The 1,124,654-nt window shown below is 39.5% G+C and overlaps 2 protein-coding genes, 6 long non-coding RNA genes, 1 other non-coding gene and 2 pseudogenes across 34 annotated transcripts, besides 57 other annotated features; 7 read left to right on the top strand and 4 right to left on the bottom strand.

The window, feature by feature from the left end:
- Positions 21,883-22,384: an enhancer, noted in NCBI's record as "H3K27ac hESC enhancer chr14:54836737-54837238 (GRCh37/hg19 assembly coordinates)". NCBI's record gives its function as "activates a minimal SCP1, AML or CMV promoter by ChIP-STARR-seq in naive H9 embryonic stem cells {active_cell/tissue: H9 hESC(naive)}" and the evidence as "EXISTENCE:reporter gene assay evidence [ECO:0000049][PMID:30033119]".
- Positions 29,355-29,922: an enhancer, noted in NCBI's record as "OCT4-NANOG-H3K27ac hESC enhancer chr14:54829199-54829766 (GRCh37/hg19 assembly coordinates)". NCBI's record gives its function as "activates a minimal SCP1, AML or CMV promoter by ChIP-STARR-seq in primed H9 embryonic stem cells {active_cell/tissue: H9 hESC(primed)}" and the evidence as "EXISTENCE:reporter gene assay evidence [ECO:0000049][PMID:30033119]".
- Positions 29,923-30,490: an enhancer, noted in NCBI's record as "OCT4-NANOG-H3K27ac hESC enhancer chr14:54828631-54829198 (GRCh37/hg19 assembly coordinates)". NCBI's record gives its function as "activates a minimal SCP1, AML or CMV promoter by ChIP-STARR-seq in naive and primed H9 embryonic stem cells {active_cell/tissue: H9 hESC(naive and primed)}" and the evidence as "EXISTENCE:reporter gene assay evidence [ECO:0000049][PMID:30033119]".
- Positions 52,165-52,686: an enhancer, noted in NCBI's record as "NANOG hESC enhancer chr14:54806435-54806956 (GRCh37/hg19 assembly coordinates)". NCBI's record gives its function as "activates a minimal SCP1, AML or CMV promoter by ChIP-STARR-seq in primed H9 embryonic stem cells {active_cell/tissue: H9 hESC(primed)}" and the evidence as "EXISTENCE:reporter gene assay evidence [ECO:0000049][PMID:30033119]".
- Positions 139,624-140,823: an enhancer, noted in NCBI's record as "CDK7 strongly-dependent group 2 enhancer chr14:54718298-54719497 (GRCh37/hg19 assembly coordinates)". NCBI's record gives its function as "activates an origin of replication core promoter dependent on BRD2, BRD4, P300/CBP, MED14 and CDK7 cofactors, with strong dependence on CDK7, by STARR-seq in HCT116 cells {active_cell/tissue: HCT116}" and the evidence as "EXISTENCE:reporter gene assay evidence [ECO:0000049][PMID:35650434]".
- Positions 170,626-171,538: an enhancer, noted in NCBI's record as "VISTA enhancer hs1414". NCBI's record gives its function as "enhancer in: limb[10/13]" and the evidence as "EXISTENCE:transgenic organism evidence [ECO:0001131][PMID:17130149]".
- LOC105370507 (uncharacterized) lies at positions 203,949-348,523 on the top strand. Of its 4 annotated transcripts, XR_943882.3 has the most exons (7): positions 203,949-204,173; positions 204,867-204,975; positions 206,973-207,217; positions 208,292-208,376; positions 300,306-300,402; positions 347,272-347,308; positions 348,369-348,523. It is a non-coding gene; the product is annotated as an uncharacterized LOC105370507 (long non-coding RNA). The 4 variants fall into 4 exon arrangements; XR_943883.3 differs by lacking the exon at positions 300,306-300,402; XR_943884.2 differs by lacking the exons at positions 300,306-300,402; positions 347,272-347,308; positions 348,369-348,523 and adding an exon at positions 282,383-282,453.
- Positions 214,218-214,512: a silencer, noted in NCBI's record as "tiled region #14732; HepG2 Repressive non-DNase unmatched - State 7:EnhWF". NCBI's record gives its function as "represses a minimal TATA promoter and a strong SV40 promoter by Sharpr-MPRA in HepG2 cells {active_cell/tissue: HepG2}" and the evidence as "EXISTENCE:reporter gene assay evidence [ECO:0000049][PMID:27701403]".
- Positions 253,508-253,652: an enhancer, noted in NCBI's record as "145 bp enhancer 145 fragment used in the MPRA reporter construct; PK_construct_1643". NCBI's record gives its function as "activates an SV40 promoter by MPRA in HepG2 cells {active_cell/tissue: HepG2}" and the evidence as "EXISTENCE:reporter gene assay evidence [ECO:0000049][PMID:23512712]".
- Positions 253,574-253,587: a transcriptional cis regulatory region, noted in NCBI's record as "HNF4 motif; enhancer activity is reduced when this motif is scrambled". NCBI's record gives its function as "necessary for full MPRA enhancer 145 activity {active_cell/tissue: HepG2}" and the evidence as "EXISTENCE:site-directed mutagenesis evidence [ECO:0005528][PMID:23512712]".
- Positions 258,158-258,452: a silencer, noted in NCBI's record as "tiled region #2316; HepG2 Repressive DNase matched - State 5:Enh". NCBI's record gives its function as "represses a minimal TATA promoter and a strong SV40 promoter by Sharpr-MPRA in HepG2 cells {active_cell/tissue: HepG2}" and the evidence as "EXISTENCE:reporter gene assay evidence [ECO:0000049][PMID:27701403]".
- LOC105370505 (uncharacterized) lies at positions 276,327-277,592 on the bottom strand. The gene is made up of 3 exons (XR_943880.4): positions 277,126-277,592; positions 276,889-276,971; positions 276,327-276,392 (listed from the first exon to the last, which is right to left on the bottom strand). It is a non-coding gene; the product is annotated as an uncharacterized LOC105370505 (long non-coding RNA).
- Positions 307,399-307,900: an enhancer, noted in NCBI's record as "NANOG hESC enhancer chr14:54551221-54551722 (GRCh37/hg19 assembly coordinates)". NCBI's record gives its function as "activates a minimal SCP1, AML or CMV promoter by ChIP-STARR-seq in primed H9 embryonic stem cells {active_cell/tissue: H9 hESC(primed)}" and the evidence as "EXISTENCE:reporter gene assay evidence [ECO:0000049][PMID:30033119]".
- Positions 369,250-369,299: an enhancer, noted in NCBI's record as "active region_8409". NCBI's record gives its function as "activates an Ori minimal core promoter by ATAC-STARR-seq in GM12878 lymphoblastoid cells {active_cell/tissue: GM12878}" and the evidence as "EXISTENCE:reporter gene assay evidence [ECO:0000049][PMID:35858748]".
- On the top strand, positions 400,380-401,472 carry ATP5F1CP1 (ATP synthase F1 subunit gamma pseudogene 1; annotated as a pseudogene).
- Positions 409,265-410,044: an enhancer, noted in NCBI's record as "OCT4-NANOG-H3K4me1 hESC enhancer chr14:54449077-54449856 (GRCh37/hg19 assembly coordinates)". NCBI's record gives its function as "activates a minimal SCP1, AML or CMV promoter by ChIP-STARR-seq in primed H9 embryonic stem cells {active_cell/tissue: H9 hESC(primed)}" and the evidence as "EXISTENCE:reporter gene assay evidence [ECO:0000049][PMID:30033119]".
- On the bottom strand, positions 430,047-438,221 carry LOC124903317 (uncharacterized). Its single transcript, XM_047432035.1, has 2 exons — positions 436,075-438,221; positions 430,047-430,542 (listed from the first exon to the last, which is right to left on the bottom strand). Exons 1-2 carry the CDS (start codon positions 436,500-436,502, stop codon positions 430,494-430,496), a joined length of 477 nt encoding a protein of 158 aa, XP_047287991.1. The 5' UTR covers positions 436,503-438,221; the 3' UTR covers positions 430,047-430,493.
- Positions 433,634-435,752: a promoter, noted in NCBI's record as "-1917 promoter fragment". NCBI's record gives the evidence for it as "EXISTENCE:reporter gene assay evidence [ECO:0000049][PMID:9701626]".
- Positions 433,634-439,008: a biological region, named in NCBI's record as "BMP4 promoter region". NCBI's record gives its function as "regulatory_interactions: BMP4".
- Positions 434,410-435,752: a promoter, noted in NCBI's record as "pSLA4.1EX for P1 promoter". NCBI's record gives the evidence for it as "EXISTENCE:reporter gene assay evidence [ECO:0000049][PMID:10457277]".
- Positions 434,477-434,500: a protein binding site, noted in NCBI's record as "GATA1 site". NCBI's record gives the evidence for it as "EXISTENCE:protein binding evidence [ECO:0000024][PMID:10457277]".
- Positions 434,641-434,678: a protein binding site, noted in NCBI's record as "Bmp4.1-2 site". NCBI's record gives the evidence for it as "EXISTENCE:protein binding evidence [ECO:0000024][PMID:14960358]".
- Positions 434,686-434,710: a protein binding site, noted in NCBI's record as "CBE (-865)". NCBI's record gives the evidence for it as "EXISTENCE:protein binding evidence [ECO:0000024][PMID:11054542]".
- Positions 434,975-435,012: a protein binding site, noted in NCBI's record as "NF-kB-Oligo 3". NCBI's record gives the evidence for it as "EXISTENCE:protein binding evidence [ECO:0000024][PMID:17350185]".
- Positions 435,007-435,030: a protein binding site, noted in NCBI's record as "Bmp4.1-4 site". NCBI's record gives its function as "positive regulation of promoter activity" and the evidence as "EXISTENCE:protein binding evidence [ECO:0000024][PMID:14960358]".
- Positions 435,451-435,472: a protein binding site, noted in NCBI's record as "oligo A". NCBI's record gives the evidence for it as "EXISTENCE:protein binding evidence [ECO:0000024][PMID:21411747]".
- Positions 435,495-435,529: a protein binding site, noted in NCBI's record as "oligo B". NCBI's record gives the evidence for it as "EXISTENCE:protein binding evidence [ECO:0000024][PMID:17350185]".
- Positions 435,503-435,524: a protein binding site, noted in NCBI's record as "oligo B". NCBI's record gives the evidence for it as "EXISTENCE:protein binding evidence [ECO:0000024][PMID:17350185, PMID:21411747]".
- BMP4 (bone morphogenetic protein 4) lies at positions 435,512-442,667 on the top strand. 9 transcript variants are annotated; one of them, NM_001347912.1, is made up of 4 exons: positions 435,512-435,644; positions 439,003-439,127; positions 440,227-440,550; positions 441,515-442,667. In NM_001347912.1, exons 1-4 carry the CDS (start codon positions 435,583-435,585, stop codon positions 442,369-442,371), a joined length of 1,368 nt encoding a protein of 455 aa, NP_001334841.1. In that variant the 5' UTR covers positions 435,512-435,582; the 3' UTR covers positions 442,372-442,667. The 9 variants fall into 9 exon arrangements, with proteins under 9 accessions (NP_001334841.1, NP_570911.2, NP_001334842.1 ...); NM_130850.5 differs by having other exon boundaries at positions 440,174-440,550; NM_001347913.2 differs by having other exon boundaries at positions 435,578-435,853.
- Positions 435,616-435,695: a silencer, noted in NCBI's record as "silent region_5760". NCBI's record gives its function as "represses an Ori minimal core promoter by ATAC-STARR-seq in GM12878 lymphoblastoid cells {active_cell/tissue: GM12878}" and the evidence as "EXISTENCE:reporter gene assay evidence [ECO:0000049][PMID:35858748]".
- Positions 436,345-436,454: a silencer, noted in NCBI's record as "silent region_5759". NCBI's record gives its function as "represses an Ori minimal core promoter by ATAC-STARR-seq in GM12878 lymphoblastoid cells {active_cell/tissue: GM12878}" and the evidence as "EXISTENCE:reporter gene assay evidence [ECO:0000049][PMID:35858748]".
- Positions 436,680-437,975: a promoter, noted in NCBI's record as "pSLA4.2PN for P2 promoter". NCBI's record gives the evidence for it as "EXISTENCE:reporter gene assay evidence [ECO:0000049][PMID:10457277]".
- Positions 437,476-437,509: a protein binding site, noted in NCBI's record as "Bmp4.2-1 site". NCBI's record gives its function as "positive regulation of promoter activity" and the evidence as "EXISTENCE:protein binding evidence [ECO:0000024][PMID:14960358]".
- Positions 437,518-437,551: a protein binding site, noted in NCBI's record as "Bmp4.2-2 site". NCBI's record gives its function as "positive regulation of promoter activity" and the evidence as "EXISTENCE:protein binding evidence [ECO:0000024][PMID:14960358]".
- Positions 437,655-437,975: a promoter, noted in NCBI's record as "pSLA4.2NN for P2 promoter". NCBI's record gives the evidence for it as "EXISTENCE:reporter gene assay evidence [ECO:0000049][PMID:10457277]".
- Positions 438,147-438,647: a promoter, noted in NCBI's record as "bp5 construct; +2581 to +3080". NCBI's record gives the evidence for it as "EXISTENCE:reporter gene assay evidence [ECO:0000049][PMID:24477565]".
- Positions 438,654-438,743: a silencer, noted in NCBI's record as "silent region_5758". NCBI's record gives its function as "represses an Ori minimal core promoter by ATAC-STARR-seq in GM12878 lymphoblastoid cells {active_cell/tissue: GM12878}" and the evidence as "EXISTENCE:reporter gene assay evidence [ECO:0000049][PMID:35858748]".
- Positions 438,794-438,863: a silencer, noted in NCBI's record as "silent region_5757". NCBI's record gives its function as "represses an Ori minimal core promoter by ATAC-STARR-seq in GM12878 lymphoblastoid cells {active_cell/tissue: GM12878}" and the evidence as "EXISTENCE:reporter gene assay evidence [ECO:0000049][PMID:35858748]".
- Positions 438,975-439,008: a protein binding site, noted in NCBI's record as "Shox2 site". NCBI's record gives the evidence for it as "EXISTENCE:protein binding evidence [ECO:0000024][PMID:20858598]".
- MIR5580 (microRNA 5580) lies at positions 443,919-443,976 on the top strand. Its single transcript, NR_049843.1, has one exon. It is a non-coding gene; the product is annotated as a microRNA 5580 (primary transcript).
- Positions 445,504-445,553: a silencer, noted in NCBI's record as "silent region_5756". NCBI's record gives its function as "represses an Ori minimal core promoter by ATAC-STARR-seq in GM12878 lymphoblastoid cells {active_cell/tissue: GM12878}" and the evidence as "EXISTENCE:reporter gene assay evidence [ECO:0000049][PMID:35858748]".
- Positions 445,504-446,054: a biological region, named in NCBI's record as "H3K27ac-H3K4me1 hESC enhancer GRCh37_chr14:54413067-54413597".
- Positions 445,524-446,054: an enhancer, noted in NCBI's record as "H3K27ac-H3K4me1 hESC enhancer chr14:54413067-54413597 (GRCh37/hg19 assembly coordinates)". NCBI's record gives its function as "activates a minimal SCP1, AML or CMV promoter by ChIP-STARR-seq in naive and primed H9 embryonic stem cells {active_cell/tissue: H9 hESC(naive and primed)}" and the evidence as "EXISTENCE:reporter gene assay evidence [ECO:0000049][PMID:30033119]".
- Positions 446,055-446,587: an enhancer, noted in NCBI's record as "H3K27ac-H3K4me1 hESC enhancer chr14:54412534-54413066 (GRCh37/hg19 assembly coordinates)". NCBI's record gives its function as "activates a minimal SCP1, AML or CMV promoter by ChIP-STARR-seq in naive H9 embryonic stem cells {active_cell/tissue: H9 hESC(naive)}" and the evidence as "EXISTENCE:reporter gene assay evidence [ECO:0000049][PMID:30033119]".
- Positions 446,928-448,372: an enhancer, noted in NCBI's record as "rs4444235 enhancer". NCBI's record gives the evidence for it as "EXISTENCE:reporter gene assay evidence [ECO:0000049][PMID:22158048]".
- Positions 446,928-448,677: a biological region, named in NCBI's record as "enhancer downstream of BMP4".
- Positions 448,051-448,677: an enhancer, noted in NCBI's record as "NANOG-H3K27ac hESC enhancer chr14:54410444-54411070 (GRCh37/hg19 assembly coordinates)". NCBI's record gives its function as "activates a minimal SCP1, AML or CMV promoter by ChIP-STARR-seq in primed H9 embryonic stem cells {active_cell/tissue: H9 hESC(primed)}" and the evidence as "EXISTENCE:reporter gene assay evidence [ECO:0000049][PMID:30033119]".
- Positions 448,678-449,305: an enhancer, noted in NCBI's record as "OCT4-NANOG-H3K27ac hESC enhancer chr14:54409816-54410443 (GRCh37/hg19 assembly coordinates)". NCBI's record gives its function as "activates a minimal SCP1, AML or CMV promoter by ChIP-STARR-seq in primed H9 embryonic stem cells {active_cell/tissue: H9 hESC(primed)}" and the evidence as "EXISTENCE:reporter gene assay evidence [ECO:0000049][PMID:30033119]".
- Positions 475,491-519,567, top strand: LOC107984676 (uncharacterized). The gene is made up of 4 exons (XR_001750978.2): positions 475,491-475,697; positions 477,036-477,136; positions 512,679-512,832; positions 517,498-519,567. It is a non-coding gene; the product is annotated as an uncharacterized LOC107984676 (long non-coding RNA).
- Positions 498,836-498,945: an enhancer, noted in NCBI's record as "active region_8408". NCBI's record gives its function as "activates an Ori minimal core promoter by ATAC-STARR-seq in GM12878 lymphoblastoid cells {active_cell/tissue: GM12878}" and the evidence as "EXISTENCE:reporter gene assay evidence [ECO:0000049][PMID:35858748]".
- Positions 541,119-542,318: an enhancer, noted in NCBI's record as "MED14-independent group 3 enhancer chr14:54316803-54318002 (GRCh37/hg19 assembly coordinates)". NCBI's record gives its function as "activates an origin of replication core promoter dependent on BRD2, BRD4, P300/CBP and CDK7 cofactors, and independent of MED14, by STARR-seq in HCT116 cells {active_cell/tissue: HCT116}" and the evidence as "EXISTENCE:reporter gene assay evidence [ECO:0000049][PMID:35650434]".
- LINC02331 (long intergenic non-protein coding RNA 2331) lies at positions 541,577-707,406 on the top strand. Of its 10 annotated transcripts, none has more exons than NR_184212.1 (7): positions 541,577-541,708; positions 542,433-542,588; positions 592,625-592,698; positions 599,007-599,149; positions 623,440-623,602; positions 642,303-642,401; positions 705,795-707,406. It is a non-coding gene; the product is annotated as a long intergenic non-protein coding RNA 2331 (long non-coding RNA). The 10 variants fall into 10 exon arrangements; NR_184213.1 differs by lacking the exon at positions 705,795-707,406 and adding an exon at positions 689,249-689,660; NR_184216.1 differs by lacking the exon at positions 705,795-707,406 and adding an exon at positions 685,106-685,451 and having other exon boundaries at positions 542,433-542,681.
- Positions 562,602-562,681: an enhancer, noted in NCBI's record as "active region_8407". NCBI's record gives its function as "activates an Ori minimal core promoter by ATAC-STARR-seq in GM12878 lymphoblastoid cells {active_cell/tissue: GM12878}" and the evidence as "EXISTENCE:reporter gene assay evidence [ECO:0000049][PMID:35858748]".
- LOC105370504 (uncharacterized) lies at positions 669,610-1,071,751 on the bottom strand. 6 transcript variants are annotated; one of them, XR_007064175.1, is made up of 5 exons: positions 1,042,102-1,071,751; positions 1,022,902-1,022,951; positions 881,524-881,678; positions 877,641-877,825; positions 865,636-876,382 (listed from the first exon to the last, which is right to left on the bottom strand). It is a non-coding gene; the product is annotated as an uncharacterized LOC105370504 (long non-coding RNA). The 6 variants fall into 6 exon arrangements; XR_943876.3 differs by lacking the exons at positions 865,636-876,382; positions 877,641-877,825; positions 881,524-881,678 and adding exons at positions 669,610-673,291; positions 705,029-705,204; XR_001750975.3 differs by lacking the exons at positions 865,636-876,382; positions 877,641-877,825; positions 881,524-881,678 and adding an exon at positions 703,305-705,204.
- Positions 770,710-770,779: a silencer, noted in NCBI's record as "silent region_5755". NCBI's record gives its function as "represses an Ori minimal core promoter by ATAC-STARR-seq in GM12878 lymphoblastoid cells {active_cell/tissue: GM12878}" and the evidence as "EXISTENCE:reporter gene assay evidence [ECO:0000049][PMID:35858748]".
- Positions 778,347-778,446: an enhancer, noted in NCBI's record as "active region_8406". NCBI's record gives its function as "activates an Ori minimal core promoter by ATAC-STARR-seq in GM12878 lymphoblastoid cells {active_cell/tissue: GM12878}" and the evidence as "EXISTENCE:reporter gene assay evidence [ECO:0000049][PMID:35858748]".
- Positions 778,467-778,566: an enhancer, noted in NCBI's record as "active region_8405". NCBI's record gives its function as "activates an Ori minimal core promoter by ATAC-STARR-seq in GM12878 lymphoblastoid cells {active_cell/tissue: GM12878}" and the evidence as "EXISTENCE:reporter gene assay evidence [ECO:0000049][PMID:35858748]".
- RPS3AP46 (RPS3A pseudogene 46) lies at positions 779,022-779,605 on the bottom strand (annotated as a pseudogene).
- Positions 779,522-779,631: an enhancer, noted in NCBI's record as "active region_8404". NCBI's record gives its function as "activates an Ori minimal core promoter by ATAC-STARR-seq in GM12878 lymphoblastoid cells {active_cell/tissue: GM12878}" and the evidence as "EXISTENCE:reporter gene assay evidence [ECO:0000049][PMID:35858748]".
- Positions 779,952-780,001: a silencer, noted in NCBI's record as "silent region_5754". NCBI's record gives its function as "represses an Ori minimal core promoter by ATAC-STARR-seq in GM12878 lymphoblastoid cells {active_cell/tissue: GM12878}" and the evidence as "EXISTENCE:reporter gene assay evidence [ECO:0000049][PMID:35858748]".
- Positions 780,021-794,422, top strand: LOC124903316 (uncharacterized). The gene is made up of 2 exons (XR_007064176.1): positions 780,021-783,478; positions 784,779-794,422. It is a non-coding gene; the product is annotated as an uncharacterized LOC124903316 (long non-coding RNA).
- Positions 783,289-784,488: an enhancer, noted in NCBI's record as "MED14-independent group 3 enhancer chr14:54074633-54075832 (GRCh37/hg19 assembly coordinates)". NCBI's record gives its function as "activates an origin of replication core promoter dependent on BRD2, BRD4, P300/CBP and CDK7 cofactors, and independent of MED14, by STARR-seq in HCT116 cells {active_cell/tissue: HCT116}" and the evidence as "EXISTENCE:reporter gene assay evidence [ECO:0000049][PMID:35650434]".
- Positions 818,225-823,168: an enhancer, noted in NCBI's record as "VISTA enhancer hs1629". NCBI's record gives its function as "enhancer in: somite[11/11] | facial mesenchyme[11/11]" and the evidence as "EXISTENCE:transgenic organism evidence [ECO:0001131][PMID:17130149]".
- Positions 933,257-934,456: an enhancer, noted in NCBI's record as "P300/CBP strongly-dependent group 1 enhancer chr14:53924665-53925864 (GRCh37/hg19 assembly coordinates)". NCBI's record gives its function as "activates an origin of replication core promoter dependent on BRD2, BRD4, P300/CBP, MED14 and CDK7 cofactors, with strong dependence on P300/CBP, by STARR-seq in HCT116 cells {active_cell/tissue: HCT116}" and the evidence as "EXISTENCE:reporter gene assay evidence [ECO:0000049][PMID:35650434]".
- Positions 999,703-1,000,902: an enhancer, noted in NCBI's record as "CDK7 strongly-dependent group 2 enhancer chr14:53858219-53859418 (GRCh37/hg19 assembly coordinates)". NCBI's record gives its function as "activates an origin of replication core promoter dependent on BRD2, BRD4, P300/CBP, MED14 and CDK7 cofactors, with strong dependence on CDK7, by STARR-seq in HCT116 cells {active_cell/tissue: HCT116}" and the evidence as "EXISTENCE:reporter gene assay evidence [ECO:0000049][PMID:35650434]".
- Positions 1,022,911-1,025,664: an enhancer, noted in NCBI's record as "VISTA enhancer hs1151". NCBI's record gives its function as "enhancer in: limb[8/8] | heart[3/8]" and the evidence as "EXISTENCE:transgenic organism evidence [ECO:0001131][PMID:17130149]".
- Positions 1,036,143-1,036,903: an enhancer, noted in NCBI's record as "OCT4-NANOG-H3K27ac-H3K4me1 hESC enhancer chr14:53822218-53822978 (GRCh37/hg19 assembly coordinates)". NCBI's record gives its function as "activates a minimal SCP1, AML or CMV promoter by ChIP-STARR-seq in primed H9 embryonic stem cells {active_cell/tissue: H9 hESC(primed)}" and the evidence as "EXISTENCE:reporter gene assay evidence [ECO:0000049][PMID:30033119]".
- Positions 1,085,858-1,086,152: an enhancer, noted in NCBI's record as "tiled region #9489; HepG2 Activating DNase unmatched - State 4:PromP, and K562 Activating non-DNase unmatched - State 12:CtcfO". NCBI's record gives its function as "activates a minimal TATA promoter and a strong SV40 promoter by Sharpr-MPRA in HepG2 and K562 cells {active_cell/tissue: HepG2 | K562}" and the evidence as "EXISTENCE:reporter gene assay evidence [ECO:0000049][PMID:27701403]".

Genomic DNA, 1,124,654 nt, shown 5'->3' with positions numbered 1-1,124,654 from the left:
GAAGGAACGGACAACTCCAGCTGCACTGCCTTAGAGAGCTTGTAACACCGCAAAGGTCTGCAGCTTCACTGCTGAGGTCAGTGAGGCCCCTGAGGCCACGGGGAGGGATGAATAACTCCAGGTGCGCTGCTGTAAGAGTTGTAACACTCACCGAGAAGGTGTGTAGCTTCACTCCTGAAGCTAACTAGAGTACGAATCCACCACAAGGAGGAAACTCTGAACATGTCCAAATACCAGAAGGAACAAATTCTGGACACGCCATCTTTAAGAACTGTAATACTCACTGCGAGGGTCCGTGGCTTCATTCTTGAAGTCGGTGAGACCAAGAACCCACTGACTGTGCACACACTGTTACATTTTATGGCTATGACTGAAGACTCCTTAAGCAGAGTTGGACAGTTTTAAATGCAGTTGCATATATTTGAAAGTAAACCGGGCTGGCTCTGGGTGAAACACTGAAATACGGTTGGCTGTTGGTGTTTCGGGCTATCATTCCTTATGTTTGATCCTCCCCTCAAAGCGAGGATCCTTAAGGTGGGGCTGGTGTATTGGAGGAAAAGGGAGTGGTGGAAACATTTGCCATTCTTGGTTTGCTACAAGGCTACTGAGGGCTGAATAGTTCCAGAAAGTGGGTGGGCTGTGGAGTGTGTGGGATGGTGAAGCACACTCAGGTGTGCGTTTAAGTATGCTTAAAAACAGTACCCCTGAATGGAAATTGAGTTCTAAGATGGGAACCAGGTTGTACCCTTGGAAAAGGGGGCCTGGCCCAGGAAAGTTGAAAATGATAGCAGACCACAAAAGCAACTAACATTCAGCTTCACATTCAGTAGAATAAGCTCATTTAACCATAGGTGTCTTCTGTGTCATTTGTTAGTGGACCATTTTACCCACAGGCTTATTCCCATCCTAATCTCAGTATTTTGAGCTCGAGATCTTATAATCAGCTGACCTTTTCCTTCCACTCTCCTTTATCTGACTCCTGGATTTTGAGGATGCCAACCCTGCCCTATCACCTGTCAGCCTGTCTCTGGCCAGCTGCTTCTCTCTGTCTCAACTCCAGCCCTGACTGCAGCGTCTGCGGGGTGATGGTGGTGCTTCTTCTTCCTGGTCTTGTCATTAACTGCCTCAGGTCCCTGAGTTTCTGCTGTTTCAACTTTTACGTTACCCCAAACCTGGAATTGCCACTTCATTTTAAGAAGAGCTGGGCTGGGCGCGGTGGCTTACGCCTGTAATCCCAGCGCTTTGGGAGGCGGAGGGCAGGCGGATCATTTAAGATCAGGAGTTCGAGACCATCCTGTGCAACATGGTGAAACCCGATCTCTACTAAAAATACAAAAATTAGTTGGGGGTAGTGGTGGTGGTGGGGGGCGGGGGTGGTGGTGGTGGTGGTTTGTAATCCTTGCTACTCGGGAGGCTGACACAGGAGAATCGCTTGAACCTGGAAGGCAGAGGTTGCAGTGAGCCAAAATCGTGCTACTGCACTCCAGCCTGGGTGGCAGTGAGACTGCATCTCAAAAAAAAAAATAAGAGCAGCTGGATATACTGCTGCTGGGATTGGGATGGAGACAAGGGATGGAAGGGAGGAACATGGATGGATGGTACAAGTGGGTAAAGCACAGGAAGTGGCTGTTGGGGCAGCAAATGCAATCAGTTCATCTTTTAATTGTGTGTGTAGAGGATTCAATTTTGAAAGACTAATCTACACGTGTTATTTATAGATACTAAAAGTACGGCAAAGGGGAAAAAACTTTGTTATTTAAAGAAATTTTTAACTCATTTTATTTTTTTAATAAATATGAGAAATTGAAAAAAAGTCTTAACACGTGATAGGAAGCTAAGTATAAACATTAGAATCAAAATTAAGATAGAAATATTCAGCACATTCAAAGCAGCAAAGCTTTGTTTCAATTCAACGTTTAATGAACCTAGCATGCATCAACCACACATGAAATTAAGGAAAATAAATAGAAGAAAAACGTACAAAATATCATTAATAATATGATTGAAAATTTTGACCAAAAATGAAGATGTACTTATAGAGATTTTATAGTATTTTAAGTTTTCTGGAATGGAGCCCCCATCATCCCACGAATATCTATGTCTTTCACACATTTGGGGTTAGCACAAAACACTTTAAATTTTTTAATTTTATTTTTTTTGAGATGGAGTCTTGCTCTGTCGCCCAGGTTCGAGTGCAGTGGCGAGATCTTGGCTCACTGCAACCTCTGCCTCCCGGGTTCAAGCAATTCTCCTGCCTCAGCCTCCGGAGTAGCTCAGATTACAGGCATGCACCACCACACCCGGCTAATTTTTCTTTCTGTTTTTAGTAGAAACAGGGTTTCACCATGTTGGCCAGGATGGTCTCGAACTCCTGATCTTGTGATCCCCCGCCTCGGCCTCCCAAAGTGCAGGGATTAGAGGTGTGAGCCACCGCACCCGGCTTGATTTTTTTTTTTTTTTTTTTTTTTGAGATAGAGTTTTGCCCTTTGTCACCTAGGCTGGAGTGAATGGCATAATCTCGACTCACTGCAACCTCCGCCTCCTAGGTTCAAGCGATTCTCTTGCCTCAGCCTCCCGAGTAGCTGGGATTATAGGTGCCTGCCATGATGCTGGACTAATTTTTGTAATTTTTAGTAGAGACGGGATTTCACCATGTTGGCGAGGCTGATCTTGAACTCCCGACCCCAGGTTATCTGCCTGTCTCAGTCTCCCAAAGCGTTGGGATTACAGGCGTGAGCCAACGTGCCTGGCTATTTTGATTTCTTATAAAGTTGTTAATTATATAAACACCTAATTGCTTGTACCCTTTTGCCAGGCATGTGATTATCTCTGTACATTTTATTTGGTTAGTACAAAACTGTTAATATGTTTATACTTCTTTTTGTTTTGCTTATGTATTCCAAATTTAAGAAATTAGGCCAGGTGCAGTGCTCATGCCTGTAATCCCAGCACTTTGGGAGGCAGAGACAAAAGTATTGCTGGAGGTCATTAGTTCAAGACCAGCCTGGGCAACATATCAAGATGCTGTCTCTACAAAAATTAAAAAAATTAGCTGGGTATGGTGGCAGGTGCCTGTAGTTCTAGCTACTTGGGAGGCTGAGGTGGGAGGATCACTTGAGCCCAGGAGTCTAAGGCTACAGTTAGCTATGATTTTGCCACTGCATTCCAGCATGGGTGACAGCAAGACCTTGTCTCCAAAAAAAAAGTTTTTTTGAAATGAAGTATATTGCCTTAGTGTGCCTGTGCTGCATAGAGCTGTTCTGTTAGATACTGGTGGGGGAAGAAAGCTAGAAGAGACTGAGTGATCCTAGCAAAATAAATAGCTGAGTTGAAAAGAGAGTGGAAGGTTCAGGAGGGCTGAAAAGAAGGAAGAATAAATGAGGTGAGGGGGGTCATCTGGGAACTGAGGACCGGGACTGATAACCACAGCATCTGGGTTAGCAGATGCCCCTCATTCTCTATATTCAGGGGGGACCCAAAGAACCGAGAGACAATTGCTGCCTCCTTGGGTGGTCAGAAAAGGTCATCAAAAGAAAAACTTATTCTGAACCACAGGTAGGAATGTGTAAAATTCAAAAAGAAAATACATACTTCTTGGCTAGCTGATGGAATAAGAATCTGCATTGGACACAGAATGGAGCTGAGTGGTTGGGCGTTATTGAGAACTAAGTGGTCTTTAAGTAACAATAATTAGTAATAGCTGCCATTTTTTTAAAGGGCTTATTATGTGCCAGGCGCTGTTTTAAGATGTTTGCCTGCATCTTTTCCTTTAACTCGCTTAGTTTTCCTGAGAGGTGGTTCAAAAAGATTAAAGCAACTTGCCTAAGGTTAACTGGCCCAGTTAGTAAGGGGTGGAGCTGGAAGTTGACTGAGGCAAGTTGACACTAGAGGCTGATACTTTTAAGCACTATACTGCATCCTTAGGAAAACTTGGATCTGTACTTTAATCTTAAATATGTTAATGGGGATATGTTGATCACTGGAAAGGTACATCTCTGTTGTAAATGATATATGAACATTTGATTTATATCTTGAGTTCTTGTTGATTTGGTTAGAATTTAGAATGCCTTAGTCCTGAAGGGTTTTATCAATATGTGGTTTGGTCAATACCACTAGAATGTTAGCTCAGTTGTTTCTGCTTTGTTCTCTACTGTTTAGCATCTGAAAAACCTCTTGCACATGGACAAACATTTATTGGAGGAATGAAGACAAAGTTGGAGACTGCCTGTAGCTCCATGACACCTTGTCTGACAAACTAGTCAGCTCTCCTTGGACTTAGCCGTGGGAAGGCTCTCAGATGGTGGCAAGAAACTCAGTGAGTCGGATATTTTACCTTAATGGTTGACAACATTGTTGGGGGATACGATCTTTTTTGTAAGGAACTTGAAAAACTAAGGTCTGTCATATAGGTAAATAACAACTGTTGAAAAAAGATAAGAGAAAGGAAAAATGAACATAGAAGAGAAATATCTGGGATGGCTTTGTAGAATAATAATTTATTCGACACTGTCAATTTGTCAAGGGTTGTTCTAATTTCTTCATATATTTACACGAATGGTGGTAGGTAGAATTAATGGTCCCGACCTTTGTCTCTCTTGGTAGCCTGTCTGCCATGAGATTTTGCGGTTCCTCCCACTAATATGGTAAAGTATATTTTCCAGCTCCTTAACTTTAGATTTGGCTGTGGAACTTGCTTTGGCCATTGGAATGTTAGCATATATGTTGGGGTGTCCTGAAAACCACCTCAAGGTTGAATGACTTGCTAGTATGGACTCACATGACTCAGAGACATTCGTAGTCACCGCTATGATTTCTTACAGAGAAGGAATACCAAGCAACATCAGCAAAGAGAAGGGTGCATGGGGCAAAGTCCAGAGGGAACCAAGTCCAGAGCTCTCTCCCCGGGAACTCACACAGGACATGGCTAACTTTCTTAGCAGTGAGTTGTGACAACACATGTGAAGTGTTGTCATAGGGAGGTGTGTAGAAAAATTCTCAGTAGGATCCCATGCGGTAGGGTGGAACTCACTTGCAGTTATCCCTGTTAGGGGTCGTGGGCTTAGCCAGCTAAAATGAACCTCATTAACCATAAAGGTCTATTTTAGAAAGCCAGGTGGCTTTCTCCTTGAATTTCTGTGTAAACGTTTTGTTTCTGGCCTGAGGCATCAGTTCAGGACAGCACACTCTGGCCAGTAAGCTGGAGACTCCAGGGCCGGGGCAGTTCCATGGTAGTCAAGGCAAACCCCTAAGAAGTACAGGGTGTGCATGCCACCCCTTGAAACACAATTTACAATTCTAGGGTATCCCAAGCAGGACATACGTGGGCCAGGCAGGCAGGATAGGTGAGCAGTGCAGTGCCGCAATGTGCCCTCTCATGCTGGGTCCTCCCACCCTAGGGTTCTCAGTCCAGTCCAGATAAATTCAATTCAGTCCTCGGCTTTAGGGAGACTTTGAGACAGTCAGTTCCAAACAGCTCTGCTTGTCAGTGACATGGCTTCATTTGCCTCATGTGTGTGGACACTTATAAGTGTGCTGTACAGAGCGCAGGGGGCTGGAGCCAGCCAGCTGTGGGTGCCACGGTCAGTGCTGGCCCCATGTGGCTTTGGCTCAGGAGTCAGTTTGAATTCAAAGTGCCCGCTTCAATCTTGGAAAGGCAGCATGGGGAGTTTTCCCTCATGAAGAGGAGGAAGCTTCCAGAAACAGTTCTAAAAACAGGTCATTCCAGAAACAGTTCTAAAAACAGGTCATTAATGCCTCCCTGCCCCTGCCCCATACCTCCCCAGTGTTTTGTTTTTTCTTCTTTGTTACAAAATCAGTATTTCCCATTTTGTAATCATTATGGTTTTTTCCTAGTCACTTTTTTCTTCTCTCATCAGACCTTTTGTCTGAAAGGTTATAGGCAAGGGGACAAAAGCATTTTCACAGAAAAACAGTTTTATGCCACTTAAGCAGAAAGGCACGTCATGTTCAGGAATCAGGACAGAATCCTGAAGTTTCAAAAAGTTTCAAAATGATTGACATAACCTCCCACCTCTTTTGTCCTGATCATGTATCTAGTGAGCAGCCTAGAAAAGATCAACCCCTTTCTGGAAACAGTTGCATTTAACAATTAACCTGCCTTCTGTATTGTGTGTACCAGGAGAAAGGCGAGGGAAGTAGAATCAGGTTGTCAATTCATTATAGTCAACGGCAGCGAATCCAGAACACAACAGGTCAACGGATGTTAAGACCCAGAGGGGCTTGATAGTCTGGTCTGTCGGGGCGGTGGAGGGGTCACTGATCTCTTCCATTCCAGTTGCCGTGATGTGCTTCCCCCAGGGTGTAACTTTTGGCAGTAATTGCAAGTTAGGAACACAGTCCGCAGGTGTATTAGAAACACAGAACTGAGTAGCTCAATTTCAGGTGGTCCCATCAGAGAGTAAACCTTCTGTGAGTATCTGTATGTGACCCAGATGGTCCAGCCAGCATCCGTGATGTTTTCATAGCATCCGTGGTCCAGCCAGCGTCTTTGATGTTTTCGTATGTCTGCACAGAGGAATGTCTCAAACCTGCACTGGTCCTCAAGTTGAAGTCCTATTCACCTAACCTATGCCTGCCTTCAGTTGAGCACAGCTTGTCTGGAAGCTGTAACAGCTCAAAACAGATAGTGTCAGCATTTAGCTTAAAGTCCCAGGAATTAGGATCTGTGATTTCAAAAATTCAAAAAAAAGCAGAGGCTTTGGTTTGGCAGCAGCAAAGGCAAAGTCTTGCAGGGGCAGACAGCTGTGTTCCAAGTCCAGGTGACAAGCAAGGCTTTTTCTGAGGCTTGTGATAAATGTCATTCCAAACTGACCTTCTTAAAATATGCACATCAGGCCAGAAATTCATCAGTCTTTCTAAGGGTCAGACATCTGATTTCGAGAGAGTTCATTAGCAAACTAAAAACTGGTCTTTAAAATTCTAAAAATGTATCTTTATCTGGAGATTGCTTCTCTTTTCATATTATTTCCTTTTTTCCTGAGGCTCCAATTGGCAAAAATAGTAAAAATCATCAGTTATGGAGACTGGCTCTGCTTTTACTACAGGCTTATTTCAGACATTATAGATTCAAGTTTCAGACTGCCTCAAGAAAGTGAGTTACACAAATTTTTTAGTGTCCCAGTGCATAAAGAAGTTATATTTATGCTTTATGCAGCATTACATGTAGTGCAATACATGTCTAAAAATGTCCATACCTTAATTTAAAAATACTTCATTGCTGAAAAGTGGTATATACAGCATTATATAGTGCAATACGTGGTATCTAAACATGTCCAACCTTAATTTAAAAATACTTCATTTCTAAAAAGTGCTAACTATCATCTGAGCCTTCAGCAAGTTGTCATCTTTTTGCTGGTGGAAGGTCTTGCCTTGATGTTGATGGCTGCTGACTGATCAGCTGAAGATTGGTTGCTGAAGGTTGAGGTGGCCCTGGTGATTTCTGAAAATAAGAGAGCAATGAAGTTTGCCACATAGATTGTCTCTTCATTTTATGAAAGTTTCCTCTGTAGCATGTGATGCCATTTGACAGGAATTTGCCTGTGGTAGAATTTAAAAATTGGAGTCAGTCCTCTCAACCCTGCTGCTGCTTTATCAACTGTTGATGTAATATTCTTATTCCTTTGTTGTCGTTCTAACAATGTTCACAGCATCTTCACTAGGAGCAGATTCCATCTAAAGAACCAATTTCTTTTGCTCATCCATAAGAAGCAACTCATTATTCATTCAAGTTTTATCATGAGATTGCAGCAATTTAGTCACATCTTGAGGCTCCACTTTTTATTCTAGTTCTCTTGCTATTTCTACCACGTCTGCAGTTACTTCCTCCATTGAAGACTTGATCCCCTGAAAGTCATCCATGAGGATTGAAATCAGCTTTTTCCAAACTCTGGTTAATGTTGATATTTTGGCCTCCTTCCAAAAATCACAAATGATCTTTATGGCATTTAGAATGGTGAATCCTTTTTGGAGATTTTCAACTTACTTTCCTCAGATTCTTCAGAGGAATCACTACCCATGGCAGCTATAACCTTACAAAGTGTATTTCTCAATGAGACTTGAAAGTCAAAATTACTCCTTGATCCACGAGCCGCAGAATGGATGTTGTGTTAGCAGGCATAGAAACAACATTCATCTCCTTGTACATCTCCATCAGAGCTCTTGGGTGACGAGTGCATTGTCAATGAGCAGTAATATTTTGAAAGGAATCTTTTATCGGAACAGTAGGCCTCAATAGTAAGTTTAACATATTCAGTAAACCAAGCTGTGAACAGATGTGCTGTCATCCAGGCTTTGTTGTTCATTTATGGAGCACAAGCAGAATCAATTTAGCATAATTCTTAAGAGCCCTAAGATTTTTGGAGTGGTCAAGGAGCATTGACTTCAACTTAGTCATCAACTGCGTTAGCCTCTAACAAAAGATTCAGCCTGTTCTTTGAAGTTTTGAAGCCAGACGTTGACTTCTCTAGCTCTGAGAATCCTAGATATCATCTGCCAATAAAAGGCTGCTTCATCTATCCTAAAAATCTGTTGTTTGGTGTAGCCACCTTCATCAGTGATCTTCGCTAGATCTTCTGAATAACTTGCTGTGGCTTTGCATCAGCACTTGCTGCTATACCTTGAAAGAAGATTTGGGACACAGCTTCTTTCCTTAAACCTCATGAACCAACCTCTGCTAGCTCCTAATTTTTCTTTTGCAGCTTCATCACTCCTCTCAGCCTTCATGGAATTGAATAGAGTTAGGCTGGGCGCAATGGCTCACACCTGTAATCCCAGCACTTTGGGAGGCCGAGATGGGCAGATCGCTTGAGGTCGGGAGTTGGAGACCAGCCTGGCCAACATGGTGAAACCGCATCTCTACTAAAAATATAAAATTACCCAGGTGTGGTGGTGCATGCCTGTAGTCCCAGCTACTCAGAAGGCTGAGGCAGGAGAATCGCTTGAACCCAGAAGTTGGAGGTTGCAGTGAGCCGAGATCACGCCACTGCACTCCAGCCTGGGCGACAGAGTGAGACTCTGTCTCAAAGGAAAAAGAAAAAAAAGAAGAGCATTAGGGCCTTGCTCTGGATTCTGGATTAGGCTTTGGCTTAAGGGAATATTGTGGCTGGTTTGATCTGCTACCCAGAATACTCACTTTCTTCATATCAGCAATAAGTCTGTTTCACCTTTCTGTCATTCATATGTTCACTGGAGCAGCATTTTCAAAGTCCCTCAATAACTTTCCTTTCACAACTTGGCTAACTAGTGCAAGAGGCCGAGCTTTCAGTCTGTCTTGGTTTTCGACATGCCTTCTTCACTAAGCTTAATCTCACTTTTGACTTACAGTGAGAGATGTGTGACTGTTGCACTTCAACACTTAGAGAGGTCATTGTAGGGTTATTAATTGGCCTAATCTCTTTTTTCTTTCTCTTTTCTTTTTTGAGATGAAGTCTCCCTCTGTCGCCTAGGCTGGAATGCGGTGGTGCAATCTTGGCTCACTGCAACCTTTGCCTCCCAGGTTCAAGTGATTGTACTGCTTCAGCCTCCCAAGTAGCTGGGATTACAGGAGTCTGCCACCATGCCTGGCTAATTTTTGTATTTTTAGTAGAGACAGGGTTTTGCCATGTTGGCCAGGCTGGTCTTGAACTCCTGACCTCAGGGGATCTGCCTGCCTCAGCCTCCCAAAGTGCTGGGATTATAGGCATGAACCCCTGAGCCCTGCCTAATTGGCCTAATTTCAATATTGTTTCTTGGGGATAGGGAGGCCTATGAAGAAGGAGAGAGATGGGGGAATGACCGGTCAGTGGAGTAGTGAGAACATAGACAACATTTATCAATTAGGTTTGCCGCTGCCTTATACAGGGATAGTTTGTAGTGTCCCAAAATAATTAACGATAGTAACATCAAAGATCACTGACCGTAGATCACTATAGTAATAATAAACAAGTTTGAAATATTGTGGGAATTAGCAAAATATGACACAGAGATATGAAATGAGCACATGCTGTTGAAAAAATGGCACTGATAGACTTGCTTGGGGCAGGGTTGCCACAAACCTTCAGTTTGTAAAAAACCCACAATATTTGCAAAGTGCAACAAAGCAAAGTGCAACAAAATGAGGTATGCCTGTGTTCAAAGAGTTCACATTTGAATCCACCCACTGGTGGCAAAAAGCAAGAAGCTTGTTTCTCATTAACACTCTTTCTTTGCAACTGTCCCTGATTGAAATTATCCCAGTAGTAATTATGAAATTACAAGCATATAATATTTTGCATCAATTATTTCATACATCCAGATGCAATAGTCACAAAACAAGATATTTTAAAGAAATTTATTTTTTTTCTCATTGCAAATTTACTCAAATCTCTAGCCATAATCCAGCATTTATAGGGTTAACATTCAGCTGTCAGGGAAGATTCTTGCTAGGATGCATGGGAATGGGAATGGTTCCTGTAGCAGTGGCAGCAGCAGCTAGGCTGAAGACTGGACAGCCAGAGTGTCTTTTTCTTCCCCTGCCCTTCTCTACTTTCTGATTTATCTAAAGCTTTGTCTAGCCCTGGAATTGATTTAATGTTTTCCCCACTTATTGGAGGAAAGAGCAATATAAACTTTTGAACTCTTAATTTTAATTTCTTAGAGACAGGGTCTCCTTCTGGCATCTAGGCTGGAGGGCAGTGGCACAATCATAGTTTACTGTAGCCTTGAACTCCTGGGCTCAAGGGAGCCTCCTGCCTCAGCCTTTCCAGTAGCTAGGACTATAGACAAGCACCACCATGCCTGGCTATTTATTTATTTATTTATTTTTTGTAAAGATGAAATCCTGTTATGTTGCTTAAGCTGGTCTTGAACTTCTGGCCTCAAGTGATCCTCCCACCTCAGCCTCCCAAACCTCTAGTATTACAGGCATGAGAGTCACTGCACCAAGCTCTTTATAACATTTTTGTTCTTTAGGTCTAAATCTTTTTTTTTTCATTTATTATGTTAGAAATTTAGTTGATTTTTAAAAAATTTTTTAAAAATTTATTATACTTTAAGTTATGGGATACATGTGCAGAACATGCAGGTTTGTTACGTAGGTATACATGTGCCATGGTGGTTTGCTGCACCCATCAACCCGTCATCTACATTAGGTATTTCTCCTAATGTTATTCCTCCCCTAGTCCCCCACCACCGGACAGGCCCCAGTGTGTGATGTTCCCCTTCCTGTGTCCATGTGTTCTCATTGTTCTACACGCACCTATGAGTGAGAACATGCGGTGTTTGGCTTTCTGTTCTTGTGTTTGCTGAGAATGATGGTTTCCAGCTTCATCCATGTCCTGCAAAGGACATCATTTGTTATGGCTGCATAGTATTCCATGGTGTATACGTGCCACATTTTCTTTATCTAGTCTATCATTGATGGACATTTGGGTTGGTTCCAAGTCTTCACTGTTGTGAACAGTGCTGCAATAAACATACGTCTGTATGAGTCTTTATAGTAGAATGATTTATAATCCTTTGGGTATATATCCAGTAATGGGATTGCTAGGTCAAATGGTATTTCTGCTTCTTGGTCCTTCAGGAATTGCCACACTGTCTTCCACAATGGTTGAACTAATTTACTTTCCCACCAACAGCTTAAAAGTGTTTGTATTTCTCCACATCCTTTCTGGCATCTGCTGTTTCCTGATTTTTTAATGATCGCCATTCTAACTGGCGTGAGATCTCATTGTGGTTTTGATTTGCATTTCCCTAATGACCAGTGATGATGAACCTTTTTCATACTTTTTGGCTGCATAAATGTCTTCTTTTGAGAAGTGTTTGTTCATATCCTTTGCCCACTTTTTGATGGAGTTGTTTTTTTCTTGTAAATTTAAGTTCTTTGTACATTCTGGATATTAGCCTTTTGTCAGATGGATAGATTGCAAAAAATTTTATCCCATTCTGTAGGTTGCCTGTTCACTCTGATGATAGTTTCTTTTGCTTTGCAGAAGCTCTTTAGTTTAATTAGATCCCATTTATCAATTTTGGCTTTTGTTGGAATTGCTTTTGGTGTTTTAGTCATGAAGCCTTTGCCCATGCCTATGTCCTGAATGGTATTGCCTAGGTTTTCTTGTAGGGTTTTTATGGTTTTAGGTTTTACATTTAAGTTTTTATCCATCTTGAGTTAATTTTTGTATAAGGTTTAAGGAAGGGGTCCACTTTCAGTTTTCTGTATATGACTAGCTAGTTTTCCCAACACCATTTATTAAATAGAAAATCCTTTCCCCATTGCTTGTTTTTGTCAGGTTTGTCAAAGATCAGATGGTTGTAGATGTATGGTGTTATTTCTGAGGCCTCTGTTCTGTTCCATTGGTCTATATATCTGTTTTGGCACCAGTACCATGCTGTTTTGGTTACTGTAGTCTTGTGGTATAGTTTGAAATCAGGTAGTGTGATGCCTCCAGCTTTGTTCTTTTTGCTTAGGATTGTCTTGGCTATGTGGGCTCTGTTTTGGTTTCATATGAAATTTAAAGTAGTTTTTTCTAATTCTGTGAAGAAAGTCACTGGTAGCTTGATGGGGATAGCATTGAATCTATAAATGACTTTGGGCAGTATGGCCATTTTCACGACATTGATTTTTTCCTATCCATGAGCATGGAATGTTTTTCCATTTGTTTGTGTTCTCTCTTATTTCCTTGAGCAGTGGTTTGTAGTTCTCCTTGAAGAGGTCCTTCACATCCCTTGTAAGTTGTATTCCTAGGTATTTTATTCTCTTAGTAGTAATTGTGAATGGGAATTCACTCACGATTTGGCTCTCTGTTTGTCTATTATTGGTGTATAGGAATGCTTGTGATTTTTGCACATTGATTTTATATCCTGAGACTTTGCTGAAGTTGCTTATCAGCTTAAGGAGTTTTTGGGCTGAGATGATGGGGTTTTCTAAATATACAATCATGTCATCTGCAAACAGAGACAATTTGACTTCCTCTCTTCCTATTTGAATACCATTTATTTCCTTCTTGTGCCTGATTGCCCTGGCCAGGAGTTCCAATACTATGTTGAATAGGAGTGGTAAGAGAGGGGACATCCTTATCTTGTGCTGATTTTCAAAGAAAATGCTTCCAACTTTTACCCACCCAGTGATATTGGCTGTGGGTTTGTCATAAATAGCTCTTATTATTGTCAGATACATTCTATCAGTGTATAGTTTATTGAGTTTTTAGCATAAAGGGGTGTTGAATTTTATTGAAGGCATTTTCTGCATCTATTGAGATAATCATGTGGTTTTTGTCGTTGGTTCTGTTTATGTGATGAATTACGTTTATTGATTTGCATATGTTGAACCAAGCGTGCATCCCAGGGGTGAAGCTGACTTGATCGTGGTGGATAAGCTTTTTGATGTGTTACTGGATTTGGCATTTGGAATAGTTAATATTTTTAACTCATCCAAAACCCACCTTTGGGTATTTTTGGTCCTTTTTTCCTCCGAGCTGGAGGAAAAAATGAAAACCAAAGGTATCACCCAAGCTGTACTATTTTCCCTTCTCACTTTAGCCACTGAAAATAGCCAGGTGATCCAGTGAGTGGGTCTCCTTTCTTGGGGGGAAGGATCTGTTATTTAAAAATTCCATGGGTAACTTTTAACTCACAACACTCAGCAGCCAGCTGCTGTTTAATATCATGGGCAACTTTACAACCTTCCAGCCATTAAGGGTTTGTCACCTCCTGTCCCTTAATCCTTCCTTTAACCAAAGAATGCATCTGTCATATTTCATTGAGTCAGAGTTGGTCTAGGGAATCCCACTTTTGACATGAAATATATGTCAGGGAGGTCCCTAAGACTACTTCCAGATTTGAGGATTCACTAGGATTGTCAGGATTCAGTATGCAGTTGCACGCATGGCTAGGAATTGTTAGAGTGAAAGGATACTGAGCAAATCAGCAAAAAGAAAGGGGCATGGGACAAAGTCTGGAGGAAACTAGGTTCAAGCATCCACGCATCCTCTCCCTGGGGAGTCACACAGGATGTGCTTAATTCCCTAAACAACGGGTTGTGACAACACGTGTGAAACTGATGCCAACAGGAGACAGGGAAATACTGGGTAGAAGAGGGCAGTTCCCTGGCAAAGGCCCCATCCTCAAGCCTGAATACCCACAGCCCTAAATGGGAACAGGCATTCCTGTTTTTGCACCCAAAAGTTGCCTTTTGGCCCTCCACGCCCCCCTATCCTGTACCCATATAAACCCCAAATCCCCAGCTCCAGAAGGAGACCAGGAGATGATCAGAGAGCCAGAAGGATGGCAGAATGGTGCAGCAGAGAGAAAAGAAAGAGCATCTGAATGCCGAGAGGAGTTCAACTGGGGTTGGTGGGAGAGGAGATCGGCTACCGGGTGGCGAAACTCCAGGGGAAGATCATCTTCCCACTTCATCCCCCTTGTAGCTCCCCATCCATCCCACTGAGAGCCCACCTCCACCACTCAATAAAACCTCTGCTTTCACCATCCTTCAAGTCTGTGTGTGACCCAGTTCTTCCAGGATGCTGGACAAGATCTCAGGATATAGAAAGCTGTCACATTGGCCCTCTGCCCTTGCAAAAAGGCAGAGGGTCTACTGAGCTGATTAACTCTTAAGCTATCCATGGACAGCAAGGCTAAAAGAGTGCACCGTAACACACACCCACTTGGGCTCCTGTACCTGTCCGTCTGCGTGCTCCCCCTCCTGTCAGGGGTTTGAGCAGCGGTGGTGACCGAACAGACAAGCCACACCCCTGTTGCCATCTGCAAGGGGGGTCAGGGAACTCTCCCATCTCAAAACGTTGTCTGTCAGGGAAACTCATTAGAGACTCGGTGACCAGGGTTTCTAGTGGGGGCTGATCATGCAGGCACCTTTGCCTGGCAGGTACTAAAATTTCAGACTCCCAGAAGGAAAGCAGATCTTCAGGATAAAAGTATTGTTTGCACAAAATATTTAGGTACAGTGAGGCTTTCTTATCAGAGATAGTGTTCTCTCTCCACAAATTCAAGTTTCCAGATACTAGCCAAGGGCAATCTTGCAAGCAGGTTTTTCTAAGGACAGCAGTATCAGGCTTGCTATGCTCTTTTCTGCACAGCATGATGTGGCAAAAAGTTCAAAAAGTTTTTGCCCAGTCAAGCTTGTCCTTGTTTCCCTCTTCTGTTACGATGAGAAAAACATGATTGATGTAGACCACTTATCTGAGGAGGAATATATGACATATAGGAAATAAAGCTGGGTCTCCAGCAGACCTCAGTCAAAATCAACCAATAACCCTAGGCATTCTCTGTACGTGAGGAGCTCAGCTGAGGCAGGTAGAGCTGTCCAGCTGAGTCCAGCTTAGGTAAGCTGACCCTCAGTCAATCCTTAGCTGACCCTTACATCTGTGAGAATAATTGTTTTAAGCCACTGTGTTTTGGGGTGGTTTGTGGCAGTAGCTAAATGATACACTAATTTAACACTCCCAATAGCACTATGAGGTAAATATTATTATTATTTTGGAGACGGGTTCTTACTCTGTTACCCAGGCTGGAGTGCAGTGGCATGATCTCAGCTCACTGCAACTTCTGCCTTCTGGGTGCAAGTGATTCTCCTGCCTTATTCTCCTGAGTAGCTGGGCCTATAGGCACGTGCCACCACTCCCAGCTAATTTTTGTATTTTTTTCCTTGCAGAGATGGGATTTCACCATTGTTGCCTAGGCTGGTCTCGAACTCCTGGGCTCAAGCGATCTGCCTGCCTTGGCCTCCCAAAGTGCTGGGATTACAGGCGTGAGCCATGGTGCGTGGCCGAGGTAAATATTATGAACTTCATTTTAGAGATGAGGAAACAGAAAACCAAAGAGGGAAATTAAGGTCCCGTTTATCCAAAGTCCCACAACTTATAAGTGGAAGGGCCAGGATCTGAAGGCAGAATTTCGGCTCCAGAGCCTGCATGCCTAACAATTGCTTGATGCCATCTTGGAGCTTCAGCTGGAACTGGGAGAAGGGCAAAGCCTCAGGTAAGAATAGGCACATCTTGTAAGGAAAGCAGTTGGGAGGCCAGCAAGCGAGAAGGGAAATCATTGTGTTAGGGAATCATGAAGAATCATGTTAGAACCTTCCTCTCCTACCTTTGTTTTGAATGTAATGTTGTGAAGGCAAGTTTTGAGATCTCAGGGGAAAAATGGAAAAGAAACCTCAGAATCATGTTCAGAAAACCTCGATGATGATGATGATTAATAGAGATTGGGCATCTGCTAAGTGGTGGATACTGCTAAGCGCTTGTAGTAATCATTGGTGCTGTCCAAAAATACCTTCAGTTTTTTCTCCAGGGCCCACAGTAGAATTTCACTTTCTTGCTTTCTGGAAGTAGAGATGGCCAACTGATAACTTTACTCTAGGGTCAGCAAACTACATTCTTCAGCCTGTAAGCTAAGAATGGTTTCTACCTTTTTTTATAGCATTAAAAAAAAATAAAGTATGTGAAAGAGACCACATGTGGTTACAAAGCTGAAACTTTTTACTATCTGGCCCTTTACAGAGAAAGTTTGTTAATCCGTGTTCTAGTCAATACACTGATAATGGAGGTGGCACGTGTCACATCCATGTGGAAGCTTTTAAGGGCCAGCATATGATTTTTCTACTTTCTCTTTTCTTCTGTCCTAGTTACAGAGAGAGGATCTCAGTCTGGAGTGAGGATAGTGTAGGTGGAGCCTTTACCTGACCTGCTGTGGACATGCAGTATGATAACGGCATAACATTATTGGAATTTTAAATCACTGAGACTTTTCTTTTTATTACTGAGGCATACCTAGACTATCCTGACTGACATAGCACTTTACAGACATTTAATCCACACAATTGCCCTATAAGATATTATACCCTCCTTTTGAAATGTATCCTGAATCAGATAATTTAAAACACATGAACACCACCATACTCCATATCATCATCATATCTCTCTTAGACTACTGTCACAGCTCCTGATAGCCTTTCTTTTTTTTTTTTTTTTTTTTTTTGAGGAGGAGTTTTGCTCTGTTGCCCGGGCTGGAATGCAGTGGCTTGAATCTCAGCTCACCGCAACCTCTGCTGCCCAGGTTCAAGTGAGTCTCCTGGCTCAGCCTCCTAAGTAGTTGGGATTACAGGCATGTACCACCATGCCTGGCTAATTTTTGTATTTTTAGTAGAGATGGGGTTTCACCATGTTGGTCAGGCTGGTCTGGAACTCCTGAGCCTCAGCCTCCCAAAGTGCTGGGATTACAGGCGTGAGCCACTGCGCCTGGTCTCCTGATGGCCTTTCTGATGACATTCCTGCCTCTTATAGACTGTTCTCATTAGTCAGAGACATCTTTTAAGAGTTATAATAGATGATTGCAGGATCTCATTTCTGGCAATGATTGGCTACATAGTTTAGACAGGTCTTCCCATTTAATACAACTAGGGAAGCTGGATAAAAATATTTTAAAAAATGTTTCAAGGCATCAGAGAGCTACTAAGGAGGTGAGAAATTATAGGGCAAAGATCTGGGAGGGGAGAGGAATGCAGAGATGTGGGTCTGGCATTTGGGGCTATTTGCCCCTAATGGCTGCTTTTAATTCTGAAAGTGGAGCTGTCTATGGACTCAAAGAGCCAGTAGATAAAAAATCGGGTTCAGGGCTTGTCGAAAAGGAGGGTCTTGATAAGAACCCAAGGCTTTCAACTGGGACTCTAAAGGGCCATACCCTAGGAGTAAGAGTGAATGAAAATAGGCCAGTTTCCAGATGATCTGAAGCCAGCTGTGAATCATCTCAGTCCCTGTTTGCCTTAAGATAATCTGAAACGGCTAAAACACCACAAATCAGCCTTGATTTATTATTTTGTTGGTAGTCTAGATCTGGATTTCTGAATCTCAGCAGTATTGACATTCTGGACCAGGTAATTATTTGCTGTGAGGGGCTGACCTGTGTATTGTAGGAGGCTTATTAGCATCCCTGGCCTTTACCCACCAGATTCCAGTAGAACCTTCTCAGTCATAACAATAAAAATGGCCATTGCCAAAAGTCCCCAGGAGGGCAAACGGCAGATTCAGTTTATAGTGTGCTATACCTCTAGCTGTTACGTTGTGAGTAGCACCAAAATGTTGAGGAAATGTTCTGTTAGTATTTGACAAGTGTTATCCTATTCAGTGGACTTTGCTCATGTCATTGATGAATGAATGCAATTCTTTGTTGTTTCACTTTTGTCTTGCTCATTAATGTAAATGAATGTGCCAATCAACATTCATGCTACAACTACACCCGTCCGTCACTTAAAAGCATACAAAAGTTGGCAAAAATCAACAAAAACATTTTATGAGAATCAATTGGCTATATGAAATTTACAGTGAGGAGTATTTGTACCTTTTATTATTACCTGTAAATTATTCATTTCAAAGAACTTTTGGATTGTTGACCCTCTCTGTTTTGTGGTGGTTTGCTGCTATTTTATTAATTTTTTTTTTTTTTTTTTTTTTTTTGAGACAGAATTTCGCTCTTGTTGCCAGGCTGGAGCGCAATGGCATGATCTCGGCTCACTGCAACCTCCGCCTCCCGGGTTCAAGTGATTCTCCTGCCTCAGCCTCCGAAGTTGCTGGGATTACAGGCGCTTGCCACCACGCCCAGCTAATTTTTTGTATTTTTAGTAGAGACGGGGTTTCACCATGTTGGTCAGGCTGGTCTTGAACTTCTGATCTCAGGTGAATTTCTGTTTATTATTTCATTTCTTTTTGCTTTGTTTTAATTTTTTTTTTTTTAAGACAGAGACTTGTTCTATCACCCAGGCTGGAGTGCAGTGGCACGATCTTGGTTCACTGCAAGCAGCCTTGACCTGGGCTCAAATGATCCTCCCACCTCAGCCTCCTAAGTAGCTGGGACCACAGGTGTGCACCACCACACCTAGCTATTTTTCTGTATTTTTAGTAGAGATGGGGTCTCGCCATGTTGCCCAGGCTGGTCTTTGAACACTTGAGCTCAAGCAATCTGCCTGCCTTGGCCTCCCAAAGTGCGGGATTATAGGCGTCAGCCACCATACCCAGATGGTTTTAATTTTTTATTCTTTAATTTCTTGAGACAGATGCTGTATTAGTTATTTATTACTGTGTAACAAGTTACCTGAAAACTTAGCAGTTAAGAAAAACGTAATCATTTATTCATTCCTTTTTCATCAATCTTGTTCTATTTTCCTCCTTTTTTTCGAATTTTTTGTCCTTTTCCTCATTCTCTTTCTGTCTCCCTCCCTTTTCACCTTTCCTTTCTCTGCTTAATTGCTTCAAATATGGGATTGAAATAAAGACCAAAGCATGGGTGGTAAATTGATGGCCAACAGGCTGAATCTGGTCAGGACATCTTGGGAGCTTGTACAGTGTTCTAATCATTGGAAAAGTCTACATTAAAAAGGGGGAGATGGCTGGGTTTGTTGGATTATGCCTGTAGTCCCAGAACTTTGGGAGGCCGAGGGAGGAGGATTGCTTGAAGCCAGGAGTTCAAGACCAGCCTGAACAAAGCAAGATCCTATCTCTACCCTAAAAAAAAAAAAAAATATATATATATATATATATATATATATTAGCCAGACATGGTGGCATGCACCTGCAGTCCCAGCTTACTCAGGAGGTCAATGTGGGAGGATCACTTGAGCCCAGGAGTTTGATGCTGCCATGAGCTATAGTCATAACACTCCAGCCTGGGCGACAGAGTCATACCCTGTCTCTCTTAACAAAAAAAAAAAAAAAAAAAAAAAAAAAAAAAAAAAAAAGCAGGGAACATGCGGGTGGGGTGGGGTAGATTTCTCTAAAAAAATCTGATGTCACAGCAAAGGGTCTGTTTTCCCACATGGAAACAATAAGCCAGAACTACTTTCCTTAATTCTCTCTTCCATTCCTTGAAAGGCCATTAGACCTCTTTTAGGCCAAATTATTTGTCCATAAGCTTCATCACTCCCTGTTGCCATATACAACCTTATCTCGCTTAATTCTGTTGTCTTCAATGTCCCATGGGCATTGAAGTTTGAGGCTTTTGAAATAAAATTGTATAATCTTCACTTTTTAAATTAACAAAGGGAATTCCTTCTCTGCAAAAACAGCCACCCTCCAACAAAACAACTGATAGAAGAAAATAAAACCAAAACTGAAGGCAACACTATAGTTAATCATGCAAGCCCTCTTTTTATGTGGCATAGTCACATCTCGTTACTCTTGTGAGTTGGGGTTATAGGAAAGGAGGCAGGGATTGGTCTAATGGGCTACGGGCTGGTTCTGTTAGTTCTCCACAGTGGGTGGCCGGTGGCCATGGGATTATTATGGAGCAGAGGGCCCACCACTTTCTGAATACCTTCTTATACATCTTCAGGCCAGATACAAATTGTATTAGGGTTCTCTAGGAAACAGAACCAGTAGCAGATACACACACATACACATACACATTATCTATCATCTATCAATTGATCAAGATATTTAGATTAAGGAATTGGCTAATATAATTATGGAAGCTTGGAGGTCCACATTCTGCAGGGCTGGCAGGCTGGAGACCCATAATAGCTGGCACTGCAGTTCAAGTCCAAAGGCTGTCTGCTGCAGAATTCCCTTTTGCCTGGTCAGTCTTTTGTTCTATCCAGGCCTTCAACTGATTGGATGAGGCCCAACTACATATGCAGAGCAATTGTCTTTAATCAAAGTCCACTGATTTACATGTAAATCTCATACAAAACAGTCTCACAGAAACATTTAGAATAATGTTTGACCAAATATCTGGGCCCCATGGCCCAGCCAAGACCACACATAAAATTGAGCGTCACAGGCATGTTAAATTTTACTTCATCTATTCACTCAGAAATTTTTTTTTTTTTTTTGAGACAGAGTCTCACTTTGTCCCCCAGGCTGGAGTGCAGTGGCGCAACCTCGGTTCATGGCAACAGTTGCTTCCCAGGTACAAGAGATTCTCCTGCCTCAGCCTCCCGAGTAGCTGGGATTACAGGTGCCCGCCACCATACCCAGATAATTTTTTATTTTTAGTAGAGATGGGATTTCATGATGTTGTCCAGGCTGGTCTCAAACTCCTGACCTCAGGTGATCTGCCTGTCTCAGCCTCCCAAAGTGCTGAGATTACAGGCATGAGCCACCACGCCTGGCTTCACTCAGTAAATATTTATGAGCACCATCTATACCCCAGGTACTATTCAAGGTGCTGGGAATACTGTAGTGAATAAAATAGACAAGATCGCTGCTTTCGTTTGGGTTCACATGCTCTTGGGAGTGATAGTCAGGTGGTGATATATGTTATGGGAAAAAATTAAAAGAGTGGGGCCTCATGAGAATGTTATTCTAGATAGAAAAGTCAGAGAAGGCATCTCTGCGATGTCATTTGAGAAGCACCCGAATGAAGAGAGGGAGTAAGCCATGTGAATATTTAGGGGAAGAGTTTTCAGTTTCAAGAGTAAGGAGATGCAAAGGCTGGGTGTGTCTGAGGAACAGCAAGGAGGCCAGTGTGGGAGGAGCTGACTGGGGGAGGAGGACGGGGGGGAGGAGGGGAAACAGGACCTTGTGAGGGCTTAAGAAGTTCCTACGTTGAAGGATCCAAGAAGAGGGTCCAGGTAAACGAATTCACACCTCTGTGTGACACAGGGGACAAGTCCTTTCTGGGTGGGCTTCAGGATGTTGGGTACTCCCTCACTCTCTAACTCTCACCTTCTCCCCATTCTCCCAGAGTTAGCTCCCCAGATTTTCTTTTCATTCTTGAGCATTAGGTGTCTGCTCATTTCCTCAGAATCTATTGTCTCCCCTACCCCACTCCCGGTGATGAAGGAAATCCCAGTCCCTTAGAGTGTCGTGCAAATTCTGCCACCTCTGGCGTCAGCAGGATGTGAGCAGAGCCCCAATCTGTTCTAGCTCCTGCTGACTCTGCAGAGAGGGGAGGACCAGCTCTGGTCCCACAGTAGGAAGGAGGTGGGGGGCTAGGGTAAATCAGGGGTGTTTCAGCTTCCATTTGTTCTCTCTGCAGGCAGGGTTTGCCCAGGTTTTCTCTTTAGCCCGTGACAAACACAATTCACCTCTGTGTTGTAGCTGTGTTTTTCTTCCCCCCGTGTAGTCCAGGGGTTGGCAAACGTTGGCTGATGAGACAAAACCCACAGGCCTGTTTTGTCAAGCTTCACACTCCTTTCTGCTGATATTATCTATGGCTGCTTTTGCACTACAACAATAGTGATGAGTAGTTGCAACAGAGACCTTATGGCTGGGAAGCCTGAAGTACTTACTATCTGGCTCTTTACAGAAAAATTTTGCCTACCCCTGGGCTAGTCTCTGAGAGAAGTATGTGTTTCTTCTAATATATTTTTTAAGTCTACTTGCAAAGCAATGATTCTGGCCTTATAATGCTAATGCGCTCTCTTCTGCTCGGCTTGGTCCCTTCATCATGGAGGGTCCCACATAAACAGACAAGGCCTCTGGCTGAGCCATCTGATTGGATGGCATCAGAGTCACCTGGTTTGCCTCTACTCCCCAAGATTCTCTCCTGAGAGGAAGAGGGGAGGGTTAAGTTCAGCCTGCCACACCTGTAGTCTTCAGTTAAATTTTTGGTGTATGACTGACTCATGGCTGTTAACAGAAATGTATGTGTGCAAAACAATGTGGAAGATTTTTCAAACTACCAGAGAGGAAAGTGTTAACACATGTTCATAGACAAGTGAGTCTGTTGAGAAGTGCTCAAGGAGAAATTAAACATCATTCCTATCCATAGTTGCACTTGGATGGGTGTTTTACCACTAGATCCATATTTTAAAAATATTTTAATATTAATGCGAATGGATTTGACATGTGTTAGGTAGAGAAGGCTGGAGTTTCAGAGTTGAATGTAATTTGGAAGGAACATACTTCCTCATTCTTGACATACCAAGTTTAAGATTTCTCACATGATGCTGGGCATGGTGGTGCGCTCCATAGCCCCAGCTACTTGGGAGGCAGAGCCAGGAGGATTGCTAGAATCCAGGAGTTTGAAGTGACAGTGAGCTATGATGGCACCAGGGCCCTCCAGCCTGGGTGAACAGAGTAAGACCATCTCTAAAAAAATACAAGAATTTCTCTTGTATGACCATCAGATGCAGTACATGAGGTCTGCAGTAGACATCTGGTATCCCCATTGCTTCTCCCTTTGGAGAATTGCCCCTCTCTTATTTCATGTGGTCTTGTTGGGCACATGGTTAGGACTCACTCGTAAATGTACCCTATTTCTACCCTATTTGTCTGGTCATAGTTGTGGGTCCAGGGAAGGCATATGACCCAAGCTGCAGCATGTGCTTTAGTGGCTGGTGCTCTCACTTTCTTCTTTACCTTCCCAAGCTTTCTGCTTTACCCCAAGATGATGCTGAGTTCTAATTTGCACTGGATAATTGGCGTAGATTGTAAAATTTATTTAAAATATTCATTAAATTTGAAAAATTCTATTGTATTTTATAATAGGAATAAATTGTGTTTTCATAACAGTATCATTCATCCCACTTACTCTGCTGTGATGTAGCTTGCCACTCCCCATAAAGAGGTGGAGTCCAATACTCTCTTCCTAAACATGGGCTGGCCCTAGTGACTAGTTCACCTAGTAGAATGCAGCACAAAGGACAATTAATAATAGGATCGATAAATTTTCATACCCGCGTAACCAGCACCCAGATCAAGAAATGGAACATTCCCAGCACCCAGAGCCTCCTTTGTGTCCCCATCCACTAGCCCCTTCCCAGGGTAACATCTCTTTTCTCTCCTGATGCCATGGCTTAATTTCGCTTGTTTGCGAATTCTATCTAAATGGAATCTTTTGTGTCTGGCTTCTTTTGCTTGACTTTGTTTGTGAGATTCATTCATGTTATTGTGTGTGGTTGTACTTGTTTGTTCTCATGGCAGTATTCCATTGTATGAATATATCATAAGTTATTCATCCAATCTACTGTTGGGTCATTTCCAGTTTGGGGCTATTATGAAGTGCTGCTATAAACATTCTTTTCTATGTCTTTTGGTAAACATGTTGTATACATTGCTGTTGGGTATATAACAGGAGTGGAAGTGCGTATGTTCATCTTTTAGTCGATACTGCCAAACAGTTTTCCAAAGAGCTTATATGAATTCACATTCCCACTAGCACTGTGTTATAATTCTAGCTCAACATCTTTGCCTGTGTAGTGTCTGTGTTATCACTTTAGCTATTTAGTGAGTGAGCTATTTCAAAGCAGCATTTAATTTCAAATGGTTGAAAGACTAACCAGTTGAATATTAGAATCAGTAGATGACATTCTTTAAGAGATAGCAAAAGCCCATAATTTTTAGGACCTTTTAGAAAATGTTTCTATATTACATGTTAATTAACCATGTGTAAATATTTTGCTGCATTATTTTATAAATGCACATATAATTGCAATGTATATATTTTGGGAGTATGTGCCTACTCTAGACCATACTAATATAAACTGAGTGGCTCCAAATTAAGAAGGTTCTCTAATTTAGACATAACATCAGTGAGTACCTCACACTCTGATGTGAGTACCTCACACTCTGATGAAAGAAATATTACCTGAGTTTTCCAAACATCACAGATTGGGAATGAAATTAAAGTCACAGTTATTATCCTTTACAAAATATTATTTCTCTGGTTCTTCCTCTCTTCACTGTGTGAAACTGCAGTCTCTCTACTCCTCATAATAGTTCAGTGAGTCCTCCAGGATGGCCTCTGTATCCTCTAAGATATAAGAGCAAGGCACCCACCATCTTCTGGCTCTCCTTTGCTGGGGTAAAGTCTCAGATCACTGCCCAAGCCCACCAATGTCCCACTTTACTGCAATGCCAGCTGCACCTTCTCTGTTGCTGCTGATATTGCTGGCACAGGATTTTGCTAATCCTTGCAACTTCAAGGTCCTGCGGAAATTTTAACAAAACAGCTCTTTTTAGTTTCATCTGCTTTTAAGATCCATGGCACCTGGATCAGAGGGCGCTGGGGCTGACCACCACTGGGAGGCACCAAGACTCGTCCCTCCCCTCTGGCCCTGTCTTGATGTCACTGAACTCAATTTGTGTGCTTTGACTTTCTCTTCCCTTAGGGTGAGTTACTTCCCAGGAGTCCTCTGGCCTCTCCTGTAAACAATCCTAGCAAGATTACCTCACCCTCTGCTAGCTGTGCTCAGGCCTGGGTGAGTCCTGAGAGCTTGGTCTCAAGCTGAGGCTGACCGTGTGTCCTCATCGGCATAGGTTAGTCCTGGTTTGTGACTGTCGTACTGGCATAATTATTAACAGCTCTCCCTTTCACTCTTGCAAGCCTCCTGCTTTGAATGGTTAATTATACAGGGTCACCCTCTCTCAAGCCATCTTTAGGAAAATGTTACAGAAGTAAAACAATCAACAACACGTTTTAAAATAGTCAAGAAATACACTATGTAGAGAAGAATTTTGACCTCCGATGGCTGGAGTGAGCATTGCAGTAATCTCCTAGCCTGTGGGTCTTGCCTTGCCTCTCAGCCCCTAGCTGGCAGCTACTTGGCTCCATCTACAGGCTCTGCTCTGCTCTGGCTGAAGACTATTTCTTCCTTTCTCCTGTGGTTGAAAGAGATCACAAGATATCACAAGGGGGGATTGAAGGAGCTGGGGTAGGATGCTCTGAAACCCAGCCAGAGGTTAATCATTGTGGTGGTGGGTCCTCCCCATACCCTCGTGCCCAGTTTTCCTAACCTGGCTTTGGCTGTATTCCTGAGACAGTTTCTATTTCATTTGTTTCCTAGTTCCTAATGGGCCCTAACAGTCTCTTGCTATTTCCTCCAATCCTTGGCCTGCCTTGGACCTGGACTCTGGCTCCTGACCTCAGTGACACAGGATCTGCCATCCACTGCGTCTCTCTTCACATGGCCTGCCTTACCCTGTTGTCTCTCCCCCTTCCCCAAAGTGCAGTTTGCTCTTCTTGGAAGCCACGCTGTAATCTCTCGTACTTGCATGTGGGGTTTCCACCAGGAAGGCAAGGTGCTCTAGCAGAAAGGAAAAGGGCTCTGAACTCAAAAGACCGGATTCAAGTCCTATTTCAGCAATTAGCCACGTGTCCTTGGATAAATCACCGAGATACTTAACCTGAATGATAATTCCCTCATCTGTGGCAGGTAGAATGAAATTGCCACTTGAAAATGGATGAACTGACTTCTGAACTCAGAGGATTTCCTGCTGAGTTTGGTATCAATCAGTTGACTGGGGCTGGGTTAATCTTTGGGGAAGTCAGATTTCTGAACTTGAGGAACTAAGGCTGTATGTCAAGGATGCTGGGATAATCAGCTTGGAACCAACATGATTCCCAACTTAATTTTAGGGGAAAGTTCAGCCAGCTTCGGAAGCTGGGCTATTCACCTACCCAACTGCTCCAAGCCCAGACAGGTCTTGAATCAGACAACTCTCACAGGAGAGTGTAACTGGCATCTTTTCCCCATCTCATCTTGTTGGTTTTGGTAATGAGATGAGATTGGGTAGTTAAATTTGCCAGGAATGGAGAATGGCGTGATACTCTTAAATCTCTATCTTTCAGGAATACTTAGTTCATTTTATCTTATTTTATTATTTATTTTTTGAGACAGGGTCTTGCTCTGTCATCCAGGCTGGAGTGCAGTGGCACAATCATGACTGACTGCAGCTTCAACCTCCCAATCTCAAGCGATCCTCCCACCTCAGTCTTCCGAGTAGGTGGGACACAGGCACGTGCCACTACGCACAGCTAATTTCTTTTTTTTGGTGTTTTTTGTAGAGACAAGGTTTCACCATGTTGCCCAGGCTGGTCTTGAACTTCTGGGCTCAGGCAATCTGCCCGCTTTGGCCTCCTAAAGGCCTGCATTTACAGGCGTGAGCCACTGTGCCCAGCACTTAGTTCTGCTTAAATATAATCTAAAATAAGGAGAAAGAGCCTTATTTTAATCACTTCATACTGAAGTACATTCAGAATGAGTTGAGAACCCATGTCTTATAAGAATCCATATTAATGACCAAAAATATAAAACAGAAATGGCAAGGCCATCCAGTAGTTCTGTTCTTCCTGGAATGGGAGATGGCAGCCGAGAAAAGCAGGATTTCAGTAAACATCTCCCTCTTGTGCAGAAATCCCCAGTCCGGGATTCAAATCTGATTAAGTGAGTCAGGCTTGCATTTATTACCGTATATTACAAACATTTTTCAGCATTCAGGAGTGAGTGGTGTCTCTGTGGATTTGGCCACTTCCTGGCAATTATGCACTTGGCTGCTAGTGCAAACCAGCATGCCAAATGCCTGGAATGACGATCCATGTCTGAGCAGCTTTCAGTCTGGGAAGGATGTTGTCCAAACATCACGTTCCTTCCCGAGGTGGCCAAATCCTGGTTACAGTTCTGTCCTTTAAATCTATGTATCCTGAAACTTGGCCAGAAAGGATATGGCCACATCCCTTTGCCCCTTTCAGCTTCCGCAGCAAACACCTGGGGGAACTTGCATTGATTTTGCAGTGTCTGGCGGCTGCTTAGTCCAGAAGTAGTTTTGTGCTTAGTGCCTTAATCAGAAAATCACATTCTGAACATAATCTGTCAGGTGGATTATTAGAAAACACTAATTCTTTCAGAGACTAAGTCTGGAAGCCTGGTGAAATTCCAACTGAGTGATGGCATTGTTTTTCTGAAATGCCCTTCCAGCTTTATTTGCATGAGTATTAGCCAACCTGTCCAAACTGTAGCTGATTCACACTTGTTTGCGCTTCAGAAAACAGCCCTGGATTAGAAAGAGAGTCTATCTCTTGGCATGCCCTGTACAGCAGTGGGTCCTGGTAAAACCAAACAGTTTTAATGAAATTTAGCAAGGACTGTCTTGGTATACAATTGGCTCTCTGTCTCCACTGGTTTTGCATCCACAGAGTCAACCAGCCATGGATTGAAAATATAGTATTCACGGGATACAGAACCCACATATATGGGGGGCCAACTTTTCCTATCATTGGGTTCTACAGGGCCGGCTATGGGACTTGAGCACTTTAGTATCTGCTGGGGGGTGAGGGTGGCAGAGGTGGGGATAGGGTATCTTGGAACCAATCCCTTTGAGATACCAAGGGATGACTGTATATGGAGAGGACTAAAATGTATGCTCAATGAGGTGGGAATTTGGTCTGTTTACCATCTGTTGAATGAATAAGTGAACGAGCTTGTGAGGCTGAGGCAGAAGGATGGCTTGAGCACAGGAGTTCAAGACCAGCCCAGGCAACACAGCAAGACCCCTGTCTTAAAAAATAGTGATGAAAAATAAATAAGCAAATGGATAATTATAAACTTACCCTCTTCTTAATTACATAGTATATATCATCTTGTCCATTTCTTATTTCCTTTTAAGTTTGTCACTTTCTTTTTATTCAATTTAGATAGAAGGCAGTTAAAAGCCTTTCTCTATGAAATAGGCAAATGGAAAGTGAAAACGCCTTGACTAGAGTCCTGTGCCCACTTGTCTTTTTGCTTATCCCCCACTTCCTCCCATGAGCTTTGCCATTGTCTTCAAGAAGTAGCCCCACTCCCCTGCTTTCTCAGCTGGTGATCTGGCCTTCTATCTGCCCCTAACAACACTCATGTGTTTTTTCCTCTAGTCCAAATGAGGCATCTCTTCTATAATGAAAACCCCTTCTCTTCTGTGGAACCTTGCAGCATTGGTTACTCCTCTCTCCTCTGCCTTTTCTTCAGTATTGGCTTTTCAGAGTCCATAGAAGAGCTCAAGTCTCTCCAATATTAAAACAAAAACAAACACAAAAGCACAAAAACAAAACAAAACAACTGCCACACCCCCAAACCAAAAAAAATCCACCTAGTCCCATATCACTTTTACCTTCACAGCCCAGTTTTTCAGTTGAAAGATCTATATTCAGAGACTCTATTTTCTTACTTCTTTTTTATCCTCTGTAAAATTAAATAAGAAAAAGGTTTTTTTTTTCCAGAAGGTAAATATAAAATTAGAAAATCAGAACTATGTTTCTCCTTTAAGAATAGAAACAATTTTTTTCCCTTGCTAGCTAGATTTCTTAGGGTAAGAATATAAATCCCAAATCAGATTGCATTTTGTTTTGACAACAAAGGAGAAAAGCACAAGAACAATCTTATCATTATAAGACTTGTTTATAATCTAAGAAGCACTGGATGCAATTCCATGTGATTTCCTGTCCTAGCTCCTTTCCTCAGACGGTCCTCTGACTGTCCTGCAGATCCTTTGCTGGGCTGTCTCCTAACTCCACATGCTTGTCTTTAGCTGTCTTATTGCTCCTGTGGTTTCAGCTGCCAGCCATCCAGTGAATTCCTAATCACCACCTCTGGCCGTTCTCTGTCTTCTGAGTTTCAGATTCATGTATACAAACACCTCCATCCTGATGGTCCCTGAGCGGTAAAAATCAACATGTACAAGACTGAACTTAGTGTCTCTTTCTTAAATTTGCCTCTCCTCCATATCTCTGTAACCTCACACCTGAGAGTCATCGTAGCTCTTCCTTCCCTGTCACTGTGTATTTAACTGGTGATTTAGTATTGCCTTTTCAGCTTTTTAATACTTCCTGTTTTGGCCTCCTTCTGTCCATTCCCATGCTGACGGCTCCAGTTCAGACCTTATTATTTTTCATCCTTTGAGTTTTCCACCTGCCTGCTTCCTCCTGGTCATACACTTCTCCAATGCCTTCTCCATGTGAATATTTTGATGATGTTGAAGGAATCACTTTAAAATGCATATCTGATCATCTCACTTCCCTGTTGAATACTCCTTACTAGCTCCCCAATGCCCAGAGGATAAAGCTAAAATCTTTAGCATAGCATAAAAGATTAAAGTTTGTTACTTGTTCTCCCTTCCTCAACTATACATCTTAGCTTTCTCAGGGGTCTCAGACTCAAAGGTCTACAGTGGAGGGTATAGTGGTGACTAGGTAGGGCTACTGTGAACTAGAGGATTCATAATCCCATTGAAAAGGGTGAACGGTTGCTACAGACCAGATTTTCTCTTCAACATTCACATGTTGAAATCCCAATCCTTGATTTGATGGCATTAGGAAGTAGGGCTTTTGGCAGGTGATTAAGTCATAAGGATGGCGCTCTTACAAATGGGGTTTTTACCATTACAAAAGAGACCCTAGAGTCCCTTTGTCCCTTCCACCATGTGAGGCACAGCAAGAACACGGCCCTCTATGAATAAGGAAATGAGCCCCCACCAGACACTGAATCGGAGTGCCTTGATCTCGGACTTCTCATCCTCCAGAACTGTGAGAAATAAATGTCTGTTGTTTAAGCTACAGTCTACAGTGTTTTGTTACAGCAGCCTGAATGAACCAAGACAGCCACTCTTTGGCTCCAGCCAATTACTGGTGAGTGGGAATTTGGGCTTAGCGTGGCCAAAGTAACAACTTCTTTTTTCATGAGAAGCTGGATTTTTACATCAAACTAAGTTTACTAAGTTTACTAAGTGTTAGAAACTAATTTTAAAACATTAAAACTCATTTTTTATTTTGAGTCTCACTGTGTCACCCAGGCTGGAGTGCAGTGGTGCAATCTCGGCTCACTGCAACCTCTGCCTCCTGGGTTCAAGTGATTCTCCTGCCTCAGCCTCCCACATAGCTGGGATTACAGGTGCCTGCCGCCACGCCTGGCTAATTTTTGTATTTTTAGTAGTAACGGGGTTTCACCGTGTTGACCAGGCTGGTCTCAAACTCCTGACTTTGTGACGCACCTGTCTTGGCCTCCCAAAGTGCTGGGATTACAGGTGTGAGCCACCGTGCCCAGCCAATCATTGCGTTTTTAAATGTTCATTATTAAAGTGAAAAAAAAAAATATAACCTTTGTACCAAATTAAACACATCTGTGTAAGACTGCAAGATTGATGCCCATGTCTATAAGTTCTTCCTGAATTCTGATTCTTAATCATGTGGAATTGCTTCTGGTACCCTAAATATGTACTGTGCCTCCTCACCTTTGTTTTTGCTGGCTTTCTCTGTTTGGAATGCCCTCTCTCTTCCTCACACTCCTTCCATCCCACTCTAACTCTTATCCCAAACATATGGTAAGGATTTTGAAATATATCCTTATTTGTCAAGACTCCTCTCATGGGAGGGAGGTTGCAGCAAGATGGTGGAGAACTGTTCAGTGATTTTCACCCCAGAGAAACATCAATTTGAACAACCACCTACACATGAAAATACCTTCACAAGAGTAAGGAAACCAGTTGAGAGATTATAGTACCTTGTTGTAGCACAATAACAAGAAAAGATGCATTGAAGTGGGCAGGAAGAACAGTTTTACATGTGTTATTCTTTCTCCAAGCCCAGGCAGCATAGTGCAGAGACAGATATAATTCGCTTGGGAGAAAGAGAGGGAATTGAGCACAGGACTTTGGCTGGACTCCAACACCAGGCCCATAACAATAAAACTCAGCACTGAGAAGGCCCCTCATGGCTCCAGACTCCAGGCTGGTACCCAAGAATGAAGCCTTGAGATCCACCCCAGTCCCAAGCAGGACCACAGAGCCCAAGGCTTCAGGCTTGTGTAGTGGACTTGATCTTTGGCCCACACCACTGCTGAGCAAACATCAGTGGCTCCATGCTTTGATCATGTCTGGCAGCCCTCAGTGTCCCTGGGTGTCTGGTGTATAGCAGTGCAATGCTTGTCACAGCAGGTCCTGGGCTTCTGGCTGTGCCACACTGGCCATAGCAGGCACTAGAATTCTGATGCACCCTGGTGCTGTCCCTGCTGCAGGGCTTTTCCGAACAAAGCCAGTCTCTGAAAGCTAGAATAAGTACCTATTTCTTCAAATATGCTGACATTGGTGCACAGCCACAAGGCTCAAGAACAATTAGGCAAACGTGAGATCCCAAATGGACAAAATGAGATGCCAGTGACTGGTGTTAAAGAAATGAAGATGTATGAACAACCTGACAAAGAATTTAAAATAACTCTTAATGAAACTCTTTGACTTCAAAACAATACAGAGAAACATTTCAATGAAATGAAGAAAATAAGTGACCAGAATGAGAAATGCAATAGAGAGCATCAATAGCAGAACTGATTAAGCAGAAGAAAGAATCTATGAACTCAAAGACAGGTTATTTGAAAATATACAATCAGAGGAGAAAACAGAATAAAAAAGAATGAAGAAAGCTTACGGTTGGTTTTTGTTTTTTTTTGTTTGTTTTGTTTTTTGTTTTTGAGATGGAGTTTTGCTCTTGTTGCCCAGGCTAGAGTGCAATGGCGTGATCTTGGCTCACTGCAACCTCTGCCTCCCAGGTTCAAGCGATTCTCCTGCCTCAGCCTCCTGAGTAGCTGGGATTACAGGCATGCGCACCACCCTGGCTAATTTTGTATTTTTAGTAGAGACAGGGTTTCTCCATGTTGGTCAGGCTAGTCTTGAACTCTCGACCTCAGGTAATCCACCCGCCTTGGCCTTCCAAAGTGTCGGGATTACAGGCATGAGCCACCGCCTCCGGCAAGCTTATGGGATTTATGGAACAGCATCAAAAGAGCAAATACTCAAGTAATAGTTTAAGAAGAAGAGAAAAATAAGGGAGTGGAAAGCCTGTTTAAAGAGATGGTAGCAGAAAATTTTCCAAACCAAAATGTGGTATATATACATAATAAAGAAAGGTGCAAATATTCAGGTACAAGAAGGTCGATGGTCTCCAATCAGATTCAATCCAAATTAGACTACCCCAAGACATTATACTAAAACTGTAAAAAAACCAAAGACAAAGAGAATCCTGAAAGCAGCAAGAGATAAGTAAATAACATATAAGGGAGTTGCAATATGACTTGCAGCAGACTTCTCAGCAGAAACCTTAAAGGGCAGGAGAGAGCGGGATGATATATTCAAAGTACTGAAGGAAAAGTATTGTCAACCAAAATAATATACCCAGCAAATATGTTCTTCAGAAATGAAGCAGAAATAAAGACTTCCAGACAAATAAGAGCTGAGGGAGTTCATCATCACCAGACCTGTCTTACAAGAAATGCTAAAGAGGAGTTCCTCAAGCTAAAGGAAAATGATGCTAATGAGTAACACAAAAACATCTGAAAGTATAAAACTGACTGGTAAAAGTACTAAATTTAGAATAATTGTGGTATACAAATTATTATGAAGGTTAAAAGACAAAACTATTAAAAATAACAGCTACAATAATTCGTTAAGGAATATGCAATTTAAAATGATACAAATTGTGACATCAAAAATTCAAAATGTGGGAGTGGGGAGCTTGAGTAAAAGGGCAAAGTTTTTTGAAGTGGAATCAAAGTTGTTATCAGCTTAAAATAACCCAGTATATAAGATGTTGAGCATTTTTTCATATATCTGTTATTTGTATATCTTTTGAGAAATGTCTGTTTAGGTCCTTTGCCCATTTTTAAGTGGGTTATTTGTTTTCTTGCTATTGAGTTGTTTGAGTTTCTATATATTTTGGATATTAACCCCTTATTAGATGTATAGTTTGCAATTTTTTCTCCCATTCTGTAGGTTGTCTCTTCACTCTGTTTATTGTTTCCTTCGTTGTGAAGAAGCTTTTTAATGTTATGTAATTCCATTTGTCTAAAAAAATACATAGGAGTAAATTTAACCAAGGAGGTAAAAGTTCTGAAAACTATAAAACATCACTCAAAGAAATTCAAGAGGACACAAATAAATGGAAAGATATCTGTGTTCATGGACTGAATAAATTAATGTTGATAAAATGTCCATACTACCCAAAATCACCTACAGATTCAGCATAATCTCTATCAAAATAACATTTTTCACAGAAATTGAAAAAACAATCCTAAAATTTGTACAGAATCGCAAAAGACCCTGAATAGCCAAAACAATTTTGAGCAAAAAGAACAAAGCTGAAGGCATTGCACTACCTGGCTTCAAAATATACTACAAACCGAAACAACATAGTTCTGGCACAAAAACAGACATGTAGACAAATGGAATAGAGTGGAAAGTTCAGAAAGAAATACATGCTTTTACAGCCAACTGATTTTTAACAAATGCACCAAGAACACACAATGGGGAAAGGGCAGTCTCTTCAATAAAGGGTGTTGGGAAAACTGGATATCCACATGCAGAAGAATGACATTAGACCTTTATTTAATACCACAGACAAAAATAATCTCAAAATGGTTTAAAGACTTCAATGTAAGACCTGAAACTATGAAACTACTAAAAGAAAACGGGAAAATCTCCATGACATTGGTCTAGGCAATGATTTTTAAAATATGACCCCCAAAAGCACAGGTGACAAAGGAAAAATAGACAAATTACATTATATTAAAAAGCTTCTGCACAACAAAGGAAACAGTGAAGAGACAACCTACAGAATGGGAGAAAAATTTGCATATACATCTCATAAAGGGTTAATATCCAAAATATATAGAAACTCAACTCAATAGCAAGAAAAGAAATAACCTATTTAAAAATGGACAAAGGACCTGGACAGACATTTCTCAAAAGAAGATATACAAATAACCAACAGGTATGTGAAAAAAATGCTCAATATCACTAATTATCAGGGAAATGCAAATTAAAACCACAATGAGATACTACCTTACCCTGTTAGAATGGCTATTATCAAAGAGACAAAAGGTAACAAGTGTTGGTGAGAATGTGGATAAAAGAGAACCCTCATGCCCTATTGGTGGAAATCTTAAATTAGTATAGCCATTATGGAAAACAGGATAGAGGTTCCTCAAAAAATTAAAAACAGAACCATCATGTGATCCAACAATCCCACTACTGGATATATATTTAAAGAAAATCAAATCAACTTGTCGAACAGACATCTGCACTCCCATGTTTATTGCAGCATTATTCACAGTAGCCAAGATACGGAATCAACCTAAGTATCTGTCAATGAATGAAGGATTTAAAAATATGGTATATATACACAATGGAAATCTATTCATCATAGAAGAAACCCTGTCATTTGCAACAACATGGATGAATCTGGAGAACATTATGTTAAATAAGCCAGGCACAGAAATACAAATACTACATGATCTCATTCATATGTGAAATGTGAGAAAGGTGGTCTCGTAGAGGTAGAGAATATAATGGTGGTTACCAGGATCTGAGCTGGTTGGAGGAGCAGGGGATACAAAATTTCAGTTAGAAAGGATGAATAAGTTTAAGATATCCATTGTATGACGTGGTGTCTATAGTTAATATATTCTTGAATAATGCTAAGAGAGTGGATTTAAAGTGTTTTCACCACAAAACTTATACCTATGTGAGATAATGCATGTTACTTAACTAAAGGTAGCATTCTACAATGTACATATACCTCAAAACAATGTGTTTTACATGGTAAATACAAATAATTTTACCTGTCAACTTAAAATTTTTTTTTTAAAAACTTTCCCCCATGAATCCCTTCTCTCTAAAGCATTTCCTAACATTCCTTTACTCCACTTTAGGGAGAACCAACTCTTTCCTTTGCACTCCAACAGAGTCTGTGGAATTTTTCTTTCCATGATGCACACTCTAAGACTCTAAGCTCCAAGAAGACAGATTTCACGTCTTAATTATCCACTTATCCTCCAGACCTAGCACAGTGATTGGCACATAGTAGGCACTCAGTAAATTTTTGTTGAATGAATAAACTAGACAGTAGTTAGTTGCCAAGATGTATGCTTTCTAAAATTGGGACTAATTTTTATTAAAAAATTGCCAAAATGATACAGCTGAAAACTTAATATCATTCCAAGATCCTCATAAATATTGATGGTTCTTTTGGAAGCTAGTTTCCAGTGATGGTCCCCAGTGAAACATGCCTCCTAGTACTCTTGTGTAGTTCCCTACCCTTGAGTCTGGGCTGGCCCTGTGACTTGCTTTTTGACCAATAAAGTGAGGTGGAAATGATACTGTGTGACTTCCAAGGCTGGGTCAGGTCTTACAGCCTCTATCCAAGCCTCTTGGAATGCTTGCTCTTGGGATACTTCCTCCGGGATCCCAGCTACTGTGCTGGGTGGAGCTCAGGTTACATGAAGAGGCCACATATAGGCTATGTGATGTGCTTTCCCAGACCACTGCTGGGCTCTTGGCCAACAACTAGCTTCAACTGCCATCACAGGAGTGAGGCACAGTGAACGTCAGGCCCACTGAGCTTACAGATTGAAACTCACTCCTCCATTTGACTGCAACATGACGTCCCTGGATGAGAACTGTCCAGCTGAGCCCATTCAACCTTCAGAATTGTGGGAGATAATACTAAAATTGTTTTAAGCCAATAAGTTTTGGACTGGTTAAGCAGCAATGGATAGCCAGAACACCTTTGAAATGAATAAAATATGTTTGAAATTATTAGGTCAGGATAGTTTAAATTGTCTTGCTATGATTGACTTTGGAGTTCTGCGCTACATTATTTCACAAATAACCTACTTGACCTCATGCCTCAATGATTGCTTTTAAGTGTACAGTTTCCTTTATTTAGAGAGTTAGTATTGATATATTTACATAGTTATCTTTAAAAATCTTAGTTAAGTTCTCTAACACATTGATACACACCAAATTTTTAAACAGTGACTAACAGGATGATGAAAAATGACAGTATAAATTCCATCCTATAGTAGCCAGTAAATTTTTATTTTATTAGATTGAAACTAAAAAAAATCTTTTAATGACCCTATTAGTCATTCTCTAGTAAAATAACCTGTCGCAGGATTTAGTAATATTTATTTCACTTCTATCTGTTGGATGGTTCTCTCCCTCCATTTAGAAATTAAACTATAATTTACACACAGTAAAATCATGCTTATTTGTATATAGTTTTATAAAATAGATGCGAAACTATTCAAATGTATAGTTTCTACATTTGACTAATTAGATAGCTGTGTAACTACTGCCACAATCAAGATACAGAATAATTCCATCATCTTCCAAAGTAGTCCTGTGCCCCTTTATAGTCAAGTCTCTTCCCAACCCCTGGCTACCACTGATTTAAAAAAAATAATTTACTGAAGTGAAACTCATATAACATAAAACTAACCATTTTAAAGTGAACAATTCTGTGACATTTAATACATTCACAATGTTGTGCAACACTACCCCTGTCTAGTTTGAAAACATTTCCATAACTTCAAAGTAAAATTCCTTACAGTTATCTCCCTCTTTCTTGCTCCCCAGTCCCTGGTAACTATCAATCTGTATTCTGTCTCTGTGGATTATCTAGTCTGGATATTTTATACAGATGGAATCATATATGACCTTTTGTATCTGGCTTTAACTTAGCATAATGTTTTCAAGGTTCATCCACATTGTAGCAAGCATCAGTACTTCATTCTTTTTCATGGCTGAATAATATTCCACTGTATGTATATAATCTATATTTTTTGTCCCTATAATTTTGCCTTTGCAAGAGTGTCATATAAAATGCAATTATATCATCTATCAGCTTTTGAATCCAATGAGATGTTTTGATCTGTGCTTTTAGAGTGTGTGGATACCTTCCCTATCATTTACTAAACTTTTTTTTCTCATGGTTTTGTGGTGGCATGATATTGTGGACTTATAACTTATGTGTACCCTCCTGCTCTATGCTTTATCAAATTTACTCATTTTTACATTGACGCCTTGCCCTAAGCCTGAACACTCAATGTTAGTCACCATCACTTTAAGGAAAGATCTTTGGTGTGAAATCGGTGAACACAACTTCTGAATCTTCATTTTAAATTCCAAAGCCATTTCATGGGTATAAGCAAGATTTGTGAAGAACACTTTAGGAGTCGGGATTATTTTTCCCCCATAAGACACAGAAGAGAAGAAGAAAACTGTGGGCTGGAGAGGTGAGATAGAGGCAGGAGTAAGTGATCTCTGAGAAAGCAGAACCTTCTGCTACTCACACCCATCCTAGAGAGCAGCGCTGGGGAAGGAGCAGTGTGCTGGTGAGGGAGAAAAGGAAAAATGAGTTGGGCAGACAGCTAAAGATGGGTCCTTGGTAAAACTCCTTCAAACAGAGAAACAGCCTGAAAAATCAAAGCTATAGGCACAAACAGCAGCCTGGGGAAAACTCAGGCTGCAGCTGCACAGATAAGAAAGCAAGACCCAACACAGCAGCCTTTGTTCTTGGTGTAATCAGCAGGCTCCCAGGAAAAAGTTTCTTCCCCTTTTCAGGTATGTACATGGGAGGCTCCATGGGAACTTGCATGGGGAGGGGGTGGGGCCTTACCCAAACATACCCACAGTTGCACAAACAAGAGAAGCTGCACTTTGTGCTTTCCTAAAAAGACATGCCCACAGCTGCAAAGATTAGGAGAGTTACACAGACAGCTCCACAGATAAGGGAAGTTACACAAACAGCTGCAGAGATGAGGAGAGTTTCTCATAAAAGCTTTTGGATTCAACTGTAAAAACGGCAACTCCTCTTTTGGGCCCTCTTTCCATGGCAACACCTCTTTTGGGCCCTCTCTTCTTTCACTTATTAAACTTGCACTCCAACCTCGCCCTTTGTGTCCACACTCCTTAATTTTCTTGGTTGTGAGACAAAGAACTCTGGGTGATACCTCACAAAGAGACTGCTACATTGTGGTGCTTTGGCTGAAAGCCAAGAGGTAACAAACTGTGTAACACTGGGACATTGAGATCCACATGGGCACACAAGGGCAGAGGGAGCTTGAGATGATGTCCAGGATGAGTTCTGGGACAGCATGCCATGCTCTGGGGCTTCCCTCCCACACTGGTGGGATGCCTCATACAAGTAAAGACAAGGAGCGTAGGTATCAACACAGCCAACAACCTACCTGGTTTCCTGCCCTTGGAAGAGCACAGTTTCATATCACTCAAGAAGGGCTTGCGAATTAGCCAAGAGGAAGCGTGAGGGCAGGTGGGCCTGAAGGTGTCCCTTGGTAGAAAGACCAGCATTTTGAGTGCTCACTTTGTGGCTGGAGACGAGATAGGAATTCAGCTCCCCCAGCACATGCTGGCTCTGGAGGGTCATCAGATCTGAGGACCAAACTGAGCAGAACATCTCAGCAGTTGCCAGTGTAAGGCAGATGATGGCCACAAGGGAGGAGATGCCTTTTCCGGGTGTCACAGTGCTACACAAGTCCCCAAGAGCTTAGAAACGACCTTGAGAAGAGGAGGAGGAGGAGGAAATGCTGAACTGTTTTTAAATTTGAAACTGCTAACGTACCTGGAGTTAGCTAGGAGTGTAATTTCTGCCAGCAGTTGGAATTGGAACTTGATAGAGATGAGGAGTGGCAGACTTACTAGCCTCTGTGTGCCTCAGTCGTTTCAGCTGGCAAAGAGGGAGGTGGTCATAGTACCTCCCCATGAAGGTTACTGTGAGGGTTAAATAAGGTAATGTGTGCACAGAATTTAGGATGGTGCCTGGCACACAGCAAGCATTCAGTAAATGTTTGCTCTCATTGTCTGCAAAATGCATACCTACATACCACGAACAAACAAACTGAAAAACAAAAAGTGACAGAAAATACATTGTTGGAAAAACTTACCTATGGTAGTTCTGTGGTATTGACAAGTGAACCAGGAAGTCAGACTTCCTGCCCTTTGGAGCTTTCAATTTAAGACATATTCAAACTTTTGACAGTCCCTAATGTTGCCAATAAAGCTAAAGATGAAATAAGTGTTGACTGCGGCCAGGCGCGGTGGCTCATGCCTGTAATCCCAGCACTTTGGGAGGCTGAGGCAGGCAGATCATGAGGTCAGGAGATGGAGCCCATCCTGGCTAACATGGTGAAACCCCGTTGCTACTAAAAATAGAAAAATTAGCCAGGCATGGTGGCACGCACCTGTAGTCCCAGCTACTTGGGAGGCTGAGGCAGGAGAATCAATTGAACCTGGGAGGTGGAGGTTGCAGTGAGCCGAGATCATGCCACTGCACTCCAGCCTGGCAACAAAGCGAGACTCAGTCTCTTAAAAAAAAAAAAAAAAAAAAAAAAAATTGTTGACTGCACGTTAAGCATCAGCCAATTGAGATGATAAGACTGGTTATTTTAGGAAGGCTTTATAGGGTCTTTGCATCTGGGGAGTAACCTGGGATCTTTTATTAATTTTTTTTTATTATACTTTAAGTTTTAGGGTACATGTGCACAATGTACAGGTTAGTTACATATGTATACATTGACATGCTGGTGCGCTGCACCCACTAACTCGTGATCTAGCATTAGATGTATCTCCCAATGCTATCCCTCCCCTCTCCCCCCACCCCACAACAGTCCCCGGAGTGTGATGTTCCCCCTCCTGTGTCCATGTGTACAGTAACCAAAACAGCATGGTACTGGTACCAAAACAGAGATATAGATCAACGGGACAGAACAGAGCCCTCAGAAATAATGCCGCGTGTCTACAACTGTCTGATCTTTGACAAAGCTGAGAAAAACAAGCAATGGGGAAAGGATTCCCTATTTAATAAATGGTGCTAGGAAAGCTGGCTAGCCATATGTAGAAAGCTGAAACTGTATCCCTTCCTTACACCTTATACAAAAATCAATTCAAGATGGATTAAAGACTTAAACGTTAGACCTAAAATCATAAAAACCCTAGAAGAAAACCTAGGCATTACCATTCAGGACATAGGCACAGGCAAGGACTTCATGTCTAAAACACCAAAAGCAATGGCAACAAAAGCCAAAATTGACAAATGGGATCTAATTGAACTAAAGAGCTTCTGCACAGCAAAAGAAACTACCATCAGAGTGAACAGGCAACCCACAAAATGGGAGAAAATTTTTGCAACCTACTCATCTGACAAAGGGCTAATATCCAGAATCTACAATGAACTCAAACAAATTTACAAGAAAAAAACAAACCCCATCAAAAAGTGGGCAAAGGACATGAACAGACACTTCTCAAAAGAAGACAGTTATGCAGCCAAAAAACACATGAAAAAATGCTCATCATCACTGGCCATCAGAGAAATGCAAATCAAAACCACAATGAGATACCATCTCACACCAGTTAGAATGGCAATCATTAAAAAGTCAGGAAACAACAGGTGCTGGAGAGGATGTGGAGAAGTAGGAACACTTTTATTTTTTTTTTTTGAGACAGAGTACAGTGACATGATCACAGCTCACTGCAGCCTTGACCTGCCCGGCTGAAGTGATCCTCCCACTTCAGCCTCCTGAGTAGCTAGGACCACAGGTGAGAGCTACCATTGCTGGCTAATTTTGTTTAGTTTTTGTAGAGACAAGGTCTCACTAGGTTGCCCAGGCTGGTTTTGAACTGCTGGGCTCAAGTGATCCTGTCTCAGCCTCCCAAAGTGCTGGGATTACAAGCATGAGCCACCGTGCCTGGCTTTCACCTGGGATCTTACCTTCAACCTTGTACCTTGATGGGCTTGACTCAGTGTAACTCTTCCTATAATCTGACACTCTCTCTTTCCTTTCCATATATATTACATGCAAAAATACTTTTCTGTTCAGCCAACCTTTTCAGTGGTTCAAAAGATGTATTGGTCGGCCGGGCACAGTGGCTCACGCCTGTAATCCTAGCACTTTGGGAGGCCAAGGTGGGTGGATCACGGGGTCAGGAGATCAAGACCATCCTGGCTAACACGGTGAAACGGTGTCTCTACTGAAAATACAAAAATTTAGCTGGGCGTGGTGGCAGGCACCTGTAGTCCCAGCTACACGGGAGGCTGAGGCAGGAGAATGGCGTGAACCCGGGAGGCGGAGCTTGCAGTGAGCCAAAATTGTGCCACTGCACTCCAGCCTGGACGACAGAGCGAGACCCTGTCTCCAAAAAAAAAAAAAAAAAAAAAAGATGTATTGGTCAATTTGTTAATAGCATATCATTATAAATGTGTTATTGCTAGAAATTAGCAGCCAAAATATAACACGATAGAGTGTTCCTTGTAGCTTCCTTGCTCATCTTACATTGCCCATTGTAACATTTTTAGGATTGTTAACCATATCATTTCTTCATGTTTCACAGTACTGCACTTATAATTAGTGTCTATCAGTGTCTGTTATCATACTGTCCTCTTGGCTTTCAACCAGTTAATTATTTGTTGGATTGCTTTTCAGAGTACTGGCTGCCTTCCCTATGACGTGCTGCCTCCCTTCCCGCTGATCATCTTACTCTTCTGTTCTTTGCTATTTTCAGACACTATTTTGCACTCATTATGCACAAGTTCAAACTTTAGTCATGTGAAGAGAGCTGAGTGCCTTGTCTAATTTTTCAGCACCAAACCAAATAAACAAAAAACGCATAAAGTCCATTTAAAAATATCCACACTGCATCAGGGAACAGAGAAGCTTTTTCTCTCTCATGTGAAATCTTCTCCAGGAAACCACCAGGACTGAGGCCCCCATGGCGCACACATGCTTGCTTTAGGTGCTTACGTTAAGATGGTATTTCATTAGTTTTGGATGGTCCCTTCCACAGAGCTCAGATGCTATGCTTCTTTCTATTTTAAAAGGGGGGACGAAAAGATTGGCTTTTCATCCAAAATACTCATGTTCTTCTAGCATATTAAAATTCATTTGTGACTAAGTCATTATAGTGAAGTACTTGGAAACCTTTCTATTCTAGAGAGTTCTGGGCACAAACACATTTACAGTGTGCACTAATGCCAGGCTCATGTCCTCACGTCCTCCAAGGGACAGGGATGAGCTGGGTCATAAACCAAACAGTGGGACTCTGGCAATCCCTTTTAGCTCAGGCAGATGCAAAATTGAAGACCCAAAAGAAGCCTTCCAAAGGTCACAGCAGGTTGCTCTCAGGAAAAGAGAATCAGTAATTTATTTTTAAGCAATCTCTTAGCCTCTGTGACAGTTATGTTTCCTTGTAAGCTGCTTTGGAGCCACTCACCACTCTGAAATTGCAGAGTAGGCTACGAACAATCCGGCTTCGTAAGAACATGCAAGTGAGGACCCACGAGGAGATATTCTTGTGCTTTTTAAAGTGCTTCTCTCACTTTGCTTCCTAAACTGCCTTAATTGAGGCAAGGGAGCCAACATGAGTGAGTTCCTTCCCGCGGCTTGCTCTGCCGTGGAGTTCAAGGATGCCTGAGCCCTCAAAACACGGCGCGGTGCAGTTGGGCTGATGGGAAGTCCTGAACAGCTTGCTGAATTATTACTTCATTCTCGGCTGAAGCAGCAGGAGGCGAGATGATGAGTGAAGGAAAAAACCCATGGACTCCAGCGTGGGCTGAAGGAACCAAAACAAACACTGAGAAGACAGGCCAATACTGAAATCTGTTTCAAGGATGGAGCGCGCAGGAATGTTTCACCATATTTTGTCTAAGGAACAGATTTCATTTTTTAATGGCTGTATTAATCAGTGGAAGCAGAACGGCAGGAAGGAATCCGTTTTCCCCTCTCCCCAACGCCTCCCGTGGCTCGCCCGGACATTCCCCCCATTCTTTGTACTGAAGGTGGCCTGGAAGTTTTAGAGGCGTGAGACAGGTTCTGAACTCGCATGCCCTTTCTTTCTCCTTCCCGAATAAATTTTGCGTAAGAATATTTGGGACAAGGAATCCACCATGGCGGGGTGCAATAAAAGCGTTTCACAAATTATGATTTCCCATTCTCTAGGCAGTTCAGCTCTGCCTAACAGCTCTAATTTCCTAGACAAATAGTCCTCCCTGTCCTCTCCAGCTGCTCACAGGCGCCTCTCTCTGGGTATTCTTTTTAAAATCCCTCTCCTGGGGAATTTTTAAAAAAGCTTCTCGCACTTTTTCATGCGATTTTCATGGTTCCATCCATCTCCCCACTTTTTTGGTCAAAGCCTTCCTCCCAAATATCAATTGCTTTTTCAACCCGTCCATACTACTGCTCAGCTGTTGGTTGAGCTTCTCCTAGCCTCCTGCTGCTGTCACTGGGCCAATGGAAGCCAGTCCCTTGCCTCTTTGTTCTATTATTTTATGGCAAGATAATAAACTTCTACATTTTTGAAGTACTTTTCACCGACTTGATATCAAGTATTTTGATAATCACAAAGTGATCAAACACATGTTCTCTTTTTCCAGTTACATAATGAGATCAAATATTGATTAGCAGTGAGTAGATAGATGTATATTGTACACACACACATACACCCGACCATCCTCCTTTTGGCCTATGGAGACTGTTACTCCAAAGAGCCGACACATTTGTGTTGACATTTCAGTCATCCAAGAAAGCTGCCAATGTCACTTCCTTTGAATATTTTCCTTCAGTTTTCAGGAAAGAGTTGGTGGGACTAGCTTATCATGGATGGCATGAGCTGAGGGGATGGTAATTTTTCACAAAAGTAGACATTGTTCGAGGCTAATAGTAAGCTGTAATCTAGACTCATAACTGTAGAGGGCGCTCTTGACTTAATAATGACAGCATTGCCATTGTCACTCCAGGAAGCTGGGAGGTGACAGAGTATCCTTTTATTACCAAGTATTTTATGGGGAAAGAGAGAAGGTGCCTTTTGGAATAGACAAGAAATCCATATTGTTTCATATTACCTTTTATAACATGTCTTCTTAAGAATAAGCTCATCATCTAATTCGTAGCCCCTGGTTACAGTTTTGTTGAAAGTGCAGAAGCTTCCAACTAATGAGAATGAATCTCATCAATGTCTCATACCTTGTGTTGGTCCTGCCACTTGGTAATGGGTGCTTTGCGTGCTGGGAGCTGGGAGCGATCTTCCAAAAATGGCAAGTGGGGTGGGCACTCCTTTGCGGAAAAGCCTTCTGTGGGTTTCAATTTCATTTAGCATGAACTCCCCACTTCTTACTGTGCCCTACCAAGGCCTTCTAGGATATAGCTTCTTCCTACACTTCAAGCTCTCTTTCTCTCTTCCTTCCCAGGGGCCGAATCTGGGACAGCACATGGACCTTGCCAAGCGGGGCACACTCTGTGGCATCTGCATTTGCTCTTCCATCTGCACAGTGAGCTCTTCCGTGCATCTTCCAAAGGCTGGCTCCTTCCCATTTCTCAGTCCTCTGGTCATAGAAACCCCTTGGAGGGAACTTTTTTGACTACCTCATCTAAAATAGGCCCGGCCCCAGCCAGCTTTTCTTTTTTAATTAAAAATTTAATTGTGATATAATTCACATAAGATTTCACAAAACACCACATTCACCATTTAAAAGTGTACGATTCAATGGTTTTCGGTATATTCACAATATTATACGGCCATCACCACTATCTAACTTCAGAACATTTCCATTGTCCCCAAAAGAAACCTCATACCATGAAGAAGTCACGGCCCACCTCGCATTCCTCCCAGCCTCTGGCATCCACTCATCTACCGTCTTGTCTGTATGGAATTGCCTGTGCTGGGTATGACACACCCACTTCTTTTTAAATGTTAAAGCACCCTGTTTGTTTCCTTCCTGGCATGGATGTATTTGCTCATTTACTTGTTTACCATTTATTCTCACAATCTATGAATAAGTCGCAGAGTTTCTTCACAATTCAGTCTGCCCAGCCTTAAAGTGAGCCCAGCCTTTCACCATAGGATCCAATCTATGTGGTGGTGCAACCACTTCTGGGGCTACTGTGGAAGAGACTCGTCTGTGGTAGCATGCCCTCCAAGAGTTCTTGAGGGCTCTATATCTTTTGAAGGATTTTCTGCTTTTCACTTGCAACCCACAGAGTCATAACTGATTTAATCACCTTCTTCAGAGTACTGCGTGCATTTGTAGAAGACTCTTTAAGGCCTGGGCTTCTTGCTGCAGCAATAAATACCAGTAACCTTTACAGAGCATGGGCCGTATGTCAGGCACAGGGATATGTGCTTCACTTGTATTTTTTCCACTTGGTTTTATTACAGTCCTGTGAAATAGGTATAATTATTGCATCCCATTTTAAAGATGAGAGAATTGAGGTTAAGGGAATTGGCACATTTTACTCAGCTAGTTTGTGGCAGAGTGGAGACTGGAGTCCCAGCAGTTAGACCTCCAGGGCTCATGCTCTTAACTATTCTGCTCTTTCTTCAGCCTCTCAGACTTCAGTCAAGTGTTAGCACGAAGTGACGGTGTGATGTTTGCATGCGGCATATGAATATTATTGCTCCTGGTAAGATTGTTTACGATGACATCATAGACAAAGAAATGTTTCCTTGAGTTCCTAGTATAGCAGCTGAGCAACAGTTTTTGTTATATGGGATTCTTTTCTGCCCTTTAGTTTGGGAAGTGACCAGCAAGGTGTCCTGGGAATGCCAGGGGGCTGTATAAGTCTTTGCGCATGGATGAAAGGAAGAGGCATGAGATGGAAGCTCATGCTTCCAGAGCAGATGGCCCTTGGAAGAACTTGGTTTCCTGCAGGAGGGTTGACTCCCAGGAGAACTACATCTCAACAGCTTAGCCATGTGTATTAGTCAGAGTTCTCTGGAGAAATATAACTAATACATGATATGTTTTATATATATATGTGTATATATATGTATATATATATATGTGTATATATATGTATATATATGTGTATATATGTATATATGTGTATATATGTATATGTGTGTGTATATATGTATATATGTGTATATATGTATATATATTCATATATATGTATATATATGTGTGTATATATATGTGTATATATATTTAAAGAGATTGATTTTTGAAGAATTGGCTTATGTGATTACAGAAGCTGGAAGTCCCAAATTTACAGGGTGGACCAGTAGGCTAGATAACCTGGGAAGAGCCAGTGCTGTGGTTCAAGTCTGAAGGCTGTCTGCTGCAGGATTTATACTTGCTCAGGAAAGGTCAGTCTTTTGTTCCATTTAGGCCTTCAGCTGATTGAATGAGGCCCACCCATATTATGGAGGGCATTCTGCTTTACTCAAAGTCCACTCATTTAATGTAAATCTCATCCAAAACCACTTTCACAGAAACATCCAGAATAATGTTTGACCACATATCTGGGCTCTGTGGCCCAGCCAAGTTGATATAACCATCAAGGTGAGGTACTCAGTGCTCAGGTCCAGTTCACCTAGGATCTAGGCTGGAAGGCAAGGAGGGCAGTGTTGTTGGGAGGGCATTCTACCTCCTACAAGGTGAGGGGAGTCTGGATCTCATCTACTGTAAGGGATGACCAGTCGGCTCTCCAAGGGTGGTTCTGGTGGAGAAAGATGTGTCTCAGCCATCTTGAGTTTGCCCGGAGACCAAGCACTTGTCAGAGACCCACCTTTGGGTTGGTGGGTAGAAGAGCAGATGGTCTTTGCACTTTCTCACTGGGTGGATCTCAGGGAGTAAGTGATTATTCACCCACAGAAGGCCCACTTGGTGCTAGCTTGAGCCGTCTCTGGATTGTATTCATCCATTCAACAAATACCTGCTGACTGTTTATTACATGCCAGGGCTCTTCTAAGTAGTGGGGATACAGCAGTGAACAGACAAAAATCTCTGTCCTCAAGAAATTTACATTCTGGGAGTGAGAAGAGACAGACATCTAAAGAAAATAAAGAAGTAAAGTAGTATGTTGTAGACCAGATAGTGATAAGTGCCATGAGGAAAAATAAAGGTGAGAGAGGAAATGGGGAATGCCGTGGTCAGTGGGGTGGGGGTTAAGGGGGGTAGGGGTTAGGGGTGCTGGTGGCTTGTACTGTGATGTAGGGTGGTCAGGGAAGGCCTCCCTGTATAAAAGGTGCCTTTTGAGTGAAGAGCAAGTCATGAGGATAACAGGAGGAAGGGAACTCCGGGCAGACGGCACAGCAAGTGCAAAGCCTCTGAGGAAGGACTGTGGCTGCTGTGTCTGAGGACCCCAGAGGCCAGACGGCCTGGGACAGAGTGGGGAGGAGGAGCATGGGGGGAAGTGCAGTGAGAGAAGACCAGGACCAATAGGAGGCCAGAGGGAGTGGGGCCCCAGCACCACTGTGAGGCCTGGCTTCTAATCTGAGAGATCCGGAAGCCAGTGGAGGGGTTTGTGTGGAGGAGTGACACGGTCTGGCTGCTCTGCTGGGACAGACGGTGGGGTGTGTGTGGGAGGGTGGAGGGGAGAGCCGGGCAGAATCAGGGAGACTCTTCCTGGAATCCAGGGGAGAGATGGTGGTACCAGGGACCAGCGTGTTGGGGAGAAGTGGCTGGGTTCTATATCTGCCTGGAAGTTCAGGCTGAAAGGATCTGCGGCCTAGAGTGAGGACTGTGAAGTGTGTGTGTGTGTGTGTGTGTGTGTGTGTGTGTGTGTGTGTGTGTTGTTGAACAGGGGAGGTTTAAAATGTACCTTCCCATCCAGCCCTCTCCTGCACAACCTCACATCAAGGTTGGAAGGGGATGGTCTTTAGACTTTAGGATTTCTGCCCTCAACACGAGTGTCTGAGAACTGCCTTTGGGGGCTGTTGTAGGAGGTGAAACCAATTTGATCATAATGGGAGAGAAAACCCCTCCATGGCCCAGGGTGGATTTACCTGATCACCCATCTTTCCCGGTCCTTGGTGCCGTGTGGACATCTGCGACCCAGTGGCCACTCAAAGGAAATGACCTCATGAGCGTGCCTTTCAAGCCACACAGGATGGATTGGAGTGCGACATTTGGCCGGTCGCTCTGGTTTACACCAAATGCAACAACTTGTGGCCTGCAGATCCTCAGTATAAATAGCTGGAAAAGCCTGACCTTGACAAGCTCATTTCTCATTCCTTTCTTGTTACAGGTAATAGAGCTGAAAATGTGGTTTTAATTATAGCACTAATGAAAACTGAAAATCCAGACAGACACTTGATGAACTCTGCTGCGCTTTATATTACATTTGTGCTAACTACAAAGTGCCCAGCTGGGTGTAACATGATCCCCTTTCCTCGAGCATCCGCCTGACTGAAGCTGTATAATTGATGTGTACTTTGGCAGGAGGTCAGCTTAAAGGGTTTTTTTTTTTTTTCTTTAAGATTTTTTTTTAAACATCTTTAACGGTACTTTGGGGAAAGGGGTACGTTTATTACCTGGGCTGGGAGAACATTTCTCTGGGTTGCCTGACATGCCCCACCCCCATTCCAAACTTCTTCTAGAGCATTCCGTACAGCACCTTCAGGAGAAGCTCCAGGGCCAGAAATGAGCTGAGAGACTGACTTTAACTTGGAGCCCTGTAACTTTGTTGTCGGCCGGTGACTTTACCACGCAGCCCTCCTCTCTCTATTCCTACCTGTCAGAAGGACGTGTTCAGAGTCTCTGTAAGGGACAGTTTCGGTAGCTGTGACATGGAGGCTGTGACCCATTGGCCTTGCATGCTGGCCTTCGTGTGCTGCACTGCCTCTCTCCCCAGGCCATGGGGCTCCTTACACGTAGAGGTGCTGAATAAAATACAGGATGCCCAGTTATATTTGAATTTCAGATAAACAGCAAATGCTTTCAAATTATTTTTGTTTATCTGGAATTCAAATGTAACTGGTCATCCTGTAGTTTCATTTTTGAATCTGGCAACCCAGCTCATAGAGTTTCTGTGGCTGGACAGGGTCTCGGAAGGGACTTAGGAAGAATTCCTGCCCTGACTTAGAGACAATGTAAGGTTAACTCTGCTTTAGCTAACCACAGACCTTCATCCACATCCCATCAGACTACCACATCGCGCTCTCACCCTGCTCCTTAGGCCACACCCTGCATTCACTCCTGTGGTTCTAGATGATTGGAATTCATGGCACAGCCAACCTCAAAAACAATGAAAGGTTCTGTAAAGGCCCACTGGTGATCATGGTGTCTTTACTGGCTGGGTGGGTGGCCAAGTTACATAATCTCTTTCTTGTTTAGTTTGTAATCTTTTTGTTTTTATTTACATTTTTGAATGGGTAATCTATTCATATTACTTACAGAGATTTCAATAAAACATGAAAGGTATACAGTAAGAAGTCTCCCTTTCCCTTTTCTTGTTCAGCCATCCAGTTCCTTCTCTTGTAGGCAACACATACTATTAGTTTCTTATTTTTCCTTCTAGAGATATTTATGCATAGATACACAAATAAGTATATATCCTCCCTCTTCCCGATTTCTACACAGCTGTCAGCATATTGGACCCACTGTGCTCATTGCAGTAAAAGCGTCTTCTTTTCTTCACCTCCAATATCTTGGAGATCTTCTCATACCACAGCATAAAAAACTTATTATTTTTTTAATGGCTGCATTGTGTGGTCATATCATTATTTATTTATTTATTTGAGACAGGGTCTGGCTCTATCACCCAGGCTGGAATGCAGTGGCGTGATCTCAGCTCACTGTAGCCTCGACTTTCTAGGCTCAGGTAATCCTCCCACCTCAGCCTCCCCAGTAGCGGGGACTACTGGCATGTGCCACCACCCCTGGCTAATTTTTGTATTTTTTGTAGAGGTGAGGTTTTGCTATGTTGGCCAGGCTGGTCTTGAACTCCTGGGCTCAAGCAATCTGCCCACCTTGGCCTCCCAAAGTGCTGGGATTATAGGTATGGGCCACTGTGCCCAGCCCCATCATTTAATCAGCTTCCTTTTGATGAACATTTATGTGGATTCCAATTGTTTGCTGTTACACACAGCAATGCAGTACATGCATTATTTGTATTTATGTGAATGCCTTAGGTTAAATTCCTAGATACGGAGCTGTTGGGCCAGAGTACATGCATACATTTGTAGTTTGCCAAGTTGTTCTCCATGTTAGTTTCCCATAGCTGCTACAACAAATTACCACAAATGCAGTGGTTTTAAACAGCACAAAATTATTATCTTACAATTCTGGAGGCCTAAAGTCCTCAAACCAAGATGTGGCAGGGCTGTGCTCCTTCTGGAGGCTCTAGGGGAGAATCCATTTCCTTGCCTTTTCCAGATTCTTGAAGCTACCTGCATTCCTTGGCTTGCGATCTCTTCCTCCATCTTTAAGGCTGGCTGTGTGGCATCTGCAAATCTCTCTTTCTCTGGCCACTGCTTCTGTTATCACAGCTCTGCTGGCTCTGACACTCCTGCCCCACTTTTGTAAAGAGCATTATGATGATATTGGGCTCACCTGGATAATCCAGGACACACTCTCCATTTTTAGATCTGCAACTTTAATCACTTATGCAAAGTTCCTTTTGCCATGTAAGGTAATATAGTCACAGGTTACAGGGAGTAGCATGTGGACATCTTTGTGGGGTCATTATTCAGATGGCCACACTCTCCATGGAGTTTGTCCCAATTTAAACTCCCAACACAGCCCTAACTCGCAGAATGTGCATTCAAAATTTCTGAATCTTTACCAATCTGAGAGGTTAAACAAATGGCATCTCCATGTAAATTTTACATAGCATTTTTCCTTTTATGGGAATGGGGGACCTATTCTTTAAGAATCATCTCTTTTTTGCTTTCTTTTTGAATGTCTATTCAAATACTTGCTTATTTGTCTATCAGGTTGTCAGTTGCAAAGTGATTATATGTTGGTGAGAGTAGATGGTGTTTCTGAAAAACAGGTTGCACTTTTTTTTTTTTTTTTTGCAGTTTGTCATTTGTTTTCACTTTGCTTTTAAAGGCTTTTTCACCATGTAAAAGGCTTTAGTTTTATGTAGTTGAATTTATCGAATTTATCTATGGCTTCTGGGTTTTGTGTCATAGTTACAATGACCTTCTCCACCTCAAGGTAATAAAAGAAACAGTTTCTTTTTAAATTTAAGTAAACAGAAAACATACAGTCTTTTTTGAAGAGGTAGAAAATACAGATTGACAATAAAAAAGAAAAGCCACCTAAAACATATACAGTATTCTGTGGTATATTTTATGTAAGAGGGGCCTACAACATTATGCTTTGTTTGAATGTGGGAGCAAGGCAGTGGGTCACTGAAGCTGGCCCACATTCAAGGGTAGTTGAGCCTATTGTGAGCATCTCTTCCCAACACTATGTTTGGTAACATCAATTTGGGAGTTTGAAATTAATCCTGTTGAGGGTGTTTACAGTATAGAAGTTGGCAGAAGCTACAAATCAGAGCTTTTTTCCCTAGCGAACTAGTTGTGAAACATTTACCAGCACACCACTAGGGCTAGAGAACTTGTTTTCAAAGCTTTTTTTATTTAAAAAAACCCAATAACTCAGTTTACTTAGGGTTTTTTGTTTGTTTGTTTGTTTGTTTTCTGTTTGAGAATAACTGAATGGCTATTGGTAGGACTAATAGGGATTGTATGTGGGTAGCTTTAGATCAGTGGTGCTTCTGTGCATGAGTGTGTGCAAACACACACATTTACTAGACAATCACGTGGTGCATTAAGTCTGGTGACCTGTTTTTTTTTTGTCTCTTTAATGGTATTGTAGCCATCTTTCTACCTCAATAAATATTTATCCGAATCATTATTTTAATGGTTGCATTTTATGCTGCAAAATGATTTATTGCATTTTGACCAATCCCCTGTTGAGACACTTATGAAACTTCTGTATGTCTCAGTTTCCCCCTCCAGTTGCTAGATGAGGCTATTCAGTTCTTCTCAAGGATGTTGGGATTATCAGTGAGAAAACTTTCAAGGAGTGCTGTGATACCCTCAGATATGGGAGATCTTTCCAGTGTTGGCATCACTCTTCTGACTACCCCCAACTGGGCAGGCCTTTTGGTATAACTAGCTCAGACCCCTTAGAAATGTAAATTCTGGAGCTATCTATGTAGCAACAGCAGCTCAGGAAGAGCTGAGCTAAATAATGGTAGCACTTAAGATGTGGATCCCAAAACACAGAAGCCCTGCCATGAGACAGACAGGGAAGGTGACAGTTAAGTCATAGATAACAAGACGAGGACAAATTCCATCAACTCACTGTGAAGTTTCAGACAGGCCAGCGGGAATGGAGGATTCAGGGTGGGGGATAATTAGAGAAGATATTTTTGGGCTAAGAGACAAAGTGGAAATGACATTTCCTAGTTAGCATGGACTAAAAAAGTGCCACACAATAAATCTTTCTCAGATTATCTTTTTTTTTTTTTTTTTGATCTTGCTCTGTCACCCAGGCTGCAGTGCAGTGGTGTGATCATAGCTCACTACAGCCTCAAACTCCTGGGCTCCAGTAATCCTCCTGCCTCAGTCTCCCAAGTTGCTGGGACTACAGGTGCATGCCACCATGACTGGCTATTTATCATTATTATTATTATTTTTTTTGCAGAGACAGAGTTTCTTAGGCTGGTTTTGAACTCTGGCCTCAAGTGACCCTCCTGTCTCGGCCTCCCAAAGTGCTGGGATTATGGGTGTGAGCTGCTGTGCCTGGACTGAATATCTTCAATTCTGTGTTTTGGAGAATTTAAGAGAAATATGAGAAAGGAATGAGTAGACTGATTTTAGTGAGGAAAAAATTGGACATTCTTTAAGTTCATAAACATCTTTGAACAACCACTTTGCCAGACATCAGCTTGATTTTGTTATATCCAGAACCACTGGCTACTGGTGATGCTTTTGATGATGAAATACAGTATTACTGCACTCAATTTAGTCCACAGAGTTATGCTGTGATGTTATTTGAATAACGTAATTGCTCTGAGTGGGATTACCATCTACTAAAGGGAGGAAGGTGCTCTGAACATTTTCAACAAGTGCTAAGAAAGATTATTAATATGTAAATTTAAAATTAGTGCCTACACTGAAGGTTTGAAAATACTCTTTCGGTGTTTCCTTGACCTTAAGGACAAACAGGCACTACCAAGGTGAAATACCATAACCTACTCTGGTTTTTGATTTCTTAAGACATGTTGTTGCCACTGGAAGGCAGTGTTGCTTAGCCACCGTGTGCATCCAAGACATTGGGCAGATCTGAAGGTTTGTCCTGAATTTGCAAGGAATCCTATTGAGCTAAAGAAGCGCTTTTCTATATGCCTCTTTTCAGAATCTGGCAAAGATCACGGGCTGCTCATGGATGCACCTTGCTTGTCGGGTGTTTCCTTTAAGCAGGAGTGTTGACTTTAATTATGTGAAATCAGCCTGTATGTACTAAGCTGGTGAGCCTTGATTCCCTTTGGTCTCCACCTTTCTCACTTGTGAAATGGGACCATCAGTCCTCGAAACCTAACAGCATAATGCAAACACAACACAACACAACAGAACAACCAAACAAACAATGGCGGGGTTTCCATACAGTCACACGAAAACTGACCAGTTGATCAACGAATTATAGAGGTATTCTTTCAGAAATCTCACTTTGACTATTGACTCTCATTAGACAAAATTATTTCATGATTATCCTAGTTTTTTTTTTCTCCTATCACCTACCATACTCAGTAGAATTCTAGGTAAATCATGAGTTTTCTCAAAGAAAACTGATTTAACAATTAAACACATATTCTTCCTGCATTTTTTTCTCCTTATCAACAAATCTTCAGGTAGGGTTTTGATTTAGAAGCACACTTCAGGATGCAAATTAGGGAGTACTCTCTTGATTTTTTAATAATATACGTCTCCCCTTTAGACTATTAATAGTAACCTTTATCTTTGTACAGTGGATTCAAAATTTAAAGCCTTTGAATATATTTTCTCATTGAATTCTCCTAACAGTCTGTGAATTTGGTAAGGGAGGAATCATGATTTCTATTTTGATGCTCAGGAAACAAGTTCAGGTTGAGTGAAGCTCCCAAAGCCAATTAATCAACTTCTGGTTTTAAACTGTGCTTTCCCTCTTCTTTGTATACACTACGTATGAACAAAGGACCTTCGTGACACAGGCTGTGGTGGGAAGGCTGGAATTATAGGCTTTTATTCACAGCATTTTTTGGTCCCATCTTTCTTCCTTCAGTTCATAGACAAGCTTACCTCATTTTGGTTTTGTCAATAAAGGGTCAGCACAGCATCATTTTTCATGGACTTATGGTGAATAAGGGGCTCCCTATGTTAAAAGCTTTTCTGCTTCTTAGGGGGCTTTAATCTAAAGAGTGTTTCTGCAGAGATGTCTTTCACCTGAAAGACTGTGGATCACTTTTCAAACGCGGAATTGTCTTATCTGAAATACATTTCTACCTGTGCTGAAAGACACAGGCATAATCAATGCCTTGATCATAGGAACAATCTTTATCAAAAGTGCTTTAGATCCTGAAGAGCCTAAGGGTAAGAGAGAGAGCGGCCCTTTGCTGGTGTCAGAATGTGGTCAGGAGCTCAGCTCCCTCGTGGACTCGGCTCGATGCAAGGTTTCAGCAAACGCTTCGGAATCCCTCTAATCCCTTCCGTGTTTTCAGCATCAGGTAATTAACATATTTCTAGATGCAGGTCACTTTAGTTCAATTGTTGCCTTTATATCCTGCAGCGGCTTAGTTTTAGTGTCATTTTAAAAACTGAAAGCTGCAGTGTACCAGGTAGTGAATTAGTTAATGAGGATTCTTTTGTCTATTATACTGGCTATCAATATGGATTGAAAGTTAAATTCACCTTCCTCATTGCCCTCCAGCAAAGTTCATGAATGAGGAATAGTCCCTCAGAAGCTGCTTAAAAAATCAAAGTCAGACTTACTATTAATACCAGTATTCAGACATAGTTGGTAAGACCTATAAGGTAGGTCCTTTTATCCTTGACTAATCCAGCTCAGAGCTAGGAGTTTTGAGAAGACTAGATAGATGGATCACAGCTGACATTCTTCTTTTTATGTTAACATTGTACCATGCTAGTGAAGTCTCTCACATTGTGCCTATATAATTTAATAATATATCACACACATATAACTTTTAATTTAAAATTTTAATTTTTCTCTTTTTTAAGGCAGGGTCTCACTGTCGCCCAGGCTGGAGTGCAGTGGCACGATCACGGCTCAAGTGATCCTCCACCTTAGCCTCCCAAGTAGTTGGGCCAACAGGCATGCACCACCACACCCAGTTATATTTAAAAAAAATATATTTTGTGGAGACATGATCTCAAATGTTTCCCAGGCTGTTCTCAAACTCCTGGGCTCAAGTGATCCTCCTGCCTTGGCCTCCTGAAGTGCTGAGATTACAGGCATGAGTCCCTGCACCCAGCCTTAAGATATTTTTAATTAAAGTTTTAATGAGATAGTTTTAGATTTACAAGCAGTTATAAGAAATAGTACAGAGATGTATTAGTCCATTTTCATGCTGCTAGTAGAGACATACCCAAGACTGGGTAATTTATAAAGGAAAGAGGTTTAATTGGTTCACGGTTCCACATGGCTAGGGAGGCCTCACAATCATGGTGGGAGATGAAGGAAGAACAAAAAGATGTCTTACATGGTGGCTGGCAAAGAGAATTTGTGCAGGGGACTCCCCTTTATAAAACCATCAGATATCATGAGATGTATTCACTATCACGAGAACAGCACAGGAAAGACCTACTGTCATGATTCAATTACCTCCCATGGGGTCCCTCCCATGAAACATGGGAATTAAGGGAAGTACGATTAGAGATTTGTGTGGGGACACAGCCAAATCATATTGAGAGAGATACCACATAATCTTTGCCAGTTTCCCTCAGTGGTAGCATTTTGCAAAAAACTATAGTATAATATCATAACCAGGGTATTAACAATAATACAATCCACTGATCTTGTTCGGACTTCCCCGGTTTTATTTGTGCTCACCTGTGTGTGTGCATATGTGCATGCATATGTGTTCATGTGCTTAGTTCTGTACAATCTTGTCATGTGTGTTCATGTTTCACCACTACTTCTAGACCCTGAACAGTTCCATAACTGCAAGGATCCTTCACATTGCTCTTCTATAGCCACACCCACCTCTATCCTGCCCATGCCCTCACCTTTCCTTAACCCCTGGCCACTACTAATCTGTCCTCCATTCCTAAAATTTTGTCACTTCACAAATGTTTTATAAATGAAATCATACACTATGTAATCTTTCAGGATTAGCTTTTTTGTTTTTGGACTCAGCATAATCCCTGGATAGTCATTCCAGTTATTATGCCTATCAATAGTCTGCTCCTTTTTATTGCTGAGTCATATTCCATGGTATTAATGTACCACAGTTTGTTTAATCATTTACCCATTGAAAGACATTTATGTTGTTTCCAGTTTTGGGCTATTATGAATAAAGCTGCTATGAGTATTCATGTACAGGTTTAGCATGAACATAGTTTTCATATATCTAAAATAAATGCCCAACGTATACATCATTTTAAAGAATAAAAGGAGTAGAATTTTTATGCTACCTTCCAGAAGTTATATTCTTCTAAAAGATGATTCACTTCAGCTTGTTTAGAGACTCCATACTTGTAAACACCATGAATATTTATTATTTCTATCTTGTCCTAGGTAAACAGAAAGGTTTTTTGCATGAAAATAATTTGGATTTCAGTCAATTCATTATGTGGCTATTTCATGGGGTGATGAGGTATTAGTAATTAAAAAAGAAAAAGGAGGCACAGGCAGAGTTATCACCTCCTGCTTTGCCTTGCCACCTCTAAACTCTGCCAGTTATATGAAGTCCCTCTGTGGCTGTCATAGGACATTGTGGTCATTTGTTTTCACACCACACTCCCCACCCTGCTGGTCTCTCAATTCCTTGAGAGCAGGGATCCTGTCTTAATTATCTCAGTAATGCAGAGTAGATTCCTACAAAATGTTTCTTAAAGAATGCATTCCTTTTGTGCATAGGATATTTTATAAGTCATCTAATATATTTAATTTTCATTGAACTCATTTGATTAGAAATAGGAAAAATGTACCTTAATATTTTCCAATTATGTTATTATGATCTTATATACGAGAAGGAATTCCTGATTAAGACCATGCTTCATAGAAAATTGGAGAGTAGTTTAATATGTGTTAGGGTGAAGGGAATTTGTTAAGCATGGAAGTGATATAATCTAGTACTTCACCTGAGATAAACTAGATGGAAAATTCAACTTTTCCCCATGTAACGTCAAAAAATGACTTAAGCCAACAGTAAGCCCAAACCTGCATTTTGTAGTGTGATTAGTATATGTGTAAATGTAAAAATTCTCTACATTTTGACAGTTGAAAGATATTTAATGTCATTTTAATTCAGGCTTATACAAGGGAGGATTTCAGCAACACTCCTTGGAAGCCATAGCTATCACAACAGAAAGAGTATCAGAAGTCTAGGTAATTTTATTTTTACCATCAGTGGTTTGAGTTTGGTATTTGATTTTGAACTTCATGGTAAATGTGGCATTCCTGGTATTACTACCGTAGCCTTTGTATATTACATTGCTTTGGTCCACAATCAAGATGGTAAAGCTCAACAGTCCTGGAGCCCACAGTTAGGCTTTATTCATAGAAATTAATTCAACTTTAAAATATCTATATGGTAAAGAAAATATTTACAAAGACCAATGAAATGTGCACATAATTATATACCAATTTTTAAATTACAAATTTGAACTTCTTTCCTAAATCTTTTGTAGGAATTTTTAAAGGTAACAATATCCAATAATTGTCTTATGATCTCCTTTTGCAAGCTTTCCTAGGGTGCTACACAGATATATAAAGCTGCCAAATGGCATGTTGAAACATTGAAAAAATTAGTGTTTGAATAATATGAAAATTTAATTTTCTGAAGTAGCCCATACACTCTTATGTGATCTGATATAAAAGTTGTCCTTTCCTTTTAAATTTGACAAATTTTATATCAAGGAGTTTTTGGACATTTTCCTTCTGGGAAGGCTAGAAAAAAATTAGAAACTCTTCCATTCTTGACATCTATTGTATTTTGGAGAGTTTACGTTGGTAGGCTAATATGTGATATTATTTAAGAAGCAACAACAATTTATAGTTTGGCTGAAGCCGGTTCTTGTAATAATGACAGGCACGATTCAGCACTAATCCATGGGGATCTATGCAACATGGCAAACAATACACTTTCCAAGACGTGTTTGAATTATGAATCCAGTGGTGGGCGGTCTCTAAGTTTTGTGCAGAATAGCTTTGGTGTGAGTTGATGGAGCATTTTGTACCTGGGATTCAGAACTTTTATGAAGGCCAATACCCTGAAACTCATTCAAGCAATAAATTCACTTGTCTTTGAGTTTACAAGGCAATAAACAGTGAAGGCCTTTGACCTTAACATTTACTGAATACATTTGCAGCAGTTGTGTTTATTGACAACTATTTATAGGGAAGCATTGGGCACTGAATTTCCTAAGGGCCGGGGGATGGGGGGAGGTTAGGGTAACCAATTTTGCAGGTCTTTTTTAAAAAATAAAAATTCTTAATTTAATTTTCAGCTACTTGACAAATTTTTAGTTTTAGAGTTAGGGTTTGATTCTGTGTATAAATCATGCTTTGAGTATTTCTTTCATTGTGATAAAAGCTTGATTAGGTTAGGTATTTTTAAAGAAAACTCATAGGGAGAGGCTAACATTGGAATAAATGCTTGCCCATTAAATTCAACTCTACACTTTGAAAGTAGGACAGGTGAGAACGGTAAAAGGATTTAAAGTTATTATTATTTTTTTTCCCATGGATTCATTCTATGTCGTGAAGTAAATCACTTTTTTTCCATACGAACATACAGTTGTAAGGACTGATAATACGATGTCTCCGAAAGATGATGGAAGAATTTATTTATCCCAAGCACATTGTGCATTTTGAGTTTCATGGATTAAGCACGTAAAAGTAAAATAGGGATCTTTATTATTGAAATAATTGCTGTCATGGAACAGGCAGCCTGCTGCTCTTTGCTCTTCCTGAAAGTTGGGAGGGATCACCATTGCTCCACATTGCAGATGGGAACCTAGGCCATCTAGGTTTTGTTTTGGTCGGAGGGTGGGTCCGTGGTGATGACTGAATTAGGAAAGATGTAACAGGGCATGAAGCAACAGTAACGGGAAGGGCCACTTTTACTCAAGGAGATGCTTCCAAGTCAAGTTTTACTATAGACTCAAACCGCAGTTACTTCCCACCACGAGGGAACCCCTTCTGGTGACTCTATTTGAACATGCTTGAAATAGAAATTCCGTGCTGGTTTCGGTGGAGCTCAAGCTTTGGAGGACAAGATGTGCTGATCATTATCTTAACATCTGATGATGGTGGGAGTACCTGGAGGAGTAGTTAACAGAATCCATCCTTCTGGATTCCACGGTAACATTGACACCACACTCTCAGTAGAGGAATTCTGCAAAAACTGCATTTGGCAGCCTTGCAGTTAGCTTAAAATACTTCAGCTCACAAAATTCTTTACAAGCTTTCTTAGCACAGAAGGAGTAAACTGCAAATGAAGTATGTGTTCTTTTTGTCTAATAAGTGCTGTCACTTTTTATTAGATATTATGTATCTGTGGACCAACTCTATTGAGTCCTGGTCTATATTTTTGCTTATTGACTTGCATCTGGGCTTGCTTACATGTCTGTTTCAACAGGTTGTTAATATAAAGGCTGTTGCATTTGCTTGTTGAGGGGATGGCATCTGATTTGGTTGGTTTAGCTAGGTAAATCTGGTGTTACGGTGTTAGTGGCTAAGGTTCTAGTTAGCCCTGCCTAGAAACAAAAACATGTTTCAATTGCATCAAAATTGAAATTTGTGAAAGAAATGACCATATTTATTTCACAAAATATGGTCATTATTCTGGGGGAATGAAGGGATGGTGTGGGTGACTCTGGAAAATTCATTGATTAAACCCAGCAAAGCCCAGGGTAGATACTGCTGTTGGAAATCAGTTGGTGAGATAACTGACAATAGCTGGAATCATGCATCTTATAGAATTAAGAGTTTTGCATTATTCTTTTCATAATGATCAGACGCTTGTCAAGTGTTTCCCCATAGTCATATTCAGCATGACATTTCAATATGGTCTTCTCACATTGAAATTAATTTCATCTTAATTTAGCCGTTTGCTGGTGTGCTTCTGGCCTGTAATTGAAGACAACACTCCACACAAAGTTATGGGGTTGTGTGGTGATATTAGTTGGGCAAAGCAAGTGGCTGCTTTCTAAGGTTATCCTGTGTAATGCCTTTTTCCAGTTCAAGAGCATATCTTGTTTTAAACAACTTTTTGAAAGGCAGCCAAAGAAAAGGTTGGCTCTGATATGCCCTTACCCGTCCTGTTTATGGGATACAGTGTTCCATTTCTTGGAAGAAGATGATAAAGTGAAGTTGGATTTCGGAGGTGCACGGGAATATGTGTTCGTGTGTTTAAATTCTATGTGTAAGAGGAAAGCCCAAAGGAAAAGAATAAAATAGAAAAACATTACAATAGGAAGATGGATTACTATGTTATACTTAGTTACAGGTACCAAAGTAGGAGTGAAGTTCTAATCTTTTTTAGTGAAAAGAGTACATTAGGAACACCTAATGGTGATGAATTGGCATTACTTTGGATGGATTGAAGTTGGGGCAAGAACATGAGAAATGGCATGGATTTGGAGGAATTTTATTTTCTTTCCTGTTCACTCTTATCAAACATAAAGGCAAACAAAATTTTCTTGAAGGCCAGAATTGTTTTTGTGATTCAGCTGATCTCACATGTTAACTTTGGGACACTCACCTAGAAAAACGGGAAGCTTAACTCCCTGACAAAACTAGGAATTCCCTGAAATAACTAGAAACTTCCCAGAAAGTGGTACACTCAGCCTTGTGTGGAAAACAAACAAACAAACAAAAAATTCCACAGGCTGCGGAAACCTATTTGTTAAACAGCGAAGGGAAGTGCCGTTGGCCAGACAGTCTAAACACAGGAATGTCAGGCAGGAGATCAGATCTACAATCGGAAGGGGAGAAGAGGCTGATAAGGCCTCCAAGAAAGCAGGTCAGTCACCAAAAGTGGTTTCAGAGGTAAAGTGAGGAGGGCCAGGATGTTTGTGATACAATCACATTGTGCTGCTAAATTCTGGCACACACTGCAGGAGCTGATGAGCTGATGCTAAGAGGCACTATTTAAATAATGCAGTTTGTGCAAATGTGGAACCCCCCCAAATTGTGCTTACATATGACATGAAATACGTTACATTTAATGTGAAACAATCTTACTGGGAAGTAGTCTTCCTCCTTCTCAACAGGGCATCTTCTGTAGTCAGTGCCATTGAGCAACATGTTAGTTGTATAACTAGGGTTAGAGATGATGTGTGTGTGTGTGTTTTTTGTTTTTTGTTTTTTTTTTTTTTGAGACAGGGTCTCACTCTGTGACCCAGGCTGGAGTGCAATGGTGTGATCATGGCTCACTGCAGCCTTGACCTCCTGGGCTCAAGTAATCCTCCCACCTCAGCCTCCCAAGTAGCTGGGAGCACAGGCACCACCACATCTGACTAATTTTTAAAATTTTCTGTAGAGACAGGGTTTTACCATGTTCTCGAACTCCTGGGCTCAAAAGATCCACCCACCTTGGCCTTCCAAAGTGCTGGGATTACAGGCGTGAGCCACTGCACTAGGCCGACAATCTGTGTTTTGAACTCTGGATCTGCGAGGCTCATTTCCATATATTAACAGGGAGATCATTTTTGTGCAATGAGGATTTTATATGGCGTTACTTACTTTTCCTCCAAATGTAGACTTACTTCAATTAGGCTCAAGACAAGACACTTTCATGCTTCTCTTTCTATTTTTGGTTTCTTGGAAGTATAACCTTTCTGGAGAAGATGGCAACTTTGAACATTTTCTGTGCATTTGTGAGTTTCTAAGATTTCAATTTATGGTACCAATTCCTACCCTGAAACACTGGAACTTGTGGTCATAATGATAAGCAGTGAAAACAGAGTTTAAAAATGTACCCCAGGTAACCGTGAGAGTGAGCCTCGCTGGGGATGCTGTGCAGGTAACGGTGAGAGTGAGCCTCCTTGGGGATGCTGTGCAGGTAACCGTGTGAGTGAGCCTCCTTGGGGATGCTGTGCAGGTAACTGTGTGAGTGAGCCTCGTTGGGAATACTATGCAGCTGAACATTTTTGAACTCTTGCTTCATCACTTCTGATTCTGCCCTTGGAGGACAGAGATATGCAAAAGCACATGCTGGGGATTCAAAGGAAGCTAAACTGTATTCCAAGGTGTTCTGAAGCTTGTTTTCAGCCAGTGTAAGCGTGGTGTTCTTGACAGGGGGGTAGTGTTCAGGTGTCCGCATGTGGAAGGCGAACATTGCTGCTAAGTGAGAATTGTCAGTAAGTGGAAATCAGAAGCGGAATACCCTTAGCCTTCCTTCTTGTTCAACATTAATCTCAGGACTACATTTATAGGCTGATTCCAGATGTGCTTGATTCCAAGGCTGAGTTTTCAGAGGTGACACGTGGTGTTTACCTCCGCATAAAAAAGGTCAAATTGTGTTATAGATCGAAGGGCAAATGTCTGACTATCCCATGGGAGTGCCTGATAGATTGTTTGGTTGCAATTTGGCCCAGAAGCTGGAGGACAGAGTGCTTACCCACTGGAGTAGGGAAAAGATGTCATTCTCCATGGCTGCGGTAGAGGTCGCAGCTTGAAAGGAAAGAGCTACTTAGAGGACGTGAAATAGGAGCTTTTAATTTGGTGTCTGCCGGGGTCATTCCCCTTGGTGCACCACTCTAAGCTGCTGGCTGACTCTTGGTGTTGTTATTCTGCAGCTACGGTATTTGGTGAGCTCTGCTTTTAGGAACACTTAATTAGTTTGACCTGCCCCACTGCTTCTTACATGAGGGGAAGCATTCCAGGGATAGAGCTTGAGACCAGTGCCTCTCCAACTTGAGAAATGCATGGACGTCTTTTAAAGGGACAACATTGTCTTTGTGCATTCTGCTATTGACTAACATCCTTTTTATTATTATACTATATATGCACATTAAGTTTAGATATACATTTCTTATGCTTACAAAACCAGTACTATTCAAAATAATAATATTCATCAAATAGAGTGGATGATATCATTTTGCTAAATCCCAAATCACTGGCTAAGACTAGAAGCACAAATCTGAGGCTGAACCCTAAGTTTAATTTGTATTAAATTAAAGGATTTAACTTCAATGATGCTAGTTCAGAAAATTTCTGTACACGCAAGTAAGTTATGAGAAAAAGATGAATAACTTCAGGGCTTTGTTTACTAGTTTAGAAATTTCAGGCTTCATATGAAAGCCAAGTTTTGCTGGAAATCAGTTTTTCCAATGTCAATCTGAATGAGGCATCAGTTAATGATGGGAAGGTGTCTTCTGCACTAGAAGGTGTGATTAGCATTGAAGTGCATTGAAATCTGCATCAAATGAATATTTTATCCAATGCTTATTAGAATTGGGTCTAGAAATTTTTTTGTTGGTTATTTCCTATTGTACTTTGCCGATAGTGATGTACAAAGGTGGGGCCACCCAACACGTTAGCTCACACTATAAGCAGAATACAGACTGTTGTAGCAAAAAGTTCTTTTGAGCACTGCATGCCTATGTTACTATGAGCCTTGCGATGACTTTATTCCTCCACCAGTGTGTTTAAATGTGAAGTACCTTGAGATTGTCACATGTGGAGCACGTGCCAAGGGAAGGCAGAAGCAGATGCCAGGCATGGCGATTCCAGACCTGGGCTCAGTTGTAAGACACTAGCAAGATGATTCAGAATCTGCTTATGTTACACATCTGAGATGGTTGTCATGGGAAAAAAATAAAAGTTCTAATGGAGCACCGTAGCCAACAGGTGGAAACAACTCACATGTTCATCAATGGATGGATAAGCAAACTGTGGTGTATACATGTGCACACACACACACACGTGAATATAATTTAGTCTTAAAAAGGAAGGCAATCCTGACAAGTTACAACATAGATGATCTTTGAAAATTTCATGCTAAGCGAAATAAGCCAGTCACAAAAAGACAAATATTGTATGATTCTACTTATAGAAGGTACCTAGGGGTAGCCAAAATCACGGAAACAGAAAGTAGGATGATAGTTTCCCAGGGCTGAGGGATAGGGTATGGGAGTTGGTGTTTATGGATAGAGTTTCATCTGGGGTAGATGAGAAAGTTCTGGAGACAGGTGGTAATGATGGTTGCAAAACAATTTGAATGTACTTAAGTGTCACTAAATTTTATTTAGAATTGGTTAGACTAGTACATTTTATGTTGTATATTTTACCACAGTAAAAAACTGTAACAGAGCAATTTCGGATTCCCAGGAATACTTCAGTCTGATAAACTGCTTTGACCTGTGGATGTCCCAGCATGGGCCAGGACGCCAGGACCAGGCCACTGTCCTTGGTGAGATGAGGAAAAAACAGACCAGTGCCCTAGCTTCTCCTAAAGCTAAGGTTTATTCTGGGTTTATGTTTACGTCGATCCTTTTCTGGAGAGTGGAGGCTTAAAATCTTCTTCCTTTTGTGAAATGAAGAGAGAAGCAGTTGATTTTTTTTTTTAAATGTATCTATTTGGCAAAATAAGTAGTTGGGAACGCCATGTTGCTACCCTCAAAATAAGCTTTTAAAGCTTATTTTAAAAAACGGATTATTGAAACCCAGAAGTATGGGAACTGCTGCTTTTTAAAACTGGCATGTGGTCCTGTTATTTCTTCCTATTTTGATGGCTACACTTACTCAAGGTGCGTTGAACAAGAGAAAAATTATAGCTTAGCATTCTAGAGCCAGATTCCACCATCTCCCTCAGCGGCCTTTGCAAAACATAAGGAACTACACAGATGTAAGCTGTTGCTAACTCTCTTTCAGTATTTATTGAACACCTATGGCAGGCTCGGGAAACAAAGATGAATAAGGTTTGGTCCCTGCCCCGGAGGAGCCCATGGCTCGGCAGGGGAGGCAGTCACATCAACAACCAACTCTAACATAATGTGATAAATTCTGTCATAAAGAGATGGACAAAGTGCTATGGGGAGCACGAAGGTGGGGATAGTAAAACCGAAACTTTATCCCAATGTTTTACAACTTTTATAGTGAAGAAATACATTGTCTAAGACTTGAAGTCAAACCCTTTTGGCTGAGATATGGGCCCATTTCCCCTCATTTTGACCTCAGATTAGAAAATGATCTTCACAGCAGGATGTGGGCAGCACTGGATTGGGAATTCAGGGTTAGGATCTGTGGCAGAAGGCACATTTGAGGAACATGGCATTTATCAAACCTTGACCATGTCAGAGGGAAGAGTTAGGGGCTCATGAGCTGGGTGAATCAGACAAGACCCAGGGTAGCCCAGATTTCAGAGGACAGAGGAAGGCAGGAGGGCTACATGCCCAGCCCCCACAAAGACCCCAAGTGGCACAAGGGCAGGAGGGCAGCTGTGGTACAGTATTAAGAACTGATTAGTCACTGAAATGAAGGGAATGACTGATAGAAAAAATAACAATAGGCATTGTTTATTGAAGGCATAGTGTGCTCTAGGCACTGTGCTGACATCCATTCTTTCATTTAATATTCACAACAATGCTGGGGGTATTAATACTTTTCTTATCCCCATTTTGTAGATGAGATAACTGAGACTTAACAAGGTTACTAACTTGCCCCAAATAACTTAAATAGAATGTGCTAGAGGTAGAGCCAGGGCTTGACCTTAGGACTGCAGGACCCCAAAACCCATCTCCTCCAATCCAACCTCTCATACCAGTTCCAGCACAATCCCAGCTTCCAGATGAGTGTCTCCACCTGGATAGTCCACCAGATCTCAAATTTAATGTGTGAAAGTGAAAATCATGTCTCTTCTGCTCACTCCAGTTAGTAACCACATTTCTCTTCTGTCAGACTTAAGACCTCAGCTTGTTCTTTTCTCTTCTCCTTTTTGCTTGCCACATCCAGAAGGTTACCTAGCTGTGTTGGCATCCAACCCAAACTTTCCATTCCCACTGCCATGGCAGCAGTTCAGCCCCATGCTGCCTCCCACCTGCTATTTTGTCCCATGGCTACTAGTCTCCACTGTCCCCGATGGATAAGGACTCTGCTGCCAGATAAAGCCTCTTTTAAAGCTCAGCTCTGATTACCTCATTCTCTGCTCAGTTGAATATAATATGAATAATAACAATGACTTTCTTCCTATGGACTCAGAATGTTTGGACTCTCTAGTTTGTCATCCAAGGTCTTTAACAGTATTCTTCAGCCTAACTTTCCAGTGTTAAATTGCATGAAGTTCCCCCCTTGTGTTCTTTTATTCTAAGCAAACTGTCCTTGAACGTGCTTTGTGACATCTGTGCCTTTATTCATGTGGTACTGATTGCTTGAAATGTGTTCTCCATCACCTCCACCGGCTGACATCCTAACAGTTTTTTAAGATCAGTTTCAAGCGCCACTTCTTCTCTGAAGACTTCCCTCCTTACCCTTGTTGGAAGCGACCTCTCTTTCCTTAGGATGCCAGTGGCACTTTGTACCATGTAAGGCAATGGTCCCGTGCTGCCCCATACCTTCATATATACTTGCCTTAACTGCCCCATTAGACTTTGACCTCCTGAAGACAGGGATCTTGTCTTACTCATATTTAGGTTCTCCATAGGCCCTCACTTGGGGAATTCAAACATGTATTCATTGAAGGCATGAATGGAGTTGGACGACAGTGATAGATGAAACAACGAAGGAGCGGAAATAAAGCTAGGTTCCAGCAGCCTCATCAAATACTCTAGATGCCCCTAGAATTCCTCCTGAAGAGATCTCCAACTTCTTCATTACTATGATTTTGTTTTAGGCTCTGCATTGCTGCTATCATGTCACATTGTCTTCTCTTTCTTCCTCAGAAAACCATTGTCTTTTTATTCTGCTTTACTTTACCAGAAATGGTCCCACCTTTTAGGATTACATCAACTCTCTTTCGTCACTCCAGAAACTCATTTACACTTATTTCAGGGATTTGAATTTTATATTATAAAAATAACCTTACAGCTTTCTGTTGTTTACATTTGGGGGATTTAAATTTGTGATTATTTGTCCTTGCCCACATTCCTTAGTTATCTTTTTACCAAGAGCAGGGCCACTGTGTTGCACAAAATTGGGGGCACTCTTCGCGTCGTAGCCTCTGCATACAGTGCTGTCTGGAGCTGAGCAGTGCTCAGCCTGCTTAACTGTATGTAGCAGCCCTGACTGTGGGCCCATGAAATTCAGGTGCACATTTGGCTGATTTCTTTTCTTTTTAAATTTTATTTTTCCATAAGTTATTGGGGCACAGGTGGTATTTAGTTACATGAATAAGTTCTTTAGCAGAAATTTGTAAGAACCTGGTGCACCCATCACCCAAGCAGCACCATCGTTTTAGTCTTTTTTTTTTTGTTTTGAGATGGAGTCTCACTCTGTTGCCCAGGCTGGAGTACAGTGGCATGGTCTCGGATCACTGCAACCTTCACCTCCTGGGTTCAAGCGATTCTCCTGCCTCAGCCTCTCGAGTAGCTAGGACTACAGGCACCCACCACCACGCCCAACTAATTTTTTTTTTTTTTTAATTTTTAGTAGAGATGGGGTTTCACCATGTTGGCCAGGTTGGTCTGGAACTCCTGACCTCAGGTGATCCACCTGCCTCGGCCTCCCAAAATGCTGGGATTACAGGTGTGAGCCACTGTCCAGGCCCATATTTGTAGTCTTTTATCCCTCGCCCCCTCCCACTCTTCCCCCCAAGTCCCCAAAGTCCATTGTATCATTCTTATGCCTTTGTGTCCTCATGGCTTAGCTCCCACGTATCAGTGAGAACATACAATGTTTGGTTTTCCATTCTTGAGTGACTTTACTTAGAATAATAGTCTCTAATCTCATCCAGGTCATTGCAAATGCTGTTAATTCATCCCTTTTTATGGCTGAGTAGTATTCCATTATATATATACACACACACACACACACACACACACACATATATACACACACACACATATATATACCAGAGTTTATGTATATATATGTGTATATATATACATATTTCTATATATATACACATATTTCTTCATATATACATATTTCTTCATATATATATTTCTTCATATATATATTTCTTCATATATATATATTTCTTCATATATATATTTCTTCATATATTTCTTCATATATATATATACACACATATATATATATACACACACATATATATATATACACATATATATATATACATACACATATATATATATACACATATATATATATATATATATATATACACACATATATATATATGTACACCAGAGTTTCTTTATCCACTCATTGATTGATGGGCATTTGGGTTGGTTCCATGATTTTTCTTTTCTTTTTATAGGTCATTGTGGGCTCATTTGGACCCTGAGTATCTCCAGAAGGGTCAGATTGGAAGCCAACTGCATGCTGGTTTCTTCACCACTCAGAGTTTTAGGAAACCAGGCTCCTGTTTGGACATCTCGCCCTTGTCTGGTCAGTTATTTCACATGCAGAGACTCCACAGACTGTGGATGTGAGAGCTAGGAGCCCCAGAAACCACTCACACGTGCTATATTTCACATTTGGGTATTCAGACTGACACTGAGAGAAGAAAATACTTGGAATCCAATAGCATTGCCAATTGTGAGAAGTTAGTTGTGGCCTTTTGTGTCAAAATTATGTGCCTGTGTAAGCCCTGGGTACTATGGTGATGGGTCCTGTGTAAACACCAAGACAAATAACGCTTTACATTAGTCTGCCACCTGTGCCTGTCAGGTTACCCAATCGCCAGTTCATAAGCTGACTTCTCCTTGAATGAATGTAGCAGACAGTATAATTAGTTGTTTCCCCTTTGAGCATTGGGACTGCTTACCCCATGTGGGATGCCCAGCTCTCTCTGAATGCCATGACAACTAGGGATGGGGCCTTCCCTGCAGGGGAGTCATGGTGTGCAATTTTCTTGGAATTCAATGTGAGTTTGAAAAGAAAAATGACCCAGAGGAGGACAAGCAAGAAGAGACAGCCCATTAGCAGCCGAACCATATGACAGAGTAAAAAGCAACTTCAGAGCTGTCAGCGCAACAGCTGGGGGAGCATGCCAAGAAGCCAGATGCTGCTGCTGAAAGACCATTTTCCACAAAGCTTGGGCCTGTGATGTTCATCTCAGCCCCATGTGTGGCCCTGGGTGCGGGGCTTTATTGCTGGATAAAATAACAAAGGCAGGGAGGGGGGAATTGTGTGCAGGCCCAGGGGCTGTCTTAGAAAGTAAAGCAGACAGCAAGAGGTGGGAATCTTGTTCATTACAAACCCACCCACGTTATTAGAAATAGGAGCTCTGAACATACTCCCTCTGTAAATGATTTATTTGGAATACTACCTAACAAGGGGCATATTTTCATTTGAAGCTAGATATTAGGTTGTTGAGATTCCACTGCTAGATCCTCCTGTCGGACTTCCTGGCTGTGGTTCCAGGGATATCCATACATGTGTAATCTTCTGATGTTGATCGTCATCCCAGATAAGTGGAATTTGTTCTCGTTTTACAGATGAATGAACCAAAAAGAATCTTACTGACTTAAAGGAATGCTAAGTGGCTTGCTTAGAGTTATTTCATTTGACATCTCTAGGAATAGAACTACCTGAGTGCCGAAGCGTTTTTCTCAGCACGTATTGTTAGCCGCTTACCACCAGCCTACATTTTCTGTGGCTCTTCCCCTCTCCTTGTCTAATTCCTCAAATTCGCCTGTTTCCATCACGTGCTGTCTCCCCTCCACCCCACTATCCTGGACTAATGATATAAGAAGTTAAGGCCAGGTGTGGTGGCTTACTCCTGTAATCCCAGCACTTTGGGAGGCTGAGGCAGTTGGATCACCTGAGGTCAGGAGTTCAAGGCCAGCCTGGCCAACATGGCAAAACCCTGTGTCCACTAAAAATACAAAAATTAGCCAGGCGTGGTGGCATTCACCTGAAGTCCCAGCTACTCGGGAGGCTGAGGCAGGAGAATCACTTGAACCAGGGAGGCAGAGGTTGCAGTGAGCTGAGATCGCACCATTGCACTCCAGCCTGGGTGATAGAGTGAGACTCCATCTCAAAAATAATAATAATAAATTAATATATTTTATTTCATACCCAAAAGACTACTGGAGGAATCATTTCTTGACTTCTTAAAAAAGAAAGGTTTTTTGTTTTGTTTTGTTTTGTTTTTTGTTTTTTTTGAGATGGAGTCTTGCTCTGTCACCCAGGCTGGAGTGCAGTGGCACCATCTCAGCTCATTGCAGCCTCTGCCTCCCAGGTTCAAGTGATTCATCTGTCTCAGCCTCCCGAGCTGAGATACAGGCAGGATTACAGGCGTGTGCCACCACACCCAGCTAATTTTTTGTATTTTAGTAGAGACGGGGTTTCACTGTGTTGCCCAGGCTGGTCTCGAACTCCTGAGCTCAGGCAATCCACTGGCCTTGGCCTACCAAAGTGCTAGGATTACAGGTGTGAGCCACCACGCCTAACCAGAGAAAGTATTTTTTAAAAGATTATTTACTGGACAACATTTCTGGCAACAGCCTGAATAGATACTTAAAAAAATCCTTAGGTGTGAAGAAATGATTCATTCTGCATCAGGTAAATAGAGCAGTCAGAAGATAAACCATAGAGAACAAGTTTCATGCACTTCCTGAAGACCTTGCAGGGTAAGAAGAGTACTTTGCCTTCATGCTAGGGGAGCTGAGTTGAAGTGATTTCTAGATGTCCACTCTTGGTTTATTCCCCTGACTGAAGGAGAGCAGATCTGGGATAATGTCAAGTATTGGGCCATCTAAGAATCAACACCTTGTAGCTGGCATGGAGTGTGGTTCTGCCTCGACAGTGCGCTCACGAGGGTGAGCAGGGGAAGGGCTTAATCACAAAGGCGTGGGTATGGTTACGGGAAGCAGCAACTGTGGAAAGCCTGTAGGAGTGAGCAGCTACTGAGCCCTGAGAGCTATAGCTGTAGTTGGAGTTGAGGATCTGTGGCCTTCAGAAGAATATATCCACTCCATTGAGACCCAGGAGGAAAGAAGCTACGGGAATAAATATCTTGATCTCATTCTCCTCTTGCCCTCTGGTCTCCTGCTGATGCCTCCCGTTGGCTGAACTCAGCTGGCAGCCAGCGGGTAAAGGGGCCCAAGTCTCAGTTCATGCAGGACAGCCTTCCTGGGTATGAAACAGGGAGGAGAAAGGTGAAGAGCGGATCTGGAGGGGCAAATATAGCTGGTGCATATATTGGGAGATACTTGGCATAGTGCATGGCATGGTGCATGATTTACATGGGCAGTTAATGGTCCAGCTCTGTCATATTGGGTATTTGGGTGCTATTCACATCTGCCTGGGAGTGGCTTGCTTTCACACAAATAGGAATCTTTAGGCAAAGAAAAAAAAAAAAAAAGATTGGCTTAATTTAGATCTAACTGGAAGATGTGGCTCAGAGTGTGGCTAGATTGATCACTATGGGATTTTGATATATTCAAAGTTACTTGGCAAATATTTTTTTACAATGAGACTAGGGAGACACTTATTTACTCTGTAAAAATCACCTTGGCCAGGCTCACACCTGTAATCCCAGCACTTTGGGAGGCCGAGGCAGGGGGATCACGAGGTCAGGAGATCGAGACCATCCTGGCTAACACAGTGAAACCCCGTCTCTACTAAAAATACAAAGAATTAGCCAGGCGTGGTGGTGGGCGCCTGCTACTAGGGAAGCTGAGGCAGGAGAATGGCATGAACCCAGGAGGTGGAGCTTGCAGTGAGCCGAGATCGCGCCATTGCACTCCAGCCTGGGTGACAGAGCAAGACTCCGTCTCAAAAAAAAAAAAAAAATCACCTTGGCCCATGGACAAGGACTGGAAGGAAAATGATGAGATTAAAAGCAAGTTCATGGTTCATGGTGGGAATGGGGAAAACTTCTCTTTTCTAATTTCCTTTGTTGCTATTTTAATGCAGTTTTTGCAGTAAATTAAAAGTAAAAAGAAGCCACTAGTTCCCTAGATGAGGTTGTTTAGGTTTCTGGACAATTATACTGGCTATACCAAGTATCTTGGGTAAGAAAGATTTTAAACATGAATATTTCTTGCCCGAATCTTGGAAACTTAAACTAGAATCCATGTGAGGCTCATTTTAATAGAGCCCTCTAGGTTTTTAAGCATTTTTTTTCCATAATTACTTCTGTTTTCTTTATAAGCAGTTTTATGGGGAGTGGAGGGGAGGTATTTTCCTTTACCCCTGTGAGTGTCTTCATGCTGAGTTTCCAGGTCATTGTGGATGCACAGAATGAGACCCAGTCTCTTACACAGCTTCATTGAAATGGGACATTCTATGTTCTGAGAACTGTCTTTGCTTTTGGGAGGCACAGGGAGAAAGGTTGTGATTACTGGGTGTGGGGCAGGGAGCCAGTGCTTTTTATCAGACTATTGCAAAGAGCAAGAGCCTCCCAATACTTACCTCTTCCCTGAAGAGGAGGCTGCTGGGTGTCACTAATATTGATCAGTGTACGGAGACCAAATGCCAGACACTTGCTAGCACACAACCCTAAGAAGCAGAGACAGGCGGCTTTCCTACTCCTCTTTCTAACCACAACTGCAAACCTGACTCCAATATCTGTGGACTGTCATGAAAATTTACCCTGAGAAAAATGTTTTAGTTGAAAAGTATTGTTTCTGATCTCATAGACTGTGACCAGTTGACAAGTTATCTGAGCTGAACTGGTTCAGCGGCCTGGCTTCCAGATGTGAACCGGGACTTTGGTTTTTCATTCTCCTCCCACCCCCATCTGCCCAACAAAGACTGAAAGAAAAAAAAATTTTTTTTCTTTCTTTTTTTTTTCCAGAAGAAAGAAGTAGCTGACTGGTTCTTGGCATATATCTGATATCATCAGGTGGGGACTGTATCTAAAGAGAGTTTTATTTCTATGGAATAGAGGTATCTACTATTTTATATAAACTGTGGCAAGATAGTTTTCTGTCTTAGCTGAGTGCAGGGAGTCAGTACAGTTTGAGTCAGAATTTACCAGCAATTGATTATGGCTTCCAGATTTATGCCAAAATTTAAACATAAAAAAGACTAACAGGTAAACTTTCTTTGACTGAGCATTGTTGCTTGGTATTCTCATCTTTGGTGAGATTTTTTTAATTTTTTTTGAGACAGGGTCTCACTGTGTCACCCATGCAGTGGCACAATCTCAGCTCACTGCAGCCTTCACCCCCTGGGGTCAACTGATGCTCCTACCTCAGCCCCCTGAGTAGCTGAGATTACAGGTGCACACCACACCCAGCTAATTTTTGTGTCTTTTGTAGAGATGGGGTTTCATCATGTAGCCCAGGCTGGTCTTGAACTCCTGTGCTCAAGTGGTCTGCCTGCCTTGGCCTCCCAAAGTGCTGTGATTACAGGGGTGAGCCAAAGCACCTGGCCTCCTTGGTGAGAAATTCAGAGTTGTCTGAAACATCTTGAACATCAACTGTGCACATGGGTGGAGTCTAAGAAGACAAGGGATGGGCTCTAGCCTCAGAGGACGGGGTGGTGGGAAATAGAATTGAGAGGCCTGGATGTGGATCCAGAGTGTCTCACGGGTTCTGAAACAAGGCTGCAGGCTGTAGACGAGTCCCTTCTGCTTCTGCGTCAGCTTTCCTGCCCCTTTAAAAATTGGATTTTTTGTCCATGTGTATATAGTCCAAGCAGCAGGCCATGTGTTAGCGTGATGTCTGTATGCCGGGGTTGGAAGGTTCAACTTAGGTTCAAAGCTTTACCTTTAAAGAGTCCGATGAACTAAAGGCAAGATAATGGACTCTTCTTTCTGAAGCAGTTTGGAAAAATAAAAAAAAAGATAATGGATTTTTCTGTTTCCTTTTTTAATTTTCAAAAGAGAATACTAATTGCTTACTCTGGCAGATGCTTGTGATACTTACATGAAAAGCATATCTGAAAACCTTTTTTATTCAAATTATCTATTTTAAGCTAGATTATTTTCATGTCTCTCTTGCCTCACTTCCTAAACCTTTAAATATAGAAAATGTGAACTATAGGAAAGAAGGTGGCTAAACTCCAAATAGAGTGTGTGAGACTGAGGGTCAAGAAGAGCTCACAACTCAACATCCCGATGCTATAAGATGCACAGAGTTACATGTGTCTGCAAAAATGTCCTTTTCGAAGGACAGAGCTCTCCATGTAGTTTTCTAAGGGTCAACTCTAAAGCCCAGACCATCAGAGGTGGTGGAAGTCCGTTTTCCCCGAAGGTTTCAGTTGCTCCCAGGCCACAGTCATTGGACAAGCAGCTCCCACACTGGACTTTTGCTCAGGCCCGAGTCTCTCAGAAAGAACTCTCTTCAGCTCTGCTTTGTTGCTGTAGCTGTGCTGGGAGAGACCAAGTTGATGTGCAAGGGACAAGATGAGAACAACATGAATTGTTTCGAAATTGGAGACAAATGTAAATGAATACAAAAATAACAGCACTCCCTTGACCCTGTATCTTTGAGGTTTTCAGGGCCTCAGAATTCTCTAATGTATTGTTTCATGGTTTAATCTGCTTTGTATTTCTCTGAGTTTAGCAATGCTGGGAGAGTGGGGAACAGGACTCTAGGAACTTAAACAAAGGACAGCAAAACGAGGAATGCTTGGTGACATTAAATTTTTAAAATATTTTTTGTTCTCGTATCCCATCATGAAAAAAATCATCCCACTCTTGAAAAAAATTTATACAGAAAGGCTTGTCAAATAAATTAGTGTGTGTATGTGTGTATTATATATATATTTGTCACTGTTTTAGGATGGATTTTGTGTATCACATTAGAATAATAGAGAAAATATAATACTAGTAAAGCGCAGTGGGGACTTACGGGCAGTGCTTTTCCTCCTTCTTCCTTCTGTTGCAGAATTTTTGCTCCTTAGTTCAGCTAAAACTGGGTTTTGTCATACAACCAGGAAACATTAGGAATGCGGACACATTGAAAGGGTGAGTAGCGCGGAATTTATTGGGAAAAAAAAAAAACTCTCAGCAAAGTGAGAGGGGGTCCTGCTAACAGGCCCCCACCTCAGATGGATTCCAGGTCACCACGCATGAGCCGAAGAGGCCAGGCCCCTCGCCCTTGCACAAGGTGTGACTTCCCGTGGCTCCACCTTGTTCTCCCGGTGCGCAAGTGGATCGGAGATTCTCTGGGGACCCTCCCCCTTATCTGCCTCCTGCATCTATCACTTCTTTCAGGATTTCTAAAGTAAATCTGTAAGATAAAATTCAGGGATGGTAAAAAAGTTTTTGATGCTTTAACAATTTGGAAATGAGTTACATATTCATGGTAACTTTTAAATTCAATTCATTGTGTTAATCAAGCACCTACTAAATGCCAAGAAAAAAAGTAAGTACACAACTCAATTCTCATTCTGAAGCGGCTTACAGTCTTGTCAGAGCTGCTTAGAATCCAGGCAGAGTGGAGCCTGGACACAAAACCTGGGCACAAAATGACAGGAGATGCACAGGGACATGCCGAGATGGCATGATGCATGTGTGTAAATGCAAAAGTGACCCAGTGATGCTGAGAGGGAAGGAATGACAGAAGTGAAGGCAGACAGGGACCACGAGGCCTCCGGGGAGGTTTTCTTCCCCTTACAAAAAGGTCTCAGGAGAGCAGTTGTTCACTGCTAGGCTTGGCACGTATGGAGACCAAAGATAGAAGCAAATGGTGTGAACTGCATTTCCTTCCTCCCTGATGGAGGGTGGCATCAGCTGGAAAGATGTTCACGCTTTGCTCCAGGAAACGACAGACCTCACTGATTTTCAGTGAACACATCATCAGGCCACCAGAAACTGTGACCAGATCCCAGGCTTCCAGGCCTCCACGGCTCCAGGAGACCATAAGCTCTGGGGGGACAGCAACTCAGTGTTTTTGTTTATTCTCCCTGGACTCCCAGAGCGGGGCTTTGCTCGTGGCCTGTGGCTGATTTCGGCTGGTTGAATTGCATTCGTTCTGATGGTACATTTTAAATGTGAGGTCCTGGGATCCTTCCATCTTTCAGTTTAAATGTCATCACTCAGGGAGATCTCTCTGGATTGCCCTACCTAAAGTGATCACAACCTCCCTTATTCTTCAGCACAGCGTCTTGTTCATTTTGTTCATGGTGCTTTTCACATACTGTTTATTTTGCTTACTAATTCTGATGAAGAGAGCAGCCCTCTATAATAAGACAGTATTATATGTCAGTAGTTTTGGGAAAAGTTAAAGTTTCAATAGGTTTTTAGCTCTCCTTGCAAATAGCCTTCTGGAAGTTTACTTGTGTACGACCATGGGTCTGCTTCCCTTCCTTTACTGAGTATCACAAGGTCTCCTCTTTTGCACCTGAGTGTCTGGACCCCAAAGCCTTTCTCTAAGTGGTGCTCAGGGCTCTTTGGAGTAATTTCGAGGCAGCCAGCCTCTGGGGTGTGGTGGTCCCAGTCTCTGGGCGGTGAGTACTCTTGTCTGTCTCTGCAGTGCCCTTCTCATTAGTGACAAGACTGTATTTCACATTCTCAGTGTATGGTCTCTTTTTTTCCACTTCAAGATATTTGGTATTTAATATCTGTCTCTGTTGCTGGATTAGACACCCCATGAGGGCAAGGACCATGTCTGCCTTGCTCTTTATTATATTCCTAGGGTGTAGCATAGTGTCTACCCCATACCAGGTTCTCAGTCAATATCGATCATTGCTTCTTCCCATTCCTACCAGCCACATTTTGCCTCCTCCATCTTCCAACACCTGTGTAGCCTGCCCGAACTTCCCGAATTTGAAGGGTAAAGAGGGAGTAGAGGTAGAGCAGCTTCTTCTCGTTCTTCTCCTAATTGCTAACAAGCTCTCTTTTGCGGGGTTTGGGGAAACAGTGGAGGAATACAAAAAGTTCCAAGAGAGTCTTTTCCTTCCTCCCCACCCCCGAGCACGCAATCCAACCATTGCATTTAGTCTAGTGGCTATTCTTGAAATCAGCCTCTGCTCCTCTGGAAGTCTCTCGCCCGGCTCCCTATGTGGGCTGTTCTTGTTCTTGGATGCTTGGATTGCCCTTTATCTACTCGCCATCTGTGTAAGGGGATCCTGCCAAGATGATCAGATGTGAACTCAGTGCCAGAAACATTTTAATTAATTTATGGTGATAAAATGCGAAAAGAAAACCATTGAGGAAAGCCTGGGCCAAAGAAAATTAAACATAAGAGGAAACAGAGAAACTGGGGCCGTGTGGTCTTAGAAGGGAGGGCCTGGTTGGCAAGGAAGCCAGCAAACTCTTTCTTTCTCTTGCCCTCTTCACTTGTTTAAGCAACACGCAAGTGGAAAAGCTGCAGAGGACCTTGTGGCAGGGACTGGAGGGGACAAGGGAGATCACTGAATAGCCTGCTATTGGCCTGGACTTCTTGATTAGGGCACTTGAACATGGGTGTGCAGGAAACATTGAGAGCAAGGCTGCAGGGTTGCAAGCCTCCCTGTAACAGGGGCAGCCAGTGTTTCTCAGGTGAGCAGAAGCGGGAAGGTTCTTAAGCTGCAGCTCTGAAAAAGCATCAGCACGTGTTTAAAGAAGTCACTAGAGTAAGTTTGATTTCATTGCAGTCTGGCGTACAGTTCTTAGGGTAACATCTATACTGAGAAAATACAGAAGAAAACTAGTATTAGCTAGCTTTGCCCCTCCTAAGACAAAAACAGGCCAGCAATGTTTATTTGTAGGCTACTGGGTCACTTGACTTATTTGAGATGTCGATTCAATTTAGGTTTCCTTTCTTTTTTTTTTTTTTTATAGGAAATAACTACTCAGGGTTGAAAAAGACAAACTTTTCAGTTAGTCCTTCCCATTGAATTTTAGAAGAAGACAAAAGAAAACACTTGGGAACCAGCACACAAGAATTCAGTCAAAATAAGACATTATTTAATTCAATAATTTAGTTTCTAATGTATTTGCATATTACATGTCCCTATAGATTTGATGTCTCAATCTAACTGGTGCAATTAAAAAAATAGACTCTTAAAAGCAACTGGGAGAAGAATACAGCAGTCAAAGAGAACAAAAGGGGACACATTAGCTGAAGAAAAAGAAAGAAATGAGAGAAACTTCTCAGTGATTTGAAAAAATCTATAGCACACATTACCTATTTGTCCTAATTAAGAGGGAACTATGTAAAATTGAATAAATAAATTTATGTTGAGCTCAGCAGTAGATTATTTATACAGCTGATTTAATAGGATAATAGAATTTTAGAGCTGTGACTTCATACTGTGGGTCTGAATCAGAACTGCCTAGATAGGTTTCTTCTTTTTTTAAAAAAATGTATAGGATTGTGTCGTACTTGCCAGGATTTATGGGGCTGGCCTTGGGATGTGCATTTTGAAAAAGCTAGCAGGTGAGTCTGACGTGCATTCCTATGCATCCGTTCATCACTTATGCAGTGCCTACCAGGGGCCATAATACTATGGTGGGTGCTGGAGACACTATGGTCAGGGAAAAAAGACATGGTCCTTTCATTATGCATGTATGGTTTGTGGGTAATATGCACCTTTTTATTTCCAGCTAAAGACCTGATTACCCTGAAAGTTGAGTGGCCCTTCTCTGGATCATCCAGTTAGGTGGTGGTAAACTGGAATGGAACAATACCCTAATTTCCCACTTCTTATTTCCATATTCTTTCCACTAACTAGTCTTGCTGATTTTCAGATTACATTTTGTTTAGGCTTATATTGAGATTCCAATTGTACTGGAAAAAACAGCTGGGTTTAGATTTAGGTTCAATTCCTTGCTCTACTATGTATAAGCTTTATGATATTGGGCAAGTGAATAACTTCTAGCAGTCTTGGTTGCTGTATTAGTCCCTTTTCATGCTGCTGATAAAGACATACACAAGACTGGGTAGTTTATGAAGAAAAATAAGTTTAATGGACTCAGAGCTCCATGTGGCTGGGGAGGCCTCACAATCGTGGCAGAAGGTGAAAGGCATACCTTACATGGCGGCTGGCAAGAAAGAATGAGAGCCAAGTGAAAGGGGAAACCCTTTATAAAAACATCAGCTCTCATGAGACTTATTCACTACCACAAGAACAGTATGGGGAAACACATGGGAATTATGGGAGCTACAATTTAAAATGAGATTTGGGTGGAGGCACAGCCAAACCATATCAGTTTCCTCATCTGTAAAACAATCATACCTACTACATGCAGGTGGAGGGTAAGGATATGAATATTTGATGAGGTCATATAAGCAAAAGAATCTAGTCCACTGTCTAGCACTTTGGAAGATCTCAGTTAGTGGAAGTTCTTTCCAGTTCTTTATAGGAGGCAACACACCCAAACTTACTGGGTGTTGCTGGGGTGGGGCATGTGGGGAGCCATCCTGGATACTGGCAGAGTGGCCCAGGGTGGTCTTACCCTTTGGAATAGGCCAAGTCAGTGTTAGGTCCCCTTGGCATCGGGTGTATTCTGCCCATCCAAGCAGCAGTGGTATGCATAGGATGCCTGGGGCTGGTCACCGGGGCTTACAGCAAGGAACTGGAAGCCTTTCCAGAGCAAGTCAGAAACTCAGAGCTAGCACAAAGCAGTGGCAGTGATTTCAGAAGCCTCCCACTGAATGCTTTCTCAATTTCCTGTGCAGACCTGTCAGCTTTGCCCTAGGGGCATGTTGTGGTTACATTCCAAGGTTGCCTGCTGCTGGCCAGCTCAGCTTCCTTGGCCACAGCTTGAGTCTTCAGTGAGTTTCCCCACTAGAACAGAAGTCACCACCCAGACTTGTTCCGTGTACCAGCATCAGATAATGGGATTGAATTAGAAAGAAAGAAATGAGAAGAAATTGGTTGGATCAAGGTGGAGGCATAGGTACCACAGCAGCAAGAATCAGATTTATCATGTACTTCTCCACGCTTTTTCAAATCTTTATTATTTAAGAGAGCATATGACCCCTTCTAGGTATATAACCAAGAGAAATGCATGTATGGGTTCACCAGAAGACTTATAAGAGAATGTCCAAAGTAGCAGTATGTGTAATAGCCCCACACCGAACACTACTCAAATGCTCATCAACAGCAGGATGGATAAATACATTGTGTTATAATCACACAACAGAACGTTATGCAGCAACGAGAATAAGCAAACCGTAACTACATGAAACAACATGGTTGCATCTCACAAACAAAATATTACAGGAAGTAATATCAGTAATATCAGGAATACAGTAATAGTAATACAGTAATAGTAATACAGTAATAGTACAGGAAGCCAGATGTGCAAGAGTACATACAGTGATTCCATGTATACAATGTTTGAAAATAGATAAAACTTACCTATGATGTTAGAAGTCAGGATAGCAGCTGCTTTTGGTGGGGGATAGTGACTGAAGGGACATCCAAACGAGGTTTCTGCGGGTGGGGGTGCTGGTGGTGGTGTGAGGTGCTGCTGCTGCTTTTTTTTGAGGCAGAATCTCACTCTGTTGCCCAGGCTGGAGTGCAGTGGTGACATCTCAGTTCACTGTAGCCTCAACCTCCTGGGTTCAAGTGATTCTCCTGCCTCAGCCTCCCAAGTAGCTGGGATTATAGGCATGCACTACCACACTCAGCTAATTTTTGTATTTTTAGTAGAGATGGGGTTTTACCATGTTGGCCAGGCTTGGTCTCGAACTCCTGACCTCAAGTGATCTGCCCACCTCGGCCTCCAAAAGTGCTGGGATTACAGTTGTAAGCCACTGCACCCGACGTAATGTGCTGCTGCTTGATCTGGGTGTTGGTTGCATGGGAGTGTATGGCTGGAAAATTTATTGAGGTGCATGCCTACAATTTGTGTTCTTTTGTATCTATATGTGGAGCTTCAAATGAAAAAAGAACGTAATAATGTCTTTGCACCCTTATCCTCATAGATTGCAGCCTGGAATGGAAGCCTGCATTGTGATTTTTCCACCAGTGAAAGAGTTAAGTAATACTCAGCATTTTCTTACGTCTGGCCCAAAGTAGGCACTCAATAAATATTTGCTGAATAAGTAAAGAATGGGTGCTACAGCACAGTTCTAGACAATCCTGACACCCAGCTGCATTCTTGCCCCAGATGATGGGAAATAAATTAGATTGAGAATAAATTTTGTATCATGATAATAAATCCTTCTTTTTTTTTTTTAAAAAAAGGAAAGGATCATAGAAGCTATTAGGTAAGGATGCCACGGAATTTAAAAAGGTCTCCTAGGGACATTTCTATTATCAGGGATTTTCCTTATCTAAACCATTGTGGCAGACATTTAGGAGGGAAGCCTCAAACCTCCTGTGCGCCATCTGGCTCAAATCCACATGTGCATGCATGCGGGTGTCCTCCCTGGCAGTGGAGAGCAGCCCAGATGTACTGTGAGGGGGGCCTCCTTGTAAGGAGCTCCTCCTCTGTTCCACAGCCCCTGGGAGGCCTTCATCAGGTTCAGTTCAGTTGGATCTTTGATGTCATCTCCATGTGAATGCTGCATGATCATTTTCTCTTGGTCTTTGATGAACAAAATGTGAGGGGAGATGTTTGACCTGGGGGCATGGCTTGTGGCAAGACAGGAAGTGCCTCATCTTGTTGGGGTACATAAAAGGGCAATTAAAGGGTACCGCTAACAAGTACACACCTACTCACGGGTCTGCCAAGACTCTTTCAGGAAGTGTGACAGGGCATGAGCACAGAGAAGAGGGGCGGATCTGAGGCAGTGGCGACTCAGATTTCCCTACCTCCAGCCCGAGTGGAATCTTAATTCAGTCCTCCACACCCTCTAGCCAAACCCGAAAATCAGGAGGCCAAAAGTGACAAGCGTTTGAGAGACAGCTTAAGCTACATAAAAGGCTGGTTGAAGTCATTTTCCCATTAGAAGATTGTGGATGGGGAATGTACAAACATGCATTCCAACATAGACCAGTGCTGTCCCCATTAAACTTGGATTTCGCTTCCTTTTTTAAGGCTCAGGAAACATTATGCCACACAAGTCAAATCCAACGAATAGTACAATATTAAGAAATGTGTACCTTCTGAAACCAGCTTCCAAAGATGGGACTCTTGTCTGTAAAGATAGCTGCCCTTCCCTTGGCCCTGATGAGAAGGACTAAGAAGCCTTGGTTTTAGGGAGTGACTTCAGAACTGGGTTCTTTACACCGGTGTTGAGTGGTGGTGAGCTAACACACTTGGATGGAACTGGAAGCCCTCTGCCTGGGATCTCTCAGAGACTTGCTTCCCTCTAATGAGGAAGTTGCCTAATCGGTTCATGTAACATGGATATCTTTGTTTTGCTCAAATATCAAATACCAATGACATTTTCTTGGACATGAAGTCAAGGAGTGAAGCCCGCCTTCCAAGGGCAGTCTAGTTCAGAGGGTCTTGCGGAGTCTGTCCAGAGGATTGGACACCCCGGCTCTTGGTGCTTGGGTCTGACTCTCAGCCCTGGATGTCATCCTCAGAGGACAGTCATCTTTAGAGTAAGAGTTGTTGTGGGCACTGCTGAGGGGCTGGGGTGATCAGCCTGAGGGAACAGGGCTGGGTGAAGTGGAGAGAAGAGCCAGGACAGTTGGGTAACGCAGGCTTTGGAACTACCAGAATAGGCTGAAAGACCCTAGGTGTCGAGAACAACCAACAAACATACATAGTCAGCATTAAGCCCTGGCTATGGTACTGATAATCCTTCTCCGCTTCTGCTTCTAATGCTGCCACCTCTAGACCCATTTTGAGGGTGACAAAAAGCCTGCCCTTTTATTTATTTATTTGAGAGAGAGAGACAGAGAAAGAGAGAGAGAGAGATTGGTTGTAAAGATCCCTGCAAATCTCACTACGTGAGCTTGGGTAGGTCAGTTGTCATATAGGTCCTTGAGATTCCATTTTCTACTCTGCTATAGAAGGAAGGCAATTGGACTCTCTAATCTTTAAGGTCCCCTTCTGCATCAAAGTTCTGCATTCCATAGCATCTTCCAAACAGCTTCCCAGGGAGGTGTTTTCACCAGAGGCTACAGTTAAAATTCAAATATGTTTCCTGTGAAGGAGAGTGTTGTAAGCCTCATTAACACTAACATCTCAGGTCAAGTGTGTTTTCCAGATATACTTTATGCATTGAGCATCCAGGACACAAGTTTGGCTTATTTATACTGGAAGAGAAAGAGAGGAACACTCTGGAAAAGGGGGAACTGACCAAGGAGTTCAGGATTGAGTGACGTTCTGTGGAGGGTGCTCTGACCACTATTTTATGTAAAAGGTTATTCGAGGCAAATGCCAAGATTCCAGAGGCAGGATTTGTTTACTCTTATAACTGGCCCAGGAAACCAGAATCCTCCAGGATCCACAGTTGGAAACAGAAGGCAGTCAGACTTTGAGATGTCCCCCAATCATGCCCATCTCCTGGTGCCCATACATTTTTATAATCCCTCCCTCTTATGTGTGGGCTGGACCTGGAATCTCAAACTTCATTCATGTAAGGGTGGGGATGGTCTATATTTGTTGTTATTCTATACATGCTATGTACTTGAAATTTTACCAATGAGAACCTATTTCAAACATTCATTATTCTAGTAAACAGGCTACTATTATTGTTTAAAAAAACACAACAGCCTATTTCTGGCATTGAATGTGTCAATTTGCAAGCCTTAAGTTTGATTGAGATATGGATTAGAAACATTTGTAGTAGCTGCCTCTGGACTATGGGTTTCCTAATGAGGACTCCTGCTGACCCCTGCAGGTCTGTGCATTCTTGAGTAGAATGCTTTCTTGAGCTTGGGCAGTCCAGCCCTAGACTTATAGCTAAAACCAGATCACACACACACATGCACACGCACACGTGCACACACACACACACGCAGCGCCCCCTGCACATGCTGAACTATCTTAAAGCAAATTATAGCCAAGTAGTAAATAAAGGTAGGTTTGCAGAAGGGTCATAATTCTGGTTCACATGGATGGCCAAACCCTTAGTCTCTTGTTTGTCTTTACAATTATTTATTTCTTGCTTTCTCATTCTCCACCTGGTGCCCTAGAGTTTTTCTGAGAACTGGTGGGAATAAAAAGGATGATTACAGTTCCCTACTACTACAAGCAGGATTGAGAAAAGAGTTGAGGAGTGGAGGGAGGGGCTGAGGTGGTGGAGTTGTTCCCACAGCCTTTGGATCACCAAGGACCCCAGGTCTGCGCCGTTGGAGGTTGTGTGTGGGCAGCAGCCATGGCTCAGACGTGGTGGGTGTCCCAGGGTTTCGGCCTGTGCTAGGCAGCTGGTCGTGGGGCCCTCCGTCTTATAAAGATACTGTTGGATTGGGCTGCCTGAGCACATCAAGAATGGTCAAAGACCCTCTGGGGCTGGATTGCCCTGGCTCAAGATCCCTTTAATGTTCTAAAAATATATAGCTCATAACCAGTACAGTATTGGCACCTACATTCTAACCACTCTCCTTTTAGATGCTCTGCCCAACACCTTTAGAGATGCATCTGCCAGTTTTATATTGAAGATCTGTAGGCTTCTGTGTCCTTGGAGGGCAGTTTGGTGACCCAAGGCAGCAAACTTCCTTTCCAGATAGAATTTGGGGATCTAGACCTCAGGGAAGGTATTTCCTAGAACTCTCTTATCAAACTACTAGTAACCTAGTAAACAATGGAAATCAAACATCTTAGATTAATAAAAGTTTGCAAAATAAAAAATAAATTGATCATAAGGCCATGATCTGTTCTCAGAACTGTTCCTTTTTCTGGTTTTACAGGAAGCAGCTGGCTGAGAGGCAGTGGCTAGGACCTGTCCACACTAAGGTCTTCATCCACCGCCATCCCCACTGGGCCTCAGCCATTCATGAACATTTTGCCTTGGCTTATGGTTATTCATTCCCTTTCCTCCTGCAGACCAGAGTTTTTAAGCTAACTCCTTGCTTTTTAGCATGTGCACATGTAGGGTTGCTGCACGTGGGTGGCATAGCTGCAGTGCAGTGGCTCATGGGGCTTTCCAAGAGGCTGACAACAGCCATGAAGTATGATTTGTTCAATGAACAGAAATGGTGCTGCCCTCTGGGAGTGCCCCCAGCCTCTGGGTCCCTCGCCGGTCACGACTGGCTTGGACTATGCCCATGGAAAGATGTGTTTCTTACTGGCTCCTCTCCTCTGGGCTGAGTTTATGCTGACCAAGCTCCAATTGTATTTTGCTTTCTAGCCTGCCTGGGTGGGTAAGAAAGGAGCAGGTTTCTTTTGGGTGGGGAGGAACATTCCTTTCTTCCTGTGGGGAAGGTGGTATTTATGTTTCTCAGAAAAGAACTTCCCGAAGAATAACATATTGCTATAGGCTTTGGATGTTTGGGGTAAAAAAAGAACAATTTAAGCAATCTATTTCTGCTCTAAAGTGCTGTCAGAAGGGTCAAGAGGGAGTACAACCTAGGAGAGCCCCTCTTCGGATTTAGCATGCGAAGAGAGCATTGGTGCTGAACTCTGCTTAAAATCACCTTGGAGCTTTTTTTAAAAAATACCAATGCCAAGTTCCACCCCAGACTGAATAAATCGGACTCTTCTTGGCAATGAGGTCTGAGTCTTGGTATTTTTTTAAAGCTCCCCAGTTGATTTGAATGTGTGGCCAAGGTTGAGAACCACTGCAGTAGAGTATTGCATAGGTTATGTTAGAGTGTGAGCAAGATGGACTCTTGATTACCTGAGGCTGAGTGAAAAAAATAAAATATCGGTTATTTACTGAGTGCCTTCTCCTCGTCAGCTGTTGTGCTGGGCAGTTACCTTATATTAACCCACAATCCCCACAACAGCCAGGCAAAGCAGGTGATATGTTCTCTCTCCATTTTACAGAAGAGAAATTGAAGCTTAGAAAGATGAGCTGATTTGCACAAGGTCACCTAGCTGAAAGTGGTGGAAATTGAGGTAAGGTCGATGAGATTCCAAAGCCACTAAACCCTGTGCTCCTGTAAAGGACCCACCGAGGGGCTAATGGCGAGAAAGGACCACAGGCTTCAGTGGATGCTGTGTTTGTGGCTATGGTAATGGGACAGTTAATAAAGAGAAGCAATTTCAAGGTACTTTAAAGGACAAATTCCAAGTGTTCATCTGCCGTGTGCTTTCCTTGGCCCTTCCCATATTTCCTGCTGCTGCTATTCCCTTTTCTTCTGTCATTTAGTATGGCTTCTTCTGGCTTTCCAGAAGATAAGCTGCACTAGAATACAGGACATGTCAAAACCAAAATCCATTGTCTTTCTGTCCAAGCCAGTTTCTACCCCTGTGAGCTGCATTCTGCAAAGGAGCACCTCCAGTCCCCCAGGCATGGCAGCCTGGAACCTGGAGCTCATCCATAACCCTTTCCACATCCTGATGTCCCCACCATGTGGATGACAGAACTTGGTCTAGAGCCAGCTCCTAATGATGTGAAACCCTCCTCCTCTCTCTTGCCTATTGTCATTAGTTCTTCTCTCCTTCTTCCTTCTGTTTGATCATTTTTTGACAGAAAAGGCATGCTACTTGTTTAAAAACAGGAGTAAAACATAGTGTAAATTTCTCTGAGTATTGCCTTTCACAGAGTTTTGACTTTCAGAAGCATGTTAATGTTCTACATATTCAAACAATAAAATCAAACTAGCAATTAGGAGAAAGTAAAAAAAGCATCCTCAAACTAGAAGAAAACGGAAGCAAATGAACCCCACTGTATTTCAAATGAATCACATGACCACAGTGAAAAAAACCTGATTGGAATAACTTATGAACATGGTATTCAACTCTATCCATGCTGTCTTGGATAGGGTGATGAGATGAGAATAACCAAGTCCTGAACTCTTTATAGTGGGTTTGCTTTTGGGAGAAACCATTCTGAGACTATTTTAGGTATATTACAGGATTGAGTAATGAATAAATTAGTTCATATTGTTGGGAACAAGAGTTGGCATAGTGGAATAAGAGAGGTACAAATGTGTAAGTCAAGAAAGAACCCTATAGGAACTGATTGGAATTAGAGGCATTGGTGTGGATTCAGAATCGTGTGTATGAGTATCGTGTATAGATACAGATATATGCATATTTCCCAGCTCTATCCACTGAAAAGGCCAAGAGGCAATGAAAGTCCAGCAGCAATGAGCACATCTAACACCCAGATCTTGGTCTCTGGTATCATTCCGCAATAAAGGGAACCAGGACTCCTTGGAGAAATGACTGATCCTCAGGCTGAGGCAAGGAAGGTACAAAATGAACCTGAAATATCTTGTTATACCAGAAATAAAGAAACTGATAAAGGAAAAAAGATGGAATGTATCACTAGGACACAGAAAGCAGCTTGAAAGGATTCTCACCGGTCAAGTCAGAGATAATTTGAGCACTTAAAGACAATAATGAATTGTAAACCATTGAAGAAGAAAGAAGTCCTGAGTCTATACTGGTAATAAATAGACAAAGAAATCAGTAGAGAAGAAAGGACATCTCTTGCTTATAGTGGAATACCAAGTACCTGACTGGTAAATGTGTAAGGAGTGCTACAGTTGGAAAAGTCATCATTTTGTGACTGGTCATAGTGAAATTACTTCTGGTAAGAATCATCAATAGATGCCATCATAGTCTGGGTTGTTTTAACAGAATTATCATAAACTAGGTAGCTATGAAACAGCAGACATTTATTTCTCACAGTTATGGAGGCTGGGAAGTCCAAGATCAAGGTGCTGGCATATTTGATGTCTAGCAAGGGCCCTCTTCCTTTAGATAGACGCCTTTTTTCACTGTAGTCTCATATGGCAGAAGGGGCAAGGCAGCTCTCCAAGGTCTCTTGTTAATGGCACTAATCCCAGTCATAAGGGCTCTATGTTTATGACCCAATCACCTTCCAAAGGCCCTACGTCTTAGTACCATGACATTGGGGATTAGGTTTCAACATATGAATTTTGGGGGGACACAAACATTCAGACCATAGCAGATACTAGATCTAGGAGAGAAGTTTTGATGAAGAACAGATGATGAGATGGATGCCTCCACAGTGGCCCTGAAATGGGGTTGCAAACTAGAGGCACCCAAAACATAGGTGATGCCTCAAGTCAGACACCCAACAAACCATTCTCTCTCAACATCCATGTCATAAAAAACAGCATAGTCTAGTCCCAAAGTTCTCTTTTAGATTTGGTTTTTCAATGACTTTAAACCTTAAAATAGAAGTGTACCAAGCAGACACCTCATTTTTCAGTGTAGAATTAAGTTCTGCTGATAACGGATGGATACTTTCCACATTAATGTAAAATGTGAGCACGCATCTCAAGATAGTGTAATGCACTCCAGGAACCGACAGTGATATATTAAGACACTGATTAGACGTAAAACTGATACATCATTCCTTATAGTGTACACGAATAGTACCAGTGCATAACAGTGCCTTTTGGGACTGAGGTCATTTATTTTTCCTCCTGGATATATTGTTTATATCATGTCCTCTCCCTCATGTTATATATTAAATTGTTTAATGTAAGCCATAAGAGAGCAAATGTCACTTAAAGGTCTTTTCCCTCCCTCTTAAAATCTGAAGAATTAAATCTTCTAAAGCAGGTGATCTGTCAGTTTTCATTCCTGAATGTCATTGGTACGTATGGCTTTTCTTATCAGTTCATTTCACATTCCCAAATCAAATGACTATTAATCTACAACATCTGAGTAGAAAGACTGGGGGCTTCCTGACTTTTATGCAGTCTACTTTCTGGGTCCCAAATGTGTGTCTGCAGGAATAAAAACTTCCCTGAAGTTGATAGGAAAATCAATTCATTATTAGAAAGTTTCCTAGGAGGGAAAGGCTGTTTAGAAGCAAGTTGATAACAACCACTATTATTATTTCTGGAAAATCTGCATGTGTGTGTGTGTGTGTGTGTGTGTGTGTGTGTGTGTGTGTAGTGTGCATAGTGATATTAGGGTAAAGCAAGTATATATCTTGGAAAATAGAATGATCCAAAATTAAACTCTTCTGTTATCATAAACACCTCTTCAATCTAGAACTACAGCAATAATAATCACTACTTATTGAGGTTTACAGTGCACTGTGCACTGTGCAAGAACTTTATCTACATCATCTCATTTAATCTGCACCAAAATACATCCACTATGAGGTGATTATGATTATTCCACATCCAATCCATCAGCAAATCTTGTTGTCTCTGCCTTCAAAATATCTTCTGCATCTGTTTCCCAACACCTTCCCCTGTGACTGCCCAGTCTAAACTGTTCTCATCGATTGCCTGGATTACTGTAATAGCCTCATAATAGGTTTCTCTGCTTCCCTCTGGTCTCTGTGGTATTTGTTAATGCTGTTCACACAATATTCCATCTTGCAGGCACATGGCAGGGTTGTAGTCTCCCACTGCCTTTGAAGTCAGATGCTGTCAGGTGATTTGCTTTGGCCAATGAAAGGAAATGTGAGTGGAAGTGACAAGTGTCACTTCCAGGTTGATGCTTTAGGGCCCATGCATGAGTTGTTGTGCTCTCTTTACTCTCTGTCATGGTGATCTGCAATGATTCAAATAGAGGCTGCTCGGTCCCCAGTTTCCAGGGTGGGGCAGAACCCCAGCCAACTTAGAGTGGATGGGGAGTGTAAGTGGAAAGAACCTTGGCTTTTATAAGTCACTCAGAGTTTGTGGTTATTTATTATAGCAGCATGATCTAGCCTATCCTGATTGATGGGCTCCCTTTGTAGTCTCCTCTTCAAACTGCAACTGAAGTTGTTCTTTGAAACATACATCAGTCTATGCTGCTAAGAACTTCTAATGGCTTCTCATCACCATAGAATGAGAACCAAACTACTCTCTTTTAGGCCTTTTATGATCTGGCTTTGACCTCATTTCCTACCACTTTCCCCATCGCTCCCTTTCCTCAAGCCACACTGGCCTCTTTGCTGTCACTCGATCGTTCCTCAAATGTTCCTGCTTCAGGGGCTTTGCACCTGCACTCTGCTTCTGCCTGGATGACTTTTGCCTGGATATGATGATGCTCCTTCCGCCCTTTATTCTACACTCTGTTCAAATGCCTCCTCCTTAGAGAGACCTTCCCTGATCACCTTATCTGAAATAGCCTCCCAGCACTCTCTAGCTCCTCACCCTACTTTATTTTTCTTTATAGCATGAATCAATTGACTGTTACATGACCCTGTAGTCTCTACTTCTTTGTCTCCTGTCTGTGTTCCTCCTGAGGGCAGGGATTTTTGCCTGTTTCACCCACTGCTTGAGCTTACTATATAGTTACTGGTCCACTCTGGGTACTCAGTTAATGTGTAGTTACTGGCCCACTCTGGGCACTCAGTTAATGTGTAGAATAACTGTGAGCCCTATTTTACACACGGGAAACTAAGAAACAGTGGGGAAACAGAGAAGTGAAGTAACCTGACCAAGGTTACACAAGTAGTTACTAGGGAAGTTGTGATCAAGCCTGGTTCTCTGATTTAATGTACTCATAAGCTGGACTCATTTCCACACAGCACCCCGAAACTTTCATCAGCACGTGTGAGTGCTGTGTCCCTGGGTGACTAGGTCACCCCAGCCACGCACTTCCCCTGGTTTGCATTGATGAGGCCTGGGGTTAGGATGAGACAACCCACACTCAGTTGCGGTTCATTTGTCTCGTGGGTCGGAATCTGTTTTCTAACTTCATTCCCACTACACCCTCTCATTCTGCTAATGGAGAAGACTTGTAATATACTAAATTAAAAAATCAGAGATCCAAAGGTCACTACTTGCCTTTAAAAGGAAAGGTTTCTGCACTTAACCTTGAAAATGCAACTGTCTGCTGTTTGGGAATGCACTTTGAGCACAAAGGTCATGTAGCATTTTGAGAAGGCCCCTGTCTTGGAGGTTTGGAGGAGTCCTTGGGCTGGGCAGAGCTCACTTGCTCAGAGTTTGGAGGGCAGCGCTGCCTCCCCTCCTCCACTGTACCTCACACTCACCTTGGAGCAGGGCTTGCCTTGCTCACAAAGTACACAAGGACTAGAGAGGCTGATAGAGAGAGGTTTGTCAATAAACATAAGGTGTGCCTGGATAATCAGCTAATCTCCAGCTGAAGTTTTTATACAGTCTCCGACTACTGGAAGAAGCAGCACCTTAGAGTTCATCAGATCAGTACTCTCAGAGCCTGGCCTGTGGACTGCCTGCCTTAGACTAAGCAGAAATGAGTCTGAAATGGAGTCTTGCTGGGTCCAAAACTTCAGACTCAGAATTGTTGGGAGTGGAACTCAGGAATCTGCATATTTAACCAGCTCTCCAGGTGTTTCTCATGAGCGCTCCACTTTGGGTCTCGTTCAAACTTCTCATTTTATAGATTTAGAGAAACTGAGGCCTAGGGATTTGATTCTTGTGGAAATGATTATGTCAAATTGCAACAAGAAAAGGCGAAAGCAATTTTCATGGTAAAATAAAATTTTAAGAGTCATCATTCATCTCTGTTTTTGGCACGGATCTCCTTAATAAAAAAAATAAGCATTAAAACACAGGTCCATATATAAAGCATGTGGCAAGTAGAGGTCTTCTCTAATATTCCTTGAAGTCGGTTTCTAGATTCCCTGTACACCCTATTCTAGAGCGGATGACTCTCATCTGAAACAATAGCTTCCCATGAATTTTGCTCCAGTGTTGACTCAAAGAATGAAGGCTTCTAGGAGTTAGCTAGCATCTGGAAGAAGGGAGAGGAAGAAGAAGAGATTGAGGAAGAAAAAGATGAGTTAAACCCCAACAGTTTACTCATCAAAATAAATATTGTGAAGAGGTTTCTCGGGGGCCCTTATTACATGAGGTGAGGGAATCGTGCACAGAGCATTAGTAAAGTCAGTGTATCCATGTGAACTACCAAAAAAAATTTTTTTTTTTTTTTACAGATGTGAAGTCAGGCTAAGAGCCTATCCATCAGTCCAGGAATGACTAATTATTGGAGAACAGAAGATTCTCTGTAGTTTCTCCTTTGTATCAATACATGAAAAAAAAACCTAGAATTTTGTGGTCAAATGTGGCTGTAAGTGAACAGATAAGAGCCGAAGCAAATGGAAGCATGCCTCCATTCCTAAGGGAAGTTGGTGAGCTGCCCACAGAATTTGCTGATAAAGACCCATCTGTTAAAACAAAGTCGAGGAGCGTTGGCAATACATTTCAACCAGAGAGACCATAAGTGGTTATTTTTTCTTGACAGCCTTGTTGGCTTTTTTTCTTTTAAAGCCCAGAAAACTATTTGAGAATGAAATATAGATGATGATATTGGCTTTAAGTTAATGTTACACTTTTTGTTTGGAGAGAGAAAAATCCGTCGGCCCAACTTCTCTGGTAAACACTGTTGCGTGATAAATTGTTATGAGAATAAAGTCATAAGGAAAACTCAGCTTCACAAATGACACACGTAGAAAAACAGCAGATGTCTGATGAAGTAAAGAACCGACTTATTGCCAAGACCTTGAAAAACAAAATTAATTTCCTTTCGTCTTTGATAATGATGATGTAATGTAGTTAATAGGAAGAGCCTGCCACGCTCAAGTGGTTATAAAAGGAGAAACGTTCGCCAGGCACCGGGTCAGTGCTATTACTCTCACTATGTCAGTCACTAGATGAAGCGAGTGAAAGAAGCAAGGAACTTTGTTTTGTGTTGTTTGCAATGTAACTGGACTTCGGCTGTATTACGACTTTTAAGCAGCTATTTCATAAAGAGAAAAAAGGCCGTTATGTAAGTTTTGCTCTGATGATTTCAGATATTTGAAGTCTTTGGAAGTCATTATCAGTGAAAAAGATACTTCACAAGAATGAAACAAAGTCATTGATATTTTAGGGAACAATTACATTTCCATAGGGAGGAGAATGCTTGGATTTTAGGTAAATGAGGCACATGGCTGGTGCCGTTTCCCACACAGGTGAAAATTTTGAGCACATACTAAGGAAACCTTTATTCAACAATTACTTAAGCCCATGAACAATTCACAGGTGCTCTCTCCTTTCAGCTCCAGCTAAAAAGAATCAACACAAAGGCTCATTTTAAGGACATCTGACCATTGCTGGCATCTCATGTTTTAGGATGTAGAAGCTGTTGAATTTTCTGGCCCCAGTAAACTAGATTTAAAATCAATGAAGTGGTTGGCAGCATAACCATGGTCTTGATATTAGAATTGGCCCCATTCTACCACACATCTGAATTTGTTTTGTCTGCTATCAACTATGGGCCATTGGAACAACCTTTCTGTGAGGTTACTCCAACTCTGAGAAAGGGAGAAATCCCTCTCTGGATACTTGGTTGGCCACAGGGTCAGAATATCAGCCATTACAAGTACCAGTGTGGTAAGGTTGATGAAGTTAGCCCCTCTCTCCAGGGCATTCCCTTGAATGTGCATGCATTTAGGATTGAAAGTATATGTGTATCTTCCTTAGGATCCCTCTTTCAGTGGTTCCAGCAGCAGAAACTTGGCAGACAGGTCAAAAACACGACCTGGAGACTGCTAGCTCAATGCCAAACGCCAGAATTTTGCATTTTCTCTTGGTATTTTGAGACTAGTTGTTACCTCTCTTGTCTGGGGGAGATTCTTCTCCCTTGAGAAAAGAATTTTGAAGGACTCATGGATGAGTCTTTTCCAAATTCATGACAGATCTGTTTTCTCTGTTGTTTTTATTTTTTCTTTTCTGCTTTTAGACCATTTATATTAGAAGCACATTTTAAAAATTCTTTGTTTATTATTTTTCTTCTTTTCTATTTACTTCGTCTGGTATAAAGCTTGGATTATCCAGGAGGGAAACCTGACAATATACTCATTGGCCCAAACTCTACTTTGCTATCATGAGAAGTTGCCTGGTTCAATGATGCTTCAGCAAATAAAAACAATAATAATAATAGGAACTATTTATCAAGCATGGTACCATGTGTGCTAAATAGGTGCTTTTTATACTATTCATCAAACATTCATAGAAAAATGAGGTAGCTACCAGAAATAGCCTCATTTTACAGATGAGGTAATTGAGGCTTAGAGAAGTTAACTTGCTCAAGATCACACAAACTCTTCTGTGGTAACACTGGGATTGCAATGCCCATGCTCTTAATGACCAGTATATATCATTTCTTGCTGCTCTTCAACATTGTATTTTCTCTGCCTTTTAGTTACTTTACCCAGGAGTGGGGCCTTGTTCTGTGACATCAACACTGGCTATTCTCAACTGACCTGAGAGTAAGTCTGTGTGCACACAGGCTCTCCCTATTGTGAAAAGGTTCTTATTAAATCCAGGTGTTTGGTTAATACATCATGGAGGCTGCTGAAAGTGTCCTTAGACATATGGATCAGGCTGTGAAAACTCCGTCGCCACCGTAATGGGACAAGTTCAAAAGTTGCTTTTTTGATTGAACTGGGAGCTCTGGATATGTCTTCAAAACCCCTCTTCTGCTGAGATTTCAGCTGGGGGATTCTTTGCTCAGTAGTCAAGCCCCAGAATAGGGAGGAAGAGAGCCTTTTAAGCAGAGCTGTAAATCTTAAACCCTTGCATTTTCACACAAAGTTAAGCAGAAAGAAGTAAGAACTTGGGAGCTCATCTCACAGAAGAAAAAAAATTAAGGGAAGAGCTGGTGCACTTCATGTAGAAATTGAGGGTGGAGGGAGGATTAAAAGGCAGGGGAGGGACTAAGAGCTTAATAGGTAGATACTCTAGTGACGAGTTCTAAGAGAAGAAACGGGAAAAAAAGAGATACAGAAAGAGCCATCTACATGGTAGATATATTAAGAAAGAAACGTCAGGCATCAAGATAAAAGAGAAATATCTGTCTGAGGATTGGAAGATAATAAATTATTTCTTTCTTGGATTTTCTCTAAAACATCCTCTTGTTTTCATAGCTTTCTTTGAGTGGCAGTGCTGCTGATATAGCCATTATTATAGGCTAGAGAAATTAGGAATTGTACATTTTACTCTTAGGAACATTAGTTTTTTCAGCCTTGATTTTGGTTTAAGTTCCCTACCAAAAAAGGAAAAACTCAGCTTATAGCTCTGAAAAATATAAGACATTTGTGACTCTGAACAAAGAGCAGTATGAGTGCTAAATCTCAAATAGTTGTGTTTTCATTACCTGGAATGGATGGGGGCAATATGTGAAAACCCAGAAGAACTCACAAAAAAAATTGAAGTGGTTGTATTACTATCCTGCAAATAAGTACTTCTCTAGAATGGGTATGAAGGGGTTGGAAAACAATTGCTACAAATAACACCACACAAATGCGTTTTTTTTTCTTGCAGCATCATATGTATGAGCAACCATGGGCTCATTATCTTTACCGTACTGATGTTTTGGGTTCTTGAAACCAAGATGAGGTTAAAAGCATAATCTTTCCAGATAGATAAGGCAGACAAGGTTCAAGTTTCAACTTTAATCATTATTTGTTCCATATGTTTTGGGAAACCACTTGAGACTCAATCTCTGCATCTCTAAAATAGGGATAATCTCTACCTTATAGGGGTGCTGTGGGGACTGATGTGAGAATATGTTATACACATTCCTGGTGAGGGAAGATACTCACAAAATTGTAACTTATTATTCCCTAGATGCTAAACATATCTAAGCATTTAAATACATACAGGCAATTTTGTGTTTGGATTATTTCTCCCCATCCCCCCAAAGCCAGGCAGATTCTCAAAACACCTGCACACTAAGCAGAGTGCCAGGTTATTAGAAGCCTTCAATGCTCTTCAAGCCCTCTAAATAACAAGTTGGATATTCCATAGCTCCTCTGAAGAAGCTGTACCTTTCTTCTGAGGAACACTGGACATTTCATTCATTCATTTGTTCATTGAATGTTGATTTAGCTCCTGCTGTGTGCTAGGTATTGCATAGGTCCTGAATGTTTAAGAGTGCAAAAAACAGATAAAGCTTCGTCTTCATGAAACTTATATTTTAGAAGGGGTAGAGAGCTAACAATGAACAAATAAACACCAAAGAGGATTCCTTTATTATGATAGTACTCTAAAGAAAAGTCTCAGGGCAATATAATGGTGAATAACAGGGTGGAGGTGGAGGAGTGATTCAGGTAAGTGAGGTCAGGGAAGTCTCTCTGAGCAGGTGATTATTGAGCCAAGATCTGAAAGACAAGAAGGAGACGGGATGGGTCTTCCACGTAGAGAGGACAGCAAATGCAAACATCTGTAGGCAGGAAGGAGCTTGATGTGTTGGAGAAGGAAAAAGAAGGTGATCGTGTCTGGAATGTGGTGAGGGAAAGGGAGCATGGTGCAGGCCGAGGTCTGTGTGAAGGGACAAAGTCAAGGACCAAAGAATTATAAAGGGGAAGAGGGGGCGGTCACTGCAGGAAATATCTCCATGATCAGACTCCACTTAAGTCCCCTAAAGCAGAAGTGTCCATGGTAAACTGACTCCTTGCCCCTTAGACACCCAACAAAGAGAAAGATCAGGAGATAAAGTTAAAAAAAGGATCACAGGGAAAAAGAACATTAGAATTTTGGTGACAATTTTACTTTAGAAAATAAAACAAAATACAATAAAATCCTCATTTCCCCAGTCTTCCTGGTGAGCCTGAGTGAAATGGAGCCACTGTAAAGCTTCTGAAACACCTTATTTCAGCTTATCTTCAATATGGTCCTCAAATGTTATTATATATCTAACATGTCACAATATATATTACATGTATTATGTATTTTTATATATAGTCTTATATTTCTATTAAAGGCTCAAAATCAACTATATTTCGTATAAATTTTGATATTTTTGAAAAATAGAAACATGTTGTATGAAGTATAATATCACCTAGAAATAGATGCTGGTATGGTTTGAAAGTGTCCCCACCAAATTAATGTGTTTGAAACTTAATCTCCAGTGCAACAGTGGTAGGAGGTAGAGCCTAGTAAGAGGTGATTAGACCATGAGGGCCCTCATTAATGAATTAATGTAATTATCACGGGAGTGGGTTAGTTATCATGAGTGGCTTCATTAAAAAAGCAAGTTTGGTCCTCTCTTCCTTGTTTGCTATCATGCTGTCTTGTCCTTCCATCTTCTGCCATGAGATGATGCAGCATGAAGATGCTCACCAGATGCTAGCACCATGTTCTTGGACTTCTCAGACTCCAGAACCATGAGCCAAATTAATTTCTGTTCATTATGAAGTTCCCAATCTGTAGTATTCTGTTATAGCAGCAGAAAACAGACTAAGACAGATGTGTAGACAGTATTTTAGCCTTAAATTCCCAAGACTTTCTTGCCAATCGAGGGTTCACAGGTTTGATGGTTTCGTGCTAGATGATATGACCACATAGTATTGCTCTTTAACCCTGTTGGTGAAGGTGTGGTGCTAATGGGGCAAAGAACATCAGGTCACACATCAGTGGTTGGTTATCCTTGTTTTGTTACAAGGCCAAGAATTCATTTAGCCAGTTTCAGGCACATGTGCCTTTGGCCATGCAGAGCCCAGGTGACAGTGTGTTGGGGGCAGGGCAGATCTATCATAGGGAAAGGCATGTGGGAGATCAGGCAATTGTCTCACGTGGCCCCCACAAGGACACCTTGAGCTGAGGCTCCTCCTTTGATAGCAAAATCCTCTGATATTTGAGAAATCCTGTTGAAAGGCATATTCTAGTATTTTTCATTAGGACTCATTGATTGGGCAAGTTAGTTTTCCCTTTGCTAAGACACTCTTGTTCGCCTAATGTTTCCCTGACCTTATTCAGCAACTTGGTTTGATTACATTTTAATGTAAATCTCAGCACACTATAGGACCTTCTTCAAGTTATGCAGTATTGGGTGCAGGAAAACAATTTGATTTTCTCGACAGAAATGAAAAAAATGCCTTTTGGCTGGCTTGTGGGTTTTTAAAAATTTGTTTCTTTCTTTCTACCTATGTTGGCTGAAGAGTGTATGGCTTAGCTTAGAGATTTTTTTTTTTTTCCCCAGAAAGTTGATCAGTGGTGCTGATCAATCCTAGACCAAGTTCCATCCTCAGGCAGGCAGACCATTCCAGATGAGTTTACTGAGAGATGTAGTATGTATGCATCCAAAGACTCTTTGATGCTCACCTCTCATGGTGAACTACTTGAGAGGGCTGGCAAGGAAGTCATTGAACGCAGGGTCTGAAGACAGTTGCTCATTACCTTATAGAATGAAAGGCTCCCATCCCAAAAGATTGGTGAAAATCACAGCTTACAGTGGGAAGAGGGAAATGAGTAAAATGAGTATACTCCTGTTGGAGGACAGAAATATCAATTAATAATGTCAGGCTTCTGTAAAATGTTGCACTTGAAAACCAAGGAAGTTAATGTAAAAGATACACTTCCTGAAGTACACAAGACACAGGAGGTAGGCATATGGCATCAGTGGAGCTGTTACTGTGTCCCTACTGATTCACTTTGTGATCCATTCTGCTAATTCAGTCAGGTTTTCTCCAGACTTAATTCACAGAAATGCAAGAAAAAGGGAGAAGTGTTTAAAAAATAATAAGCTAATTGGAGATGGGCAACATAAGCATATCTCTGAATAAAACAGGCATTGCTAAAGCCATATGAAGGTTTGGATAGAGAAGACTGGGAGAAGATGTCATGGAAGACAGGCTGTTGTCGCTTGGTCGAAATGGAAAATATTGGGTTAGTAGGAAAGTTGCAGATGTATTTATCTCAGGTTAGCAGTTCACGTGCTGGTTCTGAAGTCAGATACCTCTGTTCAAATTCCAGCATTTCCAATTACATCCATGTGACTGTGGGGGAAGGTCATTAAGCTCTTTAGGACCCACTTACCTCATCTGTTAAATGGTGCCTACTTCATAGGACTCTTGTGAGGACTGAAAGAAATAATATAAAGCTTGTCAAGTGTTTAGCTCTGTGCCTGGGAAATATGAACTCTCAATAAATGGTAGCTATCAATATTAACTAACGCTTTAGAAGGAAATATACAAACAGCTTGGCAAGGAGTTGACATTCTTCCTCCAGGCTATAAATGTAAGGCTGACACACCTTGTTGCCTGTATATTGAACTCAATCTATAGCTGTCATTGTGCCCCAGGATGCTGTTTTTCCCGCTTGTCCTCATTTTCTGGCTTATATTGCTGGACTGCTTTGCTTTCTCTTATTTGGATCTTACATCAGAGTGGTGTAGTATGTTTCAGTGATCTTTGTCAAGCACTTCCCTTACATACTAATGAAAAGCTCAAATTGATGTAAATTTACATTTTGTAAAGGAAGAAGATGATGCAAGGCTTTATTCCAAATGCTGGAATAATATATTTGATGTAAGTGAAGGCATACATGAGTAAACATGACATATTAGTTAATGCAGCAACCTAGATGGCCACATTCCACATGCGTCCTATGGACCATTTTAGCAATTCCGTTTCCATGATCCCTCCCTTTCAATTTCATGGCTTGGGGATTTAGGAATCAAAGAAATAGTTGTAGGAGAGTGATATAGAAATTAATAGAATTGATCTTCAAATGAATATTCTTATGGGTTCAAAAGCAATTGATATGTCCCAAAATGCACAGCATCCTTAACTTAGCTGTATTTGTTGTACTTTTTGATTCATGGTTTCAGGGCCTTGTTAGTGAAGCGCTTTTGACTTCTTTGGGATGAACAGTGGGAGGAGTGTATTAGTATTTATTATACTTCCTAAATTACAAACTTGTTAAAATTAGATCTACTTGCATAGATAGCTTTCCAGTTGCTTCTTGCCAGCTTAGCTGTAGTGGAAGGAAAGTTGCTTTTGGAAGATCCCAAATGTCCAACTGTATTGCTAGCCCTTCTCTTATGGTTTGTATGTTTAAGACAGACAAAGATGAGAAAAGTGTACTGGGACTATTGGGTCACTTTTTAATTCAGAGAACAAACTATTTTGAACTCCACACCAGATCTTCACAGTTCTCAAAGGGAGAGCTGAGCAATGGACCACATGAATCCTGATGGAAAATATTGGATGGTTTTGTTTATTCTCCTGTCAAGGGTTTATTGATCGAGTGAGCTCTCCTGTAGCTTGAGCAGCCTTTGATCTGCCAGGGAGAAATTGGGTTTGGATTTTGGCGGAAGGGAGGGGAGGAGGTTGAGAAAGGATTTGGAATGTAATGGCCCTTGTTATCTGTAGTGGTCAGAGACTCTTCTGACCTGGGCCAGTGCAGAGCTGCTGCCTGGGAGGAGGGAGGAGTGGAGGCGAGGGGACAGCCAGCCGGAGTGAGCTGAAGGCAGAGCTTTGGTGTTTTCAGTAGGAGCAGTACTTAGTTAAAGCTGCTGGAGTGATTTCTTGCTGCTAATAGATTTGTTTCTTTAGAGGCAGATAAGTTAAGGAAATGATGACTTTTAAGTGAATAGTTCCCCTGCACGGGGCTGGTTTGTGTCAGCTAGTGCAGTGGCAGGAAATACCAATGGGTTGTTTTTTTTTTTTTTTTTTTGTAACGCAGTGACAAAAGGCTTTGCTGTCTCCTCCCATGCCCCCAACCTTCCCACCGTTGCTCCTTCTTGCCTACAAAACCGAGACGCCGGCCCCTGTGCCTGCTGGTGGAGGGCCAAGTCTTGTCTGAAAGCCGTTTAAGTAATTGCTCATAATTGCACAGGTTCCCTGGCTGGGCTTTTACCTCTCCACCCCTGAAATTAAAAGGGGCCAAAGATGTGTGACCTTTTTCTAATGGGATGGGTACTGGAACAAAGGAATTCAAGGAGGGGGCCCCAGGCCTTTATCAGGGCTCATCTATGACAGCTAAAGGCCTGGGGAGAGACAAGATTGTCCTTTTTCAAGTTGAAGAGGAACAAGGGTGGGAGGGAATTCTTTCTCCCTAAACCTCTCCCTTCTCTTTCTTCCTCCACTCTGGATGAACATAAAATCTTTGCCTGATGCTGAACATCATTTATTTCTGAAAAGGAGATGGGTGCTACCTGACTGATAACACCTTGTGGCAGCTCAGGAGGTCTGTGTTTCTGTTTATGAGCCGACTTAGATAATTCACTTAACATCTCTGAGCCCCAGGTTCCTCATCTGAAAAATAGGGATAATGAGATAATGCCACCTGTCAGAGGGACTGGAGATAATATATGCCATGCACAGTGCTTGGCACCAAGGAATCCAATAAATGGTCATTGTTCCCTCAATATAATTTACTGATGTCATTTTACTTACCTTGATTTTATTTCTCTGAGTTGGGGAGAGACAAATTCTAGGCCTTGAATTTTATGACCCAAATTAGTTAAGATCCATAGAATTTTAAATCCAGAACAGAATTTTAGAATTATTTTATTCACTGCTTTGCAAACCTGGCTCTGTATTAAACCTGGGGAGCGTTTAAAACTATTGATACCCCAGCCCTGTATCTAGAGATTCTGACTTATTTGAGCGTAGCATCTGATCAGTGTTTTTGTAAAGAGATTCTAGGTTATTCCAATGGGTAAACAGAGTTGAAAGCCACTGATTTTGTTGAACCATCTCATTTCACAGATGAGAAAACTGAGACCAATATTCCTTTGCTAATTCCTTTATTCATTAACTTGCTGGTCCATCCGTCTATGCATCTGACAACAAACATATACTGAGCATTTACTATGTGTCAGACAATGTTTTAAGCACTGGTGATAAACTTAAGTGGGTTGATCTTGAAGGAGAGCATGAGGACCAGAACTGAGACCTGGCAGGGGATAGTTTCAACCTATCAGTTGCTGGCTTGTTGCTCTAAGTTGCTTCTTTAGGTCAGTAAATGTCACACCTGGGGCGGCAAGGAGAAATTGGTCATTAGAGATGAGTTGCTGGTAGGGATTTAGGCTTCTAGCCCACATGGTATCTTCTCTGTGGCTGAGATTTCTGTGATCATTACTGAATCCAAACATTGCAGAATATCCTGTACCTGAAGGCTCTGTAGGTCCCAAGCTGTTTTCTCTAGGCTATTCTCTTGCCCTCAAATTTACCCCCTATAGTCAGGCACAGCTCATGAGCTTCAGCTGGATTCTGGGCCTGGAAATCCTGCTGACACAAACAGAATGGAGACAATGTGAAAATTCTGTGCCTTGGTTTATGCTATTATAGTTAATGATCTGTCAGTATTTCCATTATAAGCCCCTATTTTTGGGGATGTATAACCCAGTCATAAATGTTCTCTCTGGGCTAAGCCTTGGCATTTGTGATTTCAGCCTGGGAGCACATGTGTGTGTTGGTGTGTGCATGTGTTTTTATAAGGATATGAGGGAAAAAATGGGTTAGCCATTTTTAAGCAAAGGATGGTGAGAAACGGGGGAAAAGATGGTAATTGATTGCAGATGCTCTTTTGATGCTGCCAAGACTAGAAAACTGCTGAGTTGCTTTGCCCCCCCAGTTGAGGCCATGAAGGGTTGGGATGCTATTCTGTGCCTTAATTTTGTGCAAGTAATGTTAATTGACAAAGTCAACATCCATATATGAAGGGCAAAATGTGGACCAGGATGGCTTCTCCAAGGGCAGGGATTGACTCAAGGTCAAAGGCTATGGAGGCCAGAAGCCAAAAAATCAAAACAATACTCTGCAAAAACGAGTTTCTTTCACCTGCTCCTGGCTCTTTCCCTCTTTCAGCCCCTCTTGCTCTATCTCTATTTAATACGAGATGGAGGAGGTACAGCAGGTTCTCAGAGGCCTGCCATCAAGTTTTTGATGGTATCCATAGTTGTCACGGCGTGTGGTTGATGGCTGGAGTAGTCTATTTCCTTTTGAATAGGGCATGCCAGAAGACTTTTCATAATTTGAATATAATAAGATTCTGTCATAACTTAATACATAAAAGGTACCAAGCTGATGTGAAACATACCAAGCTAATCAGTATTTTTTAGAATCTAGGAATCAAACAATCCATAACACTCAAAATGTTGTAAACCTCAAAATAGCCATTTTGCACTCAAAGTGAAACAAAACTCAAATCATGTTGTGAGTTGCTTCTCTCACAGTTTTTCCAGAAAGATGCTGTTGCTTAAAACCTAAGAACGACCAACCCTGAACAACGAAGAGAAACCAGGGCCAGTAGAGTCACAATCGGTTTTGTCCAAAGACATGCCTATGAATCAAAGTCTGCAATTGTACCCTCAAACAAGAAGCTTCACAGCTGCTGATGGACACAGACACTGGGACTGCCTTCATATTTATCTCTTGAAACCATGATTAAACCAGGACACAGAATTTTCTAGATCTGCTTTCCCTCACAACTATTCAATAGCTCTCTGCTGTGGATTCCACTGTGCATATGTATATGTATATGTATATGTATATGTATATATTATTGTTAAAAGCTGATTTTGAGACCATATGCCTCAGGAAGCACTCATCTCATACAACTTTCTCTTGCTCACTGTATGTTAGCCACCCTGCTCATCTTTGTGTTCCTTGAACACATCAAGTCCATCCCCTCTTTATGGCTTTTGTACAACTTTTTCCTGTGCTTGAAATGTTCTTCCCTTCTCTCTTCGCATGGCTGGTTCTTTATCCTCATTCTAGTCTCAGCTCGAATGTCACCTTCCTGGCAGAGGCCTCCTTCTTTCCCTGTCACTCTATTCCATAGGGGTCAGCAAGCTATAGACTGGGGACCAAATTTAGCTGTCCACTTGCTTTTGTAGGGCCCAAGAGCTAAGAATGGTTTTTACACTCTAAATCACTGAATAAAAACAAAAGAAAAATAATGTATCATGACACATAAAAATTATATGAAATTCAAATTTTAGTGTCCATAAATAAAATTTTATTTGAACATAGCCATGCTCATCATTTACATATTATCCATGGCTGCCTTCATGCCACAGTGGCAGAGCTGAGTAACTATTATAGAGAGTGTCAGGCCCACACTTATTTTCCCTCGGGCCTTTTACAGAAAAAGCTTGCCAACCTCTCCTCTAATCTAGTCTGCCTTGTTCGGTCCTGCCTAGTGTGAGACGTAAAGTGGGCACTCAAAACTTCTGTACTGAATGAACTGATGAAGAGATGGATAGGGTCCTTGGGCCAACTTATTGACTCTGAAGTTTACGTGGGCACATCCACCCTTCCATTCATTCAATAACTGTTTACTGAATGCCTACTATGTGGCTTACCCCTTAGCTAATCCAGTCCATTGCTTTCGTGGCCTCAAGTGATCCTCCTGCCTCAAGTTGACCCATCAAGATGGCTGTCTGTCCTGGGCCGCTGTGAAGTTAGCTTCAATGGGCTCGGCAGACTTCCGAAGTCATCAGACAGTTCTGACTCTCAGTGTCTGTTGACTCTCACGCAGGGGATATCCTGCGTGTTATATCCTCCCCGGTGACTGTATTAGGGTCTTGCATTGCAGGGCTCTAAATCTTGCAGGATGACCTATCCACCCTCCCTCAGGAAGAGGCATCTGCCCTATTTTTGCTCATTCAAGCACAACCTTTGCTTCTGCTTGTGTCCCAGAAATCCTCCTCTCCCCACATTCCCATTCATCCGGGCTTGCCCCGGTGGCCTCCTACACACACCTGCAAATCTCGTTCACATGGCGTCAGATTCATCATTGCTGGCCTGGAAGCATGAGAGAGGAGGGCCAGAGTCCGGTGGCGCACATACTTCCCCTTCCTCCTCCTCCTTCCTGCCTTCTCTGCAGAGGAGTTCTTGTGAAGGAGCCTCCGTGTGCTTTCCCTGGATGCCTGGTTACTAATGGTGCTTTTGGAGGAGGAGGATGTAGCAGTCTACTTTTATATATAAATGTATCTCAGTTCGTGGTGATGATAGGAAGATAATTATACCCCGTGAGTTTACTTAGCAGTTGTTACACTGAACAAGATGTTGAAAGATCTGATTTGAACACACAAAGGAGAATATGATTCATCTTTATGGAAGCCTATCCTCTATCTCATGTTCTAGGATAAAGTGTCCATTTTTTTTTTTTTTTTTTTTTTTTTTTTTTTTTTTTTTAGACCAGTCTCGCTCTGTTGCTTAGGCTGGAGGGTAGTAGTGCGATCTTGGCTCACTGCAACCTCTGCCTCCCGGGTTCAAGCAATTCTCCTGCCTCAGCCTCCCAAGTAGCTGGGATTACAGATGCCCACCACCATGCCCAACTAATTTTTGTATTTTTAGTAGAGACAGGGTTTCACCATGATGGCCAGGCTGGTCTTGAACTCCTGACCTCAAGTGATCCACCCACCTCAGCCTTCCAAAGTGATGGGATTACAGGTGTGAACCACTGCATCAAGCTTAAAGTGTCAATTTTTATACTTATCTGGTTTGCAATTATAATGACCTTACAATCTGGACTTTTAGGCCCATCTGGTTTAAAATGTACTTTCCGGCCGGGGCGCAGTGACTCTTGCCTGTAATCCCAGCACTTTGGGAGGTCAAGGCAGGTGGATCACGAGGTCAGGAGATCGAGACCATCCTGGCTAACACGGTGAAACCCTGTCTCTACTAAAAAATTCAAAAATCAGCCGGGCACGGTGGCGGGTGCCTGTAGTCCCAGCTACTCGGGAGGCTGAGGCAGGAGAATGGCGTGAACCCGGGAGGTGGAGCTTGCAGTGAGCCGAGATTGCGCCACTGAACTCCAGCCTGGGTGAAAGAGCGAGACTCCGTCTCAAAAAAAAAAAAAAAAAAGTACTTTCCCATTATAAAATCATAAACCCCAATACTGAGTTAGTGAGTCTGGTCACTCTATCTGTGAGATTTTAATAGGAAAAGTTGATTTATTTTGACACTCTTTTGAGCTCTTGATGGGTTGTCAAATTCTCCTCTGGGCAATAAGGAGCAGGCAGAGTTCAGCCAGGGTGGGAGATGGCTAGAGAAGTTAAGGACAGCTGTTGGGCAGGGCTTATGGGGAACTGAGATAAGATAACTGACTGATCACGATCAGTTCACTGATCTACCTGATTGATTAAGAGTCGGGGACTACATCTCCTGTGTCATGTCTATCCCCTTGCTTGGTTCTTACTTTAAATATGGGTCTCCTCATGTTCCTGTAGAGCCTCCAAGAACACCAGAGTAGAAAGTTCAAATAAAGGGTAATGCCATTTATGTTGGCCACCTGGCAACCCCAAGCACTGAGAAAAGCTCCAGGCCCATGTGGGTGCTTCATAAACATCATTTAATGTTTAATGGAGGGAAGAGACTAGTAAATGTGCTCTTGGTTGGCAAGAGGATAGGGAATCTGATCCCTTCCTTCTGACATTTAAGCCCTGCTTTTTTCCACACATAAAAACACACAATGCAGCCAAGAAGAAAAGATGAGACACATATAGGAGGTTCAATAAAGCAATTCATAAGGAAAAAAAATAATTCCTGCTTTTATTGTTAAATGGGCATTCAAAAATACCAACCCCACAGTGCAGAGATGGATACATCCTGAGATCATTAAACACAAGGCTGAAAAATATACTGGCCAGTCAGGTTTGGACAGAGGGTAAAATCAGGGACTGTCTGGCCCTTCTTTTCTCCCCTACCACCATCCTTTGTTCCAAAGCCCTCCAGGACTCATAAGAGCAGAGCATCTTAGAAGTGTAAGTCCATGTGTATCACCTGTGAGTCTTGTAAAATCCAGATGCAGATTCACTAGGTCTTGGGCGGGGCTGAGATCCTGCACTTCCAACAGGCATCCAGTGATGCCCATACTGCGGGCCCGTAGCCCTCACTCTCAGTAGTGAGGCCTTAGAGAACAAATTCTTCAGTCTAAATTGCTTGCTTCGTCTTGGCCTGAGATTCAACTCAATCCTGGGGCCAGGACTCTGAAGTGAGTGACATTTTCCAGGGCTGGAGCGTTGGAAATGTGTGTGTGCTGTGTGTTGCTTGGGCTCCTTGCAGTCCTGCTTTTGGAGTTCCTGGACAAGTACCACAGCTTCCAGTGGGACTGAGATGCTCTTCACCTTCCCTGCCACTTGCTGTGCTCTGCCTCCATCAGGGTCCCTGATCCTAGGCCGGCAGTGGGAGCTGCTCACCCCTAGGTAAAGGCTGTGCCATGCGTTGGCTGTGAATGCTGAGCAAATTACTTGAGTGCTTGGTGTCAGTTTCTTTGTCGGTAGAATGGGAACAATAATATTACCTATGTGACAGCGTTTGTAGTATTCAGTGAGTTAACCCAGGTAAGATACGTAACAGTGCCTAACTCTGAGTAAGCTCTCAGGGAATGTTGGTCAGTCTGGTCACATACACTGGTCTCTGCCCTTTTGATGATGCTTAGGAGGGATGTGTTGTTGTATGTGTGACTAAGTTTTCATTGTATATGTTGGCCTCAGGGAGGCAGTTAGGCATACTGTGATTAGAAGATTGTGAAGTGAGTGAGCTCGGGGCAAAGGACAAGGCTAGTCTTGGTCACCTAAGGTCATCTCAGGTGGCAGATTCGGTATATGGACACTTGGGGAAATCCAAGAGACTGGCAACCACCCTAGCAGTCTCAACAAAAGTGGAGGACGTTCTAGATACACAGCTGCTGTGGTAGCAGGCATCTTATCCTCTCCCAGAAGTGACGCCAGTGCTCCCGAATCCTATGACCGGGTCTTACAGATGATTCTGCTGATCTCGGCTGCTTCTCTCATCACCTGGATCCACTTTCTCACTCTGGCATCAGTGAGAAATCCCTCTACTCTCTTTCCCTTGTGCTTTCTGCTCGTTTTTCCTGTGTCTGTCTTCCATTCTGCTGCTGTTCTTCTACTCATTCTCTTTCCCGATGTCTTGAACTCAAACCCTCTGAGAGAGTATCTGTTTTGGTTCAGTCAAATCCAGTGTAGAACGCCTCATTGGGCCCCTTATGAGTCGCTGATCAGCATGTGGTCCTATTAGCTGTGGCTAGCACCCCATGGTTACAAGGTGTAAGTCACGATAGTCCCTCTGGTTGGTAAAATGGGTGCAGGCACATAGGTCGTGTGCCATTTAGGATGCTTTTGGCAGAAAATTTGATTCAAGTGGCTTACAAAATAAGGAACCAATGATCTAATATAATAATATGTCCAGAGGTAAGGTGTTTCTTGGGTGAGCTGTTGTTGGTTGCTTGTCTAAACCTATTTTTCTCTTCTTTCCTGCTTAAAGAGCATGGATTTTTTTTCCACATGAAAATATATAGTTGGGAAAGATTGCCCTATCCCCAGAGCCATGAGAAGGGATTTTGATGAATTTCTTTCTGTTCTTTCTGCCAGTGACTGGCTTAGGAAGGGGCATGTGACCCAAGACACAGAGGAACTTCTGGGAAAAGTTTACTTGCTCTTAAAAAGCAGAGTGTGTTAACTGTCCAACTTAGCAATCCCACTAGAGGGAAATGAAAACATATGTCCACACAAATACCTGTTTGTGGATGTTCATAGCAGCTTTATTTATAGTAGCTCAAACTGGAAACAGCCCAAATGCCCATTAACTGGTGAATGGATAAAAACCTATGGTATAGCTATACAATGGAATACTGCTCAGCAATAAAACAGAATAGACTACTGATATTTGCAACATGGAACAATCTCAAGTGCACTGTGCTTAATAAAAGAAGCAAGACACAAAAGGCTAACCTAATGTATCATTATATTTATCTGAAATCCTTGCAAAGGGAAAATTACAGGGACAGAAATCAAATTAGTGGTTGCCAGGTGCTCAGATTGAGAGAAGGGACTGACTACAAGCAGACCCGAGGGAATTTTTGGTGTGATGGAAATGTTCTCTACCTTGATTGCTACATGACTGTATACATTTGTCAAACTCATCAAACTATACATTTAGAAATGATTAATTTTACTGTCACTTTTGTATTCATAAACCTGACTTTTAAAAAAGCCACATGTGAGAGGAGGCAGGCCCTTTTCTGTCTTTGGACAATGCCTTCAACATATGTTATCTGAAACTGAAGTGGCATCATGGGACCATGAGGGGAAGCCAAACTGGAAGGTCTCACACTGAGGAAGGTGGAGGGGAAAAATTTGTTGAGTTGCTAAATTAACCAGCCCTAGAATTGCCCTACTGATGGGACCAGTGGTCCCATCTGGAGCAGCCACTGACATGGTGCTGACTGCAGCTGGGGAGGCACAGCTGGGGCTGGGCCCTCCATGGAGCTGGTGCAAGCCGGTGGGAGTGGGGAACAGGTGGAAGCCCCATCCCCTTCCAAGTTCACAGGGTGGGAACCTTGTGCAACCTGGGTGCAGCTGCTGCCACCCAGCCAAGCCTGCAGGCCCTGGAGTCTCTGCCCTCTTTGGGGTGGAAAGCTCCCCTGTCCCCACAGGCTCAGAAGTACCTGGTCCTGCTGCCTGGCGTCCCCCAGCTCCCTGCACCTGTTCCAATCTTGGAGCAAAGTTGAGGCTGAGCCTTGGCCTATTGCAACCTGGGCTACTGCAACCCAGCCATGTGTGTGCACACTTGGGGTAGCGCTGACATGCCAGCCCCTGCTGCCTTGGACCCCTCCAGACTTTGGGCACTGATTGGGGATAAGGGTGGCTTGGCACAGGCTTGCAGGCACCCCTTGGCACAAACAGCCTGGGTGATGGCAGGAGGCAGACAGGCTGCTGGGTGGAAAGAGGCTCGTGAAGCCCCACCTTCACGCCAGGGACAGCCTGAAGCCTGGGATCTGGGCTGATGCACCAGAAAGGGAACTTATGGTGCTTTTCCTGGGCCTGCTCATGGCCATCCCTGAACAAATCAGCATGTACTTCCTCCCCTCTGAAGCCTGTAAAACACCCTGGACTCAGCTAGACTCCAGGAGATGACCAGATGACCAGCTGTGGAGAGGAGCTGCCCAATGTGGGCCTCCTCCCTGCTGAAAGCTGAATACTCATCAGGACGCCCTGCCTATGGAGAGGAGCTACCCACTGCGGGTCTCCTCTGAGCTATTCAGCTGCTCAATAAAGCTTGTATTCACCTTGCTCACCCTCTACTTGTATGTGTACCTCATTCTTCCTGGACACAGGACAAGAACTCAGGACCTGCTGAATGGTGGGGATAAAACAGCTATAATACAAACAGGGCTGAAACATGCCCTTGCTCACCACATTGTGAGTGACAAGAAGACGAGAGAAGGAGAGAAGTGCTATGGCCTTTTGAGGAGCTCAGGCCTAGGAGCTCCCTGAGCCAGGACTATGACACCCTCTCCGGGGCTCTGTGGTTCCTGGGGTCTCCAAGCTTCCAGGCACCACCACATTCCCTGGTGCCAGCCATGGAAGCTGCTTGTAGGATACCTGGTCCAGCTGCATCCTCGCAGGGAGCCAGTGCCCGTATTGGTGCCTGGAGCTGCCTGCCCCACTGCAGATGGCATACCTGGCTATGCACAGTGGCTAGATCCCATGCTCGCTTCCTCACGCACACCTTGCTGCTCCGTGCTTGGCTCACCCTTGGCCGGCATGAAATTTAGGCTGGTAGCATGAGCTGAGCGCAGCCTGCTAGGCTGAGTGGGCAGAATGATCCCAGAGGGCCTGAGTAAAAACTTGGGCAAAGGCACCACCAGCCACAGAGGCTTCCAGCTGGTGAAGTGACATCCCAAGGATCCCGTGACACTACCTCTGACTTCTTGTTATATAAGAACATTAATTCTTTGTGTGCTTAAGCTAGTTGAATCAGGTTTTCTGCCCAAAGCATCTCATCCTAAATGACACATGATCTATGTGTGAAGGACTTTTGCAGTAACTTTGTCCATCAGAATGGGACTGCAGAAATGGAAGAAACTCGCAGGATCATTGTCCATCTCGTACAATAATCTACAGACACTGCATGTAGTGATTTATTCATTTTATGTCTTGAGTCTCTTAGTTTGTACTTCCCACTCATTACTACAAAAGTTTCTAGTTATATACACAAATGGAATAGAATAGAGAACCAAGAAATAAGGCTGCACACCTACAACCATCTGATCTTCAACAAACCTGACAAAAGCAAGCAATGGGGAAAGGATTCCCTATTTAATAAATGGTGTTGGGAGAACTGGCTAGCCATATGCAGAAAATTGAAAATGGACCCCTTCCTTACACCATACATAAAAACCAACTCAAGATGGATTAAGAACTTAAATGTAAAACCCAAAACTATAAAAACCCTAGAAGAAAACCTAGGCAATACCATTCAGGACATCGGCACAAGCACAGATTCCATGACAAAGATGCCAAAAGCAATTGAAACAAAAGCAAAAATTGACAAATGGGATCTAATTAAAGAGCTTTTGCACAGCAAAAGAAACTACCAACAGAGTAGACAGACAATCTACAGAATAGGAGAAAATTTTTGAAATCTATGCATCTGACAAAGGTCTAATATCCAGCATATATAAAGAACTTAAACAAATTTACAAGAAAAAAACAACCCCATTAAAAAGTGGGCAAAGGACATGAACAGACACTTCTCAAAAGAAGATATACATGCGGCCAACAAACATGGAAAAAAGCTCAACATCACTGATCATTAGAGAAATGCAAATCAAAACCACAATGAGATACCATCTCACACCAGTCAGAATGGCTATTACTAAAAGTCAAAAAATAACAGAGGCTGGAGAGGTTGTGGAGAAAAAGGAATACTTTTACACTGTTGGTGGAAGTGTAAATTAGTTCAACCATTGTGGAAGACTGTGTGGCGATTCCTCAAAGACCTAGAGATAGAAATACCATTTGACCCAGCAATCCCATTACTGGGTATATGCCCAAAGGAATATAAATTGTTCTGTTATAAAGACACATGCACACGTATGTTCATTGCAGCACTATTCACAGTAGCAAAGGCATGGAATCAACCTAAATGCCCATCAATATAGGCTGGATAAAGAAAATGTAGTACATATGCCCCATGGATACTATGCAGCCATAAAAAGGAAGGAGATCATGTCCTTTGCAGGGACATGATACACGTTTACCTATGTAACAAATCTGCACATCCTGCACATGTACCCCTGAACTTAAAAGAAAAAAAACAAAACAAAAAAACAACAATAACAAAAGTTTCTGGTATATCTGCTTCCCTTAGTCTAGGAGTCCCCAAGCCCCAGGCTGTAGACCAGTCCACTACGAGGCCTGTTAGTGCAGTTTTCAGGGCCCACTTAGAAATTAAATATGAAAGTGAATACTTATTTAGCATAAGAAAAGAAGTCACACAATATTACACTTTTATAAGTGCTGGCAACTACCATACGTATCGTAATAATGCAGAAAAGTAACTGAATATTTTTTTGATTAGCTGCCTGACATGCTGTCCTAATATGTTGCCCTCTACATTTCCCCTCCTTAGAATTTTACACATATGATGGCTGAAAACATTTTTCCATAGATTAGCTTCTGGTTGCTTACATTTCAAACCCTGTTTGTCTCCTGGTACCCACATACTTGTGCTGCTCACAGAGTAGCGGCTCAAAGAATGGTGAGTGAATGAATGAGAGAATGGATCAGCCCATTGGAATTTGAGCTTGTGTTGAGAACTAAGAAGCACATAGTTTATAATTCGCAGATATATAGTTTTTTCTTTCCTGCCACCCCTCCTTGCCCCCAGGTTATAGGTTAGGAGTTTCAAGTTAGACTAGCTAGTTTCTGATGATTCTGTCTGTGGATATTTGAAGACATTTGGACATGTTTACCCTTTTATTACAAATATAAATACAGCCTAATCAGCATTGGTTGAAAAGGGGCTCAGAAAAGGGGCTTATCTGTAATGAGTGGAGCAAAGAGGCCCCTTTGTGAAATCAAAACTGAGTTGAGTTGGCCCCATTCCTCAAGAAGCCAGGCAGGACCAGTAATGTGGAATGACACAGTGTCCAATGTGGGTACCACTGCCTGAGATCATCCATCAGCTGCTGGAAAGGAAGGAGGTGAAACCCGCTTCATTTACTTTGAGACAGTTCTGACAAACAAAGCCCACACAGCTCCATCAACAGCAGAAAGTATGAGGGGAAAGGGGCTGGTGCTGAACCATGCTCCTCCACTCCCCAAGACATGGCGCCCAGTCCCTGTCTGTCCCCGCCTGTCTCCCAACCATATTGGATTCCCACCACTTCCTCAGCCTGAAGCCTCCGTCACCAAGACCCACTGGGAATGGCCCAGGCTTGCTGCCGTTGTCTGTAGCTGCCTATCTTTTCCAGGATAAAGTCCAAACTCCAGCTTGAATGCACAGTTTCTCCCTGCCAGGCCTCCCTGCCTCCTCTTCAGCCCCATTGGCCATGAACACGTTTTGCACTTTTGCATGATTCTCTAGTTTTTCCCAGGTATCCTGGTGTTTCACTACTTAGTACCTTTGCTCACATCGTCCCTCTCCTGTCTGAAATGCTGTAACCCTCTGCTTTCCCCAGTCAGGTCTGACTCAGCTTTAAGTTTCAGGGCAGATATCAACTTCTCCGGATGTTCTTGCTGCCTGCCTCCCCAGGTGCTTGCTCACTGCTGTGCCATTGCTCTAATTTTCTTCCTGTCCCCAGAGTTTGAAACATAGTAGCTGCTCCAATGCACATTTTGCTATATTGTTTGAGAATATTCAATTCTGCTATAGAAGGAAACAAATAGAATGGATAAAACTTGTAAGATGTGTTCAGCACAGATAACAAGTAGCTTGTCGACAAATAAGTAGAGCATGTGTGAATGCAGACAAAAAGAGGTGGAAGGACCAAGTAGTTACTAAATATTCATGACACAGTAAATACACATGAGGTACTGTTGCAGGACTTTTCCTTAGTTCAGCTGAAGATAGGGTCCTTGTCCGTTGAAGGGTGTGTAAAGCTGGGTTTTATTGGGTAAAAAGGGGGGAAAAGGGAAAACAGGATCCTCTGCAAGGCCAGAGTCCCTGCTAGAGCACTTCCCACCCACAGTTTGAATCCCAGGTCCACACAGGAAGAGGAGGGGCCAGGCTCCTCCCCGCTGCAAATGGCAGGAACCTCTGTGGTTCCACTCCAGTGTGCATTCCTCTCAGTGTGCAGGCCAGCTGGCATTTTGCCAGGGAACCCCTCCCACCCGGCTGTCTCAGTACTGAATATTTATAATGTCTTAATTTGAATCCCCATTGTCACACCCATTTGTCCCCATGTGTCTTCTACCCAAGAGGTACAGATATAATTCATGGCTGCTCAATAGGGTAACTGTCAAGTTACCCAAGTGGACTTGCTCCTGGGTCTATCTGATAGAGCAAATGTACGTGTTCTTGACCCCTGGCACCTTTGTCTGTTGGGTCCTCTTGCTCAAACCTCAACTCTGGCCCTCACAATAATACCATTGGTGGAAAAGGCAAAACCCAGAATTTAGGTTGTATAGTTCTTCCACCTGCTTTCATTCTGTCGTATGTGTGATAATTTACACCATGTATTTTCCCCTTGCTACTCACTATGTGCTTTAAATTGACGTAATGAACCATATGATATAAGCATTTTCATGTGGTCTGAGAGCCTTTCTGTTCCATGACCTCTGGGAGAGCTTGTCAGGTAGTGTACTTGGGGACTACCATTGTGTCATGGGAATTTCTCACCCAACACTGCTCAATAGATATTTCCTTAAGGAGTGATTCTGTGAATGAACACACTGAGGAATTCAGAATTGTCTTTTAGGCCTCATAGACTCATAGTTGTACCTATCATAGGAAGAAGAGCTGTGAGAACCTGACTACTGTTGCTGCGTTTTGTGCATTCAGAATGACCTCTACTTCCCTGGACAGGTAGGGGAGACTTGCAAGACTAGAAGTAGGGTAAGCAGATTAGGAGCAGGGGGTTTCAATGTGAAGAATGAGAACAGAAGCTGGGAATGCATGGTAGGCAGGGACGTCATTTCCCAGAAAATGGTAGTGATGGGAAGAGGATAAGAAGAGTGGTTTATGTATCCAGAAAGGAAATGGAGCAATGCAAGGAAGATGAAGAGAAATGTGGGATTTAGAAATATAGAATGGAAGTGTAGTGGGTAGGAGAGGGGGCAAAAACGGGAGGTTGGGGTGGAATATTGGGGCACTAGCAGTGTTCTGGGTTGTGTAGAAAATAAGGTATGGAAATAAAGTCTGGGCTGGTACAAACTCAGGAGGAGCTGTGGGGGTTCAGGATTCTTTGATTCATGAATTTATAGGAGGAGAAAGTTTCTACTTTACTGATGTGTTGCTTCTGTTTGTGATAGGTTAATTCTCCATGTATCCTTCCCCTCCCATTTTTAATTTTATTTTTTCTTTTTATTTTTTTGAGACGGACTTTTCGCTCTTGTTGCCTAGGCTGGAGTGCAATGGTGCAATCTCGGCTCACCACAACCTCTGCCTCCTGGCTTTAAGCGATTCTCCTGCCTCAGGCTCCCGAGTAGCTGGGGTTATAGGCATGCGCCACTACGCCTGGCTGATTTTGTATTTTTAGTAGAGGTGGGGTTTCTCCATGTTGGTCAGGCTGGTTTCAAACTCCCAATCTCAGGTGATCCGCCCGCCTCGGCCTCCCAAAGTGCTGGGATTACAGGCGTGAGCCACTGTGCCCGGCCCCTTCCCTTTTTTTTTTTTTTAAAGTGCAATGCTCTGTATGTTGTTTGATATATTTTAAATAATACAGATCACCTCAGTCTCCTTTCTTAAATAGGTCCCTTGAAGTACAAGTAAGCAAATAAATACTCAAACAATTAAATGAAATTTCCTTCTATTGATGGTCTGTGACCATTCTGAAAAATAACATCTGCCCTCTACTTGGCTCCAGGGGATTTTATGAGCATTAATGACATGTCTGAAAAGCGTTTCATTTCCTTGGAAACGAGCTTAACAAAGTGTTTTTCTCTCTACAATGATATAACAAGCCACTCATGCTGTGCTACTGATTTATAATAATTGAAACTTTGGTTGCTAAAAAATTTAAGTACTTTGATGGCAGCTCAAAATAAAATCTTTAATATTTTTATATCTCTTACATGTTTTAGGTGACAGATAAATGGCCTTTTCATGACTTGAAAAATATTTCCACGATATTTATTCTCCCATCATATTTTAACTAGTTCTTACATCAGTTCACAAGGTCATGGACTTGGCCTGTTTTTCATTTCACGAACATCTGGATTTATAGTGAATGATTCATGTGGCCTGATACATAGCTGCCCTCTTTTTGCTCTCTCTTATTATCACTTGTGGAATTCGATTTACCTCCTACCCTGTGAGCTATTCTTTCATTTGAAACAATTTCCTCAGTTATACAGGTCTCTAGTTTAAGGAATAATCATAATTAATTATTCCACTGTAATGGAAAATGCTATCTGGAATGGGTTTTCCCATTTTGAGATAGAAAAATTCATGTCATCTTTTGCGAAGAACGCCACAAAGGGCTGAGACAACAACAAAAACAATAACAACAACAACAACAAAGCCCCAAAGCAGGAGAAGGTCTCATACAAAATAGAATGGAGGAAACAAAGTCAGAATGCTTAGATACGCTTTTCCTGCTTTCCTTTTCTTCTTAGTGCTCCTCACCATCTGACAAGTTACATGGCTGTTGACAGATTGTTTATCTCCCTCCCACTCCCTTAGCATATAACCTTCATGGAAGCAGGGAGTGTGTGACCATCAGCTATAACTGTGCCCAGCACATAGTAGGCACTCAACAAATATTTGTAGAGTTAATGAATGAAAGGTCCCTCCATCCATCAGTCAAATAACAAAAATAGTACATAATAATAATTATTAGAATTTATTGGCTGTCCCTGTACCAGGTTGAATAGTGTCTCGCCAAGATTCGTGGCAAGCCAGAACCTCAGAATGTGTTGTTATTTGGAAATAAGGTCCTTGAAGATTTAATTAGATTAAGATGAGGTCCTACTGAATTAGGAGGGTTCTTAAATCCAATATGACTGAGATCCTTATAAGAAGAGGAGAGGACACACAGAGAGAGGGACACACAGGGAAGAAGTCCACGTAATGATGTAGGCAGAGATTGGAGTTATGCAGCTGCAAGCCAAGGAATGTCAAGAGGTGCCAGCACCCTCCAGAAGGTAGGAGAGAGGCATGCAACAGATTCTTCCTTAGCGCCTCCAAAAGGAACCAGCCTGCAGACACCTTGATTCTGGACATCTGGCCTCCAGAATTGTGAGATAATATATTTCACTTATTTTAAGCATACTAATTTGTAGTACTTTGTTATGGCAACCCTAAGAAACTAATATAATCCCATTTTTGTCAAGTCTTGGGCAAGTTCCATTTACAAAGACACTCAGGCTAAATGAGAAGCTAAAAGTCTGGCTAGTGGGTGACTGAGCCCAACTCTGGTCTCTGTTTTCTAGCATTTCAGACTGTTGTCTACTACATGGCCAGCTTGGGGCCAGGAGTTTAGGGGCTTGTAAAAAGACAACATCTCTACCTTGGGGTAATTTCATGGCTGCTTTTTTACCAAGTTATGATTAGAAAAGGAAGTATGGAGAGGGGGTGTGTACCTTCTTTAATAAGAGATTTGTGCCCAGTGGAGTCAATGTTAATGCAAGTCAGCCAAAGACCAGGGAATGTGCTCATTGCATTTCCAGAATTTATTCTCAATCTGTGACTCTATTATCAATTGTTCTCTAAGGCTTTGAAAATGGTCTGACAATATCTACTGAAGTTAAATATAAATATGCATACTCCATAAGCCTGCAATTTTACCCCTAGACATATATACCCAACCAAAATGCATACGTATGTTCACCAAAAGACATGTATCAGAAAGTTCATAACAGTACCATTGGTAGTAGTCTCAAGCTAGAAACTACCCAAATGGCCATTTGTGATAGCATGAAAAATAAATTGTGGTATGTTCATTTAAAAGTAGATTATACTGCAATAAGAATGAATGAACTACTGTTACATACAACAATATCTCACAAGATAATACTGAGTGAAAGAAGCCAGCCAACTAGAAAAAAGGGTATATATTGATTAATTTCATTTATATGCATTTCAAAAATGAACAAAATAAGCTATAGTTTTAGAAATCAAGATAATGATTTATTTCTGAGTGGTTCATGAAGTACTAATTCACTAATATGTTGTTTGTTGATATGGGTGCTAGATACCTGGGTTTCTTCAGTTTTTAAACAAAATGTGAGCTGTGCCCCAATAGCAAAGAGTTGGAACCAACCCAAATGTCCATCAATGATAGACTGGATTAAGAAAATGTGGCACATATACACCATGGAATACTATGCAGCCATAAAAAAGGATGAGTTCATGTCCTTTGCAGGTACATGGGTGAATCTGGAAACCATCATTCTCAGCAAAGTATCGCAAGGACAGAAAACCAAACGCTGCATATTCTCACTCATAGGTGGGAATTGAACAATGACAACACTTGGACACAGGAGGGGGAACATCACACACCGGGGCCTGTCGTGGGGTGAGGAGAAGGGGGAGGGATAACATTAGGAGATACACCTAATGTAAATGACGAGTTAGTGGGTGCAGCACACCAACATGGCGCATGTATACATGTGTAACCTGCACGTTGTGCACATGGACCCTAGAACTTAAAGTATAATAAAGAAAAATTGCACAAAAAAAACCCAAAAAACAAAATGTGAGCTGTGCCCTTATGATTTGTGTATTTCTGTACACCTAGAAAATACTTCGATAAAAAGTATAAAAAGTAACATGAAGAAAACTTTCAAAAACCCTCTGCCATCCTGTTCCACCTCCACACTAGAATGATATGCTAGCTGTGCCTGGAAAAACTGCTCTTGGGATGCTGTGCTCTCTAGCCAGTAGTTTGGTTTCCAAATTGTTTTTTCCTCTGTGCTTAGGCTGCTGTCTGGCAGGAGAAATGGGCCTTTGAACATCCCCATGCTCAGAAGAGATAAAGGACCATTTCTGAAAGTGGCAAACTGCAAGGACTTCTGGCAGCCTTCGTCACAGAGCAAAGGACAACCCATGTTTTTAGTGAACTATCAGAAAAGATGTCTTCTGAACTCAGGGAATAACTTTTAAAAATCTATGTTTCTATTGTAGTTCTAGAAAAAATATTCAGTCAGATGAATACAATTTTAAAAGAAGATAAGCTTCACTCATTTTTTCAACCAGTTGGCTGCAATTCTGAATTAGATTTAGTTATTGAGTCTAAACTCCATGTAATATGATGGTGGTGAAGGTTAGGGAGAGCTGTTCTGCTTCCTGCACACACCTGCTTTATACTCTCTGATGCTTGAAATTCCATTATTAGGAGAGCAAGTCATTTCACAATTGGAGACGTAGAAGAAAGTAAGATGAAATATACCTGGGAAAAGTAACTCGTTGGCTTTAAGACACACTAATAGATTAAATAAATGATTGCAGGGCCTTTCTAGATTTTGATAGGATGGGCAAAATTTAGAATGCTGGAACCTAAAACAGGGGTAAAGATACCAAAAACACTGTTAGTGCTCAAGGTAGGGAGAGAAGCTGTGGTCCAGAATCATGAATTTCAAAATTTTGTGCTGTGGATGGATGTGGGTGAAAAGATTAAAAAAAAAAAAAACCCCAAACCCTTTGTCTTGAACAAATTGATAGAGTCAGACGTTTGCCAGGGCAGTTCTGGTGCTGTTAAAATATGTTCCAAAACTGGAGAGGCCTTCCTGGCCTAGGCTAAGAGAAACTTTATCTCAGATGGGCTGTATCCACAAGACGGCTCCTGAACCCCCAGCACCCAACCCCATCTCATCTTCTACCTGTCCCCTTCTGGTCCTTTCAGCCTGGCACCTTGCTCCTTGGTGCTATATTAAGGCCACCTCTGCATGGAACTATTAACCCCATGGTAGATGAATCCCTCTCTGGCCTAGCCACTGAGCTCTCCTGTCAGTACACACGGCCCTCGGAATCCACATCTGTGGATTCAACCAACCGTGGACTGAAGTGTATTTTGGAAAACAATAAAAAGTAATAACATGACAATAAAAATTAATACAAATCAAAGTACAGTATGACAACTATTTCCATAGCATTTGCATTGTATTATGTATTCTAAGTAATCTGGAGATGATTTAAAGTATATGGGAGGATATATGTAAATTATGAGCAAATGCTACACCACATTATATCAGGGACTTCAACATCCATGGATTTTTGGTATCCATGGAGGGTCCTGGAACCAATCCTCCATACTGAGGGATGACTGTACCTTCCTGGGAATGTCCCAATTTCAGCACTGACAGTCCTGTGTCCTGAGAAACCCCTCAATCCTGGGGAAGCCAAGATGGTGGGTCACCTAGTCCTGCTAGGTAAGGAAGCTCTGACTGGCTATAGCCCAGGTTTAGCTCCTTCCCGGCCTGGTCCTTGAGATTTGGTCAGACAGATATGAACAGAAGTCACAGGAATAAGAGGGCAAAGATGCTTTGTGTTTGAGAAAGGGCCAGCTTGGGAACACTCTCTAGGAGACATCATACTTTTCTGCAAACTGAATTGAGGTCTAGGAATAATACCTTCTCCCTACCAAAGCTGCCACAGTGGAATATAACAGTAACAGCAACCACAGCTAAATTTAACTGAGCCCTTTCTGTGAGACAGGTACTGTGCTAAGCCTTTTTCATGGATCATCTTATTTAATCTTCAAAACAACCCAACCTTAACACGTGAGGGAACTGAGGCCTAGAGATGTGTACTTACCCAAGATCACTTGAAAAAGAAGAGCCTTTAGCCCCCAACGTGGGGTCACAAGATGCAGATTTGATTCCCATCTATGTATTTACTCCATGTGTGACCTTGGGGATGTCACTTTTCTTTTCTGAGTCTTGTCTGTAGACAAAAATGTCCTCCAAACAAAGTAGTTATGTAACTGAAACAAGATACTGTATGTAAAAGTGCTTGGCTCCTGGTAGTTGCTCAATAAATATCACTTTCCTTTTCTGTCTTTCTTCCACTTGTTGTCAATTCATTTCCATCCCTCTCTCTTTCCTCCCTGATGTTCTGATTTCCTCACACTCCCAAATACATTGTTTATACTTCTTTTGTGATACTTATAATGATGGCACAGTAGTATGGAAGAAACATTAGAATTACATATTTCCAGGTTCAAATTCTGGTTCAATTTCTTTCTAATTGTGGACCTCAGGGAAGTTAATTAACCTCTGAGAATCTTGGTTTCCTCACTTGTGAAATAGGAATAAGTTCTTTTTTAAAAATATGTAATAGATACAGATATTGTTATTGCTTTTGGTACCCTGTGCCACCCTTACTGAGCCCATATCTCATTTCCACTGTAGCAGTAGTTACTTGGGTCTCAAGACTCATGCTGATAGTACGTAATCATGTCTCTCTCTGCTTTTTAGCCTCCAGTCTTACTACAAACAGAAATGAGAGATACAGAACTTCAAATGGAGTCAGGTATTATATCACCATCTGCTATGATCTAGGATGAACAACATATCAGAGTTTGAACAAAAATTCAGAAACAGATTAGAAAGAGGAGAAAATATAATGAGTTTGCCATGATTTGCATTGCTCATATTAATTTGGATTATAGTTTCAATCTAACTAGGAGTAGAATGCAATGTATTAGCCTATTAAGTACCGATCAGTAGTTGTGTCTATCTCCAGAACTTTGTGTCTTAGGTCTGGAAATCTCCAGCAAAGATTCAAACATGGGCTCCTAATAATATGGCTTAGGATTCATTTCTGTCAGTTAACCCTACAGCATAACACTGTAATGTGGAGTCTTAATGATGCTCTAGTTCTCTGTCTCCCAAGCAGATCATTTAAGTGTGCAAGGCATTATTAATGATGCAAAGATGAAAAAGATACAGTTTGTACCTTTAAAGAGCTATAGCTTAGTTGAAGTGAAAAGCTAAGTGCAGAAATACTTTTGTCAAATGTCAGTGTGACAAGCACATCATTATGCGCCATCCCTAATCACCCCAAAAAACCTTTCATAGAGCCTGGGTTCCCTCTAAAATAAACACAAAGAATTCAAGGTGGTTTACAACTTTAAACCTTGAGGTGGATTATAAAAAGTGTGCAAAGTATAAACTACATGGTTAAAAGACTCCAGGGAAAGGAAAGCTAATTTAGGATAAAATAGCACACGGGGATGTATCCTGTATGGTTCTGGGTGACAGCTTGAGGTTGATTGCATATTTGAGTTTCCTAAAGACCAAAGGAAAAAAAAACAGGCATGGTTTTGGGAATATTGGTCTCAAGATAAAATCGAATCAGTTTAGGAGAAGTACATTTTTCCGTGGAGACTTGAAAGCAAATTCTCCTGTAGGTCTTCATTAAGCAGACACTGTAATATAGTGGATGTTGTCCCAGAAAGTATTCCTACACTAGAAACCATGGAAAGCTATTATATGACTGTTTCTTATAGTGTCCTTCAATATAAGTCTAAGATGAAAGCCCATTTTAGCAAAGTCAACGTAAAATAAATATTTATGTTTTTCTAACAATTTCTGTATAAATATAATTTCTTAACAATATTTTGGATTCAGTTATTTGAATCAGGATCCTCATATTGCATTTGGTGGAGGTCTTTACATCTTTGCAAAATCTATAACAGTTTCCACTCTTGTTTTTCCCCATTGCCATTTAGTTGTTGAATGAATAAATAATTTATCCTATAGGTTTTCCTGCATTTAGGGTGTGCCTGACTGTATCCTCATGATTTCACTGAGTTTTAAATAACAATTACTTTATTTCCAAGGCAAGAAGTTTTATTTTGTTCTTTTTCAAACATATCTGGTCTTTTCTTCATTGTAGATGGTCTCTTCCTTTTTATTCATAGCTTCAATTATTTGTTTAAAAATATTAAATATACTTATCTTTCATTTAGTATCTGATAGTTCAATTATCTGAAGCCTTTATGGGTCTGTGTTCTAATGTTTGTTGCTGCTGATGACTCTGGTTCAAAGGTACTTTTCCCCTGGTAGATTTTGCGATTTTTGATTGTGAGTTCGTATTTCTTGGAATTATCTCTGAGGGAGTACTATGAGACCTGGGTTGAGGGTTTATTTCTTGGGGTGGATTTCCAGTTGTCTTTGCCAGTTACCTGTGAGCATCATGGACTTGGGTCCGCGTTAAATGATATTCTCGTTGAGGTTTTCTGGGCCACACAGATAGTGTGATTTCTAACCGCTACGTCTTGTGTGTGGCCAATTTGGGTTTATGAAATCTCAGAGGAAGAGTATGTTGTTTTGTTTCTTTTAACTCCTATCTAGAGCCAAGGTTTCCTCTGTGCTTGTCACTGGTGGATGGACTCTCTTTTAGTTTACTATTTTCCTGAGAGAATAACCCCCTAGTGAATCCTATGTGGATGGATCACCAATCCAGTTTCCTGTTCTGCACAATGGCTGCATCAGTGCTCTTACACTTCTCTGCTCATGGCCTCTGCTTCTTAGCTGGTCTTGGGCTATTTCACTTATTTTATAAAATGGATTAATATATGTCTATATACCTATACAATTTATATACTTTATATTGCATAATATATTTTACATGATTACTGTCTGTTACATACAAAATAATATTATAGGTATCATTATTATGTAAATAATAATGTATATATATCTTAAGCATTTTTATGGTTGGAGGATTTCATGATCTCTTGTCTACCATTTTGCAAAAATGGAAGTCCCTGACTCCCTGAGTCTTCAGTTGGATTCAGATCCAGTATGTCTATGTGTCAGGCCTGAACTCAGAGAATCTATCATGACCCTTTGAGCCCGTGAGTTACGGGGTCCATTGTATTCTCCCATGATGACTCAGAATATGTTGCTAAGCTTTTCTGTTATCCTGACTAGAACTTACCATCTTACTTGACTACCCTAGACATAGTCTCACTCCTAGTGAACTCTACCTGCAGATGGGTAGCCCTGCTGCTGACTAAACAGAACTTCAGTTGCCCTCCCTGGCTTTCAGGTTCTTCCCTGGATCCTTCTCTGATGTCAACTGCCATATTAGTCTTCTTGATTCTGAAGATTGCCTGAACCTAAGCTTGCTATGATCTCTAGAGAGCATATTTGCTATGATCCTTAGAGAGCATATTTGCTATAATCTTTAGAGAGTGTATTTGCTATAATCTTTAGAGAGCATATTTGAGCAGCCCCATTGTCTTCAATAAGCTCCTGCTTCTGCCAGCTGATTTATCTCCCAAGCTACCCTCCCTGCTCACCCCACACCATGCAACCTCAAACATTCAGCCTCATTTTTGGTACCAGTCTTTGGGTATTCCCCAGTTTCCTTTGCTAGCCCTGGATTGCTGAGATAACAGCAGGCCTGGTGGCCAAAACTTCTTGAGCTCTGTCAGGAGTGATATTTGTGAAAAAGAATTCATACAAAGCCCTTCTTGAACAATCCAGCCAGAGTAATTACTCTTCCTTGAATTTTGACAGAATTTTGTACCACTCTTAAGGCACTCATTCACCTTCTCCTTTATGCTGTACTTATTTATGTACATGTTTTGTCTTCCTTGCTAGAAAATTAGCTGCTTAAGAGTAGGACATGACATTGGGGTCAAAAGACCTGGGTTCAAATCCCGACTCTACTGTATTCTAGTTATGTGACTTTGGGCAAATTAACTTCTCTGAGCCTCCATGTTCCTCCTCTATAAATTGAGGATAATACCCAATTTTTTATATAAAAATGTTGGGGCCTGATGTGTTTAGAAACTTAGACATCTTTCAGATTTTAGAAAAGTAATATGGTGCATATATATCATGTAATATGTGGCAGAACCCTGTAATCAAATACCTTCCTCTTTTTGTGGCAACACATACAAATATTCATAGGAAATGGATTAAATTAGGATAGTAATTACACTCGTAGCATTTCATTTAGGTCAGTCTTTGCCACCAAATGAGTTAAAATAACTTTAAGTTTTGTGCACATGGAGGTTGGTGGTGGGGATTTTTCTGTGAGTGACAAAACCTTCCGGTTCCTTTATTTCTTTGTTTGGTGACTTACTTGAAAGCCCCAGCTGTCACCTGGTTCTTCTGACCACACCAAGGAAATTCCTGCTATCTGCATAAGCCAGGAGTGGGTGACCTGAGAACTAGAGTGGCTGGAATGTTAGAATTGGGCTGGGTCTTAGAGACCAGCTGGCTCATGTATGTGAACCTGTTTAAGTTGCTAGTAGTCAGTATTGACATTCACTTTTCATTTTATAATTAAGGAAATTGTATTCTGAAATGGAGAGAGATGTGACTTGATTTGCTCAATATATAGAGGTGGAAAAAGTTTGAATGTCATGTGAAAGGAAGACATCTGTATTAGTCCATTTTTATGCTGCTAATAAAGACATACCTGAGACTGGGAAATTTATAAGGGAAAGAGTTTTGCTTTTTTTTTTTTTTTTGAGACAGAGTCTTGCTTTATCACCCAGGCTACCATGCAGTGGCATGATCCTGGCTCACTGCAATTTCTGCCCCATGGGCTCTCAAGCAATTCTCATGCCTCAGCCTCCTGAGTAGCTTGGATTACAGGACATGCCACCACGCCTGGGTAATTTTTGTATTTTTGATAGAGACAGGGTTTCACCACGTTGGTCAGGTTGGTCTCGAACTCCTGACCTCAAGTGATTCATCTGCCTTGGCCTCCCAAAGAGCTGGGATTACAGGCATGAGCTACTGTGCCCAGCCAAAGGAAAGAGGTTTAATTGACTTAGTTCAGCATGGCTGGGGAGGCCTCAGGAAACTTATAATCATGGTGGAAGGGGAAGCAAACATGTCTTTCTTCACAAGTCAGCAAGAGAGAGAGGAATGAGAGTCCAGTAAAGGGGAAGCCCCTTATAAAACCATCAGATCTTGTGAGAACTAATTCACTATCATGAGAACAGGACAGGGGAAACTGCTCCCATGATTCAGTTATCTCCACCTGGTCTCACCCCATGATATGTGGGGATTATGGGAACTACCATTCAAGATGGGACTTGGGTGGGGACACAGCAAAACCATAGCAATGTCCTTTTCACAGATGTGCTATGGAGACTATCTCTCTTCATTGAAAACTACTTTTGGGAAAAAGTAGAAAATTATGTCATTTTTTGATGTATTCATTTGGTAAAAACGTATTGAATTTATGATTTTAAATGTGTCTTGTCTTTAAATACCGTGCAGCTAGTTCTAGTATTTTGAAACCTAAGTACTTAGTAGCTGTAGTACATCTATTCATTTGACAAATGTTTGAGCTCCAGATCTTGTTCTTGGCCTCTGGAGAAAGTGTCAATAAAAACAAAAGTTTTGCTCTAATGGAGCAAAACATGGGTAGAGAAAGGAAACAGAAAAAGGTCGGGTGAACAAATAAACAGACTAGATAATGTCAGCCCTTGGTAAGTGGTATGAAGAAAATACATCAGGATGGCATAAAAAAGAGTGACTGGGGATGGAGAGCTTTGCTTCACATTGACCAGTCAGGGAAGATTTCTCTGAAGCTGTGATATTTGGGTGACATCTGAGTGTCACCTGAAGAAGGATGCAGCCATTTGGTTATCTGGGGATAAGAGCATCCAAGACAGAAGGCACAGAAAACACAAAGTCCTGAAGGTAGACAGAGTTTGGGATGCACAGAAACATGAAAGGCCAGTGTGTCTGGAGAAAGTGGTTCAGAGGGAGCCAGAGGTCCAGTCATGTGTGGCCTTGAAGGCCAAGAGAAGCAGTCTGGAGTTTTTCTATGTGCCACTGGACATGGCTGGGGGACTTTGGGCATGGAAGCACTCTCAGGAGAGTAAGGCACTCACTTCAGGGGCAAAATTCAAGGGACCAATCCAAAAGTCAACCAACAAGATAAATTATAGTTTTTAAAATGGAAAGGGATCCAAAAATCTATGATGACTAAAATATCAAAATTTCAAATAAAGACAAGGTGTGACCCTGCACCTAACTGATGTTGAGAATGAATTTCTCACTCTTCTTGCTCTGTCTCAGCCCTGCGTAGGAGTGAGAAGAACTGATTTACGTCTCTGAAGGATCATTCTGGAGCCTGTGGAGACACTGCCGGGAGCAAAAGTCCATGCAGGAGTGCAGGCAGGATGGAGCCTGTCATGGTGGTGCCCGGAAAAGAGGGTATAGGAAGAGATCAGGGGACAGAGAGTCAGATGGATCCCAGATATTTTTGAGGTAGAGACCACAGGACTTGTTGCAAAACTGAGTTATAATATTGACATCCATAATTGCAACTGGTTTGCAAGTTCCTTTTTCTGTGTCTGCAGTCTGAGCTCCTATATTTTACTTCATGACATGGAGCAGTGGACTGAGCATGAGCATTTGTGGCAGGGCAATTTCTTCACTTTTGCCTGTTTGGCTGATACCAGTGTTGACTCTTCATGTCTTAGTCTTTAGCACAGCTTTTGGGGGCTGTGCTGACACTGGTTTCAATCCACTGGGAACAGGCAGAACAATGACTTTTCACTTAGGCCTCAGACTCTACCTGGGGACTCAGGTGTTGCTCACAGTAAAGCCACCTGATGCCAGAGCATGCTTGGAACATGGCGGCCCCATGACCTCCTGCCTCATATTCCTCATATCCATCTTCACAGGCAGAAGCAAATGGCCTGGCTCACACACCTCCTCCTGGCCCTTCCTCTCTATTCTGAATTTCTTTCCTCTGTGCTTAACTTCCCTCTGCTTCCTTCTTTTCTAAACCCTTCTAGTGTGCTACTAGGAACTCTTGCCCCACAGAAATAAAGCCATTGCTCCCTCCTGGAGGAGGCTTTCCTCCCACCCATAGAGAGACCTGTCCCCACTAAAGGAGATGTCTGAGTAAAGATTGCTCATCCTCCCACCCTTCACAGAGGTAGTATAGTATCTGTGCACAATTGCACTATCCTGCTGTATTTCTTTGCCACCTAATTGTGGGTGCCAAAGTCCTTTTTTTGATCTCATTATTATAAACTCCTCCCTGCATACTTACTGACCTCCTGTATCTTTTCTTTCAGTTAGACTTCAATTTATTCAGATAGCTAAGGTAGGGACTTGCATACCTTCCTCTTCCTCACCCTGGGCATTTACTCCATGACACACCTGCTGATTTGCCTTCAATCCCAGCTCTCCATCCTTTCCAGGAGCTTTCCACGCCTCTTCTGGATTATGGCAGCAACCTTTTAAGCTGTTGTGTTTTGTCTTAGGCACTGCAAATTCACCTTCACACTGCTATCACAACTTAAAATGTAAATCGAAGTCATTTCCCTGCTTAAAATCCTTCCATAGATGGAGTCTGACCTTGACTGTCTATTTGTATTGTATGAGGGGCTCTCCAGGTTTTCCAGGCTTTGGTATCAGTCCCTATCTTGTGCCACACATTCGAGAGAGAGTTTAGCAAAACTGACTTTTTAATCCCTCCTTTGAGCCATGCTGTCCTTCTCTTTCGTACCATGCTTCTGGGGTCCCCTTTATCTGAAGCACCCTGCTGCCCCTCCTCACTGGCTGAAATCCCACCCACCCTTTAAGATTCAACCCTTGCATTACTCCCTTCAGTGACTTTTCTCCCATCTCTCTCCCCACCACCCTCCCAACCTCCCCAGTTCTGTACTTTCAGAAGAACTTGTAGATAGGCTCTTTGCTCTCATCACATTGCAAGGTCCTCTTTTCTGTGTCTTTCACAGTCAGTGCAAATGCAACACCCCTCTATGTCTATTTCTCTGCCACCAATTGTGGGTGCCAAAGTCCTTTTTTGATCTCATTATTATCTCGCTTCTTGAGGGCGAGGACTGTGCTGTGCACATCTTTACATTTTCTGCACTTAATATCTCTCCTAGCACTTACTTAGCAGATGCTCATTAAATTTCTTCCTTAAATGCAGAAATAATTCCCATTTTTGTTGCTAACAACATTTGTTTGGGCCAATTTCCTTAACTAATTGAGCGTCAAATTTCTCAGCTGTAAACATGGATAATAGTGTCTACACTACAGTGCTGTTGTGAGGATTAAAAAAGATATCCTTAATTCGGTGGCTCACAGAATGCACGATTAGAAGTGTTAGTTCCTGTTTTCCTTGTTTTCTATCTGTTAAGAACACAATGTTAACATAGTAATAGTAATAGTAGTAACACTAAAAATTATTAATTCTATTAATATAGTGACAGCTACAATGTATTTAGTGTGTACCATCTGCCAGATACTGTTCTAAGTGCTTTACTAATATGAACTCATTTTATTACCACGGCAACCTTGTAAGGAAGGGGATGTTACTATCCTCATCTTAAAGTTGAGGAAACAGAGGCTGTATAACTTTCCCAAAGCCCCACAGTCATTAGTAGTAGAGCTGAGATTTAAACTCAGGTGATATGGCTTTAGTATATGGTTAACCAGCTTATTAAGTTGCCTAACTTAATTTAATCCCCTTGAAAACAGTTTAAAGTTTTGTCGTCCTTTCAAAGAAGAAGAAATTGAGGTTCAGAGTAGGAGACTTACTCAAGGTCACACAGCGAGTAAGTGGTGGAGTTAGGAGTCTACCGTGTTCTCCGCTTCAGCAAAGCTTTCACTTGGGGATGTGGGCTTTGGTCGAAACTTTGCCAGTATTAAAACGGACTTAAAAATACGAGTTAGTACACTAACAACAAACCGTTCAAAGAAACAAGCCCATTTACAAGAGCTATGAAAAATATTATACTTAGGAATAAATTTAACCAAGGAGGTGAAAGACCTACACACTGAAAATTGTAAAACGTTGATGAAAGAAATTGAACAAGACACTAATAAACAGACATCTTGTGTGCATGGACTGGAAGAATTGATTTTGTTAAAATGTCCATACTAACCCAAAGCAATCTACAGAGTCAATATAATCCCTATCAAAATTCCAATGACATGTTTCACAGAAATAGGAAAAACAACTCTAAAATTCATATGGAACCACAAAAGACCCTGAATAGCCATAACAATCTTGAGCAAAAAGAATAAAGCTGGTGGCTTCAAAATGTACTACAAATCTATAGTAACCAAAACAGCATGGTACTGGCATTAAAACAGACACACAGACAAATGGAACAGAATAGAGAGCCCAGAAATAATCCATGCGTTTACAGTCAGTTGATTTTTGACAAAGATGCCAAGAACACACAATGGGGAAAGTACAGTTTCTTCAATAAATATTGTTGGGAAAAGTGGATATCCATATGCAGAAGAATGAAATTAGACCCTTACCTAATATATAAAAATAAACTCAAAAGGGATTAAAGACTTAAATGTAAGACCTGAATCCATACAACCTCTAGAAGAAAATGTAGGGGAAAAGGGCCACGTCATTGGTCTGGGCAATGCTTTTTGAATATGACCCCACAAGCACAGGTGACAAAAGCAAAAATAGACAAATGAGACTACATCAAGCTAAAAAGCTTCTCCACAGTGAAGGAAACAATAAACAGACTATCTATAGAATAGGAGAAAATACTTGCAAATAACTCATCTGATAAGAGGTTAGTATCAAAATATATAAGCAACTCGGACAACTTAATAGCAAGAAAACAACACAATTAAAAAATGGGCAAGGACCTGAATATGTATTTCTCAAAAGAAGATATAAAAATGATCAATATGTACATGAAAAAATAGCCAACATTTCTAATCATCAGAGAAATGCAAATTAAAACTACAATGATATATTACTGTGTGATATGATGAGGTTTCTCTTCAAATAATCTGATCAATCTTTTATTCATTAATTTATAGTACCCCCCCCTTTTTTTTTTCCTCCTTTTCTTGCCTTTGTTAAATGCCCAGGCACGCCACAGTAGCAAGCATTGTCAGTACCAGCTGACATTCCTTTCCTTATTTGGAAAGAGGACTGACTTTCTAGCTCATTACAGACACCCCTTCCCGTTCACTTTCTTTTACTTGCCCACCCTATCTAAAAAAAATCAAATGTTTAGCCAACCGGGGTTAGTTTAGATTGTACAACCTAACCCCGGCCAATGGGGAAAGGGTACGGGGCAGGACTTGCGTCAGGAATAAAGGCTCTCGTGCCCCTTTGTTCAGGTGTGCTCACATGGCAACTGGCCAAGGAGGCACCCCTCTGTGAAGAAGTAAAATAGCTTTGCTGAGAATCCTTTGTTTGAGTGTTCAATTTCCTTAGGATTTTGAGCGTTATTCCTACCATTACCTCACATCCGTTAGAATGGCCATTATCAAAGAAGGCGAAAGATGCGTTGGCAAGGTTGTGGAGAAAAGGGGACCCTTGCCGCTGTTGGTGTAAATGTAAATTACTGTAGCAGTCATGGAAAATAATATGGATATTTCTCAAAAAATTGAAAATAGAACTACCATATGATCCAGCAATCTTACTTTTGGGTATGTATCCAAAGGAAATGAAATCAGTATGTCAAAGAGATAGCTGCACTCCCATGTTCATTGCAACATTACACAAGAGCCAAGGAGTGGAATCAACCTAAGTGTCCATCAACGATGAGTGGGTAAAGAAAATGTGGTGTATATACACAATGGAATACTATCCCAGCCTTAAAAAAATAAGGGAGTGCTATCATTTCCAACAACATGGATTAACCTGGAGGACATTCTGTTAAATGAAATAAGCCAAAGACACAAAGACAAATACCACATGATTTCACTCATATGTGGAATCTAAAAATGTTGATCTTATAGAAGCAGAGAGTGGAATGGTGGTTACCGGGAGCTGCAGGGTAAGGGGTTGGGGAGATATTGGTTGAAGTGTATAAAGGTAGAGAAGAGGAATAAGTTCAAAATATCTAGTACAACATGGTGACTATAATTAATAACAATGTATACATATTTCAAAACATGTACATCATAGATATAATTTTTATTTATCAATTAAAATTAATTTTAAAAGTTTAGAAATAAAAATCATGAGTTAGGCTATAGGCAATACGTTTAATGATAATGCATCATGATTAACAATAACAGAACAGTTTATTCTTTGGGAGTTAGGAAATAAGTGGCCCATCCTTCTGGGTGGCTGAAAATGTCTGGAGTGGGATAAAATCAGAGTATTTTACATTGTTATTTAACACTTAAATAATATCTCTAGCTCCCGATCAGCTAGAAATCGAGGCCCTTCGCCACCAGCTTCCGAGAGCTGCCTTAGGACAGTTCTGCTTTCTGAAGGAGGGAGAGGACCAGCCAAGGGACTCCATGGAGCTGGGGATGGGTTTTCCAGCATGCTGTCTGGGACGCGTTGTGGTGACTTGTTTCTGATATTTGTGTGAAAGGGGGTATGACTGGGTTGCTCCTTTTTCTCCTTGAGTTTTGCCAGAGGTCATCCTCACAGAAGTTGGAAGAAATGGAGTGTGCACGAAGTTAGGGCTGGTAAGTTATTTATTTACTTGACCGAATTTTAAAGGCTGAAAAGCCATCCATGAAGTCTGTGGAATTCATTGTCATGAGAGGTCAGTAAGTCAAGCTCTGCGGCTGTGTTTTCAAAAGGACTGGATAATTTTGTGAATTTGGTGACCAAAGACTATTTGTAGTTAAGATTAAACCTCAGGCTTGGATAAAGCTTGAGTCTGGGGAGAAGGATGGTGGGAAAGAAACAATTACCTCCCTTCTCTCCTCAATTCCGATCTCTGAATCTCAAGTTACACCTCTATCCCCCGTATGTTTTGGAATAGAGACATTATGGGGGTAGAAAACCGTCACAGAACAGTTAAAAGAGAAACAGTGGAGGATGTTTCAGGGATGATTCTGCTATTCTCCTAAGTAGAATCCAATGATGTCCTAAAAAATATTGAAAATAGAACAAGAGACCTGGAACACACAAGTTGAACAATGAAGATTGTAATTATAATGAGGGACTCCTTCTACCGACAGGTGGAAGACACAGTAGAGATTGCCTGAATCAGTCCTCCCTTTTAAAAAGAGTGATTGACATATTTTCATTTTTTGTAGATATAACATATCCTCAAAATATATACTATGTAATATGCCCTCTCCTGAATGTTTATTCTATTTAATCCTTGCAACCAGCCAACAAGGAATTGACTATCATTATCTACAATATAGCGTAAGAAAACTGAGGCTCAAAGACTTGAAATAAATTGCTCAAAATCAGGTAGCTTAGTTTGCCTAGGCCAGGCACGGTGGCTTATGCTTATAATCCCAGCACTTTGGGAGGCAGAGGCAAGAGAACTGCTTTAAGTGAGGAGTTTGAGACAGGCTGGGAAACACAGTAAGACTTCATCTCTACAAAAAATTAAAAAAATTAATCGAGCATGGTGGCAGGTGCCTGTAGTCCCAGCTATGTGGGAGGCCAAAACAGGAGGATCCTTTGAGCCCAGCAGTTCAAGGCTGCAATTAGCTAGGATTGCGCTACTGCACTCCAGCCTGGATGATAGAGTGAGACCCTGTCTCTTAAAAATAAATAATAAATAAAAATTTAAAAAAATAAATTATCTGGCTTCCAAGGAAATATGCATAAGGAGATAGTAATAAAATAAAACCCTGTACTATCTTACCATCTAGGAGCAACTCCTCTTAGCACCTGGCATTTCATAGATATGGAAACTGAGGCCTAGCCTGCTTAGGTAACCTGCTTAACACCCTGGTTTTGTTGCTGTCATTCCACATAGCACTTTTCACAGTTAAGCAAGAATGATTTGGGTAATATTTGTCTCCCCCAGTAGGCAGTAAACTATGAGGAAAGGGATTGTTTGTATTTATTCACCTTTGCATCCCCAGGGCCTGGCACCTGGTGGACTTGCTTCAATATTGCCGAATGAATAAATGAATGGACAGAGCTAAGTTTTGGCAAGTCCAGTGTTTTTCCTGCCCTCATCCTCATGACAGGAACTGGTTTTCCTTTGATCTTGGAAATAGAGAAGTGTCATAATCTTGTCCCCCCAGGGAGCTTGACCTTCTGATGACATTTTCAAGGCTGCAATGAAATGTCACAGGGACATCAGGTTGCAGTGCCCTCTTTCTCCCCTTCTTATCTCCTCCCCTCTTTGTCACAGTGCAGAAACTCCCTTCTAGATGGGTGCCCTTCTGCCCCAGGAGGCAGGCTCTGAACCTCTCCTGTAGGCTCTGGAGTAACTGAACGGATGTCGGCAACCCTGGGCCAGCTGTAGAGGGGCCTGCTGGCTGGGATGAGTGGACAATGAATGTGAGCACCTTGTGGAAATGGTCCTGTGTGCGACCCCTCAGCCTGGAAGGCTCCCCTGATGTGAATTTCCTTGTTGCAAAATGCCTTGGACTATGCAGTGGTATTTTCAAGGGACTCCAAGAAAAACAGAAGGGGAAATAAGATGTTCCTAGTGGGAATGCTCTCTAGAAGAGAAAAATAGTTGTGATTCTCTGATTTCTAGATAAAATAATGCAGGATGATGGTAGTTTATGAAGGACCATCCATCTCCCAGGGCAAAAGGAATGAAAAAATATCCTCTCAGAAACCCATCGAGCCCTAGTTAACATGTGGCCAGACTTCAAGGGAATGCTGCACTGAGGATTTCTGTGCAACTAATTACATAAATACCAAGACATGTTGTCTCCCCCCAGACTAAAAGGTCTCTGGGACAATGAGGAGACTATGGCCCCCTTGCCCCCTTGTCATGCACATTAATGTCACAGGCCTCAGCAGAGAACTTGGGGTGCTTTGATGCCCAATGTGCTCAATTTGGTTTCAGAGGTTTCCAATTGCTTGCACCTAAGCACATCTCCTCAACAAACAAATAGCACTGGGACACAATTCTCTGAGAGGCTGTGGACACTTAATTACCTCAACTCAGTGGTCTTTCCCACTGTTGAGAACATCACAGATACTTGGCAGCATTAACATTCCTGAAATTGTATTAGGCTGGCCTTTGTAAAGGAGTTGAATACTGCCTCATTAGCTCAGGCTCGTGGGGCATTTGTGTCTCTGACAACAGTTTAATTATGGACATTGTTTACTAATCAGTATTACATCGACAGACTAGAGGGCTAATCTGAAGATTAACACAGTAGCTTGTTTGCGGTTTATTCTTTCAGCTAGTGAATGCAAGAGTTAAACAAACCTGTTTTTGTAGCTCTTGTTTTCCATAATAAGATTCAGGGACACATTCTGAGGCATGGATACACTTACGGGATCTACATCTCTCTTCTTCAGTTTAATTTAGCCTAGTACAATTCAAAGGAAGAAATGACAGTTTTCAGAAATATTTCAGAAGGTTGGCTAACCCAAAGATCTGTGCAACTGGATTTAGGGAACTGTCTTGAGCCTTTGTCTGTTCCCATAAACCTCTGGGAGGCCATTTGGAATTATTGGGGATGAATCTTCCAAAAAATTGAAAAGTGGAATTTAAAAAATGCCCTTTATGCACATTTGCTTTCCTTTATCTGTAATTGAAGATTCAGTTTGCTTCCACTTAGCACTTTAATAACTGTGAGTACAAAGCATTGTGAAATCTCATCTGGTCATTCCAAATATACTCTGAAAATTTAGGTCTGATTCTGAGATATTTGTATAAAAATGTTTCTATGATGAGCAGTTTTGATTAATTAAGGAAATAGCCTTGAGCTTTTAAAGACATAATACCTCTAACTTCTTGAATATTGGAGGCAGGGTAGCAGTCAGAGAATTCAACTTTCCAAAGTCAGCTTTTTGCAAAGGTAGAATGTGGGACAGACACCACGGTGAGTTTGCTGCCGGTGGAAGAGATCCAAGTTACCCCAAGTTACCCGCGGCATATCTGTACGGGTCCGTAGCAACTTCAGTCCTTGCCTCCTCAGAAGAAAGAATTCGATTGAGGGGCATAAAGCAGAAAAGGAGACTGAGGCAAGTTTCAGAGCAGGAGTGGAAGTTTATTTAAGAAGACTTTAGAGCAGGAAAGAAAGAAAAATTCGCTTGGAAGAGACCCAAGCGGGTGTCTGAAGGTCCAAGGGAGAAAAGAGAACAAAAAAAAGGGGCCTTTAACCTTAATCCTAGGGCCTTATAGGCTTGCCTTTCTCCCACGATTCTTCCCTTAGGGTGGGCTTCCCGCATGCACAGTGCTTCCCTCACCCTTGGGAACTGAGCACGCGCAGTGTGTTTAGGAAGTTGTGCGCATGCCCATCTGAGGCTTTCTTCATTGTGTCTGGTGGAGTGTACCCGGAAGACCATACTTTGCCACTGTTGTCTCTTAATGTGCACGCTCAGGAAGTTTCTTCTCCCTGGGGTCTGCCTTTAACTAACACTTTAATATTAAGACGTGTGGATCATCAGGAAATGGCCTCTCCCTGGCACTGGCTGCCAATTTATCACTTTTAGAGAGGCAATGAGATAATAGCAGAACCATCACCCAACATTTCTAGTGGGTGGAGGCAGAGCCCTCTCCTGCCTTGCTCATGCCTTTCTATCTACCTGTGACAAGTTGAGGGAGAATCTTGGAGCCAGATCTTGGGTTGTCCCAACTGTCACATGGGCTGGGTGGCAGGCTTCTGGAGGTGGACAAACAAGCCAGGAAGGGAAATGTGCTCCATTTCACAGCTGTCGGCAGAGCCTTGGGCCTCCAAGCCTACCTTGAGCTTCAAATAAGTCTTGACAGCACTGTCCCTTGGGAGTGGGATCCCCAACTCCATTCAAAATACTCCCAGAAACTCAAGAACACAGAATAGTTCCACTATTTCTAGTAACAGGAGGCATTAAGGCCTCCGCAGGCCTCAACACAGCTTTCTTGTTACTCTCTTGCCTGGGTAGAGACTGAAATAGGAAGTGGGGTGGAAATCTCTTTGCTCCCCACTGCCATGAGCAACCGGTAGTGTTAGACATAGTGTTAGAGACATTGAATTCTTGCATAGCAATACCAACGGTGAAAGCTGGGAACAGGAGAGTCATGTCAGTGTGTGGATGAGGGTTGTTTGCCCTAATATATTTCATTTTTAAATTTTTCAACTGATTAGTAGTCAACCTAAAAATGTCGAGATTTCCCATGAAAATCTAGAATTCTGGTTTCTCTTGAATCCTTGGTGGCTCTGAGAGGAGGGGATGGCATTCTCAGAAGGAGATGGCTGTCTGAGGCCATGGCTGTCCCCTGGATGCTGGCGGTGTGCTTGCCCACACACAGTTCCCAGACTCTCCAGCCTGTCTGCCTTGGCCCTGCTCACACATCTTCCTGCCTGCCTCCAGGCACATGATGGAATTCGTAGGACTTAGGAAGGCCTCTCTTTCACAGGTACTGGCTTTTAACAATTAGAGGATGTTCTTTCACGCAAAAATGTCTTCTCTCTTTCAGAATGTACTGTTGACCCTTGAACAACACAGGTTTAAACTGTGAAGGTCCACTTATACATGAATTTTATCCCATCTTTGCCACCCCAAGACAGCAAGACCAACCCCTTCTCTCCCTCCTTCTCAGCCTACTCAACATGAAGACAACAAAGATGAATGATCCACTTCCATTGTATGATGTTCCTCTTCCACTTAATGGATCATAAGTATATTTTCTCTTTCTTATGATTTTCTTAATAACATGTTGTTTTCTCTGGCTTACTTTATTGTAAGAATGCAGCATATAATACATGTAACATACAAAATATGTGTCAAATGACTGTGTTATCAGTAAGGCTTCTGGTCAACAGTAGGCTATTCATAGTTAAGTTTTTGGGAAGTCAAAAGTTATACACAGATTTTTGAGTGTGTGGTCAGGGTGGCAGTCAGTACCCCTAACCCCTGCATTGTTCAAGGACCAACTGTATTGCTTTGGTGTAGATGTCCATGAAGTCATATATACCTTAGTGACCAACGTGAATTAGTTTGTCAGATGATACCAAAAACTAGGACAAGGGTGGGCATAAAGGAAAAAAAGAGGAGGAGGTCTCAGTGAAGGACCTTGTGCTCATTTAGCATGTGGGCTGAGGACAAAGATTGGGCAGAAAGTACAGCAGAGCTCCCTCCCCTACATTCATCTGTTTGAAGCCTCTACCCAGGCACATGAATAACAAGAAAGCTGTCTGGAGGCTCGTGGAGGCCTTGATGTCTCCTGTTAATAGAGATAGTGGAACTGTTTTTTCTATGTTCTTAGGTTTCTGGGCATATTTTGAGAGGAGGGAAAGAGTTATAGGGTGACTATAAAGGGAATAATTCTGCAGATAGTTTTGAGCAATGCCATTACATAAATCATCTCTATTTAGTCATCTGAAAGAGCAAAGAGGACTATTTTAACTTCAGCTCCTTTTAATTCTCCATACAATAGAGGTACTAAGGGTGTTAGCAGAGTGGCCAAAAGTCAGGGAGCTTGAGTGAGGAGGGGAAGAAGGAAAGGTCTTGGGCATCCCCTGACTTTGAGTCCTGGACCCTGGCCCTAAGAACAGCCACACAGGCCTTTCCCCACAGCCTTGTCAGCCAACATCCCCCCAAACTGTGTCCCACTTAAAATAATGAATCCCAGAATCCCTTATTGGATTCAGCCAATCCACATGGTGTGGTTCGGCTTTTAAGAAGAATAAATCAACATTTAAAGCCTGCCTGGATTTATTGTAAACAGTCTCTCTCCACTAAAAATGGCCCACAGTGTGATTTGGCCCCGTGCTAGGATGGTGGCTCCATTTTGGAGCCACATTTGCCTTTAAAATAACACAGCCGTGAGCAAATGCACCTCACTGTTGGCTGCATGCATGTTTTCTTAGGAACTTGAAAGGGCTTCTCTCTGAGTCACCTTAGCTGCTCTTCTGAGTCATTTCTAGGGTTGAGAAGGAGAATGACAGAGAAGGGAGCAATGAGGCTGGGTGAGCAGCAGCCTCACTGTTGTTCTTGCCTGCTGTGACCTGTGACATGTGCTCAGATCTCCTCTGGCCTCGAGGAAACCCCTGGAAGGCGGTCTTCCCATCTACCAGGAAGGAGTAGACAGATTTTTCTACCAGTGCAAAAGGGTGTTCAGTGTGTATTGCAGGTTGCCCTGTAGCCTTCCCAAGACCAACTTTCCAAGACTGCCAGGCTTGATCCCCTTTGAGGCTGGTCCCAGGTGGGGGTGGCCTTCACCTGCAGCACCCATATACTCTGTAGCCAGCACAGGGAGGCTGCCTAAATCTCCTTACTTACCTATGAGGTATGCATAGATCTGAGGCTTGAGTCATGGTGGAACTTGTGACCTATCCCTGATCCCACTCTTTGTTTGTGATCTGGAGGCCCTCTCACATCCCCAGTTTCTGATAGAGTCTTTGCCTCAGTATCTGACTACTGCTCAGGCATATTACAAAGACATTACCTACCTGGTGAGATTTCTTACTAGAAATATGTTTTTCCAGTTAATGGTTCCCTGGAATCCGAATAGGTATATTTTAACATTGGCTTCACTATTTGTTAGTTTGGTGAATTAGGGCAAATTAACTTAATGTTTTGAAACCTCAATTTCTACAACCATATAACAGAGATTGCAATAGTGGTAACTAACTTCATAGGGCTGATGTGAGAATTAAATGAGGTAGTCTCTGTAAAGTACTTATCAGGGTACCTAGAACCCATTGAGTATTTAGTAAATGTTCCTATTATTATATCTTCATGAATGTAGAAATTAAGATGCACTCTTGAGACTCCCAGGGCATGACTGGCCCATTGCAAAACATCATAGCTACCATGAACATCTGAGTCTTCATAAGTGGACCTGGCCTTAAGTCCTCCTGGCAGGTGTATCATGCTGATCTCATGGCTGGTCTGTTCAGGAAGTTCATTGCTGGCTAAGGGAAGAGCTCCCCTCCCAGAGGCACATGGGCATCCCCTGGAGAGAAGATTCCAAATTTTCCAGCCAGTCTTCAGTCAGCTCTTTGGACCCAGGATCTGAGGCTACAGCAGTATTCAGACTTCTTAAACTATTTGAATAGCTGCTTCCTTCTGCATCCTTGGACACATTAAAAGCAGTGTACACATAAGACTCTTTGGCTAGTGTTCCCAAGCTGAGTCAGATTCTGGGTTGAAGGTGAGACACAAAATAGCAAACAGAAGCAAGGCAGACAGGCACTCACACCTGGGTGCTAGGAATGAACAAAACAGATGCCCAGAAAGTCGGGAAGAATTTGTCTGTGAACACAGAGTCTTCTGGATTTACCATTTTGATTCCAGCAGCTCCTAGAAGACTTTCAAAGTGAAGGAGTGCCCCCTTAGGATTGCTGAAGTGACCAAGCACCTGTGTGGGGAGCCACACCCAGCCATTCCTAAGAGGACTCTGATTTATGGAGAGAGGGATTCAGAGCTCAGCTGCATTCTTGTGGCTGGGATCAAAAGGGCTTTCTCACTGACCACAGATCATATCCCGGCAATTCTCCCCAGACAGAACATTCCTGAGAATGAATGTGGTCTTGACCACAGCCCATGGGGTGGAGTAAAACTGGGAGGGTACATACCTGGGAGGATGGCATTTTTAATAGTCTAAAACAAAGGTTTATGTACCCCCAGACCAGATTTGGAGAACGTTGTACTCTCCCCTTCTTGCCTAGGCATAACCTGTTTAGTGGAAAATGAGCTAAACTGAATTTTCATCCTGACAGATTACTTTACTTCTTTGGGACTTAGTTTCTTTGTTGAAATGGGAATGTTTGATTCTAATCAGAGGGACCATTTTTAGGTGGTTTGCCACAGTCCTCACCTTTCCATATTGTCTCATATATGGCTTGCTTCACTCCTTTCCAGTACCTCTCTGACCCCATTAAGAATTTGAATTTGTAGCCTCTGGACTGGATAATCTGTAAGCCCTTTTCCCCTCACTTTCCAGCTGCAACATTCTTGAAAATCATAGTTATGAGTAGACTATTTAAAATAACTGTCTAGTTGAGATGTGTATGTGTCTTCTGGAACGAGGAATGGACACAGCTGGGACTGGGAGTGGGGTGCCTGCTGGTGGAGTCATGTCTGGCAATCCCAAAGCAGAAAAGAGTGCCAGCGTTAAGTGGGAAAACCTGCCTACGGGACTGACACATCCAAGATAATCCACTGTTTGCTTTTCCAGAGTATTCTCAAGAGTTGGCTTGCTCACTTGTTCCAGGGCAACTTGTCCCTGAAAGGGTCAGCAAAATTGTGCTTTCTCCTTTGACGGGGTGTGTGAGCCTGGCAGAGAGAAGAAAGGGATGAGGGATTCTGAACTTTCTTCTGCCAGCCAGCATCACTTATGTGAATTTCAGTTGTCTATGTCTGTAATAAGAAGGAAAAAAAATGCTCAGTATAATTGGATCTCCAAATCCAAATCCATTTTGGAAGATACTGTACCCAAAATGAGCTGGTATAAGGCAGAGGGGGCTGCCCAGGCCTCCCTTTGTTTTTCTTCCATTCCTGATGAAGTCACAGCCAAGAATTTTGTTTGATGAGGAAGTAAATTATATCATATGTGTAGGTCTTTAGAGATAGTACCAGCCATATTTGAAGGACTTTTAACACAAACATTAATATTTATATCTGGCCTGTGGGTTCTATTTGTGGCACAATAGCCTGAACTTAGATAAGAATCCTGTAGATAAGAAGAAAGTTTATGCTTTAGTTAATGAGAGATTTCTCGCCTGCCCTTCCTAATGGACTCAGCAGTTGGCAATTACGTCGTGCTGATAACTGGCCTCTCTCGGCTCCCCAAGCATGGAGCCAAGAGAAGGGGTATGGTGGAGGGGGCTGATAGACAGGGAAGAGTCCTGTAGAGTAAAGAGAATATTATATGATAAATGGCTCCTAGCTCACAGAGTGGTATCCAAAACTCAAGAAAAAGAATATTCTGAATACTGAACCATTAACTGAGGGACAAGATCTCACTCACAAGCTGTGGACACTGGAAAAAAGAACAATGTATGGCTCTGTATCATCCACCATTTTCTTACATGTGTAAGTACATTTTTTTTAAACAGCTTTCTTCCTGCACAGAGCTCATTAAATTAAGGAAAGTAGGCTACTCATTTGGGGAGCGGACTCTGACAAGTACCGAGAGAGGTGTAGCCTCCTTGAAAGTTCTAGAAATCTTGTGGATTAGAAAAAACTCTTTCAAAGCAGGCCTTGATGGTTGCTCATAATACAGTGGAGTGTCTATAATATTACTGGGGCTTAGAGAGACCCTGAATATACAGGAATCTTTTACCTTCTTAATAAAAATACCTTTTAAAAAATAAAGTGGTTATGTTAACTTTTAGGGATATGGATTAGTCACTTGACTAATTATATACTGAGTTTATCAATGTAGTTGCAAATATTCAAAATTGTCTTCAATATAAAATGTTTTTAATTTAGAAATACTGCATTGTTCACTCTCATAGTTTAAGAAACTAGATATTTTATTAAAACTCTTCACCCCTATCTGTGACATATAGGCCTTCTTTCTAGCCCTGTAACACAATTTATCAGAACACATGGTCCTCACCTCTGTCTGTTTCAGAGATAGAGTGTTTGAATCTGTGTATGCCAAGCCACAGTTTGCCATTTATATAACATTGGGGAATTATTTTGTTTTTCATTTATTTTCTACATGTATAGTTGTGATCTGCACAAATGTAACCTTTACTCTACGACTTCTTAAAATGTTTTTTTAAAAGTTCCTTTGAAATGACACATAATATTTGCAATTAATCTGGGTGAAATTTCTTTGTCTCTCCAACTTTTTAAAAAGACCAGTTCTATCAGGTGACTTCTATAAGTATTCTAAATTAGTTTGATTGTGTTCTTTTAGTCTAATTATTTAATTTTTGATTAAATAATGTAATTGAGAGTATATCCCATAATATAAAGTATACATAAAGATGGAAATATAAGATTACATCCTTAACAGTTAACTTTGGGTTTTAAAAACAGGTGCCTTATATTTGGGTATCTATATAGTATATATTTTAACATATTTTCATTTTTTATTGAGTTGGTTGATGTGGCACTTTGCTGCAATTTGGACACAAATCATGAGATTAATTATTTACTAAGATCCACAAATATAAGTGATATGAATGTACACACAAATGTATATTGGGAATTGTTTTAAGTTCTATGTGGGTCAAAATAAGTAAGAATGTCCTGGTGTTGAAATATTCATGAATTTGTTTAACAAATGGCAGTTTTTATTCTACATAATATGAATTTCTCTACTTAAAATGAATTCTATGGAGCATCGGTTTCTTGAGGTGTTCTGAGAAAACAAAAACAAAAATAAAACCATGGCCAAATAAGGGTAGAAAAAGCTATATACTGGGTTCTTTACTTAGATACTTAAAGTGCATGTTAGCCTGTTAGAGGCTCTGAAAGTCCTACAGGAAGTAAGTTGTTTTTAATCCAGTGTTTTGCTAATAGTTTCCACTATGGAACCTTCTGTACAAAGCAATTATTAACATTTTGTGAAACTGTAGTTACCTGTGGCACTCACTTTCTCTCTCTCTTTCTCTGTCTCTCTCTCTCTCTCTCTGTCTCTCTCTCCTTCTCTCTCCCTCTCCCTCCCTCTCCCCTAACCTTTCAAAAGCAAAGAGGGAGAAATGCGGAGGGGAGATGCCTCATAGCACCTGGGAGGGTGCCCATGTCCTTGAGGGAATATGTGCAGGCACTTTAAGGCGCAGCTGGGAAGAAGAGCAACAGACAAAGTCAAGCATTGGGGAACATTTCCTTTGATAAGGGGGATCTTATTATTCTGTGTGCCCCTTGGGGGAACTGGGTGTGCTGGACCAGGCTGCCAAGCGTGTGTGTGCATGAGCTCTGGGGGTCCCCTGAGAGAGCCCTGGCTCTCCTTCCTAACAAGGGAGACCAAGAAGTGTAGCCCCGTCACTCCTGAGAGGGCAGGGCTACCTCTGAGCAGGCAAGAGTGGTAACTGAGTAACTGAGGGATGGTTTCCAGGGTCTCATGGGGTGACATGACTCAAATGCTCTATTATCTTTGGACCAATCCCCCACCAACCCCGATCTCAAGAAAACTGATACCAAATTCCTAAAAAGGAATTTTGGAAACCCTGTTTAAATGCATGGATTACTGTTTTTTTGTGACTTAATGAAAAATGTTAAACCTTGTGGGTGGAGGGCCCTCTCCTTAACGTAGAACAACCTCCAGCGATGGCAAAAGAGTGGCTTGGGTCACTCTACCCTGGGTGACTGCATCAGGCAGAGAGTGGTAGGAGCACAGCTTTAGCCAGGGACATCCCCAGCAGGCCGGGTGGGGAGTGCACGATCACAAGGAGGAGAATGGATTATACGTGACAGCCCAGATGAGGGCTGAAATAGTAGACAGAGTCCTGGTGAGACATTGAGAAGATCCTTGAGCAATGGAAGAAGGTGCTGTGGACTGGATGTGCCAGATCCCACAGCTACACGTGTTTCTTCAGGTAACCCTGAAACTGGCATACCTGGGGGAGAAGTCCCCAAATGTCATCTGTGGACCACAAAACCTTGAGTAACGTTTGAAAAAAAAAAGCTTTGATTTTTGCAGCTCCCCTGAAGATTTGGAATTAGCAGAGATGATCCCTGAATTGATTTTTTGCAAGGTCCCCCAGTGATTCTGAGGTGCATCCAGATTGAAGGACCCACTAATATGGGGGAAGCACAGGTTTTGTATTAAAAACATTTCTCAGCCACATGCGGTAGCTCACGCCTGTAATCCCAGAACTTTGGGAGACCAAGGTGGGTGGATCACCTGAGGTCAGGAGTTCAAGACCAGTCTGGCCAACATGGTGAAACCCCATCTCTACTAAAAATACAAATTAAATAAATAAATAAATAAGTAAATAAATAAGCAAGCAAGCTGGGCGTGGTGGTGGGCACCTGTAATCCCAGCAGCGTGGGAGGCTGAGGCAGGAGAATCACTTGAACCTGGGAGGCAGAGGTTGCAGTGAGCTGAGATCGCGCCACTGCACTCCAGCCTGGGCAACAAGAGAGAAACTCCGTCTCAAAAAAAGAAAAAAAATTTCTTGAACTTCACAACAGAGAATTTATTGAATTTTCTGTTGTGAAATAAACTTGGAGAAATTAAAATACATTCTGTTAATCTCACAGACACTAATAGTTTATGAAATGCAGGAGTATTCTTAAAAATAATGAAACAATTGCACTTGCTTATCCTGGTTTAAAGAGTCTTGTCTCTTATTCATACATTTGCTTGCAGACCCGAGTTATCCCTTGTTCTCTTCCACTCCTTTCCCTTCCTTCATTTGTCCTTGTTTGTCTGGGACCTTTCTTTGTGCTCACCTGCCCAAGCCGGGATCCAGCTCTGATGTCTGTGGGGATCCTTCCCATTTGAAGCTTTTCTGCCAGACTACTCAGAAGTAAAGTGATTTTTGATGTTTATTTTTTACTCTTGCTGGATTATCTACCCTTTGATACTTATTAAATAATCTTACTCTCTTCATTCCTGAGCCTTCTAGCTAGAAATAGCCAGGGGATAATTTTCTATTTTTAATAACATTGATGGCACCAGAGAGCCAGACTCTATCCTCAGAGGTCAATTTCATGCATGTCTTACCAGGCAAATCCATTTGAAGGGAGACTTTGACCAACAGGGAAAAACACTGCAAACTCCACGCCTCTGATCAGTCTGCTTTATGGCAATTCCTCTTTAGATTTTTCTATTTGAAATAGACAACAGTCTTATTTGTTCTGTGTCATTTTGCAAAACTTTTGGGCAAGGTGCTTGTGTCTCAGTTTCCCTTTCATCTGTAAAATGGAAGTAATAATGTAACCATACAAAATATGAACTATTTTGCAAAGAACTGTGTAATGCAAGTGTGGCTGGTTTAAGTGTAACTTACCCAAAATGTGTTCATCATTTAAAATTGAAACCTGCAAAGAACAATTTGATGGCAACTGCATTTTCAATGAGCGGCTTGAGGTCATAGTTCATAAAATAGTCCTGCACCACTTCGGTCATTTTCTGCAGAATTTGTAAACTGAAGGGATGGAATGCTCTTCGCTGTGTAAATTCTGCATCTGCTATTTCTTACAACTGCTTTCCCCAGGGCATGAGTGACTGAAGCAGTGAAGTTAGTAGAGAAAACAGGTGTGCCTGTTCAAAGGAGGAATGTAAGCCCCTCTCCAAGAGAGATTCACAATCCAGGCATCCCTGTGGGCAGAGCTGACTGGTACAGAGCTGGCTCCTTGCATGGATTTTCCAACTTGAAGCTTGGCACATTCAGGGGAAGATTGACCCTGTCTGCAGGATGGGATGTATGCTTTTTCTATGTAGTATGCAGGAGTTCCTCTGGTTTTCATTGTGGAGATTTTGCCAGTTAGAGTAAATGGACTATGCTTGCCTGGGCACATACCTTCAAAACTTGAACCCTAGAACTGCTCATTGGTGAGTTTGAATATTTGTCCCCTCCAAAATTCTTATGGAAATTTAATCCCCAGTGTGGTAGTATTGAAAGGTGGGGCCATAAGAGGTGATTGGGTCATGAGGGCTCTGGCCTCATGAATGGATGGATCCATTCAGAGATTAATGGGTTAATGGATGAATGGGTTATCATGGGAGGGGAACTGGTGGCTTTATAAGCAGAGGGAGAGAGACCTGAGTTAGCACGTTAGCACACTGAGCTCCTCCTCACCATGTGATGCTCTGCACCACCTTAGGACTCTTCAGAAAATCTCCACCAGCAAGAAAGCTCTCACCAGATGTGCCGCCTCGACCTTGGACTTCCTAGCCTCCATAACTGTAAGAAATAAATTCCTTTTCTTTACAAATTACCCAGTTTCAGGTATTCTATAATAAGCAACAGAAAATGGACTGAGACAGTGCGTAAGACAAATCAGGAAAACTGGATTTTTATTTCATTTTGAAGCTATTTCTTTAAGAATCTGAGGTATAGGGGATAGCAAGTCATAGCTATAAAACATAAGGGACCTTAATGTCTAATCTTAAAGGGGCACTACAAACCCTCAAGGGGATGCTTCCCAGGCAAAGTGTCAAGGTCGCATTACCTCAAAGACAATAGGGCCCAGGTTCTATCTAGTCTTAAAATTGCAGATTTGGAAACAATTTTTTTCAGTACCTAGGAACCCTTGAAGACTAACTATCTCATGCCCACAAAACTCAGAAAAGGTTGTGTAAATCAAAGTGATAACAGTTTGGCTTATACTGAGAAATTATCTGTTAAATTGGCTACACACTTTTGTTGGCTGGATGAAATATTTGTATTGCTTTCCAACAATAAATATAACTCTTAAGTGCACCAGACATTTATACCAGCTTGCCTAGCATTTCTCTCTGTAGGAAGGCTATGGAGGAAGCTAAAATATAATCAAAAGGTTGCATAATGAGCATGGAGAGTGAGCTTGTCAATATTAATACCAAGCGCATCAAGCCATATAACTTGATGCATCCACCCACAGCATCAGAATTCATGCCAAGCAGGCTAGATATTTGAGCCAGAGGATCAGAACTCCTTCTTCCCTGTCTGGTGCTGGAAGCTTAGCTCATTTTTTTCTATGTATTCTGATGGCAAATTCCTTTCCTCTCCCAGTGTTTCTCACGTATGTCCTATAGTTCTCTAGTCCTGTTAGATTCTTTGGGGAAAAAAAGGTTCTGTGGCTGAAAAATTTAACGCTCCGTACAGTAACTTCATTTTGTGTATTCATCATGTTCATTAGCACATTAAAAGTTTTGAGCAAACCTGTTTAACTTTGTTTACTCCCACATTTTCCAAGCTTACTTGACCAAAGAATACTTTCTTTATGGAATATCTACTAGCATCCTGAGAAAGTAGGTGTTCCAGGGAATACTCTTTGGGAAATGCCAATGTTGGAAATGCCAATAGCTATAAGTGCCACCAATTGAGCAAGAGGCACATTCTCTCTCTTCTTACATTTTGCTTGGATGACACTCAGGGTTTTGTGGTTGCCTTACTTTTGTCTCCAGGTCCTGCCTATAATGACAGAAGACAAAAAGAAACAAAAGAAACCAGGGAAAATCCAAACAAAGATAAAATGGCCCTAGGGTGAAATAGGTTTCAGGAAGCTAGAAAGGCTGGCTTCTAAATTTCCTTCTAGTCCTAAATATTTGGGGCCCTAAAGACTGGGGAAAAAGCATTCACTTATTTATTTATTTATTTATTTATACTTTTTTCTTTTCCTACTAGCAAATGGAAAAAAATGACAATTTTGCAGAATAGGTAGAGTGAAGAGTTTCTGAAAGTTGACAGTAGTCATTGTGTTCTTATTTGTAATGGCTTTTAAGACTTAGCAAGTGACATAGTGGAAAAAGGCCTAACTTGACATTAGAAAACCTAGGTTCAAACCCCAACACCGCTCTGGTATTACCTTGGGCAAGTGACTTCAGCTTTCTGAGCTTCAGATTCTTCTTTATCAATTCAAATGGGAATAACACTGTTCATAGTGCCATTGTAAGGATGAAATAATGGCATCAGTAATATCCAACAGTGCTAAATATTTGTGCCTTGTTTCTTTTTGATTTTTCTAAACAAATATACATACTAGGTACAACAGAAGCAGAAACTAAGGCTTAAGGAAGTGAATAGCCTGCCCAAGAACACGCAGCTAGTAATGGTAGAGGTGGGATTTGAATCCAGGTATGTTTGGCTTCGAAGTCCATTTTCTCTGCAGTGAGGCTACACACAGAGTCCCAGGAACTAGCACAAAAGTATCTATCTAAGAAATATTTTAAAATATAATGGCTTTCTTTCTTTCTTTTTTTTCTTTTTTGACATAATTAGTCCATAGCCAAAAACTGGGCTGATTTATGTCAAGTATGAAACTGAAAATAGGTAGAGAAGATGACTCTCTAGGGAAGAAAAATCTCAAATCACATAAACCTTATATATTGTTTAACATAAATATTTTTAATTATATCACTATTCAGAAAGGTCTGCATGATGCCTGATAATCACTGCATAGAGTCTTTTGGTTTTGGCTTTTGTTCATATGCTATTATACTGCATTGAGTGCTCGATATTGGCAGACTATGTCATTCTTTAGAGTGAACAGTTGTGCTCAGCCAACCTTTTGGTTATTTACCATATTATGAGACATGCCTTTTCAAGATAGAAGCCAGAAAATGCATATGTCAGATTCCTTTGGGGCTAGGGGGCAGGGCTGTGACTTTGGCTGCATGACTACATGGCCCATGAAAGGTGAGTTTGGAGTGAGCCAGGCAAAGAGATGGCTGTATGAAAGGGAATCAGTTTTCCACTAAGGTTGATAGTGGAGTTAAACAAGGGAGGTGATACAGTTTAAATGTATATCCCTGCCAAATCTCATGTTGAATTGTAATCCCTAGTGTTGGAGGTGGGGCCTGGTGGGATATGTTTGGGTCATGAGAGCAAATTCATCATGAACGGTGTGGGCCATCTCTTTGGTGGTAAGTGAGCTCTTGCTCTGAATTCACACAGGATTTGATTGTTCAAAAGTGTGTGGTACTTCCCGCTTTACTCTCTTTCTTGCTCTTGCTTTCACCATATGAGATGTCTGCTCCTGCTTTGCCTTCCACCATGAGTAAAAGCTCCCTGAGGCCTCCCTACAAGCTGAGCAGTGTTGGTGCCATGCTTGTACAGCCTCCAGAACTGTGAGCCAATTAAACCTCTTTTCTTTATAAATTATCCAGTTGTGGGTATTTCTTTATAGTAACACAACAATGGCCTAATAAAAAAAAATTGGTACCAAGGAGTGGGCATTGCTATAAAGATACCTGAAAATGTGGAAGCAGCTTTGGAACTGGATAATGGGCAGAGGCTGGAAGAGTATGGAGGGCTCAAAAGAAGACGGGAAGATGAGGGAAAGTTTGGAATGTTTTAGAGACTGGTGAAATGGTTGTGACCAAAATGCTGATAGTAATACGGACAGTGAAGTCCAGGCTGATGAGGTTTCAGATGGAAATGAAGAACTTATTAAGAACTTGAGCAAAGGTCACTCTTAGTATGCCTTAGCAAAAAACTTGGCTGCATTCTGTTCATGACCTAGGGATCTGTGGAAGTTTGAGCTTAAGAGCAATGATTTAGGGCAAGGGTCTCCAACCCCTAAGTCGCAGACCAGTACCAGTTTGTGTCCTGTTAGGAACTGAGCCACACAGCAAGAGGTGAGCAGTAGGTGAGTGAGCATTACTGCCTGAGCTCCACCTCCTGTTAGATCAACCGTGGTATTAGATTCTCATAGGAGAGTGAACCCTATTGTGAACTGCACATTTGAGAGATCTAGGTTGCACACTCCTTATAAGAATCTAATACCTGATGATCTGAGGTGGAATTTTCATCCCCAAACCATCCCCCTTAGCCCCTGCCAGTCTGTGGAAAAATTGTCTTCCACAAAACTGGCCTCTAGTACAAAAAAGGTTGGGGACCACTGATTTAGGGTATCTGGAAGAAGAAATATCTAAGTAGCAAAATGTTCAAAATGTAGCCTGGCTGCTTCTAATACTCTACACTCAGATGCAGAAGCAAAGAAATTACTTTAAGTTAGAATTTATATTTAAACAGGAAGCAAAGTGTAAAAGTTTGGAAAATTTTACAGCCTGGTCATGTGGCAAAGAAAGAAAAAGCTTTTACAGGAGAAGAATTCAAGCAGACTGCAGAGCAACCACTTCCTAGAGATATTTGCATAAATAAAAGGGAACTAAGTGCTAATATCCAAGACAATGTGGAAGAGACCTTGAAAGCATTCCAGAAAATTTCCAGGCTATTCCTCCCATCACAGGCCCAGAGGCCTAGGAGAATTGAATGGTTTCAGGTGCTAGACCCCAGGGCCTCACTGCCCTAAGCAGCCTTGGGACACTGTTTCTACATCCAGGCCACTCTAGCTCCAGCCAGAGCTCAAAGGGGCCCAAGTACAGCTTGAGCTGCCACTTTGGAGAATGTGAGCTGTGAGCTTTGATGGCTTCCACGTGGTGTTAAGCCTGTGGGTGCAGAGTGCAAGAGCTGACTCTTGGTAGCCTCCACCTACGTTTCAGAGGATGTTTAAGGAAGTCTGGGTGTCCAAGAAAGAGCCTGCCACAGAGGCAGAGCCGTAACAGAGCTTTACATGAGTAAAATCTCCCTGAGGCCTCCCCAGGAGCTGAGCAATGTTGGTACTATGCTTGTACAGCGTGCAGAACTGTAAGCCAATTAAACCTCTTTTCTTTATAAAGTACTCAGTCTTAGGTATTTCTTATAGCAATGCAAGAATAACCTAATGCAGGAGGGGACAGTGGCAGAGTTCCTTGCCTCCAGTCCTAAGGGTCATAGGTACTGAGTATTGGTGTAATCAATGTTTTCCTTCAGGGCTATGGTTGAGCATCATCCCTGGTGGTGTAGCTTCAGGGTTTGGCTTTCTTGCCCTTCCGGAGAGTCTTGATCCATTTAATACTGTTTAATAAATTCTTTTTGCCTTGCCAGAGTGGATTCTGTTGTTTGTAACCTAAAATCTTCGCTGATACACAGTTTAATTGCAATGCCTGGCACACACTCAACAAATGCTTGCTAAATTCATAAATGGAGGGAAATTGTGAAACTGGTGATATCTGTGTGTGTGGCAGTGGTGGCGGGGAGGTGATCCTGATATACTTGTTGAATTTTCAGCATTGATCTTCATCCTTTGAAAACTATCTAGGGGTTTGGTGTTGGGGCATTTTTTTTTTCTGCTGTGACATTGCAAACAATGGGAGCACTGTGAATGTTATTATGTCCCTTCTTCACTTTAATTGTTTTGGGACCTCTTACTGAAGATATATGATTAAGTTTGTATTAGTTTTTCCTTCTCTGTAATTAAGTGGACAAGCTTTCTTCATTTCTGCTTGTCAGAAGGAAATTTGGAATATATGAGACCTGAGGTTAACTTTTGAGTTAAAGCCAACATTTTTTTTTTTTTTTGGTGGAGAATATACCTGTAAATTGCTGCATCCTTTGAGAGATATTAAACTGTGGGCCTCAGAGAGGCCCAGGAGCAGTTGCTTAACTTACCATTTTTGTTTAATGTTTTAAATATATTTTACTACTTATAAAGGGTTATTTAGAAATTGGTCTAATTTAGTTTTCTGTTTTATGGTGTTTAATTCAAGGATATCAGATCTTTGCTTGCAGCCTATTCTTTAGGGCCTAGAAAACCTCAAAGAATAAAGTTGTATACCTGAGTATCAGATTTATCACAGAAATGATATATAATAGGAGATTTATATGTTGGGTCAAATTTTCCCTTATTTTTCTTAACAATTTTGCAGTTCTGCTTGAGCATCCATTGGTTTCTTGGTGCACATCCTTGAAGAAGAGGTTGTGAATACAAATGCTTTATTAAATCTATACTAAATAGATTTGGAATTCTACTCAAAAAGAGGCAGAAAGAGGCCAATGAGTAGCAAGGAAGGAGACTGAATGGTCACATCCCCACCTCTCCTCTCTCTGAGGCCAAAAGGGAGACTTCCCTGGAGGGGTCACCCACTTCTGCTGCAGTCCCTCTTAAAGCATAACACCCATGACCTCCTCCAAGTGAAATGTCCATATGCTGGAGGGTTTTTTTTTCTTTTCTTTATTTATTTCTGTTTTGATATTTTTATTTTATTTTATTGTATTATTATTATACTTTAAGTATTAGGGTGCATGTGCACAATGTGCAGGTTAGTTACATATGTATACATGTGCCATGCTGGTGTGCTGCACCCATTAACTCGTCATTTAGCATTAGGTATATCTCCTAAAGCTATCCCTCCCCCCTCCCCCCACCCCACAACAGTCCCCAGAGTGTGATGTTCCCCTTCCTGTGTCCATGTGTTCTCATTGTTCAATTCCCACCTACGAGTGAGAATATGCGGAGTATGGTTTTTTGTCCTTGCAATAGTTTACTGAGAATGATGATTTCCAATTTCATCCATGTCCTTACAAAGGACATGAACTCATCATTTTTTATGGCTGCATAGTATTCCATGGTGTATATGTGCCACATTTTCTTAATCCAGTCTATCATTGTTGGACATTTGGGTTGGTTCCAAGTCTTTGCTATTGTGAATAGTGCCGCAATAAACATACGTGTGCATGTGTCTTTATAGCAGCATGATTTATAATCCTTTGGGTATATACCCAGTAATGGGATGGCTGGGTCAAATGGTATTTCTAGTTTTAGATCCCTGAGGAATTGCCACACTGACTTCCACAATGGCTGAACTAGTTTACAGTCCCACCAACAGTGTAAAAGTGTTCCTAATTCTCCACATCCTCTCCAGCACCTGTTGTTTCCTGACTTTTTCATGATTGCCATTCTAACTGGTGTGAGATGGTATCTCATTGTGGTTTTGATTTGCATTTCTCTGATGGCCAGTGATGGTGAGCATTTTTTCATGTGTTTTTTGGCTGCATAAATGTCTTCTTTTGAGAAGTGTCTGTTCATATCCTTCACCCACTTTTTGATGGGGTTGTTTTTTTCTTGTAAATTTGTTTGAGTTCATTGTAGATTCTGGATATTAGCCCTTTGTCAGATGAGTAGGTTGTGAAAATTTTCTCCCATTTTGTAGGTTGCCTGTTCACTCTGATGGTAGTTTCTTTTGCTGTGCAGAAGCTCTTTAGTTTAATTAGATCCCATTTGTCAATTTTGGCTTTTGTTGCCAATGCTTTTGGTGTTTTAGACATGAAGTCCTTGCCCATGCCTATGTCCTGAATGGTAATGCCTAGGTTTTTTTCTAGGGTTTTTATGGTTTTAGGTCTAACGTTTAAGTCTTTAATCCATCTTGAATTAATTTTTGTATAAGGTGTAAGGAAGGGATCCATTTTCAGCTTTCTACATATGGCTAGCCAGTTTTCCCAGCATCATTTATTAAATAGGGAATCCTTTCCCCATTGCTTGTTTTTGTCAGGTTTGTCAAAGATCAGATAGTTGTAGGTATGCGGCGTTATTTCTGAGGGCTCTGTTCTGTTCCATTGATCTATATCTCTGTTTTGGTACCAGTACCATGCTGTTTTGGTTACTGTAGCCTTGTAGTATAGTTTGAAGTCAGGTAGCGTGATGCCTCCAGCTTTGTTCTTTTGGCTTAGGATTGACTTGGCGATGTGGGCTCTTTTTTGGTTCCATATGAACTTGAAAGTAGTTTTTTCCAATTCTGTGAAGAAAGTCGTTGGTAGCTTGATGGGGATGGCATTGAATCTATAAATTACCTTGGGCAGTAGGGCCATTTTCACGATATTGATTCTTCCTACCCACGAGCATGGAATGTTCTTCCATTTGTTTGTATCCTCTTTTATTTCATTGAGCAGTGGTTTGTAGTTCTCCTTGAAGAGGTCCTTCACGTCCCTTGTAAGTTGTATTCCTAGGTATTTTATTCTCTTTGAAGCAATTGTGAGTGGGAATTCACTCATGATTTGGCTCTCTTTTTGTCTGTTATTGGTGTGTAAGAATGCTTGTGATTTTTGCACATTGATTTTGTATCCTGAGACTTTGCTGAAGTTGCTTATCAGCTTAAGGAGATTTTGGGCTGAGACAATGGGGTTTTCTAGATATACAATCATGTCATCTGCAAAAGGGGACAGTTTGACTTCCTCTTTTCCTAATTGAATACCCTTTATTTCCTTCTCCTGCCTAATTGCCCTGGCCAGAACTTCCAACACTACGTTGAATAGGAGTGGTGAGAGAGGGCATCCCTGTCTTGTGCCAGTTTTCAAAGGGATTGCTTCCAGTTTTTGCCCATTCAGTATGATATTGGCTGTGGGTTTGTCATAGATAGCTCTTATTATTTTGAGATACGTCCCATCAATACCTAATTTATTGAGAGTTTTTAGCATGAAGCGTTGTTGAATTTTGCCAAAGGCCTTTTCTGCATCTATTGAGATAATCATGTGGTTTTTGTCTTTGGTTCTGTTTGTATGCTGGATTACATTGATTGATTTGCGTATATTGAACCAGCCTTGCATCCCAGGGATGAAGCCCACTTGATCCTGGTGGATAAGCTTTTTGATGTGCTGCTGGATTCGGTTTGCCAGTATTTTATTGAGGATTTTTGCATCAATGTTCCTCAAGGATATTGGTCTAAAATTCTCTTTTTTGGCTGTGTCTCTGCCTGGCTTTGGTATCAGGATGATGCTGGCCTCATAAAATGAGTTAGGGAGGATTCCCTCTTTTTCTATTGATTGGAATAGTTTCAGAAGGAATGGTACCAGTTCCTCCTTCTACCTCTGGTAGAATTCGGCTGTGAATCCATCTGGTCCTGGACTCTTTTTGGTTGGTAAGCTGTTGATTATTGCCACAATTTCAGAGCCTGTTATTGGTCATTCAGAGAGTCAACTTCTTCCTGGTTTAGTCTTGGGAGCGTGTATGTGCCGAGGAATTTATCCATTTCTTCTAGATTTTCTAGTTTATTTGCGTAGAGGTGTTTGTAGTATTCTCTGATGGTAGTTTGTATTTCTGTGGGATCGGTGGTGATATCCCCTTTATCATTTTTTATTGTGTGTATTTGATTCTTCTCTCTTTTCTTCTTTATTAGTCTTGCTAGCGGTCTATCAATTTTGTTGATTGTTTCAAAAAAGCAGCTCCTGGATTCATTAATTTTTTGAAGGGTTTTTTGTGTCTCTATTTCCTTCAGGTCTGCTCTGATTTTAGTTATTTCTTGCCTTCTGCTAGCTTTTGAATGTGTTTGCTCTTGCTTTTCTAGTTCTTTTAATTGTGATGTTAGGGTGTCAATTTTGGGTCTTTCCTGCTTTCTCTTGTGGGCATTTAGTGCTATAAATTTCCCTCTACACACTGCTTTGAATGTGTCCCAGAGATTCTGGTATGTTGTGTCTTTGTTCTCTTTGGTTTCAAAGAACATCTTTATTTCTGCCTTCATTTCGTTATGTACCCAGTAGTCATTCAGGAGCAGGTTGTTCAGTTTCCATGTAGTTGAGCGGTTTTAAGTGAGTTTCTTAATCCTGAGTTCTAGTTTGATTGCACTGTGGTCTGAGAGACAGTTTGTTATAATTTCTGATCTTTTACATTTGCTGAGGAGAGCTTTACTTCCAACTATGTGGTCAATTTTGGAATAGGTGTGGTGTGGTGCTGAAAAAAATGTATATTCTGTTGATTTAGGGTGGAGAGTTCTGTAGATGTCTATTAGGTCTGCTTGGTGCAGAGCTGAGTTCAATTCCTGGGTATCCTTGTTAACTTTCTGTCTGGTTGATCTGTCTAATGTTGACAGTGGGGTGTTAAAGTCTCCCATTATTATTGTGTGGGAGTCTAAGTCTCTTTGTAGGTCACTCAGGACTTGCTTTATGAATCTGGGTGCTCCTGTATTGGGTGCATATATATTTAGGATAGTTAGCTCTTCTTGTTGAATTGATCCCTTTACCATTATGTAATGGCCTTCTTTGTCTCTTTTGATCTTTGTTGGTTTAATGTCTGTTTTATCCGAGACTAGGATTGCAACCCCTGCCTTTTTTTGTTTTTCATTTGCTTGGTAGATCTTCCTCCATCCTTTTATTTTGAGTCTATGTGTGTCTCTGCACGTGAGATGGGTTTCCTGAATACAGCACACTGATGGGTCTTGACTCTTTATCCAATTTGCCAGTCTGTGTCTTTTAATTGGAGCATTTAGTCCATTTACATTTAAAGTTAATATTGTTATGTGTGAATTTGATCCTGTCATTATGATGTTAGCTGGTTATTTTGCTCGTTAGTTGATGCAGTTTCTTCCTAGCCTTGATGGTCTTTACAATTTGGCATGATTTTGCAGTGGCTGGTACCAGTTGTTCCTTTCCATGTTTAGTGCTTCCTTCAGGAGCTCTTTTAGCGCAGGCCTGGTGGTGACAAAATCTCTCAGCATTTGCTTGTCTGTAAAGTATTTTATTTCTCCTTCACTTATGAAGCTTAGTTTGGCTGGATATGAAATTCTGGGTTGAAAATTCTTCTCTTTAAGAAAGTTGAATATTGGCCCCCACTCTCTTCTGGGTTGTAGAGTTTCTGCCGAGAGATCCGCTGTTAGTCTGACGGGCTTCCCTTTGTGGGTAACCCGACCTTTCTCTCTGGCTGCCCTTAACATTTTTTCTTTCATTTCAACTTTGGTGAATCTGACACTTATGTGTCTTGGAGTTGCTCTTCTCGAGGAGTATCTTTGTGGCGTTCTCTGTATTTCCTGAATCTGAATGTTGGCCTGCCTTGCTAGATTGGGGAAGTTCTCCTGGATAATATCCTGCAGACTGTTTTCCAACTTGGTTCTTTTCTCCCTGTCACTTTCAGGTACACCAGTCAGACGTAGATTTGGTCTTTTCACATAGTCCCGTATTTCTTGGAGGCTTTGTTCGTTTCTTTTTATTTTTTTTCTCTAAACTTCCCTTCTCGCTTCATTTCATTCATTTCATCTTCCATCACTGATACCCTTTCTTCCAGTTTATCGCATTGGCTCCTGAGGCTTCTGCATTCTTCACGTAGTTCTCGAGACTTGGCTTTCAGCTCTATCAGCTCCTTTAAGCACTTCTCTGTATTGGTTATTCTAGTTACACATTCTTCTAAATTTTTTTCAAAGTTTTTAACTTCTTTGCCTTTGGTTTGAATTTCCTCCTTTAGCTTGGAGTAGTTTGATTGTCTGAAGCCTTCTTCTCTCAACTCGTCAAAGTCATTCTCCATCCAGCTTTGTTCCGTTGCTGGTGAGGAACTGCGTTCCTTTGGAGGAGGAGAGGCACTCTGCTTTTTAGAGTTTTTCTGCTCTGTTTTTTCCCCATCTTTGTGGTTTTATCTACTTTTGGTCTTTGATGATGGTGATGTACAGATGGGTTTTTGGTGTGGATGTCCTTTCTGTTTGTTAGTTTTCCTTCTAACAGACAGGACCCTCAGCTGCAGGTCTGTTGGAGTTTGCTAGAGGTCCACTCCAGACCCTGTTTGCCTGGGTACCAGCAGCAGTGGCTGCAGAACAGTGGATTTTCGTGAACCACGAATGCTGCTGTCTGATCGTTCCTCTGGAAGTTTTGTCTCAGAGGAGTACCTGGTCGTGTGAGGTGTCAGTCTGCCCCTACTTGGGGGTGCCTCCCAGTTAGGCTGCTCAGGGGTCAGGGGTCAGGGACCCACTTGAGGAGGCAGTCTGCTCGTTCTCAGATCTCCAGCTGTGTGCTGGGAGAACCACTGCTTTCTTCAAAGCTGTCAGACAGGGACATTTAAGTCTGCAGAGGTTACTGTTGTCTTTTTGTTTGTCTGTGCCCTGCCCCCAGAGGTGGAGCCTACAGAGGCAGGCAGGCCTCCTTGAGCTGTGGTGGGCTCCACCCAGTTCGAGCTTCCCGGCTGCTTTGTTTACCTAAGCAAACCTGGGCAATGGCGGGCGCCCCTCCTCCAGCCTCGCTGCCGCCTTGTAGTTTGATCTCAGACTGCTGTGCTAGCAATCAGCGAGACTCTGTGGGTGTAGGACCCTCTGAGCCAGGTGCAGGATATAATCTCCTGGTGCGCCGTTTTTTAAGCCTGTCGGAAAAGCGCAGTATTGGGGTGGGAGTGACCCGATTTTCCAGGTGCTGTCTGTCACCCCTTTCTTTGACTAGGAAAGAGAACTCCCTGACCCCTTGCACTTCCCGAGTGAGGCAATGCCTCGCCCTGCTTTGGCTCGTGCACGGTGTGCTGCACCCACTGTCCTGAGCCCACTGTCTGGCACTCCCTAGTGAGATGAACTCAGTACCTCAGATGGAAATGCAGAAATCACCAGTCTTCTGCGTCGCTCACGCTGGGAGCTGTAGACCGGAGCTGTTTCTATTCGGCCATCTTGGCTCCAGCCCCTCCTTTTATTTATTTTTTGACACAGAGTCTCACTTTGTTGCCAGGCTGGAGTGCAGTGGCACAATCTTGGCTTAGTGTGAACTCTGCCTCCCAGGTTCAAGCGATTCTCCTGCCTCAGCCTCCCGAGTAGCTGGGACTACAGATGCACACCACCACACCCACCTAATTTTTGTATTTTTAGTAGAGAAGGAATTTCACCACATTGGCCAGGATGGTCTTGATCTCTTGACCTTGTGATCCGCCCACCTTGGCCTCCCAAAGTGCTGGGATTACAGGCATGAGCCACTGTGCCTGGCCCATATACTGAAGTTTTAAGATAACCATCTTTATTATTTTTTTGGGCTCAAATTTGTGTTAATTATGGGAAATTTCACCAAATAGCGCTAACACACATGAAGGTGTTTTGTGAAGATTATTTTTCCCAAGGGAAAAAGGTGAACTAATTGCCTTGCAATCACACGTTAGGATGCTCTTAAGGATCTGGCTTATCTGGAAACGAAACATTTAAAAGATAACATTGACCCTTCACTTAAATCTCACCCCCAGCAGAGTCAAAGTTTTGTGGCACTTCTCTTTGTCAAGAATTAAGGATGATATGGCGAGAAACAGGGTTTTTGTTCTTAAAACAACAGCTGCTAAGCAACCACTATTATCTATCTTTTGTTACCAAATTTTGGGCAGATAGTCACCAGGTATGTATTTCCAGGACCTCTCCCATTTTTCAGTGCTTCAATCGCACAATAATCACTGAATATCTGGCTGAGCCATTTCTCCTCTCATTTTAAATCTGGCAGTGTAACTACAATTTTGTAATTACACTACAAGGGAAGTGTAATGGGAAATTGTATATGACTGTGCTTATATAAGAAGTGCAATGGAAATAAATAGTAATGTATAATATTTCTTTCTTGGCATATCTGAATTAGGTTTTTGTTAATTAGTCATTTCTTTGAGTTTCACTCCTGATCAGTGGTTGTCATAGAAACCATACTCTGCTTAACTTAGTAGGCTGCTGATATTTATGGTGGGTATGAACAAAAGATATTAATTTCATCCACCAGGGTTCTAGAAGCATAAAGGCAGCTGTTGTGCCAACACACTATTTATCTTTATTTTGTATAAGTGTGTTCTCTTAGTAGGGTGGGAAAGGAAAAGTGAAAATATCCTTTTTATTTCAAGGATAAATTGTGTGTTGACACTTGTATTCTATCTTACATTATAGAATAAGCTTCTTTTAAGAAATCAGACTGTTTATACCCCAAAGTGCTTGAAATGATGTGTGTAAGTATAAAAAATTTCAACTTTGCCACTTTCTACCGGGATATTGCTTTGTGCTCTCCAGTAAAATCTGATTTTTAAACTAACGTGTACATATATTATTATTGCAAATGATGTGATATACAGTCCACCCTCTGTGTCTGTGGGTTCCATATCTATGTATTCAACCAACCATGGATCAAAATTATTCAGAAACATTTCATCTGTACTGAACATCTACAGACTTTTTTCCTTGTCATTATTTTCTAAACAATGCAGTGTAACAGCTATTTTCATGGCTCTTACATTGTATTAGATATTATAAGAAATCTAGAGATGATTTAAAGAATACAGGAGAATGTGTGTAGGTCACCTGCAAATATTACACCATTGTATGTCAGGGACTTGAGAATCCATAAATTTTGGTATCTGAGGGGGGTCCTGGAACCAATCCCCTGCAGATACAGAGGGACAACTGTATGCCATATCATGTAATACACATAATATTAATATTTTAGTATGTTCATGTTCAATCTATTTTTGTTTGGATATTTGTACTTACATGAGTGTATGTATATGTATTGAAAATGTAATCATGCTATGCTTGGTGTTTTGTAATTTGCGTTTTTCTACTATAACAATATTGCAAGTATTTTCTGTTTTATTAAATATTCTTTTAAAAACATGATAATGCTCTAGTATAAGCATGTACCAGACCTTATTTAGTCAATCTCTAAATGTTGGACATTTAGTTGTTTTTGAAGTATATTGAAAGTGCATCTCTGATTCTGTTATAGGGATAAGTTCCTAGAAATGGAGTTGGTAGGTCAAATAGTATATACATTTTCACATACATTGCCAAATTGCCTCTAAAAGAGTGAAGCAAATGAAAACTCTTACTAGTAGTATATATGTATTGGTTTCTCTCTATGCTTGTATATACTGGTTACTGCTACATTTTAAATCTCTAGTAATTTAACAGGCAACAAAGAAAGTGTCTTGTTTTTAGATTTGCATTTTTGAGGTGTGATTAATATCATCTTCTATGTTATGATTCCTAGAAACTCTTAGTTCCTCCTACTTAACTTGTTTTAATGGGAACAGACAATGTAGTGTTTTTCATACACTAAAAGTTGTGTGTGGAAATTTAAAGCTAAGATTGAGGAGAGAATTCACAGATCTATGGATGTCCGACTGTTGAGATTTTCCTGTAATAAATACAGGCTGCTTCTTTGGTAATATAAAATGGACCACTTTATCTAATATTATTTCTTAAGGAAGATCTTAGAAATGTACAGCTTATCTAATCAGATAAGCTCAATGGAAAATTATGCAGGGATTTATTGGGCTGCCACCTGAGATATATCTGTGAGTTCAAGGATATGTTAAACTTGGCTGAATCCAGATATCAGATAGCAGCGTTCGAAAGGAACATAAAACCTGTCTGAACATATTTCTGTGTTTCTACTTTCATCATAAGCCTTTGGCACTTGCATATGTGCACATGCTTTTTAAGGCTGAAGTAAAAATATACACAATTCTGGACAATACACAAGCAGAGAGATCTTGAGATCAGCTTTCCATCCCTGACTGTTTTTACTGCGGCCTGAAGGATGGGAAAAGAAATCATTATTCAGTTTTGTCAAGTAGTGAAATCACTGTAAGTTAGCTAGAAAATGCAAACATATTCTTTAAAAGCTAGGAGATCTATGTCTTTGTTAGAACTTTGGGATATCAACCTGCAAACCTCTGCCAGCAATCAATAGATGGCTCCTGGATCAGCAAACACCAGAACTGGATGAAAAGGGAACTATTCTTGCCCTTATCATAATAGGTCTGCTTGCTTTCCTTGATCATTCTCCACTTCTCCACCAAAAGCAGAGTTAATCCCTTTTCTGTGTTCTCTTGTGCATGTTTCTATTTTGGCATCAGCTACAATGCATGCCTTGTAGTTGTATTTTCACCAGTCTGGTCTGCCCAGATACCCCACACTGTGAACTTCCTTACAGCAGGCCTTGTGTCTTACCCATTTTTATACCTCAAGTACCTAACATAGTACTTGGCACATATAGGCACCAATCTATGCATTATGGTTCAGTGATGATTGTTCAGTGATAAGATTATCTGCCTTCGGCTACTCTGAATGTTGACCAGAAAGGCAGATTAGAGCATCTGGGAGGCACAGACTTTGCTAGGCCTGCATAGTTTAGGGAATCTGCTGTATTTCATTGTAGACCCAAATCCTACATCACCCTCTGGGACTTTTATTTTTTGCAGTCAGTTTTCTCAAATTTGCTGCTACTGAAATACCATAGGGGTTGTAATTTTAAACAAAATTTCTATTAAGATGGGTTTGACAATAATAATGGGAAAGGAGCAGATATTATGAGAATCTGGTTAAAGATAACATGCAGTGATGATTTAGTTTATCTGTAACCTCAAAGGATGGGGAAGGGACTATTGCAAGGAATTGCAAGCATTTCTGTTATTGTTTTAAAGGGACTGTTGTATTCTATACACCCCAGAGCAGCCCTACACAGGGTACCTTTTAAATCAGCTGGGGAATCTGAGTGATCTAATCAGAAAGTACAATGTTCTCGGTTTCTGTTAGGAGTGTAAGATGCCTTTTGTGTAAAACTTAAAGTTTTATTTTAGTTTATCTGGGAAATATCTTTAATAGCTCAAATAAGCAGTAAAGACTAAAAAAAGTGCATGGGTTTTTTTTTTTTTTTTAACAAGGATAAGCAATGTTCTTTTGAATTAGCTTGTTCTAACAATACTTTATTTGCTGAATTCATAAGGTTTTCAGATAATGGCCATTTTCTATTGAAATAGTCAAAGAAGAATATTCTTTACACCTCAGCACATGGAAGAGATTCAATAGATGCATATATTTATTTCAAAGTGTCACACCTACAGGTAAAGGATCATTAAAGTTCAATTTAGGTGAGAAAGACAGATAAACTTTGGTTGATTTCTGATTAATAAATATGCACCAGATAAATAAGACCCCCATGAAAACTAACTATATGTAAAATGTTCTCTACTTTTGTGTTTTCTGTAGCCCACTAGAAAAAAAATTGGCAAGTTTGGGGATTTTCTGATCATTCGAATAGGAAGAAAAAACCATGGGAGGTAGGCACATTTTGTCTCAGTGTCTACTTTTTATTTGGAGCAGGAAAACTCTTACTTCACATCAAATTACACAGGCAAAAATTTTGTTCCTCTGAGCCTAGCAATTGCATCACTCCATGTGTATTTCTTATTTTGGCTGATAGACCATTTAAAAAAATTCTAGTTTCTTATCACTTTCACATGTACTTTGATTTTTGGCTCAAGTTTATACTACAGCTACTAAATTGTAACTGTGATTTTGCCCTTCTTGTTAGAAGTCTGTCAGCTGTATTCATATGAACAGCATGACTTTGGAGGAATAATTGTTGAACTTTTCAGATTGCCATTCCATTTTTGTTGCAAAGCCCTGCAATGGGAACTTTATATGCTCTTAGAAATTTTTTTTGAGCAAGGAGAATATACAACAGAGAAGAAGGAGAATAAGAACAGATAGAGGTGATAAAAGATACCAGAGAATACCATAATTAATCAGCAGGTTTTGGTCACTTTTAAGCCAGAGATACATATTTTTTAAAAAGAGAAAAATCCCAATTTTACTAAACAACATATGGAATCCACCCTATTAATTTCTGATTGAGTTTTCTTTATCTTTTAGGATCCCCCTCCCTATTCCCCATCCCTTGGCCTCTGGTCTCTCAATTAAAATATCATTTTTCAAAGGTGAAAATATAAAACAATCCTTTATATTTTTGTAAAGTTTTGTAAGGCATCATCAGTTATGGGTGTAGGCTGTTCACAAACTGGGGGAAAATAAACTGGTAAATTTTTTAGAAGGGGGGAGTTCATCTTCCTTCCTTCCTTCCTTCCTTCTTTCCTTCTTTCTTTCCTTCTTTCTTTCTTTCTTTCTTTCTTTCTTTCTTTCTCTTTCTTTCTTTCTTTCTTTCTTTCTTTCTTTCTTTCTTTCTTTCTTTCTTTCTCTTTCTTTCTTTCTTTCTTTCTTCTCTTTCTTTCTTTCTTTCTTTCTTTCTTTCTTTCTCCTTCTTTTCTTTTTTCTTTTCTTTTCTTTCCTTTCCTTTCTTCTTTTTTTGAGACAGGGTTGCACTGTGTTGCCCAGGCGGGAGTGCAGTGGCATGATCACAGCTCACTGCAGCCTCAAACTTCTGGGCTCAAGGGATCCTCCAGCCTCAGCCTCCTAAATAGCTATAGGTGCATGCCATCTCTCTTGACTAATTAATTTTTTTTTTTTTGTAGAGACTGGAGTCTCACTATTTTTCCCAGGCTGGTCTTGAATTCTTGTCCTCAAATGATCCTCCTGCCTTGGCCTCCCAGAGTGCTGGATTACAGATACAAGCCTAGGGGAGTTCATTTCTGAATATAGGATTTGATTCTGCCTTACTGAACATAGCATGAAAGCTTGAACTTTAAAAGCATGTATAAATAGGGGAATGGCTAAATAAATTACGGTGCATCTGTATTATGGAATATTATGCAGCCTTTAAAAAGAACAGTGTAAACATATCACATCAGGATAGCAAATTCAGAGGTCTAACTGGCCAGGCTGGATGTAGGGGTGGGGGATGTGTGAGCTTGTGGTGCCCTGGAGCTACCACAAAGCTCCTGTTTCTGATTGGCCCCGTATGAGAATTGGGTATAATGTGGCTGGATCTTTTCATTTTTTAAAGAAATGGAGAATGTGGACTTTTATATGTTGAAAACAAATTCAAAAAATTTAAAAAAGGATTTGTGAATGTGGCCTACTAGTTTACAACTTCTAGTCTAAATATACTGACTTGGAATGATGCCTGAGACAAATTGTTAAGTGAAGACTAGCTACTCATAGAACAATACATATAGTATAATATTTTTATTGAAACAAAATACTTTCCCTATTACATGTTTATATGTATGTATATGTTTGCAGATGCATATAAAAAGGTCTGTAAAATGCTCTGAAAATTGCACACTTATGACTGAGGAGGAAGGTGTGATGTGTGTATATTTTCAAGGAGGAGATTGGGGGTGTTTAAAGGAGGTTTTTGCTTTTATTCTATATACTTTTGTATTGTTGTTATTTAAAAAATAGTGAAAATGTTTTCATTTATTGTTTAATTTCAAACTGTTTAAAACTGAGTTTTAATGTTCCGTTACCATTTAAAAAGTTTTCTTGTATTGTCCTTTTCAGGATGTAGACCATAAAGTAAGGAGAAAGAATAAAAATGCTTTGGAAGATATTTACTTCTGGCCGGGTAGTATGATGGCTCATGCCTGTAATCCCAGCACTTTGGGAGGCCGAGGCGGGCGATTCACTTGAGGTCAGGAGTTTGAGACCAGCCTGGCCAATGTGGTGAAACCCCGTCTGTACTAAAAAATACAAAAATTAACCAGGCATGGTGGCGTGTGCCTGTAGTCCCAGCTACTGGGGAGGCTGAGGCAGGAGAATCACTTGAACCTGGGAGGCGGAGGTTGCAGTGAGCTGAGATCGCACGACTGCACTCCAGCCTGGGTGACAGAGTGAGACTCCGTCTCTCAAAAAAAAAAAAAAAAAAAAAAAAAGATATTTACTTCTTTGGGACACAGCATAGACTCATTTATATCTTATGGCATTGATAGTCTTTCAAAGTCATTGATGAAATGGAAGTATTTCATTATTGCTGTGACAGACTCAAGTTTATAATTCTAAAGAAAATCAAAGCCCATTTTATTTTAAATGTATATTGGTTTTGTTTTTTCATTAATAAATCGATAGCTCTTGGTCATTAAGTGTGTGTTTGGTCACCTTGATTGATGATGCAATGTTATAATCTTGATTCTTTTTATTCTGTCAATGGTCAGAGACTTCTCTTAAGTGTAGATGTCTTTGGAATGTGTTTTATCGATCAAGTAATAGATGGATAAATCCATCACTGCTACTGGAATGACAATTGAAAGTAAATAACCTGCTAATTGTTGATTGCTCCATAATTGTACATATTATATAAATGTCTGTACATTGAAAAATTATTTAGCAGAACAAGTTATCTATTTCCTTGAATTTTCTAAGAAGGAGAAGATAAAAAAGGAAAAAAAGAGCCCATGTCACTTACATGAAAAATATTTGGGGAAACAAAACCATTTATTTCCGATATGAGGTGTATAAAATGGAAATTCCAAATGTGTTTTCTTCTCTGCATTTTGCAATTGTCCATATGCTGCAGAGCTTAAAATTGAATGATTCATAGACAACATGGTGAAATGCTATGTAAGTTCATGCTGCATGTGAACTCTTGTAAATTGCAGTGCTGACATGAACTCAAAACCTTCATCATTCCAATTCATTGTTTGAAAACACATGTTTCAATACCAGAGTGGCAAAACTTCCCTAGGCAAAAGTTGCTGCTCTGAATCTACACTACTATTCATGATTTTAAACATCTAACAATTAAATACTTAAACGATGTTACAATCATTCCTCCTGTTTCTTATATTGAATTGTACTATGGAATTTCATTTAGATATTTCCTCAGTGAAAAGGAAAGAAAAGTGAATGAAACTATACCATTCAAAATATTAAAAATGATCTGGGGGAGAGATGGAGGATTGTTTCATTACCCAGGGTTAACTGAATAAGAGGAAATAAAAGAACGTTGTTGCAGCATTTTATTATCCACTCTCCAGCCTAATGCAGTTGTGGGACTCTTGGCAAAACTGCCGCTTTATCTTAAATGAACTGCAGTATGTTGCAGTACTGAAGTGTTTCGGAAGAACAGGCACTCCATTATTTTTGCAGAGATTACCTGCTTCAAGTGAAACCTATACGAAATCCTTTCTGACCTGTTTGGTATTGTGATATTGATAACCAGCCACACTTTCCAGCCCCTTATCTTGCCTTCTACGGGATAATCTTTTCTTCTGGATCTTAATTCTGCTAATAGCACCCTTGACTGGCTGCCAGACAACAAACACAGGCAGGTGAAAAATGAATGGCTCCAGCCTGACCGCTGATAACTTCCAAAGGCTTTTTATTCTCAGAATTCCCTCCAAAAAATACAAGATGACAGGATGCCTGTCAATTGCATTCCTCTTGCTCTGTTCTGCAGGCACCCACCCGCCCCCGGAAGCCCCCTCCCTTCTTATGATTTATTCCTGTAAGGGGATGGCTAATTAATCTCTGCTCTGTTTGCTTTTTTCTTTCTTTAAAAAATTTAGAAAGTAATATGTATGTGTTAAAAGCTAGAAAACACACAACAGTGTATAAAGTAAAATGTTCTCTTCCTTCTTTATACCTAATGGTTTTCACTGCAAACAGTTTGGTGTGAATTTTTCCAGACCTTTCTACATACACATAAACATATATGTCTATTTTTCTTTTTAATAACAAAAACTGATGCCAAGCTATTCACGTTGTGTTCTTAATATATCATGAAGATCTTTTCTTAGTACATACAAATATTCTTCGTCCTTATTTTATTGTCTGTAAGATACTCCATATTCAGCATGTAATGTAATTCATTAAATTGGTCATTATTAAGCATTTTTATTGTTTCCAATTTTTCTACATTTTATGTGTAATGCATTTCTACTTTTATTTTCTACCACAGTTAACATTTTTTTTTGTATTTTCACAATTGTCCAAGAGTTACTTCTAGTTGCTTTTTTAAACCCCCATAATTTTTGTGTGTTTTGGTTTTTGTGCTATTTTAAAAACCAGGAACATGTGATATAGCTAAATTAAAGGTGGAGTTGGAGAAAGTAATTTCCCATATAACTGGTTAATGTATGGATTTACCTTCTGTCATTCTGAGGCTTACCATAGTTTAAAATTAACAAAGTGAGTATGCACCATAGATACACAAAATAATTTTAGAAAAAATTACTTTCCTGATTTATTATCTGTGGAAATGAGTTATACAACTCTAAAAATTCAAAAAACCCAGAAGTTTTATTCTGTGAAATCAATATACCACATTGTATAGGACTTGAACTCTGAAAAGTGCTGAAAACAGCTTACTGCCTTCACTTTGCAGGGGGCTCTGGAAAGCCCACACTACAGGCAGCACAGGGGAACAATGGCTTGTTGGCTCCAGAGTAAAATTTTGTACTCCTACAAAATTCTCGATGCTTCTGTGACTCCCAGACCTGGGCACTGTATCTAACAATGTAGTGAAATCAATCTCAGAATAAGACTCATTTGGTACCAAAGCAGTGATTTAGATGGAACATTTAAGCATATGATTATAAGGTAAGTCCTACTAAGGAGGCCTGGCACGATTAGCTTTGCTGGAATATATAAAAGTATCAACTGTTCCTTCAGGGAAATCATTTTAATAGATAACAGCATGTTGTACAATGTTTCATCAGTGATATTTAGATCTAAATTAAGAGCAGTTGTGAGATGGGTTGCCGATTTTTCTTGTGATAAAAGGGAAATAGTTCAAGAAATATAGACCAGATGTTATCTTAATCCATACCTCATGTAAAAAAGCACACTATGGGACAGTAATAGTAGTCCGTTCTACCTGTTTTTAATTTTCCTACTCTTAGACACCCCCTGTGAAAAATAGATTAAACCAACACATCATTTATGCATCAGTACTAGACTGCGGTTCACTCTGTATGGAATGTACAGATTGACGTTTGTAGCCAGCCATTGGTTTTTGATAAATGTTTTAAAATGCTCATTTGGCAGTAGCATTTAAGAGGAAAAAACCCTTAGACAGTCAATGGCTTAGAAGAAAAGTTCACAGTTTGGGAATAGTCCAGGCTTCAGCAAAGATTCTTAAATTCATTGCTCTTTGAGCTACAAAATCTATCATAAATTTATATGAAGTCAGAATCAGAAACATGAATAATACAAAACTCTCCCGATCCTGAAAAGTGCTTCTAGCTTTTTTGTATGCGTCCACCTATGGCCGTGTTTGCATCTGTTGAGTAGGGAAGCGTGGCTTCATAGGTCCCTGGAGTGTGATATCCAGTGCCCTAGGAGGGTATGTGGAGGGGACTGTCAAGGGTTCGTTTTGCAGGAGAGGGGCTTTTCAATCATGTTTCTATCTTGGATGCCACCTTATGCCTGTCACCTCACTTCACCTGGGCCTGGGTTAATTGGGGGTATTACAGGTTAAAATCTGATTCTAGCAAGTCTGTGAAAGTTGTATGTACATGTGAGAGCTAGCTCCAGGGTCCCTTGCAGCAGAAGATGGCTGCAGGGACCTGGCAGGCTAAGTGAGTGAAGGATGGATGGAAGACGAGAGGGCGGAGTCAGGGTCATGGTGAGCTGAAGTGCACATTTAAGGGTGCAAGGGCTACTCAGCTTCAATTTTTGTTATTCAAGTTTGCTGGCTAATATTAATAAGTTACTTAGGTTTCTTTGTTTTCAGATAAATTGTAAATCTCCATTTTAATGTCAAGTATTTTGATCTATTCTGGTTATATATATATCATACAATTTGCCATTTTAGCTGTTTTAAATGTACCATTGAGTGATATTAAATACATGCACATTGTTGTGAAACCATCTCCAGAATTTTTTTCATCTCTCCAAATTGAAACTCTGTACCCATTAAATAATAACTACCCCCAATCCACAGCCCCTGACAACATCATTCTACTTTCTGTTTATGAATTCGACTACTCTAGGTAGCTCATGCATGTAGAATCACATAAGATTTGACCTTTCGTGAGCAACTTATTTCACTTCGCATAATGTCTTCAAGGTTCATCCACGTTGTAGCATGCGTCAGAGTTTCCTTTCTTTTTAAGGCTGAATAAAATTCGGTTGTATGTATATACCACATTTTATTTTATCCATTCACTCATTGATGGACACTTAGGTTGCTTCTACCTTTTGGCTATTGTGAACAATGCTGCTAGGAATCTCCTGGGTTTTAAAACACGTTGGCCTTGGGAAGCATGTCTTCAGGCTGGATTGAGGTCTTGGGTGGCCACTTTGTAAGCTGTGTCTGAGGACAAGTGTGTGGTAGCCAGATCATACTTTTCCTCTAAAGGAAAGTAGCCATGTATAGAGAGGGATACTAAAGCAACAATTTAATGGAGTCCCCAGTGGTCCAAAAGAGTGAAACCAGACTGGCATTCTCTTCCTGGGTATACTTTTTCACAGAGGGAGAATTTGGTGCATTGTGATCATGGCTGCCTCCAGGCCTTGCTTGCTTTCTGTTGTGCCAATGGGAGTCACTATGCTGAATGGAACAATTAAGACAAGCCAGAGTCCACTCCTGGAAAGACCCTTCAACTGCTGGCAAAACTCTTCACTACTTTTTTTCTAGGAGAATCAATGCTTTTTTCAAAATGTGATATTTCCATTTTTATTTCACAACAGAGAGGCAGGTCTGCGCAGTAAGAAAAATGAGCCTTTCGGGGCCGCCCACACAGCTCAGCCTCGGCAGGGGGAGTTGTTCCAAACAGCTTCAATAGGGATTACAACTCAGGATTTACATTTTAAAATAATTAACCTTCTGATCACCAGTGACAGTCTGAGAGCATTTTAATGACCATTGTTGTTTTAATTGGAGTGAAAGCAAAAGCTTTAGAAAACTCTTTTTTCTTATCAGAATCTAGGCAAAAATGTGATTTTTGTTATTCTGAAGGAATGGGAAAAAATTACAAATTTTCCCAACTTTAAATTACCTACAAAGATTTATCGTGATCAGAACTGTATCCGCAGTGCTAAACACATGCTTGCATACTGTGGGTGCTTGGTAAATATTTGTAAATACTGCACTTAACAACTCTATGCAATTGTTATTGGAAGCCATTAGAAGGGTTTTGAAAACGATGAAAACAAAGTGTGGGATGAAAAGTACGTCTCAGTTTATGTGCTTTACATATTCTTTCCAAAATCTATATTTGCTTTTAAAACAAAGACTTAGCCAAAATTAGCTCTTAATGTAAAAAAGACCCCGTCAGTAGTTGCAGCAGGACATACAGGTTAATACTGAAAGAGTGTTATTAGTAATGACCAAAGACCTTTAGCCTCCTGTCCAAAATTCTGTTTTACTGTATAGAATGAGAATGTAAACTCTATCATGTTGGGCTATTTAGTAACTTATTAGTGCATTCATCTTTTCATCATTTGACAGGTGGAAGTAGTAGTTCAGTTTTTAGTTTTAATTATAAGGGATTCCAGATGTAGAATGCTACACAAATTAAAACCAGAGCTGCTCATATGTCCTTTCAAAGTAGGCTGACTTCAAGGTATCTGCTTTTCATTTCAAAATGTTATTAAAGCTATTACTAAGAAATTCATAGTCTTAGCCTGTTCCAATAATTGACACCTTTAAAGTGACTAAACAGATTTAGAGTGTGCAGAAAAGTAAATTTGTCTTAGAGAATGACCCTAATCATCTATTTCCATATAATGGACAAATCAGTGTCCTTGGAACAAGCCTGGGAGTTGATGAATTAAGCTAAAGGGTTCCCCTGTTCCCTCACTCTTTCTCAGTTTTACTTTTGCCTTCCCAAATAAATCTTCCTTACAGATACATGCAATTTAGGAGTGAAGATTGAATGATCTGTGCTTACCTGAATTTATGGTTCTGCAACTTTATTTTTGCCCATTGGAACAAGCAGAAACATTTTCATGGAAACGAAACAACTGAAGCCAGAAACCTTTTGCTTTTTATTTACTTTGATAAGCAGTCGTGGGGAAAGTTCTGTCCACAAAAACTTTCCAACACCCATTTCCTAGCTCCTTGTTCATTGAACACCTACAAAAGTAGTTTCATAAACAGCGGAGATTTTCAGTAATTAGAAGGATAGCTGGCTGGGCTGATAAATCAGAGAAATAACTTGTTTGGTGTAAACCGAGCCTGTTTCTGAGGCAGAAACGTTAGGCTTTTATCCTCTGGAGTGTGATTGAAAGGGTGAGAAGTTAATTTGGCAGCCTCGCTTCTATGGTTTCATAATGTTTCTCCCCACCCCCTCCCTCCAGCCCCAGCGAAGCCCCGGGATTGCAGCGCTTTGCGCCTGCCCTCATACAAGGCAGGACCGTGACCCGAAACGGAACCCCTCTCCCCAGGGCACATTCTGAGCAGCAACAGCTTGGCTCAAGTGTTTCTTATGAACAGCCGTCGTGAGCACTTGATCTAAATCATGCCATTTCCTTCACAGCGTGGCACAGTTAACAAGTCAGTGCACCAACACAATCTACAGATGGCAGTTCAAAAGGTGCGGGTCCCCCCAGCAAGATAAAGGGCAGGCAGTTCCAGGGGGATGCTCATTACGGGAATGCAGCCGGGGGCTCCGGAGGAGTGTGAGCGCCGAACTGGGCTGCGGATGGGGGGCGGGCTCCGGGAGGGCGTGCGTCAGTCCAACTCGGAAAAGGCATGCGTGTCTTCGCAAATCAAGTCAGTGTTGGGAGAGAGATGTTATTGAAGTAAAGTGCAAACAGCTTGCAGAGAAAGGATACATTTAGCCTGGGCTGCGTCCTTCCCGATTCGGGAGAGGAGTGAGGGTGGTGACAGGGTACAGCACTTACCTTGTTCCATTTATCTGCAACTCTGGCAAGTATAAGGCAATTTCCTGAGCAAAGCCTCCAACATCAAAAGCCGTGGGGGGAGCTCCCGGCGAAGGCAGGAGTCCCCCTGGCACTGGGAAAGCGCCCTGATCCGCAGAGGGCCCCGGCCGCCTTCTAGATAGAGGCCTGCGCTCCTCGGCAAATTACATTAGTGCTAATGTCCAGCGAAGAATCTATGAGACATATTGGGCCTTTAGACTTCAAAACAAGCTTAAATTGGAACCACATTGCGGGAATACTTCTTAGCTAACATTTATATTACTTCAGTTACCAAATCCAGACTAAGTCCCCGGACTCGGCAGGGGAGGACATAATATATTAGGAAGTGAGAGGAGGGTGTTCTCTTCTGGTCTCCTTTTATGAAAATGTACAAAAACTTTCCTCGAACTAGCGAGAAAGTGACTACAAGGCCTTAAAATGTGGCTGTCCGGCGGCAGCCGGGGGGCCGCTCCCTGCCCAGGCCGGCCCCATTTGCGAGTCGGCCGCGCCTTGGGGGACAGTTGCAAGAGCCTGGAGTCAGGCTGCGGAGAGCAAGGGTCAGGTGTCAGGCAGGCAGTTACACACCTAAAGCGAGATTCCGCGGGGTGCAGCGAGCTGTCAGAGGATGAGATCTCCGGAGACCCAATCAGCCTCGCCTACACCGATCTTTGTAAGCAAATCTCTTTGGGAACCCACAAGACGGTGCTTTACCACGAATTTCAGGGCTCAGGAGAAAGGAACGCTGCTGTGCTGCTCTTTCTGAGTTCTGCTGAAGCAGCTAGTGAAGATTTTTCCTTTCTGCACTGATTTTAATGTGAACATACTGAAATGGATAACATTCCTGCAGCTCAGAAATTTCAACAGCAGGACTGCCTAACGGGGGGCAGATGGTGCCAGCGATACTACTTTTAAAGGCTGTACAGGAAGAATGCAGAGTGACTTTGAGGGGATTCTGTTGCCCAGACTGGTCTGAGGTTTACACTGGCGTAAGTGCCCCTGCCAAGCGGTTCCCCCATGAGCTCCTCTTCTCTTCCATTTTTATCACTTCACCTATCCCCATGAAAAGAGGGGGTGTAGTGGGGAAGAAATTGGAAGTAAAGCTGAAGTATCAGCTAGACAGTGTAAAGTTCAGGTTAGGTGGAGGAGGGCTTTAGTTCTAGCTGCACTTTAGGGCGCAGATTTCACAATGAGTCTCACCTATTAAGAGCCCCCAGCACCATAATCCAGGGACTGCAGCCATTGCCCTTATCAGGTTCCTGAATATCCTTTCACACAAGGAGATTTCAAAGCCGCAGAATGGAGATCAGTGGGCTCATACACTGCTATGAGCTTCAGGAATTCTCTCTCCTAAGTTTATTTTGACTTGGTATCTCCAAGAATTGGGTATGACTTTGGAGAGAAAGGATCATAATTATATATCCTGCAATTGAGCAGTATTTTGTTGTTGTTGTTTTTTGTTTTTCTTTTGAGATTAGGTCTTTTTCTGTCATCACCCAGGCTGAAGTGCGGTGGTATGATCTCGGCTCACTGCAACCTCCACACCCCAGGTTCAAGGAGTCCTCCCGCCTCAGCCTCCCAAGTAGCTGGCACTACAGGCACGTGCCACCACGCCTGGGAAATTTTTCTATTTTTTGTAGCAACGGGGTCTGACCACATTTCCCAGGGTAGTGTCCAACTCCTGGGCTCAAGCATCTGCCTGCCTTGGCCTCCCAAATTGCTGGGATTACAGATGTGAGTCACTGTGCCTGGCCTCAGTGTTTGTTGTATCAGAGGCCCACATTTGCATCCTGTATCTTTTTGATAACAATGATTTGTTATCATTAGGGGAAATTTCATTGGCCATCTCTTACTTGATTTTATTTGAATTTCCACTAGGACATACATAGAAATTATCAGTTGCTTATTGCTTGGTGTTGAAGAGGCTATCAGCTTAAAGTACCTGTGTGGACTCACTGGTGGTACTATGATGTCTAACATGCAAATTTATGAAAATTGGTCGAGTCAGGACTAACTCTTTCCTATAGAAATTAGCATAATGCTGTGATCATTGCAGGCTCTCAGAATTTTTATTGGTAATTTGAATAGCAAGTATTGACTTGCTGAGGAAAATAGAAACAAAATACTAAATGTGTTTACTACAAACCACTGTGAAGTACATATGGGGAAGACTAGAGAGAAGGGAAATTTAAAAGATAAGACAAAAGAGTAAAAGCAAAACTCAGAACTTGCATCAAGTGAGTTTTACTTTTTAAAGTATCACCTTAAGGGATTATGCATTTATACCAATCATGCTGCCATTGTTGAAAACATTCTTGGAAATGCTCATCTGAAATTACCCTCAGACCCAGTTTGCTACTCAAACTAAAGCTACTCAATAAATTAGTTAATTTGCTTTATGATGGCACTTTGCTTTTATCCATTTCCAACTCTGTTATCCACCTTGATCATTTATTTAACTGATTCAGAAGACTTCATTTCAAATGAGCTCTTCAAATATCTGAATCCACCCTCCAAGAATGAACATGGCTTTTTTCAGTGAGACCACTCATGAGAAAGAGACCTCACCTTTGAAGGCAAGTCCAGAAGTGAACAAGTATAAATGTTTTGAGCAAGGGAAGCACCACATTCTTTGTGCTATCAAAAACTATGTTTATTATATTTTGTTCATACCTTTTAGTTAATGAAAAAGCAAATAGTGAATCAAATGGAAGAATTGAAATAAAAACTTTCAGTAACCTCTGATTTCCCTCTTAGGGCCTTCTAGTATTTACTACACTGAATGTATCAGAGTTGATGTGACTTCAAAGTACAACCTTTTGTTAATAAGCACCAATTTCCACTGTATTTTTTTCTTTTCTATCATTGCCTCCCCACCAAAAAAAAAAAAAACTTTGAGAAACTTTGTGGTTGTATTGGGTTATTGTTCACCACGATTTACCTTCTGCATTCCTCTTCCTGTGGCCTGTGACTTCCCCTGCCTCCAGTATACAGCAGTGTACTTTACTGATTTGCTGACTTTGAGCTTGACCATGTGATGTGTTCTGGCCAATGGGAATGAATCGGTGTGGAACGAGCAAAAACCAGTAGAACTGTAGCCAACCCACAGCCCTCATGAATATGAGCAAGATAAATACATCTGTTGTAAGTCATTGATGTCTTGAGGTTGGTTGTTACTATAGCAAAATACAGATACACTGGATATACTTTTATAATGTATCTATACAGGCAGATAAAACTTCAGTTAGTGAGGCCATGAAGAAAATCCTCAAATTCCCAAATTCATCCAGAAAAAGAATATCTAAGGAATTATATCCAGAACTCCAGATCCAAGTATAGTGGTTAAAGAATTCCACAAGGATCAAAGTCTGTGCATTATGTTTATTGGGGAAATATTTGTGACTAGAGGGTGGTCTGGGAATTTCCAGTCATTAAAAATGAACTGCAATCATGCAGATATCATATTTGATAAACAAGTCTTGGCACTTTAATGTGGTAAGCAGCAAGGACTGGCAATAGAGTTTACAAGACAGGTGGTGTGTATTTATTATAGGAGTACAAGTTACATGATGATTTCCAGTGGAGATGACCTGAGTATAATTATCAAGTTATCTATAGAAATAGCATAAAAACTTGGAGAAAGCAACATAGCAACATCATTCCATCTTTTTCTGTGTTCAGACTTGACTTTAGTTCCTTGGGTTCAGAAGTGAACTGATGCAGGAATCTCTGCATATTTCTTTTGCCTTTCTCTGACTCCAGCCCATCTTTTCTGATTGGGCTACAAGTAAGCGATTACTATTTTACCTCGGAATAATTTGTAGTTCCATTTATCCCCTTGGGCTGCTTCTTAACCCTTTTACTGTTTACCCCAAGAATACCTGCCAGTGGGGCTTGTGGCTGCAGTGTTTACCCCGAGGTAACTTTGCCACGAGATATCTTTAATTATTATTTTTGCCTCACTCTAGTATATTGACTTTGGAAACAAAGGACATCATTCTATTTATAGCACTTTGTTTTTAGTAGTGGTATTTCCATTTACAAAATATTGTAATTCTTGAACGCTGAAAATGTCAAATCCTAGAAAACATAGCATTCCTACGTGTGATGTTGAACACCGTTCTTGAACAGGTATAGGCAGAAGATTCATTTGATGAATTTGATTTTTTCTTAATTAGACGATTCTGATGTTCTGTTTAGAAATAACTCCAAGAACAGTTTTTATATTTTATTCTCACATTGAAAATCAGTCAGATTTCGTTCAGCCTCAAAGAGCATGTTTATGTAAAATTCAATGAGTGAGCTGCACTTCTTTTTTTCTAAACGAGAAATTAAAGACAAAAGCTCAAATATCACTGGACAGTAGACTAGTGTACCAAATTTTTTTTAGTCATCTACGATGTCTTAGCCTGGGGGAATAGTGAAAACTTGGGGGTTTAAAATGAAATAGCCATTATCTGCTTGGTTTAGTAGATGACACAGCTGCATGGGAACTTCCAGGTTCTTTCTTGTGCCCTATTTCTTCCCTTTCATAGATAGAAGACATATTTTCTCTACTCTATGGAATTGAGCCATTTTGTGGCTGTAAAGCAAATATTTCAGACTTGGCTGTTGAACCGATTTTTCGGGACTTGCGTATTGATACACAAAAGGATTTTAGAAAACCATCTCTTAAAATTTGGCTTTAGGCATTTGGGTTGAAGATGTTTATAACCTATTAACTGGTATTTTCATTTTAGATAGATGGTAAGTTATGCCATAGGAATTTGTCATTTTGTAGGTCAAAATTGTTGAATTTGGGCAATTTCATATGATTCAGTCTAAATATCAAAGGATGTTAAAGTGCCAAAACATGTTTATCAAATATGATATCTGGATGCTTGCAGTTCATTTTTAATTATTGGAAATTCCCTGACCACCCTCTAGTCACAAATATTTCCCCAATAAACACAATGCACAAACTTTGATCCTTGTGGAATTCTTTAAACATTTTACTTGGATCTAGAGTTCTGGATATAATTCCTTAGAGTTTGGCCTCACATATGTACAAAGAGGCAAAAATATTTATTGCAGCATTGTTTGAATAATTAAAAACCAAACACAATCTGCCTGTAGTTAGGAGAATGAATAGAATATGTTATAATACTGACAAAATGAATGAACAATAGCTACACCTGTCAATTAATCTATTAAGTCATCTATTGTATTAGTCTCAGAGATAATGATTAGTGAATTAAAGCAACTTAAAGATATACAGTATGATACAATTTATGTAATATTTAAAGACACACAAATAGTAACATATATTGTTGTGCCTATATACATATTTAGTAAAATAATACAAACATTCAGGGGAAGGGTCACTGACCAGAGCAGAGAGGAATGGGCTTGGGGAGGTAGCTATTACATTTTATTTAAAAGCGTCCAAAGAAGCCCTGGAAAAAATTAATAATTTTTTATTTTGGAGGATAGATATAAAGATATTTATGATATCATTATGTCTTCTGTGTGTTATAAATATTTTATAATAAAGCATTAATTTTAAAAAGCCTCTCTTAATGAAACCTGACTTACAAACCTATTGCCTTGTTTTGGAATTCTATTCTGAAAACTAAAAGTTGAGTATTAATTCTCTTTTTTTTTTTGAGACAGAGTCTCGCCCAGGCTGGAGTGTAGTGGTGTGATCTTGGCTCACTGCAACCACCGCCTCCCAGCTGCAAGCTATTCTTCTGCCTCAGTCTCCCGAGTAGCTGGGATTACAGGCACATGCCACCCCGCCCGGCTAATTTTTGTAATTTTAGTAGAGACGGGGTTTCACCATATTGGCCAGGCTGGTTTCGAACTCCTGACCTCAGGCGATTTGCTCACCTCAGTCTTCCAAAGTGCTGGGATTACAGGCGTGAGCCACCGCGCCTGGCCTGAATTCTTTATTTCTTCTTACTTTTCTGACAAAACAATTGTACTTTACTACAGTAGCAAGAGAATGCCTTAGGCTGACTAAGGGGAAGTCATCTTTGTGGAAATAAAAAATTTAAAAATCACTCGGTATTTTCAAAAGCATTACTCCAGTCACCTCCATTGCATTAATTTTCTTTTAGTGCAGGAGCCAACTCTTTCACTGACTCTAACTTGCCTTTTGCATTTTCCTAAATAGAGCTGAGGCTTATGAATAATCAACATCTCAGAAAGATGAGGAAACATTTTAGCTTGGAACTGATGGAGAAAGTAAGCCCCTGTTTCTATAACAAGATTGTATATTTTGTTCTTGACATTTTGATGCAGTGTCAGCAGGAGAGCATTTCTAGCAAATTTAACCAAAATGGGCATTCCATGCAAATGCAGGGTAACATTCCATAAATAGTCTTCTATGAATGAGCAGGTCTTAGGGCTTACATAAGGTATGGCTCTTTGGCTCCTATCTCTGAATTGTGGATGGACATCTTGAAGCTACTCTGGCCTCTAAACCAGTGTATATGTCAAAAGAGAGGGGATGTATCATTTGCGTTATTTTTGGCCTCAGGCAGCAGGTAGCCTTGAGTCAACTGGCTTAAACCCTATGGAGATTTATTGCTTCACATTATGGAAAGCCCAGAGGTGGGGTGGTCTCTTGGGTGTGCTCCTTCAGGGGCTCAATGATGTCATGAAGAACCCAGGTTGTTTTCATCTCTATCTTCAGCCCCCCATGGGCTGGCTGCCACTTCAGGCTGGTAGCAAGACAGCTGCAGCAGTTCCAGGAGTCCCATCTACTGAGGTCAGTGTTCAAGGTAAATGGGACTTTCTTAGGAGTGAAGAAATACTTTCTAGAATTTCCTAAAAAGCAGACTTTTCCTCACATCTTATTAGCCAGAGTTTGGTTGTGTGCTTGTCCTGAAACATCCCTGAAAAGGCTGACAGTATTATCTTAGACTGGTTGGGCCTAGTCCCGTACCGTGTTCCCAGAAGTAACATGGCTGTGCAGAGGATTAGTGGCTAACTAATCAAAATCAGGGTCTGTCAGGAAGAAAGGAAAAAGGAATAGATGGTGGGTGGACAACTAGCAGTGTTCACTACCGTGGCCTGGCATGTGTCTGGGGGTTATTTCTTTTACCATAATCTTCATTAGATCACTCTGTAAGACCCTGCACTGCTAATAAGTGTACTAAGTAAAATCTGTGGGCTTCTAGATAATCTTTGTGATGCTTAACTTTCTGTGGAATTTGACTGGGCTACAGGGTGCCCAGTGGTTAAACTTTATTCTGGGTGATTCTATAGGGTGTTTTTGGATGAGATGAACATTTAAATCAGTAGATTTCATAATGCAGATTCCCCTCTCTAATGTGGGTGGACTTCATCCAATCAGTTGAGGGCATGAATAAAACAAAAGGCTGACCCTCCCCTGAGCAAGAGGGAATTCTCTCTGCCTGACTGCCTTTGATCTGGGATGTTGTCTCTGCAGATTTTGGACTTGCCAGCCTCCATAACTGTGTGAGCCAGTTTCTTAATCAATATATTTACCCATTCTATTGGTTCTGTTTTCTCTGGAGAACCCTGACTAATGTAGTCTTCAAGTCTCCAGTCTCTCCTAATATCCAGATAGTCTGCCATAAGCACCTTCTATATAGAAATTCTGGGACCACCACTGCCCCCTGCTTGGCAGGGACTCCTTAAGCAAAAGCTCAGGTATTAAAAGCAAATGAAATTAGAAGAGGAAAAAAAATGTTCCTTTATATAGTGTCATTAGCATATTTATTTCCATCATCTTAACACTTTTTAAAAAATTCACCTTGTTTATATTTTGGGAAATTCCAAGTTTTTTCTCAGGGTACATTCACTTGCCCATTTGAGATTTTAGGAATATCTTCAAGAATTTTCCAGAAAGTGTTTCCATTTTGGCAGCAGCCAACTTTTCTTTTTTCTTCCTGTGAGTCAGATGAGATACTTGCCACATTCCAAATTACTCATTTGCTTTGTGAATGTGCTTGTTGTTGTGGTGACCAGAAAATTTGTTGGCTGAGGGGAGAAAAAACTTCTATTTTGTGAGGTAGGGATAGAGGGGTGGACAGAGGAAGAAGAAAGGAAGAAGTTTAAAGGAAAGAAGAGGAAATTCATGAAATATTTTGAGTCTTCCGTAAAAAGAATAGAAGAGAGGAATGCTTGATTTTGGCTCCCAGAGAAAATTTCGCAGGACTTGTGCAATGAAAATAGGGTCACCGATTGTATTCTCCTTTGTCAGTCACATACCCTTTTCCGGTTTCTTTCTCCAAACACAAGTCCAGATTAAAATCCAAGATCTGTGATCTTTTTCACTGGATGCGGTAAGTCTCTCCTACTGTAGGGAAGTCTGTTCTGAAGCAGGAGGAGCCCACTATATTTGTCACTGAGTTTTTTTACAGGCCACTCTCATAGTAATGACATAAGCCACCTCCCCAAGTCAGGAACTAGGAGGAATGTTTTCAGTATTTGTTTGAAGGAGAGAGGAGAAGCAAGATTTTTTTTCCTCTGGTTTCATCAGGAATTCTTATAAAATATAATTTAATTGGAAAAACAAAAACAACTTTGGTTTTTTCCCCTGAAGTATCATTCCTTCCCCATAACTGAATTAAGGCTAACAAAACAAAACTGTTAGCTCTTGTATTCTTGCCCCAGCCAAAGAACTTCAATACCTTCCTCTTTGCTTTACTACATCCAGTGAGAAGTGCTAGTGAACAGGTCAGGCCTGAGCCCCTACAGACCTCTTGAAACTGCCTCTGCTACTTCTTAGTGGTGCATCTTAGGTTCCTTAATTTCTCTGAAATTCAGACTCTTTTTTTGTAAAATAGACATAGTAATAGTGTCTATCTTATTGGGTCCTTGTGAGATGTAGCACACAGTGGCTGTGACACCAAATGTGTTCAGCCAGAGTTAGATATATACAGATCTATATTATAATTATTATGTGAGCTTTATTGGGAGGGCCATCACATAACCATAATTTAGCACTGACTCTGCACTGTCTGCCCTAAGGGAGTGTAACTTTGAATGCAAAACTTGCCTCAGGTTCAGTTTCAAGAAATCATATTCATGGATGATTGCCTGAAAGATGTAGAATCTCTACTTTCATTAAAATATTGTAAATTTTACACTTAGATCAAGTCAGACCATCAGGGAGTACTAAACCAAGATTAGTTAGATACTATTCTCAACAGATCGAAAAGAGGGCAGAAAGAAGTTTGTTAGAGGTAGCCAGGCAAAAAATAGAGGAGTTTTGGTGAAGTAAAGGAATTAATGCTATTTCAACTTCTCAATGTTCATCTATTATGAGGAAGACTGCAAGTATAGTATATCTGAGACAGGCAGGCTGATATGGGAGTTGCTAAAAGGTGAGAAATAAAAGACAAAAGAAAACAGACTTAAAGGGCATAGTCAGCTACTTTAAAGAGGAGGAAAGAGGAGGCGATAATAGCGGTCTTAGTGGCGTAATATGTTTGTTCAGAGTAAGAAGCAAACTGATAAAGAAACATAATTTTACATCATAAATAGTACCTGCTACCTAGTACACACTCAATAACCTTCCACAAGTGACTGAATGACACACAAATTCCTGCTATAGACCCCCTAGTATTTGAAATACAAAGTTTCAAAAACAGATTGCTTTATTTTCATGTCTTACCTCTTAGGGTTGTTAATCTTCTGTCCAACATTGAGTATAGAATTTTGAGTTCTACAGTTTGCATCATAGGCCCCTAGAATAATAATTTAAACATTGTCCTGGCATTTGTCTCAGCTGTGCTTGATCACATTGGATCAAGAAGTTACTAGTAAAAAACAAAAGCAATTTCTTCTCTAAGGTGAAACAGATCTAGAAAGGCAGCTGTATGTATGTCACCACGCTGAATGCTGAATTTGAGAGAAAGAATTCCATTGAATTTTAAGTTATTTGAAGGACTTCAAGCTCATTAAAAATGTTTTAGGTTCTGCAAAAGCCAAAATGTATTTCGCCTCAAATACATTTTTCTCTTGGCCTTTAAACTCTGGTGCAGTTGAGGAGAAATTTAATCTGAATGTTTGTGATTCATTTACACTTAACTCATCCCTGTGTGGTTTCTCAAGAGCTAGTTGGTGTTCAGTAATCTTTGGAGCCTTTTTTTTTTTTTTTTTTTAGCACTGGGAAGGTGAATTTTGCCCAGAGTAAATAAATTCAAATCCCAAAAGGTTCAGGTTCAGTGGGAAGCTCAGAACCCGTAAAGTTCAGGTTGATTCCACACTTACCAAAAATGTGTCTTCCTCCTATTCCTGTGGGTTTCATACAACCCTTTGCCTTGGATTTTTCAGAAGTTTGCATATGCAGGTCCCTGGATTAATATTTGGCTATGCATCCTTGCATATCTCCCTTTCACAGCTGCTCCACCCTCTCCAGAAACGAGAGATTCTTGCTCTCAAAAGACTGACTCTACCACTACATTCTTCAACTCAGAAGTAAAATTTCCTTTTTCCCTGCCTCATCTGCCAAGGGCAAAAATCCTTGATCCTAAACATACTTTCCTCCCATCTTTTAACATGTTTAATTTCACTTTAGAAGGTGGCCAAAATTCAGCCTCCAGTCCCCAAACTCCCTTCCTAATATGCCCTTCTACCTAGAAATTCTACTTTTCCTTCTCACTATAGGAGCTCCCCCAGCCCGTGGTCTTCCTAAATTCTAAATTAATAATCTAAATTGTGTAGGTAATTATGTATTGGATGTATCCTATTTCTCCAGCGGTTCAACATGGAAGATGCCCATTTCGCATCCCTTTGTAGCAGACATGGTGAACTGGCATTTCAGTCAGTACTGTTTCCTTCTTCCTTTCGGGCAAAGCCCCGACTTTGTGGGGGTGGCCCACACTTCTACAGGACTCAGAAGTGAATCTTGATTCGTCTGAACCAATCATGGTTATCCTATTCATCTTGCTAGAGTATGGTTTAGAAAGGGACTGGGTTCCAATCCTGGTGAAAGAGATATAAGGGCTAAGTCTTCTGGGAGCTTCTGGGAAATATTTTCTCACCCTTAAAAGGGGAGTGGAGAAACCCACAGTAGAAAAAGCCTCTCTTTCTTCTGTTGATGCCTATTGTTGTGTCTTACATGTTCCTGTTTCTGAGTGCGATGCTTGGAACTGAGCCAGACATCCTATGACCCTGGGAATAGCACATCTGAGGAGAAATCTACTCACTGAGGGCTTCGGAGTAGAAAGATAGCAAGAGTCTGGGACTTTTATGACATTTTTGGGCCACTAAATCAATCAAACCACTCTCTCTTAGGACTTCTTGCTATGTGAGATAATAATATTTCCTTATTGTTCAAATTGTCTTGGTTGGGTTTTCTCCTCCTCGAACCTGAAGGCTTTGTAATGTTCCCCTTGCTCTCCTGAATGAAATCCAATCAGCTTTGGTTGGGAGAGTATGGGTAGTGTCTCAGGGTGCCAGCTACTCCTCTACCCCTTCATGTTCTTTTTCCCCAGATGTAGTGACTTCTCTCCACCCATGGTTTATGACAGTGGGGGTTGTTCTTTCACTTCTTCTAACTCATCCATCTGAAATTTCTTTTCTGCCTCCTGAGCCATTAAATCAGTTCCTCCCTTTAAATCTTATCCTGAGACAGACCCTTTCTCGTCAGCGTTTGATTAGCTCCCTGTGATAGCTTGCATGAAGGATGCTCTAGGAAAGTGAATTATGCGGTACTATGTTATACTGCTCCACCCTGGGGCCCAGTAGGAATCATGGGAAACAGATGAGCACAGAGGTCAGAGGCACAGACTGCAGAGGAAGCCTGCGGAGGGATGGCAATGCTGTGATCCTCACAGGGACACATGGAAAAGCTCCAGTAGTCTCCAGACTCTCTAAGGTATAAGCTAGAAGTAAAACACTAGTTTATGTGACAGCCTGGGAGCCCCAGGGATGAACTGAGGAGTTTCATCACTATAGATCATAGAATTTTAAATAAGTGTGATATTCCAGAAGCTGAAACGTTCTTTGAAAACAAAACATGCCATAAAAGCCCAGGAATGAGGTCTCCACTGGATGTTTGCCAGGTTCAGGCTTTGTTTCCAGTCTTCTTCTGACTCTAAAAGAGTCCCTGTATATGATCTGGTGCAAGTTAAGGAGCCTTGATTCCTATACTGAAAATTAGATATAAACTTTAATTTGACTTGCCATGATTTACCTAAGGGGACACTATAGTAGCTGTAGGACACATAGGTAGCACAAGGGTGACACATGGGCTCATTTCCAGGCTCTGATCACAACTTACCCTTCCACTTCTCTGTGGCTCTTCTTGATGCACTTCTCCCCAACCTTTTCCAATTAATTCAGTACTATGCATTCTTAAACAATGATTGCATTTTCCGTCTTTCTTCATTTGCTCACTTTTGGCAACTCCCTTTTAGCTTCTCCTAGCTATCTTGCATCTTCAGACCACATGCCATTTCTGCCTTGAAACTTCCCTAATTCTCCCAAGAGGAAGCTTTGGAGTCATATCTGGGCCTGTATCTGTCTCTGCTGTATTACCTAGGGATGGACTTTTCTGAGTCTTGGTTTCTTCTTATAAAGACTGGGGATAAAAATATTCAGGGCTGTGGTGAGAATCCATGAGTGGCACATAGTGGATCACCAAAAATATTGGCATATTTTCTTCCTTTCTCTTCCTTACTGAAAGTGATCGTTTTTTTTCTTCTATTGGATCTCCCCTACAACTTCTTTGAAACTCTGTCAGAAATTATATTTTTAAAAAAGTTATCTGTGGTCAGGCATGATGATTCATGCCTGCAATCCCAGCACATTGGGAGACTGAGGTGAAGGATTGCTGGAGCCCAGGAGTTCCAGACCTGCCTGGGCAACATAGTGAGACTCTGTCTCTACAAAAAATTTTAAAATTAGTCAGACATGGTGGCGTGTGCCTGTAGGCCCAGCTACTTGGGGGGCTGAGGTGGAAGGATCCCTTGAGCCCAGGAGCTTGAGGCTGCAGTGAGCTGTCTCTGAGTTTGAGGCTGCAGTGAGCTAGCTCTTTAAAAAAAAAAAAAAGTATTCCCAAATGATTCCCAAATGTGGACAGGCATCTCATAAACAAATTTGTTTACGAGTGTGTGAGAAATGAGATTGATAGTTGAGATAGCTGAGAGTGGAGACAGAGTTTTTCTGGCATTTATTTTTCCTTGGATCATTCAATTTCACTCTTATGTGTTCCTTTAAGCCAGGTTGACTATTCAAACCTGTGTGGCTGGAGCCCAATATGAGAGCCCTTCAGGCACCTGATCTTGTATACAATAAGCTCTCTAACTCTCTGACTTTGGGCCAGTCTTTCCTCCTTTCCTTCTTTCACTCTCCTGGCTGCTTTTCCTGTTCTTGGCTTGGAGCCAGCCCCTTGATCTTGGGTTGGACTGGATTCTCCGGGTTGATCCCCACATGCTCTCTTGAATGTGGTTCTGTATTTTCACTCAGTCTCTGCTTCTTGCCCCCCTGGACTCTAATGTCCTGCCTGTTAAGCTTCTGGAACCTAACCCTGCTGTAAGCCTCACCCCCTCCCCAAGCCAATCCCAGGAACTAGAACATTCCTTTGGAGATAACTGTATGTATTTAAAGGAACCTCCACCCCCTTTTAAAACTCATGTATACATATATATAGAACCTTGCTCTAGACCATGTCATAATTAGTGCCTCCATACTCCACTTTTCAGAATGAACATTCTATTATGGCGAAAGGAACCATTTCCCATTTACTTCAACCCTTTACTGACTGCCCCAAAGTGCTATATTTATTTATTTATTTTTGAGATTTAAGAGGGTAAAAGTTTCCCTGGTTTTTTTTTTTTTTTGAGACAGAATCTTGCTCTGTCACCCAGGTTGGAGTGCAGCGGCATCATTATTAGCTCACTGTTAACCTCCACCTCCTGGGTTCAAGTGACCCTCCCTCCTCCCGAGTAGCTGGGATTACAGGCACACACCACCATGCCCAGGTAATTTTGTATTCTTAGTAGAGATGTGGTTTCACCATGTTGGCCAGGCTGGTCTTGAAATCCTGACCTCAAGTAATCCGCCCGTCTCAGATTCCCAGTTGGGGGAAGTCAGGTCTGGCCAGTTCCCCTAATTCTGCCACTGATTTTTTTGTCATCTCAGATCATCTTGAAGTCTCATCTTGATGGCTTCACATTGCTTCCTCTTTGCTCTGATCATTAGATTCTTGCCTGGGTAAAAATAGCCCTCTGTGTTACAGGTTTAGGCATATGGGTTTGGATCTCCCAGTTTCTCTTTTGGTCCATGAAGGCCAAGTAAGAGAGCTGGTGTGCTCCTTACCATGACCTTGGGTCTTTGACCACACACACACACACACACACACACACACACACGCACCCTACTTTACCTGGGTTAGAACCAACAATGACAGCAGATTTGGGAACACAGTCACTCAGGATATTGTTTCAGCACGGATTCCACGTGAATCTGGGGAGGCTTCATTCTGCCACTTTTATAGTCCCAGGTCAATTGTCCTAAATTTCTACTACTTCAAATCCTCTATGATTGAATCTTAGTAATTCCTGCCTATTTAGTTTATCTGATTTAAAATGTTAAGTACAGTTTCAGGTGATGGTTTCTATCACCAGAATTATTTGAAGGCTGATCTGGTTAATAGACTCTTGTCCTCCCAACAAGTTATCCTCATCTGTTTCCCTGGTTACTTACGATCCTGCCTTGGATAGACTCAAAGCAAAATGACTCTAAGAGGGCAATTGCATACTCTGTCTAAACTACTGACCTATTCCTTTGCAGGAACTTCCATTAAAATACAGTCATATGCCACAAAATGACGTTTCTGTCAATGACAGACCGCGCCTATGATGGCGGTCCCAAAGATCAGAATCAAGCTGAAAAATTCCTATTGCATAGTGATATCCTGACAATCCTGGCCTTGTATAGGCCTAACCTAATGTATGTGTTTGTGTCTTAGTTTTTAACAAGCAAATTTTAAAAGTAATAAAAAAAATTTAATAGAAAAAAGCTTACAGAATAGGGATATAAAGAAAGAAATTATTTTTATACAACTTTATAATGTTTTAAGCTAAGTGTTACTACAAGAGTCAAAAAGTTAAATTTAAAAGTTTATAAATTAAAAAAGTTACAGTGAGCTAGTTTATTATCGAAAAGAGAAAAATTTTGTTTGTTTGTTTGTTTGTTTATTTTTATTTTTATTGTTCATTCTTGGGTGTTTCTCGCAGAGGGGGATTTGGCAGGGTCATAGGACAATAGTGGAGGGAAGGTCAGCAGATAAACAAGTGAACAAAGGTCTCTGGTTTTCCTAGGCAGAGGACCCTGCGGCCTTCCGCAGTGTTTGTGTCCCTGGGTACTTGAGATTAGGGAGTGGTGATGACTCTTAAGGAGCATGCTGCCTTCAAGTATCTGTTTAACAAAGCACATCTTGCACCACCCTTAATCCATTTAACCCTGAGTGGACACAGCACATGTTTCAGAGAGCACAGGGTTGGGGGCAAGGTCACCGATCAACAGGATAATAATTTTTCTTAGTACAGAGCAAAACGAAAAGTCTCCCATGTCTACCTCTCTCCGCACAGACATGGCAACCATCCGATTTCTCAATCCTTTCCCCACCTTTCCCCCCTTTCTACTCCACAAAACCGCCATTGTCATCATGGCCCGTTCTCAGTGAGCTGCTGGGCACACCTCCCAGACGGGGTGGTGGCCGGGCAGAGGGGCTCCTCACTTCCCAGTAGGGGCGACCGGGCAGAGGCGCCCCTCACCTCCCGGGCAGGGCGGCTGGCCGGGCGGGGGGCTGACCCCCCCACCTCCCTCCCGGACGGGGCGGCTGGTCAGGCAGAGGGGCTCCTCACTTCCCAGTAGGGGCGGTCGGGCAGAGGCGCCCCTCACCTCCCGGACGGGGCGGCTGGCCGGGCGGGGGGCTGAACCCCCCACCTCCCTCCCGGACGGGGCGGCTGGCCGGGCAGAGGGGCTCCTCACTTCCCAGTAGGGGCGGCCGGGCAGAGGCGCCCCTCACCTCCCGGACGGGGCGGCTGGCCGGGTGGGGGGCTGACCCCCCCACCTCCCTCCCGGATGGGGCGGCTGGCCGGGCGGGGGGCTGATCCCCCCTCCTCCCTCCCGGACGGGGCGGCTGGCCGGGCGGGGGGCTGACCCCCCCCACCTCCTTCCCGGACGGGGCGGCTGGCTGGGCAGAGGGGCTCCTCACTTCCCAGTAGGGGCGGCCGGGCAGAGGCGCCCCTCACCTCCCGGATGGGGCGGCTGGCCGGGCGGGGGGCTGACCCCCCCACCTCCCTCCCGGACGGGGTGGCTGGCCGGGCGGGGGGCTGACCCCCCCACCTCCCTCCCAGACGGGGCGGCTGGCCGGGAGAGGGGCTCCTCACTTCCCAGTAGGGGTGGCCGGGCAGAGGCGCCCCTCACCTCCCGGATGGGGCAGCTGGCCGGGCGGGGGTGCTGACCCCCCCACCTCCCTCCTGGATGGGGCGGCTGGCCGGGCAGGGGGCTGACCCCCCCACCTCCCTCCCGGACGGGGTGGCTGGCCGGGCGGGGGGCTGACCCCCCCACCTCCCTCCCGGACGGGGTGGCTGGCCGGGCGGGGGGCTGACCCCCCCACCTCCCTCCCGGACGGAGCAGCTGGCCGGGCAGAGGGGCTCCTCACTTCCCAGTAGGGGCGGCCGGGCAGAGGTGCCCCTCACCTCCTGGACGGGGCGGCTGGCCGGGCGGGGGGCTGAGCCCCCCACCTCCCTCCCGGATGGGGCGGCTGGCCTGGCAGGGGGCTGACCCCCCCACCTCCCTCCCGGACGGGGCGGCTGGCCTGGGGGGGCTGACCCCCACCTCCCTCCCGGACGGGGTGGCTGCCGGGCGGAGACGCTCCTCACTTCCCAGACGGGGTGGCTGCCGGGCAGAGGCGCTCCTCACTTCCTAGATGGGATGGCGGCCGGGCAGAGATGCTCCTCACTTTCCAGACTGGGCAGCCAGGCAGAGGGGCTCCTCACGTCCCAGACGATGGGCGGCCAGGCAGAGACGCTCCTCACTTCCCAGACGGGGTGGCGGCTGGGCAGAGGCTGCAATCTCGGCATTTTGGGAGGCCAAGGCAGGCGGCTGGGAGGTGGAGGTTGTAGTGAGCCGAGATCACGCCTCTGCACTCCAGCCTGGGCACCATTGAGCACTGAGTGAACCAGACTCCGTCTGTAACCCCGGCACCTCGGGAGGCCGAGGCTGGCAGATCACTCGCGGTTAGGAGCTGGAGACCAGCCCGGCCAACACAGCGAAACCCCGTCTCCACCAAAAAAATACGAAAACCAGTCAGGCGTGGCGGCGCGCGCCTGCAATCGCAGGCACTGGGCAGGCCGAGGCAGGAGAATCAGGCAGGGAGGTTGCAGTGAGCCGAGATGGCAGCAGTACAGTCCAGCTTCGGCTTGGCATCAGAGGGAGACTGTGGAAAGAGAGGGAGAGGGAGACCGTGGGGAGAGGGAGAGGGAGAGGGAGAGGAAAAGAGAAAAATTTTAAATAAATTTCGTGTAGCCTAAGTCCACAGTGTTTATAGTCTATGGTAGTGTACAGTAATGTCCTAGGCCTTCACATTCTCTCACCACTCACTTACTGACTCATCTAGAGCAACATCCAGTCCTACAAGCTCTCATGGTAAGTGCCCTATGCAGAAGCGCCATTTTTTAATTTTTTATTCCATATTTTTACTGTATCTTTTCTATGTTTGGATGCGTTTAGATATACAAATACTTACCATTGTGTTATAATTGCTTACGGTATTCAGTACAGTAACATGCTGCACAGGTCTGTAGCCTAGGAGCAAGACCACATAATGTGGCTTAGGTGTGTAGTAGGCTACACCATCTAGGTTTGTGTAAGTACACTCTATGATGTTCACACAATGACAAAATAGCATAGTGATGCATATCTCAGAACATATCCCTGTCATCAAATGATGCATGACTGTATTATGCTAGCTCCCTTCCTAATGGGCTACCAAGGCTTGATTTCTTCACAGTTACTTTCTTTTAGCCACCTTTGAGATGGATGAGGTGACAGAAACAGCAATCACTCACATTTCCTTTGCTTTTGCTCCCACCTGTTGGTGCAGGGGTCTTGCTCCCATCTCCTAGCGATATTCCCCTAAGTATCTCTGGGTATCCCTAGGGAAGGCCTCACACGTGGTTGCAGTCCAGCCCCATCCACTTTGACAGGTGGTGCTGTGAGACTCTGAGCACTGTGGTCCCTGGCAGGTAGTAGTACTGCACTGCTGGATGCCGTGTCTGCCACAGGATGGGGGTGGAGAACTTGTAGTGCTCCACCAGGTGCTGCAGGCTCCATGGACTCCACCGCTGCTCTCATCCTCAGCACCCTCTGATGGGTTATCTGCTGAGCACCAGTATCTCATTGTAGAAGAAGCAATGGAGCTCTAGAACTGCCGAAGCTGCACAATGTTTGATTTTAGACTAAGGAAGAGTCCTCCTGTACAATTCACTCTGTCAGAGGGAGTCCTTAAGGGTTGGGATGCTGCTTATTGAATTTAAAGAATGAATTGTTCTTTCAATATTTAATCATGGTCCCCAAATCCAATAGGTGGCTCAACCAGAAGACAAACTCAAGTGACAGACATTATATTGCACCCAGAATTGCTACTGCCTTGCCAACTAAAGCTTTCTATTTTGTTAAATCTTTTTATGCTTGGCTTCTTGATATTTCGCATTAACAAGAGAGCTGTTCCACTTGTTGTCCTACTCATTGGTTCTCCAGTATACTTGGAGATTTTCAAGGACAAGGAAAGCCCAACTCAAAAGAACTTAAACAGTGAGAGATCTTCTCATTTCCCATTAGAGGAGGCCCTGTAGTCGGGCAGCTCCAGAGTTGGTAAGTCACAGACCCTGGTTCTTCCCATTTTTTTCTCTCTGCCACCTTCAGCTTTTTAATTCTATCCTCAGACTAATTCCCTTTGAGGTTGCAAGAGCATTGTGATGTTTACTGTTGTCTGACATAGAGAAAGAAGAGGCTGCTTCCTCCTAGATGTCTCTATGAGCAAGGAAACCTTTCTCAGACTTTCACTACTCCTCCAACCCCCAGCAGACTTTTCTCATCTCATTGGTCAGAGTTGCATCTAATACTCATTGCAAAACCAGTTCCTAGCAAGGAGAATGGAATTAGCATGACTAGTTTAATGAAGCACAGGCTATATATAGTGTATGGATTGCCCAGAGAAAATCCAGGGTTAGAAATTCTGGGTAGACTGTGGAAAGCGGTTTGGAGATTTCTCAGAGAACTTAAAACAGAACTACCGTTTGACTCAGCAATCCCATGACTGGGTATATATTCACAAGAAAATAAATTGTTTTACTAAGAAGACACATGTGCTTGTATGTTCCTCACAGCATTACTCACAATAGCAAAGACATGGAATCAATCTAGGTGCCCATCAACAGAGGACTGGATAAATAAAATGTGTTATATATACATTATAGAATACTATGCGGCCATAAAAAGGAATGAAATCATGTCCTTTGAAGTAACATAGATGCAACTGGAAGCTGTTATGCTAAGTATAATAAATTAATGCAGGAACAGAAAACCAAATACCGCATGTTCTCACTTATAAGTGGGAGCTAAACATTGGATGCACATGGACATAAAGATGACAAGAATAGAAACTGGGGATTACTAGAGTGGGGAGGGAGGGGAGCAAGGGTTGAAAAACTAACTATTGGATACTATGCTCACTGCCTGGGTGATAGGATCCCCCCAAACCTCAGCATCACAAAATGTACTCATGTAACAAATCTGCACGTGTACCCCCTGAATCTAAAATAAAAGTTAAGAGTATTTTAAAAAAGGAAGAAATTTTGGGTAGATAATCAACAAAGTTGACTACACCTGTGCATGACCAGCTATGGCTGAATCCTTGTGCTTCCAGCAAAAACAAATAAATGAATAAGATGTTCAGTCTTTCCTGCACTCAACAACTACAGCTAAGTACAGCAGGTGTCTTGACTTGCAGAGAAACAGAAGAATTGACATCTTTCACCTTCAGGGGCTTTGGAAGAAAATGCCCCACCTCCTGTGTGTCCTGTAAGGGAGCTTAGTTCTGGGGAACTCTGGAAGGACTGGGGGTGGTTCTTCCAGGTCCAGATAGGGACCAGGAAGTATGTGGAGGCTGCCAGCCTCCTGGAAGTCTTATAAACCCTGACCTTCACTGAGTTTGAGCTGGGATTCCTCAAGGAAGAGATGGAAGTCAACCTGCTGGGAGGAGAGGAAACACATAAGTGAGTGGAGCAGGAATGGGCTCTGAGACCTAAGGTGGTTTTGATTATATATTTTTGGTTTATTTTCAGGAAGCTCAGGGAGTTTCTGTGACTTGAAAAGGACATTTTTTTTTTTGTACCAGAAAACAACTTTCTAAGAAGTATGAAGTATTTTTCAAGTTTTGACTCTCTCCTCACTGCCTGTGCATTTCCACTCCAAGGGAAACACTACCTCCTCCTTACCTGAAACTCTTGCTCTATGTATTTGGTGAACAAAGTTTTGAGTTCTATATTCTATAAACTCTCAGCAGGATTTTGAGATTGATGTGGTCTCGTAACATCAGGAGTTTTGCAATTTATTGAAGATACGACACATTCACATGAGAAAGAACTAGTCTGAGTCAACTAGCTGACACCTAGTAAGCATTTAACATTATATTGTAATCCTCTACTTGTGCATTTTTTTACTAGTCTTCTAAGAGCTCAGAAAAATGGAGATTATGTAATAATTATATTTTGTAGACATTAAACAGTATGGGCTTTGAGGTACAGCAAATAAATACACAAACCATCAAATCAGATCTGAATCTTGGCTTTACTCTGTTCTCATTGAGTGGCATTCAGAGTTAATGAATTTGGAGCTTAGTATTCCTTATCTGTAAATGGGATATTATTCATTTCTAATACTTCCCCTGCCCCCCAGTACATACTGTGTTCAGCACATATTGACTGTCCTTCCTTCTCCATCAAATAATGTTCTGGTGTCTGAACATACAATGTGTGACAATTGAAAGGACCCTCTTGATTTATAGAATATTTGCAAAGAAATATGTTATTGGGGAAACCACCCCCAATATTTCACGTAGGTTCTTTTCTGTTTCCCTAAGTGTTGGCCTGTCTGAGAAATAAAGGAAAAGAGTACAAAAGAGAGAAATTTTAAAGCTGGGGTTCTGGGGGAGACATCACATGTCGGCAGGTTCTGTGATGCCCCCCAAGCCGCAAAACCAGCAAGTTTTTATTAGTGATTTTCAAAGGGGAGGGAGTTTATGAATAGGGTGTGGGTCACAGAGATCACATGCTTCACAAGGCAATAAAATATCACAAGGCAAATGGGGGCAGAGTGAGATCACAGGACCGGGGCAAAATTAAAATCGTTAATGAAGTTTCGGGCACTCATTGTCATTGATAACATCTTATCAGGAGACAGGGTTTGAGAGCAGACAACCAGTCTAACTAAAATTTACTAGGCAGGAATTTCCTCATCCTAATAGGCCTGGGAGTGCTACGGGAGACCAGGGCTTATTTCATCCCTTATCTGCAACCATATAAGACAGATGTTTGCAGAGTGGCCATTTTAGAGACATCCCCTTAGGAATGCATCTCTTTCTTAGGGCTGTTCCTTGCTGAGAAAAAGAATTCAGTGATATTTCTCCTATTCGCTTTTGTAAGAAGAGAAATATGGCTCTGTTCCACCCAGCTCTCAGGCTGTCAGACCTAATGGTTATCTCCCTTGTTCCTGAACGTCGGTGTTTTCCTGTTCTTTTTTCAAGGTGCCCAGATTTCATATTGTTTCAACACACATGCTTTATGAACAATTTGTGCAGTTAATGCAATCATCACAGGGTCCTGAGGTGACATACATCCTCAGCTTATGAAGATGACAGGATTAAGAGATTAAAGTAAAGACAGGCATAGGAAATCACAAAAGTATTGATTAGGGAAGGGATAAATGTCCATGAAATCTTCACAATTTATGTTCAGAGATTGCAGTAAAGATAGGTGTAAGAAATTATAAAAGTATTAATTTGGGGAACTAATAAATGTCCATGAAATCTTCACAGTTTATGTTCTTCTGCCATGGCTTCAGTCGGTCCCTCCGTTTGGGGTCCCTGACTTCCCGCAACATCATGTAAACCAAAGATATTATATATATGAAAAAGAATACAGTTATGTATTTATTTATTGTGAATAATGTCAACATGGGGCTTTTATAATCTGGTATATCCTGAGTTTTAAATCATAGAGTCAGTTTTATGGCTGAAAGAGACTTATTCTTGTCCTAGCCATTCCAACACTGTAGCCAATGTGGTCTTTCTAAACTCAAATCCAATCATATCATTTCCCTCCTTTAAACCCTTGAATAGATTCTTATTTTGCTTTGTAAAGCAGAAGCCTATTTATCTTGTTTACTATTCTGGTAACTCCAGAGCCTACAAAAATGCCTGGCACCTAGTAAGGTCAACAAATAGTTCCTGAGGGAATGAACAAAGTCCAAAGTCCTTTTGCTGATATCTAAGGCCCCTGATGATGGGTCTTGCCCCTATCTCCCTTTCCATTTCCTCTATCCCCACTCCCTTTTCAGAAACCAGATGTACTAAACTACTTGTGTTTTCACAAGAGGCTGTGACAGCGACCTTCCAGGCCTCTGCCTGGGCTGTGCAATCACCTTGGGTGCTGTTCTTTGTCCCCACACTACCCTCCGAGAATGCTAACTCCTATAGGTTCTTTATGGCTGTGCATTAGATGTCACTTCCGCTACCGTATACCCTCCTCCTGTGTCCCTCAGAATGGATCAGAAGCTCCTACTAGGGACTGCTATGGCATCTCCTATTTACTATTTTATAGCACTGATCACACTTCATTGAAATTGTTGTTTGTGTTTTCTGTCTCCTCCACCAGACTATAAATATTACGAGGGCAGGCCTGTGTATTGATACCTAATAATAAAAATCTATTGAATAAATAAATAAATCTTATGGTTCAAATCCATCATTTTATTTTTGAGGAAGCTGAGGACCAGATAAGTGAGTGGACTGTCTAAAGCCACCAGCACGCTGGCATCATGGAAGTGAGGCCTTGAATTAAGCTGCTCAGCTGTCCAGAGTTTCTTTGGCTGACTTGCTCTAATACCGAGCTAACATTGTCCCAGAAACTGCAGAAAAACTGTAACTGAATGTTTGAAAAATGTGGTTTGGGACTCAAATAATTACATAATTCAAAGGCCAGATACAAAGATTTTCTTTTTTTAAAAATCCTCTATTATTTCAAATCATTATTGTCACTGTTTTCCTCCATTGTCTTGGAGCTATTGAGGGAATGTGACGTGATAGTGTACTCACTGTTGTTGGAGGCCTGGGTATCTGCATGACAGCCAGGATGTAACTCCATTCCGGCAAAATCTGATGTTATCACTTGGGGTTTTGTTGCACTGAAGTTAAGACATCTTCTGCTGCGAGGATCCTGGTGGAAAAACATCCAGATATCAGATACCGTTGTTCAGCAGTGCCAACTAGCAGCATACTCAGAATGAGAGCAAAGGAGAAGTGGGATGGTTAAAAAAAAAAAAAAAAAAAGCAGAGGCTTTGAAATCTTGAAACCCTGCTTTGAATCCTGCTTTACCACTTTGCAAACTTTGGCATAATATTTTTTTCTGAGCTTTTGTTTCTTCATCTGTAAAACGGGGCTTACTGGGGAGATCATCCAAGAACTAGCATGTATAAACATCCTATTGCCGTGTCTGGCTAGAATGGGTCTTCGGCAAGTGTTGGGTCTCTTCTGTCCTTATGTAGAGATGCCCTATCACAGTCACTTTCCCAATTCAGGTACTGCAGAGCAAAGATCTTCATCAGAGTGCTCAGTCTAGGAAGCTAGTCAGTGTTCAGTAAATACTGGATAATTAATGATCATAAAGGAGATGCATTGTCACTGAATAACTAAATTCTTGCTTCAAAGAACCTGAGGTTACTGTCTCTTTTTATCTGTTTTCTACTGGGATATGGGTTGGAGATATATTTACTTATGTCTTCTAGACATTATTGTTATACATACACATATACCTACATGCATACACACTCTTCAGAAAAACAGCAGTCTGGTTTTATTACAATAATAGGATAAGACAGATCTTTGTAAAAAGGATCAAAGAATCTCTCAACAGAATATGGATTTTTCCATTTTCCTTGCTCAGATGAATGAATTGGATTGGGGGTCTTCCATAAAATGCCTGACAGTCACTTAGGGTCTGCATCGAAATCTGAAAAAATTTGGCTGAACACCAATTAGGAATTGCTGGGGATCTTAGACACATTACTGTACACCTGTCAAAAACTTTACTTTTCTTTTTGAGTTGGAGTCTTGCTTGTCCCCCAGGCTGAAGTGCAGTGGTGCGATCTCTGCTCACTGCAAGCTCCGCCTCCTGGGTTGACGCCATTCTCCTGCCTCAGCCTCCTGAGTAGCTGGGACTACAGGCCCCTGCCACCACGCTCGGCTAATTTTTTGTATTTTTTAGTAGAGATGGGGTTTCACCGTGTTAGCCAGGATGGTCTCGATCTCCTGACTTTGTGATCCGCCCGCCTTGGCCTGCCACAGTGCTGGGATTATAGGTGTGAGCCACCGTGCCCAGCCCTGTCAAAGACTTTTCTTGAGGTAGTTTGGGGGATTTCCCTGGGGAAAGTATTAATATTGACCCACTCTGACTACTAGTACATATACTACTCTCTTCTTTAGTAACAAGGTTGTAAGTTTCCCACAAGGACAAGACTTTTATGTTGAAGCAGTACTGGGACTTCTAAGGAGTGCAAAATGTAATAGTTCTTTAATTGGGTAAGTTACAACATCATCTATGGTTTTTCTTTTTTTTTTTTTTTTTTTTAGCAACTCATGAGCAGATATTCGCCCCATATTACAGACGGGGGAAAAAAGACTTGCACAAGCTCAAAATGTGCGAGCTGGAATTACCATGAAAACCTTGGCATATAGCTATTGTTTGAGGCCATTGTCTTGGCAGGATTCCTTTGGGAAATGTAGCAGGCACTATAATTTTAAGCCAAAACAATGTGAATTCTAATTTGTTCCTTCTCATTAAAAAAAATGAATGTGGAAAGGAACACTTCTGATAAGCAATGAGACAAAATATAATATCAGGTGAGGGGATGAAATGCAGAAAAACCAAAACCATTTAGTAAATGGATTGAAGCTAGCCAGAATTTCACTACATTTTAAAACGTAAGCCCAATATAACACAAAGGAATATGTGTCTTACTATGTCTTTAGTAAAGGCCATTTAACACTGGGAATCTTTCCAACAGTGTATTTCAATAACAGTAACCCTTCTTACAACATTTGGGGCATGCCACTTTGAAAGTCGATACTGTTCAGTGTCTACTGAAATTGCTCATTTGTTCTCTCTAAGCTGTATATAAGGATGATCATATAAATTATCTTCCACACTGGGACATTTTTGAGAGTGAAAGGAAATGCCATTAATAGTTGTGCCAGGACAATAGGCATAAATTGAAACTATCCTGGGAAAACTTGAGAGAAAGATACAGAAACTGACAATTATAGAAATATAGATTCTTGCAGTGTATTTAGAGAAATTGTTATTTTATATATTTATGTGTATGTATTTATATAGCCTTAAAAGAATAGTAACCAAATTATTTAACTTATTGTGGTGATGGAATTGAGCTGAATCATCTACACACTCTCAACTAGTCCCTCTGTAACTTAGACCTTGCATCTGTAGGTCTACTGCATACATTCACCCACTCCAATGCAAAGATCATAGCAGGCCTACCCAGAGATTGAACCCACAATCTTGCTTTCATCAGTTTTTTTTGTAATCAGTTTTAGGTCCTGTAGGACCCTATCAGTGGGCTACATGCTAGACTGTAAGATCAAAGTAAAAACACAGAGGGTTCTGAGCTTTTCTGTAAGGCCCCGGTTTCTAGTCCTGTCTTTATCAGTAACTAACTGTGATTTTTGGCAAGTCACGTACACTCTCTGTGTTTTTGTTTCCTTATCTCTAAAATGGGAGTAATGCTATCTGATGTGCAGACCTCAAAGCTTTGTTGGGAGGATGCAGTGAGGTGATATATGGGGAAGCCTTCTGGAAAGTGCTATACATACGTGAAATGTTATCATAGGAAAGAAGGGGTGACATGAGATGTGAGGGGAAAACAGGGCTTTCAAATCTAGCAGGCCTTGTAGATTAGGCTTGTGCAAACAAATGATGAAAATAAAGACAGGGAGAGGCATTATACTCTATTTTATTAATAAGAATGGGGAGATTGAGAAAAGTGAGAACAGGGAGTGTAGCCAGCAAGCACTAGGTAGATAGAGTGGGACAGCATCTCTACTTTCTTCCTATGTCACTATTTTCTTTAAAGTCTGGAAAGACCTCATTAAAAATGAACATGTTGGAGAAGTACTCATGTTAGACTCTGAATTTCTAGGCTGTGGGGATATACTAACTCACTCTGATTGAGAGGATTGCCTTTATTTTGCAATCCAGTAGGAATTAGAATACCATACCTGCCTTCCTTGTTGAAATTTTGTCAAGATTAAACAAAATAATTTATGTCAAATTGTTTTTGATGAACTGCATGATAAACTATAAATTACAGTACAAAATAATAACAATATGGTGACTATACCATAATATGGGTGACTACACCATAACTACTGATGTTAGTTATTATTATAGTAAGAGTTATGTTTTTTCTTCAAAATGATTACTGTATACATTCTTTAAATTACAAAAATCAAATGTGCTACAAAAATTTAGATACACCAAAAGGTATAATGAAGAAAATAAAAATCAAACATAATCCTGTTACCAAGAGATAAGAATTAACAATATTTTGGTGAATGATCATCCAGACTTTTTTGTTTTTTGTGAATAATTAAAAAAAATCAAAATAGAATTGTTAATTTTTCGGTCATTCTTTAAGTTGTTCACATTTATGTATTAATAGATAGAATGCTAATCATGTAGTTTATAATTTCCTCAGGGAATTCAAACAGATGATTACTATATAAAATGGAGAATGCCATGATGGGGAAGCAGTGGGTGCTTGGGAGCACTTAGGAGGAGCTCCTCTCCTAGGCTTAGGGAATCAAGGGAAACTTCCTAGAGGAAGGGACCTGTAAGTTGAGACCTGAAAGATGACTAAAGGTAACTAGACTGTAGTGGATGTTGTGGTGTACCACCATATACCTCTTTAAGGACTGGGCCACTTATCCCCCAGGTGGCAGTAGTCTTGCCTTTGATGGCTCTTAGCTGAAGTCCTATCCAGGAATTGCCTTCTGCTGAAGGAGGCTGCCTTGCTCAAGGTTATCTCATCTCCAGGGACAGGCGGGGTAAAAGGGCCACCTCCTTGCCTCAATTAGGACAATTCTGAAGGGCCATCCTAGTTCCAAAGCTCCTCACATGTTCGGCTGAGGCCTCAGTTGCACCTCCATGGCAGTTTAACTTTTCCCTCTGCCTAATCCTGCTTCCCTTCTTCTTTACAGATGTTGTTCTCAAGAGTACTGCTCAACAAAAATCCTGCACACAAATAAGCCCTCTCCTCAACATAGGAAAAGAATGGTAATTATGGTGAGGATGCAGGGAGTATGTTACTAAAAGATGAAATGGCTTGTTCAAGGCCTAGAGGTGTTGCGGGGCGGGAGAGAAAGGATTTTTACGAAGTCTGGAATGTGTAATTGAAGTCAGTGGAGGAGGGACGTGATTCCAGAAAGAGGATCAAGTTCTTGTAATCCATGTTATGGAGATGGGGAATTTGGACTTTAAAGTAAGACCAATGGGAAACGCTTAAAGGTTGTACATCATGGAAGAAACATGATCTGATTTGTGCTTTAGAAGGATCATTTTGGCTGCTCTGTGGTGCCATTAATGAAAACTCTTGTTATCATGATCACTGTATTTTTTATTAGAATATTGGAGTGTCTCATGATTCCTTCTGCATGTCATACCTTTATAGAATGTATGGCAAACTGCAACGCCCCCAGGCAAGTCATGTAATAAACACAAGTATTGCAGCAGTATTGTGAAAAGTCAAACTCTGAAGGGATTCAATCACAGTGCTTCAGTCTTTTTTTTTTTTTTTTTAACTTGGTTTATACTGTTTTAAGTATTTGTTGAGCACTAACTACTTGCCAGAATGCACTGTGCTATTGCTATGGAGGATTCAAGACAAAAGCTCCAAGAAGAATGCCATGCCTGTCTTTTCCATTGCTTTACCCACTGTAGTGCCTGACAAACAGTGAGGGCTTAATAAATGAATAAACAAAGGAGGAGTCTCAGAAACATGGGCAAATTACTTAGTCCTCATGATCACACAATGGATAGTAGTGGTGTCTACCTATTCAGGTTGTTGTGAGGGATAAGTGAGATAATGTAGATAAAACACTTAGTTCACAGGCTTAATATTTAGCAAAAATCATATTTACTGAAATCATTCAAGGACTGTTTGTTATTCTCAGTATTCATAGAAATAAGTTAAGACCTTAAATGATTACAACTAAACTTCTGAGGTCAATTTCTCTTTTGTCGTCTTCACCCTGTAATATCACTTCAAAAAAAATGTGATTTGAAACCAGGTTAAAAGATTCATTCACTCATTACTTTATTCAACGAATTGGTTTTGAGGCATCCGAAGTGCCAGATATAGGTTATACAGTGTATACAGAATAGACACCATCCTTGTTCTCCTGGAGCTTATAGTCTAGAAGGGAGATGTTAAAAGAAAATCTCATAAATTATACGAACCAAAACAGTCTGCCATGAGAGAAAATAATAGAAAGAAGCTAATTTTGATCTGGGAATCAGGTAAGGCCTCTCTGAAGAAGTGACCTTTGATCTGAGAACTAAGAGTAGGAGTTTCATTAAGAATAGGGATGGCCGGGCGCGGTGGCTCACGCCTGTAACCCCAGCACTTTGGGAGGCCGAGGCGGGCGGATCACGAGGTCAGGAGATCGAGACCATCCCGGCTAAAACGGTGAAACCCCGTCTCTACTAAAAATACAAAAAATTAGCCGGGCTTAGTGGTGGGCGCCTGTAGTCCCAGCTACTTGGGAGGCTGAGGCAGGAGAATGGCGTGAACCCGGGAGGCGGAGCTTGCAGTGAGCCGAGATCCCGCCACTGCACTCCAGCCTGGGCGACAGAGCGAGACTCCGTCTCAAAAAAAAAAAAAAAAAAAAAAAAAAAAGAATAGGGATAAAGCACTCCATGCAGAGGGAAAACCCTGTGCATAGACCATGGGGTAGAAAAAATGCTTGGCCCATTAAAAGGACAGAGAAAAAGCCAGTGTGTCATAGTGGAGAAAGATGAAGCTGGAAAGAAGGCAGGAAAAGATCTTCCAGGGCTTTTGTTGCCACATGGTCTTCCTTTATCCAGACTAAAAGGATACACAAACTGACTAAAATCTGACTGCTCTCTATATCAGAGTAAGTTCTTGATGCCTGTTAAATAGGAGGACAGGTAAACTGCAGTCTGAACAGTCACATCTAAATCTTGGGAAAAACTGGCTATTTTTTTCCCCATGTGGTCACCACAATGCATGAAAAAGCATATAGCAAAGGTGCTTAGTTGTTTGATGAGAGAACTAATATATTTGCAGAAATATATTGCATATCGTTCTACCTACATTTCTACCCCTGAATAAAGTGGGAACTTTTCGAAAGTCTTTTTCTGCTTCCCTCCTGCCCAACCCCCTTTTTTCTTGCATTTCTTTCAGCAGAAACAATCAATGGGAGTAGGGGACAATTTAGAATCAAGATGCTGCGGTGGTTTCCTAGGAAACTCAAGAGAATTTTGGGTGCCATAAGTGTTTGGGTAGTGGCTTGCATAATGGATTTACTTAGAGAGGCCTCCATTTCCCTCTCAATGATTAGAACAACCTGTGTTCTGGAATACAGTATTTAAACAGTGAGATTGGCATTGCTGTCTTCCAGGATGGTGAAGGTTTAATTAACATTTGAAAATGCTTTGAGATCTTTGGATAAAAGTATTCTGGAAACATGAAGTGTTATTATCTTTGGAGTGATATAGGTCACGTGACACAGGAAGTGGCTTTGAAGGAAAGGAAAACCTTTCATCAGGCAAACTCCTTAGGGTGGTTTGAGCATGTTTTGAGTGACTCAGCATGCCCGTGTCATCTCTCCCTAGACTGTGAATGAAAGGAATAACTTGGCCTACAGCTTAGCAAATGCCACCATCATTAACTGAAAAATTTAGTAAGCTTGTATATTAAACACTCTACAAATTATGCAGAATCCTAAAGTATTTAGCGCAGTTGTCCCTTAATAAGCATTGAATAAATATTAGCTGTTACTATTATTGTTATTAGCGGTTACTGTTATTATAATATTAACTGTTACTACTATTGTTATAGTTGAAGACATCTGGACTTTTCTCTGAATTTAATGCCCTTTAACCAAAGAACTTAGTATTCTTCAGTGGTAAACCAACTTTACTTTCATTTTCAAGACTTGGTAAAGAGCAAAATAAATGTAAACTGTTGCTACAGAGACCCTAATGTGAGGGCTACAGATAAGGCATGTTTAGTGTCTGGAACCCTTCCTGGAAGGTTGGGTACTTAGTTTTTCCCTTTCCCAAGAAAAAGAACCCAAAACAGAAATTAGGTTTCCTAACTTTAGTTCCTTGATGAATCCCCAGGGTCTTAGTAGACAGGATTTCAAAGAGAACACTTTAAACTAGTTCCAATTTATTTAAGAGTAGAAGTGCAGAAGGATTTCATCCTGTTCCTTCTATTAACTTACGTGTCTTCGTAATACTGCCTGGAAATGTAGAAGACAGGGCAGGGGTGGGGAGTGGAGAATAGGAATATGGTTCATTTGAAAAAAGTTTATTTTTGAGGAATATATATATCAAACCAAACCTGTCCATGTGTATTTGTGAAATTAATTTTACCAGCTAGAAGACCTGGGGGCTTTATAAATACACAAATTTGCCTCAAATAATACATATATATATATACACACACACACACACACACACACACACACACACACACACACACACGTATTTATGTATTTTTTACTAAGAAAAACTGGTGGGTGCGGTGGCTCACGCCTGTAATCCCAGCACTTTGGGAGGCCGAGGCGGGCGGATCACTAGGTCAGGAGTTCTAGACCAGCCTGGCCAATATGGTGAAACCCCATCTCTACTGAAAATACAAAAATCGGCTGGGCATAGTGGCGGACACCTGTAGTCCCAGCTACTTGGGAGGCTGAGGCAGGAGAATCTCTTGAACCAGGGAGGCAGAGATTGCAGTGAGCCGAGATCGCGCCACTGCACTCCAGCTTGGGCGACAGAGCGAGACTCCGTCTCAAAAAAAAAAAAAATAAAAAAAAATTAAAAAGAAAAACTGCTTTGGTAGAACATGGCACACAAGGGAAGGAGGGGAGGGAATTAAGAAAAGGGTGTCTGCAAGAGGCTAACGGGTCTAGGGCACAGGAGAGGCCGGCGGGGCATGCTGGGAAGGCAGCTGCCCGGAGCATGCCGGGATCGAGGTTGTCTGGGGCATGCTGGGAAGGCTCTCAGGACTGTTTATCCCGCTCCTGAGGCTGGGGAGGTACCCCCAGGCGCAGGCACACAGTATAGTGGGGTCAAGCATCTAGCTGACCTAATTAAAAGCTCATTACACTAGCCCATCCCCATTAACAGGCTGACCCACGTGCAAATCCATTAACGCAGGATTCTTCCCTGCTTCCCAAATCAGGAATCCCAGCCGCAGCCCCGGGGCCTGGAAACTCCGGCCAGTTTATTAAAGTGCCTTCCCCGCCTGTGACCATCAGGTACGGTTTCTTTCTGGATTATTTCACATTCCAGTAAATTAGTTTTATCCGCTCTGAAACATTTTAACAAAGCTCTCTGGTCATCACATGAGTAAAATAACAAGGGATAAAAGAACATGTACTTCACCTAATCAGAAACAAATAACTTTAAATCTCCCTTCAAAATTCAGCCTTTCCTGTCCCGCCACCCTTTTCATTTATCTTAACACTGGTGGGATTTTGAAATTTTCGTCCTAGAGTCAGACTATGGTACAGGTCCTTCTTTCCTTGTTTTTTACATAATTGTTGCCGACCTTCACAGAAGACCTCAAAACTTGTTAAGTATAAAGTTGGTAAATGATACTATTGTTTGGGAGGTGGAGGTGGGGGTGAGGTTGGGGGTGGGGGTGGGGTGGGAGCAGGGGGTTTATCTAGGAAAAAAAAGGAAAATGCACCCTAACCAAGCTCAAATTAACTGAAATGGATCAAAGTAAACAGAGACATCTAAAAGCTTTTGTAAGTTAAAAGTGGCTATCTGTTGCAGGTCTTGCCTCATTAACTGCTGATTGAAGCTCTGCTTGGCCCTCTGGGATACCTAACACCCCAGGGCCTATCACCAGATGAACCCGGCTTAGGCGCTCTTGCCTTTCCCTATGTTGCTTTGCACAGCTCCTTGACCTCAACCTTCTTACAAATGTTTATCCTTCCTACCAGGCAAAGGGAGAATCTTGCTGGGAATCTCGCTTCTAGCCAATGAGGAATTTTCAGAAAAGCGAAATGGAATGCATCATTTTGACATCTCTGCAGATCTGTATTCCGAAAGGTAGATGCTCAGCTGTGGTGTTTTAAATAAGCCTCTGCACAACATTATGTAGGAGAAAGAGTCCACATTTTGTTTTTCCCTGGGTGTTGCCTCATTTTCATATGTGAATGGTGAAAGGTGATGATTAGACCATGTGCTTTAAGATATAGCTATCTCTTGGCCCCCATGGTCCCAGCCAGTCACCAGGCCATTCAGCTGGGACAGGGAGCTGAAAATGAGAGGTTGTCTAGGGAAGGCAGAGAGAATGGTAGTAGGGGAGATCTGGGGGAGGAGGGGAGGGAGGAGCAGCGCTCTTTGAGTAGGACCAGATAGGTCTCTGTGTAGAGTAATATTACAGCTCTTTCTCTCATAAACAAGCTGCATGCCTGCTTCTAAAGACCCATCTGGCATAGCTTTGAGAATGGCAATAATTACAAGCTGATGATGGACATGGAAAAAAAGCCCCGCTGAGCTAACTCATAAGGAAGTACAGGCCAGGACTGCAGGGAAATTACAGGCTGAAAACCTTTCTAGTTTAGGCCTTTTGGTGTTCTTAATCACAGACTTTAAATGTTGTAATAAACACTGTTGCATTTTATTGACCAACTCCCATGACAGGCAAATCTTTTTCATTTTATTTTATTTTTACCATTTGCTCTTTGGAAAGCTGTTCGGTAGTATCTGCCTGGGCCATGCCAATGGGTCTTTTGCTTTTCTGCTCATAGAAAAATTAGGAAAACGAGTGACTTTTTATTTAGTTCCCAGAATTTTGCAATTTTTTTTTCTAAATTGTTCTCTCATTCTGTGGTTCAGACGGACTTCCAGGCTCTGTGCTTAACCTATAGCTATGTAAGATAATGGTCTGGTAGTTTCAGTCAAGAAGATTGAAGAGGCTTAAAAAAAAAGAAAAAGCCAACTTGGGAAGATTAATCTATGATTCTATTCTGTATCATCAAATAGTGTTTATGATACAGGAACAAATAAAAATCCAAGTTAAATACTATATTGTTAGATTAATGGAATGCTAAGTCCTGGCCTTGTTTTAGAGATACATAATCCTTATTTCAAGGATGGATTTTATATTGGAAGGATGATCCTTTTCAAAGTTTTGGAGCCTAATATTTTACAAGTAGGCCTAAGACATTTTGTCCTCTCAAACATTTTAGATCATTTAATGGAGCAAATACTTTTAGGAGATTATCCTAAGAAGAAGAAAATGGAAACACTGGAAAAGAATTTACTCCCCTGAATCATTATTAACCTCAAAATCCATAGCTTAAATGTCATAACAAAGGAAGTCTTGAATATAGCATATTACTCGTTGCTGTTATGAGTGTTTCATACTATAATGTGGAATTTATTCTAATTCAACGTATGCTATCAGTCTCCATGAAAAGAATTTGATATTCATTTTATACATTTTAAAAGTTTGAGGTTAGATATAATGAAGAATCACATGGATTAGGATTTTTACTGAACCTATTATACAAGTGTATCTTTGTTCAAAATATACCTTTTTGGATTTTAAAGCAGAGCATGTAAATTTCATTATTCTTTAAAGCACTAGATACTGCTTTTGGAACTTATTTTCAAGTCTTCCCTTCTGTGCCACGATTTCTTATTCATATTCCTTAAAGACTTGTATTTTATTCTTTGTGTTTTGTATACAGTCCTCGCTATCCCAGATGGATTATTTAGTTCTATCCTTTGCATTTGATTACTTGTTCAAGCACATAAAGTTTTGGGGTCTATGAAGTTAAAGTAATGAAATGGTTGCACAATGGAAATTTACCAATGTAAACTTAGTCTCTTGTCCTTTCATAAGCATTGCTTTACCTGAAGCTCCCTTGTCAATGAGAAATTATTTCCTTATATCTGTCTTTTTTCCTATACAGGCTAGAATTGTTCCTAACAAAAGAAGCATGAATTGGTGAAAACTATATATTAAATGCAAGACTATTTGTCTAGTTTTCATTAGGTTGCTGAGTGAAAAGCCTCAATTCCTCTCTTTTCCCAAGGTACTCAGATATCCACGAAGTCCTCCTCATCTCACACCATCGTTTCTCTCACTGGGCACAATCCAGCTTTAAAGAATTCAACACTTACTGGTCTTCAGAGGACTGTCAGCAATGACAGCAACCAGGGATGCTGACATGTCTTGTTGTTTACAAAGGATGAGCACAAGGCCTTTTGGATAACCTGATAAGCCCTGCAACTCCTCTCTCCCTGTTCCTCACCTCTCTGGACCAGCTGCCTTTGTGTGGTGAGCTAAAGATGCAAATATTAAAACTTGATCTAAACACCGACAAGTCAGCAAACAGCAGCAAAGATAAAATAAGGCTGCTCAAGGATATTGTGTAAATCGTGAAAATAGTAACAAGAATATTTCTGTCCCCAAATCCTTATATGAAAATCATTTTTATATACTTAAAATTGGATGGAAAAAATCCTAGAATAGCATTAAATTCATATATTATTATTATGGCCTTGAATATTTAATCTTTGTTTCTCACATTAGCATCCCTCCACTTCTCTAGAAAACCCAACCAATTTGTAGTTAAATTAAGTACAAAGGTTTTTTTTTTTTTTTTTAAGTATTCCAAATATACTGTTTCCTATTTAGGGAGTCCAGAAATGTCTTGGAAATTATGCAAATGCACACGCCTTTCCTCATTCCTACTTAGTAAAGTGGAAATTTCTTTTCAGGAAGGGAATCCTGGGAAGTTGGACCTCCTTTCTCCTTTTCCTTTTGCTGCCTTTCAGTGTTGAATACATGGAAGGAAGGAAAGTATTTGGTTCAATGCTTTTCTTAAATGATATATGAATAAATTATAACTCCACCAATGCATAGGGTTTAGCGGTATTGTCTTCCTTAAAATCTTTGTAATTGATTGAGACAGTACTGTTTATCTTCTAAAGGTGTCAGACTATTCCTAGAAATGAGCTCTTCAAGGTATATATACAAAAGATTTTTATAGTAGGCTTTTTTCCTCCTGTGGTATCTTTCTTGTAGAAATGTGATTGCTGAAAATGTGTGTGCCACAGTCAATGAAGTGCCTTTTTAAATATTAGCAACTTAAAGCCCACATCAATCATGAAACTAAAGTTTGACGTTGACAATTACAGAAAGGGATTTCATTTTGATTATGAAACAGAATCTTTCTGAGAATTGGTCACTTCTGACAATCTGGTCCACTCTTTCTGAAGAGTTTTCATGAGAAATATGCCTCATCTTTACCACAGTGTCTGCCTGTAGAATTAGCTCCATTTCTAAATCACTGCTTCATAGCTATTCAGTCTCAGATCGCTAATAAAAATGGTTATTCCCTTTTCACAGGTGGCAAAACTGAGATTTTGGGATCCATGCAGCTCTATGGAATATATTATGGGTGAATTTTGAACCCAGGTCTATGTGCTTCCAGGTAAGTTTTCCATTTTGCCACTCTCTCCTGTGAGCCTAGTCTTAAGGTGAAGTCCTAACTGGGACACTGAGGACAGAAGGGCCCATTGATTGAGACTCTCTGACTGCGAGAAACAGTGGAATGCAAAATAGCATGCTCACAGCTATTTTCAAGCAATAGCACCATCTAAAACCACTTGGAATGAAGAGACCTATGTGGCTAAGAACTGATGCAAAGGAAGAATATTCACTCTGGGTCAGTGTTTGAGCCTATAGAATTAGCTAATATTGTTGATTTTGCTGCCTCTCTGATATGTTGGAGGCAATTTCCATCCCCCTAAACACGTTAAATGCATTTTGTGATTTTAACAGGCTAAAGTGTTAACTCTTGTTTAAATATCTATATTTAGCATTACTTATAGAACTAACACAAGTACATTCTCTTCCATACAGAGCGATTAACTTTTTCAGAAAATTATTCAAATAATTCATTGGACCATTATGTTAGGGATGCTTACTCATCAATTCCAGATAGAGTTGATAAAGATTTGTGCCCATATGGGATGCACTCTGTAGAGTATCCACATATAGATTGGACCTACTAGTGCTACCTCTAGCAAAATGAGAATGTTACCGGTAATCATCACACAAAGGATGTCATGGTAAATCAAGGCTCAGAAAATTATATGCTACCTAAGGGATGTGGCATTGTGCTTCTACCTTGTTTCTTCTCAAGCCCAGTTACATCAGTTTCTTCTTGTTTCTTCTTTAGTCTGGCTGTGGCATTCAGATATTTGTTCAGCTCCAGGTTTTGTTTATTTCTGGTTTTTGTTTGATTCTGGCTTGAGCTTGTGGGGAGTAATTGTGTAGTTTAAGGTCCTTCTGCTTCTAGCTCATCTTGAATCCATGTGTCATTTTCATGACTGGGTTTTTTTTTATTTCTCAAATAAATGCATTGGTCTGCCTGCCTGGCTTTTGCACATTTCAGGCTTCCATCTGCAAAGAAAAGAGACCATGAGATCTGCTAACATGCAAAAAGAAGATAAAAGCATTTTTAAAAAATGTCTTCCTGCACACAGGCCTGCTTTATAATAAACCAGAACAGTGCAGGAATTAAGATGTTGTTGAAATGCCCAAGTGTTTCTGCCCTTTTATTATGTCCAGGGTGATGAGGTCATGGCTTACTGTTTAGCTTATGTGGTACAATTAAGAGATTCATTTCTTAATGTGATTCATCTCAGGAAGAGTTGACTCAGAAAAGTTTTAGGGGAGAGGCAAGACTTGTATGAGGAGATTTTGAAAAATTGTGCTTTTCTTCTGGAAGTTTGAGTTCATTTTTTATTCCAGGTAAGAATGAGGAGAACTGCAATGAGTCTGTCTCAGATTTCTGAGTGACAGGGAGCTGTTGTTGATTGTTTTTGGAGACAGGATCTCACCCTGTTGCACAGACTGGAGTGTGGTGCTACGATCATGGCTCAGTGCAACCTTGACCTCCTGGGCTCAAAAGATTCTCCCACCTCAGCCTCCCCAGTAACTGGGACCACAGACAAGTGCCACCATGCCCTTCTATTTTTAAAAAATTATTTGTAGACACAGGGTCTCGTTATGTTGCTCAGGTTAGTGGAATTTGATTACTTAATGCTAATAAGGCTAAAGAGGTGGTTTTGGTTTTGGCTTTTTTTCCCCCTTTGGAATTACGGCAAAAAGGTGAACTAAATATTTATTTTACTAAGACATCATTATATCTCTGTGTGTAGACATGTTTAAATGAAATAGTTTCTCAGATATATAATAATATCTGGCCAGGTGTGATAGTTCATGCCTGTAATCCCAGCACTTTGGGAGACTGTGGTGGGAGGATCACTTGAGGTCAGGAATTTGAGACCAGCCTGGGCAACATAACGAGACCTTGTCACTACAAAAAATAAAAAAACTTAGCTGGACATGGCAGTGCACACCTGTAGTCCCAGACACTTGAGAGGCTGAGGTGGGACAATTGCTTGAGCCCAGGTGTTGGAGGCTGCAATAAGCTATCATTGCACAGGTGCACTACAGCCTAGGTGACAGAGCAAGACCCTGTTTCAAAAAAAAAAATATATATATATATATATATTTATGCAACTATATGGTATATATAATCTTTATATTTTGTATATACAGTTTTTTTATTGTGTTGTTTATCTGTCAGTCCCTGATTGAGTTCTTTCAAATACAGCATTTACCTTCCTACTGCTGAAAAAGAGGTAGTTTCTCCATTTAGTTAGAGTGGCAGTTCTCAATCACAGTCAACCCCTTCACAAGTATGTGCCATGACAAAAATGTTGATAAGTAATGGATCAGGCCATCTGTATTAATTTATAAAATATTTATTCATGGGCCTCTGGGCAGCATTTACTCAAATTCGTTCCTTCCCTGTGAGTTGTCCTTGATTATGATTCTCAGCTTGGTCTTCCATCCAGTCAACTTTTAGTGAAAATTCCTAATTTGTGTACTGGTCAGTTTAATATAACAAATGTTTATAAAATGCCTGTGCTGTTTAAGGCACCATGCTGGGTACTTGGGATCATTTTTGGAGGGATTAACTACTCTCTCTGTCCTTTAGAAGGAGATGGAAAATTCTGCCATAATGAATGTAAGTCAGATTGGGATAAACATGGTAAAAAGGGGTAAACACAGTGTCATATGTTCCCTGAGGAGAGGACAATTTATTTTGCCTAGGAATCCAGTAAGGTTTCCTAGAGATGGTGACATTTGAATTAGTCCTTAAAGGAGAAACAAGATTTTGAATAGGCAAAGATGGAGGAAATGTGCTAAGTTCCAGAAGAGTGAAAGCCCATAATACAATCAAGGAAAGGAGAGAGGTCTGTTTCTACTTGAGCATTAGCTGTGTGCGAGGTGTGTATGAGGAGCAAATGACAGGTGAGTTTCAAAGAATAGAGTATTTTCAGTTCCTGAGGAACACTGAACATTATGCTAAGAAATTTGGACTTTATTAATAAAAAAACCCAGAAAGCTGGTAAAAGTGTTTGGAGTGAGGAGGTGCCCATGATTATAACTGACTTTAGAAAGGTAACTGTTCAGGATGTTAAAGATAACTTGGGGTAGAGACAAAGCAAGTGGAGACAGGGATCCATTGGCAGGCTATTGTAATAATCCAGGTATAGGTGAAGTGACGTAGGACAGTGATAATAAAAGCAGAAATGAGAGACATTCTGAGTCTAGAACTGGATGTGGTGGGATTCAGAGGTGATTTACAGATGACTCTGAAGTTTGTAGTTCAGGTGGTTAGCAAAAGAAGAAACCATGAACTGAGAGAAAGAACTTTAAGAGAAGAAGGTTTGAAGGAGAAAACAATGATTGTGTAAATTGACATTTATAATACACTATGATTATACATACCATTTCTTTCTTCTTTTGAACTAGATTGTTACAGCCATTCTTTTTTGGATTCCATTGTTAGAATTATACTCTATTTTCCTTTAAATGTAGGACCCTGACACTTTCTGATTCCTCAGAGGGGAAGAAAAGGTATATCTGCTCTCTACTACTTATGAATGCATTCCTATTTACCATAATCTCAATGTGTCTGTGAGGAGTATCTTGAGCCTTACTCAAGGTGAACTCTTTGACCTAACTCCCCTTTCTCTGGCCATGCTCCTATGGATGAGACAATTAGAAATCCTCACTAATGCTTATAGGATTCTCAGAGTTAGACAGAACTGGCCTTTATAAAGGTAAATTGGAGCCAAAGTGGATTCTTGGATCATGTATCTCCTCCCGGTTACAAAGCTGCCAGACCCCATCCCCGTGGGTGGAAATGGACACCAGCCCCCGAGGAAGTGATGGCTGCACTTGGGCGTCTGCTACCGCTGCTGCTTCCTCTCCTTCATAAGGAAGGAAACCGTGGGCTTTCCTGGGCATTTTTCTTATTCCCTTACACAGGGGAACTGGAGAGTCTTGGCCTTTGGAGTTTGAATAGTGAATCTAAGGCTGGAGGGGTTTCCAGAGAGCAGACAATTCCCATCTCTGAACTGTTGCTACTTTCTTCTTCCACCCCCCTTCCTGTGCTGTACAATTCATTCTATCTCCAGACTTTTAGTGTATAGTGTTAGAATGTCTTAATGGAGAGCCTGGAGCTGAAAGGCCCTGTACAACTTCTAGGTGGAGAAACCTAAATGGAAGGAAGGACTTGTGCCACTGTGATTTCCTCCTGCAAATGAAATGTAATTTGTACAAATAATCAAACTCTTCTTTTTTCTTTACCAGATTTGCACACCATATATTCAATGACAAGTCCTCTTGAAAGGTGATGGGAAGTGTTATTAAATTCCAAATATCTACTCCTCATCTGATAAAGCCATTCTGATGTTTGCAGTATGAATTTGATTTGCAGTTAGAATTCCCCACATTGAATACAAATCCCAAACAGCAAATTCAGCTCTGAATCTCTGGAAAATAGCATGTAATGGGTGGATCGATCCAACTAGAGTGTAAATTTGAGGTGCCGTGTGCTTTATCTGAGCATTAACAATTTATTCAGACCATTTTGTGTCCCATTTCCCACCCAAGCAAGTTGAGAACACTACATTTGCTTTTTACTTTTTTCCCTTCATGTTATGACACAAAATCGTTTCTCCAGTTTCAATTACTTTGATGATTGCAGCAGCAATGATTAAGAGAAAATACATCTTTGAAAGGGGCAGAAATATGGTAAGCCTTTCCCACTGATGGTAGCTAAAAAGCATATACTAAACAACTACAGAATACCCAGCACATTGATGGGTGCTGTGTGGTACAGAAAGAAGAAACAAGCCCCATAGGAGCTCACTGCAGACATATCTGAGTGAAGGAGTAAAGGGTTGGAGCTCAGGAAAGGGAAAAGCATATCATCATCTCATTGCTGGACTCTGATCCCTTAAAGCCCAAGTTGAGGAGGAAGTGGTCAGAAGAAAAGTGTATTTTTAGCCCCCTCCCATTTTAGAGACATTCTAAGATGGAGCTAGCAGGAGGAGAAGGATAGATATGGGATGGCAAACTGGTTTATTTGCAATAGGCTGGTTTTAATTCTCCACAGTAGTGAGTTTGAGGGCAATGCAATGCAAAGGACAACTTATTTATTTAATGTTAGGTTATAAGCAACCTTGAAGGCAAAAATCCTCCTCTTTTTGTCTTTTTATTTTTTTTTAACCCTCCATAGTATCCCGTCCAAAGGCAGCAGGTAAGTGGTAGGGTCCAGCCCTCAAAGAAGCTGATATTCTCCACCCACCTCCGTATACACTTGTAAGTTGAGAGCCAAATCCTCTGTCAGACACATTTTCCTTGTCAAATCATGCCCGTCCCACCTCACTGACACTGATAGTCCTGGGAGCCAATTCTGATGCCAACCTGTGTTGAACTCCTAGATGTGAGTGCACTTTCTTGAAGGGCAGGTTGGGCTAAAACTTGACCTTTGGGAGCTTTGAGAGGTGGGAAGAGGAGCAGAGGGCTGCCGGGGAGAGAGAGATTTCCTGGTTATTGCTATAGGGAGTCTGTTTACTTGCCTTCAAGGGTCACAGGCATCTGAATGGACTTCTCTGGCTCTGCTCTTGGGTTTGATTTCAGAGGACTTGGTCCTGTGGAATTCCACTCCCCATCGACCCTCCCCTTACTGTTAGGTATGGGACTTTTATTCCACAGTTATGACTCAAGCCTTCCTGAGGAGCACTGCAGCTTTCTTGCAGCAGCAGCAATTGGAAAGGCTGTTTTAAGTGGAGTTTACTGTTGTTGTATAAACCTTCATTTAAAATTGACTATAAAGTGTTTCTGAACCTGCCAAACACGCATTAAAATATTTTGCTCCATTTATGCCTATGTGTAACATTTGGTTTCTAAAAAGCTTTAATCAGTAATCTTCAAGTAGGAAGTTATTCATCTTTATTGCCAGTCGGTTCTCAGTGGTGGTCGTGGCAACAATCTTTTTATTGCTTCTGTGTTTAGTTGTTCTTTGACATGATAGAAGTCAGCCGCAGTTCAATGAGCTCACTATTTGTGCAACTTAATTGCTTGCTTCCTTCAATACATACTAAATTTTTCCTTTTATGAGCAGGGCTGTTGGAAAAATTAAGCTTAAGGATATAGCCATCCACTTTTAATTAACCTCCTTCCCAAACACATTAGTAAAATAGGTCAAATAACTGCTGAGTGCTAAGTGTACTGTTACTAAGGTCCTCCTCGGCTGAGAAGTGAATCCTGTATTAAGTGGACAAATATTGGAGCGTTGAGTATTTTCTGGAAGCCATGATGACATAAGAATAATGCTTTATAACAGTATTCTCTGCTGCACCATCTCCTCTAGGTTGTATGTATGGTTTGACTTTATCTGGCTCTACCATGGTTTTAGGTTATTTCGTTACATCTGTGTGAAATAAATAAAATATTTCTTTGGGTTTTGTTTTGTTTTTTGCTTTCTAGGTTATTGCTTCTTTTAAAGGGGGACCCAAAATTCAGCTTTTCCTTTTAGTAGTAACCCTGCTCTTATTTTGATTCACAATTCTTAGAATAATCTGGATATGTATAAATGCTTGTGATGAGTACAAAAATATGCTCAGTGAGGGAACTAATCTATCAAAATAGATTTATATAGAACTCTTATAATTCCTCTCCATGTCAGGGTTATATTCAGATGGAAAATCACTTTAATTGCAGCGGTGAAGGGCAGATTGGAGCTTTGCCAGCTTGACAGAAAATATTTTGAAGTTTATAGACCAAAAGAAAAAAAGAAAACGTGACAGTTTCCGAATTTGGCAGAAGGCAGGAAAATGTCAGGATATAGTTTATACTTTTAGAAAGGGGAACACAAAAGCAAAGACAATTAAAATGGGAGAATGTGCCAGATAGAGCTAAAGGTGAACATTTGTGATCTCTGTCCTCTATCTGCAGTTCCATGTTTAGCCTTTAAATGGGAGTGAGTGAAGAGTGAAGAGAAAAAGGAAACCCCCTCAACTGAATGCCAATAGACACAATAATTTCTTAAAAATGATTACTCAGTTATAATCTAATCTAAATCTTGCAGATTCATAGGTAGAGAATCTACGTTTCTCAAATAATCTGTTCTGATAAAATGACTACGTTTCTCAAATAACCTGTTCTGATAAAATGACTACGAGTTGGGTCAATACTTGTCCAGTGTATTTGTACCTCCTGACTTGGGTATATTTTCTGCATTAAGCTTAGTTATTGAGAAGCTTCTTGCAGCACCTTTTTTTCACTGTCGCATCAGAATGTCAGCGAATTGATGATATTCTGAACAGAATTGATGATGAAATGGTAAACTTTGTGGATCTTAGTTCGCCCACCTGCTAAAGAGGGGTAATGACCCTGTGCCAGTCTACACCCCAGGGGATTGTTAAAAAAGTTGATTAATCCTTGTCAGGAGTCTTAAGGCAAAAACATTTTCCCTGTGCCTTACTGTACCCCATCATGATGAGGCTTGCAGGAATGACTTCTTATTCGTTAGTTGTTAGTTATTTCTTTATATATATATATATTTTTTTTTTCGGAGTCTTGCTCTGTTGCCCAGGCTGGAGTGCAGTGGCACGATCTCAGCTCACTGCAACCTCAGTCTCCTGGGTTTAAGTGATTCTCTTGCCTCAGCCTCCCAAGCAGCTGGGATTACAATCACGCACCACCACACCTGGCTAATTTTTGTATTTTTCTGTAGAGACAGGGTTTCACCATGTTGGCCAGGCTGATCTCAAACTCCTGACCTCAAGTGATCCGCCCACCTCGGCCTCCCAAAGTGCTGGGATTACAGGCATGAGCCACCGCGTCCGGCTAGTTGTGGGTTCTAAAGGTTATTCTCTCTTATCTTTTGCCTGGTTAAGGCCTAAGATGCGAATGGCGATTGTTGACACATGGGAAATAGTTGAACCATCTGAAAGGTTAAGTATGGGAAGGGAGCACTGCATTTTCACATGCCTGCAGATGCTCTGGTGCCTGTCATTTCTGTGCTGGTCCACAGACTTCAGGCTGGGGTGGAGAGGGAGACTGTAACTTTTGGTGAAGGAAGAGCTGCTATGAATCAAAGTCAAGGGACTGAGTTAATGCTTTATTCCTGTCTAAACAATTAAGATGGCAAATTTCATACCTTTGGAAAGTTGAAAATACTTGTCTAAGAAAAGAAAAAAAAAGTGGAAGTCTAGGATTGACAGGTACGAGGAAATAAAGGATTTTGGAAACTTTCTGAGGCATTTAGTCTTGGTAATCATTTTTTTTTTGTATTCTTACACAGAGCCCTATTGCCAAGCTGCCTGAGGCAAATTTGCATGTGTTAGGTTTAACTCAGGCAACTTAGGTTTGCCTTTAAAATAGCCAAAACTTTGCCTCAGCATATGTTGGGTCATGTTAACCCTTCATGAATTGACATTTTGCTCATTTCATGGATTTGTCCACTATGGCTGTGGCTTTTCTAGCAGTCATTGGTAGACTTTAATTAAACAAATCCCGGAGGGAGACCTTGGAGCCACAAAAATACTTTCTACAACCAGCAGGTGGCACTGTGGATACTACAGTGGTGAAGAAACTGGGATATAGGAGGCAAAGATGAAAGCGGGGAGAACTCGGATAATGAGATAATATAAGCTAGTCTACAGATCTTTGAGAGGTTAACAGGGCATCTCAGAAAGCTATAAACCAGTCTCTGAATGTGGAAGGCTGCCATGGATTTGCCTTATAAGAACATTTCTCTGATTTTTAAAGTCTTTCCAGTGATACAATTGATATCTGCTTAAATTCTACTTATATGCTACTGCCCTGAGTTGAAAAACAAACTTGAACAGAAGATTTTTAGGTAATTTTAGAAATAAACATTTACACATATTCTAAAACCATAGCATGTAAAATAGGAACTCAAGCCTGGTGTATATAAAGTATTAAAAATTACATTTCATGCTTAGAGAATATTATTCACTAAGGAAACATGTTAATTTGATTTATTTTATTATATTAAAGAGATAGTAAGGACATTTTCTTGACCTGCATTAGCTTCTGCATTCTTTGTTGTCTATGATTCTCTTTAAGAATTTATTTGAAAGAGACTTCTGTAAATCAACTTTTATAACATACTTTTTGGGGTAAAGTTTGCTTCTTTGGAAGTTCATGTAGTGATTTATCTAGGTAATCAAATTGAATTCAGAGGTGGCAACGATTATTTACTTCCAAGTGAAATCTTCTTGAGATAGTAGGAATTGTCCATACTACCAGGGTTCTTTTGTGAGGGTTGGTGCTTTTTTCTTTTTTCCTGAGACATCAGAAGAAAACTTCTTTTGTAGCTTAGACCAGAGGCAGAGGCAGGTCCTGAGAAGGAAATGTAATTCCTCTCAATAAACATTTCCTAAGCTAAGGCCTCTTGGGAACACTGGCCTTTCTGCAGAAATGTGGACTTCTCTCCCTGACAAATTTATGCTCTCTGGGGGCAGATGTTTGAGCTACTTTTCCTCTCTGCCTCCAGCGGTAGAAAACAATTGTGTCCCTATGCTGGTGGAGTCCATTGTTCCAGAGGAAAGCTGAGGGGTTTGTGAATATGTGGAGGACTGCTGTAGAAATCAGTAATAGATTGATTATCGCATCCTACCTGAGGGCAAGGAACTGGGGATGGAAGTGGGAAGAGGAACAACAAAGCTAGATTTAGGATAAGGTGGCAGAACTTGAGATCTGACAGTGGCAGGTCAGAGTCTTAGGGGCCAGTTATAGTGACCTTAGACTCTTGCCCAAGTTCAGAACCTTACATGTTCTAGCCTGCCCGGTCTGGTGGGAGCTGAGGCAGCCATCTGGCTGAGTTGCTGAGGGAGGATGCTGTGAGTGGTCTCTCCACGTGACTGGAAAGTTTGACCAACTGAGGGGACCCAGGAATGGAAACCAGTTTACTGTATATTCAGAAACAGGGATATTTCTGATTCACCAGGGCAGGCCTCTCTCCTATTTCTTGGAACAGATTCCCTTCTTCTGAGTCTGGAGCCTGGGCAGTGCTTGAGCAGCAACAAGGAGCATAAGTTTCCTGTCACTTCCTCTTTGGCAGGTTGTGTCTGCAGACACTGGCTCCCATACCCCATAATTACTTTTTCACATTTTTTAATATAGTAACACATGGTTGGGCTTGTGGTGGGGGAACCAAGTGATGCCTCCAGGCCATGAACACTATAAATAACTTCAGGGATCATTTTATACGGTTAGGGAAGGAAGCAGCTTCTTTCTTAAGAAATAGCTTCAAGCAAAGAAGCAGGATTTAGGAACAAATAACTTTTATTTTCAAGAGCCCCTTTGCCTTTTCTATTTCTCTACAGATCAGCGATCTTATTGGTATTAATTTGTCTTCTCACCAGCCTTTCTTATACCACTTTTCAGCTTAGAGTGGTGATTGTAGCCATCTCGTCATATAGAGAAAAGTACATACATTTTGTTTATGAATGTGCAACTTTGAGCTTTGAGCTATCAAGTCCATTTTCCAAGGTTTGCTTATGACTCTGAATTCCCTAACAGGCACCCATGTACAAGCATATGTGTTGACTGAAGACCCATGTTATTTAAAGGGACTTCAATAAGAAATCTAGAAATAGTTCCTCATGCCTCTGACCATATTTTTAAACCACCTAAGGCAGCCCAATCTTAGAGTTTCCTGGGAATAGTTATTTAGGACATTTGTTGCAGGGACTCATGTTTAACAATCTTCATTGTCAGGAAGTTCTTCGTTTTATATAAATTTCCAATGTATTTAAAATGTTTTGCTTCTTTATTCAGTAGAGGTTGACAACAGCTTATTATGATTAGCTTTCAATAACTACCTTTTATGTGTTTCAATGGCCTAGTTTCTAAACTTGTACATAATTTAATAATTAACACCTAAATAAGAACAACACTACTTTCAATTTAATAAAAGCCTAATAGAAAAGTATCTGTAGCAAAAATATTCCAAAAACACTTTCTAGGTTTCACTAGAGTCTGTATGCTTTTGCTTGACCCATGTTTGTACAAATTTGATCCTCACAGTTCATTTCTAAAGCAGAGCAAGTAGTCTGGATTATCTTTGCATTATATGTAATATTGCTCTATAATATATTTACATTATAGGTAGGCAAAGACACTAGCCCAATGACAGAGATACAAAAAGGACCACAACTGTCCTAGGCATTAGAATATGTTTCTCTCTTAGTGACATTAATTCACTGAAATAAAACTATATCGATAGGCAAATGGGTTCATTTTACTCCTTGCATCTTGCATAAGTGTTGCATAATCATCTGGGACCAGGGACAAAAACTGCAGTGATAGGCAAGTCTGCGGGACTGGGCAGGAGCAAATGGGACAGATGCCCAGGAGGGATATATGGGGAAAATCAAAATCTATAGTCCTTAGTCGCTCTGGACTAATATTTGCCAAGCTCACAGGGTACCTGGCACTGTGCTCTGGATTTCCAATATAAATTTCTTCTCTTGCAGAAGGAGCTATCATTTTACTTCTCTCCTAAAAATGTGTTCTTGTAGACAGTGGTGGTTCCTTCATCAGAGGGCTTGACCTATAATGTCTCTGGCTTGTGTGCACCTAATGCTGTGGTGTTTGCATGACTGAGGAGTCACAAAGAAATTGCGGTTGAATGTCATTTCCAACAAATAATACTGTTTGATGATTTTATTTTAAAGACTTCTTGAGTGCTGAGAATCTGGTACAGCATATGTTTTGATGTGGTGCAGTGACAGCCACAATATCTGTCAAAAGGAACTATGAGAGATTAAATAGCAGAGTGCTTTTCTCTCATGATGTAGATGTAGCAGTACTTGCGAAGGAAAAAGCTTGTATTGTTTCTTGGACCCATCCCCTACACTCCTACACCGACCCTGTGAGATTAAGTAAGCTGGCAGCAGAACTGCAAGTTCTTGTTAACCATACATGCCCCAAGGCCCTAACACAAACAATCCCTATTATAAAATAAGACCTTTACAAATAATATTTTCAGAAAATACTTGTATTTGTTTTCTGCCATGCTGCATTTTTTGAGATGGTTACATGCTTACCTTAGGGAATGGCATGTCGCCAAAGCTAGAGGTCTGCCTGCTGAAGTTTCAATAGTGCTCATTATGAAGGAGAAGAAGTTTCTATTCCTACCCCTGGAAGGAAAAAGCCACTCACAGATAAAGTGTATGATATGATTACCATTGCTTTAGATAACCACAAGTAGTACTTCCGACATGATAAGGGATCGTTTTCTGTCTTGATCGTACAGAGCTTAGCTCAGCCTTTTTAAGCATTGGTGGCATTTTTGAAGGCCACTTGATTAGTTTGGATCCTGAGGGAGCATGAAGTTGCCATGCAGATAAAAATCAACACTGGTTTCAGCTACTGCAGCAATTGCAGTGATAGTAGGGGGTCCTTTGGAAGAGGTTTGGAATCGGGACGAAAGGCCCTAGTGACTTTGGCAGAGTTATTTAAAGGTCTTGTGACTAAACACCAAGCATATCAGGAACTCTGAGACAGTTCCTTTTCTTGTGCTGGCTTCATTATGATTAAGCTCATTGGGAGAGCTAGAATCCCTTAGCTCCTCAGAAGGGTATATCAATGAGGCAGATTCTCTTTAAAATAGACAGGAGGGTTAGCCATCAATATCTGATTTGCTGGAGAGGATATGAACAGGGAAATTACAGAGATAATGAGAATTTAATGAGTTAAATTGTAGAAAGGAAATTAAGGGCCCATCGTGACAATCGGTCTGCTATAAAAGCCCAAGTCCTATTGTATGAACCTTTTACTATCCTCGTGGTAAAACCAGGGATAACACTCTAAGATGAGGAATATTGTAATTGGCAAAAATAAGAAATGGTAGTTACTCCTTCCTGATACTTTGACAAGTAGTTAATAAATGGATTGTTGACTACCACATAAAATCCAGAGGGGGGATATCAGAGTGGAATTGGAGGATTTAAAATAAGGTCAAAGGCTGGGATAGTGTTTGCATGCATGTTTGTATGTATGCATATGTAGTCCAAAAGAAAAATTCTAATTCATGATTATAATTTGAACATTTAGTCTTTCCCTAGAAGCTTCTGAAAGATCAAAAGAGGTCAGATGTACAGAACAGACTTCTTAAAATGTAATGGGATGAATGTTGTGATGCTTTTTGTACTTTGAGGCTGGCAGGTAACAGCAGGGACCAGTATTAGAAAAAAAGAACAAGAGATTTATTTTCTCCAAATTTTCCACCCCTGTTCCTATGGTAGCTGATGCTACCACCCTGTGGAATTGCATTTTTATGACCTCCTGGTGCTACCATTGCTGGATGAGTTGGAGATGGATGGGGGCTATCTTGTGTATCTGAACACTTATCCTGGCTCAGTTTTAATACCCCACATGGCACTCAAAGTTATAGTTCTTGAAGAAAATTTCTATGTTTTGAATGGTAATAGAGAAAAGCTATCTATCCCCTTAATTTGCTATCTTCAATTTTCATTCCTTCATGAGAGATGTAATAAGTCTGGGAATTTCCCTCTTTGCTAGGTGGGGATGTGATTACCCAACTGTTGGCAGGGTGCTTGGGATTATCCAGATGGAAATGCTATTTAAGGGCTAGGTATTAGGGTTTTGCCTTTTAAAAATTAAAATATCCCCAAATGAGCTTTATTTGTGTTTCCTTTAAAGTCCTTGTTACAGGAAGTTGCCAGGGGAGGAAATGTAGCTCAGAGGTTTCTGGGACCAGCCATGGCTCTTGGGATGGATCAGAGGCAGAGTCACCAGTCAGGGGCTTGGCCAACAGAGCTGCTATGTACCTTTTCCCATTTTTAGCCCTCCATTTGGTTCCCAGAACTAAAAGACCCTTTCTATCTGTCACATGGGAGACTCTCTGACCTTAGGAAATCGAGATGTCATGCCCTGTGGGATGTGGCTGCCTACGTGCCTTGATGAGCTGGGTGAAGCCCTCATGCAATTAGTCTTACTAGGCAGCTTTCAAGTGCTTTATAAGTTACATTTCATCTATGTGTTTTTAAAAAGGGGTCTTTTAAAAAGGGACATCATTCTTGTCACTTTCCATTCTTTAAATTTCAGCTCTTGGGTTTGTCTCAGTGAGAAGCAGATTCCCATCTTTTTTTGCGGGGGAGGAGTTCGAGAGCTCACCCTACTCCAGGGTTACAGCAGATTTGCTGTTGTTGCTGTTGCTGCTTTCTTTTCAAAGTACCATAGGTCACATGATGACTTCCAGGCCCAAATGGGGAGATGATGTGGATAAAAGTATTTAGCAAGAGATCAAAAACTGGGCTGCACTTCTAAATGGCTTGCCTTTTAGAAAAAAACACATTAGCCTTTCACCCAGATGTTGTTGTGGGTAACTGTCAATACGGTGCACAGGTGGCACAGTTGTCTTGCCATTTACTGCCTGATGCCTCGGCAACTGCTGCCAGCCCTTCAGAAATAGGAAATGACTAATGATGTGGTGGAAATTATGAACCAGGATTAATAAAACTTGAAAAGGAACAGTCTTTCAGTGTTTGATCCTCCTTAGAGGAAGTTAAATCTGAATCCTAGATTGTTTTCCCTGAGGTGTTCTTCTGACTTTTTCTGATTACTCGGCTGTAGTGGGGGTCTATGCTACAGCTAGGAACAGTGAACCAGATGGTGCAGGAAGCAAAGTGCTGCTCCCATCCCTGAAGGTACAGACACATGTCCTGTTCTGCAGCCCATCTGTGAAGAATCCAGTTAAAGGAGCCACAAGCACAGAACAAATATTTAACTTCTAAAAGTTGAGATTTAGCATGAAGAACATTCTGGAAAGATTTCATTCACTGTCTGAGTGATTTCTATGCTTCCTCATTAAGGACAATTGTTGGGGTCTCAATAGATTTCAGGGAGTTGACATTTTTCTTTTTAATTTTGGAATCAAAATTTATTTTCCTTAAGGCCCATGCCAAGCATTCTTTCACAATTCTGTGGGCCTGTCCTCTAGCCCTCTTTCTTGTTCCTCTCACATTCTCAGGCTCCTCTTTTCCTCTTGGGAAAATGCTATGTAGCCAAAGGGATAAATGCACATTTGTTTTATAGATGAAGAAGGCAGTATAAGGTATAATGGGAAAAAAAAGCCAGACTCTGAATAAGGAGACTTCAGTTCTAGGCCCTTTTCAATAGTGTAATCTCTGGGAAACCCCTCCAAGCTCTGTGAGTCCAAAGGTATCACTTCTATGATGATGGGTCTTAACTGGGTATCTGCTAAGTTCTCTTCCTGCTCATTATAGCACATGTGTGTGGTGTATGTGATATTTTCTCTGAGGTAGTCTCAATTCCCTTGTCTTAAAGTATTGTGGTCTGCCCAGGAACCTGTCCGGTCAGTTCCTGATGAGGAGCATCATGGGCAGGTAGGGAGCAGTCGTGAAACATGACCAGTTACTGCAGCAGAGTATTGACACTTAGGTGATTCGTGTTGTTATAAGGCTTAATATTGCTGCAGATTAGCCGGTTAAGAAAAAGCCAGGAAGTATTTCTAAGGCCTCTAAAGTCAAAGTATCTCCTGAATTTGCTCATTAAGATCAACTAGGCCACAAAAGAATCAAACTAAACTGTTCATCTAAAGTTTTTGGTGAATTAAAGCAACTCTGTATTTCAAGCTAGTTCAGAATTGCCAGAGCATCTCTATGTGTCTGGGCATGTGTGGTGAGCCTGAGCACATGTGTATGAGAAAATATGTCTGTGTGTGTGCTTGGGTGAGAAATAAAAGAGACAGTAAAGCAGGTGGCTGGTTTACACAAATTTACGCAAGAAGTTGGAACTAAGAAATGAAGTCTGAAAGACACTACATAGCATATGATCTTGCTCTGTTCATTCAGTGTATCCTTCCGACCTGCTTAAGGCTTTATAAAATCCTTACTGCAAGTAACAATAGCTAACATTTATTGAGTACTTACTATATGCCAGGCAATCTTATCATGAGGTACTTAAACCTTTCTGTGTTTCTGTTTTCAATCTATAAAATAGGGATAATCATAAAATCTACTTCCTAGGATTGTTGTAAGGATCAAATGGGTTGGTATGAGTAAAAAACTTAGGGTTGTGAACAAAGATGAACTGAGTTGAAGTAGGAAAATCTCAGACACAGCCTGGCATGTGCTATGTGCTCAGTAGGTAGTAGTTATTATTATCATCCCCATTTTATGCCAAGGACAGTAGAAACTTATAGAAGTTCAGTATCATCCCTCAACTTCACAGCTGGAAGTAGTTAAATTCTGGAGCCCAACTCTGGAGTCTGAACCCTCTCCCTTCCTGTTTTGGACCTTCATCAGGATTACTGCCCCTTATAACTGAGCTTCACCAAGCTAATGCTAGTAGGATTCTTGAGGGCTCTTGGAAAACACATTCCTTCAGGACCTAGTCCTCGGAATATGGATTAAAAACACTTTGTCTGGCTCCATAGTTTTCCTAAGACCTTTGTCTTATGACACCCTAGGACTGCAGTGGACCTGTGGCACTTGTCTGTCTTCATTCAGGTCCTTGAGCCAGCTCTGAGAGAAAGGTTGTGTGTTTAAAATAAGACCTTTAAGCTTCTTTTGGCTTTTGCTCCCAACTTTGCGTTCCTGTCCATCGGCTTTGTACAATAATGAAAACAAATGCTTTAAAGCAAGATTTAATGTAGTTAAACATGAAATAAATGTACTCTTTATTAACTACTATTAAAATAAAGAGTACATTTTCCTCTTGCCTTGTTATCTTAGCTATTCCATTACAAAATAAGAGGGTTAAGAAAAATCTGGTAGAACAGAAATCGAGAGCCCAAATGTCAGTGAAAATACATTTCATTTAACAAATACTTCAGTTTGTTCTCTAAAGGCTGAGCCTTTCCAAGTGGATGGACCTACAGGAGTTTCCTCAAGTGGACAGTCCTATACTTGGCTCCTGGGAACCTAGACATGATGCTAAGGCTTCTTCCATTGATCACAGCAATGAGAGATGGGAAGAGAGCAAGGGTAGGTCTCTGAGTGTCCCTTTATTGTGTGCTGACATTGCTGTGGAGGCAGATGGGGCCTCATATGGCAGCTCAGAAGAGGAGGCAAGACCCTCTCCAGAGCTGAAGTGGAACCACCCCTAAGGCAAAGGGTGAGGAGGGGAAAGTGCTAGGCAGAGGAAATTGCACTGTGCGATAAAGCCTTCCTTTTCTCCCTTGCCTCTTCTCCCCAGGAAGTCCTGAGAAATTTTTCTCAGAGGAAATGGAGTGAAATGAACTCTGAGGGCAGCCTTGCAAGGGAAAGGTTGTACAGGAACAGGACAGAAGAGGGAACTTGGATGGTGTTGAGTCATTGTAGACAGTCAGACCTTAGCCTTATGCACTGCTGGATGTGTGTGCGCGAACCACAGGTCTTCTTCAGGACCTGCTGGCAAGGCTACCTCTAGTTCTCCTGTGCCAAGAGTTCTGATTCCTTCAGCAGCCTTGAATCCAGCTCTGGGCACAATTGGCCCCAACTGCTGAAACTTTTGCCCAGTTCTGTGCTGAAGCTTTGCACTACTCTGGCTCTATGCGCGGGTGCCTGTCTGTCTTGCTCTTGGTTCTGGCATTCTGCTTCAGCACTTGGCTAAAAGGCCAGCCACTGGCTTTGTGGAGCTGGACTTGCAGTGGCCCTTGATTGCTGCTCTGCAAAGGTTTTCTTTCTTCCTTTTTACATTGTTGTCTTCAGGCTGGCACTTGAAGGAGCCCAACAGGCCATTACAGTCACACAGTCAAACAAAGATCTTTTAAGAGAACAATTGTCATTTGTTTCCCAGTTGGCATTTCTGGAGATTTAGCAGGATAATCTTGGATGTACGTCAGCAAGCATGAGCAGGAATCATCTTAATCCTTAACATGGCATACAAATGAATTGGGACCACGTGAAAAGTGTACAAAGAATTTCTCTTTCTTCTTTCTCCTCCTGAATTCCAGCTGTAGGGGCTTGTATAATTTTTGTTGGGGGAGGAGGCGTTTCCTTTTGACACAGTAACCTGATGCAGAGATGGAACTCCCTAGGGTTTCAGCTTTGGGGATCCTCTGGCCACTCTGTGTATTCTAGTACACTCTTTATTCCTGAAGAGAGTTGCTACCCCAACTCCCCGTCACATGCAGATCCCTTGAAGTCTTAGCTGGGAAACATGCTTGGACTCTTCCAGTCATTCTTTTAAAGTCCTGACTTGAGTAAGCCTCAAAGAGACAACTACTGAATTCCTGATTCCATTTGATTTTACAAAGGCAAATGAGCTCCCCACATAAAAGGACCTCCAGCTGTTTCCTCTAGGAAAGGAGAGAGAACAGCAAGGATGTCCAAGAGTCTCTCCTCCACAGTTGCTTCCTCCTCGAGCATCTACCAGTTATGTCATACCTGTCTGAGGAGACAGAAGGGGCAGAAGGAGAGGTATTTGTTGCCTCCTCTGCCTGCAAAGTGAGGCTCCGTGATGCCTGTGATACGAGCAGGACCCTCCTTGAGGAGTTGAGGAAGTTAGGCAGGAAAGGGAGGGAGTATGTAGAGCCAGCACTTTTGTCTCAACAGTGCAAGAATTGTTGGGAACTTTTATTTTTCTTGCTTGTTGTATGATCCACTGTGCTTGTTGTTATTGTTATACCAGTTTCATTTATATGGAAATTTTTGATTTAACTGGCACTCTCCAGGATTTTTTCTCCACATATTTAGACAAATTAATTTTAACAAATAATATAAGTTTTTAGTGATTCTTTCTTCCAATTAATTATTCTTCGAAGATTTACTTTTTTCTTTTTGCAAAGAATTAAATGAACATTATATATGAGCATTTATAGATTAGAAAAATCTATGATGTAATCATTGTTTAATTCTGAGGTTGAAATCACCATAGGTTTTCACTGTAGATTCTGTGGACCCCCAGCCTATGGATTCTGTCAGATGGCAAATCTATGGTATTTTCTGTGGATGAAAATCCTAGACAGAGACTCCTGGTTTTGTCATTCTCTCCCTATATTATTGAGTAGAAAGTGAAAAATCCTATAAGCTACATCTTTTATATTTTCCTCTAACTCTTCTCAACCCCTAGTTACAACTTCTAGTATTCCTAATATTAGTTGAAAAAAGAAGTGATCTCACAGCTTTTTTTTCCTAAACGTTAATTTAATCACCAGTTATCACTTTGACATTGAGGAAACTTTTACTGACTGTTTCCAATTAGCTATAATAACTTATGTGATTTTTACTTCATCTTTTGACCACTCTATCTAACCAGGATCACCTAGAATTTTAGAGCTGGAAGGCACTTTAGCATCTAGTCCTAGGATGTCAAATGTGGTTCAGTTTGTTTGCTGGCTATGATCTGTTGGTCAAGACTGGCTGTCTAGAGTGCTTTCTGGAGAATAACTCTGAGGCTGGGTCTGGCTTAGGGGAAAAGACTTCTATGACCAGCTGGTAGTATGGGAAGAGTCATAGAACTGGTGATATCTATCTGATCTTCTTAGTTCTGATTAAATGCTCTTATTTTATGGTTGTGGACACTAAAGTCTGGAGCAATAAAGTGACTTTTCCAAGATCATCCAGTAAGTTAATAGAAAAGCAACGACTTGAGCCTGCTGTGATGGGGATTTTCAGTAAACACAGAGGAGCAATCTTCTACCTTTTTTTTACTCTCCCCAGTCTTGTTCCAAGGGAACTAAGAAAAAAAATGATAGATATTAAGCATAAGGACAAATAATACAGTGAATGAGATATTAACAGATGGGAAACATTGGAAATATAGGAAATAGGTAGAGTGCTTCATCTAGTGGCTCATGCCTACAAGCCCAGCACTTTGGGAGGCCGAGGGGGGAGGATCACTTGAGGCCAGGAGTTTGAGACCAGCCTGGACAGCATAGCAAAACCCTGTCTCTACAAGAAATTTTTTAAAAATTAGCCAGGCATGGTGGCAGGTACCTGTAGTACTAGATACTTGAGAGGCTGAAGGTGGAGGATCACTTGAGCTGGGGAGTTCCAGGTTGTAATGAGCTGTGATTGCACTACTATACTCTGCCTGGGAGACAGAAAAAAAGGAAAAGTAAAATAAGTAGAGAAAGTATGTTGTAATAAATAATAAATCTGGTCATTGTCCCCACTCCGGTCACACAGCTTCAAAAGTACTTGGAATTTTCCTGATAGGTATGTTATGTTAATGAGGTGGCTCGTTATGGGTTCCTAGATAGCTTAATGATGTAGGCTGATCATCAGAAAGACCAAGCACAGAATTAGAGGGTTGGAACTTTCAGCTAGCCCAGCCTCCAGGGAGGGGAGAGGAGCTGGAGATTGAGTTTAGCTACATGGCCAATGATGAAATCAACCATACTTACCTAATGAAACCCTGAAAAACTTGGCATACTGAGGTTTGGAGGAGCTTCCCTGTTGTTAAACACATTGTTGTGCTGGGAGTGTGACATGCCCTGACTCCAAGTGGAGATGGCATAGACACTATATCTGGGACCCTCCCAGACCTTACCTTATATGTGTCCTTTATAATAGACCTATAATTGTTAAGTGTAGTGGTTTTAGTGAGTTCTGTGAGTCATTCTAGTGAATTACCAAACCTGATGGGAAGTTGTAGAAACCCCCCAATTTGTAGTCAGCTGGTCAGAGGTGTGGGAGGTCTAAGGACTTCATTGGTGGCTGGCACCTGAAGTAGAGCTTAGTGTGGAGCACTAAGAATCTAATGTTACTCCAGGTAGGTGTTACTCCAGGTTAAGTGTGTCAGAATAGAATTGCAGTTCACCCAGTTAGGGTGTAAATGGAAAAGAAGGTATAGACTGAGGGGAAAATCAATTAAAAGTGAACAAGTGTGTCCTAGAGAACCTCTGCAACGCTGTCCTTGAGGCACCAGGAGCCTCAGAAAGGAAGGCAGTGTGGGGCTGAGCATAGGGATTGGACCTCCTCCATATCCCTTTTCTTCCCATCATTCAGGTAGCCAGGCTTCTTCTCCCCACAACATGAGACCCAGGGTTCTCTGGAGAAAATGATTTGGTAGGTTTCTAGATGTGCAGTTACTGATGCCATTGGAGGGTGAGGTATGGGATTGAAAACTGGCATTAAATACATTGAAAAGTCTATATACTGAATTTTGGGGTCCTTAGTCCTCATGTTTATTCTACTCACAGAAGACCTGAAGCTAAGCTTATAATGGCACTCTCCACAATTTCTAACCTCAAGGCGAGTATGGAGACTCTTCTGTGGAGAGACTGTAACAACTCTAGGAGTAAGACCTTCCAATACTGATATATGGTGACTTCCCAACACAAAGATGAGCTCACTTCTTGGTCAACATGAAATGAAACCCACCGAATGACAAACCCCATTCACCTTCTCAGCTTTTTAGTCCTTCAGTCTTAAACATGAATGGACAACCAAGAGTCACCAGATGTTTGGGAAAAGAGGCCAACATCAGAGAGAGAGAGAGAGAGAGAGAGAGAAGTGGGTGGGGAGGGGGGGGAAGACAGAGACCAAACAAACAAACAAACAAATGAGAACCTGGAAGAAGAATCAGAATAAGAAACAAAATACAACTTCAAAAAACCCCTCAACCCTAAACTTTAATACCCCCAGAAAGATAAGACAATATTATAAGAAAAAAAGAGAGAGAGAGAGAGAATAAGACACTTACTAGCTATGTGACCTGGGACAAGTTATTAACATCTCTGGATCACTTACCAAATAGAATAACAATAGTATCTTCCTTTGTTGAAGATTAAATGAAGTAATATATATAAAGCACTCAGACAATGCCTGGCTTATAAGTGCTATTATTATTGGTAGTACTATTATTAGTTATTAAGTGCTGTTATTAAGAGAAGGCTGTTGGAAATAAAAAAATATATAAAATTGATATAGAATGGTTGACAGGTAGAATTGAGTAGATCTCTTAGAAAGCAGAACAAAAATACAAAGAAATGGAACATAGAAGAGAGAAGATAGAATTGAAGGCTTAATTCAGGATATCAAGCATAGGACTTCTGTAAGTTCCATAGAGAACAGAAAAAACAAATGAGATGAGATTATTACATAAATAACAGAAGATGTCATAGGATGGAAAGTCACAAATTTCTACATTGAAAGAGCCCTCTTAGGAGGGTACTAGAGGCAGTTGCTTAGCAAAACAAGGGAGTAACTAAGAAAGAGAAACCTAAGAGAGAGAGGTAATGGGCTCTTTAGTAAGGGACATCTAGGATGACAGCTATGAAGTAAGCCAAGAGAACAAGAGAACCAAAATGAATCTGGAGAGCAGAACTCTAGGTAGAGGCAAGGGGTGGGGAATAGAACTGGGAGTATGTTTGTGCATTTGGAAAAAAAATGACAGATCGGTTTGAGCAAAATTAGTAATAAGTACAAGGAAAACTGAGCAGATAAAAATAAAGCAAATGTTAATTCTAGGAAAAACAAAAATAACAAAACAACAAAGTAAACCACAAGACTCAGCAGTGAAAAATGCTTAGTAGGTATAAAAATATAAATGTAGGGCTGGGCACAGTGGCTCACACCTGTAGTCCCAGCACTTTGGGAGGCCAAGGCAGGCGGATCACCTGAAGTCAGGAGTTCGAGACCAGCCTGGCCAACATGGTGAAGCCCTGTCTCTACTAAAAATACAAAAGTTAGCTGGGCATGGTGGTGGGTGCCTGTAATCCCAGCTACTGGGGAGGCTGAGGCAGGAGAATCACTTGAACTTGGGAGGCGGAGGTTGCAGTGAGCTAAGATCACACCACTACACTCCAGCCTGGGTGACAGAGCGAGAGTCTGTCTCAAAAAAAAAAAAAAAAAAAAAAATATATATATATATATATATATAAACATAGAAGATTGATTAACTGAACATTCTGAGGAAACCATATTGGGAGGATAAGTTGAGAGAAAATGGGAGTGTTAGTGGTAGAAGAGGGCTAAATTCTCATTGACCACTTTAAGAAAATGATTGTTAATGCCTAAAATGCACAAATCAAAAAATGTCAGCATAAGCCTTTTATTTAGATGTGCTGTTGAACTTCTGCTTCTAGCTAAGAAGTAGTAACAGAGATCACATGTATCCTCCTGCTAAAACAATAAAAATAACCTGGGCACCATATGTGAAAAAGCATATTTCAAAATATTGAGACCCAGGCAAACAGGGACAATTATGTCTGAGATACAGGTATCAAATGAGATGAGCCCTATATTTGCCCCAGATTGCTGCCTTGAGATAAATCTGAGATCATGGTGCAGGGAGCAGGAATGCAGGTAGAGCCTGGTGGACTCTTGAGTTGAGAAAATGGAGCTGGGGAGGGAGACCAGGGTGGCTGGAGTTCTCAGGGAAGGGTACCAGAGGGAAAAAAGTTCACCAAATGAGAGCTCCAGAGATCTGCAGAGGTTCCCTCAAGTCAGCTGGGTGCTGATCAGTATTTGCATGTTGAGAAAATGAACCACAGTTAGGGAAAGGATCATCAGGAAGGATTAGAGGGAATGATTAAGAGCTCATGTTCAAAAAGGTAGAAGGAAAATTCAGCATGTTAGAGACATGGAAGATATACCCAAATTGAGGTATAGATGAAAACTGCTAAATCTGAGATGAAAAATGCACCCAAACGGATTAACAGAAGATTACACATCACTGAAGAAAAGATGAATAAACCTGAAGAGATAATGATCAAAACCATCCAAAATAAACACAGAGAAAAAAGACTTAAAACAGAAAGCATCTGTGAGCTATGGGTTGACTTCAAGCAGACGCATATAGGTGTAATTGTTGTCTCTGAGGGTTGGGGGAGAAAAATATGTGAAGATGTAATGATAAAATTTTTCTGATTTGGATGAAAACTATAAACCCACAGATTTAAGAAGTGCAACAAACCCCAAGCACAAGAAGCATGAAAATAAACTACACCAAGGCATAATCAAGATGTGTAAAATCTGCGATAAAGGGAAAGTTTTAAAAATATGGACTAAAGTACCAAAAGAAGCCATAAAAACAGCTAAAAGTGGTTGTCTGTGGGGAGATGGATGCTGGGATAGGGAAGGAGAGAGTGGGGAGTACTGCTGTTCTTCATTATAAACCTTTTAGTACTATTAACAGTTTTTAAAACGTGTGCATATTATTTGAAAAAATAAAAGTAAAGAACAATGAACAAGAAAAAACATCCTGTGATTGAAATACCAACAGTCAAGCTGAAGACAGAGATGCAGCCAGAGGCCTGAGGCATGTACCCATGAGCATCACTACTGCAGAATAGGGCACAAAATAGAACGGAGATTTTCACCAGCTGTTTGAGGAGTGAACAGTGTGAAATTCTCAATTCCAATTGTTGGTGGGCATCTTCCAGTACTGTCATAATTTCTTTTTTCTTCTGTCACCCTTCTCCAGGACCTTGAAGGGGGAATGGAGAGGTGGGGCACAGTTAAGTGTAGCAGTGGGGAGAGGTTTGAGGCCCTATCTTGGTAGTGATTCTGGGAGCACGGTTACTGAATAGAGGTTACAGAAGGAGTAACTGACAGAGCTGTTATTCTGGGTTTCTTTACATTTTTTGTTTAGATGGTGTCAATTGTCTCTAAATGTTCTCTTGGGCTCAAGACTTGCCCTCCCATACTCCATCCTTCAGATTGATCTTTATGAAATGAATCTAATCATGTCATTCCCCTACTTTAGTTCTATTGTCTTTAGACAGGTCTGTACTGTATAGTCAGCCTTGTTTCTCATTTCCCATGCCTTCCCACTGGACTCTTTGATCCAACCTCGTTGAGCTATTTGCAGCACCATCATTGTTCCCAGCCTTTTGAGACTTTGCTTTGCACAGCTGTTCCCTCTTCATGGAAGGTCCTCCCCTCAGCAATCTCTCCATACCCATCTTCTTTACCTTACTAATATGACTTTCAAGTAGTATAGTGTGTTCCCGTAATAACCTATGTTTACTTCATGCATGATTCTTAGGTTTTATTGTCAGTTTATATCACTGTACCTCTAAGTGGGGTCTATTGGAGTCACTTAGGTATTTGGTAAGCGTTAACTTTTCTAGGTGCCACTTTGCATGTACAAATATGAATCTTTAGGGGAGGGTACTGTAGGCATCTTCATTCTAACAGCACCTTAGTTATTTGGCGGGTACAGTAAAATTAGAGAACAACTGGTTTATATGAAAGCATGAACCTTACCTTTTTATCACCAGAGCCTGCCACAGTGACTGGCATAGAGAGGGTTCCCAGTAAATATGTAATGAATAAATGAGCAGGGTATTGAATGAATGGTGTGGGGCATAGAAAGAGAGAGAATGTTGTCAGGGAATGTGAATGATGTACCTGGAGTCTATGATGGGTAGCTGTGGGAAGTAAGGGCAGATCCGTGATTTTACTTCTCCGAATGCCAGAGTGAGGAGTTTGAAATAAACTCCTTAGGAAATAGGGATCCTCTAAAACAATACTTTAAATGTGATGTTTAAGGAAAACTGTCCAGAAATGGCATTTAGTGGATTTGGGTTGAGAGAGGCTGAAAGCAGGGATGCCAGGATAGGGCAGGCAGGTAGAAGTGGTGCAGACTTAGTTTCTGGTAGGAGCAGCGACTTTTTGAGGAACAAACATCTACACTTTGGCAGCTGATTTTATCTTGGTAATGAAGGCAGAGATGAAATTCAAGAGCAGTCCAAGATTTGAACCCCATATGTCCAAGAAAAATAGTGGGTTCCATGGCAGGAACATGAACATTGGGAGGGGAACTCATGAAAGCGGAGACTGTGAGTTCCATTTGGGACTGTTGAGTTTGGGAAGCTATGGGTCAAAGGGCTGTCTGAACGCTCTGCAACCATTCATGGGAAAAACATTATTGAGTGCCAAAGAAATAGTGCCTTTATCTTTGAGACATATATAGCCTGGTGGAGAAGAAAGAAAAAATAAGCTGTAAAATTACTATAACTGAATAAATGTGTATAATATAGATACAGAGTTTGGGGGAATAGAAGAGGGACTGACTGAAGAATACTGAAAAGACTTTGTAGAGGAACTTTGATTTGGTCCTTGAAGAATAGTTAGAACCTTACCTGAAGGAGAAGAGAAGAAATGGCATTCCAAGGCTAGGGAACAGAATGAGCAAAGCAGGGTGAGAGGGCAGGATGGATTTGGTGACATATTTGTTTTGTGTTGTTGGAACTCAGGTTATAAGTGGATAGAATGCTGGAAGATAAGATGAAACCCTAGATTGAAGACAGTTAATAGGAAAAGCTTTAAGCCAAGCAAAAGAGTTTGGATTTTTTCCTGTGAATGATAGAGTGGAGGTGTCTAAGCAGGATACACCATTACTAGGTTTTATCATTGAATGAATATAGATTGTTCTACTAGCAGAGTGGAGGCTAGATTGAGTGGGGGCTGGCTGGTTGCTAGAAAAAATGGTTGAGTGTTGTTGCAGTAGTCTAAGAGGGTAGTAATGATCTCTGGCCATGGCAGTGGTAATGGAGATGTAGAGGCTGCATTTGGTGAACAATTGGAAAGAATTGGAGCATGGGGAAAGAAAAGGGGAACCAAAGATAACTCTCAGGTTTCTCGCTCTGGAGTTTGGGTTGATACCTTTTTCTGTGACAAATGGATAGGAAAAGTCCTAAAACTCCCATTACCTCAGAATGTGATTTTATTTAGAGATAGGGTCTTTAAAGAGGAGATCTGTTAGGGTGGGGCTCTATTCCAGTATGACTGGTGTTCTTTTTAGAGGAGTAAGAGGCACCAGATGTGTGCATGCACTGTGAAAAGGCTCTGTGAGGACACAGTGAGAAGGTGATCACCTGCAACCCAAGGAGAGGGGCCTCAGGAAAAGCCAAACCTGCCAACTCCTTAATCTTGAAATTCCAGTCTCTAGAACTGTGAGAAATAAATTTCTGCTGTTTAAGCCACCTAGGCTGTGGTATTCTGTTATAGCAACTGTAGCAGACTAACAGACATGCTGAGTCTGAAATGCCTTGAGATGCCTTGGTGGAGATGATGTGTAGGCTATTGGATATAGGGAGCTTAGACTAGAAAAAAAAAGATTGAAGTTTGAAAGTCATCAATAGATGATTAAAACAGACCATTTTACTCTTGTGAAATCTGACTGTGCAAGGAGTTCTCAAGTAGAAAAGAATCTTGGGGAGAAGAGATTTGAGCCCATAGCTGGAGGAAGGGACTGAAGAGACAGAAGAGAGTACATGTATGATAGTTGCTGGAAAGGGCAGGAGATGGTGGTCTCTAGAGCAGAGATGAAGTGTTAGCTTTTGTGAAGATGGGGGAGCAGTAAGACAAGGGTTGGGGCTACTGTGCATAATTTCAGAGGTCAAGGTAAGAAAGCTCGAGAGATCAGATTTAGATGTCACTGATGAAAGACAGCTGATTTGGGGTGATAGAAACAAGTGCTTCTATTAAACATGCAACCACAGAGAGTTTGATTTTCTGTCTGTCCTTTCTAGCCATTAAGAGCTATGTCTTAACGGAGTTAGCATTTTTACAGCATTTAAAAAATTTATTTTGAAACTTACATCTATATGCATAAATACAATTTAAAATATGTATATAAATGTGAGCATTACTTCTGCCCTGTAACAGTAATAACCTGGCTTATAATTTACCATATTTTTTCTGTATGCTTGTTCAGTCAAATGAAAATATACATACATTACTTGGAACAGAATAGAGAGGTGAGAAATAAGTCTGCATACCTACAACCATCTGATCTTCGACAAAGCTGACAAAACCAAGCAATAGGGAAAGGACTCCCTATTTGATAAATGGTGTTGGGATAACTGGCTAGCCATATGCAGAAGATTGAAATCGGACTCCTTTCTTATGTATACAAAAATCAACTCAAGGTGGATTAAAGACTTAAATGTAAAACCCAAAACTATAAAAACCCTGGAAGACAACATAGGCAATACCTTTCTGGATAGAGGAATGGACAAGATTTCATGACAAAGACATCAAAAGCAATTGAAACAAAAGCAAAAATTGACAAATCAGATGTAATTAAGCTTAAGAGCTTCTACACAGCAAAAGAAACTATTAACAGAGTAAACAGACAACCTACAGAATGGGAGAAAACATTTGCAAACTATGCCTCTGACAAAGGCCTAATATCTAGCATCTATAAGGAACATAAACTTACAAGAAAAAAAAATACATTAAAAAGTGGGTAAGTGAGGCCGGATGCAGCGGCTCACACTTGTAATCCCAGCACTTTGGGAGGCTGAGGCAAGTGGATCACTTGAGCTCAGAAGTTTGAGATCAGCCTGGGCAACATGGCGATACCCTGTCTCTACTCAGAATTTGAAAAAAAAAAAAATGGCGTGATGGTGTGCGCCTGTAGTCTCAGCTACCTGGGAGGTTGAGGTAGGAGGATCAGTTGAACCCAGGGACAGAGGCTTCAGTGAGCTGAGATTGTGCCATTGCACTCCAGCCTAGGTGACAGAGCAACACCCTGTCTCAAAAAAAAAAAAAAAAAGGTGGGAGCAAATAACATGAACAGACAGCTTTCGAAAGAAGACATACATGCAGCCAACAGGCATATGAAAAAAAGCTCAACATCATTGATCATTAGAGAAATGCAAATCAAAACCGCAATGAGGTACTATCTCACATCAGTCAGAATAGCTATTACTAAAAAGTCAAAAATAACAGATGGCAAGGTAGTGGAGAAAAGGGAATGCTTATACACTGTTGGTGGGAGTGTAAATTAGTTTACCCGTTGTGGAAGACTGTGGTGATTTCTCAAAGACCTAAAGACAGAACTATTATTCAACTCAGCAGTCTCATTACTGAGTATATACCTAAAGGAATATAAATTATTCTACTATAAAGACACATGCACGTGAATGTTCATTGTGCACTATTTACAGTAGCAAAGACGTGGAATCAACCTAAATGCCCATCAGTGGTAGACTAGATAAAGAAAATGTGCAGCCGGGTGCGGTGATTCACGCCTGTAATCCCAGCACTTTGAGAAGCTGGGGTGGGTGGATCACCTGAGATCAGGAGTTCAAAACTAACCTGGCCAATGTGGTGAAACCCCATCGCTGATAAAAACACAAAAATTAGTAGGGTGTGGTGGTGGGCGTCTGTAATCCCAGCTACTTGGGTGGCTGAGGCAGGAGAATCACTTGAACCTGGGAGGTGGAGGTTGCAGTGAGCCAAGATCACACCACTGCACTCCAGCCTGGGTGACAGAATGAGACTCCATCTCAAGAAAAAAAAAAAAAAAAGAAAAAATGTGTACATATATACTATGGAATACTATGCAACCATAAAAAAGGATGAGAACATGTCCTTTATGGGCACACAGATGGAGCTGGAAGCCATTATCCTTGGCAAACTAACGCAGGAACCAGAAAACCGAATGCTGCATGTTCTCACTTATAAGTGGGAGCTAAATGATGAGAACTCATGGACAAAAAAGGGAACAACAGACACTGGGGCCCACTTGAGGGTGGCGGGTGAGAGAAGGGAGAGAATCAGCAAAAAAATAACTAATGGATACTAGGCTTAGTAAGTTGGTGACGAAATAATCTGTACAACAAACCCCCATGACACAAGATTACCTATATAATAAACCTGCACATGCACCCCGGAGCCTAAAAGTTTTTTAAGAAATAAAATATACATACATTACAAAGATATACCACACACACACACACACACACACACACACACACACACACACACACACGCACATACATATATATATTCTTGAATGCTTTTTAGCCATTTTAAAATAAAACTAGGAATACATTTGATATGGTTTGGCTCTGTGTCCCCACCCAAATCTCACCTCGAATTGTAATCGGAATTGTAATCCCCAGATGTCGAGAAAGGGACCTGGTGGGAGGTGATTGGATCATGGGGATGGTTTCCCCCTTGTTGTTCTTGTAATAGTGAGGGAGTTCTCATGAGATCTGGTTGTTTGATAAGTGTCTGGCAGTTTCCCCTGTGCTCTCTCTCTCTCCTGTCACCATGTAAAACATGTCTTGCTCCCCCTTTGCCTTCTGCCATGATTGTAAGTTTCCTGAGACCTCCTGGCCATGCAGAACTGTGAGTCAATTAAATCTCTTTTCTTCATAAATTACCCAGTCTCAGGTAGTATCTTTATAGCAGTGTGAAAATTGACTAATACAATAATATATCCAGTTTTCTGTGTCTTGCTTCTCTCAGAATACCTTATAGAAATTCTACCAAGTCACATGGTACATTTAATTGGTGATATCCATAAGAATTATGAATTTATTTAATCCTTACTGATGAGAATTCATTTGGTTGGCTTGGTTCTTTTTATCCACTGTAAAAAATACTACAATGATCATCTTCATGTATTCATTTCATGTTGGTGGTTTTGATAGATTCCAAGGAATAGAATTACTGAGCCAAATTAACATGTCTTTTTAGTTTGAATAGATTTTGCCAGACTGCAAAAGGTCTCAACATTTCTACCAGCAAAGTATGGGCACATTCTTTTCTCCATTAACCTTAAGTATGATATGTTACCCCTCTTTTAAAGTTCTTCTATTCTAAGAGGTATAAATAATGCTTTATTGCTACTTTAGCTACAATGTGACAATTTTCTTTTTTTGTTTTTGATATAACTCCATGGCTTTTTTCATCAGCCAGTTGAAATCTTTAATTAAAAAATTAAAGGACTACATTCACATATTTCGAAAGTTGTAATAGAACAATAGTATAGATGTAATAGTATTAGTAATTTTTAAATTATTATTTCAATAAGTTTTGGGGGGAATAGGTGGTGTTTGTTTACATGGACAAGTTCTTTAGTGGTGATTTCCAAGATTTTGGTGCACCCATCACCCAAGCAACATACACTGTACCCAATGTATAATCTTTTATCCCTCACCACTCTCCCACCCTTCTGCCTGAGTCCCTGAAGTCCACTGTATCATTCTTATGCCTTTGCTTCTTCGTAGCTTAGCTCCCACTTACAAGTGAGAACATATGATATTTGGTTGTCCATTCCTGAGTTACTTCACTTAGAATAATGGTCTCCAACTCCATCCAGGCTGTTGTGAATGCCATTATTTCATTCCTTTTCATGGCTGAGTAGTATCCCATGCTGTGTCTCTGTGTGTGTGTGTGTGTGTGTGCATGTATGTGTATCACATTTTCTTTATATACTTGTTGATTGTTGGGCATTTGAGCTGGTTCAGTATTTTTGCAATTGCTAATTATGCTGCTATACACATGTGTGTGCCAGTGTCTTTTTTACATAATGACTTCTTTTCCTATGAGCAGATACCCAGTAGCAGGATTGCTGTATCAAATGGTAGATCTACTTTTTTTTTTTTTTTTGAGACGGAATCTCACTCTGTCACCTAGGCTGGAGTGCAGTGGCATGATCCCAGCTCAACTCACCACAACCTCCGCCTCCTGTGTTCAAGCGATTCTCGTGCCTCAGCTTCCTCAGTAGCTGAGATTACAGGCATGCACCACCATGCTCAGCTAATTTTTGTATTTTTAGTAGAGAAAGGGTTTTGCAGTTTTGGCCCCAGGCAGGTCTCAAACTCCTGGCCTCAGGAGATCTGCCCACCTCAGCCTCCCAAAGTGCTAGGATCGTAGGCGTGAGCCACCATGCCTGACCATACTTTTAGTTCTTTAAGGAATCGTCATACTGTTTTCCATGGTGGTTTACTAGTTTACATTCTCACCAGCAGTATAAAAATGTTTCCTTTTCACCGCATCCACGCCAACATCTATTATTTTTGATTTTTTAATTATGGCCATTCTTGCAGGAGTAAGGTGGTATCACATTGTGGTTTTGATTTGCATTTCTCTGATAATTAGTGATGGTAAGCATTTTTGCATATGTTTGTTGGCCATTTGTATATCTTCTTTTGAGAATTGTCTGTTCATGTCCTTAGCCTACTTTTTGATGGGATTATTATTATTATTTTTTGAGATGGAGTTTTGCTCTTGTTGCCCAGGCTGGAGTGCAATGGCGTGATCTTGGCTCACTGCAACCTCCACCTCCCGGGTTCAAGCGATTCTCCTGCCTCAGCCTCCTGAGTAGCTGGGATTACAGGCATGTGCCAGCATGCCCAGCTAATTCTGTATTTTTTAGTAGATACAGGGTTTCTCCATGCTGGTCAGGCTGGTCTTGAACTCCCGACCTCACGTGATCCACCCACCTTGGTCTCCTAAAGTGCTGGGATTACAGGTGTGAGTCACAGTGCCCGGCCTATTTTTTTTTTCTTGCTGACATGTTTGATTTGCTTGTGGATTCTGGATATTAGTCCTTTGTCGGATGCATAGTTTGCATCCGATTTTCTCCCACTCTGTGGGTTGTCTGTTTACTCTGATGATTATTTCTTTTGCTGTCCAGAAGCTTTTTAGTTTTATTAAGTCCCATCTATTTATCTTTGTTTTTGTTGCATTTGCTTTTAGGTTCCTGGGCATGAAGTCTTTGCCTAAGCCAGTGTCCAAGAAGGGTTTTTCCAAAGTTATCATCCAGAATTTTTATGATTTCAGGTCTTAGATTTAACTCTTTGATCCATCTTGAGTAGATTTTTGTATAAGGTGAGAGAGAAGGATCCAGTTTCATTCTGCTACATGTGGCTTGCCAATTATCCCAGCACCATTTGTTGAATAGGGTGTCTTTTTCCCACTTTATGGTTTTTATTTATTTTTTTTTTTTTTGCTTTGTCAAAGATCAGTTGGTTGTAAGTATTTGGCTCTATTTCCGCGTTCTCTATTCTGTTCAGTTGGTCTATGTGCCTGTTTCTATAACAGTACTGTGCTGTTCTGGTGACTATAGACTTATAGGATAGTTTGAAGTTGGGTAATGTGATCCCTCCAGATTTGTTCTTTTTGCTTAGTCTTGCTTTGGCCATGTAGGCTATTTTTTGGTTCCATTTGAATTTTAGGATTGTTTTTTTCTAGTTATGTGAAGAATGATGATGGCATTTTGATGGGAATTGCACTGAATTTGTAGATTGCTTTTGGCAGTATGCTCATTTTCACAATATTGATTCTACCCATCCATGAGCATGGAATGTGTTTCCATTTGTGTCATCTGTGCTTTCTTTCAGCAGTGTTTGTAGTGTTCCTTGTAGAGATCTTTCACATCATTTTGGTTAGGTATATTTCTAAGTATTTTATTTATTTATTTATTGCAGCTATTGGAAAAGGGGTTGAGTTCTTGATTTGATTCTCAGCTTGGTTGCTGTTGTTGTATAGCAGTGCTACTGATTGTGTACATTGATTTTGTATCCTGAAACTTTACTGAATTCATTTATCAGATCTAGGTGCTTTTTGGATGAGTCTTTGGGGTTTTCTAGGTATATATATGATCATATCATCAGTGAACAGTGACAGTCTGACTTCCTCTTTACTGATTTGGATGTCCTTTATTTCCTTCTCTTGTCTGATTGCTCTGGCTAGGACTTCCAGTACTATGCTGAATAGAAGTGGTGAAAGTGGACATCCTTGTCTTGTTCCAGTTCTCAGAGGGAATGCTTTCAACTTTTCCCCATTCAGTATAATGTTGGCTGTGGGTGTGTCATAGATGGCTTTTATTACCTCAAGCTATGTCCCTTCTATGCCAATTTTGCTGAGGGTTTTAATCATAAAGGGATGCTGAATTTTGTCAGATGCATTTTCTGCATCTATTGAGATGATCATATGATTTTTGTTTTTAATTCTATTTATGTGGTCTATCATATTTACTGACTTGCATATGTTAAACCATCCCTGCATGCCTGATATGAAACCTACTTGATCATGGCAGGTTATCTTTTTGATATGCTGTTGGATTTTATTGAGGATTTTTGTGTTTATGTTCATAAAGGATATTGGTCTGTAGCTTTCTTTTTTTATGTCCTTTCCTGATATCGGTATTAGGGTGATACTGGCTCCATAGAATGATTTAGGGAGGATTTCCTCTTTCTCTATCTTTTTGGAATTCTTTCAATAGGATTTGTACCAGTTCTTTGAATGTCTGATACAATTCAGCTATGAATCCATCTGGTCCTGGACTTTTTTGGTTGGCAATTTTTTTATTACCATTGCAATCTCACTGCTTGTTATTGGCCTCTCAGAGTTTCTGTTTCTTCCTGGTTTAATCTAGGAGGGCTGCATAATTCTGGGAATTTATCCGTCTCCTGTAGGTTTTCTCATTTGTGTACATTAAGGTGTTCATAGTAGCCTTGAGTGATCTTTTGGATTTCTGTGGTATTGGTTGTAATATCTCCCATTTCATTGCTAATTGAGCTTATTTGGATCTTCTCTCTTCTTTTCTTGGTTAATCTTGCTAATGGACTATCAATTTTGCTTATCTTTTCTAAGAACCAGCTTTTTGTTTCATTTACCTTTTGTATTTTTTTTTGTTTCAATTTCATTTAGTTCTGCTGTGATCTTTGTTATTTCTTTTCTTCTTCTTGGTTTGGGTTTGGTTTGTTCTTATTTCTCTAGTTCCTTGAGTTGTGACCTTAGATTGTCTCTTTGTGCTCTTTCAGACTTTTTGATGTGGGCATTTAATGCTATGAACTTTCCTCTTAGCACTGCTTTTGCTGTATCCTAGAAGTTTTCATAGGTTGTGTCACTATTATCATTCATTTCAAAGAAACTTTTTAATTTCCATCTTGATTTCACTGCTGACCCAGTGTTCATTCAGGAGCAGGTTACTTAATTTCCATGTAGTTGCATGGTTTTGAGGGTTTTTTTGGAGTTGAAATCCAATTTTATTCCATTGTGGTCTAAGGGAGGACTTGGTATAATTTTGATTTTCTTAAATTTATTGATACTGCTTTTGTGGTCTATCATGTGGTCTATCTTGGAGAATGTTTCATGTGCTGATGAATAGAATGTGTATTCTGCAGTTGTTGGGTAGACTGTTCTGTAAATATCTGTAAAGTCCATTTGTTCTAGGGTATAGTTTAAGTCCATTGTTTGTTGACTTTCTTTTTTTATGACCTGTCTAGTGCTGTCAGTGGAGTATTGAAGTCCTCCACTACTATTGCATTGCTATCTATCTCATTTCTTAGGTCTAGTAGTAATTGTTTTATAAATTTGGCAGCTCCAGTTTTAGGTGCATATATGTTTAGGATTGTGATATTTTCTTGTTTGACTAATCCTTTCATTATTGTATAATGTTCTTCGTGTTTTTTAACTGTTGTTACTTTAACGTCTGTCTTGTCTAAGATATAAGAATAACTACTCCTGCCCACTTTTGTTGTCCATTTGCATGGAATGTCTTTTTCCACCCTTTTACCTTAAGTTTATGTGAGTCTCTTGAAGACAGCAGATACTTGGTTGCTGAATTCTTATCCACTCTGCCATCCTGTATCTTTTAAGTGGAGCATTTAAGCCATTTACATTCAACATTAATATTGAGATGTGAGGTACTCTTCTATTCATCGTGCCAGTTGTTGCCTGAATACCTTGGTATTTTTTTTCATTGTGCTATTGTTTTATAGGCCCTGTGAGATTTATGCTTTAAAGAAATTCTATTTTGGTGTATTTTGAGGTTTTGTTTCAAGATTTAGAACTCCTTTTAGCAATTCTTGTGGTGCTGGCTTGATAGTGGTGAATTCTTTCAGCATTTGTTTGTTTGAAAAGGACTTTATCTTTCCTTCATTTATGAGGCTTAGTTTCACTGGTTACAAAATTCTTGGCTGATCATTGTTTTGTTTAAGGAGGCTAAAAATAGGGCCCAATCCCTTCTAGCTTGTAGCGTATCTGATGAGAAATCTGCTGTTACTCTGATAGGTTTTCCTTTATAGATTACGTGATGTTTTTGCCTTACAGCTCTTAAGATTATTTTCTTTGTCTTGACTTTAGATAGCCCGATGACTGTGTGCCTAGGTGATGATCTTTTTGTAATGAATTTCCTGGATGTTCTTTGAGCTTCTTATATTTGGCTGTCTAAATCTATAGCAAGGTCAGGGAAGTTTTCCTTGATTATTCCCTCAAATAAGTTTTCCAAACTTTTAGATTTCTCTTCTTCCTTGGGAACACCAATTATTTTTAGGTTTGGTTGTTTAACATAATCTCAAACTTTTTGGAGGCTTTGTTCATTTTTTCAATTCATGTTTCCTTTTTGTTTTGGTCAGATTGGGTTAATTTGAAAACCTTGTCTTTGGGCTCTTAAATTCTTTCGTCTACTTGCTTGATTCTGTTGTTGAAACTTTCCAGTGTATTCTTCATTTCTCTAAGCGTGTCTTTCATTTCCAAAAGTTGTCATTGTTTTTTATTTATGCTATCTATTTCTCTGGAGATGTTTTTGTCCATATCCTGTCCTTTTTTAAAAAAAATTTAAGTTGATTTTCACCTTTTCTCTGGTGCCTCCTTGAGTAGCTTAATAATCGACCTTCTGAATTCTTTTTCTGGCAATTCAGAGATTTCTTCTTTATTTGGATCCATTGCCCGGGAGCTAGTGTGATCTTCTGGGGGTGTCAAAGAACCTTGCTTTGTCATATTACCAGAATTGTTCTTCTGGTTCTTTCTCATTTGGGTAGACTATGTCAGAGGAAATATCTGGGGCTTAAGGGCTGCTGTTCAGATTCTTTTGTCCCATGGGGTGATTCATTGATGTGCTGCTCTTCCCCTAGGGATGGGGCTTCCTGAGAGCCAGACTACAGCGATTGTTATCACTCTTCTGGGGAACTAGCCACCCAGTGGAGCTACTGGGCTCTGGGCCAGTACTGGGGAGTGTCTTCAGAGTCCTGTGATCTCATTTGCCTTCAGGTCTCTCAGCTGTGGATGCCAGCACCAGTTCTGGTAGAAGTAGCAGGGGAGTGAAATGGACTCTGTGAGGGTCCTTGGTTGTAGTTTTGTTTAGTGTGCTCGTTTTCTTGAATACTGGTTGATATGGTCCCCACCCAAATCTGATCTTGAATTGTAATCCCCATAATCCCCAGATATCAAGGGAGGAAACTGGTGGGAAGTGTTTGAATCATAGGGGTGGTTTACCCCATGCTGTTCTCATGATAGTGAGTGAGTTTTCATGAAATCTGATGGTTTTATAAGCATCTGGCATTTCCCTTGCTTGCACTTCTCTCTCTTGCTGCTATATGAAGAAAGTGCTTCCTTCCCCTTCACCTTCCATCATGATTGTAAGTTTCCTGAGGCCTCCCCAGCCATGTGGAAGTGTGAGTCAGTTAAACCTCTTACTTTTATAAATTACCTGGTCTCGGGTGTTTCCTTCTAGCAGGGTGAAAATGGACTAATACACTGGTTGTGCTAGCAGCGAAGTTGTCACATGGACAGACTCAGGACCCCTGGTTGGCCAGGATGTTACAGAGAGTGGAATTAGCTGTTGTTTTCTCATTTCTTGGAACAGGATTGTTCTTTTATGAGTTGCTGTAATGACTTGAGTTTGTTGGCCTCCAGCCAGGAGGTGGTACTTTCAAGAGGGCATCAGTTTTGGTAGTATAGTGGGGATACAAGCTTACCCTAAGATCACCTGGATAAGTATTTGGGTTTCTCAGGTGATGAGCAGGACCATAGAGCTCCCAGGAGATTATATCTTTTGTCTTTGGCTACCAGGGCAGGTAGAGAAAGACCATCAGATGAGGGAGGGACAGGCATGTCTGAGCTCAGACTCTCCTTGGGTGGGGCTGCTGTGGCCGCTGTGGAGGATAGGGATGTGGTTCTCAGGCTAATGGAGTTATGTTCCTAGGGAGATTATGGCTACCTCTGTTGTGTTATACAGGTTTCCAGGGAAGTCGGGGAAAGCCAGCAGTGACAGGCCTCACCCAGCTCCCATACAGCCAGCAAGGCCATTCTCACTCCCACCATGCTCCATCAACAGCACTGAGTTCATATCTAGGCAGCCAGTGAGCAGAGCTGAAATCTTGCCCCAGGACACAAGCCTCCCTGCTGAAAAAGCAAGCAGAGATTTCAGGCCCTGCCTCTCCCTCTCTGCCATGGTAGTATCTGGATTTCCATTCACCCTCAACCCCCATCCCAGTTTCTGCCGAGGAAAATTCACACTTGGTCGAAATTATTATAGGGTTCAGCTGGAAGTTTTCTTCTCCTTGTGGTCCTTTCGCAATTCCACTGGCAGCCCTCCCAAAGGACCCCTGTCAGAAAAAATCAGAAATGGCTTCCCTGGAGACTGGGAAGGAAGCCCTGTCTGCAGGGCTCTTCCTGCTGCTTTTTACACTTTTTATATTTTGCTCAGTTCCCTAAATTTGTTTCAGTTCTAGGTAAGGTTAAATTATTCTCCCGTGATCCGGATTTTCAGGTTCTGCAGTGGGAATGTGTGTTTGGAGGCAGACTTTTCCCCTCACACTGTGGGCACTTACAGTTTTTTGGCTGTCCTACAGAGTTTGCAGCAGAAAGCTGCTTCTTTCAAAGTGTCTGTGAATTCTTTCAGTTTTCATGTTATGTTCCTGTGGTAGTTCTTTGTGCAAAAGTTGATGATGTGAATCTCCACATGCTGTTCTGTCCATCCAAGTGGGAGCTACAGGTTAGTTCTGCCTCCTGTTTGCCATTTTTTCCAGTTTCCAAGAATTTTCTTATTACATTTATTGACATTTAGATTTGCTTTTCTGTGACTCTTGTCTATTCTCAGTCTATACTATCTTTTGCTGAGCAGAATATAGGTCTTTTTTTTTTTTTTTTTTTTTTTTTTAACATATCAGGGTTTCCAGTGTTGGTAAAGCCTCCCTAACCCTAGACTGTATGGGGAGTCTCCTGGATATTCTTGCAAAATTTAGTTTTTTCCCATTTACATCTTTTTCTATATTTGGAATTTGTTTTTGTATATGGAGTAATATAGAAGTCTGATGTATTTTTTGCCTTCCATATATCGAGCCAGTTGCACTAGCACTATTGGCAAAATAATTCATCCATGCCCACTAAACTGAAATGCCACTGTCATGTATGAAATCATCATATGAATAGGGATTTATTCCTTTATCTCAATTCAGATATATTTGCCTACTCCTATACTCATACCATGTTGATTTGAAATAGTGGTCTTATATTATGTTCTGATATCTGGGGAGTCAGTTTTTTTTTTTCACAGTTTTCTTGGCTATTCTTGGGCATTTATTCTGCCACTTATTCTTTTTTAAAAGAATGGCTTTATTGAGATACAGTTCATATCCCATAGAATCCACCCCATCATTGGAGGCTGAGCAGAATAGAACTCCCACCTCTTGGTCACATTCTCGTCTCCCAAAACTTAGCCTCAGCATTGTACAGCTGGGTACAGGCTGAAAAATGCTAATGCTCTGTACGTCCTCTGAAGATAGGCCTCTGACTAGGATCTCAGGGGAGAGGGAGATCTCTGCTCTTGGTTGTATCAGTCTGGAGTGGAGTTTCTGTTTTCTGAGGTTGTAGGGGAGTGGGAAGGAGCAGTCTTGCTTCAAATACTATAGACTCTCTTAGTTCTTAACAAATTTTAATAGATTTTTTTTTGAGTAGATGTGTCTTCATTTGCTATATGCTCTTAGGGCCATTTCTAGAGACTTTAACTTTTTAAAAATTAGTTTTCACCAGTTTTTCTGGGATGCAGGACTGTGTTGCTCTGTGTGATGTCATGCCAGAAGTTGATCTCCTTTTGTTTATTCTTAAAGCTAATTTTATACAAATAAAAAAAGCCTGTTACAAATTTAATTAGAATTAAATTGTATATAAATTTGGGGAGAAGTTGCTTTTTTGATGTTTTTGTACCTAAAAACAACATTTGTCTTTCCAACTGTACAGATCCTTATTTATGTCCTTCAGTGACACTTGATAACATTATTCATACTGGCTCTGAGGCATTCTTTATAACTTATTCCTAAGTAATTTTAAATTTTTTCACGATTGTGAATGGAATATTTTCTCCATATTGTTTTGCAGGAGTTTATTGCTGGTTACAAATAAGTATGTTGATTTTACATATTTATCCTATATCCAGTTACTTTATAAAATTCTCTTGTTAATTCCAGTAGTTTTGATTAAGCTAGAATCTTTTATCATAAAAGATTTATTTTTAAACACAATTCAACTTTACCTCAGCAAATGTATAAAAATTGTACCCCAAAATTAGAAATTGAGAAAAGTTTACATGTCTAAGTTTATGGTTTAATATTTCAGATATTAATGAAAAGAGGCAGTCATATGACTGAGGAAGCTGTCTGGGCTTTCATGACTACATCATAATTTTGTCCTCCTGTTAGAAAATAATACTCCATTGAGGTGTCTTAAGTTTTGCTTTAAGAAGGCCATTTTTACTTAAAGCCAATAGTGACTATTACATAGGGATAAAGGAACCCTGATGACTGAAATAAAATAGAACATGAACTCAGATGATGAGGCTTCCATCAGTTAACACACTCTCAGTTCTTTTCCTTCAGTTAATTATTGGAGAGGTAAAACTTGCTTGCATTTGTTTGAATGAAATGGAAATTTCAGTGGCTTAGTGAACCATTTTCCCTGCCTTGGAGACGGTCAAGATGCATTAGACAAATAGATCAACTACTAAATGGCAGTAATGGAGGCTGCTCTTCTGCTTTCCCTTCTCTCTGCTCTGCCTTTTCTCTCTAGTCCTCTCCTTTTACATTGTGCACCCACTCCCACCCCAGTCAGGCATGACACATATCAGCAAACCCGTAGTTGAAGCAGATATCCAACCAAGGAACAGAGTTCCTTTCTGTAGGCAACCACAATGTTACATCGACTCCCAGAAACACCCTTAGTTCCCTCCGGGATGGCAACCTTGAGGGAAAAGAGGGAGCTACCTCACCATGAACACTGTCTTCCCACAAACTTCATTCTCTCTCCTCCTCTCTCATTCCAAGTCTTTTTCTGTAGACTAGGAAGGGAGTGAGTGGGTTTTGGGGTTTCATTTCCCAGCCCTGAAATCTCCTAGTAGAGCCAATAGGAAGGTACCTGACCCTGCTATGGGCAGCTTTGTTTAATTTGTAGGTTTCTGTAGTTTGAGGGGATACATACATGGGCTTTAATGACAATTCCAGGTTAAAAGGAAATGTTCCATGCGATATACCCAAATATCAGCAGGAAACCCTTCAGAAGGTTCATGGGAGAGATGAATTTTACATTGAAATTTGATCTTTCTGGCTTATATCTGGTGCAAAAGTTGCTGGGAGAGCGGCAGTTCAATTAGGATTACTTGTTTCTCACAAACTAATACCATAATTTGAGTAAAAACAACAACAACAACAACAACAACTCAAGCACAGCAGTATTATTTGTGACCCACATTTCTAATTTACTAAGTGCTTTCAAGTATATGTTCTCATTGGATCTTCTCACATCAAGTCTATAATTAAGGTAGGGAAATGTATGAGTATTGTAACTTTTTACCAGTATAAAACCATGGCTCAGTCAAGTTGAATGACTTGTCTAAGGTCTTGGAGCTAGTATGAACTGGAGTCAGGACCATAAGCCATTTCTTCTGACTTCTAATCTAGTGTTCTTTCCACACTCTAAATCCCAGATCAAAGGCAACACCCAATAAAGACCTAGTTTGTGTTTAAGCAACATTTTCAGTCATTAACTTAGTGAAAACCTTTTATGGGAATTAGGTGTTTTCACTCATAGGATTAACTTGTGCTAGTCCATTGGCTCCATGTAATATCTCGTTGTGCTGGATATCTTCCAGTGGCCCCTCTAAATTCACTTGCTGCCATTCTCTACCTTGGCCTGTGTCACAGGAAGCTGACCTTTATGGACTGAATCAATGGGTCACCTTGGCCTGTGGCTTGTGCTTGGGTTCCTCCAAAGGGGAGCACTTGCAGGAGATCAGACAATGGGAGCAAAGTGGGTTTGAGAATTTATTCTAGACTTTAGACTCTTTTTGAAGATAGGAAGGTCTATTTGCCTAAATTTTGGCCAATGGAATGAGGGTGGAAGATACACTGCTTCTGAGATCTTGCTGTGGTCCTTACCCGAAATCTTCTCCCATGTACAGATTGGATGTTGATGTTTAGAGCAGTCTCAGAAGTCATGGGTCAAAAATGATAAAGCCTTGTCCATCTGAGTCTCTGAAGGATTATATAACCCCCATGCCCTGCCAATTAGATCTTATATGAATAAGTAATAACCTTCTATTGAATTAGCCACTGAGATTTAGGGGTTAGCTGTTTAGCAGTTAACATTATCCTAATGACTACATTGCATCTATTTTGTTGAGAGTAAGTTGCATTCTTTTTTTTTTTTTTTTTTTTTTGAGACAGAGTTTCGCACTTTCCCCCAGGCTGGAGTGCAGTGGTGTGATCTCGGCTTACTGCAACCTCTGCCTTCGGGGTTCAAGTGATTCTCCTGCCTCAGCCTCCAGAGTAGCTGGGGTTACAGGCACCTGACACCGTGCCCAACTAATTTTTGTATTTTTAGTAGAGATGGGGTTTCACCATGTTGGCCAGGCTGGTCTCGAACTCCTTACCTTGTGGTCTGCCTGCCTCAGCCTCCCAAAGTGCTAGGATTACAGGTGTGAGCCACTGCGCCCAGTAAGTTGCATTCTTAAAACAATAACTGTTTCCTTTAAAATACTGACATTAGCAACTCACACAGCAATGGGTTCCATGTCAGTGGCAGATTTCATGTTTTGCTGATTGTGGATTCATGACCTACTAATAGGTTGTGACTAACAGTTTTAAAACATCCCATTAAATGCATTTCATACCAACATGTATAAATACAGACCTGCCCACTGTCCACTCAAAATCAGTCACCAGGAAAACTGTTAGTTTTATTTACAGCGTAATTTGGCAAACTCTTAATTTAAAACTGTAATCAAACTCTTCTGAACAGATTGATTATGCCATCTAGCTTGTCCTCTTTGCTTTCTATAACATTCATATCCTTCTTGAAGGGCTATAGAGACTGGGAGATACATCTTAACCTGTGATTTTGGGAGGGGTGGATTCATGTGTCCTTTGCTTTGCTTTGTTAGTTTTTATTTCCTTTGAGTCCATTAGCTTCAGCAAATTTCTGGCATTAAAAGTATCTACACCATTTTAACTCTAAGCCCTCATTTAAACAAGATCAAATGTTTAACACCCTCAGTAGAGATCCTGGTACACAGTAAGTCCTTGTTATATGTATGTGTGTATCTCTATGTAGCTATTTATCCGTCCATTCATCTATATTTTGAAGCAGAGTCACATTCTCCTCTGTCCCATGGGACTGCTCATTCTCAGTAAAGAACTGCATCCAAGCTCCATAAAGTACACAGTGGTTAGCGGACTGACTTATGGGATATTATATATTTGAGTTGCTTCCCAGTCAACCCCCTTGTACTAATCTTCTATTGCTGCATAACAAATTACCACAAACTTCAGCAGTTTCAAATATAACCAATTTATTATCCCATAGTTCCTGCAGATCAGAAGTCTAGGCATGATTTAACTGGGTTCTCTGCTCAGGGTCTCACAAGGCTGAAATCAAGATGTCAGCCAGGCTGTGTTCTTATCTGGAGACATGATTTGGGAATAAAGTGCTTCCAAGCTCATTCAGTTTGTTTGCACTATTTGTTTCCTCACAGCTGTATAGTTGAAGTCCTTGTTTTCTTGCTAGCTGTTGGCCAGGGATCATTCTTAGAAAATAGAGGCCATCCTCAGATCCTTGCCATGTGGACTTCTCACAAATCCTCTTACTACATGAGAGCTTACTTTTTCAACCCAGAAAGAGAGTCTTTCTTGCTTGGGCTCTCTGACTCTAGACCTTATTTATTTTACTTTATTCGTTTATTCATTCATACATACATATATACATACTGAGTCTTGCTCTGTCACCCAGGCTGGAGTTCAATGGTGCGATCTCAGCTCACTACAACCTCCATCTCCCAGGCTCAAGTGATCCTCCCACCTTAGCCTCCCGAGTAGCTGGGACTACAGGCACATGCCACCATGCTTGGCTAATTTTTAAAACAATTTTTTTTTTCTAGAGACAAGCTCTCCTTGTTTTGTCCAGGCTGGTCCTGAACTCCTGGGCTCAAGTGATCCTCCTGCCTCTTCCTCCCAAAGTGGTGGGATTATAGGCATGAGCCACTGTTTCTGTCCTCTAGACTGTCTTTCAAAGGGCTCCACCTGATTGGCCAGGTCTATCCTAGATAATCTTCTTTTATTAACTGAAAGTCACCTGATTTGGAAGCTTAACTACGTTTGCAAAAATCCCTTCACCTTTGCCATATAACATGGTGTAATAATCATGGGAGTGGTATCTCATCACTTTTGCCATATTCCGTTGGTTAGAAGCAAGTCACAAGTTTTGCATGCACTCATGGGAGGTGGTTATACAAGCGTGTGAGCCTTTGGGGGTCATCTTACAATTCTGCCTACCATACCCCTTCAACTTGGTTTGTGTAGTGCTCACCCCCCTACCCTGCCCTGCCCTTGTTACCATTTGGATAACAGGATTTTTATGAACATGAAAGGCTGTTGGAATGAGAGAATGATGGATTCTAAGCTTTTTAGAAAGAAAAACCATACAGCAGTATGGTGAATATTACAAAGTAGCCTCATGAGTACATTGCCTATACTGAACTCCTGAGTAGATTGAGGAGATTCCGACCTTCTCTGTAGGTGGTTCTGGTGATAAGTAAGAGCAGATCTCGAGACACAGTGGTGGAGATGAGAAGTCTTCATCTAATCGAAGCAAGAAATTCTCATTGACCAGCTTCCTACTTTTGAAAGCTTAACAGGACACATAGGAAAAGTCCATAATTTGAAAAGACATCATTGTCCAAATGTAGGCTAGTGGAATTTATGCTCTAGTTCCTTGAAGTTTTATCTAGGCCCACAATGAGAGGAGCCTCTTACAAAGTACTGTAAAGTGTGGGCCCATGTGTGTGCATGGAGGGAGAGTGGGACTGAGTAGGGAGAGAGGGCTTGCTTTTCTCAGCAAGAGATTCTATTCTTTGTTACTTCAACATTTCAGCAGAGATGACCCTGAACAGAAAGACATTCCTTAAAATGAAGCATAGATTTGTCAGGTTTGAACTGCTGGACTATTTAAAGTACAACTTAAAAAAATACCACAGACTTGATTTTTTTTTCCCTACTGCCTTCCTCTAGGTATTTCTTTATACAAGAACTTCTGGGTTTTTATATTCCAAGATTACCTCCAGATGGTCTGAAGTGTTCTTTCTCAGCCATTTCCTAGTGGCATTTTTTTCTTACCTAGGGAGAGGTACCACAGAGATCAATGCCAGAGGGCATTATTGAAAACATTGACCCAGAAGGCACACTCCAGGCCACTGGAAGCATCTGCTTCACAAATGTCAGGCTGGGGGACATCACCAGATGTTAGTGTTGAAATAGCATTTAGAAGACAAACATTGACTCCAGAGGCCAAGGGTCACCTAAACAAAGAGCCAGACTGGCAAGGAGGATCAAAGTGAGGGTACAAAAACTAGATTCATGTGGCCATGACTTTCTGTGGTCTAGCTCACAGTTCATCAGACTTTCCAGGACTATAGAAAGTTTTTGCATTGTCTTCTGTGGCTTGGATCTCAGTCCTAGCTGGTGGAGTGTTGGCTGGAGAGAGAGGAAAGGGGAGGCACGAAATGATAGGGCAGGCACAAATTTAACATACAGACATTCAAATAATTTCTTCTTCATGTGGGATCTTGGGGATCCATGAAACACAATCTAAAAACTGCTATACCAGGGGATTTTAGGTTGTCTCACCAATACCAAAAATTGGAATGAGGTTATTCCTTCTCTTTGTACCAAAGAGGATACCCTGCTAAGCCTTTCTGAGAGTGAAAGTGAAAGGGGGAGTCTTTCTTCACTCTTTTTTCTCTGTGTGCTTGTCCGTGTTATTAGTGCCATTCAGTGTGGAGGCCAGAGGATTGTCAATAAGGTAGACAGGATGTATGTTTCTCATGGTGCCTTCTTTTTATTGTGCCCCAATCACACATTCTTTTATGCTTATGCATTTGAGGCAAGGCTCACAAATGATAACACCACGTAATATTTACTTGGTTAGGTTCAAATTGGGGATGGAGTTGGGCCAAGATGGAGGCTAAGAATAGAAAAAGAAGAATGAAGAAGAGATAGCTTTTTACTCCTTCAACTACATATGTTAAGATACTATGAGAAACTAACAAGATTCTGGCTTGATTATAAAATATGCTGACCACCAAGCTGGGGATCTGGAGACTTTTATTCCTTACATCACCAAATACTTTAATATACCAGGAATGGTGAATATCAAACTATCCTAGCTTAAGTATTCTGCTCTGTCTCTTGGAAACACCCTCCCCAAAACAATCTTTGATGTGGAGCAGATTTGTAGAGAATTATAAAAAAATTACTCACCCGTTAAACATTTTTCACAGACCTGAAAAAGTATGAGGTGGTAAAATCTATAAAGTTGGCATTCTTCTTTTTATTCATCTGGCACACATTGTTACTTGGCTCAGGTGAGAAGACTTGTAAGAGTGATGACAGTATATTTGAAATGTTTTTCATTTCAGTAGAATGTCTTTTTGAAGAATCTTGGACTTTCTTTTTTTTTTTTTTACTTGAGTGAAAGCTGAAAGATTTAACAGTTGTTGAACTCTCCAGGCACAAAGCAACAAGCCAGTGGAGGAGCTGAGACCAAAAATCCTCGCGTTTTGACTGACTGACTTCATCAGAATAAATAAGTGGCAATTGAGCTGCTCTGTTCTAGGCCTTTGAGGATGAGGTTGAGCATCCATGACCCCAGCCAGTTTCAGGGTGACTGCTGGATGCTGGAGAAGGATCAAGAACTGTTTACCATGGAGGGTACAGGGCAGGCATCTGTGGGTGCCATCAAGCGTGCAGGGCCTGCACAGTCACTACTTCAAAACACAGAACTCCCTCTTCAAAAATGTATAAGTTGTTCTTCCAGAGGCCCAGTTCTCGGCTTTAAGCCAGAGATGGCATTTAACTGTATAGCATCTATTCACCCTGTTTCTGGTAAAACAAAACAAATCCTTGAGTTTTCATGGGAAACTGCCCCTCCTTCACTGTCAGAACACATAGGTTGGGTGGAGCTGACTCCTCCTCATGCTTCAGGGCTGGCCACACTGGAAATTACATTCTCCTGCATAGTGATTGGCTCAATGATGGACATGTGACCCAATCACAGTGACATGTGACCCAATCACAGTGGAGAAGACTTAGTTCTTGGAGATCGTTAGAAAAAGAGAAATCTTTCTGTGGAGGTTGTTGTGAGGATAAAAAGTGACCTGGAGCTTCTCGCTTCCATCTTGTCACACCCCACCCCCAGTGGCCTGGTGGTGGGGTTGGGGAGCCTTCCTGAGAATGGAGCCTGCAAAGAGGAAAGCTGATCAAGACACAGAGAGGCAACTTCATGAAAAATTGAGCACCTGGATCCAGCCATGACGGAGTTCACAATACCCTTAGATTTTTTTTTTTTAAATCATCTTCTGATTTATGTTGAAGGCAGTTTGAGTTGTTTTCATTCACTTGCAACAAAGAGAGCCTTGAATTAACACATGTCCAGGCAGGGAGGAGACATGAAGCATCCTTTTACTCTTATCCATGTTCTCAGACATATTAATCCATTTTACTTTTTAGGGAAATCCTTTATCTCCCTTAATAAAGTCAATCCAGATTGCCTAAAATTATCACTGGAGGAAGATCTTCACATTGGGAGGAGGTCTTGACCCCTGAATTTTGTCTTCCCCTTGGTTATTTCTTGCTCATGCTACTGCTGCCGTGACACATAAAAAGACCCAAACCCTTCTCTCCTCTTCATAAACACATGTACAGGTTCTGCAAGATTGGCAGTGAAGGGAGAATCTCCTTGTTCGAGAGACTGGCTGGACCTCATAACCTCAATGCCCATTCCCCTGATGTTTGTCTTTCATTGATATTATTAAAAGACATTATTATTTCCTCACATGCTTATGTTGAGCAGATGAGGAAAATGGGCCACCCTGACCTCCCGCTTCCTTGAACCCACCTCACTCCCACCCAGCATTATGTACACAATTGCACAACCTCTCCCTTTCCTCTGACCATAACTAAGCCAGGGTGGACAGAAGGAGCAATTGTTGCAGCGACACTCTCATGCTGCCCTGCTTCCTTTCTCCTCTGCTCCTGTTAGGTAACCCCTCTCATCAACTCCTTATTTGAGGTTTATGTGCTCAGCTTGACCTTGAGAACATTTTGGTGGTTAAAGTATATAGAGTTGACTGTTTTTTTCCAACGAAGGTTTGGAAAACATATTCCAACACAACACCATTTTATTTTTCTTGTAGAGTCTCTAAGGGCAGTATTGCTCCATAAAAGAAACTGGTTACAACAGATTGTTGTTAAGATACCATTCTCTGTGTCAAGGGTGGATGTGAGGTCATATGTGATATTGTCCATTTTAAAACATCTGGTCATGTCAGTACAGACTCTTCTGGGAGTTCTGACATTGGGTACACACCAGTGGAACGTTTTACAAAGAAGTTGACAGGCTCTACTGGATATTTTGGAATCAGAATTTCTGAGGTGGGCCCAGTTACATGTACTTCGAAAAAGCTCTGAAGGTGATTCTGGCAGACAGCCAGGTTGAAAAACGCTGGACCAAGATCTCAGGACTTGGGGAGACTCAAGAGAGTCAAAACTGTACCAAGGCTGGTTTTGAACTCATTTAATAATATGTAGATTATTGCTTTCACTCTCTACATATTTTGGTTATCTATTGCTGCATGACAAACTACTATAATATTTAGTGACTTAAACCAGAAGTGATTTATACTCTCATGAATCTATTGACTGGCAGTTCTGTTTTGCAAGGTGTCAGCAGGGACACTGGGTACAGCTGGAAGGTTCAGAATGGCCTCAGTTCCATCTCTGGCAGTTTATATACTGGCCTCTGGCTGGGACCTTAACTGGGGCTGTAAGCCAAGGTTTCAAGTCTGCTCCACATGGGTCTTTCCACATGGCTGCATGGGTTTACTTACAGCATGGTGGCTAGGGGATAAAAAGGTGCATTCTGGCCAGGCACGGTGGCTTACACTTGTAATCCCAGCACTTTGGGAGGCCGAGGCAGGTGGATCACAATGTTAGGAGTTTGAGACCAGCCTGGCCAACACAATGAAACCCCGTCTCTACTAAAAATAGAAAAAGATTAACCAGGCATGGTGATGGGCACCTGTAATCCCAGCTACTTGGGAGGCTGAGGCAGGAGAATTGCTTGAACCAGGGAAATGGAGGTTGCAGTAAGCTGAGATCGTGCCACTGCATGCCAGCCTGGGTGACAGAGCTACACTCCATCTCAAAAAAAAAAAAAAAGAAGTGCATTCTATGAGAACAAAACTCATCACATAGCCAAGCCTAGAGGTAGTGTGAGAGGAGATAACACTAGGGCTTGAATTTTAGAATCTGTGGTCAATAGAGGCACCAAATCTCAATCTGCCATACTACCTTCTGGTATCTTCATGATAAAGATTCTGTATGGTCCCAAAACATAAAGCATATGGAAGTGGGTAACGGTTTATCATATTTCTTATTGTCTGAGAGCTTTGTTGTCTGCTGCATTCTGCTTCCCAGACAATATCCTCCTTATCACCTTTGAGCCATGTACAGGCTAGATCTACCCGTAGGGTATGCTATTTATTATTTCGAACCATCTTATTTCAGTTTTTATCTTCCTTCTTCTCCCCACCATATAGAGACTTAGGGCGAGTTTCCAGACTGGTAATGCTTGATATGAAATATTTCCTTCCATGTGGGTAAAACAACAAATATTTTAAAGCACAGATGGAAAAATTCATTTATTCCACAAACATTTTCTCAGTACCCAGCATGTGCTTTACTCTTTCTCACATCTTTTTCTCTCTTTCTCCTCTCTCTCATAATAACATAAAAAGGATAAAATAAATTGCAATAGTAAAACATTGTCACCCACAATCGTAGACACTGGTTACTAATCAACCAGTGCCTGGTAGATGAATGAAAAGCTAGTTTTATTTGCTGCTCAGTGGAGCTCGAATGACCAGACAGGTTTACCTATTTGTGAAGACACTGGTGCTTATCACATGTGGATTGCCCTGTGTGAGTGAGAGAGGGATTTCACAACTCCTGTAACATGAGTCAGGTGGTGTGGTGCTCAAGAGCTGATGAGTGAGGAATAGAACTCTGAAGTTTACTCCGGAGGGGAAAATCATAGTTCAAAGTGAGCATGGGTCACTGGAAGACAGAACAGTCTGGCTGGAAGGAGGTAGAGACAGCTGATTTTAAGTAAAAGGTAGGGTGTCCCTAGGGGATGAGATCAAATAAAACATACTGTATAAACACCCTCCTCCAACACTTGTATCCTTGAAGATAAGGGTAAGGAGGAACAATGAGGAGGAACAGTAAGGAGGAACACTTGTATCCATGAAGATAAGGGTAAGGAGGAACCATGAGGGCATTTTGAAAAGATGAAGTCTTAATGGGAAATTAGATTCTAGAGGGTTGGGAAAAGCTATTAACTCCTTTCCTATTCCTGAGCTGGAAGCCATCTCTACTTAACTCTTACTGTATTTTATTTGTACCTTCTTGGGGCATTTATCATTATTATTTTGTATTAGTAATTATCCATCTTTACTTCTACACATGTTGGCAAAATTCTCATCCAAACCATCTTTCTCTCTTCTTAATACAAGACCCTACATCTAATAGGACTTCAGTTAACATTGGGTGAATGGATGCATGCATGAATTGCAACACTGTTAGCTGTGTCCCCAGATCCTTCTCAATTCCTAACTGCTGCCCCATTTGAAGTTCTTGGGAAGGTAAGACACAAGCCACTCCAAGCAGATGGGTGCTATTTATTCATAGTTGAAGCTTTTGCATAAATTCTTCTTAGTTTTCGTACTCTATTGAGCTAAGACAGACAAGATAGAAACCTCAAGAATTCTCTTTACCATCCCCCTCTGATGTTGAAACATAACAGGATGAAAGCAGCCTCTTTCCGAAACCTTCTCTTTGTTATTCTGGCTTCTCACTCAGAGCTCTCTTCCCAAAGCATCAGGTACCTTTCCTCTCCATCTTAGTAAGCCTCAGCCAGTGTGGAGGTAAGAGAAGTCTTTATAAAGAGAATTATCACTGTTGTTTGTAACAAATGTCCCAACCTTGAGCATTTCTTGACCTTTATGGCTGTGTGTGTGTGTATGTGTGTATGTGTGTGTGTGCGTGTATGTATACTATGGCATGGAGAGTGATACAATGTACTTCCAGAATTTTTTGGTACATTATTTATGGTTTCCAAAGAATGTGGTACACATCTTTAAATATACATACACATGGATAAGCGATAAGAACTCCTTTGGATGGTTGCCTGAGTTACCCACTGCCCAATCTCATTCTTAGTACAAAACAACCTTCAGGGTAAAAATTGTTATACATTTCATTATACAGTAGACATATGGGAATATCGTGATGCCTGAAGCTTTTTAGCTGAAGGAGGCTTTGAGCCAAATTTATTCCTGGGGCACTCATGTGTAAATCCTATATATGTGGCCTATACTGAGTAACCTGTTTACAATTTATTTGTAAAAAGCATGTGGCAGCCAGTTGTCTTTTGCCTTTTTCAGTTGGGAAGACACATGGTAACTAGCTGTCTAGATTTACAGATGTGGGTCAGCTGAAGCTGAAACATTAATGTACATAGGCAGTGTGTTCCGTATATACTCCTCCTTGGTAGTTCTGTTCATGGTCAGAGGGTTTTTTTTGTTTTTGGCTTTTCTTGATTCAGATTAAATTATTATTATTTGTATATTTTTTATTCAGAGCAAAAGTCTAAAGAGGCTACATTTTGTAGAATGATTTTTGATACACAGTTTATTAAAAGTATTAACAGAACTTCGTTTTAGAGCATTAAAAAGTAATTCTGCAAGGAAATCTGGTAACTAAGAAATTCATTTGTTTAAAAGATAATGAAGGGCTAATTAGCTGTGAATGTAATTATCTCAGGGAACATTATCAGTTGCTCATTAGAGGCCTTCAATAGCAAGTTAGCTGTTCTAGAGCTAGTATCTAGGGAGTTGGTCAGTCAAAAGTTGGAAGTCTTTTGAAGACTGTGGGCTAGTGGTTTAATATTTCTAGTGGCTAGTATCCAGGTAGCATTAATTGTCATCCTTAACTCATCAAACACTTCTCCTTTACCCAATTGATGTATTACTCACATTATCAGAAATATCTTTAAAGATACTGGTTTTTAAAATAGAGTCTTGGTAATTAATGCAAAATGTAAAGCAATGGTTGCTTATGTTTTTGAGTATATTCAAGTATGTTTACGTGCTTAAAAAATTGTATGTGCTACCCTGGACATCACTTGAGTGTCCTTATATATAAGGGAAATGGGTAATAGTGTGCATATATGTGCATGTACATAAACCATAAACACACAAGTGCACACACACACACATATTTGTCATATAAATATGACAATGTGAAATCATAGGAGTTGGGTCAGTGCCTACTATTTTATTGCCCCCTTTTTGGGGAAAGGAGAAAATCTAATGGCAAAGAATGAATTGAAAGATGGTAAAACTTAGAGTTTGTGTCTACTAATAGCCAATCTAGGGGAAATTTATTTTCTGAGCTTTAATTATTCCATTCCAAAGTAATATTTAATGAGGCTGGGAATGGTATCTCACACCCAGCGTTTTGGGAGACTGAGGTAAGAGGATCAGTTGAGCCCAGGAGTTAGAGGCCAGCCTGGGTAACACACCAAGACCCTGTCTCTACAAAAAGAAAAGAATTAGCTGGGTGTGGTGACACACGCCTATAGTCCCAGCTCCTCAGGAGTCTGAGGCAGGAGAATCTCTTGAGCTTAGGAGTTCGAGGCTGCAGTGAGCTGTACTCCAGCCTGGGTAACAGAGCCGAGACCCTGTCTCTAAAAACAAAACAAAAAAGTAATATTTAATGGATGAGAAAAGAGTAAATGACTAAGGTGATATGTAAGCATTAAACTCTGTCTAAAAGGTATCTACTTGGTTTCTTTATCTTGAATAAACCAAATGTCAGAATAATATTTTGGGCTACTTTATAGAACAAAAAGGTCAACAACGTGAAAGTAATTAAACTAATATCGGAAGGCATCACCAGCATGTTTGTTTTAAACAAGTGTGGTTTACTGCTCTCCAAATGCTATTTACCTAAAATGAATAACACATATGAGAACAGTGGAACAGAAACAGCAGCACACAAGTTGAAGACAGCGTTATATTCTTTCTAAGAATGGAAATGAGTGGGAGGCTGAGGTAGGAGAATCGCTTGAACCTGGGAGGCGGAGGTTGCTGTGAGCCAAGATCGCGCCATTGCACTCCAGCCTGGGCAACAAGACTGAAACTCCGTCTCAAAAAAAAAAAAAGAAAAAAGAGAATGGAAATGAGTTCGTGATATAGACATGTAATATGATAGGAAGTGGAGAAAATCATCACTTCACTAGTTGGATAAGGAAAGCTGGACTTGTATATACTGACTTTGGAAAAAAAACATTTTTAAGGCCCTCTTATTGCACAACTTTCATTTTATTTTGTATGTATATATGATTATATATCATACATATGTATAAAATATATATTTATATAAATCATATACGGACATGCGTTGGAGATATTGTGGGTTCAGCTCCAGACCATGGCAATAAAATAAATATTGCAGTAAAGTGAGTCACATGAAATTTTTGGTTTCCCAGTACATAGAAAAGTTATGTTTACACTATACTGTAGTCTATTAAGAATGTAAGAGCATTATGACAAAAAATATGCATACCTTAATTTTAAAATACTTGATTGCTAAAAAATGCTAACAATCATCTCAGCCTTTAGTGAGTCATAATCTTTTTTGCTGATGGAGGGTCTTGCCTCAATATTGTTGGCTGCTGACTGATCAGGATAGTAGTTACTGAAGGCTGGGGTGGCTGTGGCAATTTCTTATAAGACAACAATGAAGTTTGCGGCACCGATTGACTCTTCCTTTCACAAAAGATTTATTTTGTGAAACGTATTTCACATGTTTTGTGAAACATATTTCACATGTTTTGTGAAACATGCAATGCTGTTTTGATAGCATTTTACCTACACTAGAACACTTTCAAAATTGGACTCTGTCCTCTCAAACACTGCTGCTGCTCTAACAATTAAGTTTCTATACTCTTCTAAATCCTTTGTTGTCATTTGAACAATGTTCACAGCATCTTCACCAACAGTCAATTCCATCTCAAGAAACTACTTTCTTTACTATCTGTAAGAAGCAGCTCCTCATCCATTAAAGTTTTATCATGGGATTGCAGTACCTCATGATGAGTCCCATCTTCAGGCTTGACTTCTAATTCTAGTTCTCTTGCTATTTTCACATCTGTAGTTACTTCCTTCACTGACGTCTTGAAGCCCTCAAAGTCATCCAGAGTGTTGGAATCAACTTCTTCCAAACTCCTGTTAATGTTGATATTTTGACCTCATTCTATGAATCATAAATGTTCTTAATGGTATCTGGAATGGTAAATTCTTTCCAGAAGGTTTTCAATTGATTTTGCCCAGATCCATCAGAGGAATCACTAGCTATAGCAGCTATAGCCACTATAGCCTTACAAAATATATTTCTTACATAGGAAGACTTGAGTCAAAATTATTTCTTGATCCATGGGCCATAGAATGGATGTTGTGTTCTCAGGCATGAAAACAGCATTCATCTCTTAGTACATCTCCATTAGACTTCTTGGGTGGCTACATACATTGTCAATGAGTAGTAATATTTTGAAAGGAATCTTTTTTTTTTTTTCCTGAGAATTAGGTCTCAACAGTGGGCTTAAAATATTCAGGAAGCCATGTGGTAAACAGATGTGCTATCATCCAGACTTTGTTGTTCCATTTATAAAGCACAGGCTCAGAGTCAATTTAGCATAATTCTTAAGGGCCCTAGGATTTTCGCAATAGTCACTGAACATTGTCTTCAACTTAAAGTAACCAGTTGCATTAGCCCCTAATAAGGAAATCAGCCTGTCTGTTGAAGGTAGGCATTGACTTCTTTCTAGCTGGAAAAGCCTGAAATGACATCTTCCAGGAAAAGGCTGTTTCATCTACACTGAAAATCTGTTGTTTAGTGTAGCCACGTGCATCAATGCTCTAAGCTAGATCTTCTGGGTAACTTGCTGCAGCATCTATGTCAACCCTTGCTGCTTCACCTTGCACTTAAATGTTATCGAGATGGCTTCTTTCTTTAACCCTCATGAACCAACCTGTGCTAGCTTTGCTTTTCTTCTGTAGCTTCCTTGCCTCACTTAGATGTCATAGAATTGAAGAGAGTTAGCCTTGCTCTGATTTGGCTTTGGTTTACAGGAATGTTGTAGCTAGTTTGATCTTCTTTCCAGAGCACTGAAATTTCTCCATATCAACAATAACACCATTTTTTCTTTTTTTTTTTTTTTTTTTTATCATTCGTGTATTCACTGGAGTAGCACTTTTAACTTCCTTCAAGAACTTTTCCTTTGCATTCACAACTTGGCTGTTTAGTGCGAGAAGCTTCAACATATCTCAGCTTTCAACATGCCTTCATCACTAAGCTTAATCATTTCTAGCTTTTGAGGAAAACTGGGAGACATGCGACTGCTCCTTTCACTTGAAAGCTTAGAGGACATTGTGGAGATGTTAACTGGCCTAATTTTAATATTGTTGTGTCTCAGGGAATAGGGAGGCCTGAAGAGAGGGAGATAGAGGAGAGGGAATGGCCAGTCGGTGGAGCATTCGGAACACACACACATTTATTAAGTTTGCTATCTTATATGGGTATGATACATGGTGCCCCAAACCAGTTACGATAGTAACGTCAAAAATCACTGTCATAGATCACCATAACAGATATAACAACAATGAAAAGTTTGAAATATTACAAGAATTAACTAAATGTGACACAGAAACATGAAGTGAGCACATGCTGTTGGAAAAATGGTGTCAGTAGACTTGCTCAGTGCAAGGTTGCCACAAACCTTCAATTTGTAAAAAATGCAATATCAGTGTAATACAGTAAAGTGCAATAAAGTGAGGTATGCCTCTGGGTGTGTATGTGTGTATATTTGAATTAAACTGGTTAGTTCTAGGCTGTTGAACTAGACCATGTTGCCCAGGTTCTCTGCCTTTTACTTAGTTAATATATAAATATATATGCTCTCCTAAAACTGTAAAAGTTTCTTTGGTGAAAATCTCCCTCTTCATTCTTTACTTACCTGGTACCTTTTCTTCCCTTTGGTGATTGCTACTTGGAGTGGAATAGAGCCTGGCCTAATATGGAGGAGGGGATACCAGATTTTGTCTCATTTCAATTTTTTTAGAGGCTACAAAAAGGTTAGCAAAAGACAGTAATCTGAAGTATGGTGTCAGAATTCATTAATTCATCTAGGGTGAACCAGCTCTCTGATAATAATCCATGTTAACTGTACCTAGAAACAATGTGCTCATTCTGCAGAGCACTGGGAAACAATCCAGTGGTCTGGCAAACTTCCAGAATAATCCTTTAAGGCCAGAGCTTGCATCTTATCGCTCTGGTAATATGGAACACCCAGGTTCCAGGGTGCAAAGGAGGTGATGAATGAATGGGCATTTGCTACCTGAGAAAAGGAATGGAGCAAACCACTTTCTGGACGAACCTTACCCTAGAGAAGAAGAAAGTACCTATTGATGAGGACAGGTCTAGTCTGCGCTATATTATTAAAAAGTCCCTTTCTGGAACATTTGTTTAGGATCCCACTATCATAGATTTGCATTATTTCTAGGTGACAAAAAATGAGATTTGTATCACCTTCTGGGTAATTATTTTGTTCGCTTAGCTGAGGAGATGGCATAACATTTGCCTTTATTTAGAGCCACAGTTGTCTTTTTCCCTTATGATTTCTGGGTTGTAATTTCTATTTGGCCTTCCTCTTGACTCATCACCTCTCACTTTCCCTTCATTCACTATGCTCCAGCCACTTGAGCATTCATTCTGTTGTTTGAACAGACCAAGTTTGTTTCCACCTCAGGTCCTTGGTACTTGATGTTTTCTCCTTCTGGAACACTCTGTCCTAGATCTGCAGAAGGCAGACTGCTCCTTGGCATTCTGTACACATTCACCTCCACATATGACCCACTCTAAATTAGCCTCCTCTCTATCTTCTGTCAGTTACTTGCTATCATATCACCTTATTTTGTTTTATCACTTTGTAAGATTAACTTATTCGCTTCTTTGAGTACGCATTGATTGGCTGTCTTTACCGATAAGGGATGCCCACCATGCACACATTTGTATCCAGAGTGCCTAGAACAGTGAATTGCATACAGTGGTGCTCAATAAATGACTAAACTGTATTTTAAATTAATCTCCAGGTCACAGAGTTCATCACTTTCTGAGCAGACTTGCTTCCTTATAGCTAGAGGTTGGCTCTTAAGCATTCCAGATTAAAGTATCAGTGGTGGAACAAATAAAGCAATATTCTGGCTGATTTTCAGTAATGTTGAGAATGGTCACCGAGAGGGTAGGAAAGGGGTAAAAGAAAGAAAAATGCATTTAGTTATGAGGTACTAGGGATTTCCTTGGTTCCACCTTTGTGGCAGGTTTAGAACAGATGTTTGTTGGAATAGAAACTGCCTTATTTATCCCCAAGCTGTTTGGTCTTTTCTTTTATCATAAGTGGGCCTTTGTATTGGGAAGGAACTGTAAGACTTCCTGCTTACTCCAGCATAGACATCTGTTAGTCAAACAGACATTTCTCCATGACTTCAAATGACTACTTGCTTCTCGTACAAATGGAAATATGCTGACTATAAGGAGGCCAAAGAGAAAAAATTTTTCATTGGATATCCTTATAAGGAAAGCACAAGACATGTGCTTATAATGTGCAAACAACTATTACTTTAAGAAAAAATTATTAACATGTACTAACTCTGATAAAAATAAAAACTAAATCATTCCCATTGATATAAACCATTTGTTTTTCAACTGGGGTATTCATAAGCTTCAATTATAAAATGAATGACAGATGCACAAGAAGTAATATATCTGGCTTCCACATGCACGCACTGGAGTTAGGCCCTTTTAATGTCCATTTTAAGACTCTTCATTTTTTATAGGACTGAAGTAATTTTGAAATAGTCACTTTTTGGTTTTTTTGGCTAAGATCAAGTGAAGTAATTTTGAAACGATAAACTTGTTCTTTTTACCTATGCTATTTTATAACCTCTGGTTTACACAACTCATTTGATCTGAACTGTTTGCCCTGTGCTATTTCACTTGTTCATCTTATACCTGTCCCCAGATATTTCATTTTTCTGGTGGTACCCAGAAATGTGGCCAAGAAGAACCCTTTTGTAAAAAAATAAAGAGGGGCTTCTCTGCCTCCAAGATCATGTTTTTATAAATAATGGCATTTCTTGATGATCCGCATAGTAGAATAAGAATAATACACTTACTTAGTTCTCCAGACTTTTTTATGTGTTAGAAAAAACTTTATCTTAAAAATGTGCAGCCTGGCCAACATGGCGAAACCCTGCCTCTACTAAAAATACAAAAATTAGCCGAGCATGTTGAAGTGCACCTATAGTCCCAGCCACTGGGAGGCTGAGGCAGGAGAATCGTTTGAACCCCGGGGGGCATAGGTTGCAGTGAGCTGAGATTGCGCCATTGCACTCCAGCCTGGGCAACAAGAGTGAAACTCCGTCTCAAAAAAAAAAAAGCAAAATGTACTTCAAACATCTTTTTATTCACCACGTTAAATAGGACTTCTGGTTTGGAAAGATCCAAACTCAGTTGCATGAGAGTCCAACTGAGAGAAGATAAACTGGGAGGTGTCCCAGAGGCTGTAGGAGTCCTGCCCTCTTTCAGGTGGTATGTACTGAGGGATAGCGCTAAGGTGTGTCTAGAGAAAATTGTGTACAACTTGCACAAACAATGCAATAAAGAAGACTTGTGCCTTTATTTTATGACCCTTTAGGGATGTATGAAGGTAGAGAAAATTATGGATAGGGATTTATTACTTGATGTTCAGGAAAACCTAAGAATCCATGGATGAGTCACTAGAGTCTGCGACCCACCTTGAAGTTATGTGCACAATTTGGTGTGCATTTTTGCATGTTTATTTTTCATTGGTGGGAGTGGAAGGGTATTATAGCTTTTACCTGGTTCTCAAAAGGATATGTGACACAAAAAAGGGATAGAATCAGGCACCAGAGCTATACCAGCATTTCCTAAACTCTTGTTTCAGGGAAGTTAATGTGCTAGGTGATGCCATTAAGTCCTCATTGTGGTCAGATAAGTTTGGGAAACATTGTTTAGTGTATTTCATCTATTGGAGATTCATGATAAACATCAACTTATTAAAGGCTCTGCAATATCCTGCAGTAAAGAAGCCTGTTTTGCTTTATTTAAGTAGCATTTACTTGACAGTAGGTCTTGTGTTTGTAGAATACCTATAGATACCCCATGGGTGCTAACATGCCATGGAGTTGAGTTTGAGAATGAACTAGACTGTGTTGCCCAGATTTCCTGTCTCTCAATGTTAAGAGCTCTTCTTGAATGCCTGTTGTTGAAAGATCCTTTCTTCTTGTGTATTCTAAGATAGGCCTTGACTGATGATTAGAAAAATTGTTAAATTTGAGGATTGGAAGGCCATCTAATTACAGGTCTGTAGCTAAATGTAAGTCATGTAATTAATCCTCTATTGGACACTTGAATTATCTCTATAAACATCACATAAAATTGTTTCCACAATTTCGAAATCCCTTTCTTGATAGAAAATTTACTAACCTCAAGGCCATCACATCATTTCCAGGCTGTTCTATTACTGACCTGGTTATTTCCGCTAGAGACTCATCTGTCTTCAAAATGATGATCCATCAAGCATTTGAAGAAAGGCAGCAGCAGCAGATCTTCTTGAAGTCTTTGTTTCTCTAGAAGGGCAGCTTCAGTTCCTTCACTATTCCCCATAGTGTGGGGCCGCTCACATCCCTGGCTCAGTGAAGGGTCCTTCACTGAGTTTCACACACGGCATTCTGCCCACCCAGACTGTATTACCAAAGCAAATGAAACATTTAATTGAAAACATGTAAATTCTCTTCAGTCCACTTTTCAGGAATGTTCACATGACTGTTTCTTTCTGGTGTCTGTGACCACAACTGCATATTCTCTGAGAATGAGCCTACTCATTTGCAACTGGGTATGCAGCACCACTTTTGCATTATTTAATCCTACTTGGGCCATGGTTGGTGGATGCAGGGTGGAGCTCTGACCACAGCTGGGCTAATTGGATTATCTTTCCTGTTGATTGGAATTGGGTTATGTTGATCCTGTATACTCTCTTCTGGGACTAGAGGCTTGTATGGTCAGGAGTTGTGGAGGCAAACAGGTACTTGGAGGAGCAGATGAATGTTGAGAGAGAAGGATGAGTCTGATATGTAGGGAGAAACAGAACTCTGTGTGTGTGTGTATGTGTGTGTGTGTATGTGTGTGTGAGAGAGAGAGAGAGAGAGAGAATAGCCACCTTCTGGTCCTGTTTCTTGTCAGGACCATTGCCTCCAGCCTTCAGGTTAACTGTGATACTCCTGATTCTTATAATAAAGTATCCTTTTCTCCTTAGCTAATTTGAGTGCGTTTCTATTGCTTACAATACCATTTGACTCAGCCATCCCATTACTGGGTATATACCCAAAGGACTATAAATCATGCTGCTATAAAGACACATGCACACGTATGTTTATTGCAGCACTATTCACAATAGCAAAGACTTGGAACCAACCCAAATGTCCAACAATGATAGACTGGATTAAGAAAATGTGGCACATATACACCATGGAATACTATGCAGCCATAAAAAATGATGAGTTCATGTCCTTTGTAGGGACATGGATGAAATTGGAAATCATCATTCTCAGTAAACTATTGCAAGAACAAAAAACCAAACTCCGCATATTCTCACTCGTAGGTGGGAATTGAACAATGAGAACACATGGACACAGGAAGGGGAACATCACACTCTGGGGACTGTTGTGGGGTGGGGAGAGGGGGGAGGGATAGCATTAGGAGATATACCTAATGCTAAATGACGAGTTAATGGGTGCAGCACACCAGCATGGCACATGTATACATATGTAACTAACCTGCACATTGTGCACATGTACCCTAAAACTTAAAGTATAATAATAATAAAATAAAAAAAAGTTTAAGCTTATCTAATCAGAACTGCCAATTAACATCTAATTAGAGTATCTACCAATCAGAAACCACGAAACCACAAACTAACCTCTAACTAGAAATTTTATCAATAAGAAACTGCCAACTAATCTCCAACTAGGGGTGTTCTACTTTAACCAATTAAATATTTTCTGTCTTACTTCTGGAAACACCTTATAAAAGTTTTCCCCGATTCCTACCTGGTTAGAGCCCACACTACTTGTGATTTGGGGCTGCCTGATTTGTGAATCACTGTTGGCTCAAATAAACTCTTTAAAATTAAAAAAAAAATAAAAATAAAAATAAAATAGCCTTGACAAAAAGAAACTCCTAAATCTAAAAAGCCTTCAAGAGAATTCCACAGAGAAGATCATCCTGTCTTCCTGGAAGAAAGTGAATACTCATCTAGGGAAGAACTGGGTTATTGCAGAGTTCTCATACCTGTCTGTTTCTTTCCATTCAGCACCTCACTCTACCCTCACTCAATTTATTGATTTGTTTTACTCCTATGCCTCTGTTTGTACTAGTTCCTCTCCTAGAATGCCATTCTGTGTCCTTTCAGTCTGTCCAAATCTTACCTTTCCTTTAAGGATGCAGTTCAATTAGTCATCTTCTCTGGAGCTTTCCCTGACCACTCAGTAAATACTTGTTGAATAAAAACAGCTAATTTGATTAAAGGAATAAGAGAATAGTACCACAAGTAAACATAAAAACACTATAGACTTTTAGCTAGATGAAAAGAGGAATTGGTAACTCAATAACAATGAATATACAGAATTATCCATGAATTATGCTGAAGTTATTATTATCCATCTTCATTCAAGGCAGTGAGGCAGAACTTGGATCAAGAATGGTTTTGGGCCATAGAAAGAATTTCTTGACTTTGGTGGGATTCACTTTTAGGGCAGTTTTTCCAGAGATGGGGCTTTAAAATTTCTTCTAGAGATTTAAAATAGCAAGCATATTTTTTGGACCCTTCTAAATAAGTGACTTGTTGGAGCTGTTTCTAGCTTTCAGAGTCTATTCTTTAGCGCTTAGTGCATAGAAAATGTGTTATAAATCCTTGTTGAGTAAGAAGGGGATTAATGAATACAGCTTCAATCCCTGAAGTTCAATCATGAGACAAGTGAGAGGCTGGCAGTTTGCTTTGGAGAAACGCTTTATCTGCTGGTTGGAAGAGAGACTAAATAAATCTGATGCATACAGAAATGCATAGAATTCTTTAACTTTTAGAGTTAGGCAACAAAAACAGACTTAAAGTTGTTATAGAGACAAGCAGGCCTGATGCTTAAATGCATGAGCCACTAAAAACAGCTACCGCATTCCTGAATTGTTGTGCTCCTTGGCTAGGGTACCAGCATTCCAAAATCCCCAGAACACATCTCCACCGTCGACCAGGGAGCCAGAGTCTCTGCTATCCACAGTGGTATCATGTCATGCTGAATATTTGAAGGAGGGAACCACTACCTATTTATCTTTCTAGGTCATTTGGGACCACTGACATGGTGCAGAGAGCAGGCAGTCCATCTGAGAATTAGCGGGAATTCAGTCCTGTCACCAGATCTCTTAAAAGAGTAATAGAGAAGGAAATGGAAGCCCACTTCTATTCATCAGTTAAGAGATGCTTTATCTGTAGAAAATGGGAGAAAAATGCCAACCACAAAACTCATCTTTGGAGTGCAAAGTGGTACATATCCCACAGATGTGGGCAGAATGCCTGTCTGGAACCTGGAGCTTCTCAGATCTGCACCTGTGGGCAGGAAAGGACCAACAATGCTGGACAATGTATTCAAGTTGCCAGCTAAAAGCAGGATGCCAAGGAGCATAGTGTCTACCTCACCATGTTTTGTTAGCTTCCACTTCTATGGGTACTAAGATTGAGAGCCATGCTGTAATCGAATTCTCAATGTCTGAAGGGAGCAACAGATTCAGATAATTAGGCTAGCAGACTAAGTTGATTCTCATGAGAGGAAAACGATTTTTTCCATCTCAAGTCGTGTTTATGCCTGTTCATTTGAACTAAGTTAAATCCTAACAAAGCAATCTGGATTCGCAGTTGAATGATTTATGTGTGACTTAGGAAAGGAGATAATTGCAAAACTATTTCTAATCTTTAGTTACAAAATGAACTGTATTCCTTTTATTCCCCTCACTCAAAGGTACTCTGGTCTATGCAATAATGGCAACTCGCAAAGTGGCGATAGGGAGTGGAGATGATTAAAAACTTTTCATTTGGAATTCTCCACAGACCCTGCTCAGATCCTGTGAACCTTCCCAGCCTCCCTCTGTATGAATCCACTCTCTAGTCTCTCTCCTTATTTTTTTGCATTGTGGTCTGTACCTTTGACAATTTTAGTACTTTCTGTTCTATTACCGATTTGGGAAAAATCTGAATTTCTGTCAATGCTAATGAGAAACTTTGGCTTTAATGATTCTTATGCTTCTCTGGTTAGGGTTTTATTTAATTTTGCCAACTGAAGTATGTCCAAAGTACAGTCCAGCTTCTTAGTTAGGTCAAGTGCATGAAATTAATCAAATACCAAAGAAGAGATCTATGCCCAGACACAGCAGGAATGCTCCAGACAATTGAAAGATAGAAAAAAAAAAACCATTCAAAGGGATGATTTATCCAGGGAACATAATGGGAAGTGGAGAAAGGTCAGGGGTAAGGGAGAATTGAATTTCAAAAATGATGTCCTTTAGACTGCAAGAGAATGTGAATGATAAAATTTGTTTGTTTGTTTTCTGTTTTGCTTTGCTTTTCTGTTTGAACAGCCAAGGGTATTTCTTTATGGCTCATCTCTCTGGTGTCATGAAAACCTCAGATAGAAAGCTGTAAGTAATGTCCCCATTATGGAGAAACAAACTCAAGAATATCTAAGCAAGAGAGTTGTAGGTGGCTCTCAGAGTTGCCTGATGGCTGGCTTTCTGTTTCTTTAAAAGGAAACTAGTCTGTGGTTATTTTCATGGGGTCAAAATTGAAAAAAAAATTATGATTACAACCTACAGAATTCCAAGTTCTATGAAGACAAAGAGAATGTCCATTTCATTTGGAATTATACCCCTAGGACTTAGTGTGATGCCTGGCTCTAGCATATGTTCACTTACTAAATATTTATTATTAATATTTATTAAAAATAGTGTCTGAATCAATAAGCTTCATAAAAGTATAAGCAATTCCAGATTCAAAACACCACAACAGAATTTTTATTGCTAGTTACTGATAGATACTTGATAGATTTAGTCTTACATAGTGAATACATGTGATATTAACATTGGTTTTAGTTTATATTTCAGGGAATCCATTGCAAGACTACCAGGAAAACCTAATCAACAGAGACTTTTGCCATTCCAAAAGATTCTCTTTACTGTGAGACATATATAGTAATATTTATTTGAAATGAGCATTTAGTCTAACCCTACCTATGATAATTGTAAGGATCAATGTATAAAATCTGGCCATAGGAAATAAAGATATCTGGACACTGATCAAACATTGTAGGGTAAAGACTGCTGGTATTTACTTCCAGTTATATAATCTTTATGGAGTCTATGTTGAGATGAATTTGAGAACTCAAGCCTTTCTTTTTTATTTCTAATAGATCAGAACTTCATTGTTCAGAGTGCAAACATTGTCTTTTTAGCAAGGTTTTAAAAGTAAATCTTGATTTGGAATAATTCTTTGAAAAGGTTTCTGAATAGTAGATGTTTCTTCTGTATTTACTGAATGACTAAATGAATGAATACAAAATAAGTCAACAAATCAGAGAATATATTGATTAGTTCCTCAGTGCTATTAGAAGGCAAGGAGCTTCATAAAACCACTACATATATAAATGGCAAGGAAAAAATTTTATTTCAAGTTTCAGTAACTTAAAGTTTAGGCCAGTTACTTCTGTTAGTTATCAGTAGCAGTAAATAACAAATAATAATAGTATTAAGCACAAAAGACAATCTGGATATGTTTAGCAAAGTAATTCCTAAAAGAAAAGTTGAATGAAAAATCAAAGTGCCACATTAAGCCTCAAATGAAGTCCATAAGCCTTGGCCAATACTTTTGCTCACTTTTAGTCATAACTCTTATTATTAATGTCATTGTAATTGTAAGTGTCAGCCCACTTGCTGGGGGCAGGGATTTGTAAAAGGGGATGACCTTCAGGAGTACAACATACTAATAAGAACGTCTCACAGATTTCTGGATATAGAGCTACAATGCAAAAATATTATATAAGGGACAGTTTTTTCTTTCAAAAGAAAGACAAACCAGCTCAAAACCGTACACCGGCACACACAGACCACCACCACCACAAGCTGATGGTGCCATGCCAGTTCTTAACAGTAGCTCCTAGGATGCCTAGTGTCCCACTCAGGTTCACATTCAGGTTCAGGTTCAGGCAGAAGCAGTGATATTAAGCAATGATTAGTGATCAGACAGTTGAGGCATGAACCGTCAATTTGCACATTCCTGAAAGAGATGTAGCCACATGCACTGTATGCAAAAGAAAGTGAATGTAGCATCATTAAGCTCTCACATCAGGTTTTTATCATTCAGTTTTATCATTGGCAATTACTGACATTTTTAAAAAATATGCTTCTTTGAATTAGGTTTCTTTTGAGCAAAGATCAGAAATGAGTCATGCCAGATTTTTTTTTTTGAGGTGGTTTGGTGATATCAAGTGTTGCTTTCTTGATTCTTAACATTTGTAAACACCTTTTTCTACCTGTGACTTTAGGTTTGGCTTGGATTGGTAAATGGGTGACATATGGGGCCCCTGATTTCCTGTGATTCCCTGATCACAGAAATGGCCCCCAAAATATGTAGTCTGCATATTTTTGCAGGGCCAGAACCCATGGCTGTGGCCTTTGCCCGCAAAGCAACCAGCCCACACAAATAGGAGAGCTACTGTTTATTTAGAAACGGCATTCAAACTGTAAAGTGACAGGCATTCTGACAAAGGCATGGGAATCATGATTTGGAATTCCTGATTTTTCCCACGAATGGGATTTGTATGAAGCAACCTGCCTTATCCCCTTTTACCTTCTCACACTACCTCAACCTAGGCCAGTTCTGAGTACTTTCATTGAGCTGAGATTGATCATCTAAACCCAAAGCCAGCTGAGATTGATCATCTAAACCCAAAGCCAGTTTCCTTTGAGTACATAGGCTTTGCAAGAATGGCTTTTCCAAGCAATGGTTTTAGAAAACAGGTGCTCATAATATTCAAATTGTTTATGTTTTTAATAATTTCTTTGTTTCTCCTCCAATCCTAGTCCAGACTTGCTAATCCTCAGCATTTCTACTTTCCTATAATGGACAATCATAAATTTCCAGAGAAGTAAGGGTCCCTGGGTCTGAAGCACAGTGCCGTTGTTTGTTCAAGATATTTGGAGACTGTGCCAAGTGCAGAACAAAACATGGTTTATGGCCTTCATTTGGCATTGATTTGTGCTACAAAGCTCAGAGTATCATTTCCTCCAGAGGCTTTGCGTTTTTAATGAGAGAAAATATTTCCAACTACAGAGTTCTTGAAGAACTACAATGTTTAATTTTTGAAAACAAAAATCTTTCAAAATAAAGCGGCTTAAAAATTTTTCATTTTAAGTTGTTGCTTTTAACTAGAGCCTTCAAAATGGTCTTTCCAAGTAGTGTTCCTTTACTAACAGTCACTGGTGTTGCTTCCTGGGGGACGCAAACCAACTTGACACACTGGCTATGATGTTAAAAAAAAAACGGGAAAGTGGTATCAAGAAACAACATGACTTACTGGCTTGTACCCTGCAACTGGACCTGAGTCAGAACTCTTCCACTGGCCTTGGAGCCTCAAAATGGATGGAGAAAAGATGAATCACACAGATTTTAAACAGATAGCTTTTTCAAAGAAAGAGCTTCTCTCAAGAGTGAGTAGACCAGCAGACTCATCATGTCCAATAGAGAGGAGGTAAATACAATATTATGGGAAATCCATTGCAGATGAATTAGGATGAAAAATAAATTAAAAACCAAGTTAGCTTCCCAGATAAGAGTAGAAATATCCACTGGAATAAAAAGGGCTAAACAAAGAGGACAAAATGAAAGGGCTTAACACCTTCCCCCAGAAAGTCACTTGTCTTCCAGAGTATTGACTTCCCTTACTCAGATCCTTCCTTTGTCAGGAAAAACAAAACAAAGCTAAAGAACAAAACTATTAGGCCCAGCACAAGTATTAATATTATTCACCCTTGAAAGAAAAGCTTGATTATGGGTGATGCTAGGCCCAATTTTCACTGGCTTATCTAAAGGATCTAGAAACCACAGATTGCTGGGCCACACCCTCAAGTTTCTCATTAGTAGGTGTAGGGTGGAGTCCAATAACTGGCAATTTTCTCAAATTCCCAGGTTATATCATGCTGCCTGTGCAGGGACCACACTTTGAGAACCATTGTTTTAGCGTAACTCATTGGTTTTGAGATCCAAGGAAATGGAAGCACATGTGTTTAGGGTAATCTTGTGCTAGTTTGCATTTATTCTCATATATATGTCAGCACATGCAAACTACAGTAGAGGAGGCATTTACCTGAATAATTCAGGCTCACAAATGACTTGCACTCCATTAAAATACTTCAAGCATAGGAAGTGTTTTCTAGGGGAGTAGGGAGGGGAGTGTTTCTGAATCACCCTATGACTTGCTTTATTGCCCGTTTTTATTTTGCATATGTATAGCAAAGTATTGTTTGCCTTAAGAGAAATATGTTCACCTGTCTCTAATGATGGCTTTACTCTGATTTCCTGTTTGTGCAAGATCTGGAAAAAAAGTTGTGTTAGGAAATGGGAATGGGAATGGGCAAGAGGTTTTCTAGATAAGCTAGTTTTAAAATATGTCCTATTCATATTTCTGGTGTCATTATGAAAAGGTCACAGGCAGTCTGAAGATGAGTTTATTGTTACCTCAAAACTGAACGAACCCAAAAAGTGCTTCTTACTTGTTTTCAGTCCAGGCTTTAACTAGGAAGACCCTGGAAGACGTCATGGTAGAGTCTTAGAATTTCCAGGATGGTGTTAGGACAATTGATAACTATTTTGTCCCACAAAACTGCACAATGTCAAGGAATCAAAATAATCTCAGTGTTAACTTAAACCAACTCTTACTTAATGCTGATACAGTTCTTAACTCCTAATCTATTTTCTCTGCATTTCCAACTTTTGTTTTGTAAGCCTACAAAACAAAATGTATATGATATACATTATCATTTTTGTTCCTTATGAAAGGCCTGAAAAGCAAGTCTTAGTTTGTGTGCTTTACTGATGAGGAAGCTGAGGTCAGAGAGGCAAGCTAGTGAGTGGCTGAGCTGTGACTGGCACCCAGATCTTTTAGATCCAAAGCTCATGCAGATGAGATAAATTGGTGATGGGATAAAGGTGATAAGGACTGTTTCCTCAAAAGTTTGACTAGAAAATGGCATGAACTTATAACACCTCCTATGACTCCAATTTGATTTTATAGGGCATTACCTCCAGCTATCCATGGCTCCTTCACAACAGCTTCTCTGTGAATCTCAGTTCAAAATTCCAGAGAGAGAATTAATTGACCCAACCTGGAAAGAATAAAAGAACAACCCAGTACAAGTATAGCTTCATGCACTCATCTCCTCATTAGGGCTGAAATTGGAACAAGATTCTTTGAGAAGAGAGTGGAGTGGGAGACAGTGATTGGCATTTCTAGGACAAGCAAGTGTGGCCAACATTTACCTGCAAGCCTCTTCCTTTGTTCATTCTTCCATGAACATTCATATCTATTTCCCGGCCAAGATGAAATGCTTACACTATTTTTACTTCTTGCTCATCCACAAGGTACATTATATTTGAGTCTGTGATCAGCTTGAGTCATAGGTTACTGATATATGTTAAATATTAAACATATAAACTGTGCTAAGATCTGCTGCCAAAGAAATGATGCCTTGTGACAGCTACTGATAAAACAGGACAAACTATTTATGCTTCATTCATCTGGCCCTCACCAGAAACAAAGACTACTGGCCTTTGAGTGAGAAGGCTTGAGTTCCAGAGTCAGCCTTCCCTTTGACTATAAGCTGCTCTGGATCATTCATTGCAAGGAGCATCTCCAGGTTCCAGGTAAAGGAGGTATGGCAGCTGTGGAAGAGAGCCCTGCTCAGATTTCCCTCCAGGAGCACAAGCCTCCAGCTGCCGCACCTTTGGGATCCACTGCAACACTCACTCACACCAAGTTCGTGATCTCACAAAGCTGCTGCTCCCAGCCAATGGCTGAGCATGTTGTGGGTACAGGAGCTGGGCCTTTCCTGCCCAATGTGGGCCTCTTTTGATGGGCAGTTTTTGCTCTGGGGTTTCTCATCGGCCTGGCCTTGCTATTTCAGACCTTGATTGTAGTCTGAGGCTTTTCCTACTCAAACCTCCTTCACTCCTTTGTGATCTGAAGGTATCTCCTGCCTGCTGCTTCTCACTCTCACCTTTATCTTCCATGGGTATTTCCCTCAAAACAACTACATGTTTAATTTTGTCTTGATGTCTGCTTCTTAGAGGGCCTAAACTGACAGAGGATGTAAGAATTCAGAAGAATTTTGTGGTACTCAATTGCAGGAAGTGGAGCTGGAATTCCTGGGAAGGGAAACTTTTGTCCAAACAGCAAGGTACATGGTTTCTCAGATTATAGTCCCTGAACTTGTAGTCAATTGGCATTAGTATAGGTTAAGTGACTCTAATTAGTAGAGGTTAGAATGACCTCAATCTATACAGTAGAGTTTTAGAGTTCCTACAAGTTGAAAAATTACAGGACTAATTACATTTACAAAGTAAATAATTACATTTTATATGGAAGGGTTAATGTGACTTCCAGAGGTGCCTAATGTAAAATCACCAAGATGTTGAGAGAGCAAAGCACCTTTAGAAGTTGTCTCCATTTTCTTGACATCATAGTTCCTCCAGTTTCAAATGAAGGAAAAGTCCCTTTCTAGTCATCTGTTGTGAGGGATAAGAGTTCTTGGGAAGTTCAGGCACCATATAAAACTTTGCAAATGATGTTCTGAAAGAAACAATTTTTCCATACTCCCATGAGCTTTGAAGTTTTCTTTTTCCAGCTCATTCATAGTTAAGGGAGAGGTATGAGGATAGTCAGTGTGCTGTCGAATGGTGGATTTTGGTGTAGGATGATCTGGCTTAGTCATTTTATCAGAGAACCCCAAACTGTCAGAATTTTGAGTCTTATCTTTTGGGCTGGTGTATTTTCCCAAAGGAATCTTAAATCTTTTACTGAATTATAAAAGCCTGTGTCAGGTCCTTGGAGTCATATGGGGAGAAGGGTATATGTTGAATATTTTGAGGTGGGGGTACGGGGGTCAGAATTTTCACCATTCAGTAATTTGACTTTCACTTAATCCCCATTTTCAATATGGATACCTTTTCTCAGCTCTGTCTATCATCCCTGAATCTGGCCTCTATGGTTTTTGATTTTTTTTTTCTAGTGTGGAGAAAGTTTTTTTGCTCAGATATGGAAGAGACTGCAGCCTGCAACAAACAATGAGGAAGAGGATTTATGAATGTAGCTTCCTATGTCAACTTTAATGAATTTTCTTGTCTTCAAGTTTGCCTTCCATGCCCAATTTTGGAGATACTGGTGTTTCTTATTTTTTCTAAACTTTTTTTGCCATTATTTTCTTTTCCATTTCCTTTGGGGTTTTTTGTGGGTGTATTAGTCCATTCTTACACTGCTATAAAGAAATACCTGAGACTGAGACTGGGGTGATTTATAAAGAAAAGAGGTTTAATTGACTCATGGTTCCACAGGTTGCACAGGAAGGATGGCTGGGGAGCCCTTAGGAAACTTACAGTCATGGCCAAAGTCAAAGGGGAAATAGGCACATATTCACATGGCCAGAGCAGGAGGAAGAGAGGAAAGGGGGAGTTGCTACAGTATACTTTTAAATAACCAGATATTATAAGAACTCACTCACTATCATGAGAAGAGCAAGAAGGAAATCCACTCCCATGATTCAGTCACCTCTTACCAGGCCCCTTCTCCAACTTTGGGGATTACAATTCGACATGAGATTTGGGCAGGGATACAAATCCAAACCATATCGGTGGGGTGTTTTGCTTTTTAAATTTTTAATTTTTTTAGAATCATATTTTTAAAATGTCTTAAATGGAAGCCATAATTGTACATATCTATGGGGTACATAGTGATGTTTTGATACATATGATGTATAGTGATCAGATTAGGGTAATTAGCAAATCCATCTCATTTATCATTTCTTTGTGTTGTGAACATTCAATATTCTCATTCTAGCTATTTGAAACTATATCTATATAGTCATCCTATGGTGCTATAGAACACTAGAATTTATTCGTCCTATCTAGCTGTAATTTTATATCCTTTAACAAATCTCTCCCTTTCCCTCTACCTTTCCCATCCTCTAGTATCTTCTGTTCTACTTTTTACTTCTATGCACTCATTTTTTTTAGCTTTCACATATGAGTGAGAACATGAGATATTTCATTTCCACTTAATATAATGTCCTCCAGTTCCATTCATGTTGCTGGGAATGATAGGATTTCATTCTTTTTTATGGCTGAATAGTATTCCATTGTGTACATATACTACATTTTCTTTATCCATTCATCTGTAGGTGGACACCTAGGTTGATTCCATATCTTGGCTATTGTGAATATGTTGCAATAAACATGGGGGTGCAGATGTCTTTTTTATGTACTGATTTCCTTTCTTTTGGATAAATACCCAAAAGTGGGATTCCTGGATCATATGGTAGTTCTATTCATAGCTGTTTTTTTTTTTGTTTGAAGACTCTCCATACTGCTCTCCATAGTGGTTATACTAGGTTACATTCCCAATAACAGTGTGTAAGAGTTCCCTTTTCTCTGCATCATTGTCAGCATTTATTTTTTGTCTTTTTGATAATAGCCATCCCAAGTAGGGTGGAAATGATACCTCACTGTGGTTTTGATTTGCATTTTCCTGATATCCCGTTCTCTTTGTTTGAGTTAATACCTCCTTTCTCCCCATTCCCTCTTTTGGTGAGATTTGAGGTGGAATAGGAGGTAAATATATGTGTTCAATTAGTCATATTTAACTCAATGTCCCCTTCCAGGAGCTCTGGAGGGTCTTCTTGACAGCAGTCATTCCTATGGAGGGGGTACAGGGAGGAGTCAGCTCTTAAACTTTAAACTATGTTAGGCTGTGAGATCACCTCTAACTTCATGATCTGACCCTGAAGAGAATGGAAAACTTGTGTATCTGATGAGTATAAGTAGAGATAGCTACAGGCAGCTCACACTTCAAAGCACTTGACTTTTTGTAATGCAGCTGAGTTAATTTTTTGAGTTGCTTAGGATGATACTATTGTGGTAAGATGACCTATAAGCCACCAAAAAAATGCTAGCTTGGTTTTCTTTGGGTATACAAAGCCTCCTGAAACTTCAGGTATCCTTTAGTAATTAGTAACTTCTTATTCTGGTTAAGTTGGGAGATTGTTACATATTGGGGGCTAATTAAGTAAAAATATTGAGAATAATGGAGTTAGAGAGAGGAAGAAAGCTAGATTGAATCCTGTGATGTTGGGTTGGAATTGGAGGCATGAACTCATGATTATCAATACATAGGCCAAAATAGAAATATATAGATGCAAGCCTATATGTACACACATGCACATTTCAATAATATAAGCAGAGAGTTAAATTTAGATGTAACTCTGGTATGTATGTGTGAGTGTGTTTACATATACATATATCTGCTAGCTCTGTCTACTGAGAGAGACTAGGAGCAGCAATATACCAATAGTAAAAGATAAATTGAACCTATATCTTGATCTTAAAATACCATTCCCCATTAAAAGCAACTAGGTCTCTTTGAGAAAATGATTGATTTTGGGTCTGGGTAGAAAAAGTAAAAGAAGAGCCAGAACATCTTTTGATATAAGAGAGCAAGGGAATGTTGAAGTAATGCTGGGACATAAAGAAAGGACACAGAAGTCAGCTTGACTGGACTCCCACAGGCCAACTCTGGGACAATTTAAGCATCAAAATAAATACAAAATAATGGATTGTAACCCATTAAATAAAATAGGAATCCATCAGTCTATACTGATAAATACTGAATAAATAAATGGGGGAAATAAAACAGTAGAATAGCAATGAATAAATGTAGAAGGGAAGACAGAGTTAGAAAACAGCATTTGGCAATTGTTGTAGTAATAATCAATTCAGGCAAAAAACATCAGTGGCTGCTAGAACTAGTGGATAAGAATTTGATGAGAGATGGGATATTTACTTAAGTGACAAACTATCTCCCTACAATATGTTTTAAAATTACAAATGTAAAGGAAAAAGTGTAGCTTTGTAGTAGAGAAGCCTGGCAAGGACCATCTTAATCAAGTGATCAAAGTTAACACCAGTAATGAGGCAAATTAAAATTCTGTACCACCCAAGAGGATGCAATAAGATGAACATTTTTGTGATATATTCCTGCTAAAAATCATAACCTGAATTTAATCACGAAGAAGCATCAGACAAACCCATATTAAGGGATAGTCTGTAGAGTATAGTTAGCTGTCCTGTACGCTGCCAGAACCACAAGATCATGTAAGTCAAGGAATAGCTGAAAAATGTCCTCATATTAAAGGAAACTAAACAGACACAGTCATTAAATGCAACATGTGATCTTGGATTGGATTTTTTGCCATAAAGCAATGGTTCTTGAAGTGTGGTCCCAGGATTAGCAGCTTCAGCACCACCTAGGAACTTGCTTGGAAATATAAAATTTTGGACCTCATGTTGAACCCACTTAATCAGAAACCCTGGATTTGGGCCCACTAATCTGTATTTACTGAGACTTCCCATTGATTTTGTAGCACACTAAAGTTTGAGATCCATTACTATAAAGTACATTGTTGGGGCAATAGTTGAAACTCTGGAGTAGGTGGTAATAATATATCAGTGTTAATTTCCTGCTTTGCAGGTCATTTGTAGGAAGAACATACTGAATTATTCAGGAGAAATAGAAAATTATGCCTACAACTTACTCTTAAATGACTCAAGAATTGGCCAGGCAAGTTGGCTCATGCCTGTAATCCCAACACTTTGGGAGGCCAAGGTGAAGGGACCACATGAGCTCAGGAGTTCAAGACCAGCTTGGGCAACATGGTGAGACCTCATCTCTACTAAAAATAGAAAAATTAGCCAGGTGCGATGGTGCATGCTTGTAGTTCCAGCTACTCAGGAGGCTGAGGTGGGAGGATTGCTTGAGCTCACGAGGTCAAGGCTGCAGTGAGCTGTGATCATGCCACTGCACTGCAGCCTGAGTAATAGAGCAAGATCCCATCTCAAAAAAAAAAAAAAAGATTCAAGAATAAAAGTTCTTTGTAATATGTATACAACTCTTCTGTATGTTTTAAAATATTTCAATATAAAATTTTTTTCAATGGGATGGGACTAAGTTACACATTTACTATATTAGAAAGTTTGACTCATGTTCACTCTAATTGCTTTTATGTTAAGTCAAATGTGGCACTAAATACAAAGGATGCATATTCCATTACATGTATGGTTAAATCTGCTATGGAAAATAGTTTGTTCACCCAAAACCATCTGTGTTTATTTTCAGGTTGAACGAACCCTAAGGTTAGTCACATTCTTTAAAACCATTTGATGAATGACACAATCTCTGAATCACATCAAAGCCAATCTGGTTTCTTCAAGGATTCCATATCAGTGGAAAAACATTTCTGCTCAAAAGCATCTGTCTATCCATATGTGGAAATAGTCAATACATGAAACTGAAAAATAATTGTTTTCAAATAATTGGCTATATGACATACACAGCCCCTCTTTCTCAGCTGCATTACTAATTGCCTGAATATGATCTGTGTTTTGAATTTTTCCCTCATTGTAGAACTTTGCAAGACTTTCCACTGCACAAAATTATAATACAGCAAGAGCAAAATATAGCCTGAGACAAGTACATATGTTGGATTCTATTCAAATATGCAGGGCTTTATCTAGAAGGAAAAATCCTTTTAGAGTTAGAGAGGAAGTGAATCAGGCCCATGGACTTTGGGTAACCGATATGCAAACATCGGTGGTTGGTGGTGGTTTTTCTCCTTTTTGTTGTCTACTTTGAAGTTGCTGTACAATATCCAAATACCCAGCTCCATTCTCCCTGGTGTTTTGGTGGTTATGCATTTGTTCTGAGACTATGAATGGAGAGTTTCCTTCCAACTAACAAGTGTTCCTTCCCTAGCCATAATCCTTCAGAAGAACTGAATCTGATCAGTTATGTCTCAACTGAAGAAGACAACATTTGTTTTAACAGAGTTTATTTAGAACATCCTGCTGCTAATGTCAGCACACAGATTGGGCAAGTTCCACCAAAATAACTTTCAGGCTATTTGTACTCAATTAAATGTTTATTTAAAATTTCCTTTTGGTTTTTACTGCTGTAAATGCATTGTCCATTTTTCACATACCAGGCACTGTTGTTTAGTCTCAAGGGCATTACTTGTTACAAATTTAACAACTGTGACATATTAAAAACAACATTTAGGGAAGAAATTAGTGTTGAGAAGATGTGACCAGATGTTTTCATAGTGTTTTGCCAAAGTGTCACTTAAATGCCAACAAGATTTTAAAAGGAATTTTTTTCCAAAGTATTTCACTATACCCACTTAAGTGACCCCAAAATATGTTGCTATCACAGATACGTTAGAAACAAAGTTTAATTTTCATTTTAATCATAGTTTTCTTGAGGATACATAAAATCTTTTCACTGTCATTTTTTCTTTTATAAACCCATGGTAATTGAAAAAATTGTGACTGTGCCACATGCTACCTTTGTGATCTAAGTTTTCTTATGACTAAAATGGGGATGCTGGCCAGGTGCAGTGGCTCACACCTGTAATCCCAGCATTTTGGGAGGCCAAGATGGTTGAATCACCTGAGGTCAGGAGTTCGAGACCAACCTGACCAAAACGGTGAAACCCTGTCTCTACTAAAAATATAAAATTAGCCGGATGTGGTGGCACATGCCTGTAATCCCAGCTATTTGGGAGGCTGAGGCAGGAGAATCGCTTGAACCTGGGAGATGGAGGTTGTAGTGAGCCGAGATCGCGCCATTGCACTTTAGCCTGGGCAACAAGAGCAAAACTCTGTCTCAAAAATACAAATAAATAAATAATAAAGTAAAATAGGGATGCCATCTCCTATGATTATTATGGAAATTAAATGAGATACTGTATGTGACAATTTTATCCCAGTACCTGGCACATATAATAACACTTTAATAGTGCTATTACTGTTATAAACATTATTATTTATTGACTGACTTCATAGGGATACAAGTGAAAACATCCCCACTAATTTGACTTAGAGGAAACGCAGTCTCCCCTGCAAGTCCCTCTGAGGCTCCAGTCTTTGACTGAGATTGTCAGTTCGCACTAGGAAAAACAAGCCCATCTAGAGGAAACTACAAAAGAAAGTCATTTATTTTCACATAAATTGGATGGTAATTAGCTTCTCTAAGCTGAAGTCTAAATTCAAGAGCATTTAGAAATGAGCCTGCAGGTAAATATGACACAAGAGACTAGACTCCAAGCAGAGAACTCCATGTTTGCTCTCCTTCAGTGAGAATTCTGTTGATGTCAGAGGGTTAACAGAACTTTTAACAGTTGACTGGGGCCCTGGAGTTTTCATGATTTGGTCCACATTCAAAAATATAAAAGTCAGTGAAGCAAATGCTGTACAACAGAGGTTTTTCAGGGAAAAGGGATAAGCTTGATCCAAAAATATTTTGGAGGGTGGAGACATTCCAAGCATACCATTCCGTGCCTGTGCCAATGGAACGTGGGCACAGCACGGGAACAATGTTCAAGGCTGGAGAGCTTTAGAGTACCGGGGCAATTTTGAGTGAAAAACACAAAGAAGTGAGGAATATCCATCTCTGCCCCCATCACACACACACACACACACACACACTCAAACACACACACATACACACGCACACACACATACACACACACACAAACACACACACTCAACGCATACACATTTCCCTATTTACAGTAGAATTATAAATTCTGAGTAAATTTTAGGTTCACAAGCTATGGATTCCAAAGTTTTGTGCCAAATAATTATAGCTGCATCTTGCAGATGTACAGCTCTACTCTGATAACACACACACATTGAATTGGAAGGAGAGACTGGGTAAGTTCCAGTTATTACATTTCCATCCCAAACTGGAAATGACATTTTGTTTCTTTCCATTATCTTTGATGCTAAGTGGGTAAAACTGCCATAATGAAAATGTGTCACCTTAAAAAATCAACATAAATATGGACAGCTTTTCCATATTAATCATGAAAAGGGAGTAACTTCTAGCATGGAGGAATATATCCATTCCCTTTCCCAAATTCCTTGAATAAAGCATGTGTGCTTGTTTTCATGGTTGTATTTTCCTCATCAGTGTTTGTGATCCCTCAAAGCATGAAGGGATTTTGATTTTGAAAAATCCCTCATTATTCCCAAGAACTATATTGGCTGTAATTTGTGGGTAGAGTTGTATGTGGGTAGAAATTCATCTTCATTCTTCTCTGTAGGTAATTTGAGGAAATGCTGAGGCACTTGGATACCCAAAAAGGACTGAAGATTTCTCAATATAAATTTTAGTTAAATGCCTTCCAAAAAATATTTTGCAGTGTATTTCACTAAAGACACAATCCCTGTTTTTCCTTGACTTTGATAATATATTTTACCAAAGAAGAGCAATTCAGTTTGTGCAAAAGAACCATTCATGAGGTTGCCTGGAGATAGAATGACTCAGTGTTTCTCAAAGGTGGGGCACAGCGCACCTCAATCAGAATCACCTGGGGAGCTTTGAAAACATCAGATTCCTGGGCCCCACTCCAGCTCTACTGAGTCAGGATCTCCCCGGGGTGGGACCTAGGCAGTTGCATATTTAATGAGCTCTACAGGTGATTCTTATGCATCTTAAGATGTAGAGGGTAATTATTAGTTCTGGTCATAAAAGGTAGTATTGCCTTCTGCTCAGGAGCTTCTCTGTCTTTGAAGAGAGGGTCAGTGGCATATTGCCTTTGAAAAAAAATTCAATTTAAACGAACAGCAAGTCATTTTCCCTCTTCTCAATACTTTATTCTAGCTGCGTTTTCCTCCACAGGTTCAATCATCCAGTCTCCTTCACATAGAATAGCATTTGGAGTTGAGCAGCTACGCAAAACATTTTACTGTTGGTCCTTTATTTCTGATGTCCCTGTGTTTCTGGTCAGTGACCATGATCTGAATTTTCAGAAAAAAAAAGGGATACATAGTAACAGCTTAGTCACCTGGTAGTCACGGATGTGGGATAGACCTGAATCTCTGACAGTATCTTATAGGGCTGTGGTTCTTGAGCTTTACTGCATTAGAATCACCTGGATTTAAAACTTTCAAAGTTTAGGCCATACCTCAGACCAAAGTCATCAGAATCTCTAAGGGTAGGGCCCAGACATCAGCTCCCTGGTGATTTTAATTTGAAACCAAGGCTAAGAACCATTGTCATAGGGCATCTGTAGAAAAATGAGGTCTTTAGAACCCTGGGGAAGATCATGAATATTTTCCGTTACAGATGGAACTTTTCTGATCTGTGGTACACTCTAGTAGGAGAAAATTTAGGAGATATTTCTTTATAGAGACTTGTTCCTGAGAGAGAATTTTTGTTTCTTCAGCATATTCAACTACTATTATGGGAGGTCCAGTGTGGAAGACTGAAGTTTGAATGTTGGAGGTGTGTAAAGTACACATGCATAGACATACCCACAGTGTGTACTACCCCTTCCCAGCTACAAAACCCTTCTATGCCAACACTTCACTTTGTCTGTGTCAGGATAATCTATGAAATTTATCAGTCTTTGGCTCTTTGCTGTCTTCTCAAGAGCCGGTAACAGATCTCCAGTGAGCTGAAACAGAGAAAGTTGTTTTAAACCATTGACTGCTTAATAAATTAGCACTAGATGGCTTTTAGTCTAATTTATCTCTGGGAGCCAGTTTCCCAGGGTATCAGAGCAATACCACAAGAAAAATTATTTCCATTAAACACCACAAAAATGTCTTTCCTGTGATACTTCACTGAAAGGGTGACATGTACGAGATTCTCAGTCACAAAACAGGAAAGAAATGTTTGAAAGTTAAATTAAAAAGTAAAGCACAGTTAAGATTTTATTGAGCTTAAACCCCATTCCTACCCCCTAAACATATAAATCTGTTCTGTGTTCTGTGTCTCCCACTCAGATGGGTGATAAATTTTGGATGCTGAATTCTTATGTCTCTAAAAATAACGTTTACCTAAAGTGAAGTGCAACATCTGGGTTTATTGGGGGAGCATGAAGTGGCCTTTCAGCTTAATTATTTGTGTGGTCAGGTTAGATTTCCCAACCCTGAAAATGATGCCAGTTTTGTTTCTCTTGGCCCCTGCCCACTACAGGTAAAGAGTCTGGTTCCACTAACTTTCCCATAGACCTGCTTCTTAATGCAGAATGTTACTATCGATGCCCTGACATTGAGGAAATGTAATATTTCCCATTTGCTGCCTGAGTTGAAGGACCTGCTGTCCCTGGAGGCACCTTGGTTACTGTGAATTAAAATGTATTGAAGAATTACCTAGTGCTGTCATAGAGAATGTCATTACAATAGACCCATGGGTCTCTGATGCTCTCAAAAGAATGTGTTTCTTTGCCTTTGCCATGAAGGATATGTCTGATTGTCTAGACGAGAGAGCAGATTGAGATGGTCCATATGCATCCTTAGGGGCTGTCCAAATAGGAAAGATAGTGAGGCTGGCATTAGATTGATCATAATAAGAACTCTTCACTCTTTCCAACACTCCTGTCCATATTCCAAAACAAGCTAATACCATGGAAAAAGCAGCCTTATGAAGGAATGTGGTGAGAGCAACCAGCTGTCCAGGGTGATCCTGGGAATTGATGGTCTTTTTTGAAAAAAATAAAAAATAAAAAGAACAACATCATAGACAGTCTTGAAATAAAATTTTTAAATCTCTAGATCTTTGTATAAATTTGAGCCCAAACATTTTCATTCACACCGTAAATTTTTCCAGGCACTGACTCAAGACCTGAGAGATATCTTTTCATTTTTCCTCTTTCCCTACCAAATTGTTTGTTATTCCTTCTCTTCATTTCTACTCTCTTGGCCACTAGTTCACTTTAAGACCTTATTGCTTTAAGTTGGTCTGTTGTAAAAGACTCTTTACTCATTCCCAGACCTTCAGCCTTTCAAAATTAAAGGCCATTCTATACACCGCCACCAGACAATCCTGGATTATTGCTTGGCTCATCTCACTTCTCTGTTTAACTTTTTCAACGGCTCTCCCATTGACTACTGCGTAAGATTATGGCAATTTATCATGTTGTTCAAGGCCTTTTACAATTTTGTTCCAAATTATGCTGCCTGTCATATGCTACTTCCTATGCTCCAGCCAAAGGACACCTATCTACCCTTTTTTTTTTCTTTTTTTTTTTAGACAGAGTCTCGCTCTTGTTGCCCAAGCTGGAGTGCAGTGGGGCAATCTCAGCTCACTGCAACCCCTGCCTCCTGGGTTCAAGCGATTCTCCTGCCTCAGCCTCCTGAGTATCTGGGATTACAGGCGCCCGCCACCACGCCTGGCTAATTTTTGTACTTTTAGTAGAGACGGGGTTTTGCCATATTGGCCAGGCTGGTCTTGAACTCCTGACCTCAGGTGATCTGCCCGCCTTAGCCTTTCAAAGTACTGGGATTACAAGCGTGAGCCACCATGCCCAGGCTACCCCTTCATTTCTTAACTTCATCTTGTCTTTTCTCACCTTTGGCTTATACCATTCTCTCCATCTGGGCTGTCACTTCCTCTTGTCTCTTCTTGATAATATCTAGCTTGTCTTCTAAAACCTAAGTCAGAAATCCCCCTTCTTCCATAAAGCCTTTTCAGGGCACTTAAGTCAGAAGCTTTCTTTGCCTTCCTCTCATTGAGCATTTGATTGGGACTACTCTTAAGGCCTATAACATGCATTTTTTGTAGTTATTTAGGTCCCTGTATTAGCTTTCTCAGTGGGTTGCAATGTCTGGAAGGTGTAAACCTGTCTTTGTATTCTCCATCATGCCTTGTACATGTTGGATGATGAATGAGTAAAGGAAAGAATAAAGGTAAATGCTACTTCCTTCCCTTCCTAATCATATTGAAAAAGTGTAACATGGAGAATAGGTCCTGCAGAAATCTCTGGTACATCCAGTTATAGGGCAGCCTGAGCCTAAGGATGTGGATTAGTGGTGAGGAGACCTTGGCATGTCTGAGTTTGGGTCAGTTTCCAAGGACCACCTAAGTGTTTAGAGGCTTATCTGAATAAATGGATTCTCCCAGATCTTTGGAATTTCTGAGATGAAAGTGGGCAGAGTTGTGGGCTTGTCATAATAAAACATGTATTTAAAAATTTTTAACTGAAGATTATATAAGTATCAGAAAACTTGAAGCTCAAATCTGACAAATATGTGGTGCAGGTGGCTCAGGAACTGAGCAGGTTGACCTCTGGCGTGCTTACTCTAGAAACCTGGCTACAAGACTCTGGCAGATTGTGAGTTTATAGGTTGAAAGATGAAAGATAACTTAAAAGAAGGAAAGTACTTCAAAGGATTGATATGTTGCAACAGATTCCCAGTCCTGGTCAGTGTGTTTGCAAAAGAAGGCTTAATACATGGGAATAGTCGATTCTTAAAAAATAACTTGTGTTTACTCAAATTATTTTTGCAAGCAGAAATTATGGCCAAATGTGAGCCTTCGCTTTTTATACATAACAGCTGCACATAAACAGCAATGTAAATCAGACCCTTTGTTTTTCTTACGTGCCACAGTACCATGACTGTGCCAGCATTAACAAAGTGAAGACATTGTTCAAAGAGTTTGACAGGTAAAGGTAGATTAACTGGATAATTCGGGTCCCCATTTCCCATTTTTTTTCTTTAGTAGTATTTATATTTGAGCTTGTCAATAATTACCTGTATTATCTCCTAATATCACTTTGCCTAGGTAGCCCCAGTTTTTAAATTTGTAACATGAGAATAATGGTAACTTTATCCCATGAGATTATAACGAAGATTAAATAACAAATATGAAAAGTGTGTTTAAAAAGTGTTTCGTACTTTCTGAAGCACTGACATATTTTTGCATGTTGTACATATGTATGTATTATTTAGATAAAACAGTTGGTTACTCTCTGGTATGTATTTAGTCCTTTGATCCATGCTCCTCTTTAAAGAGTTTAAAATTTGGATAGATAGATGATGGATGGCTGGATGCATAAACACATGTATAAATCTGTTTTAAATATATATAATTTAATTAACAATCATACTTTATCAGATAATAAGCAATTTAGAAGTGAACCGAAAATGGGAGATTAGTTTGAATGGATTTTATAAATACTATTTGTGTGGTTTTGAACATAATTTTAGATTCTTTCAATACTTAGAAAATGTCCTGTAATTCAGTGTTCTCTAAGTGTGGTCTGTGGACCGATGTTGGTTCATAATTTGTTCCTAGTAGCAATAATAAGCACATTGCTTAATTTACTAAATTTTTCTTTTGCAAGAATGTCTTGATTTCTATTCTGGCACAAGATCTTTATGTTCTTATTGATTGGCGAACAGTAGTTTGTTGCCTGGTGCTTGTAGTAGTGCTGCTCCAATGGCATTTTACCATTTGAGCATTCATTTGTTCTTTCACTCATTCAACAAGCATTTATTAAGCACCTTATTAGTTAAGGTAATCCTAGCAGTGTAACAAATAAGTCCTGAGCTTAATGTAATAAAAACCTATTTCACAGACATATCAGAGTCTCTGTGGTTGTCCTGGTCTATGGCCTTCTGTGTTGTCTTTAGGAAAAGGGTATATATATATAGATATATAAGATCTATCTATCTATCTATCTATCTATCTATCTATCTATCTATCTATCGAGAGAGAGATTTATTATGGGAATTGCCTCATGTGATTACAGAGGCGGAGAAGTCCCACAGTATGCTGTCTGCAAGTTAGAGAACAGGAGAGCCAGGGGTAAATTAGCCTAAATCTGAAGGCAGAGCACCCAGAGAGGGGATGGTGTAACTCTCAGTCTCATGCTGAAGGCCTGTGAACCTGGGGAGGCTGCTGGTGAAAGTCCTATGATCTGAAGGCCTAAGAACCAGGCAAGCTTCAATATCTGAGGGCAGGAGAAGGTAGATATCCCAGCTCAAGAAGAAGGTAGGTGTTCACCCTCCTCTGCCTTTTTGTCCTATTCAGGCAGGCCCTCAATGGATTGGATGATGCCTGCACATGTTGATAGATCTTTGCTCAGTCTACGGATTGAAATGCCAATCTCTTCCTAAAACACTCTTACAGACACATGCAGAAATAATATTTTACCAGCTATCTGAGCATCCCTTAACCCAGTCAAGTGGATGCATAAAGTTATCACAGTTAAGGGGCACAGTCCCTTATTAACCATTTCAGGAGGGACACAACATCACTTTTGCTCACATTATTTTTCTGAGGATAATTGTTTTCTCTTACCTCCACGTAAGGGCATGGGGAAATACAATCCTTGGCTTTGTGAACACTTCTTGGCATTAACACATTATGGAAGCAGAGCAAAAATTTTTGATGGTCACCTAAACCAGTATTTCTCAAACTATCTGTGGTGAAGGACCAGTTCTGTTTTTTGAAAGTTTAAATCTGTCACAACCTGATGTTTGAAAAAAATTCCGTAAAAATGAATTACTAGGAAAGTAAAATAAACAAACAATATATAAATACAAGTCAAGTTTTAGAAATTATTAGATTCAGGCCGGGCGCAGTGGCTCATACCTGTAATCCCAGCAATTTGGGATGCTGAGGTGGGCAGATCACGTGGTCAGGAGATCAAGACCATCCTGGCCAACATGGTGAAACCCCGTCTCTACTAAAAATGCAAAAAAATTAGCTGGGCATGGTGGTGCATGCCTGTAGTCCCAGCTACATGGGAGGCTGAGGCAGGAGAATCACTTGAACCTGGGAGGCGGAGGTTGCAGTGAGCCGAGATGGCGCCACTGCACTCCAGCCTGGTGACAGAACATGGAATTTTATTTTCATATAGGGAAACAGATAATAAACAAGAAAATTTTAGGTAGTGATAATCCATCATGAAGACATGTGAATGGTATCATGTGACCCAGTAGCTTCTGGAGAGGCCTCCCTAAGGAGGATCCTTGTGATCAAGATAGAACAGCAGATTTAGGAAAATGTATTCCAAACAAAAAGTTCTACCTTGTTTAAATTTGTTTAAGGTATGTTTCATTTTCACTTCTAATTTCAAAATTTTCATAAGGCTTCAGAATATGCCCCTTTACAAAAACAGGTGAAAAAGAAACATTTTAAAATCTTTTATTCCCTTTTCCTAAAACAGTATATGCATATTATTTTTATTATAGCTTTATTGAGATATAATTCATATACCATTCAATTAATTCATCTAAGTGTACAATTTAATGGTTTTTAATATGTTTACAGATATGTACAACCATCACTATGGTTAATTTTAGAATTTTTCATCCCCTCAAAAAGAAAACCTGTGTGCTTTAGCGATCAGTCCATACCCTCTATTGTCCCCAACTCTAAGCAACCACTAATCTACTTTCTATCTTTATAAATTTGCCTATTCTGGGCATTTTATATAAGTAGACATTTCATATAATACGTGATATAATGTGATTTAATCTTTTGTGACTGACTTATTTCACTTAGCATAATGTTTTCAAGGTCCAGCCATGTTGCATGTATTGGTACTTCTTTCCTTTTGTGGCTAAATAATATTCCATTGTATGAATATACCACATTTTGTTTATGCTTTTACCAGCTGATAGACATTTAGGTTGTTTCCACCTTTTGGCTGTTATGAATAATGTTTCTATAAACATTCATGTGCAAGTTTTTGCGTGGACATGTTTTCATTTATTTTGGTATATTCCTAGGTGTAGAATTTCTGGGTCATGTGGTAACACTCTATTTAAGAGTTTAAGGTCCTGACAGATTGCTCTCAAAAGTGGCTTCACCATCTTACATACCCACCAGCAATGTATGAGGGTTCCAGTTTCTCCACATCCTTGCCAATACTTGTTTTTATCTGTCTTTTTTTATTTTAGCCATCCTAGTGGGTGTGAAATTATATCTCATTGTGGTTTTGAGTCGCATTTCCTGATGACTAACAATGTCACACATCTTTTCATATGCTTATTGGCCATTAGTACACATTCTCTGGAAAAAATATCTATTCAGATCCTTTGCAATCCTTTTAAAATAGGGTTACGTCTCTTTTTATTATTGAATTTTTAAAATTCTCTATATAGTCTAGATACAAGTCCCTGATAAGATACATGATTTGTAAATATTTTCTCCTTGGTAGATTGTCTTTTTGCTTTCTTTATAGTGCCCTTCAAAGCCTAGAAGTTTTAAATTTTGACAAAGTCCAATTAACCTATGTTTTTCTTTTGGTGTTTGTGCTTTTGGTGCCATACTTAGAAAGCCATTGTCAAATGCAAAGTAATGCATATTTATACCTATGTTTTCTTCGAAGAATTTTATAGCTTTTGCTCTTACATTTAGGTTTTTGATCCTTTTGAGTTAATTTTTATATGTCCTATGAGGTTAGTGTCCAATATTATTCTTTTGCATGTTATTACCCAGTAGTTCCAGTGTCAGGGTTTGAATATGTCCCCCCAAATTTATGTGTTGGAAACATAATCCCCAATGCAACAATGTTAGGAGATGGGACCTTTTCAGAGATGTTTAGGTCCTAATGGCTCCATCCTCATCAATGGATTAATGTTGTTATAAAAGGGCTTAATGGAAGAAGTTCATTGCTTTTCACCCTTCCACTTTGTGCTATGTGAGAACACAGCATTCTTCCTTGTTGGAGGACACATTGTTCAAGGCTTCATCTTAGAAGCAGAGACTGGACCCTTGTCAGACAACCAAACCTGCTGGCAACTTGATCTTGAACTTCTCAGCCTCCAGAACTGTGAGAAATGAATTTCTGTTCTTTATAAAATACTCTATCTGTGGCATTGTGTTATAGCAGCCCAAAATGTACTAAGATACCCAGCATCATTTGCTGAAAGACTATTCTTTCTCCATGAAATGGTCTTGGTGCCCTTGTCAAAAATTAGTTGACCATAGACACATGGATTTGTCTTAGGACTCTCAATCTATTCCATTGATCTATGTCTGTCCTTATGCCAATACCACACTGTCCTGATTACTGTTGTTTTTTTTTTTGTTTGTTTGTTTTTTTTTTTTTTTTTTTTTTGAGACGGAGTCTCGCTCTGTCGCCCAGGCTGGAGTGCAGTGGCGCGATCTCGGCTCACTGCAAGCTCCGCCTCCCGGGTTCACGCCATTCTCCTGCCTCAGCCTCCCGAGTAGCTGGGACTACAGGCGCCCGCTACCACGCCCGGCTAATTTTTTGTATTTTTAGTAGAGACGGGGTTTCACCTTGTTAGCCAGGATGGTCTCGATCTCCTGACCTCGTGATCCGCCCGCCTCGGCCTCCCAAAGTGCTGGGATTACAGGCGTGAGCCACCGCGCCCGGCCGATTACTGTTGTTTTGAAGTAAGTTTTGAAATTGATAATTGTGAGTCCTTCAACTTTGCTCATCTTTTTCAAGATTGTTTTGGCTATTCTGGATCCCTTGCAATTCCACGTGAATTTTAGTATCAGCTGGTCAATTTCCACAAAGAAACCACTTGGAATTCTGATGAGGATTGTGTTGAATGTACAGATTAATTTGGAGAGTATTGGCATCTTAAAAATACTAAGTCTTCTTATCCATAAAGATAGCGTGTTTTTATTTATTTACATCTTCTTTATTTTAACAATGACTTGTAGATTTTAGAGTATAAGTTTTACACTTCTTTTGTTAAATTTATTCCTAAATATTTTATTCTTTTTGATGCTATCAAATGGAATTGTTTTTTAATTTCATTTTTGGATTATTCATTAAAAATATATAGAATTATAGTTGATTTTTGTATATTGATCTTGTGTCTTATAACCTTGCTGAAGTCATCTATTTAGTCCAGTAGTTTTTCAGGGATTCCTTAGGACTTTCAGTATACAAAATTGTGCCATCTGCAAGTAGAGATAGTTTTACTTTTTCATTTCCAATATGAATGCCTTTTATTTATTTATTTTTCCTTATGCCTAATTACCCTAGTTTAAATCTCTAGTATAATGTTGAATGGAAGTGGCAAGAATGGACATCCTTGTCATGTTCTTGAGCTTAGGGAAAAAAGATCCAGTATTTTACCATTAAGCATGATGTTTGCTGCGAGTTTTTGTAGATGCCCTTTATCAAGTTGAGAAAGTTTCCTTCTATTTCTAGTTTGTTGAGTGCTTTTATCATGAAAAGGTTTTAGATTTTGTCAAATGCTTTTACTCTGTCTATCGAGATGATGATATGGTTTATTTTTTATTCTGCTGATATGGTGTATTACATTAATTGATTTTCAGTTGTTAAACCAACCTTGCATCCTGAGATAAATCCTATTTGGTCATGGTTTATAATTCTTTTGATATGGTGCTGAATTCCGTTTGCTACTATTTTTTTGGGGATTTTGTGTCCATATTAATAACAGATAATGGTCTGTAGATTTCTTTTCTGTGATATCTTTTGGTTTCATTTTCAGGATAATTGAGGGTTTTGGCCTTATAGAGTGAGTTGGAAAGAGTTCCCTCCTCTTGTATTTTTTGAAATAGTTTTTGAAGGATTTGTATCAATTCTTCTTTAAGTAAGTGTTGGTAGAATTAACCAGTGAGGCCATCTGGGCCTGGGCTTTTCTTTGTGTACTAATTGAATCTCTTTACTTGTGTTATAGGTATATTCATATTGTCTATTTCTTCTTGAGTCAGTTTGAATAGTTTGTGTCTTTCTAGGAATTTCTTCATTTCATCTAAGTTGTTGGATTTATTAGCACACAATTCTTCATAGTATTCCTGTATGATTTTTTTTATTTCTGTAAGATCAGTTGTAATACCCAGTCTTTCATTTCCAAATCTAATAATTTGAGTTTTCTCTATATTTTTCTCAGTCAGTCTAGCTAGAGGTTTGTCAATTTTGTTAATCTTTTCAAAGAACCAGCTTTTAGTTTTGTTGATTTTATCTATTGTTGAGTCTACTTCAGATTTATACTAACTTAATTTCAGTGTGATATAGAAACATTATTTCTATATAGCTCTATTATATTTTTTCCCTTTTTGTTATATACATAGTATTATATTTATATTGGTTATGCATATTATTGTTATACATTTTACTTCTATAAATGTTACAAACCTCAAAGTATATTATTATAACTTATTTTATATAATTTTATGACTTTTAAAGAAGCTGAAAGAAGATGGGAGAACAAGTATATATAGCTTTTATGATATTAATCTTCTCATTTATCATTTCTTATTTTCTTTACTTGTTCCTGTAGACCTGAGTCATCTATAGTCATTTCTTTAGTCCAATAGAGCTTTGCTTACACCCACCTCCTTTGTTAGGATATTGGCAAATATATTACATTTCTATGTGTTTCGGCCCGGCAATAATTTTTTTAATATACTGTTTTATACAATTGGTTTTTTAAAAATCAGTTAAGAAATGGAGAAAAATATGCATTTATACTGTCTTTTATAGTTACATAATTACCTTTACAGGTTCTTTTTGTTTTTTAGTATGCGGATTCAAATTCTTATCTGGGGCTTTCAACCTGAAGAAATATTTTTAGTATTTCTTGTAAGTCATGTCTGCTAATAACAAATTTGCTCAGTTTTTGTTTATCTGGGAATCTATTCTGCCTTCATTTTTGAAAGATAGTTTTGTAGGATAGAATATTATTGTCTGACAGCTGTTTTTCTCTGAGCATTTTAAATGTATTATACCATTACCTTCTGGAGTCCATTGTTCCTGATGAGAAGTCAGCTGTTCACCTTATTGGGGTTCCCTTGTATGAGAATGAGTTAATTTTTGCTTTCTGCTTTCAGGATTTCCTTGTTGTCTTTGGCTTTCAATATTTTTACTACAATATATCAATTTGCAGATCCTTGTTTATCCTACTTGGAGTTCTCTGGGCTTCCTGGAAGTATAGATTAATGTTTTTCAATAAACTTGGGAACTTTTCAGCTATTATTTCTTTAAATATTTTTTCTTCCCTTTGTATTTCTCCTCTCTTTCTGATACTTACATTATGAGTATATTGATATCCTTAATGGAGTCTCACATCTTCTAAGGCTCTATTTGTTTTTCTTCATTCTTTTTTCTCTCTGTTCCTCAGATTGTATAATCTCTGTCAATCTATCTCAAGTTTGCTAATTATTTGTTCTGCCAGTTCAAATCTACTGTTGAGCTCCTCTAGTGAATTTTAAAATTTCAGGTATTGTACTTTTCAACTCCAGAATTTCCACTGTGTTTTTTCCTTATAATTTCTATCTCTTTATAGAGATTCTGTATTTGATGCAACATTGTCATCAGACCTTCCTTTAGCTCTTTAATTATGATTTCCTTTAGCTCTTTGAACACATTTATAATGGCTACTTTGAAGTCATTGTTAAATTTAACATCTGGTTGCTCTCACAGGCAGTTTCTGTTTCCTACTTTTTTCTGGTGAATGAATCATACTTTCCTGTTTATTTGCATGTCCCATTTTAAAAATAAAAACTGAACATATTAGATAATATATTGTAGCAACTCTGGGTATTGATTCCCCACTGTGGGACTTATTATTGTTATTTGCTTATGTACTTATTTAATGACTATCTGGATTATTTTAGTGCAGTCTGTTTCCCCCCTACAGTGTGAAGCCTCTGATGTTGCTCCTCAGGGGACACAATCTTGGGTATGCCTACAGTCACCCTAAGATGAAAGTGGTTTTGGCAGTGACAGTCTTTGACAGTCTCTTTCTCTGACCACATCCAGCTATTAAGCACTACTAATTGCCAGCTGATTGCTCTATTGTTTTCAACAATGTCTTGGGGCATAAATTGCTTCATAAACTAATTAAATTCAGGCTCCTTGGAAGATAACGTTGCAGAGGGCAGTATTTGGGATTTGTTCAGACTCCAGTTGTTCTTCCCAGCTGCCTGTTTTCCCATTTCTCTCCAGTGAACTAGTCCCCTTCAATTGAATCTATCAATCTCTTCCCAATTTCCTGTCACCACAATTCCCTTATTTCCGAGAGTGCCCTTGGGGCTAAACTCCACACTTTGTTGCAAATGAAGTAAATTCGTTGGGGAAGAGATTTGGGAGCTCTTTGAATGGGGTAGGAGGGATGGAGACAATAAATTACTTCCTTCTGAGTGACAGGCCTGCTTTCAGAGCTAAGTGCTCACTGGATGGAGGCAGCAGACCCTGGTGTCTTCAGCTTGCATTCCTTGGTATGGAACCCCTACCCCATGAGCTGCAGTTAGGGCATTAAGAGCCCTGGTATTCTCAGTGGCACCATGTTCTTCATCCTATGAGTGGAGGTTGGGCAGAAAATGGCAGCTCCCACCTCACTGTTGCACTTTCCAAGAATTTAGTGTCAGCAACAGTTGAGGCTGTTGCTGAGGGCAGGATGAGAATTGCTGACATCCTTTGCCTCCTGGGAAATAGCCTCTGACTGGGTGCTTGAGAGAGAGGAAGGAAGCCTTGTATCTTTGGCTATACCAAGTCAGGAGTGGAGTTTCTGTTTCACTGCTAGGAGGAGGGAGGGTATGATTCTTCATTCAAATCCTACACACTCTTGCAGTTCTTACTGGGTTTTAGTAGATTTTGTTGAATAAATGTTTCTTCATTTGCAAGCCCTTAGAACCATTTCCTTTAAGTGTTCCTTTTTTTTTCTTAATCATAATTTTCACCAGTTTCACTGGAGAGTGGCTTCATGGAGCTCCTTGTACTTTTATGCAGAAGTGGAAATCTTATATGTTAATTCTTTCATTTATTTACACCTTTACCCAGTTTTATTGAGTGTATATTATGTGTCTGATCCTATGATAGGAGCTGGAGATACAGTGGTGAGTAAAACAGATTTGGAACTTCCTGTATAGTAGGCAAGTCAGAAAAAAGGCAAAACAAGATTAGAAGCAGCTTGACAGAGGTTCCCATTAGATTTTGAATGAATAACAAATAAGCAAATGAATTACATTAAGTTATTTGAAGGAAACCATGCTTAGTGAAGATAAAACAGAATCATGCAGCTTAGAGTCTGTTGAAGAAGAGAAGGAAGCTAACACAGTGGTTGGGAAAATAGAAGGATGACTTAGGTTAGGAAAAACCAAGAGTTGTAGGACCTGAGATCTTGGGGATGAAGACTTTTCAGGAAGTGACTAACATCTGCTTTTAGCACTGTGGCTGACTATAATTCGAGGTAAACAGCCTATGGAAAGAATAATTATGCACTATTTAGGGAAACATATTGCTTACATACAGCTTAAAACATATAACTTTAACTAAAATAGAGAATAATTACTGAAAGTGTACTGTATTTGGGATTCTTTCATTTAATTCTATCAGTAACTGAATTGCTGTAAGCTATGGTTTACTCGTTTTTAAAATAGGGCTAACAATGCCTGAGTGATTGAGTGACCAAGTTACTATTAGCTCCAGCTTTCTGTCAAAGAGCACCATACTGCCTTGAGTTAAAGGCAGTTAACTGTTACTTAAGATGTATGCCTTTTAAACATTGTTTGAACTGGTGGCATTTTGTGGTCTAGGAGTAGGAAAGAAAAATAATAGATTCCTATTATTATATGCATATATAAATTTAAAATATTGTAAGGAATGTATGTTGAATTATAGTTTCTTTCTATTGTCTTTTCCCAGTTCAACAACCATGTGTTGAACACTTAATATGTGCCCTGCACTATTGACAAAATGAATATGATGGGGCCTTGCACATAAGGATCACATACTATTTGGAGTAAGTATTGGGGTTGGGTAGATGGATAAACCAAATAAATTGTTATTAAAAATGAATATATTAAAGACAGTTCAGCAATTGGGATGAGGGCTTTTATTGCAGGAAAGGATGGTGAGACCACAAATTAATCCAAATTGGAGCTGCCCAACACAGCATATTTCACCTGGTGGTAAGACCCTAAGTGCAGTGGACTTTTTAAAAATGGAAAGCTTATTGCTTCTCAGGGATATCTCTCTAACTGATTGATTGCCTAACCAGCATTTCTTCCTTCTATTTTGAGTAATTGTGCACCACTTAATTAGTCTTTCAATCCATGAACATAGTTTATCTCTTCATTTATTTTGAACTTTTCTACTATCTCTCAGCAATGTTTTATAGTTTTCAGTGTAGAAGTATTATATATCTTTTGTTGATTTATTTCCAGGGTTTTTTTTTTGTTTTATATATTACTGAAATTGGTTTCTTAAAAAACTTTATTTTCCAAATTGTTATTGGTAGTATATAAGAATGCAGTTGATTAGCTTTGTATTCTGTGACCTTGTTAGACTCATTTATTACTCCAGTAATTGTTTTATAGATTCCCTAAGATTTTCTACAAAAAAAAAATCATATCTGTGAGTAGGAACACCTTTACTTCTTTCTTCCAAAATTTAGGCCTTTGATTTTTTTTTATAGCTTTATTCCAATGGATAGGTCTGCCAGTAAAACGTTGAATAAAATTGGTGAAAAAAAATCTGTTAATTCTCTGGCTAATACTCCTTTCCTTTCCTGTAAAGCTGATCTCCTCAAATAATAGCTACACATCCTTTGCCTACTTGTGTGCTTCATCTTTTAGTCTGCTAACATGAGCTTCTGTCTAAGGTACTCTATATTAAGCCACTTTGCCAAAGGCCCTAGTGACCCATTTATAGCAGAATCCAACAGGCCTTTCCCAGTTCTTGTCTTTTCTGGCTCTTCCTATACATTTATCCTTGTCCTTAGAGCTCTCTCCCTTCTTGGTTCTCAAACCACTTACTTTGAATCCCTTTCAGCCTCCATCATGGCTACCTCTTTTTCTGTATGCCTTTTAAATTGTTTCCCAGATGTCATTTTTTGAAACAATTTTCAGTTATTTCCCAGTTTTCACTCTGGATGCCCTCCTGGGGGCAATTGCATTCACTCCCCAGACTGCAACTCAACATGAGTATTGATGATTTTCAAATCTCTATTTCCTGCTCTACTTTCTTCTCCATCTCCAGACCTATTATCTACTGCCTAATGGATCATTCTGCTAGAGTTTTCCATGGACACCTGTAACTTGACATGCATACAACTTAGCTCATTATTTCTTCTTATGTTTAGCCTGCGTCTTTTTTTTCTGAATTTCTACAAACCAGTGGAAATTCTTCAAATATACAAAACTATGTAATGACAGTCTTTGCCCATAGTATTCCTTGTGGCTGGAATGTTCTCCTTCCTCCTCCCTTTAGCTGGTTCATATATACAACTGAAGTCATTTGCCACTAAGAAACCTTTTCTAACCAGCCACACCCCATGCTAGCCAGCTAGAATTGAACTTAGTACCTGGCATGGACTTCCTTCAAAGTATCTATAACATCTTTTTAAGACATCTATTTGTTTATATGGCTATTTCCCTCTACTAGATTCAAGGACCTAGGCCTTGTCTCATTTATTTTTGTGTCCTCAGATCCTGCCATGGTGCCTGGCCCTTAGTAGGTACTCATTAGGTATCTGTGGTTGTATGCATATTACAATCAAGCCTTAAGCTAGTAAAGTATATCAACCTAGATGAAGAGAAATTAATATTATGATACCCATGTGGAAGATTGTGGTGACAGAAAATGGGTGATCTGTGACTGCATCTATGAAAGAGGTATGCTCTGAATACTTTTCAGTTCGTCTCCAGAATTTTTAAGAGAAGTGGATAAATGCCTCTTGAATCCAATCAATTCCCCTTGCTCTAATTCTGTGCTGAATGAGGAAGTGGATTATGATTTAGCTTCTTATATATATCTGCCTATAAAAATAAGTGGAAACAAACAAAAATGGACTAATTTGAAAAACTGGGAATTTAATCTGTTGAGAAGTTGTAAATCTCATTTTAAAGGAAGTAAATGACATTTGACTTCTTTGGGCTTGGTTAGGACGAGTTGACTTCCCTAGGTCTTATCATCTCTTATCATCATCTAGGCATCATATCATGTCAGATATCCTGACAGAACTGGTCTGGTCTACACAGCTAACTCAGACCTGGAGCAAGATCTCTCCTCGACCTGTCTGTGTGGCTCACTTGTGTGGCCCCACCTTGTATTCTTCATGGGACTTTCTACCTGAAAAATTTACATTGTGTTTTTATCAAAGAGCTTACCAGGAAAACCTAAGGCTTATTTGAATTCTGCCTAATATTATATAGTAGAATTTTTGATGATCTCTTCTATAGCAGTTGTCGAGAATGAACTCTTGTAAGTTAGAATGAAATATGAAAAGAAGTTAAAGGGATGATGAAGCATGAGAATAATTAGACATGTGAAGGGCAGAAGGTACAGCTACAACATTAGCTATGAAGCAGCGAGCGAAAGGTAGCTAAAGAAAATAACAGCTGAAAAAGTAGAGAGATGGCTAAGAAGAGGAGGAGGATAAATGGGGGTAGAGAGGAATTTTTTTTAAATGTGTATTCAATGAGTTGTAATAGTGCCCAATCTTCTCCAGCTACAAAGTGTGTTTTATGCGTCCTAACAAATTCTGAAAGTCAGTTTTGACAAGGGGGTTTTCTAAAGGCATCACACTGGGCTATATAGATAAGATGGTTTTTTTGACATTTGTGGTTTGGGTTTCTAATCCAGCATGAAATAAGATTCGTTTATTCACTGAAGAATTTATTAAACTTACTGCAGGCCAGTCAAGGACCCAGGGACTAGGGACATGATTATGAGTAAGACAGAAAGGTGGCCAACAGATCAAGTCAACAGTTATTATTTGGTGTGCCAAATGTAAGGAAATTCAATATGCACATGGTGTTATGAGAGCAAAGAAGAAGGGCATCTCTTGGCAGCTGGAGAGGCTCCCCAAGGAAGGCTCCTTATTAGACTGGAATTTCTAGGATAACAGTACCTGATCTCCTCTTACTCACTCAGACATCCCTAGAACTAGCACAAGTGCCTAGTATGTGATAGAAGCTGATAAAAATAAGTTGAATGATTGAACTCATCAAAACCCATCTTCATTTGCTTGGAGTGGAAATCATCCCAATGGGAGATATTGCCCCAAATCCTATTCTTTGATTCTTAGAATTTCTTTATGAGAACAAATGTATCTGGAAATATTGATTAGTCTGACATTTTTATTTCTTGCCCTTAAGGTTTCACGAATACCAAAATTTTAGTGTGACCCCTCAAGTAATCACTACAGCAAGTAAAGTCAATGAAATATAAGCAAAGTGTTGAGCATATCTTTTAAAAATTGTGGAAATAATCAATATGCAGTGCCAATGGAAACACTGCAGTACAACATAAATTGAACTTCGGCAACTCGATGAAGCAAGCACATGCTCCTATTTGAGCTCTTTCACAATATATCTGTAGTGTTTTAACTAGGTATTTACAGATAGTTGAAATACCTAAAGACCACTTGATTATTATTTGCAGCTACTTCTCTACACCAAGAAATTAGCTGCCAACTCTCCTATTCTAGCAGCTAAAGTTTGGAAAGCAGACAAAACAAAGACTTCAAAGGAATATCCTTCATATTAAAACTCCCACAAATTGTGTGATGAAGGTCAAAGAAAGTGAATTTCAAATGAGAAGACTTAGCATTTTACTGCTTTTTGGCATCTGGCATAGGTCAGTTAATCTTTCTGAGTCTGTTTCCAAAACTACAAAACGCAGATATCGTGGTGCTCGCCCAACTTCGTGGCATTGCTATGAAGATCAAAAGAGATAATATAGATAAAGGAACTTAGAAAACTGTAAAACTCAATATGAATATTAATTATTAAAATAATATCATGAATGGAAAATGGAATTCAAATTTCTGACCATGAATGTGGCCTGTGATGAACAAATTTGAATGTTCTGTATTCAGATCCAGAGCCCTTGACTTGTTAACCGTTCATCACAAGATACTGAAAATAATTTTGTGCTAGGCAAAAAGATTTAGGAATTTAGTAAAACAGGGTTTTTGTTTTGTTTGTTTGTTTGTTTTTAAAAGGCTAGTTCTCTGATCTCACAACCAAAACCACGAGCACATTCCTTTAAAAGGATATCCTTTTAATGATTTAGGAAGCTTTTTAGGCTCTCCGGAGTTCTCACAGAGGCTAATATGGAAAACTCACTTACCCAAGAGGCTTGGTTGACTAATTAGACAATCTGCACCAATCTGATGGCCCCAGCTGTCCAAATAAAACCTGCCTTGATGGTGGAAAGCTCAGCAAAACTGGAAGGGGCAGGAACTGAGACAAGAATAAAAATCCAGGGAGACAGCCGAGCCGGCTGCTTTCTCTGAGTGTCTGAGAAGCAGCATCTTTATAAGACTAAAAGAGTTTATTTTAACCATAACTGAAAGAAACTAAGTACCAGTTACCACTAGCAAGGGTGATCTTTATCTGTCTTTGCTGACCTGAGAGAAAGGGAAGGAATCTTAAAAGGCTCTAGCAGCTGTGGGCTCCTCACAGAGGACATCTCCCGCACATTTCTAACATGTCTTGGATTTTTTCCAACCTTACCTTGTGTTAGAAGAAGTTGCTTATGGGAGTTAAATGCCCTTCCTTACAGGTGACCCCATGTAGGTGTTACCAACTACCCTGTACTCAGCAGAATCAGCGTTTTCCCAGTCTGTTTTTGGTAAAGGCCAGTGCTTGCTTTGTGAAAGGTTTTGTGGTCTCCTCCTGGCTTGGTTTCCCTTGGAAGGCTCTCTCCCAGCACCTGTGAGCCCTCACCCTGAGAGATGGCTAATGTGCTAATTACCATGAACCCAAAAATGTAAGCTGTAAACAAATGAGAGCTGTGTTTATAATCAATCAGTTTTATAGCCTTCTGATGGTGACGATATCAGTGGCGTTTACACTGGAAGACCGCACAGCGTTCTCCAGCAGCTGGCCGCTTATGTTGCTCTAGAGCGGAGGACGATGTGGCCCATTAATTGTAGTATTTGCACTGAAGGGAATGTTACTTTGGCCAAATAGCCAATCCTGGGTCTTAGGATTGCCAAATAAATTATTTTCAAAAATCTTAAAGTCAGTTTGGATGGTTTTCAAATTATCCGTGGTTTGGGGGCCTATACTTACCCCCAAAATGAAAAACCAAAAATGCATTCTTTCTGAGCTGTAACTTGATATATACATGATTTGAAGACAGTAGGGAGATACTAATCCCAAGGAGAGACAGGAGGGGCATTCAGCCTTGGCCTGGATGCACAAAGACGAGCTCTTCCCCTCTGATTTAGGGAATGACCTCTGGCACATCACGCTTCCTCTACTTAGGCCTTGTTTCTCCACCTGAAGGCTAAGGTGGAGATGACTTGGCAGCAGATGCCTGCAGAACACTTTGTCATCATAAGACCAGGAGGATCCACGCAAAGCATAAATATCATAAAACGTGGCAAGAAAAATGTTTACACCAATCTGTGGTTTCTGATCAAAGCCAAAATTGCTGGGTTCTTGAATGAAAACTTCTGGCTGCACATGTGAGATTTGCAACTGCCTTTGGCACCTGTAAAATATGATTTGTGAGGTGCCGAACAATGTCCTGGGGGTCTCCAAAGCCTGCTTCTTTGGCATCCAGATCCTTCATTCTGAGTCCTGCCAATATGTGGAGATGTGGGTGCATGAACTTTGGCTGCATTTTGGGTTCGTTAACAGAGCAAAGAATTTGCCAGTGAAGCCCCGATGCGTTTTGCCCCAAGTACCTTGCCCTTCATTTATAGACTCCTGGGAAAACCAAGCCCATCTGTTTCTCATTCATTTACACTTTACTCATCAAAATGTTGGTTTTGGTTGGATTCCTTTGTTTTCATTTCAAGAAACCTTTAAGAATGTAGAGTGGAAAAAAGATGGGTAATTAGCAAGGAGTGCTGAGGACCCTAACCTCTCCGTCCTGTTTTTAACATTACTTATGGTCCATTGTGTGGTGACAAGCATTTTTTTCCTACTGTCCCACTTATCAATTCCCCTAAGTTATTAAAAAAGGAAGGAAGAAAGGAAGGAAGAAAGGAAGGAAGGAGGTCCTTTTTGCTTCTGTTCCACAACCAAAGATTTGGAAACAAGCTAGAATCTGCATGCTTCCATGAGGTAATAGTCATAGGATCTCAGATTTTGCCTTTCCTTTCTCAATCTCTTGTTTTTAAAGAGACAACAGCATTTTCTTAGGTTCATGAAAGTGACTGGGAGTGGCTGGGAACTGTTTATCCCATCAACTTTAGGGAATAGGGTAAAAGAGTCTAGTATTCTTTTTTTTTTTTTTTTTTGTCCTTTATCAAGTACTCTTGAAACTATGAATATTTGTGAGCTGCAAGAAAAATAAATGCAGTCTATTTTCTGGCCTTTGGGGGAGTTTTATAATCCCTTGAAGCAGCTTTTTTTCCTTCCTAGCTTTTAGTCAAAATCAGTAATTGCAGGCATTTTAAGTGGGACCAAATTCCTTTCTTGCTTACAGTTGTAAACTTGCTGATCTTTGGAAGCAAAAGTAAAGTTAGATTACATCCTGTCTTCCCTCACCACCAGAAAAAAGAGAGATAACTCCCTCTCCAGTCCATAGTTTATACATTCCTGAATAACAACCATAATCCAAACTTTGTAGGAAGAAAATGATAAATATCTCATTTAAAGAATGCATTACTGTTGATTATGTACTATATGTACTGTATAACTTTAAACAAGGTTATTATTTAAAGAACAAGGAATTTACATTGTTGGATTATTAAGTTTTGACAGTGGTAAACCTATGGTACTATTGTTAGGTATCTCAATAGCATCTTATTACATGTATCATTTTTAATGATGTGAAAACCAGGTGCCCATATAACTTGGCAAATTCATTTCCATTTTACCTAGTAATGGTTTTACTTTTTGTCATGTGTGCTAGTATATAATCTTCAAAACTTAACTAATTGAACAAAGGAAACATTGCTGTTATTATGGTATTTAGGAAGTTCCAGAATTACTACTATAGCTATGGCTTTATGTTAAATACTATTCAAGTGGGTGGCAGCCTAACAATGGCATTAAGAGTCTGTGCTTTGGGAATCCCATCTACCTGGATTGAAATCTGAGATCTGCTGCTTAGCATTAACTGAGGCAAGTTAGTAAGCCTCTCTGTTTCCTTAGTTGTGTGGTAGGAATAATAATAGTGTCTAGTCTAGTGGTACATTGATAAATGGCAATTTCCATTGTATAAATACTTGCACTGTGGCTGATTTCAAGTTGCCAACCAGAGTTGGGGAAAGATGAGCACAATTAGCTCTTTTGAGCTGGTGCAGGCCATTGCCAATGCTCCATTAACAGCACAAACCTTAGGATTGTTGGGAGTATTAAAGGCAATACAGCATGTTAAGTGCTTAATATTGTGCTTGTATATACTTTATTTCCTTGATTATAAGATGCCTCAATTATAATAAAAATCATTATTTAAAAATAGATTTTTAAGGGAAAATATATTTATTGGCTGTATATAACTTGTTTTAGAAATGAAAAAATGTTCATGTTGAAATTGCTGAAATTGTTGAAAAAATGTTCGTGTTTACTCTGTACTAGGTACTATGCTAAGCACGTATCATAGGTAAGAAGCCTACATTATACATGCTTTTGGCTTATGATTATATTTATTCGCTTATTAAATTAGAAGTACTCTCTCAAATGTGGACATTCTGGGCCTTCTGGTTCTTTCATTAGAAGTTTTACCTCTAGAAAATCTCTCTGGCACATCTTGTATTAGTCTACTAGGGCTATCATAACAAAATGCCACCATCTGGTGGCTTAAACATCAGGAATATACTTATCAAGTTCTGGAGGCTGGAAGTCCAAGATGGAGATGTCAATAGGTGTGGTTTCTCCTGAGGCCTGTCCTTGGCTTATAGATGGCTGTCGTCTTGCTGTGTCTTCACATGGTCTTTTCTCTGTGCACATGCACCCCTGGTGTGTATTCCTCTTCTTATAAAGATACAAGTCCTACCGTATTAGGGATTCAACACATGAAATTTGGAGGGACACAGTTCAGTTCATAACATACTACTTTAGGCTATGTATTAGTTTCCTGTGGCTGCCATAACAAAGTGCCCCAAACTTGGGGGCTTAAAACAACAGCAATGTGGTCTTTCACAGTTCTGGAGGCCAGAAGTCCAAAATCAAGTTGTCATCAGGGCCATTCATGCTCCCTTTGAAGTCTCTGGGGGAGCCTCATGTAGTTTGTAGTGGCTCCAGGCATTTACTGGCTTGTGGTGGCATCACTCCAATCTCTCCCTACATTTGCACATGGCCTTCTTCTCTTCTCTATTCCATTCTCTTTCTCTTTTAATGACAGATATCATTGAATTTAGGGTGTACCCAGTTAATCTAGGATGATCTCATCTTAAGATCTTTAACTAAATTTTATCTGAAAAGACCCTTTTCCAAATAAGGTCATATGCATGGGTTCCAGGTGGACATATCTTTTTTGGGGGGCCACCATTCAACCCACTGCAGTCTGGTTAATTCATCCAGCAAAATGCATGGGATAACTTATTGATTTGTATGACAACTAGTTATGGTGTCAGTGTCTAGTAAAGAAAACTATTTGAGTGATCTTGCTTTTAAAAAGCTTTTTGCAAACCCAAATCAGCTGACACCAGCTGTGGCTGAAACAGCTGAGTGACTACCTGAGACATGGACCCTCCTATAATGTAGAGTTGTAGCTATGTTGCAACTGCCCAATTGGGGACTCCATTTCCCAGCTTCTTTGATTTTTGGTGTGACCATGTGACAAGTTCTGGCCAATGGGCTATGAATGGAAATGATCCATGTCACTTCCTGGCTAAGGTGGTTAAGTATTCTATGTGCCTTGCCCATACTCTCCTTACCTTTCATGGCAACCTTGGAGGGACTGCATGAAGATTGTGCCTTACAAGATTAATGGAGACTGGATACCTGAGTCATCACTTGGGGGTGAGCTACTCAGAAATTATGCCCATCAAAGAATATCCTTACAAACATTTGCATGAGTAGGAAAAAATGAACTTTTACTGTAGGAAGCCATTGAGATTCAGGAATTATTTGTTATTAGCAGTTAGCTTATTCTGACGAATTCTTCAGCTGGTGCTACACAATATATGCACAATAAAACACATTTTATAGTCAAATTGTAACATTGATTCATAAAGTATCCACTACATTATCTTACCATGGTAGGAATTGGTCACCAAATAGCATTGGCTAGAAGAAATGTTTGTCTGAAATAGATTCTGATCAGGAAATGCTATAAAGAAATGTTAAATATTCTGTTTCCAACCTAGACGTGATACATCACATTTTCCATTTATATTTTATTAGCCACGTCAAATCACCTGTGATTATCATCTTCCCACACGTATGAAGTAGAACAGAACTTGATATTGGTGCACAGTTTGATGCAACGACTAGATAGGACTTTGAGACAGTGGGATTAGATAAATCCACTTCCTCGCCCTCGAAGTACTTAGCTACACCCTTGATTTATAAGAAAGTGGAGTAGCCTCTTTGGGAAAATATTCAAACTATGTCCATAATTGTATATGAACTCAGTGGACTTAAAAAGACTTAAATTGTGTAGGTTGGGAAGGACTCAATTTGTGGTGAGGGACAATGAAAGGCGAATAAAGTACATGGCATGTCTGAGTAAATCTCAATAGTCAGGCCTAAGAACGGGGGGCAAGTGATGGCTCCACAAATAGTTTATGGTTATCTGATAATGAACATGATTTTCTTCTATAATAAAAATGGTTTTCTTTTTTAAAAAAAAATGCTAAACATTCTTTATAACTCACCTTAACTTTCCAGATTCACTTGTTTTCTCTAGAAGATGACCAAGAATCAATAGAAAATATTGAAAGATTATCTCATGGGGAGAATTTCATAATTTGAGGAGTGGTTACAATACAGCGGGAAAGAACCTAGCATTTAGAGTCAGATGAATTTGTGTTTAAATCCCTGATATGACACTTTTACTGTGTGACTTGGAAAACTATTTAATATTTATTTTTAAATTAATTCACTAATTAACTAATTTTTTGAGACAGGGTCTCCCTCTGTAGCCCAGGCTGAAGTGCAGTGGCATGATCATGGTTCACTGCAGCCTTGAACTCCTGGCCTCAAGCAATTCTCCCACCTCACCTTCCCAAAGTGCTAGGATTACAGGTGTAAGCCACCATGCCCAGCCAAATTATTTAATATGCTTTTAAATAATTTAATATCCTTTGAAAATAATTTTAAAAGCATATTAAATAATTTGACTGGGCATGGTGGCTTACAATGCTTTAACTTTTGTATTTACAAAAATGAGAAAAATGGCACCTACTTCACACGTGATTATTGTGAGGATTAAATAAAATAATGAAACAATGTGATTGCTTAGCACATGCTCAATTAATGACATGGCTGTTTTATTGTTCTTATTGTTACTGATTGTGATGTGTGCTTTCTGAAAATACTCAGGATGTTTCTATTTCCACCACCAACTTCTGATTTGGCTTGACGTTTACAGCATCTCCATTGCCAGACACAGTCAGTTCTACTAGTGTATTGTTTGAGTTTAAACCATCTAGAAGAGGCTCACAAGCCTTTATATCATCAAGAAAATGGTCAGCCTGTATGGTGTGCAATCCTAGCCATGCTTTGAAAGGGTTGGTGGAGGAGACAGACCAATAATATTTCCAGGGTTCATGACAATGTACACACCTAGGGCTCTGAAGCAATGCCATACCATCTATGGCGGAGAATTATGTACTAATTGGAAATCAGATCCTTGTGTGCTTCTGGGTTCTGGTAGAAACAGAGCACCTAATCACAGAACTTTGAGTGGCCATGTGGCCTGAACTGTCTACCTTACTTGAGTTCTATCAGACCCACTAAGTCATAAATTACAATCCAACAGCAATCCAGTATAGAAGTGGTACATCTGGGATTGAGCATGAGCAGGGTCAGAGGGCACAAGAAGGCTGCATGAGCAAGTAGCCCAGACTCCCATGCCATCCACTACTCTTGCACCATTTCTACTCCCCCATCTTATACCTAGGGCTACATACATAGTCTCATATGATCAGCTGACAAAGGCAAGCTTGGTTGTGGATATGTTGGTTTTGTATGTGGTTATGTAAAGAGGAATCCTTCCAGTGAACACAGCTTTGGGCAGTGCAGCTCATCTTCCTCTTTGTATGGTAGAAGAAGTGGTCAAAGGAGTAAATATATACTGCCTCATGGACTGTTGCAAATGGCTTGACTAAATGGTCAGGGGTCTGAAGGAGAGTGATTAGAATGTTGGGGACAAGCAGATATGGGGAAGAGAAATATGGATGGCCCTATGCAAGTGTGCCCTAAATGTGAAGATACTTGCACCACATTTCAGTGTTCCTGAATGTGAAGGAAAAGAATGAAACAACCGGCTGGGTACGGTGGCCCACACCTGTAATCCCAGCCCTTTGTGAGGCTGAGGCGGGTATATCACAAGGTCAGGAGATTGAGACCATCCTAGCTAACATGGTGAAACTCCATCTCTACTAAAAATTAGCTGGGCATGGTGGTGTGTGCCTGTGATCCCAGCTACTCGGGAGGCTGAGATAGGAGAATCGCTTGAACCCAGGAGGCGGAGGTTGCAGTGAGCCGAGATAGCACCTCTGCACTCCAGCCTGGTGACAGAGTGAGACTCTGTCTCAAAAAAAAAAAAAAAGAAAAGAAAAAAAAGAAAAAACCAAGTAAATTAATGCTTTGGTCAGTTGATGTCAGCCAGTCTCTGTCATTGGTTACCCCAGGGTAGGAACAAGGTTGCATGAACAGAATAGCTATGATGGCAGAAAGGGAGACTATGCATTAATTTAAGAGTATAGTTTCTCACTCACTAAGATTGATCTAGCTTTTGCTGCTGCCAAAAATCCAACATGACAGCTACAAGGACCAACAGAGAAACAGCCTTGACGTCTAGCTCAAGGAGAACTACCAATCATTTGATGCAAATTGATTATATTGGACCCCTTCTACACAGAATTTATCTTGATTGGAATCAACATATATTTCAGGTATAAATATGGCTTTCCTGTCCCCAGGGCCTCAACCAGCCCCACTATCTGAGGGCTTACTGAGTGTCTGATCCACAAACAGGGAATCCTGCCTAATAGCATGTTAGACCAAGGACCAAATTTATAGCAGAGAAAATATGGCAGTGGCAGTGGGGGTGTGGCATCATCCCTGGTCCTGTCACATATTGCATCACCCAGAAGCTGCTGGTCAGATGGTGGCATGAAACAGCTTTTTGAAAGTGTAGCTGAGTTGCCAACTTTGGGATGATGCTGTACAGGGATGGGGGGCCATCTTCAAGGATGTGGCATTTATCCCAAATTAATGTCTTATCATGTGGTTCTGTATTCCTAATAGGTATAATATGTGGCTCCAGGAACAAAGGGGTGGCCCTACATATCATCCATTTACTGCCTCTTGGAGAATCTGTATTTTCAGTCCCCATAATTCTAAGTTCAGTCATCTAGAGGTTATGATTCCCAGAGGAGAATGCTTCCACTAGAGGACACAGAAAAAAAAATACTATTAAATTTAAATTATTATTGCTTGTTCTCTATAGATTTATAGCACAAAGAGACCATCAGTCAAAGAAAGGAGTCATCAGTGGCAGGGCTATTTGACCCTGGTCATTAGGTGAAGAAGGTTCAGGGAAGAATTTGGATCCTCTGAGTTGTCTATTGGTACTCCCATGCCCAATTTTGTTAGTAGACGGGCAAATTCAGCAGTCATGGCCGAGAAGGGCATGGTGATTAGGCCTCCAGGGTTGACTAGGGTTGAGGATATAGTTCCTTGCCTCCTCCCTGTTAAGTAAACCAACTAAATCAGCAGAAATGCTAGGTGAGAGTGAGGAGAATTTAAACTGAGAAATAGAGGAAGAAGGTGATGAATATCAGTTGTAGCTCCATGACCAGCTGCCAGTGGCTAGGGCTGTTGTTTGTCTGATTAGCCTTCATTTTGTAAGTTTCCCCAGAAAAAGAAAGATGAGGTAAATTTAATAGAGAAAATGAGTGGATATGTGTAGCACAAGGTATATTGTTATAGATGTGGTGTGCCACCCAATTTCCCACATCCAGCTAAAGATTTAGGCACTCATTTCACCTGACTGCTGTAATGCTACCTGCAACTAGGTCACAGCTGAGTTCTTCACCAGGCAGTGCTCTCAGCTGAAGGGAACTACCTCTCCGAGGTCATATCCCTCCTTGGAGTAGCTCATATTTAATGGCTTGTCAGTACAGGGGTACAAGGAATACCTTTCTAGCCTCTGAAGGACCATCCCAGTTTCAGAACTCCCTATGGGATCTGTTGAGGTCTCTACTGCAATTGCAGCTCAACTTCCTCTTCTGCCTGACCCTGCTTTCCTTACTTCTTATAGGTGTTGTTTCTGTGAGCAGTCTTTTTTGTACATTGTTACTGAGATCAGGAAAATATTCATCTGAGAAACTATTTGCAAAGGGAACTCAATCTATGACAATGATGACCATGGGAAAGATAAGAAAATGCAGACAAAAATTCTATAGTTCTATCACCATTCTATTAATACCTTAATGAATTTCTTTCCAGTCTTTCTATGCATATATATATATATATATATATATATATATATATATTCATAGTATGTATGTGTGTGTGTATATACATACTGTATAAGTTTTTGCCATGAATGTTGTTTTTATGCCTTACTTTTAAAACTTAATATATTGAGAATATCTTATGTCATTCTTCTGTATCATCACTTTTAGTTGCTGCTTAAGTCATGTATGGATGTACCAATATCTTAATGTGTGGTTTCTAATTTTTTCATTACTGTATTATGAATAATGCAGTAGTGGTCATCTTTGTAGCTAAATCTTTGTCTAACCATGGTTTTTTTATTTATTTATAAGTGTTGAATTGTTGACCAAAAGATATATTTTATAGATATATATATAAAATCAAAACTATACTCCAAATAGGTTACATGACCCATTCTTTAAAATAGAGTGTCTTGATCCTCAGCCCTCTAGCACTGGTGTATAATGTGTGCACTGAGATGATTTTGCCACTGATGAATCCATTCTAATTTTTTACAGAGTATGTAGGCCCCATTTTAAAGGTTTGTTTTAGGAAACAAGGTGGCAGAATAGAAAGCTCCACCAATTATCCCCCATAGAGGGACACCAAGTTAACAACCATCTGCACAGAAAAACACCCTCATAAGAAGCAAAAATCAGGTGAGCACTTATAGTACCTGGTTTTAATTTCATATTGCTGAAGGAGGCTCTGAAGAGATAGAAAAAAACAGTCCTGAATCATTGTTGCCACCCCTCCACCACACCCAGCAGCTTTATGTCTCCAGGTAATCTTGAAAGGCAATCTAGTCCATAAGGAGTGCAACTCACAGGTGAGTCCTAGTGCTGAACTGGGCCCAGAGACAGTGGACATGCAACATATGCATGCAACATACTGAGATACCAGCTGGGGAAAGCCAAGAGAGTGCTGGCATCACCTGTCCCCTAACCCCAGGATGCACAGCTCATAGCTCTAAAAGCGACCCCTCCCTTCTGCTTGAGGAGAGGAGAGGAGAGGGAAGATTGGGGAGGACTTTGTCTTGCATCTAGGATATTAGCTCAGCCACAGCAAGATATGGCACTGGTCAAAGTCGTGAGGTCCCCAGTCCAGGCCCTAGCTCCCAGATGACATTTGTAGACACACCCCAGGCCAGAAGGGAACCCACTACCTTGAAGGAAAGGACCCAATCCTGGCAGCATTCATCACCTGCTAAATGAAAAGCCCTTGGGCCCTGAATAACCAGCAGTGATACCCAGATCCTACATCGAAGGTCTTGAGTGAGCCTCTGAGACTTGCTGGTCTCAGGTGAGACTCACCACGTAACCAGCTGTGGTGGCTATGGGGCAAAACTCCTTCTGCTTGAGAAAAACAGAGGGAAAAGTAAAGTGGACTTTGTCTTGCACCTTAAGTACCAGCATGGCCACAGTGGGGTAAAAAGCCAAGCAGGCTTGTGGGGCTCCTGATTATAGATCCTGACTCTTGGATGGCATTTCTGGACCTGCCCTGGGACAGAGGGGAGACCACTTCCCTGAAGGGTGAGTCCCAAGCCAGGCAGTATTCATGCCAAGCTGACTTAAAAGACCTTGGGCTGTAAGGGAACATCAGGAGTAGTCTGTTGGTACTCCTCATGGCCTGGGTTGGTGGTGCCTATAGGGTGAGACTCCTCTGCCTTTGAAAAGGGGAGGGAAGAGTGGGAAGGACTGTATCTTGTGGTTTGAGTGCCAGCTCAGCTACAATACAGTAGAATACCAGGTAGACTTCTAAGGTCTTTTTTTACTTTAGTCACTGACTCCAGACGCCACTTCTGTACCCACCCAGGGCCTAGGGGACCTTATCACCCTGAAGGGAAGGAGACAGGCCTGGCTCACTTTGCCACCTCCTGATTGTAGAGTCCCAGGGCCTTGAGTGAACATAGGCAGTAGCCAGAAAGTGGTTACAGCAGGCCTTGGGTTAGATCCAGTGCTGTGCTGGCTTCTGGTCTGACCCAGTGCAGTCACAGTGGTGAGGGCCATAGAGGTGCTTGTGTCATGCCACCCCCAGCTTTAGATGGCTCAGAACAGAGAGAGAGACTTTATGTTTGGGAGGAAGTAAGGGAAGGGAAAAAGAGCCTCTGCCTGGTAATCCAGAGAATTCTTCCTGATCTTGTATAAGACCATCAAAGTGGTACTTCCATGAGTCTGCAAGAACCACAGTGTTACTGTAGCTTGGGGTGCTCCCTAAAGCAGATATAGCTTAGATAAGAACACCCAAGTCCTTTCAAGTATCTGGAAAGCCTTCCCAAGACAGGTGGCTGCAAATAAGCCCAGACAGTGAAGACTACCTAACTCTTCAATGCCCAGACACTGAAGGACATCTACTAGCATCAACACCATGCAGGAAAACATGACCTCACCAAATGAACTAAATAAGACCCTAGATACTTTACCTTTCAGACGGAGAATTCAAAATAACTGAGTCGAGGAAACTCAAAGAAATTCAAGATAACATAGAGAAGGAATTTAGAATTCTATCATATAAATTTAACAACGAGACTGAAATAATTAAAAAGAATCAACCAGAAATTCTGGAGCTGAAAATGCAATTGGCATATTGAAGAATTCATCTGAATCCTTTAATGGCAGAATTGATCAAGCAGAAGAAAGAAGTGGTGAGCTTGAAGACAGGTTATTTGAAAATACCGTTAGAGGAGATAAAAAAGAATAAAAAACAATGAAGCATGCCTATAGGATCTAGGATATAGCCTCAAAAGGGAAAATCTGAGTTATCGGCCATAAAGAGGAGGTAGAGAAAGAGATACGGGTAGACAGTTTATTCAAAGGGATAATAAAAGAAAACTTCCCAAATCTAGAGAAAGATATCAATATCCAAAAACAGGAAGGTTATAGAACACTAAGCAAATTTAAGGAGACCTCCAAGGTAGTCTCCAAAGGAGACTTAATCAAACTCCCAAAGGTCAAAGATAAAGAAGGGATCCGAAAAGCAAGCAAGAGAAAAGAAACAAATAACATACAATGAAGCCCCAGTGTGTCTGGCAGCAGACTTTTCAGTGGAAATTTTAGCGGCCAGGGGAGAGTGGCAAGACATATTTAAAATGCTGAAGGAAAAAAAACTTTTACCCTAGATTAGTATATCCAGTGAAAATACCTTTCAAACTTGAAAGAGAAATAAAGACTTTCCCAGACGAACAAAAGCTGAGGGATCAATACCAGAGCTATCCTACAAGAAATGCTAAAGGGAGTACTTCAGTCAGAAAGAAGAGGACATTAATGAGCAATAAATAATCTCCTGAAGGTACAAAACTCACTGGGAATAGTAAGTACACAGAAAAACACAGAATATTATAACAGTGAAACTGTGGTACGTAACCTACTCTTACCCTAAGTAGAAAGACTAAGCAATGAACCAATCAAAAATAATAACTACAACAACGTTTTAAGACATAGTACAATAAGATATAAAGAGAAACAACAGGCCGAGCGCGGTGGCTCACACCCATAATCCCAGCACTTTGGTAGGCTGAGGTGGGTGGATCACGAGGTCAGGAGTTTAAGACCAGTGGGCCAACATGGTGAATCACTGTCTCTACTAAAGAATACAAAAATTAGCCTGACGTGGTGGTATGTGCCTGTAATCCCAGCTACTCGGTAGGCTGAGGCAGGAGAATTGCTTGAACCCAGGAGGTAGAGGTTGCAGTGAGCCAAGATCATGCCACTGCACTCCAGCCTGGGCGACAGAGCAAGACTCTCTCTCAGAAAAAAAGAGAAACAACAAAAAGTTAAAAAGCAGGGAGACACCCTAATTCATTTTATGAGGCCAGCATCATCCTGATACCAAAGGCTGGCAGAGACACAACCAAAAAGAGAATTTTAGACCAATATTCTTGATGAACATTGATGCAAAAATCCTCAATAAAATACTGGCAAACCGAATCCAGCAGCACATCAAAAAGCTTATCCACCAGGATCAAGTGGGCTTCATCCCTGGGATGCAAGGCTGGTTCAACATACGCATATCAATAAATGTAATCCAGCATATAAACAGAACCAAAGACAAAAATCACATGATTATCTCAATAGATGCAGAAAAGGCCTTTGACAAAATTCAGCAACGCTTCATGCTAAAAACTCTCAATAAATTAGGTATTGATGGGACATATCTCAAAATAATAAGAGCTATCTATGACAAACCCACAGCCAATATCATACTGAAGGGCAGAAACTGGAAGCATTCCCTTTGAAAACTGGCACAAGACAGGGATGCCCTCTCTCACCACTCCTATTCAACATAGTGTTGGAAGTTCTGGCCAGGGCAATTAGGCAGGAGAAGGAAATAAAGGGTATTCAATTAGGAAAAGAGGAAGTCAAATTGTCCCTGTTTGCAGATGACATGATTGTATATCTAGAAAACCCCATTGTCTCAGCCCAAAATCTCCTTAAGCTGATAAGCGACTTCAGCAAAGTCTCAGGATACAAAATCAATGTACAAAAATCACAAGCATTCTTATACACCAATAACAGACAAACAGCCAAATCATGAGTGAATTCCCATTCACAATTGCTTCAAAGAGAATAAAATACCTAGGAATCCAACTTACAAGGGATGTGAAGGACCTCTTCAAGGAGAACTACAAACCACTGCTCAATGAAATAAAAGAGGATACAACAAATGGAAGAACATTCCGTGCTCATGGGTAGGAAGAATCAATATCGTGAAAATGGCCATACTGCCCAAGGTAATTTATAGATTCAGTGCCATCCCCATCAAGCTACCAATGACTTTCTTCACAGAATTGGAAAAAACTACTTTCAAGTTCATATGGACCCAAAAAAGAGCCCACATCGCCAAGTCAATCCTAAGCCAAAAGAACAAAGCTGGAGGCATCATGCTACCTGACTTCAAACTATACTACAAGGCTACAGTAACCAAAACAGCATGGTACTGGTACCAAAACAGAGATATAGATCAATGGAACAGAACAGAGCCCTCAGAAATAATGCCACATATCTACAACCATCTGATCTTTGACAAACCTGAGAAAAACAAGCAATGGGGAAAGGATTCCCTGTTTAATAAATGGTGCTGGGAAAACTGGCTAGCCATATGTAGGAAGCTGAAACTGGATCCCTTCCTTACACCTTATACAAAAATTAATTCAAGATGGATTAAAGACTTACATGTTAGACCTAAAACCATAAAAACCCTAGAAGAAAACCTAGGCATTGCCATTCAGGACATAGGCATGGGCAAGGACTTCATGTCTAAAACACCAAAAGCAATGACAACAAAAGCCAAAATTGACAAATGGGATCTAATTAAACTAAAAAGCTTCTGCACAGCAAAAGAAACTACCATCAGAGTGAACAGGCAACCTACAAAATGGGAGAAAATTTTCGCAACCTACTCATCTGACAAAGGGCTAATATCCAGAATCTACAATGAACTCAAACAAATTTACAAGAAAAAAACAAACAACCCCATCAAAAAGTGGGCGAAGGACATGAACAGACACTTCTCAAAAGAAGACATTTATGCAGCCAAAAAACACATGAAAAAATGCTCATCATCACTGGCCATCAGAGAAATGCAAATCAAAACCACAATGAGATACTGTCTCACACCAGTTAGAATGGCGTTCATTAAAAAGTCAGGAAACAACAGGTGCTGGAGAGGATGTGGAGAAATAGGAACACTTTTACACTGTTGGTGGGACTGTAAACTAGTTCAACCATTGTGGAAGTCAGTGTGGTGATTCCTCAGGGATCCAGAACTAGAAATACCATTTGACCCAGCCATCCCATTACTGGGTATATACCCAAAGGACTATAAATCATGCTGCTATAAAGACACATGCACACGTATGTTTATTGCGGCACTATTCACAATAGCAAAGACTTGGAACCAACCCAAATGTCCAACAATGATAGACTGGATTAAGAAAATGTGGCACATATACACCATGGAATACTATGCAGCCATAAAAAATGAAGAGTTCATGTCCTTTGTAGGGACATGGATGAAACTGGAAACCATCATTCTCAGTAAACTATCGCAAGGACAAAAAACCAAACACTGCATGTTCTCACTCATAGGTGGGAATTGAACAATGAGAACACATGGACACAGGAAGGGGAATATCACACTCTGGGGACTGTTGTGGGGTGGGGGGAGGGGGGAGGGATAGCATTAGGAGATATACCTAATGCTAAATGACGAGTTAATGGGTGCAGCACACCAACATGGCACTTGTATACATATGTAACAAACCTGCACATTGTGCACATGTACCCTAAAACTTAAAGTATAATAATAATAATAATAATAATAAAAAGCAGAGAGACAAAGTTAAAGCATAGAGTTTTTAATAGTTTTCATTTTCCTTGCTTATGCAAATAGTGTTAAGTTGTTATCACGTTCAAATAATGGGTTATAAGGTGGTATTTGCAAGCCTCATGGTAACCTCAAATCAAAAATCATATAATGAACACACAAAAAATATAAAGCAAGAAACTAAATCATTTACCAGAGAAAATCACCTTCACTAGAGGAAGACAGGGATGAAAGAAAGAAGGAAGAGAAGACCACAAAACAACCAGAAAACAAATAACAAAATAGCAGGAGTTAATTCCTTACTTATCAATAATAATGTTTTATGTAAATGACTAAACTCTCCAATCAAAAGACACAGATAGGCTGAATGGATGAAAAAGCAAGATCCATTGGTCTGTTGCCTACAAGAAATACAATTCACCTATAAAGACACACATAGATTGAAAATAAAGGGATGGGAAAAGATATTCCATGCCAATGGAAACCAAAAAAGATCAGGACTGGCTATACTTATATCACACAAAATAGCTTTCAAAGACAAAAAATATAAGAAGAGACAAGGTCACTATATAATGATAAAGGGCTCAATTCAGCAAGAGAATATAACAATTTTAAATATATATGCACTGAACACTGGAGCACCCAGGTATATAAAAGAAATATTATTCAAACTAAAGAGAGATACAATAATAGCTGGAGATTTCAACATCCCACTTTCAGCATTGGACAGATTTTCCAAACAGAAAATTAAGAAAGAAACACCAGATTTAATCTGTACTATAAATCAAATGGATCTAACAGATAGTTACAGAACATTTTATCCAAGAACTGCAGAATACTCATTGTTTTCCTTACCACATGCATCATTCTCAAGGATAGACCATGTGTTAGGGCACAAAACAAGTCTTAAAACATTTAAAAAATTGAAATAATAGTAAGCATCTTCTCTGATCACAATGGAATAAAAGTATAAATTAATAACAAGGAATTGTGGAAACTATACAAATACATGGAAATTAAACAATATGCTCTTGAATGACCAGTGGGTCAATGAAGAAATCAAGAAGTAAATTGAAAAATTTCTTGAAACAAATGATAATGGAAACACAACATACCCAAACCTATAGGATTCAGCAAAAACAGTACTAAGGGGGAAGTTTACAGCTGTATGTGGCTGCATCATAAAAGAGGAAAAACTTCAAATGAACAGTCTAATGATGTATCTTAAGGGAACTAGAAAAGCAAGAGCAAACCAAACCCAAAATCAGGAGAAGAAAAGAAATAATAAAGATCAGAGTAGAAATAAATGAAATTGAAATGAAAAAATACAATACAAAACATCAGAGAAACAAAAAGTTGTTTTTTAAAGATAAATAAAATCGGCAAACCTTTAGCCGGACTAAGAAAAAAGAGAGAAGATCCAAATAAATAAAATTAGAAATGAAGAAGGAGACATTACAACTTATTCTGCAGAAATTTAAAGAATCACTAGTGGCTACTTTGAGCAACTATATGCCAATACGTTGGAAAATATAGAAGAGACTGACAGATTCTTAGATACGTACTACATACCAAGATTGAACCATGGAGAAATCCAAAATCTGAACAGACCAATAACAAGTGATAAGATCAAAGCCATAATAAAGAGTGTCCCACTAAAGAAAAATCTGGGACCAGACATTTAAAGAAGAATTAACACCAATTCTACTCAAACTATTCTGAAAAATAGAGAAGGAGAGAATTCTTGCAAACTGATTCTACAATGCCAGTATTAACGTGATACCAAAACCAGATGAAGACACATCAAAAACAGCAAACTACAGGCCAACATCTCTGAAGAAAATTGATGCAGAAATCTTCAATAAAATACAAGCAAATCACAAACAATACATTAGAAAGATCATTTATCATGACCCAGTGGGATTTATCCCTGAGACGCAAGGATGGTTCAATGTATGCAAATCGATGTGATATACCATATCAACAGAATGAAGGATAAAAACCATATGATCATTTCAATTGATGCTGAAAAAGCATATGATAAAATTCAACATCCCTTCATGATAAAAACCCTCAAAAAACTGAGGATAAAAGGAGCATACCTCAACATAATAAAAGCCATATATGACAGACCCACAACTAGTATCATCTGAATGGGGAAAAACTGAAAGCCTTTCCTCTAAAATCTGGAACATGACAAGGATGCCCACTGTCACCACTGTTATTCAACGTAGTACAGCAAGTCCTAGCCAGAGCACTAAGACAATAGAAAGATATAAAGGGCGTACAAACTGAAAAGAAATAAGTCAAATGATCCTTGTTTGCAGATGATATGATCTTATATTTGGAAAAGCCTAAAGACTCCACAAGAAAACTATTATAACTGATAAACAAATTTAGTAAAGTTGCATGATACTAAATCAACATATAAAAATCAGTAGCATTTCTATATGCCAACAGTGAACAATGTGAAAAAGAAAAAAGGTAACCCCATTTATCATAGCCACATATAAAATTAAATACCTAGGCATTAACTTAACCAAAGAAGCAAAATATCTCTATAATGAAAACTATAAAACACTGATGAAGGAAATTGAAGAGGACACCAAAAAATGGAAAAATATTCCATGTTCATGGATTGGAAGAATTAATATTGTTAAAATGTCTGTACTACCCAAAGCAATATGTAGACTCAATGCAATTCCTATCAGAATACTGACGACAATCTTCACAGAATAGAAAAAATATTCTAAAATCTATATGGAACCACAAGAGACCCAAAATAGACAAAGGTATTCTAAGCAAAAAAACAAAACTGGAGGAATCACATTACCTGACTTCAATTTATACTACAGAGCTATAGTAACCAAAACAGCATGGTACTGGCATAAAAACAGACACATAGACCAATGGAACAGAATGGAGAACCCAGAAATAAACCCACACACCTACAGTGAACTCATTTTTGACAAAGGTGCCAAGGACATACAGTGGAGAAAAGACAGTCTCTTCAATAATTGATGCTGGGAAAACTGGATATCCATATGCAGAAAAATGAAACTAGACCCTTATTTCTTGACATATACAAAAATCAAATCAAAATGGATTAAATACTTAAATCTAAGAACTCCAATTATGAAGCCACAGTACAAGAAAACATTGGAGAAAATCTCCAAGACATTGGTCTAGGCAAAGATTTCCTGATGAATACCCCACAAGTGCAGGCAACCAAAGCAAAAATGGACAGATAGGATCACATCAAATTAAAACGTTTCTGCACAGCAAAGGATACAATCAACAAAGTGAAGACATGACCCACAGAATGAGAGAAAAATATTTGCAAACTACCCATCTGACAAGGGATTAACAACCAGAATATATAAAGAGCTCAAACAACTCTATAGGAAAAAATCTAATAACCTGATTGAAAAATGGGCAAAAGATTTGAATAGACATTTCTCAAAAGAAGGACATAAAAATGGCCAACAGGCATATAAAAAAGGTGCTCAACATCACTGATCATCAGAGAAATGCAAATTAAAACTACAATGAGATATCTCACGCCTGTTAAAATGACTTATACCCAAAAGACAGGCAATAACAAATGCTAGCAAGGTTTTGGGGAAAAGGGAACCTTTGTACGCTGTTGGTGGAAATGTAAATTAGGACAACCACTATGGAGAACAGTTTGGAGATTCCTCAAAAAACTCAAAATAGAGATACTATGTGATCCAGCAATCCCACTTCTGGGAATATACTTCAAAGAAAGGAAATCAGTATATTGAAGAGATATTTGCATTTCTATGTTTGTTGCAGCACTGTTTACAGTAGCTAAAATTTGGAAGCAACCTAAGTGTCCAACAGCAGATGAATGGATAAAGAAAATGTGGTACATATACACAGTGGAGTACTATTCAGCCATAAAAAAGAATGAGATCCAGTCATTTACAACAACAGGGATGGAACTGGAGATTATGTTAAGTGAAATAAGCCAGGCATGGAAAGACAAACATCACATGTTCTCACTTATTTGTGGGATCTAAAAATCAAAACAATTAAACTCACGGACCTAGAAAGTAGAAGGATGGCTACCAGAGGCTGGGAAGGGTAGCAGGGGGTTGGTGGGCGGGGGGGGGGGAGGTGGGAATGGTTAATGGGTTAAAAATAAATAAATAAAAAGAATGAATAAGTCCTACTATTTATTTGATAGCACAGTAGAGTGACTATAGTCAATAATAACTTAATTGTACATTTTAAAATAACTTAAAGAGTGTAACTAGATTGTTTGTAACTCAAAGGATAAATGCTTGAGGGGATGGATACCCTGTTCTCTGTGATGTGTTTATTTCACATTGCATGCCTGCATCAAAACATCTCATGTACCCCTTAAATATATACACCTATGTACCCACAACAATTTTAAAAAATAAATAATAAAAGCTTTTTAAAAAAGGTTTGTTTTATTTAGGAGATTCTATTCCCAATATTTCACTCAGCATGTGGGAATATCAAGGTGTGTAAATTTCTTCCCACTTTTTAAATTGTTTGTTTCAACCAGGAGAAAAGAGGACAGACATAAGACCCTATACTTTGTTACATATGTTAACTCCTAGTTCACATCAATACCCTTTACCTCTATACTATTTAAATAATGTATACATTTTAAAATATTGCCTGAAACTGTACTACTGTTTCTCAGAAGGGACAATTGCTAGACATGAAAGAGAGGAGAGGACACAGTCAGGCAGAGGCAGGCCCTTGTTCCAATTAATGGACTTCTTGGAGGACAGCATAAGTAATTGGTTTTGAGGTTGTTTCCACTGCCTTTGAAAGACAATTGAAGTGCTCATCAAGATGTGCCAAATGTTTATAGAGTGCCTCTTTGGATGAGTATCTGTTTTAAATAAGTGAATTTAAAGGGGCCTGTAACTCACTTAAATTACACCAAGATGGGAGACTGGAGACAGGATATAGCTTCCAGTTGAAATTCCTTGATCTCTGGTTTAGTCTTAATTTTATAGATAACAAGAGCCATCATTTGAAGAACTTTAACCAGTTGTGCTCAAATGGTATTCAGATGGGACACTGGCTGCAGGCTGTACCCAAGCTTGTTGGTTCAGATTCATTTTCTTCTTAATGCAAAGGCTTGACATTTGTTGGTCCAAAGAGCGCATATGGCTTGTGGCTTGAAAACTGTCTTGTGCTTCTCTCTGACCAGAACACAAGTAGGGCTAAGAGAATGCAATGCCCTTATCACTGGCACCTGGGCACCACGGTGCTGTCTGTTGAGTCTAGAGAAATCAGCTGTTGAATTTTGGTGAGACAACCCCCCTTTCTTCCTTCTAGGGGAAGCCCAACTCATACTTTGCTGAGACCGGGCTCTCAATCCAGCTTAAGGCACTAGATTTGAAGGTCCAATGAAGTACCCACTTGGCTGAGGTGCTGAGAGGGGGCTGGGTGACTGTTAGAGATAAGAAGGGAACTTTGTTATGGAAGATAGCTGATGGAACAGTTAAGAGAAAGGAAGGCCTGGACATGCAATGAGAAAAAGAGGACCAGCCTGAAATTTCCTTGTCCTCTGCCACTAAATGAGAAAGGAAAGACTAGTGGATGAAGATTGAGGACTAATGTCTAGACTTGTGTCTGCTGCTAACTAAGCTTGTGGTCTTGGAAAAGTCATTTACTTTTATAGGCCCTTGATTTTCAAATGTCGTAAAGTGAATTCAGATGAGAAAATCACTAAGGTCATTTTCATTTTAAGTTGTAAAATTCTCTGATTTTATTTTGAAGAGTATATTCAAATTATATCTAATGTTTTGCCTTTAAGATTTCAGGCACTTTTCATATTTGTACTGTAGACCTATGTTTACTTCTGTGTCTTAAATCTTAGCTTACTTTTAAATGGCTGCTCACAGCTGGGCATGGTGGCTCACACCTGTAACCCTGACACTTCAGGAGGCTTGAGGCCAGAAGTTCCAGACTAGTTTAGGCAATACAATGAGGCCCCATCTCTATTAAAAAAAAAAAAAAAATTCGCCAGGTGTGGTGGTGTGCCTGAAGTCGCAGATACTTGGGAAGCTGAGGTGGGAGGATCACTTGAGCCCAGGAGTTCAAGCCTGCAGTGAGCCATGAAGGCAGCCCTGCACTCCAGCCTGGGTGACAGAGCTCTCAAACATACAAACAAACAATTTTTTTAAAAAGTAAATGACTGTTCACTTCTGCCCTCTCCCACCCTTGACTCCAAACACCTATGGACATCATCCCCTTCACCATAGTGCCCAAAACCCACAGTAGGAAGATGGCCACTGACCCATGCAGGCCCTTCATGCCACCCAGGGGTTCTATCACATTGTCTTATTTCAGGCTTTTCCCACTTTCGTAGGCAACTCTTTTCATCTCTCTTCAAGCCTTGCAACCTTTTCCCTCATCCTCACTTTCAGCTGATGAATCTGCTTCCTATTTTACTTTGAAAATAGAAGGAGTCAGATGAAGATTTATACACGATCCTGTTGACTCATCTATTCACCTATATGCATCTTTACCTTTATACTCTGCCTTCCCTCCTGTTACAGTGGATAAATTATCTATATGTCTACCTAAGGCTAACTCCTATACTTGTGCACTAGACTCTACTCCTCTTGCCTATTAAAGAATATTGTTCCAGTACTTGTCTCCTCTCCCCATTGCACTATCAAAATTTACCCTCTCTAATGGATCATCCTCATAGCATACAAACATGCTGAAATTCTGCACATCTTAAATGAAAATTCTCTCTTTTCCCCACATTTCTCTCCAGCTATAGCTCTATTTCTCTATTGCTGTAACAGCAAACTCCTCAAAAGAGTTGTCTGTGCTACCTATTTCCAATTTACTTCCTCTTGTTCCTTTTGAGTCCACTCCAATGACTTCCTTGTAGCCAAATCCACTAGTAATTGTTAGTCCTGATCTTATTTGACCTGTCTCAACATTTGATCCCATTAACTACTTTCTTTCCTGAAATGTTGCTGTGGTTCTTTTTTCCTTAACTTGCGTTCCAGGAACCTTTCGGTTCTCATCCTACTTTATGTGCTGTTCCTTCTCATTTTCTTTTGCTGAGCCTCCTTTCTCCTTCACCTCTAAACATCAGGCTGCTCAACAATATAGTCCTTAGACCTCTTCTCTTCTCCTTTGTATGGACCCACTTCTTAGGTGACCTCATCCAGTCCATGATTTTAATTTCATCTATATTCTGATGACTCCCAAATATATGTCTCCAGTCCAGAAATTTTCCCTTAACTTCAGGCTCATTTAGCTAATTATCTATTCTACATGCATATCTGATAGGTATCTCGAACTTAATATGTTATAACTACACTGTTGATTCCTCCCCCATTTCTAAATCTATGCATCACAGTAACTGGCAAGTCCATTTCTTCCGTTGCTTAGGCCAAAACTCTTGGAGACATTTATGAACACTTTTGCTTACATCCCATTCTGTTGGTGTCTCTACCTTCAGAATATATCCAACATTTAACTACTTCTTACACCCTGCACTACTATTTTCATGATCTCCTTGGTGTCCTTGTTTCTGTCCTTAATACCGGTTATATTCTCAACACAGTGGACAGAACAATCTTTAAAGCTTTAAGTCAGGTTATGTGACTCCTTTGCTTACAGCATTCCATGGTTTTTCTGTTTGTTTTTTAAATAACAGAATAAAGCCCAGAGTTCTTATCATGGCATACAAATGCTCCAAATATTCTCTGTCAACCTTTCCCCCTCTAACACCTCTTAACTCATCTAGCACACTGGCCCTCATTACCTCCTCTTCAGCTATACTGGCCTCCTCAGTGTTCTTATTTCAGTGCCTTTGCACATATTGTTCCCTTGGCTTGGCATAGTCTTCCCACAGTAACCTACAAGGTTCACAGTTTCACCATATGTGAAATAGCCACTCACTGCATTCCTCTCGTTTTGACCCCATTTAATTTTTCTCCATAACATTTGTCACCATCTGACATATATCTACATAAAATTTGTTTGTTGGCTATCTTCTCCCAGTACAGTATAAACTTTACAAGGGCAAAATCTTACTCTATTCTGTTCATTGCTGATTTCACAGTGCCTACACCTGGGCTCAGCATATAGCGAGTACACAATACTTATTTATTGTATAAATGTGTGAATGAACGAGAAAGTTCAGGCTAGTCCCAGGGGTTTTGGAAAAACTGGGTTGGGAGAAGTAGGATGAGAGGTGTAGGAGATTGGTCTAGCTGGGAGCCATGTTACCCATATGTTGTCTGTGAACATGCTGAGTTGAGATGTAACAGCACAGCTTCACTAAAAAAACAGACAATGCTGGAGCTCAGGAAGGTAAATTCCCATGTTGTTGGTGTGATGTGGTAAGGCAAGGATGTACAGAGCTTGAATTGGGTAGAATAAATGACTTTTCTCCTCCAGTTAGTTGATTTACTTTCCTATTGGCCATGCCCTTAGGTGTAATCATAATTCAACAATATACATGTGCCAAAAGATTGCCTTGCAAAGGTTCTTCTCCATTAGCTTATGTGTGTATTTTTGTGTGCACATGTTTCCAACAGTGTGCCAGATGACAGAAATTCAGAAACCACCATCCTAGTTGAAATCTGTGGTTCATTCAACACAATAGTCCCTTGCCAATAGCAGTCCAAATAAATTGGGTCAAAATAGATATGGGCACTTGATAGCATATTGTCATTTGTAAGGCTAGAGCTCAAACTCACACCAGCTTAAGCAAACAAACACAATTTATTGGCTCAAAAATCTTAGAAGTCTAATAGGTATTTTTAGGTATGGCTAGATTGAGGGACTCAATAAAATAATAACTTTGTATATATCTATTTGATTCTTCTTTCCTGAGTTGGTTTCATTCTCAAACAGGCTTTCTACAAATGATGGCAAAGATAGTTTCAGGCAGTTCCAAGCTTATGTGGTCCCTAGCCCTACTACAATTCCATGATGTTGGCAAGGGGCAGGGCATAAAAAGAAGCATAGCAGGGCAAATCAAAAAGTAACATTACCACTGTTCTCCTAATGGCTGTTTGTGAAGATGACTTATTCAGTAAGTTTAAATGTGTTTTTATTTCCCTGAAGTCAATGACATAGTTTTTTCTCTTTTAAAATTCAGCTGTCTTTTATTACCATGTTTCTTAGAACCCCATAATGTTTTGTTTCCTCTGCACCTCTTTCTGGCATAATGTTATTGTTCCTAAGAGCATTGATGAGGCTTTGGAAATTTTAGACCAAACACAATTGAAATGATGGCTAGCCCCTTTGGTGCTGCTGTCATGACTTGATGAAAATTATACAGACTGGGGCAATGTCTCTGAGATCTAATGCAAGCAGTGTGGTCCTTTCCACTGAAACAGCCCTCACACCATCCATAAGTCCCAAAGGCAAAAATTAGTTGAATTCTGCTCCAGAATGAGATATAGCTTGAGAACAAACTCATAATTTAGGAAATCAAAAGTTTCTGCTGGCATTTCAGTAATGAGGTTTGGGACTGGTGAATGTGAGTCCTTCAACATGGGCCTGGGATGTCACTTCCTCAGTCTGCTTGATTCAGAGAGTGGGATGGGAATCTCTACCTTGGGCTTAAAGCAAATGGATCTTTGCCATCAGAAAGTCACTGTTCTGCTCATCCCTAGTGAATCTTGATGATGACTCTCAGATGGGAGGTCAAGGAAATTGAATTAGACATAAGACAGGTCAGGGTTTATAGTTGCAATAGTTGCAAGCAGCAAAACTAATTCCACAGATTTTAAGTAGAAAAAGAGTGTACAGTTGGCCCTTCAACAATGCAGGGTTGGGGTGCCAACCCCCATGCAGTTGAAAATCCACACATAACTTTGGAATCCTCAAAAATGTAAGTACTAAAAGCCTACTGTTGACCAAAAACTTTACCAATTACATAAACTGTCAATTAACACATATTTTGTATATTATATCCTGTATTCTTACAAAAAAGGAAGGTAGAGAAAAGAAAATGTTATTAAGAAAATTATAAGGAGAAAATATATTTACTATTCATTAAGTTGAAGTAGGTGATCATAAGGGTCTTTATCCTCATGATCTTCATGTTGCATAGGCTGAGGAGAAGGAGGAAGAAGAGTTGGTCTTGCTGTCTCAGAGGTGGCAGAGGCAGAAGAGGTAGAGGAGGTGAAAGGGGAGACAGGAGAGGCAGGCATACTGGGGGTAAATTTTATTGAAAAAAATTCACATATAACTGGACCTGTGCAGTTCAAACCTGTGTTGCTTAAGGGTCACCTTATAAGAAAATTACTGGATGACCCACAAGGTCACTGGGATGGATGGAGATCCGGATCCAGAAACTTGGCAGGGATATCGGTGTTATGGGTTGAATTGTGTTCCACCCTAAGCCCCAAATATGGCGGACTCCTTATCCCTGATATCTCAAGGTAACTTTACTTGGACATAGAGTCTTTGCAGATATAATCAAGTTAAAATGTGGTCATACTACATTAGTATGATTCCTAATCCAGTGACTGTTATCTTTGTAAGAGAAAGGAATGGAGATTTACACACAGAGACAAAGAAGGGAAGAAGGCCTGTCAAGATGAAGGCAGAAATTGGAATTTTGTTGTCACAAACCAGGGAATGCCAAAGATTGCCAGCAAGCCCTAGAAGCTAGAAGAGACAAAAATGGATCTTTCCTAGAGTCTTTGGAGCAAGCAGGGTCCTGCCAATACCTTGATTTCAGATTTCTAGTCTCTAGAACTGTGAGAAAACAAGTTTCTGTAGTTTTAAAGCTACCCAGTTAGTGGTATAGGCATACCTCATTTTATTGGACTTTGCAGATATTGCATTTTTCACAAATTGAAGGTTTGTGACAACCCTGCGCTGAGCAAGTCTGTCGGCACCATTTTTCCAACAGCATGTGCTCACTTCATGTCTCTGTGTCACATTTTGTTAATTCTTGCAATATTTCAAACTGTTGTTAATTCTTGTAATATTTCAAACTTTTTCTTGTTGTTATATCTGTTATAGTGATCTGTAATCAGTGATCTTTGATGTTACTGTTGTAATTGTTCTGGGGTGCCATGAGCCACACCCATGTAATAAGGCAAACATAATTGATAAATGTTGTGTGTTTTCTGACTGTTCCACTGACCAGCCATTTCCTTATAATATTGAAAGTAGGCAAATTAATAACCCCATAGTAGCCTCCAAGTGTTCCAAGAGCCACACATTTCTCACTTGAAATCAAAAGCTATAAATGATTCAACTTAGTGAGGAAGGCATGTTGAAAGCTGAGACAGGCTGAAAGCTTCTTGCACCAAACATCCAAGTTGTGAATGCAAAGGAAAGGTGCTTGAAGAAGGTTAAAAATGCTACTCTGGTGCACACATGAATAAAAAAGCTAAACAGCCTTATTGGTGATGAGGAGAAAAATTTAGTGGTCTAGATAATAGATCAAATCAGCCACAACATTCCCTTAAGTCAGAGCCTAATCCAGAGCAAAGCCTTAATGCTTTTCAATTCTTTGAAGGCTATGCGAGGTAAGGAAGCTGCAGAAGAAGAGTTGGAAACTAGCAGAGGTTGGTTCGTGAGGTTTAATGAAAGATGCCATCTCCGTAACATAAAAGTGCAAGGTGAAACAGCAAGCACTGGTGGAAATGTTACAAGTTATCCAGAAGATCTAGCTAAGATTATTGATGCTGGTGGCTACACTAAACAGATTTTCAATGTACAAAAAACAGCCTTCTATTGGAAGATGCCATCTAGGACTTTCACAGAAAGGAGGAGTCAATATCTGGCTTCAAAGCTTCAAAGGCTAGGCTGACTCCCTTGTTAGGGGCTAATGCAGCTGGTACTTGAAGTTGAAGCCAATGCTCATTGATGAATCTGAAAATCCTAAGGCCCTTAAGAATTACGCTAAATCTACTCTGCCTGTTTTCTATAAATGAAACAATGAACCTTGGATGGCAAAACACCTATGGTTTCCTCAGCATGGTTTCCTGGGTATTTTAAGCCCACCGTTGAGATCTACTGCTCAGAGAGAAAAGATTCCTTTCAAAATAAGACTGCTCAGTGACAACACACCTAGTCACCTAAGAGCTCTGATGGAGATGTGCAAGAAGATGAATGTTGTTTTCATGCCTGCTAATACAACATCCTTTCTGTGGCCCATGGATCAAGGAGTAATTTTGACTTTAAAGTCTTATTATTTAAGAAATGCATTTGTAAGGCTATAGCCTCTGATGGATCTGGGCAAAGTAAATGTGAAACCTGGAAAGGATTTACCATCCTAGATGCTATTTAAGAACATTTGTGATTCATAGGAGGAGGCCAAAATATCAACATTAATAGGTGTTTTGAAGAAATTGATTTCAACCCTCATGTACAACTTTGAGGGTTCAAGATTTCCTCCACTGAAGCCAGATGTGATATAAATAGCAAGATAACTATAATTAGAAGTTGAGGCTAAAGATGTGACTGAATTTCTACAGTCTCATTATAAAATTTGAATGGATGAGGAGTTGCTTCTTATGCATGGGCAAAGAAAGTGGTTTCTTGAAATGGAATCTACTCCTGAAGATTCTGTGAACATTGTTGAAATGACAACAAAAGACTTAGAATACTACATCAACTTATTTGAAAAGCAGCAGCAGGGTTTGAGAGGTTTGACTCCAGTTTTAAAAGAGTTCTTGTGTGGACAAAATGCAATCAAACAGCATCTCATGCTACAGAGAAATCTTTCATGAAAGGAAGAGTTAATTGATATGCATACTCAATTTTTGCCCTATTTTCAGAAAGTTCCACAGCCACCCCAGCTTCACCAACTACCACCCTGAGCAGTCAGCGGCCATTAACATTGAGGCAGGACCCTCCACCAGCAAAAAGTTTATGACTCTAAAGGCTCAGATGATTTTTAGCATTGTTTAGCAATAAAGTATTTTTAATTATAGACTACACTACAGTGTAAATGTAACTTTTCTATATACTGGGAAAACAAAAAAAAATGTGCAATTTGCTATATCATGATTTTTGCTTTACTGCAGTGGTCTAAAACTGAACCCACAGTATCTCCAAGGTATGCCCATACTTTGTTATTGCAGTCCTAGGAAACTAATACAAAGAGAAGCTAGGCAGCAGGCCTCAGCTAACATCATGCCTAGCAACAGTTGGCAGATGTAATGCGGCAGCTGCTCCTGGTTCCTGATGCTGGTGTGACTGGCCTTGCGGCCCTCTGCTGTGTCCTCAGAATGAATCTTCCACTCACCTTACTTCTTGGTATTCAAGTTCTGGGCAGGAAAATCTGACTGGTTAAAGTCTAGGTCACATGTCTGGCCTAGAGGGTTTGACAGGAGGAGAGAGAAAGCAAAAATCTGGTCTTTAGGAAGTTACACAGTGGGTTCTTCCCCAAAATAGGAGTGAGCTTCAGATGCTAGGCAACCACAAAAAGTCCCTATGACATATATATGCAAGAAAGCAGCAAATTTTAATTGTTACTGGTTCCAAATAATAGTAATAATACTGAGGTTTATGAATGATTTGCTTTTTGACATAAACTGTAGGCATTGCAAGTTTATCTTTTAATATCCTTTTAGCTCCCTGCTAGAAGGCCAGGTATTATATATATTTCCATTGTATATACATGAGAATGTTACCATTTGTGAGACATCTCTGCAAAAAACAAGGTGGGTATATGTTGATGTAGCAGCTGTGCCACCATCAATCTGAGCAGACTGTAGAGAGGGCCAGAGACACTGCACAGTGAAGTGCAGATAGAGTACAGGTTCTGGAGCAGGCCACTGGAGCTGGGAACTGGCACTGTCACTTACTAGCTGTATGACTTGGCCATCTTTTAGCCCCAGTTTCCCCGTTTGCCAAATGGGGATAATAATACCTACATCATAGGGTTGTTATGAGGATTAAATGAGTTAAGCCACATAAAGCACTTAGAACATTACCTGGTATATCATAAGCATTCAATATTAGCTATTATCCCCGTACCAAATTCTGAGAATTGGAGAGGTTATCTTTGTTCCTTTTGGAGTAGCAGTTCTGAGCACAAAATTCATTACAAACCAAAAACAGTATTCGATGAGAAAAGATCTTGGTATTTTTCTTTTACCATCTGTACAAAAAGGAATGGAACTCTGGGTGTTTTACTCTTCCTATCTAGAACGAAGAAACACAGATGGGCCCAGATCTCAAGAATGGGGCTACAATGAATGCCTTGCACACAGTAGATGTTCAGTAAATATTTGCTGAGTGTACTAGGCAAGTTGAGCAAGGTACCTCCACTGTCCTCTCCCAAGGAGCCTTAGATTGCCTGCCATATGCCCATTTCTTTCTGAGGGTTTCTTATGAATAAATTATACTGTAGCCTAGTATAAGTCAAATCGCAACCAAAGGAAGCCAATCCATACATTCACCCTGCTCTACCACAGAGATTGCTTTGTGCAAACACAGAGTCCTACTGGGATAGCCTATAGTGGATGGACTGATTGAACCAATCAAATCCACTCCTGAGGAATGCAAACCTGGACTTATAAGGAGTCAGCAGTTGGTAGTGGGGACAGAGGTAAAAAGTGCATAGAGCGAAGCCACCAGTTAGCTGAATCCAATAAACAGACATTTGAGGTAGAGAGTGAATTAGTAAGTTGGTTCTTTGTTGACAGCCAGGGCAGAAATAAAGACAGACATGTTTAATGGCAAGCCTTATATCAGTGCTGTACACAAGTATCTCACTTAATCCTCACGAAAGCCCAGTGAAATAGCTGACATTGTTATCCCCATTTTACACGTCAGGACACTGAGGGTTAGAGAATCGAATAACTTGTTAAAGATCCTGAATTTAGAAGTGGCTGATTTGGGGCTCCCACCTAGACCAACCTAGAAGCAGAGGAAGAGCAGTGGAATCAGCACACACACACACACACACACGCACGCACGCACACAGAGCTGCAACTGAGGTGCAGCTACAGTCTCCAGGGCACCACAGCTGTGGCTCAAGCCATCTTTCAGACCCTTTTTGCTGGGAGGCTCAGTTGTGACTTCACCATCACTGGCTGTGTATTACTGTAATAAATGCTCCATTAAGAAAGGAAACTTGAATGGTTCTTGTTCCCTAAAGCCTCACTATTCATAGTGGAGTCCAGGAACAGTCAATTCAGCATTACCTTGATACTCATTTGAAATGCAGCATCTTGGGGCTCCTTCCCAGACCTCTTGAATCATAATCAGATCTTTTAACAGGATCTCCATGTAATTAATGTGCACATTAAAATTTGGGATGCACTTCCTTAAAACACTGATTATCAAACTTAGCTGCACATTGGAAGTTTAAAAAATACAGTTACCTGGATCCCACTGATTGAGTTGGTATGGGTTGTGGCCTTAACTTTTAAAAGCTCCCCCAGGTAATTCTAATGAACAGCAAAAGTTGAGAACTACTGCTAAAACCTCTAATCAGTTTGTGAACCCGTGATAAACAAGGGGCTAAGGCATGATCTGAATGAAGACTGAAATCATAAATGTCAATAGATAAGGTGAAATGCAGATTCATTCACCAAGTCTCAGATGATTAGAAGCACTTGAAGCTAGATAAAGATTAAGAATAGGCTAAAATGAGTGCGATGAAATTAAATTACTATTGGTGACTACTTCTAGACTTTTTCCTTCTCCTGCCTGCTACGGAGGAACTTGCTTGCTCATAGTTTTTCTTTTCCCTTCCCCTGGATAGAGGTTCTATCTCTTGTGTGCTTAAATGGTGCGGGCTCATGAGGAAAGGGAAGAAAAGGGGAAGATACAAAGTGGTGATCAGAGTGGAGTATTAAGAAGTTTGGGGGTGGGTTTGGAAGAGAATGATGTTGGTGAGTGTGGGGCTTTGAGAAAATTGGTCTATTCCGGGATTCAACTTCTTCCTGGTTTAGTCTTGGGAGGGTGTATGTGTCCAGGAATTTATCCATTTTTTCTAGATTTTCTAGTTTATTTGCGGAGAGGTGTTTATAGTATTCTCTGATGGTAGTTTGTATTTTGGTGGGATCAGTGGTGATAACCCCTTTATCATTTTTTATTGCATCTATTTGATTCTTCTCTCTTTTCTTATTAGTCTTGCTAGCAGTCTATCAATTTTGTTGTTCTTTTCAAAAAACCAGCTCCTGGATTCATTGATTTTTTTGAAGGGTTTTTTGTGTCTCTATCTCCTTCAGTTCTGCTCTGATCTTAGTTATTTATTGCCTTCTGCTAGCTTTTGAATGTGTTTGCTCTTGCTTCTCTAGTTCTTCTAATTGTGAAGAGAGTTTTTAAAATACATGACAAGGATGGGAATATTATAGATTAGAGTCTCATTAGCATCTCTCAAGAGATGCAAGAAAACATTGAATTTCTTTTTAAAAATTATAAAATATACACAATATAAAATTTCTCATTTTAGCCTTTTTTTTTTTTTTTTTTTGAGACAGAGTCTCGCTCTGTCGCCCAGGCCGGACTGCGGACTGCAGTGGCGCAATCTCGGCTCACTGCAAGCTCCACTTCCCGGGTTCACGCCATTCTCCTACCTCAGCCTCCCGAGTAGCTGGGACTACAGGCGCCCGCCACCGCGCCCGGCTAATTTTTTGTATTTTTAGTAGAGACGGGGTTTCACCTTGTTAGCCAGGATGGTCTCGATCTCCTGACCTCATGATCCACCCGCCTCGGCCTCCCAAAGTGCTGGGATTACAGGCGTGAGCCACCGCGCCCGGCCCAGCCTTTTTAAAGTATACATTTCAATGGCATTAAGTACATTCACATTGTTGTGCAACCATCACAACTATTCGTCTCTAGAACATTTTCATCTTCCCAAACTGCAACTCTACCTATTAAACATTAACTTCCTATTCCCCCTCCTCCTAGCCCCCGTAACCATTATTTTACTTTCTGCCTGTATGAATTTGATTATTCTAGGTACCTCATATGAGTGGACACAGACAATATTTTTGTCCTTTTGTGTTTGGCCTATTTCACTTCACACATGAATTTCTTTGAGACTTATTTTCCCCTCAGACTGTCCTTTTTAAAATATGACCTATATGGGGACTGAACAATATGTATCTTGGCTTTATTAGGGTTGCATTCGTGTAGTGCTGCTTTTCTTGATGGGAATGGAACTTAGGAGATGATTATCCTAGGAGATAGGCCAGCCTGAACATAAAAGTAGGCTTAGAAAAGGTTGAGATAAGGCCATTATCCTTAGCAAACTAATGCAGGAACAGAAAATCAAATACTGCATGTTTTCACTTATAAGTGGGAGCTAAGTGGTGAGAACTCATGGACACAAAGAGGAGAACAACAGACACAGGGGCCTATCGAAGCATGAAGGGTGGGAGGAGGGAGAGGATCAGGAAAAATAACTAATGGGAACTAGGCTCAATACCTGGGTGATGAAATAATCTTTACAACAAACCCTCATGACACAAATTTACCTATATAACAAATGTGCACATGTACCCCTGAACTTAAAATCAAAGTTAAAAAAGAAAGAAAAGTTAAGATAACTCACTGATGTCGAAGCACACAGACTATTCAGAGGAAGGTGGATATCTGAGGCTACAGCCTATGAGGCTGGTTATAATTACTCTATGTCATTTCCTAATAAAGGCAATATGTAGTTTTGTTTGAGAGTGGGCTATGTGCTCTTTTCCTTACTCTGAATTTCAATTTATTCTAAAACTAAAATATTATTTTAACAACATCGCTCCATCTTTTTGACTATGGAGAGGTTGGTTCGTTTTTGGTAATTAACAGAGGACTTAATGTGGCTGAGACAAGATTTTTTTTAAAAAAGGAAATCTGCTTTAAATCTCATGGGTAAGCCTTAAATCAGTCATTTCTGAATTGACTACTTATGCTTTATTCCACAAGTACTGAAAAACAGGAAGTTAGACATTGTCATTTTCTTTCATAGTGTTTTGGGACATTTATGATCAACCTGTGAAATCTTTCAGGAAACACTCCAAATCCATTGTCGTGTACTCCTTGTCTGACTTTGGATAGGTTATTTAATATGTTGACTTTTAATATTTTTTTCATTTTGGAGGAATGAATGGTAATGCCTACTGAAGAAGATTGTGAATAAAATTCAAGGGAGGTAGCATCTACATAGAAGGCCCTCAATACAGTTGTCATTGTCTGTGTTGATTGTGTACAATGATGGTATATCCTTTGCAGTTATCAACATCTTTGGTAAAATTTTAAATTCAAAGGAAACAAAGTTCATAGGTATTGTTATATAAGATTTCTATTCAGATTAGTAGCACATTACTGTCTTAGGTTGGGTTCACTAGATGCAGAGCCTGAGGACTTGGCTGCTCTTCAAGAAAAACCTATAAGGTAGTAAGAGAAATAGGATCGGGAAGAGGAAGGAGCCAAGAAAGAATGTTGTTTCAGATAAAGTCTAGACTTATAGCTTGATGCTGAGGGCAAGGGTGGGGTCCCTAGGCAGGGGGAGTTGTGGAATATAAATCCTACCATAGGGTCGTCTGAGGCAGCAGTTCAGGCTTTCCTTCTATATGAAACCATTTTAGGACACTAAAAAATCTGTGGAAAGTTTGTGGAAGCATCAAAAATAGCAATTTGCTGTGATAAGTGTGCCCTATAACTTTCAGATGGCTATGCAATAGGTTCCCTTTAGCCACCTCTTAGTGATGATTCAACCAAAATAGCCCCACAATAAATAACAAAACATTTCCTTGTTCATGAATTTAATTACTATTTCTTAACATCTGTTAGGTGCTCAGAACTGTCCTAGGCACTAAAATCATGGCAAAACAATAAAAAGTACCAGTGGATATTTTTTAAGTACTGAAAAAATAACCAGTTGAAAACAAAATCGAAACCACATTTTCTAGAGGCTTCTCTCTCAAAAGAAACTAAGCTGCTAAATAAAATCTGGTGTTTAAACTATATTTTTTAAAAGAGATGGGGTGAGGGCTTGTTTAGATTTGTTCTTTACATAACTAGTTGAAACTTGAGAAGTAAAATCTGCTTCGAGCTATTGTTGATTGGACATAAAAGCAGGGAAAATTTGCAGTAGCTGAGATGGGGCTTTGGAAATGGGTAAATTGTAAATATATCCTTTGAAATTAATCTAAAAATAAGTGGCATCTGAACATAAATATGTGTAACTCTAACATCTATTGAACAACAGATACTTTTAGACACAATAATAAGGGATTCTTGCAGGGGAATGCAAATAACTAACATTTCTTATTTCAGCTCCTCAAGTTCTTGTCCTTGAGTGTATTTAAAGAGATCACCCAGAGACACATGGAAGCAAAAAAAAAGAAGAAAAAACCCATAAACTTCCACTAACCATCTTATTATTATACTAAGCCCATATTTGGAGATAATAATTGGCATATTCCATAGGGGCAGCCTGGGAAATGTGTGTCTGTCATGGTTCTTTGTTCATAAGCAGCAGAAATGAACTTTGGATAACTTAAGCAGAGGAAGAGTTTATTGGAAGGATATATGATAGTTCTTAGAATAAAAGAGAAAGCTTAGTCATCTGACTTAGAAAGGACAGAAACTATGACAGAGAAGTCCTAGATCTAGGAAACAAAAATGAGTGGTGATCTGTCATTAGAACATCTCTAGTAGAATGAATCTGCTGTTGGCATTTTTTTAGTCTCCACATTATACTTAAGATCCAAATGTTTGGCAGAAAGTTGTGTCATTGGCCTGACAAGAAGAAAGCTCGGCACATTCATTCATTCATTCATTCAACTAACATATCTATTGATCTCTACTACACATGCCAGGTACCTGATATACACAAATTGAGTGACAGCCCCAGCATAATGCATTCAGTAGAGAAAGGATTATTTCTCCACCATAAAATCAAAGTGCTGATAGAAAAATGGGAATGGTTGCTGGGTGTTCAGGATGGCCAGATACCCTTGCAAGACCGTTTCCCTTAGATCCACAGACATTTGTATGCTTGTTCTTTTTTTAAGAAACATTAACTTCTCTGCTTGTACTTTTTCTTGCCTTTGGGGACAAATTTCCAAATATCCCAAATCACTGGGCTGGAGAGCCTAGCTGTGAATGTTCACCTGGCGCCACCAGTCCCTCATCCACATTGGCTTCCTCCTGCATCCCAGACAGAAGGGTAATCCCAAGGGCCTGATGAGTGTTAACTCACTTTCCTTTGTCTCTGCCAAGCTGAATTATGGATTCTGCTTTTCCCAAACCTTTATTTTCTTCATAATCATTCCCAGTTTCTGTCCCGTATTCCTCACATGCATATTTATCTCAAGGTTCCATGTGAGTGTACAATTCTAATAGTGTCCTAATATTATAGGTTTAAATTCCTATTTTCATCTATCTGATGAAAAGGCCAGCTGACAAGAATGTTGTGTTGCCATGTGTCCCTTAAAGGATTGTAGTCTTAGACTTAATACTAGTTCAAACAGAAAGGTATCTTAATTTGGAAGTAAATATAGGAAAATGACTATATTACTTAAGTAAACACAACTCAGTAGGAGCTAAGGTAGAAAAAAAATTTCTTTTTGTTGTTGCCTCATAAATCATACTAATAGTCTTTGATATCAGAGCTCTACCTAAATATACCTTATTTGTTCATTCATTCATTTTTGTTTATTTACCAAGCAATTATTAGCCACCTGCATACATTTGCCATGTACTATTCTTTCCTTGAGTGGAGTTTGGCTTTAAAATGAACAGAAAAAAGAGGGTAAGATGAAGGTTTCAGTGAGATTAGCATAAGCTGGTCAGAGGGGACCAGAAAGGAATTTGTATTGCAGTTTCTATGAGAGCTTTACTCTTTGGCCTCTATCATTGACCTAGTCTAAACTTCCAGATCCTGAAACAAAACTTAAAACAGCACTTAATTCCAGTTGCAGAAGCACCTTGCGCCAGCTTTCCCACCTCCGGGTTCCCTGGGCAAAGAAGGAGCTTTGTGGGCAGAAGTTCAAGCACTCCTGAAGAGTGTGGCCACTCGGAGCTTGGCAGGAATGAGGGTGGGGTGGTTGTGTGCTAGAAGCAGCAGAATTAATCCTGCAATTGCTTTTTTAATCTAATCTACTGTTTGTATTTCAATTCTGTACATTGATCTAATAATATTCTTTAGAAGAATTTTTTCTCTTCCTCAACCAGACCAAGTCTAGGATCTACTATTGCATTTGGTTATCACGTCTCTTTAGCCCCTTTTAGTCTGGAACATTGTCCCAGCCTTTGTCTTTTATCACATTGACATTTTTAATGAATACAGTCCTATTAGATTGAAGTTATGCATTCTAGGCCAGAGAACTGCATAGGTGATGTGTCCTTCTCAGGGTATCATGTTTGTTCTTCAGTGGTAATGTTAATTTCAATGACTTAGTCAAGATATTGTCCAAATTTTCAATTTTATAAAACTGGGGCTTTTATCACCGCCCCCCCCACTCCGCCCCTGACTCCCCACTCATGGAACTAATAAGCAGTCTGTGAGGTGGCACTTTAAAATGATGCAAATATCCTGGTTCTCATCAAAATTTCCTGGTAGGTGTAGCATTCATTCATGAGTCTTGTCTGACCCAATCTTTACTATCATGGTTGTGAAGTAAAGGTCTTTCAGTGCCGGCACTCTTTCACATTCACCAGACAGCTGTTACATTTCACTGCAACCCATGGTTTCCCTCACTTATTTACTATTTACTATTATTGGTATGGACTTGTGAATTCCTATTTTTTCAATGCTTTATAATTCCTTGCTATACTTATTTCTTTTAGTGCTCAAATTTATGTATTCTCATTTATGTAAAATACCAGGCAAATGCAGCTTTATGCAGCATACTCACATCCAATCAGATTGCAGCCCCTAAGTCTCTTCTAGTAGAAATTCTGGAGCCATCACTGTGTGTATGTGGCACGTATAAGACATACTTAGATATGCATAGATGCTCAGAAAACTGATAACAGGGGCTATCTTGAGAGAAGGAGATTAGAAGACAGAGATTTGAGGTTGGAGAAAAATTTAATATTCACTTTTGTAATATTTGAATTTTTTAAAGTATATGTAATAAATCATTAAAAATAAAAGGCTTTTTTTTTTTTCCCAAGCCAGTATCAGCGAAGCCAGACTAACTTGGAACACATTTTATTTTCTCAATCATTAAACTTCTAGGTTCCATTTTAAAACTTGGTAGGCAGACAATCTCCACTATCTAAATAGTGTTATTTGGTGGTCAACTTTAATTTGGGCCTGTGTTTCAAGGCAGGCCTCTTACACTAGGGCTGCAAATTCTGACTACTGACTCTGAGTTTTCAAATTCAGAAAGTGATTTCCAATGCCAGTGTTAACATGGTGTAATTGCTGTGCAATGCAGTACTGCTTCAGCCCTAAGCTCCATTCTATTAAGTTTTGCAAGCTGGGAGATGGGAGACTGTATGTGAGGTTATTAGATTGAGTGCTCATTTCAGCTGTTTTCTCATTTAGCTCCACTTGTCTAGGTTCGCAACGATGGCTGATTGGGCCCATGATGGTGCTTTGGAATGTAAATTGATTGCTGAGATGCCTGCCATTAAGTAGCTGTCCTACCTATATTTTGGATTATTTTGAAAATTCTGTATAAATCCACACACAATAGATCTTAGAATTTCTCTGCATTTAAAACATATGCTGTCACTGTGGTAAGAAATTTCTGTGAACCTTGCAAAGCTGTAGATGCCCTGGCTTAGCACAGAGCAGTTTATAACATACAACCCAGATGCAAGCTCCATTGGCCTACTCACAAGCAGCCTCGTGTAATTATTCCTCCATTAAGCCTATATGCAGACCACACTGAACTCAACCATAGTCTTTCTTTGAAAAAAAAAAAAAAAAAAAGGTGGCTTTATTATAAACACGAGGAAGCTGGATATTTTTGAGAGGTGTTTGCATTTTGAAGCCTTGTGGTTTTCTTCATCTCTTCAATAATCATTAACATGCTCAATAGTTAACCTTCCGGAAATGTGAAACTTTATATCTGAACTTTGCAGCATCTGTCTTGCAATGCAGACTGAGTTTGCTGAGGCTGTTTTTATAATCACTGGTGGTAAAATCAGGAAGACGCAAAATGAGCGTGTACTCAAGTGCAGTTCATCCAACATTCTAGACCTTAAATTAGAGTGATGAGCATAAACACTGCAAACAGAGTTTTTTTTTTTTTTTTTTAACTAAATTGCAATTATATTTTAAATTACCTACAATTACCAGAAACCATCTCAAAGCTAGAAATTAACTTCTTAGGCACTGGTCCCAGCAGATCAGCTGTTAAATGGACCATCCTGGGTAGCTGACTTCCCACTCTCGTTTCCTTCTGCACACAGCCTTGCACAAGCCAGGCAAGGTGGAACAGCAGGGCGGAGCCCGCGGTTCAGGGTCACGTGATAGGCGTTGGCCCTCAGAATGGTGCAACCATATTTTTACAACTTCCCAAATTACAGTTTCATTCAGGTTCATGACATTTTCATGAAATACTGTGCTAGCTTTCTTTTCGAGAGTAAGTGACGATTTTATTTTAGATTTTAATTGAACTATTTTTATGCAGCGGGTTTTGTCATCTGGTATTTAGGGCATGGAATTGGGTCCAGGAACCACTAGGACTATTCCTAGCTAGTCACTCACTGTGTGACCTTGGTAAGGGCTCTTCTGGGCTTTGGAGTCCCTGTCAGAATGATAAAGGCTGAGCCGTTGGGAAAGAACTGGACGACCTCCCTTGGAGTACCAGCTAGGGGTTGGAGGTTGGCTTAGGCTCAGGGCTAGGTTCAGCCTCATCCCACAGTCAGACCCCTCTCTGGTCTTTGTTGTCACATTCCCTTTCTGTGAAAGGATGGGGAACTTTGGACAGCCTTTCTTTACACTGCCTGGCTGGTACATAACTCAGCACATGGTTGACTTGAAGTCAACACTGTAGAGTACTTTGAAATGTAGAAATTTATACTTAGTGCGTTTGGGAGTGGATTAACTAGTTTAAATCTCACGGCCTCTTGTTCCTCGAGGAACTCATAACAAGCCTCTCTTCCTTGATCCAGTCTCTTATCTTGAATCCACAGCCCTAACTGTCTCCAAAGTGGTTTTGCTGAAATGCAAAGCAATGCCAATTTTCTTCTTAAAATCCTTCAACATTTCCCCATTGCTAAGGGCCATGCTGACTTGATTCCTGCTAATGCCTCTGCTTCACACTCCACACTTCTGCACACCAAATTATTCCTGTTTCTTTCCAATACACTACTCTTGTTCCTGTAAGACATCTTGTTTCATGCTGCCTTTCTTTCTGGCCTGTTCCCCTTGTTACTTCTGCACTTGGCTAAATCACAAACAATATTGATGCCTCTGTTTAAACCACCCTCTCGAAAAAGCCTCTATAGAAGCCCCTATATTGTGGAAGATACTCCATTTTAACTTACCATTTAATAAAGTTTTTTGAGTGCCTTTACTATGCACTCAATGTTATTAATCAATAGGTGTCATTTTGCTCGCATTAATCTTTCCGCTCATCTCTAGCTATGGAGAAAAGGAGGAGGGGGTCCAAAGAAGAAGAATTTGATTTCCGGGTGCCTATGAGAGGGGTCGCCACATGGGTGATGCTCTTTAGGGCTTGTTTGGAAGACCCATAAATTTTTAAGATCTGGAGAAAGGTGGAGCAGAATGAACATGCCTCTCAGCCATGAACTCATAAAGTTGAAAGATACAATTCAAGCCCAAAGTAAAAGACAGGTTTGTGTATTCTTTTGGACTCCATGTATGTATTGGACTAACAGAAAGTTTGGCTAATAATAGACTATATCACCCCTCCTTGTACTATTAAGGATGTGATACTAAAGTTATATTAAAACAGCTATTATAACTAGGAGATAAACTATGAAGAAGATTCATTTGATTATGCTGTGCTCTATAAATCATTTCAGTGATTTGATTAAATAATGTTTATTTAACCAAACTGCTGGGAGATTTCTGAGGGACAGATAGATAGGTGTAGAATTAAAAGGTGACAAAAGGTGGGCTAAAGTGTCTGCAATCACATTGTATCAACAGGAATTCCTTTGGCATCAATAGAAAGCCTAACTAAGAGACTTAAACTATTTTACTTACAAGCATTCCTCTGGAGGTAAGCAACTGTTTGTAGTTAAGAGCTCAAAAATACCAAGGTCAGTGTTTCTCCAATTCTTGTTGGCCTTTCTCTTGAGGTCATGAGGTGGCTGTCACAGCTCTAGACACTAGTCTATTCCCAAGGCAGAAAAAAGGGGACACAGCAGGGGTGATGCTTGTGGCATATGTCCTTTATGTCAGGAAAGAAACACTTTGCCAGAAGCCTCTGGAGACGTCCGCTTTTACCTCAATAGGAATCAGACTTTCTCACATGGACAACCCTCACTGCAAGAGAGCAGAAAAGCAAATATTTGGCTTTTCTAGCCTCTCTAATGGAGGATGCCAGAGGAGGTGGATTTGCAAATGGGAGTTGGACTAGCCAACCAATGGCATCTGCTACCATGTTGTCCAGTGCTCTCAGAAGTCATCACCCTTCACTGTTATTTATCATTGTCTTGCTCTTTGGGACTCTTTTAAAGTAAAACCTGGCAAAAATATGAAGTTGTGCATCGTTTATAAATTTCATCAGTTACCACAACAATGTGACTGCTGTCTTCAACAGGCTGTTCTGTACTTGGAGAAGAAGCATTTGCCTATGGTGTCAGGGAAAATTTTCTAATCTTGTTGTTTGGATAGATTTGAAAAAAAAGTGCAAATAAAAACGTCTGTCCTTGGTTTAACTTTTCACTCTTGTTTATTCATGGGTGCTTCTAAGAGCTTTTGCAAGTAAACCTTCTAAATCTTAAACTAAGTGTGGTAGGCAAACCGTCTCAAAGTTTACGGTTTACACTACTGATCGGGAAGAATAACAATCCATTAATTCTGATGAGGTAACTTATTAAAGGGCTCATGTGGAGTAAACAAGGGGGATTCTAGCAAGTTTGAAATCTTGAAGCCACACCGTCTTCTCTTTGTGGTGGTATATCCACAGACACCTCTCTGCTTCAGAAACACGTGTGGGTAATATGCTATTGTATCGATGGCGAAGGCAGTACAAAGTAGTGCTTAAGACATGAGTTATGGAGCCAGACTGTCTAGTCTCCAGTCCTACTTATGAACTGTGTGACCTAGGACAAGTTACTTAAACTCTCTGTGCCTTCAAATGTTACTATAATAATACTCAGTTATATTGAGAAAGTTTCCCAATAGAATATATGTAAAAATTGATAAATATTACCTCTTGTGATTATATAATGGTGTTGTATAATGGTAATACCCACCAGGGCAAGTGGGCACTTTGTTTCTCTCTCTTTTCCTTCCTGCTGGTATGTACCCCTTCTGGATGCTTCATTGTTAAAGAAGAAGCACTCATATTTGTTAACATTTAAATGCTCAACAGCACAGTACTTAATTACTGTGTGTATACTCTCATGCAGTGTGTATTATTGCCATGATTTCACAGAAAGAAAAGGAAATTGAGAAGACAGGTGAAGGAACTTGTTCAAGCCACACAACTTGCTGGAGTTAGAATGAGAGCTCAGGTGTCTTGTATTTTAAGCCTGAACTTATTCCCATTATGACATTATTGAGTTGCATTGTAAAGTTTAAATTAGCTTTTTATATGCATATGTATCTTTCTGCATATAATTTTCTCATGCTCTGGGAAAATCTGCACAACTCACAATCATCCTCTTTTTTTTTTTTTTTTTTTTGATAACTGTTTCAGGGTCCTAATAAGGAAGATTCCCAAAGGCTCTGCAAAGGTAAAGGTAATGCTTATAAAGTGCAGTTAGCACCCAGGAAATTTTACCTGCTGTATCGTTATTAAATGAACCTATCTTCTCTGACAAAGTTTGAATGGAACTAGAGAACACACTTGACCCAGGCTGAGCCAGTTGAATTCTTTCTTCAAGAATTTGGAATTTAAATCCAAATTTACCTCCTTTTAGTGGCTTCATAATATTCTAAAACTTTTTGTATTTACTAAGACACTTCTTGGAGTAAGAAGCCATACTTAAGCTCTAGGGATCATATTCATTTGAATCTCTTTATATGGCATCCCATGGCTGGTATTGAAAGCTAGGGGCCTGTGAAACTTTTGATGAAGACCTTGCTTGGTTTACCTACATCAGAATGTGTTACAGATAATTCATTAGAGACAGCATGCCATTGGAACCAAGTTGGTGGAAATTCAGAATCAGTGAAGTACCCATCATACCACAAGGGTTGATGGAATGCTGACCTGCAGAGAGGGAAATGGAGGAGATTAAAAAGAAAAAGTAAAGCAGAGGCAAGAGGATGAGAAGTGGAGTGAGTCCTGCTAGGAAACTTGTGGCCTTTCAGTTCTTGGTTCTGGTTACTTTTGAAATTCCTGTCCTCAGGTGTCTGTGGGAAACTCTGTATTGTTATAATTATTTACCCATATTGTATTTTGTTTTTTTAGCAAACGAAACTTAAGTTGGAGTTGGTTTTTGTCACCAACAAGTAAAATGGTCTCAGGGACAGATGTTGTGGTTACTGACTTAAAGAAGTGTTTTAGATTATCTGGGGATTTTATTTATCATATTCTCTCCTTCCATAGATTAGAAATTGGCCACACCCAGTGCCATAAATTTAATTTTGGTACCCTAACACAAGCTTGAGAAAGTTTCTGCATTCCCTTGTTAATTTCTAAATCTTCATCATGGTTAAGAATGCCCAACATTGTGTCTCATCGGGAAGTGTCTAGATCCTGGGTGTGTGTATGTGCATGTATGTGTGTTGTGTGTATGTGTGTAAAATACCTGGGGTTGTACTTTATGCTTAGGGAATTCTTTTTTGCAGAAAGCTCTAAACACTTTGTCCCTCCGAATGTGCTCAGCCTTGCCTGTGCCTTCACTGAGCAGTCAGAATCACACTGCAGCTTCCAGGACAAAGAGAAGTCCAGATAGAGAGAGGATCCATCCTGTTGTCTCTGAATCGCATCTCTGTTTGGCTTCCATGGGCAGATATTCTGAAGTAGGTAAGCCAAGCAAGGTCTTAGAATCTTCAACAAGTTTCACAAGCCCTTAGGTTTTAATACCAGCCATGGGATGCCATATAAAGAGATCCAGATGGATATGATCCCTAGAGCTTAAGTGTGACTTTTACTCCAAGTAGTGTCTTGGTAAATACAAAAAGTTTTAGAATATTATGAAGCAACTAAAAGGAGGTAAATCTTATGCAAATATGGGTAGATCCTATACAAATATGGGAAAGAGACCAAGACAATTAGTGAATAAAGCAAACTGCAGATTATATATAATAAAAGACATATATACTTATGGGTTTGTACATTTTAAAAATGTAGATATATGCTTTTATTTATAGAAAGCTTTTGAAATATTATATGAACTTTCATTAAGGTTACCTCAGGGGAGTGAGTCTTTGAAAGAAATTTTAAAAATCTTTTATGCTGTTTTTGTTACCTGCAACTAAAATCGTTTCAGTGAAGAAAATTTGGTTGAGATGGATATTGTAGTTAATGGCTGAAATAAGTGTTTTAGATTATCGTTGTAAAATTAAAAAAAAATTCGGCTCCTCATTAAAAATGTTTAAACAATATAGAAATTTATATAGAACAAAGGAATATTTCCCCTCTCCTTATCCCTCACCCAATTCTCTACTAGAAAAGGGACTTTAACTTTTCATGCTGTACTCCTCTGCCTGTTTTGTTTATTTGTTTTTACTATGACCATGCATAACTTTCATATACTATGATCATAATTCACTTTTCTAGGCCCTTATTAAGACCTATGGAATCAGAAAGTTTGGGGATAGAGGCTAGCCATATGTATTTTAAAATAACTGTCTGGGTGATTCTGATGTATATTCCTGTTTGAGAATATCTGATAGCTAGGGTCATTTTCTATATCTTAAATGCCAACATGACCTCAGATAAAATTTTAAATGTTTGGTCATAGAGGGGGCCACTGTCTCTAAGAATCTGGGGAGCTTTACAAGCATCAATAAATTAAAATTTACAAAAGAAGGGCCTATCCCATAATATTCTGAAGACTAAGTGGTTGAACTGACTGTACTAAGTAGGAACTGAATCATGATTTCACCCTAGACGAGGACAGCAACTATATGGTTTGTATATCTCCATTTTTCACTCCAATATCCACTGCAAATATTGCTAATCAACTTTCACACTCTTTCTTACTAAGCTTTTACATAGCTCAGAATAATTTTTATCATTACTCATCATCCCAGGTAACGGCCACCTGTCCTTGAACTGGCATTCAGAAGAAATCTATTGTAGTGGCCTTCTATTTGTGATCCTTCTAGCACCCTTTCCCCACTTTTTCAGTGTACAAAACCCTTCTTTCCTATGATTAACCCATTCTATATGGGTTTGATATGACTGACTATTCTCCTACCTCCAGCTACAGGAGTGGAAATATCATCTAAGTGGGCCTAATAAATCAGAGAACCCATCCCACAGGCCACACGGGTTGATGCAGGGGTGGATACCAGACCAATAAATTATTCCTCCCTGGAACTTTCTGTGGGAGTTCTTTGGGGGAAATAACCAAAACAAAACATGTTTCTCTCTCCTAGTGTTATTAAACTTATATAGAATTTGCCTCTTCAGCTTCCACCAGTCACTGTGGTGATATGGAGGGAACCTGTCAAAGAAGTAGGAAATGAGACAGAGCCCTGATACTGCCATTTTGATCCACGATTCAGATGTACTTGAAGCCAGATTAATCCTCTGAATCCTCTGCTCTTGAGAGCTAATAAATTCTCTTAATTTGCCTACATTTGTTTGAGTTAGGTTAATGCAACATGCAATCAAGAATCTTCACTAATTTCTGTTCTTTCTCCTTGGGTGGGAAAATCTGTTCCTGAAATTTTTTTTCTAATTCTTTGTTCTATTTGTGAGCCTTCATGTTTCTGGGTTTGGTTGCTATAATTGCAAATGGGACACTCAAAAGCCAGAAGAGATAGGGATGATTGCTGTGTTGTTGTTATTGTCATTGGTAATGTAAAAGCAAGAAATGCTGATTGTAAATACATTGTATTAGAATTAGAATCTTAACAGGCAGTGAGAAGAACTATTGACCAGATTATTCATAGAAACATAGAACCTTAAAGGAAGAAGAAACCTAAGCAATTTAATATTTTTATTTTAATAAGAGGAATCTGAGACCTAGAAGGTTAATCCGTTTGTCCAAGGTCACAGAAACAAGCCTGTAATCCAGGTCTCCCTGGCTTTATTTGGTGCTCTTTCACTGCATCGTGCCCCCTTTATTCATACTGGGTCTAAAGCAGTCAGACTGGGTCATAACACAACTAGATACGATGTTCAGAATTTGCTAATGTCACAGAGAGGTGGAAAATCAATAAGTGAACAATTAAAAATCAGCATTTAAAACAACTGCACTGTAATAAAGTAGCACAAGAAATTAAGTAGATCATGTTAGACATAACCTCATACTTAAATAAGTAAAAGTTTTTCTATCTGTGGTTCTAAGTCCAGATTTCTCCAGCCTTCCAAATTTGTTGCCCTTACGCTTCAATATTGAGAAAAAAATATGAATGTTTTCTTCCAACTCCTGCTGTACTAAATACATACTGATAGAATAGTGATTTCTTAAGTTGAAGCACTTGTAAAATTATTATACAAATAAGCTGTTTGTGGGACATTTGCAAGTAAATATAGATTATTGGTGGTTCACAAAAAGTCCATATTTATATCTTGAGATTTTTTTTTCTTAACTCCTTGCATTCCTGAAGAGATATATGACCTGTAAAGCAATGAATCATTCCATTCCAAATACATAGAATCATGGAATTTGGGGTGAGAGGGTTATTTAGAAACTGCTTAAGTCCAACATTTATTGATGAGGAATCCAAGACCCAGGAAGATTAATTGACTGTATGTAACCTTGGACAAGGAACTCTTATGAATCCTTCCATAATGTCACCTGAAATTAATTTTTTTTCTTGTAAGTATCTAAGTAAAATTAAACTGTTTGAGTACTTAAGCTAAAATATATTTTCTTGTCTTTCTACTTCCCTTCTAACTACCTTCTGAAGAGCAACAATAATTATTCCAAAAAATTTTTTTTCTTATTTACAGTCTGATGTTAGAGGAATATCATAATGCATAGTCTCATAAAATAACTTTGTTTCATATACACCTAACTTTAAAAGGTTGTGTATGTGTAGCAAAGAATTTGGTCTAATAGTCTCCCCATATTGACATATACAGAATTCCAGAACAGTCTGAACACATCCTCATCATTGTGTTTCAGGTTGGTGGTGATCTGATTGATTAAATTAAGCATGCCAAACACATGAAAGGCTTGGGTGAGGGTCACCTCACGATGCAGCAAGCATCCTGAAGCACCAAACTTCAGAAGCAAAGACTAAAAGAAGACCTCCCCTTATTCCACCTTGCAGGGGAAGTCAGCTCTTTAATGGAAGGAAAACAATTAGAAAATACAGCATCTTAATCCAAGAAGAGTCAAATGGAGGAAACAGATGTCCATTATTTAATTCTGTATTTTCCACTCTTTCAGGTAGAAAAGAAAGATTTGTGGGGAATCGTAAGCCTTATGGGTCCTAAGTTATTTATCTCCCAAGCCCCTGCTTGAGAGCAGATCTTCATCTACAGAGAGGAGAGTCCCTGACCCAAGTCTCAAGAGAGTTTCACCCAGTAGCTTCTAAGTGCTGCAAACCTGAGTCTAGAGTTTTGGGGTTTTTAAAGAAAAGTTAAGCTGCTTTTTTATTCTTAAGGAAACTTACATAACCACTCAGCTTGTAAAACCAAAAAGGCTTTTTCTTTGGACAGTGTCAATTCATTGTTATGTTTACTCTATGTTGTAGATTTTGCTAGATATGAGGCCTACATAAATTAAATTTCACATCTTGGAATTTATTTTAATAGATAGCATAAAAGTGCAGTAATGAGTATAGAAAGGTATTCACTGTAGCATTTATTACAATAGCAAAATGTTGGCATCACCACCTGAAGAACTATCAATATGGGATTTGCTGAATAAATTTTTATATCCACACAGGAAAGAATTATGCATCCTTTTTTTAAAGTATCCTATGGATATTTGTTGTTTTTGTAATTTTCAACTTGATAAGATGGCATAGGTAAAAACCTTCAAAATATGTGCTTTCAGAAAGCAGTTTTGCTGGGGAAGTAGTTAATCATAAAATGCTTTTTTTCTTTCTTGTTTAAACTCCTTTTGGATAAAGAGGTTCTATGCTGCAACAAGGCCAGCTGGGATTCCCAAATAAGAGACTGTTTCTTTAATGTTTGTAAGACTGACCAACGTAAGTCACTAAATCAGGGAGGGCTCCAGCTGGACATAATTATTCTGTGTGAATGGGGACCTGGTAGACGGAATCAAGTTTAGCATCTGCCAGGGCATCTTGCTGCAGACTGTATATTGTGGGATATTTGATTCAGGACATTGAAAATAAGAGGCATTCATTTGGAAACAAAAATGAACCTATATGTAGGTTTACTAAGAGCTGTCTTTGCCCATATGTTGATTATTACAACATGCATAATGCAGATGAAGTCTTCTTAAGTTAGTAGTGGTTTATAATTAATAAGCTAGTCAAATCTTGGATATCGGGAGAAGTGTCACTTCAGATTCTGGGCTCTGTTTATTTTCTCTCTATACCTAACATTTGCTGTCTGTCCTTAGACTTTATCCTTCCTGAATTCCCATCTTTTTGCTGTAGAATCTCTCACATCCTTTCTGTACTTTCTTAAAGACCCAATTATTACAGAACATGGTTTTTGTACTCTCAACTATAGGAAAGTTATATGCAGCTGCTGCCACCAGGATTTCACTATTCTTTTTTGACCGCTATAACTTGTGCATTACTTTACCTTGTGTGGGCATGGCAACTCTTCACTCATTTGTTTATTCATCAAATATTTATGGAGCACATACTTTGTGCCAGGTCCTATTGTACAAAGAATAAGATTTGGTTTGTGCCCTTGGGACTTTATATTCCAGCAAGAGAAGCAGAACTTTATACTACTAATTCTAATGGAATGTAGTAAGTACAAGGATAAAGATATGCATTAAAAAATATGTGCATGGGGTGTACCTGGAACACAGAGGAGGGACCCTTAACCAGATTAGGGAAAGAGAGGCCTGAATAGCATCCTAAAGGATGAAGATAGGTAAGCTGGGAGAGAGGAGGTTCAAACAAGCATTGAACCCCAGTAAATGATATGTATTCTGACATACTTGATGGGAAGAAGTATACTGATATCTGCAACTGTGAAATGCGTTAAGAAATAAGATGCATTAAAACTAAAAGTAGGTGATACCATTCAGGACATAGGCACAGGCAAAGATTTCATGATGAAGATGCCAAAAGCAATTGCAACAAAAGCAAAAATTGACAAATGAGATCTAATTAAACTAAAGAGCTTCTGCACAGCAAAAGAAACTATCAACAAAGTAAACAGACAACCTAAAGAATGGGAGAAAAATTTTGCAAACTGTGCATCTGACAAAGGTCTGTTATCCAGCATCTATAAGGAACTTAAACTATTTACAAGAAAAAAACAACCCCATTAAAAAGTGGGCAAAGAACATGAACAGACACTTCTCAAAAGAAGACATACATGCAGCCCACAATCATGCAAAAAAAAGCTCAACATCAGTGATCATTAGAGAAATGCAAATCAAAACCACAATGAGATACCATCTCACACCAGTCAGAATGGCTATTAGCCAGGCATGGTGGTGGGCGCTTGTAATCTCAGCTACTTGAAAGGCTGAGACAAGAGAATCACTTGAATCTGGGAGGCGGAGGTTGCAGTGAGCCAAGACTGGGCCATTGCACTCCAGCCTGGGCAACAAGAGTGAAACTCTGTCTCAAAAAAAAAAAAAAAAAAAAAAGGTCAAAAAATAATAGATGCTGATGAGGTTATGGAGAAAAAGCAATGCTTTTACACTGTTGGTGGGAGTGTGAATTAGTTCAACCATTGTGGAAGACAGTGTGGCAAATCCTCAAAGATCTAAAAACAGAACTACCATTTGACCCAGCAATCCCTTTACTGGGTATATACCCAAAGGAATATAAATCGTCTATGATAAAGACACATGCATAGATGTGTTCATTGCAGCACTACTCACAATAGCAAAGACATGCAATCGACCCAAATGCCCATCAACGATAGACTGGATAAAGAAAATTTAGTACATATACACTGTGAAATCCTATGCAGCCATAGAAAAGAACGAGATCATGTCCTTTGCAGGGACATCATGGACGGAGCTGGAGGCCATTATTCTTAGCAAACTAATGCTGGAACAGAAAACCAAATACTGCTTGTCCTTACTTGTTAGTGGGAGCTAAGTGATGAGAACACATGGATACATAGAGGGGAACAACACACACTGGAGCCTATTGGAGGGTGGTGGGTGGAGAGAGGGAGAGAAGCAGGAAAAATAACTAATGGATACTAGGCTTAATACCTAGGTGATGAAATAATCTGTACAACCAACCCCCATGAAACATGTTTACCTGTGTAACAAACCTGCACATCCTGCACCTGTACCTCTGCATTTAAAATATAAGTTAAAAAAAAGAAATAAGATAGGTTGATGGATAGAAAACAATTTTTAATGAAAACATGTGATAAAGTATTTACAATAAATCCTAATTGTAGAATATAGATGGTGAGTATATTATTTGTAAAAATTTTAAAATTATTTAAAAATTTCGTGATAAAATGTCTGAAACATTTCTTTGGATAAGATGAACACCATATTAGACACTGCAGTAGAAAGGGCATGTACTTGCACAGAGGGAATAGGAACTGAAACAATGGGAAGAAAAAAGGGCTGAAAAACAAAAATCAGAGTATCAGAAATGTGGAAAATATCACAAAGTCTAATACAGATATACTTGGTGTTTTAGAAAAATAGAAGAAAATGGTCAGAAGAATAAAGAAATAATTACTGAAATTTTTTCAAGATTAATAAACCCAAAGATGAGAAATACAAAGTAAACTATACCTATTCACATCATAGTCAAATTGTTGAAAACCAAAATAAAAAGAAAATCTTAAGAACAGTTGGGGGGGTAGATATATTGTAGAAGATATAAATGGGAATATTTTTAAAAATACTTTGTTAATACAAAAGAAGGCATGTAAAGAGAAGCAAGGTTGCAAAAAATAAGTGTTACCAAAAAAACAGATAACAAGCTGGTAAATTGAACCCAAACATATTAATGATCATATTAAATCTAAATGCACAAAAAGATGTAATTAAAAGGAACAAATTATAAGATTGATTTAAAAAAACCCTCAACCCCATGCTGTTTAAAGATACATTTAAATATAAAGACATAGATATATTAAAATTAAAAGGTTGGTTTTCCACTTGAGGATGTAGGGGGCTTGAAAGAATGTCACACCCAAACTTAATGATTTTAAAAAGCCAGATGGGCAGCAAGTTCACTACTTTTTTGAACACATTAAAGTCCAGAAGTTCAGCTGGACCAAAATTTGAGGAGAGACAAGGGTGGATGTGACATGAGCACTAGCTTACTGGGATAAGGTATTTCTGAGAAATGGTAAGATTAAGTTCAGCCAGGGCAATCACTATGTTGATGGAGGCTGAGTGCAACCAGTAAGAGAAGGCTGAAGGCTCTGGAGGGCTATAAATATAAGGAAGCCTACATATTATTGCCAGACTTTTTTCAGCGAACCCACTGTTTGCTCACAGAAAACATTAGGAAAGTTTCCTTGTGATGCTGAAGCGAGGAAGAAGAACAGCAACCACTATGAGGAGGCTACTAAACACTACCAGGACCCTCCTTCTTTATCTTCTTTTATGGGACAAGTCTCATTCTGGGACAGGAAGGACAACAAACACTATTTCCTGATTTGTTGAAAACCCATTGCAGCTTTGAGAAGAAACTAAAAAAATTCTCTACCTCTGCAGGAGAGGCAGAAATACAAACTGGGCTGCAAATTAGTGAGAAGGACACTTCTGAAACCAAGGAATATGGTTCTTGCCTAAGACTGAGGTTTAATACAATAACTGAGAATGCCCCATTCCCCTCTGCTAGACTAACAGGCATTAAGTAACAAGCAACTTGCGAGAGAGGACTCTCTTTAAGGCAGAGTTTAAAGGGAAGACAGAAAACTGAAGGGGAGCAGACATTGAAAACACCCATCTGGTAAACAAGTTCCCAACCCAAGGAAAAGGTATCATTAGAGGATTTTGGATCCTGTGGGGGCACTGAGGGTTATATAGCAACAATAAATCTCAAACCCAGCCCAATTTCTAAATAGATGAACACCTCATGGCTCCCCACCTCTAATTTTGGAGGAAAGAAAGGTGTGCCCATTTCCAGGGATAAAAACTATTGAACTCAGTTCTGCTGTCCTATACAAGATGTTGGCTTTCAACAAAATATTATGAAACATACAAAAAGACAAGAAAAAAAGCTTCCAAGAGGCAAAACAATCATCAGAACCAGACACAGATATGACAAGATATGTTGGAATTATGTGCTAAATAATTTAAAAATAACTATGATAATATGGCAAAGGCTCTGATGGAAAAAATGAATAACATGCAAGACCAGATGGATAATTCAGCAGAGAAATGGAAACTCTAGGTAAGAATCAAATGGAAATGCTAGAATTGGAAAATATGGTAACAGACACAAAGAAAGCACATAATACATAAATTCAAGAGTGTCATGAAGAGGATGAGTAAACTTGAAGGTAGATCTATAGAAATTACTTATCTAAAATAGGAAAATAAGTGGGGAAAAAAGTGGAGCAGAGCATCTAAGAGGTGTGGACCATTACATAATAAAACATATGTGAATTAGACTTCCAGTAGCAGAAGAGAGAGAGAGTATAGGGCAGAAGAAATGTCTGAAGAAATAATGGCCAAGAGCCAGGCTCAGTGGCTCCCACCTGTAATCTTGGTGACTTGGGAGGCTGAGATGGGAGTATTGCTTGAAGCCAAGAGTTTGAGACCAGCTGGGCAATGTAAAGAGACCCCATATTTAAAAAAAAAAAAATTAGCCAAATGTGGTGGCATGCACCTGTAGTTTTAGCTACTTAGGAGGATCACATGAGCCAAGGATTTCAAGGCTGCAGTGAGCTATGATTGCACCACTGCACTCCAACCTGGGCAACAGAGCAAGACTTTGTTTCTTAAAACAAGAGAGAAAAAAATAATGGCCAAGAATTTTCAAAAAGTAATAATAAATACCAAATTACAAATAAATGTTTCGAAAACATCCGAGATCATCAAGTAGAAGAAATACCAAATCAAAAAATACACAACAAACACCTATACATATTATATTTAAACTGCTGAAAACAAAAATTGGAAAGTTGGGAAAAGATACGTCCTGCAAGCACAATTCATATGAAAACTAGTAAGGCTAAATTATGATTGGATAAGAAAACTACAAGATGAGAAGTGTTAACAGAGATAATGAGTGGCATTTCATAAAGATAAAGGACCAATTAATCAAGAAGACAGCAATATTATATGTGTATATCTCTAATATCAAAGTTTCAGAGTACATGAAGAAAACTTTGACAGAATTAAAGGGAAAATAGACAAATCCACAGTTACATCAGAGATTTCAACAGCCCTCTTTCCATAGTTGATAAAATAAGCAGAAAGAAAATCAGTACGAATACAGAAAAATGTAAATAACAATTTCAACCAATTGGATTCAGTTGACATTTATAGAACATTTCAACAACAATAGCAGATTACATGTTCTTCTTAAAAGCACATGAAACATTCACCAGGGGATACCACAAGCTGGGCCATCAGACAAATCTCATAAATTTCAGAGGCTTGAAATTATTCAGAATATGTTCTCTGAAATGAATATAATTAAATTCATAATAAATAGCAAAAAACTGTCTAGAAAATTCCCACATATCTGCAAATTAAATGGTATACTTCTAAATAACTTACTGACCAAAGAAGATATTACAAAGGAAATTAGAAGATATCTTGAGGGAGGTTCCAAGATGGCCGAATAGGAACAGCTCCAGTCTACAGCTCCCAGCATGAGCGACGCAGAAGACAGGTGATTTCTGCATTTCCAACTGAGGTACTGGGTTCATCTCACTGGGGCTTGTCGGACAGTGGGTGCAGCCCATGGAGCATCAGCCAAAGCAGGGCAGGGCATCACCTCACCCGGGAAGTGCAAGGGGTTGGGGAATTCCCTTTCCTAGCCAAGGGAAGCCATGACAGACAGTACCTGGAAAATCGGGACACTCCCACCGTAACACTGTGCTTTTCTAATGCTCTTAGCAAACAACACACCAGGAGATTATATCCTATGCCTGGCTCAGAGGGTCCCACGCCCACGGAGCCTCGTTCACTGCTAGCACTGCAGGCTGAGATCAAAATGCAAGGTGGCAGAAGGGCTGGGGGAGGGGTGTCCCCCATTGCTGAGGCTTGAGTAGGTAAACAAAGCAGCTGGGAAGCTCGAACTGGGTGGAGCCCACTGCAGCTCAAGGAGGCCTGCCTGCCTCTGTAGATTCCACCTCTGGGGGCAGGGCATAGCTGAAAAAAAGGCAGCAGAAACTTCTGCAGACTTAAATGTCCCTGTCTGACAGCTTCGAAGAGAGTAGTGCTTCTCCCAGCATGGAGTTTGAGATCTGAGAATGGACAGACTGCCTCCTCAAGTGGGTCCATGACCCCCGAGTAGCCTAACTGGGAGGCACCTCCCAATAGGGGCCGACTGACACCTCATACGGCTGGTTGCTCCTCTAAGACAAAGCTTCCAGAGGAAGGATCAGGCAGCAACATTTGCCGTTCTGAAATATTTGCTGTTCTGCAGCCTCCGCTGGTGATACCCAGGCAAACAGGGTCTGGAGTGGACCTCCAGCAAACTCCAACAGACCTGCAGGTGAGGGTCCTGACTGTTAGAAGGAAAACTAACAAACAGAAAGAACATCCACACCAAAACCCCATCTGTATGTCACCATCATCAAAGACCAAAGGTAGATAAAACCACAAAGATGGGGAGAAACCAGAGCAGAAAAGCTGAAAATTCCGAAAATCAGAGTGCCTCTTCTCCTCCAAAGGAACACAGCTCCTCACCAGCAATGGAACAAAGCTGGATGGAGAATGACTTTGACGAGTTGAGAGAAGAAGGCTTCAGATGATCGGTAATAACAAACCTCTCTGAGCTAAAAGAAGATGTTCGAACCCATCACAAAGAACCCATTGCAAATAAGCTAAAAACCTTGATAAAGGATTACATGAATGGCCAACTAGAATAAACAGTGTAGAGAAGATCTTAAATGACCTGATGGGGCTGAAAACCCTGGCACGAGAACTACGTGACACATACACAAGCTTCAGTAGCCAATTCGATAAAGTGGAAGAAAGGGTATCAGTGATTGAAGATCAAATGAATGAAATGAAGTGACAAGAGAAGTTTAAAGAAAAAAGAGTAAAAAGAAATGAACAAAGCCTCCAAGAAATATGGAACTATGTGAAAAGGCCAAATCTACATCTGATTGGTGTACCTGAAAGTGATGGGGAGAATGGAACCAAGTTGGAAAACACTCTACAGGAGAACTATCCAGGAGAACTTCCCCAACCTAGCAACGCAGGCCAACATTCAAATTCAGGAAATACAGAGAACGTCACAAAGATACTCCTCAAGAAGAGCAACTCCAAGACACATAATTGTCAGGTTCACCAAAGTTGAAATGAGGGAAAAAATGTTAAGGGCAGCCAGAGAGAAAGGTCGGGTTACTCACAAAGGGAAGCGCATCAGACTAACAGCAGATCTCTCGGTAGAAACTCTACAAGCCAGAAGAGAGTGGGGGCCAGTATTCAACGTTCTTAAAGAAAAGAATTTTCAACCCAGAATTTCATATCCAGCCAAACTAAGCTTCATAAGTGAAGGAGAAATAAAATCCTTTACAAACAAGCAAATGCTGAGAGATTTTGTCACCACCAGGCCTGCCTTACAAGAGCTCCTGAAGGAAGCACTAAACATGGAAAGGAACAACTGGTACCAGCCACTGCAAAAACATGCCAAATTGTAAAGATCATTGAGGCTAGGAAGAAACTGCATCAACTAACGAGCAAAATAACCAGCTAACATCATAATGACAGGATCAGATTCACACATAACAATATTAACCTTAAATGTAAATGGGTAAATGCTCCAATTAAAAGACACAGACTGGCAAATTGGATAAAGAGTCAAGACCCATCAGTGTGCTGTATTCAGGAGACCCATCTCACATGCAGAGACACACATAGGCTCAAAATAAAGGGATGGAGGAAGATCCACCAAGCAAATGGAAAACAAAAAAAAGCAGGGGTTGCAGTCCTATTCTCTGATAAAACAGACTTTAAACCAACAAAGATCAAAAGAGACAAAGAAGGCCATTACATAATGGTAAAGGGATCAATTCAACAAGAAGAGCTAACTATCCTAAATATATATGCACCCAATACAGGAGCACCCAGATTCATAAAGCAAGTCCTTAGAGACCTACAAAGAGACTTAGACTCCCACACAATAATAATGGGAGACTTTAACACCCCACTGTCAACATTAGACAGATCAAAGAGACAGAAAGTTAACAAGGATATCCAGGAATTGAACTTGGCTCTGCACCAAGCAGACCTAACAGACATCTACAGAACTCTCCACCCCAAATCAACAGAATATACATTCTTCTCAGCACCACATCACACTTATTCCAAAATTGACGGAAGGAAAACACTCCTCAGCAAATGTAAAAGAACAGAAATTATAACAAACTGTCTCTCAGACCACAGTGCAATCAAACTAGAACTCAGGATTAATAAATTCACTCAAAACTGCTCAACTACATGAAAACTGAGCCACCTGCTCCTGAATGACTACTGGGTACATAACGAAATGAAGGTAGACATAAAGATGTTCTTTGAAACTAATGAGAACAAAGACACAACATACCAGACTCTCTGGGGCACATTTAAAGCAGTGTGTAGAGGAAAATTTATAGCACTAAATGCCCACAAGAGAAAGCAGGAAAGATCTAATATTGACACCCTAACATCACAATTAAAAGAACTAGAAAAGCAAGAGCAAACACATTCAAAAGGTAGCAGAAGGCAGGAAATAACTATGATCAGAGCAGAACTGAAGGAGATACAGACACAAAAAACCCTTCAAAAAATCAATGAATCCAGGAGCTGGTTTTTTGAAAAGATCAACAAAATTGACAGACCACTAGCAAGACTAATAAAGAACAAAAGAGAGAAGAATCAAATAGATGCAATAAAAAATGATAAAGGGGATATCACCACCAATCCCACAGAAATACACACTACCGTCAGAGAATACTATAAACATCTCTATGCAAATAGATTAGAAAATCTAGAAGAAATGGATAAATTCCTGGATACATATACCCTCCCAAGACTAAACCAGGAAGAAGTTGAATCCCTGAACAGACCAATAACAGGCTCTGAAATTGAGGCAATAATGAATAGCCTACCAACCAAAAAATGTCCAGGACCAGATGGATTCACAGCCGAATTCTACCAGAGGTACAAAGAGGAGCTGATACCATTCCTTCTGAAACTATTCCAATCAATAGAAAAAGAGGGAATCCTCCCTAACTCATTTTATGAGGCCAGCGTCATCCTGATACCAAAGCCTGGCAGAGACACAACAAAAAAAGAGAATTTTAGACCAATATCCCTGATGAACATCGATGCAAAAATCCTCAATAAAATACTGGCAAACCAAATCCAGCAGCACATCAAAAGCTTATCGACCATGATCAGGTTGGCTTCATCCTTGGGATGCAACGGTGGTTTAACATATGCAAATCAATAAAGGCAATCCATCATATAAACAGAACCAAAGACAACCACATGATTATCTCAATAGATGTAGAAAAGGCCTTTGACAAAATTCAGCAGCCCTTCATGCTAAAAACTGAATAAACTACGTATTGATGGAACATATCTCAAAATGATAAGACCTATTTAGGACAAACCCACAGCCATTATCATACTGAATGGGCAAAAACTGGAAGCATTCCCTTTGAAAACTGGCACAAGACAGGGATGCCCTCTCTCACCACTCCTATTCAACATAGTGTTGGAATTTCTGGCCAGGGCAATCAGGCAGGGGAAAGAAATAAAGGGTATTCAAATAGGAAAAGAGGAAGTCAAATTGGCCCTGTTTGCAGACGACATGATTGTATGTTTAGAAAACCTCATTGTCTCAGCCCAAAAACTCCTTAAGCTGATAAGCAACTTCAGCAAAGTCTCAGGATACAAAATCAATGTGCAAAAACCACAAGCATTCCTATACACCAATAACAGACAAACAGAGAGCCAAATCATGAGTGAACTCCCATTCACAATTGCTTCAAAGAGAATAAAATACCTAGGAATCCAATTTACAAGGGATGTGAAGGACCTCTTCAAGGAGAACTACAAACCACTGCTCAACAAAATAAAAGAGGACACAAACAAATGGAAAAACATTCCATGCTAATGGAGAGGAAGAATCAATATCGTGAAAATGGCCATACTGCCCAAGGTAATTTATAGATTCAATGCCATCCCCATCAAGCTACCAAAGACTTTCTTCACAGAATTGGAAAAAACTACTTTAAAATTCATATGGAACCAAAAGGAGCCCGCATTGCCAAGACAATCCTAAGCCAAAAGAACAAAGCTGGAGGCATCACGCTGCCTGACTTCAAACTACACTACAAGGCTACTGTAATCAAAACAGCATGGTACTGGTACCAAAACAGATATAGACCAATGGAACAGAACAGAGCCCTCAGAAATAATACCACACATCTACAACCATCTGATCTTTGACAAATCTGACAAAAACAAGAACAAGAAATGGGGAAAGGATTCTCTATTTAATAAATGGTGCTGGGAAAACTGGCTAGCCATATGTAGAAAGCTGAAACTGGATCCCTTCCTTACACCTTATACAAAAATTAATTCAAGATGGATTAAAGACTTAAATGTTAGACCTAAAACCATAAAAACCCTAGAAGAAAACCTAGGCCATACCATTCAGGACATAGGCATGGGCAAGGACTTCATGTCTAAAACACCAAAAGCAATGGCAACAAAAGCCAAAATTGACAAATGGGATCTAATTAAACTAAAGAGCTTCTGCACAGCAAAAGAAACTATCATCAGAGTGAAGAGGCAACCTACAGAATGGGAGAAAACTTTTACAATCTACCCATCTGACAAAGGGCTAATATCCAGAATCTACAAAGAACTTAAATAAATTGACAAGAAAAAATCAAACATCCCCATCAAAAAGTGGGTGAAGGATATGAGCAGACACTTCTCAAAAGAAGACATTTATGCAGCCAACAGACACATGAAAAAATGCTCATCATCACTGGCCATCAGAGAAATGCAAATCAAAACCACAATGAGGTAACTTCTCACATCAGTTAGAATGGCAATCATTAAAAAGTCAGGAGACAACAGGTGCTGGAGAGGATGTGGAGAAATAGGAACACTTTTACACTGTTGGTGGGACTGTAAACTAGTTCAACCATTGTGGAAGACAGTGTGGTGATTCCTCAAGGATCTAGAACTAGAAATACCATTTGACCCAACCATCCCATTACTGGGTATATACCCAAAGGATTATAAATCATGCTGCTATAAAGACAGATGCACACATATGTTTATTGTGGCACTATTCACAATAGCAAAGACTTGGAACCAACCCAAATGTCCAACAATGATAGACTGGATTAAGAAAATGTGGCACATATACACCATGGAATACTATGCAGCCATAAAAAAGGATGAGTTCATGTCCTTTACAGGGACATGGATGAAGCTGGAAACCATCATTCTGAGCAAACTATCGCAAGGACAGAAAACCAAACACTGCTTGTTCTCACTCATAGGTGGGAATTGAACAATGAGAACACTTGGACACAGGATGGGGAACATCACACACTGGGGGCCTGTCGTGGGGTGGGGGAAGGGGCGAAGGATAGCATTAGGAGATATACCTAACGTAAATGACGAGTTAATGGGTGCAGCACACCAACATGGCACATGTATACATATGTAACAAACCTGCACGTTGTGCACATGTACCCTAGAACTTAAAGTATAATTTAAAAAATAAGTAAATAAATAAATAAAAGAATTCTCAACTTGAGAAAAAGGTATTTTGAACTACATGATAATGAAGGTATTTCATATTTGTAGGAAACAGCTAAAGCAGTGCATAGAAGGACATTTATACTTTTAAGTGTTTATTTTAGAAAAAATGCTTAAAATAAATGATCTACACTTCTACTTGAAGATGACAGAAAAAGGAGGAAATTGAACCAAAATTAAGAAGAAATATGAAAATGATACATACAAGAATGAAAAGCAATTTACATAGAAAAGGGACAGAAAATAGAGAAAAGTAACAAAGTCAAAAGTTTGTTCTTTGAAAATGTTAATAAAATTGATTAAAATATAGTAAGACAGAGAAAAAAGAGAATGTACAAGTCACAGTTGTCAGGAATGAAAGAGAGGTCATCACTACTGATCCTAGAGGCATTAAAAGGATAGTAAAGGGGTAGTATGAACAATTTTATGCAAATAACTTCAAGAACACAGATGAACAATACATCAGAAGCAATACTTTATACCTGGAGGTATTGCAGAAATTATTAACATCATCACAAAGTTGAAAGACAAAGGAGTGGTGAATCCTCCTATCTTCATGACAAGTTACCTAGTAATAACAAGTAATTTTGGAGAATATCAGTCGATTATTGTAAAATTAGTTAGGTAGTAATAGTAACTCCAATCAGCTCCTATCCTAGATGTGGGTTCTATCTAGTTTGCTGCAAGACTGCCTATCATGAATGGGTATTATCTTACTTATCAAGTCATAAAATTGGGTTGCCTAGCAGCACTTACTCAACAAGGCTAAGCAAGTGACATAAGACTGAGTTTAAGCAGGCCTTAAATGTACCAGTGAGTTGTGTGAGCAAGCGGCTCACATTCTCAGTGTTCCTACTGTTGATGCATAGCCACATCACCTTCTACCTGCTTACATAGCTTCATGGGTGGGAGGAGTACCCTATGACCAGTTGATTAAAGAAGCAAAACATTAAACTTGATTTTTAGGTGATACTGTGCTATATGCAGACTGTTCTCATTAACCTCAATTGTGTGTGATGACAAGGACAATGATGAAGAGAAATCCTCTCTGTAATAGGCAGAATTATATGTGGAATATCTTTTCTTCACATATCCTGGAAAGAAAGTTGTCCTGCATTACGAGTCTAAAATGACTTATAATCAGTGGCTAATACTTGTCTGGGTCATCAGGGACTAGAGAAGAACAATACTGAGGATTGATAATGAGAGGATCTAGGGGCAGGGTAAGTGGATGGAAACCTCTATTATACCAAGGGTGGGTGGTAGGAGTGGCTTGCCCCAGGTACAAGCAACTTTTTAGAACTTAGACCAGCAGAAAGTTTTTTGAGAGGGAGTATTGTGAACTGGCATTGTTTGGAATTGCTAGCAGATGGTGCTAAGAAGAAGAAGATTAAATCGTAGTTGCCATTATTATTATTATTATTTAAATTATCTGCCAACAATGCACTTCTTATCACCTGCACCTGTTGAACCACTCCCATTTCCCCACCTTAGGTCCAGAGTGTGTCAGTATTGGTGCCTTATGAATGCTCACCAATGGCCCTCAAAACTAAGGACTTTCTCAATCAGATGGCAAAGGATGGACCAGATGGCCAGTTCAGGGATGTAAGTCAGCAGCCACTTTCCTTGGCCACTCCAGTGATTGCTCAGTGAGCTTATTGAAAGTGTGGTGGGAAGGATGAAAATTATATATGTGGGATATGGCTTCTTTCACTGCTGTGTGTCTACTTTGCCAACATCAGAGATTAACACTGAGCCCTGCTATGTCACCATAAATCAGTATCACTGGCCAGCCACCTGGTGGCAGAATAATGATATTGGACTTTTATTGTTGGCAGGGGGTAGGAATTAACCTTACTGGAATAAACAGTCTTATATGAAATTGTCTTCCTTAAAGCACTCAACTCATAAAACTAGAAAAGATAAATAAACGAAATTGAAGAGAGGCATAATAGAGACAAAAACAGAAATACTTTTAAACTACAACAACCACAAAAAAGATTTTAACAATAAAACCTATAGGTCATAAATTGAAAAGACTTATGAAATAGACAAAAACTATTGCTATTCCACTAATAGATTAATACAGAGAGAATGGCAAATAAATATTTGGAATGAGAAAGGCAACAAAATGGTAGATAGGAAAAATTATTTAAGAATCTGTCTTTAGGCTGGGTGTGGTGGTTCACGCCTGTAATCTCAGCATTTTGGGATGCCGAGGTGGGCAGATCACGGAGTCAAGAGATCGAGACCATCCTGGCCAACATGGTGAAACCCTGCCTCTATTAAAAATACAAAAAAATTAGCTGGGCACGGTGGTGTGTGCCTGTAGTTCCAGCTACTTGGGAGGCTGAGGCAGGAGAATCACTTGAACATGGGAGGTGGAGGTTGCAGTGAGCTGAGATCACGCCACTGCACTCCAGCCTCGTGACAGAGTGAGACTCTGTCTCAAAAAAAAGAGAAGAATCTGTCTGTAAGTGTATATCAATAGACTTGAAAATCTTGATTAAATCGATAATTTTCTAGGTAACTGCAAATTATCAAAATTAACTAAAGGAGGTAAAAAAAAATCTGAAATAGGCTAATAAAAGGAATAAAATAAAAAAAGATAGTAAAAGGCCTACCACTCTGAAAAAAGGCACCAGGTTCAGATAGTCTTACGTGCAAATTGTACCACATTCTTAAATATTAGATAATTCCTAGGCCATATAAACTAAATGACATTTACACCTAGTTGATTTTTGACAAAGGTGCCAAGAACACACAGTGGTGAAAACTGGATATCCAAATACAGAAGAATGAAATTAGACCCTTACCTCACACCATATACAAAGATCAACTCAAAATGGATTAATGTAAAACCCAAAACCATAGAACTACTAAAAAAAAAAAAATAGGGGAAAATCCCCACAATATTGGCCTGGGAAATGCTCTTTTTGGATATGACCTCAACAACACAGGAGACAAAAGCAAAAATAGACAAATGAGATTACATCAAATTAAAAAGACAGCAAAGGAAACAGAGTAAAGAGACAGTCTACAGAATAGTGGAAAATATTTGCAAATTATACTTCTAATACAAGGGTTAATATCCAAAATATATAGGGAATTCAAACAACTCAATAGCAAAAAAACAACCCAATTTAAAAATAGGCAAAAGACATGCAAATGACCAATAGGCATATGAAAAAATGCATCATTAATCATCATGGAAATGCAAATAAAAAAAAACCACAGTGATATATCACTTCACTCCTGTTAGAATGGCTATTATCAAAACGACAAAAGATAAGTGTTGATGAGAACACTAATGTAGAGAAAAGGGAATCCTTGCACACTAAGGGAATGCAAATTAGTACAGCCATTATGGAAGACAGTATATAGTTTCCTCAGAAAATTAAAAATAAGACTACCATATGATTTAATAATCCCACTGTTGGGTATATATCCAAAGGAAATAAAGTTAGTATGTTGGGGAGACATCTAAGCACTCCCATGTTTATTTTACCCCTGTTCACAATAGTCAAGATATGGAATCAACCCATGTCCATTAACAGATGAATGGATAAAGAAAATGTGATATATATGTCATATGTATATATGAATATCTTATATATATCAGATATCAGATATATCATATATATATATAAATATTATTCGGCTGTAAAAAGAAGGAAATCCTGTCATTTCCAACCACATGGATAAACCTGGAGGACATTATGTTAAGTGAAATAAGCCAGGCACAGAAACACAAACACCACATGGTCTCACTCATATATGGAATCTAAAAAAGTTGGTCTTGCAGAAACAGCGAGTAGAATGGTGGTTGCCAGACGTTGAGGTGGCTGGTGGGGAAGTTGCGGAGATGTTTGTCAAAGGATACAAAAGTACAGTTAGATAGGCAGAATAAGTTCAAAAGATCTATTGTACAGCATGATGACTATAGTTAATGACGATATATTGTATTCTTGAAAAATGCTAAGAGAGTGGATGGTAAGTGTTCTTACTGCAAAAATGTTAAGTATGAGGTAATGCATATGTTAATTAGCTAGATTTTATCATCTCACAATGTGTGTATACTTCAGAACATTATATTGTAAATAATAAATACATAGAATTTTATCTGCCTATTTAAATAAATTTGAATATTCTTTTAAAAAATTAAATGAAAAAATACTATGTGGCTGGCAAAACTCTGATATAAAACTAGTCAAGGGACTTTCTGTTTCTGGTCCAGCATGTAAGGAGCTTAGAAGTTCACCACTCTGTCCTAATAATAAGTAAAAGTCTGAATAAACTGAAAAATCAGCAGCAATCTGAGACCCATCAGAGAAGTGAGGTCACAGGACTAACTGCAGCCTCCCCAAATTAGAGTGACTGACAGGTGGATACAGAAAATCACAGCTTGTGTGAACAGAAACCTGTGAGCATACACCTCTGTGGCAACGAGTACCAGTGTAGGAAAACATACACTGAAAGTGAAGCATTACCAGAGGCCCAATGTGGACAACTGTGAAAATTACAAACTCTAGGGGACTTCCAATCTTCCGGGGGAGAGGGTGCAGTGGGGTTGTGAGGAAAGGTTCTCACAATTTTGTTCTGCCTCCAGGAACTCTACCAGGTCCTAACAGTGAATATCAGAGAAAAAGCCTCTCGTGTTTCCGCTGGGGAAGGAGACAAGAAACCATTTTAAAATATGCCAGTGCATTCTGCTCTTTTTAGCAAGGCCTTCCCTGAAGAGAAGCTATTTTATCAGAGCCAGTCTGCTGGCATATTATCAGAGTAACCAACCTGGGGGAATACAAATATCCATAGAGTTGTAGCCAACTCTAGCTTTCCATGTAGGGGAAGGAAAATACCCAATGCCAATTCCCTTTAGCCATCCTGTCCCACCTAAGGTGGAAAAAACAAAATTGAGAAACACTGCTGAAATTCACAGTCCAGGGGCAGAGGCTCACCCAAAGACTGAGACCTGATTATAAGACTGTAGAATGCTTCCCCTTGCCACTACATTACTAACAGCCTATTTACTGCAGTTCCTTTTACTCAATACAGCAGGTCTACCTTTCAATAAAAAAGTACAAGGCATACTAAAAGGTAAAGCAAGGGGCAATGGTGCGTGCCTGTATTCCCAGCTACTTAAGAGGCTGAGGTGGGAGGATCACTTGAGTCCAGGAGTTCAAGGCCAGACTAGGCAACATAGTGAGACCCTGTCTCTAAAGATAATAATAATAATCATAAAAGATTTTTTAAAAAACCAGATTGAAGAGACCAAACAAGCATCAGAATGAGAAGTACGTTATGGTAAAAATGTTGGAGTTATCTGATCAGGAATTTTTTTAAAACTCTGATTAGTATGCCAAGGGCTTTAGTGGAAAACTGTCACTAATTCAAACTGTTTTAAAATGCAAAAACAGATAGATAATTTAAGCATATATATTAGAAGGAATAAAAAAGAAATGCTAGAGATCAAAACATTGTATCAGAAATGAAGAATGCCTTTGATAGGCTCATTACCAGCTTGATGAAAGAATCCCTGAACTTGAGGAAGTAACAATAGAAACTTCCAAAACTGAGAAGTAAAGAAAAGAAAGATTGGGAAAAGAAACAAAACAGAATATCCAAGAACTGTGGCCCAACTACAAAAGATGTTAACTCTGTATAATGTGAGTACAAGAAGGAGAAGCAGAGAAAGGGACAGATGTAATAGGTGAAGCAATAATCAGTGAGAGTTTCCCCCAAATTAATGTCAGACGCCAAATCACAGGCCAAGGAAGCTTAGAGAGCACTGAACGGGATAAATGGCCAAAGAAACCTGACATCTAGGCATATTATATTCAAACTTCAGAAATCAAAGTTAAAGAAAAGATCTTGAAAGAAGCCAGAGGTAATAAACACTTAACCCCCCTTGAAGAGCAAAGGCAAGAATTATGTGCAACTTCTAAGAAGATAAGAGAGAGACCACAAATTATGGAAATGAAAGAAGGGAAAAGGACAGATCCCATGGACATTAAAATGACAATAAAGGAATACTATGGACTACTACATGCCCATGAATTTAATATCCTACATGAAATCGACAAATCTTTGGAAGACACCATCTGTTAAAACCTACCCAAGAAGAAATAGACAATCTGAGCAGGCTTATATCAAAGAAATTTAATGAATAATTAATAAGCTTTCAAAACAGAAAGCACCAGCCCAAATGAATTCACTGTTGAATTCCACTGTGTAAGGAAGAAATCTTACAATTTCTCTGCAATCTCTCTTAGAAGTTAGAAGTAGAAAAAACAATTTCTTTTTTTCTTCAAACTTTTATTTTAGGTTCGGGGTACATGTGCAGATTTTTTGTATAGATAATTTGCGTGTCATGGAGGTTTGATGTACAGATTATTTCATCCCCCAGGTAATATGCGTAGTACCCAATAGGTAGTTTTTTGATCCTCTGGCTCCTCTCTCCCTCCACCCTAAAGTAGGCCCCAGTGTCTGTTGTTCCCTTCTTTGTGTCCTTATATGCTCAATGTTTAGCTCCCACTTGTAAGTCAGAACATGCAGTATTTGGTTTTCTGTTCCTTTGTTAGTTCGCTTAGGATAATGGCCTCCATGTTGCTGCAAAGGACATGATGTCATTCTTTTTTGTGGCTGCATAGTGTTCCATGGTGTATATATATATACCACATTTTCTTTATCCAGTCAACTGCTGATAGGCATTTAGGTTGATTCCATGTCTTTGCTATTGTGAATATTGCTGTGATGAACATGTGTGTGTGTGTGTCTTTAGGGTAGAACAATTGATATTCTCCTGGGTATATATACCCAATCATGGGATTGCTGGGTTGAATGGTAATTCTGCTTTGAGTTCTTTGACAGATTGCCAAACTGCTTTCCACAATGGCTGAACTAATTTACATTCCCACCAGCAGTATACAAGCATTCCCTTTCCTCCACAACCTTGTCAGCGTCTTTTATTTTTTTGACTTTTTCATAATAGCCATTCTGACTGATATGAAATGGTATCTCACTGTGGTTTTGATTTGCATTTCCCTAATAATTAGTGATTTTGAATATTTTTTTTTCAATTTCAATAGTTTTTGGGATACAGGTGGTTTTTGGTTACATGAGAAGTTCTTTAGTGGTGATTTCTGAGATTTTGATGCACCCATCACCTGAGCAGTGTACACAGTACCCAATATGTAGTCTTTGATCCCTCATCCCCCTCTCAGGCTTCCCCCTCGAGTCCTCAAGGTCCATTATATCATTCTTATGCCTCTGCATCATTGTAGCTTAGCTCCCACTTGTAAGTGAAAACAAATGATATTTGAGTTTCCCTTCCTGAGTTACTTCACTTGGAATAATGCCCTCCACCAGGCGTGGTGGCTCACACCTGTAATCCCAGCACTTTGGGATGCCAAAGCAGGCAGATCACCTGAGGTCAGAAGTTTGAGACAAGCCTGGCCAACATGATGAAACCACATCTGTACTAAAAATACAGAAATTAGCCAGGCGTGGTAGCACGTGCCTGTAATCCCAGCTACTCAGGAGGCTGAGGCAGAAGAATCGCTTGAATCTGGGAGGCGGAGGTTACAGTGAGCCAAGATTGTGCCACTGCACTCCAGCCTGGGCAACAAAGTGAGATTCCATCTCCAAAAAAAAAAAAAAAAAAAAAAAAAAAAAGAATGGCCTCCAAATCCGTCCAAGTTGCTGCAAAAGAGGTTATTTTATTCCTTTTTCTGGCTGAGTAGTAGTCCATGCTGTATATATACCACATTTGCTTTATCCACTCATTGGTTGATGGGCACTTAGGTTGGTTCCATGTTTTTGCAATAGCAAATTGTGCTGCTATAAACATGTGTGTGCGTGTGTCTTTTTTATATAATGACTTCTTTTCATTTGGGTAGATACCCAGTAGTGGGATTGCTGGATCGAATGGTAGTTCTCTTTTTAGTTCTTTAAGGAATCTCCGTACTGTTTTCCATAGTGGTTGTACTAGTTTACATTCCCACCAGCAGTGTAAAAGTCTTCCCTTTATACCACATCCACGCCAACATCTATTATTTTTTGACTTTTTAATTATGGCCAGTCCTGCAGGAGTACGGTGGTATCTCACTGTGATTTTAATTTTTATTTCCCTGATAATTACTGATATTGAGCATTTTTTCATATGTTCGTTGGCTGTTCATATATCTTCTTTTGATATTGTCTATTTATGTCCTTTGCCACTTTTTGATGGGATTATTTGTGGTTTTTTTTTCTTGCTGATTCATTTGAGTTCTTTGTAGATCCTGGATATTAGTCCTTTGTCAGATGCATAATTTGTGAATATTTTCTCACACTCTGTGAGCTGTCTGTTTACTCTGCTGATTATTATTATTATTATTTGCTGTGCAGAAGCCTTTTAGTTTAATTAGAACTCATTTTATTTATTTTTGGTTTTGTTGAATTTGCTTTTGACATCTTAATCATGAATTATTTGCCTAAGCCAATGTCTAGAAGAGTTTTTCTGATATTATCTTCTAGAATTTTTATGGTTTCAGGTCTTAGATTTAAGTCTATGATGCATCTTGAGTTGATTTTTGTATAAGGTGAAAGATGAGGATTCAGTTTCATTCTTCTAAATGTGGCTTGCCAGTCTTCCCAGCACCATTATTGAATAGGATGTCCTTTCCCCAATTTATGTGCTTGCATGCTTTGTCGAAGATCAGTTGGCTTTAAGTATTTGGCATTTTTTCATATGGTTGTTGGCTGCATGTATGTCTTCTTTCGTCTTCTGTTCATGTCCTTTACCCACTTTTTAATGGGGTTGTTTTTGCTTGTTAACTTGTTTAAATTCCTTATAGATTCTGGAGATTAGACCTTTGTTGGATGCATAATTTGAAATATTTTCTCCCATTCTGTATGTTGTCTGTTTGCTCTGTTGATAGTTTCTTTAGCTGTTTGGAAGCTCTTGTTTAACTGTATCTCATTTGTCAGTTTTTGTTTTTGTTGCAATTGGTTTTGGCATCTTACTCATGAAATCTTTGCCAAATGTTCTGTCCAGAATGGTATTTCCTAGGTTATCTTTCAGGGTTTTTACAGTTTTGGTTTTATGTTTAAGTCTTTAATCCATCTTGAGTTAATTTTTGTATATGATGTGAGGAAGGGGTCCAGTTTCAATTTTCTGCAAATGGCTAGCCAGTTAGCCCAGCGCCATTTATTAAATAGGGAGTCCTTTCCCCATTGCTTGTTTTTGTTGATTTTGTCAAGGTCAGATGGTTGTAGGTGTGTGTCATTATTTCTGGTCTCTCTATTCTGTCCCATTGGTCTATATGTCTGTTTTGTATCAGTACCATGCTATTTTGGTTACTGTAAGCTTGTAGTATAGTTTGAAGTTGGGTAATGTGATGCCTCCAGCTTTGTTCCTTTTGCTTAAGATTACCTTTGCTCTTCAGGCTCTTTTTTTGTTCCATATGAAATTTTAAATAGTTTTTCCTAATTCTATGAAGAATGTCATTGGTAGTTTTATAGAAATAGCATTGAATGTGTAAATTGCTTTGGGTAGTATGGCCATTTTAATGATATTGATTCTTCCAGTCCCCAAGCATGGAATATTTTTCCATTTGTTTGTGTCATCTCTAATTTCTTTGAGCAGAGTTTTATAATTTTTATTGTAGAGATCTTTCATCTTCCTGATTACCTGTATTCCCAGGTATTTTATTCTTTTTGTGGCTATTGTGAATGGGATTGTGTTCATGATTTAGCTCTCAGCTTGAATATTGTTGTTGTATAGGAATGCTATTCATTTTTGTACATTGATTTTATGTCCTGAAACTTTGCTGAAGTTGTTCATCAGATCAAGGAGCCTTTGGGCAGAGACTATGGGGTTTTCTGATATAGAATCATATTGTCTGCAAATAGCAACAGTTTGACTTCCTCTCTTTACATTTGAATGCCTTTTATTTCTTTCTCTTGCCTGATTGCTCTGGCCAGGACTTCCAGTACTACATGAGTAGGAGTGATGAGAGAGGGCATCTTTGTCTTGTGCCAGTTTTTAAGGGGAATGTTTCCAGCTTTTGCCTATCCAGTATCATGTTAGCTGTAGGTTTATTATAGATAGCTCTTATTATTTTGAAGTATGTTTATTCAGTGCCCACTTTGTTGAGGGTTTTTAACATTAAGCAATGTTAAATTTTATCAAAAGTCTTTTCTGTATCTATTGAAATAGGCATTTTTTTGTTTTTAGTTCTGTTTATGTGATGAATTACATTTATTGATTTGCATATGTTGAACCAACCTTGCATCCTAGAGATAAAGCCTACTTGATTGTGGTGAATTGTCTTTTGTATGTGCTCCTGGATTCAGTTTGCTAGTATTTTGTTGAGAATTTTTTATCTATGTTCATAGAGGATATTGGCCTGAACTTTTCTTTTTTTGTTGTATCTCTGCCAGGTTTTGGTATCAGCATGATGCTGTCCACATAGAATGAATTGGGGAGGAGTCCCTCCTCTTCAATTTTTTGGAGTAGTCTCATTAGGAATGGCACCAGCTCTTCTTTTTTTGGAGACAGAGTCTCACTTTGTCACCTCCCAGGTTCAAGCAATTCTTGTGCCTCAGCCTCCCAAGTAGCTAGGACTACTGGTGCACTCCACCACACCTGGCTAATTTTTTGTATTTTAGTAGAGACGGGGTTTAACCATGTTGCCCAGGCTGGTCTCAAACTCCTGAGCTCAGGAAATCTGCCCACCTTCAGCCTCCCAAAGTGCTAGGATTGGAGGCCTGAACCACTGGTTGGTAGGCTTTTTATTACTGGTTCAGTTTTAGAACTCATTATTGGTCTGTTTGAGGATTCAATTTCTTTGTGGTTCAGTCTTGGAAGACTGTATGTTTGCAGGAATTTATCCATTTCTTTTAGGTTTTCTAGCTTGTGTGCATACAGCTGTTCACAGTAGTCTCTGAGGGGTTTTTGTATTTCTTTCGGGTCCGTGGTAGTGTCCCCTTTGTCATTTCTGATTGTGTTTATTTGGATCTTCTGCTTTTTTATTAGTCTGGCTAGCAGTCTATATTAACTTTTTTCAAAGAATAAATTCCTGGATTCTTTGTTCTTCCACATGGTTTTTGATGTCTCAGTTTCCTTCAGCTCAGCTTTGATTTTAGTTATTTCTTGTCTTCTGCTAGTTTTGGGATTGGTTTGCTCTTGTTTCTCTAGTTCCTCTAGTTGCGATATTATATTGTTAATTTGAGATCTTTCTAATTTTGTGATGTTGGTGTTTAGTGCTATAAACTTCCTTCCTCCTTAACACTGCTTTGGCTGTGTCCCGGAGATTCTGGTATGTTGTATCTTTGTTCTCATTAGTTTCAAAGAATTTCTTCATTTCTGCCTTAATTTCATTATTTACCCCACAGTCATTTAGAAGCAGGTTGTTTAATTTCCATGTACTTGTGTGATTTTGAGTGATTTTCTTAGTATCGGTTTCTATTTTTATTGCTCTGTGGTCCAAGAGTGTGGTACGATTTTGCTTTTTAAAATTTTGGGGCTGGGTGCAGTGGCTCATGCCTGTAATCCCAGCACTGTAGGAGGCTGAGCTGGGTGGATCACCTGAGGTAAGGAGTTCAAGACCAGCCCGGCCAACATGGTGAAACCCTGTCTCTACTAAAAATACAAAAATTAGCTGGGCGTGGTGGTGCACACATGTAATCCCAGCTACTTGGGAGGCTGAAGTAGGAGAATTGCTTGAACCAGGGAGGCAGAGGTTACAGTGAGCCAAGATCATGCCACTGCACTCCAGCCCAGGCAACACAGTGAGACACCATCTCAAATAAATAAATAAATAAAATAAAATAAAATAAAAATTTGTTTTTAAAATTTTTGCTGAGGATTGTTTTATGTCTCACTGTGTGGTCAGTTTTAGAGCATGTGCCATGTGCAGATGAGAGGAATGTATATTCTGTTTGTTTTTGATTCTTTCTATTCATGAGCATGGAATGTTTTTCCATTTGTTTGTGTCATTGCTGATTTCTTTGAGCAGTGTTTTATTCTATGATCCCAGCATTAATGTAATACCAAGGCCAGATAAAGACACTACAAAAAAGTTACAGACCAATATTTCTCATGAACATAGACGCAAAAATTATTAACAAAATATTAGCAAATCTAATTCAATGGTGTATAAAAAGAATTAAACACCACAACTAATTGAGGTTTAACCCAGGTATGCAAGGTTCGTTCAACATTCAAAAATCAGTTAACGTAATTTATCACAATGATAAGCTAAAGAAGAAATATGGCATGAACATACCAATAGATACAGAAAAAGCATTTAACAAAATCTAACACTCATTCATGATAGAGTAATACTCTCAGCAAACTAGTAATTGAAGGGAACTACCTCAACCTGATTTTAGAAAACATTTTTTAAAAACCCTGCGGTTAACATCATACATCATGTTGACAAACTCAAGGCTTTTCCAGTAAGATCAGGAGAAAGGCAAGGATGTCCTTCCTCTCTCACCACTGCTTTTCAACATCATACTGAAAGTTCTAGCTAAGCCAATAAAACAAGAAAAGGAAATGAAACAGATTGGGAATGAAGTAATACTCTCTTTGTTCACAGGTAACATGATTGTCCATATAGAAAATCCAAAAGAATCAATAACACCGTCACCATCACCACCACCACCACCACCACCACCACCGCTGCCACCACCACCGCTGCCACAACCACCACCACCTTCTGGAACTAATAAGTGATTATTACAAGGTTGCAGGGTACAAGGCTAATATATAAAAGTCAATTGCTTTTCTATATACAGCAATAAACAAGTGGAGTTTGGAATTAACAACACATTATCATCTCTAGTAGCACCCTCAAAAAAGGGAATACTAAGGTGTAAATCTAACAAAGTATGTACAAGATCTGTATGAAGAAAACTAAAAAATTCTGATAAAAGATAGCAAAGAACTAAATGAATGGAGAAATATTCCATATTTTATGGATAGAAAGAGTCAATATTGTCAAAATGTCTGTTCTTCCCAACTTGATCTCTGGATTCAACACAATCCTGGTCAAAATCCCAGCAAGTTATTTTCTGGGTATTGAAAAACTGATTATAATATTTATATCAAGAGGCAAAAGACCCAGAATAGCCAACATAATATTGAAATAGAATTATAAAGTTGGAGGACTGACATTACTTGAATTCAAAACTTCTTATAAAGCTACATTAATCAAGAGGGTGTGGTATTAGTGAAAAAAATAGCCAAATAGATCAATGGAACAAAATAGAGAGGCCAGAAATAGACCCTCACCCACATAAATATTGTAAACTGATTTTTGACAAAAGAATGAAGCCAATACAATGAAGCAGTGAAAGTCTTTTCTACATACAATGCTGGAAGAACTGGACATCCCCCCCTCAAAAAAAAGAATCTAGAATACACCTTATACCCCTTATAAGAATTAACTCAAAACGGATCATAGACCTGAATATAAAATGCAAAACTATAAAGCTCCTAGAAGATAATACAGGAGAAAATTTGGATGACCTTGGATATAGCAATGATCTTTTTCATACGCCTAAAGCATGATCCATGAAAGAAATAATTAATAAGCTAAGCTTCATTAAAATTAAATCCTTTTTCTCTGGGGAAGACAGTGTCAAGAGAATGAAATGACAAGCCATAGACAGGGAGAATACATTTGCAAAAGACACATCTGTTAATGGTTTGTTATCTGAAATATACAAAGCACTCTTAAAACTCAACAATAAGCTGGGTGTGGTGGCTCATGCCTGTAATCCCTTGGGAGGCTGAGGCGGGTGGATCACCTTACGTCAGGAGTTCAAGACCAGCCTGGCCAACATGATGAAACCTCATCTCTACTAAAAATACAAAAATTAGCTGGGCATGGTGGCACATGCCTGTAATCCCAGCTACTCAAGAGGCAAGGCTAGATAATCACTTGAACCCAGGAGGTGGAGGTTGCAGTGAGCTGAGATTGCACCATTACACCCCAGCCTGGGTGACAAGAGCAAAACTCCGTCTCAAAAAAAACAAAATAAAACAAAAACTCAACAATAAGAACACAAACAACCCAATTAAAAAATGGGCAAAAGACCCGAATAGATATCCCACCAAAGAAGATAGACAGATGGCAAGCAAGCGTATGAAAAGATGCTCAACAGCATGTGTCACTAGAGAATTGCTAGTTAAAACAATAATGAGATACCACTACATACCCATTAGAATGGTCTGAATCCAAAACACTGACAACACCAAATGCTGCCAAGAATATGGAGCAACAGGAACTCTCATTCATTGCAGTTGGGAATGAAAAATGCTATAGCCACTCTGAAAGATAGTTTGGCAGTTTCTCAGAAAACTAAACGTACTCTTATCATATGATCCAGTAATTTTACTCCTTGGTATTTACCCAAATGAATTGAAAACATGTTTAGAAAAACCTAAACATAGATGTTTATAACAGCCTTATACATAATTGCCAAAACTTGGAAACAACCAAGATGTCCTTCAGTAGGTGAATGGATTAAAAAAACTGTGGAACATTCGGACAATTGAATATTATTCAGCACTAAAAAGAAATGAGCTATCAAGCCATGAAAAGATATGGAGGAAACTTAAGTGTATATTACTAAGTGAAAGAAGTCAATATGGAAGGGCTACATACTGTATCATTCTACTATATGACATTCTGGAAAACACAAAAGTACAGAGACAGTAAAAAGATTAATGATTGCCAGGCGTTAGAGGGGAGGGAGGGATTAGTAGGCAGAGCACGGAATTTTAGAACAGTGAAACTATTCTGTATGATACTACAATGGTGGATACATGTCATTATACAGTTGTCAAAATCCATAGAATGTACAACACCAAGAGTAAACCCTAATGTAAACTATGGACTTTGCGTGACAGTTACATGTCAACCTAGGTTCACTGATTGTAACAAATGTACCACTGTGGTGCAAGGTGTCAGTCGTAGGGGAGGTTGTGCATATGTGCAGACAGAGAGTACATGGAAACTCTCTGTACTTTCTGCTCAATTTTGCTGTGAACCTTAGCCCACTCTGAAAAATAAAGTTCATTAAAAATGAAAAAGAAAAATCCAGAGATAACATATGATACAATTATAGACTGATTTCATTTATGAACATAAATGTAAAAAAAATTTTAATTTCCAAGTAAAATTCAATGGTATGTTAATATATTATGACCTGTTAGGATTTACTTTACTAAAGTTTCAGTATGAGAAAATGTATTAATGTAATTCTCTGTTAGCAGATTAAAGTGAAAAAGATTTTGGTCTTTTCAACAGAGGCTGAAAAAAGTGTATTTCAAAATCAATATTTGTTTATGATTTTAAAAGTTGTTTAAACTAGAAATAGAAAAATATCTTTGATGAGGCAAAACTTATATTCAAGAACTGATAGCATACCTCATACTTAATGGTGAAATATTACCATAATCAGGAATAAAACATGGACAGCCACCATTACCACTCAGGTTTTGGCCAGTGTACAAACAAGAAGCAGGTGTAAAAAGTATAAATGACAAAACTGACAAAAGGCATAAATGACATATCAATGACAAAACTGACATTATTTCATATGAAATGATCATCTACCTAGACAATCTAAGGAAATAATCTCTGTACAGCGAAAATAATTTGTGTACAGAGAAACAATGTATTTAAAAATGAATATCAATTTATTATGGCGAAAAATTTTAAAATTTAATTCTCTCCAAGCCGTTAAGTGCAACTTACAAATCTTTGTTTTCTTTTTATATGTGTAGAAAATAAGAACAATCATTTTACTTTGTAAAAAATTATTTGAGTAACTTAAGTTTTATAGACTAAACTCTTTAAAAACTAGCCCTATTTACAACTTATATTCTCTTAAAGGAAATAAAATCCACTTATAAATTTTAAAAATTTAATTTTCTTCAAAGCCTTAAAAAATGCCTATCTTAATAAGAAAACCCTTTCTGTTACTTTCACAATTCTTACAAATCTAGTAAGTTAAACCTATAAATATAGTGTAGCTCACCTTATTTAAACATTCTAATACTATTTTCAGATTTGGTCAAATTATCTTACACATCTCAAAATAAAGCTCTCATTCTAAAAGTCAATTATTCATACACATTCCAAATTGAAATCACAAGGCTAATCTGCCAAATAGCCTAATATGTCAATGTAGAATCCAGATTGACCTAAATTATCCTAAATGTAACACACAAGTATCAATAATATGAGTTTTATTTTCTTTAGAATATATTACATTCTAAAATTCTATGAGATTGGAAACATACTACTTGCAAAGAGGACAGTTTTACCACTGCTAGCAAGCTGGGTTTTATCATCTTGAGAGACCAGAGGTTAAGAAATCTGAACCTGGGAGCTGTATATCCAGCATGATTCTCCCCTTGTCAGCAATAGAAACTATGAGCTCCTTTCATAGTTGCCGTGACAACAGGGACTCCAAGTATAAACCCTTCAAATGGGGTTCATTTCTCCTGGGTTCAAATTACAAGTTACCCAATTCTTCCATCTGATTTAAGTCTACAGCCTTCCACTGAGGTTGCTGATAACTCTGTTCAACTAATCTCTTTACTGCCTGATTGAATTCTGAATTATTTACGTAGTCTTTCTCTCTGGTTGTACACAGAATCTTATAGATACTTAAAGATCATCTGCATATCTCTCGCATCTTTCACTCTGAAGTCAAAATATCAGTCATACTAATGAATTCTGCCTAGAGAAGCAAAAGAATCAGTTAAAGGAGTGTGTAATAAAATGTCTGGATACAAGATATTTGTAGAATCTCTACACCAGCAGTTAAGAAATGTAATAGCAATGGCAGCATAAACTATAAAATACCAGCAGTAAACCTGTTAAGAAATGTGCAAAACCTATATAAAGAATACTTGAGAACTCTACCCAAAGACATAAAAGATCTCAATAAGTAAAGATGGAAATTGTGGAAGTCTTCTGGGTGGGAAGGCTTAACACTGTAAAGCTCTCATATCATTCCCAAATTAAGAAAGTTGATGAAATTCTCATTTTTATGAAATTTGAAAACCTGATTCTCAACATACCAGATTTTTTTAAATGAGTGAAGATAAATGAAATGGAACTTGACCTATCCAACATCAAAGTATTCTAAAAAGCTGTAGTAATTAATGCGCTGTTAGCTCCTATATAAAGTTATCAATTGAACAGAACAGAAATTCTTCAAACAGACTAATACATGAATTGCAATTTGGTTTATAATAAAAATGGCATTTCTAACCAGACAGAAAAGTGTGAACTATCAATAAATGGTGTTGGAAGTTTTTGGAAAAATACAGATACCTACTTTATACTACGATAAATTTCAAATGAATTAAAAACTTCAACTTGAAAAACAAAATTGCAAGAGTATTAGATGGAAAGATGAGGAAATATTTCATTGGGGTAAGGTCTTCTTAAGCAGCATACAAAATCTATAATACATAAAGGAAAAAATATCACTTTTTTCCACATACATTTCTCCTCAATAAAAGATGCTGTCTTAAAAGTTAAAAAGAAAGCGTAAATGATAAGCTGGGAAAAAACATTTGTCAAGCATGTAACTCACAACTAGTATCCAACATAAAAACATCCTACCCATGATGTTTAAAAGATGAACAATCCAATGGAAAAATGGGTAAAGAATATGAACAGCTGAAAAGTACAAATGGTCCACAAACATGAAAAGATGGTCAGCCTTGCTCCTAGTGAGGGGAATACAAATAAAAACAACACTGAGTTATCAGTTTCTACTCAGGAGATTGGAAAAAATTTATAGCTTGTTAATATCCAGCATTAGCAAGTGTGTGGGGGAGTGAAACCCTCAGTCAGTCTTGATAGGTATCCATCTAAATTTAAAATAAGGCCAGGTGCAGTGGCTCATGCCTGTAATTCCAGCACTTTGGGAGGCCAAGGTGGGAGGATTGCTTGAGTTCAGGAGTTCAAGACCATCCCTCCTGGGCAATATAGTGAGACCCCCATCTCTATAAAATAAAAGTTAAAATACATACATTTAAATCTCTGATCTAAAACTTTCATTTTTAGAAATCTGTGTTGAAGAAATGTTTGCACATGTAAACAGATATGTTAAAAATCCCATGGCATCACATTGGTAAAAATTAAACACAACTTAAATGTCTATCAGTAGAATTGTGGTTGGCTAAATTATGAGCCATCACTGTTGTGGAATAATGTACATTCAGTGAAAAGCAAAACACATGTTCAGTGAAAACAAATATTGAATAACATGTATTATGAACCCATTAAAAATGCAAACACACTCCATAATATATGTGGCTTCATGTCTATATATGTGTATAAAAGTATAGTGAAGCACTAGAAGCTTATAGGCCAAACTACTGACTCCAGGTCATCTCTTGGAAGGGTAGTTGGACTGGAATATTGAAGAAGAGGGTTGTTGTTATAGTTACCTGGCTTCTTTACTTCAAAAGTTGTTCTACCATCATAGCTTTTGGCTAAATAATTAATAAAATAAATCCATGCTCTTCTTAGGTGTTCCCCTGGCTTTACCTCTGAGCTCCTTTAGCAGGTAGAACAGACAAGAGGGAAGATCCAGCATCTGGAATTGTCTCCACCATCTTAGACATCTTCACCTGTGGGATTTTTGTGCTTTGGTTTATTCATTCATATATTTGTTATTTTTTCATTCTTTAGTATTTTACTCAAGCAGGACACATAAAGTTTTAACATTCATTCATCAGAGCTAGCCCCACTCCCACATTCTGGATAAAAATTCAAGTAGGTCCCATTACTTCACCATTAGCTTAGGAAACAAAAATCCTACAGTCACTTTATGTCATAATCACACCCTCTATTAATTAGTTAAGTAATTAATTGTCCAGTCCTATGTAAGAATCAAACTTTGAACATGTGTCCTGTTAAGTCGTCTCTCCTCTCGCAGTTGAGTTCTGCTTTAGGCTGGCCCTTCCTGGTGGAAAAGCGATCATTGTCCTTTTCCTCTTACCTGTGTAGTATTTCTCCTTCTCTTTCAGATTGCTATGTAGGGCCCAAACAGGGGGAAGAAGGAGAGGAAGCGAGGAAAGTTCTTGACTGTTTTTGTCATAAGCTAGCTTTGTCATTTCTGAATCTTTTAAGTTCTTCTGTGGATTGCATTAGCCACCTGAGTAAAAAGGCTACACTGTGTTATACACAATGCTGTCCTTGCCCTCATCCTCACAGCTGACTATGCTGCTTGCAGACTGTTTCCTTAGAAAAAGAAAGGAGGCTTCCTAGCTAGACTGGTGGCCCTGATTTCCTTAGGGATGGACACATTCTTTATCTACTTGAAGTTATGCCCTTAAGCAAAACAAAACAGGTATTTAACAGAATAACAAAAAGACATATCTCATGCCCATGAGGAGCTCACATGAGGAAATTGCCCTATTGCCAATTTCTCATTTTTCTCACCTATCCTAGTGCCCTGTTATCGGTCCTGCCCCAAAATTCCCATGATATTTAGATTTTGGACCAATTAGTCTTACCTCTGATTGTGTCTGTCTTCACTTGCTCTCCAGTGTTTGCACGCATGTATGTCTCACCTTGTGTTCCCATCTAGAAGGGATGCTCCTTGCGGACAGTGGTTGCCTCCTATTAGCTCAGGGCTGTGCACACAGGAACACAAAACTTAAGTGAGGCTTTGACTTCTTGTGATTTAGGATCCAGCACCTAGGAGCTCCAAAAGGCCTGACAGGGTGTCTCCCCCACCTCCTTTTCACATGCTAATAAGAGTGATTACATCAACAACTACCTACCCTGTGCCCGCCACTGTGCCAGACACTGACAGTGATGGAGATATATGAGTCTCCTTCTCTCATGAGTTCACATTCAGTGTGGTAGGAAGAGAAGAACAGAGACAAACAAAATAAAACCAACATCAAGTGAGTAGGTGACTGAATAGAACATTTATAAGTTGTGGGCTGGGTGCAGTGGCTCACGCTTGTAATCCCAGCACTTTGGGAGGCCGAGGTGGGTGGATCATTTGAGGTGAGGAGTTCGAGACCAGCCTGACCAGCATGGTGAAACCCTCCCTCTACTAAAAATACAAAAATTAGCCGAGCATGGTGGCACATGCCTGTAATCCCAGCTACTTGGGAGGCTGAGGCAGGAGAGTCACTTGAGCCTGGGAGACAGAAGTTGCAGTGAGCAGACATCGCGCCATTGCACTCCAGTCTGGATGACAGAGTGAGACTCTGCCTCAAAAAAAAAAAAAAAGAAAATATTACAAATTGTGGACATGCTAGGAAGGAAATAAAAAGGTGATGATTGAGAATAGTGGGTTGTGGAGGAAAATATAGGTGGTAAAAAGCACATAAAAGGAAGTGACATTTAAGCTGAGACTGCGGGGCTGAGCGGCTGAGCCAGCCATTCACAGGATGAGAAGGAAAGTTCCAAAGAAAAGGGCATAGTCTCTGAGGCAGAAAGCAGCTGGCTTCTCCAGGGAACTAAGAGAGAAAACCAGTGCATCTGGGATGCAGTAGGAGAGGGAGAGGCTGCCACTAGGTGAAGTAATGGAGGAATGGACCTGACTCAAATCGGGTAGGGCCTTGGAGACCATGGTATGGAGTTTGGATCCTATTCTAGGTCTAAGGGAAAACCACTTAGAGTGTTTTAGGATGGAGGAGCCAAATTACATTTTTAAAAGACCTTGCTTGCTTGCAGTATGGAGATTGGGGTTGGAGGGGGACAAGTTGGGAATAAGTAGAAAATGTTGCATTGGTCTTGCATGAAAAAGTAAGATGGTGCTTCTAATTATAGTGGTGGTGATAGAATTGTGGAGAAACTGGTACTTTTTTATATAAATTGGAGATAGAATTAGCAATATTTACTAATGGATTAGATGTGGGCTGAGGAAGTTGAGAGAGAAAAAAGACATGAAACTGGATGTGTGAAGATTTATATTTCCGTGAGACATACAAGGAGAGATGGAAATGAGGCCATTAAATATGTTAGTCTAGAGCAGTTGTTCTTCAACTTCAATGTGCATCACAATCAGCTGGAGAGCTCGTTAACATACAGACTGCTGGGCCCTACCTTCAGAGTTTCTGATTAAGAAGGGCTGGGTGGAGTCAGAGAATTTGCAGTTCTAACAAGTTTCCAGGTGATGCTGATGCTACTGGTCCAGGGTTCCCACTTTAAGAACCACTGGTCAAGACAGAGGATAATTCTTGGAGTCTAGTAGTCATCAGCATAAAGAGACCATTTTAATCCATGGAACTAGATGAGATTGCTTAATGAAGCTGTGCCAGGAAACAAGAGAAAGGGAAAGAGGCTCCAGATTAAGCCAAGAAAGGGTAGAGAAGAAAGACCCAGTAGAGGCAGGATCAGAGGAATAGAAAGAAAACCAAGAGTGTGGAGTTTCAGAAGCCAGGCGAGTTGAGGGCTTCAGGTCCAGATTGATTGATGATCATGATAAATACTGTTGAGAAATAGAATAAGAAGAGAGCAGTGAAGTATCCATCAGTTTGTCATATTAGAAACATGATTAGGAGCAAAATCAATGTACAAAAATCACAGGCATTCTTATACACCAATAACAGACAAACAGAGAGCCAAATCATGAGTGAACTCCCATTCACAATTGCTTCAAAGAGAATAAAATACTTAGGAATCCAACTTACAAGGGACGTGAAGGACCTCTTCAAGAACTAGAAACCACTGCTCAATGAAATAAAAGAGGATACAAACAAATGGAAGAACATTCCATGCTCATGGGTAGGAAGAATCGATATCATGAAAATGGCCATACTGCCCAAGGTAATTTATATATTCAATGCCTTCCCCATCAAGCTACCAAAGACTTTCTTCACAGAATTGGAAAAAACTACCTTAAAGTTCATATGGAACCAAAAAAGAGCCTGCATCGCCAAGTCAGTCCTAAACCAAAAGAACAAAGCTGGAGGCATCATGCTACCTGACTTCAAACTATACTACAAGGCTACAGTAACCAAAACAGCATGGTACTGGTACCAAAACAGAGATATAGATCAATGGAACAGAACAGAGCCCTCAGAAATAACGCCACATATCTACAACTATCTGATCTTTGACAAACCTGAGAAAAACAAGCAATGGGGAAAGGATTCCCTATTTAATAAATGGTGCTGGGAAAACTGGCTAGCCATATGTAGAAAGCTGAAACTGGATCACTTCCTTACACCTTATACAAAAATTAATTCAAGATGGATTAAAGACTTAAACGTTAGACCTAAAACCATAAAAACCCTAGAAAAAAACCTAGGCATTACCATTCAAGACATAGGCATGGGCAAGGACTTCATGTCTAAAACACCAAAAGCAATGGCAACAAAAGCCAGAATTGACAAATGGATCTAATTAAACTAAAGAGCTTCTGCACAGCAAAAGAAACTACCATCAGAGTGAACAGGCAACCTACAAAATGGGAGAACATTTTCACAGCCTACTCATCTGACAAAGGGCTAATATCCAGAATCTACAATGAACTCAAACAAATTTACAAGAAAAAAACAACCCCATCAAAAAGTGGGTGAAGGACATGAACAGACACTTCTCAAAAGAAGACATTTATGCAGCCAAAAAACACATGAAAAAATGCTCACCATCACTGGCCATCAGAGAAATGCAAATCAAAACCACAATGAGATACCATCTCACACCAGTTAGAATGGCAATCATTAAAAAGTCAGGAAACAATAGGTGCTGGAGAGGATGTGGAGAAATAGGAACACTTTTACACTGTTGGTGGGACTGTAAACTAGTTCAACCATTGTGGAAGTCAGTGTGGCAATTCCTCAGGGATCTAGAACTAGAAATACCATTTGACCATCCCATTACTAGGTATATACCCAAAGGACTATAAATCATGCTGCTATAAAGACACATGCACACGTATGTTTATTGCAGCACTATTCACAGTAGCAAAGACTTGGAACCAACCCAAATGTCCAACAATGATAGACTGGATTAAGAAAATGTGGCACATATACACCATGGAATACTATGCAGCCATAAAAAATGATGAGTTCGTGTCCTTTGTAGGGACATGGATGAAATTGGAAATCATCATTCTCAGTAAACTATCGCAAGGACAAAAAACCAAACACTGCATGTTCTCACTCATAGGTGGGAATTGAACAATGAGAACACATGGACACAGGAAGGGGAACATCACACTCTGGGGACTGTTGTGGGGTAGGGGGAGGGGGGAGGGACAGCATTAGGAGATACACCTAATGCTAAATGACGAGTTAATGGGTGCAGCACACCAGCATGACACATGTATACATATGTAACTAACCTGCACATTGTGCACATGTACCCTAAAACTTAAAGTATAATAATAATAAAATTAAATTTAAAAAAAGAAACATGATTAGGAGCAAGTACTTTACAGACATTATTTCCCCAAATCCTTCAAAAATCCTATTACATTAGTTCAGCTGGCCCTCTGTATCCGTGAGTTCCTCATCCACAGATTCAACCAAGCACAGATTGAAAATATTGAATACAACTACAGCAATAAAAATAATACAAAAAAACAAGGCATAACAACTCTTTACATAGCATTTACAGTGTATTAGGTATTATAGTAACCTAGAGATGATTTAAGGTATACAGGAAGATGTGCATAGGTTTTATGGAAACACTACACCATCATATATCGGGGACTTGAGCATCTGCCGATTTTGGCATCAGTATGAGTCCTGGAAACAATTCCCAGCAGATACCAAGAGATAACTGTACTGTTGTTTTCATTTTATAATGAAGGAAATTGGGGCTCAGAGAGAGATTATACAGGTCGCTAGGGCCACAAAGGGCCTGAAACCCAGAATTTTTTTTTCTCCTAACATCCTAGGGAATGTGAAGATTGCTGCATCCTCTACTTGCTGCTAAAACGCACAAGGCTAGCCCACCTTTGGCAAAACCTTGAAGCAGGCATCCTGGTCCTTGCTCCCCAAGGCACCCAGTACCTGTGGCTGCTCCCAGATTCTTGGCAATAATGGCCTCTTCCCTCCATGTTCACCTTCCTTCCCAGGGAGCTCTTTGTGCCTCCCAATATTTTCATTTGCTTCCCAACCTCAAAACCAACCTGGACTTCATTCCTTCTTAATAGCATACACTCATCTGTGATCAAGTGATAATGGATGAAAGTGATTGCTAATCAGTAGTGTGCAGTAAAGGTGCACACTTTTTCACCCATAGAGGTGGGGAGAGATGAACATGGTTGTCTCTCGTGAACTGCTGTGAGCTAGTTCCAGCACACCACTGGAATGATTTAAAATGTTGATTTTCAGGTATCGTATTACCATTCTAAATATGGCCTTGCAGAGACAGTGTCTCAACCACAACTTATAGGGACTTCAGGCCATCTGCTCAGCTAGTGGAAGGAGATATTAGCAACAGGGAGGCCTGTGTACACTCTAGCCATACCTCAAAAGCAGTCACCTGCTTCCTCAGTGTCCAATCTAGCTCAGGAGCAGAAAGTATGACAGTTTAAAAGCTAGCATTCATTACTTCCCCTGGTTTCTAGGGTTCAAGAGTGTTCTTTTACGAGGATTACAGGCTTGTTCTTCATTGGTGTCAGCAGGTGTTTGTGATGGCTGGAGCAGGAATGAGAATTGGGGTCTGGAATAAGCCTTGCTGTCTCTTGCCAGGATGCAAAATTTGCAGCAGAGATCAGACATATGTCTTGCTCATGCCCATATGCTACTCTTCTGGAATCTGAGGAGGAGGCCACATCATCACACAGGCAGGAATGTCTGCTGAGGGCTCAGTCTGAGGCATGAGGGATTTCTAATTATCTCATGTAACTTCCACTGGCTCTTACTCTTGTATTCCTGAAAGCACAGGCCACAGAATTGGTCTCCTGGGAGTTATGTGATGTCCTATTTTAGTGAATAGTGTTGTAGTAATCATACCTCATACCACTTAGTGGGGAGGGGAGTGAGTTGGTGGGAGTGGGGACAAATGGGAGGAAGCAGAGAAGAGGAGGAGAGCAGCAAGAGGCAAAACTTGGCCCTGCTGAGGGGGAGAACATGGCTGTGAGAGCAATTGCAACTTTGGAGAAGGTGTTTCTTTGCAATCTGATTTTATGGTGTGTGCTTTGCAAGTAGATGTAGTTCATTTGGGAACAAACTCTTTGAGGCTCAAGGTCATTTTTTTCAGTTGAAAAATAAAGAAGTCTGAGAAAGAGTTATACTTCAGAATGGATGTGATGGCTCATGCCTGTAATCCAGAACTTTGGGAGTCTGAGGTAGGAAGTTTGCTTGAGGCCAGGAGTTCGAGATCAGCCTGGACAAAATAGCGAGACCTTGTTTACAAAAACATGAAAACAAAAGATTAAAGAATTGCACTTCACTGCTTTTAGGGAGCTGATCACATAGTCAGGTTTTCATCCTTATGGGCAGCTGGAAGGATCATGGCACTGCCAAAGAAGGAAAGGACCTAACCATGGGCTATGGTTGATTTTATACCAGTTACCCAATGCAGTGTTTCTTTTTCTGGGCAAATTCTCGTTTATGGGACTGTTGTACTGTGTATAAATTGCACAGACATAGATGTCCATGGGCTGCCAGAGGTACTCATAGGATGATACTTGAAAGTGACACCCTTTGATCCGAGGCTCTCAGGTGCAAATTTGCCCACACATGCATGCAGGCATGCAAATGTGTCAAAATAACACTAATATTTATAATAATACTTTGCAATTCTATACTGCCTTTCATCTGTACATCTCGGGGTACTTTGCAAGCATTCATTAATTCTCCCAACATTCCTCTGAGGAAGGTAAATATTATTTTCCTCCTCTTTACAGATGAAGCAATTGAGTCAGATAAGTGATTTGCCTGAGGCTAGTTAGGGAGTGTGGGTGGAAGGCTGAGATTAAGAGCTCAGAGTTCCTAGAGATGTCCATTAGGGAAGAAACCCAGCAGTGAAAACACTGAGGGCGCTGTGGCATGCAACACACTGGGGTGTTGCCAGGGGTCGCTTTTTCCTGTTAAATCTATCACCTTGGTAATAATAGCTACTACTTATTAGACATTTACTGTGTTTGGGGTGCTTTACATATATCATTTCCTATGCTCATATAAAAACTAGAATTATCCCGTGGGACAGATAAGGAACTGAAATTTGCAGAGATGAAGTATCTTGTCCTAGATCACTTAGTTAATAAGTGCCTGGGCTGGAATTCAAACCCAGATCTGTTTGCTTCCCAAGGCCGTGTTCTTGTCCCCAGCACATACCTCATGCTCCTTTGAAAATTGCAGGGAGGCACCTTTCTACCCTTCCAAGTCTCTTCCTTTAGTCTTTGAGTACTTATTTGTTCTAGCTGTCTACCATCAATTTCCTTGTCTTTGACAAAGTTTAAAGATTGATATTTACAGTATGTCTGATCTGAACAGATGAATTTTAAGCACAGGAAAGGGGAATCACTAAGGAAAGAGGCATAAATCATAAGTCAAGAGAGAAAACTTGAATTATTACTACTTTTTACTTTACTTTGTGTTATTTTTGGTGAAATAAAACCACTCAGTATCCTTTATACAGAAAAGGAAATACCACAAAAACAGAATATGGATTCTTCAAGTAAAAAGCCAAAGGACTTAGAGAAACATATAAGGTGAACTTAGTTTTCCTCTATTCTTCAGACTCCTCAGAGTTCTGCTGCTTTCAGGAGCTGAACTGAGCCCTAAGATTTTGATAACTCAGCTTTCCATCAAAATGGTGTATCTCATGGGCTGGGGGTAGCCATGCAATTTGTGGAGTTGACAAAGGATTTCCAGAAAGATCTGGGAGCCTGTAGAATAATTGCTGATGTAGGAATGAGCTTGGGAAATGGTGCACCTCAGAGACATACCCAGTTGTGACATCATAGTCAGTGTGCAGGAGGTGGCCTGGCTCACCCTCTGCAGCAGCTCCTGGAGGGAGGATTCATAAGAACCAGCCTCAGGCCACCATTGCTTGGTTGAGAGTGTAGGGAGAAAGGTACAGGAAGGGGCTCCTAAGATTCAGCCAACTAAACCAAAGTGATAGGATCTGCACCTTTTGGAATTAGACTCTGAGAACTTGGCTGTGTAGTTTGATTCATTTTGTAAGAAAGATAAGAAAAATCAAGTTTTAATCATGACTCATTTGAAACTGTATTTTTCTTGGAGAAGTGAGAGCTAGCTTATAAAAATCAGTGATTATACAGGAATTTGAACCCAGATGACCCGTCTGTTTTGTTCAAATTCTTTTATAATTAGTATAGTTGTAATTCCAGTGCCCCTTCCCAGCCATCTCCTCTCCTCACACAATCTATACACAGTTTCTACCATGTACATTTAAAAGCAAGACTTTAAAAAAAAAATGATTGATTACACATAGGTAGGACTTTCAGTGCTAAAATCCAGGAAGCCCTAGGCAAACTGGGATGAGTTGGTCACCCTAGTTCATGAGGATGTTAAACTGAAAAACCCAAGGTTTTAAGGCATCCAATTGTTTGAAACACTCCAAACTGTTAACAGACACATCCCAAAATATCAACATAAGCCCACCCTCCACCCTGCCCCATGGAAGAAATTAGCACTACGCAAATTACAGGTAGCCATAACCACTGGAAAACCTTTAGCAAAAGTCCAACATTAAATTTTTGTCTATCTTCAAAGTCACAGAATAAGGATTCTGCTGGTGTTTTGGTTTTTAGTATGAAAGAGAAAAACAGGGCTGGGCGCCGTGGCTTACGCCTGTAATCCCAGCACTTTGGGAGGCCAAGGCGGGCAGATCACTTGAGGTCAGGAGTTTGAGACCAGCCTGGCCAACATGGTGAAATCCCGTCTCTACTAAAGATATAAAAATTAGCTGGGCGTGGTGGCATGTAGTCCCAGCTACTCGGGAGGTTGAGGCAGGAGTATCGCTTGAACCCAGGAAGCGGAGGTTGCAGTGAGCCAAGATCACACCACTGCATTCCAGCCTGGGCAAAAGAGCGAGACTCTGTCTCAAAAAAAAAAAAAAAAAGAAAAGAAAAAGAAAAGAAAAAAGAGAAAAAAAGAAAGAGAAAAACAGAAAGACAAAAATCCCACAGTGTTCACATATAAACATTTTCAAAAGTGTTAAGTGGAGGCAGTCCTGGTAATAGGACTGTAATGGTAATTGGCGAGGCAGCAGGGCCTACACCTGCGTTGAATGAATGCAGGGATCTGCAGAAAGCCGAGAGTCCAGTGTGAAGTGGCCGGGCTGGGTGACGTGCTCCCATACTCCTGCTTAACCACATAATCATTAAAGAGCAGAAACCTCTCCTTGTAATCCTCTCCTATAGGACAGCAGGGAGTGTTAGCATATTTGGACTGCTTCACATTCCTTCTTGCCTACTTTTGAGAACATACTACATTTTAAAACTTGTTGGTTTCTTTCATGTTTTATTTGACCCTATGTAATTGCATTCCTGAAGGAATAACAGGCCCCCCTAGTGATTTACACCCTGTATTAAATGTCAGTTTTGAAGAGACACAGTTAACAGTTTGGTTTAACCTCCTGCCTTCCCTCTCTCTATTAGCTTAGACCTGAATTTGAGCTCCAGCTTTGAAAACTCTGAGGGAGGGATGAAAAGATAAAAAATGAGCTGAAGCAGCAGCAGTGTTGAAGGCAGCCTCTCAGCTCTTGCTCTTCTTACACCTTTTCCCTGAACATAAAGACACCCCCTTTTTTCTTTAGGCGATCTATACCTACTCTTTACTTCTATCCCAACACGGTGGTGAGGACAGTGAATCAGAACCACATTCTGGACTAATTGGGGTTCTATTTCATATTGCCACTCATTGCTCTGGCCCCAGGGACACCAGCAATGGCCATAAACCATGGTTCTACCTCAACCATGCAGTACCCAATAAGTAGTGGGTTTGATGAAACTGGGCAGAGGGAGGGGGGAAATATTTTAGTAATTTGCCTTATTTTATTTTATTTACATATTTAATTGCTATAATGTTGTTGTCTATTAAAATTTCATTTGCTCTGGTAGATTCACTGAAAATATATTTAACAATTGCTTAATTACCTGTTGTAATGGCATATTCCGTGTGTGTGTGTGTGTGTGTGTGTGTGTGTGTGTGTGTATGTGTTTAAAACCCTGTGTTATAACCTGACAGGCAACATAAGCAATCATTACTTTCAGGAGTTCATATAAAAACATGAAACAAAAGAGATTTTGTGTTAAAAACAGTTGTCTACACAGAACACACACTAAAGTCATCCTCTGCTCTGTTCACCCTTCCAGTTTTTCTCCGATGACCACAGTCTACAAGGCTTGATTAGAAATGGCTGCAACTTTATACTACGAAAGAATAAATTAGGAAGTAAGGGCAATTGTGCTCAATTTTCTGCCAATACAAAGAAGTGGTCTAGTGTCATCATGTCAGCACCTGAGACCTTAATCCTCAACTCCCACTCAGGAGCCACTTATAAGCCATTAGCCAAGCCATTTACACTGGACCTCTGTGTCTAAAGGGAGAAAAATTAACCCTGACTTATGAGATGAGAACGTTTGGCTCTTTATGCGTGCACTTATTTTGATCTTATTTCCTAAATTATTTTAGGTAGTTTGTAAAATGGATAAAATATAAAAATGAAGGAATCAGGGCAAAGAGAAAATGAGGATAGGAGAAACAAGGGAATCTCAGACAAATGAGTACACATGAAAGATGTTGGCCAACTGTTGAAATGAAACACAGTCGTCATCGCTACCACTAATGCAACTAATAGCCACTGCTAAAATGGTATAGTTAACACAAGTGCTAGTACCATTACTATTGGAAACCATCGAGAATGACAATTATGGCTTGCGTTCCATTCCAAGTGATTCATATTTTCCAGTTGTCAGGTCCTGCAGAGATAGACCCTATCTCCCAGAAACAATAAAATTAAAAACTTGAAGTTCATCTTCCATTCACAAGTATCTATTTCCAATAGGCAGCTTTTACACTTGGTTATCATTTATAATTTTCTTAGTGGATTACTGTTATTAATACTATTGTTATTTTCATTATTACTCTTATTGTCAAAACTCTGATGACTATGGTGTAACACATAATATTAAAGTCTGCAGGCCAAATATATTATAACCATATTTTATAATGTTACAGAAAGAGCCTAAGACAATGATTTTGGTCTTCTTTTATTTAAATCATATCAGCATAGAAAAAGACCATGATAATCTTCCTTGTTATCATGTACACTTGCAAAAATTCTCTCCAGAACAAGACACACTTTTTTATGAAATTTACATTTTCACCAGGGAAAAATCCACTCATAACCATATTCATTATGAATGTGTACTCTAAGAAAGTCATCACTTGGAAACGAGAGAATCTATATCCAGTGCCGGTAATTCCCAGACCTGTTTTTAAAACCTTCTGACCCCAAAAACTACATTCTAATTAGCATCAAGCACAACTAACTGCCAGATATCAATATGTGTGTAACTACCCACATGGCTGAGATTGTGCACTGTGGAGGCATTGAGATCTGGGCTCAAATCCTTTCTCTTCTACCCTGTTTGTGGGACACATTACTTAACCTCTTGTAGCCTCAGTTGTCTTGTAGTAAAAATGGGGCTAAAGTAATAACTACAACTCATAAAGTTGTTGTAGGGATTGAATGAGATAATGTATGCTAAGAGGTTAATATAGTACGTGTGTGAGTGTGTCTGTGGGTTTGTGTATGTGTGTGTGTAGAGAGAGCACTGAAAAAGTGTCAGTTACATCTATACACGCTATTTTCCTATCTAAAATTTAAAATTTAAGATAGGAAAAATTCAACTTCTAGGAATTTCTTATTTATTTATTTATCTATTTAATAAAAACATGTATTGCTTATATGGTAGGTACTGCTTTAAATATTTTTAAAGTTTACTTAATCTTTATAAAATTTAAAAATTTTTTGTATTTTTTAGAGAAGTCTTTGTACCTCATTTGATGACTTATTTTGTGATATTGTAGAGCTGCTCATCAATGCCAGTGTTTTAGTCTCTTGGCGTTTGGAAGTTGAGGCATATATAAAACCACATATTAAGTGCCCTGGGCCAGTTTGATATGTGATATGTAGAGTGAACCTATTGCTTTGTAAGGTGAATACTCATTATTTCCATTCTAAAATTCCAGATTGTCATATAATGGACTTTCTTAAAATTGTCTTTCTAGGGCAGGGTTAGCAGTTTGTGAAACTGATCGAAGCAATATTCTAAAATCTCTGCATCTGTTGTTTTAATTTGCATCTGATAGTGGTTGAGCATCATTTGGTGTGTTTATTTGGCAGAAAGTTTCCTCTTCCATCCTCTTCCAAAGGATGGGAATTATTTGCTCCCATCCTTTGCTCATTTTTTTATTGAATAGCTTGTCCTAACATTATTTAATTATTTAATTTAATTTAATTAATTAGTGTTATTATTTTAATATATTTTACAGATTTATTATATTTATATATTTAAACATTTTAATTAGTAATCATTTAATATTTTAATATTATTGCTTGCAACAGTTATTTAACTGTTGATACTAATCCTTAATTTATATCATATATAAGAATATATCTTATTGTATATAAAATATCTCTTATAAAAGTAATTATGTTCATTTTAGAAAATGCAGAAAAACAAAAGAAGAAAATATTTTTTCATATAATTTCCACAGCTAGGAATATCTTGATGACTATCCTTTTTAGTTCTTTTTCATGCAAATGTGTATGTGTTTTTTAATATGTTTTATAATCTGACTTTTCTTATTATCTATATATCTTGCACATGTTTCCATGTTACTACTTATCTACAATATAATTTTAGTTTCTGGATAGAATTCCATTATATTGCTGTACCATAATTTATTTAATAATCTATATTTAGACAATTTTGGCAATTTTTTAAAAAACTACTTTTGATGCAATTGTATTATTTAATTAAAAAAAATTTTTTTTACAGACAGGGTCTTTCTCTGTCATCCAGGCTGGATTGCAGTTGCATGATCATAGCTCACTGCAACTTCAAACTCCTGGGCTCAAGCAATCCTCCTGCCTCAGCCTCCTGAGTAGCTGGGACTACAGGTCTATACCACCAAGTCCAGCTAATTGTTTTTTTCATATTTTTTTAGAGATATGGCCTTACTATGTTGTCTAGGCTTAATTACTTATCTAATATTTATCTCTTCTGTTAGACTCATGACTTTTACCCTTTCTGACTGCAGCTCAGGATAAGAAGTACATAGTAATCTGTGACCCAGCACTCACCTGTGTATCTGACATATGCATGTGACACACATATAAGTGGAAAAAAGTCATGAAACAAAACTCACTTTCCGGTGATTTCTGTTCATTTCAATATCATTAAAATTTTTTTCTGGTCACAATCTACTAAATTATTTCATGATCCACAGATGAGCTTTTACCCTCAGTGTGAAAATCAGTGCCTAAGTCACTTGTTCCAGGGGAACAAAGGCTGCGCTTGGCACACAGGAGACATTAATGCATTTGTATTGAAGGAACAGCTGTCTCGAAATCTTTCTGTTCATCCGTGACGACTGGTTAAGCGGTATAATGTATGGTTACCTCTAAGGTAGAAGTAGACTTCAGAGTCTATCTGACTTCAGAAGTCAGACCGTAAGGGTTTAAATACTGGCTCTGCCATGTACTAGCTGGTGACCATATGTAACTTACTTGACCTCTCTGTGCCTTATTTTCCTCAACTATAAAATGAGGATAATAATAGTGCCTAACTCATGGGATTGTTACGAAGATTAAATAAGTAAATTTAAAAAATATTTAAAGCAGTACCTGCCATATAATAAGCAATATATATTTTTATTAAATAAGTAGATGAATAAATAAATAATAAGAAATTCCTAGAAGTTGAATGATTAGATCAAAAGATACGTAAAAACTTAAGGCTTTTGAAATGTGTAGGTAAATACCACCCATCCCTCCCTCCTCTGCTTCCTGCAATATTTGAACCAGCTTTTATTCCTACCAGCAGTACAGACTTGTAGAAGTGATATCCTGTGGTGATATTCCCTGTTTATCACTTACCTGAGGATGTTTGGGCTGGTTAAGAGTTAGAGTGGTAGTGACTCAAGTAGTGCAAGAAGAGAGGCCTCAGCCAGTTGCTCATGAAAAGAGGCATTGAGGGGATGCCTGTCGACACTGGACAGAACTCTCTGGCAGCATCAGGGTAGGTGAAACCTCAGGGGTACTTTGCAGAGGGAATGGGAGGATCTAGCAGATGCCAGGGCAGTAAGACTCACAGGCAAACACTCCTCTCCAGGGCACGTCTTTCTTACTGCCATAGTCGCTACTCTGCCACTTCTTGCTCTAAAATCCTGTCTCAAATCTGCAAGTAAATTTCTAAATCCTATTTAGTCTGTGTAGATAGGTTGCTTTGTGAAAAGCAGGCGTCCTCCTGAACTACTCACACTCACGGACACATACACACAGCCTGTTGCTTTCTGTTTTAGTATTTGGAGAAATACGTATTCAATTCAAGTTCCAACTTGTCTGCAAAGTCTCCCCTGACAACTTCAGCCCAGGTGGATCTCTCTTTCCTCTGAGCTTTCACAGCAATTTTAGGCAGTACCACAGTATTTAGTACTTAATTATACACTGTCTGGTTCTGGAATTGTCTCAGGGTGTTAGTTGTTTCCCCCAACTATAGGGTAAGTTCTTTGAAATCAACTGCCATGTCATATTTCTTTTGGATCCCTTGTTGGCTTGGCATGTAGTAGGTCTTTAGTAAATGGCCAAAGATCAGTTGATTGATCCAAGTGTACATCGTGTGAGATTTGCATTGAAATAAAATTACATCAAGAAAGATGTTTGCCATACTTTACAACTTTCATAAAATAAACCCAAAATAGAGCAAATATTAAAATATTTTAAAATCAAACAATAACACTACTAGAATAAAATATGTGTAAAATTATTTATAACAGTGGAATTAATGAAATGAGCCCAGCCTTTCTAAACAGAATGCAAGCCTGGAAGCCATTAGAAATGATGGATAAATTTGGTAACAAAAATTTTAAAACTTTTCTACGGCAGACTTCGTTGATTTATAAGGATCTTGTACAAATCAAGATGATGAACAACCCTTCGTCTCCCCAACCCAAATTGTAAGGGGGTGAAAAATGGCTAAATTTTCTTTCCAGCCTTGTCCTTCACTCGTCTACAAAGGATCTTTCACCTCAACTGAGGATCTTGATCCCGCACCTTCTTCAAATTCTGTCTCCTTAGCTATGTCTTTCTCCTTTCTTCCCTTATCAATTTTCCTTTATGCTCTGAATCTTGAATTTTCAAAAAGTAAGAGACTTTGTGGTAGTGTTTTAAGAAAAGAAGAGCTTTCTTTGAACTTACTGCAGTTGGCAGAAGTGTTAGCAAGTGACTTTCAGTGGGCATCCCAGCCACTTACGCCTTGGATATATCAGTGTCCAACACTGCATGGTTGTCAGTGGTTAATATCATTGGCTAAATGTTGTGTGGCTAACTTTTCCTGAGTAGTGTGCTTTACCCAAAAGTCAGTGTATTAGGTGCTCCACTGAAAAAGGCTATTATTATAACACCACAGCATGTAATTTTGGAAAACTTGGAATATCAGAAATCATATGCAACACTTCACTTTAGGGTGAGAACTACAGCATATGCAAGAAAGAGAAAATCGTGTCAATTTTTAAATGTTTGCTTTCTAGTTTTATTTTTATTCAGAATAACAGAATCAAAACAGGAATGTGTTTTTTTTTTTCTTATCGCCAAGAGAAAACTCAAGTCTTCCTAGTGTTACCAAGCAATTGAAAAAGAGCTACTGTTCATAGAGAAGATGCTCAAGACAGAGGTGAATAGATGAGCTCTGTTGGATGATGTTTTTGAGGATATTGTTAAGAAGGTTGGTGTATAAATAAGGAAGTCACTGAAATTGATCTAGGTTAATTTTAGTTTCTTTCAGAACCCATTAAAAAGCATCATTGTTTATCAAGTGGAAAGAAAAGTTGATAGTGAGAGAAAAGCTTATCTTTTATAGAGTATAAACTATTACAAAGAATAAGGAGGAATGAAAACTATCAGGTTAGAATACCTGAGAGTGTTCCCTTAGAAATGCCAAAGTCCTGACATTCTGATTGTTTCAAAGAGCGATGAAAATATATAAATGTACAAAAGTGGATGCCTTTGTTTTCCTCTGGGGATCTTTCAGTATATCCTGGAAAATGTAGTTTTCTCAAACCATTTTTATTCAGGAAATTTGGAAAATTTTTTTTTTTTTTTTTTTTTGAGACAGAGTCTTGCTCTTTCACCCAGGCTGGAGTGCAATGGCGTGATCTCAGCTCACCGCAACCTCTGCCTCCTGGGTTCAAGTGATTCTCCTGCCTCAGCCTTGTGAGTAGCTGGGATTACAGGCATGCACCACCATGCCCGGTTAATTTTGTATTTTTTTTAGCAGAGATGTGGTTTCTCCATGTTGGTCAGGCTGGTCTTGAACTCCTAACCTCAGGTGATCCCCCCACTTCGGCCTCCCAAAGTTCTGGGATTACAGGCATGGGCTACCGCGCCTGGCTGGAAAATAATTTTTTAAAATCATAAATATCACCGACTTTCAGCAGGGCTGCGGCTACCATGTTCTCTCATGCGGGCATCACTGGGCTGTTGGCCTGGACCTTGCAGCCACAATGGATTCAAGTTCGAAATACAGCAACTTCGAAAGATGTTACCAAGCGACTAAAGTCCATCAAAAACATCCAGAAAATTACCAAGTCTATGCAAATGGTAGCAGCAGCAAAATACGCCCAAGCTGAGAGAGAGCTGAAACCAGCTTGAATATATGGATTGGGATCTTTGGCTCTGGAGAAAAAGCTGGTATCAAGGTGCCTGAAGACAACAAGAAACACCTCCTTATTGGTGTGTCCTCAGATCGAGGACTGTGTGGCGCTATTCATTCCTCCATTGCTAAACAGATGAAAAGCGAGGTTGCTACACTAACAGCAGCTGGGAAAGAAGTTATGCTTGTTGGAATTGGTGACAAAATCAGGGGCGTACTTTACAGGATGCATTCTGACCAGTTTCTGGTGGCATTAAAAGAAGTGAGAAGAAATCCCCCTGCTTTTGGAAATGTGTCAGTCATTGCCCTTGAATTACTAAATTCTGGATATGAATTTGATGAAGGCTCCATCATCTTTAATCAGTTCAAGTCTGTCATCTCGTATAAGACTGAAGAAAAGCCCATCTTTTTCCTTAATACCATTGCAAGTGCCGAGAGCATGAGTATCTACTATAATATTGATGCTGAGGTGCTGCAAAATTACCAGGAATACAGTCTGGCCAACAGCATCTACTACTCTCTGAAGGAGTCCACCACTAGTGAGCAGAGTGCCAGGATGACAGCCATGGACAACACCAGCAAGAATGCCTCTGAGATGATTGACAAATTGACATTGACATTCAACTGTACCCGCCAAGCTGTCATCACAAAAGAGTTGACTGAAATTATCTTTGGTGCTGTAGCTCTGGATTAATGAAAATCAAGTTCCATCCTCAGACAAGGGGTAAAGAAGGAAAATTCAGCCAGCTGATTTTGTTTTTAGCTTACTGTTGTCTTTGTCAGAAGAAAGTGTTCCTCCATTGTTTTAATTACTGAAGACAGCAAGATAAGTGTAAATTATTTTACAATAAACAACTTAAAATCATAAATATCACTTATCTTCATGCACTCGTATGCAAGTTGAAAGGCAGTATTTATATGGTACATTTTGTCTACAGATGTGGAGACTTTAAAAATAATAAAATCCCAATTTGCTGAAGAAACAGACACAAGCATGATGTGTCATGTGATGAGTCTCAGGTGAAACCTGGCAATGATCCTACTAAATCCCGGGCCATTTTTCAAATGCCAAAGTGAGTTTCTGGGCCACAGATTAGCCAGTCCCTTTAACGATTATTTTCATAGGGTTCCATTCATTTTGGTTAATGTAAACACTCCATTATTTTTACTATTTGGAAGGTAGATGTATTAATAAAAATTGAAATCTGATCTATCATCTCTATTTAAAAGTATTTAAAAATACTTCAATGTGGCATTCTGTCAATTGGGAGGTAAGTGGAATTCATGAAGCCCAAAGGGGAACAGGCTTCTGTTCCCGTGAAGGTCCACAAGCCTACAAGGCATGGAACAGAGGGACAGATGAGAGCCACCCATAGCACACAAGCCACAGAGCAAGGCTATGAGTTTTTTCAGGGGAAGTTCATTCTTACTTCAAATCAGAGCATGGTGGAACAGAAAAGACTCCTGCTGTTTAAGGATTTATACTCTGGCAAATGAGATACATATCTTGACAATAGTTAAATCTTTAAAAGGAACAGATACATTAAAAAATGGAATACAAACAATGGAAAGTGCTTGGTCGGGCGCGGTGGCTCACGCCTGTAATCCCCGCACTTTGGGAGGCCGAGGCAGGTGAATCACGAGGTCAGGAGATCGAGACCATGGTGAAACCCCGTCTCTACTAAAAATACAAAAAATTAGCCAGGCACAGTGGCGGGCACCTGTAGTCCCAGCTACTCGGGAGGCTGAGGCAGGAGAATGGCGTGAACCCACGAGGCGGAGCTTGCAGTGAGCCCAGATCGCGCCACTGCATTCCAGCCTGGGCGACAGAGCGAGACTCCGTCTCAAAAAAAAAAAAAAAAAAAAAAGGAAAGTGAATTAGTAAAAGAGTAAAGTCAATGGTGTTATTTATTTAAATAAATTTTACTGAGAGGAATCAAATAACTTTCTTTTGATTGATCCAGGAGGGTGTCATAGTTGGAGAGAGATTTTGGAACCTAGCAGAAGAGTAAGAAAGGAGTGGTTTGTTTAAGATTCATTGCTATTAAACACTTTGTGATCTGACTTTTTAAAGTGTAAATAGGAGACTATTCTTTTAAAAATACAAGTAAGTATTGCTTGAATCTATATCGTGTTAAAGGTAGTTTTCATGTTAGTTTAAAAATTTGCTCATGAACAAATTTGTCTTGGTTTGTAGTCACAATTTAAGCAGTTGTTTGTGTTGCGTGTGGAAGGACTCTACATTCTAGCACAAAAGAGGATAAACATGTTCTAGGGATTGCTGGCCATCTAGATCAGCAATCTGACTCTCACCATCCAACCTTTCTTTGGTCATTGAAGAGGCTACAGTGTTGTCACACTAAGGCTCAGGGACTGAGTAGGTGACAAAACTCAGAACTGGGCCTTGGGTGTGACCTGGCCCAAGGGCTGCTTAAACAATAAATGGAGTTCAAGGTTTTCCATTGCCCTACCCAAGAAGCTCAGGTCAGACCTGAAACTTCTGCTATATGATCTACATACCAAGATATGTGGTTACAACACAATACTCATTGACAGCTTTCTTACTTATTTTAGGGTGGGTTCCCTAACTAGGGATTTCAAGACTCTCGAGGAAGTCAGCAAATTCCTTGAAATTATAAGCAAAATTTGGTGAAGAGATGAGCATGTGTGTTTTCCTTGGGCACAATTCATCAGAGTCTCAAAGGAATTGTAATCTCAACAAAAATGAGAATTACATCTCTAGAATGGAAAAATTCTCTACTGTTTTCCTAATGAGCAAGAGTGTATAATTTCTGGCTACTTCTTTTTAGGAGAATTAAGCTGAGCAATTTAAAACATGCTGTGGTTTAAATGTGTCCCTCAAAAGTTTGTGTGTTAGAAACTTGGTCCCCAGTATAGCAGTGTTGAGGGGTGGGACCTTTGGGTGATGATTATGTCATGAGGACTCTGCCCTTGTGAATGGACTGTTAATTAGATTAATGGATTATTGAGGGAATGGGTTAGTTATCATGAGAGTTGGTCTGTTATAAAAGCCAGTTTGGCCATCTCTTATGAGTCCTCTCACCATATGATGCCCCGTGTTGCCTCAGGACTCTGCAGAGATTTCCCACCGGCAAGAAGGTGGTCACCAGAAGCAGCCCCTAGGCCTTGGACTTTCCAGTATCCAGAACTATAAGAAATAAATTTCTTTTCTTTATAAATTACCTAGTTGCAGATATTCAGTTATAGCAACAGAGAAAAGAGTAATATAAAATTTCATTGCATTTTCCTTTTTGTATAATTTTTATTGCATACAAATACAAAACAGTATTTTTTTACCTTGAGTTAATCTTCTCATGTCAAAAAAATATGTGTGTGAGTTAGTTCATTGATTGCAAATGAAATGCCATTTTAAAATTCTGTTAAAATGGAAATGCCATGCCATACTTCAACATTCTATTTAGATTCTATTTTAACCAAAAGATCTTAAAGTTTTTCTCAGAAGGTAATGAAACCACAGCCCCCTCCCAACCCATCTTTAGGAAATACAAAGTAATCAAACTTTTTATAACTGAAAAGTATATTACAACTCTAGTTAACCATTTTAAATGTTTTTCTTTAAAAGAGATAAATAACAAGTCAATGGAAAAGATAAAATGGAATTATGAAAATACTCAATTAAACTTGGAAAAAGCAGAAAGGAGAAAATAGAAACTAAAGCCAGGCATGGTGGGTCATACCTGTAATCCCAGTAAATGGGAGGCTGAGGCAGGAGGATTGCTTGAGGCCAGGAGTTCAAGGCTGCAGTGAGCCACTGCACTCCAGCCTGGTCATGACAGAGCAAGATCCTAGCTCAGGAAAAAAAAAAGGGGCAATGAATAGAAAATAACTAGCAAGATGGTAGAGTTTAATCCAATGATACCAATATACCAATAATCACTTTAAATGTAAATGATGTAAACACACCAGTTAAAAGACAGAGTTTGTTAGATTGGATAAAACAGCAAGATCCAATTACATGTTGTGTACAACAAACCCACTTTAAATATAAAGGTTTAGATCAAAAAGTAAAAAGATGGAAAAAGATATAAAATGAAAACACAAACTAAATGAAAGCTGGAGTAAGTACACTAATTTCAGATGAAGTAGACTTCAGAATAACAAAAATGATCAGGGATAAAGAGAAACTTTACATAATGAAAAAGGAGTCAATTTTCCCAAGAACATACAGCAATCCCAAATGTGTATGCATTTAAAAATAGAGCTTCAAAACAGATGAGTAAAGAACTGACAGAAGTAAATAAACAGACAAATACTATGATTATAATGGCAGTCTTCAACACTTCTCTCACAGTAATTGATAAAACAAGTTGACAGAAAATAACTAAAAATATAGATGGGCTGGGCATGGTGGTTCATGCCTATAGTTCCAGCTACTCAGGAGGCTGAGGTGGGAGGATGACTTGAGCCCAGAAGTTCACGGCTTCAGTGAGCTAAGATGGCACCAGTGCACTCCAGCCTGGGTGACAGAGTGAGACCCCCCTCTCTAAAAATTTTTTTTTGATTTTAAAATTAAAAAAAACGAGACCTAAACAGCATTTTCCAGTAACTTGACCTAATTGGCATTTATAGACCACTCCACCCAGTGGCAGTAGAACACATATTCTTCTCAAACACACATGAAACATTCACTAACATAAACCATATTCTGAGCTATAAAGTAAACCTTAACAAAATTAAAAGAAGGGAAATCACATTGTATTTATTAGTCTGTTTTCCCACTGCTGATAAAGACATATCCTTTATCTGAGGAAAAAAGGTTTAATGGACTTACAGTTCCACATGGCTGGGAGGCCTCACAATCATGGTAGAAGGCAAGGAGGAGCAAGTCACATCTTACATGGATGACAGCAGGCAAAGAGAGAGCTTGTGTAGGGAAATGTCCGTTTTTAAAACCATCAGATCTCGTGAGACTCATTGGCTGTCACAAGAACAGCACAGGAAAGACCCGCCTCCATAATTCAATCACTTCCCACTGGGTTCCTCCCATGACACATGGGAAATGTGGGAGTTACAATTTAAGATGAGATTTGGGTGGAGACACAGCCAAACCATATCATTCCCTCCCTGACCCCTCCCAAATCTCATGTCTTCACATTTCAAAACCACCCTTGTCCTCCTAACAGTCCCCCAAAGTCTTAACTCATTTTGACGTTAACTCAAAAGTCCACAGTCCAATATCTTATCTCAAGTCCCTTCTGCCTATAAGCCTGTAAAATCAAAAGCAAGTTAGTTACTTCCTAGACACAATGGGGGTACAGGCATTGGGTAAATACAGCTGTTCCAAATGAGAGAAATTGGCCAAAATAAAGGGGCTATAGGCCCCATGTAAGTCTGAAATCCAGCAGGGCAGTCAAATTGTAAAGCTCCAAGATGATCTCCTTTGACTCCATGACTCGCATCCATATCATGCTGACACAAGAGGTGGGTTGCCATGGTCTTGGGCAGCTCTGCCCCTGTGGCTTTGTAGGGAGCAGCCTCCCTCTCAGCTGCTTTCATGGGCTGGTGTTGAGTGTCTGCAGCTTTTCCAGGCACATGGTGCAAGCTGTCGGTGGATCTACCATTCTGTGGTCTGGAGAATGGTGGCCCTCTTCTCACAGCTCCACTAAGTGGTGCCCCAGTAGGGACTACATGTGGGGGCTCCAACCCCACATTTCCCTTCCACACTGCCCTAGCAGAGGTTCTGCATGAGGGAACCACCCCTGCAGCAAACTTCTGCCTGGGCATCCAGGCATTTCCATACATCCTCTGAAATCTAGGCGGAGGTTTCCAAACCCCAATTCTTGACTTTTGTGCACTTGCAGACTCAACACCACATGGAAACTGCCAAGGCTTGGAGCTTGCACCCTCTGAAGGCATAGCTTGAGATCTATGTTGGTCCCTTTCAGCCATGGCTGGAGCAGCTAAGACACAGGGCACCAAGTTTCTAGACTGTACACAGCAGAGGGACCCAGGGCCTGGCCCAGGAAATAATTTTTTCCTCCTAAACCTCCAGGCCTGTGATGGGAGGGGCTACCCCAAAGGTCTCTGACATGCCCTGGAGACATTTTCCCCATTGCCTTGGTGATAAACATTTAACTCCTTGTTACTTATGCAAATTTCTGCAGCCAGCTTGAATTTCTGCTCAGAAAATGGGATTTTCTTTTCTATAGCATTGTCAGGCTGCAAATTTTCTAAACTTTTATGCCTTGTTTTTCTTTTAAAACTGAATGCCTTTAACAGCACCCAAGTCACCTCTTGAATGCTTTTCTGCTTAGAAATTTCTTCTGCAAATTCCCTAAATCATCTCTCTCAAGTTCAAAGTTCCACAAGTCTCTAGGGCAGAGGCAAAATGCCACCAGTCTCTTTGCTAAAACATAATAAGAGTCACCTTTGCTTCAGTTCCCAAAAAGTTCCTCATCTCTATCTGAGACCACCTCAGCCTGGACCTTATTGTCCATATCACTATCATCATTTTTGTCAAAGCCATTCAACAAGTCTCTAGGAAGTTCCAAACTTTCCCACATTTTCCTGTTTTCTTCTGAGCCCTTCAAACTGTTCCAACTTTTTCCGTTACACAGTTTCAATTTTCTGGTATCCTTTCAGCAACACCCCACTCCTGGTACCAATTTACTGTATTAGTCCATTTTCATGCTGCTGATAAAGACATACCTGGGACTGGGGTAAAAAAGGAGGCTTAATGGACTTACAGTTCCACATGGCTGGGGAGGACTCACAATCATGGCAGAAGGCAATGAGGAGCAAGTCACATCTTACATGGATGGCGGCAGGCAAAGAGAGAGCTTGTACAGGGAAACTCCTATTTTTAGAACCATCAGATCTTGTGAGACTCATTCATTATTACGAGAACAGCATAGGAAAGACCCACCCCCAGTATTCAATCACCCCCTGCCAGCTTCCTCCCATGACACATGGGAACTGTGGGAGTTACAATTTAAGATGAGATTTGGGTGAAGACACAGCCAAAGCACATCACACATAGAATATGTTTTTAGACCATAATGGAATTAAATGGAAACATATAATAGAAAGATAACTGGAAAATCACCAAATATTTGGAAATTAAACAGCATGCTCCTCAATAATCCATGGGTCAGAGAGGAAGTCTCAAGGGAAATTTCAGCACATCAATATGAAGCTGGGCCTTGATGTAGCATGAAGAAGTTGGCATGTCCTAGCACTGAAGTGGAAGCAGGAGCTAGGCCCCTCATGAGATGTGGAATGAGGTTCAGAGAAGGGTGGAGTTGTGGGTGTGGTCTGGGGCACTGGGATCAGGGAGTAGTGCATGGAGGACATTTAGGGTCCTTGTGGTATTGTTTCCAGCACAACTGCCCTTCTTTTCTTCCTCTAAATGTTCTGCTTTAATGAACACAGTAAATCACTTCCTTGGGCCAGGTGGATTAACAAAGAATATGGCACAATTTGCAGTGGAGCACTCAATTCTGAGCTCTTTGCTTTTGATCCCTTCCTTCCAAACCTTAAAGTACCCCACACTGCTTTCCCCATTATATTGAAATTGTAAAAATTATAACTATGGTTTGCTGACTATGAGGCAGATGCTTTGCTAAGCATTTTACAAATATGACTTTATTCAGTCCTCACACACACAAAAAATGCTGTCAGGGAGATATTCTTATCCTCATTTCACCGAAGTGTAAACTGAGGTACAGAGAGATTAAGCAGGCACAAAGCAGGTTGGTAGCAATGTCAGTATTTAACTCCTATTTTGTTTGATTCTGAAGATTCTCAATACCCATGATATGCTGCTTCCCACTGTGGGTGTTGAGTATGTGGCTGTTAACTTTGTGCTTCTGGGTATCTAAAAACACAAAGGTCTAAAAGGATCTGAATGAGAAGCTTTTGCTTTCCTTGGGCAGAAATCTAGATTGTCAGGCATGCCCAAGAAGGGTTTAGTGAAAGTTGGTGCAGCAATCATATTTAAGTAGAACCATTGAAACACACATTTATAACATCTTCACTAGTGTAGGTCTAGGTTTAATCATCCATAGCCCTGCTATCTTCAGTGAGCCTGCTCATGTGACTCTTCCTCAGTGAGCCTCTGGGACAAAACACAAGCAGCATGGAGGAGAGACTCACTTTAGGCATGTAGTCTTCAAACTGGGCTTTCTGTAATCACCTGTAAAATACTGAGACTAAAAGCAAAATGAAGCATTAGAAAATGTGTAGTTATTCTTCTCACCAAGTAGTAGAAATATTGAAAGAGGAAAAAAGGATGCTAACCTGCTAACTTGGAGAGAAAAAATATTTGGGTAGGCAGAAAAAGAAAAACATAAGACAGGTTGTTGGTGGCATAAAATATAAAATGTATGTACATTGCAACATGGTGTTTAAGCCCTCCAGCTCTGGATTCAGACTCCCTGGGATCAAAAACTGGTTCTACTGCTTACTAGCTGTGTTACCTTGGGTTTGTTACTTTAATCTCTCTCTGCCTCAATTTCCTCATCTGAGAAATGGGGATAATAACAGTGTTTATTATGCAGGGCTATTGTGAGGAATACATATACATATATTACATATAATGCATAGATATGTAGGAATAAATGTTCAAAAAAATTCAGTTGTGATTGTTTGTGCAACACTATTATAGAATTAAAACATGTTTGGGGTAGGTAGTTCAAGGCCCAAAGAAATGAGGCACAAATATGTTTACCCTCCTTTAAGATCCTGATCAAGTGCACTTTCCCAAACTTTCAAGAGAAAATCCTTCCCTCTTTCTAAACTTTGGGTAATTTACTGGTTTAACATTCATTACATTTTGAGTAGAGCATAGTTATTTGTATAGAAACATGTTGGAAACTCTTTGAGGGCAAGATAGGATCTCCTTCATCTTTCTCCATTCACTGTCCCTTACCTCATCCTGGCCTGGAAAAACAAATAGCACTTAGAATAGTGTGTGGAACTTAGCTGGCACTGAATACGGTAAATGTTTGTTAAATTGAACTGAACTGAATTGAAATGCAAAGACTGGGCCCACCTAGGAGAAAAAAGACTGAAAGAGCAAGAAGAAAACTGAGATTTTGCTACCATTTGTCATGCAGAAACAGGACTATCTCGCTTATATGTATTTGAATGAAAGGCACTCAACACTGTTGAGTTGTTGTGGCTGAAAGGTAACAAAAGCTTATTTGAGCCTGTTGGGGTGAGGTGGGTGCAAATAATCTTTTAGGAAATATAAAGTGGCCAGCCTTGTAACTTGTAGGAATCCTGGCCCCCAATTTTAGTAGGAGAGTCAAGCTCAGAGATCTCTGAGAAACTTTTTATAAAATACAGCTTGTGCAGCTTTACTTGTGCTAATTAATTAGTATGAGCTAAAGGCAAGTGTTCAACAGACTTTACTGTGATTCCCCAGTTCATGAAATTCATAGGGATCAAATTTGACAAGATTGTGTCTGACTTTGTTCTGTGGAAGCCTGAGCAAAGTCATAGAAACCAGATGCAATTAGTGGTACAGCCATAATCCAGCGAGTCTGACCCACGAGTGGTATTTGTCCTGCAGTATAAATACATTCATATGCACACACACACTCACAGTCTCTCTCAAACACATACATCCTCAGACACACACAATATTTCAAACACACACACACACACACCACATTATTTTAGTATGTAATAACTTCATTGATAGAGCTTTTGAGCAGTAACCACAGTGTTGGTATCTAGAAATTGGCTTCTGTCTTCCATAAAACACTTACCAGTACTGAGTGTTTTCATGTTTGGTGCCTCAACTTGTGGTTCTCACCTTTTCATTGTCTGTGAAGATCTCCTGTGAAGTGTTTAAAATGAAAATTCCTGGCCCCGCACCTTTAGAGATTCTGACCCAGCACATGTGGGGCACAGTCTGAGAATCTGCATTTGGCAGATAAAAGGCAATCCAGAACACTTTAGATTGAAAGACTTGTGGGTACTTTTTGAGGCCTAATAGGTCTACTACCTACATTGTAGCAATATTGAATCAATGAGACTGGTGAGATTTCAGTGGCTTTGGTAACTCCAACATAAAAGTCTAGCTGAAAGGCCAGGCATGGTGGCTCATGCCAGCATTTTGGGAGGCTGAGATGGGAGGACTGCTTGAGCCCAGGAGTTCGAGACCAGTCTGGGTAACATGGTGAGACCTCATCTCTACTAAAAAATTTAAAAAATTATCTGGGCATGGTGGCATGTGCCTGTAGTCCCAGCTACTCAGGAGGCTGACGTGGAATGATTGCTTGAGTTCAGGGGTGCGAAGCTGCAGTGAGCTAAGATGGCACCACTTCACTGCAGCCTGGGCAACAGAGTGAGACCTTATCTCAAATAAAAAAAAAAGAGAGAAAGAGAGAGAAAAAAGTCTAGCTGCAGCCTGTTCATCCTCCCCTGGGAGGCTCCAGCATGCTTCCCATGTCTACATCCTAAGAAGGGCTGTATTTAAGGGTGGGTCAGCCGCATAATTGTACCTGAAATGAGCAAACAGCTGACTCCCTTGTTCTAGGTGTTCACACATAGTATTGCATTTGATCTTGGCAGAGCAGACACTCAAACCCAAATGTCTTGATAATGCCAAACCCAGCATGTGTTTCCCTGAACCACAGCTGTCTTCAGCAGGTGACCAGGAGTTTCATAAAATGAAGTCTTTGTACCAGGTGATATTAAAAATATTTAGCAACCAGTAGAGCAGGTACAAGCCCAGTCAGAACTGATGCAGACGTATGAGCCCGGGGGTTGTTGGCTGAGTGTAGAAGAAGGTGCCCCTGCCCCACTCCAGTGACCCACCCACTGATAATGGCAAAGCACCCTTCAAGATGTTATCACATGGGACTCAGGCCCCTAATTAGGGGTGGGAGAGAGAAGCAGGACATCACCTGCTTCCACCCAACTTCCAGGACAAATGATAGTAATCAGAAAATAATGACCAAAACATGCAAGTTCATTCTTTTCTTGAGACAAGGTAAGGGGCTGAATTAGAAGATTAGTTCCCATAGGAATGGTGACAACTCCTCAGCCTGATCCCCTCCCCCTGCAAACTTCATGAACTAGCAAGTGTTCCTGTATTTATGAAGATAAATGGTCTGAGAATTTTATTTTATTTTTGAAACAGAGTCTTGCTCTGTCACTTAAACTGAGGTGCAGCGGCACGACCATGGCTCACTGCAGCCTCGAACTCCTGGCCTCAAGTGATCCACCTTGGCCTCCCAAAGTGCTGGGATCACACATGTGAGCCACTGTGCCCGGCCTGAATATTTTAAATCATGACTATTCTACAAATCTGTGACAAATGCTTGCGAAATCTCAGGCATCATTTGGTGGTCACTACTGTGCTTTTTAATTTCCTAACTAGAAGGAATTTTCCTTCCTTCTGGGGCTCAGATGCAAATTCATGGCATGAGATTGCTGGGAGGTCTAAAAGGGTGACTCATGAAATCCCAGCTAACCTCACAGTTTTGCCTGGCTCCAGCCCAGGTCAGCTGTCCTTGACCTTCTGTCAGGGCCTGGAAGAAGCCCCATGTGGAGTGCAGGTCGATTTTCTTTGAAGATTGCAGTTTAGAAAAAGCTCTGCTCAACTCCAGGCTTCCTCCTTTTATCTTCCTATCTTCACCTTTTTCAGCTGGTGGTTATATCTTACCTGTTCTCTACTGAATTTTCATACTTAATATTTAATCCTTTTAAATTTCACAATTCCTGATTCTGTATTTTCTTATTAAGGTGAACTTTCATCTTATCATAGCAGTTTCTAGCCTCCCTCTTTTCCTTTTTTTTTTTTTTTTTGTATAAACCATTTGAATGTAAAGCACTATTGTCATAAGTGCTCCATTTCTGACTTAAAATTTTTTGATTTCTGATTTCAAATCATGCCCTTCTGATGTAAAAGCCACACTGAATACAGCAATGTCTAATAACCATGCCCAAAAGGTATTTAATGTAATTGGAAAATATTTTATTATGGCTTCACTTCCCTAAAAACATTCCAACATCACTCATTCAAATAGCGAAAATAGAAGCTTGATCTTGGAATTAATTAGGGATTAACACGGAATCTTAATTTTAAATGTATCAAAGGAAAGAAAACAATTTAGACCCCAGTGTACATCAAAGGATAATTCTATCTGGCAACATACAATGGCCTTGCAGCAGCCTAATCTCTCACCACACCCTGATGCTTCCATAGCTACCGCACCACAGAAGCCACAACAACATCTTTAGTGCTGTTCCCTCACGAAAGGAATGCTTCCAAAGCACTGTGGCTGGGATTTGATTAATTACAGTTGTTTACAAACTCAGAGAAGCTGGTTATACACCAACACATTTCAAAATCTCCACTGACTCCACAAGTGACCTCTTTGGAAGTCATTGATAAGCAGCCTTCTGATAGCTGTTACTGAACACTGATCGAACCCTGAAGAGGATGCCAGCTTAGCCTCTGCCCTGCTTGCCCTCTCTGCAGTGGGAGAGGTTGGTAAGGCATGGGGCACTTGGCCAGAGGGATAAGTCAGAGGCCACAAACAAGGTGGGAGACAATTCAGAGTCCGACAGCCAGCTGCATTCAGGGTTCAAAGTGGTGTCAAATGTCAGCACTTTGCAGCAAGGAGATTCCTATGCACATAGCCTTTTCTGGTAGGCAGAGTCTCATGTGCATTTTTCTTCTTTTCACTTATTTGAAAACCTTGCACTGCAGAGCAAGGGATTATGCACTGAGAGTGTTTCATTTTCAAATGTTTTTGCAGAGGACTTTTGCCTTCCACCAACATTTCAATCATACACAGTAAGCTTCACTAGAAAAAAGTTTTTCATTTAAAATTAGAGTAAGCACCATAAAATCAAAAAGGATTCAGCATGCTTAATTCTAAGACAGAATTCTAAGTAAAGTAACCATCTTTTTTTAGAGATGAAGTTCTACCAAAACGCCATCATCCTAACCTTGAGTCAATCTGCTTATAATTTGAGACTTTGGTAGGAAAGTGGCATTTAGAACTTGAAGAGCTAAATTTTTACTTCATTAGGATACAGATGTTTTAAGTGTATCTTCCTTTTTGCCCACATTTACTAAAAGGCTATTCCTTCTTTTATTTCTTCTCCTTCTTCCTCCTACTCTTTCTTTTTCTGATAAATATAACAGATACAAAACTGTAAACTTGTCCTTGGTAGGACTCAATTGAATTGCCTCATCTCTAGTGTTGCTACTCTGAGTTTCCAAATACTAAACTTGAAGTGGCTTCCAATGAAGGATAGAATTTAGTTTCTCCTGGAAGCAGAATGAATATTGTGGAGAGTCTTTTTATCTTTATTTAAAAATACCTCTCTGGGACAACTTTCCCCTAACCGAGGACTAAAGCAATTGCTAGAGCTGTAAACAAGGCCAAATTCTCCACCTCTGTGGACAGCCAGTTCCAATGGGATTCCCCTAACACTGGAAATAAGTTTGTTTTTTTTTTTTCTTTTTAATCTCTAAGTGGAGTTTTTCCGCTTAAACTGATAAACAAAAATACGTTGTTGGTGAGTGTTTTCCTGAGTATAGTGTATCCCTCAAAGCATTTTTCCTAAGAGGGAAATGTTAAGCTCTTGATAAATGAAAAATAAACTTCTTGTTCTCAAAGATAAATTATTACAATGAGAACTTTCTTTAACCTTAAAAACCTAATACTGATGTTTGGCTTTGCACAGTAGAGTTTCTCTAAACTGTTGAATGCCTTCCATCTTCCTCAAACCTTGTTTTGGTAAAGGACAAGGGGAGCATCTCCAGTGGGTGAGTGATTTACCTTATCGTCCTTTTACTGTAGCCTCAGGGATCTTTAACTCTTTAAGCAACGGCATTCAAGTCTTAAGAACACCCAGAAGCATACCTCAGGCTTTAGACATTCTCAGCTGAAAAAAAAAAAAAAAAAAAAAAATTAAGGCCAGCTTGGGTATCAACAAAGCAGAAGAAGATGAAGCCGGTTGGTTCAATTCTGATAAACTGGCGATCTGCAAATCAGGTAAGCTGAACTGCAGACAAGTGCCCTTGCTTCTGCAGAGGCAGCTCTCCTCTTTCCTGGGCCTTGTACCTGGTGCATTCATTCTCTGGATATACTTAATGGCAAGAAAAGCTACAGATATGCTCTTTCCCCACTGCTGCGAGCAATGGGATTATTCTTTCACTTTTACAAACATTTTAAAATCACATCTTCTTACCTTTCCCTTGTGCGTCCAGAAGAGGTTATCTAAAACTGCATTGTAAGTGTCTCTAGGCTATGTCAAAAAAAGCTGGTAGAATCATCAGTTTTAAAGGGAATTTTTTTGGCCTACAATTTGTAGTCCTTGATTGAAATGAAATAATAGAAATAAGGAATGCTTGGCCTCTGAAATGACATCCGAGCCCCTTCCAAAGGAAAGCCTTCTCTTAAAAAAAAAAAAAAAGGAAAAAAGATTGTAGAAAAATACTCATAAGACTTGAAAGTCAGAATGCAGCTGTTCCTTTATTAAAACTTTGCAAATTGGTCTTATTTTAAACCCTTTTATTTAAGGCCAATATTTTATATTTATAATATGATAGAATAAAAAAACCCTAAGCTAAATTGGTAAATTGAAAAGATAATGGAAAATAAAAGATTTTGTTCAACCGTTTTTTCTTTTTTCACAAATTGCTGGAAGTGCTGCCTAGATAAAATTTAAAAAAAAAAAAATCTATCAAGTTAAAAAGCAAAAGTGTACCCGTATATGCCATTTAAACTTTAGTGAGACAGTTCTGATTTTTTTTTTTTTTTTTTTTTTTTTTTTTTTTGAGACGAAGTCTAGGCGCGATCTTGGCTCACTGCAAGCTCCGCCTCCCGGGTTCACGCCGTTCTTCTGTCTCAGCCTCTCTGAGTAGCTGGGACTACACGCGCGGCTAATTTTTTGTATTTTTAGTAGAGACAGGGTTTCACCGTAGTCTTGATCTCCTGACCTCGTGATCCGCCCGCCTTGGCCTCCCAAAGTGCTGGGATTACAAGCGTGAGCCACCGCGCCCAGCCAGTTCTGAATATTTTACTTCATGATATTTTTTTGTTTTCAAATCAAATGAGGTTTGTATGTAATATTAACTATGAAAAGAATGTAAAAAATAAAAAGAAAGGTTAGGAAGGCCAATATACCTAGAGTTAAGTGTTCCTTGACCTTAAGTGGTGTGATCATAGTTCATTTTTTTCTTTACTTTTTAAATTTTCAGTTTTTCAATTTTCTATAATAAGTACTTATTGCTTTTAAATTTTATTTAATTAAATTAATTTATTTATTTGAGACAGGGTTTTGCTCTGTTTCCCAGGCTGGAGTGCAGGGTGCAATCATAGCTCACTGCAGCCTTGAACTCCTCCTGGGCTCGAGTGATCTTCCTGCTTCAACCTCCGGAGTATCTGGGACAATAGGCATGGGCCACTGCACCCAGCCATTTTAACATTTTAATATAATTTTGTTTAAAGTATAAAAAGATTCTGATCATGTCTGTTTCATTCTTAGGTGGGTTTTTTTTGTTTGTTTATTTTTATTTTTTTTTTTTTTTTTTGAGACAGAGTCTCGCTCTGTCGCCCAGGCTGGAGTGCAGTGGTGCGACCTCGGCTCACTGCAACCTCCGCCTCCCCGGTTCAATTAATTCTCCTGCCTCAGCCTCCTGAGTAGCTGGGATTACAGGTGCCCGCCACCACACCTGGCTAATTTTTGTATTTTTAGTAGAGACGGGGTTTCTCCATGTTGGTCAGGCTGGTCTCAAACTCCTGACCTCAGGTGATCCACCCCCCTCAGCCTCCCAAAGTGCTGAGATTAAAGGCATGAGTTACCGCACCCAGCTCTTAGGTGTTTTAAGTATAAACTTTGTGACCCTGTTTCCCTTCTGTACCCCTCTGCTTATGTCTGGGCTGCATTTCTCCTTGGGTCGTTTTTTTCTCTTCTCACTTCTATCCTACCTGCTCTTTCTCCTTCTTCAGTCAGCATCACTTGCCTTGGAACTGAATTGTCTACTGAGCTCTGGGAAGCTTTATGAAAAAGAGGCCAGAGGAGGGAGACTGGCGTTGCCTGGGCCAAGGAAGCTCCTTAGAGATGAGGTCACAGAACATCAGAGCTGACGAGATGAGACCAACTGCCTCATTTTACAGATGAGGAAATGAAGATCAAAGCGTGGAGTGACTTGCTCAAGGTCATGCCCCCAGCTTGTGACAGAGTGGAAATGAGAACATGGCATTAGTCCTTGCAGCTTGAACTTTTGAAAGAGCAAAAATCCTGGGGTGAAGACCATGGAAAGCTGCAAACACAGATTTGTATTAAGAACATGCAGACGTCTAATGCGTGAAGTAGGAGGATTTTTCTAGAAATGTACTGCTCTGCAAATGTACCCCCACCTTAGATAGAGATATGAGCACAGAGAAATGTTTTGGCAAGAAATAGAACAGTGCCAAAGGAATGGAAAACAGTGACTGACCTGAGGCCTCAGCATCCCAGGACAAGACAGAACACAGGAGCATGGCCACCAGGTCTCAAGGGGGCCACTCCGGCTGGTTATGGCCACCTAAGAATTCAACCCTGGTAATATTACCAGGTTGTCCGATTTTAAAGAGAAGTGAGAAATTAAGGTTATTGTGTAAAATCCCCCAGTTTAGGAAAGCTGTGGCAGTAGATTGTGATCTGCTTGTTGAAACTTGCATGTAACACACCAGTCCTTGAGACGTATGAACCTGTACTCTGATGACTATTGAAGGACATACCTCTTGCCATGTACGAGAGGCTGGGTATATGTCCCCCTACTTCTCACCTCCACTTAGAAAAAAAGGCAACCCTCTCCTCCCCACAGAGCTTATTTATTCCTTCTGTATACCTAAACATTGATGAAACAGACTGCACCATTGCGTTCTTTTAAATTCAACTCTTAAGACATTGCTTTTTAAACGAGGACAATGAAGTTTCAGCTTGGCAACCTGACCTAGAAATGATTATCAAAATTAGAGGTATAATGCTTCTTTATATGGTTCTATTTTCTCCAAAGAGTATTTTTTTAATAAGTCAGAAGGGAAAAGTTAATTAAAAAAATTCAGAAGGCAAATCGAACGATATGTTTATTTGAAGAGTCAGATCAGTCATCAGGTAGTTTAAGAAGCCACTGGCAAAATGGAAAGAACTTCAGTTACGGAGTCACCAAACCCGTTAAATCCCAGTTTTGCTACTCATCCTTCATCTCTGTTAAATGAGTATAGTATAATTCCTATATATCAGGGTATTGTAAAGCTTAATGATAAGTTTTGGGACACATGGTGGATTGTGAATAAAAGGTAGTCATGGCTTATATGGTGACTTTACCTCATGTGCACCACCCACCATCAGATTAAGTGAGCTGTGGGGAACCCTAGTGAACATTCAAATCCACATGTGTTCATGAGAACGAACCAACCTGAGGTAGACACACAGCTGAGTTTGTCTTTGTTTCTCCTGTTGGCCACCTCTGCAGAGCACCACACAACCATGTGGGATTGTTTGAGACCTGTATAAATTCTGTGAGATAAGTTTGAGTTTTGGTTGGTTTTGTTTGGGGTGTTTAAAAAAGAATCAGTGTTTGAATTTTTGGAGTCGTTTATAAATTCAGTTGCTTTTGCATCTTTCAAATTTTTTAAAAAAGAATATACATCATTTTGTGTTTTTTTTCCCCGAAAAGAAGCACAAGAATAACCCTTTAGAATAAACTTGGGTCTTGTTCCTAAGATTATGACACCTTTACTAGCGCTTTGCACACAGCAAATACTCAATAAACACTTGTTATATGTGATTAAATGCCCAGCCTTCCTGAAAAATGGCCATGGCATAACAGAATCTGATGAAATAGTAGAAGACATATTGCATTGAGTGAAGCTACCTTACCCTCCAGAATTAAGGGAAATGTCAGCATCTTCAGGGTTAATTTTGTAAATTCTTTAACAAGTTTTAGTTAAATATTAAAATTAAAATTTTAATTTTCCCAGTCTACTAATAGTTTGTCATTGTTATGGTTTTGCAACATTTGAATTTACAATTTACTATGTATCCTAGCTTAATTTAAGAGTTTTTCTTCTTTTTTTGAGAAACACTATTAAGACTGACTGAAGATCCATGCTCCAATCTTCCTCCAGGGCTGCCCACCACTGGTGTCTGCTCTGAGCTCCATTGTCTCTGGCCCGGACTATTGCAGTTTGCTTCCAGTTGGGCTTCCAGTCTCATGCAATCTACTCATGCACAGGACTGCAGTCTTTCTGAAATGCCAATCTAATCCTGGCTTGAGACCTACTGGATAACAAGAGCTAACACTTATTGTGCTTGGCGTTGTGTAAAGCAGTCATTATCTCATTTAATCCTAATAACAATCCCATGAGATAATTCCCATTTTACAGAGAAGCAAAGGGAGGCTCAGAGAGGTTAAGTAAATTGTGCAAGTAAATTGCAGCTTACATTTTGAGCTTTATTCACCCACTTAATTACATACACCCCTCCCCCTCACCACAGCCGCATGATGGCAGAATGCTGTAAGTGTGATGACACTTTTGTCATATGCTGTCTCTCCTGTCTGGAATGTTTTTGTCTATTTAACACTCAGAGGGGTCTTCTCCACTGTGAAGCCTTCCCAGACAGCTGTCCAACTCTATACTTAAATTCCCAGTATTTCTCTAGCACACCTATGTCATGTGCTGCTTTGCCATAGTTAGTTTATCTGTCTTTCCCTTTTATCAAATGCCACGCAGGCTGAAACTTAACCATATTGCATTAGTATTCATTTACACAAAGCCTGGTTAGTAGTAGATACTTAATAGTGTTTGTAAAATGGATGAACTGTGAGATCCTCAAAGGTATCTTACTGATATTTGTATCCCCAAACAAAGCTACCACACCAGGAGGTCACCCTGGAAGGGATCCACGTGATGTGGACAATTCTTCAAGTGTTCATTCCTGATAGTCAATGGCCTGAGGAACTCACTTTCTCCCACCACTCTGTGTCCAAGCCCACTCCTGCACGCTCCTCATTCTCTCGTGAAACTTCCAGCAACATAGGCTTTATCTTGGAGTCATTCCTCATTTGTTCTGCTCCCTGGTCCTGCCATATTGAAACAGTTGACAAGGCCTGTCAATTCTTCCTGTGAAATGTTTCTCACCTCCTTCCCTTCCTCCCTCTCTTTATTGTCTATTGCTTCTCTCCTATTATAGGTGGTGGCTCTTCAATTTTTAAATAGGAAGAACTGAGAGAAGGAATCACAGGCCAGTTGCAAAAGGAGTTTAACAGACTGGCTTTGAAGCTGCCATCACAGGACAAAATGCTATTGTATTTAGAGTGCATGTTACAAATTAATAATATAGCAAAGTTCTATATAAGTATACCTTACATAAATTGAGAAAGTGTCCATTGTATATATCAAATTATACATACATCTATATGTATAATATATATATTTGTGATAGAGGTTATGCCAGGGGAGGCCCTACTTTATACAGCAACTGCAAGAATTGTTTCTTACATGATTTCTTTGACTCCAAGCACTTTCCCTTTTGTTGCTGGATAAATCTTCCTAAAGAACAGCTTTAATATTATTAATACTCACAAACCTTCACTGTCTCCCTATTGCCTACTAAATAAGGAACAATCATTCTGTACATGAACTTTAGTGCCCTTCATAATATAGATCCCACTCATTTTTTTGACTTTATATCCCATGGGTCACTGTTGTTTTGTGTATCAATCAGGAACGCCATTGGCTGCAGGTAACAGAACATCTAATGTATGCTGGCTTAAACAGTGAACCCTTTTTTCTCACATAATAAGAAATTAAGAGGTCTGCTGCAGGGCTGGTGCAAGTACCCAATGATGGTCAAATGCTCCTTCTATCTCTCTATTCACCATCCCATCATATAGCTTTTATTCCTCTGCTTATCACCTCCGGACCTCAAGAGGCACCTCCAGGGATCTCATCCACATTTCAAGCAGAAGAAAGGAGAGAGAGCAAAGGGCAAAAGTTTAAGGAAAGTTCATGCTAATTGCGCCTGTCCTATTTTTAAGGATAAAGTAAATACTTTCCCACAATCCTAACCCAGCAATCTTCTGCTTATGACTCAGTGACCAGAAGGGTGTCATAGGGTGGAAGGTGCCTGGGGGAGGTGAAGTTGTGGATAGAGGTGGGGTGGCCAATTGGCAGCACCTGCCACCTCTCCCACCTTAATCAGGCGGCTCACTCACTTTATCCGCACCTGCCTCCCCATGATTTACTCCACCTTGGATGATCTTTGCCCTACTCTATCTCTGCTTATTGAAGTTCTTTCATTTTTAAAAAATCCTGATAAAATACCGCTTTCTCCAGGAAGCCTTCCTTGACTCCTTCTAAACCACTCTTACAAAAATTTTCCTTCTGAGATCAACCACTGTTTGTATTTTGCTGTATATAGAACTCCTTACACTGTACTATGGCTAATGTTTGTTTTGTCTCCTTGTCTGCATTTTGAGGTCCGAGAGGACAGGGATTACGTCCAATTCATCTTTGTATTTCCAAGGCAGCTCAGCACAGAGTAGTATTCAATAAGTATTGAATGGATGCATGCATATTCTGCAATATTCTATTCTGAACAGAAAAGTCTGCAATACCCACCCTGTATCTATAATGGCTCCTCTGATCCAAGTTAAAGAAGAACATCTGCAGTCCTCTGTGAATATTGGCTGCTGTCTTCTGTCCTCAGTTGAGGCAGGGACATCTGTGGTGGCAACCTGATTATCTACCAATACTTTTTATGTTTCTCTGCCCAAATGTGCAGCTGTTTCCTGGGTGGGAAAGTAAAGAAACAGTGAAAATCAGACAAAATAACAGCAATTTCAGCAGGAGATTTGTGAGAATATTAGGCTTAAGTTAACAACCTCAAAATTATGTTACAACATAAGGACTAATAATATTATACCAATTAATAAGCCCCTTATGCCAGACACTGCACTTTATATGCATTATGCCACGGACTCCTCATAAGAACATACTCATTTATTAAATGAGGAAACCAAGACTCAGAAAGGTTAAGAAATTTGTGCAAGATTACATAGCTTTTAAGTGGCAGCACTGGGCAGATACTCACTTTTTTTTTTTTTTAAGACAGAGTCTTGCTGTATTACCCAGTCTGGAGTGCAATGGCGTGGTCTTGGCTCACTGCAACCTCTGCTTCCCAGGTTCAAGCGATTCTCGTACCTCAGCCTCCCGAGTAGCTGGGATTACAGGTGCCTGCCACCACGCCTGGCTAATATTTTTGTATTTTTAGTAGAGACGGGGTTTCACCACGATGGCCAGGCTGGTCTCAAACTCGTGACCTCAAGTGATTCGCCCACCTTGGTCTCGCAAAGTGCTGGGACTACAGGCGTGAGCCACCGCGTCCAGCCTAAGACACTCAAGCACAAACCTGTGAAGGAAGGAGTATTAGCTTTCTTTTACAGATGAGGAAACTGCAACCCAGAGAAGTCCTGTGACTTGCTCAAGGCTGGGCAGTGCAGTGATTAAGAGGATGGGTCGGCCGGGCGCGGTGGCTCACGCCTGTAATCCCAGCACTTTGGGGGGCCGAGGCGGGCAGATCACGAGGTCAGGAGATCAAGACCATCCTGGCTAACACGGTGAAACCCCGTCTCTACTAAAAATACAAAAAAAATTTGCCAGGTGTGGTGGCGGGCACCTGTAGTCCCAGCTACTCGGGAGGCTGAGGCAGGAGAATGGCGTGAACCCAGGAGGTGGAGCTTGCAGTGAGCCGAGATCGCGCCACTGCACTCCAGCCTGGGCAACAGAGCGAGACTCCATGTCAAAAAAAAAAAAAAAAAAAAAAAAAGAGGATGGGCCCTGGCATTGGACTGTCTTGGTTTGAATCCCAGGGCTACCACTTATATATGTGCCAGTGGAAATTGTTTAGTTGCTGTGCCTCAGTTTTCTCATATGTAATACAGAGATAACAGTTGCTTCATAGGATTCTTACAAAAACAAAATAAGTTACATGCACTTGTAGAGACTGGCCTAGCACCTCATCCCAAACAAGCACTTAGTAGCTTTTAGCCAGTGCTGCCACTAGTCTATATTACATGGGAACATTCCTGGTGTGCTGAAGGAGTTGGGCATTCAAATGTGTTTTGGTGCTTTTGGAGAAAAGAAACAAATACTTTCTGACTCCCAGTGGTGGAAGTCCTCATGCTCTAACAAAAGGGACCCCTAGGTTTGCTAGCCCCACCCATCAGAGAGTCATACCTTATGGATAGAATGGCTCTGTCAGCATTTCTCACCTCTGCCTGCATTAAGTGACCTAGAGAATTAGCAGGGTTGTGGCTTTGGAATTGTTTTGGGGAAGGACTTTTACTGGTTTGGGCTGAGTTCTGTGGGGTGACTTTAGATATTTCCATAGTAGAATGCAATTTCATTTTGCCTAAGCCACACCTCTCATCATGATAGCTAGTCTTCAACAAGGTCCCCCAATGAACCCTGGCTCTTGATATTCATGTCTTTGCATAGACCCCTGCTACGTTGAATCTAGGCAGGTTTTTGTATAACAATAGGATGTGGTAGAAGTAACATTGTGTGGCTTCTGAGGCTAGGTCATAATGAGTCTAGTAGCCTGTGTTCTTGGAAAGCTCTCTCTAGGGGATGCCAGCTACTGTATGAAAAGTCCAACTACCATTAGACCACCAAGACATGATAAAACCCACACTAGCCAAATTGAGAGGCCACACGGAGAAGAAGAGACACCGGGCCTCTCCCTAGCAATTTCAGTCATCCAGATGAGGGGCCAAACACATGAGAGAAGAAGCCATCTTGAACATCTGGCCCAGTTGAGCCTTCACATGTCTTTTGCTACAGCCACCATCTGACTGCAACCGAAAGAAACCCCAGCCAAGCAGGAAGTGCCAGCTGAGCCCAGTCAATCTAGAGAAACATGAGAGGTGATAATAAATTGTGATTTTTAAGCTACTCTGTTTTGGGATTGTTTATTATGAAGCACCAAACAACTGAAACACTCAGATTTCCCAAAGCTATTGGTGCAGTTACAGTACACTCAAATCCAATCTGTAGATGAGGATTGTAAGCTGTTTCTTTTGATTAAATTAGATTTTGTGGTAAATATACAAATCAGGCCCCATGGAAGTCTGTATGCAATTTTTGTAATTCTTTTGTAATTCTTTCCACTTTTCTTAAATGATAAAAGGAGAAATATTGGTCCAACACCACCTAATTTTTTTTTTTTTTTTTTTTTTTTTTTATCTGAGACGGAGTCTCGCTCTGTCGCCCAGGCTGGAGTGCAGTGGCGTTATCTCCGCTCACTGCAAGCTCCGCCTCCGGGGTTCACGCCATTCTCCTGCCTCAGCCTCCCGAGTTGCTGGGACTGCAGGCGCCTGCCGCCACGCCCGGCTAATTTTTTGTATTTTTAGTAGAGACGGGGTTTCACCGTGTTAGCCAGGATGGTCTCTATCTTCTGACCTCGTGATCCACCCGCCTTGGCCTCCCAAAGTGCTGGGATTATAGACGTGAGCCACCGCGCCCGGCCCAACACCACCTAATGTTATATTACATGTTTCTCTATTCGATTGCCACTTGTCTTCCCTTTTTGCATGTAAATTCAAAGATGGCAATACCTTTGTTTCATTCCCTGTATGGCAGAGCACCTGGGTTCTAAAAGTGAGTGATTTAAGGCAACCAATTGGAAGCACCGTCACTTTCATGACATAGTCTTGGATGTTATATAGCATGGGTTCTTCTGTAGCCATAAGCTTACCCAGTGTGTTAGGCATAATACTAGCCCTCTAAAATGTCCACATCCTAATCTCCAAACCTGTGAATATGTTACCTTACCTGGACTTTTCAGACCTGACTGAGTTAAAGACCTTGAGACAGGGAGATTATCCTGGATTATCCAGGTGGCCACAATGTAATCACAAGGATCCTTACAATCGGGAACCCGGAGGGTCAGAGTCAGAGAAGGAGATGTGATGCAGAAGCAGAGGGCAGAGTGATGCTGGCCATGAGCCAAGGAATGCAGGCAGCCTCTAGAAAGTGGAAAAGGCAAGAAAACAGATGCACCCTAGAGCCTCCAGAAAAGATGCAGCCCTGCTCACATCTTGATTTTATCCAGGTAAGACCTATTTTAGAATTCTGACCTCCAGAATTGTAACAGATTTATGATATTTTAAGCCACTAAGACTTGGAATTTGTTACAGCATCTAGGCTACAGAAACACAGATTCAAAAGGAGAAAACAAGGCCAGGCGCAGTGGCTCACGCCTGTAATCCCAGCATTTTGGGAGACCAAGGCAGGTGGATCACTTGACGTCAGGAGTTCCAGACCAGCCTGGCCAACATGGTGAAACCCCATCTCTACTAAAAATACAAAATTAGCCAGGCGTGGTGGCAGGTGCCTGTAATCCCAGCTACTTGGGAGGCTGAGGCAGGAGAATCGCTTGAACCTGGGAGGTGGAGGTTGCAGTGAGCCAAGATTGTGCCACTGCACTCCAGCCTGGGCGACAGAGCAAGACTCTGTCTCAACAACAACAACAACAACAAAAAGGAAAAAAAAGGAGAGAGAAAAGATAGACCCCTATGTCTCAGTGGGAAGAGTGTCAGAAGTCACATTCAAGAGCATGTGGAATGGAAGATACTGTTGCAGCCAGCTTTGAAAAATACAATCTGCCACACTCTACCAGTAATAGGTGGATTATAGCTTGATATTTGTGGGTCTCAGTCTCATCTGTCAAATGAGAGGATTGAGTATAAGGATCACTAATATTCTGGACACCAAAGTTCCTGGTCCTGTGAGTGAAAGGGAGATGTAGTAATGCCATGAGAATTCCTAATAAATCATGGCTGATTTTCTATTACTTGATACTCACTGTCATTTATATACTGCTCTGAATGGGATGGATATGGGATGCCTGAACCAGAAAAGCTCAACAAAGAAAGCTGATGAATTCCCAAGAAGACAAGCCTCAAAATATGGGTTGTTTTGTTTTTGCAAAATTTCCCGGCTACCTGACTTCAAGTTTATATTTTACAAAACCACACCGCAGTGGCTAAAGCACTTTAACAAATCATTTCATCAATTCCTCCTTGTTTAAGTATCAAAATGTTACTAAGAAGATGCTTTTGTCTGTTATTCCAGCAATCTGAGTGCTGTACAGGAGCACACCATCACACCATCATTCATAATTTTTTTTTTTTTTAGCAACGCACCTACTATAATCCATAATGTTTTGTTTGTTCGTTTGTTTGTTTGTTTGTTTTGCTTTTGCTTTTGGGTCTTGACCTCCAGCAACTCATTTTTTGTGATACTGGTTCTCAAGATATAATTAAAACATAATTAAAGATCAAGAATAGATGTCTTTCTGTTCTCTGGGACATCCACAAACTATGTAGCGTACAGTTTGCTATTAAGGATTTTATGCTAAAGAGAAACAAAATAGGAGGACTGTCTGTTGAACAAACCCACATGCCAGTGCTGAAGGCATAAGAAAGAATTTAAAAGAAAGTAGATCAGAGTTCATGGTAGTTTTCCTAATTTCCCTATAACTCAGGAAGCCACGAAATGTGTCTGTTTTGTCTTCATTAGCTTCATGACTGGGTGCTATAGACAAAAGAGATATGTCCTTGCTAATTAACTTTGAGTTAACTTTGAGATATTCAGCCATTTGGTGGTTTCAGTTTGGCATCTATTGGCTGCCATAGATGATGCTTCTTAGTTCAAAGGGTTACTGGAAAAAGTTGTAGAAGTGGGGGACAGAGATGCTCTTTCCCTTCTAAGGCTGCCTAATTAGTTAAAGAAGCTAGATGCCACTAATAAGGAACTATGTGTACACAATTTTATTAAGACGCTAGTGAACCTGAACTGTGGAGGAAATCAAAGGGGGGAAATAAATGGGTTAAGGACAGTTTTCCAGCAAAGAGTATATGAGAAGACTGACCATCTCAAGTGTGGCTGCTCTATTTAAAACTCCTGTACTTTTGCACAAAATGCACAAGGAATTAAATTTACCTAAATCTGTACAAAATGTGCCCTTTTTCTAGTATTCCCCTCTTGTAAATGGGATCTTTATCTGAAGTCGAAACCTGGTGTTTGTTAGCTGGGTGGCCTTAGGCAAATTACTTAACCTCTCTACACTTCTTTCCTCAAATGCTAAAAGAAAGTTGGTGGTGGCGGTGATGGGGGTGGGGCGATGTGTGTTGATAACTGTAGTATATAAACCATAAGGAGTTTTTCTGGGGAATTAAATGAGATAATGAAACATGAATATGACTAACAATGGTCAGGAATCCGAAGTATGTTGATTTTCCTTATAAGTATATGGTTGAAGAAAATATGCAAATATTCATGTAATTACAATTATTCACATAATTGTTCATTTAATTATCACTAGCATGTGGAAACCCATCAGCATTTATTTTCATAAATGCCACTAGCCATGTATTTTGTGATCTGTAAATTGGTTTCACGTACACTCCAGTGTTTGATCCTCACGTTAAGTCACAAGAGTCTTCAGTGGGTAACTGGTGGGTACAGTTAACATGGGGCAGAGCAGGGACTTAGACTCCAGGTCACTATTGTGCCAGGGTCCTTTCCCCTGTGACTGTTGGCTCTTAACAGAGTGGAGTTTCTGTTGTCTCAGTGGTGAGTTAAGGACATTTTGCTGTTGAGTGTGAAAGCTATGTACCACTGGATCAAAGTTTTTTATGAGTGCAACTTGGAGACATATCCCAATAGAAAAGATTTAGCACATGGAAACCTAGATGAAGTTATGCATCCCCCAAGCACTTTCACATTTACATCAAAAATTATCTGCATAAATGTCGGGATTTTCACAGATCCCCTAAAATCCATCCAGGGATTCTTAATGAAGCCAAGTGGCAGGCCTAAGAATCTCTAACATAAAAAGATTAACATTTAATTTAAATACAACAAGCAAAGCCAACAATCACTTTTATTTACCCCTTGAGAATCTTAGTCCCTTAATCACCTGGTTTTTGTCCCCATTTTTTCTATCTGAATTTCGTCTAAAACTGGGGAAATAAACTGGATCATCCAAACTCCTTGGGTTCTAGCTGTAGAACTAGGCATGTGACAGAGTGCCACAGCACATTTGGAGGCATGTTTACCTGTCATCTGTAGTTGACATCCTAACTTGTTGGAGGTGAACAAGAAACAAAACTCAGATTTTCAGAATAAAAATCAGAATTCTGAGGGAAAAGCTTCAACAGCTAGCCAGCCATCCCTTTATGCTGAATAAAGGAAACTCTGTTATGTTTTCTTTTTGTTTGACTGGCTTGCAGGAAGGCTGGAGCCCTTGAGGTTGTTCTGCAATGATTCACTAACCCACCAGGCACTGACTATCTGAAGCGGCCTCTGGCAAGCTCACACCTCCTCCAGGCCTTATAAATCCCACTTTGCTACTATCGCATAAGCTTGCAGGTACCACCGCTGGGCTTGGCAAGTGGAAACAGCCCATCACAGAAATTCAGACATTGGGGGAGCACGCTCTTTTTCCTAACTGATCAGAAAAGCCATCCTCTGCCACCTGGAAAGCCTGTCTTAAGATGGAAATGGTAGTGGAGGGGGCAGCTAGCTAGGAAAGCAAGCTTAACAAATACTATCCAAATTTAATTTTCTGCCACTATCATCGGGGCTCCTGTACCCTGTTGCCCCGGCGTCCCCTTAGGCTTCACGGAGAGAACGTCAGGGAGCAGGGACAAAATTGTCCCAGGAGCCGCTCTGCCGCTGCCAGGGCGTTAAGACCTCCTGTCCCTTTCGTTTTAAAAATTTCATTCATTCATTCTGGGGATGGTCCATTGTTTCCAAGTTCTGGTAGGCGAGAACGCTTAGCGTCTCAGGAACCTCTCGTGCGGATGGATGCAAATTCCGCGCGGGTGGCTCGCCCAGGTTGCCCGGGCGCTCGCTGTTTATTCAAGTGTGGATCAGGTTAGCCACCAGGGGCACAAATCCTGCAAAACGAGTCTGAGAGTGGGGCGAGCTGTTGCAGGCAGGGAGGTGCAGCAGCCGAACTAAAAATAACGAGGGCAAGAGAAAGGCGGGAGTGCCGAGATCGCGCGGTGAAGGTGGCGTGGCGGTGGGCAGAGCGCGGGAGCCAGCTGTGGGGCGCGGTCAGGGTGACCCTCCACCCACCCTTCGCTGACGTGCGTGGAGGCTTACTAGGGCGTCGCCTCAGGGACCCGAGAGGAGTGCCCAAGGGGAAGGCGCAGTAGCCGCTCCCCCCACCACCAGCCACTGGACACAGCCTAGTTCTCACACCCCACTGCTCTCCTCCGGTGGCCCTGGGGTATCAGCGGAGCACGCGGACGTTTCTTTACGTTAGTTAGCGGACATCGGGGAAGTACAGTCTGCCCCTGATCAGGGAGGGAATGCGGATAAGGAGCTGGAAAGTTGTCCTGCTTAGCTGGCTCGAGGAGGGGTGGGGAGGTACTGGGGCTGGTGAGCCTCGTGTCCCCAGCATGTTGTCGCAGCTGCAGTCTAGAAAGACAAGGAGGGACTCCGAACTTCCCCGCGTGCACACCTTGTTCTTCTTCTGCCTGGAGGAGGTGAGCGGAGTGTCCATCTGGGCTGCTCCTCAAGAGCAGGACTCCCTCCTTCAACCCTTCACCTCATACTTTACTTGCAGCCCAGGCTCTCAACACCTGTCTTGATTTCTCTGACTCCTTGAAACTGAGTTTGCACAATCTCTGAGCCTGGCCCTGTGGTTGCAAGATTCTGAAAAGGGCCAAAGTCCGGCCACATGCACTTAGCTCCATCTCTCTGCATCAAGGCTGGGATTCAGCTGTGGTGAGGGACCAAGACAGTCACTTGGGAGTCCCATTTTCTCTATCACAATCCTTTCCCCAGCCCATCTCCTAAGCCCAGGGCTCCCAGAATTTGGGGGTGGAGCCCATATCTTTCTCTTAAACTGTTATCTGTTTTGGATGAAGTTTTACCTTCCTGCATTTCTATCCTAAGAAATGCATATCTGATGACCTTGCCATTTCGCCCCAGAGATTGATGGTTTGCAGTGCCAGTCTGAGCTTCTTAGCAAGAGAAGCCAAGGAAGGAAAGAGCTGAGCACAAGTCTCAGATGCCTCCAGGAGCTTCTGTTCTGGTCCAGTGGTTACCAGCCCTCCCATGAGTTTAAGGAACGTGCCAGGATTGTGTCAGACATCTTGCCTTCTGCTATGGGCTGTACTGGTCCCCAGAGGCCAGGCCTTGGTTGGTACAACTGTTCTTTCTTCTGTGGCCCCAGAGTGGATTTCCTGAAGCCACAGTTCAGTTTCTCAGGTGCTGTGGCCACCAGAGGACCAAAGATTAGGCTCCCCCTGGTTTTGCCCTGCCTAACCATTTGGCTCCAAACATTGTGTGTTGCTAGTAGGCTTCAACTAATGGTCAAAGAAAATAACTTTAAAAAAATCATTTCAAAAGCATAGTTTCTATAAGTATTTAATTAAAAAATATGTAACACAGAAAGTGCACAAATATCAAGTATACAACTTGATGAATTTTTACAAAGTGAACATCAACAAGCATCTTTGAGTTGTGTATTACATCTATACTTAATCCCTGAGAGGATTATAAATACTATGCAATTATTCTTGAACAGAACATTAACGAAAAAGGCTCTCCACCAAAGGGCTGTGAAATGTGTGAACTATTAGTAAAAACATCCAAGTATTACTTATACAATAATAATTCCTGGGATCACATATCCCTTTGGACAGGTTTCCTTGAGAAAGACTAGAAAGCTTTTAGCATGAGTTGAGGGTAGAATATCAGCTGGTATTCCGCAATTGGCGTCTGATTGAGAAAACACAATAACCATTTGGTACAGTCAGGTGTCCATGTAGCACTCTGCCTCTGCTTCCAAGTGTCACTCATCCTATAGACACTACGTTCTTGTTCAGGTTACACTGTTCCCACACACTGGGGTCAGAAAAAGAGAAGGAGAAGGATGTATGAGCACAAAACAAAGAAATTTCAAGGTTTAATCTTTTTTATATCCTCTAAAATAATTTATTTTCAAAGAGCATCCCTGTTGTAGAATTAAATGAGTGCAGTCGACTATTTTTTTAGGAGAGGAAGCTGAGAATAGTCAAAACCCAAATATCTGTCATTGCATGCCAATCCCATCCTGATCATTCCTTAGAAAAGACTTTTCATATCCATGCCCTGTCTGCCATCCACGTTAAACATGTTATGACATAAAAACAGTCTTTTCATCTGTCTGATATCACTGGGGGTTCATTTAGAAGTCTCTGTCCATTTTGGATTTTTGTTTGTTTGTTGTTGTTTTTGTTGTTGTTTTTGAGACAGAGTCTCACTCTGTCGCCCAGGCTGGAGTGCAGTGGCGTGATCTCAGCTCACTGCAAGCTCCGCCTCCTGGGTTCACGCCATTCTCCTGCCTCAGCCTTCCGAGTAGCTGGGACTACAGGCGCCCGCCACCATGCCTGGCTAATTTTTTATATTTTTAGTTAAGATGGGTTTTCACCATGTTAGCCAGGATGGTCTCGATCTCCTGACCTCGGTATCCACCTGCCTTGGCCTCCCAAAGTGCTGGGATTACAGGTGTGAGCCACCGCACCTGGCTTGGATGTTAATATTGAAGGGTTTTTATAGAAAGGACCATATTCCAGAAAGTATCAAGGCAGCAATTTAAAACATAGGGAACTGAAATAGCATTGGATTTTCTTTTTGTCATGAGAAAATATCAGCATCCAGTATTATTTACTTTGAGTGAGGCATATCAAAGGTTGGCAACAATATTAAATGTTTAGAGAAGGAACAACTTGTGCAATTGGGTTAAAAGTTCATCTTTAGATCAGAATAAAGAAAATGAGTTTATGTTTTAGCTTGAGGGACAGGAAAAAAAATTCTTAAAAGTTAGAGGTGTTAGGAATCCGCAAAACAGACGGAGAATGCTTTTTGGACATGTCATTCAGTCTCAGCCTATTAGTAAAAACTAATTGCTCAGAGTAGGTATGATTTTGACAGTGAGTAGTTATCTTGGCACAGCTATGTTCATGGGTCAGATCTATATAGACAAAGCATAATGAGTGGACATTGGAGATTAAGCAATTTGACTGTGATTTTAACTACCAGGATATATTGTCTCTGTATTCCAGAGCCTGAGAAAGACCTGTGAGGACCCTGTTCAAGCTCCACATTTTACAATGAGGAAACTTGGACCCAGCAGAGATAATGAGCTCCTTTCTCAAGATCATAACCTTTTTCTCAGGAAAGGTCACATAAAAGTCTTGCCCTAAGGCGGGCTTATATAGTAACGTCAGGAAGAAACAAACTTCTAGGTCTTGATTTTGTTTTGTTATCTAAGAACTTGGGAAGATATCCTGAAATTCCTGGTAATAGCATGCTGCCAGGATGGAGCAGCAGCTGGTGCCTTGGCCTGGGGAAAGCTTCCAGGATAAGCCTCGGGGATCCATCCACAATACCCCTCACTTGCCCAGGGAGAGGAGACAGACTGACATGGTTTGGACTTGGGGTCCACCACTTTCTAGCTTTGTGACCTTGAGCAACTTACATAACGTCTCTAAACTTCAGATTCTCATCTGTAGGACAGGGATTTTATAAGGGTTGTTGTAAGGGCTAGAGATATATAGGGCAAATATATAAGATATGATAAATATTAATAAGAGGAAAACTAAATTTCTAGCCAATTTCAGAGACCACTTCCAATTCCAATTCGAATTCGAATTCCAATTCCAATTGATCTATCTTACTGCTTCTCAAAACTTAGCAGTGATTCTGGGAATTCCTTCCGTAGCTTCACCAGACACCTAATTGGCCAAGAAGGTTTGAAGACCTGATGTGGTTCTTAATTGGGGATGGGGAATTAAGGGCTACTGTATCTATAGGATTATCTTTTCACTTGCATAGACCTATTTGGTGTGTTCAGGGCATAGTGATACTATAATTGCCATATTTAACAGTTTATAAAGTTCAAGCCCAGCATATTCTTTGCCTGTTTAATGATGTCTTGGTATCAGCCTTTTAATGGTACTTATCAGCATAGAAAATGGAAACAAAATAACTTTTAAAACAGTAGCTCTCAAGCTTTAGTGTGCTCAGAATGACCAGAGAACCTTGTGAAATATACAGATTTCTGGGTCCAGATCTGGGGCAGGACCAGGAAGTCTGCATTTCATCTGCACCCCCACCCTACTCTGAGGCTTATAGTCCTGAGAACATGCTTTGAAAAAGGCTGTCCCAAGGGCTCGCAGACAGGCTATTGACCAGCTACTCTTTCTTGATGTTCTCCAGGAAAAACCCAACAAAGGAATGCCTTTCATTGAGTAGTAGCAGCATAGGAGCAATAGTTGCTCCTGAATTATGGTGGGTTTCCCCTCTTCATCAATGTGCTTTAAGGGTACAGTTTCATTTGGTCTATCTACCATGTTCTATAAAAACATGAAAATTCACAGGTAAGTTTGAGATACAGAAAATAACTAAACTGATTCTTCTCACGAACTCTGATCACTAGGCTGTGGTTGATTTAGCTCTCTAACCAACAAGTAATTTGTTCTTTGGCATGAGTAAGGGGGGAAAAGGAGGAGTGGGTAAAAGCAGCTGATAACAGATGGCTTGCGCCCATCTAAAATGTGGGGAGAGAAATAAAGCTGTCCCAAGAGAACTAAAGCTGAGTTCTCTCGTCATATATCTGAAGATTCATATCAGGGGTCTAAACATGGTATGTCGGGTAGCTTAATTGGAAACTCCTGGACTGTGAGTGTCACAGACTCATGGATGGGCCAATCAGTGGCCACTTTAGTGTCTGGGCTGCAGCAAAATGAGACAATAGCTGTCATTCAAAAACCTTTGGAATTAAAAAAACCCCGAAATGACATTGGTGCTTTAAAGTAAAATAAAGTCCTGCCTTTAAGTCCAGCATATCACTGTTGTTTCTGAGTTTAAATATTAAGAACCACATTTCGTTAATGATTAAAACAACAGTGATTGATTTAGGGGCTCAGTGAGCATTTAATCTGTCCTGACTTCAGGTACCATGCTAAAGGAGCACAATGCCTGATGCTGCAGGAGAAACATTAGGTAACTATTTAATGGAGTTTTAATTTTCTGTTATTATTTTTAATAATTAATTGTGATTTTGACTATTTGGAAGCTACAGGTATATTTTGTCCTCCTTTTGGGGTGGTGTTATTGCCCTGCCCTGTTTTAATCAGTGGTTCTTAGAGAAAGTGAACTCAGGAGTGACTTAAAATGAAGGAAGACGGACTTTGGCTAAAATTACAATTAAATAATCAAATCATTTTCAAATATAAAGGGAGCATGCAGATGATCTGGCCCAATCCTTTCATTCTGCAGATGAGAAAACTGAGACTCATAGGAATGAAAAGACTTGCCCAAAGCCATACAGCTTGTTTCTGTTGTTTGGTGCATTAGGCCAAAAGACCTAGGCCTAATAGATGGAAAAGATGGCAGGATGTCTTGGCCTTGCTCTGACAGTTGCTTCTCTGATCTCAGATATTTCCCACCCTTTGTAATCTGTGTTCCACACAGGAAGTAGTTCTTGTTTTTTAAATATCGAAGGTGTATAAACGTAAAGTTTTTATAGATGAGCCACCCAGGGCCAATATCTGTTTAAGTAAAGACCTAAATGCTTTGCAGAGACAGTAAAGTGTCATGTCTGTCCCAGGGAAAGAAATCCAGGACAGGAAATGCTCAGTCTTCCAGCACTCCTCTGGCTACCTGGAGCTCAGGCTATGAGCCTCAACCCCTCCCTGAAGCATTAGCTCTGGAGCAGAGGCTGTGATTTACTTCAGAGATCTGGGCAAGTCCCTTTAACCTGGTAGTCCTGCCTTTCCTTGTTTGTAAAACAGAGAGATGAGGCTGATAGCTCCCTCACAGCTCCATCAGAGGCAGTGTGTGAAATTAGTTCCTGTTTGGGAAGGTTTAAAAGCCACCACATTCCACCTCCCTGCTAATATGATTACTAAAATGTTTTTATATGAAAGGGCCAATTCCTCATCTCCCCTCTTCCTTTAAAAACAGACCAAGGGGCATCTTTTCTTGTCTCCCTGTGGCCTAAAAGGTTACTGCTTCTGTGGTTATCTCCTTGGAAAGACAGAGTGTCAGGACTCTTAGGTACACCAAAAATGAACAAAAAAATCAACAACAACCATAACACCAACAAAAATAACTGCTGTGTCGGTTCTTAAGACGGCTTCTGAGCTAGAAACAGATTTTTCTAACTGTAAAAAACGTGGCCCCAGCCTGTCTGCAGGCCACCTCTGTCTTTAGGCCTTGGGGGGAGGAGGGAAGTGAGCTCATTTACTGGGGTCTACCTCAGGGTCATCACCAAGGTGTTCTACAAAACGCACTTTAAGAATGTTTTGGAAGGAAATTCACCTTTTAACAGCCCAAGAGGTATCTCTCTCTGGCACACAGTTCTGCACACAGCCTGTTTCTCAACGTTTGGAAATCTTTTAACAGTTTATGGAAGGCCACCTTTTAAACCGATCCAACAGCTCCTTTCTCCATAACCTGATTTTAGAGGTGTTTCATTATCTCTAATTACTCAGGGTAAATGGTGATTACTCAGTGTTTTAATCATCAGTTTGGGCAGCAGTTACACTAAACTCAGGGAAGCCCAGACTCCCATGGGTATTTTTGGAAGGTACGGCGACTAGTCGGTGCATGCTTTCTAGTACCTCCGCACGTGGTCCCCAGGTGAGCCCCAGCCGCTTCCCAGAGCTGGAGGCAGCGGCGTCCCAGCTCCGACGGCAGCTGCGGACTCGGGCGCTGCCTGGGCTTCCGGGACCCGGGCCTGCTAGGCGAGGTCGGGCGGCTGGAGGGGAGGATGTGGGCGGGGCTCCCATCCCCAGAAAGGGAGGCGAGCGAGGGAGGAGGGAAGGAGGGAGGGGCCGCCGGGGAAGAGGAGGAGGAAGGAAAGAAAGAAAGCGAGGGAGGGAAAGAGGAGGAAGGAAGATGCGAGAAGGCAGAGGAGGAGGGAGGGAGGGAAGGAGCGCGGAGCCCGGCCCGGAAGCTAGGTGAGTGTGGCATCCGAGCTGAGGGACGCGAGCCTGAGACGCCGCTGCTGCTCCGGCTGAGTATCTAGCTTGTCTCCCCGATGGGATTCCCGTCCAAGCTATCTCGAGCCTGCAGCGCCACAGTCCCCGGCCCTCGCCCAGGTTCACTGCAACCGTTCAGAGGTCCCCAGGAGCTGCTGCTGGCGAGCCCGCTACTGCAGGGACCTATGGTGAGCAAGGCTACCTGGTGAGGGGAGACAGGCAGAGGGGGTCTAGGAGCCTCCTTGGGGGGAAGAAGCTGGTCACAGGCTGTGACCGAGGCAAAAGGTGGCCTAATTATTTTCCAATAGTGGTGCTGGAGGTGGGGATGCTGGCGCTGAAAGACCTTTAAATATCGGCTACTGCCCCTGCCCAGGCCTTCTCTGTCCAGCAGTCCCTGGGAGATTCTCACCTTTGGGAAGTGCGGGGCAGGAGAGCAGAAACAAGAGAAGCCCTTGGTAGGGGGGTCGTTGGGAAAAACTGTGGGGTCTTGGGCTGAACGCGTTGCCCACGGGCTGGAGGTTGCGATCCCCGGACGGAAAGCGCGGGAGGAGGAAGGAGAGAACCGGCTCTGAGGTCCAGAGAGAGTGAGGGGGCAGAGCGACGGCGAGATGGGGAGAGAACACCTAGCTGGAGCAGGTTCTGCGGTAGAGAGCGCAGTCCTGCTGGCCTCTGGAGAGTGCGCGCCGCTCCGGAGGCTGCGTCGAGGGGAGTGTCACCCAATCTGGCCCCCAGCTGGCGGGGCGCCCTGAGAGCTTGCGAACTGCAGTTGCAGGACGCGCCTTCTCCACGAGCTATTTTCGTCGACTTGCGGAACCCAAGGAACCTCGCCTCTATCATTTCACGGTGTAGGGTCCCTAGAGACGACAGCCAAGATCCCAGGGGCTCCCAGGACGCTTGTTCCTGCGGTGTCGTGTCCTATGGGGAGTTCCTGGCGGGACGAAAGGCGGACGCGCGGCTCTTCCTGGCCCTCCAGGCCCGGAACCGACGGGAAAGGTTCCCGTGATTCCCGAGTCCCTGCAGGCTTCTTCCAGCGGGAGTTGGTCCGGGGGCCTTAGAGGCCTCCAAGCACTGCTTTGGAGGATGGTTTCCAAGGATCGCGGTTTGTGAGTTGAAGGCTTTGTGAGAGGTTAAACCCCCAAAAGATACATACTTGGTAAACTGAGGCTACCTGTAAACACATTTCGGCATTAGGAGAAGATTCGAGTAGGGAAGTGAAGGACAACCACCCCGAGTTACATTCCTTTCCCCCAATAAAAAGCTCTGGGGATGAAAGTTCTTTTGGCTTTTATCTTTTCGATTTAAAAATTTGAGAAGAAAAATGTGACTAGAGATGAATCCTGGTGAATCCGAAATTGAAACACAACTCCCCCTTCCCCTTCCTATCCTCTCGGTTTTAGAACCGCGCTCTCCCGCCCCAGGAGATTCCTTGGGGCCGAGGGTTTTCCGGGGAACCCGGGCGCCCGCCCCTTCTACTGTCCCTTTGCCCCGCGGGCACAGCTTGCCTCCGTCTGCTTTCTCTACTTCTGGACCTCTCCTCGCCGGGCTTTTTAAAGGGCTTCTGCGTCTCAAAACAAAACAAAAAAACCCTTTGCTCTTCCCAACCCTTTCGCAGCCCGCCCCAGCGGTGGCGCGGGACCAGCAAAGGCGAAAGCCGCGCGGCTCTTGCCGGGCGCGGACGGTCGCGCAGGGGCGCCCGCGGCCTCCGCACCCGGACCTGAGGTGTTGGTCGACTCCGGGCATCCACGGTCGGGAGGGAGGGCTGAGCTGTTCGATCCTTTACTTTTCTTCCTCAAAGTCTACCTGCCAATGCCCCTAAGAAGAAAACCAAGTATGTGCGTGGAGAGTGGGGCGGCAGGCAACCCGAGTTCTTGAGCTCCGGAGCGACCCAAAGCAGCAACTGGGAACAGCCTCAGGAAAGGGAGGTCGGGTGGAGTGGGCTTTGGGGCAGGAGTCATGGGGCCCGGGCCCCGGGGACGACCTGGCGCTCCCGGCCCTGCTGAACGCTGAGTTGCGCCTAGTCGGGTTTTCGAAGAGGCCCTTGCGCAGAGCGACCCACGCGCGCGGCAGCATCTTCGATTAGTCAGGACATCCCAGTAACTGCTTGAACTGTAGGTAGGTAAAATTCTTGAAGGAGTATTTGCTGCGTGCGACTCTGCTGCTGGTGCAACGGAGGAAGGGGGTGGGGGAAGGAAGTGGCGGGGGAAGGAGTGTGGTGGTGGTTTAAAAAATAAGGGAAGCCGAGGCGAGAGAGACGCAGACGCAGAGGTCGAGCGCAGGCCGAAAGCTGTTCACCGTTTTCTCGACTCCGGGGAACATGGTGGGATTTCCTTTCTGCGCCGGGTCGGGAGTTGTAAAACCTCGGCCACATTAAGATCTGAAAACTGTGATGCGTCCTTTCTGCAGCGACGCCTCTTTCTGAATCTGCCCGGAGCTTCGAGCCCCGGCGTCTGTCCCTCAGCCTGGCATGGCTTCTTCGGGGGTCTGCTTTGCATGGGGAGAGGGGCCACGCAGCGGCGGACTAGGTTTGGGGATTCTCGGTAATGGACCCGGAGCAATGACTAACAGCCGCTCCCTCTCACTTTCCCACAGCGATCACCCTCTAACACCCTCCCTCCCATTCCCGGCCCCGCGCGTGACAAGGTCGGCTGCTTTCAGCCGGGAGCTAGATCGGTGGCCCGGCTCTTCGGAGCCTTAGCAGGCGTTCGCCAAGGGGTGACTGGCTGTCATTGGGAGCAATATTTGGCCTTGAGGAGACCCTGGGGAGGAAGTGGCGGGGAGCTCGTGTTTGCTTGTGTGTGTGTGGGGGGGTGTGTGTGTACACGCGCGTGGGCAGGGTCCCTCTGCGCTTTCCTTTTTAAGTGCCTCTCGGTGGTGAGGCTTTGGGCGGGTGAGACTTTCCCGACCTCGCTCCCGGCCCCACTTAAGCCGGGTTCGAGCTGGGAGACGCAGTCCCTTCAGTGCGCCCCAAATCCTCTGGCTTCAGGTGGCCCGGCGCGGGGGCCCAGCACGACGCACCGCGCCGAGAACCGGGTTCTCCGTGCGCTGCGCCAGTAGCCCTGGGAGCGCGGCGGCCGCGGGGCACCGGCCGAGGGCTCTGCCGAGCGCCGCCGGGAGCTCCTCCCGGACCGCTGAGGCTCGGGCGGCGGGCGCGGAGGTTGGCCTCGCCTGGAGGGGCGGGCCCGCGAGGGGCGGGGGGCTGTGGAGGAGGGGAGGGCGCGCAAGCCCTTTCGCCGCCTGCCGCGGGAGGGGCCTCGGCGCTCACGTGACTCCGAGGGGCTGGAAGAAAAACAGAGCCTGTCTGCGGTGGAGTCTCATTATATTCAAATATTCCTTTTAGGAGCCATTCCGTAGTGCCATCCCGAGCAACGCACTGCTGCAGCTTCCCTGAGCCTTTCCAGCAAGTTTGTTCAAGATTGGCTGTCAAGAATCATGGACTGTTATTATATGCCTTGTTTTCTGTCAGTGAGTAGACACCTCTTCCTTCCCCCTCCCCGGAATTCACTCTGCCCTCACCACCCCTGCTCGCCGGCTGTCCCTTCCGTCGGACCTCCTTTACAATATCCACACTCTGCTCCCTGGCAGCACTGTCGCTCCCTTCTTGGCCCGGCAGCCGGGGCGCTGGAAGCGTACGGGTTCCTTTTAAAGTGCTGCTAGCGCGCACTCGCCCTCTCAGCGTTGCAAGAAAGGGGAGCGCGAGGGAGCTAAAGAGATGAAAGCCCGGGGTTGTACCTTGAGGGCTAACCACTCCCTTCCCCTATCCAACTTGTCTGGGAGAGCCCCCAGTGTCTCCGTGGCGCGTTCCCACTCTCTTGTCAAAACTCACAGAGGTCTCTCCGGAATCGTCTCTCACCCCTTCCCTGGGGATGAGCGGGCACGATCAGGCACTTTTGGCTGAATATTTCAAACTCATCGGCCACAATAAAATAAGCCCTCAAGCCACCCGGTTAGCTCCCAGACCACCTTCTCGGCTTCTGGACCCTGTCGCCCTCTGTCTTCGCCCAGCCCCTGCCTCTCACTTTCCCTCCCTCTGGCTCTGAACCAACTGGAAGTTGTGAAAGTTGGGCTCTGAGGGTGGAGGAAAAGGGAGAGAAGCTGAAGGTCTAAAGTGGAGAGCAATGCCATTTTAATTCTCCCTCCCCCACCCCTTTTCACCCCCTCAATGTTAACTGTTTATCCTTCAAGAAGCCACGCTGAGATCATGGCCCAGATAGCAGTTAGGACAAAAAAAGATTAACAGGATGGAGGCTATCTGATTTGGGGTTATTTGACTGTAAACAAGTTAGACCAAGTAATTACAGGGCAATTCTTACTTTCAGGCCGTGCATGGCTGCAGCTGGTGGGTGGGCGGGTGGTGTGAGGGAGAAGACACAAACTTGATCTTTCTGACCTGCTTTCCATCTTGCCCCTCCATTTCTAGCCCTAAATGCATATGCAGACACATCTCTATTTCTCCCTATTTATTGGTGTTTATTTATTCTTTAACCTTCCACTCCCCTCCCCCTCCCCAGAGACACCATGATTCCTGGTAACCGAATGCTGATGGTCGTTTTATTATGCCAAGTCCTGCTAGGAGGCGCGAGCCATGCTAGTTTGATACCTGAGACGGGGAAGAAAAAAGTCGCCGAGATTCAGGGCCACGCGGGAGGACGCCGCTCAGGGCAGAGCCATGAGCTCCTGCGGGACTTCGAGGCGACACTTCTGCAGATGTTTGGGCTGCGCCGCCGCCCGCAGCCTAGCAAGAGTGCCGTCATTCCGGACTACATGCGGGATCTTTACCGGCTTCAGTCTGGGGAGGAGGAGGAAGAGCAGATCCACAGCACTGGTCTTGAGTATCCTGAGCGCCCGGCCAGCCGGGCCAACACCGTGAGGAGCTTCCACCACGAAGGTCAGTCTCTTCCCCCAGTCTGCGTGGGGGAGGGCTGGTGGGACTGGCTAGAGGGGCAGTGAAAGCCCTGGGGAAGAAGAGTTCGGGTTACATCAAAGCCCCAGTCCAGGAGGCTGAGGAACAGAGCTGCTTACCTCCAAGAATTTGCAGAGCTGCCGCCGAACTTATTTTTTGGAGACAGAGGGGGAGGTGTTCAGGGGAAGGGGAATGACAGCACTCAGACGTGGGCTAGCCCCAGCGGTGTGTTTTTGCTATATCAAAGCCTTTTCTGCTAGGTTTTCTGCCCGTTTTTTTCAAAGCACCTACTGAATTTAATATTACAGCTGTGTGTTTGTCGGGTTTATTCAATAGGGGCCTTGTAATCCGATCTGAATGTTTCCTAGCGGATGTTTCTTTTCCAAAGTAAATCTGAGTTATTAATCCACCAGCATCATTACTGTGTTGGAATTTATTTTCCCCTCTGTAACATGATCAACAAGGCATGCTCTGTGTTTCCAAGATCGCTGGGGAAATGTTTAGTAACATACTCAATAGTGGAAGAGGGAGAGGGTGGTTGTCTGCATGTTTCCTCCTGCCTGTGCTCTGTTGGCCCCTCTTTTTCTTTACAACCACTTGTAAAGAAAACTGTGGACACAAAGCCAAGGTGGGGGGTTTAAAAGAGGAGTCTGATTGTGGTGCCATAGAGGAGTTGACACATAGAAATTATTAGACATATCAAGGAGGCTGGATATAGTTTCTGTCTTTGGTGCTTGAGAAATGCTAGCTACATTTTGCTGGTTTGTTAGCTGCCCCACTTATCTGCTCCTTCAAATTAAGGGGTATGCTTATTTTCCCCCAGTAGGTTTCCCCTGCATAAGCAGAATTCACCATTCATTGCCCAACCCTGAGCTATCTCTTGACTCTTCCATCTTTGAAAAAAGTTCATATGCTTTTTCTTTTCCCCTTCCTTCCTAACTGTGCCTAGAACATCTGGAGAACATCCCAGGGACCAGTGAAAACTCTGCTTTTCGTTTCCTCTTTAACCTCAGCAGCATCCCTGAGAACGAGGTGATCTCCTCTGCAGAGCTTCGGCTCTTCCGGGAGCAGGTGGACCAGGGCCCTGATTGGGAAAGGGGCTTCCACCGTATAAACATTTATGAGGTTATGAAGCCCCCAGCAGAAGTGGTGCCTGGGCACCTCATCACACGACTACTGGACACGAGACTGGTCCACCACAATGTGACACGGTGGGAAACTTTTGATGTGAGCCCTGCGGTCCTTCGCTGGACCCGGGAGAAGCAGCCAAACTATGGGCTAGCCATTGAGGTGACTCACCTCCATCAGACTCGGACCCACCAGGGCCAGCATGTCAGGATTAGCCGATCGTTACCTCAAGGGAGTGGGAATTGGGCCCAGCTCCGGCCCCTCCTGGTCACCTTTGGCCATGATGGCCGGGGCCATGCCTTGACCCGACGCCGGAGGGCCAAGCGTAGCCCTAAGCATCACTCACAGCGGGCCAGGAAGAAGAATAAGAACTGCCGGCGCCACTCGCTCTATGTGGACTTCAGCGATGTGGGCTGGAATGACTGGATTGTGGCCCCACCAGGCTACCAGGCCTTCTACTGCCATGGGGACTGCCCCTTTCCACTGGCTGACCACCTCAACTCAACCAACCATGCCATTGTGCAGACCCTGGTCAATTCTGTCAATTCCAGTATCCCCAAAGCCTGTTGTGTGCCCACTGAACTGAGTGCCATCTCCATGCTGTACCTGGATGAGTATGATAAGGTGGTACTGAAAAATTATCAGGAGATGGTAGTAGAGGGATGTGGGTGCCGCTGAGATCAGGCAGTCCTTGAGGATAGACAGATATACACACCACACACACACACCACATACACCACACACACACGTTCCCATCCACTCACCCACACACTACACAGACTGCTTCCTTATAGCTGGACTTTTATTTAAAAAAAAAAAAAAAAAAGGAAAAAATCCCTAAACATTCACCTTGACCTTATTTATGACTTTACGTGCAAATGTTTTGACCATATTGATCATATATTTTGACAAAATATATTTATAACTACGTATTAAAAGAAAAAAATAAAATGAGTCATTATTTTAAAGGTAAATCATGATTTTTTTTTTCTCCTTAATCCTTTCTCTTTTCCTTCGGGCTCATCTCTTTTGAATGAGGCTTTTTTCTGTTCAGGTGAGTTGGAGGCTGGATGGAAGTCAAAAGGTGGTACCTGGAGGTGGTTAAGTTGTAGGGACAGGAAGTAAACTGTTGGCAGAGAGAGATGGTAATTGCCAGCATGAATTGTTTTCTATTTCTATTTAATGTTAACAAGGATGCAGTATCCTCTCCCATCTGGATGACACATGCCTTGGAGAAACACTGGGATGAAAGGAGTGTAGGTCAGATTAAAGACTTCATTTCAGGCCCCTTGTACATCTTCTGTTTCACTCACCTGTTGAGGTGTATCACAGCTGAGCGTGATGAGGTCTCAACCCTAGAAAAATGATACCCACCTCTGCTTTCATGATACCTCAGGGTATCTCCAGTTATTACAGGTACCAATGTGATATTTCCAAATCAAAACTAATTTGTACACTAACATCATAATGTGTGTGTGAAGGCATGTTTTTAAACTTATTTTTTTTTTCTCCAGGTAGGACTCTTTTGTTTTTTCTTTTGTCTTTTTTTTTTTTTGAAACAAGTTCTCTCTTTGTTGCCCCAGGCTGGTCTTGAACTCCTGGGCTCAAGCAATCTTCTCATTTCGGCCTCTTTGGGATTACAGGCATGCACTGCTATTTTGTCTTTTTTTTTTTTTTTTGTAACAAATAATGTACCCTACCTTCAAAAAGTTTGATGACTACTGTTTTAATATGCCACTTGATAGAATTTCCCATTGTTTCTTGACTTTTTCCCTTGTCCTCTTTTCCCAATGTGAAGGCCTTCATCAAGTTTAGGATCCCAACAGATTGGGCTGGGTGGGGGTTGACAATGGGGTCAGATACTAAAGGGTCAGAATTTCTAAGCAGGCACTGTGAAGGTGTCCCACTATTATACAGAAATCTCGAGTCAAATGTCAACTCTCCTTTTCGCTCTGTACTGCCTCCCTCACACCCTCTTCCCTGGACTTGGGCAGAAAGAGGTAGATCTGATGTTCTGTGCTAGGGTTTCTTAAAGGGAAAAGCTCAATTTTTGGACAAAGTTAATAAAAAGGAGGATGCTAATGTACCCTCAGTTAAGGGCTCCCAGCAGGCAGATAAATGCCTTTCTGGAATGACGGGTGTAGGGATTAAGAGGAGCAGAGGAGAGGCCTTTGCTTTTTCTTACTTGCCACCAACAACTAAATTAAGCCTTGAATCTTGGTCTGTGCTGGCTCATTTCATATGTGTGCTGAGAAAATTCACACATATGAAGTGAGCCAGCACAGACCAAGATCCCTTTGGATCCCTTTGGAGCAGAAACATTTAGTGTCTTTGTATGTTCTCTGTGGGGAAGGCTGATAGCGCATTTCTCCATCATGAAGGTGTAGATATGAGCGGTAGTATTGCTGTTGCTGGTGGTGTGTGCACCCAAAGAATGTGTGTGGTGCACACTCCTGGCGTTTGCATTTTTCTAGGTGGGGTGTGCACCCTTGCATTCTTGTACACACTTTCTTACATACGCTCCTGGGAGTGGAGTGGGTGAAGCAGGATTCATTTTTGTTTTTAATTACTGAAGTCCTACACTCCTCCAAAAGGAGCAGCTTAGTGGAAACCAATAAAAATTGAAGCGGGGTGGTTGCCAAAACCCCAGCTCCCCGGAGAGCGCAGGTGGAGAGAAGACATCAGAGCCCCAGGCAAAGGCAGCAAGACTACACAGTTCCTCCAAAACTCCCCGCAAAAAGGGATCCTTCCCCCACCCCTCCAACCCCCCAGGTCGCTGCCCCTTTGATTAATGGTATGGAGCTCAAATAAATCATTTAGGGAAGCCCCTTATAGATTGCCCTCAGGCAGCCTCATTTTGTTTTGCCCAATTTCTAGCAACTTTCTGAAACGTCGATGTCATTGAAAAGGAACCAGTAGATCTCCAGTACTTGAACAAATTATCCTAGGGCCAGTACTGAGCCCTGTGGCTGTCCAGTTCTAGCAACCAGCCCCTTCCTCCATCCTCCCCGCTCCTACTGGCTTATTTTCAGGAATGGATAATGTTGTTTATTTGTTCAGCCAAATATTTGGTCTGGGGAATTTACCGTGAAATTCTGTGAATTGCATATACCTAGTTAACAAAATAGTCCTAATGCCACAAATGTTAGCATGGAAAACAAAGAGCTATGGCCAGCGTTAACTCTTTAAATTCTGTTTGAAAGCTTAGTCCTGAGACCCGGGGAGATTAAAAAAAAAATAAAAAAAATTGGATGTGTGTGATTTAGGTTTCGGCATTTACTATTTTTGCCTAATATTCAGTTCAGTACCTGACGGAAGTCGTAGGGTGATTCTCGGCGTTGCTTTTGGATCAAGCCTACCATTTCACCCCATTCATGTTTTTTTTTTTTTTTTTTCTCCAGAGTAATGTTCCTATTACTGAAAGAAAGATGGGGAGGGAAGCTCGCCCTTGAGGAGTTCGGCAAAGTCGTAACCACATCAGAGGAGCTGCTTGGTCGATCCCTACCCAACCCTTAAACTGGAACCGGCTTCCTAGGAGCTTAAAAAAAAAAAAAAAAGGTTGGGGGGGTGTGGAGTGGGACGCATCAAACATTCCCCTGCTTTCGTTGCATAATTCGCCCAGAACCTGCCAGGTGACCTGCTGACTTTGTTTTCTGTCTTGACCGTGCTTCGTTCCACACCCCCCTCGCCGCCGGGCAGCGCCACACTGAGAGGGCTCGGCGCGTCCGCGGCGCGGGCAGACCCCAGTAGTCACCCGGCCTTGGACTGGCGTCAAGATCCAGCCCCGCCGACCCCGCCTCCCGCCCGCTCTGGAGCTCCCAGGCCCGGCGGCGGCGGGGGCACCAGGGGGCGTCCTCCCTGCGGGGGACCAGGGGGACCGTGCACCTGGCGACGGCCCGCGGGAGCCGCGCGGCAGGCGGCCACCCCTCCCCATCCCCGCCGACCGCGGACTGCGGGTCCCCCAGCCCGGGCCCGAGAGCCGGCCCGCTCATCCGCCCTCGGGGACCCAGGCCTCAGGTGAAGCTCTGCAGACACAGACGGATCTGATTAGCGCTCGCTGGTCCTTGGGGCGGTCGCTCTGCAGATTTCATGCGAAATGGGGTCAAAAGGCCGCGCAGAAGCGTGGAGTCTGCAGGGGAAGGCTCCCCGGGGTGGAGGGGCTTAAGAGGGGTCGAGACCTTTAGGGGTTTTCTGTAGGGGGCAGAGAGCGGGAATTAGGGAGCGAGGCTCTCCTGCCTCCGAGCTCACAGTGGGCCTGCATATGGGGGTGACTCAATGGGAGCGGGGACGTGGGCGAGTGGGAAACAGGCCCGCTGGGTGAGGGTCGGACCTGCAGACTGGCCCTGAAGGCTGAGCCGCTGTCTTGGGCCCCTTGGGGACACGGAGAGCCCTGGGTCCCAGCTGAACTGCAGCCAGGGCCCCGCTCCCCAACAGTCGGGGGACGGAGGTGAACGGGAGAGGCCACGGGTGTGCAAGAGTGGAGCTGGACGATTGCTTTCAGAAATGAGATGCCAAGCCATGATACATAATGACAGCACCTCAGCTGACCTCCGCAGGGCCTCTGGACCGGGGACTCACCGTGCCCGCCCCCACTCCCTCTCCAAAGGTGAGCCAGGAGCATAAAGCTTATCCCAGGCCCAGGTCTCCGAACTATTTGTCATCAAAGATACTTTTGCTTCAACACAAAACCAATTTTACAAACTATTCACATACTCTCTTTTGAAAAGGAAAAGAATAATGCAAATGCAACGTTGGTGACCTTACATTACCTGGGAATCAGAAGGTTATTAGTATTCCCTAGGGGAATTTAGGATAACTGGTGGACTGCCAAATTAGAATTGATGCAAAGTTATTCAGGCTTACCTTGTGATACAAACTAGCACAATTCTGAAAACTATAACTGGAAATTAAATTCAGAGTGGTTAGAAATGTGGTCTAGGTGGGATTGCAAGGATCTCATTTCCCTATGCATTTAGCACCTAATGGCAGAATAAATAAACAGAACTGCAATGCTCACCAGTGGAGAAAAGTGGCTGATTTTAGGAAAAATGTCAAATTGCTCTAATGTTAAAAAAAAAACACACAGAAATTATTTTGAAAAAGGAGTCAAAAGTTCAAGGTGTGCAACTTTGAGTCAATTCTAGAAAAAAATCTAAAATTTTTTTTCAGCTTGGAAGCCATTTGAAATTACCATTCATAAGTCACTTTATTTAAAGCATTAACTGCAGCAAGTTCCAGTTGTTTCTGCTTTCGCTCGCTCTTCAAAATATTCTTTATAAACTAAGTGAAAATATAAAAGTTATAGTATGCTGTTCAGAACAAACAATTCAGAAAATACTGTCGGATTCCAAAATGTTTACCTCAAAAATGTGAAATTTGAGGAAAAGAAGACAAGATGGAAGAATAATTTGCTGCGTTGTGTTACTAATGAGAATTTCTGAAGTCCAGCTTTCAGTCAGTTTTGCCACATTTTCTAAAGAAAAGATCTCATTGATCTTTTAACTTTTTATAGCTTGATTTCTAGCAAAAATATTTTTAAATGACTACAAAGTTCCCTACCCCAAATCCTGGAACCTGGTAGCCTGGTGCAAGTAGATTCTAGTTTTGCAAAATTTCATTACTGTTACTTTAGCAATATGTTTTTTCCAGTTTTATTAACTGAAGCCCTCATCAGCAGATAATTCTCTAAACAGTCTAAAGCACACTGATTGAGATTTTAATTGGCTAGACTCAATAGTTTAGTCCTGTAATTATTTCTCTCTCCCTAAGGTACCAGCAAGTGATTCCATCCTGCATATAGTTGTCCATGATTGGGTTAAGAAAATGTACAACTGTGTTCAACTCAAGCTTCATGCTGATTTAATCTTTTAATCCTTGTCATTTGGTTTTCAAAGCAGTTTGTTTCTGAGGTAGGACCTAGGCAAAGAGGCCAAAGATATGGACCTTACAAGAGAGAAAGAGATGAGGGGTGGTATGGTTAAGGCTACACCCAATGTTCCCTGAATTCATTTATAATTCAAATGTAGAAAAATGTCTATCTTTTGAGAACTGACTTATACACCTTCTTTGATTGGTCAGTAAAAGCTACATAACCCAAAGTGTTAACTTAGCTCCAGAAAGCTCAGACCCAAGCATTTAATGTCCAATTGCAATGTTTCCTTCCAGCTGGATATACACAACTTTTTCCTTCTATTGTTTCTAAAATGTAGTAAAATGACATTCAGATTCCTTTTTGAGAAAGCGAGTTTACTTACAATCCCATCCTCCTAAAACAACTACTTAGGTTTTTGTTTTCTTCTAGTCTTTGTTCATATGTTTATGTTTTCCTATAGCGTTTGTGTTCTGTTTTTCTTAATTTCGGATTAATATTATAACCTTAACATATGTTAAATCCTAAATGTATGGTTTATACATATGTCAGTGTGGATCACCTCCACTCCTTTGTGAGAAAGTTGGCTGGGTATAAAACTTAAATGTTTAACCTCAAGCAATTTTAAGCTGCCTGGACATAGTATCAGGGCTGTGGGCATCATGTCCAAATCTTATTAAGATTCTTACTGACTTCTTAAGGCTCAGCTTAAGCATTGTGGTCCCAGTACTAAACAGAATGCTCCTTTGTGTGATTTAAGTATTCTGAAAAGTGGGTTACCTGACATCCCAGGCTCAGACATTTTTGTTGACTGAGCACATTGGAAGACTTGCATCCACACGATTTGATCAACTTGGGAATATATTCCTTCCCTGGAGAAAGTCAGTTGCAACCTGGGGAAGGAAGGACATGCTTAAAAGGTCTCTGTCTCATGCACTCAGAAGCCACTGAGTTGAGCAATTTCCTATTTGACTCAATGTGCGTCTCTCATTTTCATGCTTTGATTTTTTGCACTGGTTTTCTTGGTAATGAAGGGTAGTGGGAAAGGGAGGCAGAATTATCTAAATACAGTAATTACCAAATTGAAACCTATTCAAACAGCTAGGTTACTAGGTTCAGACTGACCTTGACACTTTCAACCTTCAGATTCCAGTTGGTTGGGGTCAGCCACAAATGTCGAGTTGCTGAGTGATTTCCACATGCTTCTTTTGTGTACCTTAACAAGGGCAGACAAAAGATGTTTTTCCAGTGGGACTCACTCTTTATGAGGCCTGACCCTCGAAGGAGCAAATTAATCTCAGGCGATTTTGAGGTTTTAGGGCACTAAGAGAATTTTTAGAGCATGGAGAAGTAATTTGTTCAATGGTGCCTTAGAAGAGTTAATTTACCTCCAAAAGGTGAGTTCCTTTTACTATCCTGAGTCTTTTACTTCCTCTGAGATCAGACTTGTTATTTGCATAGCAAAGCATTCCATTTAGCTCGAGGGAGGGGGTGGGGGATTGTTAACAAGGAAAGTCACTTTTCCCACGTCTTTCAAAACTCAGCAATGTGGTAAGTGGGTTTGATCAACCTTTCCCCTCCCCTAAACCCCAAAACGTCAGACTATTTTGCTCATTATCTATCTTGAAATTGACCAGGTTTTCCGGATAGAAGAGTTGTAGGATTTAGTATATAGCTGCTGAGAGGACAGTTTTGCTAACATTGTTTGTTTTGGCAAGTTAGTGTAGACTTGCAGGTGAAGACTCCAGAAAAGCAAACAGCAGACTCCACCAACATCCCTCTTCCCCTTTACAGGCATCACTTTTTATTTTTAATAAATCAGGGAGGTGCTTTTTAATAGATTCGTGACACTTTGCATGGGAATTATACACATTTACCTTGGTATTATGTTTCCCACTTGGCTGTCCTGCTTATTCCACCCAAACTCATCTATGCACTTAAATCACAGTCTCTGAGGGCCTACACTGTGTGTAGGTTATTGTTTATTTGCTTGTCACTTAGCAATTCTCAAGAACTAGCTCATAATTTATTTTAACCAAATATGCTCCACCTTAGAGACCCAACACTGTAAATAAAGGGGACTTTTCAGCATTCTAGAAGATTGAACAATCCGGGGTCCTAATTAGCATGGAATCAACTGGTAGTTACTTTTAAGTGTCTATTCTTTCCAAATTGGGAGATTAGTCACAGGGATCTGAGGGAAGAAACTGGACGTTTAATAAGCCCTATTGATAAGAAGGGGCAATTGTAAAAATACAAAAGTTTAGCTGCTGGAAGATAACCTTACATTTTGAGCATTTGTGGGAGAATATAATTCTAGCTATATCTCCCTAAGATCACTAATGTTATATAACAAGTCATAGTGACCCGAAGAAAAGTAAATTTAGGAAAATGTTGGCGGATGGGAACAGCAAGCAAAACAAAATGGTCTGTGGTCTATTCTGCATTATTCAGCCCATTGACAAAGTTTCTAGGCTTCTCTAGGAGAAGCAGGGCTCTGTGTTCGGTATGTGATGGGGTAGGGGAGAATCAGGAGGGGTCTTCTGTTTTCCCTAGAATAGTTTACAGTGAAAATGTATTTAGGTTGTATATCTATAATTAAATATAGAATTTTGACAGAATTTATCTCCCCTAACAGAATTTTAAATAGCGAAGTTTTTACTAACATAAACATGCATTTATAAAGAATTCATTCCATGGAGGAGAATGAGAGATGTTAATAAGTACAAACAAATTAATTAGAAAGAATGAATAAGACCTAGTATTTGAAAGCACAACGGGACGACTATAGGCAATAATAATTGTACATTTAAAAATAACTAAAAGGGTGTAATTGGATTTTTGTAACATAAGGGATAAGTGCCTAGGGGGATGGATACCTCATTTTCTGTGACATGATTATTATGCATTGCATGCCTGTGTCAAGACATCTCATGTACCCCATAAATATATATGTCTACTATGTACCCACAAAATTTTTTAAAAAAGAACTCATTCTATCTCTGTGTTATAATGCTGGGAAAGTTTTTTGTTTTGTTTTGTTTTGTTTTAAAGATATGGATATGTACATAGACAAAAATCTGGCCATTGGTGGGAAAATTATATTATAATGAGAAGAAAATGCTTCCTAGGTTAATTTAATGCAACACTAACTAAAATTTCTTTAAACATATTTAATGGAACTTGAAAGATAGTCACATGGACCAACAAATGGGGAAGAATATGTCCCCAAATTTTAAGGTAACAATAGTCTCCTTGTCTTGGCAGATGTGTACAAAATGACAATTTTTAAAAGTCTTTGTTATTAGGTTATCATTAAAAAAATAGATCAGTGGATAAGCAGATAGTTCAGAAATATATTTAAAATACGATTAGAATTTAACATCTGACACACTAGGAGCAAGACAGGCTTATAAGAATTACTAAGAAATGATACTTGGTAAATAGATAGCATGCAAAAGTGATTTAATATAGATGTGTATGTTACACTAAACTTCAGAAATGTCTAAACATATTAAAGAGCTAATCATATTTTTAAGTATAGGAAGCTCTATTTTTAAGTATGGGAAAATTGAATTGCCTAGTATCCAAATCTATCAAATAAACACACACATTCAGACTACTTATGAAATTGAGGGTGTTATCAGAAGTTTAAAGAAACTAGGTTTGATAAGTAGAATTTTAAAAAAAATTATAGCAAAATGTAATAAAAACAAATGTAAAAAGCAAAAACCAGAGTATGAAACATGATGAGTACTTGATAAATATTTACTATAAAATGTATAAATTATGGCTATAATCCCAGGTCATATGAAGATTTACAGTTAAAGTAACAACAGATGCTCTAGACCAGATGTTGGCAAACTTTTTCCATAAGGGGCCAGATAGTCCATATTTTAGGCCTTATGGATCATAGGCCTCTGTGGCAACTACTCAACTCTACCAGTCCTAGCACAAAACTGGTCATAGAGAGTAGTAAACAAATGCATGTGGCTGCGTCCCAGTAAAACTTTATGGACACGGAAACTTGAACTTCATATAATTTTTGCTTGCTGTGAAATATTCTTTTGATTTTTAAAGACTGTTTAAAAATGTAAAACTATTCTTAGTTCACAGATGGTAAAACACAGGTGGTAGGCTGGATTTGGCCTGAAAGCTATAGGTTACCAGCCCTTGCTTGTTTTTGTTTTTGACCTGTGTAACCCAACGCATTTTCCTTGAAACAACAGTCTCAAGAGCTCGTTTCTGAAAAAAAGGATGTCATGATGAAATGTATTTGGAAAATGCTGTGATCTGTATTACTGACTTGAAAATTTACAATGAGCATTATATTTTAAAGTTTTCGAGAAATCCCATAGTAAGAAACCTGCCTGGCTTTCACCAACCCAGTGATGCTTCAACTTACCTAACCTCAGTACTCCTTTTTGTCCCTCACATTCCCAACCGTGCAAGGCCAATGCACAGTTGGCCCTGGCCTATTCTCTCCGATGGCACTTGATACTTCTTCTTTCCTTGTTAACTACATTCCAGCCATACTGGCCTTCTTTCTGTTCTTTAACCACCATGTACATTCATTCATTCTTGCCTTGGATGTTCTTCTGTCTGCTGTCCCCTCTGCCTGCAAGGTTCTTCTGCAAGATCTTCACAGGCTGGCCTTCTTGTTATTCAGTTTTCAGCTCAAATGTCTCCTCCCCAGTGAGGCCTTCTCTGATGTGCTATTCTAAAACGACTCCTCCATCCAGCATGCTCACCCGCATGCCTCTGTACTGTTTTCTTCATGGAACGTTCTATGAAATTTTCTCTCTGTGTATGGGTACGTGTATGTGTATGTATGTGTAGCATCTCCTCACTGCAATGAAAGCTCCATGAGGGGTGGGACCTTGCCCCTCTTCTCTTTATTAGAACATCCTGTCTCTAACTGAAGTGCTTGCCACATAAAATGAATGCAATATAATTTTATTCAGAGAGATTTTAAGAGATAGAGAAAGGGATAGAGATGGAGTAGGGGTGAGGGAGAGGGGGAGGGAGAGAAAGTATTACACAGACCACGTTTTGAGAAATACTATGTTATGCAAAAGAAAACACAAATTTTAAATTCTTACTTGAAAAATGCATAATGTCACTAGCAGTTACAATGCAAATTCATCCAACTTAAAGTTTACATTGCAACTCAAAGGTTATTCTAAGCAGCTCATGTAATTACATCCATCAATTGCTGATGTTTCTGTAAATGATTCAATTTGTTTTTTGGAGAATACAAGTAAGCTGAAATAAGAGCTATAAAATTGCTTATGCTCTTTGACATTTTGGAAAATACACCTCACAGAAATAATCTGAAGAGGAAAATGGTAGTTTTTTTAAATAGATTGATATAAACATTGGTTATAATAGCAAAAGATTGGAAACAATCATTCTAGACTATTAAAAATGACAATAGTGTAAATTACATCAATATCTGGACTTGTGTTTATCATACCATATTAAATGAAAAGAGTAAAACACAAAATATGTGCTCTTCAATGACACCAACGTAAAACATGCACACTTACACTAATCATAGCTAGACAAATTTAATTTGCAATAAAGCAAATTACATTTCATTTCATATTTTTGTTGCAATATTTTCTCTGTAACATCAAAAAGTTGACAAAAGAAAAGAGATTGGAACTTGCTTGCACTGTGGAGGGAAAACTGGTTCTGTACATGTTTTAATTTGTCTGAGGAAACAGAGAAAAGACTTAAATATCCTGAAATAAAGGTGGCAAAGCTTCTCCTATTCAGCCTTTCGATGTGAGTCTGGACCTGTGGTTTCAAAGGCATTCTTATTTCTCACCTAATTCACTTTATTGTAAGTCCTATGAGAAGCAGAAGGTTGCTATGTACTATGAAGTATTTACATTAAGTAGGGTGCTTTGGCATAAATTACATGGAAGACATTTGTTCTTACAACCTTGAATTTATTAGCTTTGTTCTGTTGGTTTCAAAGGTTAACAAACACCTGCTGTTGAAAACTTTCAACAGCAAAAACTTTCTCATACCTGGCCACTCTAGGATTAGCTAAGGGGCAAGAGACTGGCCACATATTTAGGGAAGACACTGTGGTCCTGTTCTGGTAAGGAATGAATGCCAAAGTGCTCATCTTAGTATTTGCAGACGAAGCTGTCTGATCTGCAGTACAAGGATCCATTGGTGTGTACGTGACGTACGTGGATGAGCACTGGTCAAAGGAGAACTGTTATGTAATTATAGCATCCACAGCGTCCGATGCACCACCCAGCCTAGCCTAAAAGTTTGTACTGGGAAGTAGGTGTCATAAGGATAATGAGAATTAATTAATGTTTATGAATAACAAGATTCATGGGAGAAAAGCACTGTGTGAAGGTAATGTGTTAAAGTGTTCGGGAAATGATGTTATCTTAAACTAAAAATCAGAGCTGGTTGGGCAGAAATATTATCATTGTAAAGTAAACACTGATTTTAATTCCTTTGAAAGTTTTGCATAAATTTCTTACCTATGAGTCAGCTCTATCTGAAGTAGGGTAGATAGTTTGCCAACATATAAACTTGAAGAATTGAGATTTGACTTGGCTTAATGTATGTCAAACATCATCATCATCATTCTCATCAAGGAACAAATATAATTAATTGTCCAGTTCACTTATAGCTTATTTACAGTATGCATAGTAAGCAAATATAATCTCTGTAAAATATAGTAGCTTACAGTCCAGGAATAATTTATTCCCCAGTATAAAGAAATATAGTGGCTAGAAATGAATATTTGAACTACTCAAATATTATTTTTCTTCTTGGCTTAAAAATTAAATTATAATATAAAAATATGTTAAGTGCTATCAATTGCAATTTGTTTATAATTTTAATGTAATAGCTAGCTAGCTAGATAATACTTTGTGTGCTGTCTTAAAAAAAGATTGTTTGAACACTGAAGGCAGAAATGAAATATGATTAGAGCTGCAAAGTTAAAGTGCACACAATATTCATAATACCAGTGGCTTACCTACATGACATATGATACAGAAACATTTTTATTTAGTAGGTTATTTGTACTTTTAAGTGTAACATAGCTTGAGAATAAATTTTTAGCTGATACATACTTTTCTTGCTTGTCAACTTGTGTTCTAGGTGTTGTGTAGGACATAGGATTAACACAGTTTTTAGCTGTTGAGCAGTGTTCCCGGTGTTCTAATGAGTATTACTTGGCAAACAAGGTAGCATCATCCTATTTAATTTAGAATAATAGTTTTTTAATATTTGAGAATGGCCCTTTCTTTGTAATTTCAGGAGATGTTTAGAATATACTTAATATTACACTAATTTTCTTGTAACAGAGGCCTAACTCAGTGGTTTGTTCATTCATAAGCATTTTCGTTAGGCTAAACACATCTAGCAGCAGACCTAAAACGTAAAGAAACATTCTGGCTGGGCGCGGTGGCTCACGCCTGTAATCCCAGCACTTTGGGAGGCCGAGGCGGGTGGATCACGAGGTCAGGAGACCGAGACCATCCTGGCTAGCATGGTGAAACCCCATCTATACTAAAAACACACAAAAAAATTAGCCGGGCGTTGTGGCGGGCGCCTGTAGTCCCAGCTACTCAGGAGGCTGAGGCAGGAGAATGGCGTGAACCCGGGAGGCGGAGCTTGCAGTGACTCGAGATTGCGCCACTGCACTCCGGCCTGGGTGACAGAGCGAGACTCCGTCTCAAAAAAAAAAAGAAGAAACATTCTGGTACCGGAGACCACAGACATTAAGCATTTTAGTGCCGATTTTCAATTCTGCTTACATTTGATTTACATTACTTGACAGCTCTTTACACTTCTTTTTTCGGGTGTGCAAATTATTCTGTTCTTTATATTGTATTTTCATTATAAAACTCTAGCTTATTTGTTAAACTATGGAAGTAAGAAGACGTTACAGAGAATCTTATATCATCCATTTACAAAGTGACTGATCTGGACAGAGTCAAAGAATACTGGAAAACTCATTTTATTGAATTATTTCATATTGAATGGCAAGTTCTAGTATTTACAATTTATAAAATTAAAGAATGTTTTTGACTACTATCACTGGAATGCTGCAAAGTGGGGAATTAGGCCAGGTAACCAAAGATGCCTATGAAGACTGTGGTTGTGTTAGGTATAAAATTAGAAGAGCCCAAGGAAAAAAATGATCAAACCAAGAAGAGAAACTGAAACCTTCAATTTGATGAGAAGAGCTAGTTTGTAGTACATAACAGGCTATTTGTTTTCAATCTTAGATTTTTACATTTGGTCAGTGTGAAATGGAAACCAGAATAGATAATAAATACGATAGGAGGACAGAAAACTGAACCCGCACAGAGAGGAACTTGTGTAGGTTTAGATCATTGATCTGGCAATATTCAAGTCTATGCATTCTGATGATTAACACCCTAGGGTCAAAGAAGAATTAGGTGAAGTCACCAGAAAGTGTGAAACAAACATTCTGAAGAATTTAGGGTGGACTGATGAGATGCCTAAGTAAAATAAGTGTATTTTTTAAAAAGTGAATTAATCTGCCTGCCAATTTAACTTTAATATGTGGGAATTTTCAGGTTTATCAGAAATTGTCTTAAATTTAAGCTTTGCTAGGGCAAGCAAAATTTGAATTAGTCCTTAAAGACTGTGAATTGGGTCCTATCATGAACTGCATGTTTATCCCTCCCTACTCCCTACAAATTCATATGTTGGAGCCCCACTCTCCAATGGGGTGGTATGAGGAGGTAGGGCCTTTGGGAGATAATTTGGTTTAGATGAGGTCATGACAGCTCCCATGATGGGATTAGTGTCCTTATAAGGAAAGGCAGAGACTAGAGCTTCCTTTCTCTCTTTGCTATTGGCCATGTGTGGATACAATGAGAAGATGGTCATCAGCCAACCAGGAAGAGTGCCCATTCCAGATACTGGATCTGCCAAGTGCCTTGGTCTTGGACTTGCCAGCCTCCTGAACTGTGAGAAATAAATGGCTGTTATTTAAGCCACCCAGGCCATGGTATTCTGTTACAGCAGCCCAAACCGATTAAGACAGATCCCTTCAGAAGTTCCTGACCTGCTGCACTCAGCCTGGACGCTGAGGCCATTTTCCACCAGTGTCCTTGACTTGTGTTGCTTTTCTATACAGATTTTTTTCTACAGGTTCCTCCTGGGACCAAAATAATGCTGAATTAATAGGGCAGTAGTCTGTAACTGTGCCACAGAGGGAAAGTAACCAATTTTGTAAATTGATACCTTGACCTTGCCCCTGAGCAGACAGTGCTATAACCAACTTAGCTAACTAGTCACAGACCTAAGTAGATGAGCTTGGTTGACTGAGGGGAAGCAATAAATTATGTTTGTATTGACCTTAGTAAACCTTTTAATTCTTTCCCACATGATATAGTTCTCAACAAATTGGGAAAATATGGCCTAGAGTCAGGTAATTGTGCGACTGCAGATCAGTGGCTGGGGCGCGCAGCATCAGTTTTCTGCTTTGGTGTACTTGAACAGTTTCATCATCTGTAGGGACTGGTGGGGTGTTTAAACTCCAGGCCACTCCCTCCCATCAGCCCAGAGAGGATGCTGATTGTTTGCTGCCTACTGTGGTGGGAGGGGGCACATGGCCTCCTACCCTACCACGGAGGAAGCACTGCTCAAGTGTGTCGGGGTCAGGGCTGACATGAGGAGGTCTGAAGTTCATTGTAGCACATCTCCTAACAGCTGGTCTCTCTGAACAGAAAAAAGAACCACATTTTCTCTTTGGTATCATTCATTTTGTCTCTGTTCAACTATTTAATCTGAAAATTCTTCACTCAGTCACTCAGTAAACAGTTGTTGAGTAAATACTCCCATGTGCTGGCACTCTGCTGGGCAGAAGGCATACTGAGTAAAATTCAGCCTTTGCTCTAGAGGAACGTACAGTCTATTTGAAGATACTGACATGTATATACAAAATGACTGTATTACTTGCCTAGGACTTCCATAACAAAATACCACAGACTGGGTGGTTTAAACGACAGAAATTTATTGTTTCACCACTTTTGGAAGCTAGAAGTCCAAAATCAAGGTGTCACCAGGTTTAGTGTCTCTTGAGGCTTCTCTCTTTGGCTTGGAGGTGACTGCCTTCCCACTGTGCCCTTTTGTGGTCTTTCCTCTGTGTGTGAGAATCCCTGGCATCTCTGGGTGTCCGCATTTCTAGCCTGAGCAATATAGCAAGACCCCATGTCTACACAAAATAAAAAATACAGCCGGGCATGGCGGTGTGTACCTTTAGTTCCAGCTACTCAGGAGGCTGAGGTAGGAGGATTGCTTGAGCCCAGGAGGTTGAGGCTGCAGTGAGCTATGATCTTGTCATTGTATTTCAGCCTGGGCAACAGGGTGAGACCCTGTCTCAGAACACACACACATACACACACACACATAAACACAAAAACCAAACAAATTTCTTCTTATAATAACACCAGTCAAATTGACCACCCGACAGGCCTCATTTTAACTTAATCAGCTCTTTAAAGGGTCTGTCTTCAAATACAGTCACATTCTGAGGGGGTTAAGTCTTCAACATACAAATTTGGGGGAAGTGGGGACAACTTAGTCTATAACAATGACATGAGGGTAAGGCAAGGATTAACAAAGTTTTATGTGAGCTCAAACTGTCTTGGGACTAGGACACACATCAATTCTCAATATTATTAGAGTCTAAAGCAGGTGTCACTATGGCAAATCATAGATGGAATTAGGCCTATAGACATGCTCTTTTCAGCCAGCATCATATTTAAAAAACAAAATCTGAATGCCTTTTAGGTGGAACAGATACTTGCTTCTTCTTCACATTTGCAGTTCCTGTTTGGCCTTTAGACATATTCAAGTTTGCAATCCCTGAGTAAATTCATAAGGAAGAGGAGCGTTTTCCTAACCATCTCATACTTGCTAGACCCTCCAGCCCACATGGAGTCAATCAATTATATCATTATACACCTAATTATTATTAATTTGTCTACTCCTCTCTCTCCACTAATTTTCATTTAGTTCCTCCCCAGCCAACCAAGATTAAGAAATAGACTCAAAATTTAGCCACATATTCTCTCTCTCTCTCTTTCTTTCATTATTTTATTTTATTATTTTTTGAGACAGGGTCTCACTCCCACACCCAGGCTGGAGTGCAGTGGTATGATCATGGCTCACTGCAACCTCGACCTCCTGGGCTCAGGTGATTCTTCCACCTCAGCCTCCTGAGTAGCTGGGACTACAGGCATGCACCACCATGTCTGGCTAATTTTTGTATTTGTTTTAGAGATGGGTTTCGTCATGTTGCCCAGGCTGGTCTCAAATTCCTGGGCTCAATCTGCCCGCTTTGGCCTCCCAAAGTGCTGGGATTACGGGTGAGCCACTGAGCTAGGCCCACACACTTCTTTTCAGCTGCTCTTTAGCTACCTGAAGATTTAGCCAAAGTTTTGAAACTCCTACTTTAGGTCCTGTAATTTTTTAAACAAGACATTCCCCTGCTACCAAAAAACTGTATCTGTATCTTCTCCCTTTTCTTCTGATTTTAAATTACACATGATTGTGACTGGTGATAACCAAGACCTATCCCATGGAAGGCTTTAACATTCAGCTCCAGTGCCAACTGGCAACATTTCTTAGGATATCCTGGTGAACACAGCAGGGAGATAGAATTTGATTGGTTGATTCATTTCCTACCAGGTCATAAGTTATCACCATTGAAGGTATGGATGGGAAAGGGTAATTTGACAGGATATATTTAGATGCCTGAAATACTTCATAATCTTGTTATTGCCTATTTTTCTGTGATGGCTTAGAAATGACATTTTGTTCAAATAAATGCAATGAGAATAAATGTTTTATGTAAGATACAAAAATAAAAGAACACTCAGAAGTAACTCAAGAAATGCAAATAAAGCAAAATTTAGTTATCACATTTGAACTTAACTATTTGGCAAAGATTTAAAGATTGGTGATATCATATATTTGCAAGAATGTGTGAAGATGGGCAGGTGACTGACTTCTCACTGTGTTATTAAAGTGCATATTAATAATTAGGCATTATTAATAAAAATTTGTACAACTTTCTGGAAGGCAGCCTGATACTGGATTTCAAAATTTAAAACTCCACTTCAGGTAATTTATCTCAAATACACCAAAATATATATACAAATCATCAGAGCATTAGAAATAGTTGGAATAAAATAACTAGAGACTTAAGCATCTATCAATAAAGGATGGATCAAAATCATCATTATGCATTCATACAATGAAACTGTATGTTGCCACTAAAAAGAATCAGTCATAACTGTAGTCACTGGCATGGAAAGATATTTCAATAGCATATTATTTTTAAATTAAAAAAATGCAATAGAAAGCAACTCTGTAGGAAGGACAATTCCATCAATATTAAGTTGTGTGTGTTTGTGTGTGTATGTCTTTGTATGTACACAGATGTTCAGAATGTCTAGCACCATAGTTACAATGATAACTTCTGGAGGATGGGATTTGGGTAATTTCTACTGATTTTGAGTGTTTTTACTTTCTTTAGTCTTTTGTAAAGACTAAACATTTTCTTCATATTATCTTTATAATTAGAAAAAAGTATGTTAAAATATTTTTGGATAAAAATATGCTTCCTAGGGCCAAGACATTTACCCAAAGAGTTCCATAAACTTCTGTCTTGCTCAGATATGTTGGTTTTATTTATAAGCATAACTCTTATATTCAGAATATTATTAAAGGATTTGTAGTGTATTGTGAACTTCCCTTTTAATAAACATGAAGTATTCCAATAGTGGCCAATTAAATTAGGAATATGACACATACTCATTGAAGACAAGTGTCATGGGCTGAATTTTGTCCCCCCAAATTCATATGTTGAAGTTATTAACCTCCAGTGCCTCACAATGGGACTGTGTTTAAAGATAGGGTCTTTTAAGAGGGAATTATAATGAGGTCATTAGGGTGGGGCAATCTAAGCTGATTGGCGTCCTTATAAGAATAGGAAATACAGACACAGACACATGTAGAAGGAAGTCCATGTGAGAGCTCAGGGAGAAGAAAGCCATCCCAAGGCAAGGAGAGAGGCTTCAGAAGAAATCAACCTTGCTGATAGCTTGATCTCAGACTTCTGGCCTCCAGAATTATGAAGAATAAATACATTTCTGTTGTTTAAGCCACCCCATCTGTGGGGCTTTGTTATGGAAGCCCTAGCTAACGAGTACAAGTGAACCTCCCTCATCTGTACTTTCTATTGGGAGTGTTGTTCTTGTTCAATAACATTTCAAAGTTATTTAAATATATTTTACATGAATGGTCTTGAACGAATTTTATTAAGTTGCCCAAGTTAGTAAAAGAAAAATGTGCCCAGTATGTACCAAATTCACCATATTACACCTAAAAACAAATCATCAAAGGTAAAAGTCTAAAAATAACACAAAAGAATTGAAATTATTTCAGCCCTAGATTGGGCTGGGTTTAGCAATTCTGAATTGCAGAACTCCACACCTACGTATATAAATTTTGAAATTTATATATAAAATTATATAATTTATATAATATATTATATAACATATATAATATATTACATTTATATACATTTTTATAATTTATAATTTACATATTATATGTAAAAATTCCACATCTATGTATATATGAAATTTTGAAATTTATATACATACATGTGGAATTCTGCAATTTTCATTAGATGAAAGTATTGAAGAGAAATATGATTTTAATCAGGGCTGTTTCTTGAAAAATTGAACAGCCTACTGTTTTGTTTCATGTATTGTTTTAATGTAATATACGACTTTTTATAGGGGAAGGAAAAACTCACACTCTGGAGAATTTAAAAAATGAGAAAGTAAACTACTCTTTAATTGGTGGGCCTTTTAAAATTTATAGTTCTAATGCTGTTCATGTAGTGATTTTTATTTAACAATATCTCAAGGTTTTAGGTAAAGCTTTAAACCTTTTGGAATGTAAAGGCATATTTGTAAATGAAGGTTTAATTTTACCAAAGGTATGGTAGCTACTTGATAGTTATGAAGTATGAAATCCTCTGGAAGAAAAAGTTACTTTTAGTTAACATGTGTTGGATCTTGTGTATTTACAGGAAATGTTTTCATTTAAGACCACTGATACATTAATAGTTTCCAGGCACATTTTATGACAGGCCCTAAGTTTGTTCTCTTTTGAACAGCTAGGAAAGGATGTTTTTAAAGTAAGCACTTAGATTTGCCTGGATCTCATTTATAAAGCAAGGGTCTTAACTCCAAATGCCTCTGAAATCAAACTATGCCCTGGAGTGGTGAATTCCCCAGGGATGACCAAAGCATCTTCCACTCAGTTTCTCTTTACTGTCATTCAAGCTTCCTAAGTCTCTTGTACTCTTCTGTTTCCTCTCTTGAAAAGCAGTGAATGGATGCAGCTCCTGGCTGTCCTCCACCTTCTTCAGTTTTATTCATGGACAGTCTATGACTTTACTTTCATCGTTCCTTGGAGAAGTGCTAATCCTAAACGATTTAGTACAGTACTGGTTTAAAGCTCTGTGCTTATTCTGACACTGGGTTTTGACTGTCATTATATTTTTAATGAGCATTTTGACACCTCTAAGTATTGGGAGGATTTGATTAGGTGGAGAAATAAGAATGTGTTATCAAATGAGAGGGCTACAGTGTTCTCAAGAAAACAAAGTGCTTTTGATCTCAATCCTTTTGTCTTCCAGTGTGTTGCTAAAGCCCCCTAGTGGCCAGGTGACCCCAATCAGGTGCTGAGTGCCCCCTCTTGGGGAGAGGATCCTAAGGATCTTCCTATCTCCAGAGCTCTCTGAACTATGGTAGAGGACTATTTGTCCCCAATATAGCCTGATTCCCTGGTTTAAAAACTTCTCAGAGAGTCCTGGCCTTTACCTCTGCAAGCTCCCAAAGGAAGAGAGAGCCCAGCAGTTTCTCCAGCTGAGAAGAAGGGAGATCACTGAAGCCTTTAACTAAGTAGCAGGGGATATTTCCACTGTTTGTGAGGAATGGAGAACTCATTAATGTGCTGAAAGCTGTGAGCTGGGGCTCCCCAAAGTAGCTTCCTGGCTTTAGGTGTCTTATTCTGCCTGCACAACGTCAGAAGGAGGGAATGAAAGAGTCCAAATTTCCTCTAGACCTCCTCATGGAAAAGTTTAGGAAGCATAAAAATATAGTCTGGGGCTGGGAGCAGTGGCTCATGCCTTTAATTCCAGCACTTTGGGAGGATGAGGCAGGAGGATCGGTTGAGCTCAGGAGTTCAAGACCAACCTGGGCAACATGGTGAAACCCTGTCTTTACCAAAAATCCAAGAAATTAGCCAGGCGTGATGGTGCACACCTGTAGTCCCAGCTACTCAGGAGGCTGAGGTGGGAGGATCACCTAAGCCTGGGAATTTGAGGCTGCAGTGAGCCATGATACCTCTCTCTATATCTATATCTATATATCTATCTATATCTCTATCTATATATACAAGTATATCTATATTTGTATATACATGTATATATCTATATATATATATACACTATGTATACATGTATATATAGATATAGGTATAGATGGATATATAGATATAGATATATAGAGAGATATAGATATAGATATATAGATACAGATATATATAGAGAGAGTCTGTACACTTACATGACTTGGTGGCTTGCTATAAAATTAAATGACCCCTCAACTTAGGTTCTACAGTGTATACCCTTGAGGAATCACCTCTCTCCCCCAAGAACCCATTCCTCTAAGCCTATATAGCCCCCATTTATAAACCTATGACCAGGGACAATGTCTTGTCTGTATCCTCAGTGGTGAGCAGGGTGTCTGGTATATACTAGGGGCATACTTAGTCTTGGAATAATTAAAGGTAATGGAATCCATTTGATTTGAAGTCTGTGTTTTTGAAGAGATCCTCTAAATTGTAAAAGATGCACTTTACAAGTTTTTATTTTTATTTTTTTTTTTTATTTTAAGACAGAGTCTCACTCTGTTGTCCAGGCTGGAGTACAGTGGCATGATCTAGGCTCACTGCAACCTCTGCCTCCCAGGTTCAAGTGATTCTCATGCCTCAGCGCCCCCAGGTAGCTGGGATTACAGACATGTGCCACCATGCCCAGCTAATCTTTGTATTTTTAGTAGAGACAGGGTTTTGCTATGTTGGTCGGGCTGGTCTCAAACTCCTGGCCTCAAGTGATCCACCCACCTTGGCCCCCCAAAGTGCTGGGATTACAAGTATGAGCCACTGCGCTTGGCCACCCAGCTTTTTAATTAATTCTTTTTTTTCATGTGTGTGAGCTAGGTATAAGGCAGCATGCTGAGCATTATGGGTGATGCAGAGAAGTCCTAGAGAGAATTAATTCCTGTTGCCAAGGAAGGAACAATAATCCCATGGAAACTACATGCCCACCTTGATCCCATGCCCCCTATAACTCCTACCCTAATTCTTCACTCCTAGTCTGGTTTCCCCCACCTTGGACTCACCCTTTATTTCTCTTCTCTCTGCATTCTGTACCCTGGACTTCATGCAATCTGCCCTTGGTGAGATGACCACATTGTGAATTCAGCAGTCATGTTGTAGTCCTCTGAACCTTCATTTTGTCTCTGAGAGCGTTTGACACATGGAGCCATGTCCTCATTTTCCACTCTGCTCCTTTCTACTTCCTGGCTGCACCTTCTTGGTCTTTTGTTTTTTGGCCAACATTCCCTTCCCTTACCAAATCTAAGTGTTGGCTTTTATTTGGGCTCTATCTTGGGCTCCCTTTCCTCACGTTGCTTTTCTGGCAATGTTAATCATGGGATAAAAATCAGAAACACCTGGAAAGTTATATATATATATATATATATATTTTTTTTTTTTTTAAAGCTACACACATCCAGACCCCAGAAATTCTGATTTATTGGGCCTTTGGTGTTTGTATTTTGAGACAAATTTCATGAGTATTTCTTAGTACATCCCTTGTTAAGAACTATGACACATGCATGCTTTCTCTCTCTCTTTTCCTCCCTCTCTCTAGTGATCTTATCCTCTCCTAAGGTGTCCATACAGTGATGACTTCCAAATCAAAATTTCCATCCCGGAGCTTGCCTTTAATACAGATCACTATATACAATTGCATTTTTGGGTAGCTCAGAGGCTTCTCATAAAATTCAACGTATCCTAAATGAAAATCATGACTTATTTCACCAAATCTGCTCTTCCTCCTGTCTTTTCCATTCCAGTAAATGACATTGTCATTTGTACATCCAGAAAAATAGGCATTCTCCTTAGTTCCTTCTCCTTCATTTCCCGTACCCAACGAAGCACCAAGTCTTGCCAAACCTGCATTCTATATGCAATTGCTGATTAGGAACCACATTTTTACAACAACAACAACAAAAAAGCAATTTCGGATGACTCAACCTAATACTTATCAACTCTGTTTACTTTTCCCTATTCCAATGATGACATGTTGGTCCAAACACTCATTCTTGGGATGGCTGAAATGCCTTTTGTACTGGGCCCTCTGCATCTGCCGTTGGCCCCCTTCTTCCACTATTTAACTGTCTTCAGCATGATTTCTTAAAACATGCGGCCCTAATTACATCATCCTTTCATTTATAACCATTCAGTGGGCTCTCAATGCACTTGGCATAGTCTAAAATTCTTAAATGGCTTGGAAGCCCCTGTATCATCTGGTCCCTTTTTTCCTCTGCTGCTTTATTCTAAGCAGTATTTTTTTCTTCCACTTTCTTCTATGGCCAAATCTCACTGGGCTTCTTTAGGGTCCTTCTGGTTTCAGAGACTTTGTACAGGCAATTTCCTTGGCCTGGTACACCCTTGATCAAATTTTTGTTTGGGATACTTCTTGCAAATCCCTTTTATCTCAGCCTAAGCATCACTTTTTCTGGGACACTTTGCCTGATGCTCCCCTATTGTGGTTGAGGGCCCCTATTATGTAGCCTGAAACTGTAGTCCTAATTTCTCTTGTTATTCATTATGTAAATAATTCATTATTATTCTGCAATTGTTTATGCAATAACTGTTTCTCTGTGAGACTACACCTCCATGAAAGCAGGGACTACATTCCTGCTTATTTTCCCCTGTGCTTCCAACTTTTAGCACGGTGCCTTAAATTTGGTAAGCTTTCAATGTACATGTATTGAATGCATAAATAAGATGGGAGTTAAAAAACAAATATCAGAAAGTATTTTGAAACATCACAAGTGGAAGCTTGAACAAAGCACAGTGGATATTGAAAGAAAGAGAGAGAGAGAAATTATCCTGTTTTTTTGTTTTTACAGACAGCTCCTCTGTCACCCAGGCTGGAATGCAATGGCATGATCATAGTTCACTACAGCCTCAAACTCTTGGACTCAAGCGATTCTTCCACCTCCACTTCCCAAGTGGCTAGGTCTACACGTGTATGCCACCATGCCAGGCTAATTTATTAATTTAATTTAATTTAATAATAATTTTTGAGACAGAGTCTCACTCTTTCACTCAAGCTGGAGAGCAGTGACACTATCATGGCTCACTGCAGCTTTGACCTCCTGGACTCAGGTGATCCTCCTACCTCAGCGTCCCTAGTAGCTGGAACTATAGGTGCATACCACCATGCCTGGCTAATTTTTATATTTTTGTAGAGACAAGGTTTTGCCCTGTTGCCCAGGCTGGTCTTGAACTCCTGGGCTCAAGTCATCCTCCCACCTCAGTCTCCCAAAATGATGAGATTACAGTTGTGAGTTGCTATGCTGCCTAATTTGTGTGTGTGTGTGTGTGTGTGTGGTGTCAGGGTCTCTAGGCTGGTCTCAAACTTTTGGCCTCAAGCAGTCCTGCTGCCTTGGCCTCCCAAAGTGCTGGAGTTACAGGCATGAGCCACTGAGCTGGGCCCTGGTTTTTTAATTGACAATTTTACACAGAAAGTGATATTTGTGTTGGCAGTTCACAGATGGTGCAGTTTTCCATGGATGGGAAGTGGCATTCTAGGCAGTGGGAAAAACAGGAGCAAAGGCATAAAGGTAGAATAAATAGAGTAAGCTTGAGGAATAACCAATGATCCAATCGGCTTGAGGGTAAGGCATTTACTGGGGAGGTCATATATGTTCTTGAGAAATAGAAGAAGGAAGAGCAGAGCAGGGAGAACCTATGGAGTTTAAACTTGAAATTTCCAGCCATGATCCAAGCAGTGTTCTGAGAAAACTGATCTGGCCTTGGTGTGCAATGAAAGCTTTGGCACCAAAAAACTAGCTAGGAAGATTGCAGTAACCTTTGGGAATGATAATGAGAGCCAGAGCTTGGGTTGTTGCAATGGGAATGCAAGAAAAAATGGACTTGAGGGTAAGATTACAGAAGTAGCACTGCTGAAAGTTTGATGACCGATTCCAGGACAGCAACAGAAAGAGACCAGACCACGACGACTATTAGGTCCAAACACTAAAAGAAACACAACGCCTTGGCAAACAACGTCAGAATAGCCACCATTAGAATCTAAGGGAGAATTAACGATTGCATCAAGTGTCCATTCTGCAACAGCTGCAAGAGTTCATTCATTAGGCAAATACATGCACCCAGATTCCCTGCTTTCTGTCCAGTGTGCATTCTGCTGGCACCTACCTATGAGTAAGTAGTTGAGGTGATTTGTAAGCTAAGCTGAATTTTAGACTGGTGATTTTTTAAATGTAGTTTTTTTTGTTGTTGTTTTTTTGCATTTTTTTTTTATTCTTTTCTTTTCCCAGGCAATTCTTATGGTTCAATCCACTTCACAGGTATGCCTCAGGCTTCCAAATGACTATTTCACATTTGCTATGTAAACTAGTGACTCAATATGTTGCTTTAGAACCAGATACGTGTGGTTTTGCTTCACTTGAGGAATTCAGTAGAGAACATACTTCGTGTCAGCAGAAACCCTCGTAAATCTACATAGAGAAGGACATGAGTAAAACTTCCTTTTATAATCACGTGGCTGCATGGAATTTGTTTCCTTTTCTTTGTGGAGAAGCACTGGAGTTTTCTCTAAGACCTCAGAAAAAAGCTTATTTGTGCTTGTGAACTGATTTTGAGAAGGGACACCATTGTCATATTTATCTTGAATTTGCTCTTCAAGATTAGAAAATAATTGAAAAAGAAAGTAAAATTCTAGGGGTTGTTATTGCATTTTGTATATGAGATGTATGCATTTTCCCTCTAGACAGGTACTCTGGGGAAGCTGGCCAGGGAAAACAAATAAGACGACATGGCCTTACACAGTTTCTCCTGCACAATGGCTGAGCTTCTGTATCTGGCCCTAGGTATGTAAGCTATGTGTCCTGAGATAGGAAGCCTTCCAGAGCACAAAAATGTGGACAGAAGAGTTAGGGAAGATATATAGATAGATATGTATGTATGTATGTATCTAGATACATATCTATATATATATGTGTGTGTGTGTGTATATATATAATGGTGAAAGAACATTTATACCATTACAATTTCATCTTGGATAGAGATTAAGGTTTGAAAAAATTTCTACAAATAGCATCTCCTGGCTATGTAGGTTTTGGCTCAGAGAAATTGGGGTTGGTGAGATTAAGTGAAAGGAGATAAATATTAAGGGAAAGTTTTCAGATGGAAGGGTTTCTGCTGAAGCCACCTGCCCAGTTTGCCATAATGGACTCAGTGGCCTGGCAGAACCTTTATTTGAATACTTTGGTTGGATTGATGACCTTTTGTGGCTTTTGTGGTATGGAAAAAACACATAATTTATATTTTTCTGAGTGGAGTGCCATAGGTTTCTCTACAGAGTCCTTGGCATCCTATTGTCTCATGGTCATTATAAGTTAACCTGGGGAGATTGTTGGACATACATGATATTTGAAACAAATTTAGAACTTTTAATGTTCACTTTATGTATGCTACATTATAAAATTTTCCTAAGAAGATAATATATTATTGGTCTATATTTATACTTCAAATACAAAGCATTTAATAGTGTCACAAGGGTACGTAGTTAGTATTTTCATAGTCTTTAAAAACATGTTTTATTTCTGGCCTGAATAACACTATTCCTTGTGTGTGCATGTGTGTGTGCTTGTGCACACCCTTACGTCTGAAATTTGTTGTATTTTGGGTGACTTTAGAAGACTTTTGAGACCACTCGTCATGCCTAGTGATCAATGCATGGGGACTGCATATCCCAGAGTACACAGATCTTGGAATTGAGGTTGCCACCTTTGGGTTAAGAGTAGCCTGGTGTTCCATTCCCCATGGCCAAGTATTTTAATATGTTTTACGGTGAGTACAACTAGAAAACATTGCCTATTTAATTTATAGCTGACACTTTCTTGGAAAGGAAAGCTACAAGTGAACATGTGAGATCAGAATTAGACTTCAGAGTCATTTTGATAGGAGCTGCAGAATTAGCAGAGCAAAACTTTGTTCTATGGCAAATGCATCCCCAGGTTGTCAGAGCATTCCCTCTGTTTCCTGCTTTAACTCAAACCTGGCTGCTCCCCAGGCTTCCTTCTGCTGGGGGCCTTCCCAATGCAGGCTGCTTGCCCAGGTTTCTGTTCACTTCCCACTTGTCCTTACACAGTCGTGAAAAGCCCCGTTCCTCTGAGGTCATCTCTATCCGTCGCTGTTTTCTACTGACCTCCGTCTTCTGATCACTCTTCTCTCACTTTCTACTGACCACTGATGGCTTTGGCATGCTCCTTTTTCATTCTTCAACAAATATTTGTTCTTCTCCTTTTTCCCTATCATGATTAAAAAGATGGGCTGGGCGTGGTGGCTCACGCCTGTAACCCCAGCTACTCGGGAGGCTGAAGTACAAGAATCACTGAAACCAGGGAGGCAGAGGTTGCAGTGAGCCGAGATTGTGCCACTGCACTCAAACCTGGGCAACAGAGTGAGACCCTGTCTCAAAAAAACAAAAAGTAAAGATATTCCTCCTTGTACATAAGGTCAATCCCTACTCCTGGGCTCTGGATTCTATCCCCTCTGGCTTCCTTTTAGCCCACTGATTTTATCTACTCAACACCTCTTAGATTCTTTTTTCCGGCTCCACCTTCACTGCCTCCTTCTTAATTCAAGCCAACATAACCCTTCACAATCGCTCTGCTCCCCTAGTTTATCTTCCTGCACATGGTATTACCTTTTTCCAGACCATCTTTCCTCATGACGTTAGAATGAGTTTTCCCAAATGTAAATCTGAGCATTTCTTTCCCTCCCATCCCGGGCCCTCCTTAGTTGTTCGAATAAGGTCCAGACTCCCCAGCACGGCATTCAGGGCTCTTCATCATCTGGCCTTTGCTTAGCTCTGGACAGAGGTAACAAATCACCTCTTAGCAATTTAAATAGTGATACGGATTAATAAAGTCTCTTCTGATAAAAAGTATTTTTTCAAAAGACAATTTCTAGCATATGCACAGCCTAGCTTCAAAGCATCAGGAGAGAACTTTGGAGCTGATGCCATTTTATAGGCTAAAACTGTTTCTAACATTTACAGAATCTCTAAAACCATGCACCATAGGCATAGATGCCTATGGATGCACGTTTGGACAATTTCTTTTGTATGGAAGATGTGATTCATAGGAGAGATTGGTAATTTAGAAACCATGACTTCTAATTATGGGAAGTTTCCTGTGCAAGGCATGTGTTCAATCTTCGCCTGTTTCCTAAGTGGTAAGATGGTGACAAATCTATGATACCACCCCCGAGAGTGTTTGTGAAACATAGCTAATAAAAATATTAGGCTATGTTATAGGATATTAAGATGCCTTGCAAATAATATTTCCTGTTAATAATGTATGATGACTTATGAGTCCTTTGGAGCTGTTTTTAATCCCTGAGGTTAGCCCTTATGTAATTTAAGAAAGAATAATCAGATACATGGTGGTCATATTTCCTGCTTCTCAGTTTATGTAATTCAATATAAAATGCCAAAATAAAGGCATGAAATTGAAAAGAAAATCAGCTAATATTTAGTATTTATGAATATCATTTTGCCTTCACAACTCTTTCCAAACCTCAAATAATTAATTTATACACATCTCAGAAGAAGGTGATGATTATCTGTTTTATAGGTGGGAAGAAACTGAAGTTAGTTGTTAAATGCCTTGCCCAGGGCCATAGAGGAGGGGGATGTTTTATGCCTGGCCTGGAACCTAGGCATTTCTGATGTCTAATTCAGCCGCATCACACTCTCTTTGAATAGTATTTAATATCTCTGCTCCCCTCAGCAGTAACCTTGATGGTTGATTGAATGGATTTTTGTCATTTGATTTTTAACACCTAGAAAGTTGAAGCTAATGTGTTTTGTGATTCATGTGGACTTCACGGGTCCCCTTCAAAAAGCTCAGTTTATGGAAGCTTATTTTTTAGGGACAAGTTTTAGGGAGAACAAAAGGGGACAGGGGAAAATGTAAAAACATGACATATCAGAAATTCTGTTGCTTCTATGTTTGAGTGAGTGATAAGTGATGGCCTGTGTGGCTCCCAGTATGAGATTTAAGCATTTAATTCTAAATGTTGAGAGTGCGCTTGCCCTACCTAGTACACCAGGATGAATTGTAAGCTTCTAGGGAGCAGAGATGATGGTGTAATTCCTTTGTACCTGCAAATTGAGAATGACAGGTTAGACAGGTTGTTCACAATGCTCTTTGAAAAGGGAATGTCAGAGGTCTTAGATTGCTTGCATTCCTCGATTTACATAACAGATATATTCCTCTAAAGTTTATGTAAATGCAGTCATATTTTTAAAGCACCAAGAAATTTTGCCTTTTAAAAGATCCTCGTTTGAATCCATTTGAAAGTGAACTAAATTATTGTGATATAGACAGTTACTTCTCAATTAATCTATTGTGCAGATTTAGCTTTTCAAATAGTGAATTTTTAAAAACAGAGCCTTTCTGTGAACTTGTCACAAAATGCAGCAGTGCTAGTGATACACAGTAGAAGGTAGCAGGGCCTGGGAAGCAAATGATCTTAGAGACAGTCATCTCTGGGTTGCAATATAAATTCTGTGAATTAATACTCTGTGACCATGAGTGAGTTTTCTCTGGTTAGTTGTACAAAACATTGCAATACCTTTATACTGAGAATTTTAATTTGACCGAGTCATAAACAGACTCAAGGCAATTCTAAGGCGGTTAATATAGATTTTTCTCAGTCTTCTAATATTTGCATGGTATTTCATTGCATAGATTTACCATAGCTTATTTATTTATTTTTCTGTTAATGGACACATTGCTTTTTTTTTCTAATATTCTATTTAAAAAGTTCTGCAAAGAATATTTTTATAATACATGTTTATGTATTCCTATTATATGTGTAGGTGAGATTTCTAAAAGTGACATTGCTAGATATGTGTTCTTTTAATTTCATAGATCCTGAAATTATACTCTCAATTGGCTGTACTACTTTGTATTCCCATGTATAGTTTAATAGAGTGCTCACATCCTGACACCATTGCTGAGTATTGCCAAACCTTATTTATCTAATCTGTTGGATGGCAAAAGTATCTCTCTGTTGTTTTTATTTGTATTTATTTAATTGCGGATGAGCTTAGTAAACAGATTTTACGTGAGTGTTAGATCAAATAATTTTGTTTTTGGCTGATTAGAGAGAAATAAAAATCAGGCATGCAACTTAATCCAACTCTGGGGCTAAGAACTTCCTTAATATTTCTGCTTGTTTGTTATAATGGGTATAGAAACTTGCAGGAGGGTAGCTAGATCTATTTAATCCCAACATTTTGGGGGGAAAAAAAGCAAGTGCAAGAAATTTCTATATTGTCTTCAACTTCATTAAGACTTCTGATTATTAGAACACGCGTTTTCTTTTTTTTTTTTTTTGTTCTGGGAACTGGAATTGATGGGAAAGCTTTTAAACAAAATTTAGGAAAAAATTTAATTTCAAGGAATGCGAGACTAAGATTTTAGGAGAATGATTATTATTTGATGGAAAATAATTTTTTACCCCTGAGCTCTGACTTTCAGCTGGAGAATCATTAGTTGCCATGATATTTTGATTATTATAGGTGGTAGTAGTTATGAGTTTAATCACTCTAATTCTTGGTTTGAACAGCCCACAGAAATTTGGCCTGTAGCCTTTTGAAGAAAATGACCCTTTAAATGTGTTACTGTTGAAAAAAAGAATAACCTCTGTGCAAATATTAAGTCTGATAATAAGCCTGTCTTATGGGCTTTCACTGTAATTCATTCTCTCTCTCTCTCCTTCCCCACACCCCTTCTTTCCTCTTTCCATCGGTCAAATTCGACTTCTTCCTTAGCATTGTAAGAAGCTTTTTTCAAACCTTACCTTATATTAATCAAAAAAGACAGGAGAGAGTGAAAAAAGACCAGAACATAAAAGCAACCTCTTTTTAACTTACAAAGATACAAAAATTGATTGCAATTAAAAAAAAAAAAACCTCAGGTTTCTTTTTGCTGTTAGCACCTTAGTGTACTTTCTCAATCATGTATCGCTATTTGGAAAACTGTGACAGTGGGATTAAACAGAAATATAAATAAGGATAAAATGTATGTCACTTGATACGACCAAAACATTGTTGCAAGGAATCACAGGTAGTGTCTCCCTTTTAACTAAGGGGTTGAGGTACTCTAATTGGCATCTCAAATCCTGTCCTGAAGGAGTGTTCATAATTAGAACAAGAAGATTTGGTACATAAAAATAAGACAATGAAGCTACTTCTATCCTATCACTTAGGTCATTTTAGTTAGAGTAATTTGGTGGGGAGGGGGACAATGGTGGAGGACAGATGTAGAACAATGGAAAAGGATAAGAGGCAGGTGAAGGAAAGGTTTTTGTGATATTGGGTTAGGTAAATAGTTCTTAGATATGACATCAAAATCCATAGGAGAAAAAATTTGATAATGTGGACTTTATTCAAAATTTCTGATCTTTGTGCTTATTTCTCTGGTGTGCTGTGTGGGGTAGTCTGGCCATGAAAAATGGTGGTGGACAGGAAGACTTTTAGGGGCGGGGGTGGCTAACTTTTAATCTCATATTGTTTGCAAATCTGCAAATGAAAACATCTTTATTCCACGAAAACTCGAGTACAACCTGCTTATACACATACTTTGTGTGAGTGAGTTTTTTTGTTGTTGTTTTAAGTTATTATTCTTTTGTTGGAAATCTTGGGTTGATGTGTTATGGAAGAGAGACAACACACATAAGCTAGCCAAGTGATTTACAGATGGAACCACTTGCTGCAATAATCTGAAAGTTGTAGAAATCTATAGATGAGGGAGTGCTGTTGTTTGAATGTTTGCATTCCCTCCAAAATTCATGTTGAAATTTAATCTTCAATGCAACAGTGTCAAGAGGTGGGGCCTTTAGGAAAAAATCAAGTCATGGGGGTAGAGCCTCCATGAGTGGGACTAGTGACCTTATGAAAGGTCTGGCGGGGACCAACTAGGTCCCTGTTTGCCCTTCCTTCCCTTTTACCATGTGAAGACACCTAGATGGTACCATCTATAAGGAATGATCCTTCCCTAGACACCAAGCCTGCCGGCACCTTGATCTTGGACTTCCCAGCCTCTGAAACTGTGAGAAATAAACTCCTGCTGTTTATAAATTATCCAGTCTCTGGTATTTTGTTTTGTTTACAGCACAAACAGATTAAGACAGGGGAAAAGAGAAACAAGCGATTTTCCATAAAATGTGGATGGTATGTTCAAGCCATTCCTATCTAGACTTTGAAAGTCGTATCTATACATAGACAGATATTTGAGCTGCACCTTGCAGTTGAGAGATGCTCCTCATATAGAAAAGAGAATGACCTTCTCTGCAAAAGAGAATGGCCAGAATGACTTTCCCTCATTCTGGCCCATGAAAACAGATACAACTTTGGAGGATCCACTGGAGATATTGTATTAAGATTTAATTTGTGTATCCATCAAGAATATAATCAGTTAAGTGAGAAAACCTGTTTGTTAAATAACATTCCTTGAAGTAATTCAGGTTTTTATGTGAACATAAATTTCCCTTTCTCTGGGATAAATTGCCCCCAAATGTGATTGCTGAGTTATGATACTTGCATTTTTTTAAAAAAAGAAACTGCCAAACTGGCTTTTCACCAAGATAACAGTGAGGGCAAAAGAGGGAGCCTCTGCCTCTCTCAAAGCCAAAGCTAAAGCAAGGGCTGTGAAGGCCAAGGAGGCAAGGCTGAGGTGTCTACAGCTACACACACACACACATACACACACACACACACACACACACACACCCCTACATGTCACTCACTTTTCAGCTGCCTGAGACGCTGTGGCTCCTGGGGCAGCTCAAGTATCCACGGAAGACAGCCCTGAGGAGCTTGACCACTTGGCCATCATCAAGTTCCCCTGACTACTAAGTTGTCTGTGAAGAAGACAGAAGATGGCAACACACTTGTGTTCATTGTAAATGTCAAGGCTAACAAGCATCGGATCAAGCAGGCCAGCTGAGGAGTTTGAACATAATGAAACCCCTTCTCTACAAAAAATACAAAAATTACTTGGATATGGTGGCATGTGCCTGTCATCCCAGCTAGTCAAAGGAGGTGAGGGGCTGGTCGACAGAGTAAGATCCTTTCCTTTAAAAAAAAGTATATAGAAAAAAGTACACCACAATCTTAATAATTATCTCTTGAGTGGTAGGCCATTGCATAATTTCAATTTTTCTTTTTCCCCATATGTAGCTTGCCGTTTTCCATAATAAAATAAATATTTGCAACATCAAAATAAGAGAAAAATTAATACATGATCACTGTGGAATATTTGGAAAAGATAGAAAAGTGGAATGTAAGAAAAAAGATTATGGTAGCCTGATCCAGTTTTGGCAACAACATTGTTGTCCGTTTCATGCCAGACTTTGCTTTCTGTATAATGTCTACACATTTTCCCAAATGACCTAAAGTTATTTTTGTCATTCTTTAAACCTGTAGGTATTATCTCAATGATCAAAAGCCTACAAACTTACCCCAAGAAATAGATTTCTGTTGTTTGCTGCGCTACACCTGAGGACTCAAGAGTGTGCTCCTGGGTCCAGGGCCTGCAAAGGCAGCATTTTCCCCTTGAGGATGCATATATGATGCCATTCGATTGATGGCTTCAGTCCAGAGCTGGCTACTATGTGAGTGGGCATTTGCCAGGTAAGAACTGAATGCAGGTAGGCAGGTCACATATTTCTAAGAGGTTTATTTTCAACATAGGAGGTACCAGTCCCTTACTTAGATAGTCTTCTAATAATTAGTATGTCTATATTTGTTCCCAAATCTATTACCATTTTTGGTTCCCTTTCATGTACAGTTCCTTCATTGTTCTTCTTTTGACCTCAGGTTCAAATAGAGCATTCTTTTTTTTTTTTAATTTTTAATTTTGTTTTGAAACACCGTCTTGCTTTGTTATCCAGGCTAGAGGGCAGTGGTGCAATTTTGGCTCACTGTAGCCTTGACCTCCTGGGCTCAAACAATCCTTCCACTTCAGCCTTCTGAGTAGCAGGGACCACAGTGGTGCTCACCATGCCTGATTAATTTTTTTTTTTTTTTTTTTTTTTTGTGAAGATGGGGTCTCCCTATATTTCCCAGTCTGATCTTGAACTCCTGGGCTCAAGCCATCCTCTTGCCTCAGCCTCCCAAAGTGCACTGGGATCAGAAGTGTGAGCCACTGCCCCTGGTCCAGTCTCACATTCTGGAAGCTCTCTGATATGGTTTGGCTGTGCCCCCACCCAAATCTCCTCTTGAAGCTCCTATAATCTCCACATGTTGTGGGAGGGACCTCGTGGGAGATGACTAGATTATGGGGGCGGTTCCCTCATGCTGTTCTTGTGATGGTGAGTGAGTTCTCATGAGATCTGATGGTTTTATAAGGGGTTTTCCCCTCTTTGTGCTGCACTTCTCTCTCCTGCCACCATGTGAAGAAGGACGTGTTTGCTTCCCCTTTTGCCATGATTGTAAGTTTCCCAAGGCCTCCCCAGCCTTGTGGAACTGAGTCAATTAAACCTCTTTCCTTTATGAATTACACAGTCTTGGGTATTTCTTCATAGCAGCATGATAATGGACTAATACACTCTCCCTAGTAGACGTGCTTGTGTGTGTGCCAGGCTTTTTTTTTTTTCTTTCATGTTTGTATCAAATTCCCTTTGGGCATCTCCTTGATAGTTCTAGCTGCTGTCCTCTCTGGCCTCTGACTGGTCCGCTTCTCCCATTTCTCTCACTGTGTCTCTAGGCCATTACTCTATGTCTCTGCCTCTGTCTTTCTCCCTTCTTCTCACTACCCAGTTTCTCTTTCTATTTAGACTCTGGGCATGCACAGAGAGGTCTGAAGGCATTGCTCACTCAAAGTCCTCGTGGTCAAAATATTTCTAGTGGTTCTACATCTGGTGCCAAATATCTGTGATAATATTGCTTATGAATATAAATTGTCAAGTGTGATGATTGTAAGAGAGAAAGTTATTTAGATTAACTTTGCAGTATCTTTTTTATTTGCAGAGAGAGGCAGTGTCATAACGGCATTTAGGAATGAACACTCTAGAGCCAGATAACTTGGATTTGAATCCCTGTTGTACCATGTTTCAGCTGTGGAACCTTGGGTAAGTTACTTAATTTCTCTGTGCCTCAATTTTCGTGTGTATAAAATAATAATTTTTTTTGAGACAGTTTTTCACTCTGTCTCCCAGTTGGAGTGCAGTGGCATGATCTCAGCTCACTGCAACCTCGGCTTCCTGGATTCAAGTGGTTCTCATACCTCAGCCTCCCAAGTAGCTGGGGCTACAGGCAGGTGCCACCACGCCTGGTTAATTTTTGTATTTTTAGTAGAGACAGGGTTTCTCCATGTTGGCCAGTCTGGTCTTGAACTCCTGGCCTCATATGATCTGCCTGCCTCAGCCTCCCAAAGTGTTGGAATTACAGGTATGAGCCACTGCACCTGGCAAAATAAGGGTTTTAATGGTGCTACTTCATGGTGTTGCTGTGAGGATTAAATAGGTGTTATAAAAGGATTTAGGGGAGTGCACATTGGGAGTGCTACATAAATGCTAGCTGTCCTCATTATGGGATAATTTCACCTCTCTAGGTCACAAAGATGGTGGTAGAAGTAAGCATTAGCTACAAATGTCAAACAAAAGTTGGGAGTTGAACCAGTTCCCAAAAGAGGATTCTCTGTGATATTGAATGAAAACTAGCTGTCAAGGCAGAGGGCCTCGAGTACTGAGATAGCAGAGGGGATGTTCCCAAAGGGTTCAAAACTTTAAGCAGCTGCCCCAACCAGCGTAGTTTCTTGGACAGCTTTGGCCTTGGTGACAACTGGGAGTATCAGGAGTCCAGAAAGCTGCTTGTTTCTGTCCTGTTTCATGTGTGAGACTGTGAGTGTGTATAGACATTAGAGTGAGTGTGTCAGTGTGAGAGTGTGCCAGTCAATATGTGAGTGTGAGATAGTTTGTATCTCTGCCTCTTTCTCCCTCCTTCTCTTATGTGAACTTATGGGAACCAATGGTAAATATAAATGCTAGCTGCACTCCCACTCACCATGGGCTGTTAGAGAGTGGGAGAGTATATGCGTGTGTGTGTCGGTGTGTGAGCATGAGTGTGAGAGTGTGTGAAAGTATGTGAGTGTATGTGTATGTGTGAGTGTGAGAGTGTATTATGTACGTGCATATGCATAAGTGTGAGTATATGTGTCAGTATGTGAGTGTGTGTGCAACAGTGTGTGAGTGTGAATATATGTGAGTGTGGGAATGTGAAATACATGAGTATGAGTGTGAACATGTGCAAGTGTGTGAGAGTATATGAGTATGAGTGTGTGAAATGCATGAGTGTGGAAGTGTGTATGTGTGAGTGTTCCATTGTGAGAATGTGTGAGCATGTGTGAGAGTGTATGTAATCAGAGTGGGGAGCAGGAAGGTGGGTTCTTCCTTTACCAATGCTCAGTGAGCTAGGAGGTCCATGAACAAGTGCATGTAAAATGACAATACTATTAACTAGGAGCTTTGGCCTTGCTTCTCAGTTGGCTCTTATTTGGACCTGGGAGAAAAATTATTGGCCAGGAAGAAAATGAACAAACCTTACTTTAGCTGTAGAAATGTAAACTCAAGAGCCTGAGAATCCCATTTTATCTTTCATATTTTGCTCTATTCTACCTGGTGAGTGGCTTCTACCCAAATGCATGATCTCATCATCATTTCCAAAGAGAGTAGAGGCAACAAAGGGATATTTAAGGGCACACATGTGATGGGAAATGAGCTCTTTCCACAAAATGCACCACTAATGAGGGCATTTCTAATTTGATCAGATACTTCTAGCATGCATCCATTAAAGGCAGTGGAATATGTTTACATGAATACCCTGTTTCCTTAGAGCAGTGCTTTTTGAGTCTTTCTCATCTGACCTGAGGATGCTTGTGCATGCCCTCCCACCAAACAAAAACAAAACACAACAAAAACCCAAGATACTGGCAGCGGACTGAGAGGAGGAGACTGGATCAGCAAAAGTTTGGGCCTAGGTGGGATTTAGCTACAGATGAAGTAGAGAAATAGGGCCAAAGGGATAGGCAGAAATTGGCCCTCATGCTAATTAGGAGGGCAAGAAGGTCATGGCAGAAAGGGTGCCCAAAGAAAGGGTTGTAGAAGGGTTCAGGGTATTGATTTCTTTTTCTCAGGCAAACATTTAGATAGTGAAACTTCAAAAAATTCCAGTTACCGCAACTCAAAAATCACAAAATACTTAGGAATATATTTAACAAAAAGCATGCAGGGACTCTGCTGAGAAAACTACAAACCATGGCTGAAAGAAATTAAAGAAGATCTAAATAAATGGAGAGACATACATGTTCATGGGTCATGAGTCTGATGGAGCTCACATATAGGTGCTCCCCAAATTGACGTGCAGAGTCAATGTAAGCCCAAAGTTCCAAGAGAATTTTTTTTTTATAAAAATTGATACATTGATAATAAAATATATATAGAAAAGCACAGGCCCTTGAATAGCCAAAACAATCTTGAAGAGGAAGTATTTTGCATAATGTAAATATTGACAACTAAACTGCTGTTATTTAATGATTTAAGCTCATTTGGGGAAAAAGCTAGAATACTGATATGGCCAGGGAGGCTTATTTTTTGTTCTTACTTTCTATGTGTGTTTCACTAGTGGTTAATTCCAAAAACGAATGCAGTTATAACTGCATTTGATTCTTGGTTGGCTTCCTTTTCTTCCTAATTCAAAAGTCAGAAAGAGTAGGGGTGGGAGGGAGTTAACACAACAGATGATTTCCCTGCGTGCTTCTGTTAGTTTCTAAGTGTATGGGTAAAAATTTAGCTCTAGTGTACACAGCTCTCTAAATTTACTAACAAAATCTCTGTGTAAATCTTTAAAGGTGGTTTATATTTATAGCTGCTTCCTAATGTTTCCCCCCTTTGGTCCTCTCTTTATACATGCTAACCATAGGGTTTAGAAAACTGGGACTGTTTAGAGAATGTTAGAGAATATTGGATTAAAGCCAGGATGTGTTAAACTTCTAAATGTAAATATCTACTAACAGCCCATGTTGAGTGGGAGGGCAGCTAGCATTTATATTTACCATTGGTTCCCATAAATTCACATTAGCTGGGCTGCAAAGTTAATTTGGATACAAAACTTGAATGGAGCTCCTTTACTATGTACAGTCTGTGAGTGGAAGTGAATGGTGATGACAGCTGCTAGAATAACAAAATTGAGGAGAGGAAAAAGGATAGCACAGCTCTCATCCCGAGCTCAATTGTAGCTAATTGGAGGACCAGTCTCCATATCCAGGCAGCTTGTTCTGGGCTCAAATGGCAGGCAGATGCTCTAAAGCCCTTGGGCTCAGGTATCTTATAATTGTGGATCCAGCCAAGGACAAATTTGATTTGTAGCCCACATTTTGACCTCTCTATAGTAGCGAAGTGCTGTGAGTTGTTCCCACTTTGCCCCTGTCTTTCAGATTGTTTCCATCACAGTCCCCCACTCCCAGTGTTGTCAATTTCCAGAACTACCTCCATATTTTACCAACAGTCCTTCAGAGATTGAATTCCAGAAAGAATGATGGGAAAGAAACAGGTCTAGAGAAGGGAGCACAGACTTGTTGTAAAGGTCACATGAAGCTACTAGTCTGTAGTCTATTTGGGCAAAAAATAAAGAACCTGCACTTGGGAGGTATATAGTTCTGAGAAGACCCTGCCTGCCCCTCCAGTGCAAATATTTATATAGATAAAGTAAAGTTAAAATGATCATTGAAGGCAAGTTTGAAGAGAAAGACGGTCATGAGAGCAAGACACAACCTACACTTGATATATATATGGAGATGGTATTTGGTGACAGCTGGGGAAATTTAAAAACTAATTGTGTGTTCTGAGCCTCGAAACTTTTCAGCTACTTGTTGTCTTTTTTTTTTTTTTTTTTTTTTTTTTTTTTTTGAGATGGAGTCTCACTCTGCCACCCAGGCTGGAGTGCAGTGGCACTATTTTGGCTCACTGCAACCTCTGCCTCCTGGGTTCAAGCGATTCTCCTGCCTCAGCTTCCTGAGTAACTGGGATTACAGGTGCATGCTTGTGCGAACCATGTTCAGCTAATTTTTGTATTTTTTTTTTTATTATACTTTAAGTTTTAGGGTACATGTGCACATTGTGCAAGTTAGTTACATATGTATACATGTGCCATGCTGGTGCGCTGCACCCACTAACTCGTCATCTAGCATTAGGTATATCTCCCAATGCTACCCCTCCCCCCTCCCCCCACCCCACCACAGTCCCCAGAGTGTGATATTCCCCTTCCTGTGACCATGTGATCTCATTGTTCAATTCCCACCTATGAGTGAGAATATGCGGTGTTTGGTTTTTTGTTCTTGTGATAGTTTACTGAGAATGATGGTTTCCAATTTCATCCATGTCCCTACAAAGGACATGAACTCATCATTTTTTATGGCTGCATAGTATTCCATGGTGTATATGTGCCACATTTTCTTAATCCAGTCTATCATTGTTGGACATTTGGGTTGGTTCCAAGTCTTTGCTATTGTGAATAATGCTGCAATAAACATACGTGTGCATGTGTCTTTATAGCAGCATGATTTATAGTCATTTGGGTATATACCCAGTAATGGGATGGCTGGGTCAAATGGTATTTCTAGTTCTAGATCCCTGAGGAATCGCCACACTGACTTCCACAATGGTTGAACTAGTTTACAGTCCCACCAACAGTGTAAAAGTGTTCCTATTTCTCCACATCCTCTCCAGCACCTGTTGTTTCCTGACTTTTTAATGATTGCCATTCTAACTGGTGTGAGATGGTATCTCATGGTGGTTTTGATTTGCATTTCTCTGATGGCCAGTGATGATGAGCATTTTTTCATGTATTTTTTGGCTGCATAAATGTCTTCTTTTGAGAAGTGTCTGTTCATGTCCTTCGCCCACTTTTTGATGGGGTTGTTTGTTTTTTTCTTGTAAATTTGTTTGAGTTCATTGTAGATTCTGGATATTAGCCCTTTGTCAGATGAGTAGGTTGCGAAAATTTTCTCTGATAAAACAGACTTTAAACCAACAAAGATCAAAAGAGACAAAGAAGGCCATTACATAATGGTAAAGGGATCAATTCAACAAGAGGAGCTAACTATCCTAAATATATATGCACCCAATACAGGAGCACCCAGATTCATAAAGCAAGTCCTGAGTGACCTACAAAGAGACTTAGACTCCCACACATTAATAATGGGAGACTTTAACACCCCACTGTCAACATTAGACAGATCAACGAGACAGAAAGTCAACAAGGATACCCAGGAATTGAACTCAGCTCTGCACCAAGCGGACCTAATAGACATCTACAGAACTCTCCACCCCAAATCAACAGAATATATGTTTTTTTCAGCACCACACCACACCTATTCCAAAATTGACCACATAGTTGGAAGTAAAGCTCTCCTCAGCAAATGTAAAAGAACAGAAATTATAACAAACTATCTCTCAGACCACAGTGCAATCAAACTAGAACTCAGGATTAAGAATCTCACTCAAAGCCGCTCAACTACATGGAAACTGAACAACCTGCTCCTGAATGACTACTGGGTACATAACGAAATGAAGGCAGAAATAAAGATGTTCTTTGAAACCAACGAGAACAAAGACACAACATACCAGAATCTCTGGGACGCATTCAAAGCAGTGTGTAGAGGGAAATTTATAGCACTAAATGACCACAAGAGAAAGCAGGAAAGATCCAAAATTGACACCCTAACATCACAATTAAAAGAACTAGAAAAGCAAGAGCAAACACATTCAAAAGCTAGCAGAAGGCAAGAAATAACTAAAATCAGAGCAGAACTGAAGGAAATAGAGACACAAAAAACCCTTCAAAAAATCAATGAATCCAGGAGCTGGTTTTTTGAAAGGATCAACAAAATTGATAGACCGCTAGCAAGACTAATAAAGAAAAAAAGAGAGGAGAATCAAATAGACACAATAAAAAATGATAAAGGGGATATCACCACCGATCCCACAGAAATACAAACTACCATCAGAGAATACTACAAACACCTCTACGCAAATAAACTAGAAAATCTAGAAGAAATGGATACATTCCTTGACACATACACTCTCCCAAGACTAAACCAGGAAGAAGTTGAACCTCTGAATAGACCAATAACAGGAGCTGAAATTGTGGCAATAATCAATAGTTTACCAACCAAAAAGAGTCCAGGACCAGATGGATTCACAGCCGAATTCTACCAGAGGTACAAGGAGGAACTGGTACCATTCCTTAATTTTTGTATTTTTAATAGAGATGGGGTTTCTCTATGTTGTCTAGGCTCTATGTTCTACCATGTTGGCCAGGCTTGTCTGGAACTCCTGATCTCAGTGATCCACCTGCCTCGGCCCCTCAAAGTGCTGGGATTACAGGCATGAGCCACCTCGCCCAGCCATCTACCTGACGTCTTAATTACCTTTCAGATAATCGGCAGGTCCCTGAAAATGCCATCACTAATATAACATGTGGCTCTGTAGGTACTTTAGAAATATGGCTTATAGTGGTGGTTAGGCTTATGATGTGGCACTGCCTGAGAAGCTATCTATCCAAACTGGGGCACAGCCTTAATGTTGCAGAGCTCCTACCACACTACGGGTACTGAGACACTTTGCACATAGTCAGTATACAACATCAGGCACCACTTCTGACCTCTGCAGTTGTTTATTTAGGTCATAGCTATTAACACATGGCCTTGAACATTTGATCTTTCACTTTAAACTTGGCTTTAAACCCAATTTTTTAAAATTGTGAAATATAGGAGATAACATGCATCTTTCATCATGCATTTTACTTACCCCCTCTTATGCTCTCTAGACGTGCACAGTCCAGTCCAGTAGCCACTAGCTACTTGTGGTCATTGAATAGTTGAGCTATGGCTAACCCAAACTTAAATGTGCTGTAATTATAAAATGCACACTCAATTCCAAAGATGTAGTGTAAAAAATGTAAAATATCTCATTAATAATTTTATATTGATTCCATGTTGAAATGATAGTATTTTGGATACATTGGGTTAAACAAAATACACTGAAATTAATTCGACCACTTTACTCTTTAAGGTGTGCCTAATAAAATTTTAAAATGACATATGTGGCTCACATATTTTTATGCACAGCACGGTTGCAGATTTTTAACATTAGAAATATGTAAAAAGATGGCTAATCAAGAGGCAAGGTTTGTTTAAAAGTACTCACTGATTCAAGACATTTCTCTCATTTAAACAATTTAATATTTATTCAAAACTCGGTGACCAACACAATGCTCACTGTGGAGGAGCTTACAATCTCAGTGGGTGGGAAGACATGCGAATGAGATGTATCCGTGTTTCGTTTTTTAATCTCAGACTGGAAATGAAGGGTCAGGTTTATAGCTACAGTGTTAACGATCATCCATCACACATCAGATGAGCAAGGGAAAAGTTACGAAAAGAGACACACCATGGGGCCATAGCGTTTGGAGCAAGGAGGAATCTTGGTGATATACATTCTAAAGCCCAGATTTTACAAAGCAAAGGGGACTGACACCTCGGTATCTGGGAAGAGTAAGTGACTTACCCAAGACCACACAGAATGAGGACAACAATTTCCAACTCAGGGCTTTACAAACTGCATCAACCCCTGTTATCCTACCTCCAAAGTGAGGTGGGCATTGAGGCAGGTCCATTTCAGTCAAAATGTCAACTAAGATGTAGAAAAAGTCTTTCCTTCTAAACTCTGCCTGAAAGTTCACTTCATTCTTCACATGTGGCTAACTCTGTTCAACCTGACTCTTGATCTTACATGGCAGCTATACTTTCCAACTGATCAAATTCTCTCATGGTTACATCGAGTAATGCTTCTAAGTGCATTCTTCACTATTGTATTCCTAACCGCAGTAGAAGTGAACCTCTGGGGCTCATCACAAGTAGAAAATTATTTGCATTTTTCTCCATAGTACATGTGTATATGCTATAATATCAAATGATGTCTTAAATATCTTTGGGAAAGCCTTTTCTATTTTATAGTTAATGGATAAGATCACTTTGTTCTGAAATATCATGATTTTGAAGTTTGGGCTGCAAAAAGGAAGTAAACACTGATTATCAGATTCAATATACACAGTTTTCCTTCTTTTTCTTGGTATCACAATATATCAAGAACTCACACTTACATGAATGAGTAGGTACAAACTTCAAATATTTTCACTTCTTTATGAAGTATGAGAGGTGCACAGTATGTTGCCAAAGTGTTAACATCACAGAATATTATTTTGCTACTTTTGTATGGAATTTTGCTGAATGTATTTTAATGCTGTGGGTTTTTTCCTGTGTGATCTGATAAATTGCAAGCTTCTCGAATCACTGGTCTTTCTCATTTATGGTTTCAGGAAAATAATTCTCAAAGTGTTGCTTTTTATGAAGAAAGATTTATTTATTTATCTTACCAGTAACATTGACTTTTAATCACACATACGTGATGATACTCCTCCTAAACAACTTTCTTCAAACAGCTCTAAAACTTTACTTTCAGCACATCAGTCAGGTGCAGATGAAGTAAAACACTCAGCTGTGCTTTGTAGTGTTTGAAAGCACCCAACATTGGAAAATGTCTGCTAACTAAGTCAACTTTGTAAGCACCCAGGCATTAAGACAAACAAGAAATTAATTTATCTAGTTTAGATTTTTACTCTTTGTTAAAATGTCTTCAGTTTCTGATGAGCATCTGGGTTATAGTTTCTGATGAGCTTCTTCTGATTTAAACATCTTGTGTATAGTCCAATATGCTTTCAGAATTACATTAAATATTGTTATACATTTGTGTAACGGGAGTGAAGCAGTAGGGATTGTTATTTGCTTTTGATTTCTCATCATCTGAACCTACTTTGTGCATTTGTGTAGTTTGCTACTGTGTGAGCTTTTAGCTCCCTGCTCCTATAATGGAAACGGAAGTTAGCCAGCTAAGGCATGGACACGTAATCTAAGCTTGAACAACAGGGTCTTCCAACCAGGGGTTTGAACCTAAGCAGTTACACAAAGAGGTAGGTGACAGTTTAGAATTAATTTAAATGGCATTAACAGCACCCTGTGTCTAGTGGTGGCTGGATCAGGAGTTGTGTGTAATGTCCATGATGATGGCGAAACTGTCCTTGCAGGGTGTTCCTGGGGATTAATTGCCCAGATCTCTTTGTTTCCTGCTTGTTTTCTGAATCTGATTCTTCATACTTTCTGTTGATTCCTTGAAATCTTCCCAATAAATTTCTTTTCTGTGTAAGTCAGTCATAAATGGTTTCATTTTCATCAAAGATTGGTTCACAAGTCTTCAGACCACTTTTGTTGACACATTTTACAATTCTTACCACCTCATTAAATACAATGAGAAAATTGAGTGACAAATTCTTTGGGGGTAACGTGTTCTTAGTGAATGATGCAAACTGAATTCTTCAGTACTGAAATTTTTCATTGTTTGTTGCTGGATTTTGTTACATTCCTTTGAATAATGTTGTGATTTGTTCTAGTGCATAGTGAAGTCACTCAGAATCACTTGGATACTTTTGAGCTTGCTTTTAAACCTTATCAGTGTAAGTCTAGAGCAATATTTAGTCTAGGGCTAATTTAACCACACTACTAAGGCAATATCCTCTGAGGATTGTTCCCAATATCCTGTGTATTATGAAGTTTTTTTGCTAACCTGAATGGGGCCAACCTGAACTATTCTCAGCCCTGTGTAAATGCTAGAAATTTGCTTCTTCCTTTCCTTTTCTCTGCTCTCAAGTAGTTTTCTTTCAGGCATAAGGAGGGCAGTAGTAAATGAAAACTTTACAGTACCCCTCTCCCACTCTTCAGAGCTCTCTGTCTGGCATTCTGCCTTAACTGTCTTGGCCTCCTGATAACTCCTGTCTCTGTCTCCCCACCTCAGTGAGACCATTAGATTGTGTTTGTTTCCCCATCCTGCCCTGCAACATGGAAACCCTCTTTAGGCAATAAGCTGCTTTATTGCAAGCCTCACCTTGTTTATTTCCCCATTCTCAGGGATCACAGTCTTACACTTCTTGCTGTCCGGTATCTAAAACCATTGTTTCCTGTATTTTGTCAGTTCTCTAGTTGTTTAAGATGAGAGTGCAAAGTTGGCCCCTGTTTATTTCATCTTCATTGGAAGAAAAAATCCTCTTCTAGGATTTGACTCTTAAGACAATAGGTTCTTTTTTAGTCTTGTCCACCTTTGTGCTGAAGCCGCCATGTAGAACTCATTCAATAAATATTTGTTGAGTGAATAAATAATGCAGAGTGCTGTTTTAGGATGGAGAAGAAGATCTTGTAGAGGGCTACTTCTCTCACTGTTTTATTTTCTTCAGACTTCACTACAGATGTCCAGGTATCTCTATATTTTTTCCTAGTTCATTTCACACTTACTAAAAATCTAAACTTTAAATATATTCTTCATCAGATATTTGTTATTAAGCACATTGTGAGTTAATATAACTTGGCGGACATAAGAATAACAAAATAGCACAACATTCATAATAATAATATTGGATATTACTGACAGATAATATATACATTGTGAATAAGGGCAATGCACAGATCAAATCATTAATGATTTATTCTTTCCTCAAATTGTAAAGTGGAGAACCAAGATTATTTTCATCCTCTGAACCCTAAATCTGCTTTTTTGAGCTTATTACAATGCGTAGTTTGATATACATCTTTCAAAAAGGTATTTTTAAAAAAGAACTGGGATTTTTTAAAGAAACTTGGTTAGGTATAAGCAAAAAAGACAAAAATGTAATGCTTCTTTATGTATCCATTCCCAGCTTCAACAATTATCAACCTTTTGCCAACATTATTTCTATCATTCCCATTTTTTTTTTTTTTTGCTAAAATGTTTTTTTAAAAGTCCATACATCTTTCCCATTTACCCATGAATACTCTTTTTGATTAAAAATCAGATTTAACCATGTCTAGATGTCTATACCAAGTTCTTACCTACTGTATGAGCTTTGCCTTTTAAAGTGATTCTAAAATTGAGTTGGTTTTAGAGGGTGCTAAAAAAGTGATGGTTTATATGGTTTTTGCTTAAATTTTTTTAACAGAAGAAACACCAAGATTTAACATTATTGAACTGCAAGGATAATAAACTCCAACTTTTAAATACTCATATAAGTAGTAAATTTCATATGTTTTTAGATTAGCTAGGATCACTGTTAGCCTATGTGGAGTGTGTGCAAATTAGACAAATAAAGCATCCCTTCTGGGCAGAGAAGCATAGACATTTTGAAGCTAATGAAGCTGATGTGTTAGGACCCCTCATTTGCATGATCCTCTTCCAAAGACCTGGAAAGGGACCAAGTGATGGCTCACACAGTTTATTAAAGATGATCAATGAAGGCATGGTGGCTCATGCCTATAATCCCAGTACTCTCAGAGGCCAAGGTGGGTAGGTTGCTTCAGTCCAGGAATTTAAGAGCAGCTTAAGCATCATGATGAAACTCAGTCTCTACAAAAAATACAAAAATTTGCTGGGGGTGGTGGTGCATGCCTATAGTCCCAGCTACTCAGGAGACTGAGAGGTGAGAGGATCGCTTATCTCCATGGGGGTTGAGGCTGCAGTGAGCCGTAACGGTGCCACTACACTCCAGCCTGGCAACAGAGTAAGACCCTGTCTCAAAAAAAAAAAAGGTTATCAATGAATTATTTGCCAATTGGAATATAGTCTGTTTTATGGATTTTGTACACTTTTTGGTCAACAAATACATTAGCTTCTCATTGTGAAGTTGCATTTAGATATAGTAAGCTATCAGTTTCTGGACTCCAAGTCACTAGAAAGATAAATCATATTTTAAATATAGAATTCCTTTAGTTATATTTAATATTTACAAAATGATCCTAACATTTCGTAATGTTTCAAAATGCTTTGAGAAATGCATTACAAGAGAATTATACTCAGGTTAGCTTCAGGATTAAGAATGATTGTTTTCTTTTTTTGAGGCAGGGTTTTGCTTTGTCACCCAGGCTGGAGTGCAGTGGTACTCTCATGGCTCCCGGCATTCTTGAACTCCTGGGCTCAAGTGATCCTTCCACATCAGCCTCCTGAGTAGGTAGTACCACAGGGATGCACTACCCCATCTGGCTAATTTTTCAAATTATGTTTTGTAGAGACAGGGTCTTGCCATGTCGCCCAGGCTGGTCTCAAATTCCTGGGCTCAAGTGATCCTCTCACCTCAGCCTCCCAAAGTGTTGGGATCACAGACATGAGCCACCACACTTGGCCAAGAATGATTGTTTTCTAATAAGGTATATTCACTATAAATGAAATGTTCTGAACATGGATTTCATAATGTCTTTTTTGGAATCAATCTTACTGACTTTGTTTTCACACTTCCTATACAGTAACTCTTAGTTTGCCGGAACGCTAGATAGCCAGAATATCCTATTTCAAGCCCAAAGAACAACAGAAACAACAAAAAACCACTGCCGCCCCCGCCAGGTTTAGTAATATGCTTTCTCCATTAACGTCTGATTATGTAGTCGAATAATTTTCTTTTCTAAAAGTTGTACTCCTCTCACCACAGATTCAGGTTCTACCTGCTTTAACCTCAAAATTGATTCTCAATGTTTGTATTAAAAGTCTGGTGTGATTGACTAATCTAATAGTTACCTTTAGGGATAAATGTTTTAAGTGTCTACTCCATAGTAAAGTAAATAAAACCCCATGTAATCTCCACTAAAGCCACCGCAAATTGTATATTGATAGTGTCTGTTTCCCCAACCAGACTGTGACCCTGGGGTGTGTCCTGAGGTTGTTATATTCCACTTTGTTTTCTCTGATTCATCCAGCCCAAGACTTTGCATGTGGTGAGCACTCCAAAATGTTTATGGATTAGAAATAAATAAACACATTTCAAACAGGATTTGGAGAGCACTTCCTTTACAGATGCTGTGTCAGGTCTCAGATGGCTCCAGCAAGGCCTTCCAGAGCTCCCTGCTGTGCACAGAACTGAAGAGGGATGGAATAAGAATGATGATCCTGGCTTTGCTTAAGGCCTGAGACTGAAATGTATGGGCCCTCTGGACCAAAAGATGGGGGTAGGGGAAGGGCATTGGGTGGAAGAGACTTGGATTTCCAATTATAACCTGATGCTTCCAGGTGGAGTTCTCATCTGGTTTTGGGCCTCATTTCCATATCTGTCAAATATGTGTATATATTGTGGGCTAGTGAATAAGGCAAGAGACCTGTGTTCCTCAAATGTTAATATGCACTTGAATTTGCTGGGCTTCTTGTTAAAATGCAGATTCTGATTCTGCAGGTCTTGGGTGGGGTCTGAGATGCTCTCTCTCTAGTGAGTTCCCAGATGATGCCAGTCTGCTGATCAATGGGCTACACATTGAGTGAAGAGGCAAGGACCTGTTAAATTCATTTCTGCATGTCTGATCATGTGAATGGAATAAAGCAGGCCCTCAATAACTGTCTGCTGAAAAAAAAAATCAACCAGTTCAGTATTTCATACCCAAATAGTACAGCTTTCAGGGCAGAAACAGGCCCTTAGTGGAGAGAAGGACTTTGAATTCCAAACCCTTCACTTTTAATATCGAAAGCCAAAAGCCTGGTAGACTGAGAGCACAGAGCTTTTATCATGTGCAGGGGGGTTGGGAATGACAGCTGGTTTCCAGCTTGAAAGGAAATATGAATTCAACTAACATCAAGGAAGAAAGGATCGGAGGAGACACAATGAGAGGTGAGGACGTAGTGGGTGCCTCAGAAGGGGTGCCAGCAAACTGTGTGTTCCGGGGGTTGAATCCCAGAGGGAATCCCAGGGCAGAAACGATAATTGCCCTAATTCCCAGGGTTTAGTAGGAGCGTGGAAGACCCACAGAGCAATGCCTGTGTAATGGATCAGTAAAGGTGAGGACAGCCTTGCAGAGTCCTGGACCCCTTTGGACAAGTTGAATTCACAAGATTAAGAGTTCCAGAAGTTTGGCTTGCGATCTAAGTTGTGTGCTATCTAAGTTAGCAAGAAATAAAGTATAGTGATTTTGTGTATCTGAGTTGCGTCAGTACATTTTAAACTTGCTCCAGATGTCTGATATTAGGCTCCACCTGAAGTGGAGAGGCAAACAGAGGGATGAAGTAAACAGAAGAGTCATGGAAAAGGCCAGACAGTTGTTGCGTGTACCTAGTAGCAACTTCCCAGGTGTCTTGCACCTGGCTGATCTAATGAATTGGATTTATCTGATTATAAACCTAAGCTTTGAAGAGTATGAAGAAATATTCTGCAGAACTCTAAGTTCTTCCTGGGTCACAAAGACCCTTAGGTCACCCTCAGTGATGGGGTTCAGATACACCCTATTCAAGAGAAACAAAGAACTGGGAGAAGATGCAGCAGCAGATTTGCCTTAAAGCAATCATGCTGAAGGGAAAATACAGAGTGCTGTTGTTTGCGCTGTTGTTTTTTCACTATGAACCACTTGAAACCCACATGCCAAGGTTAGCATTCATCAGCTTGCTTTCCCTCCCACCCTACCCCCAACAGGATCCCATGTTCTAGCCTCCTCTACCCTGACAAGATGAATGGGGAGCCTGAGAACCCAGTTTAAGCCATGCTGGACTCTCGCAGGCATGAGTCCAGTTGCAACATCTGGTGGCTTGGGAGGGGTGTTGGCCTGAAGCTTGGAAAAGTGTTGTGACACCCTTGTCCTCACGAGAGGCAGCCTGTTACCACGGCTTCCTCTGGGAACTCCTGCACCCCCCAGGCCGACAACTGTGGAAGCAAGTGGGATCATAAATCAAGTAATACCCTGACTTGGGGCCCTGGGCCTTCAAAATAAGTGGACTAAGGAATCAGTGCTCTGAAGAACACAGCCACATGATGGTTCTAATACTTTGTCTTGTTAATTTCTTCCAGCTTTGATCTCAGATTTGTCTGAAGGCTCTGGAACTCCATGTTCCGACTTGCATGGAGTCTCAAACTTAGCCGGTAACAGTGCAGATTCCCAGGTCTTGTTTCAAACCTGGTGATTAGCATCCAGAGGTAGAACCTGGAAAGCTTTCTTTCTTGCCTTTTTCTTTCCTTGTTCTTTTTTTTTTCTTTCCTTCCTTCCTTCCTTCCTTCCTTCCTTCCTTCCTTCCTTCCTTCCTTCCTTCCTTCTTTCCTTCCTCCTTCCCTCCCTCCCTTCTTTCCTTCATTCCTTCTTCTTTTTCTCTCTCTTTCTCTCTTCTTCCTTGCTTTTAAAAATAAACTTCTTTGGCCAGGCTTGGTGGCTCATGCCTGTAATCCCAGCACTTTGGGAGGCCGAGGTGGGTGGTCAGGAGTTCAAGATCAGCCTGACTAACATGGTGAAACCCCATCTCTACTAAAAATACAAAATTAGCCAGGTGTGGTGGCGGGCGCCTGTAATCCCAGCCACTTGGGAGGCTGAGGCAGGAGAATTGCTTGAACCCAGGAGGTGGAGGTTGCAGTGAGCCAAGATCATGTCACAGCACTCCAGCCTGGGCAAAAGAGCGAGACTCTGTCTCAAACAAAACAAAACAAAACAGAACAAAACAAAACAAAACAGCTCCTTCAGGTGGTTTTTGCAGACCACGTAGGAAGAGTTGGGGAGAAGTGCTGTTTGTGAACACTGTCTGTGTGTTTTCTACCGTGTTCCTCTGGCCATGCTCCTGACTTCTCTTTGGGCTCATGGACCAGGCTTTGATCACTTGTCCAAGTGTTCTGAGCAACTACCTTACCCTTGGTCTTCGCCTTTGTTATTTCTGTCTCAGCGAAGGCCTTGCAACAGTACCAAAATATAGAGAGAGTAGGGCTGAAGATTGCACTTAGGAGAAAGTCTAGATTGGGATCATGGTGTGTGGCACACCAAGGTAGAGTGGCCAGAGGAACCACTGGAGCAAGACAGAGGAGAAGAGGGCAGTTCACAGAGGGAGATGAGCATCAAGGCCCGTGTCTGCAGGTAAGTCAAAGAGAACGTGTACCATGCGAGGAGGAGGAGGGACGATTTCCTGCAGCACCGGTGAGTGGTGGTAGAAGCAGCTAGATGGCAGGGGCAAAGGAAAGGGAGATAAAGCTCCATTGAATCGGAAAGGAAACTGCTTCCCAGTCTAGCTATGCTGCCTCAGTTTTCTGTCTCATTTTCCTCACCTGTAAAATGAAGATAATGATAGTTGTGAAGTTTAACTCTCGGCCTCCATAGTAGCTAAAGGTATTAAAACAGGGCTTGGCATACAGTAAAAACTCAAAAAACACATCTTCTTCCTCTTATTTTTCTCTTACTTTTAAATCTTGCCACACACTCTCGACTTTGCACACAAATGTAAGCAATTTATATTATCATTATTATTTTAATTGTCAGAGTCATTGACCTCGAGTGAAAATTACAACTTTCCCTGGGCCCAGACTTTCTCCCTAAAATTTCCAGATATGAATGCCTTCTATTTCTGTATTGCCTAATTAATTTTGATGTCAGCATCTAGGCCAGTCAGAAGCATCCGAAGATATGCTATGCACAGCCAAATAAAGTTGCCAGACTGCGTAGTCTTCCGTTTAAAGATATCTATACACTCAGGATTCCGAAGAGGGAGTGTCTCTGGCTGCTTGGAATCCTCTTTGCTTCTTTGCTCAGTCAGGATCTTTTTGTTTTGTTTCATAGACATCTCATTTACCTGCGTTACAACTTATTTTAGCCTATGCAGATCTTCCTGCACTTACTGGAATCTCTACCAGAGGTGAAAAGAAGAGAGAGAAAAAGCATGGTGCTTCACCAAGTTAAAGTTGCTTTGTGTGTGTGTGTGTGTGTGTGTGTGTGTGTGTGTGTGTGTGTGTGTGTAGGGGGACAGAGTCTCACTTTGTCACCCAGACTAAAGTGCAGTGGCATAATCTCGGCTCACTGCAACCTCCACCTCCCAGGTTCAAGTGATTCTCCTGCCTCAGCCTCCCAAGTAGCTGGGACTGCAGCCGTGTGCCACCACCCCCGGCTAATTTTTGTATTTTAGTAGAGATGGGGTTTCATCATGTTGGCCAGGCTGGTCTCAAACTCCTGACCTCAGGTGATCCACCTGCCTTGGCTTCACAAATGCCGGGATTACAGGTATGAGCCAATGTGCCTGGCCTGTTTTTATTATTATTATTTATAAATATAGATAGGAAGACAGAAACAGCACTGATTTCCATATTGCTTTTCATAGTTTTCACCTGCCCATGAATAACAGAACTGGTCAGGTTTGGGGAGTGATACACGATTTCCTGAAGTTTGCTTTGGTTCTATTGGAAGCTTCCTCAGGCCAGGGCTAATGGTTTCTACTTCTCTTTTACCCACAACACTAGTCCTATAGATTTGTTAACTTTATTGGTTTCTTTCTTAGGCTTAATAATGGAGATTCAACCTTTAAAAATAGTGTTACCGTTGTTAAAATTGCCACCACTGAAAAGGTCTTGCTAATCACTCACATTTCCTGGGACTCTGTTTTGGTTCCAAGGGCATTGAGTTCTTAACGTACCTTTAAACCTTAACACATTGGTTATTGTTTCCAGATACCGAGGCCATCCTGTCTTTATTGAAAATGCTGTACTACTCTACACAATTGCAAACAGTGGTACAAGAACGCTATATTGGTGGCCTATTGTTCTACCCTGGCAGATCCTGGAAGACATTTGTAACATGTTGTTTAAGTTTTAGGCTTTAAAGTGAATATATACAGGGTCAGCTGTTTAATGTTTTTTTCACTAATTAGACTAATCCCTCACAGTTTGCCTCTCCTTTGTGTTTTATGTTTATTGTGATCTATACAACACACAAAAATATATAATATCTTTACTATGGTAAAAAATGTAATGACTAATTAAGCAAGTGCGTTATGGAGTTCTTCTTGGCCAGGTCAGTTCAGCCACATGGTCCTCCCTTCTCCTCCTCATTTTGTTCTGAAGGCTCCCTGTGCCTTGAGATTGGCAATTAATGGACCTTTGTTCCCAGTGGGCCCTCTGTTCTCCTGGCCCACCTTCCTGAGTGATGTATTGGAACAACCAGTGGGGTCCAGGGGTTTTATTCTCCCATCCCCTTAGGGCCTTGTGGTCTCTGTTGAATTTCAGGCCTTGTACTTCCAGAAATCTTAGCCGGGGAACACTGGGTGGCCTGGCCTGCCTTCTTTGCTGTAAGTGCTATAGAGCCATGAACAAAAACATCTCTGGAAGAGGGGAAAAAACTGCCCCCCCACCACAACCCACCAGCTGGGCTCCATAGTGAAGTTCCACCCTAGGTTACAGGATTCCTGGAAAGATCATGTCCAGAACCAGAGCCCTGCTCTTTGTAGGACTAACTAGGTACTGATGTATCATTGCCATCTGGTTTTCCCTGGAGATGTTTACATGCAACTGTTCTATGAAATCAGTCCACCATGCAGACTCATCTTACTGAGAAAATGTGTGCAGATGATTTAACTTAATGACTTAGTTAAATTGAATGGCTTCCAGTAGCATAGTAATGTGTTTTGAGAAGTTTTGAAGGAGAGAGAGGAAAAGCTGGTTTCCCATCTCGTTCAAATCATTTTCCATTCCTCAGGGGGAGAAAGGAAAGTCTGAGAATCCAACAGAATTAATGCAGGTTACCCATTACTTCATTTTATAATGTTTGGCAAGGAAAACATGTTAAGTCAGTTAAATCTGTTTATTTGGCTCTTCCAGGCATTCCATGTGGATGGGGCCTGGGTTGGAGGGGACAGTGAAATATATTTCTGCTGAGATGCCTTCCTGGAGAGAAATAGGTCTGTTTTATAAGCAGGGCCGGCAACACCTGGATTCTGACTGGTTTACTGGGGACCCAAGGGTTTACTTGAGCATCTTGCAGATGAAGAACCTAAAAGTCTATCTCTGACCCCTCGGGCTGTGACGGAAAAGCGCTGTTTGGGGTCATGTGGGTTCAATTCCTGCTCTGCTATTTGCCAGCAGTGTGACACTGGGCAAGTCATGAAATCACTCTGTGCATCCTAAGGAGAATTCCCTACTTCAGAGAATTGTTGCAAGAATCACATGAAATAGCAGATGTGAAAGTGCTTTATAATCTGCAAGACAATATAACAATGCATTCTAAAGAATTATTCTTAACACTGGCAGTATGAAAGCATGTTTTCAGCCAGAACATGGTAGCAGAGAAGGGAGAGGATATGTAGAGTATCAGGGTTCTTTGGAAGGAAAATATCAACATCCCAGACCTGTTCTAAAATGGCCTGACTGGTGCTTGTGAAGAGATCACCGTATAGGAGGTACCTTAGAGGAGATCACCTTACTGTAGCAAGTTAGCAGGAGCTGTAGGCTGTTTGTACCACAGTGGAACCAACCGCAGTGTGTCTTAGAGGCAGAAGATGAGAGAGTCGTCTCATCTTTGGTGATATGCACTGGGTAGATGAGGATGGCAGTGCTGATGACCTGACATCTTCCCAGCACCGACGCCGGCCGGATTCTGTACTAGGGGATTGCTTGCATTATCTCATTGCTTCTCCACAACTATCAACTACACTCCAATTAATGTCTGCATCTTACAGATGATAATTCCTGGAAGGGTTAAGAAACCTGTCCTAATTTGCAGTGAGAATGTAGCAGAACAGGGATTCAAACTCTGAGATTCAGGTCTGACTTACTTAAAACCCACACCTTAACCTCTGTTAAAGGAAGACAAATAGAGCAAGGATATTTTGCCCTACCAGAGGTCCCAGCGGGAGGACATTTTCTCCTCTACAAACTTAATCAAGAATAACCCCAGAATTCCTTAGGGTCACCTGGAACAATAAAAATTGGGGCCAGGTGTGGTGCCTCACACCTATAATCCCAGCACATTGGGAGGCCAAGGCAGGAGGATCGCTTGAGGATAGGAGTTTGATACCAGCCTGGGCAACATGGCAAAACCTATCTCTACAAAAAAATTTTAAAAAATTAGCTGGTTGTGGAAGTGCATGCCTGCAGTCCTAGCTACTCAGGAGGCTGAGGCAGAAGAATTACTTGAGTCCAGGGGCTGGAGGCTGCAGGGAGCTATGATCATTCTACTGTACTCCAGCCTGGGCAACAGAGTGAGACCTGGAAAGAAAGAAAGAAAGAAAGAAAGAAAGAAAGAAAGAAAGAAAGAAAGAAAGAAAGAAAGAAAGAAAGAAAGAAAGAAAGAAAGAAAGAAAGAAAGAAAGAAAGAAAGAAAGAAAGAAAGAAAGAAAGAAAGAAAGGAAAAGAAAGAAAGAAAGAGGGAAAGAAAGAGAGGAAGGAAGGAAGGAAGGAAGGAAGAGAGGGAGGGAGAGAGGGAGGGAAGGAAGGAAGGAAGAAAGGAAGAAAGAAAGGGAGGGAGGGAGGGAGGGAGGGAAGGAAGAAAGAAAGAAAAAAGAAAGGAAGGAAGGAAGGAAGGAAAAGGAAAAATAAAAAAGGAGGAGAGAATTGTGCCATGTGGCTGTGATTATTGATATCTGTGATCAGCAGGTACATGTCTTAGAACAGTCAGTCCTCAAGAGAATCTCTGGACTTTCCTTCTGAGATTTCAGGACAAATGTTCAAGGGCAGGACTTCTTTCCTCTGCAAGGGCAGATGCTATGTTTTTTTATTTCTAAGGATTTTCTTCAGCATCTAGCTCAGTGCCTTGCACATTGTCAAAAAATATCTGGTGATGAGTAATATCAGTGGAACTAAAACCGTAACCAAAACTCCTTCCTCTACATCCTGTCCTCTCACCACTTCTAAAAAAAACCAGCTCTGATTTTATGGCTCCGAGAATTTCTATTCACAGAGTTGTGCTCTGAAAGCAACACCCTGCATTGGTTCTGCTGGGCAGGTGAAGCATCACCTGCCCCTCAGCTTTGTTAGTTTGGAAGTTTCACTCTCATCTACCTTCTGACTTGAAATGTCTATTGAATTCACTGCATATCTAGAGGAAGGAGAAGATGCAACTGGAAGGGGCTGGGGCTATTTAGCTTTTAACGCAAGACTTTTGGTTCTCTGTAATTTTTACTTGTTCTTCTCTTAGTTTTGCTTACAAGTAAAATGAACATACACTAAAGCCTTAAAACTGGTAGAGAATGCTTATCTAACAGAGTGATGTTTATTTATGCTTGTCAGACAGTTTTATTGTGCTTAAGACTCTCTCTTTTCATTTGTTTTCATTCTTTGATTTTTTTCCCCCTTGCACATACAAGTGGAAATACCCTAAATATGGCCTTTTGTAACCAACAATTGCTTTCTACTCCACATACATTTGGATCATTGTGAAGGAATCCCCCAGGAGTTTTACTGAAAAGGAAAAGACAGAATGATGCCAGGAGGTGAGGGGCTGTTTTATCTAGTGCGCAAGTGAAGGCATGCACTATCTTCAGGAAGATGTGCCTAGAATTGTTTGACTGGTGCTTGCCCACTGGTGTGTGAGAAAAACTGGGATGGGGTGTTGGTGAAGCTCCCAGGGCTAAAAAGATGGTGCATAATGCATTCCAGAAAACACATGACCTGGAAAAACTAAACTCACCAATCGCTTCTCAGTGAAAGGACTCTTACCCAAGTACTTAAGTCCTTGGTGAAGTGTGTACTTAGGAGGGACCGTCTCAGCCCCTGCCTTTCACTCCTGTTATTGGTGAGCCCCCTTTCTGATGTATAATATCCTTTCTGGGGAGTTTTGTGGGTAACTTACAGAGTGGTACAGTGGAAAGACCTTATCTGAAAGACCTGGTGGCCATATTCTTCTTGGCTTTGCTACTTTCCAGCTATTTGACCTCGCCACTTAACCTTCCTGAACTCCTGTTTTCTACTTTGCCTATTTCATAGACTGGTTGTGAACATAAACTAAGTAGTCTCTGTGAACAGATCTAGAAACTGAGAAAGTACTATGCAAATTGAAGGCACCTTTCGCACTTTAATTTTCTTTTTAATTTTAGAAACAGCAGGTTATTGCTGGTAAGTGGAAGATGGTATGGAAGAAAAAGTCATTATTTTGTTCCAATAATGTTTCTGATAAAACCATATAAACTGGAGTTCTTTTTGTATGAACCATTTTTGATTACCTAGGATTCATTAGTTGACAAAAGAGACATATCATATGAGGTTGATGCAACAGTTTACAATTAAACAAATTAGAAGCCTATTTTGTAACCACATTTTTGTAGCAAGTATTATTTGTATACTTTTTCTTTTGTTGAAGAGACAGGGTCTTGCTCTGTTGCCTAGGGTAGAGTGCGGTGGCATGATCATAGCTCATAGCTGACTGTAGCCTTGAACTCTTGGGCTCAAGAGACCCTCCTGGAATACTTTTTAAATGGGTGTTTAAGGTGATTGAAAAGCTGAATTATGGTTGCTTTACACTGCTTAGGTAACATTTATACAATTATTCTATTTACACAGAATTACCAATGTATAATAATTCAATTACTATAGTTAATTTTACTTAATCAGAATTATGCAACTTATTTTACTTATTCAGATTCTTTCTTCATTTGGTATAGGAATTTTTTTTTCTAACTCATGATATTTGAGACTTCTTTTCTTGGTTCACGTACTTTATAGTTACATCATTCTTTATAATTTTCAAAGCCTTTCACAGACATTACTTAATTTGATGCTTGCATGATATAAAATTTCTGTGTGTTTCCTCTCAAAGTAATAAGGGAGGTGAGACACTGGTGACTGTAACAGTCCTCTGAAACCAAGCGCTAAGTTTACTGTAAGGATGTTAAGTCAGATCCTCCTTATTAGATGTTCTCATAGCACTGCCTCCCTTTCCTTGATGCTCTTGCCACAGTTGTATTGTACATTTACTTCTGTGATTATTTGACTAATGTCTTTCCCTTTCACTAAATGTTAAGCTCCATGAAGGCAGGGACCAGTCTGTGTTTGGAGCACCTTTCTTAGGTGTTTGGACACCTTTGTATCTCCGGCTCTTGTATCTTGTTGTATCTCCCTCCATTCTTTACATAGTGCCTGGCACTTAGTAGGAGGTCAGTGAGGAATTGTCAAATGAATGAATGAGACCTGGACATTGCTTGATACACTACACAGGTTTTACCTTTTTTTTGGCAGGGGTGGGGGGGTGGAGGTGGGGTGGGACAGAGTCTTGCTCTGTCACCAGGCTGGAGTGCAGTGGCACAATCTCGGCTCACTGAAACCTCCACCTCCCGGGTTCAAATGATTCTGTCTTAGCCTCCCGAGTAGCTGGGATTACCGACATGCACCACCACGCCTGGCTAAGTTTTTTTTGTATTTCTAGTAGAGATGGGGTTTCGCCACATTGGCCAGGCTGGTCTCTAACTTCTGGCCTCAAGTGATCCACCTGCCTTGGCCTCCCAAAGTGCTGGGATTACTGGTGTGAGCCACTGCACCCAGCCTTGGGTTTACCTTTTTCAGGTCTCCTGGGAGATGTTTTTTGTGGTCTTAGCATTGCAAACAACCATGTCTCTCCTGAGCATTTGGTTTGCTCTCACCCAGTGGACACTGTGGGCTGTGTACCTGATTATATTTTCCTGTCCTTGTTGGCTGCTATAAAGCTTTAAAACAAAGTTTGGTCGACATTTAGCAGATGTGTAGGACTTCATGGTATATATTTTGTGAACTGGCCACTTCCCATTTACAACTTATACCCCTTTCCTTATTTTCCTTTACCATCCTTTTGTTTACTATATTGCATATTTTATGTGACCTTTGCTATATTGTAAGTCCATTTGGCAGCAAGGTAGGTTATTAAAAAGTAGTACTCATATTAACTGCCCTTAATATACTGGGGGTAGTAGATAAAGGATTAGAATTTCAGGAATGCAACATTTTCATATGATAATAATTTCTTTTAAATTTGTGTTTTTTTTTCACAGTGAAGGAATGATAAGAATTGATGTTCATACTGAGATTCTCGGTTTCTAGCAAAATAAGATCCCATAATTCCATTGAAATGTGGACTTCTGATGTCTACTTAATGTTTAGAGGGTGTGTGAGAAATGAGAACGTCAGCTGAATAATGCTTTGCTAAAAAGATTTTTTGGCTTTTCTCTTGGTCATCCTTTTATTTTTTGGAAGCAAAGATAAGGTGAGGTTCATCTCTGGCCCCACACACTCAGTGTTGCTTTGTTTTTCCCTAGGTTTCGGGATGTAAAAGTGTGGAAAACTTATTTCCCACGCAGAACCCTTGGTCCAGTTTAGGCCTTCTCAGGCATTCTTTTGGCAATGCTCTCTGAACTCTGTAGCCCCTGAATTAAATCTTAAAAATAGTTCCAGCCACAACTTCCACAGAGCTCAAGCAACTAGATTTGTAGCACCAGCAGACGAAGGAGCAACCTCTTGCCTTCTCTCTCTACTTTTGAAACTTTAATGACCCCCACTGTTGGGGGCAGGGAACTTTTGTTTATAGTGAAGCACCACTTTCAGTTATACTCATGATTATGTGACTCTCAGTGTTTGCTATGTCCTCACTCTTGGCCAACACAAATATGTTATCACATTCGACCTTCCTTAGCATAAGAATAACTTTGGAAGGCCACAAGATTTTCTAATAAACAAATAATGAAGGAAATGAGAGCACCTGCAAAAGGAAGGAAAATCTCCAACTGCAGATTAGGAGATAAGACATAACAAAGCCATCCATTCCTGGGATGTAGTGGTCCCTTCCAAGAATGCAGAATGCTGTGGCCACTTGTGTGGAATGCCTGCCCTGGAATGCTGGTTCCAAAACAAGCAATCTGCACCAGCCAGCATTGTCTCAACCACCATCACTGAATGGACCCCCGGGCATTCACTAAGTGAGTCTCTGTCTGACCCCCACCCAGGAGGGAGAGGAGGAACTGACTTCAGGTACCATTAGACTTGAAATTAACCCAGTGTGGGTAACAACTGACAATTAGCCAGTTCCAACCCTTCTCCCTTCCTGCTCTCTTCTCCCAACTAAATCTAAGCAGTTCTTGACGGCAATAACTTCGCTTTTTAAAGGCCTGTTTATGAAGCCAGGACTTGGAGTTGGGAGGAGAGAGGGTCCTCCCTAGCTTCTGTTAGCCTCAGTTTCATCTTCTGAAAATAATCCACTTAGACTAGAGGATCTCCAAAGTCCCTGTAGCTTTGGTCTACTTTTTTTAAAACACAGCATTAATTCTGTTTCCCTATTTCCAAAGATGCTCAAACTTCTTTAGAAAGCCCATTTTACCATCTTTAGTTTGTATGTTCTTCTTTTACTCCTTGCAGGAATAGCAGGCTCTGGATTCAGACTACATGGGATGAAATTCTTGCATCACGAATTACTACCTATGAGATCTTAAGCCAGTTTCTTAAACTTTCTAAGCTTCAGTTTCCTCATCTGAAGAGAAAAGGAACAGCAATAATGGTTATGTATATTTCCCAGGCTTGCTGTGAAAATTACAGGAGAAAATCCATATGCAACACCTTGTGTTCTTTCCTTTTCTTCTTCCCCTTCCCTCCTCCTCTTTTTCTCTTCTCCTTCCTCCCCAACCTTCCTTGCCTCCTCTCTACTCTGCCCACCACCTCCCTTTCCCACCACTTTCCTCACTTCTTTCTCTTTCTCTCATACTCTGTTGTACAGCTTGGGTACAACAGACTCTAGAAGAGGTCAGTAGCCAGATCTTGGGTAGGAATATTTTCCCTTCCACTTCCTCTACCTCCCACCATGGCCTGTGAGACAAGCCCAGAGGCCCCATGTACACAATACAAGTACACTTTGCCAGGTTCCCCAGGTAGCAGAAGAGGACCCCAAATGAATGGAGCTGCATGGAACAGGTGAGATGCATTCTGCTTGCACTGTCTTTCAGAAAGGATACAAGGACATTCTGGGGTGAAGCAATGCCCACATTTTAATTTAGGAAGTTCCTATAAACCTTCACATTCTCAGATTCATTAGGTTCTTAGAATGGTCTCCCTTTTGGAGCTACGACCACCACCATTACTGAGGGAAAGATGGGGTGGTGGGGAGGAAGAAATTGGAGACAAAATGGGAGAGGAAGGAAAAAAAAGTTAGTATAAGTAGGTGGTTGGCATATTTTGAGCTGGTTTGTTAAGAAGGTTGTAGTTGAGTTTTAGAAAAGGGGGTTACTTTTTTTTTTTAAACACACACACACACACACACACACACACACACCACCTATTATATCCTGAAACACTGATGCTAAGAGCTGTAAAAGTAGAACTCCACCTACAGAAGAGGGAAGCACATGACCAGGATCTCAGATAGGGATGGCAATTAGCCTGCACCCCAAGCACCTGCTCCTACCAAATGGTAGTGATTGCTTAGGATACTGAATTGAGAAAAATTTGGAGGCACACCTAGAATCAGGGGAGAAAAGTGCTACAATTTCTTATCAATGTCATCGACAAGGAGTGATGGGTCTATATGGAGCATATATTTGCCAGTTCCAGATTCAGATACACCATGATGACATCCCTTTCTCAAGCAGGAAGCAAAATCACCTAAGACTGCTCCAAGTTTAATGGGGCATGCCAAAAGAGGAGGAAGATAGGAGAATTCATTTCTTGGGATGTGATGGGGGATGAAATAGGGAAGCCAGGGTGGAGAAAACAGGACTGCTGAAGTGAACAGGGGAGGAAAAAGAAATTGTTGCCTAAGGGGGTATAAAATATCCACGAACATTAACTGTTTATGAGATGAAGTCATATGAAACAGTATTTTCACAAAAGTCTCTCCTTGCACCTGTTAATGTTTAACCTCTGCTGGGGTGAAGTCCAGCTGGACATATCTGCTGAGTGTAAATGGTTTTCTGGGTTTCCCATATGCTGTTTCTGTCTTAAGCTATTGATATTTGAAAGAAAAGAAAAAAAAAACCAACTTAACCCAAGTGTATGGAAGAAGCCGTGCTGTCTTTAATTCCCTTGATGAAAAGTTCTGTCTTTTAGATAAATTTGACTGTAACAAAGGCTCTAAAAGCTCTCCCTTGCCCTGAAGATTGTTGCTTACAGAGATGATAAATTAAATCTAAGGAATAATGCAAAATTTGATCATAGCCACTCATCACAAACTCAAATTTGAATTGTCCCTATGTCTTCCTGGCACTTTAGTTCTTTGGTATAAATTAGAATGTGTTCGCAAAGGTTTTCGTTTTTGAAAAAAATAATATGTTTTTTTAATGACAGCCAATACTTTCTTTTCTTTTTTTTTAAATTATTATTATACTTTAAGTTCTAGGGTACATGTGCACAATGTGCAGGTTTGTTACGTATATATACATGTGCCATGTTGGTGTGCTGCACCCGTTAACTCATCATTTACATTACGTATATCTCCTAATGCTGTCCCTCCCCCCTCCCCCCACCGCACAACAGGCCCTGGTGTGTGATGTTCCCCACCCTGTGTCCATGTGTTCTCACTGTTCAATTCCCACCTATGAGTGAGAACATGCGGTGTTTGGTTTTCTGTCCTTGTGACAGTTTGCTCAGAATGATGGTTTCTAGCTTCATCCATGTCCCTACAAAGGACATGAACTCATCCTTTTTATGGCTGCATAGTATTCCATGGTGTATATGTGCCACATTTTCTTAATCCAGTCTATCATTGATGGACATTTGGGTTGGTTCCAAGTCTTTGCTATTGTGAATAGTGCCACAATAAACATACGTGTGCATGTGTCTTTATAGCAGCATGATTTATAATCCTTTGGGTATACGCCCAGTAATGGGATGGACAGCCAGTATTTTCTTATTAAGCTCAAACCTCCAAGTGTAATCATAGTACATTTGATGTAGATATGGTGGTTTTGTGTGTGTCTCAATTTGGCAGTTATAAATTCATCACTGTCTGAAGTAGCACAATGAGGCCAGTGTAAGGAATCCTTTGTTAAGGTTTGTTTTCTTCTTTCTGTAATGCCTCCTACATTGAACTGAACACCCGTTCCTGTTGATTTTACCTTTTTTTTTTTTTTTTTTTTTTTTTTTTTTTTGAGACAGAGTTTTGCTCTTTTTACCCAGGCTGGAGTGCAATGGCACAATCTCGGCTCACAGCAACCTCCGCCTCCTGGGTTCAAGCGATTCTCCTGCCTCAGCCTCCCGAGTAGCTGGGATTACAGGCATTCACCACCACGCCCAGCTAATTTTGTGTTTTTAGTAGAGAAGGGGTTTCTCTATGTTGGTCAGGCTGGTCTCGAGCTCCTGACCTCAGGTGACCTGTGGCCTCCCAAAGTGCTGCGATTACAGGCATGACTCAGGGAGGCCGGCTGATTTTACCTTCTAATGTCTTTTCTGTGCTTAGTCCCTAGCTTCTAATAGATCCCTCTTCTCTGTACTTATCCAATCCCTCCTTACTTTTTAAGTCTATTTGCCAAACTCCTGCCATAATAATCTTGTTCCTCTTTTGTTTAAAACTGTCCAGCAGTTTTCATCACCTAGAGGATAAAGTCCATTCAAGACTTTCCATGCTTAGTCTACCTCCCTAGACCCATCTTTTCCCTCCCCATGCCCTGTAGTCTAAGCTCTTGGCACACCAGCTCTCTTAGAGTGTCTCTTCATTCTCTCGTGATTATCACCTCCATGTTTCTCTGCATACTGTTTCCTCTCCCCTTCATCTTTTTGTACACCAGATAAACTCTTACGCTTTGAGACCCAGCCCAAGCATTATCTCTATCGCTAAGCCATTATTTCCACTTTCATCTCGTTTTTGCTTCTGTGCTAGCTTGGGTGGGATCTACAGACTATTTTCTAGTACAACCAGAAAGGTTGTGAAATAATATAATATTTTCACAGGCCCTGGAGTGCCAGCCTCAGGGACTTCCCTCCAGAACCTCCCAATGATTCAGCAATTAAAGGGTTATCACCTGCAATAGCAGGAGGCTTCCTAAACCCTTTTTGAGCACTTTGGCCACTGTCCATTTAGGTTCAATGGTTAATATTTTCAGTTTTCCCCTTGTTTACATTATGTTCCCACTCTTTGCAAGATTATCTGTTGCATTTCTCACTCTTCTGTCTCTCCTAAATTGTAGCTTCTCTGAAGGCAAGGATACGGTCTTTCTTTATCAACTCAGAATTCCCAGCACCCAGCCCAGAACCTGAAATAAAGTAGATGCTTAATAAATGTTGAATGAGAATGAGACAGTCTCTTGGGCTGGGGACAGGACACCAAAGAAATGATGCTGAAGAGATGATACTGACTTCTGATTGGCTCTGCACCTCTCCATACTGGTAGCAGTGGTTCTCAGTGGGGTGATTTGGTCCCACCAGGGCACATTTGGCAATGTCTAGAGACAATTTTGTTTGTCACAGTGAGGGGGTGGAGTGGGATGAGGGTTGAGGATCGAGGTGATAATGACACCTGAGGGGTAGGGGACAGCAATGCTGCTAAACACGTTACAATGCGTAGGACAGCCCCTAGAGCAGAGAATGATCTAGTCCAAAATGCCTTACAACCTTGGCAGAAGTCTCCTTTCCTCTGTACTCCCCGACATGGGGGTCCCATCCTCTTCTTGGTCAATGCCTTTTTCTTTCCACTTTTCCCCATTCCATGGTTCTAGTGAGTGTGCACACGGGAACAGAAGAAGAGTAATTCCTTTATTTTTGTCTCTCCACTTTTCCGTTCCTTTGCTGCCTTGGGGAGTCCCCCTATACCTGATTTCTGCCAGTTTCCTGACAAAGTTGAGGTTTCTCTATTTATATCCCTAAAAGTGAAGCTTTTCAAATATGTAAGATCTGAGGTTCACTGGCACAATATGGCATACTTAAGACAGGATTGAGGTCCGAGAGGGAGTCGTGAAAGAAAAAGAGGACACAGAGTCTGGATATTTGACTGTGTTTAAAAGACATCAAGGCACCCAGTGGAACATGGCAAAAAGGAGCTGCCAGTCAGTTTTGTTTATGTGGAACAAGCCAATTGTTTCCTCCCATGTGAGTGGCTGGTTTTGTTTTATCTTTATGTAGCTGCTATTCCTCCTTTTCCCCCACAGACCAACTAGAAGTCATTCTTTTTGTGATCTTTGTTTTTTTTTTCTTCCAATGAACTCTTATTTTGCTGCATAGTATCAAAATATTTTCTTCAAAGACAATTTCCTTTAAAAATAAACTGTTATCAGAGAGAAGCTATGTTCACAGCTGGTAAAGGCATGATTAAATAATCACCGTATGGGGAATTGAAAAGCAATTTCATAATATAGCTTTAGATTCCAAAGAGAAAATCTAAGGAAACATTCCAGTTAGTTAAGAAAACTTTTAATCAAATGAAGTGTTTGAGCTCTACTTGGTTTTTGTGTGTTTTTTTTTATTGGCAACTTTCTGTATGTGCATGTTTTACTTGGTGAGAGTTTGTAAGAGGTTATCTTAATACAGTAATGGACTTCCTGAGAGTTTGGTTAACCTTCTAATTACATATAAAATAGCCTTCCAAATAGTTACAATAAATGTTTTAGACATAAATTTGACATGAGTCTGTATCTTTACTGCTAGTCTCTACTATAACTCTTTTTTTTGAAAAAAAAATACCATTAATCTAAGAAGAAACAGAGTATCTAAAGCAGAAACTCCTATATTGTTTATGTTCATAGAGTGACATAAACTCTTAGACTCTTCATGAGTAGTGACATTATGGAGAAGGAAACCCTACTTTTGAATAGAAAAAAACTGGAGCTCTGCCAAAGCCCAGCATGTAATTCCAGGAATCATCAAATCTCTCTGGGACTTAGTTTATCTCATCTATAGACTAGGTGCAACATGATCACTCTTCAGGTTTGTCCTACAACTAGAGCTTACCAGTGCAAAAGCCTTACCACAGTACATGCCAGGTTGTCAACAATCGGTGATTCAATAAACAATAGCTGTGATCAATACCTTGATTGTATAGGCAATTCAGACAACACTAGCTTTTTATGTAAAAGTTTCCTCTTTGAAACTAATAAAATATCAGAGTTACCAAAGAGATATTTGTAAAATACTTATTGGAATATCTAAGGCCCCAGATCAAAATATTCTAAGCTGGACAATAATTTTATGCCTATGCTTTGGGTCCAGTATGCACTGATTTTAGACCAGAATTCTTTGATTTTTTTTTTGCATTGTTGGGTATGGAAATCCTGTACTAATACCAGACATTAAAACAATTTACACAGCTGTAATTGTGAGACAATGTAAATTCCATTAGAAAATTGTATTTGAATGATTATAAATGTTATTCTATAATCGACCTAAGATTGTTAAATCATAAACTTAACTATGAAATTTAACGCTATTTAAATACATTTAAAATAATATAAAATGTACCTTTTAAGCTTTTCAAATTTATGTATTTATTATTATTATTAATATTTTAGTGACTGGGTCTCATTCTGTTGCTCACGCTAGAGTACAATGCTACAATCATAGCTCATTGCAGTCTTGAACTCCTCGGTTTAAACGATACTCCTTCCTCAGCCTCTGGAGTAGCTAGGACTACAGGCATGTGCTGCCACGCCTGACTAATGAAAAAAAAATCTGTAGAGATGGGGTCTTGCTATGTTGCCCAGGCTGTTCTCCAACTCCTAGTTTCAAATGATCCTCCTACATTGCCCAAAGTGCTGGGATTACAGATGTGAGCCACTACACCTGGCCTCAAGTTGATTTAATTGTGTAAGATGAAAAATAATTGAAGTACTCTGTTTCATAAAGCTATATAGAATCTTGAAAAACAATGACTTGGAAAGATTTTTCCAAATTTTGTGAAATGACTTTTTATTGTTCACATGCAGCTCAGAATATTTTAATATTTGGGTATACAGTAAAATAATCAAAATTATACATTCTAAAAACATATTTTGAACTTCTAGAACAGAATTAACATGCTTTAGAACTGTGTTCAAGTGACTCATTCAGTAAGCCATTAAATCAGTTGACATAATACAGTATTTGAAATACCTTCCCAAAGCATATTTATCTATATTTTATTTCCTGTGAAAATTTGAAATTTAAGTACTTGTCATTTTGACATAAGCATATGTCATTTTTGTATTTATCTTAAAAAATTGTATTTAACATTTTGTAAAGACTTCCATTAGTATTAACCCAATAGAGCAAAATAATCAGAGAATGGAATTTTAGTTAAACTCTTTTTTTTTTACCTTTTATAGGAGTGCTATATCACACCTGTTTCTGAGCTTTAGGTTGGAGGTACTTCAATGAAAAAAATAACCTTGTATCCGCACACAACCTTATATGCACATAGGATTTTAAAACATGAGATGAGTTCCATTATTCAGCAAATGGCATTCTCCGATTCTAAAAAATGGAAATAAAATCAGAATCAGTGACATGCAGATAAAGGGAATCAACCAAGTCTTCAAACTTATTGCTTTGTATTTTTGTCTTATGAACTTTGAATTGAACTTCTGCACAGGATCTGATCTGGATGAAATGTCATATATCTGAGACTGATCCTTATCTCCTAAACGTTTCCTTTGTTTCTTTGATTCTTTGGGCTTTACCCTCTTATTTTATTGTGAGTGGCCCAGAGCTTTGATCTTGCAATAAGCTCTGGCTCGCAACACAAACCTTTGCTTTGCTATGACACACAGAAGGACGTGGGTATACTCAGAAAATCTAAATAGACAAGAGGTTACTTCTTCTGTGGTTAGGGCTAAAGGCAAATGGGGTAACTTCAGAATTTATTGTCTCCCATTACATTATGGGAAACTAAAAATTCACACGGGTATTTTAACATTAAGAAAGCACACCTGTGAGAACAAGTTTGATGTACAGTATCTATCTGTTTCTCATTTCAGTTACAATAGTTTCTTGAGTTTTAAGAATTAAAACTTCCCCTTTTGTATTGTTGCAGACATAAAATATTTAGAACCATCTTTCAGATTTCAAATTCCTTTCTGGTTAAAAAAATTATATTAAGATAGTTTTGAAGTTGTACAGTAAATAAAAATTGATTAATATACTGAGCACAAAGTATATCACACAAAGGTGCTTTTTAGCTGAAATATCAATTAGAAATGCACAATATATAATAAAATAGGAGTTATAAGTGTTGTGTTTGCAATTAATATTTCATATGTTCTATTTTAAATTTTTCTTACATTAAGAAAAAAAGATGCATACAATTTTCTGAACCACATAGTTCATTGTATCTACAATATCAGACAATGTGTAAAATAATCATCTACCAGAGGAACGTATTTAAGCCAGCAGACACCCTGTGCATGTTACATGTGTACAATGTACCTCTAAAATTACGAGTGTCATAAATAGAGTGTGTTGACACTCAGATGACTCTAAAGATGCTTGAGGAGAACTTCAAAGGGTTTCTTTCTTCAGTAACGTCTACTAATAAGTTAATTATAAACATATAAGTAATGGTTTTTAAAGTAATTTTCTTATTGTGTATGTCTTTGTTTAAGAAGAAAATGTTGAGCAGCAAGCCGGTCCCAGCCATGTGACCATATTAGTGGCGAGTTTATCATCTTGAAATGGACACCAACACTTTTATGTCCCTCAAACTAAAAGCAGCTAAGAAATTGAATTCATATGCTTAATAAATGAGTAATTAGAATGGGAAAATTTTATTCGCCAGTGTCAGACATTTCCCTCCTTCTACTACCAGTTTTCATTAAGTTTGAGAAAGTACAGCCGAAAGAGTCAGTTCAGATATACACTGGGAAACAACTCAAAACTGCTTTTCATTTTGAGTATTAGAGACTTTTGTTATCTTTATTTATAGTTTTACGTACGTGCTCATTTTTTTTAAACTGGAACTCATCTGCTAGCTACTAAACAATCACTGAACTTTGTCCAGTGGGTTCATAACCTGAATTCAAGTTGTAGGTAATGTTTGTAATTCTAAAAATGCCAACATTTGTCATTGTGAATTATGTTTCCTTTAGGAAATTCCTTTACTAAAGAGAGGCAGTCATTTTTGACACTAATCAGATGCCTCTGTGCTGACCCTCTTGCTGAATGAGGCCAGGCTTTCTAGGTTATTAGTATTTAAAAAGAAATAACCACCCAATGTAGCATTTCAGTAAATAATGACCTACAAGACCTATTAGGCATATTCCACAATTTTTCCCACCCGTAGCAATGATTAACTCAGAAAACATTACAGAGCTTTTCTGGTGTCAGCTGAGCAGGGGCTTGTGGTTCTTCATTCACATTTTTCACTTAATCCCATGGCTTTGAATTCTTTCCCTTGTAAGTTCCTATATATAAAGATTAGAAACTGCTTCTGGCTATGCAGAATTACATGCTTTTAGATGAAATTCAATCCATTGTAAAAAATTCTGTTCAGAGCAACACTATTTATTTCTTGTTGGATTTGGATGACACAGAGAAGAACTGGGAACAGAAATTATGTTACCCAATTTTAATAAGCTGTAGCAATAATTTTGAGAAACACTAGAAAAATTAAACACTGGTGAGTTTATTTAAGCCTTTTAAGGGAAAAAAAAAAGGAAATACCAGAAGATAATTAAAAGTGCAGAGCTAACTTTTCCTCTGGAATGTCTTTGGCTTGCCTTCCTTTTATATAGATTATGTCATAGTGGAGGTTGGGGATTGAAAAATAATTTTTGGTATTTAAGGAAGTGATAGGTTTTTGTGATTCTTAATACTCATCTTTGCGTAAAACAGGTTGAAATAAATCTTTAACAGTGAAGAAAGAAAAATGTTTGGATCTCATGAGCTGTTGGAAATTTTCTTATTGCCTCTTTTCTAAATATAATAGGTTAAAACGTGGAGAATTTCTGAAAAGTGATTACTTTTTCCCAAATAGTTGATCTGACCACATATAGACTAGAGAGGGGACTCCTCTCTGAGTTTTGAGATGGGACTCTAGATATTTGGCTGCAGAAGCCTAAAGAAGCAAAAACAATGGGGCTTGGGATGGGGAGGTGGGGTGTCTACAAGTCAGTTACGGAGGAAAATGCCGAACAAATATTTCGCTGGTTCATATAGCAGGATTAACATTTTTGTTCCTCGTGGAGCACAGGCATAAATCCTTAGAGAATCTCAGCAAAATCTGTTGAAGGGTCACTTGAACTTAAAGGTAACAAATTCTTGGGGTCTTTGAGTTATATATTTTTACATACTTGTGCCCTTTTCAACTAACAGAAAGGGCAAAATACCCACAGAGCCCTCCTTTATTGTTCTCTGTGCCCTCCTCTGCCTTTCACGTCTTATTTTCCTCCCAGATGTGTTTAGCAGATTCGTGTTTTGGTTTGTGTAAATGAGCCACATCTCAAAGTCGTCATGACCCCCCAACTTCTGAGTCTACTCTTAATGGCTAACCCTTACTTCCTCACTTCCCAATCTGCCCCCTTAAAACATTTGCAGCTCCACTGTGTTTAACATTAGCATTTGATGGTTCTCAGGATTCATTCAAAGATGGGAAATGAGTTTTTTTGTTTTTTTTTTAATTGACTTGGCTGGAAGGTGCTCATATAGAAATGATGCTGGGAACAGCAAATGAGCAGACATCCTAGGGAAGTGAGGTAATCGCACTAGGCAGAGGGTGGTTCCGGAAGGTCCCACTCGGGGTGGGCTTCAGCGTTACACAGACTGACTCTCCCAGTCCTTAACTGAGTGCCTGATAAGAGAAAGGGCTTTGTAAATACGTAACCCCTTTCCCTATGTGCCCCTCTCATCCCCACTAAGTATTATTGACTGACTCTGGTCCCGAAAGACTTTTTTTTTTTTTGGAACTAATTTGATTTTTTTTTTTTTTTTTCCAAGAGCATGCCTTCGTTGAGCTGAGACCCAGGCTTCTCTGACAAACTCTGTTGAGGAAACTGGAAATGATCTACTAAAGAATATAGATCGCTGAGTCTGATGTTGTACGAAACTCATAATACCTGACTGGGGAAAAAAAAAAACCAATGTAGGAAAAGTGAGTGTCACCAGAAAGAACACAGAATGGTGAGCCCTGAGAAGGCAGGTCTGTGACTGTTCCGTGCACCACAACATCCCGAGGGTGGTGGGTGCTTGGGCGTGCTTACTGAATGAATTCTCTTGCAAGATACCGTTGCCAAGTCTTCAACTTGTTCCTTTCCAATGTCATTTGTATTAAGCCTGAAATTTGCTTTGAAATCACAGGAAGAAAGAATCTATATAAACTAAATGGCCATTGTTTTCATTAATATTGTTATGTCACACCCAATCCCTAATCCCTCCCAGACAACAATTGAACCAAAGCAATATCAGTCACGTGATGCCTGAGGTCAAGTGAGTTCACCTCCCTGCCCGTAGCCCAGCATCATGTAAACCACTAAAATAAAGGCAAAGACATCTAGTATTTCTCTGGAGGCACACACTTAATAAAAACACAACTGAGGTGAGGAGGCTCAGAGAGAACATTGCTCAATTCCTAAATAGGAGTAAGTTACACTCAGACACAGACCCAGTCTCCTCCAAATTTCTTTTTTATTTTTTTGAATGAAGTTAGGAGAAAAAGGATTTTGGGCTTGCAGTTTGCTGTGGAGAGCGAGAGTCTGGCCTCACGTGCACAAGATGATTTCTTTTCTTTTTCTTTCTTTCTTTCTTTCTTTCTTTCTTCTTCTTCTTTTTTCTTTTTTTAATAAAGTAAGCACATTTAATGGAAATACATTTAATAGAAGATAAGGGTAGATTTGGAAACTTAAAATTCTTGCTAACTCTTAACCACACCTGGGTTAGTAGCATCTGGACTGCCATTACAGCCTTCTAACCAGCATTTCCACATCCTTTCTCATGCCTTCCATTTACACCCAACTCCATATATTCTCCACAGCATTCAGAATAGTGTTTTAAAAATAAAAATTTTTATTTATTTATTTATTTTTAATTATACTTTAAGTTCTGGGATACATGTGCAGAATGGGCAGGTTTGTTACATAGGTACACACGTGCCATGGTGGTTTGCTGCACCCATCAACCCGTCATCTACATTAGGTATTTATCCTAATGCTATCCCTCCCCTAGCCCCCCACCCCACAACAGGCCCCAGTGTGTGATGTTCCCCACCCTGTGTCCATGTGTTCTCATTGTTCAACTCCCACTTATGAGTGAGAACATGTGGTGTTTGGTTTTCTGTTCCTGTGCTAATTTGCTGAGAATGATGGTTTCCAGCTTCATCTATGTCCCTGCAAAGGACATGAACTCATCCTTTTTTATGGCTGCATAGTATTCCATGGTGTATATGTGCCACATTTTCTTTATCCAGTCTATCACTGATGGGCATTTGGGTTGGTTCCAAGTCTTTGCTATTGTGAACAGTGACACAATAAACATACGTGTGCATGTGTCTTTATAGCAGAATGATTTATAATCCTTTGGGTATATACCCAGTAATGGGATTGCTGGGTCAAATGGTATTTCTAGTTCTAGATCTTTGAGGAATGGCCACACTGTCTTCCACAACGGTGGAACTAATTTACACTCCCACCAACAGTGTAAAAGCATTCCTATTTCTCCACATCCTCTCCAGCATCTGTTGTTTCCTGACTTTTTAATGATCATCATTCTAACTGGCGTGAGATGGTAACTCATTGTGGTTTTGATTTGCATTTCTCTAATGACCAGTGATGACGAGCTTTTTTTCATATGTTTGTTGGCTTCATTAAGGTCTTCTTTTGAGAAGCATCTGTTCATATCCTTCTTCCACTTTTTTATGGGGCTGTTTGGTTTCTTCCTTGTAAATTTGTTTAAATTCTTTGTAGATTCTGGATATTAGCTCTTTGTCAGATAGATAGATTGCAAAATTTTTCTCCCATTCTGTAGGTTGCCTGTTCACTCTGATGATAGTTTCTTTTGCTGTGCAGAAGATCTTTAGTTTAATTAGATCCCAATTGTCAATTTTGGCTTTTGTTGCCATTGCTTTTAGTTTTGTAGTCATGAAGTCTTTACTCATGCCTATGTCCTGAATGGTATTGCCTAGGTTTTCTTCTAGGGTTTTTATGGTTTTAGGTCTTACATTTAAGTCTTTAATCCATCTTGAGTTAATTTTTGTATAAGGTGTAAGGAAGGGGTCCAGTTTCAGTTTTCGGTATATGGCTAGCCAGTTTTCCTAACACCATTTATTAAATAGGGAATCCTTTCCCCATTGCTTGTTTTTGTCAGGTTTGTCAAAGATCAGATGGTTGTAGATGTGTGGTGTTATTTCTGAGGCTTCTGTTCTGTTCCATTGGTCTGTATATCTGTTTTGGTGCCAGTACCATGCTCTTTTGGTTACTGTAGCCTTGTAGTATAGTTTGAAGTCAGGTAGTGTGATGCCTCCAGCTTTGTTCTTTTTGCTTAGGATTGTCTTGGCTATATGGGCTCTTTTTTGGTTCCATATGAAATTACAGCAGTTTTTTTTCTAATTCTGTGAAGAAAGTCAATGGTAGCTTGATGGGGATAGCATTGTACCTATAAATTACTTCGGGCAGTATGGCCATTTTCATGATATTGATTCTTCCTATCCATGAGCGTGGAATATTTTTCCATTTGTTTGTGTCCTCTCTTATTTCCTTGAGTGGTGGTTTGTAGTTCTCCTATCTGTCTCATCGGAAATGCTGAAACTCAGACACAGCACCAGCTTCTAGGTGAGTTTATACTGAATTTTGGTAATCTTGGGGCAAGTGAGAGACCATAAATTTTGAGCCTCATAAAAGTAGACTAGCATCGATGAAACCTCTATGTGCTTGTATTTCGGACTTTACAGGGAGAAAAGGAAGTGCTCTTATATGTCCCCACATATTGACAAGAAGTTTATTTCTCACTGTAATATGCCACTAGGTCTTCATGTTTTTCACTCATACGTAGGACAGGACCCATCGATTATGGGTCAGGCAGTGGCCAGACAGACATGATTCGTATTTCCTGGAGTTCCTATGTAAGCATTGAAACAGTTATCAATTAGCAAATAAGAACAATTGAAATTCTATCTTCAGAAGCTAAAAAACACTTAACAATAATAACAAGGAGGAGGAGGAAAAAGAAAACAAAAGGAGAAAGACAAAAGGTTTCAAGAAAATAAAACATAAATTATAAACCAAGAACAAACCAAAAAGAAACCCAGGGACTGTGACCCTCAGCAACAGAAGGTCAGTCCAGGTCCTCGAATTCAAAGTGCCATCTTCAGACACCCTATCACATAGGTTTTCTTTAATGGACAGGGTACAGGGGGAAGATCAGGAGAGCCAAAGCTTGAGTCAGACTGAAGATGTTTGCTATTCTTCGGGGAGTTTCCTTCCAACACAGACACCAGCCAAGGTGACTGAGAATTGCAGTAGTCACAGACAAAGCCCAGAAAGGAACTCCTCCACGTTTTGCAAGGGGAGGTTGAGACTATGTGCTCAGTGCCCCTTCCCTTGATGAGATTGCTACCCTGGTGACAGCAAGACTACTAAGCCTACCTACACAGTAACCAGGGCCAGTGGAAGACTTCCTGCTTTCCAGGCTTTTCCACTCCATGCCCAGCAGAAGAGAGGGCAGAGGCCACTCATGATGAAAGAAGGTCCTTTCCTGCTCATGCCTTGTTCTTCTAAATGCTTGTCCCTTTGAGAAAGGACCACTCATATCTAGTGCAGTACTTGGGACATAGCTAGCAATGAGAAAAAGTATGCGGCATAAATGAATAAAAGTATTGTCCAAGTAGTAAGTCAAACGCCTTCCAGGTCAGGCAGAAAATACAGGCAAGTAGAGTGGCCAGTGTGGTGAGTGGTGTACAAGTTGGGGGCTAAGGAGCAGTGTGGGCCCCCTTTCAAGGGGCAGCAGAAACTTAGTTCCAAGGGAGTATCACCAGGAGGAGAACATTGGTCCAGTATTGCTCAATCTTCCTATTTTGTAAGAGGAGCCAGAAATCTAGACTTTTGTGTGAAATCTCATTACCAAAAAATGTCATTTAAAAATTTTATGTTGCTATTGCTATTTTTAAAACACTGTGAGGACCAGACAAACATATCTGTGGTCCAGATGTGGCCCCAGTCTGCTAGTTTACAGCTCTAGCATAGCTGAAAACAACAGAGGCTGTATTGGGGGAAACACCTCAACAAAAAAAATGATTGTGGGAAAGTTATTTTCAGTACATATTCATGAATATTCATGAATTCTTTTGGTTTATATCACTTTGTGACTAGGCTAGATGTTGAGAGATGCAAGGCAAAGTCATGAGGTTCTCTGTACAGAGGGTCTCGCTTGGCCTTCTGTAGCCTTGTCTGAGCAGGTACATGAGTCCTTTCGTTAGCTGCAGCATGCTAGAAATCTCCTTGGGGTGACTGTTTGTGTTTAATTTATCTGAATGAATGAAGCAAGTGTAAAATACTTTTATGTGGGTCTTTCTGTCCAGTGATCAACATGGGGACCAACTGGGCCATGCTCTGAGAATGATCCTAACAGGCAGCAGTCCCTGACTTCTGGATTTGGCTTGCTCACATTGGGCATAAATAGATTTAATTATAACTCATGGAGGGGTGAAGAACAGAGGCCTGATATCATTCTGGGAAATAAGAAAAAATGGGCCTTGCATCCCAGCCAGTATAGAGCAAATTTTCAGGGTGTGACCTGCAGAGAACATCTGTGACCTTCTTTATTTCAGAAGTTCCAGGAGGAGGCTATGGCTCTGGCTGCCACCACCGGTTGAGCTGGTCAGCAGGAAGTTTGACGTGCCAGAAAAACAAGGGAGGGAACAAGAAAGGCATTTTTCCAACTTATCCAGATGCCTCGGAGCCTAGAGTTGATTGGCTGAAGAGAACTGATTTGAGTGAGTCTATCTTTACTGGTCTATATTAGATATGGTAGGCTACATGATGCTATAACAAACAAACCCCCAAATCTCAGTGGCTTACCATGGTAAAAGTTTATTCTTCTGCTTACACAAAGTCCATTGCGTGCTCAGAAGGTAACTTCTGTGGGACTCTCCTTCAATTCCATAGATTCTGGGATCCAGCTCCTTCTCTCAAGGGCCTTGGCTCTTCCCTGGGCTTTCTCTGCGGTCCCTCTGGTGGGATAAACAAAGAGGGAGGATTAATTGGCATGTTTTGGAGCCAGGCCTAGGAGTGGCAATCTTTGCTTCTGCCACATTTTGTTGTCCAGAACTTAGTCACATGGGAAGCTGTTTACCCTGGAGAAGGAAACAATCTGTGTGAACATACAGCCATCCCGATACACCACCTATTGACTGTCTGAGCAGAGAAGGGAGAATTATGTCAACATGTTCCTCTCTCCCTCCCTCCCTTTCTCCCTCTCTCTCCCTTAATTTTTAATTTCAAATTTAATTTTAATTACTTTCTTCTCCCTTAATTTTTTTTTTCTGTCATGCTGATTACAAAAGGCCAACCACAAAAACAGTGAGGCCAACTGATAATAAGCTGGTCACCTGGCTTTTCCTGAGGTTGGTCTTCACATATCAGGGAAGAAGCATGAAGGTCTCATGCATCTTGGAGCACAAGAGCAAATTTGTCTCTAATTAGCCTATTGCTAATTTGTCACTTCTAGTGATGGAGCTGTTATCAAAGAACTCTCATCCTTCTCCTTAGTAAGTCTAAACTCCTAAGAGCACATAGACTGATATAAGATGCCTGCAAACCAGTCCAATTAAATATCCACATAGGTTCCCTTACTTGATTTCTTCCATTTCCACGACTGAAACAAATAATTTAGTTTGCTAATTCTTTGCATTTTCAAAGTAGCTTCAATCAGAGGACCTAATGGTAGTTTACAAATAGTTGAGTCATTACAGTCATTCTAATGAGTTTTTGAAGTAGCTGAGCCAAACATCAAATTTCTTTAGCTTATAGGGGAGACACTGAATCACAGAAGAGTTAAGAAATTTGTTCACATTCACTGTCACAAATAATTATTATTGCCAGAAGTTCCTAGGACTTTTAATCATAATTTCACAATCTTATCAGCTATAAGCTAATAGTTGATGAGACCAAATCAGAATTTGCATTTAACCCTCTTACATTACTTCTGAAAAAATTAAAGTATATTTATGTTTCATGTATTTTAAAATATGCATTTTTGAGTCACTACCACTAATATTAAAGGTCCTTTGTCCTAATTCAGAAACTATTGGAACATATATTTAAAGAGATTACTCTATCCAAGACAAGGTTTAGAAGTTACTAGGTTATGTTAGATGTCCAAGGAAGTGGGACCTCCCAGTTTGTGAATCTGCTTCGTGGGGAGTGTGTGTTCCTATGAAACAAGCCTAAACAATATGCCTGACCTATGAATGCAGTTAACAGAGTATCAGTGCGAGGTGGTGTTCTTAACACGAACAGCTTATATGGGCAGGCAATGATATACTAGCCAAGTAGGTGAAAAATGACTATTTAATGCACCCTATATAGAATTGTTATGTAATAAAGATAGACTGTCAAGTGGGCTTAAAGTGACATTTCGTGGGAGGGTTTATTGGCCAGATGCAGTGAATCTGAGATCAATTAATTTTGCTTTGAAGTTTGTTCTTGATCCAGATCTTCAATAAGAAGGTAGTTTCCAAGTCACTGGTCTGTGAACACTGCTTGTGATTAATTACCCTTTTATAATCGTAGGAATTCTGTTCTTTGCTATATTTTGAATAACTCAGACTCCATGGGGAGTTGTATTTTGGCTGGTATATTTGGAACTGCTAATAAACACCTACTTCCTGTTTTTCTTACTACTGTGTGTAGCAAATTGTAAAATTACTTGTATTGCCATCTCTGTTTCTTGTGTGTTTAACCAGCTCTGATTTATGTTGTGGGATAATCTGCATCAAAGAGTCTTTGCCAAAAAATTTCTCATAGCTTCAAAATGTAAGATACTGTATCTTACTATTGCAGCATAAACTTGAATAATGATAGAGAAAATATTCCATTTCATCAGCACAGAAAAATTAGAATTTTAGTATCTTGAGCCACAAATAACTCTTGGAAAGAAGTTTAGTGTATTTTTATTTTTTTACATACATTTCCAAGATCATTAATTTTATTCTTTTACGAAGACATGTGATGGAATAGAAAAGATGTTTCTGTTTTCCTTTTGGTGTGAATTTTCTTGCTTAAGTCTAAACAGTATATTAAACCAGTAATAAGTATTGGTTACTCATCAAAAATTTTTAATTTGAAAAACACTCTGGTTGTTTTTATTGCTTACTTTAGGCTGTCTGGAACTGAGACCTCCAGCTTCTGTTGTGTAGGCTGCAAGCTCATGTCTAAGACTGGGAAGCTGCTAGCTTAGAATAGCTCAGGGATTCCCATGGAGGAAGAGGCCCCTGGAGAAAACTAGCTGTAGGTCTCGCACTAGCCCTGAGAGGAGGGAACTATCCTTTGCCTTCCAAGCCCAGAGTGCTATTGAGTGAATGATCAACAAATATTCATTCTCCTTCACTTACAGAGAAGTATAGAGGGTTAATGAGTTACTGGTGCCCTGGAATCTCTATTCTTTTCCTACTGTCCCACCAGAGCTCCAGCTTATGTTCCTGCAGACCCAAGCAGGAACGGAAGGGTTGAAAGTGATATAAGATGCAGCATAGACACAGTCTATGAAGGTAGCACTGCATTGGCTGTGGAGGAGTACTAGCCTTAGACCTGGGCAAATAGGTGTCTGTTCCAGATGCCTGCTTTAGAGGATGCTGCTTGGACCCTCGTCTGCTTGGACCCCTGTATTAAGTCAGGGTTCCCTAGAGACACAGAATCAGATTATATATATAATACATATATATATCATATATATATAATCTGTGTGTATACATGTATATTTTATACACATAAATATATTTTATATGCAATATATAAATATAAAATGTATTCTATAAAATATACATAAAAATATATTTTATATGTTATTATATATATATAGTATATATATAAAACCTGTGTGTCTACACACACATATATATACATACACGCAGTGATATATATGTGACACACATATATAAGTATATGTGTGTGTACACATGCACGTGCACACACACACACGCACACACACACACACTTTGTTAGCCATTGTGGAGACTGAAAAGTCCCATGATCTTCCATCTGCAAGTTGGAAACCTAGGAAAGCTGATGTATAATTCAGTCCAAGTCTGAAGGCCTGAGATCCGGGAGAGCTGATGGTGTAAATACCAGTCTGAGGAGCAGAGAAGATAAGATGAGATGTCCCAGGTAAGCAGACAGGAAAAAAGGGCAAATTCCTCCTCCTCTGCCTTTTGTCCTCTTCAGGACCTCACGGTTTGGATGATTCCTACCCATGCCGGGGAGGGGAAGCTACTGAGTCCACCCATTCAAATGCTGACCTCATCCAGAAACTCCCTCCCAGACACATCCAGAAAGACTGTTTAATCTGGGCATTCTGTGGCCACTCAAGATAACACATAATGTTAACCATCACAGACTCTAACCCATGGGGCAAAAGGTGCTTGTGGCAATAAGTGTCCACCCAGAGCTCATGCCCAATCGCCCTGTAATGTGAGTCCTAGGACTACAGAATTCCTGTCCAAAAGACCATAGTACTTCTTCCAGGGCTTGTGAAGGCCTCTTTCCTCATCCATCCTCCTGAGGGGTGGTTTAGAGGTGGCCTGGGGTGACTGGTGTGTGTGTGTCTGTGTGTGTGTGTGTGTTGGAAGGATGGAGCTTGGACATGAGGGGTGGGGTGTCCACACATATGCACCTCAGGTTCTTACCATACAAGATGGAGCCAGCAGTGGGAACACAGGGAGTAGACCAATGCTTGATGCCTTCATTCATTGTCTGTCCTGGCTAAGAGATGCCAGGGGCCAACCTGCTGTGCACTAAGAGGGGATGGAGCTTAAAACCTAATGATTCTCCCATGTTTTTCTCCTCTGCTCCTGCTCCATGTCTTCCACCATGTCTGAAGCTCCTAACTTAGCATTCTCATGTTTTCACCTACCACCTCTCTGCAGTTGACTTCCCAAGACATCCTCCTAACCTCTCCTCATCAAACTCCAGATTTCTCTGTGCAACTGCCTGCTTGTTTTCTCTTCATGGAGGTCCCACTAGTGCATCAAATGCAATATGGTTAACACTAGAATCAAAATCAAAATCTCCCACAGCCACCTCCTATTTTTGAGGTCTTTGCTTTGGTTAATCACACCAGCTTCCATAATTATCTAGGCAGCTGTATTCAGAAACCAGTTTTGACTCCTCTCTCTTATCCATTGCCCTCATTGAATTGATTCCAAATTAATTAATGATGTCTAAATGTGAAATAGGATGTGATTGTGCAAATCTCTTGTTTACTTTCCTTCTCATGGCTGCTGCCTCTTGGAGGTTTCATGGCTGCTCACTAGGAAGACTTTCCAACTCCCCACTTCCTCCTGCTTCCTCTGTACCTCCCCACACAACCCAGCTAGACTCATCTTCTTACAGCGTAGAAGCACTCATATAACCCCCTGCTCAAGACCCCAAAAGCAGCCTCATTAGCTGATCTGATTAAGTGAAAACTCCTTAGCCAGTTATGTAATTTTTCATGTTTCCATGTGACTTTATGACACAGATATTCTGTATCTCCCATGAAACCATTGTGATCCAGCAAGATTTATTTAAAATAATACCGAGAAACCTCTCAACTTTAGTGAATATTTTTTCTTTCTATTCTTTTAACGCTTTTTAAATTGTATAATATTTCAGGTAGATAAGGATTGGGAATAACATGATGAGCAGTGTGTATGCGCCATTCAGCTTTTTCAAACCCCAACATTATGTTGTATTTTTTTCAGATCTTTCTTTTCTTTTAATTTTTATTTTAGGTTTGGGGGTACATGTGGAGGTTTGTTACATAGATAAACACATATCACGAGAGTTTATTGCTACATTGCCCAGGTATTAAGCTCAGTACCCAATAGTTACCTTTTCTGCTTCTCTCCCTCCTCTCACCTTCCCCCCTCAAGTAGACCCCAATGTCTGCTGTTTTCTTCTTTGTGTTTATAAGTTCTTATCATTTAATTCCCACTTATAAGTGAGAACATTTAGTATTTGGTTTTCTGTTTCTGCATCAATTTGCTAAGGGTAATAGCCTCTAGCTCCATCCATGTTCTTGAAAAAGACATAATCTCGTTCTTTTTTTGTGGCTGCATAATATTTTATGGTGTATATGTAGCACATTGTCTTTATCCAGTCTGTTATTGACAGGCATTTAGGTTGATTCTATGTCTTTGCTATTGTGAACAGTGTTGCAGTGATCATTTGCGTGTATGTGTCTTCATGGTAGAATGCTTTATATTATTCTGGGTATATAAGCAGTAATGGGTTGGATGGGTTGAATGATGGTTCTGCTTTCAGCTCCTTGAGGAATCACCATACTGCTTTCCACAATGGTTGAACTAATTTATACTCCCACCAACAGTGTATATGGGTTCCCTTTTCTCTTCAGCCTTACCAGCATCTGTTATTTTTGTCTTTTTAGTAATAGCCATTCTGATTGGTGTGAGATGGTATCTCATTGTGGTTTTGATTTGCATTTCTCTAATGATCAGTGATACTGAGCTTTTTCTCATGTGCTTGTTGGCTGCATGTATGTTTTCTTTTGAGAAGTGTCTGTTCATGTTCTTTGCCCACTTTTTAATGGGGTTGTTTTTCTCTAGTAAATTTGTTTAAGTTCCTTGTAGATGCTGGATATTAGACCCTTGTTAAACGCATAGTTTCTCCCATTCTGTAGCTTGTCTGTTTACTCTGTTGATAGTTTCTTTTACTGTACAGAGCTCTAAAGTTGAATAACATTCCACTTGTCATTTTTTAAACTTTTGTTGCAATTGCTTTTGGTATCTTTGTCATGAAATCTTTGCGTACTCCTAGGTTCAGGATGGTATTGCCTAGGTTGCCTTCTAGGATTTTTATAGTTTTGGGTTTTATGTTTAACTCTTTAATCCATCTTGAGTTGATTTTTATATATGATGAAAGGAAGGGGTCCAAGCTTCACTCTTCTGCATATGGCTAGCCAGTTATCCCACCACCATTTATTGAATTGTGTCTTTTCCTCATTGCTTGTTTTTGTCAGCTTTGTCAAAGATTAGATGGTCATAGATGTGCAACCTGATTTCTGGGCTCTTTATTCTGTTCCATTGGTCTATGTGTCTGTTTTTGTACCAGTACAGTTTTGGTTACTGTAGCCTTTTAGTATAGTTTTGGTCACTGTAGCCTTGTAATATAGTTTGAAGTCGGGTAACGTGATTCCTCCAGCTTTGTTCGATTTGCTTAGGACTGCCTTGACTATTCGGGCTCTTTTTTGGTTCCTTATAAATATTAAAATAATTTTTTCTAGTTCTGGAAGAATCAGACCTTTCTTTTTTAAAATCCAAGAAATAAAACTTCACTGAGTAGAAGCTGCTGGGTACCTCAGTTTCACTTTCCTCACTCCCCTTTTCTCTCCCAGAGACAATTAATATCTTGAATTCAGTATTTATCCCTAACATAAGTAAGTTTATGCTGCATACTTGTGTATCCAAAACTATATTTCATTGCTTTTCAGGTTTATAAACTTAATATAAAAGTCATAAGTGGCTGGGCATGGTGGCTCACTCCTGTAATCCCAGCACTTTGGGAGGCCGAGGTGGGCAGATAACTTGAGGTCAGGAGTTCAAGACCAGCTTGGTCAACATGGTGAAACCCCGTCTCTACTAAAAATACAAAAATTAGCCAGGTTTGGTAGCACATGCCTGTAATCCCAGCTACTTGGGAAGCTGAGGCAGGAGAATGGCTTGAACCCGGGAGGCAGAGGTTGCAGTGAGCCGAGATCGTGCCACTGCACTCCAGTCTGGGTGACAGAGCAAAATTCCGTCTCAAAAAAAAAAAAAAAAAGAAAAAGTCATAAGTTAGCAATTGGTTTGCTCTACATATTGTTTTGCAGCTTTATCCATGTTTATTTCACTTAGCAACTTTAAGATATTTCACTACATGAATATTCCACAATTTATTTATTCATTTCCTTTTGACAGACATTTGTGTTGCTTTCATTTCTTTGCTCTTACAGAGTTGCTATGAACATTGTTGTACTCACCTCCTTGCACCTAAACCTGAGAGCTCCTATAGGATTCATACCTAAAAGTGAAATCCCAGGGTTATGGTTGTGACCATCTTCAGCTTTCTTAGATTCTGCTAAAATTCTTTGCAAACTGTACCCATTTACATTCCTATTGGTAGGATGGGAGGAGGGTTCCTATTTCTCCTTGCATTTGTGATCACCAGATTTTAAACATTTTGCCAGTATGATCAGTGTGAAATGGAATCTCACTGTTGCTTTAATTTGCATTTCTCTGATTTTCCATAGGGAAGATGCATGAAGTACAAGTATGAAAGAGCCACAAAAGATCCATACATTCGGCAATCCCAAAATAAAGACTTTTATATAACAAAAGATGCAGTAATGTTAAAAGAAACAGAGAGATAGATACACAATGCAAATAATACAAAGATAGTATTCAGAATGTGTAAAAGAACTATATATGTTTTAAAAATCAACTTTTATTTTAAGTTCCAGGGTATATATGCAGGATGTGCAGGTTTGTTGCACAGGTAAACATGTGCCATAGTGGTTTGCTGCACAGATCAACCCATCACCTAGGAATTAAGCCTAGCATCCATTAGCTGTTCTTCCTGATGCTCTCTCTCCCCTGCCGCCCCAATAGGCCCCAGTGTGTGTTTGGTACCCCTGCCATGTGTCCATGTGTTTTCATCGAAGAACTGTAAATTTTAAAACAAGACTGATAGAAAATACACAAATGTTATGAAAGGCAGTACTCAAAAGAAGAAACCAAACATATACTTGGGGCTCAGTAAACATTTTCTGATTATTAAATGAATAGAAAGAATAGGTGAAGCAGATCTCAGATGTCAATGTCATTGTTGGGTACCCAAGGACACAGACCCTGAGACAGAGATTTGTGTGTGAGAGGTTTACTGAGGAGTGGTTTTGTGGAGAATGAAAAAAAGCAGGATTGGCAGGGTGAGAATTGATCTGGGAGTTTTGGAGCTGGCATGGCCCTTCAGAAGGGCCTAGAATTGAAGCAAGTGACTGGGCCATGCATCTATCAATTATGGATTATAGGTCTCTCTGAGGAGGGGAAGCAATCTCTGATGGGGCAGATCCTTTTGGCAGAAAGGACCATCCAAAGAGAGACTCAGCTATGAGCCATCAGTAGCCTATGCTTCTGCCAGCTAGGGGAATTCAGAGGAGCTACATGGAGCATACCCCAGCATCCATCACATTGAATATTAAAATCTGGTGAATTAATCAAAGTACTGTGATTAAGAACACGCATTGGAGCTAAGAGAGCCCTGGGATTTAATCCTTATCCGGCTAGGTAACTCTGGGCAAGTTAACTGTTCTTAGACTCAGTCATGATATTCTTTCGACAAATATTCATTGAGTGCCTAACAACAACTACCTTGGGATTGTGAAAGTTGAGTGAAAAAGAGTTTGGCACCATTCCTGGTGCACATTTAATGCATGGCAAACAGTAACTACTTATTATTATTATTAACAATTGTGGGTAAAGCATGTATTACTTTTACACTGTCAGTGTAATACAGCAAGAAACTTTCTTGGAATGTGCTTCTGTGGCTTTCTTAGATAAATGGAATACTCATGAGGCTAGTGGGATTTAGAGTAGGATTATTCTCTAGTCTAAGCCGGTAAATGCCTTAGCTGTTTAATAAAACATTTCCTGGATTCATATTTAAAACGTAACTGACTTCCCACTCCTCAAGGTCAATTGTTATTTTTTTCTTCCTGTTTTCATATGACTTAATTTCTAAAACAAACAGGTAATCTCAGGCAAGAGAAAAAATACAATTGCCCCATCTCTTCCTTAAGTCTCCCAGGTGACTGTAGTAAGTAGCTTTAGATATTAAAAAATTCTTTCTTTGTTAGAATCGGGTAGAATCAAACACATTTTAGAGCTGGAAAGAACCGTAGGCTTTAAAGATTATCCAGGGCAATGGGTTTCATGTTTTAGGCAGCAGGAATCTACCTCCTCTCATTCTCTAACAGTTTTTCCATAAATGAAGTCTTATGCAGTAAGTCCATTATTTGGAGTAAGTCCATTATTTGGAGCAAGAAAACACAGATCGGCTCTGGCTGAACTGAGATGGAGACTGGAATTCACCTTGTCTGTCTGCTTCTTGCAGTCCACCTTTTTATATGGCTGTTCCTAATGTACTTATTGGACTGTAGTTACAAAAAAATAAAAGAGAAAATCACTGGTGGTGTAGTGCAACCCATTTATTGTAAAGATGAAGAAATGCCTGGTTGTCCTCCTACCTCTCTGGCTGCTCTTCTCAATCTCCTTTGCTGGATTCTACTCTTTTTCTACCATCTAGGCTCTTTAGGACTCTGTCCTTGGACCTCTCCTCTTTCCACACTCATATTATTTGATGATTCTTTCTAATCTTATAGCTTTTAATTCCATCTGTGCACTCTTGATTCACAAACTTATACCTCCAGGCCAGATCTCCCTTTGGAACTCCAGTCATATTTCCAACTGCCTAATTGACACCTTTCTGGGAAATCTAAGAGATTGCTCAGAGTTTGCACACCTCAAATGAGACTCTGGGACTTCTGCAAAGTCTATTCTATCGTATTTAATGGCAACTCTGTCCTTCCAGTTGCTAGGACCCAAATATCTTAGTCATCCTTGACTATTCTTTTTTTTTCTTATGGCATGCATCAGATCCACCAAGAAATCCTGTAGGTTCTCCCATCCAAATATATTTTGAATCGAACCACTTCTCTTTCATCATTATTAGCCTGTCTCATACCATCATCATTTCTCATCTGAATTATTCCAGTAGTGTGTCCTCTTAATCAGGATGATAATTTTGAAGACTCAAAGGGAGAAGGGCATTAGCAATTGCACTGAAACACATTGCCCAAAATTATTCTGGGCAAACAGGTCACTCTTAACTCATCTTCCTGTCCCCTTGAAGTTGAATCCTAATATATTAGCCAGAGTGCCTCTGTTCAAATCTAGCTTTAGATCATATCACTCGGTTGTAATCTCTTCAATGGCCCTTTGTTTCACCCAAAGTAAAAGCCAAAATCCTCACAAGGTTCTGTGCTGTCTGCTCTTTCATTGCCCAGCAACCGTATTTTCTATCATATTACTTGCCTATTCTGACTGTTTCTCCAGCAGTGTTTTTGCTGTTCTTCAATCATGCCAAGCATGCTTCCACCTCAGGACCTTTGCACTGGCTGTCTCTCTGTCTGAAATGTCCTTCCCCTAGATGTCTGCATGGCTGCATCCTTCAATTCACCTATATCCTTCAATTGGCACTTAGTCATTGAAGCCTACCCTTGTCATGTTATGTTAAATTATAATAATCCCTTTCCTCTCCATATTTCTTTCTTTGTTTTATTTTTTTTCATAGTACTTGCCGTCCTCTAACATTTTATATAATTTACTTACTTATATTTATTTTCTGTCTTTTGCCAATAGAATGTAAATTCCACATGGGCAGGGAACTTTTTTTTGCTTGGCTTCTAGTGTACTTCCTGAGCCCAGAACAGAACCTGGCACGCAGTGGTAACTCAAAAGATATTTGATGATAACTGAGTGGAAAAGCATTGAAGCCTTGGAAGGTTAAAGAGCTTCCCTCAAGTCACTTGGTGACTTGAAAGCCTGAATCTGGAGCCAGAATCCCTGATTTTCCATCTTGGGGTTTTGGTTGGGTCTATGTGACCACAATGTGTGATGAGATAACAGACCAAATTACTGACTGTTCAGGTGAGTTCCACTATAATTGGGCACTTTACCTTATTCAAATCTGAGTCCTGAAAATGGCATTGGAAATGGGTCACAAATATTCATGTAGAATTACTTTTTGGTAGAAGTAATTAGTTTTGAGAGCAGTGATGTGAAAACAAAAGGAATCCTATTCAGTGGATGATCTGAGAAGGATTTCTGCTTTAATCCTATTGAGCTTGAGATTAAAATAGCACTTTCGTGGTGAGCTGCCTCAGAAAACCCAGTAATTCTAGGAAACTGGCTATCTTTGAGGAGGAGACTGGTAGGCTGGAGGCAGTGCTCTGGACTTGCTTGGAAATCTGGAAATCTAGAATTCTAGATTTATTCTTGTTTTACTTTTATCCTTTTTTATTGCTTTGAAAATATGAGCCTTGCCTTCTTGCAAATATTAGAGGGATGAGTAAATCACATCTGCAGTATTGATACATAAATTGCTGCTGGTAACCTGTAACTTCACTCATTTCTTATATCTGAAATGTTCTTCCAAACTCTCTCTGAAGTTCCTTCTAAACAAGAATCCAAAGTTGTTCTTTCTGATTGACTTTAGTTGCTTTTGACTCTATCTTCCTCTTTAAATAGTTTGTAGCATTTATGCATTACTTCCAAAATGTTATTAAACTATTTTCTTGAGCATCTGTCTTGTGTCTACAATTAAATTTAAAATGTTCTTAAGATGGGGTAGGTGCTGTGTTTTTTGTTTTTTTATTGTTGTTGCTGTTATTTTTTTTTTTAACTTTGTCTTCTGTTTTTCTCCTTTGTGTTTAAAGTAAGACTCATAAGGGCTGATGAAGAAACTGAGAAGAACTTGATTCTACTTTTGGTTTTACCTTTACTACCTGTGTAATCCCTCTGAAATTCAGTTTCTTCATCTGCAAATGAGAACCCTACTACTGAAAAAAAAGTTGGTGGGTGGGATAGACAGTCAAGTCAAGAATATATGTATTAGTATCCTTTGGGTTGTCTCTCCTGCACCCTCACTTTTGTGGTAACTGTCCCCTCTCCACTGCCTAGCCCACTCCCATCTGCATGGTTACAATCGCTGGGCTCCTGCAAGCCATATTTAAGCAATGTGACCTGACCTCCCTGCCCCAAGTAATTGAACCAGGGCTGGGAAACTGACCAAGGAGGCCCCTTAAACACACTTGGAATTAGGACCAAGAAATTTCAGGTTCACCTGGCTGTTCTTTTAAACAGAGAAGGGGTAAATTCAGAAGGTGTTGGTTGGTGACGCTTTTTTTACCTTGCAGTTAAATCAGAGAGAATGCAGCTTTGCAGTGAGAGAGAATAAAAGACAAAAGAAAGAGAGGATGTTGAGGGTTCCCTAGACTAGAACATGGCAATTCCTTATTTTTAAGGCCCAGCTGCATCCCAGCTCTAAGCTCAGTGAGATACTCGCTGTCCACATAATCTATTATTATTATTAGCTTTAGTTAGCTTAAACAGGTTCTGTTACAGCCAAAAGCACCCCAATAAATACATTTTCTGCGGAAGTGATTTGTGAATCAGATGTAGCTTTTACTGCATACATTCTTACTGTGTTCCACTTTCTTTTCTGTGCTCAAACCCTGGATGATAGTAGAAATGTGCCAAGGTTTTGAAGTGAATGAACACCTTAACCTCTACACCTATTCCCAGGACCTACCAAGGAACATTTTGGTACCAATAGCCAACAAATATCATTTCCATTTTACTCCATCAACCCGATATAGCTGTTCTGCTGGCAAGAAAGCAATTGGGCCTTTTGTGGTTGCAAGCTGAGACTGAGTCAGGTAAGTAAGAATGCACAGACTGTGAGAATTACTGTTTTGACCAAAAAAAGCCTCCTAGAGCAACGATTATCGAGGGAAGGAGCTGGTGCTGGTGGGCTAGAGACGAGTGGAGCTGGATGATACTATTTCATCATTCAGCACTCAGAACCACTCCTGACCAGAGCTCCCGGGGATGCAGGGCTGTGCCTTATATTTGGCATTCTTACGTGGTCCATTTTGGTTTTGCTTGTGCCACCTCATAATGTGACCTCTAAGAGCTCTAAGACCTCTAAGATAAAAACGAGGCAGATGTTCTGCAGGGCTGAATGCAAAGATCTGTAAGTTGAACTCCTTTCCTTTAATTTCATATTGCACTTTTAAAGCCTTTAAAAGAGATTTTAACACAAAGGACCCATTCAAGTGTTCTACTGTGGAGGGAAGTTGAAAACATGCATCTGCACACATCTTGGCTGTTTGTTTGTGATAGAAGATCCAGTTAAGAACACCACTGGGCCTTTCTGCACACTTCCCATGTGTAATGTCAAGACATGAGGTTAATTGCAGGCACCCATATCGGAAATAATTATGGAGTCAGAAAAATGGTGAGCAACCTTGCCCTCCAAGAGGAATGTGTAGGTCTGCATGGCAAATGTCACAGATGGCATGGCACATTGAGCAAAACCACATTTCTCTGTCATCCCTTCTTTTACATTGCAACATAAGTGCCTGGACTCTGAGCAGAGCTGGATCTGTCTCCCATCACTGGAAAATGCGAGGAGGGTCCTGAACACACTGGTAAGGTGGTTGTTTTTAGAATGTGGCAGAAATAAATACCATGGGAAAATGGGGCCGGGGAGTGGCCTGACCTAAGCCATCTCCTGTAAGAGGCAGCCAGTCAGCAAAGAAACAGGAAAGTTAGACAAAATCCTGGTCAGAGTTAAATGGAACCACCCAAATGAGACCAACCAGGACTCCCTTAGCTACAATTCTACTGTAAGAGAGCCCCCGCATCTCTAAAGGGGTGCAGTGAGGCAACTTGCTTTCCCCCAAATTTACTTTCACCCTCCCCGACACTCATAGATTTTAATAGGCTTAAGATTTCCTGAAAAATACATGGCCATATAATTTTTCTCTCCCAGAGGTTCTCTGCCACAGCATGTTCTCTTTGAAATTTTTGACTATGAATTACCATTCTATAAGCGTTTACTGACGTGCCAACTTGGAAACATCAAATAATATTTATGGCATTGCAAATTATACACAATTATTATATTGCAAGTCAATGGCTTAAGAATGTTTTAAAGCTAAAAAAGAAATAATTATGTTTTTTGGTTGGTCTGTGTATAAAACAACTCACAGAGAGCGGCATAGTATTAGCCATTCATATACAGTATTTAATCCTGTGATAAGTGGTAATGCTCTGGTATTGATTTCTTTGTAAGTGATGAGTATTATAAAGCTAAAGGAATTAGCTTTATAATGCCTTTGGAATTAGATCAGGTGTGTATCATTGTGGGCAATTCAAATAACCTCTTAAAACTTCAGTTTCCTTTTTGGTAAACTGGGAGTAAAACTCATCACACAGAGTTGTGATAAGAATTACATAAAATAATGAATATAACACACCTGGAATTACTAGGAGCCAAATGAATATGCCTTGCAGCCTTTCCCTATGCCCACTTTTCCTACAGGTTACATTTGCAACCAGCACATACTACATTATTTTGGTGACTTTTTCTTTTTACCCCCAAATTAATTTATTTCTTAATTCGTTTTCTTTTCATAGCAGGCGTTACAAAATAGGAACAACAAAACCAATGGAAAACAATCCCTCAGGAATAGATTGATTAATTACTGCTGATTATCCTTAGTGTTGAATGCAGTGCCTGGCATTTAATAGGTACTCAGTGTTTTTGATTGATTGGTTCGTTGTTCATCAAATGCCTTAATTTAAAATTTCCAGATTTACTTTGAAAGGAGCAGTCTCTGTTGCCAAGCAAGGAATTAAACTTTTCTTAGAAAAATGTCTCCATATAAGAAAGGGTACCATGATTTATTTCAAAGAACAGAATTAGGAGCAGAAGCTGAACATCCTAGGAAAGGTAATTTTATCTCAGTTTTAAGAGCTGTTTAATGTAATCCCAGCTACTTAGGAGGCTGAGGCATGAGAATCACTTGAACTCGGGAGGCGGAGGTTGCAGTGAGCGGAGGTTGCGCCACTGCACTCCAGCCTGGGCCACAGAGAGAGACTCTGTCTCAAAAACAAAGAACTGTTTAACAATTAAATTTGCCCATTTGTGCAGTGGGCATTCTTGTGAGGTATATTATATAAGATGAAATAATCTTAAATGCACCCCCTTCCCTTAAAATGTCTCCCACTTATATTTTGTCCTGTATTAATGTTATTTTTTAAAAATTCACAGAAATCTTAAGAAGTTTTTGTCTATATGTGTGAACCAAGTAATGTTTGTGAACTCTAATTAGTCAATATATACTAATGTCTTAGAATGTCAGAGTAAGGATCCATTCTGGACAAGCATTGTAAAAAAAGGTCTGCCTTGTCTTGGGTGAATGTAAGGTATGGGGGATGCAATTATAAGATAAATGAATAGGGATTGTGCTTGTGATTCAAACTCTATTTAAGGGCCAAGAAATGAGCATTTAAAATTTGGCTGCATACCAAATCAGGTAGCCAGGATCAGGGAAAGGGTTTTTTTTGAAAAGTGTTCTGGGCACTCCAGTGTTGAGTGTTCTTCACCATCTCCTCCAGATAATTTACTCGAGGCCATGCTGGGTGACCAGCTGGGCATCTAAAATTGATGGCAAGTGAGGGCTAGTTTTATAGCATCCCGTGTTTGTCCACGAGATGGACTTTACAAAATCCAGTGGAGTCTCATCCTAGAGATGTCCCTGTCTCCAAGACTAAGTTGTTGAATGTAGAGGAAGAGGAAAAAAGGGCTGTACTGAATTGGCTTTTCTATTCATCCTTATGATCTTGCGTCTCTTTTAAAAGACTGGCTATTAACAGAAGCTAATTTAATACTTCTAGTTCAGAGAGAGAAGGACATTTGAAATACTCATGGATTCTGAGAGCTATATTTTCAGTAACTTGGACCTAGCTAGAACCATTCCAGAAGAGGTGGTAGAAGCTTTATTCTTGAAGAGCCCTTCTATGGAGGGATGATGTTACAGGTATGAGGGTGAGGTATGCCAACTCCAAGTTTTTTATAATTTGGTGACTCTGTGTGAATTTCTAAGATACGGTGCAATGAATTCTGGTTCTGGAGGTGAGAGTTCTAGATTAGGAAATTTTACCATGTGATTCTACTTTATAACTTCTGCTTGCTGTATCTGTTAGAATCTCAGTCCAGTTGCTGGGTGAAATCTATGCATTTTCTGTCGTGCTACCTCAACAAAGAAGTCAATTAGAATGCTTACCTCTCAGTCTAATATTTAACTGCTCAGAAGGAAGCTACAGAAACAGCTTGGATTTAATCATGGAAAATGATGTGTTTACCTCAGAACATTTTAAGTTAATGAAAAACCTGGAAAATATCAATTTGGTCATAATGCAAAGTCCAGAAAGCAGTAAATAATTCTAGCACCTTTCTGTGTCCCTGAAACAAAACTAGCTTTGTTTTATTTTGTTATATTTTAAATCTATTTTCTGTTTTATACCTCAGTAGGATATATTTTCAGCTTTGAAAGGCACATTAAATCACAGATCCTTAAAGCAGGGTTTGAAAAACACACAAACACCCGTAAGTTCTGCTAATTCATACTGTGTTGAGCTGTCTGGATGGATACATTCACATTCAAACGGAGAAACTTGGTCAGTGTGCTGAATCTCTACGTGACAAAAACATTTTTGTTTATTAGTGTCTACTTGAGGAAATGTATCCATATGAACACTGGTCTCTTAATGCACATTTATTTTATAGTCTTCATTTTATGACTGGCAGATTAAACACCTCAGTTACATGCCTTGAAAGGTCTAGAAAGAACTATTCATGCTAAAATATTCCTGCTTAGGGCACGTGGGTCAGGTAGAAGGTTGAAGTGTATAGGGATCAGCATGGTGCCAATGATGCTTCCTAGGGGTAGGCATTGGAGTGGAGGTGCAGGGAGTGCAGGCATTTATTCTACCAAAATTTACTGAGTAACTGCTATGTGCCAAGCTCTGTGTTGAATACTACAGACAGCACTGTCATCTGCCCCATGGACTTTACAATTTGTACATTGCTAGCAATCGTTAGGGATAGCTCACAAGAGCTATGTGAAAGGAAATATGAAGTCAAATCTTACTACTGGTTAGATTGAGATGGATCCTGGCACAAGCCAAGGAGTATGGTCTAATCTTCCATTATGTGTGGGCTTCCAGGAGTCAGGTTCCCAGAAGGCTCTACAGACCATTTGGTCATGAAGCCAATGGTAAATCCTCAGATTGGAGGATCATTCAAGAGCAGTTTTTATGTGCTGTATCATAAATGCCTTAGCAGAAATTCAGTTAAACTAGTGAAATAAAAATAGTGAGTTTTATGTGACTAGGAGAATAAAATACATTTTTATGCCGTTACTTACTTTGTAGAAAGAGAAAAAGAATGTATTCATTGATTCAAAAGTAGCTGGCATTATTGAGAGCTTACAATGTCCTAAGAGCTGTACTAAGCATCTTATATACACATTCTCATTTAATCTCCAAAATCAGCCCTATAAGCTGCATACTATTACTATCTCAGTTTTGCCGTTAGGAAATTAAGGCACAGAGAGGCTAACTACCTTATTCAACATCATGTAGCTTTTGAATGGGTGGGGAGAAGGTAGCTTTGAATTGGTTTGGATCATAATCTTGAACGTCATAATCTCAAATGTTGAAATCCTGAAAGATCAAAATCCTTAAAGTCTAAATCCTTAAACTCCTTAATATCTAAAATCCAGAAAATCATAATCATAGGATAGTTGCATCATGTTAGGTAGAACTATTACCCTGTTATTGTCTTTATATTGTCTTTATTAAGCATGGTTTAAGGAGCCACATATGGATGCCAAGTTGACAAGGGCTGGACTTGTGGATTTAATTTTAGGTGTCAGCTTGACTGGATTAAGGGATACCTAGAAACCTGGCAAAGCATTATTTTGGGTGTGTATATCAAATAATAGAAGAACCTCAAAAAGAACAATGCCATGTAGAAAATGAATGTGAATGTATTGCCTGAGGAGAGCCGCATCGGAAAAGAAAAAATGGAGCTATTCATTGGGATACAAGACTTTAAAACAGAGTTAACAATTATGAAAGTTGGCCAGATTTTATGGACTATCTCTGTGTAATTGCCCATAATTTACCCGTCATATATTTTTTCATAGGCTGAATTTTCTTTTTAGTTTTTTTCTTTTCTTTTAGTTTTTCTTCACTATTTTAAATTTTCAGCATTATTTTTATAAATTGTTATGTATTTCATCTTCACATAATTTCCAATACTGAAGGTATAAATTGTGTAGAGACTTTTAGAGACTTCTAATTCATTTTACGCATTTTTTTTTTGTAAATTTGACTCCTCAGAAGTGCATTATTACAAAGTTGACTTCATGTGTAAGCATAGTGTACGTATGTAAAAGTGTTGAAACTTCCCCAATAAATGAAGAGAGGTCCTTTTTGTACATCTACATTTGTGAAAGATAAAATTTCTTGAGATCTCAACTCTTTGGGCAAGTGCATATGTTGTGGTGACCCATGGTGGTTTTTGATTGATCTCATCAAAAGACTTAGATTGTTACCCTGGTATTTTAGATGACCACAGTTATAAAGCTGGGTACACACAGTTCCAAACATATTGATATGCATTTATACATTTCCCTTTTTGACCTCTCTCCTTCCCTTCCCTTCCCCTTCCTTCCTTCCTTCCTCCCTCCCTCCCTCCCTTCCTTCCTTCCTTCCTTCCTTCCTTCTTCTTTCTTTCCTTTTCTTCCTTTCGACATGGTCCCACTCTGTCCCCTAGGCTGGAGCACAGTGGTGTGATTACAGCACATTGCAGCCTTGAACTCCTGATATTCAAGTGGCGATCCTCCCACCTCAGCCCCTGGAGTAACTGAGACTACAGGTACACACAACCATGCCTGGCTAATTTTTGTATTTTTGGTAGAGACAAGGTCTCACTGTATTGCCCAGGCTGGTCTCGAACTCATGGACTCAAGTGATCCACCTGCCTTGGCCTCCCAAAGTGCTGGGATTACAGGCATGAGTCACTGCACCTGGCCCTATTGCTTTGTAAATACAGTTTGCCAGCTCATAACTGTTGTACTCATGCAACTGTTGTTGGTATACCTGAATGTTCATGCCTGCAAAAATATGTGTGTCATTATTGCTTATTTTATTGTGTAAAGTAGCCTACAAAGTGTTCTGTCATGTTTTTATATGTTTTCCAAATAAACCCCTTTTAAAAATGTAAATAAATACTTTTAAATAATTTTAAAATTATTTTTTCCAGAATCAAATTTTTGATAACTTGATTTTTTGGGATTTCAAGATTTGGGATTGTGTCTTTGGGATTATGATGAGCTACTAATTTGAATCCTAATCTCTGACTCCACATGCTTTTGATGAGTCACTCTTGTTATAGCTCCTGTTGTTGGACTAAGCATGCTAGAAAGTCAAAGTCCACAGCTCCTCCAATATTCTCTAGTTTGTTAATGGCCCTATTGTCTTCCTAAGCCAGAAACCTGGGAGTCACTTTAACCTCTTTTATTTCTCTCTGCCCACTTCCCCTCATTCATCAGTCTTTAAGTCTTGATTTTAATTCCTAGTATTTCTTGAATCTGCCTGTAGTCATCATTTTTTATCTGGACAACTGCAATCATTTCCTAATGGTGTCTCTATCTCTCTTCCAATGGGATCTTTACAGTGCTGCCAGGGTGATGGTTCTAACAACAAAGATATTCATGCCACATCTCTGCTTAAAAGCCCTCAGTGACTTTCAGACCCCTTATAATCTGGACCCTCCACCCACTCCTTTATCTCACTCTGTTCTCCAAGAGCCTTGAACTATTTGCAATTGGTTGATGGTGCTGTTGCTTCTATGTCTCTGCCCATCCTTTTCTCTAGGACCAGAATGACCTTCTTATAATTTTCCACCCAGTAAACTGGCTCTAATATCTTCTTCTCTAAGAAGCTGTCCCTGCCCCTTCCAGACAGAGACAGGGCCTTCTATCTCCAATTGCCCCTCATTGGTGACTCTGGGATAAGAGTCACTGCTTTGTACCTGCCTGGTTCTACCACACTGTGAATGTTTCAAGGCAGGGAAACAAATCAGACAGACACAGCGTATTTAGAAAGAACAGTCCATTAAAAAAAAAAAAGGAAAAAAAAGCAACAGTAAAAAGCACCTAGTATTTCCCTGATTCCCATGAGGAGTCACGCTCAGGGTCCTCAGAAGAGAAGCTTTCCATATAGGGATCTGTGAAGACTTGGACAACTATTTTGCTCAGCTCATGTGCCAAATGTTTGCCCTGCCGGCACAGCCCCTCTCTTTCTCTGCTGGAATGTATTAATCCAGGGTTTCCACTCACCTCATCAACTAGGCTGTTCTCTAAGTTTGCAGCAGGGAAAGTTTTGCCAGATCTGGTGTCCCTCCCTACTCACTGGGCATAGTTCCTTTGTCCTTGCACATGAAGAGACATTACAGGAACATGATCGGTTTATTCCCTCCCTGAAGGATATGCCTGTCCCTACATTTCTTTATATTTCAGTTAAAAAAAAAACAACAAAACCTGAAAGTGTCTCAGTCATAGGTTTTCTTCTGGGTAACTTGTGGAATGGGGCTCTTGCCACTGTAAAAGTGATGTACCTCCTCATTTGGGGCTTAGTCTTTTTTGAGCCATTGCTCTCTCTTATGATGGCAAATTCTAGCATGTATGCAGTCTTGCCACAACTCCTTATCACCAATGGAAGACATCACAAACTGATCATAGCATTCTTTGTCACTAAGCCAGACACAGCCTCAGAATGTTGCTCATTTCAGAATTTCAGGGAGCTGGTACCAAACATTTGGAGCTGATCTCTAAGAAGAAAATTACTTACTATCTTCAATTCCCAGGATTAATTTGACCTGCATTCTTACATTGACGCTGTAGTCTACCTAGTACTTCTTGAACAAAATGGAACTGTTTTTCCCCAGGGACCACAACGTGACCTTTATTTATTTTCATCTCACTCCCATGAAACTGTTAGTTTCTTGTAGATGAAAATTTAAGAATCTGCAGTGATCCTCCTAGGTATAATGTTAAAAGCACCCAAATCCAGACTTACTTGTAGGTTTCAAGAGCAGGGGCCACTATCATCTATACATGAGTAGAGTACCTACTAAAATATTCAACGCACCATCTATTTGCCTTAAACTACTGATAAATCTAATGAGACAAACAAATGGTATAAGAATTAGGAAAAGGAATTTGAAAAGCTATAGAAGATAATTGGCTTTCTTTTAAAAGTAGATGATAAAAATTGCTGAAAGAAATGAAAAGCTAGATTTCAGTTAAAATCTAACAAGATTATTCATCAGAATAAATATTATACAGTTGTCTCTTGAACAACACAGGAGTTAAATGTACCAACCCCTGTGCACTGGAAAATCCATGTCTGACTTTTGACTCCTCCAAAACTTAACTATGAATAGCCTACTGTTGACTGGAAGCCTTACCAATAACATAAACAGTCAATTAACACATATTTTTGTCTTATATGTATTATATCCTGTATTCTTACAATAAGGTAAGTTAGAGAAAAGAAAATGTTATTAAGAAAATCATAAGGAAAAGAAAATATATTTCCTATTTATTAAGTGGAAGTGAATCATCATAAAGGTCTCTATGCTTGTAGTCTTCATGTTGAGTAGGCTAAGGAGAAGGAGAAAGAGGAGGGGTTTTGTCTTGGTATCTCAGGGGTGGCAGAGGCAGAAGAAAATAAGTGTATAAGTGGACCCACACAGTTCAAACCCGTGCTGTTCAAAGGTCAACTGTACTTGATCTTATTTCATGTTTTGTTTTTGCCTCAAACTAATCTTAAATGAGAAGAAAACCCCTATGTATGTCCTTTGAGGTCAGATTGCATATATTCAGCCTATTAATGAAAATTAGCTTTACGCTAAAAGCACATTAGAAGCCTACACAGAGAAAATCAGCATCTACTGGGCAATATTGAATAGTAGTGAAGAGGCTGAGCTGGGAGTCAGGGAGATTTGAGTTTCTGTCTGGTCTCTGCCTATTGCTAGCTGTGTGATGCTAGGCAGATTGTTTAACATCTCTGAGCCTCACTCTCTGCATGTGTAAAATGGGGATAGCTACAATACCTGCATGAATATAAAATGAGACAATGTGGTAAGGCACTTCAGGAGCCTGGCAATCAATCAATGCATCTAGTGAGTTGATACATTTTATTATTTAAATTGTAGTCAGAAAGTTTGCCCTTGGATAAGGTAATCTCTCACTTCTTTTACATGTTTTCTACCAAGAGACCCTTACATCAACTGGATAGCAGAATTGAACTAGAGGGGAGATTAGCTCTGAACAACTTATCCAAGTCTGATGGACCTTAAAACCAGTATTGACTACATTTGCTGTAGCTGGCCTAGGTCTGCCCTACTTCCTATTGTCCAGCCCAAAAGGGGCTGGAGAACTCTAGAAAAATCACTCCCGTAGCAAACAAACAAACAACAAAAACAAAAACAAACACAATCAACATGACCCAGCCTTTAGCAACTGCTCCAGGAGCAGCTGTAAATAGATCCAGAGAACTTATCTGTTGCCCCTCACAGTGCCTGAACCAACATATACTCAGATAGAATAAGAAAAAATGGTGATCAACTGGTTGTCAAACCCGAGTACCTCTTACAGACAAGTAGAGTTCTGAGTTCTACAGTCTTCACTGCAGTGCCAGGGGAAATCAGCATTGCCATTCTTATTTTACAGGCAGAAAACCCCCGGCACCAAGGGATTAAACAATTTGTATTGGAATGAGATTTTACTAACTCCATAGAAAATGGACCTAAAATTTAAACATGGGTAAACCACATCCTTTATTTAAACAATATTTTACAGTCTACGATGAAAGAGTACTTAGAGATGGAATTTGCAGATTGGCTGTTCATGAGTTCACAGAAAAATTATGCAACTTTCCATTCATTCAGCAAACACGTATTCAGTTCACAGTGCTAGGCACTGTGACAGGCCCCAGAGATAAAAGCTCATCTAATAATATTACCTGCTCTCATGGAAAGCATAAGAGGACACACATGAAAGAAATAAAATGACATGGATACTGTGACAGTAACAAAAATCTGTATATGTTACAGTAAGAGCCCGAAGAGAAGACAAGTCCTGAAAGATCACTCTGTATTCGTTCTGCCCTGTGTCTGCTTGGCAACAGAGAGAATGCTAGCAAACACTGAAAGAGTTGCAATCCTTGCCAATTGCAAGCCCACAAACAGGTGAACATAATATAAGAAAGTGCTAGAAATCGTGACTGCATGTGAACATAGAATGCTATCTTTTGTGTCTAGTATCTGAAATGAGATTGTAATTATTTTCCAAATCTTCAAAAAATGGGCTTTGGAGTTTCCCACAATTTGACTTTTAAATCATAATTCTCTGCTAATGGTTATTTTGGCAAAGTAGAGCCTTATCACGGGGAGAGCCTAAAATCAACCCAGAGGTTAGACAGTTGGGAGAAGGATGGAGTTCCAGGACTTGTCAAAATTAAACACAGCTTTCAGCCCACTTATGCACTCTCTTCGTGAAACATTCTCTTGCATTGACTTTGGCAACGCCTATTTTCCTGGTTTCCTTCTAACTTACCAACATTCCTTCACAGTCTCTTTTGCTGACTCATTATCCTCTATCTTTAATAAGAGGTTTTTCAGGGCCCTTTTATTTTCTCACTATACTCTTTTCCTTGGCCATTGCCTCTTCAACCATGACTTCTATTACAATAGGAATGTCAATCACTTTCACCTGTCTTCAATTTAGATCTTTCCTCTAACACCCGGATATGTAATTCAACTCTTAACTTGATATCTCACTTGGAAGAGTTACAAGCCTCTCTGAAAAAAATCCATACAGGATGGAATGCATGGCATTTTCTCTGAAACTTCCTCCCTGTCCAGTGTTATCTACCTTGGAACGATTGTCTCATTTAGAGGGACTCTCTAACCTGAGTACACATTTGAAACATCTGAGGGCTTTGAAACATACCTGCTCCTGGACCACCTGCTGAACCAATTAAATCAGAATTTCTGTTGTGAAGATCTCCACGTGAGTTTAAGGTACGGCTAGGTTAAGAATTGCTGAATATGTCGCTCAACTTGGAAATCCGTTTGTCTTGATCTCTCCCTTTTCATTATCCTTTCATAGTCAACCACCTGTTGATATTTCATCTACTAAATAGCTCTTGACTCTGTTTTTATCATCAAAGCCATCACCAAGGTACCATCTTCGCTGGTCTGAAATAATCTTCTAACTGTTCTCATTGCCTCTAATCTTAGTTTATATCCATGCCATTGTCCACAATGCAGCCAGGGCGATTTAAATAAATCTGATCAATCACTTCCTTGCTTAAACATTGCACCGGCTTTCTGCTTGATTTTAAAATAAGCCACAGATACTTATGGCCTATACATATGTGAATATAGGGGTAGAGTTTTTGTTTGTTTGTTTTGGTCTGATCAGCAAATTTCCTCATCTCTACTCCTCTGGAACATATTTTCCTGACCCCCAACCTACCGGGTGGGCATATGATCAGGTCTCTTAGGGGTGCGGATGGTGATCCAAGCCTTCCGGGTTATCAAGGGCCCTCCTGCCTTACAATTTTGGGGACTAGAGTAGAAACAGCTTTGCCTCTGGTTTCATAGTGAAAGAGTACGAATTTGAAGCGCTTGGCAACCATCTTTCTCCCCCAACCTCACACGGTCAAACTCAGCACTCCTGACAACTGGGGGAAATCTTCTATGATGAATTAGTTATTTGAGGAATATTTTGTTTATTTTCCAGCTTTCCTGCTCAACTGTTAGTTCCATGAAGGCAACAGCCATGCCTGCTTCGTTCACTGAAATATCTTCGTTTCCTAACACACAGAAAGTCATCATTTTTTGACGGATGAAAGAATGGATGAATGCCTAGTCTTGGAGACATCTACTTGCAATAAAGGTTAGATGAAGGAAATGGATGCCAGTGGGAGATTTGTGGATCTATTTCACCAGATTTCACTCTGCTGACTCAGCAAAATGGTCCCCGAAGAAAGTATGTATGATATATGAATGCCTAGCCACCTGTCTTGGAACAAACAGGGATTTCTTTAGCTTTCTCCCACCAGGAGATGCTCCCCTGGCATTTTTCAATACTCCTCTTCCCTAAAAGGTAAAATTTACGTCCCGATAGTCACAGTGGGCTGCTTTATTGTACAATCTGACATCAGAATGGAAGGAGAGAGTATGCTTTTTAAGTTCCTTAAAATGCAGTTCTATTGAAAATAGCTGTTGAGACAAATAAAATAAGCTGCTAAGGAACAATAAGAGACATGATGGAGTTATAGAAATGTGTTATTGTGTTCCACCCAGAAAATATTATGCAATACAGGGATAAATTTATTCCTGAAGAATTTAAAAAATATTTATATAATCTTCTATGATTTTTGCTTCATAATGCAGTTAATTCACTAGGGCTTTTGCTGTTTGGATGTGGCCATTTGGTTTTGGTGGAAAATAGTTTGACATAGTCTAAAAAGCAAACTCTAAAAATGTATCTATTTTAATTATGAATACATTGTGACTCAGATTTATCCCATCTTTGAACTTCACCCCATCTCCAACTATGCTCCCCAGGGTAGGGATTAGGGCTGAGATGAAATAAGGGATGGGCCAATGACAAGGCGCGGGGAGGGAGGGTATGGAAATGAGGGCTCAAAAGGCTGGCAAACTACGTGGAAAGAGGAATCACATTTTTACCACACTTGCACATCTCAGACGGAGCCACCCATCATTCTAAGTCAGGAGGCTGCTTGTTTTCAGCGAATTCACTTGTATCACATGTACCTCAGTGTCTCAGATTTCTGTCTGAAATGATCATTGTTACTGTCATTTTCTTTTAGTTAATACATAGATGTGTTCATTTAATGGAGATACCCATTCTGTTTTTTTCATTTGAAAAATCTGTAGGATGAACACCCCTGTTTTAAGTTGACAGCTTGATTCTATGAGCCTCTTTGAGTGGTTACAGGTTATCCACTGGGCAAGGTGGAGGTGGTAGTAGGAGGAGGATATTTGCAGCACAATAGGATCTCATATTCTCCAGATTTCATAGAAAACAGTTCAATTTCTAACAGTTTCCTCAGTAGCCCTTTATATTTAAGCATCTAATTTATTGTTAAACTCCTTCAAAATGGAGTTTTTGGGGAAACAGGTGATCAGCCTTATAGTCTAACCCAATCAACTCTAATATACTTTAAAAGCTTGTGCTGTTTTTCTGATTTTAAAATTAGAATATATTCATACAGAATAACATACTTTCTATATTCAAATAATCCAGAAGTGAGATTTTAAAACAGGAACATTCTCCATGATCAAGTTTGTGGTTAGGGATGGAATAAAAGTCAGGAACCAAAGCAAATTGATTGTGAATTGCTGACGCAGAAGCTTCAGGGCCTCTCACTTGCATAGGCTCTTTTAGGAGTCCTAGGAGGGCTCCAGTCATATGTCCATATAGTCCCTTACTTCTGTAAAATGTGTAAAAATAAAATATTTTAACTTCAGCTAATGAAGGCTGTTCTTTCCACTCTCGCCTGCTCTGGAGTGGCACTGGGTTGCCACAGGCATTTTGGAGAGTGGGGTACAGGACAGCTCAGTGGAGGATCCATTTAGGTTCAGGTCAGAGCATCTACTGTTTGCAGTCAGATCCAGGTAGAGCTATTTAGCCAGCTGTTTCGGTGTAGAAATTACTCCCAGGTCCACTCCTACCATCCGTTGCTCCGACTTGCCAACATTATGAAACAAAGGTGTGGAGCTGGAGCTTGCCTGTGGGCACGTGCTCGAGCAATGGCTCCAAGCACTGGAAGTCTGTGGGTGATGGAGAAGAAATACGGTTTGAAATATACAAAGCCAGAAGCTAGTGTGTGTAAGATTTTTCCAATCATCAGGCATGTACAATTTTAACAGAATCATTCAGTGCTCATCAAAACAAGTTCTCTGCTTCCAGGAAGATGCTTAAAAATGTATTTGATAGGCCGGTCACGGTGGCTCATACCTGTAATCCCAGCACTTTGGGAGGCCGAGGCAGGTGGACTGCCTTAGGTCAGGAGTTTGAGACCAGCCTGGCCAACACGATGAAACCCTGTCTCTACTAAAAATACAAAAAATTAGCCGGGTGTGGTGGTGCATGCCTGTAATCCCACTTACTAGGGAGGCTGAGGCAGGAGAATCACTTGAACCTGGGAGGCAGAGGTTGCAGTGAGCAAAGATTATGCCACTGCACTCCAGCCTGGGCAACAAGGTGAGAATCCATCTCAAAAAAAAAAATAAGTATTCAATATATTTAGAGATATTTTGGAAATCTCTCAAGAGCAAATTTATCAGAATTATTATGTTTATAGGACACACATATGTAGCAGTACTACAAACGATCTTTGTGAAGTTACATATTTTATTCATCCCAACATGTCAATTACATGAATGTATTAGAAAAATATTTACATGTCTGACTTAAAATGCTGACAGCAACAATAACATAAAACTTATAAGAAGTACATTGACTAGTTACTCAGTTTTGTTCATTCAAAGAGTATTTAAGGGTTTTCCCTGCATAAAGAAAACTTGAGATGTGCTGAAATCTTACAGTTCATATATGAAAAACCTGATAGAAGTTTCCTCAAATTTGACAACATCCTAAGAATTTATTAATATATGCATTGCCCATAAAAATTATAATGCTAAGAGCAACTTTTCTAAACTATTAGTAATCAAAAATAGATTTTGATCAATGATCCTAGAAGAAAGAGAATTTTGTTTCTCTTTTAAGGATTGATCTTACAAACACAATGACATATGAAGGGATTATCAGGGAAGATAATCAAGAAATATAGTCAAGAAATGTAGAAAAAATTCTTCCGAGGTATGCTAGGCAGTTCATTAAAAAACTGTTCTTTTGTTGATGTTTGTGCTTTTGCAACTTTAAAAAAAATTTGTTGTTTTTTCTCATTTTAAATAAATACTTGCTTTCATACCTAATTTATCCTTTTTTAAAAAAAATCAGATACAAAACTTAGGTCCTACAAGACCTGAATCCAACACTAGTAAGGGATATCATTTTCATGTTTTTGAAAACATGGAGATTTTACATGTTTACAAGGTGGTTTAACATCAAATGGCTGCATTAAAGTGTTAGATCAAAACGCCCTGCTTTGAACCAGACCCATCCCAGGGGTGAGGCTTGGGCATTGCAGGATCAAACCTCATGCTCACAAAGTAAGCCTTTGACTTTATCTCCAAGTGAGCTTGTAACTACAGTTACCGGGAAAGTAGGAGTGATTCATCACGCACCTTTCTGTGTGTGTCCTATTATCACACGACATGCCCAGGATGCCCTTGAGTTGATATTAAAAATAATTATCTTATGGCTAGTACATTATAGTGCACTGGATTTTTTTTCTTGTTAAAGGCATTGCTTTGTTAAATGTAAACATTAAAAAGAGGCCAGTTTCTGTAACCTGGCCTTGACCTTGGGAAGGTTCTGCCATGCCTCTGGCACTGACCCTTGGGCTGAGAAAGTTGTGCTGGTCTAGATTCTGTTTCTTTTCTTGGGTGCCTGGCACACAGTAGGGTCTCAAATATTAGGTTTTTGCTTCCCTCCTCCCTTTACTTTTTTTCTTGGGGCAGTTTTTTTTTTTTTTCTGTCAAGTATGAGGAAACTTTACAAAGCAAAATCATACTAACACATTCCAATTGTATTACCAAATGACTGTCTTTATTAAGCTGTCTAGAACATCAGTGTCCAGGTTATGGCCTGTGCAATACAGTACCTAGGAGCCGTCTTCACACCTGGAGTAGTTTTTCGTTGGTTCACACAGGACTGCAACTAAGCCAAATAACAATAAACTAGAGTACTAGAGTGAAATGCATTTACCGAGAGGAAGACCGAAGAGTGATATACTTAAACTCTAGTCATTATCCTATGGATAGAATAATAGTAAATTATCATAATGCCAAATTGTAAACCCTTTATGATATATAGGGTGCTTCCAAATTCATCTCGCAAAGTCTCTTTAACAACTTTTAAGTGTAGGTATCACCTTTATCCCAATTTTAGAGAGAACGATACAGTGTGAGGAATTAAGTGACTGATCCAAGATACCTTAGCCAGTGAGTAGAGAAGCCAGAAGTTGGACCCAACACTATATGACTTTTATGACCCCTGAGTTTTTAAGGCATTTATATTATTGCTATTGAAGAACAGTACTAATCTTTTTGATAGCCCCTGTCTCTCCCCTTAACTCTACTAAGATGGAAGTCCCTGTGGAAAAAACTTAGATGTAGGATAATCAGCAAGAAGTGGTTCTTGCTCTGAAAAAGTTGACAGTCTGGGGATACATCTGGCTATGTAAACAGTCAACCGTAATACAATGTGTACAGGGATCTAAGCGGCACAAATAAAATGCAAGGAATCAGTGAGCAGAAGAAATCACCAGAGAAGAAAATATTTGTAGTCTATCCCAACTTTAGCCATCAGATGCCTCCATATTGAAGCCCAATTATTAATTTTCATGTGGTTGTAATTAATACAATTACTTAGAATTACGGTACATTAACTTCTGCTGCATCTTGGAGTCACTCCTAAGTTTAAACAGCAAATATATCTGGAGTTGAAGTATTTGAAAGGGATAGAATACAATTTCACCACAGTATTAATGTGTTTTTCCATTTTTCATCCTAGTTATCTGACCTTTAAGTTTATATAGTCTCTTAAATTTTAACATCTTTTCATTGTATTTTCTATTGTAATTAAGTCCTTGTCCTTGAGATCAAAATGAGGCATTTCATGCCATCTAGCTATAGTTAGGCCTTGAATCAGATTTCTGGTTGGAATGAATTACCGTTTTAAATTGTTTTTTTCAATTTTTAATTTTGTTTTTTGTAGAGTTGGGGTCTCACTATGTTGCCCAGGCTAGTCTTGAACTCCTGGACTCAAGAGACCCTCCCCTCGTGGCCTCCCAAAGTGCGGAGATTACAGGCATGAGCCACCACGCCCAGCCCCAAATTACCAAATAAGTGGCTTTCGGTTCTTGCTTTCCCTCCATTTAATCTATTTTTATTTGATTGTGTGGCACCTGAAGAGATACATGGAATTATATATCCTATTAATTGCTGCTCATGAAAAAAATTAAAAGCAAATACTACTGAGTCACATGGAATTAAATCCATCTATGAGGACATAATTTATTTATTTGCCTGAGATTATTTAGGGAGTTTTTTTTGTATTTAAATGAAATTATATGCTGAAATTGTTTTTGCTTTTGTCTGTCAGCATGGTGTCTTGGTTATGAATGCATTCTAGCATTATGAATTTTGTGCGGGTGATTTTCCCAATTCCCCTCTACCACATGTGAAAATAGGATATTTGCTGATGATAAATTCAGACAGATTTCTCTAAGTTTGTCCACTAAGCAACAGACTAAATTAACTGCTTAATTTAAATTTTAAGGGAAGATCCTAGACTTCAATGCCTCCTCCTGCTGAATGTTGTCCCAAATATGCCCCACATAGAAATGCTTTGTCCTTGTCTTATTCCATTCTAGTCTCCTTGCCTTTTAAAAAAAATTTGGCCCCTTCTAACACTCTCTCCCTGCTACCTTAGAGCAGGGACACATGTATTTGCAAAGCCTCTGTTTTCATATTTAATTTTTTTTCTATTTTTCAGAGAGTGGTGTTGCATGTTCCCCACTCTTTTTCTTTTGATGCCTCTCACTCATGTTGCTTGTAGCTTCATTTTGTTTTGTTTGTTCGTTTACTTGAGTTCTTTCTCTCCTCAATATCATTATCCTAGAACATGGACTAAGGACCAATCTTCCTTTTTTCACACCATTCTCTTCCTACCCGTGCACTATATTCACACAATCAGTTCACTTTAAGTGTAAATTGGTGACAAAATTGATAGCCTTTGAGTTACGTGTAGCTCTCAATGTCAGGATTATTTTTCCCAAATTATAAAACTTCTTATTTAATCAGACTTAGAGAAAAGAAATCATTGGCCCACAGACCTGAAATGTCTAGGGGTGGAACTTTTGGCATGTGTGGATCCAGCGGTGCAAACTTCCAACTTCCTCCATGAGGTGGGCTTGGCCAAACTGGCTATTCCCTGACAAATCCAATCGCAGCAGAAGAAAACCTTTTCTTTCCTGATATTGCAATGCAACCTTTCAGATCAGCTCTTGATTGAACCAGTTCGAACCAAAACCAGGAGAATTTAGGTGAGGGAAGTGGTACCCAAATGAAAAGAAGGGTGTTAGTACAGAAGATGGGGGAATGGATGCTGGCTAGGCAACACAAGTGTCCATTATAATCTCCTTCCTAGGCAGACTGTGATCCTTTCAGAGCTCTTGTTTCTGTATTTGGATTTTGAACCCTACCCACCTGTATCAAAAATACCGTGAAATGTGGCATTTTCACTTAATACTAATAGCAAATCATGACTGAAGAGTAACAGGACAGTGGTTTAAATTTCATCACTTTTAGAAATGTGGCAGGAAATAAATGTCTGCTATTTCCCCATCTCTATGGGTACTAACAATAGTTTGGGCGATAAGGAAAGTTCTTGGCAGACTGTGTAATACGGCTCTACTGTTGACCCCACATTCCTGAGCCCTGATACCTTTGTGTACTCTTTAGTCTCAGAATGTGGCTCTATTGCAGAGCTTGCTTGGTGTTGGCCTGGCTCATCTCCGTCCAGAGAAAGGCATGCTGGGTGCTTCACAGTTGGATTATTGCCATTTGATGGTAACACAAATTACTCCCTAATGTGTGTTGTATGTCTTACTAGCTGGGTTGCTTTGCTCAAGAGGCTTAACCTTGCCAATCTTTAGCTAACGTCCTATTAAATTCCTACTTCACAGGGTGGCTTTAAGGGTCATTTGAGTCAATGTGAATGTAACCTGGCACATAGACATTGTGTCGGTAACTGGAGGTTATCATTGGAAACACAATCTGAGAGCACCAGCCTCCTGCTTGGACTTCTAACTCTGCCCTTTCAGAATTTTCTTCTGTCTCATTTTGTCATCACATCTCCTTTACCTGTTCACCTGTTTAATGAATTCTTTTTGAGCTTATTATAGTTTTTATTGCACTTATTGAGTGCACACTACATCTAAGCATCTTAGGTTGTTCATCATTTGATCCTCACAACGAGACTATAGGTAAGTAGTATTTATTTTTTCCATTTGATGGATAGGGACACTGCAGCTTAGAGAGGTTGTACAGAAGGAGGGGGACAATTGATCATTAAGTTTGTGAAGACAGGCCTGGTTTTGGCCAGGCATGGTGGTGCATGCCTGTAATCCCAGCATTTTGGGAGGCTGAGGCAGGATGATCACTTGAGCCCAGGAGGTTGACACTGCAGTGAGCTGATGGCACTGCTGCACTCTAGCCTGAGTGATAGAGTAAGACCCTGTCTCAAAAGAAAAAAAGAAGAAGGAAAAAAGACAGGCCTCAAGCTTGGGTCAGAATCAATCTGATACCCTTGTTCTCATTAAATGTGTGGTTTGGGAACTTCTGTGTGCATAAGAATCACCTACAGTGTATTCAAAGTGCAGATTTTTGGAGCTCACCCTCAAAGGTTCTGATGTGATGGCCCTGGAGTAGGCTAGAGAAGTCTGCATTTACAACAAGATTACCAAGTGATTCTCCACAGGTGGTCTTCAAACCACAGGGCCACAGGTGGACTTCAGATGATTGAACTCCCTTTCTGGGGTTTCCTATCTTTTCCAGTTTCTCTGGGCAAAGGATTGAACTGCACTGCTACCTGAAGGTCCTTAGATCTGCCCTGCTGCCAGCAGCACAGTTGCCTTCTCCTGGCTTCCTACTTTTTCAAACAATTCCTTAACCCTTTGAGTATCCAGCTAATCTGATCTCCCTTTGAATCTTTAGCACCCGAACTTAGGTTGAGAGTGCATATGTTAGCCTTGTTCCTATTAGTATCTGCTGTGCACTTTGCATATAGCAGGAGCTCAACAAATATTCATTCTTTACTATTGTATTGTGCAAATATCCATTTAGTTCTCTTCAATTTATGTGTTCGGTTTTCCTCAACGAGGTTGTAAGATGCTTGAGAAGAAGGACTGGTCTTCAATTTCCTCTGTATTACCTAAGGGCTCTCCATATTTAGAAGATTCTCAGCAAAGATTGCTGACTCATTCAGTTACAATAGAAGGTGTGTAATCCATGTTTGCTGAATTAATTAACCATCCAAAGGTAACCACTATACTTTCATAGATGATGGGATTTTTGTCTCTGGAAATCATTTGAACATTAACACTTGGTTTTCCACCTTAAATATTCAGAGGGGAGGAAACAAAAAATAACCCAATTTTAGCCTCAGAGGTAAAATATTTAACTACTCAACATTCTTTGTTTTGCATAAAGAAATGTTTAACCAAGATTCCTCAGGTTACAGTCAGATGGTCAAATTTTCAAAAACAAATGTGCACACACAAGGAGGCAGGCATGATTTACCTCAAAATGCAACTGCTTGTGGATTATGTCTGTTTATAGGACCTCAAGTTTTTTCTAAAGCTTAGATTAGCTGAATAAGTGCTTTGTTTTTCAGCACAAAAGTCATCATCAAAGACAATTGTTGAAAACCCTGAAGGTCAGTCGTAGCAGAAGTAGTTAGAGGTAGAATTATAAGATAAAATGCCTGCCTTCAAGAAGTTTACAATCTAATTGGAGTGATAGTAAATGAGCATAAATTATAACTGAGAATAAACGATTGCTTGTGTTAGGAATTTCTAGAATCATAAAGATTATCTAGTTCAAACCTCTCACTTTTCAGATAACAGGGTTAGGTTGGAGGAAGAGATACTGAGAGGTAAAATACCGTGGCCAAGGTCATAGAGAATGTAAAACGTTAAAGGCTTAGTCTGAACTAGACCCCTGGTCTCTGTTCTTTTATTTATAGGGCGTTTTCAGACCACAGCAAAACCTAAACTAAGAAAAAAATTTGCATTTTGCCAGAGCATTAACAACCTGATGGGGATGACCAGGACTAGAAGGCTTGTCAGACCAAGGGATTATTAGTCATATCAAGGGGTGAATATCATGGGATTCCAGCCAGGAAGTTAATTACTATGGAGACAGGTGTATGAGTCATACAATTTCAGAGGAGGAGGCAGAGTCCGGGATCTAGAGCAGTGCTGGCCAGTAAAGATATAATTTGAGCCACAAATGGAGGACACATATATAATTTTTAAATTTCTAGAAGCCATGATAAAAAAGTAAAAACAAATAGATGACATTAATATTAATAATATATTTTATTTAACCCAATATCTCTAAAGTATTATTTCAAAATGTAATTAATATAAAAAATAATATATTTTACATTTGCTTTTGTTTATTAAGTCTTTGAAATTCAGTATATGTTTTACACTGATGGGACATCTCAAATGTTTAATAGCAATAAGTGGCTACTGGCTTCCCTTTTGGACAGTAGCAGTCTAGAGGAATCTCACTGATGGAACAAATTAAGCAGTATATGCCAAGAAAATTGACTTGGTCTGAGAATATCCTAGAGAACACTGCTCAAACTATAATATGCATAGAACTCACCTGGGGATCTGACTAAAATTCAGATTCTGATTTACTAGGTGTTATGGCTTGAATGTGTCCCCCAAAAAGCCTGTGTTGGAAACTTATTCCCCAACTCAACAGTGTTGGGAGGACAGGACTAATGGGAGGTGCTTAGGTCATGAAGAGTCTACCTTCATGGATTGACTAATGCTGGTTATAAAAGGGCTTGAGGCTGCAAGTATGATCTCTTGCTTTCTCTCTCACCCTCTGTTGCCCTTCTGCCTTCTGTCATGGAATGCTGCAGCATAAAGGCCCTTGTGAGATGTTGGCTCCTCAATCTTGGTCTTCTCAGCCTCCAGACTTGTAAGAAATAAATCTTAGTTCTTTAACAATTACCCAGTCTCAGGTATTCCATTATAACAGCACAAAACAAACTAAAACACTAAGTCTGAGGTAGGTCTAGGATTCTGCATTTTTAACAAGCTTCAAATGACGCTGATGCCCTGGTCTGACACCCATACTTTGAGTAGGCAGGTTAATCCAGGAGATCAGTCATGGTGGGGAGACATAAACAAATAAGGAAGTTCTAAGTAGTCCAATCAGAATTTTATCAGTAGAGAGAAATGTTTCTCCCCAGTGAGTTCCTTGGTCCATGAAATAGGAACGTCTGTCAATTCTTCTGCCCTCTCAAAGAAGTAAAGGGTGCTTCTTCCACACTCTACCCCCTTTACTATACCCATTCTATAAGACACAGCAGTGACATATCTGAGTGGAGAGATTGGGCAATGGTCTCTGTCCATGAGTGGACTGAGGTCCCACTGCTTTCACCTGCTCAGCGACACCTGTCCTCACACTTGAGCATCCTCTTTCTGCTCCCTTCTCCCATGGGAAGTGCATCTCAGTCATTGCCTAAGTCATTCCTTTCAGACACCTGTATCTTTATTTCCCTATTTTATTCTCATTTATATCTATAGGTGATCAATTTTGGCTGTGCATCCTCACCCAAATCTCATGTCAAGTAGTAATTCCCAATATTTGGGAAGAGACCTGGTGGGAGGTAATTGAATCATGGGGGTAGATTTCCCCCTTGCTGTTCTCATGACAGTGAGTGAGTTCTCACAGATCTGGTTGTTTAAAACTGCATAGCATTTCTCCCCTCACTCTGTCTCTTTTCCTCCTACTCCAACCATGTAAGATGTGCTGGCTTCACCTTTGACTTTTGCCATGATTGTAAGTTTCCTGAGACCTCCCCAGCCATGCTTCCTATACAGCCTGTGGAACCATGAGCCAACTAAACCTCTTTCTTTATAAATGACCCAGTCTCAGGTGCATCTTTATAGCAGTGTGAGAATGGACTAATACAGAAAATTGGTACTAGAGAAGTGGGGCATGGCTATAAAGACACCTGAAAATGTTGAAGCAGCTTTAAAACTGGTTAACAGGCAGATTTGGAACAGTTTGGAGGTCTCAGAAGACGACAGAAAGATGAAGGAAAGTTTGGAACTTCCTAGAGACTTGTTGAATGGTTGTGACCAAAACGCTGTTAGTGATATGAACAGTGAAGTCCAGGCTGAGGAAGTATCAGATGGAGACGAGGAACTTATTAGGAACTGGAGCAAAGGTCACACTTACTGTGCTTTAGCAAACAGACTGGCAGCATTGTGCCCCTGCTCTAGGGATCTGTGGAACTTTGAACTTGAGTGAGATGATTTAGGGTATCCAGTGGAAGACATTTCTTTTCTTTTCTTTTTTTAAAGTATACTTTAAGTTCTAGGGCATATGTGCACAACGTGCAGGTTTGATACATAGGTATACATGTGCCATGTTGGTGTCCCCCAAAACAACTCGTCATTTACATTAGGTATTTCTCCCAATGCTATCCCTCCCCCAGCCCCCAACCCCCAACAGGCCCTGGTGTGTGATGTTCCCCGCCCTGTGTCCAGGTGTTCTCATTGTTCAATTCTCACCTATGAATGAGAACACACAGTGTTTGGTTTTCTGTCCTTGTGATAGTTTGCTGAGAATGATGGTTTCCAGTTTCATCCATGTCCCTGCAAAGGACATGAACTCATCCTTTTTATGGCTGTGTAGTATTCCATGGTGTATATGTGCCACATTTTCTTCATCCAGTCTATCATTGATGGACATTTGGGTTGGATCCAAGTCTTTGCTATTATGAGTAGTGCTGCAATAAACATACATGTACATGTGTCTTTATAGTAGCATGATTTGTAATCCTTTGGGTATATACCCAGTAATGGGATTGCTGGGTCAAATGGTATTTCTAGTTCTAGATCCTTGAGGAATCGCCACACTGTCTTTCTGGTGGAAGACATTTCTAAGCAGCAAAGCATTCAAGATGTGGCCTGGCTGCTTCTAACAGCATATGCTCATATATGTGCACAAAGAGAGGATCTGAAACTGGAACTTATATTTAAAAGGGAAGCAGAGCATAAAAGCTTGCAAAATTTTCAGCCTGACCACGTGGTAGAAAAGAAAAACACATTTTCTTTTTTTTTTTTTTTTGTTTGAGACAGAGTCTCTCTCTGTCACCCAGCCTGGAGTGCAGTGGCCGATCTCGGCTCACTGCAAGCTCCGCCTCCCAGGTTCATGCCATTCTCCTGCCTCAGCCTCCCGAGTAGCTGGGACTACAGGCGCCCGCCACCACGCCCAACTAAATTTTTGTATTTTTAGTAGAGACGGGGTTTCACCATGTTAGCCACGATGGTCTCGATCTCCTGACCTCGTGATCCGCCCGTCTCAGCCTCCCTAAGTGCTGGGATTATTACAGGCATGAGCCACCGTGCCCGGCCTACCGAAAAATACATTTTCTTAAGAGGAATTCAAGGCTGCGGAAATTTGCATAAGTACAGAGGAGCCAAATGTTAATAACCGAGACAGTGGGGAAATGCCTGCAGGGCATTTCAGAGACCTTCACAGCAGCCCCTTCCATCACAGGCCTGGAGGCCTAAGAGGGAAACATAGTTTTGTGCACCAGGTGCAGGGCCCCCGCTGATCTTTGCAGCCTCAGGACATGGCACTCTGTATCCTAGCCACTCCAGCTCCAGCTGTGGCTAAAAGTGGCCTAGGTACAGCTTGGTCTGTTGCTTCACAGGGTGGAAGCCCCACATGGTGTTGGGGCTGCAGGTACACAGAGGGTAAGAGTTGAGGTTTGGGAGCCTCTGCCTAGCTTTCAGAGGATATATGGAAATCACTTTTGTGTACTATGGAAAGAGTTGGGTAAGGGGTGTAGAGCATGGAAGAATCACCCTTTATTTCTTTGAGAGGGCAGAATGACTGGTAGAAGTTCCTATTTCATGAGCCAAGAAACTCAGTGAGGAGAAACATTTCCCTTTGCTGATAAAATTCTCATTGGCCTACTTAGAACTTCCTTATTTATTTATGTCTCCTCACCATGGTTAATATCCCAGATTAACCTAGCTCTCTAAGTGTGGGTGACCGACCAGGGCATCAGCATCACCTGAAGGCTTGTTAGAAATGCAGAATCCTAGACTTATCCCAGACCTAATGAATCAGCGTCTGCATTTTAATCAGATCTCTAGGTAAGACCTGTGGGTATTAAGTTTCTATGTAAATGTGGGTCTGTGTCTGGGCTATGCATCTTGTCCCATTGGCCTATTTGTCTATAACTATTTTAATAAATACATAACACTTTTTTTTAGTTCCAAGAAGTTTATAATAAATCTTGATATTTTATAAAGAAAATCTTCTGATGGGATTCAGGAAAACAATACCCTAGAATATTTTAAGCTGAAATAACTTGAGAAAATGACTGAAACAGGAAGGTCATGCTCACCTTTCCCAGCCCTTCTTCCCCAAAGCAGGTCATAAAATCTGGGAAGGATCATCTGACCTTCCCCTGCGGCAGGTCCTAAGACCCTCATTGAGAGGCACCCTCTTCAGACTTGGAGGAAAAAAGTATCCTTATCTCTAAAGATCCCTCCTGAGTGACTTGCTGCTGTATTCAAGATAATGAGTGAGTTCTTGTTCTGTGTTCACATGAGATTTGGTTGTTTAGGGTTCACAGACAAGAATCTGAAGAAATAGGCCTTGCAAACTTCCCCCCAGTTCATTACCATTAGCTGATACCCTTTTTGCCCTACCATTTTTCTCCACATTTTTCCCGCTCTTCATCAAACCTAGCTTAAAGATATACAGATTTATCCATTTCTTCAGGTGTTCATTTTCTTGTGAAGGCTTCTATGTCACATAAAACTTATTAAATAAATTTATATGCTTTTCTTGTTAATTTATCCTTTGTTATAGGAGCCTCAGCCATAAGCCTAAGGAAGGTGAAGGAAAAAATACTGTTTTCTTCCTTGTATTATCTGCCCCCCAACCCATATTGTTTTTCATGTTAATGGTATTAAATTGATTAGTTTCTGCAATTTGATTCTTTTGTGTAAATTTTAGAATAAGTTTGTTAAGTTTTATGAAAATCTTTAAGGGAATTTTATTGAGTTGCACTGAAATTATGGATTATTGAAATAGATATCTTTATAGACCATAAAAAGAGTTGATGTCTGTTTGATAATGCATAGTCCTAAGTCTCTTTCTTTAATTTGATTTTTTATAACTTTGTAGGAATCCATCATTGGATTGGATCCATCATCATTTCACTTTATAACATAACTCCAAAAAGACCATTATTTCCATTTTCTTGGGGGTGTTTATACGTTGTAGTTCTTATATAGCTTGGATAGTTTAATAGTGGTATTTTTTAATGTGCTAAGGAATGCTATAAAGGGTGTGAGTGACTCTAGGGACAAGTGGGAAAATATTTAAACTATGGGAGGGGAAAAGACAATTCAGGTTAGAATTGCCAGATAAAATATAGGACACTTTATTAAATTTAACTTTAGATAAACAATAAATTTTGTTTTAGTGTGAGTATGTTTTATGCAATATTTGTGAACTTGTCAGGGTAATCAGCAGAACAGCTTAGCTAGAAAAGAAGATATTATTGCGATTCCAACAGGTAGAGACAATGGAATGCTGGAGTCAAGTCATACTGGCTCATGGGAGAGCTGATTGTTAAATTTCTAAGAGTTTTGTGAGTCAGTTGTTAAGCCGTTGGTAGCTCAAAATTAGTAATGGTGGGTGCATGCACACCAGAGAAATAGGCCCCTTTCCCAGTTGTTTAGCATCGATCAGCACATCAGTGGATAGAGCTGAGTTGGCCAAATTATGAAAGTCTTGAGTTCCATTCTAAGGAATGGGCACCTACTGAAGATTTTGAGTAGGCAGATAACACAGTTAAAAAATTATACCAGGAAAATTAATCTGATAGCAGTGGATTTGTGAGACAGATTAGAATGAAAGAGATTGAGTCAGGGAATTCTTATAATGAACCAAGTTTGAGGCGAGTAGACTTGAGTAAGAAAGATGACAGGAGAAAGGAAAGAAGTTAAATGCTAAGAACATTGGAAAAGGGAGGATTTGAAAGAGTTGTGACTGTCTTTTTTCACTCAATCTCTATGTCTGCAGATGTTTGAGTATAATGTTTCAAGCCTGAGAGAAAGGGAAAATGTTGGCGTACTTGGCAGATAAAGAATGATGTTCAGGGAAGTCCATTTGGGAATAGATGTGGCAGTAGAGGCTGTGAATAGATTTGCTCTCTAATGAAAACTGTGTCAAGAGAGGAGAATGAAGGGACTGTTAATTAGTGGAAGTCCCTTGTGTTTTTTGCTCTTTTCTTAATGTCATGTTTCAATGAAGTATAATTTATATACAATCAATGCACAGATTTTAAGTGTATAGTTCTGTGAGAGTTTTGAGACATATTTACATCCATGCAATAAACATCTTAATCAAGATATAAAGCATTTCTGACAGCTCAGGTTTCCTTATGTCTCCAGTTCCCTCCACCCCAGATATAACCACTGTTCTGACTTCCATTATCATAGATAATGTTCTTGAATTTAATTTAAATGAAATCCTGAAGTATATTCTCTTTTGTGTCTGGGTTCTTCCGTTCAGCATAATGATTCTGAGATCCATCCATGCTTTCATGTGTATGAGTAGTGTTTTTTAAATTAACATCTACAGTTTATAATATAAATATACAACTTGCTCATCCATTATCCTATTCGTGAACATTTGGGCTGTTTCTACTTTGGGGCTATTATAAATATGAGTGCTATAAGGATTTTTGCACAAATATTTTTGTGGGCATGTAGTTTCATTTATCTAGAGTATATAACTAGGAATGTAATTACTGTATCATATGTTAAACCTATGCTTAACTTTAAAAGAAACTGTCAAAGCGTTCTCCAGAGTAGTTATATCACTTTATACTGTCACTAGCAAGGTAATAGAGTTTCAGTTACTCAACATTTTCACCACCTTACTAATATTTTGTATCTATATTCATAAAAATGTTGGATATTGGTCAATAAATTTTATTTCCTTTTTTGTGCTATATCCTTGTGAGGTTTTAGTATCAGGGTCATGGGGCCTCATATATTTGTCCTCCATATTTTGAAAGTGTGTAGAATTGATATTATTTCTTCCTTAAATGTTTGGTAGAATTCATCAGTGAAGCTATCTGGGCCCAGTGTTTTCTCTGTGGGAAGATTTATATTTACAAACTCAATTTTTGTAACACATATAGGACTACTTAAATACTCTATTTATTTTGGTTTCACTTTTGGTAAGTTTATCTTTTGAGGAATAAGTCTATTTTTATTTAATAATTTGGGTAAGTTCCTTGTTATCTAAGAAATTTAGAACTTATTTGCATGAAGTTGATTATAATATACTCTTTTTATTCTCTTACTATCTGTAGAATCTCCAATGATATCTCCATTTATTTACCTTTCAGCTATTGGTAATTTTGTTTTATCTCTTTTTTGTCTTAATCAGTCTTCTCAGCATTTTATCAATTTCATTAATTTTTGTCAGAGAACAATTTGACTTTGCTGATTTTCCTAATTTTTGGTTTTCTATTACATTGATATCCACATTTATCTTTATTATATTATTTATTATATTTACTATTGTTTAATTTGCTTTTCATTTTCCATCTTTTTGAAATGAAACTTTAGATGATTAATTATAGATTTTTTTTTCTTTTCTAACATAAGCATTTAAAGTTATAAATTTCCCTCTAAGCATACTTTAGGTTCATCCCATAAATTTTGAGATATCATGTTTTCCTTTCTATTCAGTTCAAAATATTTCCCAAATTCTCTTGTAATTTTTCTTTGCTCCATGAGTTATTTAGAAGTGTGTTGTTTAATATCTAAATATTTGGGGGAATTTTCTAGATTTTTATTATTGATTTCTAATATAATTACTTTATGATCATCAGAGAACATATTGTATAATTTCATGTCTTGTAAATTTATCAAGATTTGTTTTATGGCACAGCTTATGATTTATCTTGGTAAATGTCCCACGTGCACTTGAAAAGAATGTGTATTTTGTTATATTTAGGTGAAGTGTTCTAAAAATGTCAACTAAGTCTAATTGCTTAGTGATGTCTTTCAATTTTGAAAAAAAATTTCAGTAGTTTTTGGGGAACAGGTGGGTAAACTATTTAGTAGTGATTTCTGAGAATTTGGCACACCCGTCACCCAAGCAGAGTGCACTGTACCCAATGTGTAGTCTTTTATCCCACAACCCCCTCCCACCCTTCCCCTCAAGTCTCCAAAGTTTATTGTATCATTCTTATGCCTTTGCGCCCTTATAGCTTAGCTCCCACTTATAAGTGAAAACATATGATATTTGGTTTTTCATTCCTGAGTTACTTCACTTAGAATAATGGTCTCCAATTCCATCCAGGTTGCTGTGAATGCCATTATTTCATTTCTTTTATGGCTGAGTAGTATTCCATAGTGTATATGTTGAGTTTGGGTTTGGATTGTTCTTGTTTCTCTAGCTCCTTGAGGTGTGACCTTAGATTGTTTATTTGTGCTCTTTCAGACTTTTTGATATAGGCATGTAATGCTATGAACTTTCCTCTTAGCAGTACTTTTGCTGTATCCCAGAGGTTTTGATAAGTTGTGTCACTATTATTGTTCAGTTCAAAGAATTTTTAAATTTCCATCTTGATTTCATTGTTGACCCAAAGATCATTCAAGAGCAGGTTATTTAATTTCCATGTATTTGTATAGTTTTGAGAGTTTCTTTTGGAGTTAGTTTCCAGTTTTATTCCACTGTGGTCTGAGAGGATACTTGATATAATTTTGATTTTCTTAAATTTATTGAGACTTGTTTTATGGCCTATCATATGGTCTATCTTGGAGAATGTTCCATGCACTGATGATTAGAATATATATTCTGCATTTGTTGGGTAGAATGTTCTGTAAACATCTGTTAAGGCCCCATTTGTTCTAGGGTACAGTTTAAGTCCATTGTTTCTTTGTTGACTTTCTGTTTTGATGGCCTCTCTAGTGCTGTCACTGGAGTATTGAAGTTCCCCACTATTATTGTGTTGCCATCTATCTCATTTCTTAGATCTAGTAATAATTGTTTTATAAATCTGGGAGCTCCAGTGTTAGGTGCATTTATATTTAGGATTGTGATATTCCTGTTGGACTGATCCTTTTATCATTACATAATGCCCCTCTTTGTCTTTTTTAACTGCTGTTGCTTTAAAGTCTGTTTTGTCTGATATAAGAATAGCTACTCCTGCTTGCTTTTGGTTTCCATTTATGTAGAATATCTTTTTCCACCCCTTTACCTTGAGTTTATGTGAGTCTTTATGTGGTAGGAGAGTCTCTTGAATCCAGCAGATGCTTGGTTGGTGGATTTTTATCCATTCTGCCATTCTGTACCTTTTAAGTGGAGCATTTAGGCCATTTACATTCAAAGTGGGTATTGAGATGTGGGATACAGTTCTATTCATCATACTAGTTGTTGCCTAAATACCTTGTTCTTTCTTTTTTTCATTGTGTTATTGTTTTATAGGCCCTGTGAGGTTTATGCGTTAAGGAGGTTCTATTTTGGTGTATTTCAAGGTTTTGTTTCAAGATTTAGAACTCCTTTTAGCATTTCTTGTAGTGCTGGCTTGGTAGTGATGAATTCTCTCAGCATTTGCTTGTCTGAAAAAGACTTTATCTCCTTCATTTATGAATCTTAGTTTTCCTGGATGCAAAATTCTTGGCCCACTATCATTTTGTTTAAGGAGGCTAAAGATAGGACCCAAATCCTTTCTGTTTTGTAGGGTTTCTGCTGAGAAATCTGTTGTTAATCTGATAAGTTTTCCTTTATAGGTTACCACTTGCTTTTGTCTCACAGCTCTTAAGATTCTTTCCTTCAGCTTGACTTTAGATAACCTGGTGACTAAGTGCCTAGGTGATGATCTTTTTGTGAATTTCCCAGGTGGTATTTGAGCTTCTTGTATTTGGATGTCCAAATCTCTAGCCAGGGCAAGGAAAATTTCCTCAATTATTCCTTCAAATAAGTTTTTCAAACTTTTAGATTTCCCTTCTTCCTCAGGAACACCAGTTATTCTTAGGTTTGGCCATTTAATAGAATCCTAAATTTCTTGGAGGCTTTGTTCATTTTTTTAGATTTTTTTTTTGTCTTTGTCTGATTGGGTTAATTTGAAAGCCAGGTCTTCAAGCTCTGAAGTTCTTTCTTCTACTTATTCTAGTCTATTGTTAAAACTTTCCAGAGCATTTTGTATTTCTCTAAGTGTGTCTTTGATTTCCCAAAGTCATGATTATTTTTTCTTTATTGTATCTATTTCTCTGGAGAATTTTTCATCCATATCCTGTTTTTTTTTAATTTCTTTAAGTTATGTTTCACCTTTCTCTGGTATCTCCTTGAGTAGCTTAATAATCAACCTTCTAAATTCTTTATCTGGCAATTCAGAGCTTTCTTCTTCGTTTGGATCCATTGCTGGGGAGCTAGTGTGATCTTCTGGAGGTGTTATAGAACCCTGTTACCAGAATTGCTTTTCTGGTTCCTTCTCATTTGGGTAGACTATTTCAGTGGAAAGATCTGGAACTCAACAGCTGCTGTTCAGATTCTTTTGTCCCATGACGTGATCCCTTGATGGGGTTCCCTCCCCTTTCCCCTAGGGATGGGGCTTCCTGAGAGCCAGACTGCAGTGATTGTTATTGCTCTTCTGGGTCTAGCCATCCAGCGGAGCTCCCAGGCTCTGGACTGGTGCTGGGGAATGTCTGAAAAGAGTCCTGTGATATGATTTGTCTTCAGGTTTCCCACCTGTGGATACCAGCACTTGGTTTGGTGGAGTTGGCAGGGGAATGAAGTAGACTCTCTGAGAGTTCCTCATTGTGGTTTTGTTCAGTGTTCTGGCTTTCTCGAATGCTGGTTATACTAGCAGTGAAGTTGTCATGTGGGCAGACTAAGGACCTCTGGGTAGCCAAGATATGCCAGGCAGTGGTATTAGCTGTTGTTTTCTCCCTTCTGGGAGCAGGGTTATTCTGTCATGCATTGCTGTAATGGCCTCAATTGGTTGGCCTTCTGCCAAGAGGTGATGCTTTCAAGAGAACACCATCTGCAGTAGTTGAAGGGGGATATAAGTTTGCCCTAAGTTGGCCAAGTAGGTATTCTGGTTTCTCTGGTGATGAACAGGACCATAATGCTCCAAAGAGCTTATGTCTTTTGTGTTCAGCTACCAGGGCAGGTAGAGAAATGCCACCAGGTAGGGGAAGGTTTAGACGGGCCTGAGCTCAGACCCTCCTTGGGCAGGATTTGCCACAGTCACTGTGAGAGATGGGAGGATGGTTCTCAGGCCAATAGGGTTATGTTCCAGAAAGGATTATGGCTGCCTCTGCTGTGCCATATAGTTTGCCAGGGAAGAGGGGGATAGCTGGTAGTGAAAGGCCTCACCCAGTTCCCACGCAGTTGGCAAGGCCAGTCTTATTTCCACAGTGACCTACTAATAGCACCAAGTTTAGATCCAGTCAGTCTGCACATGGAACTCAGACCTTGCCCCAGGCCTAAAGCTTCCCCACCGAGAAAGCAAGCACTGTTTTCAGGCCTTGCCCCTCCCTGTCTGCCCAATGTTGGTGGCAGCTCCTGTGCTTGTATCTGCAGCAGTTCCTGTTCGTTCCCTGGATTCTGCTCAAGAAAATTTGTTCCCAGTTGAAATTATTACAAAATTCAGCTGGAAGCTTCTTTCACCCCATGACCCCTCCCTAATTCCACTTGCTGCCTTCCCTGAGGGCCCCTGTTAGATATAGTCAGGGATGGCTTCCCTGGGCTCGAGCTGGGGACTGGGAGTGCCTACAAGGCTCTTCCCACTGGTGCTTCTACTTTTATGTTTCGTTGGCTCCCTAAAACTGTTTCAGCTCTAGATAAGGTTAAATCCTTCTTCTGTGACCGGGCTTTTCAGAGTCCCCAGTGGGGATGTGTGTTCAGAGGCAGATTTTTCCCCTCACACTTTGGGAACTCACAGTTTTTCACATCTTGCAGAATTTGCAGTGGCATGCTGCTTCTTTCAAAGGATGTGTGAATTCTTTTGGCTGTCCTGGTATGTTTCCACACTGGTTCTTGGAGAAAACATTCACCTGTGAGTCTCCATACGCTGTTCTGTCTGTCCAAGCAAGAGCTGCAAGTTAGCCCTGCCTCCTATCTGCCATCTTCCTCCCCTTCCCTGCTCAAGTTTTCTACATTTATTATAGACTTTATGTCTTCTTGTTCTATCAATTATTAAGAGAAGGGTATTACAATTTTCAAGTATAATTATGAATTTTTCTATTTCTTTTTGCAGTTCTGTCAGTTTTTGCTTAATGTATTTTGAAGCTCTATTATTAGGAGGATACACATTTAGAATTGTTAGGTCATCTTAATGAATTGATTCTTTCATTATAATTGAATGCCCTTTATTCCTGGTAAAATTACTTGTTCTGAGTAATATTTTATGTGATGTTAATAAAGCTGCTGTAGTGTTCTTCTGGTATACCTTTTTAAAACCTATTACTCTTGTCCTACCTGTACCTTTATTTTTAGAGTAGATTTCTTATAGACAGGATGTTGTACGTGCTTTTAAAAATTAGGTTGGCCATTGCTCCTTTATTGCTGCCTTTTGTATGAGGGTGTTTGTTTAGACCATTTACATTTTAAAAACAGCTTTATTTAGATATGGTTGGCATACCCATTCTAGTTAACCCATTTAAAGTGTACAACGTAATGTGTTCTAGTATATTCACAGGATTGTTCAACCATCATCATAGTTTCATTCTGGAGGGACCATCTACATTTAATATAAATACTAATATGATTGGATTCAAATCTGTCATCCAGCTATTTGTCTTATTTTAGTCTTGTGGGTTTTGTTCCCTCTTTCTCTTTTCTCCCTGCTTTTGGATTAAGTGAGTGTTTGCTAGTGTTCCATTTTTATGTTCACTATTGGCTTATTAGTCCACTAAAAGATTATTAGCCATACCTCTTTGTTTTGTCATTTTAGTGATCACTCTAATAATTATAATGTGTATTTTTAACATATCATAGTCAAACTTCAAATATTATATCACATCACATATGGCACAGCTCGGATTCACTCGCTAACAGTTCTGTGACTAGAAAGGAAAGAACTCTTTATTCCCAGCTCTGATTTGAAAAAAATCTCATGAAAAGGCTCTTTATAGCCTGGCTTGGGTCATATGACTATCTGTGGACCGAACACTATGGCCAAGGATGTAAATTCTTGTAGGAGGATGGTAGTTTTCATTCAAAATATGGATTGAGGGTGAAGAAAGGAGATTTCCATAGTATTATTGAACCTATAGGTTTACGTTTTTATCGGAAGTAAATTTTCAAAATACCTGTAATGAAATCCTGCATCTTTATTAAAGTGATTTTTCTTTTTCTTTTGTTTTAGAGACCATTTCTTGCTCTTCTTCCCAGCCCAGAGTGCAATGGTATGAACATAGCTCACTTTAACCTCAAGCTCCTGGACTCTAATAGACTCATGCCATGACACCCAGGCTAATTTTTAATTTTTTCATAGAAACAGGGTTTTGCTATACTACCCAGGCTGGTCTCGAACTCCTGGCTTCAAATAGTCCTCCCACCTCAGCCTTCCAAAACACTGGGATTACAGGCATGAGCCACTGTGCTTACCCAAAGAGATTTTTCAAAGTCTGTGATGACTACTCTAGACATGGAAGACTGTTTTGGAACAGATTTTATAAATGCCAATAAGATTGCTTGATAAATAAGGCAGCAATACTTAGAAGATTAAATGTGTACATTGATGATCCCCCCATTTATGCCTTACATTTTGTCCAGTTGTAGTAGCAGCCTTTGCAGCTCACTATAACTCCCTTTACCTTGAACTTTCACTAAAACTGCAGTGCTTGTGGAAGCCATGTTTGTGCTGTGTGAACCAGACCCTGTTGTTACAGCCAATTGGCCTGATATAACACCCAACTCAAGCTGGGGTGATCAGATTCTCTTCTGAAATTTTTAATTTGAGGTTTGGAACTAATTAATCACTGTCTCATGTTGGAACTCTAACAAATAAACCACAGCTGCCAGGGAGTATGGTTTTACAGTGTGGATGGAATAGCAAGGAAAGCCACTGTGAAAAGAGGAAGGAATGAGACCAATTGAGGAAAGAAGCAGAAACAGAGAAACTGTCATGACCTCTTTCCATTCCCAATTCCAGGCTTGGCTACATTCTTATCCTTGGGGTCTGTGAGACGTAGAGTATATTCCTTAAAATTCATTTCTACTTTTGTTTAAGCTGGCTTGAGGGGACTTCTGTTTCTTGTAATCCAAGAGCCTAGGCCAAAACTTCAAATATACAATTTTGAAAGAATTTAAGAAGTATTTGTCAGTTCAAGTACTATCTTAAGGATGAATAAAAGGCATAAAAACTAGGATTCAATTTTATTATACTAATTCATGACAAAGTTTTCCTATTTCTGGACAGTGTATCATCTCTTTGGCAAAAGTTTTAAAATAAAATTTTAAGGGGGTGAATGACGGGTGGTCACTTGGTGGGTACAATGTGCGTCGCTCTAGTGATAGATGCACCGAAGGTCCTGCCTTCACTGCAATGTGATACATTGATGTAGCAAAATTGCACTTGCACACTATGAATATATAGAAATTTAAAAATCAAAATAAAAAATAAAAATTTAGGTAAAATATTAAATATATCAAAAATAAAACTCATTAAAATGCCATCCTGCTTAATAAATAGAGCATTAATAATCTCCTGAAAAATTCCAGGTGCTCCTCTTCAATTTCATCCCTCTCCCTGCCCCAGAGACAGCCACTGGACTGAATTTTTTATCTATTATTTGTTTTCTTTCTTTAAATAGTTTTACCACATCTGTATGTATCTCTAGAAATACAATGTTTAGTTTTCCATACTTTTGAAATTTATGTTGATGGAATAATGCTCTATGCTATGAATCCCTCTTTGCTCAACTTTATACTTAAGAGATTAATTACATTTTTGTGTACAAATCTAATTCATTCATTTTCACTGCTGTATAGATTCCTGTTTTACAGCTGTGGCAGAGATTATCCTTTCTCCCTTCAGTGAGGAGTTAGAAGTGGAATTTCTGTGTTGTAGCAGTGGTCCCCAACCTTTTTGGCCCCAGGGACTGGTTTCATGTAAGACAATTTTTCCATAGACCAGGGGTTGTCGGGGGGATGGTTTTGGGATGATTCAAGCACATTACACTTATTGCGCACTTTATTTCTATTATTATTACATTGTAATGGGTAATGAAGTAATTATACAACTCTCCATAATGTAGAATCAGTGGGAGCCCTGAGCTTGTTTTGCTGCAACTAGATTGTCCCATCTGGGAGCGATGGGAAATAGTGACAGATCATTAGGCATTAGATTCTCATAAGGAGAGCACAACCAAGATCCCTCACATGTGCAGTTCACCATAGTGTTCACGCTTCTATGAGGATCTAATAGAACCACTAATCTGACAGGAGGTACAGCTCACACAGTAATGCAAGCCATGGGGAGTGGCTAAATACAGATGAAGCTTTGCTCGCTTGCTTGCCACTCACATCTTGCTGTGCGGCCCAGTTCCTAACAGGCCACAGACTCGTACCAGTCTGTGGCCCCTGGGGGTTGAGGACCCCTCTGTTGTAGGATATATACATATTTAAATTTCTAGGTAATGCCAAGTTTTTCTCAGAGTGATTGTAGTATAAATGTATAAAAATGCCCTTCGCTTTACATCCTTGCGGATTTTTGGCATGTTTTGACTTTTTAGTTATTTTGCCAATCTAATGTATGCAAAATTAAATCCCACTTTTTTACCTAACAAACATTCATTAAGTGCCTGATAGAGACATATCAGTGAATAAAACAGACAAAATAAACAAAAACAAAACAAAATCTAAAGCCCTTGCCCTCATAGAACTTACATTCTAGTGGAGAATACACACAGCAAATAAAATATATATGAAAGTTATTTAGTATTTTAGTATCTGGTAAGTACTAAAGAGAAAATTAAAACAGAGCGGGACTAGGTAGTGCTGGTGCTGGGGTGGGACTGAACTTCAATAGAGTGGTCAGGTGGGCATTTGAACAAAGACCAGAAGGAGGTGAAGGAAGTCATACCAATAGCACTGTTGTGTTTTGTTTGATGTATCAATCAGAGTCCAGTTGGGGAAGCACAGTCGTGATAACTATTACAAGATAAAGAATTTATCATTGCAATTAGAGCTCACATGAATGTGGGAGGAACCAGGGAGGTGAAAGACTACAAGGGGTTGAGGGGTCAGAGATGGCTAGTCCCTAAGCAGCTTCCCGCAGCACTGGCATGGGGGGCAAGTCAAAGCTTGCAGGGTGATTGATAAATAAAGCACATCCTGCTGAGAAAGTAGGACCATAAAGAGGAAGTTTGTGAAGAGGTGCAGAGGAAGCTCTTGCTTTTGTGCAGAAACTGGCTGGTGGCTCCACAGCCAAACATTTGGTTGAGGGGCCTGGGCCATTGACTACTGGGCCAGTAGTGAAGAAGAGTTGGTCACAGCTCTTGGTTAAACTATAACCTGTGGGGTACTTTTGCATTTCTTCGTCACTAAGACCTTCAGAGGGTTATAACCACTGTTTCACATCCACCTTCCAAATTACTATGTTTTATCAACTCTAACCAAATATGATAGAAGGACAGGGACTCTGGGAAAAAGAGCTCCCAGCTTAACTAAGTTGATACAACGTAATCTAACACATCTAGTTAGTGATAAATGAGGTTGGGCATACTTCTATATATTCAGTGGTCATCATTGTTTTTTCTTCCTCCAAGTGTCTAAGTTCTTTGCTCATTTTTCTACTGGATTGTTTGATTTTTTAAAATAGATTTTTAGGAGTTTTTACAATATTTTGATTACCATTCTTAGTCCATTATATGTGTGGCAAATAAGTTATCCCAATTTGTAGCTGGTAATTTCACTTTCATCATGGCATCCTTTAAAGAACAAAGGTCTTTCTTTTCATATAATTTCACTTAATCTTTTTTTCTTATGGCTTGCACATTTTGTATACTGTTTAAGAAATCCTTCCTTAACCAAAGGCATACATTTATTCTTCTACGATGTCTTCTTAAAGTTTTATAATTTTCCTTGTATAATACTTTCAATAAACTTTTGTAAATAGTGTGAGATGAAAATACAATTTCACTGATCTTTTTCCATATAGAGCTGTAATTGTCCCAGTGCTGTATCTTAAAGAGTTCATCCTCACTGATTTGCCCTGCCTGCTCTTTCATAAAGCAGATTTCTCTATATTATTATGGTTCTATTTCTGGATTCTCTAATCTGTTCCATTGGTCTTTTGTCTCTCTTTTAACTAACATTATATTATTTTTATTATAGCCATATAAAAAGTCTTTCTCTCTGGTAGATGCAGTCTCTTCAGCTTGTGTTTCTTCGGGAGTGTTTTGGCAATTCTTGGTTCTTCATGTTTCTCTATTTTAAAATTGTCTTGATTAACTCAATAAAAAAGTTCTATAGGATTTCGACTGAAATTATACAAAATCTCTAGGTCAACTGGGGAAATTGACATGTTTTTCATTACTGAGTCTTTCTATCTGTAAATGTGATATCTCTTTTATAAAGATCTCATTTAATGTATTTCAGTAACATTTTATAATTTACTTCATAAAAGTCATATACATTTTGAAGATTTATTCCTAGGTATGTTATTTTTTGTTGCTGTAGTGAACAACACTTTAGAAAATTATATATACATTTTATATTTACAAATTATATCTATACATATGCATACCTATACACATATATACATATACAAATATACATATATATTTTGTATAGTTTGTTGCTGGTGTATAGAAATGCAATTGACTTTGACTTTATATCCAGAAAACTCACTAAACTAATAAACTTTCTTATTAATTCTCATAATTTATATGGAAATTCTTTTGAATTTTTCAATTAGACAATCACATCATTTACCAATAATACCAGAATTTTTTCTTTCTGATCTTTACTTTTTTATTCTTTATTTTTTCTTGTCTGGGTTTTTCAGTGCATCTTTGAATTGATGAGGTAAGAATGGATATATTTGTATTGGTTTTGAAGCTCTTAATATTTTACCATTAAGTACGTAATTTTTTTACCTACTTTTTGCAAAAGTCCTTTATCATTTAGTAGCATCTTATTCTATTCTTGTTTTCTTGAATCATAAAAATAAAATAGTATGTTAAATTTTATTAAATAATTTTTCTGCATCTATTGAGTTGGTCATGGTTTTTTACGCTTTTAAATTATTAATGTGGTAAATTATATCAGATTTTCTAATATTAAACCAACTTTGCCTATCTAGGATAAACTCTACTTATTCATGAAATTTTTTTTTATACATTGACAGATTTGGATACTAATGATTTGGGTCCTACTGTTTTGCTTAGAATTTTTATTTTTTTATCTATGACTATTATCTTGTGATATTCCTTTGGTGTATTATTCTTATCTATTTTGATGTTACAGGTGTACTTGCCTTACTCAATGAGTTGGGGAATGATATGGTTTGGATGTGTGTCCCCATCCAAATTGTTATACCCAATGATGGAGGGTGGGGACTGGTGGGAGGTGATTGGATCATAGGGATGGTTTCTCACGAATGGTTTAGCACTATCTCCTTGGTGCTGTTCTTGTGATAGTGAATGACTGCTCATGAGAGCTGGTTGTTTAAAAGTGTATGACACTGCCCTCACTCTAGACTGAGAAGATTTTTCTTTGAACTGGAGAGTTTTAGTATATCTATAGTTATTTTGATTACTGATATTCGTATTTATTTCTGCCATATTCTTTACATTTTTTCCACCTTTTTAGTTTTCTTTCTCCATTCTTGCTTCTTCTTTATTGTTTTTCTATCTGTTCTCATTCCATATTACCCTATACTTGGATAGAGAACATAATTTCTAAGGTGTATTTATTTGGTAGTTGTCTTTAATATTTTAATATGATCACTTAACTTATCAAAGCCTATAGTTAATCAGTACATTTTCCCTCCTCCCAAATTAGACAAACACCTTGGAACACTTTAATCACCATCCTTTCTGCTTATACTTTATGTTTTAGTGGATGGTATTTTAGTTCTAACTGTACAAGACAAATTATTGTTATTGGTGTACACAGTATTAATTTAGATCAGCATTTCTCAGCATCAGCACTACTGACATTTTGAGCAATAATTGTTTGTTGTGTGGAGCTGTCTGATATGCCATGAATGTTCAGCAGTAGGCCTGGCTGCCACACCGGATGCCAGCAGCACACCCTTCACCCAGTTGCCACAAGGAGAAATGTCTCCCGATATTGTCAGATGTTCCAAGGGGGAATATTGCTCTTGGTTCAGAATCATAGATTTAGATCTACCCACTTATTTAGAAGTATATGTTTTTACCATTCTGTCATATTTCACACCTTCCATCATTTTTCTTCTGCCTAAAATAAATAATTTAGAATTTTCTTTAGTGAGGTCTATAGGGCAAAAGGTAACAAGTCTGTTTTTGTTTGGTTTGGTTTTTGGTAAATCTGAGGAAAGTCCCTGTTTTTTCTTGTGTTTTAAAGTGATAATTTATTGGGTTTAGAATTCTGGATTGAGAGTTCCAGTTGTCCCTCAATATTCACAGGGCATTCGTTCCATGACTCCCTGCCAATATTCAAATCTGAAGATGGTTGAGTCCTCATATAAAAGGTGTAGTATTTGCACATAACCTACACACAACCTTCCATACACTTTTGACCATCTCTAGAATTACTTATAATAGCTGATATAATGTAAATGATATGTGGTTGTTATACTGCGTTGTTTAGGAAATAATTAGAAGAAAGAGAAGTCTATACATGTTCAGTACAGTTACAATCATTGTAGGCTTAACTACATTTTCCATCCAGGGTTGGTTGAATCCGCCAATGCGGAAGCTGCAGATACAGAGGTCCAATTACATTTTCTTTAAGCTCATTGGAGGAATCATTCTATTGTTTGGTGACATTGTGGTTGTTGAAAGTAAGAGCTATCAGTCTAATTGTTATTTCTTCTAATACAATATGTCTTCTCTCTGGCTTGTTTGAAGAAAGCTTTTTGTCATTTGTATTTTTAAGTATCACTATCATTATGTATAGGAGTATAATTCTCTTTTTCTTGTGATTTGTTGGGATCTCTGAATCTGATAATTGGTATCTTTCAACAATTCTGGGAAAGTCTCCGCTGTTATCTCTTTGAAAGTTGTTTCTTCCTATTATATTTCTAGAAGCTAGACAAATAGTAGATAACTTTAGAGGATTCTTACTTCATTTTAACCTTTGCAGCTTCCTTACTTTCTTGCTACTAAAATGTTTGGTATATTTTATTCACCACTTTTAAAAACAATAAACATTTCTAGATTTCTAGTTTGTGATATTGCTGGAAACTGAAGTTGCAAAGTTAATTTTAGTGGAATTAAAATAAGCCAACTATAATACTTATCCTAAACTTGTTTCTTACTGTAATTCTTTAATTGGTCCCCAATATCTGAACTACAGGTGATTCCTTTATACTCTCTATTTTGCTTTAATATTGTAAAATATAGACTTTACATTTTTTAAAAAGAAGTAACTCGTTATGCAAATGAAGATTTTGCCCTTGTTTTGCATACAAAATAGCTTTTCTCATAAGTATTGATGATCTCTCTTTTCACAACAAGACAGAAGAGAAAGTCTGTGTAGACCCTCGTTAAGAATGGCATCTCCATGGATAATGGGGTTAATCGTCAAGAATAAAAATGTATTGGTCTTTCATTTGAAATGGCTTTTGCACAGTTGATTGGGAGTACTTTGAGGTTGAAAATCGTAATAAATTTATTTTTGCTTCCTTTACTTATGTTTCCTACTCTCAACTTATTTCTCATGAGCATTGTGGCCATATCTATGTGGCCTAAATGTAGATGTCAGGAAATAGTTAAACAGCAATACTTTGTTTGAAAGTTTAGCTAAGTTCCAACCTCAGGGGTGTTTTGTTCTTTTTATTTTGCTATCTACAATGGTAGTATTTGGTAGTGAGAATTTGAATAAGTACCATGAGAAGAAATTTTCCTAAGAATAGAAAATCTTTCAGACAAAATTTGCCCAGAATTGATTCTTTTTCTACCTAACCCCTAAGGTATCTCTTGCTACTGTTTGTAAAGTTAAAGGATTTCTAAGAGGTCACTGCAAGGAGTTGTAGGTCATTTTAATGTGGCTTTGTGACTGTTAGCTGAGTTTCCATATTTCCATGATATTTAGTTTTGTATACCCAGAATAGAGCTAATTTCCATATCATAAATGAAACATCAAGGCTCAGATTAGCAAATTGTTTGTCTAGTGTCACATTGCTGAAGAATAAAGAGCTGGGTGGAGACCTAAACCAAGGTCTTTTCCAAGTTTGTTGCTTTTGCCATAATATAAATTTTTCCTAAATTGTGCCTCACGTAATCTTTTATTTTTTAATGAGATGTCAACAAGTATTCTTCTGAGGAAGGGTCAAGTAATTTAGACAATCCTGGTTTAAATTTTAAAGTATTTTTTAAAAACATTCTTGATTTAACTCGTTATTAGTTATGTGTTTTGTAAATATCTTTCCTCATTCTGAGCCTTGTCTTTTTACTTTTATACAGTGTCTTTTTACTTTTATACAGTGTCTTTTTACTTTTATACAGTGTCTTTTGATGAACAGAAGTTATTAATTGAGTGGTTGATTAATTTATTAATGCTTTTTTCATAGTATACACTTTTAGTGTTTTGTTTTAGGAATTCCTCCATACTCTCATATAGTGTCATATATTTTCTACTAGAAATTCAATGTTTTGCTTTTTTTGTGTGTTTTTTGAGATGGAGTTTCGCTCTTGTCGCCCAGGCTTGAGTGCAGTGCCGAGATCTCAGCTCACTGCAACTTCCGCCTCTGGGGTTCAAGCTATTCTCCTGCCTCAGCCTCCTGAGTAGCTGGGATAACAGTCGCCAGCCACCAGGTCAGCTTATTTTTTGTATTTTTAGTAGAGACGGGGTTTCACCATGTTGGGCAGGCTGGTCTCGAACTCCTGACCTCAAGTGATTCACCCGCCTCGGACTCCCAAAGTGCTGGGATTACAGGCGTGAGCCACCACACCCGGCCTGTTTTGCTTTTTACATTTAGTCAATATACAATATACCTAGAACTGATGATAATATACCTGGAACTGATTTGGAGCTATAGTGTGAGGTAAAGATCTAGTTTAATTTTTTTCCCATATGGATAAATAATTGCCCCTGCAACATTTGATCACAGACTTTCAGGAGTCTCCTCCATCATCTGTGGAATTTCTACACATTAGTGATCTGTTCTGGCCTCTCTATACTGTGACATTCGGTTATTCTGTCTGCACATATGCCAATACCAGTACTATTTGTAATTGAAAAAAAAACAATCTAAATACTCAAGAGAAGACTAGATAAATAAATTGTGGTATATATGTACAACTAAGTACTACACAACAGTAAAAATAAACTCGAGCTACATACATTAAAATCTCATAAATATAATGTTGAGCTCCTCTCCTCAAAAGAATTATCAAAATAATACCTAGAGCATGATACCATTTTTGTAAAATTAAAACCGTAAAAAACAGTATACCTTAATCCCGGCACTTTGGGAGGCCGAGGTGGGTGGATCACCTGAGGTCAGGAATACGAGACCAGCCTGGTCAACATGGTGAAACCCTGTCTCTACTAAAACTACAAAAAATTAGCCGAGCATTGTGGCTGGTGCCTGTAGTCCCAGCTACTTGGGAGGCTGAGGGAGGAGAATCGCTTGAACCTGGGAGGCAGAGCTTGCAGTGAGCCAAGATCATGCCATTGAATTCCAGCCTGGGCGACAGTGCGAGACTCCGTCTCAAAAAATAAACAAACAAACAAACAAAGTATACCTTTTGTTTAGGTATATATGGAAAGGTAATAAAGATATTAGTAACTGCATGAACCATTTATACAACATTCAGAATTTTGTTACCTCAGAGAGAGGGAACAGGTATGATGAGAGAGGGGTACACAGAGGTGCCAACTGTATTTGTAATATTTCTTTTGTAAGTTGCTAGGTGGGTTTATTTTATCATTCTTTACATCTTCTTATGTCTTAAAAGTTTTCCTAATGTTTTACAAATAATTATGTAAGATGCCTTTACTGCAATAGTTCATAGGGACTTTAATTTGCTAATAGGCTTTGTGTTTATCCAAAAAAGGGGGCATTCTATGAGTGTTTCCCAAGTTTAATTGACCATGAAGCCTTTTTTCCCCCACCCAGGAACAATTATTGGTATCTTGGGTGTTAGTCTTGTTTCATGATTCCCAGATTCAGAAAATGTACATTAGACCATACTGCTTATAAAGATGAGACAAATCCAAGGTCTAGTCTTTAAGAACTCTTTTTTTTCTTTTTAATTATACTTCAAGTTCTGGGATACATGTGCAGAACGTACAGGTTTGTTACATAGGTATATACGTGCCATGGTGGTTCGCTGCCCTCATCAACGCATCATCTATATTAGCTATTTCTCCTAATGCTATCCCTCCCCTAGCACTCCCAACCACTGACAGGTCCCAGTGTGTGACGTTCCCCTCCCTGTGTTCATGTGTTCTCATTGTTCAACTCCCAATTATGAGTCAGAACATTCGGTGTTTGGTTTTCTGTTCCTATGTTAGTTTGCTGAGAATGATGGTTTCCAGCTTCATCCATGTCCCTGCAAAGGACATAAACTCATCCTTTTTTATGGTTGCATAGTATTCCATGGTGTATATGTGCCACATTTTCTTAATCCATTCTATCATTGATGGACATTTGGGTTGGTTCCAAGTCTTTGCTATTGTGAACAGTGCCACAATAAACATACATAGATTCAATGCTATCCCCATCAAGCAACCACTGACTTTCTTCACAGAATTAGAAAAAAACTGCTTTAAATTTCATATGGAACCAAAAAAGAGCCCATACAGCCAAGACAATCCTAAGCAAAAAGAACAAAGCTGGAGGCATCACGCTACCTGACTTCAAACTATACTACAAGGCTACAGTAACCAAAAGAGCATGGTACTGGCACCAAAACAGATACATAGACCAATGGAATGGAACAGCGGCCTCAGAAATAATGCCACACATCTACAACAATCTGATCTTTGACAAACCTGACAAACACAAGCAATGGGGAAAGGATTACCTATTTAATAAATGGTGTTGGGAAAACTGGCTAGCCATATGCGGAAAACTGAAACTGGACCCCTTCCTTACACCTTATACAAAAATTAACTCAAGATGCATTAAAGACTTAAATGTAAGACCTAAAACCATAAAAACCCTAAAAGAAAACCTAGGCAATACCATTCAAGACATAGGCATGGGCAAAGACTTCATGACTAAAACACCAAAAGCAACGGCAACAAAAGCCAAAATTGACAATTGGGATCTAATTAAACTAAAGAGCTTCTGCACAGCAAAATAAACTGTCATCAGAGCGACCAGGCAACCTACAGAGTGGGAGAACATTTTTGCAATCTATCCATCTGACAAAGAGCTAATATCCAGAATCTACAAGGAACTCAAACAAACTTACAAAAAAAAAACAAGCCCTTCAAAAAGTGGGCCAAGTATATGAACAGACACTTCTCAAAAGCAGACATTTATGTGGCCAATAAACACGAAAAATAGTTCATCATCACTGTTCGTTAGAGAAATGCAAATCAAAACCACAATGAGATACCGTCTCATGCCAGTTAGAATGGCCATCATTAAAAAGTCAGGAAACAACAGATCCTGGAGAGGATGTGGGGAAATAGGAACGCTCTTATACTGTTGGTGCGAGTATAAATTAGTTCAACCATTGTGTAAGACAGTGTGGCGATTCCTCAAGGATCTAGAACCAGAAATACCATTTGACCCAGCAATCCCATGACTGGGTATATACCCAAAGGATTATAAATCATTCTACTATAAAGGTCTAGTTTTTCTTTAGTGTCTTATCAAGTTACAGAAGTGCTTTGAACTCAGCAGGATAATAAAGGAGGTGTTGTGCATGTGGTTTTTACCTTAGCATCTTGCTTCAAGTTCCTAGCTATTCCTATGGCTTTAATTTGTTGGGTACATTCCCCTCTCACTCCATTCTATGGAGGTGGTCAGAATGCATAAAACAGAGAAACCAACAAAATGTAGTTTCTATATGGTGAGAGTACAGCTATAATATGACCTCCTCTTTGATTCCACAGTGCAATGCAAATAGCACGTAGTGTAGAGAATGTCTGTTATAGAAATAGGGGCGACTGAAGGCATTCATTGATCAAAAGTCAATTGTTACAGATAACATTATTCCCCTATTAATAGAGTATTTTAATGATTGGATCATTTTCATAAATAAAATTGATATATAGAACATATAATTTTTTGTAATGGAAGTAATTGTAATGAGACCTTGTTTTAACTAGTTTTTATAAGTATAGGAAACTGAAGCTGATTCTTACCTTTTTTGCAACAGGAATGCTTTATTTGGCAGACTTTTTTTTAATGTGAATGCATAAATAAAACTGCTGATTTGACCTGGCAAACTTCAATTCCAATCCAGCATACTTTTCCTATTTATAAAGTGCAGTGAAAATGTTGGCCTTTAGAAACTGATATTCCCTGGATGTGCAAGTGCGGCAAAGGCTTTGTTGTTGTTGTTATTGCTCTTAAAAAAAAAAAAACTGTAGCAAAATCCTAAAAGAAAAACTCCAAAATAAGATGTAGTATAATGTCTGTACTCATACCTAAAAAGGGACAAATTATTTTAAGATGGCCTTTTAAAGGTTGTGGCCCCAAATGGTGACGGTAAGTCTTGTGCAGTCTAGTGTATGTGCTACTACAAGCTTGCTTGAGGCTCATAAATCTTGCATTATTTGGAGTAAGTGTAGACACTCCAAAATGAATTTAGAGGCAAATATGAATGTGTTTCTGGACATGGGCTTGGTGGAGAGAATGCTGTGATCATGCGTCAAAAAATTCTAATCATCTGGTCTTATAATGAATGGGTTAGTTTCTCCATTCTGCCAATAGAACATGAGTGTATGAAAACTTTGAAGTGTGGGAGGCAACGGCAAAGAAAACAATAAACTGTGCATGTGAGACTGGCTTGATGCTTGGTGATTAAGAGATGAGGGCCCCGCGGGTCAGCTCCCCATAGGTACAAACAGATGTTTGCACTGTTTCACAGCTGCTAAATATGATATAAATCCAAAGAATTTTTCTTGTTTTTATAAAGGAAAAAATACCCAGACAGCAAATTTTTGGTCATTCAGATACTCTTACCAAATGACATCTGGTTTCTGTACTGCTTATTTAAGCAACCCTTAAAAAAAAAAAAAAAAACCTTTACCAAGAGGAGGAACTCTAAACTTTCAGCCCTTCACCATACATAACAGTACAGTTTAAATTACACTGTAACATGCAGAGTTTATTATAAGCAATGCTGTTTCTTTATTCCTTAACTAGCAAGTTTTACTTTTAAGAAAATGGGTTGGATATTATGTAATTAGTTAAGGGAAATCTGTGATGAGGTTACATGTAGAATATCCTAGGTTTGCAATCCTAATGATGGCAAAGAAAATGAATTAATTGTTTCCATATGTTAAGAATGGTGGTGAGCAAAGTTAAACTATACAGTTACCTAAAATAAAATGTCAGCACTATAGCAAGACAGTATTTTGACTTGCATCAAGGTGAGAAAACATGAAAGGCAGAAAGGAAGCAGTGACAGGTTGGAGGTCAAGACAGAAATGAATCTTAATAAAAGACTTACGTAATTCTTTAGAGAAGAACCAGATTTTTGCCATCTATACATCCATTATACTTTCAAGTTTATATGCAGAAATTTTGTTCATTACTGTGCTCAGCAGCAAATATGTTTCTATTGATTGTTCTCCACAAAGGTGTCTATGTTGACGTATCAAATGCCCAAGCTTACAGGCTTGCCTTCTGAATTTTTTCCACCTCAATATTAATGACTGACGTTGATCTATGGTTTCTTTCGAGCTTTCATTCAATGCATCTCCCAAAAGTTAGCACTGAAACAGAAATGTGGTAATTCCATAACAAATCTGGCAATTAGCAGCATTCTTCCTTTTGGGTTTTACATCATTATTTGGCCTGTTACTGTAATTCCAGTCTGATATTAATAAAGAGAAACAAGCAGTCTGACAATTCCAGCTTCATGGGAGATTCCTCACCCAAAGATTTGCTAGGTCTGTACAGAGAGGTGCAAAATCCTGTCCAATAGGAGTTGCCCAGAGTGAAGATAATATATTGCCTGGACCTTTCTTTGGCTCCTTTTAAAACAAGATCTGTTTATTTCAGGGGGTTACTAAGTTGTATAAGGTCTACCAGAGCTGACTTTGCAGGAGGATAATAATTTTTCCTATTGTGTTTTACTTTGTAAGTTTTGGTTATGAGTTTGGGCTTGGCATGTGTAATGATCTTTGGTTTCAGCATTGAGTCTAATTCACTGGTTAATTTGCCATTTCCTTTTTAGTCTCCAGCAGGAATGTTGCCTTCCTCCAGATTCCATGATGAGGTTTACTCTATCTCTAGCATCCATCACTTCTGTGTTTACTAACTCTGAGAAACCTCTCATGTCAAGCTTTCAGATATATACCATCTGTGTATGAAAGTCCCAGGTGGGGGCTCATAAAAGAGGTTTCATGAAATCATGGCTGAGGAGTCCTGTATTCAGGTTGACATTCGACTGTGCATAGCTAAATTTCCCACCCCCCAATCTCCCAAGCCAAGTTCTCCTTATCACTAACAGCTTCCTATTGATGTCATTAAGAGTAAATATGCAAAGGAAATATGAAGCTCTTCATTCCCTGAGAACCAGGATATTTAGGTTGTGCAAATCCCTGAACCCTAAAATGGATTTAATCAGCCCAATTCACATCATAAATATCATGTTGCAAGGACACACATGTGCTGGAACAGATAGGGAGATTTCATTTTAACTTTTAAATTTGCAAAATTATACCCCGTGGGCCATTAATTTTTCTTGGACACTCCAGGGACTTCGTGCCAAGAGGAATTCTTGAGTTCACATTCAGTAGGTTTATGCTCTTTGTTGGTAAGGGTTCAGTTTCTTCTCCGTTATCAAATATATCATATTTCACCTCCTAGAACCCTATTGGAAACTCCTAGCTATTCTTCCTGCCTCCATTTCCCCCAGATTTTTTGAAGAATGATCTGGTAATTTTTTGCAAAATCCATTTCTATTTTTTTCTCTTCCATTTTTCCTATCCCTCCCAACCATCCCTTTTTCCCTCCCTCTCTTCTTTTCTCTCCTCCTTCTTTCCTGTTTCCTTCCCCTCTTTCAAAGAGCATTTAACATATAGTGATTCTCCACAGAATCTCACCTAAATATGGGAGGATAACTGAATTAAGTTTTTTGTAATTAAATGTTTTATTTTGAAATAATTATCGATTTACATTCAGTTGTAAGACAGGGAGATCTTATGTACACTTCACTGTTTCTCCAATGGATATATCTTGCAAAACTATCATACAATGTCACAACCAGGATTGTGACATTAATGCAGGCAAAATACAGAAGATTTCCATCACTGCAGCCATCTCTTATTTTGCTCTTTTATGTAGCTACAACCACAACCTTCCCATTCCAACTCTCTTCTTAACCACTGGAAATCACCGTCAATCACTAATTGATTTCTATAATTTTGTCATTTCATGCATGTTATATAAATGGAATCATACAGTATGTAACTTGTTGAGATTGACTTTGTTCACTCAACATAATTCTCTGAGTACTCATTCAAATTGTTTCATGTATTAGTAGTTTGTTCCTTTACATTGCTGAGTAATATTTCACGGTACGGATGTACCATGGTTTGTCTTACCATTTACCTGTTAAAGTGCATCTGGGCTGTTTCCAGTTTTGGGCTATTATGAATAAAGCTGCTATGAATATTTGTGAATGTAAGTGTTTATTTCTGTGGGGTAGATGCCCAGGAGTACAATTGCAAGGTTATATGGTAGTTGCATGTATTTTTTAAAGAAACTGACAAACTGTGTTCCAGGGTGGCTGTACCATTGTCCATTCCTGCCAGTAATAACATATAAGTGATGTAGTTTGCCTGCTTTTATGATGTTGTCACTATTTCTTGTTTTAGCCATTCTGATAGGTGCATAGCGATAGCTCATTGTGGTTTGAATTTATACTTCCCTAATGGCTAAAGAACTTGAATATCTTTTCATGTGTTTATTTGCCATCTGTACATTCTCTCGGATCAACTGTCTTTCACTCAGTTTTTAATTGGATTTTTAAAACTTTTACTGTTGCTTTATATATACATCTTATTTAATTCTCAAAAAAGACTCTTGAAGTCCACATGGCTCCTAAGAGACAGGGTCTGGATTTGAATCCAGGTTTCTGTTACTGTACTCTTTTGTTTTGTTTTGTTTCTGTTTACCGTCACAATCTTCTGGTATTTTGCCTCCCTGCCCATACAAGGTCACCTTCTGCATCGACTATTTCCTGAAGATTGACTAGCTTCCATGGCTTCTATTGCTACTGCTGAGGTAGGAGATTCCACGTTTATAACCCCAGGGTCAAATTCTAGACCCATTCAAAATGCCTATGCATGTACTAATGGCAATTGAACCATCTATGATCCAAGTTAAACTCTGTGACTTCTACCCATGGAAAATCTTGCTCTCCTCCTGACTTTCTCATTTCTAATAACAGAGCCACCATCTTTTCTATCACCAATTCAAAACCTTTGTTCCCTCCCTTATTTTCCTTAAGCAGTACCATCGCTGCCCCAAGCAATTAGTTGGGGAGTCTCCACGTAGATTCTACCTCTGTGTTTCCTTCTTCCAAGGTTTACTAAAATGTATCATTTTCCAGGCCCTAATATCTATATTGCTGCAATAGCAACCTAACAGATCCACAGCCTTCACTCCTTTCTGCCATCTTTGCTTCTCATGTAAGACATTGCTGTCAGATTTATCCAGAAGCTTGGGATTGATCTGACTGCACTTTCATCTTACAAACTTCAATAGCTCCCCTCTGCCTAATGATCTATGTGCAGAATTCTCAGTCCGCCTTCAAGGCTCACTAGCCAACATCGTTTTGAGCCCAATCTCCAAACCCATTCTTACTAAGTTATATGCATCTCCCAATATGTTCTGCAGTTTTTGCTTGACCGCTCCTTAATGCTGTTCCATTTTATTTACTTTTCAACAATGAATTCTCCATATCTTTCAAGGACGATTTCAAAGGCAACCTCTGTAGAAAAAGCCTCTCCTGATGCCTCTAGTGGAGATCTTTTTCATTCCTTCGAAGACGAATCTTTTGTAACACTCGTCTTGCTTTTATTGTAATTGTGTGCTGATCTTGAAGGCAAGGATTATGAATAGGACACTTCAATGTCTGCAGATCTGGGTTTTATAAATGAATCTTCGAGGATCAGAGCTTCTAGCAAAGCTTGTTCTAAATTCTTTTGTTATGACTGACAAGGTATACCCTTACTGAATCCTTCCCTATATTTTGATTCATCTGGATAAAACATATTATGAACCTTCACAAAAGGATGATAATCACCCACTAAATACTCACCCCCTACTTGACATCAGGATGACCCATAAAGGTGTGAAGAATTAACCTGCAGACCTAGTTTTCTGAACATAATCCTGTTACAAATAAAATTTCATAAGGATCTTCCTTATCTGTGATAATAGACAAGCAATATTCTTTGAAGCATGGTGGAGTAAGTCGATGGTGGACATGTTATGCCTTGCTAGAGGATATAATATTTCTGAAAAAATCCTTTAAACACTAAGTATTCTGGTAGTCAGCAAATAATGAAATCTATGAAAATGTGTGAGAAATACTTTTGTTATTTTTTAGCTGCATATGTGCTCCTTTAGATTTTGAAATTTTCAACCTAAAATAGGAGTGCAAGATTGGCTTTCAACATTTTTATTGTAGAATTCTCTGTGGGTTCTGTGTAGAGGGACTGTGGATGTGGGAATATCCTGGGGCCACTGGGTTCTGCGTTCTGGTATGTAGTTTTCAATTCACAAAAACATTTTTTTTTTTTTGGAGAACAAAAAAATGTAGATTTATGGCCTGTATAATTTGGTAACTATATTCAACAGAGGAAAATGACATCTTGTAGCTTGGACTTGGGAGTCTAAAATTGCAGAAAGATGAAAAGGGAAGAATGTTCATGGCAAAAATTTGGGCCACTAGCCATTCATTGTTAAGTCTGGGGGCTAGATAACAGTGCTCTGAATATAAACAACTCTCAGGCATGGCAACAAGAAATGCCTTCTTGTGCCCAGCATGTATTAAACACCAACATCCCAGTAATAAATCCCACAGTATAGACTTAAACCTCACTCATTCGCTATCACTCTCCATTTTTCCCTCCTCCAAATATACCCGCTATTCACTACTAATAATTCCATGTTAGAAGAGAAGGTTGTAAAGTACTCACTTAAGGGAACAGGTTTGGAGTCAGACAGACTTGTCTTAAACCTGGCTCTACAATTTTCTAGCTGTATCCTCTTGAACAAATAACTTAACAGGGCTAGGTCTCAGTTTTCTCATACGTAGAATGGGGATAATAATCACATCTCTCTTTTAGAGCTGTGAAATTACGTGAAATAATATACAGAACTTAGTGTGGCACAAAGAAAGTACTCAATAAATGACAGCTGCTATTATTATTAGTTGTCATTTACCTTTACATTTGTAATTGTAAGTAATTTGGAATTAAAAATATTTGGTTTGGTCTTTAAACCCAAGAATCTACCCACCAGATGAAGTGGGGATATTCTTAAAATTAGAAAGAACAAAAGCACCCATCAAAATGCTTGCAAATTTAGCACACACAGTGTTCTACAGCACACATACTGTTCAACTTAGAATATCAATAAACTGTTCTATAAGGATCATATATACAGCCTCTATCACATAGCTATCTGTGATCCTTACAGAACAGTTTATTGATATTCTAAGTTGGCAGATCCCTCATTCATTTCATCAACATTGTCTGGGGCATCTGCCATGTGCTACAAATGTGCTGGCACTGGGACCCATGCCCATGTATTGTCCACAGCTTATTTTACCAATTAAGTCCATCTATTTGAATGTTTCCCAACTTGTTTTTCTCATTTAGCTATGCTTAGTTTTGTGGTGTCGCTTGGATTTGGAGATCAAATTTAGAGTTCCCCACTGAGTTTCTGTCTTTGCAGGTAGAAAAACCTTAGTCACCAAAAATAAAGCCAATGAGCTTCATTGACTGTGACTGACCACTGTGGACAAGTCTGGCCCCTCTCCTGGAAGCAGCCTGGAAGATCCCCCTCCAAGCTTCTCAGAAATATGTGGTCTCACACCAAAGTTTCTATGCTTGCATCCTCTGGGGACACAAAAGCATGGCTGGGTGAGATGCACTCATGCTCCCTAATATGCTGAGTGTCTCATATTGCAGAGAGAAAGTAGCTGGTGAGGCATGAATCAGCCAGTTTGCAGATGAGCAGTGGCTGGAGCTTCATTGCAATAAAGTGTTAGAATTAATCTTCTTCATCTGTTTTCATTTTGCTAACTCACTATATCAGGCACCACAAAATAAGTATATTAATTAAATGTCTCACTCTTTAAAATCTAAAGGGAGATACTTGGAAGATGGAAAAATGTTCATTTGCAGTGGCGGGGAAAAAGCCAGGGAATAATTAGAATCTTGAAGCTTCTGCAGTTGGAATAACAATAAAAAGAGCAGAGATGACTATAAAATGGTTTGTTCTTGGCATTGCTTAATTGGCCTATTTATTTTTCTGTCTCTGAAGCTGTCTTTAGTGACACCTACTGATAAGCGCCAATCAGAACCATGGCCCAATTCCTTCGGGCTGGACCTGCCAAGAAACTGCTCAGCCCTCCAGATGTTGCTGCTTTGTGAGAAATGAGAACTCAATAAACCAGGCTCACCCTTCCTCCTGGGGTGAACACAAAGGCAGTCAGATATGGAAAATCACTGCTCAGCACCGTGAACAATGTACTCAAATGAGGGGTTGGGTCAGTTCTTATTTGTCTTGGTGGAACAGACAGCCATGGAGCCTAATGCAAGAATTTTACCTGGCAACAATTCAAAATGTGACTATACATTGAAATTGTTCAACAAAAGGAGGCCTTTTATCTGGGAAAAAGCCCAACAGTGGGTTTAAAGAACTAGCTAGAGAAACTTGTAAAGAGGGTTAAATATGTATCACATATGATTTTAGTATGCTGAACATTTCTCCACTTTTTGTGTTTTTCAGATTCCATTCTTTTGTTATGTAACAAATTAGAAAGATACTGCAGTCGACAGTCTCATGGCACATCCTAACCATCAATGAATAATATTCCATGAGCACTAGCCGTTCTGAGAATGGAACAAAATGAGCTCAAGTGAATTAGTTCTTGTCCTCCAGACCAGAGTGTCCCAATATTTCTTAGTACAGGACACACTTGTGACCTTGCTGTGAAAAAATAAGAAAATATGTCACCATTCTTTTTTCCTGAGCCAGCCCCTCATCCAGCTGTCTGTCCATTCCAAACCTTCCACCCCCACCCACATTATGTGTAGTCATGCTCCCCATGGGTGCCCGAAAGTAAGGCCAACCTCAATATATGGTGAGACACCATTTTTCTCATGATCTAATCCCCAAAGAAGCCTTTTGGCTAGCTTAATATGGTAAGAGTAATGGATATTGTTCAGTTAAATATTTACTTATGATATTTAGTGCATTAATTTAATCTCACATGATTAAAATCACATCTTCTATATAATGATATAGTATTTTAGAACCAATTTTTTGAGTTCACATTTGACAAGATCATTTTTATTTGAACTCTTCATGTGCATCGTGGAGACAGGCAAGGAGCATCAGAGCCTTTGTCATTCTGAGAGCTATTTTTTGAATTGCTTAATATAGTTTTCTAGAGACTGTTGCCTTTACTTTTATTTCATTTTTTGAATCTGAATGTGTAATACTGTTTCTGGAAATTTATCCCAGCCATGTCTACCCATGTGTATAGTATTAAATTTATATTTTTTCTTAAAAAATAATATCACCCTGTGATCCCTTTAATATAACTACTTAAGTGAATCCTGAAAGTCTCATTAACATGATATCTAATGTATAGAATTGTCAAAGACCTAGGATTAATAACTCAGCCTATAGTAACTTTTTTCCTTTTGAAAATCTGCTCACATTATAATACTTCCACAAGCTTCCAAACCTAGAATTGATATCTGTTTTGCTTAATGAATCTCCATCCAATGGCATTTGTTGTTTATAAAAAGTCCTTTAAATGGCATCCACATGCTATGAGATATTTGGCAAAGGCTCAAATATGAAGTGACTGTGTTTTAAGAGGTAATGTTTTGAGGAAGCTTTGCCTAATGTTCAGGCATATACAGTGTATTTAGATATGATTTTACTTTGTGACATCTCTTTTTCCTGCCATGTCTACACTCCATCAAGTTCCTACTCAGAAGTTGGCAGAAGTGAATATTTCTCTCTGAAGATGACTTCATGCCTCTTAGAGTTAGGAGGTACTAGTTAAGGAACAATACTTTAGATGCTCACTGCCTAAGATAGCTTATAGTCACCCCAAATAATTTTATAACAGGACAGATGTAGAGTACAACAAGTAAGCAATGGTATGACACGAATGAATGACATGAATGAAAAGAAAGAGACCCGTTGAAAGGGTAAAACAAGAAGAAAAAAAATAGCAGGGATTAATAGACTTGACAGTAAAGTGGAAAGTCTAGTAATTTTAAAAAATTAATATTTAGATAACTTGCCGAGTGAACTGTTTTTAATTTCAGGTGGATGAATATATGAGTAAGTTATTGGGTTAAAGAAAAAGTATTATTATTATTTTTTTTTGGTTTAACCCTGAAGGACTTTGTAGAAGAAGAGGAATTTTTAGGTCTTCGATGGAGAGAAGTCAGATCGGGTGATTTGTTGTGGAGTAGGTCACATAGGAGGTATTATTTATAAACAGTTAAGGAAAAGTACAAAAGGACTAATGAAGAGGTTGGTTAAAACAAAGGAGGGGCTGTAGAGAAAGGTAGAAAAGGAGCTGATGGATAGGAGTTGGTAGTTTTTAGGCATTTAAACCTAATGGAAAGGAAAATGAGAAAAATTATTGGGTGGGAAATAAAAAGATCTGTGTTTATAAGGATAAGTAAGATGGATAGCTACGGTGAGGGAAGATGATGTTGATAGAAGGTGAGTGCTGGGGAAGACCCGAAGGCCATTGGAGAGTAGTGAACAGCCATCCAATTTGGATGGAAGTGATGAAATAGGGCATCAAGGATTCAGACTAAGGTTTGGCTTGGAGGAGAGGATAGCACTTATGCCGTGAAATTAGATTATACTTCTTACATACTCGTATGACTAGGTGAATTTGAATTAGATCTAATTATTTGTAACTACTTTGGAGATTAGATGCTCAAGTCATAGAATGTAGTCAGACATTGGCATTTAATCATTTTATTAGTCAGAAGGCACTTAGATTTAATAATTGAGTATACCTTATTTGTATGCCTGGCTCTACGCTATGAGTAAATAGACCTATATATCATATATTGGAGTCGAATATTGGTATTGCTGATCAACAAGTTTAGGTACCTTCCTGTATCCTACATTTGGAATATCCATATCTGTGTGTCATCCAGGGCCCCTCCTTGTCCATAGGTACTTCCCACCTATGAACGTCCAGAGGATGCAATACATCTTCCTCTCCTACACACCCAAAGCTGGCTAAACATATGCTTTGGTTCACATCACCTCTTTTGAGCATGTAGTATATGTCAAGTGCTTTGCCCACATTAGATTTCATGGATGCCTCACAATTACTGCAGAAGGTGAGCCCTGCTATCACAGATAAAGCAAGGAACACAGAGATTGGGCAACTTGCCAAAGGTTACACCAAAGGTTACACCATTAGGGTGTGGAATTGGGAGTAGAACCCATGGCAAGCTTCATTCTAAAGTTGATTGTCTTCAACCTCACCCTAAGTTGCTTTTGTAATTTACATATGTTTATAAGAGTTGACATTTGGAAATAAGGACTCAATTAATTAATATGATCTTTTATTAAAAAAGGACAGAATTATAAAAGTGGAAATATTTATTTCCAATTGTACATATTTTGATATTATTTTACGTAACAATGTTGCTATTTTCAAAGAAGCCCTTTGATGAGAGGAAACGATCAGGTTCTGGCCTAAAACTGGCCTGGATTTTAATCCTGCCCTTATCACGTACCAGATTTCTAATGCTGGTAAAGTTACTTACCCTCCAAGCCTTTACTTCTAAAATGATAATAATGGTATTCACATTTTATTCATTTTGCATTTTTTAAAATTATACCTTAACTTCTGGGATACATGTGCAGAACCTGCAGGTTTGTTACATAGGTATACATGTGCCATGGTGGTTTGCTGCACTCATCAATCCATCATCTACATTAGGTATTTCTCCTAATGCTATCCCTCCCCTAGCCCCCCACCCCCTGACAGGCCCTGGTGTGTGATGTTCCCCTCCCTGTGTCCATGTGTTCTCATTGTTCAACTCCCACTTATGAGTGAGAACATGTGGTGTTTGGTTTTCTGTTCCTGTGCCAGTTTGCTGAGAATTATGGTTTCCAGCTTCATCCATGTCCCTGCAAAGGACATGAACTCATCCTTTTTCATGGCTGCATCATATTCCATGGTGTATATGTGCCACATTTTCTTTATCCAGTCTATCATTGATGGGCATTTGGGTTGCTTCCAAGTCTTTGCTATTGTGAATAGTGCTGCAATAAACATATGTGTGCATGTGTCTTCATAGTAGAATGAGTTATAATCCTTTGGGTATACACCCAGTCATGGGATTGCTGGGTCAAATGGTATTTCTGGTTCTAGATCCTTGAGGAATCACCACACTGTCTTCCACATGGTTGAACTAATTGACACTCCCACCAACAGTGTAAAAGCGTTCCTGTTTCTCCACATTCTCTCCAGTATCTGTTGTTTCCTGACTTTTTAACGATTGCCATTCTAACTGGCATGAGATGGTATCTCATTGTGGTTTTGATTTGCATTTCTCTAATGACCAGTGATGATGAGCTTTTTTTCATATGTTTGTTGGCCACATAAATGTTTTATTTTGAGAAGTGTCTGTTCATATCCTTGGCCCACTTTTTGATGGGCTTGGTTTTTTTTCTTGTGAATTTGTTTAAGTTCCTTGTAGATTCTAGATACTAGCCCTTTGTCAGATGGATAGATTGCAAAAATGTTCTCCCATTCCGTAGGTTGCCCATTCACTCTGATGATAGTTTCTTTTGCTGTGCAGAAGCTCTTTAGTTTAATTGGACCCCAACTGTCAATTTTGGCGTTTGTTGCCATTGCTTTTGGTGTTTGTCATGAAGTCTTTGCCCATGCGTATGTCCTGAGTGGTATTTCCTAGGTTTTCTTCTAGGGTTTTTATGTTTTAGGTCTTACAATTAAGTCTTTAATCCATCTTGAGTTAATTTTTGTATAAGGTGTAAGGAAGGGGTCCAGTTTCAGTTTTCGGTATATGGCTAGCCAGTTTTCCTAACACCATTTATTAAATAGGAAAGCCTTTCCCCATTGCTTGTTTTTGTCAGGTTTGTCAAAGATCAGATGGTTGTAGATGTGTGGCGTTATTTCTGAGGCCGGTGTTCTGTTCCATTGGTCTATATCTCTGTTTTGGTGCCAGTACCATGCTCTTTTGGTTACTGTAGACTTGTAGCATAGTTTGAAGTCAGGTAGCATGATGCCTCCAGCTTTGTTATTTTTGCTTAGGATTGTCTTGGCTGTATGGGCTCTTTTTTGGTTCCATATGAAATTTAAAGTGTTTTTTTCTAATTCTGTGAAGAAAGTCAATGGTAGCTTGATGGGGATAGCATTGTATCTATAAATTACTTTGGGCAGTATGGCCATTTTCATGATATTGATTCTTCCTATCCATGAGCATGGAATGTTTTTCCATTTGTTTGTGTCCTCTCTTATTTCCTTGAGCAGTGGCTTGTAGTTCTCCTTGAAAAGGTCCTTCACATCCCTTATAAATTGTATTCCTAGTTATTTTATTCTTTTTGTAGCAATTGTCAATGGGAATTCACTCATGATTTGGCTCTCTGTTTGTCTATTATTGCTGTGTAGGAATGCTTGTGATTTTCACACATTGATTTTGTATCCTGAGACTTTGCTGAAGTTGCTTATCAGCTGAAGGATATTTTGGGCTGAGACAATGGGGTTTCCTAAATATACAATCATGTCATCTGTAAACAGGGACAATTTGACTTCCTCTCTTCCTATTTGAATACATTTTATTTCTCTTGCCCGATTGCCCTGGTCAGAATATCCAATACTATGTTGAATAGGAGTGGTGAGAGAGGGCATCCTTGTCTTGTGCTGGTTTTCAAAGGGAATGCCTCCAGCTTTTGCTATTCAGGACGATATTGGCTGTGGGTTTGTTATAAATAGCTCTTATTATTTTGAGATACGTTCCATTGATACCTAGTTTATTGAGAGTTTTTAGCATGAAGAGGTGTTGAATTTTATCAAAGGCCTTTTCCGCATCTATTTAGACAATCATCTGGTTTTTGTCATTGGTTATGTTTATGTGATGGATTACGTTTACTGATTTGCATATGTTAAACCAGCCTTGCATCCCAGGGATGAAGCCAACTTGATCATGGTGAATAAGCTTTTTAATGTGCTGCTGGATTCAGTTTGCCAGTATTTTATTGAGGGTTTTCGCATTGATATTCATCAGGGATATTGGCCTGAAATTTTCTTGTTTTGTTGTGTCTCTGCCAGGTTTTGGTATCAGGATGATGTTGGCCTCATAAAATGAATTAGGGAGGAGTATCTCTTTTTCTAATCTTTGGAATAGTTTCAGAAGAAATGGTACCAGCTCCTCTTTGTACCTCTGGTAGAATTTGGCTGTGAGTCTGTCTGGTCCTAGGCTATTTTTGGTTGGTAGGCTATTAATTACTGCCTCAATTTCAAAACTTGTTATTGCTCTATTGAGGGATTCGACTTCTCCCTGGTTTAGTCTTGGGAGGGTGTATGTGTCCAGGAATTTATCCATTTCTTCTAGATTTTCTAGTTTATTTGCATAGAGATGTTTATAGTATTCTCTGATCGTAGTTTGTATTTCTGTGGGATCAGCGGTGACATTCCCTTTATCATTTTTTATTGTGTCTATTTGATTCTTCTCTCTTTTCTTCTTTATTAGACTGGCTAGTGGTCTATCTATTTTGTTAATATTTTCAAAAAACCAGCTCCTGTATTCACTGATTTTTTGAAGAGTTTTTCATATCCCTATCTTCTTCAGTTCTGCTCTGATCTTGGTTATTTCTTGTCTTCTCCTAGCTTTTGAATTTGTTTGCTCTTGCTCCTCTAGTTCTTTTAATTGTGATGTTAGGGTGGTGATTTTAGATCTTTCCCCCTTTCCCTTGTGGGTGTTTAGTGCTATAAATTTTCCTCTAACCACTACTTTAGCTGTATCCCAGAGATTTTAGTATGTTGTGTCTTTGTTCTCATTGGTTTCAAATAACTTATTTACTTCTGCCTTCATTTCGTTATTTACCCAGTAGTCATTCAGGAGCAGGTTGTTCAGTTTCCATGTAGTTGTGTGGTTTTGAGTGAGTTTCTTAATCCTGAGTTCTAATTTGATTGCACTGTGGTCTGAGAGACTGTTTGTTATTATTTCCATTCTTTTGCTTGTGATGAGGAGTGTTTTACTTTCAATTATGTGGTCAATTTTAGAATAAGTGTGATGTGGTGCTGAGAAGAACATATATTCTGCTGATTTGGGGTGGAGAGTTCTGTAGATGCCTATTAGATCCACTCGGTCCAGAGCCGAGTTCATGTACTGGGTATACTTGTTAGTTTTCTGTCTCGTTGATCTGTCTAATATTGACAGTGGGGTGTTAAAGTCTCCCACTATTATTGTGTGGGAGTCTAAGTCTCTTTGTAGGTCTCTAAGAACTTGCTTTATGAATCTGGGTGCTCCTGTATTGGGTGCGTATATATTTAGGATAGTTAGCTCTTCTTGTTGCATTGATCCTTTTATCACTATGTAATGCCCTTCTTTGTCTTTTTTGATTTGTTGGTTTAAAGTCTGTTTTATCAGCGACTAGGATTGCAAACCCTGCTTTTTTTTTTTTTGCTTTTCATTTGCTTGGTAAATATTCCTCCATCCCTTTATTTAGAGCCTATGTGTGTCTTTGCACGTGCGATGGGTCTCCCGAATACAGCATACCATTGGGGCTTGACCTTTTATCCAATTTGCCAGTCCTGTGTCTTTTAATTGGGGCATTTAGCCTGTTTACATTTAAGGTTTATATTGTTATGTGTGAATTTGATCCTGTCATTATGATGCTAGCTGGTTATTTTGCCCATTAGTTGATGCAGTTTCTTCATAGTGTTGATGGTCTTTACAATTTGGTATGTTTTTGCAGTGGCTGGTACTGTTTTTTCCTTTCCATATTTAGTGCTTCCTTCAGGAGCTCTTGTAAGGCAGGTCTGGTGGTGATGAAATCTCTCAGCATTTGCTTGTCTGTAAAGGATTGTATTTCTCCTTCACTTATGAAGCTTAGTTTGGCTGGATATGAAATTCTAGGTTGAAAATTCTTTTCCTTAAAATGTTGACTATAGGCCCCCACTCTCTTCTGGCTTGTAGGGTTCCCGCAGAGAGATGGGCTGTTAGTCTGATGGGCTTCCCTTTGTGGGTAGCCCAATCTTTCTCTCTGGCTGCCCTTAACATTTTTTCCTTCATTTCAGCCTTGGTGAATCTGATGATTATGTGTCTTGGGGTTGCTCTTCTCAAGGAGTATCTTTGTGGTATTCTCTGTATTTCCTGAATTTGAATGTTGGCCTGTCTTTCTAGGTTGGGGAAGTTCTCCTGGATAATATCCTGAAGAGTGTTTTCCAGCTTGGTTCCATTCTCCCGGTCACTTTCAGGTACACCAATCAAATGTAGGTTTTATTTTTTCACATGGTCACATATTTCTTGGAGGTTTTGTTCATTCCTTCTCATTCTTTTTTCTCTAATCTTGTCTTCATTCTTTATTTCATTAAGTTGATCTTCAATCTCTGATATCCTTTCTTCTGCTTGATGGATTCAGCTATTGATACTTGTGTATGCTTCATAAAGTTCTCGTGCTGTGTTTTTGAACTCCGTCAGGTCACTTACATCCTTCTCTACACTGGTTATTCTAGTTAGCAATTTCTCTAACTTTTTTTCAAGGTTCTTAGCTTCCTTGCATTGGATTAGAACATGCTCCTTTAGCTCGGAGGAATTTATTACCCCCCTTCTGAAACCTACTTCTGTCAACTTGTCAAACTCATTCTCCGTCCAGTTTTGTTCCCTTGCTGTCAAGGAGTTGTGATCCTTTGGAGGAGAAGAGGCATTCTGGTTTTTGGAATTTTCAGACTTTGTGCACGGGTTTTTCCTCATCTTTGTGGATTTATCTACCTTTCGTCTTTGATGTTAGTGACCTTTGGATGGGGTTTTTGTGTGGCTGTCCTTTTTGTTGATGTTTATGCTTTTCCTTTCTGTTTGTTAGTTTTCCTTCTAACAGTCAGGCCCTTCTGTTGCAGGTCTGTTGGAGTTTCCTGGAGGTCCACTCCAGACCCCATTTGCCTGGGTATTACCAGCGGAGGCTGCAGAACAGGAAAGATTGCTGTCTGTTCCTGTCTCTGGAAGCTTTGTCTCAGAGGGGCACCCACCAGATGCCAGCCAGAGGTCTGCCTTATGAGGTGTCTGTAGACCTCTGCTGGGAGATGTCTCCCAGTAAGGAGGCACAAGGATCAGGGACCCACTTGAGGAGGCAGTCTGTCCCTTAGCAGAGCAAGTGGGAATGTTTAAGTCTGCTGAAGCTGCACCCACAGCCACACCTTCCCCCAGGTGCTCTGTCCCAGGGAGATGGGAGTTTTATTTATAAGCCCCTGAGTGGGGCTTCTGCCTTACTTTCAGAGATGCCCTGCCCAGAGAAGAGATATCTAGAGAGGCAGTCTGGCTACAGCAGCTTTGCCAAGCTGCGGTGGGCTCTGCCCAGTTGAAACATCCCTGTGGCTTTGTTTACACTGTGAGGGGAAAACTGCCTACTCAAGCCTCAGTAATGGCGGATACCCCTCCTCGCACCAAGCTCAAGCATCCCAGGTTGACTTCAGACTGCTATGCTGGCAGCAAGAATTTCAAGCCAGTAAATCTTAGCTTGCTGGGCTCCATGGGGGTGGGATTTGCTGAGCTAGACCACTTGGCTCCTTGACTTCAGCCCCCTTTCCAGGGGAGTGAATGGTTCTGTCTTGCTGGCATTCCAGGTGCCACTGGAATATGAAACAAAAAAATAACTCCTGTAGCTACCCCAATGTCTGCCCAAATGGCCGCCCAGTTTTGTGATTGAAACCCAGGGCCCTGGTGGCGTAGGCACCTGAGGGAATCTCCTGGTTCGTGGACTGCAAAGACTGTGGGAAAAGTGTAGTATCTGAGCCAGAGTGCACCATTCCTCATGGTACAGTCCCTCAAGGCTTCCTTGGCTAAGGGAGGGAGTTCCCTGACCTCTTACACTTCCTCAGGTGAGGTGATGCCCCACCCTGCTTCAGTTCACCTTCTGTGGGCTGCACCCACTTTCTAACCAGTCCCAATGAGCTGAGCTGCGTACCTAAGTTGGAAATGCAGAAATCACCTGCCTTCTGCGCTGATCTCACTGGGAGCTGCAGACTGGAGCTGTTCCTATTTGGCCATCTTGCCAGTTACTTGGTATTCACATTTTAAGGACACAAATAAAAAGAATGAGACCAGTTGAAAGGGTAAAACAGGAACAAAAAATTAGCAGGGACTGATAGATTTGGCCCGGGATTGAAAAGGGGCATGCAGTAATGATTGTCAGGTTTTTAACTTGGATGACTGGAAAAATGTTTTTGCCAGTAACAGAAATAAGAGGAATGGATGACATATTGAGATGCCAAAAACACATGTAGGTGGAACTGGCCACCAAGCCTTGATAAAGTGTCAGAACTACAGAGTTAGTGTAGAATTAATGGTTAGATTTATTAGAATAGTTATTTCTAAAGTGTAAAGACAAAAAAAAAAGGAAACGAAGACAGAATCCTGGAGTACACATGAATTTAGGGAACAGAGCAGAAAGAACTAGAAAAGGAGAGCAAAAAGAAGTGGTCAGCATGAAAAATGAAGGATCGGAATGATGAGTGTCACAAAAACAAAGGAGGACTTGGATTCAAGGACTGGGTTAGAGTCAGCTATGTCAAGTGACAGAGAGATGAAATTAAGAAGGGTGAGAAAAGTACATGGTGCTGGATATTAAAGTTAACAAGGCCAGTGGCCTTGTATAAGGTGAAGAAAAACATTCCAACAGGTGCTGGAACCTCTTAGGAGCATGAAAGCATGTGAGGAGAATAGTAGAAATCTGAAATTAGTAAAGAGGATGGTATAACAGAATATGGTAGACTTCAGTAGGAGAGTTTGCTGAGTGGTTAGGGAAACAAATTACGGTTTGAAGCTCTAGACAAGGAGGTGGAGAGCATTGGAGGAGACTCAGGTAGCAGCAGCCTCATCTGAGAACTGTAAAAGAAATGATATCAGCTTGAGAAATCAGCATGAGACGGAGGGAACAACTTTAGAAGAGTGGACCTCAGTAACTTGGGAGCTCCACAGGTTGTGATTACACAGGTTAGTAGAGGGTTGGGTGTGGCAGAACTGACAAGGGGAAGTAGCAGGCTAAACACCATAGTGGATAGTGGAGGAGGAGCTGGCTGTGAAAGGCCACTCAAGGAAGTTATTATGGATACAGGCATGATGATGGGGCAGGAGTAGGCAACAAGCTGAAGGCAAGCCTTTGGGAAAGAAAGGCAGTGTGACTTGTCCTGATATGACTACTGGAAGTTTGAGACAGCCTACCCCTGTAAATGTCTCTCCCTCGCTATCAAGCGTTTCTGTAAATGGCATTCTCCCAGCTTCCATGGCAAAGAAAATGGAGGACGGAGCAATAGTTGCTATGTGGCTACAAATTTTTGCTGAGTCTTTTACTGAGCATGTAATTTAAGATGGCTCTTGAAGAACTTTTACTGGAAGATAAGTTAGAAAGTTGTTCTACCATCTTTTTTTTTTTTTACTGGAATATTGCCCATGGGTTTACAAATTGAGAGACATATAGAAAAATATGATTACAGAATGTTTGGCAAAACTTGGAGACAGACTGCATATAGAAAATGAAGAAAATAGAGGAATTTCAAGGTTGCAAGTTTAGAATACTGAGAAGTTAGAGGATATAATAGGTTGAATGCAATAGGTAAAATAGAAAGATTTAAAGACTGAGAGAAAGGGAAATATAATTAGGAATTTGGGGGTCCACTTCCTTCTTGACAATAGAACAAGACGGTATAACAGTTTTTATAATTTGAATATCACCCTTACAATTTTTGCCCCAGGTCTGCATACTAACTTTGCTCTTGTTTACTTAATTTTTGTTAGCTCACTTTTTAAAAATCCTAAATATTTCCTAAGCAGCAATGGAACCTTGAATTCAATAGATAGTTTACATGTTTTCCTAAATGGATATCAATATAGAAATATTAAAGATATTTGTGTCTGAATGTTGGAAAATAGTGTCTTAGCAAATTGAAGAGAAGCTTGAGATAGTGCTTTAGGCCTGAGTGTCAGTTCAAACATCTTCGATGATAACTAAATGCTTAGAGCAACTAAACAACCTAAGAGAGTCAGTACAGGAGGAAGGGCTTTGGCTTGCAGGATTTCCGAGGCAGCAATCAAGGAGAAACAGGTTATTGGAATGCAAAATACTCCCAGGATCTTCAGGGATAAAACAGTGTGTGTTTGTGTGTATGTATCAACTTTATCTGAAGGCATTTGTGGGAATGGTTTTAGAAGAACGATAGGAACAGAACAGAAACAGATCATAGTAAACAAAGAGGAATGCACAAAGTAACCAGACAGTAGAATTTGACTACTCATCCGAGGAGGTGAGCTTTGAAGGTTAGTCTGCAAAGACAGTAATATTTAACATAGTATCATGTGACAATTAAGTAAAATAGTACATAAAGAGCTTAGCACATATTATCAATAAATGATAGATCATGAAAATGAGGAGTATAACAAAGTTATAACTGCTTAAAAAATAGACAGACATGAGTATATGTTCTAGATACAAGGAGAAAGAACTGGAAAAGTTGCTGCCAGGGAGAGAATATAGGACTACGGCAAATCTCCCTTTAGGGAGAAGGAAAGACCTTCTCAATTCAGGTACTTAAAGAGGTCAATATTTCTGGAGATAAAGACATCATCCTTTTCCAGAACTGCAGGGAAGAAGAGGAAAGGGATGGGACAGTCATCTGTCAAAATGGTTGTAGGGGCAGCCTGGGAAGATGGTACTTGAAATTAATTTCCCTGAGGGAACTTGGGGTGAGATGGCATGAGGGCCCCGTGAGGAAAGAAGGGTGCTCATTCACACTGAAGACCCTGGATATATTCTTAGGGGCTGGCACTAGGCTAACGTCTTAAAACTTTGCACTTTAAGCTGGGCATAGTGATGCATGCCTGTAGACCCAGATACTCTGAAGCCTGAGGCAGGAGGATATCTTGAACCTGGGAGGTTGAGTCCAGCCTGGGCAGCATAATAAAATACTGTAAGAAAAAAAAATCTGCACTTGACTCAGATTTGGTCATTTGAAACCAACCTAATGTGTTATTTGAGGCACTGAAAGGCAAGATCATCATTTCAAATATAGGGCTAGTTGAAAAGTCACACCTCAAATAACCTCATGAACTTTTAAGGACAGGAATGTATTTTGGCTCAAATTTGAGAAATGTATGGATTTAACTTTCAGAAACTACTTAACAATAACCTTGATGCAGTTAGGAATGCTTTGGCCATGTTTCCATTTGCATGTATGTGCTGGGTTTGGAAATCTGGGCTGTGTACTCCAGAATCACCCAAACTTCCCAAATGTGATTTAATTCTGGAGAATTTGAGAAGACTTTACATGTTAGACAAACGTAAACTGGTTCTGCACTCTATGTGGTTTGCATGAAAGCTCCCAGTGGCTGAGCTGGGTTTCCCAAGTGTCCAAAACTCCCTGAAAGTAAAACCCTGGGTATGGGTTCCTTTAAGGTCAGTCACTGCATTTTCATTCCAAAGATTTTCTTGTTCTTGAAAAGGACCAGGCAAAGGGAGGGGTCTCTGATCTGGAGCATCTCTGCTTTTGGCCCAGGCACCCATCACCCCATCAGTTTGATTCCTGCTCTGTAACCACAAAGACAAGTATGATGAATCTCCTTTTGGAACACAATGCAGTTTGCTTGGATAAACATCCACTTTAGACAAACAATAAAAGCAGCTCAAGTGGGGCCTTGGCTGCTCTCCTGGTGTTACGCTCATGAATATGCCTTTGGTGCTTGGCAGCAAAAATTTTCTGGTTGCACAAAATAGTAAACCACCCTTTGGGAATACCCATCCCCTGTCCTTGTTGTTCAAAACATATTGGAATTTAAGTTATTAGCCCTAAACAAGTAACAAATTTAACCCTCTAAGTCTCCATTTCTATGTATTGTAAAGGAGGATTTTTTTTTTTTTAAATCATGAGGGAGAATTCTAAGGGAGTTGATGAAACAGATGCTGTGTAAACACAGTTCTATTATGTTGAAAGATATATCAGCTCAGCCACAGAGCCTTTACTGATCCCTCTGTTAGAAATCATTTATCTTCTCCTCTCCTCTGAACTATTGCTACACTTTGCTTTTTCTTATGGAGTACTGATTTTATCTAGCATTTTATTTATTCGTGTGTGTGTCTTAATTTCCCTTCTAGACTGTAATTTTCATAGTGGCATGAAATTTATGTCTTATTCAACTTTGTTTTCCCTACGAATTATATATATTTATATATACACACACATATATTAATATATAAACAATAGACATACAAATATATTAATATATACAAATAATATATACACATTAACATATTATATATAAAATTTGCAGGGAAAACATATATATGTGTATGTGTGTAAATATATATAATAACATTGGTTTTATAAATATAAAACCAATCCACCAATCCATTCCCATACTTCCTTTTGGTAGACTTATTCCTTTATTCAAAGATTTTGTCATTTGGTATGTGTTGGTTACTGAAAATAAGCTATTTTTTTTTAATCACCGTGCCTTGTGCTCTGTGTTTGTTAAATGGGATCACAAAGTAAAAGCTATTATTTTTATCCTCCCTTTACAGGTGAAGAAACAGAGGCAAAGGGAGCATAAGCAATTTTCCAAAGGCCATACAACATGTAAGTGGCTGAGCCAAGACTGAAATCACCAGGTTCTTAACCACTAGGCCATATTGCATTGGAGTGTTGCCTCCTGGAGTAAGACTAGGTAAGAAAATATGAAAAACATATGGCCCCTGAATCAAGCACTTCACATTGTAGTAGAAAAGACAGACCTGCAGAAACACCATAAGAATATAGGCTGATTGAGTGTAGTGATGGAACTTTGTGGAAAGGCCATAAACACAGCAAAAGGGCTGCCCCCAGGTGGCAGTGATCACTGGGACAGGGCTTAGGTGGAGTGTGGATTTTCTTTGTTTGACAGGGGTTGTCTCAATATCAAAAATGGCTCTTTTAGTAGGGAGGATAAGATTTTAGAGACCATCTTCCAGTTCACCTCCTTTATTGCAAAAGAGGAAGCTGAAATAAAGAAATTTAGGAGATTCGCTCAACACACAACTGATTAATTGCACATTCAAGACAGAACAGAAAAAGTTGTCTAAATCCTGTAGCAAACCTGAATTTTCCTGAAGATTCATTTGGAAGAAGAAACAGCCAGGAAAAAAAAAAAGAAAGAAAGAAAGTAAAAGAGATGGTAAGAAATGATAATGCCCTTAGAAGGCCATTATAAAATATAGAAAAATCAGTGAAGAAACAAAAACATCTAGAGTCACAAATGTCATATTGGCATCTCCTACTTTAGAAAAAGGTACAAAAAATAAGACTTTCCCCTTCTTCCCCATGTTCCTCCTCAGGTCCCCCCACCCATCCCCTATCCCTGTTTTCTACAGAAGCTTACATAGAGAACTATGAGACTATTGGGCATGGTGGTCTGTGCTCTGCACCCTAAACATGGTTTCACTGATTGCTAGTTTTCCATAAGAATACAAAACCAATTGTTTATTGTACTGTCACAAGTTTGCCTCCCTCAGGCTTTCACTATTTCAGCTAAAACAGATGCTATTTAGAAATATAGAATATTGTAAAAGCCACTTAATTCTCTAATGATTTCAATTATAAAAGGTAAAAATTTTTTACCTCCCCATGCTTCAGGTTAATTTTGTCCTCACCTTATGTTTTTGTTATTCTCTCTGCCTCGATTCTCCCCTCATTTCCATCCATTTAATTCTTTGCTCCTCTTCCTGGAATTCATATAGTAGGAATTCCACCTCTCCCATGTGCATTTGAGCCAAAGTTCCCAAAGCAAGTTCTATGGAACATGATTACCTGAAGAGCTTCCTGAAAGCTGGGTTCCATGGTCAAAGAAGCTTGAGAAAACCTCACATTATCTCTTGTCTGATGACCAGAATTTATTATTTGTACCTTAAAGTTTAGCAGTCAATTATTGTATATGTAAGAAATGATTAAATATCTATCATGGACCAAGCATACACAGGGCTGAATATGGGAGTTATAATTGTTCCCTCACCCTAAGTAAGTCTTGTCTGTTTACCCAGATTTTGTAGTTCTGGAAAGTAAGGACTGGTCCTATTGTATTGTTATACTGTTATAGAGTTACAGTATAATGGCAATAAGAGAGGCTCAATAAATGATTTCCGGTTGGCTTGTTGGTTAACTAAATGTGAGTTAGCTTTTACCAATAAAAATTGCTTTTATCTTCTCCTTGAAAACTACTCTGCAAGAGAAAGTGCCTTTGATCCTACTTAGTAGGATAGTTTTTCTAACAACAAAACTCTCTACAGAAAGTCTGAAATGCATCTGCATAATGTGACTGACTCAAATAGCAATGTCCAACATCAGAAAAATACCAATTTTCCAATTTTGGAATGCCTACCAGGATACATAGAAGACCACAGGGAAAAAAACACCACAATTATCCCCATTTTATTCTCCACTACAGAAATCCAGCCTCTGTTGCTGGATTTGATGTCTAGCCACAATCACATGTGACTAAGTTGAGTTCATGAACTGAATTTGGGCTGATCCCATTAAATTCTTAAATAGAGAAAAATATTTGTTCTCACCTGACCAGCTTTGACTAAAAGGCATCTTGTGGTGAGGACAATGCAAAATGAAGCATGCCATTCTCCTGTCACACGATATCTGCCTCGAAATCAGATTGCCACCCAGTGATTAATACCGTCTGTCTAACACATTCCTTGTTTGGGGGCTGGGTGTCAGGAAAGAAGGATTTATTATATCATAAGATGTCCATGAACAAACTCCAGGGACAGATGTGGTAAAAACAGGACTTAAAGCATTTGGTGAGAATATCCCAGTTATTCTTTAAGGGACTTGTCAAACATTAAATTAAGTGAAGCAGAAGGGTTTTATGATTTTTCTCCCCTCCTTAAGTGGACTGTCAGAGTTATGTTACTAGAGTTAATGCTACCAAATTTGAATGCTTGAGTGCAGCCCTGTCTTGAAGTATTTGTCAGGGAAAAAAAAAGACTGTTTGAGGCTTGGCAGACACTTCCCATATGAGTTATGAGAGAATAAACTATTTCCAAGTTGTACTACTGAAAGCTGAAAGGACCTATGGAAGACCTTCCAAACTGTTATTATAAATAGGAATTCAAACCATGGAAGAATTCATGCAAAATCTTGATTCAGAGCATACTTGAACTTAGCATTTCCCTTACCATGGCCTTTCTGAGTGTGTTACTTAACACTGCATAAATGGTTCTCAACTATCTGAGGATGGTGTTTGATGTCCCTGTTGCTGTTGAGTGCAGAATTAAAAACAACAAAAAACGGCTCCAAATTTCAAGTATGCACTATGCAGGTGAGCTGGGAGGCAGGACTTTCTGCCAGTGGAGTCATTTAACTCTAGAATGTGCTGGTAAGAGTGGATTTGATGGAGGGTGTGAGTTGTCAGCTCAGAGAAACTTAAGCTGGAATGTAGCTTGTTACCATTTGTTACTGCTCTGCCTCACCTGAAATGCTGTTTTCTCTCCAGCCATACCAGATCCTCTGTCAATTAGAATTCTGGTCCTTGATGAAACCTTGTTAGATTGCAGGCCCTAAAGGCAGAGGAAAGGCAGCAATGATGGGGGACGAGTGTTTGCACTGTGTTGGTCTCTCCCCATCACCTTGATACATCTATTGAGAACAGATAGTCAGTTCCACAGCACAGCATAAAGTTTCCCCCAGAGTGTGGTCCTTGAGCTACCTGCATCAGCATCATCAAACAAGCCTTTAAAATGCATATTCTCAGGCCCTGTGCTAAATATTCAGTATTAGACTCTCTGGGAGTGAGGCCTGGGAATATGCATTTTAAGATTCCCCAAGGGACTTTGGTGTACCCTGCATTTCTACTTGAGATTTGGGTTACCTCTTTTATTTGTAGTTGCAATTGTTTAGACCAGATGCTTCCTGAAGAAGAGGCTACAGGAGAGGGAGGAGACGGGGTAGGGGAAGAGACAGAGACTGGACCCTTTGAAAGGGTGATGTTGGGGTCAAATGGACTTCGAGAGCAGCTGTAGGGCAGGGATTCTACACTGGTGACCTGCACATATATTTTCTTTGAATTACACAGCATTTACAATTTTTAAAAATCAAAATGCCTTTATACTGGGCATATCCTCTTCTGTCTTCCACAACTCATCACTGCCTACTCATTCATCCCCTTGCCATTGAAGGCACTTGATTACCAACTCCTGGGGAAGGTGGCAGATTTAACATTAAATGGCCTATTGTCTCCTTGTTTTTAAATCATGGATGGATATGAACATGTTTACAAAAGTTCAAGAGCATTGAACAGGCTTTTTCTTTGATTTGTCTTTAAACCAGGTTGACTTTTACTTTTCTGACTTACTGGAAGGCGCCAATGAAATAGTACCTGGCAAAGTGTTTTAATGCAGTGCATGCCTCAATAAATAATTTTCTCATGAACAAAAAAGTAATGTGATACAGCTGACGATTTATTTTATGGCTGCTTTCTCTTATCTTCCCGTCCACTGAGCCCTTCCAAACTTCAGTCTTCCACACCACAAAATGGCAGAGGAGGATTTCTACAATCCAGGTCCCTCACTTTTCACCTGCTTTGGGTGGGACAGGTGAAGCCCAGATTTTCTCAATTTTGTTGCAAATTCTCTGTGAAATAAAAGCACAGCCTCAGATCTGTCTGAGAGGTCCTTACATACTCTTCGTTCCTGAATGTTTTCATGTAAACATTTTTAATTTGTGGAAAATCTGTTTGTTTGTTGTGTTTGTCAAGTTAATGTAAACCGTAGTCCGTTAGTCCTTGAGATGAGTCTACTAAATATTTTCAGATGTTTTTTATTTCCTCAGCTAAGAGCTGGATTTGAACCAGAGCTCAGGGGTAAAAGGGCAACATGTAATATACAGAGACAAGGAATTTGACATATGAAATAAAATAATGTAATGTTTTTAATATTAAAGATGAAAAAAGCAGCAATAAAACATTGTGGAAGGAGGAAAACATGAATACCTGTATATTTTAATTTTAAATGCCTGCAGATGTTGAATTTTAATCAGAGCATGTCAGATTCTGACTCTGACAAAGGCAAAAATGTGAGATCTGTTTTCTTGAATTGCTTCCACATTTCTTGCCTCAGATTTTATTGCATATAGCACTGCATCATCATATATTTATGTAAAGTGCCAGCATCCATTGACTTAGTATGCGCATGATGGTTAACATATAAAACAGTATGCGATGAAGGAACGGCCCCTTCCTTCTCCCACCATGGCACACATTCTCTCTGTGACCTTGTGGTAAGGACGGCATTTAACCCCTCTCTGCTTTAGTTTCCCTAATCGCAACATAGGAACCACCACTCTCCTTTCTTCTTTAGCTCCATGGGTCTTATGAGGATTATTTGAAATAGCAATTGATCTATACACTTATAATACAACATAACAATATCAGATATAAGTCTATGTATGTGGAAATACTTATTCAGAGAGATTGGAAGGAAAATAAAACTAGTGAAAACTAGACTGATATATCTCTTCTAGTAAAAACTAGACAGAAATGTATTAAAATCTAAGTGACTTTGAAATTTAGTGCACATTTTTGAGGTACTTTCTATTTCTCTGCTTTTGCATTATGTTTCCTAAAGCAGTGTGAAAGCTGATGACAAATTTCACACTGAAATTCTACTGAAAACAATGGATTTAGACATACGGAATTGTGAGTGGAGAATCACACTCACTCAGAGTGCTTTTTCCTCTTCTCTCCCTCAACACAACTCCAGTCATCACAGAACACTTTCATGACCAAATGTGTGTGGGGTGTTATTCCCACACATCAAGCAAACAATCAGTTCTGCAGCAGTCACCAGGGGGGTGTCCTGTAATTCAGTTCCAACACTGTCTACCTAGAGATGGTGTCAGATACCACAGGTTGAGGACTCAGTCTCCAAGACTGCCTCCTGAGACACCAGTCCCAAGTCTAGAACTCTGGAACTTCTAACTGACGAGCTCCAAGCTGCAGCTCCTATGGCCCCTGCTCTGGGTTTGATTAATTTACTAAAGCTGCTCACAGAACCCAGGGAAACTTACTTAGATTTACTGGTTTATTATAAAGGATACCACAAAGAATACAGATGAAGAGATCTATAGTGCAAGGTATGGGGGAAGAAGAATGGAGCTTCCCAGGCTTCCCTGGGCATGCCACCCTCCAGGAACCTCCATGTGTTTGGCTATCTGGAAGCTCTTGAACCCAGTCATTTTAGGTTTTTATGGAAGCTTCATTATGTAGGCATGATTGATTAAATCATTAGACATTGGTGATCAACTTAACCTTCAGCCCCTCTCTGCTGCTTGGATGTTGGGAAGGGTGGGGCTGAAAGTCCCAACCTTCGAATCCTGCCTTGGTATTTGTGGTGACCAGCCCTAGAAGTTACAATCTTGAAGCTACCTAGGGGTTGCCACCCATCAGTCAATTGTTAGCAAGCAAACAGACATCACTTTGGAGATTCTAAGAAATTTAGGAGTCATATAGAAGGAAATGGGGTCAAAGACCAAACATGTATTTCACAATATCACATTACAGTTCAAAGAATTATCCGCAAGTCCCCATTATATTTTTCTCTGAACATTTTGAATGTTATAAGATAAAACAGGACAAGCAGTTAATTTGGTTGAAGATCTTCAGTGTAAGGTCAATTTTCATCTTGCTTCTTGTTTTCTTGCATCTTGCTTCTTTCTTAAAAGACTCATAGCCATTAGGGTTTTCCAGTCTAATGACTATATATCCATGACTCTTTAAAATCTTTCCTCTTCCAATCACTTTTCACTTTGGGGTACTCCTCCTGCCTTCTAAAGAGATCTGTGTTGAGTTGTTAGAAATAGCCAAGGGACTTTTAAGAACACTGAAGCTGCATATTAAATGTTAAATTATCTGTGATGTATCTCCTTTCTTATTTTCAAATGTTCAGAGAAGTCTGCTATACACACAAATGTTTAAGGAGAAAGAAAAAGGGTGATACTTAATGCCTATGATGATGTGGTATAAAACACGGACATCATATTTAGAATAGTAGGCAATCTATCTGCTGACCTAATTTAGTGGAAACAGGACTCATAGCCAGTGGCAAGGGGGAAAATTACAGTAGTCTCTATCCAACCCATCCCCTTTATCAAATCATCAATAGATTATGTATACTTCTTTTTTTTTTTTTTTTTTTTTTTTTTTTTGAGACAGTCTCGCACTGTCGCCCGGGCTGGAGTGCAATGGCGTGATCTCAGCTCACTGAAACCTCTGCCTCACAGGTTCAAGCGATTCTCCTGCCTCAGCCTGCCAAGTAGTTGGGATTACAGGTGCTCACCACCAGGCCCAGCTGATTTTTTGTATTTTTAGTAGAGATGGGGGTTTCACTATGTTGGCCAGGCTGCTCTCAAACTCCTGACCTCATGATCTGCCCACCTTGGCCTCCCAAAGTGCTGGGATTATAGGCATGAGCCACCACACCTGGCTGATTAGGTATACTTTTAACAATCTATATATTTAATTTAATTTTTAAGCTACTGCATTTATTTGACCCTTCAAGTATTTTTACTACATTGCAAAGGAGAGGAGTTTTTTTCAGCAGAATTATTCACAAGAATATTTCAGAGAAAAATGATCAGAGTGAGAAATGACTCACACTTCCTAGAGAGCTCTGTGCAATTCCCTTGCATGGGGAAAGGGAGGACCAGGCAGGGTCTGCTCATCTGGAGGGTGGGAGTGGAAGCTGTGCTAGCCATTGCTGTCTGGAACTGTGTGAGAAGGCAGGGCTAGAGAATGATGGCATGGAGAGAGGAGTGTACTGAGGCAAGATGGAGAGTTTTTTTTTGTAGTTACTGTGAATGGAAGATTTAGAAGAGAAATTTATGTGTCTAAACAGGAGTTCCAGAAAGTTATGCTTGAAGAATTATGTGAAACCTTCAGCTCCAGCAATTTAAGAAAACCTACAGTAAAGATAATACCTTCACATAAGTCTTCAGGTTTCTGGAGTTGAGTACCAAGCTTCTGGGATTATTTTTTGATTGTTGATTGTGATATACACAGTAAGACTAATCCATCAAATGGCATGCACACATCAAGCCTCAGCTCCTGTCTTCATCAAGCCGCCTTGATTCTTCTGATGTAAAATCAATTTCTCGTTATTCTCTGTTCTCATAACCCTTGCACATCTGTTCTTTTGCTCCACAAGAATGCAGACTCTGTGGTTGAAAGAAACTTTAGAGGTAATTAGTACAAGCCTTCATTCTCATCTGATGATCTTTTCTTCATTTGTTCATTCTCTCAACTAATATTGGCTCTCCAGCCACTGGAACATAGTAGACATAACATATAAGTTAAGTATTTTCTGAGAGCAATTGGAGAAAAGCTACATCTTCATAAAGTGGATACCCATGAATCTTATTCTCAGCTGGTTCCTAAGCAACTCAAGTGTATCTTTTACATATCCCTGGTCAGCTCGCTCTCCCTTTCTCCACGGGGATTATTCCAAACTTTCATCACTTTTTCAAAAAAGTGACTTTATTCCTATCCCCACTGCTATGTTGCTGTTTCAGGAGTTTCAAAACATAACCCATGGTGGTTTTAATGTAAGAGGTGTAAGGCTCATTAATGTTAGCTAGACACATCATTTTAGAAGTGAAAAAACCCCTGAAGTTTAAAGAAGTTATATGACTTACACAATCACATGGCTCATTTAGGTGTAGCATCTGGAGTAGGTTCTAGATAAGTAGAGTCTTTTGCCAATCTTCTGTCTGTTAGGTGATTCAGATCAAATAACTGTACCTTATTTTAAGAAAAGTGGACTAAAAACATTTGAAGAAAAAATGACCAAAACTTTCCCAAATTTGATGAAAACTAAAACACTAAAACCCCTCCGATCTAAGGAGCTCAAACAATCCCAAACACAACAACATAAAGAAAACTTTATCAAGGCATATTATAAATTAATTGCTCAATACTAGTGATAACAAGAAAATGTTAAACATAGCCAGAGGGGGGAAAAACACCTTACATACAGAGAAACATAGATAAGGATGACAGCAGATTTCCTTTGGAAACAATGCAATCAAGAAGTAATTGGGCAATGTCTTTATGATACTGAAAGAAGAAAGCTACTAACCTAGAATTCTATAGCGAGTGAAAAGATATTTCAAAAATGAAGGTGAAATAGACTAAATAGACTAAGACGTACAAAAACTGAAAGAATTGATCATCAGCAAGATCTGCACTACAAAAAAAAATGTTAAAGGAAGTCCTTCAGGCAGAAGGAAATGATGGATCAAAATATGGATCTACAAAACTATGGAAGAGCATAAGAATTGGTCACTATTATGAGTACATATAAATATTGTTTTTTATTATTTAAATATCATTAGAAATAATTGGCATCTAGACTGGAAAGAAGTAAAACTATTGGCAGATGACATGATCTTGTATGTAAAAAATCCTAAGGAACATGCACACACACACACAAATAATAGAACTAATTAATTCAGCAAGATTTTAGGATACAAGATTAATATACACAATCAGTTGTATTTCTATACACTAGAAATAATATAATAAAATTAATAAATATTTCATTTACAGTAGTGTCAAAAATAAAATATTAAGTAAATATGTTTAACAAAAGAACCTCAACTGATACACAGAAAACAATAAAATATCATTGAAAAAATAAAAGAAGAGCTAAATAAATGGAGACATCCCATGTTGGTGGATTGGAAGACAATATTTTTAAGATGTCAATACTCTCCAAGTTGACCTACAGAGCAAATGTAATTTCTATCAAAATATCACTGCCTTGTTTGCATATTAACAAGCTGATTCTAAAATTCATATGGAAATGCAGAATGGCTAAAGCAATCTGGAAAAAGAAGCCAAAAGACTTACGATTCCTGTTTTCAAATGGTGCATGGCATTGTCAATAGTCTAGTGTGTCTGGGGTGCGGGAAGGGAGAAGTAGTAAAGGTCATAGTAGTAGGGCCTCCTTATATAGCATGAATGCTAGTCTATGGAATTTGGCCTCGATTGTAAACTAATGGGAATATAAAAGAGGGTTTAAGCAGGGAGTCAGATCTGTGTTTTTTTTTTTTTCTAATTCTGATTGGGAGGAGTTGGTGGGAGTGAGGATGAAAGTCTTTGTCTATTATTGCTTTTAGGAGTCCTTTTAAATACCAAGAACTGAACTCAATCCTCCCAGTCTGTATTTGAGCACCCAAGACATGCTGCAAATGAGACAGGACAAGCCTGCTGTTCACTGGACAGCTGAGGACAGTCACAGTTGTTTGGTGGAGCAACAACACTACTGCTCCCCTACTTGGCCTCAGTTCATATTGCCAAGGGTGGGAAAAATGTCCTGTTCTTTTTTGCCTGCCCTCATCCTGATTGATTCCTCAGCTCCAGACCTTTGGTTCTAAATGACATTATCACCATGGAGCCATTGCAAGCTCCATCTCTGCAGAGATTTTGTAATCCCTCCAGTTTTGCCATATGGCTTGCAAAGGGATGAAGAGTTGCCCTGCTTGAATATGGTTTGGGAAATTGGCAGGGTGTGATTTACACATCTCTTTAAAAAAATCCACATGCAATATTTCAGACTTATAAAATGTATAAAGAATTCTAAAACAAAACAATATATTTAATACTCAGTTTCAGAAATAAAGTAGGATCACAGAGCAGTTGAATTCCACTGTGTTTCTTTCCCCAATCACAGTCATTACTTCCACATGTCTATCCTTGCTTCCTGAGTAATCTCTGTCATACATTTGGTATTTGGTGTTCCTGTGCATTTCTTTATATTTTTAGTACATATATTCATCCTTAAGTGCTATATAGTATTTCATTGTATGTTTGAAAATTTGCTACAAATATTATCATACTGCTTTGTCCACTTGCAATACAATTTTTAATCAGTGTTTTGTTTATGAGGTTCACCTATGTTGAATTATGTAGATCCTGTTTGTTCCTTCTATAACTGTATAGTATTCAATTGTATACATATACCACAGTTTATCCATTCTCCTGTTGATGGGCATTTATGCTGTTTCCACTTTTTCAAAATTACAAAGTTGTTGCCACAAACATTCTTTTCTTCTTTTTTCTTTTCTTGAGATAGAGTGTCCCTCTGTAGCCCAGGCTGGAGTGCAGTGGTGCAATCTTAGCTAACTGCAACCTCTGCCTCCTAGGTTCAAGAGATTCTCCTACCTCAACCTCCCCAAGTAGCTGGGACTACAGGCCCACACCACCACACCCAGCTAATTTTTTTTGTATATTTAGTAGAGATGGAGTTTCACCATGTTGACCAGGAGAACTCTTGACATCAGGTGATCCACCTGCCTTGGCCTCCCAAAGTGCTGGGATTACAGGTGTGAGCCACCACACCTGGCCGTCACAAGCATTCTCTTTTTTTTTTGAGACAGAGTTTTGCTCATGTTGCTCAGGCTGGAGTGCAATGGTGTGATCTCAGCTCACTGCAACCTCTGCCTCCTGGCTCAAGCAATTCTCTTACTCAGCCTCCCAAGTAGCTGGGATTACAGGCATGTGCCACCACGCTCGGCTAATTTTGTATTTTTAGTAGAGACAGGGATTTCTTCATGTTGGTCAGGCTGGTCTTGAACTCCCAACCTCAGGTGATCCACCTGCCTCAGCCTCCCAAAGTGCTGGGATTACAGGCGTAAGCCACAGCGCCCAGCCACGCCAACATTCTTATCCACATCTTGTGTTCATATGTGAGAGTTTCCCTGGCATATATACCTAGAAGTGGAATTTCTGGGTTAATTTCCATATTTCTTGACTCAAGACCAAGAGGAAATTTGATTTGAAAGGATGTCACAGTACTTCCTAAGTTAAAATATTGTGTTCAGGCCAAACTTTACCAACACTTTACTGCTGAGTTTTAATATCTAAGAATAGTAATATGCTTGAAAGAAGAGGATGGCTGGGAGATTATAAATTTGTATGCAGTCTGCAGTAGGATGAAATGTGGAAAATGGTGACTTGCTGTATCAGTGTCATGTCTGGCTCTGTGTGGTTTTTTACACTGCATACCTGGATAAACGTAGGAGGTCTTCCTGCCTCCACTTCGTTTCACTTTAATCCCTACTCTCAGATTAGTCTTCCTAAAATTATCTTAATTTTATTACTCTGATGCTCAAAAACTACAGAAACTTATTTATCGGACAGAATACAAAGTGCATTAAGTCTTCCCCAGTTAGATCTCAACTTGTTGCCTTATCTTCCAGGTTTTTCTCAAAATGTTTCTATTACAATTAAACAATTAACTTCTCCTTGTACCCAAATAGCTCTTTTACTTCTTAAATTTGTATGTCCACTTTAGAATTCCCCTGCTAATGATCTTTCTCTCCTTTTCAATTATCTAAATTCTATTCATTCTGAAAGATAAATCTACATTAAATCTTTTCTACAAGCCTCTTATTATTACCCCTACACTGGCATGTGACAGCTACCCAGTATTGCTCTTGATGGGATGGACTGTTCTAGGAGGTAGTAAATTTTTTGTCATTGGAGATTGTTAAAGGAATTCTATGAAATGAAATGACGGATTTTTTAAGGTTAAGAGTCCCTTTCAACTTTAAGATAATTATGTCTATAACCTCTTCTATGGAGGCCTTGAATTATAATTTAAATTCTATATTTCTATTTAATTTTACTTGTACTTATTTTTATAATCCCCCTCATGAAACTGGTCAATGATGATGTAATTTCATTGCAACAACCCTATAATATGAAGTTTTGTATACTTCTCAAAAAATATACCAAATATTTTCAGAAGCAGAACTGAAATTATTGTTGTCACTTGTTTTCTTTGTTTTTATTATTTTAACGTGTGGCAGAGTGCATTTTCTAAAGATAGCCACATAATATGTGTTGGATTTGTGTTCCTGCCCAAATCTCAAGTAGAATTGTAATCCCCAGTGTTGGAGAAGGGGCACGGAGGGAGGTGATTGGATCAAGGGGGTGAATTTCCCCCTTGCTCTTCTCCTTACAGTAAGTGACTTCTCATGAGATCTGGTTGTTTAAAAGTGTGTAGTACCTCCCCCTTTGCTCTCTTCCTCCTTCTCTGGCCATGTAAGACATGATTCCTTCCTCTTTGACTTCCACCATGATTGTGACTTTCCTGAGGCCTCCCCAGCCATGTTCCTGTACAGCCTCCGGAACTGTGAATCAATTAAAACTTCTTTTTTCTTTATAAATTACCTAGTCTCGAGTACTTTATAGCAATGTGAGAACAAGCTAATACACTAGAATAATATTTTTTATGCCACACATTTTTTCTTGAAGCTTCCTCTTCTTCCATCAAGGAGTAAAACCTGTAATTTCTCTCCTTGGAATTTGGAACTGGGTGGGGTTTTTTGACTCCTCCGACCAATAAAATATGGTGGAAGTGAAGCTGTATAAATTCCAAATGTTGAATACTGTCATCTTGTTCTTTCAGAACTCATGTGCTTGGAATCTAGCGACCACGCTGTGGCGATGCACAAACTAGCCCACGTGGAGAAAAACCCGCAGACAGATTGTGTCTACTTTTATAGCTAGCAGCCCTGGTGAGGTACCATATGACAGCAGGCATTAGCTGCCAGACATGTGAATGAAGACGCCCCAGAGTGATTCCAGCCCCAAGCTGTTGTTGTTACCCTCATTCTTTGAGCCTTTCCAACTCTGTCCCCAGGCTTTGTAGAGCATAGACAAACCATTACTTCTGGGCCCTGCCCAAATTTCTGACTGACAGCATCTATCAGCATCATATAATGATTGTTTTACATTGCTAAATTTTGGGATGGTTTGTTATGCAGCAATAGAAAATGAAACAGCATGCTATTGCTGTTTCACAAAAATCACTTCAGAAACTTGTATTTAAGCCATGAGTCTAGAGATGGCAGTGGGCGACTGTGAATGGCTTTCAAGGTGATGAAATAACAGCTGAGTTTCCATTTACATCTCATGCATACTTATTCCATCATCTTCCCTGTAATAAAATTATGGGGATGTACTGTAAGAAATAATTGCTGCCTCAAGGAGTTTAAATTTGCTTTCTCCTTCAGCAGGTTGCAGCAAATAAAAATCTCCACACGCAAACATCAGTTAAAAGTCGTTGTTATCTGCAAAGTAAATGATTAAGGCTTTCTTTTGCTCAAGGGGCTTTTAAAACTAAGTATTGGCTATTTCATTTTGTTTGAATAGCTTGTGAAAATAATGGCAAGACAGTTTTAAACTCTCTTGATATCACAGAGTTAGTCTTTGGCTGAAGAGAATCGATCAAATTTGCCCATTCTCCTTCTGCTGACCACTTGTAATTCTGTCACATTATACTGTACTATAATTACTTTTTTGAGGACACAAATAAAGGGTGAGAACACAACATCATACACTTGGGATTCCTTCATAAATCACTCATGGCTTTCACCATGTTTGTTTCATTGTCAGTGATAATTACATGATCCTTTTCTCAACTGATTGTTTCATTCTATAAATATTTCTTCAATCAGATTCACTAAGTGAGCTGTGTGACACCCAGAAATCTCTTGGCAGTCACGTAAAGCAGAAGCAGAGATGAATTTGTTATCAGTCCCTGGGTCTGTCAAACTTGAAAAAGATCTCTGGTTCTGTCTGCACGTCCTAAAGCTGATGTACGAAAATATACAGAAGTGTCATGTTCAATAATATTACTAACCTTTTTGTGCACAAAAGAAATAGAATACAGAAAAAACTTTTCCCCCAATAACTTGTTTTCTAGAAATAACTTTGTTTCTTAGAATACATAAGTTGGGCAAATCTCCATATTCAGTTACTTTCAACTGTTAAAATTGGTTAGTATTTAACTAAAAGTACTTTTACTTTAAAATGTAGCACCCATGACGTTAAAAAAAAAAAACGAATTATGTTCTTAAAGCATTCTCTCTTTTTTAAGTTTGACCAGAGGAAAAACGCATGATTTGGTTAACATTTTTGACTAACACTGTCTTCTTTTCTTCATATTTTCTATACTGTTCATTAGATCTGAGATCAATGTTGTACTTTGGAGTTTATCATCCTCATGAATTTTGGAACATTTTTATTTTGAAATAATTATAGAGTCACAAGAAATTGCAAAGAGAGTACAGAGAAGTCCCAAGTACTCATCAGCCAGTTTCTGCCAATGGTCTCATCGAACATATAGTACAATATCAAAACCATTTAGTATTGATAGTTTATGTGTTGTTCCATGATATTTTATTACATGTATAGATTTGTGTAAGCACCACAATTAAGATACAGAACTATTCCACCATGACAAAATTCTCATCACACTCACTTTTCTTTCTTTCCTCTACCATCCCTAGCCCTGGCCATCAATAACTTTTTGCCATCACTAAAATTCTGTCATTTTGAGAGTGTTATGTAAATACAATAATACTGTATGTAACCTGTTGAGGGCTTATTTTACTCAGCACAACCTCAAGATCTAGCTAAGTCATTGCATGTATCAATAGTCTGTTCCTTTTCATTCTGAGTAGTGTTCTGTGGTATGAATATACTACAGTTTGTTTAACCATTCACCTATTGAGGAAAATTTTTACTATTACAAATAAATATGCTATTACCAGTCATATATAGATTTTTGGGCAGATATAAGCTTTTATTTTTCTAAGTAAATGCCCAGGAGTACAATTTCTGGGCTGTATGATAACTATATATTTATTTTAAACAGAAACTTTCAAACTATTTTCCACCAGAAATGTATGAGAGATCCATTTTCTCTGCATACCCATCAGCATTTAGAATTGGCATTATTTTTTATTTTAGCTGTTCTAAGAGATGAATAGGGCTATCCCATTGTGGTCTTAATTTGCACTTCCATGAACAGTGATGAACATCTTTTCATGTGTGCATTTGTCATTCATCTATACTCTTTAGTTAAATGACTTTTTATGTCTTATGTCCATTTTCTAATTGGATGTTTTATATTGAATTGGGGAGTTCTTTATATACTTTAGATTCTAGTCTTTTGTCAGATAGGTTGTTTACTAATATTTTCTCCCAGTCCATAGCTTGTCTTCCTTCCTCTTAACAGAGTCTTACCAAAATATTTTAATTCTGATGAAGTCCAGTTTACCAATTTTTTCTTTAATGGATCATGCTTTTGGTGTTATGTCTAAGAACTCTTCATCAAGCCCTAGGTCCAGAAGATTTTCTCCTATATTATCTTTGAAAAGTTTTATTTAAAAATGTTTTATATTTAATTTATGATCCATTTCAAGTTATTAATAATTTCCAAGTAATATATGAGATTTAGGTTAATATTTATTTATTTATTTTTGCCTATGGATATCCAACTGCTCCAGCACCGTTTGTTGAAAAGATTATCCAGTGAATTGCTTTTGCAATTTCATCAAAAATCAGTTGGCCATACTTTATAAGTCTCTTTCTGGGTTATTTTATTCCATTGACCTACATGTCTGTCTCTCTTCCAATACCACAGTGTTGACTACTACAGCTATGTAAGATTACTGTAGCTATATAAGTCTTGAAATAAGGTAGTGATTCTTCCCGCTTTATTCTCCTTTTTCAAAATTGTTTTAGTTGTTTGGTTTCTTTGCCTTTTAATATAAATTTTTATAATAGTCCTGTTTATACCTACACTTTTTTGCTGAAATTTTCATAGAAATTATGTTTAATCCATATTTGAATTTGGGGAGAATTGATATCTTTACTGTACTGAGTTTTCCAATTCATGAACATGGACTATTTCTTCAATTATGTTAGTCTTTTTATTTCTTCCATCAACATTTTACAGTTTTCAACATGTAAGTTCAAAACCTGTTTTGTCGGATTTACTCCTAAGGGTCTCTTTATTTTGAGTTACTGTAAATGGTATTATATTTTTAATTTTATTAGCTATGTTTTCATTGCTAATATACAGAAACACAACCAATTTTTGTTTATTTATTTTATATCTTGCATCCTTACTGAACTCAGTTATTACTCCCAGGAATATATATTTTTTAAAGATTCCTTTCAATTTTCTATGTAGACAATCATGTCTTCTTTAAGTAGAGACACTCTTATTTCTTCCTTTGATTTCTGTGTACCTTTTATTTCCTTTTGTTGCCTGACTGCACTGGATAGAACTTTCATCACTGTGCTGAATAAAAATGATGAAATGATCCTTCTTTTGTTCTCAATCTCGAGGAGAAAGCATTCAGTCTTGCACCAGTAAGTACAACATAGGCTGTAGGTTTTTTTGTAGGTGCTCCTTATCAAGTTGAGGAATCTCTCTCTATTGCTATTTTTCTGAAATGTTTAAAATCATGAGTGGGTGTTAGATTTTGCTAAATTTTTTTTTGTGTGTAGATTGATATTATCAAATGATTTTTCTTCTTTAGCCAATTAATATAGTAGATTACATTGATTAATTTTCAAGTAGTGAACCAGCTTACATTTCTGGATAAGCCCCATTGGTCATATATAATTATTTCCATATGTTTCTCAGTTCTATTTGCTAATACTTTATTAAGAATTTTGGCATCCATATTCATGAGGGATGTTTACCTGTAGATCGTGTGTGTGTGTGTGTGTGTGTAGCATCTTTCGTTTTGATATCAAGGTAATGCAGGGATCACTGAAGGAGTTCAGAAGAGTCAGCCTCCTCTGTTTTCTGGAAGAGATTGTGGTAGAATTAGTGTTAATTTTCATTTAAACTTTTGGTAGAATTATCCATGGAAGTCATCTGGACTTAGAGATTTCTGGGAGTTTTAAAATTATGAATTCAATTTTCTTAATAGCTATTGGTCTATTAAAATTATCTATTTCCTATTGGCAAATTGTGACGTTTCATACTTGTCTAGGAATTAGTCTATTTCATCTAAGTTGTCTAATTTGGGTCTAAAGTGATAACCATTGTTTTACTTCTGACATTTGCAATATGTATCTTCTCTTTTTTCTTTGTCAATCTTACTGGTGGGACTTTTATTACCTTTTAAACGAATCACTTCTTTGATTCATTGATTTTTGCTGTTTTTTTCCAAATTCATTGATTTTTGTTACCTCTCAAATTACTTCCTCCTTCCTAAACTCTGATGTCTCTTTAACTTCTGGCTTCTTATTTTTTGCTCTCTATTTTCCCCTCCTCTTCTAATTTCTTTCTCACCTCATTTGCTTTTTGGGGTGATTGAATATCTTTTTCTTTATGAATATGGAGATGTTATATTTTAATTCCTTTATGAGTTACCCTGAAGCTTTTAACTTTCATTTTTAACTTATAAATACAATTTTGTTAATATATTTATTATCCTTCTTAATAATAAAAGAATCTTGTAATACTTTTTCTCTGATGATGGCTCTCCCAACATAAGTGCTATTGAATTAATATATTTTAATGCTATCTTCTTCATAACCCTACATGATATTATTATTATTCTTTATCGTCTCAGTGTTTGTTTCAATTGACACATGTTTTTAGTACTCTGCTATTTATTCCTTCTTACATCTAAGGCCTTCCATCTAGGAGTATTCTCATTCTGCTGGGGATATATCTTTAGAATTTTCTCTAGTTCAGGGATGTTGGTAACAAAGTTCTCTTAGTTTTATTGTCTAAAAATTCTTTTATCCTCATTTTGAAACATAATTTCACTGCATATAAAATTCTATGTTAAGTTATTTTTTCAGTACTTTAAATATATTCTACTTTTGCGGCTTCCATTATTGTCAGCTCTCAGTCTATTGACTATTTCTTTGAAGAAACTCTGCTTTTCCCTGGCTACTTTTAAGACATTCTTTGTGACATATCTACCATTAATGTACATGCTCCTAACAATGTAGTCTTAAAATATACAAGCAACAATTGACAGAACTACAGAGTGAAATCAATCAGAAATTTTACCTGGTCTTAATACATACTTCTCAGGAAATAATAAATTAAAACATATGAAAAACAAACAGAAATTTTTAAGACCCCCCAAAATACAATGGGTAAATGTAAGCTACTGGATGCATGTGGAATTCAACTCCAGCAAATAGAGACTACTACTTGTTTTCAAGCATACATGCAGCATTTACAAAAGTATACTTTGTACTAAACCACCAAAAAGCCTCAATTAATCCACATCATGCAGACCACATTCTCTAAATATGCTGCAATTAGAAATTAATAACAAAACACTAAATTAAAAATCCCCTTACGTTTTAAAACTAAATAACAGAAAATTGAATAACTCTTGGGAATAAGGGTTGCAGTCCTATTTTTCACTTGCAGTTTATTTTTTTCTCATAAGAGTCCTCATCCCTACCTAATGTAGTCAAGGGGGAAAGGGCAAAATCTTAAATAGCAAGATTGTGTTGTCGTTTGGCATGAGGCTGTCTAAGCAGCAGATAGTTAAAATTAGGATGACGATTTTTTCCGGTTGCATGGGGGCAGTGGTTTTTTATATTTACTGTCCGATAATAATTATTATAGCACCCATTTTCAATCTTGAAAATGTTCTAGTGTGTCATGGTAGTTAAGGCTGACTCCTTCTCCCCTTTTGCAGTTGTTAGGAGACTTCCATCATTAAGGACTGTATGTAGTTCTACTGGGGAGGTTTGCTTATACCACTTCTAGAAATCCAATGTCTACCTTCAGCTTCTTGGTGCTCAGTTCCTCTGTACCTCTAGAATAGGGGTGTCCAATCTTTTGGCTTCCCTGGGGCACATTGGAAGAAGAATTGTCTTGGACCACACGTAAAATACACTACACTAATGATAGCTGATGAGCTAAAAAATTTGCAAAAATATCTCATAGTGCTTTAAGGAAGTTTACGAATTTGTGTTGGGCCTCATTCAAAGCCTTCCTGGGCCACATGTGGCCCATGGGTTGGACAAGGTTGCTCAGAAGCTTTTATTTTACAGGACCCAAGACAACCCTTTCCTGGCTTGCTCCCAGATGTGGCCCACCTCTGGTCCACGCTTTTCCCCAACAAATTCTGGGAGTACAGACTAACTCTAATGCAGCCATTTCCATCCCGATGCATCAGGGCATCTTAACATTCTCAGGGCATGTTAGTTATTCTGTGCTCCCCCAAAAATAAGGAATATATTTACATCTCTCTAAGTGATCTCATGGAAGTCAATCCTCACATGGCTGGAGGTGAAGGAGGTAGCATATCCTAACTACCCTCCTTTTGGGTAAGGGACACTTGAAGCTCAGCAACAACTGTAGAAAGAATTATCTACTTGAAAACTCTCTTCACTATCTGACCCCTTTATATTTTCGATGTGAGTAAGGGGCCCTTTGGCTAGTGACTTAGAATTATGAAGCTAATATTTGACCATTTCATTTCTAAAGTCAGAAATTATGGAGGTCTCTCTTACATTCACTCTGAATCTGTCCTATTGATACCTCAATAAAAACTGATGCATAGTGGCTGTCATTTTAGTGGCTTATTACATATAATATATTTTTCATGGAGAAAAGGATACTCTTAACAAAATCAGATCTTATACATACTTCTTTGTGATTTTCCTAGTATAGTTAATAATATTTCCCAAACAAATATTATACAAATCAATATATATACTTCTTTACAGTTTCACTCTTCTCAAATGTAAGTTTGGGTAACCCAATGAATTCAAAAGAAATACAAACTTTATCCCTCTCCTTAGCAAGAACGCTTCTGACAGCTCATGAGACCATGTGGGAGAACTACATGTAGGTCAGTGTCTGTGGCATATTTCACACAGAGAATGCCTCGAAAACCAGCATCACATTTCCATTCCTGAGATGGTGGTGGTGGTGGTGGTGGTTGTTATTTTTCTTAGCACCCAGAGGAGTCAGCTGTTATGCTCTGATTCCCCCAGCTGTGGGCTTAGTGCTCTGCTGAAATATTCAGGAGTGGAACAGAGGAGAGGTTTTGGGAAAGAATGCGGGCAGTAAGAATTACCAAGCCACAGTACGTAGCTTTGTCGCTCTTAGAAGATTATTTGATATTTTTATTTCAGAATAAAACCACACCTGTTTCTATTAGGAAAACTGAGACTTAGTGAACAGAACCTTGACCGGATAAACCACCCAGTGGAAATTTTTATTATTTTCTTGCTGAATTGTTCTCCCTCATCACCACCATCCACGGTGTGGACACTGAGTTTTAAAAGAATGCATATTAGGTTTCATATTCTAAAACCAAGTTAGAGAGATGTGCTTTGGAAATTTCAAAACAAAGATTTAAAATGGTGCCAAATCAACCATGGACAAGAAATGTATTTAGTTACATTTAGTTACATGAGATCATCTTGCCCACCCCTCCCTATCTTGCACACACCCCAAATATCACTTACAGTTCACTTCCTCATTCTGTCATATTTCCTAGCAACCACTGGCTCCAAAACCGTGTGGAAAAGCTGCCCGCCATAATGAAAAGCCCAATTAAAAATTATTTTATTTGCTCATTTTACAGTACCATTTATGTATGCCACTCAGAAATGACTTATAGAGTTCCCCACCCCCACCACCACTTAGGCTCATTAGATTTAGAAATAAAAGCTTGTATATTCTGACGTTTCTTGTTAACTTTCCATCTTCCCAATTCCCCTCATGAGACTTTCGTCTAACATCCTGAGTTCCTTGCTGAAACCAGATTTACCCCACATTCAGAGACTCTCTGAAGGCCTTTCTATCAAGCTAGCATTGCTTATGTCACCGATGTGTATGAGCTGGTGAATTATGCAGTTACGAATCAACTCAGTGTTTTCACCAATAGCTAACGTGACTTATCTCCAGTCATCCTCCCATGTGCTGGCTCTATGGAAGGGATCAGGACAGGCTGTGATGTGGAGGGCCCAGGGCCAGATTCCTCCCTGGACAACACCTGCACAGGCAGCAGGGCATCCTTGACCATCCGAGAAGAGGCTCATCCGAGTTAACTTTCCTACTAGTGGCTTTCACTATAGTCAGTCCTTAGCTTAAAATTTACTTCTGGACATCAGTCGGAAGTATCTTCTGGTCTTATATTGCCATGAGCTGTGTTTAGTTCAGATTCCTCAGAGAGCATTTTTGTTTTGCTTTGTTTTTTTGTTTTTGTTTTTTTTTTAATGTACTAGAAAATAATTTAGTTTGATCTTCACCTAAGGTGAGCCAGGAACTTAGCATATGGAAAATACTGAATGCTGGGGTTGGTGCAAAAGTAGTTGTCATTTTTACCATCAATTTTGTACCAATCTAATAGCACATTTGCTTTTAACATAGGCTTATGTGTTTGCTATACTCTCTAATGATAATTTTATAAATCATTGGCTTTGTCTCTTTAAAAAACAAGGAAGCTTTGGTTGGTGACCAGTTACCTGTTTTGATACAAGAATCCAGTGCTTTTAAAAAAGTTAATTCCTTGTAACACTAGTTTCTCATGATACTCATAGGCATTATATTGAAAACTGATTCTATGGACACATAAGTTTGAAAAATACTTTTTAAAATAAAGTTAAATAAGTTTTAAAAAATGTCTTAGCTGCTAATACAGATTGGATTGTGGTAATTGGTATATGTGTGGGGATGCTGGGAAAAAATATGTAGAGTTCTCCATTTCCTTTAACTTTCCCCCCCAAAGAGCTTCTAGGGTATTAGTACACCACAAATCACACTTTGGAAAGCACTTTCTTGTAATATGCTCAGGGTAACCCAAAATATGAGAATAAATATTCTGAGATGAGAATTACTACACTTTAATGATATTAAATTAGGGCATTTGTGAAAGTCCTTGGAGTTAACTTGTTGATATTGTATATTCTTTTTCTAAGAATTCAAATTTCGAGATCCTTTTATTATCTTTTTCCCCTCTGTACGTTTGTGTGTGCATTTTAAGTGTTCCTTTTAGCCCATTTATGCCTAGTGTTCCATTTTTGGAACACTAAGCTTGTGGGAGTTATGTATCTCCTACTGCTCAGGGTCATCGCCAAGGTCTGATTTTTCACACAAAAGATTTCCAACCTCCAGCATAAATGGATTAAAACACAGAGCAGGTTAACAGTTTCGTCTCCCAGAGACAGGCTGTGTGTTTCTTTAAATGAAATGCAATCCACTCCCAATCTCTCAGTAGCCCTTAAGAGGGAGTGGGTGTCAATATTACCTGTGATTTAGCCCTTATGCTCTGAAATTCTGATTCAGTAGGCCACGGGCAGGGCCTGTCCGTAGGTATATTATAAAACACTCATAGATGTTGTTTATGTAAGCTCTCATCTGTCCAGACATTTGACAAATTAGTAAGTTTAATTAACTGGGTACTGTTAACCTACTGAAAGGTGTCACTTAGACTTTTTTGACATAGCAAGTACATCTATATGAAAATGCAAAACAAGGGCATTTAGAAATAGTCATGTCCCTTGAGATACTTTTTTGGGGGATACATTTTCCCTATCTGAATGTTACTTTTTCCCCTCAATGTTTCTCTGCCCCTTTCTGGGTCAGCCTGCCTTTACTTATTTCCCTGATTGAGTGAGTGTGTGTGTATGTGTGTGTGTGTGACGTGTGTGTGTGTGTGTGTGTGTGTGTATGTGCATGCGCCTTTGTCTCTGTGTGACTTTGACTCCTAAAACCGCCTGCATGTGGTGTCTCCATCAGCTCAGCTAGGCTCCTTTCAGCTTCCTGCAGTTTACACAGGTGTCTGGCTCCTTGGACCAGTGTGGTCTGTTTCCCCCAGTCCTCGCAGGCGCCTCTGGCATGCATCGCCTCCTCCAGCCCATGCATTTTGTGTCTGTCTTCCCTCTATCCCACAGGACAGGAATGCCAAAGGCTGGGCCAGACAGATTATTTGGAGTCCTGATAATGGGTGTACCCATGGGGAGAAACCTAGAAGAGTCCATGGCACTTTCCACTATAGGGGCAGGCAGAGGGTTTGTGTTGTTTTAAAACGGTTTCTTGTCATCCAACCCTATCTCCCCTTCTCCATCTCTCCCTGACTCTTTTTATGCTTGCCTCATTTCCAAATTTCTTCTTCATCTTGTTGTATTTTTCCTCCCCTTTTAAAAAATCTGTTCCTCTCTTCTTTTTCATTCAAGTGTTTTTCCTCTATGTTAGAGAATTTCAAACCATTTAACTGTAAATGCATAGCTGAGGCAGACCTGAAGATACTACATTTACATTGGGATGATTTCTCCGTTATTCTCCAAAAAGAGTATAGATCCAGCCAGATTTGTAGTAGTCTTTCCCATCTCAAATGCAATGTTTTTATACAAGTAATATAAATCTCAGCATGGCTCTTTTCAATAATTTATTCCAAACAAGGCAAAAACATGGATTGACTTCTGGTGCATTGGATTTCACACTAGGAAATTGAATATCCAGTAAGGAGAGAAAAAACCTTCCCAGATACTTCCAGACAAAGTTACTGAAATTTTAAAAGAATATTTTTGGGGATTGCTATATAAATAAGATGATCTGACTCACAGGGAGACTCTGGTGGTATTGGCTGTATTTGCATTGCACATGCACACTGTCACAGACAAATCTGGCAAAACTGAAATTTCAGCTATGCAGGACCACCCCTCACTGCATCCCCTACCACCATTATCTCTGCACTTCACTATTCTCCAAAGCTCAGTTTAGATGTACCCTCTTTCTCAAAGTCTTTGGCGACCTCCACTCCCATCCCTCAACTCTCATTGCACCTATGTTTACCTCTCTTGCAGCAAGAATCACTTGTATTTCATCATCATACACATAGGTAACTTATTTCTTCAACCAAACCACTTATAAGACCCTTCTGGGGCAAAATCCACACCAGTTGCATCATCCTTTCCTCCCAAAACATCTCATAGATTATGTTTTACCTCACGGGCACCCTATGGTCTCCTGGTGAACGAGCTTGGGTGAATTTAATGAACAAGCCCTGAGTGGCTTTGGAATCCTTGCAAAGTTCTTGGTTTAGAAACAACTGAGATTTTCAGATCTAAGAAAAGATAAATATAAAAAATTGAAAGCAAAATGTCATTTCTTGAAGGCTAAAAGCTTCATAGAAACCTAAAGGAGTTAGAGAAGGAAGATCTCTCAATGGAAATGCTAAGAAGAGACACAAGGAAAGACACATCACTAAGGAGAGACCCAAGGAAAATGGCTCTATGACTACAGTCCATTTAAAGAATGAGGGCGTTCCTTCTACCAAGGTAAGTTCTCTTCTTTCTCTCTTTTCTTCAGACTATTTTTTCTCCCCCGAATTTTGGCATATGTGATTTTAGTGGCCAATAACCTGGGTTAAATAACAGCATTTTAGATTTTTTTTCCAGGAACAATCTTCACCCTTGGGGGGCATTTAGTTGTCAAAACCATACTTTTGTGAAATTTCAACTCTTAGTTAAATATCTTCAAGGTTGCAAACTGTTGCTACTTGCCAGTTCTAAAATTTAATGTTCCACTTTCCTCACTTCACTTTTCTTTGCTTAGGATTTCAGATGAAGCCTTCCTTTGTGTGCGCTCCTGTCTGGAGGGCAGCTCAAAGTGACTTCCTAATTCTGTCAGGATACTGGCAAGTGTTCTGTTAGGACAACAGGACCTCAAAGACTTCTCTGCCTCATAGAATTTCGATGGGTGCAGCACATGCTTTAGAGTATTGCAGAAAGCATATCCTTAGCAACTACAGATCATATTTTTGTTGAAACACTTACCTCTTTTACAGACTGAAACAGGATTGAGGGTGTCTCCCAGCTATTTGCCTATGCTCCAAGGGCTTCACCTGCATAACTTTACAGTTCCGATGAATCACTTCAAGACTAAACTGTCCAACTTCAACTAATGTTTCCAATGTGTGAACTTCTAGAAAGAACTTTAAAGCTAAATGTTTCAAAAGCTTTTCCATGACTACTTATCTGAGAGCAGTTGTATCCAGGCAGAGAGCTTTGAAAGAACAATGTCTCAGGACAAACCATGAGAAGCTGAATAGGTTAGAATAGGTCACACACTCCGTTTTACCATCTGAGGCCCCTCCAGATGGACAGGGGTGAGAGTCTGGTTGGCCTACGGCTGAGGACAGTGATTCTCAGCACTCACCATAGACATACTGAATCAGGATATCTGGGAATGGGGCTCAGCAATATGTTTTGACAACCTCTCCAGCACATTCAAATTGGAGAACCACTAGAGAAGATAAGAGCATTTGCTATCACAGATTTTGAAGTGTGTGCACAGCTGTGCAGAGACCATTTTAATGAACTGTGAGAGCCCAACCAGTAGTGTGGTTTTACCCTAAGATTTACCACTTGGTGGGGATTGGGAAAATTAGGAATTCACATTCCAACCACACAGCAGTGGAAAATACCTCTCTATGCTCATAACGGAATGAGAATTAAACTTTAAGAAAATGACTTTGATCCTGAGGACCTCCTGAAAGAGTTTTGGGGATTCCCAGGCTTCCTTGGACCACACTTTGAGAATCACTGTTCTATACAAGGTGCTATTTGTATCCAGTTGTATTTGCCAGCTGTTTAAGCAGATCATTTAGACAATTATTTCCAGTGTCATTTCTAATCATTTCATGTACTGTCATGTGCTACATAACAACGTTTCAGTCAACAATGAACCACATGGTATGATGGTGATCCCATATGATTATAATGGAGCTGAAAAATACCTGTTGCCTAGTGACATTGTAGTTGTCCTAACATGGTAGTATAATGCATTACCTATGTGTTTGTGGTGATGCTGGTGTAAACAAACGTGTGCCTCCAGTTGTATAAAAGTATCGCACATACAGTTACGCATAGTACACAATACTTGATAATGATAATAAATGACTATGATACTGGCTTATGTATTTACTCTGATATATCTTTTATCATTATTTTAGAATGCACTCCTTCTACTTATAAAAAGAAAGTTAACTGTAAAACAGCCTCAGGCAGGTCCTTCAGGAGGAATTCCAGAAGGCGTTATTATCACAGGAGATGACAGCTCCATGTGTGTTATTGCCCTTGAAGGCCTTCCAGTGGGACAAGATGTGGAAGTGGAAGACAGTGATATTGATGATCCTGACCCTGTGTAGGCCTAGGCTAATGTGTGTGTTTGTATCTTGATTTTTAACAAAAGGTTTCAAATGTAAAACAAAAAAAACTAAAAATAGAATACAGCTTATAGAATATTATAAACAAATAAAACATTTTGGACAGCTGTATAATGTGTTTGTGTTTTAAGCCATGTGTTATTACAAAAGGGTCAAAAAGTTTACAAAAATTAGAAAGTTTATAAAGTAAAAGAGTTATATTAAGGAAGGTTAATTATTATTGAATAAATAAAACTTTTTTATAAATTTAGTGTAGTCTAAGTGTACAGTATTTATAAAGTCTACAGCAATATACAATAATGTCCTAGGCCTTAGCATTCACTCATCACTCACTCACTAAATGACTGCAACTTCCAGTTCTGCAAGCTCCATTCCTGGTAAGTGCCTTATGTAGATTGCCATTTTTTTGTCTTTCATATTGTATTTCTACTGTACCTTTTCTATGTTTAGATGTGTTTAGATACACAAATACCATTGTGTTACAATTGCTACAGTATTCAGTACAATAACATGCTATACATGTTTGTATCTAGGAGCAATAGGCTATACCGTATGGCCTAGGTGTGTAATAGGCAACACTAAATTTGTGTAAGTACACTCTGATGTTTACACAATGATGAAATCCCCTAACAACTCATTTCTTAGAATGTGTCCCAGTTAAGTGATGCATGACTGTATATTTGTTTCCTCTTATTTTAGATTATAAATTCCTCTTAGTGTATATATGTTCTTTGCAGTGTCTAATTTAGGGATGAACTGTGGTACCAAAGTGCAGAAATGATAACAATAATAACGGGCTGATTGATATTTCTTAAATAACATTTCTTTGTAAAAAGGAGCAGAAGGAGCTTTGGGTCATTTTCTGGTTATTCTACATGAGACATTAACCCAAAAGGTTTATGATTAGAAATGTTTAACAAAAAATTATTTTTTGTTCGAAAAACAAAATTTAAAAACCTTACATTTTTATGCTATATTTGTTCAGATTTTAAAACAATTATTCATAGAATAGGTTGGATTTGACCTAATAATATTTTTCAGCTTAGCATTCAATGCTTGTATTCTTTGTACCAGAATACCTGGGTTTGAATTCCAACTCCACTGCTAATTGGTGGTGTGAACTTGGATGGATTGTTACACTTGTTATGTTTGGTTTCTTTTTTTATAAAATATGGAAAATAATACTACTTACCTCTCTGATTGGATTCTTGTGGTTGGAATGAGGTTGTGTTTTTAAGGTATTTACTGCAGTCCCTGCATATAACAGATGCTCAGTCAACATTTTTGGGACAAATATTTATTGAACAAACTCTAAGTAAATATCATTCATTTCATTAATTATTCCTTTTAAACATGCTTAATGTTGACTGCATTCCAAAAGTCACTTTTGGAAGATCAGTTCTATGTCTTCTTTCTGTTTAAGCATCTGCTATTATATTTGCTTCAGTTACTTTTATATGGTACCTTTCTAAGTGTTTCACATCTGGGCCTTGGAATGTGTGTATGATGTGTTTTTCAGGTAAAAACATTAATTATCAGAGAAATGTGTTCAACCACCCTATGTTCCCTGCACTTATATTCTGAGCCCCCAAATTAAGTAAACATATTGTGATATTATTACAGCTTCCTCTGAGTTATTGCTTTCTTACATTAATAATAATCTTTCGGGGATTTTGACCCAGGCTTTTCACAAAGCACCCATTTTGGAGATGTTTTAGGTACTAAGTTCACCTTAAAATTTTTCCAGTCTGTGTCTTCACTTTAAAAATGAAAATTAGCTAACAGATGTCATGAGACCTTTCCCTCTTCTACAACTGTTCTCACTCTCTCCACACCTGACATTAGGCGCATGTGCCTGAGAATGACCCTTGGTTTCTTCTATGACTCATTGTTAATCATTATAGGGAATAGCTCCATCAGTTCATAAATTTGAAGTAAACTCAATTTCCCACACAGTCTATTAAATGATCATCAGCAAGCTGTTCAGGTTGATTCATAAACTCTTAAACTCCCATTATTTGAAGGAGATTTTGGCTATATTGACAAACAAATTTGCACATTCTAGGTTTGTTCAAACAAGGCCTTCTCTATCTTCCAGAATATATAAGTTGACCTTCCACAGTCATCTAGTTCACAAACTAAATATTTAAAATTTGAGCCCATTAAGTAAATGCAGTTTATCCAAATCTCATGTTGTAATGAGAGAATGAATTTGGAAGAATCCTGCCCAGTATAAAGACAGTATTCCTCCCTAAGAACCTATTGTAAACCAAGATCACTTAGCTGAGGATTGCTATAAACACATATAAATCCACCAAATAAGGGCGCGATATTAAATCACAGAGAGTAGAATAATTTTTAAAAAACATAACATCCTTGTTCTGTGAGACAGAAATCATTTATCCAGGCATTTCTTGACTATTTATGCATATTCATTTTTCCAGACGAACATTAGGACTATATTGTACATTTTTTAAAAAAGCAACTTGTGATTGTATTGTAACTGTATCTTTACATTAGTCCAGTTTTCTTCATGGCGCTCAGGAAGATTTTTTCATATGGGTTGTTTTTGCCCTTGTGAATGAGACTTTTACATTATGGGGTGTTTTGGGGGGAATATTTTATTTTCTTACTGAAATAAAACACAAATTCTGTTGACCATATTAAGGTCCAAGTTAATCTGGTTAAAGTTCAATTTTTTCCCCTTTCTTTTAATTTTTTTTCTTTGTGACAGAGTCTGACTCTGTTGCCCAGGCTGGAGTGCAGTGGCAGCATCCACAACTCACTGCAGCCTTGACCTCCTGGGCTCAGGTGATCCTTCCACCTCAGCTTCCAGAGTAGCTGGGACCACAAGTGTGTGCCACCATGCCCAGGTAATTTTTCGTATTTTTTGTAGAGGCAAGGTTTTGCTATGTTTCCCAAGCTGGTCTTGAACTCCTAGACTCAAGCAATCTGCCTGCCTTGGCCTCCCAAAGTGCTAGGATTACAGGCATGGGCCCCCACGCCTGGCCTAATTTTTTTTAAGCCGATGTCATGCATGCCCACAGAAATAAAAATATAGACATACAAATGATAAGAAACAATGATCTACTACCATAAGGCCTGCTTCTGCATTCACTTCCATTTTTTTTAGAATCAACTTTGTTGAGGTATAATTTACATATGATAAAATTAACCCATTTAGTGTACAGTTTGATTAGTTTTGTTGAATGTCTATGGTCCTACAACTGCTGGTGCAATCAGAATATAGAACATTTCCATCACCTCAAGAAAATTTCTTTGTGCCCCTTTGCAATTGATCCCCTCCTCCACCCCATCCCTGACACCCACCTTTATACTTTTTGTTACTTTTGTTTTTTAATATTCTAATATTTCCTATAAAAGGAATTACACAATATGTAGTTTTTTGTGTCTGGTTTATTTAGCTCTGTATGACTTTAAGAATCATCTGTTGCTCTGTTGTGTGTATCAGTAGTTCACTTATTTTTATTGCTGGTAGTATTCTGTTGTATGGATATACCACAATTTGTTTATCCATTCATCAGCTGATGGGCATCTGCATTGTTTCTGGTTTTTGACTATTATGAATAAACCTGCTATAAACATTCTTGTATAAATCTTTTGTGGACATATATTTTAAATTCTTTTGAGTAAATGCTTAGGTGTTGGATTTCTGGGTCATATGGTAAGTGAAGTTTTAAAGAAACTACCAAAAGTTTTCGGCAAGCATCTATACTATTTGATACTCCCACAACAAATGTACAAGAGCTTCAGTTAGTCCACATCTTTGATAACACTTGGTATAGCAGACTTTTAAATCTTATACATTCTAGTGTGTGTTGGAGTATCCAATGGCTTTAATTTGTATTTCTTTTATGACAAATGATGGCAAACACCTTTTCATGTGTCTATGTGCTATGCATATATCCTCTTTGATGAAGTGTCTATTTAAATTTTTGGTGTAATTTTATTAGGTTGCGTCTTATTATTGAATCATAGGAGTTATTTTTATATGCTAGGTATGAGTTTGCTACCAGCAGACATTTTACGAATATAGTTTCTTATAGTTTCTATTTTCATATTCTTAACATTGTCTTTCAAAGAACAGACGTTCTTAATTTTGATGCAGATTATTTATCAATTTTTTTCTTTTACAGATTGTGCTTTTCTTGTGTTGTGTCAAAGAAATCTTTTTGCTGACCCAAGATCAAAAAGATTTTCTTCTGTTTTCTTATAGAAGTTGTACAGTTTTAGCTCTTATCTTCAGGTTTATGAGCCACTTAAAGTTAATTCTTGTGTACAATGATAAGGGCCTACGTTGTTTTTATATGTAGTTGTCCAATTATTTTAGCATGATTTATGAAAAGACTATCATTTGCCCATTGAATGGCCTGGAACCTTTGTTGAAAAACAGTTAAATTTATACAGGAGCATCTGCATATTTGGTATCTCTCCTGTTTCATTACATATATGTTTAACCTTATGCTAATATCACAATGTCTTGATTACTGTAGATTTTATCCCTAGAAGATATTCTCTTTTATCTCCTGTTTTTCTTCATGTCATGGTCACATTTTTCCTCTGCTACCTTGAACACGCAGGGCACATTTATAATACCATTTTAGTCTTCTGTCTAATTACATAATTTCTGTCATATCTGTGTCTTTTTCTATGGACTGATTTGTCTCCTGGTTATGAAGCATATTGCATTCATTCTCTGCATGCATGGTAATTTTTAATTGGATGCCAATGAATTTTTTATTATTATTGGTTGCAGAATTTTGTTGTACTTTAAATAGTGTTTGATTTTGTATATATAGTTAAGTTTCTTGGACTTATTTGGATCATTGTGAGCCTTTTGTGGCTTTGTTAGTTGGGGTTCTGAGACGCTGTTAGTGTAGTGCTAATTGAGCCCTATTATACCTTCTACCTGATGCTCACATGTTACAACATCTTTCCCTTCCAGCTAATAGAACAAGAATTATTCCTATCTCTGTTGATCCACAGGAATTCTTCTGCCTACTTCTTTTCAATTATTATTTCCTGTCTTATATCTGGCAAATAAGTACTTCACCTGCTCTTTTAAGTATTTCCCTAAATCTAAATGAATACAATACCACTGTCTCTCAGACATGTCCCATAGACACGATCTGTTGACTCTCTGCTGTGGTGGATATGGATCTAGCTTTTTTATACTAATCTTGTCTTCTCCCTCTCCAAGTGAGAAAGAAGGAGAAGATGAGGTTAGCATAAAAGATGATTTCTTTGTTTTATTTCAATTTCTTAATCCATCTGTTATTGACAGTATCTCTTGACTCCCATCTTGAGATGAGGATGTTCTTACCCTCACCATACCCATCATATTTCCTTCTACATTCCACCTGCCAGCTTCTCTCCACTGCATTTGACATTGTCAAGGAAGATAATTACACTCTGTTTGATAAGCATGTCTTCTATGTTTTTTTTTTTTTGAAAACCCGAAACAAGATAAGTTATTTCCATGTAAGTCTTGTTCACCAGAGAGTCACTATTATAAAATGGTTATATTTCTTTCTTGGTGGTTTTCCAGTATCTGACCTCATGCCTCTCAAAAAGAATATTTCTAGCATCAGGTATCTTTTTTTTCTTTTGAAGACAAACTTTTATTTCTCTCTGGAAGTTTTCTATATATTTTCTTTAGTCTTGAAGTTTTGAAACCACACAATGATATATATAAGTGTAGCTCTTTCTTGTTTCATCTTACTCAGAACTTGGTAAATTATCTTACCTTGATGATATGTGCCCCTCAAACTTGATAAACTTATTTATATGATACCTTTTATACTTCCTCTTCTTTGAGTTCCTTGTCCTCCTTTGCTAGATTGATTCTGTGTGTATTTGGATTGAACTTCTATGGATCATATCCCCTCCCACCACCACTTTCTGCATTTTAATCTTTTAGTTCTGCTTTCGGAGATTTATTCAACTTTATTTTTTAAAGTTTTTAATTAAATTATTTTATTTCAGCATTCATCTTGTTACATTTTAAAAGGTTTTTATTTTATCTGATATTAGCATCATTTTTAAATTGGAGGATAAAATATTCTTGTGACTCTATGGATGTTAATTAAATCTGATTTTTCCAGGTTTCTCCATCTCTACAAAAGCAGTATATATTTTTTCCTCTTGGCCTTTCTCTTTGATATTGCAGATTTTCTTCTAATTTCTGGTGATCTTTGATTGTCCGTTCTTACCCTATGATTACAAAGGATGACTGAAAGCTGTCTGGTTATAGATGGGTTTATCAACAAGCAGGCCTTGCCTTAGTGGTGGTCATTGGTTATTATGCCAGAGGAACCAAATATCGGAATGAAGGCTTTATCCCAATTTTAGAAGTTATTTTTCTCATTCCATTGGTTTGCATTATACCTTTAAGCATTATACTTAAACTTATCATTCCTGGCTGCTTTAGTTTGGGCAAATAGCCCCTACACTTTTTTTTCACTTTCCATACTCTCTTCTATCTTTAATTTCACGTTGTCAAAATTTGCTATGTAACTACATTTAATTTCTGAGTGATTTCCTTATAGATGTATTCTATAATTTGAACTTAAGATTTATGTTGCTTACATACGATATTATAACCACATAAATATTGTTCTTCATGGAGCCCAGTAGTATGCTGGTACTTCATTTCCTTCTCTATTAGTCCAAAGTTGTGTCCATTTCATCAAATAACAAATATCCATGTCTTTTCTTGCATTCCATTGAATGTTCACAATTAATTCACATCTTAGTTTACTTCATAATTAGACCCTGACTTTCTTATACAGTTGTATTTTTCCTTTAATTTCTCCTTGCTATTCTTTTTTCTTTCAGAAGAAGAAACATATGCTTTGCTCACTATGCACTAATATTATGCAGAGTCTTAGTTATTCTGTTTTTTGCTTGGAATTCACTTTTTTTCTTCTTGACAATAATTTTTTTGGAGCTTTGAGATATTTTGCTTTGCATTTTAAAAATGAATGAGTTATAAAATCTATTTTATTTGCAAAATGTCTTATAAGAAAATCTAAAAATATACTTTCTAATTTGCGGGAGAATCTATGGTTTCTATACTAGTTAGATTAGTTTTAACAAGATCCATGAGGACATAGTTGATGGATTAATTATCACAAGGTTGGTGAGCCAATTCATGTTTTAAGGACAAAACATTCCAACAAGTGCAGTTTCCAATAACACACATACACAGTCCTAAGGTCACAGGTTACAATCCATGGGAGATGATTATTTGAAAATCACTGGAAACACTTTTTCTCTTGGTAAACAGACTAGTTAAAAACTAAATCTCTTGATGCAAAATAAAACATAAATATAAATGATAGAGAAACTTTGCCCTCTTGGCTAAGGCTTTTTATTCCTCTAAGTAAATTTTTCAACCTCCTTCACCTTTAAAACAAAAGTTTGTGTCAATAATATTTTTCATCTTTATGGTTCTAGTTTAAATACCATTTTGCCTTGTGATGCATAATTTCACCGGTAGTTTTAAATAAGGCTGAATCAAGATATTTGGGGCTTATAATTTCCTGTTTATTTGGAGCCAACTGTTCTAATTGAGGGTGATTGCTTTCAAGGCCCGTTGTCCAACAGCCACTCTGGTTTCTTTTCATTAGTCTGTGATTTTGAGCTGTCTTCTTCCTTATTGTTAACTCTGAGTTTGCTGGAGAATTCCTCATGTAACTCTAACTGATCATCCTTGTGTTCCTGTGTATCAAAATATCTGTATTTTTTCCTCATTTGTGATTTATAGTTTGTCCTGGTGAAGAATTTTGGATTACAAAGAAAGGTTTTTGACATGTTTATTTGTTTATGCATTGTTAGCAATTGCTTATTCTATTTCACTGTGATTATAAGACATAGTACATAATTTATGCCTTTAGGGAATAAGTTTTTCTTTTTCACATGCTGTGAAATTAATTTTTGAGGAAAAGCTATCTAGATAGTTGAAAAGGAAGTGTATTTTCTACCATGAGAGTAATGAGCTTGGTAAATATTTATTACAAACATTTTAAATTACATAATTGAAACGGTTTATATTCTTATTTTTGCCTATTTGATCTATCAAGAAGCAACTGCCAACTATTAATTATTAATGTGTTTCCATTAGTCCTGACATTGTTTTCCTTATGAATTACTTATCACATTAATGTAGATAACATATTCCCATGGAGAAATGTGCTTTTTATTAGTACAGAATGACCAAATTTAAATTCTTTTTTATTTTAAATGTTATTTTAGGTTCAGGAGTACATGTACAGAGTTTGTTACATAGGTAAACTGCATGTCACAGGGGTTTGATATACATATTATTTTGTCACCCAGGTAATAAGTGTAGTACCCAATAGGTATTTTTTGATCCTCTCCCTTCTCCCACCCTTCACCCTCAAGTAGGCCCCAGTGTTGATTGTTCACCTCTTAGTGTCCACATGTTCTCATTGTTTAGCTCCTATTTATAAGTGAGAACACGTGGTATTTGGACTTCTGTTCCTGTCTTAGTTTGCTTAGGATTATGGCCTCCGGCTCCACCATGTTGCTGCTAAGGGTATGATGTCATTCTTTTTTGTGGCTGCATAGTATTCCATGGTGTATATGCACCACATTTTCTTTAGCCAGTCTACCACTGATGGGCATTTAGGATGAATCCATGTCTTTGTTATTGTGAATAGTGCTGCAATGAACATTCATGTGCATGTGGCTTTATGGTAGAAATATTTATATTCCTTTGGGTGTATACTCAGTAATGGGATTGCTGGGTCAAATGGTAGTTCTGTTTTTAGCTTTTTGAGGAATCACCACACTGCTTTTCACAATGGATGAACTAATTGACACTCCCTTCAGCAGTATATATGAGTTCCCTTTTCTCACAACCCCCCCAGAATCAGTTAGTTTTTAACTTTTTAATAATAGCCATTCTGACTGGTGTGAAATGGTATCTCATTGTGGTTTTGATTTGCATTTCTCTTGATTAGTGATGTTGAGCATTTTTTCATAGGCTTGTTACCTGTATATATGTCTCCTTTTGAGAAGTATCTGTTCATGCCCATTGCCCACTTTCTAAGGGGGTTGAATAGAGTTGTTTGTTTTTTGCTTCTTAATTTATTTAAGTTTCATATAGATGCTGGATATTAGACCTTTGTCACATGCATAGTTTCCAAATATTTTCTCGCATCCTGCAGGTAGTTTATTTCCTATTTTGATAGTTTCTTTGGCCATGCAGAAGCTCTTAAGTTTAATTAGATCCCATTTGTCAATTTTTGGTTTTGTTGCAATTGCATTTGGTGTCTTCATCATGAATTCTTTGTCAGGTCATATGTCCAGAATGGTACTGCCTAGGTTGCCTTCCAGGGTTGTCAGAACTTTAGGTTTTACAGTTAAGTCTTTAAGTCATCTTGAGTTGATTTTTGGATATGGTGTAAGGAAGAGGTCCAGTTTTGATCTTCTGCAAATGACTAGCCAGTTATTCCAGCACCATTTATTAAATAAGGAGTCCTTTCCCCATTGCTTGTGTTTGTTGGCCTTGTCAAAGATCAGATGGTTTTAGGTGTGTAACATTATTTCTTCGCTCTCTATTCTGTTCCATTGGCCTTTGCATCTGTTTTTATACCAGTAGCTTGAAGTTTTCCTTTTTGTGTGTGTGTCTCTGCCAGGTTTTAGTACCAGGATGACGCTGGCCTCATAGAATGAGTTGGGGAGGAGTCCCTCTTCCACAATTTTGGGGAATACTTTCAGTAAGAAAGGTACCAGCTCTTCTTTATACATCTGGTAGAATTTGGCTATAAATCTGTCTGGTCCTGAGCTTTTTTTGATTGGCAGGTAATATGGTTTGGCTTTGTGTCCCCACCCAAATCTCATCTTGAATTGTAATCCCCATGAGTCAAGGGAGGGACCTAATGGGAGGTGATTGGATCACGGGGGTGGTTTCCCCCATGCTGTTCTTGTGATAGTGAGTTCTTACAGAATTAATGGTTTTATAAGTGGTAGTTTCCCCTGCTGTCCCCTCTCTCCTGCCACCTTGTGAGAAGTTCCCAGCCTCCTCTTTGTCTTCCACCATGATTGTAAGTTTCTTGAGGCCTCCCCAGCCATGAAGAACTGTGAGTCAATTAAACCTCTTTTGTTTATAAACTACCCAGTCTCAGGTATTCTTTCTAGCAGTGTAAAAACAGACTAATACAGTAGGCTTCCTTTTTTCTTTTTTTTTTTCTTTTTTTGAGACTGAGTCTCACTCTTGTCACCCACACTGGAGTGCAATGGCACAATCTCAGCTCACTGCAACCTACACCTCCTGGGCTCAAGCGATTCTCCTGCCTCAGCCTCCTGAGTAGCTGGGATTACAGGCACCCACCACCACGCCCAGCTAATTTTTGTATTTTTGGTAGAGACAGGGCTTCACCATGTTGGCCAGGTTGGTCTCAAACTCCTGACCTCAGGTGATCCACCCACCTCTGCCTTCCAAAGTATTGGGATTACAGGCGTGAGCCACCATGCTTACTTATTCAATTTCAGAACTCATTATTAGTCTGTTTAAGGATTCAATTTCTTTCTGGTTCAGTCTTGGGAGATTGTATGTGTCTGGGAATTTATTCATTTCTTCTACATTTTCTAGTTTGTGTGCATAGAGGTGTTTGTAGTAGTTTCTGAGGGGCTTTTGTATTTCTGTGGGGGTCAGTGGTAATGTTGCCTTTGTCATTTCTAATTGTGTTTATTTAGATCTTCTCTTTTGCTTTATTAGACTAGCTAGTGGTCTCTTTTATTAATGGTTTCAAAGAACCAACTACTATATTCACTGATCTTTTGTATTTTTTTTGCCTTTAAATTTCCTTCAGTTCAGCTCTGATTTTGGTTATTTCTTGTCTTCTGCTTGCTTTGGGGTTAGTTTGCTCTTGTTTCTCCAGTTATTCCAGTTGTGATGTTAGGTTATTACTTTGAGGTCTTTTTAACCTTTTAATGTAAGCATTTAGTGCTATAAATTTCCCTTCTAAACACTGTCTTAGCTGCGTCCCAGAAATTCTGATATGTTGTATCTCTGTTCTCAGTAGTTTACATTTTAAAAAATGTTTTGACTTGAATTTTATTTCATCTGATGTAAATATATTGAGATATTTTATATTTTAGTTTGCAGTGGTTGTGTGTGTCTCTATTCATTCAGTTACTTTAAACATTTATCCAACTGATATGTATATTTATTTTTGACTCATTCTGGGTGCTGTTTTTCTTTAAATTGTAGTTAAGCATTATTATCAGAACTGTATTTGTTCTCACTTCTGTTACCTTATTTCATATTTCCTTTACTGTCCTCTTGATTGTTCCTTTGTTAATCAATACTTTGTCATGCTAACTGCATTTATTTTTCATTTAAAGTTTTATGTCCTAATTCAATTTATCTAGAATTTAACAACAAGATAATCAAAAAACACACATGATTTTTTATATTTATAATGTGCAAAACATCTACCTTCATTTGCTTTAAACCTCCTCTTTCTCATTGAATTTCCCATCCAATTTTTATTGAATTTATAATAGAAATAATTAGATTATGTTAATTATTACTAAAATATTGCTTTTAGTATGATATCTATTATTTAATATTTTGGCTTGAAAATGTTTTTATTTTTAACCTTTGTGGGTATATAGTGGATGTATATATTTATGTGATATATGAGGTATTTTGATACAGGCATGCAATGCATAATAATTACTTCAGGGCAATTAGGGTATCCAACCCCTCAGGCATTTATTCTTTGTGTTACAAACAATCCAATCATACTCTTTTAGTTATTTTAAAAATGTACAATTAAATTATTTTGACTATAGTCACCCTGTTGTGCTATGAAATACTAGGTATCTTTCAAACTATTTTTCTGTATCCATTAACCATCCTTACCTCCCCGACAGCTCCCATTGCCCTTCCCAGCCTCTGGTAACCAACATTCTACTCTCTGTCTGCATAGAGCAGAGATGCCCTGGGTCTGGTCCACAAAAACATGTTTTCCTCCTAGGCCTCCAGGCCTGTGATGGGAGGGGCTGCTGTGAAGGCCTCTGACATGCCCTGGAGATATTTTCCCCATTGTCTGGGTGATTAGCATTTGGCTCCTTTTTACTTATGCAAATTTCTGCAGCTGACTTGAATTTCTCCCCAGAAAATGGGTTTTTCTTTTCTATCACATTGTCAGGCTGCAAATTTTCCAAACTTTAATGCTCTCCTTCCTCTTGAATGCTTTGCTGCTTAGAAGTTTCTTCCCCAGATACCCTAATCATACCCTAAATCAAGTTCAAAAGTTCCACAGATTTCTAGGGCAGGGGCAAAATGCCACCAGTCTCTTTGCATAGCAAGAGTGACCTTTGCTCCAGCTCCCAGAAAGTTCCTCATCTCCATCTAAGACCACCTCAGCCTGGACCTTATTATCCATATCACTATCAGCATTTTGGTCAAAGCTATTCTCTAGGAAGTTCCAAGGTTTCCCACATTTTCCTATCTTCTTCTGAGCCCTCCAAACTTTTCCAACCTCTCCCTGTTACCCAGTTCCAAAGTTACTTCCACATTTTGGGGTATCTTTATAGCAGTGCCCCACTACCCAGTACCAATTTATTGTATTATTCATTCTCATGCTGCTAATAAAGATATACCTGAGAATGGGTAATTTATAAAGGAAAGAGGTTTAATTCCATATAGCTAGGGAGGTCTCACAATCATGGCAGAAGACAAAAGAGGAGCAAGGCATGTCTTACAGGGCAGCAGACAAGACAGCATGTGAAGGAGAACTGCCATTTATAAAACCATCGGATCTCATGAGACTTGTTCACTATCACGAGAACAGCACAGGAAAACCCAACCCCATGATTCAATTACCTCCTCCCATGTCCCTCCCATGGCATGTGGGGATAATGGGAGCTATAATTCAAGATGAGATTTGGGTGGGGACACAGCCAAACCATATCAGGGAGTTTGATTTATTAGATACCTTGAGGTAGTCTTCTTTAGGTTAAATCTGCTTGGTGTTCTATAACCTTCTTGTACTTGAATGTCAATGTCTTTAAGTTTGGAAAGTTCTCTGATATTATCCCTTTGAATAAACTTTCTACCCCTATCTTTTTCTCTATCTCCTCTTTAAGTTCAGTAACTCTTAGATTTGCCCTTTTGAGGCTATTTTCTAGGTCCTGTGGGCATGTTTTTTGTTTTTTATTCTTTTTCTTTTTATATCTTCTGACTGGGTATTTTCAGCCAGAGAGTTTGAATAACCTGCCTTCAAGCTCACTAATTCTTTCTTCTGTTTGATCAATTCTGCTAGTAAGTGTCTCTGATGCATTCTTCAGTACATCAATTGCATTTTTGACTCTAGCATGTGTGCTTGATTCTTTTAAATTATTTTAATCTTTTGGTTAAATTTATCTCAGAGAATTCTGAATTCCTTCTCTGTGTCATCTGGAATTTCTTTGAGTTTGCCCAACATAGGTATTTTTAATTCCCTGACTGAAAAGTCACATGTCTTTCTTTCTCCAGCATTGGTCCCTAGTACCTTATTTAGTTTGTTTGGTGAGGTCACATTTTCCTAGGTGATCTTGATGCTTGTAGATATTTGTCGGTGTCTGGGCATTGAAGAGTTAGATCTTTATTGTAGTTTTTACATTCTGGGCTTGTTTGTGCCCATCCTTCTTCAGAAGGCTTTTCAGATATTCAGAGAGACTTGGGACCCAAGCCAATATAGCTGTGAGTTTTTGTAGACTCAAAGAGGTACTGCCTTGGTGGTCTTGGATAAGACCTGGAAGAATTCTCTGGATTACCAGGCAGAGACTATTGTTCTTTTCCCTTACTTTCTCTCAAGCAAATGCAGTCTCTTTCTCTGTGCTGAGCCATCTGGAACTGGGTGTGTGATGGTGCAAACATCCCTATGGCGATCACCACTGGGGCTGTGCTGGGTCAGACCTGAAGCCAGCACAGCACTAGGTCTTGTCCAAGGCACACTGTAATCATTACCTGTCTACCCATTATGTGCACTCAAGACCCTAAGGCTCTATAATCAGCAGGTGGTGAAGCCAGCCACGTTTATGTTCTTCCTTTCAGGGCAGCAAGTTCCCCAGACATTGGGTGGGCTCAGAGATGTTGTCTGGGAGCCAGGAATTAGAGTAAAAAATGTTAGAAATTTGCCCTATGGTCTATCATACTATGGTTACAGTAGCACTCAAACCACAATATAAAGTCCTTCCCACTCTTCCTTTCCCTTTCTGCAGGCAGAGGGGCCTCTCCCAGTGGGTACCACCAGCATGGGCCCCTTGCGGCAGGGTGGTTCTTCCAGGCCACCACCAATGTTCACTTAAAATCCAAGAGCTCTTCAGTCAGCTTATGGTGAACATTGTCAAGCCTGGGATTCACCCTTCAGGGAACTGGACTCCCCGGTAGCCCAGGGAAGGCCCAGAAATGCTGTCCAAGAGCCTAAGCCTAGACTTGGGGATTCCAAAGTCCTGCTTGTTGCTCTACCTGACTGGGGCCAAGCTGCTACCTAAGGTGCAAGACAAAGTCCCCTTTACTTTTTCCTCTGCTTTTCCCAAACTCAAGGAGTCTCTGCAACCACCACAACTGGGAATGTGCTGGGTCACTTCTGTAGTTAGCATGTCTCAGACCCCAAGGCCCATGATATGCTACCTGGCTATCACTGCTGGTTATTTACGACCCAAGAGCTGTTTAGTCAACCAGTGATGAATGTTGCCAGGACTGGGTCCTACCTTCAAGGCAGCAAGTTCTCTTTGGTCTAGAAATGTCTTTTGAGAGCTAGGGCTTGAAATGGGGGCCTCATGACTCTGCCTGGTGTCCTATCATATTGCAGCTGAGCTAGAATCCAAAATGCAAGTCAAAATTTTCTTTACTCTTTGCCTTCATCCCTTAAATAGAAGAAAAGAGACAATGTTGTGGCTGTGAGCCACACTGCCTGGGTTTGGGGAATGGATGGCACAAGCATTCCTTTAGCTGCCCTGGCTGGTGTCTCCCTAGGTCACATGCCACCCTAGTCTTCTGGCTCTGAGCCCGGCCCAGCACTAGAGAGTTGCCTAGGAATTGTAGTCCTTGTGTCCTAGATTGTCTTTCAAGTTTACCTAGGACCCCAGGGCACTTTGGCCTGCGGTGGCAAGGCTTGCTAAGAAACTCGAGTTCTGATTGCTGAAATGGGCAATTCCCCTCTAGCTAGCTCTTGTCCAAATGCTCCCTTCTTGCACAGGCACTGGCTGGGCCCAGCACATCTTTACTCTTTGCTACATCAGGTCAGCACTGAGTTCAATGTAATGTTCCCCAGTCACTGCACCATCCGTCTGTCAAGTGCACAGACTGTCTGTGCTGCACAGCTGCTGCCAGGGTGTAGGGTAAGAGTGGCTTTGGTGATTCACGACTGTGTCTCTGACCTTCCTCAATGCCTCTTTCAATGATATGAAGTTAAAACTAGGTACTGTGATTGCTCACCTGATTTTTGGTTCTTGTGATGGGGCTTTTCTGTGCACAGATAGTTGTTAAAATTTGATGTTCCTGTGGGCGTTACAGACAATGTAGGCTTCTATTCGCCGTCTTAAATTATTCCACCCCTTAAATTAGTTTTATGTGTAAATGTCTTCCAGTTACCACATGTCATTTGCTATCACTATTTCTATATTTTCTGATCTTTTATTTTATTTCATTTTGAGGGTATAACTTTGAAGAAAAATAGGTTAATCATTATAATTGTAAATTTGTATATATCTGAGAATCTCTTTGTGCTGCTTAATGTAAAATTGTGGGTAAGAGCCTTTTATAAAATTGTTGCCACTTCATGATATTCCAGCATTGAGTGTAGAAAAATATCTAATAGGTAAATTTTTTTGTCTTAATGATTTTAGGATTATTTTTACTTAAAACTTAATTTTCATTAAAGTCTGGGTTTATTTTCTTTTTATTAAATTTATCTGATTAATGGTATGGTATTTTAATCTATATAATGATAGCTTTCTCATATTAAGAAAATTTTCTTCTTTTTTATCTTTGTTCAATCTGTTCCATTTGTCTTTATATGTACTGATTAGTTTTCCTTTGTCAATTTTCTCGTCTGTAATCTTCACTCTTGTTGATTTAATTTCCTTGCCTTTTTTACCATTCACAGAATGCTTCTTAGTTCTGCCTTCTATATCATTGATTTTGCTTTTACTAGGTTAATTCTAATTTTTACTATTTATATGTTAATTTCAAAGCTAATACTAAATTTACTTATGTTTATTCAAAGTGTTCTATTTTTCTGTAGTTTTAGAAACATTTTTGTGCCTCTTAGCCCCCTTCATTTTCATTTCAGTTGGTTTTCTTCTCACTTTATCTCTTGTTTCACAGATTTCTTGTATTCCTGAATTTCCTTGAGTATATTAAGCAGAGGTTATTTAAACTTGACCTGAGTTACTTATAATTAATTATTTCTAAAACATAGCTCTCTACCATGTCTTATTTTATATTATTGTTATTATTTTAAGGTTAATAATTATAGGATAAGAAGCTATCTGAAGTTTGGATTTGCCCCCAAAAGAGTATTAGTGAGGTTTCCTTGGATTCCCTTGCCATTTTCTGGGTTGTGTTTGAATTCTTCTCTCATCTCTTAAGGTGAGGTTCTGATTGATTTAAGTTTATATCATCAGTTCAGTGATTCAGCACCTTTAAGGAAGTGAAAGAATCATGGATTGACCAGGATCTGTGCTTTCTTCTCCATCTTTGGTGACATCTTCTATGGTGGGGCCAACTCTTGATATCTACATTTACCTGTCCTCCACTTCAGTTACAGGTGGAGATGTGTTTACCTGCTGGATACCAATGCTTCTAGCATCAGGGAGAAGTTGAGCCCTGGAGGAAACATTGCCTCTAAGTTTGTGTTCTGGTAAGTCCACTCCTGTCCTTGCCCACTGTGCTGCTTTTGAAAGGCTACTAATTGGTGGGGATAAAGGAGATTCCAGTTAGAAATTTCTTAATCTGTCCTATGACTAGATCACCATAGTACTCATCATCCAAATCAGGATAATTATGAGAACAGAAGAGTGCTCAATTATTGACAATTGGTGCAAACTAAGACTGTCTTAGTCAACCAGATCATGTGGTCACCCTACCTATGACCTACCATTATTTAAGCAATGACCCCTTCAAATTAGGGAAGATTAGTAGGGCTGTGTGAAGTTACTCTTTATCGTTAATATACAATCTGATTATAATTTTTATAAAAATAATAATAGTGGCACTAACAGATAACCATGTATTGAAAAATTACCATTATGATAATCTATTCCAGGGTTACGGAAGGAAAATTCATATCTGCATATAGATTTTTAACTCTATTCTTCTTAATCTCCCAAGAATCTTTTACCACTCATCCCCAGTATTTGAGATTTATTGACATTATTGAAAGACAGTGAAGACAGGTGTCACTGATTGCCTCTTCCCTGAATTTTGTCCTCCCTCCCATCTCGCTTCTACTCTGTGAAGATGTTCTTTGGTCACTTCACATGTTTCTTTTGTTCTTAAAAAGGTAGTAAACTCCAAAAGGAAAAATCTTGTCTCTTAACTCTTTGGTATTCCTCATAGCTTCTAATTTGTACTACCCACCCCTCCCCAGTACTTCCTGCCCCATGCTAAGTTTTCCTGGAATGGTGTCTAATTCTGTAAGTGGGTAGGTTTTCTTAGAACAAACATTTTGAACCTACCTTCTTCATCTCGGTTGTCATTAAAGTTTAGCTTCTGATCCAATATTGCTGTAATAGTTGGACTGTATTCAAATTTTAATTTCATATTTTATCTCAAGAAGTATATTAAACAATTGGCTTTCTTTGTATATTTTTCCCTTCGTTAACTGGAGTGAAGTTCAAAGTGTTTTAAGACAAACTCTAAATCTAAATAGAATATTTATGATGACATAATTTTATAAAAATAGAAATCAATTGTGAATTGCTGAACTGTAAGCTGAGAGGAGCCATTCAGTCATTAATGAATGACTTAGCAATATATTAACTTAGCAATGTATTAACCCAGCAATGTATTAACCCTTAGCATTATAGTAACTTGTTGAATACTAAGCTCTCCCTTCCTTTCCTTCTATTTTTAACTGTACAATTACTATGTGATGATAATTAAAGTACATTATATTTTTAAGGTTTCTGCCTCAAAAGAAAGTTTAAATATTTAGCTATTTCCTTAGGTGAGGAAAGATGTGGCATATATTATTTTCCTAAACTTAAAATGGAAAGTGGGAAGTAGAATTTTAAAAGACTTATCCTAGTTAAATATAAGCCTTGACCTTTCTAATATATATATATATATGTGTATATCTAGGTAAAAAATATATGATATGTGTATACATATACACATATGTATAAAATATATACACACACATTATATATATACACATATGTATAAAATATATATATACACACATACATTATATATATACACACATATGTATAAAGTATATATACACACATACATTATATGTATATTTTTAACCAAGAACCTATAGAAAAATCTAAGATACCTAGTTCAGCATACCATTTTTTCAGACTTAAATGATTAAGTTACACCTCCATTCTGTGCTAGATAAGATAACCAAAACTGGTCTAATTTTGTGTTATTACATTTCTTTACTAGAAAAGAGGAAAATAGCAAAAAGAAGATAGTCACTGTTCTTAGAGATTATAAATTCCTCAGTGGCAATACATAACTCTTAAATTTCTTGGTATCCTTTTAACCACTTACTTAGTACCTAGCATGATTCCTGCGTAATGGTCCATGCTTACTATGAATTTGTTAACTTGAACTGAATTTTAATTATTCTTTTTTTTTTTTGAGACAGAGCCTTGCTCTGTCACCCAGGCTGGAGTGCAGTGGCACGATCTTGGCTCACTGCAACCTCTGCCTCCAGGGTTCATGCAATTCTCCTGCCTCAGCCTCCCGAATGGCTGGGATTACAGGCACCCCCCACCACGTCCAGCTAAATTTTTTTTTATTTTTAGTAGAGACGGGATTTCGCCATGTTGGCCAGGCTGGTTTCAAACTCCTGACCTCAGGTGATCTGCCCACCTCGGCCTCCCAAAGTGCTGGGCTTACAGCCGTGAGCCACTGCACCCAGCCTGAATTTTAATTATTCTTTTTAGCAGACTTGAAACGTACTGTTCATAAGAACTCTGAAGAAGCTTCTCATCTAAAGAGCTTTCTGATTTCAGGTTCAGCTCATGCTTAGCTTTTTCTTTTTTAAAAAATTATCATATTTAATTTTAGGATGTCCTTTAATTAAAAATTAAAAAATCAAATTACCTTGTCTCTCTCAGTTGTATGTCTTTCTTTTTAGCTAGATAATATGTAGTATCTGGATTTTTTAGCTGTACTATATGTTATCTAGATCTGGCTTTCTGAAAAGATATAAAGATATGTTGGTAATAAAATATTACCTGAAAGATTTTGTTCGGCCAACACTTCTACCACAAATTTCTCACCTTAAACTATTTCTGGGTGGACCTTTGTTTTCTCTCTATGTGAAGTGGGCTTAGTAAATTACCATTGAAGGACTGGTAAAATATCATCTGCAAAGCCTGATAATCCATTGTTCAGTGCATTCCATATTGTGAAGGACTTAGAATTGCATTTCCATGCAAAGATAACAGCAACATCAATTTTGTTCTTTCTAGCATATGGGGCAGAGTAGTTGCCATGTAAAAAGAAAGTGTATGGAGTTTCTAAGGTCATATTTAACATTTCCTAAGAGAGAAGAAAAGATAAAGATAAGAAATTTGAGCAAAGCAGCTGTAGTCTTAAGTCTTGGATTAGATTAGGTTTCCTGGACTGTTGGAGAGTAAGTTTTTCTCTGTATCTGGTACAGACTACACAGTTATTAAAATTTATGTATTGGCCAGGTGCGGTGGCTCACACCTTGTATCCCAGCAAATTGGGAGGCCGAGGCAGGCAGATCATGAGGTCAGGAGATTGAGACCATCCTGGCCAACATAGTGAAACCCCATCTCTACTAAAATACAAAAAATTAGCTGGGCGTGGTGGCATGTGCCTGTAGTCCCAGCTACTCGGGAGGCTGAGGCAGGGGAGTTGATTGAACCCGGGAGGTGAAGGTTGCAGTGAGCTGAGATTGCGCCACTGCACTCCAGCCTGGTGACAGAGCAAGATTCCGTCAAAAAAAAAAAAAAAAAGATTTATGTATCCAAAGTTCCCTCATTGAGAAAATATCTCACAGGGAAGTGGCAAAATATTAGTTTTCAGATGTTGCATTGCATGTTATAAGATCCCTGTATAAATGAGGATTTGGTACTATTATGGCTATGCAAAGGTAAAAATATCATTTCCACATTGCATATTTCCCTGAACTGTATATGTATTTTACTGTGCAAAGTCTCCAAACACAACTTCAACAGTGCCTTGTGAGGGAAGGAGTACCGGTCTTAGAAGTGTGGGATCAGTGGAATTTTAGGCAAATCTTGTTCTCCATCACTCCTTTGTCCTAGATGCCAGAAGGATTAATAATGTCTAGCTCATAGGATTGTTGTAAGAAAAAAAATGAAATGATGTTTAATTTTAAAAAACGGCACACAGTAGTGTTCTACAGATATGGGTGTTTATTGTCATGCTATTATTTTATTCTTCCCTGGGTTCAAGCCTCCACTTTTTACTCCTCTCTATTGTTTTGGATTATATTATATGACTCAGCAACAAAGTCAAGAAATAGTTATTTATTGGACTGATTATAAGGTCTTTGAGATATGAAATTCTCATCTCTGAGGTACAAATGGTGACAATGATATGAGTAAAATGTGTCCATGATTCCATCCTTGCCCCGGATCCGATCATGCTCTTTTGCTTTCTCATGGTATTCTGCAGGACTGTATAAATGACCATGGTGACATTCTCCTGGAAGTCCATTAGATATGGAACGCAAGGAATATAACTTAGGACCTTAGCCTTATGCCCACTTTCTTGGTTTCCCCAAAACTTCAGTAGGCTGGGGTTTTTAATTAAAAGAAACAAGGATCTTTACACATCTGCTTTACAGAGCTGACTCCCTAGGAAGAAGCGTTATGTGAAGGCTGCCCTGACAACTGAAATTAGGGAGAGCTGGTTCTAGACTGCATTTCTACGAAGCGCTGATTAGGTAGGAACCAGGATTCAATTCTTTTTCCTTTGTTTACTAATTGGGTTAGGCCCCTCCCATTTTCAGCCTTTCCCAATGTTCTATGTTTTTACCTGTTTAAAAATAGTAACTATGTTTTAAATAAACACTTCCAGTCCACTATGAAGACTCTATGTCTATGCTCTGAGAGGTGAGCTGAATTTGTTTTAGCATGACTATTAAAAATGTGAGATTACTAATGCATTTCAAATCATAGTCCCTCGTAAATGCTTATGGCACATAGTAGGCTCTCAATCAGTGTTTTAAATGTGTACGTGGATGAGTAAGCTATGACTAGAGCTGATTTCCAGTATTTGGAAGAGTAGTTGCTATTTTATACATTTCCTTCTGCTGCAGCATCTCCACAGCTAGTCGCTAGGTTTTCTTAGCTCATTCTCACCTTTGCAGGTCCTAGTGCATTCTGCTGGCATACTCATGGCCCCAGTGCCTTATCACATACAGTTAGCCCAGCAGAAGGGATTTCAGTCCAGCCTCTAGAAACAATGTCCAAGGGACCACTGTTTCCATGTATTCTGAAGATGGAAATAATTATCATGAAAGACGTAAGAAGGATTATGTCAGGAATTCTCTCCAGATCTGCACACTTAGCAAGTCATCCTGTTTTGCATTACAGAATCACATTATGTTCTGCAGCTCCTCTGTGGCTGTTTGGTGTCAGTCATGGATTTGTGAGAGACTGGGGTCAAAGTCAGCAGTGTTTACAAACACAGGAGGAATGTTAGCAAGAGATGGCCAAATCCAAATATGATCTTTATGATTCTCTACAAGGCTAGTCATTTGACCTATAAACAGAAAACATGGTTTCTGGCTATGCAAGGTGTTCCCTGCACTCAGAACTTTAAATAGTGTAACCAAATCAAATCACTCATCTGCACTTCAAGTGCTGGCAAGCCAGCCCTTTTCTGATGCCAGAGTTTCTGCCTAATACCTGGTATACTCTTCTATAAACTAAAGTTTAAAAGGAACCATAAGAGCTTGAAAAGATCTATGGGTTTATGATGAATTAAGAACCTGGAAATAATGACAAGTTATTTGAATTGGACTAGTGGAGTTTTCATGCAGCTTCAGTCTCAAGAGCCAGTGGTCAGTGAAAAGCAGACAATGGTATAGTATCCAGAGGCAGAGCTTAATAATTTGGTTTCCTTTCTGACGGTACCATGCTCAGGTAAAGTTCATTATTGAGTTTTTCTTCCACTTTTCAGACAAGGCCCCTCTCATGATTCTCATGTGGGAGTTTTGGGGCAATCATCTCTTGCTGATCAGAGTAGGTTCAGAAGGCATGAGAAAGAGTGGTAGTCTTCTTCCTGGTGAGGGATGGAGTTGAGTGTCTCTCTTTTCATCTTATAATCCACCAGAGTAGCTTGGGGATGAATCTGGGACTCTGTAGAAATTTATGGGCATGTGATCAAGTTTACATTCAAAGAACCAGGATGCCCTTTACAACAGTTTTCTTGAGACCACTTTTGCAGTTTCCAACCTGAGTTCTATTTGGGATCATGGAAGGGGAGCCCGAGGAGGGATCACGATTACATTGCACACTTCCTGCCTCTCTTCCAAAAAAGAATAAAGTGCGATAGTTTTGGCATTACAGAACTGAATTTAGAGTCACGTGACTGTAACTCAACCTCTGTAGCACCACTAAAACGTTAAACTAAGATTCCCATTGGGCAGAAGACTGACAGAGATATGACCCTAGACAAAAAGCTTCTGGAGCAATTCACATCCTTAAAGGAGTCCTGAGACCTGTGTCCAAGATGGGTCTAAGTTTTATGTCTTGGAACTTGGGACTGAGTGTCCTACAGCTGGATATATATGGTTGAATCAACTGGTTCACCTCAAGATACTTCCTTAAATGTTCTCTTGGTGCTCTCTCTTAGCCACTTAAACCTATTTCTGACTGTTTCTGACAACTGTCACTAATAGGGGGAGCATAGGGAGAGAAGAGAAGAGCCGGAGAGGAAAAGAGGACACAGCCGCCGTATCCTGGCTAAGAGAGGATTCAGTCTGAAGGCTGTAGCAATTATATTCCACTCTTCTCCATGTGGATTTCTGTATCACTTTGACTTAAGCCAAAAGGAAAAAAAAAATCAAAGAATGGAATAAAATTACTGCATGCAAAACTTTCCAATTTGGGGAAGGAAGAGACCACATGAACATATGCTTCAGAAAATCATTTCTGGACAGGCACAGATGTGATAAGATCCAAGTCAAAGAGATCATCTAGAGTGCACCAAGGACTTAGGGGAAAAAAATTTATTTTGTGGAGTCTTCGAGAAAGAACCTGTAAAGAAATGATTAGTCAGACCTCGGGAGTGGGGGGAAGAGTTACCAGAGTATGATTTAACTCTGTAGAGTTACATTTTTGGCTCCTTCATTTTCTAAAGGGTTGTCCAGCTGTTAATGATCTCTCTCTCAGAGGCATCTATCTCAGCCTCTCTGGGTGCAGACCACTTAGGAGCAGAATCTCCTTGTGCCTTTTCTTTTCAGCACTAGGTAAGATCGAGGATTCTCTCACTGGAGTAAGTGGTTCTTTTTAACTCAGAGACCCTAAAGAGGGTAATATTTAAATATTAAAATCGATGGAAATGCCAACAAAGTTTGCTCTGAAGACTTCTTGGTGCTGGCGACAGAGCTTGGAAACTCCATCCAGTGGGAGAAATGATGAATCTTGCCCCAAAATCATATATATGCCACAGGATTTTTGGAGAGAGGCATAAATGGGAAACAAGGACAAAATGGTGTTAAATCCACTGCTGAGTCATACATTTAGGTTAAATTTCAGTTATTTTTAGTGGTTTGGGGTTTGAAAAATGTTTGGTATTTGTAAATAATGTTTTTGGATTCCAACATTTCTCAAAAGTCATTTTTATTGTGCTATATGTTGGATCCCAAAAGCATCTATATTATATTTCACTAAGTCAGGTACCTGAAATAACTGTGGTGGGTGAAGCCTGCACTGTGAAATCCCCAAGAAGCTATATTTGGGAATTTTTCTCTTCCTAGTTATTACAACTAATTTTCCCATCAAATCCTATAGGACTGCTTTGAACCCCTGTAACGCTCTGAAGGCAGAAGTGTATTTTAACTCATTCACGCTGGTGCTAATCTCCTCAGTGATTTATGAGGTCTTTAAAGCTTTAATTCTCTGTCTGTCAAGAGTCTTCCTTGGTAGTGAGTTGACAGTTTAAATTAGTGTTTAGACATGGCTTTCATAATGTCAGTTTTGTTTTGTCTCAGCAGCGTTTTGGAATTCCTTCCATTGTACCTCAAGTGACTCATGACAATAAATGACTCTCCTTCTCTTTTGTTCTTAATCAAGGAAGAATGGAATGAACCACATAATGTTTGTTAAAGAGCAACCTTAATTAGTTCTCAGCTGTAGCCACAGATGCTTGTCTTGTCTCTTTAGCATATAAATGTAGGACACGGATGCTTTCAGGTGAATAAATACTGGGTTTCCTAAAAAGCCTTCTCTGGTTCTCTTCCAATAATGAAGAACAATTGCAGTAGAAACATTTTAAAGCTTTCTCCTCAAACTGGGAAGCAAGAGACCCCAGCTAGCTTCCAAGAGTTGTATTTGTTTTAGGTTTTGTAATGGCCTTTTGGGATCCAATGAATAAATCTCCAAGTAAAAGAAGGTCTCCTGAAAGGAGTATCCCTGTTCACCCTAAGCACTTCCTACACTTTGGGGAATAGTGCCAGGTTACACCAGAGGCCAGGGATGCCTTTCCTGCCGAGTTACCTCCTTCTGAATTTTGAATATAAGAATAAACCCCAGATCCTTGGGGGTCCATGTTTGTTTACTCTCAACAACATTCGGCTTCCTAAGGAAAATGGTGAAAGAAAGTATAAAATTCCATCTTAAAAAAACCCCTCAAGTATTCTTGGACATCAAACAACTCTTACAACACAGTCCTTTGATGAGTTCAGTGTAAATGAATCAGAAACATATGGATAGTGTTTATGCTCAAATGCACATGCGTTTAAAAACTCTGAGAGAAATTAGTTTAGTGAGCTATGTTTGGGTCATTTCCAGGATCCAAGAATTTGGAAAATCACTTCTCATGAGTAAAGATGTGGAAGAAATGGTTGAGCACCCCTTGAACTGAAAAATGGGCACGTTCAGCAGCCCATGCTGTGCTGTGTGTCATAAACACGGTAGCAGAGGGCACAGATCTTGGGACAGCTCCAAGCCAGGAGGGATTGGGCTACTGATGTGGAAAAAGTTTCTGTATCTCATTACCAGCTGTCAGTACCTGTGCAAGAGAGCTCCACACTTGACAAACATGGCACACCAGCCTCATTAGATTAGTGCAGTCACTGGACACTTTTGTACATTATATTTTGTACTTGGGCCATTGGAACCCATTGGCTATATGACCTACCCTTGGTATAACCAGTGTTTTCCTTTCACTTTGAGGAGAGTGGAAACTGCCAGTCATACCATAGATATGGAAAACCGTCACATGCATTATCTTTGGTTATATATAAAAATAAAAAGGTATGTGAGCTATAAAAAAAAATATCCATTCAGTATAACGTGGCCCTAAGGCCTTAACATTTCTCACTGTTAGCTGGACCAAAAAGTATTGAATTTTTGAATTATCTTCTTTTCCCTAAAATGTGTGTAATTGCTTATTGAAGAAGAAGAAGGAGCAAGGGATAGAGGTTATTGTATTTTGATACATCAGATTAAAAAAAACGTGTACCAATCTCATGGCTGGGCCTGGACCATCAACTATTGTTTCAGTGGTCTTTATAGTGATAAGATGCTGGGTGTGAGGGTTAAGGAAGCTTTCTCTTGATGTCCAATCACAGAATAACAGTAGTAATGTTGTTCTTTGATTATGATCAGTTTACTACAAATGCTAAGTATCTACCACTATGTCAACAACACAGCACAAGATGCTGAAAGTAATTTAAAAAATGTAAGTAACACAGGGCTTCTGCCTTCAAAGAATGTAAACTTGAGTTGAGGTTACAAAATATGTAAAATAAAATAATAGCACTAGAGATGTCATAGTAAAGGTGTTTTATTGCTAAACTAGTGACATAAGCCATGTTTTATGAGCTGTAGGATTTAAGGTGGAGTTAAATGGAATAGCAGAAAAATCATGAGATACTTGAACATTGCTGGAAATGTACAAAATAGAGAACATTCTATTTTCTAGATCTCTTCTAAAAGAGTACTGCATGGGTTGAGATTCCTTGATAAGCTTCTTAGTGGTAGGCAAAGCAAGAGGGTGGAGAAAGAGTTAAAAATCCCAGCTCTGCTATGAATGAATGGCATGACTGTCCAAGCTGATTGTTCTGAGCTGGTGTCACTAAGATGGAGATATTAATATTAATATCTATCTACATTTATTCATTCAACAGTTCTTTGAGTGATTATGATATGCCAGGCACTATAAAGAGAAAGTGAACTACGGATATACACAAAGCACTGTGCTAAACCTGGTAGGTCTGGTGGAGGCAGCGGGGTTGTGTAAGATTGAAATGGGGGTGGGGTAAACTGATGTTAAACTACATAATTTCTACTTTGGTTCATGGAATTATTCACATAACCTAAAAAATGTTTTTAAAACCAAATGTCAAATATCATTTTTTTCCCATGCATATTGTAAACATTGCTTTGCCTTTCTTTTCTCTCTCATCTCTCAGGCCTTTGTTTGGAAAGAGAGAAATAGGTAGTGCGGCTGATTGTAATAGCTTGTTTTTATTCACAAGCTTTGCCCAGTTCTTCTCAAAGCACCCCTGGTATAAATATAGCTTTATAGGATGTCCGCTAACTCCTTCACTTGCTGCTCCGCCCTCAACGCAATGTATGACTTTGAGGATGTATTACATCTTTCTAGGTGTGAATGTCTCCATCTGTCACCTAAGGATAATAATACTGACTAATAAATAAAGCACTTAGAGAGTCTCATGAAAGATACAAAGTCATATTATATGCTCAAAAAGCCTATGGCTCATGGTCCCTTTGCCCTATAGATATTTATGAAATTGTATTCTCTTAATCGCCTCTTACACTTTATTAGTTTGATCCTTGTGAGACATCTTCTACCTTGTGGTACTGAAAAGATTGGGTGCAGCAAAGAGAAGAACAGTGACACCTCTGGGAAGCTTATATTTTATTACTCTAAAGAACACTGAAGCAATAATTGACAATCCAGACCTAGCATATGAGAGTGGTTCAAAAAATTTTTTAAAATCTGATAGATCAAGATACAGTAGCCTTTATCCCTTGCTCCTTCTCCTTCCTCAATGAACAATTAAATGCATTTGGACCAAAAGGTGATAATTTAAAATGAAGGTATAAGCCTGCCTAAAATGATGGTTGTAAAATTTTATTCTTAGTCTCAGAACACTTTCTTTAATCAAATATTTGAGGCCTAGTTTTGGTAAAAGGGTTCAATAGTGTTGCAGGGGATGATTATAGAGCCCTCTGTGAAATATTTTTGCATACATTCCTGATCTGGAATTAAACTAGTGGTCTCTGAACTTCACTGATCTACCTATCTCAGTAAAACATTTTTGCACACGCCCTCACATGTACATGATACAACAGACACAAAAATGGAACTGTGAAAAAGTAAGATAAAGGTGAAGTAGCCCATATTTTTACATAATTTTCTAAAATTAATAGCACAAAGATATTTTCCTTCACTAAAAGTTAGGTTATTGACAGTATTCTAATTTTTTTTTCAGTTTTAAAATGACTTGCTGGTGGTGATGCATCCAAACATTATTAGCTAATAGACTGTGTAATTTTATATTCTTAGCACAGAGTTCAACTTTAACTTCACTAGTGCTAAGCCGGTCTAGAAATGTCTGTCCCCAGAAAGATGTAAGGATCTGGTGTGAGGGAGAAGGAATCGGTGTAATATTTTATACAGATCACACTTAGCATTAAAATGAGCTAATTAAAATGAGCATTACAATGTTTTGGTCAACAGTCTTGAGGGCCTATGAATTTGCAATTTCCAATATGTACTGTCCTTAATTCTACGCAACTTCTAGAAAATTTTTTTAAAATTTCCTTGTTTCCATCTCATAACTGAAGAATGGGGAAGCATCAGTTCTTCTGTTCTCCAACTGTTTGTACATGTTTGTATTATCATGACTACTTCAATTTGAGATTTCATTTTAAGAATATTTTTAATTCTCTTGTTCATTTTGTGAAATACACAATATAATCTACGCATTCACCTACCTGGGCACAGTGATATGTCTTCATATACCAAAGACAAACTCACAAATAAGAGTTATGCCTGTAGCCTTTCTGAGTTTTGAAATTGCTACCCCATGTTCCATGTATGGCATATGATCATCTAACATATAGAGTATGTAGGCACCAGTGTCTATTCATATAAAGTGATTGATGATTATAAGATACAAAGGACAAATATAAATTCTTATATGTTCCTTTTGTGCTCAATGGATTATGCCACTACTATGCTGGTCTTGGCCTTCAAGACTGTTGACCAAAACGTTTTCATGCTCACGGTAACTAAGTGTGATCTGTATAAAATATTACACTGATTCCTCCCCCGCCATGCCAGATCCAGGCATTTCTAGACTGGTAGGGCATAAGTAAATAATCACTCTCTTCATATCAGACCAGATGGTGGTTATAGTAACACTATTTTGTTCGAGGTTTCACTGTGCAGGATGCCTTTTAATGCCTATTGGATATTATAGAGCAGATGCAATGTGAATGATGACTGGCAGATTGTCTGCATGAATAAAACAAAAGAGTACACATCCTCAATGGATGAGATAGAAAATCGAGATCTATCACTCGTGTTGCCATTTCATCAACAGTTTACCAGATAAATAAGAGATTTTTATTTAAAAATGGGTGTCTGTATCGGGGCCAGAGTAATGCCATATATTTTTTTCTTTTCCTTGCAACACACATTTTTCTACCACTTACTCTATGTAAGTTGTAGGTGCTTCACATTAGCTGAAGACGGTTATCTCAGTAAATGCAGCAGCTTCTTAGCATTTGGTTTTGTACCTCCTTTTGCTCTAGCCTGGAACAAAAACAAGGTCCTTAGCAGTCATAGACAGAATTCCCTCTCTCCCTCCCTCCCTCTCTTCCTTCCTTCCTTCTTTCCTTCCTTCCTTCCTTCCTTCCTCCCTTTCTCCTCTCTCTCTCTCTCTCTCTGTCTCTCTTTCTCTCTTTCTTTCATCTGTCTCACTCTGTCACCCAGGCTGGAGTACAGTGGCATCATAGCTCACTGCAATCTCGAACTCCTAGGTTCAAGGGATCCTCCCACCTCGGCCTCTCAAAGTGTTGGGATTACAGTCATGAGCCACCATTCCTGCCCAGAATTTCTGTTTGTTTTTTTTTTAAATCCTCCGATAGATATGAATATGATCTTACCATAATACTCTAACATGAGAAATGTTACATTAAATTTTTTTTCAAAATCAAATTTGTGTTTATAGCTCCTGTCTTGTCAGACTGGGTTAAGCAATCTGTCATTGTTGGGGACCCCAAGAGTCCTGTGGAAGTCTTGAGTCTTGTGTGGTCTGAAATATTTGGGAAGGGCCTTTGGGCATACTGCTTGTGCAAACCTACGTTCCTTAAAACAGGATGGCCCCTCGGGGTCACCAGGCAAGTCTTGGAGCTCTGAGTTCTAGGTTCATCCTTCTTATGTGGACTTAGTGGGGCTCAAACTCCTAATATTCTCAGAACTACAACCACCCCTTCATCCCTTTCCAACATAAAAGAGAAATTAATACTTCGGTAAATTAGTCTGCCACAACAGCAGTGGTGAGGCCATATGGAGGTGCTATGCTACTCTCCTAGTGCCTCATAAGAAGTCTCCATCTCCTTCTTCCACTCAAAGGGGCTCCTGAGGCTTTGGGGTACTGGGGCCATGATGTCTTTGCTGCTATTTCTGCTGAAGCTTTAAAGCCAGCTGTGTGCCAGGTAAGAGTCTCTCGTTTCTTAAGATGTCATAGAGGCTTGCTTCTGCCTTTGTTGGAAGTCGCCTAACTGCCAGTTCTGAGAGAGGACAGTGGAGAACAAATTGGAACGGCAAATGCTACGCTGTTTTCATCCCCATCTCCTCTGATTGCTGAAACATTGCTAGTACAACAAACTTGTGCACTTGACCCTTCTTTCCCTTACAATAAATTCTTTCCCAAGAGCCTCCAGGGCTCCTCATACAATTCAGGCCTTGCTGGGCCTGCCCCCAAGAGTGGCCAGCTCTGCATGGACTTGTTTACGTCCTTATGGTAAACACAGCAGGTGGGGGGTAGGGAGGAACACCTGATTCATACGGCCCTAATAGCTAGAATTAATTATTAATATGTTCTTTATTTGCTAGTATATTCTCACCATTCTCAGATTATTAGTCTTGTCTTGGATATTTTGGTTGTGTAAGACTCTGACAGAGAAATGGTACAATGGCAAAAAAATTAAAATAAAATTTATAACTCTCATTTTAATTACTCCCAGACTTTTTTCGCACAACTGGCTGGCTGGCTGACTGATTCAATGTAAATGTCCAGAAGGGTGGGACCGTTTATAACCATAGAAACAAATACAAGACTTTCACCCTAAGCTATGCTGGATGGATAAACAAACATCAGGACTAGACAGCTGAGACCTTCCTCCAGTATTTGTAAATGGGTTTCTGTAGAGCCCTCAGACAGAGCTCTTGAGTCCTCATCCAGTTAGCAGATTGGTTCTTTTGTTAGGCAGTCATATTATTTGGAATTTTTGAACATTTTATAGACCATATTAAATAAATGAGCTCATGTTAAAACCAATTATTTCTGTAACTCAGTCTTGAGAAGTGAAACATTATTTATTATAGTAACTACAAAACAGATGTTGTAATATATGTCCTAATTCAATTAAAAAAAATCAGCAAAAGCAGTTATTTGATAATTTTCCCAAGAACACTAGCTTGAATTTTACATGTGTAGTTCGAAACAAAAATTCACACAAAGTGTGTCAGAATAAGTTTAGATGAGCAAATATGAAAGACTTGGACCCAAAAGAGAAAATGAGAAAACAAAACATCGGTTTAGGGGAAAACGCCTTTCTCTTTTCTAAGCAGATGTTTCAGAGAGACAAAGAAAGCCTGGATTGAGCATTCCTGGGCAGCACAGGAATCAGCAATCTGTCAGGGTTTGTGGGGAGCACAGGGTGACAGCCAGCCAATTGCATGTGAAATGTGCCTGGCTTAGTTCTATGTCACTGGGACAGATTCTCAAAGATCTGGTACAAATGTAGGGTTGGTGAAAAACCATGCCTGCTTTGACATTAAGAAGTAAAGGAATGCATTAGGTGTGAAGGCCGGTGATTTCTTTTCAACATATGTCACTTCACTACATTCTCTTCTCTTAAATTGTCTTCACTTAGCCATGAGCTTTGGCAAGGCTGATCTTCAGCGGCTGAGGCTTGGAGGACTACCGATTTCCCATTTCAAAAATCATCATAATCTCATTGAGACTTAAGAAACCCCACTTTGTTTCCACTTGAGTGTAACAAAGAAATTGTATGTGTATTCCAAATGGAATATATTAATAGTTTAAAATAATAAGTTTACAGAAAAGTGGAAAAATAGCCAAAATCTTCTAATCTTCTTTCTTGCTATTACAACTGTGATCTCCTTGGTCAATTCTAGGCAGTCCAATCCTGCTCTACAAAATATGTTCCTGAAAGGTGACATAGACTTATATGCAATAAGAAGGAATTTATAAAATATTACAAATTCACAATTATACCTGACCAATTAGAGCTAATCTTTGGCTATGTATCTGTAATATTTCATACCTCTGATCTTTGATCAACTTAAGCTAAATAAATTTCTAATTGGAGCTTGTCTTAGTCTGTTTTTTGTTGCTATAACACAATACCTGAGAGTGGATAAAAGAAAAGAGGTTTATTTAGTTCACAGTTCTGCAAGCTAAGAAATTCAAAATCACAGTCCTGGCTTCTGGTGATGGCTTTTGTACTGCATCATATCATGGTGAAGAAGGTCAAAGGGGAAATAAATGCCTGCAAAAATAGGAAAATCTGAGGGGTAGCCTGGCTTTATAACAACCCAGTCTCTTGGGAACTAATCCATTCCTGTGAGAAATAATCCATTCACTCAAGAGCAAAAACTCACTCTACTGTGAGAACAGAAGTAAGCCATCCATTAGGAATCCTGCCTGCATGACCCAAACACGTCCCACTAGGTCCAGATCTCCCAACTCCTTCCCATCAGGGATCAAATTCCAACATGAGTTTTGGTGAGGACAAACCATATCCAAACCATAGCAGGGATTAATGTTTTCTGGTTTGATTAACTAATAATTATTTTTTCTGTTTCCATTTTATGAAGTTTATCAGAATTATGTTTCCTTTTACCAGTAGCAATATTTTAATAAAATTATAAAGAAAACATTATAAAATATATTTTTATTTGTTTAAAATGTATTTATTTTTAAACAGACAAAATTTTACATGTTATAGTGTACAACATGTTGTTTTGAAATATGTACACATTGTGAAGTGGCTAAAGAAAGCTAATTAACATATGCATTACCTCACATACTTATCATTTTGGAGGCTGAGAATACTTAAAATCTATTCTCTCAGCAATTTTCAAGTATACAATACATTGTTATTAATTATGGTCCTCATGTTGTATAAGAGATCTCCTGAACTTATTTCTCCTCTTTGGCTGAAATTTTCTATTCTTTCACCAACATCCTACCAACACCCCTGCCCTCTCCTCACCAGTCCCTGGTAACCACCATTCTAACTCTGCTTCTTTGAGTTTCACTTTTTTAGATTTGACATATAAATGCAGGACTTGCCTTTCGGTGCCTGGCTTATTTCACTTGACATAATGCCTTTCAGGCTCATTCTAATTGTCACAAATAATGAGATACCCTTCTTTATTTGAGGCTGACTAATATTCCATTGTGCATATATACCACATTTTCTTTATCCATTCATCCACTGACAGGCACTAAGGTTGATTCCATATCTTGGCTATTGTGAATAGTGCTGCAATAACCATAGGGAATGCAGATATCTCTTTGATATACTGATTTCATTTCCTTTGGAAATATATCAATTTGTGAGATTGCTGGATCAATCCACAAATGGGTATTCTATTTTTAATTTTTGATGAACTTCCATGCTATTTTCTATAATGTCTGTACTAATTTACTTTCCCATCAACAGTGTACAAGGGTTTTCTTTTCTCTACATCCTCACCAACACTTTTTAACTTTCATCTTTTTGATAATATCCATTCTAAATGGTGTGGGATGACAGCTCATTGTGGTTTTAATTTGCCTTTCCTTGGTGATTAGTGATTAGCATTTTTTCTTATACCTAGTGGCTATTTGTATGTCTTCTTTTGAGAAATATCTACTCAGATCCTTTGCCCATCTTTAAAAACTGGGTTACTTAGTTTTTTTGTTTGTTTTTTTGTTTTTGCGATTGTTTGACTTCCTTGTATATTTTGGCTTTTAACCCCTTATCAGATGTATGGTTTGCAAATATTTTCTCCTTTTCTGTAAGTTATCTCTTCACTCTGTTGATTGTTTCCTTTGCTGAGCAGGTTTTCATTTGATATATAATCCCATTTGTCTATATTCAGTTTTATTGCCTGCACTTTTGAGGTCATATTTAAAAAAATAATTGCCCAGGCCAATGTTGTAGACCTTTCTCCTATGTTTCCTTCTAGCAGTTGTATCCTTTTAAGTTTAGGTCATTAATCCATTTTGAGTTGGGTTTTGTATATAGGGTGAAATAAGAGTCCAGTTTCATTCTTCTGCATGTGCATATCTAATTTTCCTAACACCATTTGTTGAAGAGATTGCCCTTTCCCCATTGTGTGTTCTTGGCATCTCTGTCAAAACTCAGTTGATCATAAATAAGTTGATTTATTTCTGGGCTCTCTGTTGTATTCTATTGGTCTATGTGTCTTTTTTTATGCCAGTACCATATAGGTTTGATTACATTAGGTTTATAGTATAGTTTGAGAAGTCAGTGTGATGCCTCTGGCTTTGTTCTTTTTGCTCAAGATTGCTTTGGCTATTCGGGGTGTTTTGTGGTTCCCTATGAATTTTAAGAATTTTTTATTTCTGTGAATAATGTCATTGAAATTTTGGTAGGGATTGAATTGAGTCTGTAGATGGCTTTGAATAGCATGGACATTTTAAGAATATTAATCTTTTTAATTCATAGGCTATCTTTCCATTTATTCCCATTATTTGTGTCTTCTTCAATTTCTTTCATCAATGTTTTATAGTTTTCAATGTATAGATTTTTCACCTCCTTGGTTAAATTTATTCTTAAGCATTTTTTGTAGCTTTTGTAAATAGGATTAAAAAAATTTTTTTTCAGATAGTTGTCAGTGTATAGAAATGTTCCTGATTTCTGTATGTTAATTCTGTATCCTGTAACTTTGCTTAATTTGTTTATTAGTGCTATCAGCATTTTGGTGGAGTCGTTAGAATTTTCTCTATATAAGGCCACATCATCAGCAAAATATGGATTTTTAGTCACATAAGCTACTGTGGGGACAAATAAAGTGATGATACCAAATTAAACTGTTGCCTGGCAGGTAGCTATAAAATGATGGGTTGAAATGTTAGCATTAGCAGTGCTCTAAAGTCTAAATCTGGTGTGTAAAAATGAGTTATGGAGTCAACATACAATTTTTAAAGTGCTGATTTTGCTAAAGTATAACATTGCCAAACTTGAGGAATGTCTGTGTGTTTGGGAAACCCATCTCTTGCACTTTTATTTACCTTTAAAAATCAAAGTTCATTCAGAAAAAAATATAATAAGGTTACCTCTAGGCAGCATAACTAGAGAAATTCCATTTCATAACAAAATTCTGCTATATAAACAGTAAAATTAAGGTTCCTAACCTTTAATGATGCTTCTATTTCCTATTGTGGATTAGCAATGTGATGTTCTTATTAATGAAGTCTTTAGTTAGCAGATTTAATTACTATACATGCTACACACCTTACCAATTTCTACCTTCCATGTTTTGAGTTCAACAAATATTGAGCTCTTACTTCTCTAGGCATTGTATAAATAGCTAATGAGACTATAACAAACAATATTTTGGCCCTTCCCTCAAGGAGCTCCCCTAGGTTACCAATTTCAAAGTTTTTTAATACCACAAATATGCTCAGTAGAAAGAACATATTGAATCAAGTCAGTCTTTGATGATTCAGAAGATATTTCCAGCTCTTGTAGTATTCAAGGTCAAATTATGAGTACTAGTTATGGTGTAATCAAAGCCTTGACATTTTAGTTAATAGATTATATTGAGTAGGCTGAAATTAAGAATATATTGCTTCTTGCACACTAATTTTGTAACTGAGAATCTCAGAGCACGATGACATACCTGAAGACAAGGACTTTCATGAGCTACTGAAGAAAGGAAGGATACCCTTCTCCTTTTATAAACAGTGTTTGTTATCATTCAATCAATAGAATTTATTGAATCCTTACTGTACAAAGATACCTGTCCACTTTAAGTGACCCTGTTGATTCCACACAAGTGAGCATATTTATTTGTTTTATATTTGTTTGTATCGGGATACTCTGTTCCTTATGTTAGGGAAGCTACTCTAAGAAAAACAACACAGGCCGGGCACGGTGGCTCACACCTGTAATCCCAGCATTTTGGGATGCTGAGGCAGGCGGATCATGAGATCAGGAGTCCGAGACCAGCCTGACCAACATGGTGAAACCCCGTCTCTACTAAAAATACAAAAATTAGCCGGGCATGGTGGCATGTGCCTGTAATCCCAGCTACTCAGGAGGCTGAGGCAGGAGAATTGCTTGAACCTGGGAGGCGGAGGTTGCAGTGAGCCGAGATCGGTCACTGCACTCCAGCCTGGGCGACAGAGTGAGACTCCGTCTCAAAAAAAAAAAACAAAACAAACAAACAAACAAAAACACAGTAAAAATCTTGGTTTCCTTTTTTTAAAACAATGGATACTTTGTTTCATTTAGATTCAGCTCTTCCTTTGAGAAATGCGTCTTTTACTAGCAAGGGAATAGTGCAGAGAAGTAATGTAGAATCAGTAGCGCTTGGAGGACTGAGATTCTCTCAAGAGACACTGTGGATATGGGAAGTGACTCTACCAACAAAGGAAAACCAACAGTGATTGAAAGGGAAATGAGATTGTTTATCTGGTAGACAGTGAATTCCTTCCCCTTGGCAATATGAGTGTGCTAGGCCGGGGACACTAGCCTGGGAGAGTAACTGCTTCTTGATCTTCTAGCTTCCCAAGGTAAGGACTTGAAAAGGTGGTAGCCTCAGCCACCAAAGGCGGGACCAGAACTGGTGGAAAGATGATGGTTAAACTGAGGAAGAGTTGAAATGTAACTGAAGTTCCAACAATAGATAGATATTTTTGCTGACTTAAACTAACACTTTTCCCCTCAACACATTGAATTTGATCATATTTAAATGTTGTAGGATAAAGAAAAGTTCTTTTAATGTAGCACTTTAGGTTAATTAAACTTTTAATACAACTTTATGGAAAGAATACTTGCCCCATTTCCTGATACTCTCAGGAATCCTGGCGAAAGGACAGAGAGACAAGCCCCCAGCAGCCTTCCATGAGCCGCACTGATCACATTTCACTAAAAAGTATTTAGTACTAATTGTGAATTTCCTACACATCACTAATAAGTATTTACTAATTACTAATTGACCATGCTTTTTTTTTTTGAGACAGAGTTTTGTTTTTGTCACCCAGGCTGGAGTGCAATGGCGTGATCTCGGCTTACTGCAACCTCTGCCTCCCAGGTTCAAGTGATTCTCTGCCTTAGCCTCCCAAGTAGCTGAGATTACAGGCATGCGCCACCACGCCTGGCTAATTTTGGACTATACGTTATTAATATGTATTTGTTAATTACTAATTTACTGCATGTTGCTAATTAGGTTTGCATCTATTGCTAAGATGTCACCTGAAGCCCAATGCTCCTTGGAGATTTAGGTAAACTTGAACTAAACTGCTAACTTCAAGGCCTGTGAAAGTCTAGGATACCAATGCCTTATAACCCAGAAGATATCTATAAATTTCTAATACTTTACTTTTTCATGATCCTCTCTTTGTACTTCCATACCTGGGTCCATAAAGTGCACAATCTTGTGCAGAGATTTAAAACTTGCACGATTTTTGGAGACTTGACTAAAAGAAAATGCTATCTTTAGAAATATTTTTGTAATTATTAAGAGAATAAGTGAGTCCAGAATAATATACATCTAAAGTTTTAGCTGGGCGCAGTGGCTCATGCCTGTAATCCTAGGACTTTGGGATTGCGAGGAGGAAGGATTGTGTGAGCCCAGGAGTTCAAGACCAATCCAGGCAACATGGCACGAACCCATCTCTACGCAAAATTTAAAAATTAGCTGGATGTGGTGGAACATGTCTGTGGTTTCAGCTACTCAGGAGGCTGAGGCAGGAGGACTGCTTCAGCCTGGGATGTTAAGACAGCAGTGAGCTATAATCACACCACTGTACTTCAGCCTGGGTGACAGATTGAGACACCAAGTGTAAAAAATAAAATAAAAAACTTTTACAATGAACCAGGGGCTAAAAAAGGTTTAGTTTGTAAAGTGTCTAGGGGAAGTAATGATAAATGGGAAGAGAATTTTAACACAGCCATAGTGTAGAAGAACAAGAAATTATAAACCTTTATTCAAGGTCTTAGCTGGATATATGCTTGATAGCTTTAGTGGCAGTACATCAGACTGGCCAGGCAGACCCATCCACAGAAATTTAAGGAAATCCAAAAAATATCTCAGATAAATATATATCTAAGAAGAAGGAAAGTCCTATATTTAAACCATATCTTTATTAATTTGTGCCCACAAGAAACTTGAGAAGGGAGACATGAAACAAAGAAGAAACAATCCAAATAGGATATAATTTACAAGTTCATTGAATAGGATCACACAAAATCCAACACTTTTTTTTTTTTTTTTTTTTTTTTTTGAGACAGAGTCTCACTCTGTTGCCCAGGCTGGAGTGCAGTGGCATGATCTCGGCTCACTGCAACCTCTGCCTCCCAGGTTCAAGTGATTCTCCTGCCTCAGCCTCCCGAGTAGCTGGGATTACAGGTGTCCACCACCATGCCCAACTAATTTTTGTATTTTTAGTAGAGACGGAGTTTCACTACATTGGTCAGGCTGGTCTCGAACTCCTGACCTCAGGTGATCTGCCCACCTCGGCCTCACAAAGTGCTGGGATTACAGGTGTGAGCCACTGCACCTGGCCAATCCAACACATTTTATAATTCATTGGAGATAATGGTATAGAAAATGAAGGACCCAAAAAGCAGATACTTTGTCAGAGATTATATCAGAAGGCAGAAAGAACAGTAACTTTTTGGAAAATAATAAAAAATGAATAAATTTCAGGATTCTGAGCAAAGGAAGGGTAAAAGTCAGGAAATCAGTGAAATCATAGGTCATTTCATATATTTGACATCATATTCCTTGCTTATTATTTAATTGATTTCAGATTTCCTATTAAAGGCCTTTATTGAAGAAACTTGCTTTCCCAGTCATGTGAAGAAATAAGCAACATTGTGGATGTTTTGAGATCTTGCAATGGGAAGAGAGGCTGGGAATTTTTTAATTTTGGAGGTCAACTTATGTATTATGTATATTTAAATCTAAATACAGTGAAGGTAACAAGTCTCAAGTGATAGCCTGATTTATCCATTTATCCTTCAAGCTGAAGAACTTTATTTATTGTAATGCAGATCTGTTGGGAATGAATTCCGGCTTTTGTTTTTAATTTGCCTTCATTTTTGAAAGATATTTTCTCTGGATATTGAACTGTAAGTTGGAAGCTTTTTCCCCTTAGCTCTTTAAATATGTCATTTCATTGTTCTCTGCATCTCTAGTTTTTGTTGAGAAGTCATTTTTAATTCTTATTGTTGTCCCTCTGAAGGTAATGTGTCTCTTTCCTCCAGCTGCTTTTAAGATTTTTTTTTTTTTTTTTGAGACGGAGTCTTGCTCTGTCGCCCAAGGCTGGTGTACGGTGGCAGAATCTCAGCTCACTGACACCTCCAACTCCTGGGTTCAAGCAGTTCTCCTGCCTCAGCCTCCCGAGTAGCTGAGATTACAGGCATGCAACACCATGCTTGGCTAATTTTTGTATTTTTAGAAGAGATGCGGTTTCACCATGTTGGTTGGCCAGGCTGGTCTCGAACTCCTGATCTCAGGTGATCCACCTGCCTTGGCCTCCCAGAGTGCTGGGATTACAGCTGTGCCTGTCCTTAAGATTTTGTCTATATCTTTTGTTCTCAACAGTTCGACTATCATGTGTCTAGTGTGATTTTTTTTTAATTTTTTTATTTACCTATTTGGGGTTCTCTGAGCTTCTTGAAGCTACAGGTTGATTGTTGGTCATTATCTCTTCAAACAATGCATCTGCCCTGTTCTCTTTCTCCTTTCCTTCTGAAATTCATATTACATATATATATATATATATATATGTGTGTGTGTGTGTATGTGTGTGTGTGTGTGTGTGTATATATATCCAAATCTTCGTGGATGAGCTGTCAAGACACAGCAAGAGGGTCAATAAGAAAACATTTGACTGAAAGTCAGAGAGAAAAAGAATACAAAATAATGGAAAAGAGGCTAAGAGACGTAGAATATAGCAAAACAATCAAACATATATGTATGTTAAAATTATGTATATATAAGAAATAAAAATTATATAAATATATGAAAATGATATATGTATATGTAAAAATTATATACAGAGTTTATTCTCATTATTTGATTCTATAAGAATTTATAGAATTTATTATTTGGTTCCATAAAGTCACCATGAACCCCAAATTAATGTATACTAAATTGTCATCCTTAGGGAAAATACAAGATTAGGTTATTTAACTTACATTATTGATTCATTAACATTGAACTCATGGCCAACAGCATTATAACTCACACCTGAACAAAGCTCTAAAACATCTATTTTCTCTGTGAGGCACATGACAGCCTTCTTGCTCTTAGGAACACTAGGACCATTTTAAATAGCGAAATGAGCAACAAAAAGCACAAAAATATAAAAAACTTGGCACTCAGTAGTGAAAAGGACAGTCTATTTAGTAGTGTTATACATATACATAGTGTTCGCATCATGACAACTGAAACAAGAAAGCAGACATTGCCTTGTTTGACCTCAGCTGGGAACATGCATGTTGGGTGACTCAAATTTTTTGCCCTCTGTGCATCCACATGTCCCAAAACACTTCAAAAGCCTGGGAACTTTGGTTTTGGCATTATTAATAAATTTTAGTGAGTAGAATTCTCAAATAAGGAATCTGAGAATTATAAGGGTCAGCTTATATGTATATAAATGTATTTATAATTTTTATAATATATTAGCATAAGTAGTATACTGTTAAATATTTTAAAGTATACATATGTTTTAAAATAGAAATTAAATTAATTATATATTTTATATCTGTCTATATATATATATATATATATATATATTTTCCAAATTATCCATCTCTTTTAGCTGTTACAGTGGGAGTAGTGTTCTGTGCTTCCTATTCCTTCCTATTAGAAACAGGGGTCCTTAATCAACATTTAAAAATAGTTACTACATTTCCTGATAGCATTATTTTCTACTAAAAACATCTATTACTAGAGCCCTTAGGAACTTGCTGCAAGACTCAGGTTTGGCCATACGCAGATAACAATTTCTGAAACTTTTGAATTATTTTTTCTAATTATTAGTATCACCTTCCTTTCCAGTTTTATTCTGACCCAGTTACATTTTGTCTTTTTGCCGGTCCACTTTAAGTAAGGCTGGTAAAATGCCCATATCTGCTGGTGAGTTGAAACAGTTATTAAAATGGACGATGTCAGCTTGAGTTTTCCTGTTAACTTGAAAGGAAATCTCGTGGTGACAGCACGAGGGTTTCCTATAAAATACTGATTTCTAAACAGATTATTAATCAATACTGGTTGAATGAGCACCTCCCTCTGATGGAAGCAGGGTATATGTCCCCACATCTGCTTCACAGAAGAGACAGAAAAGCAAAGTCCTGGGCAGGTAGGAGATGCACTGAGGAAGGAACGACCTGGGAGGATGGAGGAGTGTGGAAGGAGGACGGCGGGGCGGGGGGGTGCAGAAAATAGCAAAGGAGCTGGAGAAAACCCTTCCACCATGCTCTGAATTAGTCTCCGTCTTAATCCTACCTTCTTCCTATTTCCCCAGATCTCTGCAGATTTTATTTTATTTTATTTTTTTTGAGACAGAGTTTCACTCTTGTTGCCCAGTCTGGAGTGCAATGGCACGATCTCAGCTCACCACAACCTCCGCCTCCCAGGTTCAAGTGATTGTCCTGACTCAGCCTCCCGAGTAAATGGGATTACAGGCATGTGCCACCATGCCCGGCCAATGTTGTATTTTTAGCAGAGACAGGGTTTCTCCATGTTGGTCAGGCTGGTCTCGAACTCCCGACCTCAAGTGATCCGCCCGCCTTGGCCTCCCAAAGTGCTGGGATTACAGGCATGAGCCACTGTGCCTGGTGGGTCTCTGTAGATTTTTAGAGAAACATGGAAATGGAGGTGAAGCTAAGGGAAAACAGAGACCCCACTGCAAGAGTTGCAGGGAAAGTGAGTAAGAAAAACGCTTGGCTAGGAGAAGGCACCAGAAGTAGCTCTTGAGAAAAGAGCCGAAAGAGCAACCCCAAGCAGAAGGGATCTCAGAGAAGGAGGGTTCATTACAGGGATCACTGCTGGAGATCTTGAAGGCCCAAGGACAGAGAAAGGTTTTGTTTGGTTTTATTTTTTCCCTTCCCTAGTGACATTATGAGTGGCCTTGGGAGATGCCTCTCCCAGAGATGGAGGCCTACGGAACTCAGTCATCGCATGCAAGCTCTAGTAGTAATGCTTTTTGAACCAGTTTCCTATTAACAAATCTCCTTTGTTCAGTGCTGTGTTAATTTGTAAAGGTTTGGATCACCCAATGGGCCTTGTTTTTTCTTTTCTCAGTTCAGGATTGCTAAGTAGGGACTTACGCAAGTAAACAGTTAACCAAACTCCCCCCCTCTATATTAAGTTACCAGGGGTAGGCTCATGCCTGTAATCGCAGCACTTTGGGAGGCCAAGGCTGGCAGATCACCTGAGGCCAGGAGTTTGAGACCAGTCTTGCCAACATGGTGAAACCTTGTCTCTACTGAAAATACAAAAAAAATACCTGGACATAGTGGTGCACGTTTGTAATCCCAGCTACTCAGGATGCTGAGGCACAAGAATCACTTGAACCTGGGAGGTGGAGGTTGCAGTGAGCTGAGATAGCAGCACTGCACTCCAGCCTGGGTGCAGAGTGACATTGTCTCAAAAAAGAAAAAAAAAGTTTCCCGGGGTGATTTGACCAGATGTCTCTTTCCACTGTGAAAAAGGTATCTGCTGTCCCACTAGAACTCCGACCTAAATTGTAAGTGTCCTTTTAAGGCAGAACAGGCAGGAGAGGAGAATCATTTCGAGATGATGAAATGGCTATGGTCCCACAACTAGAGGACAAATTTTCCCTCAATCAAATGAAAAAACAATAACATCTATCATAATACACGTAATCTGTTTACAAACACTGTAAATGAGTGTGTGTGTGTGTGTGTGTGTGTATGATTTGTGAGGAAGCAGCATACAGTGCCTCTTTAGACATGCCTTGAGCCCTAGAACCATCAAGCAGGCCGCCCTCAGGAATAAAATAAAGTTTCATAGATAGGCCTTAAAGGGTGCTGTTATTTTGTACTTTTTGGGAGTTGGTGAGATGAAAATTCCACAGTATCACTTAGAAATGTTGTGGCACTTCTGAAAACAGTGAGCTTATAATGTGATATCTCAGGCAGTAGGGATAAAAAATATTCAGTTTGCCAAAAGAAATGAAAGCAGGTGTCAATACAAAAATTTGTACATGAGTGTTCAAAACAGCATTGTTCATAACAGCCAAAAAGTGGAAACAGCCCAAATGCCCATTGACTGATGAGTGCATAAAGAAGATGTGGTATATATACATATAATGGAATATTATTCCGCAATAAAAGGAATGGAGTAGTTATTTGTGCTGTCAAATAGATGAACTTTGAAAATATTAAGTGAAAGGAGCAAGTCACAGAAGGCCATACGGTATGATTCCATTTACATAAAACATCCAGAATAGGCATATCTATAGGTACAGGAAATAGATCAGTGGCAGCCAGGGGCTGGGGTAAGGTGGAGAGGAAATGGGGAGTGGCTGCTAATAGATACAAGCATACTTTGAAGACACTGTGGGTTTGGTTCCAGACCACAGCAATAAAGCAAATAGCGCAGTAAAGCAAGCCTCACAAGTTTTTTGATTCCCCGTGTATAAAAAAGTTATGTTTAGGCCGGGTGCGGTGGCTCATGCCTGTAATCCCAGCACTCTGGGTGACTGAGCTGTGTGGATCACCTGAGGTCAGGAGTTGACCAGCCTGGCCAACATGGTGAAACCCCATCTCTACTAAAAAATACAAAAAATTAGCCAGGAGTGGTGGCGGGTGCCTGTAATCCCAGCTACTCTGGAGGCTGAGACAGGAGAATCACTTCAAACCAGTAGGTGGAGGTTGCAGTGAGCCGAGATCACGCCACTGCACTCCAGCCTGGGTGACAGAGCGAGCCTCCATCTCAAAAAAAAAAAAAAGTTACGTTTATACTGTAGAATAATATATTAAATGTAATATGTCTAAAAAAGCAATGTACATACCTTAATTAAAATATGCTTTATTGCTAAAAATTCTAACCATTTTTGAGCCTTCAGTGACTGATAATCTTTTTGCTGGTGGAGGGTCTTGCCTTGATGTTTATGGCTGCTGACTGATCAGTGTGGTGGCTACTGAAGGTTGGGGTGGCTGTGGTAACTTCTTAAAATAAGAAAACAGTGAAGTTTGCTGTGTCAATTGATTCTTCCTTTCACAAAAGATCCCTCTATAGCATGCAATGCAGTTTGAAAGCATTTCACCCACACTAGAACTTTTTCCAAAATTAAAGTCAATTCTCTCAAACCCTGCTGCTGCTTTATCAACTAAGTTGATGTAATGTTCTAAATCGTTTGTTGTCATTTCAACAATCTTCACAGCATCTCCACTAGGAGTTGATTCCATCTCAAGAAACTACTTTCTTTGCTCATCTGTAAGAAGCAACTCTTCATCCATTAAAGTTTTATCATGAGATTGCAGCAATTCAGTCCCACCTCCAGGCTCCACTTCTTATTCTAGTCGACTTGTTATTCCCACATCTACAGTTACTTCTTCCACTGAAGTCTTGAAGCCCCTCAAAGTCTCCATGAGGGTTGGAATCAACTTGTTCCAAACTCCTGTTGATGTTGATATTTTGACCTCCTCCTATGAATCACAAATATTCTCAACAGCATCCGGAATGAGAATTCTTTCCACATGGTTTTCAATTGACTTTGCACAGATCCATCAGAGGAATTGTTATCTATGGAAGCTATAGCCTTACAAAATGTATTCCTTAATAATAAGACTTGAAAGTCAAAATTACCCCTTGATTTATGAACTGCAGAATGGGTGTTGGGTTAGCAGGCATGAAAACAACATTAATATTTTTGTACATCTCCATCAGAGCTCTTGGATGATCAGGTACACTGTCAATGAGTGGTAATATTTTGAAAGGATTTTTTTTTTTTCTGAGCAGTAGGTCTCAAGAGTGGGCTTAAAATATTCAGTAAATCATGCTGTAAACAGATGTGCTGTCATCCAGGCTTTGCTGTTCCATTTATACAGTACAGGTAGAATAGTTAGCATAATTCTCAAGGGCCCCAAGATTTTCAGAATGGTAAATGAGCATTAGTTTCAACTTAAAGTCACCCACTGCGTTAGCCTCTAACAAGAGAGTTAGCCAGTTCTTTTGAAGCTTTGAAGGCAAACACTGACATCTCTAATTAGAAAAGTCTTAGATGTCATCTTTCTCCAAAGCAGGCTGTTTTATCTACATTGAAAATATGTCGTTTAGTGTAGCCACCTTCATCAATGATCTTAGCTTGATCTGCTGGATAATTTGCTACAGCTTCCATCTCAGCACTTGCTGCTTCACCTTGCACTTTTATGTTATGGAGATGGCTTCTTAAACTTTGTGAACCAACCTCTGCTAGCTTCCAGCTATTCTTCTGTAGCTTCCTCACCTCTCTCAGCCTTCAGGGAATTTAAGAGTTATGGCCTTGCTCTCAATTAGGCTTTGGCTTAAGGGAATGTTGGGGTTGGTTTGATCTTTTATCCAGACTACTCAAACTTTATTTCAGCAATAATGCTGTTTGACTTTCTTATTGCTCATGTGTTCACTAGAATAGCACCTTTAATTTCCTTCAAGAATTTTTCCTTTGCATTCATAACTTGGCTAACTGTTTGGCTCAAGAGTTCTAGCTTTTGGCTATCTCAGCTTTCAGCATTATACATGCCTTCCTCACTAAGCTTAATCATTTCTAGCTTTTGATTTCAAATGTCAGACTTATGACTCTTCCTTTTTTTTGAACACGTAAAGGCCTTTGTAGAGTTATTAAATTGGTGTAATTGCGATATTGTTGTGTCTCAAAGAATAGGAGGCCCAAGAAGAGGGAGAGACAGACGGGGGAAGAGCCAGTTGATGAAAGAATCAGAACGCAGACAACATTTATCAATTAAGTTTTCCATCTTATATGGGCACAGTTCGTGGTGTCCCAAAACAATCACAATAACAATATCAAAGATCACTGATCACAACACCATAACATAACAATAATGAAAATGTTAGAAATATTGCAAGAATTACCAAAACGTGACAGAGACACGAAGTGAGCACATACTATTAGCAAAATGGCACCAATAGACTTGCTCAACACTGGGTTGCCACAAACCTTCAATTTGGAAAAAAACGCAGTATCTGTGAAACACGGTAAAGTGAAGCACAATAAATTGAGGTATGCCTGTACAGGATTTTTTTTGGGAGTAATTTTCCAAAATTGATTAGGATGATACTAACACAATTCTGTGAATATACTAAAAATCATTTAATTAGACAATTTTCCTTGGCAATTATATGGTATATATTTTTTAAAAGCCATTACAAAATATCCCATATGCCCAAGAGGGAATAATGGCAAGGCATGGAGTTTGGGAATCTTGAACTTAGAAAAGACCTTAGAGCCCATCTCCTCTGACCCCCTACACATCTGAGTGCTCTTAAAGAAAATCAGAGGCCTGTGTGGACTGACGCTACAAATTTTAATATTTTCCCTTTCGGTACTTGATGCTATCTATCAATTATTTTGCCTTTCCTTCACATTGCCCACAATTATGCTAAGTCTTTAGGACAGTCTCCATGAGACCCCTACACAACTTCATTCGTCTTATGTTGATCAGTTATTCACTGAGAAATATGTTGTCACCAGCCATGTTAATCTTACTGACCAGCCCTTACTCTCTCCACATTGCTATGCATTTCCTCTCATCTCCATGAGGGAAGCCCTTCTGTTCAAGATCAAAGGCATTCTCTTTCTTGCTCTCCCATCTTCTTGATCTCCTGCCACTTCCCCTCTCTTCCCTTTCCCACCACCTTATGCTGAAGATCTTTCAAACCAGTTGGGTCCTTGATAAGCCATGCTGTTTCTACCTCCATGTCTTTTGCAACCCCCAACCCCTGCCCCACTTATCCTGAGTGTTCTCCTTATTGACCAGCATTAATTGAACAATAGTGTCCACAAAAAACTCCTACATATCCTTCAAATCTGCTCAACATTACCTTCTCCCTAAAATCCTCTCTAGTTTCATTCTCAGCCTCCTCCTACCCCTAGCAGAGCATCAGCTTTTCTCTCTCTAGTAGTTAAAATTTGGCCCATGTTCCTTTGCACACGTTACTCCAAATTGCATATGTTATACCAAATTGCCATTATTATCAGTTTGTTTACATGTCAGTCTCTTGAAACCCTGAGCTCTTTGAGGGAGGAAGTGTTTCTCTTTGCTCTCAGTGTCTCTTAGAATCTACATGACTGGTGCACACCAGATGCTTGTTGGAACAGTCACAGGAATCTCATTATATCACCCTAATTGATGGCTATTTAGCCCTAACCTAAATGTTTTCAGTAACAGGGCACTCACTCCTTTTTGAGACACCCCATTTCAAGTTTGGAACGTTGTAATTATTGGGAAAGTCCTCCTTATTGAGCCCAAATTATTGAGCCCAAAATATTGAGCCCAAATATTGAGCCCAAATATTCTTTCCTTTAATGTTCACTCATTGATCCTGGCTCCACCTTGTCAAACGTATAAATCAAACTGTCCCCTCTTGAGCACAGTAGCTCTATCAAATGGTTGCTGATCACATTGATGTAACTTTGTCCTCCTTTCTCCTCCTCTGATCACACACAGAGTAAGAGCATTTTCTCTCACTCAGGCTAAATATTCCCACTTCTTTAAGGCATTCTTGTTTAAATGGAATCTGGATCTCCCATGGTCCTACTTGACCTCTGCAGATGCTTTCTAGTTGGTCAATGTCTTCATCCAGTGGCTCACAGAACTGGTTTTGGCCCCTGGATGTGATCTGAAAAGAGAGAAGACAACAAGACTAAAAGTTCACTGGATCAGGAATGATGCTCCTGTTCATGCAGCCTAGAGTTTTTTGTGAACCATGTCACACCACTGTAGTGGACTAAAACTTCCAGAATTTTTCAGATGACTTGAGACATGTTCAATCTCCCCCTCTAATGTGAGCTTTATTGTTCAAGAATTTACCTGGAGTATTCAAATGGTCAAGTGAAACCAACGATACCATAATGACCTAGAGGTTGGAAAGTTGGAAAGGAATGGCCTAGAGGAGACAAAGGCCAAAGAAGAAGGAGAACAGGAATGGGGATGCTGATGTGTTTTGCAGCTACTTTATCATTTCACTAAAGCTTCACGGTGCAGTACATTTCCATATGGACAGGGATCATGGCTACTGACGTATCACTGTAGCCCTGCAACTACAACAGTGCCTGGCACATACTAAGCACTTAGCAAGAATTTGTGAGAAAGTGGGCACAATCCCTGGACTGTTTTCTGTGCAGGTCACAGGAACATTGAAATCTGGCATTGCATTTCTCGCAATGGGGAAAAAGCATCTGTCTGTGAGTATGTGATATGCTAGGTGTGTGTGGACTCAAAAGCAGAGGTGTTCGGTTATAGCAATAATTTTCATAGGATTCTCTGAGGACAGGTTCTTAGGGAGGGCAGCAGGGGATGCAATTGAGTGGGGTCTCAGGTCCCCATCCCACCACAAACCTAGAATAGCTTGACTTTTAGCTGTTTTGTATATTGAGTTTCCACACACATTTTCTTTTGAAGACATGGCTCCTTGGCTAAAAATCATGTTAATATTACCAGGTTTTGATGTTGTTTGCAGCTACTTTATCATTTCAGGAGGAGATTAAGACAGGTTAAAATGACAGTGAAGAACTACAATGCCCATCTCTCCCACATCTGAGCTGGTTGGTATCTGGCTGCTGCCTATACGCTCTAGAGACGGGGAAACTCATGCTATGCCAGACAGCCTGCTGGGCCAGGTCTCCTGCAAAGAGAACCACAATGGGCACACTCTGCTTGTCACAAAGCAAAGTAGCCTTTTTCTGAGCTCCATTAGAAGATTTCTGGGCAGACACAGACCCGGCCAGACCCTCTTGTAGAAAGTTCTCACTCCTCAGGCTCAGGAAATGCTCCCTCCCTGACAGATATTTCCCTCTCCTCACTTTGCTTTGTCCACATTAGCTGGCTTTCGTGCCTAAATCTTGGCCTTTCCCAAACCCACTTTATTATTACCTGCATCGAGAGTGGGAAGTTGGTTTAAAACGCAGAAATGGTTGTGCACCCATAACTTTAACCAGGTGAAGAAACACGGGAGTGAAGTAGGGGAACCGGAGACAGGAGCTACTTCTGCAAGACTTGCCATAAAGTGAGTGAAGAAAAGCACTCACTCTCACCCCAGGAAAAAAAAGGAATAGGTGTAGCTCTTGAGAGCAGAGCTGAAGGAAGATCTATTATATCAACGCCATCTTACTCTATATAATCATTAGAGGCTGCGTGTCTCCTAATACTCATCCTGGTTAGAGAAGATAGAGAATGGAAACCGAAGAGCTCTCCTGGTATCCCCTTCACATTCAGTGTCTCTCTCTCTCTCTCTCTCTCTCTCTCTCTCCCTCTCCCTATCTCTCTCCTTTTTTTAATTTAATTTAATTTTTTTTTTGAGACAGGGTCTCACTCTTGTCACCCAGGCCAGAGTACAGTGGTGCAATCACGTTCACTGCAGCCTCAACCTCCTGGGCTCAATCTATCCTCCCACCTCAGCTTCCTGAGTAGCTGGGACCACAGGCATGTGCCACCACACCTGGCTAATTTTTTGTATGTTTTGTAGAGACAGGGTCTTGCCATGTTGTCCAGGCTGGTCTTGAACTCGTGGGCTCAAGCGATCCACCCACCTTGGCCTCCTGAATTGCTGGGATTACAGGCATGAGCCACTACACCCACTCCCAGTTTCTCTCTTAGAGAAGAGAGAGAGAAAAAAAATGCATCTTCCAGATGTACCAGAACCCCTTTATTTAGGAAAAGTCTTAAATTCTTGACTTTCAGATCTCCCCAAAGGATCATGAGCTTGAAAGAGCACATTTTTAAAGATACTAATTCATGCCTTGAGCTTTTCTCCACAGTGCGAGTCTATGACAGGTAACGTTTTGCTCCAAGTCAAAGCTACATCAACTGAAATGAAAATCTGAGCACATCTCAGGCCCAAACGACGTCTCAGACCCAAAACACGAGCTTCAAATGGCACTAGGGTAAATACTGAATGTTTTCATAGTCTTTGTCCAAAATAAACATTTGAAAAATCCCAGAGGTTTTAGTTTCCTGAAGTAAAGAAAAATCATATTTCCAGCTGTCATTGGAAAATATCACAAAAAATCCCACGTTTTTATCTTCCCAAATATTTTTACAATTACTAAATACTTAAAGGACTATTGTCATTTGTTTCTATGTTGGTGAGCTGTTCATACAGAAAGCCCTTACATCAAGAGTCCTAAGGTATTGAAACAGATCACATAAAACTACAAGAGAGGCTTCCTCCTTTACTTTACTCTCCTTTTTGAGTGAAGTAAGAGTCTGATATAATTGCCCATGTGCTCAGTAAATGTGCCAAAGTGCAATATTTTGTCTTTACTATTGAGAATGTTTTTATAAACACGTAGTGATCAGCATATTCTGACTTTCAGAAATATTAACTACAAAATTGGCAGCAAACTTCAACAGTTGCAAAAATCCATATGTTCATTAAATTATTTTATTGTGGGATTTTTTTATTGGCTTTTTTTGTTGTTGTTACTGCTTTCAGTTTTTGAAGGCAGTTTTTGTATCTTTTCTTCTCAAGGCCTTTGGGGTCCTTTAGAATTTTAATTGAAATATGGTAATCCATTTTCTTTGCTAAAATTCATTTTTATAAGTTAAGATTTTAGAACTTTCCCTGAGGTTTGTAAGAGCTATAGGAGTTGAGATTTAAAACTTTTTTCATAGTTCAGCAGTTTTGCTCAATTTGTAAAACACAGAAGAACTGTGGCACATTTTTGTTCTTTAATGACTAGAATGATAAGTCTATTTTCGTAGGTATAACATAGACAATCTTTCAGGATTTGGCATTATGAAGTCATAGGACTGGAAGAGACCTGGTAAGACTATCTAGTTCCAATATGTGTCTTCAGATCCTTTAGGACCACCCCAGAGAAATAAAAATTTGTTCTATTTTTAAAGCTCTCCCTTAGAGATGTTTTTCTTCCTTGACAACAATTTATCATGTAGCAATCTTTATTTCCCTTTTATAGATAAAGATATATATCTTTCCTTTTGCCTTATTTTTTTCTCAGATTCCTTTACACTCATTAGATAATTTCAAAAACACCACTGCAGATCATTTGGTGCTACCATTTCTTTTTTTATAGAGAAAGACATTGAGCCATAGGAGTTAAGTGACTGGCCCCAAGCCTCATTAGAGATGTGAGTCATATTTGGGAGTGAGAACACAGAGCCACAGCCTTCATTCCTGAGCTGTTTCCTCAACTCTGTATTTTTCTTTAACAAATCAAAAAGCAAAAGTAAAAACAATCCCATTTGAGCGACCAAACAATGGTAATCAGATGTGCACCAGCCAATGGCTACTGTGGAAAGAGTTCAACCACCTACAGAGCAATGTCCATCTGTGCTTGTGCAGATACCAAGCTTTCACTTGGCTCATTTCCTAATCTCACTACAAGAAGATAGAAAGGCAATTGTCAAGAAAAAGGACGCACTTTGCATTGCTGTAACTCCAAACATGAACAAGTGAGATTGAGCTAATACCAAAAAGCAAACTCCTCAGTTGATTTGCAACAAGCAGTTCACATGAAACTGGCTGGCTCTATCACTATTGTTCTCATATCGGTACCACTGGACAGCTTTAATTAATATCAGAAACAGCACAGGAAACATCCTTTAATTATTCCTGTTATGTTTAGAGAAAATGTAGCTTACTAAAAACAAAGTAAACTATAAGCCTTTGAACTTGAGTGTTATCTGTGTCCTTTGGCTTGTGAGGGTTTTGTGTTATCGGACATGATAATTTGTTTTCAGTGATACCCTTGATGAAATTAATTGAGTTTTAGACTAGCATACATTTCCTTTTGCTGATACTTTCACTCTTGGCAGGGTCTTATCTGAGCAGTTAGTCCTGTTCTCGTCTGGTTCTGTCTGCTGAGATTTAATAGCTGCAGGACTGTTGTTGTTTTAAACAAAGATGTTTACTTTTGTTATTAATGTAATATTCAATTCACTTCCCCTTTTTATCTTCCCATAACGCAGAGACCTACTCCCTTTTTTTGATGGAGATGATGGTTTTGGACTTCACTGCTAAGTTTCCTTAGAAACACCCCACCGGACCTTTCCAAATATATCATCATCGTAAGAGGGAAAGCCATTTCAGACACTCCTATCTGTACACTTGGCTTGAATTCAATTGCTATCTAACTGCTAGGTCCTAAACATTTCCTTTTATTTTTTTTTCCAACTGTATTCTTTATTTCAAACATTAAAGTGCTATAATGCTTGGTGGGAAAAAATTTAAAATTTCAAATAAGATCTCCTCAACCACATGTTGACTTCACCTAGTTTTAGATCATGCTGTGCATTGCATATCGTTTTTGAAGTTTTTTTGCTCGTATATTACTATATATAAGATAGATTGGTTTTATACTAAAGAAAGAATACTATATTTAGTATTCTGCTATTAGCTTTTACGTATATTAATTTGTCTTCGACATCTCCCTAAGTATGTTTTAAGAACTTAATTAGTGCCATATTGTTAGAGATTAAGTTCTTCCCAGTGTTTTTGCTATTATAAAACAATATTAGTTTATTTAAGCATGAGAAGTAGAGTGTAAATCTATCTTTAATATTTCAAAATAGTATGCTTATTGAATAATCAATTTTTTCTATCATGATTTGAATGGGACTTTCTATGATTTAATAAATGATATGTATTTCTCCTAAGAAACTATTGTTTGAATCACCAACCACTGTTTACTTAAGCTGGGTGGCCCTCAAGCAATACATGAACTACTCCCTAACATTTGTTCAATCAGACAACAAATGTTTACATCTTCCTACCTTCCAAGGACTGTGTTGGTTTCTGGGTATACAGTGAAGAGAGGTGTAACCATGGCTCCCACCTTCGTGGTAACGAGTAAGTCAGCACTCAGCAAAGTATAAAGAAATTACAAATATAGCAGTATCTCCATTCTCTTCTTCTTTTCACTGGTATAGTCGGGTCTATTTTGGGACTCTACTCTAACAGACAATCTGTCTATCTGGTGTCAATAATATAATATTTTAGCTACTTTCACTTTTTATTATGTTTTATATATGATGGAGCTAAAGATAAGATTCTTCCTGTAGTCTTTTTTTTTCTTCAGGAAGATCCTGACTATTCTTACATAATTATACATCTGACAAATGACTAATATCTACAGTCTACAAGGAACTAAAAAAAAATTTGATAAAACAAATAATTTTACCAAAAAGTGAGCTAAGGACATTAATAGACAATTCCCAAAAGAAGATATACAAATGGCCAACAAACATATGAAAAACATGCTCAACATCACTAACGATCAGGGAAATGCAAATCAAAACCACAATGCAATGCCACCTTACTCCTACAAGAATGGCCATAATAAAAAATCTAAAAATATTAGATGTTGGTGTGGATGCAGTGAAAAGGAAACACTTCTACACTGCTGGTGGGAAAGTAAACTAGTATAATCACTATGGAAAACTGTGTAGAGATTCCTTATAGAACTAAATGTAGAACTACCATTTGATCCAGCAATCCCACTACTGGGTATCTACCCAGAGGAAAAGAAGTCATTATATTAAAAAGATACTTATATATGCATGTTAATAGCAGCATAATTCACATTATAAAAATATGGAACCAGCCCAAATGCCCATCAATCAATGAGTAGATAAAGAAACTGTGGTATATGTATATACGATGGAATACTACTCAGCCATGAAAAGGAATGAATTAATGGCATTTGCAGCAACCTTGATGGAACTGGAGAATATTATTCTAAGTGAAGTAACTCAGGAATGGAAAACCAAACATCGTATGTTCTCAATCATAAGTGAGAGCTAAGCTATGAGGATGCAAAAGCATAAGAATGATACAATGAACTTCGGGGATTCAGGGGAAAGGGTTGGGGGGGCAAAAGACTACAAATTGGGTTCAGTGTATGCTGCTCGCTTGATGTGTGCACCAAAATCTCACAAATCACCACTAAAGAACTTACTCATGTAACCAAATACCACTTGTTCCCCAAAAAACCTATGGAAATAAAAATAAATTAATCACATATTTATAATTTTAAATAAATTTTAGTGGCATTTTGTTGAGTCTTGAACCAATTAAAACCTGCTTGAATTTTGTTTGGGACTACATTGAATGTATTCAATAAATTAAGGAGAATAGACTTCATATGCTTTAAAACATCATGTTAAGACAATGTTTCAGTTAGGGCCTTTTTGGGTGCAAATATCCAAAACTCTCATCCAAATTGATCTGAGCAAAAATAGAATGTGCCTCCTGTAATTGAAAAATCATAAGATTGGTTCAGTTTGATTTAGGGTCTCAAGTGACAATGAGATCCAGATGTTTGTCATAATTTAGCTTAAGGTACCTCAACTGTGGCTTCAATCATTCATTCATTCAGAAAATATTTATCAGGTACCTATTATGTGCCAGGAACTACTCTTTTAGTGTAGAAATATGGTTGCCAACAAGACAACTAAAGTACCTGGCTTCGTGAGAATTACATTCTAATGGTTCTAGTTTAGGTTTGAGGCAAGAGCAACATGGCTAACTATATTGCTCAGCCTACAGCCTCCTAGGTCCAAGTCCTATGGAAAACCAAAGATCCTATAGCCTGAAGAGTTGGAACATCATCCTGGGCCTGAATTAGCTCATGTAGTCAGAAGTTGGAAATATCATTATGCTTTTGGCTTACTCACCTACATGTGGGACTGAGTGTATCAGCCCTAACCAAAGTGTGTGGCCTGAAAGAGGATAGGTACGATTCAAGGAAATTTGGATTGCTACTGACAAAAGAAAGGAGAAAGAAAGCTGCATCCTGAACCCCACAAATATCTATTATATGAAATGTTTCTTCCAGTTTTTTTTTAATTCAGGAGTGAGAATTAAATTTCATTAAATGCCATGTAGTAGGCTTTTATTGAGAAATTACATCATCTTTCTCTTTTAACTAATTAATATGGTGAATTATATTGAAAGATATTCCATTATGAAACTTCTTCCATTCTTGGAATATACTTGCTTACTCATGGTGTAATTATATTTAAAATGCATCACTAGATTTCACTTGGTAGTATTTTGTTCAGGATTTTTGCTTTGATATTAATGAGATTTTTGTGGGGGAAGTTGACAAGGTGTTGATTTTAAAATTATACAGGCTTTATAAAAAGAATTTATGTTTTTTTTCCTTGACTAGCATATTAAGCTGTTATTGCATTGCTATATATTAGACTGAGTAATTTCTAAAGAAAAGGTTTAATTGGCTCATGGCTCTGCAGGCTGTACAGGAAGGTTGGTGCTGGCACCAGCTCTGCTTCTTGAGAAGCCTCAAGAAGCTTACAATCACGGCGGAAGGTGACGGGGGAGCAGGCATGTCACATGACAAAAGCAGGAGTGAATGAGAGTGAGAGAGAGTGGGAGGGGAGTTGCCAAACACTTGTAAATGACCAGATTTTGTGTGAACTCAGTGAAAGCTCACTCATCACCAAGAGGATAGCCGAAACCATTCATGAGGGTTCCACCCCCATGATCCAAACACCTCCTACCAGATCCCACCTTCAACATTAGGGATTACATTTCAACATAAGATTTGGGCAGGAACAAATATCTAAACTATATCAACTACATTTTATAAATGTTTAGTAGCACCAGACTTATCAGTTTCTAGAAAGTCTGGGAAAAAAATTATTCGTACAATTGTAGCAGGAATATGTTTTTTTTAGTGCCCAGAAACTTTTGAGCAACATCTTACTGGTTTGCTATTTCTCACATTGTGACTTATTCACGCTCAAGGTAGAGCTCCTGTATTTTCCAGGTTCCCTTTCAAATGGGAAGCAGACATATAATCTAGATTTCATCCATCAAGACTAATGCAAGAGTTGGAGGCAGAAGTGAGCACTATGAGGCAGGAGTCCACGACCAGGAGTTTGAATGCCAAGCAGGCTTGTTGGCAGAAGCACCTGGAGTCTTCACAGGAAACTGGCAAACCACAGGCAACAGAGGCAGTCCCAATTGCATTGTTCCCGTCTGTGTAACATCCTAGCTTGGTTCTTCAGCCCTCCTGGAGTTTCTATGAGTTGCCCAATGTTTTCTACAAATCTCTTGATGCTTCAATTAGCCAGGGTAAATTCTGTTTACATCGAATTGCTAAGTGTTAGGGGAAGTAACTGCAAGCAACAGATTCTCAAGGAAATGAGAATCTAGGATTGGTTACCTGAGCCAGTTAAAAAATAAAATAAATAAATAAACAAATAAATTTAGGAGTCCCCAGATTCCCAAGTAACCATCACCCAGGCCACGGAATAGAACATTACCAGTACCCAGAAGCACTTATCTCTAGGTTGTCTGTCTCTTCCCAAGAGGTACTCTCCTGACTTCTAATACCAAAGATAGGTTTGCCTTTTAAACTTTATATAAAGGAACTCATGCATTATGTATACTCTGTTGTGATTAGCTTCTTTTTCTCAATATCATGTTGACTGACATTGTATATGGCCATATTAATTGTCGTTGCTGTATAGTAGTCCTTTGTGTGACCACATCACAGTATTTTCCTAGTTATTATACAATCGATGGACATTTAGGCTGTTTTTACTGCTTGACTATTATGAATAATGCTGAAATGTACTTTTTTGTAGATGCCTTTTGGTGCATATTTGTATTTATTTCTTCTGGATATATGTATATGTAGAAGTGAAATTTCTAGGGCATAGAATATGTTTATATTCAGCATTAGGAGATAATACCAGATATGTTGTTGTTGTTGTTGTTGTTTTTGAGATGGAGTCTCGCTGTCTCCCAGGCTGGAGTGCGGTGGTGAGATCTTGGCTCACTGCAGGCTCCACCTCCCGGGTTCATGCCATTCTCCTGCCTCAGCCTCCCAAGTGACTGGGACTACAGGCGCCCACCACCATGCCCGGCTAATTTTTTGTATTTTTAGTAGAGACAGGGTTTCGCCGTGTTAGCCAGGATGGTCTCGATCTCCTGACCTCGTGATCCGCCCGCCTTGGCCTCCCAAAGTGCTAGGATTACAGGCGTGAGCCACCGCACCCGGCCAATACCAGAGTTTTCTGAGGTGATCATACCAAGTTACACTTTTACCATCAGTGTATGAAAATCCTAGTTATGCTATATTCTTGCTGACTCCTACCAAGCCACAGTCTTTTGAGCTTGTGTCTTTCTTTCAAAATTTTAGTCATTCTGATGGGTATGTAGTGACAGCTCATCATAGTTTCAATTTGCATTTCTCTGATGTCTAATGAGGTAGAGCATCTTTCCATACAATGGTCTGATATTTGTAAATTCTCTTTTCTGAAGTGACCCAGTTTCTTGATCATTTCACTCCCTGGTTATCTGTCTTTTTCTTACTGACTAGTAAGACACAAACTCTTTGTTGGTTATATTTGGTGCAAATATCTTCTTTCACTCTGAGGATTTCCTTTACACTCTTCTAGTGGTTTTTTTTTTGTTTTTTGTTTTTTGATGAATAGGGTTTCTTAATTTTAACATAATCCAATTTGTAGTTGAGTTTTAAGGAAGTGAGGACCTGGTTCACATGACAGGATGGGACGCTGATAGTCCATGGCAAGCAGGGGCGAAGTGGCCTTTAAATTTCAGCTGCAGCTGCATGGAAAGAAGTGCAAAGTCTGAAAAAATGAGTGGCTTCTGACAACAATTCTGAAGATATTGAGGAACACAAGGGCTTTGGGGTGGAATGGCTGCTTCTAATCATGTCAGAGGGCCTACAATAAAGCAATGATGAGCTCAAGATTTTAAATCTTTGGGTAAAATCTGTCAAAAAGTCAGGAGCATTTTATACTTTTGCAAGATAATACATTTTCTCTTGTATCCACAAGGCTGTTCTGGCCATAAACCAAACAACATTTGATCATACGGATGGATGAATTGTACTGCAGACAGAATTTAAAGAATTTATATAAATTTATGAATTCACAACCAGAGAAAATCATGGCATTGAATGGGAAACAGACCCTGAGAATTGAAATTGGGATGTTTGGGAAGATTTAAATGATTTACTGAATCCTCAAATCCCCAAATACTTAAAACCCACTGACGCTCTCTTAGGGCAGCACTAGCTCCAAATATTATGTCTGATGAGGCCGATTTGCTTAAAAGTCTATAACAAACTCACCTAGGGTAGCTGTTTGCAAAGGGAGGCAGGCCAATTTCCCTCATGGCCCACTTCTACTTTCACTGTCATCAAATCTATATCTAGAGTCAGATATCAGATGAACCCAGGAGAAAGCTTACGCACTAAAATAACTGCAAGTATGCATTTCAAAATGAATCTTACCATGTTAATCCATACAGCATGGCTCCCCTCAACCTGAAGACTCAGCAAGAAACCCTTTCATGGTTTCCTGTTGTGCTTAGAATAGACTTGAAGCCTTGGCAGCCCTGTGAAGTCTTGCACAGCACAGCCTCTGCCTTTATCTGCAGCCTCAACTTATACCACTCCCGTCCTTAGTCTTTTACCTCTAGTCACAATATCCTTTACATGTGCTTGTCCCTCCACCTGCGGCTCTCCTTGAATGCCTCATATCACCTATGAGGGTACGTTTCACTCTTTTTTCTTTTCCCTTTTTTTTGAGACAGAGTTTTGCTCTTGTTGCCTAGGCTGGAGTACAATGGCTCAATCTCGGCTCACTGCAACCTCCGCCTCCCAGGTTGAAGCGATTCTCCTGCCTCAGCCTCCTGAGTAGCTGGGATTACAGGCATGTGCCACCACGCCTGGCTAATTTTGTATTTTTAGTAGAGACAGGGTTTCTCCATGTTGGTCAGGCTGGTCTCGAACTCCTGACCTCAGGTGATCCACCCGCCTTGGCCTCCCAAAGTGCTGGGATTACAGGTATGAGCCACCGCGCCGGCTTTTTTTTTTTTTTTTTGAGATGGACTGTGGCTCTGTCACCAGTCACCAGGCTGGAGTGCAGTGGCATGATCTCGGCTCACTGCCACCTCTGCCTCCCGGGTTCAAGCGATTCCCCTGCCTCAGCCTCCCGAGTAGCTGGGACTACAGGCATGTGCCACCATGCCCAGCTAATTTTTTGTATTTTGGCAGGAGACGAGGTTTCACCATGTTGCCCAGGATGGTCTCCTTACCTTGCGATCTGCCTGCCTCGGCCTCCCAAAGTGCTGGGATTACAGGCGTAAGCCACTGTGCCCGGCCTTCACTCTTTTTTCAAATGTCAGTGTCCTCCGCATAATCTTTCCTCACTCCTTGTTCCTCCTCCCCAAATCTAGGTCAGGCTCCTGGCTGATATATTCTTATTGAACGATGCATGTTGCCTTCACTGCATTTATTTCTGTGTGCAATTATATTCTGGCTTTTTTGGTGATTATTGATTAAGGTTCATATCTCACCAGAAATTCTAAGTTCTATCAGAGAGCAGAGATCATGTTTGTTGTTTATCATCATGTCTTCAGCATTTAGCATGTGCCTATTGATTAAAAGGAGCAAACTTCTGTTTATTCTTGAAGATGGAGATGATGACTACTTCACAGGCACTTTGCAAGGTCTGATGACATTGACAATACATTGGACAAAGAGCAAAGGAAGAGGAGTCTGCAAAACAACAACAACAACAACAGAAAAAAACAAAATAAAACAAAGGGTCATCGGAAGAGTAACAGGAGAAAGAAGAGTTAATGTGTGGTGGAATCCTTGGGAAAGCATGAGTCAAGAAGTATAGTATACACAATTCAGATAACCAAGGGGTTACTTCCAAAAGGATGAATGTATTTGTAGGCAAGGCGCATGGAAATAAGGTATAGCTTGCATAAAAATCCAGAGTTTTGGTAATAAAATCTTTCTGCTGAGTTTTAATTTGGATTTGAATAAAAAGGAAAAGCCACATAAATTACATTATTGGGGAAGTATTAATACACTAAAACTCCCCAAGCAGATAGATAGTATTGATTATCTTTTTCACTTCAAAACTGTTACAGAGTTAGAATAAAGTAGAGATGAAGGATATTGGCAGGCCAGAGGCATAGCAAATACGTTCTTGAGCCATCTTGTAAACAATTTATTTATAGAAGGCAGAGTATAGAACGCATGGAATTACTATCTAATTTCTGACTATGATCAGAATCTTTAAGTATGAAACTATGTAAATCCAGTTAGATGGAAGGATAAAGGACTTCAAGGGTTCAATTCTACTGCCTGATGGGACCCTAAGATTAGTTCAGATTTTAAAAGAATATGTTATAATAATACTTTTAGATTGCCTTTTGACTTACAAAAAAGTCACATGTTTGTCTTCTTTTATCCCCACCATAATTCTGTGAGACAGAAGTTAGCTTGTGTATTTTAAAAGTAAGAAACTTACCAATCAGGGAGACGAAGTGAGTAAACAGATCAAGAGCTTGTCAGGGATAGAGTTTCTGAGAAGCAGCAGATGGAAGAGCCAGCATGAGAATATCCTAGATAAGTAAGAAGATGTGGACTCAAGGTCTGGATGAATACAATTGATAATTTCACTAATAATGAAAAGTAATTAATGCTAATGTTACAAGACATTCTCAGGTTGTTTCAGGATAAACCATGAGATTCAAAAGAATTATTCAACAATTTGAAAATTTCAGAACCACTTGTGTTTGTTGCCACCAATTCATATAAAAGAAAATCTTCAACAATGAGTTGATGTTCACCCTGGTCAAATACAAGCAAAACGCCAAGTTTAATACTGTCAGTAGATTGACTCATCTACAAGACAAAATACAATTCTGTAGATAACATATTTTTCCCCAACTTTTATTTTAAGTTCAGCGGTACATATGCAGGATGTGCCGGTTTGTTATGTAGGTAAACATGTGCCACGGTGGTTCATAGCGCAGATCATCTCCTCACCTAGGTATTAAACCTAGCATTCATTAGCTAATCTTCCTGATGCTGCAGATGATATATTGACATATTCTTCATGTTTACAACTAAAACTGTAATGGCACGTGTTTCTGTATTCCTGAAAAATGTCACTGCAGAGATTCCTTTTACTAACTTTTCATGCAGCAGGCACTCAGCAAGGTAAACAATGCAAAGCTTTATTGGTGTCTCAGCTACCATGTGTGTTCCTTCAGTCAATGCAACATGTAACTTAGCCTTTAAATACCTCAGTGGCTTTTTCACTTCTAGTTTGAAAAGTTATAACTTTTTTTGGTCTCTAAAGAGGTTATCTTGTCTATTTTTAAAATATCTAATTCCTGGCCGGGCGTGGTGGCTCATGCCTGTAATCCCAGCACTTTGGGAGGCCGAGTGGGCGGATCACTATGTCAGGAGATTGAGACCATCCTGGCTAACACGGTGAAACCCCGTCTCTACCAAAAATACAAAAATTAGCTGGGCATGGTGGCACATGCCTGTAATCCCAGCACTTAGGGAGGCCGAGGCGGGCGGATCACAAGTTCAGGAGATTGAGGCCATCCTGGCTAACATGGTGAAACCCCGTCTCTACCAAAAATACAAAAATTAGCTGGGCATGGTGGCACATGCCTGTAATCCCAGCTACTCAGGAGGCTGAGGCAGGAGAATCGCTTGAACCCAGGAGGTGGAGGTTGCAGTGAGTCAAGATCGCGGCACTGCACTCCAGCCTGGTAGACAGAGCCAGACTCTGTCAAAAAAAAAAAAAAGAAAAAAAAATTCCAATTCCCCCTCCCCCTCCTTCTTATTTAATTCAAAATGATGCTGTAACTTAATTGGCACCATAATACTATTCTGAAAGGTTCTGTTGCACAAAACACACAAAAAAAAGTAAATTCTTTTTTTTCTTTTTATACTTACAGTGGTCTGTAGTAAATTATTAGCATCTATAAAGACAGGAAAGACAGCTTATCATATTTTATTTCTTATTTACAGTTTTACTGGTTTTCTTGGTGTCTATTCCTTCCTTCCATGAGTCAAGAGAACCCTAGGATATGACAGTTTCATCTTTTTCAACATATTGAGACATAGGTGGTATAACCATGGGTTGAGAAAGTGAGTCTTTTAGTTTAACTCACTAATCTACCACTAAATATAGATTTACTTATAGTATGTCATTCATTCAGTTTAAAATAAGATCTTATAAAATTCTAAAATATCAGTTTTATATAAGATTTTTAAATTTAGAAAATGTTACAAAAACAACTCAAAAGTACTATTACCATCTAAGACAACAAAGTTTATTCTTGATGTGTTTCTGCATACAAAGAAAACTTCAGGATTTCAAAATAACAATTTATTGGATCATAATGAGGATACAGAGATCATAGCCAAAGAAGTATCATAACAGCGTAGAAGAAATACTGAGAAAAAATAGTTAATATTTGAAAATGCACATACACCTTGAACCCACTCCTTTAGAAAATCCTAGAAAACACAAGAATATCAAAGCTTTATTCCACTGCTGTCAAAGTGATGACATACCATGCCATGTATTCTTTGAAAAATTCTGCCCTGCACTCACGAGAGAATGAGAGTGAAACGCAAATAACATCTCAGTGTTCCTATGAAAATAGTTTTGACGTGGTTTACCCCTCAAAAAGTCTCAGGAACCCAGATCACATTTTGAGAACCACTACTTAAACTCTAGATCACACAGTTTCACATGTATTTTGGGCAAAATTTTGGAATATCTTGGAGCCCCTAACATTGTTTCTTCCAGTAACCTTTAATAAAGACACATATCCAAGTGTCCATACACTCTAATGGAGGTGGTTTTGTGAGAAACTGATGAAATTATCTTCTGTCTAATGTGTCTCTTGGAGGAGATTTGGGACACTCAGATTACTGGTTCAAAACCAGATCTATGAAACCATCTTCCCAAAATAACACTGTTCTCCTTCATGCTTTGGATAGAAATTGATCATCAGTGTTTTCTAGGGAACATGTGGCAGTGGCATGCAGGTATCACATGTAATGACAAGTGTTATTTATACCTATCAAAGCAAATGTCTTTAAAAGGAAATTGTCTCTCCAATTATTGGAGTTTTACAATTTTCATTAAAAGGAAATTGTCTCTCCAAATCTTGAGTTTTACAATTTCCATTATCTTATAAATTTTGTAGCTTTAATATTTGCTTATCTGCCTGCCCCTGACATTCCTGAGCTATAATAATCAGGAAAGCTCAACAGACCTGTGCCAAGGTTCACCTAACCTAGTACCTAACCTCATGTTTGTTTTACATGCATAAGACAATTCTGGGAAGATTAAAGTGTAAATTCCTAGTGGAGAATTTGAGTGGCCATTTTAATTATTTAATTAATTAATTTTGGTCCAGCACTCTTGTCTGATATTTTCTTCAGGTGACAGACTACACTTTTGAGAAACAATGGTGTTTTTCTTGTGCACCTCTGACTTGAATATACCAATCTGAACCGCTGCCAGTGGAGAATCTAACCACCTTCAAAATGATATCACTTTCATTCAATAATAAACATACCCAAGATTTGATGCTTAGCCTCCCGTAGCTCTTCTTCTGAGTACTTGTTCTGAATGATGCTATCGTTTTGTCTAAATTCAAAATCAATCTCAGTTTTCGTGATAGTTTGATTTCTATTATAATATTTCAACATTTTTAGATTGTGATTTTATATGACCTAGCTTGAGAAGGATTAATGCCTAAATAAATCTCTTACACTTTCAGCTTTCCTGAAATCCCACGTAACCCACAATAGCTCTCAAAAGCTTCAAAAAATAGTGATGAAAAAGGTTAACTCTGATGCTGTTCTGGAGCTGAAAGCAGATTTTGACCTTGGATAAACATGCTGGATTTTCGCTATTGAATGTATTGGGCACAATTCAAGGTACACAGTCATTCCAGAATGTACTTGATAAAAATAAGAAATTTGCATGTCTTAGAGGGACATGGACACATTCTTTATACTCAGTTGCAGACTGGTTGTTTTAAAAAATTAAGTGTTAACAATTTGCTTACAGTTCTTGCTCATATATGGTAACTCGAAAATTGTCAGTGCTGAGTTTAGCTGGAAAACTCCTGGAAGTGTCAACCCATTCTCAAAATAAATGGTTTTCACAGCTATGATTTTATACAAAAATTTTGAGCGGTTTAGAGTATCAATCCTTTTCATTACCATTGTGCTTCATTTAAATTAAATTTTCAAGAGAGTTAATGTGCCGACATGCTATTGTCAAACTGAACAACAACAAAAAACAAACCCCAGTCCCTTGAATAGAATTTATTTCAAGATTGTTTTGAAATAGTTTTCCACTTTAAGGTATGTGAACTACAGAATTTGTATTTTTATTTAGTCAAAAACATGTGGTTGTTGAAATACTCCTTAATTTATTTTATTGGCTATATTGATTTTCTCACTTTAAAACATCTAATAACAATTACTCACTGTTTGTGCTGGAACATTATGAACACCAACAAGGACATTTCCCTTAAAAAGTAATGGTGTCCTAATGTATGTTACAGGTTGATGGGTGCAGCAAACCACCATGGCACGTGTATTCCTATGTAACAAACCTCCACATTCTGCACATGTATCCCAGAACTTAAAGTATTTTAAAAAAAAAAGTATGGCCGCTCACAGTGGCTCACTCTTGTAATCCCAGCACTTTGGAAGGCCGAGGCGGACGGATCACGAGGTCAGGAGATGGAGACATTCCTGGCTAACACAGTGAAACCCCGTCTCTACTAAAAATACAAAAAATTAGCCAGGCGTGGTGGCGGGCGCCTGTAGTCCCAGCTACTCGGAAGGCTGAGGCAGGGGAATAGCTTGAACCCGGGAGGCGGAGCTTGCAGTGAGTCGAGATGGCACCACTGCACTCCAGCCTGGGTGACAGAGCGAGACTCCGTCTCAGAAAAAAAAAAAAAAAAAAAAAAAAAAAAAAAGTAATGGTGTCTGAAAAAGGAGGAAAGCTTGTCATAAAGACTAGGTTCTGGTGCCAAAATAGAGAATAAAAAAGTAGAGTCCATTTGTTGAGTGGTAACCATAATGAAGTCAGTCTTAGACATACTGCTACTGAGACAGCTCTACAACACACAGGAGTAAAGGTCCAATGGGCCATAGGAAGTCAGAACTCAAGCTCAGAAATGAGTCTGGACTGGATGTATATATTTGAGGACTGGGCTAGAGATGATTACTATGTATAGCTTGCTCACACCACCAACACCTCCCACAGCTCCTGACCCTGTTGATGAGATTCTGAGGGAGGAGATGTCCCAGGGTGACAAACTTACAAACACACCTGTTACCTATTTTTCATGGCTTAGTTCCAATAGAGCTATTTTAACCAAATTCTCCCTGTCAATTAAATTTGAATTAAGAAACAAGAAATACAAAATGTGTTTACCCATTGGAAGAGAAAGTTCAAGGGAAGATGTCATGAGACAGAATCAAGGCTCGCAGGGCTGTGACAAACCAAAACCACACGTGAACCAAAGTCATAAGTGAGAAGAACTCAATTAACTAGAGAAAGCCCAACGAAGGCAGAACAGAAACAAGGGAATCTACTAAATGTGGCTGAACCTTGTCAACAAAAGAATGATCCTGTGAAAATGATTGTAAGAAATAAGAAAAACCCAAAAGTGGTTTTTCCTTTTGTCTTACACAGTCATACTCATCACACTTCTGACATCAACTGTGACAAAGAAAGAACCAGTGTTTTTCCTACTCTATATCTCAATATAGATCACCTCTTGTCATCAAAATGAGTGAAGATTTCTTCTCACCAACAACCAATTCTGTGGCAGACCCTCCAGCAGACATCAGCTAAGTGTCCTCTAATTCAATTCAACTCTGGCACTATTTACCTGGAGATAGCAGCTGATCCCACGGGTTAAGGGCTTAGTCCCCTGTGGCTGCCTCCTACTTCAGGTCCCACTTGCAGGCACAGGTTTCCACCTGTACTTCTGACCAACCAGCTATAAGTCAGGTTCCACAGACCCCCTTCTTGGGTTCAATTAATTTGCTAGAGTCTCACAGAACTCAGGAGAACACTTTGCCAATATTAACCCATTCATTAGAGAGAATATTACAAAGGATATAAACGAACAGCCAGATGAAAGAGGTGCTCATTGTGAGGTATGGGAGAAGAGGCAAGGAACTTCCATGCCCTCTCCAGGTGTGCCACCCTCCAGGAGCCTCGACATGTTCATCTCTCTGGAAGCTCAACTGAATCCTGTTCTTTTGGGTTTTTATGAAGGTCTCATTACTTAGCTATGAATGATTATATCATTGGTCATTGGTGTCAATTCGACCTTCAACCCCTTGGAGAGTGGAGCTGAAAGTCCCAACCCTCTAATAATGCCTTAGTCTTTCCAGTGACCAGCCCTCATCCTAAAGCTACCTAGGGGGTCCAAGCCACCAGTCATCTCATTAGTATACAAAAAACACTCATCACCTTAGAGATTCCAAGGATTTTAGGAGCTGTGTGCCAGGAAACAGGGACAAATGCAGATTTTACAGTTCACAAGGATGAACTCAACAATAGTGTCCACAGGTCACATTGGCTCCAGAACCATAGTTCAGTTTCATGATTGTGGATTTAGCTCTATGATGGGTCATGATTTCATCTTCATAGGGTACATACTCCTACTCATTTCAGATACATCTTTGGCTTAATCATTCACTCAACAAACATTCTTCAGCATTTACTATGTGTAAGGTGCTTTGAAGATCAAGAAAGAAAAGGGCATAGTCATTGCCTTCAATGATGCAATCTAATAGGGCAGATAAAACGTAAAAGTGATTATATGAGTTAGCCAAAGTGCTATAGAAATGAAAAGGAAAATACATGTATTTCCAACTAGTAGGAAGAGACATGTCTTCATGAATTCAAACACATTTGACCTGAGCATTGAAGGACATTGAAGGATTAGTAGAATTTGAACTTGCCAGGGAAGGGTGAGAAAGAATTAAGATGGAAGCAAAAGCATGAAGAAATCCTTGGAGACAGAGACCTGGGGCATGTGCTGGAATGACAGGTTGACTGTGGACCAGTTCTTTAACTGTGTAAGAATTCCGGATCCTTCTGTCAGCAAAACAAGGGCAAGAATGGTATCTTGGGTATCTTCTTGGAAATCACTTTTTGTTTTCCAAAATTAGGAGCCATATATTAGTTTTACATATTTCCCACAGGGAAGAAAAGGATACCTTTCCCTAAATTGTTCATCAGTGGTGAGTGTAAGTGTGTACATGTGTTCTTCTTATTAACAAACTATAAAATTAGACATCAAATTATTAATTAAATTTATAAATGGTCACCAGTACTCACACAAAGTAAACAGATTCAGTTATTTGACCCTGGCCACTTTTGCCGACTTGAGCTCATCACACAATTTGTATGCTGAATACATGAAAGCTTTCTGCAAAACCACAGGCAGAGCAGTCAAATCAGCTATGGCCAACAACCACTAGATACCTCCTACTCAAAGTTTTCTTGCATGTTCTCTGAGCAAATGTGTTATCTGAGAGTAAAGATTAATTTAGATGAAGACTTTAAAAATATACCTAGCTATATTCTCTGCTAAGGAATGCAACAAGAAATTTCATGCATGTCCCCAAATACAGGAGTTGAAAAATACAAAATAGAAATATCTACACTTATCCATACAAACATGCATAGCAATTTACTCAAAAATACAAGCAATGACTTAAGATCAAGGATTAACAAGTAGATATTTTTTACTGATGTTTCCCTACTAAGTCCCCATAATTTTTTGCCACAGGGAAGAGATAGCCCAGAGGTGTTTTATGGCAGTCAGGTTCACTCCTGATCTGTTATTACTGTTGTCAACCAGAATATCTTTTCTGGTGGGAGATGATGATAGTAAGCAATCTGGAAAACACATGAATTTGACTGTTACCCCCTTGTATTAGTTCGTTCTTACAGTATGATAAAGATACTACCTGAGACAGGGTAATTTACAAACAAAAGAGGTTTAATTGACCAACAGCTCACAGGTCCGCGTGTCTGGAGGGGCCTCAGTAAACGTACAATCATGGCGGAAGGTGAAAGAGAAGCCAGGCACATGTTACATGATGGCAGGAGAGAGAGAGAGAGAAAGGGGAAGCCCCAAACACTTATCAAACAACCAGATCTCGTGAGAATTCACTCACTATCACAAGAACAGCATGAGGGAAATTGTCCCATGATCCATTCACCTCCCACCAGGTTCCTCCCTCAACACGTAGAGATTACAATGTGTATTACAACTTGAGATGAGATTTGGAAGGGGGCACAGCCAAACTATATTACCCCCAAACTTAGTAGATGTTAGGGTTGATATACTTTGAAACACAAGGAAGCTTTTTTTAGTCAAGGCATTTCTGGGGATTCATTAGCTGAGATTCATGTGTTGAAACAGCCAAAGGGAGTACTCCCCAGGGGAGTGAATTATGCTTCAATCCATTCTTCACAGTCCACCACCTTGCCCTGCTTAAACCAGCATTGGCTTCCACATTTCTTTTTAATTTTTAAGTTGAAAATAGAATGCTGAGAATAATGTAAAGTAATATCCAAGTTTAACAAATATAAAGATAAAGCCTGTGTTTCTAGTATCTGATCATGAAATAGGACATTATCAGTTCAGCACCCTGGAAACTCCCCTTGAAACCCTCCCTTATCATAACTCTCTTTTGTTAAGTAACCACTACCTTATCTTCTGTGAGGGTATTTCCTTCCAAATTCTCCCAAAATATTTCCTCCCAAATGCTAATTTTTGTAAACTTGACCATTCACATACGCCTCCCTAAACAATACTGCTGAGTTTTGGATGAATTAAAGTTTACAGAAATGGTAGCACACTAAGTCTCTTTATGTTTCTGGGTCTTTTCGCTCAGCATTATGTTCTTAAATGCTTTCATTTTGTTGCAGGTAGATGCAGTTCATTCATTTCCATTGTGTTCATATACCAAAATAAATGATCTATCCTAATTATCTATTCCATTAGTATTGGATGTTTGGGTTATTTCTAGTTTGGGGGTACTACTAAGAATTGGTGCTATGAAGACTCTTGTCTGGAAACCTTGGCACAAATGTGCTTACATGGCTCTGGAGGATATACCTGAATGTGAGATTGCTGAGTCACAGAGAATGTATGTTACATTCAACTCTATTAGACAACACCAAACTATGTTTCAAAGTGATGGCACCCACTGATACACCTACAAGCAAAGAATGAGAATTCTAGTTGCTTCATATCCTCATCAATGCTTGATATTTTCAGATTTTTTAATTGTTGCAAGTATATCTCTTCTTGGGCCACCAGTTACTGATTTTTCTACTGCTTTTGGAGGACTTGCCAGAATACACAGACAAGGATTTAGAGATTTGGGGTGACCTTCTGAAGTAGAATGATTTGGTATATTTCCCCTGTTTTCTTATTTAACATCATATTCTAACCATCAAAGCAAATTTTGATCATGAGCTTCAGTGGTATTATATAAACTTATAAAAAGAGTAAGACAATCAAGGAGAGAAGTGGAGAATACATTGTGCTTCCAGGAAACCCTGTGAAACAATACTAGTATTTTGTTCTTTTTTAAAAGTCCTGTCATTACTTACTCGATACTATTTGGCTGTGTCCTCACCTAAATCTCATCTTGAATTGTAGTTCCCATAATCCCCACGTGTCATAGGAGGGATCCGGTGGGAGGTAATTGAATCTTGGGGGTGTTTACCCCCATGCTGCTGTTCTTGTGATAGTGAGTGAGTTCTCCTGAGATCTGATGGTTTTATAAAGGGCTTTTCCCCCCTTGCCTGCCACCATGTGAAGAAGGACACGTTTGCTTCCCCTTCTGCCATGATTGTGAGGCTTTCCCAGCCATGTGAAACTGTGAGGCCCTTACACCTATTTTTCTTTATAAATTACTCAGCCTTGGGTGTGTCTTTATTAGTAGTTGAGAATAGAAGTATACAATACTTCAGTGATTTAGGCTGGAGTTGGCCAAGAGGTATCTAGCTATAACAAACCTGCATTTTCTTGAGGACCTACTTGCTCCCCACCTGCCTACTCCTGTGATTCACTAAGAAATGGCACCATATACAGAAAACACCCCAGGGCAGCATGCTCAGACTACACAGTGACTAAGAGAAATGGCCACTTCACTTTTACTCAATGGTGGAATTTGTTGGGAAGTATGGGGAGCTGGATGAATACTAAAAAGGAGAGATGCTGGTGAACCGAGGTGAGGATCATTGGTTGGGTGTAGCATATGAGGTTTGAGTGAAGGTGACAAGTCAGGAGGGGACAATAGGTCAATGGAACCATGAAGAAAAGGTTACTCTGCAAGTTGAAGGTGGCTTAGAGGACCAAAAGCACTTTCAAAAAACATGCAGACTGCTGATTCACACTCACTGCATTTCACTAAGATTTTTAGAGAGCTGTCCAAATGTTTCAACACCTGCTTCACATGAGGGAAAATCCTGTTGTAAACAATAGTGAGTCATCACCCAGGGCCTGCGAGAAAGGTGCTCTTGGGGTATATGCACATTTGCTCCAGGTTCCCTTTGATGGACAGTGACTGAAAATAGAATCTAACCTTCTTTGCCCCAGAAATGTTTGCCGAAAAAGGGAAAATTGTAGGTGAAAAAAAAAAAAATAACAGGACACGTATTATATACCTAAGCACATAAATAAATCTATCCCTTATGTATTTGTGTAGCTGGAAAACATGATAATTACATTTCCAAATGGTTATTGAATCCCCTGCAAATGTATACTTAAAAAGTCATAGCAATGAACAGAGACTGGATGGCTCATTAGTTGTGAGAAATAAAGGCATTCCATTTACATCACCTATTCCAAGGAGAATGAGGCCAGAAGCAACTTGACTGAATAGCAAAAAGGCATCCTTTGTGAATAGGTGAGATCACAAAACACAGATTGCAATGTTTAGTATTATTATCCACTTACTCACTCTTTCAGCCAGTGGTTACTAAGTGTTATGTGACAAGTGCGTTGATACGATAAAAGCTGGAAATACTAAGATGACAAAACATTGCCCCCTCATATAGGGAAAGAGAAGCAGATTAGCCTAAATTTAACACAATATCATGAAGGCTGAAAATGTATAAGAAGCTATACAGAGGAGAAAAAAATATAAACTAAAGTTATTTGTAATAATGCCTTATATTTGAATAGCTCTAAATGATTGGGCCAAAATAGCAGCTTGGTGAAAACTATGCTAGATGGCCCAGTACTTTAATCAAAATGACAACTTAGTTAAAGAAATAATAATTATTAATGTTTTAAATAATGGCAATGTTGTTGCACCAAGGGTTTGTTTGCAGTTCTTTATATAGATTTTTAATATTTTTGCCCATTTTCAGAGCTTTTCCTTCAGTCTTTTAAATTTCTAATTTATTTTAGACAACTCCTTTAAAAAGTAAGCTTCATGAGGTCAGGACATATCTCCTTTTTGTTTACAATTTTATTTCTGATACTTATTGCAGTTCCTGACATATAGTAGTTTTTCAGTGTATTTAGTTAAGGAGTGAATGAGGCCGGGCGTGGTGGCTCACTCCTGTAATCTCAGCACTTTTGCAGGCCAAGGCAGGCAGATCATGAGATCAGGAGTTCGAGACCAGCCTGACCAACATGGTGAAACCCTGTCTCTACTAAAAATACAAAAATTAGCCAGGTGTGGTGGCGTTTGCCTGTAATCCCAGCTACTCAGGAGGCTAAGGCAGGAGAATTGTTTGAACCTGAGAGGCAGAATTTGCAACGAGCCAAGATCGCACCACTGTTCTCCAGTCTGGGCGACAGAGCGAGACTCCGTCTCAAAAAAGTAGTGAATGAATAATTTCACTATGCACAATTTATAAGCAGTAGGAGTTCATATCTTCTAGCGCAGCTGTTTCAGGCACATTCCTCACTTCCAACTGATATGTGTGATACTGCACTTTTGGGATCTTTGTAGGATATCCTAGAAATTCAGTTCCAAGCCCCAAGCAACTCATTTTCAGGACATTAGGACATTTGATGGTTCCATTCATCCTGTGTATACAACCTACCCATGCACTGTATGCTTTTTAAGATCTCTACCATGTTGTGTATATGGCCACATCAGTTGTCTCCAGGGAAGGGAACTGGATGTTTGGAGGACAAGAGTGGGAGGGAGATTTTCTTTGTTTTACTGTATACTGTTTAAAATAGTTTGACTGTTGTACCATGTGATTCTATTACATTTGTTTAAAAATGAATTTTTAAAAATGTGCTTCCATGAGCACTGTGATCTTTTGCTAAATTTGTGTTGTCTTTCAGGGAATTCCAACAGATAACCTACATATGCACTCAATACTAGACTTCACTGAGATCATTTTAAGTTAATGTTTCTTTCTCTTTTTTTTTTTTTTTTTTTTTTTTTTTTTTTTTTGAGTCAGAGTTTGCTCTGTCGCCCAGGCTGAAGTGCAATGGCACAATCCGGCTCACTGCAACCTCCACCTCCACCTCCCAGGTTCAAGCAACTCTCCTGCCTCAGCCTCCTGAGTAGCTAAACAATTTGTTGTTCAAAATAATGTCATCACTGCACAAGTTTTGAAGTGATTTGAATATAATACAATTCCCTCTTTCCTGAGTGGTAATTTTGGGAAAAATTCACTTTGTGTTTGACATATTTACCAATCTGTGGCCAATGCAGACTAATCATTAATCGTAATGCATGCAAATATCCTGCTTTGGCCATTGAAAACGTTGAAACAGATAATAAAATGCATCTACCCTTGTGTAATGAAAGTGATAGAATAATATGGCCATTTGATCAATTTTCGATCTCTTCCCTAGTCTGATAGGCCAAACTGATGAACATGCCAAGGAAGTACCATTTTAAACATCCCTTTTTATTTATTTGATCATATACCACAGCTCAGATATAGAACATCCATACAGAATAGAGACATTTTAAAGGCTATGAAAGCTTTATTAAGTCATAGTTTCTCTTTCAATGGTACTTTTCCTTCCTAAAAATTTTTAGGATCCAGCTAATGAATTAGGTGACCTACAGAGGCTTTTACATTTTAAAATACCCAGTCCATCAAGAAATAACAGGACACTCAATGACTACTGTGGTCTCAGCTCAAAAAGATCTCCTCCACCTGAACTATGTGCTCTCTCTGCTATTTTCTGGCTCTCTCCCCTATAATTCATACAGAGAATGCGTTTAGTGGTAGGAACGATTGCCAACTTTTTAACCAAATTTGCTCTCATTGCTAGACAAAGTGCTTGATGCCTTTTTTTGGTTTGAAAGTAAATGACATTCAGACACAGTTGCCTATTGATAGAGGAAGCCTTAGCTACAAAAGAATTGCTGTGTCCAATTACCGACTCAAATAAAGAAAAATAGAGAGCAAATGAAAAGTCACCTTAAAATGTGATTCAGACAAAGAATAATAAACAGTGCCATTATGCTCCTTTTAAAGAAATACACAAATGTGTTCAATATGCCTCTATTAGCACAATATAGTCTCAGATTTCAAATATACTTTCTAGTTCTTATGGGGCAAATGCCAAGCTCTCAATGAATCTATCTCCAAGAATTATATTTTTGTGTGTTTTTACTCCAGTGTGCCCTCAGAAAACATCAACTGGTTCCAAACCCCACTAATCCCATGGAAAATTGCTCAGGGCAAAACCATTACTAAAGCTCTCAAAAAGTCAGAGCTCACCAGCTGTGTGCCAAAGCCCCCTCCTCAGTGTTTACCTTAGAGTACCAGCTGCCCCAAGAGGCACAGCATTCTGCATATGGAGAGGAAGCCACAGTCACAGTTCCAATATTCCTGAGCTGCCACTGGGTGATTTAGAGACACCCTCATACATATGATGTCATGCACTCATTTTTAAAATGTGACTTAGATCTGAGGCAATACATTATTTGCAATTTTATGTATCAGTAATGCCAGTTTACAAGGATGGTTTACTGTCCGTATATGTAGGCCAGGAAGTGGTGGTGTTGAGCCTGGAGGATTGGAAAAATAAGCCCAAGTGACTGGAGTGTGAGAGGGCAGTAGCATGACTTAACCCTTAGAAATCATGAAAAGATTCTGAACTTTATCTAAGGGTAATGGAAAAGCAGAGTGACAGAACACTTGGGTTTTAGGATTTCCCAGGATTCAGCGAGGAGAGGTGAGAGTTACTCCACAACACTTTCAGGCATTGAGTTGACTTGGGTAGTGCTGGCGAGTTCTCAGCCCTCGCTACTTGTTAAATTCCCATCCCCACACCAGCTGTGTGAAAAGTAAAGCGATAGCTTCAGCATCTTTTCTCCTGCACAAAGGATCTACAGATGTCAACACTAGACAAGAGTCTGTTAGTACTTCTGTTTTACTTTATTGTTTTCGTGGTTAATAAACTATATGATAAACTGTGCCATAAGCTGACTATGGAAAGTCTCAGTTGAAAAGAGTTCCCTGATTTAAATAAAAAAATTCCATTTGGGCTGGATTTAAATCTCAAGAGGCCAGAGTTCTGTAAAATGAAATTTGTTGCAGCATATTTCACAGAGGGTTAATATAACTCACTGACATCATACATTTTATGTAGCCTTTAATGTAGCAATTCTCCACTGTAAAAATAGCCTTAATGAGAAGGTTAAAATAGTTTGAAATTGTTCATTCTAAGGGAGGAGTATAGCTGGATTTACTTTTTGAAGAACCAACACCCCACTACGAAGAAAACGAAATAAAGTCAGAATGATAGCCACGCAGCATGGGAGATTTAAATATGCTATAGGGTTGTAGATTCTTTGTTTGCTTGTTTGATTTTTAATAATAAACACATTATTCCATATGGTTAGTACAGAGAGGACTTCGTCTTCTCTTTCCCACAAAAATCCCCTCCGTTTAGCAGTTTACAACTGACTTGCTGGTTTCCAATGTACAGAATTAGAATCAGCAAAGGATCAAATGTAAGGTTCTGAACTGGTTGGAGAGATTTCTCTAATACTTTCAAAATTAGATATAATTTACATACAGTAAAATTCACCCTTTCTAATGTACACTAGTGTAAAGTTCATATGGTTGTGTAACCATTACCACCACCACAATAAAAATATCATCCCCTAAATTCCCTCATACGCTGGTTAGTCAACTACACATCCTGCTCCAGACCTTACCAGCTACTGGTCTGTTTTCTGATCTTGTAGCTTAGCTTATTCCAGAATGCCATATAAATGGGATTATAGAGTGTGTAGCCTTTGAGCCTGGCCTCATTCATTTCCATAATGCATTCGAGATTCATCTGTGTTGTTGCACGTGTCATTACTTCATCTGGTTTTTTTGCTGAATGGTCTTCCATTGCACAGGTGCACTGCAGTATGTTTATCCATTACTCGGATGAAGGATGTTTGTGTTGTTTGCACCTTGGGGTGATTTAGAATAAAGTTGCTGGAGACATTTGTGTACAGATTTTTTGTGTGAATATAGCTTTTTATTTCACTAGGGTAAATACAAATGGAATTACTGAATTTTATTGTAAATATAGGTTTAATTTTAAAATAAACTGTCAAATTGTTTAGCAAAGTAGCTGCACTTTGCATTCTCACCAGCAATGTACGAGAGAATGGCAGTTGCTCCACAGCCAAACTAAATGTCAGTATTCTCAGAGATTTTTATTTTAGCCATTTTGATGAGGATGTAAATATAGTATCATGTGATTTTAATTTTCATTTCACTAATGACTAATGATGTTGATCATCTATTCATGTTCTTGTTTATCAACATATATTTTTGGTGATTTATCAGTTCAAACCTTTTGCCCATTTTTTTTTCATTGGATTGTTTGGATTCTTGAGTTTTAGGAGTTACTTATATATACTGGATACAAGTACTTTAACAGATATGTGCTTTTAGAATATCTTCTATTATTTTTGTGGCTTCTCTTTTTATTCTCTTAAGAGTGTCTTTCAAAGAGCTGAAGTGTATAATTTTGCTAAAGTCCAGTTTATTAATTATTTTTTCATTTAATGATCATGTTTTCATCTATAAGAAATCTTTGCATAATCCAAGGGCACAAAACTTTTCTCCAATGTTTTCTTATGGAAGTTTGAAAGTTTTTGGTTTTATATTGGGTCTATGATCCATTTAAAGATTATTGTTATATACGTTGAAAGGTATGGGTGGAGGGGCATTATTTTTTTTGTTCATGGAGATCCAAACATTATAGTACCATTTGTTGAAAGGGCTGTATTTTCTCCATTTAAATTAATGTTACACATCAATATTTTAAGAGCAGGACAGTTTAAAATAGTACCAAAACCTTGAAATACATAGGTATAAATCTAACAAAACATATTTACAATCTGTATGCTGAAAATTACAAAACACTGAGAAAGAAATTTTTAAAAGACCTAAACAAGAGATATACTGTGCTGATGAACTGGAAGGCTCAATATTGTGAAGACATTAATTCTTCTTCCCATACTGCTCTATGAATTGAAAACAATCCCAATCAAAGTCTCAGTAGGATTTTTTTCTTAAAATTGACAAGCTGAAGCTAAAAATTATATGAAAAATCCAAGGATCTAGAATACTCAAAATAATTTTGAAAGGGAGAACAATGTTGAAGGACTTACACTCTCTATTTTCAAGGATTACTAAAAGTTGCATTAATCATAAAAGTATGGTATTGGCAAATGGACATACACAGAGATCAGTGGAAGAGAATAGAATATGTAGATAGAGAGTCATACCACTAAATTTTGACAAGGATTCAAAGATAATTTAATGAAGAAAGTGTGGTATTTTCAATTAATGATGCTGAAACAACTAAATATCCGTGTTTCAAGAAATGAAACAAAACATGGGGCCAAGGTAAATAAAAAACTTAACAGGAACCCGAAAAAAAAAGTCACTTATCTCTGTAGATTTTTACTCCTTTTATACTACAAGTCTTCTTTTCTTAGCCTGTCAGCGTGATTCAAGAAAACAAAAGAACCCATCTTCCTATGAGATTCCAGGCTTCCAGAGCTTTTTTGACGTTGATAAAACATACATATTTTCTATGTCTATTGGCATTTGTGAATTGTCTTTTCATTTCTTTAGTTTTTCATTTGGAGTATTCATCTTTCCCTGATTGATTTATAAGAGCTTTTCACATGTGTAGACAATATATCTGTGTTTGACACATAGCATTCAAATATTTTTTTCCAGGTTTCTCATTTCTGTCCAATTTGGTTCATGTACTTTTTGACATACAGGGGTTTTCACTTTTATGTAGATAAGTATATAAATTTTTTTCTCTTTGGCTAAATTTGTTCAGAATTCTCTTGAAGAGCTTCAAATTGTCCATGAAACTTTCAGAGATGCATGTAAATATTAGAAGTAGGTGTACAAGTAAGCATTTTTTTAGGCGTTGAATCTGAAGCTTTTATCAGGTTCAATAGATTTCAACCAGTTCTGATATTTTCAAAGGGTCAAGAATCATGATATCATGTTGCTTATACTCTTATGCTTGAATAGGTGTTCACCAATCTGATATCAGATATTTATCTATATTACCTTCTAGTTTTTTATCTTAAATGTGTATATAATACATGTGGAAATTATGTTGGTGAATGACGTGAAGTAGAGATTCAAATTTACTTTCATTAAATTCAGTTATTTATCCCAGAACTATTCATAGAATAACTTTATCATATGTTATCAATTTACTCAATAAATATTTATAGATAGTCTGTAGTGAGGTAGATCTTGTTCTTGGTGGAGATATAATAAAGACTAGTAAAATCAAGTTCTTTGCCTTCAAAATGTGCACATTTTAATAGTAAGAATAATTAAATTAAATAGACATTATGCAGTGGTGAGTGCCAGCAGAGGGTTAGTAGAGGGTGATACAGAAAAATGCACAGAAGACACTTAACTGGTATATGGAATCAGGAAGATCCCCTTGGAATTTTGGGAAAATGAACAAGAGTTCATCAAGCCAAGAGAATCAGGTGGCATGTGACAGGAGGGAGAGTTACAGGAAGAGAAAATAGCAGGAACTAAGGCCCACAGGAACTGACAGATATTAGACCTAGCCCGAGTGCTTTTCCTTTTAAGCAATCTGGGTGTCCCACCTTTGTCCTTACACGTCTTACATCTCCAGGTTATGCCTAGGTGTTGGTGCCTGTTCCTTATGTTGCTTCTTATAGAATGTGAACTACTTCAATCCACATACCAGGTTTTCCTTCAGCAACAGGAAAATTTTCTCATCACGTATTTTAAAATTAGTTTATATTTCTTCTTTCAGACATTTTAAATTGCAAGTGGTTAAGGTTAGAATTCAAGGGCCTGAGCTTTGTAGTTGCCAGACCTGGCTTTCATTCCATCTTCAGCCTCTCTACTTAACAGCTGTATGGGTCAGGGCAACTTATGTTTAACTCTGTGAAGTCCAGTGTCTCCATCTATGAGCCAGAGATAATAACAATGCCTACCTCTTAGAGTTGCTGTGAAAAGCAAACTAAATTAAATAATACTTATAAAGCTCATAGCCCAATACCTGGAATATAGCACCTTTAAATGTTAACAATAACTGCAAGCTCTTAAGCTATTTAAAAATCACTTCAAAATTTGAAAAAATTAAAAACTATTTCAGTATGCAAGCTAAAACTAAAAATATATTTTGTCCACAGCCCCCTGACGGTTGGAGGCTTTTCAGAGAAGTCTTGAATAGAAGCATTATCCCTTTCTTGCAGAATGAAGGAGAGCAGAGTTCCTGGCTCTCAAAAATGCATCTTCTTGAGTAGTTTCCAAGCAACATTTCTTATAGTTGGGCATTCTGCAACCCCTCCCTTCCTTTCTCTTTGTAAATAGCTTGAAATCTTTTTTATTATTAATTTAATATTTATTTTATTAAAAACATATTAGCCAAAACAATTAGCTTGATTTAAACTTCCAACTGTTTTCCTGCCAAGGATGTTAGGAATTTTCATTATTCCCTTTGGGAATTTTGAGGCTGCTTTAGCCAGTTTAAGAACAGGGTACTGGTACACCAACGTTAATATTGGCTGTAAAACTTGCCTTAAATGAAAGGATTTGAAGTCCCATGCAAAGATATGCTGATTTAAGTAAGTTCTTAATAAAGAAGGGCCAAGCATGAAGTCTTATATTTTGAAGTCAGAAAGCATTATGCTCTGAAAGGCATAAAGTTTTGTTGCCTGACTTTAAAATGTGAATGTTTATTTGTTGTAGTTTGCGTTTCTGTATTAACCTGGTATTTCCTGAAATGGAAGATGAAACAAGGACTTGGGTACAGATGGCTTATATGGGGATGTGAAACAAGGTATGAACAACTAAGAGAAGAAAAATAGGGAAACGCAAGGCAAGAGTGTGCTATCGAGCTAGTCCTTTCCCTTGGTGGCCAAGAGTTGCCATGGGCAACTCCCTGACCCTTCCAGGTCTGTGTGTGCAACATGATGGCTAACCAGAATGCTGCAGGAGCACCATGACAGTGAAGCAGGGTGCTGTCAGGTCGTACCTGGATGCAGCTGGTTCCCATGGCAATGGCTGTTATGAAAAGGTGGGACAAGAGGATATGAGACAGGGCACAAGAAGAATCCAGTGCAGTCCACTGTTTGTATTGGTCAATTCCGGGTGCACCCTACTTCAAGTCCAAGCTGCCACAGAGCCTTTAAGATGATGACTGGCCCCAAGCTGTAAAATAACAATGCACAAAGTTAGTGAATAAGTGACAGACCCTGCTTCAGCCACTGCAATTAATATTCATCTCCTCCCTTTCTCTACTCCCTTCCCCCATTCTAGATTCCCTGATTTGACCAACATTTCAGCAGGTCTGGTTTCTTACATTGTGAGAAGAGACAGAACTTTATCTGTATAAGGTTGGAGCTTCAGTTGTTTCACTCTTGTTGAGCCATGGTTGCTGATCTCACCCACTTACAGTTACCAATGGGCATGGAATCACCAAGAAATGCCCTGGTGAATCTCTTGGGATCCAAGTGTTATCCTTCCTTTTTCAGTTGCTTAGAGATCAAAATATCTAGGTGGCAGTCAAATGTTACAAGTTTATTTAAACTCTTACGGTATCCCTAGAGAAGACTAACCTCTGAAACCAAGAATTAGGACTTTGAATTGAGCAAAGAAAGGATTATTGGGATAGGAAAGACAAATTTTATATGTTTCCAGTATCTGAAAACATTATTTACCATTTATACAATCCTGGCATTGACCAAAGCAAGCTGGTACGGTACCATGCACAAAAACTAATGGATGCTCTATTTGCACAGGTGCTACATACTGCAAAGCAAAGTATCTACAACAACTGCAATAAGCCACCCTGATCATTCTTCAACCTAAAGATTTGCAACTCATCCAAGTTCAACTGGTTGAAAGAGCCTGCCTCCTCACAGCAGTGCCTGATTGACACTATGAACTGAAATACTAAAGGCACTTCTTCTTTCAGGATAACTGATTAAATGTTCTGGCTGGTAAAGCAGGTCATCACTCAACTGTTGTGGCTTTGGCAAGATGCCACCAAAGCAGCCCATCATGGTTGGCAGAGATGTAAAGGCCCCACATATTACAGAACACCCTTTGATATGCAGACTAATTAATAGAAGACCTAAGCCTTTCAAGGGACTTCTATACCATAGGATGTTAGGAGACATCAAGAACACAAATGAAACTAAGATTTTCATACAGGGTTCAGGTTTTGTTACTTCAGATCTATAATCTAAAGTTCTGTAATCATCACATCACTCCAAGAACAAAATTTGATAGGCAAAATTCTTCACACTCATTTCATGGAGAACCTTGAGGGTCCAGAGTGAGGCTTGATGGCAAGCAGGAGCTCCCTGTCCCCTGTCTCCACCCATGCAACCCCTAGCTCCCCCATTGTTTTCACTCTAGATTTGTGAAGTATAACAACCTTAAAATCTTAAGATTTAATCTTTAAATATTAAGAGATTTGGGTTTCTGTATCAACAATCTTTAAATATTAAGAGATTTTTCCGAAGATTAATGACTTTCCTAGAGTTGGCCTACAAATTCACCACCTCAACTGGATGACTTGCTTTGGAATAAATTTCTAACACCGCAAGTGAATTGAATATTTTCTTCCTTTTTTATGTAATCTAATATAGTACATTTTTAAAAATTTATAGGATGTCCAGACACTTATAGCTTATCATTCTATGATTCAAAAGAATTTGGTATAATTGCATTGATAAGCTTACTGCCCTGGGCACCAAAGTAACCTAGAATATGGAGAAGTAGCTTTTGGTGACATGCATCTATTTATATCTCTAGCATTTACTAATTAATTAATTTGTTTAACAAATACACATTCAGTACCATTATATGTTTGGCATTGTCATAGATGTTAGAAAATCAAATATAAAAAAGAGGTAATTTCTTCACAACACACGGAAATAAGAGTATCTCTAGGAATTGTCTCTAGTTGAAATTGTTTTCTCCTACCCACCTCTACGATTCATCAATTTAGCTTTCCTTCACTGTAGTGACAGGTGTTTTAATCTCACCTAACAATATGCCTGATTAAGCTTCAACATACACAGAGAGAGGCCTGAAAAACATAACTTGGTCTCTATGTCTAAGTTTATGTTGTTAGTAATAGTTATAAGAGCCACAGCGATGGCACCATGGCGTTACCTTCTCTGAAGGCTTTCCCAGCTTTCCTAGCAAAGCTCTTTTCTCTTCCCTCTGGTTAAAAAATAAATAAAAAAAAAATAAAGGTTTTTCCTTTATTGTTATTCTTATGTGTCTGATTTTATCACATTTATTGTTTTGTTTTCTGATTGTATAAGTCATACATGCTCATTTAGAAAACTTGGAAACTATGGAAAAAGAGAAATAAAAAATAAAATCCACTCTAATCTACCTTGTTTCTATCTCTAAGGTAGCATTCGTCACTTTGGTATGAAGTTGATGTGAGTAGATCTGTCTAATCAACTAAATTTGGAGCTTCTCCTGAGAAGAACGCATGTATTCAGCTCTGTATTCCAGCTGTAGGAAGTGTGTGATGTATTGGAAACATCCCATAATTTTGAATAAGTAAGTGAATGAAAGTGTAGTCATAAACAATGACACTGGGATTAGTGAATTTTTACGTCAAATTGTATTTCCCTATTTCATATTAGCATGCATGCACGTGCATATGTATAATGAAGCTTTATAAAATTTTTTTTTGCCAAAACATACATAATATTCCCTAATAGCACAAAGGTGATCTAAAATAGTTATCAGTATCTTAAAACCTTGGCAGAATTTGAAAGATACAATTACATAATATCTGGGGCTAGGATTATTCAGCTGGACAATCGTTACTCATTTTCTGGAGAATGAAACTATAAATAAGGTTGTGTAAGTGACAAGTGAATTAGACATGAGTTCACTTGATGATCTTTGACTTCTAGAAAGGACTAGAAGTGAAATTTATCACAAAACTGTTTCTATTTCACATAAAATATTTTAAAGGAATAATATTTTTGTCTAAAGAGTGACTTGAATTGCAACATTTGACAGAAATTTCAGCAGCGTTTCCCATTTTCTTTCCATTTGGTTTTAACAAAGAAAAATCTTAATTGTCAAATTAACCAAAGATTGGCCCATACATAGAATCTGTGTTTGAAAGTGCATTATTCAGGCTCCACACAGCCTGAAGGAGACCCAAATGAAACCTCCACCGCCAGCAGTGACAGAATTGGGAAAGAAAATATTTTGGTGAAAACATTTTCTTTCAACATTTTATCTCACAATGAAATTCAATTTCCCCTTGGTGAATTCTTACATGTTTCAGTGTGTAGCTTTCTATACACTTACTACCCAATATAGGTTGGGTAGTAAGAGAACCTTTCTCCACATCAGCAGTCCCAGAGTGAAAGAGCCCTGGCAACTACAAAGAAGTTACAGACTTCAACTGCAGAATTGCTTATCTATCTTTAAGTCCTTTCTTCCAAGGATTTCTAAGCATTCGATGGGCACCATAATAGTTTGTTATTGACTTGATCAAAAGGTACTTTTAAAGTATTCACGGGATGTGGAGCCTTGCAGAGCTAACCATTTTAGTCTAGAGCTAAAATGATAACTGGCTGAACCCATACATGGGCACATAAAGTAAGGGAGACATTTCTGGGTTCACTTTTCAAAGGGAAACTGAATACTAAGATGCTAAACTCAGTTCCCATGGTAAATTTGTTCCAGAAATTTTTTTAAGAGCCCAGTTTCATATCTCACCTAGAAGTAGCTGATGAATAGAAAGAAAAAAAAAGCGTTAGGGAGTTGCTGATGTTGAAAGAGATAAGATTTACGGGTAGTTACACATTATACAGATGGGTAATTCGCATGTTGAGCCATCTAATCTTGAATTGGCTCAGACATGCCACAGCAAATTTTCTAGAAATCTAATGTTTCATTTATTGGAAAGAACCCAACGATCTAATCCTAACACAGTGTCACGTTTCACTGCTGAATAAGTCAATGCACAACATAGAATTAAGAGGCTCATTAATTATATGGTCATAAATTTGAGAGTGAAAAAGGCAAATTGGGTATTTTGGAGTAATTAATGGCTTTGGGGGATGAACAACCAATTTAGGGTGATTAACCAAATGAAAAGAAAAGCTCACCTAGGCTCTTTGGCAAAAAATCACAGTGCCTGTGACAAGGATGGGTACTTGTGTTGGCCACTTTTAATCCATATTTTTGGATAACCTTAAAAAATAGTCTTTAAAAGCCAAAAAGAAATAATTACAATTCCTAGCTTATATCAGCACATATGAGAAAACACCTGATATTTGTCAGGAACAAACGAATGGGTCAGCTTACCAGGGCTTACCAGACAGCTTTCTGCTCTCCATTTAGTAAGTCCCCTCATCCTGACTAGGCAATACTGTCATAAATACACACAGAGAAGGAAAGTCCAAAGGGAAAAGTGTTGTTGTGATAGTTTTCTAACTAAAAGAAATCATTCTAGAATTTAAGTTAAAAGATCACAAATACCTTTTCAATAGCCCAAGATGTCATAGCTCGGGATGGATCTATACACTTAAGTAAGTGTGGTGTCAATTACTGTAGACATCTCTTAGATTGTGTGGTGACTTATACCAAGGCTTATTTGTAAGGACAATGTTCTAGAAAGTCAACAAGTGGCTAACAAACTCTGTAACCAACTGTATGAATCTTAACAGTAACAACTCCTAAATTGAATGTAGTCCCAAATAATGGTGCACAAATCAAAAATAATTCCCAGTTTCATACCAGGAAAAATACAAACATCAAGACATGTGCAATACAATAGCAAGTTAAGAAGCTCTTGTGCACTGTTTTGAGACAGTGTGATTAAAGATGAATTCTAAAAATATCTTCAGTACAGACGAAAAACCAAACCAATTCATGCCTAATCTGGAAAAGCCTCCATAAAACATACATCTATACTGAAGAGCACAGCACCAGTCATTTCTTAAACTGCAAGCCATAGGTCTTCATTTGCAGTCGATGCTTTATTTTTGTTTTTTCAATGGAATGATGTTAAGGTCAAATCAATTATTTCAGGTCAAACATCTACTTTCCAAGATTCTTACATATCACTTATGCTTCCATTTTTCCAGTGGACACTGGAGCCAAGATCCCTGCCACTTGGTGCTGTCATGAACGGTCCCAGGGTAATTTCCCTGATGTGCAGGTGTGCCGCAGTGCATGGGCCGTCTCTGGAATCCAGCTCAACATTTGAACAAAGAGAGAAATTAGCTCGCCCTTTGCCCTCAGGAGAGGAAACCTGTGTCAGAAAATATCAGCCATGTCTCCAAGCTAAAACTGACCAAACCCCAAGCTTTAATTGTCGGATGGGCCCTTACATTCTGGAATGTCCTAAACTCCAGAATCTCACCACCACTGGTGCTGCACAAGGGGAAATGGGGGAGGCAGGCCTGTCTAAGGGGCCAGTCCATAGGGATACATGGCTAGAAATATCAGAAGGACTTCATTAGGGCAGCATGTCACCTATACAGTCACCTAATACAGTCTTCATGCCAGGGTCCCCCAAGGATTATGTTATAGAAATGTTCTAGTGAACTTCAAAAATTAGAGAAGGAATGCAGTGATTTATCCTAACAAGAGATAGTTCTATGTTCAGATGGAAAATCTGAGTTAAATGAACTTTGTGGGGGTTAGATACCTTCAGAGTAAAAGCTCACTTTGAATACAACATTACAGAAATGAAGGTGTATTTTATGTTGTATCAACCATCTTTTTGATGAGGGCAGCACTACCCGGACTAAGCTTCAGGCAAGATTGCAGGGTCTGGGACTTTAATTTAGAATTGAAGTATGTTAAAGCTGGAAGAATCCTTAGAAGCCTTCTGAGCCAGTTATTCCCAAACAGGTGCTTAAAAATCGTGTAGGGAGGCTACAGTAACCAAAACAGCATGGTACTGGTACCAAAAAGGAGATGTAGACCAATGGAACAGAACAGAGCCCTCAGAAATAATACCACACATCTACAACCATCTGATCTTTGACAAAACTGACAAAAACAAGAAATGGGGAAATGATTCCCTATTTAATAAATGGTGCTGGGAAAACTGGCTAGCCACATGTAGAAAGCTGAAACTGGATCCCTTCCTTACACCTTATACAAAAATTAATTCAAGATGGATTAAAGATTTAAATATTAGACCTAAAACCATAAAAACCCTAGAAGAAAACCTAGGCAATACCATTCAGGACATAGGCATGGGCAAGGACTTCATGTCTAAAACACCAAAAGCAATGGCAACAAAAGCCAAAATTGACAAATGGGATCTAATTAAACTAAAGAGCTTCTGCACAGCAAAAGAAACTACCATCAGAGTGAACAGGCAACCTACAGAATGGGAGAAAATTTTTGCAATCTATCTATCTGACAAAGGGCTAATATCCAGAATCTACAAAGAACTCAAACAAATTTACAAGAAAAAAACAAACAACCCCATCAAAAAGTGGGTGAAGGATATGAACAGACACTTCTCAAAAGAAGACATTTATGCAGCCAAAAGACACGTGAAAAAATGCTTATCATCACTGGCCATCAGAGAAATGCAAATCAAAACCACAATGAGATACCATCTCACACCAGTAAGAATGGTGATCATTAAAAAGTCAGGAAACAACAGGTGCTGGAGAGGAAGTGGAGAAATAGGAACACTTTTACACTGTTGGTGGGACTGTAAACTAGTTCAACCATTGTGGAAGACAGTGTGGCAATTCCTCAGGGATCTAGAACTAGAAATACCATTTCACCCAGCCATCCCATTACTGGGTATATACCCAAAGGAGTATAAATCATGCTGCTATAAAGACCCATGCACACGTATGTTTATTGCGGCACTATTCACAATAGCAAAGACTTGGAACCAACCCAGATGTCCATCAATGTTAGACTGGATTAAGAAAATGTGGCACATATACACCATGGAATACTATGCAGCCATAAAAAATGATGAGTTCATGTCCTTTGTAGGGACATGGATGAAGCTGAAAACCATCATTCTCAGCAAACTATCACAAGGACAAAAAACCAAACACCACATGTTCTCACTCATAGTTGGGAATTGAACAATGAGATCACATGGACACAGGAAGGGGAACATCACACACCGGGGCCTTTTGTGGGGTAGGGGGAGGGGGCAGGGATAGCATTAGGAGATACACCTAATGTAAATGATGAGTTAATGTGTGCAGCACACCAACATGGCACATGTATACATATGTAACAAACCTGCATGTTGTGCACACGTACCCCACAACTTAAAGTATAATAAAAAATATATATATATAAAAAAATCATGTAAGGAATTTGTTGACAATGCAGACTCCCAGGCTCCACCCTGGAGATGTTGACTCTGGGAATCTGCTTTGGTTCTGAAATGGGTGCTCTGTGAAATATCACTGGAGAAACAATATTAATTCCAACACCTGTGGTCTACAGAAAGGGAAGTTGAGAACCAGAGAGGGTAAGTGTATGCTCAAGGTAATGTAATAAAATATTGTCAGACATACTTCCCTCGTGGGGCAGAACACTTGGGGGCTGACACCTTAAGATGTGCGGAAACCAGCGTTCACCACTGCTCTTGACCGAATAGCCTCCTTGGCACCAAAACGGCTACTGCTTTTGTTAAGAGAAAAGTGAATTAGATGCTGCCCTTAGTTACATGGAAAAAAATGTTGTGAGTAGCAAGCGCTTAAGTGCCTTTTCTCTTATTGAAATATATTCATATGTATTCGTGGTATTCACCAGGAATCAAGAGGGCTAGATTCTAGTCTTCCCTGAGCCATAAGTTACTCTTAGGCAAGTCATCTTGCTGACTTTTACTTTGTGCATTGTTAATGACGAAGCTGGGCTAAGAGATCTCTAATATCTTTTCCAGACCTCAAATTATGAGTTTCACCACATGCAGAAATATCCAGCTTCCTTACTTTATTTTAGCCACTTGTCTTATGAATTCTAATAATTATACTAACAGTTAACAGTTCATAAGCACTAAGTGCCAGAAGTATCCTAAACATTTTACATAATTGTTTGCATTTAATCCTATAATAACCCAGTACTACTATACCCATTTTTCAGATGTGGAGACTGAGAAACAGAAAAGATAAATAACTTTCCTAAGATCATATAAATAACTTGTGAGTGGTAGAGCTGGAAAGAAATTAGATAACAGAAGTAAAAAAGGAGGGCAAACCATTATGATGGCATAATATATTTTAAATGTTAATCTTTTCTCAGCACTTTATTTTGCCCTTTGCCTTGCTCCATTTAAAATAGTTAGGCTTATCTGTGCTCATTACTTCAGATAATGAATATAACAAAGGAGCCTTTCTTCTGGCTTTTATCTTTCAATTGCTTAGGCTTTTAGAGGAACTGAAAAGAGGCACTCCAGACGATTTGAGAGAAAATATTAAGAGTGAAGTTTACACACAGACACCATACACAGGTGAGACAAATATAGGCGAAGCTTACGAAAGAGAAGACCCATAGAGAAGTAATGAGGCTGTGGGTATTGTGGTGTAGAGCAAGCTCTGAAGAGGTGGTAAAAATCTCTGAAGAGGTGGGAGCAACCCAAGAGCAGGGAGGCTTAAGGGTCATTTCTTGGGAGAGGCCAGAGTTGGGCAACCAAGACCCAGAGTAGAAATAGCCAGCATCCTAAATAGCCAGCATCCTTAACGCTCAGGCAAAACTTCCATGGTCTATCATGACACAGAAGCATCAGAATGTTTATCATTTGCCCAGGAGCAGCATCAAGTACACAGAGGACTGCTGGACCTAGAACGACACATCTGGAATACCCTGAGTGGACGAGTGGCAGAAGAGCAAATGGAGTAAAGGATATCTCACCGGCTATCTGCATGGACACATGACATTGAGGACTGTATGGACCCTTCATAATGCTAAGCACTCTTACTTGGCTGTAACTTGGGGGAAATTAGGTAAAACTCTATACTGATCAAAATTGGGTTTCTACCACCCTGATAGAATTTGGGTTCAAAATAGAAAACAATAAAATTTTATTTTCTGCATACTTGAGTTTGTGAAATGAGCTTTTCCCCCAACAGGGTAACAATAATTTCAACTTTTGAGAGGCAGTGACGAGCTTTGAATATGGTATGGTTTTGTTTTTGAGTTTATGTACTTCTATCATTTTGGTGAAAGGAAAATGCACTGATAAACCTCTGTCATACATGCATAGAGATAATAATCAGAGATCTATTAGATACAAACAGTAATGTTGACCGTTAAATAAAAACAGTTGCACCTATAGGAGTTAAAAATAGTTGGAAAATGTCCCTATTAGCTCAAACAATAAGGTGATGCTTCTGTTTCCAGCCATGGATACTCTGACTCCTGCACTAAAGAACTTACTAAGAATTCAGCAACCTCAATTTGTGGATTAGAAGAGAGTATTGTAAAGAGATAGAAAGTTGGGGGATATGGATTGGGGAAGGTCTCATTTGAGGTTAAACACTGAAAAGGTATTAAGAAAGAAGAGTGTGAGCTAGTACACATTTGTTAGTGTTGTCCATTAGGCCTAGGAGACCCCTGGACTTGGAAACATTGCCTGTGGATAACGTGAAACACTCATCTTTGAAATGTATTTGTCTCTGGTTTCTAACAAAAGATGGTACCATCTGTCTGCCAACCAGCAAAGGAAAGTTGTTTACAGGTAACAATTCTCAATGCCCTATTTTATTTTTTATGTCTATGTTTTAATGATGAAAAAAATACTAATGTTGGGACTTCTGTTTCAAAAACCTTGGAGGAATAGGAACTGAATTTGCCTTTCTATCTTAACCATAAAACAGGACAAAATATATAAAACAATTAGTTTTAAAACACTGGGCATGAGACAAGGAAGGAAAATGATCACTGAGTGAAAGAAAACAAACTGAGTCCTTTTATTGCTCCAGCTTACTGCAAAGAGGCAGTTTCCAGAACCTGGCAGACTCCCTGAGTTGAGAAGGAGCTGGGAATCCAGGGAGACCAAGGGAGCTAGAATTTGCCTAGCAGAACACTGGGAATGAGAGCTGCACAGAGAACTCTGGAGATCTGTAGAGGATGACCCTCAAGTGCACACAGCATATACAGTGAGGAAATTACACAAGGCCTGAGAAAGAACCACCTGAGAGGGTGATAAAGAATTAGACCTGGCATTTCCACAGGACTTGGAATACTGTCTTTTCTCACCAGCAAAACTGGGGTATTGGGTTGTTTTCAGAAGAGTTTGCCTCAGTAGTGGTAAATAATTCACCCTAGACAAAATATGACTCTGGTCTCACCTAACAAATCTTAAAAGCAAGTCCTGAAAAGATCAAACTATTTCCAGATAACTGTGTTCCAGACCAAAGCTTGAAAATATTTAGAGGAGGCCAGGCACAGTGGCTCATGCCTGTAATCCCAGCACTTTGGGAGGCCGAGGCGGGAAAATCACGAGGTCAAGAGATTGAGACCATCCTGGCCAACATGGTGAAACCCCATCTCCACTAAAAATAGAAAAATTAGCTGGGTGTGGTGGCACATGCCTGTAATCCCAGCTACTCAGGAGGCTGAGGCAGGAGAATCGCGTGAACCCAGGAGGTGGAGGTTGCAGCGAGCCAAGATCGCACCACTGCACTCCAACCTGGGCAACAGAGCAAGACTCTGTCTCAAAAAAAATAATATAATATAATTAATATAATATAATATAATATAATATAATAAAGAAAATATTTAGAGGAATACCAAAAGTTTCAGCCCCCATCAAGGTAAAATTCACAATGTCTACCATCTAATCAAAAATTATCAGACATACAAAGAAACAGAAAAATACAACCTATAATGAGAAGAAAAAACAATCACTAGTAACTGACACAGATATTGGAATGAACAGACAAAGATATTAAACAGTTGTTAAAATCATATTCCATATGTTCAAAATTTTATTAGAGACGTCAGCGATTTTAAAAGGAACAATATCAAACTTTTGGAGATGAAAACTACAACGTTTGAGATGAAAAATACACTGCATGGGATTTATGGCAGATAAAATATTGCAAAGTGAAAGATTATTGAACTTGAAGACATAGAAATAGAAAGTTTTCAAAATGAAAAACAGAAATAAAAAATAATTTAAAAAAAATGAAATGAGGACAGAAAAAATATTTGAAGAAATAATGACTAAAATATTTCAACTTCATTGAAAACTAGAAACCCACAAAACCAAGAGGTTCAACAAACCCCGCACACAACAAACATTAAGAAAACGTCACTGTAGCATATCAAAATCAAATTGCTCAAAACCAGTTTTAAACAGAAAATCCTAACAGTGACCAGAGAAAAAAAATCAGACATGTTACTACAGATAAACAAAGATAAGGATGCCAGTAGATTTCTTATGAGAAACTGTGTTAGTCCAAATCCAGTGGAGTAATATCTTTAAAGTATGGAGAAGGGCTAACCCAAACAATCAATCTGGAATTCTAGGCACAGTAAAAATATTTTTCAAAAAGAAAGCAACTAAAAGCTTTTTTAGACATACAAAAGCTGAAAGACTTACAGTAGATGAAATAGTAAATATTGTCCTTCAGGCAGAAGGACATAATTCTAGTTGGAAATATGCATCTACACAAAAGAAGGAAGAACAGCTGAAATAGTAACTACGTGAGTAAATCCGTAAGGTTTTGTTCATAATATTTAATTCTCTTAAAAAATATTTATTATTTATTCAAAATAATAAGGTGTTTTGTGAAGATTATAACATGTGAAAATAAAATATATGACAAAATATCACAAAGGCCAGGATGGGAGAAGCACACTCTTGTAAGGTTCTTATGCTATATGTGAAGTGACATGTGAAGGTAGGCTACACTAACGCAGAGGGTATCATATGAGCCCTAAAGCAATTACCAAATTAACAAAAGAAAGAAGTTGTAGCTAATAAGCCAAAAAAAGAAGTTAAAGTCATTAAAAATGGGTATTTAAAAATGCTTGATTCATTAAAAATAAAACAAAAAAAAACAAAGGCAAAAAAACAAGAAAAGAAGAGTAAAGAGCAGATGGGAGAAACAGAAGAAATAGAGAACCACATCTGATTGTGGTGATGTCTTCATACATGTAGACATGTCAAAACTTATCAAAATGTATATTTTAAATATGTGCAGTGTATTGTATTTATGTGTCAATGAAATTGTTGGAAAAAAATAATTCGCAAGCTATTTGCACTATGGAAATCGCTTTATACATCAGTTAGAAAGGAAATTATGAGGAGTTGGATTGTGCCCCCTTCCCAAAATTCGTAGGCTGAAATCCTTACCTCTAGTATCTCAGAATGTTTGGAGATAGAGTGTTTACAGAGATAATCAAGTTTGAGTTATGTTATTAGAGTAAGCCCTAATCCAATTAATCCAATATCATTGATGTTCTTATCAAAAGGGGAACTTAGGATAAAGGCACCATCTTAGTTTGTTCTGCCATAATAAAATAAAATAGACTAAGTAGCTTAAACGACAGATTTTTTTTTTTTTTCTGAGACAGGGTCTCACTCTGTGTCCAGGCTGGAGTGCAACTGCACGATCATAGCTCACTGCGGCCCCAACCTCCCAGGCTCAAGCCATCATCCCACCTCAGCCTCCCAAGTCACTGAGACTACAGGTATGTGCCACCACACCTGGCTACTTTTTAAATTTTTTGTAGAGAAAGGGTCTCTCTATGTTGCCCAGGCTGGTCTCAAACTCCTGGGCTCAAGTGATTCTCCCACCTCGGTCTCACAAAGTGCTGGGATTACAGGGGTGAGCCACGGTGCCTGGCCCAGAAATTTACTTCTCAAGGTTCTGGAGGCTGGAAAAGCCAAGATCAAGGTTCCAGCAAGGTAGCTTCATTCTGAGGCTTCATTTCTTGGCTTATACGTGGCTGCCATCTTGCTCTGTGCTCACATGACTTCTGTATGCATATGTGAGAGACAGAGCAAGCTCCATGGTCTCTCTTCTTGTAAGGGCACTAATCCCATCAGACCAGAGCCCCATCCTCATGACCTCCCAAAAGCCCCATCTCCACATACCTTCCAATTGGATATTAGGTCTTCAACATATGAATTTTGGGGGGTACACAAGCATTCAGTCCCTATGCACACACAGAGGGAGAACACCTCGTGAACATGAACATCATCTGCAAGCCAAGGACAGAGGCCTGAACAGCCTTCAGAAGGAGCCAACCCTGCTGACAGCTTTATTTTGGACTTCTCACCTCCGGAACTGTCAGACAATAAAATGTGTGATGTTTAAGTTATCCATTTTATGGTACTTTGTACAGAAGTTTTGTAAAAATAATACATAAATGTAACTAATAAGAAAACTTTACTGAATCATCAGGAATCTAGAGATATTACACAGTATATAACCTCTTCAACTCTTCGTACAAACAAAAACATTCCTGGTCCAGCCATATTCAAAGTAGCTTCTTCTATAGCAAGAGGTCTTCTAGTACTCAACTCTGATAGGGAAAGAGATCAACGTGGAAAGATACTGCTCTTTTCTTTCATCCTTAAAGGAAGATGATTTAATTCTTTATTCCTTATTCACATCTTAAGAACCCACAAAAACTGCTACAATATATAATTGTATATATTATAATTGCATATACTTGTATATACAAATATATAATTGTATATGTAATTGTATAATTGTATATATTGTAGTATTAATACAGACATTCACATATAACAAAAGTTCTATAAAACCTTTATATCCCTTTAAAATCCCCATTTCTAAATTGATAATAACAAACACAACTTTGTAAAATCCAAGACAACAGTATGTGCACATTATACTTTATATTAAACCAATTAAACTTAACAAGTGGTATAGAGTTACTGTCTAAAGACTTGAAGACTATCAACTAGCTGAAATTACCTATCTAAGATTAAATAGCCGTCTATATTCCAAAAATGTGCTTCCTAAGACTTAACTAGCAAGTCCTGAAAAACTATAGTGATATCCTCCAGATAAGACTCAGATATTTGTTTTCTGAAAGCTGATTGGAATGTTGCATTGTATTCCATAACCAAACCCTTTGGCGAAGAAACAACTTCTTGTTTACATTTTTTTTCCTTGTTTGTCTAAGAAAATGCGTGCTTCTCACTAATATGCAAAAGCCCTCAAACAGTATACCTTATAGGAGAAAGTAGAGATTGTACCAAAAAAATAAAAATAAAAAAAGGAAAGAGATACCATGAGAAATATTTTGCATTAGTGCAGCCTCTCATACATAGTAGGCACTGTTTTTTAAAAAAAATCTTTCATTATTAAAGTTTATATGAAGGAAGGGTATCTTATTTCAAACCGAGTAAGTTGAATGAGAGCAAACGGCTTCCTTCTTTAATAGTATCTGATATTTAGTTTGTACCTGACATAACCCTTTCAAATACATTATGTTTTTTGGCTTTGCAACAAACCTTATGAGATAAGTACGATTAAGCCAAATTTACAGAAAGAGAAACAAACTCAGAAAGATTATACAGCTGGTAAGATCACCTAGGTAGGAAATGGCAAAGTTAGACTCAAACTCAGGTTTCTAATTCCACATCCTGTGCCTTTCACTTTCCTTCCAGGCCATACGGAAGCCTATCTCTCACACCACATCTTTCAGGGTGGTTTGTCAACTGGGTTTATGTTACAATAAAATATAACTTTCCTGCATAATCCCTTGATCTTGAACTGTTGTAATTGATCAAGGCCTATTTGTTGCCTGAGTATAAATGGAGGCAAATAATATACTTTGATCTCCTTACACAGGATCTGCTTCCAAGTATGTTGCACAAACTTGCTAAATATCATCTAATATTAAAGTGGCAGAAAAACATTTTATTCCATTTATTTTTATTTTTTTGCTCAGCTAGAATGGCCAAGAAGAAGCCAATGAATTATAGTTGAATTTGTATTTATAAATGTTATCACCAAGAAATTGTTAGATTTGATGTTATCATTTCTGTAATTACAGAAGAAATATCCACTCCACTGGAAGTTACCACAATATGAGAGTAATTGCTATGCCATTACAGAATAGTTGCATGATATGGTTATTCTTGTCACAGAAACTATAAATTATGTACTAAATGTAATATAATTTATAATGAAAAACTTAACATGGCTTAAAGTAGCTGCTGAACCAAATAGAACTCTGTGGTTGTTGCAAAGTAATTACGTAATTATTTAAGCCTCACAAACTTAGAAATTACAAAGTACTTATGAAAAGCATTACCACGAGAAGCTAAATGGAACTTAAAATAGTTACCAACCTAATTTGGGTGATGTTTTTTGTTGTGCTAAATGGCAATCCCATCATTATCTTTTTCTGAGACAGCATCTAATGTATTTTCCCAAATGCTTCCAATTTGTCTTTATTCATACAATCCTAGACTCTTAAGTTTCGAAGAAAACATTTAAACTAATTCTCTACCCAAACCATGATTCTCTTCTACAGCATTCAGACAACTAGTTATTGGGTTTCTTCCTTTAACCAACGCAGCCCAGAACTGCATAAATAAATAAGGTGGGTCAATTGGCTACGATTCTTTGGTTGCATGTGATAGGAAACCCAATTCACACTGGTGTAAGAGAGAAAAGAAATTTATAAGCTCATGTAATTGAAAAGCCCAAGGTTATTGGCTCTGAACCTGGCTTGATCTGGGCGTTAAAATTATGTTCTAAGTATTCAATTTTAAAAAAGAAAAATCTGCTTGAGTTTCTCTGTTGGGTCTCTTCTCAGATAGGCCCTTACCTTACAGGGGCAAGCTGTTCATCAAAAGCTCCAGACACAACCTACCAGCTCAGCAATTTCAGTGGAGAGAACTTCTTCCCAGTGGTTCTGTGAGAGACCTGAAATGTTCTGATTAGGATGTTCTGTATCACATGCCCTTCCCTGAACCAGTCACTATATACAGGTATTTTCATAATCTAAATCTTGGTCACATGGATATCCCTAGAACCAGCAGAGCTGGGTCATTGCCAAAGGCTTACTATGGTATTAATGAAAGAAGAAAGAATGAAAGCAGAGCGAAGAAGCACAACAGATTTCCACACCAGGCAAGATGTATTATCCTTCCTCTAATAAAGATATTCCTCTTCTTTCTCTTTTATCGTGGAGGAACTCTGGGAGATGAGTTCTGGTAAATATAAACTGGATCTGGTCAACAAATTGGCTGAGTTAGAAGCTGACATCCATACTGTTGGCATTTACCATGAACACAACCAGAAGAATAATTACGAGTTTACAGAAGCCCTTTTATTTTTCATCCAAAATGCAGTTACTCTGGACACAGTGTTCTTTAGCCTCAATCCACAGAGCATTGATTCACCAGCACCAAGCTTTCACAAGTACTAAAAATTTTTTTCTATCTTCTTTTTAAATAGTAGCTATGCATGACTCAGGATCTCTGATGACACCACTCATAGTCCACAGAACACTCTGGTGAACCACAAGCCCTGATATATACATACTGATGATCTGAGAATCACAGGGCTGAGGGGAGGAGCATCTTATACTCATGTGGATGAAGGAGTAAATTATATGGTGCTAGAAATCTTGCCACTCTAGTTCTCAGGTGTAGCAGGAATCTATTATTCCTTCTGGCTGCCATGCATCTAAACCTCACCTCCATTTGGCAATATCTACTTTGTCGGTTTTGGTGGGAGGTACAGACATCTATCAACATAGAAGCTAAAAATGCTCCAAACTCACTTTCCCAGGCGCCATTGTTGGTCATGTGTGGGTGTGTGACCTTGGCTCCTCCAGTCAAATGCATCTTTGAATAGGGGACCAAAGATGAAAGGAAGCAAGGATTGAGAAGAATCTTTCCTGGCAGAGAGGGCCATTGCTATGATGAGATCAAGTTCTTGGGGCAACAGAGGAGCAGTGCCAGCATCTGTGTCCAGTGTCTGAGATCCATTGTATCACAGCTTAAGTGCAGGCCTAGGGCACAGTGACAGCAGCTCTGCAGCCATCCTTCCTGGACCCATCTTGCAGTGCAATTTTGGTATATTGTTCCTGACTGCAGCACCTCTGGGCCTGGACTTTCAACTTTTGCAAAGTTCCTATGGGCTCCTCGTTAAGTTTTCTTTTTTCTGAAACAATCCAGAGTCAATATCTGTTGCTTGCCTCCCCACACCCTGGCTGATATTGAAGTTCTCATTGTATGCAGCCTCAGGGCTGGACGTCTGTCTAGAAAGGTTTTCCAGTACAGTGGTTAAGGGGACGAATGCAATTCTGTCTCTGTCGCATAATTCTATGATTTTACTTAAGATATAGAACTGTTTTCATTCACAATCCTCTTAGCTGAAAATGCAGATAACAGTATCTAATTCCTAAGATTTAGGTAAGGCATTGTAAAGCATTTAGCATATCTCTTGAACTTGGTAAAGTCTCAACGTGGGTTTCTAAAATTATTAAAGAATTCTTCATAGTGTTGGGGCATGGCTTCTGGGTTACAAGAAGAGGTGGCATTTACTATCATAGAGGGATAAAATGAGGAATTTATATTTAAAAGTCAAAATTCTGTCATCAATAATATTTAAGCAGTTCTAAATTTTATAATTTCCTAATCTATTTAAACAAGTGTATTAGAAGTAGCAGCCTTGGTAAAAGGTAAGGGAAGCTCTGGTTAGCAGGAAGGTGACTTCTGTGTGCTTCTGAGGTATTTCCCTGTTAGGGGGTGAGTGCCCTCCACTGGCTTAGCTAATGGTTTTATTTCTATAAAGGAAAAAAATATCGAGATTGTGATTCTCATTATTTACTGTTTAATGTGCCTAATGGGTCTGGTTAGATATGGGTGTATAGCTATGGAACAGACAAGGATGGCTTATGAATCCTGAGAGCAAGGGTGACCTCGCAACTGAGTAGAGAGAAAAATAACACCACAGTGGTGCCTGGGCTACCCCTAGATGGTAGAAGGGAATTTTCAATCCTACATTCGCCTTCCCAAAACTTGCTGATTGACTCCTGTTTTGCTATGGAATTTTACTGCGAAACCAAAAACGTATGTGCTTATTTTCCTTTTGGACTATAATTATAGCAGAAAATGCTCGCCCATCTCTTGCAGGCATACCCCCCCAATACTCATGCAACTGTACCAGAAATTGGAGATGACAGCCATGGTCGAAGGATTGAGAAGGAAGAGAGGGGGGAAAAAAGCCCATGTTACTAAGTTAATAACCAGAAGAACATCTAAATAGGGGCAGCTCTCTTGCAATCCCACGTACTATTTCTTAAACAGAGTCATTTTGTGGTTTGTAATCAAGTGTCTGAATTCAGAATTTATAGGCCCCAGGATGGTAAGTGTGGTTATATGGTATTTAGCAATTTTATGTGGTGTTGTGCTAAATATGGAAACGTCAGAAAAGTATTTTGGTGCTTTTCCTTAGAGTCTACTCTGAAAGTTAGGTTGGGTGACAGCTAAAAAAACCACCCGTCTGGCAAGAGATATTCAGGTTTATCTGCCTGTGAGCTTTAATTTCGTTGGAGAATCGTCTCTTTAGAATATGTCTAAATTAACTTCTTTTTGCTCATGAAATTGCATGTATTTATCAAAATCTTGAAGTACCTAATACATGGAGATGAACTTCTACTTCATATGAAAGAAGAGGATTTCCTAATAGTTACAAACTGGTCAAGGAAAAGTCCTGGGTTGAGGGTGTGAATGAGTAAAAGGCCAGAGATATCTTTATCATCCCCGGAGGGTTTTAGCGCAGCATAGTCTCACTAGGCAGGGCCTTGGGCTCTAAAATTATTTTCCAAAGTGTCTGGGGGCAAAGACATACAGTGAAAGGAATTTAGAGTCTGATAGTCTGGGGTCCAAAGGTTTGCTCTGCCACTCACTAATATGGTATTTGAGCAAAAATATTCAGTGATACATATTAGTCCTTCTAATCTTAAGATTCAATGATGGAATTATAGGTTTGCTATAAAATAAAAATGTTCACATTTTTTATACCAAATATCACTCTTTCAGTATTTATGGTGGTCTAGAAATTCCAAAATCAATGATATTTTAAATTATCTTTTAATTCCGTTTAAAAACCACCCAAAGTATTCAATGTGTTTCCTCCGAGATCGCACCTCATTTTTGCTCCCCAAGCACATGAGTGTGCCCCAATCTCCCACCATTTCCAACATATTTTATTCCAAAAGTCTTTTAACTGTCTTTAAAACTCAAATTCATCTGAAAGTACAAAGATGTATTAGTGAGTACATTAGATGAATCTACCTTAGGTTTTAAAGCATTTCTCAAAAAATATTTTGAGTCAAACAGCAGAATTAGAATATGAGCTTTAGTGCCAGATTGGAGTTGGATTGACCACTGGCTCTGGCACCAGCTGACCTAGCTGTTATCTCTTTTGGACAAGTTAATTACTTAGTTTTCTCATCTGTAAAATTAGGATAATAATGCTTACCTCCTAGGAATGCTGCAAAATTTGAGATAATAAAGCATTCATAACAGGATCCAACACATGGCAGACACTCAATAAATTATAACAAAACAGAAATGGCAATATCATTATCCTAAGTATACAGTTGTCTAAGATAACTATTTGGGGACGAAAAAAGATACTTGTTTACGTGTATAAGTTGTAGTGTTTTCAAGAATCAAGTTTATTCCCTTTTAGTTAAACCGACTATGAACTAATATAGAAGTTATATACTGCAAAGTTACATATTAGGAAGAAGGATCTATCAGACCTTCTTAGATGAGGATTTCTGAAGAGAAAATAGTTCCATTTCTAATTCATTTATGCATTCACCAATTCAACAGTACTATTAAATATAATCACTTCTGCAACTTATTCAGAACATTCATGCATACTTAGCTTCACAGAGGATTGCCAAGTTGCCATCTCCTATTCCAATGAGAAGTCCTGAGAACAACTGAAATGTGAAACAGGTTTTCTTACTATAGAATGATACAAATAACTGATATAAAACAATGTTAAATCTGTGCTTGTGATGTGAAATTGACAACTACTCCTTCCCTTTCCCTGCCCCAAAGTTCCTGGCCTTAACACTGTTCAGTACCTGCCCTGAGGATGATGCAGAAGTTGGGAGTTCTTCCATTGGGTGTTTCTTGCTTGTGTGGCTGCTGTCTTTCCAGTGTTCTATCCCCTGGGTTCCAGAGGACAGGAGGAACTTCTGCCTGCCCTCAGTCCTTTCCTGTCCATCTTTCCTGGATTACAGATAGAGCCCTCTCATTCTTAAGGCGACGTGTCTTCATGTTTTTTTTTTTCATCTCTCACAATCACCATCACACTCGTGGTCACCATCTGCTTTTCCTGTGACCTCCATGACATTTTCTTTGCTGATCAGTCATTCTGGTCTCCCCTTCACTTGCTCCACTCAGCCTCTTCCCGCTGTCTTTCTTCATGGAATGTATCAAAGTCAGATGACCCATTGTTTGAAATCTGCCACATTTTGCAACATAGCATTCTAAATGATGTGAGTGAGAAATATGTAAAAGTTTTGGATAATATAAAAAGTGGGAAAACAATTAGTTTGGCCTAGACAGACCTATGCAGATTTCCAGAGGAGCTAGGACTTCAACATGAACAAGAACACAACAAAGAAAGGAGGAAAAGGAATTTCATGCAGAAGGGATGAAAAAAGGCATGAAAATATGAAAATTCAGAAAAGAATATTCAGTATTAGTGATGTGTTTGTTACATGTGCAGTGAAGAATAATTGAAGATGAGACTGGGAAGGGGAATTGGGACCAAATCACAAGCAGCTAAATAGAGCAGTCTACAGGGGTCACATTTATCCTGTTGGCAAGGGGGTCTGTTAGAAATGGGAGGCACATGATAGAGCTGCACTTTTAAGATGAAGATGACTGGGCATGGTGGCTCACACCTGTCACCCTAGCACCTTGGGAGGCAAAGACAGGAGGATCAATTGGGCCCAAGAGTTCGAGATCAGCCTGGGCAATATAGAGAGACCCTGTCTCTAAAAACAAAACAAAACAAATACAAAAAAAGAAAAAAGAAAAGAAAGGATGGTGGTGTTAGCCCTGTGGGGGCAAAGTAGAAAAGAGTGTAGAGATAGGGAAATTTCTCAAGAGGTAGTTGAGAGATCCAAGCTAACAAGAAGGAGGTCTTCGACCATGGGTGGTGAGAAAAAATGGTGAAGCCTGAATCAAGAGATGCTTCAGAGGAGAGGAGAGTTACAAGATGAGATAATTAATTGAAACTGTGGAAATAGGTAGAAGAAGGAGTCAAAGATGATTCTGAGTCAACATTTTAAATTTCTTCACTCTCTGGATAGGTAGATAGACAAATAGAAGATAGACAGATAAATGGATAGATAGATAGATAGATATTAGATAGATAATAGAGATTAGATAGATAGGTAAATAGATAAATAGACATATGCTAGATAGATAGATCTATCTTTATTCTACTCTCACCAGCACCCTTTTAAAAATCTAGACATCTGCATATAATATAATAATGAAGTACTCAGCACTTGCACACTACGGTAGAAGAGCTTCAAGGAACTCATCATTTTCTCAGAAAAGCTGGGCATGTGGAATAGGTTACAGGGAGATTAGGGAATTTCCTCCCCTGGGGGGCTTTTACAATAAGTTAGATACCTGTTTGTCCATGATGGCTTAGGTGTTGTCCTTTCTGAAGCCTGGGAAGTGTCCTATTTCAATTCTTATTATCTCTTCCAGGCCTATAATTCTATGCTTCTACATCATTTTATGGCTTAACCTTAAAGTGTATCATTCATTTGATAAAATAAATCATGAGATAAAACTTGGAATTTTCTATGGACACTGATACAGAATGTAGTCTGAAAATTCTTAAAATTAACTAATTAACCTACTGAATAAATTATAAATAATGTTATGGGTTAGGGTTTCTCAAATCGTGTTTGATGGAACTACTCCTGCAATATTCTTACTCCAGAAAGTGGAAAATGATTGAAATTCACAGTAGACATTAGCATATAAAAGCCCTAAGATGTCCTATAGAAAGAAGCTTCTTCAATTTTTACCTAAATCTTCTCAAAACTTTTAGAAGAACGAGATATATGTACCTATAACTATACACATATATGGCTATCCATCTATAGCTATCTGTGCATGCACCCATCCATCCATTAGCTATTTATCTGCTTTTTAACCTCCTGTGAAAACAGGGTTTCACAAAACACACTTTGGTAAATATCATCTAAGCTTGCCCAAGGATGATCTTTGGTTAATCTGATAATTATTTTTAAATTACAGTTTGCTTCGCCACAAAATGGAGATAATAACACCTACCTCATATAGCTGTTACAAGGATGAAATAAAATAAAATGTGTAAAGCACCTGGCATAGGGCCTGGTACCTTGTTAGTGCTCCAGAAATGTTAGCTTTCTACCCTCTGCTCCTCCATTAAGGTTTGATATCTAATACATCTCACAAATACATTAGTTTAAGTGCAGAAATGCTTAAGCAATTAAAACTTTTGGCTTCTTGTAAGGAATGAGCATACTATTCTGTGGTTAATTATAATGCAGAAGGTCAAGTGGTTATCCTTCAGTAATCACAGCTATATGAAAATCTATGTGTGTGTGCACAAGGGCCATTAAAGGAGAATAAGAATTCACCTATTTTTAATAAGTGGTGGGATCATGGGTAGTTTGTTTCATCTTTAAAAATTAGTAGATTTTGTTTATCACAGAAGTTTTAGTAGCAATTAATTCATAGCAATTCATAGCAATCAATTCATAGCAAAATTGATCAAAAAGTATAAAGAGTTTCTATGTAACCCCTCCCACCACACATGCAGACTTCCACACCATCAACATCCCCCAGCAGAGTGGTATATTTGTTACCAGCAATCAACCAAAAATGACACTTCATTATCAACCAAAGTCCATAGTTTACATTAGAGTTTACTCTCGGTGGTGTACACTTTATGGATTTTGACAAATGTATGAAGACATGTATTCACCCTTCTAGTATCATACTGAGCAACTTTACTGCTCTAAAAATCCCCTGTGCTCTACCTAATCTTTCTTTCCACCCCCAATCCTGACAAACACTGATCCCTTTATCATCTGTCCACAGTTTTGCCTCTTTCAGAATACCATATACTTGAAATCATACAGTACGTAGCCTTTTTAGATGGACTTGTTTCACTTAGTAGTATGCCCTTAAGTGATCTCTGTGTTTTTAAAAGCTGTTTTACTATTAGAGAATATCACCTTTTAAATGTAAGAAAATGAAGTAAATTGAAAATAAACAAATAAATAGAAGAAGCCAACCAAAGAAAAATAAAGAATGGATGTCCTGAGGCAAGGGCCTCTGTCCTGGAAGTGGCTGGCCGTGCCTGCTTCCCATTTCCCCAGCTGCCGAGTTCCACCTCCAGACTGACAATTGCAAGCTGTCCTACTCCTCTTGTTCCCTGCTTGCCTGCTGTCACAGGGCTCCTGCTTTTCTCTCCCAGGAGCTCCACTTTTAGGGCCCCCTTGTGGATCTAAGGACAGAGCAGGCAGCAATCAGTGAATGCAGAAAAACCAAACAAAAACATGGAAATCATTTCCATGTATTTAGCACTTACTATGTGCCAGGTGCTGTACTAAGCATTCTACATATATTATTTCATTTAATCTTCACGTTGATGCTGTGAGATGGATAACTGTATCCCCATTTTAGAGATGCACAAATGGAGGATGTGAGAGGTTTAATGACTTTCCAAATGGTACACAGGTAAGAATTAGCAGAACCAAGATTCAAATCCAGGATGGCCTGTGTCTAAATCCTGTGTACTTAACAATGCTTTGTGCTTAGAACGGTTACCCGAATACCATAGATAAGTGATTCCCAAATGTTAATCCTGCCCTTAAAAATTTTTGCTTATGTGAATCACCCCGATCACTTTCTGTTGAGCAGCCTCATCCCAATATTCCAGGTATGAGAAGTCACTAAGGGAGAGACAGAAGTCCCCTTTTACCCTCTCCCTGAATTTCTCACTGTCTGTGTTCCTGATCTACACCCCCATCTCAGGGTTTTCAGGCCCTGGAGGAAAAAAGTGGAGGAAGTTTGTGTGCCCCACACAGTTCTTAGAACAAAACCTGAATATTTAATATAAAATGACATTGAATTGGCTTCCAAGTTTTATGTGAAATTTGACTTTTGATTTAAACACCAACAAAAAAGAGGTAAGACAACATCGTGATAAGAAAACAAAGTTGTGCACCAAGACAGACATCAAGCTCTACCACAAGGTTCATTGACAAACATAGAGCCTAGAACACAATTTCACACATATGTAACAGAGAACAAAATTTTATGTTGTAATTTTCTGAATTAGAATTTTTAAAGTAGGCCTTTTAAAATATCAGTTCTTTCAAGGTATAATTTACATATACTAAAATTCACAAATTTTAATTTAAACTTTCAGAATATTGATAACCAGTCATGTAACCACCACTGCAATCAAGATGTAGAATATTTCTTTCACACTAAAAAGTTCTGTCTGCTTTTGCCCCTTTGCAATTAATACCCTCTCCTTATCCTTGAGCCAAGGCAACCACCGATCAACTTTCTGTCACTATAGTTTTATCTTTTATAGAATTTCATATAAATGGGATAATATAGTATGTATTGTTTTGTCTAAGTCTTCTTAGACTCCGAATAATGCTTTTGAAATTCACCTGTGTTGTTGCATGTATCAGTAGTTCATTCCTTTTTATTGCTAAGTAGTATTCCATTGCAGGGACATACCACAGTTTGTTTATTCATTTACCTATTGGTGGACATTAAATACTTTTCCGTTTAGGGCTACTATGAAAAAGCTGCTATGACCATTCACATATATACCTTTGCAGGAATGTATGTTTTCATTCCTCTTGAGTAAATACTCAGCAGTATAATTGCAAGGTCATATGGTAAGTCTATATTTAACTGTATGAGAAACTGTCAAACTGTTTTACAAAGTGGCTGTAACATTTTACATACTCACTAGCAAGATATGAGAGTTCCAGTTGCTCCACAGCAATGTCAGAACTTGGTATTGTCAATATTTTAATTTTAACCATTCTATTGGATGTGTAGTGGAATCTTACTGTAGTTTGAATTGGAAATTCCCTGATAACCAGTGACAGTGAATATGTACTTTTTGCATTCATATGTCTTCATTGTGAAGTGTTTTTTTAAAAACTCTTTCTGTCATTTTTTGATTGGGTTATGTTATTATTATTAAGCAATGAGATTTTTATGTATTTTGTATACAAATCCTTTATCAAATATATATTCTGAAAATATTTTCTTTCACTATATGGCTTCCCTTTTTATTTTCTTAACAATGTTCTTTGGAGAGCAAATTTTGAATTCTAAAGTCCAATTTATAATTTCTTATTTTTTGGTTCATGCATTTTATGTCCTAAATAGTTTTTTACAAACAAAAGGTTACAAAGATTTTCTCTTTTATTTTCTTTTAGAAGTTTTATAGTTTTATCTCTTACACTTACCTCTATAATGCATTGACAGTTGACTGGCTTTTATATATATGATATAAGGTTTTTAAGTTCATATTTTCCATATAAATATCTAGTTATTTTAGTCCCATTTGTTGAAAATATTATATCCATTGAATTATTTTGGCACTTTTATTAAAAATCAGTTGACTATTTTTGTGTCCATTTATTTCTGAACTCCCTATTCTGTTACATTGACCTATACATCTATATCACTGGGAGAGCAATTTCTGTGACAGTTAGTTCTTTATGGGAGGAAGCCAATGCCCTAGCCTCTTTACGGTGTTGTTATTTTTGTACAAATTTACTTTTAATAACTTAGTGTAGTTTTCCCAACTATCCTACTGTGAGAAAAATGATCGTTTAGATATGTCACTAAAGGTACAATCCTTGAAAGAAGGAATTAATAACTTATACTCCATTGAAATGAAAAATTTCTGCTCTGCAAAATACACTGTCAAGAGGTTGAAAAGGCAAGGCATAGACTGGAAGAAAATATTTGCAAAAGACATATCTGATAAAGGACTGTTATCTAAAATATTTTTTAAAAATTCTTAAAACTCAACAATTAAACAAAAAAGCCCCAATTTAGAAAATGGGCAAAAGGCCATAACAGATACCTCACTAAAGAAGAAATACAGATGGAAAATAAACATAAGAAAAGATGCTCCACATCATAAATCATCAGGGAAATGCAAATTAAAACAATAATGAGACACTGCTACACATCTATTAGAATGACCAAAGTATAGTACGCTGACAACACCAAATGCTGGCAAAGATATGGAACAACAGGAACTCTCATTCATTGCTGGTGGGGATGCAAAATGGTACAGCCACTTTGGAAGACAGTTTAGTGGTTTCTTACAAAACTAGACATACTCTTATCATACAGTCCAGCAATCACATTCCTTGGTATCTATTCAAAAGAGTTGAAAACTTATGTCTACACAAAAGTCTACACATGGATGTTTAAAACAGCTTTATTCATAACTGACAAATCTTGAAATGGAAAAAGATGCCCTTCAATATGTGAATGGATAAATAAGCTGTGGTACATCTGTACAATGGACTATTATTTAGAGCTAAAAAGAAATGCACTATCAAGTCACAAAAAATGCATACATGAAACTTAAATGCATTTAGTAATCTAAGTGAAAAAAAACCAACCTGGAAAGGGTGCATACTGTATGATTTCACCTATATGACATTTTGGAAAAGGCAAAACTGTGGAGATAGTAAAAAGATCAATGGTCATCAGGAGTTGGATTGGAGGAAGGGATGAATAAGTGGAATATAGAGAATTTTTAGGGCAGTTAAAATACTCTGTATGATACTATAATGGTAGATATATGTCACTATAAGTTTACCTAAATTCGCAGAATGTACCAAACCAAGAGTGAACTCTAGTGTAAACTATGCACTATGGGTAACAATGGTATATCATTGTAAGTTCATTGATTATAACAAATGTACCATTCTGACTGGGAATGTTATTAATGGGTGTGTCTATGCAAATGTGGGGGAAGGAGGCATATGGGAATTCTCTTTACTTTCCTCTCAATTTTGTTGTGAACCTGAAACTTCTCTAAAAAAATTAAATTCAAAAAATTTTTGATTCTCAGATTGTGTTCTTCATCTTTTTTGTTAAAAAGTACTATCTTTATGAAACAATTGTGATAGTATATGTAGATGGTTTTTAATACCTTTATCTGGTTAAAAAAAACCTGGAAACTATATCAATTCCTTAATATTTTGCTTGTTTATTTTATTGGGCCATGAAATGAAAAAATGTTTTGTTCCACTGTATTAGATCACAGTCTCACCCACATGGAGACTTAAGAAGGGAATAAAAGGAAATTGGTAGTGTCTACATGTTTGATCAGGATGGCAGTATAAGGTCTTAGTTCTACCCTCTAACTATATAGAAATGATATTAGAGTAGTTAATATAAACATGCCTCTGCCAACTAGCAATGTTGTAGATAGGCTATTTGTATCAGTTCAGGTTCTTGGAGAAGCACACACCACGATGGAGTTAAGAGTGCCAAGAGATTTGGGAGTGGTAAGATCATGAATGATAAGGGGAGTGCCAAGAGGAGCAGCCAAGAAAAGCCTTTAGTCTGTTCTGATCTCCCCAGATGAACATGGGAAGGGAAGGAGTAATCGGTAGGAAGAGGCCCAGGTTGTGCTAGAGCTCTGAAAGGCCTAGTCAGCCTAGTGGGGAGCTCCAATGCAAACACTGCCCACAGAGGAGTTCTGCACTGGGTAGAAATGACCAGGTCCTGTTACATGCTCAGTTATTGGCCAGGACTTCTCAGGAAGAGGGTGCACTAATACCCTGAGGCTGCAGGTGTGGTAGTCCTGAGAAAGAACTAGTCCAGATCATAGAAATGCATCCCAATGAGGCCATCTTCCTATTTCTCAGGGTATGTTCTAGTTTTCTAAAATGAGCACAAGTTTGGTGCTGGAATAACAATTGTTACTACCAGTTCCCCAGCTGATGTTTTAAATTTGAGTTATTGTACCACTGTGTTCCAATTTTCTTACCCATAAAATGAACATTACAATAACGTCCTCCTAGGCCAAATATAAATTGAAATAATATGAGAGAGTCGGGTAGATATAAAAGAAAAACAGATTCTGCCTCTTTATTAAGCCAAGATATTTTACGGAAAATCTATGTCTTCATCAATTAGCATGGTTTCACCCCTCCCCGCTCCATTCCAATTTCCAAATGGTTATAGAGATATCAGTGTTTTTCCAAAGTAAAAAAGAACTACCACCTTCAAGTTATCAGAAACATTCATGAAGAGTCTTTTCCTTTTTTTCATTTATTTGGACCCGTGATTAAGTTAAATTCTTACATTACACTGTGAAGAATTACTTGGGTTGCTTGTAGCCACACTGTTGCAGCATCCCTGGACTTCCTGTTTATTATTAGTTTTCAATTAAAAATTTACATCATAAATCACTCACTTCCTTAGCATTTATGGCTTGCTTCCCTTCAAGTAAAAAACATTTTAATCAGCTTTTCTGAAAGGTCATGCTTCATTGTTTGTTCAGACCCGATGTTCTAAATTTAAAAGTCCTAGCAGACAGTTCTGTAGGAGAGAAACAGAAAACACTAAAATAGTAACTCACAATAGAGAACAACCCTGATGAAATCCAAAAACAACCCAAATTATGATTTTGTTAGAAAGAACTTTCATCAGAGGGAGTAAAATTATTGAGATAAGCAAAAACACAATCTGCATGCCACTGCTATAAACAGTAGTTGGAACAAGTAGCAGGGTGACTTGGACTAAAATTTAGCTCCAACCCAGAACCAGGTTAGATTCCTCTACAGCGGTCTCACCAAGATTTGTGGTTAGGAGAATTGTAAAAATTTCATGATATGTCTGGCTGGAGGAATGACTAGAACAATGGAGACACATGTAGACAAGAGAGCACATCAAAAATGTACACATCGGGATGAATATTTCTGGGGAAATGCCACAATATGCCTTTACTGATCTATAAGGGTAGACTCACTAGGAAAGTAGGTGGGTGCCTAGGCTTTACCTGCTTTCATTGCATTGTTGCATTCTCTTGCCTATCTAAAGGCTTCCATTTCTCTAGGAGATATAACCGAGGATAAGGATGGGAAGGTGGTTGCATCCTAAACTATTCCTTCCATCAGCATTGTTCCCAGAAATATAGGCAAGGGATTATATATATATATATATATATATGTTAGAAACAATAGAAAGTTGGTCAAGGCTCAAGTGTTTATTTAGCACTGTTTAAAAACTGGGGTAATTCAAAGAAGAAAACTTAGCCTTTGCCCTTAAAGAGTTATCCTCTCACAAAAGAGATGAAGAAAAAATACATTTGAAAGAAGACTAAACAAAATAAGATTATAGGAATTTTGTTCTAAAGCATTGCTTTGTTAATCACATTCCATTTCATTTAATTCTCACAGCTTGCCTTCCATATACACTTCTCTAGAGGTTGAAATTCTCTTCATCCCTTTTGCTGCTTAAGAAGTTGCTATTTAAAGAGAAAGGACCACACTTCACATTTGCTTTTACCTTAATGAACTGTGTCCAACTTTTACATTTTTTTTACATTATATGTTTAAAGTGGTTAAGACTAATAAAAAGAAAGAGATTAATAGAGATGAGGTAGTAAAAAAAAAAAGTTGAGGTAAAAAAAATCTTGATCTTAGAAGCCTAGGATTTAGCACATACAAGGCCCTTAATATATATGTTACAAATGAATGAAAGAATGGTTTGAAGGTAAGTATTCCAGGAGTGGAAAGCAGTATCATCAGAGAGAGGCATTGGAATGGCATATTGATGGATCTGAGAGAGATTAGGCAAACTAGAGCTGAAGTTGGGTAGCAAAGAAATAACAGGAAGTAAGAATCAGCAGGATGGACAAAATTATGGGTCTGGAAAATTCAGAACAGAAGCTTAGATTTGATATTTGAGAAAATGGGAATCTTTGATGGTTTGGAGACCAGTGATCTGTGGAATAAGAGTGTCTGAGGAAGAAGAATAACTTTGGCATGTAGGATGACTTAGGCAGGAGGGGGATGCCTCACCTAGTCAGCTATGAGCCCATGCCAGCCATCCCGGTGTGAAGTGATGACTGAGGGGCTGGGGAGTGATGTGGAAGGGATGGGATGTTGATAAGGGGCATTTCAAAAGAAGACTCAGCAGGATTTAATAAACACTTTTCGGTAGATCAAAATCTGTAGGCTTACTGAGGTCGCAGCAGAAGAGATAAGAAAATGACTAACAGTTGTAGAAGTAGCAGAAGACAGAAGGTCTAGAAAATAGAAACCAGGCCTAGGAGTCAGCAACCCATGACCTTGCCCAATGCACTTGTTAATTCATTCCTTAAAACCAGGAGGTAGCCTCGCCATTATGGAACCTTGCTAGGCTCTTGCATTCTGCCATTGAGTAAGAGATCTAAGATCGAAGGAGAAAAGACACCCCAGCCCTGTCAATAGCAGCCTTTCTGAAATTTCCTGGATCCTGCCACTTCACAAGGCAAGCTTCTCCTGGCCTCGTCAAACCCTCCCCACCTAGTCCTGCTTCCTCTGAGGCTAAAGACACACTAAGACAAGCACCCAGACATGCCCTCACATACTAGACAATTTTGGTCCATGAAGAACATTAGGTTACAACAGGTCTCAGTTTTTTATTTCAGTATTTAAAACACTCAATGTGATGTGTAGGAAGAGTAAATTCACCTGACTAAAGAAATATACCTCAGAATACATGCAAAAGAAGATACAATATAACTAAAGGCGGAAAGTAGAACTACAAAAGCACCATCTAGCATGCATTTTCTTGACATGTTCTCTTTGTGAGAATCTCTCTTAGGTGTGGATATTGTATTTGCTATGAATTCTGCCATCTGAGGGTCCCATTAATACTCCAAGTATTTCTTTGTCTGTTCAGGAGGAAAGAAGGACTTCTGGGAAGAGATAAATTGTGCTATTCCTATCCAACATATAGTGGAAATTATGTAATCGAGCAGCATGTGTGATAAAACTCACGATAAAATGTTATCCACATGGATAAAACTAAAACACAGAACGAGCAAGTTGCAAAAGAATACATATATACAGCAAGATTCTATTTACATTGTCTAAAAACTGTAAAGGACACTATTTTTATTTGTTTGTTTGTTTAGAGATGCCTTAATGTATGACAAAACTTAAAGACTTGCCTCTGGAAGGCAAAGGAAGGATGGGGGTATGTGTTAGAAGGAAATACAATGGGGATGTGCATAGGGTTTTCCACCATATTGCATTGATTGATCTCATTAGCTGGATACTGTGTACTTGGGTGTTCATTACATAATTCCTATGCCTTTCTGTAGCTTTAAAATATTTAACAATATATTTTAGTTAAGTCTTCATTTCTTTCCTGAGAAGAAGGGAAAAGCCTGCCCTGGCAGTGAGCTTTTTTTCAACATAGAAGTAGACTCACTTTCCCTCCTCCTCAGTGTAGAAGACACCCACATCCACAGTAGGAAGAAAAAAAAAGACAGGATCCCCTGCATAAATTGTTCAGCTATTAAAGGGACAAATAGTTTTTATTCAAACTTCAGTAGTAAGCTTGGAGAAGTCCATGTATGTTTTATTTTTATTGCACACAAGTTCCATTCCAGGAAGAGGAGGGGCATCATTTCTTCACATTCCTGTGCAAGAGAGAGGGCTTCCTCCTGTTACAATGCTCAAGAAGGCAAATATATGACAGTCACCAAAAATGCTCAAATGCCTGAGCCTTGCTGGCCCACAGAAAGGGGATTAGTAAAGCACCATTAACCCTGCAATGAAAACACATCAGTTTAGCGTATTCTTTCATCCTAAATCCAGTTTATAAACACAGCCTTATCACAGGGAGAATGTTTATCTTCATGTATAATATGTAGATTCCCAAAAAGCAACAGTAGCTAATGAAATTAAATATAATGTTGGAAAATATACGTTATCCTTTTAGCAAAAATGGCAAAGTTAACAGTTACGCCAGCATGTTTAAGCATCTTCTTCTACTCTGATTCATTTAGAAAGTTTGTTTATGAGTCAAAGAAAGACAGAGGTTTGAATCTAGGGATCTCCTACTTTCCAGTTATCTAAGCCAAATTTCTAAATCAAGTCAAGAAAGAGAGCTTTTCATGGCTTCACAGTGCTAAAAGTTAAGACACATTCTAGTAATTTATGATCATTTATCTGGGAAGTGGAAGTAGTTGATGACAAAGGAAACTTAATTACTGCTTCTTTTCCTTCCACTTCCAACTGCCCAAGAGGTCCTTGAGATTCCCTGTTTGTTTCTATTTATATGTAAACTTCCAGAGGCTAATTTAACTGTAGACACTAACTAACCTTGACCTTTTTCAAAGCTTCCCTTAAGGATTAATAACATGTTTCTATCCCTATCATCATTTTTCACCAGAGGGTCACATTTGTTATGCATAATTACTAATGAAATTATGAAACAAATGAAGAAGCAGTGCAGGCTCTCTCCCAAAAAGCCAACGTGCACATTTAAATGTGCCTCAGTTACCAAACATCAGTGCATATCCATTTGTACAGCATGTGCCATACAAAATCTTGACAATGCAAGAATCACTGCTAAAGAAAATTGAAAGCAAAATGTAATTTACCACCTAGTCTTTTCTCCTGGTGTGTGAGTGTGGGGTGGGGGCAAGTCAATAGCTGAACAAAATGCATAGAATTTTCCACACCAAAATGTGGGTCACTTGGTCTCCAAAGAATCTAAGCAGTCAGAACAACAAGGGGACAGAATATTGGAAATGAGGACTCTCCTGGAATGTTTGGGATATGTGGTTTTGGATCTCCTACTTTTCCAATTCCTGATCTACTCATGGGTAGCTGAGGGTAGAAGTGGGGAGATCCAAATGTGCACATTAAGACTCATATGTGGAGAAAGGTAGCCTTTTAAATTTTCAATAACTGATAACTTTTCTCCCAAGTCTCCTCTGTATTCCTAGAACAGACAATTTATCCTATTCTGTTCAGGTACGCATAGTCTGCTCTAATGATTTTTAGCCAAATCTGAATATTATAATGTCAGGTAAAATCTAATTGTCACATACAATTTATATATGAGTCTTCCAGGGATTCTACCTTTTTTTTTTTTTTTTTTTTTTTTTTGAGATGGAGTCTTGCTCTGTTCCCTAGGCTGGAGTGCAGTGGGGAGATCTTGGCTCACCGCAACCTCTGCCTCCCGGGTTCAAGCGATTCTCCTGCCTCAGCCTCCTGAGAAGCTGGGATTACAGGTGCCCGTCACCACGCCTGGCTAATTTTTGTATTTTTAGTAGAGATGGGGTTTCACTGTGTTGGCCAGGCTGGTCTCGAACTCCTGACATAGTGATCTGATCCACCCACCTCAGCCTCCCAAAGTGCTGGGATTACAAGTGTGAGCCACCACGCCCAGCCAGATTCTACCTCTTCCTATTCTCCTTTGGAGGTCATCTAATTTCCCAGAGACTCTCACATTGTCCTGGCAGATGTCTACTGCTGAGTGGTCCCTGAATTGGGTTTCTCACCTTGGTTGGTCTCTGAGCATTGGCTTTTCTCCTTGCCATGCCCACTGTGGCATAGATTCAACCTAGTCTTTGAAGTCTCAGGCTGGAATCCGTAGACTTTTCCATGGCCTGTGACCTGTCCTGGTGCTCTGGGATCCTGATCCTGATCCTTTCTGATCCACTAATTCTCTTAACCCTTCCTTTTCCTGCCTTCCTTCTGGGCCTGCAAATTCTCAGCTCCTTTCTCTGTACCACAATATAGTGAGTAGGATTCTGGGAGACTGGCCAGATCTACCTCCAAGGCATCTCCTTGAGACACTACTTTACTACTCCAGTCCCACAGGTTGGATTTCTCTGAGGGGCTTGCAGGCTTGCAAAGAAAACTCAACACATGTCCTGATATTCTCAGATTTCTTCCAAACCTATCTGGGAGTCATCTTCCTGACCCTAGTCTGAGGTGTCAGTCTATGAAAGGAAGCAGAGAATTAGGCAATAGCTTAAGGATAATAGTTGAGTTTGGAGAAGGATCATTCAGAACAGAGGATACTAAATAAGGTTTTATTTATTCACTTATTTATTCATTCATTTAGAAATATTGACTGTGCTAAATGCCCTGTTGATTATATTAATATAAGCAAGACATGGTCCATGCTTTTAAGGAATCCTCAGTCTGATAGAGAACAGGCACGTTAGCAGGTATTTCCAGGGCACACAAGGGGAATAAAAAACATAAATAGATATTTGTACCAAATGACAGAGTTGCATAGGGTTTCAGAAAATTTTCCTTAGAAACATTGATGCTCCAATGTGTCTTGGAGGATGATTAGTATATCATCAACAATGGAAACAGCATTTTTGGCAGTGGGAGTAAAAATATGGAAGAATGGAACAGCACTAGAGTACTACAAGTACAATATGATTTAGTATAGTTGGAGCAGGAAAAAAAATGAACTGGATAATAGTAAGAAGAAGGGGAAGATGGTCAGAAGAGAGATAATGAAACTAAGGAGTTGGGGTTTTATCCTGTAAGAACTGAGAAACCACTGAGTCTCTTAATAAAGGTAAAGACAGGGCTACATTTACTTTGTAGAAAGTTCATTGTGGCCACAGTCTAGGGGAGGGTCTTGAGTATGTCAAGATTGGAAGTGGGGAGGCCAAACAGGAAATGATTTAAACAATAAATTAAGGGAGCAATAGAGAAATAAAAAAAGAATGTCTACAAGAAATGGTCAATAGACAGAACTGAGATTTGGTTACTGATTAGTGTTGGAGATTGGGAAAGGAAGAATTTGGCAATCACTAAAAGTTTTGTAGGTGAATAGTGGTATAACTTGCTAAGATAAAGGGTACAATTCAGGGAACAGATTTTATCAGGCAGATTGTTTAGCTCAATTTTGAACGTACTAGGTTTAAACAGATTTGAGATATCCAGATGGAGTTATTCAACAGGTCACTGAATAGGTGAGGAACTCTAGAGTCAAGGTCTGGCCTGAACTTATACATTTGGAAGTCATAAGCATACAGACTATATTAATGGCTGTGGCAGTCTTTGCATGCTGAAACATGTCCTTATATTGTTTGGTTAGGCATGAGTTTCTAGATGGAAATTATTAAGTAATTGATTCATGTTCTACAGGCTTGTTAATGAGGTGTCTAATTCCTATTTTAGTCTTATTCCTCTATAGGCATGGTTTTTCTCCCACCTCTGGGAGAACCCTAAAAACAGAAAAGAGAAGAACAAAGATGGAAACTTGGTAACACCAGCATTTCAGAGATTACAAGTGAACATGGACTCTTATAAAAACAGCCTGGAAAAAAAAAAAGACCAGGAAAGTATCAAATATTTGAAGCCAAAAAATGAGAGATTTTCTAGAAAAGAATGATCAACAATATCAAATTCCAGAAAGATCAAGTAAAATAGGCCCAGAATAGACTGGTTAGATTTGGCAACCTGTGGTGCATAGGTGACTTTCACTAGTAGAGTATTAGACTGAAAACTGAATAGAGACTTCCAGGTAAAAAATGGCAAACTGAGTGTAAGTTCACCTCCCTACCCAACCTGCCGAGATGACTGAAAGACTTACAAAGGAGACTAACTTCATTAACAGCTCTGAGAATAGGGAGAAGTCAGGAGTGTACCAAATATTTGAGAAATTTCTGGAAAACAGAAAATAAACAGGATTTTTACATTGTGACTAACCAGAGCCAACAAAGCTCAAAACCAGAACATATGCAGAAAACTGAAGAAAGCTGCTCTTCCTATGGGACCTGGAAAGCCTCTGAGATTGGTGTCAGAAGGCCAATTACGAGTCAAATCCAGAAAGAGATATGAAAGATATTGTTAACATATATAAGCAAAATGTAGAAATGTGTCCAGGTATAGCTTTTGAGGAACCGGACCAAGGAGGGTAGAATATAATTTTCACATGAGCCAAATCTGTAGATACACAAATTTAGGTCAGAGATGCAATGTGCTAGCTAGAGCAACTTGGCATGGTATAATTGTTTGCATAGTTGAAGAGCTGAAACCTGGAATCAGTTATGGCCCAGGATAAAATATGTTAAAATGCCAGTAGTTCCTCAGAATAATGTAGAGGAAAGAATCCAAAGACTTAGAAAAGGGACTTACTATGGACTATTTACGCACTGTCTGCTATGTGTTGAGTGTATCTCCCATATTTTATATGTTGGGAACTTTATCCCCAAATTCATATGTTAATGGCATTTGGAAGTAAACCCTTTGGGAGGTAATTAGAATGAGATAAGGTTATTAAGGTGGGGCACCCGTGAGGGGACTGGTGGCTTTATGACTTTATAAGAAGAGGAAGAGAGACCTGAACTGGCATGCTCTTGCCCTTTTGCCATGTGATGCCCTCTGCCATATTATGATGCAGAAAGAAGGCCCTCACTAGATGTTGGCACCTTGATATTGGACTTCCCAGCCTTCAGAACTGTACAAAATAATTTTTACATATGTATGAATTACCCAGTCTCATGTATTAAGTTGTAGCAACAGAAAATTGACTGAGACACTGTCCTTTTAAATATGTCCTGTAAGAGGGATTAGGAGGGAATTCTTTCAATTAGACAGTGAAAATATATCATTTTTTGTAGAGAAACTGCCAGCATCTTTGAAAAGTGTTACTCCAGCTATTCTTTATGCTGCAAAGGTGGTGGGAGATACTGCAGTAAAAATGGGTTTTTAATTTCAGTAGATGTCAAAAATTCTATATGGTCTGAGATTTACTCTACTTACAAGTTGACAAGTTAGCTTACTAAAATTTCAGAAGACCTGAGACTCCTGGGTCAAAGACAAGGGACTTTTTAATTCATGGTACAGCAAGCAGCATAAGCATCAACATATCCTCTGGCCCAAAACTCTTCAGGAGTGATGGAGATGGTCCCAAATGGATATCTGTACATGCAGTGTGTTGTGTTACAGGAGAGAAACCCTGAGCTGAGGGAACCTAAATCTTAAATAATGAGCAATAAGCATGCCTGCTTTTTGATCCAAAGAAAGTTGCTATCTCTATCTCCCAAAGCTATTTGCTACACAAACAAAAAAGATAATATGAAACTGAAGGCAGTCAGTGTCTCATTCATAGATATGCAGAAATGCAAGGGACTCATGGAGAACTGTCACTCAACAATATCCACTTATAATTTCCACACTGTCTTAGCTTTTGGTAAATATCTCATTAATGTACAACTCTGTTGGCCACTATGATTAATCTGAATCATAGAAGCTGGGTACTCTGAGTAGGATAATGGAAAAAAAATGAAGCTGGGATCAAATCTATTCATATTGTCTCACACAGCATTTTACTGAGGCTACTATCAATAGGACTCCAAGCAGCAGGATGATGCCAAACTGCAGTATTGATTTCAATCTGAGGAACAACTTTGTGTGATTACTTTTTAAATGTAGTAAGATTTATTGTGGCCTAACATATTGTCTATCCTAGAAAACGTTCCGTGTATATTTGAGAAGAGTATGTATGCTATTGTTGTTGACTAGAATATTCTATAAATGTCTATTAGATCTAGTTGGTTTATGGTGTTAAGTCTCCTATTTCTCTTTCCTTCTGTCTGATTGTGCTATTCATTATTGAGAGTGAGATATTGAATTCTGCAGCTATTATTGCATTTTGATGGTCTATAATTAGATGTGTAAATTGTATCTTCTTGCTGTATTAAAACTCATTAATATGTGATGTCCTTCTTTGTCTCTTGTAATCTGTTTTGATTTAAACTCTGTTTTGTCTGATATTAGTAAAGCCATTGTGCTCCCTTTTGGTTACTATTTTCATAAAATATCTGTTTCTACCCTCTCACTTTCAATCTATTGTATTTGTGTCTTTGGATATAAAGGGAGTCTTTTACAGATAGCATAGAGCTAGATCATCGTTTTTATTCATTCTGTCAATCTCTGTCTTTTGATTGGATGGTTTAATTCATTTACTTTTAGTTACTGATAAGGAGGGACTAACTTCTATCATTCTGATATTTGTTTCTATATGTCTTGTAGCCTTTTGTTGCTCATTTTCTGCATTACTGTCTCTTTTTGTGTTTAGTTGATTTTTTGTAGTGAAATGTTTAGGTTCTATTCTTATTTTGGGGCATATATTCTATAGCTATTTTCTTTGTAGTACCATGGGAATTACAGTTAACATACTAAAGTTATAACACTCTAATTTAAATTAGAATCTAATAATATTGTACCTGTACTAGCTTAACCCCAATGATATACTAAACCTCTGTCCTTTAAAGCTTCATCCTTACCCCTTTCAGTTGATGTCACAAAATATATATTGTGTTCCCAAAAACATAAACTAATAATTCTTTTAAATGCAATTGTCTCTTAAATATGTAGAAAAGAAAAAATGAGTTATGAACTGTTTTTACAAAAACACTAGATTTAATAATTGCGTATGTATTTGTTTTTATTGAGGTATTTATTTTTTCATACAGCTTCAAGTTACTATTTCTTTTATTTCACCCTGCAGGACTTCCTTGAGCATTTTTTACAAGCAGATCTAGTGATAATAAACTCCCTCAACTTTTGTTGATCTGGAGATGTCTTAATTTCTCCTTCGCTTTTGAAGAACAGTTTTGCCAGATTTAGCATTGTTGACTAACAGGTTTTTTTTTTAACTTTAGCAATTTGAATGTATTTGCCCACTGCCTTCTAGCTTCCAAAGTGTTTAATGTGAAATTTATTGATAATCGTATTGAGAATCTTTTGTATATGATAACTCACTCTTCTTGTTGCTTTCAAGATTCTTTGTTTTTGCATTTCTAAAGTTTGATTGTCTCTTGTGTGGGTCTCTTTGAGTTCATCTTATTTAGAGTATGTTGAGCTTTTTGGATGTATATTTTCATGTCTTTTATCAAATTTGGTGAAGTTTTCAGCCATTATTTTTTCAAATATTTTCTCTGCCCATTCTCTCTCTTCTCCTTCTGAAACTCCCACAATGTGTATATTGGTTCAGTTGATGATGTCCCATGGGTCTTTTTAGGCTCTGGTCAATTCTCTTAAATTTTGTTTCTTTCTATTCCGCAAACTTGATCATTTCTGTTGTCTTATATTCAAGTTCACTGGTTCTTTCTTTTACCTGCTCAAATCTACCTTTGAATCATTTTAGTAAACTTATTTCAATTGTACTTTCAGCTCCATTAATATATATTAAATATTTTAAATATTTATAAATAGAAATATTAATAGAGATAGAATACCTGCAGAGAAATATATATCTAATATAAATAATACCTACAGAGAAATACATATGTATACTTTTATATATACAGAAGATGTAGAGAAAATAAACAACATATGAACAAAATAGAAATATCAATAAAGAGAATACCTGCAGAGAAACATTTTGTATTTTCAATAAATGGTGCTGGAAAAACTGAAATATTTCTCTGTAGGTATTTCATCTCTTTATTAATATTTTGATTATATATGCAAATAAATACATATAGTTATCTGAAGTATTCTATCTCTTTATTAATATTTCTATTTTGTTCATATGTTGTTCTCTTGACTTTCTTCACATCTTTTAGTTCTTTGAACATCTTGAAGACAGTTGTTTTAAAGTCTTTGTCTAGTATATCTGCCATCAGATCTTTTTTAGGGACATTTTCTGCTAATTGATTGATCTTTTGAACAGGCTATACTTTCTTGTGTCTTTGTATGACTTATGATTTTTCTGGTTGAAAATTGGACTTTTGAATCTAATAATATTGTACCTATGAAAAGCAGATTCTTTCTCTTCCTCAAGGTTTGCTATTTGTGTTATTATTTTTATTATCTCAATTTTTTTTTGATTCATGAAGGATGACTCTGTGCTGAGAATTAGCCTAAGATATAAATCTAAAATATTGTCTTTTCTGAAACTTTTCCTGGGCATATATAGTCACTGTCTAATTTACTCAATTTATGTAGGTCTTTTTAGTTGTCCTAGTCTTTAATATCTTGTTCCCATAAGGAGTAAAAGAGCAAAATAGAAAAATACAGAGGGAGGAAGGACACTGGCACTTTAAATCCCCTGGAAGTCATTTCAGTCAAAGGGGCAGGGGCTTGGAACAGTGGGGGGGTGGTGTGACAATTGTTACTGCTTCATTGTCTTTTCCAGCCTTTTCCTGGAAGTTGTAAGCTTTCAATAGACTCTGGAGTTCAACAATAGTCACATCAGACAGACTCTGCAATGCAGCTGTTTAAGTGAGGAGACAGATTCCTGGTGCTTCCTATCCACCATCTTCCCCAGCAGCCAGCTTTTGAGGCTTAAAATTCCAGAGGAAAGAAAAACATATTGATATGAGCCAGGCATTCTCTACTGTTGTTATTGTTGTTGTTTTCCTGGAGGCATTCACAAGTAGTACAAACCTAAAAGTGAAGATTACAAACAGAAAGTGAAGGTTTAAAAGATGAGACATTAGCAGAATCATTAGCAGTAGTTCCCCAGTACAAAGGAGACTACAATTGGAGTTCAGGACCTGCCAAGGCAGAGCTCTTTGATAAACACTCAAAGCTTTGGGATTCATTGAAGAGCTACACCCCAGAAATAGGGACACGCTAGAAGTAGGTCAAACCTTACAGTGACTGAACCCAAGCCTTGAATCAGATCAGTCCCTGACTGAATTATGTGACATGTATAACATCATATGGATCCTCTATAACATATTTTACACAATATTCAACATTCAATTAAAAAATATTAGGAAACAGAATCAACGAGAAAAAATAGAAATAGATGCACAAGGGATTCAGGAAGTTATGAGATAAAGGCTTAAACCAACTGTGATTAATATGTTCTAAATGATAAAAGGCAAAATACAAACTTTTACCAGAGACTCATACTTATTTAAAAGAAAAATAGAACGGACTTAACAAATGCAAAAAATATATATATTGTAGTTAAGAATACAATAGATTGGTAAAAAAGAAGATTAAATACAGAAGAAAAGGGAGATAGTGATTTGCTAGATATATCAGTAAAAAATAATCCAGATTGAAACAAGGTAGGAGAAAGAATGTACAATATGAGACATGGCAAAAGATTGAACACTTGTGCAGTTGGAGTTATAAGAGAAGAAAGACAAATGTAGCAGGTGAAATATTTAATTAGATAGTGACAGATAATTTTCCAAAAATGAACAAAAGCCACAGACTGCAGACTACCTAAGAACATCAAGTAGGATAAATACAAAGAAAACCACACCTAGATAAATCAGAGTAAACTACTAAAAACCAAACAAAACTCAAAGACAAAAAGACATTCAAAGCAGCCAAAAGGGAGGGGGAAGCACTGTTTTCAAAAGAGCAAAAGTAACCAAAAGGATAGAAGCCAAAAGACAAAGTAATGCATTCTTTAAAATGTTGAGGTAATAATCACCATCCTAGAATTCTGTACATAATGAAAAATTTCTTCAAAATTGAAGATAAAATAAAGGCAGTTTCAGAAAATAAATGCCCTGAGAATTTATTGCCAGCAGATTTGCCATCAAAGTAATGATAAATTTTTTCACTCATGAAAGAAATTGAAAAGAAGACAAAAAATTGAAACACATTCCATGTTCACAAATTGGAATAATTAATACTGTTAAATAGCCACACTACTTAAAGTGAGCTACAGATTCAATGCAATCCCTATCAAAATACCAATGACATTCTTCACAGAAATAGAAAAAAAAATACTAAAATTCACATGAAACCACAAAAGATCCCAGTAGTAAAAGCAAACTTAAGCTAAAAAATTTAAAAAAGAAAAATCAAAGCTGAAGTCACATTACTTGGCATCAAAATATACTACAAAGGTATAGCAACCAAATCAGCATGGTATTGGCATAAAAACAGACACATAGATTAGTGGAACAGAATAAAAAACCCAGAAATAAATCCACGTATTCACAGGCATCTGTTTTTTGACAAAGGTGCCAAGAACATTCACTGGGGAGAGAACAATCTATTCAACAAATGGTGCTGGAAAAACTGAATACACATATTCAGAAAAATAAAATTAGTTCTCTATCTCTCATTATATACAGAAATAAACTTAAAATGGATAAATACTTGAATGTAATGCCCAAAACTATGAGACTATGAGAAGAAAACATAGGGGAAAGTTTCAAGACATTGGCCTGGGCAAACATTTTATGGAGAAGACCGCAAAAGCACAGGCAACAAAAGCAAAAAATAGACAAATGAAATTATATTCAACTAAAAAGCTTCTGCACACCAAAGGAAACAATCAACAGAGTAAAGAAACAACCTACAGAATGGGAGAAAATGTTTGCAAACTATTCATTCAACAAGGGAATTAATATCCAGAATATACAAGGAACTCAAACATCTCAACAGCAAAACAACAAATAATCCAATTTAAAAATGGGCAAATGAGTTGAATAGACATTTTTCAAAACAAGACATACAAATGGCCAACAGGTGTATGGAAAAATGCTCAACATAGCTAATCATCAGGGAAATTCAAATCAAAACCACAATGAGACATCATCTCACCTCAGTTAGAAAGACTATTACCAAAAAAGCAAACAAAAAATAACAATAACAAAAAACCAAAACAGATACTAGAGAGAATGCAGAGAAAAGGGAACTCATACACTGTTGGTAGAAATTTAAATCAGTATAGACATTATAGAAAACAGTATGAATATCTTCAAAAAACTAAAAATAGAACTACCATATGATCCAGCAATCCCACATATCCTAAAAAATGGAAATCAGTATGTCAAAGAAATTCCCGCACTCTCATGTTTGCTGCAGTATTATTCACGATAGCCAAGATATGGAATTAATTGAACTGTCCATTAACAAATGAATAAAGACAATGCAGTATATATACGCATAATGAAATATTGGCTGGGCGCATTGGCTAATGCCTGTAGTCTCAGCACTTTGGGAGGCTGAGGCAGGTGGATTACTTGAGCCCAGGAGTTCAAGACTAGTCTGGGCAACATGGCAAAACCTCATCTCTACCAAAAATACAAAAAAATTGCTGGGCGTGTTGGCATGTACCTGTAGTCCCTGCTACTCAGGAGGCTGAGACAGGAGGATCCCTTGAGCCTGGGAGGTGAAGGCTGCAGTGAGCTGTGATCACACCACCACAATCCAACCAGGGCAACAGAGTCAGACCTTGTCTCAAAAAAAAAGGAAAGAAAGAAGAAAGGAAAGGAAGGGAAGGAAGGGAAGGAAGGAAGGAAGGAAGGAAGGAGAGAGAGAGAGAAAGAAGAAAAGAAAGAAAGAAGAAAGAAAAAGAAAGAAAAAGAAAGAAAGAAAATATTATTCAGCCATAAAAATGAATGAAATCCTGTCATGTGCAGCAACATGATGGAATTGGAGGACATTGTTAAGTAAAAGCAGCCAGGAACAGAAAGACAAATATCACGTATTTGTCTCTCTTTTTAATATGAACTTTTTCAGCTCTCATATATGAATGGAAGTAGAGAGTAGAATGATGGTTATCAGATGCTGAGAAGGATGGGGGTTGGGAATAAAGAGAAGTTAATGGCTACAAAAATACAATTAGAAAGAATAAGTTCTAGTGTTTGATGGCATAGTAGGGTGATTATAGCTAACAATAATTTGTTATATATTTTGAAATAGCTAGAAGAGAAGATTTGGTATGTTCCCAAGACAAAGAAATAATATTAGGTTGGTTCAGAAGTAATTGTGGCTTTTGCCATTAGAGGTAATTATTTTCGAACCAACCTAATAAATGTTTGGTGTGATAGATGATTTCATCATTACACATTGTATGCATGTATCAAGATATCACACGTACCCCCATAAATATGTATAATTATTATGTAGCAGTAAAAAACTAGCCTTTTAAACCAGAGAAATTTGATGAAAAAGCATGAAAATGAAGGGAGAAATAAAGAGCAGAGAATGAAATAATTATGTCAGTAAATTTAATTGAATACTGACTCTTTCAAACCATAACCAACAAACTAGTAGAAAAGAAAAGAAAATAATAAAAAGTGCTTCATTAATCAAAAAATGCAAAAAAGACAAAAAAGATTATGAATTAGGACAAATAGAAAACCAATAGAAAAATGGTAGATATAAGACCAGATATATAAGTACTTACATTAAATGTAAAATAAGTCAATAATCTAATTAAAACATAAAGATTTTAAGACCAAATTAAAACACCAAAACTGAAGTATATGCTACTTTAAGAAGACATATCTTAAATATAAAGAAAGAGAAAAATTGAAAGTAAAATAATGAAAAAATATACATATAATGTTAACATTAATCAGTAGGAAGTGTTGCAGCTATAATATTTTTTTAAACAGACCACTAAGAAGCATGACTAAAGATAAAACAGATAGAGGGATAACTAATATATATACTAAAGTGTCAATTCACAAGGAGGATATTACAGTTCTAAATTTGTATCTGAGAGCATAGCTTCAAAATATGTAAAGAAAAATTTCATAAGATTAAAAGGAAAAATAGATACATTCATAATCATAGCGGGATACTTTAACACAGGGGTCCCCAGCCCCAGGGCTATGGACCAGTACTGATCTGTGGCCTGTTAGAAACAAGGCCACACAGCAGGAGGTGGGCAGCAGGTGAGAGAGCATTACCACCCTGAGCTCTGCCTTATGTCAGGTCAGTGGAAGCATTAGATTCTCATAGGAGCACAAACCCTATTGTGAACTGTGCATGTGAGGGATCTAGGTTGCATGCTTCTTATGATAATCTAATGCCTGATGATCTGAGGTGGAACAGTTTCATTCTGAAACCATCCCCACCCCTAACCTCGGTCCATGGAAAAATTGTCTTCCACAAAGCTGGTCCCTGGTGCCAAAAAGGTTGGGTACTGCTGTTTTAATATACCTCTCTCAGAAACTGAGAGAACAGAGAGTAAAAATTATTAGAGATGCGGAAGATCTGAACAAATCTGACCTAGTTACATCTACAGAATGCCAAATCCAATAGATACAGAACATGTATTTTTTTTGTCAATTTTTTGGTAAATGCTCAATCCACATTGAACATTTACCAAAATTGACCATTCTGGACCATAAAAGAAGTGAATATACTTTGAAAGATTGAAATCAGCAGAATATATTCTCTGACTGAATTGGAATTAAGTTAGAAATTAGTAACAATAGGATAACTAGAAATGCATACATGTTTAGAAACTAAGCAATACATTTCCAAATAATCTATGGGATAAAATATTTTTTAGTGGAAATTAGAAAATATTTTGAACTAAATGACAAATGAAAATACAGCATACCAAACTTTGTGTATGGTATCCTGACAACTAAATTAAACTTGTGATCCTCTTATCAGATCATCTGTTAGATTTTACAAACCTTAAAAAGATAATATAACGTTATTATAGATAACTATGTGACGACCAATAGGAAAATTCTGAAAACAAAATTTCTAGAAAAAAAGTTACAAAAATAAGCTCAAGAAAAATAAACACATATGAATATGTGTATTCAAAAAATACAAATGGAATTTTAAAACTTCAAAGACAGAAAATTTCAGGCCCCGGTAACATCCCTAGTGAATTCTAAAATTTAGGGAAGATAAAGTATTAGTCTCCGAAGATTAGAAAACTTAACAGAAGATTACAGAAACTGAAAATAAGCAAGACCATCAATGTCTCAGAACTTACAGGTATGAAGATATAGTTTAACCCACTGAATAAAAAACTGCCTGAAAGCATAGGGAAAATGAATAACAGAAAAAGGAAGTCATAAACACTAACTACAGCTTTTTCATCAGCTTCAGATAGGTGGACTGTAATACCTACCTGTATTTTATTTTTTTTCCTTGATACATGATATGTATGTTTCTATCTTTAAAATAATTTTTCTCATGTTTTACCCCTTTTCGTTTATATAGAGTATACTGGTAATCGTTAACCTAGTAATTTTCAGGTTACTGAGTATACAGACCACATTGTGGCAAAACAGAAGGAGGAAAGGATATGATCTAGAAGTTTAGACTTGGTGATAAACACGGTAGCCAAGGAACCATGGTGAAGGATAAGTGAGTAGAAAGTAGATACCGACCCAAACACTGGACTTCTTACTGCTGGGCTTAGCTTTTTCTGATTCCGAGAAGTACTCATAGTACTTCTCAGTGATCCTCTCCCAAGGGCTCAATGGGGCAGTGGAAGCCCAGAATGGTGATTTGTGCTAAAATGGTCATCATCACGGTACTGAAGGGTATTGTAAAATACGAGTTGCAGGTGGCATATGTAGTAATGAGGGAATGAAACAGTGTGAGCTCCCTCAGGTCACTGAGGATTATACGCAGAGGCAAAATGTCTGAGTAATTCCTTCTGAACAAAGCATAGCTCAGTGCTATTCCTGGATCAGGGCCTACTAAATATGTTGGGTTTTGATAACAATCAAGATTACACATCAACAGATAGTTGAGTGAAGAAATGGATTAACATCATGCTATAAGTATGAGCCCAAGAATGCGTTTGAAAACAGCTGCTATGAGAAGGACTGGAACAGAGCCATGATAACAGACCAACACATTCTGGCCCCCAGGACAGAGTCAGTTGTTTGATGAAGTTAATAAAAGTGTCATGTTTTCTAATACCGCTGCTCCAACAAGCTCAAATCCTCCAAGAGCAGACAGAGAAGCGAAGGAATGAGGTTCTGGCCGGGCACGGTGGCTCACGCCTGTAATCCCAGCACTTCGGGAGGCCGAGGCGGGTGGATTACGAAGTCAGGAGATCGAGACCATCCTGGCCAACATGGTGAAAACTCATCTCTACTAAAAAAAAATACAAAAATTAGCTGGGCGTGGTGCCACGTACTTGTAGTCCCAGCTACTCAGGAGGCTGAGGCAGGAGAATCGCTTGAACTTGGCAGGCAGAGGTTTCAGTGAGCCAAGATCATGCCACTGCACTCCAGCCTGACTACAGAGCGAGACTCATCTCAAATAAATAAATAAATAAATAAATAAATAAAGGCCTCACTAAATCAAATGGGAAGTCCAAGCCCAGGAAGGACAGGCCAATTATCAACTCAGAGACATGGGTGGTTCCCCATATGCTGCTTAAAGTTCCATTAGTTTTTTGGCTGTGCTCAAAAGCAGTACTTCTTGTTACCTGTCATAAGCAGGAGATTTTTATCTCAACAAAAGAAGATTTTCATGTACTTGGAAAATTCCCATCTTGTTACAAATGTTATGAAATAACAATGGATATCACATTTTCTTTCTCCCTAAGATGCTAAAGTACTTTGATATATATCTTATTTCATTTCAAAATAGCCCCTTGGGGCTATGGGAGGGACGGATTAAATATATTTGGCATATGGAATACTCAACGATTGAACGAAAAGTGTCAAAAATAGTCAAGAATATAATGTAATGTCTTCAGCTCCTAACACAGTGGCTTTTCTTAGACTTAGCCTCACTTTGGTGACTTTCTGGACACAATTCTAGCCACAGGAAACTGACTTCACAATCTAGACTTATATTCAATCAACAAACACTTGCTGACATTCGTTAAGTACAACTTATTAACTAGGTGTTTCGAGGGTAGGGTGGCCATGGTGGTTCATTAGGCAACATCCAGTGCACACCTCCCCTCTTGGTGTCTTATTCTGTTTGTGCTGGTATAGAAAGAATGCCATAAACTGGGTGGCTTATAAACAAAATAAATTTATATCTTACAGCTCTAGAGGCTGAGTAGTCCAAGATCAAGGTGCCAGCAGATTCAGTGTCTGCTGAGGGTTCTCTGCTTTGTAGACAACATCTTGTTGCAACCCCGCTTGGTGGAAGAGGCAAACAAGTTTCCTAAAGACCTCTCTTATAAGGGCACTAATCCCATTCACGAGGGACCTAATCACCTTCCAATGGTCTTGTCTTTAAATACTATTGCCTTGAGGATTTGAAAGGGACACATTCAGTACATAGGAGATAGGACCAAGCAGTTTGGGGAACTGCCTGTATCTCAAAAGGTAGATGTGACGTATCTAAAGAGTTATCCTGCCCCCCATGACAGTGACTGGTTTAGGAATGGGCATGTCACCAAAGAAAGACTTTCTGGAGGCTTCTAAGGAAGTGCTTTCTCACTCTTAAGGGAGCAATAGGAAAGCAGACACTCCCCTGCCAGTGGCTACTGGCAGCCTTCCCACAGCCTCAGGAGGAACTGCCTTAGGATTAGACTGATGCTGTGGACAGCAGCATGGAAGATGAAAAGATACTAAGTCCTTGATGACATTATTGGACTTCTGGATCTACTAAGGCCAAACACTCTTACTTCTTGTTTTCATCTCATATGTAAGCTAAAGAAAAATCTTATTGCCCAAGCCAGCTTGAGTTGGCTTTCCTGTTGCTTATAGCTGAGAACATTCTAATGCAAAAGGGACTCGGAAAAAAACTATGCTGACATGCAAAAGGAGCCTACATCTCCAGCTTCAGATCCTCCTTTCTGGCCTTCATTCCATAGAACCGGACCTTGTAAACCCAACAGGTCCTTGTAACCCAACAGCCCAGGGTGCAGACACTTCATTTCCAACCAACCCCAAGCTCTCCTCAGCCAACATCTCCTTATACCATTCATTAATCATGGTCCAAGCCACTAGATACCTGGGCTTATGAAAGGATTCATCCTCATTACAAAATCCTCTATGTGAGGTTGGCCCAGGGTCATGTTGCAGGGCAATGAGCTGTTAAGTACTTTTTAAATTTTATCCCTGGCTATACCCCTGTAGCCCAGCTTTGAGCCTTCCTCCAGGTATTTTGTCCTTGGAGGAAAGAGGAAGAAGGCAGCACGGTCTTCTCCATTGTTACTTTCCAGTCCCACGAAGAGATTTCATTCTCCTTGAGCTTTCCAGTTGCAGTGTACACAGACCTACTCCTGAAGCTGCCCTGTGCTGAGTGTCCCTGACATGATGGTCTCCCAACACCAAGGTTAAAGAGGCTGCAGGTGTCTGGAGCAGATTCCCAAAGAGAGGTTTCTCATCTTAGAACAAAGGCTCCATTGTGACTGAAACTGCCTGCTGGGCAGGGGTGTGGTGTTATCCCAAGCAGCCCCCAAGAAGCTCAGGGTCTAAGAACTGGGAACCAGAGTGGAAGGACAGGGAAGGGCAGATTTTCAGTGATTTCACAAAGCCCGTTCAGGAAATGGGTTGAGGGTGGAAGACAGGGCAGTTTCCCTGAAGAAGTGAAGGAGCATTGACTTTGAAAATAGATGGACTCAATTCAGTTGCCACCTCCCAAATTGACTAGCTTTGTTACCTTTGACAAAGTCCTTAACTTCTCTTTCCTGTAGAATGGAACCAATGATCACTACCTCTTGGGGTTGTTGGTTTTTTACAATTTTAGTAATTTATATATAATAATTGTATATACTTATGGGGTAAAATGTGATGTTTTGATATACATATACATTGTAGAAACATTAAATCAAGCCAATGAAAATATCCATCACCCCTACTTATCATGTTTCTGTTGTAAGGGCAAAGTCTACTCTTTTAGCAATTTTGAAATATACAGTCCATTATTATTAACTGTGGTCACCATGCTGTTTGAAGATTACAAAGACAAAGCACCTAACACAGACCTTCGTTAGTGGCGTCTTTTAGGATTCTGTGCCCTCTTTCTCTTTGCGTGAAGTTTGAAACCACTCAGGGAGGTGCCCTGCAGAGGGGAGGGACTGGGAGCTCAGTGATAGGATACTATCTTATATAAGGGCATGTGTCCAAAGGGAAAAAGCACAGGGAAAGAACCTAACAATTAGATTCAAGACCTAGCTCTGTAAACTGGGTTACTGGGTCCTTCACTCATCCTCTCTGTGTTTAGCTTCCTTCTCCGTAACAACAGAGTGGGACCAACTCATCTGTAAGGTCCCTTCGAGGTTTCAGAACTTCAAGAGGAGGAGATAACCACCCTGGACATGCCTGGTAAGGATCACAGGCAGATGTGATTTCATCTACACACAGTTCCTCGTTGGTCCCCCCTGAGTGCTCCCTGCAGGGGCTTTGTCCTTGGCCACTGGCCTCACAGTGCCTCACACTCACCCTCACCCTCCTGTTTCACACTCCTTCAAGAAGCAAATGGTAGCGCCTTCACCACCCCTTGCGAATGGGCCAAGTATTGTGTCTGATCCTATACTTCCGCAATTCTCTAAATGCTGAATTCCTACCTAATTATTTCTTCTCTTTCATTCTGTCAGTTCCAAATTAGGGGTTCCGTATTGCTTTAGGACTTTTCACCTTGGAATTCTATGCCAGAATTGAAACAATCCAGGAACAGCCCTTTCACCTCTGTCCCTTTAACATTCTCCCGATGTTTCATCTTCACCATTTTCATGGAAACTCCTCCTCTGTGTTTGTGCCCATCTAGACCCAAGAGTCCTGCTCAGTTTCATCTTAAGCAGTTTAAATGACATCCTGATAACCGTGTCATGGTTTGTCTTGTTTCCAGAAGGCATCTTTCTCACTGGCTGCCCAGGGTGAGGTTCCATTTTTCTACTTCTTTTTTAATAGACTCCAGAATTGGGCTTTCTTCAGCAGAACTGCATGCTTGGAAGTTGAGTAAGAATGGAGAATTCAGGCCGTGTGTGCTGAGAAATCCCAGATGAAGTGTGCTAAAAATGCAGATTTCTGACCTTGGGCATGGTGCCAGAAAGAAGTTTTAATGTCCAAGGGTTTTATGCTTCAAAGATAGACCCTTGTGATTGTTGGTTTAAACCTCCATACTACACAGGAAGCAATCTGATATCCCACTGACTGGAACACGTAAGGTAAGTCAAAATTGCTTCGATTGAAGCCAACAACTTTGCTGAAGATTTGATACCCTCTAGAGATTATTGCCTAAAATAGGTGAGTAGAGGAACAACTTGCTCCACCAATTGTACATTCAGCATATTTCTTATATTACAGGCAGATTTAAGAATTTAAGTATTAGAATGACCAAGAATTAAGAATTAGGATTAGTCTTCATAGCATTTCCTGGCATTTGACAGCTTTTTGAAAACGTATAAACCCTCACATTAAAAAGATGGATAATAACTATCATTTGTTAATTGCAAAGCAAATGTATTTCTCCAGCAAAAAGAACCTGTCATGGTTTAAATAACGGTATAGCATTGCATTGATGATCCTCTTTCTAGGAAACACTTCAATTCCACCTTGTGAGAAGGTGACCCAACCAAATTGAGATACTCTTTTAAAATATCATTTAATCCAATAAACTTTTATTGAAAATTTCCATGTGCAAAACACTAAAGTGGATACCAAGATAAGACATTTTTTTCCCTTGAGACTTACAGGTGAAAAGACAAAGATAAGCAAATAGCTACATTTAATAAATAAAATCTAATAAAATATATCTTAAAAAATAGATAACATACAGTGAAAAGCATTCTAGGAGGAAATTAATGACCCTTTGAGAATCTGGCAAAGTCTTATGGAAGAAGTGGCATTTGAGCTGAGCCTTGACCAATGGGGCACACTCCCAAAATTGGAGGTGATGGGAAAATGTTTCACCTGAGGAGGAAGAACAGCTGAGCCAGAGTTAAGAAAGAAGGCTAATGCGCACACAGGTGAGAGACAAAATGTCGTCTGAATAGTGCATCTGGGGAACATACCTTTAGTAGAGACTCAGAGACCAGGGCAGATGACTGTGAATGGCTATCCGAGAAGTTTTTGGGTTTTTCTGTTCTAGCTGGTCTCTCTGGTGTTGCTCAAGGAAATCATTTACCAACATTGTTTAAATAACCCCAGCAAATGCTATATTGAGTTGTCCATGAGAACAGCAGCTCCATGAAAAATCAACACCTATTGCAAGTCAGCATCTGCAATTCAGAGAACTTGCCCTTAAACATTCAATTGGGACTCAGATTGGAAACCATTGTTTTCTTTGTCCATGGTTGATGTTGTTAGCCTGCGTGACCCATACTTCATTTCTAGCTGGTCTGAAGTTAGTGACCAAAACCATTGAGATGCCCTCCTGAGTGCCTTCAGGGGAATTTTGTGTAGTCCACATAACTTTGCATTCTAAATCACACCGTCCTAAACATATCCTCCACATTTGATGAAAACCCTTCTATCCATATTTACATGACACAGTAAGACTCAGACAACTGAAACTCAATTTTATTTATCTAGGTTAGTAAAAAGAATCAGCAAGATTGATGGCACGCTTTAAAAGGCACACTCCAGTGGCAGTGGGTTTATGGATAATAGGATGAGTCTGGGCTGTTAGGAGGATTTTACGATGCTCCAGGCAAGAGGTAACAAGAACCTGAATTAAAGCGGTGAGACTTAAAAGAAGCACAGATATGGGAGGCATGTTGAAGATAGGATCAAAAGGGTTTGGCAAGTGATTGAAAGTATGGAGAGAGGGAGGCAGAAATGCTAAAGTGGCTTTCCAAAGGCATGAGGCTGAGTTCACAGGAGGATGACAATAACATTACACAGGGAAGGAGAACCCAGAAAGACCAGTGATTCTGGGGCTCAGGGAAAGGCGATAACTTATTTAGAAAATAAAAAGAATATGCTTAGCTTCTATTTGCTGAAGTAGTTAGAATTAGGGTAACCCTTTAATATTATTCTCCAAACTGGGACACTGTCAAGAGAGAAAGTGGATGATTTCATAATTGCACCAGGACAACAGGTCTAAACTAAGATTGCTCCAAGTACATCCAGATGTTTGGTTCCCTTATTTCTAACACCTTTTACTATTCACTCAGTGGGGGCTGGCATTAATGAAGCTGGCTCATGGTTTCTTGAATCTTGGGACCTCAGAGTTATAGTGAACCCCCAGAAATCCATATAACAGTCTCTCAGGACTCCCAGAAGGTCCTCTCTATGCCAGTTCCTATGACCAGCCTCTACTGGAACAGTCCCCAGGACTGGAGACTCAATAAGACACTCAGAAGCTCATTCTATTTTTGGACAGTGCTAAGTATTCTTTCTCATTATACTTGGCTAAAATTGGCTTCCCTGTGTATTCAGCACATTAGTACTAATAATAGTTCTAATAATAATGATATCACCAATATTAAAGTAGCTAACCCTTATGGAGCACCTACAAAGGGGCAGGCCTTTCATGAATTGTTTTTGAAGCTCTCCGACAAATCTATTTACATTGTAGCATCCCCCTTTTACAGATGAGGCACCAGACACTGAGACGGAATGTTACTTCCCAGGGACATACCACTAATAAGTAGTAACCTAGAATTTGAACTAAGTTCTCTCTTCCTGATCTTAAAGCCCATATTCTTTCCACAATAACACCTATCTTCAGGTCAAAATAGTTTGCTCTTGGAGGAATGCAGACCAAATTCAATCTCTCTTCCATTTGTCAGCCCTTATGATATTTGAAATAATTATCATCTCTTCCCTTGATGATCCTGATTCTTATTTCATCCTCCCCACATCTGCCCTACCAATGGGCACCAGCTTTTTCTTTTTAACATTTCTGGATTCCTCATTCTCCACAGGTTTCAATGTAATAATGTACCTTTTGAAATATGATGCTCAGGACCAAAACCTATTTCAGGTGTTTTCCAACCAGCACAATGACCAACTACCTACTTGCTCTGCTCTGGGCACGAGGCTTCAGCACAACACAAAGTCTCTGAAGGTTGATTTTCCCCTTCATTACCATCTCCTCTTCATTGATCAGTTGTTTGTCACAGGCATGTCAGGTTGTTAGTCATTTACAAGGGTTCAGCATGGAGGGTGTGGCATCCTGATTCAATTCATCACCAACTCTAAATGTAGATTTTGCTGACGATGGATGTAGAAGACATCTATTGTTTTTGCCCATTGGAATCCTCTTTGTTGTTGTTGTTGTTTAGAGATGGAGTCTTGTTCTGTTGCCCAGGTTGGAGTGCAGTGGCACGATTTCGGCTCGGCACAAGCTCCACCTCCCGGGTTCACGCCATTCTCCTGCCTCTGCCTCCTGAGTAGAGCAGCTGGGGCTACAGGCACACTCGCCACCACGCCCGGCTAATTTTTGTTTCTTTAGCAGAGATGGGGTTTCACCGTGTTAGCCAGGATGGTCTCGATCTCCTGACCTCGTGATCCACCCGCCTCGGCCTCCCAAAATGCTGGGATTACAGGTGTGAGCCACAGCGCACGGCCTTGAGCCACCGAGCCTGGCCTTGGAATTTTCTTTAGATAACAGTGTCCTTCTTTCTTTGCCCTTTCAGTCTTTATTCCAGAGGTGAGTCAGAATCCACCACTGGCTTCTAGCAGCCGAACTCATGACCTAGACTTATCCAATCACATACCAAGCCCTTGCCTTAGAGATTGGTATAGGAATGGGCAGAGTGGGCTAGTGGATTTTATCAGTCACCTGTTGCTATCATAATGCCGTGTAACAAATTATTACAAAACTCAGTGGCTTATAATAACAAGCATTTATTTCTTGCTCACATTTCTGCAGGTGGCTGAGGTTTGACTAACAAAGGGTAGGCTTGGATGATGTTAGCTCCAAGCAGATGACTACATCCAGGGTTGACCCATCTTTCATCCTCCTTGCACAACACGTCTTTCAAAAAGGCATTTTCTTCCCATGATGAAAGGCAGGGGTGCAGCAAGAGGGAAAGTCCAACTGTATACTTCAAGATTCTTCTTGAAGAATCTTGTTTGGCTAATGGGATGCTAACATTTGCTAGCATCCCATTAACCAAACAAGTCACATGGGCAAGTCCATGGCCACTGAGCTTATACAATGGTACATTGCCTACCATGAGACTGTGGCCATAAGGGGATGTATAATGCTGCCACAACAGAGTAAAGAATTGTGACCAAGAAATAGCTCAATGTACCACAATGATACTGTCTGGGTGAACAGAATTCAAATCCTAGCCTTCATTTCAGTTCTTTTTGAAACTACTATTTCTATTTGAGACTCTATTTCCAGTAGACTGGGTGCTATAATGCAGCAAGCCTAAAGTTTGGGACCACCACCCAGAGACAGAACTGAACCACCACAGAGAAAGAAGAGCCTATAGGTGGAGCCTGGTGGCAGGAGTTGAGCCCTAAATGAAGCTATACCTGCAGTCAGAGCACCTGCTGAGTATCATTCAGTGCTGTGAACCAGTACATTCTGTTTTGCTTAAACCAATTGAGTTAGGCTTTCTGTCACTTTGCACACAAAGGCATACTAACAGCTGGTGAATGAGCGAAATCATCTTTGCAACTGAGTTATAGCACATGATTATTAAGCCTATAAATACTTTGGCCAGAGTTTTTATAACACAGTCTTCTAGCCCACTCATCACTGTCACAGCCCTTCTTCCTAGGTGGAGTGATAGCATACAATGCCTGGAACTAGGCCATTTCATCTTGTCTCTCAAACATCTTTTAAAACCACTTCTAATTATTAGTAGTCTAGGTTGATATTTAATGACCTATTTTCCCATTAAAAAGCCCTTTTCACCTTAAGTGACTTCAATTTTTTTTCCACAGAAGAAATAAAACTGAATTTAAAATTCCAGGATGGAAGCTCAAAAGAAGCAGAATTACTGTTTTTTTTAGGCCAAAAAAGGGAAGAGTTTTGTAATTACATTGTGTTCCTGGCCTGTGTGATTGAGTTTTTTGCTTTGACTGTTTAAGAAAAGAAACGACATGGTAAGGTTGAAAGAGCACTTAATTTCAGAAGCCATGACCTTTGTCCAGGCTCGTCACATCGGTCTCTCTTAGTTTCCTCATCTAAATAAAGGGGATAGTTTCTGTCCTATATGACTTACAAGGTTGTTGCAATAATCACAGGAGATAATGAATGAGAATTAGATATTGTTATTATTTTCCTTATAATAAAATCATTTTCTGAACATAGTAAGTTTAGAGAGAGACTGTTTGATTTTAGCTAGTCAGATGTATTTTATAATGCTTTTATACCCTGTAACTAGACTGTTCCGAGTATTACAACCACAACATTGGAAGAAAGGAGGGCCATATTTCCTAGCGCTTTCTTAGGAGCAAGAAAGCCTTTCCTACAAGTTCCCAATGATACCCCTCTCCTGATTCATCGGTCAGAAGCGGCTAACATGTCCAACTATTAAACCGAACATTAGCATAGGGGAACGGGACAGCTAAAATTGGCTTAGACATATTTCCTTTGCATCCAATACCATGTTCAAGAGAGTGCATACCTGAACAAGACCAAAGTTTATTTCCCAAGAAAGAGAAACGGTGCTGAGGTTGGAGACCAAAAGTATCTGGTACAGTACTTACCAAACTCTACTAAAAATGGCCTGCCTACATGTCTGAATCCGTTACTCTCTAACTTCTGGGGCAAGAGAGGTAACTTGCTCTTATATCCCAAGCACCCAAGACAATTTCCAAAACCCAGTGGGAACTCAGTAAGCACTTATTGAATTTTATTACCAGATTTTAAATTCATTTTAGCTCTAAGGCACTATAAACATGTTTCAGTGGTAAGCTGACAGTTATTTCTATACTTCTCTTGGTGCTGGGTGGAGACTTATTAGGGAGGAAGAAACACCCCATGGTATGTGTAAAACTCCTGATAGCCTTCTGTGATTCTTTGATTTTTAGGATGATTCCATTTCACTGCCCCCTTTACGTTATTATCTAAAACCTTTAGAACTAATTAGAAGTGGGAGGATCAAAGATGATATATTTTAAATTTGCTTCCCGCCTCACCCACTTAAAGTAAAGAATCCTGCATAGCCCATTAAGCTGGAGGTACTTGCTGACAGGAAGGAAACCATCTGGTGAACAACTTCTGTTAATTATGTTGGAACATACTAACGAGAATAAAGAACAGCCCTTAATGACCTTCCCCTTGGTGGCAGAATCCACTGCAGAGTAGACAGTCGTGGCTCAGAGCCAAAAGTTAATGGTTAGTATTGGCACCGAACACTCAGGCTCACTAGGACTTAATAATCTCCCCTCGGTGGAGAAAGTATTTTAGGCATTCACAGCATAAATCCTCCTACCACCTGCATGTAACTGAGCTCCAAAATAGTCATTTAGGGCATTATTTGGAATCCCTTAGTAAATGTGAATCTGGGTGTTACCTTCTCTGTATCTTTGGACACATCGAATGAGGCCAGACAAAGGTTTGCATTTTGTTTCAACCAATAACAATATTTAAATATTTCCTGGCAAAGAACAGATGCAATTATTGCATATCCCAGAGGGATAAAGATACACAAAAATAATTATCCTCATTATGACCTGGATGAGTTAATTATTTATAATAATATTTCTAATTCCCCTTTACCCTTGGAAATCTAGACAACTCTATGTTGCCCAGCAAAAAGGCCGTTAAAGCTGTGGCATTTATATCACGAATTAGCTATAGGTATCAAAACATAGGTATTTTTGTTTCATTCATTTCTACTTGGTTTCAGAAATATTTTTAAAGTGGCTTACGTAGAATGACAAGACTAGGTAAAATTTAAAAGAAAGTTGTTTAAAATTTAAAAATTTAATATTAAACTTTAAAAAAAGTTTAAAAGGAAACAAGAGGTGAGAAAATAATTTATGGAAGCTAGTAAACAAATAAGCATATCATGAAATACTATGCCTTACTGGAGGTGGGCTACAAACTTGGCCTTAAGCTTCCTAGTAGTCCACTTAGAAAAGGCAAATACGTTAGTGGGCACTTGAGGGGCTTTGGAAAATGTTTTAAAAAACATCTCAAGCCTAAGAGTTTCCTAGTATTAAAAATACTTCAAGCTGACTGTATCACCTAGTACATTCACAATATGTATGCGTTTTTAAAAATCCTAGAAACTGCTGCTTCAAATCAGGTGGAAAATGTTATTTCAACAGAAATCTTAAATAAAAGATGTGTAACTATGAACTGTCAACATTTAACTTTTAAATTATAACAAATCTGTAAAGAATATAAATCTGTAACATATTAAAGTTTAATAATCCTAGATATTTGCCAAGAAAGGGCTTTATATATAATTTCTTGATGTATATTTAAGGCTTTTATATGTACACGAATATAATTTTTATGAAGGCAGGTATGTCCAAGAGAGTGCACAGAAGTAACAAAATAAAAGTTGTTTGTGCCTAAATCATCCCATCTGTGTCTCTTGGATAATACTCAATCTTCTTTGCAACCACATGCATCAAGCTATTGGCTAAATATCCTTGTAGACAGGATGTCTCCTACTTGCATTTGAACTACTCTTTTGTTTAAAATATAAATGCAATTAATTTGCATTATTTACTTAATCTGTCTTTGCATACTAATGTCGCAAAAACTGAAAATAAATATTAGGTCATGATCAACATGCCTCAAAATATCTTTGTGTTCAGTGACTTTAAATAACTTTTGGCAAAAAAACTAACCCCAACTTTCTTTGAAGCTTTTGATGCTTCCCCACCTCCTACTATCCTCTGCGCCGCCCACCACTATCTTTGAAGTTGGCTCATCTGGTAACAGACTTACTGCAAACTGTAGTGCACACCTACCATTCGAAGAGTTAGATGTTGTCCATGTGACAGACTTAATCAGTCCCTTGGTCTCTCAGACGTGCAGCTGGTGGTGAATTCTTTTTTGCTAGTGTAATCTTGTAAGTGTCTTAAGTTAAAATTAAAGCTGCCATTAAATTTTCATCTTGTTCTTCAAGAAGACTGTTTTCTGGAAGTAGCATGTGTATATATTTTCATGTGGCAGTGCCAAAGAGATATTTTATACTACATCAAATCTTTCATGTTCAGATTAATAGAAAAGTCAGTAAAGAATCCAAGTTGTTGGATCTGGGCTAAACCAGGTCACCTAGAATTATTGGTAAAAATAAAAATATGACCCTCTTTGGCAGTTTTATGCTACAGATGCTGCATTTAAGATGACAGCATTGAAATACAGAAAATCATGTGGGATTTATAGAAATTCTCTCCATGTCCAAATTGCCTGGCCTCTACAAGTCAAAATGTCACTTCTGAAACACATCATTTACCAGTCCTTGAGCAAAACAAACAATCCTTAGGATGTCCTCCACGGAACCAACAAGGTAAAAAGTAATAGAGTTGGAATGTTATCACAATAAGGAGAGGATGGAGCTTCAGATATTGCCAACTTTTTGTAGAAAAGTCAAAAAAAAAGGAAAGGGAACTAAAATTAAATACAGGACAAAAAAGACTTTGAAAGGAGAAAACAAAATGAACTTTTGACAACCACCAACAAATATGTATCCTGTGGGAGATGGTGGATGTGGTTGGGGAGATAGAGGATACCAACTAACAGTAGAATATTTACCCTATTCTGCGAAGAAAATCTATATCTGGGTCTATAAGCAAGAGTTACAAGTTTTCACTGCCATTGTAATTGGGTAGAAAAGTATATTCATGTTTTTAACCTCTTTTTAATGGAAGCTAAAGCACAAGAAAAGACATAGGAGGGGACCTCAAAAAGTTTGTGGAAAGTGGAATTAAAAGATAAAAATAAAAAATATAAACTTTATTTTATTTTATTCAAGTTCCGGGGCACATATACAGGATTTGCAGGTTTGTTACAAGAAAACATGTGCCATGGTGGTTTGCTGCACCTATCACCCATCACCTAGGTATTAAGCCCCACATCCATTAGCTTTTCTTTTTTTTATGCTCTCCCTCCCTCCCTGACTCCCCACCAGCCCCAGTGTGTGTTGTTACCCTCGTTTCTTTCTCAAAATAAGCTCCACCAAGTTTAAGGCACTCTTATAAGTACCCAGTCATTTAATCCATCCTTAAACAACTGAAGGTCCTGAGAATTTAATCATGTCAATGCAGTCTTTTTCATTATTAACTGAAGAAAAATGGATGCCCTTTAAAGACTTTTTTAAGATTAGAAAACAAACAAACAAAAAAACTCAGAAGGTAATCAGGACTATAAGTTGCATGCCTAATTATTTTCCATTGTTTGTTGAGAAGAATAAGAAGGAGCATTATCATGTTGGAGAAGGACTCTAGTGAAGATTTCTTGGGCATTTTCTGCTAAAGTTTTGGCTAACCTTCTCATAATAAGCACATGTTATCATTCTTTGGCCTTCCAGAAAGTCAACAGGCAAAATGCCATGAGCTGCCCCAAAAAATCTGTTGCCCTGACCTTTGCTCTTGACTAGTCCTCTTTTGCTGTGACTGGACCCCTTCCCTCCTTGGTAGCCATTGCTTTGATTGTGCTTCGTCTTCAGGATCATACTGGTAAAGCCATGTTTCTTCTCCCGTTACAATTCTTCAAAGAAAGGCTTCAAGATCTTGATCCCATTTACATAAAATCTCCACTGAAAGCTCTGCTCTTGTCTGAAGCCAATCTGGGCACAACAGTTTTGGCACACAGCAAGTGGAAAGTTTGCCTAACATTGATTTTTTAATCAGAACTCTCTGTATGCTGAACTAATTGAGATGTCTGTGGTGTTGGCTATTGTTTCTGCTGTTAATCATTGGTCCTCTTCAAGAAGGGCACGAACAAGATGAAATTTTTTTCTCACAGATTGATATGGATGGTTTGCCACTGCATGCCTCATCTTCAACATCATCTCATTCTTTTTAAAACAAGTTGTCATTTGTAAACTGTTCATTTATTTGGGGCATTGCCACCATAAACTTTTCATAAAACATCAATAATTTTGCCATTCTTCCACCCAAGCTTTACCATAAATTTGATATTTGTTCTTGCTTCAATTTTAGCAAAATTCATGTTGTTCAGATAAAGGCTGTTTTTAAATTGATGTTTATCCTTCTTAGTGTCTCACACTAGGTCCTGTTTGACATGCTATAAGTTAATACGAGTTTATTTTGGTTCAAAAAAATTTTTGAAATCTATGCTTACTTTTTTCGTGATATGCATTTTCCGTGACATTTTTGAAGTCCTTTTATATATTAAACTTTTATTATTCTTTAGGAAAGAATTCTAATTTTGTGCTTAAGATTTGATACTCAGAATAGTGAGGTTGTGGGTCAGAAAATCTTGGGACAGATTCCAAGCTCTACAGACTCCAAACTAGGTTATCTCTACTGAGCAAGTTTGCTAACCTATTTAACCTACAAATTTCTCATCTGTGAAATGGAAATAGTATCTTTTGCATAGTAAAAGTAATAAATACAAATTATGTTGAGCCTTTAGCACAGTGTGTGTCACATAAGTGATTGATAAAGTATAACTGATATTTCTAGTGAAAATACATGAGAACCCTACCTCCTAACAAGTGTTACAAAATTATTCTAAGGCAGGAGAGTACTGTGTTAGGAGCATCCTATAAGACATAGATCTAAATTGCAGAATAGATTTAGAATACATAGCGTATGCTAGATAATAAAAAACCTCCATGCCTTTCTTCTTTGAAAAGATTATGATACAGTTCCAAATTAGGTAAGGAACAAAACACTATGTCCTGAGGTTCTATTAAATGATGAAGAAACAAATTCGTATAGGTAAATATGAGACTCTTTCTTTTTGAAATATACATATTTTTTGTTTTGGATGATCTCTGGATTCTTGGGTAACTTAGGAGTGAAAAGCCATGATTCAATTTTGTACTATCATTCTAAAAGAATAAGTAAAGGCTTTTATCTTGGTTTAGCAATTATTGTGTTCGTCTCAGAGGGTAGAAATTTGACTCCTATATCTACAGACTCACCTTGTTGTAGGCAAATTGCTTAATCTCCTTTTTAATCATCTTCCTCATCCATAAAACAGCACAATAATATTCACCTATCTCACAGAGTGTTATGTGTCTTTATTAGTTAATGTTTGGAAGAATAATATCCTTAGATGAAAGGAAATGTGAAGTGTAATTATCATTTTATTTTTGCATGATACATTATGGAATGAGACCTTAAGATGCTGTTCCTGTGACAGAGGCCAATAGAGATACGCAGATCTGTGCATCTGATGGCCAACAAACAGCCTATACAGAAATGATATGAAAGGTTTTATCAGACTCTAATTTCAGAATTTTTTTTTTATCTCCAACTGCATGAGTTAGCCAGTGATGAAGGAAAAGAGAATTAGGTATTTCCTCCATCATCACAGCATTCTACCTTCAGTTTTTACCTGTCTCTTAATCAAACAATCCTACCACATTGAGAATTCATTCTTTTCAAGGTCAGGTTGAGGGGAAGGGTCTCTAAGAATAAATCAGTAGTTAACAATAGGAACATAAATAAGGTATTTCTCTGTGTTCACCCTTTTTTATCTTTGATTTTTTTTCCTCTCATACATCTTTTGGATGAACCATTTGTCGTTTTTGTTGTTTTCTTTTCCATGAAATTGCCACAAACCTCAGCATTGAATGTGAAATTTTAGAACCCAGGGATACACCAATGAGAATATACCCTATTACACAGTGACTGTTTCTCCCTTACATTTTCAATGGCTAGGACTGTTTTGAAAGACTGTTGCAGGGTTTGATGATGCTTGGAAAACACTTTAGACCCCTGAAGGAAGCAGAGAGCATACCAAAGGATTTCTAACCAAGTAACCACCCTACAGATTTACTTGCTATAATAAAAATACACACTAGTCACATCCCTGGTCTGCTTAAAACCACCTTTTCATGGCTTCCCACAGTCCATAGGTAAAGGTCATGATTTAGTAGCACTTTACAAACCAGCACCAATCTTCATTACAGTCTTGCTGCCTACTGCCCTCCTTACTCCGAACCCTCAGCACAAAATGCTTTTCCCTAACCTCATTCTAATCCTTCAGGACTCAGGTCAAAAGTTCTCTCTCACCATCCAGGAAGTTTTTATAGTTACATCTCTGAGTCTCCCTATTATTCATAAACACATTTGCATTAACAATTGTTGCATTTATATATAAAAATTACATATATTTGTTTATTAACAAATTATTTAATGTGTTATTTAAATTTAAATTATATTACATTTTTATTATGTATTTATGTTTTATTTATACTTTATATATGTATATATGTTTATTTCTCTAATTTATATTTGTCTGTATATTTATATAGTTATTGTGTAAACATTAATTAAATACATGAAATATTTAAATGTATTTATGTTTATATAAATATGCATAGATTCATAGATGTGTATGCTTTATATATATCCTCATTACTATTTATTTAGAATTTTATTTATATGTTTATATTTATTTGTATTTAGAGTATGTTCAATTAAATATTAATATTAAATAAAATTATTTAATTTCCTTTCTACTTCAACTACTAGGCTGTGAATTCCTCTAGGTCAAGTATTCAAAATGAGATTCAAACTCAACTCAATACAATGATAATACCTACCTTTATTGAGCACTAATTTCATGCCAGACCCTGGGCAAAGTGGTTTGTGTACATTATCTCATTTAATCTACACAATCATTGAAGGATATCACTGTTATTATTATCCACATTTAAAGATGAAAAGCAGTAACTCACCCCTAGTATTGAGTGCTTAGTTAGGCTTTGAACCCAGTTTTGGTCTTAACTCCAAAGACCTGGCCTTTGACCACTGGGTGATGGGAAAGCAAGGTGAGGGCCATGCATCCTAGTGGGTAAGAGCCAAGCAAGGGTTTGGGAGTCAGATAACCGAGGCACAAGTCCCTATTCCATTATCTCTTAGTGGCGTGGATCTAGAATATTTCCGTCTTTCATGACCATTTTGTGTGAGAGAGACCCAGATGCAGAGTGAATGCCAATTGGGAAAAGGAAAATGTATCAGTAGTTAGTGATAGAAAATTTAGATTTTGTAAAAAAAATGGACATTGTTACTTCCTCGATGACAAAACTAAAAAGAACACTGGCTAAAAGTTAAATTCCATTATTTTCTACCCTTTAGTTCCTTGCAACTCAAGAAAAGGTAACATTAGAATCACCTGGGAGTTCGTGAGAAATACAGAACCTCAAGCTCCAACCCAGAGTACAGAATCAAGTTCTGTATTTGGACGAGATCCTCCAGTGATGCCTACATAGGACATAGCTTGAGAAGTGCTTGTTTGTATCATTCTCTCCCTGACCAATACGATTAAATTGTGATTCCAAATAAGACTTGTTGATTCTCCAACTTTATATCTAAAAGAAATTCAGGGATTACAGGAGAGAAGTAAGGGTGCAAGTAAACCAAGAATCAGTCTAATATCAGGTTGGCTGCAAGCAAGCCCTGTGATCTCAGCAAATTACTTTCTCTATGACTTAAATTCCATCTCTATAACAAATGTTTTAGAAGGAAGGAGGAAAAGAAGGAGATAGAAAAGAGGGAAATCAGTATAGATAATTATAAAGGAGACTTTCTAAATTCAAATATTCATTAAGTATAAGATTAATAAAGTAAAACAGACCTGACTAAAAATTATAAGGATTGTGTGTCTGTCTTAACTACTGCTATATTTTCTAGTACTTAGTAGGTGCTGTGTAAATATAAATGAACTAATAATGAAGAAGTGATCACTCTCACACTTAAAAATAGTCAGAAGTCTTTCTCAAACTAGCAGCACCTTCTTCTGTACTCTTATCATAATTTGTTTACATCCGTTGACACTTAAGACAATGTAACAAATTTATTAAACAACATACAATCATCCATAACCCTATCTACTAATAACATTTCTGCAGATTTTCTCCCCTCAGCACACATCTTTTACGTAGCTAATATCATAGAGTACGTAGATTTGCAATCTGCATATTTCTATACTATATAATAGCACTGGCATATGGCAGCCATCCAAGAGACATTTGTGAATGTGCATAGCTTTCATAATTATCTTAGGACTGCATAATATTTCTTCAAGTTAATGTGCCCTCATTTTTAAAACAGTCCATAATGTTGAACATGTTGGTGGTTTTTACATTTTTTTTCCCTTTTACAAAATAATTCTAGAGGAACATCTTTGAGAATGTAGATTTGTGGGTCTGTCGAGTGACATTTCTTTGACATTCACAGGAGTGGATTGATTGGAACAAAGAGCACATCATTATGGCTCTTGTTACATACTGCTGAATTTTCTTTCTAGTTCCCAGCCTTTAGGATTGTGAGAGAGTCCTAAATTTTCCAGTGGCTGTAGCAAAAACTAGAAGCCAGAAGCCAGCTACTGGTGCCACCACAGTCCTTGAAAATGGCAAGACAGACATTCCCACATTCTTTTCTTTCATAGACAATTTAAACAAAATGGAAACCCTGCACTAGAATTTGGCTTACAGCATCTAATGGATGAAATATCGTGTTACACAAATGACCAGACCTGCTGGATAAACAAGATACATTCAGAGTTGCATTCTTTCCCAGAATCTTTGGAGCATGGATTCACAATTCTATTTCTAGCCTATTTTTAAAATATCAAAGAGAAGGACCAGATGTCACAATGAATTAATATCCTGGACTTACAAATCTGGAGACATAGGTTCAAATTCTCCCCAGTTGAAAGTAAATACGAGTTTTCTGGCTTCTTGGAGCTCCCTAGTGAATATTTCATTCACCCCCAAATTTGACAGTTTGACAGGATGATCCCAGCATCTTCTTTTCTATCATGACCTGAGGGCTGAAAGCTCAGATGAAGTGAGGCAGGTGCCATAACTGAGCCGAAGGAAAATCCAGCCTCATCTCCCACTCCCCTCACCACACAGACCTCTAGGGATTCCTCTCTCCTATTCAACATTTCCCCATCAAGAGGCACTGAGTTACACAGCTGTTGCTTAAGAGAGACAGGAAATAAAGGAGGAGGAGCTCTGGCCCTTTGACTGACTTAGTGATGGAGAGTCAAAGGCCATCAAAGTGCAGCTGCACAGTCCATTGGCATGGCCATGGTACTGTTGCAGTCCATCCAAGTGGATCCCATGAAGGCTCTCCCTTGATGGATTTCCCCTTAGCGACACTCACTTTTATTCTCTACTTGAGTCAGTTTCTGACACCCGTCACAGAGACTGTGGCAATGTTATTAACATATTTATGCTTGATGGCCTTTTCTTCTAGGAAGTCTTCCTGCTAAGCTGGGGTTACGTACCCTGTTGTCATGCTCTCCTGGCACCTTTCTTCCCATCCCAGCACTGCTTTTACTTCCTGCAATAGCCATACCTATCTGCTTCCCTCTGGGGCCCTAGACTCCATGAGAGCAGAGAATGCACCTACCCACTTCACTTCACTATTTAAAGATCTCAGTAAGTTCTTCTAGATCATCCTAGAAATCACTGGAGACACCTCTGGGAAAAGAAGAGTGGTGTGGGAGAGGCAAACTTTGTGTAGGAGAGGCCCCCCTGATGGGGGATGAAAAGGGAAATGCCCCAGCCTCACAGCCAGCTGGGCACCTCACTCAAGTGAATTTCCCTAGAAACCCCAGTGGGTCCTCATGTGGAAAGTGTGGCTGGTGTGATGATAGAAAATGGCAAATGATCTTTCCCTCAAAAAGGCAAAGGAAAGGGAGGTAGCACGTTAAGCATCAATGCCAAGATGTAACCCACAATAATTACAGTTCAAGAAAACCTGAACTTGGAAAATTTTGATTAAAAAAAACCCTACATGTACAATCTTACTTCATATCTGTTTTTCTTTCTAGTTACGTTGGATTTTCAATTTAAAGTACATTTAAATGGACATTTTAAAAGGCAGAAGGAGCAAATTCACACAACTCCCCCAGCAGCTTGCCCATGGGATTCATCATGGGGAGAAAGCCTGGCTGATCCTGGGCTTTCTGAAGAGGTGGGCTGTCCACTTGTCACCCCATATGAAGATGCTCTGCTTTTATGTGAGTTCAGCTCTATCAAACTATGAGCATATGTTTCAAAAAAAAAAAACTATGTCTTTTAAGGCATAGTAAAGACAGCTGAAACATTCTTTCTCTCCCTCCAGAAACCTAGGAATGAATTCCTCACCACTAAGGCAGAGTCCAGGAGAGAAAAGGCAACCAGCCAGAGAGGAAAAGGGAATCCAGAGAGAGCCGATCAAGTCAGGCCAAGTTAATAACAGACCTGCAAAGACCAGCCTCCAAGACTCTAACCTGCAGCCATGGGGAAATCCCAAAGAACCTGTCTCTTTAATTTTTTTTTCCCTGAAAAATATTATCTGGAGCTCTTCCTCTAAGTCTCTCGGCACCCTGATATTTGGGATAATTGCACCCACTGCTCTTAAGCTTGGGTGCTAAAATCCCCTCCTGGAGTTGAGTTTTTAAAGGGAGCAGATTTAAAGCTGTCAGCAGTAGAGGAGAGAAGGCCAAATTGCTCTCATGCTTGAGCCTGTGGCCCAATTTGTTTGTAATTGGATTGGTATGCAGGGAAGATAGAGCTGTCTGGGGGAAATGCTACATGATTCCCTTTAGTAGAGGATACTACTGATGCTGCTCATAGCCCAGCGCCAGATCCCAACTAATGAGGGAGGGCAGTGAGACCCTAAACGCAGAGGAGAAGGGCCAATTCCATGTATTCACCAGGTAAAAGGACAGCAGGGGATGCCCTTCACCAAATTTAACCCAGAAATCAGAGCATACATTGCAAGGTTTGTGTGCAAAGTTAGGGAATGTGGGCCAAGGAGGAAGCTTGGATGACAGAAGGGAGGAGAAGATGAAGCTGGACAGGATTCCAAGAGTCTAATAGCAGCCCTTTACCAGGAGAACTTTTTTTTTAATAAAATGAAATTGCTGCAACTTCCATTGCCTTCTCAGTTGAGTCTACATGGCCCAATTGTCAGCCAATAATATAAATTCCATCTGCAGGCCATCGCCAGCTGCAGAGCCTGAAAAATGTAGGCTTGGGGAGAAAGAGATTTAGTTCTACTCTCGGTTTTGCTACATACCATTTATGAAACTTTGGCAAGATACTTAACCCAATTGAAGCTCAGTCTTCTGGTCTGTAAAATGAAAATAATAACTCCTATGAGAATGCTGACTTAAAGGGATCTTGAAAGTCTGAAGAGCCATATTGGGTAAAATTCATGGTCAATCAGCATTATCCCCCCCCACCTTTATATATGTTCCCCTTTATCTCAGGCACCAGAAGCCTGGGAACTACATATCCCAGATTTGCTTTCCACCAAGGTTCTGAATTTGACTTACATTTGACAATGAAATTCATTTGTGAGATATCTGTAAGGGGAAAGAGAGCAAGAGATGCCTCTTCCTCTGTCAATGGTGGTGGTGGTGACTTGAGTATGAGCTCCCACAGATGTGACCAACATAGTAGCTGGCTGGTCACCTCTAGGCACCAGCTTCAAGGCTGTGGGCCAGTTATTATTTCCTGACCTCAGGTGGCAACCTGTGTGACATAACCTGAAAGCTAAGAGTAATCCACCTTACTTTCTTGGTTCTAGTCTTTTCCACAGCATAGTACTTTCTTGGTTCTAGTCTTTTCTGCAATGTAGTAAGCACTCATATTTGCTTTCTATTCCTATTTGTTTCAGGCAATGGAAGGCAATGGAAGTTGCAGCAATTTCATTTTACTAAAAAAATTTATATAGCAAATTATCACAAACTTAGCACCTTAAAACAACACTTATCACACACTTCCGTAGAGCAGGTGAGCTCAACTTGGTTCTCTACTCTGGGTTCTCACAGGGCTGAAATCAAGGGGTCAGTCAGATTGAGCTCTTATCTGGAGGCGCTGGAAAGAATCTACATCCAAGTTCATTCATGTGGTTGGAAGAATTTACTTCCTCCTGCTTTTAGGACTGACATTCCCCTTTCCTTGCTAACATCAACCAGGGGCCTCTCTCAACTCCTTAAAGCCACCTACGTTCCTTCCCACAAGGCCTCCTGCATCCTCCACGTGGAGTCCTTCTCACAACATCACAGCCAGCAGCAGAATCCTTGTGTCAAATCCATCCCCACACTTTAACTCTGATTTGCTTTTCCTTTACGAGGAGAAAGCTGCCTGCTTTTAAGGGCTCATGTGATTAGATCAGGCCCCTTAGATAATCTCCTTTTCTTAAACTGAGTCATATAATATATCACAGGAGTGTTATATTAGCATACTTACAGCTTATAGAATTACAGTATAAGATTTTTGGGGAACCATTTGATAAATTCTGCCTACCATAGCACCTAATTCCCTCTATTAAATCACATCCTGCATGAAAAACCTACAGTGGTTTCTGTTTTCCTGTACTGAACCATAAGGGATCTGAGACCACTGTCTGCAAACAAACTCTAAAGTAGAGAAAATATCCCTTAAGGTTTCATAATGGTCTTACCCTTGGAACATGGTGGACCTTTACCCAACAAACATCAGTTCAACAAACAATTATTTAGCAACTGTCATGTACCAGGTTGTGCTACATTTAAGGCAATCAAAAAAGAATAAGAAACCCTCCTACCCTTATGGTCTAACTGGCAAAATAGCCACATGAATAGAGCATTTCAGTGGATTATAGCATCAGAGATTTTAAGAGAGATTAGGTTCAAAGTGGAACACTATTCATTTACTCAAGAAATATTGTTTAGACAGCTACTCTGGGTCAGGCATTGGCTTAGGTGCCAGCGATTGGAAGACTAATAGAGTAGGTTCCTCCCTGGAGAATCTCAAGTCTGATGGAGGAATTGGATATGTAATCACAATAAAATATAATGTTATAATAATGTCTGCAATATTTAGACTTTTTACTAGGTACCCTACACTATGCTAAATACTTTAAGTACATTATCCTTTTTAACTTTTACTTTAAGCCACGGCTGGGCATGTTGGCTCATGCCTGCAATCCCAGAACTTTGGGAGGCCGAGGCGGGTGGATCACCCGAGGTCAGGAGTTCGAGACCAGCCTGGCCAACATAGTGAAACCCTATCTCTACTGAAAATAAAAATCAGCTGGGCATGGTGGCTCGCACCTGTAATCCCAGCTACTCAGGAGGCTGAGGCGGGAGAATAGCTTCAACCAGGGAGGTGGAGATTGCAGTGAGCCAAAATACAGCCATTGCACTTCAGCCTAGATGACAAGAACAAAACTCTGTCAAAAAAAAAAAAAAAAAAAAAGCTTACCTTAAGCCTAAGAGTTATATACAATTATTTTCTAAATTTTACAGAGGAGGAAAATGAGGCTGAAAACAATTAGGTCACTTTTCTAGGAAAAGATAGATCTGAGTTTGCAACCCAGATAGACCCAATTCTGTCACTCCCACCCCACCCCCTCAGGGGATCACTTCAGGATCATTTCTCAACATTTCTGTACTGCTTGCTCCACCCCACCTCCACAGTTTACTGCCATTCCCACACACATGGGCTTCACTTCCTACAGCCAACACCTGCACTCTTTCTTGGAGAACTATCTTTTGAGTCTCCTTTGCCCACACAAATGGAGAAACCAAAGTGTCTTAGGGAGTGCATGTCCCCTGGGGTGGTTCTTGACCCATACCTGCTGGATATGAGGGTATGAAAACTCCAGTTCCTTTGCCTTAGGTTAGGACAACTCTGAGGCCTGATGTATAATTATTGACTTTGCCTGCAGATTGGGCAAAAGATGATCGAATTTGTCTGTGATTGTACACTCCCTTGGCTTCCTCCTTCCCCTCACCTCTGTGCACCCCTCCCCACTACTTTCCCAGTTTCCTTTGGGAATTTCCTCATTGTGATGGTTAATATTATATTGAGTGTCAACTTGATTGCATTGAAGGATGCAAAGTATTGTTCCTGGGTGTGTCTGTGATGGTGTTGCCAAAGAAGATTAACATTTGAGTCAGTGGACTGGGAAAGGCAGACCCACCCACAATCTGGGTGGACACAATCTAATTGGCTTCCAGGATGGCCAGAATAAAAGCAGGCAGAAGAACATGGAAAGACAAGACTAGCTAAGTCTTCTGGCCTTCATCTTTCTCCCATGCTTGATGCTTCCGGTCCTCAAATATCAGACTCCAAGTTCTTCACCGTTTGGACTCTTGGACTTATACCAGTGGTTTGCCAAGGGCTCTCTGGCTTTTGGCCACACACTGAAGACTGCACTGTTGGCTTCCCTACTTCTGAGGTTTTGGGACTCAGACTGGCTTCCTTGCTCCTCAGCTTGCAGATGGCCTATTGTGGGACTTCACCTTGTGATCATGTGAGTCAATTCCCCTAATAAACTCCCCTTCATATATGCATGTATCCTATTAGTTTTGTCCCTCTAGAGAACCCTGACTAATACATTCATAAACACTTTAGCACAGATCAGAGGGTCTGCCCTAAGACACCACTGCTCTGATATTTACACTACACCACTATGGGAACCAAGAGGAGTGACTATATCCATTTGGGGCAGTTGGCATAGCATTCCCAGAGAAAGTAATATTTCTGGGTTATAAGCAGAGGTCTGCCAAGATGGACAAGTGGGAAGAAGAGCATTCCAGCTGAAGAGAATGGAACACACAAAAACACAGAAAAAGGAAGGTTAAGGGCAAGTTGAAGGATGGAGAAACAGGTTGGATAGCCGGAGCCAAGGGTAGAGGAGGCAAGACCTGCAGTAAGTAGGAATCCTCAGGCCAGGAGAAGCACCTAAGAGTATTAAGGGAGATAGACCATGATCACCTTTATCTTTTTGATTCAGCAAATACTTACTGAGAGCTTACAATGAAGGTAGGAAACCAACCTAGTCACTTGGGGGATATTACAATGACAACCACTAAATACATGTGCATATTTAAATTTAAATTAATTAAAATTAAATTTTAATTTCCCAGTCACACTAGCCACATTTCAAATGCTCAGTAGTCACATGTGGCTAGTGGCTCTCACACTGGTTAGTGCAGGTATCGAACATTTGTATCACTGCAGAAAGTTCTATTGGATGGTGACAATCTAATCACAGGAGGGGATAGCTATTCACCTTCCATCTAATTTTTCATTTTATGTGGCTATTTCCTTTTTAGTCTTTTTAAAAAGTTACTTCTTCTGCCTGTCCCTTTTAGTCAGAAGAATCTGAGGATTCTTTTGATGGCACAGTGGGGCGGCTGCACAAGCACCTGCATTGGGCAATCAGATCATAGTAGTGGTTGTCAAAAGATTGCAAAAGGGATTGCAGAAATCCCTTTGAAAATGCACGTGGTCTTTTATGTATTGGATGAGCGAGATATGCTCACACCTGCCTAGAGAATCCAAGTAGTGGGGTCTGCCTGCCTCAATCTGTTCACCTTATTCATTCTGAATGTGTGTAGCTCAAAGCATGTCCTCCCAAAGCAAAAGAATATTTACAAAAGAGACACAAACTGAATTCCTCACCTGGCACTCTGTCATTTCCAGTGCCACACAAATGAAAGTAAACCAGCCACTAGCAACAGTCATTTCCGAAATCCAGTGGGAAATTTAAAACTCATGATTTTATATATTTTACATAATAAATTCATAGGAACTGGAATTTTATTTGAAGAGTTGTTTCCTTCTGCTTCTTCATCTTCCATTTGATTACAAGAACCAACCAACCAACCAACCAACCAAGTTTTTACTGATATCCTAGAATAAATCTATCAAACAGAAACACTGAGCTGTGTTTAATCAGTGTCACTGCAGAGAAATTTAAACTTAACACAGTACAAATCATAATAATTATGCATTTAAATACTAAATTCACCCTAAAGAGGCAATTTAGTATTTAACTGAGAAAAGAACAAGTGTCTCTTTATTCCTGGTATGGTACACCTTTCAGGTTTCAAACAAATACCACCCACTTTATAAAAGCTCTCCTCGTTATCATAATAACAAGAGGAATTATAAGAGAGGAAAAATGCTATTTTTAAAAATAAAATTTCAACTTTTATTGACCGTGATGCCTGTATCAACAGCTTAACCCAGTCTGCTTTATATGACTTTTAGTAGCCAAATAAAGTATAATATTTTTTAAAAGCTTGTAAACACTAGTAGACCAGTTCTTAAAGGCCTGGAACAGCTACATGAACCAGAAGCTACATAGAAAAGAGATTGTATTTTTTCTAAGGCAGAGAAGGTGTCATTGCAATCAATAAGATGTCTTTTACAGTTTTTCTTCTTTTGGTGTGTGTGTGTGTGTGTGTGTGTGTGTGTGTGTGTGTGTGTGTGTGTGTGTGTGTTTAGGGCTTGGTTAATTCTATTGCCCTTGCACCTGCAAGCAAAAGGGTACAGAATATTCCCACTCTCCTTTTTCTCTAATTCTACAAGACTGAGGAAGGAACAGCGACCAAGCTCTTAAAGTTTTCCAGCTGCTTATAGAGAGGTGGGTTGTGTTCCACATTTTACTCTTACAGCCCTGCCACCAGATGAAAGGAAAAGCATAAAAGCATCAGCAAAGCCTGGACTCTGCTTTTCCTGCTCTAACATGCCATCAAATAGAGACAGAGCACTCGACTGATGTAGGCATTCTGTTGTTCGTATTTGCCGAGTTCAGCTAAGAATGTCTGAGATCAACAGGTGGCCTTGCTAATGGAACAGATTCACTCATTGTTTGTGTGTTTAATGAATCATTGAGTTACTGATCAACAGTGAGCAATGGAAGCTGTTCAAACAGAAAGGAAGCCCAGCCGTGAGGTGGTGCTGCCAACACACTCCTTTGAAGCTCGGCTGGCCCCTGTGGGGAGTGCAGGAGGCTGGGGGTCTACTCCCTACGGTTCCCAGAGAAATGGTAGCAAGAAGACGGTGTTATTTCTAATTGGATGATGAAAGTCAGCCTAGGGGACAGAGACCAAAGGGCCATACGTAAGAAGAGGAGGAAGTGAAAACATCTGAATCAAAGGTTGAGGTAAAACTGAGAGACAGTGTTTGCAGTGAACCATGCAGTAACCTTCATCTTGCCCCCTGGTCTTCAGGAAACAAGCAAGTGGGGAAGGACCGAAAGAGGTAAGAAAAAAGCAAAGCTGAAGATGCAGATGCTGATTTTTTTTTACAAAGAGTTCATAGTACAGTGGAAATTCTCTGTCATTCTGAGAGGCGGGGCTGAACTTCATTGTGGGATTCCTAAGTTACACCAAGCCTTGCCTGTGAGTGGAATTGACTTACGGTAGACTAGAAGTGTAATTAATGAGATGTGTTTCTTAAATTCCCGACAAATAATATGTTTTATTTGTCACCATTAAAAGTTTGAATTTTTAAACAGATTCTCGGACTTTTATCCATCAGCTTGTTTAACGTTAGCATCTGTCTCACCCCAGTAGCTTTTCTAGAACCACTACCTTCATCATGAGGCTCCCTAGGTTTTCCCAGTTCAGAGTTGGGCATCTTCAGCTTCACTTTTCTAATGAACACATTATAGAGAGGATAACTAGATTGGCAACCCTCTCCTATGTCTTTCCAGCGCTTTCTGCTATCAATTCAATGGCCACTTCTTCCAAGACATCCATCTGTACCTCCTAGGTCGAGATTTCTATCATCTTCTTTCAGGCTTGGCAGGCCTATAGTTGCTCGGTGTAGGAGGTCATCAGAATCTGATTGTTGCTTTTTCTTTTTTTTTTTTTTTTTTTTTTTAGTAAAACCAACACAAAAGAGATGAAGCAAATAACCATCAGTAGCTCTGACATTAACGTAAACTTCATACCTGGTCTGACACTTTTTAACCATGGAGCACATTTTTTCGTGGGTGAAATCCCTGCCACAGAAGTTGGTCAGGCAATCTTCACCCTAAATACCTTCAGTAATGAACTTGAATTTTCTAAATGCAACCTCATTGTTCTGTAGATCAACAAGGCTCACTTCAAAAAAATGGCTCAACCACTTTCTCCTTGGATCCCTTTTCGGCACCTTTTGTGGGCTGTGTTTCTTTGTTTTTGTTTTCTGTTTTGTTTTGTTTTGAGACGGAGTCTCACTCTGTCGCCCAGGCTGAAGTGCAGTGGCGCGATCTCGGCTTACTGCAAGCTCCGCCTCCCGGGTTCACGCCAGTCTCCTGCCTCAGCCTCCTGAGTAGCTGGGACTACAGGCGCCCGCTACCACGCCTGGCTAATTTTTTGAATTTTTAGTAGAGACGGGGTTTCACCATGTTGGCCAAGATGGTCTCGATCTCCTGACCTCATGATCCACCCACCTCGGCCTCCCAAAGTGCTGGGATTACAGGTGAGCCACCGCGCCTGGCCTGTGGGCTGTGTTTTTAAAAGGGAGGGGACGTATGAGAGATATGACCAAGTGTGGTCTGGTGGGGAGAGCACTGTGCTATGGGTTAAGCAGTGTGTGTCTTAGTTCCAATTTGGCATCTATCTTTGGAGCACCGTTGGTCCCATACTGTCTGTGGCAGAGACTGGCTAAGCTATTCATCAAACCTGTGTCCTTTTTTCCCAACACAGCTAAACCTGGTTCTTAGCCTTTCTGAGAGTCAGATGTGTCCATGTGACAGGTACTGACCACTGGACTGTGGACAAAAGTCAGGTACTTTACAATCAGGTCTGAATCAGGTCTGAATCCTCACCTTGAGCTGGATAGTGATACCTAAGGCTGGCCATGAAGATCACAGAGCTGTCAATCTTGGGTCCCCTCAGACCTCAGGGTGGCCAAGCAGGGTCTGGGGCAGCTGGAGTACCTGGTCTGGGCACCTCAGTTGTAAGAAATCTCCATTTACCCTACTGTGCTAACTCCTTCTACACGTGCCATGAAAACTGAAAAGTAAGGCAATTTCCCAGTGGACTCTGAGATTGCTTCCAGTCCTACCATCCTCAGTTGGAAGCCATTTATACTCTCATCCACCCTCAACAAAGATAGAAGGATGCTCTTCCTGTGCATTCAAGATCTCCTGGGGGAGGGAATGGGACTTTGCTTCCTCCTATTCTCCCTCAGAGATAGAGATGAAGGGGAAAATATAGAAAAGAAAGAAAACAGAATGTCTGTCATAGTCCACTAGCCAGTTAATGGGAGGGAATCATGAAAGGGCCTCACAATGAGGAGGCCTACAAGGAAATAGCATGACGTCTGTGAGAGCCACAAGCCAGAGAACGAGGGTGCCACTTGCCACCACACTTGGCTGGTGGCAGATCCTTGGGCTGTAAATCCTAAACAAGGGCCAGACCAGTGACAACAAACTCCTGTTCCTCCAGCACATCTCTTGCTATGGGTTTGTGCTTAATCAAGCCAGCCTCAAATCCTTTTAGAACTAAAAGTCTCAGCTATTCCAAAATTAACCTCCTTCCATATGTCCTCTTCAATAAAGCCTTCTTTTCAACTCAAAGAAGGATGTGAAAGCTATTGCTCCCTTAGGCAATGCCATTGCTGTTTGAAAAACCAAGATGTATATACACATATGTCCTATGTATACATAACTTATAGTATAATTTTCTGATTCTGGATGTTTGTATGTATAGTGGAATGTTAGCTCCTTCTAGACATAGAAGCTGCACCATATGTCCCTGTGGTAGGAATGTGACCTACTCCTGGAATGAAGAGATTGCATTTGATCTGTGACATTAAATAGCCAAACTAAACACTCCACATTGAGACAATACAAAACTGGTCCATAAAGATATCAACAAGACCCCCACATTTTTACAAGGACAGCAAAAGATAATTCTACATTTTTTACAAGTCTTTTAAAAAAATCTTTGAAGCATTTCTATAGTGTTTATTATGTAAAAACATAGTTCTAAATGCTTTTGCAGCTATTAATCTGATTCTCCATGAGAAGGATATTATTATCATCCCATTTTACAGGTAGAGAATCTGAGGAAGAGATGAGGTCATTTGCCCAAATTCACACAGCGAGTTAGCAGCAGAACTGGGGTTCCAACTCATGTAGTCTAGTGTCACAGGCCGTGTGCTCAGTCATGACACCATGCTGCCTGGTGGCTTTATTTATTTATTTATTTTTTGAGACAGAGTCTCATTCTGTCACCCAGGCTGGAGTGCAGTGGCACAATTTCGGCTTACTGCAACCTCTGCCTCCCGGGTTCAAGCGAATCCCTTACCCCAGCTTCCCAAGTAGCTGGGATTACAGGTGCCCACCACCACGCCCGGCTAATTTTTGTATTTTTAGTAGAGACAGGGTTTCACCATGTTGGCCAGGCTGGTCTTGAACTCCTGACCTCAAGTGATCTGCCCACCTAGGCCTCCCAAAGTGCTGGGATTACAGGCATGAGCCACCGCTCCCAGCCCCAGTGGCTTTAATAATGACCAAACCTCATCTGTGTTTTCCTCATACACACCCACACTCTCTGGTCCTCCCCACATTGGAAAAGTGCATAATAAGTTTCACCCAGTCATTTCTCCAGAGTCTCCTGAACTTATGGATCAAAAGCAGCCCATCTGAAGTATGGCCCTGGCTAGGAAAAGCCTTCATGGCAAGTATAGAACCTGAACATGGGCTCTTGGTAAAAACTTTCGGTCCTTAGAAAATTTAATTCTTAATGAAAAGCCAATGTTCAAACTATCATTCTCTATGGAAAATAGGAATCTATTCTACAAGATTGACTTTTTCCTCCATGATTTTTTAGTTGTGGGAGTCAAAAAGACAGTATGATTGTGACATATTTTAAAGAGCAGGTGCTTAAATATTTAATGACTTTCAATAGTCCCTCTTTTCTAGCATTCAGGAAGAGTTGAGCAGAAATTGGCAGAAACCGTGTCAGAAGTTCCCATGTTCAGTCACCACATTACCATGCTTGGCTGGCTGAGATGGAGTGACAGAATTTACCCCTCTAGGCTGTTTCTCCATTTTTGAAGTGAGAAGGGCAAACTCTATGACTTCTGGAGTCTAATCCAATTCTTACAGGATTTTTAATTCACTATCCCCATGGCTGCAAGACCACTAGAGATCTGCCTCCTGACAAGGCTTTCCTGCCTCATCTCAGATCCCTGAGCTCCTTGCTCATGAAACTCTAGGCACATGGGCTTCCCTTCTTCCAGAACGCTAATCCCTTTCCTGGCGTAGGGCCTTTCCACCAGCAATTCCCTCTGCTGGAAAGCTGGATCATCACCTGGTTAGCTCTTTTTTATCATTCAAGTTGCTGGTTAACTTCTTTAATCAGCTCTTCTGTGAGCCTGTCCCCAATATCTCAAGCTAAACTAATCTTCCCATCCCAGCACTAACTCTCCATCAATCACCCTGATTTATTATCACCTATCAAAATCTGATATTCTCTTGTTTATTTCTTTTGTTTATAGTCTATCTCCCCCCATTAGGTATAAACTCCATGTCTGTCTTATTCATCATTTTATCTCCAGTACCTATGTAAGTGCATAGTAGCTACTCTATGAATATTTGCTGAGTGAATAAATTCAAGAAATGCAGGACTCCTAATGCAGGCAAAATCAGAGCCTAAGAGCAAGAGGCAGTAGGATTCCTTTCTAAGAGTCACTTCTTGGTGCTACACTTCCCTTTTCTTTTTTAATTTAGTGATTTCAGAACGAAGGTCTGAGTGACTATACACAGATCCACATTGTAAGAGGTAGGTTTGTGTGCCCTTTCTCTTCTGTGGATGGATCTCCTACCTCTTGTGAGAAGTTGTGAGTCTTCAGTGACATCTTGTCTGGTTATACTACCTGCATCACAAACAGAAAATTGCATGTTCCCCCTTAGGGAGACCAGCACCTTACTGTGAGGACAGCTGTGTTGCTCTGGTTCTGCAGATTCTGGGCTTCTAGATCTGAATAAAGGTAGGTTCAAGTCAAGTGGCCATCTGGGCAGAGAAAGGCTGGATGCTGTACTCTAAGAGGTGCTTCTATATTGGCTTCAATGTTTCCTGAAGCTGATTTGATGTTGGCTACTGCCCTGGTGCAAAGGTGTCCTTTCTCTCTTAACAGAAGGACTGAATACCATACCAGATAATAGTGGATATTCTGTCTTGGATCTCTGACCAGACAGAGAGGCTTGACAAAGGCTTAGAGGCTTGACAAAGCTGCGTGGAGTTTCTGGGCGTGACACCTACAGAAGCTGCTCCTCCCAGCTCAAAAGGGAGCAGCTGCCTCCTCAGGGCCAAAGGCAGAGTCTCCACCCAGGTGACTCACCAGGGACTAAAGTAGAACGAGGAGGAACAACCCTGGTGAAGTCACGGGACAATGTGAAAGCATCACCACCTGGATTTCAGAAGGGAAGGCTTGGCCCTGGTGTGTGAGGAACCATCTCAACACACCCATGACCCACGGGTAGAGAGCTGGCTTCATAGTTTTTAATGGTTAATTGACTTTGACTTTTCCTTCTCCCCTCCAACCAGTTTCAGAACCTCCAGGTCTGTGAAGAGACAGATCTCAAATTCCTCCATTCACTCTCCCCAGCCTCCTACATCAAATATGTTATAAAGTAACAACTCAGAACTAGTGATTTTCTATTCCACTGTAAACAGATTTCAGAGTCGGAGACTTCAGCACTTCATTGCCCCAATATTTGGTTGAGAAGTACTTCCTTAAGTATTACCAACTTATCTCTTGCAGCAATATCAGCCCATTTCTTCCTATTCAATCTAGTGTAAAGGAGCAAAATAGTGACTATCTATATTCTTCATGATCCTTGAAAACAATTAAGTCAACCCTTAGCTTTCTGTCTTTATTCATCAAATGTCAGGAGAGAACATGCTCCCACCATTATAATCTTTCCGGTCATCCTTTTACAAACTTTACTTCTTTGCATCATTCTTCTAACTATGAAGTCAGAATTGTACATCCTGCCCTCATAAGGTCCGTGGCAAGTCTTGGAGCAACAATAAGTTTCTTTCCAATTTTTGATGTCACATTCCTATTCTTTCTGATCTGGAAATGCATGGCTGACTTATATTCAACTTGAATTTAGATCTCAGGTCTTTTCTTGTCATATAGCCTCACCCAATTCTTCCCTAGACAGGGTTAACTGCATTAGTTTTTTTGTCCCTGGATATACTGACCTTGTCCTCTACCTCTTTTCAGATGGTTGGTGTCCTACATTTCCCAAGTTTATTAACATTTATTTTTCAATCACTGAAAGTTTCAGAAAACTCAGACAGCTAAGAAGAAATACCTGCACATCATCTGACAAGAACATGGAACAGTCTTGGCACCAGGAAGATACAGATGTGGCTGACCCAGACTTGCTCCCTAAAGTTCACCCTGAGCTTGTGATACACAAAATTTGTTTAAGAGTTCCTGTAGTGATGTCCTCACCTGTTATTAGAGTCATTCGGGCCTCACCTAGAGAATAGTTGTTGGAAATCTGTTCTCAGCTTCATTTGTTCTCTTGGCTTATTCTCACTTCCATATTGCTCTGCCTGTCTAGATACTTTTTTTAAACTTATATAATGACAACTCAGGACGACTGATTTTCTATTCTATTATAAGCAGATTACCAGGTCAGAGACTTAAGCACTTTGTTGCCCCACTATTTCATCTGTCATACGCACTTTGCCCATTTCTTTTCTAAACATTGTTAACTGTATTAGGATTCTATCCCTAGGTAGACTGTCCTTTTCCCAATTTTATTCTGTTTCGGATCATTGTCTTACCAAATTTATTAAGTTTAGTTACATTTTTTTTTTCCTTGGAGGTTTCCCAGACTCAGAAACCTAAAACTGCCTGGGGTGGTCCCAGCTTACGTTTGTATTCTCAGCATAATTATTACAGAGTTTCCTTTCACTGTCAGAAGAATCTTGCTTTGGATGGTAAATTATATGGTCACTCTGCTGGCCTTTCAGACTGACTCGGAACCACCCCACACACCTGACTGAGGGCACCTCAACTTCTTCCAGAACTTCAGTTAGAGACTACATGTGGTCTTTCCTCCAGGACTAGCTTCTGGTGGTCTGGAAATGAGTATCTGACTCCTGGCAGGGGTGCTGTGGCACTGCCTAGGACATTAAGCTGAGCTTCTTTCTAAGCTAATGGAGCCCATGAAGGTTAGATGATGATTACTCTGATTCTGTGTGTACCTCATAAAGATGCAGTGGAGTGGAGCAATTAAAAACTGGAACTTTGGAGCAGGACTGCTTAAGTTCAAATCCTGGCTCTGTCACTTTCATTTTATATCATTTAATTGGGGCCTATAAACCCATGTACATGTTCTTTATTAAGAGATCTTTGAAACAGAATATTTATACATGCACAGACCCACACTCATTTAGTTGTACTTGTGATCTAACATTTGCAGATTTCCCATGTCACAAGATCTAATAACATGGACATGGCATGGATGACTCAGCTCCAAGCCAGTTTGTCATATTATGATAATTCATGGGACAGTAAGCTTGGCAAAATTTCTCAGCACTAAGACTTCCTCTCCACAAGACAGACACAACAACTATTCCCCCTCTGGATGTTCAGTAAAAGCTGAATTATGTCATTCATTTATTCACTCACAAAGCATATGTTCTTTATGGAGCTCTCAGCCGTACAGCATTAAGGGCAGTAAAGAATCTAAAGAAAATAATGTCCATGCTTAATCTCAAGTAGTTTGTTACTGAGCTGGAAATAATCGAAGTATGCACACAAAAATTGAATGACCATGCAAGACAATGAAGCCAAAAATGCAAGACACTGAAAGTGAAAAGAAATATAATAACTAAATGTCAGATGACCTCACATAAGATCTATAGAAGCTTAGAAAAGAGAACCTAGGAATGAAGACACCAAGAGAGTCAAGACCTAGAAGAAGATGGAAGCTGTGAATCTGGGAAGAAAAACATAAATTTTAGATATGCATTGAACATCAGATTCAGACTAAATCTAGTATCTGGCATCAGCTTCAGCCTTGGCTTCTAGAAAGCCAAACACCTACTTCAGTGTCCTTTTTTAGTATCCTGGAAGTTGTAAATGGTCAGTGATCCTGTGATTGTGCAGCTTAAAATCTTATTTGATGAGCTCAGCAATGCTAGGAAGATGACAAAGCCATGTCATTTGGAGTAATTTTTAAAATAGATGTGCCAGCTTTTTATTCTGAGAAGTAAATATGTTAGAAAGGACAATCCTTATTATCATTTCATACAAGGATATTTGACACCAAAATATAGATATGACATGATCAGATTTAATTTTAATATCTCAATATTCACTTTCAAGTATGGGTAAGTATTCTCAATATCCATTGGAGTTTTTAAAAGACATTGTTTTGTTTTATGCTATAGCACATAACATAAATGCTATAAGATTAATTAGTAAAGCAACTGACTGTACTAAACAACCTAATATCAGTCAATTGAAATACAAAATATATTAATGATTGTAAAAGTAACATGCTTTACTAATTAATTATAATTATAATAGCTAGTAATTTCTGTAAAAAATTAATTATAACTTTCTACTACATAACTATAAAAGAATAGAGTTTGGCAGCATAAATGTTAAGAGAAAGTACATTTCCTCAGTAAATTAGGAAGAATGCTGGATCTTTTTCAAACACATGCAAGCTTATAAAAATTTAAATAGTAATACAAGACAGAATAAAAGAGATTGGGTTTGTTATAATTCTAATCTTCAAATAATTACTGCACTAGTGAAAAACTTTTTCCTAGTTACATTCTCTTCACAAAAAAGTGACATTGTTAAATGTAATTCTTCTGTGTGTCATGGAGCAGATATTTAGACAAGCAGAGACAACCAGGAGTCTTATTTTTAAGTTTGGCAGCATTTAGGACTAATTACGAATTCAAGTGGGTTTCTGCTTTACCCAGTTCCTGAGGTATTTCTGGTTCCCAAACATTGATCACTGCAGTAAATCTTTTCAAAGACACATTTACAGAATGAAAAAATTAAGAAAAAATGGTGTCACATAATTGTCATTGTCAATGGAACAAACATGAAGATGCCATGAATGATTTAGAAATCACAGCATGTCTTGTTCATACAGTTCATGTGTGTGCTAAGGAATTATAGGACAGGATAATGTAGTAGAAAAACTGGTAATCAGCAGGAAAACAGTGAGCTACTGTGGTCGGTTTTCTTTTTCTTTTTCTTTTTTTTTTTTTCTTGAGAGGGAGTCTTGTTCTGTCACCCAGGCTGGAGTACAGTGATGGTGGGATCTCGGCTCACTGCAACCTCTGCCTCCCGGGTTCAAGACGACTCTCCTGTCTCAGCCTCTTGAGTAGCTGCGATTACAGGTGTGTGCCACCACACCCGGCTGATTTTTGTATTTTTAGTAAAGACGGGGTTTCCCCAAGTTGGCCAGGCTGGTCTCGAACTCCTGACCTCAGGTGATCCACCCACCTCGGCCTCCCAAAGTTTTGGGATTACAGGCGTTAGCCACCGCGCCTGGCCAGATTTTCTTTTAGCCAAAGACAGACTCCTTGATGCATGAGATTTTAGAAGTGCTATCTACTTACACAAGGTATGCAAACAAGATGGAAAGAGGGACAGTGGCTAGTACATGCCCCCGCCTCCCCCAAAAAAAGAGCTGCTTGACAAAAGAATGTCTAACCCTCTGTTTCACAGAGAGCAGTGCCAACATCACAGGACTTCCTGCCACCAAAGACACTCCCTCTCTGCAGGAAGGGTAGTTTGTGTGCTGAAACCTTCTAAAGAAGTAGCAGATACAGAGGTGCCTTGAGAGGGCAGCGGCTGCTGCAGGGTACCTTCTCCAGAGATCCCCAACTATGAGAGCAAAAACACAGATGGAAACTCTGAAATGGTTTTGTTATCTGGAAATCCAAGTACCTTGTCCCACTGATACATTTTTATATCCAAATATTAAGAAACAATTTTTGTCTCAAGTGATTGTGGGAAGCAGCACAAACACACAAAATACTGGAAATAATTTAAATGAGAATAAAAATCTTAAATTAGCTTTCAAAGACAGTCAGAAAGTAACTTCTGCAAACGGTTTTTCCCATCAGTAATCACTTATTGAGTACCCATGTAGCATGGAACCTGGAACCATACTGCCTGGGTTCGAATCATAGCTGGGTCACTTGCTGGCTATATAACCTTGGGTTAGTTATTTGTCTCTCAGTTTCCTCATCTGTAAAATGGGATTAACCATAATATCCACCTTATATGGATGTCTTCAGGATTCAGTGAGTTAATATTTGTAAAGCACTTAGAATAGTGCCTGGCACATAACACACGTTATATATTATTTGTTAAATTAAAATAAGATGTACCATGCACTGTTCTAGACATTTGGGTTAGAACAGTGCACAAAGCACCTTTTGTGAGATTATTTCAAAGAAATTAATCATTACCATCCATCAAATCTTCAACTCCAGGAGTTGAAGGGAATGTAATTCATTATTTCAGCCGATTAGTTTTAGAAAAAGAAAGCTTAATAATTTGGTGACAATGTGGCTATCAGCTATATCCCATACTGGCAGATTAGCCAAAAGATATCTTGGTTTTTTAATCAATTTCAGTTGAAATGAGTGAATACTGAATATCTGTTGATTAAATTAGATTGGAGAGAAGCTGCTAAGGAGACTGAACCACGCAGTGCCATGGAAGAGAAAGTAAGGAAAAAGGGACACATGACAAGGACATAAACATCAGGAGAACTAAGAATGCAAGATAAGAAAAGGACAATGGTTTGATGGCTTAGGGGACCCTGGTGGCCTTCAAAAAACCAATTTCAGTAGAAATACTGGGGAATGAGATTACTGGAGGTTAAGGAGGTTGCTCTCTAGGGAATTTGGGAGGCAAAGAAACAAGCAGATGATACCTGGAGATGTTAGCAGGTTAAAAAAAAAATCTTCACTATATGAAAAACACAACTGATTAGAAAGGAGGCACTGGAGAAGGAGAAATTTTAAAGAAGTATAGAAAGTAAGGGATATAACTGATGAAGATTCCAGAGGAGTTTAAAGGGGAATGAGATTAAAAACACTGGCAGAGTAATCATGGGAAACAGTGAATGGGAAAGAGCTCAGATCAGATGTTTTTTATTTTCTTGGTAAAGAAGTCCATAGGAGTAAGGAGACAGAAGTCTCTTTGGGCATTTAAGGAACATGGGAAAATTTATTACTACAATTATGGGGGATATGATACAGCGTTAATTCTCCATGATGAAAAGGATATCCCATTAACCCTGGATGCCCAACTGAGGTCCGATAGCAGGGATCTGTGTTGGATCCAAGAACAACTTCTTGTAAGGATTCACTTTCGGAAATGGTTAACAATAGTATGTATAGGGATCATAGGTTTGGAAGAGTCAAGTCTGGAGCAGGGGACTTTTCACACCAAAAGATTTTTCCAGCTGACTTGGGCTAAGAAAGAACAAAGTGAAGACAGAGGTGTTGACAGATTTGGGAAACAGGCACAGATTAGGAATTGGAGGACATAGAGTGGCTTGGTGGGCATGAGGTGGGATGACAGGGCATTACTATCAGAAGGACAGTCAATGAGTGTAAGATCCTGGAGATGTCAGAGGAAAGAGAACCAAGAATCAAGTCTTGAAAAATATGCAGAAGAGAGGCAGAAGGAAGTCTACTAAAGGTGCTACAGTGAGAGAACTATCAGAGAGATAGAAAGACAAAACACAGCTATGCCATGGAGGTCAAGGAGAAAGAAGACTTTACACAGTATACTTACAAACAATAATCCTAACAAACTTGCGATGTTATATAATAATGAGTACTGAACGCTAGTGATGAAGCTAGCATAGTACAGTTTTATAGGCATTGCCATAGTAAGTTTTCTCAGCAACCAAGTAAGGCAAGTACTATCACTGATGTTTTACAACAGAAGAAAGCATAGCTGTGGGAAACAACTTATCCAAGGTCATACCACATGAGCTTCTAACCTTGACCATGAACAGCTTTCTATTTTAATAACCAAACATTATGTCTGAAGTAGTTGCCATATTACTGCAATTGTTTTTGCAAAAACTCTACCGTATCATGTGTATGTATTATCATTATTATATTTCAGAGCAGATAACACAGAATTCAAGGAGGACTGAGACCAAAGGTTATCACTGGATTTGTCCATTAGGAGATTGTTAGAAACTGGCAGAGCAGAGTGTGGGGATAGAGCACATTATTGAAAGACAAGACTGGGGAAGGACAAAGAAGCCACAGGGGGTGGGGTCAGGAACATGGGGATTGAAGTTTGGCATATGTGGATTCAAATCCAGGCTGAGTCACTTAGTTGTGTGATCTTGGGCAAGTTACTCCTTGTTAATTAAGCTTCATTTTCCTTGAGTGTAAAATGGTAATGATAATAATACCTACTTCCACAAGATTGTTCTGAGAATTAAACAACACAATTTCTATAAATATTTTCATTCAGTGCTTGGCTCACAGTATGCACCCAATAATGTTTTTACTATACAAACTGCATATATAATTATACAGTTAACTGTATATACTATATAATCTGTACTACTACCAGTGAACTTTTAAAAATTCCCTTTTTTCTAGGCATTCATGATATAGCCACGTTTTGTTTGTCCTCCTACCGCCTTTCTGATCTCTGGTTTCCTGAATTAATGTAGTTAATGTTATGTTTCAGAGCACTTTTGTATATATTAGTTTTTTTCTCAGACAAAACTTTGTAAGGCAGTTAGAGCAAATTTAGATACCTTTTCTAGGTAAAGAATTATCTGTTCTGATTAAACAAACATTCTGCTTTATAGAGAGCTATCATATGTACCATGCACCAATAATTATTTTTCAAATAATATTTAATAGAACACATTCACTAAAACTGTGCTGCTCATATAAGCACTTGTAGGTGATTTGAAAGGTCAATTTAGGATTTTTACTATCTTCACTATGTATGCATCATCATTATGAGCAATAATTTTCATCTTCCCATAGATGTTCAGAATACCAGTTATATGTCTTGTCAGAGTGTCTAACACCTGTGCATATAAATATGTATAATATACATGTGCAATGAGTTCAAAAAGACTAAGTCCTTAGAACACTAAACATATCGTAGGAAGATCAACTGTACTCAGACTCAAGGCTAGCATTTGGGATTAAGGAAATACCTGGAGTCACCAGTAACTTTTGGAGAGCAACACCAACCTTCTAGGTTGCTCCTCCATATAGGGAGGTATGAGTTCAGCTAGGTATGGGAAAAACAAAGGATGACCTAGAAATTAAGCACATCTGTTATATTATTGAGACATCAGTATTTAACTTTTGGAACAAGAGGCTAAGTTTCAGACAAACTTCATTTTTAAAAAATCCTTATTAAGGACCTCTAAACACAGGACCAAATTCTGTCCTTGAATTTTAAAACAAAACTGGGTCTGAAATCAATATAGGCACTGTTAGAAAGGATTTGAGGATTGAATTAGGGAATAGGATTTGGCTCCTAGGACACAAACCATGCTACTAATCCCGGAGAAAGGATTTGCCCGTTTAAAGGATTATAAATTTTTGAAAAGCATATTCTGTTGATAATACTTTTCATTTCCTGCAAATTACTGAGGGATATTTTCATTGTGAATGAAATTGGACAATGTTTTTATTGTTGTTGTTTTAATTTTCTTTGTTTCAAAGGGTACTAAATTTCCAAATGATCAGACGTGAAGTTTCATGGCCCATAATGGCTACACATTTGAAGACTCAAGCAAATAAATTAGAAATAAAGCCTACCAGCAAACCAAAAGATAATTACATGTAAAAGCAAGTCTCCTTGATTTCTGATACTTGCACTTATGAGAATGAGAAAACAACGATAGCACAGAGAGATGGTGGACATGGAGGACAGGTCCTGTAGGCTCACTTCATGGGCTTTTTCATACCCTGACCACTTTCCACGCTGGATTCATTTTACTGTAGTGAAACAATTGGCTGTAGATAATGTTAAAAGATAGGACTTTGGTAACAGGAGAATTCATGGATTCTTGAAATTCCTGAATGGAACTGGCTCTCCAGAAGCTACTTGCAGCTCAAAAGAGAAAGAGAGAGAGAAAGCAAGCCAGAGAAACATTTGAGGTCATATAACACTTTGTCTCCAATGTTCTCAAGGCCTCCCTCTGTGCACAGACCTCACTTTGAAATTACCACCTGTCACAGGCCTAGCAAATCCCCTCACCAGAGACCATGTCTAATTCTTTGTTTTAAAGGGCACTCGATGGTTTTCTCCAGAGAAGTCATCATCATCAGTGGCAGCAACATCCTACTTTATTTACACAGCTTAGCATAGGACCATCCCCACAATATAACAAGAAAGATTTGACCCTGTGGGCTTTTTCCTGTTCTAAATTTTCTCCTTTTGCTTGGACAAAAGGTCCATCATTTCTGAGAAAAAAAAAGGGAGGATGGGGCTGGGTAAGGAGACTGCCACAGTAACAGCGTAATGCTATTAGTCTGAATTCTCCCATGACGGAGCCCTCGCTGGGAAAGACAATTACAGGCAAAAGGGTGATAACCTCACGAGGCAATAACCTCCTGAGAGATCCTGTGCCACATGTACAGGTTATTAATTTCAGGGAAGGAGCCAAACTTCAGGGGCCCTCTCAGAACCGACTCTTTCAAGGTTTGCCCATCTCTAATGAGCTGGGTCTTTTTTGCGATTGTCTAACCACACGATTTCCTTAATTCTTAGCTGGTTGCATAATGGCAAAGATAAATGTGGCTTTTTCCAGCTGCTTCTAAAATAGGTTCAAGGTTGAATTAATATGAATGGAAATACTTTCTGTTCATGTAAAGGGTTGGAAGAAACCGTATGTGTGGGATTTGCTGATACCTGCTAAAATGTACACTGTGTGTCCTACATGGAGGACACAAGACGGGCAGAGGTGGAATAATGACTTATAGGAGCCCCAAAGTCCTAAGACGGTGAAATTCCACCAAATTTATTCCATTTCAGCAGGAGCTAGAATATTCCAAAATTCAAAAAAATGGACTTAGTTATAAAGGAATCTTTTCAGAAGTCTTGACTCTCATCACATACTCAATGTTAATTACCATTTGTGTGTAGAACGGTGTGAATTAAAACTAAAGAAACAAACAAAAAACTTGCCTTGTTATTCTGCCAAAGGACCCCATAATCTAATGAGGGAGAAGTGGCACCTGCAGACCAAAGAACACACAAGATTTCGAAGGTGGTTATTCCAAGTGAAAACACACAACTGAAAAAGTCCATGAGGACTGAGTGGAAATTGACAAGAACAAGGGGAGTTCATCAGGAACAACTTTTCCAGGAAAACTTGAGGTTCAGATTTGAGAGGATAATATGGCTGGATGAATAGGAGAAAATAAGCTACTCCAGAGGAAATGAAGGAAGTTAAGACATGGAATCACAATCCATTTCACCTCTTTGTTCTTTTCTTTTAACCTTAACTGCAACCTTCCCCATAGTAAGCAGAGGAAGAGTAGATATTGTTTCTGTGGTTAAGTTACAGAAAGTGTGTTGCTTGCTAGGTACTGCAAAGTATTTTTCTGTTAGTGACAAGCAAATCATATCAAATTGTTCAAACTCAATTTCAACTCTTATAAGAGGATAGACATGGGTTTTGAGGAAATGGTTATCATTTGCCTTGTTATTACCTCATCTTTGAGCCCCAACATGTGCCTTTACTACTTATCCCAGTGATTCTTTCAAAAAATTATTTAATAAATCAAAATATTCCATAAGTCAAAATATCTTCAGGTTGCGGATTTACCTTTGACTTTCATCTTAACCAATTGTTTAAAATTCCCCCATTCTCCTCTCATCTATTGTGTATAAATTCAGATTAAAATGTAGTTAAATTCATTAATGCTCATTATTTATGTGTCTAAGACTGATACTAATAATGACAACCATGTATTCGACACTTTCCAAACTGCAGGCCGTAGGCTCAGTCCTTTGTTTTGTTAGTTTATTTAATCCTTATAACAAGACTAACCAGTGCTTCCAAAATCCCAATGGATATTAATCTTTGGGAATTGAAAACAAAAAAAATTAGAATCCCCAGAAAATCTTAGAAATTTCTGAAATCATAAGTTATTCTGTATTTTACTAGTATTTACCAAGAGAGAAGTAATATTTAATATTTTAGTTGTTTAGCTTTTTTTGGTTTAGTGGGGTTTTTTTTGTGGGTTGGTGGGATTGTTTTGTTTTGTTGGCTTGTTTTTATTTTTTAATATTTTATAGTATTTACAAAGATGTGGTTTATAGTTAATATTCAAAAATTAGAAAATGCCTGCAAAAATTATGAGATAATGCTAACAAACCTAACATTTGGACTCCCTAGCAAGATTAACAACACTACACGAACTGATATGTCAAAATTGCTAATTTAAGGACTTATTTTCTTCCAAATGTGTTATTTCTTGAAACACCGTTCATAGGATTTGTATAAAGTATACGATGCATATGAACTTATAGACATTTATTTTATTTATAAGAATGACTCACCCTTAGTCACAGAGAAGATCACAAACAAGCTCTTATAACACGGTTAGTTGGTTTTCTATTACTACATAACAAATTACCACAAATTTAGCAGCTTTAAACAACACAAACATATTATTTCATGTTTCTGTAGGTCAAGATCCACAGGGCCAAAATCTAAAAGTGTCAGCTGAGACTGCAGTTCTCACTGGGAGCTTGGGGTCCTCTCCAAGTTCACTGGATGCTGGAAGAATTCATTTCCTCGAGGCTGCAGGACTTAGATCCACATTTTCCTGCTAGCTGCTGGCTGGGAACCACTCTCAGCAACCAAAGGCTGTCCACAGTTTCTTGTCATGTGGTCCCATCAGGCAGTTCACACTCGATATTTTTCTTTCTTCCAGGCCAGCTGGAGTATGGCTCTCCGCCTTCCTTTCCAGCACCAGTCAGAAAAAACTCAGGTTTTAAAGGGCTCAGGTGATAGGTCAGGCCCACCTACCTAATCTCCCTGTCTTTAGGTAAACTGATTTGATTCTTTAATTGTATCTCCAAAATCCCTTTACAGCAGTACTTTTACTGAATAAGGAAAAGAAGGTGTGTATTGGCGCTGTGGCTCACGTCTGTAATGCCAGCACTTTGGGAGGCCCAGGCAGGTGGATCACTTTGAGCTCAGGAGTTCAAGACCAGCCTGAGCAACACTGTGAAACCCTGGCTCTACTAAAAGTACAAAAATTAGCAGGGCATGGTAGGGCGCCTGTAATCCCAGCTACTCAGCAGGCTGAGGCTGGAGAATGGCACGATCCCAGGAGACAGAGGTTGCAGTGAGCTGAGATCGTGCCACTGCACTCCAGCCTGGGCGACAGAGAGAGAATCTGTCTCAAACGAACGAACAAACAAACAAACAAACAGAAGGTGTGTGTACACCAGAAGCATGGAAATTTGAGGCTGTCTTAAAATTTTGCCTGCCACACATAACAATAGCCATCAGCCACAAATGCTGGCTACCTCTATAATTTTAAATTCTTTAGGAGTAACATTAAAAAGGAGGGAAAAGGCAAAAATAATACGTCATTTAGCCTAATATATCCAAAACATTATAATTTTGATATGTAATCAATATAATAATTATTAATGAGATATTTTACCTTCTTTTTTCCATACTAAGACTTTAAAATCTAATTCATATTTTACGCTTATAGCTCATTTCATTCAGGCTAACCACATTTCAAGTACTCAATAGCCATACAATGCTGATCAGGATTGGATGGTGGCTGCTTTTCTCCTATATGGGACTGTCTCATTTCCAGAAATGCTTACCTTAACTTTCAACTCTGAGGGTCAGCAGTTCTTGTTCTTGCTTTCACTGTGACATTGGTGGCTGTCTTAAAGCTCATAACACTTCTATGTTGATTATTAAGCTTTAATTCTCACAGAAGAACTGTGATAGTTTTTCCTGTTTTTCTGATTTCTCAATTGATTTTTATGGAATGCAAGATTAATGAAAACACACATTTACTGAGAAATTCTGAGAAGGAATTTCTACATGGAAATACTATGAGATATATACTGCAAAAAGTAACTAAGGCTCAAAGAGACTAGATTATTGTCCCAAATCTTTACACAACTAGTATGACTGTCTGATCATCCTCTTGGCTACTGTATTGTATTGTTAATTCTTGTGTAACTAGAAGGACAAACCATCTTTCCTCTTCACTCCTCATTCCCAGTGTGTTAGAGGGTAATTCTTGTCTAAGACTTTAATCAGAGGCATACTTGTGAACAATATTTTTTATGCTTCAGCTAAATCCGTAGGTGTGCAAAGGAATATCCTGAGCTAAATTTGGAGGTGAGGGCTGGAGATTGTGGAATTGTTCTGCTTAAGAACATAGAGGTAAAACTACACATTTAGTGGTTAGTCAATTTTCAACAAGAGTGCCAAGACAATTCAATGAGGAAAGAAAAGTTTTGCAGCAAATAGTGCTGGGACACTAGATATCCACATGCAAAAGAGTAAATTAGACCCCCTACCTCACACTACCTACAAAAATTTACTCAAAATGAAGCAATGACCTAATTATAGGAGCTAAAACTATAATATTCTTAGAAGAAAATGTAGGCGTAAATTTGGCAATTTCTCAAGAAGTTAAACATCAACTTACCATATGACCCAGCAATTCTACTCCTAGGTATATACCCAAGAGAACTGAAAATATATGTTCATACAAACACTTGTACACAAATGTTCACAGCAACATTATTCCAATAGCCAAATGTTAGAAACAAACCAAATGTCCATCAACTGATAAATGAGTAAATAAATGAGGTATGTCCATACAATGGAATATTATTCAGTCATAAAAAGGAAAGAAGTACTGATATATGCTACAATGTGGATGAACCTTGAAAACATTACACTAAGTGAAAGAAGGCAGAACCAAAAGACCATATATTGAATGATTCCATTTATATGAAATGTTTAGAACAGGCAAATCCAAAGATAGAAAGTAGATTAGTGGTTGCCAAGAACTGGGAGCTAGGGGACTGAGGACTACTAAAGAGTATGAGGTTCCCTTTTGGAGTTGTGCAAATATTCTAGAATTATATAGTAGTGACTGTTGCACACCTTTGTGAATATATTAAAAACCATTCAATTGCACACTTTAAAATGGTGAATTGTATGTTATATGAATTATATATCAATTAATACAAAGGGAACATAGAAGAACTTGTATTTTGTTCCTGAGAAGAGAGAGACTTTTAGAAAAGGAAACAGGAGCAGGAAGAGAAAGAAAGAGCATCCAGGGCAATGTGGCTGGGGACTCAGCCTTACTTGCAACAAGGAGCAAGGGGCATTTTAAGATGAAGACTGTCCAATATTCAGTAGTAAGATGTTGCAATAATAAATCATCTCAATCTTACCTAAACCCCAGCGAAGTTTGATAAATCCAAAAAGGCTTTTTATAAATGAGTCTTTTTATATTTTATTTACTGCTTGCTTTGGTCTTTTTCTGTGTGTGTGTGGCGGGGACAGAATTATGTCAAAGTTCTGAGTTCCAAGTGTAGGCCAATGCACCATGGAGCAGTAACATAATGTGAGGGACGATATGATTATCCTCAAATGGAACCAAGGTGAGCAGCTGGAACCTGGAGTCAGTGGTGGGCATAAGAATGTGAGCCCTGGAAATGTGCAGATATTCTGGGAAAGGAGCTTGACTTCCCACAGTGATGGACTGGAGTTTCTAGGTAATATTTTCTAAATCATAATAATGAGAGTGACTCCAATGAATGTGTGAGTAATCAATAAAACTTAGTTTAAGAATGGTTAATTCTGATTCTTTCCTATGAGATTTAGACCATACCTGCCCTGATGAGAGCTATGTGTATTTCAAATATCTAGACCTCAGTTTTTCTGTTTCTATAAATTAAGAAAGTTGGTCTAGATCCTTTTTCATCCCCCAAATTCTTGTACGCTGGGCAAATAAAAATTTGCAGCTCAAGTTTTACAAGCCCAAGCTTTCTGGATTAAAAAATATATATATGCCACCAACAAATTACCCTCAGATCCATAAAATTTCAAATCAGTTAGTTGGGAAAGTCACAAGGATACCAGCAAGTACTTGCTAATAGAGAAAGAAAGCAAAGTTCTTTTTCAACTGGACACCCAAGGTAGGGGAGAACATCCTCCTTACCTACAAAGGAATTCTTAACAACTTGAGGTCCAGGCCCACGTCAGTGTATTTAGCAATGGTTTTAGACTTACAGTATGCCAATTTGCAAAATGGAGAAGGTTAACTTTTTGCATAAGAGGTTTTCTTTTCTGCTTTGTCAACTTTTCTCTACCTGAAGAATGGTATCTTACAGACAGCCTTGTTCCTATAACCAAACACTCTCATATGAACTAATTCTAGAGAAATTCATATTGTGTTGATTTCTGTCCCTCTGTACTTAAAAACCACAAAGAATGTATACAGTGGTCAAGAACATGGCTCTCAGGTGAGAAAGGTCTTCTTCCATCTAGAATGCCAACTCTGTGAGAGCAAGAGCTCTGTCATTCATCATGACATCCTCAACATCTGCCATCATGCCTGACACAAATTGTTTAATAAATGTTTGTCAAATGAATGAATGGTGCAAATATCAATTCTACCATGATGATTTCATTGGCTGAGCCTCCATTTCCTCATCTGCAAAATGGAGGTAATAGCACCTCCCTCACAGAAGTTTCTGTGGTATAGGGTATGCAAGGAGCTTAGCACAGGGCTGGCATGCAGCACTCATTCATGGTGCCTAATGTTGCTATTTTTAGAGCAATCTGTCTTTGAAACATTTTTTGGGACTCATTATGAAAGAGTCTTTTAAAAAGTGGACAGCTTGTCACATGACTCCAACTACTAGAGGATTATAAGAGTAAAGTAATGTCTGTTCAAATCAAAGCCCAACATAAATAATTCAGAGGGAATTATTTAGGTTGGGAATTTGTTAATGAAGAAGCCGGTGTTTGCACACAATGAGAGACCTAAGACTGAAGGGGCAAAAAAAGACACTTCAAATTCTGTTCTCACATAGACCCTCAGAAAGTACTTTGGGAAGAAAAAAACACCATTCTCTTTATTCACCTCCTAATATTACTGTGGCCCCTACAACATCCTCCAGACTTAATTCTCATCTTTATGACTTCAGAAACTTCAGTACAAATCAGGGGTTCTGATGGGATATCTATGAATGGAGGAATCTCACTGCTTTAATTTATACCACAGAACGTCTGATTGTTCAGTTTTGCAAATTAGCAAGTGAACAAACCAATTTAAAGAAATAAAGACAATGCCACATAAAACACAGTCCTCTTATTTATCTTGATGAGGCATGGTTCCATTTTAATGATTTCTGTTAATGTTTTATTGTACAGTGGTTATGCCCCCAAGTGCATTTTATAAGACTAATGAAGTCTTAGTAATCCGAGGCGTCTTCTCCAATATGCTCTTACTATGTCTTTGCTGAGAACGCTTGTGGGGAGACCACCACCACTGTGTGAGCAAGGAAGTTTGTGAATTAGTGAAATGAGAATCAGTCAAGTTCTACAGTAGTGAGGGGTCCACAGGCAGTTCCAGTGGGATTCTGCATTTTCACACAAAAATGGTCTATTGGTCTTCATTACAATGAGAGATGAGCAGACTCTGCTGTGTTTAGGGTTCATCAAACATCAAACCACTTTTTTTTTCAAATGTTTTGGGTTTGCCAAAATCCAAAACACGTTTTGCCCTCAGCATTTTTCCCTTCATTTTCAAACCCCTGTGTATTTTAAGGGAAATTTAATCCTTATGTTTCTGACTCATTTGCACTTAACACGTGAACATGTTGTTTCATAAGACTTATTTGAAGTCTATGAAGCCTTGTAAGTCTTCTAAAGCCCTTTTTCCATAGTGGCAGGAAGCTGTGTGTTGCAAAGTTATGTGAACTTGAATCCTCAATGAGCGGAATTGGTTTGAAACATAAGATTTTTTTAAGACACAATGTTAAATTGAGTTAAACTTGGTAAAACCCATCCTCTCTCCCACAATTGCTATCCTATATTTTGGTGCATAGCTTTTAACAATAAAGTAACTGAGGCTACACAGCAGTTATTCTTGAAATTTCTGTGCTATATCCGGCAAGCTGGATTTCTATAGAGGAAGAAGGAGCTGAGGTCATTTGCTAGCTGTGGCCAGTGAAATGCAGTTTAAGTTCTAGATTTTCTCATTTCTAGTCACATCCTCTCGGGAAGCCACTGTCCGCTGGGTGTTTAGCTAAAAGACCCTCCTGCAAACTTCCCCCAGCCTTACAAAGGGGTGTGTTGCCTGTAGAAGCCCACGCACACTGGCATCTACCAGACCTGGGTTGAAATCCTAGCAGCACTACTTCTTGGGAGTCATGCAAAGTAGGGAAGGATTACTGCCTAGAGAGAGAACATTTCCCACCCTAGAGAATCAGAAAAATAAACCAAAACAGTGATCAATGCATAGAGTTTTAATCCAGATACTGTGGCAATAGGCAGAGGTGGGGAAAAGTGGAGGCTTCAGTCCCTTCTGTGTTCTTGTGTTCAGCCCTCTCATTCATCCTTTCTCCTATGCAGCTTCTTCCACTGCAACAGAGCTCCAGACGGGTCTGCAAAATTGATATGGATGGGGCATCCAGAGCCATTTCCAGATTCTTCTTCGAACAGATAGAAACTTTGGGCCTCCTGAGGTTTCTCTAGGTTAGAAATGATTTAGAATCATTGTGTAAGGAATAAGAATTTTAGAGTTAATCATTCTAGCCCTGTACCTTGCCTCTTCCACTTCTTAAGTTGTTTCATGCTTGGGGAGTTAATTATATCTTCTCTGATAACTTCTCTGAGCTCTATTTTCCAGGTGCAAATGAAGATTTTAAAAAATACTTATAAGGTGATAGCACCAATTAAATGAGATCAAACATAGTAAGTGATTAGTGAGCATGTATTAAAGGCACAATGAATAGTCTTTGCATTTGTTGCTATCATTGCATCTGTTGCTATCATTGTTGACATTGTTCATTTTGGCAAATGACCAGCTCCTGCAGAATTTATGGTATCTAGTGTCCTTCTCCTCCACTCCTTATAATCCCTTTCCCTATCCCAATTATTTGGACAGGACTAAATATCCAAGTGTAGTATTTTGCATTACTTATTTTTGTCACTGTTGAATCTCTTTGGGCATCAAATTAGTGGCACCTTCCTTCTGCCTCTGCCCCCATGGTCAATCATGAGCAATCCCACTCCTAATTAGAATAGGATAATCTTTAATCTAACCCTTAAACAGTAGTCTTCAGCACCATCTATTTTCAGGCACAACTGGTTGAATTCAAATATATTTGCCTTTCCTTTGAGACTGTCTTCTACATTCCTCCTTTTCAATAGAGTCCTTCTCTCTAGTCGCTCCTCTGCAAGCAGATACCTTTACTGATGGCCTTCTTTCTGCCTTCATGCCTTTCCATATAATTTCCTTGTAACTTTCATGGAGTGCTTTCTCATTTCTTGCTCCTCCAAGAAGTATCCTTGGCTTAATTCATGACAGTTATCTCAAAACTAATTCCTCCTCCCTCTGTGGATTAATAAACGGCTCTGCTACTTTCCCAGACACTCAAGCCAAGACTCTCAGGTCATTTTGGTTTCTCTCTTTCCATCATCCCCCACATCTGATCACTCTATGGATTCCACATCAGCAACAAATATATTTCTCCATCCTCTTCTGCATGTTCACTGCTAACACTCCAGGCTAACCCTCTGTTACATGATGCCTATACAACAGCACCACTTTTCCAGCTGCTGATCCTCTCCACTTTTGTTTCCCCCGTTTTTCCCCTACAACGCATTCTCCAATGTTTTTAGGATCCTACAAGGTTCACATAAGCCAGCACATCTTGTTTCACTCTCCCTCCAGCTCGCCATGCACCAGACACACTAACCTTGCAGTCCTTCAAAGGTTTCCATCTGCCTTCCACAAGGGGGTATTTTCTCTGCCCAGAGCAAGGTTCCCTCCTCCCTTAATCCAGTCAATTCCTAGTCTTTCTTCTTGCCAAAGCTGAAACCTCACTTTCTCTGAGAAGCCTTTCTTAACCTTCCTCATACACCTTCACAGCACCCAAACTTCTCCGTTGTGATACTTATTACAAACATCACTAAATAATTTGGATGGTGACTATTCATTTCATAGCTCCTAATTGTGCCATAAGCCTAAACTCCAGGAGGGACCATGTCTGTCTAGTATACTGCTGTATCCCCCCTGCTAGAAAGATGCCTCAGCCTGGCTTGTTCTTCATAAAAATGCCTTGAATGAATTCATCCCTCCCAACTTTGTGCACTGTTGTCCTACATCCCTTCCTGTGTAAGGTTTCAGTTTGCACAGCTGAAACTTGTACTAGTCTTAAAGTCCTTTGGTGGTTGTAGTCAAGGTACTAGATCTGGTTCAGGATTAGATTGTGAGCTCTAGGTGGAAAAATGCCACATTTTCCATTTCTTTTGTTTTTGCCACAGTCTCTTCACTCCTGATATAATGAAATCATATTTTTTGGTGTTTACAGGGTGACTGATAACTCACACTCTTCCTGAACAACTGTTAGATTACCTTTGAGATTTCTCTTTTCTACAAATCAAGTTCTTGACTTGACTATGGTTTATATTCTTCTATCAACGAAGTGGCAATATGAAATCAACGTTGTTAAAGCTCAGGAACTGTTTTACATGTTTAATAGATTATTAGTTGAAAGTTAAGTAAATGTATGTATGCCTTTGATAAGTTGTATTGATTCTGAGATCTGACCCAATAACATGAAAAAAAGACTCCAGAAAACAAAAGCATTTAAAACACATTGTTTTAATTTGTTAACAGGTATGTCAGTAATTACATTTTAAGGATAACAATTTTTTAAACTTTTATTTTAACATGATTTTAAACTTACAGAGAAGGTACAAGAATTGTATAGAGAAATCAGGTACACTTTTCACCCAGATTCCCCAATTATAACATTTTACATTCTCTTTCTTGTTTATTGTTCTCTGTCTCTCTGTATGTACATTTCTGAATCATTTGAGAGTAAGTTGTAGATAGGATACTCCTTAATATTTCAGTGAATATTTTCTAAAAACTAAGACATCTTCCTATGTATCTGTAGCAAAACAATCAGAATCAGGAAATTAACATCAATACAATAATAATATCTAATCCATGGATCCTAAACAAATTGTGCCAACTGTCCCTTTAACGTCCTTTACAAGTCCAGGATCAAATCCAGGATCGGCCATGCATTTCATAGCCAAGAGGGCTTGCTTTGTTTTGTCTATTTTGACCTTAATATTTTTGAAAGTACACAACAGTTACTTTGTAGAATGGCCCTCAGTCTGGGTTTACCTGATGTTTCTTCATTATTAAATTCATATTCATGATTTTTAGCAAGAGCACTACAAAAATGATGCTGTAGTCTTCTTAGTGCATAACAGAAGACACATTATGTCAACTTTCCAATTTAAAGATTGTGTTAACTTTTTTCCTTAAGATGGTATTGACCAGATTTTCCACTTTAAAATTAATTAATATATCTTTTATACTTATTAAAAACTCATTAATAAGTAAATTCTGTGGCTCTATTTTGAGACTATGTAAATATCCCATTCCTCATCAAATGTTATCCACCAGTTTAGCAACCATTGATGAGTCTTGCTTTAATCAATTATTATTATTATGGTTTTTAAATAGTGTTTTTTTCTAAATTTTATTATTCCTTTTACATTCATTATCTGGCATTCTACTGAAAGGTAGAATTTTTTATATTTATCCATTCATACATTTCTATCATTATGGTTTTTTGAGGCCCAGATCATTCTACATGTAGCCAGTGAGAGTTTTTTCAAAATAACTCTTGTATCCTTTTGATATGTCCCCAATATTCTTTGTAGGCTTTCTTATTTTTTTAGCACACAACATTTTTCAGAGTCATCTTGTACTTTTCCTGCTCCAGTCCCAGAATCACTTATTTCTCCAAGGAACTCTGTTTCCTTTTAGTGGAGAATGATACTTAGTAATCAAGATATGGGTATGAGGCGTACTCATTGCTACTGGGTATGATTGCTTCTACTCCCTCTAATACCCACATGTCTATACATAAATCTATATTTGTTTCAATATCTATATCTATCTCTCTGTAAATTCCAAAACCCATGACTCATGTATGGGTTTTCTTTAGCCTTCCTTCTTTTTATTGGTAAATCCTTTCTCTAAAAGAGAGAAATCTGGCTTTCAATTCTCTTAATATATTTACTTACATGGTCAATTCCCCTGCATGTAATCAATATCCCGACCACATGGACCACCTCCTTGGCCCCCACCCCATGTCCTCAATCAAGTAGGGTACCTTCATGACCCTTGCCCTGCTGACGCTAAATATATTCCTTTCTTATGGAGAGTCTCCATATATTTAGGAAAATGTCACATACTCTTTCTCTGTAAAACTGAAAATAAAGCTTATTTTTGACATATGACAACCATATTTTGGATCTTTCTTATAAGTAGAAACAATCTCTGAGACTCAGCAATGTTGAAATTCTTGTTTCAATGCCTTAATTCAGAAACATATAGTTCTTTAGCTATTGATCCCTAGAATCTAACATTAGCTAAAAATTTGAAAAATACTTCTAATTTTAAATGGACTACACTCACAAGATTCTATGGAAGTCCAGAGGAGAAGCACCCAACCCAGCCTTGGTGAGTCATAGAAAGCTTCCTGAAGATGATGTCTGGTTTGGTTTGTTGTTGTTGTTGTTTGTTTTGTTTTGTTTTGTTTTGAGACGGAGTCTCGCTCTGTCTCCCAGGCTGGAGTGCAGTAGCGTGATCTCCACTAACTACAAGCTCCACCTCCCGGGTTCACACCATTCTCCTGCCTCAGCCTCCTGAGGAGCTTGGACTACAAGCACCCGCCACCACGCCTGGCTAATTTTTTTTTTTTTATATTCTTTAGTACAGATGGGGTTTCACCATGTTAGCCAGGATGGTCTCGATCTCCTGACCTTGTGATCCACCCGCCTCAGCCTCCCAAAGTGCTGGGATTACAGGAGTGAGCCACCGTGCCTGGCCCTGGTTTGGTTTTGATGCCTCGTGTATTAGGTTTCTCCAGAGAAATAAGATCAATAGGATGTGTATGTATATGTGTATGTCTGTATATATACATATATATAAATATTAATTATATATATGTATATGGGAAAAGAGGATGAGAGGAAGAGAGATGGAGACTTATTAAGGAATTAGATCTTGTGATTATGGAGGCTAAGAAGGCTGAAGATCTCCAGTCAGCAAGCTGGAGACCCAGAAGAGTTGATGTGTAAGTTCCAGTCCAAGGCCAGCAGCTTAAGACACAAAAAGAGCCAACGTTTTAATTTAATTCTGAAGGCAGAAAAGGACTTATGTCCCAGCTCAAGCAGTCAGGAAAGAGGAGATTCCCTTTATTTGCATGAGGGTCCGCCTTTTTTGTTCTATTCGGTCTTTCATCTGACTGGATGAGGGTCACCCACATCAGAGAGGGCAATCTGCTTCAGTAACTCTACAGATTCAAACATTCATTTCATCCAAGGACACCCTCACAAACACCAGAAATAATGTTTGACCAAATATCTGGGCACCCTGTGGTCCAATCAATTTGACACATAAAATTAACCATCATACCTTGGTTTTTCTAAATACTATTTTTGTTGCTAAGATCTTTGAAAGATTCAATAAGTTTTCCTTTAGTCCTTAGACTAGATTAGATTTCTTTACTCTTCATTCACTTTTTTATTTTTATTATTATTATTATTATTTTTTAAGATGGAGTCTTGGTCTGTCACCCAGGCTGGAGTGCTGTGATGCAATCTCGGCTCACTGCAAGCTCCGCCTCCTGGGTTCATTCCATTCTCCTGCCTCAGCCTCCTGAGTAGCTGGGACTACAGGCACCCACCAAGACGCCTGGCTAATTTTTTTGTATTTTTAGTGGAGATGGGGTTTCACTGTGTTAGCCAGGATGGTCTTGATCTCCTGACCTCGTGATCAGCCCACTTCAGCCTCCCAAAGTGCTGGGATTATAGGCATGAGCCACTGCGCCTGGCCTCTTCATTCACTTTCTTATTAATCACATTACTTTTTTATTCATCATGTTATTGTAATTAATCACATATTAACACCAGAAATTTCCCTTACCCTCTAGCTCTGTGACCAAAGTGGCTGTATTTCACTTGTTTTCTACCATAGCCTTAGGTCCCAGCACTGTGCCTGACCTAGAGGAGGCACTTGATAAACATTTATTGAATTGAATTGATTATGTCCTCACTCCTTGGTATTATGGCCTTTAAGTAATTATTTTCCAAAATTGCATCCATGCTACATTGTAGCCCAAGTATAAATGATGACAATCCTCTCCCCATCTGCTTTTTACTGAGCAAGGGTACCATGACTAAAACTTTTCTCAAGTTTAGAGTCTAGCAAAAATTCATATAGTCAAACAACCAAAATTCTGGATCTGTTGCTCATTCTTTTAACACACAATGGTGGTTTCAGCAGTTATAACCCAGCCTGTCATTGTCTAGCCACACTACCCTCAGACAGAAAACCCTCCCCTCTTAATGATCAGCACAATTAGGTGATTGTGGCTACAATTATTTGTCATTTCAGCTTTGAATCTCCAGATGAACTCAGTATCAAATGAAATAGACAAAAAACAAAAATAAAGCAAATTCTGATGCAATGCTGAGATAGAACGTAACCTGGGGTTTCTCTCTCCTAAAAAAGTTGCAATAATGAGTGTTCCATGTTTAAACTCAAAATATCATAAAGTTTCTTTGCAGTCATACTATACTTAAACCATAGCTGCTGTTCTATTTTTATAAAAGATTAAATCCTAGCAATACCCTAATTTACATTCATGTTTACAAAGAAAGCTATGACAGCAGTCACCAGTAAAATGCTGCTCTAACACTTAAAATGTCACACCTACAAAAGTAGCTGTTTGTTATTTCCCTCTCTTTCAGCATTATAGCATAGAGGGAATGAAGTCAGCCTAAGATTCAAGAACCTGTGTTTGATTTCTAACTCCATCTCTTACTAGCCATGTAATTTTACCTATGGAGTCATTGATTTATAAAATGAAGATGGTAATGTCTTTGCTATGTATTATAAAGAGTGGATAAACCAAATGATATATCATATGTAAGCATACTTTATGAAGTGCTGTACACACTAAGCGACCATCAATGCCACATTAGACAAGTATATTTCATTTTAAAATAAAGGATTCCTAGAAATGAAAGAATTTTTCATTAAGGTATTATAATTTATGAATTATACTTTTAAGTATTTTCTTCAGTTTTTATACTTAACTTTTTAAAAGCAACTTCTTTTAACTCCATAGGACACCTTGTATTTAATAGATAATGAACAAATAATTTGTTGAATGAGCAAATAATTGCTTCATCTTTTTGGGTGGGTAGTTACTTTGGTGAAGCAACACCTTCAGTTAATTCCATAGCCCCTGCACATACAGGCAACGGGAAATTTCAGGAAGATCTTTAAACTTTGGGAATTCAGTGAATTGTTTTCAAGTTCAAGATGCTCCAGTCAACATGGCAAAGAAGAGGCAATGCTGACACCATGTTGAAACGTCCTAGTGAGGTTTCCATCTTTAAAAAGGGTCCCTTGATGGTTTGTTTCCACCAGGGCATCAGAGACAGCAGCCTGCTCTCACCATCTGGGTATAATAAATGAAGAATTTGAGTCATAAAAATTTCTACCCAATTTAAGATGCACAGTATTGCTTTTCTCAAACTAACTGCCCCTGGCGTTCTAGTTAATACTTCCGTTCAAAATAAAAAACCTTAAAAGCCTTTTAAGCTGACATTTAAAATAATTTGGGAAACAATGCTAAGGCTTAATCTCTTTTACATCAAACCTCCTGTGAGATATGATTGTATAAATTCTCCCATCCCCCAATTTCTCCTCATTTAAGGCAGACCCGCTGAGAAGCAATGCAGAGGGTAGAATCAGTCTCCTTAAGAAAACAAATGAGATGATGTGCATTTTACATTTCTGCACTGAGGAGGTTTTAACCAACATCAACAACAGCAAACTCAACAAAATGGATTCTGCCAAATCATGAGCACACTGAGTCAATAGCAAATTTTTTAAAACTCCTATGTGCCAAAGTTTTAATCTTTGTCAAGCAATGCATTTTTAGGAAGGTAAAGAACAGATACTTCTATAGCCCTCAGTGGAAAATAATTTCTACTTAATGTGACTACTGCACTTACTGCAGACTCTACAAGAAATGGGTGTGAAACAAGAGGAGAAATTTTGAAATTGAGAAAAATGTGTTTTCCCAAAATTAACCATAAATGACTTTAATTATCATAGATTTGTTTGAAGAAGGAAATGAAAGAGCAGGAGAAAAAAAGCCTGATGATAAAAACAAAATCTCCCTTACCTCTTCATGGTAAATATTTAGCTTTTTATACAAATTTTTTAAAGAAAAACAAACAGAAATTCATGCTTTCTAAACTTAAAAGCAGTGGAAGAAATCACAAGTGGAAATAACTTTAAAAATTGACTACATAAGAATAGAAAACTTACATGCATCAAGGACAGATAGAAATAATTTGGCACAAATTTGACAAAAAGTTAATGCCACTACTGTGTGAAAAGCTCATGCAAGTTGATACAAACAACAACCAAAATCCCCTCCCCTCAAAAACTGGACAAAGGGTACATTTGGATGATCAGTGATGGAGAAATCAAAGTGAAGAAACATTTTTTAAAAGTTCATAACTTCCAGTCTGGTGACTATAGTTAACAATACTGTATTGTATACTTGAAATTTGGTAAGAAAGTAGATTTTAAATGTTCTCACCAAAAAAAAATTGATAACATGAGGTGATTAATATGTTAATTAGTTTGTGGTCATTATTTCACAATGTACAAATCTATCAAAACATCATGTTATATACTTTAAATATATAAGATGTTTATCAATTTTACCTCAATAAAGCTGGAGAAAAGTTCAACTTCACTAGCCAACAAATATTGCTAATTAAAGTAAAATGCTATGTTTCACCTATTAAATTGACAAAGATTAAAAAATGATAGTACTAATTTTAATGAATATACAGTGAGTTGGAAACTCTTAAACATTGCTAGCAAGAGTATAAATTAGTTTAGGACGGGTGCAGTGGCTCACACCTGTAATCCCAGCACTTTGGGAGGCTGAGGTGGGCAGATCACTTGAGGCCAGGAGTTTGAGACCAGCATGGCCAACATGGTGAAACCCCATCTCTATCAAAAAATACAAAAATTAGCAGCCGTGGTGGTGGGCACCTGTAATCCCAGCTACCATGGAGACTGAGGCAGGAGAATCACTTGAACCAGCGAGGTGGAGGTTGCAGTGAGCCAAGATCACACCACTGCACTCCAGCCTGGGTGACAGAGCGAGATTCTGTCTCAAAAAAAAAAAAAGGCGGGGGGGGGGGGGTATAAATTAGTTTAACCTTTCTGAAATCATTTCAACTACAAGCAAGAAGAATTTTTAAAACATCCATAATCTTGAACCCAGTACATTTATTTCAGGGTGCTTTCTCAAGGAAACAATCAAATAACTTCACAAAGATTTGGGTAGAAAAATATTTATTGTATTTTTTATATAATAGTGAAAAGCTGTAACATCTAAATTATAACAATAAATAAACAATGATGAATCATATGATCCAAAATTGTTACCAGAAAAAATACAGGGTTTGTTCATGGGGTAAGTAACAAACGACTCTCCACAAGAATGCAGGTTTTGATCTATAGGAGTTTTATTACTTGTCACAGGTAAGGAGAGCACTGAAAGGATTCTCCAAAGCAGCATCTCGCTGAGGGAAAGGGAGGAGAGGGTTTTATGGAGCAATGAAGAGGGTAGAGGGTACATCATTGCACATAGTGGAGGGGTCCCAGGGGCATGGACTCAGTCAGTCATCCTGCCAGCACATAGGGCACATGTTATGATAATAAAGCTGCATCTCCTCCTGGGGTGGAGACTTTGGCATGGTAATGAGGAAAGTTCATTCTGGTTCATCTATAAGTTGCCTGGGTCTGTCAGGACCTAGCTCCAGCCCACTAGGTTACCACATTCCACACAGGGTTAGGGAAAAAACAGGCTGCAAGGCAGGAGGCTGTAAAACAGGCTGATTGCTCGAGTTGATTAAATTCCTATAGTCCCTGGAGACCCTCCCTGTCTGCTTACATAATCATTAAAAACAGTGTTTTTCAGGAATAATTGATGACAATGGAAAATGCTGTCCTAGTAGGATACAAAACTGCATGTATAATATGACCACATTTTGGTTAAAATACATGCATAGAAGAAAAAAAAAGATAGGAAGGAAATGCAACAAACTTTCAACAAGGGATAAAGTAGAATTATAGTTTCATTTTTGTACTTGCATATTTTCTACATGTTTTATAATAAATATTTTATAATTTAAAAATTTCTGATTATGGAAAGACAAACCATTATGGATGCATTCTTGCCAGAGGGGTCAGTGGATATAAACTTGGCTTCAGAAAGGAGTCAGTAACTGCAAATATATTTAGATATAAATATATATATATTTCTACTATTTTTGAAATTCACAGCTCAAATTCTACCTGATCCATTAAGTGGTCCGTGGAAATTCCCCTAAGTATTCATACTCAAAGAAACCTCTCCCTTCAAAAATTCACACTTTATTTACATACATCTTCCTAAGAAATAATAAACATGGAGCTCCTGTCCTAAGACCCGTAGATGTGTTAATTAACTTTTTATTCCCACTTTACAGATGGGAAAAATGAGACACAGAGTGACTGAGCAATTTGCCTGGAATCACACAACTAATACGTGGTAGAGTGAGGACTCAAATATGGTTAGTATGGTTTCTATGCCATCCCTCTTTACTGAGTTTTAGTGTGTTCTACCTGTTAGGTCACCATTTTATGTGTGTTTTTCTCCCAAACAAGAGTGCAGTTGCTTTAGGGGCAAAGCATAAGACCTTGAACTTCTTCAACCTGTCCTTAAAAAAACTGAGGAAGTGAGCCATATAAATATGGACTTAATTGTATTAAAAACAAAACAAACAAGTCAAATGTCTTTACACATTCACTGAAAATCTCAGGAATACTTCAGAGATTAATATTATTGATTTTCAAGACTTGTTTCCTAAACAGATATCTATAAAAAGCAAACCATAGTGGGTCTATATAGCCATATGCTCTGGTCTTAATTTCCCTGATACAGTGACATAGAGACTAATAAAAAAAATTTTAATGAAAAAAATCAAGATGTTGTTATGAACTGCCTTTCACGTAAATCAATGTATTACCTGTGGAATTTGTTTGGACAAATGCAATTCAAAGGTAGGAAATGAGAAGGATGGAATGAAAGACCCTCCTTTTGTAGCACTTCCAGTAGGACAACATTTGAAAGTTTACATCTGTTGGATCCCATCTGTCCCTCTAAATCCCAAGTGTGTAAATAGCACAGTGCCCAGCACTTGGTAGGTACACCATGGATGTTAAACTCTTGGTTCCTTTTATTGTACCTTAGGCTTGGCCTAATGTAAGAACCTTCTCTCCCCAAAAACTCTTTAAGCCCATTCCCCACTTTAATTCGGTCCTTTCTGTCCTGACTTGTGAGTATCTTCTACATAAGCAGATTCCCCTATTGAAGAATATTTTGTCACGGTGTCTTCTGCCCTGATTGTTTACTACAGCAATCAAACTGTAGCTTCTGTACTGGAGCTTCTACTGGCAGGGGGAATCTTCAGGTTGCTCAGCAGCTTGGCCCCTTCTACTTAACCATGTCTGCCTCCTCTAGCCAGGCCTCTCAAACTCCTTTGTGAGTGATTCCCCTCCATTTCTCAGATTGCTTTATATACCCAAGTGTTTATATCTGCAAGGGACGGAGAACTATTTCCTTATCTGCCAAAGTGCATCTCCACCATATTTTCATTTTCTTCAAGGAGTTTTGAGATGTGAACCCTAGACTAGGATTTGGAAAACCTGGTTTCTAGTATCTACTGAAGGAAATCACTTAACCTCTGTTTCATTTCCAAACAGGGAATAAAGATCCCCATTGGAATTATGTGAATGAAAATATAAATGCATATATGCAAATTCAAACAATTTCAAAACCATTAGTTGAATCATAGTATGAGTTAATCTTATGGCCAATCAAAATTTACCTGCAAATGGCCAAATCCATTATATTCAAATTTAAAAAACCTTTTAGTGCTACTCAAAACATTTAAGAGTATTGTCCTAAAAAGAAAAAGGCTGTAATAGGTCTTTGAAGTAAGAACTGGTTCTGCTGCCTTTCTCCCCCATTCCACCCCCTTCAAAGCCATCAAAGCAATGTTCTTAAAGTGTGAATGTCTTACAAGAAGCCTCTAATGGATTCACCCTTCACTCTGTTTCTCACTAATCAGAGGTAACCTGACTTTTACATTCCTAATTATGCCTCTTTCAAAGAGCATTAAGGCTAATATTGGTTTTAAATGGCCCTAAACGCATCTCTGCTTTTGACCTGGGCTGCTTTGACCAACATACATCTTGATATTAGAGCAATCCGAAGGACAGTATGTCCTAAGGGCATCTAGCCAATAGGATTGTTTTCAGGGTCACTTCCCTTTCTTTTTCCCTAACCACCTGCAAGCTGTTCCCTAAATGGTTGATTCCCTTAGTTCTCTCCCAGAAGAATCCAAAGTTTTTCAAAGACTCAGCATTGTCTACAAGAGCGAATTTCAAATCGAACGCAATTTTTAAAAATCCTCAGAGACTATTGTAAAACATGAAGATCCCTGGGCCCCACAGCCTAGATATTTTAATCTCATTGGTTGAGGTGAAGCTGCGAGTGTATGTTTTAAATGAGCAGCCTCCAGTTCAGCTGTAGGTGATCTGCACTTGGAAAAACTGTTCTACAGAATAATGTATATTTCAGGCCCAGAGAACTTCCTGGGCTTATGTCCCATATTAACTCCCATCCTCAAAGTTCACTCACACACTAGTTAGGCCAAGATCTAGCCTCTGTGCTCTTCTTTTCTCTCAGTTTTGAGTGTCCTTCCCCATCCCCCTGCCACATGAAATCTGTATGTTTTCAAGGTTGTGCACAGACACTGGCTCTGATGTCTGCCCTAAGATCCCATTTGGAGCTCTCTCCTTGAAGTTTCAGCAGAATCCTTTTTTTTTTTTCTTTTTTTTTTTCTGAGACGAAGTTTCGCTCTGTCTCCCAGGCTGAAGTGCAGTGGCACGATCTCCGCTCACTGCAAGCTCCACCTCCTGGGTTCACGCCATTCTCCTGCCTCAGCCTCCCAAGTAGCTGGGACTACGGGCGCCTGCCACCACGCCCGGCTAATTTTTTTGTATTTTTAGTAGAGACGGGTTTTCACCGTGTTAGCCAGGATGGTCTCGATTTCCTGACCTCGTGATCCCCCCGCCTCGGCCTCCAGAAGTGCTGGGATTACAGGCGTCAGCCACTGCGTCCAGCCAGCAGAACCCATTTTTTATGTCATTTGTCCCTCATCAAAACAGTTCTTGTATTGCATTTATTTTTTAGCCAATCAGTGTTTGCTATTAAACTGTTTTTTTTTACACTATCAGTGTTCACTATTATACTTAAAGGTAAGTATTATATTTGATTTATCTTTTAATCTTAGAGAGGGCTGTGAACACAGTAGCTGCTGAATACATGTGTATAAAATTAAACCTACTTAAATTATGTCTATCAGATGTATTTAAGGTTAGTTAAGCACCTCTCCTGTCTTCCCTCAGATAGCTGAAGTAGAAAGCATCTCTGACCTGGATGTAATACACAGCCCAACCAGCCAGAAATAAATGTTGTATGACTGCCTTCTGACCTGGCTGCTTACCTTATTTATCAATTTGAGCTCCAGAATCTTGCCCATAATAGATAAGTTATAATTACAAGTATCTAAATATAAAAATATTCAGAATTGTTCTTTAATGAGAAACCTTATAAAGGTATAAAAATATTAACTCAGAAATTAAATAATCCAATAATCAGAAAACTATGCTCATCAAATTAGCAAAAAAGAAAACTGAAAAGATTGATAACACTGTATATTACTAAGCAGATGGGGAACTGGGCACTCACATATGTGGTAAGAATACTGTAAACCAGAAGAACAGTTTTGGAGTACAATCTGACAGTTTCTATTCACATGTAAAGTGACCCAGAAATTCTACTGTTTTTGTGGTCTTTCCTAGAGAAACACAAATACGCAGAAAAATGCATAAAAATATTCATTGCAGCATTGAATGTAATAGCAAAAGTTCCACCAATAAGGGAATGGATAAATTAATGTCGGTATGGTCACACTATAGGATATTATACAGTAGTTAATAATAAGAAGCATCTACATATACATTATGAAAAGATCTTTCATATATCTTTGAGTTTAAAATAAAAGTTGCAGAATCTATATTGTAGAATACTAGATACTTACTTTTTAAAATGTGGCCCTAAGAGTTGATAAAATAATATCTACACTTAACTGCAATTGAAAAAGTAAACATATGTTTAAAAAGGTATGGAAGGCTGGGCACAGTGGCTCCCTCCTATAATTTCAACACTTTGGGGGGTTGAGGTGGGAGGACTGCTTGAGCCAGGGGTTCAAGACCAGCCTGAGCAACATAGGGAGATCCTCATCTCCAAAAAAACTTTGAAAACTTAGCCAGATGTCGTGGCACACACCTGTAGTCCCAGCTACTTTGGAGGCTGAGGTGGAAAGATTGCTTGCACCCAGGTCAGGGCTGCAGTGAGTCGTGATTGCACCATGGCACTCTAGCCTGGGTGACAGAGTGAGATTCATTCTCAAGAAAAAAAAGAAAAGAAAGAAAAAGGTGAGGAAGAATATGACACAAATGGAGGACATGAGTTACCCCTCCTAAGGAGGTGACTGTTACTGATATGGTGGATATGGAAGAGTCTGAGTGTATTTTAAATAAATTTGTATCATATGTTACGTATGTTAAGGAAATGTCTTATATGAATGATTTGTGCTATGAAATGACAAATACATTCTACTTCATATTTAGTATAGTAGAATACTGTATTATATGGTTAGCTTACTATACAGACATGATGTAGTTAGCATAAAGCTGCAGTTTTCGAAGTATGTGCAGTTTCTGATTGTAAGTCCCAATTCTTTTCACAAAAGACTGACACAAACACTTAACTAGTCTGTTGAAAACAGAAATCTGTATTTGGTGTAGTTATGCTCATTTTCTTCCTGTTCCCATGGGTTCTCTTCTCAATGTTCTCATGCCTGCATGCTGCACTTGTCCTGTATTATTATCCTCCTATCCCAGGATTAATGACAAATTACAAAAGTCCTTATTCTCTGCATCTACATACCCATTGCTTTGCTAATGAACCAGGAATGGCTGCACAGTACTGCAGCTCTCTGTCTCTCACTAACATGAGCTGCAGGTAATGCTTCTGAATGCAGTGTTCTCTGCACATGGTGAGGAAGAGAGGAATATTTTAAACTCTCTGTGCCTGGAAACGACACCAGGATTGGGAGTTAAAGCTTTCCTTTTGCTCCTACCTCTCAACAGAAACATAGATGCCAAGATATTCCCTGTTTTTGTAAGGCCTGAGGCAGATACAATTCTGGAAAGCCCTATTTTGGAAAAAAAATTAGAAATTTACAAGTAAAAATTGCCAGAGTCCCTCCCAGGTCCCTGGAAGGAACATGCAAGTACAGGGACCTGAACTTTAAGCTTCATTAGCTTCTTGCTAAGTCTCTTCTGCTCAATGTGTAATATCAGTAAATGTGCACCTAGGCCAAGAGTGCAGGGGTGCTTTCATCGTTTCATTTCCACTCTCAGGTGAGTTGCACAAGGGTATGTATGCTAAACATACTCAGGGTATGTTTAGGCATTAAGTCCTGATGATGATGGTGAAAAGAATGGTGACAAACTGAGTTACATGAACACATATTCTGCCCTAGATTATTTTAAGATTAAAATGTACATCCTGTAGGTCATTGATAATAAAAACCAAATCCCATTATGGCACTAAAAGTGTAATGGACTGAATGTTTGTGTCCCCCGCAAAATTTATATATTGAAATTCTAACTCCCAAGATGACGGTATTAGAAAGTGTGGCCTTTGGGAAGTAATCAGGTCATAAGGGCTCCACCCTCATGAGTAGTACTAGTGCCCTTGTAAAAGAGGCCCCAGGGAGCTCATTTACTCCTTCTGCCACATGAGGTTAGAGTGATAAGACTATTGTCTTTGAGGGAGCGAGGCCTCATCTGTCACCAAATTTGTCGATGCCTTGATCTTGGACTTCCCAGCTGCCAGAACCATGAACAATAAATTTCTATTGTTTGTGAGCCACCCAGTTTATGGTATTTTTTTTTTACGGCAGCCTGAATGGACTAGGACAAAAAGAAAAAAGAAGTAAAAAACCCTTTCTTTCAAGGACCCGCAAACTTCATGTGTATAGGTAGTTTCCATTTTATGACAAAACTTCAGACAAAACTATTTCAAACAAGATAGGAGTCATATTATTTGTAGGACTTTATCAATACAAATTTTACAAATGTTTTAGTTGACAAACTTTTAAATTTTAGATTATTTATAGAAAGTAGAAAATTCTCCCTTTACATTATAAGTGTGATTAATGAAGTTAGTTAGTGGCATTCACAGCACCCCATGCTTCAGGGTCCTCTGAAGTCCTCTGAAAATCATGGGCAATAGAAATAGTATTTTTGATTTGGTTTAAGGAAAGCTGCTTATGTCTGAGAGTATTGTTTCATAACAGTGCGTTCACATAACAATGAGCCTTCACATTATCATAAAGTAATAGAGATGAAGGAAAAGGGGGCTCGAAATACACTAAAAACCCACAAAAATAGCTGTGAGAGTTTGAGAAAAACCTAAAATTTAATAGCACACCTCCTTTTTAATATTAAGTGGGGAAATTTAGGCAAATTTTAAAGCTCTTCTTCTCATTGTATTTACAAAATCATTTCCTAACCCAGTCTTTAACAATCATAATCACCATCATCATCATGATGATAGCTACAATTTCCAGGAACTTCCACTCTGGTCAGTCATGCTACTGAACACTACATGCATCAATGCAATCCTTGTATGAGATAGATGAGATCCCACAAAGATACATGTTCCTAAAGGACAATCTTGAGAACTATGCCCTAACTGAACAGTTGCCACCCTTCCGCTTTCCTGCTGTGTCAGTTAGGATCTTTCAGTTACAAGTGCCAGGAAACCTTAAAATGAGATTTTTAAAAAATTCCATTTGACTAAAAGTTCCAGTAGGATTGCCTTCAACAGAAGCTTGATGAAGCAGCTCACTCCATGTAACAAGAAATTTTTTTTTACTGTTTTACCATGCCATTTCCTCAATGTCAGTTTCACAAGGTGCTCTAGGTTCTTCCCCTTAAAATTAAAAAAAAAAAAAAAAATAACTGGTAGGTTCTCAAACATAGCACATTGAATAGCAGCATCCCCATAAGCCCTTGGACTCAATCTCATTGGCCCACATTACTCATCATATGCCCATCATATACCATCACTGTCACCAAGGAACAGATGGAATAAGGTGATTGACTTAAGCTGACTCTTTGGGTTCATATGATATGATATTCATCTCATAGATGAGAATAGAATAGGAGTAACTTCCCCAAAAGGAAAATCTTGGTGCTATTGGCAGAAAAGGGGGAGAATAGAGGCTGGGGGAGAGGGGTATCAGCCCAAAAAATAAGTACACTATACATACTACTATACATGTCCACTGCTAAGTGTTATTCCCATATAAGAATCTAAAACTTTGATGTAGCATCTGTTTACAAGTATTCAACTAAAAATAATAAACAAAACTATTGGTTTCCCATTCTCTCTCTCCTCCTTGAATAAGAGGGAGCAGTTTGATCATTATCTGCAATTTAGAAAATCCTACTAAAACATATTTAAATAATTACTGCATATATGGATTTCCTTTCCTATGAGAAAACTATGGTGACCTAATGACCATAGGATCCAAAATCCCCCCTAAAGCAAAGACCAAATCTATGTGAGAGAGAAATGGGGATCAAAATAATGACCCAAACAATAGAGCTTTAGTGTTCTTTGTTCTTCTCATTCTTTTTTTTTTTTTTTTTGAGACGAAGTCTTGCTTTTGGCCCCCAGGCTGGAGTGCGATGGCGTGATCTCAGCTCACTGCAACCTCTGCCTCCCAGGTTCAAGCAATTCTCCTGCCTCGATCCCCCGAGTAGCTGAGATTACAGGAGCCTGCCACCATGCCCGGCTAATTTTTGTATTTTTAGTAGAGACGGGTTTCACTATGTTGGCCAGTCTGGTCTAGAACTCCTGACCTCAGGTGATCTACCCGCCTCGGCCTCCCAAAGTGCTGGGATTACAGGTGTGAGCCACGGCGCCTGGCCAGCGTTCTTCTCATTCTTCATAGAGATCTCCACGTCAATCAAACTGCTTATACCCATGCATGACTTCATTATATGTATTTTTAAATGTTCTTATACAAATATTTTTATCCCTTCATCAAGATTTTATTGGATTGCCAAAAACATAACTATATTTGGAATTATTCAAATATTGTGAAAAAATTAAAATGTGTTAAATCTTAATACATCTGAGTTCAAGATTGTTATATTTATTGCTAATAACATAACCCAAGTTATGAGACCAAGATAGGATACTGTGTCGTGTATATTGCTGAACGAGTTATGGGTCTGAATTTTCACCACACTTCACAATAAAAAATGTTAGACTTGAGGAAATAACAAAAAAGTAAAAGAAGTTTTCTTTTCTCTATGTTAACAGAAGTCTTATTTGGAATATTCTTTATAGTAGTAGTCAGCTTACCACAAAAAGTGCTGTTCAACTTGCATTTAAAAGGAATGGTGGAAAATGGACTGGGAAGAAAGAAATTTGAGTTCCAGTATAAGCTCTGTGGCTAACCAGCTGTGAGACCTTGGGCAAGTCACTATACATCTCTGTTTCACATTCCTCATTTGCACAATGAATAGGTTGGTAGAGATTGTCTTTACAAGTTCCCAACCCTGAACGTCTTTGAGTTTGGTGAAATAAGCATACCAGACTGGGAGCTCAGTTTACCTACACATCCAAAATGGAACATTACTGTCCAACTCCCCTCTTGGGATGTTAATATCGAGTGATAGAGACAGAAAGTTTGGAGGATAATTCTGGGTTTTACAAACAAATTTCTGAGTACTTCTTTAATTTGCGATTACCTTAAGTAAGCAATTCCCTTTACATTTTTATTCAAAAATAACAAGCTGTGTTTGAAATGCCAGTATACACCATTTACTACGCTCTCCAACCCAAACACAAAAACATTTTTACTTATGTTATGACTTCACCTGGTGGCTTTCATTTTCCCCAACATAAAGACAGGGTGAAGCAAAGTAATAGAAAAATAGAAAACATCTTTGTCGGAAAATGAGATTGCAGCTGTGTAACTGGAGCACACAACCATAAATCAGAATGTCAAATCCAAAACACATGACTTTTTGCAAGTTCCCCATGTGCGCTCTAATGTGATTACAGCCTGGTTGCTATTATGATTTAAAACAAAGTCTTTCATGCTAGAAACAAAATGCGGAATGTGAGCCGCCTGGGGGAGAGAGCTGCAAGCTAGCTAGTGACATACCCCTTGCTGTCATTGAGGTGGGCTACAGTATTTCAAGTACTGGTTTGTCAGGTGTGAGAGAGCAAGAGGATACAAGAGGAACCTTGGCAGAGGTCTTAACATGAGGGACAAATTAGCCAGCAGTGTTCAGCTCAGCTTGACAATCTGAAATTAGCTTCTTTCTTCCCCCTCCCCATATTTTTTTCCCCTAAGCAGAATCCTGCAGCCAAACAGAAAGATTACAGAAGTCATTCTTTCCTGCCTATCACATAAACAAATGGCCCAGCTGTTATTGCTAAGATTCCAGTTTTAAACTTGGACTTTCTTGTATAAACTTCAATGTAATGGTATTTAAAGTGTCATAGGCAATAAGCATCTAATCCTACTCAATAAATTGTAGGCTCGTTGCATGAACTCCTAGAGCTGTTAAAGACAGCTGTGCTTTTTTTGTAATTTAAGTCATTTCCAAATTGGGCAGTTCTCCAGGTGTATTTTCAGACAAACAATGTGTGCTAGAAAAAGTAATGTTCTGATTCTTTCAGCAATGGAATAAACACAAAGAAGTAAAAGCTGAGGTATAACACAATGAAAATATCATTCCTGATCACCCCAGGAGGGCAGGCATCAAGGTAGGGGTGCTAGGAAATTGCCCTTGTTTCCTTTGACTATTAAAGTATGAGCCAGGACATTCTCCCCTCAAGGACCTTTTGCCAGGCCCATCACTTTTGTAACTGGTCTTTGGGTCAATGCCATAGACGAGTACCAGGATAGAGGATAAAAAGTTAGTACGTATCAAAATAGAACCATCAACTTGAAGAACAAAAATACAAGCCTCAAATGGAAAAAGCTCCTCCCATAGCTGATATTTAAAGGGTCCGGACAAAACAGTTTGCACTTCTGTAATGCCATTGAAAAAAGTCATCATAGGCCCATAGGATAAGAGGGAATTGACAAGAGGTTATTTCATCCAGCTGACTGTCTCTAAGAAGACCCACAACGGAAGAATTTCAAGCAGATTAGTTGGTAATTAATTTATATCCAAATTATCATTAAGCATTAAATGAATCCTCTTCCAGTACAAAAAACCTCTGAGTAGACAGGGCACTTTCTATATCCACCCCAAGTTGAGAGTATTCGACAGTCAACTGATAGACCTGAGTAGGAAGCAGCCCAAGCTCTTCCTAACTATGGTTTGATGATGGTGAGTCATTTTCACAGAGGCCATTGCAAAGTTTGCCTCCTGTAGCTGATTCTGCAGCACAGGAGTGCTGCTATTGTTGTTTCATTTGGTGTCTTATCATCAACAGTTGGTTTGTGCCTACAATCTTACCCCGTCTTGTTCTACACTGTTATGAGATACTGTGCATTATCTTTTCGGCTAAACACATGTGATATCTACCTCATAATTGACAATGCAGAGTAAACAGAGAAAAGCACAGAGAAAACAAATCCCAGACCTAGAGCCCACAGTGTAGTTCCCCTGAGTCCTCTGTGGTGGGTTGAACTTAATCACAGAAAGAGTAGGCCTGAAATGAATCAACACCTCTTTCAGTTGCTGGAACGTAACACAAGCACACAGGTGGAGGGAGTTTCAGGCAATGACTCAGGATTACTTTTGGCCTAGGTGGACAACTGGACAGCTAAACACAGTCCCAAAACTCAGCAATCGCTTTCTGGATTCTTACCTCCCCACAACCCCAAAAATGACAGCTCCACTTGCATTTCTACTGAAGCTTTGAAGTTAAGCCTCCATAATTAGAACTCCCCTGGGATTGAGATAGTATTCCTACTGTTCCCCTTTGAGAAATGACAGCTTAGACCTGTCACCTTAGGGGAACACTTTACCTCAGGCAAAAGCAATGGTCCACTTGTTTCTAGTCCCAGAGAGCAAAACTCCTCAGGCTTCGTTCATTTTTGAGGGGAAACTCTACAGCTCTGCGTACATTAAAGACCTAACCAAAAAATGTCTAGAAACAACTAATCTCTCAGTGTCACTTCAAACAAGTATAGCATACCAGGCACATGATATTTATCAAACAACATAGACCCTCAGCTAGCCAATGCATTGAGTCCCATTTCTCTTGTTTAAGAAGTCTCTAAAAGCCTACAAAAATATTGTCAAAGTTATATATATAGTATTCAGAATTTTGTTCTGAAGGCAATTAACCCAATACTACAGGTAGCATTTTTCAATATATATAACCCCCACTAAAAACTGTTTGGTTTTCATGAAAGTGTCTTGAAAGGGAGGACATGCCCCATAGAATGGAATGGTGGGTTGTTGGTTTTTGCTTTTTTTTTTAAGCTAAAAGCTGGAGAATGAAATTATTGAAACCATCTTCTGTTCTACTTTAATTTTCACCAGCTTTTTGCTAGTTTACTTTAACAAGTAATGTTTGATTGAATTCAGGCCTGCTTTTGTTTACAAAATGAACGAGAGCCAGCAAGTCGTGGCCTGGCTAATTTGCACATCCACTGCCTTGGTCTCCTCCCCTTTAAACAAAAATCTGGAGTTTGTGATTTATTGTTGATTTGGTTAGCTCAAATGATTTTGATGGCTAAAATCTACCTTCCACCCCATCCTTGAAATTTTCTCCAAAAGCACCCACTCTATTTTTACCATACAAGGCAGACTTGACACTCCTACTCCCCCAACAAAAAAAAAAAAAAAGGAAAAAAAAGAAAAACACATCTTAACTCCCAAGATTTCAGATGCCAATGAATGAAGCTGAAAATAAAAATCCACAGACGGGAGAAGAGGAAAGCAAGATCCTCTACATCTATAGCTTTAGAAATGAAACTGGTCCATTCAGAAGAATAATATCCTGACAGCAAAGCAAAATGGTAATTGTTGATAACAAATCTCTTTGAGGCTTTGTGAGACATCCTTGTTTGACAATCAGGTAGACCAGATGTTTTCAGATTTGGCAGCCCCTCAGAATCACCTTGGAAGCCCTATTCTTAAGTATCCTCCTTTAAAAAGTCTGATTTTAAAAGTCTAGGGGCCAGGTGCAGTGGCTCACGCCTGTAATCCCAGCACTTTGGGAGGCCAAGGCAGGTGGATTATGAGATCAGGAGATTGAGGCCACCCTGGCTAACATGGTGAAACCCCCTCTCTACTAAAAATATAAAAAATTAGCCGGGCGTGGTGGCAGGCACCTGTAGTCCCAGCTACTCGGGAGGCTGAGGCAGGTGAGTGGCGTGAACCCGGGAGGCAGAGGTTACAGTGAGCCGAGATCGCGCCACTGCACTCCAGCCTGGGCAACAGAGTGAGACTCTGTCTCAGAAAAAAAAAGAAAGATAAAAAAAAGTCTAGGGTAGAATCTGTACGTTCACAAAGTACCCTCAAATGGTTCTGGAGGTCCACCAAGCTTTGAAACATTAAGTATAGTCTTTATTCATGTTTAATGTTACCCTGTCCAGCCAATTTAATCTCTTTCTCTGCTTGAATTCTCCAGTTGCAATCTGGAGGTCACATAGGATAAGTATGCTGTGAAACTGGTGTGTGGTTCCCTGTATAGTCAGGAGAGGGGAGGTGAGGGGCAATGCTCCTCGTCATTCAGGCACAAAATCCACACACATGTTTCTGTAGGGGCTACTTCAGCAAGATCACTACCTAATGCTAAAAATCATTTGACTCTCACATGCCTACCATCTATTCATAACGTTTCACCTCCATTCAGCCATCTATTCTCCTAACAGCAAGGCAAAATTCACTCCCAGCCCCCTCTATCCCCATGCAATCAGCTGCCTTTTGGTGATTTGCCCTCTTCCCTCAGGCTATTTAAACATAATCTCGTTTAAAGTAAAAATTAAATTTACCCAATGGTACAGGTATTGAGGCAATGACTAGTCACTCTGACAGGGAAGAAACCATACCCATCTTGCTTATCCCTGCAATCCAACTGAATAATAGGAAATTCAGTTCCAACACCTATCTACCCAGAGTTAGGTCAATTCCAACACCTACCTACCCAAAGTTAGGTCAAATTTCACAGGTTAAAAGCAGAGTCCTCCATAAGATTCTCCTCTTCTCAGACACCAGCCATAAGCTCTGGGGTTCCCAGGCCACCTGCATTTCTAACTGGCTACAAATTCTGGGGTTCTCACTACTCCCTTGGTACTGTAATTCATTTTAACAACTCACAAAACTCAGAATAGCACCATATTTATAACTACAGTTTTATATAAAAGATACAAATTGGGACCAACAATGAAAAGACACATGGGGTGAGGTGTGGGAGGGTCCCAGATACAGAGCTTCCACATCTTCAGGACACATCACCCTCCCAGCATATCAATGTGCATCACTAACCGGGAAGTTCAACTGAGCTCCAGGTGTCCATAGTTCTTATTGGGGTTTCATTATATAGACATGATTGATATTAGTACATGATTGAACTCCATCTCTAAGGCTCCTCCCCTCCCCACAGGTTAGCCTGACATCACACAGATCAAACCGCAATGCTCTAATCACACGATTGGTCCTTCCAGAGTAGCCAGTCCCCATTCTAAGTCATCTCATTAGCATAAACTCAGTCATGGTCAAGGAGAGGGCATCCATGAATAACAAAGACATTCCCCTCACTCAGAAAATACTTTAGACTTAGAGGTTACCTCCCAGGGACCAAAGTTTAACCAAATTCCTTACTATACAACAGGTCTCTACTTGAATATGACTGTTCTTATTGTCCTCAGACCATAAACAGTACCAGGTCAGCTCCTTTGCTAAACAGGCCTTAGCTCTCTGCTTCTGCCTTTTGATACACTCATCGTACTCATAATCACTTGCTCTTCATCTCCCCTCCTTAAGCTTAAGGTCAAGAACCATGTCTGTCATATTCACTACACTTCACCAGTTCCTCACACTAGTTAAGGAACATAGTTAATATAATCAAATATTTGTTGTTAGGTAAATTCTATCTCCATGCCTTTATTCATAGGTGTGAAAATGACATTTACAAACATAAAGCTAGCACCAGGCACACAGTAGCTACAGTAAAAACAGGTATGTATATAAATAAGATAACCAGGAAACCCCCCAATCATTGAAAAAACCTTTGGAATAGATTTGAAATATCCTTCATCTCAAATCCTGTTGTGTCTACCAGAGTCCTGGGAAAATGTGAATCAACAGGCACAAAATAACAGGACTTCTATATTTTTCATCCTGAAGGTGCTGATAATGGTGATGGGGGAAGGGAGACATTGATTGATTTTCTTCTTTATTCAACTTCTAGTTGAGTTTCATTAACCTTTTAGCAAACAATGATGTTCTAAACAAGCAAAGTGTTTCTTCGAAGTTTATTCCCCCCTAAATACGTGGTAATAGTATTTGAAAGTGGATTTCTATTTCAATTGCCACCCAAGCATCCTTTTCTCTAGCCTGTCACCAAAAAAAAAGATTATACATAATATGATTTTTTTTTAAAAAAGTGGAATTCAAAATTTAAATTTGCAATGAAAAACACAATCATCTTAGTTCAGTCAATAAAAAGATAGAAAGTGAGCCTGAGTATTTTGATCCACCCACTTACTGCAAAGTTCCACATAACTTTGACTTTCAGATGAAAATATTTTCAATAAACATTGGTAGAATCAAACTGAAATCTGATTCCTCATTTGTCTAAGTCATGTTCTCCAGCAATTCTGGGTTGTAAACTCAATGGTAGGAAGTAGAGCTTATGGAATGTCATAGCTGGAAGCAATATGCATAATCAGAAAACAGAGATCCATAGAGGACAAATAACTAGCTCTACTTTCCACACCAAGTTAATGGCAGAGATGGGACCAGAATCCCATCTCCTGACTCTCTACTTCCTAACATTGTTTCTATATCACATTATATTAATATTTCTTTTCTATGCCCCAGAGTTTACAATAATGTTCGGCACATAATAAATGCTCAGTGAATCATGCCGATTTTGATTTCTTAAAGTGTTTTGTCTAACACACTGTGAAGCATGATTCCATATTTTCCTTTCATATATTTAGTTATACTTTTGCACCTACACAGATGACATATGGCTGGTCATATAGCACTGCTCTGCTGAGAACTCAATATGTCTGCATTTCTTCTGTCATCCTTCTTCCATCTCTCCCCAATCTGTGCGCTTAAAAATAAAGGTGCAGCCCTACACAACATACTCTTCATGGATTGTCACTATCTTGCCAGGTGGTAGACTTGCTCTTTTAGTTCCAGTCTTAAAAGCAAACAAGAGTATTTGTTGTAAATGATTTAAAAACTTGACTTGTGGGTGGGAAAAAATATCTCATCCCTCCCAAGACATTCAAACTTTGTTTTTGGTTTCACTGGACTTCAAAAAGACTACAGCTAGCATTTATGATATTCATTTGCCTTTTAAACCAAAGTGGTTGACACATGTTAGTCTCTCAAATATGTGTTGAATGAAATGTGTGTGAAAACATGTGATGTGAATTATTTCACCTTAAACTGCAATGGGATGTGTTTTTATGCATTCTACATTTGGGTACCTTCGAATAGAGTGTTTCTCTTCAGGTAACTAATTAATGAATATAGGAATTTACACAGGAGCCAGCACCACCATTTGAAAAGACAGATCATATCAGATCTTTCCTGCTTGAATTATTTTAACGGCTTTCACTTAGAATAAAATCAAACCCGTAACATTAGCCTACATGTCCCACATAATCTTGCTCTAGGTTCTTCCCTAGCCTCATCTCTATTGAAACTTCTTTTCATTCATCATCAGCCACCATGCTTTCTTTTCACCTCCTCTTATTTCAGCTCTTTAGGAGTCTTTGCACATGCTGTTCCTGCTGTTTAGAATATTCATTGATATGGTTTGGCTCTGTGTCCCCACTCAAATCTTATGTCAAATTGTAATCCCCATGTGTTGAAGGAGGGGCCTGGTGGGAGATGATTGAATCATGATGGGGCAGACATCCCCCTTGCTGTTCTCATAATAGAGTTCCCAGGAGATCTGGTTGTTTGCAAGTGTGTAGTGCTTCCCCCTTCACTCACTCTCTCTCTCCCACTCTGCCATGTGAAGAAAGTGCTTGCTTCCCCTTCGCCCTTTCACCATGAAGGGCCTCCCAGCCATGCTTCCTGTACAGCCTGCAGAACTGTGAGTCAATTAAACCTCCTTTCTTCATAAATTACCCAGTCTCAGGTAGTTCATTATAGCAGTGTGAGAACTGACAATGTGTTCCCTATGCTCCTCCTCCCACCTCCCCCTGCCAATGAATCATGTCTCTTTGTGTCCATACTCCTATGTAATGATATTTTGCTGCACCTCCCAGCAAATGGTAGAAACTATTTCTCTTCTCCTTAATCTGGACAAGACTAACATAATGCAATGGAAGTAACATTCTAGAATTTCTAAAACCAGGTCTTTAAGTGGCCTTATAGCTTCCACTTTTGCTCTCATAACCCAACTGCTATGTAAGAAGTTTAAGCTGTCTTGCTGAAGAGAGAGGACATATGCAGAGAGAAATCCTAGGATAGTAAACCAGGTAGAAAGAGATGCCACATGGAGGAGAACTAAGGTCCTTTGGCTAATAGCCAGCATCAAGACCCAGACACACTAGTGAGGCCATCTTGGATTCTTCAGTCCCAGCTGAATTGACACCATATGGTCAGCTGAACCTGGCTGAACCCTGCCAAATTCCTGACTCAAAAAATTGTAAGCAATAAAATGGTCATTGCCATTTTAAATTTATATTTTTGTTACACAGAGTAACATTTTGTCTTGTTTACAGTTATATGGGTTTCAGCACACACACAGATATTTGTAATCACCACCACAAGTGGATTTAGCTTAACTTCAACATCCCAAAGCATGTTCTTGTACTGACCATCAGAAGTCAGAGCTCTATACCCACCAACCCTAGCAACCACTGATCTATTCTCTAAACCTACAGTTTTGCTTATGTCAGAGTATCATATAAACAGAATCATACAGTATTCAACATTTTGAGACTGGTTTCTTTCAATTACCGTCATATATTTGAGATTCATTCATGATGTATGTATTAATAGTTTGTAACTTATTATGACTGAGTAGTATTCTATTGCATGGATTACTCATCCATTGACATATTTTGGGGTTGGTTCCAGTTTTTGGTGATTTTGAATAAGGCTATTTTGAGTGTATATGTAGAGGTTTCTTTTCAAAAATAGGTTTTCATTTCTTTGGGCTAAATAGTTAGAAATGGGATTGCTGGATCATATGCAAGGTCTATGTTTAACTTTTAACTCAGAAACTGCCAGAAGGGCTGTACCATTTTGCATTCCCATGAGCAATACATGAGAAACCTAACTGTTCCACACCCTTGTCAGCAGACTATTTTCAGTGCTTTTTTAATCATTCTAATAGGCATGCAGTGGCAACTTAATTGTGCTTTTCATTTGCATTTCCCTAGTGGCTAATGTTATTGAGCATCTTTTCATGTACTTATTTCCCACCTGCATATCCTTTTTGATGAAATATTGTCTCATCATTTGCCTAAGCTTTTATTCAGTTGTTTTCTTATTGTTGAGTTTTGAAAGCTTTTTCTATATTTTGGATACAAGTCCTTCGTCAAATATGTGATTTGCAAATATTCTTACCAAATCTGTGGCTTATGTTTTTATCTTCTTAGCAATATCCTTTGAAGAACAAAATTTTTAATTTTGAGAAAGTCCAATTTGTCTTTCTTTTTTTCTTGGATTGTGCTTTTGGTGTAGTATTTAAGAATTCTTTGACTAGCCCAAGATCATGAAGATTTTCTCCTATGTTTTCTTCTAACAGTTTTATAGTTCTATATTGTGTATTTAGATCTATATCGAGTGAATTTTTATATAAGGTATGAGGTATGGGTTGAGATCTTGCATATATTTTATTAGATTTATACCTAAAATTTTACTTTTTTGAAGGTATTGTAAATGTTACTTTTAAAAAATTTTAGTTTCCACATGTTCTTTCCTAGAGTATAGAAAACTAACTGATTTTTGGATGTTGACTTTGTAGTTTGTGACCTTGCTAAACTCACTTATTAGTTTTAGGAGCTTTTTTGTAGATTACTTAGGATTTTACACATCTTGAAGTATAGCTTTATGCTTCCATTTCTATCTGAGTGCCTTTTATTTATTTTTCTTGCCTTATTGCACTTTCTAGGACTTCTAATACAATATTAAGTAGGAATGCTGACAATAGACATCTTCACTAGTAATAAACTTAAAAGAAAATCATTCAGTCTTTTCCCATTAGATATACCATATTAGCTGAAGGACTTTTTAAATGTATTTATTTTTTTGATGCCCTTCTATTTATGGCTTGTTGAGAGTTTTTAATCATTTTTTTTAATTTTGTCAAATGCTGCTTCTTCATCTATTGATAGGATCACATGGATTTTCTTATGTATCCATTAATCTGGTGAATTATATTAATTTTTGAATGTTGAGCCAGCCTTGCATTTCTAGGATACACACCCCTTGGCAATGGTATAGAATTCTTCACATATATTGCTCAATTTAATTTGCTTATGTTTTGTTGTTTTGCTGAGAACTTTTGTATCTATGTTCATAAGACATATTAATCTATAGTTTTCTTTCTTTTCTTTCTTTCTTTCTTTCTTTCTTTCTTTCTTTCTTTCTTTCTTTTTTTCTGTCTTCCTTTCTTTCTTCTTTCTTTTTTTGTAGAGACAGGGTCTCACTTTGCCAACCACAGTGCAGTCCAGTGGTGTAATTACAGTTCACTGCAGGCTTAAACTCCTGAAACTTTACACCCATTGAACAACTCCCCATTTCTCCTACTCACCCAGCCCCTGGCAACCACTATCGCATTCTCTGCTTCTATGAGTTTGACTATTATAGATACCTCATCTATGTGGAATCCTACAACTTCATGGCAAAAATACCCCAAATAACTGGATTTTAAAATGTGCAAAAAACCTGAATAGACATTTCTCCAAAGAAGACATACAAGTGGCCAACAGGCACATGAAAAGATGCTTACTACAGATTCTGTATTCCCTTTGCCTTCAGCAAGCACCTCAGCAGGTTTTTGTTTTTTTCCTGGTGGAGTGACCCAAACCCTCATTCCTGAAGGGTCTGGATCATTTGTAGTCCTGCCTGAATTGGGCTGTTATAGTTTCCCATCAACCTTAATAACAGGGCATGGTAATACTAAGAGACACCTTAAGGGATCTTTTGTATTCCATGCATACTCCTCCTTACCTCCATTGTGGAGTAGTAGACTGATTTCATCTTGATAATCTAGGTTAGTCACCCCAGCCAGTACTGTAACTCCCTTCTTAGCCTGTTGACTTAAAGGTAGGAGAAGCCCAAAGTGTCCAGGTGGCAATCTTCAGTTCCAGTTTAATGGAATCATTGTGTCTCCCGGTGGCTGTGTTCTTCTCTCTGAAACTAAGACCTCTAGGCCAGCAGGATGTAATGCCGTGGGAACAGGAAGCAAAATGTTGCTAGTGGATCACTAGGGGTGATGGTGAGTGGTGCCACTTCCAATTCCACCTCTTGATTCCTGGACCCGTGAATCCTGGCTATGGGAGAAACAGTACCATATATTGGACCCTGATTCAGAGCATACATGGCCTTCTGGAGAACTTTGATCCAGCCCTGCAAGTTATTGTCACCTAGTTGGCATTGTCATTGTGACTTCAAAAGACCATTCCACTGTTCTATCAATGCAGCTGCTTCAGGATGATGGGAACATGGTAAGACTAGTGAATTCCATGAGCATGAGCCCACTGCTACACTTCTTTAGCTGTAAAGTTGGTTAGAGGCAATGCTGTGTGGAATACCATGATGGTGGATAAGGCATTCCATAAGTCCACGGATGGTACTATTGGCAGAACTGCGTGCAGGATAGGCAAACTCATATCCAGATTGTCTATTCCAGTGAGGACAAACCTCTGCCCTTTCCATGATGAAAGAGGTCCAATATAATCGACCTGCCACCAGGTAGCTGGCTGATCACCCCGAGGAATGGTGCCATATCAAGGGCTCAGTGTTGGTCTCTGCTGCTGGCAAATTGGGCACTCAGCAGTGACCATAGCCAGGTCAGCCTTGGTGAGTGGAAGTCCATGTTGCTGAGCCCATGCATAACCTCCATCCCTGTCACCACGGCCACTTTGTTCATGGGCCCATTGGGTGATGACAGGGGTGGCTGGGGAAAGAGGCTGAGTTGTGTCCACAGAACGGGTCATCCTATCCACTTGATTATTGAACTCCTACTCCGCTGAGGTCACCCATTGATGAGCACTCACATGGGACACAAATGTCTTCACAGTTTTTGACCACTCAGAGAGGTCCATCCACATAACCCTTCCCCAAATCTCTTTGTCACCAATTTTTCAATCATGCTTCTTCCAAGTCCCTGACCATCCAGCCAAATCATTGGCTACAGCCCATGAAACAGTATATAATCGCACATCTGGCCATTTCTCCTTCTATGCAAAGTGCACAACCAGGTGCACTGCTCTAAGTTCTTCCCCCAGGGAGATTTCCCTTCATCGCCATTCTTCAGGGATGTCCTAGAAAGGGGCTGTAGTGCTGCAGCTGTCCACTTTCACGTGGTGCCTGCATATCATGCAGAACCATCTGTGCACCAGGCCCTAGCCTTCTCTTCCTCTGTCAACTGATCATAGGGAACTCCCCATGAGGCCATTGGTGCAGGCTGGGGGAAAGAAGGCAGAGTGGCAGGAGTGGAGACCATGGGCATTTGAGCCACTTCCTTATGTAACTTACTTGTGCCTTCAGGACTTGTCAAGCCTGATCAGGCATATGCCACTTCCATTTGATGATGGAATGCTGCTGTGCATGACCCACTTTATGGCTTGATGGGTCAGAAAGCACCCAGTTCATGATAGGCAGTTCAGGTCAAATGGTGACTTGATGATCCATAGTCAAACATTCAGTTTCCAACAAAGCCCAGTAACAGGCCAAGAGGTGTCTCTCAAAAGGAGAGTAGTTATCTGCAGAAGATGGCAGGGCCTTACTCCAAACTCCTAGAGGCCTCCACTGTGATTCACCTATGGGAGCCTGACAAAGGCTCCAAACAGCATCCCTATCTGCCACTGACACCTCAAGCACCATTGGATCTGCTGGGTCATATTGCCCAAGTGGCAGAGCAGCTTGGACAGCAGCCTGGACCTGTTGCAGAGCCTTCTCCTGTTCTGGACCCCACTCAAAACTGGCAGCCTTTCAGGTCACTTGATAAATGGGCCGGAGTAACACACCCAAATGAAGAATGTGTTGCCTACAAATAGGTCCACTAGGCGTGCCTCTTTCTTGGTTGTAGGAGGGGCCAAAAGCAGCAATTTATCCTTTACCTTAGAAGGAGTATTTTGACAGGCCCCACAACCACTGGACCTCTAGAAATTCTACTGAGGTAGAAGGTCCCTGAATTTTAGTCAGATTTATTTCTCACCTCTGGCATGCAAATGTCTCACCAATAAGTCCAGTGTGTTTGCTACTTCTTGCTCACTGGATCCAATCAGCATAATGTCACCAATGTAATGGACCAGTGTGATATCTTTTGAAAGCAAGAAGCGATCAACGTCTCTCTGAATAAGATTATGACATAAAGCTGGAGAGTTGATATACCCCTGAGATAGGACAGTAAAGGTATATTGCTGGCCTTGCCAGCCAAAGGGAAACTGCTTCTGGTGGGCCTTATGGACAGGAATGGAGAAAAAGGCACTTGCCAAGTCAATGGCTACATACCAGGTACCAGGAGATGTGTTAATTTGCTCTATCAATGAAACCATATCTGGTACAGCAGCTGCAATTGCAGTCACCACTTGGTTAAGTTTATGATAATCCACTATCATTCTCAAAGATCCATCTGTCTTCTACATAGGCCAAATGGGAATGTTGAACAGGGATGTGGTGGGAATCACCACTCCTGCATCTTTAAGATCCATCTGTCTTCTACATAGGCCAAATGGGAATGTTGAACAGGGATGTGGTGGGAATCACCACTCCTGCATCTTTCAAGTCCTTGATGGTGGCACTAGTCTCTGCAATCCCTCCAGAGATGCAATGTTGTTTTTTATTTTCTATTTTTCTAGGTAGAGAAGCACTAATGGCTTCCGTTTGGCCTTTCCCACCATAATAGCCCTCACCCTACCAGTCAGGGAGCCAATGTGGGGGTTCTGCCAGCTACTAAGTATGTCTATGCCAATTATGCATTCTGGCACTGGGGAAATGACCACAGGACGAGTCTGGGGACCCACTGGACCCACTGTAAGTCAGACCTGAGCTAAAACTCCACTAGTTACCTGACCTCCATAAGCCCCTACTTTAACTGGAGGCCCACAATGACATTTTGGGTCCCCTGGAATCAGCGTCAGCTCAGAGCCAGTGTCCAGTAATCCCTGAAATGTCTGATCATTTCCCTTTCCCCATTGCACAGTTACCCTGGTAAAAGGCCTCATGCCTCCTTGGGGAAGGATGGGAGAAAGATTCACACATAAATTGTCGGTAATGTAGTGGGGTCCTTCCTCAAGGGGACACAGCCTCCCCTTCATTCAAGGGGTTCTTGGTCTGTAAACTGGCTCAAGCCTGGAAATTGACTGAGGGGCTGTGATTCTCTGTTTTTATAATTCAAATTAGTCTTTTGTTCATTCAACCTCGAAGTTTTCTGATTGTATAATTTAAGTTGGAATGCAGTACACTTCTCAACAATTTTACTTCTAGGAACACCATGATTAATTAGCCAATGCCAGAGCTCTACACAAGTCAGACTCTTCTGATTGCCACTTTGCCTCTGCTGTCCATTACGGTAGCTATGCCCACCTTGACTTTGACAGTTGAGTCCTGCCACTTGGCTCCTGCCAATTATTCCCATTGTATTTAAATTTTGTAACTGAGTGACTCCAATTCCCACTGTTAAATCTGACATATAGAGAAAAGCAATTACAAGGCTCTTCAAAGATGCAGGTGCTGCCCTCACAAATCTATTTCGCAAGGCATTGGTCAGGGGTATATCTTCTGGACCTTCCCAGCTGGGATGAATAGGTCTAAAGTGACTAATCCACTCCATCATCCCAATCTCCCTAAGCCTTTGGATCCCTTCCTCTACATTAAACCAAGGGAGATCAGGCATTTCCAGCTCACTTACAGTGGGCCATATTTTAAACCATATTTCAGCTAACCAAGCAAGTAAACTGTCACAACCTTTTTAACTCCTCGAGGGGCAACATTAAATGCAGATTCCCTATTTAGTTGTCCCAAATCGATAAATTCAGCCTGATCCAACTCCTTGTGCCTTCCACCAATATCCTATACCTTTAATATCCATTCCCATGCCTGTTCTCCAGATTTCTGTTTATATAAATTAGAAAGCTCAAACAGTTCTTTTCAAGTGTAGTGCACCTTCTCATGGGTCACACTCTCAACCTCCCCTCTAGGGGCCCACCGGGACTTCAGCCTATTTATAGGTCTAGAAGCAAACAGAGGTGTTGAGGGTGGCTTCTGAGGAGAATCAATATTATCTTGCCTGGCAGCTGCCTCAGGGGAGGCCATCACTGTTGCCTCAGGCAGCGCAGGGTTTATCTCTTCAGGCAAAGGTGGAAAGGCTGATGGCAGCCTGGGTCAGGGATGGGGTGTTGCCTCTACTGGGGATGGGGAAGCTGTTCTTTCTGGCAAAAAAGGTTCATGAGAGTTTACAAACTCAGTGTCCCCAGCTTCACCAGGGTCCTCCCACATGTCCCCATTACAAGTTTCAGGGTCCCCTTCTTTTCCAATCAATGCCCTCACTTATGTATAGAGTCACTAAACTTCTTGCCTCTCACGAGAGGTGAATCAGGAGTGTCAAATGCATTTATTTTGCATAACTCTCTAAACAGTTCATGCCACGGACTATCGGTGTTGTCTATACTATTAGAAGTAGAGTCCTTGACATTTTGGGGTCTAATCATATTAAGCAGCCAACTCCAGAAACCCCAAAACCAATGGAAGAATTCCATCCTTAACACTCTGTTCCTCTAGAACCACTCCTGGTACTAAAATCTGTAGTCAGGGTTCAGCGTTCTCTTAGAGGGACAGAACTAATAGGCCATATATATGAGTTTATTAAGTATTAACTTACATGATCACAAGGTCCCACAATAGGCCATCTGCAGGCTGAGGAGCAAGGAGAGCCAGTCCAAGTCCCAAAACTGATGACCTTGGAATCTGATGTTCAGGGGCAGGAAGCATCCAGCATGGGAGAAAGATGTAGGCTGGGAGGCTAGGCCCGTCTCTCTTTTTCACATTTTTCTGCCTGCTTTATATTCACTGGAAGCTGATTAGATCCACCAGATTAAGGGTGGATCTGCCTTCCCCAGCCCACTGACTCAAATGTTAATCTCTTTTGGCAACACCCTCACAGACACACCCAGGGTTAATACTTTGTATCCCTCAATCCAATTAAGTTGACACTCAGTATTAACCATCACACACATATATATTCATGGTGCTTCTTGCCTTCCAAGTATTTCTCTACATTCTCTATAAATTCTGGATTTTTTTCATTTGTATTCATGAGACTAACTTCCATTTCTTTGCTTAGAGAGAGAATTGAGCCCCCAGTATTCCCTCCTTGCCCTTTTGCTTGACCCTAGTTATCCTAGAAAAGTCTTGATCTTCGACATCCAATTGCTTCTGGGAATCTTTCTGGTCCCTTCTCTCAAACCCCATTACTCCTTCTTGCCTGCAGCTTTCTAGTGTGATCTATTGCTTTAAATCTTATTTTTGTTTTTTTCTTCCATTACCCTCGGACTGGATGCTTTGGAGCGTCCCTTACTTCCTGGGCCCACCCCAGCCCTCATCCCAGACTTTGATTCTAATTTCCCTTTAATTAGAGCCCTCCAAGTGCAGAAAAACCACACCTATTCTAATATCAGCCCCTGCTAGTAGAATTTCAACCTTGGCCCAGTTCCTGCTTTCCTGAAAAGGAAGGTCTGCCATCTAGCTTGCTATGAACATAATAAGAAATCTGACAGCATGGAACTACCATGGAATAATTCATGCAGTCTTGCTGGCTTTATTGATTACATTACAATTTTATCCATTGAGTAAAAGATCTTTGATTTAAAGTACAATAGAATCTAGATTTTTTTCTGCCTTCCTAAAAAATTACATAAAAATCATTTCACTTTTTTATTGGTATTATTTTAACATCAGTTATCTACTAGGATATTACAGAGTGAGAACCCCAGATCTTAGTCAAGTGAGGACTGTTTCTATTCTAGAGAGGCCAAGATTGCTGTAGGTTTATTGGGTTTTATTGTTCTTGGAGGTATATTTGTTTTTGTTCCTTTTTCTACTTCTTGTATTTTTGATGTTTTCTCCTTTTCTACGAAGCTATTAACTTCCTCTTGAAAAGTCTTTCTTTTAAATTGATTCTAATTTACTACAAATATTTTTTAAAACAAAAACAAGTTATTTGCTTAACTTACTACTCCCTTTTTTTTCTTTTGAATTTTCAGCTTACCTATGACTTGAATTTTTACAATAATTATGTATTACTATTACATTTTAAAATTCAATTTTAAATACATTTTTAAAATAAATTAAACATAGTACTTACCTCATGGGAGAATTGTAAATTTTTAATACATAACAACACATAGGAAAGTACCTCATACTTTGTAAGTGCTCAGTAAATGTTAGCTATTATGGGTTTCACGTTTATGCCTGGTCCTAGAGATAGTCCAGCTCTGCATCTTCAGCTCCTATGAGACGTCTCCTCTTGGAGGTTCTATGTGCACCTTAAATTGCAAATTGGAATTCACCATCTTCCTCCACACCCACCCAAACCTGTTCCTACTCTGCCAGTAGCATAATGATTTTACTTTCATAGACTTGAATTTTTAAAGATGTATCTGAGTCTGAAGGAGTGCAGATCAACTGAGATCAAGAGTTCGAGACCAGCCTGGCCAACCTGGTGAAACCCCATCTCTACTAAAAATACAAAAATCAGCTGGGCATGGTGGCACATGCCTGTAATCCCAGCTACTTGGGAGGCTGAGGCAGGAGAATCGATTCAACTTAGGAGGTGGAGGTTGCTGTGACCTGAGATTGCACCATTGCACTACAGCCTTGGCAACAAGAGCGAAAATCCGTCTCAAAAAAGAAAAAAAAAGATATATTTGATTTTTCTCTTATGCCCCAACTGAAACAATTCCCAAGTGCTTTTTATTCTACTTCTGCCATATCTCTTAGGTCTCTTAAGACTTATATTGTCCTCTCCATACCCTCATTCAGAACCTTGTTGTTACTTATCTGGACTAACCCCATAGCATCTGGACTAATGCAGTAGTCTCATAACTGTCTTGGGTTTCCAGCCTCTGCAATATATTCTATGCACTTCAGGTTAATTTTCCTAAAGAACATGTCTAAACATGTATCTTTCCAACTCAGTAATTTTCTTTGACTCCCTAATCTATACTGAATTAAGGCCTTGCACTTTCTAGTCCCAATCAACCATTGCAATTTGCCTTGGAAACCCCTTAATGCTTTACACCCTTCAGACAAGTTATTTACCTTGTAGTAAAATAAAAACAGTAATATTCTCACTGAAGGTCTATGTGGTTTATTTTTTCTATATTTAAATGCATTCGATGTAATGAGTAGACTTAGAAGCCCACCTTTATCTGGGCTTCTAAGAAGTCTTTTCTGTTGACTTATAATAGGTTCTTGGCTTTATTCTGGATAGGTAAGATTGGCAAATAGAGCAGTTTCTTATAAATAAAATTTCCTGCCATTAAAAAATATATATATGTATATAATGGATACACACACAACCACACATACAGGTGTGGGCACAAACACAGACACACATACATCTAAGGAACACTTTGGAATTTCAACAATATTAATTCTTTACCTCAAATGCAGTAGATACCAGAGGAATACTTTTCCATTTTCCTTTACATTGGACATATTTGCAATTTGAGAACAAGAACCAGTGTTGGTTTTCAGACAGAATCCATTTAATTAATCATACTATTTGAACAGCTGGGGAGGCCATATATTTATGTAAGAGCTTAACATTCTTTCGAAAAATTGTCAAGTATGAATTAAAATAATATTATTTCACTTTTTAATGATATGCTATTTATCTTTAGATTTTACTCACACCTAACTTTATAAATCAATAGTTCCAGTCTTTGAGAAACATTATTACCTATGCTTAAATGCTTTTAAAAGCACTATCATATGCAGTGCGGTAAAAAAGGACTAAGGTTCTATTTACCACAAGGATTCATTTGCAAAGTGTGAGATATTCCCATTTTTGTTTCTAAATTTGGCAAGCAATGGATAGAAAAGAGAAGAAATTGCTTGATAAAATCATGTTTTCCACTTACTCGTCACCAGCAGTAAGATGAACTTTTCTTATTAAAAAAGATTGTCTCATTCAATACAGCAGTAAAAGCTCTACACAGACAAATGTGGGTAGAAGACACAGTAAAATGGAATTATTGTATTAAATTGCCCAAGAACACAGTTTTAAAGAAAAATACTCATGAAAGCACAACAGATGATAGTGAAAATAAGTGAGAAAATTTTATAAAACTTGTTTTAATACCGGATTCTAGCTTCTGTTTCTAGAATAAAGGCCAATTTGAAAGAGAAACTTTGGATTCAGCCAGAGCTAATCCAACAGGAAACTCCAGGGATATGGGCAATTATTTAAATGGGAGTCACTTACGGGCACCATCAACAGCTGTCTTTTGGGCCAGCCAGTGTGGTTGGGCCTTAGAACTGGAGTGACTCTAAGCACTTACAATGGGGAAGAGGCACCATATGAATAAGTTTGGGACAATAAAGGGAAGGATGGGTAACTGGAACACGGCACAGTAACGTTTACTTTTCTGATTTATATTCTTGCAGAACACACTGCCTATGCTCAGCAATTTGCATAGCTAATGCCATATGACTTTGACAGTTACGATTCCAATGGAGACAGGATACATGCTCTCCCTTACAGTGATAACACATGAAGCTTGCCACTGCAGACTGGTGTTCAGAGAAAGCCAAAGGCCTTTTATGCATCAACTCAGCCTTGAAATTCAGATGAGCCATCAACCGAGGTCCACACACCACACACCTTTCCTATGTACCTCCCCCGCCAACTTTGCTTTAGGGGGCCATCTCTGCTTCTTCTCCAGTTCTTTAATTTAAATAAATTCCAGCTGTACAGGAAGAAGATGGAAATGTGTTATTATGTTCTCTGTTCTGTTTTGCAACCTCATAGATGTGGCCCTGTCTCTGATCTCTGTCTGAAACTGTGCTGAGGACTAGACAGGACAAACATAGAAAGCTAGTCTTTACCCTCTAGAAATTTAACAATCCAAGAGAAGAGATGCAGATGCACCTGAAAGTATGGACTTAATAAAAACATCAACCTGATATACAAAAGTTTTGGGTACAAGTCAAGTGAACCTTATGTTATACATTCATTCATTCACTCATGCATTTATTCATTCGTTCTACAGATATTTACTGGACACTTAATACCAGGCAAGTTCTTCAGTACTGCAGATATATAAATGATCAAAACTGAACCCTATCTCTGACCTCATGGACCTCTGTAAGTAGTGGAGTAGAAAGCCAATCAAATAAAAGATAAATAAATGTAAAATTGAGACAGTGGTGTGAAGAACATGGTACTATGACAGCTGATCATAACCAAAGTGCCACCATCAGGAAAAACACTTGTTTTCCTGCGAAGGCAGGAATGGAGCAGGAGTAGTCCATGAGGCCATCAGGGAACAGTTTTCCATCAAGGAGGAGGAAGCATGTGAGGCACTGGAAAAAGGCCAGTGTACCAGGAAAAGAAAGCATGGGGGATCTGATGGGAAATGAGGCTAGACAAGGAGAGGGGCTCAGATCCTGCACAATTTGCAGGCCTCCCTAATGAGTTTCATTTTGAGTAGAAAGCAGGAATAGCACATATTTTGAGGTAATTACACAAAAGGGTCATGTCCAGTTTGGAGAGAGGAGAGATAGACCCACAGTCTAGAATCCAGTATGGTTGAGTATAATAAGGGCACACCCACCCTCTCAGTGTACATTAATTGCTGAGGACAGCAATATTAAGAGATGGCTTCTTGAATAGGAGCCAAACCACCACTTGGTTAAAACAGGGAAGTTTTGACTAGCTCTACTAATAAATAATGAACCCAATATCCTTTCCCTGGCCTCCACTCTTCCACATAAATTCAATATGTTAATGCATCTGTAACAAATTAAGTGTCTCTTAAAAGTCCCTTAAAAGTCTCCAAATCTTTGAAAATTTAGAGTGCCTATGGAAAACAAATAAGCAAAATCCTTGACCTTTTCTCTATTCATAAGTAAGATCAATGGAATATGCCAAGAACCCAGAAACCTCTCTATTCCCAGAAATTTTTTAAAGGAATTTGCTTGTATGAATCCAAAGCAAAATTGGAGGTCTCTTTCAAACTAGCTTGTTTGGTTTGCTTTTGATAATGAAGTCAAGAGAATACTAATATATACCAGTCATAATGCAGAACAACCCAATCTCCAAACTCACACTGATATTTGACATATGTAGCCTAGACAACTCTTGGAATCTAAGAGTAGCAATTTAAGTTGTTTATTCTTACATAATGGGAACAGAGGGAGGAAAAGAATTTCTATTTCCCATTAGACGGCATCACATGTCCCTTCTGTTTTGCAGTGAGCATTTTCTATAATAACCCACTAAGCTGATCTGTAACAACCAATAAAATACCTAAGATCATGCATGAAATCCAAATGGAATCTGAGAATAGAGAGATAACAAGGAGATAGTCTTTTGACTGGACATGCTAAGTAACAGATTTTATTTTATTTTGAAAAAGAAAGAAGGAAAGAATCATGAGGGAAATGCTATTAAAAAACTACCCCAAGGAGTCAGCAATTTCTGAGTTTTTCAATTAAGTTGCCAATTTTAAGGCTATTACACTGCTCCCTGAATCAAAAGGATTAACAATTTTCCTCTTAGCAATTAGAAAGGTAGAATTTTACCATGGAAGCACATGGGGAAAGACTGTACGAGAAGTTAGAATTAACTAAATCTCCACTGAGGACCACCCAAGAGGAGCTAAATGAAGGGTTACTTTCAAGTGGGGTTGGGATCAAAGATTGAGGGAGATTAGAACCAATGGGAGGTTAAAGGAAAACATCTGGTCTTTTGCAGTAATCACCAATAGAAAGGTGGATCTTCCTTGGGGAAAGAGCAGCCCATCTGACCGCGGACCCTCCAACGTGCCACAGAGTGCTGACTCCACAGAGAAGACACCTCTGACATTCGGCAGAAAATGCAAAAACATTCTGAAAAATTAATCAGGAAGTTGCTTCATCAGGCAGAGTGCAGATGTACAATTCAGCATTGAGATTCAAAGACCTTTTTTCTCCTGTTTGGGCAACATGGTCATGCTACCCATTGAGTGTAACCCCTTGATAGACTTGACTTGATGAAATCCATTGCTGTGGATGGTGGAGGAGGAGCACACTGCTCTCTTCGGACAGAAGCTTACAGCTGAAGCTTTCAGAAAAGGAGGCAATGCGTGTTAATACCATTTTTATTTAGCCTTAAAGCTTTGGCTTATATCATAAATTCCTATGTCTGCTTAGGCAAAAGATATTAAAGTCCTGGGAAGAAAGTGGAAATATTTAGGAGAAATAAGACGGAGGGGGAAGTTCCAATATTTTCCTAATAAAATATTCTTTGTTTTAGAATGTTCTTGCTTTTTGTAGTTTGAATCTTTTAAGAGGAGCTTTCAATGATTTCTATACAAAGTCTAAGTCTATACTATTTCCTATTCTTCAGATTATCCTGGACGATTAATCACCTGGAAGAATGACAAAACAGCCCCAGAATGGCATCTTCACACGTGCCAGTTTTATCTGTTATCTCGTCACATCACATTTCCTTAGGAATCCAAGGAGGAATTTTTTTAAAGGATTAGAGCAAGTGTGTTTGCTTGACTCCTCTATCTAACAGGAAGGCAACTGGGACGGAGCTCCTGTGCACTTTGCCCTGGGTCATGGTGGGCGGCTGGCTGTTTCCTCAGTCAGCCCACAAGTGAAAAGAGGTTACTGCTTTCTGAGCACCATTTTTCCACACAACGCTTTTTTCGGCAATGAGCTTCTAAGAGGAGAGTCACAGATGAACGGGCCTGGAATGGAGCTTTGATTAGACCATCTCACTTTTGTAATGAGGACACTGAGGACCAAAAGAGACACAAATCGCAAAACTAGAGCCACTTCCTCCTGGTTTTCATCTAGAGGCCTGAATTACAGCCCAGGACTTACCTCATTTCACCCGTATCTCATCATCACTTTTTCTTTTTTTTTCTTTCTTTTTTTTTTTTTTTTTTTTTTTTTGAGACACAGTCTCGCTCTCTCGCCCAGGCTGGAGTGCAGTGGCGCTATCTCGGCTCACTGCAAGCTCCGCCTCCCAGGTTCACGCCATTCTCCTGCCTCAGCCTCCCGAGTAGCTGGGACTACAGGCGCCCGCCACCACGCCCGACTAATTTTTTGTATTTTTAGTAGAGACGGGGTTTCACTGTGTTAGCCAGGATGGTCTCGATCTCCTGACCTCGTGATCCGCCCACCTCAGCGTCCCAAAGTGCTGGGATTACAGGCGTGAGCCACCGCGCCCGGCCTCATCATCACTATTTCAGTGGGCCTCCATTTTTCTTCCCCTCTATCTCAAACGCCTGAAAGCTAGGGTAACAAGAACCAGGGAACCTTTGTCCCAGAGGATTCAGCATCAGACTAAGAGGTGGGCACGAAGAGGAAAAATAACTCAGAGCCTGGGGTCACTGGGTTCTACCTTTTCCCCCAGTCATAAGTGGGCTTTCCTACTAACCCAGCTAAACATTTCCCCCTTCTACTTTTCTCATTGTCTTCTTGGACCTCAGGTGTAGAATGCTGATAATTATATTACTCAGTTTGTGATTCAGTATTATCATCTGGCTCTGCCAAGCCTGCTCTCTTTTTTAAAATTGTGTTTGATTATTTTCTCTCTTCATCTTTCATCCTCACTCCCGCTACCCTCCCTCCCATAGGCTGCCCCTTTAATTGTTACTATATGTCCTTGAATATCCATGTATCCTTGAAGTATTTAGTGTGTTGTTTTGTGCAGTACCTGTTTCTAATTTACATAAGTAATATTGCACTAAGCTCTCCTTCTGTTACTTTTTCCCTCAATAGTCTTAGTAAGATCTAGCCATGCTTCTTTATATGAATCCAGTTTATTACTTTAAGCTACTGCCTCTGATTATGTAGCAGAATGCATCACAATATTTTTCTTATCTATTACTTCCAGTGATGGACATCTAGCCATCACCAGTCCCAGCTACCAGAAGTCACATTGCACTGAACATTTTCATATATAAATTCATTAGTCAATGGAAGAATTTCTCTTGGGTCTAATTCTGAGAGTTAGACTAGTGGGTCATGGGGAAGACCCAGGAATACTTATTTTACTACATATTCACATACTTATTTTTCAATACATATTCACATTTTGTTCTCTAGAATGTCTGAACTAGCCCCTCCTGCCCACCTTGCAGTCCAGGAGAATTCTCACATCCTCACTAGTACTTGGTATTATGTGACTTTTTAATTGTTGCCAAGCGGGGTTCCCTCCTCTTTAATTGACTTAGCAATTAAAATTATTATTCTTATGTTCTGTTTTTCTATTTTGTGAAGTTATATGCAATGACCAAATGCAGGAAAATCTCGTTTGCAGTTTGAATAGGTACTGAGGAATAATTCAGTGTTCTGATTAGTAGAAAGCTATCTGTATGGCATACCCAGGTTATCATTTTTGAAGAAGCAGAAAACAAACCAGCTTTCATTATAAAAACTCCTATGACTATAGTTTATGAGAATTCAGAAATCACTTCTGTGTTAAGTGTGACCTACAAACAAACAAGAAAACTGGCACTCATTGAATTTTCCCTGTGGATATACCAGTTAAGAAATCACTTTGCTTTATAACATGGGACTATTTTGGATAAGGTAGCCAATATATTTATTATTTCCATGCTCTTTCCTTGAAATTGCTCTCCCCACAAAGCCTCTGCTGAAGGAGTGATCCTAGGTTCATGTTAGGACCACATGATTCTGCCCTCTGGTCACAGCTTGCAGGATGAGGGAAGTTCATTGATCTAACATTGAACTCATCTATAACCTGAAATGGACCAGTAACAGACTTAGTGACTTTGAATTAAATAAAATGAATCACTTGGTCATGATAAGCACCTGAGCCATCAGGTCATGGAAAGCCTGGCCTAGAGGCAGCCCAGGGCAAGACAGAGCTGAAGTCATAAGAAAACAGAAACTAAGAAGCTGCAGAGGATCTTAGCCTGCAGAGAGGAGACAAGAGCAAATGTGCAGAGAGAAGCAGAGATTACAACCACTCCAACAACTGTGAGTACGTCAATCAGCCAAGCAGGAGCCCTACTGGGAAGAATCCTTACCAAAATCCTTCATCTGATTTCACTCCCATTTTACAGGAAATAAACCTGATGAGACATTCTATCCCAAAGACAAGCCTCATCTACCCCAGGCAAGGGGACGGATTTTCAGGCCTGTTTTCTCTAGCTCCCCAGAGCGTTCTTCAACAAAGCACCATCCACCATTGTGAAGGGAAAATAGAACACCTGAGCCGTCACCACTCCATACCTGTTAGAAGTAAACTTTGATAAATTATCCTCAAGGAGATGGGTAAGGAACTGGAGGGAGAAAAGACAGATGTGGCATTTATCAGGGAATCAACTCATGCATCCAATACACAAATATATCCCCAAACTGTTGGAATGTCAAAGCTAGAAGCTACCTAAATATAATAACTCAGATTATGATTTCACAACATTTTTAAACATCCACCGAGTGTTCTCCTTTGAGTATGCTGAAGATGCTCTAAAAATTATTTTTTAATAGAACAAATTGACTTGATAGAAGTCATCATGTGAGAGAGATGTGGGAGGAAACCATAAAACAAGAAGCTATGATTGTGAGAAATCACTTTCTCACCAGCCAGGAAGCAACTTCTGGGTTGCCAGAGAAAACCCACCCTGGCAATGCCCAGACCACAGATGAACCAGTAACTCTCCATTTGCCATCATGAGTTAGATGCTACCAGACCATTGGCTCTGTAAATAAATGAGCTAAGTACAGTGAACATCCATGTTTTTCTTTACCCCCAAACTCCTTTTCAGGTAGCAGAGTGTAGTGGTTAAGGGAATGGGCGGGCAGTGGGACTGTGAATGTTTCCATTCTAGCTCTATCTTCCCAGCTATGTGAATTTTAGCAAATTACTTAGCCTCTGTATACTTCAGTGTACTCATGTATAAAATAAACATAATAATAGTGCTTCCCTTAAAGGGTTTCTGAGGGTATTGCCTTTTGAATAGTGTCTGGGAAATAAGTGTTTAATTGTCAGCTATTATTGTAATTATTATTTTGGGAACAGCACTAAGATTCTCTTTCAGAGAATCACCATCTCTCCCAGTCTCAGTCCAATTGACTGAGGTGAATCTGACCTCCCGCCTTGGCTCCTCAGACATTGCCAAAGTAGATTCTGTGAGAGTCAAAGTTAGGAGTTTCTATTTGAACTACTGGGAAAGAGCCACTTTTATTTTCTCTGGGGTTTGCTGAGCTAATGACTGTAAGCCTGGAGACACTTGGCAAATTGAGAGAACCTGCCTGAGGATACTGTTAACTCAGAAAAAAAAAAATCAGTCAAACAATGGCAAGACACCAAATCATTATGACATTATTCAAGCCCCTGGATCTAGCTGTGCCCGAAGCCAGTACCCTTAGAATTTCTAGTTGTGTATGCCAAAACATTATCTTCTTTGCTTAACTAATATAAATTGAAGTCATACTACTTATAATTGAAGAAGTCCCAAGGATTACAGTAAATTATGGCCAAGAAATATTTAGGAACTACATAATTTATTTATTTAATTCATCGAAAATTTGTGAGTACCCACTTTGCTAGACACTGTAATGGATACTGTGACACAGCTTTGAACAAAATCATATCTGCATTCTAGTTGGGGAAGACAGACAATAAATAAATAAAAATTATTAAATGGAATGACGTGAAGTTATCATTTTTGGAGGTCAAATACAGTTGAATATTGGCAATTTCACACGATTCAGCCTAAGACCTATAGGCCATTCATACAACAGTTACTCTTTACCATAAGAGTTTAGATGCCCTGAAGGGGAAACACTTTTCTGGCTTCTAAGCAAAAATCACAAGGGGCTGCTGATTTAACATCTTCACCCCAGAGGTCATCACCGCTCTTGCCAATCATTTCTTCTGTCATTAATTCATCCTGATTAATATTGCAAGTTCTGTTCCATCATGGCAAAGGGATACAACCACCACCTTAGAAATCATCTTCTTATTAGGTCCCTCATACCTATAAAAGCTCATTGCTTACCAATATTGTTGCTGTATTTTCCTTCACATGTTTTTAGTAACAATCTGGCTCCCCACCTCCTTTTCCTAATCTTCACTCCTTACTTGATCCCAAGGGTTCCCCTTTATAAGTGATATCACCTGGTATTTTCCTTGTCTGCTGCTGGTCTGAGTTTCTGATTCCTGCTTGGTTGCTCATTTCATGCCTCCCTAACCTAGAACATCTGGCAGGCCCCCATCTGTAGTTTAGGGGAAGGTTACATCTTGGCTGGCTAGAGGGAATTCAGCAGGCCTGAATCTGGTAGAATGACTATTCATATTGAAAGCAACAGTAACATGGGGTGGAGCAGGGAGCCAAGGTGGTAGCTGGGGGAAGTGGACTCTGAGACACAGAGTAGCATGCAAGAGATTATTAAGGAGTACTATTGAGAGTAAACAACTGCAGAAGAGAAGAGGAGGGAAGGAAGCAAGATTGAGTAGAAGGAGAAGTTGAGCTGCAATGCAGTCCCAATGGAAGCCTTAGAACCCTACAGGGAGTTCTGAAGATGAGTTAATGCTTAAGATTTGTCCTGAATTGTGGTAAGAGAAATGAGGCCTTTATATTCCAGCATCAATCATCAGATGGGGGTCATTCTGGGAAGAGATACAATAGCTTAAGAGGACTCACAACTGAGGGTGCCTGCTTAAGACACTCTCAGCATCCAGGATGATAAGTCCTTTACTCCTGAAGGGAGACCTGAGCAGTACAGCACAGCATCCACCACAGTGGGCATGCAAGAGAAAGGAGTTCCAACAGCCACCAAGGTACAGAGTAACGCTAGAAGCAATTAGCAAAAGCCACAGCATGGTACAGCATGGGACCTGCTTCACTTCTTTGTTAATATATTATGAACGATATTCATGTTATTTAGAGTGTGTTTTATCATCTTAATTTTAATTGCAGTATTTTCCCACTTATTGTCAAGCCCTTTAGCCCCTAAGTGCCGTCCTTAAAAGTCAATCGAATGCTTGTTAAAAGCATGAGTAAACAAATGAAGAGTCAGTGATTAAAGGGAGCAAAACAAGACAACAGTTCATGTTCTCTACAGGACTCCTTATGTTTAAGGAATAAATCTGATCATTTTATTCCCAACATTTACATTAAGAGAAACCTAAAGACTCCACCAAAAAGCTGTTAGAACTGATAATGTTAGTAAAGTTGCAGCATTCAAAACCAATGTACTAAAATCAGTACCATTTCTATATGCTGAGTGAACAATCTAAAAAGAAACCAATAAAATAAAATAATTTCAAATTTTAATCTCTCAACAAATGTTGGCTGAGAAATCTGTACTCAATTTTGTAGAGATACAAACACAAATGAGAAATGGTCCTCAGTGTCAAGAAACTTGCCTTGTGGTTATAAGTCAGACAAACAAGTAATTCCTATGCAAAGCAGATTGTGTCACTACCATTGGAATCATCCAAAGTGCCCCAGGAGTTGGGAGGCTTGAGTCTTTCTTAGACCTGGGATGGGGCAGAAGGCTTTGGGGAGGTGGTACATTTTATCTAGTCTCCAAAGGTTGAGTTGGCTCGGATAAAGTTAATGAGCATGCTCAAAGCTGAGGGAATGACGCTGAACAAAGGAAGAGCAAGCTGTGTGAATTGTCTGGATGATGGAGTAAATTTGCGGAATGGCAGGAGGTAACACCAAAATACAGGTTTTGGGTCAGCTTCTGGAAATGTCCTAGCAAGTCTCAGCAGCCCAGACACCTGAGCCCTAAAAGAAAAACACTTTAGTATTCTTTACTGCAATTCTTAACTTTATCTGATTCTCTCCAGAAGTGGGCCTATGCTAGGACAGTAATTCATTTGTGGATCTCAGTGTTTTTTATTTGATTCTGACATTTTCAAAAGATAGGAGATTATTCATGAGCACATGTGAAAATCATCTCAGCAATTGTATTGGTTGATAAGACCAAGGTGATTCTGAAATGTCCTAAACCTACCAAAAGGCTTAAAGATTACCTAAGCACTTGTGAGAGGTCCTTAATTTTGTTTCTTTTTGTGTTGACAGGGGAGAGATCATGTTCTGAATACCCACCTGAGAAAAGGAAAATATTCAGAAAAGTTTTTTGGACAGCTAATAATTAAACTTCTACTACTCTTTAAAAGTGTCAAACCAATTGACAGTAGGGAAAGTGATGAAATAAAGGTGAAAGGGAAACATATTTCACTTCTAAGGTTGATCAGGACTAAATTAACCATGCGTTACTTCTCTAAGATCGTTCTATTTTGAGATAATTTTAAAAGACAATGGGTCTAATTATAAACAGTGACAGAAATAATTTGAGATTTTGGATAAACTTAGGAAAATAATAATAAACAATATATTTACTCCCATATTTCCATAACTATCAGTTTTGTCCTTCAGAAGGAAGCCAACCATGGCCAAACCCTATCTCTGAGGATGAGAAATTGTACTTTTGTTTTTACCATAGCCTTAGTTTTCAGCTAGATCCATGCCTAAGTTATCTACCAGCATTTTTGTGATAGTATTGAGGCTCACACTGAGCAGGAAGATGGGCCTGTTGAATTAGAGCAGGATAGCCCCACATTTCTTTTGAAGAAATCCATGATTAATGTGTTCTTGCGTCTCCCTCAGCAGGTTACACATTGGAAAGGTCTTTCCAGAAGGCTCTCTTAAAAAAAAAATTCACAGCATCAGCCAGATTCATGAATGTCTTCTCGCTACAGGAAAACTATCCAGACTGGAGATTTGCCAAAGGGCATACTTTGGCTTCCTGCCAGTATTTTGTAGTGGGGAAACATTATGTTGAGGGACTTCCTTTGCTCTAGTGAAAGCTTACTAAAGGTCAGAAAATTATCCATTTTACCCACACACGGTGTCTGACATTCACAGATTTATTGTGGTTCAGGAATTCATGACATGTCCTTTGAGTTTACCCTGGATGACAAAGAGAGTAGAAATATGATAATGAAATCATTATACATAAACATTAGTCTTTTCCACACATTTTCCTTACACTGCCCCCTCCACCAAAAAGTGTAAGTAATGGCTTGATTTGCTACATTCTATAATGCTTTAAATAACTTTAAAAAATGTTTTCCCAACAGAAATATAATAGCATTTGGTACATAATAACTAAACCTGATGTACTGGCACATAAATATAATCCTTCTTTAAATTTTTAAATTAGATCATTACATTTACAGTTCCATTTTTAAACTATACTTTTTAAACAAAACATTTGATGTTAAAGGGGAAATATCACAAGGACAGATGGGTTGTTTCTATCCCTTTATACTCCACTCTATTTTCTTTTTTATATTAAATACTAACATTAAGGAAAATTAGTGTCTTTTTGTTGTTCTTTGTGAAATAAATACAAAAAATCATGTGCGCAAACTGCTAAACTTTAACAAAGCAATACATAGAGACTTATTCTTTTTACAAATTAAAATTTATTTCAAGTCTTTTTCATTCAATGCCAGGCCTAAGACCACCAACCAAGAAATAATCTCTAGATTTTAATAGCCCCCATTAATATCTATGAAAGCACAGTAAATGCATAATTTTCACATCAGGATATGGAACCACAAGAAGTGAATTATTTATATGGACTACATAAAAGTAATCTAGCAATACCAACATTTGCCAAACAAAAGTATCCTTTATAATTTTCATTCATTCAACAAAGATTCATTGAATTCCCACCAAATGCTTTGCACCAAGGCAGAAGTTTTCAGGGATTTGAGATGTATAACATGCAACTCCTATCCTAGAGAAACTAGGCTTTTTGTGTGTTGAGAGGGGAGTTTAGCAGACACAGAAGTATGTGTGCACAAGATAACTTACACCTACACAAGATACCCAGTCATATTATGTGATTACAGATGCAATAACAGTCATAGTAGACAAAGGGCATAGTGGCTCAGAAAGAATTGTGCTCACTATTATTTTTTAACTGTCTAATAAGTTGTCATGGAAATGGTGGGGCATTATTCCAAAGGATAAACCAATGGCCAAGGAGTCCACTCCTCACAGATGTATACATCTAATTGAAAGGAATTCTGTTGATACTCTGTTACCCTGGATAAATATTTTTATACCTTAACACCCCTCTTCCCTCTTTCTCTTCTCCCACTCCACACCCATCAGCTGCTTGTGCTTGTAGTGCCTGTTGCTATGATTCCTACATGTTCTGCCAGAAATCCTAAGCAAAAGTGAACCTTAATCTTTGAGCACCAGAGAAAACAATGTTACATTAATGACCTATCCTTATACACAAATGAGAATTGGGAAGGGGGCATATATATGAATGCATGGATTTCCTGAAGAACTTTCACGAAGAGTTATAAGCCATCTCTTGTATCATCTTCTGTGGAACCAAACCAGCCTCCTCCAGAATTATTAATCTCTGTGAATAGATGACTAAGCTAGATGGCAACTAAGTGTTCATACTTTGTAGTTAAGTTTTCTAAATGTTTTTGAACCTGCAAATTTATCCTCTTTTCTTTTTTCTTAACATTATAGTTTTAATCTTTAGAATCAGCACTAGAAGAAGGATCATTAAGAAACTTAATGTATGTACACTTAAAGGTAAGGAAATTAAAATCAGATATAAACTGCAGGATGTTCATAACAGAGGAATTGCTTTTGTTTCTAACCCTCCTGGGTCCAGTCTCCAGCCATGAGGTATCATGACATCATCATGTGATGGTAGTCCATGATGTGAGATGGAACAGAGAAGACATTAAGGTGTTACAGTGCATCCTGGCCAACATGGTGAAACCCCATCTCTACTAAAAATACAAAAATTAGCTAGGCATGGTGGTGCACGCCTGTAATCCCAGCTACTCAGGAGACTGAGGCAGGAGAATCACTTGAGCCGGGGAAGCGGAGGCTGAAGTGAACTGAGATGGTGCCACTGCACTCCAGCCTGGGTGACAGAGCAAGACTCCATCTCAAAAATAAAATAAAATAAAAATAAAAAATAAAATTGTTACAGTGGCACAAAGGTTCTCCAGAAGGTAGAAAACTTACTGTTTTTCTTTAAAGCCTTTTTCTGCTTTGTTTTCTTCAGAACTTGACTACAATTAAGATATTTCACACACGTTATGCCTTATTTGGAGAAGTCAAGTCATGCATCCTTTTTTTTTTTTTTTTAACAAACTGCCTGCTCTCTGCACCAACAATATGGATGCTGTTTTCACATATCAAGCCAAAAAAGAAATCAATTTATAGCCTGTTATTCAAATTAGGCCATCTGTGAATTCCTCGTTGTACAGAGAGTTTTTATGGCCAGCTATTCTTAAAAGTTGACAGGTGTTCAAGAAATATGTGTTAATTTTACAAATTGAAATTTTATTTATTAAGAAATTCCATGCACTCAGAAAGAGATGTGACTTGAACAGGCTAGCTTTGTTGAAAATGAGCAATCCAAATCTTTGAGAGATACAAGGACCAACTTTCCAGGCCAAGATGCCCCTTTAAGTAATGAAACAGTAGGATTTATTTTACTACTGAACGGTTAGGGATAGCCAAAATCTTATTCTGGGCCACAAGTCTATGACCTATTTAAAAGCTGAGAGACTTTGTACATTTCTGAGGTTAAACAAAGGGGCCTATGGTTCAAAAAAACGTACAGCAACGAAGCCCAGAGGCAAGGCCTGAGTAGTCGGGAACAGGCTGCAGGAATCCAGCTCTTCCCAACTTTGCTCATCTCTGTTGCTATTTTATTTAGTGAAGTTATCCTTAGTGACTAACTCAGAATCAACAGATCTTATGCAAGTGAATTCCTATCTGGGCTAACAAGAACCAGGGAGGTGGTACAAAAGAACACTGAAATCCTAGAGAAAAGGTCTATGGAAACATCAGCGATCTTTAATTCACTTTTCTCTTCCTCTAAGAACCTGCTTTTGTATTTCCCTTTCTCTCCTTTTCTTATTACTCCCCTTCATCAGTCATTCTTTTCTGTAGTCAGTTGGGTTACCACCCAAACCCACAGTGACACCTGCTGGCCAATTTGCAATGGTGAGCCTGAATCCTGCGAGGTCTTGCTTGGCCCACAGTAAGCAAGAGTCCATTGAGGCAAACACTAAATACTACACAATTCTTTTAGAAACTTAGACAGTGAGAAAAAAATTAAGTGAGCATTGCCAGGGAAGTTCAGGAATGGAGAATTTTGCAGAGAAAGCTGCCTGAACCATTACAAATGTAAAATGTATGTATTATAGGTGTTTTTACCTCATAAAAAATAGCCAAAAATATATCCGGTGCTGTGAGACAATTGTGAAGACTTAAGAAAATAGTTATGGTAATCACTCATGGAATGTCACTTTTTACATTGGTTTTCAGTAACTACACTTATAGTCCAAAAGGTTTTATATTAGCATTAATTTATATTAAGTCCCCCCCAAAAAACGCAGGAGAATATGTTGCACAAACATTTATTTCCTTTAAATATATTGATTAGAGCTCCAACACAAAGGGTTAAAAATTTAGGTTTAAGACTTTTTTTTCTGTTATTTCCCAAGGACTTCCAATTCTTGGTCAAGTTTCTTTACTGAAGAATATTCATATTTTGTTAATCCTAAGTATTTATACATTGGTTATTTTGGCTGGGTACATTTTTGAGGATGTTTGCTTTGTTTCAAGCAAATCCGTTCCTGACTGGAAAGTACAAATTCTAGCAAAAACAAAGACAACAGAAATATTTTTTAACATTAATACATTTTCTTAAAATATTTACACTTTTCATTTGAAGGTTAAATCCTAGGAATAATTCTCCATACACATGTTCATATTTGAAACAGGAGGTTGTCCCCAAGGACTTGTAGCAACAAATGTGTATTGGACAAAAATGTTGGCCTTCTTCATCCTTACTCTGTGTTCTAAAAGCCAAAACTTCATTTTAGCATGACCTTAGAAGAATAGTGATACTTTTAGAATTTCCTGGTATTTGGTGGAAGGAATGTTTTTATTTGACTGCAGATGTCACTTGGTTTACAGGAAGGATTTGGTAATGCATTCATGCCAGTACTGCACTTACCCCAGATTTCTTGCTATGTAGGAAGAACACATGTCAAAGCTCACTGTTTGTTAAATGGAAAAGATTCAGTACACCAGAAGCTTCTATTATAAACATTGTGACTTTGTGCAATTTACAAAATGTTCTATCTCCATTAAACAATAAACCCTTGACCCCAGAGCTCAGTTTTGGGATTCTGCGATTTGAGAAGGTAGACATAATGGATGGCAATAATAAATGAAAAGTTCAAGAGGTTAAGAAAAACTGTTTAATTATTTCTGTACAGCGTGGGCTGCAGAAAGCTTGCATGTCTGCCTTCTTCCTCATAGAAACACTGCATGGAAGAGATCCACCAGGGCAGCCCAGGCAGGGCATAAAAGCAGGTTGCGGTCCCTCAGCTGTGTTTATGAACAAATGATTTCTAGATACCCTTCCATCTCTGAATCTTTGCAGTTCCTGCCAGGGGAGATCCAGTGCCAGTCCCAGCGCTCAGCATCTGTTTTCCAAAGAGCTTGGATTTGTTAGCATGAGAAATTCATTGCTCACAGTTGCTCCCCAGCTGTGGCACTAGTGAGTGTAGCCTCTTTGCCTTATTTATTTGGAGAAAACATGTCCTCTCTTGGAGGTTCTCTTATATAACTAGTCCTGGACACAGGCCGCTGTGCTTTTAATCCCAGGCCCATTAAGCTGCCTTGTTAGTGAAAGAACTCCTCCACATTTGAATTTCACAAGGTTGGGATGTCCACATGAGGGCAGAACTTGGCGATTCCCAAGGCACCAAGCTCTAAACCAGATGTCTAAGAAATAAGGGAAGTCTATTAACTTGGGCCTTAATTGGAGAGATAATCTAGGGACAGGTCTCAGTGGAGCTTTGGAGGCCAGGTGAAAAGCCTTCCCAGAAGGAAATGACCAGAGCAGAGCTGCTAGGAATTCCTCGCAGGGTCCACACTGCATTCAGAGCAGGAGCTATCAAAGAATGCTTTGTAGGTCTAAACCCTGGATCTTAAGGATAGCAGACAAGCATTCTTGTTGTTGCCAGATGAATGTGAATTCTTTAGAGCTTCCTATCTCTCCACCCATCCCAAAAAATGTACAATAAATTGCTATCTGTCTTATTCCATCTAGACTTGCAGAAACCAGATAGGGGCAGCTGCTTAGATGACCCTTGGCTTCTGAACTCTAGAAGAAAAGCATTGTGAAAGCTGGGACATGGGAAAGGAAAAGAACTTGGCTTTGCTTTAATTTAGACACTGAGGATTTTTTCTTTAAAATCTGGGGAAAAAACCGTAGAAATCAAAACTTTAATGAAAGAATTATAGAATTTATTCAGTGTCTTAATATGGAAAACACTGTGACCAGCATTCCCCACAAAAGAGGGGAAACTGCCTTTTTTCCCAATGTTTGGATTACATGACAGGAGGTGGGCAGAACAATGAATAAGAACCAGAGCTTTGAGTGAGAAAGTTCTGGATTCCACTATTACCTAGGTGGGTAATGTTGGGGAAGTTATTTAAATTCTGTAAACTCCAGTTTTCTAATCTGTAAAATAGGGATAATAATAGTTCTGACCTCAGATTGTTGTAAGGATTAAATGACACAGTGCACCTAAGAAGACACAGAACCTAGGATCTGGCACTCTTCAGTCATTGCTGGCAGTGTCTTTTACAATTAAGCCATCAACTGTGACTAGAAAGTCCTCGAATTTAAAGCCAATCTTGACAAGACTCTGTGTGACCTAGAACAATTTTTTTCCCATTCCTTTGGTTCATTGGGATGAATAATAGAGTGGATGAAATGTTCCTTGTTTCCAATCTGTATGAGATTAAAGTAATCATTTCGATGGGAAAAGGCTATGCCCCAGAAACAGGTGCCTTTATTCTATTCTTATTCTGCACTGTACAGACAACCTCCTGACCAAAGAAAAATTGCAAACTCCATGGCCTCAGCACTAACTGAGACATATGGGAGAAGGGGCACGTGAGTAGACACACTGGGTACAGGCCATCTGGTCCCCAAGCAGAGAAAGCCTGGTTGAACCAAACTCAGAAGTAGGCTTGAGCAGAGTTTCTCAACTGCCATGCTCCTCCCATTCTGCACACTGGTATGCCTCAGATGGAGTGAGCCACAGCAGGAAGAAGAGGGGGCTGCCCAGGTGCAAAGCCAATGAGGCATGGACTTCAGGCACAAAACTTAAGAGGGCACCAAAAAACTCAGTAATCAAATAATATTTCAATACCGTACTTCAAAGGAAAATTTAATGTATAAAACCCCAGGTTGAGCAAAATATAATTTTAAATAAAGACAAGATTGTAGGGTTCAGAAGCACTTCAGAAGACACGGGCTGGAACTAACTTGGGGCTGTTGTTGCAACAGAAAAGATCTAAGTCTGACTGAGCTAAATGGGGTGCTAGAAGTCCTCAATGGAAAAGCCCATATATGTCCAAGGTCTGTTTCTGAAGGCCTTGCCCCCAGAAAGCCTTGTTCCCATCATTGCTTTATAGTAGACACATGGAAAGCTCCCCACTCTGTCTGGGAGATAATCTGAGAAGTATGCTCTGTACTTCTCTGGGTTCATTCAAAGAGAATTTTTACTTCCAGGTTCAAAGAAAAAAAATTGCTTATCAAAGAGCTCAAGAGATTTCTTGAACCCAGATCTAGTGTTTACCATGCAATATTTTGATGAATGAGAGTTAAATGATTCCAAAATACACGGATTAAATTTCCCTAGAATATACACGGTTTTGGAAAATGAAAGGAAAATGGTACTTTGAGCAAAATACATTTTTGGCTCTGCTGAACCCCAAATATTAAAAAAAAGAATATAAAGTTTGCCAAACCCCAAGTGCTTCTGGGCTCACATATTCTGGCTCTCTCCTTGAGAACACCTTTCTACCATCATTTTCCCCAGGCAGCTCTACTCACAACAGGAAGTCTGTAACTCAATTTCCCTTTCGTAAATAAAGGCATCTTTAAATGGTATAGACCTGACATCCACATCGGAAGGCAAGAAAAATATGGCAAATACAGTTCTTTGGGGTCTTGTCATCCACACAGGATCATCATACAATTAGGCAGTAGGATGGCAGGTGCTAACCTTGGGGGGACTCTGATTAAACAAACAGCACCGATTTTCATGTAATGTTACACTCCAGCACAAGGCCTTGGGAAAAGAGCAATGGCATCACCAGGATCCTGAGTTCTTACCGAAATCTAAGTATACAGATGAACTGTGAGCGCTGGTCTATCCAAATTTAAATATACGCACAAAATGCTCTTTTGCATAGGGGTATAGTCCATCTCTGGAGTTGCAATGCTGTGGCCGGGGGACCAAAGCAAATGAACTAAGTTTTGATGAAAACCATAAAGTTACATTTGGGAAAAATGTCTCGTTACACATATGTGACCATGTTTTCCTAATTCTCCTAGAGCAGGATTTGGAACAGGTATACAACAGACAGAAATTTTGTTTCCGAGTCAGAGAACGCAAGGCAGCCAACAAGAGCTAAAGACTCGCAGTGTTCTCAGGTTTACAAATGGGTTAGCAGGGCACAGTTGAGGTGTTTCCGTTTGTGGGTTTGTTTGCTTCACTCATTGGCGTGAGAAGCCAGGCACATTTCTTCAACTTTGGAAGCCACGAAGGAGTCCTATTCATTGGGGCTTGTGAATCAACAAAGAGGAATGGCATTTAATATTTATATATGTCTCATGTAGCCATTAAAAATCTTTTATGAGTGTGAAGCCATTATTAAAGCAAGATGGGTTCTGGGTCATGGACCCTTTCATGGCATTCCCATAGTGCTAATGAGACAAATAATATCTCCTCACAGTACAATGGCTGCCTCTAGCACTGAATTCAGTGTGCCTAGTGCAGTTAAAAATTCTAAAGGAAAAAAATTTACCATTAGAATTACCCTACCCTAAGAACTTTTTCCTTTTCATTGCCTGAACAAACAATGCAGTTTCTAGCTCAATTAAAACTAGGTTGGTGCGTGTGTGTGTGTGTGTGTTAGAGGGGCTGAGTAGAGACTATAGACTAAAGATGGCCAAATACATGGATATTAATAACACACATGAATGTCTGTTATCCACTGGACCACATGAAGTGTATCCCCAGGAGATATTTACCTTCATATATTTACAGATGACATTATGTTGCACCCTGATCTAAGTCATCCACTACTTCTAGAACAGCTGAAGAGAAGACAGAAGAAGGAAAGAAAAATGATGACAAAAGCATGGAAAGCTAACAAAAGAGGATAAACATACTGCATAGGAGAAATATGTGAATGAACACTGATGCTTTAAATTTTATATAGCAACTTGTTTGGGAAGATCTGCCTTACTTATGAGTGATATCTTACACTTGCCAAAATAAAAGTTTTATGATAGCCCCTTGCCAAACCATATTCTACCAAGAGAAGCAACCACACAAATGAAGAGTAAGATATACATGTAAATGCTCTCAAACACACTTCTTCCCCTTTACCATAAAGAAGATAGAGTTCTACATTCAGCTGCCATCAGAACATGGCATTCCCTACCAAGAGTAATTTAATGGCAACCAGCACGCTATGCGAATGAAACACAAATGTCTAGTGGTTTCCAGATCATATATTCAGCACAAAACTTCATTATAGCTTATTTTTATATCACACATAACAACTTTTTAGTTCCGTATTCATTAAAATGAATTAATAATAAAGGACTATATAATAAGGACTTCTGAGTTCTGATATTAGTGGCATCTGATTTTTTTATGGACATTGGTAACAAGGAAGAAAACAATTTCCAGTGGTTTTTCAACTACAGACATTCAGTTTTTCAACTACAGACATGTAGTCAAGGCATTCACAAGACATTTTTATGATTGGGAAATGGTAGTGGGAGGGTAACAATTACATTGGATATCCTCCAGTTAACTTATCTTGGTTTCTGTAATACTATTATCCATAGTGTCACAATATTCAACATAAGTTCATCAGGCTTCACTGATGTTGTCAAGGCTCATTTGGCCATAAGGGGCAGAGGCAGTTCATTCAAGGTGCCCCAAGATAAGAGACATGGGTAAACCGAAATTGGAAGCGAAAGCAGTCAGGAACTGAGGTGGCTTTTGTGTGAGTCTGTGTATAAACTTGTATGCGTGTGTGTGTGTCTGTCTGTCTTTCTTCCTTTTTCTCACGAACTGCATGGAGCACTACTCACACCTTCTCAGTGCATCACTGCTTTGTTCTCCCTATTCTCTTGATCTTCATCCTCATAATTTCAGCCTGTCATTGCTGTCCTAGTTCCAAGTCTACTTTGTGGCCTTTCAAATCAGTTTCCAAAGCTAACCTGCCCAGTCTCTGAATTTCCCCAATTCTAAATTTCAACAGGAGAGCTAAGAGACAGAGAGAGAGAGTGTGTGTGTCTCATCTTTCCCACCCAGACGCCACTGCTGGTGGCCATCAGCAAGCCTAGGCTATCCTCGAATCACACGTGTCCCATCAATCCACCCAGGTCTCACCAGGCCATGGAGTGACTGATTTTGTAGGGGCCGTGAGGGGAGAGAACCAAGCCAGCTCACAACACGGCATGAAAATGGCTAAACATGATACCAGTAAGCCCCTCCCATCAGTGAGGACACAGGAGCAGACACAGAACATGTGGCAGCAGCTGTGCTTCCAACAATGGGAGACTCCATTTTCACTTCAATCTGGAAACAATTCAGAGGGAAAAGTCTTCTCTTCTCTATATATTTTTTATTACAAGAAAAAAATCTCACACTATGAGAGTGCACAGAAAAAAAAGAGAGAAGTCGCTCCCTGCTAATAAGTAGCTACAGGAAGCATTTTTCAGACTGAATAGATAAAGCAAGGTATTGTTGGAAATAAAATTGGTTAAAACTAAACAGCAACAATGACAACAAAACCACACCTCAAATAAACTTGGAGCAAATGCTCTCAGGGCCCTGATATGTGGAAATGACAATGCCAGAATAGTTCATGAAAGAATAAGTTCACTCAGAAGAGAAGCAATAGCCGCTAAAGGACCTAAAAGAAGAAATTTAATTTCAAGAAGATGCTGCTGTTAGTATCTGTCACCATTTTCAGTATCAGTTTTAATGTATTTTATTAGCTACTCTGGGGTTTTCAACAACCCTTAGTGAGAAGGGATTTAGAAAAGAAAGTTTAAACCCAGCTGTGTTCTTGCTGATCATTTGTTACCCATGATTATGCATACATTAACTAGATGTATAATAAACTATGCACAATTTTCAACCCATAGCAGAACTTACATGCACATCTCTCTTGTTCATTTAATCTGAAAATAGATACTTTTGTGACTGCTTATCTGAAGAGCTTTGAGCAAATAGGGAAACTGCACAGCAAGTCCGTTCATAGTTTTCTTTCAAAATGTTGTTTTAAGCAATTCCTAGTCCCTATTATCTTCTCACCCATCTCCCCACACATCTCAAACAAAGGAACAAAAATGACCAGAAATCTTGTTGTTCCCAATTCTGCTCCCAAACCACCATAGAACAAGAAGAAAGTGGGTTACCCAACTGACTCTAACAGAATATATGTCAATCCATTGTGGCTGTTTTTTTCATGACTTTAAAGATTGTGTTCAGTATAAATTCATTCAATAACGTCTGAAATCTTCCTTGATAGCATTGGAACTACAATTCTAAAGCTTTACAATGGTGGTGAGATAGCATGCCTGGATTATTTCCCCAGGGCCTAGTACAGTGTTTGACACAAGGTTATGATGCAATCAATATTTTTTGAATGACTCAATTAATTATTGATAGTAGGCAGGAATGGAGAAAAGGACAAAGGGAGGTAAGGGTCACTAATCACATTTATGCAGGATTTTCTTCCAATCCTGTTAAGTATTATACTAGCAGAAGCCAATCTGGGATGCTTTACTAAACACAGCTATTATATCATGCTAAATGACAGACAGATAACTTATAAGTTATTTCAATCTAAAAGCAAGACACAAAAATGGCAGTACTTCTTGTCCTCATTGTAGGCAGTGAGTAGTTCTGAGGCTCTAGAATCATTCTCAAACATGTCAGCCTTTACCAGTTGAAGTTTTGGAAATTACTCAGGTAACACTAAAAAGTGACTTGATACAGAATCAGAGATTTTAGAACTGAAAAATGATGGTGTTAATTAGGATTGATGACCCTGACCATCTGATTACTGTTTGTAATTTCATCATTTGAGTTGTAATTCACTGCCTATTAGCTCATATCAATGTCTGGTTATAAAAGTGTTCATAATGTTTACAATGAGAGGCCTTGGTGATTACAGTCCCATAAATGTGTGAATAATTGAGAGGTTATGCTGCAGCACACGCCTCATCAAGCTTCCTTTTCAAGTCTCAAGTACATATTTAAAGCTCAACACTAGAATTCAATTATACTTGAATTGCCAGCAAGAAAAAAAAGAGCTAAATTAACAAAGCTGTCAAAAACACTCTCTGCTTTAAACTTACTGGGACAACTGGACAATGGAAATAGTTCACCCATTTAAGGGTTGATTTCATCTGGTAAAGATTTATTGAGTTTCTTTCTTGGTCCCCAAGAAGATAGATGGAAAGTCAATCCTGATAAAATAGTTTGCAAAATTGACTGGATTGCTAGATGTATATAGCAGATTTGGTAAAATCAGTATAGAGAGAAGTGAACAGTTTATGTATGACCCAACAAGATCATGTTACAGTGGTCTCAATAAATTAGAATGGACCCAGCAATAAAATAATTTGGTACAGTGCGCACTATTCAAAGAGTACAATTAAGTACCTACCATCTCTGCTTTGACTCCACAAGGTAAGGGTCTGTAGTTTGGAAATGAAACTAACCCAACGCGTGTGAAAGAGTTCTATTCTTCTCCACTAATAAAAATACATTTCACGTAATACTCTTTTAAAGGATAATTCAAGTTTCTGGGATAACTCCAAACTGTTCTTAAATGAAAATGTCTTATAAAAAAAGTGTGATGAGATTTCAAAAATAATTACCACCAAAATTCAGACTTGATTAAAACTCTAAGTTGTATTTATTTTTAATATGACATATTTTGTAAGCTGTACAATGGGCCAAGCGAAGATAATCTTGGACTACTCCTTTTATGCTAGGTTTTTTTTAACTTAACCCTTTTTTTCTTTTGAGACAGAGTCTCACTCTGTCGCCCAGGCTGGAGTACAGTGGTATGGTCTTGGCTCACTCCAACCTCCACCTACTGGATTCAAGGGATCCTCCTGCCTCAGCCCCCGGAGTAGCCAGGACTACAGGAGCATGCCACCACACACAGCTAATTTTTGTATTTTTGTAGAGATGGGGTTTCTCCATGTTGGCAAGGCTGGTCTCAAACTCCTGGGGTCAAGTGACCTGCCTGCCTCAGCCTCCCAAAGTGCTGGGATTACAGGTGTGAGCCACTGCACCTGGCCAATTTAAATCATATTTGAAACACCATCCACAGACACACTTGATAAATACCTTATTCTGAATCCCATAGTTATGTAAAATAATCCTTACCACTCAAAATAGAATAGACTTCTTTTGCCCTGGAATCACCCACTTATGTGGTTCCCATTTTAAAACATCTAGAGGCCAGAAAGGGGGTTGGGGGGCTGAAAAGAAAAAAACAAAAGAATATAAATGTATTTTTACTACTGAATTGTACACTTAAAAATGGTAAAGATGGTAAATTTTATATGTACATTTTACCTCTATAATAAAGAAATAAAAATTTTTTAAAAATTTAACACATTCCTTGATTTACCTGAAGTTGTTCTCAGCACCTTACCTTAGATGTTAGAATCTTAGTGCTGTAAAGAAGCATAATGTCAAACTCATCCCATTCTCTCATTACAAAGAGAAGGGAACAAAGGCTTGGAGAGTTTAGTGACTCATCCAAGGCACATAGAGCCATGCAGTGGCAAAGCATGTACGGCCGTCCAGCTCTCTGATCTTTGCTCTGATTTTTTTCTGTGACATCATTTATTAACACCAGATGCCCTTCAGAAGCCACCACCATTTTTTTTCCCTCCCGTGTATAGTCTACTGAAGAAAAATAGTAATTCAATTTAAAAAGCATTTCTGTGTACCTACATGCATGGCACTCTACAAGGTAAGGTGGGCAGGCCCAAAGCCAACTAAGACTAGGCTCCTCTCTGCAGGGGAAGACAGACATGCTCCCGGATGACCATCATCCATAGTCGCTAACCTCCCGTAAGAGCTGACACAGACATGACCCATGCTAGGAAGGCACAGGAGTTAATGGAGTCATTACAGATTAGAAGACCTAAGAATGCTTTGAGAAGTAGGTGACAGGGTGGATGAGGAAGATTTTGGCAGGTGGCATGGTATTCATTCTGGGAAATTAGTTTATTCTGCCAGACTTGTTCAATTTTAATTCATTAAAAAATGGAATCTAAAAATATAGTAGACCATATCCAGTTGATGGATGGTGGCTTGGAATGTTACTACTGACTTAACAGGTAAGCTGGCAGACCACTAAATGTACATTTATCTACATAGCTTTGTCCAAGTTATTTGTATAAATAAATCTGTCCCCAATACAATACTTTAATTTTATAATGGGGCATTAAGGGCAGACATTTTATCCATTTTATGGATTTTTAACATGAGAATCAAAGAGATTGAAGACTTATCCACAGAAACATGGCTGGCAAGTGGCAGAACTAAAGTTAAAGCCCGTTTCTCCTCTGCCTTTTCCCTGCATTTACATACCACCATGTTGTCTTTACAATTTTACTGCTTTTAAATCCTTTTTTATGTGCATTGAATAAGGTCACGAACTTTCAGAATACCACTACAAAACCAATTTTGATAAATCAGATATAGCTGTTACACACAGTGGACTCACCCACAACCCACCATCACAACTGTGATCAGCAACCTAATGTGATCGGGCAGTATCCTCTAGACATGGCCCATCAGACATGACATACATACTCGCCTTCTTTCCTAAGAAAACTGGAAACACCTGGATCATGTTAGGTCACTTCTTGGTTTCTACAGCTGGATTTTATGCTTCTCCCCTCTTAAGGAGTTGACAATCTGGAAAAAATCTTGATATTCAGCCAAGAAAACAAGAGCCTTTTGAACACAGACATTTCTATATGTTCTGGCAAAGGAGTGGGGAGAGTGAGATGGAAATTATTCCTTATGGTGTATAAATAAAAATGTGGGCAGTAAGAAAGATCGGTCATGACCTTCCAGTAAGGATATGTGAAGCAAGAAAAACCAGCCCATTTTCCTTCTAAACAATCCTCTTCAGCATAACAAGTGGCTGCATTACGCAAGGGCCTTGGTCAGTAGTGCCCAGTGAACAGTAACTTCCAGCCTCCTGTGTTTCAACTGAACCATCTGCTGTGTGGGTCCACACAGCTGGGCTCTGCTCAGTGGTTCCTCCACCCTCTCTCAAAGAGACACTTGAGAATCTCCTCTCTCCAGGCAGAGGGCAGGGGATCAGGGGTGGGGTGGCCCTGCTTACTCTTGTAGCATACTGTTTCTCTGGTTGAAAAAGCTTCTGATGTAAAATTAGTCATCAATTTAGCTATTTTTTTCCACGAGCCTCAACTCTGGCTTTCTCAATATAACGTGTAGATGTAAAATATCCAAACCATGGGGAGAACTGCATTTTCCAGGACATAAATATTAAAGCCAGCAACATTCAGAGCAAATTTGGCATTAACCAAATATCACATCCCTACCCAGGCTATAAGCTGAAAAGTCACCATATTGAAAACAAGAAGAGGGAGTTTCCTACCCAAGGGAACACAAACTACTCCAAAACTGAGTGTGAAATAAGGACGCGTTGGCCTTTTGCTTATGGCAAGAACAGGCTAAGGTGTATGTGTGTGTGGAGTGGGAAATGCTGCTTTGCATTTACTAATTGTGAAACACATGCATCAGCCAGCAGAGACAAAGCCCAGGTGTGAGGGCAAATTCTACCTGCTGCTGACTGATTTCATTGATCAAATTGGTTATCTACATATGTTTATTTCCCATCGATGTGTATTTCAGTGCTTGCGAGCAGCTAGAGATACAAAGATGGGTGTGTCCCTTGTTAAAAGTCTCTTTCCACATGTGCAGTCCTGGTCATACATCTGATCTACCCCAATGCTGTGCTTTTCATCTATTTCACTACGCCTGGCTGATGGCCATTAAAGGCAGGTCCCAAGCTCCAGCTTCATTCTTGCAGTTGTCCAAAACATTCTCCTATTGCTCCTGATCTCACGTCCTTCTGGTTTCACCCAGCTCCTAACTCTTGACTTTGCCTCTCATCAGCCAACCTGAAGGTGGCCCCTTCAGTTTAATGGCAGTATTTTCATATGCTGGTTTTAAGCCTCCATGTTCCCTAAAGACAGTGGATCAGAATAATCCTTTGACTTTTTCCATGCTGGGACACTCATATGGTAACTTCCTCCCCTCCCTACCCAGCTCTGGTCCCCAAGACCCAAACTTCAACCCTGACCTATCGAGTCCCAGTCCCCATGGAATTGAGGTGGGGAAGAGTGAGGCATTTCATTTCTCTGTTGCAGGGCAGCTTGTTGCCTTATTAAGGAGACTCAAGCCATAGGATTAAGCAGAAAGACTACCCTCTTTGTGAGACAATCAGAGGAAATAAGGGGATGTTAATGAACAATAGCAAAAAGAAAGAAGAAAAATAGTAGCAACCAGCAGTATTCCTACCTCCTCACTGTCTACAGCCAAAAGTTGTGGTATCTCCTATGTAGAGAAGTTGACTGCCTTTTATAAGTGATATTTTAACCATTCTTTGCCCTCAATGAGATCTCAGTAGCCACAGTATTTAAAAAGAGCATTCCAAATACAGTCATTGCCAGGACCAAAAACAGATAAAGCTGTTAGAACCTAAATAACATGCTCATAGATTTTATTTGGAAGGTGAGGAATACGCCAGAATAATGCCCATTCAGCCAGAGAAGCCTTCATACAAGAGGATGGATTTTTAAGATCCTTGAAAACTAGCAGTAAGACAACTTAGAAAGCCCGGCAAAGGAGGCAATTCCAAGGGTAAGAGACCCCAAGCACATGGGCTTAGAGCTGCGCCTGCTACACAGCTGGAAAGAGAGGATGTTGTAGAGGGAAGCTTGGAATGGCGAAGAAGAGGAAATAGCAATTGCTACTGCTCATTATTCAAAAAGAAGCCAAGATCTAGAAAGGATGGATAATGCACTGGACCCAGCTTATGCCCTGCCCCCACCCTGGATTTACTCAGCCATGGTCTCCAGCTGCTGATGACTCTTCAGGAAGCTTGCCCAGCACCAAGCAGTCATATAGGCCACAAAGAAGTTTTGCTCTTCACTGGAGGAAGGATCATCTCTGTCTTCATGGTGACAATCTGCAGGCTGGGCTAGCTGGGTCTGCTGCAGCAGCTGCTCCTGGAATCTGAGGTAATGTGTGGCTATGACCGAAAACACCTCATGCCTAGAGCCTCCTGCCTCTTGCCAAAGGCTCTGTTTTAGTCTCTATGGTGGGCAGTACCATGGGACCCTCTCGGTGTTCACTACCTGCCCTGGTTCATGCTGGTTCTGCAGTGTGCCAGAGGTCTAGCCCGCAGGGCGCTTGGCTTGCTCCTACTTACTGCATGCCCCATAAGCTGCAGGTCATGCTGAGGAGGTGGCTACTAACATGGGTTCAGATTTCCATAGTGGCTGTAGCAGGACAGGTCATACAACCCAGAAGTGTGGAGGAGTTGCAGGGCAAGCTTTCACCAATGGGAGATGGAAGCTAATGGATGAATCCTCTTCTCCTCATTCCTCTGCGTGGACTGTTCTGAAACACAGCAATTCATGCCAGCTCCTAAAGATGACCTAAAAGATTGAGCAATCAATAGTACTGTTACAAAGCAGTGGCCAGCTTGGGAATGTGCTCCTTCGTAGCTGCTCTTCCTCCTATCTCCTGTGCTGCCTCCCTCTCTTTTTTCTTCACTATTGTTTCTCTAGAATGACACTTCCCATGAAAGTGATAACATATACAGTTTTGCCTCAGGCTTTATTTCTAAGGTGACAGTGGGTTATGGTAAGTGATGTCCCCAATGCTACACAATTTGAAAGAGACAAAGCTGGGATTTGAAGCCAAGCCTATTCAACGATGATATACAGTTGAACAGAGACCCCAGGGAGCCATATAGACAAAGGAAAGGGTAGTGACTCTAATGAAAAAACTAGGACAGGCCTGTCTGACCTCTGGAAGAAGAAATGAGGTAAACAAATACAGGGACAAGCACCATGCTCTGCAATTTTGGCTGTCTACATCCAGAGGAAAATCAAAGCTACCAGATCTGCCTTCCCTCTTCCATCGCAAGCTGTCTTGCAATTATCAAAAAAGTGTGGGCAGCAGATGAGTTTATTGTGTTTACTTTGTTTTGTTTGTTTTGTGGGATTATCCCAGGAGAGGGAATTGCCTAGTGATAACAGTAAGTTTGTTTCTCTGTAATTTTCACTCTGTTTTAGGTGCCTTCAAGTGCACTATCTCTAAAATGGGCACAAAACATTATTGGCTACTTACTTCACAAAAGACTTTTTACTCTATCTTTATGATATTAAGAGAAAGGCTGAGATTTAAGGATCTTGACACAGAACACCAATTACCACAATTCTTGCATTTTTTTATTACCCTCGTTGTCTTCTCTCTATATATCAATTCTTCAATTCTTCAAGAACATTTAAGTTAAAAAAAAAACTCTACTTGGGAAATAACAATAGCATCGTTTCCTGGAAAAGTCCATCATCTTTAGCAAAGAGATGTAATTTATAAGATGTGTGATTTCTTGTACTATCTTTAGGAGCTTTTGGTTTTCACATTGCACACTGACATCTCAGTAAAGAAAAAAAGATCTCCAGCATGTATTTGTCAGCTCTACCTCATAGATCTAGAGATAACTTTCTCCAGTTGTAAGGAAGGCGGGTCACATATTACCAAATAAATCTTCTCTGGTTTCTCTTCTAACGAGTTATGCATCTTCTCCCTGTAGTACTATTAACTCGATGACAAAATAATTCCCTTGGATTCTAATAATCCTCCTAGCTCATCTCCTTGAACTCTCATTTCAGTCTCTACAACATGTCTGGCTTCAAGCAACATCACTGTTATCTCATTTATCCTCTTACATACACCCCTCCCCATTTCCTTCATTTGATCAAGGACAATTCATGAGTAAAGATCACAGACGAGTTTCCTTATCAACCTAAAAACACCATGGCTATCAGAGAAAACTAAAAATATTGAAGCTATCCTTCTGGAACCCTTAACAGGATTCCAGAAATGTCTAAAAATCAAGTATAAGCCTGGTATTAAAATCTTTCTTTTACTGCAAATGTGTCCCAGTGAATAACGATAAAGGTAAAAAAATTTTTAAAAGATTAAAAAAAAGTATTGAGCTGAATACATTTGGAATTTCTAGCTAGTGATGGCTGGATTCCAACCCACCATCAGATCTTCAAGGAAGCACCAGGAGAGCTTCATGTGGCCTATTAGTAAAACCAGTTAAATAACATGTTCAGAATCATCACATGGGTATATCTCTCGCTCTGTCTCTGAATATTTAGCAATATTCAGTGTCTCTGTCTCTCTCTCTTTCTCTCTCACACACACACAAACACACACATACACACACACATGCAGCTTCTATCTGCCATCCTTATTGCAGTAGAATTTTACATGATTGAAACAGAGATTAAGGGCAGCTTTGAATAGGAAAAGAAATTACTTCTCCAAGTCCATGAGGCTGGCCAGGACACATGTGTGGAAATAGAGAGCACTGTCCAACTCTATGCCTTAATTACGAGGTTGACAGTGGGTATTTCAATGACTACAATATACCTCCTTGGGCATGGTGGCCTTTTTAGACTTGTGACAACACTCTCTTTTTCCTTACCCAACTGCCAACACCGGAGGAGTCCCCAGACCAAGGGCCTTCATAAGATCAATCGCCATGTCCACATAAAACATCAATCATAAGATCAATTGGGACAATACTGCTTGCAAAAGACCACTTGTTCATTGAAAACCTCCATCTTCTCAAAAAATAATCACTACAACTCAAAATGATAGAATCAGATGGATTTTAGTTTAGTTTTTAAAAAACCGCAAACTTTGGCCTCCTTTTTAATTGTGTTTTAAGTGTTCGGTTTACTTTGTTTTGTTCTGCTTACTTTGACTGCAATGGCTTATTGGCACCCATGTAAGGCATTTCAACAGGCCAAGTGATTCACATGCCATCCAAAGTGCACAGACAAAAATACTTTCAGAGAAGTCCAAAGAGGGAAGATTATCCATTTGGTCAACTTTCTGCTTGAATGAGAGTCACCACTGTGTTCCTACTGTGAGTCCAGCCTTTGTATTCTGGTGGTTACTGAAGTTGAGAGGAAACCAGGAAGAAAAGAACGGTGGCCTTTTTTTTTGGCAATATTCAGTGTTGGAAAAATAATCTGTATTTGTTGAGATTTCAGGCTGAAGATGCAACAAAATCGTACAAAGAGTCGAGGAAGCCTATTCTCTCAAAAAGAATTCTATTTGACTGAGAGTCCAAGGGGAAAGTCACACCTGCAAAGCCCATCTATCTCCATCGGTAGTATGAAGGGAGAAATCTGGTGACCTTCTTATGATTTCTTTTTCTCAAGTCTATATGTAAGGACACACCAATATAGTTAAAAGAAACAACACAGTGAAAAAAGAAGTATTTTTTTTTCTTTAAGTTCTGGGATACATGTGCCGAACATGCAGGTTTGTTACATAGGTATACGTGTGCCATGGTGGTCTGCTGCACCTATCAGCCCGTCATCCAGGTTTTAAGCCCTGCATGCATTAGGTATTTGTCCTACTGCTCTCCCTCCTCTTGTCCCCTACCCCCTGATAGGCCCTGGTGTGTGATGTTTTCCTCCCTGTGTCCCCGTGTTCTCATTGTTCAACTCCCACTTATGAGTGAGAACATAGTGTTTGGTTTTCTGTTCCTGTATTAGTTGGCTGAGGATGATAGTTTCCAGCTTCATCCATGTTCCTGCAAAGGACATGAACTCATCCTTTTTTATGGCTGCATAGTATTCCACTTGGAACCAACCCAAATGCCCAGCAAAAGAAGTCTTATTGATAGTAATGATCATGCTTTCCTAGGGAACTCCCACAATTCTCAAGTTCTTTATGGTTTTTCTGACTTCTGACTTTTTTCTATACTCACATGGCTTTATACTGTTTTCCACTGCAGATGACAAGATTTAATGAGAATATTGTCAAAGAAAAATGTATTCAGGAAGGAGAAGGAAGCAAACACCTTTTAAAAAATATTACAAGAACGAAAGATCTGGTAAGAGGGTCATGTAAGGAATCACTGAGCTTACAGAAGACATTTAGTAAACAGAAAACCATCTGAAAAGAAATCATGATAGTATTTCTGTGTGAAAAAGAAAGAAGGCTTATCTGTGTAACCCTTCAAGACAGAACTATGCCTAAGATTTGGCATAATGCAAAGAGACTTTGGTTTATTAAACAACAGAGTTGTCTAACATTAGAATATATTGGATAAGTAAGGAGCGAGCTTTTCAACATTGGGAATATTTTAATAAAGACTAAATGAGTCCTTGTCAGGACTGTTGGCTAAGGGAATGTCTGCTTGGACTGATCATTGAACAATCTTTCCAACTAAAAGCTTCTATGATTCTCTAAGTAGCAATCAGCACCGACAGTTATGATTAATTTTTTCAAAATAAAAAAGTTGGAAGCAAATAATTAAATGTACCCCAAATTGCCTTTAAGTAAAATTGTTCATTGTTCACCTACTCATCCACTTATTGAATAATTCTTTGAGTCTCTGGAACATACCTATGTGTTTTTAGGTGCTGTGGTACAGTGATGGAAAAGACAGATGAGGACACTCTCATGGCACCTGCATTCCCGCGGGGTACCACACAATAAATGTTTTTACAAACATACATGAGTTAAATTCAGTGATATATTCTATGAATAAAAGAGGAATAGGATAGAGAGTGGAGGGGGAAGCTGCTTCAGCCAGGGCCTGCAGGGAGGTCCACTTAAGAGTAGAAATACCATTTGAGCTTAAGACCTGAATGAATAGAAAAAGTTGGCTATGTCAAGATCTAAGGGAAGAGAGGTTCAGCCAGGGGAAAGGGCAAGTGGAAAGACTCCTGAGGCAGACAGGATCTTAACCCAGAAGTAGAATGAGATGGAGTCCAAGAGAAAGGCAAAATACAGGTCATGTAGGACACAGTAGACCCTTGTGAGACATTTGTATTACACTCCCATTGCAGTGGAAAGCCACCAGACAGTGATAGCAAGGGAGTGGTGTGGTCAGATTTACTTTTTAGAGCCACTCTGGCTATTGTGTAGAACATGGCCGTCAGGAGTTAAGGGGAGAAGCGAAGCAGGAGGGCTGGTTAGGAATCTGTCACAGTGGTCTAGGTGAGAATGACCAAGGGCTCAGGATGTTGCACAATTCACATGGCATGCTGACTATTTTTTAAACATTTAGATGCACCGCCAATCGGAATGCTGTTCAAAGTATAAATTATTGAACAGTGTATGTACATGTGTCTACATCTATATGTATATGTGTATGTGCTTGTACACCTTGAACAGTGTACACACAGTATTTTTAAAGCTGAGAACAGGAGTTAACTAGAAAGCAATATTTGATACCCTAGTATGGATCAAATTGAAGGAGAATTCAATTAAAAAAAAGAAAACAGGCAAGTTTTCATTTTATTTGTCCCCAAAACTGCCTCAACCAGTTTTCCAAAGGAAAGTCAAAAGCCCATTATGTCCAGTTATGTAGTTATATTTAAATTATAATGAAATTGATATTTATGACACCTGCTGACGTGAGAAGACAAAAGGGGAATAAGCCACAGCCTAAGTCTGGTGACCTTCCTGTGGCCTGCCACAGAGCCACAAATAACAATTACCATCACACGTGAGAGACTCCTCCAGGCTTATCAAACAGGAGAGAAATAAAAAGCTAACTTACAAGTGTTCATTCTTATTTCTTGTATTCTTACTTTGGGAGAAAATATTCAGTTGTTTAGAAACTACAGGTGACATGACCATTCAAGCCAGGATTTAAACACTGGTATTACGTGCAGATGGATAAGCCATCAATCACTTGGCCGTAGGTGGAAAATCTTTGCTTAAGTCATCAACACTCCCAAGTGTAATCCTACCTGTGTTAAGCAGGGGCATTTCTGTTTTTCTACTGTGATTTGATATTGAGAAATAACATGAGCAGATAAGCTTTATAACAGCACAAGAAAACCCTGTCATTTCTAACAAATGAAAACCACTGGGCTGTGTGAGTTGAACTCTGGCTCCTGGTCAGTGTGCATGATGACCAGGCAATGTGGCGGAACCCAATCACGCAGAGAGCTGAGCAAGTAGAGCAGCTGAAATCAACGAGGGACAGAGAGGGTGGGGAAAATTGACCCAATGAGATAAAGAGATTAGCTGGCTCCTAAATCTTCAAAATTATTCCTTTACTATGTTTTTTCAATTTATTTAAAGTTGACAGCTAACTCACTCACAGCCTGGGTGACAGAGTGAGACTCTGTCTCAAAATAAATAAATAAAATGAAGTTGACAGCTAACTTAGGGGACTTAAGTCATTCCTGAAGGCTTTGCGCTCAGGCAGATCACATCCAGAGTGGTCCTGACCTCCATGTTGAAAATTTGGTCACTGTCATTTCCATTGTGAAAACTTTGAGGAGGACTGTTAGTATTTAATGCCTATTGAATGGTTTAGGCTTGGGAGCCATTCAAAATACCCCTCTCTTTCTTCTCGTTCTTCCCACCCTTGTTTCACCAAGCCTCAATGTGGCTCCACTCACTCTTTTCCTGTTCGCATTTGCTATAGTTTGGTTTCCTTGACCCATCCAAATGTCATGATGAAATCTGATACCCATTGTTGGAGGTGGGGCCTACTACGAAGTGTTTGGGTCATGGAGGTGGATCCTACATGAATAACTTGGTGCCATCCTTGCAGTAATGAGTGAGGTCCTCACAGTAATGAGTAAGTTCTTGCTCTATTATTTCCTGTGAGAGCTGGTTGTTAAAGAGAGCCTGCGCTTTCCTCCATGCCCCCTTCTTGCTTCCTCTCTTACCATGTGATATTTGCATATACCAGCTTCCCTCCCCTTCCACCATAGTTGGAAGCTGCCTAAAGCCCTCACCAGAAGCAGAAGCTGGTGCCATGCTTCTTGTACAGCCTGCAGAACTGTGAGTCAAATAATTTATAAATTACTCAGCCTCAGGCATTCTTTTGTAGTAACCCTAGAAGGACTAAGACAACATTTCTCGCCTTCATCCACAAAGCAGTTGGGCATCCAGTCAATAGTAAGGATAGTAGTTGCAGCCACAGGAGAGGGAGGCTCCTGGACTTAGAGACATTCACCTTTTTTATGGCTAATGCCTGTTATTATTACCCAGTGTTTGGGAAAGAGATTTGTCATTGGAGTAAACATGTGTATGTATATATACATGCCTATGTGTATGCATTTATAGACATGTCTAATACATATGTTCTAAAAGAGAATCGGGATGAAATAGCCACAAATTTGTGATAGCTATTAACATATTTATCACTCATTATATCGCTATAAGTGATATAATAATCCAGTATAATCCAGGCCAATTACTAACAATAATCACAGGATAGCAATACAATGTAGGGGTGAAGAGTAGGTCTTTAGACCCAGACTGCCTGGATTCATACCTTGCTTCACTACTAACTTACTGGGTGACCTTAGGTAAGTTAGTTAAACTCTCTGTGACTCAGTTTCTTCATTTGGGATAACAATATTTCTTGCTTATTTTTTTGTGACGATTAAGTTCACCTAGTAAGTTACAATGTGGTAAGCACTGTTTATGTACTAGATGCTAGGGACTATCATAAGCAAGACAGACGTGGTCTCTGGTCTCACGCGGCTTACATTCTAGTGGGTTGGGCACTATATGTGGTTCATCTGTGCCATGAACCATTTCAAAAAAGTTTGAAAAAAGAATCAGTCTTAAAGAGAGAAAAAAAACCCACAATTTTATCTGTCCACAGGCAAGAAACTAACATGTTAATGTCCTTTAGATCTATATCCTGATCATGTCATTTCTATGTAAATATATCACCTCTGTTTTATGAGCCACTTAATATTTTATATTAATTTTCCTCATATTGGTCTGCTTCTGCCTCATCAGAAGGAAAGTACACACTATGAAGCTCCCTTACCTCAAACAGTAACACATTTGACTATAGAAGACAAGGAAATGTGAACAGCATGAGTGAATCTTGAAGCAGATACTAAAAAAATTCATCAGCAAGTTATTTTCAAACTCAAAGAGAAGAAAATGTCAAGTTGAGCTCCATTATAGTTTCATTCTCATCGAGAAATCACAGCTTAAACTATCCACAGAGAAGGCTTGTCTCCGGCAAAGAAATTCAACACTCACTTACATATGCTTGGGTTTGAAAAATCATAATATTGAATCTCAGAATAAGTGTAGGACACCTAATTGAAGTCCAGTGGCCTAGATCCTAATCCTGAGAAAGCTGCTAACAAGTAATCAAACCTCACAGGCCTTAGTTTCCTCTTCTGTGAAATGGGAGAAGAGTTTCTACCCTATTTATGTCACAGGTGATAATCATGTGAGAGAGCATGATAGAAAATAGAGCATGGTACCACAAGTAGTGGTAAAGAGAGCCTGCACTTCTTTCCCTGCCCCCTGGGAAGGAAGGACTGCCCCAGTCTTGATGCTGGGGCATGGACCATGTAGAGATGGTAGAGATGACTTTCAGATGACCAACTATATCGGTCAGAGTTCAACCAGAGAAACAGAAACTGTAGAGATTTGCTCCAGGGAATTGTCCTCGTGGGAGCTGAATAAGCAGTCTCTGTGAGGCTGTTGTCTCCATGTCTGAGTCTGGAGCTGGATGTCCATAGGACAAGCAATCAGAAAGAGAAGATAGATGCAAAAAATATCCCAGGCAGGCTGGAAGCCATAGGCACAGGTAGACTGATCTTGGTGATACATAGAAGTCAAGGCCCTTTGCCATGGAACTAAACACACACCTTGCACAGGAGGTGGAGAAACAGAGCAGAGTTTATAAATGCTTCTTCACACCAACCACAAGTTGACTCAGCAGACCAGCAACAGCATATGAGTTACAAGATGGCCCCTGCTTCCCTTCTGTCCTATAAATCTCCCAAGAATTTTCTTTGTGGTTCTTCTATTACCAGAAACATATAAAAAAGTGAATTCTGGGAAATGCAGTTCTGCCTAGCCAAGTTGATACACTACAAAACCATCACAAAACCCTTGATTAGGATTGAGAAATTGACATAGTAATTTTCACTTTGCTAAATAATGTGTCACTGACTGCTACAGTACAAATGTCACTAAGTGCTAAAGTACTGGTATGTATCTATGGCAATGGTTAAAAGCAAGAACTTTGGAGTCTCCCTGACCCAAATTTGAATCCAATGTTTACCACTTTTTTGTTTGGAACATCAAGCAAGCAAATTATTTGACTCTCTGTGCCTCAGTTTCTTCATCTCTAAAACTGGGACTATAATACCTGTTTTATTGACAAGATCAAAGATTAGGGAGAAGATGCAAGTAAAATGCTCGTACAGTGCCTATTACATAGTCAGTGCTCAGTAAGTGATTGATCTATTGTAATGGTCACCTGTCATCACCTCTTAAGAACTAACCACATTAGAATCAAGTGTCTGAAGAGATGCCCAGAGATCTCTTTTCCCCACTCGGCCTTAAGTGTATGCTTAAGGCGAGCGCAGAAGTGCTTGAAGACCATCCTTGAGGCAAATAAGAATGGAAGCAATTTATACATCAAATCATAGAGGCTGACTATTTTCATATTTTCCCAGCTGCCAGAGATACTTGCTGAAAGAGCATTGGTATTTTGAAGCCTTATACTTCCAAGTTGACTCACACTGTGGGTTCATCAGAAAAACATTTTACTAGGAAAGCCAAATTATGTTGGACAATATATGCCAAGCAATAGAATTATGAGCATGGACTCTGGGGACAGACTGCCTGTGTTCAAATCCTGGCACCACCATTTATTGTGCTTAGCTGTTATATAAACTCTTACTTTCTCTCTTTCATTCTCTACATCTGCAAAATGAAAACAATACTAGCATCTACGTCATAGAGTCACTGTGAGGACTAATGAGTTAAAATATGTAAAATGCTTAGCATAGTAAGTGTAGTAGTCATAAGCTAAGCACTTACTATCATGATTGTTGCCATCATCCGCAGATCTCTCATCTTCTTTAGGCCAGGAACTGGCTCCTACAAACTCTGGTCCATCCACACCCAGCAGGAAGCAGAAAAGCAAGCAAGGAAAAATTGATCTCCACCCAAGGATGATTATTCGACTTTCTAACATGTGCACTCTGACTTATTATTACCTACATGCTCCTTTCTGCCTAAGTAGCCTCCTCTAGACTTAACTCCTCACCTGTCCAGACCTGGGGAATCCATCCATTCTTCATGTGTAGCTGAATTTTAAGACCTTCTTCCTGGCCACTTGTGGCCAGGTCAGCGACAGTCCATTAGAAAAAAACTTCTGTGACACCCTTATGCCTAAAAAGAATTGGTGAAATCGTTTCCCATTACTTGTTTGAACAAACCAAAATAGCGGACTATTGCACAGTCTCATTGTCCTGAAGAGAATGCAATTCTCAAGCTCTTTGCTCACCCATGGGAAAGTATCAGATCATTGCAAATTGCAAATTGAGACTTGCTGCTCTGTAAAGAAAGGCCATGGCTTTTCTCAAATGTTTGCTTTTCCACACTTGCACCTGCACATCACCATAATAGTACAGATTAATCGAGTTTAAATAAAGATGTGTCTAATTCGGAACACAGAAGCTTAAGGAAAGAGCTCTGTTTTTAAGAGATTTCTGTAAATGATTTAGCAAAGTTGAGCATATATAATCTGTCCAAAGTGCTAGCACACTTGCTTCAAGCAGCCAATTTTGTAAGCAAAGCTGTGGTTTTCTTGTTCCTTCTGTGAGCTGTGGCTGCCGTTTCCTCACGGCCCAGCCCTCAGTGATGCACGAACTGGGGATGTATTTCTCATTTGTGCATAAAAGTGGTTTCCTTGAATTATGAGCCCCAAAGTTCCAAGACACTTACAGTCTGGGTGGCCACACAGGAATAAGTGTATAAAAGTCTGTTCTTAGCATGGCTCAAGGAGTGAACATATTCACTTCAAACAACTTGTCTCTCTGGGAACACACTAACAGCCCTCCACCAGAGCGAGGCATATTTGTGGTCGTGATGTACTACAGCAATGGTACAAGGAGACACACACTAAGAGAAATTAGAACACCAAAGAGAAAAATAAGTCCAGCTTCTCATAGGAAAGGATCCTTTAGCTCCCTTTCCTCTCCACTCTCTACCAAAACATCTTAGCTCCTTGGAATTCAACAGCAATGCCAAAGGGAGGTTGTGTTCATGAATCCAGTGGTAAGCCCAACAGTAGCAGAAGTTATTAATAAAATCTACACTTTCAAAAGGAATTATATATTTATATGTATATATATATATACAGAATTATTTTGAGAAAAGGCCTCCTAATTTTTATTAATTACACAAAATAGAAACTCCTTTAGAGGAAAAAGGTGCCATCCTTTTTGGAATTGGAGAAGGAAGGCTCTTGTTGGCCATGCAGGGTTGCTTGAGTGGTGTGTATGCATCAGGACCCAAGCCTGGTAGAGAGTGAGCTGGTGCAGCCCAGAGCGAGCCTCAGGCCACCCCAGAGACTGAGGATCATTGTCACCAAATGTGTCACCTCTGTTCTAGTGGAACAGGGGAGAACAGAGGGGAATTTTGTCACCTGGAATAAATGCAAGTTCTTGACATTCAGGAGATCTGTTTTCTTTTCTGAGTGGTCCTGAGGCCCCAGAAACTTGTTCTTCTAGAAGCCAAGAGATCTCTAAAATGATTATAACTATCTGCCTGGACATTGACTCAAATTGGAAGTACTCATCTTCCTCTGCTCCTTCTTTGCCTCCTATGCACCTAGGAATAGAATTATTCTTGATTATAAAGTACACATTTGCCTATTAAAATAAAACTGCCAAACTAAGCAACATCATGATAAGCCATTATGAACGCATGAATTTGATTTTGTTTGGTTGTATGTGCACTTGAACTAAAATTGTCTACAGATGTATTTCTGACTATAGAATAGATACACCCCTTAAGAGCTGCCAGGAAATCTTTGAAAATAGAAACGTATCTTTAGAGTGCTAAGGGAGCTCATTATTTCCAAGAACCCTGAGGTGAATTATTTAGTAGAGAAACAATGTGTATTTATGGAGGGCTTAATGGGCAAAGGATATGAAAGAAATATAAGACACGATCTTTGACCTCAATCAGATTTCAATTGAGTGAATTATTTCAAAAATTTAGACTTCCGTATATCGAATTTTCTTCAAATGAGGCCACCTGTACAGCATCCAAGAAGTCTGAATTTCACCTTGTATCAGGGAAGCAGCCTGTGATAAGGCCCTGTGGTCAGATAATGCCACTTCCTTACAGCTGAGACAATCCTGAACTTCTTAGATATCTTGGGCCATCCAACCTGCAAAGGTGATTGTATAAGATGGAGCAACTTCCAAGGCAAGTTGAGCAGTCTCTCCTCCTCCTTCCATTGCTTTCTCATGCCGTACTGCCTTTGTTCACACATCACACATACACAGACATCTGGAAACATGCACACACACACACACACACACACACACACACACATGTTTACACAGCTTCTGGTGTCTTAGGTCATACTTCTTGGTAACCTCAGCCCTTCCACAGTGAGATCTTATTAGAATGAGTTAAACATCACCAGCCTGTTCTCCAGGCCCTCAATGACTTCATCCTTCCTTCTTATCTCTCCCAATCAGAGAAGAATCAGAGGCAAGATATAGAGGCCTCTCTGAGCCCCTCAAATCACACCATGTCAGTGGCCCTAGTCTATTTGTGCCTAGATTCTGCTCTGTCCTCAATAAAATGGGAACAAACTCACTGTGGCATAGCTACAGAGACTCCTCACTCTGTTGGTTCAGTTATACCTAAGAATGCACCCAGATGGCTGAAAGGACCCTAGTGGTCTCCTAAATCTGCTTTAAACAACAAAGATCTATTGGTGGTTTAATGGCAGCAAGTAAAGCCACAGAGCAGGTCATGCTCACTGGCCTGGGGACACAATGGCAATAAGGAGATGTTTCTCCTTAGAGGCCCCCTATGGTGTTCCATAGGTGTCCTACACAGGGGTGACTGACTAAACTGGCACTCCATAAACCTTTCTACCAGCACACCACTCTATGAATGGTTGCATGTTTCTAATGCAACATGTCTTCACTTTCTATGTCATTCATTTGGCCACCTCCTCCTCGACACACACCCTGTTATCTTGGTTTCTGTGTCACCATGCTTTCCTAGTTTTATCTCTGCGTCTATTAACAACAACAATGGTAATGAGAACTTACATTTATTGAGCGCTTTCCCTGTATCAGACATGGTACTAAGTATATTCCATGTATTATTCCAGCCCTAAGCCCTGACTTCTCACTTTATCCTCCCTCCTTAATCTCTCCCATGGATTTAGAGACCATCTATAAACCAACCATTCCCAATTGCTATCTTCAGCCTAGAATTCTTTTTTGCATTCCAGACCTACTGTCTAACTGCTTAGTTGGAAACTCTTTTTAAATATTTTCGAGGCATTTCAAAGTGAATTGTTCGTCTTTCCTCCCCCAGCAGCCTCTCCTCCAATGTTTCCTGGCTCAGTAAATGCGCTGTAATGACAGGGATATAGATGTCATTCTTGACCTTTCCCTTCCCTCATGTCCAATAATCAATCACAACCCTGTCAGTACAGTCCCCACAATGTATACCAAACCAGCCACTTCCCTCCCTTTCCATTGCCACCTTTCTCAGCTGAACCAATGTCATTGCCTCATCATCAGCCTTCCTACTTTCATTCTTGCCTGTGGCCAACCTGTTCTCCACAAAGCAGTCAGGGTAAACTTTTCAAAATAAAATCATCTCTTCCCTACTCAAAGCCTTTGCTGTGACTTCACATGGCACTTAGGATAAAATCGAGAATTTTCCTATGGCCTCTGCCCACATCTCCAGCCCCACCTCTCACTGTCTACCTCTCCCTCACTCTACTTCAGCCACCATTACTCATTCCCCAAACACTCCAATGTGGTCCCCACCTCAGAGCTCCCCCACAAGCTTCTCTCTTTGCCCTCTTAATATTGACTTCCTTCCCTAGACTATACCCTTTATGAGGGGAAGAACTGTGCCTACTAGCTCAGCACTCTATAGCAGAGCTTGCACAATGCCACTCTATAGCAGAGCTTGCACAATACCTGGACATATAGACAGGTATTCAGCAAATATTTGCTGAATTAAAATATTCAAAAATATCTTTTGAAGGTGTATTATATGCCAGGTATGGTGATAGACATGTGGACTTCTCCACAGGCTAGCTCACAATGGGCACCTGACTTTCCCGAGAGCAAGCAAATGAGAAAGCAAAAGAGGACAAGCAAGACAGAAGCCATCTTTTTGTTAAGATAGATGACATCTCCAAAGTGTTGTTCTATTACTTTTGCCATATCTATTCATTAAAAGCAAGTCACTAGGTCTAGCCCACACACAAGCAGAGGGGATGCCGCTATGGCATGAATACTGGGAAGCAGGGATGACCGGCGACCATCTTAGAGGCTACCTACCTCTAGTGTGGCTACCATGTCCATAATATACAGAAATCTAGCTCTTCATTACTATACACTCTTCAATACTATGTACTTCATGTATAGTATTCTAAGGTAGAAATGAAATAATTTGTTATTTGCATAATTTCCAGTCGTTGAATATTTATGATATTTATAATTTCCCACTAATTTTGCAATAAACATCCTTGAACACATACATTTTCACACTTACCCATTATTTCTAGAAGATCAGTTTCTAGAAGTGAAATTGCTGGGCCAAAGAATCTGTACAATTTAATTATTCATTTATGTTGCTAAATCACCTTCTAAAAAGGTTGTACCAATTTGTCTCTTGAAAATGTCTGACAACATTTTAAATACCAAATATTAAAATGTTTTAATATTCCACTTCACCACAGAAGAAGTCTAGGAACAGTGGCCACCCCCCCCCCCCAACTTTTTTTGTTGTTGTTTGTTTGTTTGTTTGTTTTTTGAGATGGAGTCTCACTCTGTCTCCAGACTGGAGTGCAGTGGCACAATCTCAGCTCACTGCAACCTCTGCCTCCCAGGTTCAAGCGATTCTCCTGCCTCAGCCTCCTGAGTAGCTGTGACTACAGGCATGCGCCACCACACCCAACTAATTTTTGTATTTTTAGTAGAGACAGGGTATCACCATGTTGGCCAGGATGGTCTCAATCTTCTAAGCTCATGATCCATCCACCTCAGCCTCCCAAAGTGCTGGGATTACAGGCATGAGCCACCACGCCCGGCCATCACTTTTCTTCTTCATGGCCTCTTCCTCAGTGTTGCCTTCACTAACTCCTCAGTCAGGTATTTGATCTGAATATGTGACCTCTATACCTGCATATTTTACTTAATTCCTCTTTCTTGCACAGCTTTTCTTCTTCATCTGAGAGATGTTGGTACAGAAAGTATTAGGTAGGATAGACTAGCTAATGCTGCAGTAACAAAAAGCTAGAAATCTCAAAGGCTTACATTTGAAAATTGATTTCTTGCTTATGCAGAGTCCAATTTAGGTTTTGAAGGGCTCTCCAGAACAGCTATTCTTCCAGTGGTGATTCAGGTGCTTCTATCAGGTGGTTCCACCATGTCAACATGTGGTCTCTTCAATTGGAGTATGGGAGGGAGAGCTGAAGGATTAGGTAACAGCTTTTAACTGTCTCAGCCAGGAACTGACATACATCATTTCACTCAAAATGCATTGACCAGAACTAGTCATGAAGCCCCACCCAGGGATTTTGGCAAACATTCAATTTCTGATTGCATTTTAACTTTACTAAATATTGAATAATATCATTAAAATTTAATATTAATACATTTTAATAGTTGATATTATATTATATAGACATGTAGTATAATATGGACATATAATACACATATATTACAATATAGACATAAAATAGACATATAATATATAGATATAATATGGTGATAAATATTTTGATAAATAATTTAATATTTATTAAATTATATCTCTGTCACAAAACACAATAGGTAAAAGAAATATACTTTTATGGCTAACAGGGGCTTCTCTCCATAGGCCCAGAGATTGTCAGCAAATCTGTAGCCATGTGTTGACTTTGGTCTTGTTGGTAAAGTCATATAAAAATACAAAAGTAAGATTGTATATCTCTGGCCTTGCCTTGCTTCGTACAGCCAGACATGTGCCACTTTGCTCCACATGTTGAAACAGCCATTGCCAGATGATGTATTTTTGCAGTGGACACGACTTGGCACAGGACTTTTCCACCTCTCCTGTTTCCAATCACGCATTGCCTGGGCATGTCAGGGTCAGGCTTAAAGACTTGCTAGAACTGGATTCAAGATTTACGAGAACGAGATGTAACCAGGCCTCTCCCAGAGGTTTGGGAAGAACAGCTGGAGTCAGGCCCCTTGCATCATGACAAGAACTATTAAAAACTAAAGCAGTGTGTGTGTGTTTTTTTTTAAAAGATGAGTGTAGAAAAGCAACAAGTAATCCAAAGGAGTATCAAAGGCACCCTCACAAGGGATACTTTTAAAGCAAAAGATCCTAAGGGCTCTGATGCTCTACCTCACTCACATTTCAAACTTGTAAACAAGAAGCAAAAATCATTAGGTTTGAACTGTGGATTTTCTCCCTTGACCCACTCCTGAATGGGGTTGAATCATCCCCACTCCAAGCAGTGAGGGGCTGCTGTGTTCTCCAGGCCCCACCCTATGCTGATGTAATGCACCACGGCTGTGTTTTTCTGATGAGTGTGCTAGGGAGGGTCCTCGCCAGGAGGAGGGAAGCTGTTGCCTAGCACTTCTGGAATAGCAGGGAGAGACGGGAGGCCTAAGAGCACAGATGGCTGTTGTGGAAGGGACTGATGGCTCACGCTTAGTATTGGAAAGTCCACCTTGTCCCTCCTCCTCTTACGCTACCACAACCACCCCCTGCTCCCACCCACCTCCTTCAAGACCCTTCATTCCTGAGAGCTCATCACTCATCACCAGGGAGCTCTGGTTTCTTTAAAGTGGTTCCTGCAGCCACATCCCCCTTCCTATGCAGCATTAGACAATGATGCCTGCCAGCCTACGTGTGCCTGCCAGCTCCCCGTGTCCAGGTTCACAGCCCAAGAAGAAGCACTCCCAGGCCCTGAAACACAGATGCCAGGATCTTCTTCCAACCTCCTCGAAGGGACAGGCTTTTTTAACTGTTTCATTTTATTTTAATGTTGAATTTGTGTTTGTGAACATGTCAGAAACACCAGGGCAGAGAGCACGTTTTAAACAAAATAAAAAACGTAAACATTCCATTTATTCAATCCACCCCTACCTCCACCACCACCACACACACACAAATTCCCTTCACTCCTGATTCACCTCTCTAATGCCTTTACTTTTCCTATTGTTTGCTATCTGAGAATCATTTTAAAGAATTAACTCTACAGTTTCTTTTTAAAAAATATGAGAGTGGGTCAGGTACAGTGGCTCACGCCCGTAATCTCAGCACTTTGGGGGGCCAAGGTGAATGGATCGCTTGAGCCCATGAGTTCAAGACCAGCCTAAGTAACATGGTGAAACCCTGTCTCTAGAAAAAAAAATGTTTTTAATTAGCCAGGTGTGGTGGTGTGGCACCTGCAGTCCTAGCCACATGGGAGATTAAAGTGGGAGAATCACCTGAGCCCTGGAGGTCGAGACTGCTGTGAACAGAGATAGTGCCACTGCACTCCAGCCTGGGTGACAGAGTGAGAGCCTCTCTCAAAGAAATAAAAATGAATGAATAAATAATAAAATAAAATAAAATAAAAATATGAGAATTATATAGAAAAACTTTTTGCATGCTATTTCTTAAACTCTCCAGAGCACGTCATATAAATAGTAACAAACTTATTATATTAAAGCAATTGTCTTTCACATGAAAGCAATTTTAGTGAAATACCTTTACTAAAGATGATCTATTCCTAATGGATCAATGGAAGCCACACATGATCCTTAAATTTAAGGAAAATTGTTAAGTAAATCTATATTGCTGCAAACTGTTTCTTTTTCCTATGTGGAATTTAAATGTATCCTGACCTATTCAAAGATTTCAAATTGCTCTCTGTTTGGTAATTGATTTTTTTTCTATTCCCCTTGGAAAAGGGAACAAAAGATGGGAAAGCAGATTTTTACTCTGAAGGAATATAGAAGCTGTGTGTATTTATTGTGCAAAACAGAAAAAAAAATGGCCCTCTTTCATCATGAGTGGAGAAGATGTTAAGTATCAAGAAGAACACACGATTAAAATTTTAAAAGAATACAGTTCATCTAAAGCCATCTTTTTAGCTGAAGAATTTTGTCCCAAAAATGTTAAATCTGACAAGTAACAGTTAAAAAAATGCATCCTAAAAAATCCTCTATTATCATTAATCATAGTTTTGAAAACATTCTAACCTTCCTAGCTCCTAAAATAAAAAATATTCCTTATTACTAAACAGATGAAGTGAAAAAATAAACCTACTTGAATTTATTAGCCTGAGATCAAAGAAAATTTAGAAATTAATCCTAGTTTGCCTTTGGGGGCACCTGAATGTGTGTCCTCCAACCTGCAAGGCTCTGCCTCTGGCTGCTCCCCCACAATACAAGGTGCAGTGTGAGACTCTGGGGTCTGGTAAGCCTTAATGTTTGGATGTTGCCCTATGGCTAGCTTATGGCATCGGCAGAAATCTGGAAGGTGGAAAATGAAGTTTTCCTAAAAGAGGATTGTGGAGAAGACAGCAGTGCCACTCAAGGTGAGATACTCCTGCTCTAGGATAAGCAACTGCTTAGCTGACAGCCAATAAAGGGGGCACTTGGCTACCCCAGCTCTCTGCTTCCTATTCTGTTCCCTATCACTTCACCTCTCTGATTTTCTTCCTCTCGGACTTTACTCTCCTGTGCCATTTTTTCCCTTTTCTTATTTTCTCTCCCTCCTTTTGTTTCTTATGCCTACAAGTGGAGGTCATTGACAAGACTTACCCCACAGGTGACCCCCAAATATGGAAACTGTCATCCCTAAAGTAATGGAGTTTTTCATGAAGCTAAGTATCCACACCAATCAAACATTTACTTTGGGTATACTATATACCATGCTAGGTATTTGGTATAAAAAGATGATCTGGGCTTTAAAGCACCTATGTTCAGATGGAGACACAGACATCCATGGTCATTGATGATTTCAGTTCTAATGAGTTAGGGATGATCTATCAGTCAGGGTTTGTTCAGGAACCAGTGTACTCTATGCACTTTGAATATTAAATAAATAGATTTTACATAAAGTTAGGGGACCACATGCCTGTTGGAAGAGCAGATATCAGGAAAGATGCTATGGAAGGTCAAGAGGTTGACCATGAAGATTTCACCCTGAGCACCGTAGTGTGGGTGCTTTTGCTGGAACTTTCCAGGAAGGCCACAAAGAGGGAGCCTGCAGAGAAGTTTGTGAAGCCCAGAAACCATAAAGTGAGAGCTCACATCTGGAGATCTGCCATGTCTGACCCCACACCTCGCTGAGAACAGTGACCTCTACTTCACTTCTGCTCTCAAATCTCACATGGATTTCTCTCATTGGCAAAATTAAATCTAGAGCTATACAAGGGAACTGGTTCTAGGAAATATGTCTCCCAGCCTTAGACAGGAGGAGGGGAGGGAGAGGCACAATTGAGTACAGAAAACCCACCATAGAAAGGAAAATGGTGCTATGCAACATGGACAAAGGCCATCTAGCCCAGATAAGAGTCTAAGAAGGAGGAAGCTGAAAGCCTTCCTAGAGGAGATTATCTCTTAAAATCGCAAAGAATTAGTCAGAGTTAGCAAAGCTGAGAGAGGAAAAGAGGCCATACCAGGCAGAAGGCACAGGATGAGCAAAGCCTTGGAGGGGAGATATAGCAGGAATGTACCAGGAGTGCATGGATGCCAATGGTAGTGATTTTCTCTTCCGACTTTGTTTTTGTTTTTAATCAAAGAATTTTATTAATTGTGCTCATCAAGAGCCTCCAAGTATATGTCAAGTGAACCTGCTTAGGACACAGCAGTGGCAATAAAGGACAGTGGTTGAAAATGTGCGCTCTAGAATCCAACTGGAAGCACAGCTCCATCACTTTGTAGGTGTGTGACTTCAGACAAGTTACCTGACTTCTTTGAGCCTCCAATTTCTTTTTGCAAAATGCCAATAATCATAGTACCTCCTTTCACAATTATTGTGAGCAACAATTGAGCTATTCCGCAAAAGCACTCAAAATATTAGCCTTTATTATCCCTCTACTTTTGATACTACAAGAATGTCTTTCTTATGTACCAAACACATAATAAAAATCATAAAAAATAAAACTCTAAAGAGGATAAAGAGATGATATGTCATTTTTGAAGGGGCAAATAAGTCAGAGAAGAAATGCTGCTACAGGCAACACGGGCTTTTACACAAAGGAACAGAGGATGGATTTAAGAACAAGAAGACAGAGACAAACACTTAAGGGCCTGTTAGAAGGACCCACATGGAAGACGATGAAGGCTGACTTTAGACATGATGATAGGATGAGCCTGGAGAAGAGAGATTTTGGAACAATTTTAGGAGGTAAAATTGGCAGGATTTGTGATGAAGTGATGAAGATTTTCTCAGCAAGAGAAAGGGAGAGAGAAGTTGTGGATTGCTCCCAGTTACTCTGTGGCTGACAGAAGTGATGGTACCACCCACTTTTGTGTGCTGAGGATGGAATCATTGGCAGAGAAGACAATGAGCTCCACTTTAGCCCATCAATGAAGCTACATTTTTTTTTGTCTTCCTCATTGAGCATGTGTTCCCTTTCCTTCTCCCTTTTTCCTCTTTTCTGTTCCACTTAGCCTCTCTCTCCTTTTATTCCGATGTTAGTGACTTACAAAAACTCAGGATATACCTTGAAATGCTCTGGACTGTGGATAATGTTAAGGCATATTTTATAAAACTAAAGGCTGTTCTCAACCTGTAAACCTGGCCTTAGCAGTGCTCGGTAGATCCAAGTTCCAGTCCTAATTCTTCCATGAACAAACTGTATAATCTTAAGCAAGTCACTTAAAACCTCTAGGTCTCCATTTTTTCTTCTGAAAAATGAGGGGTGTGAATTAGACATATTTAGGGCTTCTTCCAACACAGAGATATTGGTTCCACAAAATCAATGAGTTTTCTAAACCCACACCTTGACAGCCTTTAACTAATTCATGTGGCACTGTAATGGTTAATTTTTCATTGACTAAAATCAGTCCTCATTTAATGCTAACTAGCAGGCTGCATCATAATGCCTTGGAGTTTAAGATATATAGATAGTGTTACAGACTGAATTCAACTGTGCACCCCTAAAATTCATATGTTGAAGCCCTAACCCTCAATGTGACTGTATTTGGAGATAGAGCCTTGAAAGAGGTAATTAAGATTAAATGAGGCATAAGAGTGTGGCCCTAATCCAATAGGATTGCTGTACCTATAAGAAGAGGAAGAGACACCAGGGGTGGGCATGCACAGAGGAAAAGTCACGTGAGGACACAGTGAGAAGGTGATCATCTGCAAACCAAGGAGAGAGGCCTCAGGAGAAACCAAACCTGGTGGCACCTTAACCTTGGACTTGCAGCCTCCAGAACTGTGAGAAAATAAGTATTTGTTTACGCCAGCTAGTCTGTGGTATTTTGTTATGGCAGCCCTAGCATATAGATGATAGATAGATAGATAGATAGATAGATAGATAGATAGATACATACATACATACATACATACATACATACATACATACCTAATGTTACTTCATAGGAGAGAAAAAGAATAAAATCAAGCTCTTCACATTCTATGCTCTGTTTTATTATGAGCAAGTCACTTTCTTTTCTGCCTCAATGTCCTCAATTTTAAAATAGAAAAAAAAAAATCCCCTACATCCCAAAAGTAGAGAGAGAAGATGAAAGATAAAATTAAAGGTTGAGAGGATGACGAAAAGCACTGTAAATGAGATCTGGTTTGTTCTTGGGGTAAAACGCTCCAAAAAATATTTATAATTATCATATTTTCTATTGAAACATCTAAGAACCCTTGGTTAATTCTATAACAACATTTTGCCTCAGCTTCCTTCTTCCAAATGATAGAATAATATGAAAGTGCTTTTAAAAATATAAGATTTTCCTCCATTAAAACGGAATTTTAAAAATATTTAGTCTTTCCTTAGGCAGGCTTCATGCAAAGTACTAAAATACATTCAAAATCCACTAGATCTAGGTTCACATTCCAAATCTGACACTTGGTAGAGAGAGATGAAAACATGTGACACAAACCTCTGAACCTCAGTTTCCTCATACGTCATACAGAAATCATAATATCCACTTCATGAGTTGCTAGGACAATTAACTGCAATCTGTATACTTGAAGTCCTGTATACTTAAAGCAGCGGTAGCAGTGGATGTGACATATAACATGTATTCGACAAATATTTGTTCTCCTGCCCCTTCTCCTCTCCATTTGTCCATCACACAGCATGATTTTATCACTCCCCTTCTTAAAATTCAGCAGTGGCTTCCCATTACCTTAGAGGTGAAGTTTGAATTTTCTAGCATGGTATTCCCTGCCCATCTCCTATCACACTCGACAAAGCAACCTGTTCTCCTGGCTCATGCAACTACTGGTGGTTTCCTGAGGAAACCACAGACTTTGGAAGGAGCTATGCTTTTTGCCAAGAACTTTCTTCCCTTGTCTACCTGGTCTACCTGGTAAACTACTACTGCTCCTACAAGTCTCACTTCAAATGCACCACCTGACCTTCTTAGTTAAATTAGGTGTCCCTCCCATCTGTCTTGTGGACGCACATATGCTGTTTTAATCACTGATGTTCTTGAATGTCTAATACATCAGACTGGGAATTTATCAACTGTAGCTTTGGTTGGCTTGTCTCTGAATTCCTAGTACCTAGCACATGGTAGGGACTTAATATGTATAAAAAGGGAAGAAATGTAAGAAGAATGGTAAGAAAAGGTGAAAAGAAGGGAAATAAAAGAAGGACGAAGGAAAGGTAACAAGAGGAAGAAAAGAGAGGGATGAGAGGAAAATGAAAATATTTTGACACTCTAAAAATCCATCACTTCAAAGACTATTTCAAGGAAACATTTTCCTTTACCCATATGAGGCTGATCTGCCTAAATCTCTTCTATGTCAGTAATGCTGTGAAGTTAAGCACTGATGACCTACTAAAACTACAATTTGATGAAAAAGAAAGATTTGAACCAATTTAAGTTAAGTAACTTTAAAAAATAATTTTGCATTGACAAAAACAAAGTAAGAGTATAGGCCAAAAATGCAGTCATGGGTATTAGATTACATATTAGGGAAAATGCCCTGAAGATGGAAATTCTAAAGGTTGAGAAAAGCATCACTATGGGAACTGTTCAAGTCTCTTTATATAGAGAATGTATAGAAAAGCGAAAGATGGAAGGAAGGGAGGAAGGGAGGAAAGAAAGAAGGGAGGGAGGAAGGGAGGAGGGAAGGAAGGAAGGAAGGAAGGAAGGAAGGAAGGAAAGAAGGAAGGAAGGAGGGAAGGAAGGAAGGAAAGAAGGAAGGAAGACACAGATACACAAAATATGTAGAGATAAGATAATTCTGGAGGTTATTGGAACGAAGACCTGCCCCTGTGTTTTGTTTTTCAGGCAAAATTATATCTTTGATAATCTTTTTCCCTATGATCAAATAATTATGAATTATATCATGAACTATGATGATGATTATTAATTCATCCTTTCAAACAAATTTCAAAAATTGAAAACCTTTATACCTCATTCACTGAATGCCCTAGTTTTTTTCTCAACTCAATACCTAATGAAGTTTGAAGTCATGATACTTCACATTCAGCAACTGTAGAGCATTTAAAAGAATAGGTTCTTCAAAATAAAAGCTGGGACATTAGCGAATCACAACACAAACACTCCTGTTGCAATTTTAGGTTTTCTCTGTGCCTCCACCTCTGGCCATGTCTTTTGGGTAAACCAAATGAAGTGCTTCAGTTACAGGGGGTAAGAGCTGCAAGTTCGTAATAAAACATTACTCAAAGAGGAACGATAAGAAGAATAAAAGGATAAACTAAGCAGGACTTCCTTATGCCAGGGACTCATAATATCTTTTATGGTGAAAATGTTCCAATGTTCTTGGAAAGGATACTCCCCTCTGATGTCCCAGTCAGCCAACCTCTCAGTGCTTTCTAGCATCTGACCTTGCCTCAGGCAAAACATTTTCCTGGTATAATTCTCTTGCCGAGCCTTAGAGAGCTCTGCAGAGCCTGGCATTCAGAAATGCCAAAAGCAAGCCTAAGCTTTCCAATCATTGCATCTTTAACTTTAAAGGACATGGAATTACTGCAAAGTTACCAAGAAGCATAATTTCTAAGCAAACTGCTTATAGTGGGGGAGGAAAATTCTCAACACACCCTTTTGAAACAATTATTTGCAGCATATTCAGAATTTCTGCTGGTTCTCTCATTATGAAGGTTTTGCCCATTTACATGTGAACTATAAACAGACTGACAGATGGAATTCTTTTGTATAAACAATTTCAGATACACTACTCCTCCATGGCTGTGTCAGTTGTTTACAGTATCAAAAAGCCACAGATATGCCTAACGGTAAAGAAAGCCTGTATTTCTGCCAAACGTTTGCACAACATTCATTTGTAGTTTGTACCTGGTGCTCAAAGTGTTACTGATGAAACACAGTTTCTCAAGTGCATTTGTGAGCAATGTGTCAATGAGACTCCCCCAGGAATTTTCTCAGAGCATCCCACTTTCAAAGTAGTTCATATATTTGTGAAGAGGTCACAGAGATAGCAACACCAATGTAGAAGCAAGTTGGGGAATGAGTGGACCTAGGAGAAATCCAACAGTGTAAAAGCAGTGAGTGTTCCATTACACCTTCTCACAGGTTCATTCCCTTGGGCTTAGTGCACTTTCTCCAAGGCAAAGGATTCATTTCTCTTCTTTCCTGTGACCCAAACTCAGGAGTCTTGGGAAGCTTATTGCAGACATTTCCATCCATTTTAGAGTTCTCTCCCTCATCCTTTTCGGCCATGTAAGTACTTAATTCATAATTCCTCATAAAAGTGATCCTCTTTCTTGGCTATTTGAGTTTTGGGAATCTTCTTTTCATTTTCCTTTTTGTAATGTCCTACCCTCCCACCCTAAAGTTTAGCTTTTCTGCAGAAATGTTTGGTTTTATAAGCTATGCCTATTGCTCTCTGAATCAGTAAAACTGAGACAGTCTACCTTGATATATCCATGTTAGGTACAAAATCTGTTTGTTACAGCTTTGTTGAATTAAAATTCACATGCAATACAATTCATATATTTAAATGTACAATTCAATGTTTTTAGTATATATATTCATCACAATCAATTTATTTATTTATTTATTTATTTGAGACAGGGTCTTGCTCTGTCACCAGGCTGGAGTGCAGTGGCATGATCATGACTGACTGCAGCCTCTACCTTCTGGGCTCAAGAGATCCTCCACCTCAGCCTCCTGAGTAGCTGAGACCACAGTTATGTGCCAACATGCCTAGCTAATTTTTAAATTTTTTGCAGAGATAGGATCTCACTGTGCTGTCCAGGATGATCTCAAACTCCTGGCCTCAAGCGATCCTCTTGCCTCAGCCTCCCAAAATACTGGAATTAACAGGCGTGAGCCACCATGCCAAGCCCATAATCAATTTTAGAACATTTTCATTATCCCTTAATGAGACCTTGGCTCCATTAGCAGTCACTTCTTCTTCTGCCCTCTCCCACCCCCAACCAGCCCAGCCCTAGGCAACCACCATTCATCTACTTTCTGTCACTGTAGATTTCCCTACCCTGGACATTCATATAAATGGAATCATACAGTATGTGGTCTTTTGTGAGTTGCCTCTTTCACTTAACATATTTCCAAGGTTCACCCATGTTATGACATGTCATAATTTCCTTTCTGTTTATTGACAAATAATATGTCATTGTATATATATGACATCATGTTTATCCATTCATCGGTTGATAGACATTTGGGTTGTTCATACTTTTGGCTATTATAAATAACACTGCTATGAACACATGTGTGCCAGTTTTTGTGTGGATATATGTTTTCATTTATCTTGGGTGCATTGATAAGAGTGGAATTGCTGGGTCCTATAGTAGCTCCATGATTACTCTTTTGAAGTACTGCCAAACTGGTTCCCAAAGTGGCTGCACCAATACACATTCCCACCAGCAATACATGAGGGGTTCCAATGTCTCTACATTCTTACCAACACATGGTATTATTTGTGTTTTTTGTACAACCATCCTAGTAAGTGTAAAATGATATCTCATTGTGGTTTTGGTTTGCGTTTTCCTAATGGCTAATGATTGAGCATCTTTTTATATATTTATTGGCCATTCATATATCATTCTTGGAGGAATAGCTGTCATATTTTTGCCCATTTTTAAATTGATTTATCTTTTCATCACTATCTATTATGTTCTTTCACTTAATATAATGTTTTCAAGGTTCACCTATGTTATACATGTGTCAGAATTTCCTTCCGTTTGTAATATAAGTTTTCACATTATGAATTCTTGTATTAGTTCTTATATTAGAACTGAGTTGTATTCTAATTGAGTTCTTATATTAAAAAGAATCGAGTTGTAAGAGTTGTCTTTTCACTTTCTTGATAGTGTCATTTATAGCACAAAAGTTTTAATTTTGATGAAGTCAAAGACTCTATCTACCTAACCCAACCAAGCTCATGAAAATTTACTCCAATATTTTTATCTAAGAGTTTTATAGGTTTAGTGCTTACATCTAAATTTATGATTCATTTTAGTTAATTTTTGTATATGATGAGATCCAACTTCATTCTTTTCCATGTGGATATCAAGTTGCCCCAACACTGTTTGTTGAAAAGATGATTCTTTATCCTGTTGAATAGTTTTGGCACCCTAGTCAAAAATCATAAATATAAGGGTTTAGTTCTAGATTCTCAATTCTATTCCATTGACCTGGATGTCTATTTTTATGTCAATACCACACTGCCTTGATTACTGTAGCTTTCTAGGAGGTAAATCAGTAAGAATGGGTCCTCTAACTTTGTTTTAGCTATTCTAGGTCTCTTGCATTTCTATATAAATTTTAGGATCAACTTGTCAGTTTCTGAAAAAAAAAAAAAAAGCTAGCCAGAATTTTGATAGGCATTAATTTCATCTGTACTTCAATATGGCAAATATTGCTATTGTCAGGGCTCAGAACATGATACTCCAAAGTATGTGCCTTGGTATGCCAAGTGCTTTGAACTGAAAAATATTGGAAGAGCCTCAGAAGTAAAATGTCTGTGACCTTCTCCCATCCTTCTGTCTCTTGCCCCTCTTTCTTCCCTGAAGCCACTCACAGAAACCAGAATTCCTCTTCCCCAAGGCAAGTCACAGAAAATAGAACTCTCCTCCAAAGCAAGCCATAAAACCTAGAAAGGTCATTCTTTCCCTTCTCCCTTGAAGACCCTCATTTCACAGGAGTCCTGTCCCATACCCAGGAGTAAGGAATACTACACAGAGCAACCATGAGGGATTTGAACAGACAGGTCTTGCTGAGTTTCCCCTCAGTCTATTGCCATTAGATATACTCTTTTGTCCAATCACATTTCTACATGGCTGTCCATTCATTATCAAACCTAAGCATAAAAGTAGTTTTCCCTGTGTCTTTGACTCTTCATATCTGAAGCCTCCTGTGTCATGTAAAATGTTTAGTAAGTAAATTAGTTATGCTTTTCTCTTTTTAATCCATCTTTTGTTACATGTTGGCTGTGACCCTTCTGAACTGTCCTTACACAACATTAATATTAAATATTTCAATCCATGAACATAGGATGTCTTTCCATTTATTTAGATATTTGATTTCTTTCAACAATGTTTTGTAGTTATTAGAATACAAGTTTTGCACTTCTTTTATTAAATTTCTACCTAAGTATTTTATTCTTTTTGCTGACATTATAAATGAAATTTTTTTCTAATATCATTTTCAGAATGTTTATTGCTAGTATACTGAAATATAATTGATTTTAAAATAGTAATCTTGTACCTTGCAGCCTTGTTGAGTTTTTTTTATTAGTTTCATTAGGTTGTTCTTTTTAATTCCTTAGGATGCTCTTTACATAAGAACATGTTCTCTGCAAATAAAGATCATCTTACTTCTCCCTTTTCCATTTAAATGCCTTTTATGTATTTCCTTTTTAAATCATCTTTGCTAGATCTTCCAGTACTATTGAACAGAAATGACAAGAGCAGATATCCTTGTCACATTCCTGATATTAGGGGTGAAAGCATGCAACCTTTCACCATTAAGTATGATGTTAACTGTGGGCTTTTTGTAGATGCTCTTTATCAGGTTTAGGAAGTTCCCTTCTATTCCTAGTTTGCTAAGTGTTTTATCAGGAATAGGTGTTGGGTATATACTTATTCTTTAAGCTTCACTGGCATTTCTATGAAAAAGTTAAAAAAGAACATTTATATTTCAGTATAAAGCCATGACATAGCAACTATTTTCAAGCCTACACATCTTATAGGTCTTTTTTGTTTCTGATTTCTAAGATTTTTTTCATGATAATGTATGAATTTTCATGATGATGTATGTATGGTAAAAACCATACCACTGTAGCATCTTAACATCTAAGAACTTATATTACAAAACCTTCAACAAAGTGGATGCCTCATCAAAATTCAAAGAGGAAAATAAAAATAATGAACCCCCTACACACACAAGAAAAGTTTATATGATCAAGAATCCAAAAGGTAAGATTCATTTGGGGGAAATAGAAGCTAAATTATATGTGAGACGGAAGCACTTAGAATTATTATAGATTTAGAGTTGCACTGTACAAAATGGTAGCCACTAGCCACCTTTGAACCCTTAAAATGTGGCTAGTGTAACTCAGGAACTGAATTTTAACTTAATTTCACTTCAGTTAGTTAAAATTTAAATTTAAAAACAAACACTCCAATTTACTGGACAACTTTTAAATATGTTCTGAACAACTTGGCCTATAAATCTACTTCAGCATTAAAGTTTATGAAATCCAAATACAGATCAAGTACTGTATTTCTGATTAATATACAGTGTCTGAACTGGGATGTACTGTAAGTATAAAACACACCAGATTTTCAAGGTTTCATAGAAAAAAAGAATTTAACTACACCATTAATAATGTTTAATATTGATTACATGTTGAACTGAAAATTTGGATATATTAAATATTATTAACATTACTTTACATGTGTCTTTTTACTTTTTTAATGGGGCTACTAGAAAACTTAAAAGAACATGTGTCACTCACATTTAATTTCTATTGAACAGGGCTAATTTAGAGGGTAGTACATTCCCAGGCACAGGTGAAAGTTTATAAATAATTAAATAAGAATTCTCTCCATGGCAATCTCATAGCCAAAGTAAACTTACATAGTGCTTTTGAAACGCTCTGGCAAAAGTAGCCCATATTAAGAAAGAGAGGTAATACTGGCTTCCTTATCCAGTCTAGGGTGAAACCACACTCAGTAGAGTCCATTCAGGCTTTGAGGACCTCACAGTGAGAGAGATGCACTGTGTGTAGAGTTCAGAGCAAGTCAAAAGGAATTACTGAATGGCCAGAAGGTTGACATATGAGGAGAGGAAAAATAAAAGAGTGAAATTCAAGGAAAGACTAAAGACGGTATAATTGTCTATAAAAGGCAGAGGGGAATTCGTTGGCTTAACAAAAAGGGTTGTAACTACAAGTAATGGGATAAAAGTAAGAAAGGAAAATTTACGCTTGAGACACTTCAAGTTGAGCAACAACTAGAAAGGGCACAGAGTGTTGGGAGGCTGATCCAGGTTTGACAGAGGAATGGAGGACTTGACCTAGGGGGCAGTCTTTCCACCTCTGGTTTCTAAAATTCTTTCCTGGTGGTGTATTAATCTGATGGGGGTGGGTGTGGCAGGCAATGGAGGGGTGGGGAAAACAAATTGGAGGGCAATTTCACTCCACACCTTACTGACATAGTGATTGACTCCCGGCTCCTCCGTCTTCCTTGAGCATTATTTTGGTTCTTTTTTATTCTGAGTTGGTGTGTGCCCCGTCTTGGGAACCTCTATGGCAGCCATTTGATACTCATGTATTTCTATACAAAAACTTCACCGTGAAGAGTGTGTCACAAGGCACATCTGCTAAATGACTGGGAGGGCTTGGGGGAGCGCCACAGGTACCTGCTTGTTACTGCGTTTCTTTCCCACTGCTTTCCTTGTGAAACAGAAGTAGAAAGAGCCAAGCTCAGCCCTGAAGATTGAAAACAGATTGACATTCACATGCATGCACCAAACCCATTTCTTTCTCAACAGGCTTCCACATACAGGGCAGTCTCCTCACGATTACTAAAATCATTCTCATCTACAAAGACAAGACATCTCACAATTGCTACATACGAGACACTATTTGCAAAGACATGATAGATCACCAAGTTAAAACTACGTTATAAACAAAGACCATCAATCTGCAAACATCACTTTGGCAACCTTTGTGATAATCTCACCTATGCTCCCATAAAAAGTTACCAAAAAAACAATGTTTCCAAAATTAATAGAAGGGAAATAAACATTTCACTTGCATTAATTCAAGTACACTGTATTAGAAAGAAACTTTTCATTATCAAGAGTATATGTAGGGTGGGAGGAGGATACCACATCCCTTTTTTTCTCACTTCATATAATTTCCTTAAAATCAAGAATAGAAGGTAATGATACTTCACTCCTCTTGTACACACATCTCTAGCAGTTTCCCTTTGGTTCCGGTTTGTTGTTGTTGTTGCTGTTGTTTTGTCCCTTGACCAACCCAAGTACTTAACTTCTGGTGTGAAAATTTCTTAAATGTAAAATGTCAGTAGGTTTGCTCTCATTGTCAAAAATTGTCACACATGTTGGACTCTATTTATAGTACTTTTATTAAGATCATGGGTTAGAGAATCAAAGTGCCAGGGTTCAAATTCTGGATCTCCCACTTAAGAAGCATATGACTCTGGGCAAATTACTTTCTCCTATGAGCTGCTCCCTTATTATTAAACTGGGTATAGTATTTTAGAAGAAAATTTTTTCTCATTGCTTGGAGAAGTACATGAGCTAAAATACATAAAACTCTTTGTATAGTACCTGGCACATATTCTTTGTTGTTATTGTAGCTATTGCTGTTGTCATTGTTATGATAAATTCCACAGTTACCATTGACATAGCACCAGATAGCTACTGGGGAAACAGAGTCATTAAAACAACTGGGAGCAGAAATTTAAAAAGATTCAGTTCTCCATAGGAGAGTAACAGATTGCCTTACCTGCCAAACACATATTAGAGCACATACTCCATTCTTTATTCAGCAGAACGACTCTTGAACCTTACAATCAAATGGCTTGGATGAATATATTTGAAACAGCCATTGGATAATTCTGCTAAGGCTAAACTGGGATAAATTATTAGCATGGCCCTGGAACTGTGCTTCATTGTGCAATCAAGAAATTCTGTATGGTATTACTTTTCATATGAAAAAAAAATCAAAAACTAGAACCAGAAAACATTTGGATTTTTTTTTTTTTAGTCCATGGCCAGATCTTACAACATCAGTGATATAAACCAGGCATAGAATATGAATTCAACTAGGCCTCTAATATTTCTGCATTACTTGCTTACAGGGAACAATGCAGTCACTGGCTGTTGCTGAAACTCTGTAGCATGTGAAGGCTAAAGGGCTGTGCTAGATAACTAGAGTCTCACTTTCACAAAATTTCTCTGGCCTCCTGAATGTTGGAATAACTTAGTGCTACAGTGCTTGAGTCTTCCATGCCAAAAGTAAAAAATAAAATGTTAAATTTAATAAGTTCAGAGACTAAAATCAAAGCCACATTTACTGCCAAAGAAACCAACTAACAACAATATGAAGCAAGAAGAGAGAAATGTATATTCACCCTGGTTTAAATTTCCAAGAAAATGATAGCAGAAGAAAGAATTATGTATATATGTATACTGTGAGCTGGAGCCTTCTTTCCAAAAGTCTTGAAGAAAGTACACACAGGACTTCATAAGTCCATTATGAACTGATTTTCTAAATGGCTGCAATTCTAGCAGCACTGCCTTCCCTGAAAGAGGAAGCTGTTGATTTGCATCTCCTATGCTGCCTTTTCTAAAGAGTCATTAAGTGATGTAGCGCAGCTACAAACAAGTACCTGGAAAGGATGGGATCAAGGCAGTGGTACAAAGCTTTGTCCCAGCAATCTGAATGCAGGTGTGAGAGACACAAACCAGGTGGCTAAAAGGCTTCTTTGTTTGAAGCTGTCAGTAGGAGGACCTGATTAATCTCATGCCCCATCCCTAAACTCCCTTTTAACTATGTCAAGACATCTCCTCACATCAGGAAGTCTACAATGACATGGCTATGTGCTAAGCTCAGTTAATGTGGTCCTAGGTTTAAACACTTCAGGTTGAAAGTGGATAATTGGTGGTAGTGGATTTTAAAAGCTCACACAGGTGCCTTTGAAAAGAGGTCAAAAGTCAAGTGCATCTCTCCTGAGAGCACTGACGCGCCCTTCCTAAGGAGATCAAAATTCTTTTACACAAACCCCCAGGGTCTTGTAAGAACTGTTATTAATTTAGTTCTGTATGTTCCAAATAAGGGAAAAACGATACCACATGTTATATTACCAGTAACTGGGCATATTTGTTCCAGAGAGGTAGATGTTAGATAGATTTTCACCTGGCACTTCTGGATCGCTAATGAAGTAATCCACTTTCTACCAGGGCAAAACTGGGGAGTTCAGGTCAGGGTAATGAACCTTGAAAACAGTGAAAAGCCTGAGGGAAAAAGGAGTATAAACATAGGAATGTGTTGTCATATACTGAATGTGTTTGTAAAACCAAGGCTGTGGAGTTTTAACTAGAGCACATAAAAAACAGACATTGCTGTGTACATTTGGATGTTTAAAAAAGAGTGTTGTTAAGTATGTTGTCACCTTTTTATTAATATAAATTATAAAGTTTCATTATCATAACATGTTTTAGATGTTTTCAAAAGCACCCAAACACCCCAACCATTAATTGGTACATGTCAAGTATCACTTGGGAAGAGTTTTCTAGTTCAATTTGGAGGTCTTCCACTGTTCCTCTTTTCTTAGTCTTTTCCTCCACTTGTTAGATATTTTTATTCATTGTGTCTACTATTCTATTATACTGGAGATGTATTATTTAAACAGGAACATAATTAAGAAATTCTATGTTTTTGCATATATCCAATGAAAACATTTAATTTTATATCTTTTGTATCTGCATATAAGAAGTTACAATAACATACTAGTAATTTAGAAAAAAGCCTTAGTAAACTCTCATTAGGAGGTCTATCATGAGAAAAAAACAAACGGAAAATAACAAGTGTCTGTGAGGATGTGAGGAAATGGAAACCCTTCTGCACCGCTATTCAGAATGTTAAAAAATGGTGTAGTCACTACAGAAAACGGTATGGTGGTGCCTCAAAAATTAAAAATAGAATTACCATATGATCCCGCAATTCTCCTCTGGATGAATACCCAAAAGAACTGAAAGCAGGGACTGGAACAGATATTTGTACACCCATGTTTATAACAGCATTATTCACAATAGCCAAAAGGTGGAAGCAAGCCAAGTGTCCATTGACAGATGAATAAATAAAAGGTGGTATATACATACAACAGAATATTATTATAAAAATAATGTTATTATAAAAAGGAAAGAAATTCTGACTTATGTTACTGGATTACCTTTAAAGGCACTAAGCTAAGTGAAATAAGCCAGACACCAAAGGACAAATACTATATGATTCCACTTACACGAAGTACCTAGAGGAGTTATATTTATAGAGACAGAAAGTAGAATACTGGTTGTCAGGGGCTGTAGGGAGATGGGGGAATGAGGAGCTATTGTTTAAGGGGTACAAAGTTTCAGTTCAAGAAGATGAAAAAGTTCTGGAGGTGGATGGTGGTGATGGTTGCACAACAGTGTGAATGTACTTAATGCCACTGAACTGTACACCTTAAAATGATTAAGACGGTGAATTTTACATTATGTATATTTTACTACGGTAATTTTTTTAATGAAAAATCCTTCATATGTTCATTTGTGCTCCGGAATTGGGGTCTGGATTAGGCACGCTTGCTTGATTGCACTTAACAATCTGATGCACTGTTACTAATGAAAAGAAAATGTGTTTCTTTCAAGATCTCAAAGAATCCAACTTGCTTGAGCAAACAGATAAAAACAAGGGTGTAGCTGACATTTTTTAATTGGTACACAAATTCTTGGACTCGCCCACTCTGTACTTATAATTAGAAAAGAATGTCACTAAAATTTTTAATGAAAATCACAGGTTTGTTATAGTAGTTTTGCCACAAAATCATGGTCTCGCTTAAGAAATGGGGAAAGAAGAGGAAAAAATTCTTTCAGAAATAACACTTTAATTCAAATTTAATGTTAAACACACATAGCACGTAGGAAAACAAACTTAATAGCATAAAAAGTAATATGACATTTGATTAACTGGTGTTAAACTGAACGTGTTAATTGTAGAGAAGAAAGACTTGCCAAGGCATGTTAGAAGCTAAGCTTCCAATTGGAACTCAGAATACAAAGGAAATGGCTCTAAGATCTGAGTAACTGCTTTAACATTTACACAAGTCAAAAAAAATTCCAATCTCAAATCCCAAGAACATAAGTCTATTTATTCTATCTAAAGTGTTAACAGAGGACAGATCAATTAACAGCATGTAACATTTTTTGAGAAGACCTCAAAATCCCTTAACTTGCCAATAATAATTTAAAGACTCAGTGGTGTTTAAAGTTAGGAAAAGGATTCAGTCTCTACCAAAAGGGAGATTGCCCTTGGAGAGCTCACTAAAGACTTTGGTTAACCAAGGAGCTATAAAACCCAATGTTCTTATTATTACTCACATATCTTTCACTGTTGATAGATCACAGTGGTTCACTTGGATTGTTTACAATTAGTAGTATCCTCTGGTAGAACTTCATCAACAGGGAGAAAGTTACAGATTCCATTTCTCTCTGTCCTCACGTTTCTGGCCAATTTTCATCTACCAGTAAAATCATCATCATTTTCATCATAGAGATTGGGTAGTCATGCTTCATTTCTACTGTCTTTTAATCAGTTCCATGGTTGAAACCTTTCTTAAAGAAAGACACACACACACACACACACACACACACACACACACACACACACACGAAACCTTAGTAAAATTAGGGACCACAGAGGTTTAAGTTTTTAGTAGAACTAAAGTTTTAGGAGTGCTAGTCATTATCCTTAATAAGCATTATTGGGCCATAAGTTGCTAACTGAGATACTAACAATTATTTTTCCCTAGTTTTGACATTGGCTGCATAAAAACCCACTGGATTATAAACTTCGTGAAGTTAGCGACCACACCTTCAATGTTCACAAATAAATCCTCAGCCCTTAGCACAGTGTTGGTCCACGTTAGGCACTCAATACAAATATGTGTTGAATGAATGAATAAATGGAAAAATAAAAACAAGTGACATATTGACAGCCATTGGAAACAACACCATTTTAATGCCCAACAACATTCCAAGTGATTTACATAGAATAAGTCACTCAATCTTCAAAACAGTCATATGGAGTAGTCCTATTATTACTGTATTCCCATTGTACAGTTTTAAAAAGCGAAGCACAGAAAGACATACAGCTTAAGTGATGGAGTTGAGAACCAGGGAGTCCAGCTTCGGTCTACACTCTTACCGTCATCCATTACACAAAAATAAACTAGGATTGATGATGTAAAAAGTAACAGGAACTGTAACTCTCTCATCTGTAAACATAGACCTTGAATTTATAACATTTTTAAAATACTAAGGTGGGTCATTTCAATCAGAAATGCTCATATAATAAGCATGACAATGAAATTACCAGCAGAAAAAAAAATGGCTGTTTCTTAATGTGTTGGCCAAAGCAATGATTTTTAAAATCACTTCCTCAGAACTACCAAATATTAGAAAGAGAAGCCAAGAGGGCCATCTCTTTCTGCTCTTTACCCTTTGCAAGTATTTATAACAGTAACTGGCTAGGAGTAAGTGTTAAATAAATATTGTTGCTTTCACACAAAGCCCTTCTTTGTGATACCAATATCTGGTCACAATGTTTAATACTTCAACTCCCTCAAATATTCCAGGGATGGCCAGGTCCATTGCAAGCAACCGTAATATCAGAAAACTACTTGTCAGATTGAAATAAAATACTAATTGATATTATCCCTGCCCACTGGTGGCAATTTAGAACAACTTTTCTATAAAATTCTCTTTGGTAAAACAGCATTCAGGTATTTGAAGATAGAATCGTGTTCCCTTAAGTATTCATCTAACATTCTCAGGTTCATTAACTACTCATTTGGTGCCATGAATTCCAACTGTCTTTACCAGTTCCCTCACCCATTATTCTCTAAGCTTATATTTTTTCTCCAGCTATAATAAGGTCTACTTGGCAAATAAAAATTTCACATATTTAAAAATTACATATATCAGCCAGGCACAGTGGCTCATGCCTGTAATCCTAGCACTTTAGGAGTCTAAGGCAGGTGGATCACTTGATGTCAGGAGTTCGAGACCAGCCTGGCCAACATGGTGAAACCCCATCTCTACTAAAAAAAAAATATAAATTAGCTGGGCATGGTGGCCTGTAGGCCTAGCTACTTGGGAGGCTGAGGCAGGAGAATGGCTTGAACCCAGGAGGCAGAGGTTGCAGTGACCTGACATCATGTCACTGCACTCCAGCCTGGGAGAAAGTGCTGGAGACTAATCTCAAAAAAACAAATTAGTTGTGCATGGTGGTGGGCACTTGTAATCCCAGCTCCTTGGGAGGCTGAGGGAGGAAAATCACTTCAACCTAGGAGGTGGAGGTTGCAGCGAGCCAAGATCGCACCACTGCACTCCAGCCTGGGCAACAGAATGAGACTTCATCTCAAAATAAATAAAATAAATAAATATTGCATATATCAATATGATGTTTTGATGTATGTATACACATATACATAACTACCATAATCAAGCTAATTAACATATCCACCACCTCATATTACTCTGTGTGTGTGTGTGTGATGAAAACACTTAAGATCTACTCCTTTAGCAAATTCCAGGCATACAATATTATTAACTCTAGTTATCATGCTGTACATTTGATCTTCAGAACTTATTTGACTTATAACTGAAAATGTGTATCCTTTGACCAAAATCCTCCCATTTTCCTCATCACTTATCCCCTGGAAACCACCTTTCTACTTTTGGTTTCTACGAGTTCAACTTCTTTAGATTCCGCATATAATTGAGATAATGCAGTATTTGCCTTTCTGTGTCTGGTTTAATTCACTTAGCATAATGTCCTCTAGGTTCATCCATGCTGTTGCAAATTGTAAGATTTCCTTCTTTTCAAAGGCTGAATAATATTCCATTGTATATATCTATATATACCATATTTTTAATTCATCCATGCATTAATTACCAATACTTAGATTGTTTTCATATTGTGGCTATTGTGAATAATGCTGCAATGAACATATCTATTGGAGATACTGAATTCATTTCCTTTGGCTATATATCCAGAAATGGGATAACTAGATCATATGGTAGTTCTATTTTTGTTCTTTGAGAAACCTCCATACTGTTTTCCATAATGGCTATACCAGTATACAATCCTACCCACAGTGTATAAAGGTTCCCTTTGCTCCACAACTTCACCAAAACTTATCATTTAGTTTTTTGGTAATAGCCATCTTAACAGGTATGAGGCAATATCTCATGGAATGTCTTGTATGTCTTCTTTGAGAAAATGTCTGTTCAGGTCTTTTGTCTATTGTAAAACAGGATTATTTGTATTTTTAGTACTGAGTTATATGAGTTCCTTATATTGGAATATCCTTATTTTAGATATTAGCCCACTATCAAATATGTAATTTAGCAAATGTTTTTCCCATTCCATGGGTTGCCTTTTCATTTTGTTGATTGTTTCCCTTGCTGTGCAGAAAAATTTTAGTTTTATGTGGTCTCACTTGCATATTTCTGCTTTTGTTGCCTGTCCTTTTAGAGTCATATTCATAAAATCATTATCAAGACAAATGTCAAGGAGCTCTTCTTCTATGTTTTTTTCTGGGTCTTACATTTAGGTCTTTAAACCATTTTGAGTTGATTTTTGTTTATGGTGAAAGAGAAAATGCAGTTTCATTCTTTTACATGTGGATATCTAGTTTTCCCAACACCATTTATTGAAGAGAATATCTTTTCCCCATTGTGTGTTCTTGGCATCTTTGTCAAAGATTACCACTGCACATGGGTGAGTTTACTTCTGGGCTCTCTGTTCTGTTTCACTGCTCTATATGTCTGTTTTTAATGCCAGTACCATATTGGTTTGGCTATATTAGCTTTGTTGTATATTTTGAAGTCAAGTAATGTAATGCTTCCAGGTTTGTTCTTCTTTTTCAAGATTGCTTTGACTATCTAGGGTCTTTTGTGGTTCTATACGAATTTAGGAATTTTATTCTATTTCTGTGAAAAATGTCATTGGAATTTTGATAAAGGTTGCATTAAATTTGTAGGTCACTTTGGGTAGTATGGATATTTTAACAATTTTAATTCTTCCAATCCATGAACACAGGATATCTTTCCACTTATATGTGTCTTATTCAGTATATTTCATCAATGCTTTATAATTTTCAGTGTATGTAAGTTTTTCACCTTTTTGGCTAAATAAACTCCTAAGTATTTTATTTTTTGCTGCTATTGTAAATTGAATTGTTTCTCACATTTCTTTTTCAGATAGTCTGTTAGTGTATAGAAATACAACTAATTTTTGTGTGTTTATTTTGTATCCTGCAAATTTACTGAATTTGTTTATTGGCTCTAACCATTTTTTGGTGGAGTCTTTAGGGTTTCCTATATACAAAATTATGTCTTCTCCAAAAAGAGACAATTTTACTTCTTCTTTTCTGATTTGGATTTTATCCTTATATTTCTTTTATTTCTTCTTGCCTAACTGCTCTGGCTAGAACTTCCAGTACTATGTTAAATAGAAATGGCAAAAGTGGTCATTCTTGTCTTGTTCTTCATCTTCAAAGAAAAGCTTTTAGCTTCCCACCTGTTGAGTATGATGTTAGTTGTGGGCTTGTCATATATGGCCTTTATTATGTTGAGGTATGTTTCTTCTATACCTAATTTGTTGAGAGTTTTTATCATTAAGGGATATTGAATACAGTCAAGTGGTGAGGGTTTTTTACAACTATCGAGATGATCATATGGTTTTTATCTTTCATTGTGTTAAATGTAGTATATCACATTTATTGATTTACATATTTTGAATCATCCTTGCATTCCAGGAATAAATCTTACTTGATCATGGTGCTTGATCCTTTTAATGTGCTGTTGAATTCAATTTACTATTTTATTGAGGATTCTCTAATCTATGTTCATGAGATATATCGGCCTATAGTTTTCTTTTTTTGTAGTGTCCTTGTCTGGCTTTGGTAGTAGGATAATGACGGTCTCACGAAATGAGCTTGGAAGTGTTCCCTGCTCAATTTGTTTAAAGGGTTTGAGAAGGATTGGTATGTTTTTACCAGTTTAAATGGCTTATTCTGGATACAATCTAATTGGTCACAATGCCTCCTAAATTATGGAGTCTAAATTGGACATATTATTGCAGCTGTGATCTGACCAAGACAGCTTTTTGAGGAATTATTAGGTCCCATGATCTGGAAACTATTTCTATTAATGTGGCCCATTATTGTGCTAGCCATTTCTATGTTTGCATCATACAGTTGGTTCATGATAAAATGGAGGTCATCTAAAATCCTAATTCATCATGTGACCTTTAACGTGCTTGTGAAATTCATATTTTGACCTTGCTTTATTTTACTTTTATTAAGTTAAATTTCATCTGTCTATTTCAGTCTGAAGTTTGAGATAATTTTGTATTTTAATTCTATTGTTAAATGTGGATTTTACAATAAAGAGAATAAAAGTTAAGCTTTCAGGACCCCTCACTTACACTGACACCTTCTAAGACCCTGGGAGGGGCTCTAACAATGTGTCTACATGGTTGTAAGTTTTTGTAGAATTAGCATAAGTAAGATATTTTAACTATAATCAGTTCTTGATCTTCTGCTTCATCTTCCCCTCGATCACATGTGTCCTAAAGCATCCAGCACACAAGTATGTGGGACTGAAGGAAAAACAAGATGTGAAATATATAAAGCCAAAAATTAATTCTTTCAAATCTTACAGCTTTCGTATGAAAGAAACTCATAGAAATTTTTCCAAATTTGACAACTATTCTAAAAAGTCACATGGCATTACCAAAACAAATTTTAATTAACCATTCTAGAGATAGGACAATTATCTTTACATTCTCTCTGACATTTCAAAACTATTCTCATATAAAGAGACCATCAAAGAGTAAGCATCCAAAAAAACAAAGGAAAAAAAGGTATTACAAAGATATGTACAAAAATTACAAATTGTTGTTATTTTCATAGCTATTACAGTGTTTGTGTCAGCTTTTTAGATTTGCAATTTGCTATATGTTTTCTTTTTCTAAATAAATAGATTACAGATCTTAAATACTGATAAATGCTCCAGACATCATGCCTTTACAACATTCTGTAATAGGTAAATAAGTGTGTGGTTTGTTAGTGTTAAAAGAATGGAATAATTACTGCAAAGAATGCTGAAATTGATCACTTTTATTTTCTATACACATGCCAACTTTGTTCATTAAGGTAACAATAAAACACGTAATCATATTACCAAATGATATTAGACCATTATATCTCTCATAATATACAAGCGGCACCCGTGAAGGTATGCAAGATATGTGCACTTAGAGTGCAAGTACAGTTACTTTTTAGCTGGTTGAACAACTCAACTTGGTGTCAACCTGGTGAGAGTCTCCAGGAGTGTGCCTCAGGCTCTTTCAATAACATAGTGAATAAAATATATGATCATAGGCAGGAATGAATCTAGGTTGTATAGGGCCTGAAGTTTACACAATTGGAGGGTAAGGGAAGCGATTTCTTTATAGAAATAATACAAAATTACAGTTATAAAATTTGTTATAAATATATACTTAGAATGAAAAAGAAATCACCACAACTTAAAAATTTTAAAAAGTTGACATTCCACAAATGTCACAAAATTCAGAAAAAAATAACACACTTTTATCAGTTCCCTTCTGGGACCACCTTTATGTCTTTTTTTTTTTTTTTCCTATTTTTGGCTTCATCCTCTTTGAGGGCATATTTATGTTTTTTGTGTCTACATAAAATTTTCTTCATATAGTAATTGATTGATTAGGAAATATGTAATAAAACCTCATTAAACTGTAATAAGGGGCAGACTAGTCTAAGTCAAAAATTTGAATTATAGAATTCTTAAAATTATATGAATTTCAAATACTCATCAATTCATATGACTGCCTATGGCAGAGATAAAAAAATGTATAACTTACAAGCAAAATTAGAATTTATAACAAGGCTACATCATATTATAATGTATATAAGTATATAATTCCTTTAACATACAAAATTAATAATAAACTCAGAAACTGAGTTTGCTGAGCCATTTACTTTGATTAAAAAAGAAAATTTAAATTTAAATTATTTTTGAATTAATGATATATTTTATGATAGAAATATTGCTAATATTAAAATGAATTATGGTTTTCAATTAGTAGGAGTTTGTTGCATATCTGGATGGGTCAATTACATTTTCTAGTGATCTGATTTAGAAAAAAACTCATTTAATGTGTGATTTCAACAATATAGGATTTAATGGTAAGCCATTTATTAGCATATACTAATTGATTTGATGTACCACTGGATTCATGTGTAATCTAAAATGAAAGTAATTATTCTGAAGTTATCTCTCCATAATAGTATATATAAACCATGAAAATTAACACCCATTCACAAATAATTTCAAAAAAACTTGATCGTACACAGCAGTAAAATAGCCAAAATTCATGTGTAAAATCTGTAACCTGAATATAACTTGAATTATTCGGAGAGCTGATGATTTATAGGAAAACTATTGTGAATTCTTCTGCAAAGCTTCCTCTAAGTATGAAATTTATGTATTTGGGCTGCGCGTGGTGGCTCACGCCTGTAATCCCAGCACTTTGGGAGGCCGAGGCAGGCAGATCACCTGAGGTCAGGAGTTTGAGACCAACCCGGCCAACATGGTGAAACCCCATCTCTACTAAAAATACAAAAATTAGCCAGGCATGGTGGTGCACACCTGTATGCCCAGCTACTTGGAGGGTGGGGTGGCTAAGGCATGAGAATTGCTTGAACCCAGAAGGTGGAGGTTGCAGTGAGCTGAGATCACACCACTGCAGTCCAGCATGGATGACAGAGTGAGACTGTCTCAAAAGAAGAAAATGAAAGAAAAGAAAGAAAGAAAGAAAGAAAGAAAGAAAGAAAGAAAGAAAGAAAGAAAAGAAATTTATGTATTTGTACATTGTATAAAATGAGGCTCATGCCCAGAGCAAGGCAACAAAATTTCGTTGGCACCATCAGCTGCGCTTTATTCTAATACTAATCAAAGACAAGCCAAAATGCCTTGAGAAAGCTGGAGGACCTTGATGCAGTTTTGAAGGCTGTTCTAGGAGAGTGGGAATGGAGGGTTCCATCTTATCTCTTAGAGCTCCTCTGCCCATTCTTCAATCTGGCTATTTCTGGTGATATGTATATGCTTTTTTTTTTTCATTTGCTTACACACTAGAATTTTTCATTATTTTGGTTTAGTAAATGATAGCGTTTGGGTATGTATCCCATCTAAATCTCATGTTGAAATGTAATCCCCAGTGTTGGAGGTAGGGCCGGGTGGGAGATGATTGGATCATGGAAGTGGATCCTTCATGGCTTGGTGCTGTCCTTGCAATAGTGAGTTCTTGCAAGATCTGGTTGTTTGAAAATGTGTGGCACCTCTTCCCACCCTTGCTCCTGCTCTGGCCGTGTGATGTGACTGCTCCCACTTTTCCTTCTGCTATGAATCAAAACTTCCTGAGTCCTCACCAGGGGCTTAGCCAATGTCAGTACCATGCTTCCTGTAGAGCCTACAAAACCATGAGTCAATTAAATTTCTTTGCTTTATAAATTACCCAGCATCAAGTATTTCCATATAGCAATGCAAGAACAGCCTAATAAAATTGGTACCAAGGAGGGGCACATTGCTATAGAGATACCTGAAAATGTGGAAGCAACTTTGGAACTGGGTAATGGGCAGAGGTTGAAAGAGCTTGGAAGCTTGGAGGGCTCAGAAGAAGACAGGAAAATGAGGGAAAGTTTGGAACTTCTTAGAGACTGGTTAAACAATTGTGACCAAAATGCTCATAGTAATATGGACAGTGAAGCCTGAGTTGAGGAGGTCTCAGACAGAAATGAGGAACTTATTGGGAACTGCAAAGGTCACCTGTGTTATGCCTCAGCAAAGAACTTGGCTTCATTGTGCTCATGCCCTAGAGCTCTGTGGAAATTTTAACTTAAGAGTGGTGATTTAGTATATCTGATGAAAGTAAGGACCAAACTCTGATTTTTTTATCTTGCCCAAATTCCTATCTAAGGGGTCTAGGGAGTCATGCCCTACAAATCATAATTTCTTATCAGATGGGTTTTATTTAACCCTGTATATCATGATTTACTTTCCAACCTGACTCTGGCATAACATTACGAGACAAGGAAGAAAATCAAAATATTTTACCCCAAAACATGTTTCTTTACCATATTTTGAAATGGCCCTACAAAGCTATTCTTTGTGGGGGGAAATTTGCATATGTAAAAATCTCTATTAACATAGCTAGATCTTTTTCTTACAAATCCTCCCAATCCTAAAGAGATTAACTAAGAACTCAATAGGAAACATTTGTCATCTATTGTCTCTAAGGGCAGCCACTATAAGACTTCAAAAGAACTTTGGTCTCCACAGTCTTTATCTTAACCTGAACATCCCCTTCCTATCAATCCTAGATCTTTAGACAAACTCAACCAATTGTCACCCAGAAAATGTTTAAATTTACCCACAGCCTGGAAGCACCCCTGCTTTGAATCGTTCCACCTTCCTGGACCAAACCAATGTATTTCTTAAATGTATTTGATTGATGTCTCATGCCTCTCTAAAATGTATAAAACCAAGCTGTGTCCTGAACACATTGGGCACATGTTCTCAGGACCTCCTGAGGGTTGTGTCATGGGCCATCGTCACTCATATTTGGCTTAGAATAAATCTCTTCAAATATTTTACAGAGTTCGACTCTTTTTGTCAACAGAAGAAATTTCTAAGCAGCAAAGCATTCAGGATGTAGCCTGGCTGCCTCTAACAGCCTACATTCAAATGTGAGAGTGAATAAATAACTTAAAGTTGGAATTTATCATTAAAAGAGAAGCAGAGCATAAAAGTTTCGAAAATTTGCAGCCTGGCTATGTGGCAAAGAAAGAAAAAGCTTTTTCAGGGGAATAATCCAAGCAGGCTGGAGAGTAGCCACTTGTTAGAGAGATTTGCATGACTAAAAAAAGAGCCAGGTGCTGATAGCCAAGACAATGGTATCTTCAAGTTAGCCCCTCCCATCACAGGCCCAGAGACCCAGGAGGACTGAATGGCTTCATGGGCCAGCCCTGAGGCATCACTGCCCTGTGCCACTTCAGAAGGCTGTTTCTCTTGTCCTGGCCACTCAGCTCCAGCTGTGGCTCAAAGGGCCCCAGGTATAGTTCAGGCCACTGCTCTGGAGGGCACAAGCCATAAGCTTTGGTGGCTTCATGTGGTATTAAGCCCACAGACATGCAGAGTGCCAGAGTGAAGGAGGCTTCATAGCCTCCAACTAGATATTAGAAAGCCTGGCTGCCCAGACAGAAGCCTGCTGTGGGGGTAGAGGCCTCAAAGAGAACCTCTACTCAGGCAGTGTGGAAGGAAAATATGGAGTTCAAGGCCCCATACAGAGTTCTGAGGCAGTCCTAGTGGTCTGTGGGGAGGGGGCCACCATCCCCCAGACCCCAGAATGGTAGCTCCACCAGCAGTTTTCATCCTGCACCTGGAAAAGCTGTAGGCACTCAACTGCAGCCCATGAAGGCAGCTCCAGGGTCTGGAACCTGTGAAGCCACAGAAGCAGAACTGCCCAAGACCTTGAAAGCCCACCCTTCACACGAGTGTGCCTTGGATGTGGAACATGGTGTCGACGGAGATTATTTTGGAGCTTTAAGATTTAATGACTCCCCTACTGGGTTTCAGACTTACATGAGGCCTGTAGCCCCTTTCTTTTGGCCAATTTATCCCTTTTGGAACAAGAATATTGATGTAGTGCCTGTACTCCCATTGTATCTTGGGAGTAAATAACTTGTTTTGATTTTACAGGCTCATAGGTGGAAGGAATTTATCTCCAGATGAGTCTTTGGACTTGGGACTTGGGACTTTTGAGTTAATGTTGGAACAATTAAGACTTTGGGAGACTATTGGCAGGGGATGATTGTACTTTTTAATGTGAGAGGAACATGTGATTTAAGGGACCAGGGGCAGAATGATATAGTTTGAATATGTGTTTTCTCTAAATCTCATGTTGAAATTTAATCCCCAGTGGTGGAGGTGGGACACGGTGGGAGCGTTTGAGTCATGGGATGGATCCCTCATGGCTTGGTGCTATTCTCACAATAGTCAGTGAGTTCTCATGAGATCTGGTGTTTAAAAGTGTGTGGCACCTCCCCCCAATCCTCTCTTGCTCCTGCTCTAGCCACGTGATGTGTCTGCTCCCACTTTGCCTTCTGCAATGAGTAAAAGCTTCCTGGGGCCTCACCAAAGGGCAAGCAGACACTGGCACCATGCTTCCTGTATGGCCTACAGAACAGTGAGCCAATTAAGCTTCTTTTATTCATAAATTACCGATCCTTAAGCATTTCTTTACAACAATGTGAGAACAGCCTAATACAGTAAATTAGTCAAATCTCTAATTTTGGGTCCCAGCATTATAAAAAGTTGCCACGTGACTCAAACATGAGTCCAGGATTGAGAACCAAGCAGTAGAATAATGAACAAGCCTGTCCAGATCATGCAAGAATGGTAAAGCAGTAGTAAACCAAGGAGAGGGTGCAAGTTCCATCTAAAATGAACAGCTGTGGCTCAGCTCTTAATTATTACCACATAGAATGCGAGTTAATGTTGCTGCATATTTTAATTTTTCAAGAGAAACCAGGTAGGTGTGTGTGTGTGTGCATGTGTGTAAGAGAGAGAAATCTCTTGACTATTAAATGATAGTTCCAAAAATTTTATCAAGTTGTAAAACCAAAAAAAAAAAAAATGCTTAGGGACTGAACTGGGACCTTTGCTATGCACAACATGAGGCTACATCCCAAGTGTTTGAGCTATAGGACCAATGAACATGCCCTGTAGTGGCTGTGGGGTCCTGAGCTTCCTGCCTGAGTGGCGGTCATCTACCAAGGACCAAAAATGAACAAATTAGACATTGAACGTGTGACACACAACAAAAGTAAACATTTCTCCACATCGTCATTTATCCCTTAAAAATATTACCTCATACTACCATTAAAAAAGAAAATGAGTGCTTACTTAAAAACCACATTAAAGTCATTTTGAGAGACATGAGATTACAAAATTCTGTTCTAAGAATGGACACATCAGTGGAACACACTGACAGACACATGAGGGGTGTCCATCAGACTGGATCAAGACTTGCTCTTTTCTTTGATTATCAGCATCAACAAATAAGAAACCATTTCACTCTGAAGAGAAAACAATATTTGATGGAAAAATTATAAAAGTTGCACCAACCAGCTCAAAGACAGTGATTTTCAGCACTATATTTCTTTAATTTCCAAAGATTTTTATAACATTATTGACATGTATATAATGAAATAGCATGGAATAGGCAGTTAGACCATATACCAGAGTATAATAACACATAGAATTGCTCAGAAAATTAAATTATGTAATACAATTTAAAGTGCTTTGCATATAGTAGATATTAAATTAACATTTGGCTTCTTGTTTCAGAAAATAGTACTATATATTCATTTACATTATATAAAATAGCCACTCATTTTATGAAGGATTCTGAGATTACCACTGTTTATTTTTCACTTCTTTACTCTCATATAAGATGTATTAATTTAGTCTGTAACATTATTTGAGCTCTGATTATGTTCAAGCTACTGTGTTCAGAACTGTAGAGATTCAAAGATCAGCATAGGTCCTTCTATTAAGGAATACCTACTCCATTCATTGTATTAATCCAACAACCATTTAATAAGCACCTACTCTGTTCCAGACACTGTTCTGGATCATGAGGACACATCTCTGAATAAAACAAAAACTATTCTGGCTCCCATGGAGCTTACATTATAGTGAAGCTAGGTAGACAATGGACAAAGAAAATTAGGTAGTAATAGGTGCCATAAAAATAGGTGTACAGCAGAGTGATTGGGTGGCTACTTTAGATTAGGTAGCCAGCCTAGAAAGGCCTCTCTAAGAAAATGAGTTAGCCCATAAATGAAGAAAAACAGCCAGTCATGCAGAGGTCTGAGGAAGAGTGTTCCCCACGATGGGATGAGGCTGGCATGTTTCAGGAGCATCAGGAGGGCTCATGGGTGAGTAGATGGCCAAAAGGGAGTGGCATAAATGAATGGAGAAGAATTAAGCAGGCCTATCACACAGAGACTCATAGACCAGAGTAAGGTATGTGAATTTTATCATATTAGGGAAAATAAACACCCAGTTATAATACTAAGGAATATTAAATAAGGGCTATAAAAGCAAACTGCTGTGGAAACCCCAACAAAGGCTGTTGCTTCTGTATGCCTAGAGTGGGGTTCCAAAGGCCTCTGCAGAGATGGATTTGAACTGGGGCTTAGCAAACAAGCAGGATTTAAAATGTAAATAGGCAGAGAAGGATAAAAAGGACATTCTAGGCTGGGAAAACTATACAACAAAGAATGCAGGCATTTAGTGGTATAGGATGGTTGGCATGGGAACCTGGTAAAATGTAGAGGAAGTTAAAGATAAAAACGTAAAATCACAATTGGGAAACAGTCTTTAACACCAGATTGAAGAATGAGGGTCTTGTCCACAGATGCAGAAAGCCACTTAGGAGGTTGTTAGCGTGCAACTTCCTGAAGCAGTAGGGATATATCTCCTTTTATTTTTATTTCATAGTGATGTGTATATTAGAGACATTTCAAAATACCTGTGGATTGGTTAGACACCGAGAGTGAATGAGAATTGCCTTAATGCTCTGTTATTATTACCTGGGCATCTCTACTCCCCACATGCATTTATGTGTTCTAAAACATGTATGGATGATTTCTAGGAAAGCAATCTGGCAACACAAATTAAAATGTCTGAGGCATATATGCTTTGGTCCAGCATTTACACCTTGAGTAATACACAGCCTATAAAAATACTCACACAAGCATAATACACAGCAATTATATATGCAGATAGGAGCTATGGGACTGCTACATTCCACCACTCTGAAGTCCTGGGAGGCACCCCCATACACTCAGATGTCGGAAAAAAAAAAAAAAGCAGGGAGGGATTTAGAAATCAGAAACTGAGAAATTATCCAAAAACACAAGCTCCAAAATGAACTGTTTAAATTGGTATTTTTAAAACTGTAGATCATGATCAATTAATCAGTCATAAAGTCAATCCAGGAGGTCACCACTGACATTGTTTTTAATTTTAAAGTCTAGAATAAAATAAGGGGCTGGGTGCGGTGGCTCATGCCTGTAATCCCAGCACTTTGGGAGGCCAAGGCAGGCGGATCACGAGGTCAGGAGTTCGAGACCAGCCTGGCCAACATGGTGAAACCCTGTCTCTACTAAAAATACAAAAATTAGCCAGGCATGGTGGTGGGTGCCTGTAATCCCAGCTACTCGGGAGGCTGAGGCAGGAGAATCGCTTGAACCCAGGAGGCGGAGGTTGCAGTGAGCCAAGATCGTGCCACTGTACTCCAGCCTGGGCAACAAGAGCGAGACTCCGTCTCGGGAAAAAAACAAAACCAAAAAAATGGAATAAAATAAGACATAAAAGGAAAGTATTCGAGTGAATTGAACGTAGTAAGGGTAAGTATTGTGTTTCATAAACACATCATTTCTGTTTTTTATACTTATATATACACAGGCAATTGTGTACTGGGTGATGATGTAAGATCTGTTTCTTACTGTGGTTCATATTCTTTAAAAGTTGAGAACTGTTACGCGCTGGGTGCGATGGCTCACGCCTCTAATCCCAGCACTTTGGGAGGCTGAGGCAGATGGATCACGAGGTCAGGAGATCGAGACCATCCTGGCTAACATGGTGAAACCCCGTCTCTACTAAAAAATACAAAAAATTAGATGGGCGTGGTGGTGGGTGCCTGTAGTCCTAGCTACTTGGGAGGCTGAGGCAGGAGAATGGCATGAACCTGGTAGGCGGAGCTTGCAGTGAGCCGAGATCGCGCCACTGCACTCCAGCCTGGGTGACAGAGGGAGACTCCGTCTCAAAAAAAAAAAAAAAAAGTTGAGAACTTTAACATTGTTTTTATGGACTAATGTTAAATAAACGTTTTTTTAAAAAATTCATTGATAACAGGTGGGGACTTATTAGGAAACCTGCTCAGTTATAGATGTATGTACACATATGTCATCTGCAGGGCTGTGAAGAGGTTCAAGTGTGCCTGCCAAACAGCTGTGAATACCTCTGTGGAATATGAAAAATGTTACAAAAGGGGAGAATTTTCATTTCATATTTGATATGCTTTATATACTATATACTTTTATATATTTCTGCATTGTAATTTTAAAATATAAAGAAAAAAAGATGTTTAAGAGGTACCTTGCCTGGGCATCTCTACTCCCCACATGGAGTAGATGCTCCCCTGTGGAGCATCCAGTCAATTAACATGAAATGTGACCACATCACATCTTTCAGCCAAAGTCAGTGGGAAAGGAAGGGAAATGAAGCCATGTTTCACCCATGGAAAGTTGGTGGTAAATTGGCAGCAGTGTGAATGACAGAAGTCATTAATGTCCCACCTGATGTATAAAGTGATTTCAGGCAGGTAGGTGTTTGGACAGTCAGATAACATGGCAAAAGAGAATCTGAGAGAAAAAAAAATCTTAGGGGAAAACTTGGCACTAGAAAGTAGACTTGAAAAGTGGGAGAAGGCTGTGACTCAGGTGAAAAGTAGGAGCTGTAGCCAAGCTCTGAGGATGTTCATCTAATGGCCAGATGGCCCAGAACCATTAGCATTATGGCATTATGAAGAAAAGAGCCTCTGCCTAGAGCTCCAAGACATGGAGGGCTAGTGACCATATAACAAAGGCCAGCCACCAGACAACACCCTCAGTTCACCATCATTGAGACATGCTGGACTGAGGCATCCTTAACCCTAGGGCTGCACCCTATGGATGAGGCATTCGTGTTCATGGGTCAAGCCTCAGGACACTTACCATTTGCCTCTCTCTTCTTTAAGATTCCATGGTTGGAAGCCTTATTTCCTGCTAGCACATGCTTGCAACAGATGTTAACATTTTCAATTAGATCTCATCCAAGAAGCAGTATGCGTTATACTGAGTGGCACATAAATGCTTAGCTTTTGCATTAGACCAGCTCTCACGCTTGATGACACCAGGCATTGATACCCTACTAGCTTGCCTTGTCCTTCTGTTCCCAACTGGTTCTGTGGCCTCCCACCTTTCCCAGGGTATACTCATTGAAAAGGAGTCTTTCTGTGTTTTGGTACCTGCTGTCTTGGTGTTGATAGCACAGATTTATTTTTGTTGACAATAACATACACTTGAATGGCAATTATACTACATATATAAAGCTAGATACAGCCCAGTTCCAGGATGCCAAGCTTTCCGAAGCCACATTTTCAGCAGGAGCAAGCTTCTGTGTCCTGGATTGCAGTCAAAAAGTGCAAAAGTTATGAGGCCACTGAGTAAATGCATCATTACCCACTGGAGTAGACCAACCCCAAAGTTAGGCTTTGCAGTTTTTTGTCAAAGTTAGAAAATCCATTTAACAATGGGAATGAGTAAACTACTTTCCTAACTAAATATAAAACCAGAAATCCTCATCATATCACCTTGCACAAGGAATTTCTTGTAAGTAGCAAATATGTCTTAGCCATATTTGACATTTCAGTACTCAGCAGTGGTGCTGCACATAACACATGCTTAATAAACATTCAGTGAGCACACTAATGGGTAGGTTGATTAGGTAAGATAGACATAAGGTCTAATTTCATTGATGACAGTTGCTGATTACCACAGAATTTTTGAATCATAAAGCAAAGGCTGATTCTATTCATGAGACCTTGCGCTTAGGAACATTAATTACCCTTCTTTTCTGGCTTCCCTCCATTCTAGTCATTGGAAGAGCTTCAAAATTTCATAGTTTCGGTTTTTACATCACCTACAATACATAAATCTTCCATTTGCAAATTTCGATTCAGTACTCATTCACCATTCAATATTGGCAGCTTCACTCTGGTAAGTCCCTCCTAAATCCTACAGATGGTGCCTGATTTTTATGAGACTGAAATCTATTAATTCTATTTTCTATTGCTGTTTGGAATTTATAAGTGAAAGAAAGGAGATCTATTCCTTTTATTAATCAGTAGCAGTAACATAACACACCCATAACCAGAACTAATTATCTCTTTTTCTCTCTCCTCCAGCCTTTCTTTTCTTCTTTTGCAAGTTTGACTTAAGACCAAAAATCCAGATTAAAGTCTTAGAATGTATATATTAATGTTAAATGCATTTTTACAGAGGCAAGTGTATATGAAAGAAATTTTGTAGGCACAAATGATCAATTGTATGTTTAAAAGCAACTCCTACACATACTGCAGGGTAAACTGCCAAAGGCTTCATTGTATTTTCCATACCAAGACTTATGGCTAAGAACACTCAAGAGGTGAGCTATTTTAGATGCTTGGGTTTCACACCTTAAAGCTTCACTAAAAAAAAACTTGAGTGAGATAATGCAAAAGCAACTTTGGAGTAATAACTGCTATTCCAATTCTCTTTCCCGGTGTCATAGGGTGACATTTTTAATCATTTCATTCAAAAGTTAATTATTCATTTGATTAGACAGAAATAAGTATTTTCCAAATCTTTCTTACCAAGCAACACGTTCACACTGTTTAATCACATCAGCAGCACTTCTTCAATCATGGACTAGAATTTACATCCTTTATAATTTTTAAACTACAGGCTTCCTGGAGCAATTCACCAACAGTGATGAAACTACCATAATGTCTTCTTTGTGTTTGAGACAATGGTGGCAAATTCTCAGTGGCTGACTATAAGCCTTTTTCTAACCACTTATTTTCCAGGTTGACCAGTGGCAACACTAACAGTCACCAATCTGATGCCAGACAGCCATTAACACCTCACCTTTTCATTTGATCAATTTCACTTACTAGGAAATGAATGGTCGTATTTACTCACCTACAGAAGATATTTACTTATTTTGCTGAAGAAAGAAACTTCTCTCACAAATCAATTTTAAAATAATTTTATCTTGTTAGATAGTGTATAGTCAAGGGCTGAGCCAAATGAGCCTGTTCTCTAGCATGGTTAGCATAAGCTTAGCCAGCAGGGATGCTGTTGTGTATCTGAAGAATCACAGTAAGAGGAAAGAAAACCTATGCCAGTAGATAGGAGTGGTTGGTTACCACAATGTGGTAAGTCAGGTCACAGTAAACTACTGTTCCTAAGGCAAATGAAGGAGCTATGGGAATTGGGTAAGGAGACAGATTCCTCTCAGGTATCAGTCTAAGTAATTCAAAGGAATTGGGCTTTGCTGCCTACTATGCAAAGGATTAGTTTTCAATGAGAGAGCAGACTTGTCATTTTGAGTAAGTGTGCACATCACATCATGTCTCATAGTCAGAGAGAGAAAAAAGCAGAAACAAAAACCAAGACAAAAACAAGGCCACTATGTCTACCTCTAGTCCCCATAATAGAGGAAACCTTGAGCCCTTTCCAATAAGTTACTGTCTCCCTAAAAAAACAGCTTTCCCCTGATGCTTTTGCAATGGATATATTGCAGAAAGGACAACCAAGTGAGGAAATAGCTCTTTTTCTTTCCACTGTGAGTAGACAAACTCTGACCTTGATAATAATTTTGAAGGTTTTATGCCTTAAATAGCCATGATCCTTTGAGGAGCCAGTTCTTCTGAAATCTAGTCTTCCTTGCAAAACTTTACAAGTAAACTACTCTTTCTTCTCAAAATATTTTGTCCCTGAATCTTTTATTTTTTCACACCCCTAAGACTCAGTAACATATAAAGATTAAATAATAATAATAACAATAATAATAATAATAATAATAATAATAATAAACTTGGCAAATAAACCCGGCATCCCTCAGGATTCTCCAACAGCATATTAGTAGATGATCACCTTCAAACTGATACAGACAGAGAAGGATTCAAACAAACAGGACTCAGTAAGATGAAAGGATAATCATTACTCAATTAAAAACATCTCTTCATGGCTTGAACCTGGGAAGCGGAGGTTGCAGTGAGCCGAGAACATACCACTGCACTCTAGCCTGGGTGACAGAGTGAGACTCTAAAGAAGAATTTGCCATGCTTGGGATTCCCTGAGCCTCTGTTTTTTGCTTACTTTTCTAACACACACAAGAAAATTCAATCTCTGGCAAGACATAAGATGGGCATTTCCAAGAATTACATTAAAGAAGGCTGTGGTACAGAAGTTAGGCCCAGTTTGGAACTTCAAGAATTTGTTTTCAAATTCAAAACACCAAAGATCAACCAGGAAAAAGCATTATTTGACTTAATGAGGTCAGTAGATTACTTGCTCATCCTTTCTGGAAGCAGAGATTGCTGAATCAGCCCAGATTCTAAGAACCTCAGAGAATAACAATTTCTTTCAGGGCTTGGGAATCAAGGTGGCTTCCTTCTCCTGAAGCATGATCATGTGTTGTGGGGCAAATAAACTTTTACCATGGAGTAGGGGAGTAAGTCATCCATCAGATGCATTAATTTCAGGAAAATACGTTCAATATGTGCTTAATAATGAAGGTCAGGTGTTTTCTCTTACTGCATTTTAAAAAGTGAATCTTTTATTAAACAACTTAAAAATTATAAATTATACAGAAAAGAAGTGCAACTGTAATATCAGCATGACATGTTGGCCATTTCATTTCTAATCGAAGACTCATACATTATCCCATTTCATTGAAAACTTCCTTTATGTTATATCTTTGATTTCAAAACTGAATAATAAACTGATTTAAAAATAAGAAGTCATGAGGGAACTTAGGAAGGAGGATTGCTCTTAGAGACAATAATGGTTTGTATTCTGGCACTATTCATGCATTCTCTCTCATCTCTCCAGTGGTTATTCCCTCCTCTATTTAAACTGTATTAATCTCCTTTAGTGAAATTTATCTTTCATTTCAGTTACACCTTAACTTCTCCCAAGCCATCTCTCATCTCCTCACCCCACACATAATTACCCTAATGAAAAACAAACTCGGATTTAGCAAAGGACTACATTTTTTTCATTTGCTAAATTTTACCATATTTTTTGTTTGTTATGCATTTATTTCCATACTGTCTTAGAAGACAAGAGCCATAAGAGTATTTCGATAATGTAATATACCTAAGGGTGTAATCCACACTTGCTAAGAAATCCAGTTATGTTTGTTAGGTTGACATTATGTGAAATAGCTCCAAAAGACCAGAGCAGATGATGAGAGGGCCACATAGTGTTTTATGAATGATTTGAGTTCTAATACTGTTCATCCTGATATATTCTAATCAATTCTGAGAAGGGAAAAAAAACAGATTCTACACAGAAAGATAAAAAAGGACTATAGGATAAGAGAGTAAATTTTGAAGAAAAATAGCAATACTAGTCATATAATCTGAATCACAATAATACAGGTTATATTTATATAGCACTTAATATTTTTCAAAGACCTTTCAACTGTATTGTCCCCATTTGATTGAAAATCATCAGTAATCTTGAATCCACACTGACGACCAAGCTGTAAGAAAATTGTGTTCAAGGATGGTTCCATTAGATTTCTTAAATATTTTAATGGGGAGAAAATAAACAACAAAGTTAGACATAAAGGAAAACTTCCCAACTATGAAAGTTGTCTGATGCTAACACAGGTGTCAAAAATTTTAGGAAAGAGACAGAGCAAGATGGCCAAATAGGAGCCTCCACTGATCATCCTCCCTACAGGAACACCAAATTTAACAACTATCTACACACAAAAAAGCAACTTCATAAGAACAAAAAAATCAGGTGAGCGATCACAGTACCTGGTTTTAACTTCATATCACTGAAAGAGACAATGAAGAGTTAGGAAAGAGAGTCTTGAAGAGCTGATACCATCCCTCCCCCACCCCCCAGCAACAATGGTGTGGCATGGAGAATCTTCACACTTGGGGGAGAGAGAGCACAGTGATTGTGGGACTTTGCATTGGAACTCATATTGTCACAGCCAAAAGCAACACCTCACCTGGCAGAACTCAGCCAACAACCATGAAGGGAGCATTTAGGGCAGCCCTAGCCAGAAGGGAATTACCTACCCCAGCGGTCAAAATTGAGCTTAGGCAAGCCCTGCTCTCATGGGCCAAAATGCTCTGGAGTACTAAATAAACTTGAAAGGTGATCTAGGACACAAAGGCTGCAATTCCTGGGCAAGTTCTAATACTGTGCTGGGCTATGAGCCAGTGGAATGGAGGGCATGCAACCTAGTGAGACACCAGCTGGGGCAGCCAAGGGAGTGCTTGCATTACTCTTCTGTCAACCCCAGCAGCTCAGCTCACAGCTCCAGGGGAGCTTCTTTCTTCTAAGTAAGAAGAGGAGAGGGAAGAATAAAGAGGACTTTGTCTTGCAAGTTGGATACCAGCTAGTAGGATAGGACACCAGGCAGAGTCCTGAGGCACTCACTCCAGGGCCTAGCTCCCAAATGACATTTCTAGACATACCCAGGGCCAGAAGGGAACCCACTGACTTGAAAGGAAGGACTCAATACTGGCAGAACTCATCACCTACTGACTAAAGAGCCCATGGGCCCTGAATAATCAGCAGTGGTAGCCAGGTAGTATTCACCATAAGCCTTGGTTAACACTCTGAGATGTGCTGGCTTCAAGTGAGACCCAGAAAGTTCTCAGCTGTAGTGGCTATGAGGAGATATTCCTTTTGCTTGAGAAAAGCAGAGGGAAGAGTAAAGGGGACTTTGTCTTGTAGCTTAGGTACCAGCTCAGCCACAGTGGAGTAGAGCACCCAGAGGGCTCCTGGGATCCCTGATTCCAGGCCATGGCTCCTGGATGGCATTTCTGGACCTGCCCTGGGCCAGAGAGGAGCCCAGTTCCCTCCCTGAAGGGTGAGTCCCAAGCCTGGCAGCATTCACCACAAGCTGACTGAAGAACCCTTGGGCCTTGAGCAAATATAAACGATAGCCTGGCAATACTCATCTTGGGCTTGTGGCAGTGGTAGCCATGGGAAGAGACTCCTCCGCTTACAGAAAGGGAGGGAAGAGTATAAAGGACTTTGTTTTGTGTCTTGTGTGCCAGCTTAGCCACAGTAGAATAGAACATCAGGTAGATTTCTATGGTATCCCACTCCAGGCCTTGCTCCTGGATGGTATCTCTGAACCTGCCCAGGGCCATGGGGAACTTGCTGCACTAAAGGGAAAGACACAAGCCTGGTTTGCTTTGCCACCTGCTTAGGACCTTAGCATTAGGAACTTCAGTGCACACAGGTGGTAACCGGGTAGTGGTTACAGCAGATCTAAGGCAAAACCCAGTGCTGTGCTGGCTTTAGGTCTCACCTAGTGCAGTCCCAGTGGTGGTGGCTACAGGGGTGCTAGTGTCATCCCTCTCCCAGCTTGGGTCAGCTCAGCACAGAGAGACTCCATTTGTTTGAGAGAAACCAAGATATGAGAATAAGAGTCTATGCCTGGTAATCCAGAGAATTCTTCGGGATCTTATCCAAGACCACCAAGACCAGCAAGGCGGTACATCTGTGAGTCTGAAGGAGTCACAGCATCACTGTGGGGTATACCCTAATGCAGATACAGCTGCAGTGACTAAAAACTTAGATCATAACACCCAAGTTCCTTCAAATATGGAGAAAATCTTCTCAAGAATGGCAGGTACAAACAAGCCCAGACTGGGAAGACTACAATAACTACCTGATTCTTCAATGCCCAAACACTGACAAACATTCACAAGCATCAAGGCAATCCAGGAAAACACGACCTCATCAAATGAACTAAATAAAGCAGCAGGCATCAATCCCAGAGACAGAGATATGTGACCTTTCAGACGGAGAATTCAAAATAACTGTGTTGAAGAAAGTCAATTAAATTCAAGATAAAATAGAAAGAATTCAAAATCTTGTCAGATAAATTTAACAAAGAGATTGAAATAATTAAAAAGACTTAAGCAGAAATTCTGGAGTTCAGAAATGCAATTGACATACTGAAGAATGCATCAGAGTCTCTTAATAGCAGAATTGATTAAGCAAAAGAAAGAGTTAGTGAGATTAAAGACAGGCTATTTGAAAATACACAGTCAGAGAAGAAAAAAGAATGAAAAAGAATGAAACCCACCTGCAAGATATAGAAGATAGCCTCCAAAGGACAAATTTAAGACTTGTTGGCCTTAAAGAGGAGGTAGAGAAAGAGATAGTGGTAGAAAGTTTACTCAAAGGGATAATAACAGAGAACTTCCCAAACCTAGAGAAAGAAATATGGCACACCAAGCAGATTTAACCCAAAGAAGACTACCTCAAGATATTTAATAAGCAAACTCTCAAAGGTTAAGGATTGAAAAAAAAAAGGATACTAAAAGCAGCAAGAGAAAAGAAACAAGTAACATACAATGGAGCTCCAGTACATCTGGCAGCAGACTCTTCAGTGAAGACCTTACAGGCCAGGAGAAAGTGGCATGACATATTTAAAGTGCTGAGAGAGAGAGAAAAAAAAACAAAACATTACCTAGAATAGTATATCTGGTGAAAATATCCTTCAAACATGAAGGAGAAATGAAGACTTTCCTAGACAAGCAAAAGCTGAGGAATTTCATCAACACCAGATCTGTCCTACAAGAAATGCTAATGAGAGTTCTTCAATCTGAAAGATAACAATGTTAATGAGAAATTATCTGAAGGTACAAAACTCACTGGTATTAGAACATACACAAAAGAACACAGAATATAATCACACTGTTATTGTGGTATGTAAACTACTCAAATCTTAAGTAGAAAGACTAAACAATGAACCAATGAAAAATAATAACTACAACAACTTTCCAAGATGCAGACAAAAAAATAAGGTATAAATAGAAACAACAAAAAGTTTAAAAGCAGGGGGATGAAGTTAAAATGTAGAGTTTTTATTAGTTTTCTCTTTGCTTGTTCATTAATTTGTTTGTTTATGCAAACAGTGTTAAGATGTCATCAGATTAAAATAATGGATTGTAAGATGTTATCTGCAAGCTTCACAGCAACCTAAAATCAAAAAAAGCATACAACAGATACACAAAAAGCTAGAAATTAAAACATACCACCAGAAAAAATTACTTTCACTAGAAGGAAGGAAAGAAAGAACAGAAGACCACAAAACAACCAGAAAACAAATAACAAAACAAAAGGAGTAAGTCCTTACTAATCGGTAATAACATTGAATGTATATGGACTAAAGTCTCCAATCAAAAGACACAGAGTTGCTGAATAAATAAAAAAACTAGACCCCATGACCTGTTGCCTACAAGAAACACACTCCACCTATAAAGACACACACAGATTGAAAATAAAGGGATGAAAAAAGATATTCCTTACAAGGGTAGCCAAAAAAGAGCAGGGTAGGTATACTTATGTCAGACAAAATAGATTTCAAGACAAAAACTATAAAGAGAGACAAAGAAGGTCATTATATAATGATAAAGGGATTGGTTCAGCATGAGAATATAACAACTGTAAATATATGTGCACCCAACACTGGAGCATCCAGATACACAAAGCAAATATTATTAGAGCTAAAGAGATAGATAGACCCCAACACAATAAAAGATGGAGACTTCAACACCCCACTTTCAGCATTGCACATATCATCCAGACAGAAAATTTAAAATAAAAATTGGACTTAATCTGCATTATAGCCGAAATGAATCTAATAGATATTTACAGAACATTTCATCCAACAGCTGCAGAATACACATTCTGCACTTTAGCACATGGATCATTTTCAAGGAGAGACCATTTGTTAGGCCCCATAATGAGGCTTAAAACATTCAAAAAAATTGAAATAATATCAAGTATCTTCTCTGACCACAATGGGATAAAACTAGAAAACAATAACAACAGGAATTTTGGAAACTATACAAACACATGGAAATTAAATAATATGCTCCTGAATGACCAGTGGGTCAATGAAAAAATTAAGAATGAAATTGAAAATTTCCTTGAAACAAATGATAATGGAAACACAACATCAAAATCTATGAGATATAGTGAAAGCAGTACTAAGAGGGAAGTTTATAGCTATAAGTGCCTACATCAAAAAAGTTTAAAAACTTCAAATAAACAACCTAATGATGCATCCTAAAGAATGAGAAAAGCAAGAACAAACCAAACCCCAAATTAGTAGAAGAAAAGAAATAATGAGGATCAGAGCAGAAATATATGAAATCAAAATGAAGAAAACAATACAAAATATCAATAAAACAAAAAGTTGGCTTTTTGCAAAGATAACAAAATCAACAAATCTTTAGCTAGGCTGACTAAGAAATAAAGACAGAAGGCCGGGCGCAGTGGCTCACACCTGTAATCCCAGCACTTTGGGAGTCTGAGGCGGGTGGATCACGAGGTCAGGAGATCGAGACCATCCTGGCTAACATGGTGAAACCCCATCTCTACTGAAAATACAAAAAAATTAGCCAGGCGTGGTGGCGGGTGCCTGTAGTCCCAGCTACTTGGGAGGCTGAGGCAGGAGAATGGTGTGAACCTGGGAGGCGGAGCTTGCAGTGAGCCAAGATCGTGCCACTGCACTCCAGCCTGGGCAACAGAGCAAGACTCCATCTCAAAAAAAAAAAAAGAAAGAAAGAAAGACAGAAGACCCAAGTAAATAAAATAAAAAAGGAGACACTACATTCAATAACACAGAAATTCAAAGGATTGTTAGTGGCTACTATGAGCGACTATATGGGAATAAATTGGAAAAATTTAGAGGAAATGGATAAATTCCTAGACACATACAGCCTACCAAGATTGAACCAAGAAGACATCCAAAACCTGAACAAACCAATAACAAGTAATAAGTTTGAAGCCATAATAAAAAAGTCTCTCAGCAAAGAAAAGCCCAGGACCTGATGGCATCACTGCTGAATTTTACCAAACATTTAAAAAAGAACCAATACGTACTCAAACTATTCTGAAAAATAGAGGAAGTAGAAATACTTAGAAACTCATTCTATGAGGCCAGTATTACCCTGGTACAAAAAAAAAAAAAAAAGACATAATAAAAAAAGAAAACTACAGGCCAAAATCTCTGATGAACACTGATGCAAAAATCCTCAACAAAACACTAGCAAACAGTATTTAATAACACTAAAAAGATTATTCATCATGACCGAGTGGAATTAATCCCAGAGATGCAAGGATGGTTCAACATGTATAAATCAATCAATGTGATACATCATATCAACAGAATGAAGGACAAAAAATCATATGATTATTTCAATTGATGCTGAAAACACATTTGATAAAATTCAGCATCTCTTCACAGTAAAACCCTCAAAACCCTGAGTGTAGAAGGAACATACCTCAGGGGTATAGGACAGGATCCTTAATTCTTCCTGCACAAGACACCTTCATATCTTTTATTCCCTTCACATCCACCCTAAACATTTTCTGGTTATCCAGTAATCTCAGATTCTTAATTTATCAACTTTGAACAACCTTTAGCTTGTCTTTGTCCTCTTCTAAGTGTCATGTCCAATACTAACTACAATACTCCATGTATCCACATACAGATTGATCAGAGCAAAATAGAGTAGGATTACCACTTTCCCCAGAGTGGGCATAATATATCTACTAATACAGTCTAAGACATTAACTATATTGGCAGCCATGCCACTCAGTTGACATACATTGCATAACCAAAACTCCTAATCTTCTTCTACATTGTATATGCTAAGGATCCAGTCCTATATCTTTTAAAAGAACCCAGAAATTCACTTTATAATCTCCAAGTTTTCATTCATGTCCTTATTTCCATGTAATTAAATTTGCTAGTATTCAAGGACCTACAATAAAAGTTAATATTATTAAATATCTTGTTGGCATTACATATTTTCTATATTATTTAATGTCTTTACAACAGTAATCTTCCTTGTATTTGTTTATGTTAATGAATATGCCTTCTATCTACATTTTTTACTCAAATAGATTGGTATAAACCTAACCACATCTTAGAAATCTTAGAATTTCTTATCTTTAGGAAATATATCCCATATTCCAAAAAAGAAACCAAAAATGATTTTGCAAGCACACCTTATTTTGAATTGATGGTTTACTATAGGCTTAAGTGGAGCATCTTTATTTTCACTAACATTATGTTCTGTTTATAATCACAGCATTAATTTAACTCTGTTTTCCTGCCTTCACTCTCCATCCCCAGTTACTTAGTTTTAGTCTTAACCAACATCTGTGTTTACACAGCCATAAACTATAGATAAGCACAATTTTGCAAACGATGTTTCAGGACCCCTTTTCTAGCTTGGCGATATGTGGATAAGCTGTGTAACTTAGAAAGTCTTTACAGAACAGCTAGCTAAAATCCACAGTTTCAACAACAAGTTTTATAAATCTTATTTCTTTATATCTCTCAAATCATCTACTCCTTTCCATCCCCATCACCATTTCCTTAGCGGAGGGCATCATCATCTCTTGGGAGATTCTGGCAACATTCTACAATTGCCCTGCCTTTAATACAATCCCCTTCCAGTGTGTGCTTCCAGTGCAGACAGAGTGATCTTTCCAAATATATCAATCTGATCCTGTCAAACTCTTGTTTAAAATCCTTCAGAGCCTCCATGTTGTCTTCAGAATTACAGGGAGTTGCATCTTACATAGGAATTAGGTTCCATAAGCAACTAAAACCTAAATCATATATAGTCAAACTCATCCTGGAATGGTCCTTGATTGTTCTTAAGTCACATGTGCCAATTATCCAACTTTACCAGAAGTATAAGTATATTAGAATGTATTTAAAAATATTTATCAAGTGCCTATTACATAATCAGAAACTGTTCCAGGCAATGGGACTATCTCAAGGAACAAAACAGACTAAAATCTCTCCCTTCAGAGAGCTTACATTTAATAAACAAATAAGTCAAATACATAGAAAGTCTAATGGCAATAAGAGCTACTGGGGAAAATTGGGGCAGAGAAAGGGGATAGGGAAAAAGTTGGGGACAGGATGGTGAAGGAAGGGGATTGCCATTTTCAGTAAGGTGTTCAGAGAAAGCCTAACTGTGAAGGTAGCATTTGAGCAAAGTGGAAGAAGGTAAGTGAGTGAGCCAAACAGACCTGTAGATGAGGAATGTCGTAAAGGAACAAGGAGTGCTTAAGCCCTGGAGGGTTTGAGAAATGAATGACAAAGTGCAGATAGGAGCTGGAGTGGAGTTAGAGATCAGAGAGGTGGCAGGGAGCCAACTGTGTAGGGCCTTTTAGGTTTTTGCTCCTTGAGTGATGTGAGAAGCCACTTGAGAGTTTCAGGCAATTGGGTCATGGTCTGACTACAAAGCTCAGATGGGCAGGCGAGGCTGGCCTTGTCCTCCATCCCCTGCTACCCCTCGCCTCCCTCTCTCTGAACTCCACAGCTAACTTGTTCTTGTGCTTTTTCTCCTAGACTCCAGAAGGGCAGGTGTGTTTCATGCAGGATGCCTTCCCTGATTTCCCCCAGCCTGAGCTGATGGACTTTGTTCATTTTCCCAGTGTGTCTAGTCCACACTGCCGAGCACTGGTAGCCAACTACCCCCATCTCTAGAAGGCAAACTCTTTGAGAGTGGTGCCCACGTCTTCTTTGTAACTCCGGCTTGCAGCACAACACCTACATGCAGATAAGCACTCAGGAAATGTTTGCTGAATGAATGGCTAAGCAACAGTGAAATCGGCTGCAGCAGACGAGTCTGCAGGAGGATTCTCACTTGTGTGAGGCATTTTGAATTATCTAGAATCCCAATATCTGGGTTTCTGATCTCCTTTTCGGAGAATTGTATTTTAACACACTTCCTTTTTATCTTTCAGATTTGGTTTTGACTGCATTCTTCTGAGCTTTAAATTTATTGCCCATCAAAAGGAAAAAGAAAAGCTATGAAAATTCTTTCTTTTGGCAAACTCTAAGCAAAGGTAAACTTTTATGTTTGTGAGAAAGGAGATATCCCAATCCAATTGGCAATTTTTTTAAGTTTAAATATTTTTTAAATTTTTGTGTTATTAATAAATCATACTAACAGATACCAACCCCAAATGCAACTTACTTGTAAATTGAGGCATACTGGCTATTTCAATGGAAAAAAAAAACTGTGGACAACCTGTGCTTTTACCTACATTTTGAAATCCACATTCTACAGTGTGAAGATAGAAATAAGAGATCACCAAGAAGAGTATTCAATTTGAGTTTAGATGTGATCAGCTCCTGAAAAGAAAAGATTATCAATGTTTATCTTCTACAGATATCATTTGAGCTTTCAGGGTGGGAGAGAAAGAACCAAGCATGGAAAAACAAGAGTATTTTGTGTGATATAACCTGGTCAAAATGTTAGCCTGTAAGGGTGGGTACAAAGTCCTTTATCACATTTGGAAAAAAAAAAATTCTCCTTCCTCCCTTCGGGAGAACATGGGGTTTAGCATCAGTTTTAAAAGGCCTCTCGCCCTTTCAACATGCATCCGAGCCCCACCCTCGCACAGAGGTAAGATAATGTGCTCTTCAGTAAGAAGTCAAGTATCCCCTGTCTTTTGAAACTGCCTGACGAGAATTAACGGCCTTTGCCATCCTCTTTTAAACAACTTTGGCCAGTATTTATAAGCACCTCGTTTATCTTGAGAGTCTTTCATCTATTATCTGACTGTAAGCGTGTTCATGGCTCATCAGCTGAATTCACTTTGACAGAGAAGTCTTATGACGAGTAGCCAACAGCCTAATGTCAGGTCTGTGAGTATCTCTGGAATTAAGGTGATGGGAAAAGGGTAACCTTCTGCTGCTTCTAACAGCATTTGCTGAACAACAGAAATAGAGCCTTAAATCATCCTCCCTTTAGGAAAGCAGGTCCCCTTTGCTAATATTAGAGCACATTGCAGCTGGGTTCGCACTTAGATCAAAAATACCACTTGAGGCCACCTCTGGATTCAGACTTATATGTGGTAACAGATGTGAACCATGAAATTTCCTGTTATATAGATGAAAGTTACCATCCAAATGGTTTTTACTTGACCACTAACAAGTCCATTTGCAGATATTTTTAACACTAACAAGGGAAAAAAAAAAAAAGACCATCATTCTCTATCTTTATAGTTCAACCACCAGGGCCCCGGAGGTTTATAATTGTTACTTCTCTTCTTCTGAAGAATTAGGAATGGGTTTTTTGATGAAAAAAAAAAAATACCTGGCTGCAAACATAATATGCTTATTTTAAACAGCTCCAGTTTGGTTTATGATAATCTGAAAGTGCATGATGCCTCAAACAAAGATTTCTGTTTATAATAACTTATAAGAATTATATTTCAAAACAGTTTAAAGCTGGCTATACACATTCATAAATATTTTGAGTAGCCAAAGTAAACTTTTGAGAAACCTCGCCACCACAGAATTCAATGTTTGTATTTTCTACGAATAAAACAGGAGCTTTTTGAAAGTAGCATTAATACTAAATTGACAGGGAGGTACCTGTTGCTCTAAATTTATCATCACCCAATCAGCATGGCCTATATCTGCCAAGCTGAGGAGTAAATCAGTTGTGTTTAGCTTCACTAATCACCTGATGATTATTCAGAATTATAAAAACAGAGCTTTTCAGTCCCAAAGGTAAAACTCTATTACGAACAATGGCTTTCAACTGTTCAACACTTAGTCAACAGTTCTCTTCCAGTCCTAAAAGAGTAACTTCATTAAAATGCAAGGAATCAGTGTGAACATACTTGAAATAATACTAATAAAGGAGCAGTTGGTATTGTACAGATAAGTCTGTTTCTATCTTCAAAGTTCTTTCAAAAGAGCTTTAGTCAGGTGTTACAGTAACTGGAATTAAATGGGTATCTATATACTATAGTCCCCCCATACTTGTCTTAATGTAGTTCCATTGACATCCTTTTGTGGGTCACTTGGAAAATAATGTACTCAAATTTCTATAGATAGAAACAACAAAATAAAAAGCCTACCCTTTGTTGAACTGTCACTCCTGTATTCTTAAGAAATCATGAGGTTAATGTACAGGGTGGGTGATAACCTTATGAAGCAGATGATCCAGCAAGAGGCATTTGTTGCTAGATGTATTTAAAAAAAAAAAAGTTTGGCTTTCTCTTTATGAGTTGTTAAGAGTGAAAAGCAAGAGTTTCTGTAAAAGTATTCACAACAGTCATGATTCTTCAGCTACGCCCAAGCCAAAGTAAAATAGCTCATTGGAATATTGTGATGAGCAAACTGAGGTTTTAAGAGTTGCTATTATTTTAGTCTCTGTCTGAAATGAAAGAGGAACCTGTCGGAAAGTGTAGGCTAATTTAGAAATAAGAACCCCTGTAGCCCTCTACCCTCCCATGCCACGAACCCCCTCCTACACAGATTCAGAAACTTCTGCAAACTATCAAAAGACCCTAAATGCCCGTTATAACGGGGTTTACACAAGCTCCCTCCTCACCTCCGTTTCCCTATCCTTTGCGGGAGCTTCCCCCAGGAGCTTTCTTCCACATCTGAATCTGCACCTGAGCCAATTCCAAATCTCAGACTGACTACCATGTCTGTCCACTTGGGTAATGGCCAAAATCAAGTTGACACCTATGAGAAAACTTATGCATGTCTGCATCTCCCCTTGCTCCCTTTCTCTTCCTTCTCTTCTTCAAAAATACCCATAATGTGACTCCTTCACATGGCTTTCCTGACTCTGTCAGTGATACCAACAATCTCCCCACCACCCAGATGATGGTCCTGGGGTTATGTTAGATTCCTCCTTCTCATTCATTCTGTTCATCTGCCTTTCACAGTCTTGTTTATGTTTCATGAAAATGTCTTTCAAATACAAGCTTCCTCTTCATTCCCACCTCCACCATCCTAGGAGAGCATCTATCACATCACACATGGGTTACAGTAGCTGCCAGGCAACATCCCTTATGACAAGTTCTCCTGTGCTCCAAACCTTTGTATAACTTGGCAAAATGCACGCTAAAAACTATTAACACATTGCTATTTTATCATAAGCCTTCAATGGTTACAAGCTGTCCACCTCATCCTTGTGTACTTGTAAAAGCATGAAGACCCTTCCCAGGTCAACTCAAAACTATTTCCTATATAAAGTTAATTACCTTCCTGTAACGCATATCCATTTGTTGTGCATGAAAAGAAAAAGTTAATTCTTTCTTCTACTAGGCAGTCCATCAGATGTTTGAAAACAGCTCTCATGCATCTGCTTAATATTCTTTCCTTCCATTTAATTCCTTCCCTTTCTCTTCAGATGACTTTGTTTTCAGATTCCTCATCATTGTTTAGACTTACTGCCATAGCCCCACCTAAAATATACAACACTCTTGAAATAAATAGGTAATTGTACTTTTTCCCACTTTCAAATTCCTTGGGCCAGGCATGGTGCTCACGCCTGTAATCCCAACACTTTGGGAGGCCAAGGCAGGTGGATCACTTGAGGTCAGAAGTTCGAGACCAGCCTGGCCAACATGGTGAAACCCCATCTCTACTAAAATACAAAAATTAGCAGGGTGTGATGGTGGGCGCCTGTAATCCCAGCTACTTGGGAGACTGAGTCAGGAGAATTGCTTGAACCCAGGAGGCAAAGATGCAGTGAGCCAAGATTGTGCCAGCGCACTTCAACCGGGACAACAGAGCAAGACTCCGTCTCCAAAAAAAAAAAAAATCAAATTCCTCCATGCCTACCCAGAGTAACAGGAAATCCCCCCATACATATTTTTAATGAATCAGTACTAGCCTGAATGTATTTGAAAGTTTAAGCTAATGTAAAAAAAAAATTTTTACATTGTACTTTTATCTTCAGCATGACACATCATTTATATTTAATAAATGTTTAGTCATTGGATAAAGGGGAAAACAAATATAGGCTCTTTGGATATAATATAACTTTGGTGGAAAACCAGGAGAGCTCACTTTACAAAGACATGTATCTTTAGCTCCCTGATATTGTTGAAAACAAAACCAAATTAAACAAAAAAAAACCTGTAGCTACCTTCAGACAAGAGCCTTTAAACATACTTGGCAGGAAACAGTCACTCCACTTTCATTCCTCCAACCCTCACATCAGTGACCTCCCTTGATCTCTGAGATGACAGTTTGCCAAGTTCCATGAAGATGGCATTCACAAATGACCCCATTAGACTTCCTAAAAACCTTAATTGCCCAATTCCTTTCACCCAGGTTTCTGAGGTTCAAGGAATGCTATCCTTCAGTTACTCTCTGGCATAGGTTCCAACTATTGTTATCTAATCCTTTCTGAATCCCTGAGAATGCAAAGAACTGAAGCTGACTTTGATTCTCTACCGAATTACAAAATACTTTACATACTTCTGTCACATAGTCATTCTCCTGTGTTTACTGTTCAACAGTGACATTCACTTTCATGTCTAAACATAGAAGGGAAGCACCATTGCAATAAATATAATCGTAAAGATTCAAAAGCTGATCCCCTTCAAAGGACCATGTTAAATATCTAAGAAAATTAATCACTTCCTGCTGTCCTAACCCCATATTTACACCTTATCTGAATGAACAGTATAGGCTAAGGGGCCAAGTGTCCACTCTGCATATGCATTTGAAAAATACCTTAGCTTTTTCTTGCATATCAAATCGACATTTATTTATTGAGTATCCACTATTTGGATCACACTATCTTGGAGCAAATCTATTGAAAAAAAAAGTAATTTCATTTAAACTTTAGCTTTTCTTTCAGGATATGTTGTGACCTTAAAGAAAAGTATTATGCTGTATACATGTAGATCTACTTTTCTGAAACCAAAACGGGTATATGATGTGGATGGCGAGAGGACGAGTTGCACCAGAAGAAGTAAAAATAGATTAATAAGTTAAAAAAAAAACTCCTATATTTATGTCATTCCAGAATCATATGCTTTAATTTTCTTGTCTAAAATTCTTAACAGCATTATATTGCAATCATTTGAATCAAGTTTCCCAATTCCATAAAAGTTTGCTGTATCAAGTGGAACAATTATGAATACTAATGTTTCCTTTATTTGTTTTCAGTGGCAAATGAAAGCACATGAAGGGCCATGGTGTTACATTATGCTCTCATCCCACCAACACCATCACCCCGCACAGCACACATGCATGCACACCCTCTCTCACAGTATTCAGAAGGTTGAGCACTCTTCTACTAGGAGAAAAACAGGATAAATGGAGGAAGCTTTACTCAGAGGCACACCCAAGAGAGAATAATCACCTTACAGACACATTAAGGGCTTCCAGCACCTCCAAGAGATTGAGACATTATTTTATAATGACAAATATGCAGCTAAATTACTCAAGTGATCTGTGGAATCAATCAATAACTTCATCCCTCAAAACATAGTTTTTGAAACCATATTCTATCACTTGAAGAAAAATTGGGCCAAAAAATTTCCAAGAATATTACATTTCTGAGTTCACAAGAATTATCTTGGAGGGGAGATGGATAAAAATAGGTTAAACTAAAACAGTATCTGTTGAAGAATAGGCTAATGACACTCTTTCATGATACGTATAGCATGTTTCAAAATTACTATGACCTATACTTCTCTGCATTTATGTTTTATTTCAATAAACATGTCCAAAACCATGTCATAGCAAGCTGATAATTTATCTAGGAAGTCTACTACTGGGGTCTCAGTATCACAGAGGAAACAGTATAGGGGAGAGCCAAAAAATAAAGAGGAGTCTGGCCAAGGAAAAAAGATAAACTGGATTTGGCAAGAGGAAGAGATTAAGATGTTGCTTCTTTGCCCTCCACAAATGCTGGGTCTGCAATGTGACCCTGGAAGATGAAATGAGATGGAGGCAAGAATATTATACATTTTTTTCTAGTTTGCTTTTTTTAAAAAAAAAGATATATAATAGTTGCATATATTTTGGAGGTACATATGATATTTTGATCCCTGTATACAATATACGCTGGGCTCAGTCAAGGAAAGCCAGCACCCAGCTAAGGATATGCCAGAGGCGAGAAAACATCCTATAAGGGTATGAGGTCCTGCACTGAATTGTAATCTTACCGGAATGGCATATCAGGATCCCAAATGTTTTGGAGTAGGTGACAGATGCAGTGAAACTCAAACACATCTCCAGCAAATATGAACAAAATAAACCAAAAGAAGAGCCCCCAAGGTCTGGGGAGCTTGAGAGAGGAAAGGTTGATCATCTTCATATTTCTCCTAGGAATGTTCTTATTTATTTTTTTTTGCTTTTTAAACTGCTTGATATATTCTTTCCAAGACTGCTATCAAGATGTGGTCAGTGAAGAATAAGAAAACTGCCCCACGCAGTCTGGTCAATATTCCCAGGTTCACTAGAAATGCCAAAGTAAGAGAATAGTCATAAGCATCATCATCTGGGAACCCCCCAAACAATATTATATGGTCAGCAAGAGGTTGCCAGAGCTGTTCCTTTTTCTTTTAAACATTAAGCTCTTCCTGCCTATAGGAAACCCAGTGAAAATCTCATTTCTAGGCTCTCTGAGCTATAGAAATTTCTCTGTTATCTGGGGAGTCCTAGACCACTGCAGTCCTTGGTACTCAAAATCCATATATTTGCATGGTCTGTTTATGCCAGAAAACCTGTACGTGATCTTTACCCACAATTGACATTACCTAATTTGATTTATCCCAATCAGCCTGAAAATTCTTTAAGTTCCAAATTGAGGGAAAGTAAAACAAGAGTATTTTTTATTTGACCATGTCATCTGAGTATATATAGTTGAAATCTGAGATATGGAGCTGCTTGAAAGATGAAAAGAGATGGGGGCAAAAGCATTATACATTTTTTTCTAGTTTACTTTTTAAATTTTTTAATTGAAATAGAGTAGTTGCACATATTTTGAGAGGGCATGTGGTATTTTGATACCTGTGTTCAATGTTTAATGATTATACACTTTTTAAAGTAGTTACAACACTCATAAGAGAAAATGTAGCATCATGACTAAGGTTGTAGACTCTGGAGCTGACTGCCTGAGTTCAAATCTGAGCTTCACCACTTCCTTATATAACTTTTATGGCCTTGAGCTTGCTACCTACACTGTCCATGTTTCGGTTTAAGCACATTAATATATGTACAAAACATAGAATAGTGTCTTGTTTATGATAAATGCTAAATAAGTACTAATTAATTATAAGCAGATGCTAACTTTCCTTCTATCATAAATAGAAACATGATAATTACAAATAAATATTCCTCATCAGAGCCCCTTACATCATCTCAATGCTCACGTGGTGAGGGTCCATAAACCACAGTCCACCAGCGAAATCCAGCCCCTGTCTTGTTTTTGTCCAGCCCACAAGGTAAGAATAATTTTTACCTTTTTAAAATTAATTTTTAAAAATTTCAATAGCTTTAGGGGTATAAGCAGATTGTAGTTGCATGGATGAACTGCACAGTGAAGGCTGGGCTTTTAGTGTACCCATCACCTGAATAGTATACACTGTATCCAACAAGTAATTTTTCATGTGTCAGCCCCACAACCCTCACTCTTTCTGAGTCTCCAGTGTCCATTATACCACTTTGTATGCCTTTGCACACCGATAGCTTAGCTCCAACTTATAAGTGAGAACATGTGGTATTTGGTTTTTCATCCCTAAGTTACTTCACTTAGGATAATGGCCTCCAGTTCCACACAAGTTGCTGCAAAAGACATTATTTTGCTGTTTTTATGGCTGAGTAGTATTCCATGGTGTGTGCGTGTGTGTGTGTGTGCGTGTGTGTGTCACATTTATTTTATCTATACATCAATTGATAGGCACTTAAGTTGATTCCATATCTTTGCAGTTGTGAGTTGTGGTGCAATAAACATGCAGGTGTCTTTTTGACATAATGACTTCTTTTCCTTTGGGTAGATACCCAGTGGTGGGATTGCTGAATCGAATGGCAGATCCATTTTTTGCTCTTTGAGAAATCTCCATAGCATTTTCCATAGAGGTTGTACTACTTTACATTCCCACATTTTTAAGAGATGGTTTAAAAAAAGAAGAGGAGAAGGAGAAGAATATATGACAGAAACCAAACATGCCCCCCAAAGTCTAAAATATTTACTATCTGGCCCTCTACAGAAAACATTTGCTGATCTTTGTACTGGATTATAAGAATATCATTACAATATGAGAACAAGGTAGTTTTCTAGAATATTTTGTGTGCCTGTTAATTATTTTGAGTACCACATATTTTTTATTAACTGGTGATATAAAATGCCAGGGTTTGGTTTCAGGAAGCTATTTAGCAACATTACAAATGTCACCTTCGCAATTTATGCTGCTCCATTGTCTTTAAAGAGTAGCCCTTTACGCTTCTTCAGCTCACACCTACAAGCACACTCCAGAAATGACCACACTGAGACATGCTCACCAAAGGCAAGGGCACACACAAATCCCCTCTGCTCCAAAATGGGTAGGGTTGCTTCATTTAGCAAATAAAAATACAAGATGCCCAGTTACTTCTGAATTTTAGGTAAACAATGATTGATTGATTGATTTAGTATAAGTATGTCTCATGCATACTTAGTTGAGACATACTTATACTAAAATATTTCTCATTGTTTATCTGAAATTCAAATTTAAATGGAGCATTTTATATTTTACTTGTCAATCTTAAAATGGTGGCTCATAAAAATGAAGGGAATTATGAACTATATATATTCAAAGCATACTTAAAGTAGTAAGAGATTTCTTTATTTTCTTTTCTAAATTAGTAACAATAGTAACAGTAACAACAGCTTATGTGTATTGAGAGTTTTCTGTGTTCCAGACACTGTTCTATATAATAAACACTTTCTATATAATAACCCATTTAATCTTCACAGGCACTGTATTAGCCCATTTTCACACTGCTATATAGAACTACCTGAGACTGGGTAATTCATAAAGAAAAGAAGTTTAATTGACTTACAGTTTCACATAGCTGGGGAGGCCTCAGGAAGGCAAAGGGGAAAGCAAGGCACGTCTTACATGGAAGCAGGAGACAGAGTGAGAGCAAAGAAAGCCACACACTTTTAAACCATCAGATCCTATGAGAACTTACTCACTAACACGAGAACAGCATGGAGGAAACCGCCACCATGATCCAATCACTTCTCACCAGATCCCTCCCCTGACACATGGGGATTATAATTTGAGATGAGATTTGGATAGGGACACAGAGCCAAACCATATTAGGAACACCCAAGAATGGTAAGATAGTGTTATTATTTTATTCATTTGATATGTGAGAAAACTCTGGAAAAGAAAGGTTAAGTACCTTATGCAAAACCACACAATTAGTATATCATGGAAGAAGCATAATTTGGGTATCTAATTCTCTCTCCCCACTGTGCTTAGCCACTAATTAAAAATTCCCCTTAAACACAGGCACACAGAATGCTAGAGAGGTGAATTTACTTTGGTTGGGTTTGGATCTTGGAGCTACACACTAAGACGCTGGCCTGCCAGGTTGTCTTAGAGCAGGGTTTCTCAGTCTCACCACTGCTGATATTTAGGGCTGCATTCTTGACCTGTATGCACTAAATGCCAGCAGTATCTCCCTCCCAGTCATGATCATCAAAAATGTCTCCAGACCTTGCCCATCCCCTGGATATAGGATTCCCAGATTTAGCAAACGAAAGTACAAGACACCTGGTTGATTTTGAACTTCAGATAAGCAATGAATAATTTTTCAGTATAAGTATGTACCATGCAATATCTGGCACACATTTATAGTAAAAATTATTTGTTGTTTACCTAAAATGCTAATTTAGCTGTGCATCCTGTATTTTATCTGGCAACCCTACCTGGAGGACAAAATCTCCCCCAGTTGAGTACCAGTGTTAGAGCTCTGGTGAGAGAAGAGGCCAGAGAGTCAAAGTTTCTCACCCTCCTCTCTGTTGAACCTGAATATAATGCTCTAACCATACAGCAACAGAAAGGAGAAGACTCATCTGGCATCAAACTGGTGAACCAACCCATCTCTTCTCCCCTTACTGCTACACACACCCCTGGTTAGCCTGGATATCTTCTTTCAGGGACACAAAAAACTCTTGGCCTTTCTCCTAGGTGCTAGTGAACATGGACCTCCTAATTCCTTACTCTCCATTCAATCTGCCTTGTTAATAAAATTCATTTTTAATAAGAATTCTGACTAATCCTTCCCCAACCCCCACGTCTTAATATTCTCCAATACCTCCCCACTTGCTGAGATCAGCTAGACCACCCTCATCCCTAGGTCCCTGTGTTAGATGACCAACCTCCAATCCTTTTGCTACTACCAGGACTGGGATGTAATAGGTCAGGGGTGAGGCACAGGTGCAGCTCTCCCTCTCCAGCCCTCACTCCTATACAGGACTCATTGTGAAACTGGACTTTGGTCTCATCCTCCTTCTGAATTCTGAGCTGTTTCTGCCTGGCACTTCTGCCTTCTTCTTCTTAAGCTCAGAGTTTAGCCACAACTTCCAATCTGAGATATGGGTCCTAATACCCAGCCTGGTCATTGTCAGATATAGGAGCACATATTGCCCTTGTACGGAATGACATGAAAGCAGCCTTATGTGTGAAAATCACTTGGGACCATGAAAGATGCCTGGGCACCTCCAGAGTACTCTGCAGCCACCAGCATAGCATGCTGCTTGCCCTGGTGATAGCAAGTGCAGCAAGATACAGCTGAACAAGTGGCACGCATGCAGCAAGTCAGTATCTGTCACAGATAACGTACATGGAAATTCAAGCTCATTCCTATGTCATTCATAAAGGGCCCCCAAAACATCAGAAAAAGAAAATAAGAAGAAAAAAAGGCAGAAAGAAGGAAAGGAGGAAGGGTGGGGAAAAACAGGGAAGACTTTTTTCAGATTTTGACCCTGCCACTACCTTGAACAAGTTATGAAAATAATCTGAGCCCCCATTCATTTGTTTGTAAATGGAACAATAATACACACCTTAAAGAATTAGATGAATGAACATATGCTAGATCTGGGTCATAAAAACCATTCAGTGGGCTGGGTGCAGTCACTCACGCTTGTAATCCCAGCACTTTGGGAGGCCAAGGCAGGCGGATCACCTGAGGTCAGGGGTTCGCGACCAGCCTGGCCAACATGGCGAAACCCTGTCTCTACTAAAAATACAAAAATTAGCCAGGTATGGTGGCACATGCTTGTAATCCCAGCTACTCAGGAGGCTAAGGCAGGAGAATCAATTGAACCCAGGAAACAGAGGTTGCAGTGAGCTGAGATGGTGCCATTGCACTCCAGCCTGGGCGACAGAGTAAGACTCCCTCAAAAAACAAACAAACAACAACAAAAAAAACCCATTTAGTGAATATTAGATCCCTCTCTCTTCTTTTGTTCCCCTTTTTCCCTTTTCTCCCTGAAATGCAGTAAAGATTACTGTAACCTCCAAGAGTAGGCAGAGATTATTTCCTCCCCATTAGCCCTCACCCCCACCCCACTCTTTCCAATCTTCCCCCTTCTCTGCCCCTGCTAGTCTAATTTTGTCATGTTTTTCCTTTGCATCTGTAAGGCAGTCTAAGTTTTATAACAGTTCAATCAAGTTCAATTAATGGAATTTTAAAGGGGCCTGGAAAACCAATGCTATATTAAATTATAAATGCAAAAATTAGAGCAAAACAAACCTCATGCCTCAGAGCAAAATTTTATGCTTTTAATGTGTAAGGAAGCCATTTGTCCTTGGCCCCAGCCCAACCCTCTCTCTAAGCAGCTATATCCGCCTTACCCAAACACTGTGATTCGTTATGTAAATATGGCTGCCTTCCTCCATATCGGAACAGCTATTTGTTATTACCAGGAGTTAAATGCTAACCCTGACAAAGCCATGTTCTAGCCCAGCACTTTATGGTCTGCTTTAATGGCTGGGCAAGAGTTGTAATTGCAGTCCTCTTAGCTATCCTGTACCACCTTAATCAACACACCAGCTCTGGAGGTCCTGAGGAAATGATCTTATCATCACCTCATTATTAATGTACATCTTGTTTAAAGGGATTTGCTAAGCTATTAAAGGGATATGATTCCCAGCCCTTTGTCACTATAAAATTCCTCTAGGACTATGAATTGAATAAATCAGCAGGTTATCACACCTGGCATTATTAAAATACATTAGGGTATAAAAATAAGACTTACCACTAACTTCTGTCATGGAGAAAAAAACAAATAAATAAGTGTCTGTTTTCTGACCATAACCTCATAGCCTCTTCTACAGTTTGGTCTGCTTAGCCAGTTTCAACGGCACCATTTCTGTGGATGAATTCTCTGGGCCTTTACATTTATAAGAGAGTAGTTCTCAATTGTTTTTATTTTTTTCTTAATGCTTGAGTCCCTAGTGTATGGTTTATCCCAGTAAGCAATACTCCCTCATCATGTCCTCTTTCTCATAACTTTCAAGAACTATCTTTTAAAAATAATCTTAGTAACATTATGCTGATAATCTCCATAACATTATGATGAATGAGAAGTTCTCATTTATTTCGTCTGTGTTGACTAGCCTTATCAACTTCCCAAATTGATCGATATTATTTCTTTTTTAGGTAGAAAAGGAAGGCACTGAGAATCTTCTTTGCCTCCCCCAAATTACTCAGCTTATACCAGTGATTCTTTGGCTCTTTTAAGGGCAAATGGCCTTTGCTTCCTTCTAAATGATGTCTGTAAAATGATGGAAACATCCAATTGCCTAATCGCTCTTTATAGCTTTTCCAACTTCTGTAAGCCTTTTTATAGGTCTCCATCCATCTCCTCTTTGCCCTGGGCCATCAGAACCATACTCTGTCTATTGCTTCCTCTCTCATCATTTCTTTCCTGAACCTCCTGTGAGTGCATTTCCCTCTCTTTTCCTTCTTTCCTCCAGCAAGGCTCAGTTTGGGGCCATGGGCTTTGTTCCCTCACAGCACACTCCTCATGGAAGCTCCCATCAGATGGCTTTAATTACCACCTGAATGCATATGACTCCCCATCTCCAGCCCCAGCCGTGACCTCTCACCCTCTCTTCAGTCCCATATTTCTTTCTGTCTGCAGAATATCTCTACTTGGGTGTCCCACCACCTCCTAAAACTAAACATGTCAGATGCAGAGCTCATTATCTCTCCACTCCCCCTTGGTTGTCTCCCTGTTTCTCCAGGCTGTCAATAGCACCCTTTCCTCAGGCCCCAGTCCCTGGAACTCCCAGAGGGGCCCGGAGCAGTCCCTCACCCACATTCCTCAGAAAGACAGGTTTCTGCCCCTACATTCCCTCACAGCTGAAGACTGTGACAACACTGTGATCTCAACTGATTTTACTTCAGTGGTGGTGGTATTTTAAAAATTCTACTTTCCCATTCATCCAACTGTTGACAAATATTTAAGAGCTCTGCTGCACTCCATTCTCTAAGATATGCTGAAGACCTGGAGCCCTCTGAATTGACAAGCAAATCACGTATCTCCTTCTGATTCATGATTCTAAATTATACAATATATAAGACTGCATATTTATAAACCTTTTTATTTCCTAACATAATTAATAGCTGTAGTTACCAATTAAATAGTAAACTAATTAGTAATTAGCCGGAGAGATTGATGAAATAGAAGGTTTAAGTGATTTCTTCTATTCTTAATTCCTAACCTCTGCACCAGAAATCACCACCACCCTATTCCCAGGGCTTGGTTACATGTCATTATCTGTAGCCTCCCACCTCTCCCCTACTATGTGACAGTAATTGTACTGCCACGATGGAGACTGTCTTAGATCACACCAGGCACTCTGCTAAGAAATTTACTCACACAGTCTCATTCAACCCCCACAACCATTCTAGAAGTAAGCATACGAATTGTTATGCTTTATGTGGCAAATAACTCAAACTGGCTTAACAAGTAAGGGAGATTTATTGCTCATATAACCAAAAATTCCATCAGTACTGTGGGCTTCAGATACATCTTGATCAGTGCTTAGATCAATTTCTCTGCAGTTCCCTCAGCTCTCTTCTCCTCCATGTGTTAGATTTGTCACCAAGTTGATTCCCCTCACCATCATAAAATGTTGCTAGCAATAGTCCGGCCTACATGCTTTCTCATTTGCATTCAAGAGACTGGATATCATCTCAGAATCAATGAACAAAACTGGCTTTTTATACAGAGCTTCAGACAGAGGCATGAGTTATCTGCACATCCCTGGTATCAACACTGGGACAAAGGGTGGGAATACAATGATTGGCTGAGACTAATAGGGACCCACTTCTGAAGTTGTGGATGGGGTCAGTTTCACCTAAAGCACATTCTGCAGAGTTGTAGGGAGGTGGGATGACTATTGGGAGGCAACTATAATGTCATAATCTCTGTTGTTTAAATGAGAAAACTGACCAACACAAAGCTAGTAAGTGATAAAGCTTGGATTCAAATTTGGGCTCTCTGACTTCATAGTTTGCTCTTAACCACTAGACACTAGTTCCTTCTTATAATCATATGGGTTCTTTAAAAAAAGAAGGTGAGGCTGGGCACGGTGGCTCATGCCTGTAATCCCAACACTTTGGGAGGCCGATGGGGGTGGATCACGAGGTCAGGAGTTCGAGACCAGCCTGACCAACACGGTGAAACTCCATCTCTACTAAAACTACAAAAATTAACTAGGCGTGGTGGCGTGCGCCTGTAGTCCCAGCTACTTGGGAGGCTGAGGCAGGAGAATCACTTGAACCCGGGAGGCAGAGGTTGCAGTGAGCCGAGATGGTGACACTGCACTCCAGCGTGGGTGACAGAGTGAGACTCAGTCTCAGAAAAAAAAAAAAAGAAGGTGAGAATTCAGAATGCACATCTCTTGACTCTTGGCAACTTGACATGGGAAAGTCTTCATTTGCTCCCATTTATCTTTCACACCTAACATTTGAAACACACTGAATTTATCTTGCTCTTTTATGGACCTGAGGATGTTCAAAAGGACTTTTCTTTCAAGGTGAAAATGTACCACTCATACTTCAACCAAACATTTCATACATGGAGCAATTATGCTTATTCACATAAGATTGTCAAATCCTCAAGGCTTGGGCAGTGGCTGAAAAGTGCTCCCAGCTACTGTAACTTTAACAGGTCACTGAGGCAGGCATATCACGAGGTCAAGGGATCAAGACCATTCTGGCCAACATGGTGAAATCCCATCTCTACTAAAAGTACAAAAATTAGCTGGGCATGGTGGCGCAAGCCTGTAGTCCCAGCTACTCGGGAGGGTGAGGCAAGAGAATCACTTGAACCCAGGAGGCAGAGGCTGCAGTGAGCCGAGATCGTGCCACTGCACTCCAGCCTGGTGACAGAGCGAGACACAGTCTCAAAAAAAAAAAAAAAAAGGCAGTGACAATGTCCTTGTCCTAGAGCACTGGGAAGTATCTGCCTTGTGTGGAGCAATAGTTTTTGGCTCACTGACAAGTTCCTATGGAAGAGCTACTAAGAACATGAAAATTTGTGGGTGCAAGTGAAGGCAATGTTGAGAAGATGGAAAAGCTTGCTTTTCATGTCTTACATTTCTATATTTTTCTCTCCTTTTGACTTTGTTATACAGCCCCCAATGTGGTGTAAAACAAAGAACATGGACTTTGGAGAGAAGTGATATAAATATTGGATCTTTCCTCTCCTCAAGAAAATTATTTAATTTCTGTGAGCCCTAGTTTCCTCTTGGTAAATGAGACTACTTGGTAATAAACTCTAAATAAAATAGTTTATTTATATAACCAATGCTTTTATAGAGAGCATACCTTTTGCTAGTCTTTGTTACTAGCACTTTGCAAACACTAACTCCTCTTCAAAACCCTACGAGGTAGACACTATTATTATCTCTATTTTTTGGATAAGGAAACTGAGGCACAGAGGAATGATGGAATTGCCCAAGGTCACAGAAGTGCTAAATAGTAAAGGTAGAATTCAACCTAGGCAGTCTAGCTCCAGAGTCTATGTTCTTAACTACTAAACCATCTCGAGTTATTGAGAGGGTTAAACCAAACAACTTTCCTAAAAGCTCCCTCGCATATTAGAAATGCACAGTACGCAGCAGAGCACCTTGTCTTTCATGCCCTGTAGAGAGCCCTTCCCTTTTAGCAAAACACAAAGGACCAGATTTGTAACCATATAAACAAGCATTATTAATTAGGTATTTTAAGACTTCCTTACTTAATACACACAATACTATGTGCTATTAAAGGAACTCCATGCATCATAGAGTAGGTAAAAAAGATATTTCAAGGACAGTGGAAGATTCTCATTCCAGTGACCCTGGAAAATCACACTATTACTACCCATGTAGTTGCTCCTTAAGAATCACCAGTAACCCATTGCATAATGCATAGGTATCTTAGGAAGGATGTTTCTAGCACTCTTACTTCTGGGCAAATAGTAGAAGTGTACTTCTCTGCCACCTTGAAGAATGGCATTATCATGTGTGTGACTTGCTTTACCATTTACACATTCACAATGACATGTGAATGAAATGACTTATGCATTTCTGGGTAGAACCTTTAAGAGCCAGTGTGTGATTTGCCCTTTCCTTCCCCTTGACTGAGAAATCAATGATGTTCCCAGATAGTGGAGGTTCTGTCAGCTTGCATCCTGAGTGAGGAGGACATGGAGCAAAGCACCTAGCCATCCTACGATGGGTGCGCAAACTAAGGGAGACATACATCTTTGTAGTACTGCACCACTAAGACCTGAAGGTTGTTTATTACAGCAACATTATTTAACCTATCCGGACTGATTCATGAGGGGCCAAAAGAAGGGGGCAATGTTCTTCAGCATCTCTCTCAAATATGTTCTTCTGTCTTATTTGGGAGAACAGGTTAGAGACTATACCAGCTTCTGTTACTCAGGGCCCCTCCCCTAGAGTTGCTGGGTGATAGTTTCTTCGGGAAGGAAACCGTCCTACTCAAGCACGTGTCCTATCCTAGTCAGCTCCCAGCTATTTTCCCAGCCCTGACATAGGCTCTTGCTCCTAACCTTTACCTCTCCCTTCTGTAAGACAGTCCATTTCTACGGAGGAAAGGCCCCTTCTTCCTGTGTTTCTCTATTGCCCATGCCATCCAATCTACCGTGTGTCTATTATTCCGACGTCATGAGCCCGAGTTCTCTCGTGTCAAGACACCTACCCTCCAGAAAAGTTAGAATGGGAAATGCTGGTGGAGAACCCCTCAATGCCCCACAGAGGGCTGGAAAAAGGCAGGCATGGGAGGAGTAAGGTTGTCAACTGAAGCAAGAAATGATATCAGAGGAAGTTGTACTTTTACTCAAGGAGAATGCAGAGTACAGGATACAGGATCATTATGCAGAAACGTGTGGATCACTCAGGAGCGTACATGTGCTCAGATTTAAGTGCACACATAAACTCAACTTTTGGCAATTCTGTTCATATTTTTATGCCCCAGAGCCCAGCACAGTACCTGGAAAATAATAACAACTCAATACATGTTTGACAGATGGATTTTAATTGATGGTACATGGTATCAATGAAAACTGCTGAGATCCATTTTAGATAAAGTTAAAAAGTAAAAAGTATAAAAAGTTGGTTTGACTTTCATCAATATGAATTACAATATTTTACAAGAACTGCTTAGCACCTGTGCCTAATTACAGTGTAGCACAATAATAACCGTGAATATTATCAAACGTGTGTCAGATGAGCTTTGCTGTGCGTTTTATTTGATGACAACAAGCTTCATAGTCTTCTGCTCATGTAAAGTGGCTGTTTATGTAGCTTGCTCATCTGCTTCCATCATAAAAAAATTAAAGGTAACATTGTTCATTGACACTCCATTCGATTGACTCACCCAGAAGTGAAGTTTGCTTATGCAAGCAATGACAGAATCTCAAATAATCACTAATATCTTCTTCTAGTTAAAATAGTGGTCCTGTAGTTCCTATTCTTCCTAACCTGTACAGGTTATTAAAAAGAAGGTTATCTGTGTTTGTTATGGGCAGGAGGCCACATGCTGGACTTTAGACTAAGCTCCTTTCTGCAAGTTACCTGGCAACTGCTGTTCCATCCTCACATCCTCAGGGAACTAAGCCACTGTCTCCATGCTCACAGTTGAGGTCATCTCTCCAGTTCTCCCTTGAATTTCAGTTCCTCTTTAACACATGCCTTTAAAATATCTCCACTTGCACGTCCCTTACCTGGACTTATTTCTTTTCCCAACTTTCCCAGTATTCTAAAGCAATATCATTTTCCCAACCACCAGGATGGAAACTTCACCTATTATACTGTCCTCTGTCTTCACTCCCTGTTTCTAATCATCAAGTCCTATTGGTTCCTTCCCACCTGACATTTGTCAAATGTACCTCTTCCCCTATATTCTCACCATCCCCACATAATGAAGGCCTCAGTGTCATTCCTGAATGACATAGAAATTCATGAGTTTCCCCTTTATTCTCCATCTTGGGAGAGCCTGTGTCAGTCAGGTCTGGTAAAAAGACAGAAATAGGGTACCATAAAGAACTGTTAACTAGATATTGAAGAGCAGAACATTCAAAAGGGAAACATTAAGATATCACAGAGGTTACAATTACAGGAAGCAACTACCAACCTTAAGGCTCTGGAAGCAAAGAGAAGAGACTAGATGTATTAAAACTTAGAAAGTGGGCCTGCAGGGAGCTGCAAAACTCAAACCTCTGAGCAAGGGAGCATCTCAGCTGTGGGGCTGGTGTTTCAGGAGTTGGAGACGAGAGAAAGCAGATTCTGTGAGTGTTGGAAAAACAACTGGTTGGAGTCCATGGCTGCACCTGGAATCAAGTACTGGTTCCAGGTTTGGGAAAGAAGTGAGGCTGGGTGATGGTCACAGAAACAGGAAACCCAGAGGAAACAGGAAGGAGCACGTCTTCTCCATTTAGCATCCCCCAATGGCAAAGCCTCATAGGGAGCCAGTTGGCAAAGCCAACTTGTTTGCAAGGGCCCAGTCTCAGCATCAATTAAAGAATATAGAAGGGTGGGCTTGAAGCTGAAAGACAATAAATGGCACATGGTGACAAAATTAATGAAGGTCACTTCATTTTATCAGGACTCTCTCCTTAATTTATTCTGGCTCAGATCCAAAAGCCAAATACTAAAAGCATTGTTGCATCGTCAGGTTTTCAACCTCATTATTCAACATTAGAGATATGCTGCTTACATCAATTTGTCTTTTGACTCTATCACACCCACTAACCCTCAGCTTCCCACCAATGCCATCTTCAATGGCCTGGTGATTATCTTGCCAATCAGGTTTCTCTCAAGTTCCCCCCCCAGCAGCCAAATCTCTCTATAACTATTTTCAAATCAACTTACAAAGTTCAGTCAAGGGTCTGCTCTGGGGACTTCTCTGCCAAACTGAGGGAAATCCATCTTTTCCCTTAGGAAGAAACTCCTTTTGAGGAAGAGAAATAAACATTCCAGCAGGGGTATGGAAGCATGCCATATGGGAAGCCCATTAAAATGTAGAACTGGGCTGCGCTTGGTGGCTCACACCTGTAATCCTAGCACTTTGGGAAGCCAAGGCAGGTGGATCACATGAAGTCAGGAGTTTGAGACCAGCCTGGCCAACATGGTGAAATTCCGTCTCTACTAAAAATACAAAAATTAGCCTGGTGTGGTGGTGCACGCCTATAATCCCAGGTACTCAGGAGGCTGAGGCATGAGAATCACTTGAACCCAGGAGGCGGAGGTTGCAGTGAGCTGAGATTTTGCCACTGTACTCCAGCCTGGGCGACAGAGCGAGACTCTGTCTCAAAAATAAAATATACATGTATAACTGAATGTAGTCCTTAGTGAGAGCACAGTGGAAAAAACACGGATCAGGTTAGCCTTGAAGATAGCTCCAGATAGTTTGGACCAAGAAAACAGGAAGGCACTCAGGTTTCTATGGCTTTGCACAGAGAAAAAAGCTCCCTTACGTGGAATTTCCTTTCTTTTTTCCATAATGAAGACAAGCCCCAAATTTTCCTCAGGGTCAACTTTCAGATTCACTTCCTCTTAATGCCATGTTTAGCCAGAAAAAGAGCCTCCCAACTTTTGCTAGTATGAACAAGGAAGCAGAGAGTGAAGAATTAAGTTTGAAGAAAATAGTTTAAGTGCATCTAGTCCCCACCCAGAGAAAATCCTATACCCGGGGATACCACCTTTCACTGATTAGGCTGGACAAATTTTTAAAGATTGATAATACATTATGATATTCTAAGGAAAAGATAATGGCAGAATGTTATGATAGAATTTATTCACAGTATGTTATGATAAAATTTATTCATAATTACACAGACACACACATGCAAATTAATGCATTTTACAAAAGATCTGGAAGGATATACATCAAACTGTTGAAAGAGGTTACCTCTGGGGAGGGGAGTTTTGAGGAAACAGAGTAAAGGAGGACTTGTACTGTTAGCTCTATATCTTTCTGTGCTGTGTGAATTTCATTACAATGTTGATATATACGTTTATAATTTATTAATGGAAAAAATTAATTATAGACCCCAAATTAAAGGTGATAAGATTGTGGAGGTCAGATTACACATCAGAAATAGTCCAGTGAAAATACCAGAAATGTGACTAGCTCTTTTCGAATTATACAAATTTAAACTATTTGTTTACAAGAAAAAATAAATTTAGAAGATCTGTTTGTACAAACGGCCAACTGCTCTTTATCTAATTACATATATGAAAGTATGTGTTTCTTTGTAGATTTTAAAGGAGACCTGCCATCCTTAAAACTTTGTTTTTGAGCTTGTCTGCAGCTAAAAATTGTTGGAATCGACACAATGCAGTCTGCAGTGTACATTTTGGCACACACAGTTGAACATTTGAGCAGAGCGAAGATCAATGGGAAGCCCGTTATCCTTGGGTTTGGCAAAGTGTTTAAACCTGTTTGGGTTTAAGTATTCAGGATGATGAAATGTTAGCCCGTCTGAGACTACTTCAGCCTTTTTTCAGGTGCAATTTCGACAGCTGTGTAAAGGATTTACGCAAGTTTGGGTGAATTCAAACACAGGTGTAAAAGATAAAAGGCAACTGGAACAAATGATCTACCTATGATCATTTTTCCATGTTTGGCCATCTTATTTTGTGCCTGTTGATTCCACTGCCCTTTCATGCAACATCTATCTTATGACTCATCAAAAAAATCCACCTTATTTTAATTTATTGCTAATAAAGAATGAAATTTTGAACAAAATCATGTCTGGTTCTTCTCTCTAAACTCAACTCTTATTTATTCCCTTGTGTTTCGTCCATCTTTTCTCCACAGCTTTCAAGTAGATTATTCCCCCCCCCAATCTTTGACCTGTAGATGTATTTAGCAGATCTTATAGTAGTGTCTCAAAATCTTGCACATAATCATTCCATCATATTCTAATGGAAAGGTCTAATATTTTGTGACCGCGGTAGAATATAAGGTCTGGAGGGTGGTTCAAAGTTATGTTATTTGTTCTTCATCACTCTAAACATTACGTTTACTGACAGTAAGCCAAAGGTAATCAGATACTAGAAATCACATTGTTAAAATTTGATACTCCATGAAAAAAATGTTTTTAAAAGTGTCTGGTCTTAGTTTTACATTGCCACAATATAGTTAAATGAACTAAAAATGAGATGTACCATTCCTGCCTAGGTTTTTCTAAAAACAAGGGAAACATCCAACACATCCAACACAGGTCTCACCCTGGCCATAGGTAAGAGTGTCCCACAAAAGTGACGGATGTGCCAGACAGACATGTAGGACACCAAGGAGCAGGAACGCAGCAGAAGGGATGCAAGTTGCAGAATCACTATAGCTTCCCAAACTTATTTATAAACTCGTGTGCCACACATCAGCCTCAAAGCCTTCTAGAAAATTCTTGAAAGTAGTTTGGAATCCTGAAAAAAAAAAACCCAGAAATACAGAAGAGAAACCTAGGTTAGGGGTATACCCATTTTTAGAAGTAGAAACTCTAGACAGCAGCAGGATCCTAGATTCAAGCTTAAGTTACCAGCTGTGCAACTCCAGGGAAATTCTAACTCTTGAGCTTCTTATCTAAAGCAGGAATAATAAATTCTGTCCAATTTAATTCCAAAGCAGTTGTAAGGATTAAATGAAATAAAATTGTTTTGAAAAGTGTTAAGCACTACAGAAGGTAATGCTGTTAGTGTCACTTTGTTAGTTTGTAGACAAAAATATGCATAATCTCACTTGCTCATAAAATTGTGTTTGGGATATTATTGTTGAAGAAAATTCTTAATTCCTTGTGAAGAGTTTGGGATATTAGAGTATAAATCATTTTCTAAATTTACTTATTGAATTTACTTTTAACAGTTCAATTTTTGTTGCAAAAGGAATGCTTAACTTTAAGAACTTTAAGACATTTCACAAGTATTCACTTCTGGAAGTTTGTGAAAGCAGGAAAAACTCAAAAGTAAAGAAATTACAAACATAGTAGTAATGATTATTTACTTTTCTAATGTTTGGAAAACCCTCTACTGTAGGTTTTTAAAAAGACTCCCATTTTCTAAAAAAGACATAAAGAATTTTAAAAACTCATTATAAAAGTACTAATGATATCTAACTTTTGAACCCAGCTCTCTACCTAATTATCCTAAATTTTCAAGCTACTAATATAAGCACTTTTTAGGTTTTTGCAGCTTTCTTTTCACAGATTTATGAAAACAAAGGGTTTACAATAATTGACTCATGCTTTATATTCTTCCTAGAAGCACCTCACTTTTTTTTTTTTCCAACCGAAGTATAATGAGACTGCACGACTAACCCAGCAAGATAGTGGAAGATCCAGGACCAACCAGGTCTCCCAACATGGTCCTCAGTCCTTTCTAGAGCACCAGTCAACCACCCTAACTTGATGATTCCAAACATAATCCACTTTCCTTTGTACACAGTAGATGATGGAGGAATCTAAATTAAGAAGAAATAATTGGACACCACATTGGAATGATATGCTAGAATCCTGATGTGGTTTGGCTGTGTCCCCACCCAAATTTCATCTAGAATTGTAATTCCCATAATTCCCATGTGTTGTAGGAGGGACCCAGTGGGAGATAATTGAATCATGGGTGCAGTTTCCCCCATACTGTTCTCGCGGTAGTGAGTAAGTCCAGATCTGATGATTTTATAAGGGGTTTCCCCTTTTGCTTGACTCTCTTCTCTCTTGCCTGCCACTATGTAAGATGTGCCTTTCACCTTCCACCACAATTGTGAGGCCTCCTCAGTCACGTGGAACTGTAAGCCCATTAAACCTCTTTTTCTTTAGGAATTACCCAATCTCAGGTATGTCTTCATCAGCAGCATGAAAATGGACTAATATGAATCCCAAGCTGTATCCCATACCAATTGAAAGCCTTATTACAACAAAGTTGTTTTCTAACATTGTCTTACACTGTCTCATACCTAGGGGCCTTACCAGCTTAAAGCCACCTCCTGGAGAGGGCTTTCTAGTCACTCCATTAAACTCTCTGTCTCATCATTTTGGTTCTCTGCATTTATAATTGTTTTCTGGTGTGCTCTTGTGTTCCTCCACCAAAATGTAAGCTCCATGAGAACAGAGACCCTATCTGTACTGCTCATTTCCCATTGCCCAGAACAGTGCCTCAAACTTAGAGTACACTCAATAAATATGTGCTGAATAAAATACTGGTTGCTTTATAACAGAAGCAAATGCAGTAACAGGGCTATCATCACTTACATTTCTGCCTTGGAATTTTTGTTCCAGCAGGTTTTCAGCAGCATGAATTTAACCAACAAGAAGATTCTTCCTATTTCTCATATTATCTGAATTGATAATATTAACAAAATATTTCATTTTGCTCTCTTCTATATTTATAAGAGAAAATACACTTCTGTTCTTGGTAAAAGAAAAGTTATCTTTGACCTTTAACTTGACATATGTACTAATTGTATCAATTTTTCAAATATTTGGAAAACAAAAATTTGTCTAGCACTCAGAGAAGAGATTTTCTTCTTTGCCAGTTCCTTCCAGGCCTTAATGTATCCAGACACTCTACTCACTATTTCACCAGAACTCCTTTCTCAAATGTTCCTCTTTAAAAATTTTCAAGAACACACCAATGCTCTTTAGTGTAGAAAGCTATTTTTTAAATAGTGGGTGGCAGGGAAGAGGGAGCTAAACAAAACAAAACAAAATGAAAAGCTTGAAACCTCTTGCCTGTTTGACTTGTCCACTGGTGCTGTTAAAACAATGGCTTTTTAATCTTGTTTATCATAGGATAGACACACTAAATGGTCCCTATACACTAAATATTCTTCACAAGGAATTAAGAGTTTTCTGTAAAAATAACCGCATCTAGTTAATCTGGATCTTTACAATTCCATGCAGAGCAGAGACTTCTGAAACAAACTAGCTAAATGCTTCTTGTCAAATACGGTAAAGGATAGTGCTGGGATGCAAGAGAGAAAGGATGAAGTTCTACTGGCACCTTTTCTTTTGAAGTGGCCCCAAACCTTAAAGCCTGCATTTCATTTGGGAAAATCTTTTGCTAAAACCACTTCCCATATGCAACCCATCTGGAGGACTATAATCTAGTCTTGCCTGCAGCAAACCAACAATAATGATGCTTGCCTTTCATCACAGATCCCTGAGCACTAGACAAACATTAATTAATGCCCCCAACACACCTGTGAGGTAGGAAGTATTATTATCCCTGGCTCACAGATGAGGAAATTCAGACACCAAGAGATTAAATGGCTTGCCTTAGGCCACAGAGTGAGCTAACAACAACAGCAAACTTTCCACTAACCCTTGGCCCTCTGTACAGGCTTGAGCTCTGAGAAACTTTGAGCAGAACCATTGCTACATGAGGTAGGCTACAATCAACTTATTTGTCTTTTTCACAGGGAGGTTGGACTCTACTCCAGAACATAAATGAACTCAGGGCCCAAAGGTCTTAAAAATGTGGAAACAGTAACAGAATATGGAATATTTATATCTTCCAGGGCCCTTCCCAAAGTATCCTTTAATTGTCATCTCTGGTGACACCCAGACTTCAGGTAGCATTTATTGAGAACCTACTACGTACCTGGTACTGCAATTTCAGTACTTGTTCCCATGTCTTTCCAGAGAACCAAGTATGACTCCAGTAAAACAACTGTTGCAAAGTTTGGGTCAAGTGGAAATTAGAAACTATTGTAACCAAGAATGGTTTCTCTCTCTTCCCTAAAGGTTGGCATGAGAGGTATAAAAATTACCAAGAGAATCCCAATGGTGAATAATCATGTGATCATTGTACACCAGGACGCTTTCCAGCTAAAGCTGCAAAATCATGCAGCCCACCCATCTTTTAAATAGCCCAAGAGTTCTACCAACAGGCACAGTCCTAGTACTATTAATAACAAATAATAATAACTGTTCTTTCTTAATCAATTTTTTCTATGTTCCAGACTTTACATAAAAATATCACGTTACTATTTGCAACAATCCTCAAAGAAGGTGTTACTATTTTTCTCTTATTTTTACAAATGGAAATACGGTTCAACTTGTTAGATAACTTGCCGGAAAATGGCAGAGCCAGAATTTAAAACCAAGTGTGACTACAAAGTCCATACTCTTTTCATATTTTACTACTTCTTTTCTGAGGATAATTGAGGATTCTTAATTATCTCTCTTTATTTTTACTTTTTTTTTTTTTTTTTTTGGATATCCCTTTACTCTCTTAGCACCTTCTAGGAAGGCCTTTGACTAGCAGCCAGGTATCTCTAGCATGAGACGGAACATAGTTGTCAGACTGTCTTAGGGAAATCTCTTCTCCCCACTGGCTTTCTCAGTAGTTTACAACACAGCCACATTTTGAACCTTCAGACCTTGCTGACCAAGCCCTGAGAATACTATCTCTTGATTCTGTTACATCAACATTCCAATTTGAAGTAGCGCTTCTTATTCAAGAGGCACTGTGACCATTTCCATGCCCTGGGTTTCATATCTAGTTTGAGCCCCTAATTTCAACCTGACCTCAAGCTTCTATGTAGCAACTAGTTCATTTCTCCATTCGCTCATGCATCACTTAGGCTGCAAGGACAGATCAACCAAGCCAAACTGACAATAAAAATAATTTACTTGTTGACTAAGGGAATAGATCAGCAGTAACATGGGCTTCAGGTATGGTTTGATCAGAACCCTGGCTCTGCTTCTCTCAGATTTATTCTCCTTTATATGTCAAATTGTTCCTTAGACTGATTCTTCTCCTATTGAAAGACGGATGTCGGTAGCAATTCTGTTTCCAGCTTCCTTGTTCATTTCCAAAACACAGTGAAGAGGGACAGCAGGAAGGAGAATATGTCTCAGTGGGCACTTGAATGCTTTCTGATGAAAAGAATAATAATAATGCATTTGTTCACTAATTTGAAAGAGTGTATGACAATAACTATGCCATGTACTGAATGCTTACTATGTTGCAGGTGTAATACTAACCACATTAAATTACCTTAGCACACATAAACACATGATGACCCTGCACAAAGGAGCTGTTATCACCTACATTTTATTGAAACCAAAGCACAGAGAAGTTTAGAAATTACCGAGGATGACACAGCTAGTAAGTGGTAGAGTCGGGAGTTGACCATAAATCTGGATGACACAAAACTCTCTGTGCCCACAAAGGGAACAGAAATTTTCCAGGTGTACCTTAACTGCGGTAACAAAGATAGCCTGCCCTGAGCTACACAGTCAGTGCTTGTTTGGATAGGAAAGGAGGGAAAGACAGGCATAAGAAAAATAAGGTCAATTCAGAACTCCATTTTTTGGCCTTTGGAAAATAGAGCCACTCACACAATTTCTCTATTATCTGCCAAGAGTTAATCTCTAGAATCCAAGCAGAGACTCAGAGAGACCCCTCTACTGAATAATTAATAAGCCAGAAAATCAACTTGCTCAGAAAATTACAGCATTTGGCACAGCACTGTACACATATGTATAGCAGGTGTCATCTTTAGTAAAGACTTTTACTTTTTTGGAATTACAGCATTTATTTCTAAATCTGGAAGCAGTCTTTAAAGGCAAGTTCCCTGACATCCATACAGAAGCCAATATACCTGACTTCACCTCATTAACTGCTGCAAATCTTCTGATTGTAGTCCAAAGTTAGAATAGAAGCAGGGTCTACTTTGCTAATGACAGCCCTGGTCCTAAGGGCTGTTAATAGAATAGGTGATAGCAAAGGTTGTTTGTTTTAGCCATTTACAGTTTTACAACTGACTGTAAGGAGACTGGAATAAACAGCCATGCTCATGCTGTGCCACCACCTATAGCAGAGCCCAGAAACCTCCACAAACACCTGAAATACATGAAAGAAGTCTTGTAATTTAGCAGAAGCAAGGAGATAAGCCTGGGAATCAGTGTGACCCCTAACGCAATAGCACAAAATCAAGAGTCAATTTTGTCAGGGATGGAGGAGAAACAAAATCTACCACGCATCACCTATGGCTTCTGAAGGCTGCTACCAGAGGAACACATCTGTATTTGAGCTTTCCATGTTTTAAGATCCTAAAATATTCCATTGTGAAACATTTAAGGTCAATGTAATTGGCATATTCTTCTTGTGGGAGAAAACGGAAACTGTTTTAGCCTTCCTTCAATTCTCACTCCATCTAAGAGGCAGCTTTCATTAGCTGTAACTGGCTTCACCAACCCATTGATCATTTACAGCATTCAGTTTCTTTGCTTAAAATGTAGCTCAAATGAAGAAAAACTGTGGACAAGTTGAGTATGTTGAGTATGTGCCAAACTCTCAGAATCAGAGCTACAAGCCACATGTAACTACTTAAGTTTAAATTAATTAAAACAAATAAAATTTAAGATTTAGTTCCTTAGTTACAAAAACCACATTTCAAGTGCTCAATAGCCATGTGTGACTAGTGGCTTTTCCAGGAATAACCAGGACATAAACATTTCCATCATCATAAAAGTTTTATTGAATAGCACTGGTCTCTACAGCATCAGAATAGAAGATTCCACTGCTAACAGGTTAAGGCCATGTATTACAGATACTAACTGCAAAAAAAAGTCACCTAATTGTCTTAGTGAATTTGAATTAAACTTTTCTTGTATTGAGAATTATCCATGAGCAGGTTATTTAATTCACCTATAACTTTCTTTTCCTTTCTTTCTTTTTTTTTTTTTCCGAGACGGAGTCTCGCACTGTCGCCGAGGCTGAAGTGGAATGGCATGATCTCAGCTCACTGCAACCTCCGCCTCCAGGATTCATGCAATTCTCATGCCTCAGCCTCCCGAGTAGCCAGGATTACAGGTGCCCGCCATCACACCTGTCTAATTTTTAATATTTTTAGTAGAAACGGGGTTTCACTATGTTGACCAGACTGGTCTCCAACTCCTAACCTCGTGATCTGCCCACCTCGGCCTCCCAAAGTGCTGGGATTACAGGCGTGAGCCACCACACCTGGCCTCACCTATAACTTTCTATCAGCGACAGGTAGCTTGAATTAAATTCAGCTGTACGTGATAAAAAACACAATAGTGGCTTAAACACACAAAGTGTTCTATTATTTCCAAGTTCCAGAAATGAGCAGTCCAAAGCTGGTACAGTAACTTGATTTGTTCATCATGTAACCAGGATCATGCCCACTTGCTGTTGTGTCCCCTATAAGGAATGAATTTCAGTAGCCTGATTCAAAATGCTGTCTAGAGCTCTAGTCTTTATATCTGCCTTCCAGCCAACTGGAAAGAGAAAGGGGAAGAACTGTAAGCCCTTTCCTGTAAGGATACTCCTTAAGTTGCAAATGACATTCCTGTTTGCATTCTATTGTCCAAAAGGTAAACACAAGGTTACTCTTAGCTGCAAGGGAAGCTGGGGAATGTGGTTTTTATTATGACCGTTATAAAATTAAGGGTTGTATTACTGTGGAAAGAAAGGAGAATGGCTATGGGAAAGTAACCAGGGGCTTCTGCCACACTAATAGTGTTGAGACACTGTAAAATAAGAGAGACAAAGCAATTAAAGAGAATTTTTCCAATTGCAAACAACACTTTCAAAAAGCTTAGCAAGAATTTTAAATTACTGAGTAAATGAAAATCTCTGAGTTTTGGGGAATTTTCAATGATCTGTATTTCCTTGGTGGCCACCTTAGTGCTTAGGGCCACCTTAAGGAAAGTCACTCCATTCCTAAGCCCTCCTTCAGAATACCCAAAACTCTTCATTTAAGTTTCTCATATGGCTTGACACACAATCTGCTACAGGTTTATCTCAGTTAAAAAGTCTTCACAAAATGTGAACACTCCTGGGGATGGTAAAAATATCTGTTCGTTCTCTATTTATTATTAGTTAGTCAAATCCAGTTTTTGATCTCCAAAAATAGAAGGATTGACTGAGTTGGAGTCTGTGGGGAATGAGGTGAACAAGAAAGAAGTAACTTTAAAGTTTTGGATTGGGAAGACACGAGAGGAAACGCATTTCTGGGGTGTTTCTTAGAGTGGTCAGTGGTAGCTGAAGAGCAGATTAAGATCATTAGAAATATTAGGAGAAGAGAAAGGAAGGTTGAGAAGAATGGAGGTGGGGAAGAGAGACTGAAGGGCACAAAGATGGAATTGAGAGCTGAGAACGCATCAAGGATGAATTTCACCATCTTGAAATTTTGCCTAGAGTTGACCATGAATGCTACAATATTTATGTGATCTCTTAGCAAAATATGCAAGAATAGAGCTTTTTTCAATTAAGAAATTAAAAAGCATATAAGAAGTTAAAATGCAGTGCTCCTCTAAACTGATAGTGTTTTGTGTACAATCAACAAAAGCAAAAGAAATTGCATTATCTGAACTAAAAAACCTGTCTCTTACTGTTCTGGAAATGTATTAATTCATTCATTTTAATTTTAATTTAGCTGTCTTTTTAAAAAAAAAATTCTACCTAACAATAATGACAGCATTAAACAAGTATGTTTTGGGGAAGGCACCATACCAAGTGCTTTACATTTATCATTTCATTTAATCTGCACAGCATCTCTTTGAGGTAGATATTGTTATATCCCTTTTACAGAGAAAGGAACTGAGGCTTAGAAAGATTGGGTGACTTGCCTGAGTTGGTGGTGGCAGAGCCAGGTTCCAGACCTATAAAGCCAAGCTCCAGATTCCTTGCTCTTAATCCCTATACTGACACTGCCTCCCTACTTGGTGTTTGGTAGAAATAGAAATGATTCACATTAAGATCAACAGTGACACCTGAACAGGCTATACACTTTGGACGCCTTTCTCCATAAGGCACTCTCCATGTGACTGACATCACTTCTGACTGCTTCAAATGTCCCTTATGTGGATGACCTGCAACTTACTCCTAAAACCTTCTTCACTGTCTCTCCCTGGCTCCCTGCCTCACGCACCACCCCCCACCACCCTCACCACCAACCTCCAGACAGCAGCCAAGGTGTTCTCTGTCAATGGTGTCACCTAGTGGTCAGAAGGTAGAACTCCTTTATTTGACTTCCCTTTTCTACACCCTATTCTTTTATTCCTCTTCAAGGACTTTTTGGCAGAATATATCTACCTCTATTAAGTCATCACTCAGGGTTCATTCAATTCTCCCTTAACCTTTTTCACTTACATACACTCATCTCCTTTAACTCCCTTTCTCCTCAATCCTCTCTCTTTGAAGGAGGATCTCTCTCCCTTCATCATTTATTTCACTAGCCAAAATGTTCACCCAATCATCAGAGAATAGTGAGCTCTGAAATCAGACAGAACTGAATTTTAATTCCAGAGCCAATGCATTAATTGTGAGATGTTGAGCAAATTGTATGGCCTTTCTAAATGTCAGTTTTCAAATCCATAAAATGGAGATAAATTTGCTACTTCACAGAGTTCTTAGAGGAATGAGATGACTTAAGAAAAGCCTTATCTAATTGCACATAATCAGTATTTAATGACTATCACTCATCTCCACACCATCATGAGTAATGCATAAAATAATCATGCTGCTGTATCAAGAAAAAGGAAAGCCATATTCTTGGGGATTAAATTTGTTCTACTTAAGAACCAGTGTCTATAATACTTAAAATCTTTTCAGTAATTTCTCATCAAAACTTCCACAGGGGTCCATGTACTTGCTGGTTTTATCCTTGTTATAAATAGTATTTCTTCTTCATGATAGATAAATCAAATATTTATAAGATAGTCTGGGTATGTAATGTTAAATCAAGCTTAGCCTAAAGCTAAACCTCCTTACATATTTTAAGTTCGGCCTAAAGGTTTTGCCGTACATTGTGAACTATAGTAAGTGGAAGTGTAAACCAACTGTAGCCTACATTTGTGCCAATCACCAAGTTTTGGCCAATCAACTGTAGACAACTGTTTCAACGGTGTTCAAATAAGGCAAATGCCAAGCTGTAACCAATTTGGCTATTTCTGTACCTCACTTCCATTTTCTGTACGTCACTTTCCCTTTTCTGTATGTCACTTTCCCTTTTCTGTCCATAAATCTTCTTCCCCTACATAGCTGCGCTGGAGTCTCAGAGCCTGCTCTGGCTCGGGAGGCTGCCTGATTTGCGAATTGCTCATTCCTCAATTAAACTCCTTTAAATTTAATTATGCTGAAGTTTTTCTTTTATGAATGACCATCATTTACAAACATTACTTCTATGCAAAAGTGCATTCTAAATTCCAAAGAGCCATCAATTAGGAATTTATTCTAGTTTTGGTTTTAAAATTATGAAAAGCTTTAAACTAAGCAAACCCAAAAGTAAAGAGTACGTTTTGCTTTTTTTCTAAGGGAGGTCAGGACTTCTAAATGGGTCAGCTCACAAAATAAAGTGGAATGTGTGCTGATACATTGGAGAAAAATGTGAAAATTCAACCTGCCCTAAGAAGCACCGATTATCCTCTTCAAGCATAGTTTGTTATCTTAGCTACACATGTGACACAAAACAAATCCAGCCAAAGAAGCTTATGAACTAGCATTTGACAATATATGCAGATTACTGGTTTATGTTATTTATCAAAATACAATATATCAAAGATAATGCAATAAAGTATCATACTGGAACAAATGGACACCCATATACAAAAGACTGAATCTTGATTCATACTTCATACCATATGTATATAAATATTCACCTAATATCAACCATAGACTTCAATGTAAAAACCAATCTATAAACTTCTAAAAGAAAATACAGGAAAAAATCGTGACCTTGGGTTAGGCAATGATTTCTAAGACACGACACAAAAAGCGTGATACACAAAAGAAAAAGCTGAAACTGAATTTTATCAAAATTTAAAACTTTTGTTCATCAGACACTGTAAAGAAAATGAAAGAACCATCCACAGACTGGAAAAAAATATTTCCAAAACACATATCTGAAAGAGAGCTTAAATCAAAAATATAGGAATTCTCAAAATTTAATAAAAGAATATAAAAATGGGCAAAAGATTTAAACACTTTACCAAATGAGATATAAAAATGTCAAATAAGGCCGGGCACGGTGGCTCATGCCTGTAATCCCAGCACTTTGGGAGGCCGAGGCGGGAGGATCACGAGGTCAGGAGATCGAGACCATCCTGGCTAACACAGTGAAACCCCGTCTCTACTAAAAAAACACAAAAAAATTAGCCGGGCGTGGTGGCGGGCGCCTGTAGTCCCAGCTACGCGGGAGGCTGAGGCAGGAGAATGGCGTGAACCCGGGAGGCGGAGCTTGCAGTGAGCCGAGATCGCGCCACTGCACTCCAGCCTGGGCGACAGAGCGAGACTCCGTCTCAAAAAAAAAAAAAAAAAAAAAAAAAAATGTCAAATAAGCACATTAAAAGATGTTAAACATCATTAGTCGTTGGGTAAATGCAAATTAAAACCATGATGAGATACCAATATGTATCTATTAGATTGGCAAGAAACAAAGATGAAAATATCAAGTGCTGACATAGGTGCTACGCAATTAGAATTTTACACGTTGCTCCTAGAAATGAAAAATGATTTAGCCACTTTGGAAAATGATTTAGAAGTTTCTTTTTTTTTTAATTATACTTTAAGTTCTAGGGTACATGTGGACAACGGGCAGGTTTGATACCTAGGCATGCATGTGCCAAGTTGGTTTGCTGCACCCATCAACACATCACTTACATTAGGTATTTCTCCTAATGCTATCCCTCCCCCAGGTCCCCACCCCACAACAGGCCCCAGTGTGTAACGTTCCCCGCCCTGTGTCCAAGTGACCTCATTCTTCAATTCCCACCTATGAGTGAGAACATGCGGTGTTTGGTTTTCTGTCCTCGTGATAGTTTGCTGAGAATGATGGTTTCCAGCTTCATCCATGTCCCTACAAAGGACATGAACTCATCCTTTTTTATGGCTGCTTAGTATTCCATGGTGTATATGTGCCACATTTTCTTAATCCAGTCTATCATTGATGGACATTTGGGTTGGTTCCAAGTCTTTGCTATTGTGAATAGTGCCGCAATAAACATACATGTGCATGTGTCTTTGTAGTAGCATGATTTATAATCTTTTGGGTATATACCCAGTAATGGGATTGCTGGGTCAAATGGTAATTCTAGTTCTAGATCCTTGAGGAATGAACACACTGTCTTCCACAATGGTTGAACTAATTTACACTCCCACCAACAGGGTAAAAGCGTTCCTATTTCTCCACATCCTCTTCAGCATCTGTAATTTCCTGACTTTTTAATGATTGCCATTCTAACTGGCATGAGATGGTATCTCGTTGTGGTTTTGATTTGCATTTCTCTGATGACCAGTGATGATGAGCATTTTTTCATGTGTCTGTTGGCTGCATAGATGTCTTCTTTTGAGAACTGTCTGTTCATATCCTTTGCCCACTTTTTGATGGGGTTGTTTTTTTCTTGTAAATTTGTTTGAGTTCTTTGTAGATTCTGGATATTACCCATTGTCAGATGGGTAGATTGCAAAAATGCTCTCCCATTCTGTAGGTTGCCCGTTCACTCTGATGGTAGTTTCTTTTGCCATACAGAAGTTCTTTAATTTAATTAGATCCCATTTGTCTATTTTGGCTTTTGTTGCTATTGCTTTTGGTGTTTTAGTCATGAAGTCCTTGCCCATGCCTATGTCCTGAATGGTATTGCCTAGGTTTTCTTCTAGGGCTTTTATGATTTTAGGTCTAACATTTAAGTCTTTAATCCATCTTGAATTAATTTTTGTATAAGGTGTAAGGAAGGGATTCAGTTTCAGCTTTCTACATATAGCTAGCCAGTTTTCCCAGCACCATTTATGAAATAGGGAATCCTTTCCCCATTTCTTGTTTTTGTCAGGTTTGTCAAAGATCAGATGGTTGTAGATGTGTGGTTATTTCTGAGGCCTCTGTTCTGTTCCATTGGTCTATATATCTGTTTTGGTACCAGTACCATGGTGTTTTTGTTACTGTAGCCTTGTAGTACAGTTTGAAGTCAGTTAGCATGATGCCTCCAGCTTTGTTCTTTTTGCTTAGGATTGTCTTGGCAATGCAGGCTCTTTTTTGGTTCCATATGAACTTTAAAGTAGTTTTTTCCAATTCTATGAAGAAAGTCATTGGTAGCCTGATGGGGATGGCACTGAATCTATAAATTACTTTGGGCAGTATGGCCATTTTCATGATATTGATTGTTCCTATCCATGAGCATGGAATATTCTTCCATTTGTTTGTGTCCTCTTTTATTTCGTTGAGCAGTGGTTTGTAGTTCTCCTGGAAGAGGTACTTCACATCCCATGTAAGCTGGATTCCTAGGTATTTTATTCTCTTTGTAGCAACTGTGAATGGGAGTTCACTCATGATTTGGCTCTCTGTTTGTCTGTTAATGGTGTATAGGAATTCTTGGGATTTTTGCACATTGATTTTGTATCCTGAGACTTTGCTGAAGTTGCTTATCAGGTTAAGAAGATTTTGGGCTGAGATGATGGGGTTTTCTAAATATACAGTCATGTCATTTGCAAACAGGGACAATTTGACTTCCTCATCTCCTAATTGAATACCCTTTATTTCTTTCTCTTGCCTGATTGCCCTGGCCAGAACTTCCAACACTATGTTGAATAGGAGTGGCGAGAGAGGGCATCCTTCTCTTGTGCCAGTTTTCAAATGGAATGCTTCCAGTTTTTGCCTATTCAGTATGATACTGGCCGTGGGTTTGTCATAAATAGCTCTTATTATTTTGGATACGTTCAATCAATACCTAGTTTATTGAGAGTTTTTAGCATGAAGGGCTGCTGAATTTTGTCAAAAGCCTTTCCTGCATCTATTGAGATAATCATGTGGTTTTTGTCATTGGTTCTGTTTATGTAATGGATTACATTTATTGATTTGCATATGTTGAACCAGACTTGCATCCCAGGGATGAAGCTGACTTGATCGTGGTGGATAAGCTTTTTGACATGCTGCTGGATTCAGTTTGCCCGTATTTTATTGAGGATTTTCGCATCGATATTCATCAGGGATATTGGTCTAAAATTCCCTTTTTTTGTTGTGTCTCTGTCAGGCTTTGATATCAGGATGATGTTGGCCTCATAAAATGAGTTAGGGAGGATTCCCTCTTTTTCTATTGATTGGAATAGTTTCAGAAGGAATGGTACCAGCTCCTTTGTACCTCTGGTAGAATTCAGCTGTGAATCCGTCTGGTCCTGGACTGTTTTTGGTTGGTAGGCTATTAATTATTGCCTCAATTTCAGAGCCTGTTATTGGTCTATTCAGAGATTCAACTTCTTCCTGGTTTAGTCTTGGGAGGGTGTATTTGTCCAGGAATTTATCTATTTCTTCTAGATTTTCTAGTTTATTTGCATAGAGGTGTTTACCGTATTCTCTGATGGTAGTTTGTATTTCTGTGGAATCGGTGGTGATATCCCTTTATCATTTTTTATTGCATCTATTTGATTCTTCTCTCTTTTCTTCTTTATTAGTCTTGCTAGTGGTCTACCAATTTTTGTTGATCTTTTCAAAAGGCCAGCTCCTGGATTTATTGATTTTTTGAAAGGCTTGTGTCTCTATCTCCTTCAGTCCTGCTCTAATCTTAGTTATTTCTTACCTTCTGCTAGCTTTTGAATTTGTTTGCTCTTGCTTCTCTAGTTCTTTTAATTGTGATGTTAGGCTGTCGATTTTAGATCTTTCCTGCTTTGTCTTATGGGCAGTTAGTGCTATAAATTTCCCTCTACACACTGCTTTAAATGTGTCCCAGAGATTCCGGTATGCTGTATCTTTGTTCTCATTGGTTTCAAAGAACATCTTTAGTTTTGCCTTCATTTCATTATTTACCCAGTAGTCATTCAGGAGCAAGTTGTTCAGTTTCCATGTACTTGTGTGGTTTTGAGTGAGTTTCTTAGTCCTGAACTCTAATTTGATTGCACTGTGGTCTGAGAGACAGTTTGTTGTGATTTCTGTTCTTTTACATTTGCTGAGGAGTGCTTTACTTCCAATTATGTGGTCAACTTTAGAATAAGTGTGATGTGGTGCTGAGAAGAATGTATATTCTATTGATTTGGGGTGGAGAGTTCTGTAGATGTCTAGTAGGTCTGCTTGTTGTAGAGCTGAGTTCAGGTCCTGGATATTCCTGTTAATCTTCTGTCTTGTTGATCTGTCTAATATTGACAGTGGGGTATTAAAGTGTCCCATTATTATTGTGTGGGAGTCTAAGTCTCTTTGTAGGTCTCTAAGGACTTGCTTTATGAACCTGGGTGCTCCTGTATTGGGTGCATATATATTTAGGATAGTTAGCTCTTCTTGTTGAATTGATCCCTTTCCCATTACGTAATGTCCTTCTTTTTCTCTTTTGTTCTTTGTTGGTTTAAAATCTGTTTTGTTAAGAGACTAGGATTGCAACCCCTGCTTTTTTTTGCTTTCCATTCACTTGGCAGATCTTCCTCCATCCCTTTATTTTCGGCCTATGTGCATCTTTGCATGTGAGATGGGTCTCCTGATTACAACACACTGATGGGTCTTGACTCTTTATCCAGTTTGCCAGTCTCTGTCTTTTAATTGGGGCATTTAGCCCATTTACCTTTAACGTTAATATTGCTATGTGTGAATTTGATCCTGTCGTTATGATGTTCGCTGGTTATTTTGCCTGCTAATTGATGCAGTTTCTTCATAGCATCGATGGTCTTTACAATTTGGCCTATTTTTGCAGTGGCTGGTACCAGTTGTTTCTTTCCATGTTTAGTGCTTCCTTCAGGAGCTCTTGTAAGGCAGGCCGGGTGGTTTCGAAATCTCTCAGCATTTGCTTGTCTGTAAAGGATTTTATTTCTCCTTCACTTATGAGCTTAGTTTGGCTGGATATGAAATTCTGGGTTGAAAATTATTTTCTTTAAAATGTTGACTATTGGCCCCCACTCTCTTCTGGCTTGTAGGGTTTCTGCAGAGAGATCCTCTGTTAGTCTGATGGGCTTCCCTTTGTGGGTAGCCCAATCTTTCTCTCTGGCTGCCCTTAACATTTTTTCCTTCATTTCAGCCTTGGTGAATCTGATGATTATGTGTCTTGGGGTTGCTCTTCTCGAGGAGTATCTTTGTGGTGTTCTCTGTATTTCCCGAATTTGAATGTTGGCCTGCCTTGCTAGGTTAGGGAAGTTCTCCTGGATAATATCCTGAAGAGTGTTTTCTACTTGGTTCCATTCTCTCCATCACTTTCAGGTACACCAAACAAACATAGATTTGTTCTTTTCATATAGTCCCATATTTCTTGGAGGCTTTGTTCATTTCTTTTTACTCTTTTTTCTCCAACCTTGTCTTCTCACTTTATTTCATTAATTCGATCTTCAATCACTGATACCCTTTCTTCCACTTGATCAAATTGGCTATTGAAGCATGTGCATGCGTCACGAAGTTCTCGTGCCATGGTTTTCAGCTCCATCAGATCATTTAAGGTTTTCTCTACACTGTTTCTTCGAGTTAACCATTTGTCTAAATTTTTTCAAGGTTTTTAGCTTCCTTGCAATGGGTTTGAACATCCTCCTTTAGCTTGGAGAAGTTTGTTATTACCGACCTTCTGAAGCCTACTTCTGTCAACTCATTAAAGTCATTCTCCGTCCAGCTTTGTTCTGTTGCTGGCGAGGAGCTGCGATCCTTTGGAAGAGAAGAGGTGCTCTGATTTTTAGAATGTTCAGCTTTTCTGCTCTGGTTTCTCACCATCTTTGTGATTTTATCTACCTTTGATCTTTGATGTTGGTGACCTACAGATGGGGTTTTGGTGTAGATGACCTTTTTGTTGATGTTGATGCTATTCCTTTCTGTTTGTTAGTTTTCCTTCTAACAGTCAGGTCCCTCAGCTGCAGGTCTGTTGGAGCTTGCTGGAGTTCCAATCCAGACCCTGTTTGCCTGGGTATCACCGGCGGAGGCTGCAGAGCAGCAAATATTGCAGAACAGCAAATATTGCTGCCTGATCCTTTCTCTGGAAGCTTCATCCCAGAGGGGCAGTTGCCTATATGAGGTGTCTGTCGGCCCCTACTGGGAGGTTTCTCCCAGTCAGGCTACACGGAGGTCAGGGACCCACTTGAGGAGGCAGTCTGTCCGTTCTCAGAGCTCAAATGTCAGACAGGGATGTTTAAGTCTTCAGAAGTTTTCTGCTGCCTTTTTTTCAGCTATGCCCTGCCCACAGAGGTGGAGCCTAGAGGCAGTAGGCCTTGTGAGCTGTGGTGGGCTCCGCCCAGTTCAAGCTTCCCAGTCACTTTGTTTACGTACTCAAGCCTCAGCAATGGTGGACTCCCCTTCCCCAGCCAGGCTGCCACCTGGCAGATCAATCTCAGACTGCTGCGCTAGCAGTGAGCAAGGCTCCTTGGGCGTGGGACTCACCAAGCCAGGCACAAGAGAGAATCTCCTTGTCTGCCAGTTGCTAAGACTTTGGGAAAAGCGTAGTATTTGAGTGGGAGTGCCCCATTTTTCCAGGTAGTCTGTCACTCAGCTTCCCTTGGCTAGGAAAGGGAAATCCCCCAACCCTTTGCACTTCCCAGGTGAGGCAACACCCTGCCCTGCTTCAGCTTGCCCTCCATGAGCTGCACCCACTGTCCAACAAATCCCAATGAGATGAACCAGGTAGCTCAGTTGGAAATGCAGAAATCGCCCGTCTTCTGCGTCAATCACGCTGGGAGCTGCAGACTGGAGCTGTTCCTACTCGGCCATCTTGGAATGCCCCCAAAAGTTTCTTAAAAAGTTATACATACACCAACCATATGACCCAGCAAAACCCCTCCTAGGTACAAAATAAATGAAAACATGTTCAAACAGAAATGTGAATGAAAATGTTTATAGTGGCTTTAGTCATAATCTCCAAAACTGGAAAAAATTCATATACATGTCATTTAACTCGTGAGTGGGTAAACAAACTGATGGGGCTTGGGATGCACCACTGTAAAATATGACTGTAGGAGACCAGAATAGGCCACCCCAAAATATGACTATTTTGCATACTGATTACTTTGAGCTGGTTATTTTGAGAAACTGCAGACACAGAATTAGCTCTGAAAAGTTGCCCTTTTGTCAAAGAAATTTGCATCTATAAAGAAAACCTCCATTGGTAAGGGTGTCTCCCTCTCTGCACCAGGAAGACAATGATAGTCATAGGCAATGTATCACTAAACAAATTACTAGTTACTTATAGTAATTAGTAATTACTATACAATGGAGAAGGCATAGACTTTAATCTGCATAACAAACCTTACTTTTATTTTATGGTGCTTTTCTTGGCCATCTCTTCTTAACCAGGCATTTCCCCACACTCTTCTTTCTTTGTTTCAGAGAGCAGAGGTATTTAAGCCTGAAGTCTAAAACTTTTTTGACATCTACTCTAGAAATTTACTAATTTCTCTAGATTTTCTCTTACATATGTATAAAATATCCATGCAAATAAACTTGTTTTTCTCTTGTTAATCTGACTTTATTAAAGGAAGGTCCAGTTAAGAATTATGAAGGGGTAGAGAGAAAATTATTATCCATTTAGCCATTCTCTATTTTGATTGAAGAATTTAGTCCATTTACATTTAAAGTAATTATTGTTAGGTAAGGGCTTACTATTGTCATTTTGTTCATTGTTTTCTGAGTGTTTTGTAGTGCATTTGTTCCTTTCTTCCTTTCTTGCTGACTTCCTCTGTGATTTGATGATTTTATACAGTGGCTTTCATTCCTTTCTCTTTCTCTTTTGTGTATCTACCATAGGTTTATGTTTGTAGTTACCATGGGGGCTTACATAGGACATCTTATAGTTGAAACAGTATATTTTTAGATGATAACAACTTAATTTAGATCACGTAGAAAAACTCTACACTTCTACTCCCCCTAAACATTTTATGTTTTTGGTGTCACGATTTACATATTTTTATATTGTATATCCATTAATAAAGTGTTATAGCTATTATCATTTTTAATTTTTTCTTTGAACCTTTACACTAGAGTTAAAACTGATTTATATGCCATCACTATAGTAACATTAACAATAGTTATTATTGGGTGTTCAGATTATACATCATATTTCTGTATCTCTATTTGCTAATTATCCTACAATGGACATATGGAATAAGAACAAAGTTATAAACTCCTTTTTATCAATATCACCAGTTTTGATGTATAAATAAAAGTCTTAGGGCAAGAAGGTATCTTAGATCATCTTATCCAACAGATTTAACAGATGACTAAAACAAAGCCAATGCATTTAGATGACTTCTCCAAGGTACACAGAGAAGCAATTAGAATAATTAAAGGGAATACAAACGTATTATAAAAATACTTTTACATAACAAGGACTAGAAAGAATCAATAAATAAAATAAAAAGATATTAATTTTTAAATTACGTTCATTTTATTTCCAGGCTGATAATAGAGATAAATTTGTAGAAAAGATGTTATCTAGCCATGAGTATACCTTCTGCTTCTTGTCTTCCTCTTCCCACAGTGGTAAATTAGATGGACACGAAGCCGTGCCTACGCATTACAACTTAGCAAAAAATTATCAGAACAAGAAATCCACATATATTCTGTAGTTGTCTCTACTTGAGAAAGGGAATTTCCATTCTTTTGCAAATGTTAAAATGATGCTAAAACAATTTTGAAAGCATTTTTTAAAACCTTAATCCATTGCATTCTAATAATTGAGTGTGCATTGAGAAGTAATTTTTAAATGATTTATACTTATCATCCTTAAGTCCCACACAGATGAAGTAAGGAAAATCAAAATCAAACAAGTGTGACTACTTGTATCACAGCATTTACACCAGTCGATGAAAGAGATTTCTTGACCCAAAGAACATTAGAGTTGTTAGGAAATCTAAAAGATCCACTCATCAATCTCCTATATATTGCTTCATTAAAAAATTTCCAAAGGAAATTAAGTGCTTTGTCCTAAGTCTGGTATCACGTTAGGGCCACTCAACAGAAAGCTCCTGATACCCATCTAGGGCTCCTTCTAGTGCACCATGGAAGAGGAAGAAGCCACAAGATAGAATGGAAAAACAGGTTTTGCTGTAGAGGGCCAAATAGCACTCTCTACCTTTGTATGTACTGGTTGAAAACCATGGTTATTTTTATCAGTGTTAACGTTACCCAACTTGGCTTGTAAAAAATCACAGCAGATGATGTTTCTTTTTGGTACAGAGGAGAGGTATGTCTCAGTGTAGGTTTGATAAATTATTTTTTACTACCAACTAAATACTGTTTTACTTTTGATACATTCTAGATATACTAGTATTGATAAATGATACTGCTGTGCTTGGAGCCACTCTCTAGCAATATTTGCAGTCAACAACCTGGTTCATATACTAAGTGGAATGGGAGTGGGAAAAGGAGAGACATACTACTAATTCAAACTCCCAAGTGTATCAAGAATCTACTGGAATTTATTAGGGTCAAGAAGTTGCCTGAAAGATCCATTTAAGGTTATTCTGAAGATAGATGGATACCCATCTATCTTCATAGATACCCATGCCTTAGAGATTATTCTTGAACTGGATCAGCATAATTCAGTGCCATCTCAAGATATGCAGCATAATTTTTTAATAAAAATAAATTTCTGATGCAGAAGTAATTGGTTCCAACTGCCTTTTAACAAGAAAGGTATTTAGGAAAGTATTTAGAAAGAAGAAAATAAAAATAAACTATAATCTCACCACACCAAGACAACAATGGCTAAAATTTTAGTATATTTCCTTCCAGAATTTTTTCTGTGTGTGTGCAGGTATACATTTGTGTGTGAATTTGCAAACATTTACTTAAATACAAAATTAGTACATAATCTTATTTTGTAATTACCTTTTTTCATGTCAGCAAACACAGATTTTCATCATTTTTAATGTTGAAAAAACCTCTGTAGATGGCTATTTAATCTGATAACAAATTTTTATAAATCAAAAAATTACCTAATAACTGATTTACATTATTAGTTGCTTGATAACTATTTTCTTTACATAAATATCTGAAAGCGAAATAACTAAATAAAAGTATATGTGCCTTTTAAAATTGTTGTTTATATGAAAAACTACCCTCTAGAAAGATTGTGCCAACCTATGCTATCTTTGGCAACAGAAGAAACTGTCAGCTTCCCTACTCTCTTGTCAAGATTAATTATTATTTTTTTTTAGAGATGGGGTCTCACTATATTGCCCAGGCTGAAGTGCAATGGCTATTCCCAGACGTGATTATAGCTCACTGCAGCCTTGAAATCCCAGGCTCAAGTGATCTTACCACCTTAACCTCCTGCATAGCTGAAACTGCAGGAATGCACCACCATGCCTGGTTTAGATATTATTTTTTAAAACAAATATTTTTCATTCTGAAAGTGAGAAATTGGTATGGTTTTTATTTGTGTTTTTAATTATTAGTGAGATTGAATATTTATTATATATTTATTGGTTACTGGGGTTTTTTTTTCCTTTGAAACTTGACTTTGTCCAATTTTCTATATGGGCATTGTTATTGTATGTATAAGAATTTTTCTTCACAATAAGATATACACAGGAATTCTGATAGGCACCAGAATAATGGCAGTGCTTAAATGTAAATTCGTGCATCCCTCCTCCCAAAAATCACAAGATCAAAAAGAACAAATAAACCATACATGACCCAGGAGACAGAATACTCCAAACTTAAAATTACTTAAAAGTAGAGGAGAAAATACTATATTCCAACAGAGGTATTATTAGATTTCCTGCTGCCACTACAAGATGATTGATGTAAGGAATAGTGGGAGGGCAGTCCTAAGATACTCCATGGAAAAGAGAAAAGATAAGTAGAGATCATAGACAAGTCACAGGCAAAATCACTCCCCAAAAGAGAAGGTCCAATGCTGTATTAGTCTGTGCTCATACTGCTATGAAGAAATACCCAAGACTGGGTAATTTAGAAAGAAAACAGGTTTAATTTACTCACATTTCCGCATGGCTGGGGAGGCCTCAGGAAACTTACAATCATTGCGGAAGAGGAAGCAAACACATACTTCTTCACATAACAGCAGGAGAGAGAAGTGCAGAGCAAAGGGAGGAAAAGCCCCTTGTAAAACCATCAGATCTCATGAGAACTCACTCACTATCATAAGAACAGCATGAGAGAACTGCCCCCATGATCTAATCACCTCCCACGAGGTCCCTCCCCCAACACGTGGGGATTACAATTCAGATTACAATTCAAGATGAGATTTGGGTGTGGACACAGAGCCAGACCATATCATTCTGCCCTTAGACCCTTCTAAATCTTGTCTTTCTGACATTTCAAAACACAATTATGCCTTCTCAACAGTTCCGCAAAGCCTTAACTCATTTGTCCATAGCCTCATCTGAGAAAAGTCAAGTCCCTTCCACCTATGATCCTGTAAAATCAAAAGCAGATTAATTATTTCCTATTAATAGATACAATGGGGGTACAGGCATTGGGTAAATACACCGATTCCAAATGGGAGAAATTGGCCAAAACAAAGGGACTCCAGGCCCCATGCAAGACTAAAATCCAATGAGGTAGTAATTAAGTCTTAAAGCGCTGAAATAATTTCCTTTGACTCCATGTCTCACATCCAGATCATGCTGATGCAAGAGGTAGGCTCCCACAGCCTTCAGCAGCTCCAGCCCTGTGGCTTTGCAGGATACAGCTCCCCTCCCAGATGCTTTCATGGCTTGCTGTTGAGTGTCTGCAGCTTTTCCAGGTGCATGGTGCAAGCTGTTTGTGGATCTACCATTCTGGGGTCTGGAGGATAGTGGCCCTCTTCTGACAGCTCCAGTAGGCAAAGCCCCAGTGTGGACTCTTGTGTGGAGGCTCGAATCCCATATTTCCCTTCCACATTGCCCTAGCAGAGGTTCTCCATGAGGGTGCCACCACTGCAGCAAACTTCTGCTTGGACATCCAGGCATTTCCATACATCATGTGAAATCCAGGTGGAGGTTCCCAAACCTCAATCCTTACCTTCTAAACACCTGCAGGACCAATACCATGTGGAAGCTGCCAAGGCTTGGGGCTTGCACCCTCTGAAGCCACAGCCTGATCTGTAGCTTGGCTCCTTTTAGCCACAGCTGGAACAGCTGGGATGCAGGGCACCAAGTTCTAAGGCTGCACTCAGCAGGGGGGCCCTGGACCTGGCCCATGAAACCATTTTTCCCTCCTAGGCCTCCAGGCCTGTGATGAGAGGGGCTGTCACGACATGCCCTGGAGACATTTTCCCCATTGCCTTGGTGATTAACATTTGGCTTCTCATTACTTATGCAAACGTCTGCAGCTAGCTTGAATTTCTCCCCCGAAAATGGGTTTTTCTTTTCTATCACATCATCGGGTTGCAAATTTTCCAAGCTTATACACTCTGCTTCCTCTTGAACACTTTGTTGCTTAGAAATTTTTTCCACCAGATACCCTAAATTGTCTCTCTCAAGCTCAAAGTCCTACACATCTCTAAGGCAGGGGCAAAATGCTGCCAGTCTCTTTGCTAAAGCATAGCAAGAATCACCTTTATTCTAGTTCCCAAGAAGTTTCTCATCTCCATCTGAGACCACCTCAGCCTGGACTTCAGTGTCCATATCACTATCAGCATTTTGGTCAAAGCCACTCAACAAGTCTGTAGGAAGTTCCAAACTTTCCACATCTTCCTGTCTTCTGAGCTCTCCAAGTCTCTAGGAAGTTCCAAACTTTCCCACATTTTCCTGTCTTCTTCTGAGCCCTCCAAACTGTTCCAATCTCTGCCTGTTACCCAGTTCCAAAGTTGCTTCCACATTTTTGGATATCTTTATAGCAGCACCCCACTCTCTACAGTACCAATTTACTGTGTCAGTCCATTCTCATGCTGCTATGAAGAAATACCCCAAACTGGGTAATTTATAAAGGAAAGAGGTTAATTGACTGACAGTTCTGCATGGCTGGGGAAGCCTCAGGAAACTTACAATCATGGCAGAAGGGGAAGCAAACACATCCTTCTTCACATGGTGGCAGGAGAGAGAAGTGCAGAGCAAAGTGGGGGAAAGCCCCTTATAAAACCATCGGATCTCATGAGAACTCACTCACTATCGTGAGAAGAACATGGGGGATCCACCCTTATGATCTAACCCCCTCCCCCAACGTGTGGGGATATCAATTCAGATTACAATTCAAGATGAGGTTTGGGTGGGGATACAGAACCAAACCCTATCAAATACTAAGAACTAAAATGATAAAGACAAGTCTGAAACTTTGTAGATCACAGCACTACTTACAGGGGACTTGGCAAAACTGGACATGGCAGTCTTGAAGACAAAAAAATGTTTGGAAGATTACAAAGATAAATCGAGAGAGGGAAGCATCATTCTGAGATGTGGAGGTGAAAGAAAAGAAGTAAGAGAGGAAAAGTAGTGATTCTGCACAAATAAAAGAGAATCAGAAGACATGCCAACAGCTCCACTTCCCAACCACCACAAAGATGCCATTCATTTAAAAACTGCATTTTACTATACTGACAGAAGAGAATAATTTCAAACCAGGAACCTCTATAAAATACCTAAAATTAGTAGAAATCAGAACTCCGCTATTCAAAGCTACTAAAATTTTTTTAAATGCAAATAAACATATTTCACCTGATAAAAATATTCCCAAAAAACTCCAAATCTGAAGAAAATTGTAACACGACACTCCAAATAAAACTACATACCCTCAAACATTTATTTGGAGTATTAAAAAACACGTAACATTAGAAATTCAAAAACTGTGAATAGAAATTGTACAAAAAGAGGAAGAAAGAGACAAGATTTAATTTAATGCAAGAAAAAAGTTGAAGAAAATAAAAAGAAAAACCTCATCAGAAATGGAGAATAAATTACAAGCTGCCCAAAGTAAAGTAGATTCAAATGCAGAAAGGCAGGAAAATAAGAAAGATAATAAAAATGAGACAATAAAGAAGTAAAAATGGGTCAGAGAGAAAGTGGTTGAAATAGAAGACTGGCAAGTAAGAGCCAGGAAAATTGGAGTCCCTGAAGAAGAAAAACAATACTTTATGAAAAGAAGAGAAAATATAAGCAGACATAAAAAAGCCCCTTGTGGGCCTGGGAAAATTGATTCAGAATGGTTAACTCTGAGAATGCCTGTCTTTATTTTAAAGGAGAGTAAACACAATTAACATGACTCAACAACTACAAGAAAAATGCTTGAACACATGTGCCAGGAGATAAGAGTGTTCACAGCAACATAGTCTCAAATGGTAGAATGTTCAGCAATAGAAGAGATAAATATATTGTTGCATATTCAGACAATGGACTACTATACAGTAGTGAAAAATGAATGAGCCATAGCTACCCACATCAACATAAATAAATCTCAAATCAATGTCAAGCAGAATAAGCAAGTCTCAGAGGAATATATTCAGTATTATCTTGCATATTTAAAAGTCATAAATAGGCAAAATTAAATGATATACTGCTTAGGGATGATAAATAGGCAATAAAACTCTGAAGAGAAGCAAAAGAATGACTAACACAAAGTTGAGAACCATGGTTACCTCTTGGTGGAGAGAGTGGAAGATGTTTTTTGTGAGGGGCACATAATATGTGTCTAATTACTGGTAATATTTTATGTCTTAAGCTAGGTGTTGGATATACCACTGTTTAAATTGTACATATACTTTAAACAGTTGTATTTATGATATATTTCACCATTAAAAATCCACAGTAAAGTATTGTAGTGGAAACTTCATTTTGTGCTACCTTCTTCTGGGATGCTAGGCAAATAAAATTTGAACATTTAAACTAGTATCTCTTGGAAATCAAAAACAAAGCAGGCAGACTCCATGCCTCAGATTTCTGAAGCTGGGTGAGTGATTCTGAGTGTGCTATCTGCTTTGGTTGTTTAAATGACAGATCTTCTCTATCTGCCACAAGAAATTCATTTATGAAGCCAGAAGGCCCAAGCTACATTAGACTAATAAGGTGTCTGTGTGTCTCATCTTCTCTTTCCTTGACTTTTTGTTGCAATTTCACAACTCCTGGGAGGACAGCTTTCCACTGGCACCTGTGTGTACCAGCATAAGTATCTAATATATTTTAGTGGAGGATTAATTTATATCATACTCTAAACCAGCTGGGCCAACTGTCTGATTTACAGATCTGTGAGCAGGCTGCTAAATAACTCCACCAAGCTTGGAAGAGTGTGTGTGTGTGAGTGAGTGGGTGTTTCCTATCAATAGACAATAGACAAGTTATAGACAGTGATGAAATAGGAAGATAAATATGTAAGCAAATGAGAAAGAATATTTTGATGGGATTTTTAATGTGCATTCTCATATGAACTCTAAGTATAAACAACCTAACCCAAATTCTTTCACCTCAGCTATTCTTAACATTTATTTAACTCATGTAAATTATATCTTTACGTTTTAAATGTATATTTCTTCAGACTGGTTCTTTTAATAGCAGTCACCTCCTTATATAATTATGTATCTGTGCCATAAAATTCCTGTAGTCAGAGACTATGTTGTTGTATCTACAATGGCTTTCCCTCACAAACACACCTTACAGGCTTCCCCTCCCCTAGAGCAAATTGGGTCTCATTTCCTAGCCTGTCAAACCACAGTACCTCTGAGTTCTAACTCTTCTGTAGGAAGTAGATATCTGCTGATTGTACCTATTGCACTCCCTTCCCCCTTTGCCACCAGAATCTATTTTTGTTATGGGGAACTGATTTCTCCTGGTCCCGGTGGAGCTGGCCCATCCTTATTGACCACAGGACCAGGCACATGATCCAGCCCTGGCCAATCAGACTCTTCCATGACCTGGCTACAGCGATGGGCTCAGCCATAGGAAATAATCATTGCATACCAAGCTGATCATATTCCTCCCTGAGACTGATCTGCAAAACCTATCAAAAAGACTTTCTTCTCACCCTAGAGTTTCTACATAGATACAATATGAGTCTGCCTTCGAGTAGTCCTCTTGTTCATCACCTGACAATCAAGTGACCAAGAGATACAAAGCAAGATTGGCCCTAACAGTGTCATAGGAGCCCTTAGATCCAGCAGGCCTGAGGCAGGCCTCTACCCCATGCCTATTCCACCATAGGAGTCAAAAAATCATTCCTTTTATTTCTAAGGGATCTAAATTTTATTTGTTTCTACATAAAAAACTACTATAGCACAGTGATGCTAAAGGCCATTAGCACCACTGATGCAGTGTGGCATAGTGGAAGGTTTGTGGAATGCAAGATACTGGCTTCAGAGGGACAAGAACAATGGTGTTTTGCTGCAGAGAAAATGAAATCTGCAGCAATCTGGGTGCCCAGACACTGATGTGGGTGTGCAACAGACCTATATTGAATGAGGCAAGGACAGCCAGATTTAAAATCATACTTCTCAGTCTCTTCCATTTAAGAATTCTTTCAATATTTGCACACATAATATCTTCACTGCCAAATCAATAAAATGTCATTTTGATAGGGACCTGTGTTGAGAATTTTCTGTTTCTCATGTAGCGTTCTTTGAACTGGTCAGTGGCTCCACCCTGGAAATAAGAAACCCAAATAGAGAATATGGGCCCTTCTGCTCTCCTCCATGTTTTCTGAAGAGAATAGAAAACAGCTTCACCTAAGGAATGAAAACTTAAAATGCCTCAGAAACAAGAGCTCACTGAGATGCAAAGAGAGAGGATGGAAAGATATTAGGTTTGGCCGTGACTTTCAATTAATGTAATCCAGATGTCGGTCTGCAATCTAGATACAATTATCTTGAAACTCCTATTCCACTATTTGAAGAAACATCAAGATTTCTGTGAATTTCTGGGTTTCTTATGTTCTCACAGTCACCTGCAGAACTCCTTCTGGTTTTGGATCATCTTCTCATCTTCCAATCCAGAAAGGGAAATCAGCTACCTTTCATTATTTCTATACCAAAGAAGCAAAAGCAGAAATGCTCACAAAAAGTTTTGTGTGGGTGTGTTTCAGTCCATAAACATAAAATGTACATCACTGTTCTTCAAAGTCCTGCATCACTCCACAGAGCTGCTTACCCTTCCCCCACCTCTCATCCCATCTCCTCAACCCACAGCCCTATTCAGTTCAAGAACACAGCCAGCCATCTATCTCCCTGCTTGCCCTTTATACAGCTAACCCACACTTCTCAGTATTTACCCCTGAGAGTTTAGCAAATGTTCTCCTACACAAAGCAACCAAGAATAATTTTGGCTTTGGGTGTTAAGATAATAAGGTTATCACCATGATACATTAAGAACCAAACAGAATGGAAGTGTACCCAGAGGAGTGCATTTTCTCTGTGTCCCTGAGCAATGATAGATTTGCAGGAGAGGCTAAGGGCTCATGGGATGGGCTAGACCATCTGCTCTGAGGACTTAAATCTATAGAGTGTGCATCAGAGAGGGTCCAAAAAAAAACAGTCCCCAGGCAATGGTCCCTGGAGCAGAGGATGGTGCTAGACACCCCTGACACTCAAAGACAGAAAGAGAGCCTGCCCTCTGCTGGGGGCTAAGAGTGGTGTCTAAGTTTCCAAGACTGTGAAACTGTCTTCCTGTGCAATTTGCAGGTCTAGGCTTGTTGATCCTGTTTTCTACTCATTGAATCTTTTCCTAAAACATCATAGGAGCTGATGACGGCAGGGAAGGAGGAGGGATAGCTTAAGCTTAACCTGTGCTTAGACATGCTTTTAAAAAGGTATTATTGGACATGCTTTTTAAACACATTAGCTACAGTGGATCTCATGTTCCCCATATGCCAATGATGGGAAAAGAAAAAAAATCGTATATGCCAATGAAAGTTATCTCAGCCCCTTCTTGGTCTCATTCTGTCTTAAGTGGGTTAAATATTCAGGCAATTCAAAGTTTGAAATCTGGAGCAGGGCTGATTATTTCTTCTTGGGATGTCTTCCTTTATCCTTTTTCTCTCAAGATGGTGTCTGTGAAGGAGAAGTTGCATGGCTGTGTAGAGAATTGGAAGGAAGGACCTCAAGGGCTGTGGATCTTCTCCATGAAATTGAGTGGCTTATCCTGTGACTAGAGGTACAGTTGGTCCCTAATGGTTCTTGAGGCATAACTATGACACCCTTTACTGAAGCCCTTGGTCCCTGTCTCAGACTCTAAGTGGAAATCTCTGCCATTTACAATCTCCTAATCCTGGCTCTTTGGTTCTCAAGACTTTTGTGTCTCACCAAGGCAGGCAAGAACATGGAGGTCCCTTTCATGTCATTTCCATACTGTAAGACACAGAAAACTAAGGGGCCCTGTCTCATCAAGTTTCTTTATAAAAACCCCCAAGCAGCCATTTTTCTAGCTGCAGATGGCTGTACTAAGTTGAAAGTCTCAGCAAGACCATCTTCTCACTGAGTTCCAATAAGGAAGAAACAAAATTCTTCAGTGTCAGCCCTATCCTCAGTTTATCTGGAGTTTTTGCCTCTTTTTGCCACACTTCCCTTCCCACACCCAACCCTGGCTGAGGCACAGAGGAATGTAGTAGCGGGTCCAAGACAATTCGCTCCTGGAAACTGATAATTCATTCATCTGACATCTTTTATTGAAAATCTACCATGTGCCAGGTACGCTTCTAGGCTCTGAGGATACAATAGCAAACAAAACAATTTCAGTACCCTGGAGTTTACATTCTCTTCATGGTGGAAAGTGAAGAGCCGATATATACAAAATACAGGCCATGGTCTGTTTAACGTAAGTACTAACAAGAAAAAATAAAGCAGAAAGGTGTATAGAATGTGATAGAGGTAGACTTCAGCCAGTAGATCACATATAATTAAACTGGAGATGACTCAGCTATTCTCCAGCTAATATTTATACTATAAAGGTAACTATAGACTATAGATGCCTCAGAGAGAGAGAGAGAGAGAAAAAGAGAGAGAGAGGGAGAGAGTGTTTGATGTTGTGGGGGAGGGTGGGAAGGATGACAGGGTGAGAGATCCAAACACTGGATACCTAAGAAACTCTCCCTTCTAGAGAAGAAAAATGTTGAAGGGGTGGCTCCCAGATTTTGCAGCAGCTACAGTTAGTACACATCTCATGAAAAGAAAAGGGGAGAGGGGAGAGAAGTATGCCTCTGAAGTTACCAACCCAATCGGTCATCTGTTTATAGAAGGCAAAGAAGGAGCACAGCTGTTGGAGACAGCGACTCCAGTTCTCCTGGGCCAGCTGTGGAGCCATTCGACAGGCAGTGTTCTGGGTGTGTGGGACCGGCATCTTCAAGCAACCCACATCCCAGCAGATGTGCCTTGAGAAAACAAATTCCTCCCAATCCTGATTCAAACCACTGCCAGGCTGGTCACCAGCTGGAGGGCTTAATCACTGGAGGCAGGCATTGCTAGAGAACCAGGAAATGTTTAAAAACCAGAAATGATCTCAGAAACCATCCAGTCCAAATACCTCAGTTCAAATACATCTCTCTAGGAACACACAGGAGAGATAAGGGAGGAAGGTGGTCTTGGGAAGGATTGAAAAAAGAGGAGGTGTTAGTACTCAGTCTTTCTTTAAAAAAAAAAATTATTTCAATAGCTTTTGTGGTACAAGTGGTTTTCTGTTACATGAATAAATTGTATAGTGGTGAAGTCTGAGATTTTAGTGCACACATCACCCAAGTAGTGTACATTATACCTAGTATGTAGATTTTTATCACTCACCCCCACCCACCCCTGCCTTCTGAGTCTCCAATGTCCATTACACCATTCTGCATGCCTTTGTGTATTGATAGCTTAGCTCCTATTAATAAGTGAGAACATACAGTATTTTGTTTTCCATTCCTGACTTACTTACTGAGAAAAATGGCCTCCAGCTCCATCCAAGTTGCTGCAAAATACATTAGTTAATTCTTTTTTATGGCTGAGTAGTATTCCATGGTGTATATGTACCACATTTTCTTTGTTCGCTCATCTGTTGATGGGCACTTTGGTTGGTTCCATATTTTTGCAATTGTGAGTTGTGCTGCAATAAACATTTTTTTTTTTTTTATGTAATGACTCCTTTTACTTTGGGTAGATACTCAGTAGTGGGATTGCTGTGTCAAGTAGTAGATCTACTTTTAGCTCTTTAAGAAATCTCTATACTGTTTTCCGTAGAGGTTGTACTAATTTATATTCCCACCAAGCATTCAGTATTGAAGGATGAACAGCAGTTTGCCAGACAAACGAGGAGGTGATAGGCAGGAGGAAACATTATCACAATAAACGCACCAAAACGTCATCTCCCTGGATTTGCCCTGGCCAGCCTACCAGACCCCTGAGTCCGTCAACCTATCCTGGGGATGCCAGGGGAAGGCTCATGGTTCCTGCATGCCAGTCTTTTAGCTCTGCAGTGGTCATCCCTGCTATGCTGCATAAACAGGACAACACACATAAAAAGAAAATGACAACATTTATCAACAATGTCAGATGACATAACGAGAATGGTCATTCCATGACTCAACTCCAAGTGAGCAGTGAAAACTTCAGAGAAAAAAGAAGTTATGTGGTTTCTCCAACCTCCTTTGCTCCAGCCTTGGTAAAGGGGCCCTCCATTCTCTGCCCCTGTAAACCAGCTCACCAGGGAGGGAATAGATACAAGTGTCTTCACCACTTCTTAGCCCTTCTTGACAGCCAGGAATGATCTTTATCAACACAGGTGCAACTTTTCAATGGCTGCAGAATTTTCCAGTGTGAGGCTTTTAAAGGGATGGAGGAAACACCAAAAATAAGTAAATGCCTAAAGACATAGAGCTATAAACCAAAAAATAATGGATTTCAGTAACAACCCTGGACAAACTGAGTGACCATAAGCAATTCCTCCTCCCTCTCTGATGCTTGGTGTGCACATCTGTAAAATGAGGAGGTTAGTAGATTACCTCCCAGGCCCCACCAGGTCCAACACTGAGTGGGTTCATGTTTGCGCTACAAAAACACTAAAAGTACCAACATCTTTTGTGGCCACAAACTCCTGAACTTTGGATTTAATTGCCATTTAATTCTTATTATTTTGTGTGATGCCACACCCCTGGAATGTCACACAGTAAGCATCTGAAATGATTGGTCCTACTTATTCCTGTTTATCAACCCTTAGGACAAACAAATCCCATAGCAACAACACAGGCATTCAAAATAGTTTTGACCTTTTGTCAGAAAATATTCTAATTATAAGCACACAATGTAAGTATAATGCTCTTACCATATTACCCTCAATTGAAGCACCTATCATAATTCAAACTAGTAAGATACTTTAAAATAGATATTTAGGTTCGGATCTGACTCAAAATGACTGTCTCTCGTGGTTTACATTGACTACAAAGGGAGTTAACTGGTAAGATGTACGTGTTTTGGGGTGCCCTCTATGTGCTTTTACAATTTTTTTTTCTCTTTGATGATTTAAACCACATGTCAAGATATTTAAAGGATTATTTTATCAGGAATTCTCCAGTGTGAAATAAATACCAGGGAAGAGCTCACAGGTTTATGCAAGATGTATATACACACACACACGTGTACAGACAAACACACAGACTCACAGTCGGGTGTAAATCATCCCTTGTCCTCCAGCAGCTGGTCTGCCATATTGATAAATAGGATGTACTGCATTAATTTAATTCTGAATTGCTGAAACATAGTTTGGGTGCAAATATAAATTTGGCAGAAAAATGGAGTGTGTTAAGCCTTTAACAAATGAGTGTTTAATGACTATTTGTGAAAAAAAAATCAGTAATGGGAAACAAAAACTTACAAGATTTGGCAAAGTTATCCTCTAAGTTTGCAAAGCCTGAGAAATATTTAAGGGAGGCAATGTCATATCATACTTCAAATAATGCCCTTGAAAAGCATTTCTGTGACAGACTCTGCCAACATACTAATGGAGTTCTTGCAACTGAATGAGTTCCGCACAGTGACTCTAAGAGCTGCAAAACATACGCACTAGGTGATGCTTCATTAACAACTGTTACATATTTTAACTCAAGAGTCTGAGGTGGCAGTTGCTTTTTATCTTTTGCCCATTCTGATCATCAAATATGAAGGTCAAGAGTGCTGTCTTGAGAAGGGTTCTGAGGTTGCATCTGAGATCAGAGTCCTAGTTGATTGTTGATGTCTGCTGTGGGGGAGGGAGGCAGGAGTGGGGGAGGGAGGCAGGAGTAGGGGAGGGAGGCAGGAGTAGGGGAGGGAGGCAGGAGTGGGGGAGGGAGGCAGGAGTGGTGACATGTGCACATTTCACACATCCCACAGGTGTCCATAGTCTGAACCACTATGCACAGTGCTGTAAGCAGTCTTCTTTACACACAGTTCCTATCACAGTAGCTCCAGATAGCACTGTATATCAATTATGGCATTATTTTAAGTCTTGTATCAATTGATTACATTTTCTAACTGCCTCACCTCTTCCCTTTCTCACTTTCCTACTTAGGTCCTCAATTTCTTTTCTATTGCTCCCTCTGTGTAGGTTATTAGATCTCCTCATTGTTCTTCTATAGTCCTCAACCATTCCCACCTGCCCACCTCTACTCATGCTATCACTTCTTTGCTGGCCTGGATGGTGGTCTGAGCCAGTCTCCTCCTCAGAGACTCAAATAGAACATCCAAAAGTCTTTTGTAGCAGGCAAGTTTCTGATGCCTAATCTTAGCCCCATTTCTTCAGCTTTATGCTATATATTCTGTGCTGAATTATCACATTCTTATTTTTATGTTGATTTATAGCCATTCTATGATTGTTTCAAGAGAGTTTTTTTTTCCTCTTTTCTGTGAAAGTGGATGTACCATAAAGATAAGTACCACATCTTTTAATTTATTGCATCTTAACTAAATAAATTACTGACCAGGCACAGTGGCTCACACCTATAATCCCACTTTAGGAGGCCAAGGCAGGAGGATCACTTGAGGCCAGGAGTTTGAGACCAGCCTGGGCAACACAGCAAGACCCCCATCTCTACAAAACATAAAAGAATTATCTGGGCATGGTGGCTTGCGCCTGTAGTCCTAGCTACTCAGAAGACTGAGGCTGGAGGATTCCATGAGCCCAGGAGTTCGAGGCTACAGTGAGCTGTGATCACACAACTGCATTCCAGCCTGGGTGACAGAGCAAGATCATGTTTCAAAAAAAAAAAAAAAATCAGTAAACATTTTAAAATTTTGCATCATTTTATGGCTGTTATGATTTAGCAACAAGAGCCATATATTATTTTTAAATATTCTATTTTTATCCTGCATTACATATTTAAAAAAGAAGGAACAAAGTATATTAACATTTTCTCTGTGCTTTCTATGCCCAGACACAGGGCATAGAATTTGCATTATCTCATTCAATGTTCACAACAACCTATGAAGAAGATATTATTATTAATCCACATTTTCCAGGAGAGTAAACTAAACTCAAAGAGAGTAAGAGACATGCTCAAGGTCACACAGCTAATAACACAGCATTTCTGTTGTGCTTCACGGTCTCTCTTCTGACACAGTCCAAAGAAGATAAGTGCCTTTTATTACAGAAAAAATAAAAATTCGTCCAACTAGAGAGGTCCAGAATGTTGAAAGAGTCAAATATTTTGAAATTCTACATTGGCTAGTACATAAAAGTGTTTGTGCTTCTCTAACAAAATACCTGAAACTGGGTAATTTATAAAGAACAATTTTTTATTTCTCACAGTTCTAAAGGTTAGGAAGCCCAAGATCAAGGTACCAGCAAGCTGGGTGTCTGGTGAGGGCTGCTCTCTGCTTCCAAGATGGTGCCTTGTTACTGCATCATTCAGAGGGGGACAAACCCTGTGTCCTCAGATGGCAGAAGGAATGGAAGGGGTGAAAAAAAACAAACTCTCTCCATTAAGTCCTTTTATAATGACATGAATTCATTCATGAGGGTGGAGTTCTCATGACCTAAACACCTCCCAAAATCCTCCACCTCCCAACACTGCTGCATTGGGGATTAAGTTTCCAACACATGAACTTTGGGGGCTGTATTAAGACCACAGCAGCTAGGAATTCCCCTTTTTACGTGAACAAGAGAATATCATCACATTATTGTAACACAACAGAGGGAAAGCTAATGCCACTGAATGGACATTTCAAAAATTAAGCATCTACTTCTTTTCTCAGGGGCAAGTAGACAGAATACATTTGTTCCATTCAATCATTTCTCATGTTGATATCACTTTTCTCCACTCCCCTTAGACGGTCCTTTCTGGTTTTATTATTGCCTTTCTTATTCTGTCCTGGCACCCACAACAAAAGTAGTCAAGAAATGAATACAAATACAACACAGGCAGAAGCAGCCATAAGGCCTTCTATATTAGTTTTTGTTGATGAAAAATAAAAAGCCTCTTGTAGTGTATGGTTTTATTTACGTAAGATTTATTTTGGAAAAGGAAGAACTATAGGGAAGGATAACAAATTAGTGGTTGCCATGGGCTGAGGGTAGAAGGAGGACACTAGCTACAAGGGGGCAGGAGAGAACTTCCTGGGGGGATGGAAGCACCCTGCCATCTTGATCGTGATGGTGGTTACATGATGGTATTCACTGGCCAAGACTCATTGAACGGTACACCTAAAAAGGATGAATTTCAGTGTATGTAATCATACTTTACTCAATTTGGTTTTAAAATTAAATTAAATTAAAAAGACAAGTAATTTGAAACATAAAATCTAGCAGCAGTAAGGGCGCACAGATACTGCTTGCATGTGGGTATATGTCACTCACCTATTATAAAATATATTTAAGTTTGGATAGGTATCTAGTACATGGATTTATATTTTTCTCAATAATTTAAGACCGTCAAGAGCATTTAAATTAGATTGACACAAGCTCTTGTAGAATTGAGAGGGTTCTTCTCAAAGAAATTGAGATCACAGGCTGAACCTTTCTCTACTAGTTGGAACGTCAGTAAAACATCGGTATGATGGATTCTTCTTCGAGAAGTTAACTTCTGCTGACATCTTCTCCGCTTACATTTGTAATTAAGAAGTTGCATGTAATTAAGAACCTGGATTTCCATTTCCTAGGAAACAAAGTATTCCAGGAGTCCTAAGCAAAAGCAATAATAATTACAAATAAAATAAGCCACATAAGATTATTAAACATATGACCTGTCAAAATAAGGAAATGATGGCCTAAATACTGCAAACTAACATTAGTACACTACATATCAGAAATTGGTTATTGTGTTAATCAATTTATTACTAGTATAATAGTATAATATTATAATATTCATTGATTACATTACCAAGAATGTTTAAGAATAAGGCAGATCAACCTTTAATTTTTTTTACTTCCAGAGAGAATTAAAAATTGCTTATGTGTTAAAATGTACACATTATTAATAATAAAAATGTACTATATACACTAATAAATTTCATGGAAGTATATCTAACTTCTCAGTATATTTTTAGACAAAAGTTCTCCTTTGGGCTTTTATTATCCTTATTTGTAACCTTAACCAAAATATTTATGTGCTTAGTAACTTTAAAACCATGAATGTTAATATTAACCCATCTAAATTTTATGGTAAGAAATTTTAAATGTCTCAGGCTACCAGTTGATTCTGAAAAAACAGAAACTGTGATTATTACCTAATTAAAATAGCTGCCTGCCAAATGCAGAAAGGTCTGACTTTGTAAATGTGTTCTTAATTCTACTGTTTCAGTAGAAAATAAAATATAAGCAAAAAAATATAAATACTCAATGGCCTTAGGCCTTCACTTCTAAACTAGGTGTGTTTGTTTTTAAACAAAAGAAGCAGATAAGAATACCAGCTCATAGATTTAAATGTCATTTGTGCATAATAATGAGCACAAAAATCTAGATGCATTTCAAATTGTAGTATCAATCAATAGTCACACTCTGCCTGTTTTTAAAATTCTAAACAAATTCTTGAATAATAATTAGATTTGGCTATTGTTAGGTTTTACAAAGACAAGTAGTGTACTTCCTATAAAGAGACAGTTTGCTGAAAGAATATACATGCCCCCAGTGTTAAAATATCAGTCGGCTCAGAGGGTATGTACTGAAAATTGATGGGCTGAGCAATGAGAAAGAACTAAGAATCTTCTTGAGTTTCTGAGTGTTGTTAATGGCACCATTTCCTAAAATGTCTAATCACACTGCTTTCAGTGTGGACCTTTGGAATCAATATAGCATAGTGTTTTTGACACTATGCTTCACTGTGGGGCAAATAACTATGGGGCATTTTAAACTCTTTGTGCCTTATTCATAAAATGGAGTCAATGGACAGCCCATAAAATCACTGTGAGGACTAAATGAGATAGCACACATAATGTTCTTAGGACAGTGTTTAGAATACAGTAGGCAATCCTTAAGCCTTTTTGTCGGTGGTGCTATTGCAATGCTAGCTATTGTTTTTTGGAGCATTTACTATTTTCCAGACACTAATATACTTCGCTTTTCTTTATCTCTACGAAGTAGTGTGTTAGCTCCATTTTACAGATGGAAAAACTGAGTTCAGAGAGTTTAAGTAACTTGTCCAAGGGCACATCAACATAGAAAGCCTGAATTCATATCAAGATCTGAAATCAGAGCCTGAGTTCTGTTCATTTTTACACTCCAGCAACATGACTCTTCATCCTTCATCTTCACACTTTGGAGGGAATAATCAAGATGTTCTTTACTTAAAACTAAATAAATGAAGTCGGCGATGCATGAGTTTTGAAAGAATCAACATTTAAAGTCTTAGAACACACGTCCTTAATTCCTATTAAGAATATCCTAGAGAATGAATGAGGGAGGGATGTGGAGGATTAAATAGTTATGTAAGATGAAGCACATGGGTTTGAGAAGTTTTGGGTACTACAAATCAGCAGGGTAAAGTTGATATTCATTCATGAACTATGTTTCTTCACCTGTTCTACAAACTAGCTGATTTTCTTGAATGGAGAGATTATCTCCTGGTACCCTGGAATGGGGGCAGTCTAAGTGATTTCTAACCCTATAGCTGTGTGACACCTTGAGGGCTGAGACTGTAACAGGGGGGTAGAGGGACACAGAACAAAGAGTTGACATCTTCTTACCTTTGTTGACTTGTTTTTAAAGTGCCATTAGACCTACTTTTACACATCATTTTGCTCCCCATCAAGTTCGATTTTAGGTTTTTCTTTCAATTGTTTATATTATTCAGCAACCATTTCAAATTGAATGCTATTTGAATCGTATTTGGAAGTCAAGAACATCTTCTAAAAACTATTTGTACATAGCTAGAGGGGCAGATGCTAACTGGTGACTTCTACAAAACAGGGCCCACAGGCACATTAAGCCTGGAGAAATGGAGGTGAGATGGTGCTGCAAAATTACGTCTATAAAGCAAGGGGATTTAAGGGATACCAGAAGTAGAAATGTGATCCTAGTATAAATGAAAGACACAAAAACTACAGCTGCAATCCCATTTGTATCTGTCTCTGGCCAAGCCTACGCTTTGCTCCTGATTGTGCATTGTGATCTCAAAGTATTAATTCCTGATTTTCATTAACCATTTCTCAAATGTGTCCCTGTTATTTTGAAACCTAGTTTTCTAAAATACGAGCATTTCTAGACTGCTCAAAGGGAATGCCTACCTCTCTGCTTTAAATGGGGTAACAGATATAGATGTGTTTTCAGCTCTTCAGAATAAAATATAGTACAAACACTGGGTGTATAAAAAAGAATGTTGCAATTTATTCTCCATGAGTCAGATAATTAACCTTGAAATATCCCAAATGAAAGCATATGCTAGCCTCAATTAATTCTTAAATGAGTTTTCAAATTAAAAAAATTTTAAACAGTTAAAAATATGCTGTAGTCAATTAGCAGAATACTTAGCAAGAAACAATGTAACTAGTAGCCTCATAAGTAACTGGTCGGAGGCAAAGCATTCTGTTTTGAAGAATAAGTGTTCCCCTAATTCATTCCTCATCTGCGCGGTGGCAATATACCACCAATCTTTCCTATAAGGCTTGCAGAAAGAATCCAAACCTACTAAATACTTACAACCTATTCTTGTTGTTCTCATATAATTTATTTCCTATACCACATGCAGAGTATGATTTTTTCTTTTTTTTCTTTTTTTTTTTTTTTGAGACGGATTCTCACTCTGTAGCCAAGGCTGAAGTCCAGTGGCACGATCTCGGCTCACTGCAACCTCTGCCTCCTGTATTCAAGTGAATCTTATGCCTCAGCCTCCTGAGTAGCTGAGACTATAGGCACGTGCCACTACGCCAGGTTAATTTTTGTATTTTAGTAGAGATGGAGTTTCACCATGTTGTCCAGGCTGGTCTTGAACTCCTGACCTCAAATGATCTGCCCACCTGAGCCTCCCAAAGTGCTGGGATTACAGGTGTGAGCCATCATGTCTAGCCCCTGGTTTTTCTTTTTTTTTTTTTTTTTTTTTGGTTTATACATCTTATTTTCCCAATGAGCAAGATGATTGCCAGACATGAGCAAGATGATTGCCAGACTACCACATTCATTTCTCTATTTTTCTTAACCTAGACTTCAGAGAACATTTATCAAGTTCAATTGAATTTAACCAAATTCTAAGTAGAAAATTGTCATTATCACCACATCACTGTGTTCATTACTATTAATCCATATAGACAGTCATATTAAAGGCACAGAAACTATTTAAACCAATGGGAATTGGCTTATAAAGCATAAACTAGGACTGAGAAGCAGATGTTTGAAGTGTTATGACAGACCCATTGGACCGTTCTTAAAAGACACAAAGACGTAGGGCCAAGTCATTCAGTACTGACCACAAGCATTGGATTATGTTTTCCTTGCTGGTCAGTAGGCCCAACAAGATATTTACAGGAAGAAGAAAACAGTATGACATATAGTAAAAACAGTTTGTCCCAGGACAATTTCTCCTTCTCAGTTGGTCTGAGTTTTCCAAGCCAATTCCACGGAAATAGAAAGCCTTTAAATTCAAGAGGAATAATTCAAGAGCAATACCTGGGTAATTTATGGTTTGTAGTCCAAGAGTTCAAAATGGGAAGGGTAAGCAATATACTTCTCATCTACAATGTGTGTGTGTGGTGGGCAGGGAGAAGGGATGATATGGGCACTAGCAATACCACTACATCCAGGCATCACCGTGATACAAAATGGTATGAAATGTACACATCACCAGTCAGTTTACAATGTTATGAGTTACAAATTCCTGAGTATAGTTAATGTGGGAACCTGGGCTCAAATCCGACACGTTAACACGTACTTGGTGTATCTCTAATGTCCATAGTCTCACTATAACATGTTTCATCATATTCATTAAGGAAGAAAAGAAGAATACATGTGGTCACCAGATTTGTTTTTGTTTCTAAAAGAAAGCTGCATCCTTTAATTACCCCTTACCATCTTATTGCTCCAATTATTACTGCAACTTTGAAATAATTCTTTTTTGACATAGTCTTTTTAATCAAGAACAAACAAGACCACACATCCTCCTGATTGATACATTAAAAACATATGTGTATTATGATAAATACCCTCATGAAGAAAATGTTTTAGTGAAAAGCCAAAAGCCAAACAGAATGATGGAACCAGACTCTTGACTATTGATCACCTTTTCCAAGGCCTCCCCTCTTGAGAATATCAAGCCCTTAACATGCTGAATAGGACCTCAATAATATGTGTGCTTTCTGCCAGGATATCTGTTTGGTCTAGAAGGTCCAGAGTGTGATTCTGACCTCAACTTTGCCATACTCAAGAGTGAGAATCATAGAACGAAGGGGAAGAGAAATTTACTTGTGACATAAAACTTGTAAACATTATAAAAACTTGTAAAACTTGTACATGACAAGCAGGTCTGCAGCCAGATGTCACTGAGATTTTTAATTTTCCTATCTAAAATTTTCCAAGCTTAACCAACTGGTATTGAAGAGCAGTCGGATAAAAAAGAAATTCTACATACTGTCTAGAGAATTCCAATGCATGACATTAAATAACCAACATGTGAGCTATGAGCAAAAGAGGAGAAAGATGGACATCTATTGGGGACAGTCCACACATAAAATATTTTTATACAAAAGCATATAAGAAGAGCAATTTGAGATCCAGCAGCACAGAATAACATCAAATACAATGTGCAAAAAGGAAGAAAGGAAGAGGAAGAGAAACAATACAAAAAACATAATAGAACGCAGAACAACACCAGTACTAAAAGGGGAATCGCTAAAGACACAAGAGAAAATAAATATCAACTGATAGAATAAAATACTGCTTTTAAACCTATGAACCTAGCAAGATTGTGGGATTTTCGGCAGAGTCATAATTAAGGATTCATGATTTGTTTTGTTTTCTCTTCAGATATTATTGAAGATTGAAGAAATCCCAGACTTCCAGGCTGAGAAAATGAAAATGAATGAGACCCCCTGATTGATATGGAAGAATCAAATTGTAAGAGTCAGAGGAAAAAGAACCATGTATCTCAAAGGGACATGATTGGTTGCTCTGGAAATTGTGTAACTCTACCATGACAGAGCTCGCAGCATAAGTTGGAGGCATAAATCCCCATGAAGAAAGGATTTTTACAGTTGTGAAAATGAGTAAGTGCATCAAACATAGTCCACACTCAATAAATATTTATTAGAATAAACTGAATGAAAAGCAGTGGATAAAAAATAAACAAAAGCAGGGAGCTAAGGAAAGAGCCTTAGAAGATCCCCTCAGCTGTCAACCAGAAACCTACAAGTAATATGAAAAGTGGAAGGAGGCAAAAAAGTCACGTACAGTGTTAAGAAAAGCCAGTTAGGTAATATTTAAAAGACATGATCATTAGTGTCAAATGAAAAGAACTAATATAAGGAAATTGAGTTATGCCTGTTGTGGAAAAAAAGTCTTTCAAATGTTCTCTGGGAAAAAAAAATATGATCTTTAAAATTTTCTGAAAACTCTGAGGCTGAGTCTTATAGGCTGATGCAATTTGTGGTACCAACAATCAACCACTATGTGAATTAAGTAGAAGCCAATTTCTGCTAAGAAAAAAGTTTAAAGGTATTGGAAAGGAGAAAACAAAAAGAGGGAAGAAAAAAAATTCTCTAGTGGAAAAAAATTATTTGGACTCTCATAAGCTTATGGACATTATGCTCCTGCATAACATTGATTATTTTTCTTCCACTTTCTCAGCTGAAAATGAAGCAGTGGAAACTAAGATCTTCCTTATGTAGAAGTAGTTACAGAAAGAAACTGGTTGCAAAATATAAAGAGTCTTCAACTAGGATGCTTGGGTCTTTGACCCCCCCTACATAGCATTCCATTCTCACTATTCATGTGTGAAAGATGGTCCATGGCTTCTACCAGATTCTCAAAGAGCTCGTTACCCTACAAAGGTTACGAACCACCATTCTAGAGAAAGTAATCATTTTGGCCACCGGGGGGCAAGTTTGAAGGAGTTTTGATGGCAAGTTGGCTGACGTCCGCACATCCTTATTCATCCTCACCACTTTCCCTTCCATCTCAGCGGAAGTATTGCTGTCCTCGTGAGCCTTCTCTGCACTTTAAATCTCACCCCACCCCACCCCATCTCCACTGCTTCTTCTCACTTGCCTTTGTCCCATAAATATTGTTGTTCCCAAGACTCTATATCCAATCCCTTTCTCTTCACACTTTATACGTTCTGTCTGGCTGATCTGTATTCTATCTGGCTCCAGCCAATTTATAAATGATGGCTGCAAAGTCTGGAAACATAGGTGAATACATAAGAAATGATTTATTGATACTGTATTAAAATACATGACAAAATGTTATTATCTATGTTTCCAGAATTTATGGCCATCTGTATATATTTATGGTTTCCAAATTAATCTCAAGCCAAGAAGTCTTTCTTGAGCTGGATGTGATTTTTAGACTGTGGAGTGTCGATGGAACATCTCCACCTGGCATCCCCCAAACACTTCTCACATAAAATATCCAAATCAAAGCTCACCATTTTCCCCCAACATCCTTCTGCACTCCCCATCTCAGGGATTGGTGTCCCCATTCTTATCCAACTCACAAAGCAGAAACTTGGGAGTTATCCTCAGCAGTTCCCTCTCCTTCACCACTTCTCTTTCCAACTGGTCACCAATCCCGTCTATTCTAACTCAAATACTTTACAAATCTGCTCCCACCCCAGACCATCTTTACTGATATTACTTTAGTTTAAGCACTTACCATTTCTTGCCTCCACTATTACATTAGAGCTTCTCCACCGGTCTTCCTAATCCAATCTTGCCTCTTTTTAGGCCCTCCTCCAAAGACCCTTTCTAAAATGCAAATCTGATTGTGATAATTCATTACAAGCATACCTCAGATATTGTCATTTTGGTTCCAGACCACCACAATAAAGCGAATATTGTAATAAAGTAAGTCACATGAATTATTTTTGGTTCCCAGTACATAGAAAAGTGGTACACACATTGTTTCTTTAGACATACTACTGCACACTTAATATGTGTGCACTTAAGTGTATGTACCTTAACATGTGTGCACTTATTAAGTACACACATTGTACTTAATGTATGTACTTAATGTAACAATGTATGTACCTTAACTAAAAAATACTTCATTGCTAAAAATTAGTAATGATCATTTGAGCCTTCAAGTTGTAATCTTTTTGCTGGTGGAGGGTCTTGCCTCAATAGTGATGTCTGTTGACTGATTAGGGTGGTGATTGGTGAAGATTGGGGTGGCTGTGGCAATTTCTAAAAATAAAACAACAGTGAAGTTTGCCACTTTGATTGACTCTTCCTTTCACAAAAGATTTCTATGTAGTGTGTGATGCTATTTGATATCATTTTACCCACAGTGGAACATCTTTCAAAACTGGAGTCAATCCTCTCAAACCCTGCTGCTACTTTATCAACAAAGTTTATGTAATATTCTAAATCCTTTATTGTCATTTCAACGATGTTCACAGCATCTTTACCAGGAGTAGATTTCATCTCAATAAACCACTTTATTTGCTTATCTACAAGAAGCAACTCCTCATCTTTTAAAGTTTTATCATAAGATTGCACCAATTCAGTTACATCTTTGGGCTCAACTTCTAATCCTAGCTCTCTGCTATTTCTAACACATCTGAAGTTGCATCTGCCACTGAAGACTTGAACCCCTCAAAGCCATCTATAAGGATTGAAATCAACTTCTTCCAAACTTCTGTTGATATTTTGACCTCTTCCCATGAATCGCAAATGTCCTTAATGGCGTCTAGAATGGTGACTCCTTTCCAGAAGATTTTCAATTTACTCTGCCAACATTCACCCAGAGGAATCACTATCTATGGTAGCTATTGCCTTATTAAATGTATTTCTTAAGTAATATAAGTCTTAACAGTCAAAATGGATGTTGTGTTGGTAGGCATGAAAACAACATTCACCTTCTTGTATATCTGCACTAGACCTCTTGAGTCACTAGGTGCATTGCTAATGAGCAGTAATATTTTGAAAGAAACCTTTTTTTCAGTAAACCATGCTATAAACAGATATCCGACCATCTAGGCTTTGTTGTTCCATTTATACAATACAAACAGAGTAGATTTAGCATAACTCTTAAAGGCCCCAGGATTTTCAGGATAGTAAATGAGGACTGGTTTCAACTTAAACTCAGCAGCTGCATTAGCCCCTAACAAGAAAGTCAATCTGTCCTCTGAAACTTTGAAACTAGGATTGATTTCTCCTCTCTAACTACATTTTCATCTACATTGAAAATCTGTTGTTTAGTGTAGCCACCTTCATCAGTTATCTTAGCCAGATCTTCTGTATAACATGCTGCAGCATCTACATCAGCACGTGCCGCTTCACCTTGCACTTTTACGTTACAAAGAACAGCTTCTTTTCTTAAAATGCATGAACTCATCTCTACTAGCTTCAAACTCTTCTTCTGTAGCTCCTTCATCTCTCTCAGCCACCACAGAATTGAAGAGAGTTAGGACCTTGCTCTGGATTAGGCTTCTATTAAAGGAATGTTGTGGCTCATTTGACCTTCTATCCAGGCCACTCAAACTTTCTCTGTATCAACAAGGTTTTTTCACTTTCTTATCACTCATGTGTTCACTGGAATAACATTTTTAATTTCCTTCAAGAGCTTTTCCTTTGCACTCACAACTTGGTTGACTGGTGCCAGAGGTCCAGCTTTCAGCCTCTATTGGCTTTTGACATGCCTTCCTCACTAAGCTTAATCATTTATAGCTTTTGATTTAAAGTGAGACATGTAATCATTTCTCTGCCTTTTGGCTAAGATCAAGTGTAAAGAGAGGGACATGTGACTTTTCTTTTCACTTGGACACTTAGAGGCCACTGTAGGGTTATTAATTGGCCTAATTTCAATATTGCTGTGTCTCAGGGAGAGGAAGGTCAGAGGAGAGGGAGAGAAATGGGGGATTGTCCAGTCTATGGAGCAGTCAGAACATATACAACACTTATTAAATTCTCTATCTTATATGGGTACAGTTCATGCTCCCCCAAAATAATTACAATGGTAACATCAAAGATTATCAATCACACTGTTGCGGGAAGTCAGGGACCCCAAACGGAGGGACTGGCTGGAGCCCCAGCAGAGGAACATAAATTGTGATGACTTCATTTTAATATGGACATATATCAGTTCCCAAAATTAATACTTTTATAATTTTTTACGCCTGTCTTTACTTCACTCTCTGAACATAAATTGTGAAGATTTCATTTTAATATGGACATTTATCAGTTCCCAAAATTAATACTTTTATAATTTATTATGCCTATCTTTAATCTCTTAATCCTGTTATCTTTGTAAGCAGGACCACTATTGTGTTAAACTGTACAAATTGATTGTAAAACGTGTGTTTGAACAGTATGAAATCAGTGCACCTTGAAAAAGAACAGAATAACAATGATTTTCAGGGAACGAGGGAAGACAATCATAAGGTCTGACTGCCTGTGGGGTCGGGCAGAATAGAGCCATATTTTTCTTCTTGCAGAGAGCCTATAAACAGATGTGCAAGTAGGGAAGATATCGCTGAATTCTTTTCCTAGCAAGGAATATTAATAATTAAGACCCTGGGAAAGGAATGCATTCCTGGGGGGAGGTCTACAAATGGCCGCTCTGGGAGTGTCTGTCTTATGCAGTTGAGATAAGGACTGAAATACGCCCTGCTCTCCTGCAGTATCCTCAGGCTTATCAGGGTGGGGAAGAAACCCCAACCTGGTAAATTTGAGGTCAGACTAGTTCTCTGCTCTCGAACCCTGTTTTCTGTTGTTTAAGATGTTTATCTCAAAATTTGCAAAGAAAAAAGTAAAGTGCAGTAAGACAAGGTATGTTTGTACTTCAAACCCTCCCATAGCTCCAGTTGCTGAACAACAGAATCCAACTCCTTGACCTGGCATAAAAGGCCATCATCTTCTACCTTTTCAGCTTAACTTTGGTGCTACAGCCACACCCACTGACTTGACCTTCCTCTAATGTGTGTAATCCCCTGCTTAGATTTTCCCTGGAACTACTCCTTCCCTCACCACTATCGGAAGCCCTCAGAGTCTGGACTTCTTATTCTGTATTCCGAGAGCAACTTACATCATTATCAGAATGTATTACAATTGTCTATCCATTTAGAATCTCTTCCCCACTATATTGCAAGCTCCCAAGTGCTATTTATTTATTAACCTCTAATAGCACTCTGTCATCATATGTTTAACGGAAGAATGGCAGGTGTGAGAGACAGACTGGATAGTTTGGAACTGGAAAGGAATTTGTACTTTGTATTTTCTAATAAGCAAATGGTGTTATGTAAAATACTAGTCCCTGACACAGATTAGGCATGGAAGGTTTAACTGGAGTAGAACCATAGGAACCAAGTGGTTCAGGACTTAGATCCCATCATTGTTACTGAAGAAAAATTTGGGGAATGAGAGGAAGCCTACCCTCAGGCTTATTAGGGTGGGGAAGAAACCCCACCCTGGTAAATTTGAGGTCAGACTAGTTCTCTGCTCTTGAACCCTGTTTTCTGTTGTTTAAGATGTTTATCAAGACAATACGTGCATAGCTGAACATAGACCCTTATCAGGAGTTTTTGATTTCGCCCTTTGCCTTGTGATCTTTGCTTTGCCCTTTGCCTTGTGATCTTTATTGGCATGTGATCTTCGTTCTCCTTTTTGCTCTTTGATGCATGTGATCTTTGTGACCTACTCCTTGTTCATACACCCCCTCCCCTTTTAAAGTCCTTAATAAAAACATGCTGGTTTTGCGGCTCAGGTGGGCATCACAGTCCTCCCGATATGTGATATCATCCCTGGTGGCCCAACTGTAAAATTCCTCTCTTTGTACTCTTTCTCTTTATTACTCAGCTGGCTGACACTTAGGGAAAATAGAAAGAACCTATGGTGAAATATTGGGGGCAGGTTCCCCGATATCACACATCACCATAATAGATGTAAAAATAATGAAAAAGTTTGAAATTTTGCAAGAATTACTAAATGTGGCACAGAGACAGGAATTGAGCACAGACTGTTGGAAAAATGATGGTGATATGCTTGCTTGACACAGAAGTGCCATAAACCTTCAATTTGTTAAAAAAAAAAAAAAAAAAAAAAAAAAAAAAGGAGGTCATGAGAATCGCTTGAACCCAGGAGGTGGAGGTTGCAGTGAGCTGAGATCATGCCACTGCACTCCAGCCTGGGCAACAGAATGAGACTCTGTCTCAAAAAAAAAAAAAAAAAAAAAAAAAGGTAATTATCATCACAGAAGGCTTTGAACAGGAAATAGTGTAGTGCCCAATCCTGGGGAGAAATTGGTAAGGCAGGCCTGGTGGGACTAGGATTCTCAACAGGTGATCAGGAATGGGAATCAGGCACACGGAAACAAGGTGAATTTTATTTCATTATCGAGGCTAAGGGGAAGCCTGGAGTCAGGGATGCAACTGAACTGAGAGAAAAGTCAAAGTCAGAGCCCCAGCAATATTGAAGCTAAGTTATGAGCATCTTGCTAGGGCCCCTGGAAATCCCAACAAGGACAGGATTGCTCCAGCATCTAAGGCAGAGCAGAGTTGAGGCTAATAAGTTCTCTGAGCAGGAGGAGCAGACTTGTGGTCAGGCACTAGGGCAAGCCATGGCTATATCCATAGGATACTACATTTAGGAAATGTGAACATCCTGGTTTTTTTTTTTTTTTGACACAGAGTCTTTCTCCATCGCCCAGGCTGGAGTGCAGTGGCACTATCTTGGCTCACTGCAAGCTCCACCTCCTGGGTTCAGCCATTCTCCTGCCTCAGTAGCTGGGACTACAGACAAGCACCACCACGCCTGGCTAATTTTTATATTTTTAGTAGAGACGGGGTTTCACCATGTTAGCCAGGATGGTCTTGATCTCCTGACCTCATGAGCCGCCCACCTCGGCCTCTCAAAGTGCTGGAATTACAGGCATGAGCCACCGCGCCCGGCCGGAAATGTGAACATCCTTTTATGAGTGCAGGCCCAATTTTTTTACTTATGGTAAGATACTTACCTGTTGGCACTTTTTCTAATGACACCTTATGTATTCCAAGGAAACAGAGGTTTCCCTCCTTCACACTACAGCCAGTTAAGAGAACTAAAAACAGGTTTAAAAATGTTGGGCTTGTTTACATCTTAGTTAAAAAACTGAGAAATACAATTCTGGCAAAACAGTCATTATTGCTGGATTCCTTCAAGAAGTTGAAAATCAAAAGCTTTCAGAGCAGAATGTGAGCACTCTGCACCCAGTCACTTTGTGCTCCAGGTTTAGGCAGTGGTGACTCAGGTCAATGTAGGAGACCAAGGAAGGTCATCTGGAGGTCAGGGAGGCAAGCTTAGAAGGTCCCACTTTACATGTGGAGGCTCAGGTCAGATTTTTTTAAAAAAAAACAAAAGGAGTTTTGAGGCTAAGTTTTTAAATGACCCATTACACATTTCTTCTTTTACAGATGCATAATAAATTGAGGCACAGAGAAGTTACATAAAATTCCAAAATCATACCCCTAGTTGGTAGCAAAGATTTGATGACACAAAGGGAGATCAAGTCAAAAACTATTCAGACATTCTCTAGGAGCTTTTGGTCTATGAGTGGAAAATCAATGTTCCATGTTCCAATATCCACCTGCAGAAAATTCAGAGTGGTATATAAGTATTAAACAAAGCCATGACTGGATAGGTATATACATCCATACAGACTCACATCAATATTTTCAGCTTCATATATTGAAAAAAGTCTCAAAAACAATGTGATAATTTATAATATGTAATTTATAAAATTTAGAAGTTGCTTTAGCTAAGCAGACCAGTGAGGGTACAGTCCAGAAAACAAAAGCCATTCTGTATCTTTGAAACAAAAGTGTATTTGGTACAGAGAACTGGTTTCACAGATTATTAAAAAAAGAGGAAAAAAGCTGAGAATCCTAACAAATAGTGCAACTTCCCCCAGATGAGCAATTGTAAGAAGTCATGGCCACTCTTTGGGCTGGAGGGTAAGCAGGAGAGTTGGTGTCCCTACAGCTAGGCCAGGAAGGGAGTTTCCAGCAAGGGGCCAGGCCTGCAGAGGAAGAAGCCATCTAGTGGGGCCTGAAGTCTTGGAAAAGACTCAGTCTCAACTCTATCCTCAAGAACCACAAAAAAAGGTAAGAGAAAGTCAACTTAAATTAGGAAATGACTCTTCTCCGACTCCACCCTATCTCTCCCTTTCTGTGTTTTGATTGCAATCCGATTCATCTTCACCCCCCGAGGTACTTCTCCCAAGGAAGGAAGCCACCCATTGATGCTGATCTGAGTCAATTGCTCTTATCCTTTGGGGTTAGGAATAGCTGCATGAGGAGTGAGCCATCACATGACAAAGTAATCCAGAGGAGTGTGGTTCCTGAGCATAATGAAAACGCCAAGGTTAAAGATGATGACTAACTGCAGTTAAATCACCTTCCAAGTTCTACTTTGCTTAATTAATCCTTTCTTCACTCTCTGGCATATAATGAATTCTTAAAGGAACATTTTAAACTTACACAGTCACCTCCCCCATTCAAGCCAGCAAAAGTATGATCCAGAAAGATAGGAAACAGAAAAATCGATTCTATTTACCAGTGAGGTGTTTTTGGAAACCCACTATTCTTCATACCTATTCCTTAGGGGACAGGGGGATACCAGAAAGAGTCTCTGCCCTTCTGTTAACCATCTGGGGGGAATATGCAACAAGGGAGCATGAATTCCCACTTTCAAGGTCACCCTGACACGTGGAGGTTTTCCAACATTTTGGAAGCTGACTCATTCCAGCACATTGCTTTGTTGTGGCATCAGCTGTCAGTGGGCGGGATGACAGGGGCAACCAAGACTGAGTATACATAGCCTGAGTCCCTAAATTAAGAGGCTTCTATGTGCTATCTCATTTAATTTTTAGAATAATCATATGAAGACAGAACTTTTATCTCCTTATGAGGAAGAGATGGCTTAGGAAGCCCTAACATGTAGAATTTAAATTCTCCTTCCTTCCAGTTCGCACTCCCACATGGACACACAGGCCACCCCTAATCCATCCCTCTCCCCTCATTCATTCATTCATCCATTCTTTCACTTAATGAACAGTTATTGGCTGGGCATGATGGCTGACACCTCTAATCCCAGCCGAGGCTGGAGGACTGCTTGAGCACAGGAGTTTGAGACCAGCCTGGATAACATAGCAACACCTCATGTCTACTAAAAATATTTTTAAAATTAGGCAAGCATGATGACATGCGCTTGCAGTCCCAGGTGCTTGGAAAGCTGAGGTGGGAGGATTGCTTGAGCCCAGGAGTTAGAGGTTGCAGTGAGTTATGATCACACCACTGCACTCCAGCCTGGGCAACAGAGCAAGATCCTGTCTAAAAAAAAAACCCAAAAAACAAACAAACAAAAAAAAAGACTATTGATCACCTACTATGTGCCAGACACTAGAGATAAAGCAGAGAATAAAAAAAGAAAAAATTCCCACTCTCATGGAGTTTGTATTCTAGTCTAGGATGACAGCAAAAAAAAAAAAATCAAAATATATAGTTTATCCAATGATACTATGGGGTTATGAAAAAAACAACAATAATGTAAGGAAAGGTCATATATTTTCCTAGGATGAGAACACTGCCATTTTTTAAGAGGTCAAGGAAAGCTTTTTTGTAAAGATGAACTATTGAGGAAAGCTCTAAAGTAGGTGAGAGTGGGAGCCATACAAATATCTTAGGAAAGAGCATTCTAGCCAGAAGGAACAGCAAGTGCAGAGGCCCTCGGGTTGGAACATGCCTTGTAACGTGCTCCACGAATAGCAAAGGGCTTGTGGTAGCTGAAGTGGAGTGAGGGTAAGAAAGAAATAGTGGGAGATGCGCTCAGAAATGTGAGAGAGATGAGATTTCGTAGGGCCTTCTGGGCTTTTTTTAAGAACTCTGGCATTTACTCTGAGTAAGATGGGAAACCAGTAGAGCAGAAGACTGACATGCTCTGACTTGCTTTTTAAAAAGGATTGCTCTGTCTGTTGGATGGAGAAAGGAATGGAGGGGTACAAGTGCAAAAGCAAGGAAACCAATTGCAATAATCCAGAGGAGAGATGGAGTTGGAGGCGATAAAAGGTCAGATTCTGCATATATTCGAGACAAATTTTTAAGATCCTCCAGAGTACAAATGTATGGCCATTCATTCTCTTTCCCTGAGTCTTTAGGGTAAATCTGCGATGTTCATAAATCCAAGATCCAGGAACTTGGAGCAGTGAGGAGCTCAGTTACCAAAGCTTGGATTTGGTTAGTGTCTTTCATGGATTTTAAAGAAACTGAAGCAGGGAGTAAGTTTAATGAAAAGGAAAGGATATAAGTGGTTAATATTGGTCAGGATAAGGAACCGCAGCAGCAATATCAATATACTGAGTTCCTAATATGTTTTTTGTTGTTTTTATTTGTTTGTTTGTTTGAGATGCAGTTTCACTCTGTCACCCAGGCAGGAGTGCAATGGTGCGGTCTTGGCTCACTGCAACCTCTGCCTCCCGGGTTCAAGTGATTCTCCTGCCTCAGCCTCCCAAGTAGGATTACAAGTGGGATTACAGGTGCCCACCACTTAATGTGTTAAGTCCCTATATGTAAGAGGTTTCTGTATACTATCTCATTTAATCCTTAAAACAATCATCTAAAGACAGAACTTATTTTATGGGGAAGCAACAGCTCAGGAAGGCTTAGTAACTCGGTCTGAGTCACATGATTAATACAAGGCTAAGCTGAAACTTAAGTCTGGCTCACTTCTCTCTAAAGTCTGTGGCATTTCCTCTACACTACAATTATTCATTCACTCAATGAATGTTTATTAAATCCCTAGTGCAGCTGCATAAGACACAGACATGAGCTAGATAGGACACCTGCCCTCAATAAACTTCTAACTATAAATGTGGCACTGATGCTTAGAAAAGAAGCTGTTTCTGGAAAATATAGTTTTCTTCCTTTCATTCATTGAACAAATATTTATTGAGTGCCTACTAAGTACTGGCATAAAAGTCTTTCTCTCCCGAAGCTTACATTGTGGTAGGGGGATCCAGACAACAAACAAAAATGTAAAACCCCTCAGGCAGGGATGCATACTATAGAGAGAAATAAAGTCGGGCTGCAGAGCTCTCATTATTCTATATGGATTGGTCAGGGATGCTTCCTCTGCTAGGATCATGTGTAAGGAAGGACCTAAAAAAATTGATGGAGCATGGCATGCAAATATCTCAGTAGAGAGCCTTCCTGCCAGAAGGAAGAGCTACTGTAAAAGCCCTGGGTACTCCGGGAAGAGCAAGAAAGCACCATGGCAGGAGTGGCAGGAGCAAGGGAGACGGTGATAGGAGACAAGGTCAGAAAGGTGGTAGTGGATGGCCCAGCAAAGAGATCAACTAGAAGGCTATTGCCATAATTCAGGAGAAAAATTATGAGAACTTAGACCATATTAGAAGGAGTGGCCATAGTGAGGAGTAAAAAGATTTGGGTTATATTTTGAAAGTTGGGGATTTGCTGACAGATTTTATATGGAGTGTAAGAGAAAAAAATTTGACCTCAGCTACAGGAAGCACAGAGTTGTATATTTGGAGTTAGGGAAGGCTACAGGAAAAACTGATTTGGGAGGGAATGAAGACAAATTAAGTTTTAGTTGTTGGACGGGGGTTGATGCGTTAGTCTGGAGTGTGAGGGAGAGGAGCAGGCTGAAGATGTAAGTGTAAGTGTATACCTGGTATTTACACCTCTGAGTCCAGATAAAATCACCTAGGGAGAAAGCACAGCTGGAGAACGGGACATCTGAGCCTGGGGACTCTCCAACCTTGAGATGAAAAGGAGGCAGCAGAAAAATCCTAACACCATACCTACCTAAGTGAGAATCTTGGGAGTTTGAGTTTAGATATCTGTATTTTTAACAAGCTCCCCCAGCCATGGTAATGCACAGTTGAGCTTGGGAACAACTGAAAAACTGAGACCTGCACTCAATGGTTCACCTTCTTGTCATAATTTAGTAAAGTACTTTTAATTGTTTGTGTTACTAATTTTAGGTAATCTAGTAAAGTGCTTGTGAGATGGGAATTATGAATAGACAGCCAGGGAAGGAGGAAATGTCCGATGCTATAGCTTATGCTTCCAACCAAAGACATGTTGTTTTCTATACTCTAGATCACTTCATTCAATTCCAAAAAATTGGCTGTCCCAAATTTCCATTCCTATATGCTCTCAGATGTGTTCCTAGTTTTTGAATAGAGAAAGGTGGGGAGATGTTTTTAAGCATATTGGTTGGGTTTTCTTAATTCATTGTTTCATCACATGAGGTAGCCAAAGAAATCTTAGCTTGCTTCTGTGTGCCTATTAAACAAGGGAGTAGATGACAAAAAGATTGATGCTAACCAATTTTTCATGAGGGTTAGAGTTATCCAGGAAAGTGTCAATAGTAGACACCCTAAAAAGGGATTCTGATAGATAGATATATATCACTGAGTTTCACAAAGCCGTGAATCTGAATGTGAGATCAACAAAGGGGAGAGTAAGAGCCAAAAGCCAGTGCAAGCAAAATGGCCCCAAGAGAGTCACTGCAGCTGACTACACATTTATATATAGTATATACTGCTTGTCACAGCAATAGCCACATACACAAGGACTGAAATTCTAAGTGGATGATAAATACCAATACAAGAGGAACTAATCAAGAGGAGTAGAGCTGATTAAGGCTGCAGTGTTAAGCACTGCCAAAAGATAAAATGATCAGAAAGCTCAAACTGAGGATTCAGGGAGGAAAAATGGCTGCATTTGCTGAAAGGTTCAATAAATGTTTGGAGAATCAAATCCCTATAGAACCTCATATACATAACTTAGGATGAAGTTATACTTGATCTCTTGATCTGTTTACTGGCAGCATGGGAATTACCCGGAAACCTATTAGAAATACAGAATCTCAGGCCAACCCCCGACCTCCTAAATCAGAATCAGCTTATTAATAAAGATCCCAGGGGATTTGTGTGCACACCAAAATTTGAGAAACTCTGATGAAGGAGTCTGTTGCCTTTAAAATTATCACTGACAAGGAGGGTGGAAGGAAAGGAAGTAGTGGCTGGCTCAGCACTAGACTGTGATGAAGAATGGACAGATACCTAAACTTGTCTTCACAGAGTTCAATAAAAAATCCAGGAAGCTCCTCAGTTTGTTAAGTGAAAGAAGACTGAAGAAGGAGAAATTTGGAGAGAAGGTCTGAGCCCTCAATCAAGTGCAATCCCAGACTAGTTACTTGGGTTCCAACTGTTCCCATAGCAAGGCACAGATACGGAAGCATAAACTCTGATTTGGGGACATTCTGTGTGAGCTAACAAGGCACCAAGAGAAGAATCAAGGTGGTTTGGGTAGACACAGCAGTCACTAAGAGGAGCAGGCACTCACCCTTCAGAAAGTCCTTTCCATTCAGAAAGGAATGGAAATTATGGTCAAATAGCGACAATTCAATTTTGGTAAGTGGAATTTCCAGATGCACGGAAAATATGAACTTTAGAGGACTTCACAAACATTAACATTTCTGCAAAGGCTTCAGTGGCCATGAATCACACTTGCTTGCATAGCACTGAATTCTAACCATCTCCTATACAGTGAACCTCAACCCCACAGGCCTAACCAAGTCCATCAGGAACAGAATCCGAGAACTATGTGTTCTAAAACAAACCAACACACGTGCTCTTGCCATTCTGAAAGTGTTTTCTGGAGAGCCCTCTTCCTTCTATACCACAGTGTTGAGCAAGGAGAGGAAAAAGTCATATCATTATCCCATATATTCTTTTCATCCAGCCACAATTACAGGGGGGCTTGCAGCATGTTATGCGAGCCTGTCATCAAGGCTGAAGCTAAAAAATTTGAATTACACAACAGTAAGATGGGCCTGTGCATCCACTCAAGCAAGGGAATTCAACCTCAAACCAACTTACTTAAGGTACTCTGCCATCCATGCCAACTGCCAGTTACCCTGAAGAGTTCAAACACACATCGGTACTGATGTCTTGCAAACGGACCAGAAAAATATATGTATTCTTAAAGCATTTAATAGTATTACCTTCAAGTCAGGTGCTATGCTAAGTGCATTCCATGAATTTTCACATTTTCTCTTCAAATGTAGGACCTTCAAAAGTTGTGATTAGCTGTATTATCACCATTGTATAGATATGGGAACCAACACTCAAAAAGGTTCAATAACTTGTCCAAGGCCACATGGTAAGTATAAAAGCAGGATTCAAACTCAGGCCAGTTGACTCTAATGCCTTAGAGTTCACTACCAAAGGGCTCAACTTCCCATTATCATCTGCCCAGTCTCCCAACATTAATTGTAATGGAATAGAATTTACGAGACAGACGCATTTACCATCTGCTTAAAGAGAACTTACTTGCCTGGACAAATGCCCACTTGCAAAGGAATGCCATAGAATACTTATTTATGGTATCTACTAAGCATGGGAAATAACTCTAACTGAAGTGAAAAATTTATGCAGAAGTAGAGCCATCTGCCTTTGCAATGACACTTGGCCAGTAGACTTGGGCTCCCATTGTTCCCACAGCAAGGCACAGATATGGGAGCATAAGCTCTGATTTGGGGGACGTTTCTGCGTGAGCTAACAAGGCACCAAGAGAAGAATCAAGGTGGTTTGGGTAGCCACAGCAGTCACTGAAAGGAGCAGGCACTCACCCTTCAGAAAGCCTCTCTAATTCTAAAAGAGATTTCTACCACAGTTACCACCTTCTAGAAAAGGGTCAAGGGGAGTCCACTCTCTTCCCTAGAGGTGGGTGGTTAGCAGCCAACCCTGATGCAAGCCTCCAGGACCACTCCATGGGGCAGTGGCAGACTTATATGTCAGCAGGAAGCCAGCTTGCCACCCAGACACTAAAATATTATTGGAGCAGGCTAGACCTTGGCATCTGGCTGGTCCAGCTGCCAACACACCTTGCCAGTAACTGCAGGTGCTGGCTGCTGCTCTGGCACTGTCTGAGGAAAAGGAGAGTGCAAGAAAATATTACACAGACAAATTTTCAGCTTAGGGGCAGTGATTCTATCCATGTGCCAATGTGCCTGATCATTGTGTTGCTATATAGAAGTCGGGTTATGATGTTACTGTGAGCCTATCTTAAGCATGAACACATAATCAGGGTTAGGAGGAGGTCTTTCTCATAATATTATAGTTCTCAGTCAAGAGAACTTCATCACTGAGAACACACACACTTGCCAAATAAATATATTTAAACATCAGCGGAAAATTTTTCTGAGTATGAGGAGGTTATATATAAAGGATCACAGTGGGGAGGAGAAAACATTAATTTATTATGGAAAGAAAGGATGACATCTTCAAACACCCAGTTGAAACAGCATCTCCTTCCTGGCTGGGAATTTGTGGTGTTACGTGTGTGTCGTGGAGGAGGTGATTGGGGGAGGCCGGCAGATGGCAGAAGTCTAAATAGAGCATGGTGTGGGTTGTTGGGCTCCCCAGGATGAAGAAACCTTACTGGAAAACTAGTTTTAAAAGAACAGAGTGTTTGTAAGCAGGGTTCCTATATGACGCCAGTGAAAGGAAAGAAGATGGAAAACATCTTCCAATTCCAAAAGCTGAAAAAGAAGATAAAGACCAAGTTTCACATAAGAAAACGTCCTCTCATAGAAAAACAGCTATTTGTCACTGCTTCCAAGAAGTAATCTGTTTGATCCAGAAGGTTTCTGGCCTCTACTATGCCACCTGGAACCTCAAGTGTAGTCTCCCAATCTCTTGTAACCTGAGATTCTCCATCTACACACAGAAGCTAATAATGCCTCCAGGCCCAGCACTGTCCACACCTTTAACATGGCTGCCAGGAGGTGGCTAGCCTCTCCAGAGCATAATTAGTCACCCTTCCCCAAGAAAATAAATACCAAGGAGGTGTTAGAAAACGATGTCATTACATTTAATTCACCAGTATTGGCTGCACTGGACATGCCCAGTACTGTGTGCTAATCAGCTAACCAGGATCAGAAAGGTGCTAAGGATTAATTTGTCCATTCCACAGCCACTTAGTAAGCACTTAGTCAATGTAGAACATTGGATTAGGTCCAGAGAAGGGTACCTGTCCCATGTCCTCAAGATGCTTGCTCCACAGTAGAGAATCTTAAGAAATATATATAAATCACAATGATTTACAGTATTCTGTGAGATGTACCAAATGGTATAAGCTGGATTTGTTCACTGCTTGCCTTATAAAGGCCTTATTCTTCTTAAGGTTGATTTTGCTAGTTAAAAGGCTAAGAAGTTTTCAAGAGTAGTTGGCAGGGTGGTTTAGTAATCAGTTCTGTGTGAATCCTACCATTTAGAAACCAAGAATGAGGCTGGATGTAGGAAATGGGTAAAAGGAGCTCAACCTCTAAAAAAAAAAAAGAAAAAAGGCAGTGGACTCACTTTGCTGAAAATTATCTTTTTTATTCTTGAGCTAGAAGAGTCACCATGGGTTTTGAAGAGTTCTTACATCAACAGCATAATAACACTGAGTTCCAAAAACATTGGGAGGCTTTGTTATTTTTCCTAATACTTCATCTTTTACCTTTACACTAACAAAATTATATTTCAGTTGTATCCTAAAAAAAAAAGTTGAGGTAATATACCAAAGATTCCGAGTTCCTCATGCAAACAAGACCAAGTTCTTTCCTGCAGCAATATATCATTAACTTGCCAACATCCGGGCTGAGAGGTTTGTGATGTTTTGAATAAAACTTCAAAGGTCAAGGGTAAGCAAGGACCTAGAATTACTATTGCATCTAAAATTATTTTACAGCCTTCAAAAGAACATGGAAAAAATGATTGCAATTCTCAAAATTATATACCGCCTTTGGGGAAAACACATTTTGGAGTCCTTGGAAGTGCACAGGTAATGTAAGAAGAGCCAGGCCATTTTCCACATTATAGTCAGTGCCAGACAGGAGGCATGGAGGCCTGGGCACTGCCTTAGAATCCCAACCTGTTGCCTGAAATTTGCATGTGGGTTTTCATAATTTCCCCCACAAATAGATACCCCTTCTCATTTTTTTCTATTACTTTCTTGGTTCCTAAGCTTGCAGACTTCAGTTGGTTTTTCTTGCTCTTCCTCTTCTCACATTGTTTATTCACTTATTTGACAACTACCTAAATGGCTGCCTGTACCACATTAGGCCCTGTCCTGGGTGTTAGGATTATAATGGCCTCTGCCCTTCCAGAGCTGCAGTCCAGTTGGGATTACTAATAAGTAAACAACCAATTACAATACAGCAGTGTTTCCAAAAGTGTGGGTTTGGTCAAGCTCTACTAAATCAGTCTTTGGCCTGAATCTGGAAGTGTGCATTTAGGAAGCACTAGAGGTTAATATTGTGCCCACCAAAATTTGAAGAGACATTCAGTATAATAGTTTGTGCTAAAGTAGGATGCTCTTGTGCTGCACTGGGTAATAAAGAGACCCATGGGAGAAAAAATTAGCCCTAGTTGAGGGAAGGGACAAAAAATTAGCCCTAGTCGAGGGAAGGGACAGGAGAGATTTTCTGCCGAGTGATGTCTAAATTGAGATCTCAAGTATACATAGGAATTACCCCCATTTAGGGGAAAAGGTAGAGGGTAGGTGCAAAAAGAAGAAATGTCCCAGGAGAGCCATTTCTTACAAAACCCAGAAGTGGAGAGAGTTCTTCAGGGTGGCTGGAATGAGAGGCAGCAGCAGGGAGACATGGGTGTTTGGAGAGGCAGGCAGGAAACAGATTAGGAAGAACCTCATAATGTTATTGTGGAATTTGGACTTTAACTTGACCACAGTGAGGAACTACTGGAGAATTCTTAAGGCCAAGAAGAGAAAATTAAATGAGCAGTATGACTCCCTTTCCCATTACTATGGGTTTGTGCTACCCTTAGAGAGAGCCCATGAGGTTCTGGAACCACCTTTAAGGTAGCGACTTTTTTTCACCATCTGTCCTCAATTTGTTCCTCTCTTCTTTCCACTTCTGCAATATTTCTAATCTCTCCTGTCTGGATTATGATAACATCTTTCAAAGTGGCTGCCTTGTCATTGTGCCCAATCTTGTCTATTAGCTATGCTGTCAAAATGACCTCAGCCATTGATTTAATCATGTTACTCTCCTGCGTAAGAATCTTCCTCTTTTTCTACCTGTGACTAAATTTCTTGTCCTAACACTCAAGGCCTGCCATCATCTTCTTTTCACATCTCTGTCTCCTTAGCACATAGGGTCTTCATGCTTTTTCAACCCTTCAGGCCCAGCATGGAACCATCAGGTACCTCTTGATAAAAACATTTACTCTTGAGTATTAACTCTCAATTATATCACACGTTCAAGTCTATTAGCTTTAATTATAAAGCAAGCAACCTTATTTTTTATCTAAGGAATATCAGGCATCAGCAAAGGAAGAAGGAAAGATTTTATGAAAGCAAAGCTTCTTTCTGACTTCCCAGTCTCATGTGTGGTCTGACAAAGTTGCCCAGTGAAGCACCATCTGAGGCACAGTAATAGGAAACGACACCTTGTGTTTAGCTTTTGTCCTGCCCTTCCCCATCCTCTCCCCTGCGTGATTTTGCATTTCACAACGTCTAGAGGTGGTTGGGTTTTTTTCTTAATGAATTGTCAGATTTTATGTTTTTCCATTGCCTCTTTGTTTCCTGTTTTACATTTATATTTTGGGTAGTTACCAAAAGGTTTTCTTCATCTTGAACACCAGGACCTTATTTGGATTGTTTCATTGCAATATTGGGGACTGGTATGCTGCTCTACTAAATTCTCTCCAACCTTCTGCCTGGCAGAAAGGAACTCAGTATCTGTTCTTGGTGGGAGTGGCAATGTCCCTTCCCCAGCCTCTGGTCCAGTACCCCAGTCTGAGTCCACCCCACTTTAAGGTTATGCTGGCATCCCTCCTCCCCATCCCAACCACTGGAATGGGTGAGGGGCTTATGCAGTTACCTATTCAGCTATCTAAGACTTCTGCCACTTCTCTTGAAAGATTTATAGAAATTGTGTAAGAAATATTTTTTCTTATTTCTAGGTTGAGTTTTCCTTTTCTCAGTTTCAAGTTGGTCACCTAAGAGTCAATCATAAAATTTATGAGTCATAAATTATGTCTTTTGTGGAATAAGTCACAAGGGAGAGAAAAACAACTGAAAAGAGACAGACAGAGGTAGGAGGAGAGAGGCTGAAAAAAAAACGTGTGAGCTCTTTTAAGATCAAAAGAACAACATTTTCATTTAGCTTTAGTGATGCCCAGCATAATGGAATCCTTTCCTTTTTAAAAAACAGCTTTATTGAAATACAATTCACATATCATGCAATTCATACACTTAAAGTGTACAGTTCAATGGTTTTTAGTCTATTCACAGAGTTATGATATCACAATCTAATTTTAGAACATTTTCATACCCCCAGTCCACTCCCATTCACGGCAACCACTAATCTACTTTTGTCTCTAAACATTTTCATACCCCTACTCCACTCCCATTCATGGCAACCACTAATCTACTTTTGTCTCTATAGATTTGCCTATTTTGGACATTTTACATAAATGGAATTATACAGTAGGTTTTTTTTGTGAATGGCTTCTTTCATTTAGCATAATGTTTTCAAGTTCCACCCATGTTGTAGCATGTGTCAATATTCCATTCCTTTTATTGCCAAATAATATTCCATTATATGGATATACCACATTTGCTTATCTACATCAGTTGAATAGATTTGGGCTATTATAAATAATGCTGCTGTGAATATTCATATACAAGTTTTCATGTTCATATGTTTTTAATTCTCCGTGGTATCCTAGGAGCAGAATCACTGAATCACGTGCTAAATCTGTATTTAACATTTAAGGAATTGCTAACATGTTTTCCATAGCAACTGCACCATTTTACATTCCCACTAGCCTTGTGTGAGGCTTCCAGTTTCTCCACATCCTCACCAACAGTTACTATCTGTGTTTTTCATTATAGCCATCCAAGTGGGTTGAAGCAATATCTCATTGTGATTTTAATTTCCATTTCCCTGATGACTAATAGTGTTGAACATCTTTTCATGTGTTTATTGGCCATTTGTAAATCTTTGGAGAAATATATATTCAGATATTTTGCTCATTTTTAATTAGGTTGTCTTTTTTATTATTGAGCTATAATAATGTTTTTCATGTTCTGGATAAAAGTCCCTTATCAAATATATAATTTGCAAATATTTTCTCCCATTCTGTGGTCTGTCTTTTCATTTTCTCAATGGTACTGTTTGCAACACAAAACTTTTTAATCTCACTGAAATCTAACTTGTCTATTTTTTCTTTAGTTGCTTATGCTTTTGGTGTCATATTTTCAGCAAAGTAACACAAGAAGAGAAAACCAAACACTGCATGTTCTCACTCATAAGTGGGAGTTGAACAATGAGAACACGTGGACACAGGGAGGGGAAGATCACACACGGGGCCTGTCGGGGGTTGGGGGCATGGGGGAGGGATAGCATAAGGAGAAATACCTAATGTAAATGACAAGTTGATGGGTGCAGCAAACCAACATGGCACATGTATACCAATGTAATAAACCTGCATGTTGTGCACACGTACCCCAGAACTTAAAGTATAATAATAATAATAATAATAATAATAATAATAAAAGCTGTTGCTCAACCCAAGTTACAAAGATTTACACCTATGTTTTCTTCCAAGAGCTTCATAGTTTTAGCTCTAAAATTTAGATCCATAACCCATTTTGAGTTAACTTTTGTGTATGCTGTGAGGTAGGCATCCAAATTCATTCTTTTGCATGTGGATATACAGATGTCCCAGTACCATTTTGTGAAATTACTATTCTTTCCCCTATCAGATTGTCTTGGCACCTTCTCAAAGATCAATTGACCATAAATGTAAGGGTGTATTTATAGACTCTCAATTATGTTTCATTGATCTATGTGTCTATCCTTATACCAGATCAATTCAAAAGGCATTATACCAGTACTGCACTGTCTTGATTACTGCACTTTGTAGTAAGTTTTGAAATCGGGGAGTGTGAATCCCCCAACTTTGATTGTAGTGTTCTTCTTTCTTATGAGTGTTCGCTATCCTGTGTCCCTTGCATTTCCATATGAATTTTAGAATCAGCTTATTAATTTCTGAAAGAAAAAAAAGCTAGCTGCAATTTTGACATGTATTGAATTGAATCTGTAGGCCAATTTGGGGGATATTGCCATCTTAACAATATTAAGTCTTCCAATTCATGAATATGAGCTGTCTTTCCATTTACGTAGATCTTCTTAAATGACTTTTAACATGTTTCATGGTTTTCAGTGTACAAATTTTGCACTTTTATGATAAATTTAAACCTAAGAATTTTATTCTTTGGATACCATCACAAATGGATTTTTTAACCTCATTTTTAGAATGTTCATTACCACTCTACAGAAATATTCTTAATTTTTGTATATTGATCTTATATCCTGCAATTTTGCTGAACTTATTTCTAATAGGTTTTTAGTTTGTTTGTTTTTAGTAACTTCTTTAGAATTTTCTATATACAACACCATTTTCTATATGCAACTATTTCTAGTGCAACCAGAAATAGTTTTACCTTTTCCTTTATCATCTGGATAGCTTTTACAGTAGTTCCCCCTTATCTGTAGTTTTACTTTCTACAGTTTCAGTTACCCGAAGTCAAGCAAGGAAAAAAATGTTAAATGGAAAATTCCAGAAATAATTCATACATTTTAAATTGCACACCATTCTGAGTATCATGATGAAACTGTTCAGAGTCCTACTCTGTCCCACCTGGGACATGAATCATCCTGTTGCCCAGCATATCCACACTGTATACACTACCCACGTAGTAGCCTTCTCGGTTATCAGATTGGCTGTTGTGGTATCAAAGTGCTTGTGTTCAAGCAGCCCGTATTTTACTTATTAATGGCCCCAAATCACAAGAGTAGTGATGCTGGCAGTTTGGATATGCCAAAGAGAAGCCACAAAGTGCTTCCTTTATGTGGGAATGTCAACATTCTCGACTTAATAAAAGAAAGAAGAAAATGTATGTTGAGGTTGCTAAGATCTATGATAAAAAAAAATCTATCCACATGAAGAAGAAAAAAAATCGTACAAGTTTTGCTGTCACATCTCAAACTGCAAAAGGTATGGCCATAGTGTGCAGTAAGTGCTTATTTAAGATTCAAAAGACATTAAACTTCTGAATGAAAGATATGAATGGGAACATGTTTCAATTGACAGCAACTGGGTTCGGTACAATCCATGCTTTCAAGCATCCACTGGAGGTGTCTTGAGTGTACCCCGGATAAGTGGTGACTACTGTATATCTTTTTCTTGCCTAATTGCCCTAGATAAAACTTCCAGTATAATTTTAAATAGAAGTGATGATCATGGACATCCTGTTCTGTTCCTGATCTTTGGGAAAGGATTTTTGTTGAGAATTGTTCATCTACATTCGAAAGTAGTTTTCTTGTGATAACTTTGTCTGGTTTAGTTTGTAATAACCGTCTAATAGGATAAGTTAGAAAATGCTCCCTTCTCTTCTATTTTTTGAAAGAATTTGTGAAGAATTGGTGCTAACTCTTCTTTAAATGTTTGTTAGAATTCACCAGTGAAGCCATCTGGTCCTAGGCTTTTCTTTGTGTGAAGTTTTTTGATTACTAATTCAATCTCTTTACTTCTTACAGGTTTATTCAAATTTCTATTTCTTCTTGAGGCAGTTCCAAAAACTGTTGTCTTTCAGAGAATTTGTCCATTTCATCTAAATAATCTAATTTGTTGGCCTATGGCTGTTTATAGTATTTCTCTATTATTCTCCTTACTTCTGCAGTGTCAGTAATGATTCCCCGCTTTCATTCCTGATATTAGTAACTTGAGTCTTCAAGTTTTTTTATTTTTTCCTGGCCCATCTGTTTAAAGGTTTATCAATGTTGTGGATCATTTTAAATATCCAACTTTTGGTTTTATTGCTTTTTCTATTGTTTTTCTATTCTCTGTTTTACATATTTCCACTCGAGTCTTTATTTCCTTCCTTCTGCTTACTTTAGGTTTACTTTGCTCTTTCTCATTCTGGTTTCTTAAGGGAGAAGTTAGGTTATTAGCTTGAGATCTGTATCATTTTTAAAAGCATTTATAGGTATAAGTTTTCCCTGAACACTGTGTTGCTGTACCCTGTAAGTTTTGGTATGTTGTATTTTCATTTGCATTTATCTTAAAATATTATGTAATTTCCCTTGAGATTTCTTTGACTCATTGATTACTTGGGACTATGTTTAGTTTCCATATATTTGTGAATTTTCCAAGTTTAATTCTGTTATTAAATTCTAATTAATTCCATTGGAGTCCTTTCATTTCTAAGTATTTTTAAAAGTATCCAATCAAAACTAATCTTGTTGCAATTCCACTCTAAAAGTAAGAACAAACAACTAAAGCCTGTACCCAAATAAGCCTGTACCCAAATTGAACAAAGCAATTTAAGGAATGAACTCTGCAAAGGAGGAAAAATGTAATCAACATCCTGGTGACTTTTTTTTCAGTGAATCTCACCCTTATTTTTAAATTAGAAATAAATATAAAAATACCTTCAAGATTTTCACAGGGAACATTTAATTTATGGAACTTACAAATATAAGCAGTAACAAAGAAATCACAGATTTTTTAGAAAGAGAAATGGTGGAGTGGGGAAGGACTAAAAAATGTGAGTGGTTTATTCAATCTAGTTTTAAGTGATTTCAAATAACAAGACTGTACCACTTCCCTTGGCAGATTTATGGAACTTGGGTAGAAATATTTTCCTGACATTCAGGCTGAGTTTTCCTTTTCTCAATTTCATCGTGTCAGGCATAGCCGTGCCTCTGTGCACCACCCCAAATAGTTCCTCTCCTTATTTAGTTTGAGTTTCAGCCCCTCAAGGACCTGCAGGTGGCTATTATATCTCTGTTTTTTCATTCTTCATCCAAGTCAAACATATTTAGGCCTCTTAATCTGTCCTCTAAAGCCAGCTATTATACTTTTGCATTTCTGTTCTTTGAATTTGGTCCAATACATACATTCATTCTTTCTAATTCATGAAGACCCCAAATTGTGTATGAGTCACTAGGGCTCGCTCTTGATGTCACACAAGCTACTGTCTACCTCTGCACCCCTGGCATTTTACTTGGGGTGTGAAGCCCAAAATAGTACTTAAAATTAAAAAAGAAAAATAAAGACATTTACTTTCCTTTACCAACCACAGGTGGTTTTCAGTCTCACTGCTTTCCAAGTACTGAACCACTGTCCTGTTGGATGTCTGTCATTTGGATTATTTTTTCCCTCTCTCAGTCGGCAGAAATAACCAAGTTCTTTCTCTGGCTCTCTCAACATTCCCAACAGTTCATCTGGTCTGGTGCAACCATTCACGGCTAAGGTCTGCCAAGTTTACAAGTGCACAAGTTTTTTCAGAGTCCTGCTAGTGTATCCTAACTATTTCTGAAACCCTCGGCTAATCTTTACCTTTACATGCCTCCCAATGGCTCTGCAGATTTCCAAGCAAAACCTAAGTCTGATTCTTTTGTATGTTTTCTCAAACCCAGCTAAAAGTATAAGATATTCTTTATCTAATCTTTAGAACAGTATTCTCTATAAGGTTCAGTAGCTCTTAGTACTGTATTACTACTTAGTGCTATATTAGTACTTAGTTCAGTAGCTCTTAATATTAGTACTTACACAAGATACAAGATTCCCACATTCACCCTCTCAACGCTATTAATGGCTGAGCATTTTGCATTCATTTCTACCCACTAACTTTTCTGCATGAGGTATACTGATATCTCATTCATTTGAATTCCACTAATTAAGAATGTAATGTTGCCTGGGCTGAAGTTTATCTTTGCTCCATTGATGAAGATTCAAATAAATACTATGTGGGCAGGGGCGGTACATTTGGCATATATAAAGGAATAATGCTGCCTGAGAACAAATACATGCTTTATTGGATATTTTGTCCATCAAAGTGTTTTCTACATTTATTTATTAAAGCAGGCTTTAATAAATAAAGCGTGCTTTATTTATTAAAACACATTATTTATTTAACATTGTTTATTAAATAAATAAACACATTATTTATTTAAACACAACCTTGAAATAATGTGTTTAAAAATTAATTCAAATTGCATGTGGAATAGAGAAGACTACATTGCTTTTCATATGGGAATTCAGATTTTTGCTACTTCCAGCAGCGCTGGAAAAACTAAGTGTGTCATTCATTTAGGTTCCATCCACAGATGCAAAGCCAAGATTCCAAAATGGAATCCATCTCCTATAAAAATGGTTTGCTTTCATTTAACATTTTACCTTCAACGGTCACTCCTTTGCTCAAAAATAACTCTAGAAATTTTATCATGTGACCTATTTCAGATAATGTATTTGTTAGATTGTGAGCTCACAAGAGCAGAAATTGGATGCACAATGCATTTCATATAGTATGGCCTGAAGAAATGTAAATTAATGTACAGACAAGATTTGAATGCTTAAGACAAAGGAGTAAATAATAGTAAAAATGTCAGGCATTCTGGGTGACCCTTTGAAATGGATAGGATCTTTATTTTTCTTTTTTTATACCAGGAAGAGTTTTTATGTGTTCTCTCAACAGGTCGTGTATCACAAAGTGGTGTGCAGGATTAAATGGAGCCAGACATTGGCTCGGATAACTGGACCTACACAATAAACATTCCCTGGCAAAAAGAGGCAAAGTAGAACCAGCAGCAAGATTAGACATTAAACCTAATGAGTCTAGGACAATTGAATCTAGGCATGCTTAGGTGACATAAATGACAAACCCAGATATACAATTAATATCCTAGAACTGGAAGGGACCTTATTGAGTACTTTGCTCAATCCGTTTATTTTTCAGATCCAGAAATTGAGACCAGGAGAGATTAAGGGACTTTCTCAGGAACATAAAACAAGTGCTAGAGCCAAGACTAAAATACACTTCTCCTGCCCCCCAATCCCTTGTTCCTCCAGCTGTGTCCCAGGTTCATTATTTATATTGCCAGTTGAATTGATGATCTTCCATATAAACTGAAAGACTTGCCACTGACTCTGATTTTTAAAGCTTGAATAGGAAAAACATTTGCTCATATATAACTGAAAAAAAGCCTAAACCTCATGCTTTACATAACATTATTTGGTTCTTCTTTATGCCAGGTGTCATATTTAATTACTCTTCATGGTATCCACTAAGATTTTTGCTTTAAAATAGTCATTATGTTACCACTGGGCAAAAAAAATATGTAAAATAACTTGGCTCCCCTGACTAGGGTGGTAAGTAGGATAACAGGCTGTCTTTGAAAGAATACCACTCAATGAGCCAACTCAACTGTTTATATAGGTGGATGAATACACAAAGCTTCCCGGGTACAGGGCTGTTCTGCTGTGTCTTGGGAAGCCCAGAGGACCTGCAGGGGAACAGTTACTATTGTTCCTGGCCACAGTCTCATTTGGATGCTATATCTGTACAGCAGGCAAAACAAATGGCAGAAAGTAGATTCCAGAAGAGAACAGCAGACCCCAGCTATATAGTTTTTCACATTTATAATGAGCAATAGCAGGTTTTCCCTCTCTTTTCTTAAACCCCAAGGTTTCTGACATTTCCCAGAACTTTGCCAAGGTATTCATGTTGGTGTCAAGTATCCATAACAAATGTTAGAAGCCAGCATCGCAAACCCCAGGAAGAATTATGAGATGCTTTCCCATACCTCAGCACCTCCTCAACACCTTTGTCCTTTCTTCAGGCTTCTGTTTCCTTTAAAAGTATCTTGTGTCCCAGGCATCCTGATAAATCCTCATAGGAGGGATGGTAAATGCGTGATCTGTGTGCCACGACTCCCTGCCTCCTGTGCCTATTGCAGACATTGCCAATCACAATTGTCTCCCCAAGGAATGTGGCCTCACAATTTACCTCAATATGGAACTCCAGACAATTATTCCTCATCAACATACCACACAAATAAAACCTGTTTCCCATCCCTGCCTTAAGATAGCATCACAATCTTTTTTTTTTTAAAGCAGTCTGGAAGGGAAATTCTTGAACCCCAAAAGTCTCCACTGACTCAATGGGCTTGGATAATAGTATGCAAAATAACAAGCAGCAAGGTTGCCATTTTGCCCCTCAAATTATATCATCCTAACAAAGAGGCAGTCTATGCTTGCCAAGATCAAATAGGAATATCTTTGAGAACATTGTACCCTAGGCTTATAGACCCTTCATTTTCACATATATGGTATATACATATATATGTGTGTGTGTGTGTGTGTGTGTGTATATATATGTATATAAAATTTGTTTAAGACAGGGACTTACTCTATCTCCCAGGCTGGAGTGCAGTAGTACTATCACGGCTCACTGCAGCCTTGACCTCTTGGGCTCAAGTGATCCTCCCACTTTAGCCTCCCTAGTAGCTGGAATTACAGGCACATACCACCATGCCCAGCAAATTTTATAGACTCTTTGACAATCAGATTTAACACCTAAGAGCTCTAGGGCTCCACATTCTCCTTGTGTAGTCCCATAACACAGTGGTTCTCAAACTTTGTCAGTCATGAGAATCACCTGGAGGTCTTGATGAAACACAGATTGCTGGGCCCCACCCTCAGAGTTTCTGATTCAGTAGGCCTAGGGTGGAGCCCAAGAATTTGCAGAAATAAGTGATACTGACACCACTTATCTAAAGGCTACATTTTGGGAACCACTGCCATAATCTGTTGCACTGCGGACTCCAGCCTCACCCTTCCTCCTATGCCTGCTCATCTGAAACCACGTTTTCAGGGTCAGAGAGTTGTAAAACAGCAATTCCAATGGTCTCTCTGTCTCTGCTCTGCTCTCCCTGGCCTCTCAGCAGTACTTGGCATTCCATTTTGATACCCACTCCTCTCTCAGTTGCCTGAATGCTGAACCACCCAGAGTTTCCTCCTAAATATATTACTGAGCAAATCTCCCTCCATATCTCCTTATGCCCATAGAAATACAAAATACAAGATTTTTCCCTCAGTTCGTCTCTCTGAATGTCCTTTATCTCACCTATTTCCACAAATGACAGCCCTAATGAATTTAGATTAAACCTGTATCTCCCAAATGTATCTTCATTCCTTTTTCCATCTTTATATTCTTAGTACATAGTACAATGCTTGATGTCTAGTCACCAAATCTCCCATTCAATATGGTGATCCACAAGACAGCAGAATTTACCTTTCTAGTCTTGCCTTACCCCATTCTCTCAACTGAGTTATGTACTCACAGTTGTGCTTCCTATGGTTTTTGCTTCCAAACTTCAGGGTTTCATTCATTCTGTGTCTCCACATGGAAGGCCCTCATGCTTACAGCTCCCTGCTCAAATCCTATACAACCACCAAAATCCAATTATATGCTGCCACTTTTACAGACTCTTCCCTGATTACCCCAAATGGGTGAGCTGTCTCCCTTTCCTGATCTCCTCTGGTAAGAGCTTCTCACATGCAGCCTCTATTACTCTCATATGTTCATACCTTCTTCCTTCTGTGCGGAGATAAGCTCTCTAATTGCAAGGCATATCTTGGTGACCACATAGTCTCCTATTTACCAAAACAATCCTGATTGCACGTATCTTATCCAATTATCCTCATCAGTATGCTCATACTTATCACACCATGTGTTCTCATTTTTGGTTCAAAGTATATGTTTCCCAGAATAAATAACCCATAATTTTTTCTGGAATATTAGCATGCTTCTCTTGGTATAAAAGCCACCCGGAAATATCACAAATCTACCCTTGATAATAGTTCAATGCTTTCCCCATTAATACTAGCTGTTCTCTGTCACAAAGACCTTTTACTACCTTCAGGGAGAGAATGTTTGTCCCCACTCCATCCAGCTAAAGGTGTTAAAGATTTAATCTACACATTTAGCCCCAGTTAGACCTTGAGCCACTTCTAACCCTCCCAGCATGGTGATCTTTCAGCAGCTTCATTCCCACCAGTATGTAGGGCCTGGGATTTGATTTGATGTTGCCAGCATGATATCCAATGTCCCTGAAGGGAACCACTGGGACCCACATGTCTGCTGACTGTAGTCTCCTTGCCAGGACCTGCTGAAATTCTACCCAATTTATATGACTTTGCTTTCTTCCCAACTTCCCAACTTGCACTCTAATTCTTCCTACTCTGAGTCACCTTGTTGACTGGGTGCCTACGGTTGACTTAGTCTTCACCAGGCACCCTTCTGCAGGGGCTTGGACCCTGTCACTATTCCTCCAGGCTTCCAGACAGACCTCCCTTGATGACTGTGCTAGCTTCTAAGTACAAGTATTGCTGCTTTCCAGGGATCTCTACTGTTGACCACCACTCACTAAATTAGAGCCTTCCCACCATTCCCCAGGACTCATTGGATGTAGTGATTTGAGCAGCCTCACAGCCATACCATTTTGGCTAATGATAGGCTCTCTAGGGCCTCACCAAAAGTCTACATGATACCTTCCTTCCAAGAACCCCCAAACCTAAATCCCTGCCGTCGACTCCCTTCTCATGGTATCCCACGGCCCTGGGTCCACTGATCCTTTTGGGTCTTCCTCTGCGTGGAATTGAGGAAGGCCTTGCTGATATTACTATTGGCTATTACATGCTTCTCCCATGGGTTCCACAGCGTGGGCTTAATTATCATTAACTCATCACCTGCATCACCCACCATCTCATGATGAATGAGACACACCATACTAGTCACAAAGGGTGAGGTCTCCTCCAGAGCTTTCTCCTGCACAGTCTCTCATCCTCTAGTCAAGAGGATGACTACTCTCCTCCCAACCATCTCCAGAATAATTGTAAAGATTGGGTTGTGGAAGAGAAATCTTGGTCTCGCCTTCATGGGAGGCCTCAAGGCTTGAGATTTCTTTTCCTGAAACTTTCACCCACTCTTTGGGTACCAAAGATTGAATCCTCACCAATGACCATCAAGAAGCCCCACTGCCTATAGCTAGCATTGGGCCAGATGTCTGACAGGTTGTAGGGAGAGTACTTTTAGTCTTCAGCTCAGACTTCTCATGCTTATACACTGGATTTGGATGATTTTCAGATTCTCCTGAAGGCTACTTAAATAGCTCCTCAAAACAATGGGACCCCTAGCGTGAGTTTAGCACACAGGGAAAACAAAGGCATACTCACACTTACAATCACCAGGAGTGACATTCAAATTCAACAACTGGCAGCCATTCATTAATTTGCCGGCTTGTCAACATTCTCAAAAATATAAAACTTCAGAATTTTTGTGGGAATATACTATTATTGTATCCAGCAAATCCTTTTCCATGGGGTTGCCAACCAAAATAAGCCATTTGCTGACCCAACACTGCTAATAGCATAGTTTTCAACAGAGAACGCTAAGTGTCAACTTTCTCAGCCTTCTACTTCCACCTATTACTTGCAATTGTCCAACTACTCTTTAATTCGACTTACTATAACTCAACAAACATTGATTTGAGGGCTATTGCATGACAGACCCTGCTGTTTCAGATGCTGCAGTAAGCAATAATAGCAGAGGATTTGAGAATGTTTACAACACATTTCCCATACTTCATCTCATTTAATTATCTACACCAAATTATTATACAGCTCAGATAAGTAAAACATTGATAGTCCTGTTTCTTACCTCCTTCCATCCAGCAAGCTATTCTTGATCCCTCTAAAGTCAGCTCTCTACTAAAAAAAAAAAAAAAAGAAATAAGAAAACTCAGTGGCCCAGGGAGTTTCAACAACCAGTTTATCTAACTGTTCTACTTGTTGCAGTACAGGCCACAGAGACCTCTACATTTATTCAGTGACCTCAAAAATAAAAATTAAAGTTTCCTCCAAATAAAAATTCCTTAAATGACTTTCACTAAATTTTCAGGCTAGCTTTAATGCTGGCATAAACTAAATAAACAGAATAGAATTTTGTTTATAAACTCTCCAGATTTGGACTATTAGTCATGAGCAACCCATACAAATAAATTTTCAAACTGACCTTTTCTACCCTTGCCACTTCAGTGTAAGTCATCCATGACTTCTGGTCATCCCACATACTTTGTACTGACAAACCTTTAATTTGCAAATGAAGATGGGATGACTTAATAGGTAATTTTTCATTTAAGAAGTAATATTTTTGTTAAGTGCCTTGTCTGACTAAGTTAGCAACCAAAGTTAAATCCACAGAGTATAAAAAGAGTTTTGTTTACACAAAAAAAAGAAAGAAAGGAAGAAAAATTCTTGTCCACTTCATTCTTTGACAATGCATCAGAATAATAGTGGGCTATAAATAGAAGATGCAAGAATGACTAATTCTGTTTTGACTCTATCTCTTCAATGACAAAGGAAACCCCTCTGTACAAACATATTAAGCTAAATCATAACAGCTGGACTTTAGGAATTTTATCTAGAACATCTACATCAAACAACTAAGGGTGCCAACCTTGAAGATGTACAAATAACTCCCAGTGGAACCCAGTTTTATAACTATCAACTCAAGGGACTTGTGATTTAAAAGAAAGATTTAAATACTGCCTTGCTTTAAAAGAATACTCCCTTGAAATCATCACTGCTAATAAAATACAGGAGAAATTTACCCCAAATTACTTTATCCTGGAAAAATCTGTCTTTTGTGACTGAGAGAGCACACATGCTTCATTTATAGCTAGAATCTTTCTTTCTGAAAGCTTAGTTATCCTTCAGAAATTTGTCAGCTAAATTAAGCCCTTAGCCATATAGAGAGAAGTCTGCTGGCACTGCACTGGGAAGAGAATGAATGAAAGACTGGATTGAATTTTCCATGGAAGCCGACAATTAATATTGTTTTCTTTGGTATATCCCTTTCTGTCCGTTGTTTTTGAGCTCTCCAAGAGAAGAAAAAAGTTAAGAAGCCTGATTCAGTCATTTCCAAATCTCACTTCCAGTTTCCATCTTATTTAAGACATGACTTAACTTTAATGTGTGTAACATAAACAGAATCATAAAAGGGAAAGAATTAGAACAGTCTGGAAGAGTCGGTGTCCAAAGCAGGAAAATGCCACAGCTGATTTGCCCTTTTTATTGTTGTTGGTCTTTTCGTTGTTTACTGCAAGGAGAAATTATCTGTTCCTCTGCTGCCGCTTCCTCACCCTCCATTACAATCACTGGGAATTCCAATTTCACAAAGTTATTACAATACAGCCACAAATAATCCATCTTGCCAAGTCCATCTTCAGGGCCGAAGATAAAGTTGGAGCTGAGTTGCTACACACATCTGGAGAAGGTTCGTTACTTGTAATCGTGAGCTGCTCTGTTAATGCACCCATGAGAAAGGGGCTGACAGGCTGCATATTTCTGCAAACTGTTCCCAGAAAGAACCAATTTCCTGACTTCCATGTGGTGTCAATAATGGAGGCATGAGATGGAGCAGTGCTTATGAAATATTAAATCTGCTTACAGGACCAGCTAGAAGCAAATTCAGACCACCTGTGAGAGGAAGTCTAGCAGTGGGTACGCACACTTTGGCACACACATGGCACATGTGAATGATATGCTCTAATCTATGCATTTGGGCTCATTTGCCACAAAACTTCCTGACAGAAGTAGTGTGTGTGTGTGTGTGTGTGTGTGTGTGTGAGAGAGAGAGAGAGAGAGAGAGATGCAGTAAAACACATTTCTGCACATTTAGAACTGAAACAGTTCAAATCACTGACATTATTAAATTTACTATCATAAGCAGCCAAAGTTCATCTTATTCATCAGGAAAAAAGTGACTGATGTTTCGTGGCATTAGTATTAGATCATTTTGGTTCTTGCCAATAAAAACAAAGCATTAGTGTTTCAATGTTTTAATATCATGATTTAATTCTCTCAATGATATTAGGACCAAGAAGCTCAACCAACGTGAAGACCCCATCAAAATTCTTGAGTCAAAACTATGGTTCTGAAATGAGTTCACCGTCCTGACCTCCCATTTCACAGTATATATTTTATGCTTGTGACTTTCCAAATATGGGCTCTTAACATTGCAAATGTAAAGTTTTATATGACTAACTTGTGTTTCAAGGGTTTGCCTAAGTAAATAGAAAAACATCTGGGCTCTTTTTACTGGCAAAAGCAAGAGATATTTGACCTAAGATCAGATTCTGAGACTTGAACATTAACTTGGTCTTTCCACAGAACGTCTCTAATTTTCCACAACTCTCTGCTGAGAGGGTTCAGCCCAGTACTTTTAGAGAAAGGATGGACAAAGCCTGTGTCCCCCTAAGACATATGTCCCAGTTGGCTTCTTTCACCCCAAAACTTTACCCACTGTTCTAATCCACTCCCACCTAAACAAAAAGGTACTACTATTGCAAGGCTGGAACAACCCTCCAAAGTCAGCGTCTCAGTTAGACTGGGGGCATCTAGCCCAAGATCTCTCCAGATGGGAGGGTGTGTAGGATACTGCTTTAGCTGGGAGTCAGGACTTTCAATCTGTCCCATCAGCTCTTCAAGGGCACCATCTACAATTCTAGTCTGAAATTCCTTTGGTTTAAGATAAGCCCCCTGCCCAGGACTCCCTAGAGTCTGGAACTATAGTAGTCTGCAGAGTGGCATTCTGGGCCTTGACTCCCTTTCTGACTTGGCATTGACCTCTAGAAGCAGAACAGGCCCACCCTCCAGGGACAGAGTGGAGATTACCCAGACTCAAAGACTAGCAGTATGGACACCTGTTCACACACAGCTCTGGACGGCACCATTCCCACTGCATCCCACATGAAGGGCACACCTGCACACACAACTCCAATGAGAGGATGCGGCCTATAGCTGTGCAGCATTGCAGCCACTGGAATCTAGTCTAACCTTTCTTGAAATTTTACACTAAAATTTAAAAGCAATCAACCTAATCCCTGATCTACTTTTGTCCAAGTATTTTATTAAAAATCAACTTTAACATTTTTTAATTGAAAGTTAAATTCTATCTTGGATATAAATAATTATGCTTCTTCATGACATTCTGACAAAAATGTAGTCACATCCAAAGGATAAGAACCAAGGCTAGTTTCAATAGTCATTCTCTTCACAAGTTCGATAAATTCTTAGAATTTTAGACTTTTAGAACAAGATTACATATTAATATGTCTACACGAGCACTTGTACACGAATGTCCATAGCAGCATTATTCATAGTTGCCAAAATGTGGAAACAATTCAAGTGTCCACCAACTGGTGAATGCATAGACAAAGTACAGTATGCCCATACAATGGGCTGCTATTCAACAATAAGAGGAAACACAAGTACTACAGATGACTCTCAAAAAGATTATACTGTGAAAGAAGCCAGACACAAAAGACTTCATGATTCCATTTTTATAAAATGCCCAGAAAAAATGTATAGAAACAGAAAGTAGATTCCTGGCAGCCTGGGGGTTGTGGTGGGAACAAGTTGTGACTACAAATGGACACATCTTGTTGCAGAGATAAAAATGTTCCAAGTGGATTATGATGATGATTTCCCAACTCTGTAAGTTTACTTTAAAAATCACTGAACTGTAGCAAAGATAAGGAATCAACTTAAGTATCCATCACCAGATGGTTGGATAAAGAAAATGTAGTGTATATTCAGCCATAAAAAAAGAACAGAATCACATCTTTTGCAGCATCAAAGATGAAACTGGAAATATTGTCTTAAGTGAAATAAGTCAGTGATATGGTTTGGCTGTGTCCCCACCCAAATCTCAACTTGAATTGTATCTCCCAGAATTCCCACGTTATGGGAGAGAACCAGGGGGAGGTAATAATCATGGGAGCTAGTCTTTCCCATGCTATTCTCGTGATAGTGAATAAGTCTCATGAAAACTGATGGGTTTATCAGGGGTTTCTGTTTTTGCTTTTTCCTCATTTTCTCTTGCTGCTGCCACATAAGAAGTGCCTTTCACCTCCCGCTGGGATTCTGAGGCCTCCCCAGCCACGTGGAACTGTAAGTCCAATTAAACCTTTTTCTTCCCAGTCTTGGGTATATCTTTATCAGCAGCATGAAAATGGACTAATAAAGGAAATCGGTACCAGTAGAGTGGGGCATTGCTGAAACGATACCTGAAAATGTGGAAGAGACTTTGGAACTGGGTAACAGGCAGAGGTTGGAACAGTTTGGAGGGCTCAGAAGACAGAAAAATGTGGGAAAGTTTGGAACTTTCTAGAGATTTGTTGAATGGCTTTGCCCAAAATGATGATAGTGATATGAACAATAAGGTCCAGGCTAAGGTGGTCTCAGATGGAGATGAGGAACTTGTTGGAAACTGGAGCAAAGGTGACCCTTCCATTGTTTTAGCAAAGAGACTGGCAGCATTTTGCCCCTGCCCTAGGGATTTGTGGAACTTTGAAATTGAGAGATATGATTTATGGTATCCAGCAGAAGAAATTTCAAAGCAGCAAAGCATTCAAGAGGTAACTTGGGTGCTGTTAAAGGCATGAGGCTTTATAAGGGAAGCAGGGCGTAAAACTTTGGAAAATTCGCCACCTGACTATACAATAGAAAAGAAAAACCCATTTTCTGAGGATAAATTCAAGCTGGCTGCAGAAATTTGCATAAGTAGCAAGGAGCCTAATGTTAATCCCCAACACCATGGGGAAAATGTCTCCAGGGCATGTCAGAGACCCTCATGGCAGCCCCTCCCATCATAGGCCTGGAGGCCCAAGAGGAAAAAGTGGTTTTGTGGGCAGGCTCAGGGTCCCCATGCTGTGTGTAGCCTAGGGACTCAGTGCCCTGCATCCCTGCCACTCTAGTCATGGCTGAAAGGGGCCAACATACAGCTTGGGCTGTGGCTTCAGAGGGTGGAAGCCCCAGTCCTTGGCAGCTTCCACGTGGTGTTGAGCCTGCAGGTGCACAGAAGTCAAGAATTGAGGTTTGGGAACCTCTGCCTATATTTCAGAAGACATATGGAAATGCCTGGATGCCCATGCAAAAGTTTGCTGCAGGGGCAGGGACTTCATAGAGAACCTCTGCTAGGGAAGTGTAGAAGGGAAATGTGGGTTCTGCATCCCCACACACAGTCCCTATTGGGGCACTGCCTAGTGGAGTTGTGAGAAGAGGGCCACCATCCTCCAGACCCCAGAATGGAAGATCCACCAACAGCTTGCACCATGCTCCTGGAAAAGCCACAGACACTCAATGCCAGCCTGTGAAAGCAGCTGGGAGGGAGGCTGTACCCTGCAAAGCCACAGGGGCAGAGCTGCCCAAGACCATGGGAACCCATCTCTTGCATCAGCGTGACCTGGATGCGAGACCTGGAGTCAAAGGAGATCATTTTTGGAGCTTTGAAATTTGACTTCCCTGCTGGATTTCAGACTTGTATGGGCCCTGTAACCCTTTTGTTTTGGCCAATTTCTCCCATTTAGAATGGCTGTATTTACCCAATACCTGTACCCCCATTGTATCTAGGAAGTAACTAGCTTGTTTTGGATTTTATAGGCTCATAGGCAAACGGGACTTGCCTTGTCTCAGATGAGACTTTGGACTGTGGACTTTTGGGTTAATGCTGAAATGAGTTAAGATTTTGGGGGACTGTTGAAAAGGCATGATTGGTTTTGAAATGTGAGAATTGGAGGGGCCAGGGGCAGAATGATATGGTTTGGCTGTGTCCACACCCAAATCTCAACTTGTATCTCAACTTGAATTGTATCTCTCAGAATTCCCACATGTTGTAGGAGGGACCCAGGGGAAGTAATTGAATCATGGGGGCCAGTCTTTCCTATGCTATTCTCATGATAGTGAATAAGTCTCATGAGATCTGATGGGTTTATCAGAGGTTTCTGCTTTTGCTTCTTCCTCATTTTCTCTTGCCACCACCATGTAAGAAGTGCCTTTCACTTCCCACTGTGATTCTGGGGCCTCCCCAGCCATGTGGAACTGTAAGTCCAATTAAACCTCTTTTTCTTACCAGTCTCAGGTATGTGTTTATCAGCAGTGTGAAAACAGACTAATATAGTCAGACACAGAAAGACAGATACTACATGTTCTCATTCATAAGTAGGAGCTAAAAAATGTGGACACATGAACACAGAGAGTGGTATGATAGATGACAGAGACTTGGAAGGGTGAAAGGGCCAGGGTGTGGATGATGAGAAATTACTGAATGAGTAATGTTCATTATTCAGGATATGCATATCTTTTTCTTTTTTTGAAGTTGCAAGATTTAATAGAGTGAAATAGAGTGAAAACAGAGCTCCCATACAAAGGGAGGGGACCCAAAGGGGGTTGCCGTTGCCGGCTCGAATGCCTGGGTTTATATCCCGATCCTTGCCCCTCCTGCTGTGCTCTCAGGCAATAAATGATTGGCTATTTCTTTACCTCCTGTTTTTGCCTAATTAGCATTTTAGTGAGCTCTGATTGGTTGGGTGTGAGCTAAGTTGCAAGCCCCGTGTTTAAAGGTGGATGCAGTCACCTTCCCAGCTAGGCTTAGGGATTCTTAGTCGGCCTAGGGAATCCAGCTAGTCCTGTCTCTCAGTCCCCCCTCTCAATAGGAAAACCCAAGTGCTGTTGGGGAGGTTGATCGACGACTGCTCTAACTGCTTCCTGCTGAACTGGGGCGTAGTAGGGGTTGTGCGGTTGAGATTTCCTCGGGAGGGGTGCCTTCGATGTCATTAACATCGGAGCATGGGCTAGCAGGCCGGTCTAGGGGTCTGCTGTAGATCTTAAGTTATGGACTGCATCTGGGGCTCCATTTGAAGAACGATTTGTAGTTTTACAGCTTCAATTCTGGAAGATACAAACTTAACAAGGAGGTTAAAGATACAGGGATTTAAATGTATGGCCTGCAGTGCAGAGGATTATTTCTTTGGCACACTTTACAGGCCCTGACTATCTGCTTGATAGTTTTGAAAAGGCCTGGTCCAGTAAATAATAATTTGGCCATCTGATGGGTGCTATCAATGCCTAAGTGGAAGGTTTGGTGAAGGGTTTTAAGTAATTTCTATTGGTTAGCTGCAGGCAAAAGTATTTTTCCTTCTTCGGTGGCTAGCCATCTGGAGGGGAGGAAAGTATGTCCTTGTGAGGTTCCTTATTTTATTTTTCCTGCTGAGTACTGGGGCTTGGTTTCCCAGAGGGGATTACCCTATACTAGGGGTCCTTCTATAAGCATTTTTAATGGAGGGTCCTGCCTTGTGGCTCTTTTGACTTTAATATCCGCTTGGTGGTTTTCTTCTATTTTAAAGCTCCTCAGTCACAGCTTAGTGGCTGGGAGAAGTATCTAGAGACTGGCTGTCATATGACCCCTAGGATAGTGACAGATCTGGAGGACAGTTATCTGGGATAGGAGAGTAAGACTGAGAAGGCCGCGCCAGTGTCCAAGAGACAGTTAACCTCCTGGCCCTCAATGTTCAAGCACATCTGGGGCTCTGTGAGGGTGATGGCATGGGCTGGCACTTGCCCCGGGCACCCTCAGTCCTGCTGCTGGATCATCTGGTTAGTGGCTTCTGACTCAGAGGACCTTCGTCCCCTGGGCCAGTGGGCCTTCCAGTGATTCCTTTGACACAAGGAGCATAGGATATGGATATCTTAAAGCCCTGACATGACCACTACCCGATCTATGCATATAACAAAATTGCACTTGTGCCCCATAAATTTATGCAAATAAAAATAAAAATTATTGAATTGTACACATTGTAGAAAATATTATATAAAAACAATAATGGCAAATACGTATTGAGCTCTGTATCCAGGAGCTAGAATGTTTACATCTATTACTTAATCTTTACAACAATCCTGATGAATAGGTACTATTATTCCTATTTCACAGATGACAAAATTGAAGAGTAATGATTAAGTAATTTTCTTGAAGTCAAACAGCTAGTAAATGGTAGAACGAAGGCTCTAGTCTGAACTTCATGACTCAAGAATTTAATCACCATGCCAGAGCTTCCTTAAAGGTATTCTTCGGCATACTGGTATGCTCTAAATTTGTTACAGGTGTGGCAAAATATAGATCCTCCTTTCAGTCCCTGGAATAATCAGGCAGGACCTAGGGCAGGCAGAACCCCAGGCTAGTCTCTTTAGTCCAAGAGCAGCCTCACCAGTTTACACCAAGTGTCATGTTCATTTTGCATAGGCACCATAACTCAAAGCCCCACCCCAGCTTATAATTATGCTATCTTACACTACAGCTGTTCACTCTCCCCACAAGGGGCTGAAATGATTGACCCAGGATCATATTTGGGGTTTGTGGTAAAGCTGTACTGGCCCCCAGGCTTCCAGGCAAGGGCTTTTTCCACCATGCCATGAGGATTTCTATGTCATGATAGAATGTCTGACTAGATGACATGACAGCAACTGCCCTGAAGTCAAAATAATTTGAGATTTAAACACACACACACACACACACACACACACACCATTTTCAAGAACATAGAGATATAGACTAGAAAGACCCTGGGCTTCATCTTTAACTGCTGTCTCTTCCACACACCTGATTGATAACCACGTTCCAGCCCTCCTATCTTCTAACTATCTTTTGATTCCATCTATTTCTTTCCACCTGCACTGCCATTACCACATTCCTGGTCATGCATCTTCTGCCTGGATTACCTCAATGGTGACATAACTGGTCTCCACGCAGCCATCACTGCCCTCACTACTGATGCTCTATGCTGTAGCCTAAGTGATTTTCCTAAAGTATAGATCCTGTCATGTCACTGCCCTCCTGAAAACATTTCAGTAGGCCAGGCTTAGTGGCTCATGCTAGTAATCCTAATGCTTTCAGAGGCCAAGACGGGTGGATTGCTTGAGCCCAGAAATTTGAAACGAGCCTGGGCAACATGGCGAAACCCCAACTCCACCAAAAAAATATAAAAATTAGCCAGGTGTGGTGGCACACACCCGTAGTCCCAGATACTCGGGAGGCATAGGTGAGAGGATGGCTTAGCTTGGGAGGCAGAGGCTAGAGTGAGCTAAGATAGTGCTACTGCACTCCAGCCTGGGCAACAGAGCCAAACCCTGTCTCAAAAGAACAACAACAACAAAAATAACCTTCCACTGACCACAGAGGGAAGTCCAAACTCCTTATTATAGATGGCTTTCACCTTCACACTCTTCCTATAGCCAGAATATTCTCAGTTCTGCAAACCATGGTGTGCAGACAGTGGGTCTTTGCACATGATGTTCCCACAGCCTTACCTGAGTGATATGGTTTGGCTGTGTCCCCACCCAAATCTCATCTTGAACTGTAGCTCCCATAATTCCCATGTGTTGTGGGAGGGATCCAATGGGAGATAATTGAATCATGGGGGCAGTTCTCCCATCCTGTTCTCATGGTAATGAATAATTCTCATGAGATCTGATGATTTTATTAGGGGAAACCCCTTTCCCTTGGTTCTCTTTCTCTTCTCTTGTCTGCCGCCACATGAGATGTGCCTTTTGCCTTCCGCCATGATTGTGAGGCCTCCCCACCCATGTGGAATTGTGAGTCCATTATACCTCTTTCTTTTGTAAATTGCCCAGTCTCGGGTATGTCTTTATCAGCAGCATGAAAACAGACTAATACACTGAGGTTCACAGGTTTGCCTAAACAAATAGAAAACCATCTGGATTCTGTTTTATGCAAAAGCAGGTTATTTTCCTTCTACCAAAAGATAAAGATGTTGACCCTCCTCTCTGTTCTTCATCTGGCTAACTCCTAACTCATCCTTCAGAGCTCAATTTAGAAGATCCAGAATGCCTCCTCTCTTTTCCTCCCCCAACCCTCAAACGAACCACTCTGTTGTGGACCTTATGTGTCTCCCTACTGTCAGTCTTACCTTCTAGTCTGCAAATCTGGAGAGCAGGTCTCCAGGGCATTTGCTGGTTGCACAGATGTTCAGTGGCCAATGCACAGTACATTGAAAGAGCTCAACACATTTTAAATCAATGAAAGAATAACATAAATAAAAAACATAATAATGCAGAACTGGATTAACCTTTTCTCTCCAATAACAGATTACACCTAAAATCCATTCAGTAGCTTTAGTCCTTTAACTACCCTTTTTGAGGAAAGCAATGAGATGCAAAACACCTAGACAGCTTGTCTACCAAGCTGGCACACCATGAAAACCATCATCCCAGCAGCTCAGCTCCTTGGTAAAAATGAGAGATGAACTGTAATTTTCAACCAGAATACAATTAATTTGGCTAGTTTAATATCTTAACACCTATTGTGTTCATTGGAAAATAGCAAAATGTAAACATTAACCCATCTTGAATACAGCTCTGTAAATAATATGTTTATATATGTATGTATGGGGAAGGACTAGAGAACAGAAAAATAAACACAGTTGATCTGTTGGGATGATAGACATAAAACATAGATGATCGGCTATTTTTATATTATATTAATATTATTTATATTCATACCATTGTGCTAATGAATATTTTTTAATATTAATGTCTAACAAACATTTGTTCTGATGGCAAATCAATAAATACAATAGATAGAGCTGATTACTCTATTTGATTTCCAATACATAATACAGTTTACTTAAGAACTCACAATAATCATAATACAGGCAACATGTACTGACCACTTAGTATATCCAGGCACTGAGCAAAGTGTTATTCTTTCTCCTTTTTACAAAAGAAAAATTCAGTGTAAAGAAGTTGAGTGACTTGCCAGTAAGTTAAAAGCTAGAGTGATGATTTTATGTGTGAACTTGGCTTGGCCATGGTGACCAGTTGTGTGGACAAACACTAGTCTAGATATCTCTGTAAAGGTATTTTTTTATGTGATTAACACTTAAAATTAGTTGACTTTAAGTAAAACAGATTACCATCCATAATGTGGGTGGGCCTCATTTAATCAGTTGAAGGCCTAAACAGCAAAGACTCAGGTTTCCTGAAAAAGCAGTTCTGCCTCCAGACTGATGCAGAGATTCTGCCTGAGTTTCTGGCCTTCAGACTTAACACTGAAATATCCACTCTTACCTGAATCTCTAACCTACTGGCTTACCCTACAGATTTCAAATTCAACAGTGCACATGCTCATTCTCTTTCTCTACTATATATTTATATCTATACATAGTATAGATATTGTACATGTATTCTATGTTATTATATATGTAGTGTATATTATATATCTATTTATGGACTATATAAAGAGATATATATATATATATATATAACCAAAAGGAGATATATATGTATGCGTATATGCGTATATACACACACACATACACACACGGTCATGTATTAACCTCAGGGATATGCTCTAAGACATGCACCTTTATTTATTTGTTATGTGAATATCATAGAGTATACTGACATCAGCCTAGATGGTATAGCCTACTATACGATATAGCCTACTATACGATATATCCTATTACTCCTAGGCTACAAATCTGTTACAGCACTGAATACTGTAGGCAGTTGTAACACAAAGGTAAGTATTTGTGTATCTAAAACATAGAAAAGGTAGAGTAAAAATACTGTATAAAAGATTAAAATGGTACACCTGCATAGGGCACTTAACATGGATGGTGCTTGCAGGACTAGAAATTGTTCTGGGTGAGTGAGTGAGTGGTGACTGAATATAAAAACCTAGACCATTACCGTATGCAACTGTAGACTTTATAAACACTGTATAGTTAGGCTACACTAAACACATTTAATTTTTTTTCTCCTATAAGTAAACCTTAGCTTACTATAACTTTTTTACTTTATAAACATTTTTAAACTTTTTTACTTCTGTAATAACACTTAGCTTAAAACACAAACACACTGTACAGCCATACAAAAATATTTTCTTTATATCCTTGTTCTATAAGCTTTTTATTCATTTTTAATTTTTTCAACTATTTAAACTTTTTTGTTAAAAACTAAGACAGGCACACACATTAGGCCTACACAGGATTAGAATTATCCAAATCACTGTCTTTCACCTCCACATCTCATCCCACTGGAAGGTCTTCAAGGGCAATAAAACACATGGAGCCTGTCATCTTATGTAACAGTGCCTTCTTCTAGAAAACTCCTGAGGACCTGTTTGAGGCTGTTTTATAGTTAACTCTTTTTTTAAGTAGTATACTCTAAAATAACCATAAAAATTATACTATAGTGTATATATAAACCAGTAACATAGTTGTTTATTATCAAGTATTATGTGCTATACATAATTGTATGAGCTATATGTTTATACAACTTTTAGACACAGGTTTGTTTCCACCAGCATCACCACAAACACGTGAGTAATGTGTTGTGCTATGCAGTTATGACAGCTATAAGGTCACTGTGTGATGGGAATTTTTCAGCTCCAACATAATCTTATGGGACCACTGTAATATATGCCACCCATTGTTCATCAAAATGTCATCATGTAGCACATGACTGTGTGTGTGTGATTAGATAGATATAGATAGATTATACAGAGATAAAAAGAGATATAAGATATAGATCCTACCAGCTTTGTGCCTCTGGAGAACACTAATACAGCTAATAAATAGTGTCACTAGGATTTGAATTCTGTAAAGCCACTGCTTGTAACTGTTACCAGAATAAGCTATATTACCAACTTGCATCTAAGAGTTTGTCTACAGAGCAGGCCATTTGGCTGGAGGACAGTTCAGCTGTGCTGGGCACGGGGCAGTTGTGGGCATTGTTGAGCAGCAAAGAGCTCAGCATGACCTCCTTCCCTTTGCCCCCCTCGGCACAACAGTGCTTCCCCGTGGCTTTACCCTGGTTCCCAAACCCTTTCCAGTGCCCTCTTTTACAAGATGGAGACAAAAATGAAACTCTCTGCATTTCACTTCCCAGAGACACAATCTTCCATGGTTTTCTTCTTTTGCCCTCCTGCTAGCTTTGCTTATTTCAATCACAACAGTGAGACAGAACCACCACCTGTGACTCTTGGGAAACAACATGCCATTAAGGAAAAAAAGAGGAAAAAATTAAAGTGCTGCAGGGAAGATTTACATTCTTCTTGCAAAAAAGGATTTCAGAAAAAAAAAAAGTATTGCTGAGTAAAATCACGAAAGTTTCTATCCTTAAAAGAAATGTAAGAACAAGGCTGGTTTTTTTCATGGCTTTCTGGGACATTTTAGGTTTGGCTCACTATAACCGCTCAAAGATGTAGCTGATGCCTTTGCAAGTTTCCGTCCAGCCCCACTGCCCTGTGAGTGCAGCAGGCACCATGGAAGGACGGGAGCATGCACAAGCCTCCATGCCCCTCTCCCAGTCTAAATGGGCCCTGGCAGGCCCAGGCAAGGGCTGTGGGCCTGGGCTGATAGCACTTCCTCCTCCATTTCTGAGCAGCACTCACAGTTTGAAAGTCCTGGCACTTAGCAAGCTTCCTGCTGAGCTGTAAAGTCATTCCAGACAAATCCCTGTGTTTACAGAGATTCCAGAGCAGCAGGGAACATCTCAGAATACCAGTCTGGACGTGGAAATTAGTGTATCTGTGCTAAGCTGCTCTCCACACCTGCCCTGGCCATCTCCCCCGCCTTCCACAACCCCTCCTCTCCTTTCTTCTCTACATCTGCTGTGGTTTCCTTCACACTGAGTCATCCTGGATGTTAATAGTGAAGTCCTTTAAGAATCAAGCTAAGCCAGAGGGAGTGAAGAGGAAAGGAAGCAAATTGGAGAAATAAATAAAAGAGGGAAGAAAGAAGAGAAAGTGGGAAAAAGAAAAGAAGTGTGCATGGGGAGCTCTGATCCAGAGACTTTTCTCAGAGTCTTAAGGAGTCAGAAACGACCTAGTATTAAGAAACTGGTGGTTCCATAAACCATGTAAACAGCTATGGTATATCACCCCATCTTGTTACTGCCTACACCCTTAACGTGAATGCAAACTTTAACCAGAGATAGAGGACTGAATTTAGATTCGAAAGACAGTTTTCAGACCTAACTTCACTACTTTCCAGCTGTTTAACTTCTCTAGGTTTCAGTTTTCTAAATCTTGAAAATGGGAATGAAATACTGCTTTGCGTAATTTCAGGGCTGATATAAAGATAAAATGAGACCATCTGTATGAAATGCCTGTTAGCTATACAAATAAGATACTTTTATTAAATTCAATAAGCGGCAAATGTTTCTTACTATTTGTTCTTTCTGCTTTTCAACCTCTGGAAAATCTTTTGCAGAAGTGCCTTCCAACCACCATAACTGGTTATTTTTGAAGTACATAGGAAAGCTCTAAAATGGAAAGTAAAGCTAAAAATTGCCATCAGGTGGGGTTTCAAAGACAGCATTAAGTGATCCAGAGTCATTCTATAAGCTCTGTTCAGATCCATCAATAGCCCATTTCTTCGGTGTCAGTGTATATGTAACTGGAAAGTGGCAGGTAATCTTTCTAATACCTGTTGTTTACAGAGATCAAGAGAAAATTACACCTCACTTACTATTATATATATCTTAGCCAGTTCTTAATCACAGCTTTTCCTTCTTAGATTCCTCTGTAAGCATATGAGCTGTTCTCAATGAGCTTTAAACCACATTTCAAGTAAATTCTTATGTAACCAGGTAACCCAGGATGAGGCTAGGCTCCCAGGTTTCAGAACCCTTTATGAGAAAAACTGAAAAGAAAGTTGCCAAAGCTGCTGAGATCCCACATGTGCTTTTATTTAAGACCAAATAACCCAGACTTTAGGGAATGTGCTTATGTCAATCAATTATATATTGGACCACACCTCTATGGGTGGGGGTAGGGTTTCCCCCTGAAGAGAATGGCTATTTCCCCCATCAATCATCCTGGGGAAGGGTCAATACTGGGTCAGGAAACAAGGGCTTGGACAAGCAGTCCTAAGGCTGAAGTCAGGGAATAATTTTCTTCTCTCTCTGCATTCAGAATTTTGGTTTGATCAGGACTCTGTGGCAGGGAGCTGCCTGGAGAAGTTCCACTAATAGGGGTTGAGACATCCCAGGCCACAGAAGGGACAGACCAAGAGAGTTCTGAGAGCATCTCAGGAAGATTCTAAGATATTCTAGTATCTCCTCATCAACAGTTATATTTTGCTGAAGGTTACCATTTGGACTTTACTGAACTACATCCCACCCATGATATGACTTGGATGAGCGAGAGGTGTGGCCCTGTCCCAAATGACTGGGACAGTGATGCAGCAGTCGCCATCAGGACCTAGCTGTGCTGCGTGAGGCAGAGATCTCTGGAGGGTCCTCAGAGATGATAATGGCAGCCACCACTACCAGCCGGAACTACCTTCCAGATCACCCAGCACCTAGGCCTGCATGTGACATAAGATTCACCTGAGGATCTCGTTAAATAGCCAGTTCTGACTCGGTAGGTCTAGAGTGGGGTCCAAGAGTCCGAAGTTCTAGCAAGATCCCAGGTGATACTAATGCTGCTTGCTGGTCCTCACACCACACCTATAACGCCCTGAGGTTCAGGTCTAAGAAGGGGCTCCATCGGCCAGCAGAGAGGGCAACCCAGACTTGCGGTAAGACACAAGTAAGCATGCCCAAGCATGACCTGGATTCATATCCAGGGAGGATGACCCCAGGGGAAGACAAGCTAAGGTCCTTATTGATTAGGGAAATACTAACTCTAACTTGCTGTACTTTGTAGAACAAACTTAAGGGTGAGGTGTTTGCAACCCCAAGCTAGCAAACAGTGGACCTACCTACACTTAAATATCCAACCATCTCAGAATCAGAAGAGTGAACACAAAATTTTTTTTTTTTTGAGTGCAGTGGTGTGATCTTGGCTCACTGCAACTTCTGCCTCCCAGGTTTAAGCAATTCTCCTGCCTCAGCCTCCTGAGTAGCTGAGATTACAGGCACGCATCACCACACCCGGCTAATTTTTGTATTTTTAGTAGAAAAGAGGTTTCACCATGTTGGTCAGGCTGGTCTCAAACTCCTGGCCTTGTGATCTGCCCGCCTTGGCTTCCCAAAGTGCTGGGATTATAGGCATGAGCCACCGTGCCTGGCCAATTATCTTTTTAATGCTTTATAGTTACATTGTAGTAAAGTGAAAAAGCACTGAGAACATGAGCAGAGAGCAGTCAGAATGGAAGACTTAGAGGCTTGCTGCTATGTAGACGGCCTTGGAACTTTAGAACCCACTAGCTTCCTGCCCCACTATTTTGTTACCAGTGGCAAATTCACTTCTATACGGGTCTGCAACAACCTCAATTCTTGCCCCCCTCAGAAGAAAGAATTCGACTGAGGAGCATAAGGCAGAAGGAGAGACTGAGGCAAGTTTTAGAGCAGGAGTGAAAGTTTATCCAAAAGTTTTAGCGCCAGAATGAAAGGAAAAAAAGAAAGTACACTCAGAAGAGGGCTAAGTGGGCAACTTGGGAGATCAAGTGCACCGTGTGACCGTTTGACTTGGGGGTTTTATATGTTGGCTTACTCCCAGGGTCTCGCGTTACTTTGCCCCGATTCTTCCCTTGGGGTAGGTTGTCTGCAAGCATGTGCTTGAGCCCACTCACCCAACTCCTGAGATCTTCTCAGGAAGCTGCTGATGACCATTTTCAGGTGTTTTCTATCTATTAGGAGCGTGCCTTTCCCTGGCGCCAGCTGTGACCAATTATTATTTTAGAGAGCCCGTTAACAACCACCTGACCATCATCTGATGGTCACCTGACAGTCCTGATGTGAGGAGTTGGGGGAGCCCTCTCCAGCCTTGCTGATGCCTGACCAGCCACTACTGTGACACTTTAATTCGAAAAATAATCATTGAACATCTACTCTGTCCTAGTCACTGATGAACCAAGCAGCAAGGTATCTGGTCTTGTGGAGCTTCCATTCTGATGGAGGAGACAATGACTAAGTAAAAAATATGTGAGATAACTATGAAGGAAATAAAGAGGGTGATCTGTGATAGAGAATAAGTGGGTGTGGGCAATTCTCTAGAGAGTGATACTCAAAGTGAGACCTGAAGGATAAGAACAAACATTTAAAGGCAGAAGATGCAGCAAGAAAAAAAGGCCTGAGCCAGGGGAACCTGTGATATGTTTGAGGAAGAGAAAAGAGGCCTAGTAGTTGAAGAAGTAGCAACCAGAACAAGCGTGGCCTGGAATCTTTTGAGTTGTGCATGGAAGAGATAATGATGGGGTGGACCAGGGTTTGGCAAACTGTAAAGTACCAGATAAAAAATATTTTAGGCTTTGCAGGCCAATAGGAAAATCAAGGATGTTATGTAGGTACTTCTATAACAGAGAGGAAAAGTTCCACAAATTTTTTACTGATGAAATTCAAAACATAATAATTGGGAATAATTTTTTGTAATACAGGTCTACTAATGAGAAGAATGGAATTCTCTTGGGGAGGGGTAACATTTTACTTCATTGGGGTTCAAAATTAGTGTTAGTTATCAAAATTGGTTGAAATGTTGGTGTTCATCTCTTACTGTTGATCTGTAATGAGATTTTACATACTCCATCTTTGAAAATATATTTCACAAAGATTTTAACAAATACTGATATCTCCCACAAACATATGATTTTCATTGAGCATATTCACCACTCAGGAGGAATTTATGGAATTCTATTAGATTCTTCTCTTGATATCTGCCTTTTGGCATATCCTTGCATTTCAGATTAATTGAAGGTTAGGTGGAAGTTCCTCAACTGTCCATTAAATGGATTTCAAAATATGAAATGTGCACTGCAATGAGGTCCTGAAACACTGTTGGAACTGCAGTTTAAGCTCAGAAAACATATCTGCCACAAATTTGTGTGAAAATAGAGATCCTGCTTCTTATTTTAACTTTTGACAGCATGGAAAATGTATTTGATCTTGCCATTACTTATTGTTGAAACAACACTAGTTCTCATCAAAATGACTTTTCCACGTTAAATTTCAATAGAAGCACTGTCTTATAATGTAATTTTAGATTAAATTTATTAGAAAACATTATCATATCTGCAACAAGGTTTCCAAAGCCATTCAACATTCAATAATAGTGATTCAGGACAAGTCTTCTTGTTCAGGAAAATTTCAATTGCAGTTTGAGAAATTGCAATAAAACTATGCTATTGCTAAGCCATCAAACTGTGGTGTGGTAGGGCAAGTCATGGTATTCAGCATCTATTTCTGACAAAAATTCATGGAACTAATGTCTAGGGTGGTACCCCAAAGCACTCCAATATGTAGTCATCAGATAGAGAAGGAAAGAAGATAGAGAAGTAGAAACCAGCAAAAGATATTCAAGGGGAGCAGCCTTAAGTAGGAAGGAAACCAGAGGAAAGAAGAGTATTAAAAGGAAGTTAAAAGTTGCTGAAAGGTCAGATAAGCTGACCAAAAAAAAAAAAAAAGCATCACTGGTTTGGAGGTGATTGGTAATGACCTTGCAAATGTAGTTTCCATCCTGTAGTAGGAAAGAAACAAGATTGAAGTGAGTCCAACAGAGAGTGGAAAACAGGACAGAAATCTCATCTAAGATGTTTTTCTGTTAAGTGGGCACAGAGAAATGCAGCCACAGATAGAGGAAGTCATGGTAGCAAAGAAGAAAGGTTTTTGTTTAGTTTTGGTGATTTTTTTTTTTTAATCTCCATCCTTCAACAAGAAATCACAAAGCCTTGTACACATACCGGTCTACTGAAAATGTGAAAGTGACCACAGTAAGGCTCAATGGCCAGGCATCCATGAAGTGTGAGATATTCCACATACAAGGCTTTGGCAGACAACTAATTTACCCTAGTATGCATTAAATATTTTAGTTTTTATGCATTTTTGTGTAAGTCTTGCCAAAATATACTAACTGATTCTCTACTTTCTGAATCATATTATGGACAGCAATTATATTCTGGACTACATAGTACAGCGATGTCCTCTCAGGGAGTATAAAAGTGGGTTTGAATATGTGCTACCTCACAAGATGATCCCAGAAAACTAGAGATTTTCAATTAGCTTTGAATCTCTTTAAGATCATCAGCTGTTCCTCGCAGTCATAGATGTGCAAGTTTACCTGGCCCAGTGGATCTCAGTGTGGCTGCAGAGTAGAATTGCCTGCTGGGGGTCAGGGAGAGGTTTTTAAAAATACCAGTGCCAGGCCGGGTGTGGTGGCTCACGCCTGTAATCCCAGCATTTTGGGAGGCCCAGGCAGGTGGATCAGGAGGTCGGGAGATCCAGACCATCCTGGTTAACACGGTGAAACCCCATCTCTACTAAAAATACAAAAAATTAGCCGAGCATGGTGGTGGGCGCCTGTAGTCCCAGCTACTCGGGAGGCTGAGGCAGGAGAATGGCGTGAACCCGGGAAGCGGAGCTTGCAGTGAGCCGAGATTGCACCACTGCACTCCAGCCTGGGCAGCAGAGCGAGACTCCGTCTCAAAAAAAAAAAAAAAAGGCAGTGCCAAGATACCAAAGATTCTGACCCAATCCATGTGAGGTGGGGCCTGAGCATTAGAGGTTTTTTTTTCTTTAGTTTTGGCAGGTGGTTCTAACATGCAACAAGGGTTGAAAATCATTGATAGGACTCTAACTTCATCTTTTAAGATGAGCAAACAGATCCACAGAGGTTGTATAAAATAGAAGCACATAACTTCCAGTAGTCAGTGTACTATGCCTCTTTGAAAGATCCTTGTCCCCAACTTGTATATAGGCCAGGAGATTAATTCATTCACTGGAACATTTGTTGAGCTCTTACTATGTGCTAGAATCCAGTCAAAGCACCTACAGACAAAGGTAAATACGACAGTGGGTTAGTGGTGAGTAGTTCAGAATCCACGGGGTTAAAACTGCAAAAATAAAATTATAGTTAAATGTATGATAATTATTTATACCATGGAGTACAGACTAGGGAATGACTGAAGACTATCTAAAATCAAAGAAAGTAGTTCTGGGCAGGAGCCTGAATACAGAGCATGAGCTTTAGTGGCAACACAATTCCTACTGAAACCACAGAACCATGATAGGCCAGTAAACAGCCTGTAGAGCATCACTGCAACCAGCTGACCCTAAACTAGATTTGCCTACATCAATCCCCTTTTCTTGTGAAATGTTGTGGGTTTAGCTTTTTATAATTATAAGCCCTGACTTTGCCTTTGTTCAAGGAGACCGCCTCCACAGAGGCTGTTCTTCCTTGTCTATACCATCAAATCCTTGGTGCTTTAAATACTCGTCTCTGAGTTGTTATTTAACCTATCTACTTTATATGCTTACGTGTTTCTCACTTCAAAGACTTCACTTGTGTTCAAGTGCAGGACACTTAAGGAGCATTCTTAAGTAATTTCTGGATAAGACAGCTACAGCTATGGAAAGAGAGCTTAACTTAAAATGTAAAGTGCACTTAATGTATGCCAGAAATGTCCTAGGTGCTTTGCATGAAATTTACTTATTCCTTAAGGAACTCTCTGAGCTAGGTACTGTTAATATCATACCCATTTTGCAGAAGAGAAAACTGAGACAAGCAAGATTAAGCAACTAGCACAGAGTCTCGATTGGTAAGGCTTTGAACCCAGGCATCTGATTCCAGAGCCAACATGCTCTGTACTACTCCATACTGAATACTGATAAGAAATGTGCAGATCCTACCAAAAGGCAGAAAGGAAGCTTAACTGAGGGACATAAAAGAGGACCAATTACATTGAAAACCATACTATATTCCTGGAAGGACATGCTCAATACTCAATGTCAATTTTTCTTCCTCTACCAGATTAATTTGTAAATTGAATGAAATTCTGACTAAGATCTCAGAGACTTTTCCAGAACCAAGCAAACATTGTTCTTTTAGATATAAAAGTCAACCCAATGAAAAAATATTCAAAGTGAAGAATAATGAAAGACAATCAGCTCTACTAAATAATGAATTGCACTACAAAGATATCATAACTAAGAAAGAATGATAGCAGTAGAATAGCAGCTATATCAAGGGAAGAAGACACCCAGAAATAAAGCCAAGTAGGTATGTGACATATGATAAATATTACATTTCAAATCTGTGGGAAAACAGATTGTTCTTATCGAATTGTAAATATAATTAGTAAATTATTTGGGATAAGAATTAAGATGGATCCTCACCTTATACCTAATACCAAAAAAAAAAAAAAAAATCCCAGCTGTATTGTAAAAAAAGGAAGCCATAACAAAGCTAGAAAAGAAGTGAGTTTTGAGGAGCCTTGTTTGTTTGCTTGCTTGATTATTCTTAGAATTATGGATTGAAAAAGGTCTTTCAAATCATGATACAGAAGGAGATGATTGGGAGATTTAGATCAGTAGATGCAGATGAACAGATTTCTACAAGTAATATCTTACCAGACGCTATATTTATTTTATTTTATTTATTTTATTTATTTTATGTTATGTTATGTTATGTTATGTTATGTTATGTTATGTTATGTTATTTTATTTTATTTATACAGAGTCTGTTCCTGTTGCCCCAGGCTGGAGTGCAGTGGCATGATCTTGGCTGACTGCAACCTCCACCTCCTGGGTTCAAGTGATTCTCATGTCTCAGCTACCCAAGTAGCTGGGATTACAGGCATACACTACCATGCCCAGCTAATTCTTGTATTTTTGGTAGAGAGGGGAGTTTTGCTATGTCTTGGCCAGGCTGGTCTTAAACTCCTGGCCTCAAGCAATCTGCCTGCCTCAGCCTCCCAAAGTGCTGGGATTACAGGTGAGAGCCACTGCGCCTGGCCCAGATGCCTAATTTAAAAAAGATAAAAGCAGATATGTTTTGATTGACAGTGAATGAACCCTGGAACCCTCCCTGACTGCAGTGCCTGAAATACTTCCACAGAACCCCTGGGGTAGAATGGAATTCTATAAGATTCTTAATTAAAATGCAGATTCCTGGGCCCATCTCATACCTACTGAAGGAGAATCCCTGGAGCTAGGACTTTGAGTTTTAAGCAAACCTCAATAAATACTTATGTACGCTACATTTTGAGGGTCACCATATGGACCTGAGCAATAGGGAGCACAGTTTGAAAGGAGAACAGCAATCACCTAACAATAGATTCAGGAGCAACTGGGTCCTTACACTCCTTCAAAGCCAGCCCAGAACCACCTCTAGGGAGAAGAGCCCCCAGAGGCCGGGAAGCAGATAGTTTGAGATGGAGAATTTAAGCATAACTTGAGAGCACGTCTTGGGAGAGTGAGTAATCAAAAGTGCAGTGAGATGTTATTTAACACCTTGTATTCTAGAAGCTGAGAACAAACTGAAACCGAAAAGCTTGTAATAAGTAATAAAAATTGCCTGAGGTGGCCAAAATATTAGGAACACTAAACCAAGTGGTAGAAGAGCTGACTTAAGTCAGTAACAGAAACACATTATTTGTGTTTAATCACCTTGTATACTTTACAAGATTTGCTTCAAATAAACTATTTTGCAAGTTTTAATCTACTTTTAAGTTTTTTATTTTTATAATTTCAAAAATATTATCCTTTCCTTGTAAAAATTTAAACCACACTGAAATATTTTCAGTAAAAGTCCCCCATGCCCTCAGGGACAACTGTCATGAAGTTTGTGTATTTTTCTGATTATTTTTCTATGCACAAGTCATGTATTTTATTATACTATTACAATTACATAAAAATAGCAACATACTATAAAACTGTTCTATAACTTGATTTTTAACAACACTTTGTGGACATTTGTTCCTCTTAGAATGTAGAAGTTATACCTCATTCTTTTAAACGGCCAAAGAATATTATGCATTTCGCAATTTTGGAGGAGAAGGTGAGGTTAATTTATGCCCACTCAATATTTTAAGAAAACACATAGATGTGTGTTATTCCCAATCATATTCAAGTTTGCATATACTGCCTGTATGCTTTGAATTAATAAGAGATCACTAATTATCTGGTGGAAGCTTCCAGTACTAAAGTCAAAGCACCTAAGGGGAACTTGAAAGCTTTTGGGATATTCAACCTTCCTTTGGATATTGGACATGTTTCTTAATATCTCAGTGATTAGAGAGATTGTATTTTTTCATGGCAAAAACTGAGCAAATAAAAACAATGAAAACAGAAAAACCAAACCACTCAGGATAAATGTTTTCAAAATTTCAGGATGTTTGATCCCACAATGAATAATAACCACCATCATATACTGATCATCTATCAAATGCCAGATGCATTACGTGGGTCACTTCATTTAATCACCATGATAACCCATGAGAATATTCTTATTATCCCTAAAATGTGAAATCTCTTAGTTCTGATACCTTTCCCATTTAACATTCCACATTCTTATAATACTAAAAGGCTCATGGACCCTGCTTTCCCTCATAGGATTTCTGCATAGATAACAGAGGTCTGGAATTTACATCTAGATCTCTTCCGAAGTTGATAAATACATGCAGAATAGAAAGACCATCTTCAACTAAATTAAGGGACAGCTTGCACAGGCCTCTTACAGACCTGCTTATAACTCTCAACACAGATTTTTTTTTTTTTTTTTTTTTTTTTGAGACTGAGTCTCCCTCTGTCTCTTCCCGGCTGGAGTGCAGTGGTGGGATCTCGGTTCACTGCAGCCTCCACCTCCCAGGTTCAAGTGATTCTCCTGTCTCAGCCTCCCAGGTAGCTGGGACTACAGGCATGCACCACCACACCCAGCTAATTTTGTATTTTTAGTAGAGATGAGGTTTCACCATGTTAGCCAGGCTGGTCTTGAACTCCTGACCTCAGGTGATCCACCCACCTCGCCCTCCGAAAGTGCTGGGATTACAGGCATAAGCCACCGCGCCCGGCCTCAACACAGACTTTTTAATAAATAGTTTTCTCTATAGCACAATGGAATTTGATTTCTGAACAACAGGAATGCCTTTCTGTGGGAACTGCACACATCATTAGAAGTGCCCACCTTCCTCTTTTAAGCTAGTACTGCCCTTCATTTTGCCTGAGCTCAGGAAAATGGCAGACGGGGGTCCCCTACCAAGTGATCACTGACCCAAGGGCTATTCATCCCTGAGGGAGTTAGCGTTTTCTGACCTAGCCTGGGACACAAAGATGAGCCAATTTTCCTCTCAAGATTTTGAACTTATTTGAATATGGAAAGATTGAAGCTATTAGTAGGAGGAGATGAAGCAAAATGTTTATGAGTAATAGAGAGCCTAGAGGGACCAGTAGGGCCCTGAAAACCCCTGATAATGTAGCACAATGAAGGAAAGGGCTTCAGCATAAAGGAGAAATCCAAAGTCTCAAAAGCAGCTTGGGACCTGGGCTCCTATCAATGTCCTGACCACCGGGCTGCAGGCTGAGGGGTCCTGGGCCCCAGCAGAGTGACTTCTGTGAGGCACCAAAAGCAGGAGACACCAGTTCAAATGAGCACTAGGCAGAACTCTTGCTTTAGTCAGCATCACGCTACCCAATTATTTGAGCTCAATAAGAGTCACAAATAAATCTCTGTGTAGTATGAGGATGCTCATTACTTCCTAATCTGGATTTACATAGCTATTTGAACTAGCTACACACAACTATTTAATCAATGTGCATTGATACTTCTACTAAAGCTAGTCAGTAAATAAAATTATAGGCTATGAAAGTTTTAGCCAAAGGTCATCTACCTGTAAATATTTTACATAAATGCCCAGTGATTCTTTGGCCAAGAAAATAGGGTCACCTAATGTACCTACAACATGTGTACAATATAACCTCCTAATTGAAATACATCTGAATGTCTATGAGGAGTTTTAGATTTCAAACCCCATTTAAAAATATATCTACTAAAAGCAAGTGATAGGGTTCTATCTATCTTTGCTCTTACTCTCTTGGATACTCACAAATCTGTTGGGCCTTAGATCTTTATTGCTGGGAACATAAGGAGTGCCTTTTGAGTTCTCATAAGGAGCTGTTAGCTTTGCAACTAGAAGAAGAAAAAGTTCCATAGCATCTACTATGCCCCTAGTCCTAGAAATTTCATTTAGTTATTCAAAAGACATAAGTTGAGGTTCTACTCTGTGCTTCCTTTATGGAGCAAGGTGACATATAAGAGCAGATGTGAGTTTTATAAGCTATCCTAGGTTTTCAAAACACCTACATGAAATATATTCCACCCCAAAGGTATACTACAATCTCTATAAGAGAGAGGCCTGAGTGTGTGCATTTTCATAACAATTTTCTAGAGGATTCTGATGTTCTTACTCTCTTTCCCAGCCCCACTCTCCCTTGCTAGTTAGAGCTATGATGCAGACAATAGGGATTCAATCATAAAATTATGTGGTTTATCTTGAGAATGGAAAATAAAAAACATGGTTAACGAAACATCGTTAAAAATAATACATCTTTTTATAGTCTTTATCATGCTCATTTTGGTATGCTAAGGATATGCATAGTTTAGGTATGTTAAAGTGAACTAAGTATGGCCTGAGAAGGACTCTGTACTTCTATATTTGAGTCCTTGTGGACTAACTGCAACCTATATTGAAAACCTAACTAGGAGTATGCACCTGTAATAATACCTGAGTCTTGGCCAATCCCAGCGGTCGTACTTCAACCATTCATACACTGCTGAGTGTTCAAACTGTGTTCAAATAAGGCAAAAGCCAACCTGTAACCAATCCAGCTGTTCTGTACCTCACTTCTGATTTCTATATGTCATTTCCAGTTTTTTGTCTATAAATCTTCTTCCACCACGTGGCTGTGCTAGAGTCGCTGCCAATCTGCCATAATTCTGGGGGCTGCCCGATTTGCGAATCATTCATTGCTCAATTAAACTCCTTTAAATTTAATTCAGTTGAAGTTTTTCTTTTATCAAGTACTAATTTGGCTGCTGCAAAAGAGAGTTCCAAAATATAGTAACATAGAAAAAAGTTTTGTCTCTCACATAAAAGTCCTGAAGAGTGGGCCGGGTGCGGTGGCTCACACCAGTAATCCCAGCACTTTGGGAGGCCGAGGCGGGCTGATCATGAGGTCAGGGGATCGAGACCATCCTGGCTAACATGGTGAAACCCCGTCTCTACTAAAAATACAAAAAATTAGCCGGGCATGGTGGCATGAGCCTGTAGTCCCAGCTACTCAGTAGGCTGAGGCAGGAGAATCGCTTGAACCCAGGAAGCAGAGGTTACAGTGAGCCGAGATCGCACCACTACACTCCAGTCTGGGCGACAAAGCGAGACTCTGTCTCAAAAAAAAAAAAAAAAAAATCCTGAAAAGTGGCCGAGGTTTGTTGGCTGACCCCATAATTATCACAGACCTACGTTCCTCCCATTTTGCTACTTTGACATCCTCTGCATGAGGCTTTCATGGTGACTGCTCTAGTCTCTCCCATTACCTCTGCAGTCCAGCCAGTGGCAAGGGGCCCAGGGGAGGAGAGGACATGGTCCTTTTCCATAAGAACCCAACCCAGAAGTTGGATTGAGCCACCCATCACAACCATTTACCTCCCTGGTCAGAGCATGGTCATGTTATCAAGCCTAACTAACATACAGGCAGCATATGTCCCATTAGAATTTGTATTATTGGGATAAAATGGGAGAGGAGAGACACTGGATACAATTAGCAATTTGTGTCACACATTACTAATAGAAGTCTGTAAGTGAATTGAAGTCTGCCTCAGTTTTAACAAGGAGCAAAAGAGTGCAACACTCAGTCTGCTCCTTAGGATTGTTTTTGATATGAACTGTCCTAGTTTGAGTACCTTGGGAAACAGACTCTGAGGTGGAGATTTGTGTGCAGAAGGTTTGTTGGGAAGTGTTTCTCAGGAATAGCGCCTGTGAGGGAACAAAGCTGGACTGGGCAGGGGGAGGAGTTGAAGTGTGGTGCAGTCCCAGAGGCCTCTGCTGATCCCATGGAGAGCTCTGGAGCTAGGATGGCCTTTTTTGTGATGGCCCTAAATTGAAGCAAGGCACCAGATCTTTGTACCCCCCTGCATTAACCTGTTAGAGTATCCAGACTGCCCTTGAGGAGGAGGTTTAATCCTGGGTATGGTGGCTACCTTAGGACAGCATTTCTCAACCTCAGCACTTTTGACATTCTGGAATGGATAATTATTGTAGGATACTATGCATTGCAGGATTTTAGGAGCATGCCTGAGCTCTACTCACTCGATGTTAGTAGCATGGGCACCCCCCTCAGCTGTAACAACCAAAAATGACCCTAGACATTGCCAAATATCCACTGTGGGGCAAAATCACCACCACTAGCAATCAGTGCCTTAGGCCAAGGGCAGTGCTTACAGATAAATTCAGCTGTAAACCATCACAGCCCATCTTCCCAACAGTTGGGAGAGTAAGTGCCTCCGTCCTAAAAGGGGCATCTAGGACCGTGACTACAAGATCACACAATTAAGGACAACGCTGGAGCTTCTGCCTCCCCATCCGGTGCTCTTTTCTCAGGAAAGTTATTTATAATTTACACAGTTCAAAAGAAAGAATAACTGATCTGGCCAGATAATCCTATAAGCTTAAGAAGGAGCCTGAGGAAAAGTCCCAGAGACTCTGAACTACGATTAAAAACTCATCAGCCAAGAGGAAATTCAAAGACAGCACAAGGACCTGGGTTTCCAGAATAGATGCACGAAAAGAGAATGGGGAATAAGAGAAGACCTGTTAGCATTCAGCTGCATTCCTGTGGATTAGAAAGCTCCAGTGCTGACGCTTCATTACATTCTTCTTGCCAGTCCTTTTCTGAAAGTAGTGCTCTTCTAGGCCCATAGGTAGCCTAACCTTTCACCCACATCTCAGACAAAGCTCTGCAGCCCCATCATTCACTTCCCTCCACTCCCTCCACCTTGCTTCACAACCAGCCCTTCCGGCCTCTTTGGACCTACTCGGTGCCTGCCTTCAGTTTCTCAGGCCCCCTGAGCAATCCTGTTTCCTGGAGGCTCTCAGGGCCTGAAGCCACATTCCTCCAGGCAATCTTGGGATAAGAGACCACATAATTGGGAGGAGGGGGATGAGAACATGGAGGTTCGTGCTTTCCTTCCTTTGCCTGAGAAGCAGCTGGTCTCCTATCGCTAACTAGATATTGAATGGACCAGCCTGACATTAAAAACCATGATGAGATCAAAATGACCACAGCAGGACTTTTTTTTTTTTAATTCAGAGCAAAAATACATGAGAGAGGGGAGAAAAAAAGAAGAAAACTGGTTAGAGTGAAACATTCCCCAAGAGTCACCTTGTTGGCTTTTTTCCAAGAATGAGGAAGGGGTGGTCAAGGCTACATGTTTAATGATCTGTCCCATCCAAGGATCCTGCTGCTTCTCAGGAACTTGGAGGCCAGATGCTACATCTTAGACATGGACCTATTCCTTCCAAACCCTGTCGCCAACTGGTTCCTTCAAACCACTGTGTCTAGGCCAAATTCGGTATCAGCAGACACTGGTGAAAATACGACTAGACAATTCACAAGCAAGAAGGCTATGTTGCTCTTTGTTAATTATACACACCCTCCTTCAGACATTTTCTTTAATATGCCATTTATACTATAGCTAAATTCGACTGAGCACTTAGTGTGTATCTCCTCTAAGGCTATGACCTTGACATGTGTTATCTTTTCAATCACATAAACCAAAAGTCTCACCCCCACCCCCGTTTTACAGATGAGGAAACTGAGGCACAGAGTCCAAGGTCACTTCCCAGAGGATGATGGCCATGGAGCCCAAACCCAGGAAATGTGGCTCCAGAGCCCTCTTGTCACCGTGAGGTCCACCCCCCTTGGTGCCCCTCCTCCTGGCCACACTTCTCTCCTACTGAGGAGAATGGAGGTGAACAGGGTAGTTCACCTTTGTGAGGGCACAAGCATAAAAACTAGCCTTAACCTCCCAGCAAGGGTCAGACACAAAAACTAACCACAGGAACACTTTCTTGCCAATCAAATCTTGCCAAACACCAAGCAATTTTGTGCATCAGACTCCGAGGGCAACAAGCCAGGTGAGATAATCTACAAAATTTGCTTTTAAAACGGCTGGAGAGGAAGCCGAAGGGGTCTGCTCTCCCTGAATATCCCACAGGGTGATCCAGCGCATGCGAATTTTCCCAATTTGAATGATTCTTTTTGAAATAGAAATGTAAAACTACCTTCAGTTTGCTCTTTTGCCAGGCCAAAATTACTTCCTTTCTATAAACACTCTAAAAATATTGACTGCCCCATAACCAAGTTAGTATTTGCTTTAATTTATGGTATTCCAAGTTGAGAGAGTACTGAAGTCAGAGTCAGAAAATCCAACTTTGACAAATGCTGGCAGTTTGGACCTGAGCTACGCATTTCCCTTCACTGGGCCTTAGCACTTTCATCCATAAGTGGCGACGATGCCGTGTGCAAAATGAAAAGCCACATGGCGCAGTAGTGGCGAGCTCAGGCTCAGCAGTCAGCCTCATGCTTGGTTCCTGACTTTATCCCTTCCTAGAGTGTGACACTAAACTTGTTATTTAACATCCCTGAGTCTCGATTTTCTCATTTTAAACTAGGGATAATTATAGTGCCAATCTGGGGGGTTGTCATAATTAAAGAAGATGTACATGTAAAGCTCTTAACTCAGAGCCCAGAACATGGCACACAGGCAACTTCCATTGAATTATAAAGGTCTATGGAAATCAAAGTTATATTCTGCCTGTTAGTTTTCCCTCTCAAATGCTACCACTCGATATCACCTTGCTTTTCTTTGAAATAATTAAATATTTAAATGCTAGTTTTCCAAGAAAAAAAATTAGTTTACTTTTGCTGAAATTTCTAAAATGTGCCTTATATCCATCTGAAAAAGAGCTCTTTCTAACTTGTGTCTTTCACAACCAAATTTTCTGTTGGAAAGGAAACCAAAATAAACCTTTATAATTTTAATGGCTCAAGGTAATTTTCCTTATTAGTGAGGGTAGTTCTAGCTGCTGTAAGAGGTAAACCCAGAAATCTCAGTGACTTCGTATGTTTTCTTTATGTGAACTTCTTTTTTTTTTTTTTTTTTTTTGAGACATAGTCTCACTCTGTCACCCAGGCTAGAATGCAGTGGCATTATCTTGACTCACTGCAATCTCCACCTCCCTGGTTCAAGCAATTCTTATGCCTCAGCCTCCCAAGTACCTGCGATTACAGGCATGTACCACCACACTTGGCTAATTTTTGTATTTTTAGCAGAGACGGGGTTTCACCATGTTGGCCAGGCTGGTTTCAAACTCCTGACCTCAGGTGATCTGCCCACCTCAGCCTCCCAAAGTGCTGGGATTACAGGCATGAGCCACCGTGCCCAACCTATGTGAGCTTATTTTATGTATGAAACAAAACAGATGTTCCTATTCAGTGTGCATGACTGTGTGTGAAGTAGGAGGGAGTAGGCACAAAGGCTTTTTACCACATTAACTCAAAAGTGACATGTTACTTCCATTCATGTTCCACTCATTGGACATATGGCCCCACTCCAGTGCAAGAGGGGTCTAGGAAATGTAGCTGGCCCCAGGCTGAGAAGCCACTCCTAGCACCTGTGGACAGCTACCCATCCCTGCCTCACCCTCTGAATAGAAGTTACGGTCATGTATTCAGATGTTTCATTTATTTGCCGTCTGTCAGATAGCTTTTCTAAACAAATAAGTAGTAGTCCTAGAGTTCAACTCTCCCAAATAAGATAACCTTGAACCCGAACAATTTGAGATCTCAAGTTGAATCTCACTGCTCATTTCACTGTCTTCCTGTGCTAATCCATGGAGAAAAGACCCTGTGTAAATTCAAAGTTTGTCATTAATTACTATTCAACATGTCTACATCCTAATAACTTCATGTCTTATTTAAGAAAAACACATAAAACACTGGGAATGGTGTCAGGTGGGTAATAAACGCTCAATATCAAGTAGTTATTATATGTCCTGTAGTCCCAGGTGAAAATATGAAGTGAAAGAGGCTATAGGAGAGTGAAGAGTAGGAGCCGATGGAACCATAACCCTCTGAGACCACATTGTTTCAAATGCCTAACCCTCCTGTGGAGTGACTCACTCTTCCCGACTTGGCATGACCCTCCCAGCTGTGATCTAGATCGCACACCCCATCCCTTCTTCACTGACATGGTCAGAGACACACAGAAGCCCTACGCTCTACTCTTCCCTCTGTACAACAGTGCTATGGGTTTTGCTGGCAGATAGTAAAATTTAGAAATGTTCATATATTCTGTATTTTTCTAGTGGGCTATATAATAAATTCTTAACTTATTCCCTCTGCCTCATAAGCTTTTCCAAGGGAAAATTTGGTTGATTTTTTTTCCTTTTATGTCTTAGTACATGACTACATGGAACAGCCTTTGGGGTACAAATCATTATTTTTCTTGTTGCCATGGTGTTTATCATTTCTTCACAAACACTCTGAACAACAACATCCAGGAAAACTACATTTTGTCCCCTCCCTCTTAAAGCCTTTACCGTATTTCTTTATCCACTATTTCTTTCATTCAAGATGATTCAACCATTAAAATTAAAACCTTTAAGGAAAATATCAAAGGGGGATAATAGCTCATATTCAGTGAAACTAGATTGGTAAGGGGGCTCAGAGTTGCCAAGAAACAAACATAACAGGAAGTTAACTTATTTACCACTTTTATTTATTCTCAGAAGTGGAATTTAAGTTTCAGGTGATTCATCTACTAAGACCTCTCCCAACAACAGTGCCTACTTTCTTAAGAGATTAAACCTATATTATTTTATTGGTTAATTCAAGAACAAATCCCTAAGATGTCAATCCAGAACAATTTTTCCCTTCAATTTGTTTTACATCTTCCATTTAGATTTGGACTGCTGATTTGATGGGGCAGGAGAACTGAGTTTTCTTCATTTCAGGGCCTATTCACCTCTCTCATTGCTTTTTACTATAGTTAGGCATTCCCAATGTGCTAGGGACTTTCTGGGTCATTTGTGACAAAATTCCTTCTCTCTGTGACCTTGAAAATAATAAGGAAATGTCCATAGAGTTTGTCTAGACACTCATGGTAAGGATAGCATTCTTTAGAAATCACCACAGGACACGAACAGAAGCTACAGGATCCAAGGAAGTCCCAGTCCCTGGACAGACGGTTTCAGATGTTGCACATGGAAACTGCCATTGTAAGAACAAGCAGAAATGTAACCAAGATAGTCATCCATATTAGGAAAAGTTCCCTGGTATGTAAAACTGATATTTTAGTCATCTTAAGATGTCAAATTCACCTCGAAAACTGTAAGGCAATATAAAACAAAACACCCACCAGCACCATAGGAATACGCCGCATACTGTTAGAATTATATCAGCTCATTTGGATGTCAAGAACTACACATCATTGTCACAGAGAACTGCAAGAAATTTTCTTAAATTGGAAAAAGATACAGAATCCTCATTACCACAGGTACCACAACAATCTGCAAATTGAGGGCTATGTTTGCCAGACATGCATTCCCTGAAAGAATGATCTCTTTGACAATGGATCATTCTCTCCTAAGCAATTTGCTGAATCGACTAAAACCTGGCCAAAAGAATTCTAACTGGTGCCTCCACAGAACAACATGGCGTCCATATGGCACTCACGAACCCAAGGCAGGGCCTAGAATATGGGGCTGTTTAGCAATGTGTTGGGGTCCAAATGTATACACTATGATTAAAATGTACTTTTATTTTCTGTTATCAGTCTCAAGCTGTTTTCTGCAATTTCATTCCCTGATTCCTTGGGAAGGGAGATGGAGTAGTGGTGGTGGTGGAGGAAAGGAGATGGCAAAGAAAGATTTTCAAATCACCCATTAATGATAACTTAATCTCTCACTTAAAAGAATCTCTGGTCAACTGAATCTCATGGTTCAATAGCTTTTCAAAGCCTAAACTCCTAACAGAGTGGATTCTTCATGCCTTAGGAGGACTGCCCTCTCCTTGTCCCAACCACATGAAGATGATATCTTGGTGCAGAGCTAAGCTTAAATATCCTCACATAATGGATAAAAGAACCCCGATATACAGGTTGTTCTCTGCTCAAGGTTTCTTAGCCAGAATATTTCTGGGCCTTGGTCTCTGTCGACACTCTTGTCACTGTGCAGGTCACCTCAGCTGCCATGATAGGAGGCCTGTACTCTCAGCATGGGTGGGCAATGAATGGCAATTGCTTCTAGGGGGCTCATAGGCCCCCTCTCAGCTCTCCCTGGTGCCATGGCCCCTCTGAGTTATGGCTGCCACTCCCACTCAGTCCCCACCCTGGGAAGACCACTTATGAAGTCCCTTCTTTCTTTGTGTCAGTCATCTGGTTGGCAAGGTTACCAGCAAGCACTTTCAGCCACTTCCCACATGCATCATGGAGGAGGCCAGGACACAGTGAGAGCATCTGCATTCCTTAGGTGACATGCATAAGCATTAGAGAACAAGGGGCTCCATCTCAGGCCTCTTTCTGCCTGAGCATTTCACGCTGCCGTTACCACCCTACTGCACTTCCATATGAAGATGCAAGGAGAACCCTGAATGCAGTCTCCTCATAGTTATCAATGGGAATCAGGGGATGGGTAGCCTCTGCTTCTAGCTATCCCCTCAACTATCTGATGTATCTGCTTTCTTTCCAACACCACCTGGCCCCTACACACACAGGCCTAGATATAAGGCAACATCTTCACCCCATTCTTGATCCTGTTTCTTCTCCTCCTTCCTCCTATAGAAGAAAGCTTTCCACTTCTTCCTGCTTGGTAGACACATCTCTTACATGATATCAACTGTCTCCTCTACACTTTGACACATAGTCCACCAAGCTGGGCCCTTAATATTTTAAGGGGGTATCTGGAATTTTTAAAAAACACTTGGCTGTCTTGATCAAACCAAGATTTAAAGATGTGTGGTACTGCTGTGAATGCAAACCTTCTTATATTGGAAGTCAATGGTTGAATACGGACTTGTTTTTCCTCTTTCCATTACTGCTTCAGCGATCTGAATTTTCCCCAAGGTAATGGATGCCTTTGGTTGAACAGGGGTAAGATTGAACACAAATAAAGTGAAAAAGAAAAACTCTTTAAAATATTGTAAAAACCAACACCCTTTCTTCTCTTCCCATCCTTTCTTCCAATTCTTTCTTTCATTGAAGAAAGAATGCAAATATGTCAGCATCCAAGGAAGAGGCAGTGAGGAGTGCAGCAGCTTACCCAGGAGCCAGGGAGCAAAACAGTGAGCAAGAGAGGGCAGAAGGAGGAGAATGAAGTATGTGGAGACGGGTAACACTAAGCAGATTAGGTAATTCATTGATCAAATAAATGAATATATTGAGGGTATTATGAACCAGGTTTCTTACTGTCTGAGGAAGAATTTTGAAATGTGAAAAAGGTAAAGGCTAAAATGAACCCTGGAGTGTAAGATTGAAATTATAGGTGTGAACTCATGAATTTTTATAGATGGGTAGACAAACAGATACTCACGAATTTTTATTGATAGGTAGATACAATAACAGATTGATAGATGGAGAAACTGTCATAGATGTGTGTGAGGGATGGCTTTTTCTGATGGATCAGTTTGGCTAAGCTAAACTACAGTCCCCAGAAGTCCCTTTCTACTATGTTTCTGATTAGGGTGGGCTACAAGGGCTATTCTCTCGTGAGAACTGAAGGACAGAAAGGAAGCAGAGTCGTGTTGAAGCATATACATACCTTTTCCCAGTTATTCAAACACTAATCTAAGTGCTAAGTGCTGCTGTGAAGGAATTTTGCAGACGTGATTAAAGTCCTTAATCAGTCGGCTTTAGTCAAATGGGAGATTCTACTTGTTGGGCCTGACTTAACCAGCTGAAAGGTGTCTAAAAGCAGGCTTAGTATATCACTAAGTGAAAGAAACCCATCTGAAAAGGCTACATAGTCTATGATTACGACTGTATGACATTCTGAAAAAGGGAAAACTATGGAGACACTGAAAGGATCAGTGGTTGCCCAGGATTGAGAGGGAGAGAGGCATAAATAGAACACAGAGGATTTTAAGACAGTGAAACTGTTCTGTATGATACTACAATGATGGATATGTGTCATTATACATTTGCGCAAACCCATAGAATGTACAACACCAAGATTGAACCCTAATATAAACTATGGTATTTGGGTGACAAAGATGTGTCAATGTACATTTATCAACTGCAACAAATGTAGCACTCTGGTGCAGGATGTCAATAGCGAGAAAGTTTGTGCATATATGGAGATGGAGACATATGGGAATCACAGTACTTTCCTCTCAGTTTTGCTGTGAACCTAAAACTGCTCTAAAAAATAATGTCTCTTAATTTAAAAAAAAAAAAAGAGGGCCTAAGCCTACCCTGATCAAACAGCATTGTTCTGCAATTCCTCTCCCTTTCCCCCGATCTTCCTTCCTGACGGCTCTCTGTGTGGACAAAAGGCTTCAGTTTGTGCCCACAGGTGTCCAGTTCCCAACAATTGCATAAGCCAATTCCCTGTGTGTGTGTGTGTGTGTGTGTGTGTGTGTGTGTAATATACTGCTTCAGCTTCTCTGTTCAACTCTAATAGAATATATGTTTGTGTGTGAGTATATATTTGTATGTATGTGTATGTATGTCTACACAGAGAGCTTGTCCTATCCACTGAGAGTGTCTAGGAGCAGTAACACCCCAATAGTAATAAGCACATCTAGCATCCCATCCAGACCTATGTTTTTAAATACCATCTTCCACTGCTAGGAACAAGGACTTCTGGAGAAATGGCTGCTTACAGGCTCGGGGCAGGGAAAGTATAAGGTAAGCCTAGAATGTGTTGTTATGCTAGGAAGTAGGAAATGCTTAAGGAATGATAGGGACCTGTCAAAGGGACACAGAAGCCAGGTTTAGGGAGTTCACACTGGCCAAATCTAGGACAATTTGTGCATCAAAATAAATTAGCATGTCTAATTATAATTCATGAAGCAAAATAGAAAACCATAACATTGCACTGATAGAAATAAATGAGTAAATAAAGAAATGAGGTAGAAAGGAAACCATTTATTTACAGTATAATGCCAATTAATCAATGTAGATCAAATGATGGGAATAGATAATCTCCATCTGGCACCATTTGGTAGTTGATATAGACAGGAGTCACCAATGGAAGCTGGACACAGATTTGCATAGAGACAGTATATTATTTATAATATTGGGCAATTCTGCCACAAAATATTCATCAAATGCAGAGGGAAAATGCTGACTTCTCCAGATGAGCACAGAATCATTTCTGTGGTACTCCTGCTAAGAATGCATGACCTGAGTCTGGTCATGTGGAAACAGCAAACAGACTCAGGTTGAGGGACATGCTGCATATATAGTGAAGGCCTGTCATCTTTAAGACAGAAGAACTATTCCAGATCGATGGAGAGTGATGGGACATGACAACTGTATTCAATGTGTGTTCCTGGATAAAGTCCTGGACCAGAAAATGAAAAGACACATTGTTAGGACAGTTTGTAAATTTTGGATGTGTCTGTGCCTCAGACAGCCACATTGCATCAATGTTGATGCAATCAGGATTTGTGAGGGTTGTATAATGGTTAAGAAGGAGAATATCCTTATTTTTAATAGGTATACACTGTAGTGTTTAAGAGTTATGAGCCATCCTGTCAAGACAAAATAAATAGGTAAGTAGATAAAGAAAATGTGAGGAACCTTGGGTATCGAGGATCTGGGAGTTCTCTATGCAGTTCTTGCAACTTTTCAATAGGTTTGAAATTATTTCAAAATTTTAAAACACTAAAAACTTAAATGCAATGTTTTCATTACAGTGATTCAAAAGTGAAAAACTAAAGGCATGTATACTAAAGTAGTTCAAAGTAAATTCACACATTATTTTTGTAGGGAGTAACTAAATGAGAAACATAGAGCTTGGATGAGTTCTTCAAAGAAAAACAGGATATCATCCTTTTCATTATGTCATAAAGTATGATGTTGACAGTGAAATGACCTATAGCACTGTATAAATCAAATGTTGCTTCTGCAGACTTTAAAAAGTATGCTAATAAACAGAGTGAATTAGTTTTCTATCACTACGTAGCAAATTACCGCAAGTTCATTGGTTTAAAACAATGCACATTTATTATCTCATAGTTTCGGTGGGTGAGGGATCTAGGCACAGTGTAACTAGGTTCTCTGCTCAGGATTTCACAAGGCTGGATTCAAAATGTGACTGGGTCTGCATTCTCATGTGGAGCAGGAAGGTCTCTCTCAAGCTCATTCAGGCTGTTGGCACTGAGTTCCCTGACAATGGGCCAGGGCACCCTCAGATCCCAGATGTTGCTGAATCCTCTAGGAGGCCCTTTCAGTCCTCACCCTGTAGACCTTTCATAGGCAGTTCACATGCCTCCCCCTGCAGCCCATCAGGAAAAGCTCTCTGATGCTTTATCTGTTTTTAAGTGTCCACCTGATTAGGTCGAACCCACACAGATTAAGAAACAGGGCTTTCTCCTGCAAAGGTCATGGCCTTTCTCCTCATTCTTTCTGCTAGGGTTTGTCTGTGGTAACAAATCCACCAGACAAATGTCCAAGCAGCAGATTAGGGCAACGTGTAAAGAAATTTCATGACAAAACACTGAACACACTCAGTAATGTACAAGTATACAGATCAGCCACAGTTTGTCTTCCAATGTGGATGACAGCCCCTCCTTTGCCCCCCTGGGTATTGGTAAGGTGGGATTCTTTCTGGCTTTCTCTAGGGCTTATTCTTGAGCTTGGACTTGACCAGGCCTCTTCCATCCTGAGCCACGATCATGCCATGTGTGTTGCTAAGGTAACACTAAATGCTATAACAGATAAACTCTGAAAACTTTTGATTAACTCAAAGTCATCTGATTAGAAACCTAATTACATGGGTGATATCCCATTATGTCCACAGGTATTCCCCACACACAAGGGGAGGGCATTATACAAGACGTGAGTCATCAGATGTCATCTTAGAATTCTGCCTTACACACAGAATAAGCTACCCATACTGCTTGGACCTCCCAGATCATGAGTCCCACTCTGTGTCAATGTGACTCATTAGAAAAAATCCAAAACAGTATCATTTTCTTGTTCAATCATGACACATCATAGCATTTGAGGGAACTACACTTTTGATTAACTCTTGAATAGACCTCAATACTTTTTACTTTCTTCCTGGTCATGTAAGTCAAAAGAGCTGACTATAATTATTTTCTAAAAAGACTAAAAAGGTTTTCCTTCCTCAGCATCCTTGATCAGAGTCTATAAACCTAAATCTGCATTAATACTGACCTGGAGAAAAGATGATAAATGAGAGAAATGGGTTTAAAACAATTTTTTTTCTACCAAGCACCTACAATCACTGACTCTCACCTCCCAGCCCAGTTGAAGGTTCTGGTTAAGACTGTGATGCAGGACTGGCATCTGTAAAAATGACACTTGCCTTCGGGTTGGGTCAAATGATAAGAGTTGGCTTTTCTGACGTACATGCCTCAGGAGTCTTGAGTCAGGGCTTCACAGACTCACTTCCTGATTCTGAGATCTCCCAAGACCCTGACCACTGCTCTTGGAATGCTCTCCCCCAACTCTAATGGACTAAGCTTTGACCCTGTCGGCGGGAGCCCATGGTCATGAGTCCCAAGCCATTGCTTTCTTCCCACCTGGCTTTATGGCTTGGCCATTAACACTAGTATCACATAAACCCAAAGAGAGAACAGAAAGATGGAAAAGATATGAGGTAGAGTGATAAGAAGATGAAAACGAAGTAACAATGGAGTCTGCCAACAATACCAATCTTCCCAGCCATGCCGCAGTTCTTTGGCACAGTTTCAGGCATTTCTGGTCTTACAACTCACTCCCCACATCCTTGCCACCATCCCCAAATGAAGGCTAGGAAACGCCACCCACTCCCACCTAGAGAACAACTTCAGTTTGTTCTGCTACATAGATCAGACTACCCAAGAGGATAATTAGACACTTGGCTCTATGAAGTGGCCTGTACTTTGAGTGTTTTTTTGTTTTTTCCCTCCAGAAAATAATGAGGAGAGAACAACTGTTACGAATAACAAAAGAAAAAAAAGCAAGTCATAACTTTGGATGGCTTGAACATCCAGTCACTGAGTTTTCCTTGAGGTAATCTGACCTAGCTAGATCCTAGACATGGAATCTGCCCACTCAACCCTTTTAAAAGTTGCTTAGTTTTTAAGAAAATCTGAACTGTCAACCAACAGAGTAGAAAGATTTGCAGTGCCCTTAAGTCAACCAAGGGAGATCTAAAAATCAAAATCTCCCTGACATTAGTAACTAGCAATAAATGTTCAAACACTCAAGGAAATTGGGCTTTCTCCCACAAAGGTCATGTTCTTTTTTCCTCACTAAGTTCTTCTGGGGCTTATCTATAGTGATAGATCTACCAGATAAACATTCAGTCACCAGTTTAGGACACAGTATAGAGAAATTTCATGACAAAACACTAATTACAATGAGTAATGTACAAGTACACAGATCAACTACGGTTTATCTTTCAATATGAGCCACAGCCCCTTCCTGGGCCATTCTGGTCCCTAGTAAGGTAATATTCCTCCTGGCTGATTTCTCCAGGGTTTATTCTTGAGCTCAGACTTAACCAGGCTACTGCAATCCTAAGCCACGATGATGCTATTTGCGTTATTAAGGTAACACTAATTGCTATGACAGATAAACTCAGAAATTTTGTTCCATGCAATTACTCAGGAACCAGACTGTCAAAGGCTCTGCTGACTTCAGCACCTGGTTTCCAAGGTCACCCTAACCACTGACATATAGCCAGCAGAGGGGGAATGAGGATGGCAGTCACCTAGGAAGCATTGATGGGCCAGGCCTAGAAGTGATGTACATGACTTCAACTGGCATTCCATTGGCCAGAACTCAGTAACCTGGTCCCTCCTGAATGCAAAGGTCATTGGGAAATGCAGTCCCCATTTCAGTAGCAACTTCCCAGAAACAGTACTCTATGGAAGAGAAGCATGCGTCATGTGTGGACAGCAATCTAGATCTGCTACAATGAAGACAGTGGTAGCTGGTGGTAGCAACCACCATTTACTGTGTTCTAGGCCCCTGATAAGTGCTGGACAAATAGCCTCTCCCCGAATCCTCAAAATAACCCTATGAAATACATTTTATTATCCCACTTTTAAAGACTAGGAGGCTGAGGCTCAGAGAAGAATAAGTTAGTTGCCCAAAATCACCTGAGTAGCCAGGAAGAAACAAAGGCTAAAATCCCAGACTATCTAACCATAAAGCCCACGTTCTCCAGCACTACTCCACACTGCTTCCGTTACGTTTGGCTATAGTGACTTGATTAGTTTTTTTCCTCTTTGAGTTGTTTATCTTACTGCCAGAGAAGTTTCTACTCACCACAGAACTTGGAACTCCCTACAAGTTTGAGAATTGTCTAGGGTCTATAAAATTCCTTTGTAGCTTGAAGCCAATTCTTTCTTTCCGTGAAATGATCCCTGGATCTCCCACTCATCAAAACCTGCTTAAACTGGGCTCTCTTATTTCTTGGATGCACAGCCCCAGGTCAGCTCCCCGGGGCTGCTCCTCACACCCAAGTCTTTCTTAATGAACTTGCCTGAGTCATTGAATGTATTTTTTGTTAAACTTAGAGCCTGTCCAAAAAGAAGGTTTCTCAAAAATGTCCTGCCACTTTCCACAGGGCTCTCTCAAACTCTGAGATGTCACAAATCTCTCCTACTCACTCCCTAAAACTCTGTTTTAAGGCTCTGTCTTACGATCTATTACTTTTCTTTCTCCCTTGAGAAATAACACCTTCAAAACCTAACACTTATGTTTAAAATTGCTCGTACTTAGGTCCACGTGACCTTCACGCTGAAGAGGCTAGGGTGAAATTGGGGAAAAAATTAGTAACACTGGGGGCTGCAAATGTCTTCAGTTTGGCAGATTTGTTTTTTATTGTGAGGCAATTCAACCAGCCAATGTGAAGGACTCTTTTACATAAATTCAATGGAAGTTTCAGTCTCCCTTTTTGAAGTATAAAAAAATGTGTAAATGACCCATTTCAGATCTTTGGTTGTTTATTTCAATAACAAAAGCCTGATTCCTTTTCCTCTCAGAACCCTAAACCATATTTTCAGGGAAATTCTCAGATCCTTGCCTGAGAACTTGGAACAGTCCAAGTGACAGAGCTTTTGTTTTCGGCTTTTTCATTGACCTACAAAATCCTATTTTACTTTGGTTCTCCTTTTTCAATCCTTTTAATTGGGAGTGACTTTTTCTTTTCCATGGTAACATTTAATATGTCATGTCTCCCTCTCTTCTAGTGAGCTCACAATTGAATGTCAAGTGACCTTGACACTAGAAAGCCTCACCATACTGCTTTCTTCTTCAAGAATCTTCATTAACTTACCCAAATGTGACCATATAATGGAGAGAGGGAGAGGGACAGAAAGAGAAGAAGAGAGAGAGAGAGAGTGTGTGTGTGTATGTCCATTTTTGGCAACCCAGAGTCTACTTCCCAGAGCCAGCTGTAGCGCCTACTATGTCCCCATAGTAATCACACCCCCAAGGAATGTTCCAGCCAGAATCAGAATCAGCCTTGATCTCTGAGTCAGCCCTACAAAGTTCTCACCTTTTGTGGAGGAGTGGAGGAGCTCTGGGCCAATGTGACTCACAAAAAAACTCTTATTTCTCTGTGCCTAGAGGCCAAAATTACCATTGCCATTCTAAGCAGTCAATAAAAGGCATAGGGGACATTCAGTTAAATGTGGCAGATTGAATGTGTATATTTACCTTCACTGTTTGCCAAATACCACAAAAATTACAGAAAGGAGCAAATAAAATGCATAAATCCACAAGGAAGAGAACAATAAGGAAAATTAGAATAATTAAGTTTTGGAAGCTGAAAAGCAAATGGACTACTGACTTAGCAGACGTGAAAAAAATAAAACCTAAGCTAGCAGTGGGAAAAACACATTTATCTGGACAAAGAACTAAGTCCAGTCTCTTAGCACCTCTTAAAGAAGGAGTGCAGACAAGCCTGAAAACAAATGGATTTTTTTGAAAGTCAAAACCAAGCAGTATTTCCATTATCTGCTGCTGCATAAAACCTACCCCAAAACTTAGTGGTTGAAAACAACCATTTTGTTTCGCACACAATTTTATGGGTTAGAATTAAGGAAGGGCTCAGCTGGCCAGATCATCTCTGATCCTGGTGGCATCAGCTGGGGCAGCTGAAGCAGGAGAATCCATTTCCAATATGGCCTTAGCATTCATGTTCTGGCAACTCAGTGATCCTTGGTGCCTCTCTCTTTCTCTTCGCTCCTCTCTTCACTCTCCCAGTGAAGTCTCATTCTCCAGAGCCTCTCCCATGGCTTGGGCTTCTCACAGCAGAAGCCTCAGGATAGTTGTACTTCTTACTGGCTTCCAAGAAGCAGAAAGGAGAAGCTGCCAGACTAGTTAAAGACCAAACCGGGAAGTGGCCCAGCATCATTTCCACTGTACTCTGTTGGTAGAAGTCCCAGGGTCCACCAGATTTGAGAGAGTGGAGAAATAGACTCCGCATCTTAATGAGAGAGGACACAGTCACATTGGAAGAAGAGCACATAGGATAAGAGATGCTGTTGTGGCCATTGTTGAAAAATGCAATGAACTACAGTCCACCTTTTAACCACAATACTTCACATCCTTCCCAGTGCAAAATATATTCATCCCACACCCAAGACGGCAAAGTCTCATCCCACTATGGCATCAGCTCAAATCCAGGATCTCAGCATGTACATTAGATCCAGGTGCAGATTCCTCAGGAACAGCTTCAGGCACAATTTCCCAGGTACAGCTCCTTAAACTCAGTTCTCTGGAGTTGAAGATCTGTGAACTATAGACATAAGTCATCTGTCCCCCACAAATACCCAACATACAACACACAGCATATAGAATGAGAAATATTGTTCTGGCCATTTTAGAAAAGACCATATGCCACAGGCAGTTAGACCACTCCCCTACAGTCAGGGAACCATCTCTCATTCACCCAAGGAAAAAATGAGAGATTCTCTAGAGAGGGTCTCTGGATTCAGGGACAGCAGGCTAAGTTGAAGGTAGAAATGCTGAATGGAAAATAAAAAAACAAGCAAAGTTTATAGGATGAATAGTGAAACCCCTAACTCCCATTTCCTCATTACTTGTCCCCAGAATGCTAGCAGCTACGCTCATATCCCGAGGAGAGAAAACCTCTCTGAAAAAACTGACCAGCCTAAAGAAAAGAAGCCTATAGGTACTGTCATTTCGAGGACCTCAATGAGGAAGCCCATTTCAATTACTCCACAGGTCAGGCTACCTCCCAACAAGGCTTGCCCACACCACACAGAACTAACATCCAGCCCTCTTTTTTTTCAATCATCAAGCTTTTGAATAAAAGCTAAGATCCATGAACCATCATATACTTAAGGAAAGCTACAAACATGGAAGCATGAGATTGAAAAATTTTAGGGCTCTGAAACCACATACATACTCCATGGAGCCAATGCAAACTTTGCATTCATCCAAAGAAAAGATGCTGTTTTTTTTTAAAGTTATTTTTCCTCAAAGCTATAAGTTTAAAAACTAAAATAACTCATGATATGTAAAAATAACTTTTCAGCAGCAAGCATTTTTAGCTCTTTGAGCTATTATTATTATCTTCATATTTCTAATATGCCTATATCAATATTTCTGAATGTTTTCAGGTTAGATATCATCTATTCACCTTCTAAAATAAAAGGATTTAGCTCTTTTATGTGAGATGAGGCATGTGTGTCATAGGAAACTACATCATCAGAATGTTTGCAGTAAAGAATAGTTTGTTCACTTAATGCTACAAGGCACTGGTATAACAGGACTTTTTAATTCAACATAGAGCAGATGCTCCTGGGGAAGTTAACAGAGCTGCTTTACCTCAGTTTCAGTTTGCTCTCAATAATGTAGGTAGAAATAGAGGGGCTTTCTGAAAGATAAAAGAAACAGGGACCCCAATCCCTTTACTCTGAGGTTTAAATTTGTTAAAATCTCTCTGAGACTAGGGTGCCCCTTACTGAAGCTAGATGGCAGTAAAGACCACCAAGCCTCCTGAAAAAAGATCCTCTATGAGAGCAGGAAATTAAACCAGGTTTAAAAAGACAGGAAACTAACACTGTGAATCAGAAGTCTCTATAGGCTCCTAGAGCTCATCCCTGCTCACTACATACCTCACCTGGTGGCAGCACAATTTCATCCTGAGGGTGGAGGGTGGAAGGAGGATGAGGACTGAAAAACTACCTATCAGGTACTATGCTCATTACCTGGGTGATGAAATAATCTGTACACCCAATGCCCCATGACACATAATTTACCAATATAACAAACTTGCACATGTAGCCTGAACCTAAAATAAAAGTTAAAAATAACCATACTCCCAATACTATAATTAATGACAGTTCATCTACATTGATTAAGTATAAAATACATGATTCACTCATTAGTGATAGTATAGCTACATTGACTATTAAGTATAAAATACAATTCATTCGTTGTAATTTTGTCTTTTCAATAAATTCGAAGTTTTCACAATCCGTGTTAAAAGAATCCTTTCAAATGTTACTAAAATGGAAACTCCTGAGGATAGACAGACTGAATTGCCAGCTGGTACCATCTTCTTGGTGCCTGGAAACAATCTCACGATCCTTAAGTCTACCAATTATCCGAATGTCAAATGCCTAAGTGGCCTTGAGAATGATATCTTGAATATTGCCATACATATAAGCTGAGTATGTTTTGTTATAAGCAACGGGAACCAACTCTGGCTAACTTAAAGCCAAAGGGGATTTGTGAGAGGGATGTGGCAAGAGTTCACAGAACTGTAAGAAGAGATGAACAATCAGGCTTCAGGAAGAACATGAACAGCCTCGGCTGCACCTGCAGCAGTGTGTGGGTGCCCCTCTGAGATACTTCAGGCAGATCACTGTTCCATTCATTCTCTACCTAAAGGGAGACTCCAGATTCCAGAGGGGTTGGGGCTAGGAATCCACACATGGCCAAGGAGAGGCCGTGCAGGAAGACAGGAGAGTGGGAGGGTTATTAGCAGAAAAGGAGAGAAGAGGTTTTGGCAGGAAGAAACAAGAGCCCCTGAACCAGGCAGCCCAAGTCTCATTCTTTCCAATTGCCTAGCTTCGCTTTTAAGATTCTAGATGTCATCCCCAAGTAGAGAGTAAACCAATGTTAAATGGCTGGCATGTGAACTGTGCAATAGTTTTTTTTTTTTATATACTTTAAGTTTTACAGTACATGTGCACAACGTGCAGGTTTGTTACATGTGTATACATGTGACATGTTGGTGTGCTGCACCCATTAACTCATCATTTACATTAGGTGTATCTCCTAAAGCTATCCCTCCCCGCTCCCCCCACCCGACAACAGGCCCTGGTGTGTGATGTTCCCCTTCCTGTGTCCATGGGTTCTCATTGTTCAATTCCCACCTCTGAGTGAGAACATGCAGTGTTTGGTTTTTTGTCCTTGCGATAGTTTGCTGAGAATGATGGTTTCCAGCTTCATCCTCATGTCCCTAAAAAAGACATGAACTCATCACTTTTTATGGCTGCATAGTATTCCATGGTGTATATGTGCCACGTTTTCTTAATCCAGTCTATCGTTGTTGGACATTTGGGTTGGATCCAAGTCTTTGCTATTGTGAATAGTGCCGCTATAAACATACGTGTGTATGCATGCGTCTTTATAGCAGCATGATTTATAATCCTTTGGGTATATACCCAGTAAAGGGATGGCGGGGTCAAATGGTATTTCTAGTTCTAGATCCCTGAGGAATTGCCACACTGACTTCCCAATGTTTGAACTAGTTTACAGTCCCACCAACAGTGTAAAAGTGTTCCTATTTCTCCACATCCTCTCCAGCACCTGTTGTTTCCTGACTTTTTAATGATTGCCATTCTAACTGGTGTGAGATGGTATCTCATTGTGGTTTTGATTTGCATTTCTCTGATGGCCAGTGATGATAAGCATTTTTTCATGTGTCTTTTGGCTCCATAAATGTCTTCTTTTGAGAAGTGTCTGTTCATATCCTTCGCCCACTTGTTGATGGGGTTGTTTGTTTTTTTCTTGTAAATTTGTTTGAGTTCATTGTAGATTCTGGATATTAGCCCTTTGTCAGATGAGTAGGTTGCAAAAACGTTCTCCCATTCTCTAGGTTGCCTGTTCACTCGGATGGTAGTTTCTTTTGCTGTGCAGAAGCTCTTTAGTTTAATTAGATCCCATTTGTCAATTTTGGCTTTTGTTGCCACTGCTTTTGGTGTTTTAGACATGAAGTCCTTGCCCATGCCTATGTCCTGAATGGTATTGCCTAGGTTTTCTTCTAGGGTTTTTATGGTTTTAGGTCTAACATTTAAGTCTTTAATCCATCTTGAATTAATCTTCGTATAAGGTGTAAGGAAGGGATCCAGTTTCAGCTTTCTACATATGGCTAGCCAGTTTTCCCAGCACCAATTATTAAATAGGGAATCCTTTCCCCATTGCTTGTTTTTGTCACGTTCGTCAAAGACCAGATAGTTGTAGATATGTGGCATTATTACTGAGGGCTCTGTTCTGTTCCATTGGTCTATATCTCTGTTTTGGTACCAGTACTATGCTGTTTTGGTTACTGTAGCCTTGTAGTATAGTTTGAAGTCAGGTAGCGTGATGCCTCCAGCTTTGTTCTTTTTGCTTAGGATTGTTTTGGCTATGTGAGCTCCTTTTTGGTGCCATATGAACTTTAAAGTAGTTTTTTCCAATTCTGTGAAGAAAGTCATTGGTAGCTTGATGGGGATGGCATGGAATCTATAAATTACCTTGGGCAGTATGGCCATTTTCACAATATTGATTCTTTCTACCCATGAGCATGGACTGTTCTTCCATTTGTTTGTATCCTCTTTTATTTCATTGAGCAGTGGTTTGTAGTTCTCCTTGAAGAGGTCCTTCACATCCCTTGTAAGTTGGATTCCTAGGTATTTTATTCTCTTTGTAGTGATTGTGAATGGGACTTCACTCATGATTTGGCTCTCTGTTTGTTATCGGTGTATAAGAATGCTTCTGATTTTTGTACATTGATTTTGTATCCCGAGACTTTGCTGAAGTTGCTTATCGGCTTAAGGAGATTTTGGGCTGAGATGATGGGGTTTTCTAGATATACAATCATGTCATCTGCAAACAGGGACAATTTGACTTCCTCTTTTCCTAATTGAATACCCTTTATTTCCTTCTCCTGCCTGATTGCCCTGGCCAGAACTTCCAACACTATGTTGAATAGGAGTGGTGAGAGAGGGCATCCCTGCCTTCTGCCAGTTTTCAAAGGGAATGCTTCCAGTTTTTGCCCATTCAGTATCATATTGGCTGTGGATTTGTCATAGATACCTCTGATTATTTTGAGATACATCCCATCAATACCTAGTTTATTGAGAGTTTTTAGCATGAAGCATTGCTGAATTTTGGCAAAGGCCTTTTCTGCATCTATTGAGATAATAATGTGGTTTTTGTCTTTGGTTCTGTTTATATGTTGGATTACATTTATTGATTTGCATATGTTGAACCAGCCTTGCACCCCAGGGGTGAAGCCCACTTGATCATGGTGGATAAGCTTTTTGATGTGCTGCTGGATTTGGTTTGCCAGTATTTTATTGAGGATTTTTGCATCGATGTTCATCAAAGATATTGGTCTAAAATTCTCTTTTTTTTTGTTGTGTCTCTGCCAGGCTTTGGTATCAGGATGATGCTGGCCTCATAAAATGAGTTAGGGAGGATTCCCTGTTTTTCTATTGATTGGAATAGTTTCAGAAGGAATGGTACCAGTTCCTCCTTGTACCTCTGGTAGAATTCGCCTGTGAATCCATCTGGTCCTGGACTTTTTTTGGTTGGTAAGCTATTGATTATTGCCTCAATTTCAGATCCTGTTATTGGTCTATTCAGAGATTCAACTTCTTCCTGGTTTAGTCTTGGGAGGATGTATGTGTCGAGGAATTTATCCCTTTCTTCTAGATTTTCTAGTTTATTTGCGTAGAGATGTTTGTAGTATTCTCTGATGGTAGTTTGCATTTCTGTGGGATCGGTGGTGATATCCCCTTCATCATTTTTCATTGCGTCTATTTGATTCTTCTCTCTTTTCTTCTTTATTAGTCTTGCTAGCGGTCTATCAATTTTGTTGATCTTTTCAAAAAAACCAACTCCTGGATTCATTAATTTTTTAAGGGTTTTTTGTGTCTCTATTTCCTTCAGTTCTGCTCTGATCTTAGTTATTTCTTGCCTTCTGCTAGCTTTTGAATGTGTTTGCTCTTGCTGTTCTAGTTCTTTTACTTGTGATGTTAGGGTGTCAATTTTAGATCTTTTCTGCTTTCTCTTGTGGGGATTTAGTGCTATAAATTTCCCTCTACACACTGCTTTGAATGCGTCCCAGAGATTCTGGTATGTTGTGTCTTTGTTCTCGTTGGTTTCAAAGAATATCTTTATTTATGCCTTCACTTCATTATTTACCCAGTAGTCATTCAGGAGCAGGTTGTTCAGTTACCATGTAGTTGAGCGGTTTTGAGTGAGTTTCTTAATCCTGAGTTCTAGTTTGATTGCACTGTGGTCTGAGAGACAGTTTGCTATAATTTCTGTTCTTTTACATTTGCTGAGGAGTGCTTTACTTACAACTATGTGGTCAGTTTTGGAGTAGGTGTGGTGTGGTGCTGAAAAGAATGTATATTCTGTTGATTTGGGGTGGAGAGTTCTGTAGATGTCTATTAGGTCTGCTTGGTGCAGAGCTGAGTTCAATTCCTGGATATCCCTGTTAACTTTCTGTCTCGTTGACCTGTCTAATGTTGACAGTGGGGTGTTAAAGTCTCCCATTATTATTGTGTGATAATAATCACTTATTATCCTTAGGTCCTTAGTCCTTAGGTCACTAAGGACTTGCTTTATGAATCTGGGTGCTCCTGTATTGGGTGCATATATATTTAGGATAGTTAGCTCTTCTTGTTGAATTGATCCCTTTACCATTATGTAATGGCCTTCTTTGTCTCTTTTGATCTTTGTTGGTTTAAAGTCTGTTTTATCAGAGTCTAGGATTGCAACCCCTGCCTTTTTTTGTTTTCCATTTGCTTGGTAGATCTTCCTCCATCCTTTTATTTTGAGCCTATGTGTGTCTGTGCACGTGAGATGGGTCTCCTGAATACAGCACACTGATGGGTCTTGACTCTTTATCCAATTTGCCAGTCTGTGTCTTTTAATTGGAGCATTTAGCCCATTTACATTTAAAGTTAATATTGTTATTATGTGTGAATTTGATCCTGTCATTATGATGTTAGCTGGTTATTTTGCTCATTAGTTGATGCAGTCTCTTCCTAGCCTCGATGGTCTTTACAATTTGGCATGTTTTTGCAGTGGCTGGTACCGGTTATTCCTTTCCATGTTTAGTGCTTCCTTCATGAGCTCTTTTAGGGTAGGCCTGGTGGTGACAAAATCTCTCAGCATTTGCTTGTCTGTAAAGGATTTTATTTCTCCTTCACTTATGAAGCTTAGTTTGGCTGGATATGAAATTCTGGGTTGAAAATTCTTTTCTTTAAGAATGTTGAATATTGGTCCCCACTCTCTTCTGGCTTGTAGAGTTTCTGCTGAGAGATCAGCTGTTAGTCTGATGGGCTTCCCTTTGTGGGTAACCCGACCTTTCTCTCTGGCTGCCCTTAACATTTTTTCCTTCATTTCAACTTTGGTGAATCTGACAATTATGTGTCTTGGAGTTGCTCTTCTCGAGGAGCTTCTTTGTGGCATTCTCTGTATTTCCTGAATTTGAATGTTGGCCTGCCTTGCTAGATTGGGGAAGTTCTCCTGGATAATATCCTTCAGAGTGTTTTCCAACCTGGTTCCATTCTCCCAGTCACTTTCAGGTACACTAATCAAATGTAGATTTGGTCTTTTCACATAGTCCCATATTTCTTGGAGGCTTTGCTCGTTTCTTTTTATTCTTTTTTCTCTAAACTTCTCTTCTCACTTCACTTCATTCATTTCGTCTTCCATCACTGATAACCTTTCTTCCAGTTGATCGAATTGGCTACTGAGGCTTCTGCATTTGTCAAATAGCTCTCGTGCCTTGGTTTTCAGCTCCATCAGGTCATTTAAGGACTTCTCTGCATTGGTTATTCTAGTTATCCATTTGTCTAATTTTTTTTCAAAGCTTTTAACTTCTTTGCCATTGGTTCGAATTTCCTCCTGTAGCTCGGAGTAGTTTGATCATCTGAAGCCTTCTTTTCTCAACTCGTCAAAGTCATTCTCCGTCCAGCTTTGTTCCGTTGCTGGTGAAGAGTTGCATTCCTTTGGAGGAGGAGAGGCGCTCTGATTTTTAGAGTTTCCAGTTTTTCTGCTCTGTTTTTTTCCCATCTTTGTGGTTTTATCTACCTTTGTTCTTCGATGATGGTGACGTACAGATGGGTTTTTGGGGTGGATGTCCTTTCTGTTTGTTAGTTTTCCTTCTAACAGACAGGACCCTCAGCTGCAGGTCTGTTGGAGTTTGCCGGAGGTCCACTCCAGACCCTGTTTGCCTGGATATCAGCAGTTGAGGCTGCAGAACAGCGAATATTGGTGAACAGCAAATGCTGCTGCCTGATCGTTCCTCTGGAAGTTTTGTCTCAGAGGAGTACCCGGCCGTGTGAGGTGTCAGTCTGCCCCTACTGGGGGATGCCTCCCAGTTAGGCTACCCAGGGGTCAGGGACCCACTTGAGGAGGCACTCTGTCCATTCTCAGATCTCCAGCTGCATGCTGGGAGAACCACTGCTGTCTTCCAAGCTGTCAGGCAGGGACATTTAAGTCTGCAGAGGTTTCTGCTGCCTTTTGTTTGGCTATGCCCTGCCCCCAGAGGTGGAGTCTACAGAGGCAGGCAGGCCTCCTTGAGATGCGGTGGGCTCCACCCAGTTTGAGCTTCCCGGCAGGTTTGTTTACCTACTCACGCCTCAGCAATGGCAGATGCCCCTCCCCCAGCCTGGCTGCTGCCTTTCAATTTGATCTCAGACTGCTGTGCTAGCAATGAGCAAGGGTCCGTGGGCGTAGGACCCTCCGAGCCAGGCACGGGATATAATCTCCTGGTGTGCCATTTGCTATGACCATCAGAAAAGCGCAGTATTAGGGTGGGAGTGACCCGATTTTCCAGGTGCCATCTGTCACCCCTTTCCTTGGCTAGGAAAGGGAATTCCCTGACCCCTTGCGCTTCCTGGGTGAGGTGATGCCTTGCCCTACTTCGGCTCACGCTCGGTGCGCTGCACCCACTGTCCTGCACCCACTGTCTGACAATCCCCAATAAGATGAACCCAGTACCTGAGTTGGAAATGCAGAAATCATTCGTCTTCTGCATCACTCATGCTGGGAGCTGTAGACTGGAGCTGTTCCTATTTGGCCATCTTGGAACCACCCTCCAGTAGTTTTCTTGAAGAGAAAAAATAATGTAGCTGTTACATGCATGGAGGTTAGAGTCAGATATCCTGGGTTCCAATCCCCGTTTGGTCCTAACTGTGCCTTGGACATTTTCTAAAGGATCAGTGTATCTAGCCATTCCCAGGCTTTCTGAGATTTGGTTTCACCAGTAAAATGCAGAAAATGTTTACATGTTTCAGTTAATATGCCTTTGGTAATAGAACGCAAGACCCAAATGAATAAGGGAATTTAATGTCTCATAAAACTGAAAAGCCCAATAGTAGGGAAATCTTCAGTGGCTCAGCAATCTCACTAAATACCCAGCCTCTTTCCATTGTCTGCTCTGCTCTTGGGAACATCCACACACCCCAAGGCTGGCTGTACTGTGATGGAAAAGGTGGCTGCCAGAAGCTTCTGGACTTTCATATTTCCCCATTCATATTCAATAAACAGGAGTGTCTTCCCTAACCATCTAACAAAAATCCTGGACCTCCCTTTAATTGGGTCATCTTTGTTCACCTGTTGGCAAGAGAAATGGGATCTGGGAATTAGAACAAACTGCAATAGGAGAGGGGCAGAATGGATACTAGGGAGGCAACCACAATCCTCAAATCCTTCATATCATCTCCTAGAGTCAATCTGAGGACTGAATGTACATAAAGTGCTAATAAACACCTGGCAGATGTGTCAAATACTTGTGTGTGTGACAGTGTGTGTGTCAAGAGATATAGAGATAAAGAGCTTGAGACAGAGGTACAATTTCCAATTTAAGACCTATACAAGAGGGGGATTTTCAAGAAGATAGAGGATAGGAGAAAGGGCTAACATGTAGCTCCCATTTGGATGGACAGAACGGCATGAAGAGACTCACACCATGGACTTTTGCTCCAAGAACCACCACAGGAACGTACCAGGAAAACCGAAAGAGTTCACACATCCTTTGAAAGAAGCAGCACACCACTGAAAATTCCACAAGACAGATGAAAAACTGTGAGTTTCCAAAGTGTGAGAAGGGAAAAATCTGCCTCTGAACACACACCCCCACTGGGGAACCTGAAAATCCAGATTACGGGAGAAGGATTTAACCTTACCTGGAGCTGAAATGGATTTAGTGTGAAATATAAAAGTAGAAGCAGCAGCGGGAAGAGTCTTATAGGCACTCCAGTCTCCAGCTCGAGCCCAGGGAAGCCATCCCTGGCTCTATCTCACAGGGGCCGTCAGGGAAGGCAGCCAGTGGAATTTGGGAGGGGTCACAGGGTGAAACAAGCTTCCAACTGAACTTTGTAATAATTTCAACTGGGCATGAACTCTCTTGAGCAGAATCCAAGGAGCAAATGGGAACTGCTGCACAGAGGAACAATGGAGCTGTGGCCAACAATGTGGGCTGACGAGGAGGAGCAAGGCCTGAAAGCTGTGCTTGCTTTGTCAGCGAAGAAGTTTGTGCCTGGGGCAAGGTCTGAGCCCAGAATGCAGGCTGCCCAGAGATAAACTGTTACTTGGGCACTGCAGGAGCAAGACTGGCCTCACTGACTGCATGGGAGTTGGAGGAGGCCTGTTGCTACCAGCTTTCCCCCATATCCCTGGCAAAAGAGACAGCCATAATCCCCTCTGGAACATAACCCCTGAGAACCAGTCCCCAACCCCCACAGTGGCCATGGTAAGCCCTAACCAAGAAGAGTCTGAGCTCAGACTCACCTAACCCTTCCCTCACCTGATGGTATTTCTCTATCCACCCTGGTAGCTGATCACAAAAAACATAAACTCTTGGGAACTTTATGGCCCTGCCCATAACCCAAATACTAATCCTGGCCAACTTAGGGTGAGCTTATGTCTCTCTTCTACTATTACAGCTGGTGCTCTCTTGAAAGCACCACCTCCTGGCTGAAGGCCAACCAACTCAGGACATTACAGCCACCTCCACTAGAGCAAGTCTTGGTATCTATGTCTGGGAGACCAGAAGACGGATCACATCATAGGACTCTGCAGACATTGCCCAGCAGCAGCCTGCAGCCTAGTAGCCCCACTGGGTGACTAGACCCAGAAGAGCAACAGCAATTACTGCAGTCTGGCTCTCAGGAAGCCCCATCCCTAGGGGAAGTAGGACACCACCACATCAAGGGATCACCCCTTGGAACAAAAAAATCTGAACAACAGCCCTTGAGTCACAGATCTTCCCTCTGACATAGTCTACCCAAATGAAAAGGAATCAGAAAAGTAATTCTGGTAATATGACAAAACAAGGTTCTACAACACCCCCCAAAGACCACATTACCTCCCCAGCAATGGATCCAAACCAAGAAGACATCTCTGAATTGCCAGATAAAGAATTCTGATGGTTGATTATCAAGCTGTTCAAGGAGATACCAGAGAAAGGTGAAAACCTGCTTAAAGAAATTTAAAAAATAAATAAATAAAGGATATGGATGAAAAATTCTCCAGAGAAATAGATATCATAGAGAGAAAACAATCACAAATTCTGGAAATGAAAGACATACTCAGAAAAATACAAAAGTGCACTGAAAAGTGTCAATAATAGACTAGAACAAGTAGAGAAAGAACTTCAGAACTCATAGACAAGGCTTTTGAATTCATCCAATCAGACAAAGATAAAGAAAAAAGAATATTAAGAAATGAACAAAGCCTCTATAAAATTTGGGATTATGTTAAATGGCTAAACCTAAGAATAACTGGTGTTCCTGAAAAAAAGAAATCTAAGTCTGGAAAACTTATCTGAGGGAATAATCAAGGAAAGCTTCCCTGGCCTCACTAGAGATCTAGACATCCAAATATAGGAAGCTCAAAGAAAACCTGGGAAATTCATCACAAAAAGATCATCACCTAGGTACACAGTCATCGGGTTATCTAAAGTCAAGACGAAGGAAAGAATCTTAACAGCTGTGAGGCAAAAGCATCAGATAACCTATAAAAGAAAACATATCAGAATAACAGCAAATTTCTCAGCAGAACCCTGAAAGCCAGAAGGTATTGGGGTTCTATCTTTAGCCTCCTCAAAAAAAGTAATTGCCAGTCAATAATTTTGTATCCAGCAAAACTAAGCTTCATAAATGGAGGAAAGATACAGTCTTTTTCAGACAAAAAAAAAATGCAGAGAGAATTCGCCACTACCAAGCAGCACTACAAGAAATGCCACAAGGAATTCTAAATCTTGAAACAAAACCTCTAAGTACACCAAAATAGAACCTCCTTAAAGCATAAATCTCACAGGGTCTATAAAACAACAGCACAATGAAAAAAAAACACACAAAAGGTATTCAGGTAACAACTAGCATGGGGAGTAAAACAGTACCTCACATGTCAATACTAATGTTGAATGTAAATGGCCTAAATGCTCCGCTGAAAAGATGCAGAATGGCAGAATAGATAAAAATCTACTGACCGAGTATCTACTGTCTTCCAGAGACTCACTTAACACATAAGGACTCACATAAACTTAAGGTAAAGCGGTGGAAAAAGATATTCAATGCAAACACAAACCAAAAGTGAGCAGGAGTCCCTATTCTTACATTAGACAAAACAGACTTTAAAGCAACAACAGTTAAAAAGACAAAGAGGTAATTTTACAATGATAAAATAAGTACAAAAGGAAAATATCACAATCCTAAATATATATGCGCCTAACACTGGAGTCTCAAATTTATAAGACAATTATTACTACACCTAAGAAATGAGATAGACAGCAATATAGTAATAGTGGAGACTTCAATACTTCACTGACAGCACTAGACAGGGCATCAAGACAGAAAGGCAACATAGAAACAATGGGCTTAAACTATACCCTAAAACAAATGCACTTAACAGATATTTAAAGAACATTATACCCAACAACTGCAGAATAAACATTCTTTTCATCCGGCACATGGAACATTCTTCAAGAGAGACCACATGTTAGGCCACAAAACAAGACTCAATAAATTTAAGAAAGTTGAAATTATATCAAGTACCCTCTCAGACCACAGTAGACTAAAACTGGAAATAAACTCCAAAAGGAACCCTCAAAACTATACAAATACATAGAAATTAAATAATCTGCTGGGCACAGTGGCTCACGCCTGTAATCCCAGCACTTTGGGAGGCTGAGGCAGGCGGATCACCTATGGTCAGGAGTTCAAGACCAGCCTGGCCAACATAGAGAAACCCTGTCTCTACTAAAAATACAAAATTAGCCAGGCGTGGTGGTGCATGCCTGTAATCCCAGCTAGTCAGGAGGCTGAGGTAGGAGAATCACTTGAACCTGGGAGGCAGAGGTTGCGGTGAGCCGAGATCACGCCATTGCATTCCAGCCTGGGCAACAAGAGCGAAACTCCGCCTCAAAAAGAAAGAAAGAAAGAAAGAAATTAAAAAATCTGCTCCAGAATGATCCTTGGGTCAACAATGAAATCAAGATGGAAATTTAAACATTCTTTAAACTGAACAGTAATAGTGACATAACCTATCAAAACCTCTGGGCTACAGCAAAGGTGGTGCTAAGAGGAAAGTTCATAGCATTAAATGCCTACATCAAAAAGTCTGAAACAGCAAAAATAGACAATCTAAGGTCACACCTCAAGGAGCTGAGAAACAAGAACAAACCAAGCCCAAACCCAGCAGAAGAAAAGCGATAACCAAGATCACAGCAGAACTAAATGAAATTGAAACAAAAAAAATACACAAGATAACTGGAACAAAAAGCTGGTTCTTTGAAAAGATAAACAAAATTGATAGACCATTAGCAACATTAACCAAGAAAAAAAGGGAGAAGATCCAAAAACAAACAGGAGATATTATAACCAATACCACAGAAATACAAAAGATCATTTGAGACTCCAATGAACACTTCTATGCACACAAACTAGAACATCTAGAGGATATGGATAAATTCCTGGAAATATACAACCCTCCTGGATTAATTGAGGAAGAAATAGAAACTTTGAACAGACCAATAACAATAGCAAGATTGAAACACTGATTTAAAAATTGCCAATAACAAAAAAAAAGTCCAGGACCAGATAGATTCATAGCTGAATTCTATCAGACAATCAAAGAAGAGTTGGTACCAATCTTTGGAAACTATTCCAAAAGACAGACAAAGAGGGAATCCTCCCTAAATCATTCTATGAAGCCAATATCACCTGATATGGTTTGGCTACGTCCCCACCCAAATCTCATCTTGAATTCCCATGTGTTGCGGGAGGGACCTGGTGGGAGGTAACTGAATCATGGGGGCAGGTCTTTCCCATGCTCTTCTCGTGATAGTGAATAAGTCTCATGAGACTTGATGGTTTTATAAGGCGGGGGGGGGTGGTTCCCTACACAAGCTTATTTTCTTTGCCTGCTGCCATTTATGTAAGATGTGACTTGCTTCTCCTCGCCTTCCTCCATGATTGGGAGGCCTCCCCAGCCATGTGGAACTGTAAGTCCATTAGACCTGTTTCTTTTGTAAATTGCCCAGTCTCAGGTATGTCTTTATCAGTAGCTTGAAAATGGACTAATACAGTAAATTGGTACCAGTAGAGTAGGGCTCTGCTGAAGAGATACCTGAAAATGTGGAAGTGACTTTGGAACTGCGTAACAGGCAGGGGTTGGAACAGTTTGGAGGGCTCAGAAGGAGACAGGAAAATGTGGGAAAGTTTGAAACTTCCTAGAGACTTATTGAATGGCTTTATCCAAAATGTTGACAGTGATATGGACAATGAAATCCAGGTTGAGGTGGTCTCAGATGGAGATGAGGAACTTATTGGGAACTGAAGCAAAAGTGACTCTTGTTATGTTTTAGCAGAGACACTGGCGGCATTTTGCCCCTGCCCTAGAGATTTGTGGAACTTTGAACTTGAGAGAGATGATTTAGGGTATCTGGCAGAAGAAATTTCTAAGCAGCAAAGCATTCAAGAGGTGACTTGGGTGCTGTTAAAGGCATTCAGTTTTAAAAGGGAAACAGCATAAAAGTTCAGAAAATGAGTAGCCTGATAATGTAATAAAAAAGAAAATTCCATTTTCTGATGAGAAATTCAAGCCGCCTGCAGAAATTTGCGTAAGTAATGAGGAGCCAAATGTTAATCCCCAAGACAGTGGGGAAAACATCTCCAGGGCATGTCAGAGATCTTCACAGCAGCCCCTTCGATCACATGACCAGAGGCCTAGGAGGAAAAGATGGTTTCGTGTACTGTTAATTTTTTATTTTTAAAATTATGGCCATTATTGCAGGAGTAAGGTAGTATCTCATTGTGGTTTTGATTTGCATTTCTCTGATCATTAGTGGTGTTGAGCATTCTTCCATATGCTTGTTGGTCATTTACATATCTTCTTTTGAGAATTGTCTATTCATGCCCCTTGCTCACTTTTTGATGGGATTATTTGTTTTTTTCTTGCTGATTTGTTTGAGTCCCTTGTAGACTCTGGATGTTAGTCCTTTGTCAGATGTACAGTTTGCAAGTATTTTCTCCTATTCTGTGGGTTCTCTGTTTACTGTGCTGATTATTTCTTTTGCTGTGCAGAAGACTTTTAGTTTAATTAGGTCCTGTCTATTTATCTTTGTTTTTGTTTTGTTTGCTTTTGGGTTCTTGGTCATGAACTCTTTGCCTAAGCCAATGTCTAGAAGAGTTTTTCTGATGTTATCTTGTAGAATTTTTATGGTATCAGGTCTTAGATTTAACTCTTTGATCATCTTGAGTTGATTTTTGTATAAGGTGAGAGGTGAAGATCTAGTTTCATTCTTCTACACGTGGCTTGCCAATGATTCCAGCATCATTTGTTGAATACAGTGTACTTTCCCCACTTTGTTTTTGTTTGCTTTGTTGAAGATCAGTTGGCTATAAATATTTGGCTTTATTTCTGGGTTTTCTATTCTGTTCCATTGGTCTACATGCCTACTTTTATACCAGTACCATGCTGTTTTGGTAACTATATCCTTGTAGTATAGTTTGAATTTGGCTAATGTGATGCCTCCAGATTTGTTCTTTTTGCTTAGTCTTGCTTTGGCCATGTGCAGTCTTTTTTTTTTTTTTTTTTTTGGTTCCATATGAATTTTAGGATTGTTTTTTCTAGTTCTGTGAAGAATGATGATGGCATTTTGATGTAAATTGCATTGAATCTGTAGATTGCTTTTGGCAGTATGGCCATTTTCACAATATTGATTCTACCCATCCATGAGAGAATGTGTTTCCATTTGTTTGTGTCATCTATGATTTCTTTCAGCAGTGTTTTGTAGGTTTCCTTGTAGACATCTTTTGCCTCTTTGGTTAGGTATATTCCTAAGTACTTTATTTTTCTTCACAGCTGTTGTAAAAGGGGTTGAGTTCTTGATTTGATTCTCAGCTTGATCGTTGTTGGTGTATAGCGGTGCTACTGATTTGTGTACATTGATTTTGTATGCTGAAACTTTATTGAATTCATATATCAGACCTAGGAGCTTTTTGAGTGAGTCTTTGGGGTTTTCTAGGTATATAATTATGTCATCAAAGAACAGTGACAGTTTCACTTCCTCTTTACCTATTTGGATGTCCTTTATGTGTTTCTCTTGTCTAATTGCTCTGGCTAGGACTTCCAGTACAATGTTGAATAGCAGTGGTGAAACTGGGCATCCTTGTCTTATTCCAGTTCTCAAGAAGAATGCTTCCAACTTTTCCCCATTCAGTATAATGTTGGCCGTGTGTTTGTCCTAGATGGCTTTTATTACCTTAAGGTATGTTTCTTATATGCCGATTTTGCTGATTTTAATCACAAAGCGATGCTGGATTTTGCCAAATGCTTTTTCTGCATCTGTTGAGATGATCATATAATTTTTGTTTTTAATTCTGTTTATGTGATGTATCACATTTATTGATTTGCACATGTTAAACCATCCCTGGTATGAAACCCACTTGATCACGGTGTATTATCTTTTTGATATGCTGTTGAATTTGGTTAGCTAGTATCTTGTGGAGGATTTTTGCATCTGTTTTTATCAGGGATATTGGTCTGTAGTTTTCCTTTTTTTGTTATGTCCTTTCCTGGTTTTGGTATTAGGGTGATGTATTGGTCTGTTTCCATGCTGCTGATAAAGACATACCTGAGACTGGGCAATTTACAAAATAAACAGGTTTAATGGACTACAGTTCCACATGGCTGGGTAGGCCTCACAATCATGGTGGAAGGCAAGGAGGAGCAAGTCATGTCTTAAATGGATGGCAGCAGGGAAAGAGAACTTGTGCAGGGAAACCTCTTTCCCATGTGAAAGACCTACCCCATGATTCAATTACTTCCCACCAGGTCCTCCCACAACACATGGGAATTCAAGATGAGATTTGGGTGGCAACACAGCCAAACCATATCATTTCACCCCTGGCCCCTCCCAAATCTCATGTCCTCACATTTCAAGACCAATGATGGCTTCCCAACAGTCCCCTAAAGTCTTAACTCATTTCAGCATTAACTCAAAAGTCCACAGTCAAAAGTCTCATCTGAGAAAAGGCAAGTCCCTTCCACCTATAAGCTTGTAAAATTAAAAGCATGTTAATTACTTCCTAGATACAACAGGGGTACAGGCATTGGGCAAATACAGCCATTCCAAGTGGGAAAGATTGACCAAAACAATGTTAACAGATGTTGGCACGGATGTGGTGAAAAGGCAACACTTTTATACTTCTGGTGGGTATGTAAACTGGTACAAACACTATCGAAAATAGTATGGGGATTCCTTAAAGAACTAAAAGTAGAACTACAATTTGATCCAGCAGTCCCACTACTGGGTATCTACCCAGAGGAAAATAAGTTATTATATGAAAAAACACACTTGCACACACGTTTATAGCAGCACAATTCTCAATTGCAAAAACATGAAAGCAACCAACAAGTGGATAAAGAAAATGTGAGATACATACATACACACACACACACACACACACACACACACACACCATGGAATACTACTGAGCCATAAAAAGGAATGAAATAATGGCATTTGTAGCAACCTGGATGGAGTTGGAGACCATTATTCTAAATGAAGTAACTCGGAAATGGAAAACCAAAAGTCACATGTTTTCATTTATAAGTGGAAGCTAAGCTATGAGGACCCAAACACCTAAGAATAAAATAATGGATTCTGGGGACTCAGGGTGAAGCGTGGGAGGGGGGTAAGGGATAAAAGACTACAAATAGGGTGCAGTGTACACTGCTCAGGTGTACCAAAATCTCAGAATCACCACTGAAGAACTTTTCCATGCAACCAAACACCACCTGTTCCCCAAAAAAAACTATTGAAATTAATTAAATAAATAAATAAATAAATACCTATAGAAGCCCTAAAAACTAAAAGGTTACAAGACTACTACTTCCCATATATACAATGTTAACACATAAAATCGGTATAAAGAAATTAATAAAGGTAATTTTTCTCAGAATGACCATTTTGATAAGTTTTTTCATATATCAAATTATTTCCAAAATATTTTTGGTACCACTGCTTGAGTACAGGCTTAATCTGCCTACTTGATAACCCAATATTATATATACAGGTAGGCAGATGAATGAAAAGAATGAAAAAAGAGGTAGATGAGAGATAGACATATAGATGAATAGGGGCTATATTTTAACTGCTCACATAATATTTCAAAGTCTATTTAAATGAAGATACGAGATTAATTAGAATGTTATCTATATTCCTCAAAAATGACTCTTCTTCTTGCAAAGGTAGATTATGGTATTCTAAAACTTAAAAGGACTACAGAAATCATCATGCCAACCACTTTCCAGATGAGGAAACTTAGGCTAAAAAGATAAAAGCCAGGATCACACAGTTGGTGAGTGCCAGAATGAAACCAGATCCTAAATGTCCTGCTATCTAGCAAAGCAGTTCTCTACAATACAATCCCACCTTCCTTGATAATACTAAGTTGCTTAGCAAACAAGATCTTCATAAATGTTGCAAGGATAAATTTCCTTTCAGTCTGCCCGAAGCAAATAACCACAATTTGCTTAGTATTAGTAAAACTCAGATCATCTAGGCATTGTCACCCCTTCAAGTTGCCCTCAGAGTGGGACAGTCAACTTGGAACAAAGTTTGACTTAACACAAGTTTCCCAGGTCTGAGAAATATGGCAAGAGGTGGGATTTATTGTTGTTGTTGCTTATCAAAACAGTGAGAAATGGCATGTTAATCAGCGAAGGACAAATTGTGGCTGTCATTTCCTTTTTCTCTAAAAGGTAAATATGTATAGACTGCAAATCATGTCCAGGAGAACTTATTTCTCACATCCCCATCCATCAGTTTGCTCTCAACTGCTCTCAACAAAGTGAGGAACCAGCTTTAAAATAGCTCTGAAATGGAAGGCTACTCTAGGTATGAAATATCCCATGGACCAAACCCAATAATCTCACTTCTCTTGAGTGCTCTCTTATTCTGACATCCAGCATGGTCACAAATAGCTTTTAAAACTGGACCAGGTACAGAAACCAGTCAAAGAAAATAAGAGGATAAAATTTGGAGAAGCCCGTCATGGATTTTAGCTTCCAAGCATATCACCAAAACTGTAATGTTCAACAACTTAAGCAGACATTCTCAGTGACTTCAGTTGACTTCAATGAATTCTGTTTCAGTCCATTTACCACAAAACAGTATGCCAAGGAAGGGACCCCACAGAGAGGAACTTCTCCTATCTAGTCATACCCTACCAACTCAGGTCTGAGGTCCTGATACTAAAAAGCTAAGTAACAAAGAAAATAATTTTTGTGCCTCTGAAGCCATTTTTCGAGGTGAGATGTTTCGCTCCTAGCCAAGCAAAGCTGCAGAATCTGTAGAATGTTGTCTTGCTCCCTCCTTGTCACCAGCCTGCCCTTTAACCCACCACTGAATGCCCTTTTTCTGCTCCAAGACAGCTATTGAATCACCACATTATACTCCCTGACCCTGCGGGGCCATGGTACAATATCAGAATGTCAAACTGGGTCTGAAAAGGGCTTTGTGTGGGATGAGACAAGACTCTAAGGATAGTAGAGCTGCTGAATCACTCAGGATCTGACCACAAATAGTGCTACGCTAAGCTTGCTGGGTAAAACTGCTGCCAGAAGCCCCTGTTAAATTTCTGGGCTAATTATGGAGGGTGGGAGGGTGACCTTGGAGGCAAGTTGTACTTAACACAGAGACCAGGAAGCCTAAGGGAAGAAACCCAAGTTGTACATCCTCATAAATACAATTTAAAATTCTCTAATTTAATAAAAGCATGCGATCCTACGACAAGGTAGTTTTCCTTAGGAGCAGGTGCACTGCAATTTTTTTTTTAATTTTCATATTAAATCTTCAGAGAGTTACACGGTAGATGGCAGCCTGGAAATACGCTGATGTATCCTGGCAGAATTTCAGACATAATGATTTTTTTTTCCTCTGTAAATCTTCCATCAGTGGGAAGGAAAGCCCTGCCAAAACTGAGAAACCCAAGCTGGAGGCAGCGAGGCTCCCACTCAGAGCACGGCGACATGCCAAGGCTTTCAAGGCCAAATCGGAAACAACCACGTTGAGTTCATTAAAACGACTGAATGATCAAAGTCATGCAAGCCTTCACAAAGGCAAAAATTAATCTGTTTAATACTTGGCTAAATTCTCAAGTGCTAAAGTAAATTTGAAACGAAATTCATCAAACTCCCCCTCTTCCTGTGGAAAAATCCTTTGAGTTCCTCAGAGTGCCCAGCAGATGGCAGAAGCGGTCTTTGTTTCAATCCATGGGCCTCAGCTACCGCGCCATGCCCAAAATTAACGGGAATAGGTACACCTGGGTATAGTTGTATATCTGAATGTGAAAATACACTTTCAGGATATCAGGAATTATATTCCAGTATGGCTAGGGTTATTCTCAGTTATCAATCTCGAGGGAGGAAACGTCCCCAGGAAGTGGTACCAAAAGATGACTCTTGCACATCAATGAAAAGGCCTGTGGAAGGACGACAGTCCAACTACTGGAACCCTGTTTTTATATCTCTCAGGAGCCTCCCACCATGCCCACCCCTCATCTCCCTCCCATTTCCTACTCCTTAAAGACTTGCATACACATTCCTGAGTCTTCAGCAACCTGTGTCCTCGCCACCCAGGTGAAGAAGCTGGGTATGTGCAGGATATTCCCTACTGCAACAATGCCTCCTCAGCCTGCCTCCTCTGCCCAGGTCAGCCTCCACAACCAGAGGTTCTGGGAATTAGGTTCCACTGTCCTGAGCATTATGAATATTGATTCCTGTTGGACAAACTGCAGCTAGTCTAGGATCTCAGATTCCTCCATTTCCCGGGAGGGCAACATATAAAATATTAATACATTTCATCATGAGAAACAAAACTCATTAAAACTACATACATATTCATGAAAATTCTTTCACTGTTTATTTCATGAAATGAAAACATTTTTTCCAACCAGATCAAGGGAGGGAAGAAAATGTTTTCTATAGGTCCAATTTTATACACTCTGGTATGAAATGAATCAATAGTAGCTAGGAGGAGAAAAATCAAAGATTTCCTTTTCAACAGCAATAAATCCAGTCAAATCCTATTTGGTATGGCACTTGCCATAGCTTGTAAAATCTGAAGTTGCTAAATTATGTATTTCAATAGTAATTCCTTACAAATTAATAGGAAGTGCTAAATTAGGACAAGTGGCCTCCAATTGGATCCAGATGCTCAATCCTAGACTAGGTAGAAAGTGTGAAAAATTAGGAACTGTACTGATTCTTTCTCTGAGTTTGTTGAAGGAGCCAAGTTCTTCCAGCATGGAATGTAAACACTTGGGAAGGTAGCCTAAGAGAAGCATGTGTTACGTGGCAGCCTGAGTCCCAGCTGTGTTTACACTGAGATTCCAAAATATCTGAGCCTGGAAGGACAGCTGTGGTGTAAGGAGGAACAGAGGAGCCTCCTGGGACAGAATGACCCCAAAGGGAAAGAGAGAAGCTGGTTCAAAACCAATGGGCCAGGGTTCAAGGGGTGGTGTGGTCATTAACAAAGCAGGGTGACCATCGCTCAGCTTATCCAGGAGACTCACATCCAAGTCCCAAGGGTGATGATGGAGAAAATGCTGAAACCTGTTGACATTATTGGCCCCCCTCATGCTGCTGGCTGTGTTGATGGTGGTGGAAACAATAAAAACAGCACTGGCCTTGGGCAGCCGTAGGGCTGACATCACCATCCTCAATCTTGGAGACTGGCAGCATCCACAGAGAGAGGGTGCCTTTGGGAGGCATCTGTGACACTGCTGCTGCATCTGCCATTCATGAAGAAGAGGCCCCAGCTGCAAATGAAGCCAGCATTTAATGACCCAGTATCAGAAGAAGAAAAATCACAGACCTCCTGCTGTGACAAAAACAACTAGTTCTCAGAGAACTGGCTGCGGTAGTGGAATAAAGACCCCCCAAAGATGCCCACGTCCTAAACCCCAGAAGCTGTGAGTGCATTACCTTACAGGGCAAAAGGGACATTGTAGATGTGATTAAGGACGTTGAGATGGGGACATTATCCTGGATTATGTGGTGGGCCCAAGACAATCAATCACAGGGTCCTTAGAAAAGGGAGGAAGGAGAGTCAGAATCAGAGAAGAAGATACAACAACAGAAGCAGTGGTCAGAGAGAGATACAAAGATGCTGCACTGCTGGCTTTAAAGATAAAGAAAGAGGCCTCAAGCTAAGAAATGTAGGAAGTCTTCAGAAGCTGGAAAAGGCAACGAAATGGGTTTTCCCGTGGAGCTTCCCAAGGCAGCATGGCTCTGCCGACCCATTTTAGACTTACAGCCCCCAGAACTATATAAGATAAGTGTGTGTGGTTTTAAGCCACTAAGACTGTGGTAATGTGTTACAGCAGAAATTGGAAAATAATACACTGGTGATATACTCTTTTGAGGGCTTTCAGAACCATTTGTGAGGATAAGGAGGCTCAAATTCCCACAGTACAAGGGGAAACAGAGCCAGAATGTGTGGGGGCGTTCTCCTCCACAGTTTGTGCGTGTGGGGGAGGCAGGTTAGTGTAGGGTAGACTAGGTCCATGGGTCTGCTTTATGGACCAAGCTCTCACGTTGAACCTTCATTCAAATCAGCAGCATCTGTTTTCTACAACACACATCACTTTGCTCTCCTTCCATATCTTCAAGAACTTCTAAGAGGCAAGTTGTGCCATAAGTACTTCAAAGGATACTACGTGTCCCATGTCTTTTTTTTTTTCTGTGAGACGGAGTCTTGCTCTGTTGCTCAGGCTGGAGTGCAATGACCCAATCTCCACACACTACAACCTCCATCTCCCAAGTTCAAGCAATTCTCCTGCCTCAGCCTCCCGAGTAGCATGCACCATCATATCCAGCTAATTTTTATATTTTCAGTAGAGACAGGGTTTTGCCATGTTGGCCAGGCTGGTCTTGAACTCCTGATCTCAGGTGATCTGCCCATCTCAGCCTCCCAAAGTGCTGGGATTATAGGCATGAGCTGCTGCTCCTTATCCCAAGTCATTTAATATCCTAAGGCCAAAGCTCATCCTTAACTTTTGGAGACTAATTACTCAAAATTTCTCAATCATTTTCTCTAGATTTTAGTTCAGTCCTTAAAATCATTCTGCTGATGGAAAAACTGGAAACTCTAAAAAGCAGAACACCTCTCCTCCTCCAAAGGAACGCAGTTCCTCACCAGCAACGGAACAAAGCTGGATGGAAAATGACTTTGACGAGTTGAGAGAAGAAGGCTTCAGACGATCAAACTACTCCGAGCTACAGGAGGAAATTAAAACCAAAGGCAAAGAAGTTAAAAACTTTGAAAAAAATTTAGACGAATGTATAACTAGAATAACCAATACAGAGAAGTGCTTAAAGGAGGTGATGCAGCTGAAAGCCAAGGCTCGAGAACTACGTGAAGAATGCAGAAGCCTCAGGAGCCGATGGAATCAACTGGAAGAAAGGGTATCAGTGATGGAAGATGAAATGAATGAAATGAAGCGAGAAGGGAAGTTTAGAGAAAAAAGAATAAAAAGAAACGAACAAAGCCTCCAAGAAATACGGGACTATGTGAAAAGACCAAATCTACGTCTGATTGGTGTACCTGAAAGTGACGGTGAGAATGCAACCAGGTTGGAAAACACTCTGCAGGATATCATCCAGGAGAACTTCCCCAATCTAGCAAGGCAGGCCAACATTCAGATTCAGGAAATACAGAGAATGCCACAAAGATACTCCTCAAGAAGAGCATCTCCAAGACACATAATTGTCAGATTCACCAAAGTTGAAATGAAGGAAAAAATGTTAAGGGCAGCCAGAGAGAAAGGTCGGGTTACCCACAAAGGGAAGCCCATCAGACTAATAGCGGATCTCTCAGCAGAAACTCTACAAGCCAGAAGAGAGTGGGGACCAATATTCAACATTCTTAAAGAAAAGAATTTTCAACTCAGAATTTCATATCCAGCCAAACTAAGCTTCATAAGTGAAGGAGAAATAAAATCCTCTACAGACAAGCAAATGCTGAGAGATTTTGTCACCACCAGGCCTGCCCTAAAAGAGCTCCTGAAGGAAGCACTAAACATGGAAAGGAACAACCGGTACCAGCCACTGCAAAATCATGCCAAATTGTAAAGACCATCGAGGCTAGGAAGAGACTGCATCAACTAACGAGCAAAATCACCAGCTAACATCATAATGACAGGATCAAATTCACACATAACAATATTAACTTTAAATGTAAATGGACTAAATGCTCCAATTAAAAGACACAGACTGGCAAATTGGATAAAGAGTCAAGACCCATCAGTGTGCTGTATTCAGGAAACCCATCTCACGTGCAGAGACACACATAGGCTCAAAACAAAAGGATGGAGGAAGATCTACCAAGCAAATGGAAAACAAAAAAAGGCAGGGGTTGCAATCCTAGTCTCGGATAAAACAGACTTTAAACCAACAAAGATCAGAAGAGACAAAGAAGGCCATTACATAATGGTAAAGGGATCAATTCAACAAGAAGAGCTAACTATCCTAAATATATATGCACCCAATACAGGAGCACCCAGATTCATAAAGCAAGTCCTTAGTGACCTACAAAGAGACTTAGACTCCCACACAATAATAATGGGAGACTTTAACACCCCACTGTCAACATTAGACAGATCAACGAGACAGAAAGTTAACAAGGATACCCAGGAATTGAACTCAGCTCTGCACCAAGCAGACCTAATAGACATCTACAGAACTCTCCACCCCAAATCAACAGAATATACATTCTTTTCAGCACCACACCACACCTATTCCAAAACTGACCACATAGTTGGAAGTAAAGCTCTCCTCAGCAAATGTAAAAGAACAGATATTAAAACAAACTGTCTCTCAGACCACAGTGCAATCAAACTAGAACTCAGGATTAAGAAACTCACTCAAAACCACTCAACTACATGGAAAGTGAACAACCTGCTCCTGAATGACTACTGGGTACATAACGAAATGACGGCAGAAATAAAGATGTTCTTTGAAACCAACGAGAACAAAGACACAACATACCAGAATCTCTGGGACACATTCAAAGCAGTGTGTACAGGGAAATTCATAGCATTAAATGCCCACAAGAGAAAGCAGGAAAGATCCAAAATTGACACCCTAACATCACAATTAAAAGAACTAGAAAAGCAAGAACAAACACATTCAAAAGCTAGCAGAAGGCAAGAAATAAGTAAAATCAGAGCAGAACTGAAGGAAATAGAGACACAAAAAACCCTTCAAAAAATTAATGAATCCAGGAGCTGGTTTTTTGAAAGGATCAACAATATCAATAGACTGCTAGAAAGACTAATAAAGAAGAAAAGAGAGAAGAATCAAATAGACACAACAAAAAATGATAAAGGAGATATCACCACCGATCCCACAGAAATACAAACTACCATCAGAGAATACTACAAACACCTCTATGCAAATAAACTAGAAAATCTAGAAGAAATGGATAAATTCCTCGACACATACACTCTCCCACGACTAAACCAGGAAGAAGTTGAATCTCTGAATAGACCAATAACAGGTTCTGAAATTGTGGCAATAATCAATAGCTTACCAACCAAAAAAAGTCCAGGACCAGATGGATTCACAGGCGAATTCTACCAGAGGTACAAGGAGGAACTGGTACCATTCCTTCTGAAACTATTCCAATCAATGGAAAAAGAGGGAATCCCCCCTAACTCATTTTATGAGGCCAGCATCATCCTGATATCAAAGCCAGGCAGAGACACAACCAAAAAAGAGAATTTTAGACCAATATCCTTGATGAACATTGATGCAAAAATCCTCAATAAAATACTGACAAAACGAATCCAGCAGCACATCAAAAAGCTTATCCACCATGATCAAGTGGGCTTCATCCCTGGGATGCAAGGCTGGTTCAATATACGCAAATCAATAAATGTAATCCAGCATATAAACAGAACCAAAGACAAAAACCACATGATTATCTCAATAGATGCAGAAAAGGCCTTTGACAAAATTCAACAACACTTCATGCTAAAAACTCTCAAGAAATTAGGTATTGATGGGATGTATCTCAAAATAATAAGAGCTACCTATGACAAACCCACAGCCAATATCATACTGAATGGGCAAAAACTGGAAGCATTCCCTTTGAAAACTGGCACAAGACAGGGATGCCCTCTCTCACCACTCCTATTCAACATAGTGTTGGAAGTTCTGGCCAGGGCAATCAGGCAGGAGAAGGAAATAAAGGGTATTCAATTAGGAAAAGAGGAAGTCAAATTGTCCCTGTTTGCAGATGACATGATTGTATATCTAGAAAACCCCATCATCTCAGCCCAAAATCTCCTTAAGCTGATAAGCAACTTCAGCAAACTCTCAGGATACAAAATCAATGTGCAAAAATCACAAGCATTCTTATACACCAATAACAGACAAACAGAGAGTCAAATCATGAGTGAACTCCCATTCACAATTGCTTCAAAGAGAATAAAATACCTAGGAATCCAACTTACAAGGGACGTGAAGGACCTCTTCAAGGAGAACTACAAACCACTGCTCAATGAAATAAAAGAGGATACAAACAAATGGAAGAACAGTCCATGCTCATGGGTAGGAAGAATCAATATCATGAAAATGGCCATACTGCCCAAGGTAATTTATAGATTCAATGCCATCCCCATCAAGCTACCAATGACTTTCTTCACAGAATTGAAAAAACTACTTTAAAGTTCATATGGAACCAAAAAAGAGCCCGCATCGCCAAGTCAATCCTAAGCCAAAAGAACAAAGCTGGAGGCATCCACGCTACCTGACTTCAAACTATACTACAAGGCTACAGTAACCAAAACAGCGTGGTACTGGTACCAAAACAGAGATATAGATCAATGGAACAGAACAGAGCCCTCAGAAATAATGCCGCTTATCTACAACTATCTGATCTTTGACAAACCTGAGAAAAACAAGCAATGGGGAAAGGATTCCCTATTTAATAAATGGTGCTGGGAAAACTGGCTAGCCATATGTAGAAAGCTGAAACTGGATCCATTCCTTACACCTTATACAAAAATCAATTCAAGATGGATTAAAGACCTAAAACCATAAAAACCCTAGAAGAAAACCTAGGCAATACCATTCAGGACATAGGCATGGGCAAGGACTTCATGTCTAAAACACCAAAAGCAATGGCAACAAAAGCCAAAATTGACAAATGGGATCTAATTAAACTAAAGAGCTTCTGCACAGCAAAAGAAACTACCATCAGAGTGAACAGGCAACCTACAAAATGGGAGAAAATTTTTGCAACCTACTCATCTGACAAAGGGCTAATATCCAGAATCTATAATGAACTCAAACAAACTTACAAGAAAAAACAAACAACCCCATCAAAAAGTGGGTGAAGAACATGAACAGACACTTCTCAAAAGAAGACATTTATGCTGCCAAAAAACACATGAAAAAATGCTCACCATCACTGGCCATCAGAGAAATGCAAATCAAAACCACAATGAGATACCATCTCATACCAGTTAGAATGGCAATCATTAAAAAGTCAGGAAACAACAGGTGCTGGAGAGGATGTGGAGAAATAGGAACACTTGTACACTGTTGGTGGGACTGTAAACTAGTTCAACCATTGTAGAAGTCAGTGTGGGGATTCCTCAGGGATCTAGAACTAGAAATACCATTTGACCCAGCCATCCCATTACTGGGTATATACCCAAAGGACTATAAATCATGCTGCTATAAAGACACATGCACACATATGTTTACTGCGGCACTATTCACAATAGCAAAGACTTGGAACCAACCCAAATGTCCAACAATGATAGATTGGATTAAGAAAATGTGGCACATATACACCATGGAATACTATGCAGCCATAAAAAATGATGAGTTCACGTCCTTTGTAGGGACATGGATGAAATTGGAAATCATCATTCTCAGTAAACTATCGCAAGGACAAAAAATCAAACACTGCATGTTCTCACTCATAGGTGGAAACTGAACAATGAGAACACATGGACACAGGAAGGGTAACATCACACTCTGGGGACTGTTGTGGGGTGGGGGGAGGGGGGAGGGATAGCATTAGGAGATATACCTAATGTAAATGATGAGTTGATGGGTGCAGCACACCAGCATGGCACATGTATGCATATGTAACTAACCTGCACATTTTGCACATGTACCCTAAAACTTAAAGTATAATAATAATAATAAAATAAAATAAAATAAACTTTAAAAAAATCATTCTGCTGATGAGATATTCTGGAAATGTCTTCAGAGCTTTGCCCTATGACTACAAAAGAAATCCAGCCCACCCACCTGAGGTTCAAGGCTTTCTTTTCAGCCAGGTCATCATTAAAGATGGGAGACTATTTTTCAGGGCCTAAAAAAGTATTTGTACTGGCAGTACTCAACCAGTACTTCCTGCCAAATGAATAATCTATTTCTTCTCAAAAATCAAATGTGTCCCAGATCTGAAAAACATATAGTCCCCCTGTTAGCCATCACAGTACATTTTATTTATATCCAACTATATTATCTCTGTTAACAATAGGGTTCAGGGAACACTGAAATGATTTCAATTAACAAATGATTTTCAAACTTCATTTGAAAGCTTTGATATCATTTTTTCTTAATCCTCATATAAGCACTATCAACAAGAAGGAAAAAAGTGATGAGTTTGTTCAAATTCCTTTTATTATTTTTCCTGACCACCTTTTGGCAGGGAAGTTAATGAGCAGTCAAGTGATATAAAAGGACATAATAGTAGAGCAAAAGCAAAGTACACACTTGACCATGATATTCAAGACTGAGAACAACCTGCCCAATGCTGCCTTCCAGCTAGACTTGTCCTCTGAACAAGTTACACAACCTTGAACAAGTCACAAACTTTCTGGGCTTCCATCTCATCAACTCTCTGTTATAATACATCCACATTTGTTTTAATATTAAACATTTAATTTATCTGCCAGTTAAATTATTTAATATTCCTTCTTCATATTTTCCAGTTGAAACTGGCATTGGAGGGAGTGCTCCCCGTTTATACTGTGGGGACAACTCTTCCACCAGGGAGGTGAGTGCCCTAGTTTGAAAAGCCTGGGCCTGTATACTTTCTCATACTCCACATGTACTAATACGCTGTACATTCCCATCCATCTTCCTTGCTTTGGTTCGCTCCATTTTTTTTCATTCTACTTCCTTCACCATTTGAAAGTGCCCTCTGCTTCCACCAATTTTCTCACATTTTAGGCCCAGCTTATCTCTCACCTCCTCCATAAGGCCCACCCTGACCGTAACTTCTTCTTCAAATTCATGGCGCTCATTCTTTGTAGCATTCAGTTGGAATTTAACTATATCTTTCTTGTGATGCCTTTTACTGTTACTTAACTCTTGTGTTATTTCACTTGTTTTTACATGCACCTGATCTTCCAGCCATGTCATAAACTTGTTAGAGATCAGAAACCATATAAACTTCGTTTTACACGACCCACAGCACCTAGACCTGTGCCTTGCATATGAGAAGTACTCATTCACTTAATTATTTATCCATTCAGTGTGTATTTATTAAACTGTGCACCAATTCATAACTGTCGAGTGAATGAGGAGCAAAATAACTCATGTGATCTAAAAACTGAATAATTGGATCCTTAATAAATAAGAATTTATCCTTCTCATTTCATATTTACTCTGTTAAAATTGTAGGATGATTTCTCCATTGGCAAATTTAAACTGCAGATATTCTGAGCAGGTTTCAAATACAGGAATGGCTGTGCATGTCCTTGTAATTACAATTGACACAAAGTGCTACATGTTAAGTGCCTAGAAGAACAGATTTTGTACACTTTATAAACTACAGAAATTCCCAAGACTGACAGAGCGAAAATAATACTCCCTACACGTGCTCAATTGGTAAACTGCTTGTTAAATGATGACAAAATTGCTTTTATTTAATCAAACCGTCTTCACAAAACATAGGTCAGTTCCTTTGGGGACAATGAAGTAGATGCCCTTGCTTACTGTGCAGCCAGAATGAATGGCTACTTGCCACTTCTACCATAAACCTCAAATTTCAAGTATTTAACTAAATACCTTCAAATAATTAACTAATGAAAATCTGATTAAGCTGAAAGTTACCATCAAATTATTAAATCAGATGCTACTTTAATACAAATCAAAATGGATTACATTCATTAAATAAATTGTGTGCCTAAGGACGGATGTCCGAAAATAGTCCAAAAGGGGATTCCCGTATTCCCGGATTCCCGTAGTCTGACTACCTAAGACAACTCTATTTCAAAAATAAACACATTTACTTCATTGTATGGACTGCTGCCTTTTGCTGTTTTACCTACATGGAACCTGGCAAATTATTTCGCTGTAGAATGTAACGATGTGAGAGGTTCTGAGTGGTGAGTGTAATTACAGAACTTTGGTCAAGCGCCCTCTGGTGGTCAGATAAATATTTTTTTCTACCATAAAGTTTTGCTGAAAAGCTAGTCAAAGTTTATTATCGGTAATTACCAAAAATAAATCACTATATAAATAGTACATCATCAAACCTTAATTCTGTGGAATATTGAGCCACCTGAGTAAAAATCTGAATCACATCAATATAGGTCCAAATCTCAGCTGTAGCTTTTTTTTTATTGCCACTTTCTTTACCTTAGGCAGGTTAACTTAAACTCTGTGGGGCTCCAGTTTTCTCATTCATATCAAAAGTTGATTTAAGGAATAAGTGAAAGAAAGGCATAAAGGAAATAAAAATAATTCCCTGGATATAACAGGTATCAATAAATGATACCAACAATTCCTATCGTTATCCTTAATAGCAATATGCACTTGTCTGCATCGAATGCTTATTACATGCCAAAAGCATTATGTTCTTTACTGATGTTACCTCGATCCTCATAAGAACCATATCAAGTTGGCATTATTATCTACCAGTTTAAAAATTAAGAAGCTGACAATAAGAAAGTTAAATGATTGGTTGAGAGTCACAGGGTGAGTAACAGAGCCAGGATTCAAACTTGCCTGTGGAATGCCAAGGTCAAGGCCTTCCTCGCCATGATATACTGCTATTATCACAAATGATGACAACAACAGTGATGGGGATCACAATGAGAAAAAGTATTTCATAGGATTCCCCTAATAAAAATAACTTTTCCTTGGCACAAAGGTCCTTTGAGATTCCATGTGAACATTTCTCTGTTTTGTTTTTTCTTACCCCTGTGTACATACGGCATAATGAAAAGCTACCCATTCTCTGTTATATAAAGGATGCCAGCCCAGGCACGGCGGTTCACGCCTGTAATCTCAGCACTTTGGGAGGCAGAGGCAGATGGATCACCTCAGGTCAGGAGTTTGAGACCAGCCTGGTCAACATGGCGAAACGCCGTCTCTACTAAAAGTACAAAAAATTAGCCAGGCGTGGTGACAGGCACCTGTAATCCCAGCTACTTGGGAGGCTGAGTCAGGAGAATTGCTTGAACGCAGGAGGCAGAGGTTGCAGTGAGCCAAGATTGTACCACTGCATTCCAGCCTGGGCAACAGAGCAAGACTCTGTCTCAAAAAAAAAAAAAAAAAGGATGCCAACACTCTATTCCTTTGACAAGTGTTATTACCTCCAGATAGTCTCCTCCTGGTGGAATACCTGAGATGGCTCATATACTTTTCCATTAGAATTTCTCAGGAATATAATTCACTTAGGCATGCATTTGTTTTCAAGTCAATCTGTTACCAAGAGTAACTCAGAGGGCTCCATATTGTGCATTCTGTTTGCTTCCTTTAATTAAAATCACATACAAGTATAATAAAATAAAATAGTAAGACATTATATTTAATATTGTGTTACAAAAATATGTTCATTGTCATAGCTTTAAGAAAGTAGAAATCGGCCAGGCACGGGGGCTCATGCCTGTAATTCTAGCACTTTGGGAGGCCGAGGCTGGCAGATCACAAGGTCAGGAGATCGAGACCATCCTGGCTAACACAGTGAAACCCCATCTCTACTAAACATACAAAAAATTAGCCAGGCATGGTGACGGGCGCCTGTAGTCCCAGATATTCTGGAGGCTGAGGGGAGAGAATGGCGTGAACCCGGGAGGTGGAGCTTGCTATGAGCCGAGATCACACCACTGCGCTCTAGCCTGGGCAACAGAGCGAGACTCTGTCAAAAAAAAAAAAAGAAAGAAAGGAAAGAAAGAAAGGAAAGGAAGAAATAATCAAAAAGAAAGGATAAAAGTTCACCATAGTATTATTGCTCACAGGAATGTTATTAATAGTCATGCCATATGTCCTTCAGTCTTTTCTCTATGCAAATTCCTTTTTAAAATAAGATTATGCTAACAAACTGTTTTTAAGCTTAATTTTTATTTCATATCAGGTGATATGCACTTGTTGTGACATCTTTGGGTGTTGGTCTCCATCTTTACAGTCCAGAAAAGATTGTTATCCAGATGCCTTAAAGCCCCTCAAGCATTTCCAATTGGAAAATGAATAGTTCTGAAAGTAAAGGTGCAGACTGAAAACTTGTGCAGTCCAACCTCAACTTTGCTGTAAACAAATTTTTTCTTTGTCTTTAAACATCTTTATCCCATCAAATCTTTAATCATTCAATTAAAACATAACCGAACACCAATTATGCACAAAGTCCTGTGCCAGGCATTTAGGGGGCACCAATGCAAATCAGATACATCATTACAGTTATGTTTGAGGGAGCCAGGTGCTAAACTTCATAAAGGCATTCTGTCTGGGGTTGAGATTAAAATGTAAATATATTTCAGGACTACGGAGGTAAGGCTAGACAACCCTCCTTCACCGTATCTATTGCATTCTCCAGTTTTCGGGGAGGTTGAGAGGCTTCCTGGGGAGAAAGTTGAAAACTGCAAGTGGCGTTCGGAAATACATAAACTTGTGGGAACTCCGAAGTGGAGCAGGGAGATCCAACAGATTCAAACTGTAAAGTGTCCCATTTCAGGACCTCTGAAAAAAAATCATCCTAAAGAATCCAGACTCCTCCACGGGGTTAATACACAGAAGGGAGCACTGGTTTCAAGATGCAGAAATGGCTACTGTTGCTTGATCCTGGCCTAACCCAGCCTCATGGAGGAGTCCAGGTACCCCTAGGCGTGTGAAACTGCAGAGCTCTCATTAAACTACGCAAGGCCCAGCAATTTTACTTGGAGACCCCTCTAACAGATCATGGTACTGAAGAAAGAAAGAGTGTGTCCCTGTACTTTCGGGAAAGTTAGAACCATTACAGCTCTGAGCAAATTGACAGTGGCTGGGGTCATTGGTAAAGATCTGTACCCAAGAGAGCACCAATAACAGCAACTGTGGTGGCAGCATCTAGCTCAGGGTGCCAAAAACAAGGCCACAAAACAACTTTCGCAAATATAAGATATAGTCCTGGGAACTCAGGAAAATACAAGTGGGCAGAGAGCCTGCAGGCACGCAGGTATGAGGCTAAAAAGCCTGTTCAAGGGTTGCAAACTCAAACACCTGTGGACCAAACTTGTATCCTAAATAAGCAATATGGACTGGGTGGTGCCTGAAGTAAATTGGCAAGTGCTTCTCAGCTCTAGCTGACCAAGGCTATGCCAGCCCAGGAAAAACACTGGCCATATCAGCAACAGCATCAGGGTAGGAAGAATTTGGGGCCAGGCTGAAACGAGAGAGGTGTTTACTTAGAAGCAACGTAGCCAGGCTAGAATACCATAATCACCACCATAATAATGCAAAGCAGCAGCTGAGGAAATGGAGTGAAGCATCAATTGTCAACAAAGAGGCAAGAAACAGTAAATCAACACAGGCAGTTATGTGATGGGATGTTCACCAGTGTCTCTTTCATACCTCATTTTTGCCTTGTCACCATTGCCCATAGGAGCGTCAGGCCAGGAGACCTCCATGGACCCAGTGAGAAGTGGAACTAGAAAGATAAAATATCCAACTCTTGGGTTTTGAGTACAAAAGACAGAGCAAGTAGCCAATGGAGAAGTTAAGAGCAGGTGATCTGCACCTGAACAGCTGTGAGCAACAACCGAAGCCACAGTCACTGGCAGGCAGAACAGGTGAGCTTAGGCAATGTATGAGGCAACATGCGATATTAACCTTCACAGAGTGTAAAATGAGGGAACAAACAAACAGCCACACTCAAAATGTCTCATTGAGAAATCTGATATTGGGTCTGATGTCATTGCTTAATATCTTAAGTTTGGTATCTCTAAAAATATCAATATGTAATAAAATATTGGCTTCAGTCTCCATCAAGAATTTAGTGATACATGCTTTCCCTAATAAGGAAGAGTTGCCTATCAAGGTTCTGGGGCAAAGGGATGAGTGATGAGATCCAGGGTGCCTCAACAGAGGCCATGACCACAGCACCAAGAGAGTGGCTCGCTTGGGGTACTACATTAGGGTTCAAGGCCTGCTGGCTAAGCTGAAGAAGTGCAAGAGCAGAAAAGGGGTAGGTAGTACCATCCAATTGAAACTGAAGGAGGTTTGTCTAATTCGGCACATGCATATATAGCTAGTCACTTGTACATCATCCAAACTCTCCCAGAAATCAGTTCAGCAAGTCATGAACACCCGGCTCGTGCTCCCTTGTGAAGCCCTAATGGATTAGTGTGACGGTCAGCAGCATAGCAGGGTGGGCACAATTGGACAAAGATCATAAGCATGTCATGATACTTCCCTTTGTCCACATCTCTATGTTCTATTTTCCCTTCATTAAATTCTATTTTGTCCTCTGAGGTTTTAAAAATGCTAACAAATAATTGTTTTCTAGAGAAATAAAAAAAAACCTATGATTATTTCAATGATTAAAACGTACACTGAACATTATTGCAATTCAAGGAGTATAAATCTCAGATAGATGTGGGGTCATGCACCAGACCTAACCACATCAACCATTAGAACAGCCACAGAGAACGCCAAGAAGTTAAGACATTCAGCAAGTAAACCTCTAATTAACATCAATTGTCAGCAATATATTGATATGTCATGAAAATATCTCTATAGAGACAGTGCTATGATGACCTCATTTGACTCTGATTCAGTTAGCACTCCCATTTCCAATCATGTGTCTGATATTAAACAGTATAAGAAACCATAGAAATGATCAGCCCACTGGCCTAGTAATATCCCCCCATAAGAAATTTATCTTGGGAAAATAACCCAAATGAAAGAAAAAGTAATATGCATGAAATGCTAACAAATAATTGTTTTCCAGAGGAAGTTTAAAAACCTATAATTATTTCAATGATTAAAATGTACACTGAACATTACTGCAATTCAAGGAGTATAAATCTCAGATAGATGTGGGGTCATGCACCAGACCTAACCACATTAACCATTAGAACAACCATAGAGAACGCCAAGAAGTTAAGACATTCGGCAAGTAAACCTCTAATTAACATCAATTGTCAGCAATATATTGATATGTCATGAAAATACTCTATAGAGACAGTGCTGTAATGACCTCATTTGGCTCTGATTCAGTCAGCACTCCCAATTCTAACCATGTGTCTGATATTAAACAGTATAAGAAACCATAGAAATGATCAGCCCACTGGCCTAGTAATTTCCCCCCACAAGAAATTTATCTTGGGAAAATAACTCAAATGATAGAAAAAGTAATATGCATGAAAATGTTCTTTGAAAGTGATTTGTGCAAGTATTATGTCTAACAGTAGGACAATGGGTAAGTAAATTATAACACATCTACTCAAATGATCATTATAAAGATTATATAGTATGGAAACATGCTTATAATGCTAATCTTAAAAAAAGTTAAGTTATATGTACACTAAAACTACAACAAGCAAAAGCAAAAGACATCCACAAGAATAAAGGTAGGAATATGCAAAAATAATGTTACATTATGGCATGTTTCCACACTTTTAAGAATGTTTACATATTAATAATTTTTGAAGGTGGGAGGAAAAATAACTAATGGATAAGCACACTATCCTGAGCCCAAGTCAATGACTGAGGATTTTAAATCACACACAATATAGAGATTTTTATCGAAAATGCTCCTGATTTTTCTTTGATGCTATATAAATGGCATTCTTATAATTAGACTTCTATCTCTTCCTTTTGCAAATTAAAAAATAATCATAAAGTAATAAAGAAATGCAATGCAGCACAGTGGTTAAGAGCTTAGAAGCTGGGCTGTGATTTCCTGAGTTTGAATCCTGGCTAGTTGCTCTGAGCAAGCATTTAATTTGTTTTAGGCTTTGGTTTCCTTGAGTATAAACTGGAGATAAATTATAGTGCCTACTTTATAAGGTTGTTATGAGAAACAAGTAAAATAATGCATGTAAAGTAATTTACATAGTGCCTGGAAAACAGTAAGGGTTAGTAAATATTAGCTGCTGTGATGGTCATGATGATAGATGATGACAAATGCATTGAAATGGTGGACCCGGGTGGAACAAGTCACTCCTGCAAGATGCAGCTGCCCAGAGACCACAGCTAGGAAAGGTGTTTCCAAGTCTTTGTATGAATGGCTTGTCTCTGATGACATTTAAATCTTATAACACTAGAGTAGGTGGTGGCCATCATCCCTAAATGCATATTGATACAGTTTGGGTATTTGTCCCCCCAAATGTCATGTTGAAATGTACTTCTATTAAAATTTCAATGACAGTTTTTGCAGAATTTTTTTTAAATTCTAAAATTCATATGGGATTTCAAGGGACCTTGAATAGTCAAAACAATCTTGAAAATGAAGAACAAAGCTGGAGGATTCACACTTTCTAATATCAAAACTTACTACAAAGCTACAGTAATCAAAACAGTGTGGCACTGGCATAAAGGCAGGCATATAAACCCTCACATACTTGGTCAAATGATTTTTTTAACAAGGGTGCTCTGAGAGGAAAAACACTTGATTTTTTACTCTACTCACAACACAGATCACTTCTGTGAGCTCTAGTCACCAAAATGTGGGTAGGGATTTCTCCCTACAAGCAACCAAGTCTTTGGCAGATTCTTTATGGCACACCAGCTCGGTGTCCCCCAGCTCAATTCAATTCTGACACTATCTAGCTGGAGATAGCATCAGATACCACAAGTTGAGGGCTCAGTTCCACAAGAGTGCCCTCATTTCAGACACAAGTAATAGATTGTCACCTATACTTCTGACCAATAGACTATAAATTGGAGTTCCCATGACCCATGTCCCAAGTTTGATTAATTTGCCAGGATGGCTCACAGAACTCAGGAAAACATGTTTACTAGTTTATTATAAAGGACAGTGCAAAGGATGTGATGGACACCTGATGAAGAGATACATAAGGAAAGGCGGGGGGAAGGGGTACAGAACTTCCATGCCCTTTCTGGGGCACCGCCCTCCAGGAACCTCCTCATGTTCAGTTATCAGGAAGCTCCCCCGATTCAGTTTCTTTTGGAATTTTATAGAGGCTTCATTTAATAGACTTGATTGACTAAATTATTGGCCATTGGTGATCAACTTAACCTGCAGCCCCTTTCCTCTCCCTGAGGGTTGGGAGATGAGGCAAATGTTCCAATCCTCTAATCATGCCTTGGTCCTTCTGGTGACCAGCCCCCATCCTAAAACTACCTAGGGACTTCCAGTCATCAGTCTATGCACGGGGATACAAAAAGACACACCACTTTGGAGATTCCAAGGATTTTAGGAGTTGTATGCCAGGAAATAAGGATGAAAACCTAATACTGTATTTATTTCTTGTTATAAATCACAATATCACAGGTGCCAAGGCCATTCTATAGGGAAAGGACAGTCTTTTCAGCACATGGTAGTAGGAAAACTGGATATCCTCATGCAAAATAATGAAGTTGAACCCTTACCAAACACCGTACAGAAAACTTAACTCAAAATGAATCAAATACCTAAATGTGAGACCTAAAACTATGATGTTCTTAGAAGAAGACATAAGGAAAAGCTTTACATTAGATTTGACAATAATTTATCGGATATGGCACCAAAGGCACAGGCAACAGAAGAAAAAATAGATAAATTTAACTTCATGAAAATTGAAAAATGTTTAAGCATCAAAAACATTGTCAGAGTAAAAAGGGAACTCACGGAAAGGGAGAAAATATTTGCAAATTCTATATCTGACAAGGGATTAATATCCAGTGTATAGAGAACTCCTAAAACTCAACAACAAAAACAATTCAAAAATGGATGAGGGATTTGAGCAGACATTTATTCAAAGAAGTTACACAAATGGCCAATAAGCATATAAGATGCTCAATACCACTTATCTTTAGGGAAATGCAAATTAAAACTAAAGTGAGATGCCACCTCACACTCATTAAAATGGCTACTCTAAAAAAAAAGAATAGCAAGTGTTGGCAAGGATGTGGAATAATCAGCACTTTGGTGCACTATTGGTGGAAATGTAAAATAGTGGAGCCTCTGTGGAAAACAAATGGCAATTCCTCAGAAATTTAAAAAGAATTACCATATATTCAGCAGTTCCTTTTCTGGATATATATCCCCAAAAGATTTGAAAGCAGAACTCCAACATGTATTTGTGCACTCATGTTGATAGCAGCATTATTCACAATAGCTAAAACATGGCAATAACCCAAGTGTTCATTGATGAATGAATGGATAAGCAAAACGTGGTATGTACATACAATGAAATACTATTCCGGCTTAAAAAGGGAGAAAATTCTGACATATGCTATAACATGGATGAAACCTGAGCTAAGGGAAATAAGCAAGTCACAAAAAGAAAAGTATTGCATGGTTCCATTTAGTGTTCTTAGAGTAGTTAAAATCATAGAGGCAGAAAGTAGAAGGGTGGTTACCGGGGTAATGGGGATTTACTGGAAACAATTTAATGGATTGGATGAATGTTTAATGGATATAATTTCAGCCTTACACGCTGATAAGAGTTCCAAAGATAGTGGTGATAGTTGCACAACGTTATAAATGTATTTAATACCACTGAATTGTACACTTTAAAATAGTTAAGATGGTAAATTTAATGTTATGTGTATTTCACCACTTTTTTTTAAATAAGGGGAAACAACTAAACATGCAACTACCACTTGACCCAGCATTAACTGCTGGGCATTTATCCCAGAAAATTGAAAATCTGTTCACATAAAAACCTGTACACAAATGTTTATAGCTTTATTCTTCATAGTCTCAAACTGAAAACAAAACAATCATGGTATAGCCATACCATGGAATACTACCCATCACTAGAAAGGAACAAACTTTTGATATGTGAAACAACCTGGATGAATCTCCAGAGAAATACACTGAGTGAAAAAAGGCCAATATCAAAAGGTACACATACCATATGATTACATTTACGTAACATTCCTGAAATGATAAAATTCTAGAAATGGAGGACAGATTTGTGGTTGCCAGTGGTTAAAGAATGGATGGGGCAAGAGGAAGGTAAGTGTGGCTGTAAAAGAGCAACATGAGGAATCCTTTTAGTGATAGAAATGTTCTATATCTTCACCATATTAATGTCAACATCCTGGTTGTAATCATTGCTCTATAATTTTGCAATTGGAAACTGGGAGAACTACTGGGAGAAACTGGGCTAAGAGTACAAGCGATCTCTGTATTATTTCTTACAATTGCATGTGAACATACAATTACCTGAAAATTAAAAGCCTAATTAATAATAATAATACTGTATTGTTTATGGATATGCAGAAGCCATATTGTTTTGCAGTACACGCATATGTACACCAAGATAAAAGATAAAAATACGCATAGGAATGCAGAAAATGAAATTTAACATAGTGGCTACCTCTAGGAAGAGAACAGAGGAAAAAATTACACAGGAGTTTCAGTTATAAACGTAATGTTTTATTTCATTATAATAAAAATCTAAAGTCACTATGATAAAATATTAAGATTTGACTAAGCCAGAAGATAAGTAGAAAGATATTCATTATATTATTCTCTCTAGTACTCTGTATTCTAGTGGTATACCAAGGATGGGGCCATGGGATTAGTCTGCCATGAGTATAGTCAACAAAGGGCTGTATTTTTTTGTACAGAAGTTTAAAACAATGGTAAAACAAACTAGAAGTTGGCCTGTTTTGTAATATCCCCTTGAGCTGGCAATTTTAATATCAGTGATAAAAGATTTTTCCCAGCTGTGCAAACAACTTCCACCAGTCCCAGTCCTTAACTGGTAAGCAAATTGCTGTATCCTTAAAATATTTCCTAATTTGTACAGATTCAGCCCATTAATATAAATATTCTTTATAAATACTAGTACACAATGATATCCATAAGGATCATTTTGAAATATGTTAATATCTCAAATTATCAAAGGAAGTACCTAGCATTATTACAATCTACTAAATAAATCAGGGGAAAGATATATTTTAGAAAAAATGTCTTACAATTATGGTTGACATTAAAAGCATCTGCAGTTTACCCCTCAGTTTAACTAGAAATACTGCAGTATACCACAAAGTTTTAATCACTCTAGTAAATCATGATGTTGTAATGACAGTGTGAGATTATATATTATGCAAGATTCGATTGCAAAGGCATCATAGATGGATGGCAAAAGTAGAAAGCCCTTAAAGAAAAACCCTTGAGTTACTCCGCCCTTATGAATGAATACATAAGGCTCCTATAAAAGGGCTTGGAGGGAGTTTGTCTTTTATTGCCCTTCCACATTCCACCACGTGAGGACACAATGTTCCTTTTCTCCAGAGGATGAAGCATCAATGTGCCATCCTGGAAGCAGAGAGCAGCCCTCACGAGACATGGAACCTGCCAGCACCTTGATCTTGGACTTCCCAGCCTCCAGAACTATAAGAAAATAATTTTTTTTTCTTTATAAATTACCCAGTCTCTGGTATTTTGTTAGAGCAACACAAAACAGACTAAGACAAGTCCTCTATTTACATAATTCCATGGTCACTCAAGTTTGAGATTCTGAAACAATAGGAACATCTGGATATCTGGGCCTACAAACCAATTTTCCATAAACATAACCATCAAACCCTTTGCTAGAATAAGGGGTGGGGAATGCTGCAAAGATTCTCAAACTTAAGCATACATCAAAATCACCCAAAGAGCTTTGTTAAAAAAACAAACAAACAAACAAAAAAAAAAACCTTTATCCAAATTAAATTTAAAGGAGTTACTTGAGCAAAGAACCAATTGTGAATCAGGCAGTCTCCTGAGCCAGAGTAGGCTCAGAGACTCCAGCGCAGCCACATAGTGGAAGACAGAAAAAGGAAAGTTAAATACAGAAAATAGAAGTGAGGTACAGAAACAGTCAGAAACTGTACCCACCAAGTTACAGAAACTGTAACCACCAAGCTGGTTACAGCTTGGTGTTTGCCTTATTTGAACATGGTTTGAGCAGTTGGCCACATTTGATTGGCCAAAACTCAGTGGTTGGCACGAGAGTAGGGTACGGTGGGTTTACAATTCCATTTAGGTTACAGTTCACGATGTCTAGAGAAGCCTTTAAACTGAACTTAAACTATGTAAGGAGGCAGCTTTAGGCTAAACTTGATTTAACAGCTTGTTAAAACCAGATTCTTAGAATCCACCACCATAGACCCTGATTCAATAAGCCTAAAAATTTGCATTTTGAATAACCTCTCAGATGATACTGATAATTTTTTTTTTTTTTTTTTTGAGACAGAGTCTTGCTCTGTCACCCAGGCTGGAGTGCAGTGGTGCAATCTCGGCTCACTGCAAGCTCCGCCTCCTGGGTTCAAGCCGATTCTCCTGCCTCAGCCTCCCGAGTAGCTGGGATTACAGGCACGTGCTGCCACACCTGGCTAATTTTTGTATTTTTAGTAGAGACAGGGTTTCACCATGTTGGCCAGGCTGGTCTCAAACTCCTGACCTCAGGTGATCCACCAACCTTGGCCTGCCAAAGTGCTGGGATTACAGGCATGAGCCAGTACACCCGGCCACCCTCATTACTTTTGTCCTTATGTTACCTTTGGAATCTAACCCTGGAATAGTATTAGGTTCTAAAGTTGAAGTAAGTGCCCAGAAGATGCCAGACCACAACAGGACCATTACCATACATTGAGTAAAAAAAATAAATTATATAGTATATAATAACATAGAACCATGTAGTTTATCACCCTGAATAGTTTAAGGTTCCTGCCTTTCAGAAAATTCAGGGAGCTTCCTGTATCTTCTCTCTACTAGATATATGTGAACTTAAGAAATTATTTGGTAAAGAAGGAATTTACAGAAACAATTGATTGCCAATTCAACTGCCTGGGACTGTTTTTACAATAAGACTAAGAATTGGGCTTTTTATTAGCTGCTTGAGTACTTGAGTGACTTAAGGGAAAAATTTAATGGTGGCATTACATTTGATAGGATGCAAACAATTAAGCATTATACTTGACACACCAAAGCCACTTTGCTAACAACATATCAAAATAATTGGATCATGCCTTTAAAAATGAAAGAGGAAACTTACATCAGGAAAGCAGTAACATTTTGATCTTGAACACAAAGACAGTGTTTTGTCCACTATCTAGTGAAAGACAGTTATTGCTGTAGAATTTTCTTGCCAAATCAATGACTTTCCTCCAAAATCAAGCACCATAACTGCAGCATTAGAAACATACATTTTCTTTTCCATTAATAGTGATACTTAAGCTTACGTGTAAGGAAGAAGGTATTATTTGGCAAAAAGAGGTGACTCTTGAAATTTTAGCTTAAAATGTTAGATTTCAGAAAACTAATTTATATTAAATGTAAAGAGAAGAGCTGAAGAAAACAAAGATTGCTTTAAATGGAGGATTTCATAACTAGAATTTAACTTTTGAACAATTCTAAATGTGGGGTACCCTCCCTAAATGCAAGGACAGCATTTTCCAAAATATTTTTCAAAAATTCCATTTAAAGATCTGTAATATTCAAATCTAAAGAGTTTTCTGTTTATTTTATACAACTGAAATGTATAAACATAATAGAAGATATTAAGAAATATAAATTATGTGATCTTGAATAGAAATTATATTCCATCTTTTGTGTTTCCTTTTCTATAAACCTAAGCAATTTTACAAGGTAAACCTAAATTATCAACACTAAACTACTTACTGGCAGATCGAACATTTTTCTGACTTTATATTAGTGAAAAACATTCACTCAATGAATATTTACTGGGCAAATACTATATATAAGTGAGGGGTTTAAAAAATGATATAGCTGGGCACGGTGGCTCACGTCTGTAATCCCAGTACTTTGGGAGGTCAAGGTGGGCGGATCACCTGAGGTCAGGAGTTTGAGACCACCCTGGCCAACGTGGTGAAACCCCGATTCTACTAAAAATACAAAAATTAGCTGGGCATGATGGCAGGCACCTGTAATCCCAACAACATGGAAGGTTGAGGCAGGAGAATCGCTTGAACCAGGGAGGTGGGGATTGCAGTGAGCCCAATCATGGCACTGCACTCCAGCCTGGGCAACAGAGCAAACCTCCATCTCAAGCAAACAAAAACAAAACAAAACAAAAAAATAATATAAACTGTGCCCTAAAGGAAAAAGCAAATTGCTTTAAATACAAGTTTTCATAACTGGAATTTAATATATGAACTATTATAAATATAAGATACCCTCCCTACATGTAAAAGAAAGGGTCTAGTAGGCATTTCCCAAAGTACTTGGGGAATTTCATGGCCAGTAGGTTTTGTAAATACTGATTCTCATTCAAAGAGTCATAGGTAATTCTAATATATGATCACAAGTGTCAAGGACCGTAAAAAACACAAAATATGACCTAGTATTGACCTCCTTATCTGCCTCACCCTCATCCCAATAATCCATCACTAATTCTTATGCCTTCTACTCATAAGACATATCTCCAATTAGTTTTTTAAAAAATATCACGCAAAATAACCAAAGGATTGATGTATATTGTCAATATAGTCAATATACATATATTAATACATCATATAGTATACACTATCCATGTTGTGAAATTAAATCAGAACTCAATAACAAAAAAAAAACCTAAAATCTCCAATGTTCAGAAATTAAGTAACATATTTTTAAATAACCCATAAATTAAACAAGTAATCAAGGGGAAAATTAGAAAATATTTTGATCAGAATGATAATGAAAACATGAAATATAAAAACATGGAATGCAGCCAAAGCAGTACTTAGGGAAAATTATATAGTTCTAAACACATTTATGAGAAAAAAGCAAGGTTGTAAATCTGTAATAGAACTCTATAATCAAGCAAAAGAACAACAAATTAAACCCAAACAAAGGAGAAAGAAGGAAATAATAAAATAAAATAGCAAAGTTAATGAAAGAGAAAACATACATGTAATAGAAATAACAAAGACAAAATTTGATTCTTTGAAAAGGTCAATCAAATTGATAAAGTGCTAGTAACACTGATCAAATAAAGAGAAAAATGTTAATTAAATAAATTTTAAAAAAACAGATTACTATTAAATCTACAGACATTAAAAAGATCCAGCCTGGCCAACATGGTGAAACCCCATCTCTACTAAAAATAAAAAACTTAGCCGGGTGTGGTGGCACATTCTTGTAGTTAATACTGACTCTCATTCAAAGAGTCATAAGTAGTTCTAATATGTGATTAGAATTACTAGAACTACACCAGAATTTAACTTTTGAACAATTCTAAATGTGAGGTACCCTCCCTAAATGCAAGGACAGTATTTTCCAAAATATTTTTCAAAAATTCCATTTAAAGATCTGTAATATTCAAATCTAAAGAGTTTTCTGTTTATTTTATGCAACTGAAATGTATAAACATAATAGACGATATTAAGAAATATAAATTATGTGATCTTGAATAGAAATTATATTCCATTCCATCTTTTGTGTTTCCTTTTCTATAAACCTAAGCAATTTTACAAGGTAAACCTAAATTATCAACACTAAATTACTTACTGGCAGATCGAACATTTTTCTGACTTTATATTAGTGAACAACATTCATTCAATAAATATTTACTGGGCATATACTATATATAAGTAAGGGGTTTAAAAAATGATATAGCTAGGCACGATGGCTCACGTCTGTAAGCCCAGCACTTTGGGAGGTCAAGGCAGGTGGATCACCTGGGGTCAGGAGTTCAAGACCACCCTGGCCAAAGTGATGAAACCCTGATTCTACTAAAAACACAAAAATACAAAAACTCCCTAGCTACTCAGGAGGCTGAGTCAGGAGAATTGCTTGAACCTGGGAGGCGGAGGTTGCATTGCACCAAGATGGTGCCACTGCACTCCAGCCTGGGTGAGAGAGTGAGACCCTATCTCAAAAAAAAAAAAAAAGCTATTATTAATAACTTAATGCCAACAAATTTGAAAAATGAGATAAAATGGACAAATTCTTTGAAAAATACAACTTACCAAAACTGACAAAAGAAGAAATTGAAAATCTGAAGAGTCCTAGATCTAGCAAAGAAATTGAATCCATAATTGAAAACCTTCCAACAAAGAAACTCTAAGCCTTGATGGCTTTGCTAACAAATTTTCCAAATGTGCCCCAGAGCTCCACACAACCTTGTCATATCCTGACCTTGCCACCTCAATGCTCAGATCCTCACCGTTGTGCTTCACTTTGAGACCACAATGACCAATGCCATCATTTCCAATATCTCCATTTATGTAAGTCATCTTCTGGAGCCCAAGATCATCTCCCCACACTTTCATCTCCTTATAGAGCTGTACATCTCTTAATTGGATTCCATGTCTTCCTTTCCCCAATTTTCAAAACCTTTCAACTATTCCCTCTGGAATTGACAGGCCACTATCAGCTGAACCACCTGTAAACACAATCTCTTCTCTGAATAATCCTTTTACCTTGTTGCTCTAATTGAAAACTGTCTCTAGGCCAGGCACGGTGGCTCATGCCTATAATCCTAGCGCTTTGGGAGGCTGAGGTGGGAAGATCACTTGAATCCAGGAGTTCAAGACCAGCCTGAGTAACATAGTGAGATCTTGTCTCTACAAAAGTTAAAAAAAAAAAAAAAAAAAAAAACTGGGAGTGGTGGCATGCACCTATAGTCCCAGCTACTTAGTGGCTGAGGTGGGAGGATCACCTGAGCCTGGGAGTCTGAGGCTGCAGTGAGCTATGATCATGACACTGCTCTCTAGCATGGGCAACAGAGTGAGACCCTGTCTCTAAAAAAGTAAATAAGAAAACTATCTTTTTCCTGAGGCTACTGCTTTCCCTTCAGCCCTCTCAGATGACAGCTGATTTCTTTCCCACAGTCCTTGTACCTGTGTCTAGAATGTGGATAAATGTTCAGCTTCCTCTTCAGTACCACTTCTCTAACATGGTCCCTACTTTCTTTAAAAATCCCTGTCTTGAAAATCATGTCTCAGACTCCACTACTTTCTACCCTTCCTTTTTGTAGCCATTTACAGACCCCTGAATCATCCCTAACATGTCTTGAAGAATATTAGCACCTGGCCACTATCACTTTTTCATAATATTTCTGACACATTACTTGGCAATTTCAATGTCCAGGGTGATAATTCTTCTAACCTCTAGCTTTTCAGTTCATTAGCCTCTGCTTCCCAATCTTGTTCTCCACTCTACTTCAGTTAAACACTCTGTTTCTGTTTTGTTTTTTTGAGACGGAATCTCACTCTGTCTCCCAGGCTGGAATGCAGTGACATGATCTCAGCTCACTCCAACCTCCACCTCCTGGGTTCAAGCGATTTTCCTGCCTCAGCCACCCTAGTAGCTGGGATTACAGACATGCGCCACCACACCCTGTTAATTTTTGTATTTTTAGTAGAGACGGGATTTCACCATGTTGGCCAGACTGGTATCAAACTCCTGGCCTCAAGTGATCCACCTGCCTCGGCCTCCCAAAGTGCTGGGGTTACAGGCATGAACCACACTGCTCCTGGCCTCAGTTAAACACTCTTGTGGACCTACCCGAGGCCATGTTTTTAGCCATAACCATAGATCATGTTTTTATTCATTGCTTCCCTTCCCCCTATACCTATCTTAGCTGCCGTAAACTATTATAATCAATCCCTACCATATACCCTCAACCTTCTTGTCCTCTAATCCTGAATCCATTTGTGATGTAAACTGTGAGCTACTCTGCACCTGTAGCTAAATGAAGGTAGAGAAAAGCACATAAACCCGCTGATTGATCTTTATTTAAATTATTGATGCCTGACCTCAAGTAGGGAACCCTACTGCATTTCTCTACTCCACTGATCACTCCTCTTCTCACCTTAAACTTCTTTCCTTCTCTACATAAATCAGTTCATGACCTTGTGTAAGGAACATGGCTGCGCTGCAGCCAAGCAGACATAGGCAAGGTAAACATCCTGCATGACTCAGCGGGATTGTAGCACAGGCGCACACTATGTAGCCATAACATGGGAAGGCTCATCATTTGGCTGTAAGCCACTATTGTCTGTAAAAGGTATAATTTCCCTGCTGACACTGTACAGGCACACTCACACCCAGAGAAACAGTCAGAGATGTTGGTCTTGCAAGTGGACAGGGGGGTGCCAGGACACAGCTCAGCTTGCTTGTGCCCAGAGGGAAAGAGTTGAGCTGCTAACCCTGAAGGGAGAGCTAGCCATGCAGCTGTACATGGGAGTGGCCGGAGGAAGCAGCCGAGATAGTAAAAACAGTGTAAAAGAGCTGCTGAATAAAGCCATATTTCATCTACATACATTCTTTCAGCTATCTGCCACCCATCCACCCACTCCCTGTGGACCTCAGCATGGGCTGAAACCTGACCCTAGACCTGAAAATTGGCATAGTCGGCAGGATGAGATGAGTAGGTCTTCAGCCACTGAGGGCTCCCAGGTCAGCTGTGTAGCGCAGCACTGGCTGTGGTACCCAGTGGAAGTGGTACTGCTAGGATAGGCCCCAGTGGAAATGTGGGAGGCGGTGGACAGGTCTACCGAGAGTATAGAGAAAGTACTGAAGCAGCTGGAAGCATGCAGCACTGAGAAGGAACGCACCTTCGCTGGCACAGTTGAATGGTTGTTTTTGATGGCACTGCCAGTCTCTACCAGAGGCTTCCCAGGTAAGGGACCTCCAGGCACAAGCCACATGTCTGGGGGCCCAAATTCACAGCTTGGAGCAAAACCTGGGGGTGAAGGACCTCTAGGCATAAGCAGGGTACTTAGAGGCCCAGAGAAACAGTCCAGAACAGGAGTTAGCAACAGCTGTGAGTGCGACCTTGAGCCCATCCTCCCGGCTGGAAACACCTGTTAGGTCTGATGCTGAGGAGGAGGAGGAGGCTCCCCAGCTGCGGGCTCACCCCGTGATCTGTCAGAAGATAGAACATGAGCATCTGATGGGACCCCAGGGGAGAGCCCAGGGACCCCTCACAGTGGTGGAACACACCTCTTATTGTGCTTACACCCCCACTGAGTTGTGGAAGTTAGGTAAGCAATGCCAGCAACATCCAGGGGAGCCCCTCTCTGCCTGAATGCTCCATCTCTGCGATGAAGGAGCTGACACGTTTCCTGCTCCACCTCCAAGATGAAAAAGCTGGCTTCTTTAATTACAGTCTGAACTGATGCACGTGAAATAGCAAAAACTGTCAGTAGATAGCAGTCGTATACTGATTTGGTGCAAGTACCCCATGAGCTGGGTATGCGGCAGGCTATGTTTGATCCAAATACCTGGGGCCAGATGATGAACACTTTGTCTCCCACATGAGGGATCTTATGCTGGGCTCAGCCCCACTGAGTGCTTTTGCCTCTCTAGCCACTGTTCTCACCCTGTATGTGGAGGGCTGCATACATGAAGTGACTATTACTATGGCAACTCTCGGGGAGACAGAAGGCCATTGGCAGGACTGGGGAGTTTGTACCATAAAGAAGGTGAACACTCCTCATCCACAGGTAACCACCCCATGAGATAAAAAGGGGTCCCAGCAGGTGACCCACATGCAGATGTGGATTGATTTAATTGCAGCAAGGGTTGCTCAGGAGAAAATTGACAGGCAACCCAATGCAATGCTATTGGCTCTGTGGAGGCAACTTTCCCTGGAGCAGCAATTCTGGAAAATGCCCAAGAGGGGGCAAAACAATGTTGCTCAAACCAGCCCCACCTGGACGCTTCAACTCAAGGACTATTTGCAGACAGACAAAGATGCAGGGCCATTCCTGTTTGATTAGGGAACCGGCCGAGATGGCCGGCTTGTGAGGGAACCAGATGACCAGAGGCCATATGTGGAGCTGGCAATCCTCTGGTCCCCAACTAATGTACAGTGGGTCCTAGCACTGGTAGATACTGGTGCAGACTGCAGTCTTGTTTATGGGAACCTGGGTAGGTTTCCGGGCAAAGCTGCATTTATTGATGGTTATGAGGGCCAGTCAGTGAAAGTGAAATCTGTGTCTCTGCATCTTGGCAATGGCCACTTGGCTGCCCGCCTATATGCTGTGTATGTCTCTCCCATACCTGACTATATTCTAGGGGCAGACATTTTGCATGGACTTACACACCACAGCCAGAGAATTCAGACTCTGAGTTCATGTAGTAAAGCTGGTACTGCATGGGCATACACATCACCAGCCCCAAGTTCTGCCACAACCCTTATGAGTTACCTCCACTTGTCAATACCATTTGCCAGGGGGCATATGGAGATAACTGAGACTATTAAGAAGTTAGAGGAGGTGCAAATTGTGTGTAGCACCCATACCCCTATAATTTCCCAGTATGGCCAGTCAGAAAGCCTAATTGGATTTGGCAGATGACAGTGGATTATCAGGAACTGAATAAAGTACCACCCCCTCTGCATGTAGCTGTATCCTCCATCATTTATTTGATGGACCACTTGACAATGAAATTGGAACAGTATCACTTTGTGGTAGACTTAGCTAATGCATTATTCTCCATTAACATTGCTCCAGAGAGCCAAGAACAGTTTGCCTTTATGGGAGGGCGACAATGGACTTTCACAGTGTTCCTGCAGCGCTATATGCATAGCACCATCATATGTCATGGTCTTGTTAATGATGTTATGCTAACCTCTGATTCTCTTGCAGGTTTAGAAATGGCAATTCCCCTCTTGCCTGGGATTGAGATGATGCAGCTGAGACAGTCTTTCTGGTACCCAAGCGGGATACTTAGCAGGCACAAAGCCTTACGGGTAGTTAGCCAGGAGTGCCCATTTGAACTTGATGTGCATGTGACCACAGATAGTTTCAGTTAGGGCCTATAGCAGCACACAGGGCACCTGAATATGCCAGTAGGTTTTTGGTCCCAACTATGGAAGGGAGCTGAGCTCTGGTATTCCTTGATAGAAAAGCAGTTAGTAATAGCAAAATGGGTGCATTCATGGATAACAACCCCCCGGACTGGGAAAACAGTCAGTAACTGCATATGCTGCCCTTCAGGCTCATAAGAACATGGCAAGACAGGCTACAGTCATCACGTAGATGACTTACCCAACAGCAGGGTAGGTACGTTCATGGGTAACAACCCTGCAGACTGGGATGGCACAGACATCCACTTGAGCAAAGTGGGGTGCCTACTTGGAGCAGCAAAGTACACTGAGTGCAAGTCCCTTAGTAGCAGAGTTACAAGAGGTCTTGAAGCCTATAGTCCTAATGCAAGATAAGGCCGTGGGACCTGAGCTACCTCCCCATTCCTGATGGAGCATAGTATACAGACAGGTCTAGCCATAGTACTGCTGCTGCCTGGGTTGCTGCTGCAGTCCAGCCTAGTACTGACACTACATGGTTTGATACCAAGTGTTGGACAAAGCAGCCAATGAGCTAAACTTAGAGCAGTGTGGATGGCAATCACCAAGGAGGTGACACCTATGGTAATCTATGTCAATAGCTGGGCAGTTTATCAAGGCTTAACCTTGTGGTTAATTACCTGAAAGTTACAGAATTAGCTAGTTAGTCATAGACCATGTAGAGCCAGGCCATGTGGCCAGATCTATGAGAGCAAGAATGACCTTCTCCAACCAGGTGTATGGGGACGAACTCTGTTATTGCCTGCCCCGATACCCCTAAAGGTAGGGAAACAAAGAAAAAAAAATTTGGTGTTGCCCATGGACCCTCCAAGCCCCTCACTGAAGATGGCTGGCTATCAAAGCCCCCTAGAGGGAGGGTCTGCAGTATGACTTACATGTTACTCCTTGGGTATTTAATGTGTAGTCTACACAATTAACTGTTTGTAGAGGAACAGCCAGGGAAGGGACCTTCTTCTGGGGGACATATGTACTTTCTGTGTGGCCTATCGTGAGCTCTCCTGTGACTCTGCCATGCGTACAGAACCCAAAAGAACCATGGGAAGCTGATAAGCTGTGGTACCATCGCACAGGGCAGAAGCCCTTGGCAGCCGCATTGTTATCCAGAGATGAAAACTTAGGCTGTATTTTGCCTGAGGGACATAATTTATCCTTGTTAGTACCTGTGACTGCTTTGTCATTTCGGCTGTAGGTTGACATGCCCCAACAGCATCATGGACTGGGCCCACACTTACGCCAAGGTGATCAATGTCTCCAGCTGTTGGATCTGCACCACTCTTCCAGCGGCAGCTGCAGACAGCTTGCCCTGGTACATGAATTCAGCTTCTGTGAAGAACTGGACATGGCTGGAAACTTGGGGTCCCATGGACAATGGTTGGGATGTAACACGGTGAACTTTGGATAGGGAATGTCACAAAACCCATGGTAAGCCTGTCCCCTGGCTGACTAGTAGTGTCCATGATGAATAGTGCTGGCTAAGGGGAGAACACGTGATGCCCCCATTGCAGGTACCACAATGTATAGAGCAACACTGGCGGTAAAGTCACTGTGGGATGATTGCCTGCTGAGGTTTGTGTAAACATAACACATGTTACCACACCGAGGATGTGGTGGAACAAGTGGCCTTATCAAGGCCGGGCCCCAGGCTTTGTGCCCCATGGGAGTTTATGGGTCTGTGGGGACACAGGATGGCCATATCTGCCAGCCAATTGGACTGGACATTGTACCTGGGGGTGCCCTTATGTGCCTGCCACTGTGCGTCCCACATTGCCTAGTCACCCATATAACAGAGGTGCCACATTCCTGGTTTTTGTGAGTACAGCGGGCCCCCTGGCGGCTCTACCCCTTAGCAATAACTATCCCTGGAGCAGGTGTCATTACTGCAGAAATGCAAGTTACAGCCCTTGCAGAGCACACAGCTTGGGTCCTGAATTATACCCAAGTTGCTTTCCGTTTGCTAACTGATAAGGTTGATCAGATCAGGAAGGTAGTGCTGCAAAACTGGATGGCCTCAGACATACTAACAGCTGCCCAAGGTGGCACCTGTGCCCTTATAGGGACACAATGTTGTACATTTATTCCTGATAACCACCAGAACATAACAGCAGCTTTACAAGGGGTGACGGAGGAGGCTAAGGTGATTAAACACCTTACTGATGACCCCCTGCAGAGATGGTGGGCATCTCTGGACTCTAATCTATGTTGGGCTCTCATAATCATAAGTACCATAGCAGGAATATTATTATTAGGTTGTTGCTCCCTGTATTGTTGCTGTGGTCTATGGGTCCAGGGTGCTGCCCTATGTGCATGGGTCCCCACTAAAAGGACTCCCCCAGTAGCAGGTGGAGTGTAAGAAACATGGCTGTGCTGCAGCCCAGCAGGCATAGGCAAGGTGAACACCCTGCATGACTCAGCAGGATTGGAGCACAGGCGCACACTATGTAGCCATAACATGGTGAGGCTCATCATTTGACTCTAAGCCACTATTGTCTGTAAAAGGTATAATTGCCCTGCTGACGTACTGGCAGGCTCATGCCCAGAGAAAGAGAGAGAGAGAGAGAGCCAGAGCTGTTGGTCTTGCAGACAGACAGGGGAGAGTCAGGACACAGCTCAGTTTGCCTGCACCCAAAGGGAAAGAGTTAAGCTGCTGACCCTGAAGGGAGAGCCAGCCGTGCAGCTGTGCGTGGGAGCGGCTGGAGCAAGCAGCCGAGACAGAGACAGACAGTGTAAGAGAGCTGCTGAATAAAGCCATATCTCACCTACCTATGGTCCCCCAAGTGTTCTTTAAGCTATTTTCCACCCATCCACCCCCTCTCTTCAGACCTCAGCATGGGCTGGAACCTGACCCTGGACCTGACAATATGCTATGTATTTCAGAGAGAAACTTCACGGTGAGAACTTCCCTATCATTCTATCACATCTCCCCTTTACTGTACTCTGACTTTCTTCCTGTTACTGTAAAAGAATCATACATACTCCTAGCTAACCAACCCCTAGCTCCTTCCTAACCCTAACTTGTATACCAGGACACATCCCCTTTCACCAACTCAAGGACATCACACTAGGAAATGTCCCCTCCTACTCCCAAGTCATTAAATGTTTCCTCATTACTAGATCATTCTGTAATTATACTATACTATCTCCCATTATAAAAAGAAAAAACAATTACCCTACTTCCCCTTCTAGTTAGCATCCCACCTCTATGCTTCCCTTTTTATAAACACTTCTTGAAGAAGCTATCTATATGCACTGGCTGTCTCCACTTTCTCTCCTATTATTCTCTCTTGAAACCACTCCACAGAGTGTTAGAATTCCACAGACTTAGCCAATGGACCTCTTTCCTGCTCTATTTATACCCATCCCTTTATGATCTCATACAGTCCTGTAACTTTACATTTCATGTATATATTGACAGTTCCCACATTTTCCCTCAATCCCTGGCATTTCTCTTGAATTTTCAGCTTGCAGAGACATCTCCTCTTTGGATATCCAGTACCCAAACCTATTCTTTCCATTGTCTCCTCCATCTCAGTAAATGGCAAATCTGTTAAGTCAATCTCATTACAAACCTTAGAGTAATCTTTGCAGCTTCTCTTCTTCTCACATCTCACAAGGAACCTTTCTATTCTTCTTAAGTATTTCAAAAATTTCACCATTTCCACCCCACCCAGGCCAACCATCTCCTTCCTGAACTTTTACAATGACCTCTTAGAGGATTTCTCTGCTTCTTCCCTTGCCCTCCACAGTTGATCTTCAACATAGCAACCAGAATGACCCTGTTAAAACATACATTGGCTTATGATATTCCCCTGTTGAAACCCCTCCAAATGCATCTCCTCTTCCTTATAGTAAAATCCTTACAATGACCTCAAGGCCCTACGCGACATGTTTTCTGTATCTCTCTCACTTCCTGTATTTATACCTTTCACTTTATAGGAGTAAGCTCTCCTTGACATTCCTCAAACAGGCACACATGCTCCTGCCTCACAGGCTTTGCACTTACTGATCACTTTGGCTAATACATTCTTCCTTCGGTGTCCACATGGCTTGCTGCTTCACTTCCTTCAGCTATCTGTGCAAAGGTCACATTACCAACAAAGCCTTTACTGACAACCCTATACAGAATAGCAACCTTGTACCCAACCCAAGGATAATGTTTCTCTTATCATGATATTTTTTCCTATAGCACTCATTATTACCTAAAATTTGATATATATATTTTAAATTGTTTGTCATCTATCTTCCCTCTCTAGGATATAAGCTATGTAAGAGAAGCAGCTTTCACGGTTTTGTTCACTGTGGTATCCCCAGGACCCAGAGCTTAGTAGTAAGTACTCAATGAAGAATTGTTTTATGAATAAATCAATTTCTTTAGCACTATCTTTGTATGCTTTAGCTGTGACTTCATATTCCTTTGGAAATATATTTCTATTATAACTAATTTTTTTCTGAGTAAATTATGCAATTTATCACTTCCAATGACATTTTTATTCCCCTATTATGCTTTCAAGATCTAAATAGTCTTAGAGCATCATAGTAGATAACTTTCTCACATAACTACTTCATAATTTTTTTCTTTTAAAGTTAGTACTACTGTTGTTGAAATCTTGAGATGGTTGTGGACTTTCTGAAGTTATAGATATATTAACAATCTTGCTGCCAGTTCTTTGTTCCCCTTTGATGTTTTAATACACATGGTTTGGATTTGTCTTTTTATTTAAGATCCTCCCACTGTTTTTGCAACTTACTTGGCAAGGCGGGTGGGGGAGGATGTGAGATGAGGGCAGTGGTAGCAGAACAGAAAAACAAAGTTCTATTTAAAAAAAAACAGACTCTATACATCACCATCATCAAAGACCAAAAGTAGATAAAACCACAAAGATGGGGAAAAAACAGAACAGAAAAACTGGAAACTCTAAAAAGCAGAGCGCCTCTCCTCCTCCAAAGGAACGCAGTTCCTCACCAGCAACGGAACAAAGCTGGATGGAGAATGACTTTGATGAGTTGAGAGAAGAAGGCTTCAGACGATCAAACTACTCCGACCTACAGGAGGAAATTCAAACCAAAGGCAAAGAAGATGAAAACTTTGAAAAAAATTTAGAAGAATGTATAACTAGAATAACCAATACAGAGAAGTGCTTAAAGGAGCTGATGGAGCTGAAAACCAAGGCTCGAGAACTACGTGAAGAATGCAGAAGCCTCGGGAGCCGATGCGATCAACTGGAAGAAAGAGTATCAGCAATGGAAGATGAAATGAATCAAATGAAGCGAGAAGGGAAGTTTAGAGAAAAAAGAATAAAAAGAAATGAGCAAAGCCTCCAAGAAATATGGGACTATGTGAAAAGACCAAATCTACGTCTGATTGGTGTACCTGAAAGTGATGAGGAGAATGGAACCAAGTTGGAAAACACTCTGCAGGATATTATCCAGGAGAACTTCCCCAATCTAGCAAGGCAGGCCAACGTTCAGATTCAGGAAATACAGAGAACGCCACAAAGATACTCCTCGAGAAGAACAACTCCAAGACACATAATTGTCAGATTCACCAAAGTTGAAATGAAGGAAAAAATGTTAAGGGCAGCCAGAGAGAAAGGTCGGGTTACCCTCAAAGGGAAGCCCATCAGACTAACAGAGGATCTCTCCGCAGAAACCCTACAAGCCAGAAGAGAGTGGGGGCCAATATTCAACATTCTTAAAGAAAAGAATTTTCAACCCAGAATTTCATATCCAGCCAAACTAAGCTTCATAAATGAAGGAGAAATAAAATACTTTACAGACAAGCAACTGCTGAGAGATTTTGTCACCACCAGGCCTGCCCTAAAAGAGCTCCTGAAGGAAGCGCTAAACATGGAAAGGAACAACCAGTACCAGCCGCTGCAAAATCATGCCAAATTGTAAAGACCATCGAGACTAGGAAGAAACTGCATCAACTAATGAGCAAAATCACCAGCTAACATCATAATGACAGGATCAAATTCACACATAACAATATTAACTTTAAATGTAAATGGACTAAATGCTCCAATTAAAAGACACAGACTGGCAAATTGGATAAAGAGTCAAGACCCATCAGTGTGCTGTATTCAGGAAACCCATCTCACGTGCAGAGACACACATAGGCTCAAAATAAAAGGATGGAGGAAGATCTACCAAGCAAATGGAAAACAAAAAAAGCCAGGGGTTGCAATCCTAGTCTCTGATAAAACAGACTTTAAACCAACAAAGATCAAAAGAGACAAAGAAGGCCATTACATAATGGTAAAGGGATCAATTCAACAAGAAGAGCTAACTATCCTAAATATATATGCACCCAATACAGGAGCACCCAGATTCATAAAGCAAGTCCTGAGTGACCTACAAAGAGACTTAGACTCCCACACATTAATAATGGGAGACTTTAACACCCCACTGTCAACATTAGACAGATCAACGAGACAGAAAGTCAACAAGGATACCCAGGAATTGAACTCAGCTCTGCACCAAGCAGACCTAATAGACATCTACAGAATTCTCCACCCCAAATCAACAGAATATACATTTTTTTCAGCACCACACCACACCTATTCCAAAATTGACCACATACTTGGAAGTAAAGCTCTCCTCAGCAAATGTAAAAGAACAGAGATTATAACAAACTATCTCTCAGACCACAGTGCAATCAAACTAGAACTCAGGATTAAGAATCTCACTCAAAACCGCTCAACTACATGGAAACTGAACAACCTGCTCCTGAATGACTACTGGATACATAACGAAATGAAGGCAGAAATAAAGATGTTCTTTGAAACTAACAAGAACAAAGACACAACATACCAGAATCTCTGGGACGCATTGAAAGCAGTGTGTAGAGGGAAATTTATAGCACTAAATGCCCACAAGAGAAAGCAGAAAATATCCAAAATTGACACCCTAACATCACAATTAAAAGAACTAGAAAAGCAAAAGCAAACACATTCAAAAGCTAGCAGAAAGCAAAAAATAACTAAAATCAGAGCAGAACTGAAGGAAATAGAGACACAAAAATCCCTTCAAAAAATTAATGAATCCAGGAGCTGGTTTTTTGAAAGGATCAACAAAATTGATAGACCGCTAGCAAGACTAATAAAGAAAAAAAGAGAGAAGAATCAAATAGACACAATAAAAAATGATAAAGGGGATATCACCACCGATCCCACAGAAATACAAACTACCATCAGAGAATACTACAAACACCTCTACGCAAATAAACTAGAAAATCTAGAAGAAATGGATAAATTCCTCGACACATACACTCTCCCAAGACTAAACCAGGAAGAAGTTGAATCTCTGAATAGACCAATAACAGGTTCTGAAATTGTGGCAATAATCAATAGTTTACCAACCAAAAAGAGTCCAGGACCAGATGGATTCACAGGCGAATTCTACCAGAGGTACAAGGAGGAACTGGTACCATTCCTTCTGAAACTATTCCAATCAATAGGAAAAGAGGGAATCCTCCCTAACTCATTTTATGAGGCCAGCATCATTCTGATACCAAAGCCGGGCAGAGACACAACCAAAAAAGAGAATTTTACGCCAATATCCTTGATGAACATTGATGCAAAAATCCTCAATAAAATACTGACAAAACGAATCCAGCAGCACATCAAAAAGTTTATCCACCATGATCAAGCGGGCTTCATCCCTGGGATGCAAGGCTGGTTCAATATACGCAAATCAATAAATGTAATCCAGCATATAAACAGAGCCAAACACAAAAACCACATGATTATCTCAATAGATGCAAAAAAAGCCTATGACAAAATTCAACAACCCTTCATGATAAAAACTCTCAATAAATTAGGTATTGATGGGACATATTTCAAAATAATAAGAGCTATCTATGACAAACCCACAGCCAATATCATACTTAATGGGCAAAAACTGGAAGCATTCCCTTTGAAAACTGGCACAAGACAGGGATGCCCTCTCTCACCACTCCTATTCAACATAGTGTTGGAAGTTCTGGCCAGGGCAATTAGGCAGGAGAAGGAAATAAAGGGTATTCAATTAGGAAAAGAGGAAGTCAAATTGTCCCTGTTTGCAGACGACATGATTGTATATCTAGAAAACCCCACTGTCTCAGCCCAAAATCTCCTTAAGCTGATAAGCAACTTCAGCAAAGTCTCAGGATACAAAATCAATGTACAAAAATCACAAGCATTCTTATACACCAACAACAGACAAACAGAGAGCCAAATCATGAGTGAACTCCCATTCACAATTGCTTAAAGAGAATAAAATACCTAGGAATCCAACTTACAAGGGATGTGAAGGACCTCTTCAAGGAGAACTACAAACCACTGCTCAAGGAAATAAAAGAGGATACAAACAAATGGAAGAACATTCCATGCTCATGGGTAGGAAGAATCAATATCGTGAAAATGGCCATACTGCCCAAGGTAATTTACAGATTCAATGCCATCCCCATAAAGCTACCAATGACTTTCTTCACAGAATTGGAAAAAACTACTTTAAAGTTCATATGGAACCAAAAAAGAGCCCGCATTGCCAAGGCAATCCTAAGCCAAAAGAACGAAGCTGGAGGCATCACACTACCTGACTTCAAACTATACTACAAGGCTACAGTAACCAAAACAGCATGGTACTGGTACCAAAACAGAGATATAGATCAATGGAACAGAA

This window comes from Homo sapiens, chromosome 14 (assembly GCF_000001405.40).
Source record: "Homo sapiens chromosome 14, GRCh38.p14 Primary Assembly".
NCBI lineage: Eukaryota > Metazoa > Chordata > Mammalia > Primates > Hominidae > Homo > Homo sapiens.
The sequence above is the reverse complement of the archived record's forward strand: the minus strand, read 5'-3'. Positions and strand labels throughout refer to the sequence as shown.

Coding starts and splice junctions, on each gene's coding strand:
- BMP4 (NM_001347912.1), top strand. CDS start 435,583: ATGCGAGAAGGCAGAGGAGGAGGGAGGGAGGGAAGGAGCGCGGAGCCC. Junction 435,645..439,002: donor GAGCCCGGCCCGGAAGCTAG/GTGAGTGTGGCA, acceptor TATTCCTTTTAG/GAGCCATTCCGTAGTGCCAT. Junction 439,128..440,226: donor ATATGCCTTGTTTTCTGTCA/GTGAGTAGACAC, acceptor TATTATGCCAAG/TCCTGCTAGGAGGCGCGAGC.
- LOC124903317 (XM_047432035.1), bottom strand. CDS start 436,502: ATGATAGAGGCGAGGTTCCTTGGGTTCCGCAAGTCGACGAAAATAGCT. Junction 430,543..436,074: donor CTGCCCCGCACTTCCCAAAG/GTGAGAATCTCC, acceptor TTCTGACCCCAG/TGTGTGGGAACAGTGTAACC.